The sequence below is a fragment of the Stenella coeruleoalba genome, assembly GCF_951394435.1.
Source record: "Stenella coeruleoalba genome assembly, chromosome: 10".
NCBI classification, from domain to species: Eukaryota; Metazoa; Chordata; class Mammalia; order Artiodactyla; family Delphinidae; genus Stenella; species Stenella coeruleoalba.
Window position 1 is genome coordinate 76814903 of NC_137156.1, and position 1028936 is coordinate 77843838.

General features: G+C 41.8%; 4 protein-coding genes across 24 annotated transcripts; 2 read left to right on the forward strand and 2 right to left on the reverse strand.

The window, feature by feature from the left end:
• Positions 1-28809: 28809 nt before the first annotated feature.
• On the forward strand, positions 28810-936455 carry PTPRG (protein tyrosine phosphatase receptor type G). 19 transcript variants are annotated; one of them, XM_079935460.1, is made up of 35 exons: positions 28810-29631; positions 111705-111793; positions 113659-113726; positions 169904-169953; positions 194568-194653; positions 206838-207046; positions 381342-381446; positions 624157-624336; positions 637931-638079; positions 705983-706078; positions 759556-759622; positions 783061-783218; positions 794954-795146; positions 819632-819816; positions 822787-822895; positions 828869-828918; positions 831048-831810; positions 845648-845780; positions 864044-864130; positions 877117-877208; positions 889108-889199; positions 896539-896635; positions 902909-902991; positions 903181-903315; positions 904350-904484; positions 906678-906850; positions 908449-908584; positions 909135-909281; positions 911531-911624; positions 912549-912625; positions 913117-913245; positions 916819-916965; positions 917703-917845; positions 930995-931130; positions 931693-936455. In XM_079935460.1, the coding sequence occupies exons 7-35, from the start codon at positions 381359-381361 to the stop codon at positions 931837-931839; spliced, it is 4221 nt and encodes a 1406-aa protein (XP_079791586.1). In that variant the 5' UTR covers positions 28810-29631; positions 111705-111793; positions 113659-113726; positions 169904-169953; positions 194568-194653; positions 206838-207046; positions 381342-381358; the 3' UTR covers positions 931840-936455. The 19 variants fall into 19 exon arrangements, with proteins under 19 accessions (XP_079791586.1, XP_079791585.1, XP_079791600.1 ...); XM_079935459.1 differs by lacking the exon at positions 169904-169953; XM_079935474.1 differs by lacking the exons at positions 169904-169953; positions 194568-194653; positions 206838-207046.
• Positions 936456-958533: 22078 nt separating this feature from the next.
• Positions 958534-975204, forward strand: CEP15 (centrosomal protein 15). Of its 3 annotated transcripts, none has more exons than XM_079935477.1 (5): positions 958534-959184; positions 959441-960402; positions 961813-961936; positions 970074-970148; positions 972314-975204. In XM_079935477.1, the coding sequence occupies exons 2-5, from the start codon at positions 960350-960352 to the stop codon at positions 972446-972448; spliced, it is 387 nt and encodes a 128-aa protein (XP_079791603.1). In that variant the 5' UTR covers positions 958534-959184; positions 959441-960349; the 3' UTR covers positions 972449-975204. The 3 variants fall into 3 exon arrangements, with proteins under 3 accessions (XP_079791603.1, XP_079791605.1, XP_079791604.1); XM_079935479.1 differs by having other exon boundaries at positions 960318-960402; XM_079935478.1 differs by having other exon boundaries at positions 960321-960402.
• A 9748-nt stretch (positions 975205-984952) lies between these two features.
• On the reverse strand, positions 984953-985484 carry LOC307192766 (cytochrome c oxidase subunit 5B, mitochondrial-like). Its single transcript, XM_079934060.1, has one exon. The coding sequence runs from the start codon at positions 985457-985459 to the stop codon at positions 985070-985072; it is 390 nt and encodes a 129-aa protein (XP_079790186.1). The 5' UTR covers positions 985460-985484; the 3' UTR covers positions 984953-985069.
• Positions 985485-1007442: 21958 nt separating this feature from the next.
• FEZF2 (FEZ family zinc finger 2) lies at positions 1007443-1011115 on the reverse strand. The gene is made up of 5 exons (XM_079935309.1): positions 1011022-1011115; positions 1009750-1010659; positions 1009262-1009396; positions 1008927-1009059; positions 1007443-1008042 (listed from the first exon to the last, which is right to left on the reverse strand). Exons 2-5 carry the CDS (start codon positions 1010599-1010601, stop codon positions 1007783-1007785), a joined length of 1380 nt encoding a protein of 459 aa, XP_079791435.1. The 5' UTR covers positions 1010602-1010659; positions 1011022-1011115; the 3' UTR covers positions 1007443-1007782.
• Between the last annotated feature and the right edge of the window lie 17821 nt (positions 1011116-1028936).

A 1028936-nucleotide genomic window follows, 5' to 3' on the forward strand; every position in this document is an offset into this window, starting at 1 on the left:
ACACATAGAAAGTCTGCCTGACCTGTTTGCAATCAGATTTTCTAAAGGTGGGGGTGGACATGATAATGTATTAGTCAGGGTTCCCTAGAGAAAAAGAACCAATAGACCAACAGATTTATTCTAAGAAACTGGCTCCCATAATTTTGGAGGCTAGCAAGTCCAAAATCTACAAGGTAGGCTGGAGACCCGGGGAAGAGATGATGTTGCAGCTTTTCTTTTCTTTTTTAAAGAGTTGTTTTTGTTTTTGTTTTTTTTGGCCATGCCACACAGCTTGTGGGATCTTAGTTTCCCAGCCAGGGATTGAACCCAGGCCCTTGGCAGTGAGAGCAAGTCCTAACCACTGGAGTGCCAGGGAATTCCCCTGATGTTGCAGCTTGAGTCTGAAGGCAGTCTGGAGGCAGAATTCCCTCAGGGAAAGTCAGTCTTTTTTCTTTTAAGACCTTCAACTGACTGGGTAAGGCCCTCCCACATTACAGAGGGTAATCTGCTTGGCTCAACGTCTACTGATTTAAGTGCTAATTAAATCAGACGTTACTTCACAGTAATGTCTATATTAGGGTTTGACCAAATACAGTTGATCCTTGAACAACACAGATTTGGACTGCATGGGTCCACTTTTATGGAGAATTTTTTCAGTAAATATGCACAGTACTACACAATCCAAGACTGGCTGAATCTGTGAATGTGGGACCACAGATACCAAGGACCAACTATGGGACTTTGAGCATCCATGGGTTTTGGCATATGCAGGGGTTCCTGGAACCAATCCCCCAAGAATACTGAGGGACAATTGTGTCTGGGAACTGTGGCCTAGTCAAGTTGACACAGAAAGTTAATCATCACAGGTGAATTGAATCATTCTTGAAGAAGTCACGAAACATTCAACATAATAATGAAAAATACATGGAAGAGAGCTAGAGGGCAAGCTCATCTACTTTACGTTAATACGTCAAGGCAAGAGAAAGGAGGGGCAGAAAGGTTGATGTTATGCATATTAGCCAAGGTTTTTTGGTTTTGTTTTTTTTCTTTTAATCAGCTAGTTTAATAATTATCTCCTTACAAGCCCCAAAGCATCAGGTCCATGGTGAGTGTTCTAATGTTCCATAGCTTTGCTCTGGGAACTTTGTGAACTGTCTGGGAGGTGGTAGAAAGATATCCTAACGGATAATAATAACTAGACACTTTCTGTGCATTACCTTTCTCCATCTTCCTAACAACCCTCTGAAGTAGATAGTAATATATTGTCATTTCACAGATGAGGAAATTAAGAACCAGAGAGGTAAAGTGACCAGCCTATGCATACTCATCAAGGAAGGGGCAGAATAGTGACACATAGGTCCGTAGAATCCCAAAGCCCACGTTCTTATACACTGTATTAAACTGCATCTCTGTTTTCCTTTATTAATTCTCAAGTAGGTATCAGTTGTGCACTACAAATAGACCCTGTGCTATTTGGGCTACAAATAAATAGGAAATGACAAGCTGAAGATTGTTGCTGGTCGATTCCCTACCTCTCTCTCTTCTACTTTCCCACTTAAGAAACCCAGCCAAGCCATCTACTGCATGCCGATTGTGTTGTCACTTCCTCATATATTTACTTGAACAGTTGCTGAAAAGTAAAATGAAATCATCATTCAGGCACAGAAAGGCAATTTAGGTATAAACAGCCCAAAAGGGCAATATTGATCAAGGGAGCTAAATGTAACATGTGTAACATGGAATACTGCACATGGGAGGGTAAAGAAAAGGTAATCACCCAAAGTCTAACTTGCACACAAATGCAAATCATTCTACTCCTTAAGTATTCACGGAAGAGTAAATCAAAGAAATAATGCATTTATGCTCTCAAGAAGCTCAGACTCTTGAAGAAACAAAACTCTCCCGGATGAAACAGTAAGGGCAAAAAAAAAAAAAAAAAAATCATTCAAACATAGTTGAGTATCAGTAATAAGTGTTCAGGGGCCTCTGGGTGAGAAAGAAAATGTTGGCTAATAATTGGCCTCAGTCTTCTAGTTTCTCCAAGAAAACTCCAAGTAAAGCTGGACTTCTGCAAAGAGGTGATGAAAATCAGTCAGTGCCACCTTTCAAAAGTAGCATACCTCAGCCAGAAACTTTAGCTCAAAAAGCCCTGAGAACAACCTGTTGTGACTTTCCAAATTATCTTCACAAGCTTTGCACCCAAGGAAATAAAAGCAACCATGACTGTCATCAACGTTAAATAATAATACGGCCAAGTTGGCAGTGGCAGTTGGCTGTGGTCTCCAGCACCTGTGGGATTTGGATACAGACCAGGGTATCCTGCCACTGTGCTTCTAGATGGTCCGTGAAGGCAGGATCTGTCTGGCTCACTCCTGTGCCCCAGTGCCCGATGCATTGCCTGGCATACAGTGGGCTCTCAATAAATCAAACGAATGAAGCTACCCAATCCAATGAAAAATTGCAGGATAATTTTGGGATGGTATTCATTTCTGCAGGTTCTTCCTATATTTTTATGATTCTCTTTACAAACAGAGAGCCAGACTTTGGGCTTCCTTATCTCAGGGGAGGTCTGAAGGCAGCAGCAATTCCTGTCTTGTGTAGAAACCCAAAGTCACTGAAATGATTATTATGGGTTTTCTGGAGCTGGTGGAGGAGTACCTTTAAAGGTCATAAGAGGCAAGAGGGAAGCATTTCTCAGAGAAGATGGGGAAGAGGACAAATGTTGGGGAAACTTTGATTAGCTGGGACATAAAGCCCAACCATGGCAGCACTCTGGGGCATCAAAATCTCAGAGAGTACTACTCTGGGGTGCTTAAGCAGGCTGGAAGCCGGGCACCCAGGCTCCACCTCTGCCCTGACTCCAGTGCCCAAGCCCGAGAAGGTCCTGCAGCGTGATAGAATGGTACCCCATGCTTTCTTTGGGATCATGTGAGACCCATGTGAGACCTTTGCACAGCATCCTTGGTAGAGGGTGGGAGGGAACATGGGGAAGAAAAGTGTTCCAGTAATGACCGAGGTTAAAATTGGACCCACCCTGGCAAGATGAGAAAACTTAAGCAAAGATTTAAGAAAATAATGAAATGCAATCAGTCTTCCACTTGTGGGATTGTAGGTGGCCAGTCATGCCTACTATAGCAACTTGGTTTACAAATTGCAAACAAGTGTAAACTCCTCAACTGGTGATGCATTTATCACTCGGTGAAGCCAGGCGAGTTGGTAAATATCACTTAGCAGGAAATGCACCCATGCAAAGTTGTGCTAGGGCATGGGGAAGCCAACATCAACCCTGCTGTGGAACAGGACTGACAGAGGGTCCTGACTTCAGTCACACAGGGTTCCAGTTTGGAGCCTCAGGGCAGGATACTCCACAAGGGACCACATCCAGCAATTTCTTCACCCCCTTCTTGCCTGACTACTCAAATTATACATCAGCTCCCCAGGATTTAGACATTCATTTTGGTGCTGGGATTTATGGTTCAGTATTACAGCCATCCCACTGCCTAATGATTGGCACCTACCTAGTGCTAATGATAGCAACACAACCAGCGATAACAATGATGAAAATAACAAAAACAATAATAGTGATAACATTGCTGAGTTCTTACTCTCTTGCAGGGAATGTACTCACCTCTTCACATGGATCAGTCAGGTGAAAAATGAAAAACAAAAAATCTCTTATTTTACCATTTTACAGATGAGAGGATTAGTTTTATCTCACTTTAAGGATAAGGAAATGGTGACTTAGAATGGCTCAGAATGGCTTTAAACTCACCCAAGATCCCAAACAAGATGGTAAAGGCAGGATTGTGATCCAGATATGTGACTCCAGAGCTCCTGGTTTTAGCCATCACAGAAGATTGTCTTAATATGCAATTATTAACAAATAAATAAATTATAGGTGTTCAAAGATGATCCCAGGTTCAGTGTAACATACTTTGCAAACCACAAGGATCCAGACAGGCCAAGCTTTGCCATGTCCCCCGATGCCCCAGGTTCCCATGAAATGCTGGAGAGAAGGCAACCACTACCCACCTTATCTCCCTGCCTCCAGGTAAACGCCCTTTGAGCTAAAGGAACTGAACACTATTCCCTATCCAGGCACACTCCACAGCAACCAAGGGGGCACTCTGCCTCCTATGACCCAGGACACTCTGCTTTAGGGATTTCCAAGAGGCATTGGGCTTTGGGCTTGGGGCAGCTCCCCTGGGAAGAGACATCACATCTGCAGGAAAGAGGTAGTTTGAGGTTCAAAATATAATATTTTATATTAAAATATAAAAATTGTAATATTATGTATTTATAAAAATATATATTTTTTGGAAAAGTGTAAATTACATATTGTTTTATAATATACCCTATGTGAAAGATCATGAAATCATCTTGGGTGGTGGGAAGGTATGCAAGATGAGTGATTTTCAAAGATGAGGAGACTAAGCTTTGATAACAAGAACTAAAACCTCTGTGAGGGGAGTCCTTATCTTAGTTTGGGTTGTGGAAGTGTTAAAATGTTCTATGACTAGTAGGCATGGCGAGAGAAATGAGAAAGTGCAGTAGGGAAGGGAAGGGAAGGAGGGGGACTCAGGGGAACTCTGGAGATCCGGTAGGTCAGTGATTCTCAAAGTGTGGTCCCCAGACCAGCAGCATCAGCATCGCCTGGGAATTTGTTAGAAGTGCAAATTCTCAGGTCCCCACCCCAGACCTGCTGAATGAGAAACTCTGGAGTGGGCCCAGCGTGTTGGATTTTAACAAGCCCTCCTGGGATTATGATACACACTAAAGTGTAGGTGTAGGACACTCAGAGTTGTCCTGATCAGGCAAGGGAGCCAGGAGTGTTTACACCCCACAGCTGTCAATCATTGGTTCTGGGCTGAGTGGTTGGGGTGGAGGGAATGTGTGCTGGGAGAGAAAACCCACTGGCAGCTCGTGTTTATGACGATGGCAAGGGATCCAAGGGGACTTGGGGTGGGGGGTCCCTTGTTTTCCAAAGAGGTCAGTGAGGCCAGTGTGACTTGCCCAAAGCCACACAGCTGATTGGTGTCAGAGCCAAGATGCAAACTGAGTTCCATCTGAATCAGTCTTTTAACCAAAATACCACGCCACTTTGAGGGGGCATGAATAAAAAGATTGATGTGCACACACTGCTACAGCAGCTCAGGGGCCCCTTCCCTTTTCTCCCCTGCCCCTCCCCGCCCCAGCTCTTTTCCTCAAGTAAACATTCTCTCCGAATGAACCAGTCACTTAGGTTAAAATATCAATGAAGTAAGTTACTGTACCAACCTGCCTATCAACGATAAAGCTACATCCCTCATTTAGAGCAACAGCCCTCAACGTTTTAGGCACCAGGGACCAGTTTCGTGGAAGACAGTTTTTCCACGGACGGTGGGGGTGAGGGATGGTTCAGGCGGTAATGCGAGTGATGGCGAGCGATGGGGAGCGATGGGGAAAGGCAGATGAAGCTTCGCTCGCTCGCCTGCCGCTCACCTCCTGCTGTGAGGCCCGGTTCCTAACAGGCTGCAGACCGGTACCGGTGCACAGCCAGGGGGTTGGAGACTCCTAATTTAGAGCATGCCATGGTCTCTAACCTAACAAATCAGTGAAGGCATAAGAACTTTTCTCTTAGAATTTTCCGTGAATAACACATTCTAAATAGAATATCAAATATGGAAAGGCTTGCCTTCTAGTTCTGTCTGTAGTGTTACCTATTTATATACTGATGAAAGGAAGCATGTAAAATAAGGATTATCCAAATTTGTTTTGCAAATAATCCAATATAACTGCTTGGAAAGGATCATGATCTATGAAAGGTTTTCTAAATAATAGCCTTTCTCTTACTAATGTAGCAGCAACCGGGAGAAACTGGGAGAATAGTTACTTCATAAACGTGTATTATTCAATGCAACCGATTGACAAACTGCCGTGTAAGATGTAGTGTGCCATTTCTCAATTTGGGTTTCATAGATAACCCAAGAGTTCATAGATTTTATATTGCAATTCATGCGTTGCACAAGTATTTCATATTTTCACCTAAATTATAATCTAAACTGCTGTGATACATCCTAGTTGAAAGACAGTTTAATAGAATTAGACTCTAGTTTATCAATTGGTGTTTCTGTAGTTAGGATCCCTAGATGTACTGCTCGTGGTCCACAACTATTTCCTGAACAGACTCTATACGATACTAAAGCATGACAGCCACTGTGTAGTGGCTTAGACAATTTCTACTAAAAGTGTCATCCCTAGATCATCAGCATCGGCATCTCTAGGGGGATGATTAGATATGTAGAACTCAGACTCCATCCCACATTTACTGAATCAGAATCTGCACTGGATTCCAACACAGACAGTGCAGGAATTGGATCCCAACTCCAACACTCAGCAAATGTGCTATTTAACCTTTTTCAGCCTCAGCTTCCCCATCTGTAAATGAAGATAATAATATAAAATCCTACTTCAGAGGTTTGCTGTGAGACTAAATGAAAGAATGCACTGAAAAGTTGTCACTCATATAGTGTAACCCAATGCTCTCAATAAATGTTAGCTATTATATTTTCCTCAAAACAATAAGAATAGAAAAATCTTGTTGTAAAGGTGATTTTCTATTTTAGCCGATAAAATGATGCATCTTCAAAAATGCTCATGGCTGACATTGCCCTCAATGTTCGGAGAAGACACACTCAGATTTCCTACTAATTTGTTAATGGATGATAGACCCAATATTGATTTGCTTAATGGCAATGTGCAACCTAATAGTTTATCAAATTCTTTTTGTAGTGAAAGTAGATTTCCAGAAACAGCATTTAAGCTCTGCTTCATAGAAAAATGCTTTTGTTTGATGCAGAAATGAGGAGAGTAAATTGGAAACTCTCCTATTGGCAGTCTTGCATTCAGAATAAAACTCAGTCCATACAATTCATAATTACATCTTTTCTTCAAAACCCCTCAAATATTGACTCATATTTTAAAACATGACGTCAAGCTCAATTCAATGTGACTGAAATTAAGCCACACAGACAGCCTCATCATGTTGTTATGGCAACCTCTCACACAACTGTCCTTGTAGTTGTTGAACAATTGCTAATTTCCTTGCTTTGCAAGGAAGCCTGAGTTGCTTTCCCAGAAGGCTCATCCTGGTAACAAAGAAAACTGTGTATGATAGTAATAGAAATTGTCACAACAGTAACTTTTGGAAGAATAATATTTCATTATTAGTCACACTTTGCATTTCAATTTGTTTTCTTCTTCATCATGCCACTTGTGGTGGCCTTGGCTTCCAACAGCCCAGCTGACTTCAGCAATAAAGGGTCTGGTTGGAATTTTGCTTCCTTTTCTAAAACCCAGGCTGGTACAAAACACCAAAATTGTCTGCAACCGGAAAAGGATTTTAGGCCCATCTGTGATTACAAACTGAGCATCTCGAAGGCTGAGATGGTAGCTCTCTCTTCTCTGTGTCCTTCTGTCTAGCCACCATGTTTACTGGATGAACGACAGAGAATCAATGAAATTCTAAGGTGTATTTTAACATTGTTTCCATCTTTTCCAGAGTACATAAGAATTATTTTAATATTTTACTTTTGCAGGGTTCCAGGAGAATAATTCATGAAACAAATCAGGAATGCTGAAGGTAAGATGTTTAAAGTGGAAGACCTTTATTCATCAAACAGTAAAGCCTAAGGATTTGTTCTAGATTAAAGGAAACCAAAGAGACATGATAACTAAGTACAATGTGGAATCCTCAGTTAAAACCTGGATTGGAAAAAAAAAGGTGCTGGTGGGGGTAAGTTATAAAGGACATGACTGGGACAACTGGAGAAATCTGAATATGCTCAGAATATTAGATGATCTTAAATTAAGGTTAAATGCCCCAAATATATAGTCATGGCATATTGTTGGTTGTGTAGGAGAATTTCCTTGTTCTCAGGAGATGACTGTTGAAGGATCTGTTACAGTGTCTGCAACCAATTCTCAAATGGTTCAGAAAAATTATGTATATATACATTACACACACATATGCACACACATTTACACAAAGATATAGGGAGAGAAAAATAAAGAAAGCAAATGTGGCAAGGTGTTAACAACAGATGAATGTAGGTGAAGAGTAGAAAGTTGATTGTTGTACTACTCTTGCGAATTTTCTCTTAGAAACCGAAAGTGAGGGTGGGGAGTCCTTTACGGTGAAGAGCTTCGAATCTGTAGGGAGAGAAATGGCAAAAAATAAAGATGCGGTAACTGGGTAACAGGAGAATATGATGATCTGATAGTGTATGAAATCATACAAAAAATTTGGGGAGACCGAAAGCATCCACATGAGTCTCCACAGAGACTATATTTGACCCAAAATATATAAATAGATTTTACTACGCACAAGAAAATACCTTTAAAATAACAGGACTAAAGTGAAATAATCCAAGACATCTACGGAAGTGCCAGAAATAGGCATTAAAGCAAGTCAAGGGAGAGGAATAGATATCTTGGACCTGTCTTCTTAGATGACGAGTCCATAGACAGAGGACTGGCAGAGCTGGGAACCTCGGCTTTCAACCACTCGTGTAAGCACTGACATCAATTGCATAACCCCTTGCAAAAATGCCTACTCCCATGCAATCACTGAACTCATGAGCTCATAAACTTTGTGAACAGCAGAAAAAATCCAATAAACCAATATTGTTTCTCAAATTCATCTTAATAATGGATGTAAATCTGACAAATGCTCCTTTTACTCATGTCTGTTCTTGTAAATTGTTTTTGGATTTTAAAAAATTGATCAGTCTATTTCTTCTTTCAGTTACATTCTTCAAAAATCATTAATAGGCAGTATAATAGACTGGTAAAGGGTGTGAGCTCTGAAGAGTCAGACTACCAGAAGTTGAAATTTACTAGCGATCAGATCTTTTAACCTGAATCTTCTCGTCCTCATCTGTAAAATGGGGAAAAGAAATATTTGGAATCTCACAGACTTCCTGTGCTAATTTAAAGTGATGTTTTCGGATAAAGCCACCAATGAACATCAGCTAAGATCATTTATAACTCATTTCAATATATCTACATGCACTTATTTTCTAAAACAAGTGATAGGAATATTTACAAGCTGCACAGAGCAGAATTCCTTGCCTACAGTAAAGAAAAGCTAATAAGAATACTAACTCATAATCATCTACCTGGATGCCATATAGAGTGGGAGGAACTACATAGGCTTTGGAGTTTTGGAAACCTGAGTTTAAATCTCTGATTTCTTCTCTTTAGCTATGTGCCCTTTGGCAACTACTGAAGATCTTTCTGGTTCCATATCCTCATCTGGACAATGGGGTAATGTCACCTTCCCTATATTGAGATGACAAATTGTAGGTACAATGCCGTCACACTGCAGGCACTCAGGCAATAGTAGCTAGGATCATTCTCATTCTACCGGCCAACTGAGCAGAAATGTTTGTCCAATAACAAATATACCAAATTTTAACAATAATAATATTTCAGGTAGCTTCAGATATAGTCCATAGCAACTGCAAGTATTTATTGCAGCTTTTAGTAATTGGCTTTGTAAACACATTAATTGCTTTGCTTTGCTTTGCTTGTACCAGTTTTTTAAGTGCACTATTCACAAAGATACAGCTTGATCAACTTTTACACAGTACATACATACACATCCATGTACCCAACACCCAGATCAAGATATGGAACATTTCCAGGATCTTCAGGATCTTTCCAATCATTACTCATCCCCACGGGTAACCACTACTCTGACTTCTATCTCCACAATTCACTTTTGCCTATTCTTGAAACACATAAATGTAGTGGTACAGTGTGTATACTTTTTTTTTGTGGTAAACAGTATGTACTCTTTTGAAAACACATTAAAATTTCCAGTGTGTTTTTGATGAGGTATATTCCTGGGCTCTTCCCCTTTGTGTTATTATTTTTTACTTATAATTGGAAACCCCTTGTCTTGGTTTCATATTCACTTGCTGATGGTGTCAGAACAATTTTATGGACATGCTATGAAATTAATGGACTGCATCCAACCATCTCTAAGGAACTAAATGATTACTACTTGTGTTGTTGTATTGAAAGGAAAAACATGGGTGTGGGCATCCAAGTACATCCTCTAGAATAAGAACACACAAGTGGCTGCTGGGTGCTATTATATAACCAGCAAGCATATTCTGATATACAAGGTTTAAAGGATAAATATTTCCTGTTGGGGGGAAAAAAAGCAAAAATCCAGTTGTGTAGAATTTGGGGAAAAGAATACACAGATTGAAGAAAATATAACTCCAGGAGATGGCTGAAAGGACAGAATTAAAGAAGCAAAAGAAGCAAGAAATTATGGCAAAGCCTTCTAAAACTACAATGGGATGTTATGCCCAAGGAAAAAAGGCCACTTTTGCTAAACCAGGGTTGAGAACATGTTATGAAAGATGCAAAGAACAGTGAATATGGAACTACTATTTTATCTCTGCATTTAACAGAAAGAATGAAGGAAGTAGGAGCTCAGTAAGACAAATATTAATGAGTCTCTGGGAATATCAAGAAACAGAATTAATAATAGGCAGGTAAAAGAATACTTACAGAATTTAAATATTTATAAATCAGCAGAGTTGGATCGGATTCATTTGAACATATTCAACAAACCGGATAAGGCAGGATGTACCTCCAATACTAGTGTTTGTCGTGGAGACTTATGTACCAGGGGAATTTAAGCAGGCTGATTTAGTGTTGGAGATAAAGCAGCCAAAAGCAGATCCGGGAAAAGGTGGGCTAGTTAGCGTATCCAAACTACCACTCAAAAACCTTAAATGAAATCATAAATCAGCCATGAGCACCTTGAGGAAAATAACAGAGTAAGTAATAGCCAAAGAGGTTCATAAAAAATAGAGCCTGTCAAAGCAACTTAATCCATTTTTGGATATGCTAAGAAATTTGGGGGAGGTAATAGATGTTACAGACATCGTTTAGGGAGGCCCCGCAGTTACCACCAGACGATTCATTTTGGACCCATCTTGTTGATGCAGTGGCTGTTGTTCTCACATTTTCCAGCAGTGGAAGGCAATTTTACTTGCACACTTAATATATGGGGATAGGACTGTCTATTTATTCCCCATGACATCCCAGCATGGAATTTAGTTATCGGGTAAATGCAGTGTGCACCGAGAAATACAAAGTAAATATTACCTAAATGAGAACGAGATGTACAGATAATACTGGAACAAACTGGACTGACATCTTTTGGAAGAAAAGTGTGTGTGTGTGTGTGTGTGTGTGTGTGTGTGTGTGTGTGTCTGCAATTATCAGCATAACTCAGGCAAAAGCAAATGTTTTTGTTTGAATTCTCATATAATTATGAAAAATATAAAAGGATGTGGAAAAAAGGCCCTGTTAAAAATGTGCAGATCTGATCATGTCAGCAGGTCCTGCTGAAACCAAACAATGATTTCCCATTGCTCTTAGACCAGAATGCTTAACCTGCCTAGCAGGCCTGCCTGGTATGGCCTGTGCTTACCTCTCAGTCTCACTCACACCCTACTCCTCCGCCCCTGAGTAAGCCCATTCCCCTGGCCTTCTTTCAAGGCATCCTGTTATTCTTGTCACTGGGCCTTTGCACATGCTGTCCTCCCTTTCTCTTACTTATTCATTCTCCAGCTTTCTATTCAAATCCCACTTTGTGGAGGGGAAACCTTTTTAACCTCTCAGGCCATATGATTCCCAGTGTATTTTGCCCTAATAAAATTGTGTCCTTCCCATAAGTGTTTATTTTGGAATGTTAATTTAATACTCATTTAAAATAATTAATATAGTCCTTCCCTACTAGACTGTAAGCCCCACAAGAGGAGGGACTGAGTAGGAAGTTTTTCAAGATTGTATCCCCAAGACCTAGCACAGTATTGAGCACAATATTTGTGATCTGATAAAAAATAATTAGGAATATATACACAGATGAGTTCCCTTCATAAAGCGTTAACTGGAAAGAACCTCTCTCCATCCTGAATATTATAATATTCTCCAGTCGTCTTTTCAAGTAGAATAATGGGAAAAAGCCTTTAATGAGGATCTTGTTGACAGAGGTGTAAAAACACAAGGCAGCTAGAACTCGAATTGTTGAATTCTACATTTGCACATTATATTTACCTCTGATGTGTTCCAAAATTTCATTTCATGGTGATAATGAATCTGTGGGAAATTAGCATTCTGTCGCTCTTCACATAAGAGTGTTACTGAAGGTTTTCCAAGCTTCAGGCAGGAAACGAAATATTTTTCGGGTAACTAACTTTGTAACATACCCTTACTTCTTCAGCAGTGTTCATCTTTACACCTTGGAGGGATGGAAACCTAGAATTAGAGAGAGCCATCAAGTTGGAGACAATATTTTATTCTAAGATCAGTCACGGATGGGAAATTTTCTCCTTTTAAAATAACATTTTGATGTTGAGATTTTTTTTTAAATATGAATTTGTAAGTTCATAGGTAACCAAACTGCTGTATGTGAGGTTTTGATATAGTCAAGGTCACACAGAAGTTAGTGACCCAGTGGGGACTAGAATTCAGGTTTCTAGTTTCAGTCTATTGTTCTCTCACTAGTTCCTTCCTTCATTCAACAAATGGAACCTGAAGGGCTCCCGTGAGTCTGGCACTGTGCTAGGCACTGTGGAAACAAAGATGAAGGAACTGTCCTTGTCCTTGTGGAATTCATTACTTCATGGGAGAAACCAGGCAAGAAGCAATGATTACAGTACAGCTGTGATGAATGCTGTTTGTAGCAGCCGTGGGTGGTGCCCCAAGCTGAATGCTGTCAGCCCTCCTCTGACTTCAGCTGCAGCTGTGGTGGACAGCTCCATGCCTGCTGATGGCTTCCTGTGCAGGAGCTGGCTTAGAAGAGAGAGCTGTGACCGCCCTGAAGATCAACCCTCAACCAGAGGGGGATGCAAGTTTGTGGATAAATATCCCATCCTCCCATCCTTCAGAAGGACAATTCTGAGGTGTGTTGTACGCAGTGCCTCAGAGAGTCCCCTGGAGACTGAGCCTCAGGTGTCCACAGCAATACTCAACTCAATAATGTACCTTTACTGGCTTTTTCTCCTTCCCAGCCTCACTTTCCCCATTCCCTCACTTCTGCTTCCTAAGATCATCTCCCAAATAAACTCCCTGCACCCAAGCCTTTGTTTCAGGCTCTGCTTTTAGGGGAGCTGATACAACCACAGTAACAGTGAATGAACACATGAGTGAGTTAGTGAACGCAGAGGAGACACTAGGGCCAAGGTTGCAAACTGGAGCATCTCTTGTTGCCTATCCCCAAGGTCACTGTCTATAGTGCAATGGTGTGTGTGTATGTGTGTGTGTGTGTGTGTGTGTGTGTGTGTGTGTGTATGTGTGTGTGTGTGTGTGTGTGTGTGTGTGTGTGTGTGTGTGTGTGTGTTTAAACCTACTTGAAGATCATGTGGTTAAGTGTTGGGCGTGGGGATGTAAGATGAGAGCATGCAGGTCAGAGGTGAATTGCTTTCCTAAAGAAATAGATATGTATGTGTGGGAGGAAGGGAAAGATCGAGGAGCAGAGAAGGCTGGGCTGGCACACCTGTGGCCTAGATAGGAGAAGAATGGAAAGGGGGAAACAGTGAGCAGAGGAAAGGGTGGAAAAGATCTGGGTATGGAGGATTGCTTTTGATAGAAGGAGTGTTATGGTGTGATAAAAAATCCCCTGAGTTTTTCCCAGGCATAGTCTGGGCCCTGTGTGCCTCCCAAGCTGCTTGGACCATGCACACAGGACCATGGTTTCAGAGTCACTTCTGTGACTCCAGTCTGAGCTTGTGGGAACTGCTGTTGCTCACAACGATCCCTACCAAACAAAGGACATTGAATGAGAAGTCAAACAACAAAGGTGAAATAAAATGTCTGGCTAGGGCTAGCATCTCTTAGGCTTTTCTATGAAAACTAGTGCTTATTTACAAGTCATGACTTACAGAGCTGGAATAAAGATTTAGCATGAGGGAAATATTCCCATTCAACATAAATTGGATCCAGTCACTCCCCTATGATGCTTCCCATCGTATTGAGGTGATGTCTGCGTTGGCGTGCCAACATCCAGCATAGTTCCCAGCACACAGTGGTACTCGATATACATTTATGAAAGACAGTCGGGAAGAAAAGGAGGAAGGGGGGAGAATTAGTAGTTAGATAAACAATCAATGCATCATCAGTCAAAAGATTTTAACAATGGTGTAAACTCAATGCACAGAACCCAGGATATTAAATCTTTATGAGCTTGAAGACAATAGCATAATTCAGGATCTCCTTGGATCCTTTGGTTGGAGACGGATAGGGGGACAAGGAGTAGGTGGCACAAGCTCTATGTTCCCATGCAGAAAATAGAGAAAGGTATTTTTTTCCCTTCAGAAAACATCAGTGGGTAAGATGATGCTCTCTTATTGGTAACAAGATTTGGGCTTCTTTCCAGAGAGTGACAGAGATCCTTCCAGCAAATCTTGTGGTCTTTGATGTGAGCACTGCCGAGAAAATACCTTCCACCGAGCAAGTATGGGAGAAAAACTTGAAGAAGGTATTTCATGTTCTCCTTTGTTGTGTCTTTGATGTACACAAAGGATTTCGTCCTAGAAGATGAAGACTTTATCCATTTTCTTCTTCCTGAGGAGAGCTTTGTTGTGTGTTTCCCTGTTGGGCATGATCCTGGTGAGTAGGTGACAGATAATTATAGGGTTTTCTCATTATCCAAGTAACCATTACCCAAGTCTCCATAGGCAACAGGTTGCATAGAAAAGTAAAAGTCATTATAACACAAAAATATTGACTAAGAAACTTACCATTTATGATAACACCCCTGACTAAAATATGCCCTTCCAATTACAAATACCCATGTGTTATGCTTTAAATTCAAAGCAAATCAACTGTGAAGACAAACTCAAAATCTTTTAAAGGATACAGTTTCATAAAGTCAATCAAAGTGATCTGGGAGAAGTGTTCCCAAGTACTGGCATAGCCTTTGTCAAATGACAAACTGGCCTAGTTAAACTGGTGACCAGTTGGGGTGGGGGGTAGGGGACCGTAAGGGGGATGACATAATAGCACTTCAAAAAGAAAATAATCTGAACAGCAAAAGAAGATACCCTTGGGGAAATTGACAAGCCCAAATATTTCCCCAAAATGATCTCTCTTGTGAACTTATTGCAAAACCTAAACATGATGTGAAAGATGTCATTATCATACTGTGATAGAATTTGTGTTGAAAATTATGCCTTCCAAATTTCTGATTCATTCTTCACCATAAACATTAGTTCATAATTGTGATTATAAACTTTAAAATTATTTATAATATTAAAGTAGGGATTTTGAAGTGAATTTTAGTTTAATTTTTCAAGTTAGAATTTCAATCAAGTCTTTTGCCCTCGCTATTTACTTGAAAAATTGGTCCCTGTATTAACTGGCTTTACTTTTTGTGGCCTATTCCAGGTATCAGTTATCCTTGCAGAAAGAAGACCTCCTCTACTCTTGAATTTCTCTCCTTCTTCCTCCTCCACTGTCACTTCCTTAATCGAGTCCAACACTGTTTCTCACTTGGATTATTACAACCACCTCCTATCACTCCTGCCTCCTGGCTTGCCCTTCTCCAATTCTTTCTCCCAGTAGCAGCCAGATGGAGGTTTCTACAATACAAACATGGTGATGTCACTCCCCTACTTACAATCCTTTTAGGGGGCCCATCTACCCCCTGTGTGCACATGTCTTAGTGTATCTTGCAGAGCCTTCAACCATCTCTCTCCAACATCCTCAGCCCTCCCTCCTGTACTGCTGTGCTCTTCATTCCAGCTTCTCATCATCCCTAATGCACTATCGTCCCACAGATCCGGCCATTGCACAGGCCTAATGCCTATTCAGCTTTCAGTTCTCAACTTAGAGATCGCTTTCTCCAGGAAGCCTTCCCAGATCACCTGGGTTTGATGTCCCTCCCTGACGGTCGGTCCCACAGCATCCTGCACTAACTGACTGTAATGAAGCTTTTATGAAACAATATTATTATCTGTTAGGGACGAGGGCACTACCACTGACACTTCAAGAATCTCTAGCACTTTGCTCGACACCTGGCCCAGAGCAGGTACCTTAGTATATGCTTAATTAAAGGAATGAATGAATCAATAAGTGTAGCACCAACCAAACCAAAACAAAATTAATACTGTCATGAAAGGGAGTAAAGCCTTGCAGTTAAATTGAGACATTTCTAAGTCTGGTAGGTAAAGAACATGAAAGTTAAGACATCAAAACTTGTCCAGAGGTTATTTCTGGGGAGTGTGATTGGGGGAGTATAAAAAGGGAATTTCATTTTTTACTTTATATACCCAACAATTGTTTGATATTGCTATAAGAATGCATTACCATTATAACAAAAAATTTTAAAAATAATAAATGCCCATAACCAAGTGTTTACTGTTAGTTTTTAAATAGCCTCTAATCCTCTTCTTAATTTTTTTAAAATTTTAATTTTATTGGAGTATAGTTGACTTACAATGTTGTGTTAGTTTCAGGTGTATAGCAAAGTGAATCAGTTATACATATACATATATCCACTCTTTTTTAGTTTCTTTTCCCATATAGGTCATTACAGAGTATTGAGTAGAGTTCCCTGTGCTATACAGTAGGTCCTTGTTGGTTCTCTATGGTGTATATATCAGTGTGTGATGTTCATCCGAGCTCCTGATTTATCCCTCACCCCCCCACCCCCTGCCACATTTCCCCTTTGGTTACCATAAGTTTGTTTTTGATTTCTGTAAGTCTGTTTCTGTTTTGTAAATAAGTTCACTTGTATCATTTTTTTAAATTAGATTCCACATATGTGTGATATCATATGAGATCTGTCTTTCTCTGTCTGACTTACTTCACTTAGTATAATAATTTCTTGGTCCATCCATGTTGCTGCAAATGGCATTATTTCATTCTTTTGTATGGCTGAGTAATATTCCATTGTATATATGTGCCACATCTTCTTTATCCATTCCTCTGTCAATGGACATTTAGGTTGCTTCCATGTCTTGGCTATTGTAAATAGCGCTTCAGTGAACACTGGGGTGCATGTATCTTTTTGGATTATAGTTTTCTCCAGATATATGCCCGGAGTGGGATTGCTGGAACATATGGTAGTTCTATTTTTAGTTTTTTAAGGGACTTCCATAATGTTCTCCATAGTGGTTGTACCAATTTTTTTTTTTTGTTTGTTTGGCTGCATTGGATTTTTGTTGTTGCACACAGGCTTTTCTCTAGTTGCGGCGAGGAGGGCTACTCTTTGTTGTGGTGCATGGGCTTCTCATTGTGGTGGCTTCTGTTGTTGCAGAGCACAGGCTCTAGGCACGTGCGCTTCAGTAGTTGCGGCATGTGGGCTCAGCAGTTGTGGCTCGCAGGCTCTAGAGCACAGGCTCAGTAGTTGTGGCACACAGGCTTAGTCGCTCTGTGGCATGTGGGATCCTCTCGGACCAGGGATCGAACCTCTGTCTCCTGCATTGGCAGGCGGACTCTCAACCACTGCACCACCAAGGAAGTCCTGGCTGTACCAATTTACATTCCCACCAACAGTGTAGGAGGGTTCCCATTTCTCCATCCCCTCTCCAGCATTTGTTTGTAGACTTTTTGAAGATGGCCTCCTCTTCTTAATTTGAATATTTCCATTTGTTAATTTTTTTTCTAAAAAAATGGAAAAACTGTAAAATGATAGCTATCTTAAAGAAATGAAATATTCTGGACATTTTTAGCTTACCTGTTATGTGATGTTTATACAGGATCTCCAGGATTTTTGCTGGTCATGGAATGTTCTTAGAATGTTCTTAATAATCGTGTGTCATGAGAATTTATTGTTGCTTCTTCAGGAGAGTGCAACTGATTTAGAGGGAAGAACATACACTTGGAGGGAAAGAACTTTTAGTTTTCACTGTATTCTGTACTATTATTCATTATTATTATTATTCTCTACTATTCAAAAACTTTACAAGAAGCTCCTATTACCTTTGTAATAAAATAAAAACTAATTAAAAATTTTAAAGTCAGTACTGGCAAGCATTTTATGAGGCTTTTAAAAACTACATTAATACTCCCGGCAACTCTGCAAGGTAGATATCATCATCATTTTAAAGATGAAGAAACTGAGACTATAAGAAGTTCTGTGACTTGTTCAGGGTCAAAGTGGTAATAAGGGGCAGACTGAGGACTCAAACCCAAGTCTAATTTTAAAGTCAAGGTATAATTCTTTAAAAATGTAACACATCATGTTTTTTGTTTTATTAAACAAGTAAATAGTAGTTTGCTTGGAGGATAAGTGTATTACTTTAGGGATGGAGAGAGATTTATTTTCTTAGTTTAGGGCAGTAACAAAGCTTAGGGATTCAAAATAAATGCTTTCCTGGACTAAGGCACCCAAAGAGGAATCATATTAGCTGCCAAATTGAAAACAAATTTCCTTCTAACATCGTTATTAGCATCTTAAATATTATCGTATTTCCTAAATATTCTTTCTCAGCTTTAGCAAAAATAAAGCTTTAGACATATAAGCCTTGAATATAGGAAGCAATCGATATTGATTTTAAATTTGTTAAAGTATAAATGTGTGTATTTATATACATATATGTGTGCATGTCTTCATATGAGTATGTATTTGTATAGTGTAGAAAACTATATACCAGATGTTAACTGTTGTTGTACCTGACTGATGAAATTATAAATAAGTTTTAATTTCTCTGGAATTTCCTATACTTATTCAGTTGTCTAAAATGGATATTTATTAATTTTTAAATAAGAAGAAAAAGAGTGGGAATTGTTCCACAGGATAATGAGATTTATTATAAAGTCATAGTAACCATGTGTACTGGCTCAGGAATAGACAAATTGACCAATGAAACAGAATACAGAGCATAGAAATACATATAGAAATTTGATATATGAGAGGTAATATGGCAGCAGGGTGGGATGGGGGGAGGAGGGGAGATAATTCAATAAATTGAGCTGGAAAAAAAGTTACCCATAATAGAAAAATATGATTTTGGATCCCTAACTCAAATCATACTCAAAAGTCAATTACAGATAGAGTACAGACTTAAATGCCAGAAGGAAACAGAAAAGATTGAGAAATATTCTTAAACAAGATACAAAGAATGCTAATCATTAAAGAAAAGACTGATAAGCCCAACTCCATTAAAACTAAGAACTTATGCTAAGAACACCCTAAAGAAAGTGAAAGGCAAGTCATAAGCAGGGAGAAAATATCTGCAAGGATACAAACACTGTATTAGTCAGAGTTCTCCAATAGAAAGGAAATGCGTGTATATATGAGGATATTTATTATAGGAATTGGCTCACACAATTATGGCAGCTCAGAAGTCCCACAGTCTGCCCTCTGCAAGCAGGAGACTCAGGAAAGCTGGTGATATAATTCAGTCTATTCCTGAAGACCTGAGTACCAGGAACCTAAATGTCTGAGAGCAGGAAATGATGGATGTCCCAACTCAAACGGAGAGCCAATTTGCCCTTCCTTTACCTTTTGTTCTATTTAGTCCCTCAAAGGACTATGTGATGTCCACCCACCCAATGAGGGTGATCTTCTTTACTCAGTCTATAAATTCAAATCCTAATCTCTTCCAAAAACACCCTCACAGACACACCCAGAAATATTTTATCAGCTATCTGTGAATCCTTTGGCCCAAGCAAGTTGACACATAAAATTAACTATCATAACCACCAACAGATTAGAATAAAAAAATTATCAATTGCTTGAAAGCAAACAATTCAATAGAAAAACAAGCAAAAGACATGAACAGACATCTCACAGAAAAGTAGACATTTATGGCCAATTAATATAAAAAGAGGCTATCAACCTTATTAGTAATCAGAAAATACAGATCAAGGTCAAAATACCATTTAATACCTAATAGCTTAAGAAAAATAAGAATACCAAGTGTAGGGAGGATGTGGCTCAACAGGAAAGCTTACACATTCTGGTGGGAGTATAAATTATTAGTCACTTTGGAAAATAATTTCATAGTGTTTGGCAAAGCTGAACATTCATATACCTCCAACCCAGAAGTTCTACTCCTGGGTGTGTACTCCTGCGGGAAAGTGCTGTCCGTGTGCCCATGAAGACGTGTTGAAGAAGGTCCACGGGAGAACTCTTCATAACAACAAAAAAATGGAAATGACTGAATTGCCCACTGAGAAGAGAACGTATAAAAGTAAGTATCTAACATAGTGTCTGGCACATAGTAAATACTCAATAAATGATAGCCATTATCATTAGCCCTGAGTATCAGTTTCATCATGCAAAATACAGCGATAATAATACCTATTTTACAGTAATGTGTAAAGAATTAAATGAGAAACAGATGTAGGCCCTTGGCACACAGACAGCATTTGACAAATGTTACTGCCTCCTTATGGATGTGAGTGAAGTCTGGGAGGGAGCTATCAGGTTGGTAATGAAAGGGTGTGTATATGCGATGCTGCCAGCCAAGGCCTACCCTTAGCAGGCTTCTAAGACTGGCTGTTTTTGTTCTGAATCAACATTTTTATGCCTACTCTATGCCAGGAAAGCACCTTCTGAGGTGGCACTACTCTTGTCCCCATTTTACACATTTGGACACTGAGCCTTGAGAGCTGAGATGACTTGCCCCAGGTCACCCAGCTCAGAGGAGTAGATCTGGATTTAAACTCAAGACTATCTGATCCTTAAAACCAGCACCCTCTACTGCTTTCCAAATGCTACCAGAGCTCAACATCACCTCTAACAGAAAGTCAAAAAATCTCAACTGGCGGGGATTCCAGACCGTCCTTCCTGTCCTTATCCCCACCTGAGGGTGTGTGTGTGTGTGTGTGTGTGTGTGTGTGTGTGTGTGCGCGTGTGCGTGTGCGTGTGTGTGTGTGTGTGTGTGTGTGTGTATGTTGGGGAAGGGAGGAGACCCAGTCCTGACAACCAATGGGAGACCTTGGGGCAAATGTCAGCTTGGAAGAGCAAAGGCCACAAGTGGTTAACGGCATTATTGCCTGAAGGGCACCAGAAAGTCAAGTGAGCCATTCTTGACCTTTCAGAAGCTATTATGAGGAAAACATAAAAAAAACAATTCTGCGGGCTTAATGAAGGAACGCTGTGAAAAGTGTAATGGGCTATGTGTGCACATCTCAAAAGCGTCATATAATTTGCCACAATTGGCAGTCTATTCTCCAGCAAGGCCAAGCAGGGTGTTGCTACTTAGGCCCAAAGTGCCTTGGCAAAGCCAGGACCCCACCTCCGTCCCTTCTCTAAAACCCAGGGTGTCTATGATTTAATTTCCAAGGTTTAAACAGCAGCTGCTGAAATGAAATGTGGCACAGGCTCATTCATTTTCCCTGAGTGCTAAAATATGTTTTAATGCTTCAAAATATAAGCCCTATTTTGGCTTTGGTTTTTTCCCACTCCACATACAGAGTTCTTTTTTTTAAAATTACATTTCCAGGCAATTAGTTCATTACATTGACTCAGCTCTTCATGACTTTGGTGGGGGCTGGTGGAAGAGTGAGGTGGCAGAGTACTTCATTATTTTTAAAAATGGTTATTGGCCATGTTCGGTTCCCATAATTCATTCCCAGTTTCATAAGGGCATTTACTATGCAGAGTCTCTGCATAAAATCATCAGCTGCTACATTAGCACAATGGCTCTTTGGAGTCATAACAGTCTACCACAGAAATGATCCGTGGATTATATAAGTTTGTAAGGTCCAATACACTTACAAACATTTTTTTTTACCCTTTTCCATTATTTATTCCTCATTAGGCTTCCCCCTCCCTTTTTTCTGCTCTTTAATACAAATGCAAAAATAACACCCAAAGCCAGGAAGAAATAAGCCCAAATAAGTTTAACTAAAGCTAAGAGAAGGCTGAGGAAATGATTCTATAAAAGCAATGATTTTCAGTTAACCCTGACCATCAGCCTACATTGTGTTCTTACAGAGTTTCTGTTCTCTGTTCACATTGTCTGCCAAATAGAGGTAAAGTGACTTTGGGGGCCAGGGTTTCTAGGTTTTTGTAGTCTGTGTCACAGTCTGGGGAACTGTTGTGTGACTTCCATATAGTGTTCCTATTTTGGCTATTAATGATTTGAGTCTATTTCAGGTTCTCAACTGTTCTAAAACTGAGTGGTAAAAGTAGGAAGCAAAACTGGTAACTGTGTATTCAGACAATGTGGGCATTTTTAATCAACTTACTTGAAAGATAGAAAAATTGGTCTTAAGCTGGCAGAGATCAGTAGGCAGAGAGCAAACTGAAATATCTTCAGTGGCCCGGGCTCGGCCAGGATTAGAGCCCAGGTTTGCTGAAGCTATAAACAAAGGTGGCAGCAAAGTGAATTTAATAACAGAAACATGCCCTGGACAACTGTCACTGCTCATATGTGATGTAGATAATTCTTTACCAGCAGTACAGCCTTGCCCTTCACTTCTGACACCAGAGAATAGATTGTTTTCTTAGAAATGGAATATTCAAGCGAAAGGTATTTTTAGACATCTCTAGAAATGCATCCACTAGGAACAAAGGGTTGACCATAGTGTTTATCATCTCTCCCTGCCAAGACCCAATAAATGATAGTAAAAGAATGAACCCATAACTAAGACAAGCACAGAAAGGAGGCCATCAATGAATAAGGCACCTCGACAAATTTCTGATGGACGGGTAGATGGTAGGAGGCTATTGGTGGATGAAGGAGAGGGAGTAAGGAAGTTGCTGCAGAGTATGTAGGAGGAGACTCCATAGGAGAAAGGAGACAAGTGACTTAGGGGAGCCCTAAAGAAACTACAGTCAAGATGGGCAGCGTCAGCAGAGGCTGGGAATGAGAAAGAGCTTAACTGAAATTATTTTTCGAAGGACTATTTCTATCAGCTCCCTCTCTCACCTTCCCCTTCCCAATCCCGCTGCAAACAGAGCAGCACTCGGTTGATGGGGCAACTGTGGCTCCCACACATCCCTGTGAGTCCTCCCAACCCCAAGCAAGCAAAGCTAGGTCTTGCCCTCCTGCCACCACCTTCAAACTCCAGTACTTCACCCCCAGGCTGAAAAACCAGAGAATCTTATCTAAAGAAGCTGAGTAACTACCTGGAGAGGAAGGAATGCTAGGGTGGGTGCAGGCTCTCCCACAGTACAAAAGTACCTTTTGGCATTTGGGAACCTTGCTTAGAATCCACTTCTAATGAATGCTGAATTCATTCCCTCGCTGAAGTGAAATCAGCTAGGCAGTAATCCTTGCCCTCATCCTCAGAGCCCCCAGGCAGCCTGCCCATTTGAAGGCTAACAGTACAGAGACCTACCCAGGCCACAGTCAATAGTCATTGTTGAGGTCGTCATCAATGTTGTTGCCTTCATCAGTATCATCACCATCATCAAACATTTATTGAGCGCTGACATGACTTCTCAGACCTGTCAAAGGCATCTCAAACTCTTGCTCCAAACTGGACTGATCTTATTCTCCCCCAACTTCCACCCAAAACTCCTCCTCTTCCAATATTTCCTCGCTTGGAGAATGGACCTACCAACCATTGTAATTAACATTTATAGAGCACTTACTCTATGCCAGGCACTGTTCTAAGCACGACATATAACAACACATTTTAAACCTTACAACAACCCTAGGTGAGAGGGGGATCCAGGCTTAAATCAGCAAGGACCCCTTGTAAGCATTTCAGATCAACTGGCTAAAGAAGACTCTGAAGAAAGACTTGAATCTCTTAGACTCCAGTTTTTAGTTGTGATATTTTTCTCTGATTCTAAATAAATTTCATACCAAATTTTGCATGAGTTTGTGTGTGTGTGTCTAGTTTTATGATCTTTTTATTATACATTTTAGGCCTCCAAATCTTGGGTTCTCATGGGCAACACTGATACAGGACAAGTGTTAATAGAGCCAACACTTACAGACTCTACTTACAACGGGCAGACACTGCCTACAGTGCTTTGTGTATACTAGCTCATTTAACCTATCTCCCCCATCTTACAGATGAGGAAATGGAGGCACAGGATATTTCAGTGACATGCCCAAGGTCCCAGGTAGCCAGGCTTGGTGGCTCAGCTGTTAGCCTTTCCAGTATGGTCTCTTCGGTAGTTGTAAAGCCTATGCCATTAAGGAAATATTGTTAAAGTTTTAGGTGTGAAATGGAACTGTGGTAGTGGTTTTTCAAATGTGTGCTCCCCTAAATAAATTAAACATAGAATTATCATATGATCCAGCAATTCCACTTCTGTGTATATACCCAAAAGAATTGAAAGCAGGGGCTCGAACAGATACTGGCACACCCATGTTCAGAGCAGCATTATTCACAATGGCTAAAGGGTGGAAACAATCCAAGTATTCATTGTTGGATGAAGGAAAAATAAACTGTGGTATATACACAAGTGGAATATCATTCAGCCTTAAAAAGGAAGGAAATTCTGACATACGCTACAACCAGGATGAACCTTGAAAACATTACACGAATAAGAAAGTCATGAAAGGACAAATATTATATGATTCCACTTACATGAGGCAGTAGAGCGGTCAAATCCATATAAACAAAAAGTAGAATGATGTTTGCAGGGGCTGAGGAGTTGGAGGGGTAGGGAGTCACGTCTAACGGGTACAGAGTTTGATTTTGGGAAGATGAAGTTCTGATGATGGATGGTGGTAATGGTTGCACAAAACTGTGAATGTGCTTAGTGCTACTGAATCATATACTTAAGTATGGTAAAAAGGGTAAATTTTATGTTATATGTATTTTACCACTAAAAATCCTAATGAATAGCAAACCGACAAACCCACCAAAAATAAATATAATAATTTTGAAATGTGTGCTCATCTGTTAAAAATAAGATGATGCATTAATAGATGAAATAATATATATTGCTTTAGGATAATGTGGTGAGGGGAGGGATTGAGAAATGTAAGGGAAATGTGGGGTGGGGGATGGGGAGCTGAAATAAGATTGTCCAAATACGGATCGTTGTTAATACTAGGTGATGGTATACATGGATATGTGTATTCTACTTTGTGTATGCTTGAAGTTTCCCATGAAAGAAAAAAAGTTTATTTTATTCTATTCTATTCTATTTTGCCCCACCTTGCAGCTTGTGGGATCTTAGTTTACCGACCAGGGATTGAACCCGTGCCCTTGGCGGTGAAAGCATGGAGACCTAACCATTAGACCGTCAGGAAATTCCCTTGAAAAAGAAGTTTTAAAAATCTCATCCCAGTAGATAATAGGACAGTAGCTGCCATTGTATTTATTAACCCTTCAAATAGAGACAGGGCCATGGAGCCCCTTTCAGCCCATTCCATGATGCTCCTGAGAACATACGCAACTGCCCACCGATAAGGATTTCACCCTCAGTGTCCCATAGAGAACTCTCAGGGCATTTACTATCAGCAGCTGCCCACCCTGGGTGATCTCAAGGGTTAGGAGAAATAAAAAGTAGCTCTTTCTGGTGGACTACCATCTACAGAAAACTGTGCTTCACCCTGTAATACAAAAAAAAAAAAAAGAAAATGGCAGAGAAGGTCCACATCAAGAATCTTACCTATAAGGTATGTCTGCTTCATGTCATGGGACTTATCAACTCCTCAACAAAAGAAACATTTTAAATTATAAAATTAAGGAATCTAGGTCATTGTGAATATATTTTCTCTGAGCTTACACACACACACACACACACACACACCCCTACCTTGGTCAAGCAACCACATGAGTTGGAACTGGTCACCATAAGCAGATAGTGAGCACTCTACTCACTGCTTCATTTATTCGTGTTTTAACAAGTATTTACTGAGTACCTACTGCAATTAAGTCATAGTACGATGTGCTAGGTGATGTGCAGACCATCTCAGACACTCAGAGTTGATAGGAAGATTATTTTGAACTAAAAACATTTGAAATTCAATAGATCCAGAAAAAAGCCTTTTTGGAGCTTCCCTTGTCTGATTAAAGGTAGAAACTCCTGGAAATGCCCCTCTGAGGCAGCTTCACTCTGAGGCTGGAAACTGAGAGTAAAATTGCCACAAATCTTTTCTTGGGACAGTTTTTTCTAACTAGAAAGAAGTGGGTGGTGAGTACTTGCACCTGCAGAAACAAATATTATCACAAATTTTCTGTCTCCCATTTTGTTTTCCTAAAAGCCCATTTGTCTTTCCTAAAGAAACTCATTTGTTCTTCCCATAAAAGCCTTTTGTCTCCCCTCCCTTTCCCATTATTAAGTGGATATATAAGCCCCTATCTTTGGCTCTTTGTTGAGTCACATTTTTTCTGTTATTTCCCACATCTGTAAGTGAATAAAAATCCATCTTTTCTAATACTAATCTTTGTCAATTTAATTCACAAGCCCTCAACCACTGAATTTAAGAAGGTAGAGAGAAAGTTTTTCCTCCATGACAGCGACTAAGACAGAAGAATTCTTGCTCTCATGGAAACTGCATTCTACCAGGTAATATACACAGAAGGAGCAAATGCACAAATAATTATTTACAGCTTGTCATTACTGCTTAATCAAATAATTGGTCAGCGAGAGTTGGTATTCACCTGGATAGCCTCAGTACGAGGATACGATTTGTTAATACTGGAGTCTGTTCTGATTAGTTGGTACCTGTACCTAAGGATGGTTAAAATATGTAGAACATCACACTAGGTTGTCTAGATAAGCCTCTCCAAGGAGATGACACTTAGGCTGAGTCCAAAAGCATGAAGAAAAACCAGCATTAGGAGAAGAGGGGAAGAACATTCTGGGCAGAGGGAGGAGCACACACAAACGGCCCCGAAGAGCTTAAAATACTCCAGTGTGAGTAGAGCAGATGGAGGAAGGGTGGAAGGGCCCCATCACACAAGACATGGCAGTGCTTCTGTTTGTACAGGAATTCAGAATTTGTGAGGGTTACCACTGGAATCATCATTCTCCACGATGGGGATTAGGAGGAAAAACTAGTGCTTACAGACAAGAGAGATTTCAAGTTAAACTGAGAGTCAAATTGACAGGGGACATCCAAAATCAGGAGATCAAATTAAGCATTAAACAGTCAATTCAAGAGCAAAGACCTGATGGTAGCTACAGACGGCAATTAGAAAGTATAAGCAATCTGACCCTACAGAAACTAGGGAGGGTTGGGGGGTTGGAGGGTAGAAAAGAGTCCTAATAATTTTTTGGCCACTTCATCCCAGAGCCTTACAATTTCATCCTGTAGTGGGCTTGAATCCTGAGGAAGGGCCAGGTAAAGTTGAATCCAGAGGCAGGAATACAAAGATGGAGTGCATTTCTCAAGCCATGTAATATGGTTCACAAACATCTCACCCACCATTGTATTTTGGTTTTCTTTTATAGGAAGAATATACAAAGGCAGATTCACACATTAATTTCTGGACTCAAGAGAAACAACATTTAAAAAGTCTTTCTAGTAAGTAAAGTTTCATCAAGTAAATGATGTTCTTATTTCCCCTGGAGACAGGTCCTAGAAGGTAGGCAGGGCTGCTGTATGTCATTTATATGCAGCATCGGAGAAAATAGCGTCCAAAATAACACAACTCTGCTGTTCCTAGAATTCTGTTTGTAGTCATTCAAAATAAGACTTGGGCTTATTTTTTCTAAAGGCGAATGAATTTTACGTCAACCTCGAGGAAATGCAGTATTTAAAGTTAACCTTATTACAGGAGGAATTCCTGGAAAGATAATAAAATCCAACAGTTGGTAGATTCAAGCTGGAGGTCACTCTAATTAAGAAAGTAAAGAGTAAATGGAATGCAAACAATCCTATTTCACACTAAACAATTCAACTGGGGAATCATTTTAACACAGTGACTCAGGGTGGATTACATTCTCCCATGCACAGGCACAGCCCCCATTGACTATCAGCAGAGACACTGATGCATATCTAGAAACAGTTTGGGGCCTGGAGGCTGGTGAAATAAATTGTGTGAATCAATTTAAAATGCAGCCAGATGTTTTTTACTCCTAAAATGAAAGGACATGGAATGGGATGGGGGTGGGGGGAGCGAGGGAGAATCCACAGATAGCCCACCTGGCAGAAGACTGAGGCATAGGCAGTTTTAAAGTCAGCCATAAATTGGCTAACTTGACCTCTTTTCCTATCTTGCTATCTTTTTATTCCGTTAAAGGAACAATGCATACCAATAAATGATTTCATTTGATAAGCATTTTGGAAGGCCTCCTCATTTTAAAGCACTCTGAGGAAAACAGAGATGGATTGACCTGAATGCTGATCTCAAGAAGTTCAAGACTTGGCTAATAGGAGAGATGACTTGTGTGTGTACAAGATTAAACAAGGGAGACATTCCGAAAATAATCACAGATGTGTGAATAAAGTTGCCTACAAGGATTTCATGGAAGCATTACTGTAGTGAAAAACTGTATTCAGTAGGGAGTAGTTAAGAATGATACTTTTTAAAAAGTACCTAGTAATAATGATGGAATAGTTTGCAACCATTAAAAATGATGCTGGAAAAAAATATTTAAGGACTTGGAAAACTGTTGATGAAATATTGTTAAGTTTTAAAAAAAAAGCTAACCAAATACTATGTACACTGTACTCCATTTTTGAAAGAAGAAAAGAAAAATATTTTTACATTGGTTTCTTTGTACAAGGGAGAAACAAGTATTTAGCAAAATATTAACAATGTTTATCTTCTGGTGGTATCATTAGGAGTGGCTGTTTACTTTCTTTTTACTTTTTAAAATATCACCTATATTTTCCACAATAAACATACATTTTTGATAACTAAAAAAACTTTAAATGAGAATTTAGCAAAATATTAACAATGTTTATCTTCTAGTGGTATCATTAGGAGTGGTTGTTTACTTTCTTTTTACTTGTTTTTAATCATCTATATTTTCCACAATAAACATACATTATTTTTGATAACTAAAAAAGAAAAATTCAAATGAGAGTTTAAAAGGACAGAAATACAACACAGAGAAATTTACAAGAGGGAGAAAACGCCAGTTTGTTCCAGTCCCAACAAGGGTCCTCCTAGCGGGTGTCACTTGAGCCGATAGAATGAGACCCGAGTCCAGTTCAGAAGCAAAGGGAAGTTTTTGTTTCTTTTTTTTTTTTTCGGTACGTGGGCCTCTCACTGCTGTGGCCTCTCCCGTTGCGGAGCACAGGCTCCGGCCGCGCAGGCTCAGCCGCCACGGCTCACGGGCCCAGCCGCTCCGCGGCATGTGGGATCTTCCCGGACCGGGGCACGAATCCGCGTCCCCTGCATCCGCTGCGCCACCAGGGAAGCCCCGGAAGTTTTAGTCTTTGATCAAACAAGGAGGAGGTGCAAACTCGAGCTCCAGAGCGAAAGCCTTGGGTAGGGCTAATTTATAGGGTTCTTGTTCGCAGGGGTGGAGCTCACTTCTCGCGAGGTCAGGGCGCAGACACGGGCACAGACGCACGCGCAGCTGTGCCGCTCGGGGATCCAGATCACAGTGCCGAGCGCAGCATCTCTGCACACGATCTGCTGCCGCCATCTTGAATTGAGTGCCCTGCGCGGCTTCTGCGCACGGCCCTCAGCTGAGGTGTCAGCGCAGCCGTTTTGCACCAGGAGCTCCGGTCTGAAGTGCTGGGTGAGAGGCCTCTGCATGCGGCCCCCTATGAGCCAGTGAAACTAGACTAAGCACAATGGAAAAGAGAGAAAAAGGTAAGAGTTTATTTTATTACCCAGATTCTATTTTTATTCTCCAGGTATTGTTAATGGGCTTTGCCGGTGACAAAGCCCTCCTGTGTCTTTTGTCCTGCACCTCATTCTTGAAGGGCTCTGAGGGGTGACGGTCCATCGTCTGTAACTGTTTACTGCTGATCTAGGGCGTCGTCATGACCCTGGGGAGAAGAGCGGAACCTCTCCCAGCCGCCTTTAGATGTGTTTGAGCGTCACCAGGTCTCGGCCCTGACTGTTCGTGTCCCTGAGTGACCACCATTTGTGTACCATTTTGGAGATAAGGACACCAGACGATTTCAAATACATGGCCCAGATATTAGAAAGAGAATAATGGTCACATGTCAATTTTTTCCTAAACATGCAGGTATCTAGGTCTTTAGCCTGTAGGCAGAGTGCCTTGACGGTATGCTCACTGCCAGGGCCTCAGCCTCCCTGGTCACGTTTTGGTTGCTTTACGGAAGAGAAGCTTCAGATGAGAAAGAGGTTCGCAGGAGCAGTTAGTCAAGGGGGTCCATTGCCCCAGGTTGTCTCTCTGCAGTTTGGGGCTCGGGGGCCTCTTCACTCAAGTTCGATGTCCCACGGAGTGAGCCCCTGCGGCTTCAGGGCAGAATGGGTAGTGAGATCACCAAGTGGGGCCCATTCCATCCAGGAGTGCGTCGTCTTGCGGGCTGCTGGTGTGCCAGGTTTTTAGGTTCACCCTGTCTCCCGGCCGGAAGGGGTGCAGGGCCAGATCGGTGGGTGTGGGGAGCACCTGTTACCATATCCCGTGAGAGCTTTCATGGTTTCTCCTACCCGAAGAGGACACGAGTTGTTCCATTTCAAGGGGGTTGTTCCTTCTCCTGGGCTTGGGGAATGGACCTACCGTATATGAGTTTAGAATGTCATCCACATACTGATCTTTTAGGTCTTTTGTTAAAGTTTCCCCAAAGATGATGGGGGGATTTTTGAACCCTTGAGACGGGACTGTCCAGCAGTATTGTTGTTTCGTGTGTTTGGGTCCTGCCACTCAGAAGCAAAAATTTCTTGTCACTCTGGGGCTAATGGAATACAGAAGGAGGCGTCTTTTATATCTAACATGGAATACCAGGTCCTTGTGGACAGCAAAGTGCCCAGCAGGGTGTAAGGATTAGGGACTATTGGATATATATCCTCAGTGACTTCACTGACTGCCCCAAGGTCCTGCACCATCCAGTATTCCCCATTGGGTTTTTTTACAGTAAGAATGGGGGTATTACAGGCTGATTGGCAGGGTCTAATAAGGCCCTAGTCAATTAGGCCCTAACAGGGGTAGTGCCCAATGACGTCTCCCGATGGAGAGGATACAGTTTTCTATTGGGCCATGTATATACTTTTCCAGTTATACAGATCAGAAGTGGTAAATGTATACCTGGATGAGCCCTCCTTCTCCATTGGGGACCTGCCTTAAAAGGAGTACTTCATACTTTTCCTGGCAGGTTGTTGGACCCTGGCTGGTAACTAGTACCACTCTGTGTAGTTGGTGAACTGGGTTATAGGGGAGGGAGCTTGTATGGAGGGAGTCTCTGGGGCTTGGGGTCCAAGTTGGGACATAAGAAAGAAGGGGGCAGGGAGGGAGCAGTCGGAGGAGGATTAGCGAAGAGATCAAGAAGGTCCTCAGGAGGAGGGTCAAGCTGGCATTACCCTAGTGGAGGAGAGCCCACATCCCTTTTGAAGGCTTTTGTTCTGATATAAGGCCATAAAAAAAATGGACGTAGGGAATTTCATCCCATTTCTTTTGTCTTTGGCATAGCAGGTCCAATTGACAAGTAGTTTTATAATTTAGAGACCCACTGATGAGCCAGCTTTCCCCATCTCGCAGCCGATATTGGGGCCAGGCTGTAATACACAGGAAGATAAAACGTTTTAGGGTCGGGGTAATACCTGAAAAACTCGAGTTGTGCAGGGTACACCCCAAGGGACTATCCTTTGGTACTGTAGACATTTGGCTCCGCATACCTCAGGTGTTCTATTGTGGATGTTTGCAACCACTGGTGGGGGCTGGTGGAGTGACCTGCTGGCAGGCAAATGCCACAAGATTTGACCAAAAATAGATTTCTGGTTCAGGAAGTTTGGAACCAGCACCAAACTGGTTTTTTTTTTTTTTTTAACATCTTTATTGGGGTATAATTGCTTTACAGTGGTGTGTTAGTTTCTGATTTATAACAAAAGTGAATCAGTTATACATATACATATGTTCCCATATCTCTTCCCTCTTGCGTCTCCCTCCCTCCCACCCTCCCTATCCCACCCCTCCAGGCGGTCACAAAGCACTGAGCTGATCTCCCTGTGCTATGCGGCTGCTTCCCACTAGCTATCTACCTTACGTTTGGTAGTGTACATATGTCCATGCCTCTCTCTCGCTTTGTCACAGCTCACCCTTCCCCCTCCCCATATCCTCAAGTCTGTTCTCCAGTAGGTCTGTGTCTTTATTCCTGTCTTACCCCTAGGTTCTTCATGACATTTTTTTTTCTTAAATCCATATATATGTGTTAGCATACGGTATTTGTCTTTCTCTTTCTGACTTACTTCACTCTGTATGACAGACTCTAGGTCTATCCACCTCATTACAGATAGCTCAATTTCGTTTCTTTTTATGGCTGAGTAGTATTCCATTGTATATATGTGCCACATCTTCTTTATCCATTCATCCGATGATGGGCACTTAGGTTGTTTCCATCTCCGGGCTATTGTAAATAGAGCTGCAATGAACATATTGGTACATGACTCTTTTTGAATTATGGTTTTCTCAGGGTATATGCCCAGTAGTGGGATTGCTGGGTCATATGGTAGTTCTATTTGTAGTTTTTTAAGGAACCTCCATACTGTTCTCCATAGTGGCTGTACCAATTCACATTCCCACCAGCAGCAGCACCAAACTGTTAATGGAGTCCTCAGAAGACCAAAATAGGCGGCGTCCAGCTGGCGTGAACTCTGATATAACTGGGGGTCTCCCTTGAATTATAACAGCCTGTGCTTGAGATAGTTAGTCCCTTCCCAGTCACAGTGTCCCACAGGAGGTGAGACAGTACTGCCTCTGGGCCCGAGCAGCTTAGCCACGTTAGTTCCTGACCACCCTGGTCCGTTAGCAGGTGGCACAGGTGTCAGAGGTGGGGGTCTTCTCTTTCCTCCTTTACACCGAAAAGGAGGAGTTCCTGGACTTCCCTCTGTTGAGAGCTAAAAGCACAAGGAATTCCCACGCGGTACTCACCAGATCACTGGGGCAGCTGGTATTCTGTGCTGATACCAGGAGGAGAGCCTGTGGAACCTCAGTCGATAAAGAATCACCCAACATTTGCCTTACGACCCGGAGCGGGAGGAGAGGTCAGGCAGTGGGTGTTTCCTGTTCTTGCCATCTGCTCACGGTGCTTCCTGATAATGGGGTTCCTGGTCCTGCAAGCAGCTTGCAGGGCTCCCCAGCTACTTCACAGAAACTAGCCTGACCGGAAGAGGTCAAGTTATGGGTCACGGACCTACCTTGGGAACCTTTCGCACTCAGGCGTCCCCGGTGCCTTTTCTTGAACTCAAAGCCAGTGTCCTTCTTCGTTTTGTCAGGTGGTCCTTATTACCTGGGATTTTCCAAGTCTTGTCTCCTGGCTCACAGGTCTGGCTACTTTCCTTTACCAAACCGAAAGTGGCTGTGGAGGATGCTACTGTTGACCCCTGGAGGTCTGTGAGGAGGGCAAAAAGCCCTGTGGTGGCCACTAGTGCCTTGTACAGGGGTCAAGAGGACAGCACTACTGGCAAGACAGGGGCAAGACTGCCATGGCTCCCTCACGTCCACAGGTCCCCAAAGTCCCCAGCCAGAGGCAGCGGGGAGACGTGCATGAGTTTCAATCTCTGATCCCTAATGATGCCACAGTACGATCCTCTCAAGGGGGTGCAGTCAGATGACTCTGAGGACTATGCTGTATGAGCACCACACCCGGATATCGGGTTTCCGGGCAGAGTTGTTCTGAATTTGGCCAAAGGCTGCCGCTGTTCTACTGTGTCAGAGTGTACTCAAAGACCGGAGGCAATCATTCCCAGGTGAACCTCCCAAAGCCTCCACCATTCTCCCGCTGTAGCCAGGGTGAACCCAGAGCTTAGTGGACAGGTGCAGGTGAAAAAACCATCTGGGTTGCCAACATTCGTTGCTGATCCTTTCGAGTCAGGTCCCAACAAGGGTCCTCCTGTCTGGTGTCATTCCAGCCACTAGAATGAGTCCGAATTCAGTTCAGAAGCAAACTAAAGTTTTATTCTTTGATCAAAGAATGGAGAAGTGCAAGCTTGAGCTCTAGAGTACATGCTTTTCGCAAAAGGCCATTGGCGGAACTGCTTTATAGGGTTCTTGCCCGTGGGGAGAGGGGGGTGGAGTTCTTGCGGGTCGGGCACAGCTGCGCTGCTGCTCGGGGCTCCAGATCCGAGTGCCAGGTGCGGCATCTCTGCACGTGGCCTGCCATCGCCATCGGGAATTGCAGTGTTGTGACATACAGCGCGTCAAGTTGAAGTGTCGGGCACAGCCTTTCACTCTAGGAGCTCTGGTCTGAAGTGCTGGGTACAAGGCCTCTGCACTTGGCACCCTATGAGCAAGTAAAACAACTAAGCACAAAGGAAAAGAAAGAAAAAAGGTTAGACTTTATTTTATTACCCAGATTCTATTTTTATTTCCTGGGAATTGTTAAGGGGCTTTGTCAAGTGACCAGTTGAGAAGGTATTAGGAATCAGGGGGTGGAAGTGAAGGACATGGTGTTAGAGTTGGTCAATGGAGGAGAAAGAGAGCTGAAGGTAAAATAGCCAGTGTTGATTTCTGTCACCAAATTTCCAACCATTCCCTCTTTGTGGCCTTACTATAGCAGTAAGTATGCAGGGCCACTGTGCTGCACAACTTTTAGGGGGCACCATCTATGCTGCAGTCCATGTAAATACCCCTGGAGTTGTACAACCTATAGCCCTGTGGAAAATAAGTTCCTTTTAGAACTTATGGTCCTTGCTTTTACAAACAAACAAACAAAAAGCAAAAGAAAGCCAGCCAGCCAGGGAAATTCCAATCACTTTATTGGTCTAGATCAGTAGAAGCTAGGATTCCACCAAGATGCCTCATGGGCATCTGATAGAGATAGGCTTACTAGGTAGGATTCTGGACTAGCCTCCTCCAGCCCTACTTCCATGGCCAGCTACATAGTTTGCAGGGTTCAGTGCAAAATGAAACGTGAGACTCCCACCCTTGTCCAAAAAGCAGGGGGGAAGTGCAAGTTATTTGAAGAGACCCAGAATATACCTCTGTAGCATAAATATAATTTTGAGCTGAAGACATTTGAGAAACAACAGATGCAGGAAGAGGTTTTGTTTCTGCTCACCTTTTCTGCCAAAAACAGAGGCTTGCAAAAGAACTCAACTGCTATAAATCCCCCTCCAAGAGAGGCTTTCTGTTTCGAGGCAAAGAGTGACTCCTGTCGACTTAAAGAAAAATGCACAATATAAGAGTTGGGAGTTTAAGTTTTACTTAGGGGCCTTACTGACAACTATCACCTGGGAAACAGCCTCCCAGTAGCTCTGAGGGGACTGCTTCAAAGACGTAGGGGAGAAACCAGCTTACATGATTCTTGGCTAGTGAAAACATGCAGTCAAACATACATCTCCGTAAAAGATTACTGCTAGTCACAAAGAACAGACATCTCAAGTTAATAATTTTAGTGATTTTCTGTGTATGGGAAGATGCACAAATGTGGGCTCGTTAAAATTCTTCCTGAGATATACATCTAACTATCTAAGGGGCCGGTTTTCCAAAGCACGGAGTGCTTCATCCTGTTCTTCATCCTAAATTCCTCTCAGGGTATACTGTTGGTTAGGGACAGCAGTACCTGATGACTTAATCCTTGTAGAACTGGGTGGTGAGCAATGCTCTTTGTTCTTCTTTGTTTACAATCCTGCCACCAGATGGGAGGAGTTGGCATAGGGGTAAGAAACTCATAGACAGGCTTTACGAAAACAACCTTACCTTAGTTTCCCCCCATATATTTCTCTGTCTTTGCCTACCAGTTACTGTCCCTTGAAATCCTAACCCCTTTCCCTTGTAAAGATGGTATATACACCCCAAACTCTAGCCATTTCCTTGTCACAGTTTTCTGTGCACTCTTGCTTATGTATGTGAATAAAAATCTTTTCTTTTGCTAGGTTAACTTGTCTTTTATCAGTTTAATTTGCAGGCCTCCAAGTACTGAAGCTAATAGGGTAGAGGAAAAGTTTTACTCCCAACAGTATTAAAATATAAAACTCTTTCCTTTCTTCTTTGGTTTCTCTTTTGATTTGTCATAGTGTTTTTTGCTTTTTAGTGTTACTTTATATAAAGAAAAATATAAAATTTAAATTGTTAGCATGAATTGTACCATTTACCTTTATATTATACAATGTAGTTTTAAGTGCAAATATAAGAACATTTGTGCAAAAATCACTGAAATTATACAGTTTATATTTTGTAGTTCATCCATGCGTATGTATTTTCTTATAAGAACAATGGAATAGCTGCACAAAACCAACTCAAATGTTTTATGTTTTACTTCTTGATGTGCACATATTCTACCAATACTCTCTACCATGACTTACAGATGACTAAGGAAGCACTGCTAAGAAAAGCAACTATGCACTACTCCATCTTTCCCTTTCTTTTTTTTCTACCATTTTCAGTGTAAGTGGTTGGCTGATGCAGAGAAGTAACAAGAGTAAGAAAGGATATGTTAGGGTTCCTTGGTCACCTGGGCCACTGCCTTCTTTCTGTGTCAGAAGCAAGTTCTAGTTTGAATGAAAAATGTGGCCTCAGCCTGTACTTAGTCATCGATGTAAATCTATTTACCATGTAATGGCTTTGAGTCTCACTGAACTGCCACACATCCTAGGACCATCAGAATTCTGTGTTCATGGGGCATCATCTGACACTATATGCAAATGAATGGAAAGAAACTGAGGACTGTATATTCTACCTATCTCCTCTGCTCATGTGTGCACTCCAGTGTCCCAGAGACTTCACTTACAAAATGTAAGTTCAAAGGTAAAATTATTAAGAATTTCAGGATGATGACACCAGACATTTAAACCATGGGGCCCTTTTGAACATGGCACCCTGTACAACTGCACAACTAAATGTGGCTAGTAGTTACCATGTTGGATAGTACAGGTCTAAAATACACAAGGAATTCCTTCAGCTCAATAATAGTAACCCCTAATGTCAATTCCCATAGGTAAATGGGCAAAGGATATGAATAGGCAATTTACAGTAGAGGAAATACTACTAAGATACAAAAAGATGCTCAAAATTATTACTAAGTTCAAAAAATCAAATTAAATCTATAAGCCCAGAAAAATCACGGAGTTGGATAGTGCTAAGGGTCGGTGGGGATACAGGTATAAGTTGTCTTCATTTGCTGGGGACGGGGGAGGGTAGACAGGTGCATATATTATGAAGAGTGATTTAGTCAAGTTAAATAGATGACAGCAATTAATTGTGCTCCTAGCCATTTATCCTAAAGAAGTACTTACACAGCATAGACATTTATTTTTGTGTTGATTGTCTGTCTTCGCCACTGGACTATAAGCTTCACTGAGAGCAGAGACTTTATTTTGGTCATCTCTGTAAGTCCAATGTTGGGGTCAGGGCTGGCACATAGTAGATTCTCAATAAATACTTGTAAAATGAATGAATGAATGCCGTAGTCATTACAGAAACCCAATGAAGCATGTGTTTTACAGATGAAGAAAATAAAACTCAGAGCGGCCATCATCCCTCCAACATCATATTGATATGTCCAGTTGGAGGCAGAGATGGCATTAGCACAAAGTCCAACAGCCCAGGCTGATACCCAGGCTGACTCCCAGGCATCATCCATTCATTATTTCAACATTTCTTATTGAGTATCTCATAGGGAAAGTCAGCCTACAAGTAAGTGGAAAGAGTAACTGCACAACCACAGTTTGAGGGTTTAAATTAGAGCCTGTCTCAGTACAGAAAGAGTCTAATAAGTAAGGCTTCCCTCTAATGCCTTCCTGGGTTCTTGGGTCGTGCCTTTTCCATGAGGTGCTACTTTCTTTTTTTTTTTTTTTTTTTTTTTTTTTGCTGTACGTGGGCCTCTCACTGTTGTGGCCTCTCCTGTTGCGGAGCACAGGCTCCGGACGCTCAGGCTCAGCGGCCATGGCTCACGGGCCCAGCCGCTCCGCGGCATGTGGGATCTTCCCGGACCAGGGCACGAACCCGTGTCCCCTGCATCGGCAGGCAGACTCTCAACCACTGTGCCACCAGGGAAGCCCGAGGTGCTACTTTTTAAAGAAGAACAAAAAGGGAAAAAGGGAAAGGGAAGGAAAGGAGGCTATCTAACAGACTTAAGGTTTTTGTTTTATTGCACACATTTAGCCATTCAGGAAGAAAACAGGCAGTCTCAGAGACAACCAATTCACAGCTTTATTTTAAAGCTTTAATGTTAAAGGGGGTTAACATTTACCCACCAGCTTGCTTGCTTTTTGGTTTTTGCCTTTCCTTTCTCTCTGTACCTTTGATGCGTTATCTCATGAAAATAATTTGAGTATTTGCTTCAGTCTTCTCAGTTCTTTTTGGCCATGCATCCCTTGGCAGGTCTCACCTTATTTGGGTCTAAGTACTCACTCTACACCTCCTGTCCCCCACTATTTCATGTATTTCATGAATCAAGTGTTAACTAACTTCGTAGCAAAACAAAGCCATCTGGAAATTGGCATTTCTACAATGTGTTCCTAAAACTGCTGTTCATCATTCCTGGTGTGTGCATATGTGTAAAAAAAACCCCAGCATACATTTAAAGCAGGAAGCACTGGAAAGGCAGGGCGTACTTTTAGAAACCAGAATGCATGCCATAAGGGGAGGGCATACTCTGAGAGCTCTAAAGGCTGAATGACTATTGGTATCAGGCATGCTAAATATACGACCATTTTGACTAAATGCTATTAGTCTGAACATGTTTTACCTTCTCTATTTGCCAAAAGAGTATTTTCCAATTGCAAAAAGGATTACAGTTATACATAGTCAAAACACATAGCCTTTTTTCTTCATTAGTTTATTTATTTATATCCAGCCCTGCTTATGGCAAGAGGATGTGAGGTAGCTCAAACACAGTTTGATGGACTGGATTATCCGGGGAAGCATTCCTTTACTATGCTGATCCCTACTTCCAAATGGATAACAGTAGTAAAACTAATAACAAAGTAATGATTCAGAGTCACTAATATCCTTTGAGTGCCTACCACGTGCCAGACTCTTTGCCAAGTACTTTGCATATATTTTCTCATTTAATCCTCACAACAAACCAAGAATAGATACTACTTTTGACCCCATTTCACTGATACGTAAAATGAGGTTTAGAGAAATGGAGTGCACAACAGCATTTAATTAGCAAGGGGTGAAGATGGGATGAATGTAAGCCTGTTCCAGAAGCTTCCTCCCTACCAGCCCTATTCAGTACATTTCTGGTGGAAGATGTCCTGGGTGGAAGAAAAGTTCCTAATCATTTACTTGAGTCCAAGAGACACCTAATGACAGGTTGGAAGAGATGGATGACTAAGGCCGGAGGTACAGAGACAAAATGTGTGATTATCTCAAGTTGCTCATATCCAGTGGGGGAATATAATGAGTTCCCATATACTGCTGTGCCCAAGGCATCTCCCTGGGCTTTAGGGTAGTGAGCACATCTATTATACTGACCAGTCTATCCCCAGTCCCTAGAACATTAGTGTTTGATGAGTACTTATTGAATGAATGTAACATTGGGTTCACTAACTCAGAAAAGACACGTTCTTAGGAGGTGAGAGTGTCTAAAGACACTACCTTCAGGAATTAAAGAATGGAGCAGGAAGACGAGTGAATTTCCCTGCAGTAGGCAACCTCTAAGAATAAGTGTTTATTATTTCACAGTTTCTGTGGGTCAGAAGGATCCAGCTAACGCCTGTATTCCTGACCCACACACAGAAACTGTGAAATAATAAACATTTATTGTTTTAAGCTGATAGGTTTTAGGGTAATTTGTTATGCAGCAATAAATAACTAATACATTTCCTTATAACTTCCAATGAAACAAGGACTCTAAAGAGGAGTTGCAGCTGTGAAAATGGATAGGACCACCTACAACTGCCCTGTTTGTTACTTCCTGGCTAATTTCCCCATAGTAATTATCTGTAAACATCCTTACAATAGAAAGGGACAATGTGCTTATTTTCAGGGGCAACAAAAGGGTGAGGAGGCCTGAGGATGGTTGGTTCATTCCACCGCCAGTCCTAGGAAGAAAGGACCCTCAAGAAGATGAACATGTCATCATAGCTTTGAAAAGGAAAGACAGCAAGGCATGGGGAGTGTGTCCAGGAATAACAATTAACTCTATGGAAAATTCATCCTGATTTCCCAATACTCTATACCACTGAAGTTGGGTGATGTATCAAGTAGGATTAGGTTCAACTATGTAAAACAGGAACCTCTTAAATAACACTTAAAGGAAAACGAGTTTGCTTCTCTTACGTAGGAGAATTCTCACGTAGGAGTAGGTCATTTGAAGGCTGGTCTAGCAGCCCAGTGATGCCATGCAGGTCCAGTCTCCTCCCATTCATCTTCGAGGACATGCCTAGAGGACAGCCCCACCCTCCCAGTCCAACATGGCTATTTGACTTCTGCGTGTATATCATCATTCCAGCAACAGGAGGGAGGAAAGGGGAAGGAAGAGTACACTCATCCTTTCAAACAGACCTCCTAGAATCCTAGATGACTCTCCTCTTTATTTCTTAGTGACCAGAACTTATTCATGTGGGCATGCCTATCTGCAGAGGTGGTAGTGAAATGTGCCCAGCTAACCAGTAAGGTTCTGTTACTAAAAGGAAGGGGAGGCAGGCAGTAACCTTTGCTACAGGTAACCGGCAAGCACCAGATGTTTTGTCTAAGATTTCTAGGATCTGACTCATCTCACATTTTCAGTTTTATCTCCTTCCTTTAATTCCATCGAACAGGAATAGACACCACTCTTTTTGCCTTTCCATCTTCATACCTTTGCCTCTGCTGGTACTGCTGCTAGAGTCCCAGCCCCCGCCATTCATACTCATCCAGCTCCAAAACCACTTCTCCTGTGATTCTTTTTTTTTTTTTCATGTCATTCTTTAATCTTTGGTTAGAAATAATTGAAAATTTACAGAACATTGCAAAAATAAAAATGATACAACAACACACATATATCTCCTGTGATTCTTTTCTCAATACTCAATACTCAATACTCTCCTTCCTCTGAAAACTCACAGTGGGTACCTTTACCCACTTAACTAGAGGAAATAATATTACCATTACTTTTCAACTACGAGACATTGCGTTAGGAATGCAAATATGAATTAGAAAAGGACCCAGCCATAAAAAACTATATAATGGTCAATCGATAAATGTTAAATAATGAGTGACTAATCTGCTTTTTTTTTTTTTTTTTTAAACATCTTTATTGGAGTATAAGTGCTTTACAATGGTATGTTAGTTTCAGCTTCACAACAAAATGAATCAGTTATATATACACATATGTTCCCATATCTCTTCCTGCTTGCGTCTCCCTCCCTCCCACCCTCCCTATCCCACCCCTCCAGGCGGTCACAAAGCACCGAGCTGATCTCCCTGTGCTATGCGGCTGCTTCCCACTAGCTATCTACCTTACGTTTAGTAGTGTATATATGTCCATGCCTCTTTATCGCTTTGTCACCGTTTACCCTTCCCCCTCCCCATAGCCTCAAGTGCATTCTCTAGTAAGTCTGTGTCTTTATTCCTGTTTCACCCCTAGGTTTTTCATGACATTTTTTTTTTCTTAAATTCCATATATATGTGTTAGCATACGGTATTTGTCTCTCTCTTTCTGACTTACTTCACTCTGTATGACAGACTCTAGGTCTATCCACCTCATTACAAATAGCTCAATTTCATCTCTTTTTATGGCTGAGTAATATTCCATTGTATTTATGTGCCACATCTTCTTTATCCATTCATCTGTCGATGGACACTTAGGTTGTTTCCATCTCTGGGCTATTGTAAATAGAGCTGCAATGAACATTTTGGTACATGACTCTTTTTGAATTATGGTTTTCTCAGGGTATATGCCCAGTAGTGGGATTGCTGGGTCATATGGTAGTTCTATTTGTAGCTTTTTAAGGAACCTCCATACTGTTCTCCACAGTGGCTGTATCAATTTACATTCCCACCAACAGTGTAAGAGGGTTCCCTTTTCTCCACACCCTCTCCAGCATTTGTTGTTTCTAGATTTTTTGATGATGGCCATTCTGACTGGTGTGAGATGATATCTCATTGTCGTTTTGATTTGCATTTCTCTAATGATTAGTGATGTTGAGCATTCTTTCATGTGTTTGTTGGCACTCTGTATATCTTCTTTGGAGAAATGTCTATTTAGGTCTTCTGCCCATTTTTGGATTGGGTTGTTTGTTTTTTTGTTATTAAGCTGCATGAGCTGCTTGTAAATTTTGGAGATTAATCCTTTGTCAGTTGCTTCATTTGCAAATATTTTCTCCCATTCTGAGGGTTGTCTTTTTGTCTTCTTTATGGTTTCCTTTGCTGTGCAAAAGCTTTTAAGTTTCATTAGGTCCCATTTGTTTACTTTTGTTTTTATTTCCATTTCTCTAGGAGGTGGGTCAAAAAGGACCTTGCTGTGATTTATGTCATAGAGTGTTCTGCCTATGTTTTCCTCTAAGAGTTTGATAGTTTCTGGCCTTACATTTAGGTCTTTAATCCATTTTGAGCTTATTTTTGTGTATGGTGTTAGGGAGTGATCTAATCTCATACTTTTACATGTAGCTGTCCAGTTTTCCCAGCACCACTTATTGAATAGGCTGTCCTTTCTCCACTGTACATTTCTGCCTCCTTTGTCAAAGATAAGGTGACCATATGTGCGTGGGTTTATCTCTGGGCTTTCTATCCTGTTCCATTGATCTATATTTCTGCTTTTGTGCCAGTACCATACTGTCTTGATTACTGTAGCTTTGTAGTATAGTCTGAAGTCAGGAAGCCTGATTCCTCCAGCTCCATTTTTCGTTCTCAAGATTGCTTTGGCTATTCGGGGTCTTTTGTGTTTCCATACAAATTGTGAAATTTTTTGTTCTAGTTCTGTGAAATATGCCAGTGGTAGTTTCATAGGGATTGCATTGAATCTGTAGATTGCTTTGGGTAGTAGAGTCATTTTCACAATGTTGATTCTTCCAATCCAAGAACATGGTATATCTCTCCATCTATTTGTATCATCTTTAATTTCTTTCATCAGTGTCTTATAATTTTCTGCATACAGGTCTTTTGTCTCCTTAGGTAGGTTTATTCCTAGGTATTTTATTCTTTTTGTTGCAATAGTAAATGGGAGTGTTTTCTTGATTTCACTTTCAGATTTTTCATCATTAGTATATAGGAATGCCAGAGATTTCTGTGCATTAATTTTGTATCCTGCCACTTTACCAAATTCATTGATTAGCTCTAGTAGTTTTCTGGTAGCATCTTTAGGGTTCTCTATGTATAGGATCATGTCATCTGCAAACAGTGACAGCTTTACTTCTTCTTTTCCGATTTGGATTCCTTTTATTTCCTTTTCTTCTCTGATTGCTGTGGCTAAAACTTCCAAAACTATGTTGAATAAGAGTGGTGAGAGTGGGCAACCTTGTCTTGTTCCTGATCTTAGTGGAAATGCTTTCAGTTTTTCACCATTGAGGATGATGTTTGCTGTGGGCTTGTCATATATGGCCTTTATTATGTTGAGGAAAGTTCCCTCTATGCCTACTTTCTGCAGGGTTTTTATCATAAATGGGTGTTGAATTTTGTCAAAAGCTTTCTCTGCATCTATTGAGATGATCATATGGTTTTTCTCCTTCAATTTGTTAATATGGTGTATCACGTTGATTGATTTGCGTATATTGAAGAATCCTTGCATTCCTGGAATAAACCCCACTTGGTCATGGTGTATGATCCGTTTAATGTGCTGTTGGATTCTGTTTGCTAGTATTTTGTTGAGGATCTTTGCATCTATGTTCATCAGTGATATTGGCCTGTAGTTTTCTTTCTTTGTGACATCCTTGTCTGGTTTTGGTATCAGGGTGATGGTGGCCTCGTAGAATGAGTTGGGGAGTGTTCCTCCCTCTGCTATATTTTGGAAGAGTCTGAGAAGGATAGGTGATAGCTCTTCTCTAAATGTTTGATAGAATTCGCCTGTGAAGCCATCTGGTCCTGGGCTTTTGCTTGTTGGAAGATTTTTAATCACAGTTTCAATTTCAGTGCTTGTGATTGGTCTGTTCATATTTTCTATTTCTTCCTGATTCAGTCTTGGCAGGTTGTGCCTTTCTAAGAATTTGTCCATTTCTTCCAGGTTGTCCATTTTATTGGCATAGAGTTGCTTGTAGTAATCTCTCATGATCTTTTGTATTTCTGCAGTGTCAGTTGTTACTTCTCCTTTTTCATTTCTAATTCTATTGATTTGAGTCTTCTCCCTTTTTTTCTTGATGAGTCTAGCTAATGGTTTATCAATTTTGTTTATCCTTTCAAAGAACCAGCTTTTAGTTTTATTGATCTTTGCTATCGTTTCCTTCATTTCTTTTTCATTTATTTCTGATCTGATTTTTATGATTTCTTTCCTCCTGCTAACTTTGGGGTTTTTTTGTTCTTCTTTCTCTAATTGCTTGAGGTGCAAGGTTAGGTTGTTTATTCGAGATGTTTCCTGCTTCTTAAGGTGGGCTTGTATTGCTATAAACTTCCCCCTTAGAACTGCTTTTGCTGCATCCCACAGGTTTTGGGTCGTTGTGTCACCATTGTCATTTGTTTCTAGGTATTTTTTGATTTCCTCTTTGATTTCTTCAGTGATCACTTCATTATTAAGTAGTGTGTTGTTTAGCCTCCATGTGTTTGTGTTTTTTACAGATCTTTTCCTGTAATTGATATCTAGTCTCATGGCGTTGTGGTCAGAAAAGATACTTGATACAATTTCAATTTTCTTAAATTTACCAAGGCTTGATTTGTGACCTAAGATATGATCTATCCTGGAGAATGTTCCATGGGCACTTGAGAAAAATGTGTATTCTGTTGTTTTTGGATGGAGTGTCCTATAAATATCAATTAAGTCCATCTTGTTTAATGTATCATTTAAAGCTTGTGTTTCCTTATTTATTTTCATTTTGGATGATCTGTCCATGGGTGAAAGTGGGGTGTTTAAGTCCCCTACTATGAATGTGTTACTGTCGATTTCCCCTTTTATGGCTGTTAGCATTTGCCTTATGTATTGAGGTGCTCCTATGTTGGGTGCATAAATATTTACAATTGTTATATCTTCTTCTTGGATCGATCCCTTGATCATTATGTAGTGTCCTTCTTTGTCTCTTTTAATAGTCCTTATTTTAAAGTCTATTTTGTCTGATATGAGAATTGCTACTCCAGCTTTGTTTTGGTTTCCATTTGCATGGAATATCTTTTTCCATCCCGCCACTTTCAGTCTGTATGTGTCTCTAGGTCTGAAGTGGGTCTCTTGTAGACAGCATATATAAGGGTCTTGTTTTTGTATCCATTCAGCTAATCTGTGTCTTTTGGTGGGAGCATTTAGTCCATTTACATTTAAGGTAATTATCGATATGTATGTTCCTATTCCCATTTTCTAAATTGTTTTGGGTTCGTTATTATAGGTCTTTTCCTTCTCTTGTGTTTCTTGCCTAGAGAAGATCCTTTAGCATTTGTTGTAAAGCTGGTTTGGTGGTGCTGAACTCTCTCAGCTTTTGCTTGTCTGTAAAGGTTTTAATTTCTCCATCAAATCTGAATGAGATCCTTGCTGGGTAGAGTAGTCTTGGCTGCAGATTTTTCTCCTTCATCACTTTCAGTATGTCCTGCCACTCCCTTCTGGCTTGTAGGGTTTCTGCTGAGAGATCAGCTGTTAACCTTATGGGGATTCCCTTATGTGTTATTTGTTGTTTTTCCCTTGCTGCTTTTAATATGTTTTCTTTGTATTTAATTTTTGACAGTTTGATTAATATGTGTCTTGGCGTATTTCTCCTTGGATTTATCCTGTATGGGACTCTCTGTGCTTCCTGGACTTGATTAACTATTTCCTTTCCCATATTAGGGAAGTTTTCAACTATAATCTCTTCAAATATTTTCTCAGTCCCTTTCTTTTTCTCTTCTTCTTCTGGAACCCCTATAATTCGAATGTTGGTGCGTTTAATGTTGTCCCAGAGGTCTCTGAGACTGTCCTCAGTTCTTTTCATTCTTTTTTCTTTATTCTGCTCTGCATTGGTTATTTCCACTATTTTATCTTCCAGGTCACTTATCCGTTCTTCTGCCTCAGTTATTCTGCTATTGATCCCATCTAGAGTACTTTTAATTTCATTTATTGTGTTGTTCATAATTGCTTGTTTCATCTTTAGTTCTTCTAGGTCCTTGTTAACTGATTCTTGCATTTTGTCCATTCTATCTCCAAGATTTCGGATCAACCTTACTATCATTATTCTGAATTCTTTTTCAGGTAGACTGCCTATTTCCTCTTCATTTGTTAGGTCTGGTGGGTTTTTATCTTGCTCCTTCATCTGCGGTGTGTTTTTCTGTCTTTTCATTTTGCTTATCTTACTGTGTTTGGGGTCTCCTTTTTTGCAGGCTGAAGGTTCGTAGTTCCTGTTGTTTTTTGTGTCTGTCCCCAGTGGCTAAGGTTGGTTCAGTGGGTTGTGTAGGCTTCCTGGTGGAGGGGACTAGGGCCTGTGTTCTGGTGGATGAGGCTGGATCTTGTCTTTCTGGTGGGCAGGTCCACGTCTGGTGATGTGTTTTGGGGTGTCTGTAGACTTATTATGATTTTGGGCAGCCTCTCTGCTAATGGGTGGGGTTGTGTTCCTGTCTTGCTAGTTGTTTGGCATAGGATGTCCAGCCCTGTGGCTTGCTGGTCGTTGAGTGAAGCTGGGTGCTGGCGTTGAGATGGAGATCTCTCGGAGATTTTTGCTGTTTGATATTATGTGCAGCTGGGAGGCCTCTTGTGGACCAGTGTCCTGAAGTTGGTTCTCCCACCTCAGAGGCACAGCACTGACTCCTGGCTGCAGCCCCAAGAGCCTTTCATCCACAGGGCTTCTTAATTTGGGATGATTGGTTGTCTATTCAGGTATTCCACAGATGCAGGGTATATCAAGTTGATTGTGGAGCTTTAATCCGCTGCTTCTGAGGCTGCTGGGAGAGATTTCCCTTTCTCTTCTTTGTTCTCACAGTTCCCAGGGGCTCAGCTTTGGATTTGGCCCCGCCTGTGCGTGTAGGTCGCCGGAGGGCGTCTGTTCTTTGCTCAGACAGGACGGGGTTAAAGGAGCCGCTGATTCGGAGGCTCTGGCTCACTCAGGCCGGGGGGTAGGGAGGGTCACGGAGTGTGGGGCGGGCCTGCGGCGGCAGAGGCCGGCGTGACGTTGCAGCCTGAGGCGCGCCGTGCGTTCTCCCGGGGGAGTTGTCCCTGGATCCCGGGACCCCGGCAGTGGCGGGCTGCACAGGCTCCCCGGAAGGGCGTGTGGCTAGTGACCTGTGTTCGCACACAGGCCTCCTGGTGGCGGCAGCAGCGGCCCTAGCGTCTCATGTCTGTCTCTGGGCTCCGCACTTCTAGCCGCGGCTAGCGCCCGTCCCTGGAGCTCTCTCAAGCAGCGTTCTTAATCCCCTCTCCTCGTGCACCAGGAAACAAAGAGGGACGTAAAAGTCTCTTGCCTCTTCGGCAGGTCCAGACTTTTCCCCGGACTCTCTCGCGGTGCACTAACGCCCTGCAGGCTGTGTTCACGCCGCCAACCCCAGTCCTCTCCCGGCGCTCCGACAAAAGCCGGAGCCTCAGCTCCCAGTCCCGCCCGCCCCGGCGGGCGAGCAGACAAGCCTCTCGGCTGGCGAGTTCCGGTCGGCCCGATCCTCTGCGCTGGAATCTGTCCGCTTTGCCCTCCGCACCCCTGCTGCTGTGCTCTCCTCCGCGGCTCCCAAGCTCCCCCACTCCGCCTCCCGAAGTCTCCACCCGCGAAGGGGCTTCCTAGTGTGTGGACACTTTTCCTCCTTCACAGCTCTCTCCCACTGGTGCAGGACCCGTCCCTATCCTTTTGTCTCTGTTTAGTTTTTTCTTTTGCCCTAACCAGGTACGTGGGGGGTTCCTTGCCTTTTGGGAGGTCTGAGGTCTTCTGCCAGCGTTCAGTAGGTGCTCCGTAGGAGTTGTTCCACGCGTAGATGTATTTCTGGTGTATCTGTCGACTAATCTGCTTTGAAGCCTCATTTTAAGCTTTGATTACATAAGGTCTTCATAATCATACACATTACAAAGGATGTACACAGGCCACAATAGGATTTCTTTACTACCTCTATGTGTTTGCTACTGTGTTTCACACATGAGCCTTCCATTCTACACTCACACGTTTATTTAATATCTACTATGTGCCTAATATTGTGCAAGACACTGGGCATAAAAAGAAAAACACCTGATCCCCTTCCTTAGAGACAAACAGATTATTACAACATGGTACAATAAAGAACTAGGTTGGAGACACCTACAGAGTGATAACAAAGCCTAGCCTAAAAGGGTTAGAAATCTCCCACGAGAAAGTGACACTTAAATCTGAAAGATAAGCAGAAGTTGGCCAAACCCAGAAGAAAAGGGATAACATTGCAGGGTTGAGGGAGCATCATCTGCAAAGGCCCAGTGGTGAATGACAGAACATGGTGCATTTTATGGTACAGGAGCATGGCCCGAACTTAGGATTCGAAGTTGGGAACAGTAGGAGATGGTGTAGCAGGTGTATTAGGTAGGCAGCTGTATCAAAATAAGTAAGGAACTGTATCTGACTGTGAATAACATCCACCCAAACAGTGTCTTAAACAACTAAAAGATTCTATTTTTCTATTTATTTAATTTTTCATTTTTTCTAGTTTTACTGAGGTATAATTGACAAATAGAAATAATTTATATTTAAGGTGTACCAGTGTGATGTTTTGATATACATATATATTGTAAAATGTTTACTACAATCAAGCTAAATAACATATTCATCATCTCACACAGTCACCTTGGTTTTTTGTTTTTTCTTTTTGGTGAGAACAATTAAGATCTACACTCTTAGCAAATTTCAAATATACAATACGGAATTGTTAACTAGGGTCACCCTGTTGTACATGAGATCCCCAGAACTTTAAGCATGGAACAGTTCTCCCTCAGAGCTTCCAAGAGGAACCAGCCTTGCTGACACCTTGATTTTGGACTTCTGAATTCCTGAAATGTGAGAGAATAAAGTTCTGTTGGCTGAGCCACCCAGTTTGTTGTAATTCATTATGGCAGCTCTAGAAAACTAATATAAGGTTTAAAGGCACATTACGGAGAACAAATCAACAACACTGAGTGGGCATGAGAAAAGATTCCCTGCTTTCTGGTTTGGCCAAGTAGGCAAATGGCGGTGCTTTCACGGAGGTGAGGAACACAAGAGGAAGGACAGAATCGGGAGCCAAAAAAAAAAAGGTTCAGCTGTAGACAAGTTGTTTTGCAGGTGCCTAAGGGACACAGAGGTGACAGGTCTGGGATGGAGATCAGATGTAGCAGCACTTGAAGCCATTAGGGTGGATCTTGCTTGCAAGTTGCCTCACATTTGGCGAGAGGGATGAGGCTTTCATGTGTGAGGTGATTCAGGAACACCCGAGACAGAATGTAATAAATTGCCAAAATGTGGAGCGTAACTATTTCAGGAGGCTTGAATTAGGGAAAATTAATTTAAGGTGGAAAAAATGGCCCATAATTCTATACTAATGAGCAAGGTTGTTTCATTTATATTATTATCACAAACGTGCATTAGCCTCTGACCAAACAGGCTGTATCAACTCAAAGACTGGTTTTCATCACACATGTGGATGCTCACAGAATGTTAGAACCGGAGAGAACACGTCCTGTTCAACCTCCTCCCCTTACAGATGGAAAAACAGAGACTGTGAAGGAGAAGGACTTGTCCAAAGTCAGTAAGAGGACCAAATGAGATCCCAGCACCGGCTTGGCCTCCACCCTGAAACTCACATAAGAAAGTGAATTGTGAAAAACCTTACCTGAAGGAAAATGATGTGTGGTTTGATCTATAAAAGTCAAATGATGAGGAAAATGACCAGATGAAAATATTGTCAGGCTCCAGAGCCAGAAAGACCTGGTTTCAAACCCAAACGTAATCAGGGCATATCTATAAGGATGCTTTTGGTTTTAAAAAAAATCACAACAATAAGAAAATTATTGGTTCAAGATGGCGGAGTAGAAGGACGTGCTCTCACTCCCTCTTGCGAGAACACCAGAATCACAGCTAACTGCTGAACAATCATCAACAGGAAGACACTGGAACTCACCAAAAAAGATACCCCACATCCAAAGACAAAGGAGAAGCCACAGTGAGACGGTAGGAGAGGCACAATCACAATAAAATCAAATCCCATAACTGCTGGGTGGGTGACTCACAAACTGGAGAACACTTATGCCACAGAAGTCCACCCACTGGAGTGAAGGTTCAGAGCCCCACGTCAGGCTTCCCAACATGGGGGTCCGGCAACAGGAGGAGGAATTCCTAGAGAATCAGACTTTGAAGGCTAGCAGGATTTGATTGCAGGACTTCGACAGGACTGGGGGAAACAGAGACTCCACTCTTGGAGGGCACACACAAAGTAGTGTGCGCATCGGGACCCAGGGGAAGGAGCAGTGACCCCAGGGGAGACTGAACCAGACCTACCTGCTAGTGTTGGAGGGTCTCCTGCAGAGGCGGGGGGTGGCTGTGGCTCACCATGAGGACAAGGGCACTGGAAGCGGAAGTTCTGGGAAGTACTCCTTGGCGTGAGCCCTCCCAGAGTCCGCCATTAGCCCCACCAAAGAGCCTGGGTAGGCTCCAGTGTTGGGTCGCCTCAGGCCAAACAACCAACAGGGAGGGAACCCAGCCCCATCCATTGGCAGACAAGAGGATTAAAGTTTTACTGAGCTCTGCCCACCAGAGCAACAGCCAGCTCTACCGACCACCAGTCCCTCCCATCAGGAAACTTGCACAAGCCTCTTAGACAGCCTCATCCAACAGAGGGCAGACAGCAGAAGCAAGAAAAACTACAATCCTGCAGCCTGTGGAACAAAAACCACATTCACAGAAAGATAGACAAGATGAAAAGGCAGAGGACTATGTACTAGATGAAGGAACAAGATAAAACCCCAGAAAAACATCTAAATAAAATGGAGATAGGCAATCTTCCAGAAAAAGAATTCAGAATAATGATAGTGAAGATGATCCAGGACCTCGGAAAAAGAATGGTGAAAAAGATTGAGAAGATGCAAGAAATGTTTAACAAAGAACTAGAAGAATTAAAGAACAAACAAACATAGAGGAGCAATACAATAACAGAAATGAAAACTACACTAGAAGGAATTAATAGCAGAATAACTGAGGCAGAAGAATGGATAAGTGACCTGGAAGACAGAATGGTGCAATTCACGGCTGTGGAACAGAATAAAGAAAAAAGAATGAAAAGAAATGAAGACAACCTAAGAGACCATTGGGACAATATTAAATGCAACAACATTTGCATTATGGGGTCCCAGAAGGAGAAGAGAGAGAGAAAGGACCCGAGAAGATACCTGAAGAGATTATAGTCAAAACCTTCCCTAACATGGGAAAGGAAATAGCCACCCAAGTCCAGGAAGCGCAGAGAGTCCCGTAGAGGATAACCCCAAGGAGAAACACGCCGAGACACATAGTAATCAAACTGGCAAAAATTAAACACAAAGAAAAAATTACTGAAAGCAGCAAGGGAAAAATGTCAAATAACATACAAGGGAACTCCCGTAAGGTTAACAACTGATTTCTCAGCAGAAACTCTACAAGCCAGAAGGGAGTGGCAAGATATACTTAAAGTGATGAAAGGGAAGAACCTACAACCAAGATTACTCTACCTGGCAACGATCTCATTCAGATTTGATGGAGAAATCAAAAGCTTTACAGACAAGCAAAAGCTAAGATAATTCAGCACCACCAAACCAGATCTACAACAAATGCTAAAGGGACTTCTGTAAGTGGGAAACACAAGAGAAGAAAAGGAACTACAAAAACAAACCCAAAACAAGTAAGAAAATGGTCATAGGAACATACTTATCGATAATTACCTTAAACGTGAATGGAGTAAATGCTCCAACCAAAAGACACAGGCTTGCTGAATGGATAGAAAAACAAGACCCATATGTATGCTGTCTACAAGAGCCCCACTTCAGACCTAGGGACGCATACAGACTGAAAGTGAGGGGATGGAAAAAGATATTCCATGCAAATGGAAATCAGAAGAAAGCTGGAGTAGCAATACTCATATCAGATAAAATAGACTTTAAAATAAAGAATGTTACAAGAGACAAAGAAGGACACTACATAATGATCAAGGGTCAATCCAAGAAGAAGATATAACAATTATAAATTTATATGCACCCAATATAGGAGCACCTCAATACAGAAGGCAACTGCTAACAGCTGTAAAAGGGGGAATCGACAGTAACACAATAATAGTGGGGGACTTTAACACCTCATTTACTCCAATGGACAGATCATCCAAACAGTAAATTAATAAGGAAACACAAGCTTTAAGTGACACAATAGGCCAGATAGATTTAATTGATATTTATAGGACATTCCATCCAAAAATAGCTTTCTTCTCAAGTGCGCACGGAACATTCTCTAGGAAAGATCACATCTTGGGTCACAAACAAAGCCGCAGTAAATTTAAGAAAATTGAAATCATATCAAGCATCTTATCTGACCACAATGCTATGAGATTAGAAATCAATTACAGGGAAAGACACGTAAAAACCACAAACACATGGAGGCTAAAGAATACGTTACTAAATAACCAAGAGATCACTGAAGAAATCAAAGAGGAAATCAAAAAATACCTAGAGACAAATGACAATGAAAACACAATGATCCAAAACCTATGGGATGCAACAAAAGCAGTTCTAAGAGGGAAGGTTATAGCAATACAAGCCTACCTCAAGAAACAAGAAAAATCTCAAACAATCTAACCTTACGCCTAAAGGAACTAGAGAAAGAAGAACAAACAAAACCCAAAGTTAGCAGAAGGAAAGAAATTATAAAGATCAGAGCAGGAATAAATGAAATAGAAACAAAGGAAACAATAGCAAAGATCAATAAAACTAAAAGCTGGTTCTTTGAGAAGATAAACAAAATTGATAAACCTTTAGCCAGGCTCATCAAGAAAAAGAGGGAGAGGACTCAAATCAATAAAATTAGAAATGAAAAAGGAGAAGTTACAACAGACACCACAGAAATACAAAGCATCCTAAGAGACTACTACAAGCAACTCTATGCCAATAAAATGAACAACCTGGAAGAAATGGACAAATTCTTAGAAAGGTATAACCTTCCAAGACTGAACCAGGAATAAATAGAAGATATGAACAGACCAATCACAAGTAATGAAATTGAAACTGTGATTAAAAATCTTCCAACAAACAAAAGTCCAGGACTAGTTGGCCTCACAGGTGAGTTCTATCAAACATTTAGAGAAGAGCTAACACCCATCCTTCTCAAACTCTTCCAAAAAATTGCAGAGGAAGCAACACTCCCACACTCATTCTATGAGGCCACCATCACCCTGATACCAAAACCAGACAAAGATACTACAAAAAGAAAACTACAGACCAATATCACTGATGAATATAGGTGCAAAAATCCTCAACAAAATACTAGCAAACAGAATGCAACAATACATTAAAAGGATGATACCCCATGATCAAGTGGGATTTATCCCAGGGATGTAAGGATTCTTCAATATACGCAAATCAATCAATGTGATACACCATATTAACAAATTGAAGAAGAAAAACCATATGATCATCTCAATAGATGCAGAAAAAGCTTTTGACAAAATTCAACACCCACTGATGATAAAAACTCTCCAGAAAGTGGGCATAGAGGGAACCTACCTCAACATAATAAAGGCCATATATGACAAACCCACAGCAAACATCATTCTCAATGGTGAAAAACTGAAAGCATTTCCTCTAAGATCAGGAACAAGACAAGGATGTCCACTCTCACCACTATCATTCAACATAGTTTTGGAAGTCTTAGCCATGGAAATCAGAGAAGAAAAAGAAATAAAAGGAATACAAATTGGAGAAGAAGTAAAACTGTCACTGTTTGCAGATGACATGATACTATACACAGAGAATCCTAAGGATGCCACCAGAAAACTACTAGAGCTAATCAATGAATTGGGTAAAGCTGCAGGATACAAAATTAATGCACAGAAATCTCTTGCATTCCTATATAGTAATGATGAAAAATCTGAAAGAGAAATTAAGTAAACTCTCCCATTAACCATTACAACAAAAAGAATAAAATACCTAGGAATAAACCTACCTAGGGAGACAAAAGACCTGTATGCAGAAAACTATAAGACACTGATGAAAGAAATTAAAGATGATAGCAACAGATGGAGAGATATACCATGTTCTTGGATTGGAAGAATCAATGTTGAGAAAATGACTATACTACCCAAAGCAATCTACATATTCAATGCAATCCCTATCAAATTACCAATGGCATTTTTTACAGAACTAGAACAAAAAATTTGTAATGGAGAGACAAAAGACCCTGAATAGCCAAAGCAGTCTTGAGGGAAAAAAGCAGAGCTGGAGGAATCAGACTCCCTGACTTCAGACTATGCTACAAAGCTACAGTAATCAAGGCAATATGGTACTGGCACAAAAACAGAAATATAGATCAATGGAACAGGATAGAAAGCCCAGAGAGAAACCCACGCACCTATGGTCCAGTAATCTGTGACAAAGGAGGCAAGGATATACAGTGGAGAAAAGGCAGTCTCTTCAATAAGTGATGCTGGGGAAACTGGACAGCTACATGGAAAAGAATGAAATTAGAACACTCCCTAACACCATACACAAAAATAAACTCAAAATGGATTAAAGACCTAAATGTAAGACCGGACACTATAAAACTCTTACAAGAAAACATAGGAAGAGCACTCTTTGAAATAAATCACAGCAAGATCTTTTTTGATCTACCTCCTAGAGTAATGGAAATAAAAACAAAAATAAACAACTGGGACCTAATGAAACTTCAAAGCTTTTGCACGCGAAGGAAACCATAAACAAGACGAAAAGACACCCCTTAGAATGGGAGAAAATATTTGCAAACGAATCAACGGACTAAGGATTAATCTCCAAAATATATAAACAGCTCATGTAGCTCAATGTGAAAGAAAGAAACAACCCAATCTAAAAATGGGCAGAAGACCTAAATAGACATTTCTCTAAAGAAGACATACAGATGGCCAAGAAGCACATGAAAAGCTGCTCAACATCACAATTATTAGAGAAATGCAAATCAAAACTACAATGTGGTATCACCTCACACCAGTTAGAATGGGCATCATCAGAAAATATACAAACAACAGATGCTGGAGAGGGTGTGGAGAAAAGGGAACCCTCTTGCACTGTTGGTGGGAATGTAAACTGATACAGCCACTATGGAGAACAGTATGGAGGTTCCTTAAAAAACTAAAAATAGAATTACCATATGACCCAGCAATCCCACTACTGGGCATATACCCAGAGAAAACCATAATTCAAAAAGACACATGCACCCCAATGTTCATTGCAGCACTATTTACAGTAGCCAGGTCATGGAAGCAATCTAAATGCCCATCAACAGATGAATGGATAAAGCAGATGTGGTACATATATACAGTGGAGTATTACTCAGCCATAAAAAGGAACAAAATTGGGTCATTTGTAGAGACGTGGCTGGATCTACAGACTGTCATACAGAGTGAAGTAAGTCAGAAAGAGAAAAACTAATATCGTATATTAATGCATATATGTGGAACCTAGAAAAATGGTACAGATGAACCAGTTTGCAGGGCAGAAATAGAGACACAGATGTGGAGAACAAACCTATGGACACCAAGGGGGGAAAGTGGCGGGGTGTGGGGTGGTGGGAAAAAAAAAAAAGGAAATTATTGGTTAACACAATTGAAAAAGTCCAGTGGCAGGGAAGACTTTTTGAGTGTGGTTTCAGCAGGGCTCCAATTTTGTTTCTGCTGCTTTCTAGTTTCTCCTCTGCTCTTTATAGCTTCACTCTCAGACTAGTTTCCCACAGCAGCCTTACATGAGTGCATATCACCACCCAGAGCACACAGCATCTGTACAGTGGTGCACGAAGGGCAGAGAGTGGGGCAGACATTAGGAGACACATTAGCAGTAGACAATTTTAAAAGAGCAGTAAAACCAACAAAAGTGGATCTATTATTATCATTACAGTATAGTGGCATTTTGAAACAAGGTCAGTGATGAAATGTTCCTCCCACCTAGGCCAACTGCAACCACACCCAATTCTTGGCACCCCAGTGCATCTGTGCTCCAGAATTTCCAACAAAAGTCAAGAGAGCCACACTCACTGGACTAGATTAAGTCCCCTGCCTACACCTAAACCAGTCATGGCCAGTGAAAGTATGATATGTGCTGACTGGCTTAGCTTAAGTTATAGGCTGATTCCAGAGATGGAATCAGCTTTCTCAGACTCCTAAAAGTTCCCAATTGAAACCTGGAGTGGGTGAGATGGGGAAAGGTGAACAGACGCTGGTGAAGCAACCACCAGATGTTCACCACACCTTGAGACATTAGGTCACAAGTCTCAGATATGTGCTAGATGCTATCTTAGGAGCTCCACATATATGTAAATTCCAACCACGGGAGGTAGCTATTCTGATTATTTCCATGTATCGATCAGGATCCTAACAAAGCAAATAGCACACTCAAGCTAAAGCACTTTGAGGAGGGCTTAATGTGCACAGAGACTATTTACAAAGGTGTAGATTAGGTGTAAGAAACTGCGAGGGAGCGTGCAGGCACCTAAGACTAGGAGCAGCAGAGCTGTCGCCTCCCCTAGGCCTGCAGGGACGAGGGGAGGGAAGAGTCACCGGAAGCTGAAAAAGAGCGAGTTGTAAAGAGGTGGTCTCAGAAACTTGATAGAAGCCATGGCATTTGGCTAAGCACACAGTTAACCCAAGGCAACTTCACAGCAAGAGAACCTAGGAAATAAATACCCTACCCTCATTCTTCTTCCTCCCAGCTATGGCAGGGGCTCCGTGTCGGCCAACATGAACAGGAAAAATAGGGTGCCACAGCCTGCCGATGACATCCTTACACATAGTGTCTTGGAGCAGAAATCAGGGTGGAGGGGAGATTTGGAGGGACAGACAGAAAACATCTAACCCATTCCATTTTACAGATGAGGAAACTGAGACTGGAAAGGTTAAGTTACTTGTCTGGCCCATAGCATATATTCTTTTTTTTCTTTTTTCTTTTTTCCAGCTTTACTGAGGTATACCTGCCAAAGCAGAGCATATACTTTTAATCAGTATACCATGTAATCTCTCAGAGTAAGTGAAAATCCAGGCAGAGTGCTGTATACATAATACATGCTTCACATGTTATTTTTCCACTTCATTTTAGCCTCCACTGGCAAAGAGAAACCACTGATAAAATCAGAGTGTCCAGATCTTCCCCACGCAGGGTGCTCCCCCCAGCAAATGAACTAAGGCTCCCTCCCAGGGAGTCAGCGTGCATCTCACAGTCCACACAGTTCCAAAGCACCAGAGAGACCACAATATAAATGTAAAAGACATGCTGCTTTTCCTCTCTGCATTTCTAAACTAACTTGAATTGCTAGCTGTACCACAAAAATAAATCAAAATGTGAGAGTCTGTGAACAGTTCCCATTCAAGGTGCAATTGATTTGTGACACAATGCACACGGTAACCAGAGGCACACAGACTAAGTAAACAGGGTGTCTGACAATATGCACAGACTCCAGCAAGCAGTGCCTGCACATCCCCTCTCTAAGAAAATCAAAGCGTTTGACTGGTTTCTCCTTAATCCAATTCATGCTCTCACCTCACTCTTGTCAGAAAGGTGGGTGGCAGATATTATTTATCATTCTGGTGTCACTCGTGGGCTCAGAGAGTGACATGATTTACCTGTTGTCAAACGAGTTTTCAAAACAGCCTAACTCCGTTTGACACATTCTTTTCAGCAAGCCAAATATGCTGTCGGTCCATACCTTGAATGTGTCAAAATAATTTGCAAGCGACACCCACATCCCCATCCCATTTGATAGACTTGGGTTAGTCACTTGGAAGAGTTGCTAGGGAAGTTATTCAGAAAGGAGGAATGCCAGAAAATTAGAACTTTGGGGGCTGTGCATCACATGTACGAGGCTGATAATTATAATACTGTTGCGTACGGGAGATGATTGTGGGCAGGGCACCTCGGCTAAGTGCGCATGTGATCTCACTTAATGCTCACAAGCACCCTAAGAAGGGGTACTACTGGGACTTACCTGGTGGCGCAGTGGTTGAGAGTCTGCCTGCCGATGCAGGGGACACAGGTTCTTGCCCCAGTCCAGGAAGATCCCACATGCTGCGGAGCGGCTGGGCCCGTGAGCCATGGCTGCAGAGCCTGTGCTCCGCAACGGGAGGCCACAACAGTGAGGGGCCCGCGTACCACAAAAAACAAAAAAAAACTCTACCTGCAATGTTTATTTTTTCCTCACACCCTTAGTAGTCTCTATTAAGAATTTCTGACTGTCAACATTACCATGGCAACCTGTTTGAGAAGGGATGCAAAAAGATGCACCTCAGGCTTCTATACAGCTGATACTCACCAATAGTGCTCATCTTTGACTAAATGGGTGAACTACAGACTCAATGTAACTAGCATCCTATGTCAAAGGACTTGCTTTTTTGGGGGAAGATTATCAGGTAATTAAGAAATTCATTGAATTCCTAATATGAGCTGAATCCTGGTAAGATTTCACATTTGTAATCAAAACGTGGTGAAAATCCGTCAATAGAGAACAGTTTGCTGATCATATTATCATAATTGTTGATTGATAAATGACATTAACAGTCTAAATACAGATTTTCTTCTCTTCTTAAAAATTCCTTCTTAATTCTAACATGTGGCCTTACCTCATGAATTTTGAAGCCACTAATTTAGAATTTTTGATTCATATTCAATCAGAATGTATTGAGTTCCTACCAGGTGCCTTCACGTGCATCTTTCATTTAATTCTCTCAGCTATACAACCATTCTCAGAAATAGACATTATCACACCTATTTTGTAGATTAGTAAACAGAAGCTCAGAAAGGTTAAGTAACTTGCCCAAGGTCACCCAGCGAGAAAAGGGCAGAGCCAAGAGTCAAACACTAGTCTGCTTATGATGTTTCCAGGTCCAAGCTAATGTCTACCATTCCTTAGCAATATTTTCTTCAAAAACTGTTGATTATATATAGGATGGGGAAAAGGGCAGTATTAAAATAAATAAGACAATTATTTTCAAGTAGCTGAAGATCTTTAAAACCCAACACCTCTACTCAAATCCCTATATGTTTGATGATTACAAATAGCTCTCTTATTAAAGCAGTCTACAAATTTTTCTAGAAAATACTTTGCTTATAGTTGAAGTTATTGGATAATCTTGAAAGGAACTGTGCTGAATATTCTCCATTCATCCCTACAGACACACCTTCCATCATTTTCCACCCTATTCTGTGCTATGGGAGGCCTTTCTTGCCCTCTGGCTTCCTTTTGGGTTCAGTCAATGCACAGCACCATAGGAGATCAGAGGACAGAAGGAGAGAGAAGTCAGGGTATTTATTCCCACAAGTTGGCAGTAGCTGTGTTTCTCTAATAAATGCCAAGCACCTTCCAGGCCACTTTATCCTAGAGCTGCAGTTCTCACCAGATTTCAGCAAAAACTTTCTCTTCTTGTGCCTTCAGGCCTAAAGGGTAGTAGTACTTTCTACCACTGCTAAACTTGGGGTGCTTCACCATCCCTTGTTAGTTTCCTTTAACCCAGCCCTGAGCTTTAACAACAGTCCCTTCATTGAGGGCTTTTCAACCTACGCTTTTTTTTTTAATATATATTTTTTAAATGTTTATTTATTTTTATTTTTGGCTGCATTGGGTCTTGGTTGCTGTGTGCAGGCTTTCTCTAATTGCAGAGAGCGGGGGCTACTCTTCGTTGCGGTGCGCAGGCTTCTCATTGCAGTGGCTTCTCTTGTTGCGGAGCACGGGCTCTAGGCACGTGGGCTCCAGTAGTTGTGGCACGTGGGCTCAGTAGTTGTGACTCGCGGGCTCTAGAGCGCAGGTTCAGTAGTTGTGGCGCACAGGCTTAGCTGCTCTGCAGCATGTGGGATCTTCCCGGACTAGGGCTTGAACCCTTGTCCCCTGCACCAGCAGGCAGATTCTTAACCACTGCGCCACCAGAGCAGCCTTTCAACCTAGGCTCTTGAAGTGAGAGCTTAGATTACTGATTTGAGACCTTTCCTCTTTTCTAATATAAGCATTAATGCTATAAATTTTCCTTTCAGCACTGCTTTTGCTATGTCCCATAAATTTGATATGAAATATTTTATTCAGTTCAATGTTTAGTTTTGTTTTATTTCCCTTGAGACATCCTTTCTGAACCACCGATTATTTAAAAGTGTGCAGTTTTAAATTGTTGGGAGATTTTTCTGTTATCTTTCTGATACTGGTTTTTTATTCCATGTTTGGTCAAACACATTCTGTATGGTTTCACTTCTTTTGAATTTGTTAAAGTTCATTTTATGGCCCAATACATAGTTACATTGGTATATGTACCATGAGCACTCAAAAGGATGTGTATTCTGGTCTTGTTGGGGGGAGTGTACTACAAATGTCAGTTACATTATTGGTCTATGGCGTTGATGAGTTCTTCTGAATCCCTGCTGATTTTCTGTTAGTTGCTCTATCAATTTTCAATTATAATCATGGATTTGTCCATTTCATGTTTTAGCTCTATCACCTTTGTTTCACGTATTTTGTAGCTCTGTGGTTTTGGCACCTCAGTTATCACTTGGTGAGGATGGGGCTCAGCCCCATAGTCCATTTTTGCAGGTGGGAATAAGGGTGAGGCAATAATTTTTTTCTGTACAGCAGTTGTTTTCTAAAAGTTTTATTTTTTAAAACATCTTTATTGGAGTATAATTGCTTTATATTGTTGTGTTAATTGCTACTGTATAACAAACTGAAGCAGCTATACGTATACATATATCCCAATATACCCTCCCTCTTGCATCTTCCTCCCACCCTCCCTATCCCACCCCTAGGTGGTCACAAAGGAACTGAGCTGATCTCCCTGTGCTATGCAGCTGCTTCCCACTAGCTATCTGTTTTACATTTGGTAGTGTATATATGTCAATGCCACTCTCTCACTTCGTCTCAGCTTACCCTTCCCCCTCCCCGTGTCCTCAAGTCCATTCTCTACATCTACATCTTTATTCCTGTCATGCCCCTAGATTTTTCAGAACCATTTTTTTTTATATTCCATATATATGTGTTAGCACACAGTATTTGTTTTTCTCTTTCTGACTTACTTCACTCTGTATGACAGTCTCTAGGTCCATCCACCTCACTACAAATAACTCAATTTTGTTTCTTTTTATGGCTGAGTAATATTCCATTGTATATATGTGCCACATCTTCTTTATCCATTCATCTGTCGATGGACACTTAGGTTGCTTCCATGTCCTGGCTGTTGTAAATAGAGCTGCAATGAACATTGTGGTACATAACTCTTTTTGAATTATGGTTTTCTCAGGGTATGTGCCCAGTAGTGGGATTGCTGGGTCGTATGGTAGTTCTATTTGTAGTTTTTTAAGGAACCTCCATACTGTTCTCCACAGTGGCTGTATCAATTTACATTCCCACCAACAGTGCAAGAGGGTTCCCTTTTCTCCACACCCTTTTCTCCAGCATTTATTGTTTGCAGATTTTTTGATGATGGCCGTTCTGACTGGTATGAGGTGATACCTAATTGTAGTTTTGATTTGCATTTCTCTAATGATTAGTGATGTTGAGCATACTTTCATGTGTTTGTTGGCAGCCTGTATATCTTTGGAGAAATGTCTATTTAGATCTTCTGCCCATTTCTGGATTGGGTTGTTTGTTTTTTTGATATTGAGCTGCATGAGCTGCTTGTATATTTTGGAGATTAATCCTTTGTCCGTTGATTCATTTGCAAATATTTTCTCCCATTCTGAGGGTTGTCTTTTCATCTTGTTTATGGTTTCCTTTGCTGTGCAAAAGCTTTTAAGTTTCATTAGGTCCCATTTGTTTATTTTTGTTTTTATTTCCATTTCTCTAGGAGGTGGGTCAAAAAGGATCTTGCTGTGATTTATGTCATCGAGTGTTCTGCCTATGTTTTCCTCTAAGAGTTTGATAGTGTCTGGCCTTACATCTAGGTCTTTAATCTATTTTGAGTTTATTTTTGTGAATGGTGTTAGGGAGTGTTCTAATTTCATTCTTTTACATGGAGCTGTCCAGTTTTCGCAGCACCACTTATTGAAGAGGCTGTCTCTTCTCCATTGTATATTCTTGCCTCCTTTATCAAAGATAAGGTGACCATATGTCTGTGGGTTTAACTCTGGGCTTTCTATCCTGTTCCATTGATCTATATTTCTGTTTTTGTGCCAGTACCATACTGTCTTGATTACTGTAGCTTTGTAGTATAGTCTGAAGTCAGGGCACCTGATTTCTCCAGCTCCGTTTTTCTTTCTCAAGATGGCTTTGGCTATTTGGGTTTTTTTGTGTTTCCATACAAATTGTGAATTTTTTTGTTCTAGTTCTGTGAAAAATTCCATTGGTAGTTTGATAGGGATTGCACTGAATCTGTAGATTGCTTTGCATAGTATAGTCATTTTTACAATGTTGATTCTTCCAATCCAAGAACGTGGTATATCTCTCCATCTGTTTGTATCATCTTTAATTTCTTTCATCAGGGTCTTATAGTTTTTTGCATACAGGTTTTTTGTCTCCTTAGGTAGGTTTATTCCTAGGTATTTTATTCTTTTTGCTGCAATGGTAAATGGGAGTGTTTCCTTAATTTCTCTTTCAGGTTTTTTATCATTAGTGTATAGGAATGCAAGAGATTTCTGTGCATTAATTTTGTGTCCTGCTACTTTACCAGATTCATTGATTAGCTCTAGTAGTTTTCTAGCAGCATCTTTAGGATTCTCTATGTATAGTATCTCATGTCATCTGCAAACAGTGACTGCTTTACTTCTTCTCCAATTTGGATTCCTTTTATTTCTTTTTCTTCTCTGCTGTGGCTAAAACTTCCAAAACTATGTTGAATAATAGTGGTGAGAGTGGACAACCTTGTCTTGTTCCTGATCTTAGGGGAAATGGTTTCAGTTTTTCCACATTGAGAACAATGTTAGCTGTATGTTTGTCATATGTGGCGTTTATTATGTTGAAGTAAGTTCCCTCTATGCCTACTTTCTGGAGAGTTTTTATCATAAATGGGTGTTGAATTTTGTCAAAAGCTTTTACTGCATCTATTGAGATTACCATATGGTTTTTATCCTTCAATTTGTTCATATGGTTTATCACATTGATTGATTTGCGTATTTTGAAGAATCCTTGCATCCCTGGGATAAACCCCACTTGATCATGGTGTATGATCCTTTTAATGTGCTGCTGGATTCTGTTTGTTACTATTTAGTTGAGGAATTTTGCATCTATGTTCATCAGTGTTATGGGACTGTAGTTTTCTTTTTTGTAACATCTTTACCAGATTTTGGTATCAGGGTGATGGTGGCCTCGTAGAATGAGTGTGGGAGTGTTTCTCCCTCTGCTATATTTTGGAAGAGTTTGAGAAAGATAGGTGTTAGCTCTTCTCTAAATGTTTGATAGAATTCGTTTGTGAAGCCATCTGGTCCTGGGCTTTTGTTTGTTGGAAGATATTTAATCACAGTCTCAATTTCAGTGCTTGTGATTGGTCTATTTATATTTTCTATTTCTTCCTGGTTCAGTCTCAGAAGGTTGTGCTTTTTTAAGAAGTTGTCCATTTCTTCCAGGTTGTCCATTTTATTGGCACATAGGTCCCTGTAGTGATCTCTCATGATCCTTTGTATTTCTGGAGTGTCAGTTGTTACTTCCCCGTTTTCATTTCTAATTCTGTTGATTTGAGTCTTCTCCCTTTTTTTCTTGATGCATCTGACTAATGGTTTATCAATTTTGTTTACCTTTTTGAAGAACCAGCTTTTAGCTTCATTGATCTTTGCTATCATTTTCTTCATTTCTTTTTCATTTTTTTCTGATCTGATCTTTATGATTTCGTTCCTTCTGCTAACGTTAGGTTTTTTTGTTCTTCTTTCTGTAATTGCTTTAGTGTAAAGTTACGTTGTTTGAGATTTTTCTTGTTTCTTGAGGTAGTATTGTGTAGCTATAAACTTCCCGCTTAGAACTGCTTTTGCTGCATCCCATAGGTTTTGGGCCATCGTGTTTTCATTGTCATTTGCTTCTAGGTATTTTTTGATTTCCTCTTTGATATCTTCAGTGATTTCTTGGTTATTTAGTAGCATATTGTTTAGCCTCCATGTGTTTGTATTTTTTACAGTTTTCTTCCTGTAATTGAAACCTAGTCACATAGCGTTGTGGTCGGAAAAGATACTTGATACAATTTCAATTTTCTTAAATTGATTTGTGACCCAAGATATGATCTATCCTGGAGACTGTTCCATTAGCACCTGAGAAGAAACTGTATTCTGTTGTTTTTGGATGGAATGTCCTGTAAATATCAGTTAAATCCATCTTGTATAATGTAGCATTTAAAGCTTGTGTTTCCTCATTTATTTTCATTTTGGATGATCCGTCCATTGGTGAAAGTGGGGTGTTAAAGTCCCCTGCTATGATTGTGTTACTGTCAATTCCCCCTTTTATGGCTGTTAGCATTTGCCTTCTGTATTGAGGTGCTCCTATGTTTGGTGCATAAATATTTACCACTGTTATATCTTCTTGGATTGATCCCTTGATCATTATGTAGTGTCCTTTTTCTCTTGTAATAGTCTTTATTTTATAGTCTATTTTGTCTGATATGAGAATTGCTACTCCAGCTTTCTTTTGATTTCCATTTGCATGGAATATCTTTTTCCATCCCGCCACTTTCAGTCTGTATGTGTCCCTAGGTCTGAAGTGGGTCTCTTGTAGACAGCATGTATATGGGTCTTGTTTTTGTATCCATTCAGCCGTCTATATCTTTTGGTTGGAGCATTTAGTCCATTTATATTTAAGGTAATTATCGAGATGTATGTTCCTATGACCATTTTCTTAATTGTTTTGGGCTTGTTATTGTAAGTCTTTTCCTTCTCTTGTGTTTCCTGCCTAGAGAAGTTCCTTTAGCATTTGTTGTAAAGCTGCTTTGGTGGTGCTGAATTCTCTTAGCTTTTGCTTGTCTGTAAAAGTTTTAATTTCTCCGTCAAATCTGAATGAGATCCTTGCTGGGTAGAGTAATCTTGGTTGTAGGTTTTTCCCTTTCATCACTTTAAATATGTCCTGCCACTCCCTTCTGGCTTGCTGAGTTTCTGCTGAAAGATCAGCTGTTAACCTTATGGGGATTCTCTTATTGCTTTTCCCTTTCTGCTTTTAATATTTTCTCTTTGTATTTAATTTTTGATAGTTTGATTAACATGTGTCTTGGCATGTTTCTCCTTGGATTTATCCTGTATGGGACTCTCTGAGCTTCCTGGACTCGATTGACTATTTCCTTTCCCATATTAGGGAAGTTTTCAACTATAATCTCTTCAAATATTTTCTCAGTCCCTTTCTTTTTCTCTTCTTCTTCTGGGACCCCTATAATTCGAATGTTGGCGCATTTAATGTTGTCCCAGAGGTCTCTGAGACTATCCTCAATTCTTTTCATTCTTTTTTCATTATTCTGCTCTGCAGTAGTTATTTCCGCTATTTTATCTTCCAGGTCACTTATCCGTTCTTCTGCCTCAGTTATTCTGCTATTGATCCCTTCTAGAGAATTTTTAATCTCATTTATTGTGTTGTTCATCACTGTTTGCTCTTTAGTTCGTCTAGGTCCCTGTTAAACGTTTCTTGTATTTTCTTCATTCTATTTCCAAGTTTTTGGATCATCTTTACTATCATTACTCTGCATGCCTTTTCAGGTAGACTGCCTATTTCCTCTTCATTTGTTTTGTCTGGTGGGTTTTTACTTTGCTCCTTCATCTACTGCATATTTCTCTGTCTTCTCATTTTGCTTAACTTACTGTGTTTGGGGCCCCCTTTATACAGGCTGCAGGTTCGTAATTCCCATTGTTTTTTGGTTTCTTCCCCCAGTGTGTAAGGTTGGTTCATTGTGTAGGCTTCCTGGTGGAGGGGACTGGTGTCTGTATTCTGGTGGATAAGGCTGGATCTTGTCTTTCTGGTGGGCAGGACCACGTCCAGTGGTGTGTTTTGGGGTGTTTGTGAACTTAGTATGATTTTTAGGCAGCCTCTCTGTTAATGGGTGGAGTTGTGTTCCTGTCTTGCTAGTTGTTTGGCATGGGTTGTCCAGCACTGGAGCTTGCTGGTCATTGAGTGGAGCTGGGTCTTAGCGGTGAGACAGAGATCTCTGGTAGAGCTCTCACCGACTGATATTATGTGGGGCTGGGAGGTCTCTGGTGGTCTAATGTCCTGACCTCGGCTCTCCCACCTCAGAGTCTCAGGCCTGATACCCAGCCGAAGAACCAAGAGCCTGTCAGCCACATGGCTTTTGGGAAGTCTGAGGTCTTCTGCCAGCGTTCAGTTGGTGTTCTATAGGAGTTGTTCCACATATAGATGTATTTTTGATGTATTTGTGGGGAGGTAGGGGATCTCCACGTCTTACTCTTCCGCTATCTTGAAGGTCCTCCCTCTAAAAGGTTTTTGTCTTGCTAGATGTTTGATTAAAGAAAGCAGGGTTTTGTTGGGGCTCGTTTTACCTACACCCATTGGTCATTTCAGGTTGCCAGTTTCTTCAGTAGCCAGTCTCGGATGTAGGAGACAAAGCAAAAAAGAAACAAACAAAACCCAGGGGACTCACTGCCATGTTATTATTTGGGTCCAGAAGTCCGTAGCTTTATGTGGTTTATATTTGTACTATAATATACTATAATAATAATTATAGTATATTTATATACTATATAAATATAGTTATAATATAATAATATATTTATAAATATAGTTATAATAAATAATTATATAGTTATAATATATACAAATAATTATATATATAAATATATATAAAAATATATAATATATTATATATAATTATTATATACATATATAATATATATATAAATATATAATTTATATATATAAATAATTATAAATATAGTTATAATATAATAAATAATTATATAATAATTATATAAATATATGGAATTTATATTTATAATATATGTAATTTGTATTTATGTAAATGTTATATTAGGTCTGGGGTTTTTAGTTATACTTAGCAGAAGGAGTAGGACAAAGTATGTCTATGCCATATTCACTGAAGCAGAAGTCTTCAGGTCAGGTAGTTTGAAAAAGAAAATTTAATACAGGGCACTAGTTTCAAAAGTTTTGATGAACTGAAAAGCTAAACAGGGAGCAGTGAGACCACCCAAAGGTTTGCAATAGCAGAAAGTGGCTTCTCCCCTAGAACTATTGGTACACAGAGAGTAGGTGGTGTTACCAGAGCCTAAAAGCTGGAGCTGCCCAATGGGAGACTGGAGCAAAGAGGGAGGGGCTATCCCACAGACAGCCTGAACCAGGAAGGAGCTGAAGCCAATGATGGACTCCCATGCCCCACCAGAAGTAGAGAAAGAGGGGAAAAAAATACATTGGCTTCTCCCCTCATCTCCTCCTCAGTCCCTTTCTAGTGCCTCCCAGTAGCCAAAACAGCTGCAAGCCACAGGTCAAGGGAAATGTCAGGTATGGGGGTCAGCAATCTGAACACCGAGTAGAGAAGGGAGAGGCAGGGAGCAGGTATGAAGGAAAATAGATGACTGGCACACAGATGAATAGTTATTTTAGAGCTGCCTTGCATTTGGAGTCAAGAATCCTTAAGAGAATTATAACGGCAAGAACATAATAAATATGTCAGAAGCCACATGAAAGTATCATTATTGGGTGACCCAGTGTGTGTCTGGAATAGGAGGAAGACAAGCCTAACATACCCTAAAACATCCAGGTAATTTCCTTAAAATCCATCCACTTTCCTCTGGCTATAACCTCCTAGCTTGAAAGATAATAACCACAAATATTTATTCTTGTGACTGTGCTATCTTTAGACTCTGGTGTTCTGTTAATTGGGGAAAAATAATCCCGAAGGTATTGGTGTACCCAACTCAGTAATTCTTCTTTACTGGGCTAGATTTCTTGTTATTGTGTTTTCTTTTCATTTATTAGTAAAAGTAACTGCCTGCATGGTAAATAGTTTCCATGCACCTAGGTGATCTGAGTAGAAGTTGTCTATGTTTCCCTTTCAGATAGATACATGAACTTAAAAAGAGTATTAGAAAATGATCTGTTTGAACAGGGAAAAGTCAACAAATAGATGTTCCATGCCTAGAAGTCCTATGAGTAGATCAAAACACAGAGAAGACCAACAGACTTTAGACTGACAACTACCACTGCATCAATGGGGTTAATCTGGTGGCAATCCACGTGAAATGTCTTGGAAAGGGTCTGGAAGAAAGTTTAATTTGGCAGAATCTGTGAAGTTAGCAATGAAGAATGATGAATGACAGAACTTAAGCGAAGTTTTGTTTTTTGTTTTTTTTTTTTTTTGCGGTACGTGAGTCTCTCAGTGTTTTGGCCTCTCCCGTTGCGGAGCACAGGCTCCGGACGCGCAGGCTCAGCGGCCATGGCTCACGGGCCCAGCTGCTCCTCAGCATGTGGGATCTTCCCGGACCGGAGCACGAACCCGTGTCCCCTACAACGGCAGGCAGACTCTCAACCACTGTGCCACCAGGGAAGCCCATTAAGGGAAGTATTTTAAAGAATGCTTTCAAAGAACTCATTTTAATGAACAACTATTGTATTCATCTAAATTCTTATCCTTTTATTATATTTTGGAAATATATTTCTAAACCTGGGAGACTAAATCAACATATGTATAAAAATATTTTATAACTCAGATTTGTTATTATAGTTCTCTCAACAGTGTGTGGGGAGGGAGGGGTTAGTTCTATATTATACAAAGGAATTTATGTACAGGACAAATAAGCTATGTCTGTTCTCACAAATGAGCAACTGCCTTGACTGACTGTTTTTTCCTAATTAGAATAGCAAACTGTAGCTGACTATACTAGTGTTAGAAGCCCAGTATAATAAATTATCCTTCAACTGTCGTTCAAAACAAAGTTCAAGAAAGAACTAAATATCAGGTGGGGGTGGGAGGAAGCACAGTATGCATGGTTTAATAATAATGTACAAGGAGAGCCAGCACAGGACTTGAATGAGATGGGGGTGACAAAAGTCAATTAAAATCTTGAGACAGTTTTTGAGATTTGGAATATTAATTAGTGAAAACAACAGAATACTGGCATAACAAGGCACACATTTGAAATCTTGTTTGTGGTTCAAGAAGCCATGTTTTAAAGAGCACTCGAGAGACTGAAAAGATGCACCTAGAAAAGAAAGCAATTAAAATAATTCTGAACTGGAAGATGTTAGGTCAACTTGTCACGTGTAATTCAAAAGGATATGGTGGTCAGCAGGGCATGCCAGGAAAACTACTAGGACAGCTACTTCTGTGGGACTCTGCAGAGTTTTTATTTTTTTCTGGCAAAGGCCACGTGAAAAACACAAATGTGAGAAAGTCCGTTACAGGTGTGTAGTGTTGCAAACCATTATAAATTGCCTCTTTCAAGCATAAGTGAAACAAAGGCCATTTCTGCTCTGGTTAAGCAAATCATATTTGTCTACAATAGGATTAGAGATGCCACAGACTGAGTAGTTTGGCTCTATTTCTGTGACAGGATGTCTACCCTGCAAAAATAAAAATAACTAACATCTTTCAAGAGCCTTCTTGTGTACCAAGCACTGCAGTAATCTTCTCAATGCTTTAGTCTTTCCAGAATGTAAGCTATAGGAAGGCAGGGAAACTTGTTTGTTTTGAACATTATTGCATCCCTTAGTCCTAGCACATAGTAGGAACTCAATATATTTTCATTGATATATATTTTATCATATTGCATCCCTTAGTCCTAGCACATAGTAGGAACTCAATATATTTTCATTGATATATATTTTATCAATGAATGGCATTTTTCAATACTTGAATTTTTATGTGTATCACTTCTGTAATCAGAAAAAATTAAATTGTGGTTTACTACCTCTTGGTAGTCACGGGCTTGTGTAAGTCCCTCTCTTTGAGGGTGGGCTGGATCTACTGGCTCACTTCTAATAAATAAGGATACAATGAAAGTAATGGAATGTCACTTCCTGGGATTAGGTTACAAAATGACACTGATTTCTGTCTTGCCCTCTACTGCTCTTTGGCTTGCTTACTCTGATGGAAGCCAGCCACCATGTTGTGAGCCGCCGTACGAAAGGGTCCATCTGACAAGGAACTGAGGAGGCCCCTGGCCAACAGCCAGTGAGGAAGTGAGGCCATCAGTCTAATGGCCCATGGGGAACTGGATCCTGCCACCAACTACATAAGTGAGCTTGGAAGTAGACTCTCCAGGCTCAGTTGAGTCTAGAGATGACTGCAGCTCTGGTCATGTAATCTTGTGAGACCCTGAGCCAGAGTTACCAGCCAAATCCACGCCTGGATTCCTGACACACAGAAACTATGAGATAAAAAGCATTTGTTGGGCTTCCCTGGTGGCGCAGTGGTTGAGAATCTGCCTGCTAATGCAGGGGACACAGGTTCGAGCCCTGGGAAGGGGAGATCCCACATGCCGTGGAGCAACTGGGCCCGTGAGCCACAACTACTGAGCCTGCGCGTCTGGAGCCTGTGCTCCACAACAAGAGAGGCCACGACGGTGAGAGGCCCGTGCACCGTGATGAAGAGTGGCCCCCGCTTGCCACAACTAGAGAAAGCCCTTGCACAGAAACGAAGACCCAACACAGCCAAAAATAAAAATAAATTAATTAAAAGAAGGCTCAACATTTAAAAAAAAAAAACAAAGCATTTGTTGTTTTGAGATGATAAGATTGCATAATTTATTATATAGCCATAGATAGCTAATACATAAATCAACAGAAAAGTGGCTTTTTTAAGTTGTCACGTTCTTGGTTGTTATTTTATTTTCCTGAGGCATTGTCATTTTCTCCTTAATGCTCTTCATGGACTGTACTCCTGTCTCTCAAAAATTGACCATGCTTTGGCAATGTGGTAACAGCTGCTTCTTCCATGTCCAAAAGATGGGGGTAGTATTACAACTAAACATCTATTTTCCCATTTTAATATGGTACCTTAGCATATTTACAAAGGGAGCTTTAAACAGTTCCTGGAAAATTATAATTAAATCAAAGTTTAAAATCTACTTTAAAATCCATTAAGTTTATTCATTAAAACATTTTACATATCACAATAATACTGTGTTAAAATAGATCTTCAGCCTCCTTCCTATTGAAGTTAAAATGGGTTCTCTCTATCTGATTCCATCTATGGTATAATGACATCCGTCTGTTTTCTTTATCATAGCCAGACAACAGCTGTACACATAAGCCCTAAGGATTCACACCAGTTCACCATTCCATTCTAAATATAGTTAACACCCTGTTGTTTGGCCCCCAAATTCCGATGATACCTAGACATTACAGCTTACTTTTGTATTACCAATGTATAAACCCTTAAATTCTATAAGATACATCTAACACTACCATGAAACCAAAACAATTTAATCTTTAAAACTGGACGGGTCGGGACTTCCCCGGTGGTGCAGTGGTTAAGAATCCACCTGCCAAAGCAAGGGACACCGGTTCAATCCCTGGTCCAGGAAGATCCCACATGCCGCGGAGCAACTAAGCCCATGTGCCACAACTACTGAGCCTGCGCTCTAGAGCCCGCAAGCCACAACTACTGAGCCCACATGCCACAACTACTGAAGCCCGCGTGCCTAGAGCCCATGCTCCACAACAAGAGAAGCCACTGCAATGAGAAGCCCACGCACCACAACGAAGAGTAAAGTCCGCGCACCACAACGAAGAGTAGACCCCGCTCACTGCAAATAGAAAAAGCCTGCGTGCAGCAACAGAGACCCAATGTAGCCAAAAATAAATAAATTAATTAAAAAACTATTTTTTAAAAAAATTAAGAGAAAAAACCTGGAAGGGTCTTATGAGTTATCATTAGGAATAGCAGGTATTATTCTCTTTCATTAATGTGGGCCTCTTATAATGTAGCTTTATCACAGGCCTTTTACTTATCTTCCCAGACTGTAGGCATTCTGTTTTATCCCTGAGGAGTACCTGACACATAGTAGAAACTCAAAAATATACACCTAATGATTTAATACATGAACTCCACACTCATTTGTTCATTCAAAGATACTTCAGCATGGCCCCAGCCCTCAATAATTAATGGGAAAGGGGAGGAAATAAACAAATAATAATGATGTAAAACAGTAATAAGAATTGTTTTAAGAAGTATTCAAAATGATATTGGGGATTTATTAAAAATCTCAGGGCCACAGCCTCCAGGTGAATTTTTAAGTTCGTATGTGAGGGCTGTTGCAAAGAAACTTTTTCTATAGAAAGCCAGATATAAGTGTTTGGGGCTTTGCCAGCCATATATCTGTGTTACAGCTACTCAGCTCTGCTACTCTAGTGTGAAAGTAGCCATAGACAACAGATAAATGAACGGACATGGCCATATTACAATAAAACATTATATGTGGACACTGAAATTTGAATTTCAGAAAATTTTCACATGTCATGAAACACTGTTCTTTAAAACTTTTTTTTAATCATTAAAAAATATAACCATTCTTTGCCCTTGGACTGTACGAAAACAGACAGTTGGCCATATTTGGCCTGCAGGCCATAGTGGCCAATCCTTGGCATACATGAAAGAGCACAGACTCTGGAATCTTTGTGACCTAGGTTAGTATTCCAGCTCGGCTCCTTAATAGCAGGTGACTCAGGCAAGCTACTTTCCTATGTGAACCTGTCTGTTCGCCTGAGAGATGAGAGACTTCAGTAACATCTACTTCGTCTGTAGGGTGGCAAAAAACTTGAAGACCAAAAAAAAAGAGGCTAAAAGGCCTGTCTGCTAAAACAACAACTGTGCTACTTGAACTATCATAGTAAACATGTTTTCTTTTAACATGCCAATCAGAGAACTAATTTGGACATGGGATTTAATTAAACGCAGTTGGCTGCATCACTAATATACTCCTCTGTCTTCATCATATTCTATTACACGTAGTCACTTCTTTTTGGCATTTGTTATCATAATGTGATGAGACCTCACCATAGCATGTCATGGAGTGTACCAGGCAGCATCTTTTATTTTTATATGACTAGGTTTTAATGGGATTTTACAATTTAGCTCTAGGATGTCTAGCTTGCCAAATCATTCAGCAAATGCTAAGGAAATTGTCTTAACTAGCATACTGCAAGTAAATGGTTCAATTTAATACATCATAAAAATAATAAAAAGAGGAAAATAAAATGGATAGGGAAAAAATCATTTTGGAGAAAAGCCTAGTTTCCTCCTAAATTAAGATGTTAAGAAACAAAGTTTATCTTTTATTTCTTCCATTTAAAGAAGGGGAGGCGTTATAGCTACTGTGATCATGATCCCCTGCAAACCACCCCACACCCCCTGCAAAAGACGCATTCTTAGTTTAATCACATTTACTTTACACCATGCCTGACAAGCGGTCAGTCATCCAGCCTCATTTCAACAATCTTTCTCTGATAAAGAGGAGTCTTACCAGGAATGCTTTAACTCAAGAAAATGGATATCTAAATAATAGAATATTATGCATTAAACTAGAGGCAAGTGTGTAGTGGTGAGAGTGGTGAGGCAATAGAGTTACAGATAGAAAATAAGCCCACCTCGGTTATTTGTGGGACGCAGGGAAATGGAGACCACATAGCATGTTGAAATATTTAGAAGTTATAAATCAACCAGCATCTCACCCAAAGCCCTGCAGCCCAATATTTAGGACTAGCCCTCCAGCCTGGATGTTAAAAGCCTGCTGCATTGTGTGATAGCACAGATATGCTGGGCAGGACAGCATGGAAGCTAGACCTCGGCTCCCGCTCAGGACTTCTGGGTGGTAACTAGACTAAAAAAAACATTAGAACTCATGATAAAGTTCAGCAAGGTTGCAGGATACAAGATCAATATATAAAAATCAATGGTATGTCTAGACACTAGCAATGAATAATCCAAAGTTAAAATTAAGAAAACAGTTCCATTCACAGTGGCATCAAAAAGAATAAAATACTTAGGCATAAACTTAACAAAATAAGTGTAAAGTGTATACTCTGAAAACTAGAAAACGTTTTTGAAACAAATTAAAGAAGACCTAAATAAATGGAAAGACATTCCATATTCAAGTATTAAAAGACTAAATATTGTTAAGATAGCAATATTTTCTAAATTGATCAACAGATTCAATGCAATGCATATCAAAATCTCAGCTGGGATTTTTTGCAGAAATTGACAAGCTGATCCTACAATTCACATGGAAATGCAAGGGACCCAGAATAGCCAAAACAACTTTGAAAAAAGGAGAGCAAACTTGGAAGACTCATAGTTTTCAATTTCAAAACTACCTACACAGCTACAGTAATCAAGACAGTGGTAGATGGACAGATATGTAAATCAATGAAATAGACTTAAAAATCCAGAAATATAACCTCAGTTGATTTGTGGTCAGTTGATTTTCCACAAGAGTGCCAAGACAATTCAATGGGGGAAATACTGGTCTTCTCAACAAATGGTTTTGGGATATTCACAAACAAAATTACGAGGTTTAATCCCTACCATATAGAAAATTTGACTCAAAATGGATCATAGAACTAAATTTAAGAGGTATGCTATAAAACTTTCAGAAGAAAATATAGTAGTAAATCCTTATGACCATGTTAGGCAAAGCCTTCTTAGATACAACATCAAAAGCACAAACAACAAAAGAAAAAAAATAAATTAGACTTCATCAAAAATTAAGACCATTTGTGCTTCAAAGGACACCATCAAGAAAATGAAAACCCACAGAATGGGAAAAAATACTTGCAAATCATATATCTGATAAGGGACTTGTATCAAGAATATACAAAGAACACTTACAGCTCAATAATAAAAAAGACAAATAACCCAATTTAGAAATGGGCAAAGGTTTCAAGAGACATTTCTCCCAAGAAGGTATGCAAATGGTCAATAAGCACTTGAGAAAATGCCCAGTATCCTTACTCACTACACATTAGGGAAATATAAATCAAAGCCACAATGAGATACCACTTCATACCCACTAGAATGGATATAACCAGAACAACAGAAAATAGTAAGTGTTGGTAAAAATGTGCAGAAATTGAAACCCTCATACATTTCTGGTGTGAGTATACAATAGTGTTTTCCACTTTGGAAACTATTTTGGGACTTCCTCAAAAAGTTAAACATGGATTTAACATGTGACACAGCAATTCTACTCCAAGGTAGCCAAGAGAAGTAAAACTACATGTGCACACAAAAACTTGCACATGAATGTTCATAGCAACATTCTTCTTAATAGCCAAAAGGTGGAAACAACCCAAATGTCCATCAACTGATGAACAGACAGTGGAATATGTGACAGTAAAAAAGAGTGAAATACTAATACATGCTATGACACAGATGAGCTTCGAAAACATTATGTTAAGTGGAAGCAGTCACGAAATACCATATATTGTATGATTCCATTTAAATGAAATGCCTAAAATAAGCAAAGCTCTAGGGACAGATATTAGATTAGAGACTCTCTCTGGCTGAGGTGGTTGGGAGGAAATGGGAAGTGACTGCTAATGGATACAGGTTTCATTTTGGTGTGATGGAAATGTTCTGAAATTGATTGTGGGGGCTTCCCTGGGGGCGCAGTGGTTAAGAATCCGCCTGCCAATGCAGGAGACATGGGTTCGAGCCCTGGTCTGGGGAGATTCCCACATGCTGCGGAGCAACTAAGCCCGCGAGCCACAACTACTGAGCCCACTTGCCACAACTACTGAAGCCCACGCACCTAGAGCCCGTGCTCCACAGCAAGAGAAGCCACTGCAATGCGAAGCCCGTGCACTGCAATGAAGAGCAGCCCCCGCTCACTGCAACTAAAGCCCACGTGCAGCAATGAAGACCCAACACAGCCAAAAATAAATAAATAAATAAATCTATAAAAAAAAAAAATGTAGGCCTTGTACTAAAAAAAGAAAACAAATTAAATACTGGTTACAGTAACACAGTGGCTATCAGGCCATTTCCCCAACTTTTGTATACCCCAGGAGAGCTGGCATTCCTCTTTCGGAATTTAGCCCTGAAAACATAATACTGAGCTAACAAAGAAACATTACAAGTTATGTCCGTCCCCATTTCACAAACATAAAAGTCACAGCATGACAGGCATGTTTTACAGGCACAGAGATGAGGCCGAGAAAATAAAAAAAAATTAATACCCTTCATCTGCTGCTGTAGGACTTCCTAGGTATTATGTCTTACGAATAGAGCTAAACAAGTTTGGGACTGGGTCCCCCTTTTCTTGCCTGCTCCCAACAAAAAAATATCACAAAGGAAAAAGTCATTTTTCTTGTAGAACAGACCTTTTTCCTGAGCCCCAATTATTTTTTAATCTTAAACCTTAGAGAGGAAATTACCTTTTTAGATTGGAAACTGCAGTTTCTGCCTTGCTCCTGCTTGAGTTCACATATGAAGAACATACTCTGCTATGAGACGGTAGTGGGAAGCCTGATGCAAGCACTTAGAGGGGGGTTATGGAAGTCATTTAAGGGGTTTCAGCACAGCAAATACACTGCAGTTCAAAGAATAAATATATATGTGTAAAACTTCTTTGAAAGTACATTTCTAAATACACACACACACACACACACACACAAATTTCATGGGCAAAGAGTTGCTTTCCATAGTCAAAGACCATGAAACAAGTTGAATCTGGATCTCAGGATGTCCTCTTCCCCAGACCTTGGAACATAAAGGAGCTATCCACTGAGTCAAGCTGCCACACATGAGAATCCAATCCCAGAATGGCTAAGAGACACACTCAAGGCAATGATGCGGCTTATTTTTTTTAAACTTCAACCCCTGGTTGCAGGGGGGTGCTAGCAGAAAAACCAATAATCGAGCTTCCCTGGTGGCGCAGTGGTTGAGAGTCCGCCTGCCGATGCAGGGGACACGGGTTCGTGCCCTGGTCCGGGAAGATCCCACATGCTGCGGAGCAGCTGGGCCCGTGAGCCATGGCCACTGAGCCTGCGCGTCTGGAGCCTGTGCTCTGCAGCGGGAGAGGCCACAACAGTGAGAGGCCCATGTACCGCAAAAAAAAAAAAAAAAAGAAAGAAAGAAATACCAATAATCATTCATTCAGCAATACCTACCGAACATCTCCACATGCCAGGCACAATTCTAGGCATTAGGGATGGGGGTGAGCAACACCAAAGTCCCTGCTACAATAAGTCCCAATCTAGTACTTCACACATAGTGAGCACATAAATATTTGATTATTACATGAATCAATAAATAAGTTTAAAAAATTAAGTCAAAAGATAATAAAATCACACTTAAGCATTAGACTTTTCTAATTCTTTAAAAATTTCTTTTAAAAGCTGGGAAAATATTCAATGATGGGAAGTATCTATAATATTACCTTAGGGAGAAAAGATAATACAAACTCCATATACAGTTTAATTATATATATGTGTGTGTGTGTGTGTGTGTGTGTGTGTGTGTGTGTGTTTATATATACATATAGATATGTGTATATATATATACACATATACATATAGATATGTGTGTGTGTGTGTGTGTGTGTATATATATATATATATATATATATATATATCACTCTATAGGAAGGAAAAATCTCTAATGCAACAGTCCAAAATGTTAACTGTAATTTCCTTTAGGATTACACAGTATTTTTATATTTTTACTTTTCCATCTTTTAATTTTTCTATAATATACATTCTTTGTATGAGAAGGGAAAGCTATTTTAAAAAGACAAAAATATTTCTATGGTAATTCTTCACTTAGCAGTGGAACTAAGACCTTCAGGAAACATACTGGATTGGCAACTCTGTCTATCAACTTTGTCCTCAACACCACGAGACTTTATTTTTTTTTCCTCAAATTTTCTCTCTTTGTGGTGAGGAAGTTCCTAATTCACAGAAGAGGAACCAGCAGAGCAAGAAGAAACCAGAGAAGAAAGCTCCACAGCACAGAATCCAGGAAACAATGAGGAACTTGTTTAAGGCAGCATACACCTGGCATAGGGGAGTTCTTACAGTCACACAGGGCTGGAAACGTTGTCAAATGATCTCTTGTTATTTTTATTTCATCAGTTCCCTAACTCATGAAACTCGTAATAGTATTATTTCATATTCAGTTGCTATAAAAAGAAACTTTCCTTAAAACATAAATGGTAGGTATCATGGAATAAATAGACACTAACAATTACAAGAATAGCTAATGTTTCTGCATGCTTGCTATGTTCCAGGCACCGTGCCATTTATTGTACACGTTGTGCATGCATAATTTCATTTAATCCTCAGTCCCACGAAATAGGTACCATTATCTGTCACACCTGGAGATAAGTAAACAGACAATAAGGAACTCACCCCAGATCACAATGCAGCATGGAAGAGGAGCCTTCAAACCCAGGTCTGACTGCATCTCATACTCCTAATCATTCTCCTAATGATTAAGAGTCTTAGTTATTTACTATGATTTTTCTTTTCTTGTACCAGCAAAAAATTTTCAGAGCATCGTATTAGATATTTCTTTCCAAAACCTGAGGGGAAAAAATGCAAGGTTTAAGAATTTAGCAACCTCTATTTATCCTTTTACCCATCTTTTCTTCATTTTTTTAAGAAAGCAAGGCTTTGAGGAAGGAAGCATGCTAAAATAATTTCTTTAAGTCTGAAAGCGTTAGCTGTTACATGATATGTGATCATTTCCACGTCACTTTTTGTCTTGTATTTTATAGTGAAAAAAACACATGCCATACCACTGTTTGGTATTTGCATCAGTCTCAAGGCATCCAATATAGAAAACTGTGTAGGCAGAATAATATTCCTTCTGATGAATTTACTGCTTCAACTTAACGTTTAGAATGTAGTGGAAAGAATCAATAGGCATATACTCTTCTTGGGAGTCATAAACATTCATTTAAACAAACTCAATGTTCCTTTTGTGTATATTCAATACATAAACAGCTTGAAATTGGCTAGAAAAGGAACTATACCCTTCAAAACCTCAGATGAAATAGTTGTGAGTGGAAGAGGGATTGTATGATAACAACACCGTGTATACATTCCGGGAGCATTATTCTCTTCTATTATTTGATATTCGTACAAATGTGGTAGGTTGGGTTTGGATAAAATGTTAGAGCAAAGTGCAGTGGTTCTCAACCTTGGTGCCCTAAAGAAAAATTGAGACTCAGTACCTCCCATTTCAGAGAATCTGCCTGCTCTAGGCATCTGGGAATCTATACGTGACAAGTGTCCCCTGGGATGGGGATGCAGGTGACACATGACTCATACTTCCAGAAATGCTGCTATGAATAACAGTGAATAAGCACATGGGCTCAAGAGGCGACCATACCAGTTTGAATCATGGCTTTCCACTGAGGCACAGGGTGTCCTTAGTCAAGCAGCTTAATCTCTCTAAACCTCAGTTTCTTCATCTGTGAAATGCGAGGACAGCAAGAGTATCTTTCACAGTTGTTGTGAGAATTTTTTAAAAAGATATTTGCAGATGAAGCAACCGACAAAGGATTAATCTCCAAAATTTACAAGCAGCTCATGCAGCTCAATAACAAGAAAACAAACAACCCAATCCAAAAATGGGCAGAAGACCTAAATAGACATTTCTCCAAAGAAGATATACAGACTGCCAACAAACACATGAAAGAATGCTCAACATCATTAATCATTAGAGAAATGCAAATCAAAACTACAATGAGATATCATCTCACACCAGTCAGAATGGCCATCATCAAAAAATCTAGAAACGATAAATGCTGGAGAGGGTGTGGAGAAAAGGGAACACTCTTGCACTGCTGGTGGGAATGTGAATTGGTTCAGCCACTATGGAGAACAGTATGGAGGTTCCTTAAAAAACTACAAGTAGAACTACCATATGACCCAGCAATCCCACTACTGGGCATATACCCTGAGAAAACCAAAATTCAAAAAGAGTCATGTACCAAAATGTTCATTGCAGCTCTATTTACAATAGCCCGGAGATGGAAACAACCTAAGTGCCCATCATCGGATGAATGGATAAAGAAGATGTGGCACATATATACGATGGAATATTACTCAGCCATAAAAAGAAACGAAATTGAGCTATTTGTAATGAGGTGGATAGACCTAGAGTCTGTCATACAGAGTGAAGTAAGTCAGAAAGAAAAAGACAGATACCGTATGCTAACACATATATATGGAATTTAAGAAAAAAATGTCATGAAGAACCTAGAGGTAAGGCAAGAATAAAGACGCAGACCTACTAGAGAACAGACTTGAGGTTATGGTGAGGGGGAAGGGTGAGCTGTGACAGGGCGAGAGAGAGTCATGGACATATAAACACTAACAAACGTAGTAAGGTAGATAGCTAGTGGGAAGCAGCCGCATGGCACAGGGATATTGGCTCCGTGCTTTGTGACAGCCTGGAGGGGTGGGATAGGGAGGGTGGGAGGGAGGGAGATGCAAGAGGGAAGACATATGGGAACATATGTATATGTATAACTGATTCACTTTGTTATAAAGCAGAAACTAACACACCATTGTAAAGCAATTATACCCCAATAAAGATGTTAAAAAAAAAAGATTATGTATCTATCTAGAGATAGATACATATATGGAGAGAGAGAGAGAGAGAAAGAAACTTCCCATACTGCCCAACACAAAATAAATGCTCAAGAACTGTAGCTTGCTGATATTAAATTATTGTTTTGAAAGAGAAAGCCCCAAAGCTCTAAAACCCGCTATTGTTATGTTCTCTTTATTTCTCAGTCTTCTCTCAGGGATACTGACTCACCTTCACAATTTCTCTTAGTTAAATCTTCCATGAGTATTAATCTTAACTTGCTTTGATCGTGAGGGGCCCAAATTTTGTAAAAGCATTATTAGGCATTCAAACAGTTCTTTACACATTTCAAAATATTAGAACATCAGGACAGTCTATCACCCATTTTGGCCTTAGTTGGTACAATAATTGTAACTGGTCTCCCTGGAACCGATCATGCGGTGAATAAAATAAATCCCAAAGCACAGAAGACCAATTAACTAGTTAACAGAGTATTGTGCAGATGTTTTCTACTAACAGCATTCTATATATTGTTTATTTGGAAAGGATACACGCATGCACACAAGAACTGACACTCAACTGTTTCTTTCCATTATCTTTGAATAATACAATAGCTGCATTTTCCATTTCTAAATCTTATAGAATTTTTGCCTAAAACATTATGTTATAGTTTGTATTATAAAGCAGGGTGAAAACATGTCTTAATATTGAAATTCAGGTTTCCAGGGGAATTTGCGGTTTTGACCTTTTTATTTATCTATAATATTCATGTAGTTAAATGCACAGATCTTAAGGGCACTGCTCAATGGACTCTGACAAAGTTAACACATTCTTGTAACAACCAGTGAGACAGATTTAGAAAATCACCAGCACCTCAGAAGGTGCACCTCTTCCTTCTCTCAGTCATTACCTCCCCCACGGGTAACCACTATTCTGACCTCCATCACCAGTGATCAATTTCATCTGCTTTTGAACTTCAAATAAATGGAACCAGGAAGTGTGGATTTCCTCTACAACATTAAGTCTGTGAAATTCATCCATATTTTTGTTTGTAACAGTAGTTCATATTTTTATCATCAATATATATTGTTCCATTTATGGCTGTGTCACAAATTATCTATGGACATTTTGTTTGGGGCTACTATGAATAAAGTGACCCTGAACATTCTTGTCCATGTTTTTTAGCACACGTGTGTACTTAGAGCAGAATTGCTGGGTGGTAGAGATTGGCATATGTTCAGTTTTAGTTAACACTGCCCAAAAAAGTTTAGAATGATGATCTTACCAATTTATACTCCCACTGACAGAGTATAAGAGTTCCATTGACTCAGCATCCTCACCAGTTTTGGTATTGTCTGTCCTTTCCATTTTAGTCATGTTGGAGGATGTGTAGTGGTAATGCACTGAGGTTTAGATTTGTATTTTTCTCATGACTGATTAAATTGATCATTTTTTCTTGTCTGTATTGGACATTTCGATATCCATTTCAATTTTTTTAAGTTCAAGTTTTTGCTCATGTTTATACTGCGTTCTCTACCTCTTTTCTTTTTATTTTTAATAAATTTGGGGATAGGAAGGATAGTTTCAGATTTACAGAAAAGTTGAAAGGAGAAAGATGGAAAGTAATGTGGTGTGCAAACACTAACTAAAAGAAAGGGGTTTATCTATACCAGTGGTAGACAAAATGAAGTTTCATCCAAGAACTATTACTAGACATAAAAAGGATCATTTCATAATGATCAAGGGACAATTCAACAGGAGGATATAACAATGTTAAATCTGTGTGCACCTAATGTCATAGACTCAAATACATAAAAATGAAAACATATAAATAAAAAGAGAAATAGACAAATCCATGATCATCATAGAGATTTTAACACATTTTTCTCAAACAATTTAGTAGAGATATAAAATATTTGAGCAACACAATTAACAAACTTGCCTGTGTGCATTATATACCACTGCACCAAACAAGTGCAAAATATACACATTCTTTCTCAGATGTACATGGAATATTTATTAAAATAAAACACCCTCTGAGTCATAAAGCAAGTGTTGACAAATGTCAGATTACTCCTTCCAAAACCCATAATCTCTATCCAGTCGTAAGGAAACCATCAGACAAATTGAAATTCATGGATATTCTACAAAATACCTGATGGATACTTCTCAAAACTGTCAAGGTTATAAAAAACAAACAAACAAAAGACTGAGAAATTCATATGGACCAGAGGACACTAATGACACATAACGACTAAATGCAGTGTGTTAGCCTGGTTTGGATTATGGAAGAGAAAAAGGACAGTGTAGTCCTTATGCTTAAGACATGTCTCTTGTAAGCAGTATATAGTTGGGTTATTTTTTTTTTATTTTTTTATTTTTTGCAGTACGCAGGCCTCTCACTGTTGTGGCCTCTCCCATTGCAGAGCACAGGCTCTGGACGCACAGGCTCAGCGGCCATGGCTCACGGGCCTAGCCGCTCCGCGGCATGTGGGATCCTCTTGGACCAGGGCACGAACCCGTGTCCCCTGCATCGGCAGGCGGACTCTCAACAACTGCACCACCAGGGAAGCCCAGTTGGGTTGTTTTTTAAATCCAGGCTGACAATCTTTGCTTTTAATTGAAATGTTTCACTCATTTACAGTTAATATAATTACTAATATATTTAAGTTTAAATCTACCACCTTACTATTTGTTTTCCACTTGTCCCATCTCTTTTGTGTTCCTTTTTTCTGCTTTCTTGCATACTTTCTGATTACTCAAGTAATTTTTATCATTCCATTTTCTTTTTTTAATTAGATTGTTAGTTATACATTTTTTTTTGTTTATTTAGTATTTACCCTAGATTCTGCAACATACATCCAGGACTTATTAATCTGCCTTAAATTAGTAATTATACCACATCCCAGATAATGCAAGAATCTTACAACACTTCAATGACAATTACTCCTCTTCTGCCTTTTGTGCTGTTGTTTCATGCATTTTAATTCTGCACGTAGTTTAAACCCACTAGACCTTATTATTATTATTTTACAGAGTCAACATTTATTCAGACTTTTAAAGATTTATTTATTTAGATATATTTATTTAGATGGATTTGTCTTTTCTGTTACTCTTCATTCCTTCTTGCATTTCCATCTAAGATCATTAACTTTCTGCTGAAAAACACCTTGTAGTGATTATTTTAGTGTGGGTTTTCTAGTAACAATTTCTCTCCATTTCTATTTGAATGAAAATGACTTTATTTTACCTTCATATTTGAAGGATATTTTCACTGGGCATAGAATTCTTTGGTGGTTATCTTCTTTCAATTGTGTATATATACATCATTCATTACCTACTAGCTTTCATCACTTCTTTTGAAAGGTCAACTGTCAGTTGACTGTTGCTTTTTTAAAGGGAATTTGTCTTAGATTTTCTCTTTATAGGTGTCATCACTACTTTGCTACTATAATTTTTGTTTATTTTATTTGGGGTTTATAGGGCTTCATGAATCTGCAGTTTGTTATCTTTCTGTAGTTTTGGAAGTTTTTGGACAGTTTATCTTCAAATATTTCTTCTGCTCCATTTCCCCTCTCTTTTATTTTCCATTTATGTTTATTCTCTGTACTTCAAACTTAGTATTTTCCACTTATTTATTTTCAGCTCTCTAATTCTCTATTCTGCTGTGTCTTATCTGCAGTTAAACTCATCTTTTGACTTACTGATAGTTCTGCTCTAGAACTTCCATTTGGTTATATTTCTACAGATGCTCATTTTATGGTGACAGTCTCTGTTCTTTACCTACTTTCTTTAACATATTAATCATATTTATTTCAAAATTATATTTTTATTAACCCCAATATCTGTATTACATATAAGCCTGTTTCTTTTTTTGTTTCTTTGTTTATGATTTTTTGGGTTTTTTGGCCACGCAGCACAGCTTGCAGGATCTTACTTCCCTGACCAGGGGTGGAACCTGTCCCCTCAGCAGTGAAAGCACAGAATCCTAACCACTGGACCACCATGGAATTCCCTATAACCCTATTTCTATTGTCAATTTTCTTCTCTTAGCTTTCATCATTTGGTCTTATTTTCTGGAATAGCTGGTAATTTTTGACTGAAGGCTGATATTAAGCATGAATGATTGTAGAGACTGTGGATGATGTTATATTTCTCCAGAGAATATTTTATTTTCTTCTTCCTGACAGGCAGGAAACCTTAATCCAATTGGAGGCCAGTGTTTAAGACTTTGTGAGAGCTTATCTATTACTAATTTATCCCTATCATCAGCTGTAGTACGTCAGAAGTCTATTTTAAAAACCTAAATTAAAAAAATTTAAAAAACAAAACAAAAAAACTCCAATAAAGATGTTAAAAAAAAAAAAGCCTGAGGACTTTCCTGGGAACTCTTCTCCTTGGCAGGTTCTAAATTGTAATTTTTGTCTCTCCTTAGAACTGTGAGTTGGCTAAAAGCTCTAATTAGCTTTTTAGCCCCTTAAAAACTACTTTTTTAGGGTTTCTTAGCTTCTCACTCCACTCATGCCCAGCTTAGGAATTAGCTAATGACTTGAAGGTAAATTGTATAGAGAATTCTGGATCACTTCTCTGAAGTTCTCATTTCTTTAGATATTGGCTCCTTAAGTCTTGGCTACTTAAATAGCCCTGAAGTTAAATTTTGGGTTCCCTATCCTAGTAATACTGCTGCAAGCTCCAAGTCTCTGCTTCCCCTTCAGTCTCTATGACTTGCAAGGCAAATAAGCAAAAGTTCTAAAGACAAAAGCATCAGTAAATGTAGGACTCACTTTATGCTTTTCCCTTCTCTTTGAGATGCTGGCCTTTCAAGTTTTGGGCACCCTGGTTATTGTCTGATGACTTCAAACAGCTGTTATTTTGAATTTTACTGAGATTTTGTAATTGTTCTCAGTGGGAAGGTTAGTTAAATGCTAGAGAATTTGGTTTTAATTTACCTTAGTATTTGCTCAACCACTAACAAAGCTGAAATCAACCTTTGAGTAGGGTGATACCATATCCCAGTTTGCCTGGGATGGTTCTGATTTATGGCTTTTATTCTGGAACAATGATTACTAGTGCTCCCTTTTACTTTCAAAAGTGTCCAGTTATGTGCAATAAATTATATGATTACTCTACCTCTAAGGGTGATTTTTATCCTTCCTCCTGCCTCCATTAAAAAACTATTAATTACCTATAGTAATTAAGAGTGTCACATGACTAAACAATTGAAAAGAACAGAGATTTCATATCTCTTGTTTTTGCACATCTTAGAATTTGTATTTCTTCTATTTACTTGCAGATCTGACACATCATTCTGAGAAAAAAAAAAGGATTTTTTATTTTTAAAGATCAAGGAGATTTCCACAGATTGGATAATCAATTCCAGTGTCTAAAAACTCATAACATCATGCATGTAAACATAAATATACATATAAATACAATGTGCTTATATGCAAAAGTCAACTGTTTTTCTGTACATATAATTTTCATAGTCTCTTAAGGCTAGAAGAAACTTTAAGATGACTGAACTCAGCCATATATTCCTTTTATGGAAAAAGACATTGAGGTCTCAAAAGTTAGTTTAGGATGACCTAAATGATTTATCCAACATCACAGGTAGATCCTGAACTCTCCTGGCTCCTAGCCCAATACAGTTCTCTCTATATATACTACCTAACCCAGTGTTTTTGTATCAGCAGAATCTTCCTGCTCCTATAATAACAAATACCTCCTGTCCCTATATCCTAGTATACAAGGATAAAAGGATTTGGGAATCCTTCCATATTGGGATACAAAGGGCAAGATTTGGACCTTTCCTAGTAGGATATAAAGGGCAAAAGCTCTTCCTGTGAATGTCATAAAGTAACCATTTACATTTTATTCACTAAATGCTTCCCAGAATACCTGTTGGGTAGTCCCCAACGATTTGGAGTTGCAGATGGTTCATTAGGATTCTTTGTTTATTTCAAACAGAAGAATTTACAGAGTACATGATTTATTAGGCAGCTGGAGCAGACACATCTGGTGCCCTGAGTCACAACCACTTAGACTTATGTCTGATTTTAGCCAGGTTGGAATAGATAATTCAATGCAAGCTTAGAGTTGCTTCACCTGATAGCATTTCACCCATAGGTAGCTCATAGAGTATCTTTACTTTCTTCCCTGTGGCTGCCTTGGATGCTAGCAGGAGTTTTCATATATGCATGGAAAGAGCAGGGGCAATCTTGACCAATGAACAGGAGTTAATAAAGAGTTAGTAAATAAACACTCCTGCCTGCAAACCATTGTGTAGACAATTCTGAGAAACATTCTTCTTAGGATGCTTAGGTGCTTCTTGGGATATTTCAGTAGAATTAAGCCCTGCTGCCCAACCATCATCCTTATGTTTCTCCTTTTTCTCCTTTCCAATCTCATTCTTCCTGCTCCCTCATTCCTGCCCACCGAGATCATCTCTCAAATAAACACACACACAAATCTTTGTGTCAGGGAGTGCTTTTGGAGGGACCCAAACCACATAATGCTCAAACTCTAAATTCTTCCACTTATAAAATGTCCCTATTTCAAAGCCCTCTCAACTTCAGTTTCACATTTAAAGACTACTCCTTAGCTCCTATGTCTATGGCATGTCTTCCTAGACAGTAAAGGATAACTATAATGAATGTGTTCTATTATAGTGCCATCTAGTGGCAAGGATGAATCAAAGCTCATGGCATCTAAGTGACCATGTTAAATATTAAACAGTGGTAACTTCACATTACACAAGAAAGATAGATGTGTTCAAGAGCAGTCAATCTTACCACAATTCTATTGAAGATCAAAAAGATAAATGTTTGTGACAGGATATTAAAAGGTTGGGATAATTTTATGATAGGTAGGTAACACAAGCTAAGACAATGATAAAGATAACCAAATCTTATGCTTGAAAAGGCAAAAGCTAATCGCTAAAAAGGTCGGTAGAGCTTTACCTCTGTGTTTTGATTTAGCTGAGCATAAACCATATTAAACATACAAAGTTGGTTCACACAGTATAGATATCTGCCCCAACAGCCAGTGCTTAAGAGATCTCAGGATAGAAATGGGCAGTAACACAAAATAATAATTATAATAATAGCAATATCAACAGCAGCTACCATTTAAGGAGTACTTGCTATGTTCCAGGCCCTATACTAAACATTTTATCCATGTGGGCTCATTTAATTTTTACAACAGCCCTATGAGGTAGGTACTACTGATATCCTTATTATTTAGATAAAGAAAAATAGGCTCAGCAAAATTGGTGAAGTTCTCAAGGTTACACGCTCAATAAAGAGCAGAAGGAGGTTCAAATCCAGGTCTGCCTGGCTACAAAATCTGTTCTCTTACCCAGTTCACATTTCATGCTTCATCAGAAATCATGACTAATTTTATGCCAAGTACATTGTTAGTGATCGTTATCAATAACAACCCCCATTTCACAGACAGAGTGCTGAAACAGTCATGGTTAAATATCTTGCCATAGGTCACCTAGAAATCAGTGGCTTGCCTGAATTAAGATTCTTTGGTCAGTGGACTCTAGTTAAAACATATATTCTTTCTTGTGACTGACTTCTTCCAGCAATTAATTTATATCCCTAAGCAAAAGATCTGTTTGCCTTATCTTAGATTGTGTAACTGAAAATGTTAATATTAGATAAGATAGTCTACAGAACTATGAAAAGAAACTATCCTAGAGAATTTAGCTCTGTGCCATCTTCTGACAGTGAGTTTCATACTTCAACCAAGTTTTGGATAAATCAGAACTCAGTGGTCAGCATTTATGGTCCTAGTCGTTCATCCTAACACAAGAAACACAGATGAGATGGATTTACCATCAAAGGGCATATGGAGCTTGATCATGATAAAAAATAGAATCTCCTTAGTTACAGGTAGGTCCCTCTTAAGAAAGAAGAAAAACGCTTTTGGATTCTGTTGAACAATCATTAGTACAGGGACTTCCCTGGTGGTGCAGTGGTTGGGAAGCCACCTATCAATGCAGGGGACACGGGTTCGATCCCTGCTGCAGGAGGATCCCACGTGCCGCGGAGCAGCTGGGCCCGTGCGCCATGACTACTGAGCCTGCGCTTTGGAGCCCACGAGCCACAACTACTGAGCCCGTGAGCCACAACTGCTGAGCCCTCATGCCACAACTACTGAAGCCCGCGCACTTAGAGCCTGTAGTCTGCAACAGGAGGGGCCACCACAGTGAGAGGCCTGTGCACCGTGATGAGGAGTGGCCCCCGCTCACTGCAACTAGAGAAAGCCTGCACGTAGCAACGAAGACCCAACACAGCAAAAATAAATAAATAAAATGGTTAACTTTAAAAAAGAAAAAATGGAATAAATTTTTTTAAAAAATCATTGGTACAGCCTTGGGTAGTATATTTAACCTTTCAGGGCCTTAGTTTTTCATCTCTGAATAAGAAAAATGAAACTGATTTCACAGGGTGCTGGTGAGGATTCATCTACTTAAATAACCAAGAATAACACATGATATGTAGTAGAACCTTAAATGATTTTTCTTTTTTTTTTTTTTACTATCCTTACTTTGTTTCATAAAGATTTTAAGTTGTTTATGAAAATAGTCTCAAAAAATGTTATCTCTCTTCTTCCTTTCTCTGGTCCAAAGAAGAAAAGTTCTTGCAGCAATCTGAATACTGTAAGAACTTAAGAAATGAATACTTTTCAAACACCTGGGCTTGCCAGTGGAGGACAAGTTCGAAAATTCTAACAACTTACAAATGCAAATACTGTGTGATCTATCAATTCTACCTGTGGGACTCTATCTTACAGATAAATGATTTATGTACAAGGCTATTCACTGCAGTATTAATTTTAACAGCAAAATATTTTAAAAAATCTAAATGTCCATCAATGGAAGACTGCTTACATAAATTATGGTACATGGTACATCAATACAAGGATACAATATGCAACTGGAAAAAAATTACAGGATATATTTTTAAGTGAGAAAGCAAGGTATACAACATTATGCATAATATACTATTGTATAAAAAGAGGGAAATATATATTAATATTTGCTTGTATGTGTACAAAGAAATTCTAAAAAGACACCCTGAAAATTGTGGTTTCTAGTAAGCAGGGTGGGAGAAAACTGGATCCATGTGTGGAAAGAAGGTTTTCACTGTATTTCACCTTTCTTTAACCAGTGGCAAAAATTTAATAAATTGAATTTTAAAAATATTTTATTTGGGCTTATACCCACTTCCAAAAGCTAATAAGATCTTAAAGTTTGCCTTTTCTAATCTCATACAGCTTATAATAGACAAATGGGTAAACTGAGCCATAAACTACCAGATTTTTCCAGTTTTTCTCAACAGTGAATTTAGCAAGATTATAGAATATAAGGTCAATATACAAAAATTAATTGTATTTCTCTATATTAGTGACAATCAGAAAATTAAAATCTAAAATACCATTTGTAATAGCATAACAAACAAACACTTAAACAACATAACATTGCTGAGATAAAGAAGATTATCTCTTTAAAGAAAATAAAGATAAAGAAGATTATCTCTTTAATGATTAAAGAAGACATAAATAAATGAAGAGGCATACCATCTTTGTGGATTAGAAGATTCAATATTACTAAAATGTAAGTTCTCTTTAAACGGATCTAGATTCAACAATCCTGATCAAAATCTCATCAGGATTTTTCTTGTAAAAATTGACAGAATAATTCTAACATTTATTTGGAATATCAAAGGGTTTAGAATACATCTTTTAAAAACATCTTTAAAGAAACTAAATTGAAAGACTCATCTGATTTCAAGACTTACCATAAACCTATAGTAATTAAGACAAAAATAGCAAGATAATTCAATGGGGAAAAAAGAGTTGTTTCAACCAATTGTGCTGGATCAAATGTATACTGTATGGGAAAAAAACGAAACAACATCTACCTCACACTATATACAAAAATTTACTTGAATTTACTTGAAATGAAATATAGACCTAAACATAAAACTAAATTATGATACTTCTAGAGAAAAGTGTAGAATACCTTCACAAATACCTCACCTTCTGAGGTAGACAAAGATTTCTTACATAAGACAACAGAAAAGCATTAATCATAAGGAAAAACTTAGTCAAATAGGCTACAACAAAATTTAAAACACAGCTCTTCAAATGATCCTGGAGAGAAACTGAAAAGGCAAACCTCAGATTGGGTGAAAATACCCGATAAAGATCTTGAATCAAGAATGAAGTATCACTGAACTGTAATAAAATGATTAAAATAGTAAATTTTATATTATGTATATTTTATTTTTTTTTTATTTTATTATTTATTTATTTAGCTGCACCAGGTCTTTGTTGTGGTACACAGGATCTTCGTTGCCACATGCGGGACCTTTGTTGTGGCATGAGGGATCTTTTTAGTTGTGGCATGTAGGATCTTTAGTTGTGGCATGCAGACTCTTACTTGCTGCATGCATGTGGGATTCTAGTTCCCTGATCAGGGATCGAACCCAGGCCCCCTGCATTGGGAGCGTGGAGTCTTAGCCACTGGACCACCAGGGAACTCCTTATTATGTATATTTTAACACAATAAAAAAGGCCAAAAAAAGAGAATAGATAAAGAACTCTTAAATCTCAATAATAAAAAGGTAAACAAAATGGGCAAAAGATTTGAACAGACATTTCACAATAGAAGATATACCAATGGGCAATAAGTACATTAAAAGATTCTCCATTTTATTAGTTAATAAGGAAATGTACATTAAAATCACAAAAAGATGCCATTTTAGAATGGCTAAAATTAAAAAGACTGACAATACCAAGAGCTGGCAAGGATGTGGAGCAACTGGTACTTTCATACCTTGTTGCTGGGAATGCAGAATTGTACAGTTCCATTAGAAAAGAGTTTAGACGTTTCATTACAATTTAAACATATATCTAACCCAAGTTTTCTCAGCCTCAACACTATTGAGATTTTTGTGTCAGATGGGTCTTTGCTGTGGGGCCTGCCCTGTGAGCTGCAGAATGTTTAGCAGTATTCCTGGCCTCTACTCACCTGATGCTAGTAGCACCTCCCCAGACATGACAAAAATGTCCCCAAACACTGCCAAATGTCCTCTAGAGTGCAAAATTGTCCCCTATTGAGAACCACTTATCTATGCTATGGCCCAGCCATTGAACAACTAGTGATTTACTGAAAAGAAATGAAAACATATGTCCAAAAAGAGACCTGTGCACAAAAGTTCATGTTTTTTCTTAACAGCTAAAAAAAAAGAAACAAATTGTCCCTTAACAGGTAAATGGATAAGCAAATTGTAATACATTCATTCATACAGTGGACTAATTCATGAAAAATGTTGCTATGAACCTTGGTGTACAGGTATTTGTTTGAGACTGTACTCTTAATGGTTTGGGGTATATACCTGGAAGTGGAATTGCTGGATTATACAGTAATTCTTTGTTTAACTTTCTGAGAAATCCTCAATAACTTTCAAGGGTATAAAGGGAGCTGAGATTTTTTAAAAGTTGAGAATCGCTGTCCTAGAACATTCCAGCTTTGCCTGCATAACTTCTGCTTGTTATTCAAGATAAAGGCAGGCTTCATCTATTAAGAAAAATGTAGAGTCCAACCCTAGGTTATGTTATGAGGCCCTCCTATGTGTAACTTATGTGTACCTCCATCTTGTCTCTTAGAACACAGTATTTTAATCACCTGTTAGCCTCACTTTCTCCTCTCTAAACTATATACTCTTTAAGGCTGAGATTCAGGTCTTTTCTATTTGTGTGTACGCCCAATGTCTGGAACATAACGGTGCACAAGAAATATCTGTGACATATTTTCGAAGGAAATTAAAGATGATTATTTGAAATGCTCTATAGGAGGATTGATAAAGATTTCACCCATATGTCACCTCTAATTGCCTAGTAATGGCTGCCTGGAGGTCTGTGTTGAAAAGGATCCTGGGGTCATCTACAGGCTTAGCAGGAAGGAATGCAGAGACTAATTAGCAATGTTAGTGAGATGTGGAAAGATTCATACCTACACTAAATGCTAAGTCCCCTTTCAGTTCTAACATTCCATGCAGGAAATGCAATTGTTTTTGCCTTCAAGTCTCATCCTTATTTAGTCTAAATACCTGATACCTCTTTTATTAGTAAATTAAATGCGACCATGTTGTAAAATCCACTGGATAAAAAACACAAATATTCTTTCTTCAATCCACATCCCTACCCCTGGTCCTGCCAAGATCAAAAGTTCCTTATAGAATTCTTCATGGATTTTTACAAATACATCAACACAGTTTTATGATAATATGCGGTTGTTAGATTTGAAATGACTCACACTGCTTTCACCTGGGGACTCATTCCTTACCCAAGTAGCATTCAGAGAAAAATATATACAGCCTACATTTTCATTTTATTTCTAGTTTCATATCTTTGCTTTTATTTATAAAAAGCTACACGTTGTTAGAAAATAAAAACCATTCCAATATATTACATTATTTCTCCAATCTCTCTTTTTACAAATGGACAGCTATTGGAGTTAAAGAAATTATTGGCTAAGCTAAAAAAAATTAATTATGCCTTAGAAGAAATTCTAAGAAGATACATTTGAATGGGAGTCTGAAATCATTATGGCCTCCATTTCAGGAAAAAAAGGGGGGGAGACATCTATAAATTAAGCGTGGGTAGTATGTTATTATACATGTAGGTGACACAATATGTTGATATATCACAGTATTAATTTAACAGCATTGATCCAAAGATGTTACTCCCACAGAGATCCTTTCATTTGTGCTATTTAGATTTGTTCCAAGATTACTAGGCCTCAGAGAATGAGCTATGTACTTATCTTAAACTCACCCTGGATGGTGTAGAAACACTACATGAGGAATTGAGAATTTCATGAAAATCTAAGCGATGCTACCTTCATAAAAGAACAGAAAATTTTTTTCTAATTTCTTGATGATAGAGAAGGAGGAGCAGGCATGCTTTTTCCATATGCATATATGTGGAGAAGAGCTAATAAACAACAAATGTGATAGAAAACAATTTTGCAGCCAAGGCACAAAAAAATACTACCTTGAATTTTACAGCACTTTTGCTTTTTAAAAACACACTCACATCCATTATTTCATTTTATCCTCCCAAGAAACCTGTGAGGTAGGTAAGTCAGGTTTCATTATCTCCAAGATTTATCTAACACTCTTGCCACTACTATTTTATGATAGGGTTCATGGATCCAGAGAGAAGTATTCTTTGCATTATGGCCATATCGAGTGACTCACAAGAATTGGAGAAATGAATTAACGAGTATGCATTACGAGGGACAGGGTCGCTCTTTCTTAACCTGGGAGTTTGCTTTCCCTTATAAATATTCTACCAGCAAAATCTGCAATCAACACATTTATTCTGTGTATTGCAGTGGGGCTTTCCAGACAAACCACTTTTGACCTGCCAGCACAGCACGGGGGGATAACTACAAAAGATGACCCCCACAACTACGTGCAACAAAAGCACTGGCTCATCATTTCATATCCCCTTTCTCTCTTCCTTATTTAACCCTCTTTCTAGCCTTTAAAAGATGAAAAATTAAGAGGAGGGGATAGGAACATTTTAGATAAGACAATGCAGTGAATAAAAATTGCCCCTGTGTGGACAGAGCCCATGTTTCTATTTAATTTAAAACTAATATATGTATTATTTATTCTATGCCTTATTAGGAATATAAATGAATAGCACTTATTGAATACTATTAATATACCAGGCAGAGTAAAGAAATTTGCTTATAAAAACGCTACCTCAGTCTCAAAGTGTGGTCTTCTATTACAGTGAAGAAAAGCATTTCTTTGGGGTGGAAAGAGGTTTTGGTCAGCTGTGTTTATCAGTACAGCCTGTTCACTTGTTTATGGCTAACATTCTTCCAACTCTCTGATGATAGGTGCCTGTTAAGCATTTCACACACCGTCCCTGACATCAGTGTCTACTAGTCTATTCTCTTTAGTTTTGTGTATGCTTGAAATTACACACGCACATACAAATATGTGTGTGTGTATTTATGTATTTGAATATATAAATGTTGTTATATATGTGTGTACAGACATGTATAGCATGTGTATTATACATATTTTAAAAAGAAAAACAGTTATCGCTAAAGCATTTGTAAAGTGGAGGGGATCACTGCATCCACAGGTACCTGCTCCAAGCCCACTAGGTTCTGACCCCCACTCCTTCTCACCAAGTTGGTATCTTAGACTAACACGGCTGAATCTGTCTGCTATACTGCATCTCGGAACCAATCTCAGTTCTTCCACTGACGGCTTATATTTTTTGGAGGCAATGAGAATGTCACGCAGTAGCATTATATAGTAAGACACAAATTTAAATTTGACAATATTCCAGGAAAACTTTACTGACTGTTGTTTTACCTGCAGTTGAAAAAACCTGGCCTAAAGGCTTTCCTGCTCCTCCATTATCCCCACCAGTTCAGTCTGGCTGGACAATGCTGCATGGACACAGTGCAGCTAGAACTTTGTTCTTGTTAGCAACAATTCACTTTTAAACAATGAGAGGGGAATGCTATCTTCTCTCCCTTCCTCACCCCTGCTATGCTTTAGAACCTAGTGATTAGAGCCTGGGTTCTAAAGTCACACAATCCTGGGATTTGTGTTCCAGCACCTCTCCTTTCTAACTCACTTTAAAAATAATTTACGTGGGCCTTAGTTTCCTGATTTGTAAAATGTGGATACTGAAAGGTCCTGCCTCATAGGGGGTTGTGAGAATAAAATGAGGTGATGCTTAGGACACAGTGCCCAGAATGTAATAAGTGCGCAATGTTAGGAGGGTACATTTATATAGTTAAAAACATGGTTCCTGATCCTAAGAGCAAGCAACCTTATGAGAGGTGAAATATGCTAGTCTAAAAGTCTTATTTTCTGACACCTTTCTGGACAGAGCCCAAGATGGGTACATATCTATAGTGTTGACTTCTGAAGCCATGATAAAATACAACACTGCCTTTTTATACCTTTTATAATCAATTCTTTCCTATCTCAGTTCTACCATTGTACCTCACATTCACCTATGTATCATTCTACACAAGTGTCCCGTTAATTATTTTGTCCCGTCTCAGAGAATGAGCACCTGGAGGATGGGGATCTTTTACTTAATATTAGTTTCTGCTACTCTAGCTCCACAGAAGTGTTTTTACACTGATTGCCTAAGACTTCCACGGGGCCCGTAACCAAAATTTTTTTCAGTCCTGATTTTCCTGGATCTGTTTCTCCATTGTACCCAACTAACTACTTAGGGTTTCTTGAAACCTTCAAGAAGTTACTTTTGGCTATTCTCCTCCTACCTCCCTCCCTATTTTTCTTCTCTTTCTCCTTCTCTGCCCAACCACCAAATATTAATATTCCCACTGGGCAGCAGCTTGAAAGAAAGAGACAGTTTTGTATGTGCTGATGTAGATAAGTTTCTAAAATAGCTAATGAAATGGAAAAAAAAAGGTATTTTCACTTATCATTCGCTTTCTATTTTTCTTTATTTTTACATAGTCCAACCATGGATATGTGTGTTAGTTTCCAAGGGCTGCTATAACAAAGAACCACAAACTGGGTGGCTTAGCACTACAGAAATTTACTTTCTCATAGTTCCAGAGGCTGGAAGTCTGAGATCAAGGTGTCAGGAGGGTTGGTTCCTTTTTGGAGGCTCTGAGGGAGAATCTCTTCCTTGACCTCTTCTAGCTTCCAGCCCTTGCTGGCAGTCCTTGGCATTCTTTGGCTTATATACTCATCACCCCAATCTCTGCTTCTGTTGTCACATGGCGGTCTCCCTGTGTGTCTCTTCTTCACATGGCGTTCCCCTCTGTGTGTGTCTGTGTCCAAATTTTTCTTATCTTACAAAGATACCTGTCATTGGATTAGGACCTGCCCTCCCTGATCCAGTATGACTTCATTTTAACTTGATTACACCTGCAAAGAACCTATTTCCAGTTGAGGTCACATTCACAGGTCCTGGGGGTTAGGATTTCAACGTATCTTTCTGAAGGACACAATTCAACCCACAACAATATGCTTTACTTCTAACTGTTTTAAAGTGTTAACAAAGGTAATCCGAGCAGTGAGCTTCTATGACCCATTTTCTTTTCTTCTTTGTGTCTTGTGTATTTGTCTTAATCTAACAAATACTACATATATACACACAAATATAGATATAGAGATCCACATATGCACACACATATATATTGACGTGTTATATAATAATTAGTACTGTGTAACTTTCTATCCTTGGGTCACCTGGGTCTCCATCCTTGGGTCCACTGTTCCTTTCTGTCTACTCACTCTGCAGTTTCATCTATTCTCATGAATTTAGTTCCTGCCTGTATGCTAAAGATTCCCAAATCAATGTCTCTAGCCCTCACCTTTTAAGGGCTTCAATTATGTATCATTTCATATCTCCACAACAAAATTATCACTGGCTTTTCCCTTCCTGTCCTCATCCCGCACAAACTAGAAACCAGTGAGTCCTCCCTGAGGGCTCCTCTCTCAGCCCTCACATCTAATCAAGCTGATTCTGTCTACTGATATCTCTCAAGCCAAGTTCCTCTCCATCCTACTGCCATTGCTTAAGTCCATGCACTCATTATCTCTTACCTGAACCTTTGCAATAGCTTACTAATTGGTTCCCCTGCATCCAATCTTAAGCCCTTAAATCCACTACTTTCAGGGTAGGTAGAGTTAGTTATAAAAGATGCAAATTAGACTACACTGCTTTGCTGCTTAAAACCTGTGTCCTCTAGTCCCTCATTCTGTACTCAAGACTCTCCATCACTGCCCTACCTATCCCTTCAGCCTTGTCTCTTGCCTCTCCTTGCTTTCAACGCTCACTACTAACATCACATGGCTTGCTGATCCTGCTTCACACTTCTCATCCTCTGCTGTGCTAGTCCCTCTGCCAAGAATGTCCTTTCTTCCTCTTCAGGATGTATTCCAGGTGTATCATGTCTTCTGTGAAGCCTCTCTGAATCCCAGGTGAGGGAAAGTGTTCTTAGTATGTATGACCAGAGCACCCTGTGACATTGCTCTTTTAATCTTTCCCATATGTATTAAATACCAAATACTGTGTCTGTCTCTCTGACTGTAAGCAGAACGGTGAATACCGAGTATTTTAACCATGTATCTATAGTGCCAAGCCCAGTGCCTGGAATGAAGGAGGTGCTAAAGAAATGCTGGTCGAGTGAGCAGAGGAAGGCATTTTATACCATTTGAGAGTTTCCACAAACTGTTAATTAACAAAGGAATAAATTACCACTTAGTTTTATGTTAATAACATCTCAAAACATTTATTTTATATAGAACAGGGTATATTTGGGTCGAATAATTCTTTGTTGTAGGAACTGTCCTGAGCATTATAGGATGTTTAGCAGAATCACTGGCCTCTACACACTAGACACCTGTAGCTCCCCAATTCCTAGTGTGACAACCAAAAAAAGGGTCTCAAAACATTGCCAATATCCCCTGGTAGGGAAGGAGGGACAAAATAACCCCCAGCTAAGAGGAACTGGTATGGATTGATATTCAACAGAGATCTTAAATTTTTTAACACCTGTGAAGGCAGGATTTCCCATAACATTTCATTTGATCCCTAGGGATATCAGTTATTCTTTGCAAGAGGAAATCTGCCATAGTTTATCATATGTTTTTAAAGGCATTTAAATCAACTCTATGTAAAACTGTTAAGAATTTTTCTAATATAATTACCTTGTAAAAAAGATGAGACCGGGCTTCCCTGGTGGTGCAGTGGTTGAGAGTCCGCCTGCCGATGCAGGGGACACGGGTTTGTGCCCCGGTCCGGCAGGATCCCACGTGCCGCGGAGCGGCTGGGCCCGTGAGCCATGGCCGCTGAGCCCGTGCGTCCGGAGCCTGTGCTCCGCAACGGGAGAGGCCACAGCAGTGAGAGGCCCGCGTACTGCAAAAAAAAAAAAAAGATGAGACCATGTCATTTATTGTTCTATAAAAATGTAGTTTTTAAAAAAAACATATATATGTGCTAGTTCTCATTTGGAAAGTTAAGAGGTCTGTAATTTAATATGAAAGATGCTGTTCTCTGGCTGTGAGAGAAGGAAGGAGGGAGAAGGGGTAGAAGGGAGAGGAAGAGGCAGAGGGAGAGGGAGAGGGTTGTTTTCATCCAAAATTCAGGGGGCTTTTTATGTTAACTCCCCATTTCCTTTGCTCTCTGCGTGATTCTAACCCACTATTATTGACCAGTGTGGTCAACATTAAACGAAGAACAGTGAACTCTTACACAGCCTAGTCAGACAAAGGTCAATCCAATATTCTGGTTGACAGAGTTTCCAATATTCATAGTATTCTACTATTCTTAAACACGCTGAACATGAAAACTATACTAAAATATTTTAAAAATTACTTGAGGCAAGGGGAGCACCTCCTATGGGCTAGGAACTATAGTTTTTTTTTTTTTTAATGTGCCACACAGATATGATCTCTATTCTCTGAAAGTTTATGGTCTAGTAGGTAAATACAGAAGTTAATGAAACAGTCACACTGATGGAGGAATAATTAGAAATTGAATAAATGCTATGAAGGAAAATAATTGAGGAACGTGATCTGAACTTGAGGAAATGACACGAGGTAAGATCTGAAGAAGGAATCTAAGGAATTAACTAAAAGAGACAGAAGACGAGCAGCTGCAAGTGGAGGGGATGGCATGAGTAGATGCCCTTGGCTGCAGGGAGCATGTCAGAACTCAATGAAGAGAGGAGCCTGATGGAGCTGGGGAGCTAGGCCAGGGCAGGCAGGCAGGGCCTACTGGGCCATGTTGAGGGCAGATAGATAGAAAGGCCATCAACTGATGTAGGTGTAACAAATCATTCTGGTTGTGGTGTGGAGAATGTATTGGTAAAGCAGGACAGAGAAGATGCTTGGAGACTAGCACTAGCATCTTATCAAATCAAGATCATCACTATTTCTTGAAAGCTCAGGCAAAAGGTTTCCAGTTCTACAGCACGGATGAGCCTTGAAAACATGATGCTAAGTGAAAGAAGCCAGTCACAAAAGGCCGCACATTGTATGACTCCTTCTGTATGAAATGTCCAGAATAAGCAAATCCATAGAGACAGAAAGTAGATCAGTGGTTGTCAGGGGCTGAGGTGAGATGGGACTAGGGGTGAACGCTAGTGGGTACCAAGTTTCTTTATGGGGAGATAAAAAATGTTTTAGAATTAGATAGTAATAATGATTGTACAACTTTGCGAATATACTGAAAACCAGTGAATTGAACACTTCATAAGGGTGAATTTTATGGCCTGTGAATTATTTCTCAATAAAGCTGTTACCAAAGAAAAAAGCCCCTCTTATTATGCCATGGGAGAAAACAAGTTCTAAATCTCTAAGCAAAAACAAGGTAAAGAGCTGACTTTAAAAATTTTTAATTTTAAAGTCATGTTCTTTAAAATGCTCCTTGCATTCTAAAATTCAGTTAGCTGAAATTTAAGAATTATATTGAAATAGAGGCATTTAAACAAAACAAGAACTAGCTGATCAATGATTTAGAGACAGCCCCATAATTCGCAGATCATAGTTTTTGTTAGAAAAAAAAAAGATTCTAAGAGCACCAGCCACTGGGAATTAGACCAATTGGAATTTTACTATTCTGTGAATTCAGTCAAAGAGTGGATTTTAACTTTCAGCACGATTTTCATTTTCTACCCAGACAGCCACTTAGCAGATATGTGATATCAATCCTGATTTCCAACCTCACCTTTCCATATGAGTTTAATGGGGGAAGTATGCAAGAATGTGTTTTAAAACAAAAATCTCAACTATCCTATTATTACATTTACAGCTGATTACCATGTGAATTGCTTTTATGCTATGCTAGAATATCACTAACACTGTTCTTTCAAGGAATACAATATAAAGTACAGGATATATGGAACAGCCTCTAACGATGATACCAGCTAATACTTAGTTTTAAATTCAGATTTACATTAAAATTATTATCTAGAAAAAAGTAACTAACATGTGGGGTCATTTTCTCCATCAGGACTCTTTGGTATAAGTGAAAATCCAACTCAAAACAACACAAGTGGGGCTTCCCTGGTGGCGCAGTGGTTGAGAGTCCGCCTGCCGATTCAGGGGACACGGGTTCGTGTCCCGGTCCAGGAGGATCCCACGTGCCGCGGAGTGGCTGGGCCCGTGAGCCATGGCCGCTGAGCCTGCGCGTCCGGAGCCTGTGCTCCGCCATGGGAGAGGCCACAACAGTGAGAGGCCCGCGTACCGCAAAAAAAAAAAAAAAAAAAAAAACACAAGTGAAAATACAATATACTGACTTTCTTAATTGCAAAGTTCAGTTGTGATGCTACCATCAGGCACAGCTGGATTCAGGGCTCTCAGGCTGGTTTTCTGACAGATTGGTTTCATTTTCAGATGCAAGCTTGTCCCTCCTGATGGCAAGGTGGGAGCAGCAGCTCCTCCTGTCTCTCTCCCACATTCTTAGCAAAAGACTCACTGTAGCTGCCTGGTTCTAACTGCACCGTGTGCTCAGTCTTGGACCAACCACCAGGGCCAGCAGGATGGAACATGTTGACTGACTCAGGGCTGGATCACACACTCACCCTTGCAGGACAGAATCCCATTCCAACCATACAGGCTTATAGTAGGGGAAGAATGAATCCCTAAAAAAAAGCCAGTATTGCTGCTAGAAAAAAGGGCAGTGGAGGCTGGAAGGGAAAATAACAAACGTCCCCTGAAGTTTCCAGTTAAAAGATGGGCCAAGAGATCGGGCAGTGGGGAGGCAAACTGACAGTGAGTTGGGAAGTACAGTGGACCCTTCTGAGATATCCTTCCACTGGATTACCCTTCTCTGAGAATTTCTCCATCTGCCTCATGGATTGAGCCAGATTCCTTCCACCTGCCCCTCTGGAGCCACTCTGCACCCTTCAAACCCTGCTTTCTATCCCAGAAGCCTGAAGTGAATGGACAAGAGTAATCATTCTTGGACCCTCTCTCTGACTTTTGGCTGGAGTTGGTGAGTGGGGAACACCCACAGGAGATCCAAGGGAACAAGGAAGGGGTCCTTTCAGTCTAGTTATATCCCTCAACCAACCATCATAGCCCCCTTTTTACCCCAGCTTTATGGAGATATAATTGAAATGTGACACTGCGTAAGTTTAAGATGGACAACATGATGATCTGACACGCACATCTATATTTCAAAATAATTACCACAGTAACATTAACATATCCTTCGCCTCACATAATTACCTTTGTTGTTTTGGTACTGGTAATGAGAGCATTTAAGATCTACTTTCAAGTATACCAGTATGGTATTGTTAATCATTGCCACCATGCTATACATTTGATCCCCTTTTATGATTGCCCTCTGTACTCAAACTTTTCTTCCTAGCTCTGATAACCATTTCCCAGCTTGTCCTTTTAGGCCTAGACATGGTCAGGACTCCTGGAATACTACATTATTCTTTGTGGGTTTTCCTAAAGGTTGCCCATAGCTTTGAAAATTGTCCCATAATTGAACCCTCTTTGAATTATCACATTTGAGTGCACCATCTGTTTCCTGCTGGGACCCTGACAGATATGTAATAAACATGGCAGCCATATTCTTTAATGCATGACCTCATTTTATGTATTATTCCGAATCCTCACATTTGTTCAGTGAAATAGGTATTCTTAACCCTATTTGATATATGAGGGAATGGAGGCTCAGAGAGATTAAGTAACTTGACCAAGATCCCACAGCTAGTAAGGGACCTGGCAGACACTGGTCAAATTTCTCATTCTGTATGTCCAAGATACATCATCTCTGGCCTGGACCATGACTTCCACTCTTGCCTTCTTATAGCCTTTCCCCACAGAGTAGCCAAACACCAACTGTTTTATAGATCTGCCAGGGTTGTTATGAGGAGTCAATGAAATAACAAGCAATAACACTTAGTAAAGTGCCTTACAGATTTAACACAGTAGCTCACTGAATATATATATATATATATATATATATATATATGTATATGGCTCACTCATATATATATGAAAGAAAGAGAGGTGGGGGGAGAGAGAGACCTCTGGTCGCTTTCAGAATTAGATTCCTTGAAGATGGAGGATCTTGAGGACACTTTGGAGGAATTGAATCTAGGGATCCAGTCCCTCTGGACTCAGCTCACATCATCTTCTCTTGGAAGACTTTCTGATACCCCAGGATGGGTGAAATTCCCACTCTGTGCTCCAATAGTATTTATCCTACCACAGCACTTATCCCATGTTGTGTAATTATTATTTGCTTTCTTTTATCTCACATTCTACTCCATTATAATTGTCCATCCATTTCTCTGGCTCTTTCTGGAGCATAAATTTCTAGAAGACAATAGTCATATCTATTCTTTCTGTATCACTGGTGTCTGACACACACCTTTAGATAGGTGCTAAATAGGTATCTATTAAATGAGTGACAATATAGCTCTGAACAAAACCCATGCCAAGAGCTCCCTCAGATGGGCTCTCAGGGACATTATTGAAGGGATTCCCTCAAGAGGAAGAAGACAGCTGTGACTGCTGAGATGACAGCCACACTCTAACATTCCATGATTCTGGATAATAGAGCTCCACAGACTACAGGAAATGTGTTTCTTTCAAGGGGTGTCAGTTAATAATTTTAAAACCACCTCATTCATTTCTACTAACATTGATCAAATAACAAAAGATACTGTAAATAATAAGACCCAGGTTTTTCACTGTTGGAGAAAAGGCTATAGTGGAAAAACTGACAGAATTTAAATAAGGTCTTTAATGTAGTTAATAGTATCACACCAGTGTTAATTTCCTGGTTCTGATCATTGCATTATGGTTATATAAGATATTAACATTAGGAGAAGCTGCATGAGGGATAATGAAACTTTTGTACTATTCATAAAACTTTTCTATAAGTCTAAAATAAGTTCAAAATGCAGCTGTCTTATGGTACATTCTTTTAAAGCCATACTCTTAGAATCTAACATACGTGATAAAATTTCACCAAGAAGTACACGGGGGTATAACACATTAATAGCTTGCTGTGTTACTCAGAATGACAGAATTTTATGGTTTAGAAGTAATCTTGGCAGTCCCAGGCCATCGTTCTACTCTTGAGGGAATCCCCTTAGTATTGTCCCCAGCAGCCTAAAGCCTTTGCTGAGACGTCTCCAGGGACAGCAGTGTACCTCTGTCCTAAAAATGAATTGCTGGAAGAAAAGCTTGAATTGTTAGAAATGTCTTCCTCCTTCTACCCACCAAGCTGAAATTAGCCTCTTGTTGATCCTCTGGACCCCACATGGTGACCCTTCAGATACCTGAAGGGAGTCAGCATCTTCCCACCCGTGGTTTTTCTTCTTTAAGCAAAACACCCTCAGTCCCTTTCCAGATGACATAATGATGTTTTAATAGGGGGCGCTGATGCTTTGATGCAGCCATTTCTAAACTTTTTTGTCAGTCACAGAACTCCTCATCAAAGAAATTCTCATGTAGAAGTCAGTATGTAAAATAGATAAAAGTAAAACTCTTTTGCTGCAAGTGGTGGGTGAGGAGACCAAGGACTATCTGATCCCCCTCGCCCCTTCCCTTCCCTGGTGGTCCTTGAAGCACAACCTTGGAATCTTCAAAACTTCCAGAATATGTAACAAGCTCTTCCTTAAACCAAAAGTATGAAAGCACATGGGAACCTCAGATCCCAAGGCAGGTTTGTGGGGGGAGACGTTTTGAGTACGTGCCTTCTACTGTCCCCGGTTATACCACGTGGATAATCCCTGACTTAGACATCTGTTGGGCTACAAGTTGTAATGATCATGACAACAAGAACTAAGAACTAAACCAATTTATTCAAGGTCCACAGAAGTGTTAGAACTGGATTTTTAACCCAGATCTCTCTGACTCTGAACTATGCCCTTAACCACTGTACTTTCCTGCCTCTCTGGAACAGAAATCTAAAAGGATTATGGGACTCCAGCCCTCTCATCTGGCATCCTCACCTGTACACTACTCGCTTTACAACCTGGAAATCATCTTGGAGTGGATTCACTAGGAAATCCATTGTAAACAGTCTACCTCTGACATCAAGCCTCTACAAAATAACCCATGTCCCTTCCCTCATATATACCTAAGTCCTTGTTTAAACAGCATCACCTGGGAATCTGAGATCCTAAGGATTAAGTATTCGTAATGGTAGGTCCATACATAAGGAAGGGTCATCTACAGACACTCTTAGGCTAATGCCCAGCAGAGATTTTTTGCAAGGACCCCAAGCGCCACTTGTGGTTCTAACCTATGGCTGTTTTATGTTTTCATGCAGGACAGATGGCTGGTGAGCCTCAGTCAGTGGTCTCTCCTCCCCAGATGAGGTCTGGGATGGTGTTCATTTGTTGTAAATGCCTGTCTGGCACATGTCATCCCTGTGTGCTTCCTTTTGGTGGAAACCCCCTACCCCCACACCTCAATATCTGGGGTTTGAGTCGGCAGACCTCACTTCCCCAGCTCCACCCCAGGGCAGACACCCAGCTAAGCCTGGATAATTAGCATACTCCCAGGTCCATGTGATTCGAGCTAGACCCGTAAGACTCAATATCAAGACATTTGTTGGAACCATTGGAGAAGACATGTCTCTTTTGCCTAGGGCTTCTGAGTTAAGAAGTTGTAAATCTAGCAGCCATCTTGTTACCAAGAGACAACCAGCTGGACGTTGAAGCCAAGGAGAAGAAAGGAGAGTCAAGAGAGGAAAAGAAACAGATTCCAGAAATCTTCACTTCAGACACCGCATCCAGCTGTGTCTAGGGATGGACTCATTACACTTATGTGAACTAATAAATTCCCTTTGTAGTATAAAACCATTCAAGTTGGAAGTATGGCCTTTGAATTCTCTATAAGCCTCTCCTGCTTGTTCTTTATAAAACTGTAACCTTCACCATACCCTGGCACTCCCTAAGCCCCTTCTCTCACTTATCTTTTTTCCTAAGCACTTATCTAACATACTATATGCTTTACTTATTTGCCTCATTTATTTGATCTCCCCAACTAAACTCCATAAAGGCAGAGCTTTGGCCTATTTGTTCACAGATGTACCTTGAATGGAATGACCCCAGATCATAGTAGGTGCTCAATAAATATTTGTGGAATGAGTGAATGAGAGAACGTGCAACTCAAATAGTTCTAAACGGTTTATATGGAAATGCTTTTTAGAAAGGGTCTTGCTAGAGAGAGTGAGGATGGAAGCTTTCCCTGTGACCTAACATGAGGCATTTCTCTCCCAATTTCAAATATCTATTCAATAAACATGTACTGAGCACCTACCTATAGTGATCACTGTTTTAAACACAAAGATAAATAAAAATACCGTCCCCGCCCTCCAGGAGCTTTCAATCTGGTGCTAGTATCTTATATGATAGCAAGTAAACATGAGTGGGAGAAGCGCCAGCTTTCAAGCGTGAACGTCCATCCAGAGGAAGCCAGGGTGCTCACTTCTCGCTTCCAATTTCCCTCTCTCTCTCTCCCCCACCCCCAACCCTTCTCCCTCTCTCTCCATGTTTATAGGTTGGTCTCCAAACTCACAGCGAAGAGCCACAAATATCCCAGTGTGGAAACTGCTAGACAAGCTAGAAAGGCAAAGATACAGCTTAACTAAGGAGAGAGGAGGAGAAATAAAACCTAAACTGAGAAAATAAAAACCCAATTCAATAAATACGAAACTCGAGTTTATGTGGCAGTGGCAAAGCTGACAACACCTGGCATGCACTCCCTTCAGGTTGGAGGGAGGTTATTTCTACTAATTTGAGAAGATTGTAGGGATACATACAGCAGTGAGGGAGACAGGAATCTCAGCAAGAACAGTAGATCTGACTGTCCATCCTCGTGGGGACTGAACTTGGCTCCTTCGGGATCTAAGACAGCTTAGCCATCTGGTTATCTTGTGGCCTCCTCAATGTCCTCTAAAGGTCTGCTGTTGGCATGACTCAGCCAAACTCAGCCTCTGCTTCTCTTGGTTTGCTTGCTCTCTCTCCCCCCCTCCTCGCCCCCCCTTTTCTTTCCTTCCTTTCTTCCCTTCGTCCTCCTACCCTCCTTCCTCCCTCCCACTACTCTCCTTTTCTCTTTCTTCTTTCCTTTCTCCCTTCTTTCCTTCCTCCTTTCCTCCTTCCTCCCACCCTCTCTCCTTTTCTTCCTTCCTTCCTTCCTTTTGAGTTATAATTGACATATTTAAAATTCAGTTTGGTAAGTTTCAACATATATATACACCTGTGAATTTATCACCACAATTAAAAGAGTGAACATATCTGTCACCCCCAAAATTTCCTAAACCTCTTCTTAATCCTCTTTGCCTCTCCCCACTTCCTCTCCCCATCCCCAGGCAATTGCTGACATGCTGTCACTATAGTTTAGGTTATAGTTTCTAGAGTTTTTTATAAAAGGAATCATGAAGTATGTACTCATTTGTCTGGTTTCTTTTTTTTTTTTTTTTTTTTGTGGTACGCGGGCCTCTCACTACTGTGGCCTCTCCCGTTGCGGAGCACAGGCTCCGGACGCGCAGGCTCAGCGGCCATGGCTCACGGGGCCCAGCCGCTCCAACGGGGCCCAGCCGCTCCACAGCACGTGGGATCCCTCTGGACCGGGGCACGAACCCGTGTCCCCCGCATCGGCAGGCGGACTCCCAACCACTGCGCCACCAGGGAAGCCCCTGTCTGGTCTCTTTTACTCAGCATACTTATTTTGAGATTCATCCCATGACATCATGTGTATCAATATTTCATTCCTTTTTCCCTGTGGCCTAACAGTATTCCACTACAGAGATATACCACAGTTTGTTTATCCATTTACCTGCTGATGGCTATTTGGATTGTTTTCAGTTTTCGACTATTATGAATAAAGCTTCTATGAATATTTGTGTACAATCTCTGTATAGACATATGTTTTCATTGTGACTGAGTAAATAACCTGGGAATGGAACAGCTGGGTCTCATAGGAAGTGCATATTTAAAATTTTAAGAAACTGCTGAACTGTTTTCCAAAGTGGCTGTACCATTTTACATTCCCACCAGCAGTGTATCGGAGTTCCAGTTGTCCCACTCCCACACCAACACTACCGTCAATCTTTTTAACTTTAGCCATTCTAAGCAGTGGGATGCTATTTACTTGTGGTTTTAATTTGCATTCTCTAGTGAAAAATAATGTTGAGTATCTTTTCACGTGTTTATTTGCCATCTGTACATCTTCTCTGGTGAAGTACCTGTTCAATTCTTTTGCCCACTTTTTTATTAGGTTGTTTGTTTTTCTTATTGTGCTTTCAGAATTCTTTATGTATTCTGGATACAAATTCTTTCCCATGTATTTGATTTGTAAATATTCTCTCCTACTCTGTGGTTTACGTTCTCATTCTTTTAACTGTGTTTTTAAAATAGGAGAAAATGTTAATTTTGATGAAGTCCAATTTATTTTTTTTATTAATTTTATTATGGTTCGTGCTTTTTATATTAAATCTAAAACATACACCTAACTCAAAGTCACAAGGATTTCCTCCTGTTTTCTCATAGAAGTTTTATAGTTTTTCATTTTACATTTAGGTCTATGGATCATTTTAAGTCAATTCTTCTATATAGCATGAGGTATGGATTGAGGTTTATTTTGTTGCATATGGGTATATAATTGTTTCAGAACAATTGTTGGAAAAACTATACTTCCTCCACTGAACTACCATGTGAAGGGCCTTTGTCAAAAAGTCTATTGATTAGATATGTTTGGGTCAACTTCTAGACTCTGTACTGTTACAGCTTTACAGTAAATCTTAAAATCAGGTAACATTAGTTGTGCAATTCTACCTTTTTCAAAGTTTTTTTTTTTTTGCTCTTAAAAGTCTGTAGGTACATATGTCCATGCCACTCTCTCACTCTGTCACAGCTTACCCTTTCAAACATAAAATAGATAGCTAGTGGGAAGCAGCCACGTAGCACAGGGAGATCAGCTTGGTGGTTTGTGACCACCTAGAGGGGTGGGATAGGGAGGGTGGGAGGGAGGGAGATGCAAGAGGGAAGAGATATGGGAACATATGTATATGTATAACTGATTCACTTTGTTATAAAGTGGAAACTAACACACCATTGTAAAGCAATTATACTCCAATAAAGATGTTAAAAAAAAAGTCTGTTGGAATTTCAAATGGGATTACATAGACTCTATAGTTTAATTTGGGGAGAATTAGCCCTTTAATAATGAGTCTTTCAACCCATGGAATGGATTATCTCTCCACTTTTTATATCATCTTTAGTTTCTCTCAGCAGTGTTTTACAGTTTTCAGTCTACCGTTCTGGATCATCTTTGGTCAAATTTACCCCTTAAGTGTTTCATTTTTCTGTAAATGCTCTTGTAAACAGCATTGTTTTTGTAATTTTAATTTCCAGTTGTTTGTTGCTACTGGAGTTTCTTTTTGTTTCATTTGTTTCATTTCTATTTAGAGCAGTTCTTATAAAGCCAAGTCATTTCTTAAGGCACTGGCCTGAGTTGTTGTCTTAGGTGTGGAATGAGCCCAGTCTAATCAGCTGTAGCTAAGAGTGCAGAGTCATATGGTACAGATCAGGTACAGATCCTTGACCATCTCAGGGATTAGCCTAGGGTCACTGACCCTCAGCAGGGTTGGCCCTTGGTGAACCCATTCCATACACTGTGAAATTATCACAGACAAGTCGGTAAAATGATAACTAAACGGTAATTCCTGTGCTTTTAAATTTTGCACAGGAAACTTCTATGGCTGTGGGGGAGGGCCAGCAAAAAAAGAATCTTGCACGAGAAGTCAAGGATTTATTTCTACTGGCATCCCTAAATACAACCATATGGTCCTAGAGTCCAGAGTGTTACAAATTCCACCTACTACCGGAAGATCTAAAATCCTAGGAGACCATATGTCCAATGATGTATCCCAGCCCTTTAATTTACACTTTGGTCTGTCATAAACTCTGCTTTAACTGGTCTGCTAAGCACAGAAGGCAGCACAGTCCAAGGGATGCTCAGGGTAAATAGCAGGTACCTCTGGTGAACTCCTATCATTGAGAGGACTTGGAATTTTGTGACTAAACCACTGCCCACCAAAAAGGACATCTGGAGCCCAAAGCAATTTTAAAGGAAGGCATTTTTAAGCCCAGTTTTCTCAGTGAATTATGTTTTTCAGCACAACTCCTTAAGCCTTGGTTTAGTTTTTTTAATTCTCATTCATTCATTCATCTTTTCTTTTCCTGTAAAACTACTGCGGGTCTCAATGCTAGGGTGGTGGTAAGTGTGGGAGGTGACACCAAGATTCATCATACAGGATCCTACTCATAGGCTGGGGAAGCACACACACCAACACAATATGAATAAAGACATAAAGTGGAATATTTGGCACTATGATTTGTAAAATATAAGGCACTATTCCAATGCCTGTTATTTTATAGCTCAGAAGAGGAGACAGCAATATGGAGAGTTGAGGAAGGCCTCACAGAGGATGGAGGGGGATGTGATCTGGTTTTACAGAGGCAGAGGCATTCCTTCACTAGGTGAGAGGACATGGAAGGAGTCTCTGCTTTGCCTACCCATTTCTCCAAAGAGTTTAGTATATTATGTTGGAGGGACACTGGAGAAGAAGATGCGGTAGAGGGATGGGATCAATCACATTTTCCAAAGATGCCCACACCCCTCATCAAGAGATGGAATCTAATTCCCTCCTCTTGCATGTGAGCTGGCTTTTGTGACTGTTTCAACCAAAGCCAATGGCAGACATAACACTACTTGGAAGATTCAATATAAAATTTCATTTCTGACCTTTTCACCAGAACACTCCTGCTAGAGCCCTGAGCTACCACGTAGCTCATTGTCCTGAGGGTGCCATGTTGTGAGGAGGCCCAGTCTACCTGATCCAGAGACTGCATAGAGAAGCCCTGAGACTACATGAAGAGAGAGAAATGTCTGGTTGGCCTCCAGCTGCTCCAATTCCAGCCACCTCTGACTGCAACTGCATGAGACACTCTAAGCCATAATTGCCCAGCTGGGCCCTTCTTAAATTACTGACTCAGAGAAACCGTGACAAATGAAGAAATAGCTCTTGTTGTTTTAAGTCACTAAGGTGCAGGGTGATTGGTTACACACAGTAATAGATAACCCGAACAAGGAGATAAGAAGTGACTTGGCTGTTTTCTTTTTTCTCCTTTCAAGTCAGATTTGGGTTTGGTGGAACCAGCCAGACAGGGCTGCCTGGGACTTGGAGATGAGTCTGATTCCACAGTGCAAAAGAGGTAGTCAGAATAAACCCAAGACTAGGAGTAGAATCTAGATAATCAGTCAAGGAGATGGTAGAGGAACAGGCCCTACAAAGCCTAGGGGGACAGGACAGAACCACTGTTGAGGCAAGGTTGCTAAACTGAGAACCACAGCAGGGACTCACACACAGGAAGCAAAGGCAGAGAATTCACTACTCAAACCCATGACAAGATTACATGAAAATAATAAGTGAAGCTTGAAGAAGTGTGACTTGACACTGAGTTGTGAAGCTTTGGTTATAGTGTTTCTCTCAACTAGGGATATACAGTGATCTCAGAGCCTGGAGTGAGATGGGACCTGTGATCCCACCTGTGTGGATTAGATGGAGACAGGTCAGGGGTGGGGTGCCAGTCAGGTTATTTTGCTCCCAGCCAGTCCTGATTAACTGCCTATCCCACTCCACCTACCCTCCAGCAAAAGGGGGGGAAAAAAAAAGAGGCCAGTAAATAAGTCTATGAAGAAAAAGAAAGTCATCTGAGAAAGGGCAAGAGATTATGGATGGTATTCTGGAATAGTGTGCATCCACCAAAAAATCAAATTAGGTGCCTGTCTTAATTTGGCAACATGCATCAAAACATGCCTGAAAACATTTTTAACAGACAGAACAGCAAGCAAACACATAAGTAACTGAAGAATGATCAGTTTGACCAAATGCTTACAATGGCTACATCCACACCTAAAGGGGGAACATCCAGCGATCCAATTGTCCAACAGATAACTAAATTGCAGAATACTGTGGAGCCTGGTTTTTCTGTTTTTGTTTTGTTTGTTTTTTAAGATTTTTTTGATGTGGACCATTTTAAAGTCTTTACTGAATTTGTTACAATATTGCTTCTGTTTTATGTTTTGATTTTTGGCAGCAAGGCATGTGAGATCTTAGCTCCCCATCCAGGGATCGAACCCTCACCCCCTGCATTGGAAGGCAGAGTCTCAACCACTAGACCACCAGGTAAGTCCCCTTGGAGGCTGTTTTTTTAAATTATGTTATATAACATGAAAAAGATATTACCAAGATATTGTTTAGTTTTGAAAATTTCCTTAACGGCACATTCTGGGCCTCTGTTCCTCTAAACATGCTTGTAACAATTCCTTATACCAGCAGGTCATCAAGAAATGTTGTTTTACTAAATGAATTCTGTAGTTAATTTTCAGTGAGGACCTACTATGTGCCAGGCATGGCTTTTATGTTCCTTCCACATGTAAATTTCTTTCACCTCCACATAATCCTAGGAGGCAGATACTATTACCATCCTGTTTTGAATGGGTGAAAACAGGGGCAGAGGGTTAAGAAATTTGCCCAGTAAGTGGTAGCACTGGGGCAGGTACGGACAGACAGTCTGGGTCCATGACACAATATTGTCTTTTGAGCTAGACGACTCCTAAAACAAATGATCTGGAAAAAATACCAAAAAAATAAAATTTAGTTTTGTCCTTACCAAGACTTTACTCCCAAATCATCAAGAAAAAAGTAACATTTATTAGGTTTCATGAATATTGGTAACAAATCTTTCAGAACTAAGGGCAGAGCTAATGGTAGCAAAGATTCCAGAATTAACAAGCAGAAGGGGGAGGGATCCTAGTATATTCATTATTTACATTTTTTCATTTTCTTCACTGGCCAGGGGAAATAGAGAAAGCAGAAGAGGGGGGCAAAAAAAAAAACAAAGAAAGCAAGATTGTTAGGTAATTTGGAATCATTACACAGGAAAGAAAGATATCAGTAAAAATATTTTAAGTGCCTTATCCTGGAGTCTTCTACTTCCAGATCCATTTTATCTCCCTACTTATCTGTATGCATTTGTTTCAGCACCGATCACACAGGCATGGTTTGTCATAAATTAATTTAGGTCTGTTCAGGAAATTTAAAAAATCTTACCACCAAGAACTAAGACGAAATAAGAACAGAGAAATAGCTGATCACCCCCTCCTCAAGAGACGGTCTCATGCTGTTTCTCAGTTGTTTCTAGCCTCCGGTTAAGACCCCCGACTCAGAAACAGGATTAGTGCTACATGCACATTTGCCACTTGAAATGGGTATGGTGCCAGCAAGTCATTATTTACCTCCCACACCTCCCCATTTCTCTGTCAGCCTTGGGAATTCGTACTGATGTGCAGGGTGGGTGGTGGAAGAGTGGAAGGTGTTGGCCAAAATTCCCCCTCCCTCAACTTCTGCATCACACTCGTACATGTAGTATGACACCCTGCCGCTCTCCACACCGTCCAAGGGAGAGCATGTGGAGCCTTGCGATGTGTTTTAATTCATTTCTCCCTTCATTCTCACACTCTGAAGGAAACAGGTAAGGTTAGATAAAATTGCTACTTAATAGGGGGTTACTGAGTGTGTAATTACTCCCAGACTTTTTAGAGTGATAGTCCGCTGGTAGGAGCCAACCTTACTCCTGAACTGCCCAAAGACTGCAGTTCCATTCATTTGTGTTTATTTGAGTAACCCACCAAAGATTAAGGAGCATCTTTTACTAAAAGCCTTTTTTCCTCCCACCTCATTTCAAACAGGTCAGCAAATTCAGAAGTTCAAGGTTTCAGTCCTTGAGTTGCAAGTGAACAGGTTCTAAAATTAGTGCTGGAGTGACTTCAGAACCTTCTTTCCAGCAGCAGAATTTACTAGCAAGTAGATGTGATCTTTGACAGAGTTGTAGGCAGAATCACGGCACTGTATAATTTTTTCAGCGCTTAAGCGATCTTAAGGACCATGATTGCGTTCACGTGCCCTATTTCACAAAGTAGGTCAGCCAGCTGGGAGTGGAAGTTAGTTGTGCTGAGTGCTAACTTACTGCCCTTCCCATTTTCTCCCAGGACAGAGGATGGCAGAACCGGAACAATGTCGTGGTGGCCCAAGGGATGGGCACAGTCTGACTTGGCAGGTAGGCTTCTGCTTAAGTTGACACAGTTCTCACTTGGTATTAGCGTTTCTCTTGATGAAAACTGCCAATTTTCCATCGTCTCAGAATTGGTATTAGCCCCACCTCCACCCTCCCCCCCACACATACCTTGTAGCTTTCAAGGCTTTCCTTCAAGGCTCTGTCCTGAGGCTGCCAGGCGGGGACTGTCCAGGCCTCCCCATTTTCCCGTGGATGCTCTTGGAGGTGGTGGATGGCTGCCGTAGAATTCCTGATCTTTGTTTCCCTCTCTGACGTGGTTAAATTACTGAACCCACTTAACGGTACACACCGTAGGAGTGCCGCCTGGAAAGTGGGTGCACTCAGACTTGTTCCATTGCTGTAGGTGAATTACTTTTGCTTGTTTTTACTATAATTTATTCCTCAGGTATTGGGGACGGGATTGGTTGTGAATCAGCTCTCAAGCAGCCACCTTCATTGTGGCACCATTCACAAGGGAAATAACAACATGTCGCTGATAAGGCACAATAATACCATCCCCTTTCTTCCGTCCGTTTTTGTGAACTATCCGAATACATTTTTAATCCTTCTGTGTTACTCAGTGTTACTGGAAGCTACCACCCCTGGGAAAGCTCACCAGGGGCAGGGTCCTGTTCACTTCATCTTTCTAGTGCCAAGGACAGTGGAATAGGTAGGTAGTCAACAACTGTTTGTAAAATTAGTAGTAGTGAACTGTTCGGAGGATATGAATAATTATTTTTTAATCATTACAAAGTGAACTATGAAGTTTGAGAGGAGGGAGCGGAGGAGGTGGTCTAGTGATTTGGTTACACATTTCACTGTTTACATTTACTAATATGTATAATTAAACACTGTGTCCATAGAAAGAAAAAAGTGATAAATCGTGGTCAGTTGGAAAACACTGATTATAAGCACCGAAGAGTGAGAGTGCTCACGAAGTGATCATGAGTTAGCATTATAGCTGTTCCCCTCAAAGCTCTTCTGAGTATAAGCAGCAGAAACCTACTCAGAGTAGCTCACGTGAAAATGGGAGGTGGAGGCTCATTGTAATGCTACAGCAATCTCACAGAATCCAAGAGGAAACAAAGTTTACTTGAACTGTATGCAGATCAGAACATGGAGAACAGGGCAACCAAGATACCTCTACAGGGCTTTTCTCATTTCTGTATCTCAGAGTCAGCTCTTTCCCTTTCCTCTCGCTTGGCCTCCTTTGCCTAGTCACCTTAGGCACAGTCCAGCAGCAGTATCCTCAGACTGCAGATGATTTGCCTACTGTAGTGCCCATCTTCTAAGACAACCTCTCTGAGAGGGTATCTGAGCAGCCCAAATCATCTGACTTTTGGTGATGCCTTAGAAGTCATAGATAGGTGACCAGCCAATGGAGTGGCCACCTTTGGTTCAGATGTTCATCTCTAGTCCAACCTGAAGTGGCTGAGGGCAAAGAAGGAGGGGGATATATTACCTAGAAAGCTTTACAAGTAGATCAGACAATGAAACATACCTAGTAGTAGTTTTGTACTTCTAGAAGTCTATGAATTCCTCAGTTTTAGAGGTGTTGTTTTATTCTTTTTGTACACTTGGCTGTTACATAGTAAATATTCAGCAATTACCTAATGGATGATTGAATGATGTATGGATGAGAGTGAATGCCCATTCAACTCTATGAGATACCATGTCACACACAAGAATATCTATAATCAAAGAGACACACAATAACACGGGTTGACAAGGATGTCGACAAACTGGATCCCTCATACATTGCTGGTGAGAAGATAAAATGATGCAGCCTCTATGGAAAACAGTTTAGAACTTTCTTAAAATATTAAATATAATTTACCATATGACACAGCATAGTCATTCCTAGGTATCTAACCAAGAGAACTGAAATCATATGTCCACATAATGGCTTGCACATAAATGTTCATAATAGCCAAGAAGTGGAAACAACCAGTGAGTGGATAAACAAAACGGGGCATATTCATACAATGGAGTACTATAAAATGAACTACAGATTGTTAAATGTTACAATGTGGGTGAACCCAAAAAATATTATGGTGAGTAAAAAAAGCCAAACACAGAAAACCACATATTGTATGAGTGTATTTATGTGAAGTGTTCAGAAAAGGCAAATCTGTAGAAACAAAGTAGATTAATGGTTGCCTGAAGGTGGGGATGGAAACGAGGAGTGACTGCAAATAGGAGTTTCTCTGGAGAGTGAAAAAATACTCAAAAATTAGATTGTTGTTATCACACAACTGTAAATTTGCTAAAAATCATTAAATCATACACTTAAAATCAGCGAATATTATGGTTTGCAGATTATACCTCAATAAAGCTTTTTTATTTTGTTTTTAATCTGTGAGACAAAAAATGGCCATATAGGGCTTCCGTGGTGGCGCAGTGGTTGAGAGTCCGCCTGCCGATACAGGGGACACGGGTTCGTGCCCCAGTCCGGGAAGATCCGACATGCCGCGGAGCGGCTGGGCCCGTGAGCCACGGCCACTGAGCCTGCGCGTCCAGAGCTTGTGCTCCGCATGGGAGAGGCCACAGCAGTGAGAGGCCCGCATACCGCAAAAAAAAAAAAAAAAAAAAAAAAAAAAAGGCCATATAGGTTCTCTTGCAGAACCAAAACACTTTGGCTGATCCTTAGTATTATTTTTCTCTGTTTTCTGAACGGACTTGCACCCAATCCACTGTTGGTTTCACATCCTCCTTACAATATAGCTTGTGCAGAAACAATCCTAGCGGAATCAGAGTGGGCAAACGATTCATTTGGGGCTATAAAGCGTACCGGAATTGTGTTGCGATAACATCACCAGCTAAAGCTAAGATGGTAGCTTCTTCTATGGTAACTTGACTGTGGTAGCTTCTTCTTCATCTTCATGGCCCAGATGACCAGTAAAATCATTCCCTGCAATATAGACAATTTACTCATCTGGGGAGGTATTATACACACACTGTTATTATATGGGCCATTTTCTTGCTCCAGAAAATAGAACCAGCTGGTCATTTCAAATATCCATAGAAACTATAATGTAATTGCCCAATACAGAATGCCACATCACTGTATGGAGAACGTCTGTTACATTCTTCACCAATATATATTGTGATGTTTCTATAATCTCTTTAACATAAGTAATCTTTCCACGTAGAAGGGGTTAAGGCTGGAGATGACATAAAGATATAGGAATAGTCAAAATATTTCTCAGCCATCAGTATCCTCCTCTGTCCTGAGTGGTAAAGGGAGGATGATGTTGAGTAAATAATGATTTTAAAAATAATATCATAGCTAGATATTTTTATAGATACTTTTATAATTCAATTTTTAAATTACTCTTACACATTCAATTGACCATGACTCTAACCTTGCCATTCACACAGTGCTTGAATACATGATTTGAAAGTAAGGAATCACTCAAGTGGTCTACCCCTTCTACCCTTTACCAAGGAGACTTGTGCTGTAAAAAAAAATTTTTTTAAGTTTTTGCCCAATTTCATGAATGAACCATAAATTATGCCGGGTATGATTTAAAGAAAATTGACTCTTTTTCTGGTGGGGGGAGCATGCCACGTGGCTTGCGAAATCTTAGTTCCCTGACCAGGGATTGAACCTGGACCATGGCACTGAAAGCACCAAGTCCTAACCACTGAACCACCAGAGAATTCCCTAAAACAGACTTCTTTGAAAAAATACACTGTGAATTCCCTAAACAAGGCGATTCGTTGGTTGAAAACAAATCTAACGCATATATAAGTATGCATTGAATATGTATGTAAATGTTTGTGTGTTCTTTACACAACTGCTCCAGATGGTATGATATGGGTACCTCTAAGATTTTTTTCTCTGATGATCACATTGAGCCAGTAAATGTTTGATTAGTCCCTGTGTTGAACCCTTAGCCCCATAAAGGGCAGTCACAGATAGAAAGGATAGTGATGGGAACTGCTAGTTAAGGAGATTTTTTTTTAAATATTTATTTATTTATTTGGTTGCACCAGGTCTTAGTTGCAGCAGGCAGGCTCCTTAGTTACGGGTCGCCAGCTCCTTAGTTGCAGCATGCACGTGGGATCTAGTTCCCTGACCATGGATTGAACCCAGGCCCCCTGCATTGGGAGCTTGGAGTCTTATCCACTGTGACACCGGGGAAGTCCCTAAGGAGTTTTTTTTTTAAGCATTAGAGCAGAGCCTTGAGTCAAGTAGAACAGAAAAGAATTAGCACCAAAAGAGAGTGAAAATCCAAAAGTACTGGTTTTAATCTCTAGAAATGCACAGGAAAAAAAAATCCAAAAACAACAGTAAAGAATAAACAAGAGTTAAGGATTCTTAAATGCAAAGACAAATACAAAATGTTTCCTAATTAACCAGAGCACCTTGTAGATATTGAGTATAACTTAGGAAAATAATGAACTTGTGTGTCATAAATCAAGCAGAACGTATTCCTTAGGTGTGATGGATGGAAAACAAGGGAATGAAATTATTAAAAGTTCATTGCAAAAACGAAAGGATTTCGATGGTAAACTGATTATACTTCCTGTTTATCACATGATCTTCTTAAATGGAATAGATCTCGAAACACATTTTTCAAAATCAAAGTACTGATCTTCCTGCATTAATAGAAAAAAAAAAAATAGAAAAAAAAAAAAAAATAGAATAGAAAAAAAAAAAAAAATAGAAAAAAAAAATAGAAAAAAAAAAAAAAAAAAAAAAAAGGCCAAAAACATTACATGACTCAATGTCTTAGGGACATAATGGGATTAGAAATAAGTCTGAAGTTGAGGTGTCTGTCTTTAAGGGTTTATATGCAAGGTATTTATCTTTATCTTGGTGTATTTAAAAGATACAAGAGTTTGGGCTTCCCTGGTGTCTCAGAGGTTGGGAATCCGCCTACCAATGCAGGGGACATGGGTTCGAGCCCTGGTCCGGGAGGATCCCACATGCCGCGGAGCAAATAAGCCCGTGCGCCACAGCTACTGAGCCTGCGTTCTGGAGCCTGCGAGCCACAACTACTGAAGCCCGTGTGCCACAACTACTGAAGCCCGTATGCCTAGAGCCCGTGCTCCGCAACAAGAGAAGCCACCGGACTGAGAAGCCCACGCACCAGAACGAGGAGTGGCCCCCGCTCGCCGCAACTAGAGAAAGCCTGTGCACAGCAATGAAGACCCAATGCAGCCAAAAAAAAAAAAAAAAGGTACAAGAGTTTAAAATGGACGAGTTGGAAATAAGGAAAACTGAAACAGCTTTTAAATCGTATGGGAATGGAGGAATAAGTATTCAAGAGTGTGTATACTGTAAAATGGCACTAATTTGGATTAATGAGTATAAATAAGCCTGGTCTAAATTAGTAAAATATGAACAGGAAAATATTTGAAAAGAAAATGTTCTTTTTCTGGTGCATGCCCTTGAAATGAAAAAATGGCTAACAGAGTACTGGGCCTGATGCTAGGGCTAGTTTAATTGGTAAATGAGACTTGTTTGTAAATGTGCATTAATTGCTTCTTTTCACCTGTATTAGTCAACAGGTATCTACTGAGCTCCTTACTCCATGCCCACAAAATGCCAGGCAGGACACCAATGACACACAAGAGGACTTCATAAATCTGGCTTTCTTAGGGGTCAGTTAATTTACTGAGCAGCCCACCCAATTAGAGGGTCCAATATTTATAAAATGGTCACAGACCCTCCAATATTATAAAAGAAGATATTTCATAAACAGTCATAATCTTGGGCATTTGTTGATGGCCTGTACTATCATTCAGTCGTGCTTTCAGGAACTGTCAAGGAGCAGATATTTTCAGTCACTCTCGTTGTCTTCAATTGCTGTCGTATGCCTTTAGGAACAACCCTGCTCCCTTCTAATTTACTGCTTATCCTCTCCATTGTAATGGAAAACTGCATAGCTTCCCATTTTATTTTCGTTTTAATCATTTTCATTACTTTAATCAAATCATGACTGTTATTTCATTTTAATTTATTTTTATTTTCATCATTTTCAAAGTAATAACTATAATAATAACAACAGACGTTCCTATATGCCAGCCTCTGTGATAACCTGCTCTGGTGGACATCTGACTTTCGTCTACTGGCATCCATTTCCTTTTCTTTGGAAAATAGCGTCTAGATTTCACTTTGCTTATGGTCCATTTGATTTAGGTGAGTGGACTTGTGATACAGGTTGGACTTCTCAAAATATTCCATCTCCCTGATTATGGTCATTGGTCAGGGATGAGCCAGATTGATCCAAGAGAATTGGTACCTGTTTTGATGGAAATTTTGGGAGGGAGATGGTCTCTTTCTCCTATGATGACTAGCTATAAAGCTAATAATGAAAACTTGGAGAGGTCTCTTGAAAATGAAGAAAGCAAAAGCTAGATATGGAAAAAGAGCCTGAATCTTGACAACCTTAAATCCCTTGGATTCAGCTATACCTGAAATCCACTCCTAAAGTTTTCAGTTATATGAGCCATTATAACCTCTTCTGTGCTTATGACATTTTGGGTTCTGTTTCTGACCCTTGCAACTAGAAATATCTGCTTAATAGACATTCTCTATTTCATTTTCTCTCTCATTGTCAGGGGAAGATATTGTACTTCTCTACATTTTAGGTATCAGAAATCTGAGGATCACAGAGATTAAGAACTTTGCCCAGTGACCCAGCCATTAAGTGATAGAGTCAGTACTCAAATCCATGTCCACCTAACAGCAGTGTCCGTGCTCTTAACCCCTGCAGTCATCTGCCTTCATGCTTCATTTCTCTGTCTCTCCAGCATTTAACACAGGTTCTGACACATGCTCAGTGTTTCGTCAATGTTTTATGAGCTAGTTGGCACTAGAGGAGAGAGGAACAGGCTTTCCTGACTAATGGACAAAGGCATATAACAAAATAGCATGGAAGAAGATAAACTGGAGAGTGGGAGATTTAAAGGGGTGGGGGAGTAATAAGACAAATTTCACTAGAGCAAAGGGTTTTGGAGAATTTCTGGAAACTGGCCCAGTTAAATCCTTAAAAAAAGTTGCTTCTCAAAAGTGGGTTAAACATTTACCCAAGCTATCTTATTTATTTGATTCACTTACTTTATAACCCCATATTTCATAGATAGTACAAAGGTAAACTTCAGAATGGTTAAATTTGCCCGAATTCCTAACAAGTAAAGGCAAATCAACGTATTCTTCTCCATATTTAAGACAAGCTTTTTCCACTTTGTTACTATATCATGATATAGCTTTTTTTTTTTAAACTCACACTAGTTAATGATCCCGAAAGGACCTACTTTTTACTCATGTTCCAAGGGCTGTGATGCTTATCTGAGGACAGATCTCTCACAGAGTTGAAAGGGAACTCTGCCCTCAGATATGCTCTATGGAATTGTGTAGCAAGATAAGAAACAACCTCTTAAATGGACATGTAGACACGTCTATCCTAATTAAATGATGCCCCATGTAGTCTCTGGCTTAATCATACCACAAAGTGCTCCCCAAATATCACTTGCCCCAACATCGGTACAGACATATCAGGACCAGCACCACAGTGCAAGGGAAAACGTGCAGTATGAAAATGGCTGCTAAATTATATCCGTGTTGTGGATCTCTGCCAAGGATGGCTGACAAGCCTCACCTGTCTGGTTCACTCATCCTTTGCAGATCTGAGTCCATTAGGCAGATGATGGGGGAGTGAGGCTAAAGCAAACTGAAGATATTAAGGCTCCATACGTCCATAAAAATGGATGATTGCACAGATATTCCATCCCAAGTGATAGCCTGGAAGGCAAAGAACTCATTGAGAAACTCCATAAATTGTCCTTATTATTTAGCATATGTAAAATATGTGAAATCCTACCAGTACTTTCAACTCCCTGAACGCTTGCTGTAGTCCAAGCACTTTGCTAAGCATCCTGCATTCCTTATTGCATCCTCATAACCACCCATGGGGTTGTTGCTGTTCTTATGTGGATTCCAGAGCTAGGGAGGGTGAGGCTCAGTGAACCTGCCCAAGGTCACACAATTCATAAGTGATGAGGCTGGAGTTCAATTTTATGGCTGGCTGGCTGTCTCTGGAATGAGGATACTTATTCGCCGTATTATACAGCCCCTGTGAGAGATTACACAGAACATTAAAGATGTCCTCTGGAATGCAATTTGTTCAACTGCATTCCTTTTAATTTTTTTATTGTGGTAAAATATACATAACACAAAATTTACCATTATTACCATCTTTAAGTGTACAGTTCAGTGGCATTAAGCACATTCACATTGTTGTGCAACCGTCACTACTGTCCATCTCCAGAACTTTTTCATCCTCCCATACTGAAGCTCACTACCCATTTAGGAATAACTCCTCACTCCTCCTCCTTCTAGGTCCTGATACCCACAATTATATTTTCTGTCTCTATGAATTTGATTATCCTTTGTACCTCATACACGGAAACATCAAATATTTGTCCTTTTGTGTCTGGCTTATTTATTTAACATAACGTCTTCAAGGTTCATTCATTTTGTAGCACTTATCAGAATTTCATTCCTTTTACGGAATGAAATTCCTTTCATTCCTTTTACGGAATGAAATTCCTTTCATTCCTTTTAAGGCTGAATAATATTTGATTATATGTATATATTAATGCTGCCTTTTAGGGGGTTTCTTGGTTTTTTAAATTTTATTTATTTATTTATTTTTGGCTGCGTTGGGTCTTCATTGTTGTGCGCGGGCTTTCTCTAGTTGCGGCGAGCGGGGGCTACTCTTTTGTTGTGGTGCGCAGGCTTCTCACGTGGTGGCTTCTCTTGTTGTGGAGCACGGGTTCTAGGTGCACAGGCTTCAGTAGTTGTGGCTCGGGAGCTCAGTAGTTGGCTCATGGGCTCTAGAGCGCAGGCTCAGTAGTTGTGGCACACGGGCTTAGTTGCTCTGCAGCATGTGGGATCTTCCTGGACTGGGGCTTGAACCCGTGTCGCCTGCATTGGCAGGTGGATTCTTAACCACTGTGCCACCAGGGAAGCCCCTGCCTTTTGTTAATCTATTCATCCATCAAAGGACATTTAGATTGTTTCTACCTTTTGGCTATTTTGAATAATGCAGCTATAAACATCCGTGTGCAAATATTTGTCTGAATACCTGCTTTCAGTTCTCTTGGTTATACACACAAAAGTTAAATTGCTGGATCATATGGTAATTCTATGTTTAATTTTTTGAGGAACCACCATAATGTTTGCTTCCATTTTCTCCACATCCTCATCAACACTTGTTATTTTCTGTTTGTTTGGGTTGTTTTTTTTTTTTTGGTTGTTTTCTTTTCTTCTTTTTAGATAATAAGCATCCTAATGAGTGTGAACTGGTATCTCATTGTGGTTTTGATTTGCATTATGCTAATTGTTAGTGATATTGAGCCCCTTTTCATGTGCTAATTCACCATCTATATATCTTCTTTGGAGAAATGTCTATTCGAGTCTTTTGTCCATTTTTGAATTGGATTGTTTGTTTTGTTCTTGTTGTTATTGAGTTATAGGAGCTCTTTATATATTCTGGATATTAATCTTTTATTAAATATATAATTTGTAAATATTTTCTCCCATTCTGTGACGTCGACAAAAATTCAATTAACAATCAAGTTAAAAAGAAAAACAGAGAATTTTATTCAAGCCAAACTGATGATTATAACCCAGGAGACAGACTCCCATAAGCTCTGAGAACTGTTCCACTGGTCAGGAGTTAGAGATGCAGGTTTTTTGTTTGTTTGTTTGTTTGTTTTTTTGCGGTACACGGGCCTCTCACTGTCGTGGCCTCTCCCGTTGCGGAGCACAGGCTCTGGCCGCGCAGGCTCAGCGGCCATGGCTCACGGGCCCAGCCGCTCTGCGGCATGTGGGATCCTCCCAGACCGGGGCACGAACCCGCGTCCCCTGCATCGGCAGGTGGACTCTCAACCACTGCGCCACCAGGGAAGCCCGTAAGTATGGTTTTTACATTTGTATATGGTTGTGGAAAAATCAAGGGAATAATATTTCATGACACATGAAAATTGTATGAAACTCATATAGAGTCTCCATAAATAAAGTTTTATTGGGAAACAGCCACACTCACTCATTTACATCTTGTCTGTGGCTTCTTTTGTGCTTCAAGAGCACAGCTGAGTGGTTGTGACCAAGACCATCACACACATTTTCTGCAAAGCAGAAAATATTTACTCTCTGGCTATTTACAGAAAAAGTGCACTGATTCCTGCTCTAGGGTAAGGCCAGGTCCAGCCCTCAACTGTTATGTGAGCCCCCCGAATTTAAGCTAATGGGAGTTAAATCTCTATCACTTACAGCAAAGTATTTCCCAAAAAATATCCTCTTGATTTTAAAGATGAGAAACATGAAGGTTAGAGGGACTAAGTGACTGACTTGGTCATATAGTTGGTGACAGAATTGAACCTGTATCCTCTCAGCCCACTGCTGTATAGGCTGGCTCCATGGGTGTACAACATGCATAGTTGCCCAGGGCCCTCCCTCTCCTCACTTAGACAGCTCTGCACTTGGATTAATGTTCTGTTATCATAATCTTGAGGTTCTTAATATATTTCAAATGAGGCGTCCAGCATTTCATTTTGTACTGGGCCCCACAGATCATGTCATGATGCTACCCACCCAGCTTTCCCAGCCCTACAAACCTTACTGTTTTCTAATCCCATTCTACGTCCACATTAAAATTTTCAGTCACCTGCGCACATTAATATTTGAGAAAGTGATATACACGTGTAACTGCCTCCATGTTTTAATGCTGACATAATTTATATATAGTTGAAAACACACATTTTCCTACCTTTATAACAAAACTGCATTTCTCCAGGGTTCAAGTAAAATAGCTATACTTTTATTTTTCATGTGATTTAATCATTCTGATCACTGTCACTGCTTTGTATTTATTTTTATATTTCACTTGTACTGTGGGAGTGGTATGGCCCAAGGAATGGATTCAGCAATTCTGCAAGTTCATAAATTATAAACAGGATTTCAAAAATGGTGCCTGTTATTGAAGCATCTGCCTGTGATGATAATTAAAAGGAAAACATTTATAAAGTGCTTAGATATTTCCTAACAGAGCAATGTATGCATCAAAAACTTTATAGCACGGGGCAAACCTCAAGGTTTAGTTGCCTAGTCAAACCTAAATCTCTGTCCAAAACAATTGGGCCCACAAAAAAAAAAAAAAAAAAAGATCCTAAGAAATGCAAGAGAAAGAAAAAGTTAAATTACAAGGTACCATAGTGTTCTCCATTTTTTTGAACATTAACCTGTTCAGGCTATGTGGGGTTTTTATGTTTCTCTCTCTCTCTCTCTCTCTCTTTCTTTCTTTTTGTATCATTGTGCTTTCATTGTCATTTGTTTCTGGGTATTTTTTGATTTCCTCTTTGATTTCTTCAGTGATCTCTTAGTTATTAAGTAGTGTATTGTTTAGCCTCCATGTGTTTGTATTTTTTACAGATTTTTTCCTGTAATTGATATCCAGTCTCATAGCGTTGTTATCAGAAAAGATACTTGATACGATTTCAATTTTCTTAAATTTACCAAGGCTTGATTTGTGACCCAAGATACGATCTATCCTGGAGAATGTTCCATGAGCACTTGAAAAGAAAGTGTATTCTGTTGTTTTTGGATGGAATGTCCTATAAATATCAATTAAGTCCATCTTTTTTATTGTGTCATTTAAAGCTTGTGTTTCCTTATTTATTTTCATTTTGGTTGGTCTGTTCATTGGTGAAAGTGGGGTGCTAAAGTCCCCTACTATGATTGTGTTACTGTCGATTCCCCCTTTTATGGCTGTTAGCATTTGCCTTCTGTATTGAGGTGCTCCTATGTTCGGTGCGTAAATATTTACCACTGCTATATCTTCTTGGATTGATCCCTTGATCATTATGTAGTGTCCTTCTTTGTCTCTTGTAATAGTCTTTATTTTAAAGTCTCTTTTGTCTGATATGAGAATTGCTACTCCAGCTTTCTTTTGATTTCCATTTGCATGGAATATCTTTTTCCATCCCACCACTTTCAGTCTGTATGTGTCCCTAGGTCTGAAATGGGTCTCTTGTAGACAGCATATATATGGATCTTGTTTTTGTATCCATTCAGCCAGTCTATGTCTTTTGGTTGGAGCATTTAATCCATTTACATTTAAGGTAATTATCAATAGGTATGTTCCTATTACCATTTTCTTAATTGTTTTGGCCTTGTTATTGTAGGTCTTTTCCTCCTCTGTGTTTTCTGCCTAGAGAAGTTCCTTTAGCATTTGTTGTAAAGCTGGTTTTGTGGTGCTGAATTCTCTTAGCTTTTACTTGTCTGTAAAGGTTTTAATTTCTCTGTTGAATCTGAACAAGATCCTTGCTGGGCAAAGTAATCTTGGTTGTAGGTTTTTCCCTTTCATCACTTTAAATATGTCCTGCCACTCCCTTCTGGCTTGCAGAGTTTCTGCTGAAAGATCAGCTGGTACCCTTAAGGGGATTCCCTTGTATGTTATTTGTTGTTTTTCTCTTTCTGCTTTTAATATTTTTTCTTTGTACTTAATTTTTGATAGTTTGATTAATAGTTTCTTGGCATGTTTCTCCTTGGATTTATCCTGTATGGGACTCTCTGAGCTTCCTGTACTTGATTTACTATTTCCTTTCCCATATTAAGGAAGTTTTCATCTATAATCTCTTCAAATATTTTCTCAGTCCCTTTCTTTTTCTCTTCTTCTTCTGGGACCCCTATAATTCAGATGTTGGTGTGTTTAATGTTTTGCCAAAGGTCTCTGAGGCTGTTCTCAATTCTTTTCATTCTTTTTTCTTTATTCTGTTCTGCAGTAGTTATTTGCACTATTTTATCTTCCGGTCACTTATCCGTTCTTCTGCCTCAGTTATTCTGCTATTGATTCCTTCTAGAGAATTTTTTATTTCATTTATTGTGTTGTTCATCATTGTTTGTTTGCTCTTTAGTTCTTCTAAATGTCTTCTGTTAAATGTTTCTTGTATTTTCTCCATTCTATTTCCAAGATTTTGGATCATCTTTTCTGTCATTACTCTGAATTCTTTTTCAGGTAGACTGCCTATTTCCTCTCCATTTGTTTGGTCTGGTGGGTTTTTACCTTGCTCCTTCATCTGCTGTGTGTTTCTTTGTCTTCTCATTTTGCTTAACTTACTGTGTTTGGGTTCTCCTTTTCTCAGGCCGTAGGTTCATAGTTCCTGTTGTTTTTGGTGTCTGCTCCCAGTGGCTAAGGTTGGATCAGTGGGTTGTGTAGGCTTCCTGGTGGAGGGGACTGGTGCCTGTGTTCTGGTGGATGAGGCTGGATCTTGTCTTTCTCGTGGGCAGGACTGTGTACAGTAGTGTGTTTGGGGTGTCTGTGAACTTAGTATGATTTTTAGGGAGCCTCTCTGCTAATGGGTGGGGTGGTGTTCCTGTCTTGCTAATTGGTTGGCATAGGGTGTCCAGCACTGTAGCTTTCTGGTCGTTGAGTGGAGCTGGGTCTTAGTGTTGAGATGGAGATGTCTGGGAGACCTTTTGCCATTTGATATTACGTGGAGCCAGGAGGTCTCTGGTGGACCAATGTCCTGAACTCAGCTCTCCCACCTCAGAGGCACAGGCCTGACACCCAGCCAGAGCATCAAGACCCTGTCAACCACACGGTGTATAGCACACAGAACTTGACTCAACACACTGTAAATACCAGAAAGAATCTGGGGAAAGCAGCACCCTCAACAGCTGGTTTTCCACCCATTGTTTTACTACCCAAAATAGACATGGCTAACATTAATTTTTGTCATTGCTAATGTCTAGAATATGTCTTTTCTAATCAACTTTCTATGTACACATAAAACTTTAGAAAATGAAATCTCACTGTATACACTGTTAGGAATTTGCTTGTGAGCATTTCCCCATGTCTTCATTATTCTTCTTCAGTGCCATTTTAATAACTACATTGTAGATGATTGTGATGGTTAATTTTATGTGTCAGCTTCTCTGGGCTAAGGGGATGCCCGGAGAGCTGGCAAAACATTATTTCTGGGTCTGTCTGTGAGAGTGCTTCTGAAAGAGATTAGCATTTGAATCAATAGACTGAGTGAAGAAGATCTGGGTTCACCAGTATGGGCAGGCACCATCCAATATGTTGAGGGCCCTAATATTAGAACAAAAAGGTGGAGGAAGGGCAATTTCTCTCTCTCTCTCTCTCTTCTTAAGCTGAGTCATCCATCGTCTCTTGCCCTCAGACATCAGAGTTCCTGGATCTAGGGCCTTTGGCCTTGGATTGGGAGTTACACCATCAGCTCCCCTGGTTCTCAGAGTTTCTGCTTCAGACTGAATTATACTACCAGCTTTCCTGATTGTGCAGCTTGAGATAACATATCATGGGACTTCTCAGCCTCCATAATCTTTGAGCCAAATCTGATAATAAACTTCCTCTTATATATCTATATATATACTCTCAGTTCTGTTTCTTTAGAGAATCCTAATTCAGTCACTTATTTAACAAATCCCATATTGTTGGACATTGGATTGTTTCCAATTTTCAGCCTTTTTTTTTTTTTTTTTTTTTTTGCGGTACGCGGGCCTCTGACTGTTGTGGCCTCTCCCGTTGCAGAGCAACAGGCTCCGGACGCGCAGGCTCAGCGGCCATGGCTTATGGGCACAGCCGCTCTGCGGCATGTGGGATCTTCCCAGACCGGGGCACGAACCCGTGTCCCCTGCATCGGCAGGCGGACTCTCAACCACTGCGCCACCAGGGAAGCCCCAATTTTCAGCCATTTGAAACAGTACTGCAATGAACATCCTTATAGCTGTATCGATAACTACATCTGTGTTTCTTTTTTTCATTTCATACTAATGGCTAGAAGAAACGATCCTTAATGTCTATAATCAAACAACTTTTATTTCTGTAACACGATTGACAAGGGAGCTTGGATGGAAGTGTATATATAATATTAAACAGTTGCATAACACGGTGCCTACATATATAGCATTTGCTCTACAAATGATGGTTATTAAGAGCTCCAAGAAAGCATAACCTTCCTGACATCAAATTCAAAGGGCAGTTTTCCTTAGCTGCCATATAAACTTTGACATAGCCTTTTTAAAGTGATTTAAATGTTTGTGTTATTACCATTCCTCAGAAAATGCGTTCCATTAGTTTAGTATTTATATGAAAAAAAATATTTCCTTTTGTCCCACCTATATTTCAGGGTCCTCCTCTTCCTAATATTTCAGGATTAGATGAATCTATTTTTAACTCAAAGTACACATAAAACTTGCAACTTATAGGAGCATATTGTATGCAAAACAGAGTTCACTATTTCTTTTTAAATAGATTGTGATACTTTTAGAAAATATCACAATCACATCAATAGAAATTAATAAATGAGACTGAGGATTTTCACTTTTTATATTAAATATTTCTAAAATATTTTATTATAACTGGCAATTTTAATTAGATTAAATACTACTAGTAAGTGGGCAAAATTTCTTCCATACTTGGTTCAATATCCTACAAGAGACTTGTGTCTTTTAGACTTTCAAGTAACCAAGTTTTCAACGTGGTAAATCCTCATTTAGATGTCAGCAGAGAATTTCTATACATCGCAGGTTTTTGATGAGTGTCTAAAATAATCATCACGTTAGGCACATTAAGGACTAGTTTGCTAAGGATTACAGCTTAGTGCTCAGCTTAGGGCCTGGTATATAGGTAACGATTAAAATTTTATTAATAAATAAATGAATGAGTCAATGTCACCAGGTATTGCCTTTGACCATAGCAAAATAATTATGGTCAAAATTAACATCCAGAAAAACTTTTATTCCTTCTCTTTATGTATAATCACCATTGATTCATAACTTCTCTTGGTTCCCTCATCTGTAAAATGGGAATAGCAATAGTGCTTTGTATAATTGTGAGGATTCAGTAGTGTAGCACATGTAAAGCACCTTGCATCAAGCTTGGTATTTAATAAGCCCTCAACAAATATAAGCTGTATTATGTTAACAGTAGCACTATCATCACCATCATCATCATTATCATTCTGGAATGCAAATGCCATCTATCCTGCTCTCTTTTTAAACAGGCATGAGCCTTATTTTCTCTTTGAGAAGAAGGTTATTCTACTATAGTGGAGTTTCCAATACCTTCCCCACCTCAGGGTATGATGTGGAAGAGAGTCAGAATGTGAGAGTTGGAGGAGAAAGGGAGCCCATTAACTTGGGAAAAGCAACAACTTCCAGAAACCTTGGTCTAGTGTATGAGAAAAAAGGACTTAGTAATTATAACTGTTATGAAACTTTGTGTTTTATAAAGCTACAGGCTAGAAGTGTACAATAAAACAATTCTGAAATATCAAAAGACCACTTTGGGTGGCCTGCCAGTGGATTATAGACATGACTTTTATATCGAGAGAGACTATCTGGCATTGAATCAGAGGAATTATATGGTTTGAGCAACAGGATATCAGTAGCTAGTTTGGGCTTAAATTAAAAAAAAATCAAAAGTGGCAAATCAGTGTAGCAGAACCTAAGAGATTCGTTATGTACAGTGTAAAGGAAGAGAGAGTTCTATAAACATCCAACTCTGGAAGAAAATGCTGGAGATTTTTCATTAAACCATTTCTTTTAGCACACAAACTTTTCAAGGACTTAATTGATTTTTAGGGAGACATTTAACATTGCAATCTGTAGGGGAGTGTTCCTCCAGTTAATTTAAGAGCAAATTTATCATAAAAGCTCATTTTTCTAATTATTGAGGAGCGAGTAAAGAGGATTGCAGGTTGGAGAGAGACATGGCAGATCTCGGGGAAAAAAAATCTCTCCAATTTACTAACACAAAAGGAGAAAGGAAGTGCAGAATTGTCCTTTATTGAAAAACCACACTTGCAAAAGTTAATGAGAGCATGGCATTGCTATGTCTGTGAACCACTGATGGTTGATAAGCAGCTAGTCCTAAATGTTACCAGTTCAAGATGGAAACAAAAGCATGCACAAGTTTTAGCCCATAATTGGGCTGCTTCCAGAACTGGGAAGCTTGCTGCTCCCTCTCCTCAAGGCAGACTACTGATCCGCGCATGCCATTCAAGTTCTAAATTCATATTTGCAGCAACCAGGGGTTTCTCGTCCACTAGAATGCAACATATACCAAACGTACAGGGTGGCAAAGTGGAGTTATGTCTTGGGACGCTTAGGGGCCAAGTGTTCTGTTAGGGCAGGTAACTTGTGAAATAGAAGAGGTTAAAGTACTAAAACTGAATACAAACAATCCGTCATTTCTCCCTGGAAGTTTTCAAACTGATTTTGGCCATGAGTTACTCCATTCTAACAAAGAGGAGACTTCCGGGCATTGTAAATGATGTTGCTCTACCTGCAGAAAGCCATCTTCAAGAAAGATTTTTATAATATTAACACATTTGAAATGTTTATGATTGGAGTCTGGTTCACCTAGGGGGTTAAAAATAGAAGACAGTTTACATTATATCTACAATGCCCTACAACCAAACCTGTTTGACTAGAGATTTGTCCATTGGCTTCCTGGTCTTTCTGGAAAGAATGTCTGACTGACTCCTTGATTGCAGCTAATTATCTCAGCTTCAGCCAGTATATATATATGTACATATATACAGCCTGGACTCTTCTATCAGTGCTGGGGAAAATAAGGATTCTCTTTCTAAACTCTGACTAATCTTGCTGTCACCAACCTTACCTCCTTGGATCAATCCTCCACAGTGCCATCAGAGATACCTTCCTAAAACATAAATCTGATATTGTCAGGACTCTGTTTTAAAAGTCTTTAGTGGCAAACCACTTTCCTACTGGAGTAAGTCCAAAATCCTTATTATAACCGTTTAGAAGACCTATATGCTGGGCACTTTGTAAACATGTCATTTAATAGCATAACAATTACAATATTTTATAAATTATTAAGCAAAGATTTTTAAAATTCCTCTTAAATGATGTGCCCTGTGGCTTTTCATCTATTGAGTAAATGGCTTCAGTTTTTCATGAATAGAGCAGATACATAGTAGAGCAGTGGTTTTCAACCAGGAATAATTTGTCCCCCAGAGGACATGTGGTAATGTTGAAGACATTTTTGATTGTCACAACTGGGAAGAGATGACTGGTACCTAGTGAGTGGAGACCAGGGATGCTGCTCGACTTGCTACAATGCAGAGGACAGCCTCCCACAGCAAAAAACTGCCCAGTTCAAAATGCAAATAGTGCCGAGGTTGAGAAATCCTGTGTTAAAACAATAAAATAGGGCTTCCCTGGTGGCGCAGTCGTTGAGAGTCCGCCTGCCGATGCAGGGGACACGTGTTCGTGCCCCGGTCCGGGAGGATCCCACATGCCGCGGAGCGGCTGGGCCCGTGAGCCATGGCCGCTGAGCCTGCGCATCCGGAGCCTGTGCTCCGCAACGGAAGAGGCCACAGCAGTCAGAGGTCCGCGTACCGCAAAAAAAAAAAAAAAAAAAAGAAAAGAAAAACAATAAAATATATTGCTCAGCTGTGACCATAAAATTTGGGTTTGGAGTCTCATGCTACAACAGTAGACCTCAGAGGCTGATGGGTGGGTCCCTCTGGGAATTTTCCTTTGCTTCATGCAGGGTTACAGTGAACACTGAGGAAGGAATTGGGACCATATTGCACCAATATATATGGCACAGCTGGTGGGCCAGAATCTCCAAGTAAGTCAGTCAGGAAAAGAGGTCAGAGGAGTTAGGAAAAAAATTAGAATGGCAAAGGAGCATCTCACATGTGGTAGACTCCTCACTCAGCACAGGTAGTAGCATTCATTGCTCTAGGTTCTTTTGAAGAATTTGAGGGACCTGAGAAGCTGTCCCTCTGAGAGCCTACAGTGACAAATTCTGCTCTAGCTAAAGGTCTGTTTCTACCTTCTTTGCCATTTAAGATTCTTACATCCTCCAGCTTCATCTGTTGGTATTTCCATTAATCATCATCTCTTTAGGACATGACGCACTGGTGAAACAATGGTTTTGGAAGCTAGACTGAGTTGAGAAAGAAAAAGCAATTCTAAAATCTCCTTTTAGCATATCAAAAGTAATTTCAGATCTGAATGTACATTTTCACCACAAGCCAGAGGAACTTGGATATCACGATATGACATAAGGAAATTTCCCAGCTGCCCAGAGGCTATTTTCATGGTAAGGGAATCTGGGAGTAACGTGGTGAAAGTGGAAAGGAGGCCAGTGGTTAGGCACAAGGGTAATTTCCCTTCAGGGTCAAGAGCTTGGATGGAGTGTGAAAGGCAGTAAAAATTCCAGATAGCATTGTGCAGGAGCTGAAAGTTTCAGGGATTTGGGATCTACTTCCCTATTGTCATTCTGGAAGGAGATCATTTTCAGTGTTCTTCTGACAAATGTGCAATGGTGGAGGAAAAGGGGGCATGGCAAGTTTTTGGCAGAGATGGCATGGGAGGAATCCAGATGTTTCCACAGGTACCTGGTAAGGAATAGAAAAAGATAACTATTCAAGGTTGAGAGTCAGCAGTTCAATGAGAGTTGACTTTATAGAAGAGGGTAGGAGTGGACAACAAGAGCTTGGACTCAGATGCAGGATGTAGCTGAGATTCAGGGGATCTGCAGCAAGAAGGCCTACATCACCATGGGAAGGGAGGAAAACACACCAAAGAAAAAGAACCAAGAAAATAAGACCAAAGTTTTACCATCTCTCAACTTCAATGACAATTACCAAGTGGGACCAAGGATATCTTCATGAACCAACAAAGTCCTGGAAGGACCAGCCTTGTGGATTTGCAATCCAGGAGCCAGTCTGTGACAATACATGTAATACGTATACACAGGCACCAGCTTAGGAAGAAGAGGAAGAAAGGCAACCCTTTGAGAGAACCAGAAATGAAGATCTATCCAAATGTCTAAGCAAGGTTAAGGGAATGGGCACTCAAGAATTTTAGATAAGTTATGGGAAATAAAGAAGATTTGTTTTGGCACATGAAATTATAGTAGTTAATATGTTGATACTCATTTCAGTAGGAAACTCCTACTTACAGGGTATAACTATGAGGAAACTGAAGCACAGAAAATAACCTAACTTGCCCAAGTTCACAGAAACAGTATGTGGAGGAGCTCTGGCTCCAAAGCCCAGGATCTTCGCACTGTGCCTCCCATTATTATGGCATTTCAGCAGACTCTTGGCAGTCTGGCCTCGTTTACGACTACAATCTTCATATTCCCTTTGTTTCAGTCACAGGATTATTTCCCAAACATACCACGCATTTTCCTCCTTCATGCTTTTGAACAAGTTTTCCCTGCTGTTTCAATGTACTTCCAAGACACCCTTTTTACTTCCCCCAGTTGACCTTTTCTTCCACCCAGCTTGACACCTTTTGAGTAGTCCTGAGCCCTCTTTGTTGGTAGCAAAAGGTGGGAAGTATTGAGAAACAAACTGGCAAAACTTAGTTACCCAAGCCAATTCCTGGAGAGACTGCTGTCTCACCCAGTTCGGTTTCCTCTGGGCAGAGGCTGCCATGCCAGCAGACAAGACAGCGTGGGTTTACCACCACCTACTTGATTTTCACGAGCTACTGCCATATCGGCAGAGTCACACCAGATCTGCGATACCTGTTAGGTTCTCAAGCTCAGAGGCGTGGATCAACCATCCTTTTTAAAGCCCCACCGTTCCCTTGACATTTCATCCTTCTTCCTCTGGAGCACACGCCTCCCCAGTTTCTCCCCAGCTTTCCTCCACAATGAAACTAGCCAGCCCACCCTCAGTTCCTGTTTATCTATTTGCACATGGCTTTCCTCCTTATGGTGTCATTTATAGGAGAGGAAAACGCCTCCAGCCAGGACAATCAGGAGTATCTCAGTCAAATCCTCTGCTTCACTTGGTTTTTCTCCAGCTGGCTCATCTCACTCTCGTGGTCACAAGAATCTAAACACCCTGCAACCTCTTCTCTTACTGACCTTCACTGAGGTCTTCTTTCAACTAGTCTGATCAATTCATGTTCTCCTAAAGCCAGTTAGGTTAGTACAGCACTTTCCAATAGAACTTGCTGTGGTGGTGGAAAATTTCGTATCTGCGCTGTCCAGTATGGTACGCGCTAGCCACATGTGGCCACTGAGCCTTTGAAATATGGCTACTGTTAGCAGTAAACTGATTTTTTTACATTTTAATTAAGTGTAAATGTAAATAGCCATCTGGAACTGGTGACCACCAGACTGTACAAACACAGGACTGGAACATTCTATTTTGACCAATGTAACATACAAAATATCTCCTAGCATATATTCAAAGCATTCATGATATATTTATATACCCACTAACCATATATATCTTACATACTTTACACTTAACCTAAATTTTTTCATTCCTCCAATACAGTAGATTTTCCTTTTCTTCAATAATAGCTATCAGCTATTATAACCAAGCCAAAAATTACCCCCTCAGCAAAGCTTCCCTGTCACCTCTATGGAAGTAGTCACCACTCCTTTTCCAAGGCTCACACATCATTCTATGCATATACCTATCACAGAACCCATCACAGTGTATTAGTTCATTTTTTACATTTTCATCCCCATCGCTCCTGTTAGAATGTGTTCTCTCTGAAAGAGGGAAGAGACTCTTTTATTCCTCTTGGATTCACTAATACCTAAGTAAGAGTGGACATAGTAAACATAAAACTGTCGGACAAGTAAACGAGTGAAAAATAACTCAAGGAAAGATTGGTAGAAAGGTTACAACAATTTTTTTTTAATGAACATGGGAAGAATAAAATCTAGCTGGGGCAGAGATAATTGAAGTATAATCTGTTTTATGTCTTTTTTCTTCCACATTTCTTTTTTATGGGAGTCACTGTGATCTATTTGAGAGATAATGTAGAATTGTAATTGCTAATAAGGGCTCTGTAGAGACCAGCATTAAACAGTATTTGAGTTGTCAGTTAGCAAATGTTGGTAATAGATGGGAGACAACATGCCTGGTGGAACAGTTCTCACCACAGTTGTCATCTGCTATGCATACCAACCCAAGACATTTCTCTGCAGACTTTTGAGTCACAATTAATATACTGCAGTGTTGCCATCACTCCAGCCCCCTCCAATCCCTTTTCCAATACCACTTCAGCAGTCTTTTTTTTTTTTTTAAATATTTATTTATTTATTTTTGGCTGTGTTGGGTCTTCGTTTCTGTGCGAGGGCTTTGTCTAGTTGCGGCGAGCGGGGGCCACTCTTCATCGCGGTGCGCGGGCCTCTCACTATCGCGGCCTCTCTAGTTGCTGAGCACGGGCTCCAGATGCGCAGGCTCAGTAGTTGTGGCTCACGGGCCTAGTTGCTCCGCGGCATGTGGGATCTTCCCAGACCAGGGCTTGAACCTGTGTCCTCTGCATTAGCAGGCAGATTCTCAACCACTGCACCACCAGGGAAGCCCTTTCAGCAGTCTTTTAAATGCAGGTGCTTTGGGGTCGTGTCCATGATTAAAATCCATTGCTGACCAAACTCCTTAACATGACTTGAAAGACCCTGTGTGATCTGACACCCAACCCAGCTCTGCAGCCACACTAGCCTTTCCTAAGCCTGTCTTCACCAAATTCTTTCTGGCCTCAGAGCATGTGCACTTTCAGTTCATGCTCCTAGAACTCTCTTCACTCTCTTTTTTCCCTAGTTAATGCCAACTCATCCATTAGCTCTCGGCTCACATATCACACTTCCTGATGTCTGGACAAGGCCTTTTATAAATAACATTTACCTCTCCATAATAACAACACTCATCACTGATGGTTTTACATATATTTGTGGGTATTTGATACAAGTCAGTCTCCACCCCCAAATGCTGAGTTCCATGGAGACCTGAGTGTGTTTACTTTTGTTGACCATGTTACTCTCTGGTTCCTACCACTGTCCCCAGCACAAAATGGACACTCAGTAAATGTCTGTTTGATGAATGAATGATTGATTGGTACAGAAATAGCTCCCTTAAGAGCATAAGCCCAACAATAAATATTATTAAAGATCATGATTCAAGTACCTAAAGATCACGAAGGTTAGATCCCTGTTAAAGAATAAACATATCAACCATTGCCTAACATCCTTATAGTAAAAACAGTAATGACTCTCAAACAAAGGGTAAGGTGCCAAGGGGCTTCGCCGGTGGTCCAGTGGTAAAGAATCCACCTTCCAATGCAGGGGAGGTGGGTTCGATCCCTGGTTGGTGAGCTAAGATCCCACATGCCATGGGGCAACTAAGCTCACGTGCCTCAACCAGAGAGCCCTCGTGCTGCAAACTGCAGAGCCCATGCACTCTGGAGCCCATGCGCCACAACTAGAGAGAGAGAAGCCCGTGCGCCACATGAAAGACTGCACATGCTGCAATAAAGATCCCACGTGCCGCAACTAAGACCCGATGAAGCCAAAAATAAATACAATACAATAAAGGATAAGGTGCCAAGATCACTTAACAGATTCTCTTAGTCTAGAAAGTGACTCATCTAGAGGTCACTAAATCAGCACAGCACAGCACCATCTGCAGTGACCAGACAGATGTTTCCAGGGTTAATTAGAAGCATCGATGTTAAAATACCCAGAAATTATTGTGGAATTTACTTCACGAGTCAAGGATATGGACCTTTTAGCTTAAACGTTTCCTGATCATTAAAACAAAACAAGTGAAATGGCAAATCTCACTTTTCACATTTTGCTTCTGGTTTTGGATATACTATGTACTTTACAAAAATATAGTAAAACACATTGATTGGACTTCCCTCGTGGCGCAGTGGTTAAGAATCCACCTGCCGATGCAGGGGACACGGGTTCGAGCCCTGGTCCAGGAAGATCCCACATGCCGCAGAGCAACTAAGCCCGTGTGCTACAAGTACTGAGCCTGTGCTCTAGAGCCTCGGAGCCACAAGTACAGAGCCCAGGTACCACAACTACTGAAGCCCACGTGCCTAGAGCCCGTGCTCCACAACAAGAGAAGCCACCGCAATGAGAAGACAAGCACCGCAACAAAGAGTAGCTCCCACTCGCCACCACTAGAGAAAGCCCACGCAGCAAAGAAGACCCAATGCAGCCAAAAATAAATAAACAAATAAATTTTTAAAAATTAAAAAAAACCACATTGATTACATACTGATAGTCACTCATTCATCAACTATTTAGTGACTCACTAATATTACCCAGCCATGGTGGACACACAAAGACATTATATCTGGACTCATGGTGCCTACACTCCAGTAGATGATAACAGCTAACATTTATTGAGTGAATACTCTCATTCCAAGCACGTGCTAAGAGCTTTACGTGCATTACCTCATTTTAATGTTCCCCCAAATCATATAAGCTAGAATAATGGGCATTATTACTGCCCAGCATCCACAATTCTTAACAGTCACTGTTTCCCTTGAGAAATTATTCTTCCCAGAGACACTAGCTAGTTGGGACTGTTAGACAAACGCGCCACCTTCCCCAGCCAAGTGTCAAGATGTAACCCAGGCTTCTAAACCAAGCAAGTGCTCCTTCCCTGGAATCTGAATATTGGGCAGAGAGAGAATGAGACTGAAATGGGCTGCATTCAGACCAGACTCCTCTGGGCGAGAGACCATTTGGGCTTCCTTCTTCCAAATGTCCTATGCATGCTGCTTTCAAATCCGTGAGTTCTAATATCCTGCTAATAAACTATTTTTGCTTAAGTTAGAGCCAGTTTCTGTTGCTTACAACTCAAGAATATTAACTGTCATTGAAAAGATGACAAAATGGGTTGAGAAATGTATCCAAGGTCATATAGCTAGAAATTGGTAGAGTTAGGACCGAATTAGGACTAGAACTCATGCAGTGTGATTCTAGAACTCTTCTCCCTATTGAAAAAGAAGATGCTGTGTCCCTGGGTGCCATGGCTCATAGGGTAAATTCCATCAGGTTCTTTGCTGTCCTATCTTGATCAAGGCTTTATGAATGTACCACCATCAGCCCATAATGGGGTCCCTGCCTCACACCCTTTGTTTAAGTGTTTGAAGGGTCTTCTAGAGCAGAAACATGGAGGTTTCCTCTAAGCAATGGATTGGTGGACATTTATGAATAGAACCAGCCAGAGTCTCCAGGGCACCTACTGTTATCACTTCAAGCTGGACACAGTGGCAGATGGGGTGGCCACTGGCCGTCGGTGGTTTCCTCTGCATAGCACCCAAAATGACCTTGGAACAGAGTCAGCTTCCAGTCTGAGTGGAGCCTCCCTCTCCTTTTCCCTCTTTCCTAGCCAGAGGCTTATCAAGTTCTAGGGAGTAGAGAAACTCACCCCAAAAACATACATCTAAAATCTTTGAGCCAGGGGCTTCCCTGGTGGCACAGTGGTTAAGAATCCGCCTGCCAATGCAGGGGACACAGGTTCGAGCCCTGGTCCGGAAAGATCCCACATGCCACGGAACAGCTAAGCCCGTGCGCCACAACTACTGAGCCTGCGCCCTAGAACCTGCGAGCCACAACTACTGAAGCCTGTGCACTTAGAGCCTGTGCTCCACAACAAGAGAAGCCACCGCAATGAGTAGCCCCTGCTCACCACAACTGGAGAAAGCCCGCGCACAGCAACGAAGACCCAACGCAGCCAAAAATAAAATTAATTAATTAATTAAAAATCTTTGAGCCAGAAGCTACTTTCTCTGAGTATTAAAGTGTTTGTTGCAGCTTCCAAAGTGAGTGATTCAAGCCTGTGGGAAGAAAAAGTCCCTTGGAGAACAAGTGAGAAGGCACAGGGGGAGGAACACCACCAAGTTGGGGTTATAATTCTGCCCCATGACCTTGCCCGCAAAGAGCACAGTGATAAAGGATCTTGTAAACTCACGAGAGGATGAAATGTATATAAATACATTGTCAGAGTCCCAGTGAAGAGTCCAAGAGCATTTCTTTGGCTGTGTTGGTTTGGATTTCTCACACATACAATAACAAGTTTCTGGCTTCCCTGGCACATATGCTTGTGCAATGTGTTGCTGTGTCTCTGACAGTTGGTGACATTTCCTTTGCAGTCAGTCAGCAAGATTCGTACAGAGGCTGTGTGTCCAATGAAGAAATCAACATCCTGAGTCCCCATATTTGCTATTAGTCATCATTTGTGCCTTCATCCAAAAAACATTCATTGAACACCTACTGTGTGCTCAGCCTAGGGGACACAAAGATGAATCTGAAGCAGTTCCTGCTCTCTCAAGGAGATGACACGTGTACTTAAATAACTATATTACGTAGCGCTATTGTTAATTAGAAAAATTGCAATTAACATTTATTTGGGGAATTAATTATACCAAGAACTATTCTAAAATATTTTGCATGCAATATTTCCTTTAACCCTCACAGTAGCCTTGTTATTATTATACCATTTTATAGATGAGAAGCATGGAGAATTGTATAATTTCCCCAAGATTACACTAGAACAATAAGAATGGTGCAAAGTACTTCTGGATTCCAGGGGAGAGATGTTAGTCGCACAGAAGAGTAGCAGGAAGATTTTGTAGTGGAAACAGTGTGTGAGCTGGTCGCAAACTCTATAATCTATTAAGCTGGTGTTAAGGAAATCTGATCATATTTCTATTGTGATTCTCACCCTCACGCATCATTGTTAACCTCCATTCTTCATCTGAGAATTTCTTTTAAATCTGCAGGTACTGATAACAGACTTAACATGAAGACTTTAGGCTTATATCGATCTCTTTTCAAAGCTTGGAAAAGTTCATTCTATTGGTCTGCTGTGTTTGAAACCTGAGAATTCAGTAAATCAATTAAAAACTTAACACAGAGTTAGAAGATCAATTGAAGAAACTGATACCTTGATGGATTAATCTATTGGCCAAAAGACCATTCAACAATGAGAATTCTTCCACTGGGTGAGACCCTAGAAATAAACCGATCTATCACTTTCAATTGAAAAATGAAAGAATGAAGACACATAGAAGTAAAAAAGACTGTCCAAGGGCACACACAGACTTTGTATAAGAGCCAGGGCTGGCCCCCTTGCCTTCTGATTTCTAATCCAATGTTCTTTTTTATTAAAAGCAATAACTTTATTGAGGTATAATTGAAATACACTAAATCATATATTTTAAACTGTACAATTTCATCCATTTTGACACGTGTATTCACCTCTGAAACCAACACCACAGCAAAGATAAGTATTCATCGCCCTCAAAATTTTCCTTATGCCTCTTTATACTTCCCAATACCTCCATTCCTGGGCAAGCACTGATCTGCTCTCTATCACTACAAGTTTGCATTTTTGACAACTTTATATAAATGGAATCATACATACTCTTTTTGACTGGCTTCTTTTACTCACATAGTTACTTTGAAATCCATCCACATTGTGTATGTCCATAGTTCACTCCTTTTCATTGCTGAATATTATTACATTATATAAATATAACACAATTGTTTAGCCATTCGTCTGTTAATGGACATTTCGATTGTTTCCGGTTTTGAGCTATTATAAATAAATCCATGGTACTACCTAGGAGTATACTGGCTAAATCATATGGTAGTTGTACATTTACCTTTTTAAGAGACTGCCAAACTGCTCTCCAGGGTTGAACCATTTTACCTGCCCCCCAACACGGTGTGTGAGTTCTAGTTGCTCCACGTTCTCTCCAACATGTAGTACCAATGTTCTCTTCAGTATTATATTTATTAGCTAGTAACAATTCCCATCACAACTGACTAGTAAATTCTTAAATGCTGCACAGGTCGAGGAAAGCTTTCAAGTGAGTGAGTTCTGACATAATTTTCTCACCCCCTCATCCTTTTCTTTTCTCCCCTAGTCAGTTTTGATGGGATATAGTCTTTGCTCAAATTGAGTAAAAAGAGTAGATTTTTAAGAGGAGAGGTCAATGTGGAAACCAGAAAGCTCTGGCTTTCTTAAAGGTGCTCCGCGTTGGTGAATAGGAAGAAACAGAAAGCTCCCTCACTCAGCACACAGGAAGAGCATGTCATTATCACCAGACTGGAGCTGGGAGAAGCTCACGGACCTGATGCCAGGACCCTGAAGGGTCCAATGAAGGGAAAGAAGAAGCAGGGAGACCAATGAGAAGGCTCTCTATCTCCCATTCTGATGGGATCTTTACAGACCACAAGATGACCTTCCCTTTTCTTCACTAAACTCTGTGAGAGTGGATATCTTCTCTTGGTCATCCCTGTAGGAAATCCATAAACACCTGGTATTAGTTATTGACTCATAACAGCTACTATTAAATTAGCAGAGATCTCATGTCAGGAGCTGTGCTAAGAATTTCACATTCGTTATCTCATTTTCATTCTCAGAACAACCTTGTGAGGTTGGTATTCCAAGTCTCATTTAACACATGAGGCAAGTAACTTGTCCATGATCACCAAACCAGTAACTGAATAGAATTTGAATCCAGTTCTGACTGATTTCAGAACCCAAGCTCCTAACCACTGAACCACCTTTTCAATGACCGAATATGGATGTTGTGAATATAAGTGAATAGTAAATGAGTATGACCTCCCCTTCCAAGCCTAACCCTCAGTGAGTCTATTCTGTAATGTCATGGATTGATTGCAGGCATCGCGTGCCAAATATTCAAGGAATTTCTGCAATCCTTAAATGTTTGCCAAGAATAGGTCCTTCATGCTCTCTAACAAATTCTGGAGGGAAGGGGAAATCCATATTTAGAACTTTGGTTACTAGCTGCATCAGTCTTTCCTTTTCTGCCTACTCATTTAAGCTCATGTTTCAGAAATTGCTACAGCTTTTTCAGATGTGTGTACCCCTCCCCACAATGTTCAGTGGTTCTGCATTTTTGATGTATGTAAGTCTCACCTGGGGAGCTTATTAAAAACAAAAATGCCAGGGCTTCACATTCTGAGATTCTCATTCAGTAAGGTGGGCTTTGAACCCAGCATGGGTATTTTCAACAAGCATCCCAGTAGGGAGGCAATTGTTACTTTGTAGCTGCCCACTATCCATTTCCTGGCCTAAAATCGGCCCAGTTTTGTTCCAGAGAATTGCTTCTCCTCTGCTGGGCTTGGTCCTGATGGGAGGGCAAATCCAGACACTCATTTCCATAGAACCAAACCCCTTTTCTCATCAGTTGGTTTTGCCAAGGAATTTTCAGGTAAACTAAGGTTAGCCAATCATGTGGCCTCTCCCAAGACTTTGAATTTTGAGTGAAGAATAAAATGGAAATGATGTAGCTGCACAATTATGTCCTGTTCCATTCATAAGGCAATTGTGTGCTTGTTGCTTCTTGGCCCAAGAGTTTCCTTGGTACCTATTTTGTCCCCCATCCTACTTATCCAAATATCTTTTCAACAAATATCTTTCTGCTCAAGTTAGCTGGTCATTTTCTGATGCTTGCAACCAAAGCGACATTCCATGGTAACTCCGGCAAGAGATCCAAAGGCCAGCCATTGAGAAACACAGCCCTTAATTTTCAATACTTCCCTACTTGGCCATTTTGGGAAAGGACATGTTACCAGTAATAGCTATCTCTAGCCATCATTCCCACATGAGTAAACTTGTCAAATCTTTTCAAAAATGAAAGGAGACCCAGTGTTCACAATATTTTAATCTTTTCCTTTTGTAGCCTCTGTATAGGATCTTCTCTGTGCCCCCCAGCCACTATTAAGTAAGAGCTCCAAAATGCTGTTCTTAGGCTGGCAAACTCACAGTTACGCTCACTAGCTTTTCTCTGTGTGTGCACCTCAGGAGCCTCTATTATCCTAAAAGTAGAGGAACAGTTGTTAGAATCAAGTAGATGTCTGACAAGCCACTAATTAGCTGCCTGGTGGTGTGTTGATGTAGGCCATGACCTCAAGGGACTGATTGCAATGTGAAGATCCATAGGAAAGCATGGAAAACCAAAAGAGTAACATTATTAGCAACTCCTGATGAAATGATGACATTCCAATGATAACAATAGATGCTAATTGTTCCCTCAAAGGAAGTTTCTATAGTAATAACCACTTGGTCACAGATTTCTGGCTAAAGAGTTAGTCGTTGCAGAACAAATTGTAGCAGAAAAGAATAAGGACCATGACCCTTTTTTCCCAGCTAAGGCAATCTTATGTACTTTGGTGTTATGTACTGTTGTTAACAAACTAGTTCTGGATGCTGCAGTTGTCTTGATCTTCAGAAGAATGAACTTCTGGTGGGTTGTGGTCCTCTGAGGTTTTTGACTGGCCAACATCATTATTATCCCCCTTCTGTGAGGATGACATCCCACTATGCCTCTGGGAGACCTCCATTTCCCCATCATAGTCTGTGTATGTTCAGTGAGGGTAATACCACCTCCTTAGTTCCAGGGATGGCAACAGAACCTAGGCCTGGCTAGTCAGAGCATTCAATCTCCCTGGCCAGAGAGATGGATACAAGATAGACAATATGGCACGAGACAGACCAACGACCTTCAGACCTAGGCTTCTGCTAGAACCATTGGGAAGATGGTGCTTTCAGCTGAGTTTGTTAAGCTAGTTAGACCCAGGTCATTTTTGCCACCATTAAGGGACAGCCAGTTTCAGAATCAAATCAACTTGAAGGAAAGCAAAGCCAGGAGACTGAGGAAGACAGATTCCTGATATCAGTGTGCAAACCATTGAATCCAGCTATGACTGAGGTAGCACTATCCACTGAGCTTTTCAATTACACTGGCCACTGAAGTCCTTTTTGGTTTTCCTTAAGCGATTTTTGAATTGGGTTTTGTTACTTGCAACCACAGAAACCCTGAGTAATACACATGGGAAGCAATAGATTGAGCCCCGTAAAGATTATTTGATGAAGTTGTTTATCCATCTTGAACTTTCTGAACTGCTCTTTCTAGTCTAGGAGGAAGAATGATACAGGCATAAGGGAAGGACAGGAAGCTCTTATTATTGAATCCTCCCGCTACAAACACTTTCCCACACATTTCCTAAGCTATGTTGCAGATTTCCTTGGTTCCTTCTGCACAATGTTTTCAAATTCAGAACATATGCTGAAACATTCCAAATGAACTTGACTTCTGCTGTTTCTCTCTCTTCAGGAAAGCATTTCATTTTGTGTGAATGACTGGCCTCTCCATCACCTAATGCCTTTCTTCCAGTTGTGATTTCTTTAAGCAAGAACGCCTTCCTACGAGGCCAAAGTCATTAGCCCCAGCATGGCCATCCACTACTTTAGGCAAGTTCTCCATCAGAATGAATCACAGAGAGAAGACTCAAAGAAGGCAGGTCAGGGTCACCTCCTCAAAATCATCCCAGTGTGCACACTCCTCTTCTTAATGCGTTCACACCCCCATGAGGGACACGAGTTCATTGACATTTAATGGCCTTTCTGATGTGATCAGGTGAACCTAGTGAGTACACCCACATGCCCCACGAGTGTGAAGTTAGGAAGTCAATTTGCAGCTTATCAGCATCCTTGACTCTTCACAAGTAATTTATTGCCAGACCCTGTGATCTCTGTCCTCAAGAAGCTTCAAAGTAGAGCTCAGAATGCTTAAAAGAAAACACAGGGGTTTTCCACACCCCTAGACCATAGTTTGGTTAGCCCAAAGATCCTCTGTTTTAGATACATAACAAAAATCAAATCTAAAACCTTACAGAGAATGACTACAGAGAGGAAAAGATTGAGGAAATGTGAAAGAAAAAATAGTAAAATCTAGCAAAAACTGGACTGTGAATACAAAGAAAAAGACAAATTGGAAATCATGCTGGAGTTTCTTGCTTAGGAAGCTAGACATAAAGTAGAAAATAGCCATGAATTAGAGCTCAGAAATTTAAAAGTATTGCTTTTATTTCTTTTACAAAAAGAATGCTGTTTCATTGTAGAACTGGAAATTCCCTATAATCGCACTGCCCAAAGACAGACACAATTAAAAGTTTAGTATGTTTCTTTTATAACCATACACACTGGTTTAGAAAGTTGGGATTATGTTAGTATTATTTATTACAACCTGTTTGTTTAAACATAATATTTTATGATCATTATTCCACATCATTAAAAATTCCAAACACAGTTTTTTAAATTTATTTTTTCAGTTAATTATTCAACATTTCAGATATTTGAAGAGGCATAAGGAATATCATGAATACCCTATACCTACCACCCAGGTTAAGAAAGTAATCGTCATAAACACAGCTGAAGCTTTCTGTGTATACTCCTAGAGTAACATTCCTATCTTCTGTCCACGTGCCCATTAAGTGTGCTTTTTTTCTGGCTGCATAATATTCCCTCATAAAAATGTATCATAATCTAGACATAATTGATGTATCATAATTAACCAATTCTTTATTTTTAGTTATTTAGACTGTTGCCATTTTTCATGATTATACATAATACTGTAACGAACATCATTATGTATACATTTTTTACATCCATATCTGTGATTATTTCCTTAAGACAGATTCCTAGAAGTAAATTTGCTTTTGTCCAATGGTAAGAACATTTTGCTCCATACTGTTAAGTTACCATCCAAAAGAGGTCGAACCAAGTACACCCCATCTCACTCCAGCATTGTATGAAAGAGCTTATAAAATAGCTGCACAAATAGTACACATTGAGGAAGTATCATAAGGTCTGTTTCTAGACCATCTTTTTAACTGGCCTACAGAGTGTCTGTTTCTGGGCACAAGTTCTATGCTGGGCACTTGGGATTCAGAAACCAGTAAAGCCCTATCCATCTAGCAGAGAACAGCTCTGGAATGGGAGGCAGAAGATGTGGGTGCTGGAGCGGCAGCCTAGCAAAGTGGTTAGAGCACTGCTTTGGGAGCCAGACTTCCCCCTTGGGTAAGTTATATAACTTCTCTGTGCCTCAGTTTACTTCTCTATGAAAGAGGGATAATCAACCTTGCCCAGCATAACCCATAAATCTAAGTCTAAAAAGACGTGATGCACACAGTACCACTCAGTTGGAATGTAGTGTTACTAACTCACCTACAGGCACAGCATCTTAGGAAAAAGTAAGGGGTTGAAAGGGAGGGCAGAGTAGCAAGTCAGAAAATAGAAATAAGAAGGGAAGATGGGCAGGGAGGAGAGCAACAAGGTTTGTGCTCATGGCACAAAAATGCAATTACTCTCCTAAGTAAGAGGGCCCAGGAAGTGCCCCAGGCCGGTTCTCCTGGGTCCCTGCCTGTGTGTCACCCCCAAAACAGATTAACTAAATGCTTCTTGACTGTGATCCACTCTGCCTGCCTGAGGCTACCTCTGAGCCGTGCGGAGGCAAGTTACTACAAGGGTCTCGGCTCCCGTGCAGAGGGATGCGTATTGTGTTGCCAAGAAGAAAGGAAAATGTGCTCTCTCATTGCACGTCCAATATAATCTCAGCGTATTTATGTACCCCACATACCATCATGTAGAAAGAAAGCATGCTACAGACAATATGCTGCATGTGATTCCATTTATATACATATAAAACTATAATTCATTCATTCATACGGTCATTCATTAAAAAGTCTTTATTGAGGGCTTACTATGTGCCAGGCCCTGTGCTACCTGCAGGGGGATGTAATGAGAATATGGTCACTGTTGTAGGGGACTTTGCATTCCAGTGACAGAAACTGACATCAATCTTATATACTCGCATACTGCTTGATTTTTTTAAAGTAACGATTAGGTATTCCTGGACTAATACAAAAATACTAACTTTTTTTGCTTTTGGAATATAAATGATCTGCAACAGCCATTAAGACAGAGACAGAAACAAATGAAAACACAAAACAAAGAAAAAATAAACCACATCAAAGAATGCTGAGAAAAAAATCCACTGTAGAAAGGAAAGCAGACACTTTAGGAAGGACAGGGGAATTAAAAAGCGGTCCCCAACCTTCTTGGCACCGGGACTGGTTTCCTGGAAGACAATTTTTCCACGGAGGGGGCGGCAGGGGATGGTTCAGGTGGTTAGTCGAGCACTGGGGAGCGACGGGGAGTGGCAGATGAAGCTTCACTGGCTCGCTTGCCTGCCGCTCACCTCCTGCTATGCGGCCCGGTTCCTAACAGGCTGCAGACCGGTACCGGTCCATGGCCTGGGGGTTGGGGACCCCTGGATTAAAATGAATCTGCTGTTTTTAAGAATCTTGTTTAGGGGCTTCCCTGGTGGTGCAGTAGTTGAGAGTCTGCCTGCCGATGCAGGGGACGCGGGTTCGTGCCCCGGTCTGGGAAGATCCCACATGCCGCGGAGCGGCTGGGCCCGTTAGCCATGGCCGCTGAGTCTGCGCGTCCGCAGCCTGTGCTCCGCAACGGGAGAGGCCACAACAGTGAGAGGCCCGCGTACCGCAAAAAAAAAAAAAAAGAAAGAAAAAAAAATCTTGTTTAGTAATCTATTCTAGGACAGGAGTCAGTAAACTTTTTCTGTAAAAGGCTTGATAGTAAATATTTTAAGCTTTTCAGGCTACACAGTCCCTCCTGAAACTACTGTACTTGACTCTGCCATGGTCAAGCAATCAGCGACAATACATTGATGAATCAGCATGGCTGCGTTCCAAAAATACTTTATTTACGAACACAGTAATTTGAATTTCATATGATTTTCATGTGTTGTGAGATATTTTTCTTCTTTGAATTTTTTAACCATTTAAAACTATAAAAATCGTTCTTAATTCATGAGGCAGATTTGGTCCATGGGCCATAGATTGTCAACTGCTGATTTAAACAGCTACGTAATAGTCCATTCCATGGGTACTCCAAAATACTTTGAACAGATCCCCAACTGGTAACATTTAGATAATTTCCAGTTTTTCCCTATTATACACAGGGCTGTGACGAACATCCTTGTACATGCACGTTTTGTATCCTTGAGTGTGTAAATAACTACCTTCTGTCTCTGAATCCATGCCTGTGTCCCTGGCAGGAGCCCATTTGAAAAAATTATATGGGAGAGGTTCTTGAGACGGTCCTGCTGAGCTCCAAAGGCAAAGGATCATAATGGCTCTTTTATTCACTAACCTAATAATTCCATTTTTAAAGGGCTGTCAAATTGCCCAACATGCGTTATTTCCTATGAACCCTGCTGCTTGTTTTCAGCAATCCGTTGTCTTCAGTGTTTGCAAAATTGTCAAGAAGGGCTTCACAGGTCCCTCCAGGAGGCTGTCAGAAACTCAATGTCCATTTGCCAGCCCATCCTGCTTTGCTGAGAGGCCCCTACTCCCAGCATCTTTCACCAGGCTCCTCACCCTTCCTTTGTGTTAAACATTCAGTCAGTTTGATCTAAGATTTCCGTCCCACTTGCACTGTAACTCAAATACTTGGATGGGTGTTTGGTGCATTTGTAGATCTTTTTTCCCCAAAGATCCTCAACTTCTATTTATATATACACAGCTACCTCCATCCTGTCTACACAATTTTCTACTTTCTCCCTTTGTTTGCATCACTTCATGTTTTTTTAAAAAAGGTATATTTTAAAATTATTTTTGCAAAAGGAATACCAGCCTGTTGTAAGAAAAACAAATGCAAGCTCATTGAACTTTATCAAATAGACTGTAAAATTTCTCCCTTCTCCATCCCACAAGGAACCCCCAACCCCAGAGGCAGCCATTATTCTCAGACAGACTGGGGCTGTAGCTGCAGAACTGCTTATCTTTGTGAACTTAGACAAGTCACTTCATGTCTCTGAGCCTTAGGGTCTTCATCTGTAAAACGGGAGTGATAATTCCTATTACCACAGATGTGAATCAGGCTTATGAAGCACTTAACACATAGTACAGTGCCTGACCATAGTAAATGCTCGAGAAACAATAGCTATGTTAGTATTATTATTAGTAACAGCCTTATGTTATCATTCCTCTGCAATGTATTTGTAATTTTTTAACATAATGTCTAATTTTTGATGTAAATGGTATCATTCTATGTGTATAAGCTTTAAAAAAATTTGGTCACTTAATTTATCTGAGACATCTATCTTAATCTTTTTAATAACATTATAGAATACCAATGCATTTACTTAATCATTCCCCTACTGATGTCTATTTAGGCTTCCAAACAAGGTTTTTGATGCTGGAAGGAACATCCTTGAACACACAGGTTTGGGTTTTTATGGGAGTGTTTTCTTAGGGTGGAGTCTCAAAAATGGAATTGTTGTGTCCATTTTTAATTTTAATAGTTATGACCCAAGGCAGTCATCTGTTCAGCTCCCAGAATATTTCCAGCTTTCTGCCTTCCAAGGCCTCATGGGGCTGCACCTCCTGGTCCCTTAGTCAGTAGAAAGGCTATGTGACTTGATCAGTAAGCTGTGAGTACAAGGGACATATGTCATCACCATTTTATTGCCAATTTGAATCCTTGCAGAGCCTCCTTTAAATTCTGCCACAGTGACCAGCAGTATTCCAGATAGTGTCTGCTCCAGCAGCTTGAGTCCTGTAGTGAGGACAACGTGGGACAGAGCCTCAGCGGACTCACCGTGAGCACACAGAATGAGTGAGAAGTAAACATTTGTTGTTTTAAGCCACCATCATGTGGACTGTTGGTTACTGTGGCATCATCTGATTGATACATGGCCAAATTTCTCTCTGAAAAAGTTTTTTACCGATTTACACTCCTAAAAAAACCAGTGAAAAAGCCTCATTCCTATACACCTTTTGCAATTTTTCTTAATTTTACCAATTTCTCCTTTTGATTAGTCTTATTAGAGATGAACAGAAAAAAGGGGTATAATGCCTCAGCCACTTATCAACGCCTCATTAATTTCACCCCTCCTTATTTATTAGCAAATCCCATTTTTTCAAAAATACCCCCCATGCTAATATGCAACTAAAAGTCCTTCTCGTGATCTTTAATTGCCTTTTCCCCCCATATCACCTAATTTCCTTTTTGTCAGCCTCACCTTATGTTCACTGGCCTTAACAAGTGCATATCCCATCCATGTTTCTCCCCACCATCTGATTTTCACAAGAGGTTTTCCCCCCCTTAGAGAAATGAGCGGTCACTCTATTTTATATGTGACTGTCTTGAATGGTCCTTTTGAAAAAAATCACATTAACAACTCCATATCTCGTACCTTTATTTTTCATGAGGGAGAACAAATGTAGGTATGTATCCAAACCCTAGCCACTCTTTAGGAACGAGCTCAAATGACACCTACTTCATTAAGCCACTCCTCAGTCATCCTCAGCTCAAGGCAAGGAGTCCCTCCTCTAAAAACCCATGATTTTTCTATATCTTTTTCACAACACTCACTTTGTTGAATTGCAAGCAGAGGGGTCTGCTTTGTAAACTGACCCTTGCTGTGTCCCTTTTGCAGCACTTCATTCATTTACATGCAACGTATTTTTCTGTCACCGCATTACAGAGTTGTACAGTTGGGTAGCCACTCTCACTGGGAGAGAGGGAAGGCATGTGATCAGAGCACAGTGGCTGAGAGTGAGCCTCCGCTCTCCAAATGTGTCAGAGAGACTTTACCCCATATGCCTCTTTCCATCCCCCATCTCGCTACAGGCTTTGGAAGATTTCTAACACACAACTCTAAAATCGGCGGTAAAAAGCAGTAGATGCTTTATTCCTTCTTTATTTTCTTTAAGAAGGATATAAAGGAAACAAGACCTTCTCTTGGCCCTTCACTAAACTGCTCCTTCTCACCCCATCTGCATCTCACCTCCCCAGTACAGACGTGGAGTTGATGCAGATGTAGAGGTGAAAGCGGTGGCTCTGGACAATCCTTACTCCCCTCCCTCCTCGTCTCCCTCATCACTCCTCTCACTAAAGGGTACACTCTTTGTGGCCATGGTATTTTGTGCAACATCTCACTGTATCCCTACAATTCCTCCACCAAACCAAAAGCCAAGGTTTTAAGGTACAAATGATTGCACATGGCCTTTTATTACTCCTTCAGTATTTACATAATGCCTTTTAAGTGTTTTTAAAATGTGTTTTAGGTCAGTGATAATGGATAAAAAGCGTTGAGTGGTAAGGTTCTGAGCATGTATCTAGACTTTTTACAATAATTCTTATGGAAATAACTTCCCATTATAAGTCTTTGCACTGTAAGTTGCATTTTTCCTAAGATATAGCCTTGACATGTGTTACAGACTCCCTGTGTTCTCAGGCAAGTCTTCTCTTCTCATTAGAGCACAACAAGGGCAGGATCTGCACCTCTTTTCTAGTTTTGTTTGTCCAGCCTCCACTTCAGTGCAGTGGAGCACAATAGGCCTTCAATCTGGATGTCTTGAGCAGGACGATGGGTACTTTGATGATCACAAGCAATTGGGGGCTATTTGTACTTAGTATGACTGTGATTCTGGCTGCATATAGACTTACATTTGTTCTGAAATTATTTTAACAGTTCAACATGTTATAACTGTATCCTAAGTGCACATAGAAGTTTAGAAGTGTGGCTTATTTTATTTTTCCTCAGTACTAATTCTACATTTTTACAGAAGGTGCCAACCCTACATTATTTTTGCATAAAATTAAGTCAGTAGGTGCTTTTTTTAAAAAGACTCCAAATTGTGAGGAGAAATGGTAGCTAAGCAATTCTATAACTAGAGGAAACCTTGGAGATCTTATTTATAATACCCATTTAGGGACTTCCCTGGTGGCACAGTGGTTAAGAATCTGCCTGCCAATACAGGGGACGTGGGTTCGATCCCTGGTCCAGGAAGATCCCACATGCCGTGGAACAACTAATCCCGTGCACCACACCTACTGAGCCTGCACTCTAGAGCCCGCGAGCCACAACTACTGAGCCCGCGTGCCACAACTACTGAAGCCTGCGCACCTAGAGCCTGTGCTCCGCAACAAGAGAAGCCACTGCAATGAGAAGCCCGTGCACCACAATGAAGAGTAGCCCCTGCTCACCACAACTAGAGAAAGCCCGCGTGCAGCAACGAAGAACCAGTGCGGCCAAAAATTAATTAATTAATTAATTTAAAATAATAATAATAATACTGGTTTACATCTATTGTGTACTAACTATGTAGAAGGCTTTGTGCTAAGTACTTTACAAGCATGGTCTCATTTAATCCTTTTTCTTTTTGTCTCAGACTCCAAAACAGCACTGTTACTGATGCTATCCTTACTGAAAATGTTCATCATAAAATTTTTTGCATTAATTACGATTTTTTAGATACCTTAAAAATATTTATTTATTTATTTGCCTGCGTCAGGTCTTAGTTGCAGCACGCGGGATCTTTCTTGCGGCATGTGGACTCTTTTAATTGTGGCGTGTGGGCTCTTAGTTGCAGCATGCGGGATCTAGTTCCCCGACCAGGGATTGAACCCGGACCCCCTGCGTTGGGAGCTCAGGGTCTTAACCACTGGACCATCAGGGAAGTCTCTGATTTTTAAAGTATGGTATTAAAATATTGTTTATCTTGATGCTGAGTTTTTGGCATCCCCTTACATTTTGCACCCTACTCCTGGCAACAGCCTTGGAAGGTGAGGACTATTATTTCTCCCTTTAGAGGTGAGGACACAAGTAGTCAGAGTAGTTGCACTTGCCCAAGGCTTACAGGTGCCAGTAATGGTGGAACCAAGATTAGAATCCAGATGACCTGACATATCAGCACTCAACTTAGCCGCATAATTTCACAGATGGGGAAACTGAGAAGCAGAGGGGCGTGATGATGCTTGGAGTCACTCAGCAGCTCTGCTGTAGAACCAAACTAGAGCCCAGAATTCCTCACCTGTCACTAAAACATAGCACCATGAGCCATTCATCGCAGATGCATCGTCCTTACTCTCTAGGCTGCACCAGGCTGCAGAATGCATACCCTCAATAACTATTTACTGAGCACCTCCTAGTCGCTGCACACTATGTACATGGTATAATGATGGCTGAATTCCTTGGCAAAGAAGCTAGGAAAAGGAAGTCGTAGAAGGCATTCACTCATTCCTTCACTCTACTAGGCTCTGGGATACACAGAGGAGTGAGATTCTAAGAGGTTCGCTGACCAAGGACACAGATATGCAACTAAAAATTTGGCATAAAGTATGATAAGCTGAACCATGAAAGGATTCAGAAGTTACAGAGCCCCTGTTCCAGAATCTGAATGCTGAATAGCTTTAGTTTTGTGAGCACCTTCAGAATTTAAAACACTGTGCTACATTTACAGAGCCTTTGCCGAGTATCTATTGCCGAGTATCTATGTCCTGATTTTTTTCATGCTGGTCATGACCTGAAGGAAATTTATTAGCACGTATACTGTATGTCAGGTGTTTTTGACTTGATCATGATCAGCTCTGAGGTGCAACTTTCTCTCACATACTGTACATACCTGTGCCTCCCCTGGGGAGGGCCGCAGTCTGTAATCATGCTGTTCAACTGTTGTGCACAAGTTCTCTTGTTCAAATAAAATTTATTACAAAGATCTGAAAAAAAAACCCAAAACACTGTGCTATGGGCTGGCATAAGAAGATTCAGAGAAATATAATGTAAGCTTCCTGCCTTTGAGGAATTTATAATTGACTTGAAGAAAAAGATCATATGCACACAACATGTCCTGTGTGTACCTGACTTCTAATTAGGTAGTTGACACTTTTAAGGATTCTCATAGCTTACAGAACTTCCCTGTCAGACAGTCACTCATTCTTACCTTCATTCATTAAGAATGTATTGTGTGGGACTCCCCTGGTGGTCCAGTGGTAAAGAATCCACCTTCCAATGCAGGGGACGCGGGTTCGATCCCTGGTAGGGGAAATAAGATCCCACATGCTGCGGGGCAACTAAGCCCGGGAGCCACAACTACTGAGCCCACGCGCCCTGGAGCCCGCGCCAGAATTAGAGAAAAACCCACACACCACAACTAGAGAGAAGCCCACACGCCGCAATGAAACATGCCGCAACTAAGACCCGCCGCAGCCAAATAAATAAATAAATATTCTTTTAAAAATTAAAAAAAAAAAAAAGAAGAATGTATTGTGTACCTACAGGTGCCAGGCATTTTAGCAAGTGCTGGGGATGCAACCATGCATAAAATGGGCAAGGCCTCTGTTCTCAAGAAGCTTTATAAACAAAGAAACTAATTTTGTATAACAATGAACACCTAAAACAGGGCGAAGAGACAGTGTGGTCAAGGAAGTCTTCTCCCAGGCATTGACGACTGAGTTGAGACCCAAATAAAGAGCCATCAAGTGATGATGTGGAGCAAGAGCAGAGGAAGCAGCAGATGCAAAGACTAAGTAAGAATGACCACAGCTGAGCTGGGAAGAGCAAACTCAGGGAGGAGGGCTGAAGATAGAGCAAATCAGAGAAACGCAAATCAGAACCACAGTGAGGTTTCACCTCACGCTGGCCAGAAGGGCCATTATGAAAAAATCTACAAACAATAAATGCTGGGGAGGGTGTGGAGAAAAGGGAACCCGCTTGCACTGTTGGTGGGAATGTAAATTGATACAGCCACTATGGAGAACAGTATGGAGGTTCCTTAAAAAACTAAAAATAGAACTTTACCACATGACCCAGAAATCCCACTACTGGGCATACACCCTGAGAAAACCATAATTCAAAAAGATACATGTACCCCAATGTTCATTGCAGCTCTGTTTACAATAGCCAGGACATGGAAACAACCTAAGTGTCCATAAACAGATGAATGGATAAAGAAGATGTGGTACATAAATACAGTGGAATATAAGCCATAGAAAGGAATGAAATTGAGTTATTTGTAGTGATGTAAGTCTAGAGTCTGTCATACAGAATGAAGTAAGTCTGAAAGAGAAAAACAAATACTGTATATTAACGCATATATATGGAATCTAGAAAAATGGTACTGATGAACCTAGTGACAGGGCAGGAATAGAGACGCAGACATAGAGAACGGACTAGTGGACATGGTGGGGGGAAGGGGAGGTTGGGACGAATTGAGAGAGTAGCACTGACATATATACACTACCATGTGTTAAATAGATAGCTAGTGGGAAGCAGCCGCATAGCACAGGGAGATCAGCTTGGTGCTTTGTGACCACCTAGAGGGGTGGGATAGGGAGGATGGGAGGGAGGCTCCAGAAGGAGGGGATATATGTAAACATATGCTGATTCACTTTTTTGTACAGCAGAAACTAACACAACATTGTAAAGCAATTATAATCCAATAAAGATGGGAAAAAAAAAAAAAGATACACAAGGGCCAGACCACATGATGCCTCATAGGCCACTGTAAGGAGTTAAGATTTTAATCAGATTCATCCACCTTATAACTATTTAACATCTGCCCTCCAAACCAAAAAGTAAGATCCATGAGGACAGGCTTTATTCCTTTTGTTCTCCATGACATTGTCAACACCCAGAATAACAAATGGTGTAGAACTGGTGCTCAGTGCTTTTTTTTGGAATGATGAAGAATAAGCAGAAATAAGTCATTTAGGAATTGTGTCATTCTGGTCGGAATTTTGGACACATACTCCCCCTTTTAAAAGTTTCTTTTGACTTATTTATTTTTAGCATTTTTTTCTTCCCCTCAAGTGTCAACTTTAATCATCCATCTGTGTCTCCAGGAGCAAAAATGATACAGGATAGGTGGTGGTAGGGTAAGAGGTCTCACTGAAAAGTTCAAGCCTTAGAATTTGACTTAAGTAAGACGATATATGATCTGCTCCAATGTGACGTTTTAAGAACCTAGTAAATATTCAGTCCTTGAGTTGATATAATCTAGTGTAATAAAGCCCCAGTTCTGGGGAGCCAGGCAGATCTAGATACATATCCTCACGCCACCACTTGGACATGTACTTAACCCCCCTGAGCCACAGGTTCTTCACCTGAAAAATGAGAAGATTAACAGTATCCAGCTTACAGAGCTGTTGTGCTGATTAAATCCAATAATGTTTGCTATGGTAAACATGCAGATGGGCCACCCAGAGCTCTCTTCAAGGAAGAAGTTACTGTCCAGCTGCTGAGAGCACAAGTAGCAGATGCTCCAGTTGTCAGTTCTCTCTGAGTTGGCCTCAGCTGTAGAGAGCCCCTCACTCAAGGTCATGTCTTTTCTGGGCCAGCCTATACCTTGTGACTGAGTAAGGCATAGGTATAAAGGCTGGGCTATTTGAGCCTAATGCAGGGTACCATGATGGCCAGTACTCGTCTCAGAATTCCCCACCATGTTGGCTGAAAACTGCGGAGGAATCTTCTTCCTCTGCCCAGTCCTGCTTCCTCCTCCTTCCTTTCACAGTGTTGATCCCTAATAAACATCTTGCACCCAAAACTCCATCTTAGCATCTGCTTCTGGAGAACCCAAGTGATGACATGTGCCAAGTGCTTGGCCCATTTTCTAGCACATAGATCATAAACATTCAAAAACATTATTATTATTATTATTATCCCTAATGAACTCAAGAGTAAAACTGCTTACTTGTTCTCAATATGATCTCCTACAATAGTACTGAGATTAGGGCTTTTGAACCTAATTCATTCTCACACTCTCTCTTGCTCTCTCTCTCTCTCTCTTTCTCATAGTGCATGTGGATTCATTTAGTTATTCTAAACCATGACTGAATACTGTGGGCCACACTCTGAGCTAAATGCCAGGAATGAGAATAATACAACCAGCCTTACAAAGCATTTTAATTGGCCTCAACTAGACACAAAGGTGAGTGTGGGACTTACTGCCCTCAGTAAGTGATCTTGTAAATGTATGGCTGTTTATCCCTGAAACAGGGACCCCAGTGAGGAATGGGAAGGAGGCAGTGCAGGGGCTCCACAGAATGTGGTAACAGTAAATTATTCTACCTCTGTTGGCACAAAGAGAAAAGTTTTAGTCAGCCAAGATAGGTGCGTCTTTTACTATTTCCCTTGGTTTTCTCTCAAGTTTATGCATAGGGGAAGCACATAATTCTCCAAGCAGATGGAAATTCTGGTTCCAACTATGGCCAAAACTGATGAAGAGTAACATGGAAATAGTCAAGAATATACAAACACAGTGGGAAGAAAGAAACACCTCAAAGGCAACCAATTATTTCATTCAGTCATTTCCTAAGCATGCTGTATGCAAAAGCCAGCTATGATGCTGGGTGTAAGAGATACACAAATAAGTAAGGCAGCTCCTAGGCTAAAGAAACTCAAGGCCCGTGAGTAGAGACTGAGATCTATACAGATCACCTCTATAGAGGAGTAGAGCATTTCTATGGGTGTTTGTATAAGAGCATCCCATATGCACGAATATAAGGTAAGTTTTTATTTTCTCATTTATCCACCAGAAGAAAGATATTTGCCACGTATTTGAGTCCTTACAAAGTCTCTCATTATAGGACATGCGCTCAAATATTTTAATTTGAAGAACAAATTATGGAACCAGAACCAACTTCAACAAAGCTGGTTTGGGATGATTATGGAGGTCACCTGATACAGTTTTTAAAAATAAATAAAAAGAGAAATTTAAGACAGATTTAGAAAGGATTCCTAAATGTATAACCTCACAAATTCAAGAGTTATATTTATAAACAAGTCTTTGAGAGGCCGTTTTAGAAAGCAATTCAGGACTTTAATTTCAGCAAGGTATACACTAGATAAATGACACTGCTGAATGAAACAAGTAAAAAACTGGATTAAAAATATAAAAACATCTGTTCAAGTGCTTTGCTGGGCTGGAATGGAAAGACAGATTCTCCAGAGGCCAAGAACAGAAAACCGGGGCTCCTGGGAGACGTTCTTCTGGGACTAGAGACCTTGAATTTTGGCACTGATGGCAGCTCAGAGTGAGTTCCTGAGGGGGTGGGGCTGGCAGTGCAGAGGGGTACTAATTCAGAGCTCCTGCATAAAGCAGAGACCCAAACAGGCTGTACCTTCCGTGCAAGGAGCAAGGAGAAATAAACCTTGTGTACTGAAAGGAACCGGAAGAAAACAGCTCTGGTTGAACAGGGAAAAAGCTCCCCTGAGAATCTGTAACTACAAGCCAGCCTTCACCTGGGTTTGCAGTCTGAATTCTACCTGTGTGATCTAACAACACGTCCAGAATAAAATTTAATATAAAGTAGGATAGGGTAATTTAAAAGCTGTATCTTTTCATCCACAGAACTACAATAATGTTTTTAAAATATTCATTTCTTTATTACACAGGTACACTTAACTATCATATTTTTAAAAAACAGAAATACACAAAAGAAAAAAGATATAAACAATTTTCAGCAAAATCTATGCATTCATCTAAATGATTAAGAAATCATAGAGAGTTTTAAGGATAGCAGCCAAAGATAGCTATGGCAGCAAAATATTTAAAAGTAGCTTAACGTAAAAAATGACTTGTTTTAACTGTTTCCTTAACTCTCTTTTTTACTTTTTTTTTTTGTCCTTTCATGTGAGAAAAATGAGATAAAGTTTTGGGGATATTTTGGAGCAAAGTGATACCATACTTCTTGTTAATTTGCTAAATCAATGAGAGTCAATAGTTTTCTTTAATGATGTCAATATTCAGGCTCACCAGGAATAATAATAGACTTCTCTGGACACTGTGGGACTTAGTGAAGCATTTAACACTGGGACGATATCAAAAGCCTTTACATGACAAATGGGGAAGAGGAAAAGAAGTTAGATCCCTGTAAGTATTCACGTCACCAGGGAAAATTAGTATAAAGGGAATAATTACCTTTACATATCAATGTTTTCCTCTGATAACCAACCACACTCTTTCAGACGTTCAAATTTGCTTTATTTATTCAGAGGGAACCAGTGAAGGCCATAAAGCACATCATTTAAATAGTCAGCCTCCAAATTTCATCCAAATGGATTTTTTGCCTGTTACATGATTTGCCCACACTCCAACATTCCCTTTTACAGACATTCTTTTTTTTTTTTAACATCTTTATTGGAGTATAATTGCTTTACAATGGTGTGTTCGTTTCTGCTTTAAGACATTCTTAATATATATAATTTCAAGTAATTCAGGAATCACCATAAATTTATCTGTTGATGGATAATGATATAAAGCTAATGTTCACCAGTGCCTAAATAATTAGTAGCTCTATACTGGGAACAGGGCTTGGTAGTCAGGATGGAAGTATTTTAAATCCAAAATCAAGATGTCTCAGCATGCTTCCCTTCAAACTATGAAAATAGGTCTGCATACTATTTCATTAAACATAAAGACACTTCTTTAATGAATTAAGACTAATCTAGGGGCTTCCTTGGCAGTCCAGTGGTTATGACTCAGCACTTCCACTGCAGGGGGTACAGATCAGGGAACTAAGATTCCCACATGCCACGCAGCCAAAATAGACTAATCTAATCTTTCTGATGGATGTCTTCAATAAAAAAAAAGCTAGAGCCCACACTCTTAATTTATTTCTAAGGCAGTCTAAAACAGGTTGGTGGATGACTATTCTCTAACTAAAGCCAGCCATTTAGCCACACTCATCAAAGTTGACAAAAGGATATACTGCACTGCAGGGAAGAACATAAAATGAGTGTGCCTTGAAATAAAAAGAGGCATTTTGGAGAGAATATTTGTTGGTTGCCTCCTCCACATACCTTCTAGCCTCCCCCGCCCTTTTTTTTTTTCTCTTTTTCACGATGTTGGTGCCCCTCCAGTGTCTGCTGATTCTTTTTTTTTTTTAAACATCTTTATTGGAGTATAATTGCTTCACAATGTTGTGGTAGTTTCTGCTTTATAACAAAGTGAATCAGCTATATGCATAAGTATATCCCCATATCTCCTCCCTCTTGCCTCTCCTTCCCACCCTCCCTATCCCACCCCTCTAGGTGGTCACAAAGCACCGAGCTGATCTCCCTGTGCTATGCGGCTGCTTCCCACTAGCTATCTATTTTACGTTTGGTAGTGTATATATGTCCATGACACTCTCTCACTTCATCCCAGCTTACCCTTCCCCCTCCCCGTGTCCTCAAGTCCATTCTCTACATCTGCGTCATTATTCCTGTCCTGCCCCTAGGTTCTTCATAACCGTTATTCTTTTTTTTTTTAGATTCCATATATATGTGTTAGCATACAGTATTTGTCTCTCTCTTTCTGACTTACTTCACTCTGTATGACAGTCTCTAGGTCCATCTACCTCACTACAAATAACTCAATTTCGTCTCTTTTTATGGCTGAGTAATATTCCATTGTATATATGTGCCACATCTTCTTTATCTATTCATCTGTTTATGGACACTTAGGTTGCTTCCATGTCCTGGCTATTGTATATAGAGCTGCAATGAACATTGTGGTACATGACTGTTTTTGAATTATGGTTTCCTCAGGGTATATGCCCAGAAGTGGGATTGCTGGGTCATATAGTAATTCTATTTTTAGTTTTAGCCTTCCCCCTTTTTAATAAGATCTCAAACTTCTCAGTCATGAGGTTTGGCTGGAATTGAATTCTCCCATGAATCTAAAGACGGGCCCTGACTGGCTTACGTCAACCAGTGTGTCCTTCTCCCAACCAGAGCGAATGGCTTTTTGGAGGAATTCTGAGAAAGAAATGTCCTCTCTTTTCTATGGAAGCTACCAGAGAATTCTTTCTCTTCTCTGCTAAAACAGAAAAGTGTGGCCCCTATTCCTGTTGCCAGTCTTCTGTGGATATAAAATATGCCAATCTTTAAATGAAACTGAAGATGGGAAAGACAGTATGGAGGAACAAAAAGAAACTAGGCCCCTAGTGATATAATTGAGCTACTAGATCAATCTGTACCTGAAGTCTGTGCCTCCACTGAGCTTTTCAGTTAAATAAGCTAATAAATTCCCTTTATTGTCTAACCTAATCCAAGTTGGACTTTCTGTTATTTGCAACCAAATAATCACAAGTAACAGATGCTTGCAACCTAGTTAATTGTTGATGGAGGCTGAAACCAGATGAGAAGACAGGCATCATTAAAAAACCACAGATTTGAATAAAATTATCCAGATTCACAGCTTAGACAGTGTAGGGCATTTTACTTGACAAGCAAATGTAGCCTGGTTTGTAGTAAAGTTGACTCCATTACAATGAAAAGATTTTAACACTAGCATGTAGAAAAGTCTATTATTGCTGATAGAGTGGCAGCTTTTGTTAAAACATTTCAGTTCACTGTGAAAAAAGAGCTGAGGCTAATACCTCAGTCCATCCCTATGCATGGGCCGTGAAGAAAAGAAAGAACAAGTATATAATTTCCTCCATCATCTCCATGGCAATTTGCAGTCTCCTTCATGAAATGTTTAATCCAAGAACACTATTTTGTTTTGTTTTGTTTTTAAGAAGAAAGATAAGAATTCACAGAGATACTCTTTGAACAACCAAGATAAAACAAAGATTGTTTTTTTGTCTGCTTCATTTTTCCCTTTTCCTATTGAACACCACAAAAAAGTAGCACATTTAAAGGTTTCTTTGATATATTGTATACCAGTTTGTCTGGCCAGTGTCCACCACCTGACCCATCTCTTCTATCCACATGGTTACAACACTGGGTTCCTGGCAGCCATGATTAGCCCTGCCCACGGGATTCAGTTCATTAGACCAGGAATGGATGCCTATTCTAAAAAGTCAAGTGCTCTTCTCTAGAAATTTGGCTTTGGAACTAAGAGAATGTCAGGTTAATTTGTTCCCTGTGACTAGACCAGGAACATATAAAGTCAGTAGGATTGAGCAGTCATTCTTAACATATGGTCTGGAAAGTTAAGAAATCAAGTCTGCAGTGATGTATTATAAGAAGAATTCAAAGAAATAACGGTTGCTGTGTGCTTAGTAGCAGAACTGCGATAAGTCCTTTATGTGCATCACTGCTTAATGCTAAGAACCACCTTTGAAGAAGCTACTATTACTATGCCCATTTACAGATGAACACACTGAGTTGTTAAGTAAATTGTTCAAGATCAGAGGGCTTGTGTCAGAACAAAGATTCAAACTCAATCTGTCTTCAGAGCATTTGCTCTAAACCACCAAGTCCTGTCTCTCATGCCACTTTGTGCCTAAGTTTCAGATGCATCTCTCTTTGAATCCTATAAAAATCATTCAGTATTTCTCTCATAAACTTTCCCATTTTCCTTAATTTAACTTGGTTTCTGTTTCATGCAACCAAAAATATCTGAAGGAGCACATCAACGACAATCAGGCGTCAAACATTTACAGTTCCCAAGAACTCAATAAACAGTGAGTAAACAGATAAATGAACAAATTAAAGTCTTATTACCACAGACCCCCCTCTGCAGTGAGCTCCTGGGCATCGTAATTCATAACAACTTCAGACTCCGATCCTCTGAGCAATGCCTCTTATTTGTGCCCTGTACACAGCAGATGCTGCATCCCTGGGCATTTTGGTAGTAGGTGGATAATTTCCTGGAAGTGAATCAAGTTCTTCATGTTCTTAAGAGGTAGCACAGACAGTACCCTCCTCTGCAGTCTTGGCATTTTGAAGGACAGATGCAGGACTCAGTCAGTAGTTAGAATCCAGGTGGAAAATGCAGTTAGGTTAAATTTTTGAAAAATAAAACCATATTACTTACGGCAGGATTAACTCAAGGCTGAGAATTGAGCTTTGGAGTCGAGCAAACCTGATTCTGAACTCCCGCCATCTCCACCCCTAGCAGCTTTGAGACATGAGACAACTTTCCTAATGTTTCTCTAGGTTTTATGAATTTTTTAAATATTACTTTGGGAATTTAAAAAGTACCCTCAAAAAAGAACGAAGAAAGAAATAACAGTGAACCATACTTACCCCATAATTAATTGCTGTTACATCTTGGCTTATTTGCCTCTGTTTTCCCTGTTTGCTTGTTAGGCTAGTTGGTTGATTTAAGAAAAATCACACAATGATGTTCATAAAAGTGATATGTGTTCTATATAAAGAATCCAAACAACGGAGAAAAATAAGAGGGAAGCTTATTTTAATCACATCACATTTCACCATGCAGAAATTACTATTATTTACATCAGGTGAACATTATTATGGAAATTTTTCTATGTATGTACAGAGAGAAGGTTGGCTATATAGATAAATAGTTTGGGAAATAAATGAGATCATGGGTAGAAATACTTTACTAAAGTCAGATACTTTCAATGGCTTTTAAATAAAATGTTAAATTTAATTTTATTTGACTTTAATAGGAAAAATAAACTAAAGGAACATTAGAGGCATTATTCCTATAACTTTTTTTTTTTAATTAATTATTTATTTATTTATTTTTGGCTGTGTTGGGTCTTCGTTTCTGTGTGAGGGCTTTCTCTAGTTGCGGTGAGCGGGGGCCACTCTTCATCGCGGTGCACGGGCCTCTCAATGTCGCGGCCTCTCTTGTTGCGGAGCACAGGCTCCAGACGCGCAGGCTCAGTAGTTGTGGCTCACGGGCCCAGTTGCTCCGCGGCATGTGGGATCTTCCCAAACCAGGGCTCGAACCCGTGTCCCCTGCATGGCAGGCAGATTCTCAAACACTGCGCCACCAGGGAAGCCCTATTCCTATAACTTTTAACTTCTGATCTTCTTAGCTTAGGAGCCCCACATTCCAGCTGATGCTTATGCAAATATCTCCACAATCCCTCACACTTCTTTTTTTTAAAATAAATTTATTTTTTTATTTATTTTTGGCTGCGTTGGGTCTTCGTTGCGGCGCGCAGGCTTTCTCTAGTTGCGGCGAGTGGGGGCTACTCTTCGTTGTGGTGCGCGGGCTTCTCATCACATACACTCCCTCACGTTTATGTGTCCTAAATTTCAGAAGAAAGAAGACCTTCAGATTGTCCCATTTTTTTTTAAATGTGGCAAAATACACATACCATTAAACTCACCATTTTAACCATTTTAAAGTGTACAATTAAGTGGCATTTCATACATTCACAATGTTGTACAACCACCACCTCTATCTAGTTACAAAATATTTTGATAACCTCAAAAAAAATCCTACAACCATTAAACATGCGCTCTCCTACCCTCCTCTAGGAGGAGGGATAGATTCTTCCCAAAAAATGTCCTCAAAATAGTCATGGACACAGGAAAGTACAGAAGGCCCGTTTTACAGTCTTACTGGTTAATAGGTAATAATTCAATCTGACAAATATTAGCTCTTATTTACTAAGTGGTCATTGTGAGCCAGGCACTGACTCTGCATTTCCCGTGGCTCCCCTTGAATCTTCTCCACAACCCTATGATTCAACAGGCACTATTATCATCACTTTCAGGTGAGAAAACTGAGGCTCAGGATGGGCCTGCAGCTTCTCAGCAAGTGGCAGAGGTAGCATTTAAATACATCATGAGTCTGACTGCCAAGTCCACGCTCTTAACTCGTACACTATCCTCTCCCTCCAGCCCATGGCTGAACTTCCAAGTTCAAGGCAAGTTTTGAAGCCTATGATTATTCACTTCATCAAGCACAACAGAAAAGTGAGTTAAGGAGAAGAGGCGTCAGAGAAACTAGTTTGAGTATATTGACAAGGAAGAAGTGAAATGAAATCACAGTAACACTAATATACCCAACCCATGAGCTTCACCAGAAGTTAGGCGGTGCAGGTCAAATTGCATTAGCTCCAAATATATAACAAATGACATAACAGCTTTTGGTATCATCTCTCACCAACATATTTCAGCATTAATAAAACCTGACGTGACTGTGTGGTCTTTTAATTATTTAAGCAACATTCATGGATCACTACTCTGTGTCAGGCACTGTGCTGGGCAGGTGATACTTTTGAATCTGTTGAAAGAGGATTTATCCCACCTATTTAACTATTAGACATGCTGTATATTTCAGGAAGACCATTGAATGTGCTGTAGCCACAACTTTCTTCCTTTTGATGGGCCTAGTAATTAGATACTAGGAATGAAATTAAAGAGGAACTTGAGTTTGTATTTAAAACTCTTATCAGTATCTCCGTCAATATTATTATAATTTGATTAATCCTTATCTCTTTTCTAATGTGAAAATTAAATGTCAGCTAAGCCTAAGAATTTCATATTAAAAAAAAAAATCAAGTCAAGATGGAACAATTCAAGCACGGTCAGAAAGAGACCATACATACTGCGAGGTCTTACACTCTTGCTGGGGAAGGCAGAATAATGGCCCCAAAGATGCCCACATCCCAGTCTCTGGAACCTGTAAATATGCTCTTTTACATGGCATAAGGGACTTTGCAGATGTGATTAAGTATCTTGAAACGGAGAGATTGTCCTGGGTTATTCAGGTGGGTTCACAAAGTAATCAGAAGTGTCCTTATTAAGAAGGAGTCAGGCAGGTCAAAGAGAAAATTACATATGATGAAAGAAACAGAGGTTGAAGTGATGCAGGGTCATGAGTCAAGAATGCACACAGCCTCTAGAAGCCGGAAAAGGCAAGGGAATGGATTCTCCCTTAGAGTCTCCAGAAGGGATGCAGCCTTGTCAACGCCTTGATTTTAGCTCACTGAGACTGATTGTGGATCTCCAGGACTGTAAGACAATGTTTGTATTGTTTTAAGCCACTAAATTTGTAGTTATTTGTTATAGCAACAATAAGAAACTTGCAGACATACCTTCCTGAATCATATGATGGTTAGATGTTAAATTACCTCTGAATGTCAGCTATGACATCATTTAAAAAGAGGAAAAAAAGGTGTTTTTTCATACTAGTCTTTTTAAAGTCTTGAGAAAATGAAACATGGTCCTCTCTGTGAAGGCAAGGGGAAGAGGAAGGCAGAATGGTACAAGGTGAAATCTTACCTTGCAGAGAGATTAGGGCATCATCTATAAAAATGGGGATAGTGTGAATTTAAAAGACTGTTATGAGTGTAAACCATACAAAATCTACACGAACACCTACCATGTGGTCCAGTTTCAACACAGAATCATATTCAAAGAAACAACAACCATATAAAAATCACAGTTCAGAGCAACTCAAATCCTGATCCAAATTTTCAAGAAAATTGTAAAGGGGAAAATTCACTCAATAAATAACTTCTCAAAAAATCCTTTGGAGGATTCTCTCATCCTCAGTCTGTAGTAGTGACTCAAAAAATTCTCCTTTTTCTCTTTCTACCCCCCCAAATTGTCCTGAACGCCCACTCCACCACCTCTCTAGTCTAGCTCCTTTCTCACCTCCAAGTCTCAACCCTTAAACATGTATATCTGTGACTCCCAAGTGGGGGCCAGGGATGCTGCTAAACGTCCTACAGTGCATAGGTCAGCCTCCAAGACAAAGAAGTATTTGGCACAAAATATCAATGTGCCAAGGATGCAGATGAGTCTCTCCATCTCTTGATTTTCTTTTTGGGAACACCTGGATCCTGCACTACAAAGGTAGCTCCTTAACCAAGGCAGCAGCCTTCCTCTTTAGAAACGGGGGAGGAAAACACCCGCAATCTCTTATAATTCAATATATTTTCTTTTATCCCTGTCCCGTAGAATGAATGCAATAACATGTATACAATTCCCAGCATGGTTGCTCAAACCATGGATGCTAATGGGTGCTCAAAAAATATTAGTTCCCAACCCTTTTTCCAGAAGAGGATGAAGAATCTAATTTATTCTTAATATGGTGTCCCCAAGATAACAGCATTTCCCTACTGTGCCCTCCTACCCCAAAGCCACCTCAAATTTTTGAATATTTGAATTATAGAAACTGTTCATCTGCTAAAAGGGAGTAATACATTCCCCAGGAGAACTACATTTTAGAAATAAGAACATCAGAAAAACAGCAGAGGATTATTGAAATTCAGTGTTCGACTGCTGAATACTGAGGCTTCAATTAATATGTTTGAATATTTAAAATAAACAAAAATTTTATCAAGTCACATTCAAAACGCATAAGAGGGCTTCCCTGGTGGTGCAGTGGTTGAGAATCTGCCTGCCGATGCAGGGGACAGGGGTTCATGCCCCGGTCCGGGAAGATCCCACATGCTGCGGAGCGGCTGGGCCCGTGAGCCATGGCCGCTGAGCCTGCGCGTCCGGAGCCTGTGCTCCACAACGGGAGAGGCCACAACAGTGAGAGGCCCTCGTACCGCAAAGAAAAAAAAAAAAAAAACGCGTAAGAAGGGAAATGACTTCTACCTGTTTTCAAAAATATCTCATTTTTATTGTGATGACCATGAAGCTCTTTGCACTTTTCTGAATATATAGAATTTCAGTTTCTCTGTATGATATGTAATATGTATATATCATAAACTTTACCATTTTAACCATTTTTCAGTGTACAGTTCAGTGGCATTAAGTACAGTCATATCATTGTGTAACCATCACCATCATTCATCTATCCCCAGTACTCTTTTCATCTTGTAAAACTGAAACTCTGTACCTATTAAACAATGAATCCCGTTTCCCCTCCCCCAGCCCCTGACAACCACCATCCCATTTTCTGTTTCTATGAATTTGATTAGGTACCTCCTGTAAATTGAATCATACAGTATTTGTCCTTTGATGGCTGGTTTAATTTCACTTAATGTCCTCAAGGTTCATCTATGTTGTAGCATGTGACAGGATTTCCTTCCTTTTTCAGACTGAATAATAGTCTATTGTATGTATATACTACATTTTATTTATCCATTCATTCATCAGTGGGCACTTGGGTTGCTTCCACTTTTTGGCTATCGTGAATAATACTGCTAGGAACATTGGTATATCATTTATGTTTTTTAAACACTCAAGTCATGGTGATTGTGTTTATATTTGTACATGTTTAACATGAAATTCAAGTTTTACTTTTACTGGTCTGTCAAATAGTGTAACAAGTTAAGCTTTGTGAAACAAAATTAAATAAAACAACAAAAGATGACATAATTACGGTAAAGTCAAGAATATGCATATAGTATCTTAAGGGTTAAAAACATGGTGCTTTTTAGTCAGTCTGGCCACATGCAACTCTGGGTGAGTAACTTCATCTTCCAAAAATAGTTTTTATTCTTTATTGAGTAGTTACTAAACACCAGATATTAAGGTAGGCACTGTACATGTATTAACTCTTGAATGATCGTAACAGTGCTATGAGAGATACACCATTATTATCCCCATTGTACTTATCTCAGCAGTTGAGATCATGTGCTGGAGCCACACTGCCTAGGCCAAATCTTGGCTCCTCTACCTACCAGCTGTGAAGCCCTGGTCAAGTTAATTAACTGTGCATTAATTTCCTCAAATGTAAGATAGAAATGATATTATCTACTTTAGAATGCTGTTATAAGGATTGAGATGATGTATGTGAACTCTTATCTCAGGATCTTGCATGTAGTTAGTACTCAGTGAATATTACATGCTAATTTTTGCAACTAATTTTCACTTAGTACAATCCAAATACATTTCTTCCCCATCCTTAGTGGTCATAACTGAAAAGTGAGTACAGTATTTGCAACCTAATGCTAATATTAGATTAAGCCAAACATAATTAAGAACGTTGTGATTCTCAAGGTTGATATTTGTATCAAGCACCAATCTTCAAAGCTGTATCACCTCGTTTTTTGGAAAGCCCTTTACCTTTGGGTCCAGCCTAACAAGACCCCACTTACATCAAAGCAGAATCATGCCCTAATTCCCTCAACCTGATTCAACAGAAAGGAAATGTATGACTAGTGTATGTGTGCAAGGTAAACCTTTTCATATGGATTGGATTCTGCTTAGTTAGTAAGCTATTCTTTGAAAAAGAATTTCTACTCCCTCCAGTAAGAAATCCCTAGATGGCCTCTCTACAGAGGTGACTCTTGGTCAAGCATATCAATTGCTTCCTGTCTCTCCACCATCATGAATGAAAGAGCTGATATATATTGAGGTTTTTCTGACCAGAAGAGCGTGCAGAAAACCCATGAAAGATGAATTTGACAACCTCTGACTTCCTCATTTCTAGGCCTTTGCATGTGCCACTTCATCTACCAGGCATACCCTTCCTTCCCTGTGGAACTTTTTTTTTTTGGCTGTGTTTGGTCTTCGTTGCTGCGCGCAGGCTTTCTTTAGTTGTGTCAAGCAGGGGCTACTCTTCGTTGTGGTGCGCTGGCTTCTCATTGCTGTGGCTTCTCTTGTTGCGGAGCACTGCCTCTAGGAATGCAGGCTTCAGTAGTTGCAGCATGCGGGCCCCAGAGTGCACGGGCTTCCGTAGTTGCGGCACGTGGGCTCAGTAGTCGTGGCGTGTGAGCTCTAGGGTGCACGGGCTTCAGTAATTGTGGCGCACGGTCCTAGTCGCTCTGTGGCATGTGAGATCTTCCCAGGCCAGGGATCAAACCCATGTGCCCTGCATTAGCAGGCGGATTCTTAACCACTGCGCCACCAGGGAAGTCCCCCTGTGGAACTATTATCCATCAAGACCCAGTTCAAATACCATGTTTCTCCATGAAACCTTCTAAAGTCTAGCAATTTGTAAGGTTCTTTCCTTATTCAGCTCCAACAGCATTAATTCATGCATCTCTATTGATATTTATCATATACTTCCTTGCTTGATTTGCATATATATGTCTAGGAACCTTGCCTTTTTCACCTCTGGAATCCTCACAGTGCTTAACTTGGCATGTTACAGATGCTCAACAAACATTGACGGGTTGGATACTCTCCACAGACTATCTGCAGGTAGGTGCTGCCTGTGAAACTGAATCTGATAATTTCATGCATTTGCCTCATTTGTGTCCCCCACAGTCGCCCTCAGAGTACAGTGTTGGATTGATTTGTCTGAACAGATTATTTGTTTTGCATTACTTTCACAATGTTTAAATCTTCTTGGTCAGAAAATGTGAGAATGAGAAACCCAGAAAATCAAATAGGAGCATCTTTGTTTATTATAGATGGAATAATCTTCTCATACTTGATTTGGTGCTGTTCTTAATGACCTAATGGATGGAAAAACAGACATTGACTGGATGACTTCAACAGTATACTGTGAAGTTTCCTGAAGATAAACAATCAAAAGACAGACGATTTCAAAAGTCATTATGAATAATCTCCATGGACACTGAATTGGACAAAATCTCATTGCAAATAAACAACTTTGGGTAGGAAGACTGGCTGGAAGTACTGAAACATGGATCAGTACCAATTTGCCACCTCTGTGAAGAGAAAGTGGATGGCCTTTTGGATTTATCAAAGCTATTTATAAAAGTCCACAGGCCTGTGGCTTAAGAATAAAGTATTAGAGAATCGGCAAGATATAAAATCCACTGGCTGATGTTGCCCAGAACTAAGGAGCTCACCTTAAGTGTTGAAAGGAGTCCCTCTATTTTACCTTGAAGAACTGAGTGATACATAGTGTTAAAGGAAGAGAAGTCACATGCAATCAAAGATCGAAATCATCAGATTCAATATAAACAAAGATGTCAATTGGCAAGCAATATTTGTCATGAATAATTAAATCTAGAATTGGCTGGAGCTAGACTCCAAGTAATTCCTTGATGTAAAACCAAACTCACTGAATAACCTCCAGGGAACTTCCCCATGTGTTAAATGGAAACCAGAGTCCCAGGGTTCTGGACCTGGCTCTTGGAAAGAAAAAAAGCTGGCTACGTTTCTGATGTTATCACCGGAGAGTCCTGCCCACATGCTCAGTGGTTTCGATGCCCAGTATTTCTTTTTTTCTCAAATTAAAATCATATAAGTATGAAATGATCATTATATTTTAACCAGCTCAGCATATTTTATTAAAAACATTTGTACTTGTGTTAAGACAAGAGATGATTAGGACAGAGATGATTAAGACATGGTTCCTGTCCTCAAGGAGCACACATTTATGTTAACAATAATTACAGTAAAATGTGATGAACACGATAATAGAAGTAGCATAGAAGATCTCTTATCCAGTGAAGAGTGAGACCTCCAACCTTGTTCTTTTTTATTTCTTTGGCAGTTCTAGGTCATTTGCACCTACATGTAATTGTAAAAACTGTTTTGTCAATTTCTATTAAAAAGATGACAAATTTAGAATGGGAGCGTGTTGAATTTATAGATTGACTTGGTGTGAATTGACATCTTAACAATATTTAATGTTACAGCCCATGAACATGGTATATATATATCTATTTATTTGGGTCATCTCTAAAATATCAGCAGTATTTTCATTGTAAATGTCTTGGACAGCATTAGCAGACTTTTAAGAATTTTGTGTTTGGGGGCACTACTATACATGGAATTTAAACTTTATTTTTTATTTGCAACTAGCATATAAATGCATTTCATGTATGTTATAAATATATTTTATATTTTATAAATATAAATTATGATTTTTCTCCTGTAGTTTGTTGATACGGTAGATTATGTTGGTTGATTTTCAAATGTTGAAACAGCCTTTCAAACCTGGAATAAATCCACTAGTCATTGTGTGTGAATTTTTTATACATTATTGGATTTGGTTTGTTAATATTTTGTTAAGTATTTTTACATCCAAGTTCATAAAAGATATTGGTTTGTAGTTTTCTCTTTTTGTACTATCTTTATCTGGTTTTGGTATCAGAGTAATACTGGCCTCATAAAATGAGTTGAGAAGTGTTTCCTCTTCTATTTTCTGGTATAAAATTGGGATGAATTCTTCTTCAAATGTTACATAGAATTCACCAGTGAAACCATCTGGGCCTGAAGATTTCTTTTTTAGGAGCTTTTAAATTTTGAACTCAATTTCTTTAATATTTATAGGGCTATTCAGATTGTCTGTTCTATGTTGGTTGAGTTTTGGTAGTTTTTGTTTTTTGAGGAATTTGTCTATTTCTTCTAAGTTGTTGAATTATGAGGATAAATTTTTTCATACTAACCTCTTATTATCTTTTCAATGGCTGCAGATCTGTAGTGATATCCCCTTTTTCATACCTGAAATCAGGGATTTCTTTCTTATATGTCATTATTTTTGTCAGTGTTATCAAAGGTTTATCCATTTTATTGATTTTTTAAACATCTTTATTGGAGTATAATTGCTTTACAATAGTGTGTTAGTTTCTGTTTTATAACAAAGTGAATCAGCTATACATATACATATATCCCCACATCTCCTCCTATTGATTTTTAAAAGAATCAGCTTTTTCTTTTTTCATTGATTTTTCTTTATTGTCTTTCTGTTTTCAACTGCATTGATCTCTGCTTCTTTCTTTGTTATTTCCTTCCGCTTGCTTTGAATTTTATTCTCTTTTTAAATTTCTTGAAGTAAGACTATAGTTTATTGATTTTCAACATTTTCTCATTTCAAATTTAAGCATTAGTGCTATAAATTTTCCCCTTAGCACTGCTTTAGTTGCATTCCATGAATTTTATTCTGTTGCTTTCATTTTCATGAGTTCAAGGTTTCTTTTCTTTTGAGACTTCCTTTTTGAGTTATGATTATTTAGAAGTGTGTTGTTCAATTTTCACATGTTTGGAGATTTTCCTCTTGTCTTTCTGTTATTGACTTTTGTTGGATCCAAATATGTTGAGAGAAAACACTGTATGATTTCAATTCTTTTAAATTTGTTGAGGTTTGTTTTAAGGCCCAGGATATGGTCTTAGTGAATGTTCCATGAACTCTTCTGCTGTTTTGGGGTGAAGTGTTCTATGTATGTAACAAGATCTTGTTGGTTGATTGTGTTGCTGAAATAGAATGTGTTGCACCTGCTGAGAGGGGATAAAATCATGAATTTGTCTATTTCTCCTTTCACCTCTATCAGTTTTTATTCTGTTTATTTTGAGGCTTGTTTGGTGCATACACATTTAGGATCATTATGTCCTCCTGGCAGATTCATTCTGTTACTTCCATGTAATGTTCCTCTCTGTAGTAATTTTTTTCTAATAACTACATTTTCAGATATTAATAGAAATACTCCCACTCTTATTATTTGGATGGTAAAACTTTCTCCATCCTTTTACTTTTAGCCTACCTATGTCATTTATTTGAAGTAATTTTTTTTATAGTTGGGTCATGTTTTCTTATACACGCTATCAATCTATCTTTTTATTGGTGTATTAAGACCATTTACATTTAAGATAGTTGTTATGTTATCACATAAATCTGTACTTTTAATTTGTTTCCTATTTGTTTCCTGTAGATCTCATTTTTTTTCTTGTTTTGATTTCCTGTGCATTACTTGAAGAATTTTTAGGATTCTATCCTCACTTATTTATAGTGTATCTGAATTCATAATTTGTATAGTTTTCATAATGGTTACTCTGGGTATTTTAATATACTTGTGTGATTTATATACCGGTATCAACATTTGGCCTCTTTGAGTGTAGAAATCTCAATTCCATTTAGATTCCTCTACTTTCCCCACTTTTGAATATTGTTGCTTTGGATATTAAATAGTGTTAGAATTTTTGTTTTAATTATCAAATATTATTTATTAAATTCATCTGGAAAAGGATAGTCTATCATATTTATCCATATCTCTGTTCTGTCCATTCTTCCATCTTCCTCCCTGATACTCCAAGATCCCTTCTTTTATAATTTCCTTGCTATTGGAAGAAATTCCTTTAGCCAATCTTGTTTTTGTTTTTGTTTTTGTTTTGCGGTACGCGGGCCTCTCGCTGCTGTGGCCTCTCCCGTTGCGGAGCACAGGCTCCGGACGCGCAGGCTCAGCGGCCATGGCCCACGGGCCCAGCCACTCCGTGGCACGCAGGATCCTCCCGGACCGGGGCACAAACCCGCGTCCCCCGCATCAGCAGGCGGACTCCCAACCACTGCACCACCAGGGAAGCCCCCTTTAGCCAATCTTTAAGGACAGATATGCAAGTCACAAATTTTTTTAGTTTTCCTTTGTCAAAGAATATTTTTAATTCCCTTTTATTTATTAACAACAGCTTCACCAGATCTAGAATTCATGATTGACAGTTGTTTTCTTTCAGCACCTCAGAAATAATGTGATCCTTCCTTCTGGTCTCCATGGTTTCAGATGAGACATCTACTGTCATTTGAATTGGTGTTCCCCTGTACAGAAGGCATTGTTTCTCTCTGGCTACTTTCAAGATTTTTTTCTATATCTTTAGTTTGCAAGGTTTAACTATATGTCATGGCATAGATTTCTTTGGGTTTATTATATTCAGCATTTGCTCAGCTTCTTGCATCTGTAGGTTTGTGTCTTTTACCAAATTTGGGAAGTTTTTCAAGCATTACCTTTTCAAATACTCTTTCAGCCCCCAATTCCCTTTCTCCTCTCCTTCTGGGACTCTGATAATACAAATGCTGGGTCTTTCATTATTCCCTACAGATCCCTGAAGTGATTTTTATTTATGTTGTTCTATTTTCTCTCTGTTGTTCAGATTGATTGAATTCTATTGTTCTGTCCTCAAGTTCACTGATTCTGTTTTCTCTCATCTCCACTCTACTATTGAGCACATCCAGCAAGTTTTAAAATTTTGTTATTGTATTTTTCAGTTCTATGATTTCCATTTTTTTATATATATAATTTCTATTTCTTTATTGAGATTTTCCATTTTCATTCATTTCATTGTAATTGATTGTCAGAACCTTTTCTTTTTATGATGGTTGCTTTAAAACCTGACTTATCTCAGTGTTGGTGTCAGTTGATTGACTTTTCTCATTCAAATTGATGTTCTTGGTTCTCTGTATTTTAGGTAACTTTTCATTTGTATTCTGTACATTTTGCCTATTTTATTAGGAGACTATGGGCTCTGTGAAAATCTTTTATTTTAGCAGTCAGTCATCTTGTTTAGGTTTAGCATGTGGGTCTTGACTTACTTTGTGGGCTGTGGTTTCAATGATGGCTTAATTTTCGGAGACTTTGTGATGTTATTTTGGTCCACTTGGTTTATCTGGTACCTCTGGTGCAATCTGAGGGGGCGGAAGAGATTTCCCCTGGCCAGGCCACCAGATGTCTCTTGGTGAGGGAGGGATGTGGTAGAATCTTCCTGCTGGTGGCCCCCAGCCTCCTTGTTGCCTTTGGGTGAAGGAGGAGAGTTTTGAGCCACTGAGAAAAAGAAGCTTCCTGAACCAGGCCACGTGATGTTACTGAGGCTCTCCAGCAAGCCTCCACCTATCTGCCTTAGTTTCTCTTGGCAGAAATGGACAGTCTCAGGCCTGGCAAGGTAAAAAAGACCTCAGTTGAGTTTTGAATGTTAAGTTAATCTTGCATTCCTGGAATGAGCCCTACTTGGTCATGTTTTCTGATCCTTTTTATATTGTTGCATTCAATTTGCTAATTTTTTGCTAAGAATTTTTGCATCAATGCTCCTAAGGGATATTGATCTGTAACTTTTTTTTTTTTTTAATGTCTTTCTCAGGTCTGGGTATTAAGGTTATGCTGGTCTCATAAAATGAGTGAGGAAGTATTCTCTCCTCTCTTTCCTGATAGCGATGATGTAATGGTGGTCTTATATCTTCCTTGAGTGTTTGATACCATTGACCAGTGGAACCATCTGGGCTTTAGAAGGTGTTTTATTTTGGGGAAGATCTTGGATAAAGTATTTAATTTCTCTAAGAGATGTAGGACTATTGAGATTTTCTGTTTCACCTTATATCAGTTTAGGTAAATTGTATTTTTTAAGAAATTTGTCAGTTTCATCTAGCTTGTTGAATTTGTTGGCATAAAGTTGTTTATAATATTATATTATTCTTTTAATGCCCATAGGATCTGTAAGAAAAAGATCTATTTAATTCCTGATGTTGGTGATTTGTGTTTTGTTTTTCCCTTGATGGTTCTAGCTAGGGGGTTGTCAATTTTGTTGATCATTTCAAAGAATCAACTTCTTGATTCATTAATTCTCCTTATTCTTTATCTGTTTTTATTTATCTGATCTTTATTATTTTTTCCTTCTTCTTGTAAATATATAACTTTGGTCACTGATATAAGCATTTAAAGCTTTATCTTTTCTTCTAAATGCTGTTTTGGCTTCATCCTACAAATACCTGTTGCATGTTCTTTACCATATAGTTTAAAATATTTTCTAATTTCCTCTGTTATTTCTTTGACTCATGACTTATTTAGAAGTATGTTGTTTAATTTCTGAATATTCAAGATTTTCCTAGATATTGTATTGTATTAATTTTTAATTTAATTCCTCCACAGTCAGAAAACATACTTTGTATGATTTAATTTCCTATAAATTTATTGAGACGTTTTATGACCTAGCTTACGGTCTATTTTTAAGAATATATTGTGAGAACTTGAAAAGAATGTGCATTCTGCAGTTCCTGGTATAATATCCTATAAATACTAATCAAATCAAGGTGGTTGTTAGTGTTGTTCAAATATTCCACGTCTTTACTAATTTTTTTGGTCTAGTTTTTCTTTCAATTCTTGTGATGGAGTATTAAAATTTAGAATTATAATTGTGGAATTGTCTTTCTCCCTTTAATTCTGTCCATTTTCCCTCATGTATTCTGAAACTTAGCAGTAAGAAACAGCAGGATGTAGTCAGGAAACCTACATTCAAATTTGGGTAAGGCTGGGCATGGAGTGATGTTGGAGCTATTAATTTTCATCTTTATTAAATAATGATTGCATAGGTAGCAATAACAACATTATCATGCTGTTCCCAGCTCAGGCTGTAAGACTTTATTACAATAAAAATAGTGTTATCAGGAGAATCTGCAGGCAGTTCCAGAAGCAAATAATATTAGATGGAGTTTAAATGAGATTCTTTATAGAAAATTATCTTAAAATGTATAAACACAAGTAGGAGTGATCATAATCATCATCATTATAAAATCATAGAGTCCTCTTCTATCCAATTCCATGCTAAAAAATGTTGTGTTCTATCAACACTTTAGTATTCTTAATGTTTAATAGAGCCATTTTTAAAACTCTTTAAAGAGTCATTACAATGTTAGTCAAGGGGAGCTCTTTTCTCTGAAAAATAGGGGTAGTGGGAGATAAAAATATCCTGAAAATTGCAAACGGTACATGATATGGAATATAATATCATGATAATAAATTTATACATAAGCATATGGAAAGTTGAGTAGGATATATTGTTAAATGAAAAAAATTTGTAGAACAATACGTAGTGTGGTTTTTAAAAAATGCACAAGTCTGTAGATGCATATGTATATTTGTACAGGCCTAGATCAAGAATTAAATTATTAACTGTGGGCAACTCTGTGGAGGGCTATTTCAGGATGAGGAACTGGCTTGGGGGCAGAGGATGGGAATGAAAGAGGGGCACTTTTTCTTTTAACTTTCTGTAGTTTTATATTATTTGTATTCCCTCTTACAACCAACATGCATTGTTAAACAATATTTTTTTTTAAGTGTGAGCAAATGACAATTGATCAAAAAAGTGGAGAATATGCAAAATTAAGTTAAATTTTCTAATACTGGGACAGAACAGAACCTTGAATAAAGACGAAGAGGAATTCCTCGGTGAATTTACCTCTAAATTGCAAGGCTAGATAAGATTACTGGAGTATTTTTTTTCATAAATGCATGAAAATTATCTGCTCTGAGATTAATGATACTTATACATTGTAACCTGTTTTTTTAATTGTATTTTTAATCAAACTTAAAAAAAAATAAGCAAATACAAAGCTACCTCCTGAGCGTTGCAACACAATAGCAGCCTTCTATGCTATCCTTTATTAGATTAATTAAATTCAACTGGCTCTTAGGGGCTCACATATTCTACAGAACCCTAAGGGCAAAAGACACATAGGGCTCCCTAGTTACAGCCACATTGAATCAGGACTTAATTGGATGGGGTGGGCAGTGAGAGACACAGGATTTGCTTGCAGACTATAGCATCTTTAAGCAAGTTAATTTTGTCCCAACAAGATACACCAGCCTGCTCGAGCATGGTCATTTGTAAATGTAAAACGATCATATAACAAAAAGTGCAATTACCACTGTGTCAAAAAGCAGACACTTTTTGTTACCAACCTAACATTCATCTTCCTACCCTTCTTTCTTGCCTTCCTCATGTTCCAAAGGAAGCTGAAAACCCAGATACTTAATTTCTGAGCCCCCTTGAAGTTAAGGTATGACTATGTGACTCAGGCCTGTCCAGTAGGACTGGAAGGGGATATTTTCTGGGATAAAGAGAGAAATGAATGAAAGAAATCTTTCTCATTCCCTTCCTGCTTTTGGACATTGTTGCTTTTTGCTACTGCAGGAGCCTTGTTATGCCTTTGAAGGAACACATGTCGCTGATATACTGGGGGTGGCAGAGCGGAAAGATGGAAGGAATCGGGGCCCATCAGTCAGCTGAGAACCCCACCTTGAAATCACCTACTTCTGTACTTCTACATTGCTTTGGGACATAGAGTGGTCTGTGGTCAGATCAGGTGTTGAGCAGAAATTGTGGGCAAAGAGGAGGGGTCAGGTGTTATCCACATCTTAGACACAGTTTAGAAAATGGCCGCATTGTTGCAGCAGAGGTATTAGGTATGTGAACAGGAAAAGCTTGTGAGTTACCCACTGTAGTCTAGGAAAGTACTGGAGACATGGCAGTTGGAAATGACAAATGAAATCCCCACTGGGAGACCTGCTGCCCATCCCCAAGACACAGCTGCATTTATAAGTGGGAATTGCATCTGCCAGGCGAAACAGCAGTGAGATAAAACCTGGTTGTTTAAAGCAGACGCCAGATCCATCCAATCTGCCTCCTATGCAAGTCACTTTTTATGCAGAATTTCTCACTGTTGGCTTCAAGACCACACATCCTCCATGGTTTCACCAAGAGCCCTTCTTCAGAGACTTCTTCCTCTATAGTCCTGAAGACTTCTGTACCTCACTGTTACTCCAGCTGAGGGCTCTAACTCCTGGGCAATAATAATAATAATGAAATAGCTAATGTTTATGGAGCGCTCATTCCGTGCCAGGTGATATTTTAAGTGCTTTAATGGACTAGCTCACAATAATTCGATAAGGGGGATACTATACATGTGAGGAAACAAAGGCGCTACGAAACTTGCCCAGCTCATATCTAGTAGGTAGCAGAGCTGAGCTACAGTCCCTGGCAGTTTGGCTCCAACGCCTGTATGTCCAACCCCTACACAAAACTGCATCTTAGAAATAAGCCTCCTTCAGAGTCTAAGGAAGAGGCGGAAAAGAGGAATTAATCCGAAGAACAGATGTGTAGAAGTGACAGTGTAGGAAGACAGAGAGGCTCCAAGTGTAACAAGTAACACTGGAAAAAATGACTAACAATGTGAGAGACTTTCCCTGTATCACCAAATCATTCCAAGCCCAATCCCCCATACTTCCATTTTTTTCTGCAAAAGCAGAGAAGGCACCACTGCAGTCAAAGTATCTCTAGCTTGCCAAGGTTACCAATCTTTTCTCCCACAGCTGCTACTTTTACTCTATCCATTCCTTCATTACTCTTTGTTTAATAATGTATTTACCATATGATAGGCTTCAGCTGTTTTAGTTATTGTTTTGGAGACAATGGACTGTGTTACAGTTTTGGTGGCATATGACAAGGACTCAATTTCAGTTTTCTTAAACACAAAGGAGCCATAGCAGTGGGAAGATATACAAGAAAAATAGCCCTTTTTCCTAGTGTTCCTCTCACCTAAGGGCACTCACAGTCAACATAAAACTAGTCTCCAAACAATACCTCTCTCCAGTGACACCCACTCAGAGCCACGTTTCCCAGTGAGAATCCTGAAGCACCAAGGAGACTAGATAAGAAGTGGTTTCACTAGAACTTCCCTTAAGACAGTGATTCTCAGCCCTGAGTACAGCTAGGATCACCAGGGGACTTAAAAAAACAAACCAACAGTGCCCATGCCGTGCTCCAGATGAACTACATCAGAACCTCCGGAGGAAGGATCAAATAAACAGAGCCCAGAGATAGATAAGGATGGAATTGAACGGAGAGTCCAAAAATAAACCTATACATCTATAGTCAGTTGATTTTTGATGAAGGTGCCAAGACCATTCAATGAAGAAAGAAGAGTGTCTTCAAAACTTGGTCTGGTACAACTGATTATCCACGTGCAAAAGAATTGAGTTGGACCCTTAACTCATACCATAAACAAAAATGAACTCAAAATGGATCAAAGACCTAAAGAGCTAAAACTGTAAAACCTAGAAGAAAACATAGGAGTAAATCTTCATGACTTTGGATTTGATAGTGTTTTCTTAGTTATGACACCAAAAGCACAAGCAAGAGAAATAACCAAAAAGAAATAAATTGGACTTCATCAAGAGAGTGAGAAGACAACTTACAAAATGGGAGAAAATATTTGCAGATCATATATGTTATAGGGGTTTATTTAATATCCAGAATATATTAAGAATACCTACAAACTCAACAACAAAAAGACGAACAACACAGTTTAAAAATGGTCAAAGGACTTCAACAGACGTCTCCAAAGAAAACATACAAATGGCCAGCAAGCACATAAAAAGATGTTCAATGTCATTAGTCATTAGGGAAATGCAAATTAAAACCACAATGAGATCACAGCCACTAGGTTGGCCACAACCCCTAGAAAAGGAAAATAAGTGTTGACAGGAATATGGAGAAATTGGAACACCTGCATGTTGCCGCTGGAAATGTAAAATGGTGTAGCCCCTATGGAAACCAGTTTAGTGCTTCCTCAAAAACTTGAAAATAAAATTGCTATATGGTCCAGCATTTCCAGTCCTAGGTATATACCCAAAGGAATTAAAAACAGGTATTCAAACAAACACTTACATGAGAATGATCACAGTATCACTGTTCACAATAGCCAAAAGGTGGAAACAACCCACAGGTCCATCAACAGAGGAATGGGTAAACAAAATGTGAGCTATCCATATAGTAGAATATTACGTGGCCATAAAAAGGAAAGAAGTACTGATACATGCTACAACATGGATGAATCTCGGGACTTCCCTGGTGGTCCAGTGGCTAAGACTCTGAGCTCCCAATGCAGGGGGCCCAGGTTCGATCCCTGGGCAGGGAACTAGATCCCGCATGCCACAACTAAGAAGATCCCACGTGCCTCAACGAAGACCCGGCACAGCCAAAAATAAATAAATAAATATTTTTTAAAAAAATGGATGAATCTCAAAAACATACTAAATGAACGGAGCCAGACACAAAAGGCAACATACTGTGTGATTCCATTTACATGAAACATCCAGAGTAAGCAACTTCATAGAGACAGAGAGCAGATCAGTGGTTGACAGGAGCTGGGAATATGGTGGAATGGGGATTAACTGTTTAATGGGTACAGAGTTTCCTTTTGGGGTGATGGAAATGTTTTAGAACTAGATAGAGGTGATGGTTGCACAACATTCTGAATGTACTAAATACGACTAAATTGCACACTTTAAAATAGTTAATGGTTAATTTTATGTTGTGTGAATTTTACCTCTTTTTTTTTTTTGAAGAATTGATTAATGTCCAGCAAGATCATAAATTGTACCCTTTATGGTCTTCTGTTCTACCAGATAGAATTTAATTTCATCTAGCTAAACCCTATCAGACAAAAATCTACAAAATCTCTGCCTCCTATGAGTTATGAAATGTCCTTGACAATGTAAAGTCAATCTAACACTGCACTAAAGAACATCCAGCAATATCTCTCCTATTTCTAAATTTTAGATTTTTTTTTCTGACCTCATATAGAGTCCAGACTTCACCCTTACTGAGAGTCACTTTCACCTTTTGAGAGGGCTGCCATTTTTTTTCAGTCAGCTGGCCTCATTCAGGACTATTTCAGACAAATATGTCAGAATGGTATATTTTCTTTTGGGGCCTAAAGTTAAAAATAAGATTTACTTTGCATGCACCATTAAAGGTGATAAATCTCCCAACTTCAGTTAAGAACATAATAGCATCAAATGTCATAGAAATCCTTTCTTTATGCCACTTATTTCATTATGAAATTTAAAGCAGAAGTTAAAGTTTTTTTAGAAGTGTCATAGAGTTGATGAACAATGCTTCTGGAAAGATGATAAAAGCTATAAAACAAGGGCTAGTGATCAGTTGCCATGCACCAGTACTCAGTGTGGGGTTTTACATCAAGCGTCCCTTCTCTTTGGGCCAGTGTCCATTCTAATTGATCAGGCATCCCCAGTCTCAGCACTGAAAGTTCAACATCCTGGAAACCCTTTTAGTTCTGGGGAAACTGGGACAGCTGTCACCCTAATGAACCTTTCAGCAAAACCCAACATTATTAATTTAAAAGCAACTCAAGTCCACATTTTGTAAACAGCTGACCCTCTTCAGGTTTGTTATACACCCTGGAGATTTTTTTTTTAATACTCAAAACATATATAAGATTAGAATGGAAATTACATGAGTATCATGTCAGGGAAGCCTGGTGGCAGAAAGACTAATTTGCATTGGCATTTATAATGGAGAGAATTTACATATTACTTGTGAAATTAAAAATAAAGATTTTTTTGAGAGACAGATTTGGAAATATGCCTAAAAGCTGTTAATCTGAGAAGAGCGTAGAATAGAATTTCTTCTGTGAGATTTGTTATTGTTTTTAAATTTGAATTGTATTGATTGGAATAGGTATAAATTTACATAGTACAAAAGTTCAAAGGAACAAACAGCGTATGTACAATGAAGCATCTTCCTCCCACCCTTGTTTCCCAGCCATACAACTGCCTAAACAATTGTTATTAATATCTAATAATTGTCCAGAGATATTTTGTGCAAATATAAACAAAGACATAGAATTTTTAGAGGGCAAAATAATTATTAAAGATGAGATCAGGGCTTCCCTGGTGGTGCAGTGGTTGGGAATCCGCCTGCCAAAGCAGGGGACACGGGTTCAAGCCCTGGTCCGGGAAGATCCCACATGCAATGGAGCAGCTAAGCCTGCGTGCCACAACTACTGAGCCTGTGCTCCAGAGCCCACGAGCCACAACTACTGAAGCCCACATGCCTAGAGCCCATGCTCCGCAGCAAGAGAAGCCACCGCAATGAGAAGCCCGCGAACCGCAACGAAGAGTAGCCCCCGCTCACTGCAACTAGAGAAAGCCTGAGCGCAGCAATGAAGACCCAACGCAGCCAAAAAAAAAAATGAATTAATTAAATAAATTAAAAAAAAAAAAAAAAAAAGATGAGACCAGAATGGTGCGGAGATACTGAGTTTGGAGTTGAAGGATAGGAGTTAGCCAAGCCAAAAAAAAGGCAAGGAAGAGCAAAGGAACAGCACAGGTGAAGGCATAGAGTATGGAGTAACTTGGAGCATTCAGGGAACTGCAAGCAGTTCAGGTCAGAGCCAAGGGTACAAAAGCAGTGGGGGCAGTGAGAGATTAATCTGGAGAGGCAGGCAAAGCTAGCACGATTCTTTCGGTATGAAAGCATAATTTTTGTTTTAAATGAATACGAGCCAAAGAAAAGCAGATTAAGTCTCCAGGGGGGTGAGGGTGAGGGGAACAATCAAAGGTCTTGATAGGCAGTTCTCCAAGCCCAGTTTGAACCAAACTCTGGATGATATTTTAGATAGTTTGGAGGGGAAAAGATATCTACATTCAAGACCAAACAGTTTCTTCCAAGACTGATGTCCACCTCTGTTAAGTGAACCACAAGGGAAGCTTTGGCAAAGGTACACATTAGAGGAAATTAGTTCAGCAAGGGCCCCTACTTCCACGCAGACTGCCTTGACAAACTGTGTGTGTTTAGAGTGTTGGAAAGTGCTGCTTTAAACAGCTCTCATCAGCCCTGCCTCCTCCAAATCTTAGCTCAACAGATGTCATAACCGTGATCTTTTAGAAGGCATTCTCTGTGACTGAACCTCCCTATTGGAGAAGCTTAGGGAACACTGTCCTCACTTTCGCATTCCCTCTGCATGTCAATTTTCTGGCAACTGTAAACATGTTCCCAGTTACTGAGCCAATAAATAGGGACTCCCATTCTAGAAAGACTTGCACCATTGCATAGTAATTTCTAAGAAAAAAGAAAGAGTTGCCACAATGCAACACAGGAGTTCCTTAACCTAGCTCTTGAGAATTAAAAAAAAGAAAGAAAGAAAAAGAAAAAAAAGATTCAGGGCACCGACCTTGACTTACCGGGTCAGAATGGAGGATAAGCAATAAAGAGTTTATCTTTTTAAAAGAGCGCCCCAGGGGTTACAATGATCAATCAGATTTAGGAGCCTGCATCTGCTAATCCAAAATGGGACAGTCCTCAAACACTCTTTTGTAATCACAGACTCATTTCAAATGAGCCTGATTGCACTGAGGGTGTTGAAAGGTTTTTAACCACTTAGGTTGGGAGACTCTAACTTCTTGGCAATTTGTTAGTCTCCACAGCAGAGGAGATGGCCGGTGGAGAAGACAGTCCTTGTGGAAACCCATTGGTTATTTAACTGTATTGGTGTACCTTAATACAGTAGATGTGCTCCAGAAAAAATCAAATTTTTATAAATGGTATTTTTTTTCAAATGTACTAGGAGATGTAAAAATTTAAAGGGATCTTGTGGGGCATTTTTCAGATCAGTATTTTATTTTAAATGTAACACATGCTCATGGTTTTTTTTTTAAAACATCCACTCAGAGCAGAGAGGAAAATAATATAAAAAGTAAAATCCTTTCCCTTCCTACTTCTCCCAAATAATTAATATTAACCCTTTCTTCTTTCCCAGCCACTTTTGCTATGTATTTCAGTATGAGTTTATAAAATGTTTGCCTCTTTTTTTTCACTTATCAATACATAATGGACTCCACTTCATGTTAGGACATAGAGAGCCCCCTCATTCTGGTAACTGCTGAATGGATGGTACCATATATCTACGATCTACATAATTACTGCTCTACTTATGGAAATTTAGGTGATTCTCTCTCTCTCTCTCTCTCATACACACACGCGCACACACACACGCACCAATGCTCCAATAAATATCTTTGCCCATATATTCAAGTATATCGCTAGCAATTTCCAAGTGAAATTGCTGGGTGAAAGAGCATGTCCATTTTACATTTGGTAAATGTTCTCAAAGTGTATTCCCCAAAACAATACACCCACTTCCACTGCCATCAGCAATGTATGGGTCCCTACACTCCCAATTCCTCACATCCTCTCCATATTATCAAACTGCTTCATCTAGGTCAATTTCATCGGTGAAAAATAGTATCTCCTTCTTACTTTAACTAGTATTTATTTTATTATAAGGGAGGCTGAGTATATCTTCCTGCTTTTACTGACCACTTAGATTTTTTTCCCCCAGTCTATTGAGGATTCTTTTGCAAAGCAGACATTCATTTTTCAAAGTGATCCTTCAGTTGCCATGATTTATCCCTTTCTAAGTTTCGGTCGTCACAAATCAGCCTGAACAAGTCATTTCCAAGGGATAACCGCACACAAAATAAGGTCACCCTCATTTTGAAAAAGCCATTATTTGATCCTGCTCACATCACATTTCTTTCCTTTGCTTTGCTGCCAGGAGGTTGGTTCTTGCTTCCTTTCCATCAGTACCTTCCTCAGTCCCCAAGGTCTGGCGTCTGTCCCCACCACTCTAGTGAACGTGCTTTCTGGAAGGTCACCGAGAGCCTCCTTATTGCTAAAGCCACAAGCTCTGCTCTGTCATCATTCTCCTCCCTTTGTAGGGGCCCCTCTGCGGCCTAACCTCTCCAGGCCTCAAATTCCTCAGGTGATACTACTAATAATACCCTTTCTGTCTTGGGTTTGTTGGGAGTTTTAAATGAGAACATAGGAATGTGCTTTGTAAGCTATAAAATACTACATAAATACAAATTATTATTATTATTGTTTGCCTGGGCCCCTGAAGTTCCGTGCACAGGCTTAAAGCTTAAGCTTCATTCTTACCGATATACTGAGGCACTGACTCCCTTAGATCCCTCTCTCTCTCTTTCTCTCCCTGTGAGAAATTAACTTTTATTAAGCACCTCCTGTGTGCCAGGCAGCGTGCAGGGTGCTGGGGAAACAGCACTAACCACTTTTGGGAAACCTTCATTAAGTGTTGGCAGGGTGCCAGTACGGTGCTTAGAAGCCCATAGGGATAGCAGTGCTTAACACTTTTATTAATTCTCAGAGTCAATATTATTTTTATCTCTGTTTTAAAGATAGGAATCTGAGACCCAGAGAGGTTAAGTAATTTACCTGAAGCTACACAGCTAGTAAGTAGGGAGGTGAGGATTTGAACACAAATCTCTATGGCTGCACCATATAATGCTCATTACCCTGCATCCTGTCTTATATGGCTCTTGGGTGGACGTCAGGACCAAGGATGTCAGCATGGTTAACTCTGGGAAAAGCAGATTTCAGATAGAACTGGCAGAGCTGGTGTACAGGCCTGGGGTGGGGTGGGAGAGGCACTTTGATGTTCCAGGTGAGCATAACAGCGGCACTGCATGACGATCAGCTTGGGCCACAGCCAATTACCGATTTCCTTCTCTGCCACAGGAGGTCCATAACAGCTCTGTCTCATTCACTCATGTATTGGCCTCTCGCTGGAGGGAACAACAAGGGATCAGGTGTCACACTACAGTCCTGAGTCCCAAGAAAGACTTTTGAATCAGGTGACTGCAAGGAGAGAGATCAGTCTGCTTTCTTGGAAGAGAGACTTAAGCACTGTGGTGTGGGGATAGTATTCTCTTGAAGCAGGCACTCAGAATTAGGGGCTCTGGGTCATTTTGCAGACTTATCCGATAGGTCAAAGGGAGACAAAACTCACTGGCCAGCCATCATTCCAAAACAATGAAAAAATTGCCTACACATTGCTGTACGGTTCTATCAGAGGATACACAGGTCCTGTGGTACAATTAGCCGAGTGCTATTATGACAGGGATGGCTACCGCCATTTCTCACCCAACCTAAAACAGCATGAATTGTAGAACATGTCACTTTTTAATGTGCCACCAAGAGAAAGCAATACTACGTAAATTGTGGTGTTCCACCCATTGTCAGACAGCCACACTCCTGAAAACGTTAAAAATGTGGGAAACGATGTGAATCTAAGAATGGATAAAATTGGTACTAGTAAGAACAGCTAAAATGTTAGTGTTTTCCACTGGCTGGGCAGTCTTCCAGGTGCTTTGCCTACCTTATTGAATCTTCAGAAGCTCGTGAGGGAGGCCCTCCGCTCCCTGTCTCACAGCTGAGGACGCCCTGTGAGGCTTGGAAACACCCACCTCACACACACATGATCACAAAAGTGCCTCTGGAACCCAGGTCTGTCCACGCCCAAGCGCTCTTTCTGTCACCACCCTCTGTCAGTTTGGAAAAGGTCAGCTTGTCCTTCGCAATGCCCAGCAGGCAACGTGGAGTCTCTGAGACCAAGTTGGAGAATGAGTGGCGGTGGGAACAGTGCCCAGAGCTGCCACCTGCCAAATGAGGCAGACAACATGTGTGGATCCCTGAATAGTTTCACCAAGGTCATCTAACAGGGAAGAACAAGGGAAAAGTTCAAAACAAGTTCTGGAATGTAGTTTATACTAACAGACCATTATTAATCTCAAACAGTGAGCTGACATAGTGAGGTTGACAGCCAGCACAGTGGGTGGAAGGGACTCAGCCCATCCTAACTGCATTTAATGTAGCTAAATTCTGGAAGACTAAGAGCATCCATGGACAAGGCCGTCTAGCCAGATCGGAAACAGAAGGAGGCACGCTCCTTTGAACGGTCTCTGAGAAACCACAAACGAGTGCTCAAAACCCACTCGCCATAACCGTATTTGCTTCTATTCTGAAAGGCCTGCTCTTAGCTCAACCTCTTCACACCCTTGCGTGGAGCTACCCCATGCTCACTGTTACAGCTGAGGAAATGGACAAGAAGGAGGTCATCCAAGTAGGCGTCACAGGGAAATAAAATTCAGCCCCCTGGCTGCCCAATCCCGTTCAAGCCGCTTTGTCTCGGGAGAACAAAACAGCTGGATATTTTTACAAGGGAAATCAGTTCTGTGATTAATAAGTGACAGTAATGCTCTCTGGCAACACCCCCCACAGACCTAGTCTTAGGGATTCCCTGGGGAATCTCATTTAAATTTCTGGTGCCAGCACCCTCTCACGCGCACTAAATCAAATTACCTAAGAATAGATCTAAAATTTGTATTTTTTTAAAAAAGTGCCCTAGGTGATTCTTCTGAGCTGGATAGTTTGGAAAACCTTGCCCTGAGGGCAGTTCTTGTTTCAGTGGTTGGAGAACCACTGGAGTAGGGGTTACCTGGGGTGGGCAGATTGCTGGAATGCATATTAGTCCTTGAGACAAATGGAAAATGGAAACGTTGTTGGTTCTTAACTGTTATTTTCTCTTAAAAAAAAAAAAAAAAGTCTTCCAGCCAGTCGCCTGCACATGGGTGAGGATGAGTTGTACCCTTAGTGGCACAGCGTAAGAACGAAGTTCAAGACTGCGGGTCAGGGACTGTTTTACTGGCTCTCGTTAATCTTCATGAAAGCGTAGTTGGTATGTTCCCATTTTACAAATGAGAATTCCAAAGCCCAGATAGGTTAGTAACTTGGTGGAGAGTCAAGGATGAATGAGGCAAATGGGAGCTGAAGAGACAAGAAGGAGTCTAAGCTTGAAACTGTCACTTAAGTAAATCCAGTTTCCATTTGGAAACCTTATCTCAGGCCTTTTAAAAATCACTGGGCTTTGAGTTAAGAAGAGTAAACCCTGCTCTAAAGGAAATTAGCTTTCAACTTTTTCTGCCATTTTAACTCAGTTGAAAAAAGTTATCAAAGCCCAAATATAACCAGATATTCTAAATATTCTACAAGTGTCCCCTGATGAGTTTTTTTTTAATTGGCTCACTGTCTTATCATCCTTATTAATAAGGGTGGAGAAGATACTCATTGCACTTAAGCTATACCTGTTCCTGGTTCCAAATGCAAACTTACAAGCAAGGACATTAACTTCTACACAAATCCAAGCAAGACTACTCCGTCCTTCTGAGCGCTGTTAAAATAATTCCTTAGTTCTGTTGATCGAAATTTAGTGTGCAAAAGAACCCTTGTACTGCTTGTTTAAGATGCACATTCCTGGACCCCAGCCCCTGAGATTTTAATTCATTAGGTTAGGTCTCGGGTGAGGCTCAGAAATGTAGTGATAAACTGCCCAGTTGAATCTCATAATGGGGACCCATTTATTAGTTCTGTGTTAGTAAAACTTCTTGTAACCACTTTCCACTCTCAACTGCTCTCTTTCACCCCAAGGAAGCCTGTTTTTATATTCGATTCACAACTGTCAGAGGTGGCTGAAAGAGCTCCGACTTTCAAGAAAAACAGGTAGATTACCAGCAGAGTGATTTATGAAGTGAAATAACTCCCTCGTTTAGGCAAATCGGCTCCCCCTTGTGGAATGTATTCTATGGCAGGTTCAGGCTTCATAAAGGAACCACAGGTCCTGGTGCTGAGCTGATCCGCACAACTCAACCAAGAATATTCTTATGGTTGTGGGAGCTGGAATTCTGGGAAAGCCTTTTGGTTTCCAGTATCCTGCTTCACAAGATTTCTTGCATCTGATCTGATGCTTGGAGTTCCTGTTTCACCAATGGCGTGAATAGAAATTAATTGAATTAGCCAGTCTCCAATTTTCATTTGCACAGACCCACTTAGAATTTAATTCTGCAATGTCTGCTTTCCTCAAAACCCTCTCTTTTTAGAGGTAAAATCCCTAGGTAAACAAACCACCAACAAACAGGTTTTTCCCTTGGCTATTTCCAAAGATAGATAAGCTAAATGAATTTTGTGTAATAGGTTCCATCATCATTTCTAAAACCAGTATTTTTTTCCAAAATCTCTTAATTCTATGATAATCTCTTGTAATGTGTGTTTGCTGTATTATTTAAGATGATTATTCTGATGGAAAGTAAGAGAAACAAATAGGGAGAAGAGATGAAACTAAACGTAGAAGCAAATAGCTTATGAGCTACATTAGACATAGATAAACGAAGTGGAGGAATACACATGCTAAGCATAGACAGGGAGGGGAAAACGAGAGGCACCACATATTCCTGCTATACACATTAAGGACAAGATTTTTTAAAGGGGTGTCGTGTAGGAAATTACATTGATGCAATTGCCTCTAGGTACATGATCATGCAATAGTCAACCTGTGAGGTCTTAAATTGGCTCCTATTAATGACCCTCATCCTGGTTCCAGGGTTTCCGCCCAAGAGTAGCTGCTCATCTGACTTTCTGGCAAAGTACAGATGTTGATCAGGAGTAATTGCAGGCATCTCAGATAGAGCAAGTTTGTGTCTCGTCCCCAGTACCTTTCATTTTGGGGTATTTTGCTCAAATCTCACTTCTGGTCCTCATAAACATGCCATTGTCAGGAAGACTGATGTGGCAGAGACAGAGTGAGAAGGAGAGCGAGATTAGGAGGGAAAGAACAGGCAGACATCCCCAGAATTCAGATCGCGTGAGCCTTTCACCTCATGGGTACCCTGTATTAGCTATGTTCATCTATCCCATCTTGTCCCCCTTGCTTTGCAATGTGTTTTAAATTGCTTCAGTAAGCCACATAATTTGAACATCTTACTTGGTATACGAGCCTTTCAGTTAAGTAACCTCTGGGTTAACTTGCTTGGCAGTTTATTTGGAGGCTATCATTGCATCCAGGTAATTTCCCACAAACATCTCTTATTTCTACATTGTCTATAACTTGTTGCTAAATATGTCAGTAGAGACATTAAGAGACATAAAGATATACGGTTATCTACGTGCACCACCCAAGGTGTGGGAATTAACATCCAAAGTGCCCTAACCAAGAATCCACACTCAGTTGGCATGTGGAGGATATTAATCAGGAATCAACACACCAGAGAAGTCCCTTCACCCAGAGCTTCAAATATCTCTAGCTGAATCCATACTAGAAGTTTTATTAATTAGCATAAGAGATGTTAAAAGTAAGTTTTCATGTGTGAAATGATGAGAAGTTGGCAGGAAATTTTGTACAGGCATTTCATTCTGGCGTGGATGAGGTATAATTATCTGGTGAGTTCAGAAGCCTACCACCCTCTGAGTGACACCTGAAGTTTATAACTCAGTTCAGTTCTGTGTCACCCGGACTGACTTACTGGAGGATTCTTTCATCAGATTCAACTAGAAGGTTAGTAGATCCTGCCATTGCAACATGGTCACATTTATCTTGGAGTAAACCTTTCATGTGAAATGCTACCAATGGTCCTAAAATGACAAAGAACAGGGACTTTACTGAGTTCACAAGACTGGATGTGTGATTGTTTTGTGTCTGCTTGTCTGCATGGCAGAATTAGATCTGAGGTTTGCCTTTGTTTTCTTGTTCAGTCGTATTGTCAGGAAGAAGAACTAGAGCCCTCACCTACCCTAATTATTGGAGGTTATTGGTATCCATCAGAAAGAACACACAAATTGTGAACAACCAAATTGACTTATGGACTTCCCTGGTGGTCCAGTGGTTAAGACTCCACATTCCCACTGCAGGGGGCATGGGTTCCATCCCTGGTCAGGGAACTAAGGTCCCGCATGCCGTGAGGTGTGGACAAAAAAAATTGACTTAGGTGAATTTGAGGCATGTATTAGTTATCTAGTGCTGTGTAACAAAATACCCCAAAACTTAGTGGCTTAAGAAAATAAGCGTTCATTAGCTTCCAGTTTCCATGGGTCAGGAATTCAGGAGTGGTTTAGCTGAGTGGGCCTGGCTCAGGGTCTCTTATGAGGTTGTTGTCAAGATGTTAAGAACTGCAGTCACCTGAAGCCTTGGCTGAGTCTGGCAGGCCCACTTTGAAGGTGGTTCACCCACATGCCTGGCAGGATGGTGCTAGCTGGTGACAGGAAGCCCCTCTCCATAGGAGTCCTTGAGTGTCCTCAGGTTACTGAGGATGACTCTCCCAGAGTGAGTGATCCAAAAGACAGCAAGGTGAAAGTGACAATATCCTTTACAATACAGGCTCTGGAATCACACGTGCTGTCCCTGCCACATTCTGTTCATTAGAAGTGAGTGATTAAGTCTGTTCCACACTCAAGGGGAGGGGATTAGTCTCCACCTTTTATAGGGAGAAGTGCCAAATAAATTGCAGACATATTTTAAAACCTCCACAAAGCACGTACTTGATCTTCATCTTTGCAAGTCTAATGGTGTTGGTTCTATCCTCTTCATGTTCTTATAATAAATATTTATCAAGAACTTACTGTGTGCCAGGTTTTGCTATGGATATTAGGAACACATCTCTGAACAAAGCAGATGAGGTGGGGGGTGGAGCAGGAGGGAGGAGACCCAAGTTCTGGGTCTGAAGGGAGGTGCCAGATGTGAGAATAGTAGGGATGGGTGAAATGGAAAGTACTTCACTTGTCAACAGAAGGCATTCTCTACCAAGTTGTGTGGGGGAAAAAGGGCTCAGTATATCCAGATCTTCTGGTTTTTCAAGAGAAGGAGAAAAATATGGACATGTGTGTGAAATTTCCAGAATTTTAATGTTAGTATAGTTCAAATGTTAACAAAACACTGTGAGGGAAAAAAAGTCAATGGGCCTAATTCAACCAAAGTTTGCCATTATACAATGCCTAAACTTTTACTAAAAACAAAACCCTGATGATTTCAGCATGGCATGAGCAAAAGTAAGGACATGATAAGCAAGGTCTAAATGATAAACACTTTAGCTAAGGGCTGAAAGATGAGACCTTCAGATATAAATCTCAAATAGACAAAAGTATGCACAGAAAGCTCTGTGAATGTGTTACTGACGAGCTTACATACTAATAGATACGTATATTTTTAAATGATGTTAGTAACTTTCTTAAGGCTTACCACAAAAATCTCTGAGAAATACAGCAGAAAAAAATGGTATCATGGAGGAAATTGAAATTTTCTGCATTTAAATGATATGAATTTACAATCAAGTAAGCAATATTCTGGATAAATTTTTGCCCTTTCTTCTTACTGAAAATAAAGCGATTATGGTGTTTCTTAAAAAAATAGATGGAAATAGGGACTTCCCTCATGGTCCAGCAGTTAAGTCTCTGTGCTTCCAACGCAGGGGGCACAGGTTTGATCTCTGGTTGGGGAACAAAGATCCCATGTGCCACGCAGCGCGGCCAAAAAACAAACAAACAAGCAAACAAAAAAACACAAAAAAATACACCATATGTACGTCAGCTAGAGGCAAGGACCATATCATATATTTCTCTGGCTCTAGCCCTGTGCATAATATGTACTACGTTTCAATGAATAATGGATGAATAATTGAAAACCATCCTTTAAAAAAAATAGATGGAAATAGATAAAGATATAGAGATATGGATATGCCCTAAACCCAGATTGTTGCTTTTGGTGATTTAAAAATGAGAGCTATTGGGAATTCCCTGGTGGTCCAGTGGTTAGGACTTGGCACTTTCTTGGCTGGGACCTGGTTTCAATCCCTAAGATCTCGCAAGCCGCACAGCGTGGCCAATAAAATAAAAATAAGAGCTATTAATACTCTTAAATGATCAATGTCCTTGTCATTCATTTCATCCCCAAATTATTTATTCTGTTCTAAGATGCAGTTTACAATTAAGAAATAGAAATAATGATGTAGCATGTCTTGATTTAACAATGTGAACTTTGAAGTCAGTAAGATTTAATCTACCAGGCTTTCAAATTTATATAAGAAATCATTATGACTGACACTCTGTAAATGAAGCAGAGTGGGTGTGGATATTTGGTTTCAGAAGGTGAATGACTTCTGCAGATATAATCCCAGGGTTAATATCAGGAGGGTATTGGTTAGAATTTGAGTTTTTAGATTCAGATTCTTGGTTCAAAGTTTAGCCTTTCACTTTAGGCAGGTTGTTACATCTCTCTAAGGTTTTTATTTTTTAATTTGTAAAATGGAGATAATAAAATACACAACTCAGTGCATTGGAGAGATAATAAGGTCAGACAAGTAAAGTCCTGTGCATACTATCAGTGCTCAAGAAATGTCAGCTATGGCTATCACTGGGCCGCCTGCCTTCCATATGGCTGCCTCCTGGGAAGGAAATAAACCTGCCTTGTATAGATCTTCCTGACCCTCAAAATCCACAGGGTTTCCTCTAGGCCTCAATTTGGGCCAACAGCTGCTTTCTTCAAAGGTAGTTTAACATCACCAGATGGTTATTTGTTAAGTCCCTGAGAAATTGCCTTAATGGTTTTTGTAGAGACCTGTACAGAGTTCAAATCCTGGAATTCTGTCTGTGACCTCCTCTCTCAGAAAGGGTAAATCACTTAAACTCTCAGCTTGTTTGCCTGGAGAAAAGAAGAAAAAGTCACTTTCCCAACTATCTATGATATTAATTAGTAGAAGTAAAGTGTTTTGGCAATGCAGAATATGGTTAATTTTTAAAGGGTAAAACATAAATGTTAAGTGCAGTGGAATTTTATCATACCGTGGAGGGAATGTAACTGTTTCAACACATGTTTTTTGCAGGAAAACATAGACGGCGGTGATATCGCTTCACTTTCAGAGGTCTGGGTTCATTTTGAGCAGAGCTGAGAAGAGTCTTGGAAAATGAGGCAAGTTTTTAAAAATTGGAGGGAAAAAATAAAGCACTAGGAATTTTATACGACTGCTTTCTCCATGAGATCCCTTTGGTAAAAGTGAATTTGTTTCCAGTTTCCAAAGATTCCCAGTACTGAATATCTCTAGCTTTTAATATGGGCATAATAGCACTCAGATTTCCTCTTTGTCACAAAGAGGCTCTCTGTTGAGTATTAAATTGTTCATTTCACTCGTGGAAGTGAGGGTCCCTGAGTCACCAAGTCAAAATAATGGATTTTACGAGCTGGTTTAGATCAATGAGGTGTTCTAGTATAACGACTCGCTTAAAGAACTATTTAGCTTTGCAAAATGGAGATATTATCCGTTTGACCAATAAAGTGCACACAGGAATCCCGAATGAGGGAATCATTGTCACGGCCCATGTAAAATTAGTGTTGCTTATGAGCAAGGAAACTGGTCTATTTTTATTTTTTATGCGTGCTGATTTTTTTTTTTTTTTTTTGCGGTGTGCGGGCCTCTCACTGCTGTGGCCTCTCCCGTTGCGGAGCACAGGCTCCGGACGCGCAGGCTCAGCGGCCATGGCTCACGGGCCCAGCCGCTCCGCGGCACGTGGGATACTGCCGGACGGGGGCACAAACCCGTGTCCCCTGCATCGGCAGGCGGGCTCTCAACCACTGCGTCACCAGGGAAGCCCCTGCTTTTTATTTATTTATTATTCCAGGCTTTAAAAATCCCCTGTGGAAAAGAAGAGCAATATTATCCCCGTTGACTAGAGGAAATCGGGGCACTTGGGCTCGGTAACTTTTCCTGAGTTTGTGATGGAATCTAATGAAAGAGCCCAAATTAGAATCGCTAAGTTCCTGCAGAGTCTCCATTTGCGCCACTGAACCCCCCACCACTCCAGGCAAAAGCACTTCACTTTACTGTCTCCTGTCTGTTCTTGGAGAAGTTCTGCCCCTTCCTATTCTTTTTTCTTTTGTCTGTCCTTCCAAAGACAGGAGCATTTATCAAAGTCCTCTCTCCAAATGATCTGGCTGGCACTAGCCACCTTCAGATTTACCGTAAAGAACAGACTGGAAACACCCCAGCATTTAGTGAACTTGTTTGAGAAGGACAGTGTGCCTCCAAAAAGGGGCTGACCATGATGAAAAGACCTGGGGAATGGGTCCTATGAGACAAGAATGGAATTAGCTGAGAAAAGGAAAACAAAATCTAAAGGAGGCCTGGAAGAGGAAGTATTAAGGAGAAAGAAAAATAGTCACTGGTGTTCTCTAGTGATTGAGAACAGAGCTGGAAATCAAAGACTTAAATTGCAGACAAGAGGTTAAAAGAGTAGGAAATTTCCTGTTTCCTGGCTCTGCAAAGAAAGGTGGATATCTTGATGATGATGATGCCTAAGTACTTTGAGAATTTGAATGCACTGCTTCCTGGGGCATTGGGATGGACTAAATTAGTCTGTTGGGTTTCGCTAAGCCACAGGGTTTCAGACAGTACAAAAAGTTACAGGATGAAAGTCTGAGAGGCAGGCAGAGACACAAAGATCTTGGCCAAATGCAGAGTCTGATTCAGAACCCCTGAATGGGACTCAAGCCTACATTTCTAACAAGCTTCGAGAGGACACTGCTGCTGCTGGTCAGTGGACCACATTTTGATTAGCAAAGCCGCAGAGCTACACTGCTAAATGGAAATATAATGTGAACCACATATTGTATTCCAGTAGCCATCTTACAAAAATAAAACAAATTAATTTTAATAGATTTTATTTAACCTAATTTATCTAAAATATTATACTTTACCAAGTAATCAATATAAAATTATTGATGAGATATTTTATTTTGGTTTTGTCCTGTACTAAGTCTTTGAAATCTGGTGTATATTTTACACTGACAGAACATCTCAATTTGGACCAGCCAAATGTGGCTGGTGGTTTCTGTTTTGGGCAGTGCAGTTCTAACCAACCACAGCAAAATCTTAGCTGCCAGTCCAGGGAATTCCCTGGCAGTCCAGTGGTTAGGACTCTGTGCTTTCATTGCCAAAGGCCCAGGTTCGATCCCTGGTTGGGAAACTAAGATCCCGCAAGCCTTGCAGTCAAAAAAAAACACAAAAAAACAACCCCCTCCCCCCAACACTTAGCCAGTCCAAAAGCTGAGAAAAACGTGCTTTCAGTACTGGAACCTACTTAAGTGGAAACCAAGAATTCCCAGGGGCTTAATGAATTCCCTGTTATGGAGAAGTCCTCAAAATATAATTATTCAACAGGATCCCCTGAGGATAGGGTTAAAATGCAGATTCCTCAGCTTCACCCCCAAGTATTTTTTTAAAACCTTTTTATTATAAAAAAATATGTGAACATCTGGGCCCTGAGATAGAGAAAATAGATTATCAGATGTCTTCTGCCTTTTTAATGCCATTGAGGTGTTTGTTAGAGAAACTGGGTTGTCACCCCTCCTCGACTTGGCTGGTTGCTTCCCCATGGTGTTATTTCTCTTGTTCTTCTATTTCCCATATTTCCTGCAAACTGGCTTTTATTGTTGAGGAATGGATGAGTTGCAGGTCTCAGAGATTCTAATCAGGGCAGAGGTTCTCAACCCTGGCTCCACATGGGAAACACCGCAGAGCTTTAAAAATTTCAGATGCCAGGGTCCCTCCACGAGAGCTTCTGATTTAATTGGTATGGTGTATGGTCTGCACATCAGGTTTTTTAAAAGCTTCCAGCTGGCTCTGTTAGAGCAAGGGTAGAGAACCACTAGATGAGACTAAGTGGTTTGAAAAAAGGCAAGGGTTCCATAAAGGCCTGAAAACAGACCTTCTCCACCTCCTCATCACTCTGCCCTAAACAGCCTTGCAAAGTTAGCGGCCGAGGGCTTCCTCGGTGGCGCAGTGGTTGGGAGTCCGCCTGCCAATGCGGGGGATGCGGGTTCGTGCCCCGGTCCGGGAGAATCCCACATGCTGTGGAGCGGTTGGGCCCATGAGCCATGGCCGCTGAGCCTGCGCATCTGGAGCCTGTGCTCCGCAGTGGGAGAGGCCACAGCAGTGAGAAGCTTGCGTACCGCAAAACAAACCAACACCAACAACAACAACAAAAAAGTTAGCATCCGAGACTATGTGATGCTAAGAACTAGAGTCACCTGGGGAGCAGAAAATACTACCAATGTCCAGACTCCAACCCCAGAGAATCTCATATAATTGTTTTAGAGTGGGCTCTGGTATCTCTGGTTTTAAAGTATCCCCTGCTTTAATAGTGATTTAATGTAAAGCAAGGATTTAATTGAAATACCTCCCAGGATTTAATGGTGATTCCAATATACAGCAAGGATTGAGATCTGAGACAGTGCTCCAATTTTAATGAGCATATCAATCATCTGAGGACTGTGTAAAAATACAGATTCTGATTTTACAAGTCTGGATGGGTGCCCAGGTTCTTCACTCCTGTTGAACCCCCAGACCACGTTGATGCTTCTGGGACCAGTTTGAGTAATAAGTGTGTAAGATGGAAAACGTGTACTATGGAGCCAGAAAGGACTGGCTTTGAATTCCACTTTTGCAGCTTACTAGCTGGTGTGGCTTTCAGTGAGTCACTTCACCTCTCTGAGCCTTTTTCCTTACCTATGAAATAGAGATGATGATACCTACCTTTACACATCCCATGCCAGGTGTTCAGGAAACGGGACCCTGTTACTGGCTAATAACAGTAGCACAGGAACCTAGTTGGATATCGAGTCTTTGTCCAAGCTCTTTTCCCATTGATGCTAGATCATTTCTGGGGCAGTTTGTTTTGTCTTTCAGTCAATCCTTTGTTTAAAAAAGAAAGATCAGGGCATTTAAATAAGTATTCTGAGGCCAGCATCCGTAGTTCTCTGCTTGGGGCCAGACTTTCTGCTTGGCAAAGCGGAATTTCAAGTTATCCATGACCTGTCTCTTCACTTCTGGTCCTCGTTACCTCTGATGGGTTTCCCTCCCACTCTGCTTTCCCCAGCATTCTGGATTGTCTCTATGTCGTTGTAAATCACAGCCAGCACCACGTGTTTCTGTGACTCTGTTGAAATAAAAACCCTCTTTTCTCAGCATCTGCCTGGCTTGCCCCACGTCTGAATCTCAGAGGTTCTTCATGCCCTGACTTTCAGGGCTCAGAGCACACACCAAAAGGAATGCATCTACCCTGAGCTTGAGAGAGAAACTCTCCTGTTAACATCGCTTATGAACTACAAGTTCAGATCCTCTAATTTTAGCAATATGGAATAATTTGGAAGTCTATAAATCACATGACTGTGGAAACTAAACTACCTCTTTTTCGCATCTACAAAAAAGCTTATATTTATTCTGTTTTCTGAAGTTGACAGACAAAAACAAAATGTTTGCTGTGGCTTTCTGACTTTAGAAATGTGCCTTCCAGGTGCTTTCAACATTGTTGTGAGCGTTAACAGTTCACAGTGGAAACTGATTTAACACCATTAATAGTTTTCCAGTTCAACAGCCCTCTCCTGTCTGAGTGACTTTTAATATCTGTCTGTTTCTTTCCATGTGTCCCCCATTCAGGCACCTGACTTCCTCTCAATTTCAAGTTCCTATTATGTCTTTGGAGGGATCAGATAAATTAAAAGACTTTTTTTTGTTTTCCAGTAGAGATGACCTTATGCTAAGTAAAGTGAAAATGCGTTTTCTATCCAAATTAGGGGGGAGAAAAGATACTCTCAGTATTTTCAAAGCAAACTATTTATTCACTGATTCAATAAGCAATTATTGGGTGTTTCCTGTGTTAAGAACGTCATGCTGAGTGCTGGGGAGGGTGCCTGCAGAGATGAAAATAATGCAGATATAAAGTCTCTGTCCCGAAGGACCTGAAAATCTAGAAAGGAAGAGAAATCTACATATATGAGCACCTATAATATGAGCACAAAGTGAAAGATGTTTCTCAAAGCCTTCCCAGGTCCTCTGAGATTTTTCTTGCACGCTCTGTTTTCAATGCAAGTATTAACCGTTGTGTTATTTTTTTGTTTTGTTTTGTTTTTTTGAAGAGAACCCTCCTACACTGTTGGTGGGAATGTAAGTTGGTGCAGCCACTATGGAAAACAGTATGGAGGTTCCTCAGAAAACTAAAAATAGAACTACCATATGATCCAGCAATCCCACTCCTGGGCATATACCCGGACGAAACTATAATTCAAAAAGATACATGCACCTCTATGTTCATAGCAGCACTACTCACAATACCCAAGACATGGAAACAACTTAAATGTCCATCGACAGATGAATGGTTAAGCGTTGTTATAAGTACTTGCCTGCCCTATGTCTCCTTGGGAGGGCTGTAAGGACTCTGAGGTCACAAATCTTATCTCACTACCTCTCTGATCTAAGCAGATTCTAAGGTGCTGGATGAATGAACGAGAGGGAGAGGGAGGAAGAGAGAGCTAACATGGCCGCGAGTGGACCTTAAGGGTAAGAAGTCGTGCCTGTGCTCCAGACATTCAGAGCTTCCCTGAAGAGGGAGGTGACATTTAAGTTAGGTCTTCAAACATGGGAAGAATAAGATTGGCTAAAAATGAGGCAGAATGGTATGATACGAGGAGAGGAATGCAGCCGGGAAGGGCAGGGCCCATGTGAGGAATAATACCTATGTTTGCTTCTCTTATTAAGCCCAAGATAGAGACACTGAGAAATGTTAAGAGGGGGAATTAAGAAGTAGAGACCCTCGGTAGTGGAAATGCCAAAGACTGAGCTGGTAAAGTGCCTGGTGGCCATCACTGTTTCATTCATTAACCCAACATAATTAATTGTATGGATTGAGCCCTAATTATATGCATGTTGTAGCCACCTTCTGGGGGCCCACTGGTGATTGATTCAGATACGTGACTTTCCTGTCTGCATAGGACTCATACTCCAGTGGCGTAAATAAACCAATGAAACCGTACACATACATCACGCGCTAACTTATTGTGGAAGGGATAGTGTGCGGTGATAGAAAGTGACCAGTTGGACAGTGTGGTCAGGGAGTGATACTTTACAACGATTAACCTGGACCCCACAGCTGTTAGAAATTATGATTTTAGGTGGATAAAGCATTTCTTTTAATAACTTCAAAATAAACAAGTCATTGTTTTTGGTTGCTTTTCCCAGCTCTCTGCTATTCCAATAACAGAGCAAAAAATGATTTCACTACAATTTTCTTCTGAGAGCTTGAAGAAAAAATGTCCAAATAATTGGCCCCTTCGTTCTGTGGATCAACAAAACTCCTGTAGTGAAGAGGGACCTAGAAAATGGAATCTTGTTTAACCTTGTTTAATCCAATTCTCCAGTCTTCTGTCATATATCTTTATGGCTCTTTTGCCCACCCAAATTGCAAATGTGGGAAGAAAGACACCTTCATCACTGAGAACTCAGACATGATGGATGATGATGTAATGACTGATTTGCCGTTGTTGGAAAACTTAGCTGTACATGTTAAAACCTCGGTGGAGAGAAGCAAGATTAAATGGGAATGTGGCTATTAATGTGGTCCAGAGAAACATGAAATAATGTGCCTTTAGAGGCTTTTGATGTATACACAAACGTACAGTTTTATAAACATACTCATAAATGCTTAGTCATCAGTCATTCTATCACTCACGCATGCTACTAATACTATTGAGCACCTACTAAGTTGAAAAAAAAATGTGTATGGTGTTGGAAGCTAAAAAGAAAAATAAGACAGAGTCCTTGATTTCAAAGAATGTATGGCTTATGGGTAAGGTATGACTTAGACAGCAGGGTATAATATAATCCAGAATTAAAGAAATGCCAGGTGGAAGACAGAGACGTTTACAGTTTCTGCCTGTCTAGCATATATTCTCTTTATTCTAGTGACAGCAACTTGATTTTTCTTCAGGGAACAACATCCTCCACGTCCTCCGTCTGTGTGGATTGGATCAGTTTGGCTCTCACTTACCCTCATGCCCCTAGCAGTGGGCACACGACCCAGCCCCAGCCAATCATCGTATTCCATTCCTCTGGCCAAAGGGTGGCATGGTCCACAACTCCAGGAAGACACTGGACTCAGCTTGGTCCAATGATAGTCACTCCCTTCAAATGGAAGGCCAAGCTGAGAATAAATCCAGCCTAGAATAAAAGAGACAAAAGGTGGAGAGAGGTTAATTCTTTCTGACATTGTTTAAGGCCTAGGATTCAGTCATTCCCGAAGTCAGTATTCCCTGAACCACTAAAGTCCCATTTTGAAAAATTGTTTTTTTAAATTTACATACAGTAAAACTGACTTAATTTTTGATGCATAGCTCTATGAGTTTTAACACAGGCATATATTCATGTAAATACCATCACAATTAGGATACAAACAATTTCATCACTCCAGAAAACTACCTCCCTTATGCTGCCCCTTTAAGGGGAAACCCTCTCTATACGCCTCATCCCTGGCGACTACTGATTTGTTCTCTACTCTTATAGTCTTAATCATTGCAGAATGTTACATAACCATACAAATGCAACTTTATGAGACTGGCTTCTTACATTCAGGGTAATGTTTTTAAAATTCATCCAAGTTGTAGTGTGTATTAATAGCTCATACCTTTAGGGCTTCCCTGGTGGCACAGTGGTTAAGAATCTGCCTGCCAAGGCAGGGGACATGGGTTCGAGCCCTGGTCTGGGAAGATCCCACGTGCTGTGGAGCAACTAAGCTTGTGTGCCACAACTACTGAGACTGCGTGCCACAACTACTGAAGCCCGCTCACCTAGAGCCCATGCTCCGCAACAAGCGAAGCCACCGCAGTGCGAAGCCCGTGCACCACAACAAAGAGTAGCCCCTGCTCACCTGAACTAGAGAAAGCCCGCACGCAGCAACGAAGACCCAATGCAGCCAAAAATAAATTAATTAAATAAATAATTTTTTTTAAAAAACCTTAAGAATGTCATAAGCTTTAAAAGAAAAAAATAGTTCATACCTTTATATTGCTGAGTGGTATTCCATTTTTTATATATACCATAATTTGTTTATCCATTCTCCCATTGAAGGGCATTTGCATTGTTCCCAGTTTTCAATTAAGACTACAGCTGCTACAAACATTATATATAGACTCTTGTGCAAACGTGTTTCATTTCACTTGGGTAAATACCTACAGTGGAATTGCTAGGTTATATGGTAAGTATATGTTCAACTTTATAATGTTTTCCATAGTAGATGTACCATTTTATATCCCAGCCAGCAATGAATGAGAGTTTCATATGCCATGCATCCTACCCAGCACTTGGTATTATCAGTCTTTTTTTTTAAATTAATTTTTATTGGAGTACAGTTGCTTTACATTGTGTTAGCTTCTGCTGCACAGCAAAATGAATCACCCATACATATACATACATCCCTTCCCTTTTGGATTTCCCTTCCATTTAGGACACCGCAGTGCATTAAGTAGAGTTCCCTGTGCTATGCAGTATGTTCCCCTCAGTTGTCTATTTTATACATAGTATATGTATCAATCCCAACCTCCCCATTCCTCCCACCCCACCCCATTCCCCCTTGGTATCCATGCATTTCTTCTCTACGTTATGTCTGTGTCTCTATTTCTACTTTGCAGATAAGGTCATCTATACCATTTTTCTAGATTCCACCTATGTGCGTTAATATACGATATTTGTTTTTCTGACTTACTTCACTCTGTATGACACTCTCTAGGCCCATCCACGTCTCTACAAATGACCCAGTTTTGAGTTCTGGAGGCTAGGAGTCCAAAATCAAAGTGTCAGCAGGGCCATGCTGCTTCTGAAACATGGAGGGGAAATCTTCCTTCCCCCTTCCTGGTTTCTAGTGTTCGCCATCTGTCGTTGGTGTTCCTTGGCTTGTAGATGCATTGTTGCAGTCACATGCATCTCCTTCCCGTGTGTTTGCACATCGTTTTCTCTCTGTGCTTATCGGTATCTGTGTCCAAATTTCCCCTTTTTATAAGGATACCAATCATATTGGATTGGGCCCCACCCTAATGACCTCATTGTTACTTGATTACCTCTGTAAAGATCCAATTTCCAAATAAATTCACATTCTGAGGTACTAAGGGTTAGGAGTTCAATATATTTTCTTTGGGGGACACAATTCAACCCATGCCAGCACCATTTAGATTAACAGTAGATGAAGTAGATTGTTTGCAAAGGCCATAGTTCATGCCTCTGTGTAATGCAGTTTTACTGTTCTTCCCCTCAAGGACTGGGGGCTATTTCCACCTTCCCCTACCTGCGGGCTTTTAGACTTGCTTTGACCAATAAAATGCAGTGGAAGTGATGTTATGCCACTGCTAAGTCTAGATCTCAAGATGCCTTGTAGCTTCCACTCTCTGTCCTACTGGCCTGAGACATCTTTGTGAATAAGTCTGAGAGGGGCTACTGGAGATGTCATTGGCTGGGGGGCTTCAGCCAACAGCCAGCACCAATTGTCAGGCATGTGACTGAGGCCATCTTGCACTGTGCAGACCCAGATGAGCCTCTGGAAGCTGGTGCCGTAGCTGCATGTATGACCTCAGACAAAACTAGCTGAACTGCCTAGCTGAGCTCAGCCCAAATTGCTGGCCTACAGGATCAAGAACAAACAGAATGATGGTTGTTTCAAGTGACCAAGTTTTGGAGTGATTTTTTTTCGACAAGAAAGAAGTGATTGCTACTGTAGACCGGGTGTCAGAAGCTTGAGTCTTCTGTTGTTTACTTTCTCAATCACCTCAGCTAAAGCACTTAATTCTAAGAGCTCCTGCTTCTTTTTTGGAAAAATGAAAAATGTGGATGTTTCACTTATCTTTTGCCATAAGTTCCAGGTTTCAAGGTTTTAGTTCCAATTTAATAAAAACCCAACTCAAAGAGGTAAAAGGAATAAAAGGGATTTATCGGCCTAAGTAACTGAAAAGCCCATGGTCTGGTCTGGCTTCACGTAAGACTTAATCCAAGGATACAAGTGATGATATCAGAGGTTTGTTGGCCCCTACCACCCCCCTTTGCTTTTCTCTGTGTGTCCACTTCACCCCAAGCGGGCTCTTCTCAAGTCGGGACCTCCTTGCTTCTCAAGGCTGAAGTCTATCCAGTGTGGCAAACCCAGGAGGAAGTTTAACTTTCATTGGAGCAGGTGGAAACATGTGGCCATCTCTAAGTCAATCAGGCCAGCGGGTTGAGATGGTCCAAACAGTCAGGCTGGGACAGGTGAGGTGAGCCAGTGAGGTGGAGAGGCAGAGGGTAGTGATGGAGGAATACAGGGTTAGGCTTCCCAAGACCATCTGGGGAGATTAGCACAAAGGAAACTGGAATGCATTTACTAGAAGAAAAGAAATGGAGGCTGAGCAGGTAGAAAAAGACGGATGTTCACTCCTTATTGCTTAAGCTTGCTAAGAAAATAACAGTAATAGTTTATGTTTATCAAATGCTTATTAGGCACCTGGCACTGCTCTAAGTACTTTATTCTTTTTAACTCCTTCTAATCTTCTCAATTTAAGGCTACTGGAGAGTAGCCTAAGAGTAGGTATAGTTATTATTCCCTCTTTACACATGAGGAAACTGAGGCACATAAGTGATGAAAAGTCAAGTGGTTAAGTTGCCCAAAGTCAAGCAGATATAAGTATCAGAACCCAAATAGAATGGTTTGGGAGCTATTGCTTTTAACCACCAGTCTATACTCAAGATAGATCACCAGCACTATGGTAGGCAGAATTCTAAGATGATACCCAAGATTCCTACCCCTGGTTTATAATCCCCTCTTCTGAGAGTGGGTGAGACCTGTGAACGTAATAGGATAGTCACTCCTTAATTAGGTTACGTCATATGGCAAAAGTGATGGCATTGTCATTCCCAGGACTCCTTCATAGCCAACTGGAGGGCGATTCTCCTGTTGGTTTTAAAGAGGTAAGCTGTTATTTTGTGAGGGGCCCACTTGGCTGGGACCTGAAGGTGGCCTCTAGCCAGAGACTGACTTCTAGCCAACAGCCAGCAAGAAAATAGGGACCTCCAGCCTACAACTACAAAGGGCTAAATTCTTGAAAAACAAAAAAACTGAATTCTGTCAACAATCTGAATGAGTTTTGAAGAGGACCCTAGGCTCCAGATGAGAACCCCTGGCCAACATCTTGATTTCAGCCTAGGGCGACCTGGAGCAGAGGACCCGGTTATGCTGTGCCCCAACTTCTGACCTACGGAGCTGTGAGATAATAAACATGTATTGTTTTAAGACACTAAGTTTGGGGATAATTTATTACCCAAACCAGCACCTTCTCTTTGCGGCCTTCTTATTTTCCCATGGGGTTCTCCTCACCTTTTGTGGCACTCATATGGCCCTTCACACCGACTGTCCTGGAGCGCTCACCATATCACGCAGCTCCCACATCACCTGGGGAGTTGTAATCAGCAGGTGAGAGCATTGTCAGGTCCACTGCCTGTCATTTTGTGCCACTGACACTTGGTAGAGTGTCTGGTGTGCATGAGCTACTCTGTAACTGGTTGTAGAATGAATGAAAAGCCATCCCATGTGGTATGCCTATAACATTCTACTTTATTATGGGAACTAATGGGGCCTGGGTTGTCGGAGGGTGCTTCCAAGAGCAGTTCCTGGTATACTTCAGCCTAGGGCCCCAGGATAGTCACCAGCCCAGACCTAATTTAATGTTAATTTTTAATGTGGGGGCCTCCTATATTATGAGGCTAGTGATAATTCTGTCTCCAAACCCATTTGAGGTCTCTCCATCCCACATTTTAGTGTCTTCTCAAACCATCATTTCTTTGCCTTTTCACATCTGTGGAGGCAGACAGACCTGAGAATCTCAGCTCTGCTACTCACTAGCTAGGGGTCCATTATTTTACTCCTCTGAGTATGTTTCCTTGTCTATAAAAGGGCAAAATAATTCTTACTGCTGGCAGAACTGTTGTAAGGATTCTGAGAGTGTATCCTGTACTTTGGAAGGTAAGCTCCATACAGGTCACAGGCCTGCCCTTTTTGTTCATGGCTGTGTTCCCAGTCGCCCCCTCCCTCCCTCAATAAGTGCTCAATAAATTTATGGAATGAAGAGCTTAGAGAAAGAATTTAGCACAATACCTGGTAGGTAGTAAGCATCCCACAAATGGCAGTTTTTATTACGTTATTTTCCAAAGGAGGAAACTCACCTGCGGATGTCTATCCAGGTGTTCTGTCCTGATTGAAATTCCACAGATTTCTCCATTTTATCACGCAATTTTTTTTTTTTTTTTTTTTTGCAGTACGCGGGCCTCTCTCTGTTGTGGCCTCTCCCGTTGCGGAGCACAGGCTCCGGACGCGCAGGCTCAGTGGCCATGGCTCACGGGGTCAGCCGCTCCGAGGCATGTGGGATCTTCCCGGACCGGGGTACGAACCCGTGTCCCCTGCATCGGCAGGTGGACTCTCAACCACCGCGCCACCAAGGAAGCCCTATCACGCAATTTTTAATGAGGTAATCATACACGCAGGGGTCATAAGAACGTCTCTCAAAGCTCCCACTGACCAATGGACAACCCTTAAATACAACACTCCCAAGAAAACTGACCCTCTCCCAGCATCTATGGGGGAGTCAGGATTCCAACAAAACCAGGAAGGCCCAAATCCCAAAGCAAATAAACTCGACTCATTCCCCACCCTGGGGGAGGGTGTTCACCCCCGTTTTGCTAAAGATAGAGCGCTGGCCCTCCCAGGGAACTTCCTGGCTTTTATTAGTCCGTAATCCCAAATGTAACTTTTCAAAGATTTTTCTTTTGGACGTGTGGGTGTGAAAGTGCTTCCCTAATCACATCTTGCGGGAGGATGTGGAACATCTGTATATTATTTGAAAACCTTGCATCCGGTTCGGATGTTTGGGTGGGTGGGAGACCCTGCGTGGTGGGATGAAACAGCAGGGGCACGTTAAAAACAAGTCAAGATGGCTTTTAAACAGACGCAGAAAAATTAGGCAAAAATTACAAATGGCTAATCACCTTGGCTCAATTACACGTTTAATCAATAGCCCTCATCCCCCACTTTTAGCACGGCGTAAGGGGGAAAAATAGGGCGCTAAGAAGTCTAAGCGATAAAGATCTTTCTCACCAAGAGCCTAGGGACAAAACTCATTACAGATAAGCCCTGTCCTCCATTTCCCCCGGACGCCTCTCCACGATTGCTAAAGTGGTTGCCGCTCCCCGGGGTAGCTGCCAGGAAATCGGTCCTGCCCCGCGGCGCAGCTTTCACCCAGCCAGGGGTAAGAGGCGCACTTCCTGCACCCTCCCCACCAGCAGGCTGTGGTGCGGGAACCTTCCCTCCTCCCGTGGAGCGGCGAGTTGGGAAAACTCCGCCACTGATCTACCGTGGCGCGGGGAAATGGTGTGTGGGACTCGAAAGGGCTGGTTTTCGCAAGCCTAGGATAGATATTTCTCCCCTCCCCCACCTCTCCCTGGCCGGGAACAAGACCAAAGGAAGCCCAAGAAGAAAAAAAAAGAAAGAAAGAAATTAAACCCCAACGCGGAGCCCGAGTGCGAAGGCCGCTTGGCTTTGTTTCCAGGCGGGGGCATTCGCCGGGTTGGGGGCGCGAGCATGGAGTGAACAGGGGGCGGGCAGGAAGCGCCCCACCGCGGTGCTGCCAGGGCGAAGAAACCCAACATGAAACCTCCTTGCCCTGTAAAGGCAGCAGGCCGCCCCAACCTCTCCTCAAACCGGAGACTGGGCCCCCCCAAGTCTCGGATACGCGAGCAACGCAGAGGGGGCGGGGGAAACCTCGCCAAGCCCGCTCGCAGCGCGGCGTCTTTAAGAACTCGCAGGACGGGAATCTGGGAGAGACTCGCCGGTCCCAAAGGCAGTCGCTCTCCTCCTCCTCTCCGAGACCCGTCCAGAGCGGCCCCTAGCCCCGAAACTGCCCCAGACGACACTGCAGCACCCGGGGCTGTGGGCGGGGAGAACCGGGTTGTAAGACGCCTGCGAGCTGGGAGCCGAGTGCGGCTGCTTTAAGAGCACGGGGCGCGCGCACCCGCCGCCGGCAGCCCGGCTGCGCGCCCCGGGTCGCGCGCCGCCGCCGCCGCCGCCACCGCCGCCGCGCGCCCCTTGCTCGCTCGCTCGCCGGCTTTAAAGTCTCTGCCAGGATCCATGCTCACATGTTACTTCCTGTATGGAGGCATGGCTAGTTTCCAGCCCCGCGCTCCCCGATCCTCCCCAGCTCGCGCCAGAGCCACAACTTTCAGGAGCATGGACTGAAGGCGCCCTCGCCCCAGCGTCCCTCTGAGATCCTTTGTGTTTCCCTCGGTTTCCTCTGGCTGTTTCTATTTTGGGGGGCTCTTCGCTCCCCCCGCCTTTACCCGCCCCTTCCCCGCTCGCAAACATGCCTTCTTCCTTCCCCGGGCCCTGGAAGGAGCTGCCTGCCTGAAGCCCGGAGACGCAGCGCCGCGCTCAGCCCCGCCGCCGCCCGCCGGCTCTCGGGCTGCGCTGCCGACTCAAGTTGGGGATCCTCGGCTGCTCGCCGCCGCCGCCTGCGGTCCCTGCCTACCCCGGGCCCCAGGCATCACTGCCGCCCGCCGACTCCTCGCCCTGCTCGCTCGGCTCGCTCCTTTTTGAACGGAAAGCAGCCCTTCTCCGCCGAGGATCGTCCCCAGCGTGGCTCCGCGTTCTCGGTCACTTTTTGAGATTTTCCGGGGGGCGCTCGGCGGCTTCCCGGATTCCAGGGGGACTCGGTCCGCTGAGCGCGGGGGCCCAGTAGAGCGGACTAGCAAGGGAAGAGCCCGGGCTTAGCGAAGGCTTACACCGAGGCAAGAACTTATTCAACAAGTTTACCCCCCCCTGCTTTCTTCTTTTCGATGTGCGTTTTCGGACATGCGGAGGTTACTGGAACCGTGTTGGTGGATTTTGTTCCTGAAAATCACCAGTTCCGTGCTCCATTATGTCGTGTGCTTCCCCGGTGAGTGCCGGCCGCCGAGGGGACGCGGCCCTGGGCAGCGCGCGCGGGGGATGCGGAGTTGCCGCCGGGGCATGGAGCTCGGGTGCCCGTCCCGGAGACCCCGGAGAGGGTGGAGGAGGGTCGACGCCCGCGGAGGAGAGAGGGAGCCGCTCCGCTGGTTCTGGCGGCGTAATTTGGGAGGCTGGTGGTTGGGCACGGTGGAAGCAGGGGCTGGCCGGGGAGGGGGACAGGGGCCGCAGGAGTGTGTCTCTCGCTCGGGTTTAGGGGGCCCGGGGGAATCGGAGTCAGGAGAAAAGACTCGTTCTGTTGACCCGCCGCTGTTCGGGAGAGCTAGCGCTCTGGGACTGTTGGGGAGATTGGGGCCATGGGGAGTATGTCTCTGTGGGTTTGGGGGGCCCAGGGTGCGTCCCTCGCTCAGGCGAGGGTTGAAGGGGCTCAGAAGGGGGGACTTGATTTGCTGCTCCCCGACTCTTTGGAGAGGCTAGTGTTCGGGGAATGGAAGCTGGAGGCTGGCCGTGGCGGACTGGAGATGTTGGAAGCAGCCTGCGTTCTGGTCTCGGGGGTCAGGGACGACCCTGGCTCGGGGCTGGGGCACGGGCTGAGCTTCGGTGCCGGCGCGATGGAGCCTTCCTGGGCGCGGGGGCCTGGGAGCGGTGGGAGGGCAGGGAGCAGGCGGTTTAGGGAGATTCGTGGCTCCCCCAGCCCGGGCTCGCGGCCCCTTTATCCCCCAGCTCTGCTTGGCTGGGCTGCTCGGGTCTGGGCGCGGGGGGGCGGGCGGGTCGGCAACTGAATTGCTGTTCGTGCCGGGGCGGATTTTTTTCTGTCTCGCGCCTTGCCTACCTTCATCTTTACCCTTTTGCAGGCTGTTCGCGGCTGGCAGACCCAGACCCGCTCCTTTCTGGTCGGGTTAAGACAGGAAAAGTATTGGCCATTGATGAAGATAATAAATCACCGCACGTAGCGGTGTGCGGCTCGGCGACTCTCCACTTCCAGCCCTCCACCGGCCGACCCCCCCACCTCCTCTTTCCACTAGGGGAGGGCAGAAGCCAGCTGTCTCCCTCTTTCCTCTTGTAGCCTCCCCTTTCCCCCCAGGCTGCAGCCCTGAGCTCCCTTCGGTCTGTCCAGCCCCCTCCCCCAGGTGGAGGCCTTGTCCTGTGCCCTTAGTCGGGGAAGGGGTGGGAAGAAGGGAGCGATTCGTTTTTCATCCTTTGCTCTCCTAAGGACAGGGAACCCCCCCCCCCCCCCCCGCTTTTCTGCCTTCTCATCCACCAGCTCCTGGATATTTGGAGGAGGGTGTTATCCAGAAAAAAAGGAACCTGCCTCCCGATGTTTCTGCTCCCCCTTGTCATAACCGCCTGTCCCCGGGTGGCCCGAGCGCACGGTTTTGGTGCACCGGCTCCCCCACCTCCGTCGTGCGCCCTGGATGAGGTCGCGGGCGCTCTTGCTGCCCTCGGGGACTGGCAGCGAGTTTCCCCTTTGCAGGCACGGGGGTGGCCTCGAGGGGCAGAGAAGCAAAGCACTGTTTTTTCTTCGGGCACCTCGCATTTCCCTTTGGGCATTCTCCTGTCCCCGGAACCGCACGGAACTCCGGCCACAGCCCAGAACCCCAGCTCGGATGCCGAGCGAGGACGTGCGTTCACACTCACCCGAGGCCTGGGGTTTGCTCACCAGGGTCCTGCCTCCACTGGGACCGGGGGGCGGTGTGGACGTTTACCCTTAAACATCCCCCCCTGCTTCCCCAGTGCTCAGTATTTGTGTTAATCATTGAGCTTCCTAGACTTTTTTCTGTGTCGTGGACTTGCCGTCTGAGTGGGCTCAGGTGCACACTGGGGTTGAACTTCTTAAGGGTCACGTTTTAATGGGGGTGAGTGGGAGGCAGCAGGGGAGCAGCCTTGTGAAATACGGGGAATTTCTAATTCCACTTCTGGCCTTCTCCTTACACTTGGGTGTGCAGTCAGTGGGCCAAGCCGCGATTTCTTTTTTCTGATGTCTGAGGAAGCCTTGAAATCCAAAATGGGACCACCAGTGATGCCGCCTGCGTCGGGCTGGGACAGTTTTCGTCTTCCACATTTTCTGTGCGTGCTCACGCTACGAGGTAAATAAATAGCCCATTCCGTGGTTCGGGAGCCGTAGGGTGTCGGAAAGGGAAGGGGCAGTAGTGCGAGGCGCGGGGAAGGAGGGCTGTGGTTTGGGAAAGTGCGCCCGGGGAGGGTACAGCAGCAGCCTTTGCAACCAAAGTTAAAATGTCAAGAGCCGGAGACGTCTGCTTTCCATTTTCCAAAACTGCTGCGACGCTGCTGGACCTCAGGGGGCGCCCCCGAGCCACTCGTCAGGCTCCCGCCACCTCCACCCGCCTAGGTGCCCTGGGGCCGCGGTGGGATGAGGCTGGGGCTGGAGGCTGGGCCGCTGCAGATGCGCCTGGGAGCGGAGAGGCGGCCTCAGCTCCACCCTGGTGCTCCTGGGCGGCTCTCAACCGATGGGGACCCGAGTTCTCTTTGGGACGCCCCTTCGTGCCAGGCCTGACCTGAGAAGGCTTTACCTGCTTGACACGAGGGATAAAGATGATTCTGGTGTTGGATTAGGGTCCTCCTTGTGACATCTTCACCAAAATCCCTTGTTGGTTATTTTGTTTGTTTCCTTTCAGAATTGTGCGAACTTTTCTGATACATTTGTTCTCAGCTCCTGTGAAAGATAGAGGGTAACTTTAATTTGGGAGGGTTTTGGAAACATTGCCCTGGCCTGAGTCTTTCCCCGGAGGATGGGAAGCAGTGGCTTTTAGTCTCTCAACGGCAGTATGGCAGGTGTGGGACCCGTGTCGCCATTAATGTTTCAACTGATGTTTCCATTTTCCAGAGCACAAGTGTTATCAACATGATGTAGTGCATAGGACGTTGTTTTCTGACATCTAAAAAAGATACTCTATTATGGAAAAACTTACAAAAATGGAAAAATATAATGGGACCCTGTGAACCCCCTACTCAGCTGTAACAGTTACAACTCAATTTTCTCTCTTCCTTTACCCACCCCATCCTCCCCAACACCTCATTATTTTAAAGCAAATCTTACACACAGTTCATTTAAGCATTTGGTGTATATATCTCCATTGAGAATTTAAGTGCCTCCAACAGCAAATAAATTATGTTATTTGGAAGGGTTAACATTTTACATTTTTAAGCTATTCAGCGGAAACTTAATTTTTTTTTTTTAATTGACTTCTCTTTCTGCCCTCAGAGTTGAAACCCTTCTCTTTGATTCTGATGTTTTGTACAGTAATTACATTACATCTAGGAGGCTGATGTTGGAAACATTTCAGATGGGTAAGCTCTGCTGTGTACCTTGGATGTGTCAGAATCAGAGGATCCACGATTGATGTCCTGCGAATCTCCCTCTGAGCTGTCTCTTGGTGTATTTGCATGTACATGCTTTAGTCCTGGTGGACAGCCTCTATGGACTTATTAGAAAAATGCAAAAGTAACATTTGTAAGTCAGCAGTCTTACTCTTCAGGGATGGGGTGAGAAACCATGCCCCCCCGCCACAGCCCCTTCCCCGAAGTGTCTTATTTGAAAATGGAGGATCTTTATCCAGTCTTGAAACTTGGTTCCCTCTAATGCAGTCATGGCATAAAATTTTCGATGTTTCCTTCTAAACAGTGCTCATATTACAGAGTTGATGAAGAATATTAGTACAAATAGGCATGACAGGACCTTTTGGAAGTAGGGAAGTTGCTGTTGCCACAGGCAGAATGGCTATTGGAAAGGTTGGCTGAAATGAGAAAAAGAACTAAACAGTTGTGAAGCTCTGGGCATCTCCCCTTAATTATGGACCCGTTTTCACAGGATAAAAGATAACATTGTTTAAATGAGGCAGTATGGGGAATGCTGATGATTTAACACAGCAAAATAAAACAAAAACCCTTTCTGATGCATCTTTCTATTCTGAAAAACTCCCAAGTTACTGTAGTATAATCAGTTACATATCACTGCACTAATTGAAATGAACTTTCTTGCTTTTTATGAAAGAGCATTTAAAATACCCCAGAACAATTATTATTATCCCCTTCTACTTCCTTACCCCTCCCTCATTTTCCTGGAAACTTCTTGACCAAAAGGACAGCCTGGACACATTAGCCATACCTAGGTGAGGAAAGCAATTAAGTGTTGCTGGTGCTTTGTTGCTTTACCTCTTTCCTTTTATGGTGAAAGTTTTTTTTTTTTTTTTTTTTTTAAATCTGAATATACCTTCAGCAATGTCATTCCTAAGCAGGATAAAGTTGTAACATAGGTGTGCATTCTGAGTTGCAAGAATGAAGAAAAGTTGTGATTAACACTTTAATTCTAGGGCATATCTTTCATGTAGTCACATTTCATAAATCAGACTTTATGGGAGAAATTCAAAGCATCTGAAGTTATCTCAAAAGTGATAAAAGTGCTTGAATCCCCCAGTAAGCTCTTGGTGGGCTTTGGTTATAGGTTGACCATTATCAGGTGGGGGGTGGTAATGAGTGAAGCTGCGTTTTTGGCTGGCTGTGTAAAGAATAAAAGGTCTGTGTATCTAACAATATAAAGGAAGCGAAGGAGATGTGCCCTGCCTCCACATTTAGTTCTCCGTCTGAGCTTGATCTGGGCAAAGCTGGTAGCTACTGAGGGAGGGGCTCAGGAAAGTGAGAATGTTCTTCTGAGAATAGCCTGCCCCCAACAGGCGGTGAGAGCTGCTTGTGGAATTCCCTGGGCCGTTGCTGAATTTGAACCAGAATGAGGTTACCTTGGTACGCATTAGGCCCTCAGTAAGTGTTCCCAAATGATTAAACGATCCCATACCTTTGTTTGCCTGTCTGAGAAATGGAAGTGACCATCTTGCTTGTAAAAGACCCCATTCCAGAACTATGGCAGTGTTGTGTGCACTCACAAGAGCAAATGCCCACCTGTAAAAAAAGTTCTCTGTTAATGACTTTGCTTTGACTTTTTTTTTTTTTCTCGGTACGCGGGCCTCTCACTGTTGTGGCCTCTCCCGTTGCAGAGCACAGGCTCCGGATGCGCAGGCTCAGCGGCCATGGCTCACGGGCCCAGCCGCTCCGCGGCACGCGGGATCCTCCCAGACCGGGACACGAACCCCTGTCCCCTGCATCGGCAGACGGGCTCTCAAACCACTGCGCCACCAGGGAAGCCCCTGACTTTTTATTTTTTATTTGTTTACGTGGAGTTCTAACGAAAAAAATCGCTCCAAAAATGATGCATGTTTTTAAATACCATTTACCTCTCCTTGCTTTTTTCCTACAATTCCTTTTTGGCTCATTTTCAAGACAAAGAAATTGTTAATGTCTCTTAAAAAAAAAAGATTGGAAGTAATGTAGGTGAATTTCATTTTCAGAAAAGCCTGTGATGATTGAAATATATAACAGATAAGTTTGTGGGGTTTTCCTATTATGAGAAGGACTGTGAGGTTTATCAGCGATGGCTGTGCAAGATCGCTTGAGGTAGCTAGAGGGCTTCATGAGCAGTTGTCTCCTTCTATAGGGACACCTATAATTGGAGGGGCCATTTCGTCTGGTATGACTTGTAGCAAAATGTTTGGTGTTTTGACAGAAAAAATATATGATCTTTGTGAGTTGGCTTGCCAGGCCTATGCAGTCTTAAAATTTTTATGACTACAGCACTTGATATGATGATTAAAAAAAAAAACCATTGTAAAAAGTGCTCTTAGGGCTGGGTCGGGGAATGTCAGTTAGCTAACCAGGTTCCAGGTGTGCCCGGTTTCTCTTTTCGGAGCCCCCTTAACTGAATTGGGTGGTGTTCCTGCTGCTTTTGGGGTGGAGGATGGAAGGCAACTTCTCCACTGAAGGAGAATCACTGTACTATTTTATCTGCATATGAAAAGGAGAGATCTTTTAGGAGCCTAGAACTTGTCAATACTTTTTATTTCCTTTCTGAGTCCTGTAGCTGTGGGAAGTTGTTTAAAATATATCGGAATATCATCTCGAGCCAATCGGCCTCTGCCATTACTAGCTGTGCTGCTTTAGACAAGTTACTTAACTTCTCTGTGCCTCACTTTTTTGCCCTCTCTTTCTCTGCAAAATGGCATAGTGATAGGACCCTGACTCCTAAGGTCTTTGTGAGGCTTGAATGAGAATGCATGCTAAAGGACTTAGCACAGTGCGTGGTAAATAGTAAGTGCTCAATAAATTAACCATTTTTTGTGTGTGTTAAAGAGATTTGGGTAGGAGTATAGAGAAAGAAGAAAATTGAACTGAAAAAGACATATGTAAAAACAAAAACATTTTGAAAAAATTTATATAAACTTGCATGATGATTTTTGTGCCTGGATTTGCTCTTGAGGGCGAGGGAGGCTGGCATGAGGGCATCCCACATATAATTAGTAAAATGGTTACATTTTGAGGTTTAAAGAAATGAGAAAGCCTCCATGAAGTCTGAGATAACCTCCTTGCTCACATCGCAAAGGAGGCTCCTCTTTCCCTGCTTAAAAGGCGATAAATGTTTTCTGCAAGGCTTAAAATGTACCACGCAAGATCCCTGTGTGGTGTTATCCTCTGTAGAAAGAGCTGCTTGGTCCTGCACCCTGGAATGCCCATCCCCCTTGTAAGGCCTACTGTGCTGTGTGGTAACCAAGGAGAATGGGTCTACCTTTGACTGTCATTTCTGGGTTTTAATTGTGTGCCACTAATGGGAAGCAAACAGTAGTCTTTGGGTGTTGCTTTTATTTTGTACTTGCGTGACACTTGAACACACGTATGCCCTTGTCTCCATGTCTTCATGGATTCAGACCTGCAGAGTATACAAGAGAGAACCACACACTGTGCGTGCAAAGCTCCTGCCCTCTAATCAGTTTTTTTGCAGACTGAAATCAGCATGATGGTTTTTTGACCAAACAACAAAATATGATTTTAAACTACTCGACTTAGCTATTTTGGGGATGTAGCAAAGTGACACAGTTGGCTGCCGAAATCTAGCAACTAAAAAAGAAGCAATGAAAGCATAGTTCATGGAATATGTAACACTTCCATGTAAGAAAATAGGACAACTGCTCTTATTTTTGGGTCTGTGATACTATTTTCTTAACAAGGAGAGGGAAGCAGGTTGTCAGTTGATACTGCAGTGGGTATACTTTTGAGGAATTCATATGAGGTATTAGATGAATCCAAGAGGTGTTTGAATTCTGACACCACTGCAGCCACATGAATTCCACAGTGCACTTAAATCAGATAAACTCTTCAGTTCGGAATAATTTGGGTAGGAGACACAGCCATTAGCCATTTACCAGACATAAAAGCATAGTCCAGATTAGTGAGGAAATGTCATTGACTTTTCAAGAGTCAAGTTAGTCACAAATCATCAGTAGGATTCATTTACAAGGCGATGGTTATTTATAAAAAGTGAGTTCTGTTCGTTTTTTAAAATATATCATTTTTCCTGAAGTGTTTGAATTCAGTGAGTGCGGAGGTTAAGAGCCGTAGTCTTGGGCTTGGCTATGTCACTGGGTAGCTGTCATGTCACTATGTCACTGGGCAAATTCCTCAACATCCTGTGGAAGTGGGGTTGGGTGGTAGTGGGGGTCTGGGAGACCTCAGAGGTCCAGGATGAAATTCTTGATCTGTTGTAGCAGTGTTATGTTGAGCAAATGGGCCTCATTTTTTGAATCTCTAAAATGGGAACAATGGTTATAACAGCCCATACTCACCAAGCACTTGCCATGATCTAGCTGCTGTGTCTGAGCTTCTTATATGCCTTTAATCCTCTCTGGAAGAAACCGTGAGTATCCTTACTTTAGGATGAGGATGAGGAAACTAAACCCAAAAGGAGGTTGTCACTTGTTCAAGGTCACCTTTGTTGGGGGGGGGGTACGTAAAATATGTCTCTCTAGTTGTCTCTTAGAATTATTTTGAGTCAGGGACTTCCCTGGTGGTGCAGTGGTTAAGAATCTGCCTGCCAGTGCGGGGGACACAGGTTCGATCCCTGGTCTGGGAAGATCCCACATTCCGAGGAGCAGCTAAGTCCGTGCACCACAACTACTGAGCCTGCGCTCTAGAGCCTGCGAGCCACAACTACTCTGAGCCCGCGTGCCTAGAGCCCGTGCTCCGCAACAAGAGAAGCCACCGCAGTGAGAAGCCCGTGCACCGCAACAAAGAGTAGTCCCCGCTCGCCGGGAAAGCCCTCGCGAAGCAAGGAAGGCCCAACGCATACAAACATAAATAAATAAATAAATGAATGAATGGAAAAAAAAAATTTCGAGTCAGGACGGTTGCTGTTCATTTGGAAGATGTTTTTCCTAATTGCACAGGCAGGCCCAGACAGACCCAGCCGTTTGTATTTGACACTGCTATTCCCGTATAAGCAAGTACCATAAACACTGGGTGAAATAAAGGTGTTTTCTTGTATTTGCTACAATTAAGTAAGGAAGTAAGGCAATTACTACAGGATTTTATTTGGTTACATTGAAGAGATGACCTTTCTGCCAATTACTTTAGCTTCTGAATAAGCTGATAATAACTGATAGAGTGAGTTTGCTGGTGGTGAGTTTTTCTGAATCCTCTTCAAAAAGATCTAAATTGATTTAGTTTATAATTTGAGAACTTTCGTTTGGGGCGTTGAATACGATGGTTATGTTATAATAATGGGGTATTATTATCATCCCATGTATCATTTGAGTGTGGCCTGCAGGCTCTGAATTACGACTTCAGGAAAATGTCTAAGAGAGTTGTGCTTGGCACGAGATGGTTTTGGGTTTTGGATTTTTTCTCTGGAGTTTAGAACTAGCTATGGAAGCCCGCCAAGCCAGCTGTGGGATCGGGGCAAGACCCTCAGTTTCTTTGGGGTTGTTTTCCTCACCCTTAACTAAATGGCTTCTAAAATTCTTCTGGAATTTTTAGGGATTGTTGATTACACACTGGGTGGTTTGGGAGGTTGTGGCCTTTCTGCAATACATAACTCAGATTCCCAGTCCATATTATAATGTGATTTGTGAGGGGTCCTTCCGGTTAGCTTTACTCTGAGAGTTTGCTTTTTAAGGTGTTAAGAACCCTTTGATTATTTCTCAAACCCTGCTGCACAATATCCTGGGCGAGTTAGCAAACAAGGTAGTGAGTGGATCTTGGTTAATGAAATGCCTGTAAGCTATATATTTTTTTAAAACAGGAAACCTGATTTCTCCTGGAGTCCAGGTTAAAAAAAAGGAAAAAAGGAAGTTTGCTCATGCCAATGAAGTTATGCCTGGATTTTAAAACTACTGAATGTGATTTAGGATTGGGATGGTGGTGGCAGGATTCTTTGTCTAAAAAGAAATCCCCAAGGTAGTTCCTGAGCTTACCCTGGAAAAGAGGAATGGAGAAAGGACAGTCATTCGGGTTATTTGGATCTCTGCAGGGCACCTCTGGCCAGCACGTGCTCTGTTTGGCCATACTGTGTTGAAAAACAGTTGAATTAAAAAAGCGGGGCATTTCTCATTCATGTCATCCACAAGTGTATCCTGAATGCCTGCAGCGAGCCAGGCACTGGGGAGACCGTGGTGACCAAAACGGACGGAGACTCCTGCCCTCATGGGGGCTTCTCATAAAAGTCTGGGCAACTCCTGGAAAATTGGAAGGTATAGCAACGTAGGGCGTGTGTCTTGCTGGGCAACAGCAGTAAGCTGGAATTAAATAGTGGGCGCCCCTTGCGATGGGGCCCTCACCTGGGCTGCAGTGGTTATCTACAATTCTCAGCTGATCTCTGGAGGTGTTTGCCACCTGCATAGGTGATTTCTAGATTTCTACCTGAGGGACAGGTTTTTTTTCTTTCTCTTTTTCTTTTCTTGCTGTTGTTTGGGGTTTTGATTGCCTGGATTGCTTGTGTGTATGTGTGCGTGTGTGCTAGCGCAACCAAGCGCATCACTGGCTGGTGAACTGGCGCCCTTCCTATGGGTCTGAAGTTCACCGCTCCTGTTGTGTTGTTTTTTTGGCTCTGCACATAGCCTGCTGCTTGGATACTTCATAATAATGTGGCAGGTTTACTGCTGATTAAATTGCTGTTGGCTTGTTCAGTTTTAAAAAGTTTCTCATTTAAGAACTAGTGCCCTTGGTCACTTTCTTGTCACCAAACTCCCCAAGAAGGGCATGATACGGGGGGTAAGAGACAGAAGGCCAGTGACCAATACAGTAGAATCTAGTAAATTAATATTGGAGATGTCACCTTGGTGGGTCCCTTGCCAAAGAGCTTAATTTTTTCATATAATCTTCCTGGTCTAATAATTTTTCGCATGTGACACATGTATGGATTTCTAATCTGTGTTGGAAACATCACATATCTTAATTCATCCAACAACAACATAGAAAAACCTGAACTTTGGATGGAGTAGAGTGTCCAGCTTTTGGTATGGGCATTTGGAAGATTTGAGGAGGCAATTCCTTCACCCTAATTCCAGCACGTGTTCTTTAAGTAGTCATTATAATATACGGTACATCTGTGTGAATTGTTCGTGTATGACTCAGAGCCTAATTAGGCTCCATGCCCTTTGAGGGCAAGACTTCAGTCCTTCCACCTGCTGAATCCTCAGTATCTAGGTGGTGGTAGTCATTTTTGAGCACTGAGAGAATGAGCAGCTAATGCTCTCTAGAACACTTACAGGACATTTCCAAGACAGTAATAATATCATTGTATGTGTTTTCCAGAAATGTCACATTGCATCCTCTTAAGAGACATGATATCCAAGGTCAACATCTTTCTTAAGAGAATTCAGAGTTTATATATATTGTCATGGTGTTTGAAGTCCACCTTTAAAAACGGAGAAGCTAAATTTGTACTTTGTATTACTGGTCACCAGGGTATCTATTGCTGAAAATGATATATTCTAATTAGGGGTCAGATGTCTCATGGGGCAGCAGGGTTAGGTTTTGATGGTCACAAACCTTTTTTTCTCTCTTGTGCAATAATTTAGGCTAAATTCTGTGAATCTGGTGTTCATTTGCATCAGAAATGACCTTGGCTGTAGGGTCATCCAGGAGAAGTAGGCAGTCTCACTTCTGCTTTGGTTGTCCTGGTGACAGCGACACCAGGTAGGTAGAGGGCAGCAGAACTTGCCTGAGCTGACTGTAGAGCGTGAAGATGAATGTTGATCTGTTGCCTGGTAATGGCTTTGGGCAGGTTGGTCTAGGAGAAGGGCTTGCCTGAACTGACCATTTGGGCTTGCTTGACAGGTATCGGTTCGGCCATGTTGTCTAATGCCCTTGGTTAAACAGGTGTTAGCTGTGCATCATGTCAGTCCAAATGTGCTTAGGCATAAGTTAAGTTTTCTAGCCCACATCGCTACTCAGTGCCTGCCCTCTTTTATTCGTCTCCCAGCCAGTTATTTTCCCTTCCAAAACTAGTCATTTTCTCTGCTTACGTGTGTGCAGAGGCCACGTGTGGAGGGTGCGGAAAATCACTTGACAGTTTTAGGCATCAGCCCCTTATTTTCTCAATTGGTCAATTTGCACAGAAACTGCTGAAATTATTTTATGTGATAGAGGGTGGGTGACTCTGGCATTAGAGTTCTTTCTGGACCTTTTTAGGATGTGCTTTTTAAAAGAAAAACGTCTCAGTTACTGCAGTGTATTAACTGATGTGACAGACCTGCTGGTTCCTGAGGTTTGTGTCTTCACTCGAGATGCTGAGTCGAGGGAAAATTGATTTCTGGAGAAGCTGGGGGAACTGTAAGCACTCTGACCAGATAAACAAAGCAGTCTGTGGAAATAACTCTCAGATGCCTAGGGACCTTTAACAGGGTTTTGAGGAAATGAGACTTAAGATGGGTGGATTCAGATGAAAGAGGCCAGTGGCAAATGCATGTTTTTGGAATTGCACAGATCTGTCAGTCAAGTTAACTGGCTCAAGTTAGTGAATCTGAGCTTTGTCCTGTACTAACTTGGGTCTGTACCTACTTGACTGTTTTTCTCATCCGTAGAATGGGAGTTTCAATATCCCAGAGTCCTTGCGAACGTGGAATGAGATCCTGTGTGCAAAGCACCAGGAAAGCGTTAGGCGCATAGGACGGTATAAATGGTACCTGTTTTTAATAGCTGTTGCTTAAGATTTATGAAAGAAGTGCTTGCATAACTACGCCCTCAGTTAACACCATGCAACCCTAAGAAAAGGTGGGAGGGCTGGAACTCGGGGGAGAGCAACGATCCCACAGTTAATGAAGTAGTGGGATCAGAATTTGAATTTGGCTTTCTGGATGATATCATGTTCCTTCTCTGCTGGCAGAGTAGGTGGTGGGTGAATTAAGGCACACGTGACCACTCAGGAACATTGTCTGTTGACGGAGATGTATTAAAAGGTCTATTAGGTTTAAATTTTCCCTAAATACCCGCTGCCTGAAGAAACAGCCTTAGGTTACCCTTGGTATTCTCATTACTGAAATTATCTGTGTGGGTAAGATGTACATGCCTTGCTGTATCTCTCTGTTAATGTGGGACCCTTCACATGCTCTGCATACGTGCAGATAGAAACATTCAGTGACAGTCTGTAGCATGTGTGTTTGTATTCTTCTTGCCCCTGTGTTTTTTTGCAGTTTTTCTACACAGGGATTGTAATTGACACATGAGGCCCTTCATCTTTACCCATAGCCATGGCAGACATTGCTAGTTGATCACAGAACTCTTTCCTGCTAAGGCCTGCCCGAACTGGGGTTTAGAATCCTTTGTAAGAGTTGGCCTGGGAGAGGACTTTTATGCCATCCCTGTGCTATACTGAGACATGTCAGTCAACCTGTGAAAATAGCGTTTGGACAGGCATATCCAAGGAGCTTTTATATCCTTGCAAATAGGTTTGCTGCTATACAGGCAATTTTTAAGCCATACAGCTATTTTGAAATTGACCTGAAACAGCAGGTATCAATAGCAAGTACCTGTGCAAAGGCTTCCTGATCCATGAAATTGATTTGGGCTCATACTTGACTCACATTCATTTATTCAGGAGGAAAAATGTCCAGTCTCTTGATGGTGGTTACATCGTGTTCTAATGGGTAAGCTTTACTAATGGAGGTTTAGGGATCTAAACTTAGTTGCTTATTTTTTCATTTCTTCAAAGCCCAGAGGTTTTGCATCAGATGATGGCTCTTTTAGGACTGTTTATATTCCAAAGTGACACCTTTTTGAATTCCTAGCTATTTAAGTAAGTGTTACATATGGCCTTGGTAAACAACAGTTTTCAAAACTGTGACTGACTAAATGGGCCCTTTCCCCCTGTTGTTTATACCTGGTAAAGTATCTTGTGTTTACTCTGAATACATTCGTTGTTACCTTTAGGGTAGCTTGTTTCTCAAAATTTGAGCGGTCCTCTGATCAGTATTATGTTTGATAAGGAAATTGGAGAGCAGGGATGAAAGGCAAAAGAAATTCTTTCGTGAAGCTGACATCAGATAAATTTGTGGTGTTGGTAATATACCAAGTACTTGGATGACATCAAGTGAGCCCATATTTGTTTCCTGGGTGTGGATTTCCCCCTTAAAAGTCCCTTCTAATGTTGGGCCTTAGCTAATTTACTGTGAAATATCTGTAGAGCTGTGCTGTCCAGTATGGGAGCCCCCAGCCACATGTGGCCATTGAGCGCTTGACATGTGACTTGTCCAAATTGAGATGTGTTTTCAGTGTAAAATACACACTGGATTTCCAGGACATATGGAACAAGTATGTAAAATATCTCATTAAAATTTTACATTGTCTACTGAAATGATGTTTTAAATATATAGGGTTAAGTGCACTCTATTAAGAGTAATATCACCTGTTTCTTTTTACTGTTTCATGTGACTGTCATAACATTTAAAGTTATATATGTGGCTCCCATTCGTGGCTTGCACTGTATTTTTATTGGATAGCGTCTGTTTGGGGGCTCCTTCAGACCTTACCTGACCTTTCACAAGAACATTTCATAACTGCAGTCCCCTGTGTGACAGCGATCACGTTTTCCATCCCAGCCCCTTGAAAACACAGGACCAGGAGAGACCCTTGTCATTGATGGAGAGAGTCGCCTTCTGGGAGACACTGGCCCTAGGAAGCACTGGAGTCTGGGTGATATCAGGATAGAGATCTGTGGCTTTGTTTGCCCGTCTGTGAAACGGGGTAACAGTCCCCGCTCCACGAATTTGTTGAAGGAGTAAATGAGGTAAGTCATGGAAGGCGTTTGGCACAGGCCTGGCAAATAGGAAGCACTTGAAAATAATAACCATTATTGTTTTAGCTCGTGAGTGGGCATTTAGCCGAGCTCCTGGCTTTGATTTCTCCCCATTCTGGTTCCAGTTGGTCATGCCTTGTGGGACCTGTGGAGTGTTGCAAACAGGCCTGCATGCTTTTAAGACACCAGCCTCTGCCGCCTAGGAAATCCAGGACTGCGTAGAATACCTTGAGCATTCTGATTGCTCTCTTGCTCAGCAATTCGAAAAGCAGCGGGGACCTTAGAGATCTTCGGAGATTGCCAGTGGCCTGCAGAAATGCCCTGACAAGACTGCTAATGGGCCGTAGCGCCCATGCCCTCCTGCCAGGTGGAAGAGGCCATAGAATCTTTCCTCACACAGTCTCCCAGGCCTGTGTCCTTACGCTCCTGGGTATTTGGTTTTATTGCGGCCCAGGTTCCTGTTTCTGGCCAGTCTCATACCAGATCCAAGCACTGCACTCTGGGTTATTACCAGGAAGTTGTCCAAGCTTTGCCACAGCTGTGGATTTGTTGAGATGGGTCGGGGGCTTGTCTCTGCGTTAGTATAGTAGAGACACATCCAGAACGTCTCTAGAGGACGTTTGATTCCTTCCTACAACAGAATGTTAAACTGAACGGCTCTTCCAAGTAGAGTAGATATTCTGTACTTGCCAACCTGCTGCTGAATTTGGACGTGGAAAATAGGGGGAATGTGAGAGACATAACACACTTCTATCAGGAAGCTCAGGTCCGCCTACAGGGGTTTCTAGCCAGGGTCCTGTGTGTCAGTGCACATCTGCAGGCCAAGAACTTGGGCGAGGGTGGCCGCTGCTGGGGAGGGAAGCAGCGAGTTGGCTGGGAAAATCCATCCCTGTTTAATTGTTCTTCAGGTTCTAGATGGGGCTGCTTCCTTCCCAGGGAACGATTGGCAGGGTGGACACATACCCTTTGTTTGGTGCAGCCGATAAGAATCTGGGTTTCAGTTTTAAGTTCTTTTATGAGGGATAAACAAGGATGTTGAAGTCTTGAAGTTAGGGTGTTGAAGGAGTGTCAGTGGGTCCTCAGGCCCCGCCCTGAGCCTGCCTTGGAAACCCAGGGGAGGGGTGGTGAGAGCAGCTGAGTGTGCCCACGTGGGAAGGGGAAGAAAAGGAGCTCCCTGAGGACTTTCTCATTCTCTTCGGCAGAGCCAGATTTCAGAGTGACTCTTAAAGGAAAATAGTCCTCCAGACCTTTCTGTCCACACAGAGTTTTAGTATTTCTCTTGAGTTACCAAGGCAAATCCCTTTTTAGGGATGGTGTGATCCCCTGTGTCTGCTGCTACTGACAGCTGCCCCCCTCCATGTCCTTTCACGAGGTCTGGGAACTTTATTCCTTGGTAGTGTTTCCTGCCCCAAGCCCTGATTTCTACAGGGCTTGTTCACAGATGAACACCTCTGTGCCCAGCCAGTCTGGCAGGGAAGAGGGAGGGTGTCTGGAAATTCTGCTGTTACTCCTTCTGCAGGTGTGTCGCACTGTGGCGTGGCCACTGATGGAGCACCTGCTATAAGCGTGGTGGGCCTCTTGCTAGGGGCTGGACACACCTTATCTGAAATTCATCCTTGTGCTTCCCAGGTGAGCACGTGGAAGTTTTGCTTAATTAAGCAACTTACCCAGCATCAGATACTTTTGAAAGTGGTGGACCCAGACTTCTGACTGCAAAGCCATCCATCTTTTACCTAACAACATGGTACTTCTATTCATACATAGATGAATGTGCCGGCTTGGCACATCTTGTGAATTGCACTTACTGGATTGAACTCTGGGTACTTTAAGACTGATAGCCGGGTTCTGAAAAGGGGAAAGTCCAGGTGATTGAAGATTGAAGGCCTAGTTGGACAGATGTCTAAATTCTTTCATACTTGGCCACTGTACGGGGTCAAGGCTTTGTATGTGTTCTGACATAAGGTTGATGAAACGCTCCAGTGCATTTTAAACTCAGTAAATGATACGTGTGTTAACAGCAGTAAGGGAAAAAAAGCCTTACTGGGTAAGTGTATTTTCTTCCTGTGGTCAAGAAGAAAGTAAAGGGAGTTAAAAGATTATTATTTTCTTTTGGCTGCAGAAACCTTTCGGGAGCTCTTGGTAAGTTACCTTGGGTAACAGGATATAATTATACCTTTCGTCTGTAGAGGGCATGTTTGCAAGGTAGTGTGTGATTTGTACTGGTTTCTGGAGGTTTCCGAGTAGTTACAGAGAAGTAATGTCTTTGATGGAGGGAAAATATTTGTGCTTCCTTCATTGCTGTCTTAGCCCCTGTGCCGGGCAAACCCACGTTCTCGCACTCTGATTTCTCCAAGGCTTCGGGCTTGGTCTGCTCACGTGTTTTTGTCCATGATATTTTGGGCACTGTCTATAGCCAAGGAAGCCATCATGTAGTCGGGGAGGAATTCTTAACTTTTCCTTCTTGGTGGTGGGTACACTGGAAGGCCGAATAGGTGGACACTGTGAATAATGAACTCGTCTCACTGAGTTCTCTGCCAGTTCTGTCCTAAAGGAGCTGTTATAAATCTGGAGTCGTCAGTTCCCCAGAGAAAGTCGCCAAGGTTTGTTTTCCTTCTTTCTTTCTTGGCACACCTGTTAATTAGTTCCAGACACTAGCTAATCAGACGGCAAGCATGAAAGCTCAGGGGTGAGAAGGAGGGTCACATCAGCTTTGTCTCTATACAACCAAAGCCCTTGTTTTAATAGAAAGGGTTTGCAGCCTCCTTTTTCCTCTGCTCCCTGATTCTGTGTTTGAGTCATTTCTGAGTGCAGGCTGCGCACAGCTGTGGGGCTTTTTGTCGGCCGTGATGCGAGACTTGTGCTTAGCAGTTTGGGAGCATGTGGCCACAAGAATGTGAGAGAGCAGTGAAGAATGCAAAGAGTAAACGAGAGCACCCAGAATTGCTTCTTTATTTTGGTGGTTGCTATATTCTTATCTTTTTGACCGGGAATGCTGAATATATAATATATTCATGTATATTACAGTATGGCAATGGTAAGAATGACAAGGGTAGCAATAGGATTGGGCAAAGTGGTAAGTTTTTTTTAATGCATTATTTCTCATCACCCTGGAATGACTCTGAGATAGTTACTCCTCCTCTAGTGGGGCAGAGAGACAGTAAGAGATTGAACCGTTTGGCCAAGACAGTGAACACAGCTAGGGAGTAGCCTAATTTGAACCCAGAGAGCCTTTGCTAATGTTTGACAAGAATGGGATCAGTGTTGAATTTAACCATGTCTTGGGTGAAACCATTGACTTTTGGACTTTACTTTTCCGGTCCATAGATACAGAAATGAAGGCCTGAGCTGTCCAGTGGGACGTTATGTTTTTTTTTTAAACTTCAAAAGGTATCCTTGGGCTTCCCTGGTGGCGCAGTGGTTGAGAGTCTGCCTGCCGATGCAGGGGACACGGGTTCGTGCCCCGGTCCGGGAAGATCCCACATGCCGCGGAGCGGCTGGGCCCGTGAGCCATGGCCGCTGAGCCTGTGCGTCCGGAGCCTGTGCTCCGCAAAGGGAGAGGCTGCAACAGTGAGAGGCCCACGTACCGCCAAAAAAAAAAAAAAAAAAAAGGTATCCTCTTGCATGTTATTGCAAGGCAAGTCATGGGTTCAAGTCAAATATTAGTGGAAACTTTACACGTATAGCACTTTGCTTGGTGTTATGCAGGTTCTAAAAATGTGTGCAAATTGGGGAAATAAAATGAAGGCCCCCAAAACCATATAATAAAATGCTGAAATACTGATTCAGTCCCTTAGTGTTCAGGAGCAATAGACTAAGGGGAAAGGTACCTTCCTGAGAGTAGGTGTTCTATAAACCTTTGAAAGCCTGGCTCATATCTTCTACGTGCCCAGGGAACTAGTGAGCAGAGGCAGTAGTGAACGGGTGAAGATGGTTTACCATGGGCAAAGCCATGCAGTTCTGGGGCTTGGACCCATGTCCGCCTTGTATCTTAGCTGCTTCCTTATGGCATAAAGCCATTAGTGACTGTCAGCTTACGGGTGGACACTGCTGAGATGTGAGAGGCTCCCCGTGTTGGAGACATTGGCCCTTGAATGCCAGGCAGAGGCATTTGGGTTTGATTTTGTTGTCTGGAGACCATAAAATAGCACAGGGAAAGGCTGAATGACTTTCTCATGGTGGTCTTGTATACTGAGTCTGTAGTGTCTTCTTGCTTTGTCATGGACTAGCTTTGTGTCTTTGGCTCATCTGTGAGGTGGAATAACGATTGCTATCTCATAGAGTTGATGTCAAAATTAAATGAGGATATAATTAAGGCTCTGGTCCCTAGCAAGCACATGGCTGTTGTTATTATTATTCTGCTCTTGTTTTTGCCTGCCCAGCATCTCTTTACCATTTTTTTTTTTTTCCCTACTCGTTGGGTATTGATCCCTCCTCCATGGTCTTGATGGGACCTTCTGCTAATCAACAGGCTCTGTCTACCCCTACTTGAGGTCCAAAACCCAGGCTGGGCCAGTCGTACCTTCTCTCCCTGGAATTGGAGGCTTGAGGCAAGTGACATGAAGACATCTCTCTCAGTTCCTGCTGCCTGAATCCCCCGAGCTGCTCTGATCCTTCCCTTTCAGAAGCTGGATTCTTTGGTGGTTGATTGGATTCTCTGAGATGTCCAGGATCCTTTCAATACATTCTTTTTCTGCTTATGTTAACCAAGGGTTGATATGGGTCATTTTCAATCAAAGGGCACCAGCATTAGCTGGAAGTACATCAAAGGGAAGGTAACTAGGTGTATCGAGAAGGACAGGGACCGTCTCCCCTGCCTGCCAAAAATAGTCCTTTCATAATGGTTTCATTCCTCCGTTTGGTTTTTCGAGTTCATTCATTTTGAGCTTTTTATCTCCAGGAATTCGAGGACTTTTATTTTAGTGCTAAGGACAGCCTCTCTTGAGGAGACATGCTGATAACACTTGGCCTTAACTGCTTCTCTTGATTTTATTTGTAAATGAGAATCCTAAGGATCTTTAAGGAAATGAGTAAAAGTTAATTGAACAACACTTAGAGCTGGAATTTAAAAAAATAATAAAAAGAGTCCATAATAGTAAGAGGCCCTGGAGGATGAGATGAAAGCAAAATGGTGCATCTGGGTGTCTATTCCGCCTGCACTTAATCCTGCCTATCACGTTTTCACTACAGCTGAGACCGGAGGTCAGCCGAGTATCTGATGGCCTCCAGAGTTTGTCTCTTTTATCATATCTTGTTCCCACTCACAGTTTCCTTTGCTGGCATCATTGAACAGCAAGTGTTCCAACCTAAATTAAAATCAATAAGAAGCAATTTCATTTGTTTTTAACTACGGAGACAAGCGCTTCTAGCAGAGTACTGTACTTCCAAGTAAAGTTCAGTTTTTTGTTTTGGTTTTTTTCCCCCCCTTTCTGGCTGGAGCCCAAAATGCATTAATTTTTCAGTGTAGGACTTTGGGGTGTTGCCCTGATTTGATTTAAGGCCTTGTTACCATCATCATCTCTTTAAAACTGGGATTGCCGGTATCTGAATTACTTTTGTGTTTTATAGAGTCTTGGCAATCAAAGCTCCGTAGGTTTGTCCAGCTATAGTGTGGGAGCTTGTTAGACATGCAAGACCTCAACCCCGCCCGAGACTAATGGAACCAGAATTTGCCTTTCAACAAGACCTTCAGGTGATTTGGAGCACCTTGCAGTTTGAAGACTGCTCTCTGTTTGAATAAGAATGTTATTTTGATCTCCTTGTTTTTCATAATTTTAAAAAATTGAAATGTGATAAATGTTCGTTGTGGAAAATAGGGGAATTCAGAAAGGTACATAGAGGAAAAATAAAATCATCTGTAATCTCAACACTCATTTATTTACCATGTTGGTCTACAGCCTTTTGGTGGGTTGTTGGAACATTAAAATATTATTAAAATCATTTTGTGAAAGATATTAAAACATCTTTTATTCGGCATAAAGCTTAATTCTTAGGAGATGAAAGATGAAGATCCAAGTTCTCCTTTGGTCAAGGACAGGAGATTCTTGGAGAAAGAAACCTTCTCTCCTCCCAAGCCTGTATCATTTGTTAGGGACCTATTATGTGCCAGGTGTATTATGACCTGCCTGTGGGACCCTTATGTTGGTAATCACAGAATAAGATGAAAATTAAGACACTGACTGGGCTTTTGAATCCTAATATGCATTTTTCTGGACAGTTGAGACAAAGGAAATCATTAATAAGGCTTGCTCTTTGCTTAATTTTCCTCCTTTTTACTTTTTGCCTTTTGCTGGTATGGATTTTGAATTAATTGCTACCTTAATTGCTTTCTTTAGGTGATAGATTCCTCTGATTGAGCAGACCTTTCCATCCGAAAATATCTAGGATTTGAAACTTACTGTCAGGAAGAATAACTTCTCGGGTGGGGGGAGGTGGGGGAGGTGGGGGGAAGGTGTTGTCTTGGCAGGGAACTTGCTAATTACACTGCCAGTTGTAGTATCTATTTATGATGGAGACACTGGGTACCCAATTAGCAGGTCATTTTCATGTGAGGGTTTTGGAATTGGACTCTGCTGTGTGAAGATGGTATGGCAACCAGCGAGCACCTTCTCAAGTGCAGGGGAATTGGGGATGGTTTTAGATCGCGGTCACCTGAGATTGCCCCAGGTCACTGATAGGAATCGAAAGCTCTGCTGTTTGTTCTGTTCCTTTGAACCAACAGTTTCTAAAGTTGTCTTGTCTGCAGGGCCGACAGTACTAAAAAGTTGCTACTCTTGAGAGAGGCTGGCTTCCCGGGAAGGAACTGGCCATGTGATGAGGCCAGGAGGGTCGTGAGAATCAGCAGACTGGAATTACAGGGAGGGGCCAGGCAGCCAGACAGTCCTTTTGGTCTGGGTTTCCCATTTGTCTTTTGGGGGGAGGGAAGGAGGAGTCTCCCCTCCCTGGAAGGAATCTACTGTGATTCTTTCACTGGGGTTGTTATGGAAATGGCACTACATCAGGAGACAGACTGGGTCACCTTTTTCTCTCCTTGTTTATTCCTTATCATTTGTGGTGCCAGGTATCCCCCAGGTAGGTCTGCCTGCTTCCACTCCTCTGCCCACAGGAGGGATGTAGAGGGAATGTGATTGGCCTGGTGGGTGCCCAGGGCAGAGAGGTTGCCTGTGATGGCGTCACTGTTAGGGCTTGAGGGTATTTTAACTTCTTTTTAGTCCTATGGTGACATGAAGCACCATCTTGATTTTAGCTTATTTACAGTATTAATGGCAAACGTCACCTTCCATTATTTTGTAAAATAGAAACAACAGAAAGCAAATAGGCATGCTGTCTGTATAAGGTCTTTAAGTGGAGAACTTGTTGGAATCATTGATTCTTGGGCCTTAGACTTTTTTTTTTTTTTTTTTTTTGCGGTACGCGGGCCTCTCACTGTTGTGGTCTCTCCCGCTGCAGAGCACGGGCTCCGGATGCGCAGGCTCATGGGCCCAGCCGCTCTGCGGCATGTGGGATCTTCCCGGACCGAGGCACGAGCCCGTGTCCCCTGCATCGGCAGGCAGACTCTCAACCACTGCGCCACCAGGGAAGCCCCGGGCCTTAGATTTTTAAATTTTGAAATGATTTCAGATTTCCTGAGACGTTGCAAAAATAGTACAAGGAATTTCAGTATCCCCTTTTGCCCACATTACCCGAGTATTAAGTTTACCACGTTTACTTTCTCTTTCTCTGTTCTCTCTGTCTCTCTTCTCTCTGTCAGACACACAGGCACACATTATTTTCTTCTGGACAGTTTGAGAGGAAGTTGCAGCCATGTTGCTCTTCACCCTTAAATACCTCAAGGTGTGTTTCTTCAAAACAAGGACATCGTCTTATAAAAGCATAATACAATCATCCACAGCAGAAAATTAATGTAGAGTTCTATTATCTAATCTATAGCCCTTACTCAAATTTAGTCAATTAGCCCGCCTACTAATGTCCTTTATAGGAAAACAAAAATGTTAAGTTTTTAAAAACTTTTTTTTCTGGTCTAGGATCCAAATACACGATCACACATTACATGGGGTTGTCCTACCTCTGTAGTCTTAAATTTGGGACTTTCTTTGTCTTTCATGAGCTTGTCCTTTGAAGACTACAGGCCACTTATTTTGTAAAATCTCGCTCATGTTGGATTTGTGTGATGTTTTCTCAGTATTGGATTCAGTTACCATTTGTTCTTTATTGCAGTTGCATGTCCTATTTATTTTTTTAAAAAATTAATTTATTCTTGGCTGCGTTGGGTCTTCATTGTTGTGCACGGGCTTTCTCTAGTTGCGGTGAGTGGGGACTACTCTTCGCTGCAGTGCGTGGGCTTCTCATTGCGGTGGCTTGTCTTTGTTGCGGAGCAAGGGCTCTAGGCATGCGGGCTTCAGTAGTTATGGCACGCAGGCTCAGCAGTTGTGGCTCGCGGGCTCTAGAGCACAGGCTCAGTAGTTGTGGCGCACGGGCTTAGCTGCTCTGCGGCATGTGGGATCTTCCCAGACCAGGGCTCGAACCCATGTCCCCTGCATTGGCAGGTGGATTCTTAACCACTGCACCACCAGGGAAGCACATGCGTGTCCTATTTCTGAGAAGGATCATGTAGAACTTGCCTCAGCTCTCCCTCTACCCCAACTTTATGCTTCAGCTCTTTTTGATCTGATACTCTTATTGGGAGGAGAAAGTTTTGATCATATACCCCTAATATAGATATTTCTCTAAATTATAGGTTATATAAGTCAGCTTGGGCTGCTTTAACAAAATATCACAGATTGTGTGGCTTAAACAACAGAAATTTCTTACAGTTCTGGAGGCTGGGAAGTCCAAGAGCAAGGTGCCGGCCAGTTTGTTTCCTTATGAGGCCCTTCTTCCTGGGTGACAGATGGCTGTCTTCTTGCTGTGTCCTCACATGGCAGAGAGAGAGTGAGAGAGAGAGAGGGCACTCTTCTTATAAGGGCACTGATCCTGCCATGGGGCTCCACCTTCATGACCTAATTACCTACCAAAGGCCCCACTTTAAAATACCATCAACTGGGGGTTAGGCCTTCAACATATGAATTTTGGGGGAACAGAATTCATTCTATAGCATAGATGTACTGTGCTGATGTTATGTACCTCATAAAACATTACCCAAATACAAGTTAAGAAGGATAAATGAATACTTATATACATATTTGTATGTAATCATATAGACATATAGATGTAAGTTTATATATGTGTATAATTTATATACACACATTTATATATGTATAATTATTCATGCACACACACATATGTACATGTATGTACATACATACATGTATATGAATGCGTAGGTGTTCTGTTGTTCTCCTTCAAGTAGCCCAGCGCTGGAGACTCCTGCAACAGCCAGCAGTTATAGCTCTACAGGGAGGAAAAACTTGTTACCTGGGCTTCCCTGGTGGCGCAGTCGTTGAGAATCTGCCTGCTAATGCAGGGGACACGGGTTTGAGCCCTGGTCTGGGAGGATCCCACATGCCGCGGAGCAACTAGGCCCGTGAGCCACAACTACTGAGCCTGCGTGTCTGGAGCTTGTGCTCCGCAGCAAGAGAGGCTGCGATAGTGAGAGGCCCGCGCACCGCGATGAAGAGTGGCCCCTGCTTGCCACAAGTAGAGAAAGCCCTCGCACAGAAACGAAGACCCAACACAGCAAAAATAAATTAATAAACTCCTACCCCCAACATCAAAAAACAAAAAACAAAAAACAAAAAACTTGTTACCTGATAGGTTGGGATTTCTTGGTCTCTCCAGTTTATAGGATTTGCCCTAACACAGGGGTCAGCAAACTGTAGCCTGGGCCCAAATCTGACCTGCCGATTGTTTTTGCACAGCCAGTGTGCTAAGAATGTTGTTTTACATTTTTGAACTGTTGAAAAGATTAAAAACATAATAATTTGAGACAGGTGAAAATACATCATTCACATTGAAGGTCAGTAAATCAAGTTTTATTGCAGCACAGCCACTCCCATGTGCTTCCAAGCAGGAGAGTACTGTCTGAGCTGCAGGCTTAAACTACTTGATATATATAATGTATCAACTCTATGGCCCATTACAGAAAAAGTTTGCCAACTCCTCCTCTAACACCATGTTATTAATGAAACTACCACTTGCTGAATGATGTGTTTCAGGTCGTGAACTTAGAGCTATGCAGGTATTAATTTAATCCTCACCACAACTCCATGAGGGAGGGGTCTCCTAAGATATCTCCTTCCAGGATATTGTCTCCATCCAAAAACGAGGAACCCGGAGCTTCACAGGGAGCAAAATTTGCCCCAGAGACATAGCTGGTAAGTGAAGGGGTTAGACTTTAAAAGCAGCTGTTTTGCACCTTGGCTCTTGGTGGTTCAGGCTTATTCCGGCCTTGGAGAATTTAGGCGATTGCTGGGGTGAGTTGGGGGTGGGTGCAGGTAGCCCAGGCCACTAGACTGGACTGCGCAGTCAGTATAGCCTTGCCCATTGCTGTGTCTTTGGCATGCTGGGCACCGGGGAGCTGCTTAGTAAAGTGTTGAAGGATGGATGAATGGATAGAGAGATGATGCCCAAACCCAGCCTGGAAAATGGAAGTGGAATATGGGGGTGTGGTCAGGGTCAGTCATTAGATTAGATTTGCCAAGAACAGCTACTTCAAGGTGGGCTACAGCGAGAGTCCCACAGCCTTGACATCTGGGGCAGGAAGTTGTTGAGGTAGGAGTGAGAGATGAGGCTGGAAGTGCTCAGTGTGTCAGACCTACGGCTTCTCGGATATTCTGGTGAGTGGTGACCGAGGACTGCACAGTCCTTTGGTAATGCCTGGGTCTGTCTCGTCTCTGTCCCAAGGACAGGTGCCTTCTCAGGACGCTATCATCCTCTGTTTCTGATAGAAATGATGGGCTAGGAGCAAGGAGCACCTACTGTTCTGGGAGGCACCCCTGGCCTTTATATTTTTCTTTAATTAAAAGAAATTGCATATAATATATGAATATGTTCTTTTTTAGAACGTTTCAGCTAAAGCTTAAATCTTTTGACTTCTTCTCATCCTGCCTCCCCAGAGTTTGAAGCTATTTTAGTAGGTTTACATATACTTATACAAATACATAGATTATTTTTACAGAAGTAATTTACTGTATTCATTCTGCTGCTTTTTGTGGTGGGGGGGTTCAACAATGGTTTTTAGAAGTATTTCATTGTTGATACCTAATAATGCATTTAACGCAGTCCTTTTAGGGACTTCCCTGGTGGTCCAGTGGTGAAGACTCCGTGCTCCCAATGCAGGGGGCCGGGGTTCGATCCCTGGTCGAGGAACTAGATCCCACATGCCACAACTAAAGATCCTGCATGCTGCAATGAAGATCCCACACGCAGCAATGAAGATCCTGCATGCCGCAACTAAGGCCAGGCACAGCCAAGTAAATAAAAAAAGAAAAAACCCACAGTCCTTTTAGTTGCAGTATACTATTCCGTTGTTAAGAACAGGCTGTGCGGGGCTTCCCTGGTGGTCCAGTGGCTAAGACTCCACACTTCCAACGCAAGGGGCCCAGGTTTGATCCCTGGTCAGGGAACTTGATCCCACATGCCACAACTAAGAGCACACATGCTGCAGCTAAAGATCCCACATGCCACAGCTGAAGATCCTGCACGTGGCAGTGAAGATCCCCCGTGCTGCAACTAAGACCCGGCACAGCCAAACAAATAAATAAATATATTTAAGAAAGAAAAAGAAAGAATGGGCTGTGGAGGTAGTGAGCTATCTTCCTGCTGGTGGTCACTAAGGTCACTTGACAGAGAACAGTCTTTATACGTACCTCTTTGTGCTCGTTTGCCAGTATTGGTTTAGGGTCGATACAGAGAATTGGAACTGCTGGGTCATAGGTTAATAGAAATGGGGGTCTTGGCTAGTCTGTCCCTCCCTCTGGTCCTGGACACACGAGGGTGTGATCCTGCTTCCCGCAGCTGGTCTGCTTAGCCTCGCTTCTTGTGCATATTGTTTCCTTTTCTTTCTTTTTGGAGGTTGAGAGGGCAAGAGGATAAGCTTACTGTGGTATTTGCAGGTCAAGTGTACACGAATCCAGGGATGTCCCACATACTGTGTCACTGCCCCCTTGATGAGTTTTCTTCCCTCGGTTTGTTGTGGAGTGACAGAGGTGTGTCGGGTTTGCCCGGGCGTCCTTGCCTTAATGCTAACCTGTCTTAGCAGGAGGGGCCAGTGGCATCCACCTCCAGGTGAGTGATGTGGAAACTAGTTGAATAGGCAGTAGGTAGACAGGGGAGGGCAATGAGGGCGTAGAGGGACTAGAAAGAACCTAAGCTAAGTCAGTCAGCTTGCTCTGAACCTGAGTTTCCATGAGGATCCTTGGGAATCATTCCTGGAAGGTGAGAATCCAGAAGGTAATGGATGTGAAGGGCCACCCACACTGCCTGACACTTACAAGTGCTAATTGTTAATTCTCTGCTCTGTCCCACTTGTTGAGCTTGGTGCTGAGATTAGAAAGGGTAACTAGGACATGCTTTCATGTTCAGAGCACTCAGGGCCTGGAAACTGACATGTAACTACATGAGCATACACAACACGTTGGATGAGTCTAAAGGAGACAGAGAAACTTCTTGGAGTTGCCTCTGTAAGAGGCACTGGAGAAAAAAAAAACAAAACATGCCTGAATTGTCCCTTTCTCTGGAGCTTTTAAACTGTGCCAGAGCAAGTGGATACTGCAGCATACCAGTTTTGTTTTTATATAAAGTTTATACCGAGCCAAAATGATTTAAAATTATTTTCTTAGTAATAATTGTAAGAAATACCCATCTTTGGAGAAAGGGGCTGGATCTGCCCACCTTGTCAACTTGATACTCACACTGTCTTTGAAAATCACCTTCTCTTTGTCAAGACACCCCAATAAAGCTGGGGGGGAAAAAGGAAAAAAAAACACCCTCTTACCTCCCTGAAGTCTGATTGGTTCTCTGCAGTCCCACAACGGATGCTAAGCAGGCAAAACCAACACAGGGTAGTTATTCTAGGCTGTTCCACGTCTTCCTAGTCAAAGTGTCATCCTCTGATCTGCGGCGTCAGCATCACCTGGGAACCTGTTAGAAATGCAGAATCTTAGAGGCTCAGCCTCCACTCTAGATCTGTACTTAGCAAGACTCCGCAAGCGATTCCTATACACATGGAAATTTTTGAGAAGTCAGGGCCACCTGGCCCCCATCTGTACACCCCCTCTGTGCAACATTTCCCCACAAACACCACAGGTACCTCTGACCCCCCCATCAGGACAGACACCTTTGGAACCCTAAAACAGTGTATGTCAGGAAAGGCCCCACTGAAGTGAATTGCTTTTAGGGGGCTCTCTACTTTCCTTCGGCCCAGGAATCAGCATTTCCTTTGCCAACTAGGTAAAAATCATTAAATTACAAAAAAAGGAAAAAAGGTGGTCCAAATTTTCCTCACTGTGAAAACAGCTGTAGTGACACAGGTAGGAATTACTGCTTCAGACTTAAAGTCTGCTCCTTAAAAGTAAGCTGTGTATATATACAGTTCTCCTTTTCTTAGCCAAACGAAATGGGTTTTGAAAATTGGGGATAGATGAATGCGGTCTTTATAATAATCACTTGCATTTGCTCTTCAGTTCTTGTTCTTGCTCTCTTCATTTCTTTTCAGATGGAAGCATTTTTAATGAGAGGAATTGGAAAAGTGGGTCAGGGAAACCAAAACACAGAAAAATTCTGCTGAGCTCGGTAGCTTTTCTCAGTTCTTTTTTGTTTTTTAATTTCTTTTTAAATTTATTTATTTTTGGCTGCATTGGGTCTTCGTTGCTGTGCACGGGCTTTCTCTAGTTGCGGTGAGCGGGGGCTACTCTTCGTTGCAGTGCACGGGCTTCTCATTGCAGTGGCTTCTCTTGTTGCGGAGCACGGGCTCTAGGTGAGTGGGCTTCAGTAGTTGTAGCACGTGGGCTCAGTAGTTGTGGCTCGCGGGCTCTAGAGCGCAGGCTCAGTAGGTGTGACGCATGGGCTTAGTTGCTACACGGCATGTGGGATCTTCCTGGACCAGCGTTTGAACCCGTGTCGCCTGCATTGGCAGGCGGATTCTTAACCACTGCGCCACCAGGGAAGTCCCTGTTCTCAGTTCTTTAAAGTGCTTGAAAACTATTTTGTTGCTACTAAATCTAATTAATAGCTACCTGGTACTCATCAAGACCTCATTTCTTTCAACCTTGAAGGCAATTGGAAAGATACACAGATCTCTGTATTATCACAGCAAATGAATTCTGTTTTCCTTAATCACTTAGAGCTTTATCAGCAATGTCGGCAGCAGATGGACAGCTGAGTTTAAAAACTAGAATGCATCTCAGGGTGTTCACTGTGGCGTGTCATAAGTGTGTACTGATTGATAAAATTACTTTGTAAAAAATACAGTTTTGAAACCAGAGTCTAAACCGTGTAACAGGAAAGCCTGGTTCTTGATGGTCTCCAGCCTGTTTCTGAATATTTGGACGGAATCAACAAGTCTCTGGAAGCCTGTTCTCTGCCCAGCACCAACTAGTCAGAATGCCGTGGACCAAAATGGATTTAAACACAAAGAGAGGGTGAAAATGCTCATCTGGGAGGAGGGGGGCACCAGGGGATGACTGTGCAGAGCCCTGCATCTCTGCCGGTGCAGGGTGCAGCTGTGGGTTGTTGGTGACAAAGGCATTCTTCCATTCTGAGCGGACCAAGTATGAATCGACTTGGTGGCTGATGTGCTGACAGGCTCAAGTAAAGTAGCTCAGGCCTTAACTGTGGTGATCAGATATCGGGAGTCCAGGCAGAAGAGAGGCAGTGATTGCACACGCTGCTTATTCCGAGGGCCAGAGCTGCTTCCGAGGGCTGCCTGACCACCCCGTCTTCACACACCCTCTCCCTCACTCAAGTCAATTATTTCTGTTGAAGCACACCCAGGACTGGATGATGTTTTGTGTTTGTCAGGTAGAGCGTTAGTTTGGCAAATATTTATTAAGTGACTACTTTGTGCCAAGTCCTTGGTGCAGCAGTTTAAGCCTCAGATCCACCGTTTGGTGGGTCATGAGAGTGCAGCCAACATCCATCAGCACTTTGCATGTCTGTAAATTATACTATGGTAATAACCTGGCAGACCTGCTTTCAAGCCTGACTCTTATCAATAAAGCATGACAGAGAAATCTGCACAGCGTGTTTGGGGAAATAGCTTACAGGAAGAAACACGATGTTACAACAAAATTGGCCTGATCGAAGCATAGCTAAGGTCTGACGTGGACAGGGAATTGTTACAATTAATACTTTTCTTTTTTTTTAAAAAACCATTTTTAATCTGTTGTGGGAAAATGAAGGAGTTTTTCGTAATCTAGGTGAAAAGTGAGAAAGCCTGTCTGTTTACAGATGTTTGTCATTTAGTCCAAACACACAGATGATAGTCTGCGTTTTTTGGTTTTCACCCGGACACGCTCCGTGCGCTTGTATACAGAGCACAGTGATAATCTCCCACCTCCCTGGACAGAACTGAGCAAGAGGTGGGGTGTTTGCTTTGTAGCCTGAATGTAGAAGTTTTGCCATCTGTGTTTGTGGATGCACCGATTGTTTCCACCATAGGAGGATGGTGGGATCAGCACAGTCATTCACATTTTAAGAATTTTATTCATTGTCTTTGTATCTTTTGCAGATGGGGAGAACAGTCTGATTATATACCCTTTATTTAGTGTTACCGCTCAGAGAAATTAACTAAGTAAAACGATGGAAAGCCCAGCATGTCTTTTCTTCCAGCTGGGAATGTGCCCTCAAAGTTTGGGTGTTCTCCAAGCAGTGTCAACAATGTTGCGGACACAGGAAAGGGACTAGGGCGCCAGAACCTGGGTAAAGGGGTATTTCTTACGGCTACTTGAGGGAAGGTGTAAAAGAGAATTTCATTTATAACTCGGTAGTTTGGCCCTAGGCCTTGATGCTTCTACTAAATGAAATAATATATTCATAAGCTAGTAAGCAGAGTACCATTTATATACACAAAGCGGCTGTCTAGCTCTAGGTAGAACTGTATCTAAGATTTCCATACAGGACGGGATTTGGGTTTTAGTGTTGTTTTTTTTTTTAATATTTATTTATTTATTTATTCGGCTGAGCTGGGTCTTAGTTGCTCTGTGCGGAATCTTTTTTTTAAGTTGCAACATGTAGGATCTAGTTCCCTGAGCAGTGATGGAACCCAGGCCCCCTGCATTGGGAGCGCGGAGTCTTACCCACTGCACCATCAGGGAAGTCCCTGGGTTTTAGTCTTTATTAGTTTCATAGGTTTGGGTAGCTGGTTTATATAATGGGTAAGAAGTCTAGATTATGTTCACATCAGGGTAAAAGATGAGAAAATTTATTTAGCACCATTGTGTTCTTCAGCAAAACTTGAAAATTAAAAATATTTTTGAAAAGGAAAGCTTTTCTTTTTTTCTTTTAATTTAATTTATACACCTTCAAGGCAAAACCTATTTAGGCATGTGGACAGGTGGTTTTGAAAACAAGTTTTAACACTTTCAATCTGACTGGTTTCAGCAGGTGTGGAAAATGTATGCTTTTAGGAATAGTTTTCAGTAACATTGGCCAAAAAATATCTCAAGGCAGAAGGTCTTCAAAAACTGCTTGGTTTGAAATGCTTAGGTTAAGGCCAATATGCATCTGTGGTCCCCTCCTCATTCTTGAACCCCCCTAAAATTAGTCTCAACTTCATTTTCTCTCTGTATGTGAAGACACTGGATATCCACATTTAGCTTAAAAATAAGTGGAATCTTAAAGTTCACGATATTTAATAAGTGTGAAACAATATACACATTCATTTCTACAAGTAACAGGATTTGTTTTTTTTGCGGTACGCGGGCCTCTCACCGTCGCGGCCTCTCCCGTTGCGGAGCACAGGCTCCGGACGCGCAGGCTCAGCGGCCATGGCTCACGGGCCCAGCCGCTCCGCGGCATGTGGGATCTTCCCGAACCGGGGCACGAACCCGTGTCCCCCGCATAGGCAGGCGGAGTCTCAACCACTGCGCCACCAGGGAAGCCCAACAGGATTATTTTTGAAAAAAAAAAAAAAACAACACCACCAAAACAAAAGACCGAATTTCACCAGTCGTTTTCAAACTTTTTTTTAAAGCACAGAATCCTTTCTTCGAATCTCATTTTTCTTGTTGAAGCATGGAATGTGAAGCATATAGAATGCCTTATTTATTTGACAAATGATTAGGGGGCTGCTCATGAGACCTTTGTCTTCTTAAGCTTTACAACAGGTATTTGTTTTTGATGTAGGCCAGCCCTTCTCTCCTTTCTGATGAGGATACTGAGGTCTGGGGGGTTCCTAGACTCATTCAAGGCCACAGTGAGAGGGACTTTCCTGGTGGTGCAGTGGTTAAGAATCCGCCTGCCAATGCAGGGGACACAGGTTTGAGCCCTGGGCCGGGAAGATCCCACATGCCGCGGAGCAACTAAGCCCGTGAGCCACAACTACTGAGCCTGTGCTCTAGAGCCTGCTAGCCACAACTACTGAGCCTGAGTGCCACAACTACTGAAGCCCGAGTGCTTAGAGCCTGTGCTCCACAACAAGAGAAGCCACCGTAATGAGAAGCCCACACACTGCAACGAAGAGTAGCCCCCGCTCACCGCAACTAGAGAAAGCCCACGCATAGCAACGAAGACCCAGTGCAGCCAAAATTAATTAATTAATTAATTTTAAAAAAGCTTTTGGAACTGTTATCTTGGAGTATCAAACAAAACAAAACATTATTCTAGCATGAAAAATCCACTTAAAGGGCACAGTTGTTGCCACAATTTGTTTTTCTTTACCAGCTAAGATAGGGCTTTGGAACCAAGGGGCATTGGCCATGGAAAGGACCATGGGCATGCAAAAGAATAGAAGTTTTGCACATGCTTGTTTTGAAACTCAGCTACTTCTGTTCAGGTTTGACTGGTCTCAGTGGTAACGAGCTTAAAATGAAATAATGCCATCTTGATTCTTCTTGTGTGGACTGCTTGAGCCAACGTAACACATAATGCAGAGCAAAACAAGGAATCGATAAAGCCATTAAGCTGCTGGCTGTCTGGCCAGGAATGTTGATGAATGGGTTCGCGTTTCCCCTCGGGTGTTTTTATTCACCACGGGAAGAAAAGGAGTGGCCAACAAAGTAGAGAAATTGAGAAGAAAGGCTTTTCTTGCTTGAGTGAGGCAGTGCCGCCTGCATCTCTGTCTTGTTCCCTTGGAGACTCCTTTTCTTATCTGTGAACCAGGACATCGAGTTGGTCATCGTGTGCTGCCCCCTTCCTGTCTCTTACTTTAAGGTTTATTAGTGGATGATAGAGTGGAGATATATCAGACACACTCAACTCATGAATGAGTTAAATTTGTAACTCCACTTAGAGTCATGAGACCAGTGCCCAAAAGCTTGGGCGCAATGGCCTGTCGTGGGACCGCAGGAGAAAATGTGAACTTGGTTGTTGTGTTAGTTTGCTAGGGCTGCAGTAACAGGGTACCACAGTGTGGGTGCCTTAAATAAATAGAAGTGTATTGTCTCATAGGCTAGAAATCCGAGATCAAAGTGTGCTCGGGATTGGTTCCTTCCGAAGGCTATGAGGAGAATCTGTTCCCTGGTGGTTTGCTGCCAATCTTTGGCGTTCCTTAGCTTGTAGAAACATCACCTTGATCTCTGCCCTCATGGTGAGAAGAAGTTCACTTGGTGTTCTCCCTATGTGCCCATTTCCCCTTTTGATAAGGACACTAGTTGTATGGGATTAGGCTCCACCCTAATGACTTCATCTTTAATTACGTCTGCGATGACCCTATTTCTAAGTGAGGTAACATTCTGAGGTACTGGGGGTTTGGTACTGGGGTTGGGATGTATGAATTTGCAGAACACAGTTCAACTCATAACAGATGGATAAGATGGCTGGTTTTGTGTCTCTAAAATCTCAAGTCTGAGTGGTTTCAATCAAGCAACCTACAGCTTCAAAATGAGTAAGCATATACTGTGTTCTCCAGTTTTTTTTTTAGGTGCTTTCACATATCCTATGTTCCTTACCATAGCAGACAAATGTATTCGTGTTTATGAAGCTTGTAGAGGCTATAATGGAATAGAAGAGAGTAAACCCTGTAGACGAGCAGGAACACTTTAGAATCTTCTACTCATCTTTTGTTTTCTTTTGGGTATCGAAAAACATTACAATTCTAACCTGTAGTTGCCTGCATGAAGACTTTGATGTACTTTAATCACGCTCATTGGGGGACAGATGTTGGCATTACACAATATATGTTACTATATCATAACATAAAAGATGTACTGTACTTTCTGGGTGATTCAAGGGATTTGTCAGTGGTAATTCTGACTCTTGCTAAAACCTTATACACTGACTTTTTTTTTCTTTTTTTGCGGTACGCGGGCCTCCCACTGCTGCGGCCTCTCCCGTCGCGGAGCACAGGCTCCGGACACGCAGGCCCAGCAGCCATGGCTCACGGGCCCAGTCGCTCTGCAGCACGTGGGATCTTCCCGGATCGGGGCACGAACCCCTGTCCCCTGCTTCGGCAGGCGGACTCTCAACCACTGCACCACCAGGGAAGCCCACACTGACTTTTGAGTGTAACCTCACTACCGCAGCTGGTGATCTATTTAATTAAATGAAAGTTTGGTTATGATGTGCTCCACCCCTGAACCCCCAACCACCAAAGTCTTCAAGTTGAGTATTTTCAAGTCTACCATCAGCCGTGGAACCTGTTTTGCAAATGATACCTTATTCGATGAGGACTTTTAAGATCTACTTCCTTAGCAACTTTCAAATATGCAGTACAGTATTATTAATCGTAGTTACCACGTTGTACATTACATCCCAGGACTTATTTATTTTATAACTGGAAGTTTGTACCTTTTGATCCCCCTTCACTCATTTCTCCCACCCCTCACTGCCCGCCTCTGGCAACCAACAATCTGTTCTCCGCACCTGTGAGCTTGTTTTTTTGTTTTTACTTTTTAGATCCCATAGAGAAGCATGTCAATTATACTTAACAAAAAAAAAGCATATAGAAAAAAATGAAATAAATAAAACTTCTCCCATGTGGGGGAGAGAAGCCAAAACAATCGTACTTGAAATCTCAAAATATAAAATAGGTTTTAAAAAGGATTTTCTCTGGGGCTTCCCTGGCAGTCCAGTGGTTAAGACTCTGTGCTTCCACTGCAAGGGGCATGGGTTCAATCCCTGGTCGGGGAACTAAGATTCTCTATGCCGAGCTGCACAGCCAAAAAGAAAAAAAAGAAGGATCTTCTCTGATTGAATCAAGGTATAAAAGGCTTCAACCTCTCTCTCTACTTTCCTTAGTTGAGTTCCCTCAACCAGGACATAGTTGGAGAAAACATTGGTAAACCATGGTATGGGAGCATGTTTGCCATGTGATGAGTTTTATCACCTAGAGGGAAATTAGAACAAGTAAGGATATTATATCTTTCGGTAATCTCAGGTTATTTGTGGGCTCACATCACTGTGCATGCTGTATTCTTTTGTTCATTTATTCAACAAAAATTGATAGCAATTTGTGTAAGATGTTGGCGATTCAGAGATCAGTGAGATATAGTCTCTTCCAGAACGGTTTTTAGTCTCCATCCGTGCATCCACCCATCCTTCATATTTCTTGAGTGCCTCCTATGTGCTGTGCCCATTTTAGGTATTTGAAAAAGTGGCAAAACTAACAAATAATACCTGTCTCTGTGGGGCTTGTGTGTTAGTGGGGTAAACAAGCTAACACGTTAGAAGGTGACCAGTGTCGGGAAGAAGGAGGAAGGTTGAGGGAAACTGAGACTTTTTGGAGCGGGGGACTTGGGTTGCTGCCACCTGTTTTCAATAGACCTTGTTGGAAAAAGTTGACATCTAGTATGGTTGTGAAGGAGGTAAAGTTAAGCATGGGGTGTCCGGGAACAGAAGGGACAGATAACTCACTCACCTGCATAATCTTGGACCCCGCAGTAGCCCTATAAGAGCAGGTACTGTAGTGATTTATATTAAGCTGAGGCCAAAGTTGCCCAGGATCAAGGGCCTAGGCAACAGTGGTGGGATTCCAGCCACGGTTACGAGATGCAGCTGGCTCACTGGACAGATGTCTCTCCGTGACTGTTAATGGGAACGTTCTTAGGCCTCTGTTTCAGGACCCCCTCACCTTTCGCCAGCCTGTGCATGCCAGAGGGGCTGAGGTTGTATCCATCCTGCTCGCTCATCAGAGTGCCTAGCTCATAGCTGCCGCTCATTTACGTGTATTGATTAAAGAAGGATAAAATAGGCCCCTGGGCACCTTTTAATTAAGAGAGAGGTGGTGATGGATAACATAGTTCGGAGGAGAGGAAGATCAGCTTCCTCACGGTGGTGGTACCAGTCAAGCATCCCGCTTTGAGGTGGAATCGTGGAGCGCCCTGGGCAGGGGCTCCAGGGGGCTGCCTCATGGCCATGAGCTTCTAATTTTCTCTGTAGGTCACACTAAATAGTCCATTATTCATCAAGGAGAGGGGAAATTGATTTCAAATTACTCCTGTATTGGTTAATACCCAAACTGCCACGAATGCTTTATGGGATCAGGGAGAAGATAGGCCCTGGGTTTTAGCTGCACTAAAACCTGCTTAATTAACCGAACACTGTCTATTACCATCAGACAGAAAGCGTGACCCCTCTTCTGCAGAAGGGCTTGGGTTTGAAGACCATCCTCCCAGGGCCAGGAGTAGTCGAGACCTGCGAGGGTAGAGGATTTATGCTTTGTGTGTTTCCCTTCTGCTCTGCACATCCTTGCCTGGGGTCTGGGAGCTGCTTGTGTAGGTTCATGAAAACTGGTGGTTAAGTTCTCAGGAATTTTCTGAGCTGGTTATTAAACACAATCCTATTTCTTTTATTTTTGGCCGCGCCGCTCGGCTTGCAGACTCTTAGTTCCCTGACCAGGGATCGAACCCGTGCCACCTGCAGTGGAAGCTCGGAGTCCTAACCACTGGACCGCCAGGGAATTCCCTAAACACAGTCTTTTAAAGCAAAATATTATGTAAACTTACAATTAAATTATACTTAAGAAATAAAAAATACCCCCCAATTCATCACTTAGAATTACTGTAATACATGTTATTCTTGCCTGTGCTCTTGAGCATCTGTTTTATCTATAGGGTAGAAATGCTGTATGATGACGTGCATTTGCTTTCTACTTCACAGTTAGTGCTGTCACATTGGTAGGTTGAAATTAGCCGTGGTGGGAATATTTACACCATGGTCATCAGCAAATACTACAAACCAACCCCCTCCCAGAGCTGGATGGTAAACATTTACAAATACACCACTGACTGGGGCCATCTTCCTTATTAGTTTGCTAGGGCTGCCATAACAAAGTACCAGAAACTAGGTGGTTTAAAACAACAGAAATGTATTGCTTCATAGTTCTGGGATCAGGAAGTCCAAGGTCAAGGTGTCGGTTGGGTTGGTTCCTTTTTGGAGGCTCTGAGCCTGTTTCTTGCCACTTCTTGGTTTCTGGCCTTTGCCAGCCATCCGTGGCATTCCTTGGCTTATAGGTGCGTCATTCCAATCTCTGCCTACATCTTCACAGGGCGTTCTCCATGTGCTGTCTTCACATGGCCATCTTCCTTCTGCGTCTCTTACTGCTTATTATAAGGACACCAGTCGTATTGGATTAAGGGCCCAACCTATCCCAGTGTAGCCTCATTTTAACTAATTACATCTGCAATGGCTCTATTTCCAAATACGGTCACATCTGAAGTGCTGGAAGTTAGGACTTTAACAAATCTTTTTGTGGGGACACAGTTCAATCCCCAGAGTCCTCCAATGGCCTTATATTACCTATTGGGAGACCTTGCCTTTGCCAGCTCAAATAATAAAATTAAACATAAGAGCCCACATGTATAATAATTTTAGTGGCTAACTAGGTACTAGTTTTATTTTTTTTCCTCACATGCGTTCTCATTTAACCTTATTAACCACCTTGTAATGTAGGTGCCATTATTCTTATTTAACAAATTTGAATTGGGGTCCGGGCAAATTGTAGTAATTGTCCTAGTCAGTGTATTAAGTATTTGGACCCGATACCACTGCCTTTTGTCAACTTACTTGTCATGAGTTTTGTTTCCCCGGAACTTCATTAGCTGAACCAAATCCACATGAAGGGTTACTTGTGGCAGAGCGGGAGAGAAGAAGAAAGCTAATTTTTATAAAACATCTTGCAGAATCAGGCACCAGTGCTGGTGTCCTTATATATGTGTTGCTTAATTTAGTTCTCCTGACAGATTTTTGAATTGTTAGTCTGTGTAGATGAGAAAGTGAAACTGTAGGGCCATAAGGTGAACTGTGTTCACCGGCCAGGATCACAGAGCTGATAAAGGGCACAGCTGAGACAGGAGCCCGATCTCCCTGGACCAAAGACCCTTCTTGTTAGCCCTACACTGTCCTTCAGCAAATCCCACGTCTGATAAATGGGCCCATCCCACCCCTCATCTTTCTCTTTGGTTGAGATGTTAGTTGTGCATCTATTTCTTTTCCCATCTACTTAGTAAGTACTGAGAGCGCCCTGATCATGTGCCAAGGACTGTGCTGAGGGATGAGTTGTGAGTTGTAAATGGTATTAACAGCTCATGTTGCAGAAGTAGGAGGCTTTAAAGCCCTCTGCAGGCCTGCTTCCTTAAAAGGTCACCAGAGGGCTTCCCTGGTGGCGCAGTGGTTGAGAGTCCGCCTGCCGATGCAGGGGACGTGGGTTCGTGCCCCGGTCCGGGAAGATCCCACATGCCGCGGAGCGGCGGGGCCCGTGAGCCATGGCCGCTGAGCCTGCGCGTCCGGAGCCCGTGCTCCGCGACGGGAGAGGCCACAGCAGTGAGAGGCCCGCATACCGCAAAAAAAAAAAAAAAAAAAAAGGTCACCAGGTCCCACCTGTCTCTGCCATTTTCCTAGTTAGTCCTTAGCCTGTCGGGTGCACTGTCTCCTGTTGTTGTGTAACAAATCACCACACACTCAGCGACTTAACGTGTTTATTACGTCACAGTTTCCGTGGGTCCTGAGTCTGGGAATTAGTTGGGTCTTCTGCTCAGGCTGAAATCAAGGAGTGGGCCAGGGCTGTGATCTCATCTGAGACTCAGGGTCGTCTTCCAAGTTCGCTGTGGTTGGCAGAATTCAGTTCTTTGTAGGACTGAGGCCTCAGCTTCTAAAGGCTGCTGCCTTTGCCTGCGTGTGGCCATCTTCACAACATGGGGGTTTGCTTCTTCAAGGCCAAGAGAAGAGGAACTCTGCTGCTTCCCATCAGCCCCACCCAGGATGGATTCCCTATCCATTAAATTAAGGTCAGCTGATTAGGGATATTAATTATATCTACAAAATCCCTTCACCTTTGCCAGTTTTAAGAAAACCATAGGGCTTCCCTGGTGGCGCAGTGGTTGGGAGTCCGCCTGCCGATGCAGGGGACACGGGTTCGTGCCCTGGTCTGGGAAGATCCCACATGCTGCGGAGTGGCTGGGCCCGTGAGCCATGGCCGCTGAGCCTGCGCATCCGGAGCCTGTGCTCCGCAACGGGAGAGGCCACAACAGTGAGAGGCCCGCGTACCGCAAAAAAAAAAAAAAAAAAAAAACCATAGGTTCTGCCCCTACTCAAGGGACAGGAGTATTATACAGGATGTAACCCAAGGGGTGACAGTCATGGAGGCCCACTTGGAATTCTCCTACCATATCTGGGATTTCCCTCAGACTTTTCCACCCCTTTGGGTTTGGATCCATGTTTTTCTCACTTATTCTCTCCCTTACCTTAGCCAGGTATGTCCACACGGTTCATGAACAATTCATGGTTTGAGTTCACCATGGTTTGAATGCATAAACTGTGGCTGGCTTTGTATGACTAGCTTCTGCTTTACCCATCCTTGGACTTAGTGTAAAGCTATTTCTTCAGATTGTTTGCATAGAGTGCCAGCTCTCTGACCTCAATCTCTGATGCCTTTGTTTTCTATTACTTAAATAGTCTTAATTTCAAAAAATGAAGGGAACACTGAATTGAAGTTTCAGTTGGAAGGGAGAGAAATCAACACAAAGTAGCTCAAGTAGATAGAAGAACTTATTGGTACCATAAAATGCAAGGGCATACTGAGTTCAGGCATGGCTGGATCCAGGTCCTCCACCCCTGTATCAGGGCTTTCTTTTCTCTTTTAAACTACCCTTTTTTGGCAAACACATCTTTTGATGTTGCTAGATGGCCACCTTCAATCCCCTAACACCTGCAGACTTTATCTACATAGCTCCATATTTGTAAAGAGAAAAAATCTTCCTGAGTCTAGACATCATGTCTTACTGTTAATTATCAAGACTTGGGTTGCATTTGGCTGGGCCAGTAAGTGGACAGGCTCAGAAAATGTCCCCACCACTGTGACTGAGGTAGAAGTGAACTCCCCAACCTTAGCTTCTTGGAATGGCTTTTTCTTAGGAAAGAGGGGTCCTTGCCAAGAGAAGAGAGAAGGAGCCCTGAACGGGTGAAAATAACAAACACCGGCTTTGGACCCTGGAGTGATATTGGTATTCCTCATCCCTCCTTCCTCAGTACCATCGCTGGTAAAACAGAAGTGGTGTGGACAGCCACCTGTGAAATACAAGCTTTGAGGAAGCGGCCGTCCCTGGCAGGTTTTTATTTTAGTGTAAATCTTCCGTCTTCTTGACATGGGCCTCCTTTAAAGACTTATGAATATTGTCCTGAGAAAATGCCACATGAATTCAGAAGTCGGATCAAACTGTGTTCTTTGGGATTCATTAAAACTGAAATGCCTGGGGCCAGTTCCTAGCCGGATGCATCAAACGTTGCACCAGATCTGAGGCTGCACAGACCTGGAGCATGCTGACGCTCTCATTTTATACGATTCTTCTTTACCACCAAAGGACAGGTCTACAGACTCTTTACATCTTACATGACTTTTTTCTGGGGGTCTGAGAATGTCGCTAGACATTTTTGAATGTGAACTTCTGTCTCTTGCTTCTCCTTAGAATTAAATTCCCTGTGAATCAGCCTAGAGGTGGATGTTCTCCTCGTTGGGTTTTATCAGTTTGAGGGCCCACTTTCTCCAGGGGTTTCTTTGGTGGCCAATATGGAGGTTGCAAAGTCTAATGAATGCCAGCTGGGCCCAGGAAGCTGAAGCAAACTAATAAGGTAGGAGAGCCAGGGGGTGGGCACACTTCAGAGAACTGGACGCAGTTTGCCTTTCTCCAGGGCCAGCACCATTTGGCTGGCGCTGATTGCCACCCTGTTGGAATTTGAGCCAGTGTTAGATCATTCCAGTGTTTCAAGGGAAACTGAGGTCCTGAATTCACCTCATTACTCCCAATTTTAAATTTGGCTAATGACTTCAGTTTTTAGTACACCATGAAGGCTGAAGTAATTGTCTTTTGGCTAGACTTGTCGTCTGGCTGGCTAATTTTGATCTCTGGTCTGCGTTTTGCCCTGGACAGAAGGCCTGTTTGACTCCTTTGCAGCCTCCGTCTCTTTCTTCCTAATAGAACCTTCGTTTTATACAGGTGTCCACCCTTCTCTGTGAAGCCATGTGGCTAAACCCTAGTGCCACAGTTGGGTTTATTTGGTTTACATCCCTAACTAGTGATTGGTTCAGGACTGGCCATGTGATCTGAATTTGTCCAGTGGAATGGGCATATGTGCCCGCTGGGCCCTCCCATGGAAAGCTGCATCTTGTCTTGAAGCCAGGGAAGCTGTGGTCTCTGCTTGCTGTGGGTGCTGTCAGAATGTGCCACCCGCAAGGGCTGCAGCTGTCCCGGGGCTGGCCTGAGGGTGGAGTCATATTTCCAGGAGGGCTGGCCTGGAAAGGAAGGGAAGAAGCTGGGTTCTTGTTGATACCTTTGAGCTGCTGACTCAGCCAGCCCTGAAGCCTGTCCTTCCACTGGACTTTTTATGTGAGATAATAAATTCAGTATAAGTCAGCCTGAGAAGCTGACCAGGGAAAGGACCCCAGTCCATTTCTAGACCCAGTGGACTACTGGTGATGAGGGAGGCCTTCCCTGATGCTGGGCTGGGCTGTCACTGATGTAGGGTTAGGTGATGGAAGGATGTCTTATGTCTTTACTCTGATCCCTTGCTATTGGCCGCTTGACTTGGTCCAGTGTTATCCGAGATAATATTCCATCCTTCTGTTGAGAAGGATAGGCTCCATGGGGAAGGGGAGCATGGGCAGTTACATCTGCCAAGGGGACAGGGGGCTCAGGGTGAGGAGTGGGGAGCATACCATGTGTTTGCCATCCATGGTTTGTGGTCAGATTCAGCCCGAACATGTTATCAAGGCCTTTGGTCTCTGTAGAGTGTTAGATGGATTAATAATAATGAAACTATGACCGTTAACACTTACGAAAAGTATTCTTCAGGTTTATAAGCCTTCATTACGGAAAGAGCCTCACCCGTCGAGGAAAGGCTGAGTTAGGCTTAACATAATCCAAAAAGTTTCATGCTCTTGGAAGAGTACAGAACAGAAAGGGGTCCCTGCCTGACCTTACCTGTGAAGGTAAATCAGCCGGAAGCCCCTCATCAGCTCTAAGCAGCCCCGATATTTCTTACTCTTTTTTCAGATAAGAAATAACATTGCATTTTTAAGAAAATGTTTTATTTCTATCAGTTTATGTCGGTTATTCTTCCCAGTCTATTTACAATGAGTTAACAATTAAAGACGGCCCTTCTACTATTAATAATACAGATAAGCCTGGCTATGCGTAATGGATTTTCACATTTAAATGTTTTTATTTTACCTAGTATGGAGAGGCAGTGAGGTGTGTGTTAAAAGTATCAACTCCCATCCGTGCAGCCTGGGTTTGAATCCCAGCTCTGCCACCTACTGGCTATGGGACCTTGGCAAATTGCTTAATCTCTTTTTGCCTCAGCTTCCTGATCCCTAAAATAAAAGTAACTGTAGTGCTGACCTTGTAGGGATGTGCGGATTAACAGTTTAATACATGAGTCCATTTAAAGTGCTTGTAACAGTGCCTGGGACACTGTCAGTGCTCTGTGTACTTGGTACTAGGCATCATCACAATAATTATAATAAAATCTGCAAGGCTGCTGCTACTGGCTGTTATCAACTGGCTTTGTTAAGAGATTTTGGGAAGACTTGAATCGTTTGGTAGATGTAGTGTCACTGTCTCTTAGATTATGAGTGATTTATTGCTGGATATAAAAAATTGCCCTGGGAAGCAAGCATGGGGGAAGGAGTCTCCATAGGGCCAGGATGCTGGGTTGTAGCCAGCAGTCTTCATAGCAGATGGATAAAGAGATTATATAGTGTGTTTGCCTAGATGGATTTGGCTGTACTCGGGGTGATAGTAAGTACAGGAACTGATTGTTACTTAAGAGCTCAACACTAAAGCATGCAGCATTTAATAAGACAAACATTTGTCTGTTAAATGGCCCTTCCTTTCAAAGGTAGAGAGATCTCTCATTTCATTCACTTAAATGTTATTTATTCTCTTACCATCTCATTCTTTTTCTCCGAATGGCAAAAGTAGTATGAGTTTTTGAACAGGAATTCTAGGCACCTCTGATAGTTAAAAGTATGGCGTTCCGGGCTTCCCTGGTGGCGCAGTGGTTGAGAGTCCGCCTGCCGATGCAGAGGACACGGGCTCGTGCCCCGGTCCGGGAAGATCCCACATGCCGCGGAGCGGCTGGGCCCGTGAGCCATGGCCGCTGAGCCTGCGCGTCCGGAGCCTGTGCTCCACAACGGGAGAGGCCGCAACAGTGAGAGGCCCGCGTACCGCCAAAAAAAAAAAAAAAAAAAAAGTATGGGGTTCAGAGCCGACAAAACCTGTGCTCCAGCTCTGAAGCCACAGGTACTGCCGTGACCTTGTGAGGACGTTAGACAACCTCTCCTGGGCTCAATCTCCTCACCTGTAAAATGGGGACCGCCATTCCTCAGAACCTTGCTGTGCCCATCAAATGGAATCCTGTATGTAAAGAGACCAGCACAGTGCCTTCCTTGTCATTTTTTATTTTCGTCTTTTTCCTGCTTTATTTCAAATCGCCGTCTTGGCTACTAGGTCAGCAAACTGAAAAGCTTTTCTGGGAACTTTATGTACATTGTGCCGTTTCTGCCGAGTTTTCTGAGAAGGGAGCCTTATTTAGATGGTAAAGAACAATTTTTCTTTCATGATTTTCTAGTGGGCCTTTAGTTTGTTTGGAGCTGTTTTCCTGAAATTTGTGGGTGAATTAAGGCAGGCGTCGGCAAACGTTTTCTGTCAAGAGCCAGGTAGAGATTTTTGTCTTTCTGGGCCGTATATCGCAGCTGTACCTACTCATTGCCATGTAGCTTGGAAGTAGCCAGGGGGGAGATATGTCGGCGATCAGGCATGGTGGTGTTCCGATGAGACTTTATTTATGGATGCTGAAATTTGAATTTCGTATACTTTTCCTGTGTCACAAGATATTATTCTTCTTTTGATTTTTTTCCTAACCATTAAAAAATATAGGGCTTCCCTTGTGGCTCAGTGGTTAAGAATCCGCCTGCCAATTCAGGAGACACAGATTTGAGCCCTGGTCTGGGACTAAGCCCGTGTGCCACAACTACTGAGCCTGTGCTCTAGAGCCTGTGAGCCACAACTACTGAGCCCACATGCTGCAACTACTGAAGCCGGTGTGCTTAGAGCCCGTGCTCCGCAGCAAGAGAAGCCACCACAATGAGAAGCCCGCACGCTGCAATGAAGAGCAACCCCCGCTTGCTGCAACTAGAGAAAGCCTGCGTGCAGCAACGAAGACCCAACACAGCCAAAAATAATAAATAAATGAATAAAATAAATTAAAAAAATATATAAACCATTCTTAGCTTGAAGACTGTACAAAAGGAGACAGTGGATCAGTGTTTGCCAACCCTTGCATTAAGGTTTTGGTAAATCATGTTATAATCCATGCAGTGATGAGGGCTCTAGAGCTTGTCCGGCCAGCGTCTTGGAATCAGAAGCATCTTTTAGTAATATTCATGGCGATTCCACAGTTTGATCAGGTTAAGGCACTCTTTTCTCCTATGGCTGTGGTCCAAAGTGAGGGGCCCACATGCTTCTGGTTCACTGCGTACGTGGCCCATTTCCAGTTAGAAAACTTAGTGCTTTGAGCCCGGGTAGCTGCTGGGCATGAATTGCCTGACTGCCTCCCTGAAAAGCTGTTACCTTCACTGCTTTTGAAAGGAACTTCAGCTTTATGCATTCTCCAGCCTGTTTTGCTCCTTGCGTTTTTTTTTTTTTTCCTCCTGTCTTCTCTGCATTAAAGGTGCATTAGTGTATTCTCAGTGCAACACTTTAGCATTCTTGGAATGGGCAGAGAGCAGTTGTATCCCATAATAGCAGGATAATCAATGGAAAGAGATTGATTGCCAGGTTGTAAATCATGTGAGAGAATTTGATGATATCAGCTTCGGGGGGCGGGGGGATGGGATCCTATTACGTGTTCTGAATTCTCTGGTTCCTGGAATTAATTTTTTTTTTGTACTTGTAATCATTTGGTGGAACAGCCTTTGCCGTGAACGAGAGGTTGACAAAGAACAGGTGAGCTGTCCCGCATGCTCCCTCCTTTCCTCACTATCCGTGTTCACCCTGGTATAATTTCAGATCTGGGATGTGAAACGCTATTTCTATAGCCATAGTCAGCACTGCAGAGTGGAATACACTTAGGCTGTCAGAGTTGAAAGAACATTTATTCCTCCATATTCAAAAGTGAAGGAAAGAACATTTATTCCTCCATATTCAAAACTGAAGAAAATCACACCCTTTAGACTAGGACACTAAAAAACCTAGCAGCATTCTAGCAAATGCAATTACCAGCAATAGAAAGCAAAGGACTTTTTTATTTTTTTCATTTTTAAGAGAAATAAACTGTGCCTTTTACTTTCTGACTTAATGCAGAGAGATGAAAATATGCTAAAGACTTTTTTTTTTTAAGGCAGAGACCAGAGACATTTTGGAATCTTGCCATCTAGCAAATCCAGCTTCCCTTTTTAAAGCAAAGCATCAGGATTGCTTCAGTATTTAGGTATTAATATTCCCTTGTGGCTCAATCAGCTCTTTGAAAATGAATTTCTCGGCACTGCTGTCACAATTAAGAAAGACATGCTGAGGTAAAAGGGAATTTGTATGTTTCTTAGATTGGAAGGATGTGTTGAGTCAAATGAACATTCTTTCAAGGTTAAATTATCTATTTAAAACCCTCCCAATTATAGTGCGAGGTACAATCTTTGATGAGATTCCGGGAGAAGAGATGACAGTCGGTGGGAGAGAGATTCTCTTTGTATGGAAGAAAGCTATTGGACATTGTTTATTATCTGGGAAAATGGTTACATAAATTGAACAGGGTGTAGTCTCAGTAAACCATGAGCCATTATTGGGTCACTGAAGGCCTCATAAGAGGACAGGGGTGGATTCTTTGTGCTTTTTTTTTTTTTAAGAATTGTGAGATGACCATCAACAGAAAACCACCGGCAGTATTCTGTGACCTTTCTGCATGCAGTCTGACCCAAGGAATTTGGATGGTGTATACAGTTTTGCTTAAAAGGTGGTCTCATAACCTGGCTTTCTAGAACAATCATCCAAGTCCTACTGGCTTTACCTCAGAAATAAATCTTGACTCTCTCTGGCCAGAGCTCTCCATCTCCTATGATACTGACTTGGTCTAGGCCACCATCCTGCCTAGGAGGCAGCCTACTAAGTAGTCACCCTGCTTCAGAAACATATTCCCGTGACAAATGGTAAATTCAGATTCTTACCTAGGCGCCTGCCTCCATTTCTTACATCTTCTCTTACTGTCCCCACTCATTCACTTGCTCACTCATGCCGGTCTTCATGGCTAGGATGGTCCAACAGTTCTGGCTCCATCCTGTCTCAGCATCCTTACGGTTAGTTGCCTGGAGTTGCTTTGATGTAACAGTTGAGTATAGACCCTGGAGCCAGACTGGTGTTCAGACCCTGGTCGTGCTACTAACTAACCTGGGTGGGTTACTGAAAACTTTCTGTCTCAGTTTCCTCATCTTTAAGTTGGGTGTAATAATAATTCTACTTGATAATACTTTTTTTGTTTGTTTTTAAGGTTTTTTGGGTTTTTTTGGGCTGCACCGCAGCAGCATGTGTAACTTCCCCAACCAGGGATCGAACCTGTGCCCCCTGCAGTGGAAGCGTGGAGTCTTAACCAGTGGACTGCCAGGGAAGTCGTTTACTTGATAATACTTAATAATGCTACATAAGGTTGTTGTGAGGAATAAATGAGTTAAAATATGGAAAGCACTTAGACCGTTGCTTTGCACTCAGTAAGATTGTATAAGAGTTAGATGATGGTACTGTTTTCTTTTACAATCAGCATCATAATTGCCATCTCTATCCCTTGGATTTTTGTGTGTTTGCTCTTTCTCTTGTATATCTCAGTGCAAATGTCCTTTCTGAGTGACCTTCCCTATTCACCTTCTGAAAGGGCTCATGCCTTCCATAGCCACATTGTACTCTAACCATTACAGGTTAAAAAAAAAATTTTTTTTTAAACATAGAAGAAAATACAACCTACAGAATGGGAGAAAATATTTGCAAATGATGAAACTGACAAGGGGTTAATTTCCAAAATATACAAACAGCTCATACAACTCAATATGAAAAAAACAACCCAATCAAAAAGTGGACAGAAGACCTAAATAGACATTCTCCAAAGAAGACATACAGATTGGTCAACAGGCACATGAAAAGATGCTCAACGTTGCTAATTATTAGAGAAATGCAAATCAAAACTATAATGAGGTATCACCTCACACTGGTCAGGATGGCTATCATCAAAAAGTCTACAAATAATAAATGCTGCAGAGGATGTGGAGAAATGTAAATTGGTTCAGCCACTATGGAAAACAGTGTGGATGTTCCTTAAAAATCTAAAAATAGAGCTACCATATGATCTACAATCCCACTCCTGGGCATATATCTGGAAAAGACAAAAACTCTAATTCGAAAAGACACATGCACCCCAATGTTCGTAGCCACACTATTTACAATGGCTAAGACATGGAAGCAACCTAAATGTCCATCAACAGATGAACAGATAAAGAAGATGTGGTATATATACTGTGGAATATTACACAGCTATTAAAAAGAATGAAATAATGCCATTTGCAGCAACATGGCTGGACCTAGAGAATATCATACTGAGTGAAGTCTTCACTCAGACAAAGACAAATACTGTATGATATCACTTATATGTGGAATCTAAAAAAGAATACACATGAATTTATTTACAAAACAGAAACAGACTCACAGATGTAGAAAACAAACTTAAGGTTACCAAAGGGGAAAGGGGGTAGGGAGGGATAAATTAGGAGTATGGGTTTAACAGATACACACTACTATATATAAAATAGATAAACAGTAAGGATTTACTGTATGGTATTGGAAACTATATTCAATATGTTGTAATAACCTCTAGTGGAAAAAAATCTGAAAAAATGTATAACTGAATCACTTTGTTGTATATCTGAACCTAACACAATATTCTAAATCAACTATACTTCAATTTAAAAAAACGTAGAAGAAATTACAACAAATAAGAGACCACCCCCGGCCCCACAGACCAGTTTGCATCCATTGCCAACCTGGTACCCTATCATCTCTGAACCCTTGTATGTATTTCCTAGAAATAAGGACATTCTCCTATAATACCACACTACATCCACCGAAATTGAGAAATTAACTTTGACACTACACTATCATTTAATCCTTAGACCCCGTTCAGATTTACCCAGATTCTCCCAATTTAAAAAGGAGCCATTTGAAGTCATGTGCTAGTTGTTGTGTCCTTTGTTTCTGGAACAATTCCTCAGGCTTTCCTGGACCTTTATGACCTTGACAATTGTGAAGTTAACAAACCAATTATTTTGTAGGCTGTCCATCAATTTGGGTTTGTCTGAGGACTCTTCACAGTTAGATTTGGATTATGTATCAGGGCAGAAATATCACTGAAATGATGCTCTGTTCCTTTCATTGCATCTTATCACATGATTTCCATCTGTCCCTTTGCTGGTGATGTTAAATCTGATCACTTGATAAAGGCAACATCTGCGAGGCTTCTCCATTGTGAAGTTACTCTTTTTCCCCTCTTGTATTTTGTGGATAGGTACTGTAAGACCATTCTCCTTAAACTTTCAAGCTGTTTATTTATTGCATCAGTTGGAACTCATGGATTTCTGTTTTACTTAATGGGTTATAATATATTACTGCCATTATTTTGATGCTCACAGTCCGGTTGTGGGAGTTCCTTCTAGCCCATTCCTGTGTCCTTTTGACATGTGTTGCTTTCATTATTTCAGTGCTTTCTTACTTTCTGGAACAAGAAGTTCTAGGTTCATTTTGTACTTTGCTGGCCCCATCCCTGGATTTGACCAAGGAGTTGTGGAGCCATGGAGCTCTGATTTCCTTTTAGGGGAGAATGAGATTTAGAAACCAAGATCTGGACATTAGGTGTGTTCATTGCTCCTGAGATGTTACACCTCCCAGACCCTTTTAGTGGACACAACTGGGGATTGTATATGTCTGTGTATGTACACACACACACATTTACATCTGTATTTGTTTATTTATTTATTTTTAAAAAACCTTTGACTTGAGTGACTTTATTTATTTACTTTTGGCTGCATTGGGTCTTCGTTGCTGCAAGTGGACTTTCTCTAGTGGTGGCGAGCGGGGGATACTCTTCGTTGCGGTGTGCAGGCTTCTCATCGCGGTGGCTTCTCGTTGCGGAGCGTGGGCTCTAGGCACGCGGGCTTCAGTAGTTGTGGCTCATGGGCTTAGCTGCTCCACGGCATGTGGGATCTTCCCAGACCAGGGCTCGAATCCATGTTGCCTGCATTGGCAGACGGATTCTTAACCACTCCACCACCAGGGAAGTCACACATCTGTATTTATTATTGTGTTTTTATGTATTAAAAACCAGAGACCACTACCTCCAGTTCCATTTTAACACCACATGGCTCAATTTAGTTTTCTCCTTTCTGTATTTGTAACTCCCTCCTCTTACCAGTGAGAAACCGAGTTCCTACTATCTTGAATATAGTTACTTATTCAATCACTTGCATCCTATGTCGGGCCACTCTTCCATATAGACACCCTCTTTAACTCTCTGAGATGTCAATACTCCATGCCAAGTCCTTCTCCCCACCACCTCCCCTCCCTCCCTCCAGACCCAGAAGCCTTCTTCACCATACTTGGGCACCACCTGTGGACAGATTTTTGCTTTTATGGAAAGAAAATGGTAGCTCTTATCTCCTGGCAGAGAGCAGCCCTATGCCAAGGTACTCAGCTTGGCAAGCTGGGGCGCGGGCTGGATTTCACTTCTTTAGATTGACCTTTGTGCTGTACATCGAGTACCCAACTTTATGTGGCTCTTGATGACTCTACCCATGGCTACACTGGATTTGGTTGATGGTGGGGTCCTAACCTACCTTGGGGCTGAGGCACTGAGCTGTTCTTCCAGGTATGCTGCTGTGTTGAACCAAGGGGATTAGAATTTTGGAAGAAGTTGGAGGTTTGAGAAATGATGTTACTAGTAACTGACTTCCTGCCTGTGGCACTGGAAGATAAAGTCTGGTTGGACAGACGCACAAGAAAGTTGATGGACAGAGAGGGCATGGAGATGGAGGACTTTTGGAGGCTTCATAGAGGAATTGAGTGCCTGATCCTAGTTTGTGTCTGAGATTAGCTGCATCCCTGTCCTTGGTGTTTGAGTGGCATCCCCACATTCTTAACACTAAATTCACTCTTGAAGTTAAGCTGCTTCAACCTAAGCAAGTCATATGGCCAATCCCCAAGTCAAGGGACACAGAGAAGTACTCTGTGGAACTGCACAGTTGACTGGCAAAGGACCTGGATGCAGGAGCCAATTACCCAGTCTACAATGGAGAGGTCGCATTGTTCGCTAAAGGCTAACCCGTGAGTAAGTGGCATTTAATCACTCTTGTGTTGCTTTTGGATAAAGTAGTAAAAGGGGCTTGATCTGCATGTGCGTTTATCAGGGTGTGCAGGCGATTGAAAAGAGGATTCCTCTCCTTGCTTTCTCCTGTCCTCTTGTGTATAGGAAGTTTACTTTCAAGAAGATAGCATTAATCAGATACAGAACTTCTTCCAAGAACCAGATGGCCTTCATTTCTTTCTTCCTGATTAGCTATATAAAGCTAATTGTCCAACTGAGAGAGGCTTAATTTTACGGGCTTGCATGGGAGCCATGCTTATTGTTTACAGCTTTCCACCCGCCTCTTTCCTTCCTTGCCAGAGGCTCTGCTCCAGCAGGGGAACCTGAATCTAACATTTATGAATTTTGGAAGAAGTTGAATTTTTAGGAGTCATCACCTACTGGAGAGGTATGGGAGCATTTCTCTTTAATCCTGCAGGTTAAAGGTAGCATGTGTTCTTCTGAGGTCCTCTGTTCTATGTCTTCTTTTATTTGTCTTATTTTAAGTGGTTTTGACCGGCAGCAGGAGTTTGTATGGTGGTTTTCAGATAATGTCTGCATTAATGTTCTGTAGGCAGAGGACTGATGGTGCTGGAGACCATATTAAGGAATTGTAATATAAAAATTACACTGAATTACAAACATGCAGGGGCATATTATTATAGCTAATTATTAAGCTTACCAAGAGGCCAACTGGTTACTATTTAGCGTGGTGGGAAAACTATATTGCGTCAGTGGAAATACTGCGCTGAAATATCGTGCCTTTTAGGCAGAGTGAAGATAATAGTGTCTGGAATACAGGATCAGCCATGTGCTGTGTGAAAGATGGCAGGCTTAAAAAAACTATTTGTACTTCTGGCAAATTGTCTTAACATAATCCACATACCTTTCTAATTTAAAATATGAAAGGTAAACAAAGTGTAAACTGAAGTTACATCCATTAAGAAACTGGTAAAATAGTTAAGTCTCCCAAGCGTAGACTCCAGTGTTGGGTGTGTGTGTGTTCTGCTCATATATGAATTGTGAATTCATATTGCATTCCCTTGTAAGGATGCGCCATTTTTGATGAAGACTAGAACATGGTGGGGTATATTCTAAATGAAGCCTGATTATAATTGCAGATGGCAGTTGAGCTTTTGGAAGCTGGTTTCTTTCACTGTTAAATAAAAATTGTCTTTTTTAGTATTGGTTTGTAGAAGTTCAGTGGTGGTTGTTTAGGGAAAAAAACAACAACCACTTTTGCCTCTTTATTTCCATTAAATTAAATCTCACAGCATATCCATCTTCTGTTAAGGGGGTTTGACTCTGAAGAAATTTTTCTGAAGGCTTTCTTGACAGTCGATTAAATGAAAACTTTTGGTCCAGAAAGCTGAACTTTCTGGAGGCTTTCTTTTGTTGAATATGGAAAACCTGTGACAGGTATTTTCCACGTGTTCTTCTCTGGATAGTTATTGAGCCAATGCAATAATAAAGTGGCAGGTTTTCTTTTTTTTAAATATAAGGAATGCCTTTCACTATTAGTAGACTTTTAATGATCAAAATTAGTACCTTAGCCTAGCCTTCTTCTGTTTGGCAGGCAAACTTGACATTGTTCAGTGTCCCAGAAGGGTTTATGGTTGTGATAGACATTGCCTGGGTGTGCAGTGGATTTATGCTTCTTGCTCCCAGCTTATCGACCACATGCCTGTTGATGTGTATGTAGACCCACTAGACCAGTGGTTTGCAACCAGGGGTTCACAGTTTTGCACGCCCCCTCCCAAGGGGACATTTGGCAATGCCTGGAAACACTTTCAGTTGTCAGGAATGGGAGGTGGTGCTACTTTCCTTTGGTTGGTAGAGGCCAGGGATGCTGCTAAACATCCTGCAGTGCACAGACCAGCCTCCCACAGGAAAGAGTTATCTGGTACAAAATGTCGATAGTGAGGCTGTTGAGAAGCCCAGAACTAAGCAGTGGACGCAGAGTATCTCCCTTTGTTTCCCACCGTCAAAGTGGGCATGGATTCGCCGTGGATCTGCGCCATCTTATCGTCCCATTACAGTACCAGTGGGTAGTACATTAAATTAAACAAGAATTGTTAAGGAATAGTGTTTTCTGGAAGTATTCAACAAGGAAGTCAAAGGGAGAGATGAACCAGCAACGTGTTAGGTAAGTGGTGTCTTGGAAGAGCCAGCGTTTGTAACAGGCTTTGGGGCTTTGGGGACGAGGGATTGCTTTGTCCCCGCGGAAGTCTCCTTTTGTTAGAGTAGGTGTCACCCTTAAATGTTAGTTCTTGTAGGTGACGGATTCATCAAAAGTTGGTGATGAAAACATCTTAATAAACAACATCACACAATCATGTTTCTCCTTCACAGTGAATTCTGCCTAATGAAGATTGGCTGTGTACAGCCACCACTGCTTAATTTTGTTGCATTTTGTGTACACAGCTCAGAAAATTAAGAGACCAGGGAACTACTCTTGAGCAGAATGTAAAAGGACTTTCTTGAATGGCAGCACTTTTGATGGTTTTTTTTTTTTTTTTTTTTTCCTGACATACGTGCCTGGAGGAATAAGAGAGGAAGATGTCAGGGGACTTACAAGCAGCTGATAACAACAGGCTTCATTTACATTTTGTAGCGTGTATAGCCCCCGGTCCTTCAAGCACATGTGTAGGGAATTGAAATTGCAGTTTGCCTATTGTGTGTTGGCAGTAATCTTTCCAAAAAATTTGTATGTTTCAAAATCAGGCAGCCAATAGCAGTAGCCAGTGATATATGGGGCTATTGATGTGAATTGAATTTGCAGAGGGAAAATGGGATTTGTTGCAGTATGAACTTGTAATGAGGTGGCCCCACAGATTTGTAATGGTCAGCCATTGTTTATGCCAAGAATCAGCTAGGAATCAAATACCTTTCAAAGGGAGACAAATAAAACTTGAGTTCTCTTTCTTTTTCCAGCTACTGGAGTGGTTCCAAAGTGATGTCATTTAGTTTGGCTCTTCAGGGTACTGGAAGTTAACAAATTACCCTTTTAATAAGTGTGTGGATCATTGGTCTTCACTGATCTCAGTTACTGTCTTGTAAGAAAAAAAAAATTGGACCCGTGCCCTCAATATATGTGTATTTATTTTTATCTATTATGTATATGTGTACTTACACTAAAATATTATGTAAATTATAAAATGTAAAAAAAGGTAAATCATGTAAAAAAACATTTATGTGTAAAAGGTTAAATTTTTCATATCCCCAAGGAATCATCTTAGGTACCCCTGGGTGCTTGGCGCTGGAAATGACAGGCCTTAGGTGACATTGTCAGGTGCTGGAGAAGACTGGCCTAAGGCCTTCCCTTCCATACTGCAGGCATCTCTTTAAAATATGTGACTTAATCTTGAACGTTTACTATGATTGTGTGGTGTGAGCTGCAGATGGGATTGGGTTAATACCAGACATTCAGAAGTGGTTCTCCTCCCCAGGTGCGATGTGTAGAATAGAAATGCAGTAAGTCGGCTAAAGCTGACCTCATGTTTTATCTGAATGCTCTGTCTTAGAAGTTTACTGCCTGATTTATCTGGGTAATTTTCCCCTTGCCTCCTTCCCTTCTTTCCTTTCCTTTTTTTTTTTTTTTTTTTTGGTGCCAGGGGAAACTGGGACGCAGTAATTCCAAATATATTTCTAACCCCCCTAAGAGTAGGGGGTTTGAAGTTAGAATAATTACAGTCTACAAATGGCTGAATGGAAGAATTAATACATTTATCCCTTAGTCGAAACTATGCTGCTTAGGTGATTTTGGTGGGCAAGCTGGTAAATTCCTCTGATTCCTTGTTTTCTTTTCTGTGGAGTGGGGATCATTGCTAACCCCTGTAGTTTTCTGTAGAATTAAGTAGGGCGTGTATGTGAAATAGCCAGAATAGGGCATTAGGTTAATGTCCATTTAATAATGGTGTATTTATTTTCAGTAGCCCCTGTGCTTCTTGGAATTTTTTTTTTTTTTTTTTACGGTAAGAAGTGGATTTATTTAGAGAGATACACATTCCATACACAGAATGCGGTCCGTTTCAAAAGGTGAGTGGCCATGGGAGAAACACATTCCACACAGTGTGGGCCATCTCAGAAAGCGAGAGCGTTCTTGGAATTCTGAAAGTATTTCTTGAATGTCTTCACTTACTCTGGCCAACACTGATTTCCCCGACCTCAGAGCTCTTAGATACCAAAACGACTAGTGGTACAATATTGCTGGGCACAGTTATCTCATCATTCACTTATGTGTTCTTTCCCTTTCCTTCTTCCCAGGTAAATTCAGTTTCAGGAGGGTGGAAACCAAGTCTTAACTTTCTCTTGCAGTGGGTTGCCTTTTCCTTGCCTCCTTCCCCGACATCAGGCTGAGTGAGTAATCCAGGAACTAATTTTTAGTGGTCAGGTGAAAAGGCATGTGTGGAATCAGAAGACCTACCTTTTGGTTGAATCAGAAGACTTGCTTTGGAATTAGAGAAGGTGAATGAGGTGCAGGGAGCTGGAAAGAGGATTTCAGAAAGGAGATTTTGCTAATTGTAATCAGTGCTAAACAGAAGTTGGTATACTTCTGTAGTTTTCCGTTGTCAATTACTTTGGATGATAATTTTTTTTTTTTGCTATTATTTTTAAGTGACAGATTGCAGTACATGTTTCAGGACCTGCCACCCATTTTGATTTGAAAGATTATGTTGTCAGAGTTTTAGACAGTGCGGGTAAAGACTTAATTTTACTAAATAACAGGGACTTATGAATCTTGTAAATTACTTTCCTCTTGCCACAGAAAGTGTTTTTCTGATTTATTATGCAAATTATGGTAAATCCTAGAACTGAGCAAAGTAAAACCATTTCATGTCTTTTAGAATCTGTTTTCTGGTTTTGCTCATTCTGTAACAGTCTTACCTTAATAGGCAAGAAGTATAAATGGTGTGAATTACTAAGCAAAGATAAAGGACAGTATATTTTGGTTATTTCCAGTAAGCAAGCAGCCTCTTAATGAATCAGATTAAGTGCCTCAGTCACTTCCTTTTTTTTACTAGTTGTCTTTAGGAAGGCACATTTGCACCCTGAGTACAATAAAAGGAAATTAGTATTTTGCTACTTTTACTAAAAGTAATAATATTCCTATTTTCCTGTTATAGAGTTTCAGGCATCACCCCCTGCAGCTGAAGAAGAGACTAATTTTCCACTGTGTGTCTTAATATCAGGGAAATCTCTCACATGCTTATCAAGCTGATAAAAGAGGGTTTTCCTTGATTGCTAATAATGGGATGGATTCTGAAAGCCTTAGTCAAAATTTGGCTTTGCAAGGCTACTCCAGGTTTATTTTCAGGATGAAGGAAAAATGAGACAACCAACTTGGAAAGGGCAGGAACCAGGACAGGGGGAGCTAACTGGCCAACGGGGTATTGGAAAGAGTTGGCCCCTCCCGTGTCTTGGTTTTAGGGGTAACGCTCAGCTCAAGAACAAGATGCATTTCTGGGAGAGGTTCTGGTTGGTGGGGCAGGGCGGGACAGGATGCCTGCATGGATAATGCGGGGGAAAATTGGGGGATTATAACCTGGAGAAGTCGGGGGGAAAGGACCATGAAGTTAACGACAGCTGGAGATGTCTTTCTCTTAAGGTTATCCGTTTCATGACTTCAATCATAGAGTGGATTGCCAAATCTTGAAGCAGGAAGGGCTCCGAATCCCTCCTGAAAATGAGTGGGTGACTTGTTCAGGGGGCGCTACAGCTGTGGGTGACGCTCAGGTTAGTTTTCATTACCTTTGCATCTAGCATCAGGCTAGAGAATTTGGTTCCTGAGTGATGTTATCTAACACTGGGAAAGACAGTCTCTTTCAGTTAGCAGAGATAAAGTATTGACAAGGCAGTGGAGTGGATGCCTATAAATACAGGCCTTCTATAATTGGAAAGAAGCAAAGAAGACGGGAAGAAAACTTCCAGTTGCTGTTTGCAGAGGCTGAGTAAAGGACTACCTGTGAAAGGCTTCACCTGTTCGAGGACTATAAATATCACTTGACTAAACAAACATCCAGGGGATTAGTAGCAGGCAGGGTATGTCTATTCCTAAATTTTACTGGTAAGCACTGAATGCAGCCTCTAGTATTTATTCAGAAAATGCCGTCATTTGGGGGCACGTCAGAGGCACTGTTGGCCCGACTGCTTTCTTGGATACTCAGAGGTTCTCACTTTACCCAGAAACCCAAAAGGAGAGGCAGCTGAGCTCAGGAGCCACTCCTGGGGGACCAAACTCTCTCCAACTCTTTTTCCATTAGGACCACCCTTTCATAAGGTTTTGGGTTTACAGAGGGTGAAGTATAGCACGGTGGTTCCAAGTATGGTTTTGGGATTAAGATGAGATTTGGATGTGAATCCTGACCCTCCCACTTAATAGCTGTGAATGTGGGCAAGTTTCTAACCTCTTTGGGCCTCTGATAGATTTGCTTAATTAAGGTTCATTTCCTCCTTCCTTGTAACTGGATCTTTGTATCAATATTATTGGGGATTGCAATGAACCTAACAAAACCCCTTGCTTTACTACCTTTCCCACGCGAATAGGGATGGTTGACGAGTCACAAGAAGAAGTTGTTGTCTGGGGTTTCCAGGAAAGTTGTTCTGAAGGGATTCATTCAGTTGGGAAGTGTGCTCTTTTTGATATTTCATATTTTGCATTTTTGATGTGAAATACAGATGTGATAGCTTGGAGCTACAGCCGCCATTCTGAGACCAGGAGGGAAAGGCCAAGGAAATTGCAGAGATGGGGGCATCTTTTACCTGCAGCTACCTACCTCCACACTTCCTGTTATATGAAATAAATCAACCCTTATGTCTTTTAAGTCTCTGTAATGGGTCTCTGATAGTAGCATCAAAATATAGTTTCTGCCTCCTGCACTATTGGTGGGAAGGTAAGTTGGTGCAGCCACTATGGAAAACAGTATGGAGGTTCCGCAAGAAACTAAAAATAGAGTTGCCATATGATTCTGCAATCCCCCTCCTGGGCATGTATCTGTAGATAACCATAATTCAAAAAGATACATGCATCCCAGTGTTCACTGCAGCTCTATTTACAATAGCCAGGACATGGAAACAACCTAAATGCCCATTGACAGATGAACAGATACCATGGAATACTATTCAGCCATGAAAAATGAAATAATGCCATTTGCAGCAACATGGATGGACCTAGAGATTATCATACTAGTGAAGTAAGTCAGAAAGAGAAAGACAAATACCGTATGATATCACTTATATGTAGAATCTAAAATATGACACAAATGAACTTATCTATGAAACAGACTCACAGACATAGAGAACAGACTTGTGGTTGCCAAGGGGGAGGGGGTGTGGGAGAGGGAAGGACTGGGAGTTTGGGATTAGCAGATGCAAACAGAATTATATACAGAATGGATAAACAAAAAGGTCCTACTGTATAGTGCAGGGAACTATATTCAATATCCTGTGATAAACCATAATGGAAAAGAATATGAAAAAGAATGTGTGTATGTATGTATAAATATACATATATATGTATTACTGAGTCACTTTGCTGTACACTAGAAATTAACTCAACATTGTAAATCAACTGTACTTCAATAAAATAAAAAAAAAAACACGTAGGTTCCGATATCAAACCTCATAATCCCTGTCTGCAAAATGAGGATAGTAGAACTTATGCTGTGGGGTCATTCTGAAGATTTCAAGACAGCATGTGCAAAGTATTGATTGGTAGCTGCTACTTTTGTTTTGAAATTACACTGCTAGCATTATCACACATAACATATATGTTACAGATATAGGTAAAGGTATGCGAACCCTACGATTGCTATTACAAAGTACCACAGACTGGGTGGCTCAAACAGCAGAAATTTATTGTCTCACAGTTCTGGAGGCCAGAAGTCCTACATCAAGGTGTCTGCAGGACTGGTTCCTTCTGAGGGCTGTGAGGGAAGGATCTGCTTCCGGTCTCTCTCCTTGACTAGTAGATGGCTGTCTTCTCTCTGTGTCTTCACATTGTCTTCCCTCTATGCATGTCTGTGTCCAGATATCCCCTTTTTACAAAGACACTAGTCATACTGGATTAGGGCACCCTAATGACCTCATTGTAACTTGATTACCTCTGTAAAGACACTATCTTCAAATAAGGTCACTTTCTGAGTTACTGAGGATATATCCAATATACCCTTTTTGGGGGGACACAGTTCAACCCATAATGGTACATATGTAACACACTATCAGTGAAGTTTTAGTCTCTCACCCTTTTTCTGATTACAAAAACTCTTTACCAAAAAAGTCAAATATTCTTTATGAAAAATTGCCTCCCCCCTCCCGCAAGTGTCCTTTTTTGCAAATGACTTTTACCTTAGTTATCTAGATCCTGGAATCAGCGAGGGCTTCTGAATTCGTTGTAGTTTTAAGGCAGTGATTTGTCAGTTCTCATGGCTCTCTTGGATTTAGGTATTCTCTTGGGTAGGTTTTAAGCTCATTACTGAGAAACACAAGAGTCTACTGTGTGTTAGTCCACAGTCTTTAGAATTCTTTAGAATAAGGTATTTATGTGGCCAGTCATACATGTGGGCTGCTTGGTGCTCTTGGTGAATTCATGTGACGGCGATGTCCCAGAGTGTGACCCTACTGTGTGCCCAAGTCTCGCTGCCCCAGGTTACAGCATCTGTAACAATGCCTCGAAACATCTCAGCTTCCAAGCTGAGTTCAGTAATGGAGGACTTGTTTAAATCCTCTTCTGAGTATAAGCATTTAAAAGTGCTGAAGTTTCCACCGTTGGAGAATTTCTTCAACTCTATTTAACTCTGGAAAAAAATGTTAGCCCAGTGTTCTTACAGCTGCTTTCTTTTTCTTTGCAAATATTTCAGACATTGGGACCATTACCTCTGGAGTGAGGCAGAGTACTTTATGCATTAAATAAATAATTTTCCTGTCTTGACAGGGTTTTTTTTTGAAGATCACTTTTAGGTGACATTATGTGCTTGGAGGGGCTTGTCTTCAAATAAAAGGCATAATTGAAATACAGCTGAATAGGAATCAAGAGTGGGATTCAAGTATAAGGTAAAATTGATGACATCCCTTATTGCTTTATAGATGAATTACTTTTATGGTGGCCTATTTTAGTTTAAAAACTAAAAATGCATTTTTCTACACTCTAATCATCCGTCCTGACAGCAGCAAAAAAGAAAGGCTGTTCCCCCCGCCCCCCTTCCTTACCACTGATAGTAGAAATTGCTTATTGCTTGAAAATCTATATGTGCCTGATGGTTTGCCATTAAAAAGGGATTTTGTAACCTGAATTCCAGTTTTTATTTTACATAAGGGTTTGTATTTTCCGTATTGGCAGGTCGTGGCATGGGTAGGTGACTTGAATGCAGTCTTTTTCATCGAGTGTTACTGTTCAAAATCTATGTGTGTCAAGGAATTGGGAAGGTTTGCATCTGAGCAGGAAGAAGGTGATGTTAGGGTTAGTTCTCTGCATCCACCCAATTATTAACCTTCTCAGAGTAAGGAGCTCAGCCGAGGGAGGAAGATCACCCCCTCTTTAACTGATGTGCTGTGTCTTGCAGCCGGAATCCAATGTTCTGGCAGTGTCAGGAGCAAAAGCTTTGCGGGGGTGGGGAGGAAGGCGGATTGACAAATCATTAAATTGTCACTCAGTATAATTTATATAGTCCATCTCACCACCTATGATGTATTCTTGAAAAAAAGAATAATAAATGGAATCAGAGCCAGCTTCTCCCATCAGGTGCTGGGGATAGAGCATAATGTAAAAGGACACACCTGGCATGCCATTAGCAAAACCCAGGATGAGGGAAATTTTATGCTTTACATGACCCCCTTTGTTCAACAAATATATTGAACAGTTAAAAGAGGCAGAGAAGAACCTTTGGATTAAAAGAGCTTAAAGACACATACCAACCAAATGCAGCGCATGGACTTTGGTGGATCCCGATATGATCAAATCAGTGTTAAACTTTTTTTTTTTTTTTTGAGTTGGGGAAATTTGGATTAGATATTACCTGACTTACGGTATTTCTGTTACGTTTTTAGGTATAGAAAAGATAGTAGTGTTGTAATTACATTTTAAAAGAGTCCTTGTATTTTAGTGATAGATACTGAATTAGATATGGGGGAAATTACGATGTCTGGAATTTGCTTCAAGTTAATCCAGTTGGAGTGGGGAGTGGGTCGGGGTAAAAAAAGTAAGATTTTCCATATATGTTAATCGTTGAAGGTAGGAGATAGATAGGTGGGGACTCTTCTATTTTTGAATGTTTGAAATTTTCATAACAGGAAATTGAATCATATGAATGACCTACCTGTGTTCTGTTCTTCATGATGGCTCCTGGCTTTATAAGACCTACTTCTTTTTAAGTATTCTTGGGATAATAAATATTTTAATGTATAACTTTGTACCTCAAAGTAATCCAGACATAAATATGGTCACTAACTGTAGCAACCAAGCCTCCAAGAATTGACAGGTTTTACTTAATGACCCATTTTCCTTCATTTGAACTCAGCCCTGTGGAATAACGGGAATGTTTTATTCATCAGACTTTGCTTTTTATAAATTGCCGAATGCCTTGGTAGGAATTAGCAGATGTTGAATTATCAGTGGGAGGATTCTTTATTTGCTAAACGCAGTAGAAAGTCATTAAAAGAAGTTTAAAATATGAAAGAATCAAATGGGGGAACTTGGGGGGAAATGAATAAATTTGTTCTCTTGCGTCCTGGGTTTATTAAGGTCAAATGAGGTGCGGCTTAATGTTTTGCAGCTTCATTGTAAACTGAGCCAAAAGGAAAATCTTTCTGCCCTTTGGTCCAACATTCCTGTGTGAAGAGAACAACAGCTACAATGGAACATTGCCAGGGTTTTTTTGAGGGTCATACCTTAGACCTGAAGTTAAGATAGTTGAGATAAGCCAGGATTTATGTACAGATTTATCCCTGGTCTCAATGTTGAGCCATTACTTCCAGTTTTGCATTTTTTTTTCATGGTACAAGGTTTTTGTTTTGTTTTGTTTTGAGTGCCCACTGTGTAATCAGCTCTGGACTAGGCACTGAGGAACAGGACAAACCAAAGTTGCATTTTTTTGCTCTTTTGTCTAACTTGAATGTAAACTGTCTCCTGCTCTCTCTCATCTCCCCCCACCCTACCTCCCATTCTTTTATCTTTGTTACCTTTCTCCTTTTCTGGCAACATTGCCCTATCAGTTTGTAATGATATAATCCCTAAGGTGATGGTTAGTTATTTGGATCTGGGGGAAAAAGCTGGGATTAAGTTGAAGCAGTTTAGAACTGGGTGAGGATGGGGTGGGGAGCCACCATTTACCCGCTCTGCCCCTGTGCCAGGTTCTGCCCAAAGAAATATCGCATTTGTTCCATGCCCAAATCCCACAGGGAAAGAATCACTCCCGTTTTACAAGGAAGGAGAGGAAGCTTCAGGGAGCTTGAGTGACTTGATCAGTCCTCATGGCTCCTGAGCAACTTTGTTGCTCAGTGTGCCCTCGTCTGTGCAAAACTGTGCCTTAACCAACACGCCGTATACGTTCTCCAGGGTGTAGGTAACGAGGGCAGTTGTTCAGTGAAACCTCCGCCATCTGTTTTCTCCATGATGTTGCTTCTTGCTGATTCTGTATGGGACGTTGAGGGGCAGGGAGGAGGGTCACCTGGGGGACAGGCTTCTTTGCCTTCACTTTGGGCACCTGCATGAATTTCAAGGTGGCCTAAATTAGATGTATAACTCAGATATCTTCTGGATAGAACAGGGGCACAAGAAGGACAAACAGACACTGGTAGCTTGGTGACTGTGAAATGGCTTGGCTCGCTCCTTGTCTGCACTACTGTTTGTCTTAACCACAGAGTTGTAAAGGTCTCCATGATGTGTAATATAGAGAGATCTTTGTGAACACAGCTGCTTACGAGCCCTGGGCATCGGCAGGAAAGCAATATCTTCGTCTTCTTTTTTTAAAAAATAAATATATTTATGCATTTATTTATTTGTGGCTGCGTTGAGTCTTCGTTGCTGTGCGCGGGCTTCCTCTAGTTGTGGCGAGCGGAGGCTACTCTTCGTTGTGGTGCGCGGACTTCTCATTGCGGTGGCTTCTCTCGTTGCAGAGCACAGGCTCTAGGCACGTGAGCTTCAGTAGTTGTGGCATGCAGGCTCAGTAGTTGTGGCACACAGGCTTAGTTGCTCTGTGGCACGTGGGATCTTCCCAGACCAGGGATTGAACCTGTGTTCCCTGCATTGGCAGGCAGATTCCTAACCACTGCACCACCAGGGAAGTCCCAAGCAATATCTTCTTATGGCTTGCAACTGGTAATACTTTTGTGGTCTCTCGTAAGCAGGAGATAAAAAGAGTAAAGGTTTCTTGGAGACTGTTTTGAAGGCCTGGGGAGTTTGTGAAGTGTAGTAAGTGGATTCCAGCTGATCTAGAAGCTCTCCAAGTTAACCGGTGTTTTGAGTGTGCCCATCTTCAGCTTTGGGCTCCTTTTGCCTTCAAGACCTCTTTTGTCAGGTTGGCGAGGAGCATCGTGCCAGGAATGAAGCCCGGTGTTGGAGCAGAACGTTTGAAAACAGATGGAGAGCAGCAACTTCAAGTAATAGACAGTAAATCATCGAATTGGAGAAGTTACTCAGGCTGGGGTACTGTGCCCAAAGGCACCAAGCATAGGCTGATGACCGAGATGGTCACTTAAGTGGTGTTTCTTGGCCACAGGGCAGTAGGAATTGTTCAGCTGGATGTGTGCTTTAAATGTGTGATGTTATTCGTAGGAGATAAAATGGTGGGGAGAGAACTGGAGGCTTGCTCCGGATCTTTTTGATGGAGTTGCTGGCTGGAGCGGATTTTGAGATGAGTATTCATTTAGGTAAAGGGGTTGTCACGCTCTTCATTCTGAAAGAGTTTACTTGAGCTAACTCTCTCAATATGAATAGATTCCACTGTTCTGGCAATCTACCTTCCTATATGAATTAAAAAGCCGCAGAGAAAGTAAACGTTTAAGTTTTCTTCAATAAAACGTTTTAGGTACTAAACTATAAAATCCCTAGTTAAGACTCTAGCAGTCTATGCTTCCCTATTAATAGTGACTTTTTTTTTTTTTTTCCAAATCAAAGATGTTTTATCTTGTCATCCACCCCCAATCAGAAAAAGAAGTTACTATCTTTTTTTGGAGAGTTCTTTGGGGGAATCTTTTTAAAGGTTGGTTTGCTACCAAGCCGCGTTCTTGGCTTTCCCCAATCAGTGGAAATGGACTAGAGGCCAGATAAGAAATTCAGGCAACGCTTTATTGGGGCACCTGCTGCAGCAGGGCGGAGCGAGAACAAACAACAGGTTCCCTTGCTTGCTGGCTCCCTAAGCGGGGGGCGAGCTTGTTACTTGGGTGAGGGTAGGAATGTGTCCAGGGGTCGGGCGGGAGGGGTGACTTACGTGGTTGGCTCACCCCTTAGGTGGTGTTGTGTGCAGGGGGCATGTGCAGTACCTTGCTTTTGCTGCCGAAAGCCTACTCTTTTGCTCCAGGCTCTTCAAAAATGGCGGTTGGGGTTTTTTGGTTTCTTTGTATCTTTTGGGCCCAGATTTGCCCCAGCTGCTATGCACGCAGTTATTTTTAGTCCCATACAGTTTCTTTGTATTTTGTTGCTAGGGGACACGTTGTGTCCAGGTGCAAGCACTGCAGCAAAGGGCCCCAGGTCCCAGCCTGTCTCAGGTTCAGTGGAAGAAATTTTCCAGTTCAGTTGACATTCTTTGCAGTGTGTTTGTGGTTTGGCATGGTTCAAAATATTTATCATGTCAAGTTCCTTCGACAACAGAGGTAGAAAGAAATATTAGTGTACTTTCCCCAAAGTGCTCTAGTAATTGTCAGCTACTTAGAAATGTATCTTTAATGAGAGAGGAGGACATCCTGCCTTTTGTGACAACATGGATGGACCTTGAGTGCATTATGCGGAGTGAGAGAAGTCAAGCAGAAAGACAAGGACTGTGTGGTATCACTTGTACATGGAATCTAGAAAAGCCCAAATTAAAAAAAAAAAAATCCGTCTAAATGGAGTTCCCTGGTAGTCTAGTGGTTAGGAATCGGCGCTCTCACCGCCGTGGCCCAGGTTCAGTCCTTGGTCAGGGAACTGAGATCCTGTAAGCCAAGTGGCATGCCTGCTCCCCCCCCCCAAAAAAAATCTAAGAAAGCCCAAATTCTTTATCTCAATTAGTCATCCCCAAAGGCGACAGTCCTGTAGGTAACCATTATCTCCACTTACGTGTAAGAAACCCAAATCATAGAAACGAAGCAACTTGTCTGTAGACAGAAAAGTATTAAAAATTATACCCAGGTGTTAAGAGCGAAGGACACAAAAATTAACATGTGTGCCAGTTCTGACTGAAATCTTCAACCACTGTATTATCCTGCTGTCCAGTAGATTCTGGCTTCCTCGCTTTGTTTTCTAGATATTCCCCAGTGTTTCCTTTAGACTGGATAAGGACTCAACCATGAAGTAAGTTCTGAACACCAGATCAGGGACTTTATAGAAGGTTTAAAACACCAGCCACTGCAAAATCTTTGCCTGATTACAGTCTAGGTTCAAATCTTCTGATTCTAGTTTTCTCTATTTAGGTTGCCTGTTTCACTTGTTTTTTTGGAAAATTCTTACTCTCTAAAGTTTTAATTGAAACATAGCTTCCTCTGTGGAGCCTTTTCTGATCTCCTGAGATCAACAGGTTCTTCTTCCCCATATAAGACACTCGTTTCTTACACATGGCTTCACTGAAACGTGTGTTCTCATAATTATTTTCCTTAAAGTCAGTAAGTCCTATGGAGTGTGAGAGGCCATTTTTAATCTGCATAGCACAGTGGTTCTCGAACTTCAACACGAATCAGAATTATCTGGGACTATTTTTTTCTTATTTTTGGCCGTGCCACGTGGCACGCAGGATCTTAGTTCCCTGACCAGGCATTGAACCCGTGTCTCCTGCAGTGGAATCGCAGAGTCATAACCACTGGACCGCCAGGGAATTCCCCTATCTGGGACTCTTTAAAACTCAGACTACTGACCCTTCCCCCCAGAGATTCTGACTCTGTAGGTCTGGGGTGGGGTCCTGGAATTTACATTTCTCACAGCCCTGTTGCTCTCCCTCCTGCTGGGCTGGACCGCAATTGGCAAACCACTCACCTGTCAGCTGACACATAACAAGTGAGATGAACCCCTGACTGTAGACTGATATTTATTCCTCAGAACAAGGTGCTAATAAGTTTTCAGTATGAAAAGCGATGAACTAGTAACAGTCAGGTGTGAAACTGGTTCCCGCACAGGGAGAAGGGATTCTCAGAAGAGACAATGGAGGTACACTCCGGGTTTCATCTTCCTCTCCAATCTTCCTTATTTCGAACTGAGAGTAGAAAGTGGAAAGGGAGACTCCTAACTTTGAAAGAAAAGAGGAACTTCAGATTTGTGTGTCTTCTGCTTTGTGTCTGTAGTTACTTTGGTGCATTTATCAAAAATAAACTATTTCAGTTTGCATTATTTTGGTGGGGTGGATGTCACACAATAGGAATGAGACTTGGATTTTAAACATTTTATGGAACCCATTAGATTTAAAATGATTGAGTCTACCTGAAATTAAGTTAATTAATTGGTGTTCTTCAATAAAATAACTTCACATTTTGTATTATTAAAAATATAAGTAAAAAAGCCAAACTCATTAAAAGCAGGAAAAAAATGTGGGTTATCAGGGGATGAGAGTGGGAGATAGGACAGATATTTAAGGATACAAGCTGAAAACAAGTAATAAATAAGCCCTAGAGATCTAATGCACGGCATAGTGACTATAGACAATATTTTGTTATAATCAACAAATTTGCTAAGATACTAGAACTTAATTATTCCAACCACTAAAGGAAAGATACTTATGTAATGTGATAGAGGTGCTAATTAGCGCTGCAATGGCAGTCATATTGCAATATATAAGTGTAACAAACTAACATGTTCTACACCTTAAATTCACACAATGTTATATATCAAATATGTATCTTTAAGATTAACTAAAATTCAAATCTTGAGACTGGGTGCAGGACTATTATTGTCGTTGAGGAATCAAAGCTAATGGTTATAGTTTTATAGATATAACTTGATATTGTATAGTTACTAAAAATAAATAAATGCCTTTATTTTGATCCTCTCAGGGTTTGTTAAGTGAGTATATTATTTTCTAAAAATTACGTTTGTTATCTACAAATACATGTTGCCAAAGTTTTTAAGCCCTTTGTTTTTGCAAAGTTTGAATACCGTAAGAATCTTTATTCTGCTCACATGTTAAGGAGATTCTTGCTCAGTAGAGAAAAGGGATATTGCAAACACATGGAAAGCTTCCCCTTGGTTTTTCAGTGATGTTGGCACTGGTGGTATAGATATGAACAAGACATGGATCCTCCTTTTAAGGAATTCATAATCTGGTGACAAAGAAGGACAGGTAAATAATCAATTGCAATAAAATGATGTAGAGGCTCTGATTGTAGTCTAGAGTGCGGACAGTGGAAGTCAGTAATAGGGAGTTATCAGTTCTGCCAAAGTGAAATTTGAGTCAACAGTCTATAAAGTATAGAAGAAGTGATAAGATACATAGAAAATGCTTATAATATTGGATAGAAAGTGGTAAGTGTTGAAAGAGGTGGACAGATGAAGTGCTTTGTGTTTCTAGAGAAAGAAATTACTTCTCTTTTAGATTAGGGAAGCCTCAGTAAAGCTGATGATAATTTTGCTGTACATTCAGCAGCATATTTCAGTTTGCAAAGAACTTTCAAAGTACATCATCTGCTAAGTTCCACAGAAAATCTGGGAGGCAGTTGAGATATATTAGATACTGTGTGACATATTGAGGGTCACACAGCAGGTGATTACACAAGTGTGTTTGAGTTCCGCATTTCTGACCTTTTATTCCACAAAGAACCAGAGTGATCACATCATTACTTCCTTTGTTCTCCTCTCCCCTCCTTGCCCATGGCTTCTGAGGGTAAAGATTTTGCTCTGGATCATGGCCTGTAAGTCTCCACATGATCTGGCTCCTGTCTTCCCCCAGGACTAGCCTTGGACAAGCCCCCCTGCTTACCTTGTGTTCTGGCTGTTTCAGGAACACACCAGGCTTGTTTCCACCCCAGGATTCTTATACATGCTTTTCCAGTTGCATTGATTTAGTTCATTGTTGGAATATCACCTCCTCAGGGAGGCTTCCTTGGCCTCTGCATGTAAAACTCACCCACCTTCCCATCAGCCTCCATCTCTGTTCTCTGTGTCATTTTTGTTATGACACTTAGCACTATCAGAAGTTATAATTTTCTGTTTCTCTGTTTGATGGCTTGTATTCCCAACTGGAATGTGAATTTTATGAAGGGAGGGTGGCAGGGATTTTTTTGTTGTTCACTGCTGTTTCCGTAGTGCCTGGGATATAGGAAGTACTTGATAAGTATTTATTGAATTAACAAATGAGTATTTAATTGCTTAAGGTATGATTGAGGTAGTTTTCCAAGAACCAGAAATGAGTATCATTGAAGTGACTATAATTTCCTGCTTAAAGATTGGAAATCTGGAATTTAATTGAGGGTAAGGCTGATGTGAAACACAAACTTTTAATTTCATTTTTGGATGGTTCGTTGCTCATGTATAGAAATATGATTGATTTTTGTGTATTCATCTTGTATCCTGCAACCTTGTTGATCTGTTAGCTCTGATAGGTTTTTTTGTGGACTCCTTAGAATTTCCTATATGCAGGATCATGACACGTGCAAATAGCGATAGTTTTACTTCTTCCTTTCAAATCTGGAAGCCTTTTGTTTCTCTTTCTTGCCTAATTGCCCTGGCTAGAACCTCCAGTGTAGAAGTGAAAAGAAGCGGCCTCCGGAATAGAAGTGGTGTGAGAGCAGACACTGTTATCTTCTTGATCTTAGTGGAAAAGCCTACAGTCTTTTGAGTATGATGTTCGCTGTAGGTTTTTCATAGATATCCTGTATCAGGTTGGGTAAGTTTCCTTTTATTCCTCTTTTGCTGAGTGTTTTTATTATGGAAGGGTGTTGGATTTTGTCCAATGATTTTTCTGCAGAAAATTAAACTTTTAGACTAGAATACTTCTTCTTTTTTTAAAAAAAAAAATTACTCTTTTTTTTTTTTTTAAACCAGGCTGTCCTGTTTAATTTATTTTATTTAAAAAAATTTTTGGCCATGCCGCATGTGGCATGTGGGATCTTAGTTCCCGGACCAGGGATCGAACCTGTGCCCCCTGCAGTGGAAACGCAGAGTCTTAACCACTGGACAGCCAGGGAAGTCCCAAGAAGTCTTCCTTTTAAAGCACAGATTGCAAGATAAAACTTTCCTTCTTGACTCCCGCTCAGCAGAGGTTTGGGTGTCTCCACCTTTCCTCCCACGAGCTCCCTAACTACCTGGAACAGTGTTTGTCATGGGCTGAACTGTCCAGGAAGGGTGCCTGTGCTTGCCCTCTGGAAACGATGCTAGTGAAGGGATGTTGCCCTATATGTCTCAGAAACAAACTGCTGGAATGTGATGCCGTATCTGATGTGCACACGCTGCCACGTTTGTTTTCCGGGTGTGATACTGTCAAAGCACTGTTGAATGAGCGGATTCCGAGCTGTTGATATAGTTCAGACCTTGGCAGTTCTCTAATCTCCTTGAAGCTGTAGTGTTTGATTGCATTCGTTTGCCCTGCAAATAGTCAATGGTGTAAGTGATCTCACAGTGAGAATATACCTAAAGCCTGTATTTATAAGAGACAAGGTTCGAAGGAGAGTGGACACCTTGTAAAATACACATATGGACTTCCTGAGCGAGTAATAAAGACTTAACTTCTACTTGATGGGGCCTGTCAAACAGCCATATTACAGGCATGATTGGCTTGCATAAAACTTCTATTCTTGATGTTAAAATAACATCCAGGAAAGTGAGTTGGTGAAAAAACAAGCTGTCAGGCATGAGAAGGAAGGAAAAAGGAGGCTATATCCATAAAACGGTATTGCGGTAATTTAGTAAGATCAGTAGTTTGAGGCACATTACTGTTTTTGTTGGGAGCATTCTACTGTCCGACATTATACTGTGTCTTCTCCATTGCGATATTAAAATAGCACTGATATTTCTAAGAGCTCTTAGATATTTATTGGAAAACAATATATATGTTGGGATCTCTGTTTAGGAGAGGGTCCTGCCCCTTTTAATCAGTGAATGCTACTGGGTGATATTTTGGTTTTAGTTAGAAGTTGTTATAATATAGTTCATGTAGTGTTACTAAAAATGTTGAGAGGCTATGGTGATGGCTCCTAGGATTAAAATCCAGTGAGATGCTGTGAGAAAGCCCTCATCATTATGTTGTTTAATTCCTACCAATTAGCTTATAACATATTGATTTCTGTTATTATTATTGACTCCATTTTACAGAACAAAAGACTGAGACTTGGGTTGATTGTTTCCCTAAGGCCATACTGTTAAATGGTGGAGTACGGATTTGATTCCAGGCAGCTTACCTCCACGTTTTGTACTCTTATTTAAAAAAAAATTTTTGAAATATAGTTGATTTACAATGTTGTATTAGTTTCAGGTGTACAGCAAAGTGATTCAGCTCTCTGTCTCTCTATATGTAATATATATATATATACTTTCTTTTACGTTCTCTTCCATTATAGGTTATTACAAGATATTGAGTATAGTTCCCTGTGCCATACAGTAGGTCCTTGTTGGTTTTCTATTTTATATACAGTAGTGTGTGTATCTATATATTTAAAAATTTTTATTGGAGTATAATTGATTTCCAGTGTTGTGTTAGTAGTGTGTATATTTTAATCCTAAACTCCTAATTTATCCCTGTCCCCACCTTTGCCCTTTGGTAACCATAAGTTTGTTTTCTGTGTCTGTGAGTCTATTTCTGTTTTGTAAATAAGTTCATTTGTATCATTGTTTTAGATTCCACATGTAAGGGCTTACTTCACTTAGTACGCTTATCTCTAGGTCCATCCATGTTGCTGCAAATGGCATTATTTCACTGTTTTTTTATGGCTGAGTAAGAGTCCATTGTATATATATATCACATCTTCTTTATCCATTCATCCATATACAAAAATGAACTTTAAATGGATTAAAGACCTAACTATAAAACTGAATACTATGAAACTCCTACATGTTTTGTACATTCCTAATTCAGTGTCTAATTCTTCAATCACTTAGGTGTCATCCATGACAAAAATTAGAATTTTAGTATCTTAGAGATGCAAGCTTGGAGCCCACAGTTGAAATAAATCCCTTTGGTTGTATTCTTGACCAAAAAGTCAGGTAGTCTCTGCTTAAAGTCTTTCAGCACTGAAGAACTCACTGTTTCATGTTGGTGATCTTTTTCACTGCTGTGTAAGTTCTTTCTTATTTTGAGCCAATCTGAAGGTCAAGTTAGCTTTCCTAACAGTTATAGTATATTGCTGTCTCTATTTAAATATATAGGCAACTAAATGCTCCAGACCGTTTTTTTGTTTTTTTTTTTGCTGGGGGAGGGATGTAACAGCTCTATTGAGATGGAATTTATGTGCCATGTAATTCCCCATCTAAAGGGTTTTCCTATATTTACAGACTTGTGCAACCATCACTACATTCAATTTTAGAACATTTGCATCACCCTCAAAAGAAGCCATATACTCTTTAGCAGTCACCCCACTCCCATTTCGCCTTAACCCCTCCTAGCCCTAGGCAACTATTAATCTACCTTCTGTCTTTATAAATGTGCCTATTCTAGACATTTCCTAAAAATGAAATCATACAATATGCGGCCTTTTGTGACTGAGTTTTTTCACTTAGCACAATGTTTTTCAAGGTTCATCTATCTCGTTGTATGTATCAGAACTTCATTCCTTTTTCTGCACAAATATTAGTCTACTTATGACTGTACCACGTTATGTTTCTCCACTCGTCATTTGATGGGCACTTGAGTACTTTCCACTATTCGGCTATTACGAATAATGCCTGTATTAACATTTGTTCCAAATGCTTTTTTTTGTTCGTTTCTTCTGCGGTACGTGGGCGTCTCACTGTTGTGGCCTCTCCCGTTGCGGAGCACAGGCTCTGGCCACGCAGGCTCAGTGGCCATGGCTCACGGGCCCAGCCGCTCCGCGGCATGTGGGATCTTCCCGGACCGGGGCACGAACCCGTGTCCCCTGCATCGGCAGGCGGACTTTCAACCACTGTGCCACCAGGGAAGCCCCCAAATGCTTTTTTGATGGAACGGTCTGGTCTCTTTCTGCTTCTGCACTGTATTTACTTACTGATCAATCTGAATATAATATTTTATATGGTTAAAGTCTCATATGGTTGATTTTTAGTCTGGTTCCACCTTGCTGAAAAAAAATTTTTTTTAAATAAATTTATTTATTCATTTTTGACTGCGTTGGGTCTTTGTTGCCACGGGCGGACTTTCTCTAGTTGCAGCGAGCAGGGGCTACTCTTCATTGTGGTGTGTGGGCTTCTCACTGTGGTGGCTTCTCTTGTTGGGGAGCATGGGCTCTAGGCGCGCGGGCTCAGTAGTTGTGACTTGCAGACTCTAGAGGGCAGGCTCAGTAGTTGTGGCGCACAGGCTTAGTTGCTCCACGGCATGTGGGATCTTCCTGGACCAGAGCTCGAACCCGTGTCCCCTGAATTGGCAGGTGGATTCTTAACCACTGCGCCACCAGGGAAGTCCCGAAATTTTGGTTTTTTGATCGATTGTGTGACCTGTTCATTCCAACCTTGTATAGTGTGCCAACTGGTTAAATCTCCAGCCTCTGCCTTCGTCCAAATCATAGATCAAAATACTGTTCAGTATGGGGTGGCTTCGCAGCCACATGACTCGTTTCTGTGGAGCAGGGCCATCTTCTCGCAGCCACTGGTCTGTGTGCAAATAGGGAACTGACACACTTTTATGTTAATATGAAGTATTTCAGGTCGTGAAAACATCCTTGTATTTTTGCCAGAACCAAAACGTTGTGGTATCACAGGGTTATCTATGCCAACTTGTCATATCTAGTTAGTTGTTTCATATTCCGGCTCAGATGAGAATCTGAACTCTGGCTCTCGCACCACGTGTTATCAGAATGACCTTGGACAAGTTACTGGAAGCTTAACTTGGTGAATTTTCTCATCTGGGAAGTGAGGCTAGTGGGAGCACTTCCCTTACAAGGCTACTGAACGGACCGAATGAAGGGAGCCATATCAGATGCTCATCGTGTGCAGGGCGTGTCAGTCAAGGGGGCTGCATTTCATCAAAGAAGATGGAGACCAGAGAATTTTCTGTGATGGTCTCAGTGCCAGAGCTGGAGCTACGTAGATCAAGCAGATCCTGTTCCTTGGGAGCCTTGTTCCCTCAGGGCTTCAGTTTCTGAAGGAAGAGAAGCTGTTGGTGATCGTGGAACACACACCTGTGGAACTTCTGATTTCCCAGGAGTTGCCCAGCTTCCATACAGCCCATGCCTCGGCTGTGCTGTCTGGCATTTTTGTGTGCATGTTTATCACTGTGGGCCTTGTGCCGCAAACAAAGATGTCAGTCATACCTGAAACTCTGCCGGTCACTATGTACAGAAGAGTCCCGTGCGAGAACTCAATCCAGCTTTGAGGATCTTATCTGCTTGTGATGATGATAAAACAGGATAGCCATCTTATCATACAACTCTGTGAATTATTATTTATTCAGACTGGAATAATTTTGTTAAGAGAACTGTTTATGATCTCTGCATTATCATTGGATTTCAGTTATCACTTGGAGCTGTGTCTCAGTCTTGTGGAATTTTAAGGATATAATTTAAAGAAAATATTCCTGGCTGCCTTTTAAAAGGGGGTTTCTTGTCCACCTTCAGCCATTATTTTCAGAGCTGTGGTCCTAAATTACCATTTGCAGGTACTCACACAGCCCAGTCCTTTGAGGGCTTAGGAAAACCAAAAAGCCTGAGGGAAGAGAGGCATCTTATTACTGATTCTCTTCAGATGCTGTCATGGAAATGATTCTGATTTTTTTTTTTGTATTCAAGGTTAAGGATGTTTGAATTAATATTTGCCTATAGTTGTTTTCTTTCTTTTCCGTTTAGCAAAATGTCAGGACGGTACATAGAGTCGTACTTCTCAGATTTACATACAGACCCCTTATCAAAGGGGGAAATATCTTGCGAGAATCCTGTGAATTTACCTAAGCCCCACAAATACCTAAGTTTTATTGTGTGAAAGTGTCTTCTGACTGCCATTTATCAGAGTTCTTGCTTGGTTTGGTGTTCATAAATGGGAATGTTTTGTTTTTTGATTATCACAGAAATAAAAATCCTTGAACTTGTTTTGAAAATTCCCTAGTGGTCTTCTGACCCCATTTTGAGAAACCCTGCTCCAGAGAGGAGCCCGCTGGTGGGAAGTGAGGGCTCTGATTGTCTCTAGAAGGTTGCAGGATGTACATCCATGAAGCTCTGGCTCAGGCTATAAGACATGTTCTTTTCTTCTGTGATTTTGTAAGCTAGAGGTTTCAAGTTTACAGGTAGTTAAAAAATAATTACTTACATGTGTATACGTGTGTGTATAATATAAATATGTATTTATCAACCTCAAATATCAGGTGGTCGTATCTACAACTGGCATCGATGTTTCCCTTAAATACCTGATAATCGTGCTATACCATCCTTGCATTCTTTCCTCGACCTTTGAGCTGCACTGTTGCTTCGTTACTTTCTAACACAGCTCTTTACCTGGTACCTGCCTGGTTCAACTTGTGGCTCCTGGGCTAACTAAGAGGGAGGAGATGATGACTCAGCTCTGTTACTTTGTGTATTTACCTGTGAGTGAGGTAACTGTTTTAGTTTCTTAGGGCACACAGCAAAACCTCAAACTACAGAAATCTATTCTCTAGCAGTTCCGGAAATGTGAAGTCAGAAGTCAAGGTGGTGGGAAGCTCATACTCTCTCTCTGTATATCTCAATTAAAAAAAAAAATAGAAAAAAAGGTATCAGTGTACAGTGCTGGATGCTCAGTAGAAGAACATCGCTCACTCTTGACAGCTGCCACTTTTCCTTCCAGGGAACAAGGTGGTGTTGGTGTCCTGTTGCATCATTCTTTGTTTTTCGTTCAGTAAAATCTTAGCATGTACTAGGCTCAGGGTAGGCATGTGGGGATACCCTTCAAAGCATTAGAGATGCTGCATCTGTCTTTCATTGGGTCTGCATCCCACTGGAGATGTTCCTTGTGTTGCCTCCTACCACTTGCTAGCCTTCTAGACATTTCCCTCACTCTGTCTTCCCTCTCAGAGAGTCCTGCCCACGGTCCACGATTGACAGCCTCGTTTCCCGGTTGAGTGCTTTCTGTGAACATGAAAATTCATAGCAGCCTGAAGGGAGGAAATGAAGCTGATGAGGTTGGTGGGCAAGGGACAGCCATCACTGTCTTGTCTCTCCCCAGAATGAAAGCTACCCCCTGGAGAAATCAGAGTTGGACATGGGGTATATAACCTGGCTGTTTCCAAACTAAAATGGGCTTTCTCTCCATTGTGTGATAGGTGTGTGTTCGTCTTCATCATCTTTATTATTCCCTTCCTCCTACTGTGAACACAACTTGTTGAGCATATACGGGGGCGGGGGGGGGGGGTCAGACCCTGTACGTTTTACATGTTATCATGTTTGATCCTCATACAACCCCCCAAAGGGGCTACTCTTATCATCTCACTTAATTGATGAGGCAGACAAGGCTCAGAGGAAAGAAGTCATGTGTTTACAATGCCTGTGGCTAGTACATGTCCGAGTTGTCTGGTCTAGAACCTGAGTTCTACCATTAAACAATCCTCCCCCTTTATTCATCCTGGTTTTCATGTTTTAAGGAAATGAAGTTTAACACAAAAACAGGGCCTCCGTCTTTGGAGTTTCTTTTCTCTTCCTTCAGTGCTTTAAGTGGGAAGTGGTTTGCACATCAGAGGAGAGGTTGATGGTTTGCATGGTGCCCCTCACTGTTTGTGAGGGAGCTCTGAAGAAGGTAGCGTGGAGATTGGGGGAGATCAGGGGGAAGCTCTGCCAGCTTCGGCTGGAGGAGGTCCAGGCATGTTTTCTGTTACGTGAAAATAGAGGCGTGTTTACAGACAAGGATCTGAAGCTTAGCTCTTTGGCCGTCTCCTTGGCCCTCCTGTTAACTCTGAAGTACCCCTGCTTCTAGTGAAATGAATAAAATTTCTGTCTCCCTTCTTCCTTCCTTGCCTTCTCTCCCTCCCTCAAATATATATAGAACACCTACCATAACACATTGTCCTTGGCACTGAGATACAGCAATGAACAGAGGCAGATGAAAACCCTTGCCCCTATGAATGCTTATGTGAATGGGACAGAAGGAGAACTTCAGGAGATCAGGAAGCCACAGCACGTGGTTATCCTGTGGATGGCAGTTACGTTGTGCGTGGTTTGATAGCTAATACTTATGTGTTAATCTGGGGGAGAGAGATTTTGCAAATGTTCATTCCTCCTTGCTTGTTGCCAGTTCATTCCTCCTTGCTTGTTGCAAGATGCTTGTTGCCAGTTTGGAGCGTGGCCCAGGGTCCTGTGATGGTTCTGGCAAAGCCACTGAGGTTGCAAGAGCTGGAACCAGCTGGGCCTGTGCAGAGAGGTGGCCTGCCATCCCTAGAACAGGTCTGCACTGTGCTGCCGGGCACCACAGAGTAAGAGGGAGGCCCAGGCTCTGTGTGGATTCCACGCGGGTGCTCTAGGCTGCCCTTTGTGCTGACTGTGTAACCCAGCAAGACCCTCTGGGGCTTCCCCGGGACAGACCCTTTCCCCATACCCTCTGCTTTAGCTCCCCTCTGATGTTCCTGTAGTATCTGGCGTACATTTCCTGAGTTGTTTTACAGATGCTAAAACCCCCCACCAAATGCAAGAAATTAACTACTTGATGACCTTGAGCTTGTAGCCCCCGACCTACTGGAGCATAACGATTGATAATGTTAACTCCTGTGACACCGCCCTGATAGCTCACCATCAACCAGTCAGAGAACTGCGCACCAGCTGATCACAACCCTGGGACCCTCCTCTGTCACCTTGCCTTTAAAAGTGCTTTGCTGAAACCCATCGGAGAGTTTGGGCTTTTTGAGTATTAGCTGTCCCGGACTCCTTGTATGGTACCTCATAATAAATGCTGCACTTTCTTTCACCACAACTCGATGTCAGTAGGTTGGCTTTACTGTCTGCGGGCGAGTAGACCCAAGTTTGATTCGGTAATAAGTGACTTAAAATCAAGTGTGTCCATCCTGACCTTTTGGGGGACACCTTGAACTCCAGATTTGACTTGACAATAATGAGGCTTTTGGTTGTAGCTTCTGGTCATTCTCTACATAGTGGAAACTTAGATGTGTAAGTATGTATGTATTTTAAAAGTTGAGAATAGCTCTAAATACTGAGTAACCCAAGTAGTAGATGAGGGGAAGGTTTCCCTCCATGAAATAATTGTAGCTAAAAATGAAAATGGAATGACAGAAGTAGAGGGTGGCCATTTTGTAGTACACTCATGAATTGATGGATCTAGGCATAGGGCATCAACATGTAGTATCACAGAGACAAGTGAATATGAGCCCTTAATGGTAGAACACGATACCTCTTCAGAAGCAGTCCTGCAGTACGCTGCTCCCGGCCTGCCTGCGCTATAAACAAAAACACCTGAACCTGTTCAAGTGTCCAAGTACCAATTTACAGGAATTACAGAGGACTGAAAAACATGGTAAATGACACCATTGGACACAATAGGCAAATTCCAGACTAGCCAAAGATGTGGATTTTTTTTTTTTTCTAATTTTATTTATTTATTTTTGGCTGAGTTGGTTCTTCATTGCTGTGTGCAGGCTTCTCATTGCGGTGACTTCTCTTGTTCCATCTAGAGTGCAGGCTCAGTAGTTGTGGCTCACGGGCTTAGTTGCTCTGCGGCATGTGGGACCTTCCTGGACCAGGGCTTGAACCCGTGTCCCCTGCATTGGCAGGCGGATTCTCAACCACTGTGCCACCAGAGAAACCCAGATCTGGATTTTTTAATGAAGAAATTGCAGAGGGAAATAGGGAAATGAAGAAGAAAACCTATAAAGATTTTAAAAGACATACCAATCACTCTGGATAGACCTTACTTGGATCCTAATTCAAATGAATTAACTAGTAAAAACTAGGCATTAGAAACGGGACAGTATTAGGGAACTATCTTTAAATTCTTTAGGGGTGATGATAGTTCTGATGTGTGTTTTTTTTAAGAGCCCTATCTTTTAAATATTTTTGGAAGAAATTTTATGTCCGATTGGTTGCAAATAATATGCAGGAGGGAATGTGGGTGGGCATCGTGGAACAGGACTGGCTGTGGGTTCACGAGGCTGGGCAGAGAGTATATGGGGCTTCTATTTATCTTAGTGTTTGTTGGAAATTTTCCATAATTGGAAATAAAAAAGGGAGATGGACTTCCCTGGTGGCACAGTGGTTAAGAATCCGCCTGCCGATGCAGGGGACGCGGGTTCGTGCCCCGGTTCGGGAAGATCCCACATGCCGCGGAGCGGCTGGGCCGGTGAGCCATGGCCGCTGAGCCTGCGCGTCCAGAGCCTGTGCTCCGCAACGGGAGAGGCCACAACAGTGAGAGGGCTGCGTACCGCAAAACAAAAAACAACCCCCCAAACCAAAAATAAAATAAAATAAAAAAAGTTAAGAACACTTCATATGCAAAGCATGCAAGCAAAAGCTATCAGAAACACTGGGGATGGATAGTGCCTTAGCACTTCCAAGGACTTTATTTAAGGCAAGAAGGAAATGTGTGCAGATTTAGTTCGAAGGATTTTAATTACAGCACTCATTATAATATCGAAAATCGTAAGCACCGTTTATTTAACGATAAAAAATCGTTAAATAAAACCATCATGTAAGCATTAAGTCAAACATTTCTTGACAGTCAATTCTAAAGGTTTCAGAATAATATTTAATGGCCTAGGACAATACAGAAAATAAACAATTCACTGCAAAGGGCAGGTTACAACAGAGGACAATAGTTTTCATTTCATCAAAAAAAAATCTAAGACACTTGTATATAAACACAAATAAACCAAGGTATTCAAAGCACCTAACTCAAAGACATTATTTTATCTGCATTTATTACAATGAACACATATGGCTTTCATATTAGGTAAAGCTTTTCTGGAGAGACCTTATCATATCCCTCTCTCTCTCTCTCTCTCTCTCTCTCTCTCTCTCTCTCTCTCTCTCTCTCTCTATATATATATATATATATGTGTGTGTGTGTGTGTGTGTGTGTGTATTTGTTTGTTTGTTTTTGTTTTTTATGGCTGCATCAGGTCTTGGTTGCTGTGCGTGGGCTTTCTCTACTTGCGGAGAGCAGGGGCTACTCTTCGTTGTGATGTACAGGCTTCTCATTGCGGTGGCTTCTCTTGTTGTGGAACGGGGGCTCTAGGCATATGGGCTTCAGTAGTTGTGGCATGAGGGCTCAGTAGTTGTGGCTTGCGGGCTCTAGAGCGCAGGTTCAGTAGTTGTGGTGCATGGGCTTAGTTGCTCCGCAGGCGGACTCTCAACCATTGCGCCACCAGGGAAGCCCCCTTAACTTTTTTTTAGATAAATTTCTTTTTTCTTCCAGAATTGTAAGCTTCTTGAAGCCAGGCCCCACATTTTCAATAGCCTTATATATTATAAACTTATCTAGCTGTCCACAAATGTTCACACAGCTACTTGTTGTTCCCTGGATCTTCAAAAGAAACAGTATTCTTATTGGAGCCTGCAAGGAAGGTGCCATCTCTGTTACTTATGTGTAGCATCTATAAAATAAAATGAATATTCAACATTTTCGTCCATCTAAATACAATGAGCCCCAGCCTAGTCTCTGACGTGTATTAATCTGAAGGTAAAATCTCCTCTGTAAGCATGGAGCACTGAAAGTGAAATTGCAAGGAGATGGCTCTATAGTGATCATGTCCTGTGCAAGTTTGGAAGAAGACTTAATACTGCCCTTAGCGGTGTTTCAAATTCTTTTGGGTTGGGTGGCTTGGGTGCAGCCAGCTGCTAGGGTTGTTTAGAGACTTCGTAGAAACATATATTTTGTGATCAGAGCGCGGGTTCTGCTCCTCCCATGTCTCTATATCCCGTTTTCTCCTTTCCTCACCCTGGCCTGGGTGTGAACCTGGGTCATCCTTGGAAGGATGGACATGAAATTGGTCTGTGTTTCCAAATTCCACCCGAGAGCTCATCCGTTTCTCATCACTGCGTAAGGGAACTTGAGTAACTATAGAGTGAGAGGTTTGGTTTGGAGGTGCGGGGTGTTGGGAGGGGTGTTTTTGTTCCTGTGGATAACAGAAATATGAGTCCCATTTTAAAAATGAGAGACAATATGATCCATAGATGAAGGAGCCCATTTAAAGTCACAATACTGATGATGAACGCAGGATTCCCACCCAGGCCTTCTGCGAAGGAAGGCAGCCCAGCGAATGGGAATGCTCAGGACTCCCCTTGCCTTATCAACCCGCTCATGTGGGGTTCTGTACACAGCCTCAGAGGAAAGTGGTCAGCTCCAGCTTAGTGGATAAAAGCAAAGGCTGTCGCGTAGAGAGAACCAAGTTTGAAAACTACTGTGCCACGTGTAGGTTTGCGTTGTTTGGCAAATTACATGAACTCGTGCCTCAGTTGCCCCATTTGTAAAATGGTGGATAAGAATTGGGCCCACCTCACAGGGTGCTTGTGAGGAGTAAATGAAATAATAAGTGAAGTACTGCATGTGTTTAAAGTGATTAGATCGGTGCCTGGCAAGTAATAATAACTTTATAAATAGTAATTATCGATGTGGTGGTTTTCTGAAAAGCACTGAAGGCATTTAATCTAGCACAGTGACTGCAATCAGCAAGTGCATGTTACATGGACAGTTGGATTGTGTAGTATAATAGTTTAGTTTAACTCTTCCAAATTAACTAGGATACCCTTTTTTACCTGAGTTGACCATTGACACCCTGTAGAAAAGAACAAATTAGGCTCCCATCCCCCCACCCGGCCTTCGGGCTCTGTGAAATCAAATCTATTATGTATACAGCACCTACCCTAACAGAGATAATCACAATCACATGTAAATTATGCTGCATAACTACAGAGATTCAGCAGATATGTGAATATGTAGTTATTAATAACTAATTGGGTGCTAATTATGTGCCCTGGGGTTCTTGGAGCTGATAAAGAGGTGTCACCTACTGTGTCAGACCTCTGTTCAGCTCTGGAAAATCATTTCTGGCAGATGTGCCAAAGTTCCTTTTCGGAATTTAGGTTTCAGACATAGTCTCCACAAGTCTTGGTTTTATTTTTTGTGCATTGTGGAGACTTCCTACGAAATGGATGTCACTTCCCAGGAGTAGAAATTCAACGCACCCTTTCCAAAGAGGAGGGTCGCCAATATGTGGCCACAGTTTTTCATCTCTAAGGAGAGAGAAGGACTCAGGGAAGTACTAAAAGCTCCGGAAGGGAATTCAAGGGCAATTCTAAAGCCCAGTGGGTATCGGTATATTTTGGGAGATGACTATTTTTGAAGGGCCTTGACCTTAGATCTTGCAAGATTTTGCTTCAGCACTAAAGACATGCATCTCTTATCTGACCCTACGCTAACTCCACCCCATCAGTGGTTCCATCTCCATCCCAGTTTAGTTCGGTTTTCGTTAACTGGAAGTAACCTTTCAGTTAGAAATCCTGGAGGCTAGTCAGCATGCTGGGAATATGATCCATGCTATCTAAGATTTTGTGGGACCATATAAAATGAAAGGAGATGTGGATGAGATAATTGTTGAAAATACCACCTTCTTCTCCTTTTATCTCTCTTTACTTACAAGCTTTAGATCGCTGGACCTTTCTGCCTCCTGCTTTGAACAGACAAGATACTCATTTGTGTTAAAGTCAATCCAAGGAGAGAAGAAGGTGTTGCTTTATGGTTGACAGAACCCATTTGCTGCTAGGAAGTTGTTAGAACATTAGGCCTGCCTGGTTTGCTTTGTCTTTTAAAATTAGCTTCATGAACGCACACAATTGAAGAGGCTCCTGGGCCTTGGGTATTGCCTTTCCTCTGTACCAAACTAAGAGCAATTAAAAAAAAATCGAAGCATTTTCAGACCAAGGATAAAAATGTAGTATAAAAGATACAAGGAAAGGAGAAGATGAAAGTAAACAAATAGAAGCCCAGGCTTAGCAAATATTGACAATAATTTACACCTCTTCTTGGTCAAGTTGGCAGAAACCCCAGTGTCTGGGTTGAATGCAGAAAATAATAACTACCCAGTTGGGTTGTGGTTGGTGGCTTTGTCCACGTTCCACATCGCCCTTCTCTACTGTGTTTTTGGCTGCCCATTGTCTGAGACAACTTTCTGGGTTTGGACCTTGACCACTCTATGAGTCCTGGCAGAGTCTGTGTGATGTTCAATTTTCCAGCCTCCCTTGCAGCTAGTGTGGGACATGTGACCTGGACTCCACCAGTGACATACAGCTGCCCCAGACTTTGGATCTGTTGTTAGTTTTGCAAAGAAAAAGGGGCAGAGGAAAAGCCATTTTGTCAGAGACTACAATAGTGGTGGCAGTGGAGGGGCTCACTGACTTTACTGGTCTCATTCCTGAGCTTGGTTATTGAGGCCAGGGGTTGGCAAATTTTTTTCTGTAAAAGGCCTAACAGTAAATATTTCAGGGTCTTTGGGACATACAGTCTTTGTTGGAACTATTCAGTTCTGCTGTTGCTCTTTGAAAGTGGCCATAGACCATGTGTGGATTTGGCTGTAGTTTGCCAGTCCCTAATCTGGCCTGCCCAGTGATCCTGCCCAGTGATCCTGGCTGAGCTACCTAACGCTTTCCATAAATTCTTTTTCTTAGGTTGGGTAGAGTAGATTTATTTTGCTTACCTCTAGGATATGCATTTTTACTTCCAGATTCCTTAGTCCTACTTTACTGTGTGTAGGGGCTGTAAAATCCTCCCTGCTTTATACAGACACAAATAGGGGCTGTCCTATCTCCAAAGAGATAGGACCTCTTTGAGAGTAAACTGTGGTTCACTCCTGATTCTCTGCAGTAGCTAATTTAATTCTTAATTGAATGTATCCTCTTGCCCAAAACTCTTCTGGAGTTAAGCATCCAGAAATACTTCCATTCAAAGCTCTTTTTTCCCTACAGGGGTCCTGTACACACCTTACCCAGTCTCCTCCAATGGCTCATTCTGTATAACTGTAGTATATCAAAACCAAGAAACTGACATTGTCACATTCACAGACCTTATTCAGATTTCACCAGTTTCACACGTTCTCAGTCGTGTCTGTGGTGTGTGTGTATGTGTAATTCTCTGCATTTTTGTCATATATGTAGATTCATGTAGCTACCATCACAATCAAGATGCAAGATTGTTCCGTCACCGCAAAGATCCCTTGTGTTTGTAGTCACATGGAGCCCACCCCTGACCCTTGGCTATCACTAATCCATTGTCATTTCGAGCATGTTGGATGAATGTAGTCATACAGTATGTCACCTTTTGGGGTTGGCTTTCTTCACTCAGCGTACTTCCCCCGACGCATCCAATTTTTGGTCCTTTTTTTTTTCTCTGAGTGGTATTCCATGGTACAGATGTAGCTCAGTTTGTTTAATCATTCATCTGTTGAAGGACATCTGGGTTTTTCCAGAATTGGGCTATTGCAACTAAAGCTGCTACAAACGTAAGTGTACAGGCTTTTGAGTGAACCTTACTTTTTGTTTCTCTGAGATAAATGCCCAAGAGTGCAAATGCTGGGTCAGGTGGTAAATGCATGTTTAGAACTCTTTTCCTTGACTAAGTGCATGACAACTTGAATTGGCAGTTTTTGAGCCATTCTCCCTGTCTTTCATTTTACTCCCTTTCAAACCATTATCTGAATTAATTTTCCCAAAACGTGAACTGCAGTTCTCCTGTGTGACAGATATTACGCTAAGCACCGTACCTATACTATCTAACTTAATCCTCATAATATCTCCCCAAAGGAGGGTCGGTACCGTTACTTCTCTAGAGAGGGAAACTGAGTCAGAGTGTGTAATTCACTTGCTCAAGTTCATCCAGGTCATTAAGAGGCAAATCCAGCACCTCCCAGTCTGTCTTGGAGCCAGCACTGTTAACTGCCTCGCTGGACGGCCTTGCTAAAGCATACCGAATGCTTGATACACTTGATGCCTTGAGTAAAGTGTCCGGATTCTCATCATGGTCTTTTTGGGGCCCATTACAGCCTACCTACCTACTGACACTCCCTTGCACCCATCCTGAATCCTCTGCCACATTGGATTTTATTTGCCCTCTTGCTTTTGACATAATTGAAGCCCAAGACATTCCACAATTTCCAAAGTGGAGGCTTAATGTTCGGCTGAACCGATCTCGCTGCGTGGTCACCTGAGAAGGTTCTCACAGTGGAAGTAGTGAAGGAAACTGTTGGAGGATGTAGTGAGCCACACGGGGGGATGAAGACTTTAGGAGATTAAAATAATCCCAACACACTCATGTAGCGGTAGGTTTGTTCCCCGTGCAATCGTGTTCCGTGCCCAAGCCCTCATAACTGAATCTTAGCTAACAGTATCTAACCACTAAGAATTACCTGGCTTCCTCATTTCCTTGAATGCCCTCATGTGTTTCAGGCACAGTCCTAGGCTCCAAGGATCCAGATGTAAGACACTTAGTCTGCCCCTGTCAGGGTGTACACATTCACCCCAAGAAGGAGCAATGAAAACTAGACAGCAAGGCAGAGTATCCAGGGAAAGAAGGAAATCTTCCCAACTTCTTTTGGGATAAGAGACATTATTTTCTGGATTGTACATCTTGAAATACCTAAATTCCTCTGTCCTGAGACAAAAAGCATTTCATTTTGTGCCAACAGCCAAATGCAGATTTTTTGATTGGGGTGACCCCAGGCTAATGTACCAAGGGAACGCCTGCACCTCCCCGGCTTTCTGCTGCTCAACGCACACTCCTGATAATCACACCCATTTGGCAGCCATCTGGAATACACTGCTTCCAAAGAGAGGGGGTGGAAAAAGTTCTGTTAGGTTCTGTTACCCTGTATTGGAAGAAGAATGGCATATTGTTTGAATGTTTCTCCAGAGAATATTTTCATGTGTTCCTTGAAGCTCCAAATAAGAGAGTCATGGCGGTGACGGGGGGTGAGGGGTTGGGTAGCGCATCTCCACTTTAAATTCTGATCTTTGCTGAAGCAATTATTTATTTATATGAGAAAATAAAGAGCATCTTTTCCTTGAATTGCTTCAGCATGCCCGTAAGCTAAAAACTGTGTGCAGGTTTAATATAGTATACTGATGCTAAGGACCAGTCAGGTGTGAGTTTACCGCCAAAGTTGAAAACACCTAGTGGCAACTTTGGGTTCAATCAGAATAACAACTAAGCTTCGTTGTTCTAAGAGTAGCACAAGGTTCTTTGGTTGTATCTTGACTCCTCTCAGAAGTAGGTTGTGGGCTTCCCTGGTGGCGCAGTGGTTGAGAGTCCGCCTGCCGATGCAGGAGACGCGGGTTCGTGCCCTGGTCTGGGAAGATCCCACATGCCGCGGAGCGGCTGGGCCCGTGAGCCATGGCCGCTGAGCCTGCGCGTCCGGAGCCTGTGCTCCGCAACGGGAGAGGCCACAACAGTGAGAGGCCCGCGTACCGCAAAAAAAAAAAAAAAAAAAAAAAAAAAAGTAGGTTGTTCTGTTTTATAGGTGAGGAAAATGACTTAAGAACATTTTAATTTTTTTGCACAAGATCATATGGCTGGTGACGGGGCTTGTCATTGGTGGAGCCCGGGTTTGGACCTTGGTTTGTTATGTCTGGAATCCTGTTATTTCAGCCAGCAGCTGACGTTCTGGCTCCTCAAAAGCAGATTGTAAATAAAGAACCCCCTTTACAAATGATAGCCAGAAAGTCCAAATAAACATGGCACAGGGTTTTCCTACTGAACTTAATAAGGGCATCTCTGGTTTCTGTCGATGTCTCCTTGTTCTTAATTCTCCTCTCTTTTCTTCCCCAAAGGAAGAATAAAACCTTATAAGCACCCAGAGTTACAATGCTGGGTGGTTTTGCTTTTCCCTGTAGAAGGGCTGTGATGCGTAGTGAAAGTATGAGGGGCAGAGCTACATGCTGCTGTTGAAAAATGATCTTTCGATGCATCCGAGTCACAAAACCGAATCAAGGCAGCTCTAAGGGTGGAGGCTGCGTATACCATAATCCTAAAAATGTTGAATGCCAGTGAAGGATTATGGAATTGGCCACTGCCGCATCCCCGGGAACATCAGCGGGAATGTGTGACACAAGATTTTTGTCGAATAAGACTCACGTTCGAAAAGCATGGTGGAGAGTTCTGCGCAAAAGTGCTGAGAAGCGGCCAGAAAAAGAGCTCATGAATGATTGAGCCCTGGCGAGAAGGGAAATTTGGCACCTAACTTAGTAGGATGCAGTAGTTCTCCAACTGTTGGATGCATCTGCGGTTTTCATGAGGAAGACCAAGGGACCTCGGGGTGATGATTGTGCTAGGAAGAAGTTTCCTCTTTGAGCCCATGTGTTTCTAACCCGGTGTTCTTTTCCGCGGAATAAATGTTTCCGAGCACTAGTGCAAACATATAATCAAATTAAATAAACATGTCATCATCAAATGCACAGTCAAGTTTTATTTTAAAATTTATTAATGCGATCACTTTCAGCTGCTTTGTGTTCTTTTAACTCTTGAATTGCAAATAAGCTTCTTTGTCAGATGTGCCCCTTTGGAAGGGGCTTTCACCACTGGCTTTAGGGCTTGCTTTTCTTTTTAACTTTATGTTGTAAACTAATTTTAACTAGCAATAAAAGTTTTAGGAATCCTATTTACATCTGAACAATGATTCAGCAACTTGGGCCTATATTTTTTGCTGCGGAGTTGTCTAGTAAAAAGTTTATGTGATTCTGCTAACTCTAATTGTTCAAATAAATTATACATTTATCTGTGTGTCTGTTTATCTTTCTTTCCTCGTTGCCTGTACTTTCAGAACCCTATTCATCAACCTCAATTACACAGGTGTATGTGGACAATCTCTCTGTCTTTTTTTTTTTAAAGGAAAAACATAATTTCTATTTGCTTCCAGATGGGTATTTTGGCTGTAAGATAAAAATCCCAAAATACTTAGCAGACCATCTGGTGCCTTTGGTAGGGTTTTGTTGATTAAGTTCTTGCGTACTGATTTCTAGTCTCAGCAGAGGTAATCTTACCCCTTTGGATTTCTACTTCAAAAAAAAGCTGTTTATATTTTGTCCTATTGTTAATTTTCCTTTTAGAACTTTCACAGAAAGTATTGGTGGTAGATGATACCTGTCTTATTTATGTGCTGGTGCATTTCCCGATTGACTGGTGATAGGATGTCCTGAACAGGCCTGATGAGGCTGGAGGATTAGGCTTTGTGCCTGGGACATAACTTTCTCAAGAAGATGGCGACTGGTCCGTATGGGAATTGGCTTTCCCTGGATTCATTGGCATTGAGCTTGAAGCTAAGAAGTTTCCTTGCACCATCCTGCTGGAAGTTTTTGGGTGTGTATATTGTACTTAGCAGGTCACCTCTCAATGCTGTGGCTCTTGTGTATCTTGGACAGTGTTAAAAGCTTCATAAACATTACCCGCTGGAAGTCATATAAGAATTAGATAAATAGCACTATAATCCGCATTTTGCAGATGCCAGAGAGTGTTAGCCATTGGCAGAGCTGTTCTCCAAGTCTCTTTGCGCCTGGTTCTGCAGTTGGGATTTTCTCTCTGGTGCAGCTCTGTGTTCCCTGATGGATGGGACCTTGCTAAGCCCCCGCTCTGTGCCATGGACAGTGCTAGGATTCAGGGTCCTCAAAGGAACAAATGTTCCCCCCCTCTCTGCCCTTTTGGAAGCTTGCTCTGCTGGTAACAAAGCATTTTAAGTACGGTCAATAATAATGTTTCTTCTCCTCCTACTTATATTTGGGATTGGCCTTTGGACTCCCCAGAGTATGATTTCATCCTAATACGCTAAAGCAGGTTTCCTTAACCTCAGCACCGTTGGGGCCCAGTAATTCTGTGTTGCAGGGAGCTGTCCTGTGCCTTGTGGGCTGTTTAGCAGCATCTCCAGCCTCTACTCCTTAGATGACTCTAACACTCCCCTCCCCCCTCAGTTGGGACAACTAAAAGTATCTCCAGCACTGCCAAATATCCTCTGAGGACGAATTCCCTCCCGTGGAGAACCATTCTTCTAAAGTAACTGTCAGCTACTTGTCACCGGGTAAAGGGTCAGAAGCCTGTTTTCGGCAGCTGCAGAATCTCTCTATCAAAGGAGGGGCGATTTACGGCACAACCACCGGATGTCACAGAGGTAGAAATTCTGTCAACCAACAAATATGTATTCATTGTAGAACGTTTTATAAATACATGTAGAATAGGGGAAAGGCAGTTTTTTAGAAGTCCGTATAAGCAAAAAAAGGGAAGAACGTTTTAAGAAATCATCTCACAATCTAGAGATAACTGTGACTTATTATGTCTAAGAAAGACATGGTGTACATACAGGGATAGAAAGGATATACTGTCCATGATGTTTCGCCATCTTCTTTTTCACTTTATGTCGTGAACACCTCCCATTTCTTTTAAGTTCCCTTCTCCAGCAAGGTTCATAATGGACAGTACACCTTGGCTATTCCTTGTCGTTTTTAACAGCTACAGTAGTAATCCCCAGTTAACGGAACAATGTCTGTCTCTCTATTATTGGACATTTAATTTGTTTTTAGGTTTTTTTTTTCCTGTTCCAAATAATGCTTTGATTTATTTTCCAAGTGTTTATTTATAATGTCCTAGGTACCAAGCATTCCTGTTTCGGTTACCCAGGAGAAAGCAAGTGAACAGAAACAACCCCTGCCTTCAGTGTTCTTACAGCCTAGCTAATGTGTGTAGCTCAACATTGTATGGCTCTTCCTTTGTTTTGCTGGGGTTCACTGGGCCCCGTGTTTTCTCCTGTGCCTTGTCTCGCCCTCCAACTTCCTTTGCTCTTCTGGACAACCTCTTTGCAGTGTAAGGGCTCAGCCTCTATGGAAGGGAAGCTGTAGGATCTGCTTGCCTGAGATTAGATTAGGCTTGGCTTAGACGGCTCTCGGTTTTCTGGTGATATCAGCACGAGCCGGCATCTACTGGTAACAGCATGTGAGTGCTTGGTTGACTGGGGGAGCTGTCAAGGAAGGCTAATGAAGGCTAATGGAGGAATTTAGTCTTTCACACAGAGAACTGACTGAATGGCGTCTTTCTTGACCTGTTTTTCATGGCTGGCCTCATGGGAAGCCCAGTGCAGCACGGGAGAGGCATAAAGGGGGTACGAGAATGCATACCTTCCCTGAGTCTTTGACTTGGCGAATTCCTTAATCTCTCTGGGCCTTGGTTTACTCTTGTGCCTCTTAGAGCGGTTGCTAGAAGTGGGTCAGGTGTGTGAGCAGCATTTGGCATGGGGTCTGGGGAGTGGTGGTCACTCAAGAGAACGGAGGCTACTCTTGTTTCCACCCCACCTTGAAACAGCCTTTTGCATCACTTGTAAGTTACATTTTTCACCTATTTGTTGATACCCTGTAGATTAAGGTCAGATCGACAGAATCAGCTTTCATTTATTTATTTATTTGGCTGGGCCGGGTCTTAGTTGAGGCATGCGGGATCTAGTTCCCTGACCAGGGATGAATCCGGGCCCCCTGCATTGGCAGCCCGGAGTATTAACTGCTGGACCACTAAGGAAGTCCCAGGATTGACAGTATCGGTTTTCTTCATTCCTATATTACACATTCCTAGAACAGTGCCTGACACATAGTGCTTAAAAATATGATTGAACGAATGTTATCGTTGAAACGTTTCAGTCAAGAAAGAATGTCAGTTCTACTCAGTTGTTTTTCTTGAAGGTGTATTCAAGTTGATACGTGCTAATGCGTGGGTGCGCGCTTTGGCTATTTCACTTTTAAAGTGGATGCCATTTATTTTGTCAAAGGGTTTCCTTCAGTGTCCCTCACCTGCTGCAAAAGCTGAGGTGACACGAAAGTGGCCTTAGTCCCAGGGATTAGCAAATGTAGAATTGAAGTGCTTGTATAATCTCTAATTTATATGTGAATAATTAAGAGCTGTTCCTTCCACAAAATAGCAAACTAGTGAGAGTGTGTTTTAAGGAACAAATCCTGTGGTGGATGGGTTTCCAGAGCAAAGAGGAGATACCAGTGCCAATTATTTGGTACCAATGCCAGCCATTGGTATTATGTTATTTTTATTTTTAAAAAATTTATTTATTTTATTTATTTATTTTTGGCGGTGTGGGTCTTTGTTGCTATGTGCGGGCTTTCTCTAGTTGCGGTGAGCGAGGGCTGCTCTTTGTTGCGGTGCGTGGGCCTCTCATTGCGGTGGCTTCTCTTGTTGCGGAGCACAGGCTCTAGGCGCGCTGGGCTTCAGTAGTTGTGGCTCACGGGCTCTAGAGCGCAGGCTCAGTAGTTGTGGCGCACAGGCTTAGTTGCTCCGCGGCATGTGGGATCTTCCCGGGCCAGGGCTCGAACCCGTGTCCCTTGCATTGGCAGGTGAATTCTTAACCACTGTGCCACCATGGAAGCCCTGGCAACATTATTTTAAAAATTCACTTTTAAGAATTTCTTCTCCAAGTGGATTTTTGGTTCAGCCTCCTAACAGTTCATCCACTTGCTTTTGTTTGATGAATCTATTAGAATTCAGAATCTATAAGATTTTGGAACATTAATTTTATGTTTTAGATGGGTTGACTGGATGGTGTCCAATGTGCTTATGTATTGAAAATATTTTCCTTAGTTTCTTGATCTTTCCTTTTTAGCCTTACAGACTTTAGTTTTTTTTTTCTCAATTTTTTGCTATTGGAAACACTTTTTATTTATTCCCCAGATATTATTTAAAACATGTTTTATGCCAGGCACCCAGGGTAGAACAGTGAACCAAACAGATCCTACCCTCATGGAGCTTACACTCTATTGTCCAAGCTTACATTCAGTAGTACAGGCTTGCAGCTAAATCATTGTATCTTTCATTTGTTTTCATGGAATTCGTTAATGCCCTCATGTCCCTTGGTTGTGCTGTCTCTCTCCCCTCCAACTTTCTTAGCTTAAAGTGACATCAGTTGATTAAAAATGAAATGAATACAGGAGACTTTCAAGCAGTCATTCACAGTTGAGCATTTGGATGTTCTCTTCTAAAGATTGTGGTTCACATGGCTTCTCAGAGTGCTGTGTAGGCCTCCTTGTCCTTGAGCGGACCCGTAGCAGGCATCAGTGGGGAAGATGCCTGTGCTTTGCTTTTTGGCAAGTGGGCTGCTGAGCAGCTGGGGTCCACTTGGCTTGGCCTAGCTGCTGTCGGTGATGTGAGTGTGCACTTCCACAGTGGTTGCTGTGCTGTCCTGGGCATGCACGCGGGGTACCTACCCCCTGGACATCTCCATGAAGATGTTTGGGAACTAAAAGAACTCCAGGCCCTGGATGGAACAGAAAGAGGACCTAACTCTCAGAGGCTGTAAAAGCTGCCGGAATAGGAATCCAGCCTGGACCAAGTGGGTACCAATGCCTGTGTATTGGGGGCTGGTTTTGTTGCAGCTGGACCTTGTGAGTCCGGATGTCCCTGACAAGAAGGTGTCCTAGGGGAGTGATTAGGCGAAGTGTCAGGGACAAGTACAGAGTTATAGGAGGCAATGTGCCATGATGATCAGGAGCTTGGACTGGCCCTACAGTCAGGTAGCTGTGGATTCAAATTCCAGTTGTGCCGTTAACTATTTTGTGCGACCTTGGCAACGTAGGATGACAATTTGAGCTCATGTCTATTTCTCCATCCCCAAATAGGGGTCTAAATGTCTAACTTAGCCACCCTGGTTTCTGTTCCCCCAACCTACCACCATCAATCACATTTGTGTTTTCAAGTTTTATCTATCACTTATCGCTAAGTGTTTGTTTTGTTGTTTATTTCCCCAGCTAGGATACAGATTCTTTGAGAGTCAGGGATTTGATTCATGTTTTTTTCACTGCTCTATCCCAGCACCCAGCACCTAATAGATGAAATATTTATAGAATAAAAGAGTGTTTGCTAGAGGCTCGTGGGCACTATCTTGTGCTCCCTGGCCCATATTTCTTTGCTGCTTCCAGGAAAAGATCATTTTTAAATAAGAATTCAGTCTGTGTCTGTGTTTTAGACATCATGGATTCTGTCTACCATGTCCTTGGCACTTAACCTCTGAGTCTGTTTTCAGACCAAGAATGTAACACTTGTTCCCATGGCTTGCTTTGGAGCATGTCTTTGGGAATTGTCGCTGACAACCTTCTCTGCATGAGCTCTGCTCTCTTTTCTCCTGCCACTGCCCCGTTCCTTGTTCCCCTTTCTCCTAGAGTGCCCAAGGCCTGACAGGGGCACCCTGGGGCTCCTGCACCCTCACAGACCTGCTGATCCCTTCTTCTAAGGGTCCTGACCTATGACCTGATGAACACCAAAGACAGAATGCTTGTGGTGTTTCTTTTGTTTGTTTTTGCTCCACAGCTCTCAGTTTGATTCGATGTTCTCAGGGCTTCATATAGACATCGAAAATGTACGTTTTCTTTCATCAACAAAGGCTATGGTTGTGTGAGTCCGAACAGTGCTTCTCAGTTGAGTATTTTCTAGTTCAGTTTTCGGTAGCTCTTGACCGATTGCATTCTGCTTCGTTGGAGAAGAAGATGGTTTGGTGGTGCCGTGTACGTTTCTTCATGTGGAGAAGCCTTTGCAGATAGTTTCTCTAGGCAGTGGCATGTCGCAGGGAGGAGAGTCAGAAAATAAGGGTCTGCATCCTGATTTTGAGCAGTCACGACCCCCCAAAATCTCAGGCAGATATACATGTAAAAAAACCTTTTAAGTGTCAAATTCCTCCTCTGTCTGAAGAGTGGATTAGATTCCGAGCAGTACGGTTAGTAGATTTCATTTTGAGTGTCATTGGTGATTAACAGGTCCAGACTGCTTAGAACACTGTGTCGAGGACTCTGAAGTCATATCTGGACACAGAGGCTAAGTGTCACGATTGACTTATTTTTGGTAACCTTTTTACCTGAATCAAATGATTGTAGTTTTTCATTCCTGGATGTAAAGTTTCTTTCTTTCCTTTTTTAAAATAAATTTATTCATTTATTTGGTTTTGGCTGCATTGGGTCTTCGTTGCTGTGCGTGGGCTTTCTCTAGGTGTGGCCAGCGGGGGCTACTCTTTGTTGCGGTGCGCGGGCTTCTCATTGTGGTGGCTTCTTTTGTTGTGGAGCACAGGCTCTAGGTGTGCGGGCTTCGGTAGTTGTGGCACGTGGGCTCAGTAGTTGTGACTTGCAGGCTTAGGTGCTCTGCGCCATGTGGGATCTTCCTGGACCAGGGATGGAACCCGTGTCCCCTGCATTGGCAGGCAGATTCTTAACCACTGTGCCACCAGGGAAGCCCCTGTAAAGTTTCTTTAAAAAAAACAAGTTCATTTAATTGAAGGAACTGAGTTGATTTTTGAAATGAGTAGATTGGAGTTATGAGGGGACATGTTGATATGGCAGAAACCATGAACATGGTATGAGAGAGAATGAAATTTGGGAAACATTAAGTAGATGAATGTTAACCTTCGTGACAGGATTGTTTCGGAGTTTTTAGGACAGATTGAAGCTTGCGATTTCTAAAGGCAGCACAGAGGTATTACATTGTGTTCAATTTCTTTTTTGACCAGTGTTAGTTCTGAACTCAAAGCCTTCCTAAGCACTCTTTAAGAGAGGCCTTACGTATAGAGTATGAACAGCAGTACAGAAGAGTGGTCAAAAGCGTGGGTTCTGAAGCTGGCTTGCCTAATGTTCACGTACCTAGTGAGTGATAAAGTTATTTAACTGCCCTGAGACTCAGTTTTCTCTTCATGAATATAGAGCTAATAGGTAATAGGCATGCCTACCTTATGGTGTTGATGCGAGGATTACAGGGGTCAGTGCGATGGAAACCTCTAGAATCGCGTCGGGTTCAGTACAGCCCAGGAACCACATGTTGACAATCATGATGATTATTGGACATAGGAAACTTTAAACAGCTCATTAAGCAGGTTTGAACATCTCCCGAGAGGTGGCTGGCGTTACTGATTGCTGAGACTACTCTGAAGTCTGGAGTTTTATTTATTTATTTATTTTTCGTGGAAGTTTGCTTTTTTTTTCGTTGTTTAACAGAGAAGTTGTTTCTGGATGGCGGAGTAGCAAATCTTGACTTTGGTGACCTTGTTACTTCTCCCCTAGCTTCTGTATGCTCTGTCTTGTGCTGTGTGTCTTACTTATCTGGTTGCCTGAGGCAGTTTAGAATATGTCAGCGTTTATGCAGCTGAATATTTCTTAGAATTATGGCATCTTTGATGAATAACTCTTTCTAGGCTGAGACATTTTTATCATGCATATCAGAAACACTAGAAATTAAAAAGTAAGTTTCTTTCATTTTTGTTTATAAATCCTATCCCCTATGTTTTGCAGTGGATAAAGGACTTTGTTTGCAAGTCACTTAGCTTTTGTTCTCCTTTCTGTAGAGTAAAAGGTAGATATCCATTTGTACATGGATATTAACATTCTTATATAAACAATTCAGTCTTAGACACATTAACAATCCAGCACCTATGAGATAGTTTTGAAACGTGATTGTGGAAAAGAGAATAATGGTTTAGGAACAATGGTCTGTCAGAAAAACCAGTCTCTTACAGTTCCTTTTCAAACACTGATAATTTAAATTTTAATAAGTCTAGGCCTAATGCCTCCTCACTCACGTATGATCTTCTTTCTTTATAATCATACACACTTTGGTGTAGCTAACTTTTAATTCGATCTGCTTAGCAGACGAACCAATAGAAACCAACTCTAAACTTCAGGTCTAGGCTTGTGGTTAATAGACCTGATTTCTCTTGAAGCTCTGATTTCTTCTTCTCATCTTGGACAGTGTTATGAGGTTACAGTCATCTTAAAATATGTCCACAAATTCTTTGCTCTTCCTTTTATCAGGAGCTGAAGTTTAATTCTTGTCCTACTGAGTATGGACCGGACTTAATGACTCAGTTCTAATGAAAAGAATAAGGTAGAGGTGATAGTACCTTTCGAGACTAGGTCTCTAAAGAGACTTGCTCTCCTGGGTCCCTCACTCTGGGGGGAAGCTACCTGCCATGTTGTGAGGTTGCTCAAACAGCCCTTAAAGAGGCTGATGTGGTGAGGGACTGAGGCCTGCTGAAAGCCATGTGAGTTTGGAAGTGCACCCTCCACTCCAAGTCAGATACTGACACTACAGCCCAGCTGACACCTTGACTGCAACCTCATGAGAGATCCTGAGCCAGAAGCAGCAAGCTAAACTCTCTGGAATCCTGGAGCCACAGAAACAGTGAGATGGTGTTTGTTGTTAGAAGGACATAGTTATCCCATTATGTCCTGGAATAATTTGTTACACAGTAATAGATAACTATTACAAGTTAATGGTGGGGCCTGTAGATTGGAACAGTCAATCAGCACTGAATGCATAAGCAGATTCCTTTCCTTGGCATACTCTCTGAATGGGGACCAACAATGGTGGGGACCCTGGGAAAGGCCTTTCTAGGGCCAGAACGGGGATCATTTTGGGGTCAGGTTTGGTACTTTGCATGCACAAGGAAGATCTCTTCCAATCACAGTTTTTAAAGATCTCCCAACTGAGAGTTGATGACTTGGCACATCATGGGAGGGGAGAGCAGGTGCTCTAGATGCAGAATACAAAAATTGGCTTCTGGTTTATCTCCAAGTCTCCAGTAGCTTCTGAAGTGACTCACTTATATAGTTTTCAGTACCATTGGAAAGAGCAAGGATATTGGCATTCCACTCAGGCTTGGGTATGAAATCGGGCTTTGCCACTTAAAAGATTGTACTTGCCACCAAGACCAAGATGTGTCTGTGTCATTTACTTCTTTCTGAATGCCTGGTGTCATGGAACATGGAATGGACATCATCATGTGATTTTGAGCAGATAACATAATCTGTTTGAGCCTCAATCTTCTGCTCTGTATAATGGGGATAAATAGTCCTTATCTTACAAGGTTACTGTAAGGTCTGGAGATAGTATGTTTAAAGCAGGTCCTAGAATGAATGGCCAACAGGAGGTGTGCATGTATTTCTCAGTCAGAAATTAATTCTGGTTGTGTTGGTCCGAGAATGAATGTGAACCTTTGGTCATGTTGCACCTTCTGCTTTGACAGAACTGGGTATTTCAGTTCCTTAAATTGTTAGTGATGAATTCAGAAAGTGAACGGTTGGATTTGGCTTCACGTCTGGATCATATTAAGTGGATTATCACCGAGTTCCCACTCTCCATGTTCCTTGTAGTCAAGCTGATGTCACACCCCCCTCTCATTTCCAAGAAGATAATGTCACAGCTCTGAGTCATAGTTGTCCAGCAAGAAGCCACATTCCTGGGACTCACTTATGGGATGGCCAGGACCAGAGCTCTCAATACTGATGGACCATCTCCTGTTCTTGTAATCTTCAGTTCAAGAGCTTATCCAGATAATTTCTTTCTTGCATTAAGATTGTTTCCATAAAGCGACCTAGTAGAAATTTGGATATTCATTAAAGACAGTTCTACTTTTCTGCTGTGAATACTACTTATGAATGATAGGTTTGGGGGTAAAAAAAGGCAGTATGGGAAGATAGTAGGAATTTTCTGTCTGAAGCGTTATATGAAGTTTAACCAATTAGACATACCCTATTTTTGTGTTAGGTTTGTTTGTCTGTTTGTTTTGGTACTTCAGGCAAATAGTTTTCTGGTATTTCTTAGTGCTACTATCAGTATCACTCCTGTTTGAATGGGGACTCTCCTAGGGGGATTCGTATTTAATGTCAGATTTTGTTCTGTGTTGCTCTGTATTGCTGGGCTGTGTGGTTAGGGGTAAAATTCTGAGGAAAGGAAATCTTGTGTAGTAGGTAGGGGTAATCTTGATTTGCGTGCTCCTACCTTTCTACTATTTAGAACTGGAGACCTAGAAGAGGTAAGAAATGGGGATCCAAGAAATACATTGTCAGGCCTTCTGCAATACTTGCCTGTCTGTGTGTTTTCACCATCCTCTTCCTGGAAATGTGATTTTAAGTCCACTGTGGAAAGCCAGAGAAATAAGTTTGTTTTAGTCAATGGTTCTTTTCTAAAGATGTGTGTACATGTTATGGAGGCTCAGACAGTTACCTTGCACGTTTGGACTAAATTGTGACTTTAAAAGTATAGAGCAGGGGACTTCCCTGGTGGCGCAGTGGTTAAGAATCCGCCTGCCAATGCAAGGAACACGGGTTCAAACCCTGGTCCGGGAAGATCCCACATGCCGCAGAGCAACTAAGCCTGTGTGTCACAACTACTGAGCCTGTGCTCTAGAGCCCGCGAGCCATAACTACTGAGCCCACGTGCCACAACTGCTGAAGCTTGAGCGCCTAGAGCCCGTGCTCTGCAACAAGGGAAGCCACCACAGTGAGAAGCCCGCACACTGCAACGAAGATTAGCCCCCGCTCGCCGCAATTAGAGAAAGCCCATGCACAGCAATGAAGACTGGACGCAGCCAAAAATAAATAAATAAAATAATATAAAAAAAAGGATAGAGCAGGGACTTCCCTGGTGGCGCAGTGGTTAAGAATCCACCTGCCAGTGCAGAGGACACAGGTTCAATCCCGGGTCCGGGAAGATCCCACATGCCACGGAGCAACTAAGACCATGCACCACAACTACTGAGCTCACGAAAACCGCAACTACCGAAGCCCACACGCCTAGAGCCTGTGCTCCTCAACAAGAGAAGCCACCACAACGAGAAGCCTGTGCACCGCAACGAAGAGTAGCCCCCGCTCACCACAACTAGAGAAAGCCTGCGTGCAGCAACAAAGAACCAACGCAGCCAAAAATAAATAAAAAATTTAAAAAAAGAGTATAGAGCAAAGATACTGAGTTAAAACACACGGACACAAAATTAAAGATTTTATTTTTCTAAAAATCAAATGTACAGACAAAGCTCTTTTACTGGGAATTTTATACGTGAATTTGAGAAGTCGCCAAAATGACATAAAATAAGATTATATTGGAAAGGACTAGAAGTCTGTCTCTTAGAGCCTTACTTCCCCACCCCCCCAAACAAAGTGACAAATTACACTGGGAACCAGAGGCAGGTGGCTGTGTATCTTAACTTGGTAAATAAAGAATGATGTTAACCTCTCCAGAATGCTGGTGGCTCTTGAGTTTGGGCAGAAAATCCTATAAAGGAGAAAGAGCTTCAGAGTGTAATAAACTCCCAGGTGCTCAATAAAAGCCCTGTTCCTCTTATGCTGGCTGGCCAAGATCAAGGGCCCTGCTGTGGAGCTGTGGAAGGCTCCTTCCTGATATGAAGGTGATGAGATTTTTCCCGTCCTGCTCTCTGTCTGAATTACTTCTGGACCCGACAGATATGGGGACTCTGTTTGGATAGCAGCTCAGAGACTTTGGATATCTTACCTCCTTGAAGCTAAACCTACCAGTCTTCATTTGCCAAATAATTTCCACTTCTGTGAAGGGTATGTGGTAAACCTGACAAGCTTGTATTCAGTTCTCTGCTGTTAGTTACTTTGAGTCCGTGGTGTCTGGAGAAAGCAGGCCACCCTCTCTGTGCCATCTTTCTGATGTCTGCCCGTGGACCAAAGGAAAACCAGCTTTGTAGAGTAGTTATGAAGGTGAAACGAAATAATAAACACATTGTACCTGGCAGGTGGTTTTACTATTACTGGTTTTCTCTAAGGCTAAAGCAGGGTTTCTCAACCTTAGCACGATGGCTCTTTGGGGCTGCATAATTCTTTCTACTTGTGATATCAAAGATACTTCCAGACAAATTTGCTTCTGATCACTGATGGAAAGGTACTTTGGAAAGCCTGATATCAGATTTTTCCCTTTGATCAAAAATGGTGTAGAACAGTACTTGGAATGAATGAGTGACTTCCATTTGCTATTACCTCCTATATTTAATAAAGAAATTTTGTAATGGTAATATGTACTCATTCATTGAATTGATGATTTAAAAGCTGATTCTAAAACTTAAGCCAAGGGCTTCCCTGGTGGCGCAGTGGTTGAGAGCCCGCCTGCCGATGCGGGGGACACGGGTTCGTGCCCCGGTCCGGGAGGATCCCATGTGCCGCGGAGCGGCTGGGCCCGTGAGCCATGGCCGCTGAGCCTGCGCGTCCGGAGCCTGTGCTCCGCAACGGGAGAGGCCACAACCGTGAGAGGCCCACGAACCGCAAAAAACAAACAAACAAAAAAAACACCTTAGGCCAAGCCATCTGCTACTTCCTCTTGCTTGCGTTAAACCAGCATTAATTGCTTTGGATGGATTTTGAAAATAATAGCAGAAATGCTCTTCTGTGACCCCAAATCATAATAGAACAACTCAAATCCTAAAAGAATCACAAAAAGCTTACGAATAAGTTCAAAAGTTAAATGCGTCCCCAACAAGCTAAACTTGGATTGCATAAGTTGTGTTTGATTTGACATTTTAACTCTATAAATCTCTTTAAAATTTTGTTCGTAGGTGTTGACGTAGGGATGGAGAGAAAATTTCCAACTTTTCCTAGAAAGCCTAGCATCTTCAACACAGGCATAGTAGAAATAAAAATATGTGTATTTGGTACTCGTTCTGGGATAATGATGTTAGTCACATTAAAAATAATGCTTTAGTGAACTTTATGGTACTTAATATGTGCCAGCTACTGTTTCTGTATTAATTCACTTGCTCCTCAGAATAAACCTGTGAAGTAGTTTGTGTCGTGCTGGCCTCTGTCTCTGCATTTTATACACAAGGAAACCAAAGCAAAGAAAGATTAAATAACTTGCCCAGAATTACCTCACTATTAAGTGGCAGCCTGTGTCTTTAACTTCATTTACGTGGATTCTAAGACTTGATCCGCAAGACCCGGGGTTGGCAAATGAAAGTCAGTGGGCAAACATCTGGCCCACTGCTAATTTTTGTTAGTAAGGTTTCATTGGAACACAGCCGTGCTTGTTCGTTGACTTACTGTCTATGGCTGTTATCTTGCTACAGTGGCAGGGTTGAGTGGTTACGACAGAGGCCATGCGGCCGGCCAACACTTTCTGGCTTCTTTACAGAAAATGTGTGCCCACCCCTGCACAGGTCAAGACCATTCTCATCCACAGGTGTGGTCCAGAAAGGTAGGAAAATAAAGAGAATCATAATTCCATTACCTTTCAAATAGGACTTAGCTAACATTCATCTCATACATTGAAGGTCCAAGTTTTTGGTGTCATTCTTAGCGTTATGGTGGATGTCAGAGAGTTTATAGGATACATCTCTTCCTCAGGGTGTTCCCAGCAGCTCTTTCGGGGAGAGGGGAAAGGAATAGATAAAGTTAAATGCGTGGAAAATGGGAGAGAGCTTGGCAAGACAGATAGAGAGACACTTGTCAGTGAGTGTGCAGTTAAGGCACTGCAGAAATGGAAATAAGTGTGGACAGAATGACTCTACAAAACGGGCTTTAACTCATTGCAAAATTTGAAAATCGCCCTCTTCAAGGTTCCATTCTTTTTCGTGCTTTTCTGCAACAGCTTCAGAATAGAGACTGCCCGTTTTTTGGGTTTTTGGGTCGAAAGCAAACGGCGGCCTGTGGGGTGGATCCTTATAACACAGTGGCTCAAGGTTGGGGGAGGGGGAGACAAGAAATGAATTTCTTTTGTCAAATCAGAAATTATGCAAATTTTACAAAAAGTATTAGAGGAAATGTGTAAAGCTTTAATTGGTTTTATGGTTTTATTGCTTTCTTTAAAAGGTTACTTTGTGAGCACTACCCTCCACTGAACGTTGTAGACACTTCCTGAAGTTTAATGAGATTTTAGAGTAAAAGTACAACAAATGTGACTCTCCAATATTTTCAAGAGATGATATTATTTTGGGCTAAAAATATGTTACGGGAGGCTTCATTTACTGGGAGGATTCACTCCACCACCCCCACGCCTCTTTATCTGAAATTACTGTGAGCTGCAGCATAAGACTTTCTGCTCACACCTAATTCACAGAATACTTATTTAGTATATATTAAATCAACGGTGGCCTAGTTTTTTAGGCTTCTTTATTATGCTGAACTTTACTTAATATAGAAATGCCTTATAATTATAATTCTGTCCCCTGGTGAAACTAACACTGTGCACTGCGTTCTTATTATTGACGCCTCCTTCTAGGTCCTTGTGAGTGAAGGATACTAGCTGCTCTCCAGGATTGGTTATTTAACATTTTGATTTTTGGTTGAGAGTGGACCGATGAAAACAGATCTCGTCTATATCAAAACAGAAAGTAAGTGCAGAAATGTTCGTGTCAGGAAGAGATTTTTTTCAGTGCCTCATTTCCTCTGGGGTTGATGGATGGTTTTCGTAGTTTAGAGCTTGAGATGTTATGGGTTGCTCCCTGAGACCCAGAATCGAGTCAGAAGGACCATTTCCAAGTAGTGTGGCGTACTCGGACGCTGGTCTCAGAACTGAGAGGCTGAAAGGAGCCCTGAGCATCCTCATAGTAACGACAGCACAGGGACACCTGCCGCCTGCCCAGGGCTGTCTGTGTCTGCAGGGGCATCTATTCCTGTCCTTCTCACCCCTCCTTACTGCCTGTCACAGCCTTACCGCCACAGATAATTACAGTTCTGTGTCTATTTCAGAAGTCTTATTTAAAAGTTTACTAGGGGACCCTGGTGCCTACAGTATGCTGTTGAATGACTGAGTGTTTTTCCTATTTCTTCTCTGAATCAAGGAATTTCCTGCTTATAATCACATCACACAGGTTTATCTTAACATTCTATAGAACGCGTTACTTTTTGAGGTACGTGCCCTCCATTGCTGCAACAACCAGTTGTACTCGAGACCGACTGGCCCAGATTGAGAAGAGATGTGGCGTTATCTTGGCATCGCAGGGGACTGGTTAGCAGTGAGGAGGTGGCAGGTGGGGCTGGGAGGTCCTACGGGCCGGAAAGTGTTTTGTCTGTGAATGAGCGCGGGGCTGTGGGGCTGCTCCTCCTGGGGAAGGGGCAACTTGATAGAGGGTGCTTGAAAGCCTCAGTCCTGGAGTCCAGCCGACCTAAATTACTGTCCAAAACCTGGCTCGTGGCTCGCTGGCTGTTGGACCTTGGAAAACTTTATTCAACCCTTTCAGCATTAGTTTTTATTTTAGTCCCTTTGGGCTACTATAACAAACATATCATAAAGCAGGTGGCTTGTAAGCAAGTTTATTTCTCACCGTTCTGGAGGCTAGAGGGTCCAAGGTCAGGGTGTCAGCAGATTTAGTGTCTGGTGAGGGCTACTTTCTGGTTCATAGATGGTGCCTTCTTGTTGTGTTCTCACATGATGGGGGGGTGCTTGGTGAGCTGGCTCTCTGGGATCTCTTTTTTAAGGGCACCAGTTTCAATTGTGAGGGCTCTGCCCTCCTGACCACATTACCTCTCAGGGGTGCTACCTCCTAATACCATCACTTTGGGAGGTTAGGATTTCAACATAAGAATCTTGGGGGACACAAACGTTTAGTACATAGTCTCCTTGTGTCTTTGATGGGGATCAATACTTGCCTCATATGTAGCATCTTGGGAGAATGTTATAAAACTCAACACTGGGGCTGGTATGCAGTAAATGCTCTCTAAATGTTAGCTTTTTGAAGTTGCATTTGAAGGGATCGAATTGCTTTGGGATTTGTAGGTTCGTGGCTAATGTTCAATTACTTGGGAAGCCTCACGAGGGGGTTGACTTATCCTGAAATCAGGTTCTTTCTGAAATTCTTTCAGGCCAGCAAGGTGTCATCTAAGGATGCCAGAGCATTAACTCGTTGCCAGGGGTCTCAAAATGTTACCGTGGTTTTCAGTCATAGCCTAAGTTATTCTTAAGAGCACCTTGCTTGGGAGGAGGGCGTTTTGTAATATTTGTTTAAATTATGTTACAGAGCATTGCGGATTTGTAATCTGTGTTCAAAATGGCATTTTCTGCCCCCATATTGATCAGCCTCACATCTTTTTCTTGCTTATCTCTGCTTGCCCTATGGTCAAACTCCAGAGTGAGACCTTGAGGAGACCCGCTAACTCATTAACCTCTGTGACATGGAATAGAAACCTTCCAGAAGGGGCCTGGCTGTAGGAGACAGAATGTTTAAAATCTGTTTCAGCCCCACTGCATTAACCTTAATGCAGATTCTCGTAACGTGCAAGAATTTGTGACAGTCCAGTTTGTGCTGTCATTTCAACATTACTGCTTTGTTTTTGGAGAAATACTTAAGTAGAACAGCAGAGAAGACCCCCTCCTTGACATTTTTTGTTGCCATTGTGGTTGTTGAAATCTCACCCTCGCCCTAACTTGGGGGAGATGTGAAGGAAAAACACTGTAAAAGGTGGAGAATCAGGCCAGGTAAGGCAATGCTTCAGTTGACCTCAGTTCAGAACGTGACGGTCTTCAGGCTGAAATGGGATCCTGGAGGGATGGATGAAAAAAAAAGTCTTAGGTGTCTTTGGGAAACCATGTTTCCCAGTGGCTTGATTATTGTGTTTGAGGTATTAGGATTTCCCTTGACATGGGGTGAATGCTTTGCAGAGAAAACTGTTTCTTAGAGCGTCTCATGGTTTGGAGTCTAAAAGTTATAAGTTGTCTCTGTATGTAAAACAAAAGTTGTCCCTGCATCTAAAGCCAGTTCTTTGTGCTTTCTCAAAGGAACTGAAATTTCTGTGGATTCATGGCTTGGTCAAGATTCTTTCTAAAACTCTGGCTTAGGGTGTTTCGGTAAATAACCAGGAACCTGAATGGTCCCAAAGGATAAAATACCAGATTGAGACTTTACAAAGCTGAGCTCTCATTGTGATATTTCAGCCTGCAAAGTAAGGGTAATACATGATGGATGTTACTGTAATTCAGTGTTATTCTTCAGTGCAAACCTGGCATTAGGTTGTCAAGACTGAGTAGAAAATATAACCTCATGTGATCACCTTCTTAAATATGGAACTCTGAATAACACTCGATTGGATGTGAAATGTTGTCTTGAGTAGAAAGATCTGGATACTGATTCCCATCAACCCCCTTTTTCAGTGTTGGATTTTACTATTACCTTGTGTAGCTAAAGCCAGAATGGAACTCCATAAATACATACTCTATTTTTTTCTTTTTTTATAATTAATTTTTATTGGGGTATAGTTGATTTACAATGTTGTGTTAGTTTCTGCTGTACAGCAAAGTGAATCAGTTATACATATACATGAATCCACTCTTTTTTAGATTCTTTTTTCCATATAGGTCATTACAGAGTATTGAGTAGAGTTCCCTATGCTATACAGTAGGTTCTTATTAGTTACCTATTTTAATTATAGTAGTGTGTATACGTCAATCCCAATCTCCCAATTTATCCCTCCCCCCCTTCCCCCTCGATAACCATAAATTTCTTTTCTACATCTGTGACTATTTCTGTTGTGTAAATAACATACTCTATTTTTATGGGGTGGGAGTAGAAGTTAGATTGATGTGCTGCCGATGTCTGCTTCTTTAGCAAATGTTATTGGGCACCTGTTTGTTGAATTGGTTGAAAATGAATTTAAAATAATTTTATCTTGACCTTTCCTTTTTGCAATTTTTCTGTCACCTTATGAGGTAGCTGGAGATGTCCTGGAATGTCTTTCAAACTCTGGATGGGAATGACTGTTTAGAAGTTGCCAGCTAGTGTCACTAGGTGATAATTCCTCTCTGTGTGCATGTCATGATTACAGCCTGCTTTTTTGCCTCTAAGAGAACAATTATATTCAAGAAATTTCCTAGTGCATTTAAAAACAGCTGGGTGAAAGTCATTTTAAATCCCCAAATCCAACACATTAGTTCTTTTATGCATTTAATTAAGCAGAAGTTAAAATAAATTGGAACAGAAGACGTTCAGTGCTGAGTGTTGAATCAACAAAGCAAGAAACAGCCTAGCATTACCCCACCACAGATGTCTGTCACTCAGCACTGTTGCCCTATAAATTTGCATCAACTCTTAACATTTTTTGAATAATGATTTCTTTTCTAGTAAAAACTGGCCCCTGATGTATAGCAAGCAAGGTTCTTTATACAAACTTTATTTCTGCATTTGCATGCCTTCGTGTGTACCTGTGTATGTATGCATAATATTTTTTTCACTTATAATACCTTTACATTGCTGGATCCTTTTGGGGTGGGGGAGGGGAAGACAGCTAAAATGGTAAACTTTAGGAAGATATAGTAAATAGAAAACAAAGATTTAGCAGTCAGTTTGGATTATTTTTAGTGGAAATGAATGCTGAGATTGTTTCAATTTTGGTATTAAGATATTTTTAAGGACATGATGAGTTTGAGTTCAATTTGACTTTATAATACGAGAGTACTGTATGGTTGGTTCATTGTAGAAATAGTTGATTAAAAACACACCAGCCGGAAACTTAACTCTATATTCTCCTCAACCACAGCTATCGCTGTTATCATTTGGGTGTATAGACTTTTTCCTAATAGGTGTATACTTTCAGCTGTTTTTTGTTTTTTTTAAACAGGATTATGCTTTATAGACAGTCTTATATTACTGCCCCCCCCCACATTTAATAGAATTTCATGATTGATATGGTATCTGGTATTGGCTTCCAAATAATCGAGGGGCAGTGTGAGGGTATGTCTAGTGTTTCAGCTGAAACAAGATTTAGCCTTAATTTTTGGAAAATTTTCTGCAGCTGGGTAATGGGTACATAAAGATTCATTACGCTCTTTCTTTTGCACAAATTTTGAACTTTCCTTAATAAAATAATTTATGTATGTGTGAGTGTCACTTAGCCATAAACATCTTCCCAGGTCTGCAGATTAACAGTGCTGTCATTCATTCGTAGGAACCACATGTCATGCCATTGTAGCTTGGACCATAATTTGTAGCATAGTTATAATTTAACCATTACCGAATTGTTAGATCGCCGTTTTGGGGGTCATTCTTGCAAATGGATGCAAACTTGTTTGGTCATTTTCTTAAGAATTTGTTGGTTAAATTTTTAATTTTTTTCATTACTCAGCGAGGAATCTTAAATTATGATAACTGTAGAGATGAGAACCAGAAACCTCTTTTTAGAGAAGTTACTAAAGTCTGTGAAATCTGTACCTTCTCTGAATGCTTACTCTCTCTCACACACATACACACACATATGCACATACAGACACGCACGCTTGCCCACCAAATACTTCTGTTGCCATAGGTCTTAGTAGCCTCGGTATATTTTAATGCGTGATGCAGTTGTACTTGGTTCTCCTGGAGACACCTATTGGGTCCACGGAGATTGGATAGTTTACGGGTGGTAGTTCATCTTTATTTTTCTTATGCATCACAAGCTACTAATTCCCACTTCTCAGCCAAGGGCTATTCTAGGCCTTCCCCTGGTCAGAGGGCAGTGGAGCCAGACAGAATAGAGGCCGAGTAACTGTGGGTACATGGACCAGCCATTTCTTATCTGCTTCCACAGTTAGTGATTGAGAATCCTGAGTGAGGAGTATCACGTGTTCCATAAGCCTCAAAGTTAATTTGGGTAAGAAGAGTATATTTTACATTACTGCCTCTTCCGTGAGCTATTAAATATGCGATAGGTTCTGTGTTACACCTGGTACGTGCTTTGTCCAATTGAATCCTCACAACCGTCTTCAGAGGCAGTTTCTATTATTCTTCCCATTTTACAGATGAGGAAATGAAGTCTAGAGTGATAAAGAAACTTGCTTAGTGCAGGCCACACTGCTAAATACAGATTTTTGAACACCGTAGTCAACCCATTTACTAGCTTGGATCAAAATCCCAGTAGATCAGTGGTGAATTTTTGGTCGATACGTATTTACTTATTAATTATAATGTATGCAAAGGGAGAGCCCGAGATGTAGCCCTGGGATTAAAATCTGCCCATTGATTATTGTCTAAAAGTTTCTTATCCATGCCTCAGTTGCTAAATCTTAACCAGTGTTCCATTTTTAGTCCCTATTAACTTGATTTGGAATAAATCAGATTTCTAATGTGCAGGGTCCCAGAGTGGTAGAGTGGCTTGCTTGTGTGATATATTTTTTTAAGTCAGCAGTTTCTGAAAATTGGCAGCCCCCTTTGTCGTGGAAGACCTAGAGCAGGCCTCAGTTATAAAGAGTGCTTATGATTACTGGGCCGTGTGACGGGAGGGGAAGGGAAGTGACTGGGACAGTTTTGAAAGGTAGCTTCTGTTCAGCAGTTCCTCACAAATTAAAATTTATGAAAGCTGTTTGGGAAATTCAATACCCAGAGGTACAGACACCTCGTTTGGAAACACAACACGCAGTGCACAGGGCCGGAGCAGAGCCTCGTGTCAAGTAGTTGGGATGCTTTATCATCATTAGACATACAGTGCAGGCCAACCGGTCACTCGGGGCCGTGGCTGGGAGGAGCTGAGTCCACTCGGGCAGCTTCCAGTCGTCGTCTTGTGAGCATGCCAAAGGCACGGGTGCCATGGACCGCCCCCGAGCCAAAGGAACACGGATGATGCATGTAAAATGGTTGTCTTTTTGAAAGATGCTTGAAAACCAGCAGCCGGGGAAACCATTCAGAATACCTGATGGGGTAGCCTGGTGGGTTTTTAAAAATGGAGGAAGGGATAAAGATTGATGTTTGATCCAGGGAAGAGATCATCAACGTGTGTTTTAAAATGTCTGCTCAGTGGTCTAGTCTTTACAAATAAAGTTTTCTGAGTACACAAAGTGGGAGTCAGGAACGGAGGGGCCTGGTGGGATTAGAATTGTCAGGCACAACCTGATGGGATTTCCCTGCATCCCCCTTCTTATTTTGAAAGAAGTGACAGCCATCGTAGCTTTTCCCTCTGTCTTTGTGTCTTTGAGGTCTCCAGCTCCGAGCATCATCTGACAAGAGGGCCACCTCCCTGATAAAAAGTTCATTGGCTAAGATCCCGAGGTGCATTTCCCATCCTGGCTTCCAGGTTTCTCATCTTGGCATCCCATGTTTTCAGAAAAGAATTACCTGAGCTATTTTGCAATCCTGTTAGAACCATGTCCCATTTTGATAACTGCTAAAAATAACCCCTGGTTCTTCCACTTTCTATTGGTTGATTGACTGAAACTTTATTTTTGTTCTTGAAAAGTAAATGCCTGTTGTATCTCCTAGTACGCTCTTTGATATTGTATCCCCACCCCTAAATATTGGGATGCCTTTGAATGCCCATTCTTCATTGCAGATCTCTGTATTAGATAAAAAATTGTTTTCTTTTTCTTAGAAAATTTTCTGAAATAGTGACTCTTCTTTTGCTTAAATGAAGACAGTCATCCCTAAGTTAAGTTTAATTGACTAGGAGAAAGAGAGAATGAATATTCAAGAGGACACCAGCTGGATATGGTTGGAGCGTCTGATAGACACACCGCAAGACTGTGCCATAGTCAAATTGGACAGTTTGGAAAGCTTGCTGCCTCAAGGACGGATGTAGATACAGAGTCCCAAATGGTACATTAATTGATTTTGATTACATGACTCCAAAGCTCGAGCATTTCAAACTGTTTTCAAACTAATGGCTGCCACATTTGGCAAGCAATCCAACTGTGTGTTGAGTTCATTATAAAAAGAGATCTTGACAACTCGTCTGGAGGACAGAATGCATGCTAGGTTTTTTGAGTAGTTGCTCAGTTTCAGAGGAGCCTGTGTTGTTTTTCTTTAAAGGGTTCTATACATTTTGCACCCTTGCCACCAGCCAGGCCAGAGTGACTCTGGTTGGCACTTGAAGAACCTCAACGGTATGGCCTCAAAGTTTCCTCTTTAGGTTCCAGATAATAAATCCTCTGGCAATCAGAGGTTCACGAGGTTTAATGGAATTTGATGGAAAGTTTAGATGATCCCCGGGAGAAGTAAAATCCGTGACACTTTGCCCCCTTCATCTTGTCCCACTTTTCCTCAGCTGCCCCACTGCTGGAACATTTTCTGTCTTAATTTCAATTGACCCCTTAAGCAATGTACTAATTAGATGTTACAATTTCCCAGCCTCTCAATCCCAAAGCAAAACTTATGAACACAGCAAACCAAAGCATTTGGGTTAGAAAAGAACAAAAGACATACCTGCTGCAGAGAGTTGAAGCTGGAGTCAACACTGGTAACCTGAGTAGGGCGACCATGTGCCCTGTTAATGCCAGCTTGTCCTTGTGTAATTATTAACAGTGCTTCCCCTTCGCTCTCAAAGGCACCCCATTTTATTTTATTTATTTATTATACATTTATTTATTTATTTATGGCTGCGTTGGGTCTTCGTTGCTGCGCGCGGGCTTTCTGTAGTTGCAGCGAGCGGGGCCTACTCTTCACTGCGGTGCACGGGCTTCTCGTTGCAGTGGCTTCTCTTGTTGCGGAGCACAGGCTCAGTAGTTGTGGCACCCGGGCTTAGTTGCTCCGCGGCATGTGGGATCTTCCCAACCAGGGGTCAAACCCATGTCGCCTGCATTGGCAGGCGGATTCTTAACCACTGTGCCACCAGGGAAGTCCAGGCATCCCATTTTAGACAGGTAATTATGTGGTCATCGTAGGAAAGAGTGGTGGTGAGTGAAATAGGGTGCTGAGGGGTGGCAGGATGTGGTATACGGGTGGGTACTCATCTTGGGGGGTGACTGTCACTCCTATCCACCAGCAGTGCCCTGGGTGGATGTGTACCCAGTATTGCCCTAATTGAGTCTCATGGGAAGCCAGAGATCTGGATTTTAAGGCAAATGCCCTAATTTTAAAATGTTGGCAATTATTTAGTTTTCTTTTTTTTTTAATAAATTTATTCATTTATTTATTTATTTTTGGCTGCGTTGGGTCTTTGTTGCTGTGTGTGGGCTTTCTCTCTAGTTGCGGCAAGCAGGGGCTACTCTTCATTGTGGTGCACGGGTTTCTTTTGTGGTAGTTGCTCTTGTTGCAGAGCACGGGCTCTAGGCGCCTGGGCGTCATAGCTGTGGCACATGGGCTCAGTAGTTGTGGCTCGCGGGCTGTAGAGCACAGGCTCAGTAGTTGTGGTGCACGGGCTTAGTTGCTCCCCGGCATGTGGGATCTTCCCGGACCAGGGCTCTAACCCATGTCCCCTGCATTGGCAGGCAGGTTCTTAACCACTGCGCCACCAGAGAAGTCCCTAGTTTACTAACAAACTGTGAGAGCAAGCAAAATATGTGAATGACCCATTGGCTGCTTTTGAAGAAAGTCCTCCATTCTTTCCTTCAAAACACACAACACACGCACACACACATACACACACACAGGCAAGCGATAAAAGGGGGAAAAAAGGAGAACATGGAGATACCAGTCTCTGGGATGAGATTCATTTGTGAGCACACTTTTTCTGTGGCTATTTCTGATCATCAGGTTCCAGTACAGGGTGCTAGGTAGGGATGACTAGAGGTGCAGGATGCAATAGAATAATATTGGCACCTGGCTGGTGTTTGGTGTCTATAGTATAACTTGCTGGGTGATGGAAATCTGTACATGGCACATGTCAGGTGCATCATGGGATGTGTTTAAAGTGTGGAATAGAAATCATTATTTTCAAATGTGGTCATGGCATGTAGATCATGAATTTTCGTTTCTTTCTTACATCTTTATTACATTTTTTAGGAGAACATAATGTCCAAGCTTCCCTGGAGCCATTTCTGTCTCTGTGAAATAGGCGATTTAAGGTCCATCCCATCCTAAAAAGCTTTTAGCTCGTGAAAAGCTTCTTTTCTTGCTTTTAAAACCTTTACTCTGTGTTTAGAATAAATGGCGTTCCTGGATCTGTTAAAGAGGCAGTTAATAATGCCATAGAAACTGCCCATTGCACAACCAACCATAAAACTTGCTCCAAGGGCAGGACATGTATTGGAATATTCTGTAGTGATCAAATGCTGAAACATTACAGTCAGCTGTGACCCTGCAATCTGCATTCTTAATTGCAGTCTTCATTTACAGTGGAGTATTGATCTGCTTTTAGTAGTTTGTCCTGAAGGTTGACAAGGATCTCAGTAATCTATTCATGTCAGAGTGGCTGCTAGCACCAGCTTTAATTCACCTCTTTAGAGGAAGCCTTGTCATAGGGAGAAGTCTAGGTTTGTTTCACCTTGATATATTTTCCAATAGATGCTTCATTCTCAGGGGCTGGTTTTTCTTTCCTCTTTCATAAAATCATAAAATGTGGATTATAAGGACTCATGCCCTGTGGATTTTTTTTTTAAAATGCAGTTTAAATGAGCTAATTCATGTAAAATTCTTGATATGAGAACGTAGTAAGCACCAAATAAATGGTAGCTGTTTTGATTTTTCTTACCCCAGGTTTAAATGTTTTTTAAATCTTGAGTTTTGGGTTAATAATCTTGTTGACCATTGAGGAGAATGGAAAAAAGATGTTGGTTTCATTTTCTTGATTATTTTAAGTTGAGTTAGTAACGAAAACAAATGACGTAAAAGAAATTTGTGGGATAATTCAAATACAAACTGTGAGTTCAGTCACAGCAACGTTAAATTTCCTGAATTTGATCATTGTAATATAGTTATATAGGAGAATGTCCTGTTCTTAAGAAATTCCCTGAAGTATTTTGGGGTTGAAGGAGTATGATGCCTGCAGCTCACTCTCAAATGGTTGAGGAAAAAAATGTGTACATAGAGAAGAATAAAGCACAATGATGGGTAAGAGTGAAGGACATATAGGAGTTTTGTGTACTATTCAACATAAAAATTATTTTGAAAAAGTAGGATGGTGAGAAAATCTATAGCTGGTAAAACCACTAGTTCAGTTAGTTCTCTTAGAGCCTCCCGTTGAAAAGTGGATTTCTCCCACTTGGAGAGTTTTCCATCCTACTCTCCTTTTCCACCCTCCAGTGCTTCATTCCTGGGTACAGTTATTTGAAAAGCAGAACTTCTTTGCCTGGTGGTTAGTGCTCCGGCTGTTTCATTTCCAAATCCAAATCATAATCCTTTGTTGCTGACATTATAATCGTCATCACAAGTGGCTAACCGTGATGTCACAAACAGGCGATTGTGACTCAAATGAGGAATAAACAGCAGGGTTGGATTAATTCCTAAGCAAGGAAGAAGATTCTATTGGTGCAAATGCCCCAGGGTAATGAAGTTTAAAACCAGAAAAAGGCAAGAGGAAGATGAAGCTGAACATACGTGATCTATTAGCCAAATTGTCTTTAAGTGGAAAGCTTTTTGTTTTTTGTTTTTTTTCCCCTTCCCCTTCTTACTTAATTGTCCTTGGGGTGTGAATAACTCCTCTATGGCAGATAAATGGATTTGTTTTTAGGTCTAACAAAGCTCAAGGTGTCTTGCTGACTAATTACAGGGATGTCACACCTGGGCTGAAAAGTGAGTCATTAGGGAGCCATGGAGGTGTTTTTATTTTCCGTAAAGTTGAGTTGCTCTTTGCAGTCAGCATTGCAAAAGTCAGGCTCTAAAGGATCAGTACAGTGGCTGCAGACAGCTGGGCTGATAATTGAGAGCAGCCCCGACCTGGAAGCCCGGGCGCTTATGGCCACAGCAGAATGAAAATGGCATCCGTTGCTCAGGCTCAGGACAGTTTTCTGAATGGGTTACAAGTAAACGAAGCAGTGGTAACAGCTGTTGCTATGGATTGGCCTAGAATTAGTAGTCCATTCTCCGTGGAACTGTAATTTTCAATTCCAAGCCAAGGATATATTTTTTCCCTTTTAGGAAATGTGCGGTTCCCATGCTCTTTGGTTAACCAACATCTAAATTCTCCTGCAAATGACAGTTAACAGCTCCTTTATCCCTGGGGTTGTTTGGCTGTCTCAGGAGTACTTTTGAATTTGTGGCCTTTGAAAAAACCATGGTTTCAGTAGCCAAAGTAAACTGGAAATCCTTTCAATTGTTTTCCCCTTCATAGGACATAGTGTTCCCTCCTCCTGTCTGTCAGATTCAGTTGTGCTCTTGGAGCCCTCTCTCCACTTAGGACTTAACCCTCACTTGAATTTTGGAAGTCTTCTTGAAAAACACTGGGGAAAGACTTGAGGCTCCAGTTTGGCATCAAGTGAGCAAATAAACCCACATTTTAAAAACACGGTAAATTTAGTTATAAGGGAGACTTCCCATTTGCGTCTAGGCATTTAATAATAGCCTTGCTGCACAAAGTAGAAATTATGTGATTATTATCTTGGGGCTGTGATTAGAATGTGTTGTTATATTGGTGACATTTAGAAATGTGTAACTTCATCCATGCCTTAGATGAAGCTGCTTCGTGGTACCAGCAAACAGGGCATAACGTGGTCTTGTGGTCTTGCGATCCACGCTGGTGTGACATTCCCCGGAGACAGAACAGCCGTGAGAAAGCCAGGCCTCCACTTGCCACTGTTTTCTCCTGTTTTCTGAAGTGACCAGAGATGTTTTCTTGATTTTTAAGAGTAGCTCAAACAGAAGAGTTGCCTTCTGGGTTGTGAGGTCTTCCTCGCCTTTCCTGTTTCACACATGGGTGTGTGGTTTCGGGGCAGGGACTAGGGCGTTGTTTTTCCTTCTGTTTCCCTGTTAGGACACTGTGGTCAGCTCTTCTCCGTGACCTGTTGTCAGCATGAAGGCCTGTGCCTGTGTGTGTCCTGCAGGAAGTGGCCGGGCTGTTCTTTCATGGTGAGTGTATTTAGTTTTTCCTTGAAGGATCTTGTTTGGAGCATTTAAGGTCCTTCAAAAATGCAGTCGCTTGAGTGTGAGCTCAGTTTCTCTGAGCCGGTAGGTACCATACTCCAGTGATACTGGGAGAAACACAGGGAACACGTCCAAGTCCAGAGGGGCTCTCTCAGCATGTGACAGGAGCTCCCAGACCTGATTCTTATTGTTGGAAGTCTCACACCAAGTGCTGTGGGACCCGGGAGAGTCGTAAAAGTGGTGGCCTCTGATCCTGCGGTGTTTACAGCTTCGTGTGGGAGCCCAAACTGGACCACGTGAAATCACTTAGGATGGTTTCAAACCCAAGAGTCAACAAATGTGGATTAATATAGATTGCCTGTGAGATTTTAGGGACTTGAGGATTTCAGTTTTATAGTTTTTTGGAGAAGGGTTCCTGGAGTAGTTGAGTTTGGGAACCAGATTTTTAAAGAACCTATAGAGGACAGTGAAGATGGCCATGATTTATGTCACCAGAGGCACCTGGGTGTGAGTCCCTTCCCTGCCATTTACTAAGCCTGGGACAAATTATTTAACCTAAGTCTACTCTCCTGGAGATGATACTCTGTCTCTCTCATTTCTTTCATTCTCTCTGTCTCTGTCTCCCTCTCTCATTCTCTCTCATGAACACAAGAGTACCTACTTACCCCATAAGGTGATTTTGACGATTACATCAGATGGTGCCTGTGATGAGTTGGGCAGAGTGCCTGCACTTATTAATTGGGAACTTGGAATTACTGGAAGCAGAATGTATGTAAGATGGGGAAGCTGGCATGTGTGCACAGGAGTGCTGACGCAGAAGGCTTAGACTAAGACCCCTATTGTGGAGGCCCGTTTCTATCTTTATTTTCCATCTTGTTTATTTCCTTCACCACATTTTATCATCAACTGTAATAAAAATTGTGTACACGTTATCTCTCCCACCAGGGTGTGACCCATGCCTGTCTAACTGGTTGCCAGCACACCAGTGGACACAGAGAGGGCATTTCCTGACAGCCTGGCATCTGATGGTGTCAGGTCGCTTATTGCCATGATCTCTCATTTGGGCTTGGAAGGATTACTTACCTCTTGTTGGACTGTGAGTGGGAACGCAGTCGTTGAGAACAAACACTTGCTAAACGTTCACGGGGGCCATGCTTTGTGGCTGTCTCATTTAATCCTTCCTGCATTCCAGCATGGCGAAGGACCAGCTTATAGTTGTTTAGTAGAAGGATGCATGTATGCGTGTTCACTTTGTGAATGAGGAAGCTGAGCTTTAGAGACCTTAGATATTCAGACTTTGCAGGGTCATTCAACTCAGGAGCGGCAGAGATAGGACTTCAGCTCTTTCTGCCCATGAAGCCCATGATCTTGATGGCTCTGCTACCTTGAAGCAGATGGAGTTGAGAGTTAGTGGAAGGAATGGAAGGAGGTTTTGGTCCACAGCAGCCCCCTGAACCTCTCATTGTTCTTTGTGCTTGAGTTAATAGCCTTTTCGAATTGGCCTGTTCTGTACATCAGGGGCCCCCAACCCCTGGGGCAGCCTGTTAGGACCTGGGCCGCACAGCAGGAGGTGAGTGGCGGGTGAGCGAGCGAGGCTTCATCCACCGCTCCCCGTCGCTCGCATCACCGCCTGAACCATCCCCCCTCTACCCACCCCCCACCACACCCCACCCCCGCCTCGGGTCCATGGAAAAATTGTCTTCCGAGAAACTGGTCCCTGGTGCCAAAAAGGTTGGGGACTGCTGCTGTAAATAGCTGGTGAGGCTCTGGGGACTTGGGTAACCTTAGGTGTCACTGGCGGGGATTCGGAATTGGTACAGCTTCTATGAAAGCGTTAGGCTATGTCTATCACAATTGTACATGCATATAACGGTTGATCCAGCAACTCTGCCCCCAGGTGCTTATCCTGCAGGTGAGCTTCCACAGGTGCAAAATGACTTATGTCAGGGTTATTCTTTTAACAGTCTCTGGATTTGAAGAGGATTAGAAACAACCTGACAGCCCATTAATAGGGGCTGTTTTAATAAATTATGGTACTGCTAAATAATGGCATATGTGCAGCTGTTACAATCAGTGAAGCAACTCTGTATGAACTGATACATATGTTTATCCAAATATTGATATCTATGTTTCCCTGGATATCTTGTTAATTAGGGGGAAAAAAGCAAGGTGCACAACAATACCTAGACTAGGCTGCTTTTTTCTGGGACACTAGCATCTTGGTAATAGGTGTTGCCTTAGGAGGAATCTGGAGGAGGTGAGAGAAGAAGAGGTAGTTTCCACTGTCTATTTTTGGTACCTTTGAGTTTGCCTTTAAAATATATGCATGTGTTATCCATTCAGAAAATTCAATAAAGAAATCTGCCAAAACCAACTAACCCAAAATGAATTAGGTGTTGACCATTAGGACCAAGAAGAAGAGATCATATAAAGTTGACCAGTTAGATAACATCTACATTGACATAAAAGGAAAGATCTTTCTATTTTCCTGTTGAGAGAAAAACACCAGGGAGATTTTCACCAAATTTGGAGGAAATATTGGGGCTAGTTCCACTTGAAAGTCTTTGTATCTGGCTTAATTTGCTTTGGGGGATCTTCAGTGGCACCTCAAATTGGAACGTAGCCATTTGCAAGGTACCCACAGACCCAGGCTTGCACTGGAGTGTGCATGGATTGTCCACGTTAGCTCTGTTCAAGTGACAGCCAACATTTGTTCCTGTAACGATGGTTAATGATTCTTCTGGGCAGGGTGTGGGTGTCTGCCATCCAGATGTGTCTGTCAAGACCATAAACGGACTCTGGGGCTAGACATTAGGGGACCTGGCCTGATCTGACTAGACGTGGCTTTGGGACCCTTCTGTTGGTTTTTTTGTTTGCTTGTTTTTAATTTTTTTTATTGAAGTATAGTTGATTTATCATGTGTTAATTACTGCTGTACAGGAAAGTGATTCAGTTATACATATATATGTATAGATATATACACCTTTTTAAAGATTCTTTTCCATTACAGTTTATCATAGGATATTGAATATATTTCTCTGTGCTATACAGTAGGACCTTGTTGTTTATCCATTCCATACATAACAGCTTACATCTGCTAACCTCAACCTCCCACTCCATCCCTCCCCCAACCCCCTCCCCCTTGGCAACCACCAGTCTGTCCTCTATGTGGGACCCTTTTGGAAGTCACTGGTTGATGTTGCTTTTTTCTCCCAAAGTGACTGCGATGAAAAAAACATGAGATCGTTAACTTTCCTATTTATACAAAAGTATGAAAAAGAATTAGAAGTTAGGAGAGCATGAATTATTTCTTAATTAAGACTTTATAGCTTCATTGGTCGTAGAAATCTTTTTATTGACACATTAGACAAATTCTTCAGAGGCCAATTTGCATTCACTTAGAGAAACATCGGCGGGGGTGGTGTGTACTATGCGCAATACCTGCTCTTTTTCGGGAAATCAATTTGTTAAACAGCTCTCAAACTATGACAGCTTTATGGTAGGATTATGACTTTTTTTGTTTCCATGTCTGCTCAAGGGCTAACAGAAAAAGACAGTTTAATCACATGCCATTATGTTCATAGGGGTGTGGGAAGCCCAGATGAGCTTCCAGAAGTGGAACTGGGTACCCGGCTTTTGCAAGCTGCTTCTTAGCAGAAGTCATTTAAGTACAGCTCCTTGATAATTCGTGGTTTGGAGATGTGCTCACTGAGTCCCTTTCTTCCAAGGGTGTCTGACCTTCTGAGCTGTGGCTGACATCAGTTTCTCTACCTAGGATCCATTCAGGTGGTTGTCAGGGAACGCGTGTCGCCAGGTGGGGATGTTGTTGCCAGAGAGGGTGGCCTCCCCCAGAGTACTCCATATTTTCAGCCAGATTTATATTATTTACAGGGGATTAGGCAAAGACCAGGATTTAGACCTGTGTTGCCCTGGAAAATTGTTTTCTGACCTCGGGCCAAAAAAGGGCTGTGTCCTGACCAACCTAGGAAGCAGGTCCCCAAGTGGCAGTCTAGACTCTGTCTCCAGGAGTTTGTCATCCCAGCTGGGGATCTTTGAGGAATCAGAGCTAGAAAAAGCATGAGCTCATCAGAGGGCCCCTTTCCTCGGCCGCTTCCATCTTTCCAGAGACTCAGAGGCCACCAGCTGTGGAAGCGGTTTTGGGCTTTGTGGGTGATTAGCTGCACCGTGGGAAGGCTCTTAGTGTTTCCCTGAGTCCTGGAGCTCTTCGGTGGATCGGAGCCGTCTAAGCTGGCTCTTCACTGAGCTGGATGTGGGCAACTCTGAGTTAAAGAAAGGAGCCAATGTCCCGTCCTCCCTCTCTGGTGTTTTCCATACCAAAGGACTTAACACTTACGTGTGCAAAATTCAATTGTGAGTGCCCTTGTCAGCTGCTACTTAAAATTCTGTGTCCTTTTCCTGTTTCTGGGTCATTGCCTAGTAAACGGTAAACACTGCCATGTCCTAGCTTTCTTTTTCCTAGGTTATTTTGTGTGAGGCCTGTCAGTAGCAGAATCCGGGGGTGGCTTGACCTTGACTTTTGCCCGCCAAATTCGTGGACCGTCCTACCTCGCTTCTCAGTGCACCAGGGAAAATATCCTAACACTGTCGCGTGTAACCTTTCACTTTACAGAGAAGGGAAAGCTTGAGGAGGTTTGGCGATAGACCTGACTTTGGTTAAGGATCCCGCGCTGGCGAATCAGACCTTCCTCGACCCAGGTGTCCTGACTCCTGTTTGAGGACTCCTTTTATCACAGAATAATCCATCACTCTGGGTTTTATGTTCTAGGAATGAAAATTATATTTACCATTAGCCTAGGGAAAACGTTTTGCAATTCATATTTGGAGCTGCTGTAACAAAGTTAGATCCCTAATGCTAACCAGAAGTGATCTGATGATTGGATTACCTATTTTGGGGGAATGATTCATTTAACTGTCCTCTATCATCATCACTAATAAAGAGTTGAAACCGTATTTATACATTCACATATGTGTGTACGTACACACACACACACACACACACACACACACACATCACGATAGTTTACTGATCTTAGAAAAACTCTAGAAGGATTTTCAACAAGACTACATGCATATTTATGATGGTGTCACTTAAAAGATAGACTCTGTGGCATATATAAAATTCACTTTGGAGGGGACTTTGGGAAAGCACCCCAAATAAACAGGTAATCAGCCTCTTCTAGGGCATCTGAAATGGAATGAGGCTTAATGAGAGGCTGGTGTGACTGCCCAGCTGGGAAGACTGGCTCTCTATGATAGGATGCTGACACTGTAGTGTCCTTGGAATTTTAGGCGCCAAAGCTGAAGTGGCAAAGGCAAATGTTAATTACAGGCATCGATTTGCATTGGATCTGCTTCTCTTTGGGGGCATTTCTGTGTGTACAGGTGAAAGGAGCGTCAGAAATTCTAGTCTTTTCTGTTTATTGACGGTGAATCATTTTCTCAAGCAATGCAGGGGAACACACGAATACGATGATCATAGTGATGACAGAATAGAAGTCTGTCTCATTGTAGAGTGTGCTTATCCTGTCACTGAAATTATTTGATCAGAGAAATTAAGGATTTATCCAGCTTTTGTTTATTTTAGACTGGAAGGGTTTTGGGAATCTCAGTTTGTGTCTGAAAATTCTCCGCTACTAAGTGGGGTGAGTAGAGTTAGAAATAGCGTTCCTGTCAAATGCTTTGGAACGAAAGAACGTCAGTGGAAGGATGTCAGCCAGGCAAGGGGCGTAGCTCCTGCAATTCCCAGTGTGATTGTGATTGTTCTGCTTGCACGTTTCCCCCCTTCCTCTGGGCAAAGTCCCAGCCCTCCCCTGGGTTAGGTGATGGGGGAGAACTTTGCCAGGCTTTGTTCTGGCATTAATCCCAGTCAGGCAGTGGACTTCACTTGTGATAACTTCACCAGCTCTTATTGTTTGCAGGCAATGGCTTTGAATGCAAATGTGGTGGTTTGGGTGGGTGCTGTCACTTTTTGTAAGTGCTGGGGCTTCTTGGTTCTTCAAGGGCCCCTAGACCCAAGAAGGGAGAGAGTTTGAGATGGCAGAGACCCTCAGAGGGGCAGAGTCAAATTCCTTCTGTTTGTTTCAGGGTAACCCATTAACCTGTTCTCTTCAGGACAAGAGGCAATTGCAATTGTCCCTGTGCTTGATGGGGACATGTGTTGCATACAACAGCTGTTTCAGGACCTTGTCGTCCTTGTTTTCCATCTCTTGGAGACCTGAAACATGCAAAGTGGAGGAAATGTGCGGAAGAGTGGGAGGCGGGTTGAACAAATATAAACAAAACCAGGGAAAGCCTGGGCCCCTAAACCACTCAGTGTAATCCTATTTGTGTTTTTTAAGGGGGTGTAAGGACCAGCCTATATATGTATGTGTATTTCTGTGTATGTATTTGTAATCACTTAGAAAAATGCCCAAAAAAGCTGTAAACCAAGCTGTGTTCTTTCAGGGGCATGGAAGAGCATTGGGTAGAAGGGGACGAAGAGTGACCAGCATGCTTCGTTTGGACCTACGTGTTGTCCTAATCTTGTGCAGTGAGGATATATTTATACATTAAGGACATATAAATTCTGGAAAGTATCCCAGCAAGACTAATGCAGTCAGTACTTTGCCTTAGGTCACCATTTGTGTTACCACCAAGAACAGATACAGCATCAAGTATTTCAGGGTAATTTTAATACCTTGAAGGGCAGGTGGGGCTTTCCTAAGATCTGGGAGGTATAGTGCAGTCACATTCAGGACTAATGTTTGGAACCTGACTCATAAAGAATTTACTCATGGGGGACGGAAAAGGGATGTTACTTCATATACAGGTTGAGATAAATACATTATAGGTTATGGAGACTACATACAGTAAGTAGGATGAAGAATAAACATTCCGTGCTGTGTTTACTTTTATTCCTCCTTTCTTGTACATTCCAGTGTTAAACTGTGAATAATATACGATAAATAACAAATGTTCTTCTAGTTACATCTAGTGTCCTCTCTTTAAGGATTCAGCTGCTCTTTGGTGTATGTGGTGCCAATTAATGGTTTGATGAAGAGTTTTGTGCTGTACGTAAGTCACAAATAACATTTTTAAAAATTGAAAACAAGCAATTTTTAAGACACATGGAGTTGAGATTTAGGTGGTGATAAAGAGCATGCCCCATGGTTTTAGACAAATCTGGTCAGGTCTCCCTTTTACAACTTGGTAGTAATACAGCCTTGTATTAAGCTTTCAGCTGGGGGTTTTCAGCTATGAAATGTGATTTAAAAAATCACTTACCTCTGGGCTTCCCTGGTGGCGCAGTGGTTGGGAGTCCGCCTGCCGATGCAGGGGACGCGGGTTCGTGCCCCGGTCCGGGAAGATCCCACACGCCGCAGAGCGGCTGGGCCCGTGAGCCATGGCCGCTGAGCCTGCGCGTCCGGAGCCTGTGCTCCGCAACGGGAGAGGCCACAACAGTGAGAGGTCCGCGTACCTCAAAAAAAAAAAAAAAAAAAATCACTTAACTCCATACAGTTGATGTGAGTAATAAGTGAAGTACTGTACAACAGTGCCCTAACTACAGTTTGTTTCAGTGTTGTTTGATAGCTATTACCTGCTATTACTATGTATTATACTGTGGAAATGATCAGAAGTGAAAAACTCCTGGCAAAGTTGCTACTACTGTGTAAGCACATGTAAAACTTTTCAGTATGTTGTGCATTTTATTCAGTATCTTCACAGCCCTTTTATTAACAGTTGTTTTTATAGCAATAGGATGTGATGTGAGACTAAGAATTTTTATTAATTGGTTGCTATTCCTTGGCATAAAAATGAAAAAAAGATTAACAGTGAAAGAACATTAAAAATGCAATTTGCTCATTTGTTACACTAGACAATTCAGTTTTACGGAGAGGTAGGCATCATGTTAATGTCCAACTATTTAGCAAGATGTATAAATGATTAATACATGAGAAATTCTGAATTTAATACCTGTCCAAAACTTGTTAGAATAAATGATCTTTTTGTTTCCATTAGGTTTTGTGATGGGAAATAATATATTTTCTGTAAAGGAATATTCAAATACTCCTCCTACTTATTACCCATGAGATGTCCTTAAACTTGACAGTGTATTCCTTTTTTGCTAATATATTCTGAACTCTTACGGTGAAATGCCCATGTAATGTGTTATAACTGAATATACATTCATACCTGTATTGTCTGTCAGCCAGGATCCAGTAGATTGAGCAGACATTTTCTTCCCATTAGGTGGCTGGATTTAGTGCTAATTGAACACCAAAAAAAAAAAAGGTTGAGTCCTTGCCCTAGAAAGACGTGCTAAAATAGCCCAAGAAAAGAGACAAAGGTGTAATCTGCTACGGAACCAAGATATTAAAAGCTGTCTGTATTCGGGTTGGGGAGGGAGAGGGGGAAGACACAGTGAAATTTAAACTTTATTTGGGCTCCTGTGTGGAGAGGAGGTAAGAGAGGCAAGATGTTAAAAAGTAAGTGAAGTGTGGGGCTTCCCTGGTGGCGCAGTGGTTGAGAGTCCGCCTGCCGATGCAGGGGACACGGGTTCGTGCCCCGGTCTGGGAGGATCCCACATGCCACGGAGCGGCTGGGCCCGTGAGCCATGGCCGCTGAGCCTGCACGTCCGGAGCCTGTGCTCCGCAACGGGAGAGGCCACAACAGTGAGAGGCCCGCGTACAGCAAAAAAAAAAAAAAAAAAAAAAAGTCCCGTAAGTATTAAAACTGTAGTGAGATAACATCATATATTTATATTGAGTGGCAAGGATCAACATGTTTGATAAAACATCAAATTAATAAGGGTATGGGTTAAAAGTACAGTTGACCCTTGAACAATGCGGAGGATAGGGTCACTGACCCTCACCCAGTTGAAAATCCCCGTATAACTGGCCCGTGTATACCCCATTCTCTGTATCCATGGTTCCTCATCTGTAGATTCAACTAAGTGGAGATCTTGTAGTGCTGTAGTATTTGCTGTTGAAAAAAATCCGCATATAGGTGGGCCCATGCAGTTCACACCCATGTTTTTCAAGGGTCAGTTGTATTCTACTATCTACCGACTGCCGGCCTGTAACCATGTCAGTGGAAATAGATATTTTGTTTAGAAATCTTTGAAAGGCAATCCGTAAGCTTACATAAAAGTGAAAATACACATACCTTTCAGCTCCAAGTTTCCACTTATGGGAATTTATCTGTGGAGAAACTTGCACATCTGTACCAAGGTTTGTGTTGTTGAAAGAAAATGCAGGAATTATTGGAATAGCGTGAAACTTGAAACAACCCGAACATACATAATTGGGATTCTTGCTTGTGACATATTTGTATAATGGTGTAATACGTGTAGCCATTTCGAAGAGAAGAGATGATATGTACGTACTGATTTAGAATGATGATTTCTGATCTAGATGTTGAGTGAAAAAAGGCCATGTATAGGATTGGTAAGATATTGTATTTGTTTTTTTCCCAGTGAGAGGTAGAAGAGGGAACATTCTGGTTCTCTCTGTCTCTTTCTCTCTGTCTCTTTGTCTTACACATACACAGGGTCTTTGGAAGGTGTGAAAGAAATATTGAGGAGTGGGGAGGGACCCCTACTTTTCACTGTCTACTCCTTTGAACTGTTTGGGTTTTTGTTACAGAATACTCCAGTTTTTCACCATTTAAAAAGAAAAATTCCTGCAATTGGCATGAGGCTCCCTGATGTCTTAAAAGCATTGCACTGGGTGGACCCAGTTATATCCAAAGGCTCTGCTGCTTAATTTAGTTTCTAGGTCTCAGTTTTCTTCCTTTGATAAAGAGTTCCTCTGACTAGAGGATTTCTCTGTTCCTTTGTGATCTCTGAAATCCAGTGCCTTGTGAGCCCCGCGTACCCCCTGCATTTGAAGCATTAATTTCAGATTTTACAGTTTGGTTTGATTTGATTTTTTGGTCTCATTTTGTTTTTTGACTTTGGACTATTCAGGAGATTTTTAAAAGTCAGACATTTCTATTAAAGATGTCATGAGTTCTACAGCCAAGATGGCTTGTTCCAGGTTGCAAAGTCATACCTCAGAAAGTACTTTTCTATTTGTCTTGTTTCAATTGTATTGTTTTTACTAAGTCAACAGTAACTGTAATTAGAGATGCTATTGATTATATGATATGCAGAGTTTATCAGTTTTGAGATTAATAAAACACTGTTATATTAAATATACACTAATTTTTAAAAATAAATTTATTTATTTATTTTATTTTTGGCTGCGTTGGGTCCTCGTTGCTGCGTGCAGGCTTTCTGTAGTTGTGGCGAACGGGGGCTACTCTTGTTGTGGAACACAGGCTCTAGGGCACGTCCTCAGTAGTTGCGTCGCATGGGCTTAGTTGCTCCGCAGCATGTGGGATCTTCCTGGACCAGGGCTTGAACCCGTGTCTTTTGCATTGGCAGGCGGATTCTTAACCACTGTGCCAGCATACACTAATTTTTAATCTATACATTCCTGGTTAAAAAATGGTAGAATGAGTGAATGAGTATTATTTTGGTAAGAGGGTGGGAGACAGGGATAAGGAAACGTTTTGAGAGCATTCTGTTGCCGCGTCAAGTGGGGTTGAGTTGATTGGACTATAAACACGTGTTCTTTAAAGACTTTGAGGATCTTTTTTATTTTATTTTATTTTATTTATTTATTTTTTTTGCGGTACGCAGGCCTCTCACTGCTGTGGCCTCTTCCGGTGCGGGGCACAGGCTCCGGACGCTCAGGCTCAGCGGCCATGGCTCACGGGCCCAGCCGCTCCGCGGCATGTGGGATCTTCCCGGACCGGGGCACAAACCCGTGTCCCCTGCATCGGCAGGCGGACTCTCAACCACTGCACCACCAGGGAAGCCCCTGAGGATCTTTTAAGAACAAGCTTCATCACATGGTTCTACTCATGGTGTAGAACCTATAAAGCCCCCCTAATGCTTCTGTGGTCATGATAACGTATTTTTTGTTGTTGTTATTGTAAAGGGCCACACATTGACATCTCAAGTGCGTGGCCATTTAAAAAATTCTAACGACATGTTCATTTCTTTTTTTCTTTTTCTGTTTTTATCAGTAGAAGGAAATTTTATTAACCTGGTTAAGTAGTACCTACCGAATATGTACTACCATCATCATATTCAAGGCCAATGTTAGAACTTTTCCTCTGAAATCAGGAAGGGTAAGAGACTCCTATTATCATTACTACTGTGATCTTCTCCTCCTCCTTTTCCTCCTAACTTTATTGAGGTGTAATCGATATACAAAAAAGCACATGGTCGTTTCTAACGTGAACCTATCCTTGGTTTTATAAGGCTTTCTTGCTGATGGGTTGTGTCATCCAGGAAACACAGAAGGCTGAAAATAAGAAAAGAGCTTTATTTGGGGTCTTAGGAATTGCAGAGACAGATTTGGGTAAAATTGAAAAAGTGTTCTGGGGAAGAGAAAGAGTCATAAAGACTCTTGTCATAGAGCAAAGAGTTATAAAGGCCTTGCTACAATGTTGTTAAAGTTGTCTGGCAAGAATTATGATTGACCTTGATGCAAGAAGGGAAATATTTGTCCTTAAAGGATAGGCTGTCAGGAGTTATTTTAGGGCAAGGGTCGGATAAGTAGATAGGCTGTCATGAGTTATTTTAGGGTAAGGGTCCAATAATTATCTTGAGTTTCTAGAACATTGGGCAGATGTTTTGGGTGCCTGTGTTAAGACAATAAATGGTCAAAGTAGAGTTTCCATCCAGGCTAAGAGGAGCATAAATCATGCTTCCTCAGTGGCCTCCTGGTTCCATTATAGGGAACTTTCTTAGCAATACTGATTCCATTTTGATTTTCCTTTCACAGTTGCACCAAGACGCTTCCTTGTATGTGTACACTATCTAGGAAGCACGACTGGCGTTCTGTGCTCTCTTAAATGGAAAAATACCTTTTCCTGGCTTTTGCCAATGTAGGGCAGCGTGCGAGAAGGTTTTTATCTTTTTTCCTGGGAAGTGTTTTGAAAAGTTAGCATGTTTATTTTTCATGCTTCAGTTGGGTTTTGGTTGATCTTGGAGGCACACCTGTTTTTGAATACTGCCTGCTCCACTGATGTAGCCTTGCAATCTGAAAGTCCCTTCAACTTCCAGCTTTAAATTTTTCATCTATCCAGTGGGGATGTGACAGGGCTGCCTTCATGGAGTTACTGGGAGGATTGACTTGACCCATGTAAAGTGGTCATGACACAGTGCCCAGCACATGAGAGGGATATGGCCAGTTAAGATTGATCAGCCACCACCATCATCATCATCTTCTTCTGTAAAGGGCCAGATAGTGAATATTTTAGTCTTTATGGGCCATACTGTCTCGGTCACAACTACTCAACTCTGCCCTTGTAGCAGGAAAGCAGCCAGAGATGATACGTAAATGCATGGATGTGACTATTCCTAGTAAAATTTTATTCTTAAGAACATTTATAAAACACTTATAAAAACAGGCTGGATTTGGCTCACATATAATATGTAAACAAACATAGCTGTGTGCCAGTAAAACCCTACTTACAGAAACAGGCAGATTAGATTTGGCCCATGGGATGTAGTCCGCTGATGCAGGAGTAGTTCTCAAACCCTTTAAACCCTTTTCATTCTTAAAAGTTAAGGAGGACCCCTAAGAGCTTTTGTTTATGTGGGCTATATCTATTAAAATTAAAATTTATCAAATTTATTATGTATGTATTATTATAAAATTATGTATTATGTATAAAATTTATTATGTATTAAAATTTTAAACTGAGCTATTTAAAAACTATTAAAGCATGAAAATAACACCAATAAAACCATTGCATGTTAACATAATATTTTTATGAAAAGCAGCTATTTTCCAAAGCAAGAAATGTTAGTGGGAAGGTTGACATCGCTTTACATTTTTGCAAATCTCTTTAATGTCTGGCTCAGTAGAAAACAGCTGGATTTCCATAACTGCTTTTACACTCAATCTGTTGTGATTTTCCAAGCTATGTAGTTTCAGGGAAACTCCTAGTCTGTCTCCTGAAAGTATCTTGGGGCCCCCAGGGGGCCATTTTGAGACCCGTTTGTTTCTCAAAGGATACTTTGAGAATCCTTGTTCTATTGACATCGTTAAGAGGAATTAAGTTAGGTATTACTTTATAAATGCCAGCTGATTTCTCTATTATTTCCAAGTTCCTTTGTCCTCTTATTCCGAGCTAGAAGGGAAGGTTGCAGGGTTTTCCCCATATTTAGTCATGTGGTAGGAGTTTATGATAGCGGGTTTGCTTTATTTTCTGAAATGATTGTCACCTTAGCTTAAAGCTTAAATTGTCTGCCGCTGCATCAGAATACAATTTTGCTACTGTAGAGAAACAAAAGCCAGGAGATAGTCTGAATTCATTGGAGTAAAGAGAAACAAAAGAAGGGAGCTTCAGAACAAGAAAATGCCTCTGATGACAAAGAAACTTCAAAGAATGATTTGCATAAAACTGAAACACTTGCAAAGCTCCAAGTAAATAAGGTTAAATACAAAAGGACACTCAACCCTAGAATGGCTGCTTTTGAAATTACTTTTCAGGATTTTGAAGAACAAATGTTTTATACTTAAGTGTTGAGGGCCCTTGAACTCTAGGGCAAAGATACCTGGAATTCTGGATTCTTTGGGGAGGAGATTGTATCTCCTTGGTCCTCTTGCAATTGATCCTTATTTAGTGAACAGGTGGCTTGGAAAACCTTGAGATTTTGCATACCTATTGTATCCTTATTCCCCTCTGCACCCCCTACCACTCAAGGATTTCCTTGTGCTGGTAACACTTGACTTTTAAACTAGGAAATAAGTTGACTCATGCATTGCTAAAACCATTCTGTGAGATCTTAATGTAATCCTGTATATGTGAGATTTTCCTTATAAAGGCAAAATGACTTTATCTAGAGTACGTTTTGTTCACAGATATCTGTGAGTAAATAGATTGGGAATGAAACTACAAACAAGCTGAGAACGTTCAATGGCGAAGTTTCTTGTAGCCCCGACTAGATAGGAATGATTATTAAAGTAATTCGGCACAGGGCTAAAAGCTTGTACCTAATTGCCTTTTCTTTATATTTAGCTTAACTTTAAGGGAAATTTATAACTAAATTAGGCTCAGTGAATTCCCTGGTTGCCTACTTTTATTACCCATTTTAACATATTTCTGCTTAAGTTACCTCTTATAGCAGCGATATTTGGGTGAGAGTATGACTGTGCCTTTAGGAAATGGTGAACTCAACTGGCTTTGGAGGTTGAACTCCAGAGCTTCTCAAAACAAAAACAAAGGCAACAAAACAATCCTGTGTTGTTCCAGAATGTACTTTGGGTTTTCTCTTCTGAGTGTGGAAGGATAAATATCGTCATTTGCTCAGACACATGTTTAGCTGTGTCACTTCTGGTTCTGTGTAATCTCCCCTTCCTCACTTGTTATATCTGTGCCTTGTATTCCCCTTTGCCTCGGTGAATCTTAAATTGGACGCTTTTCTACTTCACAGGAAGTACATGTAAAACATGCTAACAACTCTGGGGGAAACTAGTGCGCATTGTATTATTAAAGCTCCAGCTGTAAGCTTTGCCTCCATCCAGGTCACAAGACCCTGCCATGTGAGCAACCCCAGCAATTAGCAACGGAGTGAAAACAGTCTAGGAGGGTAAGGCTACTGGTTCTCTGGAAACACATGTAGTGGGAGATTTAGCTTGCTATTCCCACCTACCCCCGCCCCCCTCGCTTGCCCCTCGGTCTGTTTACTGCTGGCTGCATGTTTCTCCCTGTATATTCATGGCATCCTCCACCATCGCACCATATGAGCTTTTTCCTCCGGTGATTAATCAGGCTGCTTCTGGGCAGTCTGATTCTTTGGGGACTGCGTTTCCTCGTGGCCTTGTCAGGACACGTAGGATAGCAGCGTGAGAGTTCTCCCACTTGCACCCACTGCTAACAAGGTGTCTGACAACTCCTCAATAGCACCTTGGATGCGGGACAGGGGATGCAGTTGGAAGAGTACTGGTTCATTTTCACATCTCTGGTAGGTCTGAGTTGGAGGTGGCCCAGGTCACATTTTCTTATTTATGTCGCATCTCTAGTTGCATGTTATTATCACAGTCATATTTATTCTCTTTTTGTGGGGTTTTTTTGAGCCAAAAGGTAGGGGTTTAAAAAAACCAAAGCCCACATTCAGTGGCTAGTTCTTACTGCTACAATGTATTAATGATGAGAAATAAGTGCAGAAACATCTTTAAGAATTGTTCTCATCATAATGATGATAGAAATACAGCAGCCTGTGTGTTCTGAGGCATTGTGCTAAGATTTCACCTGTCCTTTTAGCCTGTTCACAATTTTACCACCACTTGATGAGAGCAGGGGCTATTGTCACCTCCATTTTAGAGATGAGGAATTTGAGGCCCAGGGAGTTACGTATCTCACCTTCAATATCTCAGGTAATAAGTGACAGAGTTAGGGTTTTTTCTTTTTACTTTTCTTTAAACAATTAAAAGTTATTTTGGTAATTGAGTTAGAACATATGTAAATTAATATGCAAATTAATTTATGTATTAGTATGTAACATTGATATTAACCATAATTTTTAATGTTAAGTATCATAGACAATGTTATAAATATATAACAAAATAAATATCACATATTAGTTATAATATTTACTATATGTATGCACACGTTTTAAGTGTGTGGCTGGATACATTTATATTAGATGAGTTACTGTTTTCACCTGAGTGATCACCTTCCAGATAAGATACAGACCATTTGCAGCTTCCCAGACACACCAGTCATTCCTTCCTACCCCCAACCAAGTAACCACTGTTGTGATTCCACTCACCATAGATGCATTTGCCTGTTCTAGAACTGCAGACAAATGGAACCACATGGTACGTCCTCTTCGGTGTCTGACTTCTTTTGCTCAGTATAATGTCTGTGAGATTCATTCGTGTTGTGTGGGGTACTTTGTTCTTTAGTTTCCATTGAATATATGTATATACGACAGTTGACCTTCTTTCCTATTGCTAGACCTTTGGGTTCTTTCCGCTTTTAGGCTTTTGGGAATCAACTGTAAAGAACATTCTTATATATGCCTGTTGGTGCATATTCGTAGGCAATTCCCTTGGGTTCCTACCTTAGGGAATCATAAGGTGGGGGCAGAGCTTGGATTCGAACCTCGGTCCTTCATCCTCAGTGTCTTGGCACTGTACCACTGCCCTTTGCTGCCTCCCAGCGTTTAAAAATCTCCTCGGGTGATGCAGTTCTGGTTGTTCTGGTGAAAGCTCAGTGGACTGGTCCTTCGAGATGTGAGAAGACAGAAGTCTGTTTCCTCCTCTCCCCTCTCCTACCACAGTCTCACAGCACTCTGACCCCAGACCTGGGAATTTTCCCCCACCAAGCAGTTTCTCTATTCTCTGCAGACACTAAGGGGCTGTCCTATGATTTAACCCAGTCTGCCTGGAGATAACATCAGATCACACATGTTCAGGGCTTAGTCTCACAAGACTGGTCTCCCTCTCCCCGCCAGACACACACACACATCAGATGACAGTTGCATGGTGGGTCCCAAGTTACCCAGAACTTCTGTTTGACTTGGCTACAAAAGGGAGGTACCCACAACCCCTTCCTCAGGGGTTAATCATATGCTAGAATGGCTCACAGAACTTGCGGAAAGAGTTTACTTACTAGATTACTGGTTTATTACAAAGGATGTATTAAAAGATATAAATGAACGGCCAGATCAACAGGTACATAGGGTGAGGTCTGGAAGGGTCCCAAGCATAGGAGCTTCTGTTCCTGTGGAGCTCTGGGAACGTGTCACCCTCTCGGCACTTGGATGCATCCTGGTTCAGCAACCTGAAAGCTCTCTGAACTCCTCCTTTTGGGATTTTATTATCGAGGCTTACTAAAAGTCACCTCATTAACATAAACTCAGGTGTGGTGGGAAAGAGCTTGTTATGAATAACAGCACTCCTTTCATCTTTATAGCTTTTATCACTTAGGAAATTCCAAGGCTTTTAGAGCTTAGTGTCAGGAACTTGAACAAAGACCAAACCTCTGTTTCTTATTATCGGTCACGACATCACAGATGTTTCTTAGCAACTTGTGTTTGCCCCACTTATACACGTGCCAGACCATTAAACTGTCCATCATTTTCAGTTTGTTTTCAGACTGATGCCTTTTTGTAAAATAAATAAGGAACACTAGAGGAAGGCATCTTATCAGTATTGCTTGCTTAAGAAGTTGTGAGGCAGTTTCAGTTATAATAATGTCAGATTCCACAAGGTTGGGGTTGAGAGTAACTATGTTTAAGGAGGCTGACACTTTTTTCTATTGTGACTTTATTTTATTTAATATTAAGCCTTGGTGCTAAAGGTTGAGTGATTCACATTCAGAAAGGAGAAATGGTGTTTCTTAGACATTCCGCAGACTGGGGGAGTTGACATCATCTTCCCTATGCTCCCTTTTCGCCAATTGGTCGTGTGGCCTTGGGAAAGCCACCTTCTCAGACCTTCATTTGCTCCTTTCTAAAATAGGCTGTGTAGGATTCTTAACCTTGCTTTGGTGTTTCTGATCCCTTTGGTAATCTGAAGGGTGACTCTCTTCTTTGAAAAACAAATACAGATTTCTTTCAAATTTCATATGCGCTTGTTCATGCATATTTGCTCAAGAATCCTTGATTACAAAGGATGTTTCCAATTCTAATATTAGACAGAAGTTCTCCTTTCTGCATTTTGAAGGAGAAATCACTTTTTTTGGCATCAGGTTTATTGTCTGGATGCCAGCATATACTATCATAACCAAAATGAAAATGATACTCTATAGTCACCCAGTAACCAAAGTTGGCTGGACGCACTGTTGGTCCTGTGTTAAGTAACGTCTTTGAGGGCTGTCACTCTGAGGCAGCCTTGTGCTGGGAGGCTGGAGAAGTGAATAAGCCAGACTGCAGCCCTGCCCTCCTAGGATTTCTACTAAGGGGACAGGACCTGACGTGGTGAATGGCTGCTGGAGAGGAGAAGGAAAAATTGGTTGTCTGGGAGGCCAGGTAGTGCAATGGTGAAGAGCACAGATTCTGGAGGTGGACGCAGGTAGACCAGACTGGCCTCTTGGATCTCCAAGGGCCAGTTACTTAACCCTCTCTGTGCCTCAGGCTGTTCGTCTTGGAAAAGAGTATAGTAACTGTACCCACCCTTGAGGATTGTTGGAACTTTAAATGAGTTGACGCCGGGGGACGCAGCCTTGGTACTGTTGGACACTTTGGAGCACATCATTGTTTTGGGCCCACTGTCCTGTGCATTGTAGGATGCTTAGCGCATCCTTGGCCTCTACCCACTAGATTCCTCCACTTGTAGCAACAAAAATGTCTCTAGGCCTCGCCAGATGTCCTTGAGTGGAGTGAGTGCCTCCCCTCCTTTGACAACCGCTGGTCTTCTGTTAAATTCAGTTTTATAAATGCTATGGAAAATCTCTCGGTGACGGTCCTTGTAAAGAAAAACTCCTTTGGATAAGCTGTAATTTCTTACCCGATGCCCTCTTGATGAAAACGAACACAAAAAGCTAACAAAGCCCAGGTAACAAAAGTCTCTTTGTACCCTGCTTACTGAATGATCGATGCACTCTATGAGGTGAACCACATTCGTTCAGGTGGGATTAATACCCAGCTGTCTCTTGGAGAACAGTAGCAACTGCCTGGTGCCTGCCCCCAGCCGCTGCGATGTGACAGTTTTTGCGACCTGCCCTGGCGTCCTGCTGACAGGCTCTGCTCTTGTGGTCCTGGCTCCGAGCAGATCTCTTAAATAAGGATAAAGCCAGGCAGCTCTGCCGGGAGTGCTAACCTGTTGGGGGTGTGGGCACAGGCGCCAGGCAGCGGGTGAGCTCAGCTGACACATAGAGGAAGGACTTCGGGTGGCTGAGACACAAGCCCTGGGTATTATTTCCTTGCCTGTTAGCCCCCACCCCCGCCACACCCCAGAGGTATCGAAGTGTCTTGGAGCACCCGAGGCTTGGAGCTGGTGAGAATGCCTGTGATGGGCGTGAAGAATAGGTGGAAATAACACTGCAGAGAAAGCACTTGGAAACTTAGGAGTGAAATAGCAGCAGCTGGTGGGTTTTGTTCGTTGGGGAAGGGAGTCGGAGGTGGGAAAGCGCGTAGGTAGATTCTGATTCTTTCGTTAGTCTCCCTTTCTTTGTTCAAGGATGTTACTTGGTTTCTGGCTTCGAATTTGTGGACCAGTTTAAGATCAAATTGGAGGGCTGATGTAAAGTAACTAAGTATTAAGTTTGTTCATTAAGAATGTTTAAAGAAAAAAAAAAGTTACTATTAACTGGCACTGTTGTTGCAGAAAAGATGTTTTGTCACCAAAGAAGTAGAAGGAACATGACCATAGAATAAGGAGGAGTTGTTTATGTTGAATAAATTTAAGCTTATGGAAGGTGGCCCCAGTGGTCCTTATCTTTTCTTCTTCCACCAGGGCCAGGTAAAGATGTCATTATAGGCTGCTCCATTTCTTTTATTGCCTAGAGGAGGAACTTGACGCCATTACTGTTGAATGACAACTGGATTAACGAACCCTGGTGTTCCTTGTTTGCCAGTCTTGGTGACTACTGGTGGTTGAGCAGAGGCTGTGTGGTGCCCCTTTTATTTGAGAACCCCTGGTCAGGGCGTTCATCTCTCATTTTGCCTGCCCTCCTCTCTTCGCCCTTGTCTTCTGCCCTTTCTGGAAGTGCCTGGCAAGATTGTAGCAATACACAAGCATATCCCTGCATCCCAACATGTTGTACCTCTCCCTCTACCTTGTACCTCTCCCTCTGCCTTTTGTTTCCCATTGTTCGTATGTGCCCCGAGGGACAGGTATGTTGTCAAGGAGCGAGTCCCCTGGTGTCCTTTCCACCCAAGTCTGGAGAGGGATGGCTGACTGAAAATGCAGACTGTGATCCCCTCTCATGCAGACAGGATTCAATGCTTATAGCCTGTTGACATTCTGAAATGCTTTGGGCACTAAGGCTCAAGGAGAGCTTTTAGAATTGGGGGTACCTGTCATTACAAAAAAAAACTGTAGTAATAAAAACACCTGGGAGAATGCCCAGGATGCAGCTGGGAGCTATCCCATTGAATAAGTGCCCAATGTGAAGTATCTCTGCAGTCCAAATCAAGGCCCTGACCTGTTTCTTTTCCCAGTAATTGAACAATATATAGTGATACAGTATCTGTAAAGCTATCAGCAACGGAAGACCTAATTTCTTGCTTTGGAGAATGAGTGTAGAAACGACATTAACTCTGTTTCTTTCTTTGATTTTTATCTTACTCTGCCAGAGTATTAAAAATTTTAATTTTTTAGTAAAAAAAGCAATCTCTGAATATATTGCAGTTTAAAAAAATCTAATAATACAGAAACACACTTGACCAACCCCTCCTAATTCTAGACCCCTCTGAAAAATACGTGTGAGTTTTGTGTATACACTGTGCTTTTATATATAGAAAATACCTAACTTTCATATTACATGAATCATATGTGTATATTGCTAGACAACCTACTTTTTATTTTCCATTTACTATATCTTGGAAATCTGCACAGGTCATTCTGTAAATAATGTCCCTATCCTTGTTAACTGCTGCATTGTATTCGACAGTATAGATATTCCATGATTTGTAGAGCACATTGCTGTTCAGAGTTATATGCTACAAATAATGCTGCAGTGGAAAAATAAGACTTAGTACGTGCATCTTCATGCATATGTGTATTTTTATCTATGATTAAATACACAGAAGATTAGCTGGTATTAGAGGGGTTTTTTTTTTTAACGTATATTTTGTCTCCCCCAAAGTGCCATGTCCCTCTGTGTTACTTCATCAGCAATGAATGAAAAGACCGTCCTCCTTTCTGCATTTTCCAGCCAATTGGTGATCTAAGTCCATTAAAAAATACTGAGTCTGTGCGAAGGGGTGACTTGAATACTGTCGGTCTTCTGTAGGAGTGAGGGGAGCTTTGTGCTTAAAGTCATCGCTAGAGCAGTGACCCGTGTCCAGGAGCGGCTTCAGAAGCCAAGGGACACTTTCACACACCAACAGGTAGACTTTTAGTTCACCAAAACCTTGGCTCTTTGGGTATTTCCTAATGAGCTGGCTCAATTAGACTGAGCAGTATGGGAAAATTTAATTCACAGCGGAAACCAGTCTGGGTTTCTTTTTTTATAAATTTATTTAGTTTTGACTGCATTGGGTCCTCGTTGCTGCGCACAGGCTTTCTCTAGTTGCGGCGAGTGGTGGCTACCCTTCGTTGCGGTGCGCGGGCTTCTCATTGCAGTGGCTTCTCTTGCTGCGGAGCACGGGCTCTAGGCGCACGGGCTTCAGTAGTTGTGGCGCACGGGCTTAGTTGCTGCACGGCATGTGGGATCTTCCCGGACCAGGGCTTGAACCCGTGTCCCCTGCATTGGCAGGCAGACTCAACCACTGGGCCACCAGGGAATTCCTGGGTTTCATAAAAATGTTTTGGAAACATATTTTTCATGTGGCTACTTTTAAACTGCCCTTGAGGGCCTTTCCCTAAGAATAACAATCATACTCTGTGATAATTTTAGAAAGTGTCACGAGGTCTGGCAAGTTTGTATTCCAAGTCTGTCAGAGGAAGTAAACACTAATGGTGAGACCATAGTAAAAACAAAACAGCCAGCAGCAGGTAGGTTATTTCTGCACTAAGCCAGTGGGGGGCTGGGGCTTTTTTGTGTCCATTCTCAGTCCTTCCCACAGCCTGATGGAGTCAGAGCTGTTGTGATCTCCATTTTGCAGGTGAGTCCACTGAGGTAGATGGGAAGCAGCCTGCATGCTTGGGATAGAGCTAGTAAGGGGTAAGCCAGAAAAATGCACGTGATGAAAGTCTGCCTAATTCCAGTCTCTTGACCAGAGATCAACAGATGTGTCCCACCACTTGCTTTTGTACAGCCCACCAACTAGGAATGGGTTTTATATGTTTAAATGGTTTCATTTTAAGGGATTAAATAAATGCCTACATAACCTTGATTTTGCCTCTTGGCCATAGAGCCTACGATGTTTACTATTTAGTCCTTTACGTGAAAATTTTGCAATTTCTGCTCTGGACTATTAGTCCTTAGCTCCCTAAGACTGAAAAGAAATCTCTTCCCTCATGTGGGAAAGTTGGCTAGGCCAGTGGTTCTCAAACATTAGCTTGGGTTAGAATCACGTGGCGGGCTTCTTTCAACACAGGTTGCTGGGCCTATCCCCGAGGTCTACAGCCGGACTGGAGAAGTGGCATTTCTAACAGTTTCCCAGGAGGTCTGACTCTGCTGGTCCTGGGACCACACGAGGAGAAGCGCTGAGCGAGGGGGTTGCAGTGGAATTAGGGATGTTGGCCTGGAACTGTGGGAGTGTCTCACCCCAGTTATTGGCAGTAGTACCCCTCCAAGTTTGAGCCGTACGTTTGTAGACTGACAAAACGTGCATTTGGCTTCTTTGTTGACAAGGAAGAAATTTAAAATATGTTGGCAACAGCTGTATGAAAATGGAGGTAAAACTTAAGAACTTCAGCTTTTTCATTTATTTAATCATAAATGTAATTGAAGATACATTTAAACCTCTTTCTTATTTAAATGATAATAATTGGTATCAGGTATTAATAATTTACTATTTGCCAAGCTTTGTGCTTAACTCTTATAATAATCTTGTGAGGTTAGATGATAGCATCTCCATTTTTAAAGTAAGTAGGGAATTCCCTGGCGGTCCAGTAGTTAGGATTCCATGCTTTCACTGCTGGTTCGATCCCTGGTCAGAGAACTATGATCCCGCAAGCAGAGGGCCACGGCCAAATACAAGATGTGAGAGCTGTAAGAAGGAACTTCGTGTCACAGTCGTGTGGCAAGTGGCCCCAGATCGTTTAGACTCCTGTGTACGATATTACTTCTTCCCCACCCTTCACCCTCCACTGTGGCTACCACAGGTGAATCCTGTCTGTTTCCTTCAACTTAGAAAAATGCTATTCTGGGGAAAAAATGGCCCATTAGGCAAAATGTTATTAATGTTCTTATTTTCTTAGAAAAAGCTTTTGCTACTAGCTTAACTGTCATAATTATTTTTTAAAATTTGAATTATGGAAACTTTTTACTTAGAGAAAATACACCATATACTCACATTTAACAGATGGTAATATTTTGTCACAGTGTGTATGGTCAGGCCACTCAAGATGGCTGTTCTCTTGCTCTGTGTCCATCCCCTGCCCAAACAGTGCCTGCTTCACCTGTAGCTTAGGCACATGACTGACCTTCCTAGGTACTTGCCTCAAGCCAGCTGGTGATTGTTCTTATCAAAGGGGCAGTGAGCTGCGTGCTCCTCTGCTGGTTCCCCTGGTAACTAATGAGCCCACCTGATGTCAATGTCAGTTCCCTTATAACTGGTAATCCTCGCTCCTCCCTCCCACCCCGCAAGTGAAGACTGCCTTCATGTTCTGCCGGCTGTGCAACGCACACGGTGGGGTGTTGCTCCAGGACCTTGCTTCAGACGTGTAAGCTCCCCCATCTATTTAACTACTGATGTCTCTCTTGCTGACTCTGGTCTCTTTCTTTGGTCTTGAAGCTGGGCAAGCACAGGCCTTGTAGGCCTGCGGGGTGCAGCCCAACACAGTTGTTTAAGAGAGTTTTTTTTTTTAAGGAGATAACACTAGAGAATTGCTATGTCCCTAAGCTATACTCCTTTCTTTCCTACCTAAAGTAATACCTTGTTTTGTGTATGCATACTTATATATGTAGCAAAACTACAAAAACATGCAAGGGAAGTCATACGTAGTAGCTTTAGCACATGGCATTATGCTCGGTGTGTGTCAGTAGTTTATTGAGTAAATACTCTGGGAAATTAGATGAGTCATGTTTCCTCATGTTCTGGGGGTTTTGAGAGCAGTGATAACCTTTTACCAACTTCCGGAATTCCTATCTGGCACCACAAATCCCCTTTCATCATCTATTTTATTGTTTGTTTGTTTTGTTTTGATTTTATGGTGTCTCACAAATTCCTAGAATGCGTGTCTTTGGGTTTTGGATCTTTTAAGTTCTTACCAGAGTTTTGACAGATCCTTTGAAGCAACAAATATTTTTAAGTCTCTGTAAGTACCAGGTATTTTGCTAGCCAAGGGGGGGTACAGGAGACAATGAGACAGATAAATAACCCTTTACCATTGAGCTTATATTCAGGTGATTACGATTCTCACCCCCCTCCTCTAATTTAGTGTAATAGGATTTTTCTGAAAGTTAGTAATACTAGTAGTTAAATAGATTTCCAGCTTTTACACGCTGGCCCCGGCATTCAGCAGTGCTTACCATCATTTCTGTGTGTGGCAGGCAGTGTCCCAGTTTTTGGTTCGTAGAAGGTGGTCACCTTATCTATTATGTGGCAATGAGGCATCCACACTCTTATTAAATGGCTTGCAAAAGTTATGTGCCCATTTCCCTTTGTTATTAGACATTGTGCTAATTGCACAGGTGATTTAAATGTTAAAAAGGCATTAAAGCATTTGTTGTAATAATTAACAAAGAATTGGTAGGTTACAAATGAGTGATAATACCATATTTTTAAAATACAGAGTTATATATCTTTGCAGTGGTATATGTTATGAAACATTAATATTCAAATGAGAGATTTGAACTGAATGACCTCTAAAAACCTTTCTAGTAAGTTCTTTCTGGTTTTTGAATGTATGAACTCTACATCTATTTATATATTTTGTGAGACATCAACGGTGTCACACTTCTGAAAACCTCAAGAAGAGGCCACAGCCTACCTTTTGTCATATACCAGTGTATTAACCAAACCTCAGATAGCGGTCTAGAGATTGCTGATTTTCTTCTCTTCTTCCTCAGTAACAGAAGCTGTGTTCTTCTCTTCTTCCTCAGTAACAGAAGCTGTGTTTTTCTAAGTGAACACAGCTGCGTGGAATAAAGACCGGCCTTCCGCCTCGGTAGTTAGGTGTGATTTAAATTTTAGTTGACTGAATGGAAGTGGAAATAGCATGTAGTTTTTAGGAAGGGCCCTTAAAGGGAGAGAGGCATGTCCTTTATCTCTTCTTCCTTCCTGTTGGGCAGAATGGACATGGTGGCTGAATCTTGAGCTGTTACCTAAGACCTTGATGTTGGTATTACATGTAGAAGATAGCAGAGTCACAAGATAGAAGCAGTATAGGCAACACTGTGTATATACTTCTGCAATATTTCTTGCAGAAAGGCCTCTGGCTGAGAGGTTAATTAAGGGACAAATTCAATGCACGCTCTGCTTCTCAAGGAGTGTACATGGAGAAGGGTTAGGCCTTTTACTTTCCACAAAAGGATCACGTGCTTACAAAGCCATGTACCTACAGGGCTGCTTTCCCCTGGGGGGGCGGGGGGTACCTTTTTCTAATTTATTCAAAGGTGCCACAGGAACCCTCTTACTATGGAATGCTTCACCATCCCCAGACCTCCCTGAGGTAGAGAAAAGTAATCTTGTGTCTTGTTTTAGCCACTGTTGCTTTGGCATTTTCATTGCTGGTACCTGGACCTAAACCTGATAAATAGATCACTGTCTTTTTCTTTGCAAGGGTTACTTTGGTTTTTCTGGTCTGTTTTGCTGGTTTGTAAACAACAGAAACCAAGTCTGGGCAACTTAAGTTGATTGAAGTGTTCCGGAGGGTTATCAGGAGCTCCTGGAATAGAGGCAACTGAAGTATCAACGTTGGCTGTGGGCAGGGAACAAAGCAGTTCTAGGAGGTTAGGAAATGAGTGCTGGAGGACCGCACACTTGGAGCTGGGAGTCTGGTCAAAGGTGCAGCTCCTGCTGCCTGGGACAATGATGTCCAGCCTTGCCTTTTCTCCTTAAGGAGCTCATTCGTGATTTAGAGGTGGCATGAGGGCAGGGTCGAGGTGTAGATCATGTGTCCTGGACCTTTGCTGTTCAGCTCCTATACTGGGTGCATCTCATCTGGGTCAACTATTTAGCTGTCTACAGTGAAGGGAACATACTTTTCCAAAAAAGAATTAAAGCTGCTGGTGGGATGGGGGATGGATGGTGAACATCAAAAAGAAACAAAAAGGAAAAAAATACAAGAAGACAGTAACAACACATGATCACACTACCGTGTGTTCTCAAAAGCAATGGAATGCATACTAATTTCCCACCAACAGTCTTTTCTTTTTGGTATTGAATTTCCCACCCTCAAGAAGTGAGTGCTAATTCTGTATTTATTAGTTCACAGATCCATCAGCTGATGCTCTGTGAGTGCCTGCTGTGCACAGGGTCCTGTGCTAGATATCAGGGGGACATAATGATGTAATAGATGGGGAGGGTCCTCCCTGTGGTGATGTAGCCCTGGACTCCCTAATAGGCGTTTCTATGTAATGGCATCCAGAATCACATGGTCAGAGGAGAATCACACTATTATATATAGGATGGATAGACAACAAGGTCCTGTATAACACAGAGAACTACATTCAGCATCCCGTGACAAACCATAATGGAAAAGAATATATACACACACACACACACACACACACACACATACACAACTGAGTTACTTTGCTGTACAGCCGAAATTAACACAACATTGTAAATCAACTATACTCCAATAAAACTAAAAAAAAACCCCACAGCAGAATCACATGGAAGCTGAGGAAATGGCTCTTCATTCTTCGCTGCACTGCCACCTGCCACTCCCCTTCCCTTTAAAACTCTTTAGGGAATGGTTTGTTTGCTGTTTTCCCAGAATTTGGGGCTTAAGTCTCAACTCTAAGAGTCTAATGTCATCTTGAACCCTGTGGAGGTATGTTTCTGCCTCTGAAGTGCTATCTTGTGGTCATTTTATGGTTTTTCCTTATGAATAATTGACCTGTACAGTCCTAATATCTTTGGAAACCTAGTGAATTCGGGTGTTTATCAGGGAAACGTCTCAACCTGAAGAGAGAAATCAATTTCTTATTACAAAGCAAAGCAAAACATATGAGATCATCTACCCTGTGGGAAAGCAGTATATTTTATAAGCATTTGGGATTATTATTAAGTCAGGAACTCCAATTATTGTCCCTTCTTATAAAGAAATTGCATATTTATTAATGTCCTTATTAGTGTCCTCACCATCTACTCTCCATGTAGTGTTATGAAGTGTCTTATATTCACAGCATTTAAGGGCAGAAAGACCAACTTGTAATTAAACCATTTTGTAAAAATATTTGCCTAATCTTGTTATAAAAATTTCCTAGAGACATTGACTCCATAACCTATTTTGTTGACTTATTTCTTTGTCTTAAGCTCTTCTAGCTCTTGTTGCAAAAGATGTATCGATGCTCTTGTCCAATTTTCATAAATGTTTCTTGGAATCACATGTTCTAAAAAATTTTTGTGCCTCTTAAGTGGAACAGTCCATTCTAGCTACTTTTCTGTGCCTCCTGTGCTTCATCTCTGAATGCCCAAAGGAAAGTAGAATAGTAGTAATAATAGTTATGGTTACAATTTATTAAGTGCTTCCTAAGTGCAATGCATAATTCTGACCACAACCCAATGAGATATATTCTGTTATTCTACCCATTTTACAGATGAGGAAACTAGGGCCCAAATTCCCTGGGCCAAAGGCAAGAAGACCCAGAACTTGAGAGATTTCTGCCTCAAAACTAGTTCTATGGTAAATCAAAATCACTCCTTCGTTCCTATAAACAGTAAATTGATACCTACTTTACTTGTATGCTTGAAGGAGAAACAGTAGGTGTTGCTGTAAGGAATAGTTTGTTTTTTATAGGTGTTAGAATATATTAAGCTCGTGTTTGAACCAAACACAAGAGAAAGTAAGGCTCAGAGAACCATAACAGATTTAGAAACTCCAACTTCATTCTCTTAACTGTTGACGTGTTATATTCAGGGAAGAATTTGTTAGATTAATGACAATGCTTATTTTATTAAAAGATTCCTTTTGTATTCTTAACGTTGCTTCACTTTGGCCCTTTGTAATGGGGCGTAGAAGTGAATTGCAAAATTCCAGGCAGATTCCTACTGCATGCTGGGGAAGGCTGGGATCCACATGCCTTATCTACTTTAATGCACTTTTGGCTTTAGCGAGTTAAAACAGTGTGATGTTTTGATACTGTCCTTTAGCTTTAAAATCCCGGACTCCTTTATATTTATTTTTGAGATCGAAGTGAAAGCAGGGAAGATGGAAATTTTGCCAGTATCTCTGTTGCCTTGAAACAAATCAGGGAAATTTGGTGTGTCCTGAACAGCAGCTTGGGGACCAAATTCGTGCTTCTGTGACTTAATAACTTTTCTTTGGCAACTATAAACCAGGCCCTTTGGAAGGCAGAGGGTACTGAAGTGGCCCAGGGACTTCCAGGACAGCTTGACGAGCTTGCCTTGGAGAGCTGGATTTTACAGCAAGGTTTCGAGGACCTTTTGGCCTAGTGTTCTGTCCCCTCTCTTCCTTGTCCATTTGTAATAGAAGCATGGAATTCAATACGATTATTGACTTGGAGCAGTCGTTGAATTGTGATGTGCACAGTGAATTTGAAGTTTGGGTCTTAAGTTGATAGGGAATCAATAATCAACATTGAATTCTTACCTGTTAGGGCTTTATTGGTTTTATAAATTGTCCCCAGCGATCCCTCTTGAATGGTACAGACACCAGCCATCACCTGGCTTTACTGAAAGCCCTAGAAATCCCTAAGCCTCATTTTAGGCAAGGATTTTCTCTTCCACTCTTGTAAAAAGCTTTCACAAGGAGCAAGGGTTCCTTACATGAAACATTACGTTGCTTTGCCTCCTGCTGAGCCATAAAATCTTACCACAGAGAGAGAAAAAGGGCAATTGAGTAAGAAACGTACACATTTTGGGAAAAGAATTTCTTTATTAACTAGTGTTGTATATGAAGATGTAATTGAGGAAAGGCTCTTGAATTAAAAGAGTCCAGATATTCTCAAGCATTCATCAAGGGGCCTTGACCTTGGAGTTGTGGGGATAACTGAGTATGGAGGCCTTTTCCTGCAAAAGCTGCCGGGGATTGGCATCCTCAGAGCTCATGCCCTTCCTCTCTGTGCTTTGTAGTTTCTGTAGGCTCTTCTCCAGCCGTCCTCCACGGTGTACCCTGAGGTCCGGGCTTTGGTGGCAGCCTTGGTAGTGGCAAAGAAAGGGAACCAGCAGGAAGTAGAATAAATCTGTGTGGTGGCCCATCTTTCCCCATTTTGATTCTTTACTCTCTTTTTCATCTTCTCATGCCATTTTCCTCTTCATAGCAGTTGTGTGTTCCTCACCTCAGATCTGAAGTCTTGTCTCTGAATCGATTCTATGTGTGTGTGAGGCTTGGGGAAAGTGGAGCTAACAGTTGAGTTTCTCTGATCCACACTTTAATGGGCCTTTATTAAATGACAGAAGAGTGTCCTGGGTCAGGAGAAGCAGCAAGTTCCTGCCTTTCTTGCTTCTGTTCTCCCTTGTATTCCTTCAAAAACTCCAAAAGGTCTGTCGTTTCCTCATTATTGTGGTGTTTCTCAAGTGGAGGGGTGATTTTGCTACTCAGGCCACATTTGGCAACGTCTGGAGACATTCTGGGTTGTCACAGAGGGGCTTGCTAATGGCCATCTGGTGGGTGGAGGCCAGCAGTGCTGCACAGCATCCCACGGGGCACAGAACTGTCCCTACTGAGGGGGTCAGTGGGTAGGGGAGGGAAGGAATGGGAGTTGGGACTAGCAGAGGCAAACTATTATATATAGGATGGATAAACAACAAGGTGCTACTGTATAGCACACGGAACTATATTCAGTATCCTGTGACAAACCATAATGGAAAAGAATATGAAGAAGAATACATATATGTATATATATATGTATATATATATATATATATGAAGGTGAGTCACTTTGCTGTACGGAAGAAATTAATATAATATTGTAAATCAACTATACTTCAATAAAATTAAAAAAAAAATAAAAAGAACAGCCCCCACTGAAGTATCCTCCTGCCCCAAATGTCAAAAGTGCTGAAATCAAGGAACCCTGCTCTACTGAAACATCTCTCTGGCCACCATATTAGTCTGATTTGCCTGGCATGTGCTTCATATGCTAATTTCTGTGTCTAAAGTGTATCAGACTGGTTTCCTACACTAGTTTATCACTTTCCTTTTAATTTGTATTCAAAATCCTTTTCCTAGACAAGGCCAAACTAATCCCTGCCCCAAAGGATCACAAGTTCCAAATTAGTGGAGTCAGAATTAGAGATCTTACTCCTTGGGAGTCATGCCAGACTTAGAGTAAGATGCTTCAGTAATCCACAGTGGACTTCACCAGCATTACATGGGCTGGTGAGTACGGGTAGGAATTGTGAAGTTATAATGGTGGTATCACTTGGGTTCGTCACTTATCGTGTGCCAGTCCATGGGCTGTGTTACTTTTCTGGTCTCCGTTGCACCAAGCCATTTGTCCCTTGGCTCTCACTTCCTCCGGGGAGCCTTCCTTCCTGCCTCAAGTTCAGAATCAGGTACTCCTCCCATGCAGCTACCCTTCTGGTAACATAACTCTTGACTCCTTGGATCACAGTGGCCTGTTGTTAACTTCAAGGGCCAGCCCCTCCCTGCTAGTTCACTCCTGCCAGACGCATAGTAGGGCCTCTGTAAATACTTGTGGAATGACTAAATCGAGGAAAACTGAAAGCCGGCACTTGGCTTAGTTACCAAAAGAATTACAGTAGAAAAAAAATAGAAACTCAGAGTCAGAAAACATGTGCTTTGGTGTTGGTTCTCTGACTCTCAATTATCAAAGAAGTGGATAAATAAGTGTGTTGAATGAAATGATTCTAAACAGGGAGCCTCTGTGTTTCTCGTAAGCATTCTCTTGTGTACAGTGCTGTCATGATGAAAGTTGATCTGCATTATTAAAAACAAAAGGGTCTCTGTATATCTGGAATCGGAGCAAGCAGAGTATTGTTAAAACATTAACTCAGATCTTGTCACTCCTCTGAGCCACATCCCTCTTCTTAAGCGAGAGTTCTTACCATGAGCATCAAGCACCTATGGCGTCCACTTCCTGTCCCCTCTTTAACCCCCCTCTACTTCTCCACCCCTCGCTCGCTCTGCTTCAGCCACACTGGCCTCGCTCACTGATCGTCACACATCCCAGTCCCAGGCACCCTCCTGCCTCAGTGTTTTTTTGTTTTGTAAATTAATTAATTAATTTTATTTTGGCTGTGTTGTGTCTTCGTTGCTGCGTGTGGGCTTTCTCTAGTTGTGGCGAGTGGGGGTTACTCTTTGTTGTGGTGCGTGGGCTTCTCATTGAGGTGGCTTCTCTTGTTGTGGAGCACGGGCTCTAGATGCATGGGCTTCAGTAGTTGTGGCGCCCAGGCTTCAGCAGTTGTGGCTCACGGGCTCTAGAGCGCAGGCTCAGTAGCTGTGGTGCACGGGCTTAGTTGCTCTGCAGCATGTGGGATCTTCCCGGACCAGGGCTTGAACCCGTGACCTCTGCATTGGCAGGTGGATTCCTAACCACTGCGCCACCAGGGAAACCCCTGCCTCAGTCTTTTGTAATTGCTTTTCCTTTTGCCTAGAGTGATCTTTTCCAGAGACCTGCATGACTTGTTCGGGACTGCCTGTGGGTCTTTGCTCAGATGTCCCATGTTTGGAAGGCCTTCTCTGCCCACTCCCTCTCAGATTATAGCCCACTCCTGACTTGTCCTATCTCCTCTCTCTGATGTGCTTTTTTCCTCCCGAGTGTCTTTTGGCATTGTATTGATTTTATTTTAACTTATTTACTATCTCTCCTCTCTCCCCTCCATATCCAACCTCCTGAGAATGTAAGCACCGTGATGGCAGAGGGATTGTTCATTTTTATTGAATGGCAACATGCATATGGAAAAGTGTACACATCATAGTGAACAACTCCATGAATGATCACAATCTGAACACACCCATATAACCAGCCCCCAGATCAAGAAACAACGTCAGTAGCACCACAGAAGGCGCCTTCACACCTCCTTCTATTCATTTCTTTCCATTTTAAGGGCTACTACCATCCTGAATCCCTGGTAGAGACTTTTCACTGTTGTATCCACAGCATATGATAGGCACAAAGTAAATAGTAGTAGAATTTATTTAAACAATGCCAGGAGAGAAATCTGTACATCTAGTGGCTAGATTTCTAAAGCTGATCTCTAATTGTAGATTAATCCCAGTCATTGGAAAATACAGTTAAAGACTTTTTTCTTTTTAAAAATATTTATTTATTTTTTCTGGTGTCGGGTCTTCATTGCTGCTCTTGGGCTTTCTCTAGTTGAGGTGAGCGGGGGGCTGCTTTTCGTTGTGGTGCGTGGGCTTCTCATTGCGGTGGCTTCTCTTGTTGTGGATCACGGGCTCTAGGTGCATGGGTTTCAGTAGTTGTGGCACGCAGGCTCAGTAGTTGTGATGCACGGGCTTAGTTGCTCCGCGGCATGTGGGATCTTCCTGGACCAGGGTTCGAACCTGTATCCCCTGTGTTGGTAGGTGGCTTCTTAACCACTGCACCACCAGGGAAGCCCCCAAAGACTTCTGAAGTATCCAGTTGCCAGACACAGGCTGCTATAATTTAGCCTATTAGATTTGTCACTTGTTTCTGCTGTGTTAACCTTGATTATTTAAGTATTTTACCTGTGATCTCTGTAAGTTCACTCTTCTCGCTCATAATTTTAATTTATTGTCTCTTCTGTTTGCTAGGCACTTAATCAGACATCTCTCTGGTGATTGTCTTACAGGATTATTTAACTTCTTCTTGCCTTTCAACTACATTGTAAATTCAACCAAGCATAATAAATTTTCACCAAAGTTTGCCCTCCAGTCTTGATTCTGCCCTAGCTGGAATTATTGTACATTTCTGTTCCTGGTCACTGGCCATTATCTGGGACTCTTGGAATGTGGGTTACTGTTCCAGTTGGATGCCTACATTAGAATTGCAAGCTGAATTGTTTTAGTGCTTTAAGTAATAGAGTCATCAGATTTGATTGTACTGCTAACCATTTGAGATTTGATGGTGAGTTTAAGGATGCAATGGTTTCTGAGAAGTCTGGGTTAGAGCCGCCTCGAAATGTATATACCTGTCTACAAACTCAAGGATGTGCCGTTCACTACAGAGTCATTGTGTAATTGATGAATGAAGTTATTGGGCCTTTATCCTGGCAGATGGCAGAGAAGTGTCCAGAGTTAGTCTTACAAAGTAACATATCGGCTGACCGTGGGGCTTGGCTATTCACACGATGGAATGTTATGTGGTCATTAAAGATCAAAAAGAAGCAACATATATTAGGACCAATTTTGTGTTCTCTTTTTCATTTCTAACACCATGTCGTGTATATTTCCCGAAGTCATGAAATGCCTGGAGGACTTGATTCTCTTAATACCTACCGAGACCACCCCCTGGTCGGGCTGCCGTGTAAGCAAGACCCATGCATCACTTAACATGCTCTCAGCTGCAAGTCAGGAGAGACCCAACTCTGAGCAGTGAGAAAATAAAGAAACGTTATTGTTCATACTAGAGATCCGGAGATAGTAGGTCTCCAGGTAATCGGTGGCCAGCCAAGTCCGTTGCGAACGCAGGTTGTTACCATCTTTCTTCTGTCACTTGTGCGTCAGATTTGTCCTCAGAGATGTTGTTTTCGAGGTGGCAGAATGGAGCTCCACACAGTGTGGCATCCAGACTGAGAGAAATCGGAAGGCCAGTTTGGACCACGTACCCGGTGTTGTGAATTAAGTCAGCCTCCTTGAAGCTCACAGCTGAGTGGGGGAGAGGCCGGGGTGGGGCGGGGTGGGGGACTCGGGCAAGTCAGCGTGGGTTCTGACCTGGAGGGGGAAGCAGGCCGGGTAAGGTGGGGGGCAGGTATAGAATGAGCATCTAACCCGCTTGCTGGGATTAGAATTGGGCATTGGGAGCTCTGTTTGTGTAGAAGTCTCTCCTGCTAGTTTCATAATCTAAGCAACTATGAAATACGAAAGTCAATAGCAAATCTATAGTCCTGTTTTCCCTTAACTTCTTTATTACAGCTCCAAAATGAAACTGTTAGTGTGATAGTGTGATTGGGGAATTAATAATAGTGAGCTTTTTAACATTGTTTATTTTGGTTAAAATTTCAAACTTAAATAGATTGCCTTAAAAAAATGGTTTAGTATACTGTCTGGCACACAGACGCTTAGTATGTAAACTGTATAAAGGTGCCAGCCCACAGAGAGTAACATTGTTTTAATTTAAATGATCTGAGGGATAGAAATGGAATTTAAAGGTTTGGGGAGAGGGTTCGGGTGGATGGGCAGATACGGATAATTAATTTTAAAGAGTTGGTTTTGTAATCTGTCCCTGGGTTAGAACTATTCAGTATTCAATCTAGGCAAAATATTTAGATCTTTGCATGTTTCCTTTCTTAATGTCTCTTTTGTAGAAATTATATAATCCATTCCTTAATTGGTACATTGTTCAAAGGCCTGGTAATGTGTGTTAATGCATTCTTATTTTATTTCCCAGTGTTTTATCAGATGATCAACAGGAAATTTAAAGTAATGGTGGCTGTTCTACATTTTTCCTATCACAACATCATTTATTTTCATGGTCAGATTATCTAGGGGGTATATTTCCAAGAAATGGCTAAATGTCACTTGCTCTCTTTCCCCTCCCCCACCCCTTGATATTACTGTTGTAAATAGGATATGTGTGTACGTTTTGGGGGAGAATAAGAAAAATGAAAACTGTCATGGTCTAATTTTCTTTTTCTTTTTTTTCCTTTTTTTTGAAAAGACAATGCAGAAATGGGCATGATTAACCAGGGGATCAGGGATTTCTTTCTTTTTTAAAAAATTTTCATTGGAGTATAGTTGATTTACAATGTTGTGTCAGTTTCAGGTGTACAGCAAAATGAATCAGTTATACATATACATGTTTCCATTCTTTTTTAGATTATTTTCCCATATAGGTCATTATAGAGTATTGAGTAGAGTTCCCTGTGCTGTACAGTAGGTCCTTATGAGTTATCTATTTTAAATACATATAGTAGTGGGTATATGTCAATCCCAGTCTTCCAATTTACCTCCCCCCCAACTTTGCCCTTGGTAACCATGAGTTTGTTTCCACATCTGTGATTCTATTTCTGTTTTGTAAATAAGTTCATTTGTACCTTTTTTTAGATTCCACATATAAGTGATATCATATGATATTTGTCTTTCTCTGTCTGACTTCACTCAGTATGACAATCTGTAGGTCCATTCATGTTGCTGCAAATGCATTATTTTGTTCTTTTTTATGGCTGAGTCATTGTCTTTAAACATACATTTTGCCTGGTATGATTTCTTTATTTCCATGTGGAGATATCAAAATGGGTTGGTTAAAAAGCAAAAATTATGGCCAGTGTTAGGCTATCTGTCAAAGGCGTTTACTTATTATAACTTCTAATTTTGAAAACATTGTAAATTTACAGAAAGGTGCAAAACTAGTCCAGAGAGGTTCCATGTACTCCTCACCAGGTTTCTTCCATTGGTTCAATGTTATATAATTATAGTTACAGTATCAAAAACAGGAATCTGACATTGGTACAATGTGTGTGTATAGTTCTCTGCCGTTTTATCACATATGTAGATTGCTTTAACCACCACTGGAATAAGATATGGAATGATTCCATCACCACAAAGATCGTGTTCATTTTACAGTCACACACTTCTCCTCCCCCTACCATCCCCAATCCTTGCCGTCCACTAAACTGTTTTACGTCTGTCTAGTTTGTCATTTTGAGAATGTTATATATATGGAATCATGCAGAATGTGACGTTTTGAAATTGGCTTTTTCCCTTCAGCATAATGTCCCTGATCTCCATCCAAGTGGTTGTGTGCACCAGTAGTTCACTCCACCATGTTTTTGAGCAGTATTCCTTGGTGTGAATGTACCACAGTTTGTATAAACATTCACCTTTTAAAGGAAGTTTTTTTTGTTTGTTTCCTCCAATTCCTGGTTGCTTCAGGACAAAGTCAGTTATTAATAGTTGTGTACAGGTGTTTGTGTGGACGTTAGTTTTCACTTTTGTGGGATAAATACATAAGGAGTACAATTGCTGGGTCATATGGTAAATGTGTGTTTTGTTTTGTTTTTAAAGAAACTGCCCAACTGTTTTCCAGAAAACCTGTACCATGCCATATTCCCATCCACTGTGAGGGAGAGATCCAGCTTTCCTGCATCCCCACCAGCTTTTGGAGTTGTCACTGTTTTTCATTTTAACTCTTCCAATAGGTGTGCAGTAATATCTCATTGTGGTTGTAATTTGCAGTTCCCTTGTGGCTAATGATGTTGAATATCCTTTCATGCGCTCATTTGCCATCCTCTCTGGTGAAATATCTCTTCGTTTCACTTGCTAACTTTCGAATTGGATTGTTTTTTTTTTACTGTTGAGTTTTGAGCATTCTCTATACGTTCCAGATAGTAGTCCACTGTTGGATATGTGGTTTACAAATGTTTTTTCTCATTCTGTAACCTGTCCCCTCATCCTCTCAACAAGCACCTTTACAGAGCAAATGCTCTTAATATTGATGAAATTTAACTTACTCATCTCTCCTCCTCTGAATCATGCTTTTGGTGTCATATCCAGGAACTCTTCACCAAGCCCCAGTTCCAGAAGATTGTCTTTCTACCCCTTAAAAAGTTTTATAGTTTTATATCTAATGTTAAAATTTATGATCCATTTTGAGTTAAACCTCATATTTTATACAAATATTAGGTCAAGATGACTCTTCTTCTTCTCCTCCTTTCCCCCTTCCCCTCCTCCTTCCCTTCCCCTCCCCCTTTCCGCCCTCTTTCCCTCCCCCTCCCCTCCCCCTCTCCCTCCCCCTTCCCTTTCTTCTTCTTTTGCCTATGGACGTCCAATTTCTCTAGCACTATTTTTTGAAAAGACTGTCCTTCCTACATTGAATTACTATTGCACCTTTGTCAAAAATCAGTGACTGTACAGTGCACGTCTCTCTATGGGTTTTCTTTTCTGTTCCATTGATCTAGTGTCTGTCTGCCTGCTAATACCACAGTCTTGGTTACTGTGGCTATATAACAAGTCTTAATCTTGGGTAGACTGATGCCTCACACTCTCCTCCTTGCTTCTGATGATATTCTCTTTTGAAAACTTGATTCTCTGTCCCTCCTCCCTACTTTTTGTTGTTGCCTGGATTGATCACTGTGATCATTTCAAATAACTTCAGAGTCCCTTGAGAAGTCCTGGCTTTAATGTGGCACATTTTATCCTGAGGATCACTTTCAATGGATTAGTGATGTCTGCTTACAATCTGTTTTATTGTATTCTTTTTCTGGAATCCAATTTTGAGCCGGATAGAGAGGACAAGGCCTGGCTCAGCAGGAGAGTGCTGTGAAATGTGAGTGTTATCTGCCTTGGGTTTAGGATAAGCACATGGTAGCAACAACGCTGGGTTTGCCTTCCTGGTATCAAATAAGGCACTGTTGAATTTTAGCCGGAGAAGAGCCAGAAGTTTTATGACTGTGGCTGAGATGGGTGGCGGAGAGCCGGCCTTCCCCGCACATTTAATCTAACCTCTCTAGTTTAAATATTTCCAGGGAATCATCCTACTCTGTGACCTTGTAACAAAAATCTGAGAGGAGCTGCAGTTCTTAACTTCAGACTTCAGCCAAGTTTCATTACTGTGGCTTCTGTGTAGTGGCTTTGTCTTTGGGGTGTCTGGTTATCCTGCTGTCTGCTGTTTCCCATCCCTTTAAAGTGAAAGGATCTCTTGCTTTATGATTTGGTAGGTTTTTTTTTTTTCACTGTGGATAGAGATGTGAGTGAATTAATGGTTGAAAACCATTAATTGTTAGAGTATATCAAGAAAAATTGGATGAATAATTTTAAGGGAATGTATTATCTAATCTCACTTGTATTAAGGATTTTCTTATTGGAACTGTACTGCTATTAAATGGGAAACACCAAAATATTGCAAAACCTAATTGTTAAGTAGATACTTTCTTACCTGGAACATATATGATGTCTGTAAGACCATCTGATAAACCATTAAAGACTAGTGTTTGAATTCTGTCTCCTTTAAGTTACCTATTTTGATGCCTAAAGTTTCAGCATTAGGGTTATTATTGCATATTTGCATGGCCAGATATCTCCTCTATTACACTGTTTTCCCTGAGTTTCTGATGTGTTAAGGTGTTCCTACTTACTAAGATAGAAGTGTAGAATTTAATTTTGATTTTCTGTGGCATGTTCCTGATTACAGAAGTTTGGAGATGGAAGCAAGGAGAGGGATAGGCCTGGAGTGTAGCTGCCTGGGAGAGTGGTTTAAGGAATTGCAGTGTCCAGTTACAGTGTTCAAAAGGTTAAAACCATGACCCTTTACTCAAACAGAATTAATACATATCAAATTCAAATAATTAATGAGACAAACAATAATATGGCAAAGCTGGTTGGAAGGGCATTTGGAGGCAGTGTGTAGTTTTATTTTATAGTATTTTTTAAAAATTAATTAATTAATTAATTTATGGCTGCATTGGGTCTTCATTGCTGCCCGTGGGCTTTCTCTATTTGCGGCGAGCAGGGGCTACTCTTCGTTGTGGTGCGTGGTCTTCTCATTGCGGTGGCTTCTCTTGTTGTGGAGCATGGGCTCTAGGCATGCGGGCTTCAGTAGTTGTGGCTCACGGGTTTAGTTGCTCTGTGGCATGTGGGACCAGGGCTCGAACCCTTGTCCCCTGCATTGCCAGGTGGATTCTTAACTATTACACCACCAGGGAAGTCCCCAGTGTGTAGTTTTGGCTAATAAGGAATGTCAGAATATGGTTGCTAGGTTTGATCCAACACTGGTTAATATCCTACAGAGTTATAAAACTGTAACTACTTTTCTTTTTTGAAACTCATTTGAAATCTACAGCTTAATCTGTAACTTCACCAAGCCTGGCCTTTAATCGTAGTGAATAGCAAGTCAAACAATGATACATTCCCCTAGGAATTAAATAATTTTGGGATGATTTTGTGAAATACAGCCCCAATGTGACAGTGAAAGGACATGCTGCGTTCTCTTTACCTTATTTCCATGTTTGGGGTAATTGTTTCTCATCTGCAGTTTGTGAGGCTTCATGGAGACTGACAATGCTTGAGTTTTATCTACTTTACAGTTTTGCTTTTGGCTAGTGTGTATGGCTATTCTAGCTGTCTGCAAGTTGAAGCCCTTTACAAGCTTGCTGTTGAGCTATTTGTGATATTTTCATTGCTTTTCCCCTTCTCTGTTGACATTTGGTACTTTCAGTCTCATCCCCATCTTTCTTTCACTGTCTTAGAGGGCATTTATGTCTCTCATACTGACTTAGCTTGATGGCAAGGAAGAATGAGCCATTGTAGAAGACTGAATTATAGAGTCCTGAACAATTTACTTACTGGCCTGTCCCGAGCTTGGACATGACTTTGCCATGTCCTACCTATGTGACCTTGAGCGAATCAGTTAACTTATAAAACTCTATTTTGGTCATCTAAAATGCATTGAACAATGGTGCTTACCTTGTAGGGGTATTGTGAGGATTAAAGGATTAAATTAAAGGATTAAAATGGTGCTTAGGGGCTTCCCTGGTGGCGCAGTGGTTGAGAGTCCGCCTGCCGATGCAGGGGACGCGGGTTCGTGCCCTGGTCCGGGAAGATCCCACATGCCGCGGAGCGGCTGGGCCCGGGAGCCATGGCCACTGAGCCTGCGCGTCCGGAGCCTGTGCTCCACAACGGGAGAGTCCCCAACAGTGTGAGGCCCGCGTACCGCAAAAAAAAAAAAAAAAAAAAAAAAGGTGCTTAGCACAAAGGAAGTTTTCAATTAAGATTATCTCTAAGAGAGCTACACACACACACACACACACACACACACACACACACACACACACACACACACACACATTTGGGGGGGGGGTAGCTTGTTATTTTACATACTAGATGTTCCCTCAAGGATTTGCAAACTTACTTGCTTAAAAGGACCAGGGAGGCACTCAGTAAGTAACTGAAGGGTCTTGCAGAATTAAGCATAAGAGCAGGAACAACTGGCATCTAATACATGGCATCCCAGCTGGGGAAAGATCAGTGATTGGTGGGGATGATCGTGAAGTTCACACTAAGTGAAGATGTCCCGGAACTGTGCATCTCAAGCCAACTGTTGTCATATGGTTCGGTATGGCTTGATACTAACATTTTTAAAGAGAAAACTAAAGCCTGGATTATCACGTGTCCTTACCCTTTTGTAAATGCTGGCCACTGACTGACATAACGTGCTGTGTTACGGGCTGCATGGAGTGGGCCATCAGTTTGCCATGTTTGCTCTTGGTTGATTTAGATTAGCAGTCCCCAACTTTTTTGGGCACCAGGGACTGGTTTCGTGGAAGACAATTTTTCCACAGACCGGGAGTGGGGGGGGGGGATGGTTTTGGGATGATTCAAGCCCATTACATTTATTGTGCACTTTATTATTATTACATTGTAATATATAATGAAATTTATACAACTCACCATAATGCAGAGTCAGTGGGAGCCCTGAGCTTGTTTTCACTTGCTTCTCACTGATAGGGTTTTTTTTTTTTTTTTTTTTTTTTTTTTTTGCGGTACGCGGGCCTCTCACTGTTGTGGCCTCTCCCGTTGCGGAGCACAGGCTCCGGACGTGCAGGCTCAGCGGCCATGGCTCACGGGCCCAGCCGCTCCGCGGCATGTGGGATCTTCCCGGACCGGGGCACAAACCCATGTCCCCTGCATCGGCAGGCGGACTCTCAACCACTGCGCCACCAGGGAAGCCCCAACTGATAGGGTTTTGATATGAGTCTGCAAGCAATTGATTATGGTCCCTGTGCAGTCAAACCTCTCTGCTAACAATAATCTGTATTTGCAGCCACTCCCCAGCGCTAGCATCACCGCCTCGGCTCCACCTCAGATCATCAGGCGTTAGATTCTCATAAGGAGCGCGCAACCTAGATCCCTCACATGCGCAGTTCACAGTGGGGTTCGCGCTCCTGGGAGAATCTAATGCTGCTGCTGATCTGACAAGAGGTGGAGCTCAGGCGGTAATGTGAGCGATGGGGAGCGGCTGTAAATACAGATGAAGCTTCCCTCGCTTGCCCACTGCTCACCTCCTGCTGTGCCGCCCGGTTCCTAACAGGCCACAGACCAGTAGTTGTCCGTGGTCCTGGGGTTGGGGACCCCTGATTTAGATTGTTCAGTGAGAAGGGTAAAGTTGTTCACAGTAGACCATATCAGAATTTAAAGTGACCACAGCAGTCAGTTACAGACGAGAACAGTTGGGTTTGGGCAGAGTCACATGGCCCATTAGTGGTGGTATGTTTAATTTTTATGTAAATGAGCTTTACTTGTACATGGTCTTCCACTTTGAGAGTTAGAAGGTTTAACACAGACTCATTTTTGAAAGATTCTCCGTGCGTTAAAAAACAACTCTATTGATTATTGGAACAGGGGAGGGAAGTATACCAAAATTTTAACGGTGATTATGGTTGTTTTTATTTTCTTGTTTATGCTTTTTGATATATTTTGTTGTCTATTTAATGTACTCTGTTCATTAATGTACTTCACTTAATGTGTTTCTATGACAAATATTTATTGCTTTTATAATCAGAAAAAGCAATAAATGCCATTAAAAAAAGAATTCATCATGGAAATGCCTAGATGTGTGATAATATGATTATTGATTAGTTTCATGGCCCCAAGATTGTTGCTAGCAAAGTAATGGTTCATTATTTCATTTGCTCTAGGAAAATGATGGTGTATCTTATTGTGCTATTTAAGTATGCTTAGATACGTCTTCCTTGGGTCTGCAGTGATTTCATTGATGGAATGGGTTTCTGACTCCTGTGGGGCATTAAGTTGCTGGTCCCACTCCTGGACAGCTTGCCTGCAAGGGAGGCCATCTGTTTTGGCAGAGCCAGGGGCTTGCCCTGCTGGGCTGCAGCCCACCAACTGTTGGAGCCACAGTGCCTCAGCTGCTGTGCTTTTGTACTAACTCTTATTAGCCATGCAGACCTTTACGGTTCAAACCAGGCCACATCTGTTGTGAGTCCCATGACCTTCAAAACCCAGAGCGGAAAGAAATGCAGAGCACACTCTTTATCTCCGGGCCTTCCGCAGACACGTCCGTTTACAGGGCTTAATTAAAAATATTTTTCTAAACTTACTTTGTAAAAGATTTTCATTTGCATTGTCCTCCCTTAGCAGTGGATTTACATTGTTGCTGATTTGAACAAATTAGTGTTGCTTGGAGTGTGGTCTGTTGATCACGTGCATCTGATCCCAAAAGGAGTTTGTTAAGAAATTGATTCTGGAGCCTCACTGTAGACCAAGACCAAGAGAATCATGACCTGAGGGGTGTATTCCTGCACCAACATTTTAAATACAGATTTCAGGACTGCGAGCCCCCAGGGACCTCCTGTTTTACCAAGAGGTAGGCATGAAGTTAGAAAGCCAACACTAAGATGAGTGGTCATGTGGGCAGCTGGGCAACCCTAGGAATGCCGAGACTTCTTAGAAAGTTTGCTTTCGGATGTAAAAGTTTGGGAAAGGTCCTAAAAGTGTGTTGCCTGGAAAATGTTGATGGTCACTGCTGGAAGAGGAACTGTATTTCCAGGTTGAACATAGTGATTCATTGGTTATGTTTTCCAGAAATAGTAATGTCTAAATGGAAATTGTTTTCTATATATGCTCTATGTCTTCTCAACTTAGATCCTTCTGAAAAATAGAATGGCCCAAACGCCAAACACTGTGATGTTTTTCCTGTATTCTTCAGTGCCAAGCCATCAGGCCTCCCGACAGGTTCCTGAGCCCTACATTTCCATAGCTAGAGCAGTGGAGGGACCAGAGGACCAGATGCCTCTATAAAAATACACCCCGCCCACCTCGCCGCCCCACTGGGCTAGCCGTCTCTTGGATAGAAGAGAGAAAAAAGAAGAAATTGAGTTCCTCTAATTTGTTGGAGTGGGGTAGGTAGAGAGAAGAAAGGGGAAGGGTTTCACGAAAGTATTCTAGGTCACATTTTGCCCTTGGGGTGGGAGCATTAGTAGCAAGTAAGCAACATGTTTCATTTAAAATGGAGATTGATTTTATTTTATCCAGTATATCCAAAATATCATTTTGACATGTAACCAAAATAAAAAAATATTAATGAGATGTTTTATAATCATTTTTTCTTGCTAAGCTTTTGAAATCCTTGACTGTATTTTAATCTTATAATGCATCTGGGTTCAGGGTCACCCCATAGTTCAGGTCACGAATACCGTGACTACTGTATTGGACAGTATAGCTCGAAGGGTTTCTTCTAATCCCGAATTCTCAGTTAAAATGTGAACATATGCCTGTCTGAAACATCATTTTTCCTGTTTTAGAGAGAATGAATTGTTTTCTCAGCAGGTAGTTGGCGTTAGTGTAATACCTTCCTGTGTAGGCTGCAGTGTTAGAATTCTCTTCGCAAACTTTTTTTTAATTAAAATTTTTAATTAAATTAAATTTTTTTATACACAGCAGGTTCTTATTAGTTATTTGTTTTATACATGTTAGTGTATATATGTCAATCCCAATCTCCCAATTCATCCCACCACCACCAAACTCTTGTAATAATTTTCAGGAATTATCAGTCTTATTATAGTATTTTTAGTTGCAACTAGAGAGTTTTATAGGGGATTCTTTCAGTGTGAAATCTCTTAAAGGTCAATCGAAAATAAAGTGTGTTTTTTCTGGGGCATAGGATGGAGGCATCTGAGTACCTAGAGGGGTCCTTGGAACAGAATATGTAAAATGAGAGTGTCCAGGAGTGTCCTGGTTCAAACGTCACTTTGTATCAGTCCAAACATATTCTGTGTTAATATTTATGTTTGGGTCTTTATGTATTTTTTCAAAAAGAACTGAATATGCACCATCTATTTCCATGTTACAGGCCTTCAGACTTTATAGGGAAGTGTCATTGGAGCTTCATTTTCCCTGCTCTGTCTCTTTAGAGTGTCTGGGTTTGAATTCCTTTCTCTGTCCTATACAGTGCAATGTGATTTTGACAAGGTACTTAATTATTTTTTTGCCTTGGGAATTGAAAAGCTGAGAGGATTTACCCCTCAGAGTTCTGGTAAGGATTAACTGAGATCATCCAGCTGAAGAACACAGTGCCTCCCAGTACATAGTAAGTGCTAAAGAAATATTAGCTATCTCGGTATCTTTATTAATTATCTTTGTTAATTTTAGAGACTTCAAGCAGTGTAGGAGACATTTTAGGAATGATTTTTTTTCTTTGACATTGAGATAGAGGTTAAAAAAGATCCTTACTTATCCTTATGAAACATATTAACAATCTTTTTCTTTGCCACAGTGTCTTTAGCCCTATTTCCCATTCTGTTCACTGTGTTGTCCTGGGTTTGAGCATCTCTCTACTCTGGGTAAAATTATTTTAATAAGAACTCTCTGGTCATAACATCTCTATTAAAGGCCCTCCTCCCCTACAGGGTGAAGGGAAAAGTCCTCAATGCATTTCACAAAGTGCTTTTTCTTTTTCTGAAACTTTGGTTCCTGAGTAAAACCTGAGAGAGCGTATATGATTTCTGCAGCACCCAAGATCTGCAGCCTTTTTGGTTCCATTGTGGGAAATAGCAAACAAGGTTTGCCTGAGCATGCCCTGGTACAAAAGGAAAACCTGAGGTTTCCACCAGCTTGTAATCCCACCCATTCTTCTCACTTTTTCACTTAATACTCACTCAGTGATTATGCAAAAGTGATATTTTAAGAGCAAATGTGTTTAGCAAACCTTTGTAAGCAATATTTAAAGGAGTGTTTATTTTTCAAAATTCACTCAGGATTTCTGTAATCTACAGGCCTGTAGTTCTGGTACATGGGTTGTACCAATTTGCTTCAGAGAGTTTTATTGCATATGCTACCTCTTTCTGATCAGCTATCTAAAAATCAAAGGAACAATTTGTTCCATTCAATTTTGCCTGACAGGGAAGGCTCCAAAGATACAAAGTTGCCCTTCGGCATCATTATATTTATAAAAAAAAATAATAAAGGAAACAGTCTTTCGATTCCCCCTCCTAACCCCAGTTTGACTGTATTGCAGAGTCATGAAAAGATTTAAATCCATAGTTGAAAAGTCTCCTTGCAATTGATTTTATTCAGCTTCTTGTATACAAATAGATAGTGATAGGAAAAATTGATCTGAACTTTCAGTTTTGGACTTGAGCTTCCTAAAGTCATAAAACTGCTTTTCCATTTGACTCTTACAGTATAATTGGCCAGAGTCAGAGAAGGTTTCAGGAAAGGCACAACCAAAAAAGAAAACTGAAACAAACTCCTTATTTAGTAGCTGCCATTTGTTCATCAGAAAAAGACTTTAGGTTAAACAGTTCTTTTTCCAAAACAAGGAAAAAGAATCTTTTTCATATAATTAGTTGAAGAAACCGCTTATAGAGCTAGTTAAAGCAGATTTAGAGATAAATGCTTAGCTATCTTGATGTGATGTGGTGAAAATGTTTATGTGGTTAGAGTTTTTAATTCATTTTATTTAAGATTGTAATAGCCCTTTCAATTTTTGTCCTTGAGACTTGCGTTGTGTTATTTCAAGTTAATAACTCCTCTTGAAGCAAAGCAGAATGCGCAATATTTCTTCTGATGATTTCTTTCTGCAACTGAGAACAAAGCAAACCTCATTCTTGCTGGAAAGGAAGCAAAACTAACACCTAATAAAAATGGAGATAACAGGAAGGAACTTGTAGCCCTAGGTAGCAACATTAAAAGTGGTTGCCTGGGCAATGCTGCCCAATTCCTTGGGTTCTTTTTTTTTTTTTTTTTTTTTTTTTTGCGGTACGCGGGCCTCTCACTGTCGCGGCCTCTCCCGTTGCGGAGCACAGGCTCCGGACGCGCAGGCTCAGCGGCCATGGCTCACGGGCCCAGCCGCTCTGCGGCACGTGGGATCTTCCCGGACCGGGGCACGAACCCGCGTCCCCTGCATCGGCAGGCGGACTCTGAACCACTGCACCACCAGGGAAGCCCCCTTGGGTTCTTTTTTTCTTTTAAATTCCAGGGACAGATGTATTACATTAATTGAATCAAGCCTATGGGAGGTTTGTTTCTTAGTATTTCAGGAAGTAGAAATGGTCCTATGTACGGACTTTGAATAATGGAGAAAGAGGTATCAGTATTTTGGTAATTTATCTCCCCACCAGCCACAAAGTATACTTGTCGCTGAATACTTTTTCGTGATTATAGACAATCCTGGACAATTGCTAAAGACAAAATCTTTGTCCTCTTGCAGAGACGGACTCCTGTAGTTTAATTTATTAATTGTCCTTTACTTGGGTTCCTTACTGTTCTATTGCTCACACCTACTTGTGGAAGAGACAGGCTTTTTTGTTGTTGTGGTGGTGCTTGGCTTTTGATTTTATTTGGGGGTAAATAAAAACGTTATTTATTCATTAAATTGAAGTAAAATTGGTATATAACATTATGAGTTTCAGGTGTACAACATTATAATTGTATATTCGCATACACTTCAAAGTGTTCCCCCCCACCACAAGTCTAATTACCATCCATCACCATACAGTTGACCTCCCCGCCCCATCCCCTTCCCCTCTGGTAACCACCAGTTTGTTCTTTGTATCAGTGATGTGTGTTTGTTTGTTTGATACTATTTGTTCATTTGTTTTTGTTTGCTTTTTAGATTTTTATATATGAGTGAAGTCATATGGTGTTTTTCTCTTTCCGACTTATTTCTCTTAGCATAATACCCTCAAAGTCCATCCATGTTGTTGCAAGTGGCAAGATTTTCTTCTATTTTACGGCTATGTCGTATTCCATGGTGTATCTTCGTCACATCTTCTTTATCCATTCATCTATCAATGGACACTTAGGTTGCTTCCATACCTTGATTATTGTAAATAATGCTGCAGTGAACATAAGGATGCATATGTCCTTTCAAATTAGTGTTTTCTTTTTCTTTGGATAAATACCCAGAACTGGAATAACTAGATCATATGGTAGTTCTATTTTTAATTTTTGGAGGACTCTCTATGCTGCTTTCCATAGTGGCTGCAGTTTACATTTCCACTAACTATGTATATGAGGATTCCCTTTTCTTCACATCCTTGCTACCACTTGTAATTTGTTGTCTTTTAGATGACAGCCATTCTGACGGGTGTGAGGTGATACGTCATTGTGGTTTTGATTTGCATTTCCCTGCTAATTAGTGATGTTGAACATCTTTTATCTTTTCGTATGCATCTTGGCCATCCGTGTGTCTTTTTTGGAAAAATGTCTGTTCAGTCCTCTGCCCATGTTTTAAATTGGGTTGTTTGTTTTGTTGCTGTTAAGTTACATGTGTTCTTTATTTATTTTGGATATTAATCTCTATTGGATATATCATTTGCAAATATCTTCTCCCATATGGGCAAATATCTTCTGCCCATGTTTTAAATTGGGTTGTTTGTTTTGTTGCTGTTGAGTTACATGTGTTCTGTCTTTATTTTGGATATTAATCTCTGTTGGATATATCATTTGCAAATATCTTCTCCCATTCAGCGGGTTTCCTCTTTGTTTCATGGATGCTTTTCCTTTGCTGTTTATTTTGATGTAGCTGTTTAGCTTGAGGTAGTCCCATTTGTTTATTTTTGCTTTTGTTTCCCTTGCCTTTGGAGTCATATCCAAAAAAACTCTTAAGACCAATGTCAAGGAGCTTACTGCCTACATTTTCCTGTAGGAATTTTATGGTTTCAGCTCTTATGTTCAAGTCTTTAATCCATTTTGGGTTAATTTTTGTGTATGGTGTAAGATAGTGGTCTGGTTTAATTCTTTTGCATGTGGCTGTCCAGTTTTCCTAGCATCATTTTTTGAAGAGATTGTTCTTTCCCCATTGTATATTCTTGGCTCTTTTGTTGTAAATTAATTGTCCACATATGTGTGGGGTTTTTTCCTGGGCTCTGTATTCTATTCCATTGATCTGTGTGTCAGCTTTTATGTCAATATGGGAGTTTTTTTTTTTTTTTGAATCATCTGGGGAGGCACGGAGAAGCCAATTGGGCTTACAGCCATGCAATGTCCATGTTTCAACAATGACAAAATTGTTTTCTAAAATATATCAGCCACCTAAGCTTCCTTCAACATCCATAGTAGGGTGGTCTGTACCTCTACAAGCATCATACAGGCAGGTAATTTTTTTTCTTATAAGATATTGAGAATATAGTTATACACCATTTAGCTGTAAAAGAAAATACAGTGATAATGAGTATTCTTGCCCTCTTTCTTTTCCTTGTTGTATTTGTAAATAGTTGCTTCTAGTTTGCCTCCTATTAATATCTTTTTAAAAATTGACATGTATAAGCAATTAATTGCTTGATGAAACTAGTGCAAATCCCAATTCATGCGAAAAAGAGCAAAGGGAAATTGTAGAACATAATAGCAAAATAAAACTAAAAATGAGCTGAATCAGCTTGGTGCTTTGTGACCACCTAGAGGGGTGGGATAGGGAGGGTGGGAGGGAGGGAGACGCAAGAGGGAAGAGATATGGGGACATATGTATAACTGATTCACTTTGTTATAAAGCAGAAACTAACACACCATTGTAAAGCAATTATACTCCAATAAAGATGTTAAAAAAATAAAAATGAGCTGAGTAGGCATTTGGTCAGGTGAATATAAATATTAGGCTGCTATTTGCTCAAAACTTTCCCTCCAGGAGCACCGGCATCCTGCACATTTTATGAATGATTTGTCTTCACTCACCCTGGGGGCCCAGGTGATGAGCCACTGTTTTCTGCTCTCGCCCGCCTCCCTCCAGTCCCCCTGCCATGGCAGTCACCTTTTCAAAGTGTACATTGATAAGTGTTCTAAATTTAGATTATGGTAATGGTTGCAGAACTCTGTAAATATACTAAAGCCCATTATATATCAAGAGAGCTGTTTTAAAGGAAAGCACATGTTAGACATATTGGTTGTCCTCTTGGAGTCCTTCATTGCCTTCTCAAGCTCATTCAAAGCTCATCCTGTAGGATGTTGCACTTGTTACTCTTCAACCTCCTTCTCCTCCCACCAGCTCACCAAGCTTCAGCCAGCCTGGCCTCCTTATGCCACCTTCTTTCCTGCCTCAACATCCTCATACATGCTTTTCCCCTGTCTTGACCTCTATCCTCCCATCCTGTGCATCAATGCCTTCAACTAAAATGATACCTACTTCCCTGATTAATCTCTCTACCTTCCTTCCCTATTTCTATTTTTCCTTACTGTATCATGCTTGTTTCATTTAATTTTCATATTTGTTTCACTGCGTACACAAATTATAATTTATGTATGGATTGATTGACCTGCTAGCGGAAAGAAAGGTCCGAGATGGCAGGAGTAATGTGGGGGATGGTATGTGCCTTGGTGTACTAGTATCCTGCCTTGGAGAGACCAGGAATACTTGGCTAAATCTTACCAAATTCCCTAGAAATTCTCCTTTTGGCCAGAAGGAGTTAGGAACCACTTAAACAGATAGTCAGTGTGGAGGTAGAGTGGGAACTTTGTTGCCTAGCAGCGCACGCATGGACAGCTAGAGGCCACGGAGTGGCTCGCTGGCCAGGAATGACGTGGTGTCTTTAACGTGGCCCAGAGGTCACAGGTTCCTGGGTTAACTAGCCATTCGGGTCTGTCCACACTGTGACTGGTGTCTGGTGTCTTGAGCAAGGGGTGTCATGGTTGGAATGCCCTCTGTATGTGATCCCTAAGCCCAGAGCTTAGGGCTTGTGCCTCAGTGTGTTTTCTACCATCTACCGTGGTTGGGTACTATCTTGGTGGGTATTTTTGTCACTGTGAAGCTTGCTCTCTCCACGTTCTGGAAATGTGCATCATGGCACGTTTTGCTAGGGTTTGTAGATGTGTCGTAGTTTTGAAATGGGCACCCGACAACATTTAAATAGAGTTTTCTCTTCGCCCATTTCTTTCTATTCTATGAAAAATGCCCATTTCATTGAATATTGTTCATTCAGTGTTTCACAGGGACTATATGTGTACGTATAACTCAGCTATATAAAAGGCCCAAGTTATAAAGTTTATTCTTCTCAGGGATAAAAATGTATCAGGCATTTACAGTTATACATTTTAAATAAGAAAAAATGAAGAAAATTTATTAATCAATGTATCACTTTGTTTCCCTAATTCAAGTTGTAACTTAATATTTATTTCTGCTTTAATATGAGTGACTTTCTTTTTATAGACAAATAACCAGTGTTTGTATAATTCTAGTTGGATATTCTCCACATCATGTTAGGAAAACCCCTCTACATTTTTCTGTTAATACTGTCAGAACTAGATTTTATCTCAGACAATTGGCAATAGTGGTGGGAAGAGTGGCTTAGACAGCTTCTTCCTTTTGAAATTGTTAGGTTTTTAGTTTTTGAAGGCCCATGGAGAAACTGTTTCTCACTTGTGACGTTTATTTACTTTTCAGCAGGTGGAGTAACTGTTACCTCACAGATATTTCTATGATTCCTAAAATTCAATTTTGTGAAGAATAGTTGTAGTATAGTGTCAGCTGTACAGGCTTGAGAGGAATATCTGGTTCAGGGCTATGTGTTCTTGGCAAGTTACATGCCTTTTCTGAACAATTGTACCTAAGCCACGAGATTATTGCGAGAAGTATATGAGCCACTATATTGATAGTACTTTTAATAATACCTTCCTCATAGGCAAAGATTGAGTTAGTAAATAACCTGTTATTGGGCCACGCTGTAGGTGGCAAACCCAAATGGCCACAGGAACTAGATAAGAAAGGGACTTGACATGGGCAGGGTCATGATTCTTCTCTAAAGAGCTAGTCACTATTCACATAGCATATTGGTGCTATTTGAGAACAAAGTTCACATTTCTCATTAAAAACTACAGATATTGGAGTTCTTTCTTGGATTTTCTCAAGTTGACAACTAATTAAGCACACATGCATGCAGACACATACAGTGGGTGAAACAAGACATCTGGGTCCATGGCTGTGTTCAGTGTGGTGGCCACCAGTTGTAATGGCTAATCTGAATTTGCCCATTCTGTTGATCACGAAGGATTCAAAGAGATGGCACAGTTGTAAAATTGGAAGTACAGATTTGTGGCAGTGGATATCGCTGAAACACCATCTATGCTTAATCCTCATTTTCCCAGGAATCTTACAGAACCAAGAAACTTGATTCTTTGAGAACGAAACAGATTAAAATGGATTGGAAGGGTTGGTTGAGTTATTTCTATATGATGTTTGATATCTGGGGTCCAATTATTTTTTAGGAGGGTGCCTCTGAGGAAGAGTGAACTGTGATATTTTTCAGATTTTCATCACAAGTGTATAATGAGCCTCCATAGAAATCACTTGTTCAAGTGTACCCTTTCTCGGACCTGTTGGGAAGCGTGTTTTTTATTTCTGAAGTTTTTAAACTGTGATATAGTTGATAGCAGATGAATCGTTCTAATTTTTTGTCCCTTTTAGCCCTGTCTGATGTGTAAAAAAAAAAAAAAAAAAAAAAGATTCTGCCTTTTGTTATCAGTGTTATTTTAGAGTAAAATAACAAATAGAAGTTCATGATTTTGCTTCTCTGCCTGACTTAATTTTTACAAGCCTGTAAAAATGTGTTCTTTGTACCCCTAGGGTATTATATTGCTGTGTGATTCCTTTTTTCCCTTGAACTGCCTGTAAGTTTTAGTAATCTACTTTACTTAAAAAAAAAAAAAAAAGTCAGGGCTCTCTATTAGGTCTCTTTATCACTTTGGATGATGAAAAATACTTTTTTTGTAGTTGGAACAATAGGTACCTTTAAATGTGGTAAAATAGGTAATCTACTGTAATATAATCTATTGTCTTTGAGCTTAGCTCAGCATCACAAACAACTATGGGGACCATCTGTAATGCAGTAGTTACAAAGGAATGCACTTCTTGATTTACTTTTTGGGACACTCACTAAGTACATTTTACTACAATTAATTGAAATACAGGCACAAAGGAGATGAGAGGCTGATGGAATATTTAATTACTTTAATATAATTTGATAATTTTGCCTATTGTAGTCACAAAAAAGATAAAGATTTATTCATTTTAGGCTGTTGTGTGAGATTTAATGTTCTTCAATGCTCTTTAAAATTTAGAGAGAATTATACTTGATAGAGATTTCACCGTCCTTGAGGGATCCTTAATTTGTTTGTTGTATGAGCAGCTGTAATAAATACAAACAGCCTGCTTAACTGCTTGTCTGCCGTTCTGGAAATACTCATTCTGAATTTGAAAATGTGAGGGCCTGTTACTTATTTTTAGTGGGCTTATTTTTGGCAGTAACTCTGGCAGAAAACTAGGACTCTTTATATGAGAGCCATCCATCCATCATCCTAAAGTAATTTTCATTCTGGCACTGGGGAGCCAGAATTTCTTTGTTCTGATGTTTTCCGTTTTGGATGGAAGCTGACCAGTTCTCCCAGGCTTCTGAGTCCTTTGGAATGACCTAGAATTGGACATATAGTTAAGTGGAAATACCCTCAAGTGTCACTACACTATTTTGCTTTGGGTACAAGATATGGGACTTTGTGTCAGATGGCATTTGGGGCTGTTCTCATTATAAATGGACTCTGGTTTCACCTGTACATAACTTCTGTCATATAATCACACTCGCCTATAGGAGATCATAACATTGCTATGATCAAGTGGACACTGCTGGTTCCATATGGTATGATGAAACAGTAATGCGGAGGAATGCCGTGGATGTTTTGAAATGCTTGGTGGCCGCAGTTTTCCTTTCTCTGTAGGCACCTCTGACTTCCTTTCATTTTCAGATACACAAATGCATGTGTAAATGGATCGCTGTTGTCAAAAACAGTAAGACGTTAGTTGTACTCTGTAATTGCAATTTACACGTTTGCAATTTTGGAAGAAAAATATTCTTTATCAATATGTAAATATGTTTATTTTTAATCTCATGTAGATTCAGTGACCCTTCTCTCTGACCATAAAACCCAAGAAAAGACATCTATGTCAAGAATGTTATTTGATGTAGTGTTTAGAGGAGCTAGTCTCTTGGTATGAAAAATATTCAGCCTGTTAACACGGAAGAGTTAACACAGCATGAAACTCTTTTCCTCCTCAAGTCAAAAATTCTGGAAAACACTGAGAGTAAGAATTATACCAAAGCCTCCTGAAGATATAGTTAAGGCAGATGGGATACACATCTGCTTTTATATTCCCAGAATAAAAACATTTATTGTTATCAACTCTGTCTGATGGCTCTGGGAAATTAAATCATGCACATAGGAAACAGTTTTGTTGATATCTTCTGTGGTAGGTAGCTCTTAGGATATTTTTGTAGGAAAGGATTGGGCCTTTGGGTCTGGAAACGTTACTATCTTTTTCACTTCAGGCTGGAAATGAGGTAGTCTCCGTACAAGTTCTGAGAGGTGATAGAGTTTCTGAAGACTCCCTGATGAAAAGACCTGTCACTCAGTCAGCTTTTCTGCATAGCAACCTACTTAAGATTCCTCCTGCTGAGTGAGCTGTGGGAATCATTGGCTAGTTAATGCTACTGGTTTTGAAATCTCTACTGTTGTACTGTCGACGTTGAGAGACACATTCTCTTGGGTGATGGGTGTAGCTGGGTTTTCCCTTTAGAAAATCATATTATTTTTATGCCATCCAGACCCTTGTAGGCTACCCAGGTTTGATATTCCTCATGTCCAGGTTTGTTAGCCGTGTGCGTGGTTTGGTCAAACTTTCCCTAGAGACAACCTCTTTGAAGAGTATACGGCAGTATATAGTTGGGCCTCATTTCTGTCTTCTCCACTTGTTACATCACTGCAAACCCAATTCATTGAAGCATTGTAAACCACTGAAAGCCCTCCTGAGCTTTCCGCTGTCAGCCGACTTCAGCTCCATAAACCGTTAGCCCGCTTGGTGCTACAGAACTTGGGAGAAGACGGAACGTATGTTTGCATAACACCAACTCCTCCCTCTTGGTAGTCACATGATAACCATAGGCAGATTTACACTTCTTGTCTGTTCTGAGGAGTGAAACTACATATTTTCATACGCATGCACCATTTTTAATTGTGTCATTAAGCTGCTGACATAAGCAAGTAAGCAATTTGACATGAAGGTAAGGATCCGCAAAGGCATGCATTTGCATAATTTTCTGCACAGAAGATATTGAAAATCTATAGCGTGATTCACAGCATCACCATATCATTGCCATGCCGCCGTTAGGTGGCCGTTGGAGTCTAGAAGAGTATGAAGAATATTAAAATTGATGGAATTTGCTGTGCTGAGTCTGTATCTTTACTTGGGAACCACAGGTTTATCTTTTTGCAAATCTCTGCTCCTTGCCAGTGAGACATTACGTTGCTTAATATACTCCATATACAGTTTTTGACTGCTGTTCAAGTAATAATTTTTAAAAGTTGCTTTTAGGAAATACTTTGTCATGTGATCAAAACACATTTGAAGAAGGGACTTGAAACTTTGTTTTCAATCATGCAGGTGCCAGTAATACATGATTATGTTCTTATTTGGGGAAAAAGAAGTCACGCACTACTGACATAGATGGAATAAAAGGGAAAACTAAATGTAGTTATCTTTAATGAATAGTTGATGTGTTAAAAAGAGAGATCTGGTGCTGGCGTGATGAAGTCCTTTGCTACCTGGTTCATTTCTGAGTTGATTCCTAAAGAATTGCTTATTAGATACTCAAGCTAGTTCCTTCCAGCTTCACGTTTTAGATGTTTGCTGTTTCTGATACGAGGGTGGTGTTTAAAAAGCGAGATAGGGGAGAAGTTTGTGTTTTTGCTTATGGCTCATATAAGCACACACCAACACACACACACACACACACACACACACACACACACACACACACACACACACACACACACACACACACACACACACACGTACTCTAGCCTCCAACGCAGGCACCATGAGCCTTTCTGGTGTTCATGTATTTATTCACTCACTCACTCACTCACTCATTACTGAATACACATCATATGCCAAGCTCCATCATGGGAGGTAGGCTGAGAACTCCTTGTCTCAGGGAGCTTAGAGCCCTTCATAGGCCATGCAGCATGCCCTTCAGATGCAGGTTTTCCTGCCCATTCTTACCTTGCTGGGTACAACCCACATTGCTCCTCAATACTCTGGGGAGTGTGATGATGAGGGCGTTAACCCACCTTCCTTGGGACAGCCCTGCCCCCTCTGTCACTTCTAGTCTGTTGGTCTTTATACAGCAAAGCCACACCTCTCACATTTGGCCCAAGTGAACCCCCTTCAGACAGGCAGTTCCACTGCTCAGTGCAGATGCCTTATACCGCAGTGTGACGTATGGCTGGGAAAGTATCTGTGCTTTGGGGTATGGATTCCATTACTTTGCAGTGTCAGGAGAGGACCTTCTGATGTGTCCCTCCCTTGTTTCTTGAGTTGGATATATCTTTGTAGACTTGCTTTTTCATTAATGGTTTAGTGGGTTTGGAGAGGTGACGTGTGTGGGACCCTAAAACCTATAGCCTGTATCCAGTCCAGTTAAAGACTGTTGCGATTATGATCTACTTCTAAGTACTTGGACATTTTCACACTTACCTGATGAAGCTCTGGACTCCGTAGCTTTGCATTCCCAGTAGGATGGGTAATGCAGCTGCTGGCGGGCTTTGTCCTCCTTTGCTGTACCCTCATATTCTCAAAAGTTCTGAGAAATAAAAGGTACTTCCCTTTCAGGAAAAAAAAAAGAAGAGGGGACTGGTGATGGAGACTGTGATTCTAGTGTGATCTTCTGTAAAGAGTATAAATGAATATCCTCATTCCTTCTTTACTTTTATACCTGGTTCATTTGTTTGTGAGGCGAATCTGGCTGGAACTCTGGTTCAGTTTAGATTTGCTTGTCTAATTGCTCAGGTCAACGCCACACTGGTGTGATTCAGGCAGCAGGATATTCATTTCGGTGGCCAGGTCTTTACTAGAATTAAGACAGGCTTAGCCTGTCAAGTCACAGGCTGTGAGGGTAAGTTAATAGTGTCACAGATAACAGGGCCTCAGGTCTAGCTCAGCAGGGAAGTTGGTGGTTCTTATCTCTGGCTGCAAAATAGAACCACCTGGAGAACATTTTAAAACAAGGGCTGATATGTTGGTCCCACCCCAGACCAATTAAAGTGGAATCTCTGGAGGTAGGGTCCAGGGCATAGGGTTTTTGTTTGTTTTGTTTTATTTTTAAAGCAGCCAGGGTTGAAAGTCAGAGCTCTAGTCCAACAATGGCCTTTTCTGCATGGAAAAATTGATGATTAGGTGTTGAAGTGACTTGTTTGAAGGTCACCGAGGTCACATGAGTGTCACTGGGGGAAAAGTGAGCTTTGGTAAATGATTGGTTCATATAACTATAAAGCCTTCCAGGGGGTTGGTATCAAATTGGCTTTATCCTGAGCTTGAGTTTTGTCAACAGAATTGATCCATAGATTTTACTTTCTCTGGCTTGGTTCCATTTTTTTGTTTTATTTAAAGATTTATTATTTATTTAATTTATTTTTGGTCCTGTCAGGTCTTAGCTGCGGCACCTGCGCAGGATCTTTGTTGCGGCATGCAGGATCTTTCCTTGCGGTGCGTGGGCTTCTCTCTCATTGTAGCATGAGGGTTTTCTCTCTCTAGTTGAGGCACGCAAGCTCAGTAGTTGTGGCGCAAGGGCTCAGTTGCCATGCGGCACGTGGGATCCTAGTCCCACGACCAGCAATCGAACCCGCGTCCCCCACATTGTAAGGCGGATTCTTTACCACTAGACAACCACGGAAGTCCTGCTTGGTTCCATTTTTGAGCGCCTCTACTGATCCCCTGCTTGACCCTCAACCATCCTCTTGAAGCTTCCGGCTCATGTCATAACACCTTCAGCAAGAGAGAGAAGAATCTCTCTGATTGGCTGGTGTCTCCATTCCCAAACATATGTATCACTGGGGCTAAACGTAACAGCCTCATAAGATTGGTATAAGGACAACACCAGCTACTATGAGCAGAGCACCTTATTCAGCTCTGGGTGTGTAGTGCTTTTTAAATGCCTGATAACATAGTGGAAATTTGTTGCCAAGTCTCTGTTTTGGTAATCATCACACCCCACTCCACCTGCTAGGTCACGAGTCATGGATTGGACAACCACGTCATGTTGCCCCCATCCTTGCCAGGTCCAAGGGTGGGCCTTCTTTGACTTAAGCCAAGTGAATCACTGTAAACTGTGTCCCTGGCCCCAGTCGTATGTGTGGGAATGGGAACACGGTTTTTTTTTACTCAGTCTTGATACAAGGAGGAAGGATTATTTGTGAGTGATTTTTCAGAGCGAATTAGCTCTAAGAAGCATAGAAGACAGGTACATAAGATGTTTCCCGTATGCAGAGAAAATAAATCAGTCGAACAATTAGGAAACTTTTTAGTGGGTATGTGGTTGAGCCTCAGTTTCCTTGTCTGTAAAATGGAGTTAAAAATACCAGCCTCATAGGATCATTATGAAGGTAACACAAGTTACTGTGAACAGACAAGGAAGCCGAGCAATTGTTTATTTAGTATGCTTTGGTGGAGGAAAAAATAGATGAGGAGACTAGGAGATGGGAAATTTTATTTTTGATCCGTAGAAGCTTAGAATGGTCGACTTCCTGAAGCTCTGAATGGCTCATCTGCAAGAGTATAGGATGAATTGGACCATCTGTATCTAAACCTTCATCTTACTTTAAAAATGGTTAGTAACTTAGGTTTTGACTTTGTCATTCAGGACCCAAGAGCGTGCATAGATGACACCAGGTTTACTTTGGTAACGTGTGTTTGGATTTTACAAGATTCCCATTTCCCTCCAAAGGGCTCATCTCTGTGGAGTAGCTCTGTTCAAGCGTTGTTTCTTTTAAAGCCAGTCTTTGCAATTAACGTGCAAGCATAAAGTACTTTACATGTTTCCTAATTTTTCTTCATGACCCATCACGTTGTCAACAAAGCTAATGCCATCATGGTGAGATGATTTTTATCATCACTACTCTGACTAATTTGGAATAATGTATTGTGCTTTCCTGGTACCATCTTAGTCTTAAACTGAATATGAATATACAGTTCCTCTAACCATTTTTCTTGCTTTTCAAAGGCACACTTGATTTTGTTTGGGTGCATTTAAATATTAACACAGACAGCTGGGATGTATTGTTTGAAGTGCAGTTCCAATTCATCTTGGATTCTGGGCACCTGTGATACTTGTCTTCTTACACATCAGTGCATTCAGGTGTGGGCTCACAGCAAAAGAAATTTGCATCCATGAAGTAGCTGGGAGCGGAGGGCTTTGAACATTGTAGCAGGCAGATGGAAGCTCTCCATATTGGGGTAGGAGATTGGATTCATTCTGCGTTTTCAAAGAAATACATCATTAAGCAGTATTTCTTTTCTGAATATTGCTGGCCTTGGAGGGTTTCAAGCTTCATATCTTCAGATATAACAGGTGACTATCTGGGGTCCAAAGTATGTGGAGGACTGGTTCACACCATGGGGTGTCTTCCAGGCCTCAGACTGTGCTGTGTTTGGATGGCAGAGGCCTGAGATTTGTGGCAGGCGTGCTTGTATTCGGTTCCTTGATCTGCATACTTAGCTGTGTGACCTGGGACTGGTTACTTAGTGTCTCTGAGCCTTCATTCCTCCATCTGTAAAAGAGCTGGAATGACCCCTTGCCCGATGAAGATCAAATAAGGCTAGAGGCCCTGTGCACCTAGGACATAGGCTTATGCATATAGTTGGAACCAGAACCGTGGATTCTAGGCCTACAGTTGTATGACCTTGGGCAAGCCTAAGTTACTCAACTATTCTAAGCTTCAGTTTGCTTATCTGAATGGACCCATTATTGAGACATTGCATCTACTGACTGGTGGTTCATTGGGAATTATATAAGATAATGTATGTAAAGTGTTTAGTGCATCTTGAGTTCATGGCACAGAGAGAAGGCTCATTGTAAGCTATTATCAGCATTAATAATAATCCTGGTAATCTCTCTAGGTTCTCCTGTAGCTGTTTTTCTGTAAAATCAGGAGGTTCTGTTCAGTTACCCCCAAGGTCTGTGCTGCTAGGCCGTCACTGGGCTGTGTGCGTTTGACACCCCTCCTGCGTCCAGCGGGGTGATGATTTTGACTCACCGCGGCTCTCCTGTCTTGCAGCGTTGACAGAAGGCTACATGGGGGCCCTGCACGAGAACAGACAGGGCAGCTCGGCGCAGATCCGCAGGCGCAAGGCTTCCGGCGACCCGTACTGGGCCTACTCGGGTGAGTTGACTGGTTCCCACCGCGATCATACAGGCCAGTTCACATCCCATTAAATTCACTCGAAAGCACACTTTTAATCACTTTCACGCCTGATTTCTGTTTGTTCAAACCTTTTGTAGTTCACTAAAAGTTGAAATATTCAAGACTGTTTTTCCTCAAGGTGATAAGTACCTTAATTTATCTCTCCCACCTGTTTTCTCAACCTGCTGTTTTCCCCTCAAATTGCATTTAATTTCTGAACTTTACTTGTTAATGAGTTATTGTACCAAACTTGTAATTTTCCGAAAGACGCGGCCTTTTCTTGTCTCGTCCCAGTGGCTGTGATTTCAGAGAGCAGAAAATATAAGCCTAGTCTTCAGCTGCTAAATATTACAGTGCATCACATATCAAAATGACCTATTATGCTTTAATCTAAGAAACGCAACTTTATTTTCAAATCAAATCTTGTTAGTTGAATGTATTTCAGCCCTCTACGGTATTTCTGTAGTTCGTTTCATTTTTTTTTTTTTTTTTTCCCACATTTCGCCTTTGAGCCAGTGAAGAGAGAGAGCATTGTTAAAACTATCTTGAATGCTACATTGGAAATAATTTTCTTACATCTGAAGGGGCAAAAAAAAAAAAAAAAAAAAAAAGAAGATGATCTGCAAGAATATACAGGCCTTTCTGGCTTATGCTTCTAACAACTATCAAAAATAAGATAGGTGGATTGTTATTTCTAAAAGAGATCTTGGTGCAGGAAAATGTAGTGCAGCTAATTAAGGAGGAATGCTTGAGGAAGACAGACCACTTTGGAAATCACTCTAGCACTGAATAATTCAAATTTTTGTATGCAAGTGCTTGGAGGCATGGAGTATTAGTCTTAATAATGAATCTGTGCATTATGCAATGTTGTTACATACAGAACTGAAAGGTATTATTTTCTTAATGATAACTCTGGTTTTAAACCCTGAGTTTCCACCTGCAAATCCTGTTAAATTCATGTCAGTGTAAAATTTATAGGCCTGATCTTTAATTACACCTTATCTATTGACTTTTTGCATCCTTTTGTCTATTGATAAATCTCCTGCCCCTACAGGGAGAATAGTCTATCTGTTTTGTTTTGCAAGGAACAGATAGTGATTCTGAAGTCTTCCATCACACCCCGTTCCTTGTGATTAGAATTATCTAATTAGAGCCTTTTTGTCACCATTTCTGATAAACGAAGGAAATTGGGAGATGAAGACCGAAATTACATATATATAGCTTCTTGCCAAGAAACCCAAAGAAAATTTATCGTTTTGTACTCTGTGGCTCTGATATCAGTTAGGAAGAGGGATAAAGTGCCCTGCTATTTACAGTTCATCAATTTCGAATAATAATGCTGTTGGGAAATTGGAAGTTATATCCCATCAGTATCTACTATTGCCAATGGCAGTGAAGGAATGAAGGGCCTAAAAATGTTCCCATTACTTAGTTAAGAACGGACATAATTAGTGCAACCTTTGGGATGGAGCATTTGTTGATATTCTTAACTCTGGTGGACTTCATGAGTCTCCATTTTGTATTTCTGAAATGCATTGTGTCTGGATTTGGGAACTGTTTCTGTCAGTAGAAGGGCTACTAGTTCATCTGCAGCGGGTTGGCATGCTCTTCTATAAAGATCCCAGTAGTGAATATCTTGGGCTTTGCAGGACATATGGTCTCTGTTGCAGCTACTCAAGTCTGCCTTATAGTGCAGAAGCAGCCATAGGTAGATGGACGAGCTGTCTGTGTTCTGATAAAAACTGATTTATGAACAAGGAAATTTGAATTTATTATAATTTTCATGTGTCAGGAAATCTTATATTTTAGACTTATTTTTCCCTCAACCATTTAAAAATAGAGAAACCATTCTTACTTTACAGGTTGGACTAAAATTGGCGGCCGGTTGGATAGGGTCCACAGGCCATAGTTTGTCAACCTCTGTTTTAGTTGTTTTGTGTGTGTGTGGAATCAGGAGAAGACAGTCATTTGAAGAATCTCCCAGAAGGCTATATAGACTGGCTTGGAAGAACCAGTGGAGTAACTTGCTAGGTGTAATGGAAAAAATAAAAGTAAAAGGAGAAAAAAAGAATGAGAGAGGCATCAATTGATGGTTTATAGTCCTATCCTTTAAACATCTGCCTGAATATTCCATGGTATCAGTGGTTATTTTCAGCAAAGTGGTGAAATATTGGTTCTCATGTCAAGAACACTTGGGATCCTTTAGAGACACTCCTTAGCATTTGGCAAATAGATAAAGAAAGGGCAGGAAGGAGTAAGAGTTGTTGCCTGTCACCTTTGGTACTTCAGACAAGGGCCTTAAAACCACAGGGTACCAGATGTTGAACTATGAGCTGCAGGTATTACCTCTAGGTATAAATCTTGCTTGGATAGTTGGACTGCCAAAAGAAAGGTCATTATTTGCAGAGGCGAATGGTTTTAGATTTAGCGGAGGTGAAGCAGGCCACTTCTGAAAGATTGGTTTAATGGTCCAGATTTTAATCTCATGACTCTAACTCACAAGTTTGTCTTAGTTCCTCCTAAGATAAAGGCATTGGTGCTTTGCGGGGTATTATGCGTGAGAGTGTGAATTTTGAAGTCACATAGACTATGGTTCAAATCTAAGCCTTATCTCTTAATATCTTTATGATGTTGGCATTTAACTGCTTGAAGCCTCAGTCTCCCCATCTTTGAAATAGGAATAATTAATAGAACTTCCCTCATAGAGATGTTAATGGGAATGAAATGAGAGGATGTGTGTGAAAAATTTAACAAATCCCTGGTATAATGTACCTAATACTACTTCTTGCTGTTTTTGACCCTATTAGTACTTTTGCTACTGTTGATATTGTTGTTATTGGAATTCTCAGTTGGGTGCTATGATTGACAGTGGGTGATTCCCTAGGTAATGCTTCGAGCTAACTAGCTAAATTCTGTCAGCCGTAATTCACAAGAATTGTCCATTTGAGATGTGGGAATGAGGGTTAAGCAAAAACTATCCTTAAGTTCAGGGCTTGGCAGACTACAAACCAACACCTGTTTTTGTGAGTAAAGTTTTATTGGAACACAACCACGTTGGCACTTGTTGATGGCTACTTTCATGTTACGACTCATGTTAGAGTTGAGTAGTGGCCACATAGACCTTTGACCAGGAAGCCTAGAATATTACTATCTGGCCCTTTACAGAGAAGGTTTGCAACTCCTGATCACACTGATACAGCCTGGGTTATTGAGCAGATGGTAGCCTGACTCATAAACAAAACTCTTCAGAGATTTGTAACATGTCTCTGTTTTTTCTGGCCTTGCATTTCCCTTGAGCTGAAATATCCCCAGCAAATGTTCTAGGTAGCATCCGTAGTGATTCTGGTGGTCCCACTCTTGGAAAGTACTGGGAGGGACAAAGATGAGGGAGTGATGTGCTTCAGGAGGTGGAACGGGGAGAGAGGAGTGGGTGTTGGTGGTCCAGGGGCTCCTGGATTCTGGTGTCCTAATCATTAGGTTGCCTTTGGGTACAGGGTGGGTTTTGGTGAATGATGCTGGTCTGATTATCTGGTGGCATACCACCTGGTCACTTGCGGAGAGTTGCATAAGTATTTGAGCTGTGGAGAACTTGTTTTAAGGATATTGTCATGATAGCATTTCATTGATATTAGTGTAACTTATCCCTTTAGGACTAGCCGAGTTATTTCAGTTTCACTGCATCACCTTGGATAACGTCTACATCCTATTTATATTTGAAATGCCAAACAACTTTACTTTCATAGGCTTATCAAATGACGCCATTGTGAACACCTACAGCTTTAGGATACAGTACTGTTTACTGAGGAGTCTGGAGACAGGTGTTTTAGTCCCATTGTGCTCATATGAGGATAGGTTATCTCTCTGGTTCTTAGTTTTCTCTACTCTAGAAAGGAGTGCTCATAATGTCTGAGTTCAACTTGAAAATATCACGCATAAGAGATATGAAGCAGAACATAAATGTAAGATTATTATTATTAACTGTTAATAATAGCAGTGTAATTTCAAGATTGCTTTATATCTTTGGATTTATTTGCCTTATACCAAGAATAGGGAAAAGGGGGGAAAGACCTTTGATGTGTTTCATGGAGAACTACACAGAAAAAAAATAAAAGCAATAGTTTTGAGAGTATCTCATTGGCAATATTACAATGGTTTCTCTTCTGTTAGTTTTCTTGACTAAGATACAGATATTTTTTCTGTGTTACTTGAGGTGATGACAGCCCATGAATTTTGGAGTTTGCCCAGAACTTCTGTAATTATTACACAAAATGTAACACATGCTAGGTAGGTCATTGTTGCCAGAAAGGGAAATGGGAAACAAATTTGGAGCAAGTTCAAGTGGAAATTTGAGGCTTTTTTTTTAATAGATCTTTATTGGAGTATAATTGCTTCACAGTACTGTGTCAGTTTCTGTTGTACAATAAATTGAATCAGCCATATGCATACATATGTTCCCATATCCCCTCCCTCTTGTGTCTCCCTCCCACCCTCCCTATCCCACCCCTCTAGGTTGTCACAAAGCACTGAGCTGATCTTCTTGTGCTATGCGGCTGCTTCCCACTAGCTAACTGTCTTACATTCGGTAGTGTGTACATGTGGATGGTACTCTCACTTCACCCCAGCTTCCCCCTCCCACCCCATGTCCTCAAGTCCATTCTCTATGTCTACATCTTTATTCCTGCCCTGAAACTAGGTTCATCAGTACCATTTTTTTTTCTTAGATCCCACATATGTGCGTTAGAATATGGTATTTGTTTTTGTCTTTCTGACTTGCTTCACTCTTTATGACAGACTCTAGGTCCATGCACCTCACTACAAATAACTCAGTTTCGTTTCTTTTTATGGCTGAGTAATATTCCATTGTATATATGTGCCACGTCTTCTTTATGCATTCATCTGTTGATGGACATTTAGGTTGGTTCCATGTCCTGGCTATTGTAAATAGTGCTGCAGTGAACATTGTGGTACATGTCTCTTTTTGAATTATGGTTTTCTCAGGGTATATGCCCAGTAGTGGGATTGCTGGGTCATATGATAGTTCTATTTTTAGTTTTTTAAGGAACCTCCATACTGTTTTCCACTGTGATTGTATCCATTTACATTCCCACCAATAGTGCAATAGGGTTCCCTTTTCACCACACCCTTTCCAGCATTTATTGTTTCTAGATTTTTTGATAATAGTCATTCTGACTGGAGTGAGGTGATACCTCATTGTAGTTTTGATTTGTATTTCTCTAAATGATTAGTGATGTTGAGCATCCTTTCAGGTGTTCGTTGGCAATCTGTATATCTTTGGAGAAATGTCTGTTTAGGTCTTCTGCCCATTTCTGGATTGGGTTGTTTGTTTTTTTAATATTGAGCTGCATGAGCTACTTGTATATTTTGGAGATTAATCCTTTGTCCATTGATTCATTTGCAAATATTTTCTCCCATTCTGAGGGTTGTGTTTTCGTCTTGTTTATGGTTTCCTTTGCTGTGCAAAAGCTTTTAAGTCCCATTTGTTTATTTTTGTTTTTATTTCCATTACTCTAGGAGGTGGGTCAAAAAAGATCTTGCTGTGGTTTATGTCAAAGTGTGTTTTTCTTGTGTTTTCCTAGTCTAACAGTTTGATACTGTCTGGTCTTACATTTAGGTCTTTAATCCATTTTGAGTTTATTTTTGTGTATGGTGTTAGGTAGTGTTCCAATTTCATTCTTTTACATGTAGCTGTCCAGTTTTCCCAGCACCACTTATTGAAGAGGCTCTCCTTTCTCACTTGTACGTTCTTGCCTCCCTTGTCGTAAATTAGGTGCCCAAATGTGCGTGGGTTTACCTCTGGGCATTCTATCCTGTACCATTGGTCTATATTTCTGTTTATGTGCCAGTACCATACTGTCTTGATTACTGTAGCTTTGTAGTATAGTCTGAAGTCAGGGACCCTGATTCCTCCAGCTCCATTTTTCTTTCTCAAGATTGCTTTGGCTATTCGGGGTCTTTTGTGTTTCCATACGAATTGTAAAATGTTTTGTTCTAATTCTGTGAAGAATGCCAGTGGTAGTTTGATAGGGATTGCATTGAATCTGTAGATTGCTTTGGGTAGTATAGTCATTTTCACGATATTGATTCTTCCAATCCAAGAACATGGTATATTTCTCCATCTGTTTATGTCATCTTTGATTTCTTTCATCAGTGTTTTATAGTTTTCTTAGTACAAGTCTTTTGCGTCCTTAGGCAGGTTTATTCCTAGGTATTTTATTCTTTTTGTTGCGATGGTTTATGGGACTGTTTCCTTAACTTCTCTTTCTGATTTTTCGTTGTTGGTGTATAGGAATGCCAGAGACCTCTGTGCATTAATTTTGTATCCTGTGACCTTACCAAATTCATTGATTAGTTCTTGTGGCATTTTTAGGATTTTCTATGTATAGTATCATGTCATCAGCAAACACTGGCAGTTTTACTTTTTCTTTTCCAATTTGTATTCCTTTTATTTCTTTCTCTTCTCTGATTGCGGTGACTAGGACTTCCGAAACTGTGTTGAATAAGAGTGGCAAGAGTGGACACGTCCTTGTCTTGTTCCTGATCTTAGTGAAATGCTTTCAGTTTTTCACCATTGACTATGATGCTTGCTGTGGGTTTGTCATATATGGCCTTTTTGAGGCATTTTTATAAATCTGTTTTCTCTCCTCCCCCTCAAAGACTTGGGGAAAAACAGGTGGTGGTTTCTCCTCCCACCCCTTTTTAGCTTACCCTGTTTGGTTTTCTGCACTTTTAATAATGTATATCTCATGTTTTTCTTGTGTAGACAGATTCTGCACAAGAAGGGGGATATTTCTCACTGTTAGAGGACTTCAAAATTGAGATATGCCATGACCAAAGTTCTTTGCATGAAGTGTCTGCTGTTGCACTGGGTCAAGCAGGATTATTCTAAGAGGCATTCCTTTTGTGGCCAGGAAATTGTGGGAAGAGATCTCTAATGTCCTTTCTAATTGTCCTGGGGTTTGATGACTTGCTCAGCTGTAAAATGGAGATAAAAGGACATACCTTGGAGGATGGCTCTGAGGATTAGCAGTAATAGGTGTGATCACCTGGTATAGGCTCTTAATTATATGCCACTGCACTACACTATTCACACGAACATCATGTATTGTAACATGCTTGTGTGTGTGTGAGTGTGTGTGTGTGTGTGTGTGTAATTTCCCCAGCTAAATGTAGAGTTTTTGAGGACAAAGATTATAGCTTATAAATCCTTGTTTTTCCTGCTTTGTACCAGAATATCCCATTTTGTAGATATTTGGTGCATATTTTTTAAGTGGGTGAATAGATGGATGGATAAATGAATTCACGCCAGAGTCTGTGCTTGGGAACTCACTAAGGGGATCCTGCCATAAATCCAGATAAATCAGTGGGTGATTTACAAAAGGTTTCACCGTTGGATCCTTTTAAGTAAGGAGCTCCCCTGGTGAACTTAAGATATAATTAAATTCCACCAAGTGGGGAAAGTGGCAGGGGTGGGGGTGATGGTGGTGGGACGCATTGGGAGACTGGGATTGACATATATACACTAATATGTATAAAATGGATTACTAGTAAGAACCTACTGCATAAAAAAATAAAATAATATTTCCATGCCTTTTTTTTTTTTTTTTAAAGAAGATGTTGGGGGTAGGAGTTTATTTATTTTTGCTATGTGCGTCTTCATTTCTGTGCGAGGGCTTTCTCTAGTTGTGGCAAGCGGGGGCCACTCTTCATCGCGGCGCGCGGGCCTCTCACTGTTGCAGCCTCTCTTGTTGTGGAGCACAGGCTCCAGACGCGCAGGCTCAGTAGTTGTGGCTCACGAGCCTAGTTGCTCCACGGTCCATGCCTATTTTTAATAATGTCTATATAAGGTAAAGCAAAATACAGACGCCTGCCAAAGTCTGCTTTTGTCATTAGAAAAATGGAAGGCACTATAGAACCTTAATGTTAATATTGTCATATTATTTGCCCCTCTCCTAATGCCTCCTACGAAATCTCTTAAGGGAATCATTTCCCCAGAGACATTCCCTTTGCGATAGAGACCTTCTGGTCTGATGGGACCACACTTCTGAGATTCGTTTCTCCTAAGTCACAGCTCAAAGGTATCTCTACCCGACCCCACTGTCTTAACTTGTCAGTTTCCCCTTTAGTTTTTACAATTAATTTCTATCTTCTCTACAATTCCCTATTATTCTGTTTACAGTTTTTAAGCAGAAGTTATTTATTTCTTTGTTCAAGATACTTATTAATTGCTTACTGTGTGCCAGGTGTTGTGGTATAATGGGATGGGCCAGAGAAACTCCTCAGAATTGCTACTGCCAGGTACCACTAAAGGTGGGCAGGTGTTTGCCAGGACATGCAATGGCCTGAAGACAATCAATGTCTTGGCCGTGACTGGGAAGCTGGAAGCAGCTCAGTAGGTCTGGAGCATGTGATACAGTAGAGCAAGTTAAGGGAAGAATGCAGAGTATTGGAGGTGGATCAGAAAGCGTCTTAACGGAATTCTACTAGTGACTTAGAACATCTTTTTTTTTTTTTTTTTAGAACATCTTTTTAAGGGTGACAGGGAGTCATTTAAGGATATCATGCTAGAAATGGACTAAGTTGCTTTTATGTTTGAGTCACAGCACGAGTTGTAGGGGTAAGGATTGGTCAGTAGGGGAAGAGGGCAGGGTGAGAAACTATGAGAAGCAATGAGGTTGTATCATCAGGATTTTGAGAGATGAAAGAGCCCATGGGAATTCATTATCATTAGTATATGGAAGAGAAAGCAAAACGAATTATCTGCGATGATCCCCAGGATGATTGAAGATGGCATTGCATTTAATTGAAAATGAGTAAATGAGGAATGGTGGGCTGGTTATAAAGATAAAAAATTTGGACTTGAACCTATTAAGACATGGCATAGTGTTTTGCTCATAGTTCTTACACCCTTAAAACTTTATGCTCCTTGGGCAGAACCTTTATCTGTAATTAATCTTTGTATCTCCCTGTTCCTACCTAAATGTTTTGGAACAGGAGGGCTTTCAAGGTAGGGAATACATTGTAGGACAAGCTGTTTCTTCCTATAGGTGTTCTTTTTTTTCTTTTACACTTGATCTGTGATTACAAGGATAGATTGGGTGAGAAAAAACACATATGGTCACACACTAATCAGGACTTTATGTATAAAAGAGAAACACGTGGTGCCGCATGCTTAAGGTACCTCGATCATTTTTCAATGCAAAGTTTGGCTTTTCTTTGCTCCACTGTTTGAATGAAATTACTCTAGCATGTTAGAGATGTGTTCTTTTTCTTTTTCTTTCTTTTTTAACCTTGTTCTAATCCTTGCTACTTGAGTTCTAAGTTTCTTAGCATCTTCTCTCTGGAGATGGTTTCACAAGTATTTGTAAAGCTAATGGACGCTATTGTACGTTATAAGAGGACATCAGTAAATTCTTTAGGGTCCTTGTGACCCTTGGAAAAAGCATATTAGGAAGATGAAATATTGTTCACTGCTGGGTTGGTATCAAGTGCTATGTAACAGCGTTAACAGTTTAAATTGTTGCTATGATGAGGAGCTTAAAACATGAGTAAATCGAAGGCTAAGTGTTTGGGTTTTAAATGGGCTCTGAAGGTAGTGGGTTGACGCAGCCTCTTTCAAGGGCTCTTGGGCAATATCTGTGAAAATGTTAAATATTGATAATCTTTGATCCAGCACTTCTGCTTCTAGGAATTTGTCTTTTAGAGATACTTGTACATATCCCCGGTGTGGTGTTGTGAGTGTAACAGCTAACCATCAGTAGGGACTTGGGTAATTTTAGTACATTCTTATGAAATGGTTAGTAAACATCTACCAAAATGAAATAGGTTGAGCGACAAGATATATAAAAATAATTTGGGTAATAAGGTCCCATCAAGAAATAGAACTGAGAAGTTTGGAGACTATAGGCAAAAGTTAATTGTGATTATCACTGAGAAATGAGGGACACTGCTTTTTTAAAATTTATATTTCTGTAATATTGTTAGTATCTTATAGAATTTTATCTAGAATATTTTAATTTCTTATACCAGTATATTCATAATATTTCCTAAAAGAATCCTTTTATTTTATAATAGATGGCTGAATTGTATCAAATTTAGGCAGTTGTCTTTGTAACAATTATAAGGGGAGAGAAAGAAGAAGAAAAAGAAGAAAAAAAAAAAAACTACAAGGAAAGCCAGAAGGAAAGCAAAAGGCTTTTTGTCTCTTTAATTGGCTATATCTAAATGTTTTAGGTGAAACATTTTCACTGACATTTCAAATTTCATACTGATATGAATCATGCAGAAATTAATGAACTGATATTGACTCGGTTTGAAAATGAACAGCAAGATTTATTGAGCAAAGCAGTAAATATTGACCCAGACAGAGGTAAGGTCAATATTTGCTTTGATATAACATAAATCTTAATATTTAGAAATCTATAAACTTTGTGGGTCTTACAGAAGGCATACAGAGAGTTATCTATAAGTATATATTATTCGTATCTGTGATGGATCAAAGTCAGACATCTTTTTTCCTGGTCATAAATTTGAAAGGATGATAGTCTCTCCTTTAAAACTAGTTTCTTTAGGGCAGGGGTGGGGTGAGTGTGGGTTAGTGGAGGGACATGATTGATTTAAATGTTCAAAGGAAAAATATACCTAGCTTTATACGTGCCTAATAATTGGAGAGCAATGATTTGCTCTGTGACTTACTTAAAGGCTACTTATCTTCATTTGTAACCAAACAAAATGTACTCATTTATTATATCTGATTTAGTTCATAAAACCCACTCTCTAACAATATAAAACAGAGGAACATTCTGTCATTCCCTTTGCATATTGTTAAGCTCACTTATGTGGAATTTTTTTGGCAAATAAAATACCATTCATATATATCATGCTGAGTAACATTTTATTGGCTTTTCCCTTTTTGTAATTATTAAGTTGAACTATACTCTTATTCCTTATCTTGTCTCTTCTCTTGGTTGGGTGAGCCTGGTTGCAATACAAAAGTAAGGGAAAACTTACTGGATTTCACTGGCTTCTGAACTTTTAGTATTGCCATTACGTGGCTGGAATAAGTGTCTAATGTGTGCTTAAAGATAGAGTATTCTGTTTGTTTAAGTATAGTCGGGAACTCAGTTCACAGGATCAAGTGTAACTGAGCAAAAGTCTTAACTCATATATGCTCCTGTTGTGGTCAGTCCACCATGAGTATTAGTAGTCTGATAACCATGTAAAGTGGTGATGTTGGCTTTCAAAGATTCGTTAAGTGATTGTGAAATTAACCTAGCCTCCACCTCTCAGCTGGTAATTTCCCATGACCCTATTTGAGACCAACAGCATTAAGGATAGTGTATCTTCTTGGTTGTCTTTCTAGCTATTAAAATTTAACTGTACTCTGTTTCATTTATATTAAACCCCATTTTCTATCATGTAGTAAAGACCTTGTTTATGTTGAAAAACAAATCAGTGGTAGGTGTATAACGTAGAATCTTGCCTTCTCAACAAATGCTTTCTGATAACTTTAGGAATCCTTGCTTTTCATTAATAGTACTACAGTGTATAATAAATAATGTTTTCCCTGAGTGTAGTATTAAATGTGATTTTTTCATGTGAAAAGTGACTTTACTGTGGTATAAGAACTTGACTTTAGCATAATAAAGTCATTTCTTCTTGAGTTCTTTATCAAGGAGAAACTCACAATTTGGTGCTAATAGGTCTTTTAACACTTGTCTGTCACTTGCCAGCATCACTTTTTAAGAGAGACAGGTCTTGCCCAGAGCCTTCAGCTGGGAGAGTATTTTAGAATTTGATCCTGTGGCTTTCATTATTTCTTGGTACCCCTAATATATGACAGGCCATGCTAGTTTTCTGTTTTGGTGTGTTAAGTTTCCTATTAATTACATATTTAAGATTTTATAAAAAGTCAGTTTAAGAAAAAAATTTTAGCTCAGCATTTGTACAGCTGGCATTCCAGTATGGCAAAATGAGTCTTCTTCTCTACCAGATATTATCACCATCTTGGAAGGCTTGAAAACCTCTTATATGCCATGCAATCAACCTGTATCTCTGATGTGAAAAAATCCAGCAGGGTATATAGAGTTTCTTGAATTGGCTTAAAAATTATGGAAAATATTTAGTGTCCTAATTTAAAAAAGTATAGCTCATTGTATGTCCTGGTTCTGGTACAGTCACATTGATTATTAAAAATCTTAAATACACACTGGCCCAGTCCCCCTGAATTTTCCCTTCATCGCTGCCTCAGCCACTCCTCCTGTTCTGGGACCTTTGGGATTGAACACCCGTCCTCCACCATCCATTGTCAGTGTTTATTGCCCCTCATTTGTTAAATGTTTCACCTATCATCCCTGCTTATCATGATGGAGGGAATTTCAGAGAGTGAAAGTGTGGACTGTGGGGTGTTTTAAGGTGTGCATTACGCTCTGCGGCCCACTTACTGAATTTAGTTGACCTTGAGATCTTCTCTGTGTTTGGGAAACCACTTGATCCACATTTCCTGTTTATGTTAATCCACCTTCTCCCAGTTTGATGGCCATTGCCTGGGAGGAAAACAAGCTCCTTCTTGAAGCTGCATAAAAATTTGCTGCTCCCAAAGGTATCATTTAGTTGCTCTGCCCCAATTATGGTTGGCCTGTTTCCCTCCTGGAAGCAGTTTATCTCTGTCCCACCCTTCCCTCTAGTTCTGAGGGTTAGGATAGCGTTCTTCCTTTTAGCTGGGCTTGCATGTCATTAGTACATTTGGTATCGATTGGTTGTTGAAACTTTAGCAGGAAAATGAAATATGAGCCTCTCGTAACTAGGCTGTTTGACGAGTACCTTCAAAGATGAGAGAGAAGCCATTTGTGGTGTGTTTCTGCTCCTGGGGCCCACTGTGATAATGGGAGGTATTTTCTCCTCACTGTTGTGAAGTGCATAGTACACAATTTCCTTTTGGGAAGTGATTTTGACACTTTTTGAATGTCCTCTGGCTTTTATATTCTTACACCACGTCCTAATGAGATATCTTTATAACATTCTTTTTGTGTAAAGATTGCCCTTTCTCTCACCATCCACTAGGGTGTGAAAAGGAAGTTTCAACACTTACGGCCAGTTGGACCGTGCACCTGCTGTACCAGCAAGAACTAGTCAAGATTAGCTTCTTTTGTCATGAGTATTCTTGGCTGGCAGTATTACCAGGATTTTTCTCCCGACTTCACACCGAGGTCACTTCCAGGTGCACGTTTGAGTATAAGGATTTGTTTTTGTACCAGTTATCATGTTTTAGCCTCTGGGAAAGACCTTCGGACTCTCCTATCTTATAATAATAATAATGAGGGCAATTTATATCTTACATAGCCCTCTACAGACAGGGCACTGCCAGGTAGCATCTTCGTACTCTGCCATCTTTTTTTAAAATTTTTATTATTATTATTTTTTTTACGGTGCACGGGCCTCTCACTGTTGTGGCCTCTCCCGTTGCGGAGCACAGGCTCCGGACGCGCAGGCCCGGCGGCCATGGTGCACGGGACCAGCCGCTCCGTGGCATGTGGGATCTTCCTGGACCGGGGCACGAACCCTTCTCCCCTGCATCGGCAGGCAGACTCGCAACCACTGCGCCACCAGGGAAGCCCTCTGCCATCTTTAAGGTATACTCTACGTTGTTTATGCTTTACCATTCTTAGCTGGTAGGCTTTGTACTTAGAATCACTTTCCTCATGGCTTTAATAGGACTTCAGCAGTTCCAGAGGTCAAATGCTGAGGTATAAAGTCCAGAGAAAGAAGAGAAAATATCTTTTTCTTCTGTTGTATTTAAGAGCAAGTAAAATGCTCCTCAAAGCGCCCCACTCTTGGTCTATCAACGCTTTTACCTCATTGGTCAGAAATGAATCATGTGTTCAGGCTTCATCCAATCACTGGTGAGAGAAATGGGATTAGCATGATTGGCTTAGACCAATGAGAATGTAGGCAGAAATAGCAGGGGGCATGGCTGTTGGCTAAGTAGCCCTTAGTGCCTGCTACCCTTGCTGTCTTTTCCAGGTCTTAAAAGCTAAGCAACCTCACGGCACTTAATAAGGGAGGCAGTTACAGGAAAGACATTTCTTTACTTTTGATACGGGGTTTTGATTTCAGAAGCCTCACATGGTTGTAAATAAAATAATAAAGCTCCATGAATTTGGGGACCTTTACAGTTTTCAGGGTTGTACTGCCCAGTTAATCCTGTCGCCACTGGTTATATGTGGCTATTTCCATTTAAAGTAATTAGAATCAAGTCAAAGTCACAAGAAAGAATGATCTGGCCCCAAATGTCAATAGTGTCATCGACCCTGTGCTAGAGGCTTGCCAGAGTTCCTTGCTTTTGTGCAGTCTGTCACCATGATGCTGTGAGAGTTCCACCTTTCTAATCAGTTAGGGATGTATTTCCTGGGCGGAGTGAGTATTCTATGGCGAGGTTGCATCTGGCTGTGTTGTGCAGGTTGGCCAAGGTATTACAGGCTCAAGTGAGGGGCATATGCTGTTCAGCCCTTTCTGGAGACTGGAGAGGAGAAACGGCAAGCTTCGCAGGTTGACCATTCCAGCAGGCTTTGCATGAAATCATAAAGGGATGCATCACAACTCGGGTCGTGGTGAAAAGCCCTCCTCTCGTGTGGTGTGAAGACAATGAATGATCGCCAGGCTGCGGTAAAGAGGTGGTGAGGTTGCTCTTACTATTATTGTTTTATTTTTGAGGTCCCTGGTGACTACTCCACATGTCAATCCTTTGACCTAAGAGGCTGTTATGAAATAATATCTCTCTTAGAAATGCGTACCACGAAGGACCCTCCAGAAGAGCTGATCAAGCCCCTGCAGCACCATGAGAAAGTTTACAGCTACCCGATGTGAACCTTGACAAGTCACTCCAAAGGTGGGCAGGGCATAGCTCACTTTCTTAAGTGATCACTTTTAACAAAGGGAGTGGAAAGGAAAATAGACCTATGAATGGTGAATGACAGGTCATAATGATCCAGCTTTTTGTCAAGTGTCAGCCGCTTAATATTTGATATTAGTTATGTAAATGTTGTGAAAATGACCACAGATTCCTCCCAGAATGGATTCCTTACCTTCTGTGTGTGGCTTAAACAAAAAGTATCCTGTGGGGGAGGAGGATAAATGTGTGTATATGTATCTATACGTGTCATGGTGCCCTTAACTTTCTACAGAGCAGATGGTTACTATCTACTTGCTCTGTCTCAAGCCCTCTTGTTCATGTTTAGATGTAAAGACAGATTCATGGGGTCACTGCCTCCAGGGAGGTCAAAGACTCTTTTCCTCTTTCTGTTTTGAAAATGAAATCTGTTATCAGTGATAGTGCCTTAGAAGGTTGAATATACCAAGATCGAATATATTTATCCTGATACTCCTATGGTAGGTCTACTGAGAGTTTGAAAAGGTGTAAGATCATTAATATGCCAGGTTGACCCAGAAATATATTTTCTTTAAATTGGAATGATAACATCTTACCCAAGTATTGACATATCCATTTAAATTGTGTTCAGACTTGCGTTATTCCAGCTCTTTCCATCTCTACAATTTGGAATTCAAATCCAGATGCCTATTTATGGTGAAGGTCATGTGAGAAGCACTTTTCTCCCCAAAGAAATGTTGGAATTATCGTAGCGTGTTTTTCCTACCCTGGATTCTTTCTCACGTCCAAGACTAATTCCGAATGACTTTCTTTGTCATTACTGTTGACAGGAGACTTTATTTTTGGAATATTCTTTTTCTTTTAAGTTTTCTCTCTTAGTCTAACATCTCTGATGGATACCATATTTTCCAGGTCTCCATCTATATATAAAAGGGGTAGATTTGGGATTTCAAATCTCTCTTATGGAAATATAGACTAAATTATAAAAAGAAAGTATGTTCCTATCACAAATATATTATTTAACGCCATTATTATATTAAAATGTTTTCCCAATTAAAAACGATTGTTCTAAAACAGCTGTTCATTGTTAAAATGTTACTTAAAATAGGAGGGTAGCCACACTCCATTTTTTAAGTAAGTATTTTTTTTGTAGTAAGAAAGGAACATCATGTTCTTTCACTCTATTTTCTCATGGCTTATTCAAATACATCATGATATCACTGTAGTAAATACTGTTTCGTAATTTCATCATGCAGACAACCCCAAAATGCATGGATTCTCAACTAAGTAGTTTGTCTAAAGGTTGCTCCAACTGACTGCTGCCCTTTGCAGAATATGTTGTATTGGCTCTTAAGAGCATTTAAAATATTTTTTATAGGAATTGCTTGGCATTTAGATGTTTTAAGTGATTTTAATAAATTAGGTACAGCTGTAATATAAAAGGTGGAAAATACACACTCTCAGGGTTGAAGGACACTTCAGTGGGTTGTAGAATGCTTAACATACAAGTTCAGATGAATATTTGCTATTTGATTTTTGGGCTCTCATTACAGAACATAATAGATTTATGCAGTGGGAAGACAGGAAATATAATAATTAGAAATATATTGATTTCAGATTTTCATCTGTAAAATCCTGGTCATAAAAACGGTTATTAGAATCCATGTTTATGGTCTTGAATTTGATTGAGAAGAGAGAGTTATTCATCAGAAAAGCCACCAGTCCCACCATTTACCGCACCGAATCATGAATTTATATCTCTGTAACTCGCAAGTGTGATGTATGTCTCTTTTTGGTAGGGACGGTTATTACAGGAATTAATTTTAGACATGGGGAGACTTTTATGGCCGTTTTAACTGTTACCTAAGATTTAAATAAGTTTACTGATTTCTTGGCGTTAGCCTCTGGGAGTAGAGTTTCGGTGAAGAAAAAGAGTATCATCAGTATGGAATTGTGGGAGTATCTCTTTGTTTACGTCTGAACTGAGTCTCATAGTAAGAAGTCTTGGCAGCGGGCTAAAGTGAAGGTGGTTGTTCGGAGAGTTATACGAGCCTGTGCCTGGAAGACTAGTTCAGTAGGTGGGTAATAGGCTTTTTATGGCAGGAAAGTCCTGAGGCCAAGGAAGATTGGGAATTGCTGAGGCAAACATTAGTACTGCAGGTGTTTTTCCTGCAGAACTTATCAGAGCCTTTAATATTCCACTCTTACTAAAGAATTGTAGACTTCACCTTTGCTGTGCACTCATACACTCCATTAGGAAGGGAGGGGAAGTTAAAAGAGACAAAGGGTCATGGGGGGGTGGGGAGAGTGTGGGTAGGAGATTGGTTCTTGTGAGCTGGATCACTGCCTGTCATTATTATCTTGTAAAAGCTTTAAGAGGACTGTGCTGGTGTTCTGGATTTGGTTGTAGGGAAATTTCAGTCGGAATGATGAGTTTCGCATGACTCAGACATCTACCGTGAAGTGAAATGCAGGGATATGCTTGATTAAAAGGAAAAGCCGTGCCAATGGACATCAGAAATATTTTCCTCTTTCTTCCTTACTTCATGGCAATGAAGCATTTGTGTATGAAAGAATTCCTTGGGGAATGAAATGCCATTTAGTTTAATGTGATGAAAATATGTATTTGAGTCACCATAAAAGAAAAGAGTTACTAGGATTGACTACATTTAAATTTAAGGGCTTGTGTTTTGTATGATACCTTCCTTAAGAGGATGATGACGTGTGGGAGTGTGGGTGGTTTTCGTACAGGTTGAAATTGGGAATAATAGAATTGTCACGAGCAAATCGTTAGAAGACAGGACCCCCCCCCCCGCCCCCGCCAAGATTTTAGTCAAGCCAGAATTCAGGTCATTGGGCCTCAACCGTGAGTATACCAGGAAAGATTAAGTTTGGAAATTAAGTTTTAAGAGTTAAGAGGGAAAGGGCTTCCCTGGTGGCGCAGTGGTTGGGAGTCCGCCTGCCGATGCAGGGGACACGGGTTCGTGCCCCGGTCTGGGAAGATCCCACGTGCTGCGGAGCAGCTGGGCCCGTGAGCCATGGCCGCTGAGCCTGCGTGTCTGGAGCCTGTGCTCCGCAACGGGAGAGGCCACAACAGTGAGAGGTCCGTGTACCACAAAAAACAAACAAACGAGTTAAGAGGGAAAGAAAGAACTGGGATCAGAGAGTGTGGAGAGAGAAAGAAAACTGGTGCCTTGCTGACTGTAAAGAGTAGCAGGTCCTCTAATCAGGGCAGGTGAGCGTATTTCCCTTCATTGCCACATGGCCCCTGGGAGGAGGCATGGCAGAATCGCTCTTGATTGAGAATTACTGCTACAGAGCACTTAAAGCATAATAATAATAGGTCATAACAGTATAGAATACTGCAGAATTCTTAGATGGTAAAGTTGGCCATGACGTTTGATCTGATAAGCTTATTTAGGTAATTGTAAAAAGTTCCTTCTTGCAAGTGGGCGATTGTTTGTTAAATGTTTTTTTTACTACTTTTTTGTAACAATGTGGCATGGATTTTATTTCCCTTTGAGTTGTGCTATGTCAGCCCTGGGAAGCATGGATGAAGTTGGTTGTAGCTCAGATTAGAGATGAAGAACAATAGTTAGATGCCTAATTAATGGCATATATGTTCACCCCTGATCTGTACAGTTTACTGTTCAGGGATGAATGATTAGGTGTGTTTTTAGACATTGTCTACCTTTACCAGATTATAGCCATAGTGCTTCATCTCATGCTTGTTTATGTGAAGATTTAAAGATGTTGCCTGAATTAAATCAAAACAGCAGGCGGGGCTTCCCTGCTGGCGCAGTGGCTGAGAGTCCGCCTGCCGATGTAGGGGACACGGGTTCGTGCCCCGGTCCGGGAAGATCCCACATGCCGCGGAGTGGCTGGGCCCGTGAGCCATGGCCACTGAGCCTTCGCGTCCGGAGCCTGTGCTCTGCAACGGGAGAGGCCACAACAGTGAGAGGCCTGCGTACTGCAAAAAAAAAAAAAAAAAAAACAAAACAGCAGGCAAGGTCATAATGTTAATTATCTGAATATGTTAGCCTGCAGCATACACGTACATATATTTTTTTCTGTCTGGTTGTGGGACTAATTCTTTAAATGATTTTCTTAATTTTACATACATTTTCCCCCCTGCATTTAATCTTGTTCTATTCAGATCATCTCTAATTTCTGTGGAAATGGCTTCATAAAGAATTTAAAACGAGCTGTGAATTGAGATCTTCTTTTTAAAAATGGAAATTGGGGGGTGGAATCAAGGTGGCGTACTAGGAGGACGCGGAATTTTAATTTCTTAAAAAATTTTCCTATTTATTTTTATTTTTCCTAAGCTTTTATTTTTCAAATTTTATTTTATTCTTTATACTTTCTTAGTGATCTGTCCTTTTGGCTTCTCCCCGCCCCCCCCCTTTTTCTTTCCTTTTTCTGTTGTGGTTTTATTTTACCTTATTGTAGTTGTTTCAGTTACAGTTTTTTTTTTTCCTAATATATTTCTTACCTTTATAATTTTATTTTGTCTTTTATTCTTGGATATTGTACTGCTCCTTCTTTTCTTTCTTTCTTTCTTTTCTTTTTTTTTTTTTTACCATGCCATGAATCTTGTGGGATCTTGGTTCCCAGGCCGGAGGTCAGTCCTAAGCTTCTGCAGTGGGAGCTCTGAGTCCAGACCGCTGGACAAATAGAGAACCTTAGACCTCAGGAAATATCAGTTGGAGTGAGGCCTCCCGGAGGTCTTCATCTCAGCAGCAAGACCCAGCTCTATCCAACTGCCTGCAAACTCCAGTGCTGGACGTCTCAGGCCAAACAACCAGTAAGGCAGAAGTACAGCACCAGCCATCAAAAATAAGTAAATAAATAAAAAGAAATGGAATGACAAAAAAAATTGTTACAGATGAAGAAGCAAGGTAAAAACTTATAAGACCAAATAAATGAAGATGAAAAAAGGCAACCTCCATGAAAAACAATTCAGAGAAATGGTAGTAAAGATGATCCGAAATCTCGGAAACAGAATGGAGAAAATACGAGAAACATTTAACAAGGATCTAGAAGAACTAAAGAGCAAACAAACAGTGATGAACAACACAGTTACTGAAATGAAAAATATTCTAGAAGGAGTCAATAACAGAATAACTGAGGCAGAAGAACGGATGACTGAGCTGGAAGATAAAATGGTGGAAATAACTGCCAGGGAGCAGAATAAAGAAAAAAGAATGAAAAGAATTGAGGACAGTCTCAGAGGCCTCTGGGGCAACATTAAATGCACCAGCATTAGAATTTTAGGGGTCCCAGAAGAAGAAGAGAAAAAGGGTCTGAGAAAATATTTGAAGAGATTGTAGGTCAAAAACTTCCCTAACATGGGAAAGGAAGTAGTCAAGTCCAGGAAGCACAGAGAGTACCATGCAGGATAAACCCAAAGAGAAACACACTAAGACACATATTAATCAAACTATCAAAAATTAAATACAAAGAAAAAATATTGAAAGCAGCAAGGGAAAAGCAACAAATAACATACGAGGGAATCCCCATAAGGTAAACAGCTGATCTTTCAGCAGAAGCTCTGCAAGCCAGAAGGGAGTGGAGTGGCAAGACATATTTAAAGTGATGAAAGGGAAAAACCGACAACCAAGGTTGTAGTATCTCATTCAGATTGGAGGAAGAAATGAAAACCTTTACAGACAAGCAAAAGTTGAGAGAATTCAGGACCACCAAACCAGCTTTACAACAAATGCTAAAGGAACTTCTCTAGGCAGGAAACCAAAGAGAAGGAAAAGACTTACAATAACAAACCCAAAACAATTAAGAAAATGGCAGTAGGAACATACATATCGATAATTACCTTAAACGTAAATGGATTAAATGCTCCAACCAAAAGACATAGACTGGCTGAATGGATACAAAAACAAGACCCGTATATATGCTGTCTACAAAAAAACCACTTCAGACCTAGGGACACATACAGACTGAAAGTGAGGGGATGGAAAAAGGTATTCCATGTAAATGGAAATCAAAAGAAAGCTGGAGTAGCAATTCTCATAACAGACAAAATAGACTTCAAAATAAAGATTATTACAAGAGACAAAGAAGGACACTACATAATGATCAAGGGATCAATCCAAGAAGATATAACAGTGGTAAATATTTACGCACCGAACATAGGAGCACCTCAATACAGAAGGCAAATGCTAACAGCCGTAAAAGGGGAAATCGACAGTAACACAATCATAGTAGGAGACTTTAACACCCCACTTACACCAATGGACAGATCAACCAAAATGAAAGTAATAAGGAAACACGAGCTTTAAATGACACATTAAACAAGATAGAATTAATTGATATTTATAGGCCATTCTATGAAAAAAAAACAGAATACACTTTCTTTTCAAGTGCTCATGGAACATTATCCAGGATAGATCATATCTTGGGTCACAAATCAAGCCTTGGTAAATTTAGGAAAATTGAAATTGTATCAAGTATCTTTTGTGACCACAACGCTATGAGACTAGATATCAATTACAGGAAAAAAACTGTAAAAAATAGAAACACATGGAGGTTAAACAGTACACTATTAAATAACCAAGAGATCACTGAAGAAATCAAAGAGGAAATCAAAAAATACCTAGAAACAAGTGACAATGAAAGCACAATGACCCAAAACCTATGGGATGCAGGAAAAGCAGTTCTAAGAGGGAAGTTTGTAGCAACACAATCCTACCTCAAGAAATAAGAAACATCTCAAATAAACAATCTAACCTTACACCTAAAGCAATTAGAGAAGGAAGAACAAAAACACCCAGATTCAGCAGAAGGAAAGAAATCATAAAAATCAGATCAGAAATAAATGAAAAAGAAATGAAGGAAACAGTAGCAAAGATCAATAAAACTAAAACCTGGTTCTTTAAGAAGATAAACACAATTGATAAACCATTAGCCAGACTCATCAAGAAGAAAAGGGAGAAGCCTCAAATCAACAAAATTAGAAATGAAAAAGGAGAAGTAACAACTGAACTGCAGAAATACAGAGGATCATGAGAGATTACTACAAGCAACTATATGTCAATAAAATGGACAACCTGGAAGAAATGGACAAATTCTTAGAAAAGCACAACTTTCTGAGACTAAACCAGGAAAAATAGAAAATATAAATAGACCAAACACAAGCACTGAAATTGAGACTGTGATTAAAAATCTTCCATAAAAAAAAAAGCCCAGGACCAGATGGCATCACAGGCGAATTCTATCAGACATTTAGAGAAGAGCTAACAACCATCCTTCTCAAACTTTTCCAACACTCCCACACTCATTGTACAAGACCACCATCATCCTGATACCAAAACCAGACAAAGATGTCACAAAAAAAGAAAACTACAGGCCAATATCTCTGATGAACATAGATGCAAAAATCCTCAACAAAATACTAGCAAACAGAATCCAAGAGCACATTAAAAGGGTCATACACCATGATCAAGTGGGTTTACCCCAGGAATGCAAAGATTCTTCAATATACGCAAGTCAATTAATGTGATACACCATATTAGCAAATTGAAGGATAAAAACTATATGATAATCTCAATAGATGCAGAAAAAGCTTTTGACAAAATTCAACACCCATTTATCAAAAAAACTCCTCAGAAAGTAGCATAGAGGGAACCTACTTCAACATAATGAAGGCCACATATGACACACCCACAGCCAACATCGTTCTCAATGGTGAAAAACTGAAACCATTTCCTCTATGATCAGGAAGAAGACAAGGATGTCCACTCTCACTCCTGTATTCAACATAGTTTTGGAAATTTTAGCCACAGCAATCAGAGAAGAAAAAGAAATAAAAGGAATCCAAATCGGAAAAGAAGAAGTAAAACTGTCACTGTTTGCAGACGACATGATACTATACATAGAGAATCGTAAAGATGCTACCAGAAAAGTATTAGAGCTAATCAGTGAATTTGGTAGAGTAGCAGGATACAAAGTTAATGCACAGAAATCTCTTGCATTACTATACACTAATAATGAAAAAACTGAAAGAAATTAAGGAAACACTCCCATTTACCTTTGCAACAAAAAATAAAATACCTAGGAATAAACCTACCTAAGGAGACAAAAGACCTGTATGCAGAAAACTATAAGACACTTATGAAAGAAATTAAAGATGATACAAACAGATGGAGAGATATATTATGTTTTGGTTTGGAAGAATCAACATTGTGAAAATGACTATACTACCCAAAGCCATCTACAGATTTAATGCAGTTCCTATCAAACTACCAATGGCATTTTTCACAGAAGTATAACAAACAATTTCACAATTTGTATGGAAACAGAAAAGACCCCCAATAGCCACAACAATCTTGAGAAAGAAAAATGGAGCTGGAGGAATCAGCTCCTGGACTCCAGACTATACTACAAAGCTCAGTAATCAAGACAGTATGGTACTGACACAAAAACAGAAATATAGATCAATGGAACAGGATAGAAGGCCCAGAGATAACCCACGTAAATATGGTTACATTATCTTTGATAAAGGAGGCAAGAGTATACAATGGAGAAAATACAGCCTTTCAGTAAGTGGTGCTCAGTAAACTGGACAGCTGCATGTAAAAGAATGAAATTAGGACACTCCTTAACACCATACACAAAAATAAACTCAAAATGGATTAAAGACCTAAATGGAAGGCTAGACACTTTAAAACTCTTAGAGGAGAACATAGGCAGAACACTCTATGACATAAATCACAGCAAGATTCTTTTCAACCCACCTCCAGAGAAACGGAAATAAAAACAAAAATAAACAAATGGGACCTAATGAAACTTAAAAGTTTTTGCACAGCAAAGGAAACCATAAACCAGATGAAAACACAACCCTCAAAATGGGAGAAAATATTTGCAAATGAAGCAAGTGACAGAAGTTTAATCTCCGAAATATACAAGCAGCTCATGCAGCTCAATATCAAAAAAACAAACAACACAATCCAAAAATCGGCACAAAACCTAAATAGACATTTCTGCAAAGAAGAGATACAGGTTGCCAACAAACACATGAAAAGATGCTCAACGTCAGTAGTCATTAGAGAAATGCAAATCAAAACTACAATGAGGTATCACCTCACACAGGTCAGAATCGCCATCATCAAAAAATCTATAAACCATAAATGCTGGATAAAAGGATGTGGAAAAAGGGCACCCTTTTGCACTGTTGCTGGGAATGTAAATTGGTTCAGCCACTATGGAGAACAGTATGGAGGTTCCTTAAAAAACTAAAAATAGAATATGACCATACCATATGACCCAGCAATCACACTACTGGGCATATACCCTGAGGAAACCATAATTCAAAAAGAGGCATGTACCACAATGTTCGTTGCAGCAGTATTTATAATAGCCAGGACATGGAAGCAACCTAAGTGTCCATCGACAGCTGCATGGATAAAGAAGATGTGGCTCACATATACAACGGAATAGTACTCAACCATAAAAGGAAACAAAATTGAGTTATTTGTAGTGAGGTGGATGGACCTAGAATTTGTCATACAGAGTGAAGTAAGTCAGAAAGAGAAAAACAGATACCGTATGCTAAAACATATATCTGGATTCAAAAAAAAAGAAAATGGTTTTGGTGAACCTAGGGGACAAGACAGGAATAAAGACACAGACGTAGTGAATGGAGGACCCGGGGAGCGGGAAAGGGTAAGCTGGGACGAAGTGAGAGAGTAACATTGACATATATGTACTACCAAATGTAAAATAAATCTCTAGTGGGAAGCAGCTGCATGGCACAGGGAGATCAGTTCGGTGCTTTGTGACCACCTAGAGGGGTGGGAGGGAGACGCAAGAGTCAGGGGATATAGTGGTATACGTATGCATATATCTGGTTCACTTTGTTATACAGCAGAAACTAACACAACACTGTAAAGCAATTATACTCCAATAAAGATGTTAAAAAAAAAAAAAAACAACAACGAAAAATCTCTTGGGCTTCCCTGGTTGCACAGTTGTTGAGAGTCCGCCTGCCGATGCAGGGGGACTCAGCTTCGTGCCATGCGCGTCCGGAGCCTCTACTCCACATCGGGAGAGGCCACAACGGTGAGAGGCCCACGTACCGCAAAGAAAAAAAAAATCTGTTATTTAAAAAAAAAAAAAAAAAGGAAATTGCAGTTATTCAGGTTAGAATTTTATCTAGAATTATAGCTTAATAACTCAATATTATTTTCAAATTCGTATTTTAATGCAATTAAAAGTTGGGTTTTTAATTTTTGGAGCAGAAAGAAAGATGTTTAACTTTTCCTTTGCCTGCCAAGGAATCCTTTTTTCTTGGCATGGACAGCAGTGCCCTCTGTCACACCTCCTTTTACCTTCTACCCCTGGGTCCTGGGCTTTTAAATTCTGTTTGGCAGAATTTTCTCTTTCCCTGGACGTAGAGGTTATCCCTCTCTCTGGCTCTTGTTTCTCTCCTGAGACAGCTGCATCTCACCATTTTCCATGGCCTGCTTTATTCCTCTTTCTACTTGTGTTTCATATTTGGGGAGGTTGATGCGAGGTGGAGGGAGTCAAGTTCGATGAAAAGAAAGTAGACTCTTATCTCTTTTACACTGTACAATGCCTTTTTTCAAAAGCAAAACAAAGAGGAAATAAGATGCATTATGGTGAAATGTTGACACTTGACCGTAATGAAGCTTTTAGTTTCCATAATGTGTAGTGGAGGCTGGAAAATCTGCCAGTGATTCTGTGTTCAGCTCAAGTTTGCTCTGGCACCTAGAGGGGAGGGAAAAATGGGTTGCAGAAACTGGAAGATTTTATCTTTTGTGTTTTTTTAAAAAGCTTTCTGTGGAATTTGGATGGCGTATTAATTTCATATCCCGGTAGTTCTTTGAGTTTTGTTTAAACCATACAAGCTGATTTTTACGTGTGACTTTTGTCTGTGTGTGAATGCACATTTAAAGATCGTTAAGATGCTAGGGGTTAGTAGTTGAATCTTTCGTTTTCCCTCATAACTTATTTTGTTTTGCAGTTCAGTGATCATGGAGATGAGCTATAAATCTAATACCAAAAATAGTTCTTATGCCTACACAACCTATATTTGCTACCTTGCCTTAATGTGTTCTTTCCTATTCCAGTGAACCGTCTTTGGAACAATGTTAAAATGACATCATATCCCTCTTTCCCCTCTTTTCCTTTTTCTTTCCTGAACCACTGTAGGGTTGGGGTAGCTTGAGCGGAGAGAAAAACTGTGATAACTATTTTAACTTTTGTTCACACAGGTACACACACACGTATGTGTTTTTCTTATTTAAACATTTGATTTTTGGTAACATTGTTCTCTTAACGATGTAGAGTAGATATTTGTCTGGGTCAATACATAAAGATCCATGTTTAAAAAAATAACCTCATGTCATCACATGGTATAGATACAGATGGACCATACGTTATCCAAACATTTCCTTATTGATCAACATTCACATTGTATCCAGCTCTCTGACACCAACAGAGTGCTCCAGTATTCATCCTTATATACTGATGCTTTTATTTTTGTAAACGATTGTCAAAAATGGGGATGCTAGATCAAGGAATATGGTATTATTTTTTCCTGTGTCCTTTGGTACTTGGCTTTTCAGGTTTCATTTTTTATCACAAAGAAGGGGAGAAATGAATGGAACAACTCCATAATAGAGAGACTGAAAATAAGCAAATTGATCAGTGGTGCAAGAATTGCTTTTATAGGCAAACATCAGATGTTGCTTTGCAAAACACACAGGTGCTTGTCTTCACAAGTATGTGTCTTGAGGGCTGGTGTAGGGTGGAGTGTGGTAGGTGTGTTTTGGGGGGGAATTGAATCTATCCTATAAAATCTTTGGAAGCGTTTCTGGATGAATGTAGTCAGGTGGAAACTATTCAGAACAAAAGTGACAAAGACTGTACAATAACAATTACTTCTGAATTAGAGACTTAGGAGTTGGAATTTTACCAGATACAATATTTGAGAAATGCAAGCGATCCAGTGGTTTGCTTGCTTTATTGTATATTGTTCATAGGTTTGAAACTATTTTTTGCTTGAGCTGAAGTAAAGGAGGGAGGAAGAGGAAAGATTAATACCTAGCTATTGACTAGTGATAGCAAAGTAATAAAGAACTCCCGTTTGATAGAAAGAAATGGTGGAAAGTTCCAGGGATGCTGTCGATGTGGAAGTTTGGTACATGTGGCCAAAATGAGAGACTTTTGGACTGAAGGTGTTTATTGGAAAAATAATAATTTATTGAACATTACCTTTGTATGAAGGTGGTTTTGGTGAATAATGTCTCTTAATTTCTCCCATCAACCCTGAGGGGAGGGTACGGTTATTATTGTGACTTGAAGGTGTGAAAATCAAGGAATATGGAGTTAAAGAACTTGCCTTTTGCCCACTGCTGTATCTTAAGATCCTAGGAAAGGGCTTTGCACAGAGTATGTGTTTAGTAAAAATTTGGTCCATGAATTTAAAAAACTTCAAAGCTAATACTTGTCTACTTGTCCATCCACGCCAGACTTTGAGAGTATCTAAGAGATTGCAGTCCTTCCCTAAAGTAGACCATGCAGAACACAGCAAAACATGACATTGAAGAAGAGTTTTTCCAAACTTAGTTAATTTTCCAGCGCAGAGTCTAAATGACTTTGGTGACCAAGAGGTCTCCATAGTGTGAGACATTCATGCTAGTCTGGCCACTGGGAAAGTGGGTCCAGGACCAGACGGCATAGTTATTCATTTATATGCTTCAACTAATCATTTCTGCAGAGGATGTTTCGGGTATATATAAATATTCCATTTGGAGTTTTTTCTTGACACTTGAAAATTTGGCTTTCTATGTACGTAGTGTGAGAGTTGGTGCTGGAGCTGTTGCTGTGTAAGAGTCCTCACCAGAACAGCACCAGACCACATCTGGGGCACGCTGATTCTGGGAGCCTCAGTCTGATGCAGACCTCAAGTCTCTTCCAGTTTGTTTTCTATTTATTAGGCTGGATGTGTCTTCACCACTCTCGGGAGATTTCAAAGTTAAAATCGTTGTTCTCTAATCAGCATCAACATAATCGACACAAAGAATGTTACACGGATTTGTGCAGGCAGCCAGCGGAGAGTGAAGTGTGCTTGCCCGCTCGGGTCTGCACCCCATTCCCCGTCCACAGGTGACTATTGACCAGCTTTTCGGGTTATTATGAAATTGCACTTCTATAAAGGTTGTTAGTTAAAATGAGATTGAAACAAATACCTGAGTGACCCAGGGATGGCACTGTATCTGACCTGGTCCCCAAATGAAGAATTTTTTCTTTCGTAACACCTAGTTATGAAAGGATAACTACCCGTTTGATTCCAAGTTGGGCTCCTTTCCTGTGCCTTCTGTAGTTCTCACTTCCCAGCAGGTGTCCTCTCCCCTCACCCCCAATTGATAGTTTTCATCAGCTTGCCATTACGTGTGATGCTTTATCCCTTAAAGAAAATCCTTTCTATAGGAAAGCGTGTGAAACGACGTGGACATGGCTGCCTCATTTCCTGAATAGGGATGTCTGTTTTTAAAAGTACTAAAATAGAGTTGCAAGAGAAATGTTTGGGAAATCTTCTTTTTGATAATTTAGTTGATATAAAAAGATAAGCTGAGTCTTATCAAATGCTCAACAGTCTTAAAAGAAAAATAGCTTCGCATGTAGAGTTCATTTCTGTGTAAAACAGACACTAAAGGTCTTGGCTGAGGGTTGAAGGTTCTAATAGCAGTGGATTAGGTTGGTCTGGAAACTCTGCATCTCCAGATTTTTTTTCTGTGTCGTAGGGAGTGACTCTGAGGCCAAGTGATACTATTTGCTAAGGGAACGATACTGCTGTCCCACCCTAAAGTGCTTTTGCCAGTTTTTTTTTTTTCCTTTGGATGAATGACAGTCATGAAGTTGACTTACTTCCTTAAAAGGTTAGACGATGTTTTTAACCCCAAGTTCCCATCATGATTGGAATTTCAAATTTAGTTTTATTGAAAAGATGTATAATTGACACAGGTGCTTTCCCTTTTGCTAAAGGAGTAGAAATTCTAGGTATCATTTGATGATTATGGGAAGAACCAGTTTGTGTCTGTTCATTATTTTCTCTTGATCAGACTTGTTTTTCAGCCTCAGAAAACTCAGAAGCTACCATCAAGAGGGAGCCAGGAAGGTGCCTTCTGCCCTTGAGCCTTACTAAGGGTAGCGCCACCTTTTCTACACAGGAAATTCTATCCCTTTAACTGGACGCCCCAGTTTCTTGATGTTCTCTGGTTGCAATGATCTGTAGTTTGGCACGCTCTCTCTTATACTTCATACTTCAGCACCAAGAGCATTTGTCATTCCCGAACAGTCTCTGATTTTCCCTGCAGCTAAATGTTAATTTACACAGATTTTGCATCTGGGATGGCTTTCTTATTGTGTCTTTTTTTTTTTTTTTTTTTTTTTGGCGGTACGCAGGCCTCTCACCACTGTGGCCTCTCCTGTCGCGGAGCACAGGCTCCGGACGCGCAGGCCCAGTGGCCACGGCCCACGGGCCCAGCTGCTCCACAGCACGCGGGATCCTCCCGGACCGGGGCTCAAACCCGCGTCCCCTGCATCAGCAGGCGGACTCTCAACCACTGCGCCACCAGGGAAGCCCTCTTATTGTGTCTTAAAATCCTCCCTGTCTTCAAGATGTATTTCAAAAACCACTTCTTTGCCTAAATGTCGGCAGATTTTTAATTTTGCTCCATCCTCCAATTTGAATTAATTATCGCATGCCTCTATAACTTTCCTTATTTATTATTTTTGCACCGAACATTTAGGTAATTATGGACTGGGGTGCTTTGCTTTGCGTACTGGTTTGTGAAGTTCTTGAGGGGCAAGCTTCAAGTTTCCTTCCTCTTTGAATCTTTGCTGGCCCTAACTTGGTACCACACATAGAGAAGTTCCTAAATAAATATTTGAAGGACTTTATTGAATTCCCTGTCTCTGTGGAACACAGAAATAACATTTCTTCTAGTCAGTAAATAATAAAGTATTTACTTGGCAGCTTTATTTTGTAAAGATTCAAATCAGAGCTGTATAGCATAGTTCTTTATGACGATGGAAATGTTCTGTTCTGTGCTAACACGGTAGCCACTAACCAAACGTGGCCATGAGCACTTGAAATATGCCTAGTGTAGCCGAGGAATGGAATTTTAAATTTCATTTAATATTAATTAACTTTAAATTTAAACAGCCACTCTTGACTAGTGGCTACTGTCTCGCATTGTATAACATGTCTTGTATAACATCTTACATAAACACCTGAATGAACTTTTTGGCCAACTCAATACAACAAAGGCAGAGAAATAAGTTGTTTTAATTTGGATCCTTTCCTCTTGCACTTCAGCCATGTTTGTTAAACACCTATTAGGTGATAATACTTTTTCTAGGCCCTGGAGATTCCAAGAACATTTGTTAATTCCAGGACTCAGGAAGCTCTCACAGTACTGCAGAAAGACCAAGATCCCAACATTCATTAATACAGGAGAGTACACATGAAACTGTCAGGGAAGACAGAGAAATGGGGACACATAGAAGAGGGTGGTATAAAGCCAAGGATCGTTTGCAGCCAGAACCGTGGGACTGGGGGCAATACTACAGAGGTCAAGGAGGGCATCGTAGAGGAGGGTCAGTTGAGGTGAGCCTGTTTTATGACGTGGCAGGAGGGTATTAGCAATCTGTTTCTAGATACTTGAAGCATGGTAGATGGTAATCTAGTGACCTGTTCACTGAATCTGAAGAAGTCTCCCATAAAAGACACTGCTCTGAAGGCCTGTTACTTCATTCATTTCTTTGACTCTGAGTCCTGACAGATTTCTGTGATTTCAGGTACCAAGTCTGTTTAGCTTATACAGTTGACCCTTGGACAACTGGGTGTGTATTTGAATGTAATTTATAGTTGGTCCTCTGTATCAGTGGTTCCTTCGCATGCAAGGATTCAACTAACCACACGGGACCATGTAGTTCTGTAGTTATTTCCTATTAAAAAATATCTATTTATAAGTGGATCTGGAGCAGTTCAAACCCGCTGTTGTTCAAGGGTCAGTTGTAATAGAATCTTCACTGTCTAACACAATACCTGTCATGGAGACGTGGCACAGGAAACATTCATTCATTCATTTGTTCATTCATCTGTATGGCAAATACTTGATGGTCTGCTCCATTCCAGGTAGTGTGGCCGCACTGGAGAACGTGACCCTTCTTGGTTCCAGGTTCCACGAGACCCATCTTAGTGGGACATTTGGCAAGAAACTAGTGAATATCAATAGATAAAACTGATCTACACTAGCCATGAAGGAAATGAATGGGCCTGTGATAGACAGCAGCAATTAGGATCTATTTTACGTAGACGGTGAGTGAAAATCTCCCCGTCATGTGATGCGTCAGGGAGAACGAATTCCAGGCTGAAAGAGTATCAAGTCCAGCAAAGACCATGTGGTTGGAGAAGGCACACAACTTGCTCTATTAGCGTTTTTCGGAAGACCATGAAGCTCCGAGTAAAGTAAGAGAGATGGGAGTCCTGTGAGATGAGGCCTCAGAGGGAGAGAAGGAGGCAGGAAGGAGCCAGATTCTACAGAATCTTACGGGATGGTTTTTTTTTTTTTTTTTTTTTGCGGTACGCGGGCCTTTCACCACTGCGGCCTCTCCCGCTGCGGAGCACAGGCTCCGGACGCGCAGGCTCAGCGGCCATGGCTCACGGGCCCAGCCGCTTCGCGGCATGTGGGATCCTCCCGGACCGGGGCACGAACCCGCGCCCCCTGCATCAGCAGGCGGACCCTCAACCACTGCGCCACCAGGGAAGCCCTATGGGATGTATTAAAGAGAATAAAATCCTCAGGATCCTGAGGAATCATTAAAGGTGAGCAATATTTACACTTGTTTCAAGAGGATACTCACCACACACACATACACACGTGCTCTAAAGGGCAGAAGTGTGTGGAGTCCTAGTCTTGGTAGTCTCTGAGCACTCATGGTCATTCGTGCTGCTGTTTTGAGATACCCTCCTTTTGGCCACAGATGAACATCTATTAAGAAACTGCACAGAGTTCTACATCCTCATGGGAGGGCTTGAAGCTAAGCAAACTGGGGGAACATCTGATGAACCCTTGGAGAGACAAAAGTGGAGGATATGATGCTGCGCAAGTAGGTTTCGACTCCAGGTCTAATTTTATGGGTCAGCCCCCAGCGAGAGGAAGTATTTGGCCAGAAGAGGATCATGGCTCCTAATTGCCTTCCTAATTTCACATGCCAGCGTTGGGGGCTGAAGTCCTGGTGCTTGGCGCTGTATATCACAGATGACTTGTACCTGGAGAGACGAGACTAAAATATCTTCCAGGGATGAGCCTTTTTTTTTTTCCTTTTTTGGTAGCCCTCCTGGCAGTGGAGATGCAGACAGGAGGAGTTGACGGATGTAGGTTATATAGAGGGCCTTTGCAGGTAGGGAGACACGAGCCAGCTCAGACAGCAGCATCCTTCCCACCAAACCTTCTAGCTTTAGGAAGATTGATTTCTGAACTTTTCTTGTTTAAGCCGTGCTCATTATCAGTAGGATATGCCATGAAGTTGAGGTAACATACATGCTGTTAGTACTCTGCCCAAATTTCCGTTTCTTTTTTCCAAGCACCTTTTGTTTTTCTTTCTTTGTTTTTTTGCATGCTGGCCTGCAGCCCACCTGCTGGCATCTGCAAGTCTTTGCTTGAGGGCTCTGTAGGGCCACAGGAACCTGAACGAGGCAGTCAGATAGTGCGGGGGAATTCATGCCCCTGAGCCAGCAGCTTCCTCTCAGCCATTGATTGATGAGAGTTGAATAATACTTTCCTGTCTCTTTTCCTTCTTCTGTTGTTTCCTAGGTTACCTCCCAAATGAAGTACTAGTACTTGAATCTTGACCTCAGGATCTATTTCTGGGGAACCCCAGACTAAGACATATTAAGAAGAGTTGACAAAACAACTTCATGGCCACAAAACTTCATTATCACACAAGGAAGTCACATATGAAACGAACGTTACGTTTTTCTGAATAAAACAAGGTCAGGGTTATTATATAAAATAATAATCAATGGGCTTCCCTGGTGGTGCAGTGGTTGAGAGTCCGCCTGCCGATGTAGGGGACGCGGGTTCGTGCCCCGGTCCGGGAAGATCCCACGTGCCGCGGAGCGGCTGGGCCTGTGAGCCATGGCCGCTGAGCCTGCGCGTCTAGAGCCTGTGCTCCGCAACGGGAGAGGCCACAACAGTGAGAGGCCCGCGTACCGCAAAAAAAAAAAAAAAAAAATTGGGGATTTTAATTGAAAAGGCCGCTAGTAAGATCTTCCTTAAATGAAAATCACAGTGCACACATCCTAAATGGAACTGTAAAAATGAGGCATTCTGGCCACACTGAGCCCTCATTCCTGCATGACAGCGGTGCTCCCTTCTAGTCCAGCCCTGCTGCTCAGTAATTTCTTGCACTGTGCCACTTATATTATCTGCCTGGCCTCTGGAGACAGTTGAATTTGCATCCATGATCTAAGAATTTGTTTTCAGTTCATTAACTATTTGAAAAACTTAATTTTTAAGGCACTCCTGCCAATTAGCTCTAAATATGAAGATAAAAGATCTATGAAATTAAAATGTGTGTTTGTGTCCATCCTCTGTTTTAGAGGGTGATCTACTTGATGTTGTCATATTATGTTAATGGGATTTTGTTAACAAAAACATCGATTAGCTCAGAGCTCTCCCAGAACGTGCCTCCAGGGGGAATGGGAAGGAATTTTTGTAATTGTACAGCTCTTAGAGTATCTGACTTGGGTCTCTTTAGTTAGGTTAGTTAATTTTGGCTGACTCTGGAGTGTCTGCCAGAAAGTCGAGGGAACGTGTGGATATTAAAAGGATTTGAGTAGGAAAGGCTCCGTGATGACCTGTGTAGGGAGGAAGGATGCTGTCGCTGCATGTATTGGGAAATTCATCATTGATTTCCTTCTTCCGTCTACATTTAAAAAGTTCATAAACCTTTAGGAGTGGAAGAGCCAGTGAAATAGAATTTGCAAAGTTCCTATAAAATTGGTTTACTTGTGTGTGCACTTCAGTTAAACAATTGAAGGATGACTGGGTTTATGGGCATTTAGAGTCTGTTTATTCTAGGAATAAATGCTAGGAAAAAACCCTGTAACTTCAGTTTGAGGACTGTCCTTTAAGTGATTGTTGTTTCAAATCTGTTCTGTTTTTTGGCGACTCATGAGTGGTGTGGAAACGATGAATTTGGGACACATGTCATCTCTTCCCATGTTCTGATCCCTTCACTGAAGAAAATTTTGTCTGTGACAACAGTAGGCTTTTTATCAGCATGATAACAACAGCATTCAGTTCTAAGTTTAGACAAATAGTTGATTTTTCAACTGAATCATGAGTTGTGTCAATTACTTGAATCAACTGAATTTATTAAGTAATTATTCTTCCCATTTTTCTTAATAACTGTGATTTATGATGAGCTTCTGCTCATCATAAGATGACCAGTGGTACCTCTGAATGGATATAATTGCAGTTGTGAGCAAAGGCGCTCCATAGGTAATTACTTTGTATAGGCACTCTGTGATATAGGGAAGCACCAGTTCCAATATGACTTTAAGACTTGTAAAGCAAGGAGCAAGGTACTGCATGCTTCCATCTTCCTTTGACTTTTATTTATTTATTAAAAAAATAAGTTTATTTTTTAAAAAATATATTTATTTATCTTTGGCTGTGTTTGGTCTTTGTTGCTGCGCGCAGGCTTTCTCTAGTTGTGTCAAGCAGGGGCTACTCTTCGTTGCGGTGCGTGGGCTTCTCATTACGGTGGCTTCTCTTGTTGCGGAGCACAGGCTCTAGGCATGTGGGCTTCAGTAGTTGTGGTGCATGGGCTTAGTAGTTGTGGCACGCGGGCTCTAGAGCGCAGGCTTGGTAGTTGTGGCGCACGGGCTCAGTTGCTCCGCAGCATGCGGAATCTTCCCACATCAGGGCTCGAACTTGTGTCCCCTGCATTGGCAGGCGGATTCTTAAACACTGTGCCACAAGGGAAGTCCCTTTCTTTGACTTCTATTAAAACTTGTTTTAAATGAAACAAATGTACCTGTCTTATTTACCATCTCCTCAATGTCAGATGTTATTTTCCGTGCTATCATAGGCTAATTTGACAAACCCATCAATGCTAATTCAATAATAGATGATGACACTCCTTTATTCATCAGTTGAGTCATGTGTTAAATCAGTCAATAAATTGAGTGTGAACCATCAGCCAGGCTGGTGAACCCTGCCTCCACACTTAGGTGATACGAAAGACGGATATGAAACAGACAATTTCACCAGACATTGATTTAAAGGAGTTTGGTGTGTCGTTAAACAAGAGTGTTGGGTGAGCCAGAAACTGTGAAGTTTTAAGGCATAGAGAAATGGGTGGTGTTAATTGAGGCAGAGTGGTCTAGAGAGACAAGGGTCAAAGAGAATATTTAAGAGGAAGATGTAACCCAGTGACCTGGTTCATCAGAGCTCTTCCTTGCTAATGTGATATTTCATCTGAAGGTTATATCCAGGATCTGCTATTTCTTCCAAGGTAACAATTATGTGAGTGTGGCTGTTTATATCACTTTGTAATTCACTTTTTAAAGTATTTATATATATATTATCCACTTCATGCTAAGCACTGTCCTGGGTCCTAAAGCATTTAACGGGTGTTCACTGTAGTTAGGGTGGGAGAGACACAGGTGACAATTTACTTAATACTGTCATGTGATAAGTGCAATAATCTGGAAGTGTACATGGGGTTTGGGACCAAGCTGTAATTTATCCTAAGATGTGGTATGGTGGATAGAGAGGTTTTTGTGGGGAGCAGGCGATTCTTGTGCTGACTCTTAAGGAATAACTAGAGGTCACCCGGCTGAGGAAGGTTGGTTCGTATGTGTTGGAGATAGAGGGTGAAATTGTTCAGGGTGGGGTAGGAGCTGGTGGCAGCGTATTTGTGCATTGGATAAAGTATGAGCTGGCCTAGCTCATGCTGGGGAGACGCAGGCAGGTCCCAAGCCTTGGAATGAATTTGAGGGCAGGTAGTGGAGGTAGATGAGCTTGGATTTCGAACCAGTGGCCTTCTTGGTGAGAGCCTTGGTGCCATGGTTTGGAATTTGAAATGGAGCGCCATGAACTGGATCTGTTCAGGGGATTGACTCGAGGTGCTATCAGGATGTCCTGTTGGAAAAGTCCAGCAGGCCATTGGCTATTTGAACTTGAGGATTGGGGTGGGATGAAGGTTTGGGATTAGGTGAAATCATTGAAGGGTAATTTATAGAGCAACATGCCCTTGAGAAATCTGATTTTTAAGGGTCTTTTAAGGGAAGAGGGACCCAAAAAGGGAAGGCTAGGGATGGTGAAATGTGCACAGTGAAGTTAGAGTGTTGGGTGAGCCACAAACTGTTTCAGAAATTTTAAGGAGGAGCCTTCGGTGTTGCCACTGGAGCAGCTGACCTGAATAGGAAAGCGACATGCAGGTTGGGGTGGTGGTACTGCTGGTGGTGTTTGATTGGTCAACAAGTAGCTGTCCTTTAACTAATGGTTTTCTACACGTGTACTATAATGGGTAAATGTTTTTGATTCTGCAAAGACATCTTTAACCCAGCAGTGTGTGTGTTTGTATGTGTGTGTGTGTGTGTGTGTAAAAGATATTGTAGAGTTTATTCCTGTAAAGGGTACTGTGAATGGGGAAATTGAGGCAGATTTACAAGCTGACATCTGTGTTTTACTCTCAGCTTCTATGAGGCACAAGCTAGGTCTAAGTTAGTTGATCTTCATTGTTAATTATTTTTAAGTTTCTTGTGCATGGTACTGGGAAATTAGAAGCTTGATAATTTCATCCAGTGATCATGATCTGTTTCTTCTGTCCCCCCCACCCTCATTTTTATATGTAGAAGCAAATATCATTAACAACCAAAATGACCCATTTGCTCTCATTATGAGATACAGTTCTTTTCAAGAATTGAGTATGCATATCCTTGACCTATTTTGGAATTAAAAATTATCTTGAAAATTTACTTCTTCATCTGTAATTTCTGTGGTGTGCTCAAGAACAGCTTAATAGTCTGAAAACGGATGAATGTAAAATTAGAGAGTTGAAGGTCGTAACCCAGCAGTGATAACTCAGCTAATGAAATATTCATTTCCAGCTACGAAGTGGCGCCGTATATCAATATGTTGTCACTGTCTGTCATTGTTACGTAGGGCGCAGGTATATTTATGCATTTATAAATAGCAGAGGGAAAAAAAGAGAGGCTAATTACATACAGAAATGAGACGGAAATTTTCACGGCTGTGATTCTAACAGGCAACTGCAAACCATTTTTCCAAGCCACGTTGGTGAATTAAGTATAGGTTCTTCACATTAACCTCAGCTGTATTTGGTTTTCAGAATGATATAATTAGAGGGAGGACAATTCAGGAGATATACGTGTTTAGGTCATGTCCACACCAGGGGTTTGTGTATGCAAATGTAAAATGAAGTGCAGAATTTAGCACTTACCTAGGAAAATTAAACGAAAAGCCCTTTGGACTGAATAATCTAGAAAGTTGTAGAAGAGATATATATTTATATAATTAGCTTTACCAATTAGCAATGAATTTACTTTAGCAAAAATCAGCGTAATTATTCAGATAATTCAAGTTAATTAAAGTCTTTTCCCAAATCCTTAGATCTTCATTAGCTGCGTATTTCTGGTAAAAGCAGATTTGGGGGTGTTAAATTAGCTTTATAATTTGTGTCAGTCTTGTTCTATTTTGTTGTAGACCTGGCTTCAATTGATGGTGCCCTCTTGAAAAATAGATGTCCTTAAGTGGGGAAGATACAGTGGGAAATATAAAACCTTACCCATGAAATCAGAAGCCTGCGCACCCTCATACTGACAGATCTTAGAATACAGCATCTTTATATCTAGAGACACGTAGACAGCAATAGAGAATACATTAGAAATCATGTAAACAGGGCTGAACACGTATGTAGGGTTATGATAATATCCTAGTGAACAGCCTGTTTTACATACACACACACACACACACACACACACACACACACACAAACACACACATGTGGGCGTGCATTGGAAGCAGGGCCAGCCCTATCTCACCCCTTCTCTTACTTTGATTTCTGTAATTCCCCTGGCCTGTAAGGAACTACTCGTTCCCCCCATTCTGGCTACCCATTACCCTTTTCTTGTTGCCCTTCTCTAAACTGAAAGTGACAACCACTAATTAGATTTATAAATAAATGCCACCTTAAATGAATGTTCTATATAGGTTCCGCAAATCATATGTGCCTTTGGCCTTTTCTTCCCATTCGCTGTGGAATTTAAGAAAACATATTTTCCCCCGTTATCCGAGGGAGGTAGAGTAGGTGGTATCAGATGTTCTCGTCATCTTGGTTGCTCAGAAATTAAAAGAGGAAGATTTGCCTCGGGCAGTTGGTACTTTATTTTAGCTTCTGGAAATTTCATTTTGTTCTTTATCTTCTTCCTTGATTGCTCCTAGCTTTTAATGTGAGGAGAGAACACAGACTGTAGCTTGGGCTCACCTCATGACCAGGAAGGCACATGACACAACCGGACTTAGTTTTGTACAATATTTGGCTATTTGTTGACTTGATAGCTGAGCCTTATGAGGTATTTTGTTATCAGTCAGTCACTAGTAATGTCCTTTATTTTGGGAGAGCTTTAAGAAAAATTATAAAATGATTATGTTGGTTGTTACAATTGTTGTAGGAATTCAAGGGTGGTTGGAGAGTCAAGGTAGGGAAGATCTGGAAAAGTGGAAAGAAGTCCACAGCAAAGATATATCCCAAAGATACATCCGTGGGAGTGTCAGGAATAGGCAGGAGTATGATTTCGGGAGGAAAGGCCTTCTTTTTCCTTTGTGGTCCTTCTATTTTTATATTTATATGTAATGATTTTTATTTAAACATCAGGAATGTCATTGTGCCTAGCAAGTTTTGGAGTTAATATATTTTAAGGTAATTATTCTCTATCTGATTATGTAGATTTAGTATATGCTAAATCTGAGGAAAATTAGCATGTTGTCTCTGAAATGTCGCAGTGGGAATAGAAGCTGCATACACTGTACCTGTGCTTAAATTACAGGATAAATAAGATGCGCTGAATTCTTTCTGAGTCACCACCATGGTGTTCCATGTCTAACTGCCGGTTTTTCTAAGGAATGTACAGTTTCAACTTTTAACATATATCCCTAAAAGGAAAATAGTAGGTAATCTGTTGAACTTCAAAAGTGCTTTGTAATATAGGCTACAGGAATCTTTTTCCAAGAGCTGGGAAAGATTGTATGGAAAGAAAAAGAGTTTTTTAACCTAAGAAACACATTGCTTGTTGGGTTGAACTTTAAATCCATCCATTTCCTACCCCTTCACCTCTAATAATGTGGTTGTTAAAGACGGAATCACAGTGATGAATAATTTGTAGTGGCTTTTTGATGTTCAGTTATGTTTCCTCCTGTTTTAATTGAAGTATAGTTGATTTACAATATTATGTTAGTTTCAGGAGTACAACATAGTGATTCAGTAGTTTTATCGATCATATTCCATTTAATATTATCATAAAATGTTGGCTATATTCCCCGTGCTGTACAATATGTCCTTCTTATTTATTTTATACATAGTAGTTTGTACCTCTTAATTCCCCACCCCTGTCTTGCCCCTCCCTCCTCCTCTCTACCCCCATGGTAACCACTAGGTTGTTCTCTATTTATGTTTATATTTCATATTTTTATTTGTATTTCTTATTTATATTTCCTCTTGATGATTAAAGTTAAGGAAAATGACTTTGGAAAGAATCCAGCAACAAGGAAAACTCCGTACAAGGAATATTGAATTCATGCTGTTGACTCCCTTTTCTGCCTTTTATCTGAGCAGACCTAAGGCAACTCTGATAGGATCGTATTGTCTCAGTTTGTAAAAACTTACCTGTGTTTAGTTTCAGTGGATGCGTTCTGTCATAGGCATTTGAAACTGTGAAGATTCCGAGTGGTACCATTACTGTTTCCATTTGCAGTGATCTGTGAAGTAACAGGTCCCTGTGAACACAGGACAGTGCAGACAGACCACTGTGATGTGCTTTGTTAGACCCTCCTGGGAGCTCATAAATGCTTGATCACTGACCCCGTGGACTGCAAATGTTTGCCTGTTCCGGACCATAGTGTTCATTCCTTATTAGCAGCCTTTAATTTTGGTGTGACGGACACAATTACATCACAATGGTTCCTATAGAGTTGTTAAAGTCAATTTGTTCTTAGAAACTTCTTAAAAGGCCGATTGATTGACTTGATGCGCTGTGAAGCTATTTGCATGTATGATGAGAATTACCTTTTTAGGCAGGCATTCATGCCCACGATGGCGGTACCGATACCACTCGTTACCCAATGGAGTCCTGTTAAAATCTTGAAATTAGGCCATTTATTCCTCAAGGACAATGTCTCCACTGTTGTACTTGTAGTTTGAAGATGGTGCCTGACAGAGGGGAGAGTACCAACATGTGAGTCTGTCTGAGAAAAATAAAGGATCTGTAGCAATAGTCACAGCATCCAAAGATAGTAGCTCCCAGTTTCAGACACTCCTGCTGGTTCCTTCCTCTGTCCTCAGAATTGGCTTTTTGGGCAACTTCTTTCCCTTTCCCAGTTTAATAGCAATTTATTCCCATGGTTCAGACTGTTATTTTCAGTGTTCTGCACGGGGCAGTCGAGGCAGAGGTTCACATTTCATGCCTAGAAGTAGATATATTCATAATCAGTATTTTTAACTGCCGAAATCAGAGTACATAGGCTCAGAGGGCACTAATTGTATTGAGAGAGTTGTCAAAGTATTATAATTAGTGATTTGCTAGTACATGAACATTTTTTTTTAACATACTACATAATGATCTCATAGCAGGTCTAACAACTATGGTAATACTGAAGTCATGAATGTGCATGACATTTTGAGATACCTGCAGCAACTGTCATGTGAGTGAGTTCCAATGATTGTAAATTCTAAAGTACTGCTAATAGGACTGTGGTTTTGCTCAGGTTCATAAATGGAAGGAAATGATAAATTCAATAACCAGTGTGAGTTTGTTGAGAATAAAAATAAATTTCTTTCTCATTTCAAGTTCTTACTACAGGTTGTTCTAGACGAAGGGTCACCAACTTTTCCTGTCAAGAGCTACATAATAAATACTTACGACTTTGTAGGGTATGTAGTCCCAGATGCAGCTTCTCAACTCTGCCACGTGAAAACGGCCACAGACAGCACCTAAACCAATGATCAGGGCTGTGTACCAATAAAACTTCACTTAGATAAACAGACAGAGGTCTGGACTTGCACCATGGGTCACTGTTTGCTGACTCTTTTTCTAGAGGAAATCTCTTCTTGCCAAGACTCACTCATCACCTTCAGTGACAAATGCTCACTTTGGGACTTAACTGCCCATCCTTTCCTTGGTTATTATGCATGTAGCTTTTTTATCTTTCATGTTTGGGTGCTGCCTCCCACCCAGACATTACTTTTGTATTAAATTCAATTTAATGGGCATATGTCTTGATCTCTGGTTTCTTACAGTGCAGAGAGATGACTAAAACATACTCTCTGCCTTACAGAACCTCATACTAGTTTGGGAGACCAACACATAAATGGGTAACTTTATTTATTTATTTTTTTTGCGGTACGCGGGCCCCTCACTGTTGTGGCCTCTCCCGTTGCGGAGCACAGGTTCCAGACGTTCAGGCTCAGCGGCCATGGCTCACGGGCCCAGCCGCTCCGTGGCATGTGGGATCTTTCCGGAATGGGGCACGACAGGGGTTCCCCTGTCCCCTGCATCGGCAGGCGGACTCTCAACCACTGCCCCACCAGGGACGCCCAAAATGGGTAACTTTAAATTAGTGTTATAATTGCTGCAATAGTTATGCATAAAATGTTACTGGGTCCATGCAGAAGACCAAAATTAATACCATATATTTTCTTCAGGTGACTTCTCAGTGCTTTGCACTCAGTCCTTTATATAGACGAGTTTTTTCTTTTCATTATCTGATCTATCTGAAAATCACTGTCTATATCTAAATAAACATTTTATTTAAAAAGGGCAGAGGGTTTAAAAATCCTAAGTGTTTAGATTATGGTCCCTGAAGTTTAGTCACAGACGGTGGTAACGTATTACTTTGGACATACTTTGTTTCAAAGGAGTACTGTTTATTTTAGGCTTCTCTTTTAAATGAGGAGAGGTAAACAGTGGGAACGTAGCCTTCTAATCTGGGGCAGTGAATTTTGTGCAAGGAGCACGCGTTTCCACAGCTGGCACATGCCGCCCCGAGTGAGATCCTGTTCCTCAAGTTATTCAGGACTTCACTCTGAGCAGTGCTTTCCTGTTACCATCAGGGTCACTGTGCCCACTGGGTTTTCATCTGCTGTTTACTCAGATGGATGGTGTCCACTTGGGTGTGAAGAGTTTACAGGCTGCACCTGAGCTCAGTAGGGTGAATTAATGAGATCACCTGGCTAAGTCTCTCGTAAGTCTCTCGTGGGCAGTGGAGGAATGAGAGTGGCTGCCCTCTCCCCATCTCACACCTGCACTGCGGGAAGCCTGAGGACTGATTGTTTTCCTGTTGACTGAGAAGATCTTTATCCACTGAGGTTTCAGGATGTACTGCTGGGTGGTGGGCTACTAGGGTTTGTATGGTCAGGCCACTGCAGATGGCTGTCCTCTTGCTCTCTGTCCATCCCCTGCTGGACCAGTGCCTGCCTCACCTATACCCTACTCACATGACTGACCTGCCTACTTACTTATCCCCGGCCCCAGCTGGTGAATGTTCTTTATCAAAGGGGCGTGAGGGGCGTGTCCCTCTACTAGTTTCCTTGGTAACCAATGAGCCCACCTGATGTCAATTCCCCTATAACTGGCAATCTCCTCCCCCCCAGTCCTGGGAGTGAAGATAGCTGCCACATCCTGCCCGCTGTCTGCCGTACATGGTTGGGTGTCGCTCCAGGACCTCGCTTCAGACTTGTAAGCTCCCCTTATCCGTTAAACCATTGATGTCTCTGTTGCTGACTCCGCGCTCGCTCTTTGGCTTTAAAGCTGGCCAAGCCCAGGGCTTGTAGGCCTGCTGGGTGCTGCTTAACAGGTTGCTGATTTCTTCCCTGCATTCTTTTTGTCCCAGGGTACATGTGAGAGCCATCTTGTCTTCACCGCTATCCTAAGACCCTATTTATCATGAACTTGCAGTTGAATGAAAAGTGTTTTCGTCCAGTTGTTTGGATTAAACTCAAACTTGATGGCAAAACTCAGACTAGATACTATTTTACTGAAAACATCAATATTGAGTTTATTTGAGCTTTGAGAGTTAGAGTAAGAACTATCATGGAGGACAGAATTACTGATGCTGTATTACTGAACTTCATGGTAAAATATGGATTAAATATTCTTTTTTTTTTTGCGGTACACGGGCCTCTCACCGCCGCAGCCTCTCCCGTTGCGGAGCACAGGCTCCGGACGCGCAGGCCCAGCGGCTATGGCTCACGGGCCCAGCTGCTCTGCTGCATGTGGGATCTTCCCAGACCGGGGCACGAACCCGCGCTCCCCGCATCGGCAGGCAGACTCTCAACCACTGCGCTACCAGGGAAGCCCTGGATTAAATATTCTTTTGTAAGGTTATGAATATATAATTTCCATACATGTACATGTGACAAAGTACTTCTGGAGTAGAAGCTTTATAGCTACTTACTTTGCCATTGATTTCACAGTTAGCTTCACCAAGACTTCTCAGCCTCTGAATCCTTTCCATCTCTAAAATTTTTTGCCTTCTCTGATTTTTTTGGTAATTTTTTTCCCCTGAAATTCAGTTTTTCACGTTGTGATTTAATTATTTTATCTAAGAAAGTATGTCCAAATAAGTCATTCATCTCTGCCATAAGTAGGTACAATGATTGATTTGTTAACTCTTTGTATATCAATAAGATAAAGTACAGGTAAAATTCTTGGTTGTAATGAATTACAAATCAGCACCTCTTTTTTCCTCTTACTGTGTTAAGATGAGACATGGGTCATCAGTGTAAAACAATAACAGCCTGATCAGTTGTTGCTGTGTTGCTAAATTATCCATGAAGTAGGGGAAAGAAATATGATGTGATTTTTATTATTTGATTTTACTTCTCTGCATGTATTTGTGTATAATAAATCCTGAGCTCTTAGATCTCAAGCTTTGAGGGTGGCTTTGAGGAGCCAGAAAACAACTTTTTTCAGTGAGCAGGACAGTCAGCATTGACCTCGGATACTTAGAATGTCTTGTCTCTTAGGTTTGTAAGTCAGGCTTGCTCCCACAGAAGCTGGGAAATGATTTCCCACTGTAAAGATGAGTTCCCTGAGACACGTTTTTCCAACTTTGATTCAACATCATCAAGTAACTTGAACTAAAATGATCCTGTTACATAAATAATCTGCTTGAGACAGAGATTGGGCAGGTATCTGTAACAGTTTGAGGTTCTCGGGACTGCTTTATTTATAATAAATGTATTTGTACTCCATATCCAGTGATTATTCTACAAACTGCAGGTCTCTATGCTACGTTGAGATGTTGTTTAAGGCGCTCTCTTGTGTGCAGAGGTATTATTTATTCATGAATTTATTTTAATCTCATCCCACTTTTTGGATTTAGTTAATGATTTGCAGAGCTTTAAGAGAAGAGGAAGGCAGAAAAATACATATTTAATGCATCTTCATGAATAATAGGGAGGATCATGAGTTCTAGAGGCTGAAATGCCTTGGTTATTAGAACTCATCTTTCTGCTTGGGTTGCTGTGACCTCAAGAGTACAGCGGTTTTGTGGGACCAGGGTGAGAGGATCTGTAGCCTTACAGTTGGTGCAGTGTCACCAAGGAGGGCTCTGACAGCACAAGGATTCCGAGCCCCCAACCCCTTCCTCAGCCCAGGAGACTTTATGGCTTTCTTCAGCCTTGAGCCTCCCCTTGGTGGCCTCATGAGGGCACATGTCACGTTTCTCTCAGCTCTTGGCCCTTCCCGCCAATGAATTCAGCAATTTGGGTTCACATCTCAGGTGTGCTCTTCACTTTCTCTTTTCTTCCATTTTCCATGGAACGTTTTTCTGTCTCTCTTCTTCGCCTAGCCCACTGCTTACAATTCATTCATTAAATAGAAAATTGAAAGAGAGGCTTTGAGAGTGGCACAAGAAATAGAAACTAACGGAGGAAAGGTCTCTGAGATTGAGTGGTCGTGAGTATTGGCATCTCAAGATTTGTTTCTCTTGCTGCAACCCATCCTTTCCCTACGTTCCCTTTTCATCCCCAGTCTACACGGTTCAAGTAAGGCTGTCCATCATAGTGATCAGAACAGGCGTGGCCACTTAACAATGGTGGTTTTAAAACTGATTGTGTGTCCCAAGCAAGACTAATGAGTGTCTTACTTTAGTTTGCTTGTGGACCCCTACCAGAGAGTTTCTCTTCTTTTGCATGTTTTTCTTATCCAAAGGAGAGTGTGTTGCAGTTTTGGCTTTGTGAGGGCAGCTTCTTGGCCTGAAAATTAGAAAGAGAATCAGAGCCTTGATGATACCTTTGCAGCCTCTGGAACCAGCTATACCTGAAGCCTCATGCCTTAAACTTTCCAATTATTTAAATCAGTTAATTCCTTTTTTTCTCCTCTTTATCCCCTTAGGTTTATGTCCCTTTTAATCAAAAGCTACCCAAGTATTACACTAGGGAGAGGGGCACACACAGTCACTGATTTAAAAAAACAACAAGCAGCTACTATTCCCAGCACAGGGCCGTAACCTGCAAATTGACAGGAGTCCACGTACAGCTCTCTGTATGCTGTCTACTTGTCTTTTCTGTGGCAGCCACCATTACCATCACCCCACCCTCCTTTGCCAGTTTGCTTTTAGCTGAAAAGATCAAAATTAATTCCAAGTTTGGCTAGGTTGTGAAAAAAGAAACTGTGAATCATCTGCTCTCTGTTTCTTGCTGCCATATAGAAATAAACATCTTTTTGATTATTCTGTTGTAGCAAAACTGAAGTTTTTCCATGTCATGTTGAAGTTGTTTCCACCAGATATCTTGTTGTAGTAAACTGATTGCCACAGAGGAGGTGACATCCCCCAAAGTGGGTAATGATGCAGGTTCTGTGTATCTGCTTAGCGCCGAAGGCTCACTTTTGTGTTCAGTTTGCTCAAGTGCCTCATGGCTCTATGAGCACAGAAGATGATTTTGGAGAAATGCTTTTATTTAAATCCTATCTTTTTTTTTTTTGTTTTTTGTGGCCACACCTCACAGCATGTGGGATCTTAGTTCCCCAACCAGGGATTGAACCCGTGCCCCTTGCAGTGGAAGCACAGAGTCTTAACCACTGGACTGCCAGGGAAGTCCCTAAATCCTATTTTTTTTTCCACGACTTTTTGCTGTTTTCTATACCCACCCCCATTTTACCTGTTTTTAAAATCAATAAAATTTATGATGATTAATTATTATGGACTTGTCTTTTTTTTTAAAAGAATGTGCTAGATTTACTGATATTTTTAAAATTCTCCTTTATTTTTCTATTGCCATCTGTTCATTTAAATTTTCTCAGATTGTTTACGGTTCCAGATTTCCCTCCATACATTTTCTGGCATTAGGCTCTCCTTTTCTGACACAATAGGTCCGGCTTTCAAACATCTAGCCCCTGTGTCACTTGACTTTCTCAGTAGTCAACACACCGCCTATGCCTTCCGAAGTCTTTCCTCTCTTAGGTCTTTGAGCAGATGTTTACTGTTTAAATATTTTGTTGTTTGGGTGTAAAGAAAATTGAAATGTAAGACGTCAGCGATAGCATGCTTTGCTTACACCCGAGCAGATTGCTGCCTGCAAGTTAAATATGCAAACGTCTTTAAAACATGGAGCGTTCCCCTTATGCATTTTAACCGTAATCTACAGGTTGTATACTCTGAAAAATGAGTTAAATTCATCAGGTTATAATGAAGATTTTCATTGCACCCGGAGCATATCTAAAAACTGGTGTATTTATTTTCTGAATTGGTTTACAACAGCGGGACCTCTCCTGGTGATGGACTGAGGCTTCACCGTAGGAATGGGAAAGGAATTTGGGTATGTTTTATACTCTATCATTTCTGGTTCATGTATTAGTGATGGTATTTGGTCATAGTATGAATGGCTAAAATGAATGGGTAGTAAGTTATTGATGTTGTAAAATCAACTGGGAATGTGACATCGCTCTTGGTAGTAGTAATGGCTTGAGTAGTCTCAGTGACCAGCATTCGTGGTATGTCTAATGCATACCTGACACTGTGCCCAGGGTCTCATTTAATCCTTCAGCCAACTGCATGTATTGATCCCTATGATGGCCCCATTTTAGAGATGAGGGGACTGAGGCTGAAAGTGGTTAACTAGCTTTCCTAGGTCATACAACTAATAAGTAGTGGAGCTGGGGTTTCAGCTTTGATGGTCTGAGTCCACTGTCCCTGAATTGCACGTCTTTGTGGTGTAGACCTTAAGAGCACAGGCTGTGAAGGTGAGCAGGACTTAGAGTCACTAAATCTTAGTGTTTTCATCTGTAGAAAGTAGATGGGAATAGTATCTACCTTCCGAGTGTGGAGAGGTTAAATGACAAAGTACAGTTGCCTGGCTGGTAAGTGCTCAGTAAATACCAGCTGTTATCTTTATAATTAAGGCTATTGATTAGTGTTGTACTATAGACCTTTATATATACTGTGCCTTCCCCTGCCCCATGATGAAGAGGCCTCTGAACAGTAAGAGTTCACTATGGCTTTGAGTGTAATCGTATCTTTGGGGTAGATAATGCATCACTACCTCTGTTGTACATGATACATTAAATAATTGAACAGCAGTAGATTTCTCCTTAACTTTATTCAGATTTCATCCTTGGCCCGTTCCCCACTAGCCAAAATGGGGAGAAATTTGTAACTCGATCCCTCAAGTTGAAAGTGGGCATTAATATTGGCAAATTCCCTTTAATAATCATCACATTAAATTTGATGACCAGAGGGGACATCCTTATAGCTTATAACTGAAAATAATGTCTCTGGGGGACAAGGGAGCGTTCCCAAATGTTAACCATTGAGCGAGATAAAAAGAAACCGGAGACCTGGGAGGCTGATGTTTGGTGTTATTAATCCGATGGTCCACACGCAGGTAACTGGCTTTGGGTTTCCAGAACATCGGTGGTTCTTTAATCTTCGCTGCCGAAATAGAAACAAAGATTGTAGAAACCTGTCCTGGAGCAAAGATGATTGATACTTTTTCCTCTCACATGACTCAAAACAAAAGAAGACTGTGATAAATAATGGCTCTGATTCTTGGGGTTATTGAAGAGGAATCATTAAACTCAGCAGCCGGGAGAGTTGATAGCTGCCCATTTAAGAGCCTGGATGGGCAGAACTTGGTTGCTTGGGGCAAATGAAGCTGTGTAGTTGCTTCGAAAGGACCAACGTTGGCCTGCTGGCCTCCGGTTGAGAGTGAACGTTTGGCAGGAGTCAGAGAGGAGTGTGGAAGTGGCATCTTCATGCTTCTTGATCACGTCTGGAGGTCTCATGGTTAGCCTGCTTGCTTCTCTTCGTGACTGAATTCTCTCCAGACCTCAAGGTAAATCTAGATTCTTAAGTGTAGTCCCTCCAGAGCGCTCTTACCTTTGTATGTCACCTTATTTGTGTTGTTGCTATTACCTTGTTTCTTGTTTTTGTCTCTTACTAGACACCAAGGTGAGGACTTTATCTCTCCACTATTACGTTGTTTATTGTTTTTGTCTCTCTTACTAGACACCAAGGTGAGGACTTTATCATCTCTCCACTGTCTACTCAGGATCGATACAGGGCCTGCTGGCACGTACTAGGCACTCAAAACGCTTTCGAGAACGAACATCAGTGATTCGTTAACTCCGTACGTTTTTATGGGTCATTGTTTTCTTCCAGGTGAAGGGTTAGGTTTTGGACCCCACTTTATATACATGGGAGATATCAAGGTGAAGGGCTATAGGAAAAGGTAGAAAGCAAGTCCCTGTTCTGTCAGGTTATTAAAGGCCGGGGATCATGTGCATGTTCATGTTACTCCCAGGGGCTAAGACGTCCATCGTCAGCTCTGAGCCTGGTTTCCATTTTGTCCCTGAAATGCAGAGATGATACTTACTGTGTTGCAGTCTTCCCCTGAGGACTAAATGATGTAGTGGATTTCACTGATGCTGAGTTCTTTTTTCTTCACGTTGTGATATCTCTGAAATAGGGATATAATTTCCATTTAGTAGTGTTTGAAAACTGTTGTCTGGGGCTTTTATTTTTTAACATTGGAACATCACTGAAATTGGGATGAGTCCGCTTACAATTTAATGGTGTCTTCAACTTCATGAGCTAAGGTAATTATGGGAGGCATATCGGTGTTAGATCTATAAATATCTGTTTCCTTATCTTTGTCCTCAGTAACAAAGGAGAAGAGATTGTTGGTACACATACCTCTATGAGAAAGAAAGGCACCTTCCTGTGGAAGAAGCATAGGCCTGGGAACTGGGAGGCTGGGTCCTTTCTAGGGTCAGCTCTAACCAGTAATCATTTCCCCTCCCTCTGCCCTCCTTTATCAATCAAGGTTCCAGGTTTTCGGATTGGCCGAGAGGTTCCCTCTGTAGCGCCACTGATTGCCAGTGGCTCATTGGACTTCTGTGTTCAGAGTTGTGAAGCCAAGCCCCGGGTCTCTAGGCAGATTCAGAATCGGTCAGTGCTGACTGCTGGGAGCCTGATGTGGAGAAGGTCTCTTGAGAGTGGCCTCTATTTCCATTTCTGGGTTCCCTAATCTCCAGCTCTAATTTTTAATGTCACAGAGAGAGAAAGAAGATGACAGGGGGCGGGGGTGGGGGGGCGGGTGGCGGAGAGGAGAAAGGAGGAAGAAAGGAAGGTGGAAGGAAGGAAGGAGGAAGAGAAGAGAAAGAAAAAAGAAAAACAGGATCTATGGAATTTTCCCAGCATAAAGGCAAAGAAGTTAGGGATTTTGAGACTGTCTGCTGAGTCCAAACCTACAGTGATTTGGTTGGGACATTATGATCACACACTTTTTTTTCTTCCTTCTTAAAATATTTCTCTGCATTTTAACACAGATAATCACATGAATAATTTCTTATAGGAATAAACTTTTTCCACAGACTCACCTTGCCCAGCATAGTACAGGGCTTCTTAAGGGTTTACTGGCTGTGATGTGGGAAAGAAATATTTCAGATGATTGTGGAAAGTAATGGACACAACTGGAAATGTAAATTCTAAGTCAACATTCTAGACCCCCTTCTCTCCCATGTAAGTTCCCACCAAAATACTGTATGTGACAGTAAATGACAACTAGTTAAGTTTTTTCGTAGTTAAGAAAGGTTCATTAGGCATTGAAAATAGTGTCAGGCATGAAATTACTTTATCAGTGTAGCGCTGGTTGAAATCATTTGCAACTTACTGCCCTTCCTCTGAGGCTTGTGTACAAAACCTGACCCAAATGGGAATAAAAAATCTTCAGTCACTTTGCATTTTAAAAAGCCTCTTCTTGGGACTTCCCTGGCGGTCCAGTGGTTAAGACTCCATGCTCCCAGTGCAGGGGGCCCAGGTTCGAGCCCTGGTCGAGCGCGCCACCCCCAAATAATATATACGTGCATGTATATGTGTATATATATAAAGCCTGTTTTTGACTACCCTCCTGAGGCACTCACAGTGGTGCTGTGGCTTTAAAATTCTTTAATCTTTTTAGTTTTACCTTTGTATTGGAAGGGGCCCTTAGGGAACGTTGTTTGTTTTCGTTTGTAAATGTTTTCAGTTTATATTTAGCTCAAAAATAGCCAGTCTGGTAACTCAGGAATGGGATCCAAGGACTTGACTAGTGAGTTAAATAACCTGCATTTATGGATGAGCTACAGCTAGAGCATAAAGCAGTCAGTGGAACAACCTGGAAGCATCCTGGGCCTTCGGGTGCATGTTGACAAGGCAGCGCTGTGTAGTCAGGTCTGCCTCTGTTCCTGAGCACAGTTCCCATCAGTGCTAGAGCTGGAAACTTGGAGGGTTTCTTGATCTTTTATACTTTCCCTCCAAGTAGTAGGGATGTGAACATTTTAAAAATATAAACATTTTATTTTAAATAGTTTTAAGTTTATGGAAACATAGAGAAGATCTCCAGTTTTTGCTGTTGTAGACCTCTTTATATTAGTTTGGTACATTTGTCGTAACTAGTGAGCCAGAGTTGATCCATTGTTATTAAACTCCCTGCTTACTCAGATGCTTCCTTTTAACCTAATGTCCTTTCCTGTTCTCGGATCCCATCCAGGATACTGCATTACATTTAGTTGTCGTGTCTCCTGAGCTTCCTCTGGGTTGTGACAGTTTCTCAGACTTTGCTTTTTTCTGATGATCTTGACAGTTTTCAGGAATACTTGTCAAGTACTTCGTAGAATATCCTTAAATTTGGGTTTGTCTGGTGTTTTTTCTCATGATTGGATTGGGGTTGCAGGTTTTTGGGTGGAAGGTCACAGAAGTACCATGTTCATTACATTGTATCAAGGGTACATGCTGTCAACAGGGTTTATGACTGTTGATGTTGATCTTGGTCACATGGTAGTGTTCCGTAAATTTCTTCACTGTAATTTTATCCCCACGCCCCCCTACACACACACTATCCTCTTCAGAGGGAATCAGTCATTAAGGAGTAGGGAGTTATGCTCTATCCTCTTGAAAGCACCATCCCCCCACCCCAAACAGTAAGTGTATTGATTAATAAGGAATTAAATTCTTAATTTGAGAGGTAAAATGCTTCTTAATTTGGGAGGTGGTATCCTATCGCAGTTAAGAGTGAAGATGATGAACCCACACCAGCGGGGTGTGAAGTCTAACTCTACTCATTCCTGGCCGTGTAATAGGGGCTCATAATTTAGCAAACATGAAATGAAATAATCTATGGTTCAGTGCTTAACCCAGGACCTGGCAAATTCTTAATATATATCACTTAGTAAATATTGTTGTGATTATATAAACAAACTAGTTTCCACATGTGTGGTGTTAAATTGATCCAATGTGTTTTTTTCATAGAGCCGGTTTTGTACAAGGTGGTAGGGTTTACAGGTGAGTGAAGACAGGTGACAGAGTCCTGCAGCCCCAATTTCAAAAATAAGAACAATCAAAAAAGAAACTATGGTTTAAAAATATCCTGAGCCGTGGTAGAGGATAGAGTTTTTATGAGAAGGGGAGTACGTGTAGAGACTCATTACGTAGATTGTCAGGTATGCATATCGGTGTCCTAGCTGCTTAAGAGGTTGTGCGTTCATTCATTCATTCATTCATTCATTCATTTTTGGCTGCATTGGGTCTTCGTTGCTGTGCACAGGCTTTCTGTAGTTGCGGCGAGTGGGGGCTACTCTTCGTTGCAGTGCACGGGCTTCTCATTGTGGTGGCTTCTCTTGTTCCAGAGCATGGGCTCCAGGTACGCGGGCTTCAGTAGTTGTGGCACGCAGGCTCAGTAGTTGTGGCTCACGGGATCTAGAGCACAGGCTCAGTAGTTTTGGTGCACGGGCTTAGTTGCTCTGCAGCATGTAGGATCTTCCCGGACCAGGGCTCGAACCCGTGTCCCCTGCATCGGCAGGCGGATTCTTAACCACTGCACCACCAGGGAAGCCCAGGTTGTGCATTCTTGGTGATGTTGCCTCCGAAGTCTAAGAGTTCCCTGTGAGCATGTCCCGGCTCTTCCTCCCATCTCTCAGGATTGGTGTTTCAAGCTGAAGGAAGAACGTAAAGGTTCGCTGAGGTGATAGGAGTAGGGCCAGGACAGTGACCTGTGGTGTGGACATAACTGTGTGCAGCTCCTTTATGGAAGGAGAAAGGTCAGAAGGAAGCCGCAATTTGTTCAAAGCAATGTTTGTGATGTTCCTGGGGGGAGCCACTACCCCAGCACTGCTGGTTTCAGCGTCTCTCTGGGAAGTGACTTCCTGGTGAGGTAAAAAGTGTGTGACCAGCTGCTCCTACAAACAGATGCATTTGCAGCTCAGGGAAGTGCCTGTGAGGTGGGAAATGGCTCCTGACTGCTTAATTTAGCTTCAAAAGCATGTGTATTTTCTTTTTCCTTTTTTTTTTTTTTTTTTTTTGCGTTACGTGGGCCTCTCACTGTCGTGGCCTCTCCCGTTGCGGAGCAACAGGCTCCAGATGTGCAGACCCAGCGGCCATGGCTCACGGGCCCAGCCGCTCCGCAGCATGTGGGATCTTCCTGGACTGGGGCACGAACCCGCGTCCCCTGCATCAGCAGGCGGACTCTCAACCACTGCGCCACCAGGGAAGCCCAGCATGTATATTTTCATGATACTCCCCACTGGTCTGTACTTGGAGGGTACACGGATGTGTGTGTGTGTGTGTGTGTACACACCCGTGTACTCTCCAGATAAAGACCATTGGGGAAGAGGGGGAGGAAGAAGGCGGCATTGGTTACAGGAATCACCCATGAGAGGTGCAAGCAACAGAAACTCAACCCAAGTTGCTTTCAGCCGTAAAGGGAGAGAATAAACTTTGTGTTGTCCTCAGTTTTGGTTGGTTCCAACAGCCCAAGAGTGTGGTGAGGGACTATGTTTATATCTGTCTCTGGGCTCTGCCACCGACAGTGTCCGCATTATCCTAAAACCAGCTCCCCATCATAATGGCAGCATTGCTGCCCACAGAAGCTGGTTATCTTAGGCTAACTGAAGTCCATCTGCAACTGGGAAAGCCGGGTGTAACCTTTAAAAATATTTTTTAAAGTGTGGAAGTGATCAGTAACACGCAGAAGTAGAGAGAGTAGTGTCATAAGCCCCCGTGTACTCATTACACACCTTGGGTGGAAAAATTTTTAATCATTAGGCCATGATTTGGATGGGGAAGACCCAGAGTAAATCCAGGATTGTCACCCAGAGGTGCTGAAATAGATCTTGGGAAGTTGACCAGAGAGAAGCTGAAGCCCACCGCAGATACCATGGACACCGAGGGAGGCCGGCCCTGTTAGGTGTGTCGGGCAGGGCTTGTTTAATAGTAATACGTTGTGCTACACAGGAAGTGGTCCCAGCTGTTCTCTTCCTTGTTCATGTCTGCATTTTGGAGAAAGTTGACCATATTTTCATTGTAGGCGTGGCTTCCTCTATCAGTAGGATAACTGTATACATTCTGGTGGAAACCTGTTAATCCAGATTTAATTATTAATTATGCCTCCTTTCATTCTCAGAATCGATTTGCTTTGGATGATAAATTGTATGAGTTAACTAAGTTAGCCCCTGATAGAAACTCCCGTTATCTGATTCCATGACTGTCTGGCTTTTTGGAGTGCCGCTTCCTAGGACACCAGTTTTACAGCAGGAGGGCTAAATGGACGTGGTCATGGCATGAAGAATGCCAGTTTGGACTTCCCTGGTGGTGCAGTGGTTAAGAATCCACCTGCCAGTGCAGGGGACATGGGTTCAAGCCCTGGTCTGGGAAGATCCCACATGCCGTGGAGCAACTAAGCCCTTGCGCCACAACTACTGAGCCTGCACTCTAGAGCCCGCAAGCCACAACTACTGAAGCCCGCATGCCTAGAGCCCGTGCTCCACAACAAGAGAAGCCACTGCAATGAGAAGCCCACGCACCATACAAAGAGTAGCCTCCGCTCGCCACAACTAGAGAAAGCCCGTATGCAGCAACAAAGACCCAACACAGCCAAAAATAAATGAATAAATAAAGTAAATTAAAAAAAAAAAAAAGGCAGTTAAACTTGGCAAGTGATGTGGGGGGTACTGGGGGACCTGGGACAGCCAGGCCCAGTCTAAAGGTATTCAAGTTCAGATTTGCTCGGGACCCATGCTGGATACAAAAACATACCTGCAAGCTAAATTCATATCGTGGGCCCCTGGTGTATTCATCTTCCTCTTTATAGGGAACTGTTAATGATGTAGACCCCGAGAAGAAGGCAGACTGGGGCTCACAGGCCAAATTCATCTGTCTGTTTTGTAAATAAAATGTTACTGGAACGCAGCCGCAGCCATCTGTTTGTATATTGTCCCTGCTGCTTTGGCATCATAGACAGAGACAGAGCCTAAAATATTTACAGTCAGGCCCTTCCAGAAAGTTTGCTGACTCCCGTTCTTGAGCAGTGCTGTCCATTAGAAATATCATGTGAGCCATAAATATGGGTCACATAAGTGATTTAAATTTTTCTAGTGGCTGCATTAGAAGAGTTAAAAAAAAAAAGCAGGTGAAATTAAATGTAGTATATTTTATTCAACCCAGTATCTCCAAAATATTATCATTTCAACATGTAATCGATCCAGAAATTATCAGTGAGATGTTTTACCTGCTCTTTTTCCTTCTAAGTCTTGGAAATCCAGTGTGTATCACGCACTGTAATGATATCTCACTTTGGACTAAGCCACATTTCAAATGCCTAATTGACCACAGGTGGCTAATAGCCACCATAGTGGACGATGTGGTTCTAGAAGTTATGCCTGAAGCCTTTCTCAGAGCCTACAACAACACACAGTACCTTTTCAACTTACTTTCATATTTTATTGCACAGCTGATGAGATTTTTTTTTCCTGAAATTCTTTTTCTCATTGCTTCCTGAATGTTGCTTTTTTTTTTTTTAAACCAAGAACACAGTGTTGGAATGTGAGCATCCTGTGGTCAGCTAGGCTCTTTCACTGGGCGACATGGAGCCTAGGACTAGCTTCCTGGTGCTCGGAAATCATTTTTTCCTCAAGAAGTTTAAAAATGTCTATTTTTCCTGATCTTCTGGGTCTGTTAGAATAATCACCAAGCATTTGGGAAGTTAAAAGCAGCAACTCCAGGGTCTTTTGTACTTCCTCTAGGACATAGCTGTCAGGTATGAAAAATCTACCATGGCTGGACCCATTCGTTGTATTAATCACTACCTTTCCCTTGGAGTTGATTTATGGTTCAGTGGGAAATTCTGGAAAACGCATCGTGCAGACACGTTCATTCATGGAGAAAGATTGGAATGCAGAATTGAAGAAGAACAGTGTCCAAGGCCCCTGGGTAAAAATGTTAGGTGACTTAACTTCCCATGAGCTTTCTGTAAGTACCTTCAACCTGCCGTCCTGTGTATCGGTCTTCTAGCATCTTACACACGAGAGAAGGGGAGTCGTGTAAATTATTCCTGGCCAACTCACTATAAAAATTATTTTTGGATGAATCCCAGGTGGCCATTGTCATTTGAGGTTTGATACATAAAGACCTACTGCCCAGACCACCTTTCTTGTTAGAAGGGTGCTAAGTTTATGGGGCAATCTGGGGTTAATGCTTAGAACTAGATTAAGCATCCTCTTCACTGGGCTCTGAGCTCTGTCACCTGAATAACCCAGTTTCTTTGGCAAGGAGGGTAATCTCAGGTCCTAGCCAGACTTGGTTTGCTTTTGTATCTCCCAAAGGGTACTTCAGCCTTCTTTATCCCATTGGTACCATGTGATAGACTGCTTTCGGCAACCTCTTCTGCCAGGGGGTTAAAATAAATCTGTCTCATCAGTGCCTTTTTGTTTAAGGGTAGTTTAAAAGTGCTGATGGTTAGGTTTACTTCCTTGTGTGCTCATTCTTTATTTTTACTGCAGGAGTTATGACTTTTTTTTTTTCTCTCTCTCAAAAAAAAAAAGTCTTCATTGATACATCAAAAAGATGAAAAGATGTTGAAAATGTACTTGGACTTTCCTGTTTCTTTGCGACTTCCCCCTCCCCAACTTTTAAAAATAGGTCTCCGAGCATCAGACATTTGCCAAAGCAGCAGTTTTAAAGCCTAGGGTTTCCCCCTTTCCTGGCGTATGAAGGCTCCCTACCTCTCCTCTCTGCTTTGCTGACATAGGCGTTTTCCCCTTTTGGGTTTTAGTTTTATGTGAGCACATTATGAAGGGTTTGCCAGGTCCTTTAGGATAAAGATAGGTGTGTTGGTGATTTTGGCACCCGGCTTCTTTGGTGATGGGGGGCACAGGCACTGGAAATCCACAGAGACTGGATGGACCTGCAAATACTCCTCGTGAACAGTATCAGGAGTGGCCTTAGGAATTTTAAAAGGGACTCTGTCTCTTTTGCTCTAAAGCCTTGGCTCTCAACTGGGGGCAGTTTTCTTTTCAGGATGACATTTGGCAATGTCTGGAGACATTTCTGGTTCTCACAACAGGGCTGGAGCTACCAACGTCTAATGGCTAGAGGCCAGGGACGCTGTGCATCCACTATACAGAACAGCCTCCCAGAACAAAGAGGTATTTGGCTCAAATTGTTCCTGGTGTTGAGGTTGAGAAGCCCTGCTGTACGGGATGTTTTCTAGGATCGGGCTATGGCCTGTGTGTTTCTTTCTCCTCTGTTTTTCTTTTTCTTAAAAAATACGCCAACAAGCGAAAAGCCACCAACTATATTCATAATAAATTGCCTCGTAAAGAAAATCCCAGGTCTACTCTTCCTGCAAAAAGGAGAGAAAAAAAAAAAAAATCAAAGTTGGCCCCATGGTACGAGTTAACCACTGATGACATTTTCCTCTGAGGATGGTTTTCTGGGTTAGGGTTTTCTGGGCTCTGTTAATACAGAGCCCAGAAGGTCATGAAGTCTCAGTTAAAGGGTGTCACAGATTCAGTCCCCAGATGGGCCACCCTGCTGGGAGGTACGAAGGTACAAACTGCAATTAAACCTCATGGTGTATTTACTTTGTGTTGGGAAGAAAATAAAACAGTGCTCTTCAGTCATTCTTACCAGAGGAAAACTCCTATTTTTCATTTTAATGTGTTCTCTTTTTGTGAGGGGTAGGTGTTGGATAGTAAAAAGGGGGGAAATGAATTTACAAATGTTACACTTTGCAGAGTATGACATGACCTTTTGTTTTTACCTTGTGGACTGGGTTTTCTATTAAGCTGTTGATCATATTCTCTCTCTGCCATTTCAGAAGAAAACACAGACCATTTTGCAGATTTTGGTACATGGTGAGAAAATTTGGTGGGATGATTGCTAACATTCTGGGATGGGCCTCTGGACCTGCTTTCTTTTGAATGGACAAGTATCAGATGTATACTAAGTATAATGTTGTGTGCCCAGGTCTCTAGTAGAGCTTGCATACCATTTTTAGCCTGAGTTCATGAGACAGGAACAACTTAAATGATACTTCGGCATTACCATTTTGGTCTTTCAGAATGGAGGGAGAGAGAGAGAGAAAATCCAATTACAGCAAGCACACTTGATTGAATAATCTTAGAGTGGACTTTGTGGGCAATAATGGTGTTGGCAAGAAACAAAGTTGGGTTTCTAAAGTTAGTGAACGTGTCCACCTGTCAGCACAAGTGCGTGTGGGCAATATCTCCCTGGAATAATTCAAAGGCTATTTGCATTGGATGGGTTAAAGACTTTGTTACACCGCCCCCCTCATCCATGTTCTAAATACATAGGCCCTCTCTGCTCTGTGACTCTTTTTAGATGCAGTGAGTGGAAAATTGAATTTAATGATTGAGTCCCTTTGATTTCTGAGTCGTGGAAATTCTTGTGATTTTTTTTTTTGTGCTTCTGGATTTACAGTGCATCTTAATGAATATCATTTTTTTTCTTAAATGATCTTAAAAATATGATTGAGTAGTTAGTGCTGGTTACATTCATGGCCTAACGAAGGAAAAGGAGGTGACACAATAGTTTCCCATAAGCCCTGGTTGAATCAGAGAGTGGTAATTATTCTTTAAATACTAAAACAGAGTTTTATCTATTAGAAGCCTCATAAACCAGCATCCACCGTCTATCTGATTTTGCTGTTGATGTAATTTTAGGAAATCAAGTGAACCGAGATGGAAATTAGGTTTCATCCTCGGTGGCTTGTGTACCCCTCTCAGTTCTATTAGATTTAAGAGGAGTTTTGCAGGCGGAAACACAGCAGGACCACAGCTCTTATCACTTCAGAGAGCAGGCCCTTCATAAAGAGAGACTACAAAATCATCCCTTTTATCTTGCATTTAAAAATCCTTCTTTTTCTGCCCCCACGTCATTTATCACATGCTTGGAGAGGACAATTCAAGATATTGTATTTTGAAAAAGAAAAAGAGAAGCCATTCAAATTCCTATTAAAATGAATTACGTGAGCTGTACATCACTTTCTAATTTCTGAGACTACTTGTAAATCATACGGAGAGAGGGCATTCTACCATTGGTTGGGGAAAAATGGGGAATTTAATAGTTTGTCAAAGATTAATAAGAAAGGATTACTTCTTGGAGAGACGGTGACTCGGTAAGCAAGTTCATTTTGAAGTTCATCAAGCTTATAAGCAGATGGAGAGTTTAATTAAAGTTACTTGTCATTACTCAAGTTTGCTTCTGCTCAGTCCCTGGGACAGAAGTGTATATGATGCCAGTGACATTGTCAGAACTTAGATTTGACCTCTCTCTAGAGCTGTGCGTTTTTCTCCCTTTCTATTCTATTCTATTCTCCTCTCTTTCTATTCTCCTTTCCATCATTTAGGAGCTGGTGAATATCTCTTAATTGTGGTCAGTTCCATGTCACAGACCTTGAGCAGTATAAGTCCTAGCAGTTAACTCTATTGTATTATTTTATGTTTTAATTTATTTTTAGCTGATACTGATTCAGATTGAAATAGTCTAAGACTGCCAGGAAATAACTAGTGTATGTGTGTGAACACACGCATACACACACACACGTGAATACTATATTGTTAACAGAACCAAATGTGTGTGTACATATATATTTATATGTATATATTTGAATGTTATTGGGATGATATTTACCCTTTCAAACTCTGAACTTCATTTTGAGACTGTTTATACCATTCTTATAAGCAGAGCCCTGTCTTTCCCTCTTGTTTCCTGCAAGAGGCTCAGGGAATGACTCTCTCTGGGAGGCCGCAGTTTTGTTCTTGTGTCGAGCCAGGAGCACTCTGACATATGGTTCAACAAAGGTGCACAGGCTCAGGCATCCAGCGCTTGTGGTGCTTCTGTTAACGCCTGTTTATCAGATTATTGAAGCCTGTTTATCAGATTATTGAAATGCAAGCTGCTTTCCTCAGAATGTGCTTCCTACTCCCGGAGTTTATGTAATCCTACCCAGGCCCTGACCTGATATCCTGATACAATCAGCTCTCAACAGGCACTACCGAAACTCATAGAATGGATTCTTTAGGATCAGGGCTTTTGTGTGGTTGTAACCAAATATTTAGGAGACAATCATCCCTGTCTGGAGCTTTTCTAAATTGTAGTTGCTGGACACTAAAGCCACAAACGATGAGAGATCCAGATTTTTTTTTTTTTTTTTTTTTTTTTTACTCACAGCTATTTTTATTTTTAATTTATTCATTTTTTATTTTTGGCTGCATTGGGTCTTCCTTGCTCAGTGCGGGCTTTCTCTAGTTGCGGCGAGCAGGGGCTACTCTTCACTGTGGTGCGCGGGCTTCTCACTGCGGTGGCTTCTCTTGTTGCGGAGCACACGCTCTAGGCACGTGGGCTTCGGTAGTTGTGGCGCACGGGCTTAGCTGCTCCGTGGCATGTGGCATCTTCCTGGACCAGGGCTCAAACCCGTGTCCCCTGCGTTGGCAGGTGGATTCTTCACCACTGCACTACCAGGGAAGCCCTGAACTGTTATTTTTATACTGGTAAGTTATAGAAGTGTTAGCAGTTGAGGTGTGGAATGGACTAGAATCTAGGGGTTCGCGAGTCTTACAGCTTATCAGAAAACCCTAGGGACCTTTGTAAGTTGCACTCATATCCTTATTTCATAACTGTGAAATCTATTTTTTTAAGCACCCCAGAAAATTCTTATGCAGGTGGTCCCTTGGTTTGGTTTGGGAACCCCTAAATTAAGTTATCAACCTCATCATAACCTTCCCAGGCAGGAATCGATTTCTTTGAATGTAAGTCATTTAAATTCCATAATGTGATACTGGATCTTAAAGCAGATTTAATTATGTAAGACAGACCGTCTTTTTTCACGAGAGACACAAAGATTTCAAGTGAGGCCTAAAACCTTTGGAACATATAGTACATTGGGCATAGATTCATTGGCCTAGATAATATTGAATTAAACTTCTCCCTTTCCTGCCCTCCCACACAGAAATTGGCCAGGATACCCCAGTGAAGGTTGTTCTCAAAACCAAGCCTGTTGTTCAGATCTGGCAGTGGAAAAGGCTTTGAAACTTGGGTCCACTCCTAATGGAGCCTCTTGATCCAAGTGCTTTAGCGTTAGATCTTTTGTATCTTAGTTAATGAAAACAGAGGTGTAATATAACATTAAATTTTTCAAAAATTATTTCTTTGGGGACCTCTTGGATTTGAATCTGTCTTCATTTTTATTCTATTAGGTGTGTGACCTTAGGCAGTAACTCAGCCTTACCACACCTTGTTTCCTACCCTATAAAATGAGGGTGAAATAGAACTCACAGAGGTATCACGGGAATAAATTAAAGAATGTGTAAAGTGTTAACTCACTGTCTTCAGCATAGGAAAGACTCAATAACTGTTGTCTCTTATTATTATCCTGGGGGGCGGGAAAATGACCAAATGAATGAGCAGCCGATCTTACCGTAGTGGAGAGCTTGGAGCCTCAAATTTGGTGTAAGGTATAATTAGATTACCACAGTACAAGTAAGAAGGGCTGACGGCTATAAGGAGAGAAGAGAAAACTGATTGCACTTTTTACCAGAGAAGAATGCAGTTGCTTTTGGTTTTTGCAGCATCTTGAGAGGAGGTGACTTTCACCTTCGTGAAGTGGCTTTCTGAGCTGAGCCCAGAGGGTGTGGCCTAAAGGAGTGGGATCCTTAGAAAAACAAACTGGCAGAGGAAATGATATGGTGTATTAGTGCCTGACACACAGAAGGTACCCAGGAAACAATGGTTGAGAAGCATGGGGCTTTATGGAAAGAAACTTGCGTTGAGTTCTGGTCCTACTATGGTCTGTATAATGGGTGTGATAATACTGACCATCTAGAGTTGTATGGAGTAAATGAATACTGTATATAACATGTTTAGCAGGCTGTTTGGTGCATTGTAAGCGCTCAGTACCAGTGGTTAATCATATAATTATTCCCTATTGATGTGAAGGGAAACAGGAAGACATCAGCTGGCGAGATAAATGTGCACCAGATAATGAAGGCATTTTAATACTGAGCTAAGGAGTTTAGGTTTTGTTCACTTGACAGTTGGGAACCAGGGAAGCGTTTTGATCAGGTGCACAGACGTTGATGCTCTGTCCTCTCATGATTTCAGTAAAATGCCTGGGGGAATCGCAGCAAAAGAACAGTTTCTCTCCACAGTCCTCTTCCTGTCAGGGAGTCAGACCTTCTCCAGAAGCCCCATTGAACGTTTCACCTTGGGTCCCTTTGCTCGAGGTTGGCTCCCCTGCCCATCCCATAGTTGGAAGACAGGCTCCTGGAATGTGGTCAGGCAGCCAGCGGTATCTGCTACTAATAGCTGACGGCATGTTGGAGCCCAAAAGTGTGCTCAGTAGGAGACACAGGAGAAAAGAAGAAAGTACCAGTGATAGAAGAAAGGAAGGGGCAGAGGTTTGTGTGGAAAGCTGGTAAATTCAGTTCTAGACCAAAAGTGAATTCAAGTGAAAGTAGGATATCCGGAAGAAGTGATGCACAGGCAGGAGAAATTGAGGATTTGAGCGCACAGCTGCAAGTATTAATCTGGGAATCATTCACTTGGAAGGTTACAAAGAAATACCAAGATTCCCAAATAAGGAGAGATTAGAGAGGGATGGACAAAAACCAAATAATAAGCCTAAAGGAGTGATTTCTTTTTAGGGGGCCTGTCACAGGCAGTGACAGTGCTAAAGGGATACTTTATTTAACATTTGTAAAAACAAAAACCCACCCCCTTCAGTAGTCTTCAATAGTTCCCATCTCCTCTGAGACATCTGACCTCAGTAAAAACAGCGAAGTGCTTGTTGTGCAATCTCTGATGGAAGACAAGTTCCCAGGTCTGGCTGCCCACCTCCACACTCACCTATTCTGGACAGATTTCTCCTCTCGGTACCATCTGTATAGAACTTCATTTGTTACCCGTGTGGCCCCCTGACTGGCAAGTGATAGACCCACTTAAACTAATAAGAGTGAGTCGGCATTTATTATAATGTATTGTAGGAAATTCAAGGACAAATAGGCAAAACTAGTCCCCAAGAAGGACTATAAAGAGGCAGTTGAAATTCCTTCTGTGGGCCTTTACTTTAGGGTTCTATCATCAAGGCAATACCAGAGAGAGAGAACGAGTACCGAATGGTCACCTGCCAGCCAATGAATGGATCTCTCCCACGTCCCATTCACCTGCCAGCCAATGAATGGATCTCTCCTGCATCGCACTCACCTGCTAGCCAATGAATGGGTCTGTCCTGCACCCCATGTCCTCTTAGCCTGTTTCCACCTGCCCGTGGTGGGGAGTGAGAGGCTGTCAGCAGGAGGGCGAGCTCAGATGAATTGGGCAGATCTGAGTATTGTGTGTGGGTACATCTGATTGTCGTGCAGACTTGTTACTCTCTCCCTGTAATTGCCCTGCAGTCTCTTGGTCGAGTGACTCTGCTGTGCCTCCAGGTAGGTGGACACTTTGCTGTCCCCTTGACTTTGAGCTGGGCTCTGTGATTCTCCATGGCCAGTGGAATGTACTGGAAGCACATGGGCAGAGGGTGTCAGTGTCCTTGCCTGGTGTTGCTTGGCCTCTCTGCCCTACCACCTGCCTTGAGTAGACCATGACCCAGGTCCCCATGTTGCTGCTGGTCCCAGAATGAGAGATGTGGGGAGCATCATGGCCCCGACCTGCAGCTTTATGCATCATGGTGTTCGTGATGTCACCCAGTGCACCTGAACCCCAGTGAGCAAGAAAGAAGCCTTACTGTTGTCCATCACCACAGTTCTTTTCCTTTGTGGGGGCCACACAATATTATTGTAGCAGAAATCTGACCTATACAACAGCCAAGTTGACTAATAAAGTATCTGTTTTTCATCCAGAAAACTGAGGAGCCAGAGTGGTCGGCAATGTGGGAAAATGAATCCGTCTCTTCTAGGGTCCCATAACCCGCCCTCTGTTTGACCAAAGCTGAATTCCAGTGAGGCGCCTGATTCAATCATGCCCGTATTCAGTATTGCAAAATGATCTGCTTTTTCCCAAAACACAACTTTAGCTTTCATATTCTCATTAACAAAGGCTGTATACGTTATTAGACTTAATTTAAAGATATAATCGGCTGTGTCAGTCAGATAAGGAAAAAAATAGTACCGTGGACCTTTTCCAAATTCCCTCAGGCTTAAAATATAAAAACTCCCTGGAGTGCTGACAGCACACCTTGCCTGTTATTACAGCTTGGGTTTTGTTCTGTTCCTCTGCCAGAACCAGAATATCATTAGGTTATAAATCAGATCTAACGGGTTAGATTATTGTTCTTGAGCTCTGTATCTTGAGCTCTGTGCTTTCTGTCCATTAGTTGTGGCATAACAGACGTAATTTAATTTATTATTAGTCCTGTCTTCAAAAGAAGCTTTTATTTCAAACTGTGCTCAAGGACATAGTGGGGAGAATCATGAGTCTTTCCTCAGTGTCTCGGGAGGTAAAATTGCTAGGATGTAACAGGTTTTGAAATGCTTGTGGTTTTGCAGGCTGAAGAGATGCTTGTACCCTGATACATCCTTGCTGCAAGGAACAGATTTCCCGGCGACTTCTTTTTGGTAGCTTTAGTTGTTTGTGTGTGTGTGTGTGTGTGTGTCATAACCATGATATTAAATTTATCGTCTTTGAGGTAATTGAGCAGCAGTACTGCCATTCACTCATTCGTTCGCTTTGTCAATCCATCTGTCAGCCATTCAACAAATATGTATTCTTTGCCTTCATTTCAGGGCAAGATCAATTTTCTTTTGATACATAATAATCTTTTTTTTCTTTTTTTGCGGTACACGGGCCTCTCACCGTTGTGGCCTCTCCCGTTGCGGAGCACAGGCTCCGGAGGCGCAGGCTCAGCGGCCATGGCTCACGGGCCCAGCCGCTCCGCGGCATGTGGGATCCTCCCGGACCGGGGCATGAACCCGTGTCCCCTGCATCGGCAGGCGGACTCTCAACCACTGCGCCACCAGGGAAGCCCTGATACATAATAATCTTTCATACAAGGTTGAAGATTATTCAAAATGTTTATTTTACAATACAGTGAAAACTCACCAGTATAAACTCAGATTTGTTAGTAGTTTTCCTAAGTTTCCATATAATGCCTTGATGAGCTGCTTCCTACAATAGAGGTTGAGGATTGTTATAAACATATGTGTACATCTTTGGCTCACTAACTTAAACTCAGATTCATTATTAAAGTTCCTAGGTTTTCAGGGAGCTCCTCAATTAGCTGCTTCCCACAGTAGAGGTTCTTAAGGGGCAACATCACCTAACTGACTCAGGGTCTCTAAAGAAGTTCTGTGCCCTCAGGGTTCCTCTGATAGCCACCCTCTGTAGTCCTGCCCAAGTCTGTGGAGCCTTGAGTTAAATCGGGTGATGCAGATGAAAGTGTGGAAGTGTTTGAGGCCGTTGAAGGTGATAAAAATGCTGCGAAGAATTGTTCTGCTGGTTTGATGACTATTGAATGTGCACCTACTGGCTCAGATGCTGGATTCACTTAAATGTGCATACCTGTCTTAGGGTCTTAAGTGTCCCATACCTTATAGAGACATTTAAATTTTACATCCTATGATCAGTGTTGTTACACTCAGTGGATAATTGTTTAGATTACCTTAAACAACTTTTCATCCATTATTGTTTAGCAAAGACCAGGATCTTGAGATACTAGGACAGGTTAGTGAGGTAGGACATAATAAAAACTCTAGCCTGAGTTATTGCCTGGGGCTCAACTTAATGGCAAAGGATGGGGGCCAAGGTTTTAGAGAGAGTGAGGAATATTAGAACTAAAATCTGTGTGTGTGTGTTGTGTGGGTGTATGTATGTATGTACTTGTACTGATTTCGTTTCCAGCCATCATAGTTTTGTTTTGTTTTGTTTTGTTTTTCCCTATCTAGCTAGCTAGCTAGCTTCCTTTTGTCTGCATTGGGTCTTCATTGATGCGCGCGGCCTTTCTCTAGTTGCGGCAAGCGGGGGCTGCTCTTTGTTGCGGTGCGCGGGCTTCTCATTGCGGTGGCTTCTCTTGTTGCGGAGCAAAGGCTCTAGGTGCGCGGCTTCAGTAGTTGCGACATGCCGCCTCAGTAGTTGTGGCTCGTGGGCTCTAGAGGGCAGGCTTAGTAGTTGTGGCGCACAGGCTTAGTTGCTCCGTGGCACGTGGGATCTTCCCGGACCAGAGCTCGAACCCGTGTCCCCTGCATTGGCAGGCGGATTCTCAACCACTGAGCCACCAGGGAAGTCCCCAGCCATCATAGCTTTGAAGAGTTTTGGATATATTAAAATATGATAGTAGTTTATTGAATTCATACTGTAGTCCTGGCCCAGTGCTATACTCTTTACCTGGAATAAATACCTTGTTTAATTTATCCCAGCAATCTTATGATGAATGGGCTGTTAATATTCTCACATGACAAAAGAAGCAAAGTGTTTCTTTACGTCCCATACATTTATGTAGTGTTTTAATGTGTGCCAACCTTTCAGCTATTACATTAATCCTTACAGAAATCTTACGAGATATTGTTTTTACAGACAAGGAAATTGAAGTGGAGAAAACTTAAGGCACCTGTCCACAGTCACAATTAGTAAGTGGTGGAGGAGGATTTGAACTTGGGCCTTCTGGCTGTAGCCTGGGCTCCTTATCTGTGTCCATTGTTAACTAGCCCAGGTGGTGGTAGCCCTGGGATGTGCTCTTGAACCATCTTGCGTAGGAGCTTGTATTCAGTAGCCATTAAATTATTCCAACTCTTGTATGAAACAACAGATTCAAGGACAGACGTTGCTTCTTTTTAACAGAAAGCAGATCTGAAATGCTGTGGTTCAGCCTCTCTTCAGTAGCCCCATATATTTTCTACTTTTTCTGTTTGTTTATCATTTAAGATTTGTTCTTAAAATCATCTCAGACCTTAGGGAACTGTGAGTTATATGGAAGGCTGCTTAAAATTCTGTAGTTAGGGGACTTCCCTGGTGGCACAATGGTTAAGAATCCGCCTGCCAATGCAGGGGACACGGGTTTGAGCCCTGGTCCGGGAAGCTCCCACATGCCGTGGAGCAGCTAAGCCCGTGCGCCACAACTACTGAGCCTGCGCTCTAGAGCCCACTAGCCGCAGCTACTGAAGCCCGCGTGCCTAGACCCCGTGCTCCGCAACAAGAGAAGCCACTGCAATGAGAAGCCCTCGCACTGCAACGAAGAGTAGCCCCCGCTCACCGCAACTAGAGAAAGCCCACGCGCAGCAACGAAGACCCAACACAGCCATAAATACACACATATATACATACATACATAAATTTATTTTAAAAATTCTGTTAAGTTCGGATTAGCTAGTGTGTTGTCTTTATGTATAAGCAAAAGGAGAAAGATGTACATATGTAAAAACTTGTGTACCCTTATAGGGTATCTCTCTTCTTTTCTACCTCTATCTGTGTTTTTTCTTTCTTTCTACCCCTGCCACCTTTTATTTATCTAGGAAGACTGGGAGGGGCTCTGGAAAATAAATTTCATTGCATGACTTGTCAGCATGACAAGTATATTGGCAAGTGCTTTACCTGCCAGATCTCATTACCCCAGGCAGCAACTCAATCAGGGAGCTACAGTTTTCATCCCAGTTTTATAAAGATGCTGAGGCTTAGGCCAATAGGGAAGACAGAATTTAAACTCACATTTACCTAGCTCCAAATCTAGTACAGTTTCTCCTCTTGCAAGGCTGCTTCAGACTCCGGTCCTGTGACCTGCCTGGTAGTTTGGTTGTTAACAGCTTCTGCTTTCTCAGATATAGGTTTGTTTATTATCAAAGAAATCCCATTGTTTCTTTTGTACTGGCTGTAATCCTCTTTCCAATGCAGCCTGGAGCTGGATTACATTACAGTGGGGATAACCATTTCCCAGTGTCATCTCTGATTTGAGCTAATAGGAGAATACGAGCTTATATATTGTTAAGATTGTAGGGATTCAGATGACGGAGCTTCATTGTTTCACGGAGCAAAAGTAGTTTATCCATTCGGTATTGCCAGTGCTTGTTGAGAACCATATTGCTCTGTGGCCTTGGTCATTACCAAACAAGATGAAAGACACAGTGGTTGTTATTAGGTTAAGGGAGGCCGATTCATCCATCCAGCAGATATTTATGAAGCTCCTGTTACATGCTGGGCAGTGTTACAGGCGCTGCGGATACAGCCCTGAACAAAGCAGATCATGTTCTTAATTTGCCCGTGAAACACGACTTAGAAATTCTAGAATGTACATCTAATTATTTCCATTTTTATTTAGTTGTAAGCTATTTTATTTCATAAACTCACTGGTTACTGGCCATCCTTAACCCCTGAAAATATTACTGCAAATAAAGATCTTTCAGTGGCAGGACTGATGCCTTTAGTTTGCTTGGGTGTTCCTTGCCTTCCATCAAATAACTCTTTTAAGTTTGTTATGAAATCTGTTAAGATGACTTTAAGATTATCTGCATTTATCAGGTGAGGAAATTGAGGCCCAGGGAGGTGGTGTACAAATAGCAAGGTAACTTTACTTAATTCAGAGTAGAAATTTTGACTTGTTGGTACTTTCTGTCTTGGTATTCCTGAACAGAATTCATAATACCAAAAAAATGTGGACTTAACTGTACCCCATGAAAGGTACAAGACAATTACAGCTCTACTGGTGTTTAAGGTTTGGGGGGCAAAGTGCTCCTTGGATATCTTCTCCCCAGAAAAATACCTGTGGCCACATGTATTCAATTTGTTCATATATTATTTGAAAACGGATTGAAGAGGGATATAGATGGCTGTTTTTGCAGCGGCTTTGGCAAGAGATGATGAAAGTTTTGTTGAGAATGATAATGGGATAAAGGGTATAAGCAGGTTTGAAGGCTGGTGTCTTGATGTGCTGATTAGAACACTTGTAAATCTGTATGGAAATGCAGCTTTTGTGGGGAGATAATTTATTGATAACATTAATTTTAATTTTATGCCATGAAGCTTGTTGGTAAGTACATAAGGCTCTCATGAATTGATTCTCTTTTGTGTATGTATGTATTTTGTGATATATTTACAAAGAGCCAATGATAATCTAAGAAAAAGTTATTGCTAAATCTTTTAGATTAAATCCCTAAAATCATTTCATGAAAACAAGAAACGCTGGTGAAAAAATTTCATAGAAAACATTAGGAGGTGGGAGTCTTTTTTTTTTTTTTAATTTTATTGAAGTATAGGTGATTTATAATGTTTTGTTAATTTCTTCTGTACAGCACAATGACTCAGTTATACATATATATGTGTATATATATTCTTTTTCATGTTTTTTCCCATTATGGTTTGTTACAGAATATTGAGTATAGTTCCTGTGCTATACAGTATGACCTTGTTGTTTATCCATTCTATATATAATAGTTTGCCTCTGCTAATCCCAAACTCCCATTCCTTCCCTCCCCTACCACCCCCGCCCTTGGCAACCACAAGTCTGTTCTCTATATCTGTGAGTCTGTTTTTGTTTCGTAGATACGTCGATTTGTATGGTATTTTAGGTTCCACATATAAGTGGTATCACATAGTATTTGTCTTTCTCTTTCTGACTTACATCACTTACTATGATCATCTCTAAGTCCATCCATCTTGCTGCAACAGCATTATTTCATTCTTCTTTATGGCTGAGTGATATTCCACTGTGTGTGTGTGCATATGACGTCTTCTTTATCCAGTCATCTGTTGATGGACATTTAGGTTGTTTCCATGTCTTGGTTATCGTAAGTAGTGCTGCTATGAACCTAGGGGTGCGTGGATCTTTTTGAGTTATTGTTTCGTCTGCGTATGAGCCCAGGAGTGGGATTGCTGGATCATACGGCAACTCTGTTTTTAGTTTTTTTGAGGAACCTCCTCCTTACTGTTTTCCAAAGTGGTTGCACCAATTCACATTCCCAGCAACAGTGTAAGAGGGTTCTCTTTTCTCCACATCCTCTCCAGCATTTGTTATTTGTAGACTTCTTAATGATGGCCATTCTGACCAGTGTGAGGTGGTACCTCATTATAGTTTTGATTTGCATTTCTCTCATAATTAGTGGTGTTGAGCATCTTTTCATGTGCCTCTTGGCCATCTGTATGTCTTCTATGGAGAAATGTCTGTTTAGGTCTTCTGCCCATTTTTTGACTGGATTGTTTGTTTTTTTGTTGTTGAGTTGTATATTTTGGAAATTAACCCCCGTCGGTTGCATCGTTTGCAAATATTTTCTCCCATTCAGTAGGTTTCTTTTCACTTTGTTTATGGTTTCCTTTGCTGTGCAAAAGCTCATATGGCTGGGTCCCATTTGTTAGGAGGTGGGAGTCTTTGATTTTGGGGTGAGCTGAAATATCTTAATGTACTTATTAATAGCTATAAGAAATATTAAAAGTTTGATTGGCTTTAGAATCATTATAAATTGAGTTTGCAGTGAATTCTGGGAGGTGACACCAGTGGTGACAGTTTTTAAATCTCAGATTTCTCCATGAAAAAAAATAGAACGGCTAGGAGAGCTAAACTACAAACCCACAAACAATATTTGCAATAAAACTAGGATTCAGGTGTCCCCGTTTGTCTTAGATTATGTGTAGATGGGAGAAACGATTGACAGCTATAAGACCTGTGTGGAATTGGCCTTAGAGGGAAGTGAGGAGAGATCTGAACCCCTGCTCCCCCCAAATCAACTACAGACCCCAAAGGAAAGTGTGATGAGCCCATATGGGTTGTGTATTCACAGCTGAGTGGCTCTACAGGATACTTAATTCCAGGGTGAGGGCAAGGAGACTGAGGCAAGGTCTGGTAATGTCTGGACTCTATTATTTTACAAACGAACACACTCAATGTCCCTTCCAAGGTAAGACTCAGCATCCAGGAGGAAGTGCTGGGAGTGGAACCCAGATTGAGCAAGATGGGGCAGTGAGGGTCAAGGAAAGAGAAGGTTTAGGTGAGTGTGTGGGCATTGAAAAGGCAGATCTGCAAAAGCAGAAGGTCACAAGTTTTTGACTCACTTCGTGACAGCACATCAAGACCTTTGAACAAGAAAATCCCAACTACACCCCCTCCCTATGTTTGGGAATACTTATTTTACATCAAAAATGGGCAATAGGATAATAACTCCATACAAAATTATTTTAATTAAAAAGAAAATAAGGAACAGTACTCGCAAGAGTTGAAAATGATATACCTGATATTTTAAAATGGGACAGAATATTAAGAACATGATGGAGGTGTGAAAGGGCATTATATATCAGTGAAAGGGAAACGGAGAAATGAAGGTTTGAAAAGAAAGATGGCAGAATTCAGGAAAAATGTACAAATAAAACAATAATTTTAGAAATTAAGAGTAAACTAGAAAAAATGCAAGAGCAGGTAAACACAATTGTTAAAAACTCTGAGAAAAGTAGAGGAGGAGGAGATGGAACATGTCAACAATCGAAGAAAAATACAGTAAATGAAAAGGATTTGAGGAAAAGTTGTGTGGAAACTATGTAAAGGAGAACCAAATATGTATAACAGAAGTCCTATAAGGTGAGATTAAAATTAAACAGAAAAAAAACCAGTATAAAAAATCATAAGAGGGACTTCCCTGGTGGCGCGGTGGTTAAGAATCCACCTGCCAATGTAGGGAACACGGGTTCGAGCCCTCGTCTGGGAAGACCCCACATGCCACAGAGCAACTAAGCCTGTGCACCACGACTACTGAGCTTGAGATCTAGAGCCCGCGAGCCACAATTACTGAAGCCCGAAAAAAAAAAAATTTAAAAACCATAAGAAAACTTTATTGAACTAGGAGTCCTTGAATCTATATATGGGAAGGGCCACTTTGTTCCTCATAAAAATCATCTCAAATCATCACTGAGACATAGTATAGTAAAACTGTGGTCTTTAATGAAAGGAAAACATACCTTTGAGTATCCAGGCAAAGAGACTTCATCACTATAAGGAAGAAAATTAGATTCTCATGAGACTTTTTTTGACAGCAGTGCTTTATGCCAAATAAACAATGGAGTATCATATTTAACATAATCATGGAAAGAAATGTGAGCCATGAAATTTATCACCGGCCAAACTGATCTTTAAATATAAACCAGCAGACAAATTATTGTGAATGTGCCAGAAATAAGGGAATATTACTCCCACGAGCTCTTCCCGAAGAGTTTGGGAAAGCGTAAGCTTCAGACAACCTTAAAGCTTGAAGAAGCATTGATGAAATAAGTATAGGCAGTTAACTAAATGGTCGATGAAGGCTCTTTCTCTTTATAGGAGTATTTCAGCTAATAAACCACAGTTTTGTCTTTGAGATCATTAGAATTATAGCTTCCAGTGGATTCAGGGAGGATCGTTCCAGTGATGATTTACTTTTGCCATCCCGAATAAATTCTCGGATGTAGGCAGAGATCATTGAGGGCCTCCAGCATTATAAATAGGGCAACACAGAAACATGATGTACTTCTTGATAGATAAATACGACACTACCAGTGGAGTAGTCTTGCCATAAAGGTATGGAACTTTAGTCTGACCAAGCCTCTAGATCTATCTATCATTTACAGAAAATAAATAGTGGTAACGTGTTAAATGACACCATGGGGATGTAATCAGCAAAATGGCAAAATCCAGACCCTGGGAAACTTTACAATACAAAAGACTAAGTTTTAAAACAAATGGGTAAAGGAGATGAAAGGGGAACCTATAGATTAAAAGAGATTTAGGAGGGCATCAATTTAGGTACGGACCTTTTTTGGATCCTGGATCAAGCCAACAAATTGTAAAATAGAAAAAAAATTGTTTTGTAATTGGGAAAGTGAATATTACAGAGTTTTTTTGGAATTAGTCATTCATACTTTTAAGTATTTTATGATCTGTTGGTTTTTGTTACTAATAATGAAAAAGTAAATTAAGGAAAAAAAGGTTTGAGTGACCAATTAGAGATTATGAGATACGGAATGACTCACTTGGGACTTTAGTAGATGTATTGGAGTAAACAGAACTGGTAGGATGTATTTAAATCAAAGGAGAAAACAATAAGTGAAAATAAAGAGATTTGTGATATGGAATTGGCTCCCTTGATTATGGAGGCTAAAAAGTCCCATGAGACCCAGGAGAGCTGCTGGTATATGTTCCGTCTGAGTCCAAAGGCCTCAGAAGACCAAAGTCCCAGCTCAACAGTCAGGAAAAGCTTGACTTTTTTATTCCCCTGCCTTTCTGTTCTGTCAGGCCCTCAGTAGATTGGGTGATACTCACCCATGGTGGGGAGAGCTACCTGCTTTACTCAGGATATGGATTTAAATGCTAATGTCATCTAGAAACACCCTTCAGGCCACACCCACAAAAAATGTTTCACCAAATATCTGGGTAATCAAGTTGATGTAAAACTAACCATCACAATGGAAAGCTTTTTTTTTTTTTTTTTTTCTCATTCCTGTGTTCCTTTTGTCCTGTTGGCTGTAGGTGATCAAACAGTAATTCATTGGTGTTGAGTTACTGTGGTCATCAGATTGGAAAAAGCAGGTTTTGCTATTCAGTCAATTGAGGTTCGTGGTCACTGGGGATCCCTCAAGTAACAGCTCTAGTGTTCATCTTCAGGGGTCCCTTTTTTGCACTTCCTGTGTTAGGGTAGCGGGAAATCGTATGTGAGTGAGATTTCCTAGGGTTCCTGCACCTCTTGGAGAACTGGATTACTTGTTACCTCTTACACCTTTGTAAGACATTCTTTTTTTAAAATTCACTTTGGACATTTATGGGCTTATTCCTTTTTGTACACCAAGCATTTCAAATATTGCTTTCCTTAGAATTCTTTAAATTTATTTTTTATACTTAATTTTTTATTGAAGTATAGTTGATTTACAATAGTACATTAGATTCAGGTGTGTAGTGTAGTGATTGAATATTTTTAGATTGTACTCCATTTAAAGTTATTATGAAATATTGGCTATATTCCCTGTGTTGTACAATATATCCTTGTAGCTTATTTATTTTATATGTAATCGTTTGTATCTCTTAATCCCATACCCTGTTTGATCCCTTCTCCCTTCCTTTCTGTTTGTTCCCTCTGTTTGTTCTCTATATCTGTGCTTTTTTGTTATATTCACTCATTTATTTTATTTTTTAGATTCCATATGTAAGTGATAACATACAATATTTGTCTTTCTATGTATTTCTTAGACAGAATTTTTGAATGCCATGTATTTTTACGGACTTTGTCTACATTTTATAGTATTCATCTCAATGTAGGTGTACTGTAGCTGTTGAGAGCTGCTGCTTAGCCTTAAGAGTCTTAAGTTGTTTCATAATAATAACAATAATAACAAAATCATACTTGTTTTCCTTTGTTCTCCATTAGTTGTAAATTGCGTGCTCTTCTCAGGTTGACAGAAAACCTGAGCAGGTTTACATTTTTGACATTATTTAAAACTCTGTGGTAGGTCGTATCTCTTTCATTTGGAATGCCAGAAAACTGTAGCTTAAATGATAAGTGACTTGTGATGAGTTAAAAGCTAAAGGGAGAGAGTTAGGATGAATCAAAGGGTACTAGCAAGAGGCATAAGAAGAGGAAGAGACAGAAATGTTAAGAGGTAGAGACAGTAGGGAGTAGTGAATTGTGAGTCATGTGAATAAGAAAGAATATATTAAGTGATGACAGTACTAATGATCATAATGATAGAGAACATTGTCCTAGGAAGGATGCTCAGACCTGGACTTCATGGCACCTTTATCAGATAGCTACCATTATTTTCTCCATTTTACAGGTAAGTAAACTGAGGCACTGGGAGCTTATGTAACATGTAATGGGCAGGCTTAGCCAGTCAGTTTGGCACCATGACCCAGTAATTGAACTTCATCTTACACATCGTAGTAATATAGTATGTCTTATTCCTTCTTCTTCCAGGGATTAGGTACCCCAGACAGGTTAAGTAACTTCCCTAAGCACTGATGTTTCAATCCGGCAGAGCCAAAAAAAGCATGTCTGTTTTCAGACTGGGAAGCATTATTTTGACTTTGCTTAGTGAGTTTGTTTTTGGAATAGCTTCTCTAAGGCCACATTCTTGTCTTTTCAGTACTGTTTCATTGACTTCCTTGCCTGTTTTTTTTTTTTTTTACTGTTCATCTCTTCACTTTCCATTCACATTCCCAAGTATGAAGTAAGTAACAGTTGGCTTTCACATGATAATTGCGAAAGATAAAAGGCAATCTGAAAAGAATCTGGCCTGTGGGGAAGGTTGGCTTGACGTTTAGAAAATGACTTTCTTGTCCCTGACTTGAGACTTAACTTTTCCGTTAATGAGGAGTAACACGTTAATGTTGTCCCTGAACTTTATTTGTAATAACTCACCAATGGGAGCAGTCACAGCCAGCTCTGGTACTGAATGTTCAAAGCGACCTTCTGTAGAAAAGGAAAGAGAAAAAAATCCTTTCTGTTCTCACAGGGATCCTTCCTGTTTGGAAAAACCAAATAGGTAAGAAAAATAAATCAGGCACTTGAAGGAAAGGAGCTATATCCTTGAGAAAGTTATATTTGCAAAAATGCTAGTAGCCTAGAGATTTTCTTTCCAATTTAAGCAATGAGAAATTTTCCAATGTGAAATGGTTTTTCATAGGGCCAGTAATAGGGTATTTTTGGTGCTAAAATAGATGGTGATGGTTGGTGCAGCAGTCTTTACTCTTCCAGCCATACGCAGGAGGAGAATATCCTCTGTAACTGTGTCCTCAGAGCTTCCCCCCAAAAAGGAGACATGGGAAAAGCAGTGTTGGTTTTAGACAGATCCTTTACATGGCCGAGTGTGTTTCTCTTCAGGGGAAAGAGAAGACCAGGGAAGTATCTGTGGCTGTAGAGGGTTAGCGTCTCTGTGACATTCTTTGTGTTCCATTTCCTAGTCAGGAGTGCTTGAGGCATTTGACTCCCCTGGGTTGAATCTTTTCCACCCTCCACCCCATCCCATTTTGTGCACTTTGCTCCTGAAAGCTTAGTTATGTTGGGAGATTGATGGCATTGGAGTTAATGACTAGTTGTACGAGGGTTATTAATTAATGAAATCATATTTTCAGTGCAAAGGCGTAACTCGAGCTTAACGTGCTGTGCGTTTTTGGTGTAAGAGATATGTGCGGTTAAAATGGAGTAAATTTGGACTTAGCAAAAGTGATGGAAAACTTAAAAGGTATTGTGGTTATTTATATTATTTTTATTTTGTAGACTAGGTATAAAGATACAAGACAAAATAAAACAACCCCTCCCCCCCAAGAAAACCCCAAACCTGTTCATCATGAAGGTAAAATTTACGTGGATTCACAATGCAAGGAGAAATAAAGTAGGGCAACAGAGGAGTATATTCAATTCTGGGATTTGTCTGTCCAGCCAGTTTACTGAGGATACGTATCAGTGCGTTTAAAAGATACTTTTAATTTAATTTTATGTTTTTGATTTAAGCTTTGTTGGGGTATAATTGACAAAATTGTAAGATACCAAGTGTATATTGTGATTTGATAGAGGTATAATATATCAGTTTTTTAACGATTCTAAAAAATTAGTGGACACTTGTGAGTGAGATTTGGGTGAGAGGACCGTGAATAGCTTTATAAACCAGACTAAAGTATTCCTGGCGAGTAATTTAAAAATATTTCTGGACTTTTTATTGTAGCAAATACTTGTCGTATTTATAAATGAACATGTTCATTCTGTCTGGGAAGCCAGGTTGAATTTTCATTTGTTTGCTTCCTTGGCTGGTGGATTGTACTTCATAAGATAGTAAGCAGCTTTCACCCACAAACCCCATAGAGCCGTCTACCACCAGGCTGCTCAGGTAGGAGAGTTAAGTCAAAGCAAACCAGAATTTATACTGAAGATGGCTCCCCATGCAGTAGGGAAAACCCAGCTGTAAGTTCATGCCACTGTGAGAATTTTCAGTGGCAGTGAGATGCTTAAGTGAAATTGAGACTTCTCCACAGTCAGTGTTGCAGGAGATAAACTAAAACCCCTTAACTAGAAGCTTCTCATGCTCATAAGCCATCTAAGGTCCAACTGGTTTCTTTAAGTTTCATGACCCACTTAAGACAGAACAGTGGAGGAAATGTGTGCTTGGACGTTCGACTGATTTCATCAGGTATGACCCAGAGACCTGTCCTGAGAGGTGGACCGTGACAGAATAGCAAACGAATGCAGAACTTCCAGACTAGTGATAAGGGATGGTTGTCCTTTAACCCTGGCTCCCCTGTCTGCTCTGAGGGTGATTGGTGAGAAGAGTCAGAACCCTGAAAATGTACCAGGAAGCTCGCCACCAGTGTTTCCATGGTCTGGAGAGGCTCTCAGCTATGGACATATACAAGTGTCTCAGCAGTGTTAGAAATCACCAAATAAGAGAAACCCAATGGGGTTACCGTTTTCCCAGATTTTATTTTATAGGCCACAAAGTTAAATGCTTCAAGTAGAAGCCTGGTCCTATGGAACACAGAATAAACGGGACAACTACAGAAAAATGAGAATAGGTCCTTGTCATCTAAACAGATGAGTTTTCTTCTGGTCATGATCCGGAGAAATAGTAAAGACTAGAACATACAGGGAAACACGGACATTTAAGTTTTCCATTTCTAATTGTTGGGTGATTTAACATTAGGTATTAGAGGTGCAATTTTTTCTTAGGAGACAATATTGTATGGTAGCTAATTTTCACAAAATTGGAGTAACACCAAAACTTGATCTCAGTTCTTCTATTGCTAATTCTATGATCTTGTTAATAAAATGAAGATAAAAGTTACAGTTTTGTAAGGTTCACAGAAATAATCCGTGTAAATTGCTTAGTGTGCACGGCACATAGAGAGTGCTTAGAATTTCTTGGCCACCGTTATCATTAACAAGTATCTGTATAGTTTTGAGAGGATAAATAGGTTTCTGAAAGTTTTTAAAAATTATTGATGAATGTACTTTTTGGATGGCATGGCCTGGAGAACCTTTTTCATTTGTTTCTCTCCTGGAGATTCAGTTTGTATCTGCTAAAAACATTCATCCCTTTTCTGTCAAAGGGACCCCTCTCCCCCATGGTGTGTTGCATATGGTGAACATCAATGCAAATACATTCAAATCATGGAGGCAGCAGGAGATTAAACTGCAGTGATGCTAAGTGGATCTGACATGATCATGACATGGAGGTTATTGGTGATTAATGCAGGTCACTGGGGATCACCGGGAAATGCATTTGTCCTTTCACCCGACCCTCCCACCCCCGCAGAAGTTTTTGACAGTAGTCTTGGGGTCGGTCACCCAGTCTATTTCTCCACATCTTCCAGAACTTAAAAATCTGATGTCTTTACTGTTTTCCCCCTTCCCACTTTTGGTGGCTGCTAATTCATGAAAAATGTAAGAATGGCTGGATGTTTAATGTTTATGTTAGTGCCAGCCTGAAATTAAGTCTGATTTTTTTTATGGTGATACAAATACTTCTTGTCCACCCCCCCCCCAAAAATACTTCTTGTCCTACCACTTGTTTATTCCACCACCCTGTATAACCTATTCTGTTAAGTACCCTAGGTCTAAAGTCCCTAAGACAGAATGCCTAAATATGAAATTTTCTGAAAATGGAAATTTAAAAAAATTGGTCATATGGTTGAAAAACCTAACCTGTCCTGACATTATTTGGTGACTGAAGTAGTAATTACTGTGCTTCAAGAACTATTTTTAGCTCTACACTAAGTTGTAAATTGCATGCTGGGCAGATGGTAGCATTACACTTCACTGCCCTCTTCTAAGGTGGGTACGGCCCTGAGACTTGGCACAGGGAACTGGAATACGGGAGGGTGTGAGTAGTGCTCTCTTAGATGGAAGGTTTAATAGTGAGTGCGTGCTTTGTCGTGTGCCCCTTTCCTGTCCTCTGCAATTGGGGAAGCACGAAGACAGAGCCTCCCTCAGCCTCAGTACCTGAGTGAGGAAGACGTTGAGCCTGGCCTCCTAGGCGGGACACTTGCAGCAGGAGCGAGAAAACACCGTGTTGTTTGACGTTTCTGTTTTTGAAGAACTCTTTGTTTCTGCACCGTAACCTAGTTCACCCTGAGAAATACGGGGTCAAAACAAGACTTCCAGTTTTAGTCTCTAATGTAATTTAATACACTTTGAGAGAAGAGTTTCCATTCCTGGTTCCCACTGGGATCTTTCTGTACTTTGTTCCTCAGTGGGCTCCCTCTTTGTCATCTGCCCACATCACACAGCAGGAGAGAGGGAAACGGACAGTATCTGGGTGCCAGTCTCATGGGTCCAGGGGCAGATATCTTCTAGGTCCCATCTAACCACTGAGACTTTTTCCTATGGCTTCTTGACACCCTGGGACATTTCCTGATCTGTCCTTCAGTTCATGGAAATGTCCCTGGCTGTAGGGATAGTTCCTTGACATATATATGTGCATGTGTATATATGTATGCATGTAGGTAGGTGTGTGTGTATGCATATATATATATATATATATATATATACACATTTGTATAAAAATATATTTTCATGTATCTGTCTACCTAGAAGGATCTATCTTTATCTGTCTCCTTCCCAGTATTCAATTACACAATTATCAAAATGATATAAATACCAAGTAGATAAAATACAAAGATTTTTTATTCTAAAATAATAAGTTGTCACTGGTAGTCCTGTCTTTGTAGAGCTAGTTTAGAAATCCAAGGAGATGCTATCTACTTTGTAGAATTATTTCAAGCACAGAGTACATGCTGTGCTCATTATGTAGTACCTTAAAAATGTCTTTATTAAGAGATAATAAGGTAGTGTATTATCTCATATGTACTACTTGAAGAGAGATATTTAGTCGTCTTTATTTATTTGAAAGTATTAGGGTATTGTTCTTACCATTAAAATATATTTTTCCTTTAGTCATTTCCTTAAATCAACTCATGATCCTTGGATCAAGTCAATTATGCATAATTGGCTTCTGTTCCATGAGCAATAATTAGTTTTGTTTTGCTGTTAGCACTGAGTCATTGCTACTGTTTTTGGTGATGAGTATGTGATTTTACTCTTCCACATGCCCTTTCTCCTCCGGTATCAAGGCACATTACATGGGTTTTATATTCCAAGCATTCCTAGGAACTAGAATAATTGTCATTCATATTTTAAAGGTTTAAAAGCCCAGGCTTTCAAAGGGGTAAGTCACTTTCCCAAATGCAATAATCAGACCTGGGCGACACAGTAAGGAAGATATTTAATATCTGTCTATACATCTGTCCATCCTTTCCTACGGCAACACATGTTGTACAACTGTGATGTACCGGGTGTAGTCGGTAGCATCTGGGAATATACAAATGAAGAAGTCGAAAGTCCTCGCTGCTCTATAGGGAGAATTCAAGCTAGACTGAAACAAGGTAGACAAGGTCTGTTCTTACCTCTTCATTCGCACAGTGCCTGGCACGTTATTCGCACCAAGTAGTGAGTGAGTGAATTCGTGGACCTGTAACGGACACTTGCCACGCCCCCCCTCCCCCCAACAGGTGCTTTATCTAGCCTCTCAAGGAGCTCCTGTGTGAACCCAAAGGAGAGAGTGACTACATGCACACGGATGGGGTGGGATGTGTTGGGAAGGCTTCAGATAGGATGGTATTGGACTTGAGCCAGTGGGAATTGGCTTGGTGAAGGCTTCTGGGGGAGAGAGTGACAAGTCTTGCCTGCAGTGACAGCAGCTTGTGTGGAGGCACAGTGGCAAGGATTATGTGGAAAGAGGTGAGCTGCGGTTTTGAATCCCCTGAGGGATCTCTTTATTTGCGCCAACATCTTTTATATTTCTCTTTCTTTAAGTGGTCATGGGTATAATATAGTTAACTACGTGACTGACCCTCAACTCAGAAAAGGTCAAGCCTCAGAATGGACCATTTCTCCAGTAGTTTCAGGATTATGTTTTGTTAGTATCTGCTTGCACTGATACAGATATACATACTTAGCACATGGAGTGTGTGTGCGTGTGTGTATGTGTGTACACACACACGTGTGTGCATTTGATGGAAGAGCACCAGACATGGTGTGCAATATGAGGAAAGAAGATACTTGGTGTTTGTTCAGACACATGCACCCCAGCAAAGGAGAAGTAAACGTCTCTGTGTTATCCCACATAAAACATGAAGCGCTAAATAATATCAAGAGAGCCTCGCTGAGCCCTCCACAAAAAGTACGTTAATGTCAAGGAAGTGTCTGAGGAATTCCCAGAGAACACTGTAGTTCAATAATGACTGTTATTTATCACAAACGCTCACTCAGTTTGTTCACACTGGGTAATGAATGACCTTTCCGTCTCCATGGCCAGGGCCAAACGAGCCTGTGTCGCCGCTGGTGCAGGCTGGGGGCCATTCATCACGCCTCACTTAGCGTAGCACTGCCTTGAAGGACACCACCAGGGAAATACTACTGCACCTCTCTTTCTCTCTCTCTCTCCGGCCCCCCTCCCCCCAAGGCCCAGTCCCTCTCATAAACACAGACTCAGATTTGACTCTAGAGTTTGAATCAAGTCGCTTGGCAGTGTTGTTGGGAAGAGCGTCACAAGGAATGTGTATTCCCATCGTGGATGTGACCCTCGCGGGGTTTGCCGTCATTCTGTTTTGTATGGTACAGCTGCCTTTTAAAATGTTTTCCGTTGAAAATTTCTATCAACCTTCAAGTGAGAGGGCTGCAGTCCAGAGAAATCACTTAGTAATTGTGATTTAGCTGGTCTTGCTTGTGACGTGCATGACTGCTGGTTGCGGGTACAGCTAAGGGAGACCATTCCCTTCATTGTAGTTTGGTGATGCCATGAAGTTCGTGTAGTCTCCCGATGGTGTGTGTCTTTCAGAGAAGAAGACGAAAACCTTTGCATGGGATGTGACCATAACACTGCAGTGTGAAGACGGTGTCTTTCTTATAGAACAGTAGTTGTCCCTAAAAGTTAGGTTTACATCCAAGCCTGGTCAAATTTTTTCAGTTAAAAATGTATCTAAAAGCCGGCACTGAGAAGTGCTGTGATGTCATCTGGCATAACCCTGGGAACACTGCCAGTTCTGAAAACCTGTGTAGCAAATCAAAAGTGTCATATTTTTGGAAACTTCACTGTGTGAATTTTGAGACGCTAGGCTTTGGAATTATATGCTGTGAGCTGTCTTTACTCGCTCGTAGTGAAGGATGCTGTCGTCTTTTAGGCTGATAATGTTGAATTTAGTAGTGTGATTATATTTCAACTGTAAAACAGAAAAGAAAACATATGTGTTCAATATATATGTGTGTGTGTGCATTTTTTAAAAAGGGAAAGCAGACATGAGAGTCTTCTCCAGTATTACTGATCCTTGACAGATTTGTTGACTGTTTGCTCTCCGTCTTTGACTACATCGTTTGAAACTGGTGATGTTTCTCCTCATCAGAAGCTAAGAGAACATCATGATTTGTGGAGCCAGAGTGAAATTTGTGCTTTGTTTTTGCTTAGTGGCTTCCTTTCTTCTTTTAAGATCTAATGAGAGTATTTAAGTAAAAAAAATTCCGGTTCAGCCTTTGAAGCTTTACCTTGCTAAGTCTGGTATTCTCAAGTTTTTGAAGCCTTTCGGGAGAGGCATGGACATTTAGCTGCAAAGTATATTTTTTTAAATGATCTATATACTTAAAGCTGACATAACACCTTATGTGTATCTATCATATCTTTATGGAGGGATAAAATTCAGGCATAGCTCAGAATACTCCTAGCTGATGTTACAGACTTTTCCACTGAAATATATTAATAATGCACATAAAACATTTGTTTTACAAAGTTTATGAGAGAAGACAATACCCATTTATGGTGAAGAGAAAGAATAAGCTGATTAAAAAAATCCAGCAGTTAAATGAACAATTTTCAATCATATAACTTGTATAAAATCATTGAGAGAATTTTTACCTATTATAAGCATATTACAAACAGCATGGACCTTTTGTTGCTGGGTTTTTTTGTTTGTTTGTTTGGTTTTGTTTTGTTTTTCGGCCACACCGAGCAGCTTGCAGGATCTTAGTTCCCCAACTAGGGACTGAACCCAGGCCCCGGCAGTGAAAGTACTGAGTCCTAACCACTGGACTGCTAGGGAATTCCCTTTGTGTGTGTGTTGCATTTTTTATTTTCAGGTGACACCTGCTTTTTACTCCATATCACTTCCCTTCCTTGATTCTTGACCCAGGTGAAAGTTAAGTCAGACGTAAGTGACCATTCATTCTTCTTTCGTGGGTTGCTTCCATCTGTTATATTTTTACTTTGTTAATCCAGTTGCTCCATTTATAAATGTTTCCCACTTGGGAATTTCAGGAATGGACGAGTTGGGATAATGCCAGGGACCATTGAAACACAGACAAAGCACTACCAAATTTGGGGTGTCTTTTTACTTCTCTCTCTTATGGGAGATGATAGTTTTGAGACGTTTTCCCCATTGAAAAAAGGAGGATAGATTTTTAATAGGAATTATTGATTCTAACAGCGTGTATATGTACATATAGTCACACACATACTTCGATGTGATGGATATTTATGGTGGTAAAATTTTTCTAATTGCTTAGGATGAGAAGACTAAAAAAATATTCATTGAAAGAGAAAAGAGGATAAACTCACATCTTAATTGTTTATAACTGTCCTAGGTGGAATTTTTTTTAAAAAAAAACAATGTAATATTTTAGAAGATATTTCCAGATGAAGAATTTCATTTATACATTGATTTATACATTGGTATCTTATAAAATATCCCAGAAAGAGTCAATCAAGAAATTAAATCTACCAAAATAAGTGTAATCATGTTGTTCAGCCTAACAAGAAGGAGGAGATGCTTTGCATGTACAATTCCACGCAAATGAATTCACATTTCCATCTCGCTGTAACGGGCATATTCTCTCTACAGCTGTGCTTTTAGTTTTGGTATGGTGATAGAAGCTCCACTTGGAAAATTATTGGATTTAGAAGTAGGGTTTGGAATATTGAATTTGCTGCCTAAAATAATGCCTATCTTTTTTTCTTTTTTTAAAAAATGTTCTTATGTGCCAGGCACTGTTGAAAACACTCTGCCTGTCCTAACTCATATAAATCTCCTGAGGCAGGTACTGTTACAATCTCCTTTTTGGTGACAGTCTCGAGGCGTAGAGAGATTAAGCGATTGATCTTGGGTCGCACAGCTGGTAAGAGACTGGTCTGAATATGAACCCAGGCGTTCTGGGTTTGGAACTAGCCCTGTGATATGCTGCCTTCAGGATATCAGACCCTCATCTCACATTATCTCACCTATTTTTCCCAGTGTTCGTATAGGTTAGGTGCTATCTTCACTTTACAGCTAAGAAAACTTGAGACTCGGAGTAATTCCACTGGGACTAGAGAGTTGGTACTCTTACTTTCTCTATTTTCCTGTTTCTTTTTATAGGATGGATAGAGTAGAATTGAACCTGAGGTATGAAGTCTCCTGACTGCAAGTTTTTAAATGAATTCCACACAAGACCCTAAATATTCTATAGGGCATATACTTTGATACCCACAGTTTTTGCAGGGCCATTTGCAACATCTATCAAAATTAGGCACGCCTACTTTTGCTATAGCACATTTACTTAAAAACTTGCAGAAGAAATCACAAGAGCTCTTACCAGCTTTTACTGGATTAATGTAGCTTATTTCAGAAATTTAGATTTTATGCTCCGGGTAGTGTTAGTGGCTCTTCTACACCTAGTGCAGAGACCCTGCAAGGTTGTTCTGAGTCCGTGTACCCTTTCTCAGGTGTGTCCGTTATCCCCTCCCCTTCTCTTGCATTTAGTGCTGAAGTGTTTTCCATGCCAGCGCATCTATAAAAAGAGAGGTCTGCCTAAGTGTTAGGCATTGTTATCCACAAGGGTTATGGGTTTTCTTAATTTCTCATCTTCATTACTGGTTCAGTTAGTAACTGTGCAGTAACTAAATATGATTAATGAAGTGAAGGTCAGTTTTAGAACTTCAGAAAGTAAGTAAACATTATAGATAGCTTATTTTTATATTCTTTCTTTTAGCTTATTTGTCAGAAAAGACATTTGCCTTGAAAGGAAATTATTTGTTACAGGATCTTCTTTCGACATGCTGCCTCAGGTCATTTCTTCACAAAAAAGTCTCCTGCTGTTATAATTGTTGGGATGAGCTTTGAGAAAAATTGGTCTTAGTACCACCTGGAATATTTTTATTGTCAAGTCTATTCATACAGATTTCCTTTGGGCCTTAAGATTATTGCTCTCTTAAAAATATTCTCCCTGGTTAGGGGGGCAGTTTACAGTACAGAACTTGCTTTACTTTTGAGCTTAATTTATTGTGGTATGAGGGTAGTAGACTCAATTCCAGAACAAGCCACTAGGTTTTCATCTCTCCCGCCTGCCAGCTTCATTTAAGGTTAGTGATACTAAATATAGGAGCTACTATTTACTACACTTTTATTAGTCTTCTAGACAGCTCTTTTAGTTTTCCGTTATGAGATGCTTCAATTTTGAGGAATCCACAAAAATAGGTGAGGAAACTGCAGCCAGGTGCGTGAGTCTGCTTGGACTGCTGCACCCAAATACCACAGACTGGGTGGCTTGAACAACATATTTTGTTTTCTCAGTTTTGGAAGCTGGAGGTCCAAGATCAAGGTGTGGTTTCTCCTTGGCTTGCTGGCTGCCATCTAGTCGCTGTGTCCTCGTATGTTCTTTCCTCTATGTGTCTGCCTCTCCTTATAGGGGGACCAGCCCTGTTGGACTGGGGGCTCCATCCTTATGACCTCATCCTTAATTACCTCTTTAAAGCCCCTGTCTCCAAATACCATCATACTGTGGGTTAGGGCTTCAACATAATGAATTTGCGGGGGACACAGTTCAGTCCGTAACACCAGGGGAGGTTAAGTAACGGGCTAACGGGCCTGAAATTCCAGATGTTGTGAATGGGAGGGAACTGGACCAAGAAGTCAGAAATCTACCAGAAATCCTCTGGTAAATGTGTCACAGTCGTTGTCTTCAATTTAATAAGTGAAGAGCAGTTAATGTGTGAAAGTTGCACTGTTGGGTAGCCTACCTGAGATCCATCGAAGAGTGGTTCTTTGTATTAAATGATTAATTCTAGAGTTCGAATCTGACTGTAAATAAGGCTACCAAAACTACACGGGTTTATATACTTTTTTTTTTTCCTCTGAAAGATCCCTTTTAGATTTAATTACAAAATAACATTGCCAGATTAAACCTCCCAGTAAGCTTTAGCATGCCCATTGAGTTTTCCACGTTCTTGACTCAGTTTAACTGCTTCTGTAAGCCTGGCCTAAAATGAATGAATAGAGTGCCTCCAATATGGTATTCTGGCCTGCATGGTGATTAAAAGCAGGCTTTCCCTTTAAAAGTCTACGTAGGAGTTTATGGCTGCAAATCCCTTAAGATGCTCCATTAAGTAATTGATGTACTTAAATTTGCCGATGTGCACTGAACCTTTTGGAGCAAATACCAAGTTAGAAAAACTTTTAAAAAATAGCTAAGTTTTATTTCAGTAGCATCATAATATTTTATATCACGTGACTGGTCAAAAAAGTGAGAAATTGAGTGTTCTTACCGTTCTCCCTAAGCTTTTTCTTCTTCATTTGCTTTCTCTTGCTAAAACTGCCATTTGGAATTAGTTCTTGTCTCGTGTTTCTGTAAATAAAATTGATAGCATGTTATTAGTGTCTTTGTTTCCAGAATTCTGAGAGATTGCATTTAAAAAGGAGCTGTAGGGCTTCCCTGGTGGCGCAGTGGTTGAGAGTCCCCCTGCCGATGCAGGGGACACGGGTTCGTGCCCCGGTCCGGGAAGATCCCACATGCCGTGGAGCGGCTGGGCCCGTGAATCATGGCCACTGAGCCTGCGCGTCCGGAGCCTGTGCCCTGCAATGGGAGAGGCCACAACAGTGAGAGGCCCACGTACCAGAAAAAATAAAAAATAAATAAAAAGGAGCTATATAAAATCTAAGCTTTTCATGCTTAATGCTTAATGGGCTGGTCTTTAAAAAGTGAACAGTAGTGTGAAGTTAGCACATATTAATTAAAATGTCTGGAACACTAGTGCTTTATGAATTCAGTAAGGACTGAGAGAAGTATGCAGGTTTTTGATTGATAGATTACTACCAGAGAAGTTTTAATGTTGTAAGCAAATCTAAAACCAACAAGGTCTATCTCTTGTGTAAGGAAAATAAATAACTTTCATTTATGGGATTTAAAGAGCTGAATTGTGGTACAAAACATCATTGTAAAAAGAAATAAGGATTTTTTTGTTTCACAGGTAACTATCATTTTTATGTGGCAGGAAAAGCTTACTTGATGTGTTAACTATATTAAATAGCTCGAGTCGATTACACCTGAAACATACTTACTGTTCCATAGATGTGAATTTGGCCCCTGTAGAATGAAAGTAAGCCTGTTATTTCAGATGCACAGAAAGCGGTGGACACAGGAGAAAGTTCTGAGATATTGCTCAGTTTCTTTAAAAACATGTCCAGCTGCTCCTGGAAGCCTCAGATCAGCATGGAAGATAAATGCAAAAACAAACTCAAGTAAAACAGTAAATATTATCCAGCTGCCCGAAGAGTGGGATTTCTAGGGTGGACCAGCTTCAGGAACTTCGGCCTGAAATGTAAACTGAGCTTGACAGAGTTGGGGCTTGGGTTGAAAAGAGAGGAGTTTGCCTAATACCACTTTATAGAAGCAACATGACATTTCTCATTCGGAAGAACGCTTTAAAAATATTTTTGATGACGTTTAAGGTTATAGAGGCAATGCGTGCTGAATATAGAGAAGTAGGGAAAGAAAGAAATGTAGAGAAATAAAAATAGCCATGAATTATATTAAGGAAAAAGAACTGCTCTTGCCAATTTGTGGGGTTTTTTTTTTTTCAGTACCTTTCTCCCACCAGGTACTCTCTCAGCTCTTACCCTGGAATCCTTATGTTTGCTTATAAATTTGGTTTGTTTTGTAGTCCTAATGCATCTTAGAGTGGTGTGTATTTTATGTGGTGCTATTTCTTCTTCCTCCAAAAAAAGTTGCTATTAAAATGACTGTGTATTTCAGAATTCATGGAGTCTTAGAATTTAGGGAATAGAGCACACATATATTTATGTACACGCTTACAATTTACATGCATGTATATATTTACATGTGTGCCTGTATTTCCCCTTTGATATTGTGTATATGCATTTCCCAGTAGTAGTAAGGCCTCAGCGACGCTTATAACAGCTGAGTCGTATTACTTTGTATGATTGTGCCTTATTTGATAAGATTTTGCTTTTAGTCATTTAGGTTGCCTTTATAGAATGTTCGACTTTTTAAATATAATTAACTTTCTTAAGACAGGTTCTTTGTGAATTCTGTAAATATGCATGAACTGTTTTATCTGTATTCTTCCATTTACTAAATTTTTAAAGTTTAAAATGTTGAGTGTTGTAAACCCATATTATTTAAAAAGTGAATAATGTCTTACACGTTGAATTATGATTTGGGTAAATGTATCTTATTATTTTAAGGCAACAAAAAATTAGGCTTTCATCTCTTAAACTAAGTGATTTAATAAGCAGTTAATAAGTATGTAATGAGGACGATTTGGTTTTTATTATAAATGATGTCAGAATGTGAATTGTGTAACTATTTTTTTGCTTTGGTCATGCTGATTTGAGCGTGGGATAAATATTCCTTCATTCAGTAAAGAATTATTATTATTATTATTTTTTGCGGTATGCGGGCCTCTCACTGTTGTGGCCTCTTTCGTTGCGGAGCACAGGCTCTGGATGCGCAGGCTCAGCAGCCATGGCTCACGGGCCCAGCCGCTTCGCTGCATGTGGGATCTTCCCGGACCGGGGCACGAACCCGTGTCTCCTGCATCGGCAGGCGGACTGTCAACCACTGCGCCACCAGGGAAGCCCAGTAAAGAATTTGAGTGCCGAATGCTGGCCACTTTCCAGGTGTGAGTGAATGGGACATAGAATGTTTTCATTTTTTGGAGTTTACATTGGAGGAAGGAAGGATGGTGCTGAGACAGACAATATGTAAATAAACAAATATAGATAATTTCAGGTAGATATTTCTGTTTTTTTCATGATACCTTTTATCCATCCATCGAGTATTTTACCAAGTACAACAAATAGAAAACAATTAAAAAGCAGCAATGGGGCTTCCCTGGTGGCTCAGTGGTTGAGAGCCCGCCTGCCGATGCAGGGGACACGGGTCGTGCCCCAGTCCGGGAAGATCCCACATGCCGCGGAGCGGCTGGGCCCGTGAGCCATGGCCGCTGAGCCTGCGGGTCCGGAGCCTGTTGCTCTGCAACGGGAGAGGCCACAACAGTGAGAGGCCCGCGTACCTGAAAAAAAAAAAAAAAAAAAAAAAAGCAGCAATGAATGCATTGTGACTGTTACAGAAGTTAAAACAAAAAATCTGACAGAGGTGTTTTATGTATGTTTATGATAGTCCTATTATAGTAAGGAGGGAAAAAACTTTCTATTTGGTTTTCTAAGTCAGCTGCTTGTTGAATGAACATGAGTTAAACTGAGGACTTCTAGTGCATGCTCTGGGTGGAGAAATTAAGAGCCATTTGCTTCCTTTACAATGATTTTAGTTTTAGTTTTGTGAGGTTTCTTTCTTTTAAAAGAAAGGGAGAAAAAAAATCTCTGTCCTGTAGGTATAAAGCCATTACTTGGACTAATGAGGCAGTGAACTAACTGGAGGTACAAGGTGGACTCTTTTTAAACCTTTTTTTTGATTCCTTTTGACTGTCAGGTTAATGTCAGGAGATGTCAGGAGATGTGATTACACTTACACTGTCAGGAGATGTGATTACACTTAGCCCTCTTCTGCACCTTCCTCCTGCCCCCAAGAAATGTTTTCATGCTTAGGAAATGGCACCAAAAAAGAACAATGATGTGTTTCCATCCACTGGCCATTTGCTGAGTGAAATTAACTAAAAGTAAGAGACTGCTATGGAATGGTGAAGTTTCTTGGGTACAGGTAACAACATAAACAAAGGACCATAAATGGATGTGCCACACAGGGAAGGGAGCTCAGTGTGGGTGGAATGAGTCGCTTTTCTCACTGATTCAGTGTGAGGTTGACGTAAGAGCCATGATCTACTTGAAAAGCTACTCTGAGGTCTTGGAGACAGAGGAAGCCGGAGCCCAGGGGAACTTCCAGAGGCACAGTGGGGGTGAATCAAGTATTTTTTCATGGAACCAAGGGTGGGGGTGGGCGATGCCAGAGTCCCGAGGAAGGCTGGGACTAACTGTGGGAAGTGGAGGAGGCGGCACAGCCTTCTGGGATGCTCCGAACTATCCTTACTACATGCCAAGCTGGTGGTTTAGGAGCCCAGACTAAATGCTCAGTGTCAGCGGGGACAGAGGCACGAGACAGGTGAGAGTGGGAACCCACATATTAGAATTTCTTAAAATTAAAGCTAGAAATAAATGTATAGATTCTAGGCAAACCCAGTGAAAATACCAGCATGCCTTTTTATAGAAATTGGCAGTTGACTCTAAAATTCATTGGGAATTCACAGAATCTAGAATGGCCAAAACAAATTTGAAAATGAAGAAGACTTAGAGGACTCAAACTACAGGATTTCAGGACTTTCTGTAAAGGCACAGTAGTTAAAGCAATGAAGTCAACAAAAAACGTGGCTGAAAAAAAAATAAATAAAAAAATAAAAAATAAAAAAATAAATAAAAAATAAAAAAACAAAAAAAAACGTGGCTGAGAGTGTTTGTAATTGGTAAAAACTGGAAACAATTCAGATGTCCATCAACTGGTGAGTATAAACTTTGTGGTATATCCGTGCAGGGAAATTCAACTCAGCAGTAGAAAGGAAAGTACTACAGACACACGCAACAGCATGGATGAATCTCAGAAACATTGTTGAGCGAAAGAAGCCAGACATGAAAGATGACGTACTTCGTGATTCCCCTTGTACAAAATTCTAGAGAAAATACAACTATAATGGAAATCATTTGCGTAGCCTGTAGGCACCAGGGAGAAAATTGACCACACGGGGCATGAGAGAACATGTTGGGTTATGGAAATGTTCCCTATCTTGATTGTGGTGCTGGTTATATAGTTGCATTATTTTATTACATAATCAAATTGTACACTTAAAATGAGTGAATTCTATTTTATGTAAATTGTACCTTAATTAAGTTGATATAAAATGAAAATGAGAGGTAGTTAGACTTCCCACTTTCCTCTTTGAATTTATGCCTGAAAGGAGGGTTTGGAAAGATGTTTCTTTGAGTAGCTGTAAAATATGAATTTTCTAAACTATCCATGACATGAACATAAACTGCAGTGTTACTGTACTTTGCGTGAGTATTGCAGTATTTCAGGTGCCTGGAATTGATAACTTGGGGAACTTTATATTTTTAAAAGAAACATTCAATTTTCAGGGGATTTTCTGCTTGAGTGCCTCGGGTATCAGGTGTTAGCATCAACTAATAATGTATTTCACTTTAGCTCTGTTAGAGAAGGATTTGAGCTGCGATTTTAAAGTTGTAAAGGAAAAATGTTTTCTAGTCAATGGAATCCTGCCGATAAAATAAATATTTTTGTTTGGAAATAAAAAAGAGAGGAAAATTGCCTCAGGGGTAGATCTTGTAGATTTGGCAAGGACTGAAGAATTTGGGAACTGCCAAAGTTATTAAAATATCTTACATACAAACCCAATCAGCAGTTTAGCCTCTTCACCAAAACATGTCAATTAATTTTCCCTACCGTGAGTTGTCTCAAAATACTTCCTGAAGGTAGATACTATCTTATATTCATTTATATTTCTCTCAGTTTCCATTTGTGTATGGGGCTGTTTCTAGGTCCTGCATATATATTTTGTTGATCTGTTAATATATCTATTGTTTTGTCAGTACCAAATGTAGACTATACTTTCTTAAAATGGGAACCCTTGATACTTATTTTTCTTCTTTCAGATTCTTTCTGACGATTTTTGTTCCAGATGAACTGTAGACTTAACTTAGCCATTTCCAGGTATCAGTGGTAATGAAGAAATTGGAGTCTTTAAATTGACATATGCAGCAAAACTGGGTTTTCTTTGCAGAATGATCTTTTTAAAATATTTATTTATTTATTTATTTGGTTGTACCGGGTCTTAGTTGCAGCAGACTGGTTCCTTAGTTGCGGCTCACTGGCTCCTTAGTTGTGGCACACGAACTCTTGGTTGCGGCATGTGTGCGGGATTTAGTTCCCTGACTAGGGATAGAACCCAGGCCCCCTGCACTGGGCGCGTGGAGTCTTAACCCTGCGCCACCAGGGAAGTCCCTTTGCAGAACAACTGGACACGAAACTGATATAAAACAGACTTTCTCTAAAATAGGGAAGTGTTGTAAATCATGCTGGAGTGACAGAGTTGTAAGAAAGATTTCCTTAAATTTCATTTCATTAAGTATAATTTGGATTTCCAGTTGCATTGCCAAGGCTTGGGCATATATTAATAATGCTGGTGGCTCTAACAGGACCTCAAACCTCATTCGTTCCATAGGATAAAATTTGTTTTTAACTCATTCAAGTTCTGGTTGTCATTAACAGACCCAGGCTCCTCCCCTCTTGTAGCTCTGCATCCCCATCTAGCTTGGGAACATTTTACGGGTGAGGCCTAGGAGTGGTGCACATCACATCTGCCAAATGCCATTGACCTACGTGCTTTTTTTTTGTCTCCTCCTGTGGTATAATGAGAGTGTTTTGGAAATTCACTATATTTGGGTCAGCAGGAAGAAAAGGAAACGCGGTTTGTTGTAGCAGTGGATGTCTCTGCAGCATATAAGTCAGTGCCCTGCACACACTAAATATAAATTGGGTTGTTTTAATGATGACCCTCAGAATATTGCCTCTCTGGCCCTGGAATAAAAATGACACGTACAGTGAAGGTAGATTTGGACCATCGTCCCTTGAGGACATTTCTGGTACTGACTAGTCGAGACTGAAGACTTGAGCCGAGGAATGCTGCTCACCAGGCTGGAAAGAGAATGTACAAGTGTGTTCGTGTGTTTATATGCATGTATGTATCGCAGTGAATCCACCACCTTTGAAGCGTGTGGCCTTCCCTCTAGAAACAGTAAGAAATCTTACTGCTGCCGAGTGATGGATGCACGTAGAATTGATGGATGTTTGGAGGGGCACGTTGCTAACCTTGACTCATTTGGACTAAATGTGGTATAGGGTGTGACAGCATGCTCAAAGACAGGCTTATTTATCTCTTGTGCTGTTCAACACTGCATTGTTTCCTGTAACATATTTATCAAATAAATTTAGAAACCGCAATCCCATAAACAAAACTTTAGTTAAACTTTCCATTTTTGGTTCACCCCGGGGGGTTCCATTCACAACTGTCATTGAATTGTATGGTGACCCAGGTTCTCTTGTTCTGTGGTTCCACATTTAAAATAGGATTGTTGTGTGGTATTTTGCCTGAAGTTCTTAACTCTTAGAGCTGTTACAAAAGTCTGTATTTCATATTTGTTTTGCAACTTAATATTGGCTAAATGATGTGTTAGGTTTGCCAGATCCAACATAGGACATACTTCATAAAAGAGTAAAAAATTGTTTGTCATTTATCAGAAGTTCAAATTTAACTGGTCCTGGGTATTTTATTTGCTAAATCTGGCAACTCTAGTTTCTGGAACTCGTATCATCATATAACTTAAAAAGGATGTTAAATGCCTTGATAGTTTGGGGATAACTGCATTAAATATTGCAATACTGAAAGGTTTCTAAGTCTGTGTAAACTAGGGTAAGTCTACATCTGACTCGTTTGTTTCTTTGTTCCTAAGTTTATGACAATGCGTATCACATAGTAGGTGCCCAGTATCCACTTCTTACATGACTGTGATTAAAGGGAAAATTCATTCATTCATTTTGTCATTCTGTTTCTTTTAGGTTTGTCACACCTTCCCCAGTAGCCTGTCTTAAGCATCTTGTGGGTGGAGGTTGTTTCATATTATTCTTTTGTTTTTTCAACGTATTAGTGATTTGAAAGGCACATTTGTAGGTAACTTGTGGGGACCAGTGAATGGTTTCCAATCAAGGGTTTTTTGTGGATGCATAGCACTGAGAGAGGCGATTATTTGGGAGAGCAGCTTGTGGTTAGTACCATGTTGAAATTTAACAAGGAATTCTAGACTGTAGACGCGGACAAAATAACCTAACAGTGAGGACGATTAAACTGTGAGGTGGCCTCTTGAGGCAGACTGTGGAGACTGTTGCTTTAGTCAGTCGGAGGCAAATGCCTCCACTGGGAAATTGTCTATTGATCTTATTATCTGGAGACTTGAAATAACGGTTCAATTTTCCCCTTGAAAAGCCATGATGTCATTTTTTTTTTAATCGCATGCTTCATCTTTAAACTCTCATGGAAAAACCATTACTTGAGCTAAACCTTTCTCACCAGAAATGTCTTCAAGGAACACACTTGACCTAAGGGTGTATCCTGTAGAAGGTTAGAAAAGAAAGTATTTTGGTTCTCTCTGTTAAATGGCAGGGGCTCTTTGCAAGGCGAACCCCTTTGGAAGCTATGTAAAACTGCGTGTCATATAATGTAGTCTTTTCCATTATTTTTATTGGTATGTAAGCATGTGTATTGGGTTGGCCAAAAAGTTCATTTGGGTTTTTCTCTAACATCTGTGGAAAAAGCCAAATGAATTTTGGGGACAACCCAGTATTAGTAAGTTGTATGAAATCATATGTCAGAGTCGTTCAGGGAGAGGGTTTTGGAATCCTAGCAGATGTTGGCTGGGACCAGTCATTTTCTCTGTGACCTGAAGCAAATTGCTTGACCTTGCCTCAGTTTGCTCATCTATTAAGTAGGGATAATAATAGAAGTTAATGTCAAAATTGAAGGATGTCTGTATACAGCACTCACTTCAGTGCCTAACATCTGATACATGCTGTAAATTTTTGAATTGCTATATTTTATTATTTATACATGCACTGTTTCAGAGATAATTATTGTCACATTGCTAAGCCCCAAAGCTATGAAAGTAAGTAATTAATCCTTAAAATAGCAATTAATATCTGAGTGATGACTTGTCTTCCCATAAGAGGCAGCTAGGAATGTAATCATCCATGTGACTGTTGCACGTTCCAGGACAGTTTCAGAAGTTAAATTGTAATGGAAGCAGCTGCTGGATCAGCTCAAGGCATAGGCTTTGGAGTAAGAAAACCCCACATGCTGAGTCAAGTCCTGATTTTCAGACTCTTTGACCTTGAACAAAGTACAAGGTCTTACCCTCTCTGAACTTAGACTTCCTCCTTGGGTCACTGGTGGTGACGGTGCTTCCCGTGCATAGAGCTTCACATGGTGCCTGGAATACAGTAAGACATTGATGAATGAATACAGTGAAAGAGAGAATATTTTAGGTCTCTGCTGTCCAGTACAGTAGCAGTGGCCTTTGAAATGTAAACTAATAAGAATGAAATAAAATAAAAAATAAGATCCTCTGAAAACCATAATTTGAAAAGTTACATGCACCCCAGTGTTCACTGTGGCACTATTTACAATAGCCAAGGCATGGAAGCAATCTAAATGTCCATCAACAAAGGAGTGGTAAAGAAGACGTGGTACATATATACAGTGGAATATTACTTGGCCATAGAAAAGAACGAAATAATTCCGTTTGCAGCAACATGGATGGACCTAGAGATTCTCATACTGAGTGAAACAAGTCAGAGAAAGAAAAATACCATATGATATCACTTATACGTGGAATCTTAAAAAAGGGTACAAATGAACTTATCTACAAAACAGAAATAGAGTTTACAGTTGTAGAAAACAAACTTGGGGTTACCACGGAGGAAGCAGGGGGAAGGGATAAATTGGGAGATTGGGATTGACATATACACACCACTATATATAAAATAGATAACTAATGAGGACCTACTGTATAGCACAGGGAACTCTACTCAGTACTCTGTAATGACTTATATGGGGAAAGAATCTAAAAAAAGAGTTGATATATGTTTATGTATAACTGATTCACTTTGCAGCAGAAAGTAACACAACATTGTAAATCAACTATACTCCAATAAAAGTGTAAAAAGATAAAAAGATACTCAGGCTTTCGGTTTGAATTGCATTCTCTGCTAATTTATATGTTGGGGTCCTAACCCCCAGCACCTCAGAAATAGAGTTATTTGGAAATAGAGTCATTTGGAAATAGAGTCATTGCAGGTATAGTTAGTTAAGAGGAGATTATACTGGAATAGGATGAGCCCCTAATCCAGGATGACGAGCTTCCTTATAAAAAGGGGGAATTTGGTTGCAGATACACACGCAAGGAGAATGCCCTGTGAACTGGAAGGCAGAGATTAGGGTGCTGCTTCTATAGGTCAACGAATGCCAAAGATTGCCTACAAACCACCAGAAACTAGGAGAGAGGCATGAGACAGATTCTCCTCACAGCCCTCAGAAGGAATCAACCCTGTTCACACCTTGAGTTTGGACTTCTAGCTTCCAGGATCATGAGACAATACATTTTTTTTTTTTTTTTTTTTTTTTGCGGTACGCGAGCCTCTCACTGTCGTGGCCTCTCCCGTTGTAGAGCACAGGCTCCGGACGCGCAGGCTCAGCGGCCATGGCTCACGGGCCCAGCTGCTCTGCGGCATGCGGGATCCCCCCGGACCAGGGCACGAACCCGCGTCCCCTGCATCAGCAGGCGGACCCCCAACCACTGCGCCACCAGGGAAGCCCGAGACAGTACATTTTTTAAGCCACCTACTTTAAGATACATTGTTACTCAGCCCTAGCAAAGCACAAATGAATATACTCCTCTCACTAGCCATGTTTCAAAGGACTGAGTGGCCACGTGGTAGGCTAGTGGCTCCTATATTGGATGGTGAAGAGACTGAGCGTTGCTCTCATTACAGAAAGTTCTGCTGGATAGTACTCTTCAGGAGATTCCAGGCTGCTGATAGCTTAAGCTAAAAAAAACGCACAAAAGGTTGAATGAGTTATATGAAGTATGTTCTTTGTCCTGAAATCCAGGGCAAAAACACGTAAGTGACTTAAAAGTTAAAAAAAACAACAAAAAAACCCCAACTGCTTCAAATTGTGCTGGTCAGACAGCCAAGTATTCGGGGAGACTTCCTGTTCTGGAGGAGATGGAGAAAGCGGCCAAGACAGTCTTGTCTTCTGTGCAGGATGAATTTCTGATTCTGCTTCCCTGGTTAAACTCTTACATCATTACATTCTATATAGAGAGCTTCCCTTTGTATCCAACTCTGCTTTTGCCCCTTGTTTTCTTCTTCAGACTGTATAAAAGGGTTTGCAAGACTCCTTGCGTCCCCTACCCCATGAGCTGTAAATAGTCGGGGCAGATGAGGGTTTGCTGCTCTAGTTTTATGACTGCTTCATCATGTGGAAGGGTCCCAGAGCCCTTTCTCGTTCCCAGGCATGGCTGAAGACGTACTGTGAAATTCTCATGAACCCTTTCCTTTGCCTGGAGAGTGGATACCTGAGAACCTGTCTGGGGCACAAGGCTGGCAGCAAAAAGCCTCCTTGGAGTAGAGGTGAAAACCTTCCTGGGGAGTCTGCCCTTCCTCCTGGAGGGGATTTGAGTTTGCTGGCAGTGGTTGTGACCTCTGATGGGGCGAAGTCGCCATGCTTTCTGCAGTCTCTGCCCTCGTTTCAAGAGGTTATACCTTGGATTCTAGGAAGGCGCTGAAGGTCCTTGGTCAAGAGAAAACAGTTTGTGTTCCTGGCCTCTCAGCTCTGAAATGCCTCTGTTTGCAAACTTGGCCTTCAGTGAGTCAAAATTAAAGGGAAGTTGCTGAGGACTGTTTGCATTTTTTACCTTTTCAGGTTAAGGATGTTCTTTTGAAAGTAGGGTTATATTTCAGTGTATCTTTTTGTTTTGTTTTGTTTTGCGGTACTCGGGCCTCTCACTGCCGTGGCCTCTCCCGTTGCGGAGCACAGGCTCCGGACGCGCAGGCTCAGCGGCCATGGCTCACGGGCCCAGCTACTCCACAGCACGTGGGATCCTCCCGGACAGGGGCACGAACCCGCGTCCCCTGCATCGGCAGGCGGACTCTCAACCACTGCGCCACCAGGGAAACCCCAGTGTATCTTTAATAGACCTTTTGTAGTGACTAATATCTTGAAAAGTTATTTTATCTTTTATTAGAATTGTTGTTTCAGACTACTTTTACTCATTAAACGTTTTGTTTAGCTGAAGTCATTCCTATAATGAATACGGAACATAAAGGACTACCCTTTCCTAAATACTCAGTATACTGTTTCTTGAGTTGTTTTATACTCATTCTAGTACTCTGTTTATGAAAATATATGTGTACGTATGTGTTTGTATGTGTTATATAAAACCATTATTGTGGCGTACTGTGTGCCAGGTATTCTGCTCAGCTCAAGGCATTCATTTTAATCCTTAACAATAAATCTTCTGAAGAGGCAGGTGTAACAGAGATGAGGAAAGTGAGGTTTAGGGAAGTCTCAGAACAGACCCACTTGGCTTCCGATCAGCCTGAGCTTATCTGATGTCACAGCACATCCCCCCTCCCAGAGAGCTTGTGAAAGAACAATTTCATTAAACGTGGTTAAAACCAAAATGATGTTTGTTCTCTCAGTCTTTGGCATACATGGGGCCTTTTGCAGTCGGGACAAGCCCATTTCCTTTCTCAGTGGGAAACACTCCAAGTATTCCTCTTGAAACAAAACGCCAAGGATTATTTTTGCAGACTTCTGTAGAGTGGTTTTTGGACAACACCCTGGAACAGGAAACCACAGTTTCTCCTAAATTTGTACAGGATGGAAATAGATAACATTCTTTAGAAAACCACTGCCACAATTAGTCCTTTCAAATCAGCGTAATGGTGGATGGTTTGATTTACACATTTCTTACCTGAATAAAGTATTGGAACCTGCTGCATGGGAAATTCATGAATACTTTTACAGGGCTTTATTTTCTAAACTGGAAATGCCGTGAAAAGATAAGGGTAGTTGAGGAAAAAGAGCACTGTATGGTTTAAACTATTTGAAAGCTTTCCCTGGAAAACGGATTTGAAATAGAACAGGGATAGCATCACTGCTGCGGGCGTGATTTGCTGTGACCACCTAAAGCCCAGGGACTGCTTATTTTTATTGAAAAGAATGGATGAACTTGATGGAAGAGGAGACCGTTAATGTGTGAGGGAAGTTTACATAGTAAGCAAAAGCGACTGTACTTAGACATTCAGTTTTTTTTGGTTAAGGTATAGTAGCCAAAACTCTTCATAAAACATATGGTGGGTATACCCATGGCAGCTTCAGAAGAATTGGCTTGCTTATCTAGCTAACTCCAGTCTTTGTGCCTGGAGTAATCTTTCCATAATGGTTGAAACTCCTTTTATATTTTGGGTCTGTTTCTGCAAAGTTCCTGTAGCTGAATTGACTTAAGCTGACCTGAACTTTTTCAGGCTACTATATCTTCATGATTGATTTTTAATTATTGTAAGCAACACATGGTTATATACTGCTGGTTAAAAAAAAAAAAAGAATGGAAGTGGTTTGTACAAACCGCATTCCTCAATTTGTTTCCTAATCCCAGGCCCTTTTTTTCCTTCCTCTCACAAGCTATCAGTGGTTTTGTGAATACTAGTATTTTGCTTTTAATATGTTATATGAGTGTTTTCATATCCCTTTGGGAAATATTTAATGTCCTGTTCTTTTATTTTTAAATGTAGAAGGTATAATATGTATGATTCTGTGTATGTATCTGTGTATAAATGTTATGCTTTTAAAAATTGACTTTTTGCCCTATTTGTGCCTTGCATATGTTGTCCACATTAGTTCATACACACTTGCTTCGTGTGTTAAAACTGCTCCATAGATATTTTCTTCCTGCGGCTCTGTTTCGTTGTTTGCTTCTCCATTACTTGATGTTTAGATTGTTTCTGTTTTATTGACATTAAGAAAGATACTTGACTGAACATCTGTCTACCCTGCCCCCTTGTACACATGTGCTATTGTTTATGGGAGGCACATGTAAAATTTTAGTAGACTGCAAAAACGAGAGCACCATCTTTCAGCAAAATTTCAGGACTCTTTGGCAAAGCAAAACGTGCCTTTGTATGAAACAGGATGCATTTAAAGGTAGATCGCAGTTTTGCTTCCCTGTGATGTGTCTGATAAAGGAAGCGCCCATGGGTGCCTGCTACTAGGTTTCGTAGAGCTGACAGCATCTACGAGCTCGGGGCCATGTTAGGTGGGCTTCTTGGAATGCTAACAGTTCCTGTCCGCCTTTCTGCCTGCTCACTGACGGCAGAGTGCCCTGGCTGGTGCATATCTGTTCTATGCTGCTACCACTGAGTCCACAAATAATATAAAATTAACTGCTGCTGTATCGGTCAGTGTTGCAAACAGCAGAAGTCTACTCTGGCTACACTTGAAGAAAGATGGACTTCGTTGCAGAAAGATAGGGGAGCTGGTGAAAATCCTGGGAAAGCTGAAAAAGCCAGGTTAAAAAGGGTAAGATTCTGGGACGAATCGGCTCCAAACTTACTTGCACTGTTTGTGTCTAAAAGTCTCTCGGTTGCACGATAGGCCTGGTGTAGGGGAAGGTGCATATCTTGCTTGAATGGTCCGTCAAGAGAAGACCTAGTTGGGAAAAACAGAGTTATGCAAAAGGAAATCCAGCTGCTTTGAGCAGAAGGCGGGACACGGCTCCTGGTTGACCAGAAAACACACAACATCTACTGCCACTGAATACATTGACAAATATATTTTATAGCTTATTTTATCAGTACCTACCATTTTCAAAATTTGGTTTTCACATCTAGTACTTGTTTACTTGCATGGTTGGGGAACTGGTTGTTCGAATTAAACATTTTCAAAGAATTAGACTAAGGTGAAGTACCTGTAAAACATCTGAATTTTTAAATGACTGAGATTGGCATTAAGAGACTTGGAATTATTAGACTCATTTTGGTGGGTTTACGGTTCCTTATTTAAAGTGATAGAAACAAATGTTCTGACTGGGGTTCTGGTATTGCTAGCACACTCAGTTTGTTCTTTTGTCCTTCGATGGCATAATTTTGAAAGTAAAAAATTAGAAGGTATGGTTAAGAAATAATCATTTAAAATTGGAGCCACATAATTTTCTCCTGTTTTATTTTTATTTATTTATTTTTGCGGTACGTGGTACACGGGCCCCTCACTGTTGTGGCCTCTCCTACTGCTGAGCACAGGCTCCGGACGCGCAGGCCCAGCGGCCATGGCCCACGGGCTCAGCCTCTCCGCGGCATGTGGGATCCTCCCGGACCGGGTCACAAACCCACGTCCCCTGCATCGGCAGGCGGACTCTCAACCACTGCGCCACCAGGGAAGCCCCTCTCCTGTTTTATGATTGTGGTTATCTAGATCGGCTGACCCTCAGAAATTGCTATGTAATAAATGGTAGTGTTTCAAGCTACTGAATTTTGAGGTAATTTGTTATTGCAATACTTGATAGCAAATACAGAACCGACAACAATTGAGGCTCTATTTTTGGTTGATGGGAACATATTTCTGATGATTTGGGGACTTGATTTTAGACAGTTTTAACAAATCCATCTGTGTTAACAGCCTTCTTTCTAAGATGTTTAAAGACAATACTAGATATTCTTTTTCTCTCTCTCTCTCCGCTGTTGTGTAAAAATAACCTTAGAAAGGAGGCATTTTATGCGTTGTTCACTGTGCTTTTCCAAGAGGCCCGACTTTCTTATTCTGGTCAGTTCTAAAGTTGTCGTGAGGATTGTGTTCACCTTTCTCGAGAGTCTGTCATGGTGGATTACCTTTCAGGCATGCTGTACAACGATTATAAGATAAGCCCAGAACCTGGGATAACAGTTTAGAAATGGAATCACACAGTGTGTATATGTGTGTGTGTGTATATGTGTGTGTGTGTGTTTCTTAACTTGCTCTAGTAGGATGACTGTACGAGTGTCCTGTATTATGTATATACACATATATATTTATATAACATTAGCAATGTGCAGGCTTATTAAGAGCTGTTCTAGTGAACAGACATTGGTAAGACATAAATAGGTCTTTTCCTGTAATATGAGCATTCCCTGTGGGCAGTACTTACCTGAGTTTTAAACCAGGTGTCAGGTCAGAGTATTATGCTTTGGAGAACCACATATCCTAAGAATGTATGATGTGGGATGTGTAGAGAAGGAGAATGCTGACAGAGCCACGTAGAGGGATATGTTATATTTCTGGTTTCTAGAAAAAGCTGTAGGTATGTCTGTCTTAGGTATGTCTTACACTTTTGAATTTAAGATGCAAAATTCCATTCGTTTTCATCTTCTTCTCCCACTTTGCTGACTTAATCGAATATTTGCATTAATTTTTCTAGTGAAGCTGGAGAGCTGCTGGTTGGTTGAGGTATGGATTCTTTTTAGAGAGAGCTGTGATTTAGCCTTTTCTTATTTTCATTGAATTGGAAGGAGAGCACAGTTACTCTACAGTTCTCACGTTGGATAACAAGCCTTTCCTTGCCTGTTTTGTGTCCAGACCCATGTTTAGGGCCCTAAAAAATACTGCTAAGCTCTGTGATCCTGCCTTAAGACATGGGCGCCTAGGGGGTAACGGTGGGAGGATATAAAGCGTTCACCGCTGGACCCTTTTCATCGTTCATCTCTGCCCCAACCCCGTTTTCTTTCTGTAGGACTTTTTCCCCAAGTGGTTCTCTGAGAACCACGGGTTTTGTGATCATCTCATTGCAACTTACACGTTCAGTCTTGAAAGTAATCTCATCTATGTTTTCATAGTGTAGGTGGAGATGCTCTCATATCCTTCTAAAACAACAGGATTCTTGCCCAGGCCTGATGGTTTCCAGAGTGTATCCTAGAATTCTCTGGCTCCTTGGAGTCTTACAGAATTTTACTTTCTATATTTTGGTTTTCTATTTAAAACTGCAAAACTCAGTTTGAAATAGCTCTAAAAAGTTCATGTTCAAGTAGACTCTATAGTTCTGTAATGTTTGACTCAGAGATCTACAGTAATATGACAGGATAGACATTTTTAAAGTAAAGCACAGACATAATTATAATAATTTCTTTTATTTCTCACGTTCTTGGTTTGAATAGTGCTTCAGGCCTCACAATAGGAATCTTGCTGAGGTTGAAAGCCTCAGGTTGTTTGAACAGTGTCTGGCTGGGGGTTCTGCAGGACATGGGAAAGAGCTGACAGGCGTTAAACCAAGGAAGCTGAGGTGGGGAGACACCTGCTGGATCTTAGGGTGTTGTGGAGCCTGGGGTTGGGTTTCCCTTGAGTTACGGGAAATCAAATGTCTAAATATCCCTCTGGGCTCACCTCGGTTTCCACCTCTTCGTTCTTCTAGAAGAGCTTTCAGAGTTCCTTTCCTTTCCTCCCGTTACTCTCTCCTTTGTTGCTTCCATATCTACCGGTGGAGGCCTTAGTGATCGTAATCTCTCTATTTACATAAAACATTAAGATCACAAATTTTTAAATTGTAAAATACATACAATGTAAGATTTACCATTTTCACCACTTAAAATTGTGCAGTTCAGGGGCGCTTAGTTTATTCACAGTGTGATGCAGCCAGCCCCATTATCTAGTTCCAGAACCTTTTCATCACCCCAGAGGGAAACTCCAGGCCAATTAAGCAGTCACTTTCCACTCCCCGCCCCCCCCCCCCGCCCCGTTTCTCCCCACCCCGGCTCCTGGCAACGTCTAATTTACTTTCCAAGACCAAAAATTGTTGATGGTATTACAAATGAGGCTCACAGTCTAACCCACAGTTGTTTTTTTTTTTCCTTATCACTCCTGTTTTACCACTCCAACCTCAATGCTAAACATTTTGGGATGTATCCCTCCCACTTTTTTCTTATGGCTTGCACATGTATGTATTTACATATCTTTGATTCATTTTCTCATTGCTTATGAATATGGGATTATAGTATACACATTCCTCTGCAACTAGCTATTTTAAAAAGTAGTTTATGAATATCACTCCAGTTTGGTGCACACAGCTTTAACGTACTCACTTTGCAGCTCTGTGATATTTCGTAGTGTGGATAATCATAAAGGACTCCATCATGCTGCTCTTGGTGGCCATTTGAAGATTCAGCAGTTAATCTAGAGAAAGTCTTGTGATAAGGGCTGGGCAGATAGAACTAGCCCTTTTTGTGTGTTAGGACAGGGAACATCAGAGAGAGGTAAAGTCGTTTATCTTAAGTCGCAGACACATGACTGCTCTACGACGTGGTTACTCAAAGTGAGGTCTTTTAAGAATCTAATCCCAGTGCATTTTCTCCACTATCGCATGCTGTTCCTTTACTTTTAAAGATAAATGCCCTTATTCTGTTGGCCATTTCTTTCTCTGGTCAATTCCCATCCTACTCTCCTATTCCTGTGTGTGTCTAATCTTTCTTCTTCACTCTGTTCGCATAGCCTCAGTCATTTAGTATTTAGCAGTTCTGCAGTTGAAGTACAAATACCTCATTACTCCAGAAATGCTATATTGTAACATCTTGTTTAGAGTTAGAATTAAAAGACCCTTTAAAGATCCCTAAGGTGTGTTACATAACTGAAGGAAGTAGACCCAGAGTGGTGAAGTGACTTTCTTAAGTTCATACAGCTCGCCAGTGGTCAAGGCAAGACTTGAACCCATCCGTCCTGAAATCGTATCTTATCATGGATGCCAGGTAGACAACATCTTCCATTCCAGTTCCGTGGACTGGAGCACCACATGAGAAAGATTCTAAGACTTTGATTCATTAATGATGTCTGTCATGAATGGGAGAGGGGAGATGACCAAGTGTGGTACACGTGCCATTTAACTGCCTGTGCCCCAGCATGCCACACTGACAGTGATGACTCTTGGGTATGACCAGAGAATTATCATACTTCAAGGGTTGCAAGAGTCAGCTTGGGGGACCAATCACAAAGTCAAGTTGAGGTCTTATGCATTATATGGCTTTTGGGCTAGCTGGCCAACATTTGATTTAATTTTTTTAAGTGGCTGAATTATAAGTTGCTCGCGGGGGCTGTTACTGGTGTCTTTATTCTAATCTTGGGAAGAGTTCTGAAGTTCCTAATATTTTATCCGCTTTTAATTAACATATTGCTGTTGAATGTTGGGTTTGTGAATCCAACTTCTTTATTTTTTTCTGCAATCAAATATGGCTTTCTTTTGCCTTTGGAAGAAATGACACTGGTTTTAGTTAAATCCAGCCGTCTCAGCCTCAGCACTGTGGATATTGGGAATGAATCATTCTTCCTTGTGAGAGGGGGTGTTCTGTGTACTGTAGGATGCCTAGCGGCATCCCTGGCCTCTACCCACTAGAAGCCAGTATCCCCGCACCTCAGTCTTGACGCTTGTGAATTCCTCCAGACATTGCCAGATACCTCAGTGGCAAAAATCACCCCGGTAAGATATCCACTGGGTTAAACTAATGCATGCTTTAAATTGGTTGTAATACATTTTTTTAAAGGTTATTTTCTCCGTAACCCATTTGTATTTCAGTTGTTGGAAGTGACAGGAAAGCATGAAGGAAAATAAGCACTCATTATCTTGAAAAAGACAGTAGGATGCTTTGCTTCCTTGTAGTACTGAATAGGAAAACCTCGAGTATAGAAGCTCATTTTGTAACAATAGGTGGCACACTACTACCAAAAGCTGCTTCAGAAAGCGGATGGAGAAGATAGTTTTACGAGTAAATGTATTTCAACCCATTTTTATTAGCAATATCGCCAACTCCTCTTATCTTATTTCTTTTAAAAGGATATTCTACTTTAACAGTGCTTCTACTGTTAGAATTCTATTCTTAAAAACGAGTACAAATTTGCCACTTAGTGGAAAAAACCTATAATAATAATAGTGTTCATAATAAAAAGACTATATCATCATGGGAATAAACCAAATTAACATTGAAATGTCAATTATTTTTTCAGTGCAGTACAGAAGAACACATTTTTTGGCGTTTCTAGGAGATTAGGTGTTCCGTGTGTAATTTTTGGAGCAGGTAGATGAATTTTTCCTCACTATTAGTACTTTAGTTAAGAAGCTCACTAGTATTATATGTGGCTTCTGTTGAAACGTCGTCACCAGATGTCAGCTGTGGGGAGCTGAGATTGTGGCAGCCCAGTGCCTCTACTGTACTCGTAAAATATCCTAAACTTCTAATTATGGTGCCTTATGTGTAATTGGATCAGACTATAAATTGAATTTTAAAGATAATAACCTTGGTGCCTGTATCTTGCATGATAGACTAGTTCATTACAAACTCCTTTTAATGAACGGTCCACTAATAAATTTAAGAATAAGGACTGTCCTTTTCTGTTCCTGTTTTGGTAAACATCACTTACAGTGTTTTGCATATGCAGGTCGTGATGAAAAAATTAGAAGGTAAAGACAAAAAATTTCCTGAATGAGTATTGAGATTTTTATGGTTGTGCCTATATGACTTGCTTAGGGGTTGGTTTTTAAAAACTCGAAGTGGAATAAAGGTAAATCTAGTGGAGATTCTCAAAAAGAGCGATAGCCTTCTTTTTCAAACTAATTTTTTTTAAAATACATTTTAACATTAACCGTGCGGCTTGCGGAATCTTAGTCCCCCAGCCAGGGATTGAACCTGGGCCCCCAGCAGTGAAACTGCTGAGTCCTAACCACTGGACTGCCAGGGAATTCCCAACATTAACGTTTTAAAATATTTAAAGATGCTTGGATGCTTCATCCTCAGAATACTTTTGATCATTTATTACGTACCTACTATGTGCCAGGCATTAAGACCTTAGGGAGTATTTTCTCACTGGAATCCGTATAATAATTTTGTAGGAATGAGGAAGTTGAGTCCCAAGGAGGATTATGAACTAGCTCATGTCACACTGTTAACTGAATCACAGAGCTGAGATTCAAACCAGGTCTGATTTTATTTATTTATTTATTTTAAATGATTTGTTTTTACTTTATTGACTTTTTATTTCCTTCTATCAGTTTTCTTCTGCGTTTATTCAATGGTTAGTTTTCTAACTTCTTTTTTTTTTTAACACCTTTATTGGAGTATATTGCTTTACCAATGGTGTGTTAGTTTCTGCTTTATAACAAAGTGAATCAGCTATACCTATACATATATCCCCATATCTCCTCCCTCTTGCATCTCCCTCCCACCCTCCCTATCCCACCCCTCTAGGTGGTCACAAAGCACTGAGCTGATCTCCCTGTGCTATGCAGCTGCTTCCCACTAGCTATCTGTTTTACAACTGGCAGTGTATATATGTCCATGCCACTCTCTCACTTCGTCCCAGCTTACCCTTCCCCCTTCCCGTGTCCTCAAGTCCATTCTCTAGTAGGTCTGTGTCTTTATTCCTGTTCTGCCCCTAGGTTTTTCATAACCATTTTTTTTTTTTTAGATTCCATATATATGTGTTAGCATATGGTATTTTTCTCTTTCTGACTTACTTCACTCTGTATGACAGACTCTAGGTCCATCCACCTCACTACAAATAACTCAATTTCATTTATTTTTATGGCTGAGTAATATTCCATTGTATATATGTGCCACATCTTCTTTATCCATGCATCTGTCGATGGACACTTAGGTTGCTTCCATGTCCTAGCTATTGTAAATAGTGCTGCAATGAACATTGTCGTACATGACTCTTTTTGAATTCTGGTTTTCTCAGGGTATATGCCCAGTAGTGGGATTGCTGGGTCGTATGGTAGTTCTATTTTTAGTTTTTTAAGGAACCTCCATACTGTTCTCCATAGTGGCTGCATCAATTTACATTCCCACCAACAGTGCAAGAGTGTTCCCTTTTCTCCACACCCTCTCCAGCGTTTATTGTTTCCAGATTTTTTGGTGACGGCCATTCTGACCGGTGTGAGATGATATCTCATTGTAGTTTTGATTTGCATTTCTCTAATGATTAGTGATGTTGAGCATCCTCATGTGTTTGTTGGCAATCTGTATATCTTCTTTGGAGAAATGTCTATTTAGGTCTTCTGCCCACTTTTGGATTGGGTTGTTCGTTTTTTGGATATTGAGCTGCATGAGCTGCTTGTATAATTTGGAGATTAATCCTTTGTCAGTTGCATCGTTGGCAAATATTTTCTCCCATTCTGAGGGTTGTCTTTTCATTGTGTTTATGGTTTCCTTTGCTGTACAAAAGCTTTTAAGTTTCATTAGGTCCCATTTGTTTATTTTTATTTCCATTTCTCTAGGAGGTGGGTCAAAAAGGATCTTGCTGTGATTTATGTCATAGAGTGTTCTGCCTATGTTTTCCTTTAAGGGTTTGATAGTGTCTGGCCTTACATTTAGGTCTTTAATCCATTTTGAGTTTATTTTTGTGTATGGTGTTAGGGAGTGTTCTAATTTCATTCTTTTACATATAGCTGTCCAGTTTTCCCAGCACCACTTATTGAAGAGACTGTCTTTTCTCCATTGTATACTCTTGTCTCCTTTATCAAAAATAAGGTGACCATATGTGCGTGGGTTTATCTCTGGGCTTTCTGTCCTGTTCCATTGATCGATATTTCTGTTTTTGTGCCAGTACCATACTATCTTGATTACTGTAACTTTGTAGTATAGTCTGAAATCCGGGAGCCCAAACCAGGTCTGGTTTTAATTTACCCTTTATCTCAAATCATGGAATGTCACAGCAAGGAAAAATCAGAGTCAACACGAAATAAAGTCTTACTTCTTCCCATACTTTTGTCCCCCTTTTTCTCCTTCCTTTAGGTATGGAAAACTTTGTTCAAGCAAAATCTATATGGGAGACCTGTATACAACTGATAAAAGGAGAACTTCTTGCTTGAGGCCACTGGGGGAATCCATAGTTACGGCTGCTAGGAGTTTGGTTTGTTAACTACTTAACTGGTCAAGACGCTTGATATTTTTTTCTTTGAAATAAGCAAGAAAATTTAAGAATGGAAAGGCTGGTGAATGACAAGTGTGTTGAATAGTTGTAAGAACTAATGACCTTAACCTAGCACCAGCTCTTCTTCTCTTGTGCCCTCAGTTTTGAGCAGTAGAACACATTATTTGTTAAATCATCATTTCCTTTTAAAATTTAATATAATCTGGAAAAACACTGAGGGTTTCCAGTTTGTACATCAATGCATAAAATCGTGAATGATTGCTTTGTCATGCTAGTAAAGACATTGAGATACACAGGAGGAAACGTTTTACATACATTTCAGAGTGAAAAGTTCTGCCTCAAGGTAGGATGTGAAATTGAAATCATTGATATGAGTGCTGGACTGAGAAGAAAATCCTTCTCTTAAATTTTAGTGTGTCCCCCAATCATTATATTTCATCTCGTTGACAATTGCTCTTGTTTTCCTCTGCTGTCATAGACTCTTAGATAATTCCTTCCTTGCCATTAGGCGGATAAAATGGCTTTTTTCCCCTAAGGCATAGAGGTATAGCTGATTTTTTAAAATTAAAATTTTGAGGTAACTGATGCTTCACATGTAGTTGTATACTTTCCCTAGTTTCTTCCATTAGTGACATTTTGCAGAATTAAGGTACAATATCACAACCAGGACCTTGACACTGATACAATCCACCTGTCACACTCAGATTTCCGGTTTTTTGTCTTGTGTGTGTGTGCACACACTCGCAAATGTGTGCACATTGACACGTAGGCATATTAAGTTCTATATAATTTTTATCACCTGTATAGGTTCATATATCCATTACCACAATCAATAGATCCAACTCCACAAGCGTTCGCGGTGCTGCCTTTTTATACCCACACCCACCTTCCTCCTAGCCTCCAATCCCTGACCCTGGCAACCTCTAATCTGTCTGCCGTTTCTAAAATTTTGTCCTTTCAAAATAATATATGAATGGCATCATACAGTAAGTCACCTTTTTGGATTGGCTTTTTCCACTCAGTCCAATTTTCTAGTGAATCACCCCAATCGTTGAGAATATCAGTCAATAAGCGGTTTCTTCCTTTGCCAATTTAAGAAAATATGGACTGTTATTTTAAGACGGTCCTTTAGGAAACCAGCTTTTATTACGATCGTTTCAGTGTCATAAGTTGTCAAAGGCAGGTTGTATACTATAATTGTCGTTCTCCAGAGTGTCCACTGAGTAGCTTTTATTTCGTCCAAAAAAATTGGCACAGACATGGCTCCTCGAAGCTTTTGTCAACCTGGGGGCCCGAAAACAAAGCCCTGCAAAGACATTGATTAAAGATACCAGGGTAGGAGGCAACCCTTGAGGGCAGAAGATGCTGTTTGCCTTTGACTTTCTTGTCATAGTGCTGTTCATGGAGTCCTGTCCTTTGTCTTCAAAGCTTTGCAGAAAGGCTCTACATAAAAGATGACGCAGGGGCCACCAAAGAGGCTCGTCTTCGTTGTTGTTTAGGTGGAAAGTATTGTTTTCTGCTATTGGCAAAGTAATTTTCAGCTCTAGGTGAGCCCGGATCAGTCGCAGTAGTTTTCGCAAGCCTTATAGGAAGGCGTAGGCTGGTGTTAATTAGAAATGGGAGAGGAGAACGTGTGCTGGCATATACTCAGTCTGCTTGGGGTTCCTTCTGGAGGCTGGGGCGCTCCTCGGTGGCCTTGGCTGTAGTAGGGCAGTTGGTGCAGGCCGATGCCGCTGGGTTTTATTATGCTATTTCGATTTCTGCTGTGTACCCTGATGGTAGGGGTGCACTGCTGGTTTAGACATGCATTATGAGTTGTGAAATTAGATTGAAAGGATTTTATAGGGGCAGAATTAAGATGGGAGATCAGCAGAGGCTGAAGGCGTTCTTACACTTTGAAATTGCATCATCATGTAATAAATGTATTGCAAACATTTTTATATTGTCACCTAGAAAAATGGTCTCCCTTGAACTTTGGCCAAGGAACCCTAGTTAATGTTAGAGAGTTATTGTTAATAATGTGGTGTTTCCCAGACTTAAAAAGAGTGGCAGAATACAGTTACCTTTTACTTATCTAGACTTTGTTTTCTAGGTCTGTTCGTAAAAAGTCCATTGCAAGGCATTTCCCTCCTGTTTCTTAGTGTCTGTCTGCTATCAGCCCAATTAGTATTTCTGCAAAGACTTAAGGTGGTAGCTTGTTGGAAAGGTTTAAGTTCCTTCCTAATATATGATCCTGGGTGTGACGTTGAACCTCTTGGGGTCTTAATTGCCTTAATATAAAATAAAAGATTAGATTTCACTAGGTGATCCCCAAACACCCTTCAGTTTTCGCAGTGAGTAAAATCTGTGGGTATGAAGTAGAAGACCTGCTGCCTTTTTCTGATTCGAGGTTGGTGAGACAGTGTAGTTGCCCGGAATTTCTCGTGGAGACCCAGGAAGTGCCCCTGATGAAAGCAGCCAGTCTCCTCGGGTTGCTGGTGATCAGGTTCAGACACGGGGTGGGCGTGTCTGATAATAAGTTGACAGTGACCTGGTGCTGTGGAATCACCTTTCTTCACCCCTCTCCTGCCTGACCTGTGCACCTGCCTTGGTGATGTCAATAAGAGCTTTTAGGTGGTGGGCATTTAGGTGTTCACTATAAAATTCTTCCAACTTCGTTGTATGTTTGAACATTTTCTAAATAATATGTAGGGGAAAAAATCTAGGGGGAATTTTATTGCTTAAACTTCAGGACCAAATCAGAGTATATTTAGTTGCAGGTCTTAATAGCATAGACTTAATTCCTAGCTGTTGCAGGCTCTTCATCAGGGCACTCCTCTGGAGTGACAGGTGTCTACAGGTCAGGAATTTGTAATCGGTGAAGGATGCCTCCACATTCCCTTAATCTTCTCTGCCTACCTGCTGTGGAAGGCAGTTTATCCTGGCTTTCCATCATGGGGCTCCGGAGTGCCGTGTTACCTTGAGCAACATGACTTTGGGTTGCCAAGACAGGGCTCTGCTCCTTCTTGCTCTTTGCAAGCCTTGGATGAGTTCTTCTTCTTTTTTTTTTTTTCCCATGTTTTCATTAAATACTGAACAGGTCATTTAAACTGGTAAAAGAAAGGTCAGCTTTGCATGTGTAGTGAGTGTGCAATTCAATTTTTTTTCACTTTCACTAGAAGAGAGTTCAGCAGTAAGAATGTTAACCTGGAATGAACCTCAGAGGTGCCTGATGTATTTAGCAGAACTCACTCATCAGTGCCAACTCTGAACACGTTGCCCAGGGTTAGGTTCGTGCTGGTTAAGGAAGATAGCAGTAGAGCTAGGTAGCTCTGGGTCCCAATCCTATATTGTACCCTCTCCTAAGTTCTGGAACCTTAGACACTTAGTTAAGTCATTTAACTTCTTTGCATCTCCTGTTCTTCTCTGTTGTAAATTGGGGATAATGAAATTACTTACCACATGAGATTTTTATGAGAGCAAAGCCAAGCAGTCCCTCCCTGTGCCCCTGTTATTGGTAATGATCAGTGAATGTTAGCTAGGGTGGTAGGATTCTTTCCTGCCACATAATTATGACCTATTCTTTCACGTTACTCCTTTATTTGCCTGGGATTTCATTCAATAGCCCAGGAGACAAAAGTGTTCTAATATCTCACAGCACGGTAGGGACTTCGTCTGGTGATACTGGTCTCTAAAGATGTCCGTCTTTGATAGGTCGGTCAGTGGATCGTGCGCCCCCTGACCCCTGATAACTGGGTGTGGAGAGTCCCAGTCTTCCAATGCTGCTTAACTGTAAGCAAAGCAGTTAACTCGAGTATCTCAGGGATTCCGGTAGACTTAAGACAAATCTCAGGGGGATTAGGAAACCAGACTCGTTTGCTTGTCACTTGATCTTTCTCTAATAAACTATCAAGTTCAGCATTGCGTGGTGAACTGAATTAGTTTCAGCTCTTAATTTTTCACCTTGCAGCTGTGATCTCCTCACTGCCATTGCCATCTTTAAATCTGCCTCACCAGCCACCCAGAGCATTCAATAACCCGGGCGTTTTCTCTTCAACATCTGTGCTTTGGAAATTGAGAGGAAATGACAGATTCGAAAGACCCTCGGAAGGAGGCAGAGTGGACCACGGGATCCTGCAGCTCCTTGTAACCTGTAGCGTCTGTATCTCATTCTTCCCGGATTGTTCCCCAGTGTTCCTCTCCGTGCTATTTCAGTGGTTCTGTAGAAGGTCTCTTGTGAGATTTCCGTGTCTTGGAAGGGCTGTCCGTGCCAGCATGCCACTGTCACCCAGGCATGTTCAGTCATTCCCTCGTCCACCCACTCTGAGACCATTGCCCTCCAGCTCTGTTCCCTCCAGAGCTGCGGGCTCAAGCATTTGGCTGTGTCTGGGTGTCCAGAGAACAGGGGTCATTTCTGCTGATCAGCGGGGATGATGGTGCTTTTTAGTCCAGAGGTAAACTGGGGAGTTGCTTCATGTAGATGGCCAGGGTATCTCTGGGGTCAAAACCAGTGCAACTTAGAATGCTCTCATTCAGCGTCTGTTCTCAACTCTGTCGTGTCAACCACCATGACAATAGTGATAGTAACCGTAATAATAATAGCAGCTACCAATTAGACAGCTACGTGCTTCCGTCATACAATGGTATTCCCTAAAAGTCACGGGAGGAAAGGACTCTTATTCTTCCCATTTCCTAGCTGAGAAAACTGATTGCTAGAGCTCTCAGTCCAAAGCACACGTCTGGCAAGTGGTGAAGGCAAGATTAGAACTCGGGCAGTCTCTACCCCATGCTCAGTGACTGTGCATTATTCCCCGACTGTTATTTTTGGCGGATTAAGTGGGGCAGGGCCTCTGTCCTGATACAGATGGCCTCTTATCATAATAGAATCATCCTGTTTTGGACTAGGGCACCCCGCACGCTGGCAGGGCAGGTGGCAGCAAGCTACTTCCACTCCACGAGCAGGGCAGAGCCTGTTTGCCTTCTCGTTGACTGAGCTTTCCTGCTTTGCTGTGTGTGTGCCTGGTGCCCCTGGGGCCAGATCTCCCAGCCGAGCCCACTGCCCCAAAGATAAAGTGTATTTCCTCTGATGGCCCTGTAGCCGGGGCAGCCACAGAAGGCCTGGGGTGTTGTACTGGGGTCATTTTCTGTCTGCTTTATCTGTACTCTTCTAGGAAATGCTGAGATTCAGCAGTTGTTCAAGAGGCACTGACATCTGATTATCACCCTGTAGGCTCTTGCCATAACAAGTCTGCGGAGTTAAATCAGTGCCGATCCAGGCCTCCTTTGCCAGTCAGAGGGGCTCTGGTTTGTTTATAGGTGTAATCTTCAATCTTATATGGACCAACGTAAGGATATTGTGAAGGCTCTGATGGTGACAGTTTTACAAATGAACCAGGGAACTCCTCTGTGCCTGCTTCCGTGTGTGGATGGGTAATTCACGCAGTGCCATTCCCGCTGCATCCAGGAACGGGCTGACTTTGCTTTGCCCACTCTTTAGGGACACTGCCTCCAATTACTGTCACCGGATATCATTTTATTATTCGACACTGCCTATTAAACCTTTGTACTTCCCCTTTCCTGTTCTTGATGCACGTGAAGATACGCCCCTCATTTTGCCCCTGGTACACACACTTCTGTTTGCACTTGACCATGATGGCTTTCCGTACCTGTAATGTCATAGAGGATCAGGACGTGGTGTTGGTTGGGAACTGGAAGGCTTCTGCTTGCCCCTGTCCACACAGGTGTGGGACTGAGACTGGGGCTGAGGACCGGAAGGGAAAAGGGGGAGCACATCCCCGATTTAGAACGCCTGGCTGGGATTTAGGAGAGGGAAGTGAGCATAGCTCCTGTGTGTAAAAATTACAGTTTTACAGAGTTTTGCTCGCCCTCTTTGGAACTGGTTGCTCTTTTATCCTAGAGGAGACTTGTGTTTGTGGGAAGAGAGACCGCGGGAGTGCTGGGACCCGGGATCACAGCAAGACTTGGCGGGAGACGCAAGGCTTGTTGGCTGGGTCGAACCTCAGCCTTGGAGCCAAGAGGAGTTCTTCGTCAGGTTGCCCAGGATTGGGAAGGGAGCTGTACCAGATGGCCTCCTGGCCCCACAAGTTCCTTCTGGAGCCGATCAGGGTTTCCTGTCACTGTGATTCAGCAGCAGGCGTTGATGGTACCCTGCTGGGTGCCTGGCCTGGCCAAGGAGTGGCTGCTCATGGAGACGTACCAGGGGCCCCCGTTGAGCTGACTTGGTTGCCTGAAGTGAGAATGGTTAAATGGGTAATGGGTGGAAGCAAAAAGCCAAGGGAAGCAGGTCCCTGCTGGGTAGCTGGTTCGTAAGGGGCTGTGCATAGAATATGTAGCAGGCGCCGGGGTGGGTGACCTTTCCAAACCTGAGTCTTTCTCCTTCTCTTCTTTCTCTCCTTTTTGTTTTGTAACAACAGTAGCTTTCACTATTCATTGCTCTTTATGAACCATACACTAAGCTCTTCCCATCCATTATTCATTTGATCTTTTCATGACTCCTATCTTCATGTTAAAAATAGGGAATCATTTTGGGAAGTGACAGAAGTGGGGCCTTGGGCAGGTCTAACTCCTTAACAATCCAAACCCTTACCCTATACCTCTACTCCGTCTCTCTGTGCAGCTCTCTCTCCCTCCCTAACTCAGGGATTCTGTGAGCATTCATCCTGTATCAAGTTGGTGATGGAGTTCCCGAGACGAGGGACAATAGCCCTTCTCTTTAGGAACTCAAAATTGAATTGTGTAGGAAAAGTAGATGCCTCTGACCCTTTGAAGGTGAGGGAAAGCCCAGGACTGTGCGAGGCCCATGGGTGAGTTCCCGCCTGTGCCTGGGGCCTGGAAGTGGGTTATAAAGTTTGAGCGCAATGGTCTTTCTTCCACGGGGAGTCTGAGCCCTTGGGGCCTTGCTGGGGTGAGCACCTTTCTCCTGGCAGCGTAGAGCATGAGTTGCTGATGTGGTCCCCTTCTTCTGTGGCTGTCCTGTGGATGTGGTTTAACAAGTAGGATTGGCTAGGCACACCCCTATGCTTAAGGTCTCCTGTTTTAATTAAGCCTCCTCCCTCTGCCCTCCAAATTCTCCCTTTACAAAGGAGAAGAAAAGGGACATGTCTTGAGACCCGGCTTTGTGCCAGGCTCTGGACTGGCCATTTAAAATGTTAGTTATATCATCCTCATAAAAACTCTGTAATGGATCACGTTGTGTCTTATCCAGTGGTAGAAGAGCCCCAAGGTCAGAGAATGTCAGGTACCTTTATGTCACGTCTTTGCCCACAGCCCTCTTGTGCTTCCTTTTCTCTCTCAGAATTGATTCCACAATCCCTAAGTTCTAGAAGAAAGGCCTTCTGGAGCCTTGCCCCTGTTGGTCTTACTGACTTCACATTCCTCCCAGTTGGCCCCAGCACCCTAGCCTCCTTGCTGTCCCTTGATGGGCTGTGTTCTCCCGCCCGGGACCTTGGATTTCAGTGCCCCCTCTTGCCTCCCTCTCCCCCCTCCCCCTTCTGGGCTCTCTCCTCTTTTCGGTTAAATTTTTTCCATGTAAGTTTGATTTTGGAGGTTTTGATGGGCAAAGTGAACACATTTAGTGTATAGAATTGCCCTGAGGCTAATTTGTAACAGAAAATTGTTTGCAAAGGGATGGATTTTTTTTGTTTGAGTTAGCACAAGTAAGGCAAACAAGTCAGGGTCAAGGTCAAATACTGTTTCTGGCATTTTTTGAAGTTTCGAGGGCCAGGCTCTCTAGATCTCGTGTTGTTTGGAACTCCTTTGGGCATTGGTCTTTGTACCTGAAAGAGGCTCATATTTAATTCAGCAGGCACATTTATAACAAGGTCTTATAATGATGAGACCTTGATTACTTGCTCAGAATTATTTTTTTAGATTTTAGCAGGATTAGGGGACCTCTGGCTTTGAGGTCGTCACCTCTAAGAAGTTTTTTGGTAAAACAAGCCTATTCTCTTCTGTGGCCTCCCTGCTTTGCACACTTTCAGGAGGATAGAATTTCACTTGCTAATCACTGTGGCCTTTCCTGCCGCTGATTTTATTTTTACTCTGATGTACCTGTTATTGGTCCGTTCACCATAGATTTGCTGTCATTTGCACCTCAAACGGTGACGCTGTCTCTGAGGGACTGAGTTCAGAGGATGCGTAGACCCAGATCTCTCTGCAAGGAGGTTTCCCACTTTTTCGAAGCATCTCCATGTATAGTATTTCAGAATTCATTTTCTATTTTAACTTAGGGGTGTCCTTCTACAAATCCCTGGGCATGGTCCTCTTTTGCGAGAAGCACAGAACACAAAGAACGTCTGGCGGTCAGCCTGTGGGCATATCTTTGTGAGAAATAGAATTACATGTCTGTATTTGGGCTGCAGGACTAAAAAAAATGTTGAAACCCCAAGGGAATATTTGCTTCTCATTCGGGTGACTGCACGCTTTTCAGATTCTGCCAAGAGAGGCTTTAATGTGTTTGCCTGCGAGCGACCCAAAGCTGTCTGCGGTGTGCTTGGTCCCCCTCGACTGACGCGTCCTTGGCTCGGTCGCTTCGGTGCTCCTTGTGACTGTCCTGTCCTCCCCTCCCCCTGGTGCCACTGCCACTCCCAGCCACCCTCCTCGTCCTCTGTCCCTGCTACTTGTCATCACCAGTGACTGAACTTTCATCAGGCACGGGCCTTCTGCGTAAACACCTTTCTCAGTAAGTGTTGAGATGAGATAGGCTCTAGGAGGCCCAGTGCAGGGAAGTGTGGACCTTCCCTGGAAAGGGGCTGGATGGTAACTGATTCAGGCTTTTGTGGCCCCTGGCTTTGGTTGCAGCTCTTCAACTCTGCTGCTGTAGCACAGAAGTCGCCATGAGATATTATGTAAATGAATGAATGTCGCTCTGTTTCAGTAAAATTTAATTTACAAAAGCGTGGCTGGACTGTGTTTGGCTTGTGGACTGTAGTTTACTTGGGGAGATGAAATCACTTATCTAAGAATATGAAGCTAATACGTGCCAGGGGTACGCTGTGAACCCCTGCTGTTCAATTTTGAAGTGTCTGTGTTGATCGTCTGTGCACTTCACGAGAGACCTATTGGACTTAACTTATTTGAGCCTTTCTCTTTTCTCCTAGGAAAATGCAGTTAATAGTTTTTTTGTTTTGTTTTGTTTTTTTAGGGTTATTGTAAGAATCAAATAACATGGGATAGGAAAGTGTTAGTTGAATAAATAATGATATTACATAGAAAAACTAAAATACGTTTCTAATAGTTGGATCAGGGGGTAGATCGTTTGACAGAATCTGTAGTACCTTCATGAAAAGAAGAAAGTTTGTGTTTAAAAATACTTGTTTTGTCTCTCCTGCCAGGACTGAATTGTCCTGTTCGGACCTGTTGAGTTCCAGCTTGAATACCTTAAAAGTGACAAGTTTGCACAGGGGAAAAGGAGAGAGACCTGTTTCTCTCTAGCCTTAAGATTTAGAGTTCATCTTGTGTCCTGCTAACCAGTCAATTCCAGGGTGGGAGCCGTTGGTCATCAGGGCAGCAGGTTGTGGAAATATTTTTAACCTGAGTGGTTTTGCCTAGCATTTCAGAAGCCAAGCTCAAAGCTCTCGACAGCTGGAAATACCCCCCCCCCCCCCCCCGCTCTATGCAACCAAAATGCAGGCAGCTGATTCTAGGATCACAGAGCTTTTCCCATATACTCCATCTACTGTTGAAACCTCAGTAAGAGAAGCACTTCTCAAAACGTCTTGCTGTGGAGTGGATTGGGCCAAATAAATACATTTCCTGTGGAAATAACACGCACTTGTATTAAGGACAGTCTCTGTAGTGCAGCGGGTGTTTGAAACACGTAAGATTGTTGATTCTGGAGTTAACAATGAATTGCTTTTGTAGAGTTTGGCCCCGCGTCTCGCTAGCTTTAGGATCTTGGACAAATTACTTATTCCCTCTGAGCCCTGATTTTCCCATCTGTAAAATGGGATCACACTTAATTCTGAGGCTGATTTGATGGTGCCGGCAGTGCTTGCCTTGCCTGGCCCTTCGTAAGTGCTCACTCAGCATTCGCCATGATCATCTGTGAGGTGTATCATTATATGTATATAAAGGGTCATAATAATCTCTTCTCGGTGAGCTGGGCCAGGGTGTGTGTGAGACTTCTGCGTGTCTAGTTTGCGTGTTCCCGGGAGAATCCAGAAGTCGTGGCACAAGTAGAATACCCAGGCTGGCAAAACAACTACGTTTGGAAAGAGGAAGAGCCTCTCCTTGAAATTATAGTTCTCATTTAAGGTCCATCTTTAGAAAATCTGAGGAGTTGGTTTTGAATCAGACCCATCCATCACTGGAACGAGGAAGAGTCAGAAAGGGAACCAGTTGAGTTCGCAGATGTGACTTTTTTCTCTTCCCATTTCAGAAGAGTCATGGGGTTGGAGCAAATGGAGTCAACCATCTGGGGAAGCTGTTCACTAAAGTTGAAGATTTCTCTGCTTCACGAGCAGATAATTCCATTTGTAGCTTAGAGAACCTCTTGATCCGCGTAGGCTGGGTGACATGTGGAATGTTCATCATGGCACAATTTGTCGTGCAGAAACTGGCTACAACCTGAACAACTTTCGCCAGGCAGTCAGTAAATTTATGCGGTGTATTCATACCTTGGGGGACCAGGCAGCTGCTAAAATGAATAAACAAGACCCATAGATCAACATGGCTAAGCTTTTAGCTTTACCTATATATAACATTTCATATCTTTAATGTTAACACAGATCTAAAGCAAATATACCGAAACATTAAATCCCCTTGCGTGAATGGTGGTAGCTCTGTGGCCGTCAGTTATATTATCTTCTGGGCATTAGAAACCTTTCTTAATTTTAGATAGCTGGTAGAAAAAAGAAAAGTACTGTAGGATGGGTTATGGGTTGCATTTGGCATTTATGTTTATGTTATAAAATATGATTTCCTTCAGGAAAATAAATCGGTAATGTGTGGTACAATGAAGTGTTTTGTGTGAATGTGGGTATATTTTTTGCGAGTGGCGAGGAGAGGTAGGTAGTTTTTTCCATCCCATTTCTTTCCTTCCCAGGAAGACATTTTTACCCATTAGCTCTCTGTCGTGACTAAGAATGAGTGATAGTTCCGAGGGCGGTGTAGATGAGCAGCTAAGTGATCAGGACGCTGAGTCAGCTTTTCTGGGTTCACGCCGGTTCCCACCCCTAATGACCACGCCATAAGAGGCAAGAACCTCGGGCTTCCCTGGTGGTGCAGCGGTTGAGAGTCCGCCTGCCGATCCATGCGTGCTCCGGTCCGGGAATGGTCCCACATGCCGCGGAGCGGCCGGGCCCGTGAGCCATGGCCGCTGAGCCTGCGCGTCCGGAGCCTGTGCTCTGCAACGGGAGAGGCCACAACAGTGAGAGGCCCGTGTACCCCACACACACACACAAAAAACAAGAACCTCAACCTTCTTCTGCCCCGTTGCCTTGCCTCTCTGTCAAACACTGTACCGTAGAGTAGAGGGTAGTGAATGGATTTATTTCTGTTGATTCAAATCCTAGACAGTGTTTGACACAGAATCAATGTTGGCTGTTTTTATTATTACAGTTTCCTGTGGGAAAAGGCACTCTGAAATCGCTTGCAGACCCTAGCAACAGAAGCTCTGAGTCAGAGTGTCCCAGCCACAAGAACGCAGAGCCCAGTGCGCTGAGCCAGTGCCCTTTCCTCCACCCTCCACTCATCTTGACAGCTCAGGCTCTCCCTGGCCAGTGTCATAAACAAGGGCTGCCCCCGTTCTCTCTATTCCAGGCCTTGAGAGGTGGGCTTGGCCTAGCAGCCTGTGGTGGATTCTATCCACCAACTTTGGGAAGCTCATCTTCTCACGTCTGACCGGGTTTGATGTGTTTCTCTCCAGGATTTTATCTAGCTTATGCAAATAGGTTTTCAGTGTTGCTGCTGGGTTGCATATTTAAAGACACCAGGATAATTTCAAACTTGTAGGTGCTTCTGGGGTGGGGGTACATTTTGGGTCAGAGAGGTGAATGTCTTCCTTTGCACTTAAATACCCACAACACTTTTTTCTCTTCTTCCTTCCTTCTCCTTTGACTGACACTCACACACACAGACACACACACTCACTCACTCATACACACTCACTGACTTTAAATTTGTAGGACTTGTTTGGGACAGTGGTGGGTTCTCGACCAGGGGTGGTTATGTCCCCTAGGACACATTTGGCAACGTCTGAAGGTAACGTTGATCGTTATGACTTGAGGCGGAGGATGGTGCTACTGGCATCTAGTGGGTAGAGGCTAGGGATGCTGCTAAACACCCTGAAACGCACAGGTCAGCCCTTACAGCAAAGAATTACCTGGCCCAGATTGTCAGTAGCGCTAAGGTTGAGAAACCCTGTCCTTGGCTGATTAGAGAGCTGTAGTCCCGTAACTGAAGTTCCAAGGCCAACTCGCATCAGTCTTGTTCCAGTGTGGAATAGATCTGGCACCAGAGACTTACCTTAGGTAGAACTGACAGACAGAGCAGGTCAGGAGAGGTCTTAATACGTCAACCTATCAAGTCTTGACTATCCTAGGACTTCAGCAGGTGTACCGGCTACGCAGGGATAGAAAATTGTTCCCTTTAGAAATTGTCCTTCCTCTTCTTCCTCTGCCACATGCCCTTATCTAAAGAAGGGAGATTCAAAGTGGATAAAGATCTCAGGAAATCTCTTGCTCTGGCTTTTGATCCCTCTTCTCATTTTCTTCCCCTCTTTTCAGTGTGTAGAAATCATATGTCAAAGCATAGACCTGCTTAGAATATTGAGTGTTCGTGGAGGCTGGAGCCATCTTTCTCTGCCTCCTGTTTCAGCAACTGACGCTTGAAGAAGTTGTTCCTATTGACACCATTCAGGGAACCATTTCAGAAGGGCCCTGGGATTGCCTGGGGATGGTGTCAGATGTACTTGAATGGCATCTGCGAGGCAAAAGGCTTTGAGAGGGAGAGGATCCTCTTTTAAAAGATTCATAATGTTTTTAATTTTAATTACACAGGCTACTTGATTAATCAGTCAACTTCCATCTTTATAAACAAGGGGAAATGGGAAGTGTTTCAAAATGGTTACCTAGTGGCTCCAAAGAGATGTTTGCTCTGTATTTGTATTTTGGGACTTGGATAGCTGGCGAGTCAGGCATCTATCAGATGGAGGGCTGTCTGCTTGGAGATGTGCCTCAGTGACACACACACATTTTGTAGCCTGGCTTCAAGCCTTTGCTGAGATCTTTCTATTCTTATTTTTGAAAGTGCCATCATTCCTTTCTAGCGATGAAACTGGAGAACACAACTTGCAGAGATAGTTGGATTTTTTTTCCACTCCCACCATGTGCCTAGAATCAGGGTGAAGTATGGGCCAGACTCCCCCTTGATAAGAACTTAACGTGAGGGACACAACTGGCTGTGGGGAAACCTTATAACTGAAATCCATTTCCTACTTTTTAAAGCCTTAATCATGATGGACTAAAAGCAGTTTCTCTCTCCAAAAAAAAAAAAAAAGCATTACAAAAACTGCTTACAAGTTTGAGCATTCAATAGCCCAATGTCAATGAAAGATTCTTCTACTATTAAAAACAGTAATTGAGAAGGACACATCATCACTTCTGTGGTATTCTTGCCAAAAAGGCGTAATCTCACTCCAATCCTGGGATGCCATCAGACACCCCAAATTGAAGGATATTCTATATTAACTGATCAGGACTCTTTTGTCAAAATCGTCAAAGACCAGGGAAGCCTAAGAAGCTGTTATAGACAGGAGGAGACTAAGGAGAAATAACTAAATGCAATATGGGATTCTGGAACTAGGAAAGGACATTAAGGAAGACCTGGAACAATTCAAATAACGTCTGTCTTTCAGTTCATAATTTCTTGCCAATGTTAATTTCCTGGTTTTGTTAATCGGGATGTGGTTATATAAGATGATATTTGGGGAAGCTGGGTGAGGAAAATTATACTCTTTTCGTAAGTTTTCTGTAATTCTAAAATTTGTTCAATATACATTGGTTGTTCTCAAAAGCAATAATTATTATCTAGAGCGAAAGAAGTTAAATGGTTTCTGTTGTTTGCGCATCCAGATAGCAATTTAAATAGCATTTCATAAAAGTATATAGTTCAACAAATGTGTTAGTTTTATGAATTACAAAACCAAGAAAGTGTCAGTTCCAAATATTAAATGGCAGATTAATTTCTTTTACAGAGGAGATACATTAGTAAACGTTTTGAAGTTAGTACTTGGCTTTTAAAAAAATTATTATAGGAGTAACAGGCTTACTGTCAAAAGTTAAATAATGAAAAGTAGAAACAAGGGTTCTCCTACTTAATTCCGTTTTCACTCCCCCTTACATTATTACTGTACCACCTTCCACTGTTAAAAGGTAGGTGCAAGTTCAGGATTTTGAGTTCACACATGTCTATCTAGGTAATATGTATTAAACAGAATGTGATCACACTGTCAAAGCCTTTCTATAACTTGCCTTCCTCTTCCCCCACCTAAAAGTAATTCATGGCTTTCCTCAGTACCCGTATTTATACCTTGTCATTTATTTCTATAAAATATTACATTTGTAAAATCTGTCATAAAGTTGTTTACTTATTTATGGAAATTTCAAGTGTCTCCCACTTACATTCATAAATGTCTCCTCCTCTCTGTGTATTCCAGTTTTTTTTCATTCAGCCCTATATTTTTATATCAGAAAGGACATATAGAGTCTTTGTTTTGTGCAATTTTTGCATTCCTTTTAAATTTTTTTTGTATCTGAAGCGTAACTTCCTAGACATCAAATGTCTGGGTCCAAATATAAGAATATTTTACATTTAATCTGCAAAGAAGAAAAGTCATATTTAAATTCTGCAATTTTTGGCTTTTATTGAATTTTTAGACCCGTGTGGACCCACCAGTAGCACAGAAGCATGACTTCGTGTTTGTATACTTATTCCCTAAGTATTGAGAACATGAATGTTCTGCAGCAGAGGAAAGGTATTTGAGAATGCTGGCCTGGCCCTCAGAAGTTAATTTTTATGTTTTTAAACTTTGGTACAAATGCTTAGATCCCCAGTAGGGGGTTAATATGTAAACTGCAGAGAAACCTTACAGGTGCCCAATTTTGGTTGTTTTGTAGTTTATCATTAGACCAGAAATGGGGAGGAAACAGCTGACCAAACATATCTGAGTGGTTAATCAAAATACACTAAATAGAATAATGTTAGTAGTTGTGGGTAGGCCTTGGTAGAAAAAGCATTAATTGTTTATTTGCAAGTCAGAAACACTCTCGCTGGATGCTGACATGTTTACATATGGAAATTTCTGATGCACTGGGATGGAAACAATGAAAATAATGGCGCTAAGAAGGAGAAAACATAAAATGAATGCTAGTTGGTAAAAAAAAAAAAAAACCTCTTTGTATGCAAAATATTGAAACTGTGCAAGCTGTGTGTTCTGTGGAATTTATTGGGTTAGCAGTGACACCTTTCAAAATTAGGAAGACCTTATTTTGAATATAGAAGGCTGGCAGAATTACTGAAAGTACAGTAAATGTTCCTGTCATTCTTTGGGTTTAATCTGAACGTAATTAGCTCCTTGCACAATAGAGTATTTAATCTGAAATGCTGCCGAGGCTTATTATGTGAGAGAAAAGCACTTCCTGAGATCTCTGTTTTTAATTTGGGACTTTCTGTATGAGATAGTTTTCACCCAGAGTGTCAGGGTATCAGAATTGTTTCTCATATTCTGGCGTTTATCACCAAAACTCACTGAAACACTTAACATTTTCAGTTTTATTGATGGAGCCTTTTATGAATATTGGGGAGTTTGCTGCATCTCATGGAAGGAAACTACTTTGGGGAGACCTGACAAGCCTGAGTCATAGATCCCTTTGCCTTGGAGAGCCTTCCTCGTACAGTGATTTGGGTAGTAAATACGAGCCAGTAGGATTTCATTCTTTTATCTGTTTTCGGTTCTCTGTAATGGTTGATTGCCGAGTCGGGCTAGGAAATATAAAATGTGAACACCGGTTTCCTTTGATGTGCGTTTCTGTTTTCGTTGTGACTTGGTATTTCCCTGGACTTGTAAAACACAATAGAAGTCTCCTACAATTTTGAAGTTGGAGTGCAGGATATTTTAATATGCTTTGTGAGTTTGTCAATGTATCAAATGACATGGTTTAACCAGTAATGCCTGTTACTCTATAAGATCTACTAACCTGTGTATATCAGAATTCCTTGGTCTTTTCAACTATTGCCATATAGTAATAGAAAAAAAGTCTAATAACCAAGGGTATAAAAAACTGCAAAGTAGCCAACATAGGTTCACCATGAATAAAGCCTGTGGAATTTACTGCATTTCCTTTTTTGGTAAGAAATAAAACAAAGTTCTAACAATTCCTTACAAAAATGATTGGGAAGTGTGAGCTCTAGGCCAATAAAACTATTTACTTTACATGGTGATCAAAGAATTTGAACGTTGACTAATAAGGCAATGAAAACCTTGAAGGACAGCTTTCTTTGCAGGGTTCTCAGCTGTTTATCTCTGTGTCCTCAGGATCAGTTCAGACTGAAATACTGGAACAATTTTAAGTCTTCTGATATGTGAACAGGGTATGTCTTTCCTTTTACTTAGATCTTTAATTTCTTTTTATGATGTCTTTGTAGTTTTCAGTGTGCAAGTCTTATACTTCTTTTGTAAAATTTATTCCGACAAGTTTTATTCTTTTTGATGTTCTTAATTTCAACTTTACAGTGTTCATTTCTAGTGTATAGAAAACCAATGAGTTTTATACATGTATCTGGTATCCTGCAAACTTGCTGAATTCATTTATTAGCTCTAATCACTTTTTGGTGGGTTTCTTTGGAATCTTCTATATACAGGATCATATCTTCTGCAACTGGAGATACTTTTACTTCTTTGTTTCTGATCTGGTTGCCTTTTATTTCTTTTTCTTGCCTAATTGCCTTGGCTAGAACCTCCAGTACAGTGTTGAATACAGTGATGAGATTGGATATCCTTGTCTTCTTTAGGTATTTTAAGGTGCATTTTCTTCTTCTCTGACTGTTTATATACTCTTATGTGATGTTTTTATAATTCTTTACATTATAATGAAAGAAACTCAAATTAATTTACAGTTTGAGGATGTAGAAGACTGAACTGGAGGTTGTTTCCTCTGCAGCACACTGCCTTTTTCTGGACTTGGCTTGTTACATGTTCATGTGAAAACTGACCTGGTGATGATTATGGTGACAGTCTGTCTTCTATGCACCATCATCGTATTATAGTGTAAAAAAGAGCTTCACGCTCTCTGGCTTTATTAATAAGATGGTCACATCAGGCAAACTAATCAGGATTTAAAAATTCATTTGGGGACTCCCTGTTGGTCCATTGGGTAAGACTCCACGCTCGCAATGCAGAGGGCCCAGTTTCAATCCCTGTTCGGGGAGCTAGATCCAGCGTGCATGCTGCAACTAAGAGTTCACATGCTGCAACTAAGAAGTCCACATGCCGCCACTTAAGGTCCTGCATGCCACAATGGAGATCCTGCATGCTGCAACTAAGACCTGATGTAGCATGCATGCATGCATAAATAAGTAATACACACACACACACACACACAAATATATTAAAAAATTCAGTTAGTTACTGAATATTTACTGAGTGCTTACCAAATACCAGGCATGATAGATGTTCTGGAGAAATAGCACTTCATAAGAAACTTAGAGGCTTGTTGCTAGAGTCAGACATATTAACAAATTAATGAATACAAAATTTGTTTTATCTGTTTATCTCCTCCTCACAACCTTTTCTAGGATTCCTATTTTCAGATGCGTTCAAGAAAGGATGTATGGCATGGTGAGAAGGTCTAAAATCGTGTATTGTGAGGAAAAGCTAAAAGAATCAGGGAGTGAAATATAATCTCCTGATGTTTAGCCAAGAATCTTGGGATATGGGTGAAGAAAGAAGGAAGTTACATGATAGTGGTTGCAAATATTTGTCCTCTGCACACAGTAATATATTGATTAACATTCAGACTGGTGGCCAATAGGTGGAAGTTAGAGTGAGAGCAGTTTTAGTCTCTTTAAACCAGGAGATTTCCACTGGGTCAGTGTCTCTTTGATTGCAACAGGTTAGATTGGATAACCACTGACCTCTTTAGACCATGCTATCTTTTTTTCCCACAGCCCCCACCACTCCCTATTGTCTCCTTTTGGCCTGTCTCACTCATTTGTTACCTTCTTGACATCCTTATCATATTGTTTTACAGGGGGAGTTTTCTAGCTATTTGAGTGGTCCATGACCAGAATAGGGAGGAGGTTAGTGGTAGTAAGGGTAATAGCTTCTTTCTTCGAAAAAAAATTCTAGTTACCATTTTCCTTGGAAATACAGAGTTGACTAGATGTATTATTTTAGGTACAGAGCACTTCACTCAAATACTTGTACACAACCCCCACCCCACAATATACAGAAGTGAAGAGAGGATTTAAGTCCAGATCTGTATCCTCTTGGCTTTCTTTTCATTTGCTTAGCTAGTTCCTGATGGGCCTCTTAAGGACCATGGACATAGCTGGAAAGTCACTGGCTCTGATAGTCCTTGGAGATCTGCATTCCTCTACAGTAGTGTTTCTCAACCTCAGCACTACTGACATTTGGGGCCACATAATTCACTGATTGGGGATGGGGGGTGTCCTCTACATTGTAGGATGTTTAGCAGCATTGCTGGCCTCAACACACTAGATGCCAGTATTTCTTCCCTCTCTAAATCATGATAATCCAAATGTTTCCAGGCATTGCAGATGTCCCCAGGTGAGGGGTGGGAGGCAATGCCAGAATTGGCCCTGGTGGAGAACCATTGGGTCTACATTTGTTCAGTTACGTCTTTTCAGTCTTACGTACACAACTGAGGATATTTACCAGTTTTTAGTGATGAAGCATCAACTTTAGGGACTGATGAGTTTGACTCCTCCATGATTCATTTGTAAAACAGATTTTAGTATTACCTTTCTCACAGGACTCATGAAAGTAAATATAGACAAAGCACGTAGTATAGAACTTAGAGGAGTATAAACACTAGAATAGATTATTTAGATTGTTAGTCTGTTTATTTCTGAAATTTTTTTGTGTGTAAGCTATTTCTAAACATTCTTGTAACTCCTTTGAAAGAAATGTTTATTTCACGGTCTTAATCACCGCTCATCGTACCCACTCCTTTGAAGTATATTCTTAACAACCACCTCCTACACCCCGACCCCCAGTCACCACGCATATAACAATAGGCATACATAACAGAACTGCTGTTCTCCCCCTTGAAGTCTCCTGCTGGGAATAAGAGCTCTGTGGGATGGGAAATTCCACATTTGATTAACCCCCAGGTACATGGCATGGGTACTGACAATGTCCCTCCTGCTCAATAAAGGACCTGCCAGATCTTTCATTTCCTGAGAACATAAGCTGGGAACAATTTTCCGAATGGAAAATTTGTTTGGCATTTTGAAACATAATTAAAGAGCATCTGGGTAACTCATAAGTTGTGGGTCAGTCAACTGCACGTATTGTTTCCACAAGGCTGGTGGCTGGCTGGAAAGCTCTTTCCCCTGAACTTAATGGCTTGCTCAGATGGATTTGCTATGTTTGTTAAAATCGCTTTATACCCTTTGGGAGGCCGAAACGTCCTAGAAACTGTCCTGTCCTGGTATGACATACTTTGGAATTACATTAATACACTTACTGCGGAGTTACTCCTAATGGCACTGGATAGATGAGTCATGTATCTTGGAGATACGGGTTTGACTTACTCCCACCTTGGTGACACAATTAGGATGAAGTGTGAAAGCTTTCAAGCGGTGTGCCATTTTTCTCATCTGTATTTTTCTGGAAAAGTTTAGAAGCCGCACACATTCCCGTGAATGTCAAAATTCGTAAATTGGAGAATCATGGGTCTAAATACCTTACAGGTTGACGTCTTCGTTTTTAGAGTGTTCGTCTTTGGATTCAGGGTGCTCTGGGTTTCCCTCTGTTGGAATCCCTGTTACAGTGTTATAATTGCCTGTTCAGTTGTTTGTCTTTCCCACTGTTGTCGGGAAGAGTTGTTTTTGTCTGTTTCTGTATCACGTCACGTCCCTAAAGAAACTAGACGCACGGGAGATGTTTGCTGACTACAGGAGTGGCCCAGTCTACTCAGGTTCTTCCTCTAAAATCTCTTTCAGTGCCTGGCTTCCGTTTTCCACTTCCTCTGCTGACATCTCAGGCCTCTGCCTTCGTGGCTGGGCAGTTCCAGGAGATGCTTGTTGGTCACGCTAAGGCCAGTCTTCCTCTTAGCAGACAGATCTCACTTTATAAGCTTCCGTGTTCTGAACTTGTCGTGAAGGCTACTCCTGTTCACGGGAGGTCACCAGCACTTGAATTCCTTGGCAGTTCATTTGGACAGGGGTTTTGAGGCTGGACCATCAGGTTGAATCCTTCTTGAAGATTAAAAATTTTTTTCTTAATTACCACTGTAAAGGTAATAGAACCTTTGGGAAAAAAAGAAAAGTGATAGAAAACTCATATGCTAAACTATATTTCCGGTCTTCTAAGCAAGCCACCCCTCAGCTTCTCTCTGTTCTCATGAATGTATCAGACCCTTTGCCACTTGTGTACTGGCGGGGGTTCTTATATTCCGTATTCTTCTTCATTTAGTAATTCAAAAGTCACCTTGTTCCAGAAAAGGAATTAAGGTAGTTTATAGGGATGTGTAAGTGTCAATAAAAATTCCACGGGACAAAAACCAGTATCTTTGAGGGTTAGGATATAAAACACAGCCAGAAATGAGGTTAATATAAAAATACATGTCCCTATATACACTACCAAATGTAAAATAGATAGCTAGTGGGAAGCAGCAGCATAGCACAGGGAGATCAGCTCGGTGCTTTGTGACCACCTAGAGGGAGGGTGGGAGGGAGACACAAAAAGGAGGGGATATGGGGATATATGTGTATGTATAGCTGATTCACTTTGTTATACAGCAGAAACTAACACACCATTGTAGAGCAATTATACTCCAATAAAGATGTTAAAAAAAAAATACACGTCCTAAAGTGTGAAATACCTGTTACAGGTTACAGGACGTAGCTTGTTGTATTCTTAGTTATATTCGTACTGTCTTCACTTACAAGGTTTTGGTGATTCAAATGGCAGAAGACAGTAACAACACATGACATCTTCTGGACATTTGCAGCCCCATCACTCCTCTTGCCTTCATTTAATTGTTTCGGGAGTTTCACATTTTTTCTCCCATCTTTCCTCTTTCATCCCCTTTTTGAAACTGACCTGTATGGTTGCTAAACTGGCATATATGTTACTGCAATCAAACGCTGTAGGAGACAGAATATTGATTTAGTAATTGAGTTAAAATTAGTGTCCTTCACTTGGTACAAATCCCATGATGTGTCAGCTGTATGTAATCAGCATTAAGGTTAGGAGATGCTGGATCTACCCTCAGGCAGCCTAGAGTTGCTTCTAGGGGGAGGACTGCGAAAGGTAAGAAATGAATTCATTAACTGGTTAGCAGTTGTGGTAAGTCCTATGGAGTAAGACGGTTCTGAGACAGTTGGTCTGCCTTGAGTAGAGATTGTAGAAGGTCTTTTCAGGGTTGCATTCAAGCTGAACCATAAAAAGTGAGACGATGAGGGTTGTTTTGGCAAATGAAGCAGGGGGAGGGTGTTGTCTTTGACAGAGCAGTTTATACAAAGGCCTCTGTTGGGGCAGGCAATAGCTTGCTAAGTTTGAAAAAGTGAAGGATGTCCATGTAATTGGAATAATAATTTAAATGTTTTTGGATAAGTTGACATTCTTTTTCAAGGCATGCACTTTTTGTGTTTGAAGGTCCTCATCTCTTTTCTATTTGAAAAAGCAGGTGTTTATACAAGGCTACATGGTGCTCTAAGGTTTCCATAAGCCACTTGTGTTAAACTCTAAGGCAGCGATCTTCAAATTTGATTCTTGACGGATTGAAAATGCCCCTAGCAAAAGAAAACCCCAGAGGAAAAACATGGTTAAAGCTTGGGAAAGTGGGATGCTCAGGTTTAATCAGAAGACCTGCTCTTCTGCCCAGAGCCGCTTATAGATCTGTCCTGCGTTTGTAGTTGGTAAATAATCCTGACATGTGGTGTTTGCTTTCATTGTTGGCTGGAGCAAAATGCCATTTATTTCACTCTGCTCTTTTATGAAAATACAAGCAGATGAGGTGTAGAGGTGGGGTTTTTGCTGTCTTTTCAACCAATTTGTAAATTTCATAGATCATCTAACATGGTAAACTGTGACAGCTTTGCTTAAAACCAGACACTGGGCAAAAATTTATTCAGAGTTTTGCCTGTAAATCTCCGTTCTGCTGTACTGTTTCAGAAAACACCTGTGTGGGTTTCTTTTCAATACTGTAGAATATTTGCAACATACACTAACATTTAAAGAAGCAAAAATGATTACCCATTCTCCCGCTACCAAGAGCCAGCCATCACTTGTGTGTTTTTTCCTAGTTTCTTTTTCTGTGCGTGCATATTCACGTTAATTTGTGCAGGAACTCATGCGTGTGCAGTTTTATTATCCTACTTTCTTCTCACCCACCTTCCCCCAGTGAGTCTCCACCAACTGAGATAAAGACCAGGTGTCAGATCAAAACTATGCATTTGATCAAAAGCAGTGCTGATTGGACAGCACCATTTGGATCTGCAGTCATAGTGGGGCATCTTTGTACCTTTTCCTCAAGTCCAAATCTTAGGACCCATCCATGAGGAGATGGGGCATGCAAGGTAGATCTAGACTACACTACACTACATGTGGAACATGTCCCATGCCACTTAGAGGAAGAGAGAGAACTTAAAATGGACTATCCTCAAAGTTAGAGACCCTGTAAGATACCTGACTCTACTTTCTTGTCAGTATACAAGTTACATCTCCTTTCTCAGGAGAGATGTGGGTGAGGGAATTGAGATGGAGAAATTATTACTTCCCACTTATGGGGGAAGGAGTATAAAACGATTTCCTCCCATGGGCATTTGAGGATACACGTAAAAGTAATCATTTCCCGACTTCCCCAGTGGTCTAGTGGTTAAGACTCTGCGCTTCCGGTGCAGGGAGCATGGTTCGATCCCTGGTCAGTGAAGTTCCACGTGCCGTGCAGCGCGGCTAAAGAAAAAAGTAAAGCTAAGCGTTTCCTCTTTGAATTTTCCAATTTTAATGTCATATTTAATGACTGTCTAATAGTGCATTTACTTATCTGCATTTTGATATGCCTTTTTATGGTATTTTTGTTTGTTTTACTGAATATTTTGGTTTGAGATCAAAAGGAAACCCTCGCAAAGATGGGTGTCCTGGAATAAGTAGGAGAGTGTTCAAAGACATTGATATCTGATGTTGGTTCTACATCTTACCTTGTGTGCCTGTTAGAGCCCACCTGTAGATGTTTGGATCCACAGGAATCAAAAAGGGAAAGGTAGATGACTTGAATCACATAAACAGAAAGCTGATGGGTTATTTGACACAAGACATGTTGCTGGGGAAATACTTCCCGCTTGGTCATGAACCGTGACCATTTTGAGCTATACCAACTAGCCCTTCCATTTTCTGTTTCTTTTTAGATTTGTGTTTTATAGATAATCTTCTAAATAGAAGGGTTTTATTTTCTGCTTAATTGAGTGTAAACAATTGATTACATGTTTGCTTCACAGACTCTGAGTGTTGTGGCATTTTTCTGCTGTTGGAGAATTGATCAGCAAGAGGACTGGACTTTTTTTTTTTTTAAGTGAAGTTTTGATTAGGGATGCAGTCCAGCAGCGCTCAGCGTTCATGGATGATCAAGCAAACCAATGAAGCATCTTGTGTGCTCTGCTAATAAGAGGAAAAAAGTCTCTAGTTCCAATATTCTGATTGTCTTCCACTTAAACATTATCTGTAAATACTATTTTCAAAGTATAAATAACCATAGCATCTTATTTTTCAGTGCCATCATTGAATACTCATTTCAGCCTGGTAAAACAAATTCAGCCCTTTCTGAGGAAAGGAAAGGGACGTTGAAAACGGATCTGCAGGATGAGACTCTGCTGTGATTTCTAAACCCCTGGCAGTCATTTCTTTGCCCTAACCAAGAGTCATTAAACCAATTTTAACAAGACCTCTAGACACAGTGAAAAACACATGCTAAGAATAAAGAGTCCAGCAAAACTTGAAGATTTTCTCCCTTAGAGATTTCCCAACGCGCTGTGTAGAAACGTGTCCCCAGTTTTGAAATGTATTCCGATTTCTTAAGGCTAGGAAAGAATAAAGACATAGGCTCACCAGAAGGGACATTTACTTACCAATTAGTGAAATTCTTGCGACTTTGGATGTGAGCTGCTATTTAACCTTTTGTTTGGGGTGGCTTTGAGCAATAATCACATTATGTGGTTGGAATACTTCTGTTTTGCAAATTCTAAGCCACGTGTTACCAAGCTTTAATTATGGATGATGCCTGTCAGAAAGTTAAAAAAAGAGGGAAAAGAAAAAAAAATGAGCTAACAGTTAAATCATCCATATTTATTTAGGGCAAAAAAGAGGACCTCAGAGTATCTTAAACAAAAATTAATACACCACTTATCTAAATATTGCTGAGGTCACAGTCCTGGAAATGCAAAGATATTAAAGGAACGTTACTCAAAATCTAATTTTTCATAGGAACAACACTTTAGATTGAATCAAAGAGTTCTGGAGAATACCAAAACGGATTAAGGTAGTATGAAATCTGGGAGATAGGTTAAAAAACTAGAAGCAAACAGAGATATAGAAGGTACTCTGGTGCATGTTTTGTAACTGAGAAAATTACTCATGTCTTTCTCTACAACCTTGAGAGTTTTGGGGTTACCTTTGTATTTTTTTTTTTTTTTCATTTCAAACTTCAAAGAAGTTGAAAGAATAAACCACCTGTGTATCTTTGATCCTCATTTTTGCTTTGTGTGACCCTGTGTGTGTGTATTTATTTATACAGTTTCAAACATTGTTCCCCATTACTTACAAATATTTTGCGATCTATATCCTAGGAATAAAGATGTTTTCTTACATAACAACAGTAAATTATTTAAATCAGGAAATTCGGTGTTGGTATGATACTATTACCTGAATCCACAGTCCATATTGAAATATTTCTGTTTGTCCCTATTACATCCTTTATGGCCGTTTTCTCTCCAGTACAGAATCACACATTGCATTTTTTGTTTGTTTGTTTGTTTTGGTCATATCCTTTTAGTGTCCTTTAATCTGGAACAGATGAAGTTGGCATCTTGAAGAGTATAGACCAGTTAGTTCGCAGAATATCACTCAAATTAGATTTCCCTGATGCTTCCTTTGATTAGATTTAGGTCATGCACCTTTGGCAGAAATAATCCTAGGTAATGCTGTGTTTTTCTCAGTCCATCTTACCAGGGTGTAAAGTGATCTTGATTTTCAAAATTTACGATGAAATCTTGCATCTACCGGATCTCTCAACTGTAAAGCTACTCCTTTCCTGAGTTATTTGTTGACTGATACCTTGCAGCTGTGTAAATAGTCTATTTTTCATTCAACTTTTGCCCACTAGTTTTTGTTTTGTTTTGTTTTGTGGTACGCGGGCCTCTCACTGTTGTGGCCTCTCCCGTTGCGGAGCACAGGCTCCGGACGCGCAGGCTCAGCGGCCATGGCTCACGGGACCAGCCGCTCTGTGGCATGTGGGGTCTTCCCGGACCGGGGCACGAACCCGTGTCCCCTGCATCAGCAGGCGGACTCTCAACCACTGCGCCACCAGGGGAGCCCTTGACCACTAGTTTTAACAGCCGTTGATAATTGCTGATAATACTATGACTGCCCGTTGGTGGTGGTTTCTAACTCTGTGATTCCTTTACATTTATTTCTCTACATTCGTTGGCATTCTACTAGAGGGAAGTACTTTCTCCCCCCGCCCTCCAATTATTTACTTATTCACTCACTGACATTTATCATTAGGACTCATGCATTCTTGCTTTATTTAGTGGCTTATAATCTATTACTATCACTATTTTGGCGTTCAAATTGATTGTCCCAGATTTGTCTAGTGAGATCCCTTTATGCTGATTTCTGTGTCATTTGTCCATGTGCATATTGTGTCTAACTTGATTAGGAAAGTTAAATTTTCACACAATAGAGGAATATTTATATATTCCACAATATGAAAACCTAACCTTTATAATGTCGTCGTGTTCTAACGGTGTCTCTACATTGCTAGTACAAAAGGCTGTTATTAGTCCTGGTTCGTATGTTTGAGCTGTTAGCTGGTTTAGACTTTATCATCTACTTAGAGTTCATTAATGTTATCTTAAAGTGGAATCTTCCAGGAAGTGGATGATTCTTAGGGGGATGGCAACATGCTCTGCCCCAGAGGTCAGTCATGCCCTGCTGAACTATTTCCATAATGAACTGCAGATGTGACTTTGCGTGTATTTCCTTCTTGTTATTTTATTATTTAGCTTATTTCCCTCGTCACTTCTTCAGCAGGCCCATATTCATAATCTAGATTTAATTCAAAGCAGAGACTTATAATACAGAGACATACCTGCAAACAAGTAAAGAATTGATGTCTGAGAAACTGAGCGTGGGGAGGCTTCTCTGTGAAACACGTGGCATCATTTTAGCAAGTGTGGTGCTAAGGTGCTGGCAAAGCATGAGATTTTGCACAGAACGATTCTCATACTTTCTGAAGAAAGATATTTTAAGTTTTTCCCACTTAAGCTTTTCTGCAGGGTATATGGGGACAGATGTTGCATTCTTTTGAGTAGCAGAGCCTGATTAATTTTGTTGTCTGGAGGTCAGACTTGAAAGTCAGTTATGATCCTTAAGGTATTTATTAGATGGAAACTAATCCATAGCTTGATATTTAAGGTTAACTGGATCGCCAAATTTAACTACAGGAATAATTTAGCAAAGGATGTAGTCATTTCTATTCTTTGGTTATCGTTGTCTCCCTTTTCTACGAATACCTATCTTAGCCTGTTGAATGAACCAAGCCCAGGAGTTTTCTACACAAGGTGATGGGCGACGGAGGTGTTTGTGGGGTTTTTTGTTTTGTGTTTGTTCTTTGTTAGTTGGCCTTTTCATTTGTAGGTTGTGTCAGTTTTCAAGCCCTAACTCCGTAGCTCTATAGTCTTTGAGCTAAGACATCTGGAAGCGTTAATAACAATGACATTACAGGCATTCCTTGAAATAGCTGTGTTACTGTTTCATCCCTTTTTGTTTCAAAAGTGCAGAGGGTTGAAATCAAGTCTCCTTCACAAACTCTTGAATTTGAGAAAGGGTATTTGGTATAAAAGATTGGCTTTTTACATCTGATCCTGACTCAAGCTCTATTTCAGGCATTGAGTTTCCGACAGAAGACTTAGCTTACATCAGCGTGAGAGAAAACCAGAGTATTTTGCAAAATGTGTTTAAACTATCAGTACTTTACATAAGTGTAAAGAGATACCTCTTTGTTTTATAATTAGTCATGTTCTTTAATATCACTATATTGGTTATTGAAAATTCAGTATTTTTATGGAGCCAGGAGCTGTTGACTTCAGGTTTCTGTTTTATCTGTTCTAAAAAATGTATAAGTTAGTCTCCGTGTGACTTTTCTCCATCTTCATTCCACCCTGCATTTGATCTCAGCTGACTCAGATCTACACGCTGAGCAATCTCTTTCTTAACCTCTGAATGACAGGAGTCTACATGGGGGTTTTCTATGTGCAAACCATTTACTTTTTGTTGTATAGTAGAAAACACAGGTCTGCAGACTTAATCCTTTCAGTCTTAGCCATTTTTTGGTGAGTCAACCTGGCAGTGCCCTAATGATGTTGAACAGATACATGATTTAAAGAATGAAGGTCTAGGTCAGGAAATGTTCTTATGTAGATGCTTACCTTTTGGAAAGGACGTGGGGTGACTTAGAGCAGTGAAGATAACCAAAGGTTGGTTTTAAAGCAGAAAAGCCACATTCATCTGGATTCTTTTTTTTTTTTTTTTTACATCTTTATTGGAGTACAATTGCTTTAAAATGTTGTGTTCGTTTCTGCTGTATAACAAAGTGAATCAGCTGGGTGTATACATATATCCCCATATCCCCTCCTTCTTGTGTCTCCCTCCCACCTTCCCTATCCTCATCTAGATTCTTAGGGAGATGGTTCTACCACAGGCCAGTGGGAGCGGTAAGCCTGTGATTTATACATCAGGTACTTACTGAAACTTTTTTGACTCTAACTTATTATGCAAAAACATTCAGTTTTTCACTTTAATGAAGATTGTCGATATAGGATGTTCACCCACATAAGTGTCTATGCTTCTGGAAGCTAGGACTTTTCAAAGAACAGTTGTGTGATTTCCCTAAATAGGTAACACAAACTAATCACTCTTTTTTTTAGTATAAATGAATTTAGTTGAGTTTTCAAATAATTTCGTAGCAGGCACTATGAAAATAATAATATGCTTAGTTTTACTGAGTGCGGATAAGGTGCTAGGCATTGTGCTATTTTTAAGAAAAAAATTTTGTTTAATCTTTTCAATAGCTTTGTGAAGCGTCAGTATTGTTATCTCCATTTTACAGACGACAAAGTAAGTCTCACAGAGCTTGAGAAACATTCTCCAATCCGTCCAACTAGTTAAAGTGGGAGAAATTAGATGTCCAGCCCACACTATGTGATTGTAATGCTGAGGTAGTTGGACCCCTCTCCTTGGTTACCAATATCTACATGCATTAGCTCATGGAATAAAAAACTAGGCACACTCTGTTCGGTTTTTAATAAGATGGTCCTAAGGGGTTTGGCTGGCAACTAAACTAAGGAGAAGGTATCATACAGAATAATAATCAAACTTGATGTGTTCAAGGCGTCCATCCTCAGTTTCTAAGGTAGCGAGGGAGCAGGTGTCATTGCATTTTTAAAAAATTATACTCCTTATTGGAGTATAATTGCTTTACAATCTTGTGTTAGTTTCTGCTGTATAACAAACTGAATCAGCTTTATGTATACATATATCCCCATATCCCCTCCCTCTTGCATCTCCCTCCCACCCTCCTTATCCCACCCCTCTAGGTGGACACAAAGCACCGAGCTGATCTCCCTGTGCTATGCGGCTGCTTCCCACTAGCTATCTATTTTACATTTGGTAGTGTATATATGTCAGTGCTACTGTCTCACCTTGTCCCAGCTTACCCTTCCTCCTCTCCGTGTGCTCAAGTCATTCTCTATGTCTGTATCTTTATTCCTGTCCTGGCCTTAGGTTCATCAAAACCTTTTTTTTTTTTCTTTTTTTTTTAGATTCCATATATATGTGTTAGCATACAGTATTTATTTTTCGCTTTCTGACTTTCTTCACTTTGTATGACAGACTCTGCGTCCATCCACCTCACTACAAACAACTCAATTTCATTTTTTTTTATGGCTGAATAATATTCCATTGTATATATGTGCCACATCTTCTTTATCCATTCAACTGTCGATGGACACTTAGGTTGCTTCCATGTCCTAGCTATTGTAAATAGAGCTGCAGTGAACATTGTGGTATATGACTCTTTTTGAATTCTGGTTTTCTCAGGGTATATGCCCAGTAGTGGTATTGCTGGGTCCTATGATAGTTCTATTTTTAGTTTTTAAAGGAACCTCCATACTGTTCTCCATAGTGGCTGTATCAATTTACATTCCCACTAATAGTATAAGAGGGTTCCCTTTTCTCCACACCCTCTCCAGCATTTATTGTTTGTAGATTTTTTGATGATGGCCATTCTGACTGGTGTGAGGTGATACCTCATTGTGATTTTGATTTGCATTTCTCTAATGATTAGTGATGTTGAGCATCCTTTCATGTGTTTGTTGGCAATCTGTATATCTTCTTTGGAGAAATGTCTATTTAGGTCTTCTGCCCATTTTTGGATTGGGTTGTTTGTTTTTTTGATACTGAGCTGCATGAGCTGCTTGTATATTTTGGAGATGAATCCTTTGTCAGTTACTTCGTTTGCAGCTATTTTCTCCCATTATGAGGGTTGTCTTTTTCCTCTTGTTTATTGTTCCCTTTGCTGTGCAAAAGATTTTAAGTTTTGTTAGGTCCCATTTGTTTATTTTTGTTTTTATTTCCATTTCTTTAGGAGATGGGTCAAAAAGGATCTTCCTGTGATTTATGTCATAGAGTGTTCTGCCTATGTTTTCCTCTAAGAGTTTGATAGTGTCTGGCCTTACATTTAGGTCTTTAATCCATTTTGAGTTTATTTTTGTGTATGGTGTTAGGGAGTATTCTAATTTCATTCTTCTACATGTAGCTGTCCAGTTTTCCCAGCACCACTTATTGAAGAAACTGTCTTTTCTCCATGGTATATCCTTGCCTCCATTGTCATAGATCAGTTGACCATAGATGCGTGGGTTTATCTCTGGGCTTTCTGTCCTGTTCCATTGATCTATATTTCTGTTTTTGTGCCAGTACCATAGTGTCTTGATTACTGTAGCTTTGTAGTATAGTCTGAAGTCCAGGAGCCTGATTCCTCCAGCTCTGTTTTTCTTTCTCAAGATTGCTTTGGCTCTTCGGGGTCTTTTCTGTTTCCATACAAATTGTGAAAATTTTTTGCTCTACTTCTGTGAAAAATGCCATTGGTAGTTTGATAGGGATTGCTTTGAATCTGTAAATTACTTTGGGTAGTATAGTCATTTTCACAGTGTTGATTCTTCCAATCCAAGAACATGGTATATTTCTCCATTTGTTTGTATCATCTTTAATTTCTTTCATCAGTGTCTTATAGTTTTCTGCACACAGGTCTTTTGTCTCCTTAGGTAGGTTATTTTATTCTTTTTGTTGCAATGATAAATGGGAGCATTTCCTTAATTTCTCTTTCAGATATTTCGTCAGTGTATAGGAATGCAAGAGGTTTCTGTGCATTAATTTTGTATCCTGCCACTTTACCAAATTCATTGATTAGCTCTAGTAGTTTTCTGGTAGCATCTTTAGGGTTCTCTATGTATAGGATCATGTCATCGGCAAACAGTGACAGCTTTACTTCTTCTTTTCCGATTTGGATTCCTTTTATTTCCTTTTCTTCTCTGATTGCTGTGGCTAAAACTTCCAAAACTATGTTGAATAAGAGTGGTGAGAGTGGGCAACCTTGTCTTCTTCCTGATCTTAGTGGAAATGGTTTCAGTTTTTCACCATGGAGAATGATGTTGGCTGTGGGTGTGTCATATATGGCCCTTATTATGTTGAGGTAGGTCCCCTCTATGCCTACTTTCTGGAAAGTTTTTATCATAAATGGGTGTTGAATTTTGTTGAAAGCTTTTTCTGCATATATTGAGTTGATCGTATGGTTTTTATCCTTCAATTTGTTTATATGGTGTATCGCATTGATTGATTTGCGTGTATTGAAAAATGCTTGCATCCCTGGGATAAATCCCACTTGATGACAGTGTATGATCCTCTTAATGTGCTGCTGGATTCTGTCTGCTAGGATTTTGTTGAGGATTTTTGCATCTATGTTCATCAGTGCTATTGGCATATAGTTTTATTTTTTTGTGACATCTTTGGTTTTGGTGTCAGGGTAATGGTGGCCTCATAAAATGAGTTCGGGAATGTTCCTCCCTCTGCTGTATTTTGGAAGATTTTGAGAAAGATTGATGTTTGCTCTTCTCTAAATGTGTGATAGAATTCGCCTGTGAAGTCATCTGGTCCTGGGCCTTCGTTTGTTGGAAGATTTTTAATCACAGTCTCAATTTCAGTGCTTGTGACTGGTCTGTTTGTATTTTCTATTTCTTCCTGGTTCAGGCTTGGAAGGTTGTGCTTTTCTAAGAATTTGTCCATTTCTTTGAGGTTGTCCATTTTATTGGCATATAGTTGCTTGTAGTAGTCTCTCATGATCCTTTGTGTTTTTGCAGTGTCAGTTGTTACTTCTCCTTTTTCATTTCTAATTCAGTTGATGGAAGTCTTCTCGCTTTTTTTCTTGATGATTCTGGCTTATGGTTTATCAATTTTGTTTATCTTCTCAAAGAACCAGCTTGTAGTTTTATTGATCTTTGCTATTGCTTCCTTCATTTCCTTTTCATTTATTACTGATCTGATCTTTATGATTTCTTTCCTTCTGCTAAATTTGGATTTTTTGTTCTTCTTTCTCTAAATGCTTTAGGGGTAAGGTTAGGTTGTTTATTTGATATTTTTCTTATTTCTTGAGGTACGATTGTATTGCTATAAACGTCCCTCTTACAACTGCTTTTGCTGTGTCCCATAGGTTTTGTGTCGTCGTGTTTTCATCATCATTTGTTTCTGGGTATTTTTTGATTTCCTCTTTGATTTGTTCAGTGACCTCTTGGTTATTTAGTGGTGTATTGTTTAGCCTCCATGTGTTTGTATTTTGTACACTTTTTTTTCCTGTAATTGATGTCTAGTCTCATAGTGTTGTGGTCGGAAAAGATACTTGATACAATTTCAATTTTCTTAAATTTACTGAGGCTTGATTTGTGACCCAAGATATGATCTATCCTGGAGAATGTTCCATGGGCACTTGAGTAGAAAGTGTATTCTGTTCTTTTTGGATGGAATGTTCTATAAATATCAATTAAATCCATCTTGTCTAATATGTCATTTAAAGCTTGTGTTTGCTTATTTATTTTCATCAATGGATGATCTGTCCATTGGTGAAAATGGGATGTTAAAGTCCCCTACTATTTTTGTGTTACTGTTGATTTCCCCTTTTATGGCTGTTAGCATTTGCCTTCTGTATTGAGGTGCTCCTATGTTGTCTCCATAAATATTTACCATTGTAATATCATCTTCTTGGATCGATCCCTTGATCATTATGTAGTGTCCTTCTTTGTCTCTTGTAATAGTCTTTATTTTAAAGTCTGTTTTTTCTGATATGAGAATTGCTACTCCAGCTTTCTTTTGATTTCCATTTGCATGGAATATCTTTTTCCATACCCTCACTTTCAGTCTGTATCTGTCCCTAGGTCTGAAGTGGGTCTCTTTTAAACGGCATATACATGGGTCTTGTTTTTGTATTCATTCAGACACTCTGTGCTTTCTGGTTGGAGCATTTAATCCATTTACCTTTAAGATAATTATCGATTTGCATGTTACTGTTATCAATTTATTAATTGTTATGGGTTTGTTTTTGTAGATCTTTTCCTTCCCTTGTGTTTCCTGCCTAAAGATGTTCCTTTAACATTTGTTGTAAGGCTGGTTTGGTGGTGCTGAAGTCTCTTATCTTTTGCTTGTCTGTAAAGGTTTCAATTTCTCCATGGAATCTGAATGAGAACCTTGTTGGGTAGAGTAATCTTGGTTGTAGGTTTTTCCCTTTCATCACTTTAAATATGTCTTGCCACTCCACTCCCTTCTGGCTTGCAGCGTTTCTGCTGAAGGATCAGGTGTTAACCTTATGGGGATTCCCTTGTATGTTATTTGTTGCTTTTCCCTTGCTGCTTTTAATATTTTTTCTTTGTATTTAATTTTTGATAGTTTGATTAATATGTGTCTTGGCATGTTTCTCCTTGGACTTACCCTGTATGGGACTCTCTGTGCTTCATGGACTTGATTGAGTATTTCTTTTCCCATGTTAGGGAAGTTTTCGACTATAATCTCTTCAAATATTTTCTCAGACCCTTTCTTTTTCTCTTATTCTTCTGGGACCCCTGTTGTTCGAATATTGGTGCCTTTAATGTTTTCCCAGAGGTCTCTGAGACTGTCCTCAATTCTTTTCATTGTTTTTTCTTTATTCTGCTCTCGGTAGTTATTTCCACTATTTTATCTTCCAGGTCATTTATCCGTTCTTCTGCCTCAGTTTTTGTTATTGATTCCTTCTGGAGAACTTTTAATTTCATTTATTGTATTGTTCATCTTTGTTTGTTCTTTAGTTCTTCTAGGTCCTTGTTAAGCATTTCTTGTATTTTCTCCATTCTATCTCCAAGATTTTGGATCATGTTTACTATCATTACTCTGAATTCTTTTTCAGGTAGACTGCCTAGTTCCTCTTCATTTGTTTGGTCTGGTGGGTTTTTACCTTGCTCCTTCATCTGCTGCATATTTCTGTGTCTTCTCATTTTGTTTCAGTTACTGTGTTTGGGGTCTCCTTCTCGCATGCTGCAGGTTCATAGTTCTTGTTGTTTTGGGTATCTGGCTTCAGTGGGTGAGGTTGGTTCAGTGGCTTGTGCAGGCTTCCTGGTGGAGGGGACTGGTGCCTGTGTTCTGGTGGGTGGGGCTGGATCTTGTCTTTCTGGTGCGCAGGACTGCATCCGTTGGTGTATTTTGGGGTGTCTGTGAAGTTAGTATGATTTTAGGCAGCCTCTCTGCTAATGGGTGTGTTTGTGTTCCTGTGTTGCTAGTTGTTTGGCATCAGGCATCCAGCACTGGAGCTTGCTGGCCGTTGGGTGGAGCTGGGTCTTAGTGTTGAGACAGAGATCTCTGGGAGAGCTCTCACCAGTTGATATTATGTGGGCCCAGGAGGTCTCTAGTGGTCCAGTGTCGGGCTTGGCTCTCCCTCCTCGTAGGCTCAGGTGTGACACCTGGCTGGAGCACCAAGACCCTGTCAGCCACACGGCTCAGAAGAAAAGGAAGAAAAAAGAAAAAAGAGAGTAACCAAAATCCACCAATGTTAACAAGCACTAAAAACTAAACTAAGATAAACGTAAAAATCAGAAACAAATCAGTTGCCGTCAGCAAACCCCATGTCTACAGTTCCTCCCAAAGTCCACCACCTCAATTTTGAAGAGTTCTGTTGTCTGTTCAGGTATTCCACAGATGCAGGGTTCATCAAGTTGATTGTGGAGATTTAATCCGCTGCTCCTGAGGCTGCACGGAGAGATTTCCCTTTCTCTTTGTTCACACAGCTCCCGGGTTTCAGCTTTGGTTTTGACCCTGCCTCTGCATGTAGGTCACCCTCAGGCGTCTGTTCCCCGCCCAGACAGGAGGGGGCTAAAGCAAAAGCTGATTAGGTCTTTCTTGCTGTCTCAGGGACGGGTATGGTCGTCATAATTGGAGTGCGGGGTGAGTTTTCGGCAGCAGAAGCTGGTGTGACATTGCGCCAGCCTGAGGCATGCCGTGTGTTCTCCCGGGGAAGTCGTCCCTGGATCACGGGACCCTGGCCATGGCAGGATGCACAGGCTCCTGGGGGGTGTGGGTAGTGACCTGTGCTTGCACACAGGCTTCTTGGTGGCAGTGGCAGCAGCATTAGAGTTTTTTGCCCGTCTCTGGGGTCTGAGCTGATAGCTCCGGCTTGCACCTGTCTCTTGAGCTCGCTTAGGTGGTGCTCTGCCTTCTGTGGGCACTCGGGGAAGGAATCCCCTCTCCTCGCGCACCCTGAAATAGTGGTCTCTTGCCTCTTAGGCAGCTCCAGACTTTTTCCCGGACTCCCTCCCAGCTAGCTGTGGCGCACTAACCCCTTCAGGCTGTGTTCACGCAGCCATTCCCAGTCCTCTCCCTGGGATCTGACCTCCGAAGCCGGAGCCTCAGGTCCCAGCCCCAGCCCCACCCAGCAGGTGAGCAGACAAGCTTCTCGGGCTGGTGAGTGCCGGTCGGCACCGATCCTCTGTGCGGGAATCTCTACGCTTTGCCCTTCGCACCCCTGTTGCTGTGCTCTCCTCCATGGCTCCGAAGCTTCCCCCTTGCCACTCCCCCATCTCCACCCGCCAGGGGGCTTCCTAGTGTGTGGAAACCTTTCCTCCTTCACAGCTCCCTCCCAGAGGTGCAGGTCCCGTCCCTATTCTTTTGTCTCTGTTTTTTCTTTTGCCCTACCCAGGTATGTGGGGAGTTTCTTGCTTTTGGGGAGGTCTGAGGTCTTCTGCCAGCGTTCAGTGGGCGTTCTGTAGGAGCTGTTCCACATGTAGATGTATTTCTGATGTATTTGTGGGGAGGAAGGTGATCTCCACGTCTTACTCCTCCACCATCTTAAAGGTCCCCCATCCTGGAGATCAGAACTTTGAAATGGATTTCACTGGGCTGAAATCAAGATGTTGGCAGGATCATGGTCGTTCTGGAGGTTCTGCCAAATCAGCTAGCCCTGAAAATGGATTGCACTGGAGCATGGGGCCCCTAACTGCCATCGCTGGCAGTCGGAGAGTGCCGGGGAGTGTCGTTGCATTTAGACTGTTACCGTGATGGGCGACACATCGTTATCAGCACCTGCTGATGAAGCGCAGATGAGTGCTGTTGGGGACCGTGTGCCACGGGAGGAAGTCCTAACTGGAGTGCTCTGAGTGTGCAGAATTTAAGAACTTATCAAGGTTTTAGGAGGTAGCGTGTTTTGGGAAAGTGAGTGTGTCTGCAAGCTGCTGAAAGATGTTCTGGTAGATGCTTTGAAAAATCAAGATCTACAAAAGCCAAGGCTGTAAAATTCAAATTCCTTTGCTAATAGGGTTAATTATAGCACTATTAATTGAGTACCAGTGACTGTTCAACTGCCTATATAATAACTAATTTAATCCTCCTAAGAGCAAGGTAGGTAGGTAGGTACTTTTGTTATCTCTTATTAACATTCTGAGTAAATAAAACCCAGAATGGCTGGATTATATCGATTGTACCTGGAAGAGGCATAATCTGGCTTCAGTGTTTGAGTTCTTAACCAAGTATTTGAGTTCAGCTGCCTCGGTGGTTTGATGCCTCTTGCAAAGATCCACTTGAAGATTGGGTAATATTTCCTTTAATAGGAAGGGTTTCCTTCATCTAATTGGTTACCATGGTGCATCTTGAAGTCTTTAGGTACAAACATTTTTTTTTTGTGAACCTTGACGGAGCTGTGCCTGTGTGTGCACCATTTTATTCGTAGCATCCAGGACAGCCAGCCCGTCAGTGGTGTGTGAGAAATATTTGTTTGCCAGACTTTGATTCCTGAGCTGAGGCACCTAGTTTTCATAGTTAGGGGCCAAAAGAGACACTTAGTTTACAGAAACAACTCTTTAGGAATATAACTGCCAAACGTTTGGTGTCAGTCTTCTGAACTGTGGCTTAGATAATAGGAAAGGTGGTTTTCTCATAATTAAGGCTATCCCTTATGTAAGAGTATTAGTGCAGTGAGTTAAGTGGCTGATAAAGATGCTTGGCGGGGTTATCCATAGAGAATGCAAATGGCACTAAGTTTACAGACTAATTAGAAATGACCGGCTCTTATTAAGTGCTAGAGGAGAGGAAACTGCGCTAAAAGAGTAACCAGATTTAACCTGCAAAAAGATGGAGAATCAGAGGTGGTTGACTTCGTTGGCAGCTGAGAAGTAAAAAGATAACGGGGCTGAGAGAGGGAGAGAATTCATTAATGATAATGAAACATTTATGGTCGGAATCTATGCTGGGTTCTTTGACACCCCATATCTTATTTATTTAGCTTCTTTATTTATATTTTCCTAACAGCTCTCAGAAAGAAGAACAGGTATGAATCCCCCTTTACAAGTAGTAACTGAGACTCACCACCTGTAATTACCCAACATCACTCAGATCGTAAGAGGAGGAACTGGAATTTCGACTTGGGCTTTGTGCCTCCAGAATGGATGTTTTTAAAATAATGGTGAAAAAGAACATCTTTTTCTTTGGGATGAATCAGAGGATGGAGTAGTAAGAGCTACCTTTGTCCTTGGAGGTCACCTCCACTTAGAAGCTCTAAGTTATTAAGTTTGTTCCCATATTTTTAATTGTGTGTGAGTATTCCTCTCATTAAACCCAATGCAAGTATCCCTCTCAAGGAGTTTAACCTGAGCATGACTGACATCTGGGCCCAATTATGCATCCCTGGTCTCCAGGCATCAGAGGCCAGTAGCAAAACCACCCACGCCCTGCTCCCCAGTTGTGACAACCAGAATGTCTTCAGACTGCTCTGTCTGAAGAAGAGAGCAATAAATTGTAAGCAGGTAATTAATTTGAACGGGATTCTGCGACTTCGGTGTGTATAAGTCACTTGATATCTTGTTCACTGTGGTTCTTTCTGATTTAGTTGGTTGGAGCTGAGGACTCTGCGAAGTGAATGACATGGGTTAGTTCTTTATCCTGCTTTTAGAGGAAGTGCCTGGAAAGAGTTGATGCTTACATCCTTTCCTACAAGCCATCTCTGTGTTTCCAGGGTATAGTACCTTTGTGGGTATTTAAATGCTTTTCCCTGTGTCCTTTTAATCTTCCTTAGATCTGTCGGCCTATCCTGCCTGTGATTAAGTTTACAGTTAAGCTAATGATTTGCTCCAAGTTGGCTGGCTTGTAAAATCACATGCCATGCATATAAATGTGTAGGATTTTGACCTTATAAACTGACTAGCAATTACTGGCATAGCTTAAGACAAGAGGCGGCCACCTTTTGACTTTGAAAATATCACCTAGAGGACATTGTATTGTAGGAAGCCAAGTTTTGTGTTCCTAAATATCTGTTTATTGGGCTTCTTGATAGCAGTTTAAGGCAAAAGTTATTACGAATAGGGGCTGAGACACTTGATAAAAGTGAAACTTGGCGTTTAGTGATGTGAGGTGACTCACCTCCTGTTGCTGCAAATAAGCAAGAGTTGGTTCTCTGGGTGAGTTGTGCTGCTATTCAGTATTGAATATATCCTATCAAAATCTCAGTAGAAAACACATTGTACTGGAAGGTGATCCGTCGCCTTAAAAGGGAGTCCTGGGCTTCCCTGGTGGCGCAGTGGTTGAGAGTCCACCTGCCGATGCAGGGGACACGGGTTCGTGCCCCGGTCCGGGAAGATACCACATGCCGCGGAGTGGCTGGGCCCGTGAACCATGGCTGCTGAGCCTGCGTATCCGGAGCCTGTGCTCCGCAACGGGAGAGGCCACAACAGTGAGAGGCCCGCATACCGCAAAAAAAAAAAAAAAAAAGGGAGTCCTTTGCTTTTCAAAACACTTTGGGCTTGGCTTTGATAAATTTTAAAGTGATATTATTCCTGTTTTTCAGTCTATATCTTTTTAAAAAAATTTAAACCTATATCTTTTTTAATTTAAATTTTTATTGAGGTTAAAGATTCACATGCAGTTGTGCAGAATAATACAGAGAGATCTCTAACATACCTTTCCTGGTTCTCCCAAAGGTAACATTTTACAAAACTGATGTGTATCGCAGGATATTGACATTCATACAGTCCACTGGTCTTATTTACATTCTGGAAGTTAAATCGTGTGTGTGTGTGTGTGTGTGTGTGTGTATTAAATTCTATACAATTTTATCAGCCGTTTAGGTTCATGTATCCACCACCATAGGCAAGATACTGAAGAGTTTCAACACCATAAAGATCTCTCATGTTTCCCTTTTATAAACCATATCTACCTCCCTCTTAGCTCCATCCCCAACTACTGCAAACCCGTAATCTGTCCTCCATTTCTAAAAATTTTATCACTTCAAAAGTTATATAACTGGAATCATACGGTATGTAAAGGAGGCATTAGCTTTTTTCACTCAGAATAATTTGGGGGGATTTATACAAGTTGTGTGTATTGATAATTTATCTCTTTTTACTACTGCGTAGTATTCCCAGGTATGGGTATGTTACAGTTTAACCTTTTACCTGGTAAAGGACATCTGGGCTGCTTCTAGTTTTTGGCTCTTATAAATAAAACTGCCGTGAACAGTCCCGCACATGTTTTTATGTGAACCTAAGTTTTCATTTCTCTGGGATAAAGGTTCCAAGTGTACGGTTGCTGGATTGTGTGGTAGTCACGTGTAGTTTCATAAGAAACTGGCAAAAGGTTTTCTAGAGGGGTTGTACCATTTTCCATTCTTGCAGCTTCGTAGGAGTGATCCAGTTTCTCTGCATCCTTGCAAGTTTTGTATTGTCACCGTGTTTTATCTTACTCCTTGTGACAGGTGTGCAGTGATCAGTGTGGTTTTAATTTGCATTTCCCTGATGGCTGGTGATGCGGCTCTTGGTTTGTTGTGCTTATTTTCCATCTGGATAGCATCATCAGTGCAATATCTTTTCATGTCTTCTGCCTATTTTCTTTTCTAATTGGACTTTTTTCTTTTTACTTAGAATTTTGAGAGTTCTTTATGTATCCTGCATACTAGTCCTTTGTTGGATTCGTGGCCTGCCAATGTTTTTCCTCGTCTATGACTTGGCTTTTTAGCCCCTTCATATGGGTTTTCATAGAGCAAAAGTTTTTAATTTTGATTAGCCCCGGTTTATCAGTTTTTCTTTTATGGATCATGCTTTTGGTTTCAAGTCCAAGAACTCTTTGGTTAGACCTAGATCCCAAAGATTTTCTTGTAAGTGTTTTCTTAAAAGTTTTAGAGTTTTACATTTAGGCCCATGACCCATTTTGAATTAATTTTTGTATAAGGTGTGGGGTTTGGGTCAATGTTCTTTTTTTTGGCTATAGATGTCCAGTTACAGCAGATGGTGCATCTGTTGAAAAGGCTCTACTTCCTTCATTAATTCCAAGTCTTCATTAAATGGAGTTGAATATATTTGGTGGGTTTACTTCTAGGTCCTCTGTTCCGTTCCCTTGATTTATGTGTCTGTCTTTCCCCAGTACCACACAGTCCTGATTACTGTGACTATATAGTAAGTCTTCATATCAGGCAGAGTGATTCTTCCCTTTTTATTCTTCTTTGTCAAGATTGGCTTAGCTCTTCTAGGGCTTGTGCCTTTCCATATAAATTTTACAATAAGCTTGTTTATGTCTACAAAGACTTTGCTGGGATTTTTATAGGAATTTCATTAGCACTATAGATCAGTGTGTAGAGAATTGACATTTTTACTATGTTGTGTCATACAGTCCGTGAACACAGTGTGTCTCCATTTGGTTAGGTTTGCTTTGATTTCTTCCAGTGCCTTTGGAATTTTCCGCACACAGACCCTGTACATGTTTTGTTCAGGGTGTACCTAAGTACTTGATTTACTTTGGGCTAATTGTAAATGGTATCATGTTCATTTCTGTTCATTCAGTGTTGGTATATAGAAGTGTGATGTATTTTTCTGTGCTGATTTTTTGTTCTGTGACCTCGCCAGATTCATTCATCCGGTCTAGGATGTTTTCTTTTGTAGAGTCCTTGGGCTTTTCTGTGTAGACAATCATGTCATTGCAAATGGAGAGAATTTTATTTTTTCACTTTCTTTCTCTATGCCTTTCCTTCTTTTTCATACCTTATTTTAGCAGCTAGAACTTCCAGTACTATGAAGACATCCTTGCCTTGGTCTCAATTAGGAGGAAATACATTCAGTTCTTTATCCTTAAGTATAATGTTAGCTGTACTTTATTATTTTTTGGTAAAAGCACTTTATCGCATCGGGATAATTCCTCTCTGTTTCTAAGCTGCTGAGAGGTTTTAGTCATAGATGTGTATTAGATTTGTCAAATGCCTTTTCTATGGCAGTGGATATGATCATATGGTTTTTTCTGTTTGTTTAGGTTGTTGATATGGAGGACTGTATGCCCTACATCTTTTTTTTGTTTTTTTTTTGATTCTTCAATTTCACCTTTTATGTTCATGACATTGGGTTTGGGGAAAGAAAGGAGTCCTGAAGCCTACATCTTTGTACACGTTGCACAGAGGTGCACTTGCTACATTTTGCCCTCATGCAAAATTCTGTCTCCATCTTGTTCTCCCTTTATCTTTGTTTCTCTTGTTATATCTCTACAAGTTACACCTCAGATAGTCCAGGCCAGAAAAGTTGGAGAAGGTACTGTTAGTTGATACATCTGAGTTCATAATTAAACCTAGCCTTTCCGATTTGGCAGTGGAAATAGGTGTGACAGGTTACATTGCATTGTTACATTGCATTGCCCCTCTTCACTATGTGATTTTTTCTCAATGGATTCTCTTTTCTCATTGGCCAAAAAAATAAGGGGAAGAACTTTAAGTGGAAAGAAGGTCTTTTTTTGATGGTTCCCTTGCTGCTGAAGTAATTAAATACAGAGGAATGAAGACCCAAAAGAGAAACTTTAAAAACAACAATCACAAAGAAAAAGAGACAACGATCGTGTTGATTCTGGGGTTAGGTTTGAATCTGGGTTCTGGGAATTAGTATTAGTGTGTCCTAGGGCAACTTGCTCAGTCTCTGAAATCTGTGAAATGGGACATCTCTTGTAGGGTGGATTAAATGAAATAATGCAAGTCACCTGTTCTGCCTGGTGCCTGGGAACCTTGTACGCCCTCTGTAAACGGTGGTTAGTTTGGGTCATGCTGTGTTTGCTGTATGTGTAACGGGTGAATCATTCTGGCAGGGAGGAAGGATGAAGAGCAGAAGGTGGTTGCAGAATGAATTGCTGAAATGAAATTGCTCCTATTATCAGGTCAAAGGAACCTAAGGGAAATTTTTTCAGGAAAAAGGCCAAAATGCCTGAAACAGTTTGTGCTGAGAGTGAACATGGTGAACACCTATGACTTGAATGTGATTTCTAATGACTTGTTAAAAGCTGCTTTTTGAAAGAGAGCTGCCAGTTTCTGCTTCGGAGAGGTCTTGGCTTGGTTATAACTATGTTGGCTGTTCTAAACTGCCTGCAGGACAGAGGAGTAAGCCTTCCAGAAGACCCACCAGTAGTGGGTCCCAAACTAAATTGCCCTGCAGACTCAGCTGGGGAATACCTGTTACATGAATAGATTTTCAGGACCCGTTTCCTGGATTCTTGAGTAGGTTTGGAGGAGGGCCCAGGAAGCTGTATATAGTACTTGTGACAAAGATCCCAAGAAATTATGAAATAAAATTCAGAGGAGGAGAATGAGAACCACTGGGATGACATCATCATTTGAGGTTTAGCAGCTGTAGTAGCATTTTAAGTTCTGCCAATTTTGTGTGCAACCCCAGGAACCTTTTTGTACCTTTCATATATATATATATATATATATATATATATATATATATAATTTATTTATTTATTTATTTTACGCATTTTATTTTTGGCTGCGTTGGGTCTTCGTAGCTGCGCGCGGGCTTTTCTCTAGTTGCAGCAAGCAGGGGCTACTCTTCTTTGCGGTGCGTGGGCTTCTCATTGCAGTAGCTTCTCTTGTTGTGGAACACGGGCTCTAGAGCACAGGCTCAGTAGTTGTGGCACGCGGGCTCAGTAGTTGTGGCTCATGGGCTCTAGAGCGCAGGCTCAGTAGTTGTGGCTCACGGGCTTAGTTGCTCCGCGGCACGTGGGATCTTCCCAGACCAGGGATCGAACCCGCGTCCCCTGCGTTGGCAGGCAGATTCTTAACCACTGTGCCACCAGGGAAGCCCCTTGTACCTTTCTTGATTCAGCCTTTTGAAAGACGAGACAGAAGGGATAAAAAACTCTGACCTTCTTTACATGGTTGTTGTAAAGAATTACTTTAAAAAATAACTGGAAAGCACTTTGCAAATAGAAATTGCTTTATAAATGCCTTTTTAAAGAGATGTAATTTTCTAACACAGTTTTAAACACAAATAGTCTTGTTGAGTGCATCAGTTCAAATGACAAGTATCGAGATGGTATCGCCATGGCCAGAACCCAAAGTTTGGAGGCAATAAGGAAACAGCACAAGGTTATAATGTCTTTTTTTATCTGTGTTGTCTTTAAAAAAATAATGCTTATGCTAACCTCTAAAATCCACATTTTCCCATTTGGTTTGTTTTGTATTTTTAATTGGCTACTCCCACCAATTTGAGAATTTAATTGGAAAAGTAAATGACTTCTAACATTGCTGTTGTGATGTTCATCCTCGCTCCCCCAGTCTCTCAATTAAAGCCTTGCTTCTCCTGTCACAGACACATGTGTGGATCTGCTAGAACTCTGTAAACTGATGCACACCTGCAGTGTTGGTGGAGACGCTCTTCGTCCCGTCCCCTGATGCAGTGCGGTCTCCTGTCATTCATCCATCCCGGCAGGAGAGCCTGAAATTGCTCCCCTGCAAATATGCCGCAGTGCAGTTCCCAAAGCACCCTTTCTGCAGTAGTAAGGCAAATGGAGGCCCATTAATGCAGAGGGACATAAGTTACGTTTGGGATTTACAGTTTATAAACGCATTTTTCACCTCAAAATTGGTGGCAGTGTTGTTGAGTTTATACCAGATGTCAGATGGGTTAGAGGGGAGTGTCTGTGGGAATTCAGAACACATTGTTTTAGGCATTTGTCTCTATGTTCATGTCCTGTAGTTAAAAAAAAAAATGTAGGTGGCAGTATAGAGCAATATTTCTGGAGTTGGACTGGCCAGTCCCAAGAGATCTAACCTCTCCAAGCCTCCTTTACCTCATCTTTAATCTGCGGAAGCTAACGGTAAGTATCTTGTAGAAGTGTGCTGTGAAGATCAGTGGAAATAAGCATAGAAAATTCTCTGTGGGGGGTTTGGAACGTATTAAGTCCTCCACATAGTTGAGCCGTCTTATCTGCTGATAAACGCAGTGGTGCCTTGTAGAAGTAGAAAGCAGAACAGGTGAATGAATGTGGATCTCAGAGATTGGAGTGGTCTGCATTTAGATATTGTTAAGCCCAGAAGCCAAAAAATGTATCTATAAATATTGTTTACATTTTTGCAGTATTTTCTCTTAAATGATATTTCGCTACCATGTAGGTTTTTGGTACCATGCAGTTTTTGGTACAGATGAAACCACACAGAGCGATGATGCTGTGTGGTATTTTAACAATTGTTTTTTATAGGACAGGGAGCATGAAGGTTGGATTGGTATGTGAAGAGCTGCCTCCATTTTTGACTTTTGTTGTGCAAAATGTTATTGGATGGCTGTCCAGTCAGTGAATGTCTCTCCTGATGGCTGATGAAGTGTTATCAGTTTCTCCTGCTGGGTGATATACGTTGAGATCAGGTACAATTGGAGATAAGATAAGAAAAACTTAGAATGTAGTGCTTGAGCTCCCTTAGGGGTTACTAATCAGAAGGTAAATCTGCATGGTAGGTGTACAATGTATATGCTCCCCAGTTTCAACTGGAGATCCTTCAACCCACAGAGAAGTGGTCTCTTGTTGCACTGTCCATTGAGACTGGAATAAGTGTTAGTAGCATCCCAGAATCTGCAGTCCAGGAAGCTTAGACCCTTTTCATACTGCCTTTGAGATAAGCCAGTTTGCCAGCTGCTCTCCCTGGGTGACCACCTGCTCCTAGGCTCTGAACCATCCTATTTTAGAGAAATTCAGGATCCGCTTTGCGTAGAATCCTTTTTTCCTTTATTTTTTAACATTGATATCACTGCCAGAAATTTGCCTCATTCAAAGCACAAACAGAATCTACTTAATAAAAACGACGTTTAAAAATATATTACCTCATAGTTATGATTGCCTAACTTTATGCCCCCTTTTTTTTTCCATCGGAGATTTTTATCTTGTAATGAAACATGGCAAGAAAGAGGAAATTGGATGAGAAGGTGCTGTATTCTCCTACCAGCTTGGTTTGGAGAGCTGAAAAGGTTGATTTTACCCTGGTTGGTTGGTTATCACCCAGTATGATTGTCCCCATCTTTCGCACCGTGGGATGTACCACATACAGACCTGTTAGATTGCTCTTGAAGCCTGGAGAGAGCCTCCCTGTTCTGTCTCGTAGGGTGGTTGGGACTGAGAAGGACGCGTGGCTGTCAGGGTGGCCCCGGAGTGTCTTTCTGCCTGCTTTGAGGGAAGGATGAGGTGGGAGAATATACACAGCGCACCTTTCCATGGTGTGATTGTTAATACTGCAGAGCTGAGAAGCATCAGGAATAGGAGCATGTGCTTGGAGACAGCATGTAGGCCCAAGGGAGCGAACTTAAATTCACGGAGCCTTCGTTTCCATCACCTGTGCCTTGAGATTTACTAATACTTTTATTTCACCCCGTTGATCATTAACTATACTTTTATTTCCCCATTGTTCGTAAAACTTAACTACTCTTTTATGTACCGCTAAGAAAGAAATCTCGCTATAATTTAACTCTGACATATTACTGTATGTCATATGATACTATCAATTGTAGGATCTGTCCTGATTTCAGAGAGATAGAGACGTGAGTCGTACAATGTGCGAGTAATCACACCATAAATTTTAAGGACCATAATAGTTAATACCTGTAACGTATGAGCAGTGCGTTAACACACAGTGAGCGCTCATTAACTTTCTTGCTTTTCTCCTCTCTCCCAGTGGTGTTTTCTTCCTAATCAGTTGGTAAATCTCTTTTGAGCATATAATACGTGTCTGGCGTGTTCTTTGTATTTGGTCCATGTCAGTGAACACAGTAGACGTAAATTCTGCTTCTGGTGGAGCTTGCGCTCTACCCTGTGGACTTAATAAAGGACCTGCCACCTCAGTAAGCAGCAGGATAGGCCCTGAGCTCAGCTCTCCTTTCCCACCAGAAAGAGCTGCTTTTCTTGGCCTTGTCATTAAGATTGAACGTGTGTGTCAGTAGCGTATCAACATAAAATATCTGCCAAACTCCTTATAGGCTCATTAGCTTCCAGCGTTTTCTTTGTACCTTGCCATCTGGCTTCTATCAGATCCTTCAAACAAACTATGCCATGCCCCGGCTCCCTTCTTTATCCCCGCGCTCTCTGTTCCCTCCATCCTGCCCTCTGCCTTGGACCTGCAGCTTCCCCGGCAGTCCCAGAAGCTACCTCTTTCCTGATGCCTTTCCTCATCCTTCCATCTGAATACAATTTATCTCCTTAGACTTTCCCCCTGTACTTCTTAGCCTTTGCTTCTGCCGTGATACCCTCTATATGCAATACTGTAGCCCCATGAATACAGGCTCCTTAAGGAAGCCCAGTGAACAATAATTGCAGGCCAAAGGTACATGTTTTTATTAATGCATATCAGCAAGTCACACCGAATTACACAAATGAATATTCTCTGGTTTAAACAAATGAAGTCCAGGGTCTTCCAGTTGGGTCATAGGGCCGTCCTGCACTTACTTATTTTTATGTTTTATTAACAGGAAGCATGTCATTAAACTCTGGATGCTCTCCCCAGCACTTTCCTTTTTTATATGTATCTGTTCTGTCGGCTCCCATTTCTGAACTGACTTAAACATGTCAGCCGGAAAGATGGATGTCCTTCAGGTATTGGCATCATGAGATGCTCCTGTAAATAGTCTTTTTCACATCTGGGTGTTCAGTTTCTCCTGCTGGGTCTGAGGGGATCCGATGAGCTTCACATATTCTTTTCTCCGTACCCGGGACAGATCCAGCCTGGGCTGCTCTGTGCCTCCGCTCTGGCATAACCTCATCCTGTTTCCTTGTCCTCAACACCCAAGTGCAGCTGTGGAGCCCTTCATCTGCCTTAGACTTGCCAGTACCCACCACTTGAAACTGGGCCCTGCTGTGATTCTAAGTCTCCATCCAGAAGGAGCTGTTTTCTTTTTCTTTTTCTTTTTTTTTCAGGACTCAAGAGACTGTGAAAGTCTCATGAAAAGGAAAAATTTCGTGCCAAGAGAAAGAAGTGCAAACACCCTCTGTTTTCTGCCTCTAAAGCAGGGCCCGTGGTTTCCGCTGCTGTGTTTTTCTAATGTCATTTGACTAACCCTCTCCCTACAGGCCCAAGCAAATGTGGGCAGTGCTGATCTAGCCTCCCAGGATCCTTTGAGACTTACTGTGATACAGTATTTTGCTGTTTGCAGCATAACTATAGATTGCCTTTTAGAGGATTTAAAACCTTCCTGTCAGATGCCCACAGGCCTCCGGCTCGTATGTACCTAGTTTTGTGGTCAGTTTTCTAACTCTTACATAATCCCCAAGCATACAGCTGGGGTTTTTACTCAGAATTTAATGTAGTCCTTTTAAAAAGTCACCCCTTAGGTGGTTTACAAAGGTGTAAATCCAGTCTATAAAAGGCAGGAAAGGCAGATATGTGAGTATAGTTGGCACTTAAATATATATATTGGCATTTTACATATATATATATATATATATATATATATATACACACACACACATATATATTTCCAGTTGACAAAAATCAACCTCGTAATTTTATACTTGGTTTTCATCCCAGGAAAGTAGATTGTTAAATATTACCAAGGTATAAAGTGATCTTTGATTTTAATCAGAAAGACTTTCTTTTTGATGCTCAAGAGCAACGTTGTATATGGGTGGAAAATTGTCCATTTGGTTCTTGCTGTCTGCCTCTTCCCGCACTTTGATGAAGGAAGGGCTTTTATCAGCACAAGGAAGACCTCAAAGAGGCTGCTTTTTTTTAAAAAGGAAAAGGCTCCTCCCTGCTCAAAAGGTAGCTGTACTATATACATAATTGAAAATCAGATGTAATCACTGGAAGATGATTTTGGTGATCTGATTGCAATGACCCATGTAATGTATGTTACACTCATTTATGTGTTATTCCATGAGAGCTAAGGTGAGCACATGTACTTCAGTGGGGAAAACTGAGGTTAGAGAGGTATGGGGGCTTGCCTATGATCATATAGCCAGTACGTGGTGAACCCAGGACTCCAAGATTCATTTCTGCTCCTTTCAAATGGTCTTGCCGGGCACTTTCCAGGAGTCACATTAGAATCTGCTATCTAAGAGCGTGTCTAGTGGCTGGGGAATTATTTTAGGATCGCTTCCCCTTCCGTCTTTTGATTCTGTTTATTCAGTCCTCAGGATTCTTTGTCTGCCTTCCAAATTTCATTTCCTGGATTGAACGTTCATCTTCTCAGGATGTAGGTGGTGCTTTAAATAACAGTTGCTTGCCGCAGTTACTAATTCATCCATTTCTTTGTTATACACTTAATACAAATCCCCCGGACTCAAGTGTCTTAAGTGAATCTTGGAGAATCTTAGAGTTTTGGCTTATATCTGAATGAAAGATCTATTCATTCAAGAGAGAGCTTCTGAAATCAAGGTTCAGATATTTGCCCAATTTCAGCTGGTCTTCAGTCTTGCTGTTGTGGGATAAACAGAGGTACTATTAGAGAACTTTCAATGGAGTCAATAAAAGTTAAAGGAAGAGCCAAAGTTTCTTTACTCTTTTCTGTGTCCATTTGACTTTCCAAATTGTTGTCTGGAAGACGTGAATCATATTTAATATTTGAATACTTCAAATATTCGTTGTGTTTCCAGGAAGCAGGTCCTTTGTGTTTGGGAGAAAATATGCTCTTCAGAATCATGTGAATATTAATTTTTTTCATTAATGTGTGTAACTTGAAAGAGCCATGAATATGCTTAGCTTTATTTTTTAGGTTTTCATTTAGCTTCAAAGTTGCATGTGTCATTATTAAAGTTGGAAAGGATTCTTCTTTGTCATGGAGAAAGTAAAAGTCGTAGAGAAAGTAAATCTTATTTGAAGAAAACATTTTAATACCTGAGATTTTAAAATTATGGGATTGTATTCATACTGTAGACATTCAGCCTATTTGAGTTCAGTTTTTAAAGCTCTGACTACTTTTGCTTCTGGCTAAAACATTATGGAAAGTGTTCAGCTTTCTTTTTGGGAAAGAGCTCTATTTTTCTCCCTTAATAGGAAACAGAATTAATTGGTCCAGTAAGTGAAGTGATCGCACATTTGAGTTGGACAATTTAAAACACACAAAGTTTGAAATCATACAGCATTTTCTTGAGCAGTTGTTTTTGGGGATAGCATTTTCTGTTACAACGTGCTCCCTCCTTCCCAGTTTTCCTCTCTTCTTCTTTCACATTAATGGTCTTACATAATAAATACTCATTACAGAATATGCCTGATTTGTGGTTGCTAAGAAAAGCTTAAGTGTGACTCACAAATCAAAGACTCATTTTAAACCCAGCAATTGGAAAGCCTTAATTCTAGATCTACAAGCACTTCACTTCATCTCTCTCTGCGCTCATGGAAGACATCACTAATCCATCAGCAAAGCCCATATGTGCCCTCCTGATTCTTCTCTGCACACTTCCTCCATCAGTCATGCTGAGATGAAATCTGCATGTCATCTTTGAATATATGTCTCTTTATTGAAGGTCCTTTTGTTAAGCAAAACTCTCCTGAACGAAAGCGCAGAAAAATTCTTTATTCTAGGAATTCCCGGTTTGGAAGGTTACTCCAACGCCACGTAGAACCATAAGCAAAGCGCAGATCAAAGCTCCTGTGATTAGAACACAGATTATCACTCTCCACCCAGGCAAATCCTGAGTTGCTCTGATTTTATGTGAAATCAGGCTGTCGGTGGAAGCTCTTTCTCAACTGTAGTAAAAGTTATAGAACTTGTTTCCTCTGTAAGTTTGAATCTATATTTAAAATCAGTATCCTAGAAATGGAAATCTACTTATGATATATATGTTGGGGGGGGGGGTCACTGGCTGCATTTGGCCCCGATTCTACACATAAGCTTTGGAGGGCATGGTGAGAGTTGTGAGTAATTTAGGATCAACAGTTCAATCCTGTATAATTTAGTGACTCAGCACAGTAATAAACCCTGGAACCTTCTGCTTCTGTGTTCCTTCTCTGCAGGAATTAAGGGCATATAGGAAGAAAGCAAACATGAATTAATTCGATTTTTGTGCTTAAGCAGGCATAATGAGAATCTGTTGGTACGGTGGAAGTTACCACCAATCCACATAAAAATGAATAATACTGACGTTAAAAGAAAGAGCATTAATTATGTTGCTGTGATTGCAGACTTAAATCATTTCAGGGGCTCATGCTTACACACAAGGGCCTCAAGTCCCTGAATGTTGGACATTATGTGGAAGCTTATGTGGCAGAGGCCCTGAAACATTGCCCTGCTAACCCACTTGACATGTCCTGGTGTTCCTTTTCCTGACTTGTTTTTGCACTAAATAATGCCATCTTTTCTCAGAAAGTCTAAAAAGGCTTTTGTATTTTCAAAGAGTAGAAATGAAATGGGTTTTTCCACCCCTTTTGATAACCAGGTACTTTTAATAGCAAGGCTTTTCTTGGCTTCGATCCTTGGCCAATTTTGGGATAATTTTTTTGAGCATGTTGGAGCTCACATGCTCCATGAAAATTCAGAGATCAGTTTCCAAGAATTTCAGATTTCCTGTTATAAGAGGTCAAACAAATGATACAAGTTACGTAAGTGCTTCTTGGACCATAAAGGAACTGTTCTCTCCGGCTAAATGTACCCTTTTCCAGCAAACTAATACGAATCTCTGTCAACTCAGGGTTTTACAATTTAAGGGCTGTGCAGTTTAAATGTGAAAGGTAGTACAGTCATTAAAAAACAGCTAGAACTGTTAAGATTTGTTAGAAGAATATAATTGCTAATATTGCTGCCATGATATTCGTATATTCATATAAAATATCAAGTGGTATTTTATCACTGAGACAGATTAAAGTTCATTTCAAAATAATTTAGAAATTTAACTTTTAAAATTTGGCTGCAAGGTTCAGAAAGCAACATATACTTCACGGTGTGTTATCCTTGGTTTGTGAAAAGGCCCCGCATCTTTGTTTTATCTTCATTATTTTTCTCCTTCACTCTGATTTCATTCTTTCTTCCTCAAAGATCCTCACTAGTTACGTTTGTAATTCACCTGAATATTTTGGGTTTAGAACTCAGTTTATTATTGTGCAATTTTAATCAGTACCACCTTTGAAAATTTATCTCTGTTGCTTTGTGTACTTCTTGTTTGTGCATTGCTTTTGATTGCTGTACAGTATTCCATGCAACCACCCATCCCAATTTACTTACCCATTTCCACAGGGAAGGACACCTTGGTTGTCTCTAACCTGTGTTTTCATACTCCTGCTGCCATGAGCATCTTCATACCTGTTGCCTTATGGGTCTTCTATATATAAAGATGTGTATGTATAGACGTATATGTATATATAAGTGGATGTGTGCATATGTTTGTGCATTTGTGTATCCATCCATCCATCCAAAACTGAGTTTCTTGAATTTTACAAATTTGGTGAATTTGGTTATTAATGAATTTCGCCAAAATCTGCTTGATCACTTGCTAGAATGATTGTATCACCCTGTCATAGTATTATCCTTTGTATATGGGATTCGATGAGCTTACCAATAATTTGCATTGCCTGGTTTTCTAATCCTTGCCAACCCAATGAGTATAAAATGGTAACTCACTCTTTTAATTTTGCCTTTCTTTTGTCGCGAATGAGGTTGAATGTCTTTTTATATCCTTAAACGTTCGATTTTCCCCTCTTGGAAATTGCCTTTTCAGATCTATTTTCGTTTTAAAATTTGTGTTTCCCTTCCTTTTCTTGCAGTAGTTACTGTGTTTTCTTAACTGTGTTGAAGAAGTTGAGCATGAAGTCATTCCTGCAGCACTTGGATCAGCCTTTGTGACTGCGAGATACACCCTGAGATTAATCCTAGCATTTCTTTTTGCCTTTAACAACCTCAAGTCTTGCTACTCCTGTGCAGCTGTTCCCCACCTGCTTTCCCCATAATAAGCTCCTTCTTCCCTGCAAGGCAAACGTGAGCAAACCCTGTCAAGTCACTGCTTTGCTGAAAAGCTCCAGTGGTTCCCCTTGGCTTTTAGGAGAAAGGTCTGAATCTTTGCTGGGTCTCAGAGTCCACCCATGATTTAATCCTCGAGTCTGGTCATCTCCTGTGCCCTGTGTTCCAGCCACGGGAGGCTACTTCCTTATCCTTCCAGGGCCTTCTCTGGCCCCATATGCTGTGCCCTCTTCTGTTATTGCTGTCCTCCTCCACCTGGATAATGTCTCCTCTCAGGTGTCTCACAGCATCTCCAGGAAAGCCCTCCCAGGTCCTCATACTAGGTTAGGTCTCTCCACGGTCCGCCACGTTAACCTCTACTTCCTTCTTTGAAACTCTTTCTATACCTACGATATTTAATACATTTTATGCTCAAAGACCAAAGGGTAGAGGCAGGGGCATTTGGGGATTCCATGCGGTCAGCACCTGTGTCTTTGTTTCTCTCTGTTGCTTCCCAAGCATCTGGCTTAGCATCTGAGACACAGAAGCACAGTTAATGTTTGTTGATATAGGAATAAAAATGTATGCACATTAAATGCTAATTCCCTGACTTTGGCTTTGTGTCTCATTTTCACTAACATTTGGATAGATTTATCCATTTGAACCTACTTTCGATTCTACTTTGTTACATTTATGACATAAATATATTTAATTGCATTTTCCTTGTTGATCGAATAAATTTACTTAAATACATTTCTCTCTGTTAACACTGTCTACACGTTTATTTTTAATAGGGTCGTGTGTGCATATTATTAGCTTAAATATCATTATGTACCGTGCTGCTGTGTCACGGTTTGTATAATTGTTCCCTTATTTTGAAGCATTAGGTTGTTTTCAATTTCATTACTTTACAATGAAATGTAATATTTCTTGGTATAAATTCATTTCTTTTTTTCCCTAAGCTGTTGCTTTGGAATTACTGCTTTTGAGTAGCTCTTATTAAAGGCTGCTAGATCATTAAGAAAGATTGAAGTTGGTTTCATTGCCAGGCATTGTGTACCTGTTTATCTAGAGCTCCACCAAAATTGAGTTTTATAATTTTATTGTATTTTAATACCTCTGAAGTGTAACTCTAACGTTGTTTCAATTTGTGTTTGTTTCTCTGCTGGTAAATCTATGCATTTTTCGTCAGGATGATTTATGCCCTCTCTTTCCTTTATTTAAATTGTCAGTGTGTATCCTTTGATGTCCTCTTAACATAATCAGATCTCTTTCTGTGAGTGGCATGAGGTACAGGTAGTCAGGACCTCAGCCTGATTAGTGTGTTTTGGAGTATTTTTGGAAGCTCACAGGATTTACTTCTAAGAATATTCTTTGATACTCTTAGAAAATATGCAACCTTGTAGAGTCAGCTTTAGAATATACTTCTTTAAAAATAATTCCCATTTAAATGTGGTCATGGCCCCTTAGCAGTGCTAAAACCAAACCCAAACAGTAACACTTCTGTTCATCTGGATGAGAAATATTCCCCTGAAAAGATAGGAATTCATATAACAGAGACTGTGTTTTCTTGGTTCCCTTTTAAATGTAAAAGTTATTTATGGATTTGCTCTCCATAGCGTCTCAGCATCATTTACAACTAGGCTTTGCTTACTGAACTCAAACTGCAAAGCTTCTCTTAAGTGTGACTCAATTACCCTTTAATGTATCAAGAAAAAAAAGGGCAAAGGAAAAAATCCATCAGAATTCGTCATTATGATTAATTCTTGTGCGCAGAAGACTGGCAATCTTTTCCAAAACTTTCATGGTTGTTTTTTGTTTTTTTTTTTGATCTTTTGCCTTTTTGTTTGATATACTTGAATAATCTGCATAGTTTTGATATTTAATTCCCCTTATTCTTGTCAATTGGGAGATAGGTTTGGGAGGTTGGCATTTCTTTATTCTCCATGCAGTTAGGATTTCTTCTGAAGCATTTAAATTATGCAGAGCCTAGAATTATTCCAAGAGTGGTTGGCTAAGGGTATTTTCGGTTACTGGGAGGAAACGGACTGCGTGGATTTGAAGGAAGTCATAGCTTGATGGTTAGGTTTGAGGTTATTTTTTTCACCATTTAAAAATATTTCTTTTTCTTCTAATTTCTCTTTACTGATTTTTCTCAGGCTGAAAATAACGTGGACTTGTTTACATGTGAAGGAGGGGCTGCAGTGTACGACTGGGCAGGATGTTCACTGTGTAAGAGCCCTGGCCAAGGACAGATGGTGGCTGTGTTCTGCAAGGGGCACCTTTCCCCAACTCATACAAATATACTGTATGAAGGGCTAGCCATCCTACGGATTGGTTTCTTTAGTAGTTGCTAAGAATTTCCTAGGTTTTGTATTTCTATGAGGGTTTCTTTTCTTTTGTCTTTATTTTTGTTTTTGCGGTATGCGGGCCTCTCACTGCTGTGGCCTCTCCCGTTGAGGAGCACAGGCTCCGGACTCGCAGGCTCAGCGGCCATGGCTCACGAGCCCAGCCGCTCCGCGGCATGTGGGATCCTCCCGGACCGGGACACGAACCTGTGTCCCCTGCATCGGCAGGCGGACTCTCAACCACTGTGCCACCAGGGAAGCCCTCCTTTGTCTTTTTAAAATCTTGCTTTTGTGATCTTCAAGAAGGGATACCAGTGGTCTGGGCCTTTTTTGTTTGTTTGTTTTTCTATTTATAGCATATTCCTCAGTAAGTCAGCCCCTTGGCCGGATCCTTGTTGTCCTGTTCATTTAAGCTCAAATGAGTGTCCCCCATTATGTTACTAACCTCTGAGGGAATATACTCCCAGCTTTTAGTTCTTTCTGATGCTTCCTTGTCACCAGTGGGAATGTCTGGTTTTTCAAAGCCATGTAAACTGAGAGGCATGGTCTTAAGAGAAGAGTTCACCTCTCAGAGATTAGTCCAGATCTGCTAAAGAAGTTTCCTTTGTGTCCGTGCTATAACAAAACAAAAACTTGCCCCTTTTTTTTTCAGCCTAAGTGAGTGTATTTCACAGTGGGAGCACAAAGACTCTGGTTTCTTCCCCATCTGAATAGAAACGGGGGTCCTGGACCTGTCTCGCTTCTCCTCTGAGGCATTTCACTTCCCATCTTCAGTGGAACGGGACTTCAGGCAGGTGGCCCTCTCATTGACCTTATGATCAGAAATCAGATGAAGGTCAAGATAAAGTTTCCACTGATATCTGGCTTTTAAATTCCTTTGACCCACTTTTCCTGTGCTGGAAGGAGTTCATTTTACTTGACATACCATTTCTTTGTGACTCTGTGTTTGTGTCAGATATAACCAACAGATGTTGACGTTCTTGGAGATGAGTCTTTTCCTCCAAGACCTGTTTCAAATCAGTGCCCTCCGGGGATTTTAGGTTTCTGCTCCCTGCTAATTTTATAGAAATGTGCTGGGGACTCTCAGCCTTGTTTGGCTGTTCCTTGCCATCTGGTTGTCATCACTGTCAAGGTCTCTTTTTTTTTTTTTTTTTTTTTTTTTTTTGCAGTACGCAGGCCTCTCACCGCTGTGGCCTCTCCCGTTGCGGAGCGCAGGCTCAGCGGCCGTGGCCCACGGGCCCAGCTGCTCCGCGGCATGTGGGGTCTTCCCGGACCGAGGCAAGAACCCGTGTCCCCTGCATCGGCAGGCGGACTCTCAACCACTGCACCACCAGGGAAGCCCCGAGGTCACTTTTCACGCTGTAAAGACAGCAGTGTAGGAGCGGGGTATCTGCCCATCCCTTTGTTTTTCCTGTTCTGAGTTTAAGCATCTGAGAGTACTCCTCCTAAGTCAGAACAGTCTTTGTCTTTATGAATAAAGATGTTCTGAAATGACGTTAATTTTTCCTTTTCGGAGTGAACTGTCTCTCTGGTTTTATTGGCTCAATCTTCTTCCTAGCTTACTACCAAGGAGGTAAAAGATGGATCCTTAAGAGAAGGTGTGTTACCTCGGTATTGAAGTGAGTTACAGAAAGAACTGGAAGAATATACATAGACCTAATAAATCATTACCTCTGCTCTGAAGAGGAAGAGGGAATGGGGTGGGGAAGAAGATACGGGCCTTATAAGGGATGCAGTTTTGTTTCACCAAACATGACTCTATTGACTCTTTTAAAATGCGCATCTGTTAACAAAATAATTTTTATGTGGACAAAATTTAAAAACTCATTTTAAGATAAATAGCTCTTACCAGTAATCCTGTATTCCCTGCCCTTCCAGCGTGTTCCGAAGCAAGGCAATTGTTCTCAGCCACTTGGCCTGTTCTTTGTTTCCTGAATATTTCAGAACATCTCTCACTCTTCTCTCCTTGGCTGGAGTGTGGTGGTAGCGGGGGAGTTGAGCTGAAATCCTGATTAACGAGGAAGTATTCATGTTTCTTTACCGTTTTTAGCAAGAGACGGCTTCAACTTGCAGGAAGGCGTTGTTCTGTAAATAGACCTACGGAATATATCTTATTTGTCATCATCTTATTATTCCTTGGCCTGTTTCTAGAGATCAGCACAATAAAGTTTGTGAATCCTTCTTTAGAAGCTATAATTTGGGCCTTTGCCGAGTGAGGCTTTGTAGGAGCTACCCCCTACCCACCCCCAAGAAGTTCAGGGAGTGTTTGTGTCTGGTTATGTTTCAGATAGTCTATGCAAATGGAAATTAATTTTTCAACAAGAGCACTGCATCTTAGGGAATGTTATTAGAGTTTACCAAGCATCATATTATCACTTGATTTAAAGTCAAATACCTAAATCTGAATAATAGAGGAAATCCCAAATAGTGACTCTGAATTTAAGATAGCTTAGGTCGCTTTTACAACAACTCCAAAGTGAACAGCACAAGTAATTGCAGCCCCTTCTTGTGTGTGAGTGAGTGTGTCTGAGTCTGTGTGATTGAGGGGAAAATCGTCATGTAAACTATTCAACTGTTTCTTCTTATGAATAGAATATATACAGAGAGCACTGTTAAGTCAGATATGAATATTACGGCACTTTAATCCCTCAGCCCAAATGGAGTCAGTTGCATTTGTCATGGAAGAAATTTTAATTTACCCTTTAGTCTGGAATCTGAAGAGACATTCTTCTCCTAAGCCATTAAAAGTTGGTTCTGTATTTTTTTTTGCTGGCATTTTTAAATTGAGTTTTTCAGTGACCTGGACTTCCTTTTGGTTCTGTACAGAGAGCCATAGTATCTAATGAAAATATAGTTTGCTTCAGAAATAGGGCAGTGTTGAAAATTATTTTAGTAAGAAGATTCTCATAGTTATAAATTAATTTTGAAAATCCTAATTTTAGTGCCAAATGGCACCCAACAGACCATCTATTTTGACCGCCCTCTCCAGTGTTTTGTTTTTGTTTTTTAACAAATGAATTCTAAAGGAGAAGCCGTGATAGAACTGTGCTGAGAAGAAAATCTCCTTTTCAAATCAGGCACCTTCTTATGTGTACTATAATATGAAATAGTGATAATTTAGGTTCTAGGTGGAGTTCCGTAGATGTTGTTTAGTTATTTCTCTTTAAATCTGTTTTGGGAGATAACTTCGAAGTGTACATTATTGTTATTATATGTTTCTGTAGATTTTAATCATTTTATGTCTTTAATCACTAACTTGTATTGGGCTCCATATATGTTCCAAATCCCTGTATATATTTTATTCTTCATACTAGTCCGGGGCAGTGTAGGCACTGTTATCGTGCCCATTCTGAAAATGAAGAAACTGAGGTATAAGAATATTAAGTAACTTGCCTTGGAATGTGGTAGATCCATTTCCATTCTAGATCTCCAGCTTTTAATCACTAATTATAAAACTCTAGCCAGTGCCTGTAACATTTAACATGTAAGCATTCTGAAATTTCAAAATTTAAATCTAAAAAAATTTTAAGTTCTGAAAGTGTGCAAAGAACAGAAACCAGAGTGATGGTGAAGGATGTCTGTTTCTGTGGATAAGTTTTCCTTGTGTTCTGAGCCGTCTGTTCTCCTTTTAAGCCTTTGACCTGTCTTCGCCCCAGTGAGGTGTGGCGTCTGGAATGCCACGAATCAGCCGTACTGGCTGATGGCAGATGTGTTTGGGGTCAAGGTGGCAGCCTGTGCTTTCTGGGTCCCCCGCAGCTGTGGAGACAATATGATCTGTGTGGTGGAAGTCTGCCAAGTTAGATGAGCAAGGCTTCTCCTTCTGCTTCGGGAACTCACACTTTCCACAAACCTCCTGCCCTGCCGCGGCTCACATCAGTGCATTGCTATGTCAGGCTGAATAATTCGCAGCATTTAGCACTTAAATTGGCTCATTGCAGACAGTCCAATTACAATAAAGTCTATTATCGTTTTGGTACCTTGGAATGAAATGGAGTGTTTAAGCGATGAACATGCCACGTTGCCTGGCAGTTGCTCCGCTCCTGGCTAATTCATCTTCTTCGTCTTGCAGGTTCTCTGTGTCTTGCTAAAGCGACGCCCTGCCTTGGCGTGAGCCGTGTATGAAGTTTGGTGATACACCTTTCTCACGCAAACTTTCTCTCGATGTGTCAGTTTCGGGAGGATCCTGAGAGCTCCACAAACACCTCTTCCAATACCGGTTATGCGCGTCTTGCTAAAAAGGGATGTTTAATTAAGGTTGCTTTTCAGATTGTAGTCAAGGACCCAAACAGGCATTGATCAAGGAGGCGGCCACAACCCTGCGACAGACATCAGGCAGCTCTAGCAATCAGTAGAATAGAAGCAGGAAAAATTGAAGTAGGGAACAGTTTATAGAACTCTTGTGTTTCCCCTCCTATAGCTTGGCCAGCGATGAATGAGAAGAGGGGAAGAAATGGGTAGAGGCAGTGTGGTGGAGAGAGGATTCAAGAAAGATGCTTGGCAAAAAGTCCTTGCATTGAGTCCAGGAGAGAATGATGGTTTCTAGGTGTGGTGATAGTTTGTGGGCAGAAATTTTGATGTCAGTCGGAAAGGGGGGTGTTCTTGGGAGCCTTAACTCAGAAAGAAATAGCAGTTTTTCCTCAATGATGTCATAAGGACACAGATATATTTGGACTCATCAGGTTATAAATGAGAAAAAAATCGATTATGGACTGGAGAGATATATATTTTTATTTATGTATTTATTCTTAATTACCCTAAGATGCATCATGGTACTCCAAAAAAACCTGGATTTGACATTCAGCTCCATCATTTTCTAGTTGTGTGACACACGAGGTAGAGGGACAGCAATTAATCTTTCCCAGATTCATCTGATAATGAGTATAATATCCCCCTGTACAAACAGTAGTGAGGATAGGAAATAGTATGTAAATGCCACCTGCGCTTAGTAAAATCTGTAAGTGTTGTCTGTTTGTTTATTTCTGCTGTGAGCTCGGAAATCACATGGACAAGGAAGGTGCCTGGCATAGCTTCCTCTACCCCTTTAAGGTTTTGAAAAGGCTGTCTCTGAATTAGGCAACCATGAATGGATTGGAAGGCAGGGGTGGGAAATGCCCTGCCATCCACTGAATATGGCGGTCATTTAAAGCATCTCTCTCTACCTCTCCTTCCTTTTTGTCTAATGTACATTTTATATCGCTGGCCAACTGATCCTCATTGATTTCTTTTACAGTGTGAGTCAAAAAGGCTACCTCATTTCCTGGGGAAAGCCTAGATCTCTAAATATCCTTTTATCCCTCTGTAAATGCTGTTAATGGCTTCTTGAGGAGAATTCTGTGACTGTGAGAATGGGACTGGGAAATTTCTGTAGTCTGCTTCCACACTGTAATAGGTGAGTTGGTTTTTAACTTGGTCCCCAGTGGTGGAAATGCTCCCAAAAGGTCAGGGCATTGGTGCTTGTAATTCTTGTGCTCCCCTGCTTTTGAAGTCAGAGACCTGAACCAGACGGGTGCCGTCCTTCGTAACTGCGGCTTTGGAGCTGCAAAGGGAGTGTTTTCACAGGGAGTCTAGCTGACAGATAATCACCTCTCTTGCTTCATTCCAGGTGCTGTGTGAAGGGTTGGAGGTGCAGATGTGGTTGGTCGTGTGTGGTCAGATGGGAGAGTGTTGGGCCTTTCCAGAGTAAAGGATGTGACAGAAATAGCAGGACACCTAGAGAATGGTCAAATGGTTACTTTCAGTTTATGTTGCAACAAATAGAAAGCAAATAAAGAGCCAGATCATACCCAGGTTCGTCTGTCAATGGACCTCCTTATCCACTAATCTGCTGTCAAAATAATTAAACAAGGAGGCCATGAGACTGAGGTGGCTGTAATGCCCTGGTGGCCTGTTTAACAAACCAACATCTAAGCCTGTACATGCCTCAGGGTTATGAAATTGACACCTCACAACACCCAGTCACAAGCAGCCAGCTAGGCTTCAGGCTACAGCCAATCAATAATTTCCTTGTTTCGCTTCCACGTTTTCTCTATGAAAGTCTCCCCAGCTCCCGCCAGTGGATGTTCCTGTTTGGTGCTGCCCCATTCAAGTCGACTTTGATCAAATAAACGGTTAGAATTTCTTCATATGCTTCGGTTTATCTTTGAAAACTCCCTACTCACCTTGTGTAAGAAAGCAGCGTTTTTGGTTAAAAAGTTGTTACCCGTGTTTCTCTTTACCCATCTCTGTTTAGCTGTGTCCTGAGGCTGGGGCTTGGTGTTGACAGAGCCTGCTTTAAGAGCAGCCACTGGTAGCTGCTGTCTGTGGATCCTCTTAGTCACGCACGAGAAGAAGGAAAAATCATCGCATGGTGGTGCTGGGATCCCACACGCCAGTTAGGAAATTCTCTGGATTCTCACCCATAACTGGAGGTGCTGGGAGTGTGGAACGCAGCTCTGTCCCAGCTGTGGAGGTAGTCTCAGAAGGTGTGATGAATTCTGTTGCGCAAGAGGGAGATGTTCCTTGGGTAAGGAGAGGCGTTCGTTGATAAGGAGATAACGCATGCCTGGACTTGAAGCCACACCTCAGTTCTAGAACAGACTCCTCCTCACTTGTCAAATGTGCTTTCCAGAGTATCTCCAACTCTGTGCCTCTGGGAGCCCATGTCCAGAAATGCTCTATATCATTTGCAAGCGCCTCCCAAATGTGTGAATGCCATAGTTTGTAATGAATACATTGATGAGGTTCTGTTGAGTATTTAATGTTGTTTTTTTTAAGATTTTATTCTTTTTAGAGGAGTTTTTAGGTTCACAGCAAAATTGAGAGGAAGGTACAGAAGTTTCCCAGATACCTCATATCCCCACAGGTGCATAGCCTTTCCCATTGTCAACATCAGAGGGTGCATTTGTCATAAATGATGAACCTACACTGACACAGCACAATCACCCAAAGTCCATAGTTTACATCAGAGTTCACTTCTGGTGTTGTACATTCTATGGATTAGGACAAATATATAGTGACATATCCACCATGATAGTGTCTTACAGACTAGTTTCACCACCCTAAAATCCTCTCTGCTCTGTTTCATCCCTCCCTCCCTCCTAAACCCTGGCAACCAGTGATCATTTTACTGTCTCCATAGTTTTGCCTTTTCCAGTATGTCATATAGTTGGACTCGTATAATACGTAGCCTTTTCAGATCGGCTTCTTTCACTTAATAATAGTCCTTTAAGGTTACTCCATGTCTTTTCACGGCTTGACAGTTTATTTCTTCTTGGTGCTAAATATTATTCCATCGTCTGGATGCATTGCAGTTTAATTATACATTCACCTACTGAAGGACATCTTGGTTGCTTCCAAGTTTTGGCAATTACAAAGAAACTTGCTCTAAACACCTGTGTGCAGATTTTTGTGTGGACATGGGTTGTCAGCTCCATTGGATAAATACCAATGAGGATGATTGTTGCATCATGTCATAAGAGTATGTTTGGTTTTATAAAAAAGTGCCGCACTGCTTTCCAAAGTAGCTGTGCCATTTTGCAGCCCCACCAACAGCGAATGAGCGTTTCTTTTGCTCCACATCCTCGTCAGCATTTGGTGTTATCAGTGTAGAGATTTTGACCATTTTGGTGTGTTTGTTGTTTTGATTCTCCATTTCAGGATAGACATATTAAGACATTTTAAGATAGAAATAAGGGGCTTCCCTGGTGGCGCAGTGGTTGAGAGTCCGCCTGCCGATGCAGGGGACACGGGTTCGTGCCCCGGTCCGGGAAGATCCCACATGCCGCGGAGCGGCTGGGCCCGTGAGCCATGGCCGCTGAGCCTGCGCGTCCGGAGCCTGTGCTCCGCAACGGGAGAGGCCACGACAGTGAGAGGCCCGCGTACACCAAAAAAAAAAAAAAAAAAAGATAGAAATAGGGGGAGGTGGGTAAAGGGGACAAATTTTCAGCTATAAGATGAATAAGGTCTGAGGATCTAATGTGAAATGTGGTGACTGTAATGACAACACTGTAAAAAAAAGATGGACATTTTCATATTTTTGAGTGTGCATTTTTAAAACATTGGTGTGCTGTTTATTAAAGAATTGGTAATACTTAAAAACTGTTAATGATACACATAATACAGGTGAATGTTGAATTGATGGCATTTTAGATTTGGTGAAATATGATGTTTTTCTTTGGTCTCTCCTGTCCCATTGTAAGCTCCCCGCACAAAAGCTTTCTTTCCTTTCATTGGGCATCACAGATCTTGGCCTACAGTAGACAACTTTAGCTTGCAGCAAACTGGGGGTGTGGAGTGGGGCGGCTTGTTATAATAAAATTCTTAAGGGTTGATTTCTATCCTCTCTGTTTTCTCTATTCCTCCTTTCTTCCTTCCAACCTTCCCTCCCTCCCTCCCTGGTAAAGATAAACCTTGATGAAAGTAAAATCTGATGAAAATAAAGTGATGAATGAGGAGGCACACAGGTGTTACAGAGATCAGTAGAAGCAGATCTGGAAAGGAAAATGGCACATTGGCATGTCATACCTCTTGCTGAGGGATTGTAGTGGATTCTGTACTTACAGGTCAGAAAATTGGTTTCCTTCCATTAAGTCTTCATATAGAGCAATGAGCAGAGTCTGTGAATATTGAGCTTAATTAAACCATACCTAACATTTGTATGTGTCCCTTGAGATTCTCCAGCCTCTGTATCTTTAACATGATACATGCCTTCAGTGTTTTTTGGCTTTTTAAAAAATTTATTTTTACTAATTTTAAAATTTTTGGCTGCGTTGGGTCTTAGTTGCTGTGCCTGGGTTTTCTCTATTTGTGGCGAGCGGGGGCTACTCTTTGTTGCGGTGCACGGGCTTCTCATGGCAGTGGCTTCTCTTGTTGCGGAGCACGGGCTGCCGGCGCGCGGGCTTCAGTAGTTGTGGCTCGTGGGCTCTAGAGCGCTGGCTCAGTAGTTGTGGCACACGGGCGTAGTCGCTCCACGGCATGTGGATCTTCCCGGACCAGGGCTCAAACCCGTGTCCCCTGCATTGGCAGGCGGACTCCCAACCACTGTGCCACCAGGGTAGCCCCTAAAGCCTTCAGTGTTTTTAATTGTATCAAGCATGAATCTGGGCTTAGTATAAAGGAAGCTCTTTCTAAAATGTAAATTTCACTTAATTAGTTGAACTTCCACAGGGACCTACTTCTAGGGGCATGTGATCTGCCACTGGGATACTTTCCCGCAGCAACATGCTACTGCTTCTCAGCCGCAGTGACTATAATCACCTTCATGGACTTGATTCCTGGGTAAAAGTTAGTTTACAAAGAATTCTTGAAAACATTCTGCTCTTGGATCATTTTCCTGCATATTTGCCTGGAAGATTGGCTCAGGCATTCAGTAAACATTTCATGAGTGTCTGTGCTGAAATGCTGGGCAGACAGGCTTCCTGCCTTCAAGGGGTGCATGGTCTGGAAGGGGAGAAGAAGAAAGCTAGCAACAGGAGAGGGATTAGAGGCAGGGAACCAGGGGGCACTCCTGCTGTGAAGGGGTGTGTGTGTTGGGGGTGGGGGGGACAGGCTCAATAGCCTGCACTTAACTGTTTCCTGTCTGGAGCATATTTGCCTCTCCACCCGCTACCCCCAGGGCTTATAACTTACTGTTTCACTCAATTCTGGTCTCTGTTCAAACTTCACCTTCCCAGAGAGGCTTACTCATAAGCCCCTCTAAGACAGTACTTTGGTCATGCTCCATGCCCTTCTCCCCACTTCCTTTAATTGTCTTCAGAAAAATTACCCCACCAGCCATTATTATCATGCTCCTCTCTTAGAATTTAACCTTTTGATCCCTGTTTTTCTGGTGCCTACAGCTTAGTGGGCACTGATTAAGTGGATTCAGTTAATTAATGCTGACACATCAGCTCAGCCCATTTCATAAATTTGACACTTTATGTCTCTTTCCCCCAAATACCACAAAACTAAGCTGTGTTTTGCACGTGTGTAGGTTGTGACTCTGGGCTGTGTAATGAAAAGTAAAGGCTTTAGAACAGTGCTAGGAGTGGGCTTAAAGAAACATGATATTTGCTGTTCCTGCATAATTCTTTACTGGCTGAGTGAAGTTGCCAGGTATTTCCTCAAAAGGAGAGGCCTCATATTGAAACTGTTTCTTGTCCATGTTTCTTTGAGGAGGAATATTGAGACCTAGCCTGCTGTAGATTGTTAATGATCAACTATATAGTACTTGTGATAACTTTTCAGGCACAGGTATATAATATGGGGTGGGGGAGATTCGTTTTTGGTAAATCATAGAAAACAAAAGGGTTTGGTGTCAACAGTGTATAGGGAAAGGTAGTAAAATTTTTAAAAGATAAAGGTTGGTAGGTAATGTGTTTGATTTTAACGTGTTTGCTTTAAAAATGAATAGCAACAGTAATATCTTGTTACCATCTAATAAGTATTCACCTCACAAATGTATTAAGAGAAGTATTAATATTATGTCTATTTTATGGATTCGAAAACTGAGGCCAGGTAATTTACCCCAATCCCTAAGAAAGAACTCCAGCCAAGTTCCAACTCCATAGTGTATGGGCTTTTTTTTTTCATCATTGTGCTATTTTGCTACAAAATATAGTAAGTAGAGGGAATGTATCAACTGCTAATTTTAATCAAGGAAACTATTCATCTTTGAAAATAACTAGTAAGCATGCATTTCCGTCATACTATTTTGCTACAAAACAATTTTATAGTTATGTTTAGAGGTCTGTTTAAGATATCCTGTAGCATCTCTTTTACTATAGGAAGCTGGGGCTTTTATCATCCTGGGATCTCCTACTTCTTTTTCCTTTTCTTCCTTTATTCAAAATTTATATTTCCTCTTGGGCTCACAAAAGGCTGCCCACTCTTGTGTGTTCTCTCTGCTGTGGACTCAGGTTGGCTTGGAAAACAGGCTGTCCATCCCGCTGTTTGCCAAGGGTCTGGAGGTCATGCAAATTCTGACCTGGACTTCCAGGCCCCAGGGGCTACTGCTTCTGGATGTGGTGAGTCCAGATTTGGAAACTCCATTCTGTCCTCCCTGTAAGCGGTCTTAGAGGAAGGAAGTGGTGTTTGTGGCGTTCCTTAGAGGAAGGAAGGATGAAAAGCAGGTTATTGTTATTAATAGGAGGTTATATTAAGATCAGTTATTTTTAGCATGTTCTAAACACCTTATGTTGGAGAGCTAGAGAAAGGACCGGGAAGCTTGGAAACATCTTGATTAAAACATCTGAGCTTAATTACAGATAGCACCGCTAGTTGAGCATCTCCTGTGTGGCTGGCACTGTGTTCAGAACTGGCAGATAGCAGTAAACAAGATGGCTAAGGAGTTTACTGCCCAACAGGAGAGACAGCTATTGAAGAGTAATTACTCATGCTGGAAGGGCTAAGAAGGTGAGATGGAGGATGCAATGAAGCATATGGGGAGGTGACTTAATGATCGAGGCCAGGGCTCAGCAAAGTTCTTCTGAAAAGGGCCAGATAGTAAATATTTGAGGCTTTGAGAGCCATATGGCCGGTGCTCCCAATTCTCATCTTTGTTGCTGTAGCTTAAAAGTAACCATAAACAGTAGACAAATGGACGTGGTTCTGCTCCAGTAAAGCTTTATTTACAAAAACAGATGGCAGTCTGAATTTGACCTGTGGCCCATAGCTTGCTGACCCCTGATCTTAGCTCTTCTGTTGCTTTCACTCTGTTGTCCTCTATGTGTGCCCTTTCAACCCCAACCTTGTCACCTTGTGGCTTCCAGGTGGCCCCCTCGGCCTCCTGTAGCCCAGACTCACATAACAGAGGCTGCAGCAGGAGCTAAGGTAGGAGGGAAAACAACTTTTTCATCACAGGAAGTCCAGCTGACTTCCCCTTACAAGTTATTGGCCCAAGTTGGACCGTGTGCCCACCTGACACCAGTGTCTAGCAGAGAGGACTCCAGTTCCCGGGGCTGGCTTGGCTCAAGCCTGACTCAGCCCTTGGGTTGATTAGATTGCTGTTCTTCGGTAAGAAGGGAGAGGGCTGCCGGCGAGGGAGCCTCCACAGTGTTTCCATAGGAACTGAGCTCCTGGCTGCACACAGCTTGACCCCTGGACCAGGGGCATCACTGCGGAACCTCACATCCCATCCACAATCAGAATGGAACCTGCTTTTAAACAAGAGTCTCAGATGATTTGCAGACACTTTCAAGTTTGAGCAGTGCAGGTCTACAGGGTCAAGGAAGGGCATTTTGAGGATGGTTGAACCGAGAAAGAGTGGAAATGAGTGGTTGGTAGCCTCACCCTGGCTCCCATTTAGGCAATGTCATTATAATGCCAGCTTGTAACGTTATTTCACATTTAAAATCTTAGTACTTTTTATGGTGTTCAGTGTTTGAAGTGGACCACAATTTTTTCTTTAACATCTTTATTGGAGTATAATTGCTTTACAGTGGTGTGTTAGTTTCTGCTTTATAACAAAGTGAATCAGCTATACATACACATATATCCCCATGTCTCCTCCCTCTTGCATCTCCCCCCCACCTTCCCTATCTCACCCCTCTAGGCGGCCACAAAGCACCTAGCTGATCTCCCTGTGCTGTGTGGCTGCTTCCCAATAGCTAATCTATTCTACGTTTGGTAGTGTATATATGTCCTTGTAGAGTGGACCACAATTATTTAGAGGACCCGTCTCATTCCTTTTCTCCCCAGCAAGTCCTAGCAGTGTTCATGGTGTTATGAGACCGAAAGTAAAAACAAAGTCTGAGAGAATAAAGCAAGATTGGTAAACATTGTTTTTGTTTTTAACCCACATTACAGTACGTATAGGTGAAATGGTATATCTTGGTTTTATTTTAAAAATAATTCATCATCATTTGTGCCGGGCCACTGCATGAGTGCATGTGACTGTCAAGTGTCTGGATTCTATTTTCGACTACAGGAAACTCCACAGTTAGGCAACCAAATTCCATTTCAGGATTCTCTTTCTATTTTTTGTTCTGTTCATTTGATCTTTTCCATCGGTAGGCACATTAGCTTCCAAAGCATGAAGAAAAAATTTTTTGTCCAGCTGTATTCTGCTCAAAATGCTGAGGGCTTGCCTGGGAAATAAAAGCCTGGCTAACTGGAAATACGATTGGTCTCCTGGTACGTCTTCTGGATCCAGACAACAGGTCTGTGCCAGTTGTCATCTTTGTAAGACTTGCCCCACATTCCGAGGCAGAACTCTCAACTGTCCCTTGGAATTTCATTAGCTGGTGTGCTTTTGTGAGCTCAGTGTGGGGAGAAGCCTCTTGAAATCTGTCCTTTTGCCAGCTGGGCAGGTCTCCCACTTGGCTGGTTCTTTTGTGGTTTTTTTTTTGTGTGTGGTACGCGGACCTCTCACTGCTGTGGCCTCTCCCGTTTCGGACGGAGCACAGGCTCCGGAGGCGCAGGCCCAGCGGCCATGGCTCACGGGCCCAGCCGCTCCGCGGCATGTGGGATCCTCCCGGACCGGGGCACGAACCCACGTCCCCTGCATCGGCAGGCGGACTCTCAACCACTGCACCACCAGGGAAGCCCCACTTGGCTGTTTTGAGAATGGTTGTATCCTGTACTGTTGAAACAGGATGAACTTGGCCACGAATGTCGGCCAGAAGCCCTCTAGCCCATTTATGCGGCCGTGCTGGCTGGGTTCTGAGAAGTGCATGATTTCATCTGGGAACTCGCTGTGGTTTGCTGCTAACCATCTGAGTCTGCAAAATGATGCCTTTTAAGCATGACCAGGGCAAAATAACCCCGGGGCTGTATTTGGTGTGGTTTGTCTGTTAGGTTTAAAAGCTCGCTATAGAATTTTCTTGCTTTATAAAATTGAGGCCTCCTTTAAAGTTGTGTCATTTCTGTGGTTTATAAAAAAGATTATCTTCCTCTTGTAACGGCGGTAGTTTCCATTTAATAGAAATGGGAGATAAGATTCCTCTGTAAATATTGCATAACTGTTTGATAAAGTTGGACGTTTTCCCCACTCAAAGCGAAGTACACTTGTACTCAAAAAGAGTGGGGCATTGGCGGTCGGGGCGGGGTGTCTTTAGGAAGCCGTCTGTAACTTGGGTGTTTTTTCTCCGTCGGCCACCCATCTGGTTCGGAAGGAGAGTTTCCGTGCAGTTGTGGAGGAAGATAAATTAGCCAGGTGACGGATTACGGGCCATCCTTCTTCTGCTATAAGGAGTATAAGGCAAGAGATTAAGTGACGCACAGTTCACTTCTCAGTGGAGGACAAAGCAGGGGTGTGTGACCCTTTGGGCTCCCTCTGATTGCCCACGCCCTGCTGCTCACGTTGCCTCCGATGGCTCTCTTTCCCCCTTCTTTTGCCCTGCGAACACGCCCCAGAAACCTTGGAAGTATGCTAACACAGCGTCCTGGTCTCTCCTCCTGAATAAGGCAGCCCCACCGTGAGAGCTCAGGAAACACAGAGGTGGTAATGGCATGTGCATGTTAACCGCACAGGATGAGATGATTTTCCGTCCCAAGTGAATGTAGACTGAAACCCAATCACATTTTCCGAATCAAACTTGTTATCTTGCCTCCCCACCCATTTTTTTTAACCCTGACTTTCTATTGGGAAGATTAAATTCATGAATTTACGGAAAGAAAAATCATAGCAATTGTCAGACTGCGTGAGGAGGGGATTTATTTATCTTTCAGGAGTGGAACCAACATTTCCTACACCAAGTTGCCGAAGTTTCTGAGCTTTAAAATGATAGGATGTTCTTTGGCAGTCTCCGTAAAACGAAAGCTTTTATACCCCCGTGATAATAGGACTCTGAGAAGACTGAGACACTGGTGGGTTAATTTTTTTTCATTTTAGTGTTTCCTTCTATTTAAAAAGTTTCAGGTGTATTTTCGAAATTACAAAGATGTTGGAGATAAAGGAGGCTGAAAATGTCTGATCTCTTTTCAGACTTGATATGTTTTCTATAAAAGTATCAACTGTATTGTGACAGTCTTTAAATGTAATAAAATGTCATTTCACCGTAAAACAGTGTGATTGGAGGAGTACAATGTTCTCAATTAAAGGTGATCTTTGTTTCTTCCTTGCCCCACTGGGGACATTTGGCAGTGTGGTTTTCAGAACAGGGAAGGAGAGATGTTGATGCTGCATGTAGCGGGCAGAGGCTGGGGTTGCTGCTAAAGGTCCTACAGTGCACGGGACATGACCCCCACCACCACACACACACATCAGTGAGCTAATATGGCGAAAAGCATCAGTAATGCTGCTATACAGAGACCTTGGAGCGTCATAACCAAAACCAAATGTTCTGCCTCTGAGCTTTCATTCTTTGCCGTGACATTTAAGGCGTTACCAAAAACATGTCCAAAATGCCATTTATCACAGGCAAAAAGCATTGTTTTTTAAAATAACAAGTGTGAGGCTTCTGAGCCCAATTGTTTCCTAGAACTTGTTCTCTCTTTGGGAATGAAGACTGGGGTGCTCTCTTACATTATAAATTTCTAGTTTATTTGGAAGCCTGATGTTTCTGTTTTAAAAAATGACATTGCCTTACGAGATGGACTTTACAAGATTTCTTTTGCTGTATTCTCTTTTAATTCAGTGATTTTCCAACGATCCCATATTTAGTCCTAAGCTTCCTTTCCTAGACTGGAACTCAGCAATGCATTGTGAAATGAATGGCCCCTTCTGGTTCCATGTGCTTTTCATTGTGAGCTTCCTTTGAGAAAAGCCCATTGATTGAGTCAAATTGTCCTCTGGATGTGGGTTTTTCTGTGTGGATTCCTGCCCAAAAGGTGATGAATTAAATTGTTCAGCTCATTTCAGCTGTGACCTGAGATGAACAGAAATGCATTTGAAAAATGAAGCACAGGTTGTTGTTCAGGCATCATGTGAGCGTCACGCTGCAGACTCAGTGCCGGCATCTTGGCTGCTCTGGACCTTAGGCTGCAGTGTCTGAGTAGAAAGAGCTGTGGGTGGGTTCTTTGCAAAGTGACATCCTTTTGACCTTCAACAGCGTTGAAGTTTTCATATGTACAATTTGAGCTTCCTGAGTTTTATTTTCTTTCAGTGTGAATCATATGAAAACAGATTCACGTATACCAATTTCTACTAAATAAAAGGCATTGAATTATCAGTAATGAAATACCAGGTTTTAATTAAATTTATTAGCAATGCCCTTTCTTGCTCTGGGTACTTAGATATTGACACATTTGATGATAGAATAACAGACAGTGTGGTGTGTTTTTTTTTTTTTATGCCTACAAATTGCTTTTAATTCTTCATGATCGGGTTGACAATTGCCAGTGTAAGTATTTATAGAGAAAGATAAAGACAGAGCTACCTACACTGCATCTACAGTGTAGCATACAAAATGTGATGGTGACAGCCGTCTTGGCTGTGTCAGATGTGTGTGTTTTTAGGTAGATTTACATGTAGAAGATTTGTATTTATATAGACTAGTTTTTGTATTTTGTGTGGCTTCTAACTTTCAAGGGTGACTTTGAAAGAAATTTTTTTTTTAATATTTATTTATTTATTTATGGCTGTGTTGGGTCTTCGTTTCTGTGCGAGGGCTTTCTCTAGTTGTGGCAAGTGGGGGCCACTCCTCATCGCGGTGCGCGGGCCTCTCACTATTGCATCCTCTCTTGCTGCAGAGTACAGGCTCCAGACGCCGTGCAGGCTCAGTAATTGTGGCTCACGGGACTAGTTGCTCCGCGGCATGTGGGATCTTCCCAGACCAGGGCTTGAACCCATGTCCCCTGCATTGGCAGGCAGATTCTCAACCACTGCGCCACCAGGGAAGCCCTGAAAGAAATTTTGACCCGGGACACCGGAGAATTAGTTCCAACAAATTTCATCTGTAAGAACATTGGTGATTTTCTGAAGATCAGAGTTGTGGCTCTGTCTCTCTCTGTCTGTCTGTCTGTCTCTGTTTTTCTCCCTCTCCCTCTCTCTTCTCAGGAGTGTCATGAAGAGCTAACAGCCCAAGGATGATCACCTCAGTTCACGTTGGGGTGTTGGACTGGATGTTACAAGTTACCTCTTATTTTTGACTTGCTACTGACAACTGTTTTCTTCATCAAATGGTTAGAGACAAATTCTAAGCAGGAATGGAAGAAGAATACTGAAGGGTATTTGAAAAACAAAAGACCTCAAAACTCTGAATGGACAGGAGCCTGTGTTTTGTGTGTGTGTGTGTGTGTGTGGAGTTGTGCATCATCTCTGGGTGTTTCAAATTAAATTAATAGTTAAAAAGTAATACGGGTAATAGTGCTGTTGAACCATGGCAAAGGGGACCTGTAAGAGAAGGCAGTGCAGTCTTCAGGCATTGCTGGGAAAGGGCCCAAGGCTTCTGGGTACCCAGTGAGTCTTACTATCTGGCTCCTGCCAGGCCCCCTGATTGGTCTCCCATTGCCCTGTGTCTTCTTCTTTGTGCTTCAGCTACCTTTCCACTGCTTCACGTTGCAGGCTTCTCATCTGCTCCCCATGCCTGGAAGGCTCTGCTCCTGGCTCTCGCCATGTTGAGTTTCTTCTCACCCTCAGCATCACTCCTTAAAGCTTCCTTCCTTGTTGTAGCTGCCTCCAAGTTATCTTGCTGGCTTGTTAGTTGCTTTAGAATTATTTTTTACAGTTCTGCCTCAGGAATGTAAATTCTTTGAAGGAGAGAACTTGTCTCTACCCACCCCTCCCTGCCGTGCTCTACTCCCACCCACCCCATGGAGTGAGCACTCAGTAAATATTTGTTGGATGGATGAATATATTTTTACCCTAAATTATTTAGATCATAATGACTTTAGTATTTAAAGGAGTAGACATCCACTTCTCTGGATTTCTGCTTGACAGTATTTGATAAATAGAATATTGTTCAGCACAGACAAATTGCTGTTTCACTCCACTTTATACTGGGAGGTGATGGCATGTCCACAGTCGCTAGATTTCTTCCTTGCGACGTTCAGCCCACTGTATCCTCCATGCTACCTCCGTAGTTAAGCTCAGCTCACTAGATCTTTTGGAAAGGCTGTGTGTGTGCCTGGCCCCCACTGGGTTATTGCTCAAAGCACAGGTCCTCCTTCTTCTTACGGCTGCCTTCCCAGCCACCTCTGACCAGGCTGCATCCTCGTTTCCCTTGGCCCAGGGAGTGCAGTATTTAAGTTTATGATCCACCTTGATTACATTTTTGAGGAGCGCCAAGCCAGCGATAGAGTCAATGCTGTGTCCTTTGTGGCATCTTAAAAAAAGGAATATCCCCCCCACCAGAAACCAAAACCAAAACCGAAAACAATGCTGGGAGATTGTTCACGAGCGATGATCATGTTAACTCTTTTCAGTGTTTAGTCCTTGTAGGTTGCTTCATGAATACCATAACCAGCTCATGGTGTTCCTGTTCTTAGCATCCTCTGGGCCTAATATTTTTTCATTCTTGAGTCATGGCTCTTCTCTGTTGCCTTCCTTTATCAGCTGGCAACATATATTTTATCCTAAATATGGCAATTTTTCTTCATTTGTATTTTCAGTTTTTCACTTTTTTTTTGCTATTTGAAACATATTTTCTGTGAAAACCGTTTCTCCGGAAAAAAATCTGTTTCCTTTTTTTAAATGAATAAGATCAGATTTACTCTTCAGGTCAATTAAATAGCTACTGCTAAGTGCATATAAGATGAGGTCTACAGATGTGCAGCTGGCTTGCTCCTTTTTTAAGCTGATAGTTTGGTAAGCCTTTGCTGGCCTGGGAGCTGCATGTTTAGATTGGATATTGCATAAATTCTTGTTACACAGCACTGCATGGATTTATCCCAGTGTGGGCATCGGTGTTGAACACAGCCGACCATAAAATTCCATTTCGTTTCTGTTGCATAAACATAGGATCACAAATAGTGTGATTATTTCTGGCAGCCTCAGGCATCTTAGCTAGGAGGAAGATATAGGAAAATATGAATACTTAAATGTATTGTGAGCTTCCCAGCATGAGCTGAGCAAGTGCCTTTGGCACTAGCCTTTAAAAGGGTCAAATATACAAACATGTAATCCCATCATTTGCTGAGTTCTGACCATGTACAAGGCGCTGTTCTCATGGTCCATTTGCCTTTAGCACAGCTAATCTTCCACACTGTGCTGTGTTAGATTCTCATTTTACAACTGAGAGAATTGCAGCACAGAGGGGTCATGAAACTTGCCACAATTGTACAGGAAGAGAAAGAGGTAGGATTTGAACCCATATTCTTTGACCCCAAACCTTAAAACAACCATCACCACCATCACAATTTTGGTACGTGGCCAGAAACAGTTGACTTGTCTCGCCATTTCTTTGATCTTTATTGGCTTTCCCTTGCAGATTTCTAGAGGTATCGTGCCATGTGCTCTTCCTTGTCTCAGTATCTCTTGAGAGGCTGACAGTCCCTCAGAACCAGGAGGAAGGCTTATCTTGACCAAGATCAGAGCTAGAATGAACCCCCCACTTGCTGCTTTACTTTAAGCTAAAGAAGCTAACATACAGAATGGTCATGCTGACCGTCTGGAGAGGGGACTGCCAATTAGGAAACCCATGTGGCTAAGGATTTCTGGTCAGACAAGCAAAACTCTGAGTAGAGCCTCTGCCGCAATTCTATGATTGGGGTCTCAAAAGCAAATACGTATCTGCAGGAAGGCAGTCAGGGATGATAAATATGTCAAACAGCGGAGATACAAGATGGGGGAAATGTTGGAGCCTCAGTCTGCATGGTAGGGTGAGTGCTCTTTTCAAGTTAGAAAAGTAACAATGGCAAAATCTTTAAAACGTGCTGCCCAATCAGAATGTTGCTAAGGTCCGAGTTTGTGCTTTCTGCAGGTAGAATGTTGGCCTGTGAAGGCGGAGACCTTGTCTTTTTTTCATCTTTTTTGCTCCCAATTAGAAATTGTACATGGTACCGTGTAGACAGTCATTAAATATGTTGTGAATACATTGTAAGCTTTAGTTTCCTCATCTGTAAAATGGCCATAATAATCGTTTGCAGCTTAGGATTGTTGAGGGGATGAAATGTACGAAGTACACTTAGCTTTCAATGTCTGGTGAGCATAAGTGATCACTGAAATGTTGGCTGTTAATAATAGTTTCCACTCATCGATTAATTGCTTCCTACCACATCACTCCTTGCTTTACTTGGTAGCAATAAATTTTTGGAAGAAATCATCTGAGACCATCAAGGTATGATTCACATTGGCTGGGTGGTGACTGTCACCCATCTTCTGCAGCTCTTTTGTTTCTCTCCATTTCTGCGAGTGTTTTTCAGACTCTGTATCTCACCAGTAGTAATAAGATAATCTAACCGATTTCCCTCTTGTCTCCTCAATGATGCCAGTGTTTTCTTTCTTTGGCATTTATATCAAACATGTAATCAGTAGATCAGCTAGTTTGAAAATAGTCTCCACTGTAGAAAATCACCCCCATTAGATATCTGTGCCGTCGAGCCCGGGGAAAGCAAATTTCCTCTTTGCAAGTGAACCACATGTGAGTCAGGCCGGGGTCCCGTCTTTCACTCCTGCACCTGTGTTCTCGTGCCTGCGTATTTTATGGACTCAAAGACGCAGTTATAATTACCTCACTCGTGAGAACATTTAGCTTGTTCTACTGGATGTTTTGAGTCTCGGTGACGGGGGAAGTGTATCCAAGTTACATATCCTAGTTAGAGAAAGAAAAAAAAAAGGTATCAATCTTAAACACAGCTCTCGTCACGTCAAGTTCTCTATATGTGTGTGTGTGTGTACATATATGTATTTATATGTGAATCAGAATCACTGACATGACATATTCTGATGAATATTCTGAATGCCCCTTGAGAGGGTTGCTGAAGTTGATAAGTGGATTATGTTCTTGCATTTGCTCTGAAACTTGGATTTTCCAATACTGATCTGCCATTCACAAAATCACAGTGTCCTTTGCGGCATGTGTATTTGAATTCCTGTTTATCTATTATAACAGTAGCCTTAATAACAGTTACTTAAACAATGTAGTGGATTTCATTTTCTTGGAATAGTCTACACCCAAGCAATTGAGTATTGATATGGTGAAAGTGTCAGAGACCCACTGCTTCTATCATGTCATTCTTCCGTCCATAGCATGTCTGATGATCTCAGGTCCCAGCTCCTGCCATCATCGCTGTCCTCCAGCCAGCTGGAAGGTGTGTAGGGGAAATAGAAGGTCTGTCCCCATTCCCTTTACGAGCAAGTACTCTGAGCTGTACATGCTGCTTTCACACTTGTCCTGTTGATCAGAATTTACTCGAATGTGCCTACCTAACTGCATGGGAAGCTGGGAAATGTAGTTATGAGCTTGGGTGGCCGTTTGCCCAGATAAAACTTAGGGGATCTGTTCCTTCTTTCAGTTGAGTTGACTTGGTCTGTAATCTTCTCACCATGAGGAGCCTGTTTATCCTGTTGAGTGCCGTGATTGCTGGCACATCACCCGCATGTACTGCTTGAATGAATGAATAATGTGGAGCCCAGAGCCCATCTCCTCTCTGGAACCTCCTGAGTGTGGAGTTCCACACAAATCTCTTCCATCTCCTTTGCATCGCTCTTTGTATTCCAGGGTTTTATAGAATGACTCCATCCCCCATCCCACGTATGTGTCTTTACTTGGTTTGAAGACAACTGCCAAGTGCAGCTTGCCCACCCCGGCCCCAGTCTTAGCACCCACATTTCTTTTAACTGTTGTACATTTTCATAAACATTTCATGAGGTCCTTCCTCCATCCTTGTCTCTCACCTCCAAGCACATTCCAGTTTTGCTCATTTCTCATTTCAAAGTGTGATCTACAGAATGGAGCACAGCTTCTCAGTTTTGCAAGTAACAGATGGACAGAAGGCAGTCTGCTTCATGTGCTTTTGATGGACACCCTGTCTTCTCCAAACTCTTGACTGCCGCTTCTTTCCGTGTGGCTCAGGGTGGCAAAGATAGGCACGTGCAGACATACCCGCCCACACACGCGGCCCTGCCCGAAATACGCATTACATAAACTTCGTCGCACATGGAAGGAATGAACTTTCCTGGCCCTTCTCTATAAGCTGGAAGAAGTACCCTTTAAGAGAGTCTAGGCATAAAGAGTTGCGGGGTCGGTGGTGCATTTTGTGTCGCTCTTAGTGTAATAGCGCCAGTGTAGGGGTTTTGCTGCTGATTTCGTTTCCTTTTTCGTAACCTCATTCTTAGATGCTCACACCTTTTCATTTATTTATTTTTATTTATTTATTTTATTTTTTATTTTCTTTTTTTTGTGGTAAGCGGGCCTCTCCCGTTGCAGAGCACAGGTTCCGGATGTGCAGGCTCAGCGGCCATGGCTCACGGGCCCAGCCGCTCCGCGGTATGTGGGATCTTCCCGGACTGGGGCACAAACCCGTGTCCCCTGCATCGGCAGGCGGACTCTCAACCACTGCGCCACCAGGGATGCCCTCATTTTTTTAATCTTACAATTTCTGCATATTTGCAAAATGTCTCAGTTCTACCGAGGTGCTGTTTATATTAAGTACGTAAATCTTAAGTTTATGTTACTGTTTGTCACCCCCACCTGACCCTTGGTATGACCTGGACATTTAGAATATTTAATACCCTCCTAATGGAGAAGGTAGCATTTCCATCCTCTTCAAGAAAACCGAGGCTAAGCAAGGCAGTTAACCGGCCCAGTTTTCCTTTTCAGAGATGAGATTCAGTACCTGGAGGTCTGATTCCAGACCTCATGCTTTTGAGCGATCATTAAGCTCCACTGCATTCACTTGTGACTTTGGAGCTCCGCTTTTACCCGGGCAACCCATGGCTGTCATCGTAGTTGAGTGTGCATTTAATAAATGGTAAATGAAAGCCAGAAAATAGTCCCAGCAACCCTCCCTCCTCCCCGACGAGCATACACGAGCACGTACACACATGTGCCCACCAGTCAAAACAGAACTGAGCCCGATCTGCTGGAGATACAAAGGAGGACCAGACTGGAGAGCTGTGTGTTGAGAAGGCCTGATTTCCTTGGCAGCTACATCGCTCAGATCACGTCTCTTTGCTTTTCCTTAACATGTTTTTGCGAAATAAGGGTAATCGCATTTGAGTTTTTCTAACACTGTGACGGCTCTGGGTTATCTCTCAGAGACCTGAATTCTGAATGTGGAAATGTGTGTCATTCACAGCTGACACGTGAAGAGAATTACCAGAAGCGATGATGGGAGGGGAAGACCTTCTGTGGTTTTACTTTATAAAAAAACAGCTGCCAGAACAGCCCCTTAAGAAAGCCAGAAAGACCTGGTCTATTTGGTTTAGAAGCAAAACTTGATCCTTGAGGAAGTTCAGAAAAGTGAGGTATGCTTAAGAAATTCTTCCTTGTAAGCCTCACCAGTATCTTGCAAATCAAGTGCCCAGGCAGACTGAGCCTTAGTTTTTAGAAAAAGCATCCCTCAGCATGTTCTGAACTGAAAGAGCAAACTTCTTCTCTAAAGACAGTGCATTGTTGCCCCCTGTCCCTTAGATGAGATACAGAATCGAAAGAAATCACTCAGTATTTTAGGTGCAAATGTCTTTCCTTGAAAGATGCAAAACTTGGAGGACATCTAGTCTCTGAAAGTGACCGCATTTTTGAAAGTCAGCAAGTGGAGGGATTGAATATGGCGCACCAGATTTGCCTTCCCTGCCAGTTTCTCTTAAGGAAGAATTACCATGCGTTTCACTTTGACCCTGGTCTCACCACTGTTGCAAACTGTCTTTTTGAATCCTGAGGATGCTCCTGCAAGACTCGCTGCCTTCTCCCACTATGGACATTATAAACTGCAGTCCTTGTCAACTAAACCCAGACGCCGAGCTGGACCATCCTTAGATACTGGTTATCAGATCCAGAGTCTTAGAAGCCTTTTGAAATACCCTTCTGGAACTTCCCTGGTGGCGCAGTGGTTGAGAATTGTCGCCTGCCAATGCAGGAGACATGGGATTGAGCCCTGGTCTGGCAAGATCCCACATGCCGCGGAGCAGTTAAGCCCGTGAGCCACAACTACTGAGCCTGTGCTCTAGAGCCCCCGAGCCACAAGTACCGAAGCCTGCGTACCTGGAGCCCGTGCTTGGCAACAAGAGAAGCCACCGCAATGAGAAGGCCATGCACTGCAACGAAGAGTAGCCCCCGCTCGCCACAACTAGAGAAAGCTCGCGCGCAGCAACAAAGACCCAACACGGCCAAAAATAAATAAATAAATAGGTAGATAGATAATAAGTAAATATAAAAAAATGAAGTACCCTTCTTTTTACTGAGGATTTAAAACTGATCATAGTTCCATTATTCAAAACAAATGCTTAAAAATGTGAACCCAACTTGCCTTTGATGAAAGCAGCTGAAAAAACATCTCTCTTTATGAGTTCTCTGTTCACTTCTTTGAAACTTGAAAACTTGGAAAAATTTTCACAGCTTCTTGCTTATTTTAGAGGCAAGAAACATGCAGTCGGAGTGATCACCTTTTTAGATTTATAACAGGTAATGGCAAACGGAGAACGTTGTGCTCATCGAACTGCGGGTGCCACTTCCAAGTCCCAGCTCCGGGATATTTATTAACATCTTTTGAGTAAAGTCTTAAAATCATCTATTAAGTACAATTTTTCACCCTTTCTGATAGATTACTGGTGCTGCTAAGAAGCTTTTAGGCTGTAAATGAAAAGGAAAAACAATCCTGCACTTGATCTTGGTTTTTTGTTTTTTGTTTTCTTCTGTGAATTATCTTAGAATAGACTTTTGCCATCAGTGCTTTTATTGGAATTTAAAACTATAATACTACCTTTTCCTTCTGTGTAGAATTAAGATTTCCCACTGTTCTAAGGTTACATTTGAAGTTATCTTATCTTAGAAAAGGTTTTAAAAATATTCTTCCTTTTAATCTAGATTTCTTTTCTCTGTTGTTAGCCAAATATAAATGGCTGATTTTAATAAAGATTATATATATATATATTTTTTTTTCTTGGACATATTTTCTCTTTCTTTTATTTACTTTTTTTTTTAACTTTTAAAATTTTCTCCAGATTTGCTTGGATAACCACATGGTCTGGGTGTATAAACTTCTTTGTATGGTCATAAACTTTGAAAATGGGTTTTAAGAAAGTATTTACATAGTCTTGCAAATTAGAGACTTTCTGAGTGGGAAAAGGACTTTGGGTATGCCTCATCTATTTCCCTGGAGTTTTATGTAAATTGAAATTTATTATGAATCAAGTTCTGTTTTAGGTATTCTTGAGGAATTGCTAAACGCCAGTAGAGAAGGGAAATTGATTTAGCATACGGCACTCTGTGATGAAAATCATCGTGTTAGAAATGTGTAAGTGCTCCACTTATATTGGTTATATTTTCCTAATAACCTTTCGGAAGTGCTGGCTAATGAAAGCTGTTGCCGGTTCTTCATTTAGGGTGTGGTCAGTTGAAATATTGGCTCTTGCTTTTTATTTGGTATAAAACTGAGTTTAAAATGGAAAACAGTACTTTTTATTATCCTGGTCTATTTTTCTAGAAGAAATGAACAGATAGATCTTCTGGAATGAGAAGAGGTGTTAGCATTGGTCAACATTTTCATCATTCAGTATCTAGGTGTTGTTGGTGTCCAGATGCTTTGGGCATGAAAAGTTTTATAAGTGGCTTTGAATTCCCATTGTGTTTCTGTGAATGGAAAGTAGATTCAGACATCGATAGTAATTACTTGAAATGGCCCGCTGAAGTTCAGTGTAAGTGTGTCATTTCGATTATCCCATACTGAGGCTAGTGGGAAACCAGAAGTCGGTACAGCTGCCAGTCCACACTCACCATTTTGACGGTTGTTTGAATGCTGTACAGATTGGACCAAACTGGGTGTCACACCAGCAATGGGTTCGGAGCATTTTTTGCACAAATTAAGGACACTTTTAAAAATAAAACAGTGTTTTCTGGTACAAAGCACCTTGTGGTTACTCACACTGGGAGTGTGAAGCTCAGTGGAATAAGCTGACTTCAGGTGGCTCCAAGCAGACCTCAGACAAGCTCCTTCCCTCCGATAAGTTTTAAAAGAGAATGCTTACATAGCACAATTGAGTAACTATGTGCAGAGCTCATAAAAAAGTCATAAGTAATTGATCCCAAAGAAAAAGCCAATGCTTAATGAAATTGCAATGTGAAGATATACTGCTTAATCTATCCTTAGAGCAAAATGCCAGGCAAATACAGAGAAATTGCCTAAGACTTTATAAGATTTTTGAGGTGTTGGTCTGTAGAAGAAGTAAGACACCTCATTTTTTAGAAAGTAATCCATATTCTATTTCTGAAATCACGGTCTTCTAGTCTTTATTAATAGTACATGACATGGCTTGAGAGGTTTGTTTAACTCTGTTTTCCTGCTTTAAGACAAGGGTCTAAATAATACTGACTTTTCTTATTTAAGAAATAATCATTGTCTATTTTGGAACGCTACATAGCAAGCTGTAGCTTGCCGTTTCATGAAGAGGTGGAGTTTTTGTTCCATGTGCTGCCCCCTGACCATAATGTATTTGGTGGGTGTCCACCCATGCTAGATGCAGAGCTAGAACAAAGGAAAATGCCAGAGACCTTTCAGATTGAATGAAGGCAGTCTGGACTGGGTCCAAGTCTTGTCTGCATCACTAACTTGTTTTTGATGTGGTTGTGTTACTTAATTCCTCTGCACCCCCTTTAGCTTTAAAAGAACACAGGTCGCTTTATAGGAAAATACTGAGGAAGTAATCATTCAGGTAATAGGTTGTTACGGCACCAGGTGCAAAGGTCACACACGAATGAATGAAATTTCAGCAACACTGGACTTCAGAACCTCTCATTATAAAACTTTGAGAATACTTTGAAAGCAGTTCTGAGATTTTATTTCATCCTCACCAGTTGCTGGTTTCTGCCCTAATTGTTTCTGTATCTGCTGTGGCATTTGCTCATATGTGTCTTGTGACTACTTCCAATTTTATTGTGTAGGTAGGATTATACATTTTTCTCAGGAACAGACCCAATTTTTTTCTGGTTTTTTTTTTTTTTTTAACTGAGTCCTATGGATTCAGTAGATGCTAATCGCTGTATATGGTGGTCAAACGTGTGTGGTTCAGTGGAAGCATTTCTGCACTTGAGGTTGGACAGATTGGCATCCTTTTCCTAGCGCCAGCCATTGGTTCTTCTTGAGCAAATTAATTGACAGCACTGTACATCCTTCATGTATTACATGGGGAAAGAAGTCCTATCTCACAAACTTGTTGTGTGGATCAAAGATGACAACCAGTTATGACTCCTGTAGGAACCATTGTCCTGTGATCCCCTAACATGCTTCATTCATATAAAAGGCTTAGCCCAGTTTCTGAAACACATGACTCTCATTATTAGGATTCTCTGCAAGGGGTTTTCTCATGGGGTCAAATGATTAGTCAAGACGCTAGTGATTTGGGGATGCCATAAAATATGACTTTTTGCAGAACTGACCACTTAAATTTAGCCAGTAACAACCCTCCCCCTTTTTTGCCATTTAGAAGACTTTAAATTGCCCATCTTTGCCGTATATGGTTTTTAGTTTGCCTCATACTCTTTTGGTTTCCACTTTGTTTTTGTTTTTTGGCTGCACTGCATGGCTCACGGGATCTTAGTTCCCCAACCAGGGATTGAACCCACACCCTAGGCAGTGAAAGTGCAGAGTCCTAACCACTGGACCGCCAGGGAATTCTCTACACTTTGTTTTCAAATAAATATTTGATGTGCTATCCAACATGTAAAAACATAGGTTTGATTTTATTTTCTGAAATAATCAGAACACTTTGCATCATGACAAAAATTACCAAGAGCCAGGTTGGTACCGTTCCCTTTACCTGGATGTGCATTCTCACTTTAGCTGTGGTCCCCACCCATCTCTGCTGCTTTCTGACTCAGAGGCCAAAAGTTAATGGCAATTTGTCCCACACATTGCTGTTGTTTTCCAAGTAGCAGAACTAAGAAGTGAAATACCTGTTTTCTTCATATCTCTTTTAGACCAGTTTCACCCAGTATTTCCCATGACCCTCTTTACTCCTCTTAAGTTTACTCCATGGCCACTTAGGTCATTTTGAGTTTGCCGATGATCAGGCTCAATAAATATTTATTGTCTATTTTATGCTAAGTACAGTGCCCGGTACATTCACGTCTCATTTAATTCACCCAACCAGTCTTCAAGGTAGATCATGATTATTATCATTATTTCAGTTTTCTTAAGAGATGAAGAAATGAGGCTCAGAGAGGATTGTGAATGAGCTTCGATTTACACAGCTCTAAATCAGAAGAGTTTTGCATTACCCCCAGACCTGGGCAGCTCTTGGTTATTTTTTTTTTTAATCTCTGCTACACCACAGAAACTCTATCCCAAATCTTGAAACAAAGAAATGTCAGTTTTTATTTAAATGTTGAAAATAATCCAGAGAGCATTACTTCTTCATTAAATATCTTAAAAAAAGAAAAAAAAACTGTCCCAGGGTATGGAAAATGCAGCTTTTTTGTTAAGAGTTAGAGCAAGCTTTCTTCCTAAACATAAATTATGATGGGAAGTGATAAGTGAACTCTCCTGCGAGTAGACATTTCAGACTTCCAGAGTATTGTTTGCCAGTAGGAAGAAGGGCAGTCTTCATCACTGGAATGAGGAGACTGCTAGACACAGATTTTTGTCATGTGGCTGAGAGCAGATCTGCTCACCAGATGCAGAATGTTGTCTTTACTTTGCAACTAGAATATTCCAGCTATGCCAGTGGATCATTTCAAAGTTCAAGCGATTTGCGTATAGGTCATTGTGTTTTTGTTTCAAGTTTTTTTTTCCCCCCCCCCGATGTAAAGGCACCAGATGCAGAAAAATCCCCATGTGAAAAACAGATAACCTTAGAAACAGTTGTTTGTAGTATGAAGAGAATTGAATTTGGGGAATGGAGTTTTGGGGGTTTTGACCTAGTAACCATATCCTAGTTCAGGATTTGGGTATATGATTTCATTGTTCTGAGCCTGCTTTCTGAAAATGCTGATATATAAATGCTAATAAAAACATATAATAGTCCATCCCTTGTAGGGTTAGGAGGCAATACTGAAGAACACAGAGCAATTAATAAATTCTTAATAAAAGATATTTTCATCATGTCATTGATTTGCCACCATCATCATCATGCCCTAAAATACTTCATTCTCTTGATGGGCTACTTGCAAGTTTTTCATACCAGTCCCTTAGTGTGGGTCCTTTTAAACAAAGCATGAATGAGAGGAGAAGACTTGTGCTCTCAGAGGATTGGGGAGCTGATGTTTAGCTCCTGGGGTAGAGATTATCACCAATCCCAGATGTGGAGAATAGAGAAAACCAAGAAGCAAGAGTTTCGCTGGCAGTCTCAAATCTGCGGTTATCTCATTATACTTCTGTTTGTTCACATTTAATACATATTGACCAACTGCTATATGCCCGGAATACAGCAGCAAACAAAATACCATATTCCATCAGTAATAGGAGGGTTTCACCTTAGCATTACTGGCATTTCGTAGCTTCTGTCCTGTGCTTCGTAGGATATTTAACAGCATCCTTGGTCTCTACCCACTAGATGCCAGTAGTATCACCTCCCAGTTGTGACAATCAAATCTCTCCAGACATTGTCCAAATGTCCCCTGGGGAATAGAAACACCTCTGCATGACAGCTACTGAGTTTCGTGATTCGCAGTTTTCATGTATTAGCGACCCCGTAATTGGGATGCATCTTTCAACTGATGACCCCCTGTGATTCGGAGTGGCAGAGGTGATTTCTCCTGGTGTGTGGGTGGAATTATATGGTACATGGACACAGTGCTTCAGCCATCGTCATCTTTTCCTGTAACCCAGTTCTCAGAGCTCACAATCGCCTGGCTGCAGTGGAAGTCTGGAGACTAGATTAGGTGAATTTAAGTCGCTCTCAGTTTGAAGAACTCTAAGACTTTTTCATAGACTGACTCTCCCTCTTCAGAGGGTCAGACACATGATAATCAATTGTCTGTGATTTCCAGCCCTTTGAATTCATCAGGAAATGGCTGGGATAGTTGTCAGGCTCTATGTTGCTGAAGTATAATCTTGAAAAAATTGTTTTTCAATTTATACCCTTTTCATGTGAAATGTACTACAGTGATAGATTGGATCTGGTTTAAATTTTTTTTTTTTTACTTGCACGGTCTAGCATTTATCTGTATGATTGTAGCTACTGAATGAAAACCTTTTGGGACCCAGACAAGATGGCCAACTGGCTTCCCCCCCACCCCTTACTGAAATCCCCGTGGTGTTAAAGGTATTTTGTAAAGTGCTCCCTGGGTTCTGCCCTACAGACCGAAGTGGGTCTGCTGAGAAAGAAAGTATATTTTTAAGACTTTTTTTGATGCGGACCATTTTTTCAGTCTTTATTGAATTTGTTACAGTATGGCTTCTGGGTTTTTTTATGTTTTAGTTTTTTTTTGGCCCCAAGGCATGTGGGATCTTAGCTCCCCGACGAGGGATTGAACCCGTACCCCCTGCATTGGAAGACGAAGTCTTAACCACTGAACCGCCAGGGAAGTCCCAAGAAAGTAATTATATTTAAGCCACAGTGTGTGTCATAAAGATCTCCACAGAATGGGTGTGTTTCTCTTTCTTCTTTTCTTCACCTGGCTGTTCTGTGAAACGTCCCTGCAGTGGATAGTGAAGGGGCAGAGCTGAGTTTGTGACCATTAAACAGAGTGTCAGTACATGTTTCAAGGTGTACTGTCTTGGTCGGCAAATGGTAAACAAAGTACCAGAATCGTCCTAGTGGGAACTCTTGTATACTTTCACAAACATCTGGTGAAACATTTGATCCAGCTGACACAGAAAGTCTTTGAAAGGAAACCTTTAAATCGAGGCACATCTGGGAGATTGTGGGAACTGACCTGAACCACAAAGGATTCATCTGAAGATTTCTCTGGGGAACTCTGACCACATGGTGTAAACATACATTTATTTTCTTTATTCAAGTAATGTTGCTAAATTAATAAAGTTGACAAGGGTTATTATTTATGGAGCACCTAATGTATACCCAGGCACTGTCCTGAGAACTCTGAATGTAGAATTAAAATGAATAGTGCCCATGAGGATAGGCCCAGCAGTAGACATGATTGCTATTTCTATCTCATAGGTGATGGAAATGAAACGCAGAAGCGTGAAGTGGCTTGCCTAAGCTCTGCGCTTATCAAACATCACTGTTGAAATGGTCCTTCCTCAATCTAGCCAAGCTTTTTGATTGCTTGATTCATTCATTCATTCATTATATTTTCAGTATTGTCTCTTCCCTTGTATCCAGCTATAAAGTGTTAGTTAGAATATTGGACTTGTGATTCAGTTACTGAATATTCAGACAGCACAAAATTAATAATTCATTTCGCTGGAAGGTTTTTAAGATACAGCTGGGAGTTAGTGTTTTGTGTCTTCCTCATCCAATCCCAGTTGCACAAAGTCAGCTCCACCCTCAGTAGCAGTAAATGAAATCACACCAGATTATAAGTTGGAAATTGTCTGTCTGTCAGATGTACCATCAAGGCTGTGCTCTGAGAGTCACTTCACAACTGGCAGGGGCTAAGGAACAAAACACAGTTTTGTTTTGTTTTGTTTTGTTTTTGCGGTACGCGGGCCTCTCACTGTTGTGGCCTCTCCCGTTGCAGAGCGCAGGCTCCGGACGCACTGGCTCAGCGGCCATGGCTCACGGGCCCAGCCACTCCGCGGCATGTGGGATCTTCCCGGACCGGGGCACGAACCCGTGTCCCCTGCATCGGCAGGCGGACTCTCAACCACTGCGCCACCAGGGAAGCCCCCAAAATACAGTTTTTAATGTGATAAATAAAAATGTTAATTCCGGCTCTGCCTGAGAGGTTTGGAACAGGGAACAGAGAAGGATTTAACGTAGGGAGCAGAGAAAAATTTAATTTAGAAATGATTTCTTACAGACTTCGGTTATAATGAAAAAGAACGAGGGGAGAGTGTCAGCCTCACAATCCCACACTTTTCTGGGGGACCGCTTTATAGGGAGTCTCTCTGCTGCATGGATTACTGTGTGTATTTTTATCCAGATGGGATGCTTATCTGCAGGGAAGGCAAGTACAGGTATATTCCATTGCTGTACATTTAGCTCTGTCTTGATTTTGTAATTGACAGGCCAGAAATACCTGTGCTCAGTAATTAGTATCGCTTACTGCATCCATGTGCTATTTTGGCACTGCTCTCTTCTGTTGCAGAAATTTGAAGACATCTGTTTACTTTCAACTCTGGAAGACCTTTTCAAGCACATTAAATATGCAGGACACGAGCTTTCTTACATTGAGTTCCTTTCCGTACCTCATCTCTTCTAGAACATGTTTTACCAAATTATTGAAAATTAGTGAAAACATTTGAACAAATTTAGACATGGTATGATGAGAAATGATAGCTTCTAATAAAGGAAAGAGGGTTCTGCTAAAATCCCTTCTTGAGGGGGGTGTGCTCTGGGTAAGTCAGGAAGGGTTTCAGAGGTTTCCAGCAGAGATTTTTTTCCTTTGTAGAAAAGGCCCAGGTTTCTTCTAAAGATCACCAAAGTAGGCTGACAGGGATGATAGTGCTTTTATTAGCGGTGGTAATTAGTCCAGCTTAATTATGTCAGCATTTGGGTTTTTGATCCCCTGCTAATTTGTAGGCCTGTAGAAGGAGATAAACTTTTGCAGACTAAAGGTCAGTTTTGTAGTTGGCCTGTGTAAAGAGCATCTCTTCAAAGTGTCTAGAATGATTGTTTAAAAATTCAAAACAGTTTGCAAAACTGCCTTACAGTGCCGAGTGGCCAGTTCTTGATTTGCGTGTGAGGAATTACAAGTAAAAGATGCGTTATACAGGGTTGGAGTAATTTTAGCAGGAGGGTTCTGGCCAGTGCCTGCGCAACAGAGGATGAGAGACTGAGATGAGTGCAGAGAGGTTCTCAGTGAACGAATGTGGGTGACACTTAGCAAATCCTCAGATTGGGGGTGGCCCAGATGAACGTGAGGAGGTACATGTATCCTTTAGGACTTGTTCAGGAGCGTGTAACAGAAAGTCCAGGACAGACTGGAGCGGAGCAAAAATTGGAATGTATTGACCGAAGTAATTGAAAAGTTTGGGGCTGGTTCTGAGTCTCAGCTTGAATGGGTCTATGTGCCTCTGCCTGGGTTGGCTTCCTTTCTAGGTGGGTCCTTTCCTTGTGGTGGCCCCGGGCATCCAAAGTCTTAAATCATCCTTATGGCTTGCAGTACCAATGTACTGAGAGCTCCTCTCCCTAACGTTTCCTTCAAAGGTCTTATCCTTGGACCAGTCACTCCGTGCATCCAGAGGGATAAATGCATCTAATTGCTAGTTTTGGATTTCTGCCTGCCTCCTGTTTCAGAGGACGTCAGACTTTGGTTGCCTTTTTGAGAAAGACTGAGTATGGATTTGGTCTCCCCAAAAGGAAATCTCAGTGTGTCATCAGAAGGAAAGGGATTGATGCAGGCTAGGCAAGAACACCACCTGTTTTGTAGGGAACCAAGAAAGAAACTGTGGTCTGATCATTCATTCACCCATCCTTTCAACAAACAATTATCGTTCACATCCTATGGCCAGGCATCATTCTACGTCCTGGGAGTTCAGCTGTGCACAAAACTCCCCTAAATCCTTTTCTTCGTAGCGCTTATTACATTTTCATGCTGTTGTTGGAGGATTCAGGAATGGAGTATGTTCTCCGAATACGGAGTGATGGTTGCTATAGATACAATAAAGGGCAAGGGGGATTGACTGGTTCTCGAGTGGCGAAAATAATCAAGAAAACAGGAGATGGGGTGTATTAGAGAAAAAGAAAGAAAGGGTGGAGAGACATTTGAATACTTCTAAAGGGGAGGCTGACATCAGATACCTGGAGTATTTTATAAAGCCCAGAGGGTTTTAGTGTAAGTGTGTAAGGAGCCTCTGTTAATTGGGAGTGAGAGTTAATGTATTTACCTTTGAGGATGCAGTCATGATACTGTGTTATTTTAGATGCATTGCCTGCCCTGGAAGAAGCACCAAGTTGATGATCTAATAGCCTGTTGCTATTGTTGTTAATGTCTATGATTATCTTTGTCACAGTGGGAATATAGCTGTCAGGGAAGGAGAAAGGCATTTCTTCTTCACTTTCAGTAACGGAGCTCAACTTGCTAACACTCCAAAGAAGACGCAAAGGTACTCACGAAATATATAAGCAAAATCATGCCATGGGACCTTAACATGTGGTGGTTTTTAATGGGAATGCCCAAAATTTCACCAATGGCCTGATTTTTTTCTCCCTAAAGAGTCTTTGTTGGTTAGAGTCCGACCTGATGACTTAAAAAACAGCAACAAAAAATGGGTGTGATAGGGCTTTTTGTAACTGAGAAAAGAATGGGTTTTTAATGAGCAGATGGGGCTTCCCTGGTGGCGCAGTGGTTAAGAGTCCACCTGCCGATGCAGGGGACACGGGTTCGTGCCCCGGTCCGGGAGGATCCCACATGCCACGGAGCGGCTGGGCCCGTGAACCATGGCTGCTGAGCCTGCGCGTCCGGAGCCTGTGCTCCGCAACGAGAGAGGCAGCAACAGTCAGAGGCCTGCGTACTGCAAAAAAAAAAAAAAAGAGTAGATGGAAGAATAAAAACAATAATTCTTCTTGTTGACGGTAACAGAATGGGTATTCTGTAGCTGTTTATTTTTCGAGGGGTACAAGTATGAAGGGTCTGATACAGGCTGATAAAGATAGTAGCATCAGAAATCAAGTCTGTGGAGGAGAATCAGGGGTGGGCATCACTGGGGGAGAAGCCATAATTCAGGTGAGGCTTTGTGTAACATTTACCATGTGCTGCTTGCCTCCCAAGGGCCTAGTGTATCTCACCTTACCCATAGCTCACCCTCCCTGGGAACCAGTATTGTTCTAATTGTACATGTGAGCAATTTGCAACAGAGAGAGGTTTCAGAGCTTAGTTTCCACAGGTGACAAATGGCAGTTCAGCCAGAGAAGGTCAGGACATTTCCTCTTCCTAAGCCTTTGGTTTTTAGCCACTGCCTTGAATATCTGAAATCATCCGGTAAATTTTGCAAAGGTGATCAGGTCCCTGCGTCTAGGGATTCCCTGAATGGCTTGGCATGGCCAATAAGATAAAGTCTTAACTTACTTTGCATGGGTTACAAAGTTCTTTCTGAACCTGCTCTTTTATGTAGTCCCCACCTTTGCACGAATTGTTCTGTCCTTCCTGACCTCCCTTTTGCTCCCACCTCTTACCCATCTCCAAATTGCTCCCATCTTGTTTCCTGTTGTGTCCTGCAGTTTTGCTTACACCTCTCTTATGAAAATGAGGCGTCCGATTGTATTTTTCTGTATGCTTGACTGTGGGAGCTTTGGGGAGTTCCAGTCTTGCAAAAGTTGTATCTTGTTATTTTTTTTTTTTCACATAGTAGGTATTCAATGAAGTGAATCCTGAAAGAAAGAATGAAAATGGTAGGTTTGAGAGGGTTCGTAATCTTTGGTATTTCTTTTCATATGGAAGCCCCAAGAAGAACTTTAGGATCAGCAATCATGCCTTAAATGGTTTTCATTAATATTTTTTAAAATATCATTAACTACAGGTTCTTTTCGTACGATCGTGTTAGGAACCGATTGCATTTGCTTTCTTGCGCCCCTGGTAATTGGATGAAAAAGTCTTCCTTCACCTGGGAAATCTTGAATCGTACCTGAACTGGCTGATTCAACCCTCGTAATTATTTCACCATATTTATGCTTGCCAGAAGAAATGTGAGATTGGATATTTTTAGATCCTTAGGTTTAAATTATTAATATTAGGAGTCTAAACTGGAAAGAGAGCTCAGGTGCTACATGGCATGCAATATTATTCATAAACTTTTTCATATTGAAAAATAGAATGTCCTGGGATAAACCATGGAGGCTTTACGATAATTCTTTGTACTGTGGTGTGGACGAGCACTTCCGGTGTAGATGAACCCAGGAGTCTCCAAGCCCTGTCGTTTTCCCCTTCCAGAGCACTCTCTTTGCAGGACTTGCAGGAACTTGGAACTGGATAAAAAATCATTTTCTTACGCAGTGCAAGAGGTTGTGGATTGACCCAGTAATCGTCGTCAGATGTGTTAGTGCACGCCCATGCATAATTTAGGGATGCTTCTGTCTTTTTCAGCTCATTCTCATCTTTTCTATTAGAAAAGATTCTTCTTTCCTCCCAATTGAGCTCTTTCTCCTAGTTACTAGAATTAGAAGTGACAGTCACTTCTAATCTAGTCTGTCCAGTGTCTTCTGTGAGGCCTTTTCTGTCACTGTTTAGGAAGGGTGATGTCCTTTCTTAGTGGACCAGGGGAGCTCCTCAAGCTGAAGCTTTTCATGTTCTTGATTTCATAATAATCCTAGCTTTTCAAGATTGGCTTCGCATTCCTGTTTCTTTAACCTCTGTCGACTATATCTTTGTGCTGTTTTGGAAATAGATCCTTTCACTGGGTGTTGTAGATTTCACATCAAGGCTGCCAATTTTCTTGAGGCAACCTTTTCGGAAACACCCTTCATCTTTGTATGGTGGTAGGAATTCTTCGTATGTTTAGATCTGGATCATTTAGCAGCAGGATGGATTCCTATCTACCCTCTTCCGTCTTCCTGAGGGCAGGGGACCTTGAATGTTCTTGTGTATCTCTCCTGTGTTTCAGTGCCTGCCTCTGAGGCCGTCTGCCGGAAGTGTTCACAGGGGAAGGTGCGAGGATTTCTTCTTGGCAACGGTATACTAACTACTGGTTTTTTATGAAGTGCCGAAAGCCAGTGCTCTGTTCCTGATGGAGTTGTTGATCTGTTCCATGAAGTCCTCTTTCTTTGACTGGTATTAACAAATAGCTCAAACGCATATCAGATGGCAGAATCAGAATCCTTCAAAGTGGAGACATGTCATGCTCAGCAGCCTTCAGAAGAATTGTAACCCCAGGACCCGAGGAAGCCACTCATGACCTCACAGGACCGCCTTGGCACTCGGCCTGTCAGCCAGGAGTTTAACGTTTTTGTGCGCCATTTTGCTTTGAGCTGTGAAGGAGGGTTCTTTGCGGTTTTGTGTTCTGGGAATGACAAGCCATGATTTTAACCACATCAAGGCTCCGAATGATAAAAGGGTCGAATCATTGTCGTTCATTAAATTCGTTTAACTGTTGGAATCCCTCTAAAGATCCATCTGGAGACCCCTTCTTTTCTCACTCTGTACACTGGCTTCCCAGGCAACCTTATAATGGCTTCAATTACCATCCATTCCAAGAGCATTCTCAAATGGATATTTCTGGCTGCGATCTCCCTTTTGATCTTAAGGCTTGTATAGCCTACTTCTTCCTTCACTTGGTGGGAAGGGGTCTTCCTCAGGGCACCTTAAATCCAAGCTCAGCATTTGCCCCTCCTTCTGCTTCTTCACCTCCCTCCCATTTGCCTTGCAGTCCTTCCTGTCCCGATGCATGGCAGACCCAGGAGTCTGACTGCCTTAACCTCCAACCTGGGCTTGCTCTCTCCCTCCATCTACATTAACCATTAGCTAGCTTAGGTCCCTTTTATTGTACCACCGAGGGTCTCTTAAATCCTTTTTTTCCTCCGCATACGCACTGCTGCCACTCTATAACCATCTCCTGCCTGGATGACTGTATAACTCTCCAGGTTTACTCTCTTGTGACCCCACATTGTTTGGCACAGAAATCCGGAGCATCTTTTAAAAATGGAAACATGCCTGAGCCGACAGCCTTTCCGTGGTTTTCTGTCAGTCTGAGGATCCATTCCAGGATCCAGCAGTGGCTTTTCTTGGGGTCTCGCCCTGCCTGCCTGCCTGCCTTGCCTCACATCAGGTACACAGTTTCACCTGCGAGTCCTGAGTCTACTGGAAGATCTTTCACTCCTCCAGCCTTGCCTGCCTTGCCTGCCTTGCCTCTCCACCTTCACCTGGTTAGATTCTAACTCAACGTCAGGGCTCTGCTTAAGTCACTTCTCTCATTGCCTGTTAGGTCAGAGCCTTGCTTAGTCTCCCAACATCCTTCACCTTAGTTATTCTGCTACTGATGGTTAAGGATTGCTTGAGACGGGCAAACATAGAAGGGAAAGGGGTACTGGCATAGGCATTCAGACAAAAGGAATGGATAGAAAAGGAACTGAGGGTAAGGCTTGTTCTTGTTTTGTTCTTCGGTATTTAAAAACCTGGGCTTAATCTGAAAAGGCTACATAGTATGTGATTTCAACTATATAACATTCTGGAAAAGGTAAAACGATAGAAGGATAGATCAGTGGTTGCCAAGGGTTGGAGGGTGGGGAAGGGGTGAAGAGGTAGAGCACAGAGGATTTTTAGGGCAGTGAAAATACTCTGTATGCTACTGTAACGATGGATACATGTTCTTATACATTTGTCCAAACCCTTAGACTGTACAGCGTGAAGAGTGAACCCTCATGGAAACTATGGACTTCGGGTGATTGTGACCTGTCAGTGTAGGTTCATCAGTTGTAACGAATGCACCACTCTGGTGGGGGAGGTTGTTCGTGGGAGAGGCGATGCACGTGTGGACACAGGGGATAAATGGGAAATCTCTGTACCTTCCCCTCAGTTTTGCTATGAATCTAAAACTTTGCTAAAAAAAAAAAAAAACCCTCCAAACCCCAGGCAGAATCAGTAATATCAGTGCCTCTGTAGGAACGTGAACACCTCTGGATACCAAGCAGCACTACTAAGGGTTTACCTAAGGGCTCCCTAGCAAATTAATGTTGGATAATGCAATGGCAATTAAGCAGTGTAATAAACTTGATGGTTGTGGCTGTTCTGTGGGGAAGGGGAGAGTCTTTCTACAAGCCAGGCGCCTTCCCTGCTGCTCTTCTAATTAACATAATTTCCAGCCCTGAGGCTCACCGCTGTACTTTCTTCCCCAGTGGGGAAGGAATGTGGAGACGCACCTTATAGTCATTTCACTCAGATTCACCTACACTGAGTGAGAGTGAGGGGCAAGGAAACAAAGACCTTCCATGTAAAGAGCGACTGTGGTTCCACCAGCCCCTTCACTCTAAAGCACATGTACTCCAGAGGACGTGATGCACGGATCTGCTCCTCTCTCAGATATTGCAACCTGTTCATATGGCGACTTTGCTTGTGTGATTCTGAATTTTGAAACATGTCTATTTCCTGTGCGAGGCCAAGTTGTAAGCCAACTACTGTATTTAGTGCTCCCCAGACAAAGAGTGATGGATTGGAACTCCAGCTTGTCTCCCTGAAGGATTCTGGAGGGGAATTCTGATGATATTCAGCTTGCTTTCCTACTCTGTGCACCTAAATCCTATCCATGCCTAACTTTCTAACCCCCCACCCAACATATGTACTGATCGATTGCTGAAGGGCGAATGTATGCATAAATCCCTTTTAATCTCTTGTTTGAGGCTCATTTTATATAATCCATAACGGTGATACGCTGGGAAACCTATCAGTGGTAAATTTGCACGTTTATTTACAGGTGAGTATAGTGTCGATAGAGTCCGGGCAGGCCAGAGTGTTGAATCGTAGGCTCCCTGGCTCTCAAGACTGGGAAAAGCTCTAAATACCATCTGTTCCCATCACCTGGATGGTCTGTGTAAGACAAAATGATAGGTAAAAGCAGGGTCGGCTTGTAGAGCTTTTCTATTTAATGAAGTAAGCAGTAGGCACCTGCAGAGATTCATGGGGGAGACGTTTCCTACCACCCTAAAAAATGGCACAGTTTGGGCAGGCCAGAGTGGAGAGTGGAGTCCAGGCTCAAGAGAGGCAACGGGGAGAATTTAAGGTGAAGAGTTTTCGAAGACTGACACTTGTAAGATACTTTCCTTTATCCCTTATGAAATCCAAACTACATCCATTATTCTTTCTTGAGCTAAGATATAGCAGAGGTCCACTGGAAATATCTTGTGGTGAAATTGTGGGAATTCTGCAGCATAAAGTAGAAGGATCAGGGAGGTACAGGAGAGGACATCTCAGTGAGATGTGGAGTGGAGGGCTTAACAAATCAGAAGGGAAAGGAGATGCTGAAGAGAAATCAACTCTGGTAGAAGGGATGCATATGTCGGAGTTGGACTGAACAACACCAGCGTATCCTGGGAAACTGCCCTGATAATGGTCTGATTGAATCAACTTGTGATACACTGTTATAATCATAGAGTATTTTTTTTTCTAAGATACATTAAATCTTTTATATTTCCCAGGTCCAACAGTGATTTTATCATAGAAAATAATATTTCCCAAAGTGGCTAGAGATGTTAATAGGTAATTTACTCAAAAGCTATTTTCAAAGGGAATTTTTTGGAGACAAAGTCATAAATCGATTACTGGAAGTCCCTGTCCATTCCTTTCTATTGGGCACATGTGGTGACATCTGAAACACAAATGCAAGATATTTGTTATTTTGTTCAGTTTCACCTTGGTGATGTACTCCTCAGGAATAAGTGATGAAGATTGTGCAGAATAATCTGTTAAGGTTCCCATGATCCCCTAAAATCTTTTTAAAACTCGTTGTACTGAACAATTATTTCTTTCCTTCAAATTACCCCAGGGTCATAATTCTGTGCCACATATGTCATGAGCATGTATTATTTGCCAGACATTGTGCTGCATTAATTAAATATAGTCCTGTAGGTAAGGAATTAGGTTGGTCACATGATTTGGGGGTGGGGAGTTATCAACTTATTTTCATACCTCATAGATATTTCTTCTATCCATCTTCTACTCTCTAGGCTACATTTCCATACGGCTTCCCGCACAACTCAAATTCATCCTTGTATGAAGTGATATTTTCAGCACATAAATTCTGTATTTTTTTCACGGCTTAGAACTCATCAGTAACTCTTTTTACCATGCAGATGAAAGTCAAAACTGTTGATTTGCTTTCCAGGTTTGTCTTTCACTCTTCTCTTTTTTTCACCTCTTAAAACAGCCAGTTCCTAGATTTCACAGTGCCTGGCACAGTCTGTGCTCTTCCAAATCATAGAGTATTATTTCGATTTAATGACATACATAATGACATCTTCCAGCAATTAATCTAACATGAACCCCCATCCTAGGTCCTAGATGTAAGCTGTGGTTTAGGCTGCAAACATGATGGAAAAGAATTACTGACTGCTCTGGATCTGTGTGTGTATTTCATATCCTTGAACTTTATTTTTCTATTTCAGTCTTTTTCAGACCTTCATCACTGAGACCAAGTCTTTATTATTTGCTACTCAATAGGATGTTAGATGTTTGAAACTGAAAATGTTAATGACCATTTTTTATGAGAAGTAAATGTTATATAAATTGAATGTTAATGCTTGTATTGTCCCAGAGGAAGAAGAAAACCATTAGCTAATGGTGATGGTAATGTTCAAATTGTTTTTAATTTTAAAATAATATTTATAACCTGCAATACTATGCTGTCTCATTTTGGATTTAGGAGAAATTTCTGGACTTCTACATAAATGTGTGTGAATTAGGCACCAGGAAGAGATGGCTTAAAAGTACAACTGTAGCTTAAATCTATTTATATGTATGTTTGGAACTTGAACAATATAGGTATCTGGCTAGAAAGCTGCCTGCTCAATTATAACTAACTGTGAGGTTCCCCTACAGTTACCCATTATTAAAAATATCCTTGTCTTAAATCTCCTTTGACAGGGGAATGTGCCTGATGGTTACCATACTGTGTTACTCTGGAGAATGTTTCAGTTCCACTGAAATAATAGCATTTGCAGGCACACACATATCTGTATGTATATACAAATGTGCTTGAGAAAGTCCCTCTTTAACAACAGACGATTTTAATATTGTCTGAAATAATATAAAAATGTTTTGCTTCATGTCACTGTGGAGCGTCCCAGATCCTTGTTTTTTTCTTCACTCCTAAAATGCGTAACACAACATAATATGTTATGCTCGTTAAAGAACAGAATTTCAATTTCAGAGACAGAGCCGCCAAGTTCATGATTTCTTTGGAAAGGAATATATACCAACCTCTTAGTTTAACCTGAAGGTGAAAGAGTATATGAATTTAATGAATTGTATGTATTGAAAAATGGAATTTTCTGCCTTAGAGTTATCTTGTATATCTTTATTTCTAACAGATGTGATTGCCATCCTCCGAACAGTGCCGTGAGGAATTGTTTTTAATTTTTGTTCCGTTAATTATACACATTGCTTATATCGCCATGACACCAAGTCCTCATGCAAGTACACGTGTACATATGGGCTCGCTGGGCACTCACACGTTTGTTCTATAGGAAAGAAAGTAATAGAAGAGACAATATTTGACACTAATAATCCAGCTATATGCAAGATCAACTCAGAACCTTCTTGCTGCAACTTTTGCTTAGACTTAATATCTTTGTCCCTCAAGGTCGCTATTTGCTGGAAATATATCTAATGAGGATCTAGTAGCTCATAGTCTGGTTAATTTCGAGACATCTAAAAAGACGGATCATTTACCAGTTTCTATTCTAAAAATCAGTTCAATATTCAACTCAATGAATGCCCCAGGCACTAACTGTAGAGATTGAATGTAGGAAATTGAAATAACCTAAGGACAATGCAGTGGGGTAAAAAGGGTTGTTATTGGTCTGTTAAAATGAAAGAATATATTAAGACTTCCATATCCATATGTTGAGATTTGTGTTTGTCAGCGTGGAAGAGTACGAAGGCCTACCTTTATCTTGAGAGCCATGTCAGGATGTAGTGACATTTCTGATCAGACTAGTTACGTGACACCCAGGGGGCGGTTTTAGTTATTTGCTATTTAGCTATCTTTCTTTGACCTGGAATGGTACCTCAGTGCATCTCTCACTCCTTCTAAACTTTCATTAATGAAATTGCTTTGTGTCATACCCATCCCTATGATTTGCTTCTTTTATTCTGTTGACTTGTTTAAGGTAAATAGGAAATTGGGTTGAAAACTTGTTAGTATTCCATATGAATATTAACTCGAAGTCTCTCTCTCGTATCACTAAATCACTACAAATAAAAACTGGTACCGTGCTGCATGTTGTTTGTCTGTAAATATCACCTGAAACAGAGAGCAAATACAGCCATGTATGTTTAACTGAGAAGAGTCGAAAATTAATGCTAAATTAAAATATTGTCACACAGATTAGTAGAGGCAGCCTCACAGTCAGTCAGTCTCCGATGCCTTTCTCTTTACTGTGAACACTGAATAATGATTATTTTATGAAGCTAGTGCATTGTAAATATTTATAAACAGAAATGTAAAACAGTGAGACCACAGTGAATATATTATTTTGAAATATTTTAAAATCCAGTTTTTATATGCTTTTTAGTAAAAATTATTCATGGTGATCAATATTTCTTTCTCACTTGCCATCTGCTCCGCTTCTTCGGCTGTGCAGTTCTAGGTGAGGGATGCACTGCGCTGTATAATGCACTCCACAAATTTATTGACTCGGATGCAGCGTTCTTACAGAGAGCATGCAAACATGTGATCACTGAGCATAAGTCTTCTGGGGTAGGTAATTGCCAGTTTTTTCCCATCCCCGGGAACCATTAGGTAATCATTAGGCTTACCACACGATGCCCTCCTCTCTTAGTGCGGGTGGCAGTCAGTAGCTTCTCTATCAGAAGGTGGAAGAAATTCACTCCGCATTTTCCTGGAGTGCGACCCATCAAAAGAATTGCATCCTGCATGTCGCAGGCAATTTTTTTTGTTTTTCTGCTGCATCTGTTTGTGAAGAGGCCCCATTTTCATGCAATTCCATTTTAATTGATTTTCAGCTACCTGCTTTGCTCTGTTGAATCACCCCCACCTGAAAGCCTCAGATGGGGTCTTTAGGCTGGAACGATGGCACTTAGGTGGTTTGGCCACCTCTTTTTTAATGTGAAAGCAGATGTCTGGAGCCAATTAATAATCTGTGACTCTTGGACTTTCCTTTCCTTATCTGGCGTAGAAGATTTGCCTTAATGAAGTTTATGTGTTTTGCTGGTTTGTGGATACACTTTGCATTCCCCCAAGCAAACCATCGTAGACTTTATTATTCCTATTTTATTCCTGCATGCCATTGGGCTGGTTACTAACATTCAAGGAATTTTCTTGAATCTGGTAAAGTAATAGCACCATGGTGATGTGGCCTGTATTTGAGGACAGATGAGGGTCAAGGGTTCTTTATGCTGCCTCTCGTATGAAGCCGTCCTTGATTCTCTTAGTTTAAATTAACAGCCCTCTTTTGGATGCTTCCGTAGTTATGGGTTTTTCCTTTGTTGGTTTCTTTTATGAGCCTGCCCTGCTTACGCTGCCTTTATGATTGTCTCTCTACTGCATGGCAGAGTCTTCAGAGACAGGAACTGACTTATTCATCTTTGCTTCACTCTGCAGAACACAGAATACGTGCTTGATAATTACTTGTTCAATTGGAGGTAGTCAGATTTTCTAGACGGAATGCCCTCAGAAGCCTCATTGTACCAGTCGAGGATCATTGGGTGGCAAGAATGAAAATCCGCATCAGCTTTCTTTGGGCAAAGGAGGGAATTCATTTGGAGGATACAGGTGTGTCCCTCGGACGCAAGGCAGGGAAGTAGATCCAGCCAGGACTCAGGATGGGAAAGGGACCGTTTCTGGGGAAGTCCTGGGAACCCCCCTCTCTGACTTTCTGTCTTTCTGTCTCTTGAACTGATGGTGCTGCTGTGTCGTGATTTCAGTCTCGCCGGTCTCTGTCTGTACATATTTTTTCCTTCCTGGACCACTAGAGCCCAGAATGATCTCGCTCTCCTTTACACTTTTAGAGAAATACACAGTTCATTCATCCCACATCTGCTTGGGCCGGTCCCTACCCTGCTCCCCAACTTTCTGTGCTGCTCTTACGTTTGTCTTCTGCGTCGCAGCTTCTGGTCACGCTCTTCCACGTGCCCAGAATACCCCTTCCTCATCTTTATTTGTCCATCGGGGCTCAGCTTAAATGTCACTTCCTCAACAGGCCCTGTATTGTGTAAAGTCCCCCCTAAGGGTTTTACTTCACATTCAGTTATTTTAGATTCTTTCTTACAAGGTGCAGTTACACATGGATGTGCTCGGTTACTTGTTCAACGCCTTTCTCCCCTGCTGGAAAGCAAGCTCTCGAAGGCTTAGGCCACGTCTGCTTTGCTCACCTTGGATCCCAGTGTTTGGCCTACAGTGGGAGCCCCGTAGATGTCACTTTAACGTGCAGTTGTCTGGCCGTCATCCGTCTCCTGGAGCTATGACACAGCCTCTTCTAGAACTACTGAAACTGAACCCTGCGTTAGGCCATCCGTATCAGGGTGACAAATTCCCTGTTTGTGTAGTCAGCTGCCCTGCCATGAGCATCGCACTCTACAATGTGCATAATATATAATCATTTAGCTTCTGGGCTGTTTTCTCTGCATCATTTGATAAAGTCATAAACTTAAGTTATGAAGTCAACTCTAGAGACTCAGTCTAAGTAAAACAGATCAATGGGATCTGTCTCAGGAACCAGAAATTTAATATATTTCGCTTGACAGCCGACTAGAGTCATTGTTTTTGCTTCCCAAATGCAGGACTAATGGTCCAGATATGACAAGGGTGGTTTTTATTTGTGATGAGCAACGTAAGCAGTTTTGTCTCCCTTGCCTCTGGATCAGTGGATGAGATGGTTTTGGCCTGTGGCTTTTGCTAGTGAGAAATATGGCTTTGTAGTGGGACTTGGGAGGTATCACACATCCCTAGGCTCTGACTAGTGTCTCCCATACTCAGGTACCCCAGCTTCTGAACTCTTTTAGTTAAGGGCACACTACAGATTGCGTTCAAATCCCAGCCTCCTCACTGATCAGCTTATTATCTTGGGGGAATTATTTAATCCATTAGCCTCCATTTTTCATTTCTAAGGCAGGAATGATAGTACTACTGTCTGTGCAGGGATCTAGTTATAGATTCATTCAGCTGATAACGTACTGTCAGCACAAAGCCAGACATTTAAGTGTTGTGTAAACTTCGGCATCACCACCACCAGCACCATCATCATCTTCATCTCTCTGGGGGAGATCCTTAAAAGGAGGCACAGATGTTACCTGGAAGGAGGCCAGAAGTAGATGAATATTTATAAATATGAATTCATTTATTACTTACTGCTTTGAATTTAGCTTTCCTTATTGTTTCTGAATGGTATCTTTAAAGGTTGATTGTGGGGACAGCCCCATGCGCCATTTTCCCCCAGCAGTGGGGACCCCTTATGGCTGAGGTACATATGGACATCGTAAAATTATAAAATTTGCTTGACTGAGCAAAGCAGAAATAAACCGTTTTAATCACTTTATTACCCACATCAGATTGGGTTCTGTTTTTTCGGGGGAAATGTGGCCTAACGCTTTGTTTCATCTCCTAAATAATAACTTTTAGGCACATTGTTTCCCCAGGGTTAGACACTCTTGGTTGAAGTTTTGTTCTGCTTGATCTGCACGTTATTTTTAAAATAAACATTTAATGGGAAAGGCCAGTCCTGCTGGGAAGATATTAACATTTTTCTGGGTCTCCGTTTCTCACTTTCAACAAGAGGTGAAGCTGAGTGAAAGTTGCTCTCTTTAGATCAGTGGTTCTCAATGTGTGGTCCCTGGTCCAGCAGCCTCAGCATCAACTGGGAACTTGTAAAAAAAAAACCACACATTTCCACATCCCACCCCAAGGCTTCTAAATTTGAAATTCTGAGATTTTTATCAAGCTGTCTTGGTGATGCCCACATAGCTAGAGTTTGAGAAGCATTATTTGGGACAGAGCTTGTGATTTGAAATTCTCCACAGTCCCCACCCTTCCCTGTTACACACCCAGCTCCACTCCCTGCCTTAAATGATCTCTTCTGTACATAGAGGCATTTTTAGGGACTGCTTTGGATTTTAGAGTTTGGTTTTCTGTGTGTTGATTTATGTTCTGCTTCAAACAGATCTGACACTTTAAGCTTTTAAGTCCCCTGAGCTTCTCTAAGCCTGAGTACAAAATGCGTGGTGAGAGGGATGTGTCTTTAAGCGTATGTTTAATATTGTGGAAGATTGTTGACAGCTGTGTTGACTCTCAAGACAAGACTGGGATAATAGAGTGTCTAAAAGGGGTGTATTAATTTTGTTCTTTCAGATAGAAGGGAATCAACTCTTCCCAAGTACACTAGAGGACTGGCGTTTAAATCAGGTACACCTGGCTGGGAGACCTCAGCTTTGCTCCTCAAACTGAGTGGCTTAAATGAATGTCTTTAACATCTCTGAGCACAGCTTTCCCTCACCTGTGAAATGGGCATAATGCAACCTATCTCAAAGGGAAATGGTGAGAGTTGAGTGGTGTGCATATAGAAACCTTCTTAACTTCAAGGTTCATTTTTCATGTTCACAATCAAGCTTTTCTGAAGAACAAACACAGACTTTCTGAAGTATGGTCAACATTGGTGAACTTATTTCTTGGTTAATAAACAAGCCACATATTTAATAAATCCTATATGACTCACTTTTAGTTAGTGTTTCTTGAATGCTAACTAGGTATCAGGCACTGTTCTAGAAGCTAGGATAACACAGAGAACTAACTATTCAGACAAGATCCATGGGTTTATGGTGCTCATCGTCCGACTTGGAGATGGAGGGAAGAGACAATAAACAGTATATGAATAAATGAACGTTGCGATTTTACTTATGTTCTCAAATAGCGTTGTTTACAGTGACTTAGCAGCAGTAGCTCATGTAATGCATCCAGGAACATATAACTAGCTGGGAAACAAGCATGTGGCGTCTGCTTCAGAAGGTGTAGATCACAACACTTAATGTGTGATCTTTTCAGGAACGTAAAACTAAGTTGATGGGACAGAGAGGATAGTTTTATTCTATCATCACTAAAGTGGTTTGAAGACTTTCTCAAAGATACTGGCAGGAAGGCTTTATAACATACAATGTGGAGACTTCCTAGTGGCGCAGTGGTTAAGAATCTGCCTGCCAGTGCAGGGGACACGGGTTCGAGCCCTGTTCCGGGAAGATCCCACATGCCTCAGAGCAACTAAGGCTGTGTGCCACACCTACTGAGCCTGCGCTCTAGAGCCTGCGAGCCACACCTACTGAGCACGCCTGCCACAATTAATGAAACCCACATACCTAGAGCCCGTGATCCGCAACAAGAGAAGCCACTGCAATGAGAAGCCCGCCCACCGCAACAAAGAGTAGCCACTGCTCACCACAACTAGAGAAAGCCCGCGTGTAGCAATAAAGACCCAACGCAGCCAAAAATAAATACATTTATTTATTTATTTATTTAAAAAAATCATACACCGTGACTTAGAGAGGATGAAATTAATCAGTTATTGGCACTGAGGTATGAAGTGGTGAATGAGGTGGGAAATATCAAGGGGAAGATCCTTTTTTGTACATTTGGGGATTTCTTTTTTTGGAATTTTTGAATTTTATTTATTTTTTTATACAGCAGGTTCTTATTAGTTATCTATTTTATACATATTAGTGTATACATGTCAATCCCAATCTCCCAATATGTCCCACCACCCCACCCCCACCCCTCCAGCTACTTTCCCCGCTTAGTGTCCATACGTTTGTTCTCTACATCTGTGTCTATTTCTATCCTGAAAACCGGTTCATCTGTACCTTTTTTCTAGGTTCCACATATATGAGTTAATATACGATATTTGTTTTTCTCTTTCTGACTTACTTCACTCTATATGACAGTCTCTAGATCCATCCACGTCTCTACAAATGACCCAATTTTGTTCCTTTTTATGACTGAGTAATATTCCATTGTATATTTGTACCACATCTTCTTTATCCATTCATCTGTTGATGGGCATTTAGGTTGCTTCCATGACCTGGCTATTGTAAATAGTGCTGCAGTGAACACTGGGGTGCATGTGTCCTTTTGAATTATGGTTTTCTCTGGGTATATGCCCAGTAGTGGGATTGCTGGGTCACAAGGTAATTCTATTTTCAGTTCTTTAAGGAACCTCCATACTGTTCTCCATAGTGGCTGTATCAATTTACATTCCCACCAACAGTACAAGAGGGTTCCCTTTTCTCCACATCCTCTCCAGCATTTGTTGTGTGTAGATTTTCTGATTTTCTTACTAGTGTGAGGTGATACCTCACTGTGGTTTTGATTTACATTTCTCTAATAATTAGTGATGTTGAGCAGCTTTTCATGTGCTTCTTGGCCATCTGTATGTCTTCTTTGGAGAAATGTCTATTTAGGTCTTCTGCCCATTTTTTGATTGGGTTGTTTGCTTTATTTAATATTGAGCTGCATGAGCTGTTTATATATTTTGGAGATTAATCCTTTCTCCGTTGATTCGTTTGCAAATATTTTCTCCCATTCTGAGGGTTGTCTTTTCATCTTGCTTGTAGTTTCCTTTGCTGTGCAAAAGTTTCATTAGGTCCTATTTGTTTATTTTTGTTTTTATTTCTATTACCCTAGGAGGTGGGTCCAAAAAGATCTTGCTGTGATTTATGTCAAAAAGTGTTTTTCCTATGTCTTCCTCTAAGAGTTTTATAGTGTCTGGTCTTACATTTAGGTCAGTAATCCATTTTGAGTTTATTTTTGTGCGTGGTGTTAGGGAATGTTCTAATTTTATTCTTTTACATGTAGCTGTCCACTTTTCCCAGCACCACTTATTGAAGAGACTGTCTTTTCTCCATTGTATATCCTTGCCTCCTTTGTCATAGATTAGTTGACTGTAGGTGCATGGGTTTATCTCTAGGCTTTCTATCCTGTTCCATTGATCTATATTTCTGTTTTGGGGCCAATACCATATGGTCTTGATTACTGTAGCTTTGTAATATAGTCTGAAGTCAGGGAGTCTGATTCCTCCAGCTCTGTTTTTTTCCCTCAAGATTGCTTTGGTATTTGGGGTCTTTTGTGTCTCCATTAATAATTTTAAGATTTTTTGTTCTAGTTCTGTAAAAAATGCCATTGGTAATTTGATAGGGATTGCATTGACTCTGTAGATTGCTTTGGGTAGTACAGTCATTTTCACAATATTGATTCTTCCAATCCAAGAACATGGTATATCTCTCCATCTGTTTGTGTCGTCTTTGATTTCTTTCATCAGTGTCTTACAGTTTTCTGAGTACAGGTCTTTTACCTCCTTAGGTAGGTTTATTCCTAGGTATTTTATTCTTTTTGTTGCAATGGTGAATGGGATTGTTTCCTTAATTACTCTTCTGATCTTTCGTTGTTAGTGTATAGGAATGCAAGAGATTTCTGCGCATTAATTTTGTATCCTGCAACTTTACCAAATTCATTGATTAGCTCTAGTAGTTTTCTGGTGGCATCTTTAGGATTCTCTATGTATAGTATCATGTCATCTGCAAACAGGGACAAGTTTTACTTCTTCTTTTCCAATTTATATTCCTTTTATTATTTCTTCTCTGATTACCGTGGCTAGGTCATCCAAAACTATGTTGAATAATAGTGGCAAGAGTGGACATCCTTGTCTTGTTCCTGATCTTAGAGGAAATGCTTTCAGTTTTTCACCATTGAGAATGATGCTTGCTGTGGGTTTGTTGTATATGGCCTTCACTATGTTGAGGTTGGTTCCCTCTGTGCCCAGTTCCTGGAGAGTTTTTATCATAAATGGGTTTTGAACTTTAAAAAGTTTTTCTGCATCTGTTGAGATGATCATATGGTTTTTATTCTAAATTTGTTAATATGGTGTATCACATTGATTGATTTGCATATATTGAGGAGTCCTTGCGTCCCTGGGATAAATCCCACTTGATCATGGCGTATGATCCTTTTAATGGGTCGTTGGATTCTGTTTGCTAGTATTTTGTTGAGGACTTTTGCATCCATATTCGTCAGTGATATTGGTCTGTAATTTTCTTTTTTTGTAGTATCTTTGTCTGGTTTTGGTATCAGGGTGATGGCCACCTCACAGAATGAGTGTGGGAGTGTTCCTTCCTCTGCAATTTTTTGGAAGAGTTTGAGAAGGATGGGTGTTAGCTCTGCTCTGAATGTTTGATAGAATTCACCTGTGAAGCCTTCTGGTCCTGGACTTTTGTTTGTTGGAAGATTTTTAATCCCAGTTTCAATTTCATTACTTGTGATTGGTCTGTTCATATTTTCTATTTCTTCCTGGCTCAGTCTTAGAAGGTTATACCTTTCTAAGAATTTGTCCATTTCTTCCAGGTTGTCCATTTTATTGGTATAGAGTTGCTTGTAGTAGTCTCTTAGGATGCTTTGTATTTCTGTGGTGTCTGTTGTAACTTCTCCTTTTTCATTTCTAATTTTATTGATTTGAGTCCTCTCCCTCTTTTTCTTGATGAGTCTGGCTAAAGGTTTATCAATTTTGTTTATGTTCTCAAAGAACCAGCTTTTAGTTTTATTGATCTTTGCTATTGTTTTCTTTGTTTCTATTTCATTTATTTCTGCTCTGAACTTTACAATTTCTTTCCTTCTGCTAACATTGGGTTTTGTTTATTCTTCTTTCTCTAGTTCCTTTAGGTATAAGGTTAGATTGTTTATTTGAGATTTTTCTTGTTTCTTGAGGTAGGTTTGTATAGCTAGAAACTTGCCTCTTAGAACTGCTTTTGCTGCATCCCATAGGTTTTGGATCATCGTGTTTTCATTGTCATTTGTCTCTAGGTATTTTTTGATTTCCTCTTTGATTTCTTCAGTGATCTCTTGGTTATTTAGTAACATATTGTTTAGCCTCCGTGTGTTCGTGCTTTTTACGTTTTTTTCCCTGTAATGATTTCTAATCTCATAGCGTTGTGGTCAGAAAAGATGCTTGATATGATTTCAGTTTTCTTAAATTTACTGAGGCTTGATTTGTGACCCAAGATGTGATCTACCCTGGAGAATGTTCTGTGCGCACTTGAGAAGAAAGTGTAATCTGTTTTTGGATGGAATGTCCTATAAATATCAATTAAATCTATCTGGTCTATTGTGTCATTTAACGCTTGTGTTTCCTCATTTATTTTCATTTTGGATGATCTGTCCATTGGTTAAAGTGGGGTGTTAAAGTCCCCCACTATTATTGTGTTACTGTCGATTTCCTCTTTTATAACTGTTAGCAGTTGCCTTATGTATTGAGGTGCTCCTATGTTGGGTCCATATATATTTATAATTGTTATATCTTCTTCTTGCATTGATCCCTTGATCACTATGTAGTGTCCTTCTTTGTCTCTTGTAATATTCTTTAATTTAAAGTCTATTTTATCTGATATGAGTATTGCTACTCCAGCTTTCTTTTGATTTCCATTTGCATGAAATATCTTTTTCCATCCCCTCACTTTCAGTCTGTATGTGTCCCTAGGTCTGAAGTGGGTCTCTTGTAGACAACATTTATACGGGCCTTGTTTTTGTATCTTTCAGCAAGCCTGTGTCTTTTGATTGCAGCATTTAATCCATTCACGTTTAAGGTAATTACCGCTATGTATGTTCCTATGACCAATTTCTTAATTGTTTTGGGGTTTTTTTTGTAGGTCCTTTTCTTCTCTTGTGTTTCCCACTTAGAGAAGTTCCTTTAGCATTTGTTGTAGAGCTGGTTTGGTGCTGTTGCATTCTCTTAGCTTTTGCTTGTCTGTAAAGCTTTTGATTTGGATTCTCTTAGCTTTTGCTTGTCTGTAAAGCTTTTGATTTGTCTGTCGAATCTGAATGAGATCCTTGCCAGGTAGAGTAATTTTGGTTGTAGGTTCTTCCCTTTCATCCCTTTAAGTGTATCATGCCACTCCCTTCTGGCTTGTAGAGTTTCTGCTGAGAAATCAGCTGTTAAAGTTATGGGAGTTCCCTTGTATGTTATTTGTCATTTTTCCCTTTTTGCTTTCAATAATTTTTTTTGTCTTTAATTTTTGTCAGTTTGATTACTATCTGTCTTGGCTGGTTTCTCCTTGGGTTTTCCTGCCTGGGACTCTCTGTGCTTCCTGGACTTGGGTGGCTGTTTCTTTTCTCATGTTAAGGAAATTTTCGACATAGTCTCTTCAGATATCTTCTTGGGTCCTTTCTCTCTCTCTTCTCCTTCTGAGACCCCTCTAATGCAAATGTTGTTGTGTTTAATGTTGTCCCAGTGGCCTCTTAGGCTTTCTTCTTTTCTTTTCATTCTTTTTTCTTTATTCTGTTCCGCGGCAGTGAATTCCATCATTCTGTCTTCCAGTTCACTTATCCGTTCTTCTGCCTCAGTTATTCTGGTGTTGATTTCTTCTAGTGTATTTTTCATTTCAGTTATTGTATTGTTCATCTCTGTTTGTTCTAGGTGTTTGTTCTGTAATTCTTCTAGGTCTTTGTTAAACATTTCTTACATCTCGGTCTTTGCCTCCATTCTTTTTCTGAGGTCTTGGATCATCTTCACTGTCATTATTCTGAATTCTTTTTCTGGAAGGTTGCCTATCTCCATTTTATTTAGTTGTTTTTCTGGGGTTTTATCTTGTTCCTTCATCTTGTTCAAAGTCCCCTGCCTTTTCATTTTGTCTGTCTTTGTGTGAATGTGGTTTTTTTCTTCCACAGGCTGCAGAATTGTACTTCTTCTTGCTTCTGCTGTCTGCCCTCTGGTCTGGGGAATTTCTTGTATGGTCCCCCCGATAGTGTCCACTCCTGGAGAGCGTTGTCATATGTATTTCTTTATTGGGGGGCTATGAGTTAATGACCCACCCCCCACTGCATCTGCCATAGCAAAATGTTAATTTGAGTTCAAAACCCCATGTCCAACGTTGTTGAATTCCAAATGGCAATACTGCCCTTCGCTGCATGGGAAAGTGATACGACCTGCTCTGCGTTTCTCGAGGCACCTGTAAAGCCAGTAATTCTCCATTTATGTGAGTATCCTCTTGTCTTTATTGCCTCAGCCTCTTTTTTCCAGTCTTTTTTGTGGTTCCTTTTTCTGTCCTTGTCATGTCACGGCTGTACACGTGTGACTCAGCCTGAGCTTAAGCCTTTGTTCTTCTGCTTTTTAGAAACCTTTTTGATGAGTCGCTGGGTACTTCCAACCCACACTGCTATCATTTGATCACCTATCGTTTCTTTGACCTAGAATTTTAGACGAAAATGCAGTCTAGGTTAGTGTCTTGTAGAATGATTCAGCCTTTTCTTTTTTTTATAAAAAGAAATCCAACTCAAATGAAATACTTGTGTAGTTAGTAAAGAATCTAGACTAAGCACAGTGTTAATTTAACACTTTCAGGAGGGCCCCCCGGATTTATGAGTAGAGAATGTGTGAGTTGTTTGTGTGTTCCTTCTAAAGTACCTGCAGAAATAAGAGTTTTAAGTTTGCTTGGTCAATCAGTCATCTTGGTGGCGTACTGTGTGTTGAGTATTGGGTAATAATCATGGTCAGGGTACTAATAGCTAATACTTCATAGGTAGTATGCTCACTGTTTGCAAGGCATCATATAAGCACTTCAGTTCATTATAGTGCTGTGGGTTAGGTACTGTTATCATACCCATTTTACAAACAAGAAAACTGAAGTGCCGAGAATTTAAGTCACCTGCCCGGGGTCATTTACCTACCAAGTGTCAAAGGTGAGATTTGGTGGTCTGGGTCTAGAATTCATGATCTTTATCCTTAGACTATCCATAGGTTCTTTCTTTATTGAACTTGTCATCTAGTCAAGTCTGATCCATACAGTTTTCTTTTCCGGACTCAAACCTTTCTTCCGTAGCAAAAACCAAGTCTTTATTCCAGATCTGTCTGCATTGCCGCAGGATCCAAATTAATGGAGTTCAAGGGAATGAGATTTAACCATAGGTACCATGCCACCCCACCTGACATGTGACTTTCATGTCAACAAGGTCTTCCATATTGACGGACACTTACATGTGATATTTGATTATTGAGTTTAACTTGGGAAGCGGCTTGCATGCTCTTCTACCTGCTGGTGAATTTTCCAGTGCCATGGGGTGTGTCAGAGCCAGTGGAGCATTGCAAGCTAATTACTTGTGTGCACAGCGGGCAGTGCTGCAGACAGACAGCCCCCAGTGATAGGAGGATGAGACATGACTTGAGATACCCAAGACGGGGCTGTTAATGAGTCATCTTGATGAGTAGGGAGCGGTGCATGTCAAGAAGGCCAGGTATGGCCTTGTTCCGATGGCGTGTTTAGCCTGTGAACCAAACCATTGTTTAAGTAGGTGTGCTGATGTGAGGTTGACTTCTGGTGTCACTGCTGGAGTTATGTGACAGGGATTTAGTATTTATAATGCTGCGTCAATTCCATATGAAAAAAATGTGTTCCGAGGACGAGAGCCACTGACTTAGTTCCTATTCATTTATTTGTTTGTTTGTCACTTTTTTAACATATATTTATTTATTTGGTTACGTGGGGTCTTAGTTGTGGCAAGCAGCCACCTTAGTTGCAGCATGTGGGCTCCTTCGTCACGGCTCACTGGCTCCTTATTTGCGGCATGCATGTGGAATCTAGTTCCCTGAACAGGGATCAAACCCGGGCCCCCTGCATTGGGAGCACAGAGTCCTATCCACTGTGCCACCAGGGAAGTCCTGTTTCTCACTTTTTTCATTCAAGAAAAACTTATCGGGTGCCTGTGATGTGCCAGGTACTTTCTCTATCCTCTCTGAGAATAATGGGGTGCAAAATGGAGAGGTGGCTCTAGAATTTCTATATAAGATTCAGCCACTACAGCCTAGGTGGGAGTGGAAGCTAGCAGGGTTTGTCTTGCAGCAACTTTGGTATAGCAAGCCCTTTGCTTTTACTTAGCTTGTATGTTTATTTAGGTGACCTTGGGGAGGTCTATGGGCAAAGCTGTGCCCTAGCTGTCTGTGAGGGCTGCCATGACACTTACAGTTGGGCTGGTGGGAGGTTGTTGTTAAGAACAACATAGGCTTAAGTTCCTTCAAGAGAAGGAATGAAACTACGATAGGTGGTCCCAAAGGAAAGCAACGTGGTTTTCTGCACCTTAGGCCAAAGTAAACTGACCTTGAATAGGGGACCAAGGAAGAATTCCTTGAAGAAGTGTCCCTTCTGCTGTAATTTTCACATGTGACCCAGAGCCCAGGCCTGATCTGGGCCATGAGGACACCAGACACAAGGCCTGCCACAGGTGTCCGCGGCTGACCTGTATCCACATTACTGATGGGGAAATGGGGCTGTCACTGGGGACTTCTGATTTGATTTCTCACACTGTCTGTGATTTGGTTTCTCACACTGAACTGTAAAGCCTTTTTAACAAACTAGGCAGAATGGAGTGTTAAAAATCTCCGTTAGAAAAATTTCATTATTACTCATTTTATCAGTAAGACCTTTAATTCTTCTCAGCTTTTTCAACTCCCTAATCTTCGCTCTGCTTGTCAGAAATGGTAAGAAATATTAACCCACTGTAGGAGTGGTCTCAAGCCTCACTTCTAATGTTAGTAACGCATCAGAACCCCAAGCTACATTTTAGATGTCTAAATTCAGTCCCTTACTGGGAAGGGAAGGTATGTAATTTAAAAGCAGAAAAGGACTAATGACATTATAATTGATAATCGTGGCCTTCTGGTCAGAAACGAGGGGCATTCTCCCGGATTTAGTGCACATGACTGCTGCCGAACACTGATTATAAATTTCATTAATTTAAATTAAATTAATTTAAATGCTTTCCATATAGGTTAAGAGAGCCATGTTTATGTCTGACTAATGTTGTGGGAAAATATTCTTTGAAGTGGATTTCTTGGGCAAAAGTCAATGGATGTCCGGAGCCTGTGCTCCGCAACAGGAGAGGCCACAACACTGAGAGGCCTGCGTACCGCAAAAAAAAAAAAGTCAATGGATGTTTTGAAAGATGTTTACATAAACAAAAGGTGTGTGTTTTGCAAATAGATACGTATTTGTATATATAAAAATGCCTTTGGGCTTCCCTGGTGGCGCAGTGGTTGAGAGTACGCCTGCCGATGCAGGGGACACGGGTTCGTGCCCGGTCTGGGAAGATCCCACGTGCTGCGGAGCAGCTGGGCCCGTGAGCCATGGCCGTTGAGCCTGCGCGTCCAGAGCCTGTGCTCCGCAACACGAGAGGCCACAACAGTGAGAGGCCCGCGTACCGCAAAAAAAAAAAAAAAAAAATGGCTTTTAGATTTTTCTCTAGTGAGCATGTCAAAGAAGTATTTCAAATAATAAAAATCGATATAATATCATGATCTTCTGTTGCAAGTATATATGTTAATGTATCAAGCGTGCCTTGTTAAGTTGAATTTGAATGAGGAGAAATTCTGCCACAATGGCACCTTATTCTTCCATGAAATAATTGTTTCTGGCACAAAGCTAAATGGTTGATGCCATTTTCATCTTAAGCAAGTACTACATTTAGCTAATAAAATGGCCTGGACCATTAAATGTAAAAAAAATGTTACTTTATCAAACATTTGCCGTTGTGGTTTTCAGGATAATCATGGTGGGTATTTAACTTCTTTTTCGTTTTCTTCTGCTTTTCATAATCATTTCCCTTGTTGAATGGTCTTCCCAGCTGTGTTTCAGAGCTATGTTGTATTCCACCAAGTGAGTACAGCCTCTCATTGTTGGGACAGGAAGTTTGTTCTTCCTTTTTGACATTAAGAATCAGAATATGAAGCCTATCTGTGTGCATAACCCTCTTCCTTTACTAAATTGGGTTTTCTTAGGTTCTTAGATTCCCACATATAGACCCACTTGGTTTAAATGTGAAAACTGTTAAAGTATTAAATACATATTGTGAGAATTCTCTCCAAAATATTTGTGCTACATTGTGGTACCTCTGGCATTGTCTGAGGGTATGTCTACCCTTATACTCTAATCAGTGGTAGTTTCTTGTGTGAGAAGATCTGTTTGATAAAGATCCTGAACATGGTAAAATCAAGGTGCTACCATTTTTGAGTTGCCTTTGGGCTGTTCATTTAAGCCCTCTCAACTTTACTTTCCTTACCTGTTGAATGGGAGGTGAGGGAGGACGGCGTGAAGGATGATAATGTGGTGGTACTTCCTGGGATCAATGGTGCCATTTCAGGGGATTATACAAAGCAAATGTATGGTCACAAAATTAATCCACTTTAAAGAACATTTGTAGGGTAATTAGTCTCATAACCAGCCCTCTTTTAAACCCTTAAGTTCTTCTGAGACTTGGTGTCTGTTCTCCACACATTTATTGAAAAGTAGATGTCATGTATGATTAAAACTAAGGGTACAAATGAGTTATAGATTCACCAGAATTTGTACTCCCACTCCATGTGACTTAACTTCTTTGTGTATCAGTTTCCACGTCTATATAATGGGAATGTAATACTGTATTTGACACAGGACGAGATGAGGAATAAAACGAAATATTACAGACCAGTTGCCTGGTTCAGTGAAAGGTTCATCTGTGGTCGGTAGCCACATAGTATAGTTATAGGCACAAGAATGTGTTTGCCATTAGGGCAGAGAACCCTGTCCCTCCACAGAGTTCCGTGCACCCTGGACGCAGAGCTCAGTAAATTGAGCCCTGGGGACAAAAAAAACCCCAAAAAACCAAAACAAACCACCTTGAATGTATATTTGCATCAATGAATGCACAATGGGGACAGTTAATGATTATCACTGTGTTGTGAGTGAATTAATTATTCTTCTTGGGGAATTTTAATTAAATACATGAAATAAAAAATAAAAGTTGGGCACACAGGAGTCCAGTAGTGAATTGTGTGATTCAAGTTATCTTCCTCAGAAAAAGGATTGAAGAGTTGGGGAGGGCTTCATTTAGAGGGGCAGGACATGGGTAAATTGGCTAGGGGAAGGTGATCGGGGAATACATTGAGGAGGTGAGGTGAGCCCGGGCTTTGCAAACTACAGCGTTTAGAATGATTTTTTCACGAATGCACTGCAGACTCAGTGTCCTTCATTTCCTCCATCTTGCCTGTGCTTTGTGGACCCTGGTGAGCACATCTGGCCATTCAGGATGAAAACGTGTGGCATCTTCTACGTGCTCATGGCCAACCTGGGGAGCAAAGCACGTGGCCCAGCATGCCTCATGGCTGTGATGGGGGAGGAGAGAACATTTTTCTCCTTGGAAAGCTGCAGTTGGGACACGGCGCTTTCCCACGTGCCTTCTCTGTTACATATGTAGGATAGATTTATTTACATGGGTGTGCAAATTAATATGAAACTAGTGAGGTTGTTTTTGAGATTATATTTCAAAGTAAGCATGGCATACTTTTGAGGCTTGTCTATCTCTGACCATAGATAGAGTCCTGTCATTTCTTTTTAGCGTGGATAATTGTTCATTTGCCTTTAGTTGTCAGTTTCTTAAGCAAGTTAATGAAATGCTGAATTACAACCTTTTTTTTTGAGCTGTGTGAAGTATATCTCCCAGTTGCATGTGTTTAGAATGTCAATCCAAGTTAATTTGATTCACTAGCATAGAGTATCTGGGTGACTTTGGGGGTGGTGTTGAGAAACTCTCTCTCCCATGAGGAAAAGGAAAGAATGATTTGAACTCCTTTGTAGCCTCTTCTGTCTGTGTTTTTGAGTTAGCGAGAAGACCATACTTAAGGAGTTTTCCTTGTTTTAAAAAATTACCAGTGAAGAAATGCAGCAAACAGAGAGGAACATTCTGTTTAAAGAGGCCTGAAGAAAACACAGTTGCCTTATTTTCATATTTGGTGTTAATGTTTGCTACTTTATTGAAGTTAATTTAATAGATTTGTCTGCTTCGAATAATAAGTAATACTTGAAAAGACAGACACCCAATGTGTTTTGCTTGGAAATTTTAGTTGTTAATGTGTAACAAATTATCCATAAATATGCAAGGGAAAAAACACCTTTGGGATTAGAAGGAGTTGCTTGACATAATTAATAAAGGTAGATTAGTAATGGTGTCTTAATTGTGATTTTTTTTTTTAAGGTGTATGTTCAGAATTTATTCTGAACTCTCCCTGAAAATTCTAGTGTCAGAATCTGCATCTTAAAGTCATACTTAATTCTTGGCTTTGAACTTGGTAGGACCGCGATGGCAGGTTAGGACGAAAACACTCAGTAAAGGAACTTCAGCCAAGTTAGCACAAGTATGGGCGGTTATACCTGCCACTTATACTAAATCTCCTGTAATATTCTAAAACCCTAAGGTTAACAGTGCCATAATGATTAACTTTTTATTTATCTTCTGTCCTGTCATTAGTTCACTAAATTGTCAAGGTGGCTTGAATATTAGTGAATGGTAGTTTCAAGGAGCACTTGGTTTCCAAAAGTGAAGGCTGCTAATTGTAGGCTCCCAATCATAGAAGGACATAGCTGGCCATATCCAAGCAGAAGACAGTTGAGGAAACTGATCCCATTGGGACTCTATCCAGCCATTCAGTGGAGAAAATCTTTTTCCCATTTGGTAGAGGTAATGTTAGGAATTTAATGTTGGTAAATTGATTCCCTGTGTATGTTATCCATGTTTCTGGTTAAAGACCAGGATTCAAATTCTACTCATCTTATTTCCACTGATTTCAGTGTGCTGGGTACTATGTATGAACTAAAAAAAATTTTTTTGCATTTTGAGACGAAAGGAAATTGTAGATTGTTGAGTACCAGTAGTGCATGAACAAGTTACTTCATAAACCATGTTTCTAGAAGTTTGACTGCATTGTATGACAAGGGAGGAGGTGTAACGTAGATTTCCAGTTAAAAATTCCTCTCCAGATCATTTGATGTATTGGAAGTGGTCTGAAACTGAACTGTGGTGTTGGTTGTACAACTCTATAAATTTACTAAAAAAATCATTGAATTCTATACTTGAAATAGTTGAATGTAAGCATATTTGTTATACCTCAATAAAGTTGTTTAAAAACCCTCTCTATTTTAAACTAAGACCACATTGTTGTTTATATTTCTTAGAATATTTACTGATCTGTGTATATATAGCAATGCACGTAATAGGTGTATCCCTGTCCTTACAGGGTTCATATTTCACTGGAAATGGTGAGTAGACAAGAGACAATAAATAAAACAAAATAAGTATGTTAAAATATTGGAAGGTGAGTGCTATGGAGGAAAAAGTAAAATGAGGAAGAAAGCACATTGGGATGAAGGGTGCAATTTGAGTGGCAGAGCAGGGCGTTGAAAAACTGACATGTGAGTACCGATCTCAAGGAGGTGAGGGGTTACTTGTTACCCTAGATAGGACAACAGGAAAATGCTTGACATGTTTAAGGGATAGCCAGGTGGCCCGTGTGGCTTACATAGAGGGGTCAATGCGGAGAGAAGTAGGATCTGAACAGGGAGGTAATTGGGGGCGGGGTGGTGGGAGTAGGTGTGTTGAGCCTTGTAGACTATTTTCCCGGTCTTTGGCTTTTCCTCTGAATGTCGAAGGGTGCTGTTGAAGGGTTTTAAGCAAGTGAGTGACGTGATCTGACTTATGTTTTAATAAGATCACTGGCTGCTGTGTTGATATTAGACTGAAGGAGGGGAAGGTGGATCAGTGAGTCAGGATAGGAGACAGGTACAGCAATCTCTAGGAGAGGTGATGACCAGAGTGGTAGCAGGTGGAAATGGGGAAGAAGTAGTCAGATTCTGGATCTGTTGTGAAGGTACAGGCTAGAATTTGCTGCTGAATCTGGGGAATAATATAAAGAAGGAATGAGACATGACACCAAGGTATTCACTCTGAGCATTGAAGGATGCCTGTAAGATGGTACAGACCATACTGTACCAAGTTCAGGACAGAAGAAAGATCTGGAACTTCAGGTTTGTACATGGAATAACTGAGATGGCTTTAAGACAAGAGTTTTGTGATCAGATGTCCCCAAGGGCCTGCAGCTTCTGCCTGAGCATCTCATGAGGGGTTGGAATCAATACCCCTTTCAGAACAGCAGCCTTCCAGGCTTGCAGGGAAGTGTTAGGTGGAGGTTACTGGTGATTCCTTTATGCAACCCCAGACTCAGAAGGAGCACACATGCCCATTGGGGTTCAGAACCTTTTGAGACTTCAGGCAAGAGAAATGTGGGTATTAAGTTTTATTCACTATTGTCTTTGATAGAGTATGAAGAGCCAGTGGAGTAGTTTGTTTGATTTCAACTTGCTATCTTGCAATTTACTTCTCTTTGGGATCTCCACCAAAGAGTGGGAACAGCCCTAGTTAGACCTATTGCAAAGGAAATACAGAATGAAATATTAAGTACGATACCTTAAGTGATGCTTAGAACCACAGTGATTTAGAGGTTTGGTCGTGTGACCCAGTAAACATGGTTAAGAGTCTGCTGCTTAAAGAAACGTCTGTCCTTTTTGAAAGTTTTTTCCCCTTATTTTTCTGATTTAGGTGTTTTGGGAGGGAGTTGGGGAGAAAATATAATGCTAATAAATGAAAACAACCTCTTTTGCCTAGACACTTGAAAGGTCTAAATTCCCCCTAAAAGTGGTCCCACAGTTGAGTACAAAGGCTGCAAAAAGAATGAAAGCTGATTACAGCACATTTCCTCCTCTTTGTCCAGCGTCTCCTGAAAATGATTATTTTATATTAAGCCTTTGTCTGCATTAGCAGTTTTATCTGCAAGGAAGGGACTTCTAATCTGCTAATTAGAGAGCTTGTTTTTCACAACCAGGATCCTACTGTTTTGGAAATCACTAAACACTGTTTCTGGGATGTAAGCTCCTGAACTGAAAAATTCCTGGTAAGTCCATCAGTATGGTGGCCAGGACTTGACTTGAGCTTGCATCATTAAGGGTTGGAGTTCTAGAATCGAGAAGGAAAAAACTCATGTTCTGTCTCCTGCTTCTGTCTCCTGTCACAAGCTGTGGATCCCAACTTCAGTTTCTTATTAATCCTATTTCTTATGCATCTTGCCAAGTGCAGCTCTTTATTGTATTGTCTGAAAAAATAATTAGTTTCTCCTCCATTTTTTCATTAAGCATTCCATCCATATAGAAGTCCCCAAAGTAACTGTCAAATGGTGCTCTGTCTTCTTAATAATGTAGCTCGAATGTAGTCAGGAATACTTTTTTTTTCTCATGGTATTTTTTTTTTTCTCATGATAGTATTTTTTTTTCTCCTGGTATTTTTTTCTCATGGTATTAGTGTAGTCAGGATTATTTATTTTTTTCTCCTGGTATTAGTGTAGTCAGGAATTTTTTTTTTTTTTCTTTTTTGCGGTACGCGGGCCTCTCACTGTCGTGGCCTCTCCCGTTGTGGAGCAGAGGCTCTGGACGCGCAGGCTCAGCGGCCACGGCTCACGGTCCCAGCTGCTCCGCGGTATGTGGGATCTTCCCGGACCGGGGCACGAACCCGTGTCCCCTGCATCGGCAGGCAGACTCTCAACCACTACGCCACCAGGGAAGCCCAGGAATATTTTTTTTTCTCATGGTATTAGTGGTACTTAGTCGCCTAGTTGAAGAATTATAGGACCAACACTACACAGCCACACCTTAAGCCAAAGTTTTTTCATTTCATGAACATATTTACTGCAGTTACCTGCAGTTATCTGATGCCTTTAAAAGTGTTCTTTAAAGTGAGTTGATAACGTTTTAAAAATCTTTTATTACCTTAAATAGCGTAGACCCTCTTTAGTATACAAAGGTGTGTGATTTTTATTTAGATATTCATGTAATTTTTCCATCAGTTTTTCCTCCATCATAATCACGCAGTGTTCATGGCATTAGTCTTCTCAAGTTTAGTAGGGTAAGTCTGGGACGTTCTGTCTTTCTGTGAATGGCTGTATTTAGACAACAGCAGTTGCTTACTCACTTCATTTTCCTGTCAGCCTGCTTAGCTTTGGGCCCCACCTACAAACACATGGTTTTATTGAAAATGTTAGTACTTTGATAATAACATTCTCTTTCCTGATTATGAAGAGCCAAGGTCAAAGCTACCAGAACGCTCTTCTCCCCAACCTAGGGCCTTGGTTGAGAGACTCCGTCCTTTGTGGAGCAGATTTGTGGAACTAGACACACAATCTAAGCTGAAATTGACCTCCAGATTTGGCTAACATCGGAACTGCCCAGAACTTTCCACCCGTTCAAATATTACTGTAGCAGGTTATTTAAAGAGGGGACTCTGGAGCTGTCTGAGTTTGAATCCTGGCTCCACTACTTCCTTAATGGATGGATCTAAATACCAAATAAATTAACCTTTCTAGGTGTAGTACCTTCATCCATAAAATGGGAATAGTATTGTCAGGAGCAAATAAGATAATCCATGGACGTTGATCCCTTGTCAGTGGTCGGTAAATGTTAATATGTAAAGAATCCATGTGGGGCTTCCCTGGTGGCGCAGTGGTTGGGAGTCCGCCTGCCAATGCAGGGGACGTGGGTTCGTGCCCCGGTCTGGGAGGATCCCACATGCCGCGAAGCGGCTGGGCCCGTGAGCCATGGCCGCTGAGCCTGCGCGTCCGGAGCCTGTGCTCCGCAACGGGAGAGGCCACAGCTGTGAGAGGCCCGTGTACCACAAAAAAAGAAAAAAGAAAAAAAAAAAGAATCCGTGTGAAGTGGAGGTTAAAAGCTGCTTACTAGGGGAGTGGTCTTGAGCAGATTACCCTCTGACCTGCCTCATAATGTATAATGAGGATAATAGGGATAATAGTGAAGTTTATTACTTTGATTTCAGAATTAGGTGAGATGATTCTTGTAAAGCACAATGTCTTTAGCAACAGTATCAGCTCTTAGTACTGTTAGTGGCTGTTTTCATTGTTCTCAAAACAGTTTCCTTGATCCCACTTTTGAAGGTGCTGATATGGGAGCTCAGGAATATGGGTTTTATTTTTAATGAAGTTTTCTAGTCATCAAGTCCAGCACTGGTCTTTGGTCCAGCATTTAAGGAACCGCTGTTTCCATCATTCATGGCCATCAGTGGGCTGCCACATCCTGCCACTTAAATCCTGAAATGAAAGTGTAAATGAAATCCCTGGTATTTTTCATTATGATTTTGTTTTTCACAGTGACCACTTTCTTTGCTGTCAGTATAAATAGATCCCATCTGTAACTCTTATAATTGCATTTGTTTCTTTCCCATCAGTCATCAGTTTAGTCCCTAAAAATATAATAGTGATTCCTAAAGTTTATGAAGATGTCCATCAGAGTCCTTATTTTGATCACAAACCTGGGACAGAATGAAAAACAAGAAGGCTGGCCATTTTTTCATGTTGCTGATTTGCTCCTTTTTATATTCCCCTTGTGTGCCCCATTTATATTATGCAACCCAATGCCTGCTCTTCCCGCTGTGGGTAACAAGGGCGAGGAAATTAGAGTATGTCCTGCCCTGAAAGCACTATGTTCTGATATTCTGCAGGGAAGTTCCTTGTTGGGTCCTTTTTTAAAGCTCTGCAGTGTGTCCAAAACATTGCAGGATTTTCAAGCACAACCAACACAGATATCTGGATTTCAGAGAGAAGCCTTGACAGCCCATCTCTTGATATTCTCAGAATTAAGATGGAGAAGTGAGTATTTGTGGTAGATTGAAAAACTCTTCCCAGGGAATTCTGGATAATGTACCACTGTAATGATGGAGAGTTCTATCTTGGGCCCTGGCCTTTTGAACATTTTTATCATCAACTTGACAAAGGAGATATATTTATTAAAGTTGCGAAATGGCATATTGCCGGGAGGCCTAGGTCTGAAATTAGATGACAAAATCAGGATCTCCCCAGCTCCTGAGAGGCAGGAATGATGGGTGAAAATTAAATAGGATGTAGTAGAGAAGCAACAGGCAGTGCAGCCAAATGGAAAAGTTGTACAGACTTTGCTTCAAATCACAGTGTCAGTGCTTGCATTCCAAGTTAGCGAGTCTCAGTTTTCCCCTTGTAATAATGGGTATATTGGTAGGTTATACGGTTTTCCTATGGGATATGACATAAAATCACAGTGAGGAACATAATGACTTCTCAGTAGTATTGGCTGTTTTTTTTATAGTTGTCTCATTTTTAGGTTAAAATAGAATTTCTGCTTTAATGTGGATCTGACTTAACAGTCACATGAAAAAGATGGGAGGATCTGTTTTGCCTGCAGAATTCCTTAATGCTTTTCTTCTCAACCTTATTTTCTCTTCTCACCGGCTCCCTAAGGAGCCTTTTTAGATATTTTCCCCCGTTTCACCCCCCAGCCCTTGAAATTTTAATATCATAGATAGACTGTCCTGTCTGATTACGTACTCTATGTATGTCTGTGCTTTAAAGATGAAAATAGTAATGTATTTTGCCCCAAAGAACAAACTTTCACCCTGCTGGGGCAGTGACCCCTGTTAGAGTGATACCATAATGTATTAAGAACTCAGGACTTCCAGAGTCCCTCAAGAATGTTCGTAGGTCAAGATCTCAGAGGTATGTGTCCAAAATTTAAAAAAAAAAATTGTTGTTAATTACAGAAGCACTACATGTATTCGCAAAATAGATAGCTTTCTAGATCATATTAGCATCTTTTTTTTAAGATGCTAATATGATCATGTTTAAGTAATTTATTTGATATTTGCTACTTGTGTGTTCATTTCAGCCCTCCACAGGTGTTAACGTACTGGCATCTTTTTACTTCCCACCCCAGAGGTAACCACCATTGACAGTTTAGCAAGCTTCTTCGTAATCTTTGTTTATTTTTTGTCACCGGTTTTAATTTTATTTAATTTTTTCTTTACAAGATATGACGTAATTCCGTAGTATTTGCTCTGCAGCTAGCTTTTTCCCATTGAATGCTATCAGATACTCCTTCCTCCATTTTAAGTTTCTATGGATCTTTTAAATTTAACTTTTAAATAGGTAGTGTATAAATATAGTTCAAAGTTCAAAGGGCATAAGGGAGTAAGTAGTGAAAAATCTCCTGTTCTTATTTCCTTTTCATCTACTAGCATTGTGCTTTCTTAAATACGCTTCCAGAGGTATTTTATGTACATACAGTAAATATATGTATATCATCATGTATTTTCTCATTTTTGTAAACACAAATGGTAGCGTATTATAATGTATGTTAGGTTTTTCACTAAAACATATAACTTGGAAGTTTTACCATTTCAGCTTTAAGAGGTTTCTTTTTCTTTCTTTCTTTTCCCCCAAGTTCCACACTATTCCAATGCATTGATTTGTCGTAGTTTAGCTAACTAGCCCTTTGGTGATGGCTATTTATCTCCTTTCTAATTTTGGTTACAACTGCTGATGCTGCCATGACTAACCTTGACCTTGCATGAATGCAAGTATATCTGTAGAGTTAACACCAGGCTCCAAGGAGTGCACGTTTGCAATTTTAATATTACTACCAAATTTTCTTCCATAGAGACTGTTTCTGTTTCTTAGTGTAAATGAAGGTGCTTATTTGAATACATTTTTGTTAACAGTGTATAATCAAACATCTTGGTGTTGACAAATTTTGTAGGTGAAAGAATGCATCTCTATAATTTTAATTTGTGTTTCTCCATATCAGTGTGGCACAGCAACTTTTCCTGTGTCAAGGGGCCATTTGTGTTTCGTCTTTTTTTTTTGAACTGTTGGTTTATATCCGTTGACCATTTTTATGTAGGGTTTTGGGTTTATCGATTTCTAGAATCTCTTGGTATACTAAAGAACTTTCCTTTCTGTGGTATGAATTCCAAATGTTTTTGCAGATCATTTGTCTTTTGATGTTTCTTATGGTGTGTTCTGCAATCAGAAAATTAAATATTTAATGTATTTGATTTTATCAGTCTTTCTGATGTTGAGGTTTTACATGATATGGAAAAATGCTTTCCCTACTTCAGATTTCCCCACAACGGCTTCTTGCGCTTTACTTATTTATTTTAAATATTTAAATATAGGAACTATTGGGAATTTATCCGAGTGTAGGATTATCTACTTTTGAACCATTAGATGTGGAAGTAGTTAGCACGTCCTTACTGTTGGATATTTACATTATCGCCAGTTCTTTCATACTGTAAACAAAAGGCCAGATGGTAAATATTTTAAGTTTTTTTTTTTTTTGTCTCTTTTACAACTGTTTAACTCTGGAGTTACAGCACAGAAACAATCATAGGTAATGCATACTTGAATACATGTGTCTGTGTTCCAATAAAACTTCATTTACGAACACACATGGTGGGCTGTGGGCGACCCACATGCTATAGTTGGCAAACTCTTGTTTTATAGCATGGGTTAGTCCCGTAGGTCTGGAATTGACTCAGTGGTCTGTCACTTACTATGTGAATGCAAGTTTCCTAGCTTCTGAGCCTCAATTTCTTTATCTGAGAAATGGAGAAACTAGTATATACTTGACACGAGTTGTTGAAAGGATCAAAGAAGATAAAATATAAGAAGCTTTCATCGCAATGCCTGGCACATTGTTGAATATCCTTCAAGTGGATGATGCCTTCCTCATTGATGTCACTTTATGGCTGTATACTATTAAATGTCACTTAGTCGTTTATCGCAGAGCTGGGACTAGGGTGTCAAAAAACTCAGCAATCAAGAGGAATTCTATTTTAGTGCAATATTTGTGATTGCTGGCTTTTCCTTTTGCCTCAGACTCCAGGATGACTTTGCACAGGACTGTTAACTGAATATCGTTAAAGTTTTTATATTTTGCTCATCATAGGTTTTTGTGTTTACGTTAAACCTTAAAATACTTCATTGAGATATTATTTATTTTGATGACTGAGTTTTTGGTGAGTGCCTCACCTTAATCCTAGCCCTTTTGAGCAGATATTTATTTATTGAGTACCGCGTGAACCAAATAGGCAAGTATCTGACGTCATGGAGTTAATTTTCTCATGGACCATATACTAGAAAGAGAAATACACGAGGTCAAGGAAATAGAGCATGGATGAGGGGACTATTTTAAATAGAGAGGTTAGCAGAGACTCCTCTGATCTGATGAAATGAAGGGAGTTAGTGTTCTTTTTATCACTGTCGCTTCTGCTAATTTCTCCCATTTTCTTTATAGATCCCCTTTATTGGAAGTTCTGCACACTGTAAATGTATTGAAATAGAAAAAAGTATCAGTTAAAGCGAACTCTTCACAGTGTGTTGGAAAGACAGAATCCATCATGCTGCTTTGGCTTTACCTCATAACTGTGGCGCTTTATGTCTAGACATTTCCCCAGATAGCATTTAATAGTTAATACATTTGGGGGCGTGCATTCCTCCTTTTATAGTTGTCGCAGGAAGGGTGTTAATCATCCTGTCTGTACCCTCTGAAGTGCTTCCCAGGCCCCTCAGCTGTTGAGTGAGCGCCTCATAAAACGGTTTTAAATTTCTTGTTCTTTTCCTCTCAGCCCTGAGGTCAGGGGGTTGGTCTGTACCCTCGTATTCCTTGCAAACACCAAACTCCTGAATTCTGTCTGGGAATTTTTCCCTTTTTTCTGCTTGCGATTGGGATGTCTCCTGAGCTGACGCAGGTTATATTCCACAGCCCTTTGTGGGGCGTGGTACTGACAATAGCAATGGTGTGAAAAAGGCCTCCTACTCAAAGACAGGAAGTCCCAGCATTGTCTGAACCAGACTGAACTAGGCCCTAACTGTCTGCTTTGTTTCCCTCCTGGAGAAGCAACTCTGACCTTTGGGAATGTTGCATCGTCACTTCGGCAAGTCTTCCGTGTGTAGTAATTTGTGTTTTGGCTTGCTTCTGAGGCAGAAGACTTCAGGGAGAGGCCACTGTCCCCATTAAGACTTTCAGGGGTTCCTGTCCTGTGACCTCTGCGTTACCAAGGGTGTAAATTTACAGCCAGGGATTTCAGGGCCCGTACCCTGCCCTCTTGTCTAAATGAGATCTTTAAACCCTTACCCAAGTCTATCCTCTCCTCTAGGGAAAGAGGAAAGGAAGGAAGGGGAATCAGTAGATGTTATCCTTATATATTCCATCAGTATGCGTTCCTGATTTTTATCTTTGTAATTTGACATTTTCATCTTAGTGATGCATGTAGAAAGCATTGAATGATTTAACGGTTGGTATTTTCAAACTAACATTCTGATGATCACCTATATTTTTTGGGTCACAAATAGCAGAAAGTCTGCTCAAGCTGTTTTGAATACAAAGACACTTAAAATTCAGAAGTCTAGAGATAAAATTTGAATTTCAGCATTTGTTTGGTCACGTCCTACCCCCACCCCCCACCCCTGATCCCCGCACACACCTTTTTCCTTGTCAGCTTTGGTCTCCAGCTGATTCCCTCTTGGTTCCAAGTCAGTCCTTTCCCTGCCTCCTCTTCATTCCCATTCAGGGAAGACGGTAGGTTCTTCCTTCAGCCTCTGAACAAAAGTCTGGAGCCTGCTTTTGAGTAGTATCAACCTAAACCATTCCCATTGGCCAGAGAAATCCCCCGTGCTCATTGGTTTAGTCCTGGCTTAACGCCCCTTCCTGAGTCAATCTCTTGTGAAGGAGGATGGGATTAAACAGCCAGACGACGAATCAGGTGCTATTTCTGGAACCAGGAGCAGGGTCACACCATCCAGAATTTAGGGTTCGGTTGTGGTTCCCAGAAGAAAGTATAGATAATCATGTTTATTCAGCACTGTTAGTATGTGCCGAGTGCTGGCGGATGTGCTCTGTATATAATAATTTCTTTAATCCTCACCGCGTCCTTTTGGTTACTCTCACGAATGTATCTAATGAGGGTGAATGTTAGCTAGAATATCAACAAAATTTAACATGCCTGTTTGATTCTTCCAGGTGTTACAGGAAGACTTCTTGTAGTATTTAGAACTCTTTGGAATTTTAAAATTCATCTGATATAATCTGGTAATTTGTGTGTAAGGAAATTGAATCATTATAAGACTTGACCACTGCCACATTCAGCTCCACTTTTTAGAGCTGAAACTGGAATGAAGAGCAAATTCGTGACATGGCCGTCACCATGGGCCACTCTGGCACTCTTGACAGACATTGGTAATTGGTCTTGTTTTTATTCATAAGTAATCATACAATCATATGGAGCTAATGTGTGAGTTAAAGCTCATTTGCCACCCTTGAACTAGAACTTGAGTGGCTGGTCTCCTTACCGAGTACTTTTTCCACTATGCCATGTGACCTTCTTATCCCTGGATGACTGTTTATATTGTTTTATGGGGACAGTCAGAATTCTGAAAGAAAAGATCTTTGTCATATGATGAGTGTTGATTGCTTGAAGCCGTACTTGACTTGAAGGTTGAAGACTTCAGGTCCAGACCAACTTACCTACAGTTTATAAACACTTGAGATGTTTGGCATTGGACAGTAAAAATTGTGACTTTTTTGTTGATTGCTCAGATGCCTTTTTTAAACAATTTTATGTGGTATTTACAAGAAACAAAAATAAAGTTGGCCCAACTTTAAACAATATTAGTTAGATTTTAAGTGGATAAACCATCCCAGTCAGTAGTAAAAAGCTTGCTTGCATGTTTGGATGTGGGTGGATTGCGCTTGAAAGTTAACAGTTTTTAATCCGAGCTGCGTGCGAACATGCAGAGTTACAGCCGTTTTCTTGGAAAGACCTTTAGAATCTTCTCGTCTGTGAATTACATTTATGCTCGTGGTGCGTGCTTTTCTACTGTCATCTCACACACCCATGCAGACATCACTAGTCAGTCAATCAGTCAGTCGAGTCAGTCAGTCCGTCCTTATGAGCCTCTACTCAGCCTGGGGGCCTGTGGCTTAGAACTCCCCGGTAATCATGATTGGCATTTCCACTCTTTGTAATACCCTCACTTTTTAGAATAGTAAAATAGGCTTCAGAGAGACCTTCAGGATAAGGATTAGAATCTGGGACCTGTAATGTAGAGATTCATGCTGTTCCACACTTTACTTGAAATTAATTTTAAACATCTAGTCCTAAAATAGAGGTTCTGGGAAGTTAAACAAATAACACTTGGTATTAAAAAATGAGTAAAGTAGTGCCCATTTCTGGTGTTACTGTCTGATCTTATTTCTTGTATTGTGGTTAGATATTGATAGTTACCTTAAAACACATCATTGATGTGAAATGGAGGAATGAAGTTTTTATACCTAAAATTTAAAAACAAAAAATTTGCCGAACTATTTGGTTATCTGTAAGGTAAATTTATGTTTTCTTAACTGGCTTAAAAATTTGAAAATTCCTGTTAATAACGCTAAACAAATTCATACTTATACATGAATAAAATGAAAACAGTGGAGATCACCAATATGAATGCTTTTTAAAAAGCACATTTTCCATTTTTCATGTATACAACAATAAACGCACGAAAGGTAATTAGCTACCAGGAGTAGAAAATGCAAAAGAATTGTAAGTTAAGTCCCATAACGCTTTTTAATTAAAAAATGGAATAGTTTAAGATGTGTTTTAGATTTGGGAGAAAGAGCATTAATTATAATGTTAGGTTAAAAAATGAATACACCTATTTTTGGATTGTTGCTGTTGGTTAAAAGTAGACACCAAGATGCAGGGTAATCACGCTGGATCCAGGTAATGTTTTTAATATAAATTCCTTGAGGGAGGCATTAATAAGCATATTTGACTAAAAGCAGCACATAACATGTATATCAGTTTTGTTTTTAATTAGATTTAGACAGAATTCATTATTTTTAATGGCTTTTCATTAGTGAATAGAAATCATTATGTGGATATATTATGGTAAAATAAATTCAAGGTGTATGCTTGTTTTCTCCAAAGAACCTCCTATGTATTTAAAGAAACCATTGTTTGGAATACAAATCATAGACATTTGAAATTCCTTGCTTTTAGACAAAAGTATGATTTATATGCTTTAAAGATAGCATTTTTTTTTTTTTTTTTTGGCTGTGTTGGGTCTTCGTTGCTGTGCACGGGCTTTCTCTAGTTGTGGCAAACGGGGGCTACTCTTCGTTGCAGTGCGCAGGCTTCTCATTGCGGTGGCTTCTCTTGTTGCGGAGCACAGGCTCTTGGCACGTGGGCTTCAGTAGTTGTGGCACGTGGGCTCAGTAGTTGTGGTTTTAGGGCTCTAGAGCACAGACTCAGTAGTTGTGGCGCAGGGGCTTATTTGCTCCGCGGCATGTGGGATCTTCCCGGGCCAGGGCTCAAACCTGTGTCCCCTGCATTGGCAGGCGGATTCTTAACCACTGCGCCACCAGGGAAGCCCCCTAAAGAGAGCACTTTTATCTCTTTTTCTCAGGTCAGGTATTAATAGTGAACTACACTGAAGCGAGATGATTTACTTAAACTATAGAAAAGTCTTGTTGCTAACCAATTATATTTGCTTATCTTAGATTTTCAAGTAATATTGCTGGAGGTGGGGGGCGAGAGATTGAGATGTGTCTCTCAGATTTTTATTTGATTTTCCTTTGAACACAGTAACTTAGTTTTGGTTCAGAATTTATGCATGGCAACCAAGTTCTTTGGGTTAAATTGGCCTTAAACGCTGAACATCAAGCGGGATCTCAGACGTGGGCCCAGATTTACAGTATTTGCCATTATTTTCACGTGGGAAATTGTCTACCTGAAACAGGCCAGTTGGCATTAATCTCCAGTTGTGTGATTTATTCACCCTGCTGTAGAAATATGTCTTCCTGGTGCTAATGTACTGAATTGTAACATCTCAAAATGAGAAAAATACAGTGACTTATTAATGGTACACCAAGGAGGTGGAAGTGGGTTCTTTTAATGCACAAATGAGCCATAATTTAAGCTAATAATGTTGTTCTTTAATGATAATTTTGTAAGGTGAATTTCTCCAATTTTAAAAGGTTGTTATAGAACCTTAAATAATGAAATATCATTCACGAGCTTGCTATGCTTTCTTTAGGCCACCTCTCTTCCTTTGGCATTGCTCTGTACAGATTTCTTTCTTGTAAAGAGGATATGAGAACAACCCCAGCATTATCTGTAAATCAGTGCCCATCTCCTTCGTCTGTTAGGCCATAGACCTACCCTCAAGTGTATAATAGTAAAGCCGTAAAATCCGGATATTAAAATGTAACCCACTTGGGACTTCCCTGTTGGCGCAGTGGTTAAGATTCCGCACTCCCAATGCAGGGGGCCCAGGTTCAATACCTGGTCAGGGAACTAGATCCCACGTGCCGCAACTAAGGAGCCTGCCTGCTGCAACTAAGACCTAGTGCAACCAAATAAATAAATAAATAAATACTTAAAAAATATATAACCCACTTAACAAAACTTAGATTTTATTTGGCATCTGTGAGTTTCATAAATATGTCTTCCTCTTTCTTCCAACCTTTACTCAGAGCTCATGGGTTTTCTCACTAATTTCCATGTTTGGTTCCATCATTCAGTCTCAGATACCACATTGCATTTTCTGTCTCGGCTCCTAAATCTTCAGTCTGAGACAGTTTTTTGTAGTGTTTCCTTGTTTGTCATGATCTCAACGTTTTGGGGGAATATTGGCCAAGTATCTTACAGAATGTTCCTCAGTTTGGGTTTGTCTGATGTTTTCCTGGTGATTGGGATTATGGATTTTTAGAAAGAATCCCACAGTGGTAATGCACCCTTCTTATCACATCCTATCAGGATGTGCATGATAATCCATGATATCGAAGGGGAGGTTGACCTTCATCGCTTGGCTATATACAGGTCAGGCTTCTCCACTGGGAAGTTGCCTTTTTCCTCTTTATTTTTACTTCATTTCTGGGAAGCTAGTCCCTAAATGTGGTGGGTGCTAGGATTAAACTTCACCTCCTAAAGGGCTCACCTGTACTTTTGATTCTTGTCCTCTGCCCACATGGGAAACACTTGGACCTAGTAAATTTCTCTGCACTTCAGGGAATGACTCCCTTCAAGTGTCACCTTCTCTGGAAGGTGTGTCCTCAGGCAGGTGAGGGCCCCTCCTCTCTCTTTTGGTACCGCAGAATGCCTGCTTCCACCTGCCTTAGTCATTGGCTGGACTGCAGGGTTGTTTCCTCCATTATATAGTCAGATTCTGGAGGGGTTGCTGCACATTTTGTAACATAATAACAGTGACACTAATCACAGCGGCCACCGCTTACTGAGTTTCTATTGTTTGATACTGTTCTAGGTACTTTGTGTGGATTATCTCATCTAATCCTCATAACCACCCTTGGACAATGACACCACCGATTTTCCGCATTGTACAGATGAGAAGACAGAGCCATAGGCAGCTTAAGTCGCCCAAGGGAACTGTGGCAGCTCTGCCGCCTGGCCACCATTTCTTAGCACTGAGGCGCTGGTACTGAGCAGGTGTTGAGTCAATATTGAAATGACTGTGGTGGTGAATTTATGCACAAGACTAATTTTCCTTCTTGATTGACCTTCTTTGATTAGAGAGCTCTGTTAAAGCATCGGAAAAATAAGAGAGTCTTAAACATAATCGTGTTTCCCCAAAGGCTTTTGAAAGCAAAGTTCTATCATACTCCTTTCTTTTAAAAACCATAATTGCCTTTGGTGGGCTTGTTGAATTTGCACACAGATTCTGTCATGCGCATGGATCGATCCTATCTTTGCAGTTTATATTACTTTATCACTGTTCAGATTAATGTAACATAATAATGATGAAAGAAAGGAGTATTTACTTCTGAAGTTGACATCCTTAGTCTTGAGACCAGGAAATGAGAAAGACTTTGGAAGAAGTCAGCAGATAGAAGTGTAAAATTAAAACCAAAGTAATGCACAGAAAACATGTTGTAGTGTCATTAGAAGACAGAACTGTGGAAGACTCTTTAATCTCATCTTCCAATTCATGTATTTGTGCCAAAAATATGTATACTAGGAACTCAGTGTCTGTAGGGTTCTGTGCTAGACATTGGAATAAACTTGAACAAGACGGGGAAGGAGCCTGTTCTCATAGAGTAATGAGCTGGTGGGGAAGCCAGACACTAAGGAGTAAACAATAAATTACATTTGTGGTAAAATGTCCATAGGAAAACAAGAACCCATTGCTGGGATAGTATAGAACCCAGTGCATCTCTCACAGAAGCCTCCCTGACAAGGGGATATTTTACACTGAGGTCAAGGAATTCCTTGACCTTGAAATTCCTTCAGCCAGGAATTTCAGATACATTCACTAAATGCATTAAAAAGCAAATATTTTTCATTCTAGATTGAAAGAGAATCAGTGCTAGTTCCCTTGGTACTAATATGTTGGCGGTATGTCTCCATCAAGATCTCATTCCTGGGGATTTCCCTGGTGGTCCAGTGGTTGAGAATCTGCCTTCCAATGCAGGGGATGCGGGTTCGATCCCTGGTCGGGGAACTAAGATCCCACATGCCTCAGGACAACTAAGCCCGTGCGCCACAACTAATGAGCCCGTGTGCCACAACGAAAGATCCTGCATGCCTCAATGAAGATCCCACGTGCAACAGCTAAGACCCGATGCAGCCAAAAATAAAGAAAATAAATAAATAAATAATAAAATAAATCTTAAAAAAAAAAAAATCTCATTCCTTCCGGACTGTCAACAGGTGAACGGGAAGTTACTCTTGGCAGACAAACTGCCCTGTGGTTTCTACCCCTGAGCCCCATGCCTCCCTTTTTGAGAAGGTAGCCTTGCGTAGTAGGTTGCCATGTCAGAGTTGCTGAGTAGGTCAAAATGGGTCCAGATGCCAAAATGCAAGTATTCTAAGAAAGAGTTGCTAAGAGGGCACTAAAATGCACATGACTTTCTCTTCTTAGTTTAGATGGATAATGTCAGACCTGAGAGAGGAAGGCTTCTTGCTGATTGTTTTCCCTCCTTCAAAACTAGGTTTCAGTTAACCACAGTGTTTTTTTAGTGTCATGTTTTTAACTTAAAGGCATTTATTCAAAGTTCTGAAAAACAAAGCTTCAATGCTATGAGACTTGTGCAACTGAAAATGATTAATGGTATAATTCTCAGTCCTTTATAAAGTGTCTTAACCCTGAAGAGATTTATACAGTGTGGAATGGCAGTGGTGCTTCAGTGTGAGAATAGGTAATCAATACCTGCAAGCTTAGAAAAAGTGTTCTGTTTCCACCACTAATGACACAGAGGTTTTTGCAAGGCAAGGGTGTCTGGAGCATGAAGCACTCCAGAGAAGAATTAATTTAAAATCTGAAGTGGAAGATCAGTTTCAATTAAAATTGCACTTGAACGTATATTGGGTAGAGGTGTGAAAGCAAGCATGGAGTCGGCTTAAATCTTCAGATTGTTACCAGTGAATAAATGAATCTCACTGGTATGAACCCTGATTATATATTTATAGAGGGCTAAATTATATTTCACCCATGTCTGGTAGGTTATGAGAAATAATATGAATGGCAAGTACTTATCAGAGCTTAAAGAGTATTTTTTTTAATCAGTAGGATAACTACCAGGTGTCTGTGTGTTTTTACAAATGATGGCTTGCATTCTTATTTCTTTGGAGTCATATGTGTTTGGACTGATTTTCACCATGCATTGTTTTCCATTGAGTGCAATTTTGTTGTAGTACTGAGTTTCTGAAAGGCGTTACACACACACACACACACACACACACACACACACACACACCCCATTAAAACGTTAGTTTCCATAATTCAAGCATACAGGCCCAATTGCAGCTAGCCAGAATTTACATTATGGTCAACTATCAAATATGTCAACAAGCACTTTATTCCATTTTTCAATGGATCCTTTTGGCATCTGTAAGAAAATTTAGAGCAGACAGGATAATTGGAGCCTTCTGTCCCCTTTCCCCTCCTTTTTTTCTTCAAATATATTGATGCAAGATGAAAATTAAGTTTGGCTCCAACCTATGCAAATGCACACTCTGTTCCTTTATGACTCATCTCATGCAGTCTTAGGGAATTTGACCAAGAGGTGAAATGACATGAGGGAAAAGCCCTTGACAATTCCTAATTTAGTTGGAGTCCTACAGTAAAGCAAATGGCGATGTTAACTTTTTCTAGAAAGTGTTATGGTGCTTATAAGTGATTTTGATAAGTGCCCAGAGGTTTTGCTAGATCTTTGCCAATCAGCGAACATGTTCTTTCTGATAGTCTCTTTTATCTTACTGCAGGAGATAAGGATTAGGGAAAATGACACAGGCATAGAGTGAGGCTGAGCTGTTTGCCAGATAGCAAGCATATGAATCATTTTTAGGGGAGCTTCATCAGTTGCCCTTGCAGCCGTGAAGTTTCCATTACTGTGACTGAAAAGATTTTCTGTTGTTGCTGCTTTTTTCATGGTACCACTGTTTATATCAGCTGTGAGCTGTGTCAGGCTTAGGGACATGGGGAAATCCGTGGCCAGGGAGTGTGTGTGGTGGAGGATTGGGCACAGGTGTGGACTTAGTAGGAGGGAGACCTATGTTAAGGTGTCCTTGTGTCTTCCATCATACAGGGCTAGGTGTAGAGTGAGGCAGAAAAATATGGGTTCATGGATGGGTTGTTCTCCTAAAGTCACTTTGGCCATTCATCCTCCTTTATTTGATATGTGAAGGAATTTAAAGCTAAAAAAACCTAGGAATACAAGTATATGTATATGTTTGTTTATACATACACTAAACTTTATTGTTTGGGAAGCCTAAATTTTATCTTCTAAAAATTATACAGTTTACACACACTACTGTATATAAAGTAGATAATCAACAAAGACCTACTGTATAGCACAGGGAACTCTCCTCAATATTCTATAATAACCCATATGGGAAAACAGCCTGAAAAAGATAGTTATATGTATGTGTATAACTGAATCACCTTGCTGTACACCTGAAACTAACGCAACATGGTAAATCAACTATACTCCAATATAAAATTTAAAAAAATTTTAATTATACCGTTTAGACTTATTCTATATCTGACTCTCAAAAAGAGATTTATCTTAATCTTTCTAGCAAAAGATGTTTTTTCCAGCTGAATACTTCCACTTTGTCATGTCAAGAAGGTTAAAGGTAGGGCGCAGACAAATTTCAGAGCTTGTTATCAACTTAGTAGACATCATCCCCAGATATATAATTTCTGAATAGGGCAGAGATGCAGTTGTTGCAGTGTGTTTTCTCTATCTATGCCTGATTGGTGTCCATTAGGGTTATGTGTTACAGCTACATTCTCTTCCTCTTTTCCTGTAGCATATGTTCCCCCAAAAGTCTTTATTTATATGAATGCTGATTCTAGTCTGAAGGTAACTTTATACCCCCATTTCCTGTGAGAGTGAGGGGTTGAGAAAGAGAAGTGAGTGCCTTAATATACATGTGTTCAAACTGGCTAAATTGAAAAATCTCACAATTAGCCATAGGAAAACCCTGCCTCATTGCCCACATTATTTGTAATGACTCTCATTCCAGTGTTGTGTTACTTTTAATTTTTAATTCTTTTCCTTTTCCAGTTCAAAAATTCCTAGGAACCTAGAAGAAACTTGTGTTTAGTGTACTGTTCACAATAGCAGAACATAGTAAATTGATTAAGGTGTTTTCTTGTGAATCAATGCTCTGTTTATTTCAGGAAAATTATTTTAAAATTTTTAAAAAATGTGAACAACTCTGACGGCCCTTCTGCTCAACTCCCTTAATCTGATTACGGATAAAGTTAGCAAATGTTTGATTACAAATCAAGAAGCAAAACTATCTTAAGTAACTTTTTTCTCAAATTTTCTTGCCCTATCAAGCAAATGGCTTGGATTGATAGTCTTCCAATGCACTGACATCTTTAGGGTGGGGACATGTAGAAAATGTTAACCTTGGGAGATGCAGTGCTTGACTTTCGTGCATCATACTCATTTTATCCCTGACCCTTGAACCATAAGGATTGAAGTCTTGTTTTCTTTTAACAGGTGCCTACGGTCCTGAGCACTGGGTCACGTCTAGCGTCAGCTGTGGGGGCCATCACCAGTCACCTATAGACATTTCAGACCAGCATGCACGTGTCGGTGAAGAGTACCAGGACCTGCAACTTGATGGCTTTGACAATGAGTCTTCCAACAAAACCTGGATGAAAAACACAGGGAAAACAGGTAGACTGTGTCTTCTTTACTTGTCTGTGGAACAATATGAAATGTTTCTGGGTCTCTGGTCTTTACCTTAACCACGAGTTGCTCCTTTAGTAGTGTATGTTGCTACAGAGAACGTATAGCTGAGTGAGAGCTTTGGAATTGGCCCTTGGTTTGAGAACTGACCACTTGCTTTACTAGCTGTGTGATTTGGGACAAACTACCTAATCACTTTGTGCTTTAAGATTTTTTTTTAATATGCTAGGATAAAAATTAAATATATATATATAGATAACAAAATTGTATCAGTCTCATAGGGTTATAAGGATTAAATGGGTCAGTCCATGTGAAGGATGCAGCATGAACTTTTAGAAATCTGTTTTACTATAGTGGCCACTAGCCACATGTGGCTATATTCAAATTTAAATTTTAATTGATTAAAAGTAAGTAAGATTAAAATTCGCTCCCTCAGTTTTACTAGCCACATATCGTTTTCTTTTCCGCTTTCTTAGGTTGCGTGTTTGCAGGGTTTGAAGCAGAGGAGACCCACATTGAGATCTCTGGATTTTTCTGGGGTGTGGGTGAGGGTCACCTCTATTTATTTTTCCAGGTTTATTAAGATATAATTGATGTATAACATTTTGCCATTTCATTTTATTGGTTGTTTCTTTTGCGGTGCCCAGCTTTTGAGTTTGGTGAGTCTCATCTGTTTTTACTTTTGTTGCGTGTGCTTTTGGTGTCATATCCAAATTATCATTGCCATGGCCAATGCCAAGGAGCTTTTCCCCTATGTTTTCTTCTAGGAGTTTAATAGTTTCAGGTCTTAGATTTTAAGTCTTTAATCCATTTCAAATTAATTTTTCTGAGGGATGTAAGGTAGTGGTCCAACTTCATTCTTTGAACGTGGATGTTGCATTTTTCCAGCACCATTTATCGACGAGACTATCTTTTTCCCATTGAGTATTCTTGCCTCCTTTGTCAAATATTAGTTGACCGAATATGCATGGGTTTGTTTCTGGGCTCTAGATTCTATTCCACTGGTTGATGTGTTTATTTTTGTGCCAGTTCCATACTGTCTTGATTACTATAGCTTTGTAGTATAATTTGAAATCAGGAAGTGTAACACTTCCAGCTCTGTTCTCCTTTCAAAGGGTGGCTTTGGTTTCTCAGGGTCTTTTGTGGTTCCATAGGAATTCTAGTATTGTTTTGACTATTTCTGTGAAAAATACCATTGGAATTTTCATAAGGATGTCATTGAATCTATAGATCACTTTCAGTAGTATTGGTACTAGCCACATTTCAAGTGTTCAGTAATATATGGCTAGTGGCTATCATATCAGGCAGCAAAGATAGAGAACATTCTATCATTATAGAAAGTTCTATTGGACAGCACTGTGCCAAATGCATAAATGAAAATAAAATCCTTATCTTCCTTGAGAATTTGCTTTGTTAATATTAGTTATTATATTAGAATATAGATGAACACCATCTTATCCCTTTGTGCATCAGACCAGCAGTTTGATCCTCCTGCTTCCCTTTACCTACCTCACCTGTCACTTGGGGTCCACAAATATGAAATACCACATTTTCAACATTGCTGGTGCAAAAGCTCCTTCCCTCTTAATCACTATTATGCAAATAGCAGTTATAGATCATTGATGGAAGTAGCAGGAATGCCTTGCTATGCCCCACTGTTTGATCTGAAAATAAATCCCTAGGTGTTATATTACATTTGTGCCTAGTGCTACCTGGGATTCCGTTGGTGCTAAAGATATTTTTCTTATCTTATTTTTCAATTCTTATAACCCAACCCATTAAAACTAACTCTCCCTCTCTCTCTCTCTCTCTCTTTGAAATGATCCCTTTGTAGCCAAGGATGGCACTACAAACCACTGTTAGTAATCCCTTCAGGAGCCTTGGCTGCCTGAAGCCCTCATGCTGAGCTAAAATGACTTCATTATCTGTCCTTCGGTCCCATCCATGTTGTGGGTCATTGAGTTGCCTTTTTTTTTTTTTTTTTCAACCTAACTGGCTGCACATACAACTTCGGGGATCCATTTCCTTTTCCAAACCAGCATTTGTCTGAGATTATTCATGGCCGATTGCTTTGGGCTGGCTTGATTTGTTCTTAGAATTGTTTCCCACTCACTCAGCACAGTGATTCCCAGTTTTGGGCTCTTTTCCATAATGTCCCCACAAACGGTTCTTTGGGCCTTATAGCAGCTACCTTCTCCTGTACCTTGATTCAACCATTTGAGCAGCTGCTCAGGACAGACTTGTGTACCAGTGATATTATCTGTACACAACTTTTCACCCCCACCTCTCTACTCCCCCAGTATAGATGGTGTGCTTGTTGTTGCCATTCAGAATTTCTCTACCGGTGGCCCTGCTTTATATTTCAAATGTGAGTGTCCTTTGGACACCTGTGATGGGAATATTACTCTGCAGACGATCTGAATGTGGTGGATGGAAGATTTGCCACGCTGGGGTAATCGGATTTTGCTGTCGAGTGCTACCTTGGTGTGCCACATTCCAGAAGCCTGCCAAAGGCAATTCGCTGGGCTCTCTGATATGGTTTTCTCCTTGACTTGCAACGCTTGACAGCCTTCTGCAAAGATAACACGTTTCAGTGACAGCTTTCAACTTGGTATCTCCAATGACATGTTTTAGATGAGTGTAGGGTTCACTCAGTGCAAGTTGATTCATGACCTTGGTCTTCCAGAAGCTGATTATCAATCTCTGTCACTCTGCTGTCTTCCCAGAGTGATCCCCAAGTTGTTGCCTGTCTATGGGTGCATGCGCCTGACTTTGGAGCACAGCCATCCAAATATGAACGCATCTGTCTCTGAAATTTCAGAAGAAGCATGGCTTTCTGAGAAGCAGAAATAAATCCTTGTGACTTCTCAAACTGTACTTACGACTACAAAATTTATGACATCATACTAGGCGGGCCAGTATCTCATAAATAATCTAACATGATTCTATAGGAGTGATTTTTTAAAAGTGCCAACCATTTGTATGCAATTTTAAATGTGAACATCGAATTGTTTTTCTGTTCTCTTCAAAGAGTTTCAATTTATGTTTGTCTAGAAACTTGGGTGCGAAAACCAACCTGTGTCATTGTTGTTGTTGTTGTTGTTTTAAATAAGCATGAACCTAGAAACTTCTTTATTCTGCAGTTCTTAAAATGCCAAGTGAGTTCGTAAATATTGCAGCATTTTAGAGAAATATGAGGATTCACTTGCTTTATCAGTTATGCACGGATCATATAAATTGAGCTGAACACGGTATAAATACAGTGTGCTGTGTGTCTGAATTAAACGTAGGAGTTCATAATATCTGCAGTGAGTAGTATTGATAGGCAACTTGGATAATATCAGTTTAAAAAAACACACATATCATTGTATACTATAATTTTGTAAGATGTGACCATTTGGGGAAACTGGATAAAGGGGACTCGGGACCTCTGTATTATTTCTTACAACTGCATGTTGATCTACAGTTATCAGAAAGATTAAAAGTTTAATTTAAAAAAAAACCCGTATGTTGTGAGCCACATAGTCCGTCTTTGTTACCGTCGTTCATTTCATATCTAACTTTCATACCTAGATGCCAAAAAAAGTCATTTTCATTAAATCATTAATTTTTAAGCAACACCTATTTTTCTTCCCCAAAGTCTTTTCTTGAACCTCGCACTTCTAGAAAATAAATCCAGGAAGGAATATTTATTTTTTTTCTGGTAGAAATTTACAGGTCACTTATCTGTAAAATAGACTGTCATTTGCATATCAGAATATGAATTTAGAAAGTTAATATTTAAAGCGGCCTGTTACATACAGACAGTAACTTCCTCGTAAAACAGTTTTAATGTTCATATCTCTCTTAACCCCGGAGAGGGCTATATATTTAATCTAGCATAATCAATAGAGCAATGTGGTTGTACGTAGCCCACTTCTCGAAAGTTGCCTAAAATATCTTTACAAGACAGATAGCATCTCTCTATTTCTTCCCGAAGAGCCATGACTGTCTATTGTGCCAGTTCTCATTTGATTCCATCTAAAGTTATTTCTCCCTCTTTCATTTTTGTAGAATGAAAAGATAACGCATTCATTAAGAATATTTCAAGATAATCTTGCTGTTCCTAGCATTAGCTTCTAGCTAAATGATCAAAATTTAAGACTTAGATGGTGCTTCTGATATATGTTAATAAGCCATGGTCTCCTATGAGTTTTAACTATTTGGAGGATGTTTTTGTGTTTCTTCACTACTTTTTCTTTTACCCTCCCCCCTACACCAAGGACAGGTAGTAAATACATTTGCCATGATGGTTGTTACTTCCATTTTCACATTTTATGTTGGTTTACTATATTTTTTCTTTGCCTACATTCTTTGTTATTTGTCTGCCTATACCAGTGCCTGGCGTAGATGGATTCAAGAAGTAGTTGATAAGTTAATAAAAGTAGATTGATGGTGGGAAAAGTCTGTGTAGGTAAGTAGGTCAGGAACCATGTCCTAATATGTTGCTCAGCCCATAAAATTCAGACAAGAATTAAGAGGCTGTTGCCTCTACCTTACTTTACCAGGTCCTTCAAACTTTTATGGTAAAGTGACACCATAAGAACCCACAGACTTAAACTAAGAAAAGAACAACCTCATTGCAGGCTGATATGAAGAGAAAAATATAATCTTAACAACCTCAGTCATCTCCACGTGCTACGTCCCTAACTGAGCACGTGACCCCAGCTCAGTACAAGAGGAGCATTTGGTCCTGCTGCTCTGCTCGCCCACAGGGCGAGGCTCCCCTGGGCCAAGCAAGTGTCTGACCGTGAAAGGCACTGTGCGTTCTGTGGGTCACTGCAGTTACAGCTCAAACTAACGGCTGCCCCCATGCTGCCCTGCAGAAGCAGTGTTCTGGTCTAAGGTTGGTGGAGAAACTGATGCGAGCCTTACTGAGAGTCAGTACCAGGCTGCCATTACGGGCTCCTTACAGAGTTTCCAGTGGTGATTTTCATGATGCTTGATTTCTTCCCAAATTCATGGACTTGCACGCTTAGCCCCCGCTCAAGAGGGCATTCCACAGTGCCAGCATGATTGTCCTAGTGTCACATGCATGAAAAAAGCCTTTAGCAATCCTGAGATTGGGAAGGAAGTTTCTAGGAATTCTGTGTGTGTGCTTGTCTTCTCATCCCCAATTGGGCTTTCTCTTCTTTCCATTTCTATTCTACTTCTATTTTTTCTGTTCTGTTGATGAGTATCTCTCCATGAGCTTTCACTTTTTTGCGGTTTGCTTCTCTCCCACCTTTCCTCTCACATCTCCGTGAATTTCCCCACCCCTGTAAACAAGGCTCTGCCTCTTGCCTGTTGGTCTGTTTTCACTCCCAGCTCCTAGTTTTGGCCCCCTTCTCTCCCTTCTTCCTGTCTTCCTTAGAGCTGGCCGCAGATGAGAACCAGAGTTTGAAAGTGTTTTTTCTTGCTCTGTTTATGGAGTAGAGAGCCCGGTGCTGATGGTGAAAACCTAAGTATGTCCTCATTTCAATAAAACCTATATTCCTGATATATTGATGGGAAGGGCTTTAGGACAAGTGAGGTACACAATGATACCCCAAGTATATGTTCTTGGGGTTTCCAATTTTGCTTGATACCAAACCATCAAATTATTTGTATTCTATTACCCTCCCACCCCCTTGGAGTGATCTTAATGATCCTTGGTAGATGTAAATGTGGGCACTGAAGATGGACCAGCATGGGGTCCTTTTTCCTGGATCACATTTTTTTCTTTAAGCTCTGAGTTTTGTTTATGCCACTAACGAATTGGTCATTTTGCTCACAAAGAGGCTGCCGAGGTTTCTGATTAAAAGCGTAGCATCAGCCAAGTAGACAGATGTTTGGAAACATCTGGGTGTTCAGCACCATTGACACTGGGCATGCCCAACCCTGACTTCATAATACCCCACAGCCCTCTGGTTAGTTCAAGGTTGCCCAAAAACGAAAATTTAAGTGTAATTAAAAAAGGATCTGTTCTTCTTTGGGGGGGATGCTAAATGTGCTTTGGCTCTTCTTAAATTTCTCCTATTTCAGATATCCAGATTCTTGGGTTCTTTTCAGCCTGTTACCATTCAGTCTTGCCTGAACCCTGGAATTCAAGTCGGAGCTATTTCCCTGGGTCTCTTTGGCAAGACGCACTGCAAGCTCTGTTTCCTGTCTGCTAAGCTCCACTTCCCTTCTCTTATCCCCATAGTCCCAGTCCCTGCGCTCGGGTGGTAGCAGCTATTTTCTGGGTAGACCGAAGCCTAATCTACCAGTTACAGAATGGGCAAACCAGCGCTATATTACATAACTAGACTCAAAACTGAATTCACGATTTTGAATTTTGAGGGTAATTTTTGAAGCGTTCCTTTCTTTTTTAGGGCACAGAACCTTCTGCTAGGTTGTCATCTGTCGTATCTTATATGATTAAAGGGTCAACTAATCCACTTTGTTCCTCTTGCTCAGTTTAGCAGTGAGTTAACCGAGACCCAGGATAATCCCATGACTTGGCGTTTCTTGGTTCTCTGAGGCTGCTCCGACTCACATTGTCTGTCCACTATCTCTTTACTAGATGAATGCAGTAACCTCCTGACTTTGTTTTTTTCTTTTTTTAAAAATTAATTTATTAATTTATTTATTTTTGGCTACATTGTGTCTTCGTTGTTGTGCGTGGGCTTTCTCTAGTTGCGGCGAGCTGGGGCTATTCTTCGTTGCGGTGCACAGGCTTCTCATTGCGGTGGCTTCTCTTGTTGCGGAGCACGGGCTCTAGGCGCGCGAACTCAGTAGTTGTGGTTCGTGGGCTCAGTAGTTGTGGCTCATGGGCTCTAGAGCACAGGCTCAGTAGTTGTGGCTCACAGGCTCTAGAGCGCATGCTCAGTAGTTGTGGTGCACGGGCTTAGTTGCTCCGCAGCATGTGGGATCTTCCCGGACCAGGGCTCGAACCCCTGTCCCCTGCATTGGCATGCGGATTCTTAACCACTGCACCACCAGGGAAGCCCCTGACTTTGTTTCTACCAACCAATGTTGCCTTCCTTCCAGGCCTTTTCCGTTTAGTAGCCACAATGATCTTATTTCCCTAATCTGATCATGTCTGTGCATCTCCCCCTCTTTCTTTCTTGTTCTCTCTCAACCATATTGAGGACCTCTCACTTCTCTGCAGAACTCAGACAGACTCCTTGCTGTCCCTGCTTTGCTGTCTGGCCTCTATGCCACACCCTGCTCTGTGGGCACCAGTCACCCTGGCTTCCTCCACACAGGGCATTTGCATGAGCTTTTCCTCCTGCTGTGTCTTCTCCAGTCTGGGGTTGGATGCTCACCTCTTACCACCTGCCCCTCTTGCAGGGTTGCTTCTGTCATCTCTTTAGTTGCTGGGGCCTGTCTTTCCCACCAACTGTACACTCCGTGAAGGCAGGAGCTAATGTCTCATTTACTTACCTTTTCTTCCCCAGTAGTTACTTGGTAAATTATTTGAAAAAATAAACGGTAGTGCCTACAGGGACGTTAGTAGAAGCCTAGAACTAGAGCCTGTGTGTCTTGACTTCCAGACCAGAGCATTTCCCTTTTCACCAGGAGCCTGAAAGCATCGCCTGATGGACACTGGAATGGTGGGTGGTCTGGAGGCCTCACCATTACGATCCAATAATGGGAGTCTTTTCCCATCTTGTAGTGTTAAAAATTGGTTGGGAAGTGGTGGAGGTAAGACAGTAACGGGCTTATTTTCCTTCTCATCCATTTTTTTGTTTAACTTTTGGCATCTGCTGCTGTTTACTCAGATTGTAGTGTGAACATTTGCTTTAGGCCAGCATTATTTAGACACACTGAGTTTAATTTATAAACAGTTTATGGATGTCCTGTGAAGAATGCAGTGAATGCCTGATACTCAGTCATCCAGTCAAGCTCAGGAGAAAAGTAACTCCTTATCCATGGTGTGACTCCTACCTACCCCCTGCCCCTGTGTAGAGCACTTTTTCATTATGGGGGGCCCTGGACACAGGGAATCTGTGAAAGCTGTGGATCCTCTCCCTAGGATAACTTTTATAAACAGCACTTATATAATGCCATCTAGTTTTTAACTCTAAGTTTCAGGTATACAGCATTATAATTTGACATCTGTATACACTACGGAGTTATCACCGCCGCAAGACTGTTTACTGTCAGTCACCGCACAGTTGATCCCTTCCACCCATTTTACCCACCCCTCCAACCCCTTGCCCTCTGGTAACCACTCATCTGATCTCTGTATCTGTGAGTTTGTTTTATTTTGTTCATTTGTTCTGTTTTTTTTAGACTCCACATACAAGTGAAATCATACTTATTTGTCTTTCTTCTTCTGGCTTATTTCACTTAGCCTAATGCCTTCAAGGCCCATTCATGTTGTTGCAGATAGCAGGATTTCATTCTGTTTGTGGCTGAGGAGTATACCATGGTATATACATATACCACATCTTCTTCATCCATTCACCTATCTATAGACACTCATGTGGTTTCCATATCTTGTCTATTTTAATAATGCTGCAATAAACATAGGGATGCATATATGTTTTCAAATTCGTTTTCATGTGCTTTGGATAAATACCCAAGTGGAATAGCTGGGTGATATGGTAGTTCTAGTTTTATTTATTCTTAACTGTTTTCCGTAGTGGAAAAATTCCCACCCACAGTGTACAAGGGTTCCTTTTTTTCCACACCCTTGCCAATGCTTATAGCCATTCTAACAGGTGTGAGGTGATATCTCATTGTGGTTTTGATTTGCATTTTCTTATTAATTAGTGATGTTGAACATCTTTTCATGTGCCTGTTGGCCATCTGCATGTCTCCTTTGGAAAAATGTCTATTTAGATCGTCTGCCCAATTTTCAATGGGAATTTTTGGGGTTTTGTTGTTGTTGAGTTGTATGAATTCTTTTGTATTTTGGACATTAACCCCTTACTGGATATATGAATTGCAAATATCTTTTCCCATTCAGTAGGTTGCCTTTTTGTTTTGATAATGGTTTCCTTTACTGTGCAGAAGCTTTTTAGTTGGATGTAGTCCCATTTGTTTATTTTTGCTTTTGTTTTTCTTGCTTTTGGAGTCATTCCGCAAAAGCATCAATAAGACCCATGTCAAAGAGCTTCCTGCCTATGTTTTCTTCTGGAATTTTATGGTTTCACATCTTACATTCAAGTCTTTAATTCATTTTGAGTTAATTCTTGTGTATAATATAAGATAGTAGTCTAGTTTCTTTCTTTTGCATGTGACTGTCCAGTTTTCCCAACACTATTTATTGAAAAGATTGTCCTCATTCCATTGTACGTTCTTTGCTCCTTTGTTGTAAATTAACTGTCCGCATATGTGTGGGTTTATTTCTGGGCTTTTACAGTGCCATCTTCCTGCTATAATGTGGTGAATGAGTTACTGTTGTGGGCATTCTTCATGTGTCAACCCTTGTGATCTCATAACAAACTTGTGAAGTTGCTGTTGTATTATTCCAGTTTCACAGAATAGGAACTGAAGCACCCAAAAATGCAGTAACTTTCTCACAACTGATAGTGGCAGATCTAGGGCTCAAATTCAGACCCAACTGGCTCCAGAGTCTGACTTCGTTTATGCACCCATGCTCAGAATTTTACTTCCTGTATCAGGAGGATGTAGACCGCGAAGTCTGTGGGTGGCTACTGCTTTGGACTTTGGACTCCAGGTTAAAAACCCTGAATTTGAAGCTCCCAGTTTCTTCCACATCCTCCATCATTCTGCTTTAATTTCATCACAATCCATATTAGCAGTTGAACAACCAGAGGGGCCTCATTCTAGACAGTGAACTCCTAGGTACTTTCCCTGCCTTCTCCTCCTGGCCCATCTTTCTCCAGTCTTTAGCTGTTGCTTGCTACCTTCCTAAATGTCACCTTATCCAGATTCACTCTTGGTGCTACTGTTTTAAAATTTAAATTAAAATGTATTTATTCATTATTATCGTAGTATCGTTTAGTTATTGTTTTTCAGTTGATGCACTTGATTTTAATTAAATGAATTGATTTTAAAGCAAAACGTTTTATCAACAAGTTAATACAAAATGCTGTGCATTTGACAAGGATAGACTTATGTAAAAAATTAGGTCTGTAATCTGTGAAAATAAATCAAAGGTACCAACGTTATTAAGTTCTAGCTTACGTATTTACTTTTCGGTAAAGGGGGAAATGAATGAGTATCGTTGAAAGGTGGAGGGCATATTAGCATCAAACTGGGATTTTCTTTTCACTGACGTGACTGAAAGAATAGAAAACATGGAAATCTGTTTTTTACTCAGTGTTTTAGTAAATTCAGAGCAGCCACTCAACACTTAACATCTCAGGTATTTGGGTCACACCTACCTTTGCTGTTTATTGTCCTTGCTCAAGGACACGTTTTGTTTTGTGGGAAAGACAATATTGCTTTAAAATGGAACTCTGGGGACTTCCCTGGTGGCGCAGTGGTTAAGAATCCGCCCGCCAATGCAGGGAACACAGGTTCGTGCCCTGGTCCGGGAAGATCCCACATGCCTCGGAGCAACTAAGCCCGTGCACCACAACTACTGAGCCTGTGTTCTAGAGCCTGCAAGTCACAACTACTGAGCCCGCGAGCCTAGGGCCCATGCTCCACAGCAAGAGAAGCCACTGCAATGAGAAGCCCGCGCACTGCAATGAGTAGCCCCTGCTCACCACAACTAGAGAAAGCCTGCGCACAGCAACAAAGACCCAATGTGGCCACATATAAATAAATAAATAAGTAAATTTAAAAACAAATTTTTTTTAAATAAGTAAATGAAATGGAGCTCTGCCTGAAAACGGAGAGTTGCACCTGTGTGGTTGCCCTTCTGTGCTGCTGCATGAACTCCGACCACGTCTCTAGAAATTATTGGTAGGTGGACAGAAGCCCGCATTGGCTGTGTGCTTGCTGAATTTCTGGCACTGGGTTAAGTGCTTTCTGCGTGCGATTTCTTTCAGGCGTCAAAACAGTCTCACCAGCTAGGCACTGTTATTGCCATTTGAATAATGATGGAAACCAAGACACAGAGAAGTCAGGTAACTTGCCCAAGGTCACCCCGCTGTTAAGTGGCAGAATGAGATTCTAACCCAGGTCCGTCCATCCCGTGAGCTCATGGCCCTTCCTACATTCTGTGCTCCGCAGCGGCTACCTTTGGTACATTTTGTTGTGAAACAGAGCAGTGTTATCAGTGATCATCAGCAAAGTGTTGCATGGTGGCTGGGCAAGTTCTCTCTTTCCAGTGTTATATGTAAACAAAAATTTAGCCGCTTTCGGAAGGTGGGGGCAGTACATGCATGTAGTGTGCTGTGTGCTCTAGTGAGAAATACTGTAAAATGAAAAATGAGATTAGTGTTTCAGGTTGTACAGTTCCCTAATTATGCTTTTAATTATTCATGAAAAAGAAGTAAAATGACCCCTGACAGAGACATAAATGATTTAGGTAAAATCAAATATTTATAAGATGCTGCGGAGTCCCTGCATGATTGTAACAGATGCGCTCAAAATTCTTTGTCTTCATCTTTTGGATGCAAAATGTTATGGATAGAATCTGTAACCAGCTGTGAGTAATCAACAGTGTTAAAGACAATACTGAGCTAATTCATAGGTATTTGGGCTTTGGAACACTGGTTTAACACAATACTTTGTCTTCTAAAATATATTGTGTTCTAGGGATCACCAAATGACAACCCCTCCTGCTAGTTCTTAGGTTTTTTAATGGTTGGAAAAAAATCAAAAGGAGAATATTCCATGACGTGTGAAAATTATATGCGAATTTTAGTGTGGATAACTAAAGTTTTATCGGAATACAGCCTCACCCATTCATTTACATATTGTGTTTGGCTGCTTCTGGGCTACTAAGACCAAGTTAAGTGCATAGGACCCACAAAGCCTTAAATATTTACTGTCTCACCTTTTACAGAAAAATTTTGCCAAGCCTTCTTCTAAACCATGCGTAGCACACAGTAAAGGAACATGTCATAGCATGTTCAATCAGCATGAGAAACACTTGCTCTTATTTCATTTTATCCTTTAATTCTCTGTCCCACTAATTGAATGTTCCCTGTAACTTTTTCAAAAGTTGCGAGAAAACTGCCTTTGAATGCAGTAAAAAGGGATTATTACAAACAGGGTTCCGTCACTTGCTCTTTTTTTTTTTAACGTCTTTATTGAAGTATAATTGCTTTACAATGGTGTGTTAGTTTCTGCTTTATAACAAAGTGAATCAGCTGTACATAAACGTATATCCTCATATCTTGTCCCTCTTGTGTCTCCCTCCCACCCTCCCTATCCCACCCCTCTAAGTGGTCACAAAGCACCGAGCTGATCTCCTTGTGCTATTGGGCTGCTTCCCACTAGCTATGCTTCCCTTTTTACAGAGAAGTCCTGAAACTAATTGCACTTGTTTTAGAAATGGGTCATTAGTCTAGTCCCTGTCTTTTATGGAGACCTAATTTTCATGCAGGATTTCTCTCTAAGGCTTGATCTGGCATCTCTTTAGGAAGAGGAGACAATGAGGATACGAAAGCTTTTCCCTGCCTTAAATGAGCTTAGCTTCCAATCACAGGCCATTTAGTATGTTGGTTGGCGCATTGATCACAGGCCATTTGGTATGTTGGTTGGAGCGTTATGCGTATTCACCAGCCAATAAGTGTTTGTTAAATGAATGAATGAATTCACTTTAGACAACAACAAAAAAGGGGGGGAATGTATGACTTATAAAATAAAATCTCTTTTTCATCCACTTGGATATTACATTCCTTTTGGAAAAATAATTTTTCTGGTAGTATCAGCCCAAGTTACTTGTTCTTGATTTCTCTTTTCCATGTTTCAAGGAAGAGAGATGTGATTTTGAAATTTAGGATTTGAATTGATTGAGGTTTTCTATGTTAAGGACTTCTTATGTGTTCTTCCGGATGGGCTAAGCAAAATTTTCTTATGCTTAGAATTAAAAGACATAGTAAAGTAAATCTACTTAGCTGCAGTTACTTGAGTGACTTAATGAGTAGAATTTTCACTATACTTTCCTGGACACCATTATCAAATATGAATCCCAATCCCAGCTGTTTTCCCACTGTTATTTCCTTAATATTGGTAGAACCTACAAATTTTATTTCCTGACGCCTTGCTTAAGTTTTCTGATCAAAGAAACATGTCTTCTGCAACTGACTTATATATATATTTCCCATCTCATTCCAGACCTCGAATCTTGGGATAGCCCCAGGAATCAGTGTTTAAAAAGGAAAAATAATTTTGATCTTCAAGCAGATTTACAGACCCTGATTCAGAGCCACTTACTCTATCATTGTCTGTTTTTTGTTTGTTTGTTTGTTTTTCCAACTGTGAAATGGTTAAGAAATTCTGAGACCATTCTCTGGGAATTTTCATGAGTTAGAGTCAACTGGCTCTTGAGAGCGTTCTGCAGCTAGAATGTGCTTATTTATTCAGACTAATGTTTTTGACTTGCTTTCTAACAGGTATATGGGAAGTAATTCCCATCATGTAATCATGAACTTTTATTTGAAGCACAGGAGCAATCTTTCAAGTGTGGTTTTGAAACTCATTGTCGTTTCCCTTCTGCTTTACACAGTTGCCATCCTTCTGAAAGACGACTATTTTGTCAGCGGTGCTGGCCTCCCTGGCAGATTCAAAGCTGAGAAGGTGGAATTTCATTGGGGCCACAGCAATGGTTCTGCAGGCTCTGAACACAGCATCAACGGCAGGCGGTTCCCTGTGGAGGTGAGAGAAACTTGAGATGTCAGGGGCAGCTGTGCTTTGGGTCTTGACATTAAAGAGATGCTTTGTCTTTACCCCCAGTCGTCTTGCAAATCAAACTTGTACTGTCCCTGCCTTTGTCTCTGGAAATCTTTTATATACAGCATGACAGCTAGATAGCCATCCTCAAGTTCCTCATCTTTGTTTAACTGGTGAAGCATGTAGACCTTGTGGGCGTCGTGGTTTGAGTAGACTCACCCCTGGTAGATGATTTCGGACCCTTTGTTTCATTCGATGTGGCTTCTTTGCCCTGTCCTTTCTGAAACCCTGCTTTCCAAAGTGACATTCTGTACGAAACTCTGGCCACTTCGTTTTCACCCTTTAGAAAACAGAAAAGGTAACCGATATGTGAAGGGGACTCAGAATCATCTCTCAGTAGGGAAGCTGCTTTAAGGTTTGTGTGATCTCCACGCTGTTGAGGAGGCAGCTGTGGCCATTGGTCGTATGACTCGCTGTTAACTTTGCGGGATTGACATTTTACCTCCTCTGAGTCAGTTTTCTCAAAGATCCGTGAAGAACGGGTAGTGCAGTAGGTCATGTGTATCTTTTTGGCGACTGAGGGAGGGAGCTTGTTTCCAAACTCCGTTTTTAATCTTTGGTGGGGACAACACATCTGTTCCATTGCTAACCTTATTTTTGTACCTTTCATCATGATCAGGATGTGAATATTCTTTCCTCGGGACAGACATATTTGTTGATTGTTTGGGTGCCCACGTGGTAAGCTTTACAGATTTGTAGAAGAACTGAGAGGGTTTGTACCCAAACCTGTGGCTGTACTCCAACATGGAGTGACAGCTCTTAGTGTTCTGTGACTTTAGTAAGTCATGACCTACTTGGGTCATCTGATGAATACTTTCAATCCTCCTCCATAGAGAAAAATCCATGTATGTACACACAGATTTGGGCATAATCTGTAGGGTTTCATCACTCACCCTCACTCCTCAAGCCCGTTCATGGATCCTTCAGACAACCTTGAACCTTAGGTGAAAAATCCCTTTAAGAGGAGAAAATCAATAGTATTTCTTAGTTTATAGATGCTTATATTCACATATCGATTTGTTTCTTATCCATGATTGCCTGAGAAACCAGAGATCACCATGCTGAGAAAGTGCTGCATATTTTTTTCTTGTTTTGAGCTGACAAATTCACAGTATCAAGTATTCTTCCCATATTAGGATTCCTCTATCCTTGGGACTTCCTGTCCTAGTCACATTAAAGTTTCTACTTAATGGGCTCTCTTTCTCCTTTTATGTTGAATGAATCATTTCTTAAAAATCTTAGCTTGATTTGTACTTGGAAAACTTGATTCCTAGAAGCCAAGTTGATCAGATTTTTTTAAGTTTGGGGTTTCTCTTTTGTTCCTGCTGGCCAGTTCCCGTTGGCGGTGTCGCTGAAGGGAGAATTTATGCCTAGCTAGCTTTGCTCTAAAGCTTCTTTATCCTAGAAATGGGTTGCCATTTGTTTAGTTAATGTTGTTCCGGACAAAAGACCTGTGCTTGGAAGTTTGAAAACTTAATTTGGCCGCTGCCTTGGAAAAGAAAAACTCTGGAGGAAGGAACTGGGAACTTCTGCCTCATTCCTAATCACAGTCCCTAACGCCTGTCTCCTCCTATTTGAGTCTGGAAAAATGAATAGACTAGATGCATATTCTTTTGAAAACTTATTACTTTAAATGCATTTTGTTTTTTACTCAAAGATGGCCATGAAATTCAGAAACTAATTATAAACGGGAGCTACAATGCCCAGACTTATTTTTGACCGAGCTATTCGAATTTATTTCTTCTAAGTCATGTCACATGGTAAGGCTGCCTCTATTAATTGGGTGCTTCATTGAAGCCCATCTGGTTCATAGCTTGTTTTTTTTTTTTCTAATGTGATAAACATGTTAAATTACTTAGTGGTTGTATTTGGAGGAACTTGAATTTCAGAGATTAAAGGTAACGGGAGCAAATTGAACTATAAAATATGCACAGAAAAGTTGCTCACTTTTGCGGAAGACATGTCTGTGATACGTTAAATTGTTTTATTTGAGTTCTTTATTAACACCAGCTCTCTCTGAGATTTTTACACTGTTTGAGCATCTCAGACTTGGTTTATGTCTTTCCACATAACTACAATGCTTTTCAAGAAATTAAAATGAAAGTGAGAAAATTATAATGTACCATGTAGTAATCTGTCCGCGTTGGGGACATTATTTATTTTATATAGAGTCAGAGAAGAGTCATTGTGGAAGATTGGGATAGGATTGGTAGAATACAGCATTGGTTCTCAACTAGAGACAGTATCCTCCCCCTCAGAGGACATTACGTGTTTTCGGGGGACGTTTCTGGTTGTCACTGTTGTGGGCATTGATACGCTACCAGCATCTAGTGGATAGAGGCCGGGGACGCTGCTCAACATCCCATTTCATAGGACAGCCCCACCACAAAGAATTATCCAGCCAACGTGTCACTATTGGGAGACTCTAGGGTAGAGAACGCAGTATGTTTAGTGGAATCCAGACTTCCTTTACTCATGTGGCGTCATTTGAAGTAGATTTAAATAAAGAAGACTCAGGGCAAAGTTGTTCCATCCTCTTGCAGCTTTTTTTTTTTTTTTTTTTTTTTTTTGCGGTACACGGGCCTCTCACTGCTGTGGCCTCTCCCGCTGCGGAGCACAGGCTCCGGACGCGCAGGCTCAGCGGCCATGGCTCACGGGCCCCACGTGGGATCCTCCCGGACCAGGGCACGAACCCGTGTCCCCTGCATCAGCAGGCGGACTCTCAACCACTGCGCCACCAGGGAAGCCCCCTCTTGCAGCTTTTGGAGAGGAAATGTACCTTGCTTTATGGGTCAGAGCATTGCTGGTCCTGGTTTCTTTCGATTCCATTTGGGATAAAGTCATGACCTTGGGTATCTTACCAGCTCCCTCGGTGCTCCAGTGCTGCAGGTTGAATTTTAAGCATATGCCCCACAAGACTCTGGATCTGCTCCTTGAGGGTAAATTGCAACAAACCCAACTTTGTAGGTTTTGCTGCTTCCCAGGAATTCTTTGAGGTCATCTACAACAACTTTGTACACATTGAGAAATTAAACGTCTCCACACTTTCCTGGCTGAAATCCTGGACTCAGCCTTGTAGTTCCTATACTTAAAAACATCCAGTCTAGGGCTTCCCTGGTGGCGCAGTGGTTGAGAGTCCGCCTGCCGATGCAGGGGACACGGGTTCATGCCCCGGTCCGGGAAGATCCCACATGCCGCGGAGCAGCTGGGCCCGTGAGCCATGGCCGCTGAGCCTGCGCATCCGGAGCCTGTGCTCTGCAGCGGGAGAGGCCGCGGCAGTGAGAGGCCAGCATACCGCCAAAAAAACCCCACAACATCCAGTCTAGTAGAAAAAAAATGTCCTTGTGAAAACGAAACAAAAGTCTTTAAATAGCAGCGTTCTTTATAGCTCAGTTAAAATTAGAAAAGAAAGTTGGAATCAGATAAGGCTAGAAGACTAGACCCACTTTGGATCCTCAGAGGCACTCACCTCCTATTTATTCAACTTTATCTCTTGTCTAGCAGCAAATTTTTCTTGAGTGCCTTCTGTCATGTGGGTGCTGGGTTACAAAGCTGAAGAGGAAAGAGAGTCCCACCCTCAAGATATTTATACTCTAGTCATGACACAGAAACTGACCGAAGAGTCCCATAAACAGCTGTGTAATATCAGTTGTGATATAGTCTCTGAAGGAGAGGGACGTTTTGTCATGAGACAGAAGACCTTGGTGGAGACAGATACTTATTAAGAGGGAAAAGATTAATTGGAGCCTGCCCATAGAACAGGGGTGTGCAAAGGCCCTGAGACAGGTGATACTTGGTACATTTAAGGAGTAAAGAGAGATCAATGGGGATTTTGATAGGTAGGATAATACCCCTCCCCCAAAAAATGTCCACTCACTAATTCCTGAAAATTGTGAATGTATTTATTCCTTTACATGGCAAAAGGGACTTTGCAGATGTGATTAAGCATCCTTAAAGTCAAAAGGCTCAAAATATTCCTGTGATTAAAATAGTAGTCCTGTTTGAGTTCTTCTGTGGCCACTCCTCTTTGTATTATCTGTCCAACCACAGTTATCTGTGACGGCTACTACCCTATCCTAAATATTCTCCCTACCCCACACTTATTCCCTGTTTTAAATAAGGGTTCATGTAACACTAACAGGAATTGAATCATGCGGTATTTCCACTGATAACTGAAGTTGGAGGTAGTGCATACAGAAACCTCCAGATAAAACCCTCTGAGAGCTCCATTAAGGTAGAGGTTCATTGCATGCTTGTTGTCTGAGGTAATTAAAATCTTGTTTATTACAATAAGAGATCCAGGAGTTGTTGATTCAGACTTACTGGTGCTTTATGAGTTGAAGTCTTCAGTAAGCTTAAATGATCCAAATTAATTGTGTGTGCCCTTTCCAGTGAAACTCACAGCTGGTTCATTTCAGCTCAGTTTAGAGCATCTTAGCAAGTGAGTAGAAGAAAATACATTTTTCCTAATATATACCATGCACACGCTACCATATGGTACAGGTCTGCAGTCCCTTAGGCGAGACCCTTGAGGCCAGATGTTTTAGAATTCGGAATCGTTTTTAGAAAGGCATGATGGTGCATATGCCATTTATATTTACAGAAGACACATAGTGGGGTCTGGGCCTATACCCCTTGAATGCATTCATATTTCTGCAGCATGCGGATGAATATTCACACTAAGGGGGAAATATCAATATTCAACGTAGCTTCACATCTCTTCACATCAGATTTTACTGCTGAATTAGTTTTTGCACCATAAATATCAGTAATAACAGAACACCTGTGTTTTAAAAACTGGGTCCATAGCGTGGCACTGCTTGTTCATGTTCCAAAGAGCGAAGGTTATTACCACTCATGACACAAGCACACTGAATTATTTGTCTCCCTGCTGGGCTGGATATGTCTGGGTACTACTCTCACCCTGCTCTCTGCTCTGTCCTGGTATTGTACAACATTCTTAGTCCAAGTTAAGGTTTGTCCAGGGGACAAGAAGCTGCTAGTGTTAGACTGAACTTGTTCCGTGATTGGTTCCCACTGAACATTCTGTTTGAGCCTGCAGTTGCCTTCAGTATCCACGTCTGTGGGTATGTTACCTCCACCGGCTCTGTATTCCCTCCTGTCTGTCCAGCCCCTACCTTCCTACCTAGAGTCAGACTAATGATTTGCTTTTCATTTTGCAAACTGGATCTTGGTTCTTCCAGTGCTTCTGTCACATTCCAGTTAGATGGTTGTCTTGCACTGGACCCCTAGGTTATGTCCAGGTGACCTGCATCTGCCTTCCCTGTCCCAGGTGAGCTTATGCACTTGTGACACACGCAGAGGCCTCACCCCGTGTCACCCTCTCTCCACTCATGCAAGCATGGCAGGTACTGCGCGACTCAGAGGTGGACCAGTCCAGCTAGGGATCGAGCTGCCACATTAAGTCCTGGCTTCAGTGGAGTGACATTCTAGTACAGGACTAAGGGGGATGAGTGCAGTTTGCCTGGCGCTCGTTCGTGTGTCCCCGCTTTTCTGCTGGAAATAAAGGTTGCCATATGAAATGCCTTCTTGAAGATTTACTTTATGCATCGGCATACCAAAGGCTTTTAGAAGTCCTCCACTGAGGAAATCTGTTTGACTGTATTTAAATCAGTGTTTTTCCAAACTCACGTGACCAGTGTAAGTTAGCACTATCACTCTTTTGGAAATGAGGTTCATAACTTTCTCCTTTCCTCCTTTAACCCATATTCCTTGTAAGAAATGGAGTCCTGTTCTAATAAGTGTTTTCAGAGAACACCAATCATGATCTGGATTTCCATTATTTTGAAAACTATAAAACCAAGAAGGCTTGTTCACAAAACAATTGTTTGGTGTCTCTGAACTCAATACTATATTGCTTTGTCATTAGAGAAAACTAATTGAAGGGAGTCATTGTCATTGAAGGAAGATTGAGACTTTTTCTATTAAAAATAACTTTGGGGGCTTCCCTGGTGGCGCAGTGGTTGAGAGTCCGCCTGCTTATGCAGGGGACACGGGTTCGTGCCCTGGTCCAGGAAGATCCCACATGCCGCGGAGCGGCTGGGCCCGTGAGCCATGGCCGCTGAGCCTGCGCGTCCGGAGCCTGTGCTCCGCAATGGGAGAGGCCACAACAGTGAGAGGCCCGCATACCACAAAAAAAAAAAAAAAAAGAAGAAGAACATTTGAGTAGGCCCCAGTACTTAGAGTGTGCTCAGTGGAGAAGTGCATGCCTGATTGTACAAAGCCAGAGAGCGGGTTTTGTGAGGCGGAAGCAGCCTTGGTCCCTTCGTGATGTCTGACAGTTCTCGTCACACACAGTCATCCTGAGATGTGAACTTGACTCAGGACTGTTTGATGGTGTGTCACCAACATGTGGGGCGCTGGTAACTGTTTGGATCGTACTGAGAATCTCAGATGAGCAGATGACACCCTCTGAAAAGAAACTTGGTTAAATTGGAGGTATTCTCAATATAGAAACTTGAAGACCCCATGAGTGGGCGGGGCGCGGGGCTTGTATAACCAAAAAGCAGGCTTAGGGGGCCGTGGTGGTGTTGGAGGGTGGGGCTGGTGTTACCGACTCGGGTCCTTGGACTCTTGAAGGAATAGAAATTGATAAGAGGCCACGTGAGTAATTCAGGCAAGCCTTTACTGGGACTGGTCCTGAGGGAGCCCTAGGAGGTCAGGCTGGTTCCTTAAATGGGGTGAGGGTGGGGGGCTGATCGGGCTGGAGGGGTGGCGTTGGTGGTCTGCCTGCCCCCTCGGTGGCGCTGTCTACAGGGTTCATATGCAATACCCTGCTTGTGCTCTTGCATCTCAGAAATGGCAGTTGGGTTTTGGCCCTTTGGTATCTTATTGTTCATCATTGCCCCGACTGGGACTGCTGCATGCATGAAGTCATTTTCTAGACCCTTATCGTTTCTTTGTATTTTGTTGCTTGAGGAGACGTTTGTCCCGGAGCAAGCACTGCAGTAAAGGGTCCCAGGTCCCAGCCTGTCTCACTGGTGGTTGTGCTTGTAACATGATACTGTAGACACCATTTAATAAGCTTTACCTATGTCTGGAATGTTTCAGATCTCACCAGCCTTATGAAAGAGGTGCTCTTACTGTACCCTGCTTACAGATGGCACGACTGAGCTTCAGGGACGCTGAGTGGCTCGGCTGGGGTTTACTACTAGTACTCCAGAATCTGGGTTCCTCTGTCTCCAAAATCATTCATTTTATTTGATAAGTTATTTCATTGTTTTTCTTGTCATCAGTATAGGTTGTTTTTAGACTGACCAATGCAGTAGAAATAATTTTGTTGTAATCTTTTTTTGCGGTACGCAGGCCTCAGTGTTGTGGCCTCTCCTGTTGCGGAGCACAGGCTCCGGATGCGCAGGCTCAGCGGCCACGGCTCACGGGCCCAGCCACTCCGCGGCACGTGGGATCTTCCCGGACCGGCACACGAACCCACGTCCCCTGCATCGGCAGGCGGACTCTCAACCACTGCGCCACCAGGGAAGCCCTTTTGTTGTAATCTTAACCACTGTTTATTGTGTAATAGGAGAGGGGAAAAAAAAAAAAATCAAAGGGCTTCAAATGTTCAAAGATGGCTGAACCAGTAGTAAAACATACAAAGAGGAGAAGTAAAGGGAACAGAAAATGCCATCAGCTCTTTGGGTAGAGATACCTGTAGCAAATACTCCACATTTTATCTGCCTTGACCACTTCAGTCTATTTTTTATCATGTCAAGAGCAACGCTGTCTGATAGGAAATAGAATGCGAGCCATACATTGTAATTTAAAATTTTCGGTTAGCCACCTTACAAGAGGTAAAAAGAAAGACGTGATTTTAATAATTCATTTTATTCTCTACAATTTATATTATACAATAATAATCATTGTTATGATTTTAATCATCTATTATTTTTACCCAAATACATTAACATTTTCTATTTCAACATGTAATCAAGCTGAAAAGTTATTACTGAGATATTTTACATTTTTGTTTGTACCGTCTTTGAAATCGGTGTGCCTTTTACACTGAGAGCACATCCCGAGTCAGACTGGCCGCATTTCAGAGGCTCAGGACCCACATACAGCTGTGGCTACTGTACCCGAGATGTGCCAGGCTTAAGGGTTCCAGACCTCAATGACGAAATTGAGATAATAAACCAGCCAAAAGGCTAACAGAAATTCTCCAAGAGGAATCTTTATGCTGAATCTGTGGTCATTTTTACACTTTTTCTCTTCCAACAGAAAAAAAGGTAATCAGTAGTTGACTTTTATATTGGAGTCTGACTTGGTTGTTGAAGAGCAGGTTTTCTCTTTTTCCTTTATAAGCTTTCAGGTTGTTTCCCATTATTTATTTTCACAACGTGCGTTCCTGGGGCCTTGAACACTGTTCTCCTCAGAACCCATTTGCAGGCTGGGGAAGCCACGTAGAGCTGGTTAGGGAGACCTTTGTGCCCTGAGGGCAGGGATGGACCTCAGGCGGCCAGATCAGATGTATTGTAAGTTCAGGTCCAGAGGATTTATGGGCATCTGGCTCAGAAAGACACCCCACACCTCCACTCTTCTTTTGTCCTGTCAAAATTTGAACAGGAAGGTTTCAAGCCATCTTAAATCTAAAGCCTTTGAGAAGTTCTGTAGTGCCGACGTCACTCAGAAAGGACAGTTGGAAAGATTTATAAGGAATAGAAAGAAGTCAAGATTGAAAGGAAGTCTATTTCCTCTCTCGCCTTTAAATCCCCGGCCTAGAATTTCATAGTGCCCCACTTTAATGGGATGGGAATGGATTCCTAAACCTTCCGTCTCCGGATTGTATGACCTGGCGCTGTATGCAGCACAGATATTCCTCTGGGTACATTTCCTGCGATATATGGAGACCAGCTGGGCAAAGTTACCAAAACCCTATTTTAGTTAAAAAAAAATAAAATTTTATCTCTTAAATGTTTCAGGATATCTTAGAAGACAAGGCTGTAAAAAAAACTCAGGTTAATACATGAAAGATACTTGGGTTAATAGTAAAATAACTTCTAAATGCCAGCTCTTTCTATACAGACAGAACTTCGATTTTTGAATTTCCCTATTAAAACCTTTACTGCATTGGTTTATAAAAAGTTCAGTGTGCAGGGAATCTTCTTAATTGACGCTTCATTGTTCACCATTCTCTGATCAAGGAAGGCTCATCCCATGATCTTCTGACATTTCTCAGCCTGACTCTGCCTTTGAATTTGCCTGTCTCTATCTCTGTCTTCTTTTTTCTTTCTCTTTTTTCCTCACTTTATTTATTTATATTTATTTTCTGGCAGCGTAAGTGTGGGCTGCAATATCATAACTATACGTAGGTAGCGCCCTTAGAAAAATATGCCGTTAGTCTGTTTTCTAGGTTCTTGTTAGTGGGTCTCAATGCTCTGTGTAAAAAGTGATCTGTCGTCAGATATGTTTAGGAAACGCTGCATGATATGTCTTCCTCTTATAGATTGATAATAAGCCAATACAGTAAAACGCTTGAGAAATATTCCAGTAGAGAAACCTGCATAATTTTCATTTAACTGGAGTCTCCCCAACTCAGGTGACCATGGAACTCTTCTTATTTGTATCTCCTGCGGGACTAATGACGAAGAGAATGAATACACGGGGACAGGCAGTGTCAGGTAGTTCCACAGAGAGTCCTTTTCTGTGTCTGGATGCCGTCTATATAAATGTTCAAATGACTTCCTTACACTCTGCCTTAGTTTCTAAATTATCGACAGTGTTTGCTTGTTCAGTTGGTGAACAGAGCCTTCTCTGCATGGGACAGAAAGTGCCCTGGCCTCAAGGGACCTTTATTTCAGCAGGTGCTAGGGCCCTGAGGCCAAAGCCTGCCTCTCCTGCTTGAGCAGGCAAGGGCAGAGTGATAGGAACGAAGTCAGCAAAATAGTCAAGGTTCCGATGATACGAGGCCCGTGGACCATGGGAAGCTCTGTAGTTTTTACTCTAGGCCAGATGGGAAGCCCTTGGAATGTTCTCAGTAGAGGAGCAGCGCTATCTGGCTTATATGTTACAAGGATCCTTCTGGCTGCACTTGCACGTGGAGAACAGACGTCAGAAGATGATTATAATATTTCAAGAGAGATGATGTTGGCATGTGCCAGAGATGGGGGCAGTGGGAAGAGGTTGAATTCTGGTTGTTTTGAGGGAAGAACGTATCAATCGAGACGAAGTGTGATATTGACGTTATCTTAGAAAATTTGTATTTCTTGGTTAGGAAAGAAAACAATTTGAGGAGAGAAAATTGTGGGTCACTGAACAGTCTGTAGTATTTTATCGCATTTCATTCAGTTTTTAAAAATTCTTTTAAATCTCTATGTCATCTTCAAATTGTACTTGTGTAATAGGTATTATATACCAGTTTTGATTACATACTATATGTTATACACTAGGGAAGAATGTAGCGTGGGGAAATGATTAAACATGACAATGATAAAAACAAAGCCCATTTTGGAAGGCTTCATTTGAGTTAATAGATGTAAAGTGCTCTCAGCAGGACTGGAACATTCTAAGAGCTTATTCAGTATTCCCATTATTATTATGTGTGAATCCTCTCCTTCCGTGAGGCAGCAGATCCTTAATCCATCCGTTTACTTTCTTTTCCACTATTTCCACCCAGGTTTAAGCCATCACCGTCTCTGACTTTGACCAGTGTTATAATTTCTTAACAGGTCCATCTTGCCGCTGCAACAGTCCACTCCTTATCCAGTAACCAAAGTTTTCTTGTAAACACTTGAATTGCATTACATTGTTTTCTTTAAAATCCTCCACCAGGGGCTTTCCTGGTGGCGCAGTGGTTGAGAGTCCACCTGCCGATGCAGGGGACACGGGTTCGTGCCCCGGTCCAGGAGGATCCCACATGCCGCAGACCGGCTGGGCCCGTGAGCCATGGCCACTGAGCCTGCGCGTCCGGAGCCTGTGCTCCACAACGGGAGGGGCCACAACAGTGAGAGGCCTGCGTACCGCAAAAAAAAGGGAAAAAAAAAATCCTCCACCGGTTTCTGATCCCATGTTGAACAAATTCCAAAATCCGGCCTCGCCTTGCAGAGCCCTACTTGATCTGGCTCCTACTCCCCGACCCCCCATTTTCACTGACTGTTTCCTCAGTCCCGAATATTCTCTCCCTGTTTATCACTTCTCGTAGCTCATTCCTTCCCTGATCCTACCCGTTAATCAGTTGCACGCTCTCTCCCCTCCCAACTCAGCCACTTTCTTTCCTGTTACCCACTTTCATTTTCTTCACAGCACCTATCACTTTTTGAAATTGCTTATTGATTTACTTGTTTATTTTTTAATAAATTTATTTATTTAATTTATTTATTTTTGGCCGTGTTGGGTCTTCGTTGCTGCACGTGGACTTTCTCTAGTTGCGGTGAGCAGGGGGCTGCTCTTAGTTGGGGTGCGCGGGCTTCTCATTGCAGTGGCTACTCTTTGCGGTGGCTTCTCTTGTTGTGGAGCACGGGCTCTAGGCACGTGAGCTTCAGCAGTTGTGGCTCACGGGCTCAGTAGTTATGGCTTGCAGACTGTAGAGCTCAGGCTCAGTAGTTGTGGCGCACAGGCTTAGCTGCTCCGCGGCATGTAGGATCTTCCTGGCCCAGGGCCCAAACCCCGTCCCCTGCATTGGCAGGCAGATTCTTTTTTTTTTTTTTTTTTTTTTGCAGTACGTGCAGTGTGAGGTCCTCTCACTGTTGTGGCCTCTCCCGTTGTGGAGCACAGGCTCCGGACGCGCAGGCTCAGCGGCCATGGCTCACGGGCCCAGCCACTCCGCGGCATGTGTGATCTTCCCGGACCGGGGCACGAACCTGTGTCCCCTGCATGGGCAGGCAGACTCTCAACCACTGCGCCATAAGGGGAGCCCGGCAGGCAGATTCTTAACCACTGTGCCACCAGGGAAGCCCTGTTTACTTGTTTATTAACTCACTCCCCCTCCCCCACCCATGTACGCTGCATGTAAGCTTCTGGAGGAGAGAGGGGTCTGTCCGTCATGTTCCCTGCTGCATCTAGGCTACTGCTGGATATGGTCCCATAAAAGGGTGAGCAGTAATATGTGTGAAGAAACCAACATCCTCATATTCAATCTTCATCTTGTCCTCTCAGTGGTTCAGAGGGTAAGGGAGTCTAATCCCCAAGAATAAAAAGTTACAATTCACTCATAAAAAGGACATTTAAAGAAGCAGATCCTCCCCTCAAACTACCTCTTGTATTAAGGATGCGAAAGACCCAGATGAATTAGTTACTCCCAAATAAACACATTCATTCTGCTGCCTCATGCTGCGAGGCTGAGGGTGAGTCGTGCAGCTCAGAAGAATGATCTTTTTAAGGTCTGTTCTTCCAGAGTGGAGCTCTTATATTAGGAATCATTACAGCTACAAGACAGATTGTTCCAATTAGTCAATGAGGTCCAGGTTTTTGAGAGCTGTTAATATGTACATGAGCAATTACTGTAGCAGAGTTAAAAGGTGTGCCCTTGGGAATTTTAGATTGAGATTATCAGTTTCATTCATGAACGAAAGCAGGAGCCCTGAGAATTAAGTGCTGCATTTCTCTGCCAGTTCATTCACTAGAGGGTTCTCCAGTGCCCAGACCCAAGGGTTATGAGGTTGCCAGGTTCCTCTCCTCTGTCCCACTCTCACCCTGTCCCAGACCAGTGCCTTCCTCTGTGTTCACTGAGACCCAGACACTGTGATGAGCATTTGGGAATTTCATAGTAAGATAAACAAGCCCCTTGACTTTAGGCCACCTGAGAGACTGGCAGCGAGAATCTCAACTGGAATTTACATCAAAATCAAGTGGGCATTTTTAAATTTTCCAAAACCAAGTTCAAGTGATTTCCACTCATTCCTAATTAATAGTAAATGAATAAAACCAAAACTAAACAGAAAAGCTTGATTGAATGTCTGGTTTTCTACGTTCCAATAAAATGCTACGTTCCAATAAAACGCTCCTGTGAACAACACCGTGCCTCTCCCCTGTGCTCAGATGCTCACATGCTCTATCTTCTTTGCAGAGTTTACTAAAATCCTGTGACATAAGTAGGCACTAGATTTGGAGTTTAAACAAAACAAGTGATTTGTAGATCACTTGTGATTTGGGGGTGGTGCCCCCCCCTTTCTGGTAGGCCGGTCTTTTTGAATGGTTGCACATCAGCAAGTCAATCTCAAAGGTGCCTGAAATCCTGAAGTTCCTCCATTTGCGTTAAGGTATTGCTGCCTCTTCAAATGCTAATATAAGGAGAAGAACAAAATGTGAGTTTTATCTCTTTTGGACACGTTCGTAAAGCTCACCAGATCCCACTCCTGTGGTAGCTAGCAAAGAGCAAGGCATCACTTGGAATAAGATGCAAAGGCGGTGGTCCAGTGGAACTCCACGCTTCCAGTGCAGGGGACACGGGTTTGATTCCTGGTCGGGGAACTAAGATCCCACATGCCACACGGTGTGGCCAAAAAAAAAAAAAAAGGTACAAAGGAGGTAAACTCTGAGCGAACACAGGTGGACACCGCTGGATGAGACACTTCCTGTGGGAGAAGGAAGGACTAGATATAGTGTGATTGAGGGTGTGCATTGTGGGGAGGCCCCCAATCCAGTAGGAATCAGATCTGGCCATCAATGAGCTGGCCTCATCTAGAGAGCAGGTGATTAGAATGAACAGTGGAGTGCGGAGAGAGTGTGAGAGTGGGTCTTGATATTTGTGAAGGGAGTCTCATCAAAGAAAAAATCGACTTAGTCTTTGGGAGCCCAGAATGCAACCAGGACCAGCAGAAGCCGACTCTGCTCAAGAAACTGGTTACAGCTCGGGCACAGCACGCAGGGCAGCAGCAGATGCCACCCAGGGCCTCTTCTGCTTCACATAATTCAGGGGAGGTTTTTCCAAATCAGAGTCCCTCAGTCCCTCCAGGGACCCTCTGAGTCAGGTGTCGAGAAGCAAAAGCTATTCCCCCCTAGTTCTGCCATCAGAAAACAAGGCCTGGGATAATAATGATGGTTAACTTCGTAAAAAGTACTGTGTGTACTTAGAGCACTCTTCACACATTATGTCATTCAATCATCACTTATTAAAAACATCTTTCCAGGGGCTTTCCTGGTGGCACACTGGTTAAGAATCCGCCTGCCAATGCAGGGGACACGGGTTCGAGCCCTGGTCCTGGAAGATCCCACATGCCACGGAGCAACTAAGCCCATGCGCCACAACTACTGAGCCCGCGCTGTAGGGTCCGCGAGCCACAACTACTGAAGGCCGCGCGCCTAGAGCCCGTGCTCCGCAACAAGAGAAGCCACCGCAATGAGAAGCCCACGCACCGCAATGAAGAGTAGCCCCCCGCTCCCCGCAACTAGAGAGAGCCCGCGCACAGCAACGAAGACCCAATGCAGACAAAAATAAATACATTTATTTATTTTAAAAAAGTCTTTCCATAAGAAAACAGCAGTTAATAATCAGTATCTCTATTCTTCTGATGAGAAAAGTGAAGTAAGAGAGACATCCTGAGAGACATCTCAGTAGAGCCTGAAGTTGTCTCGGTAGAAATCATCTAAGAAGCCTAGTAGTCTGAGGTTAGATGCCAGTTTCTGCTGATCACAGAATGATCCCTGTTATCATTTTGATCTGTTTCCTTCCAATATTTGCCAGGGGTTGGGGGGAGTATAAGTATAGTCAGTATCAAGGTGAATACAATCATAGCCTGCTTTATCACTTACGTATTGTGAATATTTTCCATATTTTGAAATATTTTTGACTCCTTCAAAAATAAAATTTAATTTCCTTACTTGTCTTAGCTGCATTCTACCAGTTTTTCATAATTAATGCATTTTACTTTAAGATCCAGGGGAAAAAATTAACAGAACAATGAGTCTAATTTAATGTCATTTCTGAGACCTTTTATTTCTAAGCAGAAACAAGTACAGGGCAACATATTCAAAGCATAAAAAATAACTTTTTCTCAATATGCAAATAGTTTTGTAGTCTTTTGATTTTCAAGGTAATATATGTTCATTATAAAGTAATTCAAACAACCTATGAGTTAAGAAGAAAGGACATGTTTTTCTTGCAAACACATAGCACTCTAGAAATGCCGGTGTGCTGTGCATAGTTTTATAGGCTCATTTCCACTTGCTAGACGAGGGAAGTCTTCCATTGTCAGTAAGTAGCTGTCTACATCATGCTATTTAAATGCTGCATAGCTCAGGTTCTGAGGAGATTACCGGGGTTCAAATCTCATCACTGCCACTTAGTAGCTATGTGAGTTTTGGGCATCCACTTAACCTACTCCTTTATCTGTAAACTGACATTTAGTACTAATATCTATCTGACGAGAGTTTATGGAAAAATTAAAAGTATCATATTTATAAAATGCTTGGTTTAGTGTCACACAGTAGGTGATAGATAAATGTTTGCTTCTCCATGGTGTGGATGTGACATAATTTAGTTTCGCAGTGCTTTGTTGTTTTTTTTTTTTTTTTTTTTTGCGGTACGCGGGCCTCTCACTGTTGTGGCCTCACCTGTTGTGGAGCACAGGCTCGGGACGCGCAGGCTCAGCGGCCATAGCTCACGGGCCCAGCCGCTCCGCGGCACGTGGGATCCTCCCGGACCGGGGCACGAACTCGTGTCCCCTGCGTCGGCAGGCGGACCTTCAACCACTGCACCACCAGGGAAGCCCTCTCAGTGCTTTGTTGATGGCCATTTTGGCTCTTTCCAGTTTTCCTGGTATTAACATCACAGCTATGTAGAGCATATATTTGGGATAAACTCAGGTTCTCTAGGGACCAGCCATGTGACATGTACGTGAAAGGAATTGTCCTAAATGCTATTTGACTTGTTGACATTTGGGAATATAAACCAACATGAGTCAGAACTGGCTTTTTCAAAACAAGCTGGAAACCTCTGTTAGAAAAAGCTCGAATCTCTGCATTTATATGGATACTACGCTCCTTATGTAAAATGTACTTCACAACTTACTGGTGGGCTAGAATTGGTGATCAGTTGGGTTTCATATGCAGGATGTTTAATCTCAAAGCTCAGGTCCTTTGTGTTACAGCTCACTCTGCCTTTACCTTCATGAATTAAGAATATTCAGGATGCTATAGGAAAAGTTACTTTGGTATTATATCATGTGGCTTTATATATATTTTTTGAAAATGTCTATAATAATAATAATTACTTTCCCATACCAGAATGAAATATAAGAGTTCCTAATACAGGGCTAATAAACCTCCTGAAATTGCATGTGAAATTTTATACAATTCGGTGTGTTTTTTTTTTCTTTTTTAATCTACTGCTTCATTCAGACTCTAGTATTGTTTTCTGATCCTTTCTCCCCATCCCCGAAATAGTAAAGAATCAGGAGAGAAAGGAACAGATTTTCTTTCTATAGGACATTTGTCTTTTACTCTCTAATGGATAGAATATATAAAATTTACATAAAATTATATTCATAACCTCATTAATAGTCTCATGAATTTTCTAGAGTTCTGAAAACGCACAGTGAAGGCTGCTATAAGTGATTATTTTACCACCATCCAGCGGGCAGGGACCATCACTGTCTCATTAATTTCTATAGCCTCAGAACATTGGCCATCGTAGGTGACCTATTTATTTTGTAAAATAAAAGCATGAATCCACTGCTCTTTATCTTTTAGTTTAGATATATAAGGAGTCTTCCAGCTCAGGTTCACAAGAACTAGCTCACAAAACGTCTCTTTTAGTCAAAGCTAGTTCTTGGTGGTTCACCAGAGTCAATATTGATGGGGATTTTGTTTTGACATACTGAGTGGCAGGCATCATGCTTGTCGCCTTCCATTGGCTCAGGAGAGGATGGAAAGTTCAGCAGGTCTTACGCAATCGGCTTTATTCAATATAAGTAGATTACAGTGTGAATGATGGAGGAGAAGATGAGGACGGGCAGAGAGCTGGAATTTGAATAGGAGGTTCAATTTTTTTGACATGTCTAATGTTATTATGAATGGGGATGGAACCCTGGTTTTGGGTGATAGGTAGAAAGATTGGTTCTAGGATTCATGGAGCCTTGCGTGGATTATTAAATCGACTTGCTAAGAACTAGAATGATACACCTTTTGGGTGTGAAATTCACCTAGCAAAAGCTTAAGATAACAACCCTAGTGGCACTAGTGTTTCAAAAGTATTTTGTACGTGAGCTATAAGTGGCTTTTCTGTAGAACTATTATTTCTACAGAAATAAAAGCTGGTGTTTTCATTAGTAAAACTGGGTAATTGAAGTCTTTTTCTTGGCTGTTCTTTTTAAAAAAATTTGTTCTTCAACCTTCTTATTGCATATCTGTTAAAGTAATATGATAAATAAATTCAAACAAAAACGACCTCATTATTTAGGAAGATACTTCACTAATTAATTAAATGTAACCTCCAAAGGCTGCAGTTTAATTTTACTGCTATATATGTTGTGGTTAAATTACCTGTTCTAAACAGTTTAATAAAACAGAAAAAACCAATAACGATACCTATTATCTGTTTAGTAAATTATACTTTTATGTTATATTTACATGCAACCCTGAATCAACCTGATATAAGTATATATATTAATAAGCAGATATTGATACCTTCATAGTCCTAATGAAAACATCAGGAAATCAGAACTTTCTTTTGGCTAAAGATGTAACTGATCAAAAACAGAGTTACAATGACATTTACCTCAACTGTCCATTAGCACTAGTAATACAAAGGTATATTTCCCCAGTGTATAGCTATTTGGAAATTTCAGCCAAAGACCCCTGACTTGTCCAGTTCTTTTTACATCTTCTTGCTGGGATTTCTCCAACCATTTTTATTCCAATGATATTAGTAAGTGGTCCATCTGGTTTGGAATATTTCTTATTGCTATGTGTTTCTCCAAGTATTATTTTTAAATATATATTACTTTTCTCTTTTCATCATCCTTATTTACTTCTATGTATAAGAGGAAAAAAATCATTTCCAGGCTAGGTTACCTAAAATAACTAAACTTTCTGAGTTTTAGATGTATCCAAAATCTGCCATTTTTTTTTTTTACTAATATGGAAACCCAGGAAGACAGATTATTTTGAGATCCCAGGGACAACTTTAGCAATGCCAAGTCTTACATATGAAAAGGTTCAAATCCTGGTCTATGGTAAATGTCAAAGAAGGTACTAGAATATAGTAAACCCTGAATAAATATAAGTTTTAAAAAATACTAACAAGATTATAAGATATTGTGCAATAATCCTTTAAGAACAGTGTTATGAACCATATTCCTAATGGGGAATACTTAAATCTTCAATGAAAAGCTCATCTGAGGGCCTGTCATAATTGTTTTCACAAATATGAAGAGGTTCAAAGAAGTCTAGCTTTGATCATTATTGGAAAGATGAATGAAATAAGGCTACTTACAGGGTGTAATTTTAGTGGTACCAACTCTTTCTAGACACTCATTGTCATCCTTTTCCAAGTCCTTTTTGCCTTAATTCAGTACTTTGGTTTAACTCAACCTGGTGGTAGTAATGAATGAATTTCTTTTTCTTTCAAGTCGCTGTTACTGATCCCCATCTCTTCACCTTTCCATGATGTAATTAATTTGCATAATAGTTATAATGAAAGTTCACTTTTTTATCTTTGTGGTATTTTTAGTACTAGGAAAAAAGTGTAGAACATATACTTTTGTTTGTTTGTTTTGTTTTTATTTTTGGCTGTGTTGGGTCTTTGTGGCTGTGTGCGGGCTTCTCATTGTCATGGCTTCTCTTGTTGCAGAGCACGGGCTCTAGGTGCACGGGCATCAGTAGTTGTGGCTTGCAGGCTCTGGAGCGCAGGCTCAGTAGTTGTGGCGCACAGGCTTAGTTGCTCTGTGGCATGTGAGATCCTCCGAGGCCAGGGATGGAACCTGTGTCCCCTGCATTGGCAGGCAGATTCTTAACCACTGTGCCACCAGGGAAGCCCAGAACATATACTTTTTATTGCCAGGCAACTTCCAAAAAACATTTGACTCTGTTGCTATCGTTAACTGTTTTTGATTTTCCATTCCATCAAACTTACGGAAATAATACTAGAGTGTGAGTGAAGAAGCACTAGATTTAAAAAAAAAAAAAAAAAGACGCCTAAATGTACATTTAAGCGGAGATGGAATGGAAAGTAAACTCAAATTAGAGTTGATCTGAGTTTCATCAGCTGCGTGTGTGGATTTTCTAGCTTATTTACTTCTCTGTGGAATCTTTTTGACCATTTCACCACTTGTTACCCTTTATATCAAGTGGGTATTGAAGAAAGAAAGTGAAAAGTTTCGGATGCAAGTCTTTCCTCTCTAATCCCTAACTTTATCTGATAGGTAAAGGTTCATCAGTTAATGAATGGATTTAAGCTTGGTAGATCTGATCAATGCTTTAGACTTGAATTCATATTACTGGGTTTAGCATCATAAACAGGACATTGTTTTGTGTCTTTTGACGTGAGATTTTTCTCTTTGCCAGTATCAGATAATGGGAAGTTATTTACCATATTTTCAGTAATAATGTGTCTTTAAAAGCAGGTTGCTAGCTTTGTCATTTTGACCTGACCTTAGCAATTTCCTGCTGTTTATTAGTATGAGGGTTATATTTCTGGAGTGTGAAAGTCATGCTTGTGACCCCAGTTAGAAGGGAGACATTTATGGAATAGGCTGGCAGGTAGACCAGAAGGCTTTCATATGTGGACAGTGAAGTCAGAGTTAAACACTGTAACAGGAAGTGGGATGAAGCTCCAGAAATTATTAATATGTGGTGTTTTAGCTGTCACTACCCACCTCTGTGCTTAAGAGAAGAACTTGTAAAAAAAACAATTATAGATCTGAATGTGTGTGTGTGTGTGTGTGTGTGTGTGTGTGTGTGTGTGTAATATAGCAACACATATCGTTGATGCAGATGTACTAATGTTACTACAGGGAACTTTGCTTTACGTTTCACTTTGGCATTTGAGAATTCAGTTTTGCAGCCTCGGCAAAAGGACTGGGAAGGGTTCGGAGAATGTTTGGTGGTTGTGTTCCTCTACCTATAATTATTTTTTAGGAATTCTTGATTCAGTACAATGGAAAACCATTGTTCTATTGCTTTTCAGGAGTCTTTTTCCCTTATTTTAGTAACCAAATTTTCATCTGTATTTTTGAGTTGTTATGACCTGGTTTTAGGACTTCAGAAGGGATCCGAGTTTTTGTTTTGACAGACATGAAATGTAACCATTCTCGAGTAATTTTTTTCTCTTTGAATTCTTTTCATTTGGCGTCAATTATTCCTTTATTTTTAAAATATTTATTTATTCGGTTGCACCAGGTCTTAGTTGCAGCAGGCAGTCTCCTTAGTTGCAGCTGGCCAGCTACTTAGTTGCAGCACGTGGGCTCCTTAGTTGCAGCAGCAGGGCTTGTTAGTTGTGGCATGTGAACTCTTAGTTGTGGCATGCATGTGGGATCTAGTTCCCTGACCAGAGGTCAAATCTGGGCCCCCTACATTGGGAGCAAGGAGTCTTATCTGCTGTGCCACCAGGGAAGGCCCCTGGCCTCAACTGTTCTAATGGTTTTTCCCTTGAGTATCTACCGATCCTTAAAAGATCATCAGGGTTCAAAACAACTCCCTTTTGAACGAATGTGAAAAGTATAAATATTTTAGCATTAAGGCACAATAAAAACTAACTTGATTGGAAAAAAATTGTTGGATATTGGGCTTCCCTGGTGGCGCAGTGGTTGAGAGTCCCCCTGCCGATGCAGGAGACGCGGGTTCGTGCCCCGGTCCGGGAGGATCCCACATTCCGCAGAGCGGCTGGGCCCGCGAGCCATGGCCGCTGAGCCTGCGCGTCCGGAGCCTGTGCTCCACAGCAGGAGAGGCCACAACAGTAAGAGGCCCGCGTACCGCAAAAAAAAAAAAAAAAAAAAAAAATTGTTGGATAGGCTATGTATAGACTTCAGTAATAACCTGACTAATTTTGTCCAGTTACAAGAGAAAACCTTAAACAGTGTCTTCCTCAAGTATTGGGTTTTAGAAGGCAAAACCATTTTAATATCCTTCCTCATATTTTACTGATATGTTTCTAATCACAAGATTTTCAAAAGGTTAATAGAAATTGCAGTGCTTTATCGTCATGATGCTTAAATGATTTCTTTTTCAATAAAGCGTATGTTATTAAAGAGAAAAATGATTTTGCAACCCATGCATGAAAATATGCAATGCCATCTATCTTAAGGCTTGGTTATCAGTGGTGTAAGTGAGGCCAGTTTATTTCTCATAGATTTACTAATGTCACTGCATAAATAGCTGTTATGGAATTGATCTCTTAGGGTGAAGCAGCTTTTATCACATACAAGAGTTTGAAGATAACTGTATTAAACATTGGCCTTTGATTATTCTTAGTCTTTCCTGGATACAGAGGTTTCAGAACTTCATGGTTAAAGATTGAAAATGCAGAATTTCTGACATTTAAACATTTTTTACATTAACTACTAGTCTTTGATATTACTTCCTAGACACGTCCTTTTGTTGCATGTCTCTTGACTTTTCTGTGACTCAGTAAAGTTCTGTGGTTACCATACCATGGCCATCTCCATCGTGTTCATCTCAGAGGCACAAATAATAGTGTGGTGAGTGAGCGCATAAGATTTGAAATCAGACATGTGCGCCTGGGTTTGAATACCAGCCCCTTCACTCCTACCTGTATGACCTGGGCAAGTAACTTGACTTCTGCAAGCCTCAGTTTTCTCGTTTTAAACATGGGTATGGGGAATTCCCTGACAGTCCAGTGGTGAGGATTCTGCGCTTCCACTGCAGGGGGCCTGGGTTCAATCCCCGGTCGGGGAACTAAGATTCCTCAAGCTGTGTGACACAAACAAACAAACAAACAAAATGGCTATGAAAATCCTACTTAGAAGATTGTTGTACAAAACAAAACAAATATGTGTTGATGGTACTTGGCAGGGTGCCTAACATGGGGGCAAATAAATGGTAACAATTATTTTTATTTGCTCTTATTATTAATACTGCTGAGTCAAAACAAGACTTCTTCACAGTAATCATTTAGAATCAGCATACGTATTGTATTCTCTTGAGGAAAAGGAAAAAAATTTTAATCCTATTTAGTTTTGTTTTCCTTTTGTCGTAGTGTTTTCCCCCCAGTGGCTGTTTAAAGGGTAACTTGGAGATGACGCTGATTCTGTTCACCCAAAATGGTTTCTCTACAAAAGAGTAAAAAAAAAAAAAAAAAAAAATTCACCAATGAATAGGGCAGAGAAGACCTCCCTTCTGGGCAGATCTAGCTGCGAAGGACACTGTGAGGGCAAAGGCGTCTGTGTTCCGTCCACTGCCGCTCTGTCCCCAGAACAGTCCTGCCTGAACTGGCCTCCACTGTCTATACTTCATTCTGGTCATAGAAGGTGACTGGCAGCTTCACTCCTAGTGGCCGGCCCCAGCATGCCTACTGCCACCCCTGTCCCCTCTGCTAGAAAATGCTGTTTCTACCCACTGGGCTTGTGTCAGAGGAAATCAGTTCCTCAGACACCCACTCAGCAGCCACAGTCTTCGATGTTCAGGATCCTGGCTGAAAGCAAGGGTCTGCTGAAAAATAATTTGTCCCTTACCTGAAAAAGCCTCTGTGCCACGCTAAATCTAATTTCTCCAAATATTTTTGAGTGCCGACTCCTGTTTTAGGCCAAGCAGCTGACATAAATTTACCTGTAGGCTAGCTTAATCAGATTTTAACCTAGAAAGAGGCCTAGCCGAAGAAAGAAACTTACTTCGTGAGCAGAGATTTCCCAATCTGTCAAAACACGTGCCCGAGGGCCAGTGTTTAAAACTGATTTGCTAAATGATCACCGGGGGACATGTGTGTGTGCGTCTATAGGACAAGGCCAGGAGTTAGAAGAGAGGCACATTTTTGTGTTTCAGTAAGTAGTTTTCCTTGTTATAATAAAAAATCACATCCCTTGTTGGAAATCTGGTCGGTGCCCAAATCCTCCGGGCAAGTGTTTGCAGCTCATGATTATTTATTCCTCAGATCTTTTTAGATGTGCTATGTGTGAATCAGCCCAGCCTGCATTTAAGGCTTGAAAAATGTTCTTCGGGATTCTTTGGTATCAAAGCATCCATTAATTACTGAAAGGATAAGGCAGTGGTTTACTGGAAGTCGTAATCTGCATGGCTCTTTGTTCCAAAGGGGAGAAAAGGAGTCCTCCGTGGAAAGGAGAAACACTTTTAAAGATACCCTTCTAATATGCTGTTGAAAGATATGCATTTTTTTTCATTGCAAAGAATTCTTTCAAAATGATCTTTCTGTGGTGGCAACCGCATTATACTGGAAAATATTCCTCTGTTTCTGGCAACAATACACTAATTACTACCTATGCATTTTTAATAGTTTAATCTGTCATATTCTACGAGGGAAGTGATTCTGACTCTGAACAAAACTGAAACGCATGACCAAACACATTACGAAATATGTGGTTTCATTAAATCCTTCAGTCAGAAGAAAATTGTTTAGTTCAAACAGAGGGACAGGAGTGCCGAGGTATTGTGATTGCAATTCCACATATGCACGTACCTTACTCTTTATTGTCAGACTTTGTCACCATCATCCGGTATATTGTCTGGGAGCTTCACAAAAGGAAGACCTGTCACAACTTGAAAGCAGCACACTGTCATAGATGGTAGTTCTGTTAGCACTCAGGGGTTGCATAGAAAAGAGACCCACTCAAGTCAGCTTAAATGTAAAAGGATAGCTTATTATAAAGACGTAGGAGTGTCTCATGGAACTCACGAGCACAGATGTGGCTAGAAGGGAGCTGGAATTTCTGTTTGTGTCTTCTGGGTTTCTGCTTTTGTATCTTCTGCTGTGAACAGGTTCTCTCAGTCAGTGTGATGCCTTCTAGTTCTTGATACTTCTTGAGTTTGCAGATTATGGGTTGATACTCACCACCAGTCCTCTGGGCCTAATGCCAAAGACCCAGGAAGGACAGTGTAATTGGTTCAGTTGAGTCAGGAGGTCCATACCTGGTTCAGTTGGAGGACAGAACAAATGTGGTAGACCTGGGCCTACTCTCAGGATCCTCTGCATGCCTGTTTCTAGAGAAAATAGGTCTGGCAGAGTCCCTAAAATGTCCCTTTCCTCACATACTAAGAACTTATTTTCACCTCTGAAAGACCATGTGTATCTGAGACAGCGTCAAATCTCAAGAGTGGTGGTCTCGCAAGAACTCTCTGTGTATTATCCAAACACAGTTCAGAAAGCATGACTGACCCAGGTCTGAGTTAGAGTCCATTAGGAGACACTGCTTAGTACGTCATCCTCACACATCCATCTCCCATCTTCAGAAGCTTCCAGTTTACCTCCTAGAACAGAAGAGAAAGCTGTCTACTATTGGAAGATGGGCTCATTGTCAGAAGGTTCCCTGGGGTGTCCTAGCTACGATTCACATTCCTAGCACGCCCTTAAAAACTGCTAAAACACTAGATATTATTTATGAATGAGTCAAAATAGCATGTCTCCTGAAGGGACGCCTGGGTTATTTATTTATTAATTTATCCATCTCTGTTGGAAAACTTACCATCTGGACGCTGTCCACATTTTAAAAACACATAAATTAAAATCCAAGGCAAATTGACTACAATGTGGGTGACCTTCAAACCCCCTCTTAGGCCAGCCAGCCATTTCCTGTTCTGATTGCCCTGAAAGGAGGGAGGCAAAAGGGGAAATGCATACACCCAGCTATATCTGCTCATGTTTATTTGGTGAGATGAGCTCTTCCTTCATAAGACCTTGCATTTACTTTAAACTTTCTATTATAGGTGATGGTAAAGCATGAATTATGAATACCACGGGCTAGAGTAACCTGCCTACAATAACACAGTGCCCTTCCTCTTGCCCGGCCCCCCTTCCCCCTGTCACAAGGCATTGTCCAGTCTGATTTTCCAACCTGCATTTCTGGCTCTGGTTGAATGACATCATAAATTGCTTTTACGATTACCCTTATGTTCTGTTAAAGGATACGTAGTCTGATGAATAAATATATTGTTTACAATTTGCTTCTATCGTTTGTGTATTCTCAGCTACTCAAGTTTTAAATTGCATGAGGCTTTTAGTGAAATCATGTGTATCCAAACACGGGTTTAACTTTTTGCAGATATGTGTTCCACGTATAGACACAGTTCTAAAATGATGTAAGGATTTTCCCTGTGTTTTTAAACTGAAGTCACTTTCTGCCTTTCTTTTACTGAAGTCCATTCTGACACATTACCTGCCAAAAAAGTTTAGTTTATTGAAAAATGTTTTTGTCGTTACTGCTGTTTGTGTGGTAGCTTAATGTCAACCTGTCACAATCCTCATCAATTAATTAATTGTAAAAACAGTCTAATTGAAACATTTCTTTAGGGAACTGTTAGAGGTAGGTAAGAGGACAAAATATACATAAAACTAATTAGTGTTTTTTTAATAGATGGTACATTTCTTTAAATTAAAACTCTCAGCCTGGGGATTTATCGTAGAATTGTGGTTAAATGGGGATTAGTCAGCCTGAGCGTGTGTCCTAACGACAGGTAAAGGGGATCGGGCTTTAACTGGAAATGCCATCATTGATCAGTCAGTTGACTTTCAAGCGAGTCTTTAGGAGGTGTAGGTCTTGGAACAGTGGGGGAGTCATAAATCATAAAATCCAGCTGGGGATACAAGACACACTCATGAACAGTTAATGCATAGCAAACAGTATGGAATGAAGAATGTTGCCTTGCTGACAGATCCGAGGAGATGACGTGAGTGTCTGTAGTGGAATTAATTGTGCAAAGATCTGAACAAGACAAGAAACTGTCAGTGACTTCACTGGGATGAAGCCTGATTCACCTTCATCAGGAATGGGGCAGGAATTTAGACTGACCCCCAGTGACTTTGTGACAGTCAACAAAGGGGCACTGAGGACTGACTAGATGCCAGTCTCTGCAGGGCGAACAAGGCAGAACTAAATTGCAGTTAGAGGACAACAGGTGACCTACAGGCTACACTGGAAGAAAATGAGATGAGTAATTTACCTAGCGTAGAAGCTCAGAGACTCCTTCCTGAGAGGACTTACATATTCCCTGAAACCTAAAAAATGTAGAAGAGTTGATGTAGGGGAACCTGGGGAAAGGCGTGTTCTAGATAAAGGGAAGAATAAGTGAAGTCCGAGAGTTTAGGGAGAGAATATGGCATATTTGAGGGAAAAGTCCAGGACAGCTAGTGAGTGGACAGAGTGAAAACATCGTAAGAGAGAAGACTAGAAATGTCGACAGGGGATTTGACAGTTATGAGTTTGGTTTGTATCCTAAGGGAAATGAAAATCCTTTAAAGTGCTCTGAAGAAGGGGAGTGACGTGATCAGCGTTATCTGTTAGGTAGTGATTCGGACTGTGGTGTGGACAGTGCAGTGGATGGAGGAGGCCTGCAATTCGAGGTCACCTTGGGGGGCTCGTGAGTCAAACAGGTATATGACGGTAGTTACTTCTCTGGATCTGACGGGAGGCAGAGGCCTGGGAGGAAGTGGATTGATTTGAGGGATATTTGGGAAATGAGGTTGACAAGTCTGAGTGTTGGATGTGGAGAGAAGACAGATGATGTCGAGGTTGTAAGTTTGCACAACTGGGTCCGAGGCAGTGCTCCATCGAGACAGCAAGCCCTGTGGAAGGGGCAAGAAGCGTTTCGTTTTAGAGGTACACGGTGTATCCAACTGGAGATTTCTAAGAAATCAATGGGTTAGATGGATCTGCCACTCAGAAGAGACAAGTCAGAACTGGAAATAAAGATCCGGGAGGTGTCCGCATGCGTGCGGAAATGAATGCCTTAATGCCGATGAGAGCGCTGAAGGGGCGCTTGGGTTGAGTGGAGAACTGGTCTTCCTGAGCCGTGAGTTCCACCAGCCTTTAGGAGACACCTAGGGGAAGAGGGGCCCGCAGAGAAGACAGAGACAGAGATGGAATAGCTAGAGAAGTCGAAGGAAAACCTCAGCGCACACGGGGCGAGGGACACATTTGTTTTGAGAAATGCAGGAGCAGTCAGTGGCGTCAGGTGTTCCCTCAGAGTCACGTGGGCGTAAGGACCACGATGGAATTCAGCTACAGGAAAGCTTACTGGTGACCTTCCTCCCCCGCCCACCCGAGCAATCGCTTTAGATTTAATCAATATGGATTTAAATAGAAATATTCAGCACACCATTTGCTGAACCAACCTGAGCACTGAATATACTGTTACAGGAAAGTCTCAAGTTCCCAGTGGTTAAACTGGCAACACCAATAGACCCTTTGTGGCCAGGAAGGAATGAAACAACTGGATTTTATTGGAGAGTGTTCCAATTTCACAGAAGTATTGAAGGAAGGCGGGAAGCAACAAATCTGATTTAGTGAAGACATTTTCCTTGACAGCCAGATTTACTCCTGGGTTATAAATTTGCCATGATCGAGACTAAAATGCAGTGAAAGTTAAATTTCACCTATATCTCATTCAACGCCTAACGTGATTTAAATGACAAGATTTCAGAAGTGACATGTAGCCTTGGATGTAAATATATTTTTTACGGCTGGAAATCTTAATTTCAGATCAGTGAAAAATCATGATGCCTCTTCATGTGTAAGAGACTTAAAGAGGGGAGCATTAGGCCAGTGCCGATGGTTTTGTGAGGCAGAACTATGAATGCTAAGGGGAATCAGGTGGCAGAATTTGCACAGGCTTATGTATAAATTCGCTCCTGCAAGATAATATTGAAATGGTTGAATGACCGACCTAGTCCTACGGTAGAGCTACGATGAGTTCATCTTGTTTTAATCCCACATTGGATGTTCAGTTTGCCCGTGACATGCCGGCACAGACATCCTGTAAAAGTATTCCATGTGCATGACCCCATTCCTGCCTCCTACCCCAGCTGCATCTGGAAATACGTTTTTCTCTTTTTCTTTCCACTCCAGTTTCATTGGCCTTTTTCCTTCCAAGGGCTTTGCCTCTTTCTACCTCAGGACCTTTGGACCTGCTCTCCTGGCTTGTCTTAGCTCAAAGCAGACTCCTCCCCTGGTAAAAGTCTCCATTTACCTTGTCACTTTTGGCGGAAGCCTCTTCTCTCACTTCCTTTCTGAGTTCTAAGGTCCCTGTTATTTAAACTTATTGTCCCCTGTGCTCTTTTGAGTGAAGGCACATTAGGGAGGGAGGGAGGGAAGAAGGGAGAGAATTTGGTAACAACCACGTGACTTCTCTTGATGTTTCCGTGACCTTTCTTGTTAACCGACAATCCTCATAGAGAAAATGATAATACAAGTTGATGTGTATTGGGTGTTCATCACATGCTGAGCGTAGGGATTATTTTAATTCTCACAGGAACCCTGCGACATCAGTCTTCTCTTCCTGCACGTTAGATGGGGAAACTGAGGCACAAAGAGCATGTGCCCAGCTTGTAAATGCACTAAGTGGTATCGATGCAGTTCAGACCCTGGTGTGGCTTCCTCTGTGAGGTCTGATGGTGGGTTTTTTTTTTTTGAAAGGCAGCTGCTCTAAGCCGTGTGCTGAGTCACTTGGTAGGATGTCTTTCAAACCCCTCTGTTTTCTGGTCTTCCGAGCTTGTTACACTTAGCTGTTGATGTCCATTGAAACTCTCAACAGCCGGTGTAGATTTTCTCTGTTGTGATGGTGACTCATCCAGTCCAGTGATTGAGAGAAAGGAATTTCAGCAGTCAGGGCCCCCTCCCCTAAAAGAAAGGTTAAAAATATCCATTTCAAGAGAAGAAAACTCTGAATGACTTAAAAATAAATAAAACCAACGCTGTGGCTTTGCTGGGTTTTCCAGATGATTGTCTGCAGTGGACTTGGCCAGTCGCTGGGGGTGCCTGTTCGATAAATGTCATGGGAGCAATCTCTATTACTTTTAAATTAACTTAGTCTGTGTGTCTGTCCTCGTCCGTGGCTCACTCTTGGGGTGCAGGACTGCTCCGTATTGATTCAGGTGACAGATGAGAATATTAAGTGTTCAGAGGCAGGACGGGAGCCCGGCATCACAGGCTCCACCTACGCAGAACCCTGTCTTCTGAGTCAGTCGGTGCCGCCGGATGGGAACAGCAGAACCCGGGGGTAAATTTAAAGTTGAAATCTGAACATCCAGGCTTTGCTTGGAGGTTGAAAATGGCACTGTTTTCAGACTCTGCATTTGGGGGCTGTTTCTTCTTCTCCCAATAAAAGTCAAAGCTAGAACAGAGTAACAGGAATTTCTGGTCATCCAGCAAGGCTGATCCTTCACAAACCCTTGCTGCACCTGGAAACAGAGACGTAGCTCCTTCAAACATAAAAAGACAATCTAAAGGGTTCAGCTTTCATGCCCAGAGAAATGGATAGGGTGGGGTGGGGTGAGAAGGTGTAAAGATTCTTCCAGGACATTTCAGAGTAATTGTAACAATAACGCATTAAAGTGTCAGGAGGGCAAATGATTCATTGAATTTGCCTTCATTTTTATTATTTATTTATTTATTTATTTTTGCGGTACGTGGGCCTCTCACTGTTGTGGCCTCTCCCGCTGCGGAGCACAGACTCCGGACGCGCAGGCTCAGCGGCCATGGCTCACGGGCCCAGCCGCTCCGCGGCGTGTGGGATCCTCCCGGACCGGGGCACGAACCCGTGTCCGCTGCATCGGCAGGTGGAGTCTCAACCACTGCGCCACCAGGGCAGCCCTTCTCATTTATTTGCTTTTGATCCTGTCTTCACTGTCCTCTATTTAAAAAATAAATAAATAAATACAAGTTGTCCTGCTCCGCCCAGTCCCCAGCTTTCTCTCTGAAGTCTTTTATTATTGCAAAGTGACATATGTGAAACCTTGCCGCTGACATTCATAGACTTATAATCCTACTCCTTCAATTGCTTTATTAATGCCTTGGCTTTCAGCATAAAAGCCAACACATTGAAAACCACAGAAAATTTCTGATTATGACAGTGACATTTGTCATTCTCTGATGGAGGAGCTGTAGCTTCAAGGTGGAAAGTTGGCGAGTGCGTCCAATGCAAAATTCCTCATTTTAAATGCAGCCCTGATTGAGAGTAGCTACTCTCTCCAACTCTGGATTATAGTTAAGCCTCACACAGTTGTGGGTGCATGTCCAGCAACTGGCGGGAGCACTGTTAATAATTCTTAACTATAGATTTTATGGGTGAAGAATTGATGCCATGTTAATTCAGAGATGTATTTAACACATTTGAAGTGCTTTCTATATGCCAGACACCGTTATATACACTTCGGATGTGTCAGTGAATAGACAGAAATTCTTGTTATCATGGAACTTACATTCTAGCAAGGGATAGGCAGACCAAAAAAACATCAATTATCATATATGAGAAGATGATAAGTACTTGGGGAAAAAGTAGACTATGTAATGCAAGTCTGTTGGACCAGGGATTTGTTGGGGGGTTACAGCTTTCTCATTAAGAAATTGACATTTAAGCAAACGCCTTGAAGAAAGTGAGTCTGACTTCCAAATGAGGTGGGGAAAAACAAATCCATATTGGAGAGTAATAAATCCTAGGTTATTGAAACCTAAAAATGCTTTCCCTTTTTTCTTTCCAACTTGAGTCCTCTTTCCTCCTGTCCAAGCCCTGGCATTATTTGGGGACATTATTTGAGGACTGTCCTGCCACTCCTCACTTTAACAGGAATGAGATGAAATCAGGAGAATTCAGAATGTGACATTTGTGTGTGATATTCACAGATTGTCATGAAATCCATTCAAGAGTTAAACAAATGGGGGGGGGGTTATTGGCCTCAGGCATGCTTTTGCCTCGCTTTTATTGGCGTTCACTGTGATTCACTGACCTGATTCAGTTCTAATGGTTCACTTATATATGCAGCTTCTTGGGAAGGAGAAAGATAAAAATGTCCCCAGAGCAATTTTACTGAGATTTTTGTCCAAAAAGAAACAGCGTAAATAAACAGCAAGAAAAGCAGTAGCTGAGGCAGTGTGCTCGGGAACGAGCCAGAAGACAAATGTGGGGTAATTTGTACCATCCTCTGATTAAATGGCCATGAGCAAATCAGCGGAGCCTCCAGGGCCACTCCAATCTCTCTGTCGTGGCAGTGGGATGACACACACGTGTGCACAGCTCTGCACTCAGAGAACTCAGGCTTAATTGCTACAGCTTCCCACCACCCTCGGTACCACACATACAGTGTTCCCTGATGTACGCAAGCTAGTTACGGCCATTATTTAATGATGATAGTCTTTGAGTGCCTTATCTAATTTCTCAATAACCTCACTAGAGGAGTGCTTTTTTTAATCCTCAGTTTACAGATGTGGAAACTGAGGTCAAGCGTGGTTAAATTAGTGATGCCTAGCACACACCACTAGTTAAACAGATGGGGTCAGTGTGGGAACCCAGGCAGCCTAGTCCCAGAGGTCAGGCAAGAATACGTTCAGTTATATCCAGATAAATACTTTTTATTGACCTGATGCCAGATGATAGGGTTGATGGAATTGGTCTCTTGATGTTCTGCTTCCCACTTGGTTAAGTTAACTTCTCCAGTCCTCTTCCCTTACCTTTCGTCTACCTCTCCTTGCCGATGTGCCCTCTCTATATAGAGCTCCCTCTTCTTCCCCTAAAGGCTTGATGAGTTTATAGCTCTTTTTATTTATTTTTATTTTTTAATTTTTATTTATTTGTTTATTTTGGCCACTCCATGTGACTTGCAGGATCTTAGTTCCCCGACCCAGGATTGAACCTGAGCCCCCGGCAGTGAAAGCACTGAGTCCCAACCACTGGACCGCCAGGGAATTCCCATATAGCTCTTTTGAAAGTTGGTCACTTCTGCCTGCCTTAATTTTCTCATAGTGTTTCTAAGAAGTCTTATTTCCTTTTGCTGACTATGAATGTACATGGAGGAAGACCAGGACATGGTTTCTGTGTGTAGCCACTGGCAGTGCCTGGCAGAACTCAGTATGTATTTGTTGAATTTACCCAGATACTCATTCACAAATATTTGTTGAAGGTCTGTTATATGCTAGGTAGTGCTTTGGAGCAGGGGCTCTCAAATTCAACACAACTGACTCTGCTTTGGGGGGACTGTCCTGTGATTTGAAGGTTGTTTGGTAACATCCCTGGCCTCTACTCAGTAGATACCAGTAGCACCTCTTTCAAATTCTGACAGTCAAAAGTGTCTCCCGACATTGCCAAATGTCCTCTGGTGGGTAAAATCACTCCTAGTTGAGGAACCTCTGGTCTAGATGCTCAATTTACACAGACCTGCTCTCATATGCCAAAATTAAACTGTTCATCTCTAGTCCAACTTCTCATCCATCTGGAAGCTGTTCCAGATGGAACAGTTATGGCTGAGTGCCTTAGTTAGCTTGGGCTGCCATAACCAAATACCAGAGGCTGGTGGCTTAAACAACAGAGATTCATTTTTCACAGTTCAGGAGGTTGGGAAGTCCAAGATCAAGGTGCTGGCAAGGTAGGGTTTATTCTGAGGTCTCTTCTCTTGGTTTGTAGGCAGAAGCCCTTTCACTTTGTGCTCATATGACCTCTTCTTTATGCACTTGGGGAGAGAGAGTGCAAGCTGGCTGGTGTCATCTTACAAGGGCACTAATCTCCTTATGAGATCCCCACCCTCGTGAGAGCATTTAACCCTGACTACCTCCCAAAGGCCCCATCTCCATATGCCATCATATTGGGGGTTAGGGCATCAACGTATGAATCTGGGGGAGACAGACAATCAGTCCACAACACTGAGCCTTGATATGCTGGAAAGATAAAGAAAGAGCAGGAAGTCATACAAAGAGTTCACTCACATTCCAGCCTATTTCCTGACCTGCCAAATGGGGATAAAACTATTTGCTTCATGGATTTGTTTTGGAGATTAAATGAAACAATCTATTCTAAGATGTCTAATTTTTAACAGGAAAGAGATATTTGCTCTTCTTTTCTTTCCTAAAGTGTGTCTATACACACCATAGGTGGGTGATGCAGGCCTACCTTGAAAGTCAGAAAAAAAACACTAAAATAAGTTTGTAGCACTTGGTGTAGTCTTTGCAGAGCATTTTATTAAGTGTATTATAATTTATGCAATGAATAATTATGCTTAATTTCTTAGTCACCATAATTGTCACACAACTGATATGGGGCAGATAGAGGGAGAGTAGGAGTGTTTAAATGTACTACTTAAGTAAAAAAAAAATATTTTAAGCTAATAAGAAACTTCTGGAAATTTTCTTACCATATCTGGTAAGAATCAGTGTTTTCATGCAATAGGAAAAAAAAATCTGTTTTCCTCTAATAAAGCTGTGGAAACAAGATGAGTAATAGCAACGTGAAAGCATAGGATGTTTTCCAAATACTCTGGTGTTTGTCCCAAATTTTACTTCACTTAAGGCAAATCATGGTCTTGTATACAAATTTGAACTTCAGATCAATTTTTTGGTAGATCTGAAGAGAGCCTATGTACAGAACTGTTATTTGCCATCCTGAGGAATAAATTTCATAGATGATTGCCAAACCAATGTGGCCGTGTGTTGAATTGATTTCAGAATACATTTGGGGTGATTAGCTGTATAGGAACTCCTACAGCTGTTGAGCCTTCAATGTGCTTTGTAACGATTTTGGTCTGCTGCCAGCACAGCTATAAGCACTTGGCTCCTTTGCTTTGTAATAGTTACAGCACTTGCCTTTTTTGCCCCAGCATTAGAGCAGTGCTAATCATTAAGTATGTTTAATAAAAAATATCTTCTCAGCCTCCAAGTGACTCTGTGTGTTAAATATTTTAAAAAGTTATTCCACTCAGTGAGACACTCTTGACATTAAATAGATTTAATAAGAAATGGTTGGTTTCTGATGGTTTTCAGTGTTAAGTATTTTTTATAGGCAGTTACTTTTCCAGCTGAAAACCAGCACTAAGCATTCAATATTTAAAAACTTGCTTTTATAGCTGCTTGGTGCATCTGTGTATAAAACATGACATGAGGATCGCCTCTAAATTTTGAGAGATGCCCCTTAATGAAGAAGAAAGCATTTTCATTTTCTAAGCATGTTTATATTTCATACACCTAGATCGCAGATTTCACAAATTGGAGACAGTTTCCCCCCAAATATCAGTTTTCATGTCTTGTTGTCAGATGCCAGACACAGAGACACACTTGAAGCGATGTATTTATCTAGCATTGAGTACCTATGGGGAATGTGCTGTGGGTAATGATTAAGGCATATAATTTTGTTTCCCATGGAAGTGCTCTGAGACATCATAGATAAGTTAATCTGTCTTCACGGAGTTTATTCCAAGTCACACATGCTTCTCATTAGTAGAGATTTAAAGTGGAACGTAGGGCAGTGAAGTACAGGAATTCAGAGCTCAGTCAGTGACCTCAGGTAGAGCTGGGTCCACCCTTTGATTTCTGATTTGCGAGAGCTTCATCCCAGGCCTCTACAGTGTTCAGCTCTTAAATCTAGGATGTGCTCTCTGCATATATAGTAGTTTTCAATAATTTTGCCAACTTTGATGAGGAGGCTGACTTAGGCTAAGCCCTGGCGTTGATATGCCACAGGAGACAGGTGTAGAGAGTAGGCATAGGTGATGACGTTGGGTAGACCGAGCTTTGAGGCCTGGCTCTGACCGCTTTCCTGAGTGAGTCTGGGTCAAAACACTTAACCCCTCAGTATGTCAGTCTCTTATTCTGTAAAATGTGGGTAGTGATATCTGATTCTTGTGGGGTTTGTGAGAATTAAATTAGCTGATGCATATTGAGATTTTCTGTTCAGCACCCACAGTAGATTGTGTTCATTAAATATTTACTGTTTTATATTATTTTTTGTGCCATTGAATAGTAGAGTTAATTCTTTGCAGCCATGGTTCAGAGAAGGATTGACTTGCAGGTTCAGAAGCCTCTTCGGATGCCAAATTTGATCAATCCAGAACACAGAACTTTGTTCCTTCCCTTATAGGACTTGAAGAACATCAGTATATTTTCCCACGTGTGAGCAGATTGGTGTCAAAAGGTTGGGATAATCCCACGCATGAATTCTAGAAATGTATGGGAGTCTCAGCCTGAAATTAACAAAGGACTGAGGATGTCTTTGGATTTCTTCCCCTTTGTAATCAAGGAAATTCTCCAGAATCTCTTCCTTCAGATAAAACCTATGACCCCTTACCCTGCATGCTCAGATTTCTCCCGCTGTGCTTAGAATTCACCTTTTGGCCATTCTCCCCCACATCTGGCATTCTGGGATATTCTCCTGGATTAATGTGGTGAGCTAAAGGGATCGTCTCATTTCTGCCTACAAAATCTTCCACTAGACCTTCGTATTCAGAAGTGGTGGTGGTGGTGATAGTTGTGGTGATAGTGGTGATTATGGTGATGCAGATAATGGGGATGGTGCTGATGTTGGTGGAGGTGGTGGTGATGATGGCATTCGTGATGATGATGATGATGACGGTAGCGATAAGGATTATGACGATGATGGGGATGATGTGGTGAATATGGGGCTGATACCTCCCTTGTGTTGGCAATTACTATGTGATTGGCACAGTGCTAAGTACCTGGCCTGCAGTATCTCATGTAACCCTCATAGCCTCTTTTTAATTCTGTATCATCATCATCCCTCTTGAATGGACAGGATTTAGTTAACCCAGGCCTTTAACCCAGGAAGTAGTGAGCTCATGTTCGAACCCAGACCTACCTCAGCTCCTGCTTAGAGGGTCACTGAAAATCCTTCTGGAGCTACTAGGATTAGGGGAAAGCTCAGAGATGGGCAAATTTGGCCTGGAGCTTCCCCTCCAGCTACGGAGGCAGAGATGTGAACAGTGTTTCCAGCACTAACATTGCCTCTTCTAAAGCCATGTCCAGGGACTGGTGTAGAATAAACCTGGGCTTTGAAGGTTGGATCCTAGTGACCATGTGACCTTTAGAACAAGTCCACAGTGGCTCACCATCCGTATTTTAAACACCTGTTATTTCTACTCTGTGTCCTAATGCTGAAACCCTTGCTCTATTTAGCCTTTCTGATCATTTGACAATTATTCAAGGTCTTGAGCTCTCTTTCTATAGAATTGATCCTCAAGCATGATGTTCCTTTGCCCAAAACTTCCTTCCTACTGCCCCCCGACCCTGCATGGCCAGTCCTTACTGTTGGCTTTTCCTCTGGGTCTCACATTACTTGCTTCCTCCTAGGAACCTTTACACCTCCAGCTTCCTACCCTGGTACCTCTCTTAGGTGTTCTTCTCCTTTCATAGCCACTGTCACATTTTGCTGGAAGCGCATGTTTCCTCCTTGTCTTTCTCTGAGACCACGAGCGTCCTGGAGATGCTAACTCTTGTGGCATCTGTTCATCCCTGTGTGCTCGGCATTTAGCACATGCCTTGGCTTAGTCAGTATGTGTTGCCTGCTTGAATGAATTCACGTCATGTTTGCACACATCAAAACCGCATCAAGGAGCATGAGATAAGGAATTGGCATCGCGACCTTTTATCTTTTGACCTACATCTTAAAAGGGTCAAATTCTCTACTTCCATACAAGCAGTCACAGTATAGGAAAAATACATTTCCTGTTGGAAGATACTCTTCAAGGGTATGCTTCATTTTTGGGCAACATGTGTCAAGGAGGTTTTTAGGCTACATGGGGATAATAAGCTCATCAGCTTGAAATTCTCATTTTTCACAGTCAGAAGGCATAAGGAAAGGCAAAACTCATTTTCCTATTCTGTTTAATTTGATCATATAAAAATTATCTCAACAAATACAAGGAAGCCCAATATGTTTTTCCATTAGGCTTCTCTATTTATTTTGTAGAATCAACTCTATAGATATACCTCCAGTGTTTTGTCATCCAAAATGCAATATTGTTTCTTTTCATATCCTATTTTCTCTCCAGCAGTACACATCAAGACTTTTAAATCAACATTCAATTATCACCAAATGACTTTCTGCCTGTTTCAGAATGATTTTTAATGTAATGGTGTTTATTTTGTTAAAGAATTTTTATATCTGCCTTGGGATAATGCAATTAAAATTTTTCCTCTTACGCAATCACTACAGAACCCTTTGCGTGAGAGAATAAAAACAAGAGAGAAGGAAGGTGGTTTTTGTTTATTTTAAAAGGGCAGATAAGATATTGTCCTCTGTTTTAAAAAGTCTTTTTTGGCCCTCTGTTTAAAATTTGGCAAATCAGTGGACTGTATGTCATGTGCTTAGGATTTAAGCCATCTTGATTTTAGGTATCGAAAAACAAGCTTTAGTCAGAGCTCAGGTTTTTTCCTAAAGTTCTGTGACTTTTATTACTGGGATCATGATAGCCTCTTGTGGGTTTCAAAAAAGTAAACGACCCAACCCCTCATCCAAGGGCCGTATACTCTCCTTAGAAAGAAAATACATGAAAGAGAAAACAAAATTGTCGGTGAAAAGAAGTTTTGAAATCTCCATCAGAGGTCATTAGAAAACCGGGCAGCTTTTCAAAAATTATAGTGGGACAGTGCAGATGGGTAATATGTACAAAGAACAAGAAGCAACCTGGAAGATTACAATGGAAGTTTCCGTTTTCTTGGGTAAGGCATTTGGGGGATCATTTGCTCCCAGTAACAATGGAGCCAGCACCCTCTACTTGGCCTTGAGCCCCTCCCATTTTCTTCACCTGTCTCTCTGGAACCTCTCTTTTTTACTGCCACATTTCAAATGGCATTTTTAGAGGCAGGATTCCCAGAATCTGATTTTGAATGCACATTCTTGGCTGTGCTCCTTACTAGCTGTGCAGTACTGAGTAAGCCACATAGCCTCTCTGTGGTCAGTTTCCCCATTTTTAACATTGAGTTAATAGTGATGCTACCTCTTGAGATTGTTGTAGGATCAAATGAGGTGTCACATTTAAAGCAGTTAGTTCAGCGTTGGTCACACAGTAAACACTCCTGAAATCTCAACTGTGGCTATTAATAAAAACTAAAAATAATCAATGGCATATATTATGCAGCCATATTGTCATTATTGTTAATGTCTTTCTAATCTCAGATATGTCATTGCTCAGCCCAAATGCCAGCTCTTCCATTAAGCTTTCCCTCTTCACCCATTGGAATTAATTACCCTTCTGTATTTTACTTACTTTTCCTGTATGTTTATTATAGTCCTTAATACTTAGATTTTGTTATGTGTGTCCTGGAAACTTGGGACCATTTCTTACCCATCCTTTTCATCAAGCCTGACTGTAGTAATTATTTTAAATTAAACACACTGTGGTAGAGGAAAGGATAAAAGATTGTGACCTGAATGAGTGTTTTAATTTACTTTCATTGCAAGACTAGGGAGGGGGTAGTGTTGCGGGGTGAAGGCAGCTAGTTCCTGAAACTCGCAAGAGTTGACCCAGATGCTGTCTTGACTGTTAGCTGTGTGTTTGGATGTTTGCTTAGATTCCAGTTGTTGCTTTTCAAACGATGCAAACTCTTTCCTAGGTCCAATTCCTTATCCAATTCAGGAAGAAGTTTCCCCCAGATGGAAAGCCTTGAATTATTTATGCAGCATTTATCTCTGAGTTTACTTCCCATCGCAACCAATTAAGGCTATTTGGATTCATTAAAAATAGCATTTTCTCATTTGGGAAAACATTTATCTGAAGGAAATTTAAATTTACCCACTTGGAAGCTCCAAAGCTGGTGTCAAGTTAGCTGTACAGCCTTTAGCCAAGAAACAGAAAAGGAAACTGATGCATTTTTCTCCTTGCTGGACTGGGGTTTGGTTTTTGTTTTGTTTTGTTTTTTTCTTTCTTTCTTTCTATTTCTTTAAAAGATTTGAATTATGTAAATCCAGCCTCATTTTGTCCAGTTTTTAGATTTAAATGTCTACAAATCTGAAAGCATATGAATGGCATGTGTAAGTAAATTACATTTGCCCTGAAAGCTGTTTTCTGTACCATGTCAAGTGCTCTTAACATGAGTTATGATAGTTCAATACATGTAGAATGGTAACTAACAGTCACTCAACACTCATCATTCTCCAGTCGTTACCTTGAATAAAATGTGTTAGGTCTTGTCTCCATAGGTCATGATCTATATAACTCATAGTTCTGAGCTCCTCCTGCCCCCCAGGCTATTGGTATTCCATTTAAAATTGTACTCGAGGGGCTTCCCTGGTGGTGCAGTGGTTGGGGGTCCGCCTGCCGATGCAGGGGACTCGGGTTCGTGCCCCGGTCCGGGAAGATCCCACGTGCCGTGGAGCGGCTGGGCCCGTGAGCCATGGCCGCTGAGCCTGCGCGTCCGGAGCCTGTGCTCCGCAACGGGAGAGGCCACAACAGTGAGAGGCCCACGTACCGCAAAAAAAATAAATAAATAAAAGCTTTAAAATTATACTCGAGCTTTACCTTTTATAATGCAAACTTAGCATTAATTCATAGACACTATGTTTGAAATGAGACTGAGTTACACTTCGGATGGTCCAAGTGGGGCACAGCAATAGGGCAGAGCAATAGTGACCATTCAGCCAGGGCGTCTCCAGCACAGTGCTCCAGCTGGGCCACTAAAGTCTCCGATTCTTCATTAGGAGGCAGTCGATGCTCAGGACATGCTCCGCTCCCTTGCCTTCCGCTCTTGAAGGCAGAAGCATCTGCCTCTTTCTATTGTCACTCAAGGCCATAACTGTCACCTCTGGGATACTCCAGTGACCTCGCCAGGGCACCTTCTTTGCACTCCAAACCTTCTGCAGGAGGCCAGTTATTTTAGGTAAGAATGGAATTGGAGTAAGGCTTAAATTGGATGATGTTGGTGATTAATGATATCAGGCCGTCTCCCCCAAAGGATATCCTCGTGTGTGCCCATCCACTCTGCCCTGTCCTTGCTTTGAAGGTACAATGTAGGGATGAACCCTACAGGATTTCTTCATTTTATCTCCCTTCCATGTGACTGTCCACCTTCCATTGACCTTTTCTTTCTTTAGGGAGAGTAACAGCAGTATAAAATGGAGGAATAACAAATATCTTCTGTGTATACCTTTTGAGCCCACGCTATTGTCCTCACTAATTTCCTAGAATCCTTTTCCCTGAGTTTGATGGGATTTCCTAATCTTTCTCAAAAATCAGAGCCCAGCAGCCACCACCAGCATTCGCATGCTAGACTAAACCCATTTGCTACCTTAATTAAGTTCAACTCTTTCTTCCCTATGTTCAACTTGGGGCAACTTTTTGTCTCTTACTGTTACGTGCTGATTTATTTTGAAATCAAACTTTCAGAATTCATGTATCACCTTCAATCTGGAATAGTCACATTTTCCCAAGCAAAAATCATTGTATGATTTCATTCAAAGGAAGAATATTCAAAAAACCTTTTGGGAGGATTATCCTTAAGTTTACTGGTAGATATTTGTTATTTATCTGCGTTGTTTTGACTCTTCCTTAAAGGATGTCATACGCATTGGAAAATATGCTAATGATAGCCACTAGCCTTTAGTGGTACTTAACTGAGTACAAGATTGTGTGCTGAGCTAATCATGAACATTATGTCATTTAATTCTCACAAATGAGTGGTAAGTAGGTAATATTACCATCCCATATTATGGATGATATAAATGGGGCTTGGAGAGGGTAATTTACCCATGCATATAAGTACCAGAGCTACAAATAGAATACAGAATTAGAACCCATATCTGCTGGATTTGCAAGTTTCATCTCAAATTTAAATCACAATCTTTCTGTTTAGTATATGCGGTGCGACACAACCCCATTTACTTCTCTATAATTGCCCTATGCTGGATTTGAAAGTAGCTTCTGGAATGCAGGCATTACTGAGATTTCTTGGTTCACAGCTTCCTGTTGTTTAAATAGTAACCCTGGATGCCTTGCTCACAGTTCCAGACTTGCACGAAGTTCAAGTTTTATGTAGGACTTTTCTACCCCATTCAGCTGTCACCTTATGTAATATGCATTTCCCCCTCTCTTTAAAGCTGGTGTCAGTGCTGAGTTCCTCAGAGACAGTACATGCCTCAGGATGGTAGGACCCCTTCATCCCTGATATAAATCATTCCAACAGAGGCCTTTGAGTTCATAAGTGTAGTAAGCTTTTCTCCCTTCCTACCCTTACTGTTCCCTCTCCTGCCTTTTTAAAACAGATTTCAGGTTTAGACTGACACGAATACAAAAAAGCCAGCACGGTTGTTTAGCTCAGTCTGCAGTTAAAACAGTGGGACGCATAGCAAATTTCACTCATAGTTTTTTAAATGTGCATTAGTAACCTGACACTCTATTAATTACTATAGTTCATATTGGGAAGCTAAACTAAGCCTGCTGAAAGTAAGACAATTACCTCGGCAAGCCACCTCCAAGTGTTTCATATTTAATACATTATACATATTATGTTAACATAATAATGCAGTTCCACGGAGAAAGGAGGGTGAATTATATACTGCTGATAAAAAAAAAAAAACCTTGCTTTAAAAAATAAATAAATTTAAAAGGAGAGAAAAGAAAGTGGAAATGAATGTTGCTTTTTCCCAGGAGGCAGGGTCTACAAAAGTCAGAGAAAACTAGTCAGGTTCAGGTGGGTTGTTGTAACCTGCTGGTTTGGCAGTTCTTTTCTGCTACTTGCCTTTGACTCGGAGGGGGTGAGTGTTGGGGGAAGAAAACCGTCTAGAGCAGATCCTTATTCCTCCCAAGACAGATATCTTGTGACCTTTGCGTGTAGACAAGATAGGTAAAAAGGAAATCCTCTGTCTGCACAATGGAAAACTATAGAAGCTGTTAACCACCTCTTGTAAAGTCGAGATGCAGGAAAACACCGTGATGTTATCAACGGGAAGGACAGCCTTTTATATAAACTTACGTCTTTCTACCACCTTTTTAATTTACCACCCAGTCTCTTTCGGTTCCTGGAAGTCCCTCAGACACTTGTAGTCTGAAAGTGAAGAAAACTGTGTATTAGCACAGCAGTCCCCAACCTTTGTGGTACCAGAGACCCGTTTCATGGAAGACAATTTTTCCATGGACTGGGGGTGGGGAGGCAGGGGGATTGTCTCAGGATGACTCAAGTGCATTACATTTATTGTGCACTTTATTTCTATTATTATTACATTGTAATATATAATGAAATAATTATACGACTCACCGTAATGCTGACAGGAGGCGGATCTTAGGTGGTAATGTGAGCAATGGGGGGCGGCTGTAAATACAGATGAAGCTTCACTTGCTCGCCTGTCACTCACCTCCTGCGGTGCAGCCTGGTTCCTAACAGGCCACGGACTGGTACTGGTCCATGGCCCGAGGGTTGGGGACCCCTGTATTGGCAGACTGTGACTGTGTTCAGAAAATGGTTGTGGTCGTTTATTCTCCATCTAGAATCATGCAAGTTACCTGCACCACATAATTGCTGTGTCGTCACATTTTTATTTGATCTGTAAAGGTGAATGTGTTCTTTTTCCCCCTCCTGCAAGGAACAAAGTCACAGGTTATGTATAATTCAAAAATTAATCCAGTGAAGGCATAGAACTTTCATTTAATTAAAGGCTCTGAGTAAAGGAAGTTTGAGATAAGCATGAACAAGTGGCCAGCTGCCTGTTTCTCTCTCTGGCCTTTTCAAAGGGGATACAATGTATAACTGAAGAGTTTGTGAACTGCATGAGGAAATGTAAAAAAGGAAAAATGACTTGGACACAAATTTGAAGTTGATAACCTTGAAACAGAGAGAAGGTGAAAATCCTAAAAAGTATTTATTTTTTTTTATTTTTTAAACCAGACTCTGGGAAAAGAAAAATCTCTCATTGTTCTCCTTTTGTATCCTTCAAGTAATGCAGGACTCAAGCTATTTCCTGTCCATTTGAGATCCATGTAATATGAGCAGCATGTGTGCTCTTTTAAGGTTTTAACCCAGATTATGCAAGCCTCTTTTGCTTTGAAAATGAGTTTTGCTTTATAGATTTTTTCCATTTCCAAATAAATCCATAGGTGTGTTTGTGGCCATTTGGTAAACTGGGTGGAGAAGGTTTGTTTCAGAAATCATTTTGAAAGTCCCAGTCTGGTAAAAATGTCTTTCCCATTTGATGTTATTTGGATGGCAGAGCAGGTATAAGGAAAGTTTACTTTGAAAGATGCTCATTGTTTCGTGTAATCAAATGCATCTTTACTTGGTAACTTTCCAAGTGATGTGTAGGATTTTCATTGTCTTGTGCCCATTAAAATCATCAACTGGAATGAAACAGATAAGTCGCAAAAGATGCTGGGAGGGAATTTGTTTTTGAACTTACATAGGTTTGGAATACCATAACATGTTGGTGGGAAAGCTTCTAGGGAAACCTACATGCAGAACATTTTGAACTGAGCACAGCTCAGCCTGCATGGTACATTGGAGGGAATTCCAGTCAGGGAAGAAAAATATTTCCGAGCTGTAGAGATAAATTCTGAGGAAAGCTAAAATTTGTTGGTTGAAGTAAAGTGGTGTTAAGAAGTAATTTTCATGTGGCTTTCTATAGAATTTCTCTCACATGTTTCTCCCAAACCTTGAAAAACATCAAAAAATGGTGTTGAATTGGGGAAATATTAGAAATAATTGAATGTGTGATTAAATTGACGCCAAGAAGTTTGTTAAAGCTGCCGATGGATTGAAGAAATAAGCTTGTTGAGTGTTTTTTTAGTGGACATCAATAATATCAGAAAAAGGATAATAACTAAATAGGGAAATTGTTTAAAAAAAAAAAGGTACCTAGAGATGATCACAGTAAGTGAAGTAAGTCAGACAGAGAAAGACAAATATCATATGATATCACTTATATGTGGAATCTAAAAAGTGACACAGGGACTTCCCTGGTGGCACAGTGGTTAAGACTCCATCCTCCCAATGCAGGGGGGCCCGGGTTCGATCCCTGGTCAGGGAACTAGATCCCACATGCATGCTGCAACTAAGATGCGGTACAACCAACCAACCAACCAACCAAATAAATAAATAAATAAATAAAAAGATACAAGTGAACTTATTTACAAATCAAAAATTGACTCATAGACATAGAAAGCAAACTTATGGTTACCAAAGGGGAAAGGGGGGAGGGATAAATTAGGAGTTTAGGATTGAGATATACACACTACTATATATAAAATAGAGAACCAACAAGGACCTACTGTATAGCACAGGGAACTATACTCAGTATCTTGTAATTACCTGTAATGGAAAAGAATCTTAAAAGGAATATATATATATATATTTTTTTTATATATATATATATATAAAATACATATATATATAAAATGGAATCACTTTGCTGTACACCTGAAACTAACACAACATTGTAAATCAACTATATCTCAATAAAAATTTTTTTAAATGAAAAAAATAAAACAGCAAAACAAAAAAGCATGGATTAAACTGTTCACTCTTTTTATCCCCAGGGCAGCTTCTAGCCACTCTGAGGCTTTGTGTACTAAAATAAATGTACATTCTCAATAGGAAAAGAAGGTACAACAGGTAAAACACAGTAGAGACTTAGGCAGAAAATAACAGAAATACAGGCATGACAGGGGCTTGAGAGACAGCCCAGTGGCCTTGTATTTTACGGAAATTGAGGAACATTGCTATTAAGTGGCTTGCACCGTGAGTATTGTTTTGATTGGGAACTACAGAATCCATTCCTATCTAGCTTAAGAAAAATATGGGAATTTAGTGGCTCACATAACTGAAAAGTTTGGAGGTGCGATTGATTTACTACAATAAAGACAAATGATCGTGAAGGCTCTCCACGGCCTGGCTCCTCTTTGCAGGCAGTCTAGCTCCTTGGGGTTGCCCCCTGCAGCTCCAGCTTATATCCTCCTAGGTTCACGTCCAATGGAAAGTCCTCTCTGAGTATTTACCGGAAAATTCCCACTTAATCTTTGCTGTGTCTGAATGGATCACATTTCCATCCCTGTAGCCCAGGTTTCCGTAGGAAGCTTTTCTTCTAAAAATGGGGAAGAAATTGGTATGCAAAGAAAGTCAGAATTCGGTTACCAGAGGCGAGGGTCAAACCTACCAGTGTCCTGAAGGTAGCCCATAGAGCTACTTAGGGCAGAACGGAGGCTCACCTCTGGGTCTCCTGCCTATATCCGTCTGCCATTCTTTCCATTGGGACCACTAATCCAATACGTATTTATTACGTGTCATCCATGAACAAGATACAGGAAGTAGCAAGAGTCTCATTATCGAATTGATTCCAGTTTGGATTGGAGAGGCATTAGGCTACTAGTGTCCAAAGTTGTCTGCCTTGGGATTTTTCTGGCATGGCTACTCTGGACCTAGTAGATCAGGATTTCTGGCATGGGAGCCCAAAAGAGTGCTGTTTTTGGAATAAGCCTCCTGATGACACCGATATATGTAGCCAGTTTGGAGAACTACTGTGCTAGGAAGGAGTGCTCTAAGTGTGAATAAATATCTTCCTAAGAGTCATTTGTGGATTATTTCTGTCATACCTGCCAACCAAGTTAAAGTTTCTCAAAGTTAGGAGCACAGAGTTCCTGATTTGGAATTATCACGTTAAACTCTTCAGATTTCAAGACCCCCTCCCCACCCTAGACCTATTGGAATTTCTGTTGTTGAGTTTAGGAATCTGTATTTTCTTTAGGCTTCCCTGAGGAATTCTGATACATGATAAAATTATTCTCCGAAATGGGTTATATAACACTGAACCATTAAGTCTGAGAAAGAGTGTTTGTTAGAATGTTACTTTGGGGACTTCCCTAGTGGCCCAGTGGTTAAGAATCCGCCTGCCAGTGCAGGGGACACAGGTTCGAGCCCTGGTCCGGGAACTTCCCACATGCCACGGAACAACTAAGCCTGTGCACCACAACTACTGAGCCCATGCTCTAGAGCCCACGTGCCACAACTACTGGAGCCCGTGCTTTGCAACAAGAGAAGCCACCGCAGTGAGGAATAGCCCCCGCTCGCCGCAGCTAGAGAAAGCCTGTGTGCAGCAAGGAAGATCCAATGCAGCCAAAAATAAATAAATAAATAAGAATTTTTAAAAAAGAATGTTATTTTTATATTTTGTCAATTAAAAGAAAGCTTTATTAATATTTGATATATCCATGGTAGCTGGCACCCTCACGTGGTCCATGTGCCAGGTGGTCACATGTTGTACATGGCAGGTATCCAGTGGAAAGGACAGGAATGCCAAAATACATGAGCATTCAAGTGCTTTCAGCATATTGCAATCAGTTGCATTTTACGTATGCCTATATAAGTGAATCTGTGTGTTAATATTATGTTTGTAACTGAATCACCGCTCCCAAAATAGACAAATGGCTTAATCAGCATGCTGTCAGCCTTCCTGTGGGTAAAAATTAATGAAGATCTAATCAGATCTGACATGAAAATTGTAAATTATCAAGACAGTTTGATATATGCTTGTATGTCCCTTATCATTGACCATCAACCTCACCTGAAATATATTTTGTGAAGTATTACCGGATGGTATGACTGCATAATATTTTGAAATAATGTTTGTTTCACCCTTACAGCATCTGTTTTTTATTTCTACTTCTGTGTGTTTTAGAATGGACGTATCATGTTTAGTACAGTAATATGAGTATATGATCTATAAGTAAACAAAAATAGTGGAGGCTTCCCTGGTGGCGCAGTGGTTGGGAGTCCGCCTGCCGATGGAGGGGGCACGGGTTTGTGCCCTGGTCCGGGAAGATCCCACATGCCGCGGAGCGGCTGCGCCCTTGAGCCATGGCCGCTGAGCCTGCTCGTCCGGATCCTGTTGCTCCGCAACGGGAGAGGCCACAACAGTGAGAGGCCCGCGTACCGCAAAAAAAAAAAAAAAAAAAAAAAAAAAAATAGTGGAAAAGCATGCTCACAAAAAATTCGTACCAGTGGGCTAGGTATATGATCTAAAAAATAGACACCACTGCTTTGTAAAAAAAAAAAAAGAAAAAGAAATGGCCAGTCTTTAGAGCTCTGGCTCCCATATTATGATACATTTGGTTAACCTTTCATTTCCTAATTGCTTGACTTTAAAAAGACAGAAGAAGAAAACATATAACTGCCATTTAGTGTTAGATTTAAACCATAAGGAAAATACCTCATCTGTATTTGCATGTTCATAAGTTGCCTTCACTCTGTCAGATTCATTTGCATGTTGCTTTGGTGCTAGACTAGAGGGAGGTGCCCAGGGTAGCCACATCAGCTCCTACAACACAGTAATTTTTAAAGTGTTCTTTAGATCAGTCTCTTAAATTCGTTTGCTTTTCCAGTTTCAGTACCATTTGACAAAAGGATGCGTTCGTTTGCGTTCTCTCTGTCTTTGAAATTTTTTTCCTAAGGTACATCAAACTCTTGACAGATATTTGAGTGTCATTTTTCTTGGTTTAATAGAGGTAGTGTTCATATTTATAAATGTAATTGCTCTCCAAAGGAAATCAGTAATTTGTAAGCGATTCTCTGTATTTTGAACTTCAGTGCTTTGCTTTTCATATATTTGAAACTCAAGCTGGTGCTTAATATTCTGAAGGCATGATTTGTTTGCTGTAAGAAAGATAAGCATGACTTCTGGTTCACACCTGTGGTGCTGGGGCTCAAAAGTATGCGGTGAGTTATATTCAGGGCCCTTTGCCGGGACTCCAGGGAATGGTCTCCATTCTGAGATTTCTTCTCATCTAAATGTAAACTAAAATCTTGACATCCCTGATATTCTCCCTCACCCGCAGGGCTTTTAAAGGGTCAGAAGGCTCAAACTGGCTGTTAGATGATTTGGCTTTTCAGCTCTGCCAAGCCAGCTGTTCCTACAGTGCTGAGTTATTAAAACTTTCTATTGGGGTATAACATACCTATAGTCAAGTTTTGACACTGTAAGTGTGCGGCACGATGGATTTTACGTATGTGTACACCCAGGTAACTACCACCCAGATCAAGATATGAAATATTTCCACCACCCTTGACGTCTCCCTAGTGCTTCTTCCTGGTCAGTAACCTCGTCTTCACCCCTACGTACTCCCTCTACTGACTTTGGTCCTTTCTGTTCCCTTTTGCTTGTTCGTGACCAAAGTTAATTGCTACTGATATCCAGTGCTCGCTGGGTTAGAGGAGTATTCTTGGGACACTAAAACTCTATAGCTTCTATAGCTCTGAGCCAGGGGAAAGTCCTGTCTGCCTCCAGAATCTTCTGGTAGGCTTTTGATGGTATTGAAGATGTCTATTATTAGTTACCTATTATTTTGGATTATGGTTTTATCTTCTCTCTCCAGTTGGTCTCCCGTGTACATGTCGCGTGCTCAGAGTAGCTTGTTAAGATATTAGTGTCCACAAACTCATTTGTAAGGATCAGTTGATCTCATCAGCTTGCTGTTTCTTGACGGTAGTGGGGACCTCCAGGGAGAGAGACGTGGGCAAGATAATTTGACGAAGAAAAAAGAATCAGGCAAATCTGATTCTTCTAGGAGTCTCTCGTTTCCCCTGATTGCCCGGGAAGGCTGTAAGGAAGAAGAGGCAAGGTTAACAGTGGAGACTGGGGGGGAGCTGCCTAACGTGTATCTCTTTGGGACATTTGAATTCTTTCCGGTTTATGGAAATGAAACCAAATTGGGAATCCCTATTACGTTTATACCTTTAAAAAAATCATATTTCACAGTCTTAACAGAACTGCATTCTTTTTTAAATTTATTAACCATGTGACAACATGTGACAGGGCATTCAAAGATGAAAAAGATGTGGTTCCTGACTCTACAGTGCTTACACAGGAAAGGCATGTGTGTTGCCAAATAAGTTTACAGATGACTTTTGAAGGCTGAATTACAGCCTATACTGGGAGCAGAAAGTAGTCCCTGCCTCTGGGCTCCTGTGGGGAGGCCGGCTGGTTGGTCAGGCGTCCTAGTCAGGAAATACTTTACATAGCAGGTAACACTTAATTTGAATCGTGAAAGATGGTGAGTAGGAGTTTTCCAGGTAGAATTACATCTTCAACTTTCCTGCTTCCGGTTGTTCTGCACTGATACACTCACATCATAAATTGCTATTGTGGTTAATATTGTAATTAAGGCCCAATTATGTTTCAAGCGTTAGTGGAATTGAGTCCACGCTTTCACTGCATTGCAAAATTTAAAGCGGTAATTTATATAGGACTATTATTATAGTATTACACTCATTTTAAAGATGACACCGTACTTACTTTTTTACATTTTGGATTAGAATTGCAAAATGTGTTAGAAAAAAAAAGGTGACGGTGCAGCAGAAGTTTAGCTACAACGGCTGCAATCACTGAGGGCAGGCGTGCTAATGCGAGAGCAGCTCCTGCTTTTTGAGCATCTAACTCGGGCTAGTCTGTCAGCTTTATCTTGTCACATGTGCTTTTCACAGCAACCTCAAGAACTAGATGCTATAATATTTAATCCCACTGAACAGATACTGAAAACTAAGACACATGCAAAGTTCCCCATGTTAGTTTTCTAGGGGTGCCTTAACAAAGTATCATAAGTGGAAGAGCTTAAAACAACAGAAATTTACTGTTGCTCGCTTCTGGAGGCTAATAGTTTGAGATCAGGGTGTCAGCAGCGTTAGTTCCTTTTGAGGGCTTTGAAAGGGAACCTGTTCTGTTCTTCTCTCTTAGCTGCTGGGGACTTGCCGGCAATCTGTAGCATTCCTTGACTTAACAAGTGCGTCACCTGCTTTACCTTCCCAAGGCGTTCTCTCTCCCTGTGTGTGTCTGTGTCCAGATTTATCCTTTTTATAAGAACACAGTCATATTGGATTAGAATCCATCCTCATGACCTCATCTTCACTTGATCATGGGCAAAGACCCTGTTTTCAAGTAAGGTCACACTCACAGGTATTGTGTTTAGGACTACAACATCTTTTATAGGGAATACAGTTCAACCCATAGCGTTGCATAAGTTCACCCAGCTAGAAAGTAGTGGAAACAGGATTCCAACTCAAGTTCATGTGACTCCCTAGGCTCTGACAGCTCTGCCCTCATGCATTAGCCCCAGTGTTCATACCCAAGTGTATCGTGTGCTTCTTAACCCAGCAGCCAGTAGACAAACATCATGATGTGGACATCTTGTCCAGACAGGATTGATTTGGGAGTATGCCAAAGAGGAAACGTTAGTCCAGTCGTCATGATATTGGAGGTTTTTGACCTCCACTGAGATATAAATTATGGGCTACATTCTGTGTATGAGGAGCTTCTGAGCCATTGTCCAGTGAGTCTAAATAGAACAGGGCAACTCAACCTTAGCACTGATGTTTTGGGCTGGATATTTCTTTATTGTGTCATGTGCATTGTAGAGTGTCTGCTAGCATCCTGAGCCTCTACCTACAATATGCCAGTAGCACCCACGCCACAGCGTGTCAATCAAAAATGTCTCCAGGGCTTCCCTGGTGGCGCAGTGGTTGAGAGTCCGCCTGCCGATGCAGGGGACACGGGTTCGTGCCCCGGTCCGGGAAGATCCCACATGCCGCAGAGCGGCTGGGCCTGTGAGCCATGGCCGCTGAGCCTGTGCGTCCGGAGCCTGTGCTCCGCAACGGGAGAGGCCACAACAGTGAGAGGCCCGCGTACCACAAAAAAAAAGAAAAAAAAAAATGTCTCCAGATGTTGCCAAGTGTTCCCTGGGGAGCAGTGTCACCCCTGTTTGAGAATCACTGGTTTAGAAAGGGAGCAATGGCTTTGTTGCTAAACGGTGCTGGCCTGGCACTTGCTGTGCTTTGCCTGGACTTCGTCTTTATTTGGGGTGGTTGCTGGTGGAGAATGTGAGGAAGACAAGCTATTTTTGTTGAATTTACTCAAGGCTCTGTGCTATCCATGGACATGAGAAGGAAGACGACAGGTAGGATGGAGAGTTAAAGACCCAGAGCACATTAAATATGCTCTCTGAACAATGTGATTTTTTTTTTCAAGCAAGCTAGTGGTTTTGGAATAAATTTGAGATAAAAATTTATGGTCTTTCATCTGAACACAAGGGTTTATCCACGTTTCCAGAAAAATGCAAATGATTCTGATGGCAGACCTGAAATTAATGTTTTCACTCACTATTTTGGGAGATATTTGCAATTAAGATCAGGATTTTATTTATTTATTTTTTAATCTTTTGGCCACGCCACGCGGCATGTGGAATCTTAGTTTCCCCCACCAGGGATCTAACCCGTGCCACCTGCATTGGAAACGCAGAGTCTTAACCACTGGACCGCCAGGGCAGTCCCAAGATCAGGGTTTTCATGGGCCTTCTATCTTAGAGAAAGGGGGTAGTAAACCCTGGTCATACCTACAGGACACTTTGTGAGGTTTTTCTGCTGATCTTTATGGTGAGAAGCCACAGTCATTGTCAGCTGGACATGGGAGCGTTCTTAGGAAATTCTGATTTAAAGTTCACTCCATCCTTCATCCTCCAGTTTATGCTGTTTTTTCCTGCCCAAGAAGATGGAGAAGTATCACTCTTCCTTTCAGAGAAATGCTTCTTTGTGGGTTGATTGACCAGGGGCATCCAGAAAACTCTGTTTCCTGAGATGTGTTGGGATATCTGCACCCCAGAGTGTTATCATGTCCCCACATCAGTCAGTGCGTTTTCTCTCATCCCCAACCATTAACATGGTCGTGTACACCGGTAACAGCTCACAAAACTGGAAAATGAACTCAGAGTTTTGCTGCCATGGATGCCAACTCGCAAAGATGACTGTGCCAAAGCAGTGCCCAAACAGGTTCACAGCTCCAAGAGCCATGGTGTTGACGGCCTGGAAACCCAGCAGAATGGTTTTGCAAAAGGGAATCAGTCTGCTGTGCGGTTAATGTTCCAAAAAGCTAATGCCCAAGAGCTCCAGATGAGTCTTAATGTGCTGTTTAAGACTCAGGAACTTCAGAGAGCTGTATGTTCTGTACCACCCTGTGCTCTTAGACTGAGAACAAAAAAATGGTATTTCCATGCAGCACAAATAGGCAATCAAGTGGAGGAATCCGTGGGTAGGGTTATTGAGCCAGCGTGTTAAAAATAAGTGAGCTGTAGGTGTTTGAAGAAATAATAAAGCCCAATACGCCAACCTTTAGACCAGGGCCTGGGCTATATTAGGATGGAATACAGACCAGGGCCTGGGCTATATTAGGATGGAATACAATAAAAATAGAACCCCTACCGGCGACCCCTTTGAAAACAGCAATGCATGTGCAGGTGTGTTTCCCCTAGCATGCAAATCCCCGCGGATCCAGCCTTTCAGAAACAGGATGGAAAATTGTGTTTACCTAGCCATAGTTCTTCGGTGTCTGGTACAACTGCATTCCTAACCTCTACTTAGTAACTGTGGAAGCAAGAGTAAGTTGCCTTATAGTGAAGAGGGAGCTGGATGTTCAGTTTAAATGGGTCTGTTCTTTGATTCTAAAGCCCTCCCCTCCTCCATTTCATTAGTGTCCAGGTAATACCTCCTGTGGACTCCGCTGGTTCTTGTTCTTGGCCTGCGTTTATGGCTCTGGGGAGTGTCTGTGACAAGTAGGTGGGCAGTGGGTCTGTGCTGGGCTTCAGTACATGCCTAGCATGACCCTAGTAGGGAGCAGGGACCAGGCGACTTCAGAGTGCTCACAGCATCTAGCAGATAGGACAGCTTGAACTGGAAGCAAAGCAGTTGTTGAGACAGACCACATGCAGGTTCTCTGAAGAAAGAAAGCAGAGCCCTAGTGATCAGAACCCACTCAAGTTGAGATCCCAGAGCGAGGCTCTCTGCTGCTCTGAACTGCATGATGGTGTCTGCTGGGTGGGCTCTGCCTGGTGCCCATGAGTGATCATCACACCAGAAAGAGCTGAGGGCTCCACGGTGGAACACTGCTTTGATGGGCTGAATTGAGTAATCCTCCAGTATCTGATGGGTCCCATGGGGCACATCCCCAGGTGTCTGGTCTGTTGGGGAGAAGCATGGCTGGGTCCCTGACTGCTCACCAGCTGTTCCTGAAGCAGTTTCTATACTTTTCTATTTCTCCCTTTTCCTGTCTTTAAAATGAAGGCACCTCCCTGTTAGAGCTGTCATGACAAAAAAAAGAAAAAAATCCCTAATTTTTGTGAAGCTCGTAGCCCCGTGGCTGTTTTATAAGTGGAGCTCACAGAAGTGTGGACGATGCTTTTGAGACTTGGAGTGTCTCAAATTCTGGTTCCTTGGACCCTCCTCCCAGCCACCTCCCAGCAGTCACCTTGGAAATAGCTCAAAAGGTTGTCTCTATAGACCCTGACACACTCCAGCAAACCCCCGTCACCCACAGGAAAACCAGAGAATAAGAACTCACTGATCTTACCGCTTTCAGCCTTGTAACAATGTGGACCGAGGCCTGGTACGAAAGAGAGGATTTGCTTTAAAGCATCGTAGCATCTCTTGCTTAGAATGAGCTTAAAAGCCATCTGGTCAGGAGAATGAATGTCTGCTGTCGGACATCAGGAGATGGTTACTCCCGGTTGAGGGTATTGATCAGATGGGAGCATATGGGGTTTCTGGGGTCCAGAAAGTGCTACATGAGTGCTCGCTCTGAAACTTTATCAAGTGCATTTGTGAAGGGCACTGTTCTACATGCATGGCAACACCGCATCAAGTTTGATGGGACATCTTGTCATCCGTGTACTGTTTGGTTCCTGTTTTAGTCTTTCTTTGCGGCTGCTGTCTTTTGCTTATTATTTTTAATATTTACAAAAGACGTTTTCCTCATTAAAAAATTTTTTAAACAGTGCTGAACTTACGAAGTAAAAATTGAAGCCATTGTTTCATCTCTATCCCTCCATTTGCAGTTCTCAGACCATAGTTTCGTTTCTTCTAGATTGTTCCACGTGTTTTTTCCTCCTCCCTGTTTGTGCTTCTGTATTTTTTCCTTTACTTGAACAATGAGACAATTATGTACATAGTGTTCCGTAACTTACCTTTTTGACTCATTGGTATATCATGGGCATCCTTGCATATCAGATAAGAATCAACATCATTCTTTTTAAAGAGCTGCATAATATTCCACAGTATGCACCCAATTTATTTAGTCATTTTCTTATTGATTGACAATGAATTTATCTATAGTATTTTGCTATTATAAATCATGCTTCTGGAGTTCCATGAATCTCCCTAGTAACGTACATGACACTACTTGAATCCCAACTAAGACAGCCAATTTTAAGCTCCTTTTGATTTAAAGTGCCTTCTTCTTTAAGATTTTGGGCTGGAGTTTTGTGGGGAAGACTCTCTATGGTGGCTGAATCTCAGATTTGAAGATTATAAACCAAGCTTCCTGGATAGACTTTTGCTTGTGTTCACGGTTACGTTTTATGTATTATAAATTCAAGATAAGTGAAACAAGTGTTGGGACACAGTTATATTTAATGTATAGTCATGAATGGAGCCCATCAATAACATGATTATTGGCTGACACCGTCTCCTGTAGACTCTTGGCTTCTTAAAGCCATAGCTTTGATATTTTGTTTTTGTCCCATCCCTTAAACTGTCTTTATTCCAAATTATTAACAGTTCCCTGCCGAGATGTAGCTATCAGAATCTCAAGATGTTCTCAAGATGTTCTCATTATTAACTCCCTTGCAAACCAGCAAGGCATTCTCTGGCTTGGACCCAAAGCGTGGAAAACATTGCCTGGCTTCCTCTTAATGTTGAGGTTACTAGTTTGACTGGTTGACTGCCGAATAATGCTGATGGGTTTTTTTGGGTTTTTTTTTTCCTTTAAAATGCAGTACCTGATAAAATGGATGGCTAGAGGAATGGATTGTTATTTGATAAAGCAAGTTTCTTAGAATATTAATGGTAGAATCTAAGTGGTGATATATAAGTGTTCACAGTAATATTCTTCAACTTTGCGCTTATGTCTAAAATTTTTTTGTGAGAAAATGTTGGGGGAAAAGGAATATGGAACAGAATGGGAAATGGGAAAATCTAATCAACAGAGGACTCACTCGCAAGTCATACAGTCAACGAATTTAATACTACATAGTGAGTTGAAGAGAGAAATCTATTTTTTGAAAACAATTTTCATGTAATAATTATAATAGCTATAGTAATAATGAGGAAGAAGATATTAATATCATCCCGTAGGTTTTGTGGCATTCTTGTTTTCCCTGTAGTGTTTAATCCTAACACCAGACCTGTACACTTACAGTCAATCATCAAACCTTTTCTTAAGTCATCATCCTCCAAACTAACCTAATACCATCATCTCAGTTTGCCATGTTTGGAAACAGAGATCTAGAAATATTAAGTGATTTGCCTCCGATTTTAACACCAGACGAGGCACAGCTTGAACTGGAACTTATATTTTCTAAACATATCTTTGCTACTCCATTGTGTGTTTGCTCTGATTATAAGATTCTGAAATCCAAAATCATACTCTGGTGAATTCATGGAAAGCAGAGTCATTCAGCCAAGAATATTTTGAACTACGATCAGAGCAATGATGGTGGCGGAACTCTGTCCTCGTTACCTCTGAGGCCTTTAACCACTTCCTAAAAGCTTCTCCCTAAATCATCGCTTCCAGGTTGTACCCAGTACGTCAGCAGAGCTAGTGTTCTCCCCAGCTTTGGGCAGCCTTGTTTTGCTCCCTAATTCGTTGGTGTTTTTCTGACCGAAGATATGGTCTGGGAGAATTAGTACTGTGTGTTTACTAGGTGTGCACACTGTAATTTTATGGCTAGGTAGGTGGGAAACTATTAGTCTAAATAAATATACTTTTCAACAGAGCAGCTGTATTAAATGAATTGAATAGTCTGTGTATATCAGAAACAGTAGCTCCATCTTTTTTTTTCTTCTTCAGAGTGTTAGCAAGCTTGAATAGTCGTGTGTTTCATTGCAGGCAGAAATAAATGATGAGCGAATCATGGTAAAGTGAAGTCAGGAATAGAGCAGAATCGGGCTTCTCTGGTGGCGCAGTGGTTGAGAGTCCGCCTGCTGATGCAGGGGACACGGGTTCGTGCCCCGGTCCGGGAAGATCCCACATGCCGCGGAGCGGCTGGGCCCGTGAGCCATGGCCGCTGAGCCTGCGCGTCCGGAGCCTGTGCTCCGCAACGGGAGAGGCCACAACAGTGAGAGGCCCGCGTACCGCAAAAAAAAAAAAAAAGGAATAGAGCAGAATCATAGCCTGTGTGATGCCGTGCTTTCTGTCGCTAGGGGCTGATGGATTCATTCCTTTGGAGCGCTTTGCTGATGACGCTGATTTTCTGAGTTTGGCCCCCCAAATGGATCCATTAGCTTCACCTTCTCCTTCTGCAGTGGTTGGTGGGGATTTTGATTTTGTTCTTTTATTTTTTGATTTTTTCTGTTTTTTCCCCCTCATTTTAAGTTTCTTGTCCCCCGCCAGATGAACTATTATTTAGAGCCAGCAAGTATTTTAAACAGGTGCAATAAAACAAACCACCTTTCTTGGCTCAAAACCAATCCCCTCCCTAGAGAAAACCACTGTTGTTAGTTTATGTTATGTTCCAGGTCGTTTTCTTAACTTCCCTTAGTTTCTGTATATCTGTGCATATACATACACAGCAAACATTTTGTTGTATGGCATCTTAAAAGTCAAATGTGTATTTATTCTGCCTCTTGACTTTCTCCATGAGTAATACATCTTCAAGAAGTTTGTGTCAGTGCCTACTTGTCAATTTTTTTTCTTCTCTTCCCTCGGTTATCTTACCAATTCTCCTATTTATTATACATGTGAATTTTTTTCCCATGATACCAACAATATGGGGCAAATAAATATACTTGTATATTTGTCTTTGTATTTGCAACACTTGTGGCCAAGCCTCAGTTTTCTGAAGAAAGATTCTCCTTAAATTATAAAAAGGAAAATCATTTGAAAAAAATGAATTAAGATCCTCATTGGTTATCAGGAAGATTAAAAAATGAAAACAGGAGTGTTCACCCAATGTGTGAAAAAGAAGGATTCATAAATCCAATCTTAGCAGTGGTGTGGGAAGATAGGTTTTCTTATTATTGACTAGAATACAAAAGGTGTGTCCCCTTTTCCAGGGACAATTAGAACCACTTCTAGGGATCTGTCTTAGAGAAAGGATTTTGTGCTCATAGAGGCATGTTCACTTGTTTTTTATTTGTTTGTTTGTATGTTTTTACCAGTGACTCTTAACCTTTCTGGCTTGCAGAGCCCTTGACGATTTTGATGAAAGCCACAGACCACGTGACATCAGGACTGAAAATGTGTTTTGAAGTGTTATCAGCATGTGGTAATAGAAGGAACCATAAGAGTTTATCTGATGAAAAGAGATAGACACTGTCCAGTGTGCACACGTGCCACCCTTGGCAGTATTTCAGGAGATGTGCAGCCCTTCTGGAAGCCACATCCGTAGCTCCATAAATTGGTTTTCCGTCCTCTACCAACCAGTTATCTACCCAAAGCTGTTGGCTATAAGGGAGACTTTGAAATCAGAGAGGGTTCGAATAGAGCAAGGCAATGCATTTCCTCCCGTGCGAAAAATAACTTCCTTCCATTTATTTATTCCACAGTCATTTAATGAGTACCTGCTATGGGCTTGGTCCTGGGGCCAGTACCACCCAGTGGGAGAGGTCCCAGCACACTGGACCTAGCAGAGTCCATTGTAAGCGCACCTCCACCAGAATTAAACAGAAGGCCTGAGCAGCAGGGAGCTGTTTTAAATGTTCTAGTTCAATTGACCAAACTAATCTAAAAGATGCCTCACTGCGGAGATTACCTTTAGAACACTAGAGGGTGTGGTTTTGATTTATAGAACTCAAAAAAGCTTTTGGGAAGCGTCCAGACTGTCTGGCATGTGTGTTCTCAGAAATGTTTTGCATAAACCTGTTTCTTAGGGAGACCCTCCTGATTTGGCAACATTTAGCTGCAAAGGGCAAAATGCAGTTTTCTGGATAAAACTGCACAACTTTGTGCACAAGCTTTCTTGCAGGCTTCTGGCTGGGAGAAAGGGAGGGGATACAACCAACTCTATACCTGTGTTAATTTTATTAAGCTTGATTGCAAACTCATGGCAGCATCATTTCCCCAGAACCTATTATGAGGTAGAAAATACAATATCAGAAATGAGGAAAGAACCATAATGGGAACTTCGGGTGAGTCAGTAACAAATAAACTGTATTTCAGGTTTCTTGTATTTCAGAACGGGAGACCTATTGCTGATTCCTCGTTGGTGTGGAATAATTTATAGCCTTTTATTTGTGGTTGAGTGTTGCAGTCTATGTTGTCATGGAAATTCTATTGAATTTATAGGTCCATTTATCCAAAATGATTTTCCAGACTTTATTTCATGGTGAATCATGCGGCTGTTACTCCCAAGTACAAGCGATTTCTAAAAAGCTTCACGTTACAAAGAGCGCAAACGCTGCGGTGGTTATTTTCGTGTTTTTGAAATACAAATGAGTTCCAGATGCACCTAGGTGGTCCCCTTCCCCTCCGCTGTGTCCAAGGTGTTAAGCATTTCAGAACCAGAAGCTTATGTACAAAACAGCTCTGCAAGCAAGGAAAGTTTGTTTTAATAGAAAAGAAGGTTATTACAGTAACTGCAATAGGAGAAAGAGGTCTTGAAGCTACTAGTTTACAGGTAAGGGCAAGACTCCCCAATCTTTGAGCCCCGTTACAGCAGACTTGTTCCACCTGCAAGTTCGGTCGTAGAAAAGAGAAAGGAAAACAGAGCTTTACCACATCCATTGACTCGACTTCGTGTGGCAGTGGGTGTAGGTGAGGTTTCTACACTTCAGCACTATTGACATTTTCGGCAAGATAATTAGTTGCTTTGGCGGGGAGTGTCCTATGCACTGTACGGTGTTTAGTAACCTCCCTGGCCTCTACCCACTAGATGCCAGTAGGATCTACCCCCTAGTGACACCAAGCAAAAATGTCTCCAGATATTGACAAATGTCCTCTGGGGTCCAGAAATCACCCCTCTTTGAGAACCATTACCCTGGAAGCTTTGTGCTAGGATCCTAGCGATAACTAATAGGTAGTTCTCTCTGCCAATGGGAAATCTGATCAGGATGTTGTGTGCAGAGGATTTTTAAAGTGTAGGCTGTGCAGTCAAATGCCTGGGTTTGAATCCTGACTTTATTACTTCTTAGACAAGACCCAATATCTCAGCCTTAATTTCCTTTTGTATAAAATGGGGAAAATATTATAATAGCACCTACCCTCCAAATACCCCAAGGACTGAAGGAATTAATTCACGTAAAGTATTGTAAGAATTGGATCCATTAAAGCAGCCCTCCGCGGCTGCCTCTGGGCTTCATTTTGCAGTGTCTGCTTCAAGGGAAAGGGTGGAAAGAAGCAGCGCTAGGTCCATGTAATTGTTATTTAGTCCTCGGCTGGTGTGATTCTGCACACTCTGAGCCAGCCACCCTAACTTGCTCTATGACACAGGTAAGATCTCCCTAGCCTTATCCTCCTGCTTAGAACAGCCTCTGTTGAATGCAATGGGTACAGAGCAGGGAAGCAACGTCAGACGTGCTCCATTATTATAGGAGAAGACTATATTTTGTTTATCCCAGTTTCAAAAGCACAGCTTTTTCACTCATTTTATTTCTTTATTATCGAAATATACACAAAGAGTAAAATTCACAAGTAATCAGCGTACAGCTGAATGAAGTTTCTCACTTGGAACCAGACCCCAGATCAAGAAAGAGCACTTTCTCGCCCCCTCCTTCCCCAAGATCCCTCTTCCAGTTACCACTCGCCAGGGGTAACCACTGTGTTGGCCTCTGAGTGCAAGAGTTTTTCCTGATTTTGTACATCATTCCAGCAGAATCACACAGTATGTCCTTTTTTTTTTTTTTTTTAAGAAAATTTCTGGGTGTTTTGTCTCAGCATGGTTTGTGAGATCCGTCCATATCATTACCTGCCATTGTAGTGCATTCTACATTGGCACTACAGTTGTCACTGATTAGCATCTGGGTAGTTTCCAATTATTGGAGAGCCCATTGTTGATTAGCATCTGGGTAGTTTCCAATTTGGGTTTATTGAAAACAACCCTTTCACTAACTTATTTGTGTTTTTCCCCTTTCTCTTTTTTCCCCATTAACTAATTTTTAAAGACACGTGAAACAATAGGGGGCCTATCGTAAGCCAGATGCCGTGGGAGGTGCTTTACTTGAGTTATTTTATTTAATCCTCAGTGTAGCCCAGTGACACACTTCTGACCCTCAGTTTCCTCATGGGGCTGCTAGGACGCGGAGAGGCTGACTAACTTCAACCGGCGGCTCACACAGCTATTGAATGGGAGAGCTGGAACTTACTACCCTCCTTCCTGCGTCCGTGATGAGGGAATCTAACCAACACGTAGCCAGATGCTGAACTTACCTCACTTATGTCCAAACTGAGGCTGAACTGTAAGACGTAACTCCACAAATCATGCATAGTAAATCCCTTACTGTTGGAAGCAAGAGCCTGAACTTTTCCCTACCGAGAGACGAGTGCAAAAGTTAAATGTTTGACTAGTCAGATGAATCACCGAGCCAGAAATTCCAAAAATCAACTAATAAATAGACTTATAATGGCATAAACAAGTTACACGCAGAGACTTTTAAAAGGGATCCCCAAAACACCCTGACACCTGATGGTATAGGAGTCATAGGCCTGCTGTGCAATTTGGGTTCTCCTGCTCCCAAAATTTGGATTCCTGCTGTATATAGTTGAAGATAATTCCATATTACAGAGCAAGGGAAATAATTAAGGATTAGTGCACTCTGTGATTAATGATACTGTATAAAGCAAACGTTTCAGAATGTTTATTTAAATGCTACCTTGCACGTAAAGATGTTGAATACCTGCTGTTCTCTGGGCCACGGTTCTTCTAAAAATATTCTTTCAATGAAGGCTGTGTGAAGCCCACACACAGGTTTCTTTGCTACACCTTGTGGCATGACTCATTGAGATTGTTGACCGGCCCAAACGATTTATTTTCACTTTTACTTGCATATCCCTTCTGGTCATAAAGAAAATAATAAAGATACATACTAATAAACAGTGGGAGCTGTTGAATGTCTTCTTACCTTTCCCAAACATGTGAGTAGTGATTCGTTATTACAGTGATCCCATGAGGTCAGTATTACCTCTATGTGACAGAAGGGGACACTGAGCCGTAGAGATCTCAGGTGTCTTCCGTATACAAATCAGGTCTGATGCTGTAGCCCATGTCCTTTGGTCTTCATTTAATATCACCCAGTTGTGTTGTCTGTCAAGTTCATGGATATTTTTCTGTAAGTCGCGAGAGTGTGAACTGGGTTGTAGTAGGATATAATAGAACGTAGCCCCATTCTGCAGGGGAGAGGCTTGTTAGAAATGAATGAAGAGGACAGAGCTCAGAGCTCAAAGAAACTCAAAAAGGAACAGGGTTGCAGAACCGTTTTATAATGTGATGCACAGGCACGTATAAATATGTCTGGGTGTGTTTTGCTTAAAATCAGTAGTGACATTTAGGGGTGTATTAGTCAGAGTTCACCAGAGAAATAGGACCGATAGGGGTTATATACGAGAGAGAGACAGACAGAGAGGGAGGGAGATTGAGATTTCAAGGAAATGGCTTCCTCAGTTGTGGAGATGGGCAAGTATGCAGTGTACAGAGCAGGCTGGAAATTCCAGCAAGAGATGATGTTGCAGGCTTAAGTCTCAAGGCTGGAAACTCAGGCCGAATTTCTGTGTTGCAATCTGGAGACAGAATTCCTTCCTCTTAGGGCACCCTCTGGCTTTCAGCTGACTGCACGTGGCCGCCACGTTATGGAGGGTAATCGGCTTAGAGTCTAGTGATTTAAATAGTAGTCATAGATTTTTTTAAAAATACCTTTACAGCAACATCTGGAATAATATTTGACCGAACAACCAGGCACCATAGCTAGGGCCAAGTCGACACATAAAATTAACCATCACAGGGGGTAACAATATAATCATGACCCTTTAAAAAAGTAACTGGGAGTGAAGACTGTTCATTGATATAAAACAAAATACCCATATCATAGTTCTGAATTCAGAGTGTTTGTTATATAATATATATAGTGTGTATTTATCATTTTTCTTCATAATTTAAGTGGATAGATTTTCTTGTGTTGGGAGTGTTAAAATTTCAGACTGGAGTTGCTTGGGTGGAAAACAGTTTGAAATTCCTTGCAGATGAAAGAGAAAGTAATATAATCTGGGTTTAGCAGACCCATACCTGGGTCCACTTAGGCATTTCATAGTGATTTGGGCTTATATTTGGGCCTTCCTGAACATTTTCTCCAGCAGTTTAAGTCCGTTCATTCTCTTAGTATCCTGATCTCTCCCTGCTACTCATGTTATTTATTCTTAGAGATAGCAAGAACCTCATTATACTGATTGTGGCTTTATCATCTGACTATCGTGCAGCTAGCTACCCAGAGCTCCCACTCATTTTATTCATTCCAAAATATGAATTAATAGTATTTACAAGAACAGCACTGTTCAATACACAACCTTTAACTAGGCAGGTAGCCTTCCTGCCCTCATCAGTCTTCCTGTCTGATGGCAATGGCAGAATGAAAGAATTAGAACGTGTTGTGTTGAGTGTGGGTGATCTGGCTATATAGTAGTGAAGGTACAGCATAATCTAAAAATTAAGTTAGAGTAAGAACCTGTTATCCAAAACCTTAATTCTGACACCATCATTTGCAAATCGTCCAACAAGTGGAACCAGCAGATCATGAACTGTGTTGGGATTTTTACTTTGTCTTTGCTACATGTTTTTATTCTTAGGCAACTGTTTTTTGCCCACTGCCATGTTCTCAACTGGCTGACTACATGGTAGCCCTAAGAATGATCAGGAAAATACATTTTGCCTCTTCAGTTCTGTTATCTACTGCCTCTTATTAATTCTGCTCTTGCCTTTCTAGTCACCATCTTTATTTCACTGTGTTTATGTCTCACCTGTTCTTTTCCTGTAGCTTTTCCTATGTGTTCTTCCATTCTGTTAAAGATGAACGACAGTATCCTGGAAATGTCTGATGAATCTATCGGTAGATGGCCTTTCCTCTGGGCTGTCTGCGTGCCATTTCCTTAATTCATCATGAATTTTTTCTCGGGCCATGTACGTGAGGGGGGTTACACGTTGGAGAAATATTATGTAAGTTTTTTGAGAGGAAATTAAAATGTAGAGCTTTCTAAATCACCAAAGAAAGTACTGCTGGATTTTCCACTCTTGCATTGGGATCATTTCTTCTTGCCGCCATCACGACAGGGATGTGAGAGCTGACTTACACAAACAACCACCACATTAGAGAATAGGAAGTCCACCTTCAAGAAAATATCCCCTCTTGCCCATTGCCTGTATTATTCTGTATGCATTTAGTGTATGCCTTACGTGGCCATGAGCCATTTACTACTTCAGGCATTTTTGTGGTACATGTATCTACAACTCAACTTTGGCATTCAAAAAAAAATGTGAACCTTGTCTTATTATTGATATTTTTGTCTTCCCAAGTGCAAACTGTCTTCATTTGTCATAGTGCCTTATACATAATAGGCATTAAGCAAATTTTTTTGCCTACTGGAAGGAAGCACAGTGATTAAGGCTTTGACTAGGATCGGAACAATTCGCTTTTATCCCAACCCCACCCCCCGTCCTAAAGAGTGTTGTAATTTTAGAAATCCTTCTTTTCTTTGGCTGTAAAATGAGGATCATGGTGGTACCTACTTCAGTGAGTATCAATGAATGAGAGTACAGTGCCTGATATACAGTAGGCACTTTATAAATATTTGAAAAATAACAACATAAAGAAAAGTACAGATGGCCATTGTTTTCAGATTTGTTGATTTTTATTTATTCAGCTTAACACAGATAGTGATACAAATTGGAAACCTGGCATATATATAGTTTTAAATCAAACTGCAGCTAGGACAGTTTTAAATGTAAGGGGGGAAATAGAACACAGCAGGAGAAAAGGGCAGCCGAGTGGGCATTTTGTTGTGACTCTGTATACATCATGCTAGGACCCTATAACACGAGAGCATTGACTGCTGTCAACCCTGTTCTCACAGAACCCATCACATCTTCCTCCCGTTACTTGAGAGTGTTGTCATTCATTCAGCCATTTTCCCTATGTATGATTGAGCACATGCTTCCTGGTCAGTGACGGGGTAGAATACCGTTTTCCAAATGTCAGGTTATGTCACATTATACTCGATGTTATCTATCACCTTGATCTGGCTAGAGGAATTCCTGCAGATTTTTCCATTCCAACCATTGCACGAGGTAAAATTAAATGATCCACCAGGCCTGTTTTTCTTGCTCATGAGTTTAAAATACTTTATAGGACTGGTCCTTCCGTTGCACCCTGGTCTACCCACAGTCTACCAGTGGCTTTTTTGGTTGACCTTCATACAGTTTGTTTCTGTTGTTGGGGAGACTTACATATCTCATGGCACTCTTTGTGTTGGAGGGACATTCATTTACACCAAGTTGACCCAGTTTTCTGTCCTGGTTGGAATAGACATACAGAGCCTCAAGCTGTACGGTTTTCTTGAAGAACCAAAGTGTTCCAATATCAGACATATTTGGAAAATATTGAGTTCACACTCTTTGGTCTTTAAATACCATTCCTCACTAAAAGAAACCAGGGCTCAGTAAAGAAATGGCCAATTCCAGGGCTGGAACAGGGGAAATGCAAGGTGAGGTTAGAACATCTGTGCCAGCTAATAAGGAGGTGCTAAAGGATGAAAAATGATGGGAGCATGGCAAAATGACAAAGGAATCTGTTTGAAGGGTCTCCTGCTGGGCAGATTGGTGCTCTGTGAAGCCACAGTACTACAACTGTGGTCCCCTGCCCAAAAGGCACGACCGGAGTCTAATCATGAGAAACCATGAGACTGACCCCAATTCTACATAATAACCGGGCTGCACACTTCAAACTACCAATAAAGAAAAAGAAAGGCTGAGTAACCGTCCCAGGTGAAAGTTGGGGGTCGGAGGGATCAGTATAAAGAGACATGGCAACTGAATGCAAAGTTAGGTCCTAGATTGGATTCCTGGACCAAACACCAAATAATGGTCTATAATAAATTTTGTGTCAAAGTGAAACTTGCTCATTTTAATAATGTTACTGTGGCTATGTAACAGAATATCCTTATTCTTAGAAATGATACGCTTAAGTATGTATTGGTAAAGGGGTGTGTTTTCTTCCACCTAACGATTAAGTGATTCAGGGAAGATAATTGCTTGGAGGGAGAGAGGAAGAATGCAGATGGGTAAAATATACATTGGTGATGTGTGTAAAGAATATAAGGGACAGTTAATAGATCTCTTTATTGCCCGATTTCCCAGGTCTTTTCTTCAGTTTCAATTCACCACGTTTCTACAGGAAGAGGATTGCTATACAGTAAGCTTGACTTCGATTCACATTATTAGAGAGAACGCACTTTGGGGGAGGCTGAAGGAAGCCTCTGAACATGGCACTTGAGAGCAGATACAGGAAGTTGATGGGCTTCCTCGCAATATTCAGCAGCCACCCCAATCCCTTCCAAAGATGTTTTTGTAAAATAGGTTTCTAGCCTGTGCCTAAATTTGTCTCATCAACAGTAACAACAAAATGATTTCAAGTCCAGTGCCCTCTCGGCAAAACTCCACCTACTTATTTACTTTCATATTTAAGATACCTTTAAAGTTAACGTAATTCAATAGACTACAACTTGAGAGAAATAGCAAGGAAAGCTGATACCTCAGACCTATGGCTGCTCTTCTCTTTATGAGACATTTTATTATCCTGACGGGTGGAGCCGTGACTCAAAGACATTTTCTAAAAATGAATTTCCTCACCCGGTTGTGAATGAAAATGCTCTTGAAGAGATCTGAAAGTATTTTGTATCACACACTATTCAGGTGATGCGTTAAACCATGCTACCCCTGCTCATGGGCTTGAAGAATAAGAAAACCTTCTGTGAACTTAGTTCATTTGAGGGCCTGGGTTTTCAGAGGAAAGTGAAGTGTAATTTTCTGAATATACTTATGCAGAGTTTCTTTCTTGGGTTAGTGGCATTGTCCCCAAAGCAATTCACCCAGTATTAAACTATTTTAATCTGCACCTCATTGAATGGATTTTTTCTCAGAGTAAATTCATGATGTTTGTAGCCGTCCAGACGTAAAGGCAACACATGTATAAGAGGTTGCCAGTGTCAGTGGGAATGCAGAGTCTAAGGAAAATAATTCACCGTAAGAAAGAATATTCTCCAAAAGAATCTACCCATCCTTCTCCCGTCCACTTGGTTATCTAACTTTTCCTAAAAAGTGTCCTGATTTGGGCTCCCTAAATATACCCTTCAGAGAAGATATGTCACCTTGTTCTTAACGTCTTGGTTAATTCAGTCAGCAGGACTCTGTTCACCTTTGACGTGTACTTCAGCTTGTCTCTCTGACTTCCCTTTTCCCATTGGGAATTCATCATTTAGTATCAAGTCTCCATACTCCATCTGGGGTGTGGTTGTTCAGAAAATAGCATCATGTCATTTGGAAAAGTGCGAAAATAGAGGTCATGGAAGAGAACTAATGATATAGGAGATTTGATTTTCTGGAAAGAGTAGGGGCCATTCTAGAAGATTCAGTGCAATCCCATTCATATTAGACATCTAAGGATACCTGCCAAAAGTTAACGTGACAAGGATGACGATTTGTGGAGCACAGTTAAGGTCCAGGCATAGTGCTACACACTGTACCCTGCACCTACATGTTTGATCCCCACACCCATCCTACCAAGGGTAGGATGATCAAGCGCTTGATTCTATACGGAAGGAATGATGCTTAGATATTCGCTGGCTTGCCTGAGGGCTCACATGCAAGTAAACGAAGAAGCTGGAATAGGGTCTCAGATCTTTTATTTTTATCACATATGTAGTCTCTCAAGAATACTCTGTAGGTTGTTTTTGTTCTCTGAATTGTTCAGGTATTGAGGAATGTGCAGACATTAAAATTGTATAATTATTTTAAGTTGATTTATCCGTGTTCTGCTTTTTGAGTGAGAAACCCTTGCCACATGTAAGAGAAGGTATTTAAGGTTGGGATGAGAGCACCTGGACTTTACACTCATCAACTGATGTTTCTTTTTAACCAAGTCGGCATCAACTTTCTGAAGTACTATTTCCTCATCTGTAACTGAATGTAGTAATTTCTGCCCAGTCTTCACAGGAATTGTTAGATAGATTTAGTGAAATCATGAATGGGATGGCTTTTTGCAAACTGAAAAATATTAAGCATTATTTATTTATTTATTTATTTTTTTGTGGTACGCGGGCCTCTCACTGTTGTGGCCTCTCCTGTTGCAGAGCACAGGCTCCAGACGCGCAGGCTCAGCGACCATGGCTCACGGGCCCAGCCGCTCCGCGGCATGTGGGATCCTCCCGGACCGGGGCATGAACCCACGTCCCCTGCATCGGCAGGCGGACTCTCAACCACTGCGCCACCAGGGAAGCCCTATTAAGCATTATTATTATCATTACCACTATATTCTATTTTGATTGACTAAAATAGTCCATTTGGACTGTTTCTCAAAGCTACTGAGAGCCCCCCTCAGATTCTCGTCATTGGAATGGGCATTATCTATAAACATGTGTCCATTTAAGCGTTTATAATTTTAACATAGGGACTGAATCTCACAGTCTTAGTTTCCTACTTCATGGTATTTAACTGCATTAAAATTTTGTTTCTTAATAGGGACATTTCACCATGACATGAGTATTAGGTAATAAGAAGGTGTTGGTGTTACTTATTTTGTGTGGCCTGAAGGCATTGTAGTTATGTGGAAAGATGTGTGTTTTAGTGATACCTACTGAAGTATGTAGGGGTAAAACGATATGATGTCTGGGGTTTGCTTTCAAATACTTTAGCAAAGAAAAAAGTACGGATAGATGAGTACCTTTGGCAAAATCTTAGCATGTTGGGGAATCTGGGTCCATTGTACTACTCTCTCTACTTCTGCATAGGTTTTCCTAATGTATTTTCCTAATACGTTTTTTGATTGTTCTTCTACAGATGCAGATTTTCTTTTACAATCCAGATGACTTTGACAGCTTTCAAACTGCCATTTCTGAAAACAGAATAATCGGAGCCATGGCCATATTTTTTCAGGTAAGTTAACGGTGGGCTTAAGTATTGATACTTCAACCAAAGAGTTCTCTTGAGTATTTTTTTTTTAATTCACCGAATTGTTCTATGTTTAATGAATGCATCTGTTTTCTAGTTCACACCTGTCTAAATGAAAGATATTTCATATTGTCTAATGTGTGATTTAAAATGTAAATAAGTATGTTTAGAAACATAATGAAAATTTTTGCATGAATTATTCTGATTTTATTGCTACTTGACTGGTGCACAGATTGAAGAACACATTTATCATCTAAGTTACTTCACTGCTGAAGCGTCTTGAACAGGTTCCTACAGCATATTAAGAGACTGATGTAAAAAAAAAAAAAAGTGGTTTTTCTTTGGAGCAACTTTAAATTTGACATTACTTGCAAGTAGGTTAATAAATTGCATTGGTCATTTACCTAAAGAGACCTCGTTCCCACCCCACCCCACCCCCGCCAGAAATCCCCATGGTAACTAAAATTTTTATTGGGACCATTTCCAAGTTAGTACATTTTCATTAAATGAAGTCCCTAGTGTGGGTTTTGGCACACAGTAGACATTTGGTAAATGCCAAATAAAATATGTATCTGTATCCAGCCATCCCTGTTTCTATGGGGTGGAGACCCTGTGGTATATGTGTCTTCTCTGCACGAACAGAAGCCTATTCTGGGCACTGTGCTGTTGCCAGTTCACTTGGGTTCTGTCTGGACGCCTTCTGCATCTGAACCGTGATTGTTTTGCCTTAGGCAATACTGAGGTCACTCGAACTTCCATTCTTAGACAGTTTCCACTTACATAGTTACCTCTTATTTTCTGTTGTCCTCTTAGCACACTGTTTTTCATGTTGCTGGACCTCTACTCCTGCAGCCCTGCCATCAGACCTACCCCTGCCTCCCTCCCTGTCATGCCCACCCATGTCCAGTCCAACCAGGTTCTCCTTTATAGGTCATCCTTTTCATAGAAAATAAATTTTAAGAATGTTTTTATGAGTACTGGCAGGTCTGTTTCACAGCGTGCTCTACCCAAAAGCTTTCTATTTTTCCGGCTCTAGAAACTCTTGTTAAATGTAAGCCCAATTAAAGTATTGGGCAGGGGGGGCACATTGGTGTACAAACCAGCAAAAGACCTCAGTGTGAAATCCAGGTTTTGGATTTTTAAAGTATTTCCAGGACACGAGTGTAGTTCAAATACAAAGAAATTTAATGTGTATTTCATCTGGTTAGTCCTCTAAATTTTGACTTGCTGTCCTGTAGACACAAAATAGAGGGCAGATAATATAAAATAGAATAGTTTTTCTTTTTTTTCTTTTTTTTTTTTTTTTTAGGTAGCAGCTGTGTTGAGCTGCCTTCTTTGTTTTCTTTATAAGTCCACATATGCATTTATACATCAGAGTTCACACTATGTCATGTAGTGGAAAGAAGACGGTATTGTTATTTTAATACGGCAGTCTCGTTAGAACCTGTATTTTGAGATCTCTGTGTTTTGAATCTTTCTAATAAGAATGCTAAATTTGGGAGTTTGGTATTTCTCCCCCAAATAGAGAAATCTTGACCTGTATTTCCAAATTCAAACCTGGCATGTTACATTTTGGTATTGAAGAGGTATTTATGATTGTTTCAGCAGTGATTCAATGCCAGATATGGTACCAGTTGCTACATTAAATATATAAGATGAATATAGTCAGCTCCTGCCCACTAGGAGGACCTCGCTGTCACAGTCCCATGTGATAATGGCTAGAAAGACATGAATAGAGAAACTTTTCCACTTGTAAAAGGCTGTGGTCTGACTTGGTGCTCATAAACTCACATATTCATTTTCCAGAGTGATAGGATGTGAATGACCTACCAGTGCATGTCTAGGCAAGGCTAATTTCTGTGCAGTTGCTGTAGCTTTGATGCCAACTTACTCCACACACTAGAATAATTTTCTAACACTTTCCATTTTTCATTATCTTTGTTTCTTTTTTCTTCCGGATCATGTGCCTGTGATGCTGGGTTGTTTTGGCTCTCTCACTGCCTTTGCTGTGATTAGATATGATGAGGTTCTTATGTTTCCAAAACACCAAAGCAAACACAAACCTAGCAGACACATGGCTGACCAGGGAACCATATGTTGGCTGAGAGGATAGGTTGCCTGCAGGTGGTCCTGTTGTGGCTCATGGACATGATTATGGATGCTACGTAGTGTTTACAATTATTTTCTTCAGTTAAATGTGGAAGATTTTACATAAAATTTCCTGATAATGTTGCAGTAATCAAGATCTGAGTAGTGACTCTCTGTCTCCTTTGGAGGGGGTGTGAATTCCCATGGCAACACAGTCTCTAGGCGGTTTTCTTCATGACTTCCTGTCAACATGACCTTGAGATCATGACTCCAACCTGGACCCCAGTAACTTTGGCTAGTGCCTGACATCTTTTGGTTACAGACAGAGTTGAAGGTCAGTCTCAGTGCTGAAATATAGTGAGCTGGGTTTCCCCTGAGTGCTTTGCGTGAACACTAGTAAAGGAAGGATCGCCTCCAGGTGTGGAAGAAAACAAGTCATGGCAGCCCCACGTGGTTTTACGCGTTTGGGCGGACACAGCGCTAGAAGGCGCATTCACTTCATAGCTACTCCTAACTGGAATATTTATTACAGTTTTCCAACATATGTTAGTCATGCATCTCGAGGAAGGAACACCTTTATTCTAGTTCACACACCTTTGGCCTCGCAGCCTTCTAGAAGATATAGGGGAAAGGAAGGGGAAAGTCTGATTTTAAAGGATTTTTTAAATAAAGAAGTTAAAACATGAAATTGGCGAGGGATGGAGATATTTGTTGTTAAACCACTAAAGAGAATAAATAAATGCTTGTTTAGCTAATTTATATCAGTACAAAGTTAATTATTTTCTGTTCGTTAAAATAGAATCTCCACTCTACTAGTTAGCCTGATTTGAATTCCTGTGAAAATGTAAATGCCAAAAGTTATTAAAATGCTCTCTTAATATATTACTCTGATAACACTCTACTTGGGTTATCTGTTTGAAGAAGTAAGAAATGAGAACCTAGGTTTATAAGACAGTTGAAATGACAGTGGAATGATAAGGCAATTTGTCGAAGGATGCTTTGCTTTGAAAATAACTCAAAAAGATTTAAATAGCTTTGATTTAAGGTTACCAATCTTTGTCGACTTAAGTTGGGATTACATCCTAATAAACCCGTCATAAGTTTCAAATATCTTAAGTGGAAAATGCATTTAATACACCCAAGTTACCGAACGTCATAGCTTAGCCCAGCCTCCCTTAAACACGCTCAGAACACTTGTATTAGCCTGCAGTTGGGCACAATTATCTAACACAAAGCCTTTTTTTTTTTTTTTTTTTTTTTTTTTGTGGTACGCGGGCCTCTAACTGTTGTGGCCTCTCCCGTTGCGGAGCACAGGCTCCGGACGCGCAGGCTCAGCGGCCATGGCTCACAGGCCCAGCCGCTCCACGGCATGTGGGATCCTCCCAGTCTGGGGCATGAACCCGCGTCCCCTGCATCGGCAGGTGGGCTCTCAACCGCTGCGCCACCAGGGAAGCCCCAAAGCCTATTATTTTAACAAAAAGTCTAACACAACATGAAGTTTTGACTGTCTCATGGAATTTACTGAATACTCTACTGAAAGGGAAAAGCAGAATGGTTGGGTACAGAATGGTTGTACGAGTACTGGTTGTTTACCCTTGTGATCCAGTGGCTGACTGGGAGCTTCGGCCCACTACCCTGCCCAGCGTCAGGAGAGAGTATCTCACCATATCGCTAGCCCAGGAAAAGATCAAAATCTGAAGTAATGTGTGTCACTTTCACACCATCATAAAGTCAAAAAAGTCATAAGTTAGGGACCATCTGTATAGAGCACAGAGTACTCAATCCTCAGATTGACCTTTACCTTTAACTTGACCTAAATTATTTTCTTTTAATATATTTTGGAGTATAGTTGATTTACAATGTTGTGTTAGTTTCCGGTGTACAGCAAAGTGAATCACTTATACATATGCATATATCCACTTGTTTTTTTTAGGTTCTTTTCCCATATAGGCCATTGCAGAGTATTGAGAAGAGTTCCCTGTGCTATACATAGTGTGTATATGTCAATCCCAATCTCCCAATTTATCCTTACCCCTGGTAACCATACATTTGTGTTCTACATCTGTGACTCTACTTCTGTTTTGTAAATAAGTCCATTTGTACAAACAATAAATGCTGGAGAGGGTGTGGGGAAAAGGGAACCCTCCTCCACTGTTGGGGGGAATGTAAATTGGTACAACCCCTATGGAGACCAGTGGGAGGTTCCCTCAAAAACTAAAACTAGAACTACCATTTGACCTATATTTTTTTAGATCAAGAATCTTCTATGATCGCCCTCGGAATTGGGTTCTGATTTGGTTTTTCTTTCTTCCCATCTGTTTCTTCATCATTCCTCTTGGAACGCGTCCCTCCATTTTCCCACCAGCATCGAAATGTCTTCGAACTGTGCACCCTTATTAATGGTTTTCAATCTGATGCTCATAGAAGTTTGGGATCCCCAAACTTTTTATAATTTTGATTACTGTGGTTTTATAGGTTTGATTTTTGTGGATTTTTTTTTTTTTTTTTGAGGAAGCACATGATTATCTTTGAACATGTTATGGGGAGGAAACCTCAGGTGTTTTACTACCCAGTTGCTACTGTTATTTGAATGCCAGAAATTTTATTTTTATTGATTTCCTGATTCCATTGAACTTTAGAATTATAAATGCATGATTCTTTAAGAGCATCTGTGTTTAGAAATTTTTCTCGTGTGGTTCTTCCCAGCTTCCTTGTTAGACCCTTTTGGGTTTAATCACATCTGAATCTTTGCATCAGACACAAAGATAAAATTTTTATCACGTCTGCATCCAGAGGCCCAGTCAACAGCATATTTCTTGTACATTTAGGAAATAAATAAATTGATTTTTAGGTTGTCTTAAAGTATTTCTTTTTTGACAACCTATCTTCACCAACTCCATTGAGGCTTCTTCATTTAATGTTAGCGGCTCTGCTGCTTCTGGGAGGATTGAGCCCCTTTACACGAGTATTTGCTTTTTTCCTATTTAAATTTCTACCCACTATCTGACTGCTGTCCTTTGGTTTTCTCTAATGTCTGTCACTCAGTCATTTGGGCCCTCTTCACTTCTGCCCTTCTTTCATTGTTGAAAGCAAACTTCAAAACTCAAATGTTTCAAAAGTTGCTAACGCGTTCTTTATATCATCTTGGTGGTACCAACTGCTTAATTATTTTTCTCCATCTGGAGAGGCTTAGTAATTAAATGAAATGGCAGCACCTGGGATTATTTATAGATGTTGAGAAGGCAGGAGGAGCTCTTGATGACTCACCCAGGGTTGACAAGGATGCCTTTTTCTCCACTTCCCTGGATCTCACCTGCCCTCCCCCCACCAAAGGGAGATGTGATTTGTCCTTCCTTCAACCCCCTGTTTCTCTTAGCATTCCAGCTTGCATTCAAGCTGTTATTTTACGTGCTTTTCTTCAGCCTCTGTACTGTGAGATCATTGAGGTCCAGGAGTACTCACTTACTCATCACCCGCATCTCTTGCAAGTGACTTCCACTGTGGCTTGATTGTGCAATTACTTAGCTGAATTCAATGGAAACATATTTAGGCCCTAGAGTCTTGATTGGAAAGAAACAAGCTGATAACATGGTAGCTAAGGAGTATTAGAAGCAGGCACTAGGGAGTGTAGGACCTGAGAACCCTAGAATACAAACTCTTGGAGGTGGAGGTCCATGTCTTGTGCCTCTACTCCCTGTATCCCACCATCCACCTTTCCCTAGCCCTCACATCGGTGTCTTGACCTCAGTTGTTGTTCAGGATATAGGTACTGAGTAGGACTAAGTTACAGGAAACCTTTCAGGATCCCACCACAAGATTAATGATTTGGGCTTTGGAAAAGGATATGTCTAGGTGGCTGTGTAAGCTTCAGCTAAGAAAGGTGGTGGTTGTACAGAAGTATAAGGCTTTCGAGATGGTGAAGGACATTGAACATGAAGTTTCTCAGACTCCTGATCCATTGAGGATGGGGCTTTGCCCGGGAGTTCCATTGGGTCTGACGTGCTTTTTTTTTTTTTTTTTTTTTTTTTTTCTGTATGCGGGCCTCTCACGGTTGTGGCCTCTCCCGCTCTCCCGTTGCGGAGCACAGGCTCCGGACGCGCAGGCTCAGCGGCCATGGCTCACGGGCCCAGCCGCTCTGCGGCATGTGGGATCCTCCCGGACTGGGGCACGAACCCGTGTCCCCTGCATCGGCAGGCGGACTCTCAATCACTGCGCCACCAGGGAAGTCCCTAACATGCTTTTAAAGGGCTGTATCTCTGCTTATGCCTATAGGTGGGAAAAAGCATCAGGGCTTGACACTTCTTAAAGGTGCAGTGCATTCAGAGGCCTTAAAGGAGTGTGTTAGTGCCAAGAATATCTGGCTATATCTGTGTCTGAGAATGTTTTTATAAAGTTTCCCACCAAAATGGTATCATCTCAGTAGACTGTGGGTGGAGAAGCTTTTTTGGATTATTTTGCTATTTTTCATTCTAGCTTGCCTCTTTTTCTTGAGCATTTCCTTCCTAGGGTTAGTTTCTATCTATTTCAGTGCATCTGTATTTATGTTTTTTTGCTTTTTCTTGCTCTTGCTGTGTCCTTGCTTATGCTAACTCATTTGCTCATTGTGCAATATGTTAAGCACCTTCCTTGTGCCATTATTCATGAACATTGCAAATGTATCCTTAGAACTGTAGCCTGCCGTCAAAGTAGTTAGAGAACTATAAGTTTTGAAAAGAGTTGGCCTTTGAATTCTTTCTTTAGTAGTAGCATCATTTCGGTACTTCCCTGGTGACGCAGTGGTTAAGAATCCGCCTGCCAATGCAGGGGACACGGGTTCGAGCTCTGGTCCTGGAAGATCCCACATGCCGTGGAGCAACTAAGCCCGTGCGCCACAACTACTGAGCCTGTGCTCTAGAGCCCGCGAGCCACAACTGCTGAGCCTGTGTGCCACAACTACTGGAGCCTGTTAGCCTAGAGCCCATGCTCCTCAACAAGAGACGCCATCGCAATGATAAGCCCGCGCACTGCAACAAAGAGTAGCCCCCGCTCTCTGCAACTAGAGAAAGCCCGCGTGCAGCAACAAGAGCCAACAAAGCCAAAAATAAATAAATAAGATAAATAAATTTTAAAAAAATAGTAGCATCATTTTGTCATTGGGAGATAGGGGAGGACAGATCAAGTCAGGTAAATAAACTATCAAGAGTATAAGAATTATATCTTTATAGATCTGTATAATTTCAAAATGATAAATATTTCATTTTAAGGGTATGAATTTCCTATTTATAAGTTTTAAAACTGGACTCTCCTCCATTTTTCTTTTTCCTCCCATTTTTCTACAAAGAGAAGCACCACTCTTAAAGTATAAATCATCCTTTTTATTTATGGTGACCTAAAGTCATCTTTTCATTTTTTAAACCATCCTGAGGAATCTTTTTCTTTAATGAAGAACACATTTTCTATCATGGCTGGAGATAGTTCTTATTTTTTTTTTAAACTCCTGACTGGTCCTGTTGGCAACAAGGGCCTCTACTCCATAGAATAAATGGGGGAGGGAAGGAAAGGTGCAGAGAGAGAGAAAGAAGAAGAAGAAGGAGGAAGGGATGAAAGGAAGGAGGGAGAGTAGGAGGAAAGAAAAAAGAAAAATAGTAGTTATACCCACTACCAAACACCCACAGAAAAAAAAAAAGAACCGTTTTTTTTTTTTTTTGATGTTGGGGGTAGGAGTTTATTAGTTTATTTATTTATTTTTGCTGTGTTGGGTCTTCGTTTCTGTGCGAGGACTTTCTCTAGTTGTGGCAAGCGGGAGCCACTCTTCATCGCGGTGCGTGGGCATCTCACTATCGTGGCCTCTCTTGTTGCGGAGCACAGGCTCCAGACGCGCAGGCTCAGTAGTTGTGACTCACGGGCCCAGTTGCTCCCCGACACATGGGATCCTCCCAGACCAGGGCTCGAACCCGCGTCCCCTGCATTAGCAGGCAGACTCTCAACCACTGCGCCACCAGGGAAGCCCCCAAGAACCGTTTTTGAGTCAGAGACTATGTGAGTTTCTGTTGGGGAGTCGTGATTGGTTTTTACAGCTTCCTTCTTAGACTGCTTTTTGGGATAATTGAAGTAAACTAATATGATTCTTAATTTATTCCTTTCCGGTTACTGCTGTTTGAATATCATCCTTCTCACATTTTCCACATCCTGGTTTTATCTAGTTATAAGTTCAGTTCTTTCACTGCATTACCTAGAAGTGTAATTTCAGAATGTTTTGGGCTGATTAAGAAGACTTTGTTTTTATACACACACAAAAATTAAAATACATGTGTTCCATTTAAACTATTTTAACAGCTAATTGATTTCATAGGACTTCCCACTAAGTGAAGGCCAGAGTCATCTTTAATGTTCGGGTGCAATTTTAGAACAGATTTGTGGATGTACAACATTGAATTTGTAGCCTATCAGGTGTTTTCAGTACATCTCCTGTCTGCAGATGGCCTGTAATTCAAATTTCCTCTTAGTGGGCATTACACAGGACTATAATTGGTGAAGCATTACATAATTAAGAGACTTTGAAAAAGACCATGTGAAAATCTTCTTTAATTAAATCACTGTACTTCAAGGACAGTTACCAAGTACTTTGCCTTTGTGCATCACTAAATGATAGTTTAGAATCCATCATTTCGTTTAGAATTTAGTTGTTTTGGCCATTAGTTCTAATATAAGTCTTTGAATCTGATTGCCATAGTCTCAGATAAAATACTAGGAACTCTGTAGTGATCCCATTAAAATGACAGAAGTGAGACTGGCTGTCTGAGAGTTAAGTGGTTGACCGTGGTCCCATAGCTCCTTGAACTCTAAGCCAAGAATTCTAGTTTTGTGACTCCCAATCCAGTTGTCTCATTTTTCTCAGCTTTGGTCTTCCAGAAGTATAATCTAGTACATGCCTCAGCTAATTAGTTCTCTTGGGAGAATGCCGCACACAAAGCACTTTGCATCCCAAGGTTAGAAGCTAGTGACAACTCTCCTCTCCTTCTTTTCCTTTAGATAAACTAGTTGAAAAGATGCTTCTAAATGGAATACAAACAGTACTAATAAAGGTTACCATTTTTTGCATGTAAAATGCTAAAATGAAGCGCCCACATTAAACATTAGCTTATTTAATCTTCACTGGGACCCCCTCAAGGTATCATTATGTCCATTTTACAAATGCACAAGGTGAGGCATGGAACTGTTTCTAATATAAATTACCCAATATAACATCAGCCAATAAATGTTCGAGCGAGTATTTCAACAGCAGTAGGATGCCTCCAGGGTCTGTGCTCTTGGTGGAAAACTGAATCAGAAAAATTGGCTCTCCTGTTGGAGAGGGTAGAGAAAGAAGTATGTATCATTGGTTCCATTTATTATCATGTGTATATATGTGCTTCAGGACCCCTCTTAATTTTGCTGGTACCTGAACAGTTATTTTCTTGCAACTAAAAATTGTGTTCTTATTCTTTTTGCCCGTAATTAAAACCTTTTATCCTATTCTGAATTCCCTTAGACTCTGTGCCTGTGATTATTTTATAGATTTGATGACAGTGTTTTTGCTTCTGCTTCCTCCCTTTTATAAAAAAGCCATAAAGAGTATTGAATGAATGGTGTGGTTAGATGAGGACACTGTGAGTGAACAGGGTTAAGATTTAAACAGTCATTTATTAACTTTTTTAATGGCAGTGGTTCTTATGAGGAGGAGCTCAGGGGATTTTGCCCCCAGAGGCCATGAGGCCATGTGTGGAGATGCTTTGGGTTGTCACACTGGGGTGGTGGTGCTGCTGGCATCTAGTGTATAGAGACTAGGGATACTGCTGAAAATTCTACAATGCTCAAGACAGCCCTCCACAACACAAAATTATCTGGCCCAAGAGGTCAGTGCTGACACCGAGAAACCCTGCTTGGTTTGAGCACCCCAGAAGGTTTTGATCTCAATAGATGTGGGCTGTGAGGGCTGTTTGGGTTATCCTGCTAGCTGATGGCCACAGGAATAAGTACATTACCCCATACCTGAGAATTCCCCTAGTCCCCGGCCAACCAAGGTTTAGTCAGCTGGATTCTAAGATAAGGCATAAAGACTTAATGCTAAAATATTTAAATCAACCCGTTTCTAGGTATTTCTGCTTCACCTTGGCGGCCCGCTTAAATTAAAGAGCCCATGGGGATATTCGTTCCCAGACGCCGCACTGATTTTTGAAACAAGCACCATTTTAATAGAACACTCAATTAGACCTAGAAAAGTAAACAAAGGTAAGAGCATGTGCATATGCCTTTGAACTAGAAATCAGGGGGAGCTGGTTTGAAAAACTCAGAGATCAAGGAAACTCCCTGGTGGAGGTTGTAGGAGAATCTGGCTCTGCAAATCACAGCACTGTCTCATTCCCATGGTGTTGTAGAAGTATTTTCCCAGGGTAGAATTTTAAAGCTCTTAATGCTGGTTTTGTTTTAGAGGCTTGTTACGGCTTCCCTCTCAAAAGCTTTTGATTCCTTGGCCATCTAGGCATTGTCCCAGAGGAATGCTGAACTATCTTGAGCCGGATGAATCCCGATGTTATACTCACGTGTGGTGCTGATACATTGAGTTGCCCGAATGAGAAGCTTGCCATTCTCTTTTGTATTCAGGGTTTACATTAAAACTACCGTTTGTTTTCTTTGTCTGTAGCATCTTAATATATATGGTACGTGTGTACTTGTCTGAAGCCCAGAGCTTTTGTTTCTCAATGTGTACTGGATGATGCCTGCCCATCTTGAGTGTACCTTTGACCCGTACTCCCAAAGCACACATCCTGTACACCACAGGCATTAAATTTAAAGACAGACTGGTCTGCACAGATCTTTCGTATTTGGTGGAGATCCATTCAGTTACTCTTACACGGTGTGATAACAAACCAGGAAGAAACTTAATTTTCTTTACGTGAGACTTTTCCTGATTCCTCCTGTATCCACCTCCTGCTCTTAACACCTTGACCTTCTTAACACTGTTTGGTCAACTCTGACATTTTTCAGGAATGCGCTCCTGCAGTTTGTGAAGGAGACACAGATTATTGGGAGAACTTCCGTAATACTTTAACCCTCCTACCTTTTACTTGCAAAAAGTAAGCGCCCAAATGTGGTACAGTAAAAGGCACAGTATTGGGGGCGTATGTTATTTTTTTTTTTTTTCTTTTTTCTGGAGGGTAGTTGATTTACAATGTTAGTTAGTTTCAGGTGTTAGTTTCAGGTGTACAGCAAAGTGAATCTGTTATACATATACATGTATCCACTCTGTTTTAGATTCTTTTCCCATATAGGCCATTGCAGAGTATTGGGTAGAGTTCCCTGTGCTATACAGTAGGTCCTTATCGGTTATCTATTTTATATATAGTAGTGTGGATATGTCAATCCCCATCTCCCAATTTATCCCTCCCCCCCACCTCCAGTAGCCATGAGCTTGTTTTCTACACCTGTAACTCTACTTCTGTTTTGTAGAGAAGTTCATTTGTACCCTTTTTTTAGATTCCACATATAAGCAATATCGTATAATACTTGTCTTTCTCTGTGTGACTTACTTCACTTGGACAATCTCTGAATCCATCCATGTCACTGCAAATGGCATTATTTCATTCTTTTTTTATGGCTGAGTAATATTCCCATTATTTCTTTATTAGGACTGCCTAGCTGTCTTTTGAGAAAAATAGTAGCATTGAATCCCCCTGTTTTGGGTTTTGTGCAAGTCGTAAAATGTATCTATGGATTGACTTCTCTGGACAGGTTTATACAGCAGATTCTGTTTTTCTTAGCCCTTTGCATTCTCTGAATATGTATTAAGTTATGTGATGTTTATGTGCATGCAAATTCCTAGGTAGCTGTATATAAAATCATAAGTAGAGCTAATTGATTTAGGTCTTGCTTATTTGGTATTCGGTTTGTCCAAAGTTGAGGTAAGATGGGATTACCTAATTCAGAAAGCATCAATTAGGAACAACAGTACTATAGATAGCACTGCAGTGAGAGGGACTCCTTAATCTCTGTGTATCAACTGGGTATTATCGACCAGTTTTATGTAGTATTCATTTGATATCAATCTTTTGGTTCTAACAGAGAATTCTTACATATGATATATATGTGTTTGGAGAGGGGTGCTCCTAAAATCACACCAGTGTGAACCACATGTAATGACATGAAAATCTCTATCTCTGAAATGATACCCAGTTTGGACACTCGGATAATTCAGTTTCTGGGACTTCTTGATCTGCAATCCTGAGGTCTGACTCAACTTTCTGCAGTGTTTTCCCCACAGCTTGGCATCCTTGAGCACCATTCTAATGAGGTCTCAGTGAATTCTTTCTATTTTTAGGCACTCTCCAATGGTGGCTGCCAGGCAGTAGTTCTGTTTGGTTTTTTTTTTTTTTTTTTTTTAACTGAACTGATTATAAGGTTTAGCACCAGATGTCTCAGAAATGCAAGCAGCTAACTAACACAAAGCCAATTCCTAGATCATTCAGGAAAGGAAATGAATGTTTAGGACCATGTCCGAACTTGTTGACCTGGCTACCCTGTTTTTTTTGGTTTCTTTTGTTTTGTTTTTTAATGGCAATCACTCTGTAGCTTTGGTTCCTCTCTATTTTGTATTGTACAAGTAAAAAATGTCCTTATCCCACTAAAACAGTTCAGACAGGTAAAATCCCAAGTCTTCTAAAAAGAGATTTCCAATTTCCAATTCTCTATGAATATAAACAATAATTTTTAAAAAGCAGTAGGTGATAGTTGTGGATCCTGGTCAAGTGGCTGGCTGCCAAGCATTCTACATACATTACCTCATGTAACGCTCCTAACAGTCCTCTGAGCAGGAGATTCTGATTCCAGAACTTTCCTCCGATGCTTAGATTCCCTTTGATTGTGAAATCAATGTCTAGGAAAGACGTTGGTAAGGGTTGGAATTTTGGAGTGAAAAGTTCTGCGCTAAAGTTCGGATTTGCCACTCACTGGCCTACTTGTTTGGACACATCTGTTTCTTCCCTCACTGACTCAAATTGCTTTGTCCGTAAAACTGAGATATTGATATCTGATTGGTTTGTTGTGAACTTCAAATGAAATCATGTCTAGGAAAGTGCTAAGGACCAGAATATGAACCACTCCAAAATTTGTGATATTTTAGCAAATAGAAGTAAGTAAGAATTTGGGTGATGTTGATAATTAGGAACAACTGGAATTCACATGCTAAAATAATAGGGAATACTTTGAATGATTACTTCCCTGTATCTTAAAACCTGGCCCAGAATAGATACATTAAGATAATCATATTCCTCTGGGTACATCAAGTATATCCACCTTCCCAGTCTCCTTGCACTTTGGTGAAGGGTGCTTCAGCTCTCTGATTGCCTTGGCTGGGAGACAAGGTTCTGAAGTCTAAGTGTTGTTATTGGCGCTATAACTCAGTAATTCAGGAGGAGATAACCAAATTCAGATTTCCTCAAGGAGCATCTACACGTCTCTCTTACTACTTTAAAGAGGAGCTAAGGTAATTAGTTGTAACACCTTGGATGGCGAAATAGTTATTTAATTGGAGCAGCCAGTCAGCTGGGAGAGAAACAAGCAACACGGGATCAGATGCCTGTGCGTGGTGGGGAGGCCCTTTGAAAATAAAAGGGCCCCATCAACTCTTCCCCCAAGTGATTGTTTAATTCCTAGTAATGAATTCCAGTCCAGGGTCAAAGTTTTAGACCAGGCAGCCTTCACGTGGCTTTATTCGTGCTGGAAGTGTACCCCCTTGTATGAGGTCTCTTACTAGCGTCTGCTTGGTTAGAGGCACTGCCAGCAATAATGATGTGATTGTTAGAGATTTTTAAATACTGTGGCGTGTGAGTGATTGTGCTGCCCATTCATTTCACCCGACCCCGTGTTCAGTGCGGGCCCGAGGTTGAGCTGTGAGTGGGAGATGCTTACCTCTTCTGCATTTTGGCAGATGTGACTCTGTGTCCCCCCCTTGCCTAAAGGGATGTGGTCAGTCCATACACATGCCCCTCCCTCCCTCCTTCTCTCTTGTGGTCATTCCATTGCCTTCTTTGTTCATTCCCTTTGCAAAGCTTCAGTCAGCATGGTGTCCCATGTACAGTAGGCAGCATGGTGTCCAGAGAATTGAATAGAGCATGGGCCCTGTCATCAAGGAGGTGACTACACACACACACACACACACACACACACACACACACACACACACACACACACACACACACACACACACACACACACCCCATGTAGGCTCTTTAAGACGAGAACCTTTGCTTGTTTGGTGTTATAGTCTCAATGCTGACCACAGAGGTATTGGATGCAAGCAAGAGCCATTACTTAAGAGTCTGCCTGATGAAAGAAAGAGACTCTACATCCCACTTATTTAAGTCCCAGTTTTGCCCATCAGTAGTTGTAAACTTCAGTCAAATTCACTTCGCTTTTCTGTTGCTTAGTTTTCTCATCTGGCAAATGGAGAAAATAATGAGAGACCTGCCTTGGAGGGTTGTTGTGAGGTCGGTATTAGTGAATACAGGTGAAACGAACATGTGCGTGGCACACAGTAGGTTCTCACTGAATGTGAGCTCTCCTTGTAATCTAAGCAATAGCAGGTATCGTCACGTATGCAGTGAGAAAAATTAGTCACCAAGAGCAACAGTTACGTGGAAGGAAGAGTGAAGAACCTGCATCGTGTGAGAGAGGAGAGGCGTTCTGCCCTGAGCTGGGGTCGTGGCTCGTTACCTGGGATTTGTTTTTCCTCTTCCTCTCTAAACTTGGTGCTTGGCGAGAGCAAAGAACAGTTGTCCTCCACAGTGGCTGCGTGGGATCACTGAGCAAGCTTTAAATCGCCCTGGTGCTGGGTCCCACTCCCAGGATTTAGATGTCATTGGTCTGGGAGGTGGCCTTTCTCCTTGCCCTTGCTCATGGGATTCTTAGGTGCAGTGACTGGCTCTCGGGGCTCCCTTGGGTTCCCTGAATTGTTGTCCACCCCACACCCCCATCCCTACTTAGGCAGCTCATGATTCATTTGGGCCTTACTTGGTGGTGTTCTCTTTTTCTAGAGAGAGCGTGTTATCTACTGCTGGCGCCCCAATGACCCTCCCTCCCTCCACTTCTTAGGGTGACAGCCGTCCCACTTGGATTCTGTTCTCAGTTTGTAGTGAACGCTTTCACGAAGTACCATTGTCTGTGGGTGACTCCACCTTGTCTTATTACCCAAGACGACGATTTTCTCACAGGTGTAGGGGAGCCTCGTCATCTCTCCCACCTCCTCGTTTGAGCCAGAAGAAACTCAGGTGTAGGATGTGTTAGTGATGGGCAGTTTGAAGAAGGAGAGCGGGCTGGAGGCTCCCATGAGTCTACATGCTTCTCCCCGTGGAGAGGATGAACGGGCAGAGCGAGGTCAACCTGACTCATTAACCCAGTCGCAAGGGGTGGACTGGGGTCTTGGCTTGGCCGTCAGGGCTGCTTGATGCTGGAGGCCGGAAGCCCGGGCGTCCCCTCTGGCCAGGGTGTAGCTAGGGGAACTGGGAAGACAGCTGGTGGCGGAGGGGCGGGGGTGGGGGTTGGGGGGTGGGGAAGGGCTGAGCTGGCTTTTCCTTTGAGTGACCCAGTATTTTATTTAGGGGAACTTCCCTGACTTGGGGAGGGGCTTGTGGGGGGGGGGTGCTGAGAGCAGGGAATTAGAGGGATAGAAGGAGCTTCTCCCCAAGCACTTCTGAGTAAATTTGTGCTGGTGCAAATCCCGACTTCTGGTGAGCCCGGGAGGGAGTATGGGAGAGGGGAGAGTTAGTGTGTGTCTCCCCTCTTCTCCCTCCTGCTTCTTCTATTACTGACCGTATCAGGGAGGAAAGTTTTACGTGTCTCTGGCCAGTCCGTACCCGTTATCTCCTTTGATGTCTCAAACTTGTGCAGTAGGAACTTCTCTCCCTAACTGACAAATGAGGAGACCAAGGAACAGACATACTGGATGATTTGCCCAAAGTCACACGACTAGAAAATGGTAGGATTGGAACCCATTCTTCTTTACCCTGGAGGCTCTTCCTGTCTTCCAACCTCAGTTTTATGCTGTTTCTCATTCTGGAAACGCCATCCGCCTGCTTTGTCCAGGAGCGTGGACCAGCATCCTCAAAGAGCTTCTGCTCAGCCCTTGGGGTAGGTGCCCTGGTGACAGTACTCAGGACATAAGGCAGTGAGAACTTTAAGCAAAACCCTTTTGGGGGAAACTTGCATTTTGGAGCCACTTCTCCTACCAGATGTTCTCCTTAACATTTGGATGATGCTAAGGTGGTGAGAGCTATGTGTTTTCCACTCCCTGCCTCTAAAGCATGTGATTTTTTTTTTTTTTTTTTTTTTTTTTGTGCGATATGCGGGCCTCTCACTGTTGCGGCCTCTCCCGTTGCGGAGCACAGGCTCCGGACGCGCAGGCTCAGTGGCCGTGGCTCACAGGCCCAGCTGCTCCGCGGCATGTGGGATCTTCCCAGACCAGGGCACGAACCCGCGTCCCCTGTATTGGCAGGCAGACTCTCAACCACTGCGCCACCAGGGAAGCCCTAAAGTACGTGATTTTGATGGACTGCCTGTGGAACCTCGCTTCGAGCTCGACATTGGATTTTTAAGCTTGTTGCCGTGCGGCTCCCTGCGTCTGGTTGCTTCAGTACGAGCTTGTGGATGTTCTCTGCTAGGATGCTCCAGGCATGGGCAGCACCTGCTAGAGATCTCAGGAGCCGAGCCAGGCCCCTCTGCCCCGCACCCATCACCAGCCCGACGTCCCCACTGAGGCGATCTATAGCGCTGATGCTGAGAGCTCACTCATGCAGTGGGCCGAGAAAGAAGGCTGTCTGTCTTGAAGGCTGTTTGTCTTGTGAGACTGGGATGGCTCAGGGCGTTCTCCGTTGGCTGGTGGACCCCTCGGCTGCTACGGAAACTTTTCGGAAGCCCAGAAGCAGTTCTGCTCACATCTGGCTGTGTTCTCTGACAAGAGGCTTTTTTTTTTTTTTTTTTTTTTTTTTTTTTTTTTTACCTTCCTAGCTCAGAAAAGCTGTGACCCGCTGCAAAGGAGCACTTCTATCCACAGGGCTGCCTTTGCCCCACAGAATGAAAATCCACCTTCAGTGCGTTTATCGCCAGAAGAGCCCCAACGTAATCATCTTCCCCTCTCCGGGTTTATAAATGATGAAATGTCGCACAGCGTTTTTCTGTCGGGCAAATGTGTAAGAGCGGCCCGGATCCCCGGCAAAGTACCGTGCCTTCAATTACATCCTTGTTATAAAAGCTTCGTTTAAAAATCCTTGGGCAATAAAGCAAAGTGAGAGCAGTGTTTACCATCACAAGTTTTAAGCCGACGGTCTCGGTGTCAGCGGGAACTCTGTTAGACAGCGATGCTGTCAGTTCTCGAGAATGTCAAAGCTGCATCCCCTGTGTGGCCTACAGTGAGGCAAAGGAAGGATGCATAAAAGGAGATTTCTGCGACTTGGTTGGGGTGTCACCTAACTGGTGACTTCCAAGGCTCTTCGGGATACAAAAGGCAGTGTTGGGACCTTACACCAATGCAGGGGATTATGTACTATCCTGTGTTCTCAGTGGAAGAAGAGTGTTACTATCTAGACCTTTGCAGCTTATGCATATAGAATAAGCTGACCTCTTTCAGTGTTCATTCACCAAATATCCCTGGTAGCCCAGTGTGCGCCGGGTGCTCTGCTGGGCTCTGGGGCTGCCTTGGTTAGAAGATACCCATGCGGCCTTGGTTAGGAGATCCCGTGTGGCCTTGGGTAGGAGATACCCGTGCAGCCTTGGTTAGGAGACACCCATGAGGCCTTGGTTAGGAGACACCCGTGCGGCCTTGGTTAGGAGACACCCGTGCAGCCTGGGTCCTTGTGGACATCACAGTCTGTTAGGGGAATAGATATTAATCATATAAATGTGCCCTGGATTCAGGGTTAAACTTGTGTTACGCTCAGTGAAGGAAAGAGACGTTCAGTGCTTTGAGAGCATATCACGGGGTCCAGGACCAGTTTGGGAGTCAGGAGAGGCTACATGAAGAAGACATGATTGCACAGAATCTCACTAGGTCAAGAAGCTCTGAGCTCCAAGGGAGTAGCATGTACCATGGCCCTAAGACGGGAGAACAGAATGTCCGTGGACCTGAAAGGAAGCCACTAGGGGTGGAGCTGGACCCCAGAGATCCTTGAAGGCCATCAACTCTGGACTTTCATGCAGGGGAGCCATTGAGAAACTGGCTTCAGGAAGGCTGTGGTTGAGATCCAAGCTAGAGAGAAACCAGGGAGGATCACTGTCATCCGTTTGTCGTAAAGAGATGGTGGTAGGGCTTCCCTGGTGGCGCAGTGGTTGAGAGTCCGCCTGCCGATGCAGGGGACACAGATTCGTGCCCCGGTCCGGAAAGATCCCACATGCCGCGGAGCGGCTGGTCCCGTGAGCCATGGCCGCTGAGCCTGTGCGTCTGGAGCCTGTGCTCCGCAATGGGAGAGACCACAACAGTGAGAGGCCCGCGTACCGAAAAAAAAAAAAGAGATGGGACCCGAGGAGAAATGATCTCTTTCTATTACTAAGATTGTAGGAATTTTATGTTCTTATGTAGGAGGAAGAAAATTAGTTTCAGGCTCTGGGAGGCTCCCTTTGAAGCAACTTGGTGACGAATGAAAATAACACTTCTGGGTAGGAAAGCAGGTCAGAGGGGTTTATAAATGCTGCTGGCGATCAGGTTTGTAGCAATATTCTCATTGTTGTTTTGATGCCAGCAATTTTTTTCTACGCTCACTTTTCACTGATTTTCGAGTTGGACGTTTTCTCCTGCTGTGTTTATTTCTTTACTTGTCTTTTGTGCATTGTGCGAGTGTATTGAATGGGCCTTCTGTCTTCGTCTGGTTCCATTTTAGATTTGGAGAGCTGGACAGGGGTGCGATTACGATGATCAGCTCACGTGTGCGTTTTGCTGTGTGTTATCTGCGCAAATACAAGCTGACTGCTTTCCATCGTGAAAGTTAATTTTGCAGCCATATTGTTAAACCCGTAAAGCCCTAGATCGAACTTCATGGGGATTTCATCAGTGTGTTTCTGCCAATAGTCTTTGGATGTCCAATATGTAAAGATTACAGTTGTCACAGAGTATCATGTTATCTCTCTACCCTCAGGTTAATGGCAGATTGATGACCAGACTGAAGCTTGATTATAATTATCAGAATAAAAACAAATTAGGTGGATGGTCCCAAGCTACAGTGGCGTTGGGACCATCCACCTAATGTGATACCAGTCACATTATATACTCCGTTACAGTTCCAAAAACCTTCCATTTAGGTTTCATTTATAGCACAGAAGGATTTTTAAACGTACACAGTTTACCAGCTCATCTTAAAAACACGAAGCAGGGACTTCCCTGGTGGCGCAGTGGTTAAGAATCTGCCTGCCAATGCGGGGCACATGGGTTCGAGCCCTGGTCCAGGAGGATCCCACATGCCGTGGAGCAACTAAGCCCGTGCGCCACAACTACCGAGCCTGCGCTCTAGAGCCCACGAGCCACAACTACTGAAGCCCGTGTGCCAAAACTACTGAGCCCGTGTGCCACAACTACTGAAGCCTGCGCGCCCTAGAGCCCGTGCTCCGCAACAAGAGAAGCCACCGCAGTGAGAAGCCCGCGCACCGCAACGAAGAGTAGCCCCTGCTCCCCGCAACTAGAGAAAGTCCACGTGCAGCAACAAAGACCCAATGCAGCCAAAAGTAAATAAATTTAAAAAACAAACAAACAAACAAAAACACGAAGCAAAGAGCCTTCCATCTTAAAAGTGAAATGGTGGGGCCAAGCACGCGCTGTCAGAAACACCAAGAAGCCCCCAGCCAAGCTGTTACTATTATGGTGCACTTAAGCAGAGGGCGAACTCAGATTCTCTTGTAACTGGTTGCCTTGTTCCACTTAGTCCTATAAAGGAAATACTGGTTGTAAAACCTAATGGTGTGGAAAAGAGTTGGTAAAAAGGATGGTATTCCCAGTTCCTGTAGCTCTTGCTCATGTAATCTTCCAGCTGAGAAGTGAGAATATGACTCCTATTAAATGCAGTTCTGTTCTGCCAAAGGCAATATTGCTCCAAACCTGGGACTGGTCCAGCAGATGACACCTAAATAAACCCCACAGCAGCACCTAGCGTTCTTTAAAGGACTTCTGGCCTGAGCATCTCCACAGAAGCACATCAACACTCATGAGTAATGGTGCGTTTTTGACATGCTCTTGTCACGGGTCTATGAATACAAATTAGAGGGCCACACGTCTTTAGGGGCAAAAGAGGACCCCCTCCACATCCCTTTTCCAAATTAAAAATACCGTAGCGGGGCTTCCCTGGTGGCGCAGTGGTTGAGAGTCCGCCTGCCGATGCAGGGGACGCGGGTTCGTGCCCCGGTCCAGGAAGATCCCACATGCCGTGGAGCAACTGGTCCTGTGAGCCATGGCCACTGAGCCTGCGCGTCCGGAGCCTGTGCTCCGCAACGGGAGAGGCCACAGCAGTGAGAGGCCCGCGTACCACACACACACAAAAATACCACAGCAGAGTAGGATCGAACTTTTTTAAAATTTTAATTTATTTTCTTATTGAAATATAGTTGATTTACAATGTTGTGCAATCCCTGCTCTACAGCAGAGTGACTCAGTTATACACATATAGACGTTCTGTTTTTTCTATTCTTTTCCGTTGTGGTTTATCACAGGGTCCTGAATATAGTTCCCTGTGCTATACAGTAGGACCTTGTTGTTTATCCATCCTATATATAATAGCTTACATCTGCTAATCCCACACTCCTAGTCCTTCCCTTAAAAACAAATTTCTAGATGGTATCCTGTGTAGGGAATAAATTGCACTCAGTTTTTGGTACCTTCTGTATCTAGAATGCTCAGAAAATAGAATTTCCAAGAACACCAACAGTTCAATAATTAACTTCACTGTATTTGGGGTATTAAATAATAATGAACATAATATTACATTATATATTTAATAAATATGGACTAATGTATCTAAAAACCAGAATTCGTTTTCCTAAAGGATCTCTTCTATGCAATATCTATTCTACTATAGTCTTTCTATTTTGAAACTTGGGTTAAATCAAATTTATGCATTTTTAATACAGAGAAATGGTGTTGATTTTCCTGTCCGTCCTCTTTAAATTTCTATTATTTTGTAAGGTACACGAGGTATATTATTTATGTTTTCAGAAATATTTTAGTGGGATGACAAGCATGGCCAAACGTTATCTCATGAAGAACTCTCTAGAAGAGGAGGCATTTGGGATTCTCAAAAGCACTTTCAGTAAAAAAAATTTTCAATGCACAATATAATGCTAGGAAATTAACTTCAGTCATGAAAGTAAGCAATGAATATCTCAGAATAATAATTACTGTCATCATACCTTCCCAGGTTTGAGTGGTCACTATTTGCAGATTTACGAATCCTAATTAGAGATTGTCTTCATTATGGATACTAAGTTTTTGAGAGATTACGTGACTAATTGGTAAAAGAACTAGAACAAATATTTTAATATCAATTTACCTTTCTACAGGGCATGACAGTTTATCATGTGCCTTTACTTATATTGTTTGGTCCTTAAGTTGGTAAATAAGGCATTGTGGATTTCCTCACACCCTTCATCCTGGCCCCAGGTTTTTTTCTGGTCATTTTTCTTACCAGGTTTGGGGAAAGAAAGATAAGAGGTTAAGTGACTTGCCCGAGTTCACAGAGCTAGAATTAGCACCCAGACCTTTAGCTATTATGCCTGTGTTTTTTACTGCTTTCTAGGAAAGCTGATGTTTCCATAGCTGTTGCCCTTCTCCCATGGATGGATAGGTTAAGTGACTACTCTGGAAGGCATGCTAAGTATCTTTGTATATACTCTCAGGAAGATAGCAGTCTTTGGTAGTTCCTAACCTTCCATGCTTATAGCTCATTACTAACAGATGGTAGAACTGAACTGCATGCATGAACTTAAAGGGTTGCAGCCACAGAATGTATTCTGACTTTAGGGAATGGAGAATTAAAATATAAGATGTCTTAGAAACAACAATGCATATCTCAGTGTCAATGGACAAACAAATTCGGAGATGATAAATTTTTATGCAAGTGTAGGATTTAGAGTTGCTTGAGACAGTAAGTGCCTCTGATGGCCACCAGCCTACAAATAAGAGCTGTGTCTTCTGATTTACTCGTAAAATTCCGACAGTTAGGAATTCTCACCATTGGTGCTAGAATTGGGGCCCTTGTCTGGGATTTGACTATATAAGGAGGATTTGCTTGTACTTGTGACTCAGAGTACTAAGTGCTATAATTCAAAGTTGGATTAGTTTAGGATTTTCTGCTTTTACCGCAAATTCTGTTATAAAAAAACCCTCAGTGTGGAATCTGTTTTTTTAATTCCTCACCACCTATCACTACATACACTAGTGTTTCAAAATGGTCTGTTAGGCCTGAAATTTAATCCTAAAAAAATAACTCAAATGTCAGGAAAGTTTTGGACACAAAGGTGTGGATTACACTATTATTTATGATAGTGAGAATTGGTGGAACAAACCCAACTGCCCAACATTTTGGAAATGATCAAGTAAATTAGGCCCATCCTGAAGTTGGAATATTGTATAGCCATTAAAAGTTATGCTGTATGGGGACTTCTAATGACGTAAGTCACGTTATTACTTAATACTACTGTTGATAAAATGTTAATACTGTAAGTGAACAAAGCAATTAAGAATAGCAAACACGTGGGCTTCCCTGGTGGCACAGTGGTTGAGGGTCCGCCTGCCGGTGCAGGGGACGCGGGTTCGTGCCCCGGTCCGGGAAGGTCCCACATGCCACGGAGCGGCTGGGCCCGTGAGCCATGGCCGCTGGGCCTGCGTGTCTGGAGCCTGTGCTCCGCGACGGGAGAGGCTGCAGCAGTGAGAGGCCCGCGTACTGCAAAAAAAAAAAAAAAAGAATAGCAAACACGTAATGGTACCTGACCAGGGGTGCGTCTAAGCAATTTACATATATCGCGTCACTTTGAAGGTAGATATTCATAGTACCTGTGAAGGAAATACTTTTGGTAACTTCATTTTTAGATAAGAAAACTAGAGTCCAGATGTTAGGTCACACACCTAGTAAGTGGAGGAGCTGGGCATTCAACCCCTGAAATCAGCCATTGCTACTGTTCTGCCCAGTGTAATGTTCCTAACAAATGATCTCATCCGTGCTGCAAAATATGTTCACGTGTGCGTGGAAAATTTGGAAGGGCCTGTGACCCAGTTTCCAGCACTGATGACCTGTGTTGTGGGAGTTTGGGTGGCTTAATCCTGTTGTAGTCTTTTCTGTATCTTATAAGGAACGTGTGGTACTTCTGTTATTAGAACACAACGCAGTTTTAAATAAGTGAATACATAGGAGCCTTCTTTGTTTCCCGGAATCTCCTTGGCCCTGAGTGAAAACCCACCCCTGCACTGTCGTATCTGTGCCTTCCAGTTTCTGGGCAGTCAAACCACCGTGGCCAGGCTTCCTCTACCATGATGTGGCATCGTGTCCGTCAGAGGGTGGGTCGGGCCACACACCAAATTTGCCTGGATATTTTTCTGCTTTCCAATCATAAGCAAAAGTCCAAGAGGCACGTGGGAATGTCTGACCTGCATTCTGGATCCCTCGGTTCCCAGCTCATAATTTTTTAGTAGATTTAGCTAAAGGTGTGGGCATTTTAGACATGGAAAAAATACTAGTAAAGACTTTGTGGAAAAAATAATCGGAGGCATTTTCAAATGGTGCATTGTCTCCATTGAGCAGTGGACTGTGCTCCGCAACGGGAGAGGCCACAACAGTGAGAGGCCCGCGTACCGCAAAAAAAAAAAAAAAAGAGAGAGAATGGGTTATTTAAAACCTCCTGGTATTTGTTTCCAAACAGTCTTATGAAATAATTGTGTCAAGTTATACCCCTGCCAAGTGTGTAACAGTGCCCATGTCACCATCCACACCGAAGAAAGAGTGGGCATTATTATTTTTCAAAATCTCTTCTGATACAGTAGGCCAAAAAAAGTCTCTCTTTTTCTTAAAGTTATCACTGAAGATGGACATTTTTCAAATTTTCATTGACATTCATTTTTTTCCATTTAAAAATGTATTTGTTTACATCTTTCCCTATTTTATTATTATCCTATTCTCTAGTAGTATTTTACAGCAGGATAAAGGTTCATCTTTTGTTCTCAAGTGTAGATTTTCCGAGAGCGTCCTGTTATCTGACCCGTTTTGCACTCTCAGTACCTGGTCTTATGCCTAATACAGGGTAGGTACTTAAATATCTGTTTGCACTTGTTAACACCTTTATTTTAGAATTGAAAAGAATAGAATGGGGTCCATTTTGGGTAGGAATTTCTCTCATATTCCTTGGTAGGAAATCAATATTTATTATCGCTACTCCTGAGAGGTGACCCCTGGAGGGGTCTGAGAGGGCAGTGGCTACAGCTCAGGAAGAATTGCCCTTCTGGTTTGTGAGCTTTGCTCCCCATACCAGGGGTATTATGTAGGAAAAGGAAGTGTATTGTGCTGAAACTTGAAAACTGGTCTTATAACACGACGCTTACCAGTAATTTCTCTTGTGCTCATGCTGCCTCCTAAACTGAAGATAAGATGATTAACAAGTTTCGAGAAGAACTTTTTTAGCTTGTTGCTCTAGATTATTTTAGTGGCTTTTTTTTTTTTAACCCATTTCTCAATCTTGGTACTAAAAATTAGGAGTCAAATCACAAGCCTTTTTGTTGTATCTTCCTAGCCCATCTCCCTGCTTCCCTTCTTTCCTCCATGATTTTTAGTCCTATAAAATTATTTTTTAATAGGCATTTTCTCATAAATCCTGTTCGTCATCAGATTTCCTTTATTTTGTATTTCCAGCTTTTGGACACTCAGCCTAAAGACTCTGATCTTTCTGCAAAACTCTTGGACTCTTTTGTAACACAGGGAAGCCAGTCTTCTGCATTCTGCCTGTGCTGAGTAGATGTCTATTAAATCAGACTCATTAAGAGACTTTGTAGCACTCAGCTCTCATCAGCTCCCCGCCAGTTATCAGTGTTAAGCAGGGTTTTGCCTTCTCTTCCCACACGTCTACATTTAATTCTTCTAAAGGAGTGAAAGAAGAGTGGTACACTTCAAACACCTGAGATTTCAGTGTCATTAAAAAAAAAATCTTTCCCATTTCCATAGTCTGAGACGTACCTAGAAAGGCCAGCCCTAGAAAGGACTATTTAGTTACCCCCCAGTTTGTTCCTTTTCCTCGGTTCCCATGAAGAAATTCAAGCCTATGATGTTTTCTCCTTCTTTCCATTTTGATGTCATTTTGTGACAGATGGTGAATAAAAGCAGCGAGCCCAGGCCAGGTGGCATAGTATCTGTGTCTGCATTTTGATGACACCTGTCACTGGAGAATCCAGGCACATAGACGGTGATACTGTCCAGGGACAAGGCAGAGGAAGTCGGCAGCCTGGAAAGCCCACCGCATGAGGAGTTGTATTGGGGTCCCAACAGCTTGTGTAATTTTGATGTGATTTTGTAGTTAGATCCAAATTTTCAAGCAACCTGCATAATGCAGGAGTTTCTCATAATCTGAATCATGTTTCCTCTTACTTGACTTTCTTACCATCAGGTGCAGGATCCTGTTGCAATAAAATCATCGATGAAAGAGAAGTGCAGTCAGCATTGTGCGGTTCCCGCTAATGAACCAACATTGTTGTGAGCTCAGGTTCTAGAATGTTAGGTATATTTTTGCTTCTCCAGCATAGCTGCTCAGAACTATGCTTTGGTAGAGAGTAAGTTGGAATTTTGCCCCAGACATACGTGTTATCAAGTGTGCATGTCATTTTTAAGTCCGTTGGATTATCCAACCTCAAGTGATCCGCTAGCAAAGTTCTGTCCCTAACTTCTTGCCAAGCGAACATTTTGGAAGGTAGCGCAGAAACAGAAGAGCTGCGAATTTTGACCTCTTGACATTAAACGCTTTTCTGACACAAGGCAAAGAAAGGAAGGGGACGCGTAAATTTTCTCTTCAATCAGCTATGTCTTTCTGTCAACCTCCAAGTACTCTAGTATTCCCTGTTCCTCTTTCTCTGTCTCTTTATCTCTCATTTATATGTATATATAATTTTAGCTACTTACAGTCTCTTGAATGTCACCAATAGTCCATTGTAAGATTCTCAAATTATAGCAGAGCTCTTCCAACTTGAGCTGGTAAAGTGGACTCAGCATGGCTTTGTACTCTGATCATATGGGCAGAGAGTAAGCCTTGCCTGACTTTGAAGGGGGTTATGTGACTTATTTATCTCACTCAAGTTATCATTTGTATGGTGTCCTCTGTTTTAAGGCACACACCATGCCACAGCCTGTACTTTCTGCTCCATTGGAGGGAGCCCTGCTTGCTTTTCTTCCTACCAAAACACAAAATGCACTTTATGGCAACACTGATGTGGAATCTTAGGGGGATTTTTTCCCATTATTTTAAATGGCAGAAGGACATAGTTATGGTGATTTGTCACCCAACTCGTGCACTCAGGTGCAGCGTCATGGTGAAATGACCGTATGAAAGCACTGTTCTCCTTTCGTCCCGCGCAGCTTCCATGATGTGCAGTTATTGTCTTCGTTTGCTTTGTTTTGCGAGGCAAATATGAGATTCAGGCATGAAATCCTACAGCGTTGGAAATTCCAAAATCACACTCTAATAGCCAAAATTAAGTTGCAACTCTACAGTGACACTGAGAAGTCTGACCTAAGGGCTTTCAGTCCTTTCCCTTGTTATCTGGAAATTGTCTTTCTCTTGGTAATTATCTTGGTCTTATTCAATTGTTGATTCAGTCATTCACTTAGTAAATTACATGAAATAGCTCGTGTGCACCAGGTACTCTTAAGAGTATTTCATAGCAATGTCAACATTCAGTGGAGAAATGTAGAATGCTGTTTGTGTTTATGTCATCAAGAACCATTTAAAATGGTGCACTTGAGCGTAATTCTCTGTTTCTTTATTAGACTTGCTTTTGATGGGGAACGGAATTCACTTAAACACTCCATTGGGAAAAGCCCTGCCACATAGCTGTCTGCAATGCCACTTGTGACCATGGGTCCAGAATTTTAGAGCTTTACATATTTTTTTCTTAACCCAGAAAATCTACTGCTACAAGTTTATCCTAAGGAAATTAACATGGGTAGGGACGTAGCCATAAAGATGTTCATTTAGACTTTAAAAAATAATAATAGTGAAAAGTTTAAAACAACCCATATGTCCAGTAGTGGGGTGGGTTACGTACGTTACGGTCTATCTGTGCAGTCGAATCATAAACAGCCACTAAAAGTGATGTTGAAGCATAATGAAACTACACTTGCAGATACTTGTGCAGATACTTTTCATACATTTGGGAAACAATCACGTAGGGCAGGGGGCCCCACCCCTCCGGGCCACGGACTGGTACCAGTCCGTGACCTGTTAGGAACCGGGCCGCGCAGCAGGAGGTGAGCGACAGACAAGTGAGCGAAGCTTCATCTGTCGCTCGCCATCGCCCGCATTACCACCTGAACCATCACCCCCACCACCACCCAGTCCATGGAAAAATTGTCTTCCACGAAACCGGTCCCCTGGTGACAAAAAGGCTGGGGACCGCTGATGTAGGGGGGACCTGAGAATCCATCTTCACTGTTGCTGTTTTGGTGACCGTTGGCAAGCGACTTAATAACTAGTATAAGCCTGAATCTCCTTATCCATAAAATGGTAAGACTTAGGAAGTGCATAGGATCATTATGGAAAATAATAATTCATGTAAAGTGCTTAGCATAGTACTTGGCACTTAATAAATGGAACCTATGATAATGATTCGCTATTGCATGGAATAAAAACTGGAAGTTTATATACCGAATTATTACTGTTGTTTACGTCTGGATGATAGGATAGACTTCAATTTTGATTTTTTTGTAGTTTCTAAATTTTGATTATATGTAGTTTCTAAATTTCCTGCAATTAACATGTCTTAATGATGATTATAATAGAGAAGTAATTATTTTAACTAGAGTTTTGGGGGAAAACACCTTAAGTAAAGAAGTGTGGTCACTTTGGTGTTATGAGCACCTGTATTTTATGCTAAAAGATGTAGGAACTTCATTGTTAACCATGGAACTGGGGGGATGCTGCAACAATTTTCCACAGATATTTATGGCTGGAGTTTTACTAAGACATAGAACATGATTTAGTTGTCATCAGTGGGAAAATACATTGTATTTCTAGGGCATGTGTATTAGCAGCAGTGGCCGAATAGCTATATTCATGTTCTGGCGTGTGATTTGGGTTAATTACTGTCATAGATTTATTAACCTTTGGCATGACTTTTTTCCCCCAGCAAATAAAACTTGAGGAAATTCAAGATTGGTGTTAACTGTCTTGGTGAAAATGAATTTCTAATGTGGACAACTGAAATCAACAGCTATAAAACCGCACTGTTGATGGGAAAGTGAAGATTTCCTAATATAAGCCTCTTTGATTTTCACTTCCCTTTGAATATGTGTTACTTTACTTGCCTAGAGATGCATTTAAAACCAGAAGGTTCTGGGAGTACTTTCTGGAGAGGGGTGTGGTAGAGTTGCCTCTGAGTCGGTAAGAAAAGAACTATACTCAATATCTTGTAGTAACCTATAATGGAAAAGATTCTGAAAAAGAAGATAATATACATGTATACATATACATGCTCTACACCTGAAACTAATACAACATTGTAAATCAACTATACATCAATAAAACTTTTTTAAAAAAAGAAAAGAGCTTAAGGGAGCATAGAGTAGCGCCTCTGTCTGGGTGGACTCAGCGTTTCCAGTTTGGACAGCTGATCCTACTGCTTTTGAAGATGACAGGAACCCTTGACATGTAATTTGGGTCATCAGGAACAAATGACTTGTCTAGTAACAAGTTGTCCATCATTCATGCATGAGCTTGGACCTTGGGTTCTTCTAAAATTTCTTAATCCGCTCCTTTAATAAATGTTCGGTGAACCCTGCACTATGTGCTTAATTAGGATACAGCAGTGAGCATGGCAGTTGCAGTTCTGGCTTTAGTGTGAGGATTTCTGGTACAATTATTTGCTGTAGTAATATTCACAAATTTAGGGTCTATTGCTACCTTTCTTATCAATGTCAAGGTTATGTCACAATAACTGATCTTTACTGTCATATATTTAAAATAGAATTCCCAAATTTTATTTTCATGGTCACCCTACTGAATCTAAGTATTGTACAATATTTATTTATTTTTAAAAGTTTTGCTGCATTGGCTCTTTGTTGCTATGCGTGGGCTTTCTCAGCGAGCGGGGGCTACTCTTCATTGTGGTGTGCGGGCTTCTCATTGTGGTGGCTTCTCTTGTTGTGGAGCACAGGCTCTAGGCACGCGGGCTCAGTAGTTGTGGCTCCCGGGCTCTAGAGCGCAGGCTCAGTAGTTGTGGTGCACAGGCTTAGTTGCTCCGCTGCATGTGGGATCTTCCCGGTACCAGGGCTCGAACCCATGCCCCCTGCCTTGGCAGGCGGATTCATAACCACTGTGCCACCAGGGAAGTCCCTGTACTATATTTTTTAAATATTTTTTTGCCCAGGTAAAATTATGTTCTGTATACCAAAACTGAAAAGGAAGTGATATGGGCAGATTTTCTACCACTTCTGTGGTTTTGCCATCATGGACACAGAGTTGGAATCCAGAGAGTAGAAGGGACAGTATCACTGGTTCATGGTAGGTGATTTTTTTTTTTTTTTTTTTAATCTTGGGTGGACTCTACCATCAGAGTTAACCTGTTTGTGATCTGCCTCAGCAGACACCACAAACCAAGCAGGAAAGTACTGAGAGCCCTAACTTAGGCAGGAGAGTAAGATCAGAGGGTGTAAATCTCCATTAGGGATCCCATGAGTGAATGTTGTTTTTCCTGGGGTGCCAATATGTGATTCTCTTCCAGTCCTAGTCCTGATTTTATTTGGTCCCCTGTGACCTCTGAGAGACCTTACAAATGTCTTTAGTAAAACTGTGCATGTTCTCTAGAAGCAGGTAACTGATCTGTTCAGTGGAGCATAGCTCTTTGCAACGTAACCGTTTCATGTTGAAAAAGATCTTTTTAATTTTCTTTCTTTTGTAGCACTGAACATCTTTGTGCTTACAACTTATGGCCACTCTCCTTTCTAAGGGTTCTTATGGTTTTATGGGAAGAATATAAAAATTGATATTAATGTAAGAACCTTATTGAAAAGAAGAATGGTAGCTGTCTCTTTTCTTGATGATCTTTACCAGAAATATCAATCAGGCTACTCTCAGTATTAAGAACTTTATTTCCTGTATTGAACCATGATCTCTCTCACCTATAAATTAGAGGTGTTCAAGGTGTTCCCATTAATATTGAGAACAAGAGAAAGACGAAGGAGTTAGTTGTAGAAATGGAAATTACAGACATACGGTTCGTTATATCTCGCTGTTCACAGTGGACATGCCTTTGATGGATTATGTCTCGATAAAAATTTTGTCAATAGAATTAGGTTCTTAGGTGCATCACGGGAGCTTGCTGTTCCAACAATTTGTACGGTAAATTATTTATGTGACGTAGCATACTCCTATAAAATGATTAACCACCTCCAAATTTCAGTTGCAATTTTTATGTCCCCCACGTTTTCATAAAAAGGAGGTTTCTGGGCCACTAAAGGTATACTGATATGCCTACAGCATAAGAAATGTGTATGAAATACTGTTACAACATATACCATGATAAAGGCAGCTTTTTATACTTCGACCAAAATGTTTCTAAGTCCCAGACAATAAACTATTAACTTGAAGAAATGTTTATTTCGGCTCTAAATAACATTATAGAAAATGGATTAAGACATCTCTGGAGATTTTTTTTTCCATGTGAATTGAGTTTTGAGTAATATGTGACACATATTATAGTAAGTTTTCCAGCTTATCTTATAACAAAGAAAAGGCAAAAAATATATTTTCTGGGGTCTGAATACAGATATTTCCTCCAGAAACTGGCAAACTAACCAGTGTCCTGGTCAAAGATAAAACACTGAAAACATTTATGTGCTTATTCATTCATTCATTCATTCATTACATATTTATTGAGCACCTACGTGTCTGAGGCATTGTACTAAGTGCTTCCTGTTTCCTAATTCTCCTGTTACAGAGAAAAAGCTTTCAATCAGGGCTTTATAAAATTTCGGGCATCTGTTGATGAATCCACGGAAACGTCTACCTTCTCACTCAAACTCTTTAGCAGAAGGTGAGCTAGTCAGCCACTTTTTGGCTCTCAGTTACAAATCCACCCTCCTTTGCCTATTGTGATACTTGAGCTGAACCCTGTAAACATTTCTCCTTTGGTAGCTGGTACAGTGGTAGGCTTTGTCAATAGAGGGCGCCAGGGGCACCACCAAGGGTGAGGTCTCCCCTCCTGCTTCTGTGAGCTACATGTGGGAGTGGTGGGCAGCGGGTGAGCAGGCGGGTGGCTCAGTGGCCCTTCTCTTGGCAGCTCTCGCGGTAGCTCCAGCCCACACCTTCTAGCCAGTTTCTCCACCACTAGGTGGGCTGCTCCTTCTTAGACCAACTCCAGCCCACTTGTGTTAGTAGCAGTTCATCTGTACCATGCTATGCTCTCTGGTACATCCAACAAACCACTCTTCTGGGTGTGCTCCAGCCAGCTCTCACTCTCCAGCAAGTTTCTCTGCTACGTAGAAGGCCAGTCCTCTGGACCATCGCCAGCACACACCCTCTGGCAAGCTCCATGCCGTGGGTTCTAGGTCATGTTCCTGTAACATCCACTCCCTCCCCAAAAAGGTCTCACTGTCAGCCTTGCGGGGAGGGCCTTCTTCTGAGTTCTTCATTTCTTCCTTGCTCACTCTCTGTCTCTTCTAGACGTAGTGGCCACTTTCTGCATTTGCTTCTCCTGTATTCCTTAGAGCCCTTTCTCCCCCTTTTCCACCCACCCCTTTTTTGGTAGTTAACCACCTTTTCCTTGATAACAATTCTTTATAGTAAATGTTGCCTGTTCACATTACCGATGTGGTCTCTGTCTCCTGATTGGACCTTGACTGAAAGAAAAGGGACAAGAGAAAAGCCACCTGCAAAAAAAATTAGTTGCTATTGAACTGCCAACTCATGACCGGTACCCTCTTCTCTTTGACATTCTTTAATATTTCTTCTTAATAACTGATTTTATCTTAGTATGGATTACATCAGGCATTCCATAATCAGTGCTGAGTAGTCCTACCAGCATTATTGCATTGAGTACAAAATAAGTAAATACCCTTTTATGCCTTTATGGTATAGAGGCATTTATCCACTCGGCAGAGATTTATTCAGCATTGCTGGCATGCTTGGCACTGGAGTAGGTGCTAAAAAAAAAAAAAGGGCATGATACTCAGGCCCTGCCTTGCAAGTTTGTCAGGGAGACAGTACCTGGGTGTGTGAAAAGTTAACCAACAGTGCAATAGGGTTTGCATTAGCATTTGTATTGCTTCATATTTCTAAACTAAGTAATGTTGCAGGACAGCAGTATTCTGTTCTGTACAGTCCGTTCAGATTTCTAAGCATATGGACATTCATTTGTCTTTTCAATTGTTTCCCATTTTCTCTGCGTACACAATACTTGCTGGTAAGAATTTCAAGGGCTGCAAATTGGTAGGTCCTCTGTAATCAATGAAAATAGTTTGCGACACTAGATCTCTGAAATGGTGTCTGCATATGCACACTTTGGGACTTGAAGAAACATTTCTTTTACTGTATAAATTACTGAAAGCCAGCTGTGTGAGATGAGGCAGGAGTGCTTTGTGGAATATCATTGGTTTGGAGAGTGTAGAGCTCTGTATGAAGTGATTCTAGTTTTGGAACCTTTATGCAGACAAGATTCATGGAGCCAGATTGAGAGTCCGGTGTCCCTTCATAGATATGCACTATACAGAATGATATTTAAGATGTTCCCTTCCGAGAATTGTTCTAGTGAGTCCCTTGAGTGGAATTGTGTGCCTTTCTCCGTGCAGTTCTTCTCCGGAGAGAAGTTAAAATCACAGGGACAAGGCAATGCCTGGGCCGTCTGGAGCTCTGAAACGTTGTTGAAGGCGGTGCTCTGAAATTCACTAGACCAGCCCTTCCTGGAGCATACTTGGAGGAGCACTAGTCCTGGAAGATGCTCGGCCTTGATGGAATCCTGGGAAGTGATTTCTAGTCTAGAATATCCTCCTCCTCTCAGTGACAGACAGTACAGTTTAGCATCACAAGGGCTCTCTAATAAGTCCTGAAATGAAAGGAACCTGTCATTTTCCAATATGGTATTCCTGAAATATTGTTCACCCTGGACCATTTTCCTCTTCAATATCGATTGTCCCACTGAAATACTGTTTTCCCTACATGAATTAGGGAATTTGGCTGTTGTTTTTGCATATCTTTCTTTAAAGAAGCCTTCGCCTACCTGGGTGTGGGTGTGGGTGTGTGTGAACCCATATGGCTTTTTAAAAAAGATTTTTCATGGCTCCTGCCATCCTTAAGAATTTGAAGGATTGGGTAAATTGTCATGGGGCTGGAAAGGAAACCATGCATATGGGGAATAGGAATTATGACAATGTAGGCAACACCTTAGGATATACCAGCAAGACCATGATTGGCCTCAGGCTTGAGCCCTCTCCCACCTATTTGTAGGTGTGACTTTTGGCCAGAACCACTTGTTCTCTCGAGGTCTTTGTTGCCAGATCTGTTATATGAGATGATCACTTGTTCTTACCTCACAGGGTTGTTGTGGGCAAAGTGAGATAAGGACCATGCAGTGCTAGGTGTACTGTGAGGGGCACTGTAACTTCAGTAGATACTGACTTACTATTTTGGAAAAGAATAGATTGTGGCCAGCATTTGGGATGGTTCTCTGCTGATCCTACCTGGGCGTGATAGAGGTGGTGACTGAAATCATTTTGAACAAGGTTGGTAGAGGTCCTGCTGGTAAAATGAAAGAGATTATAACTGATACCAGGTTAAGCCAGAAGCATTACCGTGTCCCCGAGATGCGTGTGCCTGTGTGTGTTGATGTCTGCAAGGAGGGGTCCTTGAGGAAAGGACCAGAAAAACAGTAGCTCTCCCTGCAGTTGCTCCTCCAGATTGGTATCACATGTCCACTCTTGTCCCCTCTGCTGTGGCGGCTCTTCCAGTGGCCACTTTGGGGTGCAGTTCGTCAGGTCTTCTCTGCTTTTCACTGTGAACCATGTCACCTCAAACCCTATTCCAGTACAGAGAATCACATGCATCACAAGGCATAGGAGAAAAATAATGGTTCCTGTCTGAGAGCTGATTTCACTCTGGGCCTGTTTGGGGAAACAGCATCTTAATGTTCTGCAAAACATTGCCTTGTTTTCCTCGTCCAGGTCAGGGGGAGGCCAGGCTCGCTGCAGTCCACTGAGATATTCAGTATTGGCATTTTCTGCCCCCAGCCAGGTCCACATGGGAGGAAAAGGGGCTTAGTGGCGTAGGAATGTGGCCTGCTGCCAGCCACCAAGAAGTCATGCTCTGGTTTTACAACCTCTGACCGTGTGTCAGAAAGTCAGTGGCCTTTTGGAAACCAAGGCAGCGCTCTTGCTACCACTTGCCCTGGTTTGTCTTTGCCAAAAAGCTTGCTTGCTGTTATATAGACATGTATTCATTTATCATTTATATATTTGATATAAACGTACCAAATTTGATATATACACAAATCAGAATCGCAGAATGCACACACACGTCACGCTTGATGTATATACGAGTTTATCAAAACTGATATCTACAAACATATCGGCATTTGAATACAGTGTTTTTTCAAAATGCAAACAGATTTTTTTCTGGTTCTAGAAATAATCATGTTGTACAAATTTCAAGCAGCAAGAGGTTCCATTAAGGAGAAGGGGGAAATGGGATGCCCTTGACCCCAGTCTCCAGAGAGAATTGCTGATGTTTGCTCTGTCTGTCGTCAGAAGTTTTAAAAGCATTTATGAATAAGCGTCACCCAAATAGGATGAAACTCTACTATAAAGCGGTTTTTACCCTAGTAATATTTCATAGTCATGTCTCGAAGTTGGAAGATACAGATTTTCCTTATCCTTTTTAAACTTCATAGTGCTACACTGAATGGTGATACCATAATTTATTTAACTAGGTAGCTATTAATGGACTTTTTATAGTTGTTTCCAATTTTTTTATGTAATGAACAACACCAGAGTGTTGTATTCATATCTTTCTGCCCTTATCAACTTATCCAAGTTTTTTTCTTTACGTAAGTCTTAGAAGCAGATCTCCTGGGTCAATAAGTGTGCCCAGTATTAATTTTGAAAGGCTATCACAGGTTATACCACTCTAACAAGTATACCTGTGCTCCTTTGATAAGTTCGTCATCAACATGGGGCATTTTTGATTTGGAGGTCGTGACTTTAACTCACAAGGTTCTTGTGCTGTTATTCAATCTCATTCTTCTTCATTTCTATCCGTATAACCTAGTTACTTCACGTACTTCAACAGTTTAAGTTATATAAGAAAGTCAATAGGAAAGGAAGAAATGTTGACCTCTAAACATACTAAATTAATTTTAAAAGTTACTTTTTTTTTTTTTTTTTTTTGCGGTACGCGGGCCTCTCACTGTTGTGGCCTCTCCCGTTGCGGAGCACAGGCTCCAGACGCGCAGGCTCAGCGGCCATGGCTCACGGGCCCAGCCGCTCCGCGGCATGTGGGATCTTCCCGGACCGGGGCACGAACCCGCGTCCCCTGCATCGGCAGGCGGACTCTCAACCACTGCGCCACCAGGGAAGCCCAAAAGTTACTATTTTTTAACCCAAAATAAATATGGCAGTTTATACACTTGGGCTAGTATTAGTGGGCATACCTTTGCTAAAATGCTACATCGTGCTACCTCCTGATTATTCCTTACTCCAGTGCCCTAACTTCCAACCAGACAAAATTTTAATCTCCCTCCGGTTTCCTAAGAGGTGGGATACGTAGTATCTAAAATTGATAGATAAACCTCCTATTGGTTTATCTTCTCAACACTAATGCAAATGACTGAAAGTCACAAACGAAAAATTTTCTTTCCCTCGGGAGATTAAAAAGAATGTTTATCTTTCGCACAGACTCTCAAGTAAAATTTTGTTCTGTAGTTTTGAATATCAGCACATTTTCAAAGGGCCAGGAATATAAGCAGGTGGGTTACCACTTTGTGAAAAGTGATTGATGATGGAGCAAAGACTGTGAAACTCATGTTTGCTCTTCACCGACGGCTAAACCCAAAGAGGATTAGTATGTCACTTACATATGTGCTTGAAGTCAGTATTATTAATTTCTCTTTATCATCTAAGAATTTCAACCTAGATTATAGAGTGTAATTGTACCAGGCACAGTATTGATGGATCCAAGGTGCATTCTAATAGTGGGAGAGAATGTAAGTGGGAGAGTTTTGCACAAATAAGCTTCTATGATGTTTTTAATTAGCCAATCACAGTTTTATTGAAAGCAACTTTTCCCAGTATATCGTATTATATATATTGTACTATTATAATACAGAAATAACTAGTGTTTTGAGGTGCTTATCCAATGCCTGGATGATCGCCTCAGTTTTCGTGACAGCTATAAGAGGTTACTGATGCTTCATTTCAAAGTTGAGGGAAATGAATCTCAAAGTTAAGAGACTTGCCCAAGTCAGCCAGGTAGCCGAAACTCAAACCTGATGTTCTGCCCGACTCTTGTTAAAGTCCTCACACTTGACAGTAATGCTCTCCTCACTGCCATGGTCAAGGCACTGATTGAGAATCAGTCGTTGTATTGGCCATGACTTTGGTACCATTTGAATAAAGGTCAAATTCAGTGTCATTGCTGTGCTGCCTGCTTTCCTGAAACATTGCATCCCACCCTGATGTACTTTCTTGGCTGAAAACCTTCTTTCCATAAACTGCCTCAAACTGATGGTGGTTTATATGACAGAGAAATAATTTCCAACTAAAACAGCAAAGTATTGGATAAATAAGGCATGGTACTTTCATATGATTGGATTCTCTACAGCAGTGAAAAAGAGCAAACTACTGCTGCATGGAACTTGGATGAGTCTCACAGATACAGTGTTGAGTGAAAGCAGGTGGAACAAGAGACTGGAGTATAATTCCATTACTGTACATTTGTAATATTGAGATATCTGCTGGGAGTGGGTCATAAGGGAGCCCTCTGGTGTACTGGAAATATATGTCTTCATCTGGACTGTGGTGTGTATATACATGTGTGAAAATTCATACAGCTGTACACTTAAGATTAATGTACTTTACGGTTTTATGTTATATCTCAACTAAAAATCAACATAAAAAGTGAATCACAACACACATTTCATCCAGGGCCTCAATGTCTATGGAGGGGTTATTTATCCTATGGACCCTCTGCATCTCAGAGTTGATGCCTCATGAGACCTCTTATTGGCATCCAACTTACATGTGGGTCAGTTATCTGACAACCTTGAGAAGCTAATACACAGGCAGTAATTTTAAAATAATTCTGAAGTTTCAGAGGAGCCAGTTTATATATCACTCCACCCATACACTGAAGCACATACACTACACTCACAAGAGAACTCTCCAGGGCTCTACCTTCTAGTGACACTTAGCAAGGGTGTGTACACCCCGAGACTTTGGCCTTAATAGAACCTGGTCACCCAATTATTATTTAAAAGGACCAGCTTTGGGACTTCCCTGGCGGTCCGGTGGTTAAGACTCTGCGCTTCCACTGCAGGGGGCGCAGGTTCAATCCCTGGTCGGGGAACTAAGTAGGATCCCATATGCCACCTGGTGCGGCCAAAATAATATAAAATAAAAATAAAAAATGAAAGGACCAGATTTAATCATTTACTAAGGCTTAGATTGTGTCGAAGAAGGCAATAAAGTAGACAATACCTTTTTCAGAAGTTTTATCTGAAATTATAAGGCAGTTGGAGAGCATAAAGGGGACCTCTCCAGGTTCACTGACAAACTGCTTTTCGTGGCTCATTCTCTATATGGTTCTGCCAACAAGTATCACACTGCGCCTTGCATCACAGCGTTGAACTCTGCAGATTAACGTTCAAAAATAACTCGCACATTTCTCAGGGCACCCTTAGCCTTTGGAATTACTTTAGCAGTGATACCAAGATCTGAATAACACCCCACCTGTTAAAAAGTGTCTCTAGATTTTGGACGATTTTCACGTGCTGTTTACAGATAGACACAGTTCATCTACGTTGCCATAAAACGGGCAGTTTCGCGCCATCATTGAAAGCCTCCCTGCCTGGGATTTGAACCTATTGTAACAACCATCAATCAGTCAGTCATTCCCCAAAGGTTTTTTGAAGGCTTAGTGGGGGAGAGGCCCTGGACTTGGTGCTGCAGTGCCTCTTCCAAACAAAACTCAAAGTCTCGTTAACATGGTGTTAATACTATAACTGCTGATACTCATATCATATAACTCACAGGCTTTGAGGACATTACAGACAGAAAATTTTCATTCTCTTTTTTTCTTTTTTTCTTTTGTTCATCTGATAGATATATCTGCAGTCAAATATATTCTAGTTCAAGCATTGGAAATTACTAGATGCTTAGTAAATATTTGTTGAGTGTATGAGTTAGTGAATTAATGAATGGGTGAGTAGATGGTTGAAGGGATGAAGTTCATCACTGATAATTTAACAAAAAATATTGACTATTCAAAATGTATTGAATTCTTTGTATGTGCTTGGCACTGTGCTGCGTATTTTATGTGGATTGTCTCATTTGACTGTCTCAACAGCTCTGTTAGGGAAATACTGTTAGCATCTCCATTTCATAGATTGAAGAAACTGAGGCTGATTTGAACCAAGTCAACGTGACTTTGAAGACTGTGTTTAATTAGGAGCAAATTAGGATCTGTTCAAAAAGAAGGCAGGAAACTTGCCTTAGCAGTCCTTTATTAATTCTCCTCTTCCTCGTATTATTATGTTGTTGTTATTATTATTATTATTTGCTTTTGGCTTGCAAAACCTCCAGAGTCCCTTCAAAGAAAATAATACCACAGCCCATCTCAGTGTAATATCTGATCTCTAAGCTGTGGGGAGTAGTACCTGTTGTCAGACACATCCTTTCATCTTACCCATGCAGGTCCAGTCTGGGAAGTGTGAGTCATCATCCACTGGCCCAGAGTGATTAAGTTACTTAACTCAGGTCACACAGCCAGCATACAACCAGGGCTTGAATCAGATTCTTTGGACATAAATCCCAGAATTTTTTCAGCTCTCTAGATATCCCGGCTAAAGTTTTCTTTGAACTCTTTCTTCCTTATTTCTTTGCCCTTCTTTACCTCTTTAATAGCTACCTGTTTTGCTTTTCAGAAAACATCTGTTAGCGCCTACTCTCTGCTGGCACTAAGATAGAGCTGGTGATATAAAATCAAATTAAATAAAATGTTAACCAGATTTTCAGAAACAGGGACCTGATTGAAATAAAAAGGGATTTATTCGGGGTTTGGTAGGACTGCAGCCCGAGACACAGATTCAGGAAACACTTGACTTGTGTTCCACTGGGCTACAAAATGGAGGAGGCTTCTAAGGGCAAAAATACGTAAGGTTACAGTTGGTTACATGAGTTGTTTATCAAGAATTATAACTGGAGCTGGCAAGAAGTAAGGGTGCTTGTTAAGTGAGGATTGGTTGGGAGGTCGAAATGGTTGCATAGTCACAAGGGGAGAACTTATGACCATCAGTCTGCAGCTGGCAGGTATTATTCTGAATATGCCTGGTGGTGTCCATGGCTCTGGTGCAGTTCAAAGAAAGTTCAGGTTCTCAGTGGTGCAGGGATGTGTCTGAGACCAGATCCTCAATGAGAGCCTGATTCCACTTTTCTTTTTTTGAAGTTATGAATTGTATTTTATTTTTTTTATATAGTAGGTTCTTACTAGTTATCCATATTATACATATTAGTGTATCTATGTCAATCCCAATCTCCCAACTCATCACACCACCACCACCACCCCACCACTTTCCCCCCTCCGTGTCCATACGTTTGTATGTCGATTCCACTTTTATATGCCTGAACTGTGATTACTCCATTATAATTTCAGTTCATCATTGAAAGTTTGAGCCCTGTCTTCAGGGAGCTATCAGCCCAGTCAGGAGGCAGGTGTTTAAATAGGTCATTAAAGTGAAGTATAGTAACTGCTATGAGAGAGCAGGTGTCACAGGTGGTACCTTGGTGACACTTGGAGGGGATGAGGACCTCTGACCTGCTGGAATTTCAAGGACCCTCCAGCCTGGATTTTCTCTAATGCACCAACCACCTAGGCTGCACCTCACCTTCAGGTGATGACAGGCAGAGATTGGTGCTTGCAGGGAGCGAAACAGAGTGATGGTTAGCAAATACATGGGACGGGCCAGTTTGGATGGGCGCTCAGGGAAGGCTTTGTGATTGAGTCATATTGGACTGAGGTCTGAAAAGTGAGAACCTGCCCGGCATAGAGCTGAACGAGGAACCTTCTCGGCAGAGGGTCAGCGGGGCAAAGGCCTGGAGGCAGTGAAGTGTTCAGGGTGTTTGAAGAAGAGGAGGGGGGACAATGAGGCTCGACTGTAGTGAACCATGGGAATAAAAAGAATTATTATTATTATATCATTATTGTGGGATAAGAACCTACAGGTGGCCTGGGCCCAGATCTTGGAACACTTTTAAGCAGGCCTGTGTTGTGATTGGATTTAATTTTTAAAAGATCATTCTCAGTGACTCTCAGACTCACCTAGAGAGCTTTTAAGCACCCAGGCCACACCTCAGGTCAGTGGGAACAGCGTTTTGTCACTGTTGTTGTCTGTGTTTTTTTCTGAAAGCTGATTAGAAGGGATTCCAGTGGGCAGCCAGGGGAGGACCACTGGTGTAACTGCTGCGTAGAGAAGGACTTCCTGGAGGGTGCAGTAAAGAAAGCAGGGAAACCAGTTAGGTGAGGCGGTCAGAGGTTGTTTAGGTTCAAGGTGGTGGTGGCCTGGGCTAGGGTCAGAATGGAGGAGCTGGCAAGAGGTGGTGGACAAATTCAAGTTATGTTGAGGAGGTAGAATCTTCTGGACTATTTTTTTTGCCTGTGTCGAGTCTCAGTTGCGGCACACGGGGTCTTCTTTGAGGCGTGCGGGACCTTTCGTTGTGGTGCAGGCTCTTCATTGCAGCGCGCGGGCTTCTCTTCTCTAGTTGTGGCGCGCGGGCTTCTCTTCTCTAGTTGTGGCGCACAGGCTCCAGGGCGCGTGGGCTCTGTAGTTTTGGCACGCAGGCTTAGCTGCCCCGTGGCATGTGGGATCCTAGTTCCCCGACCAGGGACCGGACCCATGTCCCCTGCGTTGGAAGGCAGATTCTTCACCACTGGACCACCAGGGAAGTCCCTCTCTGGACTTCCTGATGAATCATATGTAGCTGGGGCAAGAAAGGGAGGAATCAAAATAATTCCAAGTTTTGGCAATTGGTCTATTGGGTTGAAAGATGGTACCATTTTAATGAAATGAAATTTTGGCATGGAGGTCACGATGGACTGAATTTAGATTGGAACCCCCAAATTGTTGGTCTGTCTGTAACCAGTAGTAGAGTTGTATTTATGTCTTTGTGTGTGCCTGGTCATGGGGCCTCTTTGGGGAAAGAGTGACTCTGTCTACATTTGTTATGAATCTTGAATATGTTAGTCACTGGGCTAAACATTCATTTAATGCCCTTAACCACCCTGTGAGGTTATGGGGGAGTAATCCCCATTTTACAGATGAGGAAATTGAGGCACAGTGGGATTGTAATCAACTTTCCCATAATCACACAGCCGTTAAGTGGAAAACTTTTGAACCTGGGTCTACCGACCTGGTTTCAGAAACCCTGCACTAGTCTTAGAAACCCAGGTTGCTTTTGCAGGTGAGTTCATCACATTCAAGTACAGGAGATCCACCTGCATTGTTTCTAAGGAGTGATTTATTCTCAGGTTATTGTCAATGGCAGTTTTTATAAGCTAAGCTTCTTCCTGCTTAAATGTTACCTGCACTTATACCCCACTGGAGCCATTTTTTCCAGCTGAGCTGCTGGAGGAATTGAAAAATCCTGAGTACTGCTGCTTAAATAAGTAGACTACATGCTCTACGAAGAAGTCATATTATTTTCTCAAAGAAGAGGAAGTTGGCCCAGTGAGGCAGTGATTCCTCGGAACAAACTTTCTGGTTTTCCATTTTGTTCTGCTGCAAATGGCACGTTCTATCAATCAAGACCTGCTGGGAAAGATTTTGTCTTTGCTTGTTGCAATTTAATTTTATCCTCTGTTGAACTGAGGTGCATTTTAAATACAAAGCTGAACTGTTAGGTTAGCATTGATCTGTATCCTCCTTGAGATGGGGCTGGCCTTTGTTTAGACGTATCACTTACTTAAAGGGAATTTCTTTAATTTGTGGATTTGAAGACATTGGTCCACTTAAATCATCTTTTTGTATCCCCCTAAAACACTGTTTACCGAAGGCTCTTTAACCGGACACTGACAGCTTTAACAATGTCTGCTGAAAACAGTTTTCACTGGTTTCTTGGTGGATGAAGTGGGATGTTTGGAAGAGTTAACACGATGAATTTTTTTTTTTTTTTTTTGCGGTACGCGGGCCTCTCACCGCTGTGGCCTCTCCCGCTGCGGAGCACGGGCTCCGGACGCGCAGGCTCAGCGGCCACGGCTCATGAGCCCAGCCGCTCCGCGGCATGTGGGATCCTCCCGGACCGGGGCATGAACCCGTGTCCCCTGCATCGGCAGGCGGACTCTCAACCACTGCGCCACCAGGGAAGCCCTAACACGATGATTTTAAAGGACAGTGACAGGGAGCATAAATCCCCCTTATAGTATCAGGCACCAGAGCCCTCCCATGAATGCATGATTTAGAATAGGAAATGCCCTGTGAGGTATTGTTTGGGAGACTAGATTGATACTTAATCAGTCTTCAGAGACTACACTATAGGAGCAATCATTCAGGGCTCCAAATGAAGCAGAGAGTAGAAATACCCCATCCAAAAGAAAAAAAAAAAAAAAAGCATTGGGCTGTGTGATTAGTTTGCACTTGGCGTGCTTGCTATGACTCAGGAATAACAGCTGCTCACGCCTGTGCATTCTGCTGTGCACCTTGCCCAGGGACAGCTTTCATTAAGAAGGCGTTAGCTTTGGTGCTGCAACGTGCTGCTTTTCTATGTTTGCTTAAACAGAAAAGCTACTGAAAACTCTTTGCCCCAGAGTTGAGGATCAGTGATCATTGGCTCCTCTTGGAGGTTGCTGATTATTTTTGCCATGTTTCCCTGGTTGGAACTTGGATTCTAAACGTATTGCTTCCCCTCAAACTCTAGAAGCTGTGATGTAACGTAGCAGCTCAGGTCTAAGAGTGGTCAGGGTTTATTCAGAAGGAAGGGGAGTACCTTTTCATAGGTGATGCAGAGTGAGCACAGTGGTGAAGTGTGGATTGTTCACAGAAGCCAGGGCCCTCATCCCCTCGGTGGGAGCTAGAACTAGACTCTCAGCTTTGTAAGGAGAAGCACTATGACTTGTCCGGTATCATATCCCAGTGCTCAGTTCTTGACATGTGAGTATCTACTGCTGTATAACGAATTACTAGAAGCTGAGAACCTGAAACACACATTTACCATCTCACAGTTTCTGTGGGTCCTCTGCTTCATGGTTTCTCAGTAGGCTACAATCGGGGTGTCCGCCGGGCTGGTGTCTCTTCTGAAAGTTCAGCTGGGGAAGGATCTATCCCACTCCCACTTTAGGTTGTTGGCAGAATTCAGTTCCTCCAGGGCTGTTTTACTGAGGACCTCGGTTTCCCTTCAGTTCCTCACCATACCTGCCCATCTAGCATGGCTATTTACTTCACAGCCCAGTGGGCACCAGGGAGAGTCTGCTAGCAAGATGGAGATGAGAATCTCTCGTTACCTAATCATAGAAGTGACTTCCCTTTGCCTTTGCCGCATTCTACTGGTTTAAAATAGGCCACTTGGGACTTCCCTGATGGCACAGTGGTTGAGAATCCGCCTGCCAATGCAGGGGACACGGGTTCGAGTCCTGGTCCGGGAAGATCCCACATGCTACGGAGCAGCTAAGCCCGTGCGCCACAATTACTGAGCCTGTGTTCTAGAGCCTGCGAGCCACAACTGCTGAGCCCGTGTGCCACAGCTACTGAAGCCTGTGTGCCTAGAGCCTGTGCTCCGCAACAAGAGAAGCCACCGCGATGAGAAGCCCGCACACCACAACGAAGAGTAGCCCCCGCTTGCCGCAACTAGAGAAAGCCCACGCACAGCAATGAAGACCCAACACAGCCAGAAGTAAATAAATAAATTTATAAATAGGGCTTCCCTGGTGCCGCAGTGGTTGAGAATCTGCCTGCCAATGCAGGGGACATGGGTTCGAGCCCTGGTCTGGGAAGATCCCACATGCCGCAGAGCAACCAGGCCCCTGAGCCACAGCTACTGAGCCTGCGCGTTTGGAGCCTGAGAGCAAGAGAGGCCACGATAGTGAGAGGCCCACGCACCGCGATGAAGAGTGGCCCCTGCTCGCCGCAACTAGAGAAAGCCCTCACACAGAAACAAAGACCCAACACAGCCAAAAAAAAAAAAAAAAAATTATAAATAAATAAAATAGGCCCCTAGATCAGCCCAGCCTCAAAGAGTGGAGATTTGTAGGGCCTGAATACCTGGAGTGGGAACCATTGGGGGATACCTTAGAGTCAGCCTGCCACAGCATGCAGTAGGCACTCAGCATATATTTGTTGCGTGAATGAGCCTAAGAGCTGGGTTCTTATGATTTGGACTAAAGACATCCTATCATCTTTTCTACCCCCTATCACATACTCTCTATATAAGATGAGCGAGGTTTGTTTTAATATTTTATATATTAAATTATATTAATATTATATACCTACATGATATTTACATAGTCTTCCCCCATCCTTCATATGCCATCTGGATGCTTGGTTACTGGACTTAGGGTTTATCCAAAATGATGCCCTTACCTACTCCTTAGGAGGAATTTTTTCAAGAGGAGGATCAATCTGGCGACCCCTTTGATCTGATATGCTTTGTCTCTCATGTTTCTCTTGCTGCATACGTGGTGGGGATTTAAAACAGTCCCCACATCATGCTTTCTGGATTCCCGAGTCTTTTGTAAATGGAGTGCCCCGAGCAGCTTTTTGCTTGGAGGGAATGAAAAAGCAAGGGTGAGGGTTCACATCTAATGTGTTTCAGTTGAAGTCACCGGGTACACGTGGAAGCAGTCAGCTCTGCTTTCTCCCCCAAGCCTTTGATATTGTTGGGGCTTTTCAGTGCGTGGCAGGATTATTAACAAGAGAAAGTCAACATTGTCCAGCATTGCCACACTGAATCGAGAGAAACGTGCCAGCGAGTCACTGAACCTGAAATAAGCTTCTCTTGCCCCAGGCTTCCCAACTTTTTTGTTGTTTGTTTAATTCCAAGGTCATGACAATATCTGTGTGAAATGGTTTGTGCTGTAGCTTAAGACTCTGGGTCACACTTTGCTAGGTTGGAATTTTTTTTTGCTTCTTCCCTGTTCAAGAGCAACCTTTACACCGAGAAGACTGGCAGGGGTGGGACAGGCAGGCCCTGGCACCCTGTCCTAAACTGCTGTAAACGCTTCCCCACTATCTTCTTGGCTCTGAAACACAATGCATTAAAAAGACAAAGAAGGACAAAAATCACCATGTGGGCCCCTATGGAAGTTCCATTGGTCAGATGCCCCGGTCTGCCCATTCCCTCCCTCTCTTCTGCTTTGGCTTTGAAATTGAGTGTTGAGTGAGTCCAGAGGCAGAGGAAATGGCACTGTATACCCAGCCCAAGGCAGTTTGATCCTCATGAAAATGAGAAATCACCTGTATTGACAATAGGCATGACTGCTGCTGGCAAGATCTGCACTTGCGCAGATTTGCTGCTGGGCCTTGCTATCACCCTGCTGGGTTGGTTTTTCCAGTAATAGACTCTTCCAAGCCAAGTCTGACAATTAAGTGGTAAATCCCCTCTGGTGAGCTGGAGAGGTGTGGGCAGAGGGATAGAGAATGGTCAGTTTAAGAAGACCAAGAGCATTCAATTCATTTCTTCTGTGGCCTTCTCTGGCCATGCATTTCAATTATCTGGAGACGGATAACTTGTGAATTGACTGGTTTCCACGAATATTATGAATTAACAGGAAGTAAGCCATGTCCGTGCTCAAGTTCCATTGGAAGTGAGGAGGACAAATCCTATTAGCATTTATAATTGTGTTGCCTTTTCATGTTAATCCCTTCCCATGGCTGAGGAATTAGGAATTTTCTCACCTGCTGATGGAAACCAGTCCCAGGAGTGTGTGTGTCCTGTCAAGTGCTGGAATATAGATGATGATATGAGACTGTGACCTTCCCCTCTGACAGGAGCTCTTCCTTCTCCGGTGAGATGCGTCTGTGATATTTTGCATTATCTATTAGATCGTGCTTAACTACGACTGTGGAAATTCATTCTCTGAAGTTAAACCAAACCTCCTGGCCAGAAATCCATACTTGCTGTTACTTGATTGGGAAGTGAAAATCCTTCGTTTCATAGAAAGTCCTACAGCCTCACAGAGCTCCTTCTTCATTGGCCATTACACCTTCTGGATCGTGTCTCTGTTTTCTCTTTGACTTTGTGCCATGGCAGTTTCGGGTGGTAAATGCACCGATGCCTCTGATTCCTCTGTTTGCAATCCCACTTCAGCAGTGACGGTCCGGAGAGAATAGAAAATGTTATTGGGATATCAAAAGGGAAAAAAGAAATTTCTGCGTTAGAAACTGAGACGATAGGGTGTACAAGAAGAAAAGTCAGATTTCTGAGTATTAAAAAGAAGAGCCGCGGGGCTTCCCTGGTGGCGCAGTGGTTGGGAGTCTGCCTGCCGGTGCAGGGGACGCGGGTTCGTGCCCCGGTCCCGGAGGATCCCGCATGCTGCGGAGCGGCTGGGCCCGTGGGCCATGGCCGCTGGGCCTGGGCGTCCGGAGCCTGTGCTCCGCAGCGGGAGAGGGCACAGCGGTGAGAGGCCCGCGTACCGCAAAAAACAAAAAAAAAAAAAAAAAGAAAAAGAAGAGCCGGGCTTCCCTGGTGGCACAGTGGTTGAGAGTCCGCCTGCCGATGCAGAGGACACGGGTTCGTGCCCCAGTCTCGGAGGATCCCACATGCTGCAGAGCGGCTGGGCCCGTGAGCCATGGCCGCTGAGCCTGCGCGTCTAGAGCCTGTGCTCCACAATGGGAGAGGCCACAGCAGTGAGAGGCCCGCGTACCACAAAAAAATTAAAAAATAAAAAAATAAAAAGAAGAGCCAACCAAAGAATGATGTTTTCAGTATAGATCAGTGGTTACTAGTTTGATGCTCTTATCTTTTTTTAATTAAGATTTATGTATTATTTATTTACTTGTTTAATTTATTTTTGGTTGTGCCAGGTGTTAGTTGCGGCACACAGGGTCTTTGCTGAGGCATGCAGGATCTTTCCTTGCGGTATGTGGGCTCTTCCTTGTGGTGCTTGGGCTTCTCTCTAGTTGTGTTTTGCAGGTTTCCTCTTCTCTAGTTGTGGCCCACAGGCTCCAGGGCGGGTGGGCTCTGCAGTTTGCGGCGCACAGGCTCTGTAATTGAAGGCGCGCAAGCTCAGCAGTTGTGGCGCGTGGGCTTAGTTGCCCCGCAGCATGTGGTATCTTAGTTCCCTGACCAGGGATCGAACCTGCGTCCCCTGCATTGGAAGATGAATTCTTTACCACTGGACCACCAGGGAAGTCCCGTTCTTATCTTCTTGAACATATAGACACATTTCTGAAATTATTGACAAGCATTTATTTATTAATAAAGGAATCTGTTTGGTGCTCTGTCTCTGGAGAAGCCTTAACTGAAATGCAGTGTTGTAAAACAGCCAAGTTATGAATGGTTTTTGCTTGACAGCAACTTGAACTAAAACCTGGTGAGTGGTACCCAAGGTGTTGAAGTCAGAATGAAAGAAGCTGCAGCATCCTTGCTACATGGCTCTTTAGGTAAGAGCTGTGGAAGAAGAGAAGAATCAGATCTGAAATCAGACCTCCTAAGAAGTGCTTGCCCTTGTCCTGATAAACACTTTAGCTTCTGAATATACAGTTACCTGCTAACCATCAGCTTGGACAGATCATCATCTCTGCAACTCAGGAAGGATGTGCAGAATCTCTGGTCCTGCTGTTTGTCACTTTCCCCCGCGGCTGTGGTTAATGGTGTAGCCATTCACCCTCAGCAGGCATAAATCCTTTTTCCCGCAAGAGGGTATTGGCTAGATACAACATTTATAGGACCAAAGGAGCAGCTGGCGATGTCGGTTTCAAGGCAACTAGGTTGTCTTGGACATCCTATTTAGCAGATGGCCAGGACTTGATAGATGGAAGGTTATTAGGATCCAAGTCAAGGGCCACATGGCACCGTGGATGGGAAAAGTAAACGGCAGCACATCCGAATGCAGACACACAGTCTGGTGGGGCTTCTCTGCCTCATGTCATTTTGCTTCAAGCAGGAATAAATGTCTGTCTGCCTGTAGAGCCTGGATTATCAACACATCTCTAGAGATTATCAGTAAGTTGGTTACTAAATTGATAGTTGGCTGAATCCTTATGTCTATTATTTGGGAAAAAAATTTTATGAAGTTTAGATTTCATCAGCATTTATATAAATTGGGCCTTTTGCCCAAACCTACATGGTTTCCTGTATTGCTAATGTCTCTTTGTCTTTTGGTTATATCCAAAGACAACTTAAAAGCTTTCATTTCAGAGCCCTCTGTTGCATCTGTATTGGAAGTGCCCTAAGCTATGTTTTGCAATGAGAGCACAAACTCTGCAGGGAAAGGGGTGTCCATTTCTTCTCGTCCATTTTAAGCTCATTTTTGCAATTGCTGCCCTTTCCGTATTACTGCGTAACTCCTTTGATCTTAAAGTGGAAGGAAGCAGATTTCAAGAGCTAGGAAAACTCCTCCTGTGGCTTTAGCAGGAGCAGTATATTACAAAAGGGAGTGGATGTCAAATAAAACATAAATTTGGATCATCTGAAATTCGAACTCAAGGAGGTATTGCTTTTAGAGCCAAGTGCATTGTGAAGTCTCAGGGATAAAACTGCTGTTGTTTGACATTCATTTACATTTGAACGTTTGGGTCGGGTTGTTGCCCTGTCGTATCCAGCCCTTCCTGAATGTTGCATTTGTACTCAGCGTTATACTCCAAGCTTCATGCATTTCATTCTCATAACATTATGAGATTTATCCCCATTTCACAGATGAGGACACTGGAGCTCTAAAAATGGCAGTTTTTCCCCACCCCTTGGCCTCCTCTACCCAGGGCAGAGACTGGAGTATAAACAAGGGTTGCTGCTATACCCTTTCCGTAGGCATATTTCAAAGCTGCCCAAATTGCTTAGGTTATGCCCCTGGATTTTTTTACGTGGCAAATTGGTTGAGGCAGTGGGTGGAAGGGAATATTTCAGTTAGGGTTATGCCTTTCTGGAACAAACCCACTTATTAACATGCTCTTTGGATTCTAACCCTGAGGTTTATATCCAAGACATGAACTGGAGAGTAGGCTCTGTATTATTAGTAAGTTACTTTGACCAGCCAGTGATCTCCATTATTCTTTCTCTCTCTGTCCATCTTCTCAACCCCAGCCGTATAAACCAGCAGTGGAGGCTGTGGAGATAAATGGGCATTGGAGAAGGCTTTTCACTTTCCGGATCGCTTAGAATCTAGGGTCAGGCTCTTGAGCTCAAATGAGACCAGGACTGAGTAATCAGGCACAGAGATAGTGTAGTCAGAAGCAACCAGAAATTGAAGATGGAGTAGGTTATCAGCTTATTTTCCTTTTGCTTGGGCTACAGGCATCATTGGTGGATGTAAGTCACAGAGGATTAGGAACAGTTTCCTTGAAGTTTCACATCATCAGATGAGACTAAATGTATTAAAGTGCCCTCCTGACTACAAAACATCCCCCCACAGTTGGGATCAAAAATCAGTATCCGTGAAATGTTGCCATGGTAGAGGAGGGGTTAACACAGTTTTGTAGAAGCACATGAGTTGATCAGGTTGATGGTAGATGTTGTGCCTTGTGATGGTGGCATCTCACTGAGAAACTTTCAAGACAAACTTTAAATAAGCAAAGTGTATTGGTTAAGAAAAGTATTGATATTATAGCCTGTCCCCATCTTCCACCTCTGTACACAGTCATGAAACTCAGCTAAATTTTGCTCTGTAATCGATGATCCCAATTAGTTAAAACAACAATGACTTTGTTACTTTAGGTTGTCTGGGCGGTTCTTCTGGTCAAGGCCAGCTTGGCTGGTCTCTGCAGACTGCAGGTGGTCCATCTGAGGCTGAATGGTCTCAAATGGACTCACTCTCCTGTCTGGTAGTTGGCAGGCTGGTGGGTCTAGAATGGCTTCAGCCTGGACTGCATGTGTCTGCTCTTTGTGGTCTCTCATCCTCCAGTAGGCTAGCCTGGAGTTCCTCACCTGGTGGTTTCAGGATTTCAAAGATTAACAAGAGAGGATAAACCCTTGCATTCGCATCCCTGTATAAGCGTCTCCCTGCCTCATATTTGCTGTCCCTTTGGCCAAAGCATGTGGCCAAGCCCAGTTCGTTTGTCTGTTTGTTTTTAATTAAATAATTTCTTTATTGGCTGCGTTGGGTCTTCGTTGCTGTGCGTGGGCTTTCTCTAGCTGCGGCGAGCAGGGGCTACTCTTTGTTGAGGTGTACGGGCTTCTCATTGCAGTGGCTTCTCTTGTTGCGGAGCATGGGCTCTAGGAGCGCGGGCTTCAGTAGTTGCAGCAGACAGGCTCAGTAGTTGTTGCTCGCGGGCTCTAGAACGCAGGCTCAGTAGTTGTGGTGCATGGGCTTAGTTGATCCGTGGCATGTGGGATCTTCCCGGACCAGGGCTCAAACCCGTGTCCCCTGCATTGGCAGGCAGATTCTTAACCACTGCACCACTAGGAAATCCCCAAGCCCAGTTTCACAGAGTGGAGAGGTTGATGTGCGCTCTTGATGGGAGGAGTGGCCAATCACATTGCCAAGATGCATGTGACAGGGATGGCAGGAGTTTGTGGCCATTTTGCTATTTCCCACGTACATTAAAGTAACTTCAGGTAGTTGAACTGGCATTAACATGTCTCGCAGACTGAATCTGGACATGGGAGAAAGAAGACCGTGTTTTTGCCTGTAACTTCAATTTGATATGAGATATTTCTGTGGGCTCTTACTTTGTTCTGTCACTTGAAGTTTGGCCATTTACTGGTAGACTCTCTTACCTTGCATTCTTGAGTTGTGTCTCCATTTTTGGTCATGTTTTAAAATTTTTGATTAGTCTGTGCCATGGTGCAAATATGATTGTTTTCCATTTTGTGGTATTCTGTGGATGTTTGCCTTTCAGAAATGTTTTGTGCTTCAACCAGTGGCTTGAGCTTCCTTTCGGGCAATTTTGGAGCTACACTCATGGCAACGTCCAGAAATCCATCATTGTGATCTGATACACTGATACTTTTTTTTTTTGTAGTACTTGTAGTGTTTACAATGTAGTACCAAATTCCACCTCATTTTATTAGTCTATAAACATAACCCCATACCAATGACACCTGTGTTTGAATTTAGTCGTAACTCAGGGCTCCAGACAATAATATGTAATCGCTGTTAACTCATAGAGCATCCAATCCGGGTTTTTCATTCTCAACTTCTGCATCGTTGGCATTGCGGGCCAGATAATTCATTGCTCTGGGGGACTCTTCTGAACCTTATGGGATGCTTAGCAGCAGCCCTGCCTCTACCCACTTGATGCTAATAGCCTCGCCCTTCCACCCTTACTTGTGACAACCAACAGTGTCAGCAGACATGGTCAAATATCCCCTGGGTGGGAATGGGGAGTGAGAGATAGGTAAAAATGCCTCCAGTTGAGAACCACTGCTTTAACTTGGAGACGCTGAGGCAGAAGAGAGAAAGAAATTGTGAAGTATGACTTATTATTAGAGAGCAAACTAGGATTGGCAGCCAGACAGGGAGGATCTGTAAGGGAGGAAGGGGTGTGGCCATTTTTCAGCTACCTTAAAACTTAACCTAAGTTGGCCCTGGATTCATCTGGATTAACCAGGAAACATCAAGTTGGGTCTTGCTACCCATTGAAAGTTTCGTCAGTATCTCAACGTTATTGTGTTAGAAGTGGATTAAATGTAAATAACACCCTGGGGAAAATATTTTAGGAGATATGCTGACCATAGATAATGGATTTGGGGAAACTCTTTATTTGGAAAAAGTTCAACATACACAAAAGTAGAGAAAATTGTATCATGACCCTTCTGATACTCATCACCTAAGATCCTAAATGATTGATTAATGGCCAGTCCTGGTGCATCTATACCTGGCTCGCTTCCTCTGCTATCCACTCCTGAGTTATTTGAAAGCAAAATCATTTCATTTGTAGCTATTTCAATATGTCTAAAAGAAAGAACTTAAAAACCAAAATTATAATATGCTGGTGGAATTTTAATCTTCTAGAAAGGACAAGAATGAGAATTTATACCGAGTAGTATCAGAACATAAGGGGAAGGCGTGAGGGTGAAGATCAAAGAGGCTTGACATTTCTTCGGCAGATTAAAAACTCCGGGGGGTGGGGGAGGGGAGGCCCCTGGTGGTCTAGCGGTTAGGACTTGACGCTTTTGCTCTGCGTCCCAGGTTCAGTCCCTGGTGGAGGAACTGAGACCCCGCAAGCCCTGTGGCACCGCCAAAATTAAAAAATGTAAAAATAAAACGTAAAAAAATACTCCAGCGGGGAAGGGAGGTTGGAGACACTGTCTCTTCGAGCTCCTTTCCGCTCTACATTTTCCCTGCTCGAGTGACTCTTAGAAATGTCTCTTTGAGCATAAGTTAAGGCACAGGGAATCGGGATCCTTAAAAAGGAGAGTAAGCCGGCAGGGAACAGATCCATTTTTAAAAAGAAGAGGAAAAAACCATAATCCCAAAAAGGTATTGAAATATTCAATCACTGATGGATTGCTCTCTGATGACTTTCAATGACGTTTTAGCCGATTGGGGTCTACTTTTAATAAAACAAAGCAAGGGGATAGTCTGCTTGCTTTTTAAGATTTTGCTAGGACTGAGGTATTTCTCTCCTGTTCTAATGTATTCTGAGAAGTTTCTTTCTTTTGATTTAGACATCCTCACTTGGTTTTATTATGTCATAAATCTCCTGTGTTTGGTGAGAGCCATGGTGTATGTGAGACCCAAGCAGCTTGCTAGATAGCATCTATTTCCCCCGCCTTCTCTTTAGAAGATTAAACTGAGACTGTTGTGTCTGATGCCAGAATAGATTTAACCAACCATGTTTCCTTTACATATAGGTCAGTCCAAGGGACAATTCTGCACTGGATCCTATTATCCATGGGTTGAAGGGCGTCGTTCATCATGGTAAGTAAGCTGCGTGCACTTCCTTTTGCTGGGATGTGAAGGGCTAAGGTCTCCGCCTAAAGGAATGGGTTATCTTGCAGAGGATGGAGTATGACACCCATTCCACAGCCACTGATGTTGAACGGCATGAGGCCCATTATTTGATGGGTAGAGAGCACATCCATTTATTACCTGCAAATGGATCTGGGTTAACAGTAAGCAATTTGTTTCTCTTCAGGTACCACTCGGAATTCACGTGTTATAAATCAGAACACCCTAAGATGTACCATTCATACACGTTGAAGCTGCCAGGTGCCTCATATCTATCCTAAAATTATTCCCTTTTCAAGTAACTTTTCATTTATGAATTTCTTGATTTGCCCCTCAGATGTAGGGGGAAAAAACTTAAGTAGCCGTGACAGGTCATTAAACTTTGCCGCATGTGAGCAAGTACCATCAGCTACTAGAATGGAAAATGCTAGGCCGTGTTCTGTGCGGCAGACGTCTTATCCTCAAGCATAAAACGGGGAGAGAAAGTAAGATAGATGGGTTCTGTCTTACCCAACTGTTTTTTATTGGAGGAATTTCCCTGCAACTTGATTATTGGCGATGCGTCATTACCTATGACATCAGGATCCTCTAATTTCAAAAGTACCCTTGTCACAGGGAGGTGTGGAGATGAGAGGTACTGTAATGATTTGAAAGATTTGAATAATCTAATTAGAATTCCAAAGACATTGACAGAAATAGCATTAGTAACCTTACTACATCTCCCCTTCATCTCCACAGCTATGATAAAGATATCTTCACACCTTTCTGGGAGGATGTCTTTTGACATTAGCCAGTTCTGCAGAGCTTAACAAACATCTTACTCCCTTTTTCTCAGGGAAACAAAACCAGTTATCAGTGTTCCGTGGAAGCAGGTAGGATTTTGGATCGTTTTGCCCTTACAACTGTTCAATCATACAGCGGGTAGCAATAATAAACCTAGTGAAAGTAGAAAAATAGGGGGACTGAAAACGGCTCATTGAGGTTTTCACTGTAGAAAACGTCCGTTGCTTCCCAATTTTCGTTTGTATCTCTGAAGAAATCTCCTCACGCAGAGCTGGGAAGTAGGTAACATGGAAGTTTGCCAAGGGAATAAAACACTTTGGCCAAAACTTAGACCGTCTGCTCCTTTGTGATTTGATGTTGATAGCAGTAGTGGTGGGTGTGAGGCATAGGGAAATTTGCACTGGGCAGCCTCAAAAATGCACAGAAAGTTGATGTTATGGGCAACACGCTGTGTTCTCTGAGCTCCTTCCCAGAAGGTGCCTGGGAACTCTCAGTTCATCAACACTTTCTTGGAATTCCAGTCTATAATATAGATTATGAGGTTGGGAGTTTGAAATATACTAAATGATGGATAGATCTTCCTTCCCTCTGGCTCTTCGTGCTGTTTTAATACAATCACCCTACGAGGAGTTCTGGAATCTTCAAAACAGGTACCTCTTCTTCAGCCTGAGAGGAAGCATTCCGTCAGCTATGGCATATGAGTGGGTCTGTGTAATCTCATTTCCACAATGATCATTGCAGGACATTTCATATGTTAAAGGTAAGCAGTAGGCTTCCTTTAGCCCCCAAATCCCCAAATCGCAGTAAACTCACTGCATAGTGATCATTCGGTTCATGACCTGTGCGCCGGTATAATCGTGTAATCCTTCCTCGTTATCCACAGTTAGCCTCTAAGAGGCAGTTATATGCAGGAATATGATACCTGTTACTGGGAGGATGACAGAGATGCCCAGGATGAGGTTTCAACTCTACCTCCTAATTGAAAAGTCAGAGGAGACCTGCAAAAAATAGTTACTGCAAAGGAAGTTCACTTCTTTTTTTTGAAGTTTTAGAACTGAACATTTATTTCAGTATAACAGAGAAATAATTATCTCCTGGGAGGGGAGGGCATATATTTTCTTTAACACACAAGTGAATGTGCTTGTTAATCATTGGTATTTGACAGGAAGACGTGAGCATTCCTATTTGTGGGCATGTTTTGTTCAACTTTAGTCTTCTGGTAAAAGTCTGCTCTTGGTTTGCTCCCATGCGGCTGGCATAGCCCGAGAATTATTCCTCGTGCCCAGTTCTGGAGCTCAGATCAAGGTTTCTAACGTCTGGCTTTTATCCTGATCATGTTAAGTAACTTACGCCACAAAGGGTGCCCAGACATGTGCCAAGGTGAGGTGAGGAACTGCAGAGTCGCTCTGTGAACACAGCAACCTAGCCCGGGAGGGAGTCCCTGCAGTTCTGGGGGAGAATTTCTTCCATGTGCCATCACAGGCATTATTAGGGTCTTAGGGTGGAAAGAGCATGGGCTTCGGAGCCAGACAGGCTGCGGCGGGGATCTCGGCTTTGCCACTCACTAGCTGGAACTATGGCTGCCTCCTTAGCCTCTCTGAGAAAGTTTACTTCTTCATTCAGCAAAAGTGTTGCACGCCCAGTGGGTGTGAGCCCTGGGCTGATGTACTGGTGAAGACAGACAGACACAGGCCAGCCCTGAGGTACCTGGAAGGGAGGTGAATGCCACCCCCTCTCCCTCCAGCCTGCCTGGACCATTACCCCTTCCAGCCTTTACATTGCTGTTGCTGGTTCCTATATCAGAAAAGTTCTTCCCTCAGCTAAGAGCAAGTGTGTCTCCCTCTAATTATTTCAGGTCTCAGTTTGGATCTTATCTCCTCAGACAGTTCTTCTTTTTTTTTTTTTTTTTTTTTTTTTTGGCTGCGTTGGGTCTTCGTTGCTGCATACGGGCTTTCTCTAGTTGTGGCGAGCGGAGGCTACTCTTTGTATGGTGCGTGGGCTTCTCGTTGCAGTGGCTTCTCTTGTTGCACAGCATGGGCTCTAGGCATGTGGGCTTCAGTAGTTGTGGCACATGGGCTCAGTAGTTGTGGCTCACAGGCTTAGTTGCTCCGTGGCATGTGGGATCTTCCTGGAGCAGAGCTCGAACCTGTGTCCCCTGCGTTGGCAGGCGGATTCTTAACCACTGCACCACCAGGGAACTCCCTAGGAAGAATCTTATATGTTCCTTTAGCTGAAATGGCAAGGAGGAATCTGGTCCCACCAGCCAACCATTGGCATTTGGTCAATAGGGTCCTCTGTGAAGCAGACACCAAGATGGAATTTTAAGTGCAGGTGAGTTTTTTTGGCAGGGAGGGACTGCCCAGGAAGGATAAAGAGGAGAGGGAGAAGGAGTGGGTGGGGAGAGCACTGGGACCCCAATGCAGCTCTGATGCCTCTAAAGAGAGGGAACCTAGGAGGACTGGCTGAAGGCAGCTCTAGGAAAGTCTTGGCTGGGACCTTGGAGAACGCCAGGGCCAAGACTGCCCGTGAGAGGAGTCCTCTGTTGGGCAGCATTGGCCCAGCCCTACCAGGTGTGGTCATTGGCTAGAGCATCCCAGCGAGAGCGGCCTCCCTGTGAGCGCCGAGGTGTGCCCGAAGGCATAGCAGCTTGTCTCTAGAAGGAAGATCTTAGGGGTGTCTCCTATGGCTGGTCCAGAGGTCGCATCTTCCTTCCAAAGACATTTTCCTCATCACCTTGCCAAAAAGTTGATGACTTGGTCCTCTCACTTTTTTAAAAATGCTCAGAACTTCTTACAGTCACTGCTTGTTCCTTTTGTGCATAATTATTAAGTGCTTCATCTAAGTACACCATGAAGCTAGGCACAGAGAAAGCACAGCACGCGTGGACCAGCCCTCCCTGAGTTTGTAGACACTCAGGAGAGATATATGGTTAAGCATGTAATTACATTAAAGAGTGAGGAGGGACTTCCCTGGTGGCGCAGTTGTTAAGAATCCGCCTGCCAGTGCAGGGGAAACACGTTCAATCCCTGGGCCGGGAAGATTCCACATCCCGCAGAGCAACTGAGCCCGTGTGCCACAGCTACTGAGACTTCGCTCTAGGGCCCACGAGCCACAGCTGTTGAAGCCTGTGCATCCTAGAGCCTGTGCGCCACAACAACTGAGGCTGCATGCTGCAACTACTGAAGCCCACGTGCCTAGAGCCCATGCTCCGCAACAAGAAAAGCCACCACAATGAGAAGCCCACGCACTGCAATGAAGAGTAGCCCCTGCTCGCCGCAACTAGAGAAAGGCCGCACGCAGCAACAAAGACCCAACGCAGCCAAAAATAAATAAAATTATTTTAAAAAAAGAAGAGTGGAGAGCAGCAGAAGATTTAACTTAGACTTGGGGATATAGACCGAGCATTGCAGACAAAGTGACCATGAAGACCTAAAGAGTGCATAGAGGTTGTCCAGGCAGAGAAGGGAGTATAAGGTCCCAAGCAGCAGCAGCACAGAGGTGGCATGTTGGAGACTCTGAGCTCTGGGATCTTGCTACTCTCGTGCAGGGGAGCTGGGGAGAGATACCTAGAAACCTCTTGGAAGCAGAAAGTGCTCTTTCTTTTTGTTTTGTTTCTTTTTTTATAAATTTATTTATTTTATTTATTTATTTTTGGCTGTGTTGGGTCTTCATTGCTGTGTGCGGGCTTTCTCTAGTTGTGGTGAGCAGGGGCTACTCTTCGTTGTGGTGCGCAGGCTTCTCATTGTGGTGGCTTCTCTTGTTACGGAACACAGGCTCTAGGGACACGGGCTTCAGTAGTTGTGGCGCATGGGCTCAGTATTTGTAGCTCACGGGCTCTAGAGCTCAGGCTCAGTAGTTGTGGTGCACAGGCTTAGTTGCTCTGCAGCATGTGGGATCTTCCCAGACCAGGGCTCGAACCCGTGTCCCCTGCAATGGCAGGCGGATTCTTAAACACTGCGCCACCAGGGAAGTCCCAGAAAGTGCTCTTTCTTAGGTGTTCATTTTTCTATGTAAATTGTGATTTTTACAAACTTGGAAGCATGAAAAAATATAAATAGAATGAAGAGAGGTGATTTGCCATTGATTCTGGTCCTGTCTATCCATTGAGCCATAGGTGGAAGCATTAAAATGTATCTAATGAGGGATTTTATATACGCTACCGCCAGCATACCCTGGAAAGGAAAAGAAATTGTGACTTTTTTTTTTTGTGGTACGCGGGCCTCTCACTGTTGTGGCCTCTCCCGTTGTGGAGCACAGGCTCCGGACACGCAGGCTCAGCGGCCATGGCTCACGGGCCCAGCTGCTCCGCAGCATGTGGGATCTTCCCGGACCGGGGCACGAACCCGTGTCCCCTGCATCAGCAGGTGGACTCTCAACCACTGTGCCATCAGGGAAGCCCAGAAATTGTGACTCTTATTCATCACTTTGACCCAGTCATTCACAATGCTTTTTGTATGTAAGAACCAGGACTTGCAAGTAGCCACACCTGATAGAAATATTGGTTTCAAAGAGCTTAGTCTAATTCTAATGTTTTCAAAACCCACTTAAAAAAAATAAACTTGTGGGGCTTCCCTGGTGGCACAATGGTTAAGAATCCACCCGCCAATGCAGGGGACATGGGTTTGATCCCTGGTCTGGGAAGATCCCACATGCCACAGAGCAACTAAGCCCGCGTGCCGCAACTACTGAGCCCGTGCATTGCAACTACTGAGCCTGTGCACCACAACTGCTAAGCCCGTGCACCACAACTACTGAAGCCCGTGCACCTAGAATCTGTGCTCTGCAACAAGAGAAGGCACTGCAACAAAGAGTAGCCCCCGCTCGCTGCAACTGGAGAAAGCCCGCGTGCAGTAACAAAGACCCAATGCAGCCAAAGATAAATAAATAAAATTTAAAAAATTTTAAAAAGCAATCCATTTCAAAAAATAAAATAAAACAATAAACTTGTATGTGAATTTGTTTAAAAATGTACCAATTACCCAATTGACCAATGCTAAGTAATGTACATTATATCCTCTGTCAATTAAAAAGGATGTATTATTTTTCTTTCAAGTTTTTCGATTACCTACTTTCTATTCTTTTTCATAATATCCACCCAAAGAAACTCCAGCAGACTGTACATATACCTAGTCTAGAACACTGACCACTCCCTCATGTCAATCATCTAAGAAAGATCCATTATTTTGTTTTTGGAAGGAAACTTGCTAGTAGTGATTATTTGATTGTTGAGCTTTGACTATCCACCCCTCTTTTCTTTTTAATATTTTTACTTTATTTTTATGTTTGGCTGCATCAGGTCTTAGTTGTGTCACGCGGGCTCTTCGTTGCGGCGTGCGGCTGCTCTTTAGTTGTGGCTCGCATGCTCAGTAGTTGCGGCGCGTGGGCTTAGTTGCCCTGCGGCATGTGGGATCTTAGTTCCCTGACCAGGGATCAAACCCACCTCCCCTGCGTTGGCAGGTGGATTCTTAACCACTGGACCACCAGTGAAGTCCCTGTCCCTCTTCTCTCATCGCCTTGCTTGCTGTCCTTTCCTCTTCCACTGAATGTACTACCTTAGTGCGTAGGAAAGTATCTTCCTCCTTCATGGGAAACATAAAGGGGACAGTTAGAAATTGCCTCAGACACCAGTCAGGACGAGATGGCTCTTCTCCCTGTCCACCCTCCCCAGGCTCTTCTGAGAAACTTATCAGTGAAGGTACAAATACATTATCACTCGAGAACGCCTTTCTAGTGATGTCACAAAATGAGGCTCTTGCAAGCTCTCCTTGTTAAAACTCACCAACAGAAGTTGGGTCTATGAAAATCAAACTTCCTTTGCAGAATACCTCACCCAGTTGTTGACTAGTTTAGTCACTGGGCCCACTTTGGGGATATTTTCTACCCATCTTCTCCCCTGCCCTGGGATGCTCATTGTCAACTCACCAGATCTATGGACAAAGTCCTGGAATAGTTAGACTCAATCCAGGCATCTAGCAGAAAGGGAGGTAATAACGTAAATCTGCACATACATGTGACTACCCGGCCAAGTGTTTTCATCTGGTGGTGAAAGCTGGAGCGTCTGCATCTGTTCTTTTTTCCATATCCCACCTGCTAGGATTGAGGTTTCTATAATCAAGACTACCCTGGAATAGACTCCAGTCATAGAACAATCTGAATTCCTTCTAAAGCAGTGGCTAGGCTTTGCCTTGTCAACTGCCACTGCATCACTGGCCACAAATACATGATTTTAAAAGAAACTAGCCCTGGGACACAGCACTGCTGGCACTCCAGGACAACCACTGTGGGTATGAAGGTGGCGCGGCCTTTCCAAAAGCCGTGTAGCCGTTGCTGCCAAAGTTACACGTAGGCCGTACCCTCTGAGCCGGCAATTCCACATGTAGGTATATTCCCAAAACAAACGGCTACAAAAAGACCTGTACACAGGAGCTTTGTTTATAATAGCCCCCAAGTGGAAACAGCCCAGATGTCTACCAAGGGGAGCCTAGATATTCAAGTTTTAGTGTATTCATACAAGGGAATAGTGTGCAGCAGTTAAAAATGATGATTTACACAAAAACAAAAGAACATGTACTGCATGGTTCTGTTTATGCAAAGCTCAAGAACAGACGAAACTAATCTCTGCTGATAAGAGTCAGAATAGTGGTGTGAAGGGGTACGTACAGTGAGTGAGAAAGGACTCAAGGGAACCAGGCAGTAAAAAAAATACTATATATCTTGATCTGGAGGATGATTAGATTACATAAATATATTATAAACACTTACTACACTGTCCCCTTAGATTTGTGCATTTGACTATTTGCAAACTAAAGAACAGCCCATAGATATTATACATTAATTTCTCAAAAATATTACACTCACGAAGCTCTAAAATAATCTACCATCACGCACCAGACAGTCAAATATTAAAAATCCTGACAGTGTCGAGTGTTGGCCAGGGTATGAATGCTGGGAACTCTCGGATTTTCTGGAAACAGTTTGGCAGTGTCTAGTCGAATGGATTCAGTAGTGCCGCTGCTATGTATGTCCCCTGGAAAAACTCAGAGAAAAGCGCACCATGAGGGACTTCCTGGTGGCACAGTGGTTAAGAATCCACCTGCCAATGCAGGGGACAGGGGTTTGATCCCTGGTCTGGGAAGATCCCACATGCCGCCGAGCAACTAAGCCTGTGCGTCACAGCTACTGAGCCTGCGCACCTAGGGCCTGTGCTCTGCAACAAGAGAAGCCACCGCAATGAGAAGCTCGTGCACTGCAACAAAGAGTAGCCCCCGCTCTCTGCAACTAGAGAAAGCCCGCATGCGGCAACAAAGACCAAATGCAGCCAAAAAATTAATTATTTTTAAAAATACATTTTAATTAATTATTTTAAAAAATGCACCATGAGCTGTGTATGAGAATGTCTGTGGCATTGTTTTTCTTAACTGCCCAAACCATTGTTTTTCCTAACTGCCTCTGATACCTATCGTTAGCAAGCTGGATAAATACAACAAAGTGTAGTCATACAACAGAACAGTTCACACCAGTGAAAACACGTGGAGTCTCGTGGCTCACACCAACATGGGCACATCTGAAAACTGTAAAGTGATGCAAGAGTCTGAAGAACGCACAAGGTGTTCTTGAACAAGTGTTCACAAAATGGGAAAACCTAACCTTGGTTCTTTAGGAGTGCACATGTAGGTGATAAAACTACAAGCAAAGCAAAGTAATGATTATTTAAAAACAGAGGATGGTGGTTACTTCTTGGAGTGGGATGGGGAAGTGATAAGGGCCTGGCCCCGGGAAGGGTGGCAAGTCTCCCCCTGTTCAGAGTGGTGGTTACTCCAGGGTTCACTTTAGGATTATTGGTTAAAAGTATGTTTATGTTTGCACACCTTTCTGCACGTGTGTTAAATTTCACAATCAAAGAAGACAATGATAAGTATTAGAAAGTCAGAGATTCAGCCATTGCTTTCTTCTGGGAGACATCGAGTACCAAGTGGCCTCACAGCAAACAAAGAGGGGAGTGACAGCATTTTATTTTTTCTTTACTAAACTTTTTATCATAAGTACCCCTGACAGGTTGTTTGTTCTCTCTACAAATTGATTGTAGACCAGAGAAAGCACTGTGGCTGCCTTGGGATTGTATCATTAAGCGATGACTTTGGAAGCCAATACTTCCTTGTGGAATTTAGAGAAAAGAAATCAGAAACCAAAGGGATGGAGTGGCAGGTGACAGGTCTGAAATCAAAGGCTCCTCATTGTTACTGGGCTAGTTCATCCTGGCTCTGTACCAGGTCAGGGTATGATTAGCCTGACAGGCATCATTAAATCCTCCAGAAACCCTCTGATGTACAGCTCTCGTATCCCCCATTACATAGAAAGGCAAGTAAAGCAGGCAGGGCTTGGGTGACTTAAACCAAGGTCTTCGTGACTTGAGGCTGACTCTTGTTATTCCCAGGCCATCTGCTGCTCTGTTCTTGGCCAGGGTTACCATTTGCATCTTTTGGTTGACTGAGGCTCATCATATAGACTTGTTAAAGGGGCAAGTGAAGAAATACTAATACTAATACCATACTCTCATCATTCCAACACCATTTTGATTATCCCTGGAGTGAAGATCTCAACATGAACTTTCTAAGACTAAATGGCTGAAGCTTCTGAAAAATATCTTGCATGGACTTTGGAAGAAGAAGACAAATCCTAGCTCAAGGAACATTTGGAACAAAGTAAACTATTAGGTGAAAATGGCCATCTGTGTTGTTGCAATCCAGCAGCAAGAAGATGGAGCAGAGATGAGTTGATTTGATTTGAGGGATTCTTGCCTGTTTTGTGTCAGTGAAATTTAAGCCCCTTTGATCACAGTGTCCATCCATCGTGCCTAATAAGTGCTAGTTTGGGTGTTGAGGGTAAGATGATCAACTCGATTTCCTCTGCCTTTGGAAAAATTTTGATCTCATGAGGAATCTTTCCTTTTTTTTTTGGTCCTTGCCATTCTTGGTGACGGTCAAAGAGACTATAATTTGCCTACAGAATCATGTCATGTGTTCACATGAATACACCAATTGGAACTTTGAAATGAATTTATTTATTTATTTATAATGTTGATTTTTATTTTTGTCTGCATTGGGTCTTTGTTGCTGCACGCGGGCTTTCTCTAGTTGCAGTGAGCGGGGGCTACTCTTCGTTGAGGTGCGCAGGTTTCTCATTGCAGTGGCTTCTCTTTTTGCGGAGCACGGGCTCTAGGTGCACAGGCTTTAGTAGTTGCAGCTGCAGGCTTCTATAATTGTAGTACGTGGGCTCAGTAATTGTGGCACACGGGCTCTAGGGTGCTTGGACTTCAGTAGTTGTGGCCCACGGGCTCGGTAGTTGTGGCTCACGGGCTCTAGAGCGCAGGCTCAGTAGTTGTGGCACACGGGCTTAGTTGCTCCGCGGCATGTGGGATCTTCCTGGACCGAGGATCAAACCCGTGTCCCCTGCATTGACAGGCAGATTCTTATCCACTGCACTACCAGGGAAGTCCCTGAAGTGAATTTTTATAAAAAATCTGCATTATGGAATACCTTTAGAGAAATGAAATTTTATTACTTGAATGCTGGCTTTGCAGCTTGGGAGCTGTGTGATCCTGTACAAATTGTTGGCTCTCTCTGTCCCTGAGCCTTCCACCTGGGAAAATGACAGTTGTGAAAGTATCTGCCTCATGGGTGTTAATCCTAAATGCTTTAGAACAGGGAAAGTACTGAGAAGGAAGGGTACCTGGAGTGTGTCCACTGTCCTGGAAATCAGAGATCAGGAAATACAATCTGTGGGCCAAATCTGGCCCACTGCCTGTTTTTGTAAATAAAGTTTTATTGGAACACAGCCATGCCCATTCATTTACTTACTGTCTATGACTGCTTTTACACTATAACGGCAGAGTAGTTGTGACAGAGAGACCCTCTGGCCTGCAAAACCTTAAATATTTACTCTCTGCTTCTTTACAGAAAAAGTTTGTCAACCCTGCCATGTCTAAACGGTAACTATTGTAGCTCTACTAATAGTCTTGCCTTCACAAAGTGGTTTGTTTATTTGGGGACAGTGTAAATACCCACTCAGGTCATTACCTAACATTTGATACACTTTACAGAGATGGGCTTCAGTGTTGATATGGCCCAGATTGCCACATCATCCAGATATATCTCAATGAAATTAAAGGGGTTCTGTTTTAATGTTCACCTTCAAGAAAGAAATTCACATCTTCTCCCTTTTGAATGGGAAACGCAGTGCTATATTAGCTACAGGCCACTGACAGTTTTGAGCATCTTAACACGTGACAAAATTTCCCCCTCTGAAATTTATGTTTCCAGCGTCTCATTACATGGAACGTTCCTGAAGTGCGCTATACATACACAGCACCCTGGTCTCGACTAATAGGCTCAAGTCTGTTACCGATCCAGGGAGGGCAGATGCTTATCTGAACCCCTTTGATCTCAAAATCTTCTAGAAACAGGCGTTCCTGTTTCCACAGTTTCCTGGATTTCGGTTTGTCAGAACACCACCATAGATGTGCGCTATTTCCATTTCTTTTCTTAGTCAAAGCCAGGAAATGGGATGCTGTGGGGCTCTATTTTATCACTAATAGCGTTGCGAACAATCATGTTGAGTCAGAAAAAGACTTCAAAAGTGATTCCTTTTAGGTTAATTTGAATTTGAGGCTAGTTCTCGGTTAGCCAGCCTCCTTTGTCAATATGTCATCATTTGAACAGGATTATGGGAACCCAAGGAAATGCCCTTTCCCTGGTTGTTTCACTGGGGTGTGAAGAGCAGAGAGTTTAAAAATATGTCGCCAGTTATATACTGTGAAAGTGCTCGCTAAAGTGCTCGGGGCTGCCTGGTGTGACCTTCTTACCCTGCTCTACGCGTGTCATCTTGGGATAGGAGAAGCAGGGTCGTATTGTGGCTGGAGAACCCAGGCTCTGGGTTTGAATACCAGTTCTGCTTTTGACTAGTTGTACAAGCTGCACAAATCACTTCACCTCTTTGTGGTTCTGTTTTCTTAACCATATAAAGTGGCGATAGTAATACCAACCTTATTGGTTTGTCTTGAGGAGTCAGTGACTTACTGTACAAACTTGTGGCTGGTACACGGTCAGCACCCAGTGTCAGCTGTTATCACTGCCATCCCCCCACCCTCACCCCCAACAAGTTGTTGTGGTTACTTGTTGATGTGACTCTGGTGGAGGCCATGAGGTGACAGGAGATGATGGTGGAGCTCTGAGTTCTGCCCCGTCAATACCCGGCTATTGAACTAGAATGTATGTTGCTTGACTTAGTTGGGTCGTATGAAAATAAAATGAAGTGATGAAGAAAATGGGCACAAAGATGATTTGGGATAGCCAGTCCCTTTGAGACCAGGGGATAGGGTGGTGGACCAGGGACCAGAAAGAGGGTGAAAGGAAGAAACAGAAACATCTGTTAACCCCAGGCTATGTGCCTAGCTCTGCCCAGATGTTCTATATAGAGAGTCTCATTTAATGTCAGCAGTAGCCCAGGGAGAGAAGAATGCTTAATCCATGGTACAGATGGGTAAACTGCGGTTCACAGAGATTGGCTCATTTGTCCCAGCTCGTGGCAGTGGAACAGTGATTTGAACCCAGTTGTAATGGACTCAGATGCATTCTGCTGGGCCAGTTTCCAATTCTAGCATTGACTGTCTTCCTAATTATTGTCAAAATCACGTAACTCTGGTTTCTGCCTGGGTTTCTCCTCTGTGAATTAGGTCATTTAGCACCAAAAGGAAGCTAAACGAATGTACACACCATGTCAGTTATGGCCACCAGAGCCAAGTGGGGGAGAGAGGCAAGCAACGGAACTGTTCAGTGATAATACTGGGGTTTTGTCACTGAATAACTCTGTAATTTTTTTTTTTTTTTTTTTTTTTTTTTGCGGTACGCGGGCCTCTCACCGCTGCAGCCTCTCCCGTTGCGGAGCACAGGCTCCGGATGCGCAGGCTCAGCGGCCATGGCTCACGGGCCCAGCCGCTCCGCGGCATGTGGGATCTTCCCGGACCAGGGCACGAACCCGTGTCCCCTGCATCGGCAGGCAGACTCTCGACCACCGCGCCACCAGGGAAGCCCATAACTCTATAAGTTAAACGTTATGTTCATTTCCTTAATTGTTGACAAGACTCTGCGCTCTTCGTGTAGTTTCTCTTTGGAAATGTTAATGTCAACATATGCTTTGTTCATACATCAACCCTTAAATCAAAATGCTGCATTTGACCACCTGACCACCAATAGATGTCTTTGAACCTGGGTAGAGTGGCTATTTCATAACCTTGGAGTGCCACCCTGGTTCCTTGAATACAGGAGTCTGATTAATCAGGTGAGCTCTCTTCTGCTCAGGCCGCCCTTGCTCAGACCCTGAAATAAGATGCCGTAGTTGGGGCTTCTCAGATCTTCTCTGGACTGTGCCCATGCAGAAGGCCATGGGGTGTGTATTAAATCCTCTGCACCCTGGTGGAGAGTGTTTCGGAAGCAGAAATAAGCTCCACACCTCTCTATGTCCTCATGTAGTTTGCTCCGTCCATGCTTGAATAGTACTGCTTGTTGCCATCCCTTCCAAATACCCTGCCCTTCACAGAGGAGCAGGTGTCAGCAAACTTTCTTAGTAAAGGGATTAATGGCAAGTATTTTAGCCTTTGCCGGCCATCCATTCTGTGCTACAACAACTGAACTGCACAGTAGTAGCCTGAAAGTGGCCACAGACCATGGTATGGCTTTGTTCCAGTAAAACTTTATTTACAGAAACAGGTACTAGGCTGAATGTGGCCTCGGGGCCCCAGTTTCCCCACTTCTGACTTAGAGCTACTTAGTGACTTAGTTTGATCAATTTTTTTCAGCCACGTATAAAGGAGCTACTATCTCAGGCCCTGTCTTAGGGGATACAGTAAGGAGCCACAGTCTTGATGTAGTGGAGCTTCCAGTCTGCTAAAAATAAAAAAAAAAAAACAACTATTACTAATCAATTACACAGCCTGTGAGGGAGACCCAGGTCTGTACAGCTATGACTGTTGGCAAGGTCACAGCCCTCATCATGACTTTGAAACCTACTTCACAGGGTTGTGAGGCCTCAATGAGAGAAAGGCCACAGCAGGGCCTGGCACCAAGTTCATGCACCGTAAATGTGAACTAGTAAAAAGACGTGAACTACAGAACATCCACTGTGTGGATGGAGTCTAGGGTTCAGGTCAGTGGAAGGTAAACTGAGGCCAGAGAGTCCAGTCATTATTACAGATGGGAGTTTGCTGCCACCTGGCCTTGTGCGCATCTTGCACTGTGATCATAAAACAGGCTCTGGACCCAGCTTCTAGTAGACGCAGAAAGCTGATGGGGACCTTTGATGTGAGTCCTGTTGAATTATATCAACATCCTATTTCATCAATTCTGTAACTCTTACGTCTTCATATTTTTATTGAGATGTAATTGACATATAACATTATGTTAGTTTCAGGTGTATAACATAATGATTTGATATATGTCTATATTGCAAAATGATCACCACAGTACATCTCGTTCACATCCGTCACTACACATAGTTACAATTTTTTTCATTCATATTTTAACAACTCTAAAACTAGGACGCACCTTCCAGGTGATACTGTATCATTGCTTAATTAGCAACTTGTTGCCTTTACTAGTGGCATTTGAAATAATGGTGCATCTTATGATTGATGGTGACACGGATATGAAGAAATCTAGGATTTATTGGTTATTTAAAATACACCAACTGCTGTGTTTGTTTGTTCCTTCATTCTCTTTTCACAGAGATTGGGCATCTACTATGTTCTGGGCGGTGTTTTTGTTGCTGGATATACAGAGTGAACAAAACAGGCAAAGGCTTTGCTCTTGTGGAATTATCCAGCTCTTGGAGGAGACAGACAGTAAATAAGTGAATGTATCTGGGAAGGAAATAAACCAGGTGTGATGTAGCTGGTTAATAGCAGCGGGAACAGCCGTAGATGGGGCGCTCAGGGTTGGGTGTCAGGAGATGAACTGAGATCTGAAGAATGGAAAGGAATCACTCATATGGAGTGGGGGTGGGAGTAGGGCAGGCATTGTAGGCAGAGGGAACAGAAAGGTGAGAAGGAAGGTGATGATCAACAAGGGAGAGGGCAGAGAGAAGACGGGTTGCAGAGTTAGCAGATCATGGAGGGCCTCATGGCCGTGGTGACGAGTTTGGATTTTATTCTAAATGAAGTGAGAAACCACTGGATGATTTTGAGCTGGGCAGTGTCAGGGTTAGATTTATGTTTAAAAAGCTAAATGAGTTTTTCAGTCTTCAGAGAGATTTCCTCAGCTGATCATGTTTATGTCAGCTGCAGGTGAGGAACTGGGGGCCCAGGGGTACAGAACTGGGTAGTAGAAAGGGATACCCAGACTCCCTCCCCATCTCACTGTGTGGTCTTGGTTCAGTCACTTTCCCTCTGTGGACTTCATTTTCCTTATTTGTAAATGAAATAGAACTAGCGTCCTTTGAAATTCTTTTGGGTGACTTCCCCAGGATCCCCTTGTTGTAACTTCAGTGTGGTGCTTTTCCCTTAAAATCATCTGCCATGAAGTCTTGCAGACAGCTACACCTTGAAAACGGTCCAGCCCCACTTCATTGCCCCGTCTTTGCTGTTTCATCCTCCTTATTGATGAGAGAGATGATGTGAATGACAGTCAACATCCAATCAGATAGAGCAAGTTTCATTTCTTATATTTAGGTCAGAAAATTAGTTCCTTGACTCCCTCTGCCACCATCTTAATTATAGTGTAATGCTCTCTTACTCCCTGGTGGCTTCTAGATGCCAAGCTCCTTAAGTCCCTGGATCCTGGCCTTCAGGCTCTTGCTTTCCATCCCGACCTCCCACTTCCTGATGCTGTTGGGCAGGCCCTTCTGTCACCAGCTTGTCAGACCCGTGGCCCCTCCCAGCCCATCGTGCCTAGTCCAGGCTTAACCCAGAGCTGCTGACTCTATGTCTAGTGTTTTGGCCTCTTCACAATTTTTCGCCAAATTCCAGATTATCCTTAACCAGCAGCTGATGTTTTCCTCCTAGAGCTGTCAAATTTGGGGCACTTGAACTTTTCTTCCACTTTCCCTTTTGCTCCACTTCGCTCCAGCCACACACCGGGCAGAATCCCTTTGCAGGGGCATTTCTCTGTGCCTGGAATGTTCTCCCCAGGTAGGCACCTGGCTTGCTTCCATCTTCAGGTTTTTCAATCGAATGCTTCCCTCTCAACGAGCCTGCCCTTTGACACCTTTTCAAAACAGTGGTCAGGGGAGACCTCATTGAGAAATTTGTCATTCAAATAGGAGTAAGTTGTTAGCAGCTGAAAGGCATTTGGTCTGCAAGCAGCCATGCATAGAGCAGTGAAAAAAATGTTCCAGGCAGCGTGAAGAGCCAGTGCAAAGGCCCTGGGGTAGTGTGATCATGGACCAGCCAAGAGGTCAGTATGGCTCAACCTAAGGGCCAGAAAGTAGCAGTGGATGAGGCTGTAGAACAGGGAGGAGCCCACTGATACAGTCCTCATAGAAACCGGCTTCTCAGGTGTGATCAGCATTATTAAAAATGCAGAATCTCAGTCCCCATCCCAAACCTACTGGCTCAGAATCTAGAGTTTAACAGGCTTCCCAGGTGATTTGCACACACATTAAATTTGAGCAGCACCGTCATGAATCTTCTCCCATTTAGCATGACCTAATCCCCAGTTTTTTTCCACTGTCACTCTCCCTACCTTCCCCAATATGAAGCAGAAGGCGATTTTAAGGAAAAATTAATAACTTTTCCTTATAAAAATTTTGGGAAACCCTGAAGAAACCAATCATTGGGCTAAACACTGAAACTTGGGCTTTCTGTTCTTAGTTCATTTTATATACTTCCCTAAAATTGGTTGATTCCTTGTTTTGGGGATAGGACTGGTGTTCTTCCCCTAGAGACTATCACATTCTGTCCATATACTTTCCAATGAAATACTTTGTTCATTTGGGTGTGTGTGAATATTTTCAGTATAATTCCATATTTCTCGATTACTGTACAGTTTTCATCTCTGTTGATCATCATGTTTTATAAAGGCTTTCTTTTTTCCTATATAACCAAAGCATTGAAAATATTAGGTTATTAACACACTGAAAAATGCAGTCAATCAGATGATTATCATCTAATGTTTTAATGATCACATTTTTAATCCAATTATGCATGTTTGAATCTTTCAAATTTTCTTTAATTAAAGATTGCCTCCTAGCACTGCTATCAGAAATAAGAAATTGAACAGAATCGAGCCGGATATAATTTAATGTTGAAAGGAAACTGCAAGGATAACTGGGCCGCTCTGGGTTTAATGGCTGACCATGACTTTAAAGCCCTCATACAGAATTTTCTAATTGATAAGAAAAATTTAATCATCTCCTGATATACTCTGTTTGCATTCAAATAAGGTATTTCTTTTTCTAAATAAACCTCCCCTAACTGATTATTCATATTGTCGTTCAGAATGCTTGAAAATGAAAGAGTTGGGTGAAATGTAGACTACTTAATATAGTGTGTATTTAATATAAAAGTCATACATTATTCATAATTTTTGCAATTTGAATAACTTTGAATTTCGCATCCCTGTTTCTCATCTTTTTCTTTGATGAACAATTAATTATTAAAATATAATATTGTCTGCATACAGCACTGGGACAGTTGAAAGTGGAATATGAGATTCATTCCTTTTCAGTTCTTTTAACTAGTAATGCACAGTACTTGCTTATTATGGTATAATGGAATGGATTGTAGGATAAGTAGAGTATCTCAAATATTCTTCTCAACTAGTTAACTGTCTGGGATAAGAATGTTTCGAATTCAAATTACTAATTAGAAGAAAAGTTGGAGGCAGAGTGCTCTGATCTGGATGACTTTGGAGTCAACTGCCCTTTTATAATAGGATTCATTTAACAAGTATTTATCTGTGCTTATTCTATGCTAGACACTCTCCTAAGCCCTTAACTACTGTTAATTCATGTAATACTCTCCTGATACGATAAACCTCCAGATGAGGTCATTATTATAATCCCATTTTACAGATGAGGAGACAGCGACAGAGAGGTTAAGTAACTTGTCTTAGGTCAGAGTTTTAAGTAGACCAGTTAGGATTCAACTCCAGGGACCCGGCTCTAGCAGTCCCTCCACCTTATAACATGTACATTTACTAAGATTTTCTTAGTGGCAGAGTTTAAGTTTTTAGCTGAAAAGTACCTTCTTCCTTCCTCCCAGTGGCTGTACTCGGGAACACCCAGTCTTGGGTCCAGCCAGTTGAGTGCCTTGTGGCTTCTGTGAACTTTGTGCCAGAAATACAGGGGTACCATTTCCAAACTTACTTATAACAATTAAGCATTATGAGCTCCATTTGCCAGTGGAGCGCTCCTATGGGACTGAGCAGGACATGGAATTTTTAGAAAGATCAGCAAAAATCAATGTTCAAGTTGAACTTAGAAAAGTCAAGGGAGAAAGAAAACAGCTCAGGAGTTCATTCTGTAACGTATGTTCATAAAATAAATGACCATTAGTGATGGGGACCCCTGAACATGTGGCATGCCCCACCCCCAGTTGTTGCTGTGGCTCTCAAGATGACTTTCTAACACTTGCCCCCCACCCTCCTATACTTGGCTTGCAACCAGGAGGGCACAATATGGCCCGATGGCCAAATCCATTCCACTGACTGTTTTTGTATGGCTCCTGAGCTAAGAATGGTTTTCACATGCGAACCCTAATTAAGCGAAATGTTCTTCCTGCCTTTCCCCTGCCCCAAAGAATTCCTTTCTTCTCATTAGTAGATGTATACTTTTTAAATTGGCCTCAGTTATTAGCGTTTTGAACATTGTTACTAAGGTTGTGGAAGTGTGTTTCTTATATAAGTACCTATGTAACAACTTCGATTTTGCCTCTTGGCCCTGCAGAACCTAAAATATTTCCTACCTGGCACTTTACAGAAAACATTTGCTAGTCCCTGGCTTAAAACACAAAATAAGCTGGCTGGCTCTCAGTCCAGTGCTTGCCTTGATAAGTGAGGGCTTATAATGGACCAGAGATCACAGTGGACCAAGTGCTTGCCTTAATAAATCAGGGCTCACAAGGCACTGTGCTAAAGCCCCCCACATCTATTAGCTTGATTAATTGTCACAGCATCCCTGAGGGGTAAATAATCTCAGTATTCCCATTTTACAGGTAAGGGAAGTAGCTCAGAGAGGTTAAGATTTTCGTCCCTAAAGTCACACAGCTGTTGAATATCTGTTGATTCCGAAGGTCATGCTAGAGCTTTGACAAAGAAAACTCTAACCTGCAGTGCTCAGATTGATGGAGACTGTGTCAGACATGCTGTGCCTTTGAGGCATCAGTAGTGCAGTTAAAAAAAAACACACATGCACGACCATTCAAGGAAGTGCATGGCTATGTGAGATATACATGGCTAGGTTTTGGTAGCTTAGAGTAATAATAATACTAGTGGTAATAAAACAAGTAATAAGAATTAGAATGAGAATCATATCTATCATTTATGAGATGCTTACTCTGTTGCAGGCTCTTTCTGAACCCCTTTCTTATACTGATTTATTTAATCTTCGCAACAGCCTAGGAAGGTATAGTAACTAAGGTCATACAGCTCACAGGTGGAGGAGTTGGGATTTGAACCCAGCAGGTTGAGAATCTGCTCGTTTCACCAGTCCCTGTAAGGGATGGAGAAATGAGGTGTTGATGAGGTCTTCAGCATTACGTGATATTTCGTGCTCCCAGGCTTACTGTTTCAGATCCTAAGTGGTGTCTTTGAAGAAAGAATCCCATCCCAGTCTCTGTTTTCTCCCTAAGTTTTTGACCTTGGGTCCATTACTTCTCTCTGGTCTCCCATTTCCCTAGCTGTAAAATTAAAGAATTGGACTAGGGCTTCCCTGGTGACGCAGTGGTTGAGAGTCCGCCTGCCGATTCAGGGGACACGGGTTCGTGCCCCGGTCCGGGAAGATCCCACGTGCCGCAGAGCGGCTGGGCCCGTGAGCCATGGCCACTGAGCCTGCGCATCCGGAGCCTGTGCTCCGCAACGGGAGAGGCCACAACAGTGAGAGGCCCGCGTACCGCAAAAACAAACAAAAAAAAGAATTGGACCAAATTGGTGGTTTTCAAAGTGTCCCTGGGTTCCCAGCTCAGCTTCAGCCCCGATGGCTGCACTTCGGCTGTTTGAGTTGCCGGGCTCCTGTGTAAGATTTGGTTTGAAGAAAGGGTTCTTTGGTTCCCGAAGCCACTGACCTAGGGTGGTCTAAGGCCCTTTCAGGTCTCAGAATCCTGAGATCCAATGGCAGTGATGGTGGTGGAATCAGCAAGTAGTGAAGCCCCTCCCTTTTCTGTCCCCCTCACCAGCTCTACCCACCCCGCCACTGATCTGATTACACCTTCTAAGCAATTAAATCAGAACCTGCATCTGAAGCCCTTGGGTTGATCCAGGACAGAGAAACCCTTCTGCATTTGTAGCAGTGGTCACACCTGCAGTTTCCATCAGTCCTTGCTGAATTCAAGAGCCCATACAAGCACTTACGGGTCCTGTTCCAGCTGAAACGTGTTCCCTTTTGAAATCCACCCACTTCAGATTGGTGGGGCAGGTGTTTCACATTTATCTTTTTCTATAAAGCCACAGCCTCTTCCTTGAGTGGGTGCTTTAGATGGGGGCTTTGCTGCCTCGGGCTCACAGGGGTTGTCCTGTCACTACCTGTCTGCATACAGCATGCTTAACTGCAACCCTAATATTGGGTCAGGCCCCGAGGGGAAGACTCTAAAGGTTTTCCGGTCCTTCAACCTGGAGCCCTTGATCCTAAAGCAGGTTAGTGTGCTGCGGGGTGACGCCGGGTTCACCTGCCGCGTGATGGAGAAATGAAGGTGGTGATTTTGTGGTTCATGATGCCAGGGCCTGTGCACCTTCTATTGCCTGGGACCTCTTGTTGACTATTTGCACGGCCCAGGAAGTGCAGCAAGCAAAGGCCAACACGGTTCCTCCTCTCGGCCAGGCACGCTTACAGAGATTTCCCCCATCCTTAGGCTACCGGTAACCAGGTTAAATTAAAGCCCAGGTTTGCCAGCGGCAGAGGGGTGATTCTTTCCTTTCCAGCCTTTTGTCCCGTAGAAACTGCTTTTGTCATTCTGATTATAGAACCCAATGGTGCATGTATTAATTAATACTTAATTTTTCCCTTTAAAAAATGAGCTGAAAACCTTTGCGAGACTCAGGTAAGGTTTCTGAGCCTTGTGAATAACTGCGGCCACTTTACTGTTCACTGGTGACCTTGGGCTTAGTGATTTACCCTCTCTGGGCCTTAAGTTCCACATCTGGAAAATTGGAGCATTAAAAGTACTTACTCCATAGGGTTGTAAAGTGAAAGGGTGTGGTGATGGCTTAAGAATCATGAAAGCCTGGATTCCAAACTCAACTACATGGTTGTACGTTCCAGCTCTGTAAATTGGGGATGGTAATACTTCATGGGACTATTTTAAGTATTAAATAAATCAATCTTTGTAAAGCTCTTAGAACAGTACCTGGCACATACAGTAAGTGCTGTTTAAATGTTTGCAACAGATGAGTACTCAGAAGAGTGCCTGACATATAGTAAAAGCTAAATAAATATTAAGTTTTGTTCAACAAATCTCTACCAAAAGGAAATGGCCATTTTCATTATTCTTTTTTTTTCTTTCTTTTTTTTTTTTTTTTTTTTTTGCGGTACGCGGACCTCTCACTGTTGTGGCCTCTGCCATTGCGGAGCACAGGCTCCGGACACGCAGGCTCAGAGGCCGTGGCTCACGGGCCTAGCCGCTCCGCGGCATGTGGGATCCTCCCGGACCGAGGCACAAACCCGCGTCCGCTGCATCGGCAGGTGGACTCTCAACCACTGCGCCACCAGGGAAGCCCCATTATTCTGATATAGTTGATTTCTGCTGGGTTTTTGCCTTAACCCCCAGTTACATAGACCTTTTGCATCTAAGGATACACATTTGCCCAAATACGTATACTGCTTGTTCTGTATGAAGGAAAAGGAGGGAGGAGGCGTGAGGCTGGGAATAATATTCCTGGAAGTCACAGGAGTGTCCATGAAGTAACCTGGAGCCTTGAGGTCCCCAAGAAATGTCCAGGGGCACATGGAGGAGGCCATAGGGGAGCTAAGGCAAGCCATTAGCAGGACCGTAATAGCCTTATTACATCCCCAACAGGAATGAGGTGGGCATTCCAGACTTAAATGCAGGGCTAGACGTTTGAAGACCCAGCTAGAGACTAAAACCCTCTCTGATTTGTGAAAGAAGCTGGATGATCTTCTGGGTCTGACTGAAAGTGTTATAGTGTAGTGCCTAAAGTCTGTTGCACTGCTGATTCGTGCCTCAGGACCTTTGCACATACTGTTCTCACAGCTTGAAATGCTCTTCTTTTCGTCTTTTGCCCCCACAGTTCAATATTCACCTAGTTTACTTTAGCTTCTTCAGTCTGAGTCAGAATTGTGCAAGCTCTGGTGTCAAGGTGCAAGGGTTCATATCCCAGCTTTGCTATGTAGGAACTAACCTCTTCTCTAACTTGTTTTCCTCGTAGAGTTATTGTGAGATATCATTGTTGGGTCCCAGCTTAAATGTCATTTCTTCTACTTAAGGGAAGACCACTCCACTTTTGTAAAAAGAAGCCTATTTTCAGGGCCATCATTTTGCAAGTTCAGGGCCGTGCCTTGATCTGAATAAGCCTTGGGTGAAACCATAATGAAACGTAACCAGCTTTGGAATTGCACTTTACCATTGGCTTACAGTTTTCTTTTCCTACTTAATCTCTCATGGGAGTCCCAAAGTTCGTTTGCCTGATTATTAGTTCATAAAGATTAGACGGAGAAGGGGTCTATAATGAAACAAGTTGGGGTATAACTGAATCACTTTGCTATACACCTAAAACTAACAGAACATTGTAAATCAACTATATTTCAATAAAAAATGTTTAAAAATTAAAATCAACGTTAAAAAAGACTTAGTACGGAATAGATATTAATATATAAAATCTCTCGTTAATGATTTTCATTTTGATTACATGTTGAAATAATATTTAAAATATAATGGGGACTTCTCTGGTGGTCCAGTGGTTAAGACTTCATGCTTCCAATGCAGGGGGCGTGGGTTCGATCCCTGGTGGGGGAACTAAGATCCCACATGCCATGTGGCACCGCCAAAAAAAAAAAAAAAGAAGGATTAAATAAAACGTATTATGAAAACTGAAAAAATATATATTGGAAAGGGGCAAGTTAAACAAAACCAAGTCTCTTTCTTTTCTGCAGCATTTAGTGACTTGACTCTGCCAGTGTTTCGTCTATTTCCTGGGGGAAGAGGGAGGGCCTGAAGTGTTGCCCAGTGCTGTTTACCCTGGAACCCATTTTTCATGAAATGCAGTGCAGTAGGATGTCTCGGAGCACACACACCCTGGGAAATGCTGCTTTGTTTTCCATGGCTCTCCCACCACCAAATGCTTCCCGGGATGTAAATAAACACAAGACTTGTGATGTGGCACCCGCATGCCAAGGGTTTTGACTGTGTGTCTGCAGCATCGAACGACTTACCACTGTGCTTTTCTTTTCCCTCTTCCCCCAAACAGAGAAGGAGACCTTTCTGGATCCTTTCGTCCTCCGGGACCTCCTGCCTGCATCCCTGAGCAGCTATTACCGGTACACAGGTTCTTTGACTACCCCACCGTGTAGCGAAATTGTGGAGTGGATAGTCTTCCGGACGCCTGTCCCCATCTCTTATCATCAGGTAGCTATTTGGCCCCCAAAGGGCTTCTGTTTTTACTTGTTTTGAGTTGACTTAACTATCTAACATTGCTAGACTATATCAGGGTAAGGATTTTTTTTTTTTTTTGGCATCCTTTGCTTCTCATTGATTCTTTTCATTTTTTCCAAGAAACATGTTTTTGCACCCAAGAATTGTAAAATATAAAACTTGGTTGCTGAGCCACAAATTAACTAGCTGAGGAGAACTGCAGGCATGAAATCAGGTATCTTGTAAGTATTCGATCTTGAGGAGATAGTAGCTACCCTCTGTGATGACTGTATGCCAGGAACTCTTTTCAGCTCTTTATATGTGTTAACTCACTTAATCTTCATGAACAACAGTCCCATGAGGTAGGTGCTATTTGTACCCCTGTGTTACAGAGGAGAGACAGCAGAAGTGTAGTGACTTGCCCAAGGTCACACAACCATGACCCAGCCATGGTGTCTGATCCCAAAGATCATGCTTGGAGCTGCTAAACCTCCCCTAAGTCCAGAAGAGAGAAATTTGTATGCCTGAAGAAATGAAAGAAAAAATACCATTGATTGAGCTCTTTCTGTGTGATAAGCATCTTACATCTCATTGACTTAGTTGCAAAACAACATCGCGAATTGGGTATGTTGCACAAAGACGGGACACATAAGAACATCGTGGCAGGGACAGATTGCGTAACATGCCCAAAGATTCATGGTCAATGAAGATTGAAGCCAGAAACCAAGCCCGGGTTTGTCTGATTCCAAACCCATGCTGCCAACCCCTACATAGAGCTGCTTCTCTCTGAGTGTGGCCTGGCAGATGTCATAGGGAGGTGGGTTTAGGCTGAGCACGTAACTGTGGGTAAGAATTTGGTGAAATGGGGATGAGGTCAGGGGCAATGTCAGAGGAAGAGGATCCACCAGGGGATGAAGGGCTTTGACATCACCTCACAAGGAATCATAGATGGAAGGGGAAATAGAGAGGATATGTCAGTCATCAAAAATGCAGCCTGCACGGAGGTAGAAGAAGAGTAGATTTCTCCTCCATAATTTCAGAAAACAGAGCCAAGAACAACGGGTAGGATTTGTAAGGAAGTGGATTTGAGCCATTGACCCGGACTGTCTAAAAAATGGAACATTCCTATCAGAGCCATCCGTGGAAATGCCTCCCCAGCATTGGACAGCTAGGGGTAAGGCTGATGTAGAGGGAAAGTGGAAGTTTTGAAATTATGTGGTAAATGTCAGTAATATAACTGAAGAGGACACAGGCAACAAGATTATGAACCTGGCTGGCTTGGGGAATAGTCCAAAGAGTTTCCTAACAAGGGCAGAGAATATAGAAAAGGGAGTGGGGGAAATAGGATTGGATGATGTCCTGGCCAGGGCTTTTTGGGGTGTCAGAGACAGAAACACTTAAAGTAGCTTCAGTAGGGGGAATATTTGAAAGAAACCATAGTAGGGTCATCCTGAGATGAAGTCATCATGACTAGGACTGCAACTAGTAAGTGAGGCACAAACTTTACTTTCTGCCTCTTAGGCGCCGCTCTCACATCTTGGAGTTTCTACCACGGCTTTGCGATTCTGTACTCTTGCAAACTTCTGGTTCCTTCCCTCTCCCAGTTTGAGTGTGGTTTTCTTTGGAGGGGATTGGAGCCCAATATGGTTACTCTAGTACCAGTTAACCTTTCAACTCAAGGGCCAGCTACCAACTGACGGTAGTCTGGGTCTGGAGTCAAGCGTTCAGGAAGATAGATCCGAATAGACATCAGCCAACAGCACACTGGCTGGCCTTGGGTCAGTTGTCCATTTTTTAATAAATCAGCGGAGGTGCTGGCCACGTCCTGACACATTGGTGTTGCCACTCTGGGGGCGGTAAGTGGAGCAGGTTGTCTAGAAGGAGCTCTGTGCAGGAGAGAGAGCCCACCAACAAAGGTAGGCAGTGTGGGACCAGGGGAAACTGATTCATTTGGCCTCCCTGCAGCCGGCAGACATTTTACCTTGAGCTTTTTTTCCTTTTAATTCCATTGCGATGAAAAAAGAAGGACTAGCAATGTGGCTGCGGAACAGGATCTGCTGGCCTTAAGGAGGTAAAGAAATATGAAACAAGTTTGCTTCCTAATGGTGAAGCCAGCCTTGTTTTATTAAAATAAAAGAAAATTGCAGCCCAAATATTTATATCCTCAAGGTTCGGGGAGGGGGCGGGGGCAGGACTTTGAAAAGGGATCCTTTTTGTCGATTAAGATGAATGCTTTTCTCCTCAAAGCTATAAAGGCTTGAGATAATGAGGTTAAAAAATTCAAGTTTGGCTTTTTTTTTTTTTTTTTTTTTTTTTTAGGAGGCCCTGTGAAGGGGAGGCATAGAGAGGTAATTGTTTAGTTGGGGCTGGGGGAGGGAAGAGAACCATTTAACACATACTGGGTTTTATTGCAGTTTAGTGGCCTAAACAAAAGGCAGATTTTTAGGCTTAGATATCTTGTCAAGTATTTGTCAGTTAGAGGCGTTTTGACATTTGGGAACTGGATATAGTCGAAAGTGCTTTGTTAACATCTTTTTATGCTTCTACTCTGCCACCCATACACTCAGAGGGAAATAATGGAAAGAGTTTTTCTCCACGACTTCCAAAGTATGACCTCTCTGTAGGTACTATTGTTTCAAGAAAATAGTGAAGAAATAAATTAACCATAGTGGCTCCCCAGTTTCTTTACTCTAAACCACCTTAGATAATGCTTTACTTGTATCAGGCACAGCTTCACGTATCCTTTTCTGTCTCCCAAAGGGACAGAAACAGCTCATTTTCATGTGGCCAAACCGGTTCCTTGCTGGTGAACTGAGTGGAGGTCACAGCTGTGTCAGTCCTCAGACAGGAAGGCATCAGCCACCCAAGTATTATCGGTTCAGACCTTCCCACCCCGACCCTGCCAACATGCTCTCTGAAGTTAGCACAGAATGTTCATTGCAGAAGGGAAAACGGCCAATTCAGAGAAGCCAAGCAGACACAATTCCATGTCTGCTTCTGTGAGAAAGAAAACATTCCTAGTCCTTCGTCCTTCTTTTCCTCCAAAGGTTCTTCTCTTCTCTTACACAGTGTGGGTACCTGTCAGCAGTGAAAAGGAGAGCAGGTTCACCCTAAAATGCAGTGCTGAGCGCGAACTGTTGACCAGTGTGATGTGGATTTCTTTAAAGTCTTCCTGCGTAAATATGAGCAGCTCCGTATTTTCCCTATTTTGTGGGCCTCCTTGGGCATTCAAACCAGCCCCGCAGCTAGTGAGCGCTGACTCCGGCTTCTGTGATGATCGAGATCTGAATACGGTGTTGCTCATGGAATCACACCATGCCATTGGCTTGGGTGGTCAGCAGACAGCATGGCTTGTGTGGCTCCAATAAAACGTTGACCATAAATATCAGGCAAGAATCATGCCATGATTTTGTCACCCAAACAAAATGGCGGCACCCCCGGTCCTGCTGTAGGAGGTCAAAGGAGCACACGTAGCACATTGAGACGGTTGCCTGCCTTGCATTCATGATCAGTCAGGGAACATGATCGTTTTTAGTCCGGTGTACTTGGATGTGTTTTATTCTAGAACAGTGGCTCTCAGATGGTAGCGCGTTGGCCATTGGACACTATCCCAGGATAGTGTCCCTTCCCTTCCCTTTCCAGGACTGTTGGCTTCTGTAGTTTTAAATATGACACTGCCTATGATTTTCCCTAGCGTGAGTTTTATTTAAGTGCCTCTTGGACTTCCCTTCCAGGACTGTTGGCTTCCGTAGTTTTAAATATGACACTGCCTATGATTTTCCCTAGCGTGAGTTTTATTTAAGTGCCTCTTGGAGGCGCTATCAAAAAGGAAATAAATGTCAAAAAAGCTAGTGTACTTGCTTTAGTTGCATGACTTTTTAAATTGAAGTTTATAGTTGATTTACAATATTGTGTTCGTTTCTGGTGTACAGCAAAGTGATTCAGTTATATTTTTTTCCAGATTATTTTCCATTGTAGGTTATTGTAAGATACTGAATATTGTTCTCTGTGTTATACAGTAAATCCTTGTTGCTTATCTATTTTATGTATAGTAGTTTGTATATGTGAATGCCATGCTCCTAATTTATCCTTCCCCCACCTCTCTTTCCTCTTCGGCAACCATAAGTTTGTTTTCTACATCTGTGAGTCTGTTTCTGCTTTGTATATATATTCATCTGTATTATTTTTTAGATTCCACATATAAGTCACATCGTATAATAATTGTCTTTTTCTATCTGACTTACTTCACTTAGTATGATAATCTCTAGGTCCTTCCATGTTGTTGCAAATGGCAATATTTCATTCCTTTTTACGGCTGAGTAATATTTCAGTGTGTGTGTGTGTGTGTGTGTGTGGTGCATCTTCTTAAACCTGTCGTCTATTGATGGGCATTTGGTTTGCTTCCAAGTCTCGGCTCTTGTAAATAGTGCTACTTTTTGAACATTGGGGTGCATGTATCTTTTCAAATTACAGTTTTTGTCTTTTCTAGATATATGCCCAGGACTGGGATTGCTGGATCATATAGTAGCTCTATTTTTAGTTTTTTAAGGAACCTCCGTACTCTTTTTCATAGCAGCTGCACCGATTTACATTCGATTTACATACAACAGTGTAGAAGGGTCCCCTTTTCTCCACACCCTCTCCAGCATTTGTTATTTGTAGACTTTTTGATGATAGCCATTCTGACCAGTGTGAGGTGATACCTCACTGTGGTTTTAATTTTCATTTCTCTAATAATTAGCGATGTTGAGCATCTTTTCATGTGCCTGTTGGCTATCTGTATGTCTTCATTGGAGAAATGTCTGTTTAGGTCTTCTGCCCATTTTTGGATTGGGTTGCTTGTTCTTTTGATATTGAGTTGTATGAGCTCTTTGTATATTTTGGAAATTAACCCGTTGTCAGGTGTATCAACTGCAGACATTTTCTACCATTCCGTAGGTTGTCTTTTTGTTTTGTTGATGGCTTCCTTTGCTGTGCAAAAACTTTTTAGTTTGATTTGGTTCCATTTGTTTATTTTTGCTTTTATTGCTTTTGCCTTGGGAAACTGATCTAAGAAAACATTGCTACAATTTATGTCTGAAAATGCTTTGCCTGTTTTACCTTCCAGGAGTTTTATGGTGTCATGTCTTATATTTAGGCCTTTAAACCATTTTGGGTGTATGGTGTGAGGGTGTGTTTTAACTTCATTGATTTACATGCAGCTGACCAGCTTTCCCAACACCACTTGCAAAAGAGACTGTCTTTTCCCCATTGTATATTTTTGCTGCCTTGGTTGTAGATTAATTGACCATAGGCGTGTGGGTTTATTTCTGGTCTCTCTGTTCTGTTCCATTGATCCATACATCTGTTTTTGTGCCAGTACCACACTGTTGTGATTACTGTAGCTTTGTAATATTGTCTGAGGTGTGGGAGGGTTATGCCTCCAGCTTTGCTCTTTTTCCTCAGGATTGCTTTGGCAATTCATGTTCTTGTGTAGTTCCATGTAAATTTTAGGATTATTTGTTCTAGTTCTATGAAAAATGTCATGGATAATTTGATAGGGATCACATTAAATCTGTAGATTGCTTTGGGTAATATGGCCATTTTAACAACATTACTTCTTCCAGTCGAAGAGCATGGGATATCTTTTCATTTCTTTGGATCATCTTCACTTTCCTTTATCAGTGTCTTATAGTTCTCAGCATATAGGTCTTTCACCCCCTTGGTTAGGTTTATTCCAAGGTATTTTATGTTATTTTGATGCCGGCTTTTTTTTTTTTTTTTTTTTTTTTTTACGGTATGTGGGCCTCTCACCGTTGTGGCCTCTCCTGTTGCGGAGCACAGGTTCCGGACGCGCAGGCTCAATGGCCATGGCCCACGGGCCCAGCCGCTCCGTGGCATGTGGGATCTTCCCGGACCGGGGCACAAACCCGTGTCCCCTGCATCGGCAGGCGGACTCTCAACCACTGTGCCACCAAGGAAGCCCTTGATGCAGTTTTGAAAGAGATTCTTTTTTCTTTCTCTTTCTGGTATTTCATTGTTAGTGTAAAGAAATGCCACAGATTTCTGTATATTAATCTTGTATGCTAGTACTTTGCTGAATTCATGTATTCTAATATATTTTGTGTGAGATCTTTAAGGTGCATGACTTTTTTTTAACCATTGTTGTCTCTGTCATAAAGAGTAGAGCAACTCTTTTGAATTAAGACTGTTCCATATGGAGCCAAGTTGTTCCATTCTTGGCTACTTCTTCATGCAGATTACTCAACTACTCTGCTACTCTGTGTCTCAGCTTTCATCTGTAAAATGGAAATGATAACAATACCTACTTTATGGAGTCATTATAGAGATTAAATGACGGCATGTGTGTAGAATGCTTAGACTAGTGCCTGGCACCACAGGAAGTGTTCAAGAGATACCACAAACAAGGCCTGACCCATCACGTCTCAAATGTATGACAAAACTCATGTCCATGACCTTAGGTGTGACGTTACAGTCCGTAATGTTTACCCTGGAGTTTATTATTATTCATATAATGGACTCTGGTTTTGTTTAATTGCCATTCTGTATCCATCCTATCAAATATTGTGCACATCAGCCTTTTAACGGTTCGTAATTATATTACTTTTGATATTCTCTCATTGCCCCCTTCAGCCATGATGGTCCCCTCCCCACATCTTATGGACCAGAGCTCTTGCTACACACAAACGGCATGAGTAGATTTCAACTTTTCTTTGATTCAAACTGACAGATTAAAAACTAATTATTCTCTGTAATATTTTTACAATAAAAACTAAGTTGAAATGATTTATATACACTTCCAGCCAACACATTTGCAATTCAAGGTTAAAACTGTTCTTGAAACAGCACCAGTTAAAATGCAATTACAGCTCCCCAAGCAGGGATAAAAGAAAGAAATGTTTTACATATTCACTTCAAAAGTTAAAAAGCCAATTAAATATTATAGAAATAAAAACTTTCATTAATTTTCACTAAATGATAAAGACTTCATTAGTTATATTAAGGTAAAGATAAATCCAAGTGTGTTTATTACCTGCCCCTGGAAAAGAATAAGATGAAGAAAAGTGCTGATTTGGGGGGGTGGATTCCATTTTCTCCTCGCACCTGCCATCTTGTTCATGGTTCCCAGTTTTTCCTGTGTTGGGCCATAGGCTGTTTCTTTCCAGAGTGCGGAAAAATGCAAACAAGTTTATATCGCCAGTAGTGAAATGGCAGTAGTGGGTGTCCTGCATGCTAGGGACTTTGGAGGTCAGCTAAGAGGAATTGTTTTGGGACTTCTATCATCAGATTCAGTTCTTCTGCTACCGTGTTGCTCTCTCACTGAATAATACTCAGGGCCTGTTACGCATGTGGCGTGAAGTGACTGAAAGCATGCAAAACAGAGTCACACGGACCCAGGCTTATCCGTCGATAAGAATAAGAATAATACCACCAGCGTTACCGGATTTCTATGAGGATTAAGTAAGAGAAAGCATATAACGTTCTTGGCACCTTGCCTTGTGCATAATCAATGCTCAGTAAATATTAGTTGGTAGTGTTAGTGCTATAATAATATTAACAATGTTACTTTAATGTTATTATTTTGAGCTGAGAACAAGTTAGAAACCAAAACAATGTTTATGAAGTGCTTGTACCTGGCCCATAATGGGTTTGATAAATAGACACTGGAAGGTGCAATATGCCTTATACAGATACATAGACACATTATATATGTATACTGTACATTGTAAATATGCATATATATTATAAAGAAGAAAAGGAAGGCGAAGCCGCAGAGCTTCTTATAGTTGTAAGCTTAGCACGCATAGTTACCACATTCCTCATAAGATAATAACAATAACGACGGTAATGAAGGTAATACTTATCGGGCGCCTTGGGTGCATCAGGGATTATTCCAAACACTTGATCTGTAGTAGCTCAGTCAATAGTAGTAACCAGGGCTTCCCTGGTGGCGCAGTGGTTGAGAGTCCGCCTGCCAATGCAGGGGACGCGGGTTCATGCCCCGGTCCGGGAAGATCCCACATGCTGCGGAGCGGCTGGGCCCATGAGCCATGGCCGCTGAGCGTGCGCCTCCAGAGCCTGTTCTCCGCAACGGGAGAGGCCACAACAGTGAGAGGCCTGCGTACCGCAAAAAAAAAAAAAAAAAAATAGTAGTAACCAAAACCACGTGAGGTGGGTAATGATGTTAGCTCCATTATACATGTAAGAAAACCACAGAAACAGTAAATACTTTGAGGTCACACATTTAGCAATTAGAGTTAAAAAACAGCGTTTGTAACCCAGGTAGTGAGTGGAAGTGTTTTGTATTTGGAGAGTAAGGCACAGGTCAGAACATTAGGACTCCACAGTAAGAATGGGAGGCCATTGAAAGGTATTAAACAGAGGTGTGTGCTGTGATCTCATGTACATTTTTGAAGGTTCACTGTGTGGATATTAACTAGATCTAGAAGAGTCAAAGAGATTACACACCAAAAGTGTGGCCCCGTCAGAGGCCAGAGAGACACAGCTTTGAAGTTTGTTCTATGACTCCAGCGTTACACGGGGCTGCCATGTGGCACCGCTGTCAGAGGCACCTTCCTATTGTCATCTGCTCTGTAAATGGCATCCCATGGAATCCAGCCAAGTGGAGGTCTGTGTGGTGGCCAGGTTCACCTTTGGCGAGTTTGGGTCTCGAGGCAAGGGTAAGGACCAAGGGACAACCTCTGGCCCAGATGATTGCTGATCACCTGCCAAAGTGAAAAGTATATAGGCTCCCCTTACCAATCCGGGGATCATGGAAGTTTCCACTCAATGGCCAAGCATGCCAGTTACCAACAGGAGAGGCCACTGGCAATTTTCATTCAATTCAGAGGAATGACAGAGTTTTAGTAAACGCTGCTGACCTACCAAAGGACGTTTGATGAGTCTACTAAGCTTGTCCTCCTTTTCCCTCTTTTATGAGACTGTCAACGGAAGCTATGATCCAGGGGACAGTGTAATATCGCCCAGGTCATCAGTTCACTCTCAGAACCATCACATACTTCCTTTGAAATCTTTGGGCAAGTTGAGTTAATGACAAGGATGTGAATGAGCTTTTCAGCCATAGCGTGTCATTAAGCTGTAAGAGCAATTTAAGCGAAAGCATTTTTGTGTTAAATTCAGAACCTACCTCTTTTTACATTTATATGACTAATTCTTTCCTGAGGATCAGAAATAAACTTTTTAGGAGAACTAAATGCTAGCTGTGAAAGAAGCAAGTATTTGAGAGAATAAACAAACCTTCGAGTCACATTGCTGAGGGTCTCCCAGGCCGTCCTTTCCTGGCATCTCAGAGATGAAAGTATTTCAGGACAGATGGCTAGTCTCTTCCAGAAAATTTCTGGTCTTAACTTGCTATGTGTGGCAGCCCGGTCCATTTTTCTAAAAAAATCACCCTGAAAGTTAAGGAATTCCTCCCTCTATTCAACTCATGTCTCTAAGGCTTTAATTTTAACCAGTTTCCTCTTATTTGGCCTTCTTTGGACACAGAGAAGAGCTGGTCAGCATCTTTCACATACAAGGGCCTTTAATCAAATTACTCCTTACTGGCCTTTTCTTCACACTAATAAACAATTCCACTTCCTTTAACCTTTCCACACAGGATTTACCCTCCATCCCTTTAATCATTTTGGTTGGTCTTTCCCTAGACTGTCTCCAGAGGGTCTTTATTAATCCCTTTCATGTAATTTTCAGAAGTTCTTTTCTCTGAGGAAGCATTGAAATCTTCTCTCATTTTTGGAGGCATTCAGTTCTGATTTTGGTAGTCCTATCCAGTGAGTACACCTTGCTAGGTTGAGTTGATTTTTCCTTTCAGCACCTCCAGTTATTTTCATCTGAGTGGGTCACCTTTGGACAGAGTAAACAGCCCAGTTTTCTTAGTTTTTCTGCTTTTATTGCCTTTCTCCCTTCATTATAAATAAACAGGGAACATCAAAAGGAAGAATGGGAAGAAAGGCAAATTCTAAATAGCAACGATGTGAGTTGTTAGAAGAGAAGTTACATGAATTGTAGAAAATTAGAATAATAGGGAAATAACGGGCTACTTTTGCTTTCAGGCTGGTTGAGAGACCACCCTGCTCCTATTACCTTGATGAAAAAGCAGAAAAGGCTTCATGGTGTATTATCACTTTCCAAGTGCAGGAGAATTGGAGGGGAGGTGGAATGATTAGTGCATTCATATACTTAAGTGATTTTTCTTGGCTATGTAAATTCATTGCCTTCTCATGCAAAGAGAGGGCATGTCAGACTGGAAGCAGGTCATTCCCTGTGTCATTCTCTGAGGCTGTTTGAGAAACACAGGGGTTAGTTCCAGGCTTCAAGAACTCCAGGTCTTAATTCTCTTGTTATCTTATCGGTTGACGTTAGCCACCTCCTGATCCCAGAAGTTTAGGGCAGCCACTCCTCGCCTGCTTGGGAAGTGTTTTTCTAACACCATCCCACCTCGTAATTCTCTCCTGCAGAAAGCCTTCTGATTTGGCATTCAAGGAGCCAGATGGGCCAGAAAAAGTTCAGTTTCTCTCTTCTTTATTTCATTTTCTTCCCCCAGCTCAAGGAGTTGGTATTTTTGGTGGTTGGGCATTTTACGTTACACTCCATTTCTTTGGTGACAAGAATAACTTCGTGATCCATTGAGAACAAATCGCTGTCACTCGGCCCCTGCTCTCTTCTGCTCTCTCTTAATAGAATGACCCTTCCCCCCCCCACCACCGAGTAAGCAGAATGTTGAAGGCTGCAAAGAATCCTTTCTGATAATAAAAATATGATCCTGGAGTGCTGATTTTTTTTTCTTTGCTTTTCCATAAAAGTTTGGACAGTAGTCTTATGGGAAATGTTTCCTGATAATAACGATGATGATAGCAGCTAATCTTTACTAAGGGCTTACTGGCTGCCACATAGATTTTAATCTTTTCAACAACCTTAAGATAGGCAGTACTAGTATTGTATCTGTTTTACAGATGAGGAAACTTGAGTTACAGAAAGCTTGAATACTTTGGCTCTAATGACCCATCTGGTAAATGTTGAACTTGGGCAGTTTAACCTGCACACCATGGGTTTGGCAACTTTGTGACAGCAACTGCTGAACTGGATCCCTAGTGTGTAGGAAGATGCTTAGTAAGAATTAAATCGCAAATATTTACTGAGTTCTTACGCTTTAGGAACTGTTTTAAACACTGTACATGGATGGTCTCATTTAATGCTGACCCAAACCCTATCGGGTCGATGCTGCTGTAATTCTCACCGTTTTATTGAGGAAGAATTGAGGCTCAGAGAAGTTAAGCAACTTTCGCAACGTCACAGAGTGCTTGAGCCATGGAGTCAGAATTCCCACGCAAGAAGTCTGGCTCTAGAAGCTGCCAGTTTCACTATAACTCTATGCTGCTTCCTGTAATACTGAAGATCTTGCTGGAGGCCGGAGGGGCGGTGAGGCTGCTGCAGAAAGACTGGGCCTCTTGTCTGAGACACAAACTGCGAAAGTTCTATATACCCTCAAGTGAAGTGTTTTCCTGGTTAGTTGGCAGGACAGAAACCGCAGCCAGATAGGCCCATTGGCAGTGATTCCAGCAGGAAGCCTGTGTCCTGCTGGATTTGTCCCACGCGGCTTTGTCGGGCACTTCCTGCCATCTTGTGTTCTTGTCACCCCTATTGGCTTTGGACCCCATAGCTTTCTAACCGATGTTCTTTTTTCTCCTTTTCTCTGGTTCTCTGTTCAGCTCGAGGCTTTTTATTCCATCTTCACCACGGAGCAGCAAGACCACGTCAAGTCAGTGGAGTATCTGAGAAATAACTTTCGGCCACAGCAGGGCCTGAACGACAGGGTGGTGTCCAAGTCTGCCGTCCGTGATGCCTGGAACCACGACATGACAGACTTCTTAGAAAACCCACTGGGGACAGAAGCCTCTAAAGGTATATTTGGATTAAGTGCCCTTGCCCAGAGGAAGATTCCTTATCATAAATTACTTTAAATGAAAAGGTGTTCAGAACCGGCCAAGAATTGGAACATGCCGTTAAAAGCACGTTTCTGTGCTCAAAGTGACTTGTCTGGATGATAAGTAGAAGCATTTGTGGGAATAACTTCAGTTAGATACTTTCAGAATCGCCCTTTTGACTAGTAACATATTAGTCCTTCTCTCTGTAATTTAACTTTGTAGCATCAACCCTAACTAGTTGATGTCTTAAAGCTTTTTGGTGTCTTACTTTTTAACTGTTTCCCTGTCGTGATCAAGTGTTTGTCTCTGAGCTCAAACATCAGGACCTCAGACTTGCTCCCAACACCCCAATCTGCAGCTTTCTTACTAACTTCCATACCAGCCAAGAAGTCTCCCTCCAGCTCTCCACCCCCACCAGACATCACATGGCCTCTTTTTTTTTTTTTTTAATTTATTTTATTTTTGGCTGCATTGGGTCTTTGTTGCTGTGGCGAGCGGGGGCTACTCTTCGCTGCAGCACGCAGGCTTCTCATTGCGGTGGCTTCTCTTGTTGTGGCTCACAGGCTTCGGTAGTTGTGGCACGTGGGCTCAGTAGTTGTGGCTCACAGGCTCTAGGTGCACAGGCTTCAGTAGTTGTGGCGCACGGGCTTAGTTGCTCCGCGGCATGTGGAATCTTCCCAGACCAGGGATCGAATCCGTGTCCGCCGCATTGGCAGGCGGATTCTTAACCACTGTGCCACCAGGGAAGTCCCAGATGAGGAATTTATATCACGAGTGAGTATAATATCTGGTAGCTCAGAATTGCTGACGTTACGACAATTACAAAGTTCTTTCCTAATAAGTGGACTGAACATATGATACATCAGTTGTACAGAGAGGATGCATAGCCCTTCTTACCTAAGGAAGTTGGAGAGGATACTGGTTTTCATTGCATTAAGTTGTCAGAGTGGCCAGGATCTTCCACTGAATGGGCTTTCTCTGAATTTGAGCAGAGCCATGGACCCATCCTTAGATAGAGAGAATTGGTTCTTCATTTTACAAGGTTACAATGATCATGGTGTGTCCATTGCTGACTCTTAAGATGGGTGGATACTAAAATGTTCTGTGATCTTTCTAGACACAGAGAGAGATGTAGATGCACTCCTCTTTCTTTTTTAAACCTACTATTGGAGTGTCACATACAGAAAAGTGCACACATAATATGCACACAACTTGATTAATTTTCACAAACTGAATATACTTGAGTAACAAACACCCAGATCAAGAAACTGATATCACTTGCTTCCCAGAAGCACTTCCTTTCCTTCACTCCTAGACACTATCCTTTCCCAGGGGTAACTGTGACCGTGAATTAGCCTTGCCTCCTGGTCAATTTCATATAAATGGACTCAGTCTGTAAGTCCTCTTTTGTGTCTCGCTTCTTTTGCTTTACACGGGCTTGGAGAGTTATCTATGCTATTACACGCAGCTGTAGTTTGTTCCTTCTTACGGTTGAATTTCATTGTATGCCAGCACCTGAATTTATTTATCCATTTCAATATACATGAATATATGGATTATTTTCATGTTTTGGTAATCATGAAAGTTCTTGCACATGGCTCTTAATGAGTATGTGGACAGATCTCTGTTGGGTATGCACCCAGCAGCAAAATGACTACAGCCTAGAGGACACACATATTTTCAGATCTGGTTAGATACTGCTGAACAGTTTCCCAACATGACTATATGGACCGCTTTACACTTCTGCCAGCACTGTAAGATCGTTTTCTATTTTTTTTAACATTTTTTAAAGGCCTCATTTACATACCATAAAGTTCAGTTGTTGTGAATGTACAATTGAATAATTTTCAATAAATTTATAGTCGTACAGCCATCACCACATCCACTTTTAGAACACTTTCATCATCCCAGTAAGTTCCTTCACGCCCACCTGCAATCAGTTCTTTCTCCTAACCTCAGTTCCAGGCCACCTCTGATTTGCTCTTGTCTTCCACTTGACAGAGGATTTTAAGATTTATACATGCTGTAGCATGGATCAGTAGCTCGTTTCTTTTTATTGCTAAATAGTATCCCTATTTGTTTTTTTCCATAACAGCTTTATTGAGATTTAATTCACATACCATAAAGTCCATTCTTTTAGAGTGTCCACTTCAGTGGTTTTTTATATTCACAAAAGTGTGTACTCATCACTACTACCCACTTCAGAACATTTTTGTCACCCCCCAAAAGAAATTCCAGCCTCATGAGCAGTCACTCCTCTTTCTCCTGTCGCTCCTTCTTTCCCAGCTCTAGGCAACCACTAACGTACTTTCTGTCTCTACGGATTTGCCTGTCGTGGAGATTTCATATAAATGGAATTGTACAGTATATGGCTTTTTGTCTCTGGCTTCTTTCCTTTAGCATCATCTTCTCAAGGTTCATCCACATTTAAGCATGTATCGAATTCCATGCCATTTTATGGCCAAATAAGATATCATTGTATGGCTAGACCGCATTTTGTTTATCCATTTATCAATCGATAGATTCCAGTTTCTGGCTCTTACGAATATTGCTGCTATGAACGTTCGTGTTCACATTTTTGTGTGGACATGTGTTTTCATTTCTCGTGAATATAAACCCAGGAGTAGAATTGCTGAGTCATAGGGCAACTCTTTGTTTACATTTTTTAAGAACTGCCAGACTTTTCCCAAAGCAGCTGTACCAGTGTACGTTCCCATTGGCATCATCGGAGGGTTCTGATTTCTCCATATCCTCGCTGACACTTGTTACATATCTTTTTTATTTTAGCCATCCTACTAGGTACGAAATAGTATCTCTTTGTAGTTTTGATGTGCACTTCCCTAATGACTAATGATGTCCCTATTTGTTTTTAAATGATGTTCGTATTTGTTTTAAATTTCATAAAACCATGGTCCATGTGACCAAATGCTCCTCCTTGTATTCCCCAAGAAAACTCAGGTCATTCCATGGCACCAAAGGCTGAAAGCCAGCCACAGATGCTGGCAGTCATCAGGCAGCCCGGTGTGCTTAGATGATTGACCTTCGAGATCTGAGTAGAAAAGAGCCAGTATAAAAGAAGAGTCCCTTTCTCTTCTCCAGGCATATGCAAAAAAGATATTAGAAAAGGAAGGGTGGTATTCTGTCATCTTCAGGTGATTCAAAAAGAACAAACCCTGTCTGATTGGCATTCTCTAGCTGATCATTATTGGAAGCTTTTGGTGCCTAAGATGTTGAGCATAGAGCTGTGCATTTATTGGGCTGTTGTCACAGAAGAAAGAAGAATGAATTAATTACGTAGGGCAGGCATCAGTAAGCTTTTCTGGCTAAGGACCAGGTATTGGGTCATGTGATCTCTTGTTGCAACTACTCAGCTCTGCCACTGTAGCGTGAAGGCAGCCGTAGACAATATATAAATAAGTAGGTATAGAAAATGTCTTCTAATAAAACTTTATTTGTAAAAATAGGTGGCAGTCCAGATTTAGCCTGGGGACCATAGTGTACTGACCCCTGCTCTAGGGAATGGCTCAAATTAAGATGGTGGAACCCCATCTGAGGCTTGTTTGAAGGTATTTTCACAGCGGCCGTGACTGTGGAAGTGTCCATCGGTCGGTTCTGCTTTTCCATGACACTACAAGATCCTAGGACCAATTAGAGGTTTATTAACTTGGTAACCATTCACTGACCAATCCACCTTAAGACCACTTCATCTTCCACTCCAGAAGTATAAGTGGAGCCTCTGTAGACTGAGCCCCACTTCCGTTGTTCCCTGGCTGTGATCACTGACTAGTGTTCATTGAGCAGCACAGCAGGGGATGCTCGAGTTGATGTGCCCCCACCCTGCCCTTCTGTCAGGATGATCAGACATACTAGAATAGAGAAAACAGAATCAAGCCATTCAGTTCCAAGCATGAGCTGCATCGCCACGTACGACACCAAAAGAAAGGGGGAAAAGTCACCTTAATATTGTATTGTTGCCGAAGAAAGATCTATAATGGATGTCATCTGTAAAAAAATATAAAGCTTTAGTTTCCAGTAAATGGAAACAATATTTAGGCTTGGTAGATTGTTCGAGGGACATCCAATTCACCCCTCTGCCCTTTGTCGGTAAATAACTTAGACAGACTTTGGGATTTAATGCGCTGTCATTTTAGTTATTCTGCAACACATCCCGGGCACATGGAAGAGCATTTCGGTGATTAAGTGCTGAATACTGTCTATTGTGAAGACTTTTGGAACAGTGAACAGAGAAAAATAACTTCCCTTCCAACAACATGAAACATATGGTTTATTAATTTAACAAAACCTGTTCAAACCACAGTGGAATCAAAACCACTTGATCTGATAATTTGATTTGATGGCTTAATTAAAGTGACACTGTATAATGTAATAAAAGCAAAGGAAATGAAGAGGACAGTGGGTGGCCTTTGTCCTTTCCAGTCCCCTAAGCCAACGCCGTGGTTTTTGAGAATGGTTTTTGTTTTTGCTGATGGACGGATCTCTTTGTTAGCTGCATTTTCAGTGCTAAAGATTGCTTCCTGTCTTGGTTAAAAGCAGTTTTTAAGGGCATGTACCAGTGTGTGAGAACGCCTAAATAACTAGCCTATTTTAAATCGGAACACATCGAGAAAGACCATCACATTTTCCACCCAAATTAGCAAACAAAGAAGTAAATCCACGATTGCTTTTAAAAGGAGTTTGACATTGAAATCATGGTTTTCTGCTATTTTGGGAGAAAATATTAATGTAGTTCTATTTTCAGTTTAATCATGTTCACTCACCACATTAACGAGCTTGAATTACTTTATCTTAATAAAAGAACCTCTGATATGGAACATTTAATTCCTTTATAGGCAGCTGCCCTCCCAGAAACTCTTCCAGAAAGTTAGCTTGGTACTTTTAGTAACTTCCAACACAGAAAAGTGCTAAGGAAATCACATTTTTAATGCAGCCGCCATGGAGTGGTTTTGACCTCCTTCTTTTAAAAATAACTATTACGAGCTATTAATTTTTAACCTTGGGAGTGATTAAGAAAGCAAGCAAAAAGTAGGGCTGTTTTTTTGTAAGACTCTCCAACATCCTGGGTGCTCATGCTTTTAAAGGGCATGCCATGTTCTATCAAACATTTTTACAGGCTCAGATATCCCGTGATGACTAATTCTATGTAAATAGATAGAGAGTTGGTGTAAGTTGCCTTTGATTGGTTGACATAAAGTTGATATTTCATAGACATTTAACATAGCATTAACTACTTTGGGCTCATGTTTTCCAGCCAGTGAGTTTCTTTTCCCGTGTCAGGCATCTTCATCTACATTGAAGCGCTTTCTCTAGGAGCTGTGCCTGGTACACCTATGCTTAAAAAGGCTACATAGGGGGGCTTCCCTGGTGGCGCAGCGGTTGAGAGTGCGCCTGCCGATGCAGGGGATACGGGTTCGTGCCCCGGTCCGGGAAGATCCCACATGCCGCGGAGCGGCTGGGCTAGTGAGCCATGGCCGCTGAGCCCGCGCGTCCGGAGCCTGCGCTCCGCAACGGGAAAGGCCACAACAGTGAGAGGCCCGTGTACCGCAAAAAAAAAAAAAAAAAAAAGGCTACATAGGGGTTTTCATGGGCCAGGTGCTATGCTAGCCTTTTCCGTGCATATACGGTTTATTTAATCCTCAGAACAACCTCTGCCAGGATGCACTTTCCATTTGTCAAATATTTGTTGAGCATCTACTATGAACAGGTTTTAGGCACTAGAAATAAAGCTGAACAAGGGAGAAGAGTCTCTTACGGAGCTTAAGTTTTAGGGGGAAGAAGGAAAGAAAGCGGTCAGTGATTAAGCTCTTCAGTGTTGTTCTGCAGATCAAATCAGGTGGTTTGCTAAGAGTGGCAGACATGGTGAGGCCAAGGGAAAGAGAGCTTCTCTGGAGAGGGTGGGTTGGTCTGGGTAAGGAGCCAGCCCTGCAAACTTCGGAGAGGGAACGGTCCTTTTGCAAAGGCCCTGAGGCATGGGAACCCGCGAGGGTGAAGTCTCAGAAGACTTTTCTTGGTAAGGCGTTAAGACTGTGTTCTTATGACAGTGGCCTTTGGAGGAGTCTAAGCAGGGCTATGGGACCATCTGAACAGGTTTTTAGACCCATCACTCTGACTGTTATGTGAAGAATGTTTGCAGAGGACCTGGGGTGGAATCTGTAAGACCCGCAGGAGGCTGATGGAAATATTCCCAGCAGGATGACAGTGGCTGGATGAGGGTGATCCTGGTGGATGTAGAAGTGATCCGTCGGGGATGGATTTTGTAACAGAGCCTCTGAGATTTACTAACACTTGGGATGGAGGATGGGTGGGGGTGAGCAGAGAGAGAAATGCAGTGTTACTGTTTCTCTTTAACAGATGAGTGGTCTGAGATTCAGAGAGAACAGGTGGTCGGTCATCCAGAGCCTCTCAGCCAGGAAACGGTAGAGCTGAGACGTCAACTGAGATCCTCTTCTGTCCAAACACAGCATTCTTTCTCTTTTCCAAGGGACTGCCAAGCTTCCGTATGAATCCACAAGAGGTGGTCTCTGTTTTAAATGTCATCAGGTGGCTTGAGCGACACGGTTTTATTATTATCTTTCTGTGAATGAAGGCACTGTAAAAGTCCTTGAGGCAATTGGGTGCTCTTCCTAAAGATCAAGTTTATCTTCCTGAAAGGCATCACTGGTCTCTGTCTTTATCTGCTTGGCTTGCTTTGGGCAGGTTATCTTGGGTCCTCGGGGCAGAGGTTACTGAGGTCTTGCTCACAGGGTTAGTCCCTGGGAGGGTCAGTGCACCCACTTAATGTGGATGTTGGGGCCTCCTAGGCTAAAGATATTGTGCATCCTTGAATCAACAGGACCTAACACAGTACCTAAAATATAGTAGGTCTACGGTCATTGTTCATTAAATGAATGAACGGGGAGACAATATAAGGGGCAAGGGGTAAGAATATAGACTTTGGAGTCAAGCAAACCTGGACTCAAATTCCACGCCAGTCATTTACTTCTGCACATCTGTGCTCTAGTTCATATCTAAGCCTCAGTTTCCTTTCTGTAAAATGGAGCTAATAATCACATCCCGTTCCTTGGCTTGTGGCCTTTTAAGTGAGCCAGTATAGAGAACAAATAGTACAGAGCCCGGGACATGGAAAGTACTCTGCAAATAATCGTACTTCCTTGTCTGTAGGTCAGCACTGGCTTTCAGGACAACCTATTACATGGGACATGATCAGTGGAGAACACATTTCAAAACAAGGGGGCCACATTCTTTTCCTGGTGGAAATGCGAAGCCAGATTGTCTGAAATAGTTAAAACCTTTCCAGTGAATCCCACGGCCCATAGCATGGTCCACAGGTCCTGTCCCCCTCCCCAACCCCGCCTTCGTATCCTGCACCTCAGTCCACCAGCCGCACTGCAGTTCCAGCAGCCTCTTCCCTGGAAGGCCCCAGCCTCACCGCTGTGCGTCATCCGTCCCTTGTCAGCCTTCAAGGCTCAACTCAGTGGTCCTTCCCCATGAAGTTTCCTGGCTGCCTTGGCCCAGACACTGTCGGGGCACCAGTACCTTTCTTTTGTAGCATTCTCAGCGTTGGAATTTTACATTCATTTACGTATTTTTTTTTCCTAATACCTAACTCTCCCACTACCTTGTAAGCTCATAAAGGGTAAAACTGTTTTTTTTTTTTCTTTTCTTTGTTGGAGAGAGGGTACAATGCTCACTGTTGGCGCCTTAGCAAATATTGGACTGGAGGGAATGATGATGGATGGATGGGTGGGTGGGTGGATGGATGGATGGATGGATGGATGGATGGATGAAGCTAACCCACACATGCCAGGTGGCCAGGAGTAAAAAAGATTCTTGCTACAAGAGTTGGCACAGTTGAGGCATTTATGATCTAGCCCAGGCTAGGGGCTCTAATGGGAGGAGCGAAACCAGGCATTTGGAGTAGGATTCCACACCACTCCCAGTACCTGAAATCAGAGAGGCTCCTAGGATTTGGGAAGCCATCTTCCAAATCCATTTGACCATAAGCCACTTGGATGGAAGTGTTGGTATCAAAGCACCATAGAGAGAGGACTTTCCTCTCTGTCCCAAGGAACAGCCAACGTTTCCCAACCACTCCACCACTCCTAAAAGCAGAGAAAGGGAAGCGCTGAAAGAGGCAGGCACTGTTGTCAGGAGGCTCCCAGGCAGAACCACGTTATGGCTTGGGGCCCGTTGAGCTGATATTGTTAACAGATGCCAGGGCCCGCCTATTGTTTTCACACTTTATAAATATCACCTAATTACTTAATTCTCTGTCTCCAGGCAGGTAGGCAGAGTTTGATCTTCAGGGCCGACTTAGGCACCCTCCTATGGCTTCAGCTTTGCTCTGCTCTCCAGGAAAATCTTCCCTGACACGGGGTTTGTTTGTGTGAGCACCGTGGTGCTTATGAACTGCAATCTGGAGATTACTAAAGGCCACCAGCATCCCTCCTCCCAGAGGGACACACTTCCCCTTTCTGTCGCCAGTGAATGTTCACGGCCCGTGGAGCAGGAAGCTCCGAGATGCTTGCCTGCATCTCCCTGTCCTCAGGGTCATACGAATCACGGTGGCTGGGAGGCAGACAATTTATCTTCTCCATTCTTCCCACCGATTCTTCTGTAAACCAACACAGGCTGGTCGAGGTAGTTTTTCTTCAGGTTCAAGGAACATGGGCCGAACCCTTGGCTTTCTCGGGTGCAAGCAATGTTGTGACCTCCCCAGTCCTTGAGACCGTGTGTAAAGGCACAGAGGGGGAGACCATGATGAGGCCTCTGGGGTCATCTTTTTCTATTCTAAGCACAGCCGGGGGTCATCACAGTTGGCTCGCTTCTCTCCTGGGCCCGCTCTGGACTGGTTTTGTGATTCCAAAGCACTGGCTTGGACCGAAATGAGTGTCTGAGCTGTCCCATGTCACATCTGTGCCTGTGTAGACAAGGTGCCGTCTGTACATCTGACACTAGGGGCTAACAGGTATCATCTATCAAGTGCACAGAGCCCCCTGGTTTCAATGCAAAGGCTTCCGGGAAGAGAGGAGGCTTCTCCATGAGGAGTGCACTGAGCATCTCAAACTGTTGGTCTTCACCAGCCAGCTAGAAGCCCAGTTCCTCAGAGCATAAGGATCCGTATGCCTGGGGTGGCCAGGAGGCCAGGGTGGCTCCGTCCCTCCCAAGTGCTGCACAGGTGATTTCCCACTGAGGCACACTAGGGGCGCTGCTTATTCGCAGGCTGGTCTCTCCAATTTAAGTGGCAGGCGCCCTGATCTCTTGGGTCCTCTTGACCAAGCCTCGGAGGCGCTGCTTGAGGCCAGTCCCCAGGTGTGGAAGATCCTGGAACCATGCCAGAGAGGGCCATCCTTACCAAATGACCCAGGTGCCACATCTAGGGGTTGAAACAACGTTGGCATTTAAACAATGGAGCTCATCCAATGGCCTCCCTGAACCAGAACAAGTCTGAGAGGCAGGTGCCAAGGAAGAATCAGAAATTCAAAGCTAGCAAGGTGAATGTCGGGAGACATTAAAAGGAGAACGCTCCTTTTAAATATAGTGGGTCCCTAAGTGATACCTAATTCTAAGAGAGAAATTATTTTAAGGACCAAATTGAAACAAAGGAGGCGGGCATCTTGACCTATTGAGCCACAGTCATCTAGAATCAAGAATTTAAATAAAAGCCTGGCTAAACCCATCAGTGTGGGTCACTAGTTGATCTCTCTTTTTTTTTTTTTTTTAACATTTAATCACTTTTTTTTATATACAGCAGGTTCTTATCAGTCATCAATTTTATACACATTAGTGTATACATGTCAACCCCAATCGCTCAATTCATCCCACCCCCCACTGCCACCTTCCCCCCTTGGTGTCCATAACTTTGTCCTCTACATCTGTGTCTCAGTTTCTGCCCTGAAAACTGGTTCATCTGTACCATTTTTCTAGGTTCCACATATATGCATTAATATACAATATTTGTTTTTCCCTTTCTTACTTACTTCACTCGGTATGACAGTCTCTAGATCCATCCACGTCTCAACAAATGACCTAATTTCCTTCCTTTTATGGCTGAGTAATATTCCATTTTATATATGTACCACATCTTCTTCATCCATTCGTCTGTCGATGGGCATCTAGGTTGCTTCCATGACCTGGCTACTGTAAATAGTGGTGCAGTGAACATTGGGGTGCATGTGTCTTTTTGAATTATGATTTTCTCTGGGTATAGCCCAGTAGTGGGATTGCTGGATCATATGGTAATTCTGTTTTTAGTTTTTTAAGGAACCTCCATAGTGTTCTCCGTAGTAGCTGTATCAATTTACATTCCCACCAACAGTACAAGAGGGTTCCCTTTTCTCCACACCCTGTCCACCATTTACTGTTTGTAGATATTCTGATGATGCCCATTCTAACTGGTGTGAGGTGATACCTCATTGTAGTTTTGATTTGCACTTCTCTAATAATTAGTGATCTTGAGCAGCTTTTCATGTGCTTCTTGGCCATCTGTATGTCTTCTTTGGACAAATGTCTATTTAGGTTTTCTGCCCATTTTTGGTTTGGGTTGTATGACCTGTTTATATGTTTTGGAGATTAATCCTTTGTCCGTTGATTCGTTTACAAATATTTTCTTCCATTCTGAGGGTTGTCTTTTCGTCTTGTTTATGGTTTCCTTTGCTGTGCAAAAGCTTTTAAGTTTCATTAGGTCCCATGTGTTTATTTTTGTTTTTATTTCCATTACTCTAGGAGGTGGGTCAAAAAGGATCTTGCTGTGATTTGTGTCAAAGAGTGTTCTTGCTATGTTTTCCTCTGAGAGTTTTATAGTGTCCAGTCCTACATTTAGGTCTTTAATCCATTTTGAGTTTATTTTTGTGGATGGTGTTAGGGAGTGTTCTAATTTCATTCTTTTACATGGAGCTGTCCAGTTTTCCCAGCACCACTTATTGAAGAGACTGTCTTTTCTCCATGGTATATCCTTGCCTCCATTGTCATAGATTAGTTGACCATAGATGCGTGGGTTTATCTCTGGGCTTTCTATCCTGTTCCATTGATCTATATTTCTTTTTTTGTGCCAGTACCATACTGTCTTGATTACTGTAGCTTTGTAGTGTAGTCTGAAGTCCGGGAACCTGATTCCTCCAGTTCCGTTTTTTCCCTCAAGACTGCTTTGGTTATTTGGGGTCTTTTGTGTCTGCATACAAATTTTAAGATTTTTTTGTTCTAGTTCCGTAAAAAATGCCATTGGTAATTTGATAGGGATTGCATTGAAGCTGTAGATTGCTTTGGGTAGTATAGTCATTTTCACAATGTTGATTCTTCAAATCCAAGAACGTGGTATATCTCTCCATCTGTTGGTATCATCTTTAATTTCTTTCATCAGTGTCTTATAGTTTTCTGCATACAGGTCTTTTGTCTCCCTAGGTAGGTTTATACCTAGGTATTTTATTCTTTTTGTTACAATGGTAAATGGGAGTGTTTCCTTAATTTCTCTTTCAGATTTTTCATCATTAGTGTATCGAAATGCAAGAGATTTCTGTGCATTAATTTTGTATCCTGCAACTTTACCAAATTCATTGATTAGCTCTAGTAGATTTCTGGTGGCATTTTTAGGATTCTCTATGTATAGTATCGTGTCATCTGCAAATAGGGACAGTGTTACTTCTTCTTTTCCAATTTGTATTCATTTTATTTCTTTTTCTTCTCTGATTGCCGTGGCTAGGACTTCCAAAACTATGTTGAATAATAGTGGTGAGAGTGGACATCATTGTCTTGTTCCTGATCTTAGAGGAAATGCTTTCAGTTTTTCACCATTGAGAATGATGTTTGCTGTGGGTTGTCATATATGGCCTTTATTATGTTGAGGTAGGTTACCTCTATGCCCACTCTCTGGAGAGTTTTTATCATAAATGGGTGTTGAATTTTGTTGAAAGCTTTCTCTACATCTATTGAGATGATCATATGGTTTTTCCCCTTCAGTTTGTTAATATGGTGTATCACATTGATGGATTTGCGTATATTGAAGAATACTTGCATCCCTGGGATAAATCCCACTTGATCATGGTGTATGATCCTTTTAATGTGTTGTTGGATTCTGTTTGCTAGTATTTTGTTGAGGATTTTCGCATCTATATTCATGAGTGATATTGGCCTGTAATTTTCTTTTTTTGTAGTATCTTTGTTTGGTTTTGGTATCAGGGTGATGGTGGCCTCATAGAATGAGTGTGGAAGTGGTCCTTCCTCTGCAGTTTTTTGGAAGAGTTTGGGAAGGATGGATGTTAACTTTTCTCTAAATGTTTGATAGAATTCACCTGTGAAGCCATCTGGTCCTGGACTTTTGTTTGTTGGAAGATTGTTAATCCCAGTTTCAATTTCATTACTTGTGATTGGTCTGTTCATATTTTCTATTTCTTCCTGGTTCAGTCTTGGAAGGTTATACCTTTCTAAGAATTTGTCCATTTCTTCCAGGTTGTCCAATTTATATTGCATAGAGTTGCTTGTAGTAGTCTCAGGATGCTTTGTATTTCTGTGGTGTTTGTTGTAACTTCTCCTTTTTCATTTCTAATTTTATTGATTTGAGTCCTCTCCCTCTTTTTCTTGATGAGTCTGGTTAATGGCTTATCAATTTTGTTTATCTTTGCAAAGAACCAGCTTTTAGTTTTATTGATCTTTGCTATTGTTTTCTTTGTTTCTATTTCATTTATTTCTGCTCTGATCTTTATGATTTCTTTCCTTCTGCTAACTTTGGGTTTTGTTTGTTCTTCTTTCTCTGGTTCCTTTAATTTTAAGGTTAGATTGTTTATTTGAGATTTTTCTTGTTTCTTGATGTAGGCTTGTATAGCTAAAAACTTCCCTCTTAGAACTGCTTTTGCTGCATCCCATAGGTTTTGGATCATCGTGTTTTCATTGTCATTTGTCTCTAGGTATTTTTTGATTTCCTCTTTGATTTCTTCAGGGATCTCTTGGTTATTGAGTAACGTATTGTTTAGCCTCCATGTGTTTGTGTTTTTAACGGTTTTTTCCCCTGTAATTCATTTCTAATCTCATAGCGTTGTGGTCAGAAAAGATGCTTGATATGATTTCAGTTTTCTTAAGTTTACTGAGGCTTGATTTGTGACCCAAGATGTGATCTATCCTGGAGAATGTTCTGTGCACACTTGAGAGGTGTAATCTGCTGTTTTGGGATGGAATGTCCTATAAATATTAATTAAATCTATCTGGTCTATTGTGTCATTTAAAGCTTCTGTTTCCTTATTTATTTTCATTTTGGATGATCTGTCCATTGGTGTAAGTGAGGTGTTAAAGTCCCCCTCTATTATTGTGTTACTGTCAATTTCCTCTTTTATAGCTGTTAGCAGTTGTCTTATGTATTGAGGTGCTCCTGTGTTGGGTGCATATATATTTATAATTGTTATATCTTCTTCTTGGATTGATCATTATGTAGTGTCCTTCCTTGTCTCTTGTAACATTCTTTATTTTAAAGTCTATTTTATCTGATATGAGTATTGCTATTCCAGCTTTCTTTTGATTTCCATTTGCATGGAATATCTTTTTCCATCCCCTCACTTTCCGTCTGTATGTGTCCCTAGGTCTGAAGTGTGTCTCTTGTAGACAGCATATATATGGGTCTTGTTTTTGTATCCATTCAGCAAGCCTGTGTCTTTTGGTTGGAGCATTTAATCCATTTACGTTTAAGGTGATTATCGATATGTATGTTCCTATGACCATTTTATTAATTGTTTTGGGTTTGTTTTTGTAGGTCCTTTTCTTCTCTTGTGTTTCCCACTTAGAGAAGTTCCTTTAGCATTTGTTGTAGAGCTGGTTTGGTGGTGTTGAATTCTCTTAGCTTTTGCTTGTCTGTAAAGCTTTTGATTTCTGCATGGATGCTGAATGAGATCCTTGCTGGATAGAGTAATCTTGGTTGTAGGTTTTTCCCTTTCATCACTTTAAGTATACCGTGCCACTCCCTTCTGGCTTGTAGAGTATCTGCTGAGAAATCAGCTGTTAACCTTATGGGAGTTCCCTTGTATGTTATTTGTCGGTTTTCCCTCGCTGCTTTTAATAATTTTTCTTTGTCTTTAATTTTTGCCAATTTGATTACTATGCGTCTCAGCATGTTTCTCCTTGGGTTTATCCTGTATGGGACTCACTGCGCTTCCTGGACTTGGGTGGCTATTTCCTTTCCCATGTTAGGGAAGTTTTCGACTACAGTCTCTTCAAATATTTTCTGGGGTCCTTTCTCTCTCTCTTCTCCTTCTGAGACCCCTATAATGCGAATGTTGTTGCGTTTAATGTTGTCCCAGAGGTCTCTTAGGCCGTCTTCATTTCTTTTCATTCTTTTTTCTTTATTCTGTTCTGCAGCACTGAATTCCACCATTCTGTCTTCCAGGTCACTTATCCGTTCTTCTGCCTCAGTTATTCAGCTGTTGATTCCTTCTAGTGTAGTTTTCATTTCAGTTATTGTATTGTTCATCTCTGTTCGTTTTTTAATTCTAGTTGATCTCTTGATATGGCCATTGGGATCACTTAAAAAGATAGCTCACGGGATCTTAGATCTTGGATGGTGTTTAGAAAAGTCTCTCAGTGCTGAGAACAGCTATAGGACTCTACATGACCCAGGTGTTTCTTCATGATAAACGAGGCCATAATATCATCTCAGCCATGGGAAGTAGGAGACTTGTCCAGCTTCAGTATAAGTGCACTGGGCATTTGCACACCTGCACCCTTGTTTCTGGTATAGACCCTTGGTCGGAGCCTATGACTAGAGCAAGGCTGCAGGAGAAGTTCAGAGGTACCATGTAGAAAGGATGCTGTGCTCAGTTAAAGGGGGATAGGTCCACTGTGCCCTTTTGGCAGGAGATCACAGCATGTTAAATCTGGAAAGGAGGGAAAGGCTTTGGGGCACATGGAATCCCGCCTTCCACCCGGTGTCTGAGAAGCAGCTGTTCTCAAGTAGGGCTTGGATGATGTACACTCTGGACTTCGCCACCTCCCTGAGTGCCAAGCTGAACAGTGCTTTCCCCTGCACAGGACAGAGGCACTGCCCCTGGCCTTTAGCTCTCAGCGGCAGAGGGATATCGCATAGAAGATGGACTCCAGGGAAGTAGGTCAGGATAACATAATGGGGAAGGTCAAACCTGCGTGCTTGGAGGACTCTGGCTGCTGCTGTTGTGTTTGGAGCACGTGGCTCCATCATATGCACAGTGTAGGAAAGTTTTCCAGTTTGCTGTCTTCCAGGGTAGTTGCCACAGAGCTTCTAACGCTCAGTTGTTGGCTGAGAAACGGAATTGCACACCAAGGCTTGTTCGTGGGAGCGGAGGGAATACTGTGGGGTGGTGTCGAAAAGAACTCCACAGGTGTATTAGGGAAACTTAGTTCTCCCTGCTGAGTAGGTTCTCCACCTCTTGTGTGTTTCTCCTTTACTTTTACACAGAATCCTTCACTTCTGGTCACCAGATATGGGGGCAGGGGTTTCAGCACAACAAGCAGTTCTCTGCAACACCAGCTGGGTGTCCGACAGTGTAACTCCATGCCAACGCTGGCCTCTGTCCCACAAGACTGCCTCCACCCCCACTTCAGATGCCAATCGCAAGTAGGAGATCCCCAAATTACCCGTAACTTCTGTCCGATTTGGTTACAAATTGGAGGTACCCACGATTTCCTCCTCTGGTTTGATTAATTTGCTGGAGTGGCTCACAGAACTCAGGGAAGCACTTACTTACATTTACCAGTTTATTAAAGGATATGACACAGGGTGCAGATGAACAGCTGGATGAAGGGAAACATGGGGCGAGGTCTGAGCGGGTCCTGAGCACAGGAGCTTCTGTCGCCATTGAGTTGGGTGTGTTCACCCTCCCAGTGTACGGATGTGTTTTCTTTGAAGGAAACAAAAACTCTAACTTGAAAAAGATATATCCATCCACATGTTCATTGCATTATTTACAAATACCCAAGATAAGGAAACAACCTAAGTGTCCATTGGTAGATGAATGGATAAAGAAAATGTGGTATCTATATAATGGCATATTTTTAAGCCATAGAAACGAATGAAATCTTGCCATTGGCAACAACATGGGTGGACTTTGTGGGCATCATGCTAAGTGAACTAAGTCAGACAGAGAAAGATAAATACCATATGATCTCACTCATATGTGAAAACAAAAACCGAGCTCATAGATACAGGCAACTGACGGGTGGGGGTGGGAGAAAGGAGTGAACTGTTTTTTCGATTGTTTTTTAGTTTAAATAAACTGAATGATTGTTTTAAAAGAAATTTTAAAAAAGAATAAGAGATGCTCCTAGTATCACTTCGGAAGTTACAAGGGTTTTAGGAGCCCTATGCTAGGAACCTGGGGCAGAGACCAATATATATATTTTCTGTTATAACAGGTTAGAGCTTGCATTATTTAAGACACCTTAGATTTAAAACTTGAAAGCAGTTGCCCTAGTGCTTGGGGGAACTTGGGGTCTCCCACATCATGAGAAGGTGGTCCTCCAGCAATGTCTGGCCAGAGCTGCCCAGGGATGAACCCAGCTCCACACACTTCACTTCCTTTGAGACCTGGTCTCAACCATCTTCCTCCTCATTCTCTGCTTGCCAAGCCTTGCTAGTTTTCTTTCCAGTTTTCTCGCCTGAGGACCTTTGCACGAGCTGTTTTTCTGTCTGCCACATCTAAGCCTCCTTCCTTCCTGCTCATTTTCTTTTTTTATAAATTTATTTTATTTATTTTTATTTGTGGCTGTGTTGGGTCTGCGTTGCTGCGCGCGGGCTTTCTCTAGTTGGGGCAAGCGGAGGCTACTCTTTGTTGCGGTGCACGGGCTTCTCATTGCGGTGCCTTCTCTTGTTGCGGAACACGGGCTCTAGGCATGTGGGCTTCGGTAGTTGTGGTGCGTGGGCTCAGTAGTTGTGGTGCATGGGCTCAGTAGTTGCGGTGCACGGGCTCTGTAGTTGTGGCTCACGGGCTCTAGAGCGCAGGCTCAGTAGCTGTGGCGCACGGGCTTAGTTGCTCCACGGCATGTGGGATCTTCCTGGACCAGGGCTCGAACCCGTGTCCCCTGCATTGGCAGGCGGATTCTTAACCACTGCGCCACGGGTGAAGTCCCTTCCTGTTCATTTTATAAACACCTAATCAGTTCAAACATCACTGTGCTCAGTAAGCCTTTCCTAACCAATCCCTCAAATCTAGGTTAGGGTGTTTATTAAACCTTTTTACAGAATTCCTATAATAGTTTCCTTAAAAGCATGTAATCACATAATCCTTACAGCCGGGAGTATCTAACCTTTTTGGTGCCATGGGCCCTTTCAGCCATCTGGTGAATCCCATGGGGGAGTGCTGCACCCTGCACCACCACAGCTATTTCCAGCCTCCCCGTGATGGCTTGAGGGACCATGAGCTTAGTCTATATTTCTGATGGGGGAGAATGGTTACTTGGGCTGCGCCCAGTTTTCGAAGGCCTCGAAGGAGTTGGAGGCTGCTCTGGAAATTGTCAAGAGACCCACATTCTCATCTGCCATTGCGAACAAAGAAAACCAGGAAGGCAGAGGGAGTGGGAAGGAAGCTTTTTGTGCCAAGTATTGTTAACCAGGGAAGAAGCACAGACCTGAGCCATAGTAGTGATGCATTGTGTCTGCGTGGGACAGTTTTCACCTTTTAAGCACTTTTGAGTTACCCTCCTGACCTCTTCATTGCCGTCCTGCAGATAGGAAGATAGATGTGGGAGGTGTTTCTGGCTAGAACGTATGTGGTGCTGCACCCCCGTCCCCTCTACTACAGGCTGCGTTCCAGTTCCCAGCCCTCCTCCCGCCCAGGGTCCTCGGCCCAGCCCAGTGACTTGGTCTCTCTGGACCCAGTGTCTTCTTTCATCTTTAGGGGAGAGGGTGCCCTTGTGGACCGTCTGAGAGGAAGACACGGAGCCTGGCCCGTGGCATGTGCTTGGCAACTCCAAGTAGAGAGAGTTCGGGTGTTGTAAATCCCCAAAATGCCAGAGCTGGGCTCCGGCTTTGATCCGGTTCCGGCAGCTTCGCCCATGCAGTTTCCCTTTCGTGAGCTCTCGGGCATGGAGCGGGGAAGATGACACCCCGGAGCCCCAAGGTGCCAGGTTTGAAGTCCTACGCGATTGGCTTTGGGGGTTTTGTGTTTACCTAGACATTTTGTATACAGCCCTTCAAAAAGAGAAATCCTTCCCTGAGACCATGTCTTTGGAAATTTCCCCTAAAGGCCATAAAGAAATGACAGGCGGGCTTCCCTGGTGGCGCAGTGGTTGGGAGTCCGCCTGCCGATGCAGGGGACACGGGTTTGTGCCGGAGCCTGTGCTCCGCAGCGGGAGAGGCCACAGCAGTGAGAGGCCCGCGTACCGCAATTAAAAAAAAAAAAAAAAAAAGAAATGACAGGCGTTTGAGCTGTCTGAGGCTAGGCTGGTGGCTTTGTTCAGCTGAGAGGTTCCCTTCTGCTGAAGAGGAGACGTTGCTCCTGCTTCCCTGCCAGGCAGGCGGGTCCCTGGTGGGCGGCATCTGTCTCCCCTGTGGTCCTCCGCTGGGCTGGTGTATGACGTCACCGCACCCCACCCCGCAGGAGGCAGCCGTTTCCTGTCTATTGACGAGCTCCGTAAGAGGCGGATGGCGCCGAATCGCTGTGTTTGAGCAATGCTGTTCATCTGACACCTGATCAATGATTGGCCCGTTGCCTTACCTGTGAAACTTGGAGGGGTCCAGTGGTGGGAGGAGACCCCAGGGAGGACTTCAAATCCAAATCGTTGAAGGCGCTTGGAAGTTACACTAACTTTCACAGAGAAAGGGTCCCGTTAGTTTATCTCAGACGGCCCAAAGGAAGAGGATTGGGGGTAGGGGAGTCTCTCATTTACTCGTGGAACCACTGAGAAAATATCCTTGACGTTGATTGAGAATCAGTGGACCTTGGGTGCTCTGCTAGAAGCCTCTTCGTAATTTAACGAAGGCTGGGGTCCTAATTACAGGCGGTTCAGAATGCGGGCAGGAATTCTCAGAACTGGTAGGGCATCGTCCGAGATGCCTGTGAAATGCAATCAGACACCAGTGAGAAGGTAATCAGGCCCCCAGAAGGGGAGGCTGACGTCAGGAGCCCCTCACGGGGGACGTTTGTTTAGAGAGCCAGGTGTGGCACCTCCCTCACGGTTAAAAGGCTTTGATTTTGTGCAGAAGGATGTCTCCAGACGATTGGCCAACGCCCTGTGTTAGGTGCATTTGCAGTGGCCATTTGTCAGGGGTGTTGGGCACGTGTTCTCCGCCGAAGGCCGGGCTCCTGGTGCTTGTTTTAGATCAGTGGGAAACTCACCTGGCCTTGGGGGCCAGGCAGCTGTGGGTGAAGGCAGTGGGGAGGGGCGGGGACTGTGGCAGATGTGAGCACACACACCTGTCTGAAGGGGGCCTGCACTGCCACCCAGGAAACCACTGCCATGTGTGGTTGCAGGCCCAGTTTAAAAAGCCAGCTTTATATGTTTTCAGACACTGTGTGGGCCTGGCAGCTTGTCCCCTGCGTGTGCCACTGGGCGTCAGGCCCTCAGATTCTGGTTGACCCACTGCATTCTCTGTGATCGTGACCCCAGCTCTGTGAGGAGGTTATTATTACCTGTACTAGCCACCCATTTTACAGATGAGAACACAAGGGTCCATAGGAGTCTGGCTCCAAAGCCCACCTTTTATTATGAGCTCTTCTAAACTGTCCCTTCTGTGATGTACCACAGTGCTGCTTTTGTCTGTGATACTTGGAATCTAGGGGGAGGTTTTGTTGGAAAGAAGGGTGTGCATCCCTGAAAAGGCCGGCAAAGTTTGGAAGCACAAGGCCCGAGTTCTTTGGAGGGTGTCTGGTCATCTCCCCTCCCCCAGGGGCATGATGAGCACGTTGAGGGAGGGGGCCGAGGGGCCCGGGGAGCACAGGGGAGACCTCGGCGGGGAAGCCAGAGCTTCAGGGAGACTGGGTGTGGGCTGGCCACAGAGGAGTCGGTGAGGTCAGAGACGTGGAAGGGGTCATGTCACATGGGACCTGTGGGCCAGGGCAAGCAAGGCCAAGGGGTCGATTCCGTCCACTCAGGGCACCGTTCGTTCAGCCCAAGTTTACAGGGAGCCCACGGTGTGCTAGGCTCTGATTTAGTACCGAGGACAGTGTAGCAAACAAGACAGAAAGTGTGCAGCCTCGTGGAGCTTACATTCTAGTAGGGGAGTGTGATTGCCCATTACAGACAGTCCATGAGGTCAGCAGTGTCACGCCACGTAGTACTGAGCGCAGGAAGATCTCAGCTCTGCAGGGGAGGGAGCCTCTCAGGCTGTGTGAGGGGCGGAATACGGCACAAACAACACAAAGGCAGTCGGTAAACGTGATTCAAACAAAGGCTTGGCCTCCCTTTAGCTTCTACGTCTGGAATCACCAAACCACTGATCCACAGGCCAAAACTCTCCCACCAGCACCTCCTGTACAGCCAGGAGCTGAGTGTGGTGTCTCTATGTTAAAAAGTTGAAAAAAATGAAAAGAAGAAAGTTTCATGACACGTGGAAATGGTATGAAATGGCAACGCAGGGTCCATAACCAGTTTCATTGCAGCAGAGCCACGCCCATCATGTCCGGATGACCTCAGCTGCTTCTGTGCTTCATAGGCAGAGCTGCGTAGCTGTGACAGAGACCATATGGCCGGCAAAGCCAAGCACACTTACTGTCCTGCCCTTTACAGAACAAGTGTGCCAACCCCTGTCCTAGGTCCTCCTTGTAATCTGCAAATGCTTCTTCCAAATCTGGCCCAGAAAACTCCACCGTCTCAGGGAAGTGAAGAGCAGAGGGGAATTTTCTTTTCCACCTGCTCTTCCCTTAAGCCGAGATGGGCGAGCCTCAGCCTCCAAGCCTCTGGCCCAGTGCTCCCACGTGTAGCCTCAGACAAGTGTGGATCTTTGAAGGCCCCTCAGTTACAGAATTCCCCACCCCCGCCCCGGCAGGCTGTCCAGTGGTGAAGACTGTACGCTTCTGCTGCAGGGGGCATGGTTCGATCCCCGGTCAGGGAACTAAGATCCCGCATGCTGCACAGCGTGGCCCAAAAAAAGGTGGTCCTGTTAGAGTGAGGCCAGGCCGTCCTCCTTTGTGAGCCTAAACCAATATTTTCTAGTCCATTGAGACAGTGGGATTCTGTACTTTCATTCAGAACAGTATTACCAAGCTCTTCTTGAAAGGCAACATATCCACGACTTAGTAAAAGACAATGAGAACAACCAATTCACTCAGGGCCATAATGCGTTGTATCCCACTTATATCAGATTGCATGTATGTGTTTTTACACATGCATGAAGATGTTGGATCCCCAGAAAGTTAACAGTGGTTGTCTCTGGATACTGGGATTTCGGGTGATTTTTTAAAACTTTCTTCTTCTTACTTTTTTGGATGACTTGGATTCTTTTTAAAAACATTAACATGAATCATCTTAATGAGCAAAGAAAAAGCCAGCTATTTTTATTTCAAAGAATAAATAAGAAGAATGGTTGCATCCGCATGTGGGTGATAGGATTATTTATGTGGTTATGATGTAACTGTTAAGAGATACATGCATCCCCCCCGTACGGCTCACCCCTAATTGGAGCAGGGGAGTGATGGCTTCAGAATGAAGGAGATAAGTAAAAACATAGGGGGAGGTGAGAAAAGATGTAAAAGTCAGAAAATCTGACATGTCATCAATGGAAGGACACGAGCTTCCGAGTATATAAATCTCCTTGGTTCATTATTGGTACTTGGAAAGATGGGAGTATAGATCTTTCCCCATTCCTCCCCCTTCCCAGCCCCGCCCTCTTGAGAAACTGTAAACCACTGAGACGTTGGGGCATTTTAAAATGGTATGTGTGCGCCACCTAGTGTCAGCACTCTGTCATTTCACCCGCCGTCTCTGTGGGAGCCTTAACATCACATTCTTTCTTTGATGTCCCTGCTCCGGTGGCATTTGCGCAGCAGGCAGCGAAATGCCTCCCGGGGTTCTGCAGGGCAGTGGGGATGCCTCATTAATTTATCCCTTCCTTCTTGTCTCAGTTGCACAAAGCGAATCTGTCCGACTGAAGCAGGGTTTGGCAGTCGAAGAGCCAAAGGCTGCCTCCCTGTCAAAACCAATCTCCGCTTTTCTCCATCAGCCAGCTGCTTAGAGCTGGGTCCCTGCTTCTCTGGCAGGAAAGCCATCCTCCCCAGGGCTGCCTTGGGCTTGGGGCTCTTGAGGAGCAAATAGGGGACTCTGGCTCGTGGTGGGCTGCATGGCTTGGAGATGGGCTCCTGGGAGAACCCAGAACCAAGCCCCACATCCCCTGGCCCGTCCCCTCCAGGGCTGCTCCCCTGCTGCCCCCCAAACCCCAGCATCGTCCTCTCTGCGTCCCTCGCCCTCATGCCTCTCCTTGTCCAACGCATCGCCAGGCTTTGCCTCTATCTGCTCTAGAACCTGCTGTTCTCTCCTAGGTAGACAAGCACCCAGCCGTCTGCAGCACCTCCTGACAGGCCTCTCTGCTCCTCTCTTAGCCCCTCTGGGCTCTTCTTTGCTCACCTGAAGCTCCAGGGAGCTTTGTAAAGTGCACACCTGCCTGCGTCGTTCTCTGGTTCACATCCTTCCCGTGGCTTCGGAGTACTGTATGGTAAAAGCCAGAATTTTCATCTGGGCCTGAGAGGCTTCCCGCTCCACTGGCCTCCCTTGATCCAGCCCCACTGCCTTCCTTTGGGCCCCTCAGGCCTTCTCCCTGCTGAGGTCCCTTGGTCGGCCTCCCCTCTTCTCCTGACCCCCACGTAGTGAATCTCCACGCAGTTCTCAGTTGGATGCACCTGCCTCTAAAGAGTCTTCCCTGGACCCTGTAGCATGAATCAAGTCTCCCTAGAAAGTGCTTGGAAAATACAGCGTTCCTCTCCTCCCCTCCGCCCATCCCATCCTGGTGTGTGACAGTAGCTGCACACATGTCATTCTTTGATGAATTCCCATCTCCCCCTTTAGACCTGTAGTTCTCAGGGGTGTTTGCCCCCCCCCCCAGGGACATTTGGCGATACCTGGGGACATTTTTGGTTGTTTTAACTTGGGGGGAATGCTACCGGCATCTAGTGGGTAGAGGCCCAGGATGTTGCTAAACATCTTACAGTGCACGTGACAGCCCCCAAGAGCAAAGAGTCTTCTGGCCCAAGAGGCCAGTGCTGCTGAGGTTGAGAAACCCTGCTTCAGAATGGAAGCCCTGTGCGGGCAGGAACCAAGGCCCCTGGGAAAGTGCACATCTGGAGGGCCAAAATGTCGCTGTTAATGGCTGACTTGATACTCCCAGCTCTGAAATGGGTTTGTTAGTAGATAGATATAGAGCTGCCACCTTCCTTCAAACCTGCCGGCCACAAGGAATAAACAGGGGAATTAGCCTGGCTTCTCCTTTGCCCTCCATTAGGATAGTTACATAGAGTTCTGCTGGTCCAGAGAAAGTCGTCCTGGTTTTTTGTGCGTTTGCTTTAAAATTATTTAAAGTCTCATTTTGCATCGTATTTGTTTATACTGTGATCTATTTACAATAAAATGTCACCTACAATTTTAGTTAGCTGGAACATTCCACATGTCAGGTGGCCTGGCTTCTAAAAAAATTCATTGTGGAAGAAGAGGCCAGATGAGAATGCTAGATTAAAAGAAGTTAAAGCATTATAATACTGAATGTGACATGTCATGTGGGCGGGGAAAGGGTTATATAAATAATCTTTTGGAGAGAGTTGGGGAAATTTGAATAGGGATGATGTAAATGTCAGATAATATCAAGTTAGTGTTTATTTTCTTAGGTATGGCCGTAGTCAGCTTGGGCTGCTGTAACAAATAGCATAGACTGGGTGTCTTACAAACAACAGAAGTTTATTTCTCACCGCTCTGGAGGCTGGGAGGTCTAAGATCAAGGTGCTGGTAGACTCACTGGCTGGTGAGGACTTGCTCCCTGGTTCACAGACAGCCGTCTTCTCACTATGTCCTCACGTGGCAGAAGGGGTGAGGGAGCTTTCTGGGGCCTCTTATGAGGACATTAATCCCACCCATGAGGGCTCCACCGCCATGATCTAATTGTCTCCCCAAGTTCGATGCCCTAATACCATCCCATTGGGCATTAGGTTTCAACACATGAATTTGGGGGGCACACAGACCCTCAGACATTGCCATTATAGAGGAGAATGTCCTTATTCTTAGGAGATACAGACCTGAGTTGAAGGAGTGAAGTTCAGAATGTCTGCAACTTGCTTTCAGTGACACAGCAGGGAAGCATGTGTGCATGCGTGCGTGCGTGTGTGTGTGTGTAGAAAGAGAAGGGGGGAGGGAGAACGGGTGTGGCAAAATGTTAGCAGCCGGTGGATCCCGGCGATGGGGGCGTGGGTGTTCCCCGTCCTACTGTGTCAGCCTTTCGAGGTTGCAGTCTTGAGGAACACGGGGCGTGTATGTATGTGGTGCCACGAGGCCCTGAGCTTGGCCATGTGTCTTCAGTCTGCAGCTCTCCGCCCGTCCACATGAAGGTGCAGCCCCTGAACCAGACAGCACTGCAGGTGTCCTGGAGTCAGCCGGAGACCATCTACCACCCGCCCATCATGAACTACATGATCTCCTACAGCTGGACCAAGAACGAGGATGAGAAGGAGAAGACGTTCACGAAGGACAGCGACAAGGACTTGGTAACACCTCCCTGTTCTGAGTCAGGCTGTCTGTAGCAATGGGAGGGGCCCCTGCGCATCTCTCTGGCGTGCTTTGACCTGTGGCATCCCAGCCCTACGCTGCCTGCTGGGGACGGGTGCCACCGGGGTGAACCGGGGCCGGAGCCTGCCCGGGCTCCATTCCGCCTTTATACCTGATGGCTCTACCACCAGGAAAAGTTAATTTCTTTGTAACTCGGCCCTTCAAAACTGACTGCTTTTTCTTTCATTATTTAAAAAAAAAAAAAAAAAAGTCCGAAAGCCTCCACGAAGCGCTTGTCATCTGCTAGCGTTGCTGTAAATGTTAGGTGAGTTCTGCAGTTGTAGAGCAGGGCCTAGCACAGAGCGAGCACTGGGTCAGTACTGGCTCTTATTACCATGGCAGCTGTCGCCCCCACCCTCCTCCCCACACCATTGCAGCTTTCCGAAGTCCCCACCACTCCCTTCTGTCACATTTCATCTGCCTCATACATTCCAACCTGCTAGACCCCAGTGACCACGGAATTTTTAGCCACCGCTCTCAGACTCTCAGACGCTGTAATACCTGACCTCACTTTGAGCTACGCATGCCCAATCCAGCTGCTCATCTTAAATGTGCATAAATATTTAGTGGCCAGTCCCCACCAAGGCCCTTCAGAACAGACGTTTGCAGAAGCCATCTTCTTCCCCTGGAAAAGCAATCCCTCCAACAAGCGCTGCTCTTTACATCTTTGCAGGGAAACTCAAAGTGACACATTTGGGTTTGAAAGCCTGGCGTTTATTGTTAATCAAAAGAAGTCTTTGGGATAATGAAGCCCATAATTGTATATGCACATGGAAAACGTAATAGCACTGAGTGGGATCCTTAATGACTGTTAGCACGTTTTTTCCTCCCCGTACAGAGTCCCCGGGGCCCATTCAATCAGTGATAGAATAATACTTTTCGTATTCCTTTAGATGAAGATTCTTTTACTTCATTTCCATTTATGTTTTCAATTTCCCCACTAGACATTGTTATCTGGGTCACATTAGGGAATGATGAGCTTCATGAAATCGGAGAGGAATCTATTGAAAGGTACCCAAGGTTATGATGTGTTTTAACCTTTGTCACGACGGGAAGTCCGTGAGGGATGTTTCTCTGAACTAAGGTGGCTTGCATTAATCAGCAGAAACTATCTAGGCGCTTATTTGGTTTCTTATTCTAAGTGGAAAATAATTAAACATGCAGAGATGAATAGATAACCGGCTTGGAGTGAATTCTAATAAATCCCTGCATAGATGGAGCAAAGCTATTGCTCTGAACAGAAGACGGGGCTGGAGGTTTAGAGTATGAGGCATAAATGAGTTTCAGAGAAAGAGAGAGCTGTAGAGAAAAACGTGCTTTGACAGCAAGTTCTTTTTTTATAAGAATTTCTAGGGGTGATTATTTTCTTTGGGGACACACAAAATTAATTAATTCCTCAAGAAGTTGAGAGTGCTGACTTAGTGGCAGCAAAGCTATCCTCCAACTTAGGGTTCACGTGGCCCAGAAACCTAAAAGTCATACTGAACATTTTCCCGGCATTCTGCAGCATCCACGTCTCTCTCTCACGCCCTCACTGCCGACCTGTGGGACAGGTGTTACTGCCTCCTTTTTCCAAAAGAGAGAAATGAGGCTGAAAGTGAAATAACTTGACCCCAACCTCCTCCTCTCACCAGGAATCCATTTGCTAGGCAACAGATAGCAGGTGTGGGCACAATAACATTTTAATGCCTCTTCAGAGGTTTTCAGTAGCTACACTGGGAAAAACCCACTCAGTGGTTAAGCTCCCAGAGCTGCTTTCTGGACTTGGCCCACAATGCGATGACAAGACATTTCATCCATTAGGGAGTCTTTGAAAATCAGTTGCTTTTGTTGTTTGTTTCTTCAGGAAGTGAGCCCTGCCGGCTTTTTAGGTAATTCCATTTTCTGATTTTTAAAAGACTCTTGGAATAAAGCTTTGAGGAATGGGGGTCTGGATTTGGCTTGTGATGTTGGGACCAGGGGTTGGGAAATTTTTTTCTAGAAAGGGTCAGACAGTTAAGATTTTAGGCTTTAAGGGCTGTATGGCCTCTGTGGGCAGCTACTCAACTCTGCCCTCAAAGGGTGAAAGCTGCCATAGCAACAGGTAAATGAATGGGCGTGGCTGTGTGCCAACAAAACTTTATTTACAAAAAACAGACAGCGGGCCAGCTTTGGGCTGTGGGCCGTCGCTTGCCGCCCCTGTGTTAAGACTGGGGGTGTACTTTCCATTTCGTGGTGTGGACTACCTACGAACAAGGCTTGCCCAGCCTTTGTTGTACAGCACTCACAAGAGCCCTGTGAGGGAAATATTACTCTGTCCGTTTAACAGTTAAAAGGAGCAGAGGCCAAAAGACATTGAGCAACTGACTCGGAATCACACAGCTGGTGAGTGGTGTGACACAGGTAGATCTCCTGTCCTCTGACCTCTAGTCAGGTGTTCTAGCATCGTGCCCCATATCTTCTAAGGTCAAGGTACAACAATGCCTTTAAACTGCAAAGAAACAGAGATTTTGTTGTGTCTGCGCTAATCTCTGCATGGCCCTGGAAATTCAGTACACCTGATAATTCTAGAGGCTGTCTAGGGTAAATCATTATCGTTTCTAAGGTAGAGTAGTCCCAGCCTCGTGAGTATAAAGAGGGCTGAAGACACGTTCCAAGCCCGCGTCAAGTATCTGAGCCAAGACGACTTTTTGTTCTCTCACCCTACACATTTCCATGTCGAAAACAGATTCCCAGGTGAGGTTATCTCTGAAAGCTCATTTTTCTCAAGGTGAGCCTTTGGTCAGTGAGGAAACATGTTTGTCCTGCTTTGCCTTGGTACCCAGAAACCTACAGGCAACACTTAACATTCTCTTAGGTTTGGCTTTCAAATGTAAAGTGTGCTCTGGCCTTCCAAACCAGGTCACTGCCTGTTCTTTCCTCCCCTGCAGAAAGCCACCATTAGCCCTGTCTCACCTGACAGCCTTTACCTGTTCCGGGTCCAGGCCGTGTGTCGCAATGACATGAGGAGTGACTTCAGCCAGACCATGCTCTTCCAAGGTGAGGAGCCGCCCTTCCTGTCTGCCCTGCATCCCCCGGGTCCCTTCTCCCTTTGGGCTTTGTCTTTTTTCCCGTTCAGGTGCTTGGACACAAGAATACAAACCTGGCCTCAGCATCAGTGTGGGGTTTGCAATAACGCCTGAAAAGCCTGGGGAATTTAGACCCGTCTTTTTGGTTGGGGGTTTCACAGGCCAGAAGAGGGGAAGAAGAATGAAGTGTTGATTATTTTTTTAATTACTGTTATGTTCCAACTGTGGGGAACCAAGTATTTGTCTAATACTGTGTCAGATCACAGAATCACCTCCTAGTCGTGTGGAGGAATATCGTCTTTGGATTTCTAACATGATTCAGTTAGCTGATTTAGGGTCTAGTGGAAAGTTTCAGACCAGCACTAGGGTGAGCCTAGAGGAGCATTCACTTTGGTGCAGAATTCAAAGAAGCTCTTAAAAACTCTGTCATCAAGATACATTGTATTTCAATGGAATATATTTTTTATATATATATATATATATATATATATATATATATATATTTGGCTGTGTTGGGTCTTTGTGGTGGTGCGCACGCTTCTCACTGCAGTGGCTTCTCTTGTTGAGGAGCACAGGCTCTAGGTGCACGGGCTTCAGTAGTTGCAGCATGCGGGCTCCATAGTTGTGGCTCGCGGGCTCTAGAGTGCAGTCTCAGTAGTTGTGGCGCACGGGCTTAGTTGCTTCGCGGCATGTGGGATCTTCCCGGACCAGGGCTCAAGCCCGTGTCCCCTGCATTGACAGGCAGATTCTTAACCACTGCGCCACCAGGGAAGCCCAATGGAATATTTTTTTAAAAGCAAAATCAGTGCAAAAGGTTCTTGAACAAAATATCGAACTTTTGCATAAAGACAGGATCCACTCTGTCTTACTTGCCCCGACCTAATCCCAGTCCTGGTTTCAATAAAACTTTGTTGACAAAAATTGGCAGCCAGCCAGTGGGGCGTAGTTTGCAGACCTGGTTTGGTGAGGGGCGCTAAGACCAGCATGAAGGGAGCAACCAGGACATTGGGCTTTGCTCTGCCGGTCTGATGCCCTCCCTGGTAAGGTTCTTTACTTCCTGAATCCTCAGTTTCTGAGACACCTACACACCAGGCCAGGGATTCTTAACTTTTGCGAGTCATGTATCTGATGAAGACTTTGGACACTTTCTCTAGAAAAATGCCAGAATTTTGCGTATTACAGCTTTAGGGGCCCCATAAAACCTGTAGGCTGTGGACCAGCTTCATTGTCTGGAATCCTGTGAGCAATGCACATTCATGGGCCCCTCTCAGACTAATGGTCTCAGAATCTCAGAGGGCGGGGCCCAGGAATCTGAATTTTAACCAGATGGCTCAGGTACCAGGCATGCACATTACAGATTGAGAAGAGCTGGCTTAGAGCCAGGGCCCTGACATGAGGGCCCCAAGGTTGAGTCCCGGCTGCCACTTAGTGTTTCTGCGACTCTGAGAATGTTGACTGGCTTCTCTAAGCTGCAATTTCACAGTCCAGAAGTGGTAGTCGTGAGAGTACCGACCTCACAGGGTCCTTGTAGAGTGACAGGGGGTGACGCATGTTAACTGATGAGCACAGTGCCTGGTACTAACTATAAATACCCCCTAAGTATGAGGTTTAATATAAAAAGTAATAAATGATGAACCCAGGATAAGAAGCCCTTCAGCTGAGAGTCCCTCCAAAGATGCCTTCTAGCTTTGCAATTTTGCATCTAGTATTGAAATATTCTTTGCTAATGTTCACATTATCTCATCCTTCCATTTAAACTAATTGAAATGAGCATGGCTGTATTTTTTCTCACAAATAAATCACACTCGCCATGTCCACCTTTGCCCTGAATGTATTGGCCCATCTGCCTGTGTTGAGGAGGGTCCGAAAGCCAAGGCCAGGTCTATGCCAGCCCAGGGGAGAGAGCACGGGAAGCCAGAGTGGAGCCCCGGATCTTCCGACACATAAATCATAATTGGGCCTTCCATGCACTCCAGCTAGGAGCCTGGAATCCGCAGCACCGCCTTTCTTGATTAATAGGCCCCTGAGCTCGTTGGCTTCTGCACGGACTTTGAAAAATTAAATGTTTGTAATGTAATGCAATTCAAAATGGCCTTGTCAGCTGTAAATTCCAAGCACGGAATATTTAAAATGTCTGATCACGGTGACTTGAAAATGGCCAGTGTCTCCTTTGTCTGCAGACTTTCTCTGCTCAGGGGTGGACATGTGTTTGCTCGTTTTCTGTACTGGTGTTTGTCCCTGCGTGTTAACAAGCGTGTTAACAAAGGGGTACACAATGGCCTTAGCATCTTCCCTGCAGCAGTGGGCAGTGGAAAAACAAAATCTTCAGGTAAGCTAGCGTGCCTTTTCTGGTGAGCCAAGTAGGAGTTTATGAGCAGTAGAGGCCGGTGTACAAAACTGGTCAACTCTTAGGACTGAAGTTTTAAAAGGGAAGGAAATTAACTTAGGGAATTTCATGGACACCTTTGTTCAGAATTATTAGGTTTCCCAGGGATAAAGTTAACCTCTGGTTTGGGAGCATGAGGAAGCCCTGTGGAATATTTACATTATTATAGTAAATAAAGCAATATTTATGTCCTGTATAATGTAATAAATAAGTTATGTTTACCTTACTGTAGTAAATATGATAATAATGGTAATCGTTATCTGTAGAGCGGCTCCCAGTTACAGAGCGTTTGCCCATCGGTTATTTCATTTGACCTCGTGGCAACTTGTAACGCAGGTGTTATACGGAGGCGGAAATGACGTCCTGGGCAGTTGAGTAACTTGCGAAAAATCACTTGGCTACTAAGAAGAGTCCGATCTCTCATTCCAAAGCCCAATCATTTGTACACAACAACAGACCACCCCTAAAGCATAAATATTACCCTTGTATCCCCGGTCTTCAACAAATGGCTAAAAAGATTGATTACTAAGTGTTCAAAAGGCTTTTTTGCAATTCTCGACAGTCATGGAAACTAGGGCCTCTTAAGCTTTTTCTTTGAGCCACAGACTCATTAGGCAGCCTGGCCCAGCCAACAGATCCTCTCTCAGAATGGTTTAAAATAAACAGGTAAAATACATAGGAAAGGAGACCAATTATGCTCAAATACGATTGTCAAAATATTTTAAACAAATTGGGAACGTAGTCATCTGTGCGCTTCTTTTATGAAAGTATTAAATGACAAGTGGTGGGTCTATTAGCGACGGTGATTTCTGAGTAGTGATGAACATAAGTGATACTCCGAAATAGCTCCAACAACTCTAAGGCAGTAGGAAGATACTCCCATTTCAATCGCAGAGTCGTAGGACGATCCTATTAAAATGCAGCTGAGATTTGGAGCTTGCGTTCCTCGTGCAAGGAAAAGCTGCATCTCCGTGACAGCTTAGTGGGGGTGCAGGTCTTTTTTTTTCCCCCGTCCCTGAAGTCCACCGGGTCGGTGGACTCCTGATCTGAAAGCTCTTGTAGAAACTTTGTAGTCACCACGGCTAGAACTGACCCCAGTGGAAATTGTTCAAGATCAGTGAAAAGCGGGCATGTTGATGGAGTGGCCGGTTTGTTGGCCTTAAATTAAGGCCTTTGTAAAGGGCAGGGAACGCAGGTCTCTTAGGGGGCTTTCTTCCTGTCTTAACAAAGGGAGGTGTGTACACCTGTCTGAGGCAGTGCAGTATCGATCCCGAAGCAACTCACTGATGGTGGGAGGTTATATTTAGTGCCAGGCAGGAACTGTTTGCTCCCTAGGCTGCCTCATTTGACCTGGTTGTATTGACATCTAGCTCGGTCTGTTCTCCACATTTGTCTCTTCACCCATTTCACTTTCCAGCTGAGCGAAGTAAATATATCGTTAACTTGGGGCTCGCAGATACAGGTGCCCCGGGGCCAGGCAGGGAACACATACAGATGAGGGGAGGGCCGTCAGTGGGAAATTGCAGAATGTGCCCTTCGAAAAGGGGTGACGGACACTCAGCACCGACCAAATGTTGCCCTGCAGGAAGGTGAGCTCAGTTTTGCCCAATATTGTGATTTTTCAGGGATGAGCAGGAAATTGGGATTTTTAGGTAAAAGTTGCTGTTTACAACGTTGGCAGCAAATTCTTTTTTTTTTTTTTTTTCCCAAAAAGCTTGCAGGGCAAATAAAAAAATATGTCGGGTACTTGCCCCACTTCTAGTGTAGATGAAAACTCCAGCAGGTACAAATGTTATTTATTTGGAGATTTAGCAGTTTTTTGCTAATTTTTCAGTGTCTTTTATGTATAGGAAGCAAACGTTTAGTTTATGTAAGACTGCTGTTTTTGAGATCAGCACAAAGAAGCAGTCTGATATATTTTTTAAGTTATACTGTTTAGCATTTCATTATTCACAATAGAGAAAAGGTGGACGCAATCTAGATGTCCATCAGCAATGAAGGGGGAAACAAAATATGGTACATACAGACAGCAGAATATTATTTGGCCTTAAAAAGGAAGGAAATTCTAACACATGGGACAGCATGGATGAATCTTGAAGACATTATGCTAAGTGACATAAGCCAGTTACAAAAAGACAAGTAAATATATATGACTCCACTTACATGAGATATATGGAGTACTAAAACTTACAGAAAGTAGAAGGATGGTTGCCAGGAGCTGTGGGTGGGGGGGAGAGGGCAGGGGGAAGCTGGAACTTGTTTAATGGGTACACAGTTGCAGTTTTGCAAGATGGAAACATTCTGGAGATCTGTGGCACAAGGATCTAGCACAACCGAACTGTACACTTAAAAGTGTTTAAGATGGTAAGTTTTATGTGTATTTTACCAGTTAAACATTTTGTGTAGTTATGTTGTTTAATACTAACACATGGGTGAACAGAACTGAAAGAAGGAAAGGACATCAGAAGGAGTAACCTGTGGCTAATATAAAAGAATTTGAGGGACCTCCCTCGTGGTCCAGCAGTAGAGAATCCGCCTTCCAATGTAGAGGACTCGGGTTTGATCCCTGGTCGGGGAACTAAGATCTCACATGCCGCGCGGCAACTAAGCCCACGCTTCACATGCAGACTACAGAGCCCACGTGCCCTGGAGCTCATACGCTTCAACGAAAGATCCCACATGCCTCAACGAAGATCCCCCGTGCGGCAACAAAGACCCGATGCAGCCAAAAAAATGAGTAAAATAAATAAATATTAAAAAACAATAGAATTTGACCATTTAAAGCAACAGTGGTGATGTGTTACGAGGTTTTAAAACTTAAGTATTGATAGAAATAAAATATATGACAGAACACAAAAAGTGAGTTGGGCAAATAAATTACAGTTCTTACATTTTTAAGGAGAGATAAAAGTACTCGTTTAAGGTAAACTGTAATAAGTTTAGGATGCATATTATAGTCACTGAAAGGATAATATAAGAAATTATAACCAAAAAGACAATAGTGAAGAACAATGGGATAATACAATTTCATTTATAAGCAGTTCAAAAATAGACAAAACGCTGACAGAGATCAGAGTGGTGGCGACCTTAGGGAAAGGTCATGAGGGTACCGCCTGCATGCATGCACATGCAAACCTGCTGGGGTGCTGGAGAATGTTCATATCTTAATATGGGAGGAGGGGGAGTTACACAGGTGTTTACAGAGGTAAAAATTAATTGGACTCTACACTTAAGATTTGTGCATTTTAGAGTATGTAAGTTTTACCTTACGAATAAAATAGAAAAATGATTAAAACTTCTTAAAGTTGTAAATTAATAGCTTAAGACAGGAGTCAGCAAACTGTGGCCCACAGCCCAAACCTGACCCTCTACATGTTTTTTAATGACTCACAAACTAAGAAGGGTTTTACATTTTTTGATGGTTGGAAAAAAAATCGAAAGAGGAATATTCATTTTATGACATAAAAATTATATGTATTTCAGATTTGTGTATGTAAGTGCAGTTTTGTCGAAACAACAAAGTTATATTGTTTACAGTGTAATTTCTTTGTTTCTCAGCTAATACCACTCGAATATTCCAAGGGACCAGAATTGTCAAAACAGGAGTGGTAAGTAGAGAATGTAATCGCTTCGTCGTGTCTGGTTGGTAATTTGCATGCAGTTAAAACTGTCACCACGAGGTGGCAGTATGATGTTGTCTAAATGCTCAGTGTGAAGCGGTTAAAATACTGAATAAATTACATTATTCACTCTTAAAATTCAATGCATTATAAAAACAGGCTGTGCGACAGAGTTAAACCAGTAGTGTTATACTGTTATAATTTTTGTAGAGATAAAAATTCTCCATATTTTTAATTATTTATTATTTGTGGGAGCATAGGACATAAGAGTGCAAAGGAGTAGACATGCTAAAATTGAAAGGTTGTCATTTGGGAATTCCCTGGCAGTTCAGTGGTTAGGACTCGGCGCTTTCACTCAGGGGCCCGGGTTTGATCCCTGGTTGGGGAACTAAGATCCCACAAGCCATGCAGTGCGGCTTTAAAAAAAAAAAGAAAGAAAAAAGAATGGTTGTCCTTTGCCCAGTTACATTTGCACATTTCTGGAGACTCAGTATCTAAGTTTTCCCCTTTCTAGTGCAACTAATAATCCCAATATTAATTGCAGCTTTGGTGATAACAATAAGAGCCTTTTTTTTTTTGCGGTACGCAGGCCTCTCACTGTTGTGGCCTCTCCAGTTGCGGAGCACAGGCTCCGGACGCGCAGGCTCAGCGGCCATGGTTCACAGGCCTAGCCGCTCTGTGGCATGTGGGATCCTTCCGGACCGGGGCATGAACCCGTGTCCCCTGCATCGGCAGGTGGACTCTCAACCACTGTGCCACCAGGGAAGCCCAAGAGCCTAAAATTTATTAAGCTTTTCCCAGGTTTCAGGCACAGATTATTATTTTATTTGCTCCTCAAGATTCGTGTTACTATTACTCCCATTTTATGGATGAGGAAACCGAGGCTCAGTGAGTTAATGTGCCCAGCATCTCCCAAAGAGCAGGTGAGCAATCGTGGACTCAAGCCCAGGCTGTCTGACTGCTCTGTCTGCAGTGCCTTATCTTAAGTGGCACCTGGCATTTCATTAACCAACTTCAGAACTCAACATTTGCTAACTTGGTTGTTCTTCAAAAACAAACTTTTCAAACTGAAACTTGATGATACAGTGATGAAATGTGAGTTGTTCTGGCTGTATTATTTTGAACTGTATAAATGATGGGATGAAATTCTGGATTCTGCACGCCAGGTTTCAAGAACTAAAATTAAACTAATAGAGCAACACATCTTATTTTCCTAAGATACTATGTACAAATATAATCTCACAGCTGAGCCCCAGTTTAGTATGGTGGGAAGAATGAGCTGAGGTTTGGGCACAGGCAGCCACCTCTACTCCTTAACCTCTCTGCACCTCGTTTTCCTCACCTGTAAAATGGGGTGATGATCATGTGTGTCTCCAGCGTAGCTTGGGAAGGCCCAACACACAGTTGGTACTTGTTAAATAGAATTCTTATCGTTGTCATCTACATGAGCATAGATTTTGCTGTAGATAAATCCGGAGACTCTGGAAGGTACGGCGGCTGTACAGCGCCCAGCATGGGGATGCCGGCTGTAAACAGCTCCCTAAGCCTTCGGTGTAGAGCATGGCTCCTGCTTCCGAACCTGCCGCTGCAGACGTGGGCGGGCCACTGTCCCTCTGTCCGTCCCCTTCCTCACTTTAAGATGTGGAACCAGATCCTGGGGAGTGTTTCTAGACACGGCAGTGTATTCTCCACAAGAGCCACCAGTATATACAAGACCAAGGGCTCCTGCTTCTTCCAGTGTCACCCCAACAACAGGTGGCAATCTGATGTTGCCACTTCCTTGCTTATTTGATGTTTGTCTTTCAAACAACGTGAACGCTACTTATTGTTTTGTCACTTAGCCTCCTCCCGAGCCCTGTCAGTGAAAAGTTGGGGTTGACATGCTGGTTGCAATGTTTAAGTAATTGTAAAAACTTTTAAGAGCAGAGATGGTCATCCGTGGATCACCTCCTGTCAGCTTTGGCACCATGCTTTAGGACACCCCATGAGGAAAGTAAAAAGATGAGTAAAACCCTTGGAGGGTCATACCCAGGGCCTTGTCCCCAGTCCTGATGACTGACACTCTGCTTTCTCTTCCTCCGTCCCTTCCCCCAACCTCCCCGGGTGACCCCTTCAAGCCCACAGCATCTCCCGCCTCTTCGGCCGACATGGCCCCCATCAGCTCGGGGTCTTCCACCTGGACATCCTCTGGCATCCCCTTCTCGTTTGTTTCCATGGCAACTGGGATGGGCCCGTCTTCCAGCGGCAGCCAGGCGACGGTGGCCTCGGTGGTCACCAGCACGCTCCTCGCCGGCCTGGGCTTCAGCGGCGGCGGCATCTCCTCCTTCCCCAGCACCGTGTGGCCCACACGCCTGCCCACGGCCGCCGCGGCCAGCAAACAGGCCGGCAGACCCGTCCCGGCCACACCTGAGGCCTTGGCCTCTCCGGGCCCCGACGGTGATTCGGCGCCAACCAAGGACGGCGAGGGTGCCGAGGAGGGGGAGAAGGACGAGAAGAGTGAGAACGAGGACGGCGAGCGGGAACACGAGGAGGAGGGCGAGAAGGGCTCCGAGAAGAAGGAGAGGAACGGCGTGACCCACGCCACGCAGGCGCGGAGCAGCACTGAGCCCAGCCCCGCCCCCTCGGCTCCCGGCAGAGCTGCCCAGGATGGTGGGCGTCAGACTATAGCCGGGCGTGAGCGGGACCGCACTGCCCTCCCCACCGCCCAGCCCGAGGACGCCCTGGACCCCCGCCCCGTCACCCTCACCCAAGTGCCCCCCACAGTCACAGAGGAGCATTACAGAGAGAATGATCCCAAGAGGCCTGAGACACCGTCTAAGAAGCCTATGTCCCCGGGGGACCGATTTTCTGAAGATAGCAAATTTATCACTGTTAATCCAGGTAAGTGGGCCACTCCTCACTTGAGCCTCCAAGCTGCTGTGAACAGTCTTACCCTTTAAAAAATAATTGGGGGCAGGGGATAAGGATCCAGAGAGTGCTTAATATTCCTGGAATTTTGTGTGTCTCTGGTATAAAAATGTGTTTGTGTGTGTGTGTATGTGTGTGTGTCTTTTTAATTCTAATAAGAATCACCTACTCTCTTATCGTTGCTGGACTGTCTTGCCTTGATACTTGGTACCTGGTAAAATCGACTTGCCTCAGAATAACTCCAAGCACTTCAACCAGGCCCTGGTAAATGAATAAAAAAGACATCGATCTTAATAAGTTTATCCTTCAAGATTTCATTCCTTATTCACTTGTTGAGCACCTGTGTTTATGGACTGCCCGTTTGGTGCCAGGCCCTGGGCTGGGTGCTAACCCCGGTGAGCACGGTCCCTGTTGCTTGAAGCTTACAGCGTAAAGGAGAAGACAGGGGTGGCGGCAGCTCACCAGGGTGCACGCCGGGAAATCAGGAAGCAAGAATGTTAGAAAGCAAGCCAGCAAGTTCGCTGAAAAGCCAGAAAACGAGCTAACTGTTCGGTAAATAATAGAGGAAATAAACAGGGTGTTGTCAGAGAAAATAATCAGGAAGAGGGCAGGGCAGGGCGGTTTTTGAATTAAGAAAGGCCCCTCTGGGGAAGTGACATTTACATTAAAGCTGAAAGCGTGGGGATGGGGAGAGCTGGTATTATTAGCCCATGATCCCAGCCCGAGGAACAGGGCTCTCGCTCTCAGAGCCCTGTTTGCTCTGTGAATTAGCGAGTTCCTGGATGGTAAGACCAGGGCATGGCTGGTCTGGCCTCCACGGGGAGGATGTGATCCCCATCACGCTGACCGAGGGCAACTTTGTGACTCTGTCATATGCTCAAATCTTTTTCATTTCTTTTTTTAAAAATATTTATTTATTTATGGCCGCTTTGGGTCTTCGTTGCTGTGCGCGGGCTTTCTCTGGTTGCAGTGAGCGGAGGCTACTCTTCGTTGCAGTGTGTGGGCTTCTCATCGTGGCTTCTGTTGTAGCGGAGCATGGGCTCTAGGCGCGTGGGCTTCAGTAGCTGTGGCACACGGGCTCAGTAGTTGTGGCTGAAAGGCTCTAGAGCACAGGCTCAGTAGTTGTAGCACACGGGCTTAGTTGCTCCACAGCATGTGGGATCTTCCCGGACCGAGGATCGAACCCATGACCCCTGCATTGGCAGGCGGATTCTTAACCACTGTGCCACCAGGGAAGTCCACGCTCAAATCTTAATGAACCATCCTGATGGTTTCTACAAGGGAGCCCTGAGCGTGAGGGGTTGTTATTGTTGTGAGGGGTTTTCTTAATAAGAAATTCTTTCTTTTGCCAGACTACAAGATGTTTAGCAACAATTTTTTTTGCATCTAAGCTGTTGTGGAGTTATAAGAGTGCAAAAAAAAAAAAAAAGCAACTGGTAAATATTTATTTGCTTTTGCACTTGTAAACATTAAAATTCATCTAAAGCTGAGACCTCGTATGTTAAGATACAACTTAGAATAAATTTTCATGTTTTGAATTACGTTCCTCCTTAAAGCTGGTATGGACTCATTTTCTGAAGTGTGGGTTTGCTATGGGCGTTGCTCACTTTTAGGGAAAAGTGCAGAGTGGCCCTCCAAGGAATTGAGTGGAGGAAATATCGAGCCACTTGTGAAGCGGTTTGAAGCTATTCCTGCATGAGCAGTGACATTCCTCTAGGAATTGGCTGTGAAAAAGTTGGATTTCTTGCGTTTGAAGATATTGAAGAAATATTTATAGAGTACCCACTGTGTCCCAGGCACTGGAATAGGTACTGGAAGTAGACTCTAGATCTAGTCAGGCCTTGCTCTCCTGGGGTTTATGTTCTAATGGACAAGCTTGAGACTATTCCAGTAAACAACTGCATAACGTCAAGTGCTGGAGTCGGGGACAGGGACAGTATAGCATCAGATGGTCAAGGGATGGCATTTGAATGGAGACTCAGGTGGTGAGAAGGAGTTAGCTATGCCATGACCCATGAACGAGCGTTCTAGGCTGCAGGAGGGGCAGCAGGTCCAGAGACCCTAAAGTGAGAACTAATTAGGATCATCAAGGAGCCATCAGAGGGCCAGTGTGTCTAGACCGCCAAGGTGAAGGATACAGGATGAGTTCACAGACAAGCAGAGCTCAGATCAGGAAGGGCTCATCAGCCACGCTGCGGATTTGGTTCTAACGGGTATGGAAAAGCAGTGATGGATTTCAGCAAGAGAGTCACTCATCTGACTAACCTTCTCAGAAGGTCATGTGGGCCTCTGTATGGACATCTGGGGAGGCAAGAACGGACACAGGGAGTAGAGTTAGGAGGTGATGGCAATGGTGACTCGGACCGCTGTGGTTTCTCCAGAGACAAGCGGTGGACCTGGAATTGCTTGTCAAGCTTGAGTGGTTTGGCCTCTGGGCTGGAGGCTCTGGCAAGTTGCATTCCCAGCCTGCTCCTCTTAAACATTTTTTTTGTCCACACTCCTGAAAAGTGTGGCTTGCTAAGAGCTTGGGTTGGGAGTGTTGATACCTTGAGAGACTGAGGGTGGGGACCTGGGACGTAGTCCAAGTAAGCAGAAATGAGTCATTGCAATGGGAGTCAAGTTCCAGAGTCCAAGGAAAGGGGAGAAGAAACAGGTGGTAAACCTGGGGTATTTCCACCTCCAGGTACGGGGCGTGCGGGTCTCAAGTTTCAACGCTGCAGGCATCTGAGCGTCTGCCATCTTGGCAGGGTAGCTCTGGAGTCAGATCCCTACAGTAGGCTCTGCCCTTTATTCACGCAGGGTCCTCAGGCCAGTCTTTGCCCAGAGTCTGTCTGTAAAGTGGGGATAGGCATAGCCCTTAGTGCCACAGGAGGTGCAGAGTCACCCTTGTCGGAGACAAGGAACGAGGAGCTTTCGGCATCCCGAGGGCCACATGATGGCACTGGTGACTTAGGAGGCCCCGCATAGGTCCTTCTTCTGCAGTCATCCTTGGACATTAAAGAGCATGTGGAGACTCTGATCCCCAATGAGCTGGCTTTACAAATGACCTCCAGGAACTCCGCTCTGTCCCCAGCACTGGTGAATCAGAGCATCTTCCCTTGCCACCTTCATCTCAATGGGAACATCCACTCCCTCCCAAAGCCAAAAGGGATCTTCCTTTAGAATTCCAGGCAGTTCCAGGCAATTCCAGGTTGAGAGTAGTGGTGGGGATCGGTTAAGCCAGAGATTGGCAAACTTCTTCTGCAAACAGCCCGAGAGAGCAGACATTTTCAGCTTTGTGAACCATAGGTCTTTGCTGCAAGTGTGCATCTCTGCCAGGTATCACGGAAGCAGCCAGGGCTGGTCTGTGCCCAGTGCTACCCAAATGGGCGGTTGTGATTGGGTTCTGGTGAAACTCTGTTTACAAAAACAGGCAGTGGACCTCATTTGATTGGTGAGCTGTCATTTGCTGACCCCTGGTTTAAGCAGAAACGTGTGTACCCACTGGTGAATAAAAGATGTGAGTAACTTGAGGGTAAAACCCGAAAACCCTGCATTGTCCACGACCCCCAAGGTCTCACTTTGCTTCCATCCATCTCAGCCTTTTCTCCATCTGCCTCCTCCAGCTTGGTGTTTATTTTTTAAACGAAATCACCATCATTTTAATGTTAGTGGTGACTTCTTTGAAAGACTGTGGATGTACATTTGTTTAAATCTGTTCCACATTTATTTTTTCTTCGTGTTAAAAACAATTCTTTAAATCAATATTTAGTCTCTTTGAAAAAAGCGTTAACGTTTAAAGTTACAAACTGTGTTATATTTTTACCAGCATCTCAAAAAGGCTTGATGTTTGATAACATCTTTTCAAGTGCTATGAGTAGTAGCTTTAGTATTAACTTGCAGGGAAGGAGAAGAGGAGAATGCTTCTCTAGAAGAAGGGGCCGGCGCAGACACATGCAGAGATCAGGCAGGCGGTAGGCATGGTCCGTCCCTCAGGAGGCACAGCCCAGATGTGGTGTGGGCACCCTCAGATGCCTACTGGTGCAGTAAAATGTTCTCGGGATGGTACGTGGCATGCCCCAGCAAAAGCATTTCAGGGTGGGCATTGTCTACAAACTCATCACTCAGTGCTGGGATTTTTCATTTTTCTTTCCTTAAAATCAGGGCTCCTTTTTCAGATTCAATCTTGGTCAGAACCCCATTATGTAAACACTCATTCACCGAAAGCTTGTTGACTGCCTTCTCGGGGTCAACTAAAGAGACAGTCCAGTTTAGGGGTCAGGAAAGTACAGTCTCCAGGCCAGAACTGGCCCCTGGCTGGCCTTTGTCCTGCCCCTGGGCTAGGAATGGACAGTGTTGGTCAGCGACTGAGGGCTGCTGTTCTGCTCTGAGCCAGAGTCAAGGGTGCTAAGCTCCAGCCACCCCACTCCTTTTGGGCAAACCCCACTCCTTTGGGCACCTCTTTGGAACTTTCAAGCTCTAAAGAAAACCTTTGACTATAAAAATAATTACATCACTGGTTAACATTCGTTCCATGCTGGTGTTGTCTGTGCTAAAAGCCAAAATGTGATGTCACTTAATCCCCCGGGAGGCCCGTGCTGTCCTTGTTGCCATTAGGCCGGTGAGGAAACTGAGGCTCAGACGGTTAAGGAACGTGCCCCGGGCAAGACGTGGCGAGACTGGGGGTCAGACATGGGCCCTGACTCCATCGTGGTCCTGCCTGCATCCCGCCTTAGGGGCTTGCTCCCTGAGTGGGCAACACAAGATGGTTTCAGGTGACGTGTTAATTATTAAACGAGTATTTGAACGTGTACTTTTAAAAAGATACCATTTTTTAATTTACGGCACAGGTTCTCAACCAGAGTGATGATTTTGTTCCCCTTCCCTGCAGGGATGTTTGGCAATATCTGGAAACACTTTTGGTTATCATGACTGAGGAGGGGGCTGCTACTGGCATTTAGTGGGAGGAGACCAAGGCTGCTGCTAAACATCCTACAGGGCACAGACCAGCCCTGCAACAAAGAATGACCTGGTCCAAAGTGTTGATAGCGCCATGGTGGAGAAACTCTGATTTATAGTATTAACGTAAAGTTCCTTTTCAAAGTGTACTTGAGGGAAAAAATAGTAGTTAATTTAAGGTCAGAAAGAAGTAGCAATACAGGCTCATGAAGATAGGGCAGACATCATGAATGTGAAACTCAGCTGGGGTATATGGAGGTAGGAAAATGTTGCATACTTTATTCAAAATAAAATAGAACAGGCACTCGTATGGACTACCGTGGCAGTTTGCAGTCAGGTTTTTTGTGGGGAGAAGTTTTCTACGTAATTCTGCTTGCCCCGGGTCTTGGCTGTGATCTTCATGGGAGTGTGGGAAAGAACTAGCTCAGGTGCCCTGAAGGCACCCGTGTGATTTCGTTTCCTCCAGGGAAGTGTCTGGGTCCTTGGAAGTTTCTGCCCCCCACTGAGTGACCTTTGAACTAGGACAGCCTGTGTATCTCTTAGTGCAGGCAACCAGACCTCACCAAGAACACCGAGGTTTCCAAACAGGCTGGGGTCAGGAATTCAGGCTGTAAGGAGTGGTGTGTTTGACGTGAGTCCTGACTGATGGCAGAGTCACGTGACGTTGCAATGACGTGTCTGTGGCGGTGATTTCTGGTAGATGAGGACCTGCCGTATATATGGGACTTCGAATTAAATTGGGATTTATCAAACGCCCTCAATTTTCCAGCACCTAATGGAAATACACATGACAGTTCCACTGTTGAGTCTGATTAAGTGAGCTCTGTGTGAAATGGTAAGGAGGGCTTATTGATGAGAACTCCTAGTGGTGATATAAATTGAAACACATGACAGATGCTCTAAATCCAGCTCAGACGTGGTAATCGGAGCATGGAACCCGTGTCCCGTTGCAGGAGAATATATGTATTTGTAACCCACAGTCGTGTCTCTGGTTTAGCTAATGCCAGGGCTCCAGCAAATTAAGACAAATTTTGTGGCCCCATAAAAAAGCGGCCGCCTGTTTACTTCACACCCATTAAGGGGGCTACCACGAAACCCCCAAAGCAAAGCAAAACAGAAAATAAGGTGTTGGTGAGGATGTGAAGAAATGGGGACCCTTGTGCCCCGTTGGTGGGAATGTAAAGTGGAAGCCACTTGGGAAACAGTATGGAGGTTCCCCGCAAAATTAAAAATAGCAATACCATATGATCCAGCAATCCCACTTATGGGTATTTACCCAAGAGAATTGAAAGCAGAGTCTTGAAGAGATATTTGTACACTCATGTTCATAACAGCATTATTTATAGTAGCCAAGGGGTGGAAGCAACCCAAATGACCGATGAATAGATGAACAAAATGTGGTATACACCTATAGTGGAATATTATTCAGCCTTAAAAAAGAAGGAAATCATGCCGCATGCTACAACATGGATGAACCTTGAGGACTTATTAGTGAAGTAAGCCAGTCCCCAAAAGATAAATATATATATATGGGTATGATTCCATATATATGTGTGTATATATATATATGAGTCCACTTAGGTGAGGTACCTAGAGTGTAGTCAAGTTGTAAGGCAGAAAGAAAGTAGGATGGTGGTTACCAGGAGCTGGGGTCGGGGTGTTGGGGAATTGCTGTTTAAAAGGTGCAGAGTTTCCGTTTTGCAGATGAAAAACAGGTTCTGGAAATCGATTGCACAACAGTGTGATATGCTTACCCCTACTGAACTGTACTGTTAGACGTGGTTAAGACGGTGACTTTTCTGTGTGTTTTAGCACAGTTTTTTACAAAAACCAGCGCCTTAATTCACAGCTGCGGGTGGTTTTGAAGGAGTGGCCTTATCAGAGCAAATGCAGTCCCGTTGTGCGCGACTGAACCCGGCTGTAGATGTCTGAGTGTGCAGACATCTGCTCCTAATCTTTCTTGAAAAGCGAAAGAATCCTACTTTCCCCGAGTCCCGAGAGTGGCCTCTCAGATCCAAGCTCATTTTAGTCTTGACCACGTAGGGGTTCTTGTCCTGAAGCAGAAGTTGAGCCCTCACTGCGGGGTAGGAAGCGTTTCAGAAAGGTCCATCTGATGTCTCACTGCCTGTAGCATTTATAGTACATTGTACTCCGTTTTTATTTGCTTCTACTGGGATGAGAGCCAAGCCAGTAAAAGGCAAACAGCATTAATTCAGTGATGACATATGCCACTGAAAACTGTTTTTCTTTCTTTTTTTTTTTTTTTTTTTAATTTTTTGGAAAAAGCAGAACGGAGGCACTTTACGATTCTGGTGGATGTGGAAATAAAAGCTGGGAGGAGGGAGGGCTGTGGGGAGGTCATTAAACCCTCCCTCCCTCCCGCAGATGCTCAGAGAGGGTTAGGTATTAGACAGCATTTTGCCGTAAGTTTCCACTGGAAGCCATTTCTGAGACCGGCTCATTCTCTGAGTCCCGGCCCTGCCTGGCCTCACATCTTCTGACCCTCCTAGCAGCCCCTCATCCGCACATCACATCCATGGGGGGAGAGGGGGGTGTAAGTTGATACCTCCTTTCCATTTTTATCCTCTTACACACAGACCAGAAAGATGCAGCCCTGGAAAGAGTATGAAGAAGGTCCAAGTCCACAGAGAGGAATGGCCCACGTTTATAGAGGGAGCAACTGTCTGATTCGTTTCTAATTGGTTGAAAAATAAAATCTCTTTGAAAATAAATATGGAATTGGGAAAGCTGCCTGGTCAGAAGCAGCCTCTTCTCTCGAGCTGAATTAGTAATTTCAGAATCCTGGTCAGGAGTTTTATTAAACCATGATTTTTGCTTTTGATGATAAGGCCTTTGTCAAAGTCCCAGGTGTGTGTGTTGTTCTGCTGATTCATTAGGTCAGAGTGCCATCCTGCAGACAGAAATTCGACTGGCCAGAGGGAGCTGGCAGCAGGAGTCAGGAGTGAAGAAAGCAGGTCTGATGTGAGACATTAGGGAGCAGTGAGGACTGTGGCAAACTGATGAGCCATGCCCTGTCTTAGAGAGTGTGCTGCTTGGTTCTAGCTGATGTTTGCCATGTGGGAATTCAGACCTGTGTTGCTAGCCAGTTTTGAACATCTCCAGGAGAAGATTCCCTTTTTGATTTTTTTGTGAACTCTATTGTTTATTAAATCTTGGCAACTAACTCACAATTTAATTAATAACTCCCAGGGGAGGGGTGCCAAGCCAGACACATCTGTGGGCTGCCAGTTCACACAACCCATGGCAGGCAGGAATCAAAGGGCTAGGCCTGCTGGCAAAACCAAACCAGCTGGACAAATCAGAGATGGAGGCGAGAAGGAGGTGCATTAACCCAGAGGTCCTGCACTTGTCCTGGTGTCAGGATTCGGGCATCACAGAGAGAGGCAAACCTTCCAGGAGCAGGGTGGCCAAGCTCTGCTGGACCTTTCAGGAGGCAGCTGGGATACAAGTGAAGCTCTGAATAAAAGTGAGCTGCTCCTAACAGTTGGGAGCATCTAATTTTATCACAGTCAGCGCCGTTGCTTGGTTCCGTTGAAAGGAAGAACGAACGTTCTCTGGACGCGGGCACTGTGACCAGTCTGGCTTTCTGAGGATGCAGCCCGTGCAGTCACACAGCCCTGTGCTCAGAAGGCCCTGTGTTCGCCTTCATGTTCTGCTGTCGTTTCTTGAAACTCTTTCGTAATTTCTGATCAAGACGCCCTGTGATTTCGTTTTGCATCTGGCGCAATCTGCTTTGCACAGATTATCTCATTTCATCCTTCGAAGTCCCTTGAGAGGTGAGCGTTATCATCTGTTTCCCTTTGACAGAGGAGCGACCAGAGGCTCAGAGACAGGCACTCACTTATCCAAAGTCACACAGCTAGAAAGGCCTAAGCCAGAATTTGTAATCAGGTCTGCCTGACTCTGAAGGGCAGGATGTTGGTTTCTCTGAAAAGTTGATAGTATGTTCTAGTCTCTGGGGGCCTTGGCGTGGGGAAGATTGTCAGGAGACTGAAGCAAAGGAGGAAGAGAGTGTATACCCAGCTCAGGCGGCATGTTAGGTGTCCCTAGTAGCTTCTGGTAGTTCACTATTTGATCCTGCTTTCTCCTTTGAGGGCCTGCTGGGCCACAGATTGATTCAGGCAGTGGGACAAGCGTCTCTCCTGAAGGGTGGCAAGAAGCGTAGTGCAGTCTTGTCTCAGGGCAGACTTTGAGGTACTGTCTCTTCGCTGGCGGTCTCCTCACAGGCAGCCCCCTGCTGCTGATGCCCGTAGAACCTATCTGAGGTTCTGTGTGGTTGCCACCCATGCCCTCATTTATTCCAGGGGGATTCCGATTCAGCAGACACCCGATGAGCACTCAGCATCTGCCTGGCGCCGTGCTAGGGTGTTGAAGAGGGAGAGGATGCTGGTGGTGATGGTGATAATTAGTGATGCTGTGGGTGGTGGGTGGGGATGGTGATGACCGTCATCACAGTTGATAATGTTAACCAGGTCCTATGGTTGCCAGGCAACATGCGAAGTGTTTTATTGCATTAGCTCGTGTAATCCTCGCGCCACCCACGAGGTAGTGAGCAATATTATTTCCACTTACAGATGAGGAAACTGAGGCCCAGAGAGGTTAAGTAACTTGCCCAGAGTTGCATAGCTAGTAGGAGACAGAGCTTTATTACTGTTCTATATACAGAGAAGATCAGCCCTGCTTTGGGGGACCTTACAGTAAGTAGTAAAAGGGTACTTGTAGGGCTTCCCTGGTGGCGCAGTGGTTGAGAGTCCCCCTGCCGATGCAGGGGACACGGGTTCGTGCCCCGGTCCGGGAAGATCCCACATGCCACGGAGCGACTGGGGCCGTGAGCCATGGCCGCTGAGCCTGCGCGTCCAGAGCCTGTGCTCTGCAACGGGAGAGGCCACAACAGTGAGAGGCCCGCGTACCGCCAAAAAAAAAAAAAAAAAAAGAGCACTTGTAATTGAGTGTGATGCGTGCCGTAAAAGAAGTTGCACAGTGACAACCACCGTGACGAGAATGAGAGTATTTACTTAGCATTTGCTCAATGCCGGGCACACGTCTAAGCGTTCTACGTGCATCTTAAGTTTTCCCACCACCTCTATGAAGTAGGTTTTTTTATCCCATTTTATAGATGAAGAACTCCAGGCCTAAACTGATTTAAGTTATTGGTTAGAGGTCACGTAGAAGGTAGCAGAGCCAGGATTTGAACCTGTGATCTTTACTCTGCCCTCCAGAGCACAGACCGAGGGTCTGGGGAGGCTTCACAGAGAAGGTGGCACCTGAACCAGGACTGAGGAATGAAGAGGAGCTTCTGAGGGCGGGGTGGGAAAGGTGTTCCTGGCAGTGAGATCAGCAGGGACAAAGGCAGAGAGGTGGGCCCATGGCCCAGCATGGTCACTGGGTGAGTGGGTGTGACCGGAACCCATTGCAGGGGGCGCAGCAGGTGATGATGGGGCGGGAGGAAGGCCCACTCGTGAAGGGTTTTGCTGTCCCTGAGGGCAGTGTGGGATTCCTCAGGAGAGTGACAGGCACAGATTCCACATGACTGTGTGGCCATGGAATGAAATTCCAGGCTCCTGGTACTGCGAAGACAAAGCAGTACTGTGTATTTTAACATGAACTCGGCTTTCTCATGCCCGCATGGAAATCCAGGAGCACTCCTATATTTGCCTGACCTTTATGTAAAAGACCCGGGCAAATCCGGCTGCTGGTCATTAGTCCAGGCCGAGATTAAAGTGCTGTCAGAATCATTTCCTTAGGTCTCTGTCTCACACTGCAAGCTGTTGCCAGCCTGAGTTTCCTCCATAGAAACCGCCACTTCGGGGGCTGTCCAGAGAAGGATTTCTGATGTGTTCATTACTCCATCCCCTCACAAAAACGACAACAAAAAACCTTACACATGGGCTTCCCTGGTGGCGCAGTGGTTGGGAATCCACCTGCCAATGCAGGGGACGCGGGTTCGTGCCCCTGTCTGGGAAGATCCCACATGCCGCGGAGCGGCTGGGCCCATTGAGCCATGGCCACTGAGCCTGCGCATCCGGAGCCTGTGCTCCGCAACGGGAGAGGCCACAACAGTGAGAGGCCCGCATGCTGCAAAAAAAAAAAAAAAAAAAAAAAACCTTACACAGCGCCATGAAATATTAGAAAGAGAAGTAGCTCAGTGGGGAAACCTGAGGGACAATTTTGGCGAAGGGTCCTTTTCAGTGATTGAGGATGAGAAGGACCTGGGGTTTGCATTCGGTCTCCTCCCCGTAGCTGCCTGCTGTGTAGTAGCTCAGGCAAGAATCCTTTTCTGTAAGAAGGCAAGGAAAGAAATAAGACCCTGGGTATGCAGGGGCTTCCCACGGTGGATAGCGAGTTCCTTGGACGTGTGGCCTGTAATGTCATCCCTCCTGCCATATTTTCCATTAACAGGACCACCCGGGCTTGGGGATTCCCCACTGCCAGCCAGATTATTAGCTAGCTGGGCTGCCCCCTGCTGGAGCCCTGCAAAATTATCCTCATTTGCAACTGTGGTTTTTGCCGCACGTGTGTTTACACATTCTAACCCAGTTAACTCATACCACGTAAGAGCTACATAATCAAAATCCCATAAATTCCTAATTAAAATCCCTGCTTTATCTAAAGATACAAGAACAATGAGGGAAAGTGTGGCTGGCGGCCAGAGCTTTGCAATTAAAGCATTACATCGCGGGACAGACTGCACATCTGATGCTGGTCTGCCTCAGCTTACAATACTGCAGTGATTTCCACTGCAAGCCCTGGGGGCTAAAAGCGGTGCCCGTAATTCAGCCTACAGACCCTGGCTGAGGTGGCCTCTAGCACTCCATCTTGGCGGCCCCCCTTGTTCTCCTACCCGCCCCCCCCCCCCCCCCCCCGCTTCAGTGCACTCTCTCCAGAACACATCTGCCCTTGCCCTTGGCCTGGCTAACTCCCCTTCATCCTTCAGCTCCCACCCAAACGTCAGGAAGCCTCCAGAATTCCTGGGCTAGGACAGCTGTTCCCCTGTACCCGTTGTGCTTCCCCTGGCATCACTTTCATTTTATTCTAATTGCTTGGTCATGTGTCTGCTTCTCCCCCTGTAAATTCCTGCCCCACGGGCACAGGGTTGTTCCTGTCTGATGTTCTGCTGCATCCGCCTCCCGTAGCACCGTGCCTGACACACAGTCGGGGCTTGACAGATAGCTGCCTGATGAAAAATTGTGGAGCGAGGGATATCGAGAAATGGGCTGGCACAGTCAGGAAGGCAGTTTATAAACCGCCGGCTGCCCTGCTGTGATTTTTAATCAGAGTGTGCCTCACTTGCCTGCCTCTGTGTCTTTTTACCTGTGAGCTGGGCATAAATCTGGCCCTGCCTGTGCATGAAACAAAGGAGAGCATCAAGGTCCAGTACATTCGAGGAAACCCAGTAAAAACCCTGTAACCCGTTTCTGCTTCACTCCAGGTCTTGCCTCCTTAGCAGTCTCCTCCCAGGGACAGTTATCTCTTTCCTGCTCAGCCCACCTCCTCTCTCTTGGAAACGCAGCCTGATTAGCCCTGCATTTAGTCCATCCAGCAGACGGACGCTTGCGGCTGGCTGCAAGCTGGCCTCGTTTCTGCAGAGCAGGAGGAAACCTTGCTGAGCACGGGTCAGCCTGCAGCCAGCTGGGGATGATTCCGTGGGCTTCTCGCGGTCATAGTGAACCTTCGCTTTCTCGCCGCGTGCCTCTCGTGACCGCCTCTGTGTACCTGGGCTCTTTCTTCCCAGCCCCGCACCGCATCTGAGCTTCATCCGGGCTACCTGGAGATTTCCAGGTGTTGACTCCACAGTTCAAGAGACTAGGTTCTCACTTGAGGCTGCTGGGGACTTGTGAAGATCCTCGGGGCCTGAGAGAGGCAGGAGGAGCTGCTGGGGTAAGAGGCACTGGCTGACCCGAGAGAATCCTGGACCATTTCACAAGCTTCCCCGGTTAACCCCTGCACCGGCTGCCGTTGAGTAGCCAATGTGCACTCGCAGGACAGTGAGGCGTGGCGGCCGGTCCGAGAGCTTTTAGAAGGATGGGGAGAGGGGACGGCTGGGAGATGAGATCAAAGGAAAAGCTTTTGAACCATATTTGAGGAGAAACAGGATCTCTGGGGATCTGGGTGGTGGGAACTGGTAGGCAGAGGAGTCTGGGTGCTCCTTCTGGGATGTGCGGTTGCTCAGACTTGGAGTGGCTCGTTGAGATTCTGGGGTGAGAGTACCATTGCCTTAGCTTGAGTCCTGCCCCTCCACTTGGCCAGGAGCCTAGGGGGGCCCACACTTGGACAGTTGTGCCACCAGGACTGTCTTTTGGGGAGAGGTGGTCTCCCACAGCAGAAATGGGTGCAGTTACTAGAGGAAGGAGTAACAGATGCTAAGCAGACAAAGAAAGACATACCCATTGTGGTCACAGCCGGTCATCTTAGTAAAACCCATCGCTGCCTCCACCCCTCCTGCCTTGGCAAACCTGCAAGGCTCCCCCGCCTCTTTCCACAGGCAAGTTTTGTGCTACATTCCGACTTGAGCACATTCGTTCAGTGTATCCAAAGGCCGCTCAGGGATGGTACGGTTCTTGGAGTGAGGCTGGGTCTCTGTCTTCCGTGCAACTCTTCTTAACAACGTCTTGAACGCTACCTGCAAATCCATCCCACTGGCGATTACAGGGTGCAGCCTGCAGCACAGGTCCCATGTGGCTTGGGACTCGGGGGGAAGCAGCGTGGGCTGCAGGTTGCCCCTCGTCACCAGGTAGCCTTGTTCTCCAGAAACCACCCAAAACTGGAGCAGAAATCCCCATCGCACTCTGGCTCCCCAGCGCCCCCCCTCGGCTAGCCTCTGCCCTCTAACTGGCGTGGTTTCTCTTTGCAGCAGAAAAGAACACCTCGGGAATGATAAGCCGCCCTTCTCCAGGGAGGATGGAGTGGATCGTCCCTCTGATTGTGGTGTCAGCCTTGACCTTCGTGTGCCTCATCCTCCTCATTGCTGTACTGGTTTACTGGAGGTGAGTCAGCCAGGCAGCCCTGACACAGAGGGTGTGGGCGTCGGGTTGTGCTGTCAGCATGCTGCCCTGGCGGGGGGTGGCTGGCCCGAGGGGAGGGGAAGCCCACGGCCTCTTCATTCAGAAAGGTAAGGTAGCTGGAGTGTTTCCTGGTGTCGCCACCTGGGAGATCCGCTTTATCTGCAAGAAGCCGGTGGGATAGAGCCACTACTGAGATGAAGGCGCTCATGATGGGTTTCTAGGATTGAGTGCCAAAGAGGCGATTGCTTGGGAATCAGGGAGATCCGGGTTCAAATCCCAGGCCTGCTACTTGCTGGCAACAAATCCCATTTCCACTCTGAGCTTCAGTTCCTAAACCTGCAAACGGAGTTAATAAGTTTCATAGCATTTCCAGTTTCCCTGAGACCGTGCTTCACTTTGTCGTATCCGCATAATAGCTCCTCTTGACCTGAAAATTTTTTTCATAGCCCTTTGCTGAAAATTCGGTGATAGGAAAACGTTTATCATGTTATGTGGCATTTAATAGACACAGGATAAAGATGGCTGATGGCAAGTCATCCTTATGTTAGCATCATCCTTGAACTGGTTCTCACTGCTTCCCACGGGAAGCCTGCTTGCAGCTCCTATTTAAAAGTTGTGTGTTTTTTCAGCTACACTCTCTCAGCCAGTTTAACTGAGTGAAGCAGGCTTGGCCCACGCGGCTGGCCTGGCTGCCTTCACCTGTCAGACTGATGTAGGAAGCTTCTGCCCTTTAACAAGCTTCATCAGTGATGAATACGTGTCATATTTCCCTCCCTCCCTCCCTTCTTTCCATTCATTTGATGAATTTTGAGCCCCTGTGGTGTGCCAGACACTCTTCTCTCATGGAGCTTACATCTTAGTGGGGGAGACAGGCAATAAATAAAGCAAACGAAGTGGCGGTAAGTGTATAATGGAGAAAACTAAATCTGGAAAGCAGAGGGGGGATGCTGAGGCTTAGCGGTGAGCGGGCAGAGTGGTTAAGGAAGGCCTACCTGGCGAGTGGTATTTGTCCAAAGACCTAAAGGAGGAAGGAGTCAAATGGGCTCCACCTGGGGCATGTTCCAGGCAGAGGAAACAGCATGTGCAAAGGCCCTGAGGCAGGAGTGCGCCTCGTATGTTCCAGGAATGGCCAAGAGGTGTGGCTGGAGCAGGTGAGAATGGGAGAGAGTGGTAGGAAAGGGCATCAGGAAGAAACAGGATGGAAGGGAGTTGGGTCAGGGACTGCTTTGTGGGCCATTGTAAACACATTGCCTTTGACCCTAAGAGAAGTACTGTTTGGTAGAGAAGTGTTGTGATCTAACTTCAGGATTACTTGGCTGTGCTGCAAAGACCACTGCAGAGGAGCAAGGGGCAGAAGCAGAGAGACCAGGTAGAAGACTACTGAACTGGTCCCGGAAGGAGTGATGGTGTCTCCCGTGAGGGCAGCAGTGCAGGTTGTAGAACTGATTGGATATAGATACATTCTGAAGGTGGGATCAACAGATTGCCGACAGATTGGCCTGTGTCCCTAGGTCTGTTTTCAGTTGGAAAGAACAAGAGAAGAAGGAAGCGTTCATCCGAGGCTCCCCCAGGCGTCTAACTATAGCTGCGTTAGTGCTACAGACCAGCTAGATGATGGGTTATATTGTGTTTCAGGGTGAGCCTGGAAACACTAGACTCACCTCCATGCCGTCCTTTCTCCAGGACAGTGGTTTGCAAACAAATAGTTGTCTGGAGCCTGTTAGTAACTGGGAGGCTGCCTAACGTGGGTTGAACTGAGCACAGAGAGGGAACGAAAGGTCTGCCTGCCCTCCTCTTGGCTCCTTTTGGTGCCGTGTGGTTTTAGTTGCAGACTCTCCCCACAAAGGAACACAGAGAACCCACAGCTGCCCCTGGCTGGGTAACCCTAGCAACCCCAGTGTGGAAAAGTTCCTGTTCCAAATAGTTCTAGCAAAAACCTCAGGGTTGTTTCTGGTTGGCCCACCTTGGCTCTCTGCCTACCTGAGAACGGATCACTCTGACCAAAGCAGACCGTGGACATTTGGCCAAGCAGACGTGTTGAGGGCAAGCTGCTTACAGGAAGGGGCTGTGTAATGTCATAAAGAGAGCTTTCAAGACCCTTACATTCAAGGTGTTTTTTCCCATTAGAAATTCACACTGTTCATATTTTTGACAAACTCAGTGAGTCTGAATCAAAACTATAGGGCTCTTTTCACTGCAATTGCAACGGGTTCATGAAACCGTTGGAAGTGAAAGCCGAGGACTCTGAATTGTTTCTCCACTAGCGTCCCTTGCACGATGTGGGTGTTTGCTGATGTTCACAGAGTCCTTTTTGAGCACCAGCTGCTGTGCCAAGCTCTCGCCAGGCCCCATCTCCTGGGATCCTTACGACACGTTTGTATGTTCCCATCCCCATATTAAAAGTAAGGGGCAGAAGCTCGGGGTGGGGCGCGTGACTCGTGAAGGGTTCTGCAGGAAGTGGTGGGCCCTGGTTTTGAACACAAGATGTCTTCAATCTAGAATCCATGAACTTTTTGAACCCCTGAGATACGTACCTGGTACTGCACTGAATCCTGTGGAGGCGGAGCGTGATGGACGTTCAGCTCTGAGTCACGTGGACTTGGGGTCCGTGGGCCTGTTGTGCCAGTGCCTCACCGTTAGGCTCGGCTGCTTTCTTTGACCAGGGAAGGGAGAGGGAACCAGCATTTGTTGAAATGCCTGCCGTGGGCGCAGGAGTGTGCGTTGTTCTCATCCACTCCTGGTCAGAACCATTTCTGTTGCTGCTGACAGAGAGAGACCTCTTCCAAACTGCCTTAAGCACAGGAAGGAAAGAGCTGGTTGATGCGTGACGTTGGATGTTCCGGAGCATCAGGCCCAGCTCTTTTGGAAAGACAAGGAAAACGGGGCTCGGCATGTTCTGTGAGCCTCTTTCCCTCGCCCTCTGTCTCTGGGATCTGCACTTTTCTCTGTCTGTCTGGTCTTTTCTCTTGGGGAGGCCCTCTGACTGTTTCCACATGGTGGCCTCTGGCCCATGTTGGACTTACATCCCCCCATCCCAGTGGAAAGGGAATTGCTCTCCTCCAGTAGTGCCAGTTAAACCCCAAGGTGGCATGTCTTAGGACTGACTCGGGGTATTTGCCCGTCCCGAGAGCCCTCTGGCAGCCAGCGGAGATGAAGACTTGTCAGGCCTGGGTCTTACATTTAACTCTGGAGCCCAGAAATGAGGACGTTGCCCTCGAAACCACATGCATTGAAGGTGGACAAGGGGTGGTTCCCCAAAGGACCGTCAAGACCCAGAGAGGCGACTGGATGCAGGTGCTAGGCAGACAGAAGAGGGCAGTGCCCCTCCAAAAGCTGAGAAGTCGGAATCAAGGAGGGGAGGGATTTGCACTAAGAAAAGAGAATTCAGACTTGGATAGCAGGGCAAATGCGCGTGTAAATAGCCGGAAAGAAACAAGGCAGGTGTGTGAGCTCAGCGCGGCCAGCCTGGGGTTCTCACTAGGACTCTGGTGTCACACGTGTGTGTGTCATGCCCTGGAAAAATGAGGGGTGCTTTCAATCCTGTCTCAAGTGCAGGATTATTAAAGAGTGCATGCAGGAGTTTAGAAGGTTCAGCTCAGGGTTCTGCTATGGAATAATAAAGCTATTTTCCTTTTCTGTGGGCATTGGAGCCCCTTGCAGCTCCCATTCGGCAAGCGCTTGTGGAGTTCCTGCCGCACGCTGTGCTGGGCCTGGTGATTTAGGGTTCATGGCCCTTCCCTCAAGGCCCTCACGGTCCCCTGGGCGACGCAGTCAGGTAAACAAAGACTACGGCGAGTGTACGGACAGCAGTGAGCCCAAGTTGCTGTGACAGCACGCAGGCAGGACTTGCAGCAGGCCGGGGGGCGGAGTGGAGTCAGACAAGGCTCCCTGGGGGAGCTGAGGCATGAGCTGGGCCTTGAAGCACAGCGGTCCCCAGCCAGTGAAGGAGGTGTGGCGCTGGAGAGAGAGAACCCAGCCTCTCGTAAGCAGGCACCTGTGGTTCAGTGTTGCTGGAACAAAGCATGAGGACAGGAGGGGCCCGATCACGAAGGCCCCGATGCCACTGTCATATCCTGAGAGTGATGGAAACGTATGAAGGGCCAAAGCTGCGAGAGGGCAAGACGAAAAGCGGCAAACACTGGGAAGTGAAGTACGAACACGGGCCAGAGTCAGACAGCCTGGATTTGGGGCCAGGCATTACCGGTCCCTCACCGTGTGGGTCGCCTTAGAGCATATATTTCTAACGGGAATGTGATCATCCCCAAAGTGGTGAAAACGGGTTTGGGGAAGGTGAAAAAACTTTTTGTATATCAAGCATAGATATACACACACACACACACACACACACACACACACACACGTATCTAGTACATACACAGATATGCAGTTTGTCATTGATATTAAAATTTCATTGGGAGGGTGTGATTAGGGAAAAAAAGTCTATAAAGGCCCCTTAGGGGAGGTGCCTATGAAAAAAAGGGCGAGAAACACTACCTTAGACAAGACTCCTCCATCACCTTCAGCGTCCTCCTCTGCAAAATAGAGTTAAGAAATGTGCCAGTGAGTTCATGTGAGGATTAGGTCTGAGCACCAGGAAATGTTCATTCCATTCCCCAGCAGACGGTGAATATCAGATCCCTGACTGTAGAGAAAAATACAAATTCAGTTCTGGGTCCTGCTGTGCCTAAAGAGAAGTCATTGTTCTCGAATAAAGAAAATCAGGTTTACAGATCTAAACAGATGCTGTCCCGGACATGTAATCATATCGTAGGACTGCACACAATTCCCAATTATATGTTCACTGCTTAACACATGGCTTGAAAATAACTTTCGGAATTTCCTTCTAGAATTCCTTCTTTTGCGTGATCTCAGTTGTGCAAAGTACTTATCCTAGAAATAGCTGAAAGTTGCCTGTTGGGAGCTAAGGATAGTAGAAATGTAGGTGAACCTACCGAGCAGAACCACTTTGGGCCAAAAAAGGGGAGTGCGGGGCTTCCCTGGTGGCGCAGTGGTTGAGAGTCCCCTGCCGATGCAGGGGACACGGGTTCATGCCCCGGTCCAGGGAGATCCCATATGCTGCGGAGCGGCTGGGCCCGTGAGCCGATGAGCCTGTGCATCCGGAGCGTGTGCTCCGCAACGGGAGAGGCCACAACAGTGAGAGGCCCGCGTATCGCAAAAAAAAAAAAGGGAAGGGCGACCATAAAGCTAATGATTGGTTTGGGTGATACTCTTAATGGGCTTGCAGACAATTCCAGAGGAGCTCACCCTAAGTAACTAAAGATGTGACCCCACCCACGGCCCTGTCCCTTCTGAAACAACACTGAGGCAGGGTGGTCAGCCTGGGCAGCGCTGGCATCAGCTGCTAGAGCTGCTGCAGGAGATACCCCCACCCCACCCCCCCCGCCACCCAGCGGCGTAACCACACGAAGCTGAGTCCTCACCGTGTGAAGTCTGAGGGGGTTTGGGCAGCCCTTTCCCACCTGGGGTGGAGAAAAAATTGATAGAAAAATCGACGAGGCACCTAGCTTTCAACTGCACGGCCCGGGAGTGTAATCCTCCACTCCTGTTTGCTCCCCATTGGCCACAGATGGCCCCTCAGCCCCAAGGACACGCGATAAGTTGGGGAGCGCACTGATATTCGTGGAGCACAGCCAGAAGTATCCTTAAATATTTAGGCCCTTTGGCATCATTGGGTTAAGAGTATGTTTCCTGAAAGGGACCTCTTTGGAGGCCAATTGTTAGTCTCATTACATCACATTTGGCCAAAACTAAAAAATATAGGTAGAGACCTCGTATATTTCTGGTCGACTGGAGGATATACAGAAGTCCTTTAGGGAGCTATTTGAGCACCATTTTTACAGGCAGCAACATGAGTTTGTGGGAGAAGTTTAGTTTGAAATACGGTTGGCTGAGATGTTACAGGTAAGGTCTCTCTCCGAGTCTCCTTGCAAAGGTCTGCCTTGAAGAGATGTAGTAAAATCTGTAACAATGCAGAAGGTGCTGTAAAGCTAGGAAGAAACATGCAGAGCGTTTTGGCACCAGGGTCAGGGCGGTGGGACAACTAATAAAGATACAATCAAGGAAAAATCAATGAGCACTTACCACTTGCCTCCTTTTATAAGTGGTGCCCCGTGTGTGCCTTTTAAATAGTGTAACCCATACCAACATGCGACGGTGCAGAGCTGTAATCGTTTCAGTTGAAATGAGGGAGAAGAAATCAATTCAGTACTTTTTGAAGTGTGCCATTTTGGCCCTGTTCCCGAAGATGGTAACAAAACGCACCTTTTGAATGACTACAGTCAGAAAGGCCGTTCCAAGAGCTCCAGCCCCCCGTCTCACCAAGACAAGCTGTTATATGGCATTAATGTGCTGACGTTCTTGAAAAAGACTTGGAGCAGCACAGCTGCTGCCACTCAGAAGAGGAAATTTTGGAGAAGGTTTCTTTGCGATTTTCATAATTTGAGGTTGATGCTGGGAAAAGAGCTCTATACAGGGTGTCCAGTCCGTATGCTGGGGCATGCAACTTGTTTATTTATTAACTTGCTCCATAGAATACCTTAGCAACTGTGAGCGAGACATGAGCGTCCACTTCGAATTGTCAGTATTGTGAAGATATTTTTAATTCTTTTTTTTCCTGTACTCTTGAGGAAAATTGCTTTGAAGGTAGCTCTTCTCTCTCTGATGAGCAAAGAAAGTCTTACCCTGACATGGCTTCATATATCTTAAGGCCTGAACAGCCAAGAATCTCTTCTTGAGTATTCACCATAATACACATGTGCTAAGCGGATTGACATTCGAATCCTTGGAATTATTACATCCATTTTGCAGATCAGAAAACTGAGGCTTGGTAAAATCATAAGTCACAGTGTTAATCTTTGGTGGATCCTGGATTTGAACCCAGCCACTCTGACTTCATTGCCCACTGTGTTAATCATTACATTGTTTTGCCTAGACGGGGAATAGCTTGTCTGGAGGCATTTACTTCCTTCCACAGCCTGTTTTTGTAACACATGTTTGTGTGTTGAAAAGATCCTATGTTTTGGATTTGCCAAAAACACAAAGGAGAAAACTTGAGGACCAACTATATGTATTTTCAAGTGTTTTAGAAGCCAAATAGATTTTGATGTTGAATAATATCACCTGTCTGTTCTGTTCTTAGTTCCAGCTAATCAGTGCTATCGTACCTTGATGACAAATTGAGCATCTTATTGACCGTAATTCTAGCTTGGGAAAGAACTTTCCAGAAGTATAAAACAGCTTTTCTTCTCACACTCAGATAGGGCTGAGCTAACTACACAGACTCTGGAACAGAAAATGGAAACTCAAAGTGGGAATTGTAACATCTAACCCAGGTTTGTTGCAGTTTGGTATTAGAAGGATTTCACTTTCTGATCTGAGAAATTCACATCCCTCTTCAGCCCATGACTGAGCCGTCTGTATATTCCGTGGTAAATCAGTCAACACCAATTTAGCTTCATAGGCAGATAGAAGAAGGTCTCTCTTTTACTCTCATCTTTAGATGTTCAGAAATTTTGCCCTCTGTTGGTGTCTCCTCATTAAGAATGCTGTTCATGAAATCAAGTGCATTGTGTTGACACTGCAATTTTTCTCTTCCCTGGATGTTCAGGGGAGACAGCGTAGTAAATAGGAAGGGACACAAACCACAAATGTGTGTGGGTTTTGAGTTGGCATAACCGAGCCTCTGGTACACAAACAGATGCGTGTCAGGTCAAGTGTGGGCAGGCGCTAACACCCTTCTTGATGGAGGAATGGCAGACCACGTGTGCCCAGCGGAGCTCGCATCCCTCCTGGATTCCACAGTAGCAGCCGTGACACTCAGAGCTGCTGTGAGCCGGGCACACGCTCTGCGCCCATCTGCTCTAGCAGCGGGCGCTCCCGTGCGTGCTCTCTGATGACTGGATTTGGTTTAGATGTTTGCCCTCCCCCCCTCCGCCCCAGGAAAGTCACAAAAGAGATGGTGTAATAGCAGTGATACCTCCCATGCGCGTGACTGTGGATAGATAGCAAGGGGGAAACATTGTCAATCACGACAGTCAATGATGGTGAATTAACATGAAGCAAACATGACATGACTTAATCCTCACAGCAGCCATGGGTGGTGGCCAAGGTGGCGGGGACTGCATCACCTTCTTCCAAGGGAGAAGACAGTGTCCGGAAGCGGGAACTTGCCCAGGATCACAGGCTAGTATGTTTGGGAAGTACAGTTGACCTCTGAACAAGGCATCTTTGAACTTCAGGGGTTGACTTATACTCGGATTTTTTTTCAGCAGTCAGCACGACAGTACTATACGACCTGTGTTTGGTGGAATCCATGGCCTCACAGATGTGGAGGAAATGTGAATATGAGGGCCAACTACATTATATGCAGATTTTCGACTGTGCAAAGGTCGACACCCTAACCCCCATGTTGTTCAAGAGTCAGCTGTATTCACACCTAGGGCTTTGTTTTGTTTTGTTGACCTAAGACCCTTCACAGCTGGCTCGTGTATTCCTTCCTTCATGTGTTCATTCAAAGACATTTCTCAAGCATCTAGTTTGTGTTGGGCACTGGAGATGCTGCGAGGAGACGGAATTCCTGTCTCAAGGAGCGTGTAGGTTAATGGAGGAGATGAGCAGGTAAACAAAGGTTATCCCAGATAGAGGTCAAAAACTGGCGGCCTCCAGGTCTGTTTTATGTAGCTGACTTCTTGTTTTTTTGGGTTTTTTTAAACATTCCCTCCCTCCCTCCCTCCCTCCCTCCCTCCCTCCCTTCCTTCCTTCTTTCCTTCCTTCCTTCCTTCCTTCCTTTTTTGGCTGTGCCATGCAGCACACAGGATCTTAGTTCCCCTACCAGGGATTGAACCCGTGCCCCCTGTAGTGGAAGCGTGGAATCTTAACCGCTGGACTGCCAGGGAAGTCCTGACATCTTGTTTTTTAAAATCTGAATTATTTTGAAAATAGGAAGATTTTGCTTAAAACCCCAGCTGTCTGGGTTCTCGTGATCAACAGGGAGATCGACATCACTGTTCTCACATCCCCTCATGGCACTAGTAGGCTGCACAGAGCCAACTGGTCCCCTGCTCGCCAGTCTGCCCGTCTCTGCCCTTCACTTAAATGTGCATTCTTCTATGCAAAATAAAGTCCACTTTTGTGGGCAGGCTCAGATTCTTTCTGAGGGGATTTGGGGCACATACACAGGCATTGGGTCAGACCAAGCTGTTTTTCTGTATCTCTTGTGAGGGAGGGCATGAGAATCAAAAGATGGGTTTACATGCAATTCAAGTCTAGAAAAAGCCAAGCTTCCCAGTCGTACTTTTTGGTGGCTTTGTGTGATCACCTTTATCTTTTCTGTAAACAGACCACTCACGGGGCCGCCTGTATTCTGGGCATGATTCTTTCTTTTATAAACTGGTAAACTGCCCATGTCACTCATCTCTCTGGGGAACCTGTACCTGTAGGTATAGTTCAAGAAGGTTTTTTTTTTTAATCATTAGGAATAACTGTTACAATCCAGCTCGGCAAAGCCTGACAACGTGTGGAGCCAGTGGGGAGAAGAATGCACATTTCATGATGCCGAAACGTGCTTGCCTCGGAGGGTTGAGTTTCTGATGACATGGTGGTGTCTTGCTCTGAGATGCTAAAAGCATGGGGGTAGGGAGCCTCTAGAGACCGCAGCTGTTCCTGAAGATGGACAGCTATTTTTTTCTTTCTCTGGGCAGCTCTGTGCAGGGAGATCTGGGTCACATGGGCGATCCTAGGCAACTTTTGCTCAATAACTGTTTCCCAAATGGCTACTCAGGGGCCTTTCAGAATTCAGAGAACCGTCCGTTGTTATAGTAACCGGCCCCCTGCTGTCTAGTTGGCCCTGAGATGCCAGTTGAAGCTCTTAGAACCAGGGAACGTGTAGTCACTTAGACAAAAGCAGGGAGAGATTCACCACTAAAGGTTGCCATTTAAACACTATGATACTTAAAAGACAGGATGCACTCTGTTGAGAAGTGAATGGATACATTTTTCAGCCAAGCTGGCTTTTCAGGAAAAGGGAAACTCCTTATAATATTCAGTCTCTGCTACATAACCAACCCCTTTCTTTGGATTTCTCTGAATTAAGTGTCCTCTCTCCCAGGGCTGATCGGGTCTGTCCTGTCGGGTTGCTCAGGTAGCCCCCTCGATTATTCAGGATGTTAGTTTTATGGCATTTGCTTCTCGGCGGAGTGTTGTCAGTTTACAGGGTGGTAGCTTGAAGCGCCTGTGATTGTGTGTGAGGAGAAACTGCGGAGATAGCCGGCTCCGCTCCAAAATTCCCGAGTGAGTCTGGCAGAATTCAGAGTAGGGCTAAGGGTTGAGAGGAAGTCTAAATATTTTAGGAAGCTGCAAATTTCAAGTTCTTATGAAAATTTGCAAAAACACTCCACACACTCGTGATTTCCTCGGATTAATGTTGGTAGCCGCGCTGAGTATGTGCGTGGTTTTGAGGACAGTTGTTGTAGTTGCAGAATGTACTCAATAGAGGGAGACAAGAAGTTCTGAATTACAGCACCCTCCCCTTCCCTTCCTCACCCCGACACTTTTTAATCATTTTCCCAAGTTTTGATTCCTCCCTAATTTGGTTTCTGCGCCAAGCACTTTTACCCAACTTGGAGCCTAATAATTAACAAAATAAATGAAAGCTTGTATTAAGGGAGAAGAAAAACCTAATAGTTGAGAATTAGAGGATGTCTCTTCCTAGAAGTAGAAAACCACCAAGTAAATCAGAAGTTAACAAATGTTCTTTGAAATCACATAACTTGAATTCAGAGTTCTGCATGGGATTCATGAGAACTTCTAAAAAAGAGAACCTTCCTATATCGGAGTTAATCTTTACTGTTCTATCAATGGAGTTTGGAAAGAATAGGAATCCTTTCAGTGTGAAATGCTATAGCCCAGGTGGTTTGGGGATTAAATATAATTAAATGAACATTTTCCAGTATGACAGAAGTGCATCTTTCAAATGCTAGAGCTAAGTCTCCAATTCTCAGGTCATTTAAGTTTTAAGGGGAAACGAAATATCAGACTTTATATTTGGTAATAACTTGCCAACTGCTACCTCCACCTTATCTGAGGAGCCCTCATACTGTTCCACCATCTGTATTGTGAATCAGGAAAGTGTTTGTCCAGAGATGAGAGGAACGCATGGGGAAAAGGCAAAACCCCGGATTGGTCTAACAGCACCGAATTCAGAGAAATCTGTGGCAGAAGGGAGGTTCAAACGGTACCAAATAGATTCCTCCCAAGTTCTATTTATTCCAATGGTATTTTAAGCCATCCTGTTTGCAGGGGAGCTTGTCAAAAGTGGAAGGACCAGAGGTCATTATTGGGTTGGTGATATCTTTTTTTAATTTTTTTTAACATCTTTATTGGAGTATAATTGCTTTACAATGGTGTGTTAGTTTCTGCTTGATAACAAAGTGAATTAGCTATACATATACATATATCCCCATATCTCCTCCCTCTTCTGTCTGCCTCGCACCCTCCATATCCCAACCCTCTAGGTGGTCACAGAGCACCGAGCTGATCTTCCTCTGCTATGTGGCTGCCTCCCACTAGCTATCTGTTTTACATTTAGTAGTGTATATATGTCCACGCCACTCTCTCACTTCATCCCAGCTTCCCCTTCCCCCTCCCCATGTCCTACAGTCCATTCTCTACATCTGCGTCTTTATTCCTGTCCTGCCCCTAGGTTCTTCAGACCTTTTTTTTTTTTAGATTCCATATACATGTGTTAGCATACAGTATTTGTTTTTCTATTTCTGACTTACTTCACTCTGTATGACAGACTCTAGGTCCAGCCACCTCACTACAAATAACTCAATTTCGTTTCTTTTTATGGCTGAGTAATATTCCATTGTATATATGTGCCACATCTTCTTTATCCATTCATCTGTTGATGGACACTTAGGTTGCTTCCATGTCCTGGCTATTGTAAATAGAGCTTCAGTGAACATTGTGGTACACGACTCTTTTTGAATTATGTTTTCTCAGGGTATATGCCCAGTAGAGGGATTGCTGGGTCATATGGTAGTTCTATTTTTAATTTTTTAAGGAACCTCCATACTGTTCTCCATGGTGGCTGTATCAGTTTACATTCCCACCAACAGCTCAACATGTTCCCTTTTCTCCACCCTCTCCAGCATTTATTGTTTCTAGATTTTTTGATGATGGCCATTCTGACTGGTGTGAGGAGATACCTCATTGTAGTTTTGATGTGCACTTCTCTGATGATTAGTGATGCTGAGCATCCTTTCATGTGTTTCTTGGAAATCTGTATATCTTCTTTGGAGAAATGTCTATGTAGGTCTTCCACCCATTTTTGGATTGGGTTGTTTGTTTTTGATATTGAGCTGCATGAGCTGCTTGTAAATGTTAGAGATTAATCCATTGTCAGTTGCTTAATTTGCAAATATTTTCTCCCATTCTGAGGGTTGTCTTTTCGTCTTGTTTATGGTTTCCTTTGCTCTGCAAAAGCTTTTCAGTTTCATTAGGTCCCATTCATTTATTTTTGTTTTTATTTCCATTACTCTAGGACGTAGGTCATAAAGGATCTTGCTGTGATTTATGTCATAGAGTGTCCTGCCTATGTTTTCCTCTAAGAGTTTTATAGTGTCTGGCCTTACATTTAGGTCTTTAATCCATTTTGAGTTTATTTTTGTGGACGGTGTTAGGGAGTGTTCTAATTTCATTCTTTTACATGTAGCTGTCCAGTTTTCCCAGCACCACTTATTGCAGAGACTGTCTTTCCTCCATTGTATACTCTTCTCTCCTTTATCAAAAATAAGGTGACCATATGTGCCTGGGTTTATCTCTGGGCTTTCTGTCCTGTTCCATTGATCGATATTTCTGTTTTTGTGCCAGTACCATACTGTCTTGATTACTGTAGCTTTGTAATATAGTCTGAAGTCCGGGAGCCTGATTCCTCCAGCTCCACTTTTCTTTCTCGAGATTGATTTGGCTCTCCCTAGTCTTTTGTGTTTCCATACAAATTGTGCAATTTTTTGTTCTAGTTCTGTGAAAAATGCCATTGGTAGTTTGATAGGGACTGCATTGAATCTGTAGATTGCTTTGGGTAGTATACTCATTTTCACATTATTGATTCTTCCAATCCAAGAACATGGTATATCTCTCCATCTGTTTGTATCATCTTTAATGTCTTTCATCAGTGTCTTACAGTTTTCTGCATACAGGTCTTTTGTCTCCTTAGGTAGGTTTATTCCTAGGTATTTTTTTCTTTTCGTTGCAATGGTAAATGGGAGTGTTTCCTTAATTTCTCTTTCAGATTTTTCATCATTAGTGTATAGGAATGCAAGAGGTTTCTGTGCATTAATTTTGTATCCTGCTACTATACCAAATACATTGATTAACACTAGTAGTTTTCTGGTAGCATCTTTAGGATTCTCTATGTATAGTATCATGTCATCTGCAAACAGTGACAGCTTTACTTCTTCTTTTCTGATTTGGAAACATTTTATTTCTTTTTCTTCTCTGATTGCTGTGGCTAAAACTTCCAAAACTATGTTGAATAATAGTGGTGAGAGTGGACAACCTTGTCTTCTCCCTGATCTTAGAGGAAATGCTTTCACTTTTTCACCATTGAGAATGATGTTCGCTGTGGGTTTGTCATATATGGCCTTCATTGTGTTGAGGTAAGTTCCCTCTATGCCTCCTTTCTGGAGGGGTTTTATCATAAATGGGTGTTGAATTTTGTCAAAAGCTTTCTCTGCATCTATTGAGATGATCATATGGTTTTTCTCCTTCAGTTTGTTAATATGGTGTATCACATTGATTGATTTGCATATATTGAAGGATCCTTGCATTCCTGGGATAAACCCCACTTGATCATGGTGTATGATCCTTTTAATGTGCTGTTGGATTCTGTTTGCTAGTATTTTGTTGAAGATTTTTTCATCTATGTTCATCAGTGATATTGGCCTGTGGTTTTCTTTCCTTGTGACATCTTTGTCTGGTTTTGGTATCAGGGTGACGGTGGCCTCGTAGAATGAGTTTGGGAGTGTTCCTCCCTCTGCTATACTTTGGAAGAGTTTGAGAAGGATAGGTGTTAGCTCTTTTCTAAATGTTTGATAAAATTCACCTGTGAAGCCGTCTGGTCCTGGGCTTTTGTTTGTTCGAAGATTTTTAATCACAGTTTCAATTTCAGTGCTTGTGATTGGTCTGTTTATACTTTCTCTTTCTTCCTGGTTCAGTCTCAGAAGGTTGTGATTTTCTAAGAATTTGTCCATTTCTTCCAGGTTGTCCATTTTGTTGGCATATAGTTGCTTGTAGTAATCTCTCATGATCCTTTGTATTTTTGCAGTGTCAATTGTTACTTCTCTTTTTTCATTTCTAATTCTATTGATTTGAGTCTCCTTCCTTTTTTTCTTGATGAGTCTGGCTAATGGTTTATCAATTTTGTTTATCTTCTCAAAGAAGCAGCTTGTAGTTTTATTGATCTTTGCTATCGTTTCCTTCATTTTTTTCATTTATTTCTGATTTGATCTTTATGATTTCTTTCCTTTTGCTAACTTTGGGGGTTTTTTGTTCTTCTTTCTAGAATTGCTTTAGGTGTAAGTTTAGCTTGTTTACTTGAGAGGTTTCTTGTTTCTTGAGGTAGGATTATATTGCTATAAACTTCCCTCTTAGAACTGCTTTTCCTGCATCCCATAGGTTTTGGGTCATCGTGTTTTCATTGTCATTTGTTTCTAGGTATTTTTTGATTTCCTGTTTGATTTCCTCAGTGATCTCTTGGTTATTTAGTAGTGTATTGTTTAGCCTCCATGTGTTTGTATTTTTCACAGATTTTTTTTTCTGTAATTGATATCTAGTGTCATAGCGTTGTGGTTGGAAAAGATACTTGATACAATTTCAATTTTCTTAAATTTACTGAGGCTTGATTTGTGACCCAAAATATGATCTATCCTGGAGAATGTTCCATGAGCACTTGAGAAGAAAGTGTATTCTGCTGTTTTTGGATGGAATGTCCTATAAATACCAATTAGGTCCATTTTGTTTAATGTATCATTGAAAGCTTGTGTTTCCTTATTTATTTTCATTTTGGATGATCTGTCCATTGGTGAAAGTGGGGTGCTAAAGTCCCCTACTATGATTGTGTTACTGTTGATTTCCCCTTTTATGGCCTTTAGCATTTGCCTTATGTATTGAGGTGCTCCAGTGTTGGGTGCATAAATATTTACAATTGCTATATCTTCTTCTTGGATTGATCCCTTGATCATTATGTAGTGTCCTCTTTGTCTCTTGTAATAGTCTTTATTTTAAAGTCTTATTTTGTCTGATATGAGAATTGGTACTCCAACTTTCCTTTGATTTCCATTTGTGTGGAATGTCTTTTTCCATCCCCCCACTTTCAGTCTGTATGTGTCCCTAGGTCTGAAGTGGGTCTCTTATAGACAGCATATATACGGGTCTTGTTTTGTATCCATTCAGCCAGTCTGTGTCTTTTGGTTGGAACATTTAATCCATTTACATTTAAGGTAGTTATCGATATGTATGTTCCTATTACCATTTTCTTAATTGTTTGGGGTTTGTTATTGTAGGTCTTTTCCTTCTCTTGTGTTTCCTGCCTAGAGAGGTTCCTTTAGCATTTGTTATAAAGCTGGTTAGGTGGTGCTGAATTCTCTTAGCTTTTGCTTGTCGGTAAAGGTTTTAATTTCTCCGTCAAATCTGAATGAGATCCTTGCTGGGTAGAGTAATCTTGGTTGTAGGTTTTTCCCTTTCATCACTTTAAATATGTCCTGCCACTCCCTTCTGGCTTGCTGAGTTTCTGCTGAAAGATCAGCTGTTAACCTTATGGGGATTCCCTTGTGTGTTATTTGTTGTTGTTCCCTTGCTGCTTTTAATATTTTTGTTTGTATTTAATTTTTGATAGTTTGATTAATATGTGTCTTGGCACGTTTCTCCTTGGATTTATACTGTATGGGACTCTCTGCGCCTCATGGACTTTGGTGGCTCTTTCCTTTCCCATGTTAGGGAAGTTTTCAACTATAATCTCTTCAAATGTTTTCTCAGTCCCTTTCTGTTTCTCTTCTTCTTCTGGGACCCCTATAATTTGAATGTTGATGAGTTTTATGTTGTCCCAGAGGTCTCTGAGACTGTCCTTAATTCTTTTCATTCTTTTTTCTTTATTCTGCTCTGCAGTAGTTATTTGCACTATTTTATCTTGCAGGTCACTTATCCATTCTTCTGCCTCAGTTATTCTTCTGTTGGTCCCTTCCAGAGAATTTTTAATTTCATTTATTGTGTTGTTCATCATTGTTTGTTTGCTCTCTAGTTCTTCTACGTCCTTGTTAAACATTTGTTGTATTTTCTCCATTCTATTTCCAAGATTTTGGATCACCTTTACTATCATTACTCTGAATTCTTTTTCAGGTAGACTGCCTAGTTCCTCTTCATTTGTTTGGTCTGGTGGGTTTTTACCTTGTTCCTTCATCTGCTGTGTGTTTCTGTGTCTTCTCATTTTGCTTATCTTACTGTGTTTGGGGTCTCCTTTTCACAGGATGCAGATTCGTAGTTCCCGTTGTTTTTGGTGTCTGCTCCCAGTGGCTACGGTTGGTTCAGTGGGTTGTGTAGGCCTCCTGGTGGAGGGGACTGGTGCCTGTGTTCTGGTGGATGAGGCTGGATCTTGTCTTTGTGGTGGGCAGGACCACATCCTGTGGTGTGTTTTGGGGTATTTGTGACCTTATTATGATTTTAGGCAGCCTTTCTGCTAATGGGTGGGGTTGTATTCCTGTCTTGCTAGTTGTTTTGCGTAGGGTATCCAGCACTGTAGCTTGCTGGTCGTTGAGTGGAGCTGGGTCTCAGCGTTGAGATGGAGATCTCTGGAAGAGCTTTTGCCGTTTGATATTATGTGGATCCAGGATGTCTCAGGTGGACCAGTGTCCTGAACTCAGCTCTTCCACCTCAGAGGCACAGGCCTGACACCCAGCCGGAGCACCAAGACTCTGTCAGCCACATGGCTTAGAAGAAAAGGGAGAAAAAAAGAAACAAAGAAAGAAAGAGAAAAATAAAGTTATTAAAATGAAACATAAAAAATTATTAAAAATAAAGAAAAAATTAAAAAGTAATAAAGAAAGAAGAGAGCAACCAAACAAAAAACAAATTCACCAGTGATAACAAGTGCTAAAAAACTACACTTAAAAAAAAATTAAAAAAAGGACAGAGAGAACCTAGGACAAATGGTAAAAGCAAAACTATACAGAGAAAATCACACTCCACCTCCTTAATTTGGGATGATTCGTTGTCTATTCATGGATTCCACAGATGCAGGGTACAGCAAGTTGATTGTGGAGCTTTAATCCGCTGCTCCTGAGGCTGCTGGGAGAGATTTCCCTTTCTCTTTGTTCGCACAGCTCCCGGGGCTCAGCGTTGGATTTGGCCCCGCCTCTGCGTGTGGGTCGCCCGAGGGCGTCTGTTCTTCGCTCAGACAGGACGGGGTTAAAGGAGCCGCTGATTCGGGGGTTCTGGCTCACTCAGTCCGCGGGGAGGGAGGGGTACGGATGTGGGACGAGCCTGCGGCGGCAGAGGCCGGCGTGACATTGCACCAGCCTGTGGCGCGCCGTGCGTTCTCCCGGGGAAGTTGTCCCTGAATCACGGAAACCTGGCAGTGGCGGGCTGCACGGGCTCCCGGGAGGGGAGGTGTGGATAGTGACCTGTGCTCGCACACAGGCTTCTTGGTGGCGGCAGCAGCAGCCTTAGCATCTCATGCCTGTCTCTGGGGTCCGCGCTGGTAGCCGCGGCTCGCGCCCGTCTCTGGAGCTCGTTTAGGCGGTGCTCTGAATCCCCTCTCCTCGCGCACCCCGAAACAACGGTCTCTTGCCTCTTCGGCAGCTCCAGACTTTTTCCCGGACTCCCTCCCGGCTAGCTGTGGTGCACTAGCCCCCTTCAGGCTGTGTTCACGCAGCCAAGGTTGGTGATATCTTTACCTTCCATTAACACCAGGGGTGATAGAGGTTTCTAATACCTAAAGACAGCTTTTTAAGAGCACAGTTCCCATTTCCCTTTTCTTATCTCAGCATAAAAGACCTTAACTAGCCCAGATATCATTGTGTGTAACCTTCCCCTATGGAACATGCCCCCAGTGTGGCCTAATGGTGGGGTTTGTCTGTGATAGGTGGGAGGGGGGAATCGGTGGAACTCTTGGTGGCCATTTGAAAGTATTGTCTGCTACACCTGTTCTCTTTTGTTTTTTGTCCATTTAGAGGGTGTAACAAAATAAAGTCCAAGGGCTTTCCCAGACGTTTCCATGAAGTGCCTTCTTCTGGGGAGAGAGGAGAGAAGGGGAGCAGGTGAGGGGCAGTCAAGCTTAAGGTGGGGGAGGGGGTCTCTTTGGCCGCGACTGGTTTGCTGGATTTTTGTTCTGTTGCCATGGGGATTAAAGCCCGCTAGACAGCACGGTGCTGAAACTCACCTGTTCTACCCCAGCTCCCAAAAGTATGACTTGCAAATGCCAGTGCAGCTTGCAGGTAGCTGGTAGCAACTAAATTTATGTCCTATGCGTGCTTGCTTTGCTTGATTTTGCCACTTGGGGGGATGTTTTCTGTTTCTAGGATGGGGGTGCGTTCTGTGTTTATGTGTCTGTATGTCTGTTGCATCCATTTTCTTTCTGAAATTTCAGATGTTTGCATGTTTGAGAGTTTTAAAACAAAACAGTTTATGCATGCGTTTAGCCTTATAAGCGAAAAATGCCTTGTAGAAACGTAAATTTGTAGAAGAGTTAAAGAAGACGACTAGGAAGGGAAGAACAAGTAAATGGGGTTACATCGTGTGTTTTTCCATAAGAAGGCTAAAATTTAAAAAAATAAATAAAAGTTCTAGATAGCTTGAATACTTGAAAAAATTATTGTCCTGGCAAGATTTATAATAAACCTTTAGAATTCGGGATTATGTAATTTTAATCACCACACATGAGCCCTTGATAATACTTTTGTAAGGCTTATCTAGGCAAACTGCTTAATATGGTAATTAATACTTTAATATTAAATGGCCAATTAGGATAATTCACTAGTTAATATTTTGTTGTGAGTAGTCCTCTATTACTTTCAATGAACCAATTTATTGAATTTACATTAGAATTTTTACATGGAATTATTTGTCTCCATTGGTTGTGGGTAAATCAGATTATTAGATGAAATTGTAGATATCCACCCACTATAATCAGGGATACCTATGAGACGTATACCTATCCTAAGATGGTATAGTATAAGAATTATGGGAGATTAATGAGAAATTCTATGATCCATCTTCTTTTAAGGTCAACGGTGCAATTTTGGCCTTTTAGAGAAAGGCAGTAACTGCTGACTCTGGTAATGTAATTATTCTTTCTATGATCTCTTTTTACTTATTGAAGTCTTCAATTTTGAATCACATTTTCAACACTCCAAGGGTAAAAACTGAAAGAGAAACCCCTCTGTACAAGCTTTCGATTCAAAGATCTAATCTTAAGAGGGAGACCTTGAACATCAATTAAATGCCTACCTTTTATGCCCAGTTCATTATAAATATAATGTGGTTTTGACTGTAACACTTTTAAAAGCCAGCATTACCTCGTGGATGGCACAAAGATAAATGCTCTTCCAATTTCTAAGTCCTTTCCAGAAATGATGCCGTAGCCAAGTGGACTGTTAGACTGTTACTAAGTCTAATTTTTGTACTTGGCCCCAAATGTGGGAGTGTGCTCGTTAGAGATATATTTTAGATCCTGAGAGGCTATGTTTTGTTATAAAGCACTTCAGTCCCTCTGGTATCTTCTGTACTTCTGAGTGCCAGAAGCTTGGGGGAAGCACAGTTTTATGTAGGTCTAGAAGTTGAGAACTATCTTGGGAAACTACAAGTATTTATAGAATTCACCTACTTGTGAATCATGTCTTTGACTTTACTTTTTTTTATAGAATTAGGAACTAAGAGGCCTTGGCTCAGGGAGTTGTGAGCTCTCACTGCAGCTCTACCTCCTCCTGGCTCTGTGACCTTGAGTTACTTCCCGAAGCCCTCTGAGCCTCAACTGACTCATCTAGAAAATGGGTCTAGTAATCGTTCCTTGTCGCAGGGCTGTGAAGAGTAAATGAGGTAATAGGTGTAAAATGCTTAGTGTGTGAAATTTATTACCCCATTAGAAGATGAGGGAACCGGGGCTCTGAGAAGTTACTTGTCGGGGCCACCCTGCTCAGGTGGCCGAGTGGGGACTGCCACCCCTGTGGTCTGAGTCCTTAGTGATGCCGCCTCTCCTCACTGCCCCACGTGCTGTGCTGGCTTCTCCATGGTGAAGATATGGGCCTGGTAAAGACGTATTCTCAAGTCTCCGCTCTTCTCTGCTGGCTACCCTGCCATACTCTCTCCCTCCAGAGCCTGCCATTCCTCACTCCTCCTGAGGGTTCTGTGTCCTGAAGACCTCCAGCCAGCCCACTTTCCCCTCCCCTCCCCCTACTCTATCCCCAGGAGCTTTTGTGGAGCCCCCTGACCCAGTTGCGTCCTTTGCTGCTCTATAGGAAGCCTTCCAGGGGACAGGGGGGCCCTGCTCCTCTTGGCCCCTTTGTCTAACCTCACTGGCCTTAACCACTCCTCTCCCACGTCAGGAGGGAGGGAGGGTCAGTGCAGTCCAAGGGTGGACAGAATCACCAAGCAGGACCAAGCCTGTAAGAAGGGATCGCTGCTTATCTCCCCAGAAGGGGGAAGAAAAAACAATAAAAATCAGACCCAAGTATTTACTTTTCCAAAAAAGTTGTAAATTTTTCAATGTTTTAGGATTTTGAATAGGTAATACTTGACATGGGTCAAAAGTAAAAAAGTGTAAAATTATATAGACTCCGAGATCTCCATGCCATCACCCACCTACCAAACCCTGCTTCCTACCCCATCATGAACAGGTAACCACTAGTACTAGGTAATTGTCTATTCTTAAAGGTTGCTCTGTGTGTGTGTGTGTGTGTGTTTGAACCTATATCCCCTTATCTCCTTTTACAGAGGAGAATACTGCATACACTGTCATAAACCTTCTTTTTTCACGTAAGGTGATTTTTCTCTATGCGTATATAGTTTTCTCATTCTTTTTTTACAGAAGCACGGTATTTTTTTGTATAGTTGTGTTGAGATTTGTTTAACTAGTCTCCTGTGGCTGTCATTTTGGTTGTTCTCAGGTCTTTTGTTATGACAAACAATAGTGTGGTGAATAACTTTATATGTTATTTTGCAAGTGGATGAGTCTATTTGTAGGATAAATTCAAGAATTTGGCTGTTTTACGAGCTATGTGCATTTGTAATTTTGATAGATGGTGACACATTGCTCTCTCTGGGGAGACACCAAGGCGGGCTTCTACTAGCAATGCATGAGTCTGCCTATTTCCCTACAGCTTTTCCAGCACAGGGTGTTGTCAAACTTCGGCATTTTTGCTAACCTTATAGGTGAAAAAAAATGGTGTCTTAGTGTAGTTTTAATAAAGTGTTCTCTGTTATTGTAAGTGAGGCTAAACATCTTTCATGTGTCTGTGCCATTTGTATTTCTTTTTCTGTAAATTGTTTTATCTTTTGCTCATTCTTCCTTTGCATTGTCAGTCGTTTTCTATTTAAGAGAGAGCTCTCTTGTCAGCAATATGGGTTGCAGATTTTTTTTCCCTAATTTGTGGTTTGTCTTTTAACTGTGTTTATGCTGCTTCTTTCATGTTGATATAATTGGATTTATCCATAAATTTCTTCTTTGGTTTCTGAGTTTTGAGTCGTCATTAGAAAATCTTTCCCCATTCTGAGGTTACTTTTTTTAAGGTACTTTTATGGCTTCAAATTTTAATGTGAAATTCTTAAATCATTGGGAGTTTAACCTGGTTGATGGTATGATGTCTGAATCAACTTTTTTTTTCCCAGATGGTCCCAGGTATTTAAAAAGTACTGCAATCTGGGGCTGTTTAGTGAAGAAGCACGTAATACCTCACTAGATCCTTAAAATAAGACTCTTACAGCAAAAGCCTGACTGACTTCAGTTCAGTTAGTATGTTAATGAAATAAGTAGTTGCCAAAGGTTTTTACCAGACCATTTTATGATACAGATACTGAATCATATGTGCCATAAATAAAATGTGAATTTCCAAAATAAGTTGGACCCATCCTGTCCCCGTTAACCCTCCCAGTCAGTGGGGAATTGTGTCAGGGCTCTAAAAGAGCGGCAAGATAAGGTGCAGAGTTCCTGAAGCCTCAGTCCAGAAATGGAGAACATTCCAGGCCAGGGTCCTAACTAAACGGGAGATGACTTCAAAGCCTTCTTTCAGGGTAACAGCTGGGAGTGTTGGCAAGGACTGCCCAGAGCTCACTTCCTTAAAACCAGCTGGAACATACAAACTGCCCTGTTCAGGTTCTCAGTCTTGTCAAAATGTGGTTTATGAAGTGACCTTTTCCTCTCTTATCTCCTGGAAAGCATTACCAGTACTTCAGGGTGTCTGCAAGGGTTTCTTGGCAGACTTAATATCTAGCTAGGAGGTATGTTGCCTTGAGACCACTGATGTGGATATAATTTGTTAATTTTCTCCCACCTTCCTAAGATGTTAATTGCAGGCAGTCTGTATCCTCCAATAAAATTCTCACTGCAGAAATCAGATTTTTGTCACTTCCAGCTGTAACGAGACTTGCACAGCACATCTCTCCTGCCCACGTGAGATCCAAAATATTTCAAAACACTTTCTGCTCGTTTAATATCTCTTCGCTCTGTCACCCCCTCCCCCCCCACTCAGCTTCAACATAATTTTGTTCGCTTTTCTCTTCCCCTTCCTCCCATCATCTCCTCCTCACACCTGACAAGCCCCACTGATCCAGGTTATGGCAACCATCTGTCCCAGGATTTCCAGGCTAGCCCCGATGTGGATTATGCCATTAGGTTATCCCCACAAGGACATTGGTATTTGTCAGATCCCGTGTCTCTTTGATGGTTTGCAGAATATGCAAATGAGAAACACAGCCCTCAATTCTTTTTTTCTAGAAGATCCCCTCCTGAAAAGATACTCCAAGTGTAAACTGAGTTTGACAAACAGAGTCATTTAACGTGCAGTAAAGGAAACTGAACCGCAAGTGAGTGGTTGCATGTGAAACACCTCAGCTCAGAACTTACACTGGGCTCTTTTCTAAGCAGGACCCCCGCATTATTTCTAGCAGACCCTCCTCTTTGAGGAAAAGCCCATCGACGCCCACAGACTTTTCCTTCTATTGTTGTCTTTGTCACTTCCATTTCTTGAAACATTTTGCCCTGATACATCAATCCATGTCTTTTTAACACAGCCCTCAGTCATCTTCCTGGAAGGCATGCGAACGTGTTACCACTTCATATTTATAAATGGCTCTTATTCGTACACGGTTTACTACAACAGCTCCATTTACAAAAGTAAATACTAACATGATTTCTGTACTCAACAGCGTGAGAATGAACGGGATTATTAGCGGGCGTGCCGCCGTAAATTTAGATGAGGGCAGTATACAAATCAGTTACGATTACTTAATTAATATTCAACAGCAGCTCAGCCAATGGCCCGTTCTAGCCTGCAATTAGCATTTTGAGCTGCACGCCACTGACAAACTCCTCGTCACTCCGATGTGATTATAAAAGCATTGAGCTCCGTTGGAAGACAGTGACTTGGTTCCTAATCCCTATATATCAGTATTTGGTTATTTTGTAATCCCGGGTTTTTCACAGGAGTCTAGAAATCGTGTTGTGATCCCGCTCTCGCCCCAGCCCCATCAGTCATGCTGATGCTAAGGGCAGTGTTACTATAAGCCGAGGACCCTGGATGACAACAGGGTGACATCTCAAGCTTGCCAAAGGGATGCCCATTTTGACCCAGATTTCTAGAGACCTCCGAAACCCCCTCTCCTGTAAGTGGGTCTGGATTTCTGCCTTCGGAGGAGCCGTACGGAGTGGAACTCCACACATTTCCAGTATTCAATCTTCCTGGACTGGAGGTCGGCACTTAGCTTTTGAAAAGTATCAGTCACCTAAATTATTCCCAGCTTCCTGTTCGAGGGGCAGAAAGAGGTCTAAGTAAGAAAATTGTTAGGACACATCAAAGGTTATCTAAGCAGGTGCCTGGGAAAACAGGAGCAGCAGAAAGGAACGCCTTTCTGCGGAAGTTTGCTCTCACTGGGTGTTCTGCCTTAAGATGTGTCAGATTCCTGGAAAGAAATGAGAGGCAAGGAAGGGAGAGTCTAGAGGGTTCCTGCTTATCTTTGTAGTTTGCTGCATTTTGTTTGACTAGGAAGCCTCTGTAACTTGAGTCTATTAAGTTATAAAGGACAGCCAGAGTAGCGGGGGGGGGGGGGGGGGAGGGGTGTGTGTGTGTGTGTGTGTGTGTGTGTGTGTGTGTGTGTGTGTGTATTTCATTCGTCAAGAGAGCCAATTAAACACACCAGCCTGTCCTGTGCTGGCAGCATGTGTGTTTCGGTGGGGAGCTCTGGGAATTGGCATTGATGGCTTACTGATCTCGGTTGGTATCTACTGCATCCTGACTAGAAGATGTACTTTGACATGAGCTGTGCTTTCTCAAGAATAGAATTTTTTTTTTTTTTTTCGGTACGCGGGCCTCTCACTGTTGTGGCCTCTCCCGCTGCAGAGCGCAGGCTCCGGACGTGCAGGCTCAGCAGCCATGGCTCACGGGCCCAGCCGCTCCGTGGCATGTGGGATCTTCCCGGACCAGGGCACAAACCCATGTCCTCTGCATCGGCAGGCGGACCCTCAACCACTGCGCCACCAGGGAAGCCCAAGAGTAGAATTTTTGATTTTTGAAAAAGTCTCTCTTCAAAATATATGTCTTATTTGAAAGAATGCAAAGTTATTTTTAGAAATTTCAGTCCGAGACCCATTGTTCATGACTAAGCTTTAAGTGTCTGTGGGTTTTTAAAAGCCAGGCTGATGCATATGTGCCCATTCCTGCCACGAGGCCTTCAGACACCGGATGGGTCTGGACCACAGGCAGTGGGGTGTGGTCTTGAGACCAGGGAGCTGCTAGCCAGGATCCACTTCTGATCAACTACTGGAGAGGATCTAGTACGTTATCCTTTTCACTTCTAGTCAAGCCTTTCTTAGAAATCTTAAACTATGAGCCCATGTTGGTTTTCTAAAAAGGGATGAAGGAAGGGAGAGTAATATAGAAAGCTTGTTTCCATTTTGCTACTTAGAACTTCTTGTGAGATACACATCGTTGACCATCTTTGGTCAAAAACCAGAAGCATTTGGCTTGTGTTCTGGGGCTGTGTCATGTGAAACATGCATACCGTTAAACGGTAGACTCTCGGGCTTCCCTGGTGGCGCAGTGGTTGAGAGTCCGCCTGCCGATGCAGGGGACACGGGTTCATGCCCAGGTCCGGGAAGATCCCACATGCCGCGGAGCGGCTGGGCCCGTGAGCCATGGCCGCTGAGCCTGCGCGTCCGGAGCCTGTGCTCCGCAGCGGGAGAGGCCACATTAGTGAGAGGCCCACGTACAGCAAAAACAAATAAATAAAAATAATTAAAAACATTTAAAAAAAAAAAAGGTAGACTCTCATTCAAGGTGAGAGATGCTTAGTCTGTGAGAGGCATAGGAGAAGTGGGACCCAGAGACTCACATCTCCCATTTCATTTTCATTCTGGCCCAGATTCCCCTCAAGTTGAATGGAGGAAAAGTATCTCCTGCAAACTGGGATGTCTTTTTCTTGCATCCATCTGGGAGCGTTCAGTGAACGTGTGATGGAACTCTATAGTGGTACTTGCTTCATGGGCCAGGGAGGGGGAGTTTAGAAAGCCATCTAACTCGGTGGTTTTCAAATTTGTTCAAGTGGCAGGACGCCTGGAATTCAGGAAATCAGAACATCATGAACCGCTTGATAGTAAAGTTCGTATCGACAACTTCAGTTCCTTCATAGAAACTAAAATTTATTTTGCTGGCAGACAATAGAGCCATAAAGCCACAAAGGTGGCTTAAAAGGTAGCTTTAGGAGGAAAAACTTTCATTTGAGAAATCTGAGTTTCTTCTGTGCTGAGACTCCTGTTCTATACAGTAGCAGAACACTGGGCTCCACCTTGGAGAATTCCATCCTATTTCTGAGAAACTTATAACAGAAACAAAGCAGAAGACCTTTCACGTTTTTATTCAAGTATATGCAATACAGTTTTTCTTTCTGTGTTTGAGATGAGTATGTTAACGTCCTTGAATTCTATTTTTTTTAACTTTTTTTTGGGGGGGCTGCGCCGTGCGGCATGAGGGATCTTAGTTCCCTGACCAGGGATCAAACCCATCCCCCGGCATTGGGAGCGCAGAGCCTTAACCACTGGACCACCAGTGACGTCCCCATCCTTGAATTGTTAATACTGTTTCCTATCTCATAGGGGACCCTTTAAAATCTAGAGTCTTCTCTGGGCATTTTTAAGGTGCCTCCCATTCAAGATTGTTTTATTTTGTTAGGGCTTTCCTAGAGTGCTGGAGACTCTCGGGAACCGTTTTTCTCTATTTTAAAAGCTTCCCAAACCAAAGAGATACACGCCTCTGGGTGATAACCAGTGCGCGATTGAAAGTTCAGTGGGGTGCGCGTGTGTGCGTGCATGGGTTGGTGGGGGTAGCTGACTGACGTCAGGACCCTCCAAAACTAAGGTGGACTTAAATTCCTAAATTGGGAAACTCAGAGTGTCAGGAAAACACATGCTCAAAGGTAGATGAGGCAAAGTAAAAGATAACTAATTTGGATCATTACTAAGCCAGTCAGGGTCAAATAAAAAAAAAAATAGATCTGTTCTCAGGTCCTTAAAGCACATATATAGGAGTAGGGGTGGGCAGAGAAAAAGGAAAGAAAGAAAGAAGGCGGCAAGCAGTGAAAACAGAATTTATGGTGGGAACCCATCAGACTTTAATTTGTAGTGAAACTTGAAAATGTATTTTTTTATTCCAAACATGATCTACTTTATAGTTTTCCCTTTTTAAGGTACTGGCATAAACAAATGCTCACTGTGAAGAAATAATTTTAGAAAATGACTCTTGATGATCCTAGAATCTTTTTCATTCAATGAGGGGTTTTAGAGTCAGTTATTTGAAAGTGAATTGGACCTAGACAGAACTTTGAAATTGCATGCTCGGTGACATAGTCGGACATTTTCAGAAATTTTATCTCCATTTTCCTGAGCTCAGAATTAGAGACAAGACTGCCTCTTCGAACACTTCACAGTTGAGACATTTAGAGACATTAAAACTTCCATTTTCTTTTCCTCTTCTCCAAAATCACTGCCTTTGCGTTTTTATTCCTGGATACTGCTGGAGGTAAAACAAAACAAAACAAAACAAAAAAAAACCCTCTCCTGAGATTTCTCTGAGGTGAGCAAGTTAAATAAAATGTCATGTGATAATGACTCTGAACCAGCCCCTTTTCTTAGATTTTAAACTCACAGTGTAGAATGTGTACCTCCAGAGTGTTCATCTCCGTGTGGTCACTGGTAGTGAAAAGGTGACCACAGCTGAGCACCGTAGTCAGTCCCTCGCCCAAAGTAGACCCCCAGTCAATAGTTATTCAAGAAATAATAAGTGAAATATCTAACAATGTAGTGCATCCATGAAGTGGAAGAGACATTAATGTGAGATGTCAGTTCATACTTGTTATCAAGGAGATACATATAAAATGACCTCATTTTGATCTGCCTGTCTGTATTTGGGTGAGATTACATCAGTAGCCCCTGATGCGTCTCCTTGCTCCGTTCTTGCTGCTCTGTACTCTGTTCACCACCTAGCAGCCAAAGTGAGCGCTTCAAAGGAGATGAGTCAGACCGTTCCAGTCCGCGGATTAAAGCCCTCCATTGGCTTTCCATCACAGATGCCAGTGAAGCTTGTGGCCTTCGACCTGGCATGACCTGGCTCTTGCCCACCTCTCTGGGTCCACTTCTTGCCCTGCTCTTAAGTCTGTCTTCCTTTCAGTTCCTGCAGTGAATGAGCTTACTCTGTTCCAAGGCTCTTTTGTTTTGTTTTGTTTTTGTGGCGGTACACGGGCCTCTCACTGTTGTGGCCTCTCCCGTTGCGGAGCACAGGCTCTGGACATGCAGGCTCAGCGGCCATGGCTCAAGGGCCCAGCCGCTCCGCAGCATGTGGGATCTTCCCGGACCGGTGCACGAACCCGTGTCCCCTGCATCAGCAGGCGGACTCCCAACCACTGTGCCACCAGGGAAGGCCCCCAAGGCTCTTTTAACTGGCTCCTGGATCTGCCTAGAATGGTCTTCCCCTATACCCTCCTACGACTGGTCCTCCCCAATCATCTCTCAGCTCCTATGACACCTCCTGGTGAGGTCCTCCCTCACCTCCCCGCATCAGTTATCACCACCTCATCCTGTTTTATTTTCTTCATAGCTCTTGTCTATTTGAAATTATTTGTTTACTTGTTTGTTTTTGATTTCCCCAAGAGACTATAAACTGCCATGAGGGCAGGGACCTCGTCTGTCTTGTTTATGTTCTGCTCCCAGCCCCTCACTGTCAATGATCAAGGAACAGTCAATAAGTGAGGAAAAGTGTGGAAGGATGTACCCCACAATATTAATAGTGAAGATTACTAAGAGAAGGATGAGGGTAACTTCACCTGATTGTTTTTTCTTTTTGTTCATTTGTATTTATTTCCTAATTTTTCTGCAGAGATTGTGAATTACGTGCGCACACGATCCTTTCTAAATTACTCCAGTGTTTAGCCAGGCTTGAGGTGTTTTTAAGACTTCCAGCCATAAGAATGCGTTGTATGCATGCTCCTTGCTGTGTAGCGGGTGCTGAATAAATGTTCAGTGGGTCCACTGAAACCTTTATTCATTTGCCCCCAAGTTCTGTAGTTGGGTGCCCACCCGAGTCCACGGGTGGGAGGAAAGCCCACATGACCTGCATCAAGGTGCAGATGTAGGGAGCTGTGTCTCCGGGTTTCTGACCTTCATCCCAGTGCTGTGCTCCTCTCTGGCAATCAGAGAGTTCTTTTGCACCAGGGAAAATCCATTATTAACAGCCACACATGGGGCACTAGCGTGTGATGTGCTTCGGTACACACTGCTTTTTTCAAAGAGAATGTGGAGCCTCTCGCCTCACATGGAACTGAGAGTCTGGGTGAACTGTCTGCCTGTCTTCTGCCAGAAAAAGAACCCACGATGGCGTTTATCCTTTCCAAGTCACTTGACGTTAACAGTCCCTTGGCCAGTACTGATTCTTTTTACTAATGCTTTATGTCTTAGAAATTTAACAGGTAGAGTAATTGTGGTCTTAGAATAGTTATTTCTTTGTTGTTGTTGTGGGGTGTCCTTTTTTGAGCTTTTTTCCTTCTTCACTTAGTTAAAGTCTGAGCTGGTAAATTGTGTGCCATTTGTTTCAGCGTCATATAGCACTAAGTACTTCAGTGGGCAGTATCTTAACAAAAGTAGATTTTCCTTAGCTGTGACGCTGGCTGGTTAGGGTTCTAGCTAGTTTGTGAAGTCCGTATCCTGTGTGTTTTAACTCTAGTGTTATATTCTGGAAATCTGTGCAAATTTGCTGGGGCGTAGGGGGAAGAATCCAAGAAGAGAAAACTTGCTGATGAGCTTAGAAACAGAAAGAAGCTATTACCTCAAACAACAAAATCATGGGTCTTTTCCACATGGATTTGCATCATTTCACATTCAGTAGAAGATTCCGTTACTACCACAGCCCTAAAATACTTTGTACGTTGCATGTCCATGTAGCGTAAGTCAGACTGACTGTTCCTTCCAAATTTAGGTATAGGCAGCTAGACAGTGAGTGATGAAAACGTGTTCTATTATTTATACTACAAATGCCAGGCAATTCATAGAAAAAAATCATTGTTCAGAGCACTGCAAGAGCAGTCCCGTGAGATGTGGCCGGAGTGGGAGTGATTTATGTTCAGGACCCCCTAAAGGTATAGGGAGCAGTTATCCAGACCTCTTCTAGAGCCATGCCCGGGTGTACAGTGGGTAGAGCTGCTTCCCATCCGAAAATAGGCACTGCTTAAAGGAACACACTTCCCAGTGTGACACGCGATCGTTTCTGATTGTGCGTGGTTCTGATCGCTCCATGTAGAGCTGCGGGTGAATAATCCTTAGGACTTGGAGGCCTCCTCGCTTCCACCAAGATCTCCTGTGCTCTCTAGAGTCCCGTGATTTTTCAGATCCACCCCCGAACCCCCTCTTCTTTGGCTTCATAGCAACATGGTACACCCAACAGAATCACCCCCGGGACTTCTGATTAGATGATGGATGATAGTTCCGAAGAAAAGTTGACTTAATTCCAGTGGTGGGAATACGCCCCCCGAAAAAGCAAAGCTACAGTGGGTGTAAATGGGGCTTGGTGAGAGATGCCGGAGGAGTGGAATGGGTCCCAGGGACACCAAGCACCAGAAGGATGCCGCCTGCTTGGCTCAAAGACCCAGCAGTGGGGCCAGCTATTGTGAAGCCCCTCTGCCAGATGAACAGGGACCCTTCTCTGGTCACAATAGCCATTCACGCTGAGCAGCCTCATTAAATATTCAGCCTGTGCTTCGGGCAGCTCATTAGGGCCGCAATGAGCAGTGACGTGGCTGCAGGAAAGCCGAGGGCCTGCCGGCCGGCAGCACTGAACAGAAGCTGAGTGAGCTGCCGATGGCTTTCCTTTTCACTGCCTGTCCTGTGATGACCAGTGTTTGCTCCCTGCTTTGTCTCAAGTCCAGGTAAAAACAAAACAGAAGCCCCAACAAGCAGCTGACGCTTGAAGCCTTCGGCTCCTTGTTTCCCATGCTGTCTGGCCAGGGCCTGGGAGTTGGAGTGCCTGCCCCCTGGAAGCCCTCTGACCCCCTTCGAGAGCTGTCTGGGGCTCCGAGGGCCTTCGCTGAGCGCTGACAATGTGCTGCTGTTGTGTGCTTGGGCTGATGACTGCGTTTGGGAGGGTCTGAGGTGTGCTTTGAACTTGGCGCTAGGGCTTTAGAATAGCAAAGTCTTCCTCTGGAACAGGTTGAATTTGGGAATATTGTGGGCTAAGACTCGCAGTTTGTACAGCAGGTTTACACAGTCCGTGCCAACTTCTCATGTTTCTGAGTGGTTCACTACTAAGTTTTTTCCCTTCTAACTCTGAGGATGGGTGTGGTGTAATAAAAAAATAGGTATTCTTCAGCTATTTGGGGTTCTTCCAATGGGCTGGATATTGTCCTTCTTGTATCTTGTTACTTTCCCATGGGTCTGCACTCAGTGCTGGGTGATATTTAAAGCTGGGAGAATCTGAAAGAATTGAGAGATGGTGAACTCAGACAAAGTGTGTTTCTCTTCTCTCACTGTTTGCATGTTTTTCTGTTTCCTGTACAGAAAATGTTTTCAGACAGCTCATTTCTACGTGGAAGATAGCAGTTCACCTCGGGTGGTCCCCAATGAAAGTATTCCTGTCATTCCTATTCCGGGTAAGTAAGACACGACTCCTATTTCCAGCGGGCTAATTGTTTTTCTCTTTTGTTCTCAGTGTTATGTGACAGCCATGACAAAATATTATTTTTATAACCTTTCCAAGCTTGCCCAGTCTACGAGAGCCTTAACTAAGGGTAATTTAATGAAATCTATACTCCTTTACATATCTGCCATGTAATGAAATCATCTTTCAGGGGAACAAATAACTATGGGTTCATATAGTGTGGATTCACAAGAGGGAAGGGAAGAAACAGTAGAAAAAAGGGGAAAACGTACTTAATGTATTTGCAGTCGACTTGGACTAAATTTCGTCCTGATAGGTAATTTGTGCTTGCTTTTTTTAAAAAGAATCACAATTTGAAATACTGGGTGTTTTTTTTGGCTTTTTTTTTTAAGATTTCTACTAAGATTCCTTACTCTGAAAACACTGATTACCTTAGTGTCGGAAGTTTGGGTTCTTGGGCTGTTTGTGTGGAGATCTAGGGAGATGTTCTTGATCTGGTGTCTGTTTCATTTGTCCTTGGTACAAACAGGAAACACGCAGTTACTGTTAGGGATATAGGGATTGGTGGAGGACACTAGTAATTCCTAACAAGTGCCGTAGACGTTAGAAGTTCAGCAGCGGGTTTGCTGTGATAGGTGGCACGAGGGATTTGGAGATGTCTCCCACTATTTTTATTTTGCGTCCCCTTCCATTTTGCCAGGATTGAACTCTCTTCCTCTGGCTTGCATTCTGTACCTGTAAATACTTCTCTTCAGATATCTTATACATTCATCCTCTTGATATTATTCTTTTGTAAGCAGAGGCACTACTTTTATTAAGTGCCACCTCCCACATACCCGCACAGCCCACTTGTCTGCCTCATTCTCCAGAATGGTTTTCTTCATCATCTAATATACCATGTATTTTACTTGTTTGTTTATGGTCTCCCCCCCAGTACAATGAGAGCTTCCTAAAGGCAGGTGGATGTCTCCTTAGTGCTAGACTAATACTGGCATGTAGTAGGCATTCTCAGACTCTCTGAATGAATGAAAGAATGAATGAATGATAAATACCAGCAAATCTTCCTTAGCGTTCTTAAAAGATCATAGCTGTGAAGCTCAGAGGTGCAGCCCTTCTCTGAGTGCCCAGAAGGAATGCTGCTGTTGTTTCCTCATCTTCTCTCGGTGTAGTTATGGTTGGGGACTTACTTGGCCCATTATGTCTCTATGTATTGCTGGAATGGGCCATGTTCTCTCCCTTCTGGTCAGCTTCTCTCACTAAAGCCTGTCACACAGAAAAGAGAGCGATAGCAGAGAAGTGTCTGGGTAAGTACCCTACTGGATCATTTTGTGGCCACTGAATGATTCCCATACAGATGGGATAGGTTTTGTGTTACGTTCATTCTTCTCTACTGACCCTTGACCTTTATTGTTGGTGGAGGAGATCGCACTCTTGCCTTTGAGAGGTGGCAGACAGGAATCAGCCCGCCATCCTCAGGGAATGAGTTTTGTCGAATCTGCCAGATTTGCACAGCAGCTGTGCATAATCATTTTCCTCTTGCATCACCTAGAGTATCTGTTGCCCTCTGGAAAATGCCTGGGAGACTCTCTCCTCTGAATTGATTCAGCTGACAAACACAGCTGTTGGGTAGCTGGGCAATTGAAATCCATTTTCAAAGGTTAAATGCTGAGATACTTCTTGGGCTGTCTTTCAGTCTTTAGTTTCTTTTCCCCCTGGATGGGGAATCAGAACTCCAAGGATTTTGCCCTGCCTCCGCCATGAAACCTTTGGTCAATGCCTTGACCTCTCTGAGCCTTAGTTTCCAGAATCTGCAAAGTGAGCAGGATATCTGCCCTACTTGTAAACAATGCGGTGTTAAAGATCAAATAAGGGGCTTCCCTGGTGGCGCAGTGGTTAAGAATCCGTCTGCCAATGCAGGGGGCACGGGTTCGAGCCCTGGTCTGAGAAGATCGCACAGGCGGCGGAGCAACTAAGCCCGTGCACCACAACTACTGAGCCTGTGCTCTAGAGCCTGCGAGCCACAGCTACTGAGCCCGCGTGCCACAACTGCTGAAGCCCGCGCGCCTAGAGCCCATGCTCCGCAACAAGAGAAACACCGCAGTGAGAAGCCTGCATGCAGCAATGAAGACCCAGAGCAGCCAAAAATAAATAAATTAATTAAATTTTAAAAAAAGATCAAATAAGATGGTATGTGTCAAAACACTTTGGAAAGCTTAAAGGAAGCCAGAAGTGTCAGCTGTGGAAGCTTTCCTTCCCAAATCATGATATCGCTCAACCTGGCAGCCATGGAGAGCAAGCATTTGCACGGTCCCCAGGTTAAGACTGTCCCAAACACTGATCCACATCTACCGGGTGCAGCCGACCTCGCCATGCTCTTGGGCTTGGACTTGAGGACTTCAGTTCTCCAGAATCCTCAGAAAATGCCATCAATCGTGCCTGCCTTGCCACACCTCTGAGTAGCTGTCTTGGACCAGAAATGCTTTTGAATGTTCTCTGCTTCATTTCCCAGCAGGCTGTTTAATCACCAAGTGATTAAATACTCACAGCCCAAAGACATTTCTTTCAACATGAGTTTCTCCTGATTCTTACTCACTGGTGGTAGAAGTACGTGGAAGGAAAAATGTCTTCAGATTCACCATTGACTGAGAAATCCATTGTATCCAGTTGGGTCTCCCTTGGCATTAAGTAGGTGCATCCTTGATGAGCTGTAACACGTTTGTGAAAATGAATTACTTTAAATGCTGTAATGCAGTGTGGCGTGAAAGGACTTACCTGCCGAAACCAAAAGTGAGACTGCTCTTTCACTGTTCTCTCAGGTTTTTATAGCCAGCAACAGCCTTCACCAGGGGCATGCCTCGACAGAAAACTTATTTCACCCTTAACTGGGAAGAAGTTACCCTACATGACCTTCCTTTAAAAATCTTTCAACTTGATCACAATCTCTTATTTTTCTTAAACAAAAGTACATAGCCCTATTTAATAGTTAAATTTGTAAAGTAGTTTGTAATTTTACTTTAACAATCCATGATTGTATTTATTCTTAAGGTTTCTTCCAGTTATTACAGTGCAACTATGTCTTGCATAGGAAAAATCAATATAAGGAAAACACGATTTTTTTTGAAATCACACGTTTTTTTCACTCTATTAAAGGTCTCAGCACAATTTTTCTTTCTTGGAGACCTCCTTGGGATCATTTAAAATGATTTACCTTAAGAATTATCAAATTGTTTTCGTGTCTTAAAAATAGTAGGATATTTATAGAGCTTACATGGAATACTTATTCTGCCCACTGGATCTCACTTATATTTTATCTTTGTTCAAAACCTAGTAAGAAAGACTACTGAGCCCTAGATGTATCAGCTTATCACTTGAACCCCTCATTTGCTACGACTGATTTTTTAAAAAAGATATTTCCAGACAACGACCAGTAAACTGAACCATTATATAGATTTAAAATGTGGGCAACAGGATGAGACTGAAAATTCAGGTACTGAACTGTTGCAAAATAGAGTTCCTAGGTCATCATTGTAAAATGTGTAATATACTCTGATCCTAGAACTTATTTTACACTTAACCTTTTTCAGAAAACATCATCATCGTCATCTAATACTTACTGAGCATTTATTGATTTAAACTACGTGCTTCATTTTTCACTACAACCTTAGGGAAACAGGTGCAATCAGTATCCCCATTTCACAGATGAAGAAACTGAGGCTCAGAGACGTCATTTAATTTCCCTGAGGTTACGTGGACAAGTGGTGGAGCTAGCATTGGAATCTTTGTGTGACTTCAAAGTCCAGATGCTTAGAAATGTCTCTGCCACCTCTTGGCGTACTGCTCTGACAGTCCTGATATCTCAAGACCTCAGGCTCCTCATTTGGATTTTGCTTCATTAAATCAAGACATTTTCAAATACATGTGACTGTTGTCTTAAATTGTTTCTGAGTTGTTGTTCTTTATCATTTTCTTCTTCTTTCACTAGCACTGACCACTTGTTTTTCCATTAAATTCTCTTTCATCCTCCATAAGAGAGTTTCATCATTGTTCTGTTGAAGTTTCCTCCATAGCAAAAATAAAATCTCTCTTCTTACCTTTGTTTCCTAGTCATTTAGTCTCTTCTTTCCTAAGAAAAAGACTCCTCCCCCATCCCACCACCAATATCTCCATTCCGTATGCAAAAGTAGGTCTGTGTGATTTAAATGCCTTGAGGAGCAACTCACAAACATGTTGAATGTTGAATAAATTTAGACACTAAATCACCAACTTTTGAATGATTCTGCTGAGGTTTAAATTCACAAATAAACAGCCCTGGTCTTGAAATCCCAAAGCATAAGGGAAGTCAATGAGATACACTGACTTTTAAAAAGTATTATAAAATAAACGGAACGTTAAGGAAAGCTTTGCTAACCTTTGCTAACCTTTCGATACTCATCTCTTGGAGACGGCAGTCTATAGGAATTTCTGAGGAATTTTGAGTTGTCAGTTTTACTAACTCTAACTGAAACTTAGGAATTTCGAATCTTCAGGGTGTTCTGGTTTAACTGGCAAAGACAGTGGTGTGAGAATTAAGACATTTTTTTTTCCTGGTCTCACCTACATCTCTGTAAAATGTGGAAATTGTAAAGCCAGTGTGGTGGCTAAGGTTAGTCATCCCGCCACATGAGAAGGAACTCCACACGCAAAAGTATTATTATCCAACAGGAAAGAGGTGCTTTTGAGGTTAAGTTCCAATCACTAGAGAGGTGACATCAATTCTTTTATTAGAAAGTGTTTAAATTGTGGTACCTGCTCCATGTATGATGCATGAGAAAAGCGGGGGATTTTCTTCCAGTTAAGTTAAATGGTGACTTCTTCAGGAGAATGAAAGGAGAGACTTCAGGCTTTCACTAATATACTAGTGAAAATATTTTTCACTAATGGGTTTTCAAAATCAAATGTTCCATGCTTACTGGTCTCCCATGGTTACTGTGGGAGGATAAAGAGTAATTGAACGTAATAACCTAGTTATCAGCCCCCTTCTAGCATTCTGTCTTCTAAGATATTGAAGTAGTCACAAATTTTTGTCCTTTAAGATCCATATTATTCTTAGCATCTACAAGTATTTTACAAGATCTAGTGTTTCCCACTTTGGGATATTCTTTTGAAACAATAAGCTTGAATAAGATTTTTGCTGTAGTTATGAATGAAGCCTTACATACAGTATGTCATCTACAAATTATATTCACCGTATTATGCCACTTATTCTTTTAGATTTTTGTTACATATAGCTTTTTAAAGCCAGAACTCAGGTCGTGAAATTAGCCCATTCATAGAGCCTGTTGAAAGGGCTTTTCCAAATGTGCATGTTGTCAAACACAAACGTCCTTATAAATGCTTTTTTTCTGGATATTAGAAAATCTAACTTTCTAATAAGAGCATTACAAAACAAAATGTTGCTGCTAACCAGTAGCTTAGAAATCCAGAAATGATTCATGCCTTTCCCGCAGTTAAAATACATCTTAATAATTTGAAGGTCACTGGCTTCAGCAGGGTGCCAGCACATAAAGGGGTTTTAAACATGCAGTTTAAAACCCTTGGGATTAAACCAACCTTGTTGGCATATTTTATTTATACAGAGATTATCTCCAAAGGAGATTCATTGGTCTTTTGACTATAATGAAGCCCTTTCTTTATTGACTTCATTGTGTCATAAATGAAAAGAGATTTCTTTTTATGGCAGGAAATAAAATGTTCCCATCTCCACAACACTCCTTGCATCCTAAGAGTCTGATTTAGACAAAAATCTATTGGTTGTGTCCTAAGTCAGGAACTAAAAATCTTGATAATCTTCTTTTATTTCCTGTTTGCTTTATCTTCCTAAGGTGACACAGGTATAGCCAAGCACAGAGAGAGGCCTGAACTTGGCCTCTGAGAGGCTGAGGGGGCAGATAAGAAGGGGACCGAGTTCCGAATATTGAGGTCTGCCCACTACAGGGGTGGTTAGCAGTCCCTGGTAACAGCCCAGTTGCGGGTCGTGGGGTTGGAGAGAGGTCTGAGCACGACTGACTGGACCCAAGTGCTGTGCTTTATAGGTTCTCCCTTCCCTCAGATCGATTTGGTTGGGATTTGGAATAGGGTTGAAGGAACTGCTAAGGATTAAATGAACTTTATGGAGATTGGCCTAAGTGACTGAAGGCCCTCCAGAATCTTAATGGTAATTTTATATGTACTCACAGCCCGCCAGAGTGACAGGCAAGCAGCGGTATTTTCTTAAACAGTCCTTAAGCCAATCAACCCCACAGCTAAGCATCTGGCAGGAAGGTAAATCCTATGACACTTTATTCACCTGGCATCACCAAGGTGACCAGAATATCAGTGTGAATTTTCCAGGTAACCGAAGTTTACCCTTAAAGCCAAAGCGATTCGTTTCAGCCCTTTTTTGTTGTGGTTGGAGAGCTTCTTTAAAATATATTCTGTGGTTCTCTACCCTCTCTAACCCTGTATGTTCCATTTAAGATCTAGAGAGGTCATGTAAGGTGGAAGAAGCCCGCTTTGGAGTCAGCCCGGCCCCGCCACTTCATGGTGACAGTAGACCTCGGCCAAGTTCTTCGGTTGTCTTAGCCACGTTTTCTACATCCATAAAATAGGGGTCATGACAGCCCCTAGATCATAGGATCATGCATGTAAAGCGATTAGCACCTAACAGTCAATCATAGCTTTGTGCATTTACTAAATGCCAAGCACTCTTGTAAGTCCTTATGTTATCTAGTTTACTGTGCATAACGCTCTGTGAGTTAGGTGCTTATGATTTCCGTTTAGAGACGAGGAAAGGGAATCACAGAGAGGTGAAGTCACACCACCGGGCAGACTGGCTCTGCCTTTTGGCACTTACTCCACTGCCTCTGGATGGCTGATACACAGGAAGCATTCCATCAATGGTGGCAGATAAGAGTAACGACTACACAATTTGACCGCGTTGCAGGCTAAAGACCCTACCACCAAGCCGTGTACTGGGCTGGGCCCTCTGCAGCGCCGCCCTGTGGTGGATGTTCAGGGATGCTTGGGTGCTGATTTTTTCTTTCAAATTTCAAACCAAAAATTGCTAAGTTTTCCCCTTTTTGTTTATTTAATCTCTTGTTCCTTAAGATTAAGAGAAAGCAACTTTGGCATGGGTGATTTCCCTCTAATGGCTCTGAGGATGTAAATACAACAGAGACATAACCACAGATTTGGGAAGCAACATTTCTTTTTTTTTTTTTTACTTGAAGCATAGGTGATTTGCAGTGTTGTGTTAGTTTCTGGTGTACAGCAAAGTGATTCAGATATATATATATATATATATATATATATATGTATATTCTTTCATATATATATATATTCATTCTTTTTCTCATTCTTTTCCATTATGGTTTATTACAGGATATTGAATATAGTTCCCTGTGCTATACAGTAGGACCTTGTTGTTTATCTGTTTTATATATAGTAGCTTGTATCTGCTAATCCCAAAGTCCTAATTTATCTCTCCCCCACCCCTTTCCCCTTTTGGTAACCATACCTTTGTTTTCTATGTCTGTGAGTCTGTTTCTGTTTTGGAAATAAGTTCATTTGTATCATATTTTAGATTCCACATATAAGTGATATCGTATGGTATTTGTCTTTCTCTTTCTGACTTACTATGATAATCTCTAGGTCCATCCATGTTGCTGCAAATGGCAAAATTTCATTCTTTTTATGGCTGAGTAGTACTCCATTGTGTGTGGATAAATAGATAGATAGATAGATAGAACATATCTTCTTCATCCATTCTTCTGTCGATGGACATTTAGGCTGTAGAAGCAACTTTTCTTCATGTTCACATACATTTTTCTTTATGTCCTGCAGTTTTGCATTTGAGGTCAACATTGACCAGCTCTTTTTTTCCTCCTTGGAATCTCTCACCTTCTTACTTTCTTCTCAGTAGACGTTCACCCTCTTCTAATGCTCTGCTTTTGATGAGAACAAACCAGAGACTAATTTCAGGCTTCATCAGAAGTAGTACATGAGGATGTTCTGTTGTGGATTGACCAAAATAAAAGACCTCTTAAACGCCAAATTTAATTCCAACCACAAAAGGCTAAAATCTTGGAACAAAGTATAAATGATATTATTTAATAACAACAGCCCAGTTTTCTGGATCCTCAACTGACTATATCAAATATTTTATAATGGCGTGATTTCGTGGGAATAGTACTTATCCCATTTTTGCCTAATTTAAACCTTTGGTGTCTGAAAGCTCTATATGTAAAAATATTGGCACAAAATTCCACAGTAACATTTTACCAGATTAACCGAGATGCTCTAATTCCTTGCCTTTCCTTGAAACTGTGCTCTGAGAATGAAGGCAGTGTGTCCCAGTGCACGGGAGCACAGGCTTTGGGCTTAACACACCAGGATTCAAATCTCAGCTCTGCCACTTAGTAATTGTGTCACTTCAGACAAGTTGCCTCAGTCTCCTTACATGTAACATGAAGACGATGACATCCTCTTTACCTAGTTCTTGTGAAGGTAAGTGTATGGAAAGGATTGAGCACAGTCCCTGGCAATCAGTAAGGTCTCTCTTCACATTTGTATCGGCTCTGTCGTTAGACCATTTCACGATAGCATAATAATCCAACCTCTAACCTGTAGTCAGTGAAAACGCCTCTACTTTGATTCCAGCTCATCTTTTGCTTTTCTTTATGTTTCTCCCCCATCACCCCTGTGTCAGCAACATTTATGTTCACCTGAGGCATCAAATCCATCCCTTTGTTGGCACTCGTCCTCGCTGGGTCATTACACACGGTTCTTGCTCTTCCTTTCTTATGTTCATTATAACAAATGTTGCCCTTGGGCAGACATCATCTCCCTAATATCTGGCTAAGTCCTAGGTGCTCAGTAAATGCCTCTTCCAGTGGTTTCCCGTTCACTGTGACCCAGACAACAGCTCTTCTCTCCCAGTCGGAGCACTCTTTGCCTTGTCTCTGTGGCCAGCTTCCACTGCCATACTCCAAGCTTCAGTTAATCTTTCTGAGCTTGTGTTCCCAACTATAAGATGAGTATGAAAATAGTACCTATCTCTTAGGGCTTTGGGGAGGAATGAGTACATGTTAATACATGTAAAGGGCACAGAAGGTGCTGGTCCGTAGTTAGTGCTACTAATAGTTGCTACGTTTGTTATTGAAACTCAGATGTATAGGTGGAAATAACATTTTACAGATGGATATCTTCTTATAACACAGGATCTCTCTGGATAAAAATTGAACAGATCAGGTCTATGATGCTGTCCTGATTGCTTGGCCTTCTGCTAGTTAATTTTATAATTATCTGGCTCATGTTGAGAGAAATTTAATAGAAAAACGATATAAGAGGAAAACTATTAGGGCTTCTAATTAGCTGTAGCCTTATATTCATCTTAATATTGAGGAAAAAAAGATTTACCGACCCCTCAGTTTCATTTATCTTGATTGAAAGACAAATAATGTGTTATCTGGGCTGCTGATGGTGGTCACTAAAGCGTGTGTGTGTGTGTGCGTGCGTGTGTATGTGTGTGTGTGCGCGTGCGTGTGTGTGTGTGTGTGTGTGTGTGTGTGTGTGTGTGTGTGTGTGTGTGTGTGTCTGCCTGCCTGCCTGTCTGGTAGTTTTATGATGTTACTGGTGGTGCCTGGAAACCCAGAGGAGTATGATTAGACGTCTTTGGATAAAGAATCAAATTGGAGGCTAGTGAGTCGGTGATTTCCATGTACGATTACCATACTGAGCTCTGCTGGCTTTTGCTGCATCTAGCCGTGGAGGGAGCAGAGCAGCTGATCTCTGGGCATGTGTGGCGTTAGCTTGGATAGCACAGTTGAGCACTTTGCAGGAAAAAATAATAAATTGTTAACCTGAAAGCTTTTTTTTAGTGACTTGAGCTGGGCTATGCCCTTTAAAACACCGTGGTATGTACCTTGCAGAGTAAAACACCTCTAAAGCTGATGTGTTTTTTCTTATTTTGAACTAGAGTCCTCGTGCTTAATCATGGCACCATAAGTTTATTGGGAATCTCCAGTTCTAAACTATCACTATGGAATAAATATCGCCCTCAGCCTATTATACTATTAACCCCACGTCACTCTACTCTTGGAAACAGCATTGTGTCTTCCATTTCAAAATAAACAGGAGAAAAGTGTTGCCTGCGGTCTGTAGGCTGGAGTGTTTGTGGGGCTAGGTTGTGACCCATCTTATGTATGCTGCCTCTTGTCTAAAGATGAGTTTATTCTTGGGTTAATCTTTTAGAGATGCTCCAATTTTGTCCACATTAGTCCTTCTCTCAACTTAAGGTCTTTTCTTTGCCGCTTGATCATTATTGTAGACTTTGCTTACTTCTAAACATTTTAAGGGAAGTGATCAGATAATTTGGGAAATTTTTCTTGAACTGTGCATTCTGCTAAATATTCTGGGGAAACATTTTGGCTCGGTTTACTTTGTTAATGCTGGTTACATCATTATGGGAGCTATAGATTTCTTGGGCGTGCAAAATGATTGCATATTCATGAACATCTTCAATCCTGAAATATTTGTAAATAACTTGGCAATTTTTTTCATAAGGTGGCCTATTAAAATGATTAGGTCTTTAATTGTTCACACAGAAAGACTCTGTACGTACAGAGCACCCCCTATTTGATAAGTAACATTCCTCTGCTAAGCAGTTTGGATTATGAACGTTTATAAGTCACCTTAAACAAAGTATATGAGAGAGGCTTTTTTCCGCTTTAGAATGATGCAAGTTTGAAAATGTCAATAGATGCAAAAAGCCACCCTAGAGCTTTGCTCTCTCGAAAGAAAGTAGAGAAGGAATGACATAGTCAATGTTAACTGTCACCAGATGAAGAGAAATCAGATTGTCAGGCCTGGATCTATAACATTCTTGCCAAAGTAGGACCTCATTTACACATACAGATCTTCATACCCTTTGCTAAGAAAAGCATCTGTGGCAGTTTAGATGTTTGTGCGTTTGCCAAAGATCTTTCACTCTGAATAAAGTAAATGTCATGTCTGTTGTTTATCTCAAATTCAGCAGAGTATTTTTAAAAGGAAATATTTGCGGGGGAGGGGCGAGGGAAGGAGGGAAGGAGGAGGTTGGGGAGCTCCAGTTAGCGGGGTGTGGCTGTTTTCCGGCAGTAGTCAAGTAGCAGAGTGGATCTGGGTAAATCGGCTTAAAACACACTTGGGGCTCAGGAACTGAAAATGCCCTTTTGAAGTGACAACACTACAAATAAATTGCAATGTGGAGTCTTCCTGAATCTACACCTAGTCTGTCAACACCAAAAAAAAAATCCAGTTAATTCCATCAAACTGGTTATTTGGCATTGTGTAGACACAGCTGTCTTGAATGAAAATTGTGAACACTTAAACATAGACGGCATTGTACCCGAAGCCCGCTGGTACAGTGGCACCTGTCTATAATTGTGTAAAAAGATTGCTTAGACTTCAGAGATCAGACATAGGACTTAGTTGTTCCAACTTCAAGTTGGACCCCACTGAATAGCAAGGTTTTGAAAAACGTGGGGTGTGATAACATTTCTTAACAAATAAGTACCCTTGGTAAGCTCAGAATTTTAGTTAAGAGTATGATGTGGTGAGTTAACTACGTAAGTTGCCTGGAATAGAAAGAATAAAGGTAATAGTTTAAGACCATTTTTAAAACCCTATGTAGCCTAGCATTTAGGCATTCAGAATCATAATGAGACCCTAATGTCAAGTAACTCCAGAGACTTTTCTTGAAGACATCTATTTCAGGTGATACAATTACATCACTCTTTGCAAAAATCAAATATCTGTCTTCAGTAATCCCTTATCAGTGTTATTTGTTTATGGAAGTATTCTTTGTGACTCTGAATATTGTTTTATTCCCACAGATGACATGGAAGCCATTCCTGTCAAACAGTTTGTTAAACACATTGGTGAGCTCTATTCTAATAACCAGCATGGGTTCTCTGAGGATTTTGAGGTATGTTTCAAAACCGGAAATTTCTTTCCTGAAAGCTAACTCTCATTTTACAGGGATTTTTGTAAGCTTGAAGTGAATGTGTTTCAACCATAACAGAAGCAGTCACTGAGGAAAGTGGGGACTTGATTCTCTTTTTTCTTTTCCTTACACTTAGAGTTTTAACAGGCCCTCTTTTCCCAGTAAAAACGAGGTGAAAGGGAGTTGCTTGTGCACTTCTGCGAAAGAACAGACTTAGTGGCAGGAAAGAGGCAACCTCAGATTCTCTCTTCATCTGCATTCTAACTGGGACAGCAGTCATCCTGCAAAGGACAGGGCTTCTCATTCCGTGTGTCACTTCTGGGATGTACAAGGTATAGCAGAGACAGCAGATTTGAGGTCTGAGGGATCTGAAGCTGGCTGCACCAGGAGTGACCTTTATTATCCTTGAGCCAGTCATTGCATTTCTGATCCCCAGTTCCCTCATTTTTAAAAATGGCACCGATGTCACCTCCAACCCCAACGATTTTGGGAAAAAATCGAATGATTAACATCCTGGAAAGTGCTGGGTTAACTGTTAAGCCCATGCAAAGGTCGATGGTTGTTTTCGTGATTATTAATCCTTGGAGAGGAGACGTGGGTGAACGCAGCCTTCTGATTTTAAGAACCGGGATGGAGGAAACAAGGTAGAGAGCAGCGCGCACTACCCTGCCAGCTCTGGGTTCCGTGCCAGCTCCGCAATGACAGGGTGTCAATGAGGAGCTATTAAACAGACTGCCCTTTTCTTCACTGAGGCGCTTCACTAAGGCACATCTCTGGCAGCAAGAGTTGTGCCGAGGAGGCCAAGTTTTCATGGCAGCTCAGCTGTCTTCTAGCTTTGTGGGTAAGTCGATTCCTTTCTGTCTCGTTTCTGCTTTCAAATGGAAATGATGGTGATGGCACTAACCTGCCCACCTCTTTTCACGGAATTGGTTCTGGGGATCACATGGAATAATGGAAGGTAAGCCCTTTGAGATCGCCCAGGAGCCCTACAGCTGGGAGGTGCAGTTATTTCGCATGGAGAAGGAGAGAGAAAAAGAGGACCAGAAGCCCCTGTCTCTGTGCAAATTTGGAGTCCCCAAAGGCCATCCTAAAGGCAGTTATACTGACAACTTGTTTTAAATTAAGTCCTTCTCCTAGCTTTTTTGTTTTTGTTTTATTTCTTGAGCAGAAGCAAAGCAACGGTGGTAGAGAGAAGGACCCCTCTGATTTATTCTGCAGTCATGTGTTTCATGGAACAAACAAAAACACGTCAAGTGTTTAACGCGGCTCTTAAATGCTGCCCCAAAAAAGGTGCCTGTCCAAGTAGAAAGCACATGAGGACAGCACATGTGTGTGGTGTTCAAGTGATTTAGTTCAATTGACTGTTGGCTGGATGACTGAGCAAGAATATTGAGGCATTTAACAATGTTGATGGTATTCGGGACAAACATCCGTCCTCTAGAGACGAGAATTTGATCAGGATGATCAAAGGCAACTCCGGTTTCTCAATTATTTATGATTTGAGACCCCAGTGCTATTCATCACAGCTGGTTTTGACACCATTTAATTATTCGAAATAATCAGCTACACCTCTGTAAACTTGATCTCACTCAAAATGGGCTTGCTGCATCAAAATCACGCCTGTTAACAAATCCTGGGCATCTGCACCCTATTTCTGTCCTAAAAAGAAAACTGTGGCTAGAAGCTTTTGTCGCCTGTATCGAACTCTCTAGCTTAAGTATTATTCTGGTAGTTTCAGGATTGGAACAGGGAGGGCGGGGAGGAGGGAGGCTTTGTTCTACTCTTGTTATTTCACAGTCTGTCCTGGTTTGAAAGGTTTCAAATCGGGGCTATTCAGACTAGGAAGTACATCCTTTCTCCTTCAAAGGATAGTAAGACAGCCATGTAAAGGGGGAATTGAGACATAGAAAAGCTCACTAACATACTGTCATCATCTAATTTAGGGGGAATCTGAAGTATTTTAGAAGAGGAGTAGTACTCCTTTTGGGTAGCTCTGCTAGAAAGGAATATGGTAACAGGCTCTGTAAGACGCGATCAAGGCTGTTTTAATAAACAAGAGATAGTAATAGGCTGTAAAAAGGAGGTCAGGATGAGAGATTTTGTGTAATTTAACAACAGGAAAACAAACCCCTCATATTAAGAGAGTGGTAACCTCAACCTCAGATTTCTTTTATGTGGAATAACGACGGCCAGCATCTACTTGGCACGGTTGCCTGGATTATTTCGCTCGTTCCTCAGAAATACCCCATGAGGTGCGTGCTATTTTATTGTCCCTATTTTGCAGATGAGGAAAGTTACCTGTGAGAAAACCGAGGCACTGGGTGATTCAGTTAGGAAGTGGCAGCAATAGGGTTGAAGACCAAGGCTTTCTGACTCAAGCCCACATGTTTAACCTGGATGCCCTCCAGACTCTCATGGAAGTAGTGGCCTGTAATGAGCTGAAGTCAAAGGAGAGATAACCAAGATTATCAGTGATTGTCTAAAACTGGTCATGCAGCTGATGGGCCAGTGAGTTCCTTGGCAAAAAAAGTGGCGGGGGGGGGGGGGAGCAGTCAAAATAAGGAGCCTCCCCCCACCAAGAGTACTGGGAGCCCAGTACATGAACTTTATGGGCCAGAGCCTTCCCAGAGGGCTGAGAAGCTCACTTATAAAAATCTTATATAACCTCTGAATAGAGGCCTAAAATTAGTCAAAGAACTAATCTTAAGATTATAGAGGAAACCACTGCACAGTGAATATTTGCCTATTAAGAGGAGTTAAAGCAACTCATTCTGCAGTTACTGAGTACCCAGCATTCTCTGAGTACCTACTATTCTCCGCAGGTACTGAGTACCCACATGGTATAAGGCACACAGATGAATTGGACAGAGAGCTTGCTCTCAGGGAGTTCAGCCTGATGGGGGAAGAAGACTAGAGTATACACAGCTAAAGTAGAAAGAGGGCAAAGCAAAATAAGTGCTAATACAGAAATGAAGTTCTGGAGGAGAGCAAAGGAGAAAGGATCCTATGCAGTTTGATTGGGTGTTTCTGCAGAAGTTCTGTTTGCCCCATCTTGATTTCAAATCTTGGAGGGAAATGGAAAAAAACAAATTTGGTGAATAGCTGTCATATGTTCAGAACTTTGCTGCTTGGAGGAGAATGAGAAATGATTCACTGGTAATTTTGAGTCTTTGTTTAGAGGTGATGCTGGAAGCAAGCTTTTGGTCCTTGTCAGATAAATTTTGGAGGCCGTTAAAAGCTGGGGACTTTATACCTCTAGCAGATTTTGCAGTCACGGGAAATAACGTCAATCCTTATGCCCGGATACTGTTCAGTGACTGTTCCCTTGGCTACCTTAGCTGACTACAACCTCACTCTTCCCCGGCCTCCCCAGTCATAATCCAGGAGGCTTCCAGAGGCACGATGCTAGCATATAATCTTTCGAGATCAGGGGAGCTCCAAGGCCCTGTGGGTCAACAGAATTAATAGGCAGGGGTCAGGAGCAGCACAGGTTTAAAGGCTGAGTGCAGAGATGAGGCCAGAGGTCCAATACCCCTTGACAAGATCCTTTGGGGGAGGATCAGGTCTGTTACAATTAGCTCCAGCTGAGCTAAATCTGGGGCAGTTGCTCATCTTAAATCAAGAGAACAAAGCTTTGTCCACCTGAGCTCATGCGCCAAGGGACCAGTGGCCACAATCGCTTTATGTAAGATGCGGAGTTCTCGTGTTGCCGATTTCACATAGCAAGAGTTCCTGACAGAGGCGGAAAGCTGCAGAAAGAACGCTGCCTGCAGGATGGCAGAAAGTGGCCCCGTCGAGTTTCCGGAGCCTCGGTGACAGAATGCCAGTGTGGGTCTTAGATGTCCCACAGGAAAACATTTTAAACCCTTATCATGAAAAACATCATAGTTGGTTAAGCTGAGGTTTTTACAAAGAGTGAGAAAAAACGTGCGTTAGCCAAATTTCACAGATCGTACAGGAAAAATAATTCTATTTTATAGGCCAGCTGCAGGATGATAGACACTGTGATGTACTCTCCAAAGACGGGTTGGTTTTCTGGAGGGGAAGGCAGTCATTTTAGATAAAGACATATGGATTCGGAGGGGGGAGAGAAGGACAGGCATTCTTAGCAAGGAAGATGGCAGTGAAGCACAGAGCAGGAGGTGGTCATACGGTCTGTTCAGGGGGCATAGAGTTAAAACTGTGTGGCATTGGGAAGGGAGTAGGTGGAAAATAGGATGGGACCTTGAAAGCCTGGCTAAGGAATCTGGCGTCTCTCTAGAGGTGTCTGCGTGAGAGAACAGCAAAGTCAAAGCAGCATTTGAAGAAAATCAGGGCGGCAGCTTGTAGCCTGAGCGGAGGAGAGTAGAGGTGGGAAGATGAGTGTGGCCAGTACCTGGCGAGGGCCAGCTCTGAGTCCGACACTGAACAAAGCCCTGAGCTGTGGTCATGACTTAACCTTGTGTACAACAGTCCCTGAACACAGTTGTGGGCTGCCTGAACTCAGACACTAAGAATGTTACACACACTCGGTCTAACACTTGGTCACCAGGTCCAAAACATTTCCTTCTCAGCTTGCTTCACTGTGAAGCTGAGTAATCTGAAAGATTTCTAGATCTGTTCTGGTGGGCTTATTTTTTTTCCATGTGAGCTACCGAATGGGAGGACAGTAGGTCACCATGTGCCCTTTGGACAGCCTTTCACATCCACAACTCCAGGCAGGAGGTGATGTAGTCTGTATCATCTCCCAAGAATTCTGTGTCTGTCAGCTTTTAGTGGTTTTGTTAGTTTGTTTTTTTAAGTTATACTTTATTTTAAACCTCTTGTTCTCAGTTGGCTCTTTTCTGTGATCGTGTGCCTGTTCCTTCGCAGAATATTCATTTCGAGAATACCAGCTCTGTTATAGAGACAGTAAAGTACAAACAGGCTTAAACCTTAAACTTTTTATCAGGGTGCTGACCAGGTAACTTTACTATACACACTCTATCGGCCAGTGTCACTTCAAAAGGTTTTAACACCTATTAAAATCACATTAACTTTGAAATGCCAGTTCTGATGGAGAAAAGACACTCCAGGATCAGGTGATATTATCAGCATCTAAATGAGTCAGGCAGTAGTACTGCAAGGAATTACAGATGACATTATTATCCACAAGACAAAATCAGAAGGCCATAGGCAAACCCCTTGGGTTCTCATAAAATCAGATTTAACATTATTTATGAGTCTCCTTTGTTTTCTGTCATTCACATAATTGGAAAAGTGAAACGGAGGCAACGGATCAGACCAAGAGTTTTAGATAACACAGAGTTTGATTGGCCATATTGAATGGCTGCTTTAAACAGTACGGACAGCTGCTCCCACGCAGGCTTGGTCAATTGCATTAGACTATAATAGAGGCCCCACCTCAGTCCCTAGTGTGTGGTCAGAGCCACACAATGGGAAAAAAAATATCGATAAACAAAGCGAATCTCAAACTAAGGTACTAAGAGCTGAAAGCTCAGCACAAGATATCTGAGCAGCTCAGCCCTGAAGAGGTACATGCCAAAGGTATGACCTTCAAAACCCAGGAACCAAAGCACGTCAGCTTATTTCACGGATTTGTGTACAGATTGAATTAATGTCTTCCAGAATACAAATCCATTTTCAAAGGTTTTCGGGCCCTGAAACTCTTCAGAAGAGCACATGTCAGGCTTTCGAGGCAGTTCTAAAAGGCAAATATTCTGAGTAGGGCTAGCGTTGCTTCTGTTCTTGGAGATGTTAAGATGTCAGACTCGTTCCATTGTGCTCACGTTTTATTATCTGTTTTAGAGAAAAGAGCCAAAGGCAGCCTTAAGGCCCTTTAAACCAGCATTTGCCAAACTGTAGGTTATAAACCATTTTAGATAGAATAGCAAGTATCAGAGTTTATCACATTTAGTAAAAGTAAGAAAAGATAAAGGATTGTCATGAAACGCACACTTTTCCCAGAGAGGTGTGTTGAATTAATGCCTGTGGGTCTTTTTTTTCTTTGCTTCCTTCTTCCTTCCTTCCTTCCTTCCTTCCTTCCTTCCTTCCTTCCTTCCTTCCTTCCTTCCTTCCTTCCCTCCCTCCCTCCCTCCCTTCCTCCCTCCCTCCCTCCCTCCTTCCCTCCCTCCCTTCCTTCCACTGGGAATGCCTGCAATTATGAAAAACTGAATATATATCCTCCAGGAATCGGGTGTCCATGAATATGGTTTCTTTGAATAGTTAGTGACCCATTGTTTTTATACCTTGGTTAAGTTCTTTGATCACAGTGAGTTCCTCCTAAGTACTTTGCAAATATGAAAGACAGCCAGTTCCTTGTTTCATTATGCGTGATGTAAATGCTGTGGAAATCATCCATAATTGCTATGCAACTCCTTTGTGAAGAAAAGTCTGCACGCTCGTAAACTCTGTTACATCTGTTACGTGTAAAACATTTCTCCTGATCATCTTGTGTCACTTTGCCCCTGCTCTTTGCCGCAGCTGTGCGCTGCTAATGACTTCCCTTATTAGTTCGCGCCAGTGCAGTCTGGGGTTTGAAGCACACAGTGTAGAAAAATGTGGCTTTTTAGCAATCTTGTATTAGGCTAATGGATGATGTTTCTATCCATGGCAAAGGTGACGGGAGAGGAGAGTTGCTTCTCCCACTGCTGTTTTTCTAAAGAAGGATAATGTAAATAAATTCAGAGTTAACAAATAAGGCATCAGAGCCATATATATTTGAGCCAGATATGACAACTGTTTAAGTTCTATTAGTGTCGTTTCAGGGCTGAGTACAGTCAGTCTGTGGTCTGTTAGTTATAAAACGAGGCTGTAAGGACTATAATATAAGCATATTGCAAACCATGGTGGAGATTATTCTTCTGCCTGAAATAGTCCTGTTCATCCTTTAAGGCCCGGGTGAATCATCTCCTCCTGTCTAAAGCCTTCCTCTGTGTTCCCGTCAGTTTCTTAAGGCCTCTTTTCTACTAATCACATTTGACTGTCATCATCCTGTTACATGTTGTTCTCAGTCATCTGACTGTGACATATTCAAAAGGAGATAACTATTTTGTAATCCCCATGCCTAGGTCAAAATCTGGAATAAAGTAGCTGATTGATGAATTAGTAAAGAATGAAATCCTTTTATTTTGTTCACATCCTTCATACGTTTGTTATTAGTATGTCTGTAATCATTTCTGAAGTTGAGTTTGGGGAGGTAACGGTGGCCCGTGGCTGGGAAGTGTGTAAATACTCTGTGCTTTTGGATGTAAATAGTTCCTTTCTTTCTACGACCTTGTTGTCAAACGTCTAAAGCGTGTCTAAAAATCTTGGAAATCTCGATGTTTGTTTTCTTCTCTAGGAGGTCCAGCGCTGTACAGCCGATATGAACATCACTGCAGAACATTCTAATCATCCAGATAACAAGCACAAAAACAGATACATCAACATTTTAGCATGTGAGTAATAAACTTTAAACTATCTTCAACTGCGGGGAAATGAAATCTTCCTGCTGGGTAGAAGCTGAAAGGCAAGCAATCAGAATCAGGATGCCAAGAGAAAATTACACTTGCAAGTTAACCTCTCATTAGCCCATCTTCAACAGTGTGGAAGAAGAAGTGGGGACACTCTGCCCGCTGAGTCTTTCACGAAGCTGTCAGATCTCTGCTTAATAATCAGGTGATCGAAGGAAATGTTCTGAGCTTTACTGTTTTTACATGAAGTGATTTCATATCCGATGCTGGGAACCAAACTGTAATGTCATGTCGCTCTCTTGACATTGTTCTTAACCAATGAGAGCCAAGTCTTTTAACACAAATGGAAATACTGGGAACTGAATCAAGGAAGTTGAATTTCCAAGCAGTCTCTCTAAGATTAGGTAGTTAGTTTATACCAGTCCTTGTGGTCCACGTGCTTAGTCCTGTCCAAAACATTTCCAGGGTCAAGAATACCCTGGAAGTTCAGGACGCAAACAAATAAGTGTTCTTCTTACAGAGCCTCAAGGAATACCCTAAGAGGACAGGCTATTTCTGTGGCTAGAAGGCCACTTTTTGTAGACACCGTGGCTTGGGTCACTGGCTGAAGGTATACACTTCTGTATTAAGGGCAGGGGCACAGATGTTTATGGTTAACATAACACTATGGTAAAGAACACAGTACTTGCTATTTTATGTAATAGCGCATTTAAATCAGACACTTAAATCTGCACGCTACTATAGATAGTTTCTTTAAACAATATTTTAGTGAGATATAATTCACATGCCATATAAAATTCACCCATTTTCACGTTAATTTGAAGTTAAATTTTAAGTGACTTCCAGTGTTTTTTATTATCGACACAGAGTTGTACAACCATCACCACCATCTAATTTTAGAACATTTTCAGGACCCCAACAAGAAACTTCCTTACCCGTGAGCAGTCACTCCCAATTCCTCCCTCTCCCAAAGTCCCTAGAAACCACGTACCTACTTTCTTTCTCTGTGTGTTTGCCTATTTTGGGTATTGCATATAAATGGAATCATACAATACATGGCCTTTTGTATCACTTCTACTTGGCATGATGTTTTTAAGGTATACCCATGGTGTGGCTTATATCACTACTTCATTCCTTTATCACTACTTCATTCCTTTTTATGGCCGAATAATAATACTCTGTGCTATGGATATACCACGTATTAATTTCTCATTTGTTGGACATTTGAGCTGTTTCTACTTTTTGACTATTATGAAGAAGGCTGCTATGAACATTTGTGTACAAGGTTTTGTACGGACATATATTTTCAACTCTCTTGGGTATATACTTAGCAATTGAATAGCCAGGTCATATGGTAACTTTATGTGTAACATTTTGAAGAACTTCCCAACTGTTTACCGAAGTGGCTACACCATTTTACATTCCCAGCAGCAATATATGCAGGTTCCAACGTTTCCACATCCTTGCCAACACTTGTTACTATGTTTTTTTGATAATAGCCATCCTAATGAGTGTGAAGTCATATCTCACAGTAGTTTTGATTTGCATTTCCCTAATGATTGATAGATGATGAACATCTATTCCTGTATTTATTGGCCACCTGTATATCTTCTTTGGAGAAATGTCTGTTAAGATCCTTTGCCCAGTTTTTAATTGGATTACTTGTCTTTCTGTTGTTGAGTTCTTTATAGATTCTAGATACAAATCCCTTATCAGATATATAGTTTGCAAGTATTTTCTTCTATTCTGTGCATTGTCTTTTCACTTTCTTGATGATGTCCTTTGAAGTACAGATTTTTAAAATTTTGGTGAAATTCAGTGTATTTTTCTTTGGTTGCCTGTGGTCTTGTTCTCACATCCGAAGAGCCAGTGCCTAATCCAAGATCATGAATATTTACACCTGTCATCACAGTTTTCTGGTCTTAGCTCTTACATTTACGTCTTTGATCCATTTGAGTTAATTTATGTATATGGTGTGAGGTAGGGGTCCAGGTTCATTCTTCTACATGTTGATATCCAGTTGTCCCAGCACCATTTGTTGAAAAGACTCTTCTTTCCCCCATTGAGTTGTCTTAGCACCCCACCAAAAATCAACTGACCATAAGTGTGAGGGTTTATTTCCAGACTTTCCTTTCTTTTTCATTAATCTGTATGTCTATCCTTATGTCATTGCCGCACTTGTCTTGATTACTGACTTTGTGATAAGTTTTGAAATTGGAAACTGTGAGTCCTCCAACTTTGCTCTTCTTTTTCAAGGTTGTTGAGGCTATTCTGGATCCCTTGTGCTTTCATATAAATTTCAGGATCAACCTATTACTGCAAAAAATGTAGCTGGGATTTTAATATGGATTATTTTGAATCTATAGATGAATATGGGGGAGCATTGCCATCTTAACAAAATTAGGTCTGCCAATTTATGAAGATGGGATGTCTTTCCATTTACATAGATCATCTTTTATTCCTTTCAGCAATCTGCATTTTACAAGTGTTGTGCTTTTGTTAAATTTATTTCTAAGTATTTTATTCTTTTGGATGGAATTGTTTACTTGATATTTTCAGATTGTTCACTGCTAGCATATGGAAATATAATTGATTTTTGTATGTTATGTTGATCTTGTATCTAACCACCTTGACTGAACTCATTAGTTCTAACAGTTGTGACCCTTGTTATTTTCTATATTTTTGTTAATAGCCACTCTAACAGGTGTGAGGTGATATCTCATCATGGTTTTGCTATGCATCTCCCTGAAGATTAGTGATGTTGAGCAACTTTTCATGTACCCATTGGCCACCTATATGTTTTCTTTGGAAACATGGATATTTAGGTCCTCTGCCCATATTTTAACTGATTGCTCGTTTTGCTAGCTATTGATTTGTGTGAGTTATTTATATATTTTGGATGTCAACCCCTCATCAGATACATGATTTGCAAATATTTTCTCCCCCTCGGTAAGCTGCCTTTTCATTTTGTTGATGGTTTCCTTTGCTGTGCAGAAACTGTTTAGTTTGATGTAGTTCCACTTGTTTATTTTTGCTTTTGTTGCTTTTGGTTTTGGTGTCAGATTGAAAAAAATCACTGCCAAGACTTATGTCAAGGAGCTTTTTTTCTCTGTTGTATTTTCCTAGGAGTTTTATGATTTCAGGTCTTAAATTCAAGGCTTTAATCCATGTCGAGTTAATTTTTATGTATGGTGGACTGTAGTGGTCCAGTTTCATTTTTTTGCATGTGGCTGTCCACTTTTCCCAACACTGTTTATTGAAGAGAGTGTCCTTTCCCCATTGTATATTCCTGGCCCTTTTGTCATAAACCAGTGGACCATATATGTGTGGGTTTATTTATGGGCTCTCTACTCTGTTCCATTGATCTGTGTGTCTGTTTTTATTGCCAGTACCATACTGTTTTAATTATTATAGCTCTGTAATACAATTTGAAGTCAGGGGGTGTGATGCCTCCAGCTTTGTCCTTCTTTCTCAAGGTGGCTTTGGCTATTTGAGGTCTTTTATGGTTCCACACACATTTTAGGATTGTTTGTTCTATTTATGTGAAAAAATGCCATTGGAATTTTGATAGGTATGGCATTGAATCTGTAGATTGCTTTGGGTAGTAGTATGGACATGTTAACAATATTAATTCTTCCAATCCATGAGCATGGACTATCTTTCCATTTATTTGTGTCTTCTTCAGTTTCTTTTATTAATGTCTTAGAGTTTTCAATACACAGGTCTTTCACCTCCTTGGTTAAGTTTATTCCTAGGTGTTTTGTTCTTTCTGATGCAATTGTAAATGGGATTGTTTTCTCAATTTCTCTTTCTGACAGTTCATTATTACTGTATAGAAATTCAATCGATTTTTGTGTATTGATTTAGTATCCTGCAACTTTACTGAATTCATTTATTCCAACAGTTTTTTGATGAAGTCTTTAGCATTTTCTATATGTAATGTCAGGTCATCTGCAAATAGTGCCAGTTTTACTTCTTCCTGTCTAATTTGGATGCTTTTTATTTCTCTTTCTTGCCTAACTGCACTGGCTAGGACTTCTAATACCATGATAAATAAAAATGGCAAGAGTGGACATCCTTATCTTGTTCCCAGTCTCAGAGGAAAAGCTTTCAGCTTTTCACCATTGAGTATGATGTTAGCTGTGGAGTTGTCATATATGACCTTAGGGTCTCTATATACAGGATCATGTCATCTGTGATTGTAGTTTTACGTCTTCTAGAAAACGTTTTAAAAGAACCAAGAGTCATTTTTGAATGAGAGTATTTGTTTCAGTTACCTGAGAGAATGAGGAGAAGAAAAAGAAGAGAACAAGAAAGAAGAGTAAAACTTTTCTTTTCTTGCCAGTCTTTGGATAGATTGACTCTGGCAGTATTTGTCGGCCAAGCCAGTCAAGGCTCACCTCCCTGAGACTGTGAGGACTTGTCCATTTATAGACCTCATTTCTAAGCATATGTCAGTCAGAGATATACACGTGTATATGCCTTGCATATGTCCACACACATCACTGTCCACCATAGCAACCTCTACTTCTAGTGAGCTCACTGCCTTAGCTAAAACTATGTGGCAGAGAAGAGGGAGGAAATCAAGGCAACTTCTGTGTGATGTGCCCAAGGGTTATCGTGTTTTGTCACAAAACCACCAGGTCTTCGTAGACATGTTTGTACTTTCACAAGTTCATTTGAGGTTTTACTTTCACAAATTCAGATTAGATGTGGTTTTATTTCCGTAAGTTCGAAGAGCTGGGTTTTGGTGCTCTCTTGGTCACTTGGTCAGACTCTGGGCACATCACCCGGCACCTTGGTCTACCCCTATATTAACGCCTTTATATAGCAAAGAGTAGCATGGAAATGTTATGGAACAAGTGAAATCAGTCCATGAATGTGCCTGGAACACAATACAGGAAGAGCGTTCTCTCACGGAGCCATCACAGCTTTCAAGGCACACGTGGATGCCACCTCCAGTATTGATCTTTTTAGCTAGTCTGTTACCTTTTTGATGAAATATGAATTGTGCAACTTGAGGAACACGTGTTCCTCTTTGTCAGTCTGAGAAGTAACAATATAATGCTCCTAAGGCATAGGATCCAGATGCCCTAGGAGAGTATTTTCAGTTGGGGCCCATTTATATCAGGCAGCCCCTGTTCAGATTCACTGCAGTCTGAGAGTTTGTCAGCACAACAAAAGCAATTCACAGTTCCAAGAATGTGGAGGGCTTTCCAAAAGTGCTTGATATAGTCTGGGGTCAGCAATGTCTAGGCTAATCCACTCATTGGACTTCTTTTCGAGCTAGCCTTTTACGATCATGATTATAAATAGAAATGGAAATCGGGCTTTTGCCCATTCTCTTTCTAGCTAGGGAAAAATAAAAGTATGACCTCAGCTTTCTTTTGTTTGTTATCCTATAAATACAAGCTCATTCTGTTGGGCAACCAGAGGCACATATCACCACTCACCTTTTGTTCGTAGGGGAAGGTTAAGTGGATCTTAAATCTGATCATGGACTTCAGATTCCGGTGAAGCGATTACTCTTAGAAGCAAGCTCTGGCTCCCTCAATTATTCGGGGTCTGCTGGGGTGATGGGGAGTCCAGCTGAGTTTAGCAATGGCACCTCCGGAAAATAGATGTTCTGGACTTGATCTAATAAAATCACCTTTTTATATTTGTATCAGTGGGGAGGGGGTGGGGCATGAGTAAGCAAAGGCCTTGGAAACTGGTTTTAAAATATAGGATGAGGGGGGCTTCCCTGGTGGCGCAGTGGTTGAGAGTCTGCCTGCCGATGCAGGGGATGGGAGTTCATGACCCGGTCCGGGAAGATCCCACGTGCCGCGGAGCGGCTGGGCCCGTGAGCCATGGCTGCTGAGCCTGTGCGTCCGGAGCCTGTGCTCTGCAACGGGAGAGGCCACAACAGTGAGAGGCCCGCGTACTGCAAAAAGAAAAAAATATATATATATATATAGGATGAGGAAATCTGGGAGGGTTGCAACTTGAATTGTTTTACATGAACTAATAAGGACCACAGTTTGTATTTCTTGCATATTAGCACTCACAGGTCAGAGCATGAGGTAGGGGTGTCCCTGTGGTTTGGAGATGGGTTTGAATGCTGTAGCTTTGAATTTTTAGTTGTTCTTCTGCCAGAAGGTTTCTCAGGCCACTCTGGGAGATGCCATGTTGCCTCTTTGCCTTGTTTTGTGCTTTAGAATGCTGCTAGTTTTCGAATTAATACATTTTGTTTTTGCTTTTTTTTCTTATCCTCTGTAGATGATCACAGTAGGGTGAAGTTAAGACCTTTACCAGGAAAAGACTCTAAGCACAGCGACTACATTAATGCAAACTATGTCGATGTAAGTCAGAAATGTTTTTATAAACCTGTTTCTGATAAATGAAGGGTGCTGCAGAGACTGTTGAATGTGTTTTCATACCGCACAGAGCTCACATGAGAAGCACAGCCTACTCAATACGGAAGGCACTTGAATTATTAACTGGTCTGTGATACTGCTTTCATCTTACTTTGTGCTGTGTCATCTTTGAAGGGTTACAACAAAGCGAAAGCCTACATCGCCACCCAGGGACCGTTAAAGTCTACGTTTGAAGATTTCTGGAGGATGATTTGGGAACAAAACACTGGAATCATTGTCATGATTACGAACCTTGTGGAAAAAGGAAGAGTAAGAGCTTGTTGGCTTAATCGTGTACCTTCATTCAAAAAGATATTTGTGGAGTACCGCTGTAGGGTAGAAACTTGGCAAGGCCGAAAGAGTTAGAGAAGTGAGAAGTGGCCTCCCTGCCAGGAAAGTGAGCTAGGCACTTACCAGAGTGGATTAAACATGATGATTGAGGTGAATAGGGTATTAATTGGGGGCGGGGGGGTGCTGCAAAACACAGGAATGCATCCTCTAGTACGGAGATTTTTTTAAAGAGTTAATATTTGAGGTGAGATTTGAACAGTGAAAGAGGAGGAGGAAGAGTTACACAGGCTCGAAAAGAGAAGGAAGGACGTTCCAAGTATCTGGGAGAGAAAGAACAAAAGCAGGGACGTTGGAAGAAACAGTTTAGTCAAGGAACTACTAATAGTTCACACTGGGGGAGTAAAGACTGCTTAAACACCTTGACCATCACTAAGAGAACCTTTTTTTAAGATGATGATTCATATGTTAACTTTATTGGGTTATGAGCTGACATTAGACGTGAATTTAAGCTGGAATAAGGATCCAGGCTCTGGTTGGTTACTCAAGAGTCACTACTGCTTCACTTTGACGGTGGAATCCCTGTTTTGCTTTTGGTGACCCAGTCTTTAACACGAAGGCTCTCACAGTTACAAGAGACTTTGTGTTAACTGTGAATGCAGGCCAGCCTCCCAAAATGACACTTAAACTCCCTTGATAACATATCCTACCCACATTTCGTAGAGGTCAAATATACAGGATTTTTCTTAGACCTTCTTTTAAAGTACATCGTGTGTTGAAGGATGATCGCGAACACTAGGCCCATTTCTCAAGTGATCTTGCCCAAACGTGTCCCAAGATTAACCTCTTCAGAGGTCACATCTGCCTGCAAGGCCTTCAGCCCATGCATTCCTTTTTTAGTCAACCACGTGGTGATATGGCCTGTGTCTCCACACCATCATTTGAAACCACATTATCAACATTGGAATTGTGACATCAATTGCAGTTATAATTTACAGCTTTTTTCTTTTCTGCAGCGAAAATGTGATCAGTATTGGCCCACAGAGAACAGTGAGGAGTATGGAAACATTATTGTCACACTGAAGAGCACAAAAGTACACGCCTGCTATACTGTTCGTCGTTTTTCAGTCCGAAATACAAAAGTGAAAAAGGTATTGAAGGAGTTGGGTGGGCTGCCAGGGCATCTCTTTTTAAACTAGTATGAAAATTACTGTGCGACTAAGGCCAACTCTCGTAACCAACTTGGTTTTTAAAAAAGTATTTTTGAAACATTTTTTTCACAACTCTTTTGATTGACATCAGTGTATGGTGTGAAAGATACTGGCAAAGCACATAATAGAATTTAACTGGCCTGATTGAGTTCTTTAATCTCTTCATGAAAGAGGCTTCATTTGGGGGGAAAGAAAAAGGTCCTCTGAGGTTTTGGTAACCAGCAAATACGGCAGCATCTGTTTGTTTGGTGATGCAGCTTTTTAATTCCAATTTTCTGACAGCTTTAAAGCATTGTTTCCCAAAGTGTGTCCCAAGGGATACGAGCCCTGCAAGGTGCTTGCAGAAATCAAATTCTGTGCTTCAGTAAGTATGGAAAATGAATGCCACGTAGTACGTATTCCCCCTTAGAAATTTACAAGGAACACAAGTACCGAGAGTGCTAGAGTTAAGAAACTGATACAACTTGGTCGTGTTTCCTAATGTGACTGACTTAACAGTAAAACCCTTCTCTGTAGCAGAACTGTTACCATCGTGAGAATTACACCTTGTGGAAATGGTGCTTTCAAGTTATCTCAGTTTCTCTTGTTGAAAATCCACTGTCCCATCGAGACTCATAGATCACTGTAGCAGTATTATGAACTCAAGACAGGTGCTCATTAGGAAAATGTGAAGTAGTACTCTACAGAGGTTTAGGTATGGGAGTTGTTTGTAGCAGTGGTTCCTAATTTATTTTTTTAGTCTTGGACATCTTGGAGAATGTGATAAAACTGCGTCCCTCTTGCCCCAGAAGAATTCACATTTACCGAGATTTTTATACGCACTGTCAGTGGCTCTGAAGCCCATTTGTGATCCAAGGTTAACAGTCCTTTCTGTGTATAGTTTGTTTCCAAGAATAGCAGAAGTATATAAAAATCAGCTGCACTGTTTTTATCTGTGTTCTCTGTAATAGAGCTGTTAACTGGCTCAAGCTAACCAGTAACTCATTAAGTACAGTGTCCATTACTCACGGAAGCACCTCAGGTTATTTAAACACGACCCACTTACTCTTATTTTAGAAACAGCTTAAGCCAGAGGAGCAAGTCTAATAGGAACGTTAGGTGTTTTGCACACTGACCATCGTAACTGCAAATGCGGAAGAAATAGGAAAATGAGGGGTAACAGAAGAATTAAGAAATCAAAGACATCCAAAGGCCTTGTAGCACAGGGCCAGACACCCTACAAGGTTCAGTGTCAATGGATTAATGACCCTGAATCATCAAAAAAAATTTTTTTATTTTAGAGGTATTGGTAATTTAAAAAAAAAAAATCACAGCAAGTGATCTATTTGGGGAAATTTTTCATCCAAAGTGGTTCAAGTGTAAAAAGTGCAGCCACTTAAATGAATTCTTCAGAGTAGTGTTCCTTTATGAAAGTGACAGATAAATTGATTGTTGCCTTTGACTCTAGAGATTTCGAACCACTTGTCACTTAGGATCCTCCCCACACCTCCTGGAGAGTGTACGGCACGAGCACTCTGGCTCCTAAAGGTCCAGTCCGGACAGTGGAGAAAGAATGTGAGTCCCGGCCCACAGTCAGATGAGTTGGGGCATCTCAAATGCTGCCAGGAAGTGGAGGCCTTGTAGGCAAATTACAAAGTGCTTGGATCGGTCCAGATCCAGAAAACCGATACTAAACATTCATTCTTGGTACAGTCTTAACCCATTTTCTCTTCCAAGAGATGTCTGATCCTTCTATGCACCCAGGTCATGTCTCCATTTTGGGCATGAGAGGGCCACAGAGAGGAAATAACCAACCCCAGGAACAGTAGTTAAGGCGAATGGGAACAGAGGTCAGGTTTGCTGACATCCTTAGGTGATTTTTTTTTTTTTTTTTTTTTGGTACACGGGCCTCTCACTGCTGTGGCCTCTCCCGTTGCGGAGCACAGGCTCCGGACACGCAGGCTCAGCTGCCATGGCTCACGGGCCCAGCCGCTCTGCGGCACATGGGATCTTCCCGGACCAGGGCACGAACCCGCGTCCCCTGCATCGGCAGGCGGGCTCTCAACCACTGCGCCACCAGGGAAGCCCCCTTACGTGATTTTTACCAGAATGCCCACTCTCAGCTTAAAGCCATCTTTTCTCACCCTCTCTCAGGGTCAGAAGGGAAATCCCAAGGGGCGTCAGAATGAACGGGTAGTGATCCAGTACCACTACACGCAGTGGCCCGACATGGGAGTTCCCGAGTACGCCCTCCCGGTCCTGACCTTCGTGAGGAGGTCCTCAGCAGCCCGGACTCCAGAAATGGGCCCTGTGTTGGTGCACTGCAGGTGAGGCCAACGGCGTCCCCTTTCTTCTGCCTGGGATTCAGCATTTGAATTGGGCAGGGCAGCGGGTGTGGGCTGTGTGAACTTGGACCACTGTGGCCCTGCTGCTTGCGGCTTTGTTTGATTTAGAAACGGAGTCTTAACGCTGAAAACTGGGACCAATGAGACCTGTTAGGGTTATGGAAGGTCACTGTAGTCCCCTCACATTAAGAAACCATCTGCTGCTTCTGAGGTTACAACAAAATATGCTCTTAGAGGATGAGTCTCCAGTTTTTATAACGCCTTCTTGTTACTGATAAAAAATCCCCAGTGTTTTTATAGGGAAATTGTTGGCAGCTCCTAATATATAGAAACCTTACACACAAATTTAGAACTTTCCGCACTAGAGATTTTGAGTTTTTGAACATGGCTTTTCTGTAGGGTTCCTCCAAATGATAATAGTTAGTTTATGTGTGAAAGGCTTTCAGTTTATACGTGCTATATAAAATACCTTTTTTAAAGCACAGATAAAGCCTGTTTTCCCATCTTAACTAACTACCTTAAACAACCTTAGCTGATTGTTTCAAAAATGCTTTTATTGTGTTTCATTTGGATTGCTGGGCTTTTTTCACTTTGGTATTCAAAGAGATGTTGCTTATTCTGTGATGTATGTTACATAGCTGCCCGGCCTTTTCTCAGCGTTTCTTTGGGGCTGTTCTCATAACATGCTTCCACAGAGCAGGTCCTTTGCAGACGTCGGAAAAGTCCCATAAGGACTCTGTTTAAAGTCCCATAAGGACTCTACATTTTTGCTCACCCATTTAGAATCACTAAAATAGAGGTGAAGGTCTGTCAATCAAAGCACTTGGGTATCATCAACAAAAAACTGTGTGAGATGGGGAACCTGAGGCGGTAGGTTTCTGCCAAAAGAAGCCTGTGGTTCAATACGGCAGAACTCGGGTCTCCCTGGGCTGGGTTGTGTTGTTTTGCTTAAATAACTAACAAACAATCAGGAAACGGGAATAAAAGAGGCCAGCTTTTCCAGAGGGGCTCTTCTTCTCCTACCCCTGGATTACTAAAGGAAAGTAGCCCTTATAAATAGGAACTTGCCAGTACTGAGCACCCTGGGCGGGAGTTGTGCACAGAGGGGGTTTCTCGAAAGGACAGTGCGTTCTCCCAGAATCCCTGGGGGAGCGGGAGAACCAGGTGATGCCTCGGCAGGGGTGCTTCTGGTGCGGAGATGGCTACTGCCAGGAGAGACACCTTGCGGCCCCTGGCATCACAGAGTTAAACCCTTTGCTTGAGCTGCAAGCAAGGCTGAGAAAGCAAATCTGTAACTATATTTTTATTTATTTATATTTATACATATTTTATATTTTTATGTATGGTAGAAGGGCAGTCTTCCCTCCCCCTCAAGACTCACGAGGGAGGAAGATCCTATTGAAGTTTCTGAATGCTATCCGTATGTATGTCAGCGTAACGCTCTTGTTGAGAGAACCTAGTATAGTTGACGTAGGTTATTTCTCAGCGCGTTGGAGACTCAGATGATAATTTTTGTAATCCATGGTTCATGACCTGGTAGAGCAGCAGGTGTACTAGTTGAGTGTCTGCCTCTCTTCCAGTGCTGGCGTGGGCAGGACGGGCACCTACATTGTGATCGACAGCATGCTGCAACAGATAAAAGACAAAAGCACAGTCAATGTCCTGGGATTCCTGAAGCATATCAGGACACAGCGCAACTACCTCGTCCAGACTGAGGTGAGGAGGGGTGCTGGTGTTCTCATGTGATTCCAGCACACGCTTGAACTGAAAGTTGAATGACTGAGAGTGAGACATACGCATTCTCTTGGGCCTGGAAGGAATTTACAGGTTTGTGTTGGAAGATGTCCTAACCGGGATACCGTTCTTTGGCTCACAGGCATCCATTTCTGTGTGGCTCTTAAATGAAGCAGATAGAGTTTTCTCTAGTGCTGTGTATTCCATGCTGGGGGCGCTTAAACCTTGTTGTTTAGCCTGAGAGATATATACGAGGCAATGGTTCTGAAGCCCTTCACTGAACACACGTCTTCCCACTGCTTTGTTTGGGGCGTGGTATGGAATACAGAACTAAACACAGCACAGGCCCTACCCTAAAATAACTTCTGACAGATAAGGAAGGATGGACTGGAGCCGACCCCCCTGGCTGTAAATGCATGCGGGAGGGCCCTGCTAGGGGAAGAGTTCATCTAAGGTCGATTTCACGCAGGGGACAGAGGTGGCTGCCCTGTCGCAGCTCTCCTCAGTGACTACCATGTCGTGTGCCTTTTAGGAGCAGTACATTTTCATCCACGATGCCTTGTTGGAAGCCATTCTTGGAAAGGAGACTGAAGTATCTTCCAGTCAGCTGCATAGTTACGTTAACAGTATCCTCATACCAGGAGCGGGAGGAAAGACACGACTGGAGAAACAGTTCAAGGTAGTGCTTTCAATACGTTTCTTTGGCAAAGCAGCAAGGAGGTAAAGAAATGCCTTGAGTTGGGAGGGTCGTGTCTTTTTTGCATGAATGTCTAGACTAAAATGGATTACTAGCTATCTGTACTCCTCAGATGTAATCCATGGGAAGATCAAGTTTCGACTTACGTATGAATTGTGGGTATCCAAGTAGACAGTGCTGTGCTGTATTTTCTTCTGCACAGTTTACGACTTTAACATTTGCCCCTGGCCCCAATGACATGGTACTCTGTCAGTCGTTCCAGTCCAAAAAATATCCTCTGTATTTTTTTTTTTTGCGGTACGCGGGCCTCTCACTGCTGTGGCCTCTCCCGTTGCGGAGCGCAGGCTCAGCAGCCGTGGCTCACGGGCCTAGCCGCTCCGCGGCATGTGGGATCTTCCTGGACCGGGGCACGAACCCGTGTCCCCTGCATCGGCAGGCGGACTCTCAACCACTGCACCACCAGGGAAGCCCTATCCTCTGTATTTTTTTCTGAACAAATACTGTCTTACCCTGATGGAGAACGGCTATTTGTTGGCATTATCTTAAAAGCAAAGCTCTTTGAATGACTATCCTAGCAGATAATTTAGAAACTAGAAAAGATCTAGTTACTACGGAATACTAAAGAAACTTTAGTTAACTTTTCCTAAATGGTTATTCTTTTTCTTTGATAGGGGCATGGGGGCATGAGGTGTAAAGACAGTTAAGGTTTATACGGAATTGAGTGCAAAGAGAGACTATAAGAACTATTAAAGTAAGTAAGATCAGAAAGCTCAGTCATCTCAAAGTACTAAGTGCTTTCCTATTTCGTAGTCTCTCATTAGACTTTAAAAAAACCAGGCTTTTTTGCACATTGTTCTACATGTAATTTCTCGTTTTGTGTCAAGATGGAAAGAATGAGATGAATCTCTGCAGTTTTAGTTTTCATGGTAAAACCTTCCATAGACACTGAAACCTTCGCGTCTCAGCTCAAGAAATGAGACTGTCAAACAAATGATAACAAGTGATAGGAAATGAAAAGTAGATCAATTTCACCAAGTTCAGTTATAACAATTTTAAATTTCTAGGTCTCCTTTTATAACATCCTTACTGCTCTGCGAACCATTTGAGGTAATCAATAGTGAGGACATAGTGTCTCATTTTGAATGTTTAAAATGAATTCTTAAAAAAATTAAGTACCAATAATTCTTAATTAAATTCTGCCTTTTCTGTTTCTGCAACATTTGTTTATACAGTTTTAAAAATTCATCAAAGGAAACCAGGTCATTTGTTCCTTTACAGGCATTAACCAACTACATCCACCTCCATGTAGAGAAGGAGACCGTTCCCATATACTCTGTTTGCATGGACCCCTCCCTCCCCACCCCCTCCCAAAAGATTGACAGAATGATTCAACCAAGCTATATACACAGGAAGAATAACCAAACTACTGGGCTAATTATTTATAACAGCCTTAGAACAATGTCAGTTCAGTTTAACAGACATTTACTGAGAACTTAGTAAATTCTTTACCATGATTAGCTCTTATTACCACGAAGCCGTGTTTGCTAGTATAGAGCCACCTGCATTTCATGTGGCTGTGAGGAATCAGTGACATCATCAACAGAGAAACCCACGTTAATTCAACAAATGCTGCTTACATAGTGCCTGTAGTCAAGAAACCTAAGGCCTAGGGCTTCCCTGGTGGCGCAGTGGTTGAGAGTCCGCCTGCTCATGCAGGGGACACGGGTTCGTGCCCCGGTCCGGGAAGATCCCACATGCCGCAGAGCGGCTGGGCCCGTGAGCCGTGGCCGCTGAGCCTGCGCGTCCGGAGCCTGTGCTCTGCAACGGGAGAGGCCACGGCAGTGAGAGGCCCCCGTACAGACAAAAAAAAAAAGAAACCTAAGGCCTAGTAGTAAATAAAACAAGCACACAAACAACCAAGACAACTGAAAAAGCTACCACTCTTGAAACACAAAAAAGTGTCCTTTGGGATACAAAAATGTTTATAGTATCTGTGCCAGATCATCAAGCAGATACTATCAATTATACCTTTGTTTTTGTTTTGTTGTCTTTCCCCGCTTGACTGAGATAGACCAGGCTGCATGTAGGTCAAAGAATTCCAAGTTTAGGGTCTACAACATAATGGTTTGATAGTTAACTATATACTGAGAAACCATTACCACAATAAGTTAGTTAACACAGGCACAATTATAATCCTTTGAATGAAGGCTAAAATGTTGCTTTTCTTTCAGCTGGTCACACAGTGTAATGCAAAATACGTGGAATGCTTCAGTGCTCAGAAAGAGTGTAACAAAGAAAAGAACAGAAACTCTTCAGTCGTGCCCTGTAAGATCTTAAAATCAGTTCGACTTGCCTGTGTTCGTTTTTTCTTTGGATTTTGTGTGTTAGGTAAAGAGGCAGCCACTACCAAGGGAAAAAGTTATGCTGAGGACAACTGAAGCAGTTTGATCAAAACGGGAGGGGTGGGTGTCGGCACCAGCAAGTTGCTGCGTCTATGTGACATGAAAGCTCGCTTCAGTTCACCTCGAAATTCAAGAGTTAGATTATTTCTACCATGTCTTGCCTTTAAAAAAAAAAAAGTCAAGTCATTATCACTGTGGCATTAATGCTCTCTTCAAACAGAGAGTCCTGGATTAATCCGCACAGCTGGAACTACATTGCTGAATTATTCTGGCTATTGAGACTAAATTATTCTGGCTATTAGAGACTAAGGCACCGTTGGTAGGTGGTGACCGCTGCATAAATAACTTGGGACACAGCAGTGGATACTGTGTGTAGTACACTGTAGACACAGGCATGGGTGATCAGTGAAGAGATTCTGTCTACTGAAAGAGGCCAATATTTTCTAAGCCCTTCCCAAAGAAAAAGATTGGGAGTAAGGGGATGGCAAAAGAGCAAACTACAATACGTTGGTATAAGTGTAGGAATAGGAAACCAGGGTCAAGAGTGACCTGAAACCCTGTGTCGACTCCACACACAGTATCCTCTTAGTGATCCGCTGGGGAAGCCTCTCCCACAGTCAAGTGTTATTCCTAGAACGTCTGGGTCCTGCTGGGCACATGCAGCAGAATTTCATTTTACATTCTTCCTTAGCTGATGACGCTCTAGCTTGTTTAAAAATATAGGTAAGTCTTAAAAAGAAAGGGGAGCCAAAGAGCTCTATTACTCACCAAGTAACTCTCAGAAAGTGCTGTTGGTGGTGAGGGGTAATGAGGCAAATGTGGTATTTTCGTTTTTTCCATGTCACAGCTGAGCGTGCTCGAGTGGGCCTTGCACCGTTGCCTGGAATGAAAGGAACAGACTACATTAATGCTTCTTATATCATGGTGAGAGTCAACAGTTAATTATAAATAAAGTCAATTAAACTGAAAGGTGCTAAACAGCAGATACCACCTATGTGACTTTCAAGTAATTCCTTGATGTGTAATATCAAAATTATAGAGATTTCTGTATCTGGAAACCTCTAACCAAGGATACCTAATCGGTGAGGACACAAAAATTGCTTAAGCTAACAGAAACGCTTGTTAAGTAAGGAATTAATCTTTTCGTGAATTTCACCCATCTAGTCTTGGAATAAATGTTGAAATTGCTGTCAAGTAAAAACAGCAGGGGGAACTAGAAGTGCATCGGACGTGGAGAGAAAACTGTCTATATACATGTTAGGAGAAGTACATCTAAAAATTAGCCCAATGCACTGAATGCCTCTTTTGATTATTTTCGTGAGGTCGAAACAGTGCCGGTCTTATTTCATGAATATATTTTACTGCTGCAGAGTTAAACACTCATAATCACTGGTTTTTCGTCCTCCTAACTGAAGGGCTATTACAGGAGCAATGAATTTATCATAACCCAGCATCCTCTGCCACATACTACGAAAGATTTCTGGCGAATGATTTGGGATCATAACGCACAGATCATTGTCATGCTGCCAGACAACCAGAGCTTGGTAAGTAAAGCACATCTGCTATATATTAATGAGCCCGGGAGGCCAGAGCATAAATTACCTTGTCACAGGGCTACCGTGTCTGTACATGCTAGGGAGGGAATTCAGACTTCTCATCTTCTATGTCTGCACAGGTGCCTTTCCTAGTCTTACCATTCCTGACCCTATCAGTTCCAACAGGATCAGCACTGATCCCTAATGCTGGTGATATATCAATCGATCACCCCTCAGTTGTACTGTACATGGCAGCATGGGAGAAGGTTTTTATTTCTTTATTTTGGCTGCGTTGGGTCTTTGTTGCTGCGCGCGGGCTTCTCACGGTGGTGGCTCCTCGTCGCGAAACATGGGCTCTAGGTGCGCGGGCTTAGTTGCTCCGCGGCATGTGGGATCTTCCCGGAGCAGGGCTCGAACCCATGTCCCCTGAATTGGCAGGCGGATTCTTAACCACTGAGCTACCAGGGAAGCCCAGAAGGTTTTGAAGAAGGTCCTTTTTCTAACCTCACTAATGCACGATCTTAAGCCAACCTCTTAGTTGCTATATGTCACTGTTGAAAAATAAATGAACAGTAACAGTAGTTAACATTGATTATATCCTTTATTGATTATATCAATAAATGTTAACAGTAGTTAACATTGATTGATTGTATCTTTACCTGTATTAACTCCTTTAATCCTTTCTACAACTCGATGACACAGGTGCTCTCAGCATCCCCTTTAGTAGCTGAGAAAACTGAGGGAAGTAACTTGCCCAAGGGCATATACGAACCATGGGAGCCAGGATTGGAACTTGAGTCACCTGTCTCATTTTGCTATTGTATATGTCCAATGCCGCCACATCACAGAAATGTTTCCTGGCCCAAAGAAAACGGTATCAAAAGTACTAATAATGTATCGTTATTTTCCCCCAATCCATAGGCAAGCCCGATCTATTACAGGGAGGGAGATTAGGAAAGCCTTCCTTGTTCGGACTTGATGGTGCTTTTTAAGACCTTGACTAAGCTACTACCTCTTTCTTCTCCCTTTAGTCCTTCCCTATTGAGGTCGCTAGACCCTAGAGGAGAAGGGTGAGCACGTTTATGAAAATAAGTGTAACTACTTCTGCTGAGCTCTCATTGCATTCTTAAGTTTCGAAATAGTTGGGTCTTCAGAAGTTACTATGAGGACTTGTAAGCGCACAAAGTAAAAACAAAAACAAAAACGATCTGCCTCCGTGAGTGTCAGAGTAGTGAGTTTTTTAATCAAGAAAGAACAGCATGTGAGTGAACCCCTAGTCTTGATGACATGCATTTGACTGTGTGCCCAGTCAGTAGGAACTTCACTTTGTCGCTTTCTGCTCCAGCTTCGGAATACCAAGACTGCTTCTGTGTGATAGAATGGCAACAAAGTTGAGAATCTTAAGCTAAAAACTGGAGTGTAAATTTTCAAATTAGCTGGCAATAGGGGTCTACTCTGTTCGGCATATGGAAATTGGAGGCATTTAGGGTTGTTAAAACGTGCATTTGTTGGATGAGTCAGTGTTTTGTTATCCTCACTTAACAGAGGACAGTCACTATACCCAAGAGCTCATTTGTATGGGGAGGAGAGGGGGAGACTGACTGAGTGAGTCAATACGTGTTCTGTGGACAGCGACGATACCGGGCCACCAGGCCTGTCATCTCGGTGTCTCTCCGAGGCCCAAGGAGGCTATGCTGCAATCATAGCTCTAGGGTCGAAAGTCAGATTCAGTAGTGTGTAGTTTTTTCTAAAGGTACTGTCTCTGCATTTTTTGTTTGCTTTGTTATTTATCACTACTGTAACGTTACAAAGACCATCGTTCTGTGAATAGCCCAAAACTCACTGCTGCTTAGGCGTCCCTGCCCTATCTGTAAGCAAAATAAGCATGCGATCAGAGCTCCTACTGAATCAAGAAGTAGCATTTCTTTGTCATAGTCTGTCAAGACGATCAGTTATTCCCTAGTTTACTGTCTGTGTTCAAAAGGTTTTTCTGCCGTTCCTCCACCGTTACTAAAATCCCTTTGGCAGCCTTTAGGCAAATTAGATAATTTCCAGTTCATCTTATCATCATAATAGCTCTTTGAGGTATGTAGTTTTATTATTCCCACTTTTCAGATACGGAAATTAAGCCCTAGATAGATTACTTTTCTCAGGATCGCATCCAGGCCTATACTTAATCTATGTATTTGGTTAAATTTAGAAGCCTTGTTCGTCATTATGACTTTAATATCTGTTCAAAGGGCCCTAATTCCACTTCCTTGGGCAAAACGCATTAAAACCCAAGACAGTTACAGACTTCTTTTGTATAGACTAAACCCCGTTGCTAATCTGTTTCCCCTTATGCTGAGCTTTAAAAATAAAAATGTACTTGGCAATAAGCTATATTGAAACTTGAAAGGGTGATAAGTCTTATTGGACTGTTGGCTCATTTCTGATGCAACAATGTAAGATTAAACAAAACCTTCTTTGTTTTCAACATTATTCAGGATTATTTCTGACTTCACTAGTACTGTCTAAGCATTTTCAGGAAAATGCCCATAGAAATGTACATATTACAGGCAAACTGTAATTTGCCATTTGAACTGATTAGAAAAAGGAGGGGGCGGGGCTCGTCATAATCATTGTATTTCTCAGAGTCTCCAGCCTAGGCAACGGTTCTCTTTTTCTTAGGCCTCCATAGTTTTCAGGGATAGAATTCAAGTATCAAGCCTGAATACTGTATTCGTTTCAGGTGTACAGCTAAGTGATCCAATTAAATTTTCTGATTATTTTCCATCATAGGTTGTTGCAAGACATTGAATATAGTTCCCTGTGCTATTCAGTAAATTGTTAGTGCTTATCTATTTTATGTATAGTAGTTTCTGTTACTGAATCTTTATTTTTAATCTTAAAAGTAGATGAACGTTTAAAGCTTACCTGATTCGAGGCCGAAAGACTTGAAATCGAACATTGACAGACTAACTTTCCTTTTACAAAGCACCTTGTACTTAGAGCCAATATGCCTACTTATGGGCCTGTCTGAGCCTTGGTGTTTTCATCTACAAAGCCAGAAGATAAAAATACCTCACTAGCATATTATGAAAACCAAGTAAGAGAATGTTTACGGAAGTCCTTTGCAAAATGCTGGTCAACTGTAGAACTGTTAATGACATAATCCATAGAACAACAATTAGCACATCTTAGTCGCATAAGCCATTGTGAAATAACAAGTTAAAATTACTTGACCTAGATCCTGTCTCCTTTTTTACTCTGACAATTATATTACAGAGCATTTCTCAGCTAGGGGTAATACATCCCCTACAGAGGGAGGTTTTTTGGTTGTCGGATATGACATAGGTGAGAGGTGCTAGGAAATAGTTATGAAGCGTATTTTACAATAGAATACAACCACCACTGAACTCAGCATGATTAGATAGGGCTAATCTAATTGGGCTAATAATTCTATGAACCCAATTTAAAAACTGATTTGAGAGGTATGGCAAATGGCAAAGAAAGAAATCGTTTGGTAAGAAAATTCGAAAATAAATGGTTGACAGCACTGCAGAGGAATTTTTGTCCTTCTTTTCTTTTTGGTCCCCATAGGCTGAAGACGAGTTTGTATACTGGCCAAGTCGAGAAGAATCCATGAACTGTGAGGCCTTTACCGTCACCCTTATCAGCAAAGACAGACTGTGCCTCTCTAACGAAGAACAAATTATCATCCATGACTTTATCCTTGAAGCTACACAGGTAACCTCAACCTCAGTTCCTCAGTAACAGCCACAGCTGGGCCCTGGATCACCCTTCCAAGTAATAATGGAGTAATTTACCACCCTTAAGACGGGCCCAGGCAGGCATTTGAGTATGACTTAAGTATGTTCACTTCCTTTTTTGCTTCCTTCAAATATTTGCTTTTTCCAGCTGGAAAGATGACATGTAGCAGTTCCTCTAATTGAGCATGCATACAAATAGGCCTGTTGACCTAATTATAAAAACAATATACTAGAGCTCAGTATTTTCTTTGCCATCAGAAATGTGAGCCTTGCAATATGTTGCAGAGATGATAATATTAAGACTTTTTTTTTTTTTTTAGTAAACAACATTTTGATGCATAATTAACTACCTTCCTATGGGGTTGGTAAGAGGCGAGCTGTCTTATATTAGTAATTTAAATAAAGATGTCCTCACCCTTTCCTGGGTTTTTTTTTTCTTTATTTTTATAGGTAAGCTAGAGTAGGATATAAAGCCTCTTATAATTTGTTGTCCCTTACAATTTTTCCCTGAACAGGATTCTATTTCACTATCATAACCTCATTTGTTCATGTCAAGCAGACCTCCCTAGTATTTTTCTCCCTGCAGCAGTTTGGTTAATTGGGCATTCTTCAATCATCTGTAGTATACACTTCCTCAGGAGCAAGTACGAGTCATTAGATTATAGATAGGATGAAATGAAGGATGGGCCGTGACTCGTGTTGTATTGGTTGTAGGATGACTATGTCCTAGAAGTTCGGCACTTCCAGTGTCCCAAATGGCCTAACCCGGATGCCCCCATAAGCAGTACTTTTGAACTTATCAACGTCATCAAGGAAGAGGCCTTAACAAGGGATGGCCCCACCATTGTTCATGATGAGTATGTACCTGTTTTTTAATTGTCTTGTTGCACTGTGGTAGTAGGGGGAAGGAAAGACAGATTTTAAAAACGTACTCCCTCTCTCTCAGCTTGTGACAATTCCAGCTTATTTCTCATGTGTCCATGTGCAAGGTGTTGTGTTTCTCTTTGGGTTTTAATTTGTCAAAGGCTTCAGGCTCTCCGAGTGTAGGTTCTAGAAAGGTGAAAGTACTGTATCTCAGCCTACCAAAATACATCTGCATGCTTTCTGAGGTTTTCTGTTTCAATAATGCAAATTAAACAATAACTTACAACATGTCTACATTTCTATTAGTTTACATGTAATACTTTATATTAATTAGTTGTTTTTAAATCCTTACACTGATCTCCAGCAAACACTTACTACTGTAGACATGAAATGTAATGAAAAAGGTACTATTATTAATGATAATATTTATAGTTTACAATGTGTTTTGAAGTTTACAGTACTGTCTCTGGGAGTTTAAAGGCAAAGCATATGAATTGCAAAGAGAACAAATAACTTGCTCCTGGCTCTGAGCTTCCAAGTGTCCGAACAGAGTTCAAACCCAGCCCACTTTCCCTTTAATGAGAAGGAAGGGGGTCATAGATATAGATATACCTTATAGTATACGAATACCTGGAGTCAAACTTCATAGATGGACTCGACCTGCAAATCAGTTGCAGATTGTTGTGAATCTCACAGACCTTTAGCCAGTGGCACCAATTAGACGTCCTCGTCTCTAGTTCTAAGGTAGTTAGTTATCTCCCTTGGTCAGCAACGTGTCAGGGCATCCATTATGTTCATTAAGTTACCATCTACTCTGCTAGAATAGAGAGTAGTACATTTCCAAGTAAAAGCTCATTAAGTCTTATCTTTGAACGAATGCTGTCACAGGAAGTGAACAAAGACTTTCGGCTGAGGTCAGCACCTTCACCTCAAATCCATGGTACTCTCCTATTTGCGTCAAGCCATACGTTTGGCTCCTTCCAAAGAGTTTGATGGTCTTTTTTAAATAGTGACTATTTCAAAATGTTGACCTCTTAATTAGAAGAATTAGGATTAGTTAAGTAGCCTGAGTAAGTAAGATCCCTGGAAATGTGACAGCCAGCACTAGTGTTTAAATAACACAGTCAACCTCAGAATAACTGGGTAGGTACCACGAGTCTACGGAGCTTCAGGATATGCAGTTATAGCACAAAGTTAGGGCTGCTTCTAGAGTTTTTTCCCCGCGCTAATCTGGCAGCTTTTCATATACCTTCTGGATTTTACTAGCTTTTATCAATTCAGACCAAATTCTAATGTTGCTGCCCAGCTCCGTGACGGATTTTGCTGTTCTGATAGTACTCCAGGGATCTGTCCTGAAGTCAGTAATGCAGCTAATGTTATATTTCATGGTAAGAGAAGACGGAAAGGAGAAAAAACAAAAAACAAAAACCAACAACAACTAGTTAAACAATTTAAACAGAATTGTTTGTTTCATTTACCTATATTCAGCTTTGGGGTATATTGTCTCATTGAGTGATTTTTATTTTATGCTACATGCTGACTGTGTCACCTCTGGAATTAATCAAATGTAGCTTGTTCTTAGGCCTAAGCCAGAAAAGAGCAAATTCATCCTACACTAGCGGCTCTTCACATACCATATAGGAGAGCTGGATTAAAAGCCACCTAAAGATATGCATTCGTTCATTTATCCACCATCTTTAAGAGCTAAGTGATTCCATTAAAATTATTTTTCTACATTACTCAAGCACATCTGAAGTTTTTTAATAGTTGTTAGCTCTAGTACAACACTGAATGCCAGTTACCTTTCAGTTTCCATCTTTCTTACCTACTTTTTAAACCTCTAAATATTCCTTCCTGATGGCCTACAAACACACACCTCAAATCTAGCATGTATAAACGCAAACTTGCCTTCCCAGCCTGCTCCCATCCACTTAGTTGTACAAACCAGAAACATATCAGAGTCCTTTTCTGTGCCCCCTCACCTCCAATTATCATTGGCCACCAAGTCTTGTTGATGCCTTCTCAGTACACTTCCCAAATTCTTTTACAAGCTGTTTGAAGCTTTACTTCTTCAGCTGTCATCCCAGTCCTCCACTGATTTACTTCCTGCAGCCCACCTTAGCCCTGCAAATACTATTCTGTCTAAGTGCCCTTTTATTCAACACACACTTCAAAAGTCCCTCTCTTCGAACTGTTTCTAACTGAAACCAGAGGGGATCGTCCATAAACATCGCCTCTTTACCAATGCCGTTCCTGTTTATCACATCATATTGTAACTACTTGTTTACATGACTGTCACCCCCACATTGCTGTGACCAGCAGTGCTAACTTATTCATCCCATTCTCCACAGAGTGACACACAGTGGGTGGTGGATAAAGATTGGTATGAATTGGTACCGTGCTTTCAAGTTAGGATGACTCACCCATTAGTCAGGATATGTGCCTGTATATGAACTTGCCCCAGACGGCCTTGCTTTTTGTTTTGGTTATTGGTATTTTTCCTGCTTACAGTCATCTGTGAACGATAAAACCAATTTATCGACACAAAGTTTAAGTTCTGTCAAAGATAGCAGTGGGCAGGCTCGGAAAGAAGGCCTCAGTGCTCCCACTGAAAGTCAAAGAGTTGAGCTGAACTTCTAGTGCACAAACTCTGTGCTGTCGATCTGGTCTTCACAGCTGTGTGCCAGGTCGATGAAGTTTCTGGGTAAAATGATCTGAAGGTAAACTTCCTCAACAGAAAGTAAACTGATTGTGTTTGAGCACAGGCACAGCTTAAAGGCAAACTGCTTTATTCACGGCATCCTATATTTGTCTGCTCAGGACAGTTCTATCCAGAGGCTGATCTGTATCACCACTACTGTCAAATTTTAAACACAGAGCCTACAGATGAGTTCAAAACACAGCATGGTTCTTACACAGTTTTGTGAGACACTAGTAGATTAGACCTTCACTCGCAGAACGAAGGCTAGTTTCCTGTGCAAATACTTAATGTGAATTCACTGTGGAGCTATCTCTATCACCCCGTTGGAGGCCATCGTGGGCTAATTTCATTTAACAGTTTTCAGAGTGGGATCCCAGGGTCCCTGGTTGGGAAGGAGGTCTCCAAGGCCCTTCCAAGAGATCCAAGAGGACACAACTGTTTTCATAATACAAAGATACAGATTGCCTTGTTCACTTGTATTCTGTCTTGAGTGTACAGTGGAGTTTTCCAGAGCTATGTGACCCAGGAGGACATCCCCACTCTGACAGCTAATGGAATGCGTGCTTGCACAGTTTTGTGTTTTAACACTTTCTCAGTTCTAACATCTGATACAGTAATTATTGACAGATAAAGCCCAAATAAGCAAAAGCTCTTTGGGGTCTTCAATAAATGTTAATTTTAATTTTGTCCTGAGACAGTCCAGAGGAAATGCTGAAATATATGGACTGCATTCTGTACCAACTGCTGCAAAGACACCTTCAAATCACAACTAATTGAGTCCTTCATTTAATCCTCAAAATCACCCCACTAGGGGGGTAACTTTAGGATCCCCGCTTCATGCATGAGGAAATGGGGGCTGCCTGTGTAGGTATTAGGCCCTGTGTACACACATATCCAAGTGTCAGAGCCAGTCCCAGCTACATAATGTATGTGGGGGTCCAAAGCAAAATGAAAATGTAGGAACCCTTGCTCAAAAATTATTAACAAAGAAAGATTTTCCAATTAAAGAAACAATCCCATTTACCAGCACATCAAAAAGAATAAAATACCTAGGAATAAACCTACCTATGGAGGTAAAAGACCTGTACAGAAAAATCTAAGACACTGATGAAAGAAATCAAAGATGACACAAAGAGATGGAGAGATATACCACGTTCTTGGACTGGAAGAATCAGTATTGTCAAAATGACTATACTACCCAAGGCAATGTACAGATAAGTGCAATCCCTATCAAATTACCAATGGCATTTTTCACAAAACTAGAACAAATAATCTTAAAACTTGTATGGAGACACAGAAGACCCCAAATAGCCAAAGCAATCTTAAGAAAGAAAAACGGAGCTGGAGGAAGCAGGGTCCCTGACTTCAGACTATACTACAATGCAACAGTAATCAAGACAGTATGGTACTGGCCCAGAAACAGAAATATAGATCAATGGAACAGGATAGAAAGCCCAGAGATAAACCCACGCACCTATGGTCAACTAATCCATGACAGAGGTGGCAAGGGTATACAATGGAGGAAAAACAATCTCTTCAATAAGTGATGCTGGGAAAACTGGACAGCTACATGTAAAAGAATGAAATTAGAACACTCCCTAACACCATACACAAAAATAAACTCCAAATGGATTAAAGACCTAAATGTAAGGCCGGATACTATAAAAATCTCTTAAAGGAAAACATAGTTAAAAAACTCTCTGACATAAATCACAGCAAGATCTTTTTTGATCCACCTCCTAGAGTAATGGAAATAAAAACAAAAATAAACACATGGGACCTAATGAAACTTCAAAGCTTTTGCACAGCAAAGGAAACCATAAGCAAAACGAAAAGACTACCCTCAGAATGGGAGAAAATATTTGCAAATTAAGCAACTGACAGTGGATTAATCTCCAAGATATACAAGCAGCTCATGCAGCGCAATATCAAAAAAACAAACAACCCAATCCAAAAATGGGCAGAAGACCCAAATAGACATTTCTCCAAAGAAGATATACAGATTGCCAACAAACACATGAAAGGATACTCAGCATCACTAATCATTAGAGAAATGCAAATCAAAACTACAATGAGGTATCACCTCACACCGGTCAGAATGGCCATCATCAGAAAGTCTACAGACAATAAGTGCTGGAGAGGGTGTGGAGAAAAGGGAACCCTCTACACTGTTGGTGGGAATGTAAATTGGTGCAACCATTATGGAGAACAGTATGGAGGTTCCTTAAGAAACTAAAAATAGAGCTACCATATGCTCCAGCTATCCCACTCCTGGGCATATATCCAGAGAAAACCATGGTTCGAATGGAACCATGCACCCCAGTGTTTATTGCAGCGCTGTTTACAATAGCCACGACCTGGAAGCAACCTAAACATCAACAGATGAATGGATCAAGAAGATCTGGTACATATATACAGTGGAATATACTCATCCACTAAAAAGAAGGGAATAATGCCACTTGCAGCAACGTGGATGGACCTGGAGATGACCATACTAAGTGAACTAAGTCAGAGAGAGAAAGACAAATATCGTATGATATCGCTTCTATGCAGAATCTAAAAAAAAGATACAAATTAACTTATTTACAAAACAGAAACAGACTCAGACTTTGAAAACAAACTTATAGTGACCTAAGGGTAAAAGGTGAGGGGGAGGGATAAATTGGAATTAAAATATATGCATTACAATATATAAAATAGATAACCAACAAGGACTTACTGTATAGCACAGGGAACTATACCCAATATTCCGTAAGAACCTAAATAGGAAAAGAATTTGGAAAAGAACAGATACATGTATATGTATAACTGAATCACTTGATGGTACCCCTGAAACTAACACAACACTGTAAATTAACTATACTCCAATATAAAATAAAAATTAAAAATTTTTTTTTCCAGATGGCAACACCAGAGCGTTAAACTAAGAAGTTTAGTTTACGCAGGACCCTCCTAAGTAGGGGACCCATCAAAGCACAAGGCCCAACACAGCAGCACAGGGGGCAAGCCAGGAAGCTGGCACTGGCTATAGTTAAATCCAGATCTGTTTAATCCCACTGGTTAACACTGCCTCCCACTGGTTTTCACAGTAAGCACTCCTGTCCCTTGTGTCTCCGGACTGTGTTTTGTTTTCTGTACTTTCTCATTCACTTCCAAAGTGTTAATTTCTTAAAGTCCTGTGGTTCTGTGCTGCCATTATTCCCCAGGATTAATGGATACTGAAGCTTTAGCTCTCTTTTCCTTCCTGCCGTAATGATTTTGAAGGGAAGCTTCACTTCCTTCATAGTGACAGGGTTATACCTCTGCATTGCGTTGTTGGTTATGATTTTTAAAACAACATCGTAAGAGCAAAACAACAATAATTGTAATTAGATGAAGTAGTAAAAAGTGTAATTAAGTGGCCATAAGTATTATACACACTGATGATACAAGGAACCCCAACGTGTCTTAAAATGAATATAGACAGAGCCACCTGAAAACATTACTGAATGTCGGGAACTTAAAGTACTTTCATTTCTTTGAGGCACAGACAGGGGAAGATGAAAATACATTTTAACAGCATAGCGCTAGTTAAAAAAAGAAGTATTGCTCTTAATGGGGCCCTTTGAGAAAGTGGCCAACAAACTACCAAAACCAGTGAATTTATACAGTATTCTTGTTCACCAAGTCCCTGTAATTTGAAGTGCAAATGCATGAAACTTGACAAACCTCCTTTAATCCTACTTAATTCCTAAACTTCTGAAAGAGAATGGCCTTTGATTTTTCAGTCTTTAAAGACTGATACTTTAAAGTATCTATGCATTTGATTGATTTGACCTAGTTTCTAGTCCTGTTTAAAGTCTTATTTTGTAGGTACGTCCTTTTATTTAGGTACTTATTTAAGAATGGCTAAATATAGGAAAGACAACCCAAGCAAAGGCCAGAGTAATCCCGCATGGAGTGCACAGTGCATAGTAAAATACATAATACCTGACTTTCCTATCTGAATGGCTATGGTTAGCTTGAAGGGGGAAAAAAAATCCTAACAGTTTCACTAGAGCAGATTTAGCAGAGATTAAAGGGTTAAGTTCTTCCCCTATTGAAAAAAATGCATACAAATGATTGGGGGTGGGGTGGGGAATTCCTAGCTCTGCTAAAATGAGACGGTAAACCCGGTTCAGTTTAGAATCTGAAGACAGACAACATGATGAACAAGAACAAAAAAATACAGTGAATCAGAGGTAATAGAGCAATCATAATTGGATTTTGAAATAATATGCTCAGAGATGTAAAGGAAGACCATATGAGATGAATTAAAAACATGTATTAAGAAACAGGAACAAATTAGAGGCTAAGAAATGGAAAAGATGAGAGATGGGCTAGTAGTACAATGGACAAAACCGCAATCAGACTCAGATATGGAAGCCAGATACAGAAGTTCTAACATCGGTCTAAGGGTGTGATCCCTGGAGAGAGAAAAAAGATGAAAGAGGAAGAAATTAATAGCTGAAAAAAAAATGGCTGAGATTCTCTAAGAACTGAATAAAGGGATGAGTTCTTAAAATGAATTATCAGGATACAATGAACAATAACATTCAGAGAGAAGATCTGAATACCATAATGAACAAGGCTGATCTAATAGTGACATATAAAAAGTATGTGCCCGTCGACAGATGAATGGATAAAGAAGATGTGGTACATATATACAATGGAGTATTACTCAGCTGTAAGAAAGAATGAAATAATGCCACCTGCAGCTACATGGATCAACCTAGAGATGATCATACTAAGTCAGTCGGACAGAGAAAGACAACTACCATATGATAATCACTTATGTGGAATCTAAGATACGGCACAAAAGCACCTATCTACAAAACAGAAACAGACTCACAGACACAGAGATCGGACTTGTGATTGCCAAGGGGAAGAGGGGGAAGGAGAGGGATGGACTGGGAGTTTGGGGTTGGTACATGCAAACAATTATATACAGAATGTATACACAACAAGTTCCTACTGTATAGCACAGGGAACTATATCCAGTCTCCTGGGATAAGTCATAATGGAAAAGAATATATATTTTTTAATGTATTTATATATGCGTGTAACTGAGTCACTTTGTTGTACAGCAGAGACTGGCACAACACTGTAAATCAACTAAACTTCAATAAAATAAATAGAATTTAGAAATAAACATTTCTAAAATTAAATACATAAATAAATACATATTAAAAGTATGTACCCAAGAGAGACTTACGGAGAGACCATATAGTCTCTTCAAACACAAAATAGTTTATTTATAATTACTGATCATAAATGGAATTTTCATACATTCCATAAAACTGATATCATACAAGGCCACGTTCATTGATTATAATGCATTAAATTAGAAACCAACAATGAAATGAGACCCCAAATTCTTATACCCAGACACTGAAGTCCTTATGGCTAGAATTAGAGATAATTGATGGTTTAAAGAGGTAATGAAAATAGAAATTACGGACTCCTAAAACTAAGTGATAATGAAGGCACTGCATTTCAAAACCTGATAGGATATATACTCAGAGAAAACCATGTATAGCCTAAGCCTCATATATTGGAGAACAATTTTTAAATAAGCTTTCAACTTGAGAAGCCAGAAAAAGAACCAAATGAATCCACAAAAAGTACAAGGAATTAAAAGGAAAGCAAACAGTAATGAAATGGGGGCAAGGAGGAGATAGACTTCCTTGCTTAAATTTTACTAACAAAAGACACAACTTTGGAAATTGGTGAAAAAGAGAAGGCATAATTTATCATTGGGAAGAAAAAAAAATCTACCATTTATCTGTAGTTCTCAAATGTTTTAAAAATTGTTAATTTACATAGGTGTGATAAAACGTTATCTTTTAGAGTTTTATGCTAAATTATTAATGAATAAAATCCTGGGGGTTTGCTTCAAAATACATGGGGAGGAAATTGACATGAAACAACACCAGCTATGAGCTGATGATTGTTTCAGTTCAGTGATGGTGCAGTGAGGGTTACTATGCCTTGTACACATTTGATATTTTCTTTAATAAAAGGTTAAAAACAAGAAGTATTTTAAAGGAAATGAAATAAACATTTAAAACTATTTATAACTCTATACCAATAATTTTTTAAGCCTACCTAATCATAGTATAAATGCTATTTAGTGAACACAGTGTACCAGTCAGTCTCTGTTCTGAGCCATTGACATGTATCAGCTCAAATATAAGCTGTAGTCTCCCAAACTATGAGACCTTGGCCAGTTACTTCCCCTGGATGTGCCTTGTTTCTTCAACCTCAAAATGGGGATACTAATAGTACCTGTAGTACTGGGTTATTCTGACAATTAAGTTGACACATATAAAGTATTTATAAGAGAGCCTGGCACATAGAGTTTTCAACCCGTTAAGGCCCACTAAGTTTTGACCAGTCTACATTTGAACAACAGCACACAGAGAAAACATTTAATGTAACCTTGATTAAGAAGACAAACAAGGCTAGCACCAGAATGGAACAGTATAAGCCAATGTTACTTACTTGAATATGGGTACAAAGGTCTAAAAAAAGTACTGTCAAAAACCCAGTGTGTTATAGTAAAAGAATTATATACATCATGAAAAAGATTTATCCTAGGAATATAGAGCTGCTTAAATGGTACCAAAAATAGCTCTCAGTGAATTCAGAACATTATTAAAGGAATATTTTTAAATCGATATTCAAAAACATACAATAAAATAACAGCCATTCATAATCCCCTTCCCTAAAAGAAAACACTCTTAGCAAACGAAAAGTCAAAAGCATTCTTTTTAACTTGATAAATGTTACTTCTCAGAAGCCTATAGCAAATATTTTTATTTAATATTAAAAAATTAGAAGCTTTACCATTAAAGAACACAATATGACACCTCTTCACAGTGTTAGAATACAAAACTATTGTATCCTAGCCAATACAGTAAAAGCAAAAGATGTAAGAAGTATAAAAAAAAGAGACAAGTGGCATTGCTAGCAGATAAAGATGTATCCAACTTCCTAGAGAATCCACAGATTATTTATTAGAACTTAAAAAGAGTTCTGCATGGCCGGATACAAGTTCACCACGTGAAAATCAATAACTTTCCTATATATCAACTGAAACCAAACAGTACTGTCGCAAAAAGAGGCCATTCTTCGGAGTAACAGAAACTACCTAGGATTTACTCTCAAATGAAATTGGCAAAAGACTACGTAGAAAACTGTAAAATCTAATTGAAAACTGTGAAAGACCTGAATAAATGGAGAAAAGACATCGTGTTCATGAACAGAAAAACTCAAAGAGATGTTAATTTCCTCAGCTCTATCTATATATTCTGTGCAGCCTAACCAAAATCCCAACAAAACTTTTTGTGTTCCTTGACAGCCCAGTATCAATCAACATGAAACAGGATGGGATGCGGTAGAAGCGTAGAGGTATATGGAAACGAGTGTACAAGTGAAAAATGAAAATATGTATGTCTGAAGCACTAAAAGTGAAACAATAAATATAGAGGCAGTCAAGACTATTGTGCAAACTTGCTTTATCAGGTATCAAGACTAACCAAAAACCTATGGGAATTTAACGAATGTGGGGAAATACAGTATAAAAAAACAGACAAGCAGATTAAAGGGCCAAAATAGAGAGTTCAGAAATAGGCCTGCATATATGAGAATTTAGACGATTAAAAAGGCAGCTCAAATCAATGAGGAAACATGAGACAATTCAATAAAAAATGCTGGCACAGAGGGAGCAAAGACTGCTGCCATGTCCTGCATGTCCTGCCCGCTGCAGTCTGCTGCATACAGTGGGATGTCGCTCCAGGACCTTGCTTCAGACATGTAAGCTCCCCCCATCCATTAAACCATCGGTGTCTCTGTTGCTGACTCGGGCTCTTTCTTTGGTCTTGAGGCTGGGCAAGTACAGGGCCTGCAGGCCTGTAGCGTGCAGCCCAAAACCGTACACTCAGGTAATCTGTCAGTGTAGCAGGCGTCAATCCCATACGTGGAAAGTGAAAGAGTATGTGTGAGATGGAAAAGATTCAGAAAAGGCTGAACATGTTTATGGAGCACAGAAGACTAGTTCTCTAGGTATAGTTGGATTGCCAGATATATTAGGAGGTTACTGAGTTTTGTGATTCTGTATTTAGATGAGGATCAATATTCTAATCATGTGCTTCATCTGAAGCACCCACTGAATAGGGAACAATTTTGAGTCACTGGGATTGGTGTCTTGATCAGGAGATACAGTAAGAGGTGAGACAGACTTAGGAATCATTTGTCTTAATAAATATAGGTTTAAATAAGTAAATGGGGATGAAATTAGGCTAGGCAGTAGGAATGAGGAATGTTAGGGGCTGATGGATGGAAAGTGGGGAATGGAATATTGGATTCCCATGTGGTGGGAGAGCTTGTACATGGGGAGTGATCCTGTGAATGAGCTGGAAGTAGACAATGTTGTGGTTTCTGGATGTGGTCTCTGATAATTGATTTTATAGGTCACATTCATGGTGAAAGCTAAGTGTGGTTTGTATCCCTAAAGATGACCATTTTTGTAAATGTTAGGTTGGAAAACAAAGCAAAATTTGCAGTATAGTTGTGGCATTGTCTAACCATGGAATTTTGTGATATTATTCCTTCTGAAACTTTGTTCACATTATTTGTTAAATAAACCAAATCAGCACATTTTAAAATGAGTATTAATAAAGCAAATAAATATATGTTAAAAAATGCTGGCACAAGTGGTTATCCATTGGAAAAATAACTAAATTCAGACCCCTACCTTACATCAAAACAAGAATAAGATTCCAATGAATTAGACAATTACATGTAAAAAAAAAGTAGAAAAATATAGGAGAATATTTTTTAAATACTGGGGTAAAGAAAGCATTAACAAACAAGATTCCAAAAAAGTTAAAGATTGATAAATTTGATTATATCTAAACTACATTTCAGCATTAACAGAAGCAACCACAAACAATGCTAAGAGAAAGTAGAGACTGAAAAAACTACTTGCAACACGTACTGTAGATGATATAATACCCAATAGAAAAATGGCCAAAGTATATTAATAGGCAGTTTCAGAAGAGGAAATACAGATGGGTCAGTAAACATAGAAAGATATTCAACTCCCCTGGCAACCAAGGAAATGCAAATTAAACCAACAGTAAGATTCAAGTTTTCACACATCAGACTGGCAAAAGCCAAACTTTAAAATGATGAGGAGAAACTAGTATTCTCTGGCTGGGAGGAGTATGGACAGGTAACAACACATGGGAGAGAAATACCGCAGTGTCTTTAAAACTAAATGGGCATACCTGTGACCTAGCTCTTCTCCTCACGGTGAGGTGCTACTCTGCTATGTGCACAAGGCACAAACAAGCTAAATGTCCATCCATGGGGAAGTGAGGACATCCGGTATGCATGCAGCAGATGAAATGATGAGCCTGATCGACATGTACTGATACCCTTAAATCTAGGAAGGCTGTACCTAAATGCATAACAGTTTTTCCCTTAGACAGATTACCTCTGAAGTTGGGGTGGTGGTTAGGGAGACGTTGGCTTTATTTGCATTACAGAAGTAAAAACATCTGTACTGTTTTAATTTCATGTAAGAATAAATTTAGAAACAATATTTAATAGTTATTAACAGAACAGTGGACACAGGGCATCTAAATTCTAGTCTCATTTCTGCCACCAACCAGCAACACCTCCTTGAACAATTCATTTAATCCATCTGTTTTCTCATCATTAATATGGAAACTATGTGCCACACAGGTTCCTGTAAAAACTGAAGATGCCAACCTGGCCTGATGAAAAAGTCTGCTACCCTTCTAAGCCTTTTTTGGGCCTGTGTGTGAAGCAAAGAGAACCATATTTTTCCAAGAATTTTATAGAAGGTGCTCATACTTGGAAACTTCCACTTCAGTGCCAAAACTAATTACTAAATATGAAACTCATTTTGGAAATTCTCTGACTGCATTTTGAGCCACATATTTCCATTTTTATTCATATTCTGGAAGTTCAATTTAGCCCTTCGGGATTGTTAAAAAAATGTTTTCCAGAGCCTTTCACCACTTTCTACTTGTCTCATAGCCTCTAGTTAAAATTCTCGTATTATCTTTCCTACTATATCACCCAGCTTGTCCCCGACATCAGATCTTCTTACAGCCCTCCCAAGTCTAATTTTGAACTTCTAACTTCATATTAGACATCAAGCTAAACATCTGGTAAGCCCGTCTTGAGAGACGTCACATTCAGAAACAAATGTCACCTTTATGCTAACCTCTAAATCTCTGCCCTCGTCCAGCATTTCACTCATTTTTGTGTTCTAGAGTAGATATCAATACAGTCTACCTAGCTTCTACGGAAATAGGTGATGGTAATTTGGTTCCAATATATTCTGTCCTTTTGTGAATCTGAAATAGCTTTTTTTTGCCTCCCCAAGGTACGGTGCAGTTTCCGCAGGAATGCTGTGTGCCCTTACCACCTTGTCCCAGCAACTGGAGAATGAAAATGCTGTGGATGTGTTCCAGGTTGCAAAAATGATCAATCTGATGAGGCCTGGAGTATTCACAGACATTGTAAGTACTTTGCTTATTTGTGAAACTTGTACATCATTTGAAACTCAGCCTCACCCTTTAGAACAGTGGTTCTGATGGGGGGTGACTTTTCCCCCCAGGGAGTGTTGGGCAATGTCTGGAGACCTTTTTTGGTTGTCACAGCTGGAGATGGGGTTAAGTGAGTAGGGCCCAGGGATGCTGCTAAACATCCTGCAGTGCCTAAGACAGCCCTCCACATGGACCTGGCCCACGTGTCCAAAGGGCTGAGGTTGAGAGACTCTGCTTTCTAGAATATAGTATCCTCTGATTGTAAAATATGGATATCCTGTTATCTTAGTGGACTTTCAACACCGAGAATTCATTCCAAGGTAACAGGGATCAAAAGGACATGAAGAAGGTGTAGGTCTTGATTATAAAGGATTCAGGAGATTACTTTTTAAGTGTCTGAACTAGCAGAGACATAATTCCTGTTTCTCTAGTATATTTTTCACATTTACATTTTTAGTCAGTATTTCCACCTGAGATGAAATAAATGATGCAGCTGCTCTTTGGCTCAAAAAACTGTCTCCCTCTTGTTTTCCAGGAACAATACCAGTTTGTCTACAAAGCAATGCTCAGCTTGGTCAGCACTAAAGAAAATGGAAATGGTCCCATGACAGTGGACAAAAATGGTGCTGTTCTCATGGCAGATGAATCGGACCCTGCCGAGAGCATGGAATCTCTAGTGTGAGCAGAATCCTGAAAGGGCGCTTAATTTGTAAAACTTCTGAAGACTGAGAACTTTTTTGAGGCCTTTTTTTGCCAGACTCTACGTTATACAATAACCTGGTTACTTTTCTACACTGATAAAAAGTTTTGATATTTATTTTTTGCCATTTTATGTCTTAATGGTATCCTACTGAGCATTTGCACCTCTGTTCATTTCACACAGTGAAACGCGGTTTTACCTAGTTTGCACTATCTGATCAGTGTTACTGCCTATAATACTAAAGCAAACCCTGATGTGACATTCCGTGACAGCACACATGCTACTTTTTAATTCAGTCCAGTGAAGGTCTTTGTTATGACAGTGAATCTTGGTTTTTTTAATTATTATTATTGTTGTTGCTAAAGCAGTTGCATTCTACTAGCAGGCAATGCTGTACTTTTCCTCAGTTCTCCTCTTCTGTTTTTTCAAGGCACTGTTCGATACTGTATGCCTTCTGCAGTTTAATGGAGTGGATGAGCACTGTTTTCTTTTAAAGACTAGCTGGTGTGGGGAAGCTACTCTGAAGGTCTATCAAACCTCATGGCCTTGAAACAGTTTCATTTATGATGGTGAAGATAGCCATTAAGAAATTAGAAGGTTTGAGTTGTTTCATGTGAACATCACTTATTAGTTACAAAGTTATATTCATAGCTTAAAAAGAATGCCCAATTGTGTCAAAATAAAAGATATCTCTGTATTACAGTTTTCACAGTAGCTGTGTGGACAGTGTCTGTTGTTTCCATTTTGACTCTCTGAAATAGCTACACCCCAAAATCAGGGCCATCTTTTACCAAAGAGAGATGGCAATATTTTATATAACTCCAGTTATGAATCCCTTTAGTGAATCTCCATTAATGCTTCATGGTTTATAAAAGCATACCTCATGGCAGGTGGAATAATGAAAATCTTTGCAGGTGTGTAATTTTGAAACTAGTCCTCTAAAATATTCCTATTACTCCTATAGCAATCTAATAAAAAACTACCTATATAGCTAACATTCTTACATTCTTTTCTTTCCTTTTTTTTGCCAAATGTTTCATGATAAATCTCATAACTACATGCATTCTTCTACTTAGGATTAAACTGAAAATACTGTATTAGCAAAAGGCTTTGGGACTATCTAGATTCCCACACATGGATAAACCTGATTTGGAGAGAGAAAATTAGAATCTGGAGTGAAAGGTGATAGTGACATTTTCAAACAGTTTTTAAAAATAGGAGACAGCTTTGTATGCTTTTGTGTAGTTTAGCCTCAAGAACAGATAAAAAGAGACTGCTCATCATGACACAGAGCCCAAGGAAGCAGTTTCTTGGAGCCATATTCACCCTGCTGTACATCATGGGAAAATTAGGAGCATTAATAAGAAATTTCAGTTCAGTTATTTAGAAAAATAGGCTACTTACTGAGATCTGTTTCTTCGACTGCACATTTGCTCTTGAGGGATGGCTTCTGTCAGAAGTGAAACCATCACCAGAACTGGGCCTATTAAGAAGAAAAGGGTTTTGGTTATTTTTTATGTCAATAAACTTCTACCAAAAGTCCATACTGGCTATTATCGTACCATCTGGATAGGCATTAAAACATTCATGATAATCAGCCTTGAGATTCTGTTTATCTTGAGTTGGGTTTCTATGAAGTTTGTCAGAGTGGACCTGAAGGAGCAAAGCTACTAAGGAGAGAGAGGCTACAGGACTAGCCCAGGATTTCTAAGACATAGGCCAGGTCAACGGAGTTTTTGTGAACTACATAACTTGCCAGGGTTCATCTCGTCTTTTCATCACATAGATTCAGCCACACAGAACAGTCCACTGTTCACGAACTGTGTGGGCTAGGTTGAGAAAAGATGTACAAGTGAGCCAAGTTTGCTAAGCTGCGTGTGCTAGAGGACACAGACACCTTTACCGCCCCTCTGCTCCCATCAGAGGTGACACAAGGAAGCTCTGCCTAACACTTAAGAAAAAAAGCTTTAACACAGGAACACTACAGTTGCCGGCTGGCTGAGGGAAATCAGTAAGGGAAAGGTTTCACATCATGGCAAAAGCTGGATCATTTTACTCAATTAAGTAGGTTCCTCTAGTTGTACAGAGTATTGATATGAGCTAATTCTTCTCAGTAGATAGTACAGTGAACTTGACTTTCAGAAGTAACATTCAAGTTGGGGTTCATGGTCCCACTGTCATTTTTTCTTAACAAAAGTAAACACTGGTTACAAGACACATGGCAAGTATTCCCTTCTGTGCTATTACAGAGGGCTCAGTTCATGGAATGCATACCCTCCAATTCTGTGACCATCTCTTCCAGGGGTATCAGAATCATGATAAAAGAGAGAGAGCTAGTAAATACAATAGAAACATTACAAGGATGGCTTAGAAGTTCTCTGTGAGCAATTGTGTGTCTGTAGCGGTCTTGAACCAAAGTCTACAAATCCCGACACACTGAACTATAAGCAATTGCTATTTGCCCATCTTGCCAAAGTGGTCCAAACACACTTCACTGAGGATAGTTATATTCAGCCGTTCCTCACTTTGACCATGGAGTGTATCCTCACTATTATTCTTCATCTGTTATTGGCAAATATATGCTTGCGTCTTTCCAGAGGCAAAGATGGTGTTCTCTTTGAGACATAATAAGCACATCGCTTAACTACATAGCAAGGTTATTACCACTTGCACTCAGGAGGAAAGGAAATAGCTATTGCAAATTAATCTGTGCTATGTTATAAAAGTAAGCTTTTGGGAGTGTATGAATTTAGCTCTAGGTAAGCAGAATGCACACATCATTCAAAACTGAATTGCAAAGATCAGAACAAGTGGCCATGCTGGACATCAGAAAAAACACACCTTATTGCCATCAAGAGAACTCGTTCCTTCATCTAAAAGCCACAATATCATCTTTCATATTTAAAAAAAAAAGTTTCCTTCTGAAATTCAAGATGATTAAAATTAGGTGGATTGGTTTTCCTAATTTTTATGTCTTGGTGCTTTTAGAGTCTATTTCGAGTTGAAAAGTCCAGCAAGGTCAGAGAGGGTTATGGCATTTAAGGTCTGGCTGTTGCAGTTTTTAGCCCAGAGTGACATACTGAAATCAGCAAATAACCTTAATTACTTTATAATGACACAGCACAACTGCCTTGTTATGAATTTTTTCTTAAATGCATATACACTGTATTTAAAAATTAAAATATAGATACCAATTTACCAAAGATACATACTACTAATTCTAAGCAAAAAATTAAAAAAAGAAACCCAAACTCATCGTAATTTAAGAAATAATAATCAAAATGTAGTTTGTCTTAAGAATTTAGCAGGTATACTGGAAAATGCATTTTCAACTGCTATGTCCTAAAGTTTATGTCCAAATGGTGCCAGTGAATTTTTATATGAAGGGAAAATGCCTGCTTTTTTTTTTCAACAGCTGTAATTTCACTTACCCCTTTGCGCTTGCCCTTAGTTGCCACTTAACATACAATATTGGCTTTACTTATCTCTAGAAAGAAGGCATGCTACAAATAGGAAGGAATTGTAATAATATTTGGCCTCTACTTTGTCTTAGCTGTTAAACTGTTTTTAGTATTTTTGTTAAATATTTGCAAAGGGAAGCATTTTCTACAGAGGATAATTAATTTCAAGAAAAATATCTTGAGTTTTAAGAAATAAACATCTCCAGAAAAGGAGACAGCCGATTTTATAAAATGTCGCAACTCTCCAACATTTGGGGTAGTGACTCCTTTTTTGTTAGGACATTTGAAACTAGAAAGCAGCCATTGTTTCTAAAAAAAAAAAAAATTCAGCCTTCATGTTGATTCATGTCTCTTTCACTTCATTTTGAAATAGCTAAAATCATTAAAACTGTAAATATTTTGTTGCTTGGATAAGCATCTTCTGAGAACTTTGTATCTATGGTATATAATCATAGAATTTTATATTTTCATATAAAGCTAATTTTTTTCTAGTTTCAACTCTGTCATAGTTTTTTTGTTTTTTTTTTTCCTTTGTGGTGGATAATGTGAATTCAACTTTCTGTGTATTGAAGTAGCAAGAACCATCTTTGCATTCCAAAAGAATCCAACATGTGTTATTTCTTTGAGGAAGTGATTGTGAAAGTTGGGTTTTCTTTTTTAATTTCATTGACCATTTGTGCAATAGGAATTAGACATAATTAGTCACTGAATACAGTCGTTGCATTGACCCATTTGGAAAAAGTGGTTTTTTTGGTTTTTTGGTTTTTTAATTTGTTCGGGGGGTTTTTGTAACCTGAAATTTTTCCCTTTTTTCTTCTGTTTAAAACTATATCAAATCATTCTATTATAGTGTTATTTAATATGTAAATTGTATTGCTATACATAAAATAAAGTATGGTTTTTGATGTATTCATTAGTGCTGAGCATTTCTATGAAAATATCTATATCCAATAAAATCAGATTACTCATTTCTCTTAATAGATCACATTTATACCCACAGACCCTTGGTCTTCGTTTTCATGGTAGTAAAATTATTATTAGGAGCCATTTTACATAGGCAGAAAACCAGAAGTGTCTTTTCTAAGTTCCTCCTGCTTTAAAGAGTAAACAGTGACAACACTGTAACTGCACGTTGAGTCAAACTTTATTCGCTTTATCAGTCTGCTGCTAAGTTATAAGTAGGATTATTATTTTCTCCAGTGTATCAACTAGATTTGTAGCAAGTTCTCCCTCTTAATTTTTACTGTGTAGGATGAAGGATATCTCTTGGCAAGACTTTGGGAGAATCTATGAAATACATATATAGCATTGCTACGATTGCTTCTACTTATGAGGAATTTTGCCATTTCCAAACAGGAGTCCCAAACTTGGCAGCTTGGGTCCACCCTTATCTCTGAACTTTTAGAGGCCGCACATCAGGAATTCAGCTCTCATTATCAGGGCTCCAATTTTTCTTTCCACAAAGATAAAGAACTGATAGTTCATTCTCCATAACTAACTGGGAATTTAAGAAACAGTGTATTAAACTTTTCCAGTGGTATCTAGAAGAAAGACCAACTCACCACAAAAGAATGAATCTCTCTAATTACATAACACTAGTCTTCCTCACATTACACCCATGGGGACTCAATACTCTGTATCACAGAGTACACAGAGGTCACAAATTGATCATATCCACTCTACAGATACATTTAGGCCATAATTTTAAAAAGTCTTCTTAGTTGCCAACATGTCAAAAAACAAAAAACTTTTTAGTTAAGATTCAGATTTCAAGCTTTTTTCAAAAATTTTGGTGGTGTTACACCACCAGGCTCCTGTTCTCACATGGGCGCAACAAGCTGGAGAGCAGTAGCTGTTGACCCTTTTAGGTGATGCATGTACTCTCCAATTCACCAGAGTCTACATCTTTCCCATTACATTATGTCTGCCCATCGTCAGTCTAACTTGCCTGGATCCTACGAGCAGTTGCATACAAATTTTAAGACTGTCTACCATCTCAGGCTGCTAAACCATCAACCAAAAGCAGCAGTAAAAGTATTTATACTCATCTTCCATCATTAAAATACTAGGAAGCCAGCATAGGGTAAAGGGGGATTCTAAGAAACAGGACTTATGACTGTTCAAAATAATTAACAAGTCAGTTCTCTACTCCATGGCTTTTACTGTCCAGGATATAACTCTAGACAAGGAAACCCCATTTCTGCTACCACGAATGGGGCAAAGAAACAAGGGTGCAAAAGCCACTGGTCCAAAACCCCATTTTCTAACAGTTAATTTAGACTGTTGAGAACATTAAGATTTAGAAACAAGTCACTACTAACCATGCCTGGATTCGGAGACAGGATTAAAAACACTGGTTTTATATTTCTGCCTGCGTTGTTGAAACAGCATAAAGGAACTAGAAAACGATAGGAACTAGAAGTTGGGAACCAACAAGGTAAAATTGGCTTTTGTGATCATGAAGTTTGGCAGCGAAGATAGACCCGCAGTTTATGTGAATCTAACAATTATATTATGTTGCTCAAAAATTGAAAAATAGGAAGTTAACTTTATGTGATTTGTAGTCATTTGAAATCATTTGACTTTTATAGATACTGGCCTATTATCACCAACTTAGAAAAACTTGACTCAAGGCACCACTATCATCTCACTTTGGTGCTTCACTCTGACTATAAAACTTCTTGAAAGAGTTGTCTATACTCACAAGATCCATTTCTGTCTTCCATTCTCTCCACCTGTTTAACTTGGGGTTCCATCATCATCATCCCACAGCTCTTATCAAGTTCTCCAAATACCTTGTTCTTTAACCTCAACTCCACTAATTTGTCAGCAATTGACCACACCACTTTCTTCTTTCAGGAGTCAACAAATATTTACGTAGCAACCACTAGGTACCAGGAAGTGTTCTAGGTGCTAGGGATAAGTAAAGTCGTTCACAAAATAAAGTCCTTGACCTCATGGAACTTACAGTTGATAGACAACAGATACATAAGCAATATTTAATACAATGTCAGGTAAAAGGGCAAAGAAGAAAACTAAATCGGAGAGGGGGACAGAGAGTAACGGGAGGATGATAGATAAAGTGGTCAAGCCTATCTACTGAGCAATAATACAAAGTTTAAACATTGAAACATCTCTTTTTCCCTATGATTTTCCTTTTAATGTTTCTCTTACCTCATTGGTAAAGAAGGTTCTGAGAACTACCTGGGGTCTGAGAAATGTGGCTCCTTTAGGTACTTTTGGAGAGTGAAAATTACTCAGGGTTTAAAGGTAGGATTTTTTTCTCCTTCCTCATTATCTGTTATTTTTCAAGTCTCCATTGTTGGATTCACTTCATATTTTCAGCCTCTAAATGCTGGCCTGCCCCAGGCATCTGTTAAAGTAGCCCTTTTTTGCCATTTATAGCCCTGCTCCCAAATAATTCCATCCAATCCACGGAATTAAATGCTTCCTATATGCCAATAACTACCAAGGTATATCTCTAATCCCAGCCAATACCCATGACTCCAGATTAATATCCAACTGATTATTTAACATCTTCATTTGTACATCTAATAATGATCCTAAATTTAACATGACAAAAGCACAACTCTGATTTCCCCCTAAACTGCTCCTTCCCCACGGTTCTACCATCTAAGTATCAATAAACAGCAGTAGCATCTACTCAGGTAATCATGCTAAAAACTAGTTATCGGGATCTCTATATTTCCTGCCATTTAGTAAGAAACAATCCAATTCTAAACATAGAAAAAATAGCTGAACAGACACTTCATTAAAGAAGATACACAGATGGCAAGTGAACACATAAAAAGATGCTTCATATTATTAGTCATCAAGTAAATATAAAATAAAACCACAATGTAATACACTTATTAGATTCACTGAACTTGAAGAAAGGTTAATAGATGTGACCCAAAATGAAATGCAAACAGAAAAAGCAAACAAAAACACCACAGAGAATCCAAGTACTGTGGGCAATACCAAACAATATAAATACATATAATTGAAATTCCAAAAGGAGAAGGGAGGAAGAGGCTGGAAAAATATTTTAGGAAATAATGGACTAGATTTTCCAATATTCATGACACCAAATAACAGATTCAAACGGCTTAGAGAACACCAAGCAGGATGAATTAAATTTAAAAAAATCACACCTAGGCATATCATATTCAAATTGCTGAAAACCAAAGTTAAAGAACAACAACAACACACACATTACTTAAAAGGAAGGAAGGAAAGAATTACAGCAGAATTCATGTTAGAAACCATGCAAATCATAAGACAAGAGAGTGACAAATGTGAAGTGTTGAGGAAAAAAAAACCTGTCAACCCAGAATTCTATATCCAGTAAATAGGTTACTCTTCCAAAATGATTTAAGTAAAGGGGTAAAACATATTTTCTATTTAGAGCCACACTCTTACAAGCTATTTTTATTTTCTAAATATAAGTCAATACTTGGTAGAGGCAGTTTTTTCCTGGTGATGTTCCATAAATCTGATTTAATGAGAGCGTAATTTGGAGTTGTTAATGTATTTTGTTTAGGGAAAAGTTTAGAAGATTAGTACAATCCCTATGTAAAATTACTGAGTGAAAACTGAGCTCAAGTTAGCAGAGGGAATGCTATTACATTATACTTTTCTTTTGCCATTAAGATTAGGTTGCTTTGTTGAAGAGTCCAGTAGACCACAGAAAACTACATTCAGATTCACATCCACATTATGCAGCAAGAGAAATAAAAATCAAAAAGGCAAGATTAAATTTATTATTAGAGAATAACCAGTGTGTCTTCAAAAACACACTTTGGCTGAGCGTCCAAAGAAATCAAAGTACATTGTGGACTTTGCATCATTCAGGCTATGTGCAAGCCACATGAGCAAAAAGGACAAAAGAGCATATGTTTATTCGAAGAATATTTTTAGAGATGCAAGTATATAGCTCTGTTAATAAATCTCCCTTAAAACACAACCAAGTTAACCTTGTCTATCCTCGGAACATTCAAAAGTTCTTTCTAAATCACATCAAATGTCAACTCTTGACTTTAAAGATGTCATCATTCCTCCCTTTGGTACTACCTTTAACCGACCTTATATTTCTTCTTCTCTTCAACTCGCACCTTTGCTCTATCCATGTCCAATCTATTCACTCACTGACCCACAGACTATTTCATTCTTACACTTAGACATTTACCCCTGTCACTCCTCTTACTTCACTCCTACCCAATGCTCAGATGATGACTTTCTCCTGGAAACTGTTTCTGACTAGTTAACCTATAACTTTTAATAGAAAGCTGAACCACTTTGTTCATGTACTCTTGCTATGACAACGTATCCTAAATCTGTTCTTTATCTTGTTAAGCAGGAGTTGTTCCTGAAAAGTTAAAGGTGGGGAGGGGAGGGTATGTGAAGAATGAGGCCATGAGATATGTGTTACCCTATAAGGAGAAACCAGCATTAAAAGATAAAATAGCCAAGTGGTGTCCTTTAACATTATAAGCTGACAGGTAAAATATACAAAAATATATACAGACCTAAAGAGCTAAATAATAATACATGACAGTTTATCATTAGGTCCCAAATAAATTAGTATGATTAGCATAAATAAGTGACACAGGAGTTCACAGCAAAAGTTCAAGAAGGAAAAATACTTCAGTTGAACCTTGAAAGATAGGTAGATTTTAAGTGGCAAAATAGGTAATGAGGACATTCTGTTCATGTAAATGTTGGGAAAAATCCTGCATAAACAAAATTTTCATCTTAAAAAATGAGAAGAACTTGGAAAAGGAGGATGAGGTCTGTACCATGGAAGACCTTAAATATGAAGCTAAGGAGTTTGGACTTTGTCAGAAAGTGAGAGCCCTTTACAATGTAGGTACATCAGTAACGTTACTGCCATCTCGGAAAATGAATGGAGGCACAGACTGAGAAGACAGAAGAAATGTTTAACAAAGAGCCAGAAGGTTTAAAGAACAAACAAACAGAAATTAACAATACAATAACTAAAATGAAAAATACACTAGAAGGAAACAATAGCAGAATAAAAGAGGCAGAAAAATGAATAAGAGAGCTGGAAGACAGAGTGGTGGAAATCACTGCTGCAGAACAGAATAAAGAATGAAAAGGAAATGAGGACAGTCTCAGAGACATCTGGGGCAACATTAAATGCACCAACATTCACATTATAGGGGTCCCAGAAGAAGAAGAGAGACAGAAAGGGCCTGAGAAAATATTTGAAGAGTATATAGCTGAAAAACTTCCCTAACATGTGAAAGGAAACACTCACTCAAGTCCAGGAAACGCAGAGAGTCTCATACAAGATAAACCAAGGAGGAACATGCTGAGACACAGATTAATCAAACTGACAAAAATTACAGACAAAGAAAAAATATTAAAAACAACAAGGGAAAAGCAACAAATAACATACAAGGGAATCCCCATAAGGTTATCAGCAGATTTTTCAGCAGAAACTCTACAAGCTAGAAGGGCGTGGCATGATATATTTAAAGTGATGAAAAGGAAAAACCTACAACCAAGAATACTCTACCCAGCAAGGCTCTTGTTGAGATTTGATGGAGAAATCAAAAGCCTGATAATCAAAAGCTAAGAAAATTCAGCACCACCAAACCAGCTTTACAACAAATCCTAAAAGAACTTCTCTAGGAGAAAAGAAAAGGCCACAGGGCTTCCCTGGTGGCACAGTGGTTGAGAGTCTGCCTGCCGATGCAGGGGACACGGGTTTGTGCCCCGGTCTGGGAAGATCCCACATGCCGTGCAGCGGCTAGACCCGTGAGCCATTGCCCTTGAGCCTGCGGGTCAGGAGCCTGTGCTCCGCAACAGGAGAGGCCACAACAGTGAGAGGCTCACATACCGAAAAAAAAAAAAAGAAAAGGCCACAACTAGAAACAAGAAAATTACAAATGGGAAAGCTCACTGTTAAAGGCAAACATAAAGTAAAGGTGGGAAATCATCCACACACAAATATGATATCAAAACTAGAAATGGCGAGAAAAGGAGAGTACAAATGTAGGATATTGGAAATACACTGGAAATCAAGAGACCAGCAACTTAAAACAACCTTGCATATATATATAGACTGCTATATCAAAACCTCATGGGAACTGCAACCCAAAAATCTACAATAGATATACACACAAAAAAAGAAAAATAACAATCCAAACACAATACTAAAGATAGTCATCAAATCACAAGAGAACAAAAGAGGAAGAGGAGAAAAAAGACCTACGAAAACAAATCCAAAACAGTTAATAAAATGGCAATAAGAAGATACATATTGATAACTACCTCAAATGTAAATGGATTAAATGCTCCAACCAAAAGACACAAACTGGATGAATGGATACAAAAACAAGACCCATGGGGCTTCCCTGGTGGTGCAGTGGTTGAGGGTCTGCCTGCCGATGCAGGGGATGCAGGTTCGTGCCCCGGTCTGGGAGGATCCCACATGCTGCCGAGTGGCTGGGCCTGTGAGCCATGGCCGCTGGGCCTGCGCGTCCGGAGCCTGTGCTCTGCAATGGGAGAGGCCACAACAGTGAGAGGCCTGTGTACCGCAAAAAAAAAAAAAAAAAAAAACAAGACCCATGTATATGCTGTCTACAAGAGACCCACTTCAGATCTAGGGACACACACAGACTAAAGTGAGGGGAGATCAAAAGAAACTGAAACTGAAAATCAAAAGAAAGCTGGAGTAGCAATACTCATATCAGACAAAATAGACTTTAAAATAAAGACTGTTACAAAAGACAAAGACAGATACTACATAATGTTTAATGGAAACAATCCAAGAAGAAGATATAACAATTATAAATGTATATGCACTCAACATAGGAGCACCTCAATATAAAAGGCAAATGCTAACAGCCATAATAGGAGAAATCAACAATAACAGTGGGGGACCTTAACACCCCACATTCATCAATAGACAGATCATCCAGTCAGAAAATCCATAAGGAAACACAGGTCTCAAATGACACATTAGATCAGATGGACTTAATTGATATTTACAGAACATTCCATTTGAAAGGAGCAGAATACGCTTTCTTCTCCAGTGCACATGGAACATTCTCCAGAAATAGATCACATCCTGGGCCACATATCGAGTCTCAGTAAATTTAAGAAAATTGAAATCATATCAAGCATCTTTTCCAACCACAATGCTATGAGATTAGAAATCAATTACAGGGGGAAAAAAATGTAAAAATCACAAACATGTGGAGGCTCAATAATATGTTACTAAACAACCAACAAATCACTGAAGAAATCAAAGAGAAAAAAAAAAAAAAAGCCTAGAGACAAATGACAACAATAACAAGATGATCCAAAACCTATGGGATGCAGCAAAAGCAGTTCTGAGAGGGAAGTTTATAGCAATACAATCTTACCTCGGGAAACAAGAAAAATCTCAAATAAACAACTTAAACTTACACCTAAAGCAACTAGAGAGAGAACAAAGCCCAAAGCTAGTAGAAGGAAAGAAATCATAAAGATCATAGTAGCAGTAAATGAAATAGAGATGATGAAAACAACAGAAAAGATCAAGGAAACTAAAAGCTGGTTCTTTGAAAAGATAAACAAAATTGATAAACCTTTAGTCAGACTTATCAGGAAAAAAAGGGATAAATCAATAAAATTAGAAATGGAAAAGAAGAACAATGGACACCACAGAAATACAAAGGATCATAAGAGACTACTACAAACAACTATACGCCAATAAAATGGACACCCTAGAAGAAATGGAAAAATTCTTAGAAAGATACAAACTTCCAAGACTGAACCAGGAAGAAATAGAAAATATGAACAGACCAACCACAAGTACTGAAATTCAAACTGTGATTTTAAAACTTCCAACAAACAAAAGTCCAGGACCAGAAGGTCTCACAGGCACATTCTTTCAAACATTTAGAGAAGAGTTAACACCGGTCTTTCAGAAACTCTTCCAAAAAATTGCAGAGGAAGGAACACTCCCAAGCTCATTCTATGAGACCACCATCACCCTGATACCAGAGCCAGACAAAAATATCAGAAAAGAAGAAAATTACAGGCCACTATCACCGATGAACATCGATACAAAACTACTCAACAAAATACTAGCAAACTGAATCAAAAAACACATTAAAAGGATAATATACCATGAGCAAGTGGGCTTTATCTGAGGAATGTTAGGATTTTCAAAATATGCAAATAAATCAATGTGACACACCACATTAACAAACTGAAGGATAAAAACCATATGATCATCTCAATAGATGCAGCAAAAGCTTTTGGCAAAATTCAACACCTATTTATGATAAACACTCTCCAGAGAGTGGGCACAGAGGGAACCTACCTCAACATAATAAAGGCCATATATGACAAACCCACAGCGAACATCATCCTCAAGGGTGAAAAGCTGAAAGCATTCCCTCTAAGATCAGAAAAAAGGCAAGGATGTCCACTTTTGCCACTTTTATTCAACATAGTTTTGGAAGTCCTAGCCACGGCATTTGGAGAAGAAAAAGAAATAAAAGGAATCCAAATTGGAAAAGAAGAAGTGAAACTGTCACTGTGTGCAGATGACATGATACCATACATAGAAAATCCTAAAGATGCTGTCAGAAAACTATGAGAGTTCATCAATGAATTTGGTAAAGCTGCAGGATACAAAATTAATACACAGAAATCTCTTGCATTCCTCTACCCTAACAATGGAAAATCAGAAAGAGATATTAAGGAAACAATCCCATTTACCATCATGTCAAAAAGAATAAAATACCTAGGAATAAACCTGCCTAAGGAGACAAAAGACCTGTACTCAGAAAACTGTAAGATACTGATGAAAGACATCAAAGATGACACAAATAGATGGAGAGATATACCATGTTCTTGGATTGGAGGAATCAGTAATGTCAAAATATATTACCCCAAACAATCTACAAATTCAATGCAACCCCTATCAAATTACCAATGGCATTTTTCCACAGAATTAGAACAAAAAAAAAATCTTAAAAGTTGTATGGAATCACAAAAGACCCCAAATAACCAAAGCAATCTTGAGAAAGAAAAATGGAGCTGGAGGAATCAGGCTCTGTGACTTCAGACTATACTACAAAGCTACAGTCATCAAAACAGTATGGTACTGGCACAAAAACTGAAATATAGATCAATGGAACAGGATAGAAAGTCCAGAGATAAACTCATGCACCTATGGTTACCTAATCTATGACAAAGGAGGCAAGAATATACAATGGAGAAAAGATAGTCTCTTCAGTGAGTGGTGCTGGGAAAGTTGGAAAACTACATGTAAAAGAATGAAAGTAGAACACTCCCTAACACCATACACAAAAACTCAAAATGAATAAAGACCTAAATGTAAGGCCAGATACTATAAATCTCTTAAAGGAAAACATAGGCAAAACACTCTCTGACATAAATCACAGCAAGATCTTTTTTGATCCACCTCCTAGCGTAATGGAAATAAAAACAAAAATAAACAAACAGGACCTAATGAAACTTCAAAGCTTTTGCACAGCAAAGGAAACCATAAGCAAAACGAAAAGACTACCCTCAGAATGGGAGAAAATATTTGCAAATGAAGCGACCGACAAGGCATTAATCTCCAAAATATACAAGAAGCTCATGCAGCTCAATATCAAAAAAACAAACAACCCAATCCAAAAATGGGCAGAAGACCTAAATAGACATTTCTCCAAAGAAGATATACAGATTGCCAACAAACACATGAAAGGATGCTCAACATCACTAATCATTAGAGAAATGCAAATCAAAACTACAGTGAGGTATCACCTCACACCACTCAGAATGGCCATCACCAAAATGTCTACAGACAATAAGTGCTGGAGAGGGTATGGAGAAAAGGGAACCCTCCTACACTGTTGGCGGGAATATAAACTGGTACAACCATTATGGAGAACAGTATGGAGGTTCCTTAAGAAACTAAGAAACTAAAAACAGATGATCCAGCAATCCCACTCCTGGGCATATATTCCGAGAAAACCATAATTAGAAAAGATACATGCAACCTAATGTTCATTGCAGCACTATTTACAATAGTCAAGACATGGAAGCAACCTAAATGTCCATCAACAGAGGAATGGATAAAGAAGCTGTGATACATATATACAATGGAATATTACTCACCCATAAAAAGAATGAAATAATGCCATTTGCAGCAACATGGATGGACCTAGAGATTATCATACTAAGTGAGTCAGACAGAGCAAGACAAATATATGATATCACTCATATGTGGAATCTAATTTTTAAAATGATACAAATGAACTTATTTACAAAACAGAAAAAGACTCAGATTTCGAAAACAAACTTATGGTTACCAAAGGGGTAACGTTGCGGGAGAGGGACAAATTAGGAGCTTGGGATTAACATCCACACACTACTATATATGGGATAATCAACAAGGACCTACTATATAGCACAGGGAACTCTACTCAATATTCTGTAATAACCTATATGGGTAAAGAATCTGAGAAAGAATGGATATATGTATAACTGAATCATTTTGCTGTACACCTGAAACTAACACAACATTTTAAATCAAGTATACTCCAATGAAATTTTTTAATTAAAAATAATAAAAAGAAAAAAACCCAGAAAAACAACAAAAAAATAATATTACTGCCAAAGAAAGATTACGAAACAGACTATTTTTCTGAGTCAAGTCAGTTTTCTCTATTTTTTTCATGAAAACATATTCTGAAAGACAGAACAGAATATTCTTGCACAGCTTTGGATAAGGCTCACTCTACTTAAAAGTGTCCCTAGGGGGCTTCCCTGGTGGTGCAGTGGTTGAGAGTCCGCCTGCCGATGCAGGGGACACGCGTTCGTGCCCCGGTCCGGGAAGATCCCACATGCCGCGGAGTGGCTGGGCCCATGAGCCATGGCCGCTGAGCCTGCGCTCCACAACGGGAGCGGTCACAGCAATGAGAGGCCCGCGTACTGCAAAAAAAAAAAAAAAAAAAAAAAAAAAAAGTGTCCCTAGGAATGACTGCAAAATTTAAATACAAATAGTACTACCCTCTTTTTAACAGTGAGTCAGAAATAACTGAATTTTTTTTTCATTCATCTAGGGATTAAAGAGTATTATAATTTTGTGCTTTCAGGAAACACCTCGAAGTCCAATATAGTTGTTAATTCCACTCTCCTGGGAAACTTTGTGGGTTTAAAAACATTTTAAAAGTAAGGTTAGATTACTTACTTATCACTGACTTTTGAGAATTAATTTTTAGAAGTTTCAGAATGAAAAGTGGATACTCGGTTCTTTGGAGTCTAAAAAGCATGGGGAAAAAAAATTTTAATAAATAAATAAATAATAAAAATCATGGCAAAATTAGTTCACAAAGCCTAATAAAAAATAAAAAGCTCAGGATACTATTTTAAGATTTATTGTAAAAAATTTACCTTTATTTGCACATTAAATAAATGTGTATCTTTATTCACATACTAAATGAGTTTATCAGTCTTTTCAGGTCATTATTTCAGCGATGAGAGAAAATATTATCTTTGAAAAGATGTGAACTGGAAATTCAAAGAATAAATCAGAACTAAAATACACCAGAGCCTTGCTATCAAGGAAACCTTAGTCCATGAGACAGAACCATGTCCTAAATTACACAATTTATAATAAGGTCTTCTACCACATGTAACAAGACTACGTGTGATACAGTCTAATAAAATAGATCTGCTTTACCATGAATGACACTCAAAAATGAAAATCTTATATGTCACAGTGTCTATCAATTCTGAAAGCACTTTCATATGCGTTATTTCATTTGGCCCTCACAAGTATCCTGTGAAGTTGAGAAAGAAGGTAATATTTCCCTTTCTGGCCAATGATGAAACTGAGCTCTTAAGTAGGAAATCCGGAGCTAGAATCCACGTGTTCTAACGCGGCAACATGGCCATTTCAACACACTGCCTCTCTATCAAATATCAGTGCAAGGTTCCGGGGCATTTCAGTTGTAAAGGTCAAACTTTTTAGGTTTATTCACAACATAAACTGGGTTAAAATTTCTATAACATCTGGGATAAGAAGATGAGTTGACTACTTTTATATTTCTTTTTCCATACCTGTTATGTTTAAGGTTGACCTACTCTTACTCAAGGTAGAAAATTTTTTTAATTTTCTTTTTATTTATTTATTTATTTGGTTGCACCAGGTCTTAGTTGCAGCAGGCAGACTCCTTAGTTGCAGCAGGTGGGTTCCTTAGTTGCAACTTGCCAGCTCCTTAGTTGCGGCATGCAGGCTCTTTAGATGTGGCATGAGAACACTCAGTTGCAGCATGCACGTGGGATCTAGTTCCCCAACCAGGGATGAAACCCCAGCCCCCTGCACTGGGAGCATGGAGTCTTATCCACTACACCACCAGCAAAGTCCCGAGGTAGAAAATTTATATGGATATATTTATGTACAGCAAAGTTGGCAGACAAGTAAGTTTATATAAAGTCTTTTTCCTCACAGAACTTTCTGTAAAGTTCCATAAGTACTCTCAACAGACTATGTTTAAACTATCAATGAAAACAAAATGGTGAGCTTAAAAAAATTAAAAGCATTCCCAGCTGTCAGAAAATGTGTCTTACACAGATAAAAGTTCACGTGCAAAACTAGATTACAACAAAAACTACAAGAAAATCTTGATTTCAACAATGCTGAAAAGCTTTAACAATTTAACATATTTTCTGTTGTGTCTACTGTGAATTACATCTCTACCAAGAACTCATATATACTGATATATAAAACAAAGAAAATACTATACAAACAATTATTTAATCTTATTTTTCTGAATCCTTAGTTACCTGACAGCAATTCAAAGTATTACTATGAAACACATCCCAGGATTTTATTGTGAACATCACATGTTAACATGAGAGTGTAGATTCAGAAAGCATAACTTTGTAATAGATTTTATATTATTACAGTACTCCACATGCAAAATCACACCATGAATTTAGTAAGTCACTTAGGAGAATGTAGTTGTACAAAGCATGTTTAACATTTAACATTTTTAATTCTATCATATAATACAGAAAATCAAATTTCTAAAATTGGAAAAAAAAAAAACCCCTACTGGGGTAAGTGGCTGCAATGATGGGCAGCTATACCAAATGTACAGCACTGAGGTACCTGAGTCATAACTTGCCATGTCTTCCTAACTTTGTTTCTGCAGCCCTTTCCAAACTTGAGATCTCTCTTCTATCACTCAATACCAAAGTGGCTACCTAGATCTTATTTATTCATTTATTTGACAATCCTGTTATGCAGAATAGGGCTAGGTGCTATTCTAGGTATTAAGGATACAGCAGTCAGCAAGTCAGACAAGGTTCCTGCTGTCAAGAAATTTATATTCTAGTGGGCGAGACAGACCATAAACAAGTAAGCAAATATATATGATATATATGTAAATGTGTATGTCTATGTGTCTATGTACATATGTATGCAAATGTATATCAGGGAGAGGTAAGCACCACAAAAATAATAAGAGGACAGAAAGGGACTTCCCTGGTGGCACAGTGGTTTAGAATCTGCCTGCCAATACAGGGGACACGGGTTCGAGCCCTGGTCTAGAAAGATCCCACATGCCGTGGAGCAACTAAGCCCGTGTGCCACAACTACTGAGCTTGCGCTCTAGAGCCCACAAGCCACAACTACTGAGCTCATGTGCCTAGAGCCCGTGCTCCGCAACAAAGAGAAGCCACCGCAATGAGAAGCCCGTGCACCACAACGAAGAGTAGCGCCTGCTCACCGCAACCAGAGAAAGCCCGCAAGCAGCAACGAAGACCGAATGCAGCCAAAAGTAAGTAAGTAAGTAAATAAATAAATAAATAATTTTTAAAGAGAGGACAGAAAATGATGGTGAAAGGGATTATTTTCATCCAAGTGGGCAAGAAAGGATTCTCGGGGAGTGACATGTGAAGAGCATGAAAAGCTTTGTGGAAGATGTTCCAGGCAGGGAGAACTCTTGAGTGCAAAAGTTCTTAAGATAGGACTGAGCTTGGTGAGCATTAGCAAGATCAGAGTAAACGAGGGGGAATCTGGTGAGAGGTGAGAACACTGGTAACCAGAGCCTGATAAAGCAGGGCCATGGGAAGGAGCATGGATTTTCCTCAAAGGACAATGAAAAACCACCTCATGGTCTGAGGAGGAGGGTTACAAGTTCTGATTTATGTTTTGAAACAAAAATCACTGTGACTGTGGAGAAGATTGTGGAAAGAAAAAAAGTAGAAGAAAAACTAATGAGGAGGCTATCACGCACCAGTCTTTAGTACTTGCATTTTTGGACCCAAAGTAGGTGGCCTGTGCCGCCCATAGCAAGTTACTTCCAAAACCTAATTTAAGGTTATTCTCTGAAAGTGAAATTAGGATGGATCGAAATGCAAAGGATGGGAGCAGATATCTGTAGATATTACTCAAGAGAATGATGATGAAAATGAAAATGAAGACTTTAAGAAAGATCCCAAAACCTAATTTTAAGAGAACTGAAGTGTAACGTCAAAAAAGTATAATTAGATGACAACCATAACTAAAAGATCTAAATTAATAAATTTCAGAACATGTTATTAAAAAATGTGCTTACAAAATGAGAGTAGTGCACATTGAAGGTTGCAAGCCATCAGACCACTGGTATGTGTGTGCACTGTGCTTGCTTTGTTCTTTTTTATTCGAATTAGTTGCTAACACTGAAAAATCAGAAAATTTCACATTAAAATCCAAATTTCTGTCTTCACTTGAAAAAAATCAGAAGCTCTGGCAACTTTATATTCATGCAAGGAAACATGCACAGCAATTACAGCAATCATTATAAAATGCTAGCAGAAACTTCTCTAAAGTAAATGGGTAAGTTCTTTTACTTCAGTTTTTGAGTAACATCGGACTGTTGTTATGTTGCTCAAAAAAAGGAAAAGAAACAAAGCACTTATCATGTTGCCAAGTTATATTCAGCAAGCATTCGTCAAGAAACTATTAGAAACCAACATCTTCTATTAGGAGTTGGGAGTCTAGGGAAATCAATACAAGGGCACCAAACTCTCTAAAGTAGGATCACATCTCTATTATTAGAAAGCCTACTTAACATTTATTCTACGAACTCAAAGGCAAGTGCCAATTCCGGGATCTGAGATGTTCAGGGTTTAAGCTTCCAGTAGGCTACTTTGAACCTCCATACCTTTGTGGCTAAGAGGCAGAACAACTTCACCTATGCCCTGAGTGCAAGGCCTACAAGGTTTTGGAACTATACGGCCTGGGGGCTCACATGCAGGCCCTTTGCCCTGGGTGTCAGCTACTGCCTATGCATTGATCCACCGTTTGGAAATAAACTCAGGACATAAATTGCTACATACGAAAAATGAAAATCAATCAAATAAGTCCTCTCAAAAGGATTTAGTTAATTCATATAAAATCTGCAATCAATAAATTTTAAAGATATCACATCCTTTCTTTTTCTAAGCCACCTGACAAATCAGGTTAGACTAATCAGGCCTACTTTAAGTCCTTTTCATTCTATTTGCTAGACATCATATCAATGTACAGTAATTATAAACTGGAGATAGTTGCACTCTACATCTATAGAAAGTCTACTCAAAGAGCTAGGACCATGAGATGAGAACAAAGTGTGATCTGACAAGCTTTTCCTTTCCTTTATAAATACTATCAGAATCATAATTTTAGTACCTTAAAAGCAATACACTAACATTGTGAAATAAATATTTACATGTAAAAAGCGTATTTTTAAATGCACAGCCAAGAAAAGTAAAAGTGATCTCAAATGAACGTGCTCGGATATCTGTGCCAGATTTTGGAGTGGACTTTTATGGACCCAATTTTTTATGAAAATAAACTTTGCGTCTATTAAAAATTTTCAAGATATTAAATATGTAATAGATTTCCCAGTGGCATGTGGTTTGAATTGATATTGGTAAATCATTGTACATAAAATAAAACTACACTGAGTTAAATGTTAGTAAAAATGGCAAAATTAGATACAGGCACTATACCATTGCACAGGTATGTGCCATATTACCAGCTGAAAAAAAGTCTTGCAATTACAGGTCTACACTATTTATTTCATTTGTGTGTAATTACATTTTATACACCTCTGTTTAGTAATATCAATCCAAGATATCTTTTGGAGAATATAATTAACTGGATGGTAGAAGAGAATGCGTGTGTGTTCTACTATTTTTGTACTTCTGTATTTCAAACAAGTTGGTCTTTGTTAGCTGTGTTTAACTGCCATCTAGAGTTAAAATGAATCCATTTCTTCTCCCCTCTACTACTCTTCTTCAAAATTTTAGGCATATGAGCCAACATGTTTCACCCCTATTTCATAACAAACAAATATTCTTCAAACAAAATTGTAAAAGGATAACTATCCAATTTTTCAAAGTACTATTAACATTTCTACCAGCTGCAAATATTTTCGGTTAACTAAAAAGTGAGGCTCACATGTAATCTAATTAAAACATTGTTTTTGAACATATAAACAAATCAATGAGCAACTAATACACATTTGGACTTGGGGAAATACATTAAAAACTTAAAGAAAATAAAATTTCAGTCTATTTCTATGGCCTCCTGTTTGTATTTTTTCAGAGTCCAAGAAAAGCAGACTCATATATAAGGATATTAAGGAATTATTTCATTTTTTATATCTGAAAAGTTTGATTATAAAAATTAGCCAAATCCCAAGTGTATATTTAACTACCTAATGTTTTTAATATTCTTATGTTAAAAGTGGCATTCGTATCCAAATCTGAGGAGAAGGTCTGTAAGAATAAACCATCAGTAAATCGCTCAGCTTTCAATTTAAGAAAGTCATTACTGAAAAGCAGTAGCACCTAAACTTACACCTAAAGCAGCTAGAGAAAGAACAAACAAAATCCAAAGTTAGTAGAAGGAAAGAAATCATAAAGATCAGAGCAGAAATAAATGAAATAGAAACAAAGAAAATAAAAGATCAATGAAACTACAAGCTTGTTCTTTGAAAAGATAAACAAAATTGATAACCCTATAGCCAGACTCATCAGGAAAAAAGGGAGAGGGCTCAAATCAATAAAATTAGAAATGAAAAAGGAGTTACAAACGACGCCACAGAAATACAAAGGATCATAAGAGACTACTACGAGCAACTATACACCAATAAAATGGACAACCTAGAAGAAATGGACGAATTCTTAGAAAGGTACAACCTTCCAAGACTGAACCAGGAAGAAACAGAAAATATGAACAGACCAATCACAACTACTGAAATTGAAACTGTGATTTTTAAACTTCCAACAAACAAAAGTCCAGGACCAGATGGCTTCACAGGCGCATTCCATCAAACATTTGGAGAAGAGTTAACACCGATCCTTCAGAAACTCTTCCAAAAAACTGCAGAGGAAGGAATACTCCCAAGCTCATTCTATGAGGCCACCATCACCCTGATATCAAAACCGGGCAAAGATACTACAAAAAGAGAAAATTACAGACCAATAACACTGATGAACACAGACGCAAAAATACTCAACAATGTAGGGGGCCCGGGTTTAATCCCTGGTTTGGGAAATAAGATTGCACATCTCAGTGGCGTGGCCAAAAAAAAAAAAAAAAAGGAACCTTGAATGTGTTGGGTAAACACAGTGGCCTAGCATTAAATACAATGCTTACCAAGTAGTCAAGTATGCATTTAAGAAAGTTTTTAATTGCTTGCTCAATAGAGGACCAATGATAAAGCCGGTACAGGATTTATAAGAGCAAAATGGGGGGTGGGGGGAGTGGAGAAAATAAACAGGAAGGAAGGTTATGAAAGAGAGAATCCCTGCTTCAAGAAAAACCCAAGTTAGAACTCTACTCAATACTGTGTAATAGCCTATATGGGAAAGGAATCTAAAGAAGAATGGATATATGTATATGTATATGTATAACTGATACACCTGAAACTAACACAACATTGTAAAGCAACTATACTCCAATAAAAATTTTAACAAAAAGAATAAAATATTTCACCAAGACAAAAAAAAGAGGGGCTCAAGATAGACAAGAATGGCAGTCACAAAACATTGCTTTGGGGGAGTTTCAAATAGAACTGCCTGCAAAGAATATCAGACATTGTTTTGCCTTATTGTTCCTAGAGTGGGGGAACCTCTGGTTCACTGACATGACCCAGAACTTGTCTAAACGTCATCTGGTTCACTAGCCCCCTTGATACTCAATGCCCAAGCCATGAAAATGTAGCACAACTCTAAACACTTTCAGTCATGCTACCCTAAAGAACACAAGAGATATGACATCATGGAAATAGATAAAAGGAAATATGACCCTTCCATTGCACCCCCAAATTTCACAGAAAGAAATAAGGGGGAACTTCCCTGGTGGCGCAGCGGTTAAGACTCTGCACTCCCAATGCAGGGGGCCCGGATTCGATCCCTGGTCCACGAACTAGATCCCACACGCGTGCCGCAACTAACAGTTCACATCCCACAACCAAGGAGGTGAGCCACAACTAAGGAGCCCTCAAGCTGCAACTAAGGCGCCCACATGCTGCAACTAAGACCTGATGCAACCAAATAAATTTATTTTAAAAAAAGAAATAAGGGTTTGTTATTTTTTCTTTTCCCATCAAGAGTGAGGAATAGAAAGGACTTCAATGATTCATGTGGTTCCAGGCTTCAGGCTAGAACTACAACATTGCTTTTTAAAAACCTAGAAATGTTTACTCTTCTTTAAAAGTTCAAAAAGTTTCCCTTCTTTAAAACTCCAGATCACCTCTTACTTTTTGTTCTTCTGCTTCAAAAAAAATAGATAAGGAAAATGAGACCTCTTTATAGATGTTGCATTTTCACTACCATGATATTTTTATTGAATAGAATTTTATGTTCCTGGTCCCTAGCTTGAAAAGTGAAAGAATTGCATACTTTGGATTTTTATTTTGCTTTAAAAATAAAAAAGTAAACTGCTTTTCATTAAGAAAAGAGAAGAAAAACCCAAGTTAAAGAGTTATAGTGAAACTAATGAATGAATTAAAAGTCGCTGGGAAATCAAGGAGACAGGACTGAAAAAAAAAAGGCCTTTATAAATTATACACAGCTGCAAGCATGTCAGTTTAAGACAGAAGGCTTGCATGAACTTTGAATTACTAAAACTTGGGAAGTAACGAGTATATATATTTCTACGTATACAACATACAAATGATCTGCTAAGAATTATCACGTGTGCAGTCAACTTTAAAATTCAAATGCTTCCTCAAGTGAATTTTAGGACTGCTGAGGTTTTTAACTTGCCCCCCTAGAAGGAAAAGTCATATGCAAATGTTCACTGGAAATCTCTAGGATGGCCTTGTTCTCCCAGCGAAGAACATCTACAACATAGGTGCCAGCTGTGATCATGATTTCTAGACTGCAGAGTTTTATCTGATTGGACCTAGATTGATAGCTGAGTCACAGACCAAAGATCCCAAAGAGGTATCTCGTTGTAAGTTCTCTCTGGCCAAAACCCATGTGGGGACAATTTAAAGCATTATAGATCTATTTGGAGAATAGAATATTTTTCCATAGTAAAATGGACAGTCTACAACTATGGAAAAAGGTAAGATTCTAATTATTTTATTTCAAAGTGAAGAAAAGCAGAAATACAGGCAAGTAGCCCCACTTTCCAAATTTCATCTGGGATTTCCCAAAACAGAAGAAAAACTAACTCCATTTCAGATATGAGGTCTTTATTTTCTTAATATTTGACTACACAGAGTAAACCCAAAAGGAATCTAAAAAGATGGCCTCTATACAAACCACAATAGAATTTACTGTTAGTAATTTGGAGTCTTTCAAATTGTCAAGGATTCTGCAATTCTTTGAATTATTTCTTACTCTAAAGCTTGTCCTTCCTTTTTCATCCCCAAGCCTGCCTCTTCTGCCCTCATTTCTATTCTCTACTTACCGGTGTCATCTCTAATAACACCTTCTCTTTATTACTGTCAATCCTCTATTTTCACATCCTCTGGTACCAGAAATGAAATCTTCAAAATTGGGGGAAATGAGGAGAAAACACTCTTCTCAGTGCTTCCTTTCCACTGGCCCTCACCCCAGATGTGTTCTGAAGCACACACTCCTGTGTCCACTGCCTCCTTCACATTGAAGACTTCACCCCCAACTCACCTGCCACCTGATACACACAATCACAAAAACAGACTTCCAAATCCCACCCATTTTTCAAACTCTACCTCAGTCTCCCAAAATGCCATCTAGACTATCCCAATTCGTAGTGGTCTCTCCTGTCTTTTCTAGCACTCTCATAATCTGTATGATACGTTTTAACTTCACATTCTCAATATAATATACAGAGTTACTTAGAATACTAACATCAAACAAGCTGCAGTTCATTTACTAGCAGTGTGATCTGAAGTCAGTCATTTCTCTACGCCTCAGTTTTCTCAGCTATGAACAGGAAGATAGTAAGAGTTCGGCATCCTTGCTCATAGGGTTATTATGAGGATTATTCATGCAAAGTGCCTAGTACAGAGCAAGCACTCAATAGGCATTAGCCATTTTTATGTTGTCAACCATCATCCTCTAGTTTTTGCATATATCTTAAGAGCTGAGCCAGATTCTCAGCTGTTGAGAGCAGAGACATCTTATAGATGTTTAATAAATACATCTTTATGACTAAATGAGCCAATAATTTCTAAATAATAATGCTAAGGGAACAATTATAGCATGCTAGTACACAGAACTAGTCTAAGGTTAGGAAATAATAACTTCACTATATATTTACAGAAAGCCTCATTATGGGCCAGATGTTACTTAGTAGGTTACAACAATCTTCATGGTAGACCATGAATACCTCACTCCAGAAAGTACCTAAACTTACCTAATAAATACAGAAGCTGTACATTAATAGCTAGTCTGTGTAATTGCCAGAGATTCTTCCTCCCCAGCCAGGTATCTCAGAAAGGATCAACCATGGGTTATGTCAGGAGGAAGGGTGCTATCACTGTAGATCTTTAGATAGGGAGGAAATACTTTTATGGGATGCTATCACTAAATTATCACAGTCTAGCTAGATAATCTCTAAGTATCTGTGAGATATCCCTGCTTCCTGTTCTCCTAAAAACTGCAAGAACATTTCTGAGGTATTCATTCCTTAGTTCAGTGCTAAGGCAGGCAATGACCTAAAGAAGCTGGGCTCAAAGTTGAAAGAGCTGGGATTGTCCCAATTGTGTCACTATGCAAGTTCACATAAAGAAGGGAGATGAGTAGTTTGTCTTCAGCAACATCCAGATGCTTTAATGGGCCATCTTCCAGTTCTCAACTTCAACCCATTACCAATTTAAGCAAAATCCTTATTTGTTAACATCCATAAAAGATAAACAAGAATGCCTTGTAATCGTGCCAAAGCTCCATTTCATTCCTAGAACACAGGACCATGCAGAGGTCTATTTTTTATCTTTACTAAGTAACACCGTGAAACAGCTAAATCAAAAGTCCTAGCAACTAAAGACAGACCTCTCTTAAATTATGACAGAATTACCACGGGGGAATTATTTCATCCATTCATTCAAAAATATCTACTGAGCACCTATAGTCAGGCAGTTCTAGTTGCTCAGCAAATAGAAGAGACAAAAATATAAAAAGGAAGTTCAGATTCCAGTTGGGGGCGCACTGGTAAACAAATGAACAAGGGATTATAAAATACATGGAATGATGCTGTGTTCTGGAGAAAAGTAAAACAGGAGGAGGAGGAGGAAGGGTGAAGAGACAGACTTGCGATCTTATACTGCAGGTTCAGGGAATGCTTCACTGAGGAAGTAGGACTGAAAGATGAGAAACTGAGTCTATGTCAGTATCTGGGGAAGGGGCTTTCCAAGCAAAGAAAACATAGAAGTGCAGTAGCCCTGAAGCAGGAGCTAAGTTTTACGTAGATATTCTGGAAGGAAAAAAATTTAACACCTGGATTGGAGTCCTAGCTCTTTGCCCTTTACCAACTCAGTAAACTTCAGGAAGAAAACATTACCCCTCTTGAACCTCAACTTCTTCCTCTGTAACTCAGGATACTACCATGTAACTCACAAAGTTATTTCAAGGAGAGAAAAGGATGTTTAAGAATGCACTAAGGGATTATTCCCAAATGTTTGTCCTGAGGGCTGCAGGAATTCTTGTTGAGGCTCTGCTGGCTTCAAGCTACAACTTACGTAAATGACCAAGCTTGATTCCTCATCTGTCAAGTTAGGAGAATGGCATCCATCTCACCAGGCGTTGTGGGGATTCACTGCATGAGATCATCCACGCAAATACAACGACTGATACACAAATTCCTCAAGAAGTGAAAGATCAGCATGCTTGTTCCTATGGGGGCTGCCCTACAAGCAGGCAGAGCTCTGCTGCCGGGCTCAGCATCAGATGCCCACCGCGAAGCTCTTCCTTAGGCTCTTGTGGAATTGACTGTAAAGTCTCTGGACGACTCTGAAGTGTTTTTCCCCTTCCCCATTCTACTGTGATGTTCTGGCTTCTAAGACACCATTTTCACTCTCTGAAGTCTTTTCAACACATGCAGGTACCATTTTAAAAGCGCTTGAAATGGAGCTACCACCAAACGGATTTTCCATGGGGTTCCTGAAGTCCTCCGCCAACCTTCACTTCCTCAGAGAAGCGTCACTTCACTAGCCTTTGGTGAGGGACGCCCTCCTTTTATAAGGACGTGATGACATCACCTCGCGTCGCGTCGTGCTTGCGCAAAGATGGTGGCGTGGCCACGCCCAGGTCTGCACCGAGACCTAACGTCCACACAGTCGGCGGCGCCCTCCCGGAAGAGGTCAGTGTGGGGTTCGGAGAGTGAGTGAGTGAGGTCCTACAGCAGGACGGCCTGCGGGTGAGTGTCCCGAGTGTCCGAGTGTCCGAAGGACGGCTGCGCTCTGGTGGGGCGGATACTGTTAAGGGGGAAGAGGTAGGGTGATGAGGAAAGTTCCCGAGTCCTTCCAGTGTACGCGGAATTTGAGCGGTCCGTGGGCTGATGATTCCTAGAAGCAGCGGATCTTCGGTTCAAACGGCAGACGTTGTCTTGGGGTTAGTGTGAAGTGCTGATGGTGGTCGCAACAGAAAAGAAGTTACTTTGGACTCACTTCCAGGAATTTCCTTGACGCTGCATCCGAAACTGGGAAGAAGGCGGCGAGGATTGGCCTGCAGTGATTTCGTCGGAAAGTATCTGTAACTCGACCCCTTCCGGGCGAGCCTGTTAGTGATTGCTGTCCGCGGTGCTGAAAACAGAGCGGCGCCTTGAGGAGGAAACCCGTTGAGGGCAGGACGGTGTTTCTGTTTCCCTTGGCAGTGCTCAGTGTCGTAGGCTCCATGTGTGTGTGAAGGAAGGGCTCAGTTTTTTTTAAAAAAATCAGTGCTGGACACTCAGGCGGTGAGCAGACAACCAGTATTAACTAAATAAGATTTAGGAAAGCCAGTGCTTCATTCCAAGAAGGAATTTTCATTCCTGTTTTTTTATTACATCATTACAGCTCAAATTGCATTCTCCCTTTGGGCAGGCACCTTCAGCTCTTGCACCCAACCATATTTGCCTGCAGACTCAGTCTTCCAAGTAGTTCGCTAGACCTCTGTCTATATTGGCCCAGGCGCTTTCCTCTGTTGAATTTTACACAGTGGGGTTTTTTTTCTTTCTTTCTTTCTGTTGATTCAGTAGAATGTTTACTAGTCTTAGTACCAGCTGCTTGTTTGTTTTGAATTCTGATGAAGGTTAAAATGTGGGTAAAAAAAGAAGAGGGGAAATATGCTGCATTTACCTGTGTCACAGTGTTCTGGGATGCATCTGGCATATGGAAAACTATGTATCATGAGTAGAAGTGTTTTTAAGTGCATTCCTTTCATTTTATACATTATTATAGCTCAAGTTGTATTTTTCCCTTCTGAGAGAACCAGTGGATTGAAGTGCTGAATGATCAAATGTTGCAAAGCTGAGGACATGTGGTAGAAGTAACTTTAAATGTTATTACTTAGCAGAAAGCTTATAAAGGCAGCTTTGATTAAAGATGACGTCCCTGTTTGCTCAAGAAATTCGCCTTTCTAAAAGACATGAAGACATGTAAGTTTTTTAAAAAGGCTAATCTCAATGTACAAACTGTCCTGGCTTTATTAGTGAAACCGTGTGCATAGGAAGACTTAAAAATCTGTAAGTGTGTCATTTTAATTTTCTGACACTTGAGAGATTTTGGTATTAAGGCATGTCATTATCCCTCTAGAATAATAAAGATTAAAAGGTCTAATTGTGTTTTCTGTCTTCTTAATTCTTGTTACTAATATCTAGATAAATTCATTCTCCCTCTAAGCTTTCTATACTCCACATTGGTATTTAATGAACTTCTCTAAACTTCTTACCAAGGGCTGGCTCTCATGGGGGTGTGACTGTGTAGTCACAGGCCCTGCACTTGATGCTCTAACTTCACTATCTTGAAATCCTCAGTAATTTTTTTTTTAACAAGGGACCCCAAATAATTTTTTGCCAAGGAGAAAAATTTTCATTTCGCACTGGGCCCTGCAAATTATATGGCCAGTCCTGCACTTATATTTAGTATTAACCCTTCTCTAACCTCTGTATTGTGGGCTCTCATGTTTTCCTTTAATTACCAGGCTCTCTACCGTGGCCTCCTAAGGTATTTTTCTTACAAAAATTACTGTTCAGAGACCTGGGGTTTTAGTTCTACCCTCAAGAACAGCCCTATGCAACACAGTGTTTCTTGAAAATCTCAACTATTTGGGAAATGGTTACACTGTTAGGTGTACCATTTGTGTATTTTTTTCTCATCTGATCATTTAATAAGACCAAAATCTTGTAAAAATGAGCATATAACCAGGGAGAAACTTTTAAAGTCCTCTATATATATAACAAAGTAGTTTGATAATTTACTTACACCTTTCTACATCTTTCTTCAATTACTGTTTTACCTTGTTGTGAGTATGCACGTGTAAACACAGCCTCTCACTCATATACGGAACCATCATCTTTCTCTTGGAAAAAGAGGAAAAAAATATTTTTATTGCTTCTTCAAACATATGGAAGTTTAGCACAATTCTAAATGTGTAACATAAGATTCAGGGGTACTGAAGTGTTAAGCAGAAGGTTTCGTATAGCAAGTTATATCAACGTATGTGTGGGGAGGTATATATAAGTATGTGTACAAAGGGATATGTATTACAGTTTGCATTTTCACTAAATATTTTTCAACACTCTACAATAATTTCAAAAGACCAGAGAGGTTACAAAAACAGAAACATGTACTTATAGCATACATATGAAAATAAAAATAATTTTACCAAGACTTAAGACGTACTGAACTACCTAAGGTTTTCATTGTCTTATTAATTGACATAGTAATTGGCTTTCAAAACAGGTTGAACTTGAAGGGAGGTGCAATTAAAAATGAGTTATTTATCAGTGTATTGGTCAAGCAATAAAATGTTTCTTTAAACTTTATATAATCTTCATTTTCTCTAGAGTATCACAAAGATTAATGTTACTTCAACAAATGGAGAATAAACTTGGAGATCAAAACAAGGAGAAGACCCCTCAGATGCAAACAGCTGAGACTGCTTTACAAAGGAACCTTAGTCTTTTAAAGGTAAGATTCTCTGAATTAAATATATTTTCCCCATGTTGCAAAAACATTTTAGGTCAACTTCATAACTTTGATTTTTGTAATTTCTTCGTTTTGAGTTACAGAAAGAATTAATGAGGTACTGTCTATTTTTTAAACCCATGTTAATTGGACCAGAAGCACGGATCCTCATTTTTTAAAATGAAAATACTTGAAGTTTGCTTAGGCTAAGGAAAAATCAGTCACCACAGGAAGAATTTTAAGGTCACCTTTGTGCAAGAATAAATACAAGACATAGCTTCTATCTTCCATCTTCTTTTATTCGTAGGGAGATCCTGAAACACGATAAAGCACCTATCATGTATTTAAAACAATTTGATTTTGCCCTACTGGGGCCACAGTCAACACACAGAATTCATATCTAAGATAACAGATTTCCCTGATCTTTTTTGATGGTGATGGAGGAGGTGGTCAAAGTATGTGATTGCGCAAGGCCTCACCATTTGGCCAGTGTGCCCATTTGGAGTAAAATCATATGTGTAACATTTTTGGCTGCTTGCTGTACTTTGCTTCCAGAATTGTATGGCTTCATCCATAATTAAAACCCTAAAGTTTGCTTCCATTCAAGCTTCCAAGAGATCCTATGACTAAAACATTTGGTAGTAAGGCTATATTATTTAAGTTATAAAGCAGTGTTTTCAGTTTTTTATTGTTAAATATTTTCATCGATAGGCATGATGTAGTTCTCTTCTGTCCTCACTAGAGGATAAAGGAAGAGGAAAATTCAGTTATCTTCTCAGCTTCTGGCAGTTTGATCCACAGTAATTTAAGTCACAGCCATAGTGCTACCAAAGCATTCTATATTGCCATATGTCTTACTTGCCCAATGGTGTTTGCAATATTTATTTTTAAGTGGAAATATATAGGGTAATCTAGAATTTGCACGGAAAAGTCAGAAAATCTAAATTGGAAGTCTTGAAGGCTTGTTTGCTACTTATTACAGCAAGTACAGGTAATATTAAGTGTCTTCCTTTTAATGAGAAAGTATTTGATGAATGCCCAGAGGGTCCTTACTATTGAGCTAGTTCTGGGCAGAAAGTGAGGATAATAAAATAAGTATAAGTTAGAGTTCTTTAGATCAAGTAGCTTACAGGCTCAGTTGATGACATAAGGTTGTCACACACAAAATAGAGACCTTGTATGATCAAACATTAATTAAATTATGTGGAATACTCAGCACTTTAGGAGTAAGTGTAAAAACTCTTTGAAAGCTAGAATATGCTATGAGGTCTCAGAGAGGAAGCTAAGCTGGAGCTGCATTTCAGTAGGCAGATGGGAAGGCATGCCATTGAATTTTTAAGGAAGATTCAAGACCAGAAGAAGAACGAATGGCCTTACTAATAATGTTCATGGGATCCTAAGCTAACTAGCTTGGAAAGTCACAGGAAACAAGGCTGAATATGTATTCTGAGACCAGATGAAGAAGTTGAGACTTGGTATGTAGAGATAATATAATATTGAAAGTGAGCCAAAAAAAAAAAAAAAGAGAGAGAGAGAGAGACTTATATAAGAAACATATGAATGGGTCTTTAAGAAAGAGTCATTTGCTATTTAGATGCAAAATGATTTCAATAATGGAGAGATTGAATTTAAGGAAGGTAGCTCCTTGTCATATCTAGAAGGAAGATAATGAACCTAGTTTCATAGTCATTAGAAACCAGTTTGGTATGGTGTTCTTTCCCTGAATTATCAAAGTAATATATTCTCACTATAAAAAAACTTGAAAGAGCAAAGATGAAAAAGAATACCTTCTATATCATCTGCCCATTTAGAAATTAGAATATTTTTCTGTATTTCCTTTCAATCTTTTTATAAACATTTTTCAACTATCTCTTACATCCCAGATACAGTGCTTGCTGTTAGAGACGCAGTTTTTCCCCGTTTTTCTTTTAAACATACTTTGAATAACTGGATATCCAATTTTTTGTCCTTCTTTCCCGCATATTATTTTCTTTAACTTTGGGTATAATCTTAGTGGCTCTCTCATAGAAGTTATCGTGCCAGTACACAATTTGAGTTGGGAGAGACTTTAAAAAGCATATAGCTTAGATTCTTATCTAAAGGTCTTTTTTTTTTAAGCATAAAAACTTTTCCCAAAGATATAAAATAGATAAAAGTGGACCTGCTTTGGCCCAAAGCCCTATACATTCAGCCCTTTCTTGCCTGCACTGCTGTGGCTCTAAGGAACTGTGAAAACCAATGATCTGGGCTAATCCCTTAATTTAGAGATGAGGAAACCATAAGGTAACTACTCCTAATACCCCTTTGTCAAGAACAGGTTAAGTTATAGCAGGATACGTACTTAAGTACGGAGTGCACTTGAAAATGGTACCATTAAAGCCTGGCAGCATTCCTGTAAGATAGTAACAAAATAGGGATGACTGTATCACCGTCCATTATTTGACCTTACTTACATGTTCTGAACAATATCATAAACACTGAAAGGGCGTGAGCTTTAACTTTCAGAAAGAAAGATATAACACTAGCATCTTTCAATGATGTAGTTTTATACTTAGAGAAGCCAAAGTTGTTTCAAAACTGGTACGAGTTGAGTAAAATTAATGGATAAAATGTAAACATAAAAAACAACAGCAATCCTATATATATACAGCTGGAAAATAGACACCACATTCATATTAGCAATAAAACTATAAAATATATAATTGGGAATGCTTTTAACAAGGGATCTGCATGAATGGTATTAAGATAATTATTACACTTCAGTGGGAGCTGTAAGAGAAAATTTAAATGGAGACATACGCCTTAATCCTGCCTGGGAAGACTATTATTTTTCTAAGTCAGTTGTCACAAAGTTATTTTTATATTTAATAAAATCCCAACAAAAATTTCTCTAATTGCACTTGAAAAAATAAATTAGCAAAAATATCAAAGCATGATTTTAAAAGGGGAGCAATAAGAAAGAGACTAATTCCATCAAACATATTAGTAAAAGAATGAATAGGAGTCTAAGCAGTAAAGAAAACTCACAGTGAAGGTTTAGTCAGTAAATATAGAAGGTAGCGGCCTTTGAAAACAGGCTCAGGGATTTTTTCAATTAGTATTAATACAATGAAATTTAGCAAAATCATAATGGATTTGAAAGCCAGAGAGTGACACTTATACCATCACGCACACTGGAAGCGTGTTTTTTAATTGCTATAAAAATTTCACACCTGTGTAAAAGAAGGAATAGAATAATGTATTTCCATGCACTTATCACCCAGATTCAATCATTATCGGAACACAGCTAGCCTTGTTTTGTCTATACTCCTCACTCCCACCCCTTAAGATCATTTTGAAGCTAATCCTCAGACATTGCATTGTTTCATCTGTAAATATTTCAGTATATCTCTTTTTTTTTTTTTTTTTTTGGCTGCATTGGGTCTTCGTGGCTGCATGCAGGCCTTCTCTAGTTGCAGCGAGCGGGGGCTGCTCTTCATTGCGGTGGCTTCTCTTGTTGAGCAGCACGGGCTCTAGGCTCACGGGCTTCAGTAGTTGCAGCATGCGGGCTCAGTATTTGTGGCTCACGGGCTCTAGAATGCAGGCTCAGTAGTTGTGGCGCATGGGCTTAGATGCTCTGCGGCATGTGGGATCTTCCCGCACCAGGGCTCAAACCCATGTCCCCTGCACTGGCAGGCAGATTCTTAACCACTGCACCACCAGGGAAGTCCCTCAGTATATCTCTTTCTATATTTCAATATTTATCACTAAAAGATCAGCACTATTTTAAGCAAAATCAAAGTATCAGTATCAACCTAAGAAATTAACAATAAATCCTCAAATATCCAATCAGGTTCCAAATAAAATCCAATTTGTAATTGATACATCTCCTAAATTTCTAAAAGTACTCCCTGCCCGTTTTTTCCCCCCTTTTCATATATTTGTTAAAGGAACTGGGTCATTTGTCCTGTCGAGTTTCTAGATATTGCTAATTCTATCACTGAGGTACCCATTTAACACGTTCCTCTCTTCCCCCTCATTCCTATAATTGACAGATCTAAGTTGTGCTGTGCAACAGAAATATAATTCATGCCACATATGTAATTTTAAATTTCCTAGGAACCATTTTTAATAACGTCAACCTAAACAGATTACGTATTATTAAAATTTCAAACAAAATATTTGAAATGTAACTGCTATTAAAGGTTAGTAAATATTTTATATTCTTTTTTCTTACTAGACCTTCAAAATTCAGTGTGTATTGTGTGCCTACAGCACATCTTAAGTCAGACTTGTACATTTCGAGGGCTCAGCAGCCACATCAGGCTAAGGAATACTCCACTATCAGTGCAGATTACAGAGGCCTGATCAGACTGAAGGTCGATGTTTTGGGGAAGAACACTCCTGTAATGCCAGGCTCTCTCTCTCGTTTTGGAATGTTAGTTGTTGATGATCATTGCCTAAGTATATTCATTAGGGGTTGCAAAAAGCAATATTCAATTATTTTATTCCTTCTCATTCAACTGCTAATTATTTATATTGATAAACTTCCCTTCATCAATTATTTGGTTACACTGAGGTATATTTCACAGAGGAAAAAGCATGATGAATGCTTGATTCTATTTAGTTTTCAAAATAATAGGTTGGTTCTCTAGTATCTTCCAAAAGTGACCAATTAGGTGTTGTTGGTTTTGGTTGCTTTTTTGTTTGTTTTTGAGCTGTCTGGGATTTGAAATTTTTCAATCCATTTCCATTTTTATTCCTACTTATTCTCAACTTGTCCCAATTTTACCAAGTGAGAACCTTGTCAGATTAGCTCCTGAGTGCTTCTGATGGCATCTTAACAGTCTGACAGTTTCCTTCCTTTCTGGTCTGATGCAATCTTCCAGGCTCATCATGTGCATTTGCTGCTTAGACCTGGAGTTGGCCATTGTTCCAAGGAGCCCTGGATCCTTTTGGTAGGAAATATGTTCAGAGCCCTCTATCTGGGCACTAGTGGGGTTTATTGCAACTTTTTTTTTTTAAGATAAAATACATCAGGAGCTCATATCAGAAATTCCAGAATTCCAGTTTGCAAGACTTTTAACTTAAAAACTCATGGATCTTGTACCTCTAACTTCTTTTCCTCAAACCAAAAATCTGTTCCCAAAGAATTTTCCAATACCAATGTATCCTGTGATACAGACAGCACTGTCACCACCCATGTGATTACTGAGAATGGTTTTCAGTAACATCCTTTTTACAATCCTTTTTGTCATTAGGGTGTATCTCACTAGGGATGCTCAGTCAGATACTGTGTTCTAACACCACTTGATGTAATTCTTCTCCATGTGGTTATGCCACCACTAGATAGCAGTTACGTTTGCTTCATTTTATGTTCAAATTTGTAGGGATTGCTTTTTCATTTGTTCTCTAAGTATATAAAATTTTAAATGGTCTAGTGACAAATCTATACAACAAGGCAACAAGGTACAGGTAAAGCTGGCCAACTAGCCTTTCTTCCTGTCCTCTTTTTTCCTTTTCTCCCCCTACCCCCTTGGGTGCTTTGTAAAAAAAATTTTTTTTTAAGTTTTTGGTTTATACTCAGGAAACTTTGATACCTCAGTCTGTATTTATTTAATGAATATTTAAGTACCTAGTACATACCCTGCCCTTTGTTAGATTCTCAGATTCTTAAAGGTTGTATGAGACACAGCCCTTACCTTCGGGCAGCATATACTGTAAAGGAAGGTTCTTATATGGAAGTATTAAGATTTAACTTGCTATAGAAGGCTGGGGTCAAACTGCCAAGATTTGGGGTCAGGCTAAGGAAGGCATGTTTGATCCTCTGTGTTGTGAGTACCAATTTTTTTTTTTTTTTAATCTAGGGGATGACATATTTAAGGTACTTTTTAGCAAAACTAATCAGTTCCATGTTAGGTACGGATTGAACTAAAGTGAGATATGGCCTAGGCATGAGTACAAGTAAGTATGAAGTATTTGTTGAATGAAACAGCATTGAGAATGACATGGAAGAGCTCGAGGAGACATCCTGATGGAACAATACAGGGAACTTTGAATTTTTCAATGGCAGGAATAAGAACAGTTGGAGTTCGAGGATACTGCATAGGTATCTGAGTGGGTAGAATTCCCACTATTATACATTCAGTACATTCAGTGGAAAAAGATGAGTTTAGTTTTATCAGGTTGAGAAATAAGGGCTAGGAAGAAAAGTTAGCCATCCCTCCTCAGTAATAATTAAAGCTAGATCAGCGACAGTCTTGGAGAGAGGAAACTTAAAAAGATGGGGACAGATGTCACAAATCTTAAGAAAGCCCACCCTGAGGACTAAACCAGAGAAAAAGGAGCCAGCTGAGGAGAAGGAGTCCGAGAGGTAAGCGAAACACCTAAGAAAGTGAAATATGACTTAAGCTAAGGAAGAAGTTCTCCGGAGGGGTAATAATCCCTTGTTGAAATGCTGCAGAGGGGACAGTTAGGTGAGGCTGACTTAGGCCTGCTTTTCCAGGCCTCACGTCCCTCCTCCTAAACTCATCTCCTGCTCTTTGTGTTGCAGATCTGCTCTTCTCTATGAGATATTCAGTATCCTTATTTTCTGATCTTTAAGAACAATGTTTAATCTTGCCTATAGGTGCTAGTGGCACCCAGATCTCCCAGTAAAGATAACTTTGTAACTGTTCTTAGAATAATGGTAAAATTGGGGTTCTGATTTTTATTGTTTGATTTCTAGAAGTAAAAAGTGGTTCTTCCAGGACCTTCTTAAATTTCAATGTAATCAGAAGACTTGGTCTCCCATGTCTGTTGTATCATCGGCATCAAGAGCTCTTTAAGCCTGAGTCTTGGCCGTGAACTTCTGGTATGGGAGAGACATGCTTATAGATGGGCATTTTATCCCTAAATTGTTGCCTTTCCCCTTCAAATCACCTTCCTCTAGACAGCAGGTGCATTACTGGTTGTGCAACTTTGGGGAGTCCCTTTAGGGAGTTTCCTGTTTTTCCCTTTTCCATTTCACACCCATTCCTTGCTCCCGCCGCTGCCATCTGCTATCTCTTTTCTCCTGTTCAGCGTTGGCTTCTTCACACCCCACTCCCACGCCCTTTTCCATCGCTCTCCTTCTGTCCAACAGCCCTGTACTTAGATCACTCCAGTGCTTGTACATGGAGCAGAGAACTTTCTCTCTTCTCTCGACTCACTAAGCTCAAAGGAGAGACAAAATTCACATGGCCTTCAACCAACACCCTGGAAACTTGACAAACCTAAGGAAGCACAAGGCAACACAGGTGCTGATTTGGGGAGTATTTATTTAACAGGGCTCGAATATTTCTGTTAACAACTTGCAAAGTCTTACATTTCTGGGTGTGAACTTTATGTACAGATCTAGATAAAATCTTTACTGACGTATGAATCAACCTTAAGTACACTTGTGTTTCTACAAACGTAAGAGAAAACACAAACATCTACAAGTTCAACTACAAAGTACTGCACGATACTTGAATGCCATCAGCTGAAGGATGTATCAATACTACCTAGCAATAAAACTTGCCTTTGAGATTAGCTTAGCAATCTGATACTAAAAATCTAGATAGCGTAGTGAAAGGTTCTTGTTGCAAAGTACTCAGGTACCTCATGGACCTTTTCAATATGGGAAGTATTTGCCTAAGTATAAAATTAAAAAATGGAATATTGAACAAATGTAATGTGTGTCATTCATATACCATTTGCATTATCTGGGCAGACTAGAACTCTTTGAAGGTCAGCCTAGCATGGGTCCGAGTATCTGATTGTTTTTCGTATCGGAATATTTGACTATTTTATCCATCTGGCTGTTTTTAAAGGATTTTAAAGCTAAGTTAGTACTCTGAGCAGTTTAGAGGAAGTTCTTTTTCCAAGAATTATTGGCATTTCCTAGCTACTTAAAATGAAAAAGGCAGAACTTAGAAGTACCACCCCCATCCCTGCCTTTTATTTTAAAATAAGAAACCCTGCATCCTCTCTTTGAAACCGGTTAATTAAGCAGTGATCTGTCAGTGCCTGTCCATCAGTTCAAACTGTATATCCAGAGGAGAGTTGAAGCGAGAGATCTGGGATACAGATATTGCTATTACAGGTGCCATTTGTGTGTGTGGTTTAAATACATTTTGTTTTGAAAATGCTTCTGTTACAGGATATAGAAGCGGCAGAGAAGTCTCTACAGACCCAGAATCATCCAGTTCCACCGCCTGAGGTGGCTTCTCTTGAGGTGAGAATCTTAAGGAACAAATGTGAAAGAAGAGACCCTCAAAAAAAAAAAAAAAAGAAGAGAGGCTCTTCAGTTAGTAGTGCATTGTAAGTGGCTGTGTATGTATATATCCCAGATTCCTTCATTCAGTAAAATAAATGAGATGTGTCTCACTGATCTCTCTATGTCCACAGTGCCATGCTTTGTATGTAGTGGGTAATCTGTAAGTATCTGGGTTTTAAAAAAATTTTACATCAAGTGAAAATTTTATCAAGACCTTGTGTCTTTTCACCGAGTCACTTAGAAACAACTCTTGTTAAATCCTAACAGACAATATGCACGAAACCTTAAGATGACAGCCTAACCAAAATGCTTTTCCTGTTGGCTGATGTTAGAAGTAGCAGCTCAGTCTCTTCACCAAAAATGCAACCAACGCTATTTAAATGCATATTATCATGCAGTATAGCGTGGCTTTTGTCTGTTTGATTTTGCTCAGTTCAAGAACAGATTGGGAAGATGGTTGGCAAAAATAAACCGTATTTGGTATATGAATGTATGTGTGCTGAAAGGGAATTTGCTACATATAGAATAGTTTGATTTTATATTTTTAATGACCTTTTTTCAATACAGTTTTTGTTTGCTTCCTAACCAGTGATGTGAATAGACTCAAAAATTAAAGGCTGAGAATTTGCCCTGCAATTTTCTGTGTCATCTAGAGTAATAAGGAAAGGCAGTGATCAAGGATAGAAAGAACTCCCGTTCAAAGTTGCGCCTTGGCCATGTCTTTTTCTTTGTTGAATTTTCCAATACCTTACTCTGGCCCGTACAGGGCCCACACAATAGGGGTTAATCCAGCCGTGAATGGCGGAGAAACACCCAACCACAGGCCTTGGTTGGTATTTTTCTTAGCTAGTCTCGCACAGCAGGATGACCTTTATTTTAAGTATGTCAGGCTACTTCTCAGACCACATGCATAGATGCATAGATACATGGAACCCCTCATCATTTTCAGCTTTCAGAGCCCTCATACTTTTTTTTTTTAATAATAGCATCTTATTTTTTTTTTTTATGTTTTAATTTTTACTTTTTGGCTGCACCAGGCAGCTTGTGGGATCTTAGTCCCCTGACCAGGGATCGAACCCGAGCCCACCGCAGTGGCAGTGCTGAGTCCTAATCGCTTGACTGGCGGGGAATTGCCCCCACCCCCTACCTTTTTAATGCTCAGTGTGAATAATTATGGCTCCCCAATGCTATCTAACTCTTTGACTGATTCTGAAAATGAGCTGGATAGTGAAGATCTCATATCAAATGCCCTCCTGTGACACAGAGCTTCTGGCATCTGACTTTTCTCTGGCCTCCTTAGGGCACTCAGCCAGGAAACCATGCAAGCGTGTAGATGCCGTACAGCAATGCAGTGTGAGCTTCTACAGCTTACAGACTGCTATGGTCAGTCTAGGAACACAGTGTCTCAACTTCCAAGTTACTTGAATTAAAAATAGCTAGATGAAAAAAAAATAGCTAGATGATGTTGATATTATTGTTATTATCCAAAAAAATGTGGGAAGAAGTTACAGTTTGCCATATCAGGTGCTCTTCTAAAAGATATAGCGGGTGCATAATTTTGCGGATGCATAACTTTAAATGTTTTTCCCCCCTACAATTAAGGGGTCAGTTCACCTGAGTCCTCTAGCATGCCCCTTATATTTCAGGTGCTGATCTCATCCAGGTCACATCTTTTTCTGTTAGTTCTAAAGCAGTTGTTCGTGTTGAATCATTTCATTGTGATAATTTTAGTATGGGCGATCATTTAGTATGGGATTGGGAACAGTAAACAAAAACTTTTAATGATTGTGTAGCCATAAATGATACTACTGGTAATAATCACAAGATTGGCCACAAGAGGGCGTGTAAAATCACAATAAAATTGTAAAACCTGTAATTCTGCCAGGCTCTAGTTTTACTGAGAAATTTGAAAATTAACACTAGTAAGTAGCCAGATTTTTTTCTAAAATTAACATAAAATATTCTGTAGAGGAAGTGCATTCTACGTATATGTGTGAGTGTGTGTGTGTGTGTGTGTATACGCACACACACACTTAAGTGAATAAACATTTAGACTATTATGAAGAGCCAAGTTCAATTGCTTGATATGCTTTTTTACTTTTGGATGTTGGTTTTTTTTCCAGACTCTTTACTGGGCATCAGTAGAAGAATATATTCCCAAATGGGAACAGTTTCTTTTAGGAAGAGCACCATATCCTATTGGTGTTGAAAATCCAAATGAAGCAGAAGATACCATTCAAAAGGAGGTGCAGCAATAGCTTCTTCACATACTGTTTGAAAAACCTATTTAGGAAAGCTGAGTGTTAAAGAATATGCAGATCACTGCAGGAACTTCAGGAATCAGACATGTTCACATTGTCTCATTACTTCCTCAATGACAGTGAAGATTTGAGAATCTACTTGGAACTTTCAGGCCATCACTGGGAGACCTACTACTCTTTCAGTGTCATGAATTTGCTTTCTACCAAACCCATGGAAGTGTTAAAAGCTGATACTGAAAGGTGGACTGTTGATTAAATAAGCTGCTGAATGAGTGTTGTGTGCTGTTAAAAAAAAAAAAAAAAAAAAAGTCATTTACTGTCACTATCACCTAAACAGTGAATACCAGTAGTTCTGATTTTACATCTTCTATAATCTTTACTTTTCAGTTATTTTGTTATGGGGATAAGGCTCAGGATCCAAGTGGTTGTTTGCTCACTCTTTTAGCTTTTTAACAAATGAAAAGACAGTGACAATCGCTTAGTATAATAATATTGATCAGGAAATAGATTCATAGGATTTTGTCCCTCATAGATCACTGGACCTGTAAAAATTCTCGAAGCAAGAACTAAACTACCAAGCATTCAATAAGTAGCCAGTTTCAGGAGGGCTCAGACTGGGTTCTGAAAAAGGACACCTATTAGAGTTGGGAATGGTCGCTGGATTTTGACCTGGTTATTTAAAGATTGCCAACCCTGTGAACACAAGTAACACTTCTCTCATCTTTTCATCTTTAAATCTATCCTTCCCTGTCCCTTCTATTTTCTTTATTTCTCAAACAACTGTCAGTCAGAAACTTTTGGGTCACAACCCTCAATAGCTTTGGGATTCCTCAATCCACCACTGCTGGAGTGCTCAAAAAAAAAAAATTCTGATTTTTCTAATTATAAAAGCAGCTCCTGCTTAGGAGTCCACATCACAATGAAAGATTTTCAATTTTAAACTGGTTTGTGGTTTTATAAGACGACAATAGGACAAGCTAAAAAAAAAAAGTCCATTGTGCTGATAAGTTCCTTTAAACTACCATCTTGGAAATATCCTGTTGAGTGGGTGTTGGTGTGGGTAACAATAATGTTGTTTTCATAGCATGTGCTGGCAGATGAGCACACTTCTCTACAGTGTTAACAGTTGTAATTAAGGAATAAACAGCACAGAGTGTCAGTCCGATGACAATTTCATCTATAGTGTCACAATACAAAATGTCACAAAATATTAGAACTGTTATATAACTATAAAAAGGATTGGCTTAAAAGCCAAAAGCGCTTTAAAAAGGAAGACAGAGAAAGAAAGAAAAAAGAAAACTGGCATAGGGACCAAAACCGTTTTATACCTTCTCAAGACTGTTCTGTCACGAAAATAAATTGATATATTTTTTTTTTTTTCCTGTTACATTACAGTTTGGTTTCTAGCCATCCAGTTGATTTAGCAGGAGAATGCAGGGCTTTTTAGCAGCTTTGAATTGGTAAACAGATTTAGATGTAGTAGAGAGAACATGAGGAAGTTTTTTTTTTTTTTTTTAACATCCAATCTTTCCCAGCATATGCACATAAGAAGGTGAATGAAGCGATGTGAAACTTATTTCTCTTTAGTCAAGTGAAAAAAAGGCTAAACATTTGTTGAGATGGTAAAATATTGTGTCAAGCAAGTAGGCATATTCCAAAATTAAACAGTGGTTGATACATGAGCCGTCCTCAAATATTTGAGCATTACGCTTCCTTTGAGTTCTGTAAATTAAAGCACCAGTAGGTTAGATTAAAATACAAAATGAATAGCAATTTAACCATCTCAGGAAAGGTTCAGGTTTTTTTCTCCCCTAAATTGACTAACTTGCTAAATCTTATTTTTTTTTAAACCCTTAAGTTTAATGTAACCTGGCTTATGATTTAGGGCAGAAGGGAAGCTATTTCTAGGCTTCAGTGGTACCATTTCCCCCATTTCTAGTTAGTACCTCAAAAACTCCCAGAGGGGACTTTATTCCTGGCCCACCCAGAGTTTTCCCCCAGCCCCCTTCTTGTAGAATGGAACAGATTGCACCACATGGTGTATGTTTAAAGAAAAAAACAATCCCGAAGAGACCTAGATACCCCATTGAAGGGCATTATATTCCTCATGGCAAATTAGCCTTACGTAGGAATTTCCAAATATTGTTTTCTGTAAGGAGGAGAGAAATACAGTATCTAATGTACATTTTGTACATAATTAGTAGGAATCAGACAACGAGAAAGAAATGTCATCTACTGAGACTTTTTCCTCCCTATTCAGTGCCCTTACCATACACTACATTGTACCCACTAATCTTTATGAAAACTATGAATTTGTTTTTTGTTTTTTTTTTTTTTTAGAATAACGGGGTTTTCAAAATAAACCCTGTTCCAAGAATTTTTCATAGCCTTTCTTGGATTGTTACAAATGCATACATATTCAAAGATCATTTTCTGCTGAACACTTCTTGTGTATGATATTGAGTATTATTAAACCATAAAATGCTAAAGTTCAGAAGGAGCTGCAGTTTTTCTCTGAACTTCAAAAAATTAATTTTACTAAGTACTCAGGAAAAAGCCCAATACTCTTGAAACCAGACATCTGGTCTTTCCCATGCGTAGGGAGCAGTGTGAATGGAAGTGATGTCAAACGGACAGTTTTTCTCTGCCTTATGTATAAGGTGTTTTAACTTGCTAGCTTAAGACTTAGTTGAGAATTAAAATGATCTTTAACTGTATTTACCACTTTGTCTTCTCTGCCTCATCCTCCCTTTTCTATTAAAAAAAGAGAAGGATGTATTGGGTATATTTATTCTAGATTCAAAATTAAACTTATTTGGAGGCTATTTTGTCAGTTAGGAGACAACTGGAAACACTGGGAGTAGAGTGGGGAAGGGGTATGTGAAAAACCAGGGTATGCAATCACCAGTTTCAGGCAGGAGAAAGATACTGAGCTTTAAACCCAGTGTAAGGTTTTACTGTGTAAAATTTAATGCACAAGGCCATGAATTTGGCTTTATCTACAAAATACATTCTTTTCCTTCCTTAGTCTATTGTCTTTTTATTCTAAGCCAATTCACATCATTTCATTTTTTTTAAGAAAGTCTCTTGTTTAAAACTAAAGTTTTAAATCTCCCTGAAGAGTTTTTTCCCCTTTTCAAGAATTGCCCAAACATAATACCTACATGGCTTAAAACACCCTTCACTGCAGTAGTCTATTTTGACCTCTTCCACTTTAATTAGGATAGTAAGTTAATTTTTTAAAGAGTTGCTGACCAAAATCTATTCTTCAGAGAAGGTAGTAACTAGATGGTGAATTCAAACAGTTAAATAAAGTCTATGAAAAATATGGAGAAAGGGAAAGGGAGAGAAATTAGTTTGAGAAAACTTTAAGATGGAATAAGAAAGTGTCTCTCTCTCTCTGGTGGTGTTTTTGTTTGTTTCCCATATAATTCAGAAGTTAATTTGTCTACGTAGGAAATTTAATTCTCTATTGCTAATAAGAGAATGCTTAGAGTTTTCTGGGACAAACATGAGCACATGTCAAACTTCAGCAATTAACGACAGGATTGATTTGTGGATTTGACACCTGGCATTGTGATCCCGCTTTCTAACTGGAACTGAGATTATATCCTTACTAAAATCCAAGACAAGGAAAATGAGTCCAACAAAGACAGAGGCTAAAAAACTGCTTCCGGACATCATCTTACTTCTCAGAGTCAGGTTTCCTTGCTTACAAGAGAAAGGATTGGGTCCCCTACATTGTAATAATGTTTTGAAGTCCTTGCTATCTTAAAAACCCTAATTTGTGTCTCAGACAAAGACAGAGACTGCTAAAGTAGTAGCCTGACCACAGTACAAATCAATAAATAGTTGCACAGAAGGGACAATGAAGTGTTATTTTAGAAAATAGGGATGATTTAGTTTGTTTCTCTCATTTTGATGATAACTGGCCCATTTAAGCTCCGCTGTTATAGTCAAAGGATTTTTTATTACTCCTTAATAAGTCTAGGTTATCAATGCAGAAATTTTTCTGATGTTTTACACAATACCACTTTAGAGACAATACAGTCAAATTAGAAGGAGACAAATTTCCGTTTATAATTTTGTCTATAGTCTATCTCTGCCTTCTTTCACCTCCCAATACAATATCATTATTTTTTATACCTTGTCTCCGTCCATTTATAAGGTCTGTAACACTTATAAACGTATCATTGTACTAGAACACTCTACCCCAGGAAAACAAATACTGAGTTATTCAAAAGAAGCCTAATCTAGAGCCTTTTAAAAGGATATCCAGTAAACACAAAGGTGGATAACATTTGAGCATCATTCATTCATTCGTTAGATCTTATTGACTTCCTACCAATAAGGAAACTGAATCAGTAATCAAAAACCTCCCAACATAGAAAAGCCCAGGGCCAGATGGCTTCACTGGTGAGTGAATTCCACCACATATTTAAATAAGAATTAGGTCACTCCCCCTCAAACTCTTCCAAAAAATATAAGAGGAGGAAACATTCCCAAACTCATTTTTACAAGGCCAGCATTACCCTGATATCAAAGCCAGATAAGGACACTACAAAGAAACCAACAACAACAATAAAACTACAGACCAATATGCCTGATGAATATAAATGCAAAAATTCTCAATAAAGTATTAGCAAACTGAATTCAACAACACATTAAAAGGATTATACACCCTGACCAAGTGGGATTTATCCCTGGGATACAGGGACGGTTCTTCAAACACATCAATAAATGTGATATATCAATACCGCATTAATGGAACGAAAGATAAAAACCATATGATCATCTCAGTAGATGCAGAAAAAGCATTTTACAAAATACAACATCCTTTCATGATTAAAAATCCTCAACAAATCGGGTATAGAAGGAAAACCGCTCAACATAATAAAGGCCATATATGATACACCCACAGCTAACATCATACTCAATGGTGAAAGATCAAAAGCTTTTTGTCTAAGATCAGGAACAAGAAAAGAATGCCCACTCTTACCATTCTAATTCAACATAGTACTGGAAGTCCTAGCTAGAGCAATGAGGCAAGACAAAAAATAAAAGGCATCCAAATCAGAAAGGAATAAGTAAAACTGTCCTTCTTTGTAGATGATATGATTAAAAATATCATATATATACAAAAAAAATATATATATATATATATTCCTAAAGACTCAACCAAAAAGCCATTAGAACTAATCTATGAATTCAGTAATCAATAAATGCAGGATATAAAAATCAACACACAGGGACTTCCCTGGTGGCGCAGTGGTTAAGAATCCGCCTGCCAATGCGGGGGACACGGGTTCGAGCCCTGGTCCGGGAAGATCCCACATGCCACGGAGCGACTAAGCCCGTGCGCCACAACTACTGAGCCTGCGAGCCACAACTACTGAGCCCATGTGCCACAACTACTGAGCCCGTGTGCCACAACTACTGAAGCCTGCGCACTCTAGAGCCCATGCTCCACAAGACAAGCCACCACAATGAGAAGCCTGCGCACCGCAACGAAGAGTAGCCCCTGCTCCCGCAACTAGAGAAAGTCCTCATGCAGCAAGACCCAACGCAGCCAAAAAAAAAAAAAAAAAAAACAATTAGTTGCATTGCTATACACTAGCAATGAATTATCTGAAAAAGAAATAAAGATTATCCCATTTACAACAGCATCAAAAACAATAAAATACTGAGGAATAAATTTAACCAAGGAAATAAAAGATTGAACAGTGAAAACTCCAAGATCTTGGTGAAAGAAACTGAACAAGACACAAATAAATGGAAAGATATCCCATGTTCATGCATTAGAAAAATTAATATTGTTAAAATGTCCATACTACCCAAAACCATCTATAGACTCAATGCAATCCCTATCAAAATTCCAGTGGCATTTTTCACAGAAATAGAGCAAACAACCCTAAAGTTTTTATGGAACCACAAAAGACCCCAAATAGCCAAAGCAATCCTGAGAAAGAAAAACAAAGCCAGAGCATCACACTTCCTGATTTCAAACTATACTACAAAGCTATAGTAATTCAAACAGTATAATACTGGCATAAAAGTAGACACATAGACCAAAGAAACAGAATCCAGTGCCCAGAAATAAATCCCCACATATACAGTCAACTAACATTTCACAGGGGAGCCACAAACACTCATGGGGAAAGGATAGTCTCTTCAGCAAATGGTGTTGAGCAAACTAGATAACCACATGCAGAAAAATGAAATTGGACCTCAATCTTACACCAGTCACAAAAATTAACTCAAAATGGATTAAAGACCTAAATGTAAGACCTGAGGGGTGGGATAGGGAGGGTGGGAGGGAGGGAGACACAAGAGGGAAGACATATGGGAACATATGTTTATGTATGACTGATTCACTTTGTTATAAAGCAGAAACTAACACACCATTGTAAAGCAATTATACCCCAATAAAGATGTTTAAAAAAAAAAAAAAAAAAAAGACCTGATAAGGTAAAACTCCTAGAAGAAAACATAAGGAAAAATCTCCTTGACACGGTCTTGGCAATGATTTTTTGGATACAACACCAAAAGCACAAGCAACAAAAGCAAAAAAACAAGTGTGACTACATCAAACTAAAAACCTTCTGCACAGCAAAAGAAACAGTAAATAAAATGAAAGGGCAACCTATGGAATGGGAGAAAATATTTGCAGACCATATAATGGATAAGGGGTTAATATCCAAAATAAAGAACTCATACCACTCAATAACAACACCAACAACAAAAACAAGTAATGCCATTTTAAAAAATGGACAGAGGAATTGAATAGACATTTTTCCAAAGAAAATATTCAAATGGTCAACAAGTACATGAAAAGGTGCTCAACATCACTAGTCATGAGAGAATCAAAACCAAAAATGAGATATTGCTGCACATCTGTTAGAAGGGCTATTATCAAGAAAACAAGAAAAAACAAACGTTGGGGAGAATGTAGAGAAAAGGGAACCCTTGTAGACTGTTGGTGAGAATGTAAGTTGGTTCAGCCACTATGGAAAACAGTTTGGAGGTTCCCCCACATTAAAAGTACAACCACCATAAGATCCAGCAATCCCACTTCTGGATACATGGCCAAAGGAAATGAAAACAGAATATCAAAAAGATATCTACACTCTCATGTTCACTGCAGCATTATTCACAATAACCAAGATAGGAAACAACCTAAGTGCCTACCAACAGATGAAGGGATAAAGAAAATGTGGCATGTATACACTAGAATATTATTCAGCCGTAAGAAGGAAGGAAATCCTGCCATTTGTGACAACATGAATAGACCATGAGGGCATTATGCTTAGTGAGATAAGTCAGACAGAGAAAGACAAATACTGTATGATATCACTTCTATGTGAGATCTTTAAAAAGCCAAACTCATAGAAACAGAGTAAAATATGGTGGTTATCAGAGGCAGGGGAGTGCGGGAATTGGGGAGATGTGAAAGAGGACAAATTTGCAACTGATGGATGAGTGAGTTCTGGAGATCTAATGCAGAGCATATTGATTATAGTCCACAATATAGTACTAAATACTTCAAAATTGCTAAGAGCCTAGATCTCAAATGTTCTCACCACACAAAAAAAGAAGTGATAGTTATGTGACATGATAAAGTCGTTAACTAAAGCTACAGAGGTGCTCATAAGGCAATATTTAAATGTATCGACTTGACATGCACACCCTAAATTTACACAATGTTCTAAGTCAATTACATCTTAATTTTGAAATGTGGTTTATCCATAAAATAGAATATTATTTGGGAAGGAAATTCTGACACATGCTACGACATGGATGAACCTTGAAGACATTATGTTAAGTGAAATAAACCAGACAGAAAAGGACAATTATTGTATGATTCCACTTATATAAGGTACCTAGAGTAACCAAATTCACGGAGACATAAAGTAGAATGGTGGTTGCCAGGGAGATGGGGAGTTAGTGTTTAAAGGGACAGAGTTTCAGTTTGGGAAGATGAAAAGTTTCCAGAGAGACATGGTGATGATGGTTTCACAACAATGTGAATGTGCTGAATGCCACTGAAATGCCCACTTTTTTAAAAAAAAAGGTTAAAATGGTAAATTTTATGTTATGTATATGTTGCTGCAATAAAAAATAATCCTCTCTATACGTAACCTAAATACTTCCAATGTGTGAGTGCTTTGATTTAAATCTTGTTATTTTTGAGAATCAAGCAGAGAAAGGCAGGTTAACTCCTCCTAGAAACCTTCTCTATCAATAGTTAAACAATGCCTTATTCTCCATGTGTTCAAATCCATCTGACCGTCTGTCTTTTGAAAGGTTGGTGTTCCCAGTGGTGGTTTTATGTCTATGAAACTCCTTACAAACAACATTCTAGTCCCAGGTCTGCCACTAAGTTTCCTCAGCAGGTTGAATTAGACCTGCGTGGTACAACAGAGCTTTCTGCAATGGTGGAAATGTTCTATGCCTGCACTGTACAGTATGGCAGCCACTAACCACATGTGGCCATTGAGCATTTAAAATGGAGCTAGTGCCCCTGAGAAGCTAAATTTTTATTTCATTTCATTATTGGAAAAAATTTTAAGTATGTTTATAGCAACTTTCAACTGTAAGTTTTATGAAATCTAAATAGAAATCAAGTATTTCCAAGCAAAATTAGCATCCAAATGGAGATGTGCTATAAGTGTAAAATACACATTGGATCTCAAAGACTGTATGAACAAAAGGATGGAGCTTGTTAATAATTTTCATACTGATGACATATTGAAATGGTATTTTCAACATATTGGGTTAAATACATTATTAAAATTAATTCCACTTGTTTCTTTTTCTAAAGTAACTGCTAGAAAATTCAAAGTTCCATATGGGTCTTGCATTATATTTTACTGAAGAGTATTGAAGTAGACAATTCCTCAGAGCCACTGCAATTCCGTGAATCAAGTAGCCTTATAAGCATTTTCTTAATATTTAACAATGAAGGGAATAATTACTGAATTTGGGGGGAAACTTAAATAGCTAATGGACATTTCATACTTTACTTCTAACGCAATACTTCAGAAGGTAAGTGAACGTTTTTAAGAGCAGAGGAGAATATTGTTTTATCCTCAGAGTTGTATTTAGACGCATGTTCATTTCTAGAATCTCAAGTCCAAAGACAATGCCCAGGAGATATTAGATGTTCAGTAAATATGTTCCATCGATATTAAAACTAGGACTTTGCTTCACAAAGCATGTATTTCAACTTCGTAAACCTAATAGGCTGAGTCCAAAAGGGAATTAACATCATTGTCACTCACCAGTGAAAGGCTCTGAGCAAGACCTTTGTATTAACCTTCATTCAAAATTAACTTAAAAAAAAACCCAAACAAACAGATACACCAGGTCCTTGAAGTGTCCTACTCTGCTGTTATGGCAATACCAATGTCATGAGGAATGGTGCTATTTTTTGTATCAACTATGTAGTTGCCTGCTTATCTAATAGAGCTTATTTTCTTCATCCACTCTCCTACAATGCTCATCAAATTCAGACTCTCGTCTAATGAGAGCAAAGCCTCCTTTATCCCATCCTCCCTTTTAAAATGGAATTGGAAGTGAAGTGAAGTTCAACAAATATTTATTACTGAGACCCAGAATGACCTAGGAATTATGGATGGAGACCAACAATGCAGCTGCCCCAGAGCCTCTTGTCTGCGGGGGAGTCAGCTGCAGAGACAAAGTGCAGAGTTATAAGAAGACCAAGGTAGGACTTCGAACACAGTCTGGGAAGTGGGGGTGATGGCCATGGGGAGCTAAGAGAGCTGGGAAAGAGAAAGAAACCAGTGCTGCATTCTAAGCAGCTCTGAGTAGAAGAAACAAAATTAGTCAAGACACTTCCAACTTTAAGAGAGCAGAGAAGCAATGGTGACAGCTCTCTCGCTATACCCAACCTTTATAAATGAGGGGGATCTCCACTTCCTCACCTGATTTTCTCCCCAGCTCTCTCCACTGAGACTTCTCAAGTAGAAGTCACCAAAGTCTTGGGTCTTACTAAGTCCAACGTGTTGCCCTGAGTACACATCTTTCTTAATCCTTTGACAGCATATGACACAGTCACTCCCTCATTCTTGGTCTCCAGAGCCCTGACGATCCTGTCTACTGGCTTCTCCTTCCGAGTCCCTGCCTCCTAGATACTGGAGTGGCCCTCAGCTCTGTCTTTGATCCTATTTTCCTCTCTAGCTATTCCTTCAGGGATAACACCCAGTCTGTGGCATTAAATACGCTCCCTTAAGGGGACAACTCCCAAATACATATTCTCGGTTCTGATTTTTTGTAGTTAATGCCACTCAACACTTGGATATCTAATAAGCATGTCAAATTTAACATGCCCAGACAGAGCTCTAGATTTCTCCTCTCAAACCTGCTCTCCCCACGGTCTTCTCTACCACCTCTGGAAGCACCATCACTAGCCCTCCAGTAGCTCAGGCCAAACTCTTGGAGTCACCCCCAACTCTTCTTCTTCCCCTCCTACCACACGTACAGATAATCCAGTAGCAAGTCATGCTAGCCCCACCTTCAAAATATGTACCAAATCTGACTTCTCACTGCCTCTGTCACCATGATCCCGGACACCCTCGCCTTGACTACTGCAATACCCACCTGACTGTTCTCCACACTCCCACACTTGTCCCCCTTTCCACTAACCAGAGTCATCTAAGTGACACTGTCCCAGCCGCAAACCTCCAAGGCTTAACCCTGGAAATAAAATTTTAAAACCTTTATCATGGATCTCAAAGTCCTTCATGATCTGGATCCTGGCTACCTTTTCAACTTCATTTCCTACATTCTGCTTATTGACCTCTAAGCTCCAGCCACACCAACTTCCTTCCCAATCCTCATTCCCACCTCAGTGCTTTTGCACTTGCTGATGATGCATCTCCTGGGAAGGCTCTTCTCTCCCTAACTTCATTCAGGTCTTTGCTCAAATCTCACCTCCTATTAGAGGCCTTCCCGACCACCGTCTCCGAAATAAGACTCTCCCTCCCTTATGCCCATAATCTTCATCACCTTGTCTGCCTTATCTTCACCAGACACGACACTGTACTACATACCCTTTATACGTTGTCTCTTTCTCCCACTGAAATGCAAGCTCCACGATGGCAGAGACTCTGTCTTGTCACCACCCTATCATCGGCCCCTACTGCAGTGCCTGATACCTAGCAGGCACTTGAGGAATATTATTTGAAGAAATTGAAAGAGAAAGAAGTTAATATCTCTATAACCCTGCTCAAAAACAAGAGGAAAAACCAGCGACGAGCCAGAAACAGAGAGCAGAGAAGCTGAGAAGCCACAGCAGTGAACCAGGGCCCAAACAAGCAGCCGGACAGGGCAACCGGAAGTAAAAGAGGCATCAAAGAGGAAATGGCAACCACCACCCAAGGTAGGAAATAAGGCCAAGTCTCAACAATAATTCTGGAAATGTGGATTACAGCAAGATACCATTTCTCACCCATCTGATTGGAAAACTTAACAGTTTGATATCATGAAGTGTTGGTAAAAATACGGGGAAAATGTTCTCTCACATGCTGCTGGTATGAGTGTAAAGAGGTGCTGTCACTTGGCAGGGCAATTCTGCAGTATCTATAAAACCCCCAAATTCACACACCCTATAATCCAACATTTCCATTTATATTCTAGAGAAACAGTCACACAGCTGGACAATGAGACATATACAAGAATGCTGCCTGAAGCTTGGTTTGTAGTATTAGAAAGATTAGGAACAACTTGGATATCCTCAGCAGAGAAATGGAAAAAAGTTCACTATCTATTAGATAATGGGATAATATGCAACCGTTAAAAGGCACGAGAGAGCGCTGCATGTAACAACATCAATACGTCTCCAAGACACACTTTTAAGTGAAAAAGGCTGTACGCAGCATTATTCACTATATCATTTCTATTCAAAACGTGTACACACAGGGATGACTACATGTCTCACAAGGAATAATGTTTTTGTATGTTGGAGGGCACAAAAGCAAGTAAATTGTCCAAGGGGATCTCATCTTTTTATGTAACACTTTACTATTTCATAGGCAATTTACAAAAAGAACATATACTTTTTAAAGTATATATAAGGAAATTAGCCGAGTGAATTGGGATAGGGTTGGTGTTCAGACTGGAACTACCAGCAGAAAACCTGAAATTGTTTGGCATATTTTAAGAACAATTAAGTTTATTTTGTTGGAGCAGTAAGATTGAGTCAAGTAGTGGCAGTAATTGAGACTAGAGAGGCTGCCTGGGGCAAGCTGTGAACAGGCTTGTGTACCAGGCTAAATCTCATGGACTTTATCCAATGATTCCACACCATTCATCCATTTCTCTAGTATAATTTGTAGCTTTGAGAACTATGGGAAATTCTTCAATGACTGGGATTGACCTTACACATTTTTAAAATGTATTTGAAATCATTACATTCCCTTGCAGCCTTGCCAAACAGTCATTGTCTATAAATCCCTTTCACAATATACGGAAGTTGCCCTGCTAAAATCATTATATATGTATTTTTTTTTTTAATGGAAGGAGAAGTCAATGTAATGGCTAGTCTTTACTGGAAAGAAGAAACTTTATATCACATTTTGAGTGAGTTAGTGCAGGGGGTCAGTGGGCCAGCTGGTGGGGCACCAGCTTGTAACGGGTTCCACAGCTAGGGTATCGCTGGGCCTCGCCCTTATGCAGCCAGAACCAGATGACAGCACTGTTGTCTTCTTCACAGATGCAGCCCACTATCCGCTTAATGGTGACGGAGGGGACTAAATTAGGGTCTTCCTTGGTACCTGAGGCTGCCTTTGGGGCGAGCATATTGTACGGGTCCAGTCCCTTGCGTGCAGCCAGCATGACCTCCCTCTCCAGCCCAGTGGCCGGCTCATCATCAGTAGGAACACCACCTCCAGACGCCATAGAGCGCACCACGGAGACTCCACTGGGACCGCGGGCCCTCAGGGCCTGCGCGGCCAGCGCTCCAGCTCCGCGGAGTAACCTTGAAGCCATCACGCCAGCTACAAACACCAGCACTTCCGGGTACATTCTTTTATTTTTTTTAATTATATTCTTTCAGGCATCATAAAAAACAACAGAGGCTGAGTATGGCACCTGTTAAATCACCCCTGCCCTATTTCTTTGAAATTCCAAGAAAAAAACCAAAAGTTGAAAGACAAGGATGCTTAATTATAAAGATGTTTTCAGCCTGCATAATTAACTGCTTTATGGTGACAGCATTCAGTCCATTAGTCAGCATGTCATTCACCCATCAAACCTGTGTTGAGCTCAACTGTGTTAGGTACTCAGACTACCGTGATGAGCAAGGACAACCCCCACTCTCACGGAATTGACAGATGAGGAAGGGAAAGAAATATTAGATGGATTACTGCAACAGAGAAATATAAAACCGCAACACTAATAAGTTCTACAAAAGAATGGCCCACAGTGGTTTAAGCACATAATGGGGGAATATGACTTAAGAAGGCCATGGAAGGTTTTTCTGGGAAAGGGGAGACTGAGATTTAAAGGAAGAAAATAAAAAAAAAAAACTAGGAGAAGCAGCAGTGGGTAAGGAAGTTAATTCCTCTTGATAAATGGAACAGCACATGTGAAGGTCCTGTGGCCGGAAAGGTAGAATGCTAATATTTCAATTGACTTTTGAGAACACAATAGCTGGAAAAAAAAAAAAAAACTGTTTCTTGCTGTTTCCTAATTTCTTGACCTGGAGAAAGATGAACAGAATATAAATATATCACATAACTAAACACTTGACCTTGCCCCAAATAATGTTTTTGTTTTTTTTTTTTTTAGTGGCAAACAAGGTTCTAAATCCATTGCTTAAGAATAAGACTGCAAACCTTAGGCTGCATCTCCTCTAGCCTGAGTTACTTAATGAAGTCCTACAGACAATCAAATCAACAGCCTCTTTGAATGAATAGCTTGTGTATTCATAAACTAAGAAAATTCTGATACCTCATTTGGGAGAAGAAGAAAAAAAAAAAAGAGCCAAAGCATTTTCATAGCTCCACATAGAAGAAACAAGCAATTGATGGCAGAAATTTTAACTTTATGCTATCTTTTGGCATCTATAGAAACTGCCTGTCTACAAGAAGAAAAAGTTTGCTCGAGTTCCCAACAAAAATCTGTCAAAGACCTCGACAATAACTTTCCAGAATGTTTTTAACTGCAACCCACATTAAGAAATTTACTTTGCATTGTGACTTACCACAGATATATAGACACATAAATAAAAGTTTTGTTTCAAATAAACCAAATGCAAAAATATTTTTTTAAAAAAAAGAGCTCATTGGGACCTATTGTCAACTAATCTATGACAAAGGAGACAAGAATATACAATGAAGAAAAGATAGTCTCTTCAACAAGTGGTGCTGGGAAAACTGGACAGCTACATGTAAAAGAATGAAATTAGAACACTCTCTAACACCATACACAAAAATAAACTCAAAATGGATTAAAGACCTAAGTGTTAGGCCGGTTACTATAGAACTCTTAGAGGAAAACATAGGCAGAACACTCTCTGACATAAATCGCAGCAGTATCTTTTCTGACCCACCTCCTAGAGTAATGAAAATAAAAACAAAAATAAACAAATGGGACTTAATTAAACTTAAAAGCTTTTGCACAGCAAAGGAAACCAAAAACAAAACAAAAAGACAACCCACAGAATGGGAGAAAATATTTGCAAACGAAGCGACCAACAAGGGATTAGTCCACAAAAAATGCAAAAAACTCATGCAGCTCAATATCAAAAAAACAAACAACCCAATCAAAAAACTAGGCAGAAGATCTAAATAACATTTCTCCAAAGAAGACATACAGATGGCCAAAAAGCACGTGGAAAGATCCTCAACGTCACTATCAGAGAAATGCAAATCAAAACTACAGTGAAGTATCACCTCACATCGGTCAGAAGGGCCATCCCCCCAAAAATCTACAAACAATAAATGCTGGAGAGGATGTGGAGACAAGGGAACCCTCCTGAAATATATGAGAGCAAAATGAAGTAATGTCTGGGATTCATTTTAAAATATCATCGGCCAAAAAAGAGATGAAACTGGTATGGCACAAATCTTGACAACTGTTGGATCTGGGTGATGAACATATGTGGGTTCATTATACTATTCTCTCGACTTTTGTACATGCTTGAACTTTTTCATAATACAAAATTAAGTTCAAATGACAAGAATCTACTCTTACCCTAGCTATGTATAATGCTTTCATATTTTCTGTGTTTTTTTTTAAACTAAATAATAGAAGGTAAAAAGAATGGTGGGGATGAGCCCCTAAGTTGATTTCATGATGCTCTAAAGGTTTGGGATGCATGGTGTGAAGATTTCTAACTACCTGGTCTTTGTTCTGCCCATACAGACTCATTCTAACACAAAAGACACTTTTTGGTCACTTGATGCAAATCAAAAATGAAAAGCCTAATTCTCTTCAATGTTTCCAACTTCCAAAAATGTACTGCTTCCTGACATTTCCATAGTTGTCTATTTAAGTTCAATGTAAATAGCTGCTGCTACTTTGGGAGTGCCTGATAATGTCTATCACAGTACAAGGATATATGTCTCTCTGGTGACATCTAAATGTTGATCTTGTAAATTCTACAGCAACACATAATGTAGTACAAAGATATGCCAAGTAGCATCAAAAACATTTTTTTTTTCAAAATCTGGGTTTAATATAAATGGCAAATCAAATTAGAGGAAAACAAATTACAAAATGTATTCAGATGACTTCAGCTAATTAATTCTTTCCATTGATAATATTTTGAACTTGGGACACAGGTTATTAAATGCTTTATTTCTGTTGTTAGTTACAATTGCTAACTTACAAAGCACATTGATTGTACATACTGCTAAATTTTTTCAAGACAAGTTCTATCTTTGTATTAAGTGGGCGTTTCCAGCATTAAATAATCTATACCCACTGTTTTTATTGTGCTGAGACATGGATTAAAAAACCCCACGATCCAACAGATACGTATATCACACCTCAGCCTTCCTTTTGCTCACCTGGGGGAAATTATCCATCGGGTATAAAATGCCACTCTGACTTAGTGAATTTGGCTGGCTAACTAACATTTATAACACTGCTTCCTCCACCAGCTTCTTAACTGCAACTTGATTTTATTCAGATGTCAACTTTTACCAAGCCTCAAGCACTTCAGGGAAGCTGCCCCACCCCTACTTGGTAGTTCCAGGTGATGTACTCCATTTTACCTAAACCAGTCATGCTAATGGCCAATGACTCCCCGCCATTGATTAGTTTAGGAATGAACATGTGATAAAATTCTGGGCAATGAAGTAGGAGAGTAAGCCAGTCAGGAGGGCTTCCTGCTCCTAAGAGACAGAAGGTTGTTCATCTGGACACTGTTCGAGCTGCACAGGAGGCTGGGACCCGGCAGCATCTTTCTACCACCCTCAAGGAAAACTTCACATAGAGGAGGACCAATCTAAGACAATCCCACAGAAACAGACCTGAGGCTCCTACTTCCCAGTTTCTGACAACGTGAAATGATCCATTTCCTTATCATTTAAGCCACTGGCATGTTACTTACAGCGAAGTGCTCTTAAATGATACATTACCTTTTCAAAGTTTTAGACAAAACTTCCTATTATTGATGAAGTAATCTGTGAGCTTAAACTAAGAGTGAGTAATCTGTGAGCTGGTCATTTCAGCTCGAAAAACCTGAAGTAAGTGTATGAGTTGATATGGGATCAGAGAAAAACACTAATGTTATAAGTCTCTGAGAAGTTTAGGGGTACTCTAGCCAACTGGGTGAGGCTGAATGAAGAGCAGAAACGGTCGACCAAAAAATGATGCCTAAGTTAACTCGATTAGAAAAAAGAGGTAAAAACTCTCATACATCTGAATTTCACACGTCATCAACCCCAAAACGTTTGGAGGCATGACTATAAGGTGTCAGCTGCTACTGAGAAAGATCTCAGCATTCTGGCTAATTACAAGACAAGCTGTACGCTTAAAAAGATGTCCAAATGGCTAAAGTTCTGAACACAAACACAAGATGGGCTAACCTATTTCATTACATGGTACTGCACAGTGTATAGAAGCAGGTGATTTCTGAGGTTAAGTATCAGCAGAGGGAGAGATGCAGATCTAATCTAAGGCTTGCAGAGAAAGAGGGGAAAAAGAGAAGACTAAATTTTGACAGATCCTTTTGTGGGAAAGGGGACGCTAGGCCACCCTCATTCTGCAATTGATGATAGATTACTTGGGCAAGGAACGGGCAGAATTGCTGTATCACTCTCTCTTCACCAAGGAGTGTATAATCACTCCTTCTGTTTGTAGTTTTTAGAAAGGCATAGCCTGGTACAGGAAAAGGGAGGTAGGACTTGGTTTTCTTTAAGTTCAGGAGGGTAATGTGAAGATAGTTGTTTTGACTCTAAAAACATTTTGAGCTCCTTGAAAGAAAGGAATGATGTAATTTTTAAATGAGAAGAATTATGTATTTTATGTAAAGGAGTTATATGCTTGGCGAATGCTATTTAAAGCAAAATGATCACAGCATATGTTTGTTTTCTGTTATTTGAGAAGTGACATTCTATGTTAGAACATCGCCTAGCACGTAGTAGGCATGCAGATACTGGTTGAAGAATATTTGTTGACTAATTACTACAAAAAGTTGAAAAGGATGAACATTGATTCAGCTAAACAAAGGGAAAAAAGCTTTTTTAACTTCTATAACTTTTAAGTAACTTTAAAAATTTTTTTTTTACATGATATCCTTCAGAGTAAATTATTTTTATTATTACCTTTGGGATTTTTTTTAAGCTGATATTTTTTTAAACTAGCAAGTATATATATATATTTGTGTGTGTGTGGAGAGCTTTTATTTTTTAATTTTTTAAAATAAATTTATTTATTTATTTTTGGCTGTGTTGGGTCTTCCTTGCTGTGTGCCGGCTTTCTCTAGTTGTGGCGAGCGGGGGCTACTCTTCATTGCAGTGTGCAGGCTTCTCATTGCAGTGGCTTCTCTCGTTTTGGAGCATGGGCTCTAGGCGCGCGGGCTCAGTAGTTGTGGCTCACAGGCTCTAGAGCACAGGCTCAGTAGTTGTGGCGCACGGGCTTAGTTGCTCCGTGGCATGTGGGATCTTGCCGGACTAGGGATCGAACCCATGTCCCCTGCATTGGCAGGCAGATTCTCAAGCACTGCGCCACTAGGGAAGCCCCAGCAAATATATTTTTAAACAGTTTCTGAAACTAAATAAAGCTTGATGATTAGGTGTAAATTGAGATGTGGGTGGCAATTCTATTTAAACTCTTTAAAATCCATTCTACACTTGTTAGTATTCTTAATACAAGATTTGAATTTTAGTAGAATTTGAATGGAGATAATGTGTAGGCATATCTGCCTGAGACGGAAGCTTCCATGGATTTCAAATATGTTTCTTTACTATTTTTTAAAATTCCATAAAGTAAGTCTAATAATTCAACAGGGATTTTCATTAATAGGGATAGGACATTATAAACCACATTTGAAAAGTATACAAAGTACATTTAATTCTAATCTGACCCACACATGTACAATTTCTTAGAAGCTTATCAAATCCAAGCCTTTGAAAATGCATACACTGTAACAGATTTTTCAAAAACATGATGGAAAATATATACCACCCAGCTAAACACTCTCTTGATTTAGAATCGAGGCCTATATGTTTCTATTTCCATAGTGACTATTGCTGTGGAATCGACATGTTTTAATTTAGATTTGAGATTATAAACATCGTTTGGAGACAGAATTTATTTTCTCTCCTACAACTTCTGAAAATTGATCAGTCTAAGTGCTACAGAACAGAAGCAAATTCCGAAGCAGGATTTAGAAATTATTTGGCTTAAGGGGCATTTCTGATTAACGAAAGATGAGTTTTTATGAAAATTCATGGCTTTTTAACCCTTAAATTTTTTCATGAATTTTCATACACTAACGAATAAAATACACTAAAGAAATACGCTCTGTAAAATAAAGCTAAAGAAGGGATTTCCAGCCAGGCCTCCGTGAGAAGCATTTAAACTGTGCTAACATGTAATTAAAAAAAAAAAAAAAAACAAGGTCATAAGTAAGGATTCTGCAAATATTTTTGCCTAAATTTCTTAAGAAGTTAAAATGAGACTATTCTTCATTGGTCATCTGAGAAGAGTAGTTAGAATGTGACACACTTAGGTCAAATAGAAGTTAGCAATCCAAATCACTAATGAAAAGAGGAGAACGAATCATATTCTTTTATTATTTTTTCACTGAGCTTTTTTTGGAACCCCTACTCTTCCTGTGCTCAAGAAGCTTGTAAATGAGGGTGGGCAGGGTGAGGAAAGCGGTGCATGAAGCAGAGGTTGCCAAGTGCTATGTTGATGAGCAGCTCAAGATGCTGGCGGAGAAGAACGAACGAACCCAAGGACAAAAGTGAACCCAGGGAGAGAAGAACACTGACAGCAAAGCATCCTAAGTGCTCTGCAAAAGGAAACATTTTATACCCTAAAAGGAAGGTCTACTTCTTAAAACAAACAAAAACAAAATACTCAGACAGCGTCACTTCATATGGTCCATATGGTCCATACAGCCCAGCTGGTACAGAAGGAGGCACCAACCCACGCCTTGTGACCTGCAGCGACTAGAAAGCCATACTAATTAAGGTCACCCCTGAGCCGCAGCTTTCAGCTTTGGATAAATAAGGTTGGAAAACGCTTAATGAATCCACCCTCTTCCACTCCTTCTGATGGCTTTTTTGTTCTCTCTGATGAGTAGAGCTAAACCAAAAGTTTATACACCTCAATTCATTGCTAGAACTGCCCCATCCTTAGAGCCAGTTCCTCAGCCCAGAGATAGTCTGTAAAGAAAAGAAACTGTGAGTCTGCAGAAAGGAAGCCAGGAGAGATGTCGGGGGGAGGAGAAAAATGGCAAGTAAAGACATCGTTTTGTTTCATTAATGATTAGCTGGACTCAGAGAAGGCTAAGGCTTTGCAGTATTATTTCTCTGAAAGTCTTTGACGTGTCTGCTGAAGATCTGTAGTTTATCCAAATGTGTCTGGTACACTCTTTGAAGGGACCATATTTAGTGTCTAGGAACAGATTAATTCATTCTTTGAAGTGATATTCAATAAAGGTTTGCTGGAACTCTGAGGGCCATGAAGAACAATGGTGCAGATCAGAAAGGCCAAGATAGCCATTCACTCCGTATTTACTAAACACCTATTACGTGTTAGGTGCTATTTTGGGATCCAAGGAATGCAGCAATGAAGAAAATATATAAAAATCCCTGCCCTAATGGAGGCTACACTCTAGTAGGGGCAGATAGACAACGAATAAAGCAGGGAAGGCGGGGAGGGAATGAGTGGGAGGGAGGGAGTGCGAGTGTGTGGGTATGTAATGGCAATTTTCACATTTCAAACAGATTGGTAGGGGAAGACCTTCCTCCGAGAGCAAGATGTGAGCAAAGACCTGAAGGGAGAGAGACATAATGCATGGAAAAAGGGGTTCCAGAAGAAGGCACAGCAAGTGCAAAGGTCCTGGGGCAGGAGATTGCTTAGCATCTGTGAGAAACATCAAGGAGGCCAGTGTAGCTGGAGTGGAGTGAGGGGAAGAAGGCAGATGAGCTCAGAGATGCCAATGCAAGGCTATGGGGGCTACGGCCTTGAAAGTCAGAGTAAGGCTTTTACTCTGAGTGGTAAATGGTAAGGCATTCGAGGGTTTCAAGCAGAGGAGTGACATGATCCGATATTTTTGCAAAAATAGTTACTGAGCAACTACTGTGGGCCAGGCACTGTGCTAGTCCAGACACGTGGGTGCTGGGGATGTGCAATCAACATGGCAGACATGGTCCCTGCCCTCATGGAGCTCAGATCAGAGCAGGAAAGAAAGACAAACAAGCAAACCAGCTCACAAAAATTACTGCTAGTTGTGATCATGCTGAAAACAAAATCCAGGTCCTTGCATAATGCCAAATGGGGTGAGGGGAACGGGTCTGGGTGTCGAGGAAGACTTCTCCAAAGAGGTGATATTGGAGGTGAGTCTTCAGTGGGACAGAGGAGCTAAATATAATGTTGGGGAAAAGAGTGCATCAGCCAGAAGAAACTGCATATTCCAGGGCCCGAGACATGAAAGGATGTTGCTTGCTGCAAGGATAGAAAGACACCAGTACAGCGAATCCCTAAAGCATGAAGGAGAGTGCAACACAGGATGAGATTGTACCCGTAGACTGGACGTAGACTGGGAGCCCTGGGAAAGCAATCTGAAGAAGAAATTGGTGACCCAAGGTAGAAAAATGTCAGACATCATACAAGAGCTACAGACAAAAAGCTATGAGAGTTTCGAATGGGGCATTTGGAGGAAGGAAGCTGTGTTGAACTAATCTGTGAGGGGGTATAGAACTGAGCCACATCCAGGAGTCAAGAAGACTTCCTGCGAAGGTGGGAAAGGCACAGAGCAAGCTGGCTGTACCATCAGTGCCTACTTAGCCCATAAGAGCTGGGCCACACTGGAGTCTTTGGAGCCTCCTTTCCCCCCAAACGAAAGGGCACGTGCCTGAAAAGTTTGAGAGAATGAAGAATAGTGTTCATAAAATTCCCTGTGCTTCGTAAATACCAAATAAGTCCTCATTCTCATGATAGAAAATAAATCCTGCTGATTTGAGTTTTTGTCCCCCCAGTTTGAAAGAGAGCGTGGGACCAGCAACAGTTACCTTCCGAACTTTGCATATCCTTTTCAACACTTCATGTTTTTTTCCTTTTTTTTTTTTTAAATGAGTAAGTACCTAACTTCATTCAGATCTAGATTTGATGAGGCTGGAGCTGGGCATGGAACACCCACAGGTGACGACATGGCCCCGCACTGTGGTCCTCCCAGTATACTCAGGGAGCAAACGAGAGGAATATGACTTGTACTAAGTACTATGAAGTAAAAGAAGGGAAAAGGGATTTCCCTGGTGGTCCAGTGGTAAAGTATCCACCTTGCAACACGGGTTCGATCCCTGGTCGGGGAACTAAGATCCCACATGCTGCGGGGCAACTAAGCCCCCGTGCCGCAACTACTGAGCCTGTGTGCCTCAACGAGAGAGCCCGCGTGCGGCAAATACAGAGCCCAGGCACTCTGGAGCCTGTGCGCCACAATTAGAGAGAGAAAAAAACCCCACACGCCACAACTAAAGAGGAGCCCGTGTGCCTCAATGAAAGATCGTGCACGCCTCAACAAAGATCCCCCGTGCCACAACTAAGACCCAACACATCCAAGGATAAAATAAATAAATTTAAAAACAAAAAAGAAGGGAAGAAATGTGGAGTGAATGAGAGGGAGAAGACCAGAAGAAGCCCATCTAGGATAATGAGGGGGAGTGAGGGAAGCTAGGGCTTTTTCCAGGGATAAGCCTCTTTGGAGACCAAACCCACCCCAAGTGCTACTAGAGATTCAGTATTACGTAACTCGTTCCTTTCCGACAAAGACCTTTCCAAAGCAAGCTGTGCTCCGAGGATGAGCAGAAGCCAGCCACTAGATAAGTGAGGGAGGAGAGGAGGCCACTCTGTAGGCTGAAAACGGGAACAGCAGGTGCAAAGTACCAGATGTGGGAAAACAAACCAAACAGGAAATCACCCCCATTGACAAAAACAAAAAAACACAACTCATAGGGAAATAAAAATCTCTCCTCTCTAGTAGACACTCTGACATCTGTTCTCCCAGAGGATGGAATATATAACACTGACTTCCAAAGCTACTGATTTCCTATGATCTAAGCAGAAGTGACGTGAGGAGTACTTTAAGCACAGAGCTTCCACTTGTGAGCTCTGCAAAGCATCCCTCGAGGGGTGCAACTGCAAACATCAGTGCATTCTGTTTCCAACACAATATTCTTTTGCAGTAGATCGTCAATGGTCTTATGTCAATTTTATAGATTTGAGAGATAACCATCGAGACCCCGCATGTTCTTCAAATTAATCGTAGGCCTACAGTTTAAATCCTGCGTTTACTCTGGCTCACTCCAGACATCCAACTCCGCTCTGCTCTCCTCCCCAGAGAAAACCTGCACATTTTATCAGAGACGTATAACCTGTGAGAAATTGATATGAGAGAAAATTCCAGCCAAGAGGACCGTATATCTAAAAGGGATGCATTTTCATGAATCAGCCACAAGGCAGAGGGCTTTGACTTTCCGCATTTGTACTCTGTGTACGCCGTGCCATGACAGAAGTTGGCTGGCACCTTCGAGTTATTACTACACAATCCAGCTGGTGCTAACCTATATGCGGGCTTATGAGCACAGACTTCACAAGATTCACGACTGAAGAGGTAACTTGAAATCTACAAGAAAAATCTGATCAAGGAAGCGGTTCTATTTGTTTTCTGGCATCTCTTGAAGAATGTCAGCATAATATAACCCACTGTCCTTCCCTTTAGCTACCAAGAAATTCAGTGTCTGTCACAGCAAATCCCTTCTCTCAGTAACCCTACTAGCTAGTGTACTTTCCTATCTGTTAACTTGATTTTCTATTTGTATTGATCATCTTATTGAGTAGAGGTTTGGGTAAAATTATATTGATTTATTTTTGGAAAGGGACACAAGATAGATACTGATAAATTTCTTGGCTCTTATGTCCACCAGGTTTATAGGATCTGTGTCCATCAATAAACAAAGCTCAAACTTCTAGGCTCAGACGCCCACAAAGGAAAGCCAGCCTTCTCGCGATGCACTGCTTGACCTCAGCCAGTATCTTCCTGAAGTCTGTCTTGAGAAGTCCTCTTTTTCAGTAGACTACACTTAAGTTGTCCCTAAATCATGGGAGTACCGGAAAGAAATAACCAGATTATATCCTGAGAGCTCATTCTTCTTTATTTTTTTGGCGGGGAAGTATTTTATTTTTTTTCCCCCGAGATTTATTGATATGTAATTGATATATAACGTTGTGTCAGTTTAAGATGTACAACTATTTTTTCTTTAATAAATCTATTTATTTATTTATTTTTGGCTGTGTTGGGTCTTTGTTGCTCTGCGCGGGCTTTCTGTAGTTGTAGCAAGCGGGGGCTACTCTTCGTTGTGGTGCGCGGGCTTCTCATTGCGGTGGCTTCTCTTGCTGCGAAGCATGGGCTCTAGGCGCACAGGCTTCAGTAGTTGTGGCTCGCGGGCTCTAGAGGGCAGGCTCAGTAGTTGTGGTGCACGGGCTTAGTTGCTCCGTGGCATGTGGGATCTTCCCAGACCAGGGCTCGAACCCGTGTCCCCTGCATTGGCAGGCGGATTCTTAACCACTGTGCCACCAGGGAAGCCCTGTACGACATGTTGATTTGATACATGTATATTGTGAAAGGATTGCCACGATAGTGCTACCAACAGTTCCACCACGTCACATAATTACCATTTCTTTTTGTGGTGAGAACATTTAAGATTTACTCTCTCGGCAACTTTCAAGTATAAAATACAGTACTGTTAAGTACACACACAGTGCTATTAGATCCCCAAAGCTTATTAAACTTCTAAGTGGAAGTTTGTACCCTTGGATCAACATCTGTCCATTTCCCTCCCTGAGAGCTCTTTCTAAGCAGAACCACCCTAAATCTCATCATGGTAGTGCTGTAGCTGTAACTTTTCTCATCCCTGAGTTGCTTGCTCAGCCGCAGTCCCACCTCTGGAGACATTTTTATTCTGTATGTAAATGCGAGGTGTGGGACTTCCCTGGCGATGCAGTGGTTAAGAATCCGCCTGCCAATGCAGGGGACATGGGTTCGAGCCCTGGTCCGGGAATATCCCACATGCCACGGAACAACAAAGCCCGTGCGCCACAACTACTGAGCCTGTGCTCTAGAGCCCGCGAGCCACAACTACTGGGCCCGTGCGCCGAGCCCGTGCTCCGCAACAAGAGAAGCCACCGCAATGAGAAGTCCGTGCAACGCAACAAAGAGTAGCCCCCGCTCGCTGCAACTAGAGAAAGCTCGCGGGCAGCAACGAAGACTCAATGCAGCCAAAAATTAAAATAAATAAATAAATAAATAAATAATGTGAGGTGTGGATAGGGTTATAGAGTTTTCTTCCTCCAAACGCTTTTCATGTTGCAAAGTAGGCCATGTCTACTTGAAAGATTCTCACAACCAGAAGAAGGGATTTAGGCAGACTATCAAAATGACGGGCAGGAAAAACCAGTCTTGAACTTCAGATGTTCTAAGAATTACAAGGACAAGGTGGGCCATGGGTGAGAAGATTACTGTACTAGTCAGTATCTTTGGCTGTAAACTACGGAAAAGAACTCTGGTCAATTTATGTGGAAAATTCATTCATTGGAATGCTATGGGGGAGCTAACAGTACAAAGGGAAGGTTATAATCACAGGTTCAGAAGGGCAGGAATTAGGGCAACACAAGATATGTAATGGGCTGATCCACAGTCTCTGGGGAATGAATGAGTTCCAGTTATTTATAGCCTCATCCCTCTGCTCAAGGGTTGCATTCCAAAGGAAGCATCTGCGTGATTTAGCTTACGCTCCCCGCCTGTCCCTTGGCCGGTGGACATGTCACGGGGCGGGGGGGGGCGGCGGCCTTCTTCACAACTCCAGTGATCTGTGTTCAGTGGGGAAGGGCAGCTCCCTCAAAGCAAAATCAGAAGGCTGATAACCAGGAGGGAAGGTAGACAATGGTCAGGTGAAAACAAACAACAGAACCATGCTGATGCTTATGAACTGTTCATCAGTGGCAGTCCCTGTCATGAAGACATCCTACAAACTTCATCGTTCCATGAGCTATGTAACAGTTCACTACTGTTCCTCTCCTCTCCTGACACTACAGCTAGGTCTCTGACTCCTGTGCCTTCAGGAAGTGAGAGAAAAAGAGTGGTATCCTGGAAAGCTCTCACCCAAAAGTCTGTTAAGAGTCTCAAGTTCCTAAGACAAGCAACCACCTCCTTTGGAAAAATATGGCCTACCCAATATAACTGTTAAACAGTCACATTTAAGTCAAGGATGTGTCGCTTCGGTGATTCCATCTGGAGACTTGGCTGGGAAACGCATGCTTTAAAAACATGGCAGCAGGATCTCTTTCTATAAATTTTTTTACTTTGATCAATTACCGTGCCATTCAGTGGGAAAATGGTATGTGGGTCAATGGCCTACAGCACCCCACTGCCCAGGGGTGCTTTTTCTTTTCTGTAGCATACTTTGAAAAACCGTTTTTCTGAGTCCCAAGCAGATTTGAGCTGGACCAACCAGTGGGTAATTAGGAGCTGTGGGGGAGGAGAAGCTTTGTGATTAAGTCCAAGTGCGTTAATTCCAGGGCCCGACTCGAGTTGTATTGATGCTTCTCTTAGCTCTTGGGTGCATGAGGGACTTGAATTTTACCTAGACTGGTACCGACCACTTATTTCAAGTAGACTTCTCCCACATATGTCCTATGAGGTACTCTCTTTCTTTCCTGGCATTTACCATAATGTGAATTTGTTTCCTGCTTCTTGCCTTGCTCATCACCTGTGTCCCACCATTAGGATGTGTAGCTCCACAAGGCCAAAATCTGTCTTGTTCACAGCAGTACCTCCACCACAACGCCTGGCGCGTAACAGGCCTTCAATAAATATTCGTTTGATGGCTGAATTGCTACAAGATCAGAGTGGCAGTGGCTGCCCAGAAGACGGAGCGGGGTAACCTCCCTGCCCATGGGGAGGAGTGGAAGCTGATATCCAGCTCTTAATTTTAGTGTACCTACTATGTGTCAAGCATTCGGGCACACGGCATCGAACAAAGCAGACGCTCCCTGCCCTTGTCCTGCTTATAGCACTTTATTTGCTAAAGAACCCTGCACCAAGGATCTCGAGATCTGAAGGGTGATGACTGTAGTAGTAGTTATTAGGAGTCAGAGTAAAGAGCTATCATTTATTGCTCATTAACTATGCCAGGCACTTACACATATTATCTCATTTAAGCCCTTCTAACAACCCTTCAAGGTTAACGAATTTAAAGATGTGTCAGCTAAGCGGCGCACCCACGGTCACACAGCTGGTGAGTGTTATTAGAAGCAGCTGGTCTATGGGACGCCAAAGTCTATGATATTTCATCTACATTCCCTGCTTTACTCAGAAATAGGCAGGCTGCAACAGTCAGGCAGATGCTGACAGGGTGCTAACGTACCAATCTCTGCCCTAAGACAGCTCTAGCTCCAGCAGACCACTCCACTGGACAACGTGGGAAATTTACGGTGCCGACCAGTCTCTCCCTCTTAAGGTGCCTCGCCTCCCGGTGATAATAATCACAATCATTTTACCTGAACACCTGCAACGGATCAGGTGTCTGACGAGCTGCACTGCGTTGCATCGTAACAACCCAGAGCTGCCCGTGTTACTACGGTGCCCATTTTGCTGAGGAGAAATCTGAGGTTTAGAGAAGGCAAGACTGCACCCCAGACTCTCACAGCTGCTCAGAAGCAGAGCTAAGTTTCAAAGTCACACTTCGTGATATTAATCCCAGCCGTACTCAACCGCATCTGGTTGCATCAACTCACCGTGTTTCTTTCACCTCTGGACTTTCACGTAGGCTGCTTGAGATAGCGCTGCCTCCGTTTCTTCGGTTGCTAACACCTCCTGCTCTCTGAAGACTCAATGCAGGCGTGACTTCCTCTAGAGAGGCATCTCAGACTTCTCTTTCTTCTGCCCAGTGTCCGTCAGGAGAGACAGGGCGAGCAGGGAGACTCCATATTAGAGCAAAGAGCTATGAAGTCCACCTGGGCCTCAGGCTTCAATCACACCACAGTCCGATGGCGTCTTTCGTGCCGCCTTTCAATTGCTCTCCCTCTCCACCTCTGATACTTTCAGTACGGGAAGGTCTTCCCTAACATTGTAACATGCGTACACCAGACCCCAGAGGAGCGCTCGACCCACCCGTGAACCCCACGGGAAAGGCTTCTGCGTCAGCCTAAGGCCAGGGCAGAACCTTTATTGCCCCGTTTGGGTCAGGTGGCCAGTCCTGAGCCAGTCACTGTGGCCCAGAAGATGCTGTGCTCTGATTGGCCAGGCCTGGGTCACATGCCCCCCATGGAGGGATGGACTAGCCCCACCTTAACCTTATGGATGGAGAGTGGGGAAGGGGCCGGCGTCTCCAAAGGAAAGGTTGGATGTTGTTACCAGAAGGGAGAATGGTGATCAGCTGGCAAAAATAACAGATGTCCACTACACACCCCACCCCAGACTGGATTGAATGCCCAATTTCATCTTCACAACCAAGTATCATATGGGGATTTTTGTTGTATGTGATTTTCCCCCCTACTCTATTATATAAACTCCAGGGCAGAGGCTATGCTCAGAATTCTCTTCCTTGTAACTCCTGCACCCAGCATAGTGTCTGACACATTAGACGTGTTCACATCGTAGTTCTTGAATGAATGATCAAGTGTATTAATTAGTTTATGAAGATCTGATGATGTTGTTTCATCTTTTACAGGCAGCATCGTCGTGAGGCAGAAAGAACACGGACGCTAAATCAGTGTTTCTTAAAGTGTAGTTGGGAACCAACTGCTTCCGGTTAAAATGCAGATTCCTGGGCTACAGAGCAGATCTGTTGACCCAGCCCCTCAGTAAATGGGGTTCAGGTGCATTTTTAGCAAAAATGTTACGTAATTCTTGTGCACTCTCCCGTTAGAACCATGACCCATAGTCAGAATCATCTGAGTATGAGTCCCCACTCCATCTCCTTCCAGCTGTGTGAACTAAAGGAAGTCATACCCTCTCAGCAACTTGGTTTGCCCCTCTTTAAAATGGGGCTAAGAAAACCTACCTAATGAATACGTAATGAGGAGTCAATAAGATAACACAGGTAAAGTTTCTTTATAAAGTGCGGTATTCAAGTTTTACTACTTGAGTTTTTCTAATAATCATCGCTAACTTCTGTTATACATCCTAGGTATGTGCCACGTGCTATTCTAAGTTCTAATTATACGTGTTAACTCATTTAAGCTTCATAACAGCCTTGTGAGATAGATATTCTGGTTTTTTTTCTTTTTGAGGTATAATTGACACACATTATATTAGTTTCAGGTGTGCTTGGAACTAGTCCTAGTTTGCAGGTGCAGAAACAGAGACAAGGTAGTTTCCCCTGATAAGCACCTGAGCTAGGATTTGAACTCAGCGGTTCTGGTGCCAGACTCCTCACCCCTCATTTGACTTTCTCCTTATAAATAATGCTATCCTTCCCAAGGCAATTCAGCGCCACCCACTTTGGGGGGCAAAATGAGGACACTGAAACTCTTGGAGAAAAAAGAGCTCCAAAAATGACCCAGGACTGAAAAACATTAAAGAAAGGAGAGAAACCGCAAAGATTGCGTGTCAGGTCGAGTGGCCTTGGCAGGATACCTTGATAAAAACCGAATTATATCAGACTCCGATTGATCTCCAACAGAAAAGTCTTGTTTTCTCCCCTGTTTCCTGAAATCCACCTTTCTAGATTGTATAACACCTCCGTGCTTTGAAAACCAGAACGAGTCTTCGGATGACTGTTTTCATTTTGATTTGGTATACTTTTTCTTCCCCATTCTTTACTTCTAGGCACCGAGACGTTTTTTCCATGAAGCATGAGCAAAGTCTCGAAGTGCAAGCCAAGCCCTCAGAAATGTGATAGCTGTTACCAAGGATTGGAGAGTAAGAGTACAAAACCTAGAATCAAGATTTCAGCGCTGCACTCTAGTATCTGAGATGGCATCAGTCCCACATCAAAGATGGAATAAATAAGGCGTTAAGAAACCACAGAATTTGTTCTGGGTTCCTTAGCTGGTGGAGTACGTTGAAACCCCATCACACCTTTAGATTCTCTTTACCTGGCTCTACTGGACACGGAGTGTACGAGAACCCCAAACACTTCTGCTGCTAGGATGCCTGGATGTTTATGTTTAATTAAGATGTAATGTGTCTCAAAGAGACAAATACATTGACCTACTTACTTCAAAAAAAGAAAGTGTTAAAATGAGCCGGACTCTTAAAGCCAGGTGAACTATAAGAAATAATTCAAATAACTTAATGATTTAAATAATTCATCACCTGGTCCACAAATCTGTGTATGATGATCCTGCCACCTCTGTGCTCTGTGCAGAATTAGGAAGGCAGTCACCTGGGGGTGAGGATTTTGAATGGTCACTAGGAGGGAGAATAGAAGAACTGGATGCGAATTAGTGACATATGGTAACCCTGGCTATGATTCTAGAAGAGAAAGGAAGAGTTTGAAGAATGCCAGGAGTTAATGACCAGATTACCAGAACCTTTAGGGAATCCTCAAAGGCTAGCCTGATACATTTTTCCCTCACGAAAGTAACCTTCAGAGGGTAGGCGGTGGGCACCAAGAGCTTCAGACCAGCACCTCCAAAGGCGTGGGGCCGGTGGCTGGAGTTTGCCATCTTTCTGCCTATTTCCTAGCTCTTGGCTGGTTGAGTTCTGTCTCTTTCTGTCCAGTGTCCACCAAGGGGCCTGGCTGTGGCTCCCTTTTCTTGGGCTATGTACTTTCAACCAGTTTTGAGCAGCCCCATTTCAGATTGGCCTTTTTATGTTTGATATAAAGAATAGTTGTTGGCCAATTTCATCTTTTCATCGCTGTTCTCTAGGCCTGAATCCAAGCAGTTTGTCAGATGCTCATTAACTCCCCCTTTGGCTCTTTCTAGTGTGTCTCCTAAGCTCATTGCGCCAAGAACTAACGCTTTCTTTTACACGATTCTCTTTCTCTGCTCCATCAGGGAGACAAATTACTTTCCAAAAGGGATCGCCAGGGATGGTTTAATGAGAATTTCTTTGGGGCTAGGCATGGAACGCAATGTAGTTAACATTCGGTGGACTTAATTGGACTTTTCTTTTCTGCCTCTTTTTAAAAAAATCTGAAGCTATCCTGTTAATCTCTCATTTGTAATCAATTGTGTTGACTAAACAAAAGTCTAGGTCGTCTTTTCTTCCTGTCTCAGACAATCCTTTGTTGCCTCTAAATGCCTCATTCTTGAGTGATCCTGGTCGCGTAGATGGGCCCGATTGTTGACAGTTCATTATTGCGCTTTTGTCCATTTAATCTTTCTTGCTGTGTTTTGCATGTGCATGCCTTAATGAGCTCCGTTGGCAATTAACATGTTTCTAGGAGCAAACTGGTTGCTCAGACGTTTCAGAGGGAAGTGCAGGGAAAAGGGCAACGCAGCTGCCTCGAGGTTGTTTATTTCCCAGCATTTTCTCAAGACTCCTGTCCTCTCTTTGGCAGCACCCCCCAACTAACCCTCACCGTTATTCGGGCCCTCCCCTCCCCCCCAGCTCATTCACCACCTGCACACCTGGATGCCTTGTTGCTGTGATTCTTGGGCCTGGCTCAGGCGGCTCCCTATCCTCTTAAGAGCCAAACAGCAAAATGGGGACCTTACGGGCACACTTCTGCAGCCGAGGCAAGAGCGAGCCCAGTGCCCCCCAAAATGCGTCTGGATGCTGCTGGCAACTTCTCTGTGTCGCTCTTAGCAGAGAGGAACCTCTTACCCGCCTAAGGCAATAGGACTGTACAATCTGTTATGTACAAGGCTGTGGCTTTGGAAGAAGGAGGGTTTTTTTTTTTTTTTTTTTGAGTCTTGCTGGCAAGATTGCTGAAGTGTGAGCAGTCATGGACAGAACAAACATCTTGTAGGGGAAAAGATAATTGGAGTCTTTTTTGTGTCTGTGACAGGATTCCCCTCCCCCGCAATTTGATTTTTTAAAAATATTTTTAAAGGGAGGCCTCTTCAATTTAATCAAGGTTAGAATATTAATATGCGGCTGATGACTACCTTGTTTAAGTCATTTGTTAATAATGGAAACTACGAGTCATGCAAACAGTTTAATATTAAGAGGGGGAAAAATATCAGAAAACAGAGCCTTTCACCCATCAATTCCGATGCATGGGGAATAAATGACTAAGAAGGACCCCAGTTAGGATGGTTACTTACAACGGCTTAGCGTGGGTGTCAGAACCTGCCCTGGCTGTGAAAGGTGTTTAGTCATTCAGACAGAAGGTTCCTTTTCTCTTCGCACTACTTTTCAGGTGAAGGAATCCTTTCTTGAATCCCACAGCTGAAGGAAGCAGACATCTTAACCCAAGGAGGAGGGACTTCAAACCTGGGGAAAGCCGAGCTAAGCCCTGTAGATAGGGAGGGGCTCTGTTTATCTACAATTACCACCAGATGTGAAATAACACCTTCTCAGGTGAGAGCGATTGACAGGCGCTGGTGTGAGGGTTAAGGAACAATCGGTTAGGAGGAAACAAGCTCAAGGAGGTTGGAGTATTCCAGTAACTCTGCCCAGGTTCAGCTCAGAGCCCCGGTTCCTTACCTCTCCCCGACGGCAGACAGAAATGAGCAGTCCAGGAGGGAAATGCCTCCTCCCCCACGCTTTGGTTTTATTTCATTTGCTGTCGTTTGCAAGCATGGGATCTTCAACCCTCTTCAGGACTGTCACCTGGAAATAAATTTCTCCGGTTTATGAGATGGGCAACCCTTTTAGTCTTTCTCCTGTGAAAACATTACAGAAGAAGTTCCTCAGAGAAGGTTCTCTTACTTGATGGTTAGAAAGTTATTTCCCTGCATGGGAGTGTCCCATCTATTTTTTATTTATCTTTTCTTCTTAAAGAGAAAGAGGAGTAGTGAATCACGATTCCCATACGCAGGCCAACTTTTTAACGCAATTGTCTAAGAATTCCCCAAGAGGATGCTTTTGCACTAAATTTTGTTGTGTCTGCCCCTTGCCCAAAGTTCTGGAACTGTTTAGGAAGAAGGTGGGCCTGCCCCGGCCATTGTCTGGCCTCCAAGAAGCGCATCTACCAAGGATCCTTTCAGAGACGCAAGAAGTAAAGGATTTTGGGTTGAGACAACTGTCGGAGGGCACCCAGCAGCTCCCAGAAAGGGGGAGGGGTGTGTGTCTCTGAGGCGGGGCTAATCAAACCTAGTAAGATAACTAGGAAAGGAGCGGACTCTTCGAACCAGCCCGCAAGCCCCCTGGGGATAGATGTCTGGGAAGAGCAAGGCGCTATTTCCATATCTTTAGCCGCCAAGTCCTCCTTGCCCATTGTGGGGTTTCCTGGGGTTTGTGGCATCCACCGAGATTTCGGAGTTAAATCTGCATATCGCTCTGGGTCCCAATCTCCCCTCAGCGAAATGCAGCCAGAACGAGCTAACATTTAAATTCCTCCTCGCTTCCTCGCCCCCCCTCCCCTGGCTGCGTCTTCCCAGACTTGGGAGGGGGAGAGGAATACAAAAAAAACGAGGACGCTCTCCTTTCAGGAAATGGAATTCTAATGTACACGTTCCTATTTCTGAATCGGAGGTACTAAAAATACCCCCGCGACAGCCTGAGGAAGCTGTCGCTGTCCTCTGTGCAAACAAAATCGACAATTCTCCTTCCCCGCGCAATGGGTGTGCGAACTGGGCTGGGGGTGGGGACCAACCTTTGGCTGTGACCTGGACGGAGCGTCCACCCAGCAGCCGCATGTCTTTGCCCGAGTCCCAATCGGGATATTCCTCCTCCACCGACGAGGACTGAAGGCAGTTTGAGTTTTCTAAAAGCCTAGACTTCGAACCCTGACCCTACCTTTTCCTGTGACCCGAGGCATGTCATTTAGCTTTTATCTTGTCCTCAGTTTCTCCGTCCTTCCACAAGGTGGGAATAATCATCCCCAGCTTGCGGGTTGTGAATATTCCAAAGAATGTGCTTTGAGTGTCTGGCGTGGAGCAAGCGCTCGGGAAATGCGAGCTTCTTTGATGATGGGAGCCCCTTGCGCAAGCAGCACTGAGCGCCTACTGTATACCGGGCGTTGGGATAAACCTCACTCGAGTCACTTTCAGAGTTACTTGGAGATTTCCCTTTGCATTAACCATCTCTCCCAATAGCCTCCACCTGCAGTGGAAGTCCGCGTGGGATCAGCGCCCAGACGCCGCCGCCCTAGCCCTTGCAATGGCGAGGCTGCGTGGAAGCGCACTCACCGGCCCCGCTCCACATTTCCTCCCGGCGCTGGGGAACATTGTTCCAGAAAACGTGGGCTGAATCGCGGCGCGAATATTAGGGGTGGGGGAGCGGGAGAAGGCCCGGCGCGCCGAGCCAGTAATCCGAGCTCTTGATTATCCAGATTCGGATCAAACGGGGCGGCGGCGGCCGGCCCCCTCCTGGGAATGATTAGATGATTAATGTAATGCTGTTTGAAGGGTCTCTGTTTTCTCTCTTAATTTGGGTCATTACTTAGAAAGCAAGCGTGAGACCATTTCATCAGCGTGCTCGGCGGCGGAGATGGCTATTCAGGAAATGGGCTAACTGCGCCGTAATCAAGACGCCGGGGGCTGCGGCGGCGGCGAGCTGCGGGAGCCCGGGTGCGCCCTCCCGCGGCAGGGCGCACGCCCCCGGAGGCCGGCCCCAGACCACAACGCGGGCCGGAGAGCCCCAGAGGTCCGGACAGGCTGGGACACTTGGCCGCCAGGAACGATTGGGTGGAAGAGTGGCTCCCCTTAGGTCACCCAGAGAAGGGGATGTGCCCAGAAGCGCCCCGGCGGAGCAGCGCCCTGGCCGTTTACCCCGGTGCGGTGCGGCGCGACTCTTTGCTCCAGGACACGCACCCAAAACCTGCTTTCCGACATCCAGCCCCTTTTAACCCCTTCTTTTTGCAATTTTCTCACCCAAATAAGGCAACACCCAGAATCCCTCGGTCAGAACAGTTACCAAATAAAAACTTGGTACAACGTAGGGGCCGGTGAAGGCCTTTGAGCCTTGGTTCCTGGGGCATATGTACACGCTAGCGCCGCACGAGCAACGGTTTGGCCTTTCCCTGGTCCCAGTGCCCCAGAGGAAGTCGCATTTGGGCCGGGAAACGCTATAAACGCCTATTTCCTTTTCCTTCTTTGGGGTGTGTGAGCTGACTCGCGGCGAGGGCGGGCGGGGGGGGGGGGAAGAAAAGACGCACTAATGATTCTGTTTATTGAGTTATATATGTATATATTCCGTGTTCGTGTGTACAGGAGGATTTACATGGCTGTATAAAGATGGCTGGGGGCGCCGCGCTCTTCCGGGACGTTCACGTGACAGCCTGGTGTTAAAACCCGCCGCCCGAGGAGAAGCCGAGGCCTGGAATTAAATACGTTTCGGCGCACTGGGTTTAAATGTTTCCCGAATATATAAAGGTGGGAGCCAGGCGTTTGCTGCCAGTCATCGAGGAAACGTTTAGCTTTCCAAAAATATGCTGGTTTCGATAAATAGATTTTAGCCTTTCTGCTATAGCTTTTTTTTTTTCTCCTTTCTTTTAATTTTAGAAATAAGTTTATACGTGTGATCTGTTTGGGGGTTGGATAGGGCCGGAAGGGAGGGCGAGGCAGTAGCTCTCAGCTCTGCACTGTCCGAGTCAGGTCCTTTGTGCAGGGGGTGGTGGGACCCCCGCTGTCGTGGAGTTTGCGCACGTGTTTCTTTAAGTCAAAGTTTCTGCAAAACCCTTTGCCGCAAGTGGCGCACGTGAAAGGCTTCTTGTCGTTGTGGGTGTGCATGTGGAAAGTCAGGTTGTAGACCTGGTGGAAGGCCTTGTTGCAGATGGTGCATTTGTACTGCTTCTCGCCGCTGTGGGTCAGCTTGTGGTTCTTGTAGTTCCCTACAGGAGACCAAAAACAAAAAGGGGGGTGGGAATGAAGTGGGACGGGGAGGGGCCGGGTGTCCCGGGGTTGGCTCAGGTGCCCGCGCAAAGAAGGCGACGCTTGGCTAGGCGGGCGCGACCTCTCCGAGTGAAGAAGTTGTCAAACTTCGTACGCGTCAAGCCCGGGGCTCTCACTACCGGATGGAGGGCCGAGTCCCGCGTAGCCGACCCGCGTCCCAGCCCCGCCGGGGCCTGAGGCCCACACAGCGTCCCTCCCGCTGTGCTCCGCCGGCCCGGAAACTTTTGCGCTGCCCAGAGACGCATGGGGTCCTTCTCCCGGCCGCTGCCTCGCTCGAAGAAATTCGCATGAACCCGGGCTTCGTCCCTTGTTATTATTTTTCTTCTCATTTTAAAAGTTACTCCCTCTGGTCCGCTAACTACCACTTGGATATCCGAAAGTGCCTTGGAAAATCCAAGCGGAGTGTCCTGGAGACAGCAGCGGTTTCCCCCAGCCTAAACCTTTCCCGGGAGGTGGATTACGCCTCGATTTTTTTTTTTTTTTTTTCATTTCAGAAGAGAGTCCCGGCTACAAAGGGACGCTTTCTCTATAGCGCAATACCTTGTATTTCTCCTACTTCCTTTCCCTCTGCCCCTTCCTTCCTCCCTTCCCACCTCCCAAATTCGGAGTCTCCCCGTGCAACCAGACTGAGTCCAGCGAGGTCTACTAACCCGGCCCGGAGAGCTTCCACCCAAACCCTGCACAACCCGATTCCAAAGAAATGCTGCGCCGGAGCCTGCGGCTCTCGCGCTCCCTCTCTCCGGATCCTTCTTTGCCTTCCCGCTAGCGGTGACCCGCCGAGTCCCGAGGGGAGGTGAGGAGAGGGCCTTGCCCCGCACGTTACCTTTTTGGTGAAAGCCTTTGCCGCAAAATTCACAGACGAAGGGCTTGTAGCCCGCGTGGATGCGAATGTGTGTGTTGAGCGTGGAGCTGCGGTTGAAGGCTTTGCCGCACTGGTTGCATTTATGCGGCTTTTCCTGCGGAGAGGGGCGTGTGCACCGTGAGGCTGAGGCCCCGGCCGGGAGAAGCCACCTCGGGTGCTCCTGGAAGGGGCACCTTGAAGGGACAGGGGCCCCTGGTGGGGGTTATTAGGGGATCCCTTGGTCATCCTCTCCCCAACGCCGTCGCTCAGTCTCCGGGTGTTGGGTACGGGTCGGGTCGGACCCGGGGGCCACGTACCTGGGTGTGGATAATTTTGTGTCTGCAGAGCGTGCTGGCCTGGCGGAAGCCTTTGCCGCAGACTTTGCACACGAACGGTCTGGCTCCGGTGTGGACCGGCATGTGGCGGGTGAGGTTATAGTGAGCGTTAAATACCTACGGAAGCACACAAGGGGGCCTTGTGGCGTGTCTGTCCTGAGAGTCCGGAGTCAGCCTGGGGAGGGCACAACCTACCTCCCCCAACCAAAAACCCCCTTCGGAAACCAGAGCCCTTTTCATTTTGCAAAGAGCTTCCCAACCCACTGGCTGCTCGTGCCAGTCCCATGTGGCCGCTGACAAAGGCATCCCCATTTTACAGAATAGGAAACTGAGGCCCAGCTGTGCCCCCAATTCGAGTAGACAGCTACTGGGGCGCTCCCAGATTCGAGAAAGGGGCCGTCCAGGCTGCCCCCCAGGGAAGCAGCCGCCACTGCTCACCCGTCCCGGCCCCCGCGGACCCCGGGCCTCACCTTGCCGCACACCTCACAGGTGAAGTTTTTGGGCTTGCCGTCCGCGGAGCCCCCAGGCAGCTTGCTGTGGCCCTTGACGCCGCCGCGCTCGGCGGTCAGGGCTGAGTTCTCCTTCAGCACCTGCTCCAGTGGCGCGGGCAGGCGCTCCTTATGGGCATAGGGGGCCGGATGGGGGAACTTGTCTGAGGCCAGGCCGGCCAACTTGGCGTTCTCCAGCAAAAAGAGCTTGGGGTGCGCAGCCAGGGCAGCGGGGGCCTGTGCGTTGAGGAGGCCGGACGGGAAGAGGTGGCCGCCCAGGAGCTCAGACGGCGGGTACGCGGCAGAGTCCAGGTAGTTGAAGTAGTAGAGCGAGCCGCTGGCCGGAAGCCCCACTGCCTGGTTGATGACCTGCGGCTTGATGACCCTGCCCGCGGGTAGCGCAGACGGCGCCAGGCCCAGCTCGGCCTTGCAGCACACGCCACAGTTGGTTTTGCACAAGCCGCTGGCGCCGCACACCGGGGCCCCCCCGCCGCCGCCGCCGCCGCCGCCTCCTCCTCCGCCGCCGCCGCCCGCCCGGAGGCTGCTTTTCCAGAGCTCAGAGTAACTGAGCAGCGTCTTGGACGGCACCTCGTAGCCTAGGGGCTGGAGGGGGATCATACAGGGCAGCGGTGAGCAGAGGTTGAGCAATTTCTTGCCCTGGCCGCCGTCCGCCTCCAGTGCCCCGGGTCGGGGCTCAAAGGGCGCACGGGGCTCCGACGTCTTAGCCATGATGCGCTCGATGGAGAAGGCCAGCGTCTTGGAAGTGGCCGGCGACGCTCCAGCGCGCGGGCAGGCCGGGGGCACCATGGTCTCCAGGGAAGCCGAGCTTGCCATGGCTCGCCGAGCTGAGCCGTATCGGACTGGGCCAGGGCGCAGCCTCTCTCCACTAGGTCTGCATTCCAGAAAAGGCAGGGAGGGAAACCGCAATTTAATAAGCACCTTGTAGGGTCCAGGTCACCCATTTGCATTCAAATGAACAGGGGCAGAACAAAGTGCACCCAAGGGTACCAAATTACCGCCCATTAACCCGGCGCGCAAAGGAACCCACCATCCCCTGCCCTGGGACTTTGAAAGGGGGAGAAAGGGGGAGGGTTTACAGAGGAAAAAGAGAGAGGGAGAAAAAGAAAGAAAGAAAAGAGCCTCAAATTAACCCCCCGAGCCGCTCCCTGGACCCCGGCCTCCGCCACGCGTGCTGGGAGCTGGAGAGCGAAGGGGCAAAGTTAAAGAGCACGAGGAGAGCCACCTCGCATTTACCTCTTTCCCCCACCGCCAAGGAGATGCGTTCCGAGCCATGCAGCCTGTCTCCTCTGTCACATTTTGATGGCAAACATCTTCCCCTCCGCGTGAGATCACTGTCTTTTACATTCAGCTGACATCACATGAAGTCACTTGAAGTGGAATGACATGGGCGGCGGCGCGGCTCCTGTAGCGGCCCCTGTGTTCCACCGCGCCTGCCGGCCGCCGCCGCCACCGCCCCTCAAACTTTAAAAGGAGGCAACTGGCGCCCGCGCTCCCCTCGGGAAAGTGCGAGCGGTTCGCGAATCGGCAAGGAGGGAAGAGACGGGAGGGGGAGGGGGAGGAATCGTGATGGTTTTGCCGGTGGAAAAAAAAGGGGGGGGGAGCCCAAACCCAGGCAGAGTTCCGTACGTGATTCACAACTTTGGGGGCCTACAGGTTTAGGGGATGCGGAAAGGGCAGGGGGTCCCGGACTCGCCGCCCCAAAGGGCCCCCGGGTGTCCGTCTAGTCGCCGAAGTATCCCTTAGCCCTCTGCAGCCGAGCTGGGCATCGTGCTAATAAACTGCCATTACCCACGGAGCCGGCGCCAGCCGCGAACACGCGCAAATGATAATTACCTCATTAGGATGTGGCGCATGGACGCGGGCGCCGCGTTTGGAGGGGGGAACTTGTTAATGGGGAAATATTAATTTATGCAAAAACAACGAGCTCGCCTTGGCTGGCGTCGGAGGTCGGGAGAGAGCTCCTGCCGCCTAAGGACAACCCCGTAGCATCCGGAAGAGCAAGGCCGCGCGCTCAGATCCCGGGGGCTTCGGCGCCTGGCGGGTGCGCCTCCCCCTCTCTGGCCGGCTCTCCGCCTGCGGCTGGGGGAGACTGCACTGCGAGCTGGAGGGTCGTTTGAGATCTTAATCGATCAGAATCGCTGATCTGTGATCGGATTTCTGAGGCCAAGCCCGGCTCCGCTGCTGGTTTAGGGCTGCGGGCGAGGATTCGGAGGGCAGCTCTCCCCGCTGATAGGTACTTACTGTTTGTATAGTTGAGAAGGTCCAATCTCCACCTGTTTAAGGAGCAGATTGAAACAGCAGAACCTCCCCTGGATCCTATTAAAACGTTTTTCCTCCTAAGGCCATTCAGTCGAACCAATTTTCCGAAGTGATTCATAGAGCTGAATTCTGCCAAGGCAGCTCTTTCACTTTTAGCCACTAAAGCACCGCGTGGAACCGGGTTTTGTGTTTTTCTAAAATAAAGAGAAGGATTATCAGAGGGGAGAGGGAGGAGGGCTGAAGGGGGGCGGGCAGAGACTTAGTGTGGCCAGAGGTACACGCAGAGGGAAGAAAAGGCCCTTTTCTAGACAGGCCCCAAGTAAGTTCGGAGGAATTCAGCGTTTTGTGCCTCGCGCACAAAAGCAGCGCGCTCCGCGCTCGGTTTGGAGGGGCTGAATTCATCTGTTTGCAGACCATTCCACCTGCGTATCACAACAAACTGCTCAAAGACGCTCCAGCACTTTCAACAGGCCGGGTGCTCTTGGCGACAACAAAAGTGATGGAGGCTGAGGGTTCTTATGGGGAGGGGCGTAGCGGCTAGCAAGAGAGCCAGGGAGAGAATTAGGTTTAGGAAAGGGGGGGGGGGAGGGAATGCAGGGGTTAAAAAAAAAAAAAAAACTTTTGGAGGGTTTTGTTTGCGGGACAATTATATCTTGCCAGCCGGCTTTTGCAAGACCACGAGCTTTGTAGCCGTAACTACAGTTTCAGAGGATTACGGTGGGTATAATATGAGAAAACAGGGTTGAGAGTTTGATATTGAATTCCATCTCCGAAGACATACGATCTTGTGGAGCCCAAGAAAGTGCTGGCGGGGTCGGGGGGAAGAAAACCCTCTCCTTTTTCACCCAAGAACAGGTCTCGAGGGGCTGAGTACCCCTTCCCAGGCCTCTCTGCCGCAAAACATCCCAGGAAGCGCATCAGGGAAAAAGACAGGAAAGGTCTAATTTTAAATTCAGGCAAACCATTCCTTTTTCCCCTTCAGAACTCTCTCCTACCCACTCCCCTTCTGACGTGTAATTGCAGACAGGATATTGAGGTGGCAGGTAAAGGCAAGGAAAAGTGTACTTGGAAAGCTAGGATGGGGAACAAAGAGAGAAGTCTCCGAGGCAAAGTGGCCTGGATGGCAACTGCCGTGGGTTAATTTGTCCACGCTGCCAAGCTTGGAAACTACCCCTGAATTCGGCAGTCTTGAATCTGTTCCCCAACATCACCACCCCTCCACCCCACCCAACCGAACTTCCAGATTTCAAAGCCAGAAAGAGGCTAGCTCCTCGGGAGGAGAACATTTCCATACAGCCGATTTCATTTAGATGTTCAGAGAGGCAGAATTCCAGACTCAGTATACCCCTATCCCTGTGTTAATGTGAAAACAACACAGATGAACTCCTCCCACCCCACCCCACCCCATCACCACACACGAAACCAACCAGCAACTCACCGGGACATTGAAACAGTATCAATACACCGGCAGGGTCTCAAAACCCGAATTTCTATCCCGACTTTCCTGTGGATCCCGTTCAGCCATCAGCACTGCACCCCAACCCCCTTTCCAAACTGGGTAATTGTTGATCTCGGCAGCAGCTCCAAAGATCTGCTGGTTTGAAAGCTCCATCAGGCTGAAAGCCTTCCAAAGGCTTCCCGTGAACCTGCGTTGCCATCCCTAGCGCTCTTTGTAGCTGCATAAGCCATCTCTCTCTCCCCCAGCATCACAAAGGAGTGCTACCTCCACAGAAAGAAAACATTTGGGTAAAAACAAGTTGCCCCTAATGTGCCTCTCTTTCCAAATGTTGGGTGAATACACTGGCTTTTATGAAAGTATTTAATTAGCTTCCACAAACTTCTCCTTCCCTCGCCTGCAGATTATATTGAAGTGGAGGGTTGGAAACTATTTTACACCTTGCCACTCACATGTTAATTAATCTCTATCTAACCCTAATTGCAGTTTATTCAAGCACCGCTCAACAGCTCACCCACACAATAAACACTGATCCTACTTTTATACATATTACTTCACGTTAACACATTGAGTAATTAACTCCAGTACCAACTAATAGTGCAAACAAATATTTTCTGTAAACGAGATGATTTCAGGCAGAATAATAGAGGACTGGGGAAACGTGGCACTCGGTGGAGGGAGTGCTGAGATTTCGATTTGCTGCCCCCAACCCTCCAAATTCATTCTCAACCGCAGCGTCTCTTTTCCCCCTGAGGCTGAAATGCTTTAAAACAGGGGGGAAGGGAGAGTATTAAAATTTGACGATTTTAGGGAGTTGTTGGAGGGGTTCTGTGAGAATAGGGATAACTTTTTTCTACCTACACATTTTCAGTGAGGGGAAAAAAAATCCAAAGTAACTCGACATGAAGGGCAATAGGAGGCTGCAGGAATACACCTGTATGTCAGGGATGCGGATCCTTTTATGCCAAAGTTTTCCAAAGCCTCCCACTATAAAGAAGCCCTGTCCTCTTAAGCAATGGTTTTCCGACAGAAGTGAGCAGAGACTGTCGAGATAGATTAGAAATCCTAGGCTCTCTCCCAATCCAGACTAGTACACAAGCTCCACTTTGGAGGTGCCGGTGCCTTGGAGGCTCAGACCCAAGCGAAGCGCGCGACCTGGAGGCACGTGGCCGCGGCCCAAGCGAGGCCCACTAGGCCTCGCTCAGCGTGCGCTCAGCCCCAGGGGCCGGATCATGAGCTTGGGCGCCCGCAATCCCGGGGCACCCAGGCCTGTGGCTGCCGGCCTTGCTGGACGGTGCGGGCTGCAGCCTACCGCGCTCGGCCTACGAGCTCTGGACCCACCATGGGGTCCTTGTCCGCCCTGCGGTCTCAGCTTCCGGCCCATCTCCTTCTGGGCGTCTCAGCCGATAGCCAGACGCTTTCGCTCGGCCCATCTGGCCCACGCTGGGGCCTCCACAGCTCGGCCGCGGTGGGGAAACACTGCCAAAGTTAAGCCTGACGCCCCTCGGCAGCCTGTGCTCTTCCCACGCTGCAGAGCGGGGTGCCAAAGCCCGGTGCTCTGCAGCTCCGCTGGGTCTGACCCGGACCGCGACCTCGGGGATCTGCGGCTGTGGGACGCCGCACCCAGGCCAAGCCACTCGCACACTACTGATTGCGGATCCAGGCTCAAGCAAGGACTGGAGCGCAATGTTTTAATTGAAATCTCAGGTTTAAGCACAGCTGGCGGCTGTCTATTGATTTTGCAGAGGATTCTCTTGTGGAAGCATATTAAATATGACTGGCACGGCTAGAGTCCTCCTCTTCTGCCCCCTCCCTCAGGCCTTTCTATGGTCATTAACCCCAACACTGTAAGGATGACTTCTGTTTAAAAATTTTTTTTTTTTCTTTTTTAATGCCAGAAATCGCCCTCACTTTAGAATAAATTACTTAGCAGATGCCTTCCTGGGGTGTAGACAACCTCAGAGGAAAATCCCTTTCTGGAGCAAAAGCTCACACATTTGCACTACTTCTGGGATCACAGAGGGAAAAGGCAAGCATTTCTACTCCCCAAAAGTGTTGCAATTCCAGCCCTGGTGGCTTGTATCTCTTGGTTCTAGATGACAAGAGGCACCGTTATTTTAAATACCATTATTATTATTATTTCCTCACCCGATTATGAGGTTGCAATACATAATATAGCGTCCTGGGCCATCTCCCCAGGGAGTTGAGTAGCTTGGGGGCAGACGGCTCGCTCGAGGCTGCTGAGTTTGGGGAAACACCCACTGGGCAGATTTGATATTTTCTCCCCGCTGCTCCGTAACTCGTTTGGAAACAAACAAAAAACCGAAACCAAACCAACAAACCCAAACCAAACAAAGTTTTCGGTTTAAGGAGTCTCCCTCCCTCCCTTCCTTTCTTACTTCTTTCTAAGGGGACATTTAGGATCTGATTTACACGGTGCTGCGCTTAACCGCTGAAAATAGATTAACTTCTGAAGAGAAATTCTTCTGCGATCCTTTTTTTTCCTACCCCAGGAAGCATTTTATTGAAAACATTCGAACCGTCTTGCCAGTGGCTGGCTTGTCCGAGGCGCACGGGCCTCCGCCTTTGGTGCGCGCGGTTAGCAGGATTAGTGCGGCCGGGAGACAAAGAGCCCCAGATACCCCGGCCAAGCGAGGCCGGGCACACCCGGAGAGATACCGGGTTCCGGGTACCCGCGCGCAGCGCGCGAGCACCGTCTTGGGCCCGGGCCTCCAGGGACAGATGGGCCAGAGCCGTCTGCATCTGCCCGCGTCCTCGGGGATGCTGCGGCGCCCACAGCCAGGGTGGCGGCGCGCCCGTCCCACTGCACCCGGCTGTTTCGCAGCGCCCCTCGCATTCGGGTACTGGTTTTCACCCTCGAACAGGAGAGGCGCCTATAAATCAAGGGCAGCCGGCTTTGCAGCCAAGTAGGAAGGGGGAAGGTGGTGCAAACCTATCACGATTTCCAGAACCCTCCCCACCCCCTTCACGATCACGTAAGAGGACTTTCACCGCGCCTTCGGAAATCTGGGCAGTGTGCGCGCTCCTAGGCCAGAGGGAGTCTTCCAAAAGAGCAGATCTGCAGTCCCTACGCGCGCAAGTTTGGTACGCTGTCCTCTCTGCTTTAGAGGCATATATAACCACACACGCGCATATGTATGCATAGGTATGCATATTGTGTGTATATGTATATATACCTTCACTGCTATCGACAACCCTTCACTTAAAAATGCCGTTTGATGAGGACTCTGATCTAATACCTGCTCGCAGCAATTTGCCAGCGGACGTGTCATTTCCCGAGGCGTAGTCGGGGTGGGGTGGGGGGAGGCAGTCTTCTCTCAAACGCCTTTTCCTCTTGCCACGCGGTTTTGACGTGCAACCCAAAGGAAACAATAGTTTACAAAGGACAGTTGTGATATATTTTACACACCATGTACGTATATACATATATACGAAATATATATATATATATGAAATAAAAAGGCATTTTTGGTGGTGGACAGACCCTGCGTAGTTCGGGTGCTGTCGATTTCTAACTCCCTGGGAAGACGGCTTAGGATCGTCCGCGTTATTTAACGTGGCAGCCGGTTAAACTCCGCGGTGGAGCCTGCCCAAAGGTATTAGCGTTAAGTGCTAAGAGCTGGAGTTAAGTCGGCAGTGAAAACGACGGGCTGGAGGGGCCAAAGGGGTGAGAGGCACTGATTCCAGTCTCGCCCAAACTTCTGGAAGTTTGCCGGCCTGAGTAGGTCTGAGTTGGATGGCCCACTGGGTAAGAACCCAAAACGCTGTGATCGCTGTACAAGCGAATCACTCGGTTCTGTTTGGTTGGTTTGGTTTGGCTTGGCTAGAAACTTCCCAGGTATGCGTGAGAATGGAAAAGTTCTTTCCTGCCCAGGTTTCTCGAGTTCTCACCAGTTCAGCCGAACCCCATCTTCTCCTCTCCTAGGTAGATTTCTGTCTGCGTTCTCTACCCCGGAGTTTGCATTTTGGCTTAGGTAAAGACAAAAATGGGAACTGCAAAAATGCTGAGTAGAGCTCCACCAACCGTGAATCAGTCTCTTTCTTCCTCCACCCCTGTCTCCTCCCACACACAGACCCTCCCTCTTTGCGGGTTTAGCTAGGGTGGCAATCAGTAGATGATTACTTATTACCGAGGGCCTCTTACATGCCCGGCACAGTACTAGCTAAATACCTGCTCTAGTCGTTCTCATTTCTGTCCTATGAAGTTAGCGTATACAATCAATGGGCCCACTATACAGATAACATGTCCAAGGTCACATAACTGGCAAGAGATTGTTTTCAGAACCCATATTCCTAAGACCATGCAAAAAAAAATCCAGCTAAACAATTAGCCTGAATTGGCTGGTGGAGTGTAAATTGGGACACTTTGGAAAACTGATTGGCTGTATCAATTAAAGTTGAATGTTTGCATTCCTAACAACCCAGCAATTCCACTCCTAAGTATATACCCAACAGAAATGTGTACTTAAGCTCACCAAAAGAGAGGCACTAGAATGTTCACAGCAGCATGATTTGTAATAGTCCTACACTGGAAATTTTCTGAATAGCCATCAAGTGCAGAATCCATAAATAAACTGAGTGGTCTGTTCACAAAATGAAATACTATATACATCAATAAGAATCAACAAACCACTGCTATACTAAACAGCATCGATGAGTTTCACAAACATAACACTGACCAAAGGAGCCGGATCCAAAAGACTACACACTGCATGATCTCATTTAAAGTTCAAAGTAGGCAACATTTGGGCACACAAGGCTTCTGGGGTGCTGGTAAGGGTTTGTTTTCTGATCTGGGTTCTGGTCTGTGAATATTTTTTGAGCTGTTCACGCTTATTTGAATATTTTCTCTATGTTTGTTATGCTTCTATGTATCTGTTAAATGCACTTATTTGTTCACATTTTAATATCTATTATACTACCTCTATATCTGTTAAATAAGTGAATAATCAGCCTGAATTTATCGACTTGCCCCCCTCCCCCAGTTTCCCAAAGAGATACTACTCCTTACCTGCCTCTTGAGTAATGTACCTTGAATTTCTTCCTCTGGACCAGACAACCACATCAATTAGTTGGCCTCTTACACAGACTTAAAAACAAGCTGCATCCAGACTTTTAACACAATTGTCTTTGGAGCCTGGGCAGTGGATACAACTTCAGGGAACCTGCAACGGGCTCAAGAACGCTTAATCAGGGGAGCACATCTGAAGCATTCTTCTCACCCAAGACCTCAGTACAGGGGTGGCAGCATTGAACTTGGACCTGTACCCTTTGCTGCAGGTGAAGCAGGTAAAGAACCTCTGGCCAGGAACTGCCTCACACTTTCCAGAGACCCAATCTGGCCGCTTGTGCTGGGAGATGGAGATCAGGTTGAAGGTAGGAGGGTGGGGTATGGGATGTTTGTACGAACTTGCATTAATAGAAAGCCTTGGCAAGTCCTTAGAGCTTAACTCCCTGGGTCTTGGCCCTAGACGACACCAGGGGAAAAAAGAATCTTGGCTCCCTGGCAAGTGACCCAGTTAGCAGAACTAACAGTTCTGCTTTGGGAGAGGATGGGGAAGTTTATTTTAGTAGGAAAAAGCCTTGGGACCCAGAAATCAAATACTTGACAATCCCTCTGTGCAAAGCAAATATGAATTCTGGTGGTGGCAATGGTTGCAAATCTGATCTCAGCACTTTAAGAAAGGTATCAAGTAGAGTTCCCTATGCTCTACAGTAGGTCCTTGTTAGTTATCTATTTTATATATAGTAGTGTATATATGTCAATCCCAATCTCCCAGTTCATCCCTCCTCCCGCCCCATTACCCCCTGGTAACCATAAGTTTGTTTTTTACATCTGTGACTCTACTTCTGTTTTGTAAATAAGTTCATTTGTACCCTTTTTTTTTAGATTCCACATATAAGTGATATCCCATGATATTTGTCTTTCTCTGTCTGACTTACTTCACTCAGTATGACAATCTCTAGGGAACTCTACTCAATACTCTTTAATGGCCTATATGGGAAAATCATCTAAAAAAAAGAGTGGATTTATGTATATGTATAATTGATTCACTTTACTGTACACCTGAAACTAACACAACATTGTAAATCAACTATACTCCAATAAAAATTTTTAAAAAATAAGAAATTTTTAAAAATTAAAAAAACAAAGATCTAAAGAACCTACAGCTAAAGCAGTTAAGGTGGGAGCGAGGACTAAGGGCTGGTGCTGTAATTTACACAGACTAAAAAGATAAAAATTCTCTGCTTCTGAAAGAGTGAGACAAGATAAGACCCAAGGTGATGTAATTCATTCATTAGTTAGCCAGTACACCTATCTTGAGATTTTCTGTACTGGGCCTACAATCTAGATGCCAGGGATATAGTGCCTACCAAGATAGACACAATCCCTTCCCTCATGCCACTTACATTCCTTCATTCAGCCAATAGGCATGCATCAGTACCTTCTGTAAACTAGGCTATGGGCCCAGAAATGGATAAAGGACAATGGGCGTGGCTAGGATGGTCCAAGACTCTGAAAGAGGGCAGAGTGAGAGGGAAAAAGTAAAAAAGCAAACAAAAACCATACCCAAAGAACTCCCTGACGGTGAAGTTAAAAAATTTAAAAACTTCTCACTCTAACAGAGGCCACAGGGTGAATTCATAAATACCAGGTTTCTAGAGGCGTTTCCATGATGGATGGGTAGACTGCTCCTTTAGCAATTCATTGTCTGGTGCTTTTTTCTAGAGACAGAATTGTGGTCTGGATGGAACATGGCATTCCTTAGGATATTAAGACACAGCACGAAACTCCCTTCTGGGCTTTGTAGGGCTGAGTATCTTTGAATCAGAGAAGGTTCTGGAATCATATCAAGTCAGAAGCCTGGCTCACCTGTGAGCTATGGGCCCACAGGCAGGTTGTTAAACATCTCTGCAAGCCCCAACTGCCTACCTTGGGCAGGAGATGAACACTTACTTGGTCCCAGGGTGCTGAGGACCAAATGAGAAAAGGCACAGAGAGAGCTCAGTACCCGTGACTGTCCACAGGAAAGCCCTCAATGAACATTTGCTATAGTTATTACAATAACTCTTGTTATTCATAACTACGGTCCTTCAGTCTGACTGGTGGAAAGATGAGAGAAGAGAGCAACAAGCTTTCTTATTCCGCTCTGTACTTGTTTTGCTTCTTTGTGTAAATGAAGCGAGGTGGGTTGTTGTTTTTTTTTCTGATTTAAAAAGCAGTAGAAAAATGTTGGGAAAATCAGAGAATTACAAAGGAGCATATTAAAATTGTACATAATCCTATTACTCAGAAATCACAGACAATGCTTTGGCATATGTCCTTTCTCTGCATTTACATGGTTGACATCATATAATATATACTGTTTTATAATCTGCTTTTCCATTTAATATAGTATGACTATTACCCCGTGTTTTGAATATGCAACGAAGACACAATTTTAATGTCTCTGTAGTACTCCACTCTCTGGCTTTAACACGAGCTAAATAGTCCTTTGTGGTTGGATATTTAGGCTGGTCACAATTTTTTTTTTTTTTTTGCAATAGTTCCATCAGGAACATTCTCACACGTTAATTTTGTGCATAGCTAATTCCTGTAGGACAAATTCCCAGAAGTAGAATTACTGTGACAAAAGATATGCACATTTTTAAAGCTTTAGATACCAAGTGACAAATTGCCCTTCCAACAGGGGGTACAATGCCTCTTTCCCAGTGCCTTCCCTAACACTGGGCATTGTCATTTAAAAAATCCCTACCAATTTAATAGATCCCAAACGTACCTCATTGCTATTTCTGCCTATATGTTCTTGCCTAGGGCAGACTCAGGTGCCAAATTATAGAGAACTTGGAACGTAGAAATGCTGGGACAGGCTGGGGTGACAGAAGAGAGGAAGAAATACGCGAAAGGATGTCCCAGAGAAAGAACCATCCAGAAAAAGGGGGGCCGGTATCACATATTTTGGGGCATCCAAATGGTTCCAGTTTGCTTTAGGTTTTAAGCATTTCATAAGAAGCCCCCTCACGACCTTGCTCTTCAGAAGCCACCAGTCAGAAAGTGAGCTGCTGCCCCTCTACATCTTCTAGACCTTCTGTCCCTTCCCAGGCCAGCTCCCCCTAGGTTCTGCATGTGGGTGCTGACCTGTAGCTGAAGGTCCAGCCCCAAGAGTGGGAGCCTTGAGGTAAGGAGGCTAATGTGGTCTCCCTTCCTCCCAAAGGCAGCTGAACTAGTTCACACCTCTCAGCATGCAGAGAAAAAGAACCAGAATCTCCAGGCAAAGGAAGCACTAGAAATGAGCAGAGCGGTCTTGCCTATGCCACACAAACAGGAGAGAGGGTGCAAGGAGGAGTATTTACTCCCAAGAGCTAGATTTTCATGTTGATCTTCAGCATCTTCTCTGGAACCAGAGAACAGCATGTTTTTCATTACCTCTCTGATTTCTACTGAATCTTTCCTAATGATTACAAAATAACCAAGTCTTAATATGAGAAGTTTTCAACATACACAGAAAAAGTACAGAGTAAAATAAGGAACCCATATACTTAGCCTCAATAAGACCAATCCATGGCCAATTCTGATTCAGGTACATCCCCACGTACTCACCCCCTCATATTATATTCTAAAGCAAGTCCTAGACATACTTTTTTTTTTTTTTAGACATACTATTTTGTCATCCCTAAATAACTTCACTACCATCACCTAAAATATTAACAATAATTTCTTTATATCATCAAATACCCAGCATTCCAATTTCTGAAATGTCAGAATTTTAAGTAATCTTTGGTTTATATTATGATTCAAATAAGGTCCTTACATTATGATTGGCTGTTATGCCTTTTAAGTCTCCTTTAATTTATAGATTTCTCTCCATTTCTTTTTTTCCCCTTGCAATTTATTTCTTGAAAAAAATTTTTTTTTGTTCTATAGAATTTTCTTTTTATAGTCTGCATTTTGCTGACAGCATCGCTACGGTTTTGGCAATTTTGAAAACTCACGTCTTTAGATGCTGTCCTTCTTACTGCCACTCCTTCTTGAACATTCCTTTGAGAGCAAATCTTTGCTGTCTAAGTCCCGTGGTCTGTGGACTCCTGTAGGGCAGCGGCATCTCTCGTTCGGTTTTGGTCACTGCCGTCACTTACACTCACCACCTGGACAGCAAGCACACCTGGTTTGTTGGATGAATCGAACGCCTGAAAGAACTATGTTCTTTTCATTATGTTTCTGCCCTGTACACCCTTGAACTCAGCTTGCAGCCCTGCATTTTGCACTATATGTATTTTTTTTCCCCACGTGTGTTAGTGTCTAAGGACAGGATAGACCTCATGCTGGTTTTAAAAACACAGACATTTTCTCCACTGTTCTGTAAGGGTGCTCTGCACAGATCAAGTTTCTGAGTTACCGACCATAGTTCAAAGGCTGACTGACTTTTCATCCTCTATGGTTCTGGAATGTACATTGGTGCTTTTATTCTCCTGACTAATATTTTATTATTATTATTTTTTAGCAAGTTTTTTTTTAACATCTTTATTGGAGTATAATTGCTTTACAATGGTTTGTTAGTTTCTGCTGTATAAGAATCAGCTATACATATACATATATCCCCATATCTCTTCCCTCTTGCATCTCCCTCCCTCCCACCCTACCTATCTCACCCCTCTAGGTGGTCACAGAGCACCGAGCCGAGCCGATCTCCTGTGCTCTGCGGCTGCTTCTCACTAGCTACCTATTTTACATTTGATAGTGTATATATATGTCCATGCCACTCTCTCACTTTCTGACTAATATTTTAAAAGGTACCTAGTTGTTAACTGAAGAGAAGGAAGGCTTCCCAGACTTCTCCTTGGATATTGAGAAGATATTTATTTTAATTCCAGAATAAGGATTTCCTTTAGAGCTCCTGCCCCCTCCCACCCACACCTCCATAGGTCCCCTGGGGGTGGAAGTGGAGGTGGTACAAAGTTCTGTACAGGAGAACCTTAACATTCTATAAGTGCTTGCTTGATTGCGGAACGAAAGAAGAGCCGTAGCAAGGAAGTCTCCATCCCTCTCGTTAAATCAAACTGGAGCACATGCTTATTTAATATAGTCAAGTATAAGAAAAATTCTCCCTCAATTTTTTTGCAGACTAGATTAAGTTTTCACCTAGGGCACATAAAAGAGTAAAAAAATTAATATTGATCACCTAGGAGGTTATTAGTAGATCATAGTTTTGTGTCTCCAGACTCAGTGAATTTTGGGATGCAATTAACATAATTCCTAATGCTTACTGAGTTCAAGCAACGTAATGGAGTACGCAATGAAAATCAAGTCTCCCTTCCACCTAACTCTCTGGTCTCTTTCCCTAGAGGCAGCTGCTTACTCTGGTTTCTTACTGTGTGCCAGGTCCTGTGAGCTTACTAATTATTACCAGTTTCTGTTACTATTGCATAAATAGTGTGACCCTATAAAGCAAGTGGACTTGTCCTCATCTTCAGATGAAGTAAATGAGACTCGGTGTGTATCGGTGATTAGCCTAAGGCCACACGTTTAGATGAGTGGCAGAGCCAAGGCTCAGAGCAAGCCAGCATGGGATCCCACACCCATTGTTCTTAACCATTAACTCATCCTATCTAGAAATACAAAAATACGACCTACTGATATCCTCAAACAGTAAAGTTTCATTTGTCAAATTGTTTTGGCCAGTTTGATGGTTTGACTTTCTTTCAAGATATTAAAACTCTACAGCTTACAAGGTTTGTATAAAAAAGAAAAAGACATGGTCCCCATTTTATAGGTAAGGAAATTAGGAAGAGAGACAATAGATAAAGCAAGGCGTGGGATGGGGAAGCAAAAGATGAAGAGCTTTGGCAGAAATTTTCAACTTTTCTGTGTGTGAGTGTGTGTGCTTATGGGTGAGTGTATGTGTACAGTAATGAAACCATAGACCCCTTTGACACTCTGGTAAGACTAGGGACGCCTTCTCAGCATAATGCTTTAAAATGCATAAAATAGGTACAATTCCAAAGGAGACCAACTGCATTGATATACGGTTAGCAAAAACTTTAGAAAATAAGTGTGTGGCACAGTGACATATAAGCTTCCTTTCCAATGCATTAAATAAGATCTGGTGGCAGGTGTAACCCTAAGGAAATTTAGAAGTACTGATGAGTGTAAATGATATTTTGAGATATTGCAACAATTGTAATGTGATATGAAAATATCTGTGATTTATCTTGGTGACAAAGTCACAGACAGTGCAAGTGCTACTGTGGTTTGCTGCCTCCTTTTTTTTTTTTTTGTCTTATTCAAGTTCATGGACCTCTTGAATTCTAGCCTAACACTCCAGGTTCAGACTCTCTCCCCTGTAAGAGGACATGAGCAAAGGTTAGAGGGTAATACTTAACCTTCCATCCTGCACCTGCTATTAGTACTATACTTCAATTCCACATTTTTCTTGTCCAGATGATGCTCTGTTGAGACACTGTAAACAGTAGATTTATTTAAACTACACTCCTCTAAAATATTTTTAATTTGAAAAAGTAATAAATGCACATGGTTAAAAGAATCAAACATAAAACAGTATGTACTGAAAAATATGTCCCCTTTCCCAGAATCCCTCCTATATCATTCAGAGCTCTTGGTCGCCAGCAACAGAAACTGACGGCAGAAAAGGAGTTTATGGAGTAGCTCACAGAATCCACTGAAGGCTGGGGAGACAGGTTCAGTCAGGAACCAAGGGACAAGTGAGGTGAGGCACAGCCAGAAGAGCCCCAGGGACAGCTCTGCTGGGACTGCTGCTGCTGCTGGGCAACTTCCCTGTCCCTGGATGCCCCTGGTCTAACCCGCAGCTGTAGTGAAGGTTTGCTAATGCTGCTGTGCCTTTGGGTCCTTCTTTATTTATTTTTTATTTTATTTTATTTTTTTTGGGTCCTTCTTTTAATGAGCTTGTAACAATAGGTTATGCTTAGGGTATTATTCTGGTTATTTCTATTTTACAGATGAGAAAACTGAGGCCTAGGGAAATTAAGTAATTTGCCTGAGGTCACATGGTGGGTATTACCACCGACTGAAATCAGAACCAAGGTCAGCCTGACTCCAGAACCTGAACCTGTGCTCTTGATCTCCACCTGCTACTCCTTCGTGCTATTCCTGCCACCCATGGCCTACAGATCCTGCAGCCCCTTTCACCTTTACTTCAACATTAAATTGAGTGGTTTGAGCCCCCATCCTTTGTAATAACAGGGTCTGAGTCCCTCCCCATCTCAAGAACCATCTTTTTCTTACCTCCTGGGGGCAAATGGACACTTGTTTCTCATCCACTCCTGAGTCAGTTCCTAGCTCTGCCCTTGCCCTCAGTTCACTGTGTGGGAGGCTCTTCCCTGGGACAGATACCTCCTTTTCCTTGCATTCTCCAAAGAAATATTAATACTGTGTGTACAGCAGTGTTGTTACAGAGGTGGGGTGGTGGCAGAGAGTGGATGCAATGTGATTTTTTTTTTTTACAGTGAAGGATGAATTCCAATTTCAGAGACGTTAAAAATGAAAAAAAAAAGTTTTATCTTAGAATCAATGAAACATAAGAATTGATTTGACCAAAAGTTGGATAAGAAATGGATCAGAGATTGTTCTACTTCTTTTCAATGTAGAAAGAAACCCATTTCCTTGATTGGGAGATCACTAGTCTAGGTTAATCTCTCCAGAATTATTTTATCAGAACTATTCCAAGTTTTGGACAGAAAGACATCTCTTCATCCTGCCAAAAATTATTTCGTAGGAGTTCAACTTGTAGGATCACAAAACTAGAGACTGTCGTTTAATTAAAGCGTCCTCTGAAGAGTTCAAACTTTCCAAATACATTGCGATGTTGATATTCTCCATATGCTCTGGAATTTTCAGTCTATAACCTTAATGTTTGATTTTTTTTGAAGGGTGGTTTTTATTTAAAATGAAAGTAATTGCACTAAAGAACACTGTGGAGGAATTTATTGTGCTCAAAGCCCTGTTCCAGGGGTTGACTGGGGAGACCGAGTGAGGTGCCCAGTTCAGGACAATACATAGTGACATTCATACAGTGACATTAGAGTTTGAAACCCGGTCGTAGCTTCCACCTAAACTGTACTTTTCTTTGCACCAAATACTGGCAGTATTTGTCTTCTCATGCTGCCTTTGGTTTTCTCTTAAGTGCGTTCCAAAATTTCCAACGCTTTCTCTAAAATCCGTACTATCTTCAATCACATGTTTCTTGCTTGGAGATTTAAGCAGAGCCTTGTTTGTTCTTTGCAATTGTATTCACTACCCAGGAAACAAGCCAACTTCTTTCTGATGGACGGAGGGAAATATGCCAACTTAACCGTGTTTACAATTGCTTTTTGCCATCACATCATAGATTCTTAGGAAATAAGAAAAAATGCTATCTGGGTACTCTTGGCTTTTTGTTACAGCCTTTGCATTCCTCTTATTTGTAGTAATTGTGATCTTGTTATTCCTCTGTTAGCTGGTGGCTGTGATCACTTGTCGTGTAGTGTTTCTCTTTGACCTTCAACGTACGGTCGTCAGGGGAGAGGACTCTGCTGGCTGACGGCACCCTCTCCTCCTTTGCTTAGTTACAACAAAGGCAGATTTACGACTTTGGTTGAAATGCATAGATTCATAAGAAGGAAAACAGATGATACTTTTAGTATTTAGATGAAGAAGGAAAACAATCTTGAATAAAAGATGAATATTGATTTTTAAAAATTTGTTTACCCAGAATTGCAAGATTGTGCATAATGTGATTTCAGATTTGTTAACCATGTGCTGATGGAAACTGGCCACAAAGAACACACTTATTTTGGATTTTAAAGTTTAAATAAAATGAACTTCTTAAAATTTATGTTGAAACAATAATGATACAACCCTTACTGGTTGGTTGACTTCCTAAAATTCTTACAGGATCCCAAATTTATGACAGCATGACTATTCATGCCGGCACCGGAAATTCAGGTCACGTTAATGATGAGGTGGATGATGGTTTTCCTAAAGCTATTGAGATGCATCATCTTTTTTAGTAATTCTTTCTTTATAGAGAGAGGCTACTGTAATAAATTTACTTTATACTTTCTTTTTTAAAAAATATTTTACTTATTTATTTGGCTGTGCCGGGTCTTAGTTGCGGCACACGGGATCTTCGTTGCGGCACGCGGGATCTTGTAGTTGTGGCATGCATGTGGGATCTAGTTCCCTGACCAGGGATCGAACCCAGGCCCCCTGCATTGGGAGTGCAGAGTTTTAGCCACTGGACCACCAGGGAAGCCCCTACTTTATACTTTCTTAGTCACGATCATCCTCGGGTGTGCCTCTCTGATGTTCACCCATTCAATTCAACCAACATTTACTGAGTGCCTATATTCCAGGCACCACCTGGCACACACAAAGAGATGCATAGTTCCTGACCTCAAGAAGTTGGCAGTCTAGCAGAGAGACAGACACATAAAAAAATCATTAGAATACAGTGCAGTTAGACTGGGGTTGCATTTGGGGTGTTTCAGAAATTCTTGAGTCACACATTTCAAACAGACTCTTGGGTCACTTCCACAGATGGCTCATTTCCACCATTATGTTTTGATCCATCCTCCATTTGATCCTGGATTTTTCGTTTACCTTATTTTGCTCTTGTTTCTTCTTTGATTAGACAATCTCCTTAAATACAGCACAAGCATTAAAAGTCATACCGAAAATCTGTACGTGCAGACATGGAAATGGCCCTACACCGATAAGTGAAAAATATGATGTGCCTTAGTAGGCTCAGGCTCAATCCCATTTGTGAAAATATATTTTTAAATATATATATATAAAAATATGTAAAAATATAAATATATCCAACTGGATATTGGATATATGTATTATATATATAAATATATATCCAATATACTTATATATAATTTGAACATATTTGGAAGAATATATGCCCATCTGTTAGCAATGGCTACTTTGGGGAAATGGGTTGGGGAAGGGAGAGACTTCAACTTCTTGTTTCATAGAATTCTGCTCTGATTTTTTTTTAACTTAAAAAATTTCTTTAAATATTTTGAAAAAATAAAAATCCTAGTTAGCTCTTTGTTATGAGGAACAATAAGCCCAAACTAAATGAAACTAGATGTCCTCTTTGGAAACCTTAATCCACCCTTCCCACCTTAATCTCTCCCAACCCCCTGCATAAATCTTTCCATGAAGCCAGGCTCCCCTAACACACTGGGCATATTCATTGATGTCTTAAGTCAACATGTATTTGTTGACTGCTTACTACAGGCACTGGGAATCCATCAGAGAAAAAAACAGCTTCAAGCAAGTGGTACATCCCCTCACCTCCCTCTGCTTTGGTCCATGTCTTTTCCTGTCTTCTCTATGGGCTCTTCAAGACCCCCTCCTCCAGGAAGCCTTCCTTTCCTTATCCCT

What these genes read in the sequence shown, in the direction of transcription:
- PTPRG (XM_079935458.1), top strand. Translation starts at nt 209,422, where the DNA reads ATGCGGAGGTTACTGGAACCGTGTTGGTGGATTTTGTTCCTGAAAATC. An exon ending in GCTGTACTGGTTTACTGGAG is followed by an intron (nt 845,781 to 864,043) that starts GTGAGTCAGCCA and finishes TTGTCCATTTAG; the next exon opens with AGGGTGTAACAAAATAAAGT. An exon ending in ACCTTGTGGAAAAAGGAAGA is followed by an intron (nt 903,316 to 904,349) that starts GTAAGAGCTTGT and finishes TCTTTTCTGCAG; the next exon opens with CGAAAATGTGATCAGTATTG.
- CEP15 (XM_079935477.1), top strand. Translation starts at nt 960,350, where the DNA reads ATGACGTCCCTGTTTGCTCAAGAAATTCGCCTTTCTAAAAGACATGAA. An exon ending in TCTAAAAGACATGAAGACAT is followed by an intron (nt 960,403 to 961,812) that starts GTAAGTTTTTTA and finishes CATTTTCTCTAG; the next exon opens with AGTATCACAAAGATTAATGT. An exon ending in CTGAGGTGGCTTCTCTTGAG is followed by an intron (nt 970,149 to 972,313) that starts GTGAGAATCTTA and finishes TTTTTTTTCCAG; the next exon opens with ACTCTTTACTGGGCATCAGT.
- LOC307192766 (XM_079934060.1), bottom strand. Translation starts at nt 985,459, where the DNA reads ATGGCTTCAAGGTTACTCCGCGGAGCTGGAGCGCTGGCCGCGCAGGCC.
- FEZF2 (XM_079935309.1), bottom strand. Translation starts at nt 1,010,601, where the DNA reads ATGGCAAGCTCGGCTTCCCTGGAGACCATGGTGCCCCCGGCCTGCCCG. An exon ending in CCTGTGAGGTGTGCGGCAAG is followed by an intron (nt 1,009,397 to 1,009,749) that starts GTGAGGCCCGGG and finishes GTGCTTCCGTAG; the next exon opens with GTATTTAACGCTCACTATAA. An exon ending in ACAAAATTATCCACACCCAG is followed by an intron (nt 1,009,060 to 1,009,261) that starts GTACGTGGCCCC and finishes CCCTCTCCGCAG; the next exon opens with GAAAAGCCGCATAAATGCAA.